Below are 913,809 nucleotides of genomic sequence, written 5' to 3'. Positions count from 1 at the left end.
TAAAAATAGGCTGGACACGGTGGCTCACACCTGTAATCCCAGCACTTTGGGAGGCCGAGGCGGGTGGCTCACGAGTCAGGAGATCCGAGTCAGGAGATCGAGACCATCCTGGCTAATATGGTGAAACCCCATCTCTACTAAAAATACAAAAAATTAGCTGTGCAAGGTGGCGAGTGCTTGTAGTCCCAGCTACTCTGGAGGCTGAGGCAGGAGAATGGCATGAACCCAGGAGGTGGAGCTTGCAGTGAGCCAAGATCACGCCACTGCACTCCAGCTGGGACAACAGAGCGAGACTCTGTCTCCAAAAAAAAAAAAAAAAAAAAAAAGGCCGGGTGTGGTGGCTCACACCTGTAATCCCAGCACTTTGGGAGGCTGAGGCGGGTGGATCAGATCAGGAGTTCAAAACCAGCCTGGCCAAGATGCTGAAACCCCGTCTCTACTAAAAATACAAAAAAATTAGCTGGGCGTGGTGGCAGGTGCCTATAATCTCAGCCAATCGTGAGGCTGAGGCAGAGAACTGCCTGAATCCGGGAGGCGGAGGTTGCAGTGATCCGAGATTGTGCCACTGCACTCCAGCCTGACCAACAGAGCGAGACTCACTCGTCTAAATAAAATAAACTAAAATAATTTTTAAAAATTAGCCAGGCATGGTGGCAGGTGCCCGTAGTCCCAGATACTCGAGAGGCTGAGGCAGGAGAATCGCTTGAACCCGGGAGGTGGAGGTTGCAGTGAGCCGCGATCGCACCACTGCACTCCAACCTGGGCAACAGGGTGAGACCCCATCTCAAAAATAAAAACAAATTGATGATCCCGCTCCCCATTTGCTCCTCGTTCAGCTTTCCTATCTCAATGTCTATCACCGCTGGCCAGGCCACAGCTCTGGAGGCAATCCTCTCCTCTTTCCTCTCGCTGGTCATTTACCAAGTCCTTAGTCCTGCACAGTTCACTTTCCTCCCTCCCCACTGCTGCCACCGTAGTTCAAACTGCCAGCGCCTCGTCTGGATGACCTCAACAGCTGCCTAACTGGGCTCCTTGTCACTAGTTTTGGCCCTTCCAGTCCATCCACATCGCAGCCCCTGTGAGCTTTTATATCATCTCCTATTAGATTATATTCTCCTTCAGCCAGTGTCTAAACTCTCTGCAAAGGGAAACGGAGCTCTTCATGTTCGAGCTCCTCCTTCCCTTCCCAGCCTCATCTTCCTCACTCTCCCTCTGGTGCTCTGGGCTCCAGCCACACTGAATTTCTTGCCCTGTCTTTACCTGACCCACCTGCTCTCTCCTCTGGGTTTTTGGACACTGTAACTCTATCTCATTTTCAAACATCAGTCTTATCTAACGTCCTAATTTGGGTTAGGTGCCTGTCCTGTGTCCTGTCTTGCTAACATGCACTTACTGGCGTGACCTCACACTGAGCTGAGATTGCCCGTGAGTGTATCCATCACAAGGCCACAGCTACTCATTGTTGTATTCCCAACACCCAGCCCTGCTAGACACAGCAGATACCCAGAGGTTGTATTCTGAACCAAAAAGTGAAAACAGAATAGGTGGGCTAGAAGTCATCAAAAGCCATGTGGGCACGGTGGCTTACCCCTGTAATCCTAGCACTTTGGGAGGCCGACTTGGGCAGATCACCTGAGGTTGGGAGTTAGAGACTAGCCTGGCCAACATGGTGAAACCCCATGTCTAATAGAAAAATTAAGGCCGGCCACGGTGGCTCACGCCTGTAATTCCAGCACTTTGGGAGGCCAAGACGGGTGGATCACTTGAGGTCAGGAGTTCCAGACCAGCCTGGCCAACATGGTGAAACCCTGTCTCTACTAAAAATACAAAAACTAGCTGGGCCTAGTGGCAGGCACCTGTAATCCTAGCTACTTGGGAGGCTGAGACAGGAGAATTGCTTGAACCTGGGAGGTGGAGGTTGCAGTGAGCTGAGATCACACTGCTCTCAGCCTGGGAGAAAGAGCAAGACTCTGTCTCAAAAAAAAAAAAAAAAAAAAAAAAAAAATTAGCCGGGCGTTGTGGCGCACACCTGTAGTCCCAGCTACTTGAGAGGCTGAGGCAGGAGAATCACTTGAACCCAGGAAGCGGAGGTTGCAGTAAGTCGAGATCACACCATTTCACTCCAGCCTGAGCATCACAGCAAGACTCTGTCTCAAAACAAACAAAGTTACTCTATCAGTTAGCTTTGCTGCAAAGTAAACCATGCCAATCCTTAGTGGCTTAAAATAACAATCACTTAGCCATCTTATAATTACACAGGTCAGCAGCTGGGGTTGGGCTCAGCTGGGCAGTTCTCCAAGTCTTGGCCAGTTTCACTCATGGATGAGGTCAGATGCTGATTGGCAGGGGCTGGTTGATCTTGGATGGCCCTCAGCTGACACAGTTTATCTCTACTTCCTGTGGTCTCCCATCCTCCAGCAGGGCTGCCTGGACTGAGTCCGTGGCTATTGGCAGGGTTCCAAGAGACCAAGGTCTCTTAAGGTGTAGCCGTGGAATTGACACAATGTCAGTCCCCTACATTCTTTTTGTTATTTTCCCCAATTTAAATCTTTTAATTTAAAAGTAAACTTTACTGTTGAAAATGCAAACTTGGGGCCGGGTGCAGTGCCTCACGCCTGTAATCCCAGCACTTTGGGAGACCGAGGCAAGTGGATCACGAGGTCAGGAGATCGAGACCATCCTGGCTAACACGGTGAAACCCCGTCTCTACTAAAAATATAAAAAATCTAGCAGCTGGGTGTGGTGGCAGGCGCCTTAATCCCAGCTACTCGGGAGGCTGAGTTCAGAAGAATGGCTTGAATCCGGGAGGCAGAGGTTGCACTGAGCCAAGATTGCGCCACTGCACTCCAGCCTGGGTGAAAGAGCGAGACTCTGTCTCAAAGATTAAAAAAAAAAGAAAATGCAAACTTGGGGAGGGCAGAAAGGTCACACACAAGGCTGCCACGTCACACCTGGAGAGTTGCACAGCTGCCGAGCAGAGGTGCTCCTTGCTTCCCAGAAGGTGCAGCCGCCGAACTCCCCTGCATTCTATTGATGAAAGCAAGGCACAAGGCCAGCCGAAACTCCAGCAGGCTTTGTCTGCTTGCAGGATCATCACTTTTGTTTAGTTTTGTGTGTTTGAGACAGGGTCTCATTTTGTCACCCAGGCTGCAGTGCAGTGGCAGAGTCACAGCTCACTGCAGCCTCGACCACCTGGGCTCAAAGTATCCTCCCAACTTAACCTTGTGATTGGTAGGAACTACAGGTGCGCGCCACCGCGCCCAGCTAGGTTTTGTATTTTTTATAGAGATGGGGGTGTCACCATGTTGGCCAGGTCGGTCTAGAACTCCTGAGCTCAAGCAGTCCTCCTGCCTCAGCCTCCCCTACTGCTGGGAAGGACCCTCTTTTTCTGTGAGATGGAGTCTCGCTCTATCGCCCAGACTGGAGTGTAGTGACGCAATCTTGGCTCACTGCATCCTCCGCCTCCTAGGATCAAGCGATTTTCCTGCCTCAGCCTCCTGAGTAGCGGGGATTACAGGTACCTGCCACCACGCCTGGCTATGTTTTGTATTTTTAGTAGAGACGGGGTTTCGCCATGTTGCTTAGGCGGGTCTTGAACTCCTGAGCTCAGCTGATCTGCCTGCCTCAGCCTCCCAAAGTGCTGGGATTACAGGTGTGAGCCACTGCACCCAGCAGGATCATTTTTTAATTCAAACAAGGGCATTTCTTTAGCAGGAGTACCTTTTTTAATGAGTCCCACAAAAGTTCCTTATGAGCCAACAGGGCCCTGCTATTCAAATGAAAGTTAGCACAGAGCTGGTTACTAAAGAATATGCAAGGGCACAGGGTACGCAACGCAGCAAAATGAAGTCAGCACAAAACGAAAGACACAACTCTTATTAATGGATCAGAATAAATCAATGAGGAATAGAGAGAAACGCGAGCAAGGAAAAACAACAAAGACTCAGTGAGGTTAATATGTCTACATTGAATTCAGAAGTCACCGGAAAAACAAAGCACACAAAATATGATTTATTTCTATAAAAGACAAATCTATAGAGATAGGAAATAGATGAGTGGTTGCCTAGGGCTGGGAGTAGGAATGGAGGTTGATTGTAAATGGGCACAAAGTTTGATTTTAGTTTGATGGGAATGCTCTAAAATGGGACTGTGGCGATGGCGGGATAACTCTGTAATAGACTAAAACTCATTGAATTCTTGCTCAAAATAGGTGAATTCATGGTGTGGAAATTGTTTCTCAATGAACATATTCTTTTTATTTTGTTTTGCTTTTTGAGGCGGAGTCTTGCTCTGTCTAGAGACGGGGTTTTACCATGTTGACCCAGCTGGTCTCCAATTCCTGACCTCAGGTGATCTGCCCACCTCAGCGTCCCAAGTGCCAGGGTTACAGGCATGAGCCCCCGTGCCCGGCCCCAGCAAACATATTCTTTAAATATTGTCACTTGTCAGTCTTAGCACAATAAGACCAAAGGAAGCTTGCAGCAAGCACCACCTCTGAGGTATTCTGGCAAAAAAAACCAAAAAAAAACAAAAAACAAAACCTGAACCTGGCTGTCATCCAACCACCACTTTACAGGAAATTTAAGGAATAGGAAACAATTTAAACAGCATCACAAGGAAGCAAAGAAACAAGTCCAGAGGGCCGGGTGTGCTGGCTCACACCTGTAATCACGAGGTCAGGAGATCGAGACCATCCTGGCTAACATGGTGAAACCGTATCTCTACTAAAAATACAAAAATTACCTGGGCGTGGTGGCAGGCGCCTTAATCCCAGCTACTCGGGAGGCTGAGTTCAGAAGAATGGCTTGAACCCGGGAGGTGGAGGTTGCAGTGAGCGGAAATTGCGCCACTGCACTCCAGCCTAGGTGACAGAGCGAGACCCCCTGTTTCAAAAAAAAAAAAAAAAAGTCCAGAGTGTGAGATACTTTACATGACAAACAGCCCAGAGTTGTCGTCTTTTCATACATGATATGAAAAATAAAATGGCCAGGCGCGGTGGCTCATGCCTGTAATCCCAGCACTTTGGGAGGCCGAGGCGGGCGGATCACCTCAGGTTGGGAGTTCGAGACCAGCCTGACCAACATGGAGAAACGCCGTCTCTACTAAAAACACAAAATTAGCCAGGCGTGGTGGCACATGCCTGTAATCCCAGCTACTAGGGAGGCTGAGACAGGAGAATTGCTTGAACCCGGGAGGTGGAGGTTGTGGTGAGCCGAGATTGTGCCATTGTACTCCAGCCTGGGCAATAAGAGTGAAACTCCATCTTTAAAAAAAAAAAGAAAAGAAAAGAAAGAAAGAAAAAGGCAGGAAGGGGCCAGGCGCAGTGGCTCACGCCTGTAATCCCACCACTCTGAGAGGCTGAGGTGGGCAGATCACCTGAGGTCAGGAGTTCGAGACCATCCTGGTGAACATGGCGAAACCCTGTCTCTACTAAAAATACAAAAATTAGGGCCGAGCGCAGTGGCTCATGCCTGTAATCCCAACACTTTAGAAGGCTTAGGCAGGCAGATTACCTGAGATTGGGAGTTAGAGACCAGCCTGGCCAACATGGTGAAACCCTGTCTCTACTAAAAATACAAAAAATTAGCCGGGCATGGTAGTGGACACCTGTAGTCCCAGCTACTCAGGAGGCTGAGGCAGGAGAATGGCGTGAACCTGGGAGGTGGAAGTTGCAGTGAGCCGAGATCGTGCCACTGCACTCCAGCCTGGGCAGCGGAGTGAGACTCCATCTCAAAAAAAGAAAAAAATATTATTTATCAGAAACCAATAGTAAACCTCAATGGTGAAACACTAGAGTCATTCCTATTAAAATCAAGTATTCAATAGAATTCAATAATGCCCATTATTATATCTCTTATTTAATACTTCTCTGAAGCTCCAAGTCAATGCAGAAAGAAGTTAGAATTAAATAAGAACTTGGCTGGGCGCGGTGGCTCACGCCTGTCATCCCAGCACTGTGGGAGGCCGAGGCGGGCGGATCACGAGGTCAGGAGATCGAGACCATCCTGGCTAACACGGTGAAACCCCGTCTCTACTAAAAATACAACAAATTAGCCGGGCGTGGTGGCGGGCGCCTGTAGTCCCAACTCGGGAGGCTGAGGCGGGAGAATGGTCTGAACCCGGGAGGCGGAGCTTACAGTGAGCTGAGATCGCGCCACTGCACTCCAGCCTGGGCGACAGAGCAAGACTCCGCCTCAAAAAAAAAAAAAAATTAGCCGGGCATGGTGGTGGGCGCCTGTAGTCCCAGCTACTAGGGAGGCTGAGGCAGGAGAATGGCGTGAACCTGGGAGGCAGAGGTTGCAGTGAGCCGAGATTGTGCCAGTGCACTCCAGCCTGGGCAACACAGTGAGACTCTGTCTCAAAAAAAAAAAAAAAGAACTAATAAGACAGAGTTCAGTAAGGCAGTTGGGTACAAGATAACTATCAAAAATCATGGATTTGGGGCTGGGCGCAGTGGCTCATGCCTGTAATCTCAGCACTTTGGGAGGCTGAGGCTGGCAGATGGTTGAGCCCAGGCATTTGAGACCAGACAGAGCAACATGGCGAAACCCCGTCTATACAAAAAAAAAAAAAGTGATTTTTGTATATATCAGTGGAAGTATAGATCAATCAGAAATATAAAATAGGGCCGGACGCAGTGGCTCACGCCTGTAATCCCAGCACTTTGGGAGGCTGAGGTGGGCGGATTGCCTGAGGTCAGGAGTTCAAGACCAGCCTGGCCAACATGATGAAACCCTGTCTCTACTAAAAATACAAAAATTAGCTGGGCGTGGTGGCACATACCTGTAATCCCAGCTACTCGGGAGGCTGAGGCAGGAGAATTGCTTGAACCCGGGAGGCGGAGGTTGCAGTGAGCCGAGATCGTGCCACTACACTCCAGCCTGGCCGACAGAGCGAGACTCTGTCTCAAAAAAAAAAAAAGAAAAAAAGAAATATAAAATGGGGGAGAGCCCATTTATAATTATCAATAGCCTCCTAAATACTTGGGAACAAAGTTAATTAGAAATATGTGAGACCTTTATACATCTAACTATACAATTGTACTTAAGATCATTTCAGGCTGGGCGCAGTGGCTCACGCCTGTCATCCCAGCACTTTGGGAGGCCGAGGCGGGCAGATCACCTGAGGTCAGGAGTTCAAGACTAGCCTGGCCAACATGGTGAAACCCCATCTCTACTAAAAATAAAAATTTAGCCAGGCGTGGTGGCGTGCGCCTGTAGTCCCAGCTACTCAGGAAGCTGAAGCAGGAGAATCGTTTGAACCCGGAGCAGAGGTTGCAGTGAGCCGAGATTGTGCCACTGCACTCCAGCCTAGGCGACAGAGTGAGACTTTGTCTCAAAAAAAAAAACAAAAAAATCATTTCAGCAAGGAGACTGGAATAAAATTGGAGAATTTTCCTGAGAAAACTCATTTTTGAACATATCTCCAATTCTTGGGCTGGGTGCAGTGGCTCAAGTCTGTCATCCCAGCACTTTGGGAGGGCGAGGCGGGTGGATCACCTGAGGTCAGGATTTTGAGACTAGCCTGGCCAACATGGTGAAATCCCATCTCTACTAAATACAAAAAATTAGCCAGGCGTGGTGGCACATGCCTGTAATTCCAGCTACTTGGGAGGCTGGGGCAGGAGAATCACTTGAACCTGGGAGGCAGAAGTTGCAGTGAGCCGAGATTGTGCCATTGCACTCGAGCCTGGGCCACAAGAGCGAAACTTTGTCTCAAAAAAAAAAAGAAAAAAGAAAAGAAAAAGAAAAGAAAAAAAATTTCCAATTGTCTTTTAATTAATCTATAAATTCAGAACAGCCCCCCAAAAAACCTACATGGGTCTTGAGAGAACTTTTCTTTTTTTTTTTTGAGATGGAGTCTCGCTCTGTCGCCCAGGCTGGAGTGCAGTGGTGCGATCTCGGCTCACTGCAAGCTGCGCCTCCCGGGTTCACGCCATTCTCCTGCCTCAGTCTCCCAAGTAGCTGGGACTACAGGCGCCCGCCACCACGCCCGGCTAATTTTTTGTATTTTTAGTAGAGATGGGGTTTCACCGTGTTAGCCAGGATGGTCTCGATCTCCTGACCTCATGATGTGCCCACCTCGGCCTCCCAAAGTGCTGGGATTACAGGCATGAGCCACCGCGCCCGGCCGAGAGAACTTTTCAAGTTGATTCTGAAGTTCATCTAGCAGAGTAAAAGTATAAAATCAGTGAAATTTTGAATAAAAAAATGTTCTACCAGATATAAAAACATACTATAATGGTATTATATTTAAAATCTTATCGACATAAGAACAAACAGATCAGAGGAAATGAATAGAAAAATTCTAGAACCAGACATAGGAAAATTTGAAACATAATAAACATGTCATTTCAAATCACTTTAGATATGGATTTTTTTTTTTTGAGACGAGGTCTTGATCGGTCGCCAGGCTAGAGTGCAGTGGCTCAATCTCGGCTCACTGCCCCCTCCGACTCCCTAGTTCAAGCGATTCTCCTGCCTCAGTCTTCCGAGTAGCTGGGATTACAGGTACGTGCCACCACACCTGGCTAATTTTTGCATTTTTAGTAGAGAAGAGGTTTCACTATGTTGGTCATGCTGGCCTTGAACTCCTGACATCATGATCTGCCCGCCTCGGCCTCCCAAAGTGCTGGGATTACAGGCGTGAGTCACCGCGCCAGGCCTTGTTTTGTTTTTTTGAGACATAGTGTCTGTCACCCAGGCTGGAGTAAAGTGGTGTCATCAAGTCTCACTGCAAACTCCAAGTCTTGGGCTCAAGCAATTCTCTCTCCTCAGCCTCTTAAGTAGCTGGGACTACAAGCACACACAACCGTGCCGTTAATTTTTGTATTTTTAGTAAAGAGAAGGTTTCAGTATGTTGCCTACACTGGTCTCAAACTCCTGGGCTTAAGCGATTCCCCCCACCTAAGCCTCCTAAAGTGTTGGCATTACAGGCATGAGCCACCAAGCATGCATAGATTTTTTTATTTCTTCTTTGTTCTTTTTCTTTTTTCTTTTTTTCAAGACAGAGTCTGGCCCTGTTGGCCATGCTGGAGTGCAGTGCTGTGATCATGGCTCACTGCAGCCTCCACCTCCTGGGCTCAAGCGATCTTCCCACTATAGCCTCCGGAGTAGCTGGAACTACAGGTGCATGCCAACACCTGGATGTGCAGTGCATCCAACAATTTTTTGTAGAGACGGGGGTCTCACAGTGTTGCCCAGGCTGGTCTTGAAATCCTGGTCTCAAGCGATCCTCCCACTTTGGCCTCCTAGAGTGCTGGGATTTCAGGCATGAGCCACTATGCTGAGCCTGGGTTTTTTTTGTTTTTTTTTTTAAATACCATAAAGTCTATTGATTTTTTTTTTTTTTTTTTGAGACAGAGTTTTGCTCTGCCACCCAGGCTGGAGTGCAGTGGCATGATCTTGGCTCACTGCAACCTCCTCCCCCCGGGTTCAAGCGATTCTCCTGCCTCAGCCTCCCGAGTAGGCTCACTGCAACCTCCTCCCTCCAGGTTCAAGCAATTCTCCTGCCTCAGCCTCCCGAGTAGCTGGGATTATAGGTGTGCGCCATCATGTCCAGCGAATCTTTGTATTTTTACTTTTATTTTTATTTTTTTTTTTTGAGATGGAGTCTCGTTCTGTCACCCAGGCTGGAGTGCAGTGGCATGATCTCAGCTCACAGTAACCTCTGGCTTCCGGGTTCAAGTGATTCTCCTGCCTCAGCCTCCTGAGAAGCTGGGATTACATGGGGATTACACCCCCATGCCCGGCTAATTTTTTGTGTATTTTTAGTAGAGATGGGGTTTCACTATGTTGGCCAGACTGGTCACGAACTCCTGACCTCATGATCCGCCCGCCTTGGCCTCCCGAAGTGCTGGGATAAGAGGCATGAGCCACCGTGCCCGGCCTTTGTATTTTTAGTAGAGAAGGGGTTTCACCATGTTGGCCAGGCTGGTCTCAAACTCCTGACATCAGGTGATCCACCCGCCTCAGATTCCCAAAGTGCTGGGATTACAGAAGTGAGCCACCGAGCCTGGTTAATGATATTTTTTAACATCTTATTTCCTTCTCATAGTGCTTAGTACACTGCCACATATCTAGGGGCTCTCCGGACGGACTGAGTGAGTTCTTGTTTCTTATTAAAGCAGATTTTCTATCAGGCAGGGAGACTTACACTTGGGGTTGTGACCTATGACCTGGAGATTGTGTCAAAGGCGTTTCAATAGCAAGTGAAGTATCTATGGCCGCAGCAGCCGTGAAAAGCGCAGGACCGTATCACGACAGCCACTTCTGCGCAGCACCAGGATGTTTTATATCTGTTTATAATCCCGAATGCTACATCAAAATTGTTTCTGTCTATTTTTGGTGCCCTATCAACCATGTCTGCCCGTTAGTTCCATGTATTGAGAGAACGGGCAGTGCAGTCACACCAGCAATCTACGTGTAGGGTTTCTGCCGTCTCAGCAGTTACGTAGGAAGAGGCACTTTTGGAGAGACTTCGGCGGGTCTGGGGAGACACTGTACAGAAGCTTCTTTGTGAAAGAGACGGCCGATAGCTTCTTTCCCCAGCACAGACAGCTGCATAGCCACGGCAGCCCCTGTAATCAACCCGGCAGCAGAGCTGTCTTTGTAGGTAGGTTTGTGAATGTGTGGACCAAATCCTTAATTTGGCCACCCCTATTGGCCACTCATTGCTCTCAAATTACCTGTCTGTCTTCACTGCTCCTCTCAGGAGACCCCTATGCTTACCAGTTCCACTTTCTCGACTTCCCTGAGCTTCAACCAAATGCAATCTGGCTTCCAACACCATTTCGAAACTCCTTTTGAAGGTCACTAATGACCTAATCGCTATATCCAATGGCTTTCCCTCAGTGCTAATCTGACTTATGTCTCTGCAGAATTTAATACGACTGACACCTCCTTTTATTCTTTTTTTTTTTTTTGATATGGAGTCTCACTCTGTCACCCAGGCTGAGGTGCAGTGGCGCAATCTCAGCTCACCACAACTTCCGCCTCCCAGGTTCAAGTGATTCTCCGGCCTCAGCCTCCTCAGTAGCTGGGATTACAGCCGCGTGCCACCATGCCCAGCTACTTTTTGTATTTTTGGTAGACACAGGGTTTCACCATTTTGGTCAGGCTGGTCTCAAACTCCTGACCTCATTATCTGCCCGCCTTGGCCTCCCAAAGTGCTGGGATTACAGGCGTGAGCCACTGTGCCCGGCCAACAGCTTCCCTTCTATTTGGAATGCGTGTCCCCTTTTACAACTCCTTCGTGGTCATTTTTACCTGGGTGATCCTTGGGTACCTGCGGATCCCTGATCCTCTGAACCAACATGTGCTAAAAGAACTTTGTCTTTCTCTGCATTCCATCAGCAAGTGTTCCTAGCATTCCCATTTTTTGTTAATATTCTCAGGGTGGAAAGATGGAAAGTCAATTTTTATTATAAGATCTTCAATCTGGGCCAGGTGCGGTGGCTCACGCTGGTAATCCCAGCACTTTGGGAGGCTGAGGTGGGAGGATCACCTGAGGTCGGAGTTCAAGACCAGCCTGGCTAATACGGTGAAACCCTGTCTCTACTAAAAATACAAAAATTAGCTGGGCATGGTGGGGCACACCTGTAATCCCAGCTACTTGGGGGGCTGAGACAGGAGAATCGCTCGAACCTGGGAGACAGAAGTTGTGGTGAGCCGAGATTGTGACATTGCACTCCAGCCTGGGCGACAGAGCGAGACTGTCTCAAAATTAAAAAAAAAAAAAAAGCCCTCTCCCTCTCCCTCTCCCTCTCCCCACAGTCTCCCTCTCCCTCTCTTTCCACGGTCTCCCTCTGATGCCGAGCCGAAGCTGGACTGTACTGCTGCCATCTCGGCTCACTGCAACCTCCCTGCCTGATTCTCCTGCCTCAGCCTGCCGAGTGCCTGCGATTGCAGGCGCGCGCTGCCATGCCTGACTGGTTTTCGTATTTTTTTGGTGGAGACGGGGTTTCGCTGTGTTGGCCGGGCTGGTCTCCAGCTCCTAACCGCGAGTGATCTGCCAGCCTCGGCCTCCCGAGGTGCCGGGATTGCAGACGGAGTCTGGTTCACTCAGTGCTCAGTGGTGCCCAGGCTGGAGTGCAGTGGCGTGATCTCGGCTCGCTACAACCTCCACCTCCCAGCCGCCTGCCTTGGCCCCTCAAAGTGCCGAGATTGCAGCCTCTGCCCGGCTGCCACCCTGTCTGGGAAGTGAGGAGCGTCTCTGCCTGGCCGCCCATCGTCTGGGATGTGAGGAGCCCCTCTGCCTGGCTGCCCAGTCTGGAAAATGAGGAGCGTCTCTGCCCGGCCGCCATCCCATCTAGGAAGTGAGGAGCGTCTCTGCCCGGCCGCCCATCGTCTGGGAGGTGAGGAGCGTCTCTGCCCGGCCGCCCCGTCTGAGAAGTGAGGAGCCCCTCCACCCGGCAGCCGCCCCGTCAGAGAAGTGAGGAGCCCCTCCGCCCGGCAGCCACCCCATCTGGGAAGTGAGGAGCGTCTCCGCCCGGCAGCCACCCCGTCCGGGAGGGAGGTGGGGGGGTCAGCCCCCCGCCCGGCCAGCCGCCCCGTCCGGGAGGTGAGGGGCGCATCTGCCCGGCCGCCCCTACTGGGAAGTGAGGAGCCCCTCTGCCCGGCCGCCACCCCGTCTGGGAGGTGTGCCCAGCAGCTCATTGAGAACGGGCCATGATGACAATGGCGGTTTTGTGGAATAGAAAGGGGGGAAAGGTGGGGAAAAGATTGAGAGGTTGGATGCTTGCCGTGTCTGTGTAGAAAGAGGTAGACATGGGAGACTTCTCATTTTGTTCTGTACTAAGAAAACTTCTTCTGCCTTGGGATCCTGTTGATCTGTGACCTTACCCCCAACCCTGTGCTCTCTGAAACATGTGCTGTGTCCACTCAGGGTTAAATGGATTAAGGGCGGTGCAAGATGTGCTTTGTTAAACAGATGCTTGAAGGCAGCATGCTCGTTAAGAGTCATCACCACTCCCTAATCTCAAGTACCCAGGGACACAAACACTGCGGAAGGCCTCAGGGTCCTCTGCCTAGGAAAACCAGAGACCCTTGTTCACATGTTTATCTGCTGACCTTCCCTCCACTATTGTCCTATGACCCTGCCAAATCCCCCTCTGCGAGAAACACCCAAGAATGATCAATTTAAAAAAAAAAACAAAAAAAACACAAAAAAAACATTATATTATCGACTATACCTTAAATTATAATAAAATGTTATATATGTAATGGTAAAAAAAAAAAAAAGAGCTGCAATCTGATCAGCTGCTTGTGGCTTCCCTCTATAGTGCTATTCCTATTTATCCTTTCCTTTCTATTTTCATTGCTCCCACGTATTACGTTTGGTTATCCTCCTCTTTAATCATTGCTATGGAATATTTGTTAATATTTCTGAAATATAACTATGATGACATCATCCTCCACGCAAAATCATACAGCTCCCTTGGCCACAAAATAGGATGCAAGATTGGGTGCGTTGGTGCAAGCCTGTAGTTTCCCAACTACTTGGGAGGCCAAGGTGGGATTGCTTGAACTCAGTTTAAGGCCAGTCTGTGCAACGTGGCAAGATCCCTCCCTCTCCCCACTTTATTTTTTGAGACAGGGTCTCGCTCTGTTACCCAGGCTGGAGTCCACTGGTGCAATCACAGTTCACTGCAGCCTCAACCTCCTGGACTCAGGAGATCCTCCTGCTTCAGCCTCTGAAACTGCTAAGATATGGCTCAGGCCTGTCATCCCAGCACTTTGGGAGGCCGAGGTGGGCAGATCACGAGGTCAGGAGATCGAGGCCACCCTGGCTAACATGGTGAAACCCCGTCTCTATTAAAAATACAAAAAATTGGCCGGGTGTGGTGGCATGTGCCCGTAGTCTCAGCTACTTGGGAGGCTGAAGCAGGAGAATTGCTTCAACCCGGGAGGTGGAGGTTGCAGTGAGCCGAGATCACGACACTGCACTCCAGCCTGGGCAACAGAGCGAGATGCCGACTCAAATAAAAAAAAAAAAAAACGTTTTTATAGACATGGAGTCTCGCTATGTTGCCCAGGCTGGGCTCAAGTCATCCTTCCGCATGGGCCTCCCAAGCGCCAGAAGCTGAAGCAATGTTCACTGAGTTATTCCTGCCTCCACAATCTTTATTTGATCTTGGTCCAACTCTTCTGTACCATGTACTCCACACCACCCTCATCTAACAAATTCCCTGCTCCTATTCATAGTGGGCCTAGGGAGGGAAAAAGGTTAAACAGGAGAAGACAAAGATCAGTGTGAGGGGAAAGTTGAGGCGTGAAAACTGGAGCTCCCCTGTCCCTGACAACTGTAACAGGGCCCAGTTCGTTTTTTTTCTTTTTCTTTGTTTTGAGACAGAGTTGTGCTCTTGTTGCCCAGGCTGGAGTGCAATGGTGTGCTCTCGGTTCACTGCACCCTCCCACTCCCGGGTTCAAGCGATTCTCCTGCCTCAGCCTCTGGAGTAGCTGGGATTACAGGCATGCACCACCACGCCCAGCTAATTTTTGTATATATATATAATTTTTCTTTTGAAACACAGTCTCACACTGTCGCCTGGGCTGGAGTGCAATGGGAGGATCTCGGCTCACTGTAACCTCCGCCTCCCGGGTTCAAGAGATTCTCCTGCCTCAGCCTCCTGAGTAGCTGGGATGACAGGCATGCACCACCATGCCAAGCTAATTTTTTGTATTTTTAGTAGAGACGGGGTTTCACTATATTGGCCAGGCTGGTCTCGAACTCCTGACCTTGTGATCCTCCCGCCTTGGCCTCCCAAAGTGCTGGGATGACAGGCATGAGCCGCCGCGCCCGGCCAGGGCCCGGTTCGTTACCCTGAGTCTAAAAGTGTCTGAAAAAGGCCCATGACCAGGCTTGGCCGAGAAAACTAGGACGTGGGCTGGGCGCGGTGGCTCACCCCTGGAATCCCAGCGCTTTGGGAGGCCGAGGGGGGGCGGATCATCTGAGGTCGGGAGTTCGAGACCAGCCTGGCCAACATGGTGAAACCCCATCTCTATTAAAAATACAAAAGCTGGGGGTGGTGGCGGGGGCCTGAAATCCCAGCTACTCGAGAGGCTGAGGCAGCAGAATCACTTGAACCCGGGAAGGCGGACGTTGTGGTAACCCGAGATCGCACCACTGCACTCCAGCCTGGGGAACAAGAGGGAAACTCCGTCTCAAAAAGAAAAAAGAAAAAAGAAAAAAGAAAAGAAAACCAGGGCGCGGTAGTGACAGCCTCAGATTTCGGGAAAGAAGACCTGCCATGACAGAAACCGTTACAGCCTCCGTCGTTCTTTTCCGCAGGTCGGGCCTCGGGCCCCGGTCTGACCCAGGTCTCTCGCTGGCTTTTTTCAGGAGCAGTCCCGGCCGGCCCCGCCTCAGCCCTTCTCGTTCCCCGGGGGCCGCTCCCTTTCGGCAGTCGCAGTTCCCGCCTCTGGGCTCCGGCGCCCGCTGAGCCGACAGAGGAGAGGCGTCTCGTGCGCTCGTTCCAGCCGCTTCGGGCGCCGAGTTCCAGGACCCGCCCCCCGCGCCAGTTGCCAGGGAGCGGTTGCCATAGAGCTGAGCAGTTGTCCGCGTGCGCAGGCGGAAGTCCCGGATTGAGGCGCCGCCATTTTTGCTGCCCGGACGCGGAGCGAGAGGCTGAGAGAGTCGGAGACACTATCCGCTTCCATCCGTCGCGCAGACCCTGCCGGAGCCGCTGCCGCTATGGATGATCGAGAGGATCTGGTGTACCAGGCGAAGCTGGCCGAGCAGGCTGAGCGATACGACGGTGAGTTGGGGGGGCAACGGGGGGCTGGAATTCTCGGACCCTCTGCCGCCGCCCACAGAGGCCGGGAACAGGAGACAAAATGGCGGCATCGTCTGCGAGCCTGGCCCGGGGGCTTGGGTTCGGGAAGCAGGAAATGGCCTGGGAGCTCCCGGGGCGATGGGAGGCTCTATGCCCTGGAATGTGACCCCTTCGCCGTCCTTAACTGCAAACAACTCGCGGGCCGGGAGGCCGGGGCGACGGGGTGGAGGAGTTGGTTGTAAAATGGCGGCTGGGGGGAGGGCGAGTCCCGGGGCGGGGGAGGGGGAGGAGATGGCGGGTGCTGTCTCCGAACGAGCCACCCTCATGGGAGCTTCTGGGACGGCCTTGGGATGTGGAGAACAATTGGGTGGGGTGACGGGGGAAGCAGCACCCGCCACATGGGAGAGAGCGAAGACCGGGAGCTGTAGCGCGGGCGCCTTTCAGGGAAATATGGCGGGTGGGGGCGGTGGCTTTTCCCCGGAGGCCCCGTGTGGGGCGGCGGCCGTGGAGTCTCACAAAGGAGGACCTTTGAGAGCGATGGGCTTCCTCAGGCCTGAGGTGGGGGACAGTCGTGGATGATGGTGGGGGGAGAGGGGTGAGTGGGAATCACTGCAGTTCGTCTTCGGGCGGTGGCAGGCTCCCATGCTGCGATCGGGTTTCTTTCCCGTAGGCCGGCACCTCGTAGTGAGGGGTTTCGGGGCTTTTCCTCCTCGTCGTCTTCTGGGGAGGCCCAGAAAATCCTCACTCCCTCCCTTTCCTCAGACTTAAAACAGGAGATCTCGAAGTTCCTGTAACCTTTCTCTGGCTCCATCACCCGTGGGTTCTGATGGATAGAACCAGGAGGCCACGACTCTGAGAGTTCGAGCCTTTGTAGAGCCCGAGCCTCCGTCCCCCCGTTTGTAAAAACGATGACTTTACAGTTTGTGCGCACCGTGATGACAAATGGGAAGACCTGTTGAAATAAAGTTATTTCCAATAGTGTTCAGTAACTGTATTTTGGTTGACTCTGCAGGCTCGGAATGCTGGTCTGTACTTCGTGGGGGATCTTAACCTATTCCAGGCGCTCGGCTGAGGCTGGGTTTTTTGAGTTATGAAGGTTGAAGATCCTGTTGCTTTCTTTTTTTCCGTTTTAAATAAATGGGTTTATGTAGAAATATTAGTAGGTCCTCTTTGTTCGTTGTTCTTTTGCCCCTAATGGGTTCTCCAGTCCTTTTTCAGAACTTCATCGAATGTCCATTGTGTCTGTCCAGTCATTGTCAGGAAGTTTATTCTTAATCCTCTCTCCCAGTCCACCTTTTGGACCACCTTTTGAAATACCCACACATTTATAATTGTGCGATACTGTAGTATTAAACGAAAGGTCATGTCTGTGGGTCCTGTGGTTTTAATGCTTTTGCGTGGTAGGGTGGGGTGAGACATGGTTGGAATCAAGTATCTTTGATTCTTAGATTTTTTTCCTAATTAAAATACCTATATTTCAAAATGTTAGGGCCCTTGCTTTCCTCGAAATGCGGATTTAGTCATGTGAATAACCTCAGGGTTAGTCCCCCTTATCATCAGAAATAAGATTCAGGGATTTGAAAATAAGACAAGGCCTCTAGAACTCATATTTAGGAAATATAGTGAACTAAATTTCGTCTTGTAAATTCTTAAATTGCTATTTGTATTCAACAAGGTTCCTGTTGGGGGGGGGGATAAGATGGGGAAGTACAGCTCAAGGTCTGCTTTGTCTTTATTTCAGTGTTTAAAAATCAAAGAGATATGAATGTGCTTGTATTGGAAGTCTCCTCCTCCGCCCCCTCATCTCCAGATGTTCCCCTCTTAATCTGTTAGTGTTCTTGGGAGGAAACAAATTGTACTTGAATGCTTTCTATTTTGTGGGTATTGGGGCTTTTTAAGTAAACTTGCTGTGATAACTAGAAAGGATGTGAGGAAAGGTCTTTTTCTTTTTGAAAGCTCCTTTAAAAAACTGATTTGAAAGCTTGTGATTGTAGTTTCCAAATAAAGTACAGGTTAGTGATAATTATATTTTTGATGTGAGTGGTGAGGATTTCTGACCAGAGCCCTTATTGGTTATTGAACATGGGACTCTGATACAGCCACATTATTACAGTTGTTAATGTTAGGTGTCCCCTTCAGGATCTAAAGGGGTAAGGAAATAGGATCTACAAGGTGAGGAGCTATTGCTGTGACTTGGGGCATAAGGTAGGGACTCAGTGGAAAGGAGAGGAGGAGGAGGAGACAGAAACCAGGAATTTCTACCTGTGTCCTCTACCTGTGTCCATTCCTTTATTGAGTGCGGTATTTTTTTGTTTCTGGTGGCAAAGTTTTCCCGGAGTTCTGGTCACCAAACAGAACTTAGCAGGTGTCGGGGGTGGAAGAAGGTAAGACAGTGTATTGGCAGGATTTCTTTGTTGGGTACTTGTACCCAAATGCTGGGTTTCCAGCTGCCCTTTTATCTCTCTGTTACTGCAGCAGGCTTATTTTATTTTGCTTGCTGTGTTGAATTAGTGCCTAAACTTCTTTGTATCCTCATTTAATTCTATCCTGGGGCGTTGGAATCAATTTATATGGATTATTTAACAGTACGGGAGGAAGAGCTAACCTGTGTTCAGGAAAATGACAATTTTGGGTCACAGGAAATATTTAAGTTTGGGGCTGGGAGTTGAAGATTAAATCTAGCATCTCATCACTTTAACAAGCCAGTAGTCTATTCGAATCGTTTTTACCTCCTTTGAAACCATATTAAGCAAGTCCATTATTTCTTAGCATTTCTCAAACAGCTCTTACTGTCCCGTATATGAAATAGTACAAGAAAGTGGGGAAGAAAGGCCGGGCGGGGTGGCTCACGCCTGTAATCCCAGCACCTTGGGAGGTCGAGGCGGGTGGATCACCTGAGGTCGGGAGTTCAAGACCAGCCTGGCCAACATGGTGAAACCCTGTCTCTACAAAAATAAAAAAATTATCCGGGCATAGCTACTGAGGAGGTTGAGGTGGAAGAATCACTTGAACCCGGGAGGTGAAGGTTGTAGTGAACCAGGATTATGGCATTACACTACAGCCTGGGCAACAGAGCGAGACTCTTGTCTCCAAAAAAAAAAAAAAGAGGCCAGGTGCGGTGGCTCATGCCTGTAATCCCAGTACTTTGGGAGGCCAAGGCGGGTGGATCACCTGAAGTCAGAAGTTCGAGACCAGCCTGACCAACATGGAGAAACCCCGTCTGTAGTAAAAATACAAAATTAGCCGGGGGTGGTGGGTGCCTGTAATCCCAGCTACTTGGGAGGCGGAGGCAGGAGAATCACTTGAACCCGGGAGGCCGAGGTTGCGGTGAGCCGAGATTGCGCCATTGCACTCCATCCTGGGCAACAGCAACAATAAAAAACGGGGAATATAGAGGGGAAAAGTTTACCCGTTTTTGGGGAGCAGAGGGGTAACATAAACTACATTTGGGCTTGTGGGGCTGTTGTTGGTTTTGTCCTTTCCTAGTCTCTTCCCTATCAAGATTGGCTTCATGGAAGGTAGGATGAAGTTTTGATGGTCATGTTGGATTCCCTAGGAATGCATCTGTTGAGTCATTTACTTGAGAGCTGTCTTTTTTTTCTTTTGAGACGGAGTCTCGCTCTGTCTCCCAGGCTTTATTGAAGTGGCACAATCTCGGCCCACTGCAACCTCCGCCTCCAGGGTTCAAGCGATTCTCCTGCCTCACCCTCCCGAGTAGCTGGGACTACAGGCATGTGCCACCATGCCATGCTAATTTTGTATTTCTTTTTTAGTAGAGACACGGTTTCTCCATGTTGGTCAGGCTGGTCTCGAACTCCCGACCTCAGGTGATCCGCCCACCTCAGTCTCCCAAAGTGCTGACATTAAGGACCTGAGCCACCGCGCCTGGTCAAGAGCTGTCTTTTTTTTGAGACGGAGTCTTGCTCTTGTCGCCCAGGCTGTAGTGCAATAGCGCGATCTCGGCTCACTGCAACCTCCATCCCCTGGGTTCAAGCGATTCTCCTGCCTCAGCCTCCAAGAGTAGCTGGGATTACAGGCATCCGCCACTATGCCAGGCTAATTTTGTATTTTTAGTAGAGATGGGGTTTCGCCATGTTGGCCAGGCTGATCTCGAACTCCTGACCTCAGGTGATCCGCCCGCCTCGGCCTCCCAGAGTGCTGGGGTTACAGGCGTGAGCCACTGAGCCCGCTGAGAGCTGTCCTTTTAAAACACCAGATCCTCATCTCTAGCTAGCTTATTCTGCTAGTTAGTGAAGAACAGGGAAGGGAGCATGTGTGGAATGAACTTTTTACTACGGTCTTGTTAGGAAAAAAATAGGTAGTAGTAAATTAACGTTGTTAATAAGTTTAGAAGTATTTAGATTAACTACCAGTTCTTTGACTGTAGGCCAGTAATTTTCCATTGCCGTTTCAGTTAATGGACTAACTTTCTGGAGTAAAGTTTATTTTTCTCCTTCTTAAATGCATAGACAGAACTGAGTAACGTAGTGTTAAAAATCCCTTCTACGACTGGGCTCTGTCCCCCAGGCTGGAGTGCAATGGCGTGGTCTTGGCTCACTGCAACCTCCGCCTCCCAGGTTCAAGCGGTTCTCCTGGCTCAGCCTCCCAAGTAGCTGGGACTACAGGCGCGTGCCACCACACTCGGCTAATTTTTTGTATTTTTAGTAGAGACGAGGTTTCACCATGTTGGCCAGGATGGTCTTTATCTCCTGATCTCAGGTGATCTGCCCACCTCAGCCTCCCAAACTGCTGGGATTACAGGTGTGAGCCACCGCACCCAGCCAATTTTTGTGTTTTTGGTAGAGACAGGGTTTTACCATGTTTGCCAGGCTGGTCTTGAACTCCTGACCTCAGGTGATCTGCCTGCCTCGGCCTCCCAAAGTGTTGGAATTACAGGCGTGAGCCACCACACCCGGCCTGATTGTTTTTTTTTTTCATGGATGACTGTAAGGGTGACTGATACTGCAGGCATATTTTTTCTTTATATTTCAAGAACACTGTGTACACAAACAGTAATGACAAGCATGGAGTAAAGGCTGCAGTTTTATTTTTATTTATTTTTTTGAGACAGTCTTGCTCTGTCACCTAGGGTGGAGTGTAGTGGTAGGATCTCGGCTCACTGCAGCCTCTGCCCCCTGGGTTCAAGCGATTCTCCTGCCTCTGCTTCCCGAGTAGCTGGGACTACAGGCGCCCGCCATCGCACCTGGCTAATTTTTGTATTTTTAGTAGAGATGGGGTTTCACCATGTTTGCCAGGCTGATCTCTGACTCCTGACCTCAGGTGATCCTCCCGCCTCAGCCTCCCAAAGGGCTAGCATTACAGGTATGAGCCACTGTACCTGGCCTAAATTTTTAATTTTTTAATGGGCACATATTAGGTGTATGTATTTATGGGAAGGCTAAATTAAAAAAAAATTTTTTTTTGAAACAGGGTCTTGCTTTGTGACCCAGGCTGAAGTGCAGTGTCGCCATTATAGCTTACTGCAGGCTCGACCTCCTGAGTTCCAGTGACCCTCCTGCCTCAGCTTCCCTAGTAGCTGGGACTGTTGCACCGGCCTAATTTTTGTGTTTTTTTTTTTTTTTTTTTTTTTTTGTGGATTTGAGGTCTCTATGTTGCCCAGGCTGGTCTTGAATTCCTGGACTCCCACCTTGGCCTCCCAAAGTGCTGGGATTACAGGTGTGAGTCACTGCTTCTGGCCTAAACTTTACATATGTGTATATGACATTATGCAGTACCTCAGTTCACAGCCCACGTTGACAAAAGTTTTTAATTTATGTAACAAGATTGAAGCAGGTAGAGCGTTACTCCCATTTTCTGGTTCAAGAAAGTGAGTTTGAGAGAGAGATTTTTTTATGATCATGTGGCTAATCAGTTATTAAATGGTAAAGCCAGAACTTAGTGTCTGCTGACCTTTAGATCGGTACACTTACTCTCAGCCACTCAAAAGACCTCTGTGAAGTAAGGTGGTGCCTTTCAGGGGAGTAGGGGGTGAGTAGCGTATGCTTGATGCTTGTTCTTTAACAATTCTAATAGCATCTACTTCACATCTTGATGTTTGTGATGACTGATATCCATGGTGAATTGTAGACAAAATCTTTTCACTTTCCTAAAGAAACCTGATGGTTTTTTTCAGAGATAAAATCCCATCTCAAGGCACAGCGAAATTAAAATGAGGTGAAGTTTAGGTACTCTCAGAATGTTTATTCGCATACAGATTCTTAAAAAACATGATTTATTGTAGGCAGATGTCACCTCTTTAAGCAAAAGAAAAAAACAACCAAAAAAAGAAAAGCCCCAGCCGGGTTCCGCGGCTCAAACACCTGCAATCCCAGCACTGTGGGAGGCCGAGGTGGGCGGATCACCTGAGGTCAGGAGTTTGAGACCATCCTGACCAACATGGTGAAAACCAGTCTCTACTAAAAATACAAAAATTAGCTGGCCTGTGATGGCTTGTGCCTTTAGTCCCAGCTACTGAGGAGGCTGAGGTGGGAAATCGCTTGACCCTGGGAGGTGGAGATTGCAGTGAGCCCACATCGCACCATTGCACTCCAGTCTGGGCCACAGAGGGAGAGCCTGTCTCAAGAAAAGAAAAGCCCCGTAGTTTATCATAATGTCTGTACTGGGATATGGCTGATGCTATGCATTTCTGTAAAGTAGCTTTAAAATATTTTCTCCTCTCACTTTTATCTTTTTCCTTTTTTTTTTTTTGAGACAGGGTCTCACTTGGTCACCCAGGCTGTAGTGCAGTGGTGCGATCTTGGCTCACTGCAGCCTCTACCTTCCAGTCTCAGGTGATCCCCCCACCTCAGCCTCTTAAGTAGCTGTTTTTTTTGTTTGTTTGTATGTTTTTAAATTTTATTTATTTATTTATTTATTTATTTATTTATTTATTTTTTGGAGAGATGGAGTCTTGCTCTGTCACCCAGGCTGGAGTGCTGGAGTACAGTGGCGCGATCCACCACTCCCAGCTAATTTCTTTTGTGTTTTAGTAGAGATGGGGTTTCACCATGTTGCCCAGGCTGGTCTTGGAATTCCTGGACTCAAGCAATCTGTCAGACTTGGCCTCCCAAAGTGCTGGGATTATAGGCGTGAGCCACCACCCCCGGCCACCTTTGTCTTAGTGAATGCTATTAAGTTGTTAGGTTAGTGATGTAGTCATACAACTTTTTTTTTTTTTTGAGATGGATTTTCCCTCTTGTCATTCAGGCTGGAGTGCAGTGGCGTGATCTTGGCTCACTGCAGCCTCCGCCTCCTGGGCTCAAGTGATTCTCCTGCCTCAGCCTCCCGAGTAGCTGAGACTACAGACTTGGGCCATCATGCTTGGCTAATTTTTGTATTTTTAGTAGAGACAGAGTTTCACCATATTAGCCAGGCTGGTCTTCAACTCCTGACCTCAGGTAGTCCGCCTGCCTCAGCCTCCCAAAATGCTGGGATTATAGGTGTGAGCCACCGCACCCGGCCAGATATAGACATACAACTTCTAGGAGGGACAAAGGTTGGCATATGATTCACCAGTGTTGTTCCGGGTGGTTGGCTAGATAGCTGTCTAATGGAATCCATTAAGGAGTAGGAAAGAGCAGCAAGAAAAATGGCTATTTTCACTATTTTTGAAATGGTCAGTTAACAGTTTGAGATAGATACATATACTTTTTTGAGACAAGGTCTTGCTTTGTTGGCCAGGCTTGGATTGCATTGATGCAGTAACGATTCACTGCATCCTCAACCTCCCAGGCCCAAATGATCATCCCATCTCAGCCTCCCACTTAGCTGGGCCCACAGCTGTGCACCACAATACCTGGATAATTTAAAAGAACTTTTTTTTCTTTTTCTTTTTCTTTTTTCCCGAGACAAGATCTCAGTATATTACTCAGGCTGGGATGCAGTGTCACATTTATGGCTCACTGCAGCTTTGACCCCCTGGGCACCTCAGCATGCCAAGTAGCTGGGGCTACAGAAGTATACCACCACTTCTGGCTAATTTTTGTAGAGACAGGATTTTACCATGTTGCCCAGGTCTTGAACTCGAGCTCAAGATTCACCTGCCTCGGCCTCCCAAAGTTTTGCGATTACAGGCGTGAGCCACCATGGCTGGCAAAAAAATTTTTTTGGTAGAGGCCTGGTCCCAGCGGATTGCCCAGGCTGATGTTGAACTCCTGAGCTCATGTGATCTTCCCACCAGGTAGCTGGTACCGCCATGACCAGCTAATTAAAACTTTTTTTTTGTGGAGACGGGATCCCACTGTGTTGTCCAGGTAACTCCTGGGTTCAAGCGATCCTCCCACTGTGGCCTCCCCAAAGTGCAGGGATTATAGGCATGAACCACTGCGCCCGGCCAGCTTGATATATTTAGGTATTGATATATCCAAATTGACGAATTGGTTGCCAACAGAACCTCATGGTTCTCTGACTAAATGTTAATGCTAGTCATGGCCCTAAGAACAATTTCAGATGTTCATTTAAATTTATTAAATTGTAGCAAATAATAATGAAAGTCACCATAATTTAACATCCACATGAGTATATCTTGAAAAGACAGACTAATTCATCAGCTACAACAGCAGGCATAAACTGGGATTGTCCTGGGCAACAAACTTGCCTTGTGGTCACCCTACTTAATGGCCATTTGTTACTAGATTTTGTCATTTAGACTCATACAACAGTTTCCTAAACGTTGTCCAGCTTTTTATCACAGAGATAGCTTAGATCTACGTCTCTAGGAGGTTGAATTTTTTTTTTTCAAATGAAGTTAGCCTTTGGCAGAATATAAGTCAAAGGAAAAGTGAAAATTTCCTCCTCCTAGCTCCCTCCCCCACAAATGGGAACGTGCTAGTTAAGGATGTGGTAGTTGCTGAAAATAGAGCTTGCTGGCATTCCAAATCCTCTGATGGTGTCAACACCTAGTGTGTTGGTTTTCTTATGGCTACCTTGAGCCAGTTCTGTGTTTAAAAATATAATAGACCTAGGTGTTGGTAGCAGTGTCCTAAGCTCAGAGCTTTCCCTACATACATTTTATTTTTTTATTTTTACAAGTGTCTTTCATACCAAATACCCACATAAAAATTTAAAGGCTCACCCATATCTTGTTACAACTGTTATGTTTAGAATGCCAAACTGTGTAGTTCAGACCATATGACCATGATCCTGGCTTATCTCTTCTGAAATTTTTATCTTGAATTTATTGCCCTTCCAACAATCTACCATAGTAGCTGGACGGATCTGTTGTTGGTGGGCTTGATTTGTGATCAGATCAGGATTTTATCGAGCTAAAGCAATATGAAATGTGTTTAACTCTTCATTCATATCTAAAGTTTGAAGGAGATGCATTACTGTAAGAGTTATGACAGTATTTCATCATTTGGCAGATGTGGTAAATCTGCCATCACAGAATGCACAGGAATCACTGGGTTCCTTATCTTTCAAATGGGGATTAGTGATGTCTCTCTTGCCTACTAATTTGCAGGGTGGTTATGAAATTTTGGGCTTTTGTAAACTGTAAAGTGTAATACTTGTCGGTACTATTTGTTGTGAAACATTCTTATCTAATGTGAAAGGTCAGATAATTGTTTTTGTTACTGCTGTGCTAGGATCATATTAGATGATAACCTACCTTTTTGAGTTATTCTTAGCAAGTGTAGTCTTCTGGGCTTAGTCCTTATGTAAGATATGCACAAAGAAATATTCTCAAAATCCTTAATCTTACATCTGTAAATTTGCATATCCAAAGTAAAGGTCGTCCAGATTATTCCCAAATAATAATTTTGTCATGTTGAGCTGGTATATAGTTGTTTTGATATTAATTTTAGATTAATAAGAGACTTTCTCCTTAGCAAACGTAACACCTTTTGTCTGAATTTGGGATGAAAGCTGCTGTAATATGAAAATGTAGGCTGGGTGCAGTGGCTCACACCTGTAATCCCAGCACTTTGGGAGGCCAAGTTGGGCGGATCACCTGAGGTCGGGAGTTCAAGACCAGCCTGACCAACATGGAGAAATCCCATCTATACTAAAAAATACAAAATTAGCTTGAAGTGGTGGCAGGCGCTTGTAATCCCAGCTCCTCGGGAGGCTGAGGCAGGAGGTTTGCTTGAACCTGGGAGGCGGAGGTTGCAGTGAGCCGAGATTGTACCATTGCACTCCAGCCTGGGCGACAAGAGCAAAACTCTGTCTCAAAAAAAGAAAGAAAGAAAATGTAAATAATTGGCCAGGTACGGTGGCTCACGGCTGTAATCCCAGGACTTTGGGAGGCCGAGGCGGGCGGACTACGAGGTCAGCAGATTGAGACCATCCTGGCTAACACAGTGAAACCCTGTCTCTACTAAAAATACAAAAAATTAGCTGGGCGTGGTAGCGGGCGCCTGTAGTCCCAGCTGCTCAGGAGGCTGAGGCAGGAGAATGGCATGAACCCGGGAGGCGGAGCTTGCAGTGAGCCAGGATCGCGCCACTGCACTCCAGCCTGGGCAACAGAGCGAGACTCCATCTCAAAAAAAAAAAAAAAGAAAGAAAACGTAAATCATTGTTAAATGTTCGCATTTTAGCCATCTCAGATTACTTAAGAAAAATGGTGTTAGCTATGACCAATTTTGTGAAATGTGATTCTAAAGGCATAATATAAGCCTTGGACAGTGAATGGGTTTTGATTAATAAAAAGCTACTAAATACTACTTAATCCCTGGGTTAGTCAGCTGAAGACTTTGTAGGACCTTGGAGTGGTTGTTGTGAACACCTTTATGTTGAAATTTAAGTGTTTAAATGTTAGTAGGGGCCACGTGCAGTGGCTAATAATCCCTGTAATTCCAATACTTTGGAAGGCAGAGGCGGGAAGATCCCTTAAGCCCAAAAGTTTGAGACCAGCCTGGGCAACATAGTGAGACCCTGTTTCTACAAAAAGAAACAGAATTAGCTTGACCTAGTGGCATGTGTCTGTAGTCTCAGCTACTTGGGAGGCCAAGGTGGTAAGATTTCTTGAGCCCGGGAGGTCGAGGCTGCAGTGAGCCATGATAAGACCACTGCACTCCCACCTGGGTGACATAGTGAGACCCTGTCTCAAAAAGGAAAGGAGAAAGATTTAGTGGGATTAATGACTTGTATTTGATTGTAATAGGTTTACTTGTAAAATAGTTAAGATTTATGATAGGATTACCGTGAAATTTTCAAGAACGTTATTTGACCAGAAAATATTGTCACTGTTGTATGACAGTTATGACAGTTTTTGTAGATTTTTAGAAACACATTCATGAGTATGAAATACTTAATGCAGAATATACTACTTAGGAAACATTAAAATATTAAAGTGTTGAAATTTTGATGGGGGTTTCTTAGCTCATCAAAGAATTGACATACCTGTAATCTCATTGCTTTTGGAGGCCAAGGTGGGAGGTCATTTGAGGCCAGGAGTTTGAGACCAGCCTGGGCAACATTGCAAGACTCCGTTTCTATTAAAAAAAAAAAAAAAAAGGCTGGGCATGGTTTGCTCATGCCTGTAATCCTAGCACTTTTTTTTTTTTTGAGACAGAGTCTTGCTCTGTTGCCCAGGCTGGAGTGCAGTGGCGCTCCACTTGCATCTTGGCTCACTGCAAGCTCCACCTCCTGGGTTCACTCCATTCTCCTGCCTCAGCCTCCGGAGTAGCTGGTACTACAGGCGCCTGCCACCACGCCCGGCTCATTTTTTGTATTTTTAGTAGAGACGGGGTTTCACCGTGTTAGCCAGGATGGTCTTGATCTCCTGATCTCACGATCCGCCCAACTCAGCCTCCCAAAGTGCTGGGATTACAGGCGTGAGCCACAGCGCCTGGCCAATCCTAGCACTTTGGGAGGCCGAGGAGGGCAGATCACGAGGTCAGGAGTTCGAGACAAGCCTGACCAACAGGGTGAAACCTCGTCTCTACTAAAAAAAAAAAAAAAAAAAAAAAACCAACCAAAAAAAAAAACAAAAATTACCCAGGCGTGGTGGTGGCACGTGCCTGTAATCCCAGCTACTCAGGAGGTTAAGGCAGGAGAATCACTTGAACCCGGGAGGCAAAGGTTGCAGTGAGCCGAGATAGTGCCCCTGGGCTCCAGCCTGAACGACAGAGTGAGACTCCGTCAAAAAAAAAAAAAAAAAAAAAGCCAGGTGCAGTGGCTCACTCCTGTAATCCCAGCACTTTGGGAGGCCAAGAAGGGTGGATCACCTGAGGTCAGGAGTTCAGGATCAGGCTGGTGAACATGGTGAGACCCCCCGTCTCTACTAAATATACAAAAAATTAGACGGGCGTGGTGGCGTGCGCTTGTAATCTCAGCTATTCGGGAGGCTGAGGCAGCAGAATCGCTTGAACTCGGGAGGTAGAAAGCTGCAGAATGCCGAGATTGTGGCACTGCACTCCAGCCTGGGAAACAGTAAGACTCCATCCCCGCCTACTGCCCCCACCCCCGCAAAGAAATGCTTAACACTCTCAACCACTTGAGAAAACATGTCAAACTTCTTAAAAATCTGAATGTAAAGTTAATCCTTCTACTAAACCGAATTGGACCCAAGGGTTATTTGTGGTCATTTTCTTCCTTAGTATTCCAAAACAGAATTTTAAAGTATTTTTTGTTTCAGTGTCTTTTCTAATTCCATAAAAACTGTAAAAAGATTCAGACTTTGATCTACCTGTTTTTCCTGTACTTAGTGTTTTAGGTCATTGATCTCCCCAGCCTCTTATTTTCCACCTCAGGTTTCACTGGAGCTTCACCTGTTTGGTTCTACTGCAGCCGAACGTGTTTATGAGGGAGTATCCTCGTAAATTGAGAGGAGAAATCTCCCATTCTGATGGAGCAGGGGATTACTCCCCCACCCCCAATATTTTTATTTTTGTTTTTTAATCTTTGTGTCATTCCAACTTTAGTACATGTGCTGCCAAAGTGAGCACAACCCTGCCCTAAATATTGAGACCAAAGGGAAAAGTAGCTTTTGCAGTCAAAATTGTAGAATCTTGGTAAAAGATTGTCTTGTTTTTGTTTCTTTTTAACCTAGCAAAAGCTGATTTGGAAAGGAGTCTTAAAGTTTCATAGAAGGTTACACAATTCATGTTTTCCTCTTTTTTTTTTTTTTCCTTTTGAGACGGAGTCTCACTCTGTTGCCCAGACTGGAGTGCAATGGCGCGATCTTGGCTCACTGCAGCCTCCACCTCCTTGGTTCAAGTGATTCTCCTGCCTCAGCCTCCTGAGTAGCTGGGATTACAGGCACCTGCCACCATGCCTGGCTAATTTTTGTTTTTTCTTCAGTAGAGACGGGTGTTTCACCGTGTTGGCCAGGCTGGTCTCAAACTTCTGGCCTCAGGTGATCCGCCTGCCTTGGCCTCCCAGAGAGCTGGGATTATAGGCGTGAGCCACCGTGCCTGGCTCATGTAGTTACTTTTAGAGTGAGGAGAGGTACCTCTGTATAGGCTGGTATATGAAGAGTAAAAGTTGTCCTTGAGTGTCAAGATTATTGTCTTTTGAAAAGCCTTAATCAAAGTATTAAAGTACTAAAAAACAAGTTCCCAAACTCATTTGACAAATACTTACTGAATGCCGACTATGTACCAGGCACTGTTCTAGACACTTTAGACACTTGGGATTCATCAGTGAACAAAATAGACAAAAGATCTTTTCAAGGACTTTATATTCTAGTGAATGTATGATTGCTTTCGGAGTTACTCTGTTCCTATGTGTAATTAAGAGTTAGTTTAAATTAATTAGCACCAATGGTGTCTGGTATATGCAGGGTACTGTATCAGTTGCTGGGTGTCCCATGTTAAAGACTGTAGAAAGCTCAGTGTTTCTTCACTGACTACTGGTGTAAAATGGTACTAACAAATTGAAAAACCTCTTTAAAGTGTTTCATTGTGATGAAACCCTGTAATAATAATATCATCTACTGTTTATTGGCTATTTCTTTCACTTGTTATCCAAACAGCCATGCAAAGTACTACCCATTTTACAGATAAGGATCCAGTACTTGAGGAAAAGTGACAACACATTTGAAATGTCACTGGTATTCTGCCAAGGCTGGTGCCCTGCAAAGCTGGTACTCCTTCCACTTCGGAAGGAGTTTCTTGTGTGTAAACGTCAGTCCAGACTGCTTGAGGCTTTCTTTTCTTTTTTTCCCCCTTTTTTGTGGAGACTGGGGGTCTCTGTGTTGCCCAGGCTGGTCTTTCAGCTGGGCTCAAGAAGTCCTCCTGCCTTGGCCTCCTAAAGTGCTGGGATTATAGCAGTCTTTTGGCTCAGCTTCTCTCTGAATAGTGTTGTCTTTAATGTATGAAGAAGACAGAATGGAATGTAGGCTGAGTATATTTTGCAGGTAACAGGTAATGGAACTAGTATTGGGATAGGAGCCATTAAATTCAGGAGCAGGCCACCTGCATCCTCCGTCTTCCTTCCTTCCCTCCTCCCCCACCCTCTGAAAAACCTACTTTGTTTTTAACTCTTTGATACATGCAGGGGTCCCCAGTGCCCAGGCCATGCACCCATACTGGTCTGTGGAAAAATTGTCTTCCACGAAACTGGTCCCTGGTGCCACAAAGGTTGGGGACCACTGATATTTGGGACTAGAGCTTTATAAATGGCTGGATAAGAAGCTCTGGGAACTTAGTAAATTGCAGTATGGTGTACTTTTTCGTTGTGTACCTTTTCAGTAGATGACTTTTGAGGCATGTAGTTGGGAGGCCTGGGGGACTGATCACAGGGGACCTTGGTGTTTTCCTCTAGACCAGTTGCTGGTAGATTTTCATCTTCTCAACAATGAATAACTGCACATCATTAACATGGTCTTAATGCCTTTATCTTATTGCTGCAGATTTTTTCTTAACCTTTAACTTTTCTGGTTTCAGAATGCTGCCAACATTTCTGTATTCATTTTATCTTTACTTTTTTTTTTTTTTTTTTTGAGACAGAGTCTTTCCCTGTCACCCAGGGTGGAGTGCAGTAGAGGGTGAGCTTCAGCCAAGGAGTGTTATGGTCATGCCTGTGAATAGCCACTGCAAGGCAGCCAGGGCAACATAGGGAGACTCCTCTAAAAAGAAAAAACAAACCTGAAACTGATTTTAAAAAAAATTTCTTTGGGAGGCCAAGGCAGGCAGATCATCTGTGGTTGGGAGTTCAGGACCAGCCTGACCAACATGGAGAAACCCGTCTCTACTAAAAATACAAAAAAAAATTAGCCAGGCTTCGTGGCGCATGCCTCTAATCCCAGCTACTCCCAGGAGGCGGAGGCAGGAGAATCTCTTGAACCCGGGAGGCGGAGGTTGCAGTGAGCCGAGATAGCGCCATTGCACTCCAGCCTGAGCAACAAGAGAAAAACTCTGGGCTGGGCGCAGTGGCTCACTCCTTTAATCCCAGCACTTTGGGAGGCTGAAGCGGATGGATCATAATGTCAGGAGTTCAAGACCAGCCTGGTGAAACCCTCAAAATACAAAATACACTCCATTATCCTGCCTCAGCCTCCTGAGTAGCTGGGAGTACAGGTGCCTGCCACCATGCCTGGCTAATTTTTTTTGTATTTTTAGTAGAGACAGGGTTTCACCGTGTTAGCCAGGATGGTCTTGATCTCCTGACGTTGTGATCTGCCCGCCTTGGCCTCCCAAAGTGCTGGGATTACAGGCGTGAGCCACCGCGCCCGGTCGAGCATAAATCTTTTTACATGTGTACTCTTAATGTTTTGAGATGTGGTCTCACTCTTGCCCAAGCTGGTGTGCAGTAGCAGACACACCTCACTGCAGCCCTCACCTCCTGGGCTCAAGCAATCCTCCCACCTCTGCGTCCTGGGTAGCTGGGACTACAGGTGTGCCCACCATGCCTGGCTAATTTATTTTTTATTTTTATTTTTTTGAGACAGGGTCTTGCTCTTTCTCCCATGCTGGAGAGCAGTGGCTGGATCTTGGCTCACTGCAGCTTTCGCCTCCTGGGTTCAAGCAGTTCTCTGCCTCATCTTCCCGAGTGGCTGGGATTACAGGCACCTGCTTAACGCGTGGCTAATTGTTTTGTATTTTTAGTAGAAATGGGGTTTCACCATGTTGGCCAGGTTGGTCTTGAACTCTTGACCTTGTGATCCACGTGCCTCGGCCTCCCAAAGTGCTTGAATTACAGGCGTGAGCCACTGTGCCCAGCCCTCTTCGGCTAATTTTTTAAATGTGTGAAGAGATGGGGTCTTGCCATATTGCCCAGGCCGGTCTTGAACTCTTGGGCTCAGGAAATCTTCCCACCTCAGCCTCCCAAAGTGCGGAGATTGCGGGAATACTCTATTTTCTGAAAAGGTTTATTAACTGTTTATAATACTAGCAACTTACGATTGTGCAGCACAAAATTTAACTAAAAACTTGTGTTTTAAAAAATTGTTTAAACAAGGGCCGGGTGCAGTGGCTCACACCTGTAATCCTAGTACTTTGGGAGGCCGAGGCGGGTGGATCACCTGAGGTCAGGAGTTCAAGACCAGCCTGGCCAACATGGCGAAACCCATCTCTACTAAAAATACAAAAACTTGCCGGGCGTGGTGGCACGTGCCTGTAATCCCATCTTCTGGTAGGGGCTGAGACAGGAGAATTGCTTGAACCCGGGAGGTAGAGGTTGCCAGGAGCTGAAATTGTGCCACTGCACTCCAGCCGGGGCAACAGACCAAGACTCCGTCTCAAAAAAAAAAAAAAAAGTTAAACAGTATGTGAAATAGTTTTTCCATTTCTTTTTTTAAACGGAGTTTCGCTCTTGTTGCCCAGGCTGGAGTGCAATCGCGCGATCTCAGCTCGCGGAAACCTCGTCCTCCCAGGATCAAGCAATTCTCCTGCCTCAGCCCCCAGAGTAGCTGGGATTACAGGCATGCGCCACCATGCCTGTCTAATTTTGTATTTTTAGTAGAGATGGGGTTTCTCTATGTTGGTCAGGCTGGTCTCGAACTCTCGACCTCAGGTGATCCATGTGCCTCGGCCTCCCAAAGTGCTGGGATTACAGGCGTGAGCCACCACGACCAGCCAGTTTTTCCACTTTTGTTTTGCCTTTTTTTTTTTTTTCTTTCTTGAGACGGAATCTTGCTTTGTCACCTGGGCTGGAGTGCAGTGGCATGAGGTCAGCTCACTGCAACCTCAGCCTCCCAGGTTCAAGCAATTCTCCTTCCCCAGCCTCCCAAGTAGCTGGAATTACAGTCATATGCCAACACACCTGGATAATTTTTGTATTATTAGTAGAGATGGGGTTTCGCCAGGTTGGCCAGGCTGGTCTCGATCTCCTGACCTCAAGTGATCCGCTGGCCTCAGCCTCTCAAATTGCTGGGAATACAGGTATGAGCCACCGCACCTGGCCTGTTTTTCATTTCTTACTGCAAAAGATGAATTTAAATGTAAAGTCAGCAGTACAGCCATATCAAGTAAATAATGAAAACTACTGGCCAGGCGTGGTGGCTCACGCCTGTAATCCTAGCACTTTGGGAGGCCGAGGCGGGTGGATCACAGGGTCAGGAGATTGAGATCATCCTGGCTAACATAGTGAAACCCCGTCTCTACTAAAGATACAAAAAAAAAATTAGCCTGGCCTGGTGGTGGGCGCCTGTAGTCCCAGCTACTTGGGAGGCTGAAGCAGGAGAATGGCCAGAACCCGGGAGGCGGAGCTTGCCGGTAGAGCTTGCAGTGAGCTGAGATTGCGCTGCTGCACTGTAGCCTGGTCAACAGAGTGAGACTCCATCTCAAAAAAAAAAAAAAGGCCGGGCGCGGTGGCTCAAGCCTGTAATCCCAGCACTTTGGGAGGCCGAGGCGGGCAGATCATGAGGTCAGGAGATCGAGACCATCCTGGCTAACACGGTGAAACCCCATCTCTACTAAAAATACAAAAAATTTGCCGGGCATGGTGGTGGGCGCCTGAAGTCCCAGTTACATGGGAGGCTGAGGCAGGAGAATGGCGTGAACCCGGGAGGCGGAGGTTGCCGTGAGCCGAGATTGCGCCACTGCACTCCAGCCTGGGTGACAGAGCGAGACTCCATCTCAAAACAAACAAACAAAAAAACTACTACTTATGCCGCAAGTAACTTGTCAGTGGTTTGAGTCTCCTTTAATAACTTTTTCTTTGCTCCAGTGCCTATATATCTGTGTTTTTTTTTCCTTTTCTGTCTGCCTGTCTTTTTTTTTTTTTTTTTTTTTTTGACATAGTGTCGCTCTCTCGTGCAGGCTGGAGTACAGTGGGCCAGTCTGGGCTCACTGCAGCCTTGACCTCTCACGTTCCAGTGATCCTCCCACCTCAGTCCTATGCCTGGGACTGCAGGCATGCACCACCAGGCCTGGCCAATTTTTGTATTTTTTTGTAGAGACAGGGTTTCGCCATGTCTCCTAGGCTGGTCTTGAACTCCTGAGTTGAAGCGATCCACCCGCGTTGGCCTCCCAAAGTGCTGGGATTACAGGCCTGAGCCTTTGCGCTCGGCCTTCCTCAGTGCATTTATGTTACGTTTTGATTAGTTGATAGTTTGAAATTCCCCTCCCCCCTTTACATGCATTCTTGAGCCTTTCGTGTTTTATTTACTTATTTTTTTGAGTTTATTGATTTATTTGGAGATGAGTCTTGTCCTGTTGCCCATGCTGGAGTGCAGTGACACAATCTCAGCTCACTGCAACCTCCACCTCCCGGGTTCAAGGGATGCTCGTGCTTCAGCCTCCTGAGTAGCTGGGATTACAGCCACCACGCCTGGCTAATTTTTTGTGTTTTTAGTAGAGTCGGGGTTTCTCCATGTTGGTCAGGCTGGTCTCGAACTCCTGACCTCAGGTGAGTCACCCGCCTCAGCCTCCAAAAGTGCTGGGATTACAGGCGTAATCCCACCACACCCGGACTAATTTTTGTATTTTTAGTGGAGGTGGGGTTTCGCCATGTTGGCCAGGCCAGTCTGTAACTCCTGACCTCAAGTGATTGTTAGCCTCCCGAAGTTCTGGGATTACAGACGTGAGCCACTGCGCCCAGCCTCTTGGACCATTTAATCAATATGTATTTCTTTAGCATGTATGGGGAACAACTTTCCCCTTGTGAGTAATAAAATCGTTACTTATAATACCTACTATGGAAGAGTTACAGTCTAATCAGGCAAGCTGTGGCTAGAAACCAGAATGATGATTTCTAGCTTGTATAATACAGGAATTGTAGAGAAGGGGAACAAGGGATTGTGTGCTGCAGTTGTCGGGGAAAACTTGAATAGTAGGTGAGACATTAATTGGGGGATAAGATTTGGATGTTGGGAGAGTGAGGTTCTTTGGATATGTTACCAAAAGCACAGATATGGGATTAAATATATGAGATGTAAGAATGGAAAGTCTGGGTTAGAAAAAATGGAGCTGTATTCTGCAAAAGGCTTTATTAGACTTAGATTCTAAACGCTGTGTTCTTTATTTAGCTCTTTCCTACATCAGGCACATTAACACCCCCACCCGTCTGGATTCCGGTTTTGTTTTTTTGTTATTTAATCTTGGAAGTGAGGCGAAGAAAAGAAATTAAACATTTAATTGAATTCATATTATATGCCAGACAATTTACTCTACAATCTCATTTTAAACTCTCATAACTCAGGGCTGGATATCCTCCATGTTATGGATGAGGAACAAGCTCCTAGAGATTATGTGGCATACTTGAGGTCAAATAGCATATGAATAAGCAGGAATGAAAATCTAGTCTGGGCTGGGCGCGGTGGCTCACGCACTTTGGAAGGCTGAGGCAGGCAGATCACCTGAGGTCACGAGTTCGAGACCATCCTGGTCAACATCGTGAAACCTCACCTTTACTAAAAATACAAAATTTAGCTGGGCATGGTAGTGTGCGCCTGTAATCCCAGCTACTTCGGAGGCTGAGGCAGGAGACTCTTGAACCCGGGAGGCGGAGGTTGCAGTGAGCCGAGATCGTGCCAGTGCACTCCAGCCTGGGCGACAGAGTGAGGCTCCGTCTCAAAAAAAAAAAAAAAAAAAAGTCTAGTCTTCTAGTCTGAAACTCTTTGCTGTAAGTGTGGTGTTTGCTGTGCTGTGGTGGGACTTTCCTGTGCTGTTTCCCAAAGTGTGTGTCATTTTTGTCTAATAAAAGTGCACGTGGTATGTGGGTACTACAATAATAGTCAAAGTTAGTAGACTAGAATAGGGCCTCTTCAGAAAAGCTTCTGAGTACTTCCATTATTTTCTGTTTACAGCATTCTGGTTCTTTCACCGTACTGAACACAAAGTATAATTTACATGTCAACCAACTAATCCTGTTCATTTTACACAATTTTAAATCTTTGCTTAAATTAAAACAAGTTCCAGGAGTGTTTCCTAAATCTTGTCCAACTGTTTACCTCAAGTACTCCTTCCTTCATAACTCATCGTAACACGCTCCAGGGTACATCCCAGCCTTTTGCTCATCTTAATTGAGTAGAACTAGTGATCACTATTCTTGCATTTTGTTTTTCTAAGAAAATATGATTTAAGACTCCTCAAGCTACAGATTTGACATTTTGTTACATTCTTAGATTCTTTCCATGTTATTTACTATTAGAATTAGTGTAGTTGATAGTTTTTTTCGTCATTCGAATTAGAAGTTTTGCATGTATGAAATCTTCTTTTGAGGCAGAGTCTTGCTTTCTTTGCCCAGGCTGGAGTGCAGTGGCGTGATCACAGCTCATTGCAGCCTTGACTTCCTGGGCTCAGTTGATCCACCCACCTCAGCCTCCAGAGTAGCTGGGACTATAGGTGTGTGCCACCACGCCCGGCTAATTTTTTATATTTTAGTAGAGATGGAGTTTTGCCGTGCTCCCCAGACTGGGCTTAGACTCCTCAGCTCAAGCAGCCTGCCCGCTTCATCCTCCCAAAGTGTTGGGATTACAGGCGTGAGGCCATGTAAAATCTGAAGTGTGTCTTAACATCCCATAGGGCTCTTAGGTGATTTGGAAGTACACTGACATGAGTATAGTCAACCTTAAAGTGATGACATCGCAAACTTTAAGCAGGCTTCAAGCAGCTGAATTAATTATGATAAAATTAAAATTGCCAAATTTGGGCAGAGATTTAATGTTTAAAAACCAGTATAATTCAGGTTAGCCATCTGAGAATGTTTTGTAACTTTCTTGGGGATCATACTGAATTTCTTTTTTTTTTTTTTTGAGACAGAGTTTTGCTCTTGTCGCCAGGCTGGAATGCAATGGCATGACCTTTGCTCATTGCAACTTCCTTCGCCTCCCAGGTTCAAGCGATTCTCCTGCCTCAGCCTCCCGAGTAGCTGGGATCACAGGTGTGTGCCACCATGCCCAACTAATTTTTGGTATTTTTAGTAGAGACGGGATTTCACCATGTTGGCCAAGGCCGGTCCTGAACTCCTAACCTCAGGTGATCCACCCGCCTTGGCCTCTCAAAGTGCTGGGATTACAGGCGTGAGCCGCCGTGCCTGGCCTGTACTGAATTTCTTTTATAGTAAACGAGTAGTATTGCTCCTGAAATGGTCTGAGTCAGGCTTTTTAGACATGCTTTTTAGTACAGAACTGATGCTTCCCAGATTATTTGTCAGTGTGATAGAGAAGGTGCGTGATAATCGTTTTAGAAAAAATTTTGCTCCATCTTTATATTTCTGAATAGTAACAAGAGAGTTGTCATGTGACTAGCAAGATATTGGGACCTTTTAGAAATCAGTAAGGCAGAATGTTGATTGTCATGAATTATCTGTGAATTGACTATGTTTAGTGATTGTCAAGCTTTTGCCTAATTTTATTCATTCCTTGGAGGTTGTCCAAGCTGAATCAGATTATTTGAAAGCCACACAATTCCTGAGCATTCTCATATGTCAGCCTTCTGCAGAAATGTCCTCAGTTATTTCATGGGGTCAGAAGTATCCAATTGAAGACTGCTTCTCACATGTAAATCTAGGCATACATTTTCTGTGATGACTCCTTTTTAAGAAAATATCCGCAAGGTAAATTTCTTAGTAAGTAGCACCTTGTAAGTTTCTCTCCAACAAACTTGCATACTATCCCCTCCAAACCATAAAAACAATTTGAGACTTTTATTTTGAGACGGAGTCTCACCTCTGTTGCCCAGGCTGGAGTGCAGTGACGCGATCTTGGCTCACTGCAACCTCCGCCTCTCGGGTTCAAGCAATTCTCCTGCCTCAGCCTCCCGAGTAGCTGGGATTACAGGCACCCGCCACCATGCCCAGCTAATTTTTGTATTTTTAGTAGAGACGGGGTTTCACCATGTTGGCCAGGCTGGTCTCGAACTCCTGACCTCAGGTGATCCACCTGCCTCGGCCTCCCAAAGTGCTGGGATTACAGGCATGAGCCACTGCTTCCAGCCAGGAAGTCTTTACATAGTAAGACATTTGAGTTTGATCCAGAGGGATGATGTTTCCTAGGAAAAAGGAAAGGTCATTGGCTAATTGATTAGCCTTTATATAAAGCAAGCTCAGGACCTTTCCAGAACCTAAGTGACTGAACTCTTTCTTTTTGAGAGACAGAGTCTTGCTCTGTTGCCCAGGGTGGAGTGCAGTGGCATGATCATAGCTCACTGTGGCCTCGGACTCCTGGGCTCAAGCGATCTTCCTGTCTCAGCTTCTGGAGTAGCTGGGACTGACTACAGGTGTGAGCCACATTTCCGGTTCTGACAGAACCTTTTTATGTCAGTGCCTGATGCTGTGCCCTTTTCTTCCCTTGGTGTGATTGCTTTTACTGTTCTTGGGCTAAGGAATTTGTTTCTGTGAGCACTCTGGTTGCAAAGTCATTGAAGTGTGATGGCTAAAAGCTCAGACTCTTAAGTTAGATTGTCTGGGTTTGAGTTTGGGTTTTACCATTGTGTGACTTTAGGAACATTACTCTTAGCTTCATTTTTCTGCCCTTAAAATCAGGATTAGGGCCGGGTGTGGTAACCCCTGCCTGTAATCCCACCACCTAGGGAGGCCGAGGCAGGTGGATCACCTGAGGTCAGGAGTTCGAAACCAGTCTGGCCAACATGGTGAAACCCTGTCTTTACTAAAAATATAAAAATTAGCCGTGCACGTTGGCGGGCACCTGTAGTCCTAACTACCAGGGAGGCTGGGGCAAGAGCATCACTTGAACATGGGAGATGGAGGTTGCAGTGAGATTGCACTTCAGCCTGGGCAACAGAGCTAGACTCTGTCTCAAAAAAAAAAAAAAAAGTTAGGGTTATGACCCTGTGTGCTTTGGTAAGAGGAACATTAATCCTGTCAGCCAGTACAGAACCTGCTCGTTTTTCCCATGGCAGATTCTGAACAGTTTGCTTTTTTCCTGACCCTGAATTTCATTAGGAGCTGTAAATTGTGCCTTGTGACTTGTCAGCCTGATAGTTGGAGACCTGCTCCTTTTATGATTTTGTACTTTGTGTTTATCAGAAACTGTTGAAGCTCAGCAGAGACTTGTTTTACTACCTGGCAAGGACAGTCTTGGGAAAATCAGGTTTACTGGGATGTTGATGTAAAGATATTAGAGGTATGAAACTAAGCTTTTTGTATTCAGGAGGCTGAGGTGGGAGGATTGCTTGAGCCCAGGAGTTGGAGACCAGCCTGGGCAACATACAAAGACTCCCGTCTCTTTAAGAGAAAAGAATAAAGTAAGCTTTTTTTGGGAGAGGGGTGAACCTCTAGGTGGAAAAAGAAATGCGTTTTAAGCAGGAGTGAACTTCTTTCCTTCTTTTCTTTTCTTTCTTTCTCTCTCTTTCTTTTTCTTTCTTTCTGTCTGTCTGTCTGTCTTTCTTGTCTTTCTGTCTGTCTTTCTGTCTTCGTTCTTTCTCTCATGGTGGCAGACGCCACCATGCCTGGGTCTCAACCACATTTTAGTATGTGAAACTTGTTTCTCTGGTAGAGTCACTGAAACCAGTTATTTCCCCTCTATTGTCACAGAAGCAAACAAAAGGATCCTCGTACAGATGCATTCAAATAAATATTCAAATCTGAGGCAATATGATTAAATCAAAGCACAACTCAAGTCAGATTCCCTGAGTTGTAGTCCACTGGCTTTGTGATCTGGAACAAGTTTAACCTTCGTGTTCTTCAGTATATGGAGATATTCTAAAATGGGATAATACTGGTACCCACTTCAGAGGTCTGTTGAGAAGATTAAGCACATTAATACAGCGAAGCATTTGGAACAGTGCCTATTTTAGCATGGGGGGTTTTATTTGTGAATAAGTCTGTTGAATGAACAACATAGTTGAAATGGGGTGTTTTATTTATGAATTAGTCTGTTGAATGAACAACATAGTTGAAAGAACACAACCACAAACCAAACCTCAGTTAACAAGTCAAGGGGAAAAACTTGTGACTCTACTGGCAGCAGCAGATGATGGGTGTCCCAGACACAAGCTGGTTCCATGTGGTGGATCTGTGTCTAGGCTATTACCATACAATGAAGGGAAACTTACTTGGAACTAAAGAGACTTAACTATGTTTAATTAACTTGTGAGGAGTATGTTTTTCAGAGTGGCGATTTTAATCACCCACCCTTGTCCCCAAACCATGAAAAGTCCCAGAAATTCGATTTTGTTACTCAAAATTACTGTAGCAAAACTGCCCGTGGATCCAAAAGAAGTGATTTCAACCATTTCAGTTTTTTGGTTCTTAAATTGCGATCCCACCTGCTGCAAACACATGACAGCCTTCCCCCACCCGTGAAATGCCCACATCCCACTGATAAAATACTTGCCGCAAAGGTGATTTCAGGAAATGCTAGTTGTGTTGAGGGCCTTTATGTGAATATAATGGTTGGAGTTCATCCTCTACTGAGGGAGGGCTGAAGGGTGTAGTTAGTCTAGAGTTTTGGATAAATCAGCTTTTCTTATATAGTTTTGGGGTACATTATCATTAGTATTATGTTTCTGTTGCTGGTGTTAAAAGGATAAAGATGACAGTGATATTGGAAGAGAGTGTCATTGTAGTCGTTATTTGTACAAACTGGTACAAAGCACTGGTCGTAGAATGTTTGGAGAGATTGAGAAGTTGACTTTCCATACTCTTGAAGGAGTGATGTGCTTGGTAGTGTGCACCTATAGTCCCAGTTACTTGGGAGGCTGAGGTGGGAGGATCACTCGAGGCCAGGAGTTTAAGGCTACATAGTGCGCTGTGATCATGGGCCTGTGAATAGCCACTGCACGACATACAGTCAGGGCAACGTAGTGAGACCCTGTCTCTTGAAGCAATAGAAGTGTCTCCTGACTCAATGCTACTTCTGTTCCTTAATCTGCTACCTTAAGGGATGCAGAGGGGGTTGGGGGAATTAAGAGGAGTCAGTGGGGTTTTAAAAATGAACAACTCCTACATACCAATAATGAAAAGACAAATAATTAAATATTTGGCAAAGTGTTTGAATAGATATTTCTCCAGAGAACATACGCAAAAGGCTCATAAGCACATGAAAAGGTGTTCAACACTATTAGTTATCAAGGAAATGCAAATCAAAACCACAAAGAGATACAGCTTCACACCCACTAGGATGACTAGTTTAAAGAATAACTAACAAGTGTTCCTGAGGACGTGGCCAGATTAGAATCCTGTGTTGCTGGTGGGAGTGTAAAAACGGTGCCGCTCCTGTAGAAAAGTTTGGGATGTCCTTCCTCAAAAAGCTAGTTACCATGTGATCCTGAAGTTCCTTCTAGGTGTATACTGAAGTGAACTGAAAGCATTTATTCATACAAAAACTTAAAGAACGTTCGTAGCAGCATTGTTTATAATAGTCCAAAAATGGAAACAACCCAAATGTTCATTAACTAACGAATGGATTTTTTTTTTTTTTTCCTGAGACCAAGTCTCGCTCTGTTGCCAGGCTGGAGTTCAGTGGCACGATCTCGGGTCACTGCAACCTCCGCCTCCCGTGTTCAAGCAGTTGTCCTGCTTCAGCCTCCCGAGTAGCTGGGATTACAGACATTCGCCTAGACATCATGGCAGCCTAATTTTTGTATTTTTAGTAGAGACGGGGTTTTGCCATGTTTTGGCCAGGCTGGTCTGAACTCCTGACCTCAGGTAATCCACCTGCCTCCCAGAGTGCTGGGATTGTAGGCGTGAGCCACCGCACCTGGCCTAATGAATGGATTTTTAAAGCATAGTATATCCATACAGTAGGTGAAGTACTGATGCATGCTACACTAGGCATGAAACTTGAGACCATGCTATGGGAAAGAAGCCAGTCACAGCCGACTCCATACGGTAGGTTGTGTTGGGAAAGAAGCCAGTCATGGGAGGCTCCATACTGTATGGCTCTGTTCGTAGGTACACCCTGTTTGATTGTGCTTCACAGATACTACATTTTTACAGAACAAATGGAAGGTTTCTGGAACCCGCTTTGAGCAAGTCTGTTGGTGCCATTTTCCAACAGCAGGTGCTCACTTCTTGTCTCTGTTCACATTTTGGTACCTTGTGCAGTATTTCAAACTTTTCTTTTTTTTTTTTGAGATGAAGTCTCACTCTGTCACCCAGGCTGGAGTGCAGTGCCACGATCTCTACTCACTACAAGCTCCGCCTCCCGGGTTCACGCAATTCTCCTGCCTCAGCCTCCCGAGTAGCTGGGACTACAGGCGCCCGCCACCATGCCTGGCTAATTTTTTATTGTATATTTAGTAGAGACGGGGTTTCACCGTGTTAGCCAGGATGGTCTCCATCTCCTGACCTTGTGATCTACCCTTCTTGGCCTCCCAAAGCGCTGGGATTACAGGCGTGAGTCCACCTCGCCCGGCCTCAAACTTTTCATTACATGTTAATGGTGGTTATCTGTGATCAGTAATCTTTGACGTTACTATTGTAATTGTTTTGGGGATCCGTGAACTGAGGGAAATTAATTGATAGATGTGTGTATTCCTTTTTTTGCTTGTTTTTTGAGACTGAGTTTCGCTCTTGTTGCTTAGGTTGGAGTGTAAGGGCGCCATCTTGGCTCACCGCAAGTTCCGCCTCCTGAGTTCAAGCGATTCTCCTGCCTCAGCGTCCCGAGTAGCTGGGATTACAGGCACGCGCCCCCATGCCTGGCTAATTTTTTTGTATTTTTAGTAGAGACAGGGTTTCTCCATGTTGGTCAGGTGGTCTCGAACTCCCGACCTCATGTGATCTGCCCGCCTTGGCCTCCCAAAGTGCTGGGATTACTGCGTGAGCCACCATGCCTGGCCTGTGTTCTTTTACTATTAATTTTTGGAGACAGGGTCTCACTCTGTCACCCAGGCAGGAATGCTCACTGCAGCCTTGACCTCCCAGGCTCCAGCAATCCTCCTGCCTCGGCCTCCTGAGAAGCTGGGACGACAGGCACACATCACCATGCCTGGCTAGTTTTTGTATTTTTTGTAGAGATAGGGTCTCACCTGTTGCCCAGGCTGGTCTTGAACTCCTAGGCTCACATGATCTTCCTGCCTTCGGCCTCCCAAAGTATTGGGATTACAGGCGTGAGCTCTTGTTTGTGTTCTGACTCCCTGTCTCTCTCCCTCCCGTTAGGCTTACCTATTACCTGAAACATAACAATATTTAAATTAGGCCGATTAACAACCCTGCAATTGCTTCTAAGTGTTTAAGAGAAAGGAAGAGTCCCAGTCTCTCACTTTAAATAAAAAGGTAGAAATGATGAAGCTGAGTCAGGAAGGCTACCTTAAAAGCCGAGACACGGTCTGAAAGCTGGGCCTCTTGCACCACAGTTGTGAATGCAAAGGAAAAGTTCTTCAAGGAGATTAAAAAGTGCTAGTCCAGTGAACACAGCAATGATGAGAAAGCAAAACAGCCTTCTTGCTGACAGAAAGTTTTGGTGGTCTGAATAGAAGATCAAACCTGCCATACTATTCCCTTAAGCCAAAGCCTAATTCAGACCAACCCTCTAACTCTCTTCAAATTTAAGAAAGCTGAGAGAGGTGAGAAAGCTACAGATAGAAAGCTGGAACCTAGCAGAGGTTGGTTAGTAAGGTTTAAGGAAAGATGCCATCTCCATTACTTAAAAAGTACAAGGTCGGCTGAGCGCGGTGGCTCACGCCTGTAATCCCAGCGCTTTGGGGGGCCGAGGCGGACGGATCACGAGGTCAGGAGTTTGAGACCAGCCTGGCCAACATGGTGAAACCCTGCCTGTACTAAAAATACAAAAAATTAGCTGGGCGTGGTGGCAGACGCCTGTAATCCCAGCTACTCGGGAAGTTGAGGCAGGAGAATCGCTTCAGCCCAGGAGACGGAGGTTGCAGTGAGCTGAGACGTTGTGACAGCACTCCAGCCTGAGCGACAAAGTGAAATTCTGTCTCAAAAAAAAAAAAAAAAAGTACAGGGTCAAGTAGCATGTGCTGATGTAGATGCTGCAGCAAATTATCCAGATTTAGCTAACATTATTGATGGTGACCACACCACTTAGATTTTCAGCGTAGACAAAACAGCCTTGTGTTAGAAGAAAATGCTGTCTAGGACTTCACTTAACTAGAGAGAAGTCAGTGTGTCTAGCTCCATAGGACAGGCTGATGCAGCTTCTTAGGGACTAATGCAGCTGGTGAATTTAAATTGAAACCAGTGCTCATTGACTGTTTGAAAAATTTGAGGCCTCTTTAAGAATCATGCTAAATTTACTCTGCCTGGTTTATAAATGGAACAGCAAAGCCTGTAAGACAGCACTTATGTTTACAGCATGGTTTTCTGAATATCTTAAGCCCACTGTTGAAGCTTGGTACTCAGAAAAAAAAAAAATTCCCTTCAATGTATTACTGCACATTGAAAATGCACCGAGGTTGGGTGCAGTGGTGCACATTTGTAATTTCAGCACTTTGGGAGGCCGAGATGGGTGGGTCACATGAGCACAAGAGTTCAAGACCAGCCTGAGGAACATGGCAAAACCCTGTCTTTACAAAAAAATAATAAAAATTAGCTGGGCGTAATGGCGTACACCTGTAGTCCCAGCTACTCAGGAGGCTGAGGTTGGAGGATCGCTTGAGCTGGGGAGGTTGAGGCTGTAGTGAACTGAGATGGTGCCACTGTATCATCTTGGGTGACAGAGTGTGACTCTGTTTCAAAACACACACACACTACCACACACTCACACACAGTACTTGGTCACCCTGGAGCTCTGATGTAGTTGTGTAAGGAGAGCAATGTTTTTTGATTTTTTATTTTTTGAGAAGGAGTCTCGCTGTGTCGCCCAGGCTGGAGTGCAGTGGCACTATCTCAGCTCACTGCAGCTCCGCCTCCCGGGTTCACACCATTCTCCTGCCTCAGCCTCCTGAGTAGCTGGGACTACAGGCGCCCGCCACCATGCCCGGCTGATTTTTTTTTGCACTTTTAGTAGAGACGAGGTTTTCACCTTGTTAGCCAGGATGGTCTCCATCTCCTGACCTCGTGATCTGCCCACCTCGGCCTCCCAAAGTGCTGGGATTACTAGGCGTGAGCCACCGCTCCCAGCCTGCAATGTTGTTTTTATGCCTGTTAACACAGCAGGTAGGCAGATCACCTGAGGTCAGGAGTTTAAGACCAGCCTCACCAACATGCTGAAACCCCGTCTCTACTAAAAATAGAAAAGTTAGCCGGGCGTGGTGGCGCCCACTTGTAGTCTCAGCTACTTGGGAGGCTGAGGCAGGAGAATTGCTTGAACCCTGGAGGCAGAGGCTGCAGTGAGCCGAGATTGTGCCACTGCCTGGGCTACAGAGCAAGACACTGTCTCAAAAACAAAAAACAAAAAGTTGTTCTGGCCAGTCGCGGTGGCTCACGCCTGTAATCCCAGCACTTTGGGAGGCCAAGGCGGGCGGATCACAAGGTCAGGAGATCGAGACCGTCCTGGCTAACATGGTGAAACCCCGCCTCTACTAAAAATACACACAAAAAAATTCACTGGGCATGGTGACGGGCGCCTGTGGTCCCAGCTACTCGGGAGGCTGAGGCAGGAGAATGGCGTGAACCTGGGAGGCGGAGCTTGCAGTGAGCCGAGATCACGCCCAGGCACTCCAGCCTGGTGACAGAGCGAGACTCCGTCTCAAAAAAAAAAAAAAAAAAAAAAAAAAGTTTTTCTGTGGGTAAATGCTGTCCAACAGCGTCAGATGCTACAGAGAAATCATGCAGGAAAGGAAAAGCCCATCAACATGGCAGACTTCATTGTCTTGCCACGGCCACTCCAGCCTTCAGCAGCCATCACCCTAAGCAGTCAGTAGCCATCAACATCAAGGCAAAAACCTTCCAACAGCAAAATATTATCACTTGCTGAAGGCTCAGATGAGCATTAGCATTTATTAGCAATAAGGTGTTTTTAAATTATGTACAGTTTAGACATAATGCTGTTGTACACTTAATAGATTACAGTGTAGTTTAAACATAACTTTTCTATGCACTGGGAAACACAAAAATTCATGTGACTTGCTTTATTGCAATATTTTTTTTTGCAGTGCTCTGGAACTGAACCCGCAGTATCTTCCAAGGTATGCCCGCACCTGAAATGTGCATAAGAGACAAGTGTGTAGAGGCGGAAAATAGATTGGTGGTTGACCGGGCTGGGGTTCGGGTACATGGGAATTGATGGTTAATGGGTTTGGGGCTTTTCTTTTTGAAGTGATGAAAATCTAAAATTATGATGATTGCAGAATTCTGTGAATATACTAAAAACCATTGAATGGTACAGTTTATTTATTTTTTGGAGACGGAGTCTCTCTCTGTTACCCAGGCTGTAGTGCAGTGGAGCCATCTCGGGTCACTGCAACCTCCGCCTCCCGGGTTCAAGCAAATCTCTTGCTTCAGCCTCCTGGTTAGCTGGGACTACAGGCGCCTGCCACCATGCCCAGCTAATTTTTGTATTTTTAGTAGAGACGGGGTTTTACTATGTTGGCCAGGCTGTTCTTGATCTCCTGACCTCATGATCCACCCACCTCGGCCTCCCAAGGTTTACAGGGGTGAGCCCCTGCTCCCGGCCGAATAGTACACTTTAAATGGGTGAATTGTTAGGTAGGGGAATTATATATAAATAAAGGTATTATTAAAGGGATAATTGTTGCTTCTATAATTTTACCACACAGTCTGTGCATTGTTTTGTGTATATGTAAAAATGAAAGCATTTATGCTTGAATCTGGAACAGTAGAGTATCACTGAGTGTTACAAATATATTTCTCTTTGCATTATAAAAATACTAAGTCTTCGTTGTTGAAAATTTGTAAAGCACAGAAATTTGAACAAAATTAAATCATAAGGAATGATATTCGAGATATGTAACTTAAATTTTTGGTAGTATTTGATGTCTGCATAGTTTTTCTGTATGTAATATTGTAAAGCCTTAAAAGAATTAATGGCACTGTTTTTGTGTAGCTGGGTTACTTAAGATTTACTTTGCGATCAGTTTAGAAAGTTTAATTACAGGCTTACCTCTGAGTTATGTTTGACTTGCTGATTTTTGAGAATTAAACTAGTATGGAGGTACGATTACCTATTCCACTGCTTCTAAATTTAGACTGTTTCGTGACTGGTTTAGAAAACAAAATTGGGCATGTTTTAGATGAATGCTTTCAGACTCCTACAAATGAATTAATGAGTGGTCTTATTACCATATTGTAATACTTTTTTTTTTTTTTTTTTGAGACAGAGTCTCACTCTGTCGCCTAGGCTGGAGTGCAATGGCGCGATCTCAGCTCAGTGCAACCCCTGTCTCCGGGGTTCAAGCGATTCCCCTGCCTCAGCCTCCCGAGTAGCTGGCACTATAGATGCCTGCCACCATGCCTGGCTAATTTTTGTATTTTTCTTTTTCTTTTTTTTTCCTTTTTTTGAGATGGAGTTTCGCTCTTGTTGCCCAGACTGGAGTACAGTGGCGCGATCTCCACTCAGTGCAACCTCCGCCTCCCGAGTTCAAGCAATTCTCTCGCCTCAGCCTCGAGTAGCTGGGATTACAGGCATGTGCCACCACGTCTGGCAAATTTTTTTGTATTTTTAGTTTCTCCATGCTGGTCAGGCTGGTCTCGATCTCCCGACCTCAGGTGATCTGCCTGCCTCGGCCTCCCAAAGTGTTGGGATTACAGGCGTGAGTCACCGTGCCTGGCCTAATTTTTATATTTTTAGTAGAGACGGGGTGTCACCATGTTGGCCAGGCTGGTCTTGAACTCCTGACCTCAGGTGATCCACCTGCCTCAGCCTCCCAAAGTGCTAAGATGACAGGTGTGAGCCACAGCACCCAACATGTCATCCTTCTTTAATGGTTCAGAATTGCATTTAAAAAATCAGCTTGAGGTGTACAGTTAAACGTGCCACTTTTACATGTACAATTCTGTGACCTGTCCTTTGCACAAAAGCCCCTCAGTTCACCTCTGTACCTTGATAACCATTTGCTTTCTGTCTTTTTAGTTTGTGTTTTTTGCAATTTGATATAAATGGAATGATAAAATCCTTTTAATCTGACTCTTTTCACTTAATATGATGTTTTTCAGATTCTTCCATATTGTTGCTTGTATCAGTTAATTATTTTTCTCCCCTCCCGTCTCCTCTTCTCTTTCTGGACACAGAGTCTCTCGCTTTGTCATCCAAGCTGGAGTACAGCGTTAGGATTATACAAAGTAATTGTGGTTTTTGCTGGCAAAATGCGCAATTACTTTTGTACCAACCTAATAGCTCACTGCAGGCCTGAATTCCTGGGGTCAAGCAGTTCTCTTGCCTTAATCTCCTGAGTAGTTGAGACCGCAGGCACACACCACCACACCCAGCTAATTTTTGTAGAGGCAGAGTCTCACCATGTTGCCCAGGTTGGTCTCAAACTACTGGGCTCAAGTAATCCTCCTGTCTTGGCCTCCCCAAATGCTGGGATTACAGATGTGAGCCACTGTGCATGGACAGTTAATTCTTTATTTTTGAGTGGTATCCCATCTTACATATGTGAACATCAGTGTGCTTATACATTTCCCCTCTGGATGCACATTTGAGGGGTTTCCACTTTTTGGCTATTATGAATAGAGTTGCTGTGAGTGAGTGTGTAAAAGTCTTTGTAAAGATTATTTTTCTTCTGGATGATGCATAGAATTGGGATTGCTGAGTCATATGGTACATGTTTATTAAAACATTGCCGAATATTTTTCGAAGAGACTTTACAAAATATGGCTTAATTTTTTTTATATTCCCGAAAGGATTAATTTTTGAAACATATTTTCCTGGATACATTAGGCACACTCCCCTTAATTTAATAGTGTTTTGGTTTTTGTTTTGTGTTTTTTTTTGAAACGGAGTCTCACTCTGTCACCCAGGCTGGAATGCAGTGGTGCAATCTCAGCTCACTGCAACCTCTGCCTCCCAGGTTCAAGCAGTTCTCCTGCCTCAGCCTTCCTGGTAGCTGGGATTACAAGCGTGCACCACCATGCCCAGCTAATTTTTGTATTTTTAGTAGAGACGGGTTTCACCATGTTGGCCAGGCTGGTCTCGAACTCCTGACCTCAGGCGATCCACCCACCTTGGCCTCCCAAAGTGCTGAGATTACAGGTGTGATCCACCGTGCCCGTCCAATTTAGTAGTGTTTTATGAAGTCACCATCTCTTTCATACCTATTAGTTAAGGTATGCTTATGCTTAGGGTGTTAATGAAAGCTAAGGATGCTTATTTAAATGCAGATTCTTTCTTTTGGTTTTTTTTGAGATGGAGTCTGCTCTGTTGCCCCAGGTGGCATACAGTGGGGCGATCTCAGTTGCAATCTCTGCCTCCTGGGTTCAAGCAATTCTGCTGCCTCAGCTTCCCAAGTAGCTGTAATTACAGGCGCGCACCACCAAACGCAGCTAATTTTTGTATTTTTAGTAGAGACCGTTTCACCACGTTGGCCAGGCTGGCCTTGAATTCGTGACCTCAAATGATCTGCCCACCTTGGCCTCCCACAGTTCTGGGATTATATGCATGAGCCACTACATCCAGCCTATTTTTATTTTTATTTTTATTTTATTTATTCTATTTTTTTTTTTTTGAGGTGGAGTCTCTGTTGCTGGGCTGGAGTGCAGCGGCATGATCTTGGCTCACTGCAATCTCCACCTTCTGGGTTCAAGCGATTCTCCTGTCTCAGTCTCTAGAGTACCTGGGACTACAGGCGTGCATCACCACGCCCAGCTAATTTTTGTATTTTTAGTAGAGACAGTGTTTCACCATGTTGGCCAGGATAGTCTTTATCTCTTGACCTGGTGATGTGCCACCTCGGCCTGCCAAAGTGCTGGGATTTACAGGCATGAGCCACTGTGCCCAGCCTCTGTTTTTATTTTTTAGAGACAGGGTCTCGAACTCCTGAGCTCGAGTGATTCTCCTGCCTCAGCTCTCAAAGTGCTAGGGGTATGAGCCACTTACTCCTGGCCCTAAAATGCAGATTCTTGAGTCTCATCACCAAAGATTGAAACGTGGGTAATGTTGGAGAGCCACATGGTAATATGGCATCAAAAATAAGTTTTTATTAATGTATTTATTCAGTTACTATTTCTTGTGCTGTTTGTGGCGCTTTGCATTCACACGCCGTTGTGTTTCCCTATGCTTGCGGTAGATGCCAAGGCTTTTCTGGGCCCCTTTCTTTGCTCGCCACCTAGTGGTAACAAGTAGGAATCATCAGAAGTTTTACCAATGAAGGAGCTTCATACGAGGAAGGATAGAAAACATCCAAAGTCTGTTGGTGGCCAACCATATACTCCGTATATTTTTGCTGTATGAACAAATTCCCCTTCCTTTTGTATTTTTGGAAATACTATTTATTTGTGAGACAATACATTTTAGAACCTGTAAATTCTTAATCTTTCTCTTAAACTGACAGCTCATTTTTTTTTGCTGGAAAATAGTTAGGTGTGCCTAATTACCTTATTTAATGAGAGGTGCTTTCAGACCACACTAAATTATATTAGATAGTATATGAAGTCTTTCTCACTCCACCTAACTACCTTCTGGAGTCTTTGTATTGGCTCTTAGTTTGGTTTCCTTTACATGTTTTTGGCTTTTTACTCATATTAGTTTTGATGATTATGAAATTATTTTTGTTAAAATGTTTTTTTCGCAGTAGCTTGACAGAAAAAAACTACTTTGAAAGGAATATGTTAAGAAAACTTCAAATTTGTAAGGTCTGACTTTTCCTTTTCCCATACAGAAATGGTGGAGTCAATGAAGAAAGTAGCAGGGATGGATGTGGAGCTGACAGTTGAAGAAAGAAACCTCCTATCTGTTGCATATAAGAATGTGATTGGAGCTAGAAGAGCCTCCTGGAGAATAATCAGCAGCATTGAACAGAAAGAAGAAAACAAGGGAGGAGAAGACAAGCTAAAAATGATTCGGGAATATCGGCAAATGGTGAGATTGTTGTGCCATCATCCCCCCTTATCCACAGTTTGAGTTACCTGTAGGACGGTACACTTAAGATTTTGAGAGAAAAGGAGACTACATTCATATAACTTGTATTACAGTATGTTATAATGTTTCTGATATTGATCTTTGTGCCTGGTTTATAAGTTAAACTTACCCGTGGCTATGCATGAGGACAAAACATAGTCTGTATCAGGTTTGGTATTTTCCATGGTTTCATCACATCCACTGGCAGGTCTCAATGGATCCCTCTTGGATAAGGGGGAACTATTGTATTTTCAAGCAAAATGATGACTGTTTTTTAAAAAAATATGGTGGGTTGGCCAGGCGCGGTGGCTCAGGCCTGTAATCCCAGCACTTTGGGAGGCTGAGGTGGGCGGATCACGAGGTCAGGAGATCGAGACCATCCTGGCTAACATGGTGAAACCCCGTCTCTACTAAAAATACAAAACATTAGCTGGGCGTGGTGGCGGGAGCCTGTGGTCCCAGCTACTCGGGAGGCTGAGGCAGGAGAATGGTGTGAATCCGGGAGGCGGAGCTTGCGGTGAGCCGAGATCGCACTGCTGCACTCCAGCCTGGGTGACAGAGCGCGAGACTCCATCTAAAAAAAAAAAAAAGCACCCAAAAACCAATATATTGGGTTAATTTGTCTGATTCCTCTTTTTTTTTCCCTGAGGATTATTTAATGAAGTTATTTTACTTACTGTGGGTGTATATACATATATAAAATGTTTCTTATTGTAGGTCTTGTTAAAAAAAAGTTGGACAGCCATCACTGTAATGCAGCAGTTTTCAATTAGAGGTGCTTTTGTACTTCAGAGAACGTTTAACAATGTCTAGAAATACTTTTGATTGTCACAACTTCTGGAGGGTGTTCCTAGCATCTAGTGGGGTGGGGACTGGGGTGCTGCTAACCATTCTACTGGGCACAGCACGGGCCCCACAACAAACTGTCGGGAGTGCTGCTGTTGAGTAACCGATTCTAGTAGAAGAGACAGGCACGTAAATACAGGAAAGAACAGGGAAGAGAATTACAGGGCAGGTGGAAAGTGAGGTTGGTTGGGGGAGGGAAGGGTGGGGGAACCACAGTTACTGACTCGCCAGCTGTACTGGGCACTGTCCTGAGTAGAGAAATATTTTTGTTACATGTATTTGTGCAAGGTAGTACATGAAATCTTTAAAATGGCACTGGAAGGGGGAGGTATTATCCCAACTATGAATGCACAAACCAGGGTTTTGGGTGTTTGACATACCTGAGGTCACATAGAAAGTTGTGAGCTGGGGCCTTCCGTGGTGGCTCATGCCTGTAATCCCAGCACTTTGGGAGGCCAAGGCGGGCAGGTACCTGAGGTGAGGAGTTCGAGAGCAGCCTGACCGACATGGTGAAACCCCGTCTCCACTAAAAATACAAAAATTAGCCAGGCATGGTGGCGGGCACCTGTAATCCCAGCTACTCGGGAGGCTGAGACAGGAGAATCGCTTGAACCCAGGAGGTGGAGGTTGCAATGAGCCAACGTCGAGCCACTGCACTCCATCCAGCCTTGGCAACAAGAGGGAAACTCTGAATCAAAGAAAGAAAAAGTAAAAAATAAAGAGTCCAGATGTCCTGATGAGTCCCTAAATAGAAATAATAAGAGAAGAGGAACTGAAAAAGGAAGCCACGGGCCAAGAGTGGAGTGTTGCAATTCAGACTTCTAGTATGGAGCAGCATGGTCATGGGTGTGGACAAGTGAAAGTCTAGGAGTAGAGAGCAAAGAACTCTGTTGAATGGAACATGGCTGCACCATACCTTGGTGTGATCTCAGGTATTGGGTGGGTTTGCTGTAGATACTCAGTGAATCTGGGAGAAGGGTGTAGAGATCTATTGATGACAAAAACTGAGAAATAGAATGTAGATCATCAGCTTGTGAGGAGGAAGAGTTTGGAGTAATAGAGCAGTCATTGAGTATGCAAGGAGCTAGGAGAACTTAGAAGTCTTCCTTCTCCTAGACCAGTCTCTATTGGAAAAGCTGTCAGGGATGTCGTTTATTCAGAAAGTAGTTTTGCTTGGGATAAGGATGTGATTATAGAAGAAAAAGAGAGAATTTTCTGCAGTGAAACGGAGGTTCCAGGGGCACGGAGAGGACCCTCATGAAAGGTTCAGCAGTAGTGCTGCATGAGTTAATAGCAAACAGGAAGCAAGCTGAGGATGTGCGTTGAGAGGTGGTGTGCGTGTTCAGCATGATCAGTGGATAGAGATGGGTGGCAGTAGCTACTTTGGTAGATAGGTTTTCGGTGTTTTAATAGTTACGGATCTCTGCCACTAAAGGAATTGCCTGGTGAATGTTGTTAAGGATGTGAGTGCTGAAGGCAAACTGCCTGGGTTTAAATTTTGATTCTGTCCCTTGCAGCCTGCCTGGGTTCAAATCCTAGCTCTGCTTATTAAATTCTTATTTAATTGTTGATCTTAGAGCAATGTCTTTACGTTGCTACCTTGTGAAAGAAGGTAATTCATGTAATTGACCAGCATTTACCAAGAAGCATCAGTGTTCAGTTTTAGTCATTGGTAATTCTGTAGCTGTACTGTGGTACTGTGAAGGGGGTGTGGGGGCTGGCGTGTGTGCGTGCCTGCATGTGTGTGTGTAACAATAGGCAGCATGCAGAAGGGAAAAGATACTTTTTATAACCTAGAGGCAGCTTTTCTCTGCTTTTGTGTCAAGAAGGAAGAAGGGAGTTTGGAGAGGGATACAAATTCTTTTTAATACTAAGCTCTCTACCTCAAAACCAGAGATAGAATATGTAATAATTTGTAGAATTTCTAGACTTAATCTGATTTAAAAAAAATTTTTTTTTTTTTAGGTTGAGACTGAGCTAAAGTTAATCTGTTGTGACATTCTGGATGTACTGGACAAACACCTCATTCCAGCAGCTAACACTGGCGAGTCCAAGGTTTTCTATTATAAAATGTAGGTTCTATACTAGAAGGGAAAATGTAAGATTGAAAGTTGGTCCTTTTAGAACCATAACTTTGTTCTATGTAGGTTTTCAACTTTTATTTAAGAATAATTGTTCAATGTTAGAAGGATAGTTAATATTGTAATGAAAAGGTGGTTGGGCTATTATGAAAATGTATTAGCTTTTGCTTATTTATATTCTTTTGTTTTTGTGAGACCTATCCCATTCCCCTCCCCCAAACGGCATACATTTCACAGTGCTTAGTGTTATATATAGACATTTTATTTTATGATTAATAAACTGTCATGCCATTCCTTGGAACCACTTGCTTGTTTAATTCTGGTCTATCAGGTGATAATTTTATTAATTTTTAGAGGCTCCTCAGTTAATTTCCTGGGATTTTTGCTTATATTTAGTAATATGAAATGTCTAAGGAAAAAAATGAAACGAAGCCAGTTATTCCTGAGAGTGTTTAAAATTATTGAAGTACACCTAATTGTTACATATATTTTTGTCACATTTTATATAATATAGAACAATTTTAGCTTATTTTCCTTTAAAAATCGTTCCTAGTTTAAATTTTTTTTTTTTTTTTAATTTTGGTTTTGTTTTAGGAAAGGGGACTACCACAGGTATCTGGCAGAATTTGCCACAGGAAACGACAGGAAGGAGGCTGCGGAGAACAGCCTAGTGGCTTATAAAGCTGCTAGTGATATTGCAATGACAGAACTTCCACCAACGCATCCTATTCGCTTAGGTCTTGCTCTCAATTTTTCCGTATTCTACTACGAAATTCTTAATTCCCCTGACCGTGCCTGCAGGTAAGTTGTGGGGAAGAACAGCAGCGCTCAGCGTGAAAGTTAAGGGGGGCGCTGTTTGGGTTTTCCGTGTTGTTTCTTGGGCCTGTCTTTGTAGACTTGGCTGCATAGTAATTCTTTTGGCTCTTACTGAAACTACTTTGGATAGTATTAAAACAGACCTGTCTCAACCCACTAGCATAGCAGTCAGCATAATTATTTTGATGTGGGATATTTTTGTTGCTGGTAGATTGAAATCTAACATGTTAAAATGAGTAGAGGAAGGAAATGAGAGGAATTAGAATTATTTTAATTTTTGTTATATTAGTTTTCAGTCTTTTTTTAAATTTGAGACCATGTCTCACTCTGTCTCCCAGGCTAGAGTGCAGTGGCGCCATCTCAGATCACTGCAGCCTTCACCTCCTGGGTTCAAGTGATTCTCCTGTCTCAGCCTCCTGAGTAACTGGAGTTACAGGGGCCTGCCACCATGCCCAACTAATTTTTTTTGTATTTTTAGTAGAGACGGTGTTTTCACCATTTTGGCTAGGCTGGTCTGGAACTCCTGACCTCAAGTGATCCGCCCGCCTTCGCCTCCCAAAGTGCTGAGATTACAAGCATGAGTCACCACACCCAGCCAGTGTTCTGTTTCTATGGGCATGTTTTTAATAGTTACTCTCGTAGCAAACATAATTTTATATTTTCTGTTTTAGCATAAACAAGTTTCAGTCTTACTAATGTGTGTTAAACTGTTCCCCCATTTATACTTCAGCTTGTTCCCAGTTTTTGATAATGTAGATAAATATGTAAGGAATATTTATACGTACATAACTTTTTACTTTTAAAAAGTTGTGATAGCCTGGGTGCAGTGGCTCACGCCTGTAATCCCAGCACTTTGGGAGGCTGAGGTGGGTGGGTCACCTGAGATCAGGAGTTCGATACCAACCTGACCAACATGGTGAAACTCTGTCTCTATTAAAAATACAAAATTAGCCGGGTGTGGTGGTGCATGCCTGCAATCCCAGTTACTCGGGAGGCTGAGACAGGAGAATTGTTTGAACCCAGGAGGCAGAGGTTGCGGTGAGCCTCGATTGCACCAGTACACTGTAGCCTGGGTGACACAGTGAGACTTTTTTTCAAATCTCTCTCTCTCTCTCTCCCCCTCTCTCCCCCCCTCCCCCTCCTCCCCCCCTCCCCCTCCCCGTCTCCCTCTCTCTCCCCGTCTCCCTCTCCCTCTCGCCTGGGCGACAAAGCGAGACTTTTACACACACACACACACACACACACACACACACACACACACACAACAATTTAGTGGCACCGAATACATTGACAGTGTTGTGTAATCACCACTATTTGAAAACTTTCTCTTCACCCCACACAAAGCGAATTATAGCCATTAAACAATCAATAACTTCATTTCCCCTCTCCCTAGCTGCTAGTAACTTTTATTTTACGTTGTCACTATGAATTTGGCCCATTCTAGATACCTCATGTAAGTGGGATCATATAATATTTGTCCTTTTGTGGCTGTCTTTATTTCATCTAGCGTAATGTTTTTATCCATGTAAAAGCATGGATCAGAGCTTCAGTCCTTTTAGTGACTGAATTTACACAATTCATTTTATGTATTTTGCACACATTGTTTAGTCATTAAACTTTTGGTGGTCAGTGGGTTTCCACCTTTTCCCTATGGTGAGTACAATGCTGCTATGAAAATGGGTGCACTAAGTATTTGCTTGAGTCCTTGTATTTAACTTCACCTTGAGGTGGAATTGGGACTGAAAATTCTGTGGGTAACTTTTTTTTCCGGACAGGATCTTGTTCTGTCTCTGCAGTTGTGCACTCATAGCTCACTGCAGCCTTGGCTTCCTGGGCTCAGCCGATTCGCCTACCTGAGCCTTCCAAGTAGCTGTCACTAGAGGTGGATGCCACCATACCTGGCCTTTTCTTTTCCTTTTTTTTTTCTTTTTTCTTTTTTTTGAGGGAGAGCCTGGCACTGTCACCCAGGCTGGAGTGCAGTGGCGTGATCTTGGCCCACTGCAACCTCTGCCTTCCAGGTTCAAGCGATTCTCCTGCCTCAGCATCCAAAGTAGCTGGGATTATAGGCGCCTGCCACCATGCCTGGCTAATTTTTTGTATTTTTAGTAGGGATGGGGTTTCACAGTGTTGGCCAGGCTAGTCTCGAACTCCTGACCTCGTGTGATCTGCCCGCCTCGGCCTCCCAAAGTTCTGGGATTACAGGTGTGAGCCACTGTGCTTGGCCAGCCCTTTTTTTTTTTTTTTTTTAAGATGGAGTCTCGCTCTGCTGGCCAGGCTGGAGTACAGTGGTGCGATCGCAGCTCACTGCAACCTCCACCTCCCAGATTCAAGCGATTCTGGTGCTTCAGCCTCTCAAGTAGCTGGGATTACAGGCATGTGCCACCATGCTTGGCTAATTTTTGGGGGCATTTTTAGTAGAGACGAGGTTTCACTATCTTGGTTAGGCTGGTCTCAAACTCCTGACCTCAGCCTCCCTCCCAAAGTGCTGGGATTACAGGCATGAGCCACTGCGCCCGGCCAATTTTTAAATTTTTTTTGGGCTGCGTGCAGTGGCTCACGCCTGTAATCCCAGCACTTTGGGAGGCCGAGGAGGGCAGATCACGAGGTCAGGAGATCGAGACCATCGTGGCTAACGTGGTGAAACCCCGTCTCTACTAAAAATACAAAAAATCAGCCGGGCGTGGTGGCGGGCGCCTGTAGTCCCAGCTACTCGGGAGGCTGAGGCAGGAGAATGGCGTGAACCTGGGAGGCGGAACTTGCAGTGAGCCAAGATCACGCCACTGCACTCCAGCCTGGGCGACAGAGCGAGACTCCGTCTCAAAAAAAAAATTTTTTTTTGTTGTTTTGTTTTGTAGAGGCAGGGTCTGGCTGTGTTGCCGAAGCTGGTCTTGAAATCCTGGCCTCAAGTAATCCTCTTGCCTTAGCCTCCCAAAATGCTGAGAATACAGGCCTGAGCCACTGCACCAGGCCCTTTTGCCCATTTTTGAATTCATGTTTTTTTCGTTTGTTAAGTGTTGAGAGTTCATTATTCCAGATAGTAACCTCTTAGCAAGTAAATGGTTTGTGAGTATTTTCTCCTCTTCTGTAGGTTGGCATTTTGTTGTTGTTGTTGTTTTTTGCTATTGTCTTTTTCTTTTTTTTTTTCCCCCGAGAGGAGAGTCTCGCTGTGTTTCCCAGGCTGGAGTGCAGTGGTGCAATCTCAGCTCACTGCAACCTCTGCCTCCCGGTTTCAAGCGATTCTCCTGCTTCAGCCTCCCAGGTAGCTGGGATTACAGACGCCCGCCACCATACCCAGCTAATTTTTGTATTTTTATGTAGAGATGGGTTTTCACAGTGTTGGCCAGGCTGGTCTTGGACACCTCACCTTAAGTGATCCAGCCACCTCGGCCTCCCAAAGTGCCGAGATTACAGGCGTGAGCCACTGCACCCAGCCTATTTTAAATTTTTACAGTAAATATTGCAGTAGCAAAATGGTTTTTTTGCTTTTTTTTTTTATTTTGACGGAGTCTCACTCTGCTGCTGTGGCTGGAGTACAGTGGCGTGATCTCAGCTCACTGAAAGCTCAGCCTCCTGGGTTCAGGCGATTCTCTCGCCTCAGCCTCCCAAGTAGCTGGTACTACAGGCACCCGCCACCACGCCCGGTTAATTTTTTGTATTTTTTTTTTTTTTTTTTTGAGACGGAGTCTCGCTATGTCCCCCAGGCTGGAGTGCAGTAGCGCGATCTCGGCTCACTGCAAGCTCTGCCTCCCGGGTTCACGCCATTCTCCTGCCTCAGCCTCCCGAGTAGCTGGGACTACAGGCGCCCGCCACCACGCCCGGCTAATTTTTGGTATTTTTAGTAGAGATGGGGTTTCACCGTGTTAGCCAGGATGGTCTCGATCTCCTGACCTCGTGATCCACCCGCCTCGGCCTCCCAAAGTGCTGGGATTACAGGTGTGAGCCACCGCGCCCGGCCTATTTTTTGTATTTTTAATAGAGATGGGGTTTCCCTGTGTTAGCCAGGATGGTCTCGATCTCCTGACCTCGTGATCTGCCCTCCTCGGCCTCCCAAAGTGCTGGGATTACAGGCGTGAGCCACCGCGCCCGGCCCCTTTTGGTTTTTGTATGTGTTTTTTTTTGGTTTGTTTGAGGACAACTGCTTAAGCAAAGTAGGGTTTTTAAGTGAAAGCCTTTCAAAGTTTGAGGAAAGGGGATTAACTGATACATTGGAACTTTAATGTTGACTATTATAGGCATGCTTCACTGCGCTTGACTGAATTTTTTTTTTTTTTTGCATTTTTAGTAGAGACAGGTTTTCACCATCTTGGTCAGGCTGGTCTCGAACTCCTGACCTCAGGTGATCCACCTGCCTCAGCCTCCCAGAGTGCTGGGATTACAGGCGTGAGCCACTGCGCCCAGCCAATGTAAAAACATTCTAAATGGCTAGTTGAGTTTGTCCAGATAGGGATCGTAACTGAAGAAGCTGTGGCTATTTAGCTAATACTGGTGGTTGCACCTTTCCTTGTCAGACTCCAGTCTAGCTGTCCCACGTGTAGCTCCAGTTTAAAGTCACTCGCATGCCTTTGCTCATGCTTCTGCTTAAACCTGAAGTGTGTTTTGTTTTCTCCTTATCCATTGAGATTAGTTCAAATTTGACTTTCCCTTTAATTGCTCCTCCTTCTGGGTCCCTGAAATACTTTATTTGGAATAGCACTTCATTCTTCTTCTTCTTTTGTTTTTGTGCTCTCTTGCCCAGGCTGGAGTGCATTGGCACAGTTTCACCTCACTGCAACCTCCGCCTCCCAGGTTCAAGGGATTCTTCTGCCTCAGCCTCCTGAGTAGCTGGGATTACAGGCATACGCCACCATGCCCGGCTAATTTTGTGTGTGTGTGTGTGTGTGTGTGTGTGTGTGTGTGTGTGTGTGTTTTTAGACGGAGTCTTGCTCTGTTGCCCAGGCTGGACTGCAGTGGCGTGATCTCGGCTCACTGCAGGCTCCGCCTCCTGGGTTCACACCATTCTCCTGCCTCATCCTCCCAAGTAGCTGGGACTACAGGCACCTGCCACTGCTCCCGGCTAATTTTTTTGTATTTTTAGTAGAGACGGGGTTTCACTGTGTTAGCCAGGATGGTCTCGATCTCCTAACCACGTGATCCGCCCGCTTCTGCCTCCCAAAGTGCTGGGATTACAGGCTTGAGCCACTGCACCCGGCCTAATTTTTTGTGTTTTTAATAGGTTTTGCCATGGTGGCCCGGCTGGTCTTGAACTCCTGGCCTCAAGTGATCTGCGCGCACGCATCAGCCACCCAAAGTGTGCTGATTACAGGCATGAGCCACCACAGCCAGCCTCCTCCTTGTAAAATAGTTATGTATTTGTCTACCCTCCATTTCTAAATTTTTAAGTTGATGTGGACTTAGATTATGTCTCTTTTTTTTCTATTGGTATATCGTATCGTTTGTTGGACATAGTACACAGTACTCAGTAAGTGTGGATTTTCTTTTAAAACTGTAAATGGCTTACATAATCACATTTCCATGGCGTCTGTGTTGCCTTTTATTTTCTTTGCTTCCCTGCCTCCATTAACGTGAAATTAAATTTTTTTAAACTTTGAGGTATTGTCCAAGATTTTCTTTTTGCATTAATACTTTGTTAAATATCTCAACCTTGTAATCCAGCACTTTGGGAGGCTGAGGCGGGCACATCACGAGGTCAGAAGATCAAGACCATCCTGGCTAACACGGTGAAACCCTGCCTCTGCTAAAAATATAAAAACAAATCAGCCGGGTGTGGTGGCGGGCGCCTGTAGTCCCGGCTACTCGGGAGGCTGAGGCAGGATAATGGTGTGAACCCAGGAGGCGGAGCTTGCATTTAGCCTACATCCCGCCACTGCACTCCAGCCTGGGTGATAGAGCGAGACCCCGTCCCCCAAAAAAAAAAAAAAAAAAAAAAAATTTTTTTTTTTTTTTTTTTTTTTTTTTTTTTTAAAAAATCTTGGGGGTGGTAGTGTGTACCGTTTGTCCCAGCCACTCAAGAGGCTAAGGTTCGGAAGATTGCTTGAACGCAGGAGTTCAAGTCCAGCCTGGGCAACATAACGAATCCCTTAAAAAAAAAAAAAAAAAAAAAAAAAAAAAAAAACTAGGCTGGGCGCGGTGGCTCACGCCTGTAATCCCAGCACTTTGGGATGCTGAGGCTGGTGGATCACGAGGTCAGGAGATCGAGACCATCCTGGCTAACACGGTGAAACCCCATCTCTACTAAAAATACAAAAAATTAGCCGGGTGTGGTGGCGGGCGCCTGTAGTCCCAGCCATTCGGGAGGCTGAGGCAGGAGAATGGCATGAACCTGAGAGGCGAAGCTTGCAGTGAGCCGAGATCACGCCACTGCACTCCAGCCTGGGCGACAGAGCCAGACTCCGTCTTAAAAACAAACAAACAAAACTTTTTGAAATAAGTGAACTATTGCCTAGAACTTGGAGGTATATTTTTTGGTGATGGTTTAGGATGGAAGTTGTTCTATGTATTTTATTAGTCGATATGTATATTATAGCATATCAGTAGCAGGCTTAAAGCATAGTAAGAAGTAGTGTTCCACATACCTTTAAGTTAATTTTTATTGTATTTGCTTTTTCTTTGCATTATCATTGTGACTATTACAAACTGGAATAACTGAAGAAAAGATTGCTGTCTAGCATGTCATTTCTAATTCTGATTTTGGACTTAATTTTTATAACACTTCTATTGAAATACCTTTAGGTTGGCAAAAGCAGCTTTTGATGATGCAATTGCAGAACTGGATACGCTGAGTGAAGAAAGCTATAAGGACTCTACACTTATCATGCAGTTGTTACGTGATAATCTGACACTATGGACTTCAGACATGCAGGGTGACGGTAAGCAAGCACGGAGTGAAACAGGCACCTCTTTCAGTTGCAGGATTTGTTTGTACTCTCTTTAGACATTCCTTGGCTTGTCGTTATATCAAGCTAGAATTTAGATTCACCGCCTGCCCTCTATGAAATTGTAATTGCTGCCTTTATAGGAAATGGTGCTACAGTACGGAGTTCCATTTTGGGAACTTAGTTTAGCTCTTCCTTTACACTGTTTCAAAGGTTGAGGACAGGAGGAGTGGAGAGCAAGCAGTTTATTTTATCTTCATTCAATTCAATTTTAGGGGGCTGAAGTTAAGTGTATTTAAATCCAGATGGTATCAGTAGGTATTTATGAAGTTTTTCTCTTTGTTGAAATATTTTATCTAAAAGGGAACTGGTTTCCCATTTCCCTCTGGGATTCTGTAGAGAAATTGAATGTTGGCCCTTGGGTCTCTTTTTTTTTTTTTTGAGACGGAGTCTTGCTGCGACACCCAGGCTGGAGTGCGGTGGCTCAATCTCGGCTTACTGCAAACTCTGCCTCCCGGGTTCAAGCGATTCTCCTGCCTCAGCTTCCCAGGGTAGCTGGGGTTGCAGGCACCCGTTATCACGACTACCTAGTTTTTGTATTTTTAGTAGAGACGGGATTTCTCCATGTTGGTCAGGCTGGTCTTGAACTCCTGACCTCAGGTGTTCTGCCCGCCTCAGCCTCCCAAAGTGCAGGGATTACAGGCGTTAGCCACTGCGCCCTGCTGTTTTTATTCTTTTCTTTTCTTTTCTTTTCTTTTTTTTTTTTTGAGATGGAGTCTCGCTCTGTTGACCGGGCTGGAGTGCAGTGGCGCGATCTTGGCTCACTGCAAGCTCCGTCTCCTGGGTTTACACCATTCTCCCACCTCAGTCTCCCGAGTAGCTGGGACTACAGGTGCCTGCCACCACGCCTGGCTAGTTTTTTGTATTTTTAGTAAAGATGGAGTTTCACTGTGTTAGCCAGGTTGGCCTCGATCTCCTAACCTTGTGATCCACCCGCCTCGGCCTCCCAAAGTGCTGGGATTACAGGCGCAAGCCACCGTGCCCGGCCTGTTTTTATTCTTAAGAGGTTTTCATTGCAAACGCTTCAGAGTATTTTAGTAAACTTAATTGTGATGTTGAGTGTGTGTTAATGTTTACTTTAAATACAGGAGCCCAAATTTGTTATGTTTGTTGATTTTAAAGGAAATTTTATTCTCTGTCTAGAGAATCATTTTGATCCATGGTAGATTGTTGAACAGGGATGGAGAAGAGGACAAATTAGTGTGATAGGAGTATTACAGGATAGTTTTACATTTGGTGGTGGTGGTGCTGGTAGGAGGTTGTAAACAAAGTCTGATGTCAGTTTTAGCTGCGGTTCCTTTAAGAATGTTTCTAAGGCTGTGCCGGGCGCGGTGGCTCATGCCTATAATCCCAGCACTTTGGGACGCCATGGCGGGTGGATCACGCGGTCAGGAGATCGAGACCATCCTGGCTAACACGGGGAAACCCCGTCCCTACTAAGTATACAAAAAATTGGCTGGGCGTGGTGGCGGGCTCCTGTAGTCCCAGCTACTCAGGAGGCTGAGGCCGGAGAATTGCTTAAACCCAGGAGGCGGAGGTTGCAGTGAGCTGAGAGATACGCCATTGCACTCCAACCTGGGCTACAGAGGAAGACTCCATCTAAAAAAAAAAAAAAGAGATAACGTTTCTTAGGCTGAAACATAAAACATATGTCGCGTTGCTTGAGGCTATCTGTAGTTTCTTTTGGGGAAACGGACCTGCTGTATTGTCTTTGGAAGTGTTATACTTTTTGAAAATGCTTCTGAAAGTGGGCACGTATGTGTCTTTTCTCTGGAAGGATCAAATCAGATTTGTGACTTTTGGGTTATGGTACTAAAGTGAGAATTAGGTGACTCAGCTTTTAACATTTACTAGCTTTATGATATGTTTAGGATTTGACTAGATCAGGATTGGCATGAGATATTCACATACGTAGGACTTACTTACACACTTGCAACAGTGCCAGATGGAGCCACAGAACACTTCCCAGCGCAGCATTTCAGGCAGCTACTCCCAGCCCTTGGGACTCAGAAATAATTTACCAACTGTGAACAAGTGGCTTCCAGCTGGAAAATCTGTCCTATGCCGGTTGCAGTGGCTTGTGCCTGTAATCCCAGCACTTTGGGAGGCCAAGGTGGGAAGATGCTTGAGCCTAGGAGTTCAAGACCAGCCTGGGCAACATAGTAAGACCCTGTCTTTAAAAAAAAAAAAAATGCCGGGTGCAGTGGTATGTGCCTGTAATCTCAGCTACTTGCAAGGCTGAGGCAGGAGAATTGCTTGAACCCAGGAGGTGGAGGTTGCAGTGAGCTGAGATCACGCCCCACTGCACTCTAGCCTGGGTGGCAGAGCGAGGCTTCATAGAGCAGGACTTTGTCTCAAAACAAAAAACAAAAACAACAGCCAGGTGTGACAACGCATGCTTCTCAGACGGCTGAGGTTGGGGGATCTTGAGGCTGCAGTGAGCTTCGATTGCGCCACTGTATTCTAACCTGGATGACTGAACGAGATGCCATCTCTTCAGGGAAGAAAAAAAGTTGTAACAACAATTATGAAGAAGAATGGTCAAACAGCTGTGGACTCGTAATGGTCATCCCCAGCTCAGATGCTAGTATCTCTCTGCCTGTTGATGGAGGGAAAGCATGCGGAGAGTTTGGGGCGCGGGATTGACTTCAGGAAATGATACACCTCTCACCTCTGGGGACATGTTTTTGAGAGTAAAAGTAATAAGTAATGAAAGTGACCTGACTTGAAAGTTTTTTCTGTGTGTGTGTTTTATTTTTTTTTTTTGAGATGGAGTTTTGCTCTTGTTACCCAGGCTGGAGTGCAGTGGTGCTCTCTCAGCTGACTGCAACCTACATCTCCTGGGTTCAAGTGATTCTCCTGCCTCTGATTCTCCTGCCTTATCCTCCCTAGTAGCTGGGACTACAGGTGTCTGCCACCACCACTCCTAGCTAATTTTTTGTATTTTTAATAGAGACGGGGTTCCACTATGTTGGCCAGGCTGGTCTCCAACTCCTGACCTTGTGATCTGCCCATCTCGGCCTCCCAAAGCGCTGGGATTACAGGTGTGAGCCACCGCGCCTGGCTGATTTTTTGTTTTGTTTTGTGAGACGGAGTCTCTCCCTGTTGCCCAGATTGGAATGCAATGGTGCGATCTCGGCTCACTGCAACCTCTGCCTCCTGGGTTCAAAGGATTCTCCTGCCTCAGCCTCCTGAGTAGCTGGGATTACAGGCGTGCGCCACCATACCCAGCTAGTTTTTTGTTTGTTTAGTAGAGGCAGGGTTTCACCATGTTGGCCAGGCTGGTCTCTAACTCCTGACCTCGTGGTCCACCTGCCTCGGCCTCCCAAAATGCTTGGATTACAGGCGTGAGCCACTGCGCCTGGCCATTTTTTTTTATTATTATTATTTTAATAAAAACATATGCTGGGCACAGTGGCTCATGCCTGTAATCCCAGCAGTTTGGGAGGCCGAAGTGGACGGATCACCTGAGGTCAGGAGTTTGAGACCAGCCTGACCAACATGGAGAAACCCCGTCTCTACTACAAATACAAAAATTAGCCAGGTGTGGTGGCGGGCACCTGTAATCCCTGCTACTCAGGAGGCTGAGACAGGAGAATCACTTGAACCCGGGAGGCAGAGGTGCAGTGAGCCAAGATCACTCCATTGCACTCCAGCCTGGGCAACAAGAGCAAAACTCTGTCTCAAAGAAACGAAACAAAACAAGAAAACACATTTGATACCAACTCATAACCAAGTCTGGATTACTTCTGTAGCTCATTATCACTGATAACCAAGAGTTGATTAATCAAAGTAGACTACCTGTCAGTCTATGTACAGAACTAAAGATAATCCTTATTCTTGGTTGTCGAGTACAGTTTTAGGAAATGGATCATCTTAAAATAGGGTAATACGGCCTGGTGCAGTGGCTCACGCCTATAATCCCAGCACTTTGGGAGGCCGAAGCGGGTGGATCACCTGAGGTCAGGAGTTCGAGACCAGCCTGACCAACATGGAGAAACCCCATCTCTACTAAAAATACAAAATTAGCCAGGCGTCGTGTCACATGTCTGTAATCCTAGCTACTGGGGAGGCTGAGGCAGGAGAATCGCTTGAACCTGGGAGTTGGAGGTTGTGATCAACTGAGATCGCGCCGTTGCACTCCAGCCTGGGCAACAAGAGAGAAACTTCGTCCAAAAAAAAAAAATACAGGGTAATACTTTCGCAGTTTTTAAAAATCTAGTGAAATTCGGCTGGGCGCAGTGGCTCACGCCGGTTAATCCCAGCACTTTGGGAGGCTGAGGCGGGCGGATCACGAGGTCAGAAGATTGAGACCATCCTGGCTAACACAGTGAAACCCCGTCTCTACTAAAAATACAAAAAAAATTACCCGGGCGTGGTGGTGGGCGCCTGTAGTCCCATTTACTTGGGAGGCTGAGGCAGGAGAATGGGGTGAACCCAGAGGCGGAGCTTGCAGTGAGCCGAGATAGCACCACTGCACTCCAGCCTGGGCGACAGAGCAAGACTCCGTCTCAAAAAAAAAAAAAATCTAGTGAAATTCATTTGTGTTCAATTCCTTATTGAGTCTGTAAATCAGTTGATTAAATTTGGTTAAGAAGAGTAATTTTCACTTAATTTTTATTAGGTGAAATACTTTTTATTTATATAATGCTTCCAGTCATGAAATAGTTCAACAGTGAAAAATTCAGGTGGTCTGTTGACATTCCGGTACAACTAACAAACTCTGAATACACAAATAATTGTGGGTACAAAGAAATTGTTCATCAGTTTGAGAAGTTGAATTTGTCAAAAATTAGAGTTTTTGAGATGGAGTATCACTCTGTTGCCCAGGGTGGAGTATAGTGGCGCAATCTCTGCTCACTGCAGCTTCCACCTCCCGGGTTCAAGCGATTCTTCTGCCTCGTCCTCTCTGAGTTGCTGGGACTACAGGTGCCCACCACCACGCCTGGCAATAATTCGTATTTTCAGTAGAGACAGGGTTTCCCCGTGTTAGCCCGGATGGTCTCAATCTCCTAACCTCGTGATCCACCTGCCTCAGCCTCCCAAAGTGCTGGGATTACAGGCCCGAGTCACCGCACCTGGCCTAGTATTACATCTTTTTTTTTTTTCCTTTTTTCGTGAGACAGAGTCTTGCTTTGTCACCCAGGCTGGAGTGCAGTGGTGCTATCTTGGCTCACTGCAAACTCCGCCTCCCGGGTTCACGCCATTCTCCTGTCTCAGCCTTCCTGGTAGCTGGGACTACAGGTGCCCGCCACCATGCCCGGCTAATTTTTTTTTGTATTTTTAGTAGAGGCGGGGTTTCCCCGTGTTAACCCGGATGGTCTCAATCTCCTAACCTCGTGATCCGCCTGCCTCGGCCTCCCAAAATGCTGGGATTACAGGCGTGAGCCACTGTTCCCGGCCTACATTTTTTAATAAATTGGTTTTGAAACTGCAATGGTGCCTGCCTGTAATCTCGGCTGTTCAGCAAGGTGAGGCAGAAGGATCACTTGAGCCCAGGAGTTTGACACCAGCTTGGGCAAGATAAAACTTCATCTCACAAAATAAAATACTACTTTTGTGACTTGGGTTCCGTGGTGAATATAGGAGAATCGTCATGAAAGTGGCAGTTTACTAGGATGTGACTTTGCATTTAGTTTAAGGATTATTTAGATTTTTTTGTTTTTTAAAGAGACGGTATTTATGTCTTTTAATTTTAGAATATGTTAATGTCTGTCCCAGCATGTTGGAACATAATTTCTTTAAAGGGAGGGATCATTGCTTTTTCTCAAGTGATTTTAGTCTCTTCACCCTGTGGTAAGAGGATTGTTTCATATACGAATCCATAGGTAGGAAATACATGTTCTCCCTGCCTGTTCCCCTCTCTCCAAAATGTAGATACACTGGGCAAAGAAACATAGCCAAGGAATCCTTTTTCCCCTAATATCTGTATGTCTTTCAAGAGGATATTACTTCCTTCTCAGAGTAGAAGGGAGGAGGAGTAGACAGATTGTTGCTTAGAGTGAAGTTTACACGAAGTAAGACCAAAGTCCGGCTCCTGTATCATTGTTTTCCTTTGTCCTGCTCTGTTGGTTTATTTTTCTTGTAATGTTGCTTTCATATGATTGTTCTCCCTCCCTTTTTCCTTGCAATATAGATTCCTAAAGGAAAACCCAACTCTTCCTTTCCTAAAAACTCTACTTTGTAAGTCACGTTCATGGCACAGTGAATTCCGCTTTCAGTTTTGGTTCTTCACTAATCATGCCTGCGTATGATCGTCCTGTTGCTTACAGACTCTGCCTGTTCCACCTTCCAGGGCGCTGACCTAAGCCTTTTCCGGCCTGCTCCTCCTGCCTACTGTGGTTGGATGTGATGTATATGACAGTGACATTTTTATGCCAAAGTTACTTGGAACTTCTGGCACATCTCATGGTTGCTTACAAGCGAGTTGTGTTCTAGTGTTTGTGTTAATGATACTTTGGCAGTGATTTGCTGTTAGAGTGAATGTTCCTATCATGTTTCCTACGTTTGAATACGTTATTGTCCTTTGGAGAACAGTTGGGTGCCCATCAGTTCTTTCATCCCTAAGCAATTTTTTTTTGCCTTTGCATATTTTTTTTCTGTCTTATGAATTAAAGATCTTCATGTATTTTAAGTAGTTTTAAAATTTTATACATTTTTTTGAGACGGAGTTTTGCTCTTGTTGCCCCGCCTGGAGTGCAGTGGCGTTCAAAGCTCACTGCAGAAATAGAACTCCCCCACCTCAGCCCCCCAAGTAGCTGGGACTATAGACATGTGGCCCCATGCCCAGCGTATGTAGTTTTTTTTTTTTTTGAGACGGAGTCTCGATTGTCGCCCAGGCTGGAGTGCAGCGGCAGAATCTTGGCTCACTGAAAGCTCCGCCTCCTGGGTTCACGCCATTCTCCTGCCTCCCGAGTAGCTGGGACTACAGGCGCCTGCCACCATGCCTGGCTAATTTTTTTTTTTTTTTTTTGTATTTTTAGTAGAGACAGGGTTTCACTGTGTTAGCCAGGATGGTCTCGATCTCCTGACCTCATGATCCACCTCTCTTGGCCTCCCAAAGTGCTGGTATTACAGGCGTGAGCCACCATGCCTGGCTCCAGCATACATAGTTTTTTACTTTTAGTTTTATTTATTCTTTTTTTTTTTTTTTTGAGACGGAGTCTCACTCTGTTACCCAGGCTGGAGTGTAGTGGCATGTTCTTGGCTCGCTGCAACCTCCGTCTCCTGGGTTCAAGCAATTCTCATGCCTCAGCTTCCCAGGTAGCTGGGATTACAGGCATGTGCCACCACGCCAGGCTAATTTTTTGTATTATTTTTTCAGTAGAGATGGGGATTTACTGTGTTAGCCAGGATGGTCTTGATCTTCTGACCTCGTGATCCGCCCGCCTTTGCTTCCCAAAGTGCTGGGATTACAGGCGTGAGCCACCGTGCCCGGCGTTATGTTCATTTTTTGTAGAGACAGGGCTTCACTGTGTTGCTGAGGCTGTAAGTGGGTTTTGAAGTCACACAGCAATGTCAAGCGTTTCCGCCGCAGAAGAGATTTGAAAACTACTGAAACCTTGATGCTGTGACATTTGTCATTTTGAGATCATTTAGGCTGTTTCAAAGCTGTACTCAGTGTAAATGCTTCATGTGTGTAGGCAGCTAGTTTGGTGTTATTTGTCCATCCTAATTAAATAATTTAACAAGCATTATGAATGGATAGTCATTTGAACATTTATGATTCTTGGGTTGATTTTTCATTTATTTTGTTTCAAACTAGTTAACTGTGTAGTAATTGTAAGTGGTTTTTTTAAAAAAGTACAAGTGAATGTAACTTTTACCTGTTACATCATTTTTAAGGGAAAAGCCTGCATGCTTCTTTATTTTGGCTGACTTGTTTAATGCATACTAATAGGTAGATGACCCTCCAACCAATAGGTGGCTTTCTGTTGCATGTCATAGTGCAGTTGAAACTCCTTAGGGTAATCACCCTCTTTAAAGGCAAAAGACAAATAGCATGAGTGAAGTGGTCCAAATGCCATTCTTTAATAACCTCAGTGGTCTGATTTACTTTGAGCATGCTGTGTTTCACTCTGAAGTAAAATCTGATTATAGTTTGGTGTATCTGGCCAAGATACAAAAGCTGAAATATTTATAACAGCAGAACCCCACAATAAAATACGATAGAACTTCTTGGCAACAGTTTATTGCTCAGTTAACTATTTTGAAGCATTTCTGATAATTAGCTTGTGGGTAAATTAGATTTTGCAAAAAGTTTGCAAAATACTCTTGATTCTTGAAGAGGTGAGGTTATTGAGAAAGAGTATTTTGACCCAAGATTTATGTGAAAGCTTGAATGTCATTTTAGTAAGATGGTTTCCTTGGCTGTCTACGTCAAGAGCTTATTTAGCGTAAAAACATTGAGTTGTACTGCGCATCAGTTTTTTTCATTCTGTTGACCAATAAATACTTTCAGGACCATAATCCCTTCTTGGCTTAGGCATCTCAGGTGTCAAGGATGATAGAAGTCCTTTGCCTGCGTTTAATACCAATTGTAGCAAGTAGAAGAGTCTTTATGCTTGGAATGACACCTTTGTTTGTGGCTGCCATAGCCTAATGTAGTCAATACGAAATAATTGACTTTTTTTCTTTTTTAACAGGTGAAGAGCAGAATAAAGAAGCGCTGCAGGACGTGGAAGACGAAAATCAGTGAGACATAAGCCAACAAGAGAAACCATCTCTGACCACCCCCTCCTCCCCATCCCACCCTTTGGAAACTCCCCATTGTCACTGAGAACCACCAAATCTGACTTTTACATTTGGTCTCAGAATTTAGGTTCCTGCCCTGTTGGTTTTTTTTTTTTTTTTTTAAACAGTTTTCAAAAGTTCTTAAAGGCAAGAGTGAATTTCTGTGGATTTTACTGGTCCCAGCTTTTAGGTTCTTTAAGACACTAACAGGACTACATAGAGGCTTTTTCAGCATTACTGTGTCGTCTCCGTGCCAGATGTGGCAAGATCACCATTAGCAAATGGAAATTACATTTGAAAGCCATTAGACTTATAGGTGATGCAAGCATCTAAGAGAGAGGTTAATCACACTATAGAGGCATAAGTGGTATCAGTTTTCATTTTTCTAATTGTTTAAACTGTGTTTTATACCAGTGTTTGCAAGTAATTGGGTGTTAGCTTGAGATGGTTAAAGGTGGTTTGGGGAGGGACTTCGTTGTAATGGTTTTGCTGTAAAAAATGTTTCCAACTCCGCTGAAATGTTGCTGAAAAGCATGGTGCTGGTAACAGTTCAACAATCCGTGGCTGCTCATTCTTGCCTACTTTACTCTCCCACTGAAGCAGGTTAGCGTTGAAGGTGGTATGGAAAAGCCTGCATGCCTGTTCAATTCTTTTGTTTCTTCTCCTTCCCCCTCCCCCTACCTCCTTCCCCTCACTCCTCCCCTCCTTCGCTCGCTCAACCTCTTTTGTTCAGTATGTGTAACTTGAAGCTAATTTGTACTACTGGATATCTGACTGGAGCCACAGATACAGAATCTGTATTGTTCTTACTGAAACACAGCATGGAATTAACATTAAACTTAAATAAAACAAACCTAAATTAAAAATGCCAAATATCGCGCCTCCATCCTTTATACTTCTAAAATAAAATCTCTAGTCCAAACACACTGACAGTATTATGTTTGCCTGAATGTGAAACATTCCTCCTTTTTTCTTCCATAAATAATTTGTTTGCTTCCCAAAGATGTATGTTTTGGAAAAAAATTGCCTGTAGTCTGGTTGTGAAGAACACTGAGTCAGTTGATGGTGTGTCTTGTCCTCCAGACCAGGCAGCAACATGGTATTTATTTTAATCATTAAAGTACAACATGAGTAGTACAAGGTGTAATTATGGATCATTTTCTAGCATAGTATTTCATACAACCAAATAAGGCTGAATGTCTTATAATAATTCTTAGAGGTAAAAACTGTGTGCCCTCTTCCTCCAGAGGCTAGTGGCAGTAGTGGAGAATTACTCAATCCTTTCTTAGTAATCCATACACACATTATAGACAGCAGGATAGCAGTCTCCCTTTCCAGAAACACTGTATAAGAAGCTTCTTTCCATAAACAGTTTATACATCAATGTGTATAGATACCTAGTTACTGTAGATCTTTTTATGTTAGGCATTCAGATGTGTCTCATTCTGACTGCGTAACATTGATGTACACCTGATTTTGTTAAGACCAGTTTGCTCCTTTTGGGCAGGTGCTGCAGGAAATACCCTTGGAACAGTTTTTGCTTAAATATTTGTATGTATCTGGAAGGTACATTTCTAGATTCCCTGTGTCAGTAAACATTTTTCAGTTGATAAATCCTTCCTCGTCACACTTGTCTTCTAAAATTGGATGTTGAGACTGCAAGTTTACTCTCGGTTTAAAGTGTTAGTAGCAGAGATTTAGGAAATGAACAGATCAGCGATATCCTAGTAGCGTTTAGTGAGTGCTGGCAATGAGAATAAACATGTTTTTGTGAGTTGCTTTTCCGAGAGATAGGGAGACCATTGAATATAATTATATGCTGCTGTTTGGAGCAACCTCCAAGAAGCTTTCAAGTTGATTTGCTCTGTTTCCAGCACACCTGCTACACTTAAAGGTCAAAATCCAAGGAATTCGTCAAGTCTGTTGCAGAGTTTAAAGAAACCACTCGGCTGGGTGCGGTGGCTCACACCTGTAATCCCTGCAATTTGAGAGGCCGAGGCGGGCGGATCACGAGGTCAGGAGATTGAGACCATCCTGGCTAACACGGTGAAACTCCGTCTCTACTAAAAGTACAAAAAATTAGCCAGGCATGGTGGCGCACGCCTGTACTCCCAGCTACTCGGGAGGCTGAGGCAGGAGAATCGCTTGAACCCGGGAGGCAGAGGTTGCAGTGAGCCGAGATCACGCTACTGCACTCCAGCCTGGGCGACAGAGTGAGACTGTCTCAAAAAAAAAAAAAAGGAAAGATCCTTATCAAAAATTGAAAGGCCGGGTGCGGTGGCTCACGCCTGTAATCCCAGCACTTTCGGAGGCCGTGGTGGGTGGATCACGAGGTCAGCAGTTAAGAGACCAGCCTGGACAACATGGGGAAACCCTGTCTCTACTAAAAATACAAAAAAATTAGCCAGGCGTGGTGGCGGGCGACCTTGCTGGGTGTAATTAACATCCAGTGACTTGGGAGGCCTGAGGCAGGACAATCGCTGGAAACTGGAAGGCGGAGCTTGCAGTGAGCCAAGATCGCGCCACTGCACTCTAATCTGGGCAATAAGAGCAGAACTCCGTCTCAAAAAAAAAAAAAAAAAAAAAAAATTGAAAGGGAGCCAGGGAAGCTGCAGAAAGGTGCCGTAGCCCTGTGAGGACGGTGTCACTCCCAGTTCCTGTATTTGTGGGCTGGAAAGGGAATTGCCCCCAAACTTTTCTGGTTTTGATTTGAGTCTTACTTTGAGGATCAGTCGACTTAAGTAGAAGTTTTTAGTTAGTTACAACTTGAATGTAGCTAATATGTGTTTTTAATTACAAATCTCAGTACTTTGCTGCCTTGGAAAACCCAAAGGCTTCCTACAATGTTAGAAGCGACAGTAAGTGGGTTTGTGTACATGCTCTGTTCCGGGTGGGTCCTCAGAACAGCACGTCTGCAAAGTTAAATTTCGGTCCTATAGGAAGATGGGGATGAACTTCCATCACTGAAAGGGGAAACTGGTGGGATAAATGGAGACATTAATTGGCTTCTGTCCCAGACAAATGCCTTGAGCCTTATAAATGAGACCCCAAATTAGCTGCTTCCTGATCCTAGGACAATAGAGGAGAGTGAGGCTTGCTGAAAAAGCGGGATAAAGGTGTGACCCCTGTGTTCTTTTGAAAATTGTAACAAGTAATAGTTCATGGAAAACTGGTGAAATCCTAGAGTGTGTCATTAAAGGAAGCCTTTGTGAGCACTGTGAGAGGAAATGGGAATGCTCCCAGATCCAACCTGGATCAGGAAAACCAAGCCCTGTGTTGTTTTATCCTGTTTCTTTGAGTTCGTAGGATTGTAATAGATACTGTTAATATTTAGCTAACATTGGCCGGGCGCGGTGGCTCACGCCTGTAATCCCAGCACTTTGGGAGGCCGACGTGGGCGGATCACGAGGTCAGGAGATCGAGACCATCCTGGCTGACACGGTGAAATCCCGTCTCTACTAAAAAATACAAAAAATTAGCCGGGTGTGGTGGCGGGCGCCTGTAGTCCCAGCTACTCGGGAGGCTGAGGCCGGAGAATGGCGTGAACCCGGGAGGCGGAGCTTGCAGTGAGCCGAGATCGCAGCACTGCACTCCAGCCTGAGCGACAGAGCGAGATTCTTGTCTCAAAAAAAAAATAATAATAGTTTTGCTAACATTGCGTACCAGCTTTGCACCAGGCACTGTGCTCGTTACTAAGCAATGTCTGGAATCTCACACGTAAGCGCTCAATAATAATCAGGTGAGCCTGCATTGTGCAGATGGGAAAAGCTGAATGGGAAGTAGTTAAGGAACTTGCTGAAAGCTGCATGGCTAATAATTCAAATACAGAATTCAGTTCATCTGTGTCACTGAAGAGTCTCATTAGGCCATACTACCTTTTGCTCTTCATTAAAACTATTTTCTTGAAATACTATATTCCCCCTTATTAATATATTCTAAAGTGATCATTTAAAGTATTTAAACTTTTTTTTTTTTTTTTTTTTTTGGAGACAGAGTCTCTCTCTGTCACCCAGGCTGGAGTGCAGTGGTGCAACCTCGGCTCACTGCAAGCTCCGCCTCCCGGGTTCACACCATTGTCCTGCCTCAGCCTCCAGAGTAGCTGAGACTACAGGCGCCCGCCACCAGGCCCGGCTAATTTTTTGTATTTTTAGTAGAGACCGGGTTTCACCGTGTTAGCCAGGATGGTCTCGATCTCCTGACCTCGTGATCCGCCTGCCTCGGCCTCCCAAAGTGCTGGGATTACAGGTGTGAGCTACCGCGCGCGGCCACATTTTCGAGGTCAGTACATGTTTCATGATTAATACGTGTCTTGGAAAAGCTGCAATACGCATATTCACCAGTGTATTAGATTTGAAATATAAATGATACAATTATTTAGAGCTCAGGTGGCTACTGTCCAAAAAGTTTATTTTGTAGGTTAAGGTTTTGGCAATTTTTGTTTTTTTAATTTAGCTTAATTTGGAAATTTAAAAAAAAAATTTACAATTGAGTACTTCATTTCAATTTACGATACTTCACCTTGGACAAATAGAGCCACAGTTTACATGGAGAACAGCGATTATGGGTTGTCAAGTTACCTCAGTGCCGTGACAGTTTTCTAGAGAACCAAAGCCTTAATACCTGAAGGTCATATTCGTTTGTAGCTGCTTTTGGTGGAGACATTTCCAGTGGGCCTGCCTTCTAGGAAACGGTCTCAGCTCCTGCTTTGGGGCAGAGCCTGGGTTGGCCCTTGTAGCACCAGTTCACTGTGCTGGACTGGAGGTAGCCGGCCTGCTGTGTATAAGGGGAGACAGAAAGTTATTTTTTCATTTTTATGTGAGACAGGGTCTTGCTCTATCGCCCAGGCTGCAATGCAGTGGCACGATCATGGCTCACTGACCTCAGCATCCTGGGCTCCAGGGATCCTCCTGCTTCAGCCTCCCGAGTCGCTAGCACCACAGGCGTGCACCACCGCGTTTGGCTAATTTTTGTATTTTTTGTGGAGATGGAGTTTCACCATGTTTCCCAGGCTGGTCTCGAACTCCTGGGTTTAAGCAATCCGTCCACCTCAGCCTCCCAAAGTGCTGGGATTACAGGCGTGAGCCGCCGCGCCCGGCCTGGAAGTGTTCTTGTATGCTGTTCCTGTATTTTTAAAGTAAACTTTTACTCAAGTGTAACGTAGAAACATAAACCAAACCAAAGGTGTATAGCTTCATGCATTTTCACAAAGGGAATGCACCATTTAACCACCGCCCACATCAAGAAATAGAACAGGACCAGCATCCTATAAGACCCCGTTATGACCCCCTCCCAGTGTTTACTCTCTTACCCCCAAAATGGAAACTAGTGTTTTATCAACTTCAGTTAGTCTTGGTAGTTTCTGAATTTGATAGAAATGGAATCATACAGTATTTTCTGGAGTTTTATCTGTCAGCGTGTTTGTGGTATGAATCCATGTCATTGTGATAATAGCGTGTTTTCATAGCTATGTAGTATTCTGTGGCAATTGTATACCACTGTTCTGTGGATGGACATTGGAGTATTTTCATGTTTTGGATGTTACAAATAATGTTACGAATATTCTTGGACATGTATTTTGGCATATACATGTGTGCATTTATAAGTAATTAACTGGGTCATTAGAGATGAACAGTAGATAAACTATAAAAGTTTTTTAAATGAGTTGTACTATTTTACAGTCCTATCAGCTGGGTTTGAGAGTTCCAGCTACTCCACATCCTCACTGACGTTGGATAAGATCACTTTTTTTTTTTTTCCTAGAGAGACAGGGTCTCACTCTATCACTCTGGTGAGCATGCAGTAGCATGGTAATAGTTCATTGCATTCTTAAACTCCTGGGCTCAAATGATCCTCCCATCTCAGCCTCTTTTTTTTTTTTTTTTTCGAGATGGAGTTTCACTCTTGTTGCCCAGGCTGGAGTGTAGTGGCGCGATCTCAGCTCACTGCAACCTCTGCCTCCCGGGTTGAAGTGATTCTCCTGCCTCAGCCTCCCGAGTAGCTGGGATTACAGGCGCCCACCACCACACCTGGCTAATTTTGTGTTTTAGGAGAGACGGGGTTGGCCATGATGGCCAGGCTGGTCTCGAACTGCTGACCTCAGTTCATCTTGCCTCCCAACTTTGCCTTGGCCTCCCAAAGTGCTGGGATTACAGGCGTGAGCCACCAGCCCCACCTCAGCCTCTTGAGTAGCTAGGACTGTAAGTGTGTGTCACCATGCCTGGGTAATTTAATTTATTTATTATTATTTTTTGGTAGAGATGGAGTCTCACTACATGGCCCAGGCTGGTCAGGAACTCCTGGTCTCAGGCGATCCTCCAGCCTCAGCCTCTCTGAGCACTGAGATTACAGGCATGAGCCACTATATCAGCCTGATCATTGTTTAGTTACAGTGATGCTGGTGGGTATGTAGGTGGGTATGTAGGAGGTTTAATTCTGGCTTGAGTTTGCATTTCTCTGATTACTAATGAGGTTAAGCACTTTGTAATATATTGAACATTTGGATATCTCTGTTGTTACATGCACACTTTTTGCCCGGTTTTCTGTTGGGATGTCGTTTTGATACCGATTTCTAAGCGTCTTTATTTAGTATGTTTTTGGAGTTGTTTTTGTTACTGTCTTCTTCCATGCCGTGCCTTGCTTTTTCATTCTCTTAATGATGTCTTTTGAGGAACAGAAGCCCTTAATTTTAATACAGTCCAGTTTATCCATCTTTTCCTTTAAGGTAAGCACTTTCTATGTCCTATTTAAAAAATACTTGTCTATTCTAAGATCATAAATCTTTTTTTTTTTTTTGAGACGGAGTCTCAATCTTATGCCCAGGCTGGAGGGCAGTGGCGCCATCTTGGCTCACTGTAACCTCCACCTCTCAGGTTCAAGCGATTCTCCTGCCTCAGCCTCCCAAGTAGCTGGGATTACAGGTGCGCTCCACCACGCCAGGCTAATTTTTTTTTTTTTTTTTTTGAGACGGAGTTTCGCTCTCGTTGCCTAGGCTGGAGTGCAATGGCAAGATCTCGGCTCACCGCAACCTCTACCTCCCAGGTTCAAGCGATTCTCCTGCCTCAGCCTCCTGAGTAGCTGGGATTACAGGCATGCACCACCACGCCTGGCTAATTTTGTATTTTTAGTAGAGACAGGGTTTCATCATGTTGGCCAGGCTGGTCTCGAACTCCTGACCTTAGGTGATCTGCCTGCCTTGGCCTCCCAAAGTGCTGGGATTACAGGCGTGAGCCACCACGCCCGGCCAGGTCATGAATCTTTTATGTTATTTTCTAGGAATGGTTTGCCTGTCATGGCTAGATGTAGAATCATCTAGAATCTATTTCGTGCATGGTATGAGGGAGATGGTTAAAATTTTTTCCATATAGAGATCCAATGGTCCTAGCACAATGTATTTCCTCATCGGTCTATTTGTCCTAATGCCAGTGCCACACTAGATTTAAAATAATTCAATATTCGGTAACGTGAGGCCTCCAGGTTTGCTGTTCAAGATTTTATTGGTTTTTGCATTTCCGCATACATTTAAGAATCAGTTTGTCGATTTCAGTAACAGACCAGCAACAACAGAAACCTGCTGGGATTTTGCTTATGATTTTATTAAATCTATAAATCGATCTGGGGAGCTATTAACATTTTTTTTTTTTTTGAGATGGAATCTCACCCTGTCTCCCAGGCTGGAGTGCAGTGGCGTGATCTCGGCTCACTGCAAGCTGTGCGTATCAGTAGTTTATTCCTTTTATTCCTTTCATTCCTTTTATTGCTGAGACGTATTCCATTGTTTGATATACCTCAATTTGTTTATTCACCTATTTGATGGACATTTGGGTGTTTCCAGTTTTTGTCCATGACAAATAAAGCACCTGTAAGTGTTTGCGTATAAGTCTTTATATGGGCATGTCGTTCCTTTCTTGTGGATAAATGGCGGAATGGTTGGATGGCATGGCAGGAGTATATTTAACTTTTTTGGAAACTATCCAGTAGTTTTACAAGGTGGTACCATTTGACGTTTTCACCAGTGCATATGAACGCTCCCATTCCTCCACATCATCTCCAGCACTCAGCATAGTCCGGCATTGACATCTTGCCTCTCCGATAGGTTTATGGTGGTATCTTGCACTTTTAATGCCTATTTTCTAGTGACTAGGAATTGATATTGACCATCTTGTTATGTGCCATTTGCCATCTCTATATTTTCTTTTTCTTTTTTTTTTTTTTTTTTGAGACGGAATCTCGCTCTGTTGCCCAGCCTGGAGTGCAGTGGTGCGATCTCGGCTCACTGCAACCTCCGCCTCCTGGGTTCAAGCGATTTTCCTGCCTCAGCCTCCCAAGTAGCTGGGACTACAGGAGCGCACCACCACGCCCGGCTAATTTTTTCTATTTTTAGTACAGATGGGGTTTCACCGCGTTAGCCAGGTTGGTCTCGATCTCCTGACCTCGTGATCCGCCCGCCTCGGCCTCCCAAAGTGCTGGGATTACAGGCGTGAGCCACCGCGCCCGGCCTGTTTGGGCCTTCTTTAACTTAAGTAATGTTTTGTGCTGTTCAGTGTGTACAGGTCTGTCAATGATTGTCTCACATCTTCCCCTGAGCATTTAATAATGTTTGATGGGACTGCAAATGCTTGCTTTTTACATTTCAAAGCTTTCTTTTGATTGCTCGTTGCTACTTTAAAGAAATATAATTTATTTTTGTCTATTAATATTTTAGTCTGCAACCCTGCTAAACGGACGTATTAGTTCTAGTGGGCTGCTTTCTTTTGCTTGTAAATTCCTTCAGGTTTTCTACATAATCATGTCTATGAATCTATACAGTTTTAATTCTTTTATGCGTTTATCTTGCCCACTTGCACTGGCTGGAACCACTAGTACAACTTGTGTGTGTGTGTGTGTGTGTGGTTTTTGTTTCTTTGTTTTGAGGCGGATTCTCACGCTGTTATTCAGGCTGGAGTGCAGTGGCACAATCTCAGCTCCTGCAACCTCTGCCTCCCCGGTTAAAGTGATCCTCCCACGTCAGCCTCTCGAGTAGCTGGGACTACATGCGTGCCACCAGGCCCAGCTAATTTTTGTATTTTTTGTAGAGACGGAGTTTCTCCACGTTGAGATGGAGTTTCTCCCAGGCTAGTCTCGAACTCCTGGGCTGAAACGATCCTCCCGCCTCAGTCTCCCAAAGTGTTGAGATTACAGGCACAAGCCACTGTGCCTGGCCCTGATTCTTTTTAAAATTTGTTTTTCTGGGCTGGACATGGGTGCTCAAGGCGGGTGGATCACCTGCCTCAGCCTCCTGAGTAGCTGGGACTACAGGTGCACACCACCATGCCCGGCTAATTTTTGTATTTTATTAGAGACGGGGTTTCACCATATTGGCCAGACTGGTCTCGAACTCTTTTTTTTTTTTTTTTTTTTTTTTTTTTTTTGAGACGGAGTCTCGCTGTCTCCCAGGCTGGAGTGCAGTGGCGCGATCTCGGCGCACTGCAGCCTCCGGCTCCCAGGTTCAATAGATTCTCCTGCCTCAGCCTCGCTAGTAGCTGCGACTGCAGGCGTGTGCCACCACACCTGGCTAATTTTTCTATTTTTAGTAGAGATGGGGTTTCACCAGATTAGCTAGGCTGGTCTTAAACTCCTGACCTCACCTCAAGTGACCCACCCACCTTGGCCTCCCAACGTGTGGGGATTACAGGTGTGAGCCACTGCACCCGGCCAAGTGTTCTCTTTTCACCATATCTAAGCCAACATTTATTGCTTTTTGACTTTTAAATTACAACCATTCTTGTAGGAGTAAGGTGGTCTCTCCTTCTGGTAATTTAATTTGCATTTCCTTGATGATTAGTGATTTTGAGCATTTTTTTCATATGTGTTGCCTGTTTGTGTATCTTCTTCTAGAAATATCTATTCATGTCCTTTGCCCACTTTTTTTGTTTGTTTGAGATGGAGTTTCACTCTTGTTGCCCAGGCTGGAGTGCAGTGGCGCAATCTGGGCTCACTGCAACCTCCACCTCCTGGGTTCAAGCGATTCTCCCACCTCAGCCTCCCGAGTAGCTGAGATTACAGGTGCCCGCCACCACAGCTGGATAATTTTGTGTTTCTAGTAGAGACAGGGTTTCATCATGTTGTCCAGGCTGGTCTCGAACTCCTGACCTCAGGTGACCCACCTGCCTTGGTCTCCCAAAGTGCTGGGATTACAGGTGACAGCCCCTGTGCCCAGCCGTTCTTGGCGTCTTGAACAAGGAACTGGACAAAACGCACAAAGCAAGCAAGGGAGCAGTGAGGGATTTATTGGAAATGAAAGCACACTCCACAGTGTGGGGGCAGCCCGGGCACAGGGGCTCAGAGGCCGCCTTGCAGAGTTTTTGTGAGTTTGAATACCCTCTACTTGGGGTACGCCGTATGTGAAAGGAGAGGAGGTAGGAAAGTTACAAAGTCATTTACTTGGCTTACGCCCCACGGAGGGGATGTTTCCTGTCATAGCTGAAGTGTGAATGTGCCTTATGTTCCCTGACTCCAGACCCTATTTTCCTGCCTCAAAAAGACCAACATGGCCCCATACGAGTTTCTAATCTCGGTGCTCGAGGGAATTAAGGCAGATACTCAGGTTAGTATGATACAAGGCAGAATATGATTAGTGAGATGAGGTGCAGTCATAACACGTAACATTGTATATGGATAACAGATCTATAGTAACTTACACAGTATTTTTTCATGTATTATCTGTTTTTTGGCTTCATAATAATCTTTTGGTTAAGATAGAAATTATCAGTCTCATTTTACAAAATTAAGTATTGAGACGCTTGTCGAAGGTGAAGTGGGTGTGAAATGATGCGGAATAGATTTAAATCCAGGTCATCAGGTCATCAGTCTCCCGAGTCCAGTGTGTTCTTGGTGAGACCATTCTGCTTTCCTTGCTGGTGCTTCTGCTTCACACAGTGGCACTGCCTGTCACCCAGTATTTCCGTTTTAACAGCACGACTGTCTTTTGTCTTTTTTTTTTTGTTGTTGAGACGGAGTCTTGCTCTGCCGCCCAGGTTTGAGTGCAATGACATGATCTCAGCTCACTGCGACCTCCACCTCCCGGGTTCAAGCGATTCTCCTGTCTCAGCGTCCCAAGGAGCTGGGATTACAGGTGCCCGCCACCATGCCCGGCTAATTTTTGTATTTTTAGTAGAGATGGGGTTTCACCATATTGGCCAGACTGGTCTTGAACTCCTGACCTCGTGACCCCGGGCCAATGCGCCCGGCCTCTTTTGTCTTACTGTAGTATTTGTGCAGCTAACTTGAATTTTAAGTATTTTGGGCCAGGCATGGTGGCTCACGCCTGTAATCCCAGCACTTTGGGAAGTGCTGCTTGAGCTCAGGAGGTCAAGACCAACTTAGGCAACATGGAGAAACACTGTCTCTATAAAAAATACCAAAAATTAGTCAGGTGTGGTGGCGGGCGCCCGTAGTCCCAGCTACTTGTGGGGCTGAGGCAGGAGGATCACTTGAACCTGGGAGGTTGAGGAGGCTGCAGTGAGCCGAGACTGTGCCACTGCACTCCAGCCCGGGTGACAAAGTGAGACCCTGTCTTAAAAACAAAAAAAAAAAAAAAAAGAAACTTGTTGGCTCGATTTCAGTGTTCTTCAGACTTTGGTTGGTTGACTGCATGTACTATTGCGAGGGAAAAACATTCCATTTCAATAGCTTTCCCACCCCATGTGCCAGATGCTAAATTGCTTCCACTTGGAGAAAATACTTCTACTTGGAGAAAATGAAGATATCAGGGATAATAGACAAAGGAAAAGTAAGATCCTTTGTTTGTTTGTTTCAGAATGTTGAGTTATTTGGGTGAAAAACAGTAAATAGTTAGGCCCCAAATAGAGAGGCATTAATATTTATCTATTTTAAATAGATATCATTTTTAGGGGGAAATGAAAAGGATTACACACTCTGTTCATTCAAAACTGTGAAGTGGCTCAAGTTATGTATTTTCAGTATCACTATGGTCTGTCACTTAATCTGATTTTGTATTCTCTGCCAAAAATGTTTTTAAATTTTCTGTTTTGTCCTGGGTCATATAAAAGTGGGTCTGGAGCAAAGAACGGAAGGACTGAACTATTTTTGAAAGAACGTGACCACCTTTGAAAGCAGGTGTTATTGAATATATGTGTGTTATGTGGTTTTCCATGTTTATTAATTCATTGACTTGTGTAGCAAATGTTTTATGTTTTCATAGAAAGTGCTTTATCCATGCAAATTCATTTTATTCTCCTAATGACTTTTTTCATTAGAAAAGGAATTGCAGGGCCGGGCACGGTGGCTCACACCTGTAATCCCAGCACTTTGGGAGGCCGAGGCGGGCGGATCACGAGGTCAGGGGTTCGAGACCAGCCTGGCTAACACGGTGAAACCCCGTCTCTACTAAAAATTCAAAAAATTAGCCAGGCTTGGTGGGGGGTCGCCTGTAGTCCCAGCTACTCAGGAGGCTGAGGCAGGAGAATCACTTGAACCCGGGAAGCGGACGTTGCAGTGAACCGATATCGCACCACAGCACTCCAGCCTGAGGGACAGAGTGAGACTCCGTCTCAGTCAGTCAATCAATCAATCAATCAAAGCTGTTGAAATCAGAACACAGAAGGGTCAAGACTTGTTGAGTGCTCCCCGCGTTGGAGCCAGCTGTTGGTGTGTCTGAATCTGTTGATGTGACTGATTCCCACAAGGGGGCGCTCTCTCCTAGGGTGTGTGTAGCTTGCGGCATTCACAGGTTCGGTACTGCTTTTTGTGTTTGGTAGAAGACCACCATAAAAAGTATTTTGCATTGCATCCAAAATTATATGAACACATTCTTGGGGAACACAGTCATTTTTAACGGATAGCATCTTCTAGTAGCACAAAATAAAGATGAGATGGCACTGTGTTTTTTATTGCCTCAAGAAGAAGCGGTTAGAAATGCAGTTTACTTTGAAAAGATGATTTGATGCTGAAACGAGTGAACCATTTCATTACTCCGTAACACGTGTAGTAAAACTCTTCTAGTGGCCGGGCGCGGTGGCTCACGCCCATAATCCCAGCACTTTGGGAGGCCGAGGTGGGCGGATCACCTGAGGTCAGGAGATGGAGACCAGCCTGGCCAACATGGCAAAACCCTGTCTCTACTAAAAATACAAAAATTAGCCGGGCGTGGTGGCGGGCACCTGTAATCCCAGCTACTCAGGAGGATGAGGCAGGAGAATCGTTTGAACCCGGGAGGCGGAGGTTGCAGTGAGCTGAGATCACGCTACTGCATTCCACCCTGAGCAACAGAGCGAGACTCCATCTCAAAAAACAAAAACAAAAACAAAAAACAATCGTTTCCCCAAAAGTGGCAAGTTTTTACTAAATGAATATGGCAGTTTGTGTTTTTCACCCTGGAACACGCCCTTGCGTCCTCTCTGTTTCCTGTTCTATCCTCTGTTGCGTGCTCTACTGGCTGGGGCCCCGTTGTTTTCAACCTGACTCCATGGCAGCCACCTCTGAGCCAGTGCCCTGCCTCTCATGTAACCCCTCTCAACCTACCCTGCACAGAGCTGCCTCCTTATCTTCCTCAGCAGCTTACAACTTGTCATCACTCTCTTCAAGGACACGGTGCAGCTCCCTGTTGTTTGTGACCGTGTGTGGTGGTACCCATGAGATGTCTGACCAGCCCTTTGCTTCATACGTTAGACCCAAAACACACAACAGCATGGTGGCTCACACCTGTTTTTGTTTGTTTGTTTGTTTGTTTTTGAGACAGAGTCTTGCTCTGTCGCCCAGGCTGGAGTGCAGTGGCGCGATCTCAGCTCACTGCAAGCTCTGCCTCCCAGGTTCACGCGATTTTCCTGCCTCAGCCTCCCGAATAGTTGGGACTACAGGTGCCTGCCACCACGCCCAGCTAATTTTTGTATTTTTAGTAGAGACGGGGTTTCACCGTGTCAGCCAGGATGGTCTCGATCTCCTGACCTTGTGATCTGCCTGCTTCAGCCTCCCAAAGTGCTGGGATTACAGGCCTGAGCCACCGCACCCGGCCTGGAGTTTTGCTCTTGTTGCCCAGGCTGGAGTTCAATGGCATGATCTCAGCTCACTGCAACCTCCACCTCCCGGGTTCAAGCGATTCTCCTGCCTCAGCCTCCCGAGTAGCTGGGATTACAGGCATGCACCACCACGCCCAGCTAATTTTGTATTTTTAGTAGAGACAGGGTTTCACCATGTTGGCCAGGCTGGTCTTGAACTCCTGACTTCAGGTGGTCCTCCTGCCTTGGCCTCCCAAAGTGCTGGGATTACAGGCATGAGCCACTGCACCCGGCCGGCTCATATCTGTTATTCCAGCACTTTGGGAGGCCAAGGCAGAGGGGTTACTTGAGCCCAGGAGTTCAAGACCAGCCTGGCCAACATAGCAAGACCCTGTCTCTTAAAACACACACACTAACCAAATACTTGGAGACATGGCAGGGAACGGCATACACTGGGGCCCGTCGGGGAGAGGGGCAGGGGAGGGAGAGCATCCGGAAGAATAACTAATAGATCCTGGGCTTAATACCCAGGGGATGGATTGATCTATGCAGCAAACCACCATGGCACATGTTTACCCATGTAACAAACCTGCACCTCCTGCACAGGTACCCCAGAACTTACACACACACACACACACACACACACACACACACACCCCAATACAATTGTGTTCACTTACTGAGGTAATGGTACTTGCTTTTTTTTTGGTTTGAGACAGAGTCTCACTCTGTCATCCAGGCTGGAGTGCATTGGTGCGATCTCGGCTCACTGCATGCAACCTCCGCCTCCCGGGTTTAAGCGATTCCCCCTGCCTCAGCCTCCCGAGTAGCTGGGATTACAGGTGCCTGCCACCACACCAGGCTCACTTTTATATTTTTAGTAGAGAGGGGGTTTCGCCATGTTGGCCAGGCTGGTCTCGAACTCCTGAGCTCAGGTGATGTGTCTGCCTTGGCCTCCCAAAGTGCCGGGATTACAGCTGTGAGCCACTTTGCCCAGCTGAATCGGATACTATTAGGCTATAAGAAAGTCACTAAATTACTCGAGTTTCGTTTTTTTATCTGCACAATGGGCTGTAGCAACTTTGCGAACTTGTAGAGACAACATCAAATAAAGGATCACCAGGGTACAAAATTCCTCAGAATGTTCTCAAGAAATAATGTGGGGGCCCGGGCAGTTTTCCACTAGACTGCCAGTCCCCGGAGAGCTGGGGGGCATGTGCTGTTCATCTCTGTATCATGTGCATGAACTTTATGCAGAAACTGTCATGTCACTCCTGAATTAGGCTCAACCCATCTCGGAGCCCCTATCCTACTGGGCTACCAAAAGTGAAATCAATCTTAGTCATACTGAGTCTCCTTCCCTTTGCCTCTTGCGTTATGCAGAGTTCCCAAGAGTCTTTCACCGTCCGGGCATTTGAGGAAAACACTCAAATCCACACTGGACCCCCCTGAGATGCTGCCAACTGAGCCACGTAATCCCTTGAAGCTGCCAGTGTCTGAGAGAGGTCTCTGCTAAGGATGCCCTGGGTTTTTGGTGGGCCGCATCCCACCGGTCAAGGGGCTGGCACTCCCAGGGGAACTGTGAGGGAGGGGACATAGGCGGGAGCAGTCACAGGTTGGCACCAGTGGCCTGTCCTCCCCACCACTCCCTAGTCTCCGGGGAAGCTCTATGGAGTTCCCTCTGCCTCCCAACGTCCTGCCCTCCCACCCCATGCCGGAGTTGCTTCTCCTCTCTCGGTGGGGATGGGAAGGCAAAGGAAGGAGAGGCTGACCCCCTCATAACTCACCCCGGGGCAGTGGCCTCAGCATCTGGCACACTGTCTGCATTAAGTGGTTGCTGAGTGACTGGGGAAAGGAATACAAGCAAACGCTGTCGGGTTTTAACACCAATTTGCTTGTGTGCATGAGCTCAGGACCCAAAGCCCATCTTCAGAGGTGGTCCTGAGTCACCTCCTGCTGACCCCATAGAGCCGGAGCGGGCACCTCTGCAGCTCCGTGGACTAACCCTCTTCCTTAGAACTGTGGGGTACTGGGTCAGAGTCCTTCCAGCTGTCTCTGTGGGGTACTGGGTCAGAGTCCTTCCAGTGGTCTCTGTGGGGTACTGGGTCAGAGTCCTTCTAGCAATCTCTGTGGAGTACCGAGTCAGAGTCCTTCTAGCGGTCTCTGTGGGGTACTGGCTTAGAGTCCTTCCAGTGGGCCCTCTGAGGTACTGGGTCAGAGTCCTTCCAGCAGTCTCTGTGGTGTACTTGGTCAGGGTCCTTCCAGTGGTCTCTGTCGGGTACTGGGTCAGAGTCCTTCCAGTGGGCCCTCTGGAGTACTGGGTCAGAGTCCTTCCCATGGTTTCTGTGGGGTACTGGGTCAGAGTCCTTCCAGCAGTCTCTGTGGGGTACCGGGCCAGAGTCCTTCCAGTGGTCCCTGTGGGGTACTGGGTCAGAGTCCTTCCAGTGGTCTCTGTGGGGTACTGGGTCAGAGTCCTTCCAGTGTTTCTCTGTGGGATACTGGATCAGAGTCCTTCCAGCGGTCTCTGTGGGGTACTGGGTCAGAGTCCTTCTGGCTGTCTCTGTGGGGTACTGGCTCAGAGTCCTTCCAGCTATCTCTGTGGGGTACAGGGTCAGAGTCCTTCTGGCTATCTCTGTGGGGTACTGGGTCAGAGTCCTTCCAGGGTTTCTCTGTGGGGTACTGGATCAGAGTCCTTCCAGCGGTCTCTGTGGGGTACTGGCTCAGAGTCCTTCCGGCTATCTATGTGGGGTACAGGGTCAGAGTCCTTCCGGCTATCTCTGTGGGATACCGGGTCAGAGTCCTTCCAGTGTTTCTCTGTGGGGTACTGGATCAGAGTCCTTCCAGCAGTCTCTGTGGGGTACTGGCTCAGAGTCCTTCCGGCTGTCTCTGTGGGGTACTGGCTCAGAGTCCTTCCGGCTGTCTCTGTGGGGTACTGGGTCAGAGACCCGTGCCAGGCCACTTCCTCCTTGTTTTAAAACCTATGGGAGGGACTGCATAACGGGTATGGTGATTTCTTTTGGAATCATGAGGTGTTTTCAAACCACGTAGAAGTGGTAGTTACACAAATGGGAATGTACTCAATGCCACTGAATTGTGCCATTTATTTATTTACTTTTTGAGACGGATTCTTACTCCGTCGTCCAGGCTGGAGGGCAATGGTGTGATCTCGGCTCACTGCAACCTCCGCCTCCCAGGTTCAAGGGATTCTCCTGCCTCACCCTCCCTAGTAGTTGGGACTACAGGCACCCACCACCACGCCCAGCTAATTTTTGTATTTTTAGTAGAGACGGGGTTTTGCCACGTTGGCCAGGCTGGTCTCGAACTCCTGACCTCAGGTGATCCACCCTCCTCGGCCTCTTGGCCTCCCAAAGTACTGGGATTACAGGCGTGAGCCACCGCACCCAGCCAGAATTGTACACTTTAAAAAGAAAACAAAGACAAAAACTATCTTTCTTAGTTTAAGCTACTATAACAAATTACCATAGACTGGGTAGTTTGAACAACCTATATTTCCCACCGTTCTGGAGGCTGGGAAGTCTGAGGTGAAGGTGCAGGCAGACCCAGCGTCGGCCGAGGGTCCTGGTTTGCAGATGGACACTCCGTCCCCACCTGGCAGACAGCAGAGACAGAGAGACAGAGCAAGCCTCGTGTCTCTGTTTTTTGAGACGGAGTCTTGCTCTATCCCCCAGGCTGGAGTGCAGTGGCGTGATCTCGGCTCACTGCAAGCTCCGTCTCCCGGGTTCAGGCCATTCTCCTGTCTCAGCCTCCCAAGTAGCTGGGACTATGGGCTCCCACCCCACACCCGGCTAATTTTTTGGTATTTTTAGTAGAGACGGGGTTTCACCGTGTTAGTCGGGATGGTCTCGATCTCCTGACCTCATGATCCACCCACCTTGGCCTCCCAAAGTGCTGGGATTACAGGCGTGAGCCACCGCGCCAGGCCCCCTATATCTCTTCTTAAAAGGTCACTAAGCTTGGCCAGGTGCGGTGGCTCACGCCTATAATCCCAGCACTTTGGGAGCCCGAGGTGGGTGGATCACCTGAGTTTGGGAGTTTGAGACCAACCTGACCAACATGGAGAAACCCTGTCTCTACTAAAAATACAAAATTAGCCGGGTGTGGTGGCGGGCGCCTGTAATCCCAGCTACTCGGGGGGCTGAGGCAGAAGAATCGCTTGAACCCAGGAGGCAGAAGTTGTGGTGAGCCAAGATCACACCACTGCACTCCAGCCTGGGCAACAAGAGCAAAACTCCATCTCCAGAAAGAAAAAACAAAAACAGCCACTAATGTCATTCATGAAGGCTCTGCCTGCCTGACCGAATCATCTCTCAAAGCCCCACATCCTAATACCATCACATTGGAGGTTCAGATGTCCACATATGAATTTTTTTTTTTTTGAGACGGAGTCTTGCTCTGTTGCCCAGGCTGGAGTGCAGTGGTACGATCTCTGCTCACTGCAAGCTCCGTCTCCCGGGTTCACGCCATTCTCCTGCCTCAGCCTCCCAAGTAGCTGGGACTACAGGTGCCCATCACGACGCCCGGCTAATTTTTTGTATTTTTAGTAGAGACAGGGTTTCACCGTGTTAGCCAGGATGGTCTTGATCTCCTGACCTCGTGATCCGCCCTCCTCGGCCTCCCAAAGTGCTGGGATTACAGGCGTGAGCCACCGCGCCCAGCCGTCCACATATGAATTTTAGAGGGACACAAATATTCAGTCCATAACACTACCTAAATGGTCCTTCCTGTTTTCTTTTTTGTTTTTGAGATGGAGTCTCACTCTTTTGCCCAGGCTGGAGTACAGTAGCACAATCTCGGCTCATTGCAACCTCTGCCTCCCAGGTTCAAGTGATTCTCTTGCCTCAGCCTCCTGAGTAGCTGGGACTACAGGCGGGCGCCACCATGCCAGGCTAATTTTTATATTTTTAGGAGAGATGGGGTTTTCCCATGTTGGCCAGGCTGGTCTCGAACTCCTGACCTCAAGTGATCCTCCTGCCTCGGCCTCCCAAAGTGCTGGGATTTCAAGTGTGAGCCACTGTGCCCGGCCCAGACTGCATTTTTAAATTATTTGAATTATGTTTTTAACAAGAGAAATAGGTTGCTTTGAAAACATCAGTATTGAAAACATGTTTCTTAATGGATGGATGGAGACTGTTCTGTTTAGCCAAGAGCACTTCAGAAGCTCCACTCTGGTAGGAGATTGGAGCACTGAACCATTAATGGAGCCGTGAGCCCTGTGCATCGGATCATATCCGATCATTTATGGTGGTGCACAGTTGGCGACTATGGCGTCTGGGCCGTGGCTCCTCTGGAACCCCATCAAGCACGACTTGATATTTATATTTAACTGAACATGGTTCCAGCTTTTAAACTTCCTGCTGAAGGTGACCTATGCAAAGAGAACCCAAGAGTGGCTCTCCCAGCTCGCCTCGGATAAGGGTCTTGCTAATTTCCCTTCTCACAGCCGCTTTCCGCTTCCAGCACGGCTTCCCACCCGGGACACTGTCTAGGCGTGTAGGTGCTATGCTGTAGACGCTAGGTAGGTAAGTGCCTCATCCAAGTTGATACCCTTTTAAGAAAGCAATGGAGAATTCACAGTAAATGCTTGATCTTGTAACACCTCTTTGTGACTCTATTCTGGTCCTGCTGTTTGATCCAGCCCATTTATTAGTTCATAAAAATTTCACATAAACTAAATTTCATCTCCTAGGCTGAGTTCTATCAGATTAATATTTAACTCCAAGGAAATGTGGACATTTGCCTTAAAGAAGTTGTTTATTCCAGGAAAGAATCTATATTGTTATTATTTGAATGTCTTTGATTATGGTATGAAATTTTATTTTAGCCCAAAGCTCCCAGCAATCTTCTGTTGAAAATGGCAAATTTTCATGGATCAATCCACTGGTCTAGCATCTAAGCATTTTTATTACATTTTTTTCTGACAAAATCAATATGTGTTTATTATAGAAAATATGGATCAAGGCCGGGTGCAGTAGCGCACGCCTTTAATCCCAGAACTTTGGGAGGCCGAGGTGGGTGGATCACCTGAGGTCAGGAGTTTGAGACCAGCCTGGCCAACATGGTGAAACCCCGTCTCTACTAAAAATACAAAAATTAGCCGGGCTTGGTGGCAGGCACCTGTGATCCCACCTACTTGGGAGGCTGAGGCAGAAGAATTGCTCAAATGCGGGAGGCAGAGATTGCAGTGAGCCGAGATCGCGCCATTGCACTCCAGCCAACAAGAACGAGACTCTGTCTCAAAAAAAAAAAAAAAAAAAAAAGGATCAGATAGAAAAATAAAAATACAAGGAAAATAAAAATTATCTGTTTCCCCAACATTCTATGATAATAGCTGTTAACACTGCATATTTTTGTTTTAAATGTCTAAAAACTTCCAAGCATTTTTTTTTTACAAAATTGGGATCATATGGTACATCCATTTTTCATGTAACAGCATGCATAGCTTCTCGTGTCATTAAACTTTCATATGAAGCATACTTTGTAATGGCTGCATTGAATTTTATTATGCAGATGCCCAACCCCTGATTAATTAACTTTTCAAATATAACCAACATCCTATGTTTAACTTTAAAGTGGTTTCCAATTTTTATTCCATTAAAATAACCAAGCAACACTTGATTTTCCTTTTGAAAAATCTTGAAAGCAGGATACATTCTCCAACTGCCAGACTGCCGTTATATCTACAGCCCTGTGGTTTCTGAGTGTGTGAGTGTGTGTGAGTGTGTGTGTGTGTGTGTGTGTGTGTGTTTTATGAACTGGGCTCCGTCGAGTGCTCCAATTGGCTGAGAGGAATGTCTGGGCTATTTCTTGACCTTGTGGATATAAAAAGTAGAGAGGCCAAGCGAGATGACCCTGGAGTGGAGGGTAGCACTGATCTCTTTAGAGAGCGCCAGGAATAGTTTTCATGGAGGTAGGGTAGAGGAGGTGGATGACCCCGGAAACAGGGCGGAGGAGGCAGATGACCCCGGAAACAGGGCGGAGGAGGCAGATGACCCCGGAAGCAGGGCGGAGGAGGCGATGACCCCGGAAGCAGGGCGGAGGAGGCGATGACCCCGGAAGCAGGAGGCGATGACCCCGGAAGCAGGGCGGAGGAGGCAGATGACCCCGGAAACAGGGCGGAGGAGGCGGATGACCCCGGAAGCAGGGCGGAGGAGGCGATGACCGGGAAGCAGGGCGGAGGAGGCAAATGACCATGGAAGCAGGGCGGAGGAGGCAGATGACCTCCTTTGCAAGGTTCCTTTTAGACTCAAAGTCTTATGGTTTCCATAGTGCTACCTATTCTTTGGAACACTCCACCTCCTGTTTGTCCATTCATTACTGCAGGCATGCTCAATCCTTTTTACATGTTAGCATCACCAGCAAAAGCGGGGTTTTAAAAACAGCAGTAGCAATGCCAGAATCTACTTCTCCAGTGCTGTTGATCCAATTTTGATCCAATTAGACTAAGGTGGAGCCCAGACACTGTGTGTGTGTGTGTGTGTGTGTGTGTGTGTGTGTGTGTGTGTGTTTAAGCTCTTCCAATCTGCAGCCAGGGTTGAGAACTTCTGCTTTATGGCTTTTTTTTTTTTTTTTGACGGAGTTTCGCTCTTGTCGCCCAGGCTGGAGTGCAGTGGTGCGATCTCGGCTCACTGCAACCTCCGCCTCCCGGGTTCAAGCGATTCTCCTGCCTCAGCCTCCCGAGTAGCTGGGATTACAGGCGCCCGCCACCACGCCTGGCTAATTTTGTATTTTTAGTAGAGACGAGTTTCGCCATGTTGGTCAGGCTGGTTCCGAACTCCTGACCTCAGGTGATCCGCCCGCCTCGGCCTCGCAATGTACTGGGATTACAGGCGTGAGCCACCTTGCCCGGCCATGGCTTCTTAACTTCCTTGGGGTTTGGGTCACTGGCCTTGGTGCTGAATATCTTCAAGCCACCGGCACTGCTCTCAAAGAATCTATACATCCCATCTGGTTCCTCCAAAGTCATAAGCAGGTGTTTCAAAAATGCTGATGCGGCCGGGTGCGGTGGCTCACACCTGTGATCCCCGCACTTTGGCAGGCTGAGGCGGGTGGATTAACTGAAGTCAGGAGTTTGAGCCTGACCAACATGGTGTCTACTAAAAATAAAATAAAAATAAAAAATAATAAAAAATGGCCGGGCGCGGTGGCTCACGCCTGTAATCCCAGCACTTTGGGAGGCCGAGGCAGGCGGAACACAAGGTCAGGAGATCGAGACCATCCTGGCTAACACGGTGAAACCCTGTCTCTACAAAAAATACAAAAAATTAGCCGGGTGTGGTGTCGGGCGCCTGTAGTCCCAGCTGCTGGGGAGGCTGAGGCAGGAGAATGGCGTGAACCTGGGAGACAGAGCTTGCAGTGAGCTGAGATCGCGCCACTGCACTCCAGCCTGGGTGACAGAGCGAGACTCCGTCTCAAAACAAAAAACAAACAACAACAACATCAACAACAAAAAAAACCCCAAAAATTAGCTGGGTGTGGTGGCGGGCGCCTGTAGTCCCAGCTACTCCGGAGGCTGATGTAGGAGAATCACTTGAACCCGGGAGGCAGAGCTTGCAGTGAGCGAGATCGCACCATTGCACTTCAGCCTGGGCGAAAGAGCAAGACTCCATCTCAAAGAAAAAAAAAAAAGCTGATTCATGGAGGAACGGGGTATCCCGGCTCTTTCTAAGTGGCTTGGCTGAAAGATCAGTATTTTATTACTGCTGCTGCTGCTGCATGTACCTCCCCAGACAGCCAATTAGCCACAGAAACAGTTGATGCCTAAAGGAGTCCGTTCAGAGCTGAGCTTTTAACATCCAGAAGCACATCACGTAGCTAAACAATAGAATATTCACATCAGGCAAAAACATCTAGCTTTGGGTGACAATATTTGCTTCCTGGAGAAAGGGGCCCTCGGACGTCTACTATAGTTATACTGGGATTACAGGCATCTGTCACCACGCCTGGCAATTTTTTTGGTATTTTTAGTAGAGACGGGGTTTTGCTGTGTTGGTCAGGCTGGTCTTGGACCTGGAGTTTGGTAGCTCCTGGATGGGTAGAGAGGAGGGAACAGCACGCCTGACATTGTGGGAGGCAGCTGGCTATGGAGGAGGGAGCATCAGACCCAGAGTCAGAGATGAGGGCTTGAACGTCATTTCTGCTTTAGCACAGCAGCGTGACTTTGCAATTAATCCAGCTGGTGGTCAATTCCTCCTCTGTAAAGTGGCGATAAGGATGGTCACCATGATTATGCTCTAATTATATTGTCAGGGTTATGTGAGGAAATGCTCGTAAGTATATCAGCAAAGTCAGGGTGCAGCTGACCTGACATAAGAGAGATCCTTGGGTTTGTCCTAATAGCCAGAAACTGGGCCTCTTTTGTTCCCCCTCGCTGATGTGGGAGAGGAGAGAACATTCCAGAGGTCTTTCACATCTTTAACTATGATAAAAGAAGCTAAGTGGGGGACATGTAAGCTATGTTCTGTGTGGACACACAGGTGGAACCCTGGAACCCAGCCATCATTTTAACCAGCCTCCCAGCGGTTCTGATGCACGCCAAATGTGGAGAACCACTATTCTGTTCTCTGTTGGCCATTCTTGCTCTCTCTCTCTCTCTCTCTTTTTTGAGACGGAGTCTCGCTCTGTCACCCAGGCTGGAGCGCAGTGGCACAATCTCAGCTCCGTGCAACCTCCGCCTCCTGGGTTCAAGCGATTCTCCTGCCTCAGCCTCCTGAGCAGCTGGGATTACAGGCACCCACCACCAAGCCCAGCTAATTTTTGTATTTTAGTAGAGACAGGGTTTCACCATGTTGGCCAGGCTGGTCTCAAATTCCTGACCTCAGGTGATCTGCCCGCCTTGGCCTCCCAAAGTGCTGGGATTACAGGCGTGAGCCACCGCAACCGGCCTTTATCATTCTACTTTCTTAATGGTGGTTTTGATAAATAGAGGTTATGAATTTTAATGTAACCCAATGTATCCATGTTTTTCCTTTGTGGGTAGTGTTTTGTATCCTGTTAAGGAAACTTTGCCTGCGCCCAGTGCCATGAAGATAGTCTCCGGCGTTTTTTTTCTAGAAGCTGTATTATTTTGCTTTTCAATTTAGAACTATAAATATTCTGCAACTAATTATGATGTATAATTTGAGGCAGGGGTCAAGATTCATTTTTCCATATGGATATGCAATTGATCCAGCACCATATGAGAAGGTCATCCTTTTTTTTTTTTTTTTTTTTTTTTTTTAGACAAAGTCTCGCTCTTGTCCCCCCAGGCTGGAGAGCAATGGTGTAATCTTGGCTCACTGCAACCTCCGCCTCCCAGGTTCAAGCGATTCTCCTGCCTCAGCCTCCCTAGTGGCTGGGACTACAGACGTGTGCCATCATGCCCAGCTAATTTTTGTATTTTTAGTAGAGACACGGTTTCACTATGTTGGCCAGGCTGGTCTCAAACCCCTGACCTCAGCCGATCCGCCCGCCTCAGCCTCCCAAAGTGCTGGGATTACAGGCGTGAGCCACTGCGCCTAGCCTCATCCTTTCTTTACTGTACTGACGCACCAATTTTGTCATGAACGAAGCAGTTGTCCCGAGTCTCCTTCTGGATTTCTCATTCTTTTCCATTGGTCTATTTTTCTTTTCTTTTTTTTTTTGAGACGGAGTCTCGCTCTGTCGCCCAGGCTGGAGTGCAGTGGTGTGATCTCGGCTCACTGCAAGCTCCGTCTCCCGGGTTTACACCATTCTCCTGCGTCAGCCTCCCAAGTAGCTGGGATTACAGGCGTGAGCCACTGCCCCCAGCCCTCCATTGGTCTATTTTTCTGTCCTGGAGAAAACACCACTCTGTTTTAATTACTATAACTTTACAATAAGTCCTGATATCTGGTAATAGGTCCTGCGGATTTGTTCTTTATCCTCAAAGTTATCTTGGCTATTCTTGATCCTTTGCATTTTTTTTTTCTTTTCCGAGACAGAGTCTCGCTCTGTCACCCAGGCTGGAGTGCAGTGGTGTGATCTCGGCTCACTGCAACCTCCACCTCCCGGGTTCAAGCAATTCTCCTGCCTCAGCCTCCTGAGTAGCTGGGATTAGGGGCATGCACCACCATGTCTGGCTAATTTTTGTGTTTTCAGTAGAGTCGGGGATTCACCATCTTGGCCAGGCTGGTCTGGAACTCCTGACCTCAGGTGATCCTCCCACCTCTGCCTTCCAAAGTGCTGGGCTTACAGGAGTGAGCCACTGAGCCTGGCTGGTCCTTTGCATTTTTATATAAATTGTGGAATCACTTTGTCAGCTTCCAAGAAAAACTTGCTGGATTTTGATTGGCGTTACACTAAATATATAGATCAACTGGAGGAGAATGAACATCTTTACAATATTGAATCTTGAGTTCATGTCTTGATATTTCTCTCCATTTATTTTGGTCTTGCCAATATTTCAGTGTCTTTTACTGGCAGGTCCTGATGCCTGTCTGATCAGTGTCCGTATGTTCATTCCATTTTTATCCTCCCTGTTATTGGGGACAATCAGGAGGATATAAAACTGTAGGCTTATAACTCATACCCGTTAGAATGGCTACCATCAAAAAACAAAACAGAGGCCAGGTGCGGTGGCTCACACCTGTAATCCCAGCACTTTGAGAGGCCGAGGTGGGTGGATCACGAGGTCAGGAAATTGAGACCTCCCTGGCTAACATGGTGAAACCCTGTCTCTACTAAAACTACAAAAAATTAGCTGGGCATGGTGGTGGGCACCTGTAGCCTAGCTACTCGGGAGGCTGAGGCAGGAGAATGGCGTGAACCTGGGAGGCGGAGTTGCAGTGAGCCAAGATAGCGCCACTGCACTCCAGCCTGGGCAACAGAGCGAGATTCCATCTCAAAAAACAAACAACAAACCAGAGGCCAGGCATGGTGGCTCACACCTGTAATCCTGGCACTTTGAGAGGCCAATGTGGGCAGATCATTTGAGCCCAGGAACTTGAGCCTGGGAAACAGAAGGCTCTACATCTCTACAAATAATAAAAAATTAGTCAGGTGTGGTGGCATGTGCCTGTGGTCCCAGCGACTCAGAGGGCTGAGGTGGGAGGATTGCTTGAGCCCAGGAGGTCGAGGCTGCAGTGACCCGTGATCACGCCACTGCCCTCCAGCCCAAGAAACAGAGCAAGATCGTGTCTCCAAAAAAAAAAAGTATTGGCTGGGCGCGGTGGCTCACGCCTATAATCCCAGCACTTTGGGAGGCCAAAGCAGGCGGATCACTAGAGGTCAGGAGTTCAAGACCAGCCTGGCCAACATGGTGAGACCCCGTCTCTACTAAAGGTACAAAAATCAGCCAGGCGTCGTGGCGGACGGCTGTAATGCCAACTACTCGGGAGGCTGAGGCAGGGGAATCACTTGAATCTGGGGAGGAGGAGGTTGCAGTGAGCTGAGATTGCACCACTGCACTCCAGCCTGGGCGACAGAGTGGGACTCCATCTCAATAAATAAATAAATAAATAAATAAATAAATAAATAAATAAATAAGTGCTGGTGAGGATGCTGAGGCACTAGAACCCCTGTGCACCGTCGGTTGGAATGCACAATAGTGCAGTCACTATGGAAAACAGTAAGGCAAGTCCTCAAAAAGTTAAAAATAGAATTACCATGTGATCCAGCAGTTCCGCTTCTGGGTATATGCCCAGAAGAATTGAAAGCGGGATCTCAAAAAGATCTTTGCAAGCCCATGTTCACAGCAGTATTATATTTACAATAGCCAAAAGGTGGGCTGGGCGAGGCGGCTCATGCCTATAATCCCAGCACTTTGGGAGGCCGAGGCGGGCCAATCAGCTGAGGTCGGGAGTTCGAGACCAGCCTGACCAACCTGGCGAAACCCCGTCTATACTAAAAATACAAGAAATTAGCGGGGCGTGGTGGCTCATGCCTGTAATCCCAGCTACTTGGGAGGCTGAGGCAGGAGAATCACTTGACTCTGGGAGGTGGGGGTTGCAGTGAGCCTAGATCGACCCGTGGCACTCCAGCCTGGCCAAGAAAAGCGAAACTCCATTTCAATAAATAAATACATAAATAAAATAGGTTGTCATGGGTCAAATGAAATGTATGTGAAAGTAAGTGGCACATAGTAGATGTTCAATAAATGTGAGCTGAGGCCAGGCGCAGTGGCTCATGCCTGTAATCCCAGCACTTTGGGAGGCCAAGGGAGGTGGATCACCTGAGGTCAAGAGGAGTTCGAGACCAGCTTGTACAATATGGTGAAACCCTGTCTCTACTAAAAATACAAAAATTAGCTGGGTGTGGTGGTGGGCACCTGTAATCCCAGCTACTTGGGAGGCTGAGACAGGAGAATCGCTTGAACCCGGGAGGCGGAGGTTGCAGTGAGCAGTGATCGCGCCACTGCACTGCAGCCTGGGCAACAGAGTGAGAATCTGTCTCAAAAAAAAAAAAAAAAAAAAAAGAGAAAGAGCTGAATGTGAGCAAAATGGAGCTTCTGAGAGTAGAACAGCGTAGCTCGTGGTTTTCCCCCAGAAAATTAGCACTGAGGATAAGATTGACATTTTTGGTGAAAATAAAAATACAGTACTTACTGTGGATTTAATTCATCTGTGCCTAGCCTGTCTGAACTTTATTTTTTATTCTTTTAATGTTTTTATGTATTTTTTGAGACAGGGTCTTGCTCTGTCACCCAGGCTGGAGTGCAGTGGCGCAATCACGGCTCACTGCAGCCTCCAACTCCTGGACTCAAATGAATCTCCCTCCTCAGACTCCTAAGTAGCTGGGACTACGGTATGCACCACTATGCTTGGCTCATATTTTTTTGCATTTTTTTGTAGAGAAGGGATCTCCCTGGGTTCCCCAGGCTGGTCTCAAACTCTGAGGCTCAAGTGATCCTCCTGCCTCGGCCTCCCAAAGTTCTGGGATTACAGGTGTGAGCCACTGTGCCTGGCCCAGTTTATCTGAAGTGATGGAGAGATTGGTGAACTATTACTACATTTTTCTTTTTTCTTTCTTTCTTTCTTTTTTTTTTAATGGAGTTTCACTCTTTTTGCCCAGGCTGGAGTGCAGTGGGGCGATCTCGGCTCATTGCAACCTCCGCCTCCCGGGTTCCAGCGATTTTCCTGCCTCAGCCTCCTGAGTAACTGGAATTACAGGTGCCCACCACCATGCCTGGCTAATTTTATATTTTTAGTAGAGACAGGGTTTCACTATGTTGGCCAGGGTGGTCTCGAACTCCTGACCTCATGATCCACCCTTTTTGGCCTCCCAAAGTGTTGGGATTACAGGCATGAGCCACCAAGCCCGGCTTCCTATGTGTTTTCATAGGGTCTTTAAACTCCTGACTTTGAACTCCCAGGAGACCTGTGACTCACCTAATTAATCAGCTAGCCAAAGCTTTTTGTTAGATTCAATCTTGTGAAATCCATTTTCTTATCAGCACAAACTAGGGCTTTTGATAAAACAATATCCAAATGAAAAGGACTTTTAGGCCTCCCAAGATGTGCTTCACAGCCTCTTTTTAATTGAAAGCCTTTTACAAATGTAACCCATATTTCTGATTTGATCTTTTTCTAAAAGATGAAGCTTTTATTATTATATCTGGTTCCCATTCTAATTCCACTCTTACCAGCTGCAAGCTCCTGAGCAGGTTCTCGCTTCTGCACAAACCAACCCCAGGGGCCGGGCGCGGCGGCTCACGCCTGTAATCCCAGCACTTTGGGAGGCCGAGGAGGGTGGATCACTTGAGGCCAGGAGTTCGAGACCAGCCTGGCCAACATGGTGAAACCCCATCTCTACTAAAAATATAAACATTAGCCGGGCCCAGTGGTGAGTGCCTGTAATTCCAGCTACTTGGGAGGCTAAGGCAGGAGAATCACTTGAACCCGGGAGGTGGAGGTTGCAGTGAGCCAGGATCGCGCCACTGCGCTCCAGCCTGGGTGACAGAGCCAGACTCCGTCTCAAAAAAAAAAAAAAAACCCACTTAGAGAAATTGTTGTTTTCTTCTTCAGGCTTTTCGCATTTTCCAAGTTTGCTGCAATGACGTTGTATTAATTTTGCAATTGGAATGAAATTAAGAAAGGAAAAAACCCACTCCACACCCCTGGGCAAAGTCACCCAGGAGGGAGAAGGTTCACAGCCAGGCAGTGGGAATGTGGAGGCTGTGGGCTGGTGAGAGGTTTTCCCTGCCATTTCCCCCCCTTTCTGTCCTGTCGCTATTATGTTGCTCTTATAATTAAACCCGCTGTGCAGGGAGCCGCTGATCTTGGTCGCCTGGGGTGTGTGTTTACCTCCTGCCTGTTTAAGCAGCCCATGAGTGGCTCCCACGGGCCATGATGAAAACATGAGTTCCTCCAGCTCGGTTCCCCTGGGAGGGCAGCCGGGCCCTGCCTGGAACCTCGTGTTCCCCTCTCCAGGGAGCGTCTGTAGACCCTGGAATGTCTGCACGGGCTAACAACCAGAGGGAGCCAAGCCTGGGACCTCTGTACCCTGAGACCTCAGTGCCCTGGGACTTCCCAAAGACCCAACAGGTGGATGAGTTCTGGGAAGACTGTGGGGTCTGGTTTTAAGGGTGAGAGCAAATCACACTGGCCCGTTCTTAGATCCGGGTTCAATCCCATTACCTGGATTTTCCAGCATCCGTGGTGCCTGTTCACTGGATATCCTGTACAGCCACGGGCCCCCTGAGTGGCTTAGGAGGTCGGAAAGGGCCTCTGACCTCAGCAGGGAACCAGGAGGTAGACGCATCCATTTTCCCCACTGGCCAGGCTGGAGCTGGCAGCCCTGCCTCCAACTGGGGCAATGGGAGGGCAGGCTGATAGCAAAGGAGACGCTGGAGGCAAGAGCCCGACCAAAGCATCCAGCTCCAGGGCGAGGGCCAAGAGCAAGAACCAGATCCAAAGCAAAGGTCAGGAAGACGGGAGCCTGGGGAGGGCAGCGGGGGAGAGGCTTTTCTGGAGAGCTCTGTCCTGGAGGGAGAGGAAGCTTTTTTTTTTTGAGATGGAGTCTCACTCTGTCACCAGGCTGGAGTGCAATGGCGCGATCTCGGCTCACTGCAACCTCCACCTCCCGGGTTCAAGCGATCCCCCTGTCTCAGCCTCCCGAATAGCTGGGACTACAGGCGTGTGCCACCACACCCAGCTAATATTTATATTTTTAGTAGAGACGGGGTTTCACCATGTTGGCCAGGATGGTCTTGATTTCTTGACCTCATGATCCGCCCGCCTCGGCCTCTCAAAGTGCTGGGATTACAGGCGTGAGCCACCGTGCCCGGCCGGGGAGAGGGAGCTTCTCAGGGCTTCCAGCCCCTCCAGCAGCTCAGGCCGCCTGGTGTTTTGGTGTCATTTCAGTCAGGTGAGGCTGATGCATCTTAAGGAGGCAGGTTTGTGGGAGATAGAAGGGATCTGCTACTTAAAAGCCCCTCGAAGTCCAGCTACCATGCAAAGGCCACTTACTAGAGCCCTTTTATTATAAAGCGACTATAGCTGTATGTCACAAATTTCTTTTTAAAAGCCCGGAAGAAAAATGTTCAGCTCTTCACATTGATTGCTTCAGCTAATGGATTACAGGGAATCATCTGTTCTCCCTCAGACATTCCTATTTTTTCAATTAAATTATAAATGATAAAGGTAATACATCTATAAATGCTTGGTGTAAGGTTCCAACGAAACAAGGTATATGGGATAAAAACTGGAGACTGCCTTTCTCACCTCCAGTCCCATAGCGACTCCCCCAGCCATGAGCGACGGCTGGTATCAGTTTGGTGCAGAGAACTTAGATGGGGTTTCTGTTTTGTTTTAAATAAGTTTAAAGAGTGAATCTCTTCACGCCTGTATCCAGCACTTTGGGAGGCTGAGGCTGGTGGATCACGACATCAGGAGATCAGACCATCCTGGCTAACACAGTGAAACCCCGTCTCTACTAAAAATACAAAAAATTAGCCGAGCATAGTGGTGGGTGCCTGTAGTCCCAGCTATTCGGGAGGCTGAGGCAGGAGAATGGCATGAACCCGGGAGGCGGAGTTTGCAGTGAGCCAAGATCGTGCCACTGCACTCCAGCCTGGGTGACAGAGCGAGACTCCATCTCAAAAAAAAAAAAAAAAAAAAAAGAGTGAATCTCACATGGGCTGGGGAGCACAGAAAATTCTTGCGGAGGATGGTTGCCCGAGAGAGTCAGGGCAAGCATAATGTTTTGTTTTAAATAAGTTTAAAGAGTGAACCTCGGCCGGGCACGGTAGCTCATGCCTGTAATCCCAGCACTTTGGGAGGCCGAGGTGGGCAGACCATGAGGTCAGGAGTTCGAGACCATCCTGGCCAACATGGTGAAACCCCGTCTCTACTAAAAATACAAAAATTAGCCGGGCGTGGTGGAAGATGCCTGTTATCCCAGCTACTCAGGAGGCTGAGGCAGGAGAATTGCTTGAACCCGGGAGGCGGAGGTTGCAATGAGCCAAGATCGCACCACTGCACCCCAGCGTAGGCAACAGAGCTAGACTCCATCTTGGAGGAAGGAAAAAAAAAACAAAGTGAATCTGACATGGGCCAGGGAGCACAGAAAGTTCTTGCGGATGATGGTTGCCCTAGAGAGTCAGGGCAAGCGTTGCAACATCAGACAGGGGCCTCTGGGACCTGGTCCTTGCACCATAGTCTTGCTCCTGCATTCCTGGAAATGTCCCAAGAAGACCAGGCTCTCCTCTCACCCAGAAACACCTTCCCCTGACAGTCAACTGTGTACAAGGGCACCCTCTTGCCACTTCCTTGAGGAACATAAAATTCAAACCAAATTGAGAAATTTGTGGAAGAAAAGCCTCTATCCAGTGAAAAACAAGTGGGGAAACTTTGAAAACACCAGCACATACGAAGGCAGGAACGAGGGCTCATCTGCTTCTGGCGACCCAGCCTCCAATCTGCCCTTTGCACTAGGGAACATTCCCACTGCGGAGGTGAGAGCATTCCCACTGGGGAGATGAGAACATTCCCACTGGGGAGGTGAGAGCATTCCCACTGGGGAGGTGAACATTCCCACTGGGGAGGTGAGAACATTCCCACTGGGGAGGTGAGAGCATTCCCACTGGGGAGGGGAACATTCCCACTGGGGAGGGAGCATTCCCACTAGGGAGGTGAACATTCCCACTGGGGAGGTGAGAACATTCCCACTGGGGAGGTGAGAACATTCCCACTGGGGAGGTGAACATTCCCACTGGGGAGGTGAGAACATTCCCACTGGGGAGGTGAGAACATTCCCACTGGGGAGGTGAGAGCATTCCCACTGGGGAGGGGAACATTCCCACTGGGGAGGTGAGAGCATTCCCACTGGGGAGGGGAACATTCCCACTGGGGAGGTGAGAGCATTCCCACTGGAGAGGTGAGAGCATTCCCACTGGAGAGGTGAGAGCATTCCCACTGGGGAGGGAGCATTCCCACTAGGGAGGTGAACATTCCCACTGGGGAGGTGAGAGCATTCCCACTGGGGAGGGGAGAGCATTCCCACTGGCGAGGTGAGAGCATTCCCACTGGGGAGGTGAGAGCATTCCCACTGGGGAGGTGAGAGCATTCCTACTGGGGCAGAGAGCAGATTGGAGGCTGGGACTTCCCAAAGCCCCCAACAGATGGATGAGTTCTGGGAAGACTGTGGGGGTCTGGTTTTACAGGTGAGAGCAAATCACACTTGCTTATTATTAGATCCAGGTTCAATCCCATTACCCAGATTTTCCAGCATCCGTGGTGCCTCTTCACCGGATATCTCGCTACAGCCACCGGTCCTCCAAATGGCTTACCACGAAGGAAAGGGGCTCTGTCTGAGGCTTCTGGCTGAGACCTGTGTTCATCTGGCACTTTCCAAAGGCAGTTTAGCCCCCCATTCCCAGGGGGTCCCCCAGCCATCTGGTCTGGTCAGCCCCAGTGTCCCAGGCTCCCAGCCACCTGGCCCTGGGGCTTCCACGTCTAGCCCCATCCCAGGAGCACCCTCCCTCTTCCAGGCCTGTGTGGTTGCCATGGCGACCCAGTCAGCTGACCCAGTGAGGAGGCAAAGCCCAGGCTGCCTTCTTCTCCCTGGCTCAGGAGTGGGTGGACCCAGTGGGGCCTCCACAGCAAGGGCTGCTTTTGAAGCACCTTCAGAATTCACTCCCCCAGTGCCTAAACCCTGTGTTTAAATTATAGGTAGGGAGCGGGCACAGTGGCTCACGCCTGTAATCCCAGCACTTTGGGAGGCCGAGGCGGGCGGACCATCTGAGGTCAGGAGTTCAAGACCAGCCTGGACAACGTGGTGAAACCCCGTCTCTACTAAAAATACAAAAATTAGCCGGGCGTGGTGGTGCATGCCTGTAGTCCCACCTACTTGGGAGGCTGAGGCAGGAGAATCGCTCGAACCCGGGAGGCGGAGGCTATGGTGAGCCAAGATCTCGCCATTGCACTCCAGCCTGGGCAAGGGTGAAACTCTATCTCAAAACAACAACATCAAAAATTATAGGCAGGAAAAAAATGGGAGAGAGAGAAACTGGACACCTTAATGCCTCACAATGGGAGAAAGGATAAGTAAATAAATAAGTTATCATGTATATGCATTATCCAGCCGTCTTAAAAGGATGTTTACAGATAATTTTTTGTATACAGAGTTTTTAATAACGGAAATACTTGGGTTTGCAAATCTAAAACTTAGCTTTACAAGAAAATATTTCTCAAAGAAGGGGCTTGGCAACCCATCGAATTTAGGAAATACTGCATAATCCACCCTTTCTTGGAGGTACATGGTGCACGTGGGTGTATGAAGGTCTCTGAGAAATCTTACTGTCATGCTCCGTTTAGCTCGACGTAATTCACGGTTTTCCTGACTGTCTGATGACAGCGTGTAGCTCGATGTCATTCCGTTTTCCTGATCTGTCTGATGACAGCGTGTAGCTCGATGTCATTCCGTTTTCCTGATCTGTCTGATGACAGCGTGTAGCTCGATGTCATTCCGTTTTCCTGATCTGTCTGATGACAGCGTGTAGCTCGATGTCATTCCGTTTTCCTGATCTGTCTGATGACAGCGTGTAGCTCGATGTCATTCCGTTTTCCTGATCTGTCTGATGACAGCGTGTAGCTCGATGTCATTCCGTTTTCCTGATCTGTCTGATGACAGCGTGTAGCTCGATGTCATTCCGTTTTCCTGATCTGTCTGATGACAGCGTGTAGCTCGATGTCATTCCGTTTTCCTGATCTGTCTGATGACAGCGTGTAGCTCGATGTCATTCCGTTTTCCTGATCTGTCTGATGACAGCGTGTAGCTCGATGTCATTCCGTTTTCCTGATCTGTCTGATGACAGCGTGTAGCTCGATGTCATTCCGTTTTCCTGATCTGTCTGATGACAGCGTGTAGCTCGATGTCATTCCGTTTTCCTGATCTGTCTGATGACAGCGTGTAGCTCGATGTCATTCCGTTTTCCTGATCTGTCTGATGACAGCGTGTAGCTCGATGTCATTCCGTTTCCCTGATCTGTCTGATGACAGCGTGTAGCTCGATGTCATTCCGTTTTCCTGATCTGTCTGATGACAGCGTGTAGCTCGATGTCATTCCGTTTTCCTGATCTGTCTGATGACAGCGTGTAGCTCGATGTCATTCCGTTTTCCTGATCTGTCTGATGACAGCGTGTAGCTCGATGTCATTCCGTTTCCCTGATCTGTCTGATGACAGCGTGTAGCTCGATGTCATTCCGTTTTCCTGATCTGTCTGATGACAGCGTGTAGCTCGATGTCATTCCGTTTTCCTGATCTGTCTGATGACAGCGTGTAGCTCGATGTCATTCCGTTTTCCTGATCTGTCTGATGACAGCGTGTAGCTCGATGTCATTCCGTTTTCCTGATCTGTCTGATGACAGCGTGTAGCTCGATGTCATTCCGTTTTCCTGATCTGTCTGATGACAGCGTGTAGCTCGATGTCATTCCGTTTTCCTGATCTGTCTGATGACAGCGTGTAGCTCGATGTCATTCCGTTTCCCTGATCTGTCTGATGACAGCGTGTAGCTCGATGTCATTCCGTTTTCCTGATCTGTCTGATGACAGCGTGTAGCTCGATGTCATTCCGTTTTCCTGATCTGTCTGATGACAGCGTGTAGCTCGATGTCATTCCGTTTCCCTGATCTGTCTGATGACAGCGTGTAGCTCGATGTCATTCCGTTTTCCTGATCTGTCTGATGACAGCGTGTAGCTCGATGTCATTCCGTTTTCCTGATCTGTCTGATGACAGCGTGTAGCTCGATGTCATTCCGTTTTCCTGATCTGTCTGATGACAGCGTGTAGCTCGATGTCATTCCGTTTTCCTGATCTGTCTGATGACAGCGTGTAGCTCGATGTCATTCCGTTTCCCTGATCTGTCTGATGACAGCGTGTAGCTCGATGTCATTCCGTTTTCCTGATCTGTCTGATGACAGCGTGTAGCTCGATGTCATTCCGTTTCCCTGATCTGTCTGATGACAGCGTGTAGCTCGATGTCATTCCGTTTTCCTGATCTGTCTGATGACAGCGTGTAGCTCGATGTCATTCCGTTTTCCTGATCTGTCTGATGACAGCGTGTAGCTCGATGTCATTCCGTTTTCCTGATCTGTCTGATGACAGCGTGTAGCTCGATGTCATTCCGTTTTCCTGATCTGTCTGATGACAGCGTGTAGCTCGATGTCATTCCGTTTTCCTGATCTGTCTGATGACAGCGTGTAGCTCGATGTCATTCCGTTTTCCTGATCTGTCTGATGACAGCGTGTAGCTCGATGTCATTCCGTTTTCCTGATCTGTCTGATGACAGCGTGTAGCTCGATGTCATTCCGTTTTCCTGATCTGTCTGATGACAGCGTGTAGCTCGATGTCATTCCGTTTTCCTGATCTGTCTGATGACAGCGTGTAGCTCGATGTCATTCCGTTTTCCTGATCTGTCTGATGACAGCGTGTAGCTCGATGTCATTCCGTTTTCCTGATCTGTCTGATGACAGCGTGTAGCTCGATGTCATTCCGTTTTCCTGATCTGTCTGATGACAGCGTGTAGCTCGATGTCATTCCGTTTTCCTGATCTGTCTGATGACAGCGTGTAGCTCGATGTCATTCCGTTTTCCTGATCTGTCTGATGACAGCGTGTAGCTCGATGTCATTCCGTTTTCCTGATCTGTCTGATGACAGCGTGTAGCTCGATGTCATTCCGTTTTCCTGATCTGTCTGATGACAGCGTGTAGCTCGATGTCATTCCGTTTTCCTGATCTGTCTGATGACAGCGTGTAGCTCGATGTCATTCCGTTTTCCTGATCTGTCTGATGACAGCGTGTAGCTCGATGTCATTCCGTTTTCCTGATCTGTCTGATGACAGCGTGTAGCTCGATGTCATTCCGTTTCCCTGATCTGTCTGATGACAGCGTGTAGCTCGATGTCATTCCGTTTTCCTGATCTGTCTGATGACAGCGTGTAGCTCGATGTCATTCCGTTTCCCTGATCTGTCTGATGACAGCGTGTAGCTCGATGTCATTCCGTTTTCCTGATCTGTCTGATGACAGCGTGTAGCTCGATGTCATTCCGTTTTCCTGATCTGTCTGATGACAGCGTGTAGCTCGATGTCATTCCGTTTTCCTGATCTGTCTGATGACAGCGTGTAGCTCGATGTCATTCCGTTTCCCTGATCTGTCTGATGACAGCGTGTAGCTCGATGTCATTCCGTTTTCCTGATCTGTCTGATGACAGCGTGTAGCTCGATGTCATTCCGTTTTCCTGATCTGTCTGATGACAGCGTGTAGCTCGATGTCATTCCGTTTCCCTGATCTGTCTGATGACAGCGTGTAGCTCGATGTCATTCCGTTTTCCTGATCTGTCTGATGACAGCGTGTAGCTCGATGTCATTCCGTTTTCCTGATCTGTCTGATGACAGCGTGTAGCTCGATGTCATTCCGTTTTCCTGATCTGTCTGATGACAGCGTGTAGCTCGATGTCATTCCGTTTTCCTGATCTGTCTGATGACAGCGTGTAGCTCGATGTCATTCCGTTTTCCTGATCTGTCTGATGACAGCGTGTAGCTCGATGTCATTCCGTTTTCCTGATCTGTCTGATGACAGCGTGTAGCTCGATGTCATTCCGTTTCCCTGATCTGTCTGATGACAGCGTGTAGCTCGATGTCATTCCGTTTTCCTGATCTGTCTGATGACAGCGTGTAGCTCGATGTCATTCCGTTTTCCTGATCTGTCTGATGACAGCGTGTAGCTCGATGTCATTCCGTTTTCCTGATCTGTCTGATGACAGCGTGTAGCTCGATGTCATTCCGTTTTCCTGATCTGTCTGATGACAGCGTGTAGCTCGATGTCATTCCGTTTTCCTGATCTGTCTGATGACAGCGTGTAGCTCGATGTCATTCCGTTTTCCTGATCTGTCTGATGACACAGCCCTTCTCCAGAGAACCCCTTTTGGCATCTCCAGGGCTGAGACGTGTCACTCTGCCTCCTTGTCCCCTGTAGAGGTGGCCACTGTGCGTCCAGCTGACGGTTGCCACCCACACCTTCCTGGAGGCTGCAGGAGATCCTTTTCCTGCCTGCCGTGCCCGCCCCTGATGCCCGCTCTGTCGTGAGAGTTTTCAGTAACAGCTTGGATGACTGGACTGAATTGGAGTCCATGCTTGTTTCTAAGTTAGATACTAATTATTTGACTTTTCTCCCCTTCTTTTTCTTTTTTTTCTTTTCTTTTTTTGGGACAGGGTCTTGCTCCATTGCCCAGGCTGGAGTGCAGTGGTGCAATCATGGCTCACTGCAACCTCCTCCTCCCAGGCCCAAGCGATCCTCCCTCCTCAGCCTCCAAAAGCACTGGGATTACAGGCATGAGCCACCATTCCTGGCCTCCTCCTCCTCCTTCTTCTTTTTTTTTTTTTTTAGACGGAGTCTCGCTCTGTCGCCCAGGCTGGAGTGCAGTGGCGAGATCTCAGCTCACTGCAAGCCCCGCCTCCCGGGTTCACGCCATTCTCCTGCCTCAGCCTCCCGAGTAGCTGTGACTACAGGCGCCCAGCACTACGCCCCACTAATGTTTTGTATTTTTAGTAGAGATGGGGTTTCACCGTGTTAGCCAGGATGATCTTGAAGTCCTGGCCTCTGGATCTGCCCACCTCGGCCTCCCAAAGTGCTGGGATTACAGGCGTGAGCCACCGGGCCCGGCCTCCTTCTTTTAATGGTGTTTATCATAGGAAATGAGAAATAAATCAACCCCACCACTGTCATTAATCTACCTGCTGGAAGGGATTAATCACCGAATGGTCCCAAGTCGGTGCCTCCCTGACCCTGTGCATGATGAGCCCAGCGCTTGCCCTCCTGACCCTGCCCCACGCCTGCCATCGGCCTGGCTCCAGCTGGACACCTTCACCCCTTCCACACCTGGACCACTCCGGCAGAACTCCGTGGAGATGTCACTTCCTCAGGCAGAGCTTCCCTGATTCCCTCCATCACATACTTTCAGGACAATTCCTAATCAGTATCACATATTGTAAGGATGTATCCATTTTTTATTCTCTCCAGGCACTAAACTAAAAGTTCCCAAAACACAGCACAGTGTCTGCTACATAGTAGGCATTCAACGACTGTTCATTCAGTAAACAAACTATAACTTGACACTTTTTTTTTTTTGAGACAGAGTCTTGCTCTGTCGCCCAGGTTGGAGTGCAGTGGTGCAATCTCGGCTCACTGCAAGCTCTGCCTCCCGGGTTCATGCCATTCTCCTGCCTCAGCCTCCTGGATACCTTATTCTTAATTTGCTGATACCTTGATAGTGCACATCTAGTTGAAACACTGGCTGCTCCGCAGTATCCATTCTTTTCCTAACAGAACCGCGGTTTGCCTTGGGGCATCCGTGTGCTCCGCTGAAAGGAAGGAATTTCCCAGCCTCCTCTGCAGCTAGTGGTGGTTGTATGGCACAGTCGTGGTCCAAGAATATAAAGCAAAGTCACTGGACAGGAACTCCTGGAAAGCTCTTTAAAGGGGACCTGTTGGTCCGAGTGCAATGGTGTTTACAATGAATTGGTCACAACCAGTCACATTTTTCTTTCTTTCTTTTCTTTTCTTTTTTTTTTTTTAATTGAGACAGAGCCCTGCTCTGTTGCCCAGGCTGGAGTGCAGTGGTGCAATCTCTGATCTCTGCTCACTGCAACCTCTGCCTCCCAGATTCAAGTGATTCTCCTGCCTCAGCCTCCCGAGTAGCTGGGATTACAGGCACGCGCCACCATGCCTGGCTAATTTTGTATTTTTAGTAGAGACGGCATTTCACCATGTTGGCCAGGCTGGTCTCCATCTCTTCACCTTCTGATCTGCCCACCTTGGCCTCCCAAAGTGCTGGGATGACAGGTGTGAGCCACCGTGCCCAGTAATTCTGGATAATTGTTTTGATTATCTTCCTACCTCCACTCCTACCCCTCCCTGGCGGCCCCACCCAGAGATACCCCAGATAGGGCATCACCCACCCTGGCCCGCACCCTCTCCCCTGAAGTTCTGACCACCTCCACCCTAAGCAGGCCCGTCAGTTACCCACCAATCTCCCCTTCCCAAGACCTTGGCAGCAGTGAAAGAAGCCATTTACTATAAACAATATCAGCGACAGCATCAACTTGTGTTTATGGAACTCATGCTGCAGTCAGGACCAGGCCGGCTTCTTCTCACCATAAACACGATCCACCTGATACACTGTTTCCATTCGACCCATGAAGAGGTGGAGGCGCAAAGAAGTTCAAGGGCCGGACACCCTGGCTCAGGCCTGTAATCCCAGCACTTAGGGAGGCTGAGGCGGGTGGATCACTTGAGGTTAGGAGTTTGAGACCAGCCTGGCCAACATGGTGAAACCCCGTCTCTAGTAAAAATACAAAAAAAAAAAATTAGCCGGGTGTGGTGCAGAAGCCTGTAGTCCCAGCTACTCGGGAGGTTGAAGCAGGGGAATCGCTTGAACCTGGGAGGCAGAGGTTGCAGTGAGCTGAGATCATACCGCTGCACTCCAGCCTGGCGATAGAGTGAGACTCTTTCTCAAAAAGAAAAAAAAAAGATGTTTAAGGATTCAGCATTTGAACTCCGGCTGCCTGACTCTGAGTCCCAGATGGCCAGGAGCACAGTGAGGATGGCCAGCCTGGTCCAGGGGCTGCAGGCAGCTCCATCCTGATGACATGGGTCGTTGCAATTCCAAAGCTGTGGGGCCTTTCCTGGGCCTGCCTTGTGGGCAGGAGGAGAAGCTTGAGATTCCGTACAGCCTCCCCCACAGAAGCACAGTAAGCAAAGAGGAGCCAACCCTGAGGGGCGAGGCGGGGAGGAGCTGGGCTGCACCTCGGCTCGCAATCTTCTGTGCTTCCTCGCTCTGATTAATTATTCATACCCACGACCAGGCAGCAGATCAATAATGCAGGAGCAGAAGCCCTGGCTGCCCCGCTTCCAGCTGACCGGCTGTGCTGCCACCTCCGGGAAAGGACCCCAACAAGGCGTAGCGGGCAGGTCTGCCCAGGACGGCCTCGCAGACTGTGCCCTGCTCAGGCAGTGCCCAGGACCTCTGAAATCCAACTACCCTCAGCACACCAGGCTGGGCGTCCAGCCGCAAACATCCCAGGAAGGGGAGGCGTTTGCAGTTTTCATGTTTTTGTCTGTATAGGAGGGCCCACTTTGCAGTCAGCACAAAGGCAGCATATGAACCTGGGCCAACTCCGGGAGCAGGAATTCCTGCCCCAGGACAGGGGTGCAAGAGGCCTCACAGCTTCCCAGGGTCCCTGCCCCCTCCTGCTTCCTCCAGGCCTAGAGTCTGGGGATGGAGACCAGGGAGAACCCAGGGTGTTGATTTTGGTTGTGAGTAGAAGTTTCCATCCAAGCAGCTCTGAGACACCCACTTGGCTCTCCTTCAACCCTGGGAAGGTTCTAGAAGGTCCAACATCCCCCAGAATTGCACTTTTGGGCCACGCCCACCCTGCCCTTCCAACTTCCTCCCCCCCACACAAAGGTGGTCTTCTCCACCTGGGCCACAGCCTCACTGTGACCACGCTGGATGTGGGTGCCGGCCTCTTCTGCTGTGAGACCCCCTTCCACACTTATCTGGGGTTTCTCTTATCCTTCTCTTGGTTTCTCAGTATTGCCTAGATGTTCTCAGTTTGTTACAATAAATTCTAGGATGAAGAAAGAAAGGAAGAGAGGGAGGGAGACAGAGGGATGGAGGATTATTCTTTTAGAGGTGAGATAAAGGCCCCACTGGCAGGTTTCAAGCCTGTAAGTGCCTCTCAGCTCCGTGGCTCTGCCTTTCTGGGACTGCAGGAAAGCCGGCCGGCCCCAAGGAACGCTGAGAGTGGAAGCTGCCTCAGGCATCTGATCAGAGCTGGTCCAACTTTCTTTCCTTCTTTCTTTCTTTCATTTTTGAGACAGACTCTTGCTCTGTCACCCAGGCTGGAGTGCAATGGTGCGATCTCAGCTCACTGCAACCTCTGCCTCCCGGGTTCAAGTGATTCTCCTGCCTCAGCCTCCTGAGTAGCTGGGATTACAGGCGCCTGCCACCATGCCTGGCTAATTTTTGTATTTTTAGTAGAGATGGGGTTTCACCATATTGGCCAGGCTGGTTTCGAACTCCTGACCTCGTGATCTGCCCGCCTCAGCCTCCCAAAGTGCTGGGATTACAGGGCTAGCGACTCTTCTGGCCTGGTCCAACTTTAAATTGCATACAAAGCACCTGAGGATCCTGTTAAAGGGCTGATTCTGATTGATAAGGCTAGGGTATGGCCTGAGCTTTCTGACAGCTCCAGGTGATGCCCATGCTGATGGTCCGGGGACCACACTTTGAGTAGCAAAAGCCTCTAGAGTCCAGACCGGTGGGGCCCAGGCTTGAGTGTCCATTGGGATCACCTGGAAGGCTTTTAAAACTCTGGTGTGCAAGCTGCACCCAGACCAATTAAGCCAGATTCACTAGCAGTGGCACCCAGGTAGTAGAATATTTTTTTTTTTTGAGACAGAGTCTCACTGTGTCGCTCAGGCTGGAGTATAATGGTGCGATCTCAGCTCACTGCAACCTCCACCTCCTGAATTCAAGTGATTCTCCTGCCTCAGCCTCCCAAGTAGCTGGGATTACAGGTACCCTCCACCATGCCCGGCTAATTTTTGTATTTTTAGTAGAAGACGGGGTTTTGCCATGTTGGCCAGGCTAATCTCGAACCCCTGACCATCCGCTCGCCTCGGCCTCCCAAAGTGCTGGCATTGCAGGTGTGAGCCACTGTGCCTGGCCGGTAGTAGGATTTTTTAAACATCTCAGGTGATTCCAGTGTGGCCAGGCCTGAAAAGCCTGCTCCAGACTGAGTCCCTCCTTTACACAGGGAGACTGAGGTTCAGAGGGAGGCCGTGGGCTGCCGGAGGTCACACAGCCAATGCCTGAAAGGCCTGGGACGGGGCCAGGTGCTCCTGGTTCCTGGACACAGGGGGCCGTCTCCTCTTTTGCATCAAGGAACGGGAAGGAGGCGAGGTAGGCCTGGGGCTGGAGGAGATCAGAATGTCGCGGTCAGCCTGGGGTGCCCAGAGCCTCCCAGATTGTGGGATGGGAGGAGCTGCCTGCTGAGCCCCAGGACGCGGCCTTCTGTGTGTCCAGCTCTCTGTCGGGCCTCCCACAGCCCATGGGCCTGCAGAGATCATGGACCTGTTTACCGACAGGGCGCCAGAGCCCCGGGTCCCAGAAGCACGTCTGTCATCGAAGCCTCCGCACGGTGAGACCCCCCTTTCCTCGTTTACTGATTGCAAAACACGTGCCCTCCTCCCAACCTGCTTTTAAACTTCTGAAATTGGTGTCCGACAAATGATCCCAAAGAAACTTCCAGGCCCCGATGCCAGGCCCCGATGCCTGCTGTGAAGGGGCGTGGACTTTCAGGCCCCCGATGCCTGCTGTAAAGGGGCCTGGCTGTCGCTGACAGAGGGTGTGTAGAAGGGTCCGGCTCACCTGAGTGTGGCTGTTGCTGACGTTACACTGGTGGCATTTCACCTTAATAATCACCTCCAGGTGGCTGGGCGCCGTGGCTCATGCCTGTAATCCCAGCACTTTGGGAGGCCGAGGCAGGTGGACCACCTGAGGTCAGGAGTTTGAGACCAGCCTGGCCAATATGGTGAAACCCCATCTCTAAAATGACAAAAATTAGCCGGTGTGGTGGCGGGCACCTATAATCCCAGCTACTTGGGAGGCTGAGGCAGGAGAATCGCTTGAACCTGGGAAGGCAGAGGTTGCAGTGAGCCGAGATCACGCCACTGCACTCCAGCCTGGACAACGAGAGCGAAACTCTGTCTCAAAAAACAAAACAAAACAAAAGTGTGTAAGGACACATGTACATCATATTTTTCAGTTCAATCAATGTTCGTTTTGAAGCTTGTCAGCTTCAACATATTGGTCAGGCTGGTCTCAAACTGGTGGCCTCAGGTGATCCGCCCGCCTCAGCCTCCCAAAGTGCTGGGAGCAGTTACAGGGTGTGGAAACAGTCAGCTCCCTTGGCAGAGCCCGCAGGCTTTTATGGTCTGGAGAGGCCCCTGTCACCGAGGCACGCTTCTCAAGGACTGTCCTGCTCTACTGGCTCCTGACTGTATGACCTTGGCTAAGCCCCTGGATCGCCTGAGTTTTATTTCTTCCCAGGAAAATGGGAGGATCCCTCGTGGAAGTGTTGTGAGGATTAAATGAGGTAATTCCAGCGGAGCAGGGAGCCCCGCGCCTGGCACACAGGAAGCGGCGCCGTGGCCTCCAGTCTGGATGGAAGGAGCTTCCGCTCACAGGGATCCTGCAACCTGGGAGGCTCCTGGTTGCTGGGGCCCCTCCCTCCCTCCTTCTACAGACTTGTCCTCAGCACCTGCTACGTGCCAGGCTCTGTACTGAACCCTGGGGACGCAGACACTTAGGGCAGGCTTCCTGGACCATGTGACTCCGACCTAAAGAAAACGCTCTAGGAAGGCAGAGAGTTGGTTGTTGGGGGTGGCAGTGAGTGTCCCAGTAGTGAGGCCAGCAGGGTGGGGAACCTGGTGGTCTAGGGACTGTCCCAGGAGGTCTGGGAGCCAGGAGCAGGAACATGGCTCAGCTCACTGCAGCTCCAACTTCTCTGACTCAAGTGATCTTCCCACCTCAGCTTCCTGAGTAGCTGGGACCTCAGGCGTGCAGCACCACGCCTGGCTGATTTTTAAATGTTTTCTAGAGACAGAGTCTCCTCATGTTGCAGGCTGGTCTCGAACTCTTGCCTGCCCTCTTCTCTCCAGGCCTGAGATCTATGCAGAAAGGACTGAAGGGAGATGAGACTGGCATTACCACTTATTTTACAGTTGGACAAACTGAGTCCCGGAGTGGACAAGTGACTTGCCCAGAGGAACGCCTTGAGTTGGCCACGGAGCCCCGATGTGCCAGGTTCCCAGTGCGCAGCCTCAGCCTGACCCTGGGGCCACAGGCGGAGTGGACTGCTCACCCCCGGATTGTTTGGAACCCCCTTGACCCCAGCAGCACAAACACACAGGCCAGAGGCGAGCACGTACATTCAGGTTTATTTATTTCCATGCTAAGACACACAGCGGCGTCACTGGTGTAGATGGTGAAGGCAGTGTGGGGTGGGTCTTGCTACTCCCTGTGGGACACAGGGAGAGGCTGGGTTAGTGCGTTAAGCCGGGCCACTGTGTTCATGCAGGTGGCGGCTAGAACCAAGATGGAGCCGGGACAGCAGGGCCACTGACCCCTCTGGCCTCCAGGCGGCGTGGGGCACGGGCTGTGGGGACCCTCCGTCCAGGTCCCCTGGTGTCCAGAATGGCTTTCTCCTCCAGGGCCCAAGCCCTTCTCCTGCTCTGTGCTCTGCGGGCCTCCGCCTCCTACACACACCTCGGGGGCCTCTGAGCTCTGTCCCTGGTGCCCTAGGAAACTCTCAAGTTATCCTCGCCTGCCTGGAAGAGCGCCCTGGCTGTGCTGTGCCCATTCCAGGGGCATCTGCAGTGGCTTCCCCTAAGCGGTGGCTGTGGCTGTCCTGGGTTCTGAGTGTGAACAAGCGTGTGTGTGTGTGTGTGTGTGTGTAGGAGTGCACGGCAGAGCCTATTTGTGTGGGTGTGAGAAGGTCTGGGCATGTGTGGCACTCCGAGGGCACCTAGAGTCCCTTCGGGTGTCATGTTCCTCCCGTGACAATCCCTCAACCATCGGTTCGTTTCTGTCCTCTCCCTGGGTTGCTGAGGCTGAGGACCCCGGGGGCCTGCCGGGAAAACGCCCACTCATCATCCCTCCTTCCAGAGCCAGAGCCTGTGCGTGGCCAGTTCCATCGACCTCGCCTCTCCCCTGTGTGACGTGACTTCACGAGGGACAGAAATACTCCGTGCTCACACCCTCCCCCAGCAAACAGGAGCATCTGTTTTGGTCTCAAAGATCCCATAAAGCAAACCCAACCAGTCCCTTCTGTATGAGCAGGAGAGGCTGGAGTTTATTCCCCAGGTGGGGACTGACGTAGGAACACCAGCCCCAAAGGACCAGCCCGGGCCCCCTGAGCCCTGCACCCCTGCCCTCTAGCAGTCACACGGGCTGTGGAAGGCTCAGAGCTCCAGCTGTGCATAGACCCAGGGCCCCTCCCTGTAGACAGAACCTCTGTACTGACCTGCTCTTCCCTTCCCCGGGCCTCTGAGGAGGGTGGGGAGGCGAACAAGGGCCTGGAGAGGAGGCAGGAGGGTCCTGATGGGACAAAGGATGCTGACTTCAACAGCTTTGGGCCACTCTGGGTGTGGCTGGGAGCCCTTCCCATGAAGGCATTGACTCTGGCTGTGAGGTGGGGCTGCCCAGGGCAGGAAAGCCTGGAGGTCTCCAGGGCCTGGGAGCTGCGGTCAGGAGGGTGGGCGGGGGCAGGAGAGGTGCCTGTGGCTGGAGCCTGGGCCAGGGAGAAGTGTAGGGAAAATCATGGGCCTGGAACGAAGGAAGAGGCCGAGGGCCCCACTTGGCTCCTTTCGGGGGTCCCATTAGGTCCTAAGATGAGAGGCCGTGGCGTCCAGGCCCCAGGCTCTGTACATGCAAGTGTATTCCCAAACCTGGTCCCCCGACTCTCCTGCAGACGGGGTCCTTCAGCTGAGCCCTTCCCTCGGTCTCAGGACGGTCAAACAACAGACCCCCATAAAAACTCTCTGACCCACGCCCTTGCAGGTGGCGCAAACGCCCCTGACAGCCTGGGACCCTTTGGGAAGTCCCCCCAGGGGTGGTCCCAAAGCCTCCTCCAGGGAAGGCCTCTGCTGTTTGTGGATGGCCAGGGGCCCAGGGCCAAGCACAGAGCATAGGGCTGGGCTGGAAGCCTGAAACTACCTAAGCAGCACCAGACGGAGCCCCAAGCTTGCACCCCAGGCCATCGCGGGGGCCACGGCAGGACGAGAGCTCAGACCTCGGCCCTCCCCGCTGGCTGACCTTGGCCAGGTCTGGTCCCAGGCTACAGCAGAAGTAGGAGGAAGAGGCAGACTGGCTTGTCCTGGGAGACATCCTGGGACCAGAGTCCTCGAGAGATGCTTCCGAAGCTGACAGGTGTGGGAAGAGGCGTGCGGGTCCTGCCATCCTGGTACCTGTCTTCACAGACACGCCTCTCGGCGCCACCACCTTGCAGCGGAGGATGTTAAGTGAGGCAGTTGCCTCCTTCCCGGGAGCTGCACCCCCCACAGGTGCCTGCCGGGGGAGGTCCCAGGCCTGTGCTGAGCACAGCTCCGCCTCTGCGCTCGGGGCCCTGGCTGGGATCACCGCGGGCGTGTGGCACGAAGCATGCAAACAGTCCATTCTTTCCCCGCTTGAGGAAAACACAAAAGATGGGGCCCCACGTCTTTGCTCCGAGTCCACAGACAGGAAGGAGCTCTGCTGCGTCTCTCCCCGCCAGCGTGTGTCTCGTTTGTGGGGCTGGGTTTTTTCCTCATTCATCCTGGCAGTTTTCGCTGCTTGGTGGAACCCAGGAAATTGTGGGAATGAGAAACAAGCCAGACTGCTGGGGTTGAGATCCCAGGACGCGTCCGGGAGAGTAAACCACGTTACCCATTGGGTTCGCTGTGCTTTCCTTCCTCGCTCCAGGCTTTCTTGTCAGATGGGGGCTGACAGTGGGTGACTGGGGGGTTTCCCTTTGAGTCTGTGCTTTTGGAACTTGGGGACAGGGGATGCTTGACAGTCAGCACCCTGGCCTCCCGCGGTGTGCAGGTCAGAGCTCTCCCGATGGCCAGGGCCGGCCTCTGCTAGCCCAGCTCCCTGCTTAAGTTTATTTCTTCTGAACTGTAAAGAAAAAAAACAGATATGGCAGAACAGGGCTCAGAACACTGGCTCTTCAAGTCCCTGACTGGAGGATTTGGGTTTCTGGTTCCCAGTGGGAAGTGGTAATAGGGATAAGGGGAGAAGGCTAAGGCTTGGGAACCTCTTTGGTTTGGAGCTCTTGGAGTAACTGAACTCCTGCCAGTAAGAGGACTGTGGCCTCAGTGACTGGCTCAGGTGGCACTGGGTCAGAGGTGGGCATGCAACCCTAGCTGAGCCAATCTGAATCAGTCCTGAGACTTTTGCTATCTAACTGTTGAGACTTCTTTCCCTGCTTAGTTACTGGACTGATTAAAATGTGCACCACTCTGGTCGGCTGCGGCAGCTCACGCCTGTCATCCCAGCACTTTGGGAGGCAGAGGCGGGCAGATCACCTGAGGTCAGGAGTTCGAGGCCAGCCTGACCAACGTGGTGAAACCCTATCGCTACTACAAATAACAAAAATTAACCGGGCGTGGTGGCACGTGCCTGTATTCCCAGCTACTCAGGAGGCTGAGGCAGGAGATTCGCTTGAACCTGGGAGACAGAGGTTGCAGTGAGCCGAGATTGTGCCATTGCACTCTAGCCTGGGCGACAGAGCAAGACTCTGTCTGGGGAAAAAAAAAAAAAAAAAAAAAAAAAAGTCCTGGCTAAAATAACAAGCAGCAGCAGGATGGAGACCAAGGCGTCATTTGGTGAGACGGAGGCTAATGTCCTGGGCTGGTGGGCTCCTGCCTTGCATGTACCTGCATGTCAATCAGACTCACTCATGGAGGAAACTGTCACACACGCTCCAATTCACACAGTGAGAAAGTGTGGGACCTGGATTCTGAAGCTGGGCACGCTGATTCCAAACCCGAACGCTTCCCTCTCCTAAGTGGCCAAGGTTGCTGGCGGCCCCACAGCTGAACCCCAGGCTTTCGGTCCCAAGCTCAAGTTGGGCACCCCACACTCTAGACCAGTGCCTCCCAACGTTGACGGTTGGGCTGGGAGTCTTATTAAAGTCCAGATTCCAATCCGGTTCAGGGATGGAGCCTGGAGTTCTGCGTTTCTGACACATTCCTCGATAATCCCGTCACAGGTCCAGGGAGCACAGTTTGAGCAGCGAGGTCTTTAGGGGAAAAGCTTAGGGTTCATTGAAATGGGCAGAGATCCTTGGGGACTTCCTGATGTACGTGTATGAAAGGAAGAAAATCGGCAGTTCAGACCCGGATGACCCCCCAAAGTCACCTCACCAAGCTGCATGGGTTTCTTGAACAGCAGAGAGTCACCTTTGAAAATGGTTCCCCTGGGCCAGGCGCGGTGGCTCATGCCTGTCATCCCAGCACTTTAGGAGGCCGAGGCTGGTGGATCACCTGAGGTCGGGAGTTCGAGACCAGCCTGGCCAACGTGATGCAACCCCATCTCTACTAAAAATACAAACTTAGCCGGGCGTGGTGGCAGGCGCCTGTAATCCCAGCACTTTGGGAGGCTGAGGCGGGAGGATCACCTGAAGTCAGGAGTTTGAGACCAGCCTGACTGATATGATGAAACCCCATCTCTACTAAAAATACAAAATCAGCTGGGTGCGGTGGTGGGCACCTGTAAGCCCAGCTACTCGAGAGGCTGAGACAGGAGAATCACTTGAACCTGGGAGGTGGAGGTTGCAGTGAGCTGAGATCATGCCACTGCAGTCCAGCCTGGGCAACAGAATGAGACTCCATCTCAAAAAAAAAAAAAGAAAGAGAAAATGGTTCCCCTGGGCTGGGCGTGGCGGCTCACACCTGTCATCCCAGCATTTTAGGCGGCCAAGGTGGGTGGATAACCTGAGGTCAGGAGTTCGAGACCAACCTGGCCAACATGATGAAACCGTCTCTACTAAAAATACAAAAATTAGTCGGGCGTGGTGGCTGGTGCCTGTAATCCCAGCTACTCAGGAGGCTGAGGCAGGAGAATCACTTGAACCCGGAAGGCGGAGGTTGCAGTGAGCCGAGATCGCACCACTGCACTCCAGCCTGGGCAACAAGAGTGAAACTCCATCTCAAAAATAAAGTTAATTAATACAAAATAATAAAAAATGTTTCCCCTGGTTGGATGACTTCACCGGGCCACCTATGGGTGCCCACAGAAGGGTCACCTACTTTTTGAATTCTACCATATGCACTGCTTGCTTCTGGGGTTCCCCGGCTGACTGCAGGGATTTTAGTGTTTACAAAGCACAGTCACGTCCTTTATCTCGGGTGATGCTCACAAAAGCCTCTGCTGGAGGCTCTTTCCTGCCACTTGATACCAGGAAACACTGAGGCTCAGCTAGTCAGGAACCGACCCTGGTCCCAGGCCCATCAGAGCTGAAGCTGGAGCTCCTGTCCTCTGACTCCGAGGCTGTGCACTTTCCACACCCTTTCCATCAGTTCACTCTCTGGGCATAAGACAAGTCTGCCAGCCCATCCCCACTCATCTGGTCCCTCCTGGGAACTGGGGCACTTTATGGACTGGGAGGATAAGGCCGGGGCCCCCACCAGCCCTTCTCCTTCCCCCAACCCACCACCTCTGCCCCTGAGGCTGGGTACACCCTTGAGCAGTCCTCACACCAGGCAAGCTGGCTTCCTCCTCTCCAAGGAGCTGGGTCTCACCTGTGAAGTTGACGGTCACGGCCACCATGATAATGACGATGCCCATGATGATGAGGGTAATGCTGAGCAGCCGAGCCAGGCGGCCCAGCCTCCGGGCGCCGTCCACGTTGCCCTGTTGCATGCTGCTTCGAGACTGCGGAGAGAGCACAGAGAGACCCCGGGAACCGGGAAGGCTGTGGGTCAGCTTCATGGGCCTCAGCAGGCAGCCCTGGGGTGGCCCTGAGCCTGGGCCTCCAGACACATCCCGTCCCCATGGCAGCCCACACTCTAGGGGAGAGGAAGAGGGCTGTCCCCGGAGAAGTGGCCAGGGCCTCTTGTGCAGACCCCTAACCACGCCTGTCCCTCACCAGCTGGGGACAGCTGGGAGCAGAACCCAGCAAAGCCTGGCACTTCTTCTCAGGGCGGTGGAGGAGGTGGCGGTGGCAGGCTAGAGACCGAGGGCCTGAGAAGGTGGACCAGGTCCAGGCCAACTGGCAAGAACAGACAGGCCAGGTGCCCCCGGACCCCAGCGCAAGCCTCAATTCTGCAGCGGCTTTGGGATCCCAAGACAGCCCCTGGGCTCTTCCTACAGCCTGACACGCTGGCCTCCTCTCCTCTGTAAGCACCCCCCACCCCTGCCTCCATAAAAAGAGACATTGTCAGCCGGGCGCAGCGGCTCATGCCTGTAATCCCAGCACTTGGAGAGGCTGAGGCGGGCAGATCATGAGGCCAGGAGTTTGCGACCAGCCTGACCAACATGGTGAAACCCCATCTCTACTAAAAATACAAAAATTAGCTGGGCGTGGTGGTGCACCCCTATAATCCCAGCTACTCAGGAGGCTGACGCAGGAGAATCGCTTGAACCCAGGAGGTGGAGGTTGCAGTGAGCCAAGATTGTGCCACTGCACCCTAGCCTGGGAGACAGCAAGACTCCGTCTCAAAAAAAAAAAAAAGAGTTTGAGACCAGTTTGGCCAATACGGTGAAACCCCGTCTCTAATAAAATACAAAAATTAGCTGGGCATGGTGGTGTGCACCTGTAGTCCCAGCTACTCAGGAGGCTGATGCAGGAGAATTGCTTGAACCCCAGAGGTGGAGGTTGCAGTGAGCCAAGATTGCGCCATTGCACTCCAGCCTGGTGACACAGTGAGACTGCCTCAAAAAAAAAAAAAAAAAAAGACACTGTCTTCACAGCCTCCATTTCCCACCCAAGAACCACATCCTCGTTCAATCAAGCCCACTTCCCGGATCACACAAAAGAATGAATGGCCTCGTGGTTGCCTGGGGAGACCAGGACTGGGTGGAGTCATGTGGCTTCACGGGGGCCTTGTTTTATGTATCACTCCTCGGTGAGCTCTGTTCTTCCTGAACCTAGTTCAACGGCTAAAACGGATGAGGGTGGGGACAGAGAGGGTCCTAGGAGGGTCCCGGGATGACTTGGTAGGAGGTGGAGCCCAAGCATCTCTAAGGGTCCTGTGTCCCTCCCTCCCTAGAACAGGCACACGCAGGAGTCCTCTGATGGTGTGGCTGATTTCAGGGCCTCAGAGAAGTCCTTGGTTACTTTATTTTCTGATTATTTGAGGCTCCTGAGTTCAACATGGAAATGCAGTTAAGTGTGATGAAGATGATGACAAAGAAGAAGACGATGATGATGATTTTACTTCATGCCAGGCAGCTTGCTAAGGACTGTACCTAGATTACCTCCTTTAGCCTCAGAATCACCCTAGGAGGTTGGCAATGCAGCCCCACCTCCCTGAGGAAGAAACTGAGTGTCAGAGCTGTGCCCCTCCCTCTCTGTGTTCTCTCTCTGCAGGTGCCCTCTTGGGGTCCTGTTCTCTTCACTGCTCAAAATTCTGACCAGCCTGCACCCAGCCCTGCACTTCCATTCCAAGCTCCGTCTGGGACAGCGTGACATCATCAAATTCAACCTGTGACATCATCAAACTCAACCCACAACATCAAACTCAACTCATGACATCATCAAACCCAGCCCATGACATCATCAAACCCAACCTGCGACATCATCAAACACAACCCACGACATCATCAAACTCAACCCACGACATCATCAAACCCAACCCACGACATCATCAAACTCAACTCGTGACATCATCAAACCCAACCTGCGACATCATCAAGCACAACCCACGACATCATCAAACTCAACCCACGACATCATCAAACCCAACCCACGACATCATCAAACTCAACTCGTGACATCATCAAACCCAACCCACGCCTTGTACCTCTCCTCCTCCTCCTTGCCGTAGCCTGAGCTCCGCTCCTCCCTCTCCGTGACGGCTCCTCTGCCCTCTGTTACAAAGCAGGAGCATCACCACTATCTTTTTTTTTTTTTTTTTTTTGAGACAGAGTCTTGCTCTGTCGCCCAGGCTGGAGTGCAGTGGCGCAATCTCGGTTCACTGCAAGCTCCACCTCCCGGGTTCAAGCCACTCTCCTACCCCAGCCTCCCAAGTAGCTGGGACTACAGGTGACCGCCACTACGCCCGGCTAATTTTTGTATTTTTAGTAGAGACAGTTTCACCATGTTGGCCAGGCTGGTCTCGATCTCCTGACCTCATGATCTGCCCACATTGGCCTCCCAAAGTGCTGGGAGTACAGGTGTGAGTCACTGTGCCCGGCCTCTTTCCTCTCAAAGATCTCCCCAGCACCAGTCTCTGTTCTTCTTCACCCTCTCCCCACGCCCCCGATTCACACTGTCTGTATTTGTAACAGGCCCTGTGTGAGACCCCAGGACGCAGCAGCGCGGAGGAGCATCCCGGCTCCTGTGCCCACAGAACTTCTGGCCCACTGGCCTCCTTTGTGATCACACGAAGAAAGGTAAAAATGCAACTGTGGTGGGTGGCATGACAAAGGAGAGGCACTTGATACCAGGAGAACTCGTGAAAGGGGAGAATCAGGGAAGACTTCCTGGAGGAAGGACATTTGAGTTGAGATGTGAAGGATGAGCAAGAATTAGATTGTTTGTTTCCAAAGGAAGGAGTATCCCAGGCAGAGATAACAGCCATGTGCGAAGGTGCTGCATGGCAAATGTGTAGATGTTCAAAAAACAGTCGCTGACTGAGGAGGTAGGAGGGACTGGACGGAGGTCAGCGTTGCTGGGGCTGATGGAGGGAGGATGGGGAGGCACAGAGGTGGGCAGGGCTAGGCCAGGCAGGGCTCGAGCAGCACCAGAAGGAGGGTGGTCCTTATACCATGAGCAGCGGGGCCCAGTGTAGGACGTGAGTCCCGAATGATAGGACTGGATACGGATTTCCAAAACACCCTTCTGTCTGCAGTGTGGGGAACAGAGGGGAGGCAGGGAGGTGAGTCGGGAGCTGTTGCAAAGGTTCAGTGAGATGATGGTGGCTGAGGCCATCCCAGCTGCTCAGCGTCTTCCACAGAACGAAGTCCAAATGCAGGCCAGCTTACATTTCCTGTTTTTTTGTTTGTTTGTTTTGTTTTGTTTTGTTTTGTTTTTGAGATGGAGTTTTGCTCTTGTTGCCCAGGCTGTAGTGCAATGGCGAGATCTCGGCTCACTGCAACCTCCGCCTGCCGGGTTCAAGCATTTCTCCTGCCTCAGCCTCCCAAGTAGCTGGGATTACAGGCATCCACCACGCCTGGCTGATTTTATATTTTTAGTAGAGATGGGGTTTCATCATGTTGGTCAGGCTGGTCTTGAACTCCCGACCTCAGGTGATCCCAGCCACCGCGCCTGGCCTACATTTCCTGTTTTATCCTCCACTATTTTCTTCCACAACCACTGGGCCCAGCCAGTCTGAGTTGCTTGAGGTTCGAGTATCAACCTCCACAGGGCTTTATTCTGGCTGTTTCTCCAAAGCACCATATGTCCAAATCCCTCCATCCTTCAAGGGGTGGCTCCAAGGCCACCTCCTCTGTGAAGCCCACCAAGATTCCTCCAGCTCTGCCAGGAGAATAAACAACGCTGGCACTCTTTGAACGTGTATCTCGTGCTAGGTATGATGCCAAATTCTGCCACCTGTTAGAACAATTCATCCTCTGTGGTAGGCCGTTCTCACACCGCTAATAAAGGCATGCCCTAGACTCGGTAATTCATAGAGGAAAGAGGTTTAACTGACTCACAGTTCAGCATGGCCAGAGAGGCTCAGGAAACTTACAATCATGGCGGAAGGGGCGGTAAACACGTCCTTCACCACATGGCGGCAGAAAGGAAAAGTGCCGAACAAAACGGGGAAGCCCCTTATAAAACCATCAGATTGGTAGGCGCGGTGGCTCACGCCTGTAATCCCAGCAGTTTGGGAGGCCGAGGCAGGTGGATCACCTGAAGTCGGGAGTTTAAGACCAGCCTGGCCAACATGGCAAAACCCTGTCTCCACTAAAAATACAAAAATTAGCTGGGCGCGGTGGCGGGTGCCTGTAATCCCCGCTACTCAGGAGGCTGAAGCAGGAGAATTACTTGAACCCGGGAGGCGGAAGTTGCAGTGAGCCGAGATCACACCATTGCATGGCTGAGGTGAGTGGATTACCTGAGGTCAGGAGTTCGAGACCAGCCTGACCAACATGGTGAAACCCCGTCTCTACTAAATACAAAAAAATGAGCGGGGCATGGTGGCACCTGCCTGTAATTCCAGCTACTTGGGAGGTTGAGGCAGGAGAATCGCTGGAACCCGGGAGGTGGAGGTTGCAGTGAGCCAAGACTGTGCCACTGCCCTCCAGCCTGGGCCACAACAACGAAACTCTGGCTCAGAAAAAAAAAAAAAAATCCATCAGATCTCGCGAGAACTCACTCATTATCGCGAGAGCAGCAGCGTGGGGGTAACCACCCCCATGATTCAATGACCTCCACCGGGTCCCTCCCAGGACACGAGGGGATTATGGGGCCTACAATTCAAGGTGAGATTTGGGTGGGGACACAGCCAAGCCATATCACCTTCCTAACACTCCAGTGAGGCAGGGATTGCGATTAGTCCATTTTACAGACGAAGAGATGGGGGCAGAGCACAGACCATGATGTGGGCGTGGTACAAGAAGCAACTGGGGAGGGGGAAAACGCCAGATCAACAAGGACCCTCGGCCAGGAGCAGTGGCTCACGCCTGTAATGTCAGCACTTTGGGAGGCCAAGGTGGGCAGATTGCTTGAGGTCAGGAGTTCAAGACCAGCCTGGGAAACATGGCAAAATCCCACCTCTACAAAAAATACAAAAATTAGCCGGGCGTGGTGGCATGTGTCTGTAGCTTCAGCTACTCGGGAGGCTGAAGCAGGAGGATCACTTGAGCCTGGGAGGCGGAGGCTGCAGTGAGCTGAGATCACGCCATTGCACTCCAGCCTGGGCAACAGAGCGAAACTCCATCTCAAAACAAAACAACAAAAAGGGCCCTGACTGTCACATAAGGGAGTCGGGATTTTGTCCTGCAGGAACAGGGAGCCAGTGAAGGATATTAATTGGGACAGGATCAGATTTGCATTTTAGGAATGTTCTCTGACTACTGTGTAGAGTACGGGGTGGAGATTGAGAGCAGACAGTTTCAAAGACTGGAAGGAAGTAGAGAATTGGAAAAGAGTTCAGGTTTGAGAAGTTCTGAAGATAGAATCCATGGGTTTTGGTGAAAGATGAGATGGAGTATGGGGGAGGAACAGGACTTGAACAGTTCCCAGGTTCCCGGCTTGGGTGCTGGGAGGAACATGATTCAGACGATTCCGGGGTTCCCGGCTTGGGTGCTGGGAGGAACGTGACTCGAATGATTCCCAGGTTCCCAGCTTGGGTGCTGGATGAGTGGAGGTGCCCTTCCTCCAGCTGGGACTCAGGAAGAGGGCCGTGCAGTGTTTGGACTTGTATTTGGGCAGAGGTGCGGGGTGCCATGAGTATGTAGCTGGACTTGGATAAACCGGTCCCAGCATGCAGGAGTCGTCACACGGGGATGCAATTGAGGCCATCCAGGGGCAGATGGAAAGAGGAAAGGTCCACAGACAGGACTGTGGGGAACACTGACTCATAAATAAAGGGGTGCTGGGGAGAAGAAGGCTGCAAGGGAGCCTGAGGAGGAGTGGGAGAGGGTGGGAGGGGCAGCATCTGGGAAGCACAAGATGGGAAAGAAGGAGGGAGTGGCTGACAGTGCCGTGTCCGGCATAGGTCAAGCAAGATAAGGATGAAATATGGAACTATCGGCAATGCTGGTCATGCTTACCCTTGGCAGGAGGTTTCAGAGGAGCCGGTGGGGGATGAGGAGCCCGTGGGGGATGAGGAGCCGGAGGGGGTTGAGGAGCCCATGGGGGATGGGGAACCAGTGGGGGATGGGGAACCTGGTGGGGGATGGGGAACTCGTGGGGGATGAGGAACCCATGGGGGATGAGGAGCCTGTGGGGGATGGGGAGCCCCTGGGGGATGAGGAACCCGGTGGGGGATGAGGAACCCGGTGGGGGATGAGGAGCCGGAGGGGGTTGAGGAGCCCGTGGGGGATGGGGAACCCGTGGGGGATGAGGAGCCGGAGGGGGTTGAGGAGCCCGTGGGGGATGGGGAGCCCGTGGGGGATGGGGAGTCCGGTGGGGGATGGGGAGTCCGGTGGGGGATGGGGAACCCGTGGGGGATGGGGAGTCTGGTGGGGGATGGGGAACCCGTGGGGGATGAGGAACCCGTGGGGGATGGGGAGCCCGTGGGGGATGGGGAACCCGGTGGGGGATGGGGAGCCCGTGGGGGATGGGGAGTCCGGTGGGGGATGGGGAGTCCGGTGGGGGATGGGGAACCCGTGGGGGATGGGGAGTCTGGTGGGGGATGGGGAACCCGTGGGGGATGGGGAACCCGTGGGGGATGAGGAGCCCGTGGGGGATGGGGAACCCGTGGGGGATGGGGAGCCCGTGGGGGATGAGAAGCTGGAGGGGGATGGGGAGCCCGTGGGGGATGGGGAACCCGTGGGGGATGGGGAGCCCGTGGGGGATGGGGAACCCGTGGGGGATGGGGAACCCGGTGGGGGATGAGGAGCCCGTGGGGGGTGGGGAACCCGTGGGGGATGAGAAGCTGGAGGGGGATGGGGAACCCATGGGGGATGGGGAACCCGTGGGGGATGAGAAGCTGGAGGGGGACGAGGAGCCCATGGGGGATGGGGAACCCATTGGGGATGGGGAACCCGTGGGGGATGAGAAGCTGGAGGGGGATGGGGAGCCCGTGGGGGATGGGAAACCCATGGGGGATGGGGAACCCGTGGGGGATGAGGAACCCGTGGGGGATGGGGAACCCAGTGGGGGATGAGGAACCTGTGGGGGTTGGGGAACCTGTGGGGGATGAGGAGCCCATGGGGGATGGGGAGCCCATGGGGGATGGGGAACCCGTGGGGGATGAGGAGCCCGTGGGGGATGGGGAACCCGTGGGGGATGGGGAACCCGGTGGGGGATGAGAAGCTGGAGGGGGATGAGGAGCCCGTGGGGGATGGGGAGCTGGTGGGGGATGAAGCTCAGACAGCACGTGGAGGCAGCTCTTAGGAGCTCAGCAGTGGAAGCGAATAGGTGATGGCAGAGCAAATACAACCGGGTGGATAAAAGGGGTTTCTTCCAGACGGGAGAGGAAGAGAGCTGCAAAGAGGGAAGGGGGATGAGACTGAGGAGTGATGGGTGCCATGATGTCCCCGGGCAACAGAGAGAGGCTGAGGTCAGGACTAGAGTTCAGGGATGGCCTGTGGACAGAGTGGGGAGGGCACTCTTGTTCTTAGAAATTGGATGAGAGGGCCAGGTGCAGTGGCTCACGCCTGTAATCCCAGCACTGTGGGAGGCTGAAACGGGGAGGTCACCTGAGGGCAAGAGTTCAAGACCAGCCTGACCAACATGGTGAAACCTTGTCTCTACTAAAAATACAAATATCAGCCGGGCTTGATGGCATATGCCTGTAGTCCCGGCTGCTCGGGAGGCTGAGGCAGGAGAATCACTTGAGCCTGGGAGGTGGAGGTTGCAGTGAGCCAAGATCGCACTATTGCACTCCAGCCTGGGTGACAGAGCGAGACTCTGTCTTAAAAACAACAGGCCAGACGCAGTGGCTCACACCTGTAATCCCAGCACTTTGGGAGGCTGAGGCAGGTGGATCACGAGGTCAGGAGATTGAGACCATCCTGGTAACACAATGAAACCCCATCTCTACTATAAAAATACAAAAAATTAGCCAGGCGTGGTAGTGGGCCCCTGTAGTCCCAGCTACTTAGGAGGCTGAGGCAGGAGAATGGCGTGAACCTGGGAAGCGGAGCTTGCAGTGAGCAAAGATTGTGCCACTGCACTCCAGACTGGGTGACAGAGCGAGACTCTGTCTCAAAAAAAGAAAACAAAAAAAAACAAAAACAACAATAACAACAAAAAGAATTTGGAACTGTACCTAACATTTAGTAGGTACTCAGTGAGTATTAGTAATATTAGCCCTCAACACTGGGCTCCCTCAACTCTCTCCTCCCTGGCTACTGATTTTTCCCTTTAGAAATTCATTTCCACAACTACACTCCACCCCTTTGCCATCCCCTGACCTGATTCCTCCTTTGAAACTCAACTCCCAACTTCCCTCTCACCCTCTCATGCCCTTTGTCTTCTCTCAGCCCATGGCCCCTTTTCTCTTCCAAGTCTATCACCATCTTCCTGGCCTCGCTCCCTCCCAGCACAGCCCAACCCTTCGATGTGTCATCTCAGCCACCTCACCAGCATCCTCCTCACCACCTGGCCCTGCTCTCACAGCAACTCTGCCATCCTCAGACTTGGGTTGACCTGATATGCATGTCTGGGAACCTACACCTACAGCTGGAGCAAATCACACCCGGCTGGCCAATAACAACACTCCACAGGCCGACAACAACACCCCACAGGCCGACAACAACACCCCACAGGCCGACAACACCCCACGGGCTGATAACACCTGACAGGCCAATAACACCCCACAGGCTGATAACACCCCACAGGCCGAAAACAACACCCGCAGGCCGAAAACAACACCCACAGGCCAACAACACCCCACAGGCTGATAACACCCCTCAGGCCAATAACAACACCCCACAGGCCGATAACACCCCACAGGCCGAAAACAACACCCCACAGGCCAATAACACCCCACAGGCCGATAACACCCCACAGGCTGACAACACCCCACAGGCTGACAACACCCACAGGCCAACAACACCCCACAGGCCGATAACACCCCACAGGCTGATAAAAACACCCCACAGGCTGATAACATCACCCCACAGGCCGATAACAACTCACAGGCCGACAACAACACCCCACAGGCTGATAACAACCCGCAGGCCGATAACACCCCACAGGCCGATAACACCTCACAGGCCGACAGCAACACCCCACAGGCCAACAACACCCCACATCTGTGGTCTCCAGCCTCAGCAGAGGCCTTGGGCCATTGGCCTGTCTGTGCCTGGTCACCTCCCCTCCCTGCTGCCACCAGGCCCCTAGTTCTTAGCAAACGACCTTGGACCCACATCCCTGGAGGCCTGGTGGCCGTGCAGCGTGAGCCAGCCCCTTCCCTCTGAGCAGTTCCATCGGCCTCTGCCCTCACGGCCTCTCCTTCAGGCTGCCAGGGACAGGGTGTCTTTCTTCCTGGGCTCTGGATCGCATCTCTCCACTGCTTCCAGGACCTCAGCTCATCCATCATCCCTCCCATTTTGCCAAGGCCCCTCCATCCCCCGGTCACCAGGGATCTATGCGTGGCCAAGGCAGTGGATGCTTCCATGCTCATTGAACCTGAGCGGCCTCGGAGCTGGCCGCTCCCTCCTTCAGACTCTCTCCTCCCTGGGTGTCTCTGCCCCTTTCCAAGATTTCCTTCCACCTCCTGGAATCTCCTTTTCAAAATACTTTTCTGTCCACTCCCCTCGGCCCTCCCCCTAGATGTTAGAGACCCCCACATCTCTCTGATGTGGCTCCAGTTTCCCCCTCCCCTCCCCTCCTCGACCTTACCCTTCCCTTCCCTTCCCATTTTTTAGATGGAGTCTTGCTCTGTAGCCCAGGCTGGAGTGCAGTAGCACAATCTCAGCTCACTATAACCTCCGCCTCTGCCTCCCGAGTCCTGGTTCAAGCGATTCTCCTGCCTCAGCCTCCAGAGTAGCTGAGATTACAGGCGTGCGCCACCACGCCCGGCTAATTTTTGTATTTTTAGTAGAGATGAGGTTTCACCATGTTGGCCAGGCTGGTCTTGAACTCCTGACCTCGTGATCCACCCGCCTTGGCCTCTCAAAGTGCTGGGATTGCAGGTGTGAGCCACTGAGCCCAGCCCTCTTTAATTTTTTGAGATGGAGTCTTGCTCTATTGCCCAGGCTGGAGTGCAGTGGCACAATCTTGGCTCATTGCAATCTCTGCCGCCCGGGTTTAAGTAATCCTCCTGCCTCAGCCTCCTGAGTAGCTGGGATTATAGGTGTGTGCCGCCACGCCTGGCTAATTTTTTGTATTTTTAGTAGAAACGGGGTTTCACCATGTTAGCCAGGCTGGTCTCGAACTCCTGACCTCAAGTGATCCACTTGTTGTCTCCCAAAGCGCTGGGATTACAGGCACGAGCCACTGCACCCAGCCAGAACTTAAATTCCTAAGCAAGTCCCTGCTGCCTCCCTCTCCCATCACACCCCTTGCAGCCTTCTGCCATGTCAGCCAGACCGTCTACTTATCCCATCCATCTGCTTCCCAAATGCCAACACGGTGCCTGGTTCATAAAAGAGGTGCATTCAGCCGGGTGTGGTGGCTCACGCCTGTAATCCCAGCACTTTGGGAGGCCGAGGCGGGTGGATCACGAGGTCAGGAGATCGAGACCATCCTGGCTAACACAGTGAAACCCCGTATCTACTAAAAATACAAAAAATTAGCAGGGTGTGGTGGCGGGCGCCTGTAGTCCCAGCTACTCAGGAGGCTGAGGCAGGAGAATGGCGTGAACCCGGGAGGTGGAGCTTGCAGTGAGTTGAGATTGCGCCACTGCACTCCAGCCTGGGCGACAGAGCAAGACTCCATCTCAAAAATAAATAAATAAATAAATAAAAGAGGCACATTCATTCACAGGGGCCTGACCGTCCTCTACTACTTAGTTCCCTCAACACAAGCAACTTGCTGTTCAAGTCGACTGAATGAATGAATGGTCGGTACAACCCACTCTTAGAGGGTTTCAGAGCCACCTCTGGCCCTGTCCCTGGCCCTGGTCCTGGCCTCTTCGCCTCTTGCCTGCATTCCTACGAGGGTCCCCTCTGCTGAACGCCAGCCTCATCCCCTCCAACCCCTCCTCTCACCCTGCCCCAGACTGATCCAGCAAAATGGAGATCCAACCACACTCCTCTCGGCTGCAAAGCCTACAGCGTGCTGCTACGGCACTGCGGCAGGGATGACGCTTGAAGACGACATGCAAAGTGAACGAGGCCAGGAACACAGGCCTCATACTGTATGATTCCATTTATCATTTCATGTCCAGAATAGGCAGATCTAGAGAAACAGAAAGGAGATGAGTGGTTGCTCAGGGCTGGGAGGGGCAGGGATGGAGAGTGACAGCTGAAGGGGACAGGGTTTCTTTCTTTCTTTTCTTTCTTTCTTTCTTTCTTTTTTTTTTTGAGACAGAATCTTGCTCTGTCGCCCAGGCTGGAGTGCAGTGGCACCATCTCAGCTCACTGTAAGCTCCGCCTCCCGGATTCACGCCATTCTCCTGCCTCAGCCTCCTGAGTAGCTGGGACTACAGGCGCCCACTGCCACCATGCCCGGCTAATTTTTTGCATTTTTAGTAGAGATGGGGATTCACCGTGTTAGCCAGGATGGTGTCAATCTCCTGACCTCGTGATCTGCCCGCCTCGGCCTCCCAAAGTGCTGGGATTACAGGCATGACCACCACTCCCGGCCCTTTATTTTATTTTATTTTTTTTGAGATAGAATCTCACTCTGTTACTCAGGCTGGAGTATAGTGGCTGGATCTCGGCTCACTGCAACCTCTGCCTCCAGGGTTCAAGTGATTCTCCTGCCTCAGCCTCCCGAGTAGCTGGGATTGCAGGCACATGACACCACACCTGGCTAATTTTTTTGTATTTTTAGTAGAGATGGGGTTGCACCATGTTGGCCAGGCTGGTCTCGAACTCCTGATCTCAGGAGATCCACCCGCCTCGGCCTCCCAAAGTGCTGGGATTACAGGCATGAGCCACTGCGCCCGGCCAGGGTACAGGGTTTCTTTTGGAGATGAGGCAAATGTTCCAAATTGACTGCGGTTGTTGCACCTGTCTGTGAATACACTTTAGATGGGTGCATCATATGGTATGTGAGTTATATCTCAACAAAGCCATTTCTAAAACACCAGGATGGCTTCCTGCCTCCCCCGGGAGGCTCCCCGCTGCCACTTACGTACCCATTATCCTGTAAGAGCCCCACACCCTCCTGGTGTTGTTCTGAAGCACTGGGTGTGGCCCGTCTCATTTCACCCCCTCACGGCTCTCTCGTGCAGGCATTGAGGTTATACCCATTTTGCAGATGGGAATGCCAGGGAGAAGAGCCGTTTGAATGACTTTCCCAGCTCATTATCTTAACTTTATGTCTACCACGGGCACTTCTGGAAATATGTCATAAGAATCTGTTTAAGAGTTCCTTCCTGCCGGACTGGAGGTTCTGGGGAATTGGCAACAGTGTCTGGTTAGCAATGTATTCCCTGTGCCCAGCCTGGTATTCATCACACCTGACTCAAAAACGTAAAAGGGGCCGAGTGTGGTGGGCACTTGCCTGTAATCCCAGCACTTTGGGCGGCCGAGGTGGGAGGATCACCTGAGATCAGGAGTTTGAGACCAGCCTGACCAACATGGAGAAACCCCGTCTCTACTAAAAATACAAAAATTAGCCAGGCATGGTGGCCAGCGCCTGTAATGCCAGCTACTTGGGAGGCTGAGGCAGGAGAATTGCATGAACCTGGGAGACGGAGTTTGCAGTGAGCCAAGATCGCACCATTGCACTCCAGCCTGGGCGACAGAGCGAGGCTCCGTTTCAAATAAAACAAAACAAAACCTTTAAAGAATATAGAAACAGGCCAGGTTCAGTGGCTCACACCTGTAATCCCAGCCCTTTCGGAGGCCGAGGTGGGTGGATCACGAGGTCGGGAGTTCAAGACCAGCCTGGCCAACATGGTAAAACCCCGTCTCTACTAAAAATACAAAAATTAGCCAGGTGTGGTGGTGGGCTCCTGTAATCCCAGCTACTCAGGAGGCTGAGGCAAGAGAACTGCTTGAACCTGGGAGGCAGAGGTTGCAGTGAGCCGAGATCGCACCATTGCACTCCAGCCTGGGTGACAGAGCAAGACTCTGTCTTAAAATATATATACATATACGTACATATATACATATATACGCATATGTACATATACGTACATATATGTACATATATACGCATATGTACATATACGTACATATATGTACATATACGTGCATATATGTACATATACGTACATATACGTGCATATACGTACATATACGCACGTGTATACGTACATATACGCACGTGTACACGTACATATACGCACGTGTATACGTACATATATGCACGTGTATACGTACATATATGCGTGTATATGTACATATGTGCATTTATGTGTACACATATACGTATATATGTACATATATGTATATATGTGTATACATGTACATATGTGTACATATGTGTGTATATATGTACATATGTATATGTACATATGTGTATATCTGTATATATGTACATATATGTACACGTGTGCATATATGTACATGTATGTGCATATATGTACATGTATGTATATGTATATATAGAAACTCACTGGGGCAGGTTCTGTGGTCTCATTGCCTTGGGCTTAGGCTCTGTTTGTCAGAGGCAGGTCCTGCCCAGCCTGCACCCTGCCACCCCACCAGGAGATGGATTCCAGCAGCTGTTTTCTCCTGAGCCCTTGGGTAGCTTCCCTCCCCAAATCCAGTTTCCCCTCCTGGGGCCTTTCCCTGTAACCAAGAGGCAGGCCCTGCCCACAGCCACTGGCTGCACCCCTGGGTCCTGGCTTTACCTGCAAGCGGTCCCCAGGTACAGCAGGCATCACAGAGAGCTGCCCGGAAGGCCCCTGCCCGGCCCTGCTTCCACAGCCCATGCCAAGTCCCTCAGACTCAGGAAGGCTGCCAGTGCCCCCTGATGTCCTGAAAGGTAGTACTGGCTTTGGTGGGATGGGGAAGGCTTCCCTGCTGGGAGACTGGGCCTCCCTGAGGTAGACAGAGTGGTTTGAAGAAATAGGAGCTTTCTCAGAGGACAGCTCCTGGGGGTTCGGTGATGGTGACTCTGCAGGGAGTCACTCTTGGGAACCCCCCTCCACACCTAGTCCTCTGGCCCTGACCAGCCTGGGCCAGCAGTTTTCTACCCCCTGCCCCTGACCTCACTCTGAAATCATTGCTGAGCCCTGCTTCTCCCTCTCCCCACCCTTTCATAACTCTCGCTTCTTCCTGGACTTCAAAAGTCACTTGCCAATATCTGCTGACATTTTCTATGGAATCCTTTATAAGTAGCTCTACCCAAAGGGCTTGGGTTGGAGACAATCTAAGACAATTCATTCAAAATCCCATGGAAGTACAGACCCGGCCCCATGCCCCTTCCTGGGCATGGCAGGCCATGCCCTCTGACTCTCACATTTTTCACTTGTGACCCAGACCTCCCCTGCCCTGAAGACGAGGCTGAAGTCAGCGTAGCTGTGGAGCTGCAGAGGGCTCCGGAGGGAACTCCACGCCTCGGGAGGAGCAGTCTGCCAGCTCTCCCCGCTTTGTGCGCCCCTCGGGGGAGCCTGGCCCCGGAGCCCTCAGGGTACGGCAGGGAAGCCGCTGCGACTCTTGGAAACCGGAGCCGGCAGAGGCTGGGAGCATGTCCAGGTGGCCTGGGAGGACACATGGGCGCTGGGACCCCCGTCCGGTGCAACCTCTGCTGAGACAGCCCCACTTGGCGATGACCCTTTGGGACCGCCCGTCCCTCCTAAAACAGCAAGACCCCCAGCCTGGCTATCTTTCTGCCCCGCGGGATGTATCGCCAGGCAGCTCCCTGAGGGCCCCTCCCCAGCAGACACAGGTGCAAAGTCGAGCTCTGATGCCCAGAAGCAGAGATGAGAGAACAGAGCAGGAGCTCTTCCAGCCCCGGGGCCCCTCTCTAAGAGGAAGGAGGAGGCCAGTGAGGAAAGGAGTCTTCCCCAAGCCCCCCACTCCCAGCTCTCTCTTCTCCACACCCTGGGCAGTGTTTGGTGCCTGCCTGGGGGAAACACCTGCCGACCCCTGGGCCCAGCCCCTGCCCCTGGAACAAAGACCAGCACTTACCATGATGGAAATGATGAGGGGGATGAGGTTGAGGGGCCAGACGGGGCAGAAGCAGGCGACGACGGCCAGGATGAGGTAATCTCTGGGGGCTTCTTGGTCTTGGGCATAGGAGGTGGTGGCGATGGAGGACGCCCTCCTTGAGCTGGCCCGGGAGGGGGACCGAGGCAGTGGGGCCTCCAGGTGCCCCTCGGAGATGGCCTTGAAGGGTAGGCCCTGGCTGTTCTGCTCCAGATCCAGAGGCCCCGAGAGGGTCTTGGACAGATTCAGGGTCTTGTCATCCTTGTTCTCTGCCTTGGTGAGGAGTATCTCCATCTCCGGCAGGTCCAGGAATGCGGCGGAGCCTGGCTCCTGTGCTGAAGGAAACTCGGACTGCACCGGGTGGGCCATGGGGGCCTGGGCCTTGCGCGGCTGCAGCTCCAGGCTGGGACAAGGGGCTCTGGAGGGACCTCAGCGCGCCATTCCCCAGCCCAGACTGAGGGCCTCCAGGTCGGGGGCAGGGGCGTCCCTCAGGAGACGGAGGGCCGGCTGGGTGCTGGAAGGGTTGGGCTGAGCTTCTCAAGCCAGCTGAGTTCAGAGGCTGGGGCCTGCCTGCTGCCCCCGCGGAGCTCCCAGAAAGACGCTGGAGCCTGCAGCTTTGTTCAAGTTTGAGGCCAACTTTGCTGGTGCTGCTGAGAGCACAGATGGGCAGGGAAGCAACGGAAAGCTCAGAGAGCAGAGAGAAGAATGCGCCTCTTCCCAGGGAGGCTCAGGCTCAGTCAGGGAGGCTGTGTGTGTGTGTGTGTGTGTGTGTGTGTGTGTGTGCGTGTGCGCACACGGCCTCCCTCCCTCTCCCCCTCCTTGGTGATGCTTTTCCTTTTCAATTCCCCTCTCCCCAGAGAACCACCCTGGCAGGATTTTGCCTCTGCCCCAGCCCAGCCCAGCCCAGCCCAGCTCTGCCCAGCCCAGCCCAGCCCAGCCCAGAGGGACTTGGGCCAGCCTCCGGTTTCTGTTGCAGCTCCAGGGCCTGCTCCTCTGGGCAGGGTCTCTGGATGGGGAGAAAGACACTTTGGGCCCCACAGGGATGTGTCTTCAGCTGTCCTGGGAACTGAGCCCTCCGCTGCTTCTTCCAAAGCAAGCGTGTACTTCTTTCTTTCTGTTGGGAAATGCTGGACCTTAGGGCCCCCTATTACATCCCACCCAGACCCTGACCCCCAACCGCTGGGAGCATCCAGGCCAAAGCCTGGCTCCCGACTCCAGAAGGGAAGGGGAGATGTGAGCACCAGGGTAGCCCCTGGATCCTGCCTGGACCCTGCATGGACCAGCAGGGCCCCATGAGTAGGTTTCTACGTAGCTCACCACCAGGTGGGGAAGAGGATAAGGGGGAGTGTTGGGTCCACCTCATGCCCATCAGAACGATTCTGGGGTGCTAAAGAGCCGGTGGCAGAGAGCCCCTAGGTCAGCTGCTCCGGGCAGATGCCAGCTCGGAAGGGCCTCAGGCTGTTTGTCCTATCGGATTCTCCTCCTTTGTTCTCTCTTAGGTTTTCTCCCTCTGTCTCTGCCTTCTTCTCTATCCTCGGCATCTCTTTCTATATTCCTGACGCCCCTCCTTACATTGTTTTACAAGTGTGATCTGGAGCCGCCACGGATGTGTGTGTGTGGTTTGAAAGTGGTTGTATGAAATAGTTTAAAATCCTACGATCAGGCGGGATGCCATGGCTCATGCCCATAAACCCAGCACTTCGGGAGGCCGAGGCAGAAGGACTGCTTTAGCCCAGGAGTTTGACACCAGCCTGGGCAACATGGCAAAATCCCATCTCTACAAAAAATACAAAAAATATATGGGCGTGGTGGTACATGCCTGTAATCCCAGCTACTTGGGAGGCTGAGGGAGGAGAATCGCTTGAGCCTGGGAGGTCCAGGCTGCAGTGAGCCGAGATCCTGCCGCACAGCTCAGTGGGAGATATGGGGCTGAAAGGACACCTGGAAATGAATAAGATTTGAAAACTCAGCCGGGCACGGTGACTCATGCCTGTAATCCCAGCACTTTGGGAGGCTGAGGCAGGTGGATCACTTGAGGTCAGCAGTTCGAGACCAGCCTGGCCATCATGGCAAAACCCTGTCTCTACTAAAAATACAAAAATTAGCGTGGTGGTGGGTGCCTGTAACCACAGCTACTTTGGAGACTGAGGCAGGAGAATCACTTGAACCTGGGAAGAAGCGAACGTTGCAGTGAGCCAAGGTTGCACCACTGCACTCCAGCCTGGGTGACAGAATGAGACTCCAACTAAAAACAAACAAACAAACAAACAAATAAAAAACAATGTTTGTGGCTTTGGGAGAACTTTGCAGGTTTCATAAATTTGACTATATTAAATTAAGAATTTTGCTCAGGCTGGGCATGGTGGCTCACGCCTGTAATCCCAGCACTTTGGGAGGCCAAGGTGGGCAGATCACGAGGTCAGGAGATTGAGACCATCCTGACCAATGTGGTGAAACCCCGTCTCTACTAGAAATACAAAAATTAGCTGGGTGTGGTGGCACATGCCTGTAATCCCAGCTACTCAGGAGGCTGAGGCAGGAGAATTGCTTGAACCCGGGAGGCAGAGGTTGCAGTGAGTGGAGATCATGCCACTACACTCCAGCCTGGGTGACAGAGTGAGACTCCTCTCAAAAAAATAAAAGAGAGAGAGAGAGAGAATTGTGCTCAATAAAGGAAACCCATTGTTATTTGCAAAATGAAGACCTTGGGGAGCCGCCTCGTCCTCCTCTCAGTCCTCAGGGAGGCCAGGTGTGGGGCCTGGGAGCGAGCTGGGCTCCCCTGCTTATGAGCGTCCAGAAATACGATAATCCTGTATAACAGGAAAGCTCCTTCACAGGGTGGCTAGGTGGGTCCCTGAGACCCCTTAGGCTCCAAGCCGGTATCCAGTTGGGCAGAATGCCATGGTACAGCCTTGGAGCTGACCCCTGGGTGGAGGGACGACAGCTACCCAGCCCAATTCGGTAGCCCCTAGCCACATGTGGCTTCCGAGCCCTTGAAATGTGACTCATCCAAGTTGAGATGTAAAATACACACAAGACATCGAAAACTGGGTCCAAACACAAAAAGAATGGAAAATATCTCATTAATACTTTTTATTGATTGTATATTGAAAGGATAATATTTTGGATATATTGGGATAAATAAAACGTTATTAAAATCAACATTATTGATTTCATCTGCTTATTTTTACGTTCTAAAAATGTGCCTAGTAGAAAATTAAAAAAATTTTTTTTTGAGACAGAATCTCGCTCTGTCACCAAGCTGGAGTGCAGTGGCGCGATCTCGGCTCACTGCAACCTCCGCCTCCCAGGTTCAAGCGATTCTCCGGCCTCAGCCTCCTGAGTATCTGGGATTACAGGCATGCACCACCACGCCTGGCTAATTTTTGTATTTTTAGTAGAGATGGGGTTTTACCATGTTGGCCAGGCTGGTCCCAAACTCCTGAACTCAGGTGATTCACCCGCCTCTGCCTCCCAAAGTTCTGGGATTACAGGCATGAGCCACCGCGCCCGGCCTCAACACATGATTTTAAAAATTCATTTCATATAAAAATTGGGGTTTCAGGCTGGGCACGGTGGCTCACGAGATAGAGTCTTGCTCTGTTGCCCAGGCTGGAGTGCAGTGTTGTGATCTTGGCTCTAGGCTTGCTGCAACCTCTGCCTCCCGGGTTCAAGCGATTCTCCTACCTCAGCCTCCCGAGTAGCTGGGATTACAGGCATCCACCACCACGTCCGGCTAATTTTTGTATTTTTAGTAGAGACAGGGTTTCGCCATGTTGGCCAGGCTAGTCTTGAACTCCTGACCTCAGGTGATCTGCCCACCTCGGCCTCCCAAAGTGCAGGGATAACAGGCGTGAGCCACCGCACCCGGCTATATGTTAAATTCTTGATGGAATAAAAGGAGGAAAGAAAAAACTAAGAAGTCCCCAGAGTAGTCCCTGGCACGAGGTTGCCTGGGCGGGCTGGGGTCGGGGGTAATTAGGGACCCACGTTTGCTCCGCCCGTGTGGGATGCTGGAGTCTCAGCGCCACCTCGTGGCAGGTAGTGATGAGGGGAATGACCAGAGTGGAGGGAGCCCGAGGGAGGCAGCAGCGGATTTGGGCTCCCGGCGGTGACCCCAACCTTTGAGCACCCTACATGCGAGGGATGCTGAGAGAGGACAGGGATGTGAACAGTGCGGGGGAGTGGACCTGCCCATGAGGGGTCCTTTGGGGGGTGAGGTGGGGCGGGGAAGAAACCTCAGAAGCATAAGCAAGTTCAAGCCGAAGCCCAGGGGAAGGAGAAACATCCTCCTCATATCTCTGCCCCACAGCCCTTTCATCCTTGGCGTCTCACTGGGTGTCAGGAAACCCTACGGGGCTGACAGGGAAGGTGCAATTGAGCCAATTCCTCTTCTCACTGAAGCCTTCCTGGGCCCCGTTCAGGAGTTCTGCTCCAGGAGTGAGAGAGTAGCCTCCTGACATCTGTGTACACACACACACACACACACACTCTCACACACTCTCTCTCACACACACACTCTCACACTCTCATACACTCACCCCACACACTCTCACACACTCACACACTCACACACTCACCCCCACACACATTCACACACCCTCAGTCACCCCCACACACTCACACACACTCACACACTCACCCACACACCCCCCCCACACACACATTCACACACACTCACACACTCACACACTCGCCCCACACACATTCACACACCCTCACACTCAGTCACCCCACACACTCACACACACTCATACACTCACCCCCCACACACTCACACACTCACACACTCACCCCACACACATTCACACACCCTCACAATCACCCCCACACACTCACCCCCACACACATTCACACACCCTCACACACACACTCACACACTCACCCCCACACACATTCACACACCCTCACTCACACACACACAGTCACCCCCACACACATTCACTCACACACACTCGCACACTCATTCACACACACACACGCACGTCCTTTTGTAAAGTGTGATAAACATTGACGTAATCGTGCGCCCATCAGCAAGCACCCCAGAATTTCACATCCAGGGAGGCGGGTCCACCTGAAGGAACCCACTGGGGATGCGTCTCCTTTCTGTCCTTGCTCAAAACACATCCCTACTCCTCTTGGGAGTTTTCCTAAGGAGACTGATCTTGCACTTTTTTTTTTTTGACACCAAATCTCACTCTGTTGCCCAGGCTGGAGTGCAGTGGTGCTATCTCGGCTCACTGCAACCTCCGCCTTCTGGGTTTCAAGTGATTCTCCTGCCTCAGCCTCCTCCCAAGTAGCTGGGATTACAGGCTCCTGCCACCATGCCTGGCTAATTTTTGTTTGTTTAGTGGAGACGGGGTTTCGCCATGTTGGCTGGGCCTAATTTTTCACCTTTTAAAATAACAATGATGAAGACTCTAATGAAAATTAGGCCGGGCGCGGTGGCTCATTTCTGTAATCCCAGCACTTTGGGAGGCTGAGGCGGGCGGATCACGAGGTCGGGAGACCATCCTGGCTAACACAGTGAAACCCCGTCTCTACTAAAAATATGAAAAAAAATGATCCGGGCGTGGTGGCGGGCGCCTGTAGTCCCAGCTACTCGGGAGGCTGAGGCAGGAGAATGGCGTGAACCCGGGAGGCAGAGCTTGCAGTGAGCCAAGATCACGCCACTGCACTCCAGCCTGGGCGACAGAGCGAGACTCCATCTCAAAAAAAAAAAAAAAAAAAAAAAAAAGAAAGAAAAAAAGAAAGAAAATTAAGGCCAGGCCCCTCATACCTGTAATGCCAGCACTTTGGGAGGCTAAGGCAGGAGGATCACTTGAGCCCCAGGTATTTGAGACCAGCCTGGGCAACATGGCAAAACCCCATCTTTACAAAAAATACAAAAATTAGCCGGCATGGTGGCACACGCCTGTATTCTCAGCTACTAGGAAGGCTGAGGTGGGAGGATCACGTGAGCCCAGGAGGTCAAGGCTACAGTGAGCCATGGCTTGGCGGCTCTGTCTTACACGTGCGTCTTTCCTTCCTGGCATTTTCCTTTCTCTATGCATTTCATGCCTATCATTGTGCCTTTTAAACAATATTTGGGCAAACCCATGTGATCTCAGTGGAAACCACCATTTTTTAATAATCATAAAATCTTTTCTTCACCACATATAAGTCATCTTGGAGAATGGACACGATCTTGGGAAGCAGACAGAAAAATCAAGCAAGGGTTCCAGAAAACCTCAACAGCACGTAACGGAGGCTACACAGGCCCAGGATCCCCTGCGGCATCAGAGAGATGAGGAAGCACCTGTTAGGTTGATACGTATATAGATACCCACACAAATATCCACGCAGCCACACATCTATGTGAGCACACACAAAATATGTACATATCACAAACTCAGAATCCTAGGCAAACATACAGCACCCAAACACACAGCCCCGGAAAAACCATGCTAGCAGCCAATGTGTCCCAGACTTTACAGTTGATAAAACAGCTTCCCATGCATTCTCTCCTTGTAACAACCTTGTGAACTGAATATGTCTGAACAGCCTCCACTCAGTCAGCGTTTACGTGGGCCAAGCACTGTGCTAGTGCTTTAAATGCATCCTCCCATTTACTCTCCAAAACAGCCTATGAAGTAAGTACTTATTCTAGCCCATTATACAGACGGGAACACCGAGGCTCAAAGCCGCCAGGTGATTGGCCCAAGATCACTCAGCTGGTCAGTGAGGAGCTGGAAGTCCAGAACTGTGACATCCCTGCCACTGAACTCATGGGGCTGCCGCATCAGGATTCTGCCTGCAGGGGTGTCCTTGCTATTTCCAGGCTGAGAGTGTGATAGGATGGGGGAGAAGAACCTTTCTTTCTTTTTCTTTTCTTTTTTTTTTTTTTTGAGAGAATCTCGCTCTTTTGGCCAGGCTGGAGTGCAGTGGCGCGCGATCTCGGCTCACTGCAACCTCTGCCTCCCGGGATCAAGCAATTCTTATGCCTCATCCTCCCGAGTAGCTGGGATTACAGGTGCATGCGCTACCACACCCAGCTAATTTTTGTATTTTTAGTAGAGATGGGGTTTCACCATGTTAGCCAGGCTGGTCTTGAACTCCTGACCTCAGGTGATCCACCTGCCTCTGGGCCTCCCACAGTGCTGAGATGACAGGCGCGAGCCACCACACCCGGCCCCCTTACTTCTTTCAGTTCTGGAATTTAGCAAAGTAGGACTTGCTGGTCCTTATATTGTGTTTCCAGAGGATAAATACCTGAGGCTGAAACATGGCTACAGCCTTGTCCAAGCTGGTTTCTCACAGGATCCTTATAGTACACAAACATGACAGCTTGTGAACACCTTCTGTTTGCCAGAAACGGTCCATTACGAACCACTTACAATCCTCACAGCCATCCTGGAATCATTCATGTCAGAGGGGAGGAACTAGAGGCTGAGAGAGGCGGCTGAGCAGGGGCTGGACCAGGGCAGGCCTGGCTCTTTCCTTCTCACTGGCAGCCCGTGGCACTGTGGGGCTCGGCGGGCAGGGCTGGGGCCAGCATCTCCTGCGTTGCTGCTCCTGGCTAGACCCACGTCCGCTCTCAATAGAGTCAAAGCCTTCCCGTGGTCTGTGTCACAGCCTCCCTGCGCAATTGGGAACCCTAAGGGCTGTGGCTGGGGACAGGATGCTCAGCGTGCCAGCCAGGGCTGGGGTTTGCAGACAGCAGAGGCACTTTTAACTGTAGAGGTGAGCCTCACCCCACGTGCTCTGGGAAACTCTCCCTGGGTTTACGCCTAATGGCGTTTCTCTAGCTTCTGTGGGATCCGCACTCTGAGCTAGCTGTGGGGAACCCTTCCCTCTCCTGTTGGCAAGAGCCCAGCGCTCCCCCAGCACCTCTGGGCTCTGGCCCAGCAGGCAGCCCTTGCAATATTAGACCCTTACCCTGAGCCGGGCCAGACACCAGCTCATCTCAGATGCAGGGCAGCTCTCTGGACAAAACTCTCGGGGCAGCTGGCTGTGTCTCTCACTAGCTCAGCAGGCTTGGCCTGAGGCCCCTCTGCCCTCACTCAACCCCCTCCCCAGAATCCTTCCTGGGTTCCAAGTCGGCCCCTCATTATGGGGGCCCTGGCCCACGGTTCCCTGGGAGCTCTTCCTGCCTGTCGCTCGGGGTACATGCACGCAGGACTTACCGGCCCCCAATCCTAGCCCTGCCCTTGGCCTCCTTCCCTGAGACCTGGCCAGAGTCCCCCTTCACTGTGGCTGCTTCCAGGCAGCTCTGCAGGGAGGTCCAGAGACGGGGCTGACCCCATCCTTAGACTCCCAGGCCCCGTGACCCCTCTCCTGATATCCTCTTCCACCCCAGGGGACTCAGGGAGGAGGGGTCTCTGGATGTCTCTTTCCTCCCCTTGGGCTCCCACAGTGCTCAGCCACACCTGGGGTCTTGCCATGAATGAGTTCCCCCAGGCGCCTACCTGTGGGCCTTAGGCCCCGCCCAGCATTCCAAGGAGAGCCCCCAGCCCTCAGGCGTTCCTGCCACCCTGGGCCACGGGGCCCACTGGAGTCGTGGTATCGGAGAGAAATGAGTTTTTCCTTTTATTTGGCTGCTGCCCCTGCCTGCCTCTCCCGGATCCTGCCTCTCCCGGATCAGGCTTGGGCAGCAGCGCAGGCAGGGAAGGGGACTCCGCACTCATGTGCCCACGAGACCACAGCAGGCCCCACCCGCATTCCCACGCTCCCACACCTCCTGCCTCAAAGCCCTCACTCTCCTAAAAGCATCGAGAACACACAGGGCTCGGAGGCGCAGGAGTGCGAAGGCGGCATTCCAAGACGAGTTCGAGTCCAAGATGAGTTCAGGATCCTGAGCCTTTCTGGCAACTGCCTCCCTAGGCTGGGATGTGGGGGCGCAGCCCCAGGCCCCGGAGCTCCTTCTCTCTGCCCCAGGCTGGGATGTGGGGGCGCAACCCCGGGTCCCGGAGCTCCTTCTCTCTGGCGAGCTCCTTCTCTTCCACGCCAGGTCTCAGCCGGTCCAGTTCTGCTCTGTCCAAGACGCCTTTGCAGTCCCGGGTTTTATAGTCCAGCTGCCAGCCCGGCCTCCCTGCAGCCCAGCCGGTGCCTCGAGGCCGGTCAGGAGCGCGGATGGCCCATCCCGGGGGCGGATCGCAGGTAGCCCCGCGGCCAGGGAGGCGGCCCGGCAGAGGAAGCCCCCGGACAGCGGCGCCAGCTTCCCCCGGAGGCCTGTGCTAGGCCCGGCCCCTCGGCCACCGCACTGGGCCGTGCCAGGGGCGCGTGCGGGGGGCACGAGGCGCAGCGGGGCGCGGACGGCACCGAGGGGCGGGCGGCGTCTGGGCGCGCGAGGCTGGGCCCTGCAGGCGGCGGGGGGCTGGCGCCTGTGTCCCCGGTGTCCCCGCGCGCGGCCGGGCCGTGGCACTCCAGGTGTCCGCAGGGCCCGCGGGGCGCGGGGCTGGCGCGCAGGACCAGGGAGAGCGCGGCGATGCGGTGGATGGCCCTGCGCAGCGTGGCGATCTTGGAGAGCCTCTTGCCGCCCAGGTCGTGCCGCAGCGCCCGGCGCAGCGCGTTGAAGGCCTCGTTGTAGTCTAGGATGCGCTTGCGCTCCCGCACGTTGGCGGCCATGCGCCGCGCCTTGGACCGCACCGGCCGCGCGCGCCTCCTGCCCGCCGGCTCCTCCGCCTCGCCCCGGCTGCAGGAAGCGCCGTTCGCCCCCAGCACCCCCGAATCGCCCCCGGGCTCGGGGCAGGGGCCCCCCAAGTCCTCCGCAGAGTCCTCGGCCCCCTTCCGCGCCGTGAGGCCTAGTCCTGGCGCGCCCCGCAGCATGGCCTTCCCGGGCACTCGCCCTCTGCCCCAGCCCCGGCCCTCTGCCCTCTGCCCTCTGCCCACTGCCTTGGCCCGGCTCGCGACGCGGACGGTCCCCGGCTCCTGGGGCTGGACACTCCCGAGACAGGCCCCTTCCAGCTGGGCTTTATGGCACCACGCGGCGCCCCGCCCTCCCGTCCATCCATCTCCCTCCTCCTGCTTTATTATCGGCCTCCAGGTAGGTCGGCGGGGGAGGAACCGAGGGGAAGAAGGAAAGCAAGGAGGGAAGCTTGCAGGTTCTTGTAAGCGGGGACCAGACGGGCAGCCCGGCCACGCTGCCCCGGGGACCTTGCCCTGCCTAGCTCTGGGGCCGCTGTGGGGTGTCTGGGTTCCACATTCTTCCTCCCCATTCCCAGATAAGGTGCTAAGTTTGGCTTCTAGCAGGAGAGCTGATAGGAATAAAAAGAGGCAGAGGGCCGGGCACTGGGGCTCACGCCTGTCATCCCAGCAGTTTGGGAGGCCGAGGCGGGCGGATCACTTGAGTTCAGGAGTTCGAGACCAGCCTGGCCAACAGAGTATATAAAACCCCGTCTACTAAAAACACAAAAATTAGCCGGGCGTGGTGGCAGGCGCCTGTAATCCCAGTTACTCGGGAGGCTGAGGCAGGAGAATGGCTTGAGCCCAGGAGCTGGAGGTTGCAGTGAGCCGAGATCGCACCACTGCACTCTAGCCTGGGAGACAGAACGAGACTCCGTCTCAGAAAAACAACAACAAAAACAACAACAAAACCTTGAAAGTTCTTGTCAAGTCCCGTGGGCAACCACAGAGATGTCACTGAGGAAAAGCATGAGTGTCCCGGCAGGACTCATATGGGAGGCGCAGGGCCCTGCAGGTAAAGCTGACCCAGAGCTTCCGGCTTTTTCAGCTATGGAGGGCGGCTGGCTGCAATTGGGGTTCGGGTTTTGGTTGGGCCTGACTCTCCCTCCACTGCCCTTTGACTCCCCTTCTGCAGGCAGAGCTGGGATGAGTCAGCAGCAGAGGGTGACGGGGAAGATCCCTTTGCAGCCCTGGGTCCACATCAGGGGCATCTTTGGGGTCCAGAGCCCTCGGGCAGCCCCATCTTGTGACACAGCCCTGCCAGGTTATGAACTCAATGAGCAGCCTCTGTCCTCTTCCCCCAGGGATTTGCATTTGAAAGAGGGTCTCAGAAAAAAGATGATGTTTATTCCCAAAGAAAGACCCCCAGTAGAATTTCCGGCATCCACAGCTGAGTTATTTGGAGCGCCTGAAGGCCACTCATTCCCAGTCACAATCCAAATGCCTCTAAGATGCCAAGGCCTATGGCATTGGAATGGGTGTGTGGTTCACATCCATCTCGCCAAAAGAGCATTGCCAATAACCCCATTATTTCAAACTGTGAATTTCTCCATAAAAGAAAATAATAAGGCATTAGGAAGCAGAGTGTATGTATTTACTTCTGTGATTGTCTGCCTTGCCCACTAGGATGAAAGCATCCTAAGGACATCTGTATTTCCCAGGTTCTATGTCCCCCAAATCTGCAATATATGTCGAATTATAAAACAGCTAGAGGCCGGGCGCAGTGGCTCACGCCTGTAATCCCAGTACTTTGGGAGGCCGAGGTGGGCGGATCACTTGAGGTCAGGAGTTCAAGACCAGCCTGGCCAACACGGTGAAACCCCGTCTCTACTAAAATACAACAATTAGCTGGACGTGGTGGCGGGGAGCCTGTAGTCCCAGCTACTCGGGAGGCTGAGGCAGAGAATCGCTTGAACCAGGGAGGCGGAGGTTGCAGTGAGCCGAGATCCCGCCACTGCGCTCCAGCCTGGCGGACAGAGCGAGACTCCGTCTCAAAAACAACAAAAAATAAACCAGAAAAAAAAAAAAGGTCAGTAAAAGCAAAGAAAATGCCCACGCAGCGCGCGTTTCCCGGTGGCGTTTCCCGGCCGCTCCCGCCCTTCCCCGCGCACGTCAGGAAACGGCCCCACGCGAAGAACCCCGAGGACCCGGGAGAGGCGCCCCCTCCTGGAACCCGGGACTCCCGGGCGCTGCGGGGCGCGGCCGACTTCAAAGCGAGCGGCGGGCCCGGCATTTCCGCGGCACCTGCCCGTGCCCGGGAGCGCGAGTTCTCGGCCCGGGCGGGGGCGGGCGGGGGCGGGCGGGGCGCCGTGATTTAGGGTCTGGCGGTTCCGCCGGCGGCCGCGTAGGTGCCTATTAGCGCCGGGCGGGGCCTGGGCTTCAAAAGTTCCGGCTCTTCCTCCGGAAGTTCCGGCGCCGCTCCCCGAGGGAGGACGGAACGCCCGCCCGGGAGAGAAAGTCCGGGAGCCGCTCACGGGGGCCTCGACCCCACCCCCTCCGGAGAGCGGGTCCCGGGAAGCCCTGAGCCTCCTTCTCTCCCAGGCGAGACCCTGGCGTTTCAACCCACACGCCCGGTGTGGAAGACGTAGGGGCGCAATTGCAGCCTCTGCCCCTTCATGCGCTCATTCAACAAAAACTTTTTTTTTTTTGAGACCGAGTCTCGCTCTGTCGCCCAGGCTGGACCGCAGTGTCGCAATCTTGGCTCACTGCAAGCTCCACCTCTCGGGTTCAAGCGATTCTCCTGCCTCAGCCTCCCGAGTACGTGGGATTACAGGCACCCACCATCGTGCCCAGCTATTTTTTGTATTTTTACCAGAGACGGGGTTTCACCATGTTGGCCAGGATGGTCTCGAACTCCCGGCCTTAAGTGATCCGCCCGCCTCGGCCACCCAAAGTGCTGGGATTACAGACGTGAGCCACCGCTCCCGGCCCTGAACTGGATTTCAAAGGATGAATAGCAGTTTGCCAAGCAGACAGGAGGTAGAGGGAACAGCAGGTGCCAGGCCCTGGAAGTGTAAGCGGTCACAGGATGATGCGAAAAATACAGGAAAGTGACTTTGCCAAACCACCAAATGTGAGGCCAGGGAGTGACGGGAGATAAGGCTGGAGATCACCAGGCGTCGTCCCAAAAGCTTGCTTTTCGCCCTGTAGGCAGCTGGGTACTGCAAAAGGTTATTAAGCAGAGGAATGTCAGCCGTATTTGAATTACAGCTAGAGCTCTTTGAGCAGTGTGGAGAATGGATGTTAAGACAAATTCCACTTAGGAAGCAAGGATCCTGGAGGAAGGGGGGGCCTGAGCTATGCAGGCAGTGGTGAGAGAAGGGCACGGAGTCAACACCTGTTTGGAAAATAGAATTGACATGTGGGGGTGCCAATGGGATAAAGCAGATGACAAAAAGGGGTGTCGTCTCCATATTCTCCTTTAAGAGCAGAAGCCTTAGTTCAGAGACTCTCTCTACAAAGGTCCAGCCATGGACATGGGGACAAGAAAGCCAGTGGCATATGGTCACCTCAGACCCAGGGCACCCACGACTTCGGTTATTTTTTTTTTTTTTTTGAGGTGGAGTCTCGTTCTGTCTCCCAGGCTGGAGTGCAGTGGCGAAATCTCGGCTCACTGCAACCTCCACCTCCCGGGTTTAAGCGATTCTCCTGCCTCAGCCTCCTGAGTAGCTGGGACTACAGGCGTGTGCCGTGGTGGATGTTTTTGTTATCACTGTTTGCTATGTGGCATTTGAACAGCCTTCCTATCTGGGGAGAAGGGAGCCTCCATGGTGGGGCTCTGGGTGGCAGAGATTTCTGGTAACTGGGACAGATGCGAGTCCAGGCACTTGGCTGCCTGACTTGAATCTGGAGTGGTGTCCCAAAGAAACAAACAGGTAACAGTGGAGAAATCACGGTGCCAGTGCGGGGCCTGTGGCCCTCCACGTCCTACACTGGCATCTAGAGGAGGTTCCTGGCTTGGCCGTGGGTCTAGCTGCCCAGTTTCCTATAATTCTTACGAGTTTCCCAACCTTAATTTCCCAGACTCTTTTCTTTTTTCTTTTTGAGACGGAGTCTCACTCTGTTGTGCAGGCCGCAGTGCAGTGGCGCGATCTCGGCCCACTGCAACGTCCGTGTCCCTGGGCAAGCAATTCTCCTGCCTCAGCCTCCTGAGTAGCTGGGATTACAGGCGCCCGCCACTACGCCCGGCTAATTTTTTGTATTTTTATTAGAGACAGGGTTTCACCATGTTGGCCAGGCTGGTCTTGAACTCCTGACCTCAAGCGATTGGCCTGCCTCGGCCTCCCAAAGTGCTGGGATTACAGGCGTGAGTGACTGTGCCCTAGACTTTTTTTCCGTTGATTTTGTGAGCTACCTCAGAGCCAATACCTGCCTCTTCCTTCTGCTCAAGTTGGATTTGGTTGTTTCCAACCAAGAATCCTGACAACACAGCGTAGAGATAAGCAGTCATCCTGGTCAACCTCGCTGACTCCCAAGCCAATCCCAACTTCAAGAGGTGCAGCAGGTGACTTAACCTCTCTGACCCTCACTCTGTTTCTTCATCTGTAAAATGAATTGGTAACTGCCACATAAGAGAGCTGTGAGCATTAAATGACACCATGCACAGAAAGCCCTTAGCACGGTACCTGGCACATTGTGGGCACTTAATAATTAGTTATGATCAGCTGGGCGCGGTGGCTCACGCCTGTAATCCCAGCACTGTGGGAGGCCGAGGCGGGCAGATCACCTGAGGTCAGGAGATCGAGACCATCCTGGCTAACGTGGTGAAACCCCGTCTTTACTGAACATACAAAAAATTAGCCGGGCATTGTGGCAGGCGTCTGTAGTCCCAGCTACTTGGGAGGCTGAGGCAGGAGAATGGCATGAACCCAGGAGGCGGAGCTTGCAGTGAGCCAAGATCGCGCCACTGCATTCCAGCCTGGGCGACAGAGCAAGACTCCGTCTCAAAAAAAAAAAAAAAAAAGTTATTATTGGCTGGGTGCGGTGGCTCATGCCTGTAATAGCACCGTGGGAGGCTGAGGCGGGCAGATCACCTGAGGTCAGGAGTTCGAGACCAGCCTGACCAATATGGTGAAATCCCGTCTCTACTAAAAATATAAAAATTAGCCGGGTGTGGTGGCGGGCACCTATAGTGTCAGCTGCTGGGGAGGCTGAGGTAGGAGAATCTCTTGAACTGGGGAGGCGGAGGTCACAGTGAGCCGAGATTACACCACTGCAGTCCAGCCTGGGTGACAGAGCAAGACTCCATCTCAAAAAAGAAAAAAGTTAATAATTAGTTACTGTTATTATTATCCTTTTTCTGGAGAATATACTCAGTACCCCAGGGTTTCTTTCCAACAAGCTCATGCACACATTTGGTCCTCTCCACTGCTGCCACTCCCAGCCCACAGAGCAGCGTCCCTCCATCCAGCACCTGCCGACAACTTGTTCTTTCTTGCTCTAATCTGGAATATTGCTTGGTCCTTCACCTGCACTCACCCCAGCCCTGCCTGTAACACTGAACAGCAGGGTGTTGTGTAGGCTCTGGAATAAGATTATCATTTATGAGCTGCGTAGCCTGGGCCAAGATGCTTCACTTCTTTTCTTTTTTTTTTTTTTTTTGAGGCGGAGTCTTGCTCTGTCGCCCAGGCTGGAGTGCGGTGGCATGATCTTGGCTCACTGCAACCACGACCTTTCAGGTTCAAGCGATTCTCCCGCCTCAGCCTCCCAAGTAGCTGGGATTATAGGTGCTTGCCACTATGCCTGGCTAATTTTTGTAGTTTTAGTAGAGAGGGGGTTTCACCATGTTGGGCAGGCTGGTCTCAAACTCCTGACCTCAGGTGATCCGCCTGCCTCAGCCTCCCATCAAGTGCTGGGATTACAGGCGTGAGCCACCGCACCTGGCTGATGCTTCACTTGTTTGAGCCTCCGTTTCCTTGTCTGTAAAATGAGGTATGCAATGGTACTGCTTCATCAGGTGATCCGCCTGCCTCGGCCTCCCAAAGTGCTGGGATTACAGGCGTGAGCCACCGCGCCTGGCTGATGCTTCACTTGTTTGAGCCTCTGTTTCCTTGTCTGTAAAATGAGGTATGCAGTGGTACTGCTTTGTCAGGTTTGTTGTAGGATTAAATGAAAGACCGTGTTTTTACGCTGTCAGTACAGGGCCTGGCTCCTAGAAGGAACTCTGTGAATATTAACTTTCTCTTCTTCCTACCCTCTGCTCCTTTCCCCAGCCAGCTTGGCCACTGCAGCTGTAAATCATCCAGATAAACAAGAGCATTCTCCTCCCTCCCACCCCAGTACCAAACTGCTCATCACCTCCACCCACTAATGACCTGGCGATTGGCTTCTCGTTAAAGAAATGACAAAGAGGCCTCTGTGCTTTTAGCTGGGGTCTAATCAGGCTTAGCTCCGTCCCAGAGTCAGTGTGGAGTAGGAATTCCAGGTCCAGGGCGGTGTGGGGAGGGCGGGTGGTGGTGGGTAGGTGGGTGCTGGCTTGGTGTGGACAGCGAGCTCTGCCTCCCGGGCCCAGGGCTGCTGAAGGCCAGGAACTCTCAGGAAAGAGCTCTGTTATTGGGAGGAAAAACAGGGTTCCTACCTGCTGCCCAGGAGGCTGAGAGCCATGTGTGGGCTCAAGAGATCTTTGCTACCCTCCTGAGGTTGGGCTTTCTCATCTGTTTGAGAAGAATTATAGGCCGGGCACGGTGGCTCACGCCTGTAATCCCAGCACTTCGGGAGGCCGAGGAGGGCAGATCACCTGAAGTCAGGAGTTCAAGACCAGTCAGGCCAACATGGTGAAACCCCGTCTCTACTAAAAATACAAAAATTAGCCGGGCGCGGTGGCTCACGCCTGTAATCCCAGCACTTTGGGAGGCTGAGGAGGGCAGATCACCTGAAGTCAGGAGTTCAAGACCAGGCTGGCCAACAAGGTGAAACCTCGTCTCTACTAAAAATACAAAAATTAGCCGGGCCTGGTGGCGTGCACCTGTAATCCCAGCAACTTGGGAGACTGAGGCAGACAGGCATTACCTGCTTGAACCTGGGAGGCAGAGGTTGCAGTGAGCCGAAATCTCACCACTGCACTCCAGCCTGAGTGACAGAGACTCCATCTCAAAAAAAAACACCAAAAACGAAAAAAGATAATACTTCCCTTGTGGATTTGGTGTGAGGAAACAGCGAGAGAAACCAACAGTAGACTTCTGGTTGGGTGCGGTGGCTCCTGCCTGTCATCCCAGCACTTTGGGAGGCCAAGGCAGGAGGATTGCTTCAGGCCAGGAGTTTCAGACCAGCCTGGGCAACATAGCAAGACCCCGTCTCTAAAAAAAAAAAAAAATTAGCTGGGCATGGTGGTGCGTGCCTGTGATCCCAGCTAGAGCCCGAGAAGTCGAGGCTTCAGTGAGCCATGATTGAGCCACTGCATTCCAGCCTGGGTCACAGCGAGACCCTGCCTCAAAAAAAAAAAAAAAAGTATATTTCTAACACTGTGTAGGTGTCAATAAATGGCATCCATTACTACATTCCTATTGCTGCTATTATTATTGCTTTAATTATTATTGTCATCCTTGGAACCCAGTTACCAATCTTTCCGGCTCCCTTTGGTGACCTGTTCACCCTGCCTCCAGTGATGTGTAATGCCACATATCTACCAAGCCACCTCCAACCATTTCTGGGTAATGCCTGTCTGCCTGGGCAATCTTGCAGTCTCGTTTTTCATTTTCAGAATTCTGTTGGGTGTTCTTGGCCCTTTACACTTCCACAGGAATTTGATTATCCTTTCGCCTGGTCTATAACTCTTCTTCTGTGATTCTTTCATACCTCTTCTCCGTATTTTCTTTTCTTTTTTTTTTTTTTTATGAGACGGAGTCTCGCTCTGTCCCCCAGGCTGGAGTGCAGTGGCGCGATCTCAGCTCACTGCAAGCTCCGCCTTCCGGGTTCACGACATTCTCCTGCCTCAGCCTCCCGAGTAGCTGGGACTACAGGTGCCCGCCACCACCCCCGCCTAATTTTTAAAAATATTTTTAGTAGAGACGGGGTTTCACCATGTTAGCCATGATGGTCTCAATCTCCAGACCTTGTGATCTGCCCGCCTCGGCCTCCCAAAGTGCTGGGATTACAGGCTTGAGCCACTGCACCCGGCCTTTTTCCGTATTTTCTTGCTTGCTTTTTTTTTTTCCCCCTGAGACGGAGTCTCGCTGTCGCCCAGGCTGGAGTGCGGTGGCAAGATCTCAGCTCACTGCAATTTCTGCCTCCCAGGTTCAAGCAATTATCCTGCCTCAGCCTCCCAAGTAGCTGGGATTACAGGCATGTGCCACCACACCCGGCTAATTTTTGTATTTTTAGTAGACACGGGGTTTTACCACGTTGGCCAGGCTGGTCTCGAACTCCCGACCTTGTGATCCACCCACCTCGGCCTCCCAAAGTGCTGGGATTACAGGCGTGAGCCACCGTGCCTGACCCATATTTTCTTTCTCAAGGTGGCTTCCCTCATAGTGGCAAAAGGGCTGCAGGAGCTCTGGGACTCACGTGCATCCTCCATCATGAACAAGAGGAGAAGGGAACCACCCAGGAAGGTCGCTCCTAAAACCCTGACTCACAGACACTGAACTAACACATGTTTATGGTTGTCTTAAAGCAGTCGGTTTTGAGGTCACCTGTTCTTCACAAGACGTAATGAATGCAGCAGTTCAGGCTTTCCTGCAGTCGACTGAGTTCTCTGGTAACTGTGAGCAGGACTGATGCGTGCCACCTGCAGGCCCACCCATACGAACTTCCCACCCGAACCTCTGCAGCCTCCATGCCCGGTCCTCTTGGCCTCAGGTCCCCTAGGCCAGCCATGGGGGCCACAAGCTGAAGACGGCAGAGGTACAAGAGGAAGAAGTCTGGGGCCCTCAATCATGGCTGGGGGATTGCTGCCCAGGAATACCACCTGACCAGAGACACCACATGAATGATTCCATGAGCAGGAAATAAATCTTCATGTTTAAGCCACTGAGATTTGGGGATTTATCCATTACAGTACCTAAAGTCACCTTAAACTAATACTCTTTCTTTTTTTTTTTTTTTTTTTTTTGAGTCGGCGTCTTGCTCTGTGGCCCAGGCTGGAGTGCAGTGTCGAGATCCCGGTTCACTGCAACCTCCGCCTCCCGGGTTCAAGTGATTCTCCTGCCTCAGCTTCCTGAGTAACTGGGATTACAGTCATACGCTACCACACCTGGCTCATTTTTGTATTTTTAGGAGGGACAGGGTTTCACCATGTTGGTCAAGCTGGTCTCGAACTCCTGACCTCGTGATCCTCCCACCTCGGCCTCCCAAAGTGCTGGGATTATAGGCATGAGCCACTGCGCCCGGCCTAATACTCTTTCATACAGAATTTTTTTTCCCCCAGGCTGGATTGTAATGGCGTGATCTCGGTCACTGCAACCTCCACCTCCCCGGTTCAAGCGATTCTCCTGCCTCAGCCTCCCAAGTAGCTGGGACTACAGGCGTATGCCACCATGCCCAGCTAATTTTTGTATTTTTGGTAGAGATGGGTTTTCACCATGTTGCCCAGGCTGGTCTCAAACTCCTGACCTCAAGTGATCTGCCTGCCTCAGCCTCCCAAAGTGCTGGGACTACAGGCGTGAGCCACCTCACCCAGCCTCATATAGAACTTTAGAGAGAATTTTTAAAGCACTTTCATAAACTCCCTTTAAATTGGATCCTCCTAACTCCTTGTGAGGTAGATAGGGCAGAATGCTCTTTTATCAGTGAGGAGAACTGAGGCTCAGAGAGGCTAAGACGCTTGCTCAACGTCACACAGCTCATGGGTGGAGCAGGAAGACAGCGAAGCAGGTGGTAGGATAACCTAGTCCAAGCAGGTTAAGCTTGGAGGACAGAGACGAGGTGTATGATTCCTGAACCCACTACTTATTAATCAAGGGAACTTGGGCAAGTCGATCACTTCTCTTTTCATTTCTCCATCTGCAAAATGGGAACCGTAAGGACTAACTTTCAGAGCTGCCTGGGGAGGTTCGGGAGAGAATATATATACACACAAGATTCCTGGCACCCAATAGGCATTCAGTAACTATTTGGAGAGTTGATACAGCGTTTAGCACAGCTGGGCACACAGTCTCTCCATTGCCTTAGCCATGCGTATTATTACGTTTATATTTTATTTACATAGGAACATGTTACGGTTGATCACGCTCCAGACTGTCATTTCAACAAGGCCCTGAGAACTTGGGAGCCCCTCAGGCCTCCTGGAACCCGTCCGGGCTCCCCCAGACATGCCCAGCCCCCGCGCAGCATGCGGCCCGCCCCCCCCATAAATCAGGCCCCGCGACCTGTAATTAACAAGCCGCGGTCCCCATCCCAGGGGCTTCCTGCGCCCCCCCCCCGCCTCTCCAGGAGTGGGGCGGGGGCGGGGAGCTGGGGGGTCCCTCCACCGCCCCTGATTTATGGGCCTCTGTGTGAAGGAGATTTATGAGCTAAGACCGGGGCCGGGACGCGTCGGGAGGCGCCCCAGGGGAGGGACTCGGGGGTCGCCGCCGCCTGAATCCCGCCGCAAGTGGGGGTCGCGGGAGGGGCCGAGGCTGCGGACCCCGCTCCTGGCGCTTCCCTCGGCTCCAGCCTCCCAGGGTCGGGCTCTGAGCTGGGGCGCCCGCGTTGGGGGATTCTTCACGGTCCTTGTTATCCGTCGCCCCGTTTTCAGATGAGAAAACTGAGTCTCAGTAAGTTTCCCCTGACTGCAAAGCTTCCGTTCTCAATTACTTTATTTATTTAATTTTTTTTTTTTGAGGCGGAGTCTCGCTCGGTCTCCAGGCTGGAGTGCAGCGGCGCGATCTCGGCTCACTGCAAGCGCCGCCTCCCGGGTTCACGCCGTTCTCCTGCCTCAGCCTCCCCCGAGCAGCTGGGACTGCAGGCGCCCGTCACCACGCCGGGCTAATTTATTTTTGTATTTTATTTTTGTAGAGATGGGGGTGGGGTGGGTCTCATTTTGTGGGCCAGGCAGGTCTCGAACTCCGCCCGCCTCGCTTGGCAAAGCGCCGGGACTACAGGCTGAACCGCGTGCCCGGCGGGAACTGGGCTCCTCTCTTTGGCATCTCTCCCCACTCACTCCTTTTCTGTCCCTTTTGATCGGCTCCTCTTCTTCCGACAATCCCTTAAAGGTCAAATGTCTCCTTTCAGCTGCAGCTTCTCTCCCGACGTTCAGAGCCGTGTTCCCGTGTCCGGGTGACCGTTCCGCAGACATCTCCACCCAGTTCCCACACTCTGCTCCCTGGCTCCCCGGCTCCCCACCGGGGTGAACGAGCAAAGGAACAAAACCATCGCCCACCCTCCCACCGCCTCCCGCCATCATTGTGGCGGACTCAGAAGGGAACTTTTTATTCCTAGACTCCAAACCTTAGCAACTTTGGAAAGAGAAACGTGGGGCGTGAAGAACAAAAGTGGAACCCCGGCGCCCTCTTCTGGTCAGAAAGTGGAACTCCAGGCCGGGCGCGGTGGCTCACACCTGTAATCCCAGCACTTTGGGAGGCCTGGGCGGGCGGATCTCTTGAGGTCAGGAGTTCGAGACCAGCCTGGCCAACATGGCGAAATCCCGTCGCTACCAAAATACAAAAATTAGCCGGGCGTGGTGGCGGGCGCCTGTAATCCCAGCCACTTGGGAGGCTGAGCCAGGAGAATCGCTTGAACCTGGGAGGTGGAGGTTGCAGTGAGCCCAGATCACGTCACTGCACTCCAGCCTGGGCGACAGAGCAAGACTCCATCGTCTCAAAAAAAAAAGAAAAAAGTTGAACCCCATGAAGCGCTCAGTTCAGGCCTCTTGTTGGGCTAAGGCCCTGCTGCTTGGTGCTGTCCACCTGGGGCTGCCCCTGCAAAAGCTGAAGTTTTATGTCTTGTCATCTGTGCTGGGAGAGGAAGCTGCTCTTTTGCGCTGGTCAGGTTCTTCCTGCACTTCTCTTGGAGGACCTTCAGGTCTTCATCATGTACAACCCGCAGTTTCATTGCACGTAGCCCACCTCTCCTGTCTCAGAGGAAAAATTGATACCATCAGATGCGAACCCTCAGCTTCCTGCCTGGGCCCACAAAGAGATCTGTCTGCACCCATTTGCACGTCCTGCTGTCTGAAGATAACCCTGCTGCTGGGGCGGTGGGGGAAGCATCTCCACTCCCACCCTCACAGAAGGTACACTTTGAGCCGCTAGCTATTATTCCCTCTCTCCAGTTGCTTTTTGATCTTTCATGGGTTTTTGGGGGGTGTTTTTTTGTTTTTTGTTTTTGCTTTTTGAGACAGGGTCTTATTCTGTCACTGAGGCTGGGAGGCAGTAGCATAATCACAGCTCACTGCAGCCTCGACCTCCTGGGCTCAAGCAATCCTTCCACCTCAGCCTCCCGAGCAGCTGGGATTGCAGGCATGCGCCACCAAGCCCGGCTAATTTTTTGTATTTTCAGTAGAGATGGGATTTCACCATGTTGGCCAAGTTGGTCTCGAACTTCTGACCTCGTGATCCACCCACCTCCGCCTCCCAAAGTGCTGGGATTACAGACGTGAGTCGCCGCGACCGGCCACCCATTTTTTGTGCTTTAATGAACGTTATTTTTTAGAATGATTTTAGATGTACAGAAAAACTAGGCCGAGCGAGTGGCTCCTGCCTGTAATCTCAGCACTTTGGGAGCCTGAGGTGGGTGGATCACTGGAGGTCAGGAGTTTGAAACCAGCCTGGCGAACATGGTGAAACCCCGTCTTTACTAAAAATACAAAAAGTAGCCAGATGTGGTGGCACACACCTGTAATCCCAGCTACTTGGGAGGCTGAGGCAGGAGAATCGCATAAATCCAGGAGGTGGAGGTTGCAGTCAGTGGAGACTGTGTCATTGCAATCCAGCCTGGGGGACAAGAGTGAAACTTTGCCTCAAAAGAGAAAGAAAGAAAAAAAAAAGATGTACAGAAAAACTGAGAAGCGAATACCAAGAGTCCCCCATGTATCCTGAACCCATTTCCTTGTTATTAACATATCACATTACTGTAGTACATTTATTACAATTAACGAATCAATATTGTCATATCATTATTATTAAGAAACCCTGTCTCTACGAAAAATTAAAAAATTAGCTGGGGGTGGTGGTATGCATCTGTAGTCCCAGCTACTCAGGAGGTTGAGGTGGGAGGATCCCTTGAGCCCAGGAGTTTGAGGCTGCAGTAAGCAAAGATCACGTCACTGCACTCTAGCCTGGGCGACAAAGCGAGACCCAGTCTCTAAAAAGTAGAAATAGGCCGCACGCGGTGGCTCATGCCTGTAATCCCAGCACTTTGGGAGGCCGAGGCGGGTGGATCACCTGAGGTCAGGAGTTCAAGACCAGCCTGACCAACATGGCAAAAACCCGTCTCTGCTAAAAATACAAAATTCGCCGGGTTCGGTGGTGCATTCCTGTAATCCCAGCTACTTGGGAGGCTGAGGCAGGAGAATTGCTTGAACCTGGGAGGTGGAGGTTGCAGTGAGCCAAGATCGTGCCACTGCACTCCAGCCTGGATGACAGAGCAAGACTCCATCAAAAAAAAAAAAAAAAAAAGTAGAATTAAAAAAGGGGTTTCAGGCCTACAAGGAGTCAGAAAAATTTCCCTCATGTGCATGAAATTGAGGCAGGTGAACATGATCAAAGAGATCAGAACTGCCTCAGAGATAGGAGTCTGGCAGGTGAGGGAAAGGAAGAAGGAAGTGCTGGGCAGCCGGGGAAGCTTGGCGAGGGGTGGACTGGTGAGCATGGGGCGTCAGCCTTTGTCCCCCGACCCCCACCCGCACACATACAGCCGGATGGGCCCCGGCTCTGTGGCCTCCAACTCTCACCCTTGAAGCTGCTGCAGTGAGCGCCGGAGAAAGAAGCCAGGAAGGAAACTGCTCCCACCCAGCACCTCCACCCGCCAGGAGCTGGCCGGTGTGGTTTCCATTTCTGCTTGTTTTCCTGGCGTCCACCCTCCGTTCTCTCACTAAAGTGATCTCTCTTGGCCGGGTGCGGTGGCTCACGCCTGTAATCCCAGCAATTTTGGGAGGCTGAGGCGGGTGGATCACCTGAGGTCAGGAGTTCAAGACCAGCCTGACCAACATGGTGAAACCCCATATCTACTAAAAATACAAAAAGTAGCCGGGCATGGTGGTGGGCACCTGTAGCCCCAGCTACTCAGGAGGCTGAGGCAGGAGAATCGCTTGAACCCGGGAGGCGGAGCTTGCAGTGAGCTGAGATCGTGCCATTGCACTCCAGCCTGGGCGACAGAGTGAGACCCTGTCCAAAAAAAAAAAAAAAAAAAAAAAAAACAACTCCCTTTTCTGTTGGAGCATCTCCATTCCTTTGTCCTCAGCACTTCGAATGGGATTGGCTTATGCCTGTCGGAGACTCCCCTCTTGGCCACAGCACATGGTTCAGGGACAGGCAGTTGCCAGTCAGAGCCAGTAAGATACCCAGAGAATTTTGCTGGAGCTGCCAGGAATGAAATACCTCCTGCTTGTGTGGAAATTGACTGAATAGACTCACACCTGCTGGACATACATGAGCATGGCTCTAGCTCTGGGAAATGACTGTCCATCGAGCAACCGTGAAGACGGGAGCAGGTTGGAGAATGGAGCTATTTGCAACAAGAAAAGAGAGCCGGGAAATGTGTTAAGAGAAAAACCAGGCTCTTGGTTACATTGTTTGAACGCTAGATCTCACCACGCCTAAAGATCTATCCCAAAACTCTTCAGTTACATGGGCCAAAATACCCTCTTTATTATTGAAGCAGTGTATTGACCTGTTACTTAAGCCGTTGTTTGCAATGTGAGGAGTCTGAAGGAATACGGATGGTCAGAGTCCATTTAATGTGTATATCTTGATTGTAAGGCTTGATCTTTTTTTTTCTTTCTTTGTTTCTTTTTTTTTGGAGGTGGAGTCTTGCTCTGTCGCCCAAACCCAGGCTGGAGTGCAGTGGAGCCATCTTGGCTCAATGCAACCTCTGCCTCCCAGGTTCAAGCGATTCTCCCGCCTCAGCCCCCTGAGTAGCTGGGATTACAGGTACCCGCCACCATACCCAGCTAATTTTTGTGTTTTTAGTAGAGATGGGATTTCACCGTGTTAGCGCTTTTTCTTTCTTTTTGAGACAGGATCTGACTCTGCTGCCCAGGCTAGAGTGCAATGGTGTGATCACGGCTGTCACCTCTGCCTCCTGGCTCAAAGCAGCCCTCCCGCCTCAGCCTCATGAGTAGTTGGGACTGCAGACGCCTGCCACCACGCCTGGCTAATTTTTGTGTGTTTTGTAAAGACAGAGCTCACCATGTTGCCCAGGCTGGTCTTGAACTCCTGGGCTCAAGCAATCCCCTCACTTTGGCCTCCCAAAGTGCTGGGATTACAGGCGTGACGCACCACGCGTCCCCCCACCCCGCCTTAATCTTTATAAGGACCATGAGGTGCTTGGAAGATGCAGAGATAAACAAGGTGGAATTCTGTCGTTAAAGAGCCCCTTCTTAGTCAAAAGAAGGAGAGGAAGAATGGCTTGAACTTGAACTCTGCCTCTTTTGAAATGCAAATATCCCCAATTAGTGATGACACAGATTCTACAAAATCAATTAATAGACATATCCTTGGCAGCCCAGCTGTGAAAGCCTGTCTCAGGTCACTGCTGGAGAGGCTGCTGATACAAAAAATTGACATTTGATACTTTTGCTCTAAAGATTTGGGATTGAGTAAGTCAATGCGTTCATCAATGAAATAGCAGCCTTTGAAAAACGCACCGTCGTGGCTGGGTGCGGTGGCTCACGCCTGTAATCCCAGCACTTTGGGAGGCCAAAGTGGGCAGATCACGAGGTCAGGAGATCGAGACCGTCCTGGCTAACATGGTGAAATCCCGTCTCTACTAAAAATACAAAAAATTAGCTGGGCGTGGTGGCGGGCGCCTTTAGTCCCAGCTACTCGGGAGGCTGAGGCAGGAGAATGGCATGACTCAGGAGGCGGAGATTGCAGTGAGCCGAGATCGTGCCACTGCACTCTGGCCTGGGCGACAGAGCAAGACTCGTCTCAAAAAAAAAAAAAAAAAAAAAAAAAAAGAAAACCATCATTAAATGGGATTAGCAAAGCTTTATTATTTACGTATTTAATTTTATTTTTGAGATGGAGTTTCGCTCTTCTTGCCCAGGCTGGAGTGCAATGGTGCAATCTCGGCTCACTGCAACCTCTGCCTCTTGGGCTCAAGCAATTCTCTTGCCTCAGACTCCCAAGTAGCTGGGATTACAGGCGACCGCCAACACGCCTGGCTAATTTTTTTGTATTATTATTATTTTGAGACGGACTCCCGCTCTGTCGCCCAGGCTGGAGTGCAGTGCCGCGATCTGGGCTCACTGCAAGCTCCGCCTCCCGGGTTCACGTCATTCTCCTGCCTCAGCCTCCCGAGTAGCTGGGATTACAGGCACCTGCCACCACGCCTGGCTATTTTTTTTTTTTTTTGTATTTTTAGTAGAGACGGGGTTTTGCCACGTTGGCCAGGCTGGTCTCGAACTCCTGACCTTGTGATCCGCCCGTCTCGGCCTCCCAAAGTGCTGGGATTACAGGCGTGAGCCACCGCGCCTGGCGGACATTGGGATTTAAGATTTCAAGGCAGGATTAGGCTGAGGTCCTCGGGTGGCCGTGTGACCTCTGCACACCCAGAAGCGCCTTCCTCCCTGCGCCTGCGCCAGGTCCAGCTTTGGGCTCCTGGGGTCTCAGCCAGTGCGCGGTCTTCCTGCCTCAGCTCCACGGGGAGCTCTTGGACGCTCCGCAGCGCTTTCGCAGAGTCCCCAGTTCTCCCGTCCCGCCGGGACTCCAGGAAGGGGTGAGTGTTTGAAGGCTCCTCCCACGGAGCGTGAGCATTTCCTGTACAGCAGCTGGGCAGCCTCTCAGCGGACTGGTGTGAGCTGGGGCTGCGGGGAAGGTTCCAGAACAGCGGGCTATGTTTAACCTGGCACAGGTGCCCAATTCCCAGCTCAGGGAAGGGGCGTGGTAGGTGGGAAACAATCTTGCTTTCATTGTTTTTTATCATTGCATTATTTTTTACATTAAAAAAATTTTTTTTGAGACAGAGTCTTGCTCTGTCGCCAGGCTAGAGTGCAATGGCACGATCTCGGCTCACTGCAACCTCCGCCTCCCGGGTTCAAGCGATTCTCGGCCGGGCGCGCTGGCTCAAGCCTGTAATCCCAGCACTTTGGGAGGCCGAGGCGGGCGGATCACGAGGTCAGGGGTTCGAGACCAGTCTGACCAACACGCTGAAACCCCGTCTCTACTAAAAATTCAAAAAATTAGCCAGGCTTGGTGGGGGGCGCCTGTAGTCCCAGCTACTCGGGAGGCTGAGGCAGGAGAATCGCTTGAACCTGGGAGGCGGAGGTTGCAGTGAGCCGAGATTGCACCATTGCACTCCAGCCTGGGCGACAGAGTGAGATTCCATCTCAAAAAAAAAAAAAAAAAAAAAAAAATAGCCATTCTCCTGCCTCAGCCTCCCGAGTATCTGGGATTACAGGCGCCCTCCAACATGCCAGCCTAATTTTTGTATTTTTAGTAGAGACGGCATTTCACCATGTTGGCCAGGCTGGTCTCAAACTCCCAACCTCAGGTGATCCTTCTATCTCAGCCTCCCAAAGTGCTGGGATTACAGGCGTGAGCCACTGCACCCAGCCCATCGTTTATTATTTTATTAAACATTTAGGATGCTGGATTCAGTGGGCATCTTCACCTGGTTTCATTACTAGTTTTCCTTTTCACAAATCCTTCCGGCTTGTTATTAAGAAATAACTTTAGGGGCCGGGCGCGGTGGCTCACGCCTGTAATCCCAGCACTTTGGGAGGCCAAAGTGGGCAGATCACGAGGTCAGGAGATTGAGACCATCCTGGCTAACACGGTGAAATCCCGTCTCTACTAAAAATACAAAAAATTAGCCAGGGGTGGTGACGGGCCCCTGTAGTTCCAGCTACTCGGGAGGCTGAGGCAGGAGAATGGCTTGAACCCGGGAGGCGGAGCTTGCAGTGAGCGGAGATTGCACCACTGCACTCCAGCCTGGGCGACAGAGCGAGACTCCATCTCAAAAAAAAGAAAAAAAAGAAATAACTCTCTCCCCCAGGGGCCAAAGAGGGCCGGGGAGAAAATGAAATTGACCAAGTGTCAATGAACGAGGGCAGGGGAGGGATAAATGCTCCATCCTGCTCCTTCAGCAGTGGGCGTGGGTCCAAAACGACTGTTAGACTCATAAATTGCTCACTTATCCTCCCTGTTTGCTCCAAATGGCTGGAAAAGCTATTTCTGCTAATCACAGGCGTAGGCCCGTTGCTGGAAGGGGGCCAGCCTGGGCCCAGCAGGAGTGTGAATTGCACCCGGATTCATTATCTGTATCTAGTCCCACATTTTAGTGGTAGGTTTTTGTTTGATTTCAAAGTGAGATGGTTAGGTCATTATTTGTTAAATTATAGCTTTTAATTAGCAGATCTATTGAAATGAAAAGCCTGGAAGAGACACACACACACACACACGCCGCTAAGTTTTTGTTTGGAATTTATAATTATTACTGTTAGGAAAACATTAGTTGGGGGCGTTAAAGTCATTTTTTTTTTTAAAGAAAATCTTCAAATTATGCGCTGTTGGGGGAAGGGGGGAGGGAGACACCAGTGAGCTAGAGACCTCCCGTAATGCCAACAGTATTATTACCCAGCCCCGGGTCCTTGTCTTTTTAGAAAGAAAGGGAACAGATGGGTTTATAGTAATTCATATTCTTTCTCCTCACGGCGGGAATCAGAGATTAAATCAGTGGGTAACCAAGACTGGCTGCCATGGAGTTCTGCTCCGTTCCTAATTCCCCTGGAAGGTAGGGAGGATGGTTGAGGGGCGGTGGGGTTGGAGCAGGGCAGTGTGGTGGGGAGTGGGTCAGCCTTGGTAGATTTGCCTCTGGGGGTTTAGTTTCTGCCTTTTGGAGGAACAAGGAGAGGCTAATATTCTCTCTCTCTCTTTTTTTTTTTTGAGTCTTGCTCTGTCGCCCAGGCTGGAGTGCAACAGCGAGATCTCAGCTCACTGCAACCTCCGCCTCCCGGGTTCAAGTGATTCTCGTGCCTCAGCCTCCCGAGTAGCTGGGACTACAGCGTGCACCCACTCCCGGCTAATTTTTGTATTTCTAGTAGAGATGGGGTTTCAACATGTTGGCCAGGCTGGTCTCGAACTCTTGACCTCGTGATCCACCTGTCTCGGCCTCCCAAAGTGCTGGGATTACAGGCGTGAGCCATGGTGCCTGGCCGGCAGTGATCTTGATCCCCACCCTCTTCCCCAGGGTTGGGGTGCGGGGGTGAGTTCCAATTCAGATGTCTTCCATCTTCTCTTATTTTGAAGCCCCTTCCTTTGAAAACAGGACACTTTGCAAAGGTCACTTGTAACCAGAGGCTTTCTGGTTGTGTGTTAAGGGTTTTTCTGAGTGAGCTTTCCCAGAAGGGGAGATGAGAAAATAGCCTATTAATAAATAGCACGTTGTTCTAAAAGAGTTAGGGGCTTCTGGCCAGGCGTGGTGACTCACACCTGTAATCCCAGCACTTTGGGAGGCCGAGACAGCTGGATCACGAGGTCAGGAGATCGAGACCATCCTGGCTAACACAGTGAAACTCTGTGTCTACTAAATATACAAAAAATTAGCCCGGCGTGGTGGCGGACGCCTGTAGTCCCAGCTACTCGGGAGGCGGAGGCAGGAGAATGGGGTGAACCTGGAAGGCGGAGCTTGCAGTGAGCCGAGATGGCGCCACTGCACCCAGCCTGGGAGACAGAGCGAGACCCTGTCTTAAAAAAAAAAAAAAAAAAAGAGTTAGAGGCTTCTGTTGTTATTGGGGAATTGTTTGTTTGTTTTGATTTTGCAAAACCTGAGTGTGGATCTGATGCTCCGCCTCCCCATCTTGCCTTCATCCTTATGCTTAACAATCCCATTTACTCCACTCTAGGAGTAATCAAAGATGTACAACCCTCTGCCTGTGGGGGAGAACAGCACAGATAAGAAGCGCAGAATCGGGAATTGTTTTCTGATGAGCAAATGTCAAATTTTATCGATGAGCTTTGGGGATGAGAGAAAGGGTTATCATGATAGCCTGAAGCAACTTAGATTCATTGCTCTGGATCTCTGATGGCAGAATACATGTTTGGGAAGTGATTCCACACGCAAATTTTGGTCTCTGAAAAAGGCTAGAGCAAGAAATAAATACAAGAAAAGGCATTAAAGCTTTTTACTCCAGTAACAACAAAAACCAAAAATTTAATTTTTGTAATTTCATGTTATTGAAAATCTACTCCAACTACATGTTTTGTTATTTTTTAAGCACATAATTGCTGCAGCGGCAGCTGTGTGCACTGGAGGGAATGGAATTCCGTCTGTCGTTCACGTGACTTTTCTTCCCCTCCACAGCCCCCAGCAAGGGTCCCCATGATCTTCCCTCCACAGCACCCAGCAAGGGTCCCCATGATCTTCCCTCCACAGCCCCCAGCAAGGGTCCCCATGATCTTCCCTCCACAGCCCCCAGCAAGGGTCCCCATGATCTTCCCTCCACAGCCCCCAGCAAGGGTCCCCATGATCTTCCCTCCACAGCCCCCAGCAAGGGTCCCCATGATCTTCCCTCCACAGCCCCCAGCAAGGGTCCCCATGATCTTCCCTCCACAGCCCCCAGCAAGGGTCCCCATGATCTTCCCTCCACAGTCCCCAGCAAGGGTCCCCATGATCTTCCCTCCACAGTCCCCAGCAAGGGTCCCCATGAACACAATTAAAACCACTGCACTAGGGGCCGGGCGCGGGGGCTCACGCCTGTAATCCCAGCACTTTGGGAGGCCGAGGCAGGTAGATCACGAAGTCAGGAGATCGAGACCATCCTGGCTAATACGGTAAAACCCCGTCTCTACTAAAAATACAAAAATTAGCCAGGCGTGGTGGCGGGCACCTGTAGTCCCAGCCACTTGGGAGGCTGAGGCAGGAGAATCGCTTAAATCCAGGAGGCGGAGCTTGCAGCGAGCGGAGATCACGCCACTGTACTCCAGTGTGGGCGACAATGCAAAATACAGTCTCAAACACACACACAAAAAAAGATGGGAATTCTACCAAACCTTTCAAGAGAAGATAATACCAGGGCTATTTAAATTGTTCCAAACTATAGGAAAAGAAGAAAAACTTCCAAAATCTTTTAAAAGGATGAGCACAAGACTGGTACCAAACCCAGGAAAGATTCCCCTAAAAATATAAATGTAGAAATATCTCAGGCATTAACATTAATGCAAAAAGTACACATTCAATATTAGTAAACGGAATATAGCATATTTATTTATTTATTATTTTATTTTATTATTTTTTTGAGACTGAGTCTCGCTCTGTTGTCCAGGCTGGAGTGCCGTGGCACGATCTCGGCTCACTGCAACCTCCACCTCCTGGGTTCAAGTGATTCTTCTGCCTCAGCCTCCCATGTAGCTGGGATTACAGGCGCCCGCCACCATACCCTGTTAATGTTTGTATTTTTAGTAGAGATGGGGTTTCACCATGTTGGCCAGGCTGGTCTTGAACTCCTGACTTCAGGTGATCTGCCCACCTCAGCCTCTCAAAGTGCTGGGATTACAGGTGTGAGTCACCATGCCCGGTCTAATTTTTTTTTGAGATGGAGTCTCGCTCTCGCTGTGTCGCCCAGGCTGGAGTGCAGTGGCGAGATCTTGGCTCACCGCAACCTCTGCCTCCTAGGTTCAAGTGATTCTCCTGCCTCAGCCTCCTGAGTAGTTGAGACTACAAGTCTGTGCCACCACACTTGGCTAATTTTTGTATTATTAGTAGAGACGGGGTTTTACCATATTGGCCAGGCTGGTCTTGAACTCCTGATCTTGTGATCTGCCCGCCTTGGCCTCCCAAAGCCGGGATTACAGGTGTGAGCCACCATGCCCGGCTAGCCTAATTTTTTTTTTTTTTAGATGAGGTCTCACTCTGTCACCCAGGTTGGAGGACAGCAAGGTGATCTTGGCTCACTGCAACCTTTGCCTCCTAGGCTCAAGCGATCCTCTCACCTCAGCCTCCCAAGTAGCTGGGACTAGGGGAGTGTGCCGCCACCCCTGGCCTGCATATTTAAGTTAACATATCATGGCTGGGCGTGGTGGCTCACACCTGTAATCCCAGCACTTTGGGAGGCCGAGGCGGGTGGATCATCTGAGGTCAGGAGTTAGGGACCAGCCTGGCCAACATGATGAAACTCCATCTCTACTAAAAATACAAAAAATTAGCGTAAGCCTGTAATCCCAGCTACTTGGGAGGCTGAAGCAGGAGAATCACTTGAACCCAGGAGGTGGAGGCTGTAGTGAGCTGAGATTGCACCATTGCACTCCAGCCTGGGCAACAAGAGTGAAACTCCGTCTCACACACACAAAAAAATAATAAAATTAACATGTTATGACCATGTGGTGTTTATTCTGAGAGAATTCAAGGATGGTTCATCACATGAAACTTTACCACAATAACCCAGAAATTCCTCTTCTGGTACTAGCGGATTAGATAATTTAGGACAATTCTTTCCTTGAAGAGAAATTTAAATACTGGACAGAATAACAAAAACACTATCCAAAGCCTCAAAGAGTTAACAGGATAAGGATCAGTTACTGGAGATGTTAGAAATGAAGATTGATGGGCTGGGCGCGGTGGCTCACGCCTGTAATCCCAGCACTTTGGGAGGTGGAGGCGGATGGATCACGAGGTCGGGAGATCGAGACCATCCTGGCTAACATGGTGAAACCCCGTCTCTACTAAAAATACAAAAAATAGCCCTCTCCCTCTCCCTCTCCCTCTTTCTCCCTCTCCCTCTCCCCACGGTCTCCCTCTCCCTCTCTTTCCACGGTCTCCCTCTGATGCCGAACCGAAGCTGGACTGTACTGCTGCCGTCTGGGCTCACTGCAACCTCCCTGCCTGATTCTCCTGCCTCAGCCTGCCGAGTGCCTGCGATTGCAGGCGCGCGCCGCCACGCCTGACTGGTTTTCGTATTTTTTTGGTGGAGACGGGGTTTCGCTGTGTTGGCGGGGCTGGTCTCCAGCTCCTAGCCGCGAATGATCCGCCAGCCTCGGCTTCCCGAGGTGCCGGGATTGCGGACGGAGTCTCGTTCACTCAGTGCTCAATGGTGCCCAGGCTGGAGTGCAGTAGCGTGATCTCGGCCCGCTACAACCTCCACCTCCCAGCCGCCTGCCTTGGCCTCCCAAAGTGCCGAGATTGCAGCCTCTGCCCGGCCGCCACCCCGTCTGGGATGTGAGGAGCATCTCTGCCTGGCCGCCCATCATCTGGGATGTGAGGAGCCCCTCTGCCTGGCTGCCCAGTCTGGAAAGTGAGGAACGTCTCTGCCCGGCCGCCATCCCATCTAGGAAGTGAGGAGCGTCTCTGCCCGGCCACCCATTGTCTGAGATGTGGGGGCGCCTCTGCCCCGCCACCCCGTCTGGGATGTGAGGAGCGTCTCCGCCCGGCAGCCACCCCATCCGGGAGGTGAGGGGCGCCTCTGCCTGGCCGCCCCTACTGGGAAGTGAGGAGCCCCTCTGCCCGGCCAGCCGCCCCATCCGGGAGGGAGGTGGGGGGTCAGCCCCCCCGCCCGGCCAGCCCCCCCATCCGGGAAGTGAGGGGCGCCTCTGCCCGGCCGCCCCTACTGGGAAGTGAGGAGCCCCTCTGCCCGGCCACCACCCCGTCTGGGAGGTGTGCCCAGCGGCTCATTGAGAACGGGCCATGATGACAGTGGCAGTTTTGTGGAATAGAAAGGCGGGAAAGGTGGGGAAAAGATTGAGAAATCGGATGGTTGCCGTGTCTGTGTAGAAAGAGGTAGACACGGGAGACTTTTCATTTTGTTCTGTACTAAGAAAACTTCTTCTGCCTTGGGATCCTGTTGATCTGTGACCTTACCCCCAACCCTGTGCTCTCTGAAACATGTGCTGTGTCCACTCAGGGTTAAATGGATTAAGGGCGGTGCAAGATGTGCTTTGTTAAACAGATGCTTGAAGGCAGCATGCTCGTTAAGAGTCATCACCACTCCCTAATCTCAAGTACCCAGGGACACAAACACTGCGGAAGGCCTCAGGGTCCTCTGCCTAGGAAAACCAGAGACCTTTGTTCACATGTTTATCTGCTGACCTTCCCTCCACTAGTGTCCTATGACCCTGCCAAATCCCCCTCTGCGAGAAACACCCAAGAATGATCAATTAAAAAAAAAAAAAAGAAATTGAAAAAAAAAATACAAAAAATAAAATAAAATAAAATAAAAAATCTTAGGGGGAAAAAAAGGTAAAAAAAAAAAAAAAAAAGAAATGAAGACTGATGAGCAAAGCACTCGGAATCACTTTCTCCAGAAATATTTGATGAAGGTCTAAGATGTCCTTTTTTTTTGAGACAGTCTCACTCCATCGCCCAGGCTAGAGGGCAGTGGAGAAATGATCTCGGCTCACCACAGCCTCCGCCTCCAGAGTTCAAGAGATTCTCCTGCCTCAGCCTCCCAAGTAGCTGGGATTACAGGCGTGAGCCACCATGCTTGGCTGATTTTTGTATTTTTAATAGAGACGGAGTTTCACCATGTTGTCCAGGCTGGTCTCGAGCTCCTGACCTCAGGTGATCCACCCGCCTCGGCCTCCCAAAGGGCTGGGATTACAAATGTGAGCCACTGTGCCTGGCTTTTTTTTTTTTTTTTTTTTTTGAGATAGGGTTTTACGCTGTCACCCAGGCTGGAGTGCAGTGGCATGATCACAGCTCACTGCAGCTTCGACATCCTAGGCCCAAGCGATCCTCCCACTTCAACCTCCTGAGTAGCTGGGACTACAGGCGTGCAGCACCATGCCCAGATCATTTTTCATTTTATTAGAAACTGAGATGTCGCTGGGTTGCCCAGGCTGGTCTTGAATTCTTGGGCTCAGGAAGTCCTCCTGTCTTGGCCTCCCAGAATGCTGGGCTTACAGGTGTGAGCCACCACACCCTGCCTAGTTTACTTTCTTAATATGTAGTATTGAAACAGCTGTATCAAAAAACAAAGTTAGAGCCATACTTACTGCATATGAGCAGAAATTCCAATTGGATCAAAGATTAAAATGCAAAAAAACAAAAAGAAAATATAAAAACATGATTTTATGAGTGCAGAGTAAGGCCTTTCTTACCATATCACAATATCAAAAATCCACCAAAAAGAAATCAGTAAATTTGGCTAAATAAAAAAGTCTGCAGGGAAATTGTAAAGTTCCATGGTTTGATTGTTTATTCCCTCCACAACTCATGTTGAAATTTAATTGCCATTGTAACAGTTTTTTTTTTTTTTTTGAGGAGTCTCACTCTGTTGCCCAGGCTGAAGTCCGATAGCACGATCTCAGCTCACTGCAACCTCCACCTCCTGGGTTCAAGTGATTCTCCTGCCTCAGCCTCCTGAGTAGCTGGGATGACAGGCGTGCGCCACCACGTCTGGCTAATTTTTGTATTTTTAGTAGAGATGGGGTTTCACTGTATTGGTCAGGCTAGTCTTGAACTCCTGGCGTCAGGTGATCCGCCCACCTCGGCCTCCCAAAGTGCTGGGATTACAGGTGTGAGCCACCGCACCCGGCCTGTAACAGTGTTCAACAGTGTTCGGAGGTAGGACTTTTAAGAGGTGATTAGGCCAGGAGGGCTTCACCCTTGTGTGTAGGCTTAACGCTATATCTTATAAAAGGGCTTTGCCCTCATCTGTAGTGGATTAATGCCATCATTGTATAAAAGGGTACGTCTGGGGCCCTGTTGCTGCTTGCCTCTCCGCCCTCTGCCGTGTGAGTAACACGCTCCCTCTCCCTGGATGATGAACTTACAAGGCTCTGTCTTGGAAGCAGAGATCAGGCCCTCACCTGGCACTAGGCCCGTCGCTGCTTTTTGCTTTCCAGAACTGTGCATTTCTGTTAGTTATACATGTCCCAGTCTCAGGTATTGTTACAGCAGCACAAAATGGACTAATGCAATAAGCAAAGTCAAATGATAAACGACAAGTTTGGAAAAATATTTTCAACTCATATCACAGGCAAAGAGCTAAGTTCTCTGGTATTTAAAGAATTCCTACAAATGGATAAGAAAAAGATTAACAGCCCAAGAGGAAAATGGGCAAAAGACTTAAATAGATGGGCCGGGTGCGGTGGCTTACCCTTTCATCCCAGCACTTTGGGAGGCCGAGGCGGGTGGATCACTTGAGGTCAGGAGTTTGAGACCAGCCTGGCCAACATGGCAAAACCCGGTCTCTACTAAAAATACAAAAATTAGCCAGGTGTGGTGGTGGGCGTCTGTAATCACAGCTACTCGGGAGACTGAGGCAGTAGAATCGCTTGAACCTGGGAGACAGAGGTTGCAGTGAGCCGAGATGGTGCCATTGCACTCCAGCCTGGGCGACAGAGCGAGACTGCATCTTGGGAGAAAAAAAAAAAAAAAAAAGATTTCCACAGAAAAAAGAGAAATGGCTCTTATTATGAAAACATTCTTAAGCCAGTCATAATAAGATAAATGCAAATTAAAACTATATTGATATATCATTTTCATGTGTTATACTAGTAAAATTCCAAAATTTGATATCACACTGCATGGGCCAGGGCATAAGAAAACAAGCACTCTCAGACATTGTTGGTGGGGGGGTACATTGACACCATGCCTCAAGGGCAGTTAGTATTTAGCTGGGCATGGTGGCACATGCCCAGCTACTTAGGAGACTGAGGCAGGAGAATTGCTTGAACCTGGGAGGCGGAGGTTGCAGTGAGCTGAGATCGCACCGTTGCACTCCAGCCTGGGCAACAAGAGCGAAACTCCGTCTAAAAAAAAAAAAAAAGCCTCAAACTCCTGGGCTCAAATGATCCTCCTGCCTTAGCCTTCTGAGGAGCTGGCACTACAGGTGCTGGTCTGGAACTCCTGGGCTCAAGCAATCCTCCTGCCTCGGCCTGCCATAGCGCTGGGATTATAGGCATGAGCCACCACGCCCGCAGAGAGTTCTGTGAGGGTCCTTACGTCAACCCAGAACAGACATTTTTGTTTGCCTGCTCCTTTTTTCTTGCCAACAAGGCTCTGATTTCTCATGGGGAAATTAACGCTTCCCAGGTTCTCAGCCATGTGGTTTAGGTGCAATTAACCTGCGCCCTCAGCTCCAGGGATAGATGCTAGTTGGCTTACGGCAGTGCCCCTGGCAGCAGTGATTGGTTTAAAATAGAACGAGACCATCCTGGCTAACAAGGTGAAACCCTGTCTGTACTAAAAATTCAAAAAATTAGCCGGGCACGGTGGTGCAACCTCTGCCTCCAGGGTTCAAGCGATTCTCTTGTCTCAGCCTCCTGAGTAGCTGGGATTACAGGTTCCTGCCACTGGGCCCTGCTAATTTTTATAGTTTTAGTAGAGATGGGGTTTCACCATGTTGGCCAAGACTGCGCCACTGCACTTCGGCCTGGGCAACAGAGCAAGACTCCGTCTCAAAAAAAAAAAAGAAGAGGCCGGGCGCGGTGGCTCACATCTGTAATCCCAGCACTTTGGGAGGCCGAGGCGGGTGGATCACAAGGTCAGGAGATGGAGACCATCCTGGCTAACTCGGTGAAACCCCGTCTCTACTAAACAAAATACAAAAAATTAGCCGGGCGCGGTGGCAGGTGCCTGTAGTCCCAGCTACTCGGGAGGCTGAGGCAGGAGAATGGCGTGAACGCGGGAGGCGGTGCTTGCAGTGAGCCGAGATGGCGCCACTGCACTCCAGCCTGGGCGACAGGGCGAGACTGTCTCAAAAAAAAAAAAAAAAAAAAAAGAAGAAAATAAGCCAGGTGCAATGGCTCATACCTGTAATCCCAGCACTTTGGGAGGCCAAGTAGGGTGGATCATTTGAGCCCAGGAGTTAGAGACCAGCCTGGGCAACATGGTGAAACAAACCAGAAAACCAAACTACCAAAAAAAAACCAAAAAACAAAAACTAGCAAAAAAAATTAGCCAGGCTCGGTGTTGCACATCTGAAGTCCCAGCTACTAGGGAGGCTGAGGTGGGAGGGTCCCTTGAACCCAGGAGGTTGAGGCTGCAGTGAGCAGTGAGTGAGCCACTGTACTCCAGCCTGGGCGACAGATTGAAACTGTCTCAAAATAAATAAATTGGGGGCTGGGCATGGTGGCTCACACTTATAATCCCAGCACTTTGGGATGCTGAAGCAGGAGGATCACTTGAAGCAAGGGGTTCGACACCAGCCTGGGCAACATAGCAAGACCTTGTCTCTACAAAAAATAAAAAATTAGCCAAAGCAAGTCTCTCTGTCAGTCTCTCTCTCTCTCTCTCTGTCTCTCTCTTTAAGTTCCAGTTGGAGAACTACCAAAGTGGACCTAGTTCCCCCAGGGAGAGGTGCCAGAATCGAGAGAGATGTTCATTTTTTTTTTTTTTTTTTGAGATGGAGTCTCGCTCTGTCACCCCGGCCGAGATGTTCATTTTTTATCTTATATAATTCTGGATTCTTCCAGTTTTCTTTCACAAGCCCTTATTGCTTTTGTAATTTAGAAAATGTGGAAAACAGAAGTTGCACATGAGACCTTTGCTTGCTTGTTTCTAGAAAGAGAGGCGTGGAATTGGCAGAGCCCTGGCAGCGTGATGAGGAAACAGACCCCATTCTGCAGTAATTAGAAAACGTCATGATACAATGCCACGTGAAGCACACACCAGCACCTGGCAAAACGCTCAACCTGGATCAAATTACTGGGAAACATCAGATGGGTCCAGATTACGCAGGACACTCTCCATGACGACTGGCCTGGAATCCTCAAAAACAGCAATGCTGTGAAAGACATAAATAAAACAGAAAAAAAGGTAGGAGGGCCAGGCGCAGCGGCTCACGCCTGTAATCCCAGCACTTTGGGAGGCTGAGGCAGGTGGATCACGAGGTCAGGAGTTCAAGACCAGCCTGGCCAAAATGGTGAAACTCTGTCTCTACTAAAAATACAAAAAATTAGCCAGGTGTGGTGGCACATGCCTGTAATCCCAGCTACTCAGGAGGCTGAGGCAAGAGAATCACTTGAACCCAGGAGGCGGAGGTTTCAGTGAGCCAAGACTGAGCCATTGCACTCCAGCCTGGGCGACAGAGCGAGACTCCATCTCAAAGAACAACAACAAAAACCAGGCACAGTAGCTCACGCCTGTAATCCCAGCACTTTGGGAGGCCAAGGTGGGCAGATCACGAGGTCAGGGGTTCGAGACCAGCCTGACAAACATGGTGAAACTCCATCCCTACTAAAAATACAAAAATTAGCCGAGTGTGGTGGCGCACACCTGTAGTCCCAGCTACTTGGGAGGCTGAGGCAGGAGAATTGCTTGAACCCAGGAGACAGAGGCTGCAGTGAGCCGAGATTGTGCCACTGCACTCCAGCCTGGCCAACAGAGCAAGACTCTGTCTCAAAAAAAAAAAAAAAGGTCCAATAGCTAGAATATATGAAAACTCTTACAACTCAACAATAGAAAGGCAAACAGTGCAACTAAAAATTGGGTTAGGAATTTGAATAGACAGTTTTCTAAAGAAAATATATAGATGCCCAGTGGGAATGTAACTGCCCAAGGGGTTCACCCTGCCCACCGCCCAGACAGGGAGGCTTCATCAAGACAGGGGATCGCAATAGAGAAAGAGTAATTCACGCAGAGCCGGCTGTGCGGGTGACTGGAGTTCTATTATTACTCTAGTCAGTCTGAGCACTGGGGAGTAGAGTTTTTTTTGTTTTTGTTTTTGTTTTTTTTTGAGACGGACTCTCGCTCTGTTGCCCAGGCTGGAGTGCAGTGGCACTATCTCGTCTCACTGCAAGCTCTGCCACCCTGGTTCAAGCGATTCTCCTGCCTCAGCCTCCCGAATAGCTGGGACTACAGGCGTCCACCACCATGTCTGGCTAATTTTTTTGTATTTTTAGTAGAGAGCAGATTTTACTGTGTTAGCCAGGATGGTCTCGATCTCCTGACCTCGTGATCCGTCTGCCTCAGCCTCCCAAAGTGCTGGGATCACAGGCGTGAGCCACCGCGCCCGGCCAATGGGAACAGAGTTTTTAAGGATAACTTGGTGGGTGGGGGAAGCCAGTGAGCCAGGAGTGCTGATTGGTCAGAGGTGAAATCACAGGGCGTCAAAGCTGTCTTCTTGAGCTCAATCGTTCCTGGGTGGGGTCCGCAAGATCAGATGAGCCAGTTTATTGATGTGGGTGGTGTCAGCTGACTCATGAAGTGCAGGGTTTCCAAAATATCTCAAGCGCTGATCTTAGGAGCAGTTTAAGGAGGGTCAGAATCTTCTGGCCTCCAGCTGCATGACTCCTAAACCATAATTTCTAATCTTGGGGCTAAAGTTAGTCCTGCAAAGGCAGACGAGTCCCCGGGGAAGAAGGAGGTCTGCTTTGGGAAAGGGCTGTTACCGTCTTTGTTTAAACTATAAACTATAAACTAAGTTTCTCCTAAAGTTAGTTCAGCCTATGCCCAGGAATGAACAAGGGCAGCTTGGAGGTTAGGAGCAAGCCGGAGTCGGTCAAGTTAGATCTAACACTGTCTCAGTCATCATTTTGGAAAGGTGGTTTCAAGACCATGCATATGTGTTCATCATTAATTATTAGGCAAAGGCAAATAAATCAAAACCATGACGAGGCTGGGTGCAGTGGCTCACGCCGGTAATCCCAGCACTTTGGGAGGTTGAGAGGGCTGAGAGGACTGGGTGCGGTGGCTCACACTGGTAATCCCAGCACTTTGGGAGGCTGAGGTGGGAACACAGATTGAGCCCAGACTTTGAGACCAGCCCCGGCAGCATAGTGAGATCTCGTCTCTACAAGACAGTTAAAAAAATAATTAGCTGAGTGTGGTGGCAGGCACCTGTGGTCCTAGCTACTCAGGAGGCTGAGGTGGGAGGATCACTTGAGTACTGGTGCTTGAAGCAGCAGTGAGCCGCAACTGTGCCACTGCACACCAGCCTGGGCGACAGAGCAAGACCCTATCTCAAAAACAAAACAAGGCCGGGCGCGGTGGCTCACGCCTGTCATTCCAGCACTTTGGGAGGCTGAGGGCAGGCGGATCACGAGGTCAGGAGTTTGAGACCAGCCTGACCAACATGGTGAAACCCTGTCTCCACTAAAAATACAAAAGTTAGCCAGGCGTGGTGGCAGTCACCTGTAATGCCAGCTACTCAGGAGGCTGAGGCAGGAGAATCGCTTGAACCCAGGAGGTGGAGTTTGCAGTGAGCTGAGATTGAGGCACTGCACTCCAGCCTGGGTGACAGAGCAACACTCCATCTCAAAAAGAAAAAAAAACCCCGAAGGAAACAACAACCAGAGAAACCACAATGAGATACCACATCACACGCACTAGGGTGGCTATGATACAAAAAATGCACACTAGTGTGGGAAAGAATGTGGAGCAGTTGGAGCCCGTATACGCCGGGAAGGTAAAATGACGTAGATGCTTTGGAAACGGTCGGACTGTTCTCTGATAAGCGAAATTCAGAGTGACCATATGAGCCAGCAATTTCGCTCCTAAGCAGAAACAGAGAAAATGGAAAACATGTCCATACAAAAACTTGGACACGGCCAGGCACAGTGGCTCACACCTGTAATCCCAGCACTTTGGGAGGTCGAGGTGGACGGATCACATGAGGTCAGGAGTTCCAGACCAGCCTGGCCAACAGGGTGAAACCCCATCTCTACCAAAAATACAAAAATTAGCCGGGTGTGGTAGCACACACCTGTAATCCCAGCTACTCAGGAGGCTGAGTGAGGCAGGAGAATCGCTTGAACCCGGGAGGCAGAGGTTGCGGTGAGCCAGGATGGCGCCACTGCACTCCAGCCTGGGCGACAGAGGTAGACTCTGTCTCAAAAAAAAAAAATCTATCTCTCTATCTCTCTGTCTGTCTATCTATCTATCTATCTATCTATCTATCTATCTATCATCTATCTATCATCTATCTATCTATATTTATATATCTGACAAAGAGCATGAATAAATAATATAAAGAACTAGACAGGCCATGGCTGGGCGTGGTGGCTCACGCCTGTAATCCCAGCACTTTGGGAGGCTGAAGTGGGTGGCTCACAAGGTCAGGAGATCGAGACCAACCTTGTTAACATGGTGAAACCCCGTCTCTACTGAAAAAATACAAAAAAATTAGCCAGGCATGGTGACGGGCGCCTGTAGTCCCAGCTACTAGGGAGGCTGAGGCAGGAGAATGGCGTGAACCCGGGAGGCGGAGCTTGCAGTGAGCCGAGATTGTGCCACTTTACTCCAGCCTGGGCAACAGAGCGAGACTCCATCTAAAAAAAAAAAAAGAAAAGAACTAAACAGGACAGGTGCAATGGCTTAGGCCTGTAATCCTAGCACTTTGGGAGGCTGAGGCAGGTGGATCACTTGAGTCTAGCAGTTTGAGACCAGCCTAACAACATGGTGAAACCTGGTCTCTACAAAAAATACAGAAATTAGCTGAGCGTGGTGGTACGTACCTGTAATCCTAGCTACTCAAGAGGCCGAGGTGGAAGGATCGCTTGAGTCTCAGAGGTGGATGTTGCAGCAAGCTGAGATGGTACCACTGCACTCCAGCCTAGGTGACAGAGCAAGACCTTGTCTCAAAAAAAAAAAAAAAAGAGCTAGAGCATACTGGCTCATGTCTGTAATCCCAACACTTTGGGAGGCCAAGGAGGGAGGATCACTTAAGCCCAGCAGTTCAAGTCCAGCCTGGGAAACATAGGGAGAACCTGTCTCTACAAAAAAGAAAAAAAACCATAGCCAGGCATGTAGTCCCAGCTACTTGGGAGGCTGAGGTGGGAAGATTACTTGAGCCCAGGAGTTCCAGACCAGCCTGGGCAACAGACCTCAAGACCTTGTCTCAAAAAATATAAAAATAAAAAAAGGACTATTACAAGTCAACTCTAAAAGGATATCCAATAAAAAATGGACAAAAGATGTAAACAAACACTTCATAAAAGAAAATATGCAAATGGTCAATAAGTACATGAAAAGATGTTATACATCATTAATAATCAAATTAAACCACAACAAGATAGTATTATATACCCACTAAAGTGGCTAAAGCAAAAAAAACTTACAACACTAAGTGTTGACATGCACATAGAACAATGAGATGCACACACATTGCTGTTAATAATGGAAAACAGGCTGGGCGTGGTGGCTTACGCCTGTAATCCCAACACTTTGGGAGGCCGAGGCAGGCGAATCACCTGAGGTCAGGGGTTCCAGACCAGCCTGGCCAACATGGCGAAACCCCGTCTCTATTAAAAATACAAAAAATTAAAAAAAAAAAAAAAGGAAAATAGTACAGACACTTTGGAAAACATTGTATGGTAATATCTTTAAAAGTTAAACATACAGTTTTGGCCGGGCGCGGTGGCTCACACCTGTAATCTCAGCACTTTGGGAGGCCAAGGCAGGCGGATCATGAGGTCAGGAGGTCGAGACCGTCCTGGCTAACACAGTGAAACCCTGTCTCTACTAAAAAAATACAAAAAATTAGCCGGTCACGGTGGTGGGCGCCTGTAGTCCCAGCTACTCGGGAGACTGAGGCGGGAGAATGGCGTGAACCCGGGAGGCAGAATGAGCCAAGATAGCGCCACTGCAGTCCAGCCTGGGCGAAACAGCGAGACTTCGTTTCAAAATTAAAAAAAAAAAAAAAAAGAAAAAAGAAAAGTTAAACATACAGTTTCCTTATGACCCAGCAATCCCATTTCTGTATTTTTTGTGGGGAATAGAAATGAAAACACTTGTCCACACAGAGACAACTCCAATGTCTATCAACTGGAGAATAAACAAATAGGGGTATATTCATACAATGGAATATTCTTCCACAATAAAAAGGAATGAATTACACAAACTTGAATGACTATCTTTTATGTTTGTTGAGACGGAGTTTTGCTCTTGTTGCCCAGGCTGCAGTGCAATGGTGTGATCTTGGTTCACTGCAACGGCCTCCCGAGTTCAATCAATTCTCCTGCCTCAGCCTCCTGAGTAGATGGGATTACAGGCACCCGCCACCCCGCCCAGCTGATTTTTGAGTTTTGTGTTTTGTATTTTTTTTTTGTTTTTAGTGAGGATGGGGTTTCAGCATGTTGGCCAGGCTGGTCTCACTGCTGATCTCAGGTGATCTGCCCCCTCGGCCTCCCAAAGTGCTGGGATTACAGGCGTCAGACACTAAGCCTGGCCCTGAATGACTGTCTTAATCTCATCAAACCACACTTGTTTATCTGCAAAATAATGATAATAACACTTTTGTCACAGCGTTAGAATGAAGGTTGAATGCCTGTTTCCACCTAGTGTGTTAAAATGCCTATTTCCGACCCTGGGGTATGGGAAGGGAAGGAAGGAGATGTAAACAACAGTGCAGGTTGAACTCAGAAACACTGTGTTGTTTCAACAGTCCAACACCAAGACTACATTCTTTCATACAAGATTCTAGGAAGGGGCCGGATGCGGTGGCTCACACCTGTAATCCCAGCACTTTGGGAGGCCGAGGTGGGAGGACGGGCTTGAGCCCAGGAGTTTGAGACCAGCCTAGGCAACATAGTGAGACCTCATCTCTACAAAAAAAAAATAAATAAAAATCACCACATGTGGTGGCTTGTGCTCCCAGCTACTTGGGAGGCTGAGGAGGGAGGACTGCTTGAGCCTGGGAGGTCGAGGCTGCAATGACGTGTGGTCGCACCACAGCACTCCGGCCTGGGAGATGGAGTGAGAGCCTGTCTAAAAAAAAAAAAAAAAAAAAAAAAAAATTCTAGAAAAGGCAAGACTGTAGTGACAAAAATTCTAGAAAACTGGGTGCCTGGTGGGGTGCGGTGGCTCACACCTGTAATCCCAGCACTTTGGGAGGCCGAGGTGGGTGGATCACAAGGTCAGGAGTTCGAGACCAGCCTGACCAACACGGTGAAACCCTGTCTCTACTAAAAATACAAAAATTAGCTGGCCGTGGTGGTGCATGCCTGTAATCCCAGCCACTCAGGAGGCTGAGGCAGGAGAATCGCCTGAACCTGGGAGGCGGAGGTTACAGTGAGCTGAGATTGCGGCCACTGCACTCCAGCCTGGGAGACAGAGCAAGACCTTGTCTCAAAAAAATAAACCAAAAACGAAGTTTAAACTTAATTTGCCAGGCCCTGGGACCTAGTGGGTGCTCAACAAATATTTATTGATTAAAGAAATGCCAGTGACAGATGCACCTGGACCAAGTTCTTACAAAGCTGCAGGACTACAGAATCTAGCAGGCTGAACGTGGTGGCTCACACCTGTAATCCCAACACTTTGGGAGGCTGAGGCAGGAAGATCGCTTGAGCCCAGGATTTCTGGACCAGGCTGGGGAACATAAGGAGACCCTGTCTCTACAAAAAAAAAAAAAAAAAAAAAAAAAAGCTGGGTGTGGTGGCGTGCACTTGGGAGGCTGAGGTGGAAGGATGGCTTGAGTACCGGAGGCTGAGGCTGCAGTGAGCTATGATAGCATCACTGCACTCCAGCCTGGGTGACAGAGTGAGACTCTGTCTCTTTTTCTTTTCTTTTTTTTTTCAAGATGGAGTCTCACTCTGTCGCCCAGGCTGGAGTATGGTGGCACGATCTCTGCTCACTGCAACCTCCGCCTCCCGGGTTCAAGTGCTCCTCCTACCTCAGCCTCCCACCTTACCCAAGTAGCTGGGATTACAGGCACCCGCCACCACACCCGGCTAATTTTTGTATTTTTAGTAGAGACGGGGTTTCACCATGTTGGCCAGGCTGGTCTCGAACTTGTGACCTCAGGTGATCCACTTGCCTCGGCCTCCCAAAGTGCTGGGATTACAGGCATGAGCCACTGTGCCCCGCCTACCCTGTCTCTCAACAACAACAACAAAAAAAAAAAAAAAAAAAAAATTCAGCAGACTAGCTGTGTGGCTTCTAACCTCTTTGACCTTCCATTTCTGTCTGTCTGAAGCGGCGACAATAATACCTTCTTCACAGGGTTGCTGTGAGGAATTAGAAGAGATAAAAAATGTATGGCAGCTAGAGGTGTGGACTCAATAAATGTCAGCAGCCTACCCCTGTCCCCATGAGGACCCAGAGCCAAGTCATAAAGCTTGAGCTATCCACCAGCTGGGGACAATGCAGGCTGCTCCTGGGATCTGTTTATAGAAGATGATGTGTGCTGCCATTTCCAGCTCTACTGGTCCTTGTGGAAAAAATTAGTGGTATTGGTAACAATTTCCTTGGGCCAAAAGAGAATCATACCACGGCTTTAATTAAAGGACAGATTTGAAACTATCCTCCCAGGGAACTTGCACTTTCAGAAATGGATGCGTATTAGTAACCTGTAGTTTTCTTTTTCTTGGTGCATTTAAATATACATATTGAAACAGTTTCCAACCAATATGCTGTTGCCTGGGGTCATCCCTCACTTCTGGACTGCTCTTCCTCTCCCATTCTGAAATCTGTATACAGAGGCCAAGATGTCGTGGACTCCCTTTGATGGACTCTCCCTGGCGTGGGCTGGCGATAGGCATTGGAAGCTTCTCAGTCCTTCTCAGTGGACAAAGGAGATTGTGATGGCCCCTGGGATGTGCAGTGAAGGTGGGAGAGAAAGCAGGTTGAGGAGCTAGGTGAAAGATCGAGAAATCACTCAAACTGGGGAATAGGAAGTTAGTGCATTTTATTTTTATTATTTATTTATTTATTTTTGAGACGGAGTTTCGCTCTTGTTGCCCAGGCCGGAGTGCAGTGGCACAATCTCGGCTCACTGCAACCTCCGCCTCCTGGGTTCAAGCAGTTCTCCTGTCTCAACCTCCTGAGTAGCTGGGATTACAGGCGTCTGCCACTACGCCTGGCTAATTTTTGGTATTTTTAGTAGAGACGGGGTTTCAACATACTGGCCAGGCTGGTCTGGAATCCCTGACCTCAGGTGATCTGCCCGCCTCGGCCTTCCAAAGTGCTGGGATTACAGGCATGAGCCACCGCACCCGGCCAAAGTAGTGTATTTAAAACACGTGGGTGGAGCACGGTGGCTCACGCCTGTAATCCCAGCACTCTGGGAGGCCGAGGCGGGCAGATCACCTGAGGTCAGGGATTCCAGACCAGCCTGGCCAGTATGTTGAAACCCCGTCTCTACTAAAAATATAAAAATTAGCTGGGTGTGGTGTCACGTGCCTGCAATCCTAGCCACTCGGGAGGCTGAGGCAGGAGAGTCACTTGAACCTGGGAGGCGGAGGTTGCAGTGAATGGGGATTGCACTCCAGCCTGGGTGACAGAGTGAGACTCTATCTCAAAAAAAAAAAAATAGAATAATAATAACAAAAAACATATCCATTTCTCCATAGCAGTCTGGCGTGAAGACAAACACTGGGATGATTCATGCCAGTGGCACACCGAGTTAGAAAGAAAGAAAGAGGCCGGGCGCGGTGGGTCACGCCTGTCATCCCAGCACTTTGGGAGGCCGAGGCGGGCGGATCACGAGGTCAGGAGATCGAGACCATCCTGGCTAACACGGTGAAACCCCGTCTCTACTAAACATACAAAAAATTTAGCCGGGCGTGGTGGTGGGCGCCTGTAGTCCCAGCTACTTGGGAGGCTGAGACAGGAGAATGGCGTGAACCTGGGAGGCGGAGCTTGCAGTGAGCCGAGATCGCGTCACTGCACTCCAGCCTGGACGACAGAGTGAGATTCTGTCTCAAAAAAAAAAAAAAAAAGGAAAAGAATAAACAAAGAAGGAAGAGGGATATTAGTAAAATGAGTAAACACAGACTTTGGCAAGAAAGGAAATTCTTTCTTGGAGTTGACGTGTGGGAAGCAAATGTGCCCCAGTCCGGAGTGATTCAGGACAGGAGAGCCCAGCAGGAGGCAAGGAGGGGGTTCATGCATCTGTCTGTTTGTTCGTTCGTTCATTTCTTTCCTTCAACAATTATCAGTCATCTCTATACCACACTCTGCGAGAAGGTGTCGGAATACAAAAATGAAAAAAGACACAATCTCTGCACTTGAGGGGTTCTTAGAGTAGGGGAAACAGAAGGTCTCACTGGTAACTACAATAAAGTGGAGTCCAATGCAGTGCCTCACGCCCGTAATCCCAGCACAGTGGGAGGCCAGGGCAGGCCGATTGCTTGAGCCCAGGAGTTCCAGAGCATCCTGGGCAACAGTGAGACCCCCATCTCTGCGAAAAATACAAAAATTAGCCAGGCATGATGCCACATGCCTGTAGTCCCAGCTACTCCGCAGGCTGAGGAGGGAGGATGGCTTCCGCCCAGGGGGTCCAGGCTGCAGTGAGCAGTAATTGCACCGCTACCCTACAGGTGGAATCCCCAGTGGCTCATGCTGGTAATCCCAGCACTTGGGGAGGCAGAGAGGGTGGACTGCTTGAGCCCAGGAGTTCAAGAGGAGCCTGGGCAACATGAGATGATGGGGGCAACAGCAGTGAGCACGACTTTGAGATAGTGGATTTTTTTGTCTTTTTGGGGGATTTTTTTTTTTTTTTTGAGACAGAGTCTCGCTCTGTCACCCAGGCTGGAGCGCAATGGCGTGATCTTTGCTCACTGCAGCCTCCACCTCTTGGGTTCAAGCCATTCTCCTGCCTCAGCCTCCCTTGGGAGTAGCTGAGATTACAGGCACCCGCCACCACACCCGATTAATTTTTGTGTTTTTAGTAGAGACGGGATTTCATCATGTTGGCCAGGCTGGTCTTGAAATCCTGAGCTTAGGTCATCCACCTGCCTCGGCCTCCCAAAGTGCTGGGATTACAGGTGTGAGCCACCGCAACTGGCCGAGATGGTGGATTTGAAATTTGTTCCATTTGCTCATGGCCCCCTGCCGTTTCAGGGAGTGAGATGAGATGGAGAAGCCGTTGCCTCTCTACAGGAAAAGAAACAAAAAAAGGTGGAACAAGGGCAAACAAAGATAAAAGGCAGGCATGAGATCCAATGCTGATACAAACAAGGGCGAGGAGGGGCTGAAAAGGTTCATCAGAGGGGGAGGTCCCCAGGCAGCGGGGACTTTTGCAAGCGTGTAGGGAGAGATGAGAAGTTCCAAGGAAAAGGAAAAGGGTGTGAGGTCTTTGGGGCCAGCTTTGAGCTGGCAAGGCTAAATTATAGGAAGAAGGCAGCGACGTGGGCAGAGACCAGATGTGGGAGGACTTCCTGCGTCAGGCCAAGGAGTCTGGACTCCACCCTGTACGCGACGGGAGCCAAGAAAGGGCGCAAACACATGGCACATTTGTGGTTAAGAAACATCTTCCTTGCTTCCTTGTAGCCTTGAGGAATGAATTAAGGGGCTGGAAAAGTGGGACCAGGACGGCCTGTGCCCATGGTTCAGGTGAGAGCCGGGTGGGTGGCAGGGGCTATGGAGAAGGTGGCTGAGTTTAGCTCTAGTCCCCAAAAGGTGCTGTGGGGAGGAAGAATTTCCAGCTGCCAAGTCAGCCTCTTAGATCAATTTCTTTGTTTTCTTTCTTTTTTTTATTTTTATTTTTTGAGATGGAGTCTCACTCTTGTCGCCCAGGCTGGAGTGCAGTGGTGTGATCTTGGCTCGCTGCAACCTCCGCCTCCCAGGTTCAAGCAATTCTGTTGCCTCAGCCTCCCGAGTAGCTGGGATTACAGGCGTCTGCCACCACGCCCGGCTAATTTTTGTATTTTTGTAGAGACACGGTTTCCCCATGTTGGCCAGGCTGGTCTCGAACTCCTGACCTCAGGTGATCCGCCCACCTCGGCCTCCCAAAGTGCTGGGATTACAGGCGTGAGCCACCGCGCCCGGCCTCTTAGATCAATTTCTTCATGCTTAAAATGAAGGAAACGTGAATCATTGATAAGGTGTCCCCTCTTTAAGAAAGCACGAGATGGTTTATCAGGGCCTCTCTTCGCAGGCAGTGGAGCCTCATCCACAACCCTGGAAAAGAACTGGAAAGCCTTGCTCAGCCAGGTGCGGAGGGCAGGGCCACGTGGGACCCCCGTCTCCAGGCCCCCTCTCCAGCTCCCGTTTCTTTCTTTCTTTTTTTTTGAGATGGAGTTTCGCTCTTGTTGTCTAGGCTGGAGTGCAATGGCGCAATCTCGGCTCACCGCAACCTCCGCCTCCCGGGTTCAAGCGATTCTCCTGCCTCAGCCTCCCGAGTAGCTGGGATTACAGCCATGTGCCACCACGCCCGGCTAATTTTGTATTTTTAGTACAGACGCGGTTTCTCCATGTTGGTCAGGCTGGTCTCGAACTCCGGACCTCAGGTGACCCGCCCACCTCGGCCTCCCAAAGTGCTGGGATTACAGGCGTGGGCCACCGCGCCCGGCCCAGCTCCCATTTCTCGTCCTCCCCAGGGGAAGTGTCTGAGGCCGCAAAGAGGAGATGGAACGGGGGGGATCCTCGTAGACACCCACGCGGACCCTCCGCCAGGCCGCGGCCCCTGCAGCCACGGTTGGACTCAGTCCCCGGGGAGTCCAGCTTTGAGGTCCCGGGCGCCTCCAGCTAGAGCCGCTTGGCTCAGTCATCCTTGGGTGTTTTTCCCGGAAGAGCTTCAGTGAGAAGAGGAGAGAAGCTTACAGGGGCCGACAGAACCCCGAAGCGTTACCCCCGGATTTGGACTAAACTGCTCCGTGATCTTCGTCACGTGAGTTTAAGGCACGATCGCGCCACTGTGCCCCAGCCTGGGCGACAGAGCGAGACCTGGCCTCAAAAAAGGAAAATCAATCAATCAGTCAATCAATCAATCAATCATCAATCAATCAATCCATCAATCCCGGCGCAGGGCGACCCCGCGGGTCCGCAGTGGCACCAGCCACGCCGCCCTCAGCCCCCACGTCTTCCCCCGGCCCGGCAGGAGGGTGTCCGGGGCCCCGCGCTCGGGTGCAGGGAGCGGGGCCGACAGGGGAGCGGGGCGGGCGGGGTCCGGGGCCGGGATCGGGGCGGGCGGCGAAGGCTCGAGTCCAGGCCCCGCAGCTCCCGCCCTCCCCCGGCGGCTCCGCGGCCCGAGCTGGCTGTGGGATGCCCGGGGCGGGTTCTCATCCCCGGGGCGCCCGCCCCCGCCGCGAGGAGCCGCCGACGTCAGGGAGGCGAAACCCAGGAGGGGAAGAAAAGAGGAAGAAGACGGGGAGGAGGCGCGAGGGCGGAAGGGGACACTTGACTTTCCCTCTGGTCTCTTCGGGGGCCGCGGGGAAGGGTCGGCGCGGACGGAGCTCGGGGCATGTGGGACCCCCGCGCGTTCGAGCGGCGCTGGCGGGCCGAGTTCCCCGGGGCGGAGGCGCCGGTCCCGAGGCTGGAGTCGGTGCGGGACGCGGAGCGGGAGCTGGAGCGCCGCAGACTCAACCTGGAGCGGCTGCAACAGGTGCTGGCGGAGGAGCAGCTCAAAGCCTCGCTCCCGCAGGCCGCGCTGGCCCGGGGCGGCGGCGGAGACTCCGGGGAGCCCGGGCGCCCCGACCCCGAGGCCGAGTCTCCCCGCGGGGACCCCGGGCGCCCCGACCCCGAGGCCGAGTCTCCCCGCGGGGACCTGCCCGCCGGGCCCGGGGCGGCCGGAGAAGCCGGCGGGGGAAGGAGCTGGGCCGACGCCGTCCACCGGCAGCTCCTGCAGCCCCAGCTGCGGTTCCGGGCCCGGGAGGACGACGCGCCCCTCGGGGACCCCCAGGCGGCTCCCGGCACGGACGAGGGGGGCGACGGCGGCGACCACGACTTCGAGATGGTGGATTTCAACGAGAAGTTCATCCTCAGCCACTGGCTGGTGGCCCCTTGCCGGTTCGGGACCCGCGAGCGGGCGCGCAGCCCCCGCCGCTGGATGCACCTGATCCCCGGGGGGCGGCGGCCGCAGCGGGGGACCCGCGACCTGGAGCAGCGGGAGGCCGAGGCCAAGGGCCGCCCGGGCTCGCCCCTCGCCGCGGAGGAGACCCCCGGGCGCGAGCACCTGCCCCCGTGGCGGCGCCGCAGGTTCCTGCGGGTGCCCGAGCGGGACTCGCCCGGCCACAGCTCGCCGGAGAGAGACAGCGACGGCAGCCGGCACAGCTCCGACCGCGAGGACGACTTCTCCGCAGGTGGGCGCCCCCCCCAGACCCCGCTCGACCCCGCCGCGCGCCCCCCACCCCGGGCTGCCGGGACCCCTTCCCGGCCGACTCCGCGGCCCTGTTTAACCTCGAGCTCGGGGCCGGGGAGCGGGCGGGAAGGAGGGTGAGCTGCGCCCGTGTACCCCAAAGCCACCTGTGGAGCTTAGAAAACACGTGCAAGGCGACGTTAAGCTCGGGCGACTCTATGAAAATGAACTGGCGGCGGCGGCAGGGCCGGCGCCCGGGCCTTTGCGCTTTGCGCTCCGTGGCCCTGACATCCCCCAGCCCCTCCCTCCGGCCTGGCCCCCGCCAGATCCCTTGGCGCCACCGGGTGCTGTCACCCTTCTGTCTGTCACCCCTCTCTGCACACACCCCAGGGGCTTCCCATCTCCCGGAAATCCCCGATCCTTCTGAGCTCCGCTTTCCTAACCGCGGAAGGCCGAACCTTCCACTCCATTTTCTGAACTTAGTCTCCTCTTCTCCAGGCTGCTCTGTGTGTTGGGGCCACGTGCAAACTTCAGGGAAGGGCCACGGCCCTCACCAGCCCCCTCTGCGGACTCGTTTTCTTCTTAGAAGGCGGCGCCCGGCCTCTTGGCTTTCTAGGAGTCTGGGAGCAAGAGGGCAAGGGGAGGCTTAGGCCCATCTCGTTTTCCGGCTGGCCTGGTGCCCAGAGACCATGTCTAGTCCAGCGTCTTCACTGGATAAAAGAGGAAACCGAAGCTCAGAAAGATTAAGTGCTCGTTGGGGTGAGCTGAGACCTTCACCGGGTCTCCTGTCATCTCTCTCCCCTCGCATCTGCTCTCTTTTCTGAGGACAGGGCCTGATCTTAGTCATCTTTGAACCCCCTTCTGGTAGTATGCACGGTGCTTTGCAGCAGTCAAAGCTCAACGCATAATGGCTGAATAAATGATTGCCTGGAATTGAGCGTCCACCGAGCTCTTTCTAGGTCAGGGAGTGGGAATGGGGCTAAGGAGGAGAGGTCAGGTGGGGATGGGGGTGGCGTGGGAGCCCTTTGCTGTGTCTGTGAACTGTCACGGTCTCCTCAGCCACGCGGAAAGCAGCACACTGGTGGTGTCCGGTTGGGTCAAGCTGCAACCAGGAATTTAAGATGCCTTCCTGCTCAGTGAAGGAGGAAAAAAAATCATTGATGCTGGGATTGTTCCAAAATCTCCATTATTAGATTTTATCTGGATGAGTTTGCATTTGAATGAAAAACTGTCCACTTTGCTAAAAGCACAGTTGGAAGGTCCATCAAGTCATCTGTTTTGATCAATTACACTTATTCCTTAGCAAAGATTGGCTGTGTTTCCCACAGGCAATGCTCTTGCCGCCCATGCTGGTAACATTTTTATATGTCTCTTTAACTTAAGGGAAGAGCCTGAAGATTTCACCCTAGTGCCAAGTTCCAAATGCCCTTGGTGGAGGCTACCCAACTGGCCCCAGCTGCTTCAGAGCTGGCTGCAATCCTGTCTCCCCCCAGACCCACATCTGTCACCCTCCCCGGGGTGCCCAGTACACTAGGCTTTTCCCAGGGAGTGATTTTTATTTCTGTGAGTCGTCGCCTGTCTCCCTTAGGACACTCTAGCACATAGGGCACCTTGATGCACGTTAGAAATCGGCGCTGCCCCTGGGAATTGCAAAAGATGCTCCCCTCTGGGTGGACCAATGATAACAAGAGTCACCTTCCTCAGGACTACAGACGTGAGCTGGGGCACGTGTCTGGCACTCACGGCTTTGGCTAGTGATGCCTGGGCTAGATTTCAGGTGCCATTCCAGCCCCCTCTGCAGGGCAAGCTCCTGTGGCACACTGCACAGCTACATGTTCGGGTTCTGCCTCTGTCTCCAAAGCCTCCTCGTGAGGAAGTGAGTGGGGGGTGGACTTGCACTTGGTTACATGCATGCACACATAAATGCATAGCAGCACATGTATATACATGGTACACTGCCACATACATGCATGCACACATATACACACACACCTGCACACGTATACACATGGTACACTGTCACATGCATGCACACACACGCACAGCAGCACATGTATATACGTGACACACTGCCACATACATGCATGCACACACACACACCTGCACATGTAAACACATGGCATACTGTCACATACATACATGCACACATTCACACCTTCACATGTACATACATGCACACACACCTGCATATGTACATGTGCACAGTGCCACATAAATGCATGCACACACATACCTGCACACCTGCACACGTATGTACATGGCACACTGTCACATACATGCATGCACACACATGCACACCTACACGTATACACATGGCACAGTGCCACATACATGCATGCACACACATACACACCTGCACACGTATATACATGGCACACTGCCACATACATGCATACACAGACACCTGCACATGTACATACATGTGCACACTGCCACATACATGTGTGCACACACAATCTAGGAGAAAGAGCCCTCAAGCATACAGGGAGGCATTAGAGTGGAGCGATTAAGGGAAGGCGTTTTCGCACTGTGGGAAACAGCTCATTGAAATTAGTGCAGTTGGCAACAGAAGCACCCGGGCGGTCTTCCTTGGCCACCCTTGTCCTTTGTTGCTTCATTTTTCTCTACAGCATTCCCCAAATTACCACCGTGGATGCTGCAATTTTGCATGTGGGTCTTATTCACTGTCTCCCTCCAGTCAAACGCAAGCTCCAGGCAGGCAGGGGTTTTTCTCTCTCAAGATGAGTGCATTGGACACGGCGAGTATTATTCTGTTTTTGGACTCCGTTTCGGTTCTATGCGGACGCGTATGTGTACACTGGGAGCTGATGTAGAATGTATTTCTTGCTGTGAGATGAACAAAAAGGTTTGAAAACACGGAATTAAACCATGTTTCTGAAGCTAGACTGCCTGTGTGACATTGGGAGAAGTTATTTGACTTTTCTGAGCCTGAGTCCCCTCATCTGTAAACTGAGGCTAATAAGCACCTCTTCTCTCCTGCTGTTGATATGAGAAATAAATGGGTCATATTTCTAAAGCGTTTTGGACGGGTCCTGGCACGTAGGAAGCACCCATAAGTGTTAATTAACCACTACTACAGGTCATTTTTCTTTGAGTTGCTTCTTCTTTCTTTTTCTTTTTTGTCGAGACAGAGTCCCGCTCTGTCACCTAGACTGGAGTGCAGTGGCGTCATCTCGGGTCACTGCAACCCCTGCCTCCTGGGTTCAAGTGATTCTCCTGCCTCAGCCTCCTGAGTAGCTGGGATGACAAGAGTGTGCCACTACGCCTGGCTAATTTTTGTATTTTAGATGAGATGGGGTTTCACCATATTGGCCGGGCTGGTCTTGAACTCCTGACCTCAGGTGATCCGCCTGTCTCGGCCTCCCAAAGTGCTAGGATTACAGGCCTGAGCCACTGTGCCCAGCTGAGTTGCTTCCTCAGAGCTTCCCACTCCCCAGTCATTCTGGATCGCAGATGGTTTGGTTTTCCGTGGTGCATGTGGCTGGTACAATGGCTCACACCTGTAATTCTAGCACTTTGGGAGGCTGAGGTGGGAGGACTGCTTGAGGCTGGGAATTTGAGACCAGCCTGGGCGATACAGTGAGACCCCATTTCTTTCTTTCTTTTCTTTTCTTTTTTTTTTTTTTTGAGATGGAGTCTCACGGTGTTGCCCAGGCTGGAGTGCAGTGGTGCCATCTGGGCTCCCTGCAAGCTCTGCCTCCTGGGTTCACACCATTCTCCTGCCTCAGCCTCCTGAGTAGCTGGGACTACAGGTGCCCGCCACCACGCCTGTCTAATTTTTTGTATTTTTAGTAGAGACAGGGTTTCACCGTGTTAGCCAGGATGATCTCGATCTCCTGACTTTGTGATCCGCCCATCTCAGCCTCCCAAAGTGCTGGGATTACAGGCGTGAGCCACCGCACCCGGTGAGACCCCATTTCTAAGAAAAAAAGAATCAGTCAGTTGTGGTGGTGTGAACCTATAGTCCCAGCTACTCAGGAGGCTGAAGTGGGAGGATCACTTGAACCCAGGAGGTCGAGGCTTCAGTGAGCTATGATTGTGCCACTGCACTCCAGCCTGGGTGACAGAGCGAGTCCCTGTCTCTAAAAAATATGAATGAATAAGATACGTGTTTCCCCCTCCCAGCAAGGCTCTGACTCTTTCTAGAACCTTTCAGGCAGCAGGGCAGGACTCAAGGCAGAGGTCATCTTGGCTCATGAGTCTCTTTTTGCTGGATTGGCCTCCACCAGCAATCACACTCATTATCTGCATTCAGAGGTCCTTAAGGTCAGGTTTTATTGGGCAATCCAGGCTTTGCCTTAGTCTCAGGGTTTCAGAGAGAGAACACGTGAGGCCTCACCTACAGAGGCCCAGAAGCAGAGGTGAAAAGGGCCTCCATTTCCTTTTAGATGAGGGGCAGATTCCTAAGCCAAAACACATTTCGGCTTTTTTGTCCGCGCACGATAGCAACATCAGAGTGTAAATAAGTTAGTCTGCCAATTCGCTTAGTATCTTCCTTCTAGTACCTTGTAGCCTTGCTTGGTACCAGGAAAGACAAAGACCAGGCCGTGTTGGTGTGGTGAGGAGTGAGGGGACGGGCAGAGCCAGGATCAGCTGTGTTGGGTGGTGCGTGCTGTGAAGTCAGGCCTGCCTCTCCCCAGGTGTGAGACCACCGGCCAGCCACTGACCCTTCCAAGCCTCCGTCTCTGACAGATGGGAATAATAAACGTCGCTAACCCTAAGGGCTTACTTTTGCCAGCTCCTGTTCTGAGCACTTCGTATGCTTTAATTCATGGATTCCACAGAGCACCTTCGGGAGACAGGCACTGATAGGGTTTGGCTCTGTATCCCCACCCAAATCTCATCTCGAATTGTCATCCCCACGTGTCGAGGGAGGGACCTGGTGGGAGGCGACTGGATCATGGGGCGGTTTCCCCCGGGCTGTTGTCCTGATCACGAGGGGAGTTCTCATGAGATCTGGTGGTTTTAAAGCGTTTGGAAGTTTCCCCCGCAGGCTTGCTTGCTCTCCTGCCGCCTTGTGAAGAAGGTGGTTGCTTTTCCTTTGCCTTCCGCGGTGATTGTAAGTTTCCTGAGGCCTCCCCAGCCTTGGGGAACTGTGAGTCAATTAAACCTCTTTCCTTTATAAATTACCCAGTCTCGGGTAGTTCTTTACAGCAGTGTGAACACGGACAAATACAGGTGCTGTTATTATTTCCATTTTCCATGAGAATCACGAGGCCTGGAGAACTTCAATAACATTGCCCATGGTCACCCAGCTTATAAGTAGCCCTTAGGATTTGAAGCCAGGCAGTCTGGCTTCCAGGTCCATGCTTTCGCACACCAAGCTGTACCGCCTCAAATATTAGTACTTCCCTCTCAGGATAGTTACGAAGATTAAATGCAAGAGAATAATTAAAGAGTGTAGCAGAACACCTGGCGTAGAGTGACGATGGAGGGTATTCGTGTCTCTGTGTGTGTGTGTGTGTGTGTGTTGTTACTGATTTTTTGTTTGTTTGAGATGGAGTCTTCTGAGTAGCTGAGATTACTGGTGCCCGCCACCAAGCCCGGCTAATTTTTATATTATTTATTTTTTTGAGATGGAGTATGGCTCTTGTCACCCCGGCTGGTGTGTAATGGCAAGATCTCGGCTCACTGCAACCTCCGCCTCCTGAGTTCAAGCAATTCTCCAGCCTCAGCCCCCCGAGTAGCTGGGATTACAGGTGCCCGCCACCACACCCGGTTACTTTTTGTATTTTTAGTAGAGACGGGGTTTCGCCATGTTGTCCAGGCTGGTCTTGAACTCGTGACCTCAGGTGATCTGCCTGACTCGGACTCCCAAAGTGCTGGGATTACAGGTGTAAGCCACTGTCCCTGGCCTATTTTATTTTAAGACAGGGTCTTACTCTGTTGCCCAAGCTGGAGTGCAGTGGCATGAACACAGCTCACTGCAGCCTCCACCTCCTAGGCTCAAGCGATCCTCCCACCTCAGCCTCCCATGTAGCTGGAACTATAGGCACATGCCACGAGCCGGCTAATTTTTAATTTTTTGTAGAGACGGGGTCTCACTATGTTCCCCAGGCTCGTCTAGAACTCCCGGGCTCAAGTGATCCTCGCTCCTTGGCCTCCACAAGTGCTGAGATTACAGATATGAGCCACCACACTTGGCCCTGAGACTTTTTATTTTTAATCTTTATGGGAAATGAATTTCCTACTAAGTAGTCATGTTACCTGAACCTGATTCATCTGTAACCTGATGGGTTTTCTGCCCTTCCCATCAGTGACTAATGAGATTGTTGCTCTAGGAAGAATTCCTTGTGTTCAGTGGATGTCTGAGTAACTTAATTTGAAGGATTGAATTTTCAGCCTCAGCTGTGATAGAGTAATTTTTTCCCATCCCTATTGTGAAGAGATATTAAGAAGCCATTTGAGGCCGGGCGCGGTGGCTCACGTACGCCTGTAATCCCAGCACTTTGGGAGGCCGAGGTGGGTGGATCACTTGAGGTCAGGAGTTCGAGACCAGCCTGGCCAACATGGTGAAACCCCGTCTCTACTAAAAATACAAAAATTATCCGGGCAGAGTGGCACATACCTGTAATCCCAGCTACTTGGGAGGCTGAGGCAGGAGAATTGCTTGAACCCGGGAGGCAGAGGTTGCAGTGAGCCGAGATCACGACTCTGCACTCCAGCTTGGTGACAGGGTGAAACTCCGTCTCAGAAAAAAAGATGGGATCCTCCATGGTGCTGTTATCGTTACTCTTCCTCGATGGTGTCTTTATTGTTGCTGTTATAAGTCCAGGAATTTTCAGTTGGCTAAACCAGGCTACTGCTTATATTTGAATCTCTCCAGGTAATAAAGTTTCCCAAGCTTATTTGTTTGCCTTTCTCTCCTTTTTTACTTACCGCTGTCCCTACTCCAGAGGTGTTTTGCATCTTCAGAGGAAGACAACCTTTCCAGGTCCCCTGGGGTCCCTGATGCTTCCCCGTCAAGCCCTGTCTCTCTTGGCGTCTGCAAAGCCACCATCTGGCTTCTTATATTCTGTTTTCTACGCAGATCCTTTCTGCCATTGCTCATTCCATCCGGCGTCTTTTCCCGTGCCCTTTCTGGCGTTTGAAGAGCCCTCCCGCCTTGACTTCCCCAAACCAGCCCCCAAACCAACCCCTCCTTTAAGGGCTGATTTTCCGTGGAACCTGGGATTGGTCGATAGGGGTTTGCTGTATATGACAAAACTGAAAAAAAGTAGCTTAAACAAGATAGAGGCTTATTTATCTCACATGTAACAGAATTCCAGCGGCCAGCAGTCCGGCCGAGAGTATGGTGACTCCATGATCATCAGGAATGGAGGCTTTTCAGTCTTTCTGCTTCTCTGTCCTCAAGCTCACCTCCTGGTCCGAAATAGCTGCTGGAGATCCAGCCATCACATTCACATTTCAGGCAGGAATTAGAAGAATGGGAAGAGGAGCGTAAGAGTGAGTGGTGGCTGTTTGTCTGCCTTTTAAGGCACTTTCCTGGGAACCTCTCTTGACAGTTTCTGTTTTTATCTCCTTAGTCACCTCGAGGTATAAGAGAGGCTGGGAAATGCAGTATTTTATCTGGGTGTATGGCCACCTCAAGTAAAATAGGGGCTCTGTTACAAGGAAAAATAGAAGAATTGATATTGCGTAGGCAGCTAGTGGCCTCTGGCACAGCCTTTTCCAACGACTCCAACCCATCTTGCGGTTCTTAGAGCGGGCCCCACACGGCACAATTGTCTTATTATTATGCCATCTATTAATTTATTGAGTCAGTAAACAAATAACAACGGAGCCACGGCCCTGTGCAAGGCAGTAGCCTTTTACATGTTTACTGTGAAGAGCTGCTCTCAAACTGAGTGGTTAGCTGACTCCTGGAAAGCGGGGACCGTCGTTTAGACCCCTTTTCTCTCCCACAACAGTATCTTTCACAGGGCTGGGCTCATGGCCGGCACTCGATAAGTTCCTGGTTGATTTTAGAATAGTCACGAATGAGAAGTTCAGTGAAAAAAATACATTCCCTGCCTTGGTTTACTGTGCTGGAAAATGCTGGTTGTGTAAGGTTCGTTTTTAGCTTGTTCTGGTTTTGAGGAACCCATTGCAAGGAGGGTGGGGAGTGGGTCACCTCCAAACATCAGGGCTGTGTTGTAGTCACAGGGACTCGTCGTCCAGGTGTTGGGGCAGATTTGGCTGTTTTGGAAACTGGGCTCTGTATACCATACTAGAATCATAAGCAGAAATCCCCGTGACCACCTGACTTTGCACCACCGCTCTGTGTAGCTGTATTTACACCACGTGAGTCTGTCCTGTTATTTCTGCACCGCGTAGCTGCAGAGTAAATCTGCAAGTCTTTCCGCAGCGATCCTGTTCCTGTCTTCCCATTCGACGCTCGCTACAGTCGGCCTGAGATAACACTGTCTGAGGGGAGGCTGCCTGGACCTCACGTCGCGTTTTTCAACTGCTGAGAAAAATGATTACTTTAAATTTTTTTTTTTTTTAGACGGAGTCTCGCTCTGTCGCCCAGGCTGGAGTGCAGTGGTGTGATCTTGGTTCACTGCAAGCTCTGCCTCCGGGATCCACACCATTCTCCTGTCTCAGCCTCCCGAGTAGCTGGGACCACAGGCGCCCGCCACCACGCCCGGCTAATTTTTTGTATTTTGAGTAGAGATGGGATTTCACCATGTTGGCCAGGCTGGTGTCGATCTCCTGACCTCGTGATCCGCCCGCCTCCGCCTCCCAAAGTGCTGTGATTACAGGCGTGAGCCACCGCGCCCGGCCACTTTAAAATTTTTATTGACACAGAGCTGGGAAGGAACTAGAGTATAAAGATACTCCAGTACCTACTCTCTGCAAAGCACTAGGTCAAGTGCTTTACCTACGCTGTCACGTTGAATTTTTAGAACAGCCTCCTATTGGGCAGATGGGGAGACTGAGGCTCTGACTGGTCCACCAGCAAGCCCAAGATCTCTTAGTGCTAAGTGGTGGGGTTATTCTTTCCTCAGTTTTAAAAATCAATTATTTTATTTTATTTTTTTGGGGCATGGAGTCTCGCTGTGTCGCCCAGGCTGGAGTGCAGTGGGGCAATCCCGGCTCACTGTAACCTCCGCCTCCTGGGTTCAAGCAATTCTCCTGCCTCAGCCTCCTGAGTAGCTGGGATTACAGGCGAGGGCCACTGTGCCTGGCTAACTTTTGTATTAGTCTGAGATTTTAATGGGAGGCTGGTCACATAGGCACATCGTGCTATACAACCAGCCATGGCAAGAAAAAATAAGGACCGCAAAAATGAAATAAATCCAGATGCACATCATCAGTCTTGACGGCTTATGCAAAGGAAAATGATCAGCCTTACAGGATGGTTCATTGCTGCAGGTGCAAGGTTATTAAATCACTAACATAGTGAGAAGGATCCTCCTTGTCACCCATGAGCCAGGTGTGTGAGGCCATGGCTGGGCGTGGTGGCTCACACCTGTAATCCCAGCACTTTGGGAGGCCAAGGCAGGCGGACCATTTGAGCTCAGGAGTTTGAGACCTGCCTGGTCAACATGGTGAAACCCCATCTCTACTAAAAAAAACAAAAATTATCCAGGCGTGGTGGCAGGCACCTGTAATCCCAGCTACTCGAGAGGCTGAGGCAGGATAATTGCCTGAACCCAGGAGGCAGAGGTTGCAGTGAGCCGAGATCGCGCCACTGCACTCCAGCCTGGACAACAGAGTGAGACTCTGTTACAAACAAACAAACAAACAAACAAACAGATAGAAAAGGATACTAGAATTAAGCACCATGCAAACCTATTGTGTTCCTGATGTCATTGACCTAGTAGTATATTAACTTCATTTGTGAGGGTGGAAGGCCTAAAGATCTGATTGCTCAGCTCTCTGAAAAACGCGATTTCCTTGGGGATTTTGCACATTTGGAATGTATAAGGAATTCAGAGAAGTCTAGAAGTACACTGCAGTTTTCCAAGGTCTCTGTTCACTGGACTTGGGGGCCCATCTTGGTGACCTACTCATCACTTACAGCATTATTTCAAATCATAAAGAACAGACTCATCGGCCAAAGTTTGAAATCGTCCATTTGTAATTTGGGGACAGCTGACTATAATGAGATGGTTTTGGCATGCCGAATGTTGAGCAGAAGTGTAGGTTACACACATACTTTAATCAGTATGTTCCCATGAGACTAAGGATCATTCTTCTCATTCTATATTAACAAGTCTAGAGACATTGAGTCACTGGTCTGTAGTCACACAGCTCACAAAGGACAGAGCCAGGATTGGAACACAGCTCTTTCTGGGGCCAAAGTTATTCTCTACTCCAGCTCACCACTAACTGTTAACCTCTCCAGACTATAGCTTTTCACTTTAAAATAAGGTGACTGGACTAGATAATTTTCCCGACAGACCTAAATTTTATGGACGCCAGTAAGTTAAATGAGCTGGGACTACGTACCAAGTAAGGTTAAGAGCCTGGCTTTGAATCAGAGAAACTGGGTTTGGATCCAGGCTGTAGCCACTTGTTATTTTGTGTCCTTAACCAAGTTAATTCACCTGTCTATAAGCTTATTTTCTTTTCTATACAATGGGGATCATTGTACCTCACTTGGTGTTGCAAAGGTTAAATGAAATAATGTAGCATGGGGTCCGGCATGTGGTGAGCTCCGTATAAATGAAAACAGCTACTGGTGTGATGATCAAGAGCATGCTGTCCGAGGTAGCGGATTACTTGAAGTCAGGAGTTCGAGGCCAGCCTGGCCAACATGGTGAAACCCCGTCTCCACTAAAAATACAAAAATTAGTCGGGCGTGGTAGCACGTTCCTGTAATGCCAGCACTTTGGGAGGCCGAGGCGGGCGGATCACCTGAGGTCAGGAGTTCAAGACCAGCCTGGCCAACATGGTGAAACCCCGTCTCTGCTAAAAATACAAAAATTAGCTGAGCATGGTGGCACGTGCCTGTAATCCCAGCTACTCAGGAGGCTGAGGCAGGAGAATCGCTTGAACCTGGGAGGTGGAGGTTGCAGTGAACTGAGATTGCACCACTGCACTCCAGCCTGGGCCACAGAGCAAGACTCCGTCTCAAAAAAACAAAACAAAATAAATAAGAGCACGCTGTCTAGGACCACATTGCCTGGGTTCGATTCACGGCTCTGCCACTTAACTGCTATGTGACCTTGAGCAAATTCCTCAACCTTTTTGCACCTCAGTGTTTATATTTGTAGGCTAGGGGACGATGATAATATAATATCAATAGTCAAGTAAGTTGGCGTGAAGGTTAAATAAGTCAATATGTATATAACATACCTTGAACCAGACCTGACACATGGTAACCACTCAGTACGTGTTGGTTAATTTTATGATTATCCCCACTGTTACTAGTTTGGCCATGCTTCTTGCTGAAATAGACTATAAAGGTGAAACATGGTATCTTGCTCATCTTGTTGCCTGGTCATAACCTTAATTGAAACTGAAAATCCTGTAATTTGAATAATCCAAGAGCTGGAACAGCGAAGCATCCAATTACAGACGCGTCACGGCTGCAGCCTTGGGGGGGACGGTGAGGCGGCCGCACTGTGCTCTGGGGTTGGGGTCCTATTACGGAGAAAGCCTCGTTTTGTAGGCAGCTGCCTCGCCTTCTGTTTGGCTGCATAATTGCGCCTTTCCGTTTTATTTTAAAGCATCTTGAGGAATCCAGAGCCCACTCCTGCTGACAGCAGGGAAAGCCGCCGCATGTCCCATCTCTAATGAGCCTCCATGATGCTCTGTGGCCCCACCTAGGCAGCAGGCTGGGCTGGCATCCGCTGGCTCTCTGAGCACAGCTCACCATGCTGGGCTTCATTATGGGGCTCCCTGAACACCCCTAGGATCCCCCCACGCCTGTCCTCATTGTCTCAGAGGGCACAGAGTGGCTTCCTGAATGCCGAGCTTGTTGGTAACCTTTGTGGGCTGGCAGTGAGCACGCAGAAATTAATTATTCATATCAATGGGCTGAAGGAGCTGTTGTTCACTGAGGTGACTCCCCTTTGGCCACCAGACCCAGAGTTCCCCAGGGTCTTTAGACAGGCAGAGGACAGCGCAGTCCTTAGAGACAGCTGCAACAGCAGGGTGGCACGTGGCCGGCCCCAGGCTAAGTGCAGTCTGCTGATGTGCTTTGTTTGGGCTACAGAGGGTTAAAACAAAATTGGATCCATTTAAAACCAGGTTTTACCTAGCAATCTGGATTTCTGGATTTTCTTGAAAGATGGGAAGATGGGCAATGTGAATGGGAGGCATTAGTTAGAGCCGACGGGCCCCTTCAGGCTGGACGTGATTTTGCCAATGGCGTCAGCTTTCCTCTGGCCCCTTTCTCCACTTCTGACGTGAGAGGAGTGAGTCTAGTGCAGGGAACAGAGGAAGACTCGGAGCTGGGTTTGCGGCTGCCTCTGCTACTCACTCCTGCGTGACTCTAGGCAAATGACACAGCCCCTGTGGGCCCCGCTCTCCTCCTCTGGAGCAGGGGGTTATAACAGCTTCCCTACCTCGCAGATTTGTGAGAACTGAGCAAGTTGATATAAGGGCTGAGCCTGGCACATAGTAAGTTCTATTTAGGTGTTCAGTTTCTTTCTTTTTTTTTTTAGTATTTATTGATCATTCTTGGGTGTTTCTCGGAGAGGGGGATTTGGCAGGGTCATAGGACAATAGTGGAGGGAAGGTCAGCAGATAAACAAGTGAACAAAGGTCTCTGGTTTTCCTAGGCAGAGGACCCTGCGGCCTTCCGCAGTGTTTGTGTCCCTGGGTACTTGAGATTAGGGATTGGTGATGACTCTTAACGAGCACGCTGCCTTCAAGCATCTGTTTAACAAAGCACATCTTGCACCGCCCTTAATCCATTTACCCTGAGTGGACACAGCACATGTTTCAGAGAGCACGGGGGTTGGGGGTAAGGTCACAGATCAACAGGATCCCAAGGCAGAAGATTTTCTCCCAGTACAGAACAAAATGGAGTCTCCTATGTCCACCTCTTTCTACACAGACACAGCAACAATCCGATTTCTCCTTCTTTTCCCCACATTTCCCCCTTTTCTATTCGACAAAACCGCCATCGTCATCATGGCCCGTTCTCAATGAGCTGCTGGGTACACCTCCCAGACGGGGTGGCGGCCGGGCAGAGGCTGCACTCTGGGCACTTTGGGAGGCCAAGGCAGGCGGCTAGGAGGTGGAGGTTATAGTGAGCCGAGATCACGCCACTGCACTCCAGCCTGGGCACCATTGAGCACTCAGTGAACGAGACTCCGTCCGCAATCCCGGCACCTCGGGAGGCCGAGGCTGGCAGATCACTCGCGGCTAGGAGCTGGAGACCAGCCCGGCCAACACAGCGAAACCCCGTCTCCACCAAAAAAATACGAAAACCAGTCAGGCATGGCAGCGCGCGCCTGCAATCGCAGGCACTCGGCAGGCTGAGGCAGGAGAATCAGGCAGGGAGCTTGCAGTGAGCCGAGATGGCAGCAGTACAGTCCAGCTTCGGCTCGGCATCAGAGGGAGACCGTGGAGAGAGAGGGAGAGGGAGAGCTCTTTCTTTTCTTTTTTTTTTTTTTGAGACAGAGTCTTGCTCTGTCACCCAGGCTAGAGTGTAGTGGGGAGATCTAGGCTCACTGCAATCTCTGCCTCCTGGGTTCAAGTGATTCTCCTGCCTCAGCCTCCTGAGTAGTTGGGACTACAGGCACACACCATCACGCCTACCTAATTTCTGTATGTTTTGTAGAAATGGGGTTTTGCCATGTTGCCCAGGGTGGTCTTAAACACCTGGACTCAAGCAATCTGCCTGCCTCCACCTCCTAAAGTGCTGGGACTATAGGCGTGAGCCACCCCACCTGGTCAAGAGCAATACTTTTTTGGTCTGAGTATTTTATTTGGAGAGAAATAGAACTTGGCCATTGAGCTTATATACACCGAGATAGCTGCCACATTACAGGGAAAAACTATGTACAATCAAATATATATATTTTTTTCTTTGAGGTGGAGTTTCGCTCTTGTTGCCTAGGCTGGAGTGCAGTGGCACGATCTTGGCTCGCTGCAACATCCGCCTCCCAGGTTCAAGCGATTCTCCTGCCTCAGCCTCCCGAGTAGCTGGGATTACAGGCATGTGCCACTACGCCTGGCTAATTTTGTATTTTTAGTAGAGATGGGGTTTCTCCATGTTGGTCAAGCTGGTCTCGAACTCCTGACGTCAGGTGATCTACCTGCCTCAGCCTCCCAAAGTGCTGGGATTACAGGCATGAGCCACTGCACCCGGCCAGGATCAGAATTTTTATATTCAAATCTTAAATCTCTCCTTTATATTCCTTTAAATTGCTATTAACTGTAGATATTCAGCATTGTTAGGGTAATTTAAACTTGTTAAGGAATAATTTAAATATTTTGCCTAAGTCATCCCTGGGGTGGTGGTTACTCATGGAGAGGAAATATATATATATACACACACATCCTAGTATCATAGATTCCAAAAACTGATGAAAGCCAAAATAAATGTTCATTTTAGGTTGAAGGGACCTGAAGTTAGCTTATCTTTAGGTTTAAGGTGGTGGTGGGGGGCGGGGAAGTCCAAGTCCTGTGTAACATTTCACATCTCAGGCCGGGAGCGGTGGCTCATGCCTGTAATCCCAGCACTTTGGGAGCCCGAGGCGGGTGGATCACAAGATCAGGAGTTCGAGACCAGCCTGACCAACATGATGAAACCTCTTCTCTACTAAAAATACAAAATTAGCCGGGCGTGGTGGCGGGCGCCTGTAATCCCAGCTACTCGGGAGGCTGAGGCAGGAGAATCACTTGAACCCGGGAGGCGGAGGATGCAGTGAGCCGAGATTGTGCCATTGCACTCCAGCCTGGGCGATAGGGCGAGACTCGGTCTCAAAAAACAAAAAACAAACCATTTCACATCTCTCCAAAATAGAAACAGCACCTTAGACTGCCTTGTTTTCACAGTTTTGTCGCTTTGGAACCATAGAGTCTGTCATCTTTGAAGAAGTGAAATCACTGTGGGGTTAAGACAGTATCTTTGCACAGTTTGCGTGCAATCTCTGAGAAGCTAGCACAGAAGGACTTAGGAGTTAAGACCGTAACCTTTGGCCGGGCGTGGTGCCTCACGCCTGTAATCCCAGCACTTTCGGAGGCCGAGGCGGGTGAGTCACGAGGTCAGGAGTTTGAGACCAGCCTGACCAACATGGTGAAACCCCGCCTCTACTTAAAAAAATACAAAAATTAGCCGGGCATAGTGGCATGCACCTGTAATCCAAGCTACTCAGGAGGCTGAGGCAGGAGAATGGTGTGGATCTGGGAGGCGGAGGTTGCAGTGAGCCGAGATTGCACCCCTGCACTCCAGCCTGGGGGACAGAGCGAGACTCCGTCTCAAAAAAAAGACTGTGACCTTCAAGCTCTGCAGCCTTAATTCACACCAAATAGTACCTGCTTAGTCACCTAAACTATGGCCACGTCTTCCTGCTCTTTGGATGCCCCTTAGTTTGCTAGTTGGGTCTCAAATCATGGTCTTTAGGTGAATTAATGGCCGGCACAGTGTTTGGGAGAAAAACAGAATCTGCAGCTTCACATCTCATCATTTCCTGGGCTGAGCTGTCTCCCACCCTGAGCATATTACAAAATTAACAGGTTTTAGAAGCTGAAAAGTGGAAATAACCAGCTTTCGTTTCTGGGCTGCAGCTTGTTTAGTGCCACATCTTGGAGAAAGCTCTGTGCGTGGTTAGATGGGTTGACTCTGATTGTCTGCAGCTCCATTCAAGGATTTGTTGGGGGAATTTCACACTCCTTTAGCTGTTTGGTAAAAGGGTGAAAAATTTCTTAAGTCCAAATTCCCATCCCAGATACAGCTTCTCCCCAAGTATCTCTTTATCTCTCTCTCTCTTTTTTTTTTTTAGACAGTGTCTCACTCTGTTGCCCAGGCTGGAGTGAAGTGGAGAGATTTTGGCTCACTGCAACCTCCAACTTCTGGGCTCAAGCGATTCTCCTGTCTCAGCCTCCCAAGTAGCTGAGATTACAGGCGTCCGCCACCACACTTGGCTAATTTTGTACTTTTAGTAAAGATGGAGTTTTTCCATGTTGATCAGGCTGGTCTCAAACTCCCGACCTCAGGTGATCTGCTGGCCTCGGCCTCCCAAAGTGCTGGGATTACAGGCGTGAGCCACCATGCCCGGCCAATTTTTGTATTTTTAGTAGAGACGAGGTTTCACCATGTTGGCCAGGCCAGTCTCGAGCTCCTGACCTCAAATGATCCGCCCGCCTCAGCCTCTCAGAGTGCTGGGATTACAGGTGTGAACCACTGTGCCTGGCGTCTCTTTTTGTTTTGTTTTGTTGTTGTTTTTTTTTCTCTTTTGAGACAGTGTCATGGTCTATTGCCCAGGCTGGAGAGCAGTGGCATGATCAGGGCTCACTGCAGCCTCAAACTCCTGTGCTCAAGCGAGCCTCCCACTTCAGCCTCTCAAGTAGCTGGGACCACAGGCATGTACCACCACACCTGGCTAATCCTTATAAAACTTTTGTAGAGATGAGGTCTTGCTCTGTTGCCCAGGCTGGTCTCGAACTCCCAGACTCGAGAGATCTTCCTGCCTTGGCCTCCCAAAGTACTGGGACTATAGGCGTGAGCCACCATGCCCAGCCTCTTTGTATCTCAGTTTAACACTGTTTCATTCTTCTTCTTGTTATAGTAATTTTTTTTTTTTTCGAGATGGGGTCTTGCTCTTGTCGCCTAGGCTAGAGTGCAGCGGTGCAATCTCGGCTCACTGCAACCTCCACCTCCCGAGTTCAAGCAATTCTTGTGCCTCAGCCTCCCGAGTAGCTGGGATTACAGGCTTGTGCCACCACACCAGGCTAATTTTTTGTATTTTTAGTAGAGACGGGGTTTCACCATCTTGGCCAGGCTGGTCTCAAACTCCCGACCTCAAGCAATCAGCCTGCCTTGGCCTCTCGAAGTGCTGGGATTACAGGCATGAGCCACCGTGGCCGGCCTTGTTACAGTAATTTACATATTGTTCCCACCTTGCTAGCATTGCTGAAGGCAGATACCACCTTATGGCAGTAAAGGATGCAGGTTCTGGGGTCAGACTGCCCACGTTTGAACCTCAGCTCTACCCCTTACTAGCTGTGAGGATTTAAAAACGTTATTTCACGTCTCTGTGCCTTGGATATCTTATCTGTAAAATGGATGTGTTAATAGTGTCTATTTCCTGGAATGTTGTGGGGATTAATGAGGAAATCTATGGTAAAAAAATCACGGTGAATAATCAATCAATAATGACTCCTATGATTCACGCTTTGTTTTCTAAGCACCTGCCACAGGACCTGGAATAATTTAGATAAGGACTGACTGCAAGTCAGACACCTCTGCAGGAACAGCAGAAGAAGATCGATTTTTGGTGGCTAGCTCCACTGAAATGGAATCCCACTGGGTCAGAGCAAAACCTGGAATCCATATTTTTATTTATTTTTCATTATTTATTTATTTATTTATTTATTTATTCATTTTTTTGAGACGGAGCCTCACTCTGTCGCCCAGGCTGGAAAGAAGTGGAGAGATTTCTGCTCACTGCAACCTCTGCCTCCTGGGCTCAAGCAATTCTCCTGCCTCAGCCTCCTGAGTAGCTGGGACTATGGGCGTCTGCCACCACGCCTGGCTAATTTTTGTATTTTTTAGTAGAGACGGGGTTTCACCATATTGGACAGGCTGGTCTCAAACTCCTGACCTCATGATCCGTCCGCCTTGGCCTCCCAAAGTGCTGGGATTATAGGCGTGAGCCACCACGCTCGGCCAGGAATCTCTGTTTTTAACAAGCTCGGGAGATTTTTCAGCAGCCAGTCCAGCACCCCAGAGTTTGGCAGGCTTTGCCAAGTGCTTGATATGAGGTGGTAAATGTCTGGCACCTTTAAAATATAGGGCCCTTTCCGTCCATCTGGCCCTACAGGTTGATGTTAAAAGGATGCAAAAATACGGTTCTAAATGTCCTTAAGAGGCTAAGGTTGGTCTAAGCAAAGCATGGAGGAAAAAGCCCTTTTGAGTTTGTGTGTGAGTAGATAGGAGTTGCCAGTTGGTTGATAAAGTGATAAAGTAATCCTTTTGTGTTAGGAGCCAGGAAGCAGAGAGAGAGGAAACAGCCCAAAGTGATTTTTGGCTTGAGAGCAAACACAATAGCAGAAAGCTGAGTGACACCTGGACGATAGTGCAGAGAAGCTGAGTGACACCTGGACGATAGTGCAGACAAGCTGAGTGATACGCGGACAATAGCATGGAGAAACTGAGTGACACCTGGACGATAGTGCAGAGAAGCTGAGTGACACCTGGACGATAGTGCAGACAAGCTGAGTGATACGCGGACAACAGCATGGAGAAACTGAGTGACACCTGGACGATAGTGCAGAGAAGCTGAGTGATAACGTGGACGATAGTGCGGAGAAGCTGGGTAGCAGAGATGGGGTTTCACCATGTTGGCCAGGCTGGTCTTGAACTCTTGACCTCAGGTGATTCACCCACCTCGGCCTCCCAAAGAGTTGGGATTACAGGTGTGAGCCACGGCGCCCGGCTTAGGTCAGAACTTTCTACGCAGGTAAAAAGTGACAGCCCCCACAGTACCAACACAGCTGGGCTGAGCTTCCGCCTCTCTAGATTCTGTTACTTTCTACCTCTACTTTCTCCCTGTCTCTCTAAGAGATCAGCCGTCACTAATTTAGTGCTTTACTAATTTAGGTGTCTTTGCCATGAAAGATATGTGTTTTCTTTTTTTAATTTGTTGGAGGTTCTGAAGGCACTTTGGCATATGTATCTGTTTTCTTCAGCAGCAAAGATCATCGTGGAGTTAAGATGGCAGCTTTGTTGTGATTCGTAAATTTGCTGAATTTGTAAATAACTGGGGATACCTGCTGGACTTTGATAAATGCAACTTTTTCCAGTGCTTAAAAGAATTGCTGCAGAAAATTTAGAGTGATTATACCTCCAAACTGCTCAATGAAAAAGGTCAACAAAACAGTATAATTATCTATGTATATGTGTAACTCGTATGTGTGTGGGGTGTCCACGTCACCAAGTATTAGAAAGTTAAGAGAGAAGGATGTGGACAATAAAACACCACCCACTTCAAAGCAGGTGCAGAGAGTAAGGCATTGTATGTCTGATTTTATGACCACGAGAGGTCAGTTCTGGGCTACCATAAACTCTATCTGGAAGAAAGGGATTCAGGCACCATTCAAGCAAACTTTGGCTGAGCATGGTGGCTCACTGGGAGGCCGAGACAGGTGAATCACCTTAGTCCAGGAGTTCGAGACCAGCCTGGCCAACATGGCAAAACCCTGTCTCTATTAAAAATACAAAAATTAGCTAGGCGTGGTGGCGCATGCCTGTAATCCCAGCTACTTGGGAGGCTGAGGCAGGAAAATGGCTTGAACCCAGGAGGTGGAGGTTGCGGTGAGCCGAGATCACACCACTGCACTCCAGCCTGAAGGACAGAGTAAGACGGTCTCAAAAAAAAAAAGAAAGAAACAAACAGGTTAAAAGAGAAGGATGTGAACAATAAAACACCACCCACTTCAACGCAGCTGCAGAGAGTAAAACACTGTATGTCTGATTTTATGACTGTAAGTTCCAGGCTCCCATGAACTCTATCAATTCCAAGCTCCCATGAACTCCATCCGGAAGAAAGGGATTCAGGCACCATGAAGGCAAACTTTATTGGCACCTGCATTGAGCCGAGCAGTGAACCAAGGGAAAGAGTTCAAAATTCTGCTTCAGGAGCCTTCAGTGTAACTGTGGTACTAGGCTAGCAAACAGGTGTTCACTACATACATGTATGTACAAGAGAGACCCATACTAAGCACTTGCCGTCTTTAACTGACTTGGCAGGCACAAAGCAGGCTTTTTTTTTTTTTTTTTGAGACGGAGTCTCACACTCTCACCCAGGCTGGAGCGCAGTGGCATGATCTCGGCTCACTGCAAGCTCCACCTCCCGGGTTCATGCCATTCTCCTGCCTCAGCCTCCCGAGTAGCTGGGACTACAGGCGCCCGCCACCACACCCGGCTAATTTTTTGTATTTTTAGTAGAGATGGGGTTTCACCGTGTTAGCCAGGATGGTTTCGATCTCCCGACCTCGTGATCCGCCCGCCTCGGCCTCCCAAAGTGCTGGGATAAGAGGCGTGAGCCACTGTGCCCGGCCGGCAGCTCCCTCTTGAACCTCTCCCTTACAGAGTCAACAAGGGAGCAGTGGTCAGCACTTCTCTACCGCGACGTTAGCAGAGAACTCGAATCTCATTAGTAGCAAGGACTTCTCTGCCACAGATGTGGCTCTGAGACTGGTTCTTCACAGGCTGACAGGGGACCGTGGCATGCAGTGATGGTGTGGGAATCACCCGATCGAGACGCAGCACATGCTGCTGCTGTTCCTGGAGAGGAGAATGTCAATTCCTCAGCTGGCCAAGGGCACTTCACACTGGGGTGCCCTGCGTTGCTGCTCCTGACACCTAGTTCCTTCGGGTCACAGGCAGAGCTGCCTCCTGTGTGTCAGTTGCCCAGGAAGGCCAGGAAGAACAAGTTCTAGTATCCACCATTTCCTTTCCACCCAGGGACTCATCTGGGGGTCGAGCAACTTCTCTTTTATAAACACTCATAACTCAATGGGTCTGCTACACCCTCATTCCTAGACAAGAGCAGGGAGGCCATCTCTGATATCAATGGCCCCAAAGTGGTTGATCTGGACAGGTGCGGTGGCTCCGGCCTGTAATCCCAGCACTTTGGGAGGCCGAAGCGGGTGGATCACCTGAGGTCGGGAGTTTGAGACCATCCTGGCCAACATGGTGAAACCCCATCTCTACTAAAAATACAAAAATTAGGCTGGTGCAGTGGCAGGCGCCTTGTAATCCCAGCTACTCGGGAGGCTGAGGCAGGAGAATCGCTTGAACCCGGGAGGCGGAGGTTGCAGTGAGCCGAGATCGCACCTCTGCACTCCAGCCTGGGCAACAGAGCGAGACTCTGTCTCAAAAACAAAACAACAAACAAACAAAAAACAAAGTTACTGATCTTCTAAGAGAGGCTGTGCAAGGAATTACAAAGTCATAAGGTCTGTGATTCCAACAGTTTCCTTTTTTCCCCCACTTCTCTTTTTTTTTTTTTTTTTGAGACGGAGTTTCGCTCATGTTGCCCAGGCTGGAGTGTACTGGCGCCATCTCGGCTCACTGCAACTTCCACCTCCCGAGTTCAAGCAATTCTCCTGGCTCAGCCTCCTGAGTAGCTGGGATTACAGGCGCCTGCCACCATTCCCAGCTAATTTTATATTTTTAGCAGAGATGGGGTTTCGCCATGTTGGCCAGGCTGGTCTCGAACTCCTGAGCTCAGGTGATCCGCCCGCCTCAGCCTCCCAAAGTGCTGGGATTACAGGTGTGAGCCACTGCACACGGCCAAATATATGCATTTTAAATACAAATAGATATTGTAAAATTATCCTTCAGAAAAGTTGATCCAATTTATATTCTCACCTTACTTCTTTTTGAGAGAATCTGTTCACATTTTTTTTTTTGAGACACGTCTCACTGTTGCCCAGGCTGGAGTGCCAGTGGCACAATCACAGCTCACTGGCACCCTTGAACTCCTGGGCTCAAGCAATCCTTCCACCTTAGCCTGTGGAGTAGTAGCTGGGACTATAGGCACGAACCACAATGCCTGGCTTTTTTTTTTGTTTGTTTTGAGATGGAGTCTCACTCTGTTGTCCAGGCTGGAGTGCAGTGGTGAGATCTCAGCTCACTGCCACCTCCACCTCCCGGGTTCAAGCAATTCTCCTGCCTCAGCTCCCGAGTAGCTGGGATTACAGGCGCATGCCACCACGCCCAGCTAAATTTTGTATTTTAAGTAGAGACGGGGTTTTACCATGTTGGCCAGGGTGGTCTCGAACTCCTGGCCTCAGGTGATCCACCCACCTTGGTCTCCCAAAGTGCTGGGATGACAAGCATGAGCCACCGCGCCCAGCCTAATTTTTGTATGTTTTTGTAGAGATGGAGTTTCACAAATTTCACAAAATATTTTTGGAGACATGGTGAAACCCAATATCTGGTGAGCTGGTTTGCAGACCAACTCAGGCTAGCCTCAAACTCCTGGACTCAAGCAATCCACCCACCTTGGCCATTCAAGATCAACCCATCTAACCACAAGCACAGAGCTTTCTCCAAGATGTGGCACTAAACAAGCTGCAGCCCAGAAACGAAAGCTGGTTATTTCCACTTTTCAGTTTCCAAATGCCTGTCATCCTGGCTACTCAGGAGGCTGAGACAGGAGAACCGCTTGAGCCCTGGAGTCCAAGGCTGCAAGTAAGCTGTCATAGTGCCACTGCACTCCAGCCTGGGTGGCAGAGCAAGAACCTGTCTCTAATATTAATAATAATAAATTAATGTAGTGAATCATGCAGATTGTCTAATATTGAGCTAGGCTTGTATTCCTGGGATAAACCCTGTGTGATCTAAGGGGTCAAGGGATGCTCGGTTGTGCACGCAACAACCCAGTCACGTGGCAGTTACACTATAAACGCATCAGTGTCTAACCCATCACAGTGATGTGACGTCAGTGGTCACATGAGAGCTCACTGCAGCCTCAACCTCTCTGGCTCAAGTGATCCTCCCGAGTGTGCCACCACACCCAGCTAATTTTGTTTCTCTTTTTTTTGAGACGGAGTCTCCTTCTGTCACCAGGCTGGAGGGCAGTGGCGCGATCTCAGCTCACTGCAACCGCCACCTCCTGGGTTCAAATAATTCTCCTGCCTCAGCCTCCCAAGTAGCTGGGACTACAGGTGCGCGCCACCACGCCCAGCTAATTTTTGTATTTTTTTTTTCTTTTTTCGAGTCGGAGTCTTGCTCTGGCGCCAGGCTGGAGTGCAGTGGCGCAATCTCAGCTCACTGCAACCGCCACCTCCTGGTTCAAGTGATTCTCCTGCCGCAGCCTTCTGAGTAGCTGGGACTACAGGCATGCACCACCACATCCAGCTAATTTTTCTATTTTTAGCAGAGATGGGGTTTCACCATGTTGGCCAGGATGGTCTCCGTCTCTTGATCTTGTGATCTGCCCGCCTGGGCCTCCCAGAGTGCTGGGATTACAGGCGTGAGCCGCCGCGCCTGGCCAATTTTGGTATTTTTTGTAGAGATGAAGTCTTACTATGTTGTCCAGGCTGGTCTCAAACTGCTGGGTCAAGCAGTCCTCCTGCCTTGGCCTCCCAAAGTTCTGGGATTACAGACGTGAGCCACTGCACCCAGCCAATGCATTTTCAATAGAAAAGATTCAAACGCTACTGAAATCTTGGAAATGAAGCCTGTCATTTCCTGTCACCTCTCCCCCCGACCCCACTCCTCTCTCCAGAAGGAGCCTACAGAACAGGCTGTTACAGATGATACATTCTCAGGCCTTTCACGGCATGCTTAGAAGTATTTGTATCTCATTTGTGCACTGTTTCATTTATTCTCACAACCAGAGAGGTTTGTATTATTAGCCCCCATTTGATGTATGAGAAAACTAAGGCTTAAGAATATTGGGTAATGTGCCAAAGGGCCCAGAGCTCATTACAGTCTCTTAATAATGGGGATAAAACCGGGTATGGTGGCTCAGGCCTGCAATCCCAGCACTTTGGGAGGCTGAGGTGGGCGGGTCACCTGAGGTCAGGAGTTTGAGAGCTGCCTGGCTTACATGGTGAAACCTCATGTCTACTAAAAATACAAAAATTAGCCGGGCGTGGTGGTGCACCCGTTATCCCAGCTACTTGGGAGGCTGAGGCAGGAGAATCACTTTAACCCAGGAGGCAGAGGATGCAGTGAGCCGAGATCACGCCCTTGCACTCCAGCCTGGGTGATAGCGCGAGACTCAGTCTCAAAAAAAAAAAAAAAAAAAAGAAAAAGAAAAAGAAAAGAAAAAAAGAGGTTCTGAGAAATGTGTAGATGATTTCACTGTTGTGCAAGCATCATAGTATATTTTACACAAACCTAAATACAAAAATCACCTGGCTGTATATTTCACACAAACCTAAATACTAACATACAGCCCAGGTACATAGTAGGCTCAATGGTATAGCCCACTATGTGATATAGATATGATATATGATATAGACAGCTTACTGCTCCTAGGTACGAACCTGTATAGCAGGTCACTATACTGAATACTATAGGCCGTTGTAACACAATGGAAAATGTTTGTGTATCTGAACACGTCTAAGCGTACAAAAGGTACAGGAAAAAATACAGGATTATAATCTTCTGGACCACCTTTGTATATATAGTCCTTTCAGGTCATATGGCTCAGGACTGTAGTTTGAACCCATGTTTCTCATTTTTTTTGTTTGTTTGTTTTTTGAGACAGAGTCTCGCTGTGTCGCCCATGCTGGAGCGCAGTGGCGCAATCTCGGCTCACTGCAACCTCTGCCTCCCGGGTTCAAGCGATTCTCCTGCCTCAGCCTCCCGAGTAGCTGGGATTACAGGCGCGCACCACCACGCCCGGATAATGTTTTGTATTTTAGTAGAGACGGGGTTTCACCATGCCGTCCAGGCTGGTCTCGAACTCCCAACCTCAGGTGATCCGCCCGCCTCGTCCTCCCAAAGTGCTGGGATGACAGGCCTGAGCCACCGCGCCCGGCCCACATTAAGTCTTTAAATGCCCCGCTGGGGACTAAGATGCCCCTGGTGGAATCCAGGAGCCCTGGTGGTGGCTTCTGCGGGGCCCAGGCCGAGATGAGGGAGAGGCCGGGAGGAGTGGACTGGGCTGGCCCGTGGGCCGGGGGTCGGTGGTTTCTCGTGCCCTCCCCTCGGCTCCAGGGATTTCCCCCGTGAAGCCGGCACCGAGGTCCGGACAGGAAAGCACTTTGAGCCATGGATTTATGTAAAATCCAGATGAGGAGCTGGAGCTGGTTTCTCCTCCCGCGTCAGGCGGCGCCACCGGAACGTCCTGGCGGGACACACACTCACGCCACACCCCCTGGCGGGTCTCTCGCCACGCGGAGAGAGCGCCCGAGCCCCCTTCGCCCCGCGAGGTTCCCAGGGTGTAGGCAGGCCCGGGGGGCGCCATCCGCCTTCCTGCGCGAGTCACGGACACGACCCGGGCCCTGAAGGCGTCTGCATCACCGCTCCCGCCGAAACCTCAGAAACCGAGGCCGAACACTCGCCGGGCTCCTCGCAGCGGCGGCGGGCGGTGACTCAGGGGTTCCCGACTGGATTAACCGCGCCTGGAGGACTAGGCAGCCCGGGCGACTTACCGCAGCCTCATCACGTGACCAGGACCTGCGGCCCCCGCCCCCGCAGACTCCGTCCCCGCGGGCCCCGCCCCCGCAGACTCCGTCCCCGCGGGCCCCGCCCCCGCAGACTCCGTCCCCGCGGGCCCCGCCCCCGCAGACTCCGCCCCCCGCGGGCCCCGCCCCCTCAAGGCCCCGCCCCCACGGGGGACCGCCCCGCAGGCTCCTCCCCGCGGACCCCGCCCCCCATGGACTCCGCCCCCACGAGCCGGGCCACGCCCCCTGAGGACTGCGCGGGAGCCTGGCTGGATCCGAAGCCCCTTCCAAGGAGTCTCCCCAGGATCCTCTGCTCACACCGGCAAGTGAAAGACCTTTTAAAAGGAATGGGGCTGGGCGCGATGGCTCACGCCTGTCATCCCAGCACTCTGGGAGGCCGAGGCGGGCGGATCACCTGAGGTCGGGAGTTCGAGACCAGCCTGGCCAACATGATGAAACCTCGTCGCTACTAAAAATACAAAATTAGCCAGGCGTGGTGGTGCATGCCTTTAATCCCACCTACTTGGGAGGCTGAGGCAGGAGAATTGCTTGAACTCGGGAGGCGGAGGTTGTAGTGAACCGAGATCACACCACTGTACTGTAGCCTGGGGGACAGAGCAAGACTCCATCTTAAAAAAAAAAAAAAAGTAATGGCAAAAACAGCAATTACTTTTGCACCAACCTAAATAGTAGGGTTCGAGGAGAGCTGAGCTGACCACTTTCTCCCAAGCAGTAGAAGCTTCCTTGTTGAAACAAGAGGGCCATTTGTCTCCAAGGTCTCTGTTTCTAGCCGCAGTGTTTCCTAACCCTAAACCTAGGCCTATTTCATCAAGGGTCAGCGGATTAGGAGTAGATGGCTATGGATCACCTTCCCTTTCCTAACAGGGTCTTCATTTCATGCAACATTTGCTGCCAGCTCATATGTGAAGATGTGAAAAGGGGGCAGCTGGGGCCTTTCAGAAGAGGGTCAGGAATCTGAGCCTCTTTGTCCATAGGGGAAATACTCTGAATGCAACTTCATCATGAGTGGGCACGTGTGTGTTTGGGGACTGTTCGCTGAAGAGTATAGGAAAGAGACAGCCGGGATCCCCTTTGAATTTGCAATTTAGAATGAGTGATCTAAGATGAGTAATAAGAGGTTGGAGATTCTCTTTTGAATGTGCGCTCTGGGGCTCTGGTATGGCTGCATCTGTTATAAAGAGGTTCTTGGGCCAGGTGCGGTGTCTCACACCTGTAATCCCAGCACTTTGGGAGGCCGAAGGGGGTGGATCACCTGAGGTCGGGAGTTGGAGACCAGCCTAGCCAACATGGGGAAACCCCATCTATGCTAAAAATACAAAAATTAGCTGGGCATGGTGGTGCCCCAACCTGGGCAACAGAGCGGCTACAGAGCCAGACTCTGTTTCGAAAAATAAATAAATAAAAGGAGGCAAAGGGATTATGTTTTTCTAGATGGATCTTCTTTCTCTTAATCTAGCTGCTCTTGAATAGCAAAGTATGGGAGGAACACACTTATGAAGAATAGCGTTGCTTTGACTTTTTAAGAAACACTAGTAAGCAGGATGGGCGCGGTGGCTCACGCCTGTAATCCCAGCACTTTGGGAGGCCGACGCGGGCGGATCACGAGGTCAGGAGATCGAGAGCATCCTGGCTAACACGGTGAAACCCCATCTCTACTAAACATACAAAAAAATTAGCCGGGCGTGGTGGTGGGCGCCTGTTGTCCCAGCTACTCAGGAGGCTGAGGCAGGAGAATGGCGTGAACGTGGGAGGCAGAGGTTGCAGTGAGCCAGAGATCACGCCACTGCACACCAGCCTGGGCAACAGAGCGAGACTCTCTCAAAAAAACAAACAAACAAGCAAAAATGCTAGTAAGCTACCTCTGCACTGTCAATGAGACACCCCCAGAAAACAAAGCGTGTGGTTTTGCTTTGGTGACCTTCACACCACGCACAATATCGGGGTTGCCGTCATCTCTTCGGCATCGGGGGGCCTGTTTCACTTTTTGTCTTGTTTTTACCCTCCGGAGAGAGGTGTTGTGTGTGTGTGTACCCGTGTTATACACGCTCACATAAAAGTCAGCCAGCATGATGATAATAGCTGATACTGCGTGAGTGCTAACGAGGGAACAGGCGCTGTGCGGGGTGTCTTCTTTTCACGATCTCGCTGGGTCTTGTTAACAATCTCAGTTAAAGCACTTACCGTCATTACTGAAGAGACTGAAGCTCAGAGAGGTTCAATACGTCGTGACACCAGGCCGTGAACCGGGTCTGTTCTGTCTCTAGAACCCACATCCTGACCTAAAGCATTGTGCTTTGCATCCGGAGCAGCAGCCTCGTGGACACCGGCCCCGTGAAGCTATTGCTGATGTGAACAGTCTTGAGTGATGCGGCTGCCTGAGGGGCACCAAAGCCTCCCCGGCTGCTCCTCTGATCATTTTATTCCTATCAGGGTTTGGGGCTTGGGCCCTGAATCCAAACAGAACTTTCCCTTTACAAGTCTTCCTGTACTTTCCTCCCCCCATCCTCCTTAGTTTCCATTGCTGAAAGGCTGATGTCATTAACACAGCCCCTCCTGAGGCAGGTGGGTGTCCCTGGCCAACCCCAAGGCTTTCTCCCAGTCTCTAAGCTGTAGCCCTGCCCAGAGGAAGGAAGAGCCCCAGGACCTTGTCAGGAGCAATTCTCAGCTTTTTACTGGGGATGTTATAGATGAGGCTTTATCTCTGGTGTCCCTGGACGGTGCTGATAACCCAGGTCATGTTCCTGTCTCCCCGAAGTAACCGGAGACATCTTGCACCATGAACAAACCGGGATGACGTGCCCGGGTTTCCACCTGGGGATCCATCTTTGTGTCTGCACCACGGAGGCCCCGAATAAAGTGAGGTCATAGCTCATCTAGGTGAAACTTGTTCTGCTTGATGTAACGGGAGGAGGGGAGAAAATGAAGCTGGACTGGCCAAAGATCAGGCTGAGAAATTCCTGGGCACAGTCTGGAGAGCCACTCCAATTACACCTGTCCCTCCATTTTCATGGGGGATTGGCCCCAGGACCCCTGGCAGATACCAGAATCCCAGGACGCCCAAGTCTCTTATATAAGGTGCTGTAATAGTTACATGTAACCTAATCACGTCTCCCATAGACTTTATTTAAAAAAATTTTTTTTAATGGAGACAGTGTCTTGCTATGTTGCCCAGGCTGGTCTTGAACTCCTGGCTTCAAGCGATCGTCCGAAAGTGTTGGGATTACAGGCGTGAGTCACCATGCCTGCCCCCGACCCCCGTGTACTTTAACTTATCTCTAGGTTATTTTTAATACCTAATACATTGCAAATGCTATGTGGTTGTTATGCTGTATTATTTGTATTTTTTATTTTTGTGGTGTTTTTTTTTAATTGTTTTCCTCCCAAATATTTTTGATCTGTGGTTGGTTGAATCTGAGGGTGCCCTTGGATAGGGATAGTGTGGCTTCCAGCCAGGTAGAGAAGGCCAACTATAAAACTTTGTAAAGAGCTCTATGGTTGCAGCACACCAACATGGCACATGTATACATATGTAACAGACCTGCACGTTGTGCACATGTACCCTAAAATTTAAAGTATAATAAAAAAAAAAAGAAAAAAGAGCTCTATTATATGCATACAAAAAAAGCTGGAAAATGCTAATTGGGGTGGTGTATTTTATGGGTCACATTTTACTCTTTTATTGTCTAAAAGTTTTTAAAATTCTGGCTTTATGACTTATATGACAGAAAAAAAAAACTGAATAAACTTATAGTTTTAAAAAATTGGCCAGGTGCTGTGGCTCACACCTGTAATCCCACCACTTTGGGCAGCTGAGGTGGGTGGATCACCTGAGGTCAGGAGTTCAACTGAGGTCAGCCTGGCCAACATGGTGAAACCCTGTCTCTACTGAAAATGCAAAAATTAGCCGGGCGTGGTGGCGGGCGTCTGTAATCCTAGCTACTTGGGAGGCTGAGGCAGGAGAATTGCTTGAACCCGGGAGGGGGAGGCTGCGGTGAGAGTCCGTCTCTCCCTTCCACCCCCAAAAATATCCCACCAGCTACAGTGAGCTGTGATTGCACCACTGCACTCCAGCTGGGGAACAGAGCAAGATCCTGTTTCAAAAAAACCAGAAAACAAAAACCCCAACAGCCTGTATGTTTTGTACCTTCCGTGTGGCCTCTTGGTGGTCTATGACATGGGTACAGATGAGCCCCTGCCAGTGTGTTAATTGCAGCGTGGCTTCTGAGCCAGCAGCCCGGGTGATCTTCCTAGCCGGGCCCTGGCTCACTGCCTCTGTTTCCCCCAGTCTTCCCTGGCACCTGCAGAGCCAGAGAGAGGTTTTGTTTTCCAGAACCAGGCATTCGTGACCCTGACCACTCCCGAGCAAAGTTTTCACACCTTCCCCGGCCCCCTCAGAGGAATGAAGGTCTGGGAGGAGATAGGGCCTCGTCCTTGGAACCAGGCACCTCTTTTTTTTTTTTTCGAGTCAGAGTCCCGCTCTGTTGCCCAGGCTGGAGTGCAATGGCACCGTCTCGGCTCACTGCAACCTCTGCCTCCCAGGTTCAAACGATTCTTCTACCTCAGCCTCCCAAGTAGCTGGGATTGGCCAGGCGCGGTAGCTCACGCCTGTAATCCCAGCACTTTGGGAGGCTGAGGCGGGCGGATCCCAAGTTCAGGAGATCATAACCATCCTGGCTAACACGGTGAAACCCACCTCTATTAAAAAAAAAAAAATTTGCCAGGTGTGGTGGTGGGCAACTGTAGTCCCAGGTACTGGAGAGGCTGAGGCAGGAGAATGGCGTGAACCCGGGAGGCGGAGCTTGCAGTGAGCCGAGATGGCATCACTACACTCCAGCCTGGGCAACAGAGCGAGACTCCATCTCAAAAACAAAAACAAAAAACCAAGTAGCTGGGATCACAGGTGTACACCGCCACGCCTGGTTAATATTGTATTTTTAGTAGAGATGGGGTTTCACCATGAGGCCAGGCTGGTCTCGAACTCCTGATCTCAGGTGATCCACCCGCCTCAGCCTCCCAAAGTGCTGGGATTATAGGTTTGAGCCACTGTGCCTGGCCGGAACCAGGCAGCTTTGATTGCAGAATCAGGCAGAGGCCAGGTGGGAAGTTGCCGTCTGTTGGTGTCTCAGGCCAAGCTCTCCTTGTCCAGACAGAACCTCTTCCTTTTTGGTCCTGAAAGTCACACTAAAAATCAGCAGCAGCTCGGCCTTGGGCAACGTGCCACGTGTACCGACGTTGGGGTTAGTGGTCTTTGCAGGAAGTCGAGGTTGTTTGTGGGCCTGGAAGGAAATGTGGCCTGCCTGCATGTACAGCCTCATGTGTGGCCTCTGGGAGGGGGAGCAGACAGAACCCGCAGCCCCAGAGACTGGGAGGCTTCTCTGTGGCAGCTTCCTCATTTCTGGTTAGTTGTGGCAGGGGGCAGATACAGTCTCTTTTGCAAAAGCAGCTCCTTTATGTCCAGAAGGCGACAGCTCAGCTCTCCTTTAGGGCCCCCAAAGAACTAACCCACAGCGTGGGGCTGCGGCCAGCCGGGCGCAGCAGCAGCGGCAGTGTTCCTGTCTCAGCTGCCTGCAGCATGGCTTTGATCTGACAGTCAGCAGGGTGTATTTGCCCCCAAAGCCAGTGGTCTGAGGAGCCCAGCTCCAGTTAGGTCTTAGGTGGGGACACCATAGATACTGCTCTCTGGGGAAAACCAAGTCACGGTCTGGTTTGGGTGAGCGCTGATCTTCCCTCCAGTGTGATCCCAAGCTCCCTGGGATGTTGGCTATAGGGAGCAATCAGGAGCCACTCCCCAAGACTCAGGGGACCAGCCTGGGGTCCAGGAAAGAAGACTTCCCAGCACCCTCCCCCTCTCTGCTGGTGGTCTGGCACTCCCCTCATGTGACAGGCATGTGGCTTTTGGGAGGAAAGAATCTTTCACAATCAGACAGAAACAGCAACTGGGAAAATAACTCATGCAGGGGTTTGGGCAATGAGTGTCTAGAAGGCTGTGGGCCACGAGAAGGGGATTAGGGTGAGGTTTCATCAGAGCTGTGGCTAAGATCCGAGGAGGCTCCTAGAGCTCAAGGCTTCAGAATGACCGGTCAGGAGCCAGAGGGATGGTGTCTTTCTCTCTCCAACCTCTCAGACCAAAAATGGGGCATGGGGCTGACCCTGCCCAATTTTTTTCAAACCCGCAGAGACAGAGGTTTGAAATCATTCACTCCAGCATTAAGTGGAGGTGGCTCCAGCTCAGAGCCTCCAGCCAAACCCTCCCTGCGCCACAGCAGGAGATCACGGCCTGTTTCCCAGAGGCTCTGAAATAGGAGTGACTCTCCTTAAAGTGCTCCTTGCAATGCTCATCCGAGCCTGGGCCAGGCAGGGCTGGGGGCTGCCTTGAAGAAAGAGATGCCCCCGAGATCCGATACCCTCTGGAGCGTTGCAGGATGCGTCTGTCCAGGAGGCACTGCAGGGGAGCCGGGGTTCCCGGAGCATTTGGGAAGGTTTCTGAGCAGCACAGGGTCCTTCCTTAGGAAGGCGGATCTTGGCCGGGTGCGGTGGCTCACGCCTGTCATCCCAGCACTTTGGGAGGCCGAGGCGGATGGATCACGAGGTCAGGAGATTGAGACCATCCTGGCTAACACGGTGAAACCCCATCTCTACTAAAAATACAAAAAATTAGCCGGGCACGGTGGTGGGCGCCTGTAGTCCCAGCTACTCGGGAGGCTGAGGCAGGAGAATGGCATGAACCCGGGAGGCGGAGCTTGCGGTGAGCCAGGATCGCGCCACTGCACTCCAGCCTGGGCGACAGAGCAAGACTCCGTCTCAAAAAAAAAAAAAAAAGGAAGGTTGGATCTCCTGTAGCTTCCTGTGGTGCCGTCTTCTCCCAGGGACTCGAGCCTTGTTCAGAGCACTGACAGGATTTTTCAGAAAGTTCTGTGTGTGTGGCTGCTCTTTGGTAAGCCCAGGGCAACAGAGTCATCAACATTTAGGGAGGGGGTGGGTGAGGCAGGATGTAGAGTTAATACCCAGTTTTGTCCTATGTTCCTCTGAGAAGTTAGCTAAGAAATCTTTTCTAAATTAAATTTAATTAATTAATTTGTTTTTTGGGCCAGAGTTTTCACTCTTGTCACCCAGGCTGGAGTGCAGTGGTGTGATGTCAGCTCACTGTGACCTCCACCTCCTGGGTTCAAGTGATTCTCCTGCCTCAGCCTCCCGAGTAGCTGGGATTACAGGCACGTGCCACCATGCCCAGCTAATTTTTGTATTTGTAGTAGAAAGAGGGTTTCGCCATGTTGGCCAGGCTGGTCTTGAACTCCTGACCTCAGGTGATCCGCCTGCCTCGGCCTCCCAAAGTGCCGGGATTATAGGCGTGAGCCACCGCACCTTGCCTATTTTTTTTTTTTTTTTTGAGACAGAATCTCGCTCTGTTGCTCAGGCTGGAGTGCAGTGTCGTGATCTCGGCTCACTGCAACCTTCTCCTTCTTGGTTCAAGCGATCCTCGTGCCTCAGCCACCTGAGTACCTGGGATTACAGGCACCTGCTACCATGCCTGGCTAATTTTTGTATTTTTAGTAGAGATGGGGTTTTGCCATGTTGCCCAGGCTCGTCTCGCACTCCTGACCTCAAGTGATCCCTGACCTCAAGTGATCTCTCCCCACAATCCCAACTTGCCTTCCCAAAGTTCTGGGATTACAGGCGTGAGCCACCGCGCCGGCCAATAATTTTTTTTTTTTGAGACAGAGTCTCGCTCTGTTGCGCAGGCTGGAGTGCAGTGACACGATCTCGGCTCACTGCAACCTTTGCCTCCCGGGTTCACACCATTCTCCTGCCTCAGCCTCCTGTGTAGCTGGGACTACAGGCGCCCACCACCACGCCCGGCTAATTTGTTGTATTTTTAGTAGAGACGGGGTTTCACCGTGTTAGCCAGGATGGTCTCGATCTCCTGACCTCGTGATCCACCCGCCTCGGCCTCCCACAGTGCTGGGATGACAGGCGTGAGCCACTGCCCAGCCAATAATTTTCTTTAAAATGCTCCTTACGCTACTTGCTGAGCCTGGGTCAGGCAGGGCTGGGGGCTGCCTTTGGGAGAGAGATACACCAGAGACTAGTTAATCACTGTAGCAGTAGAAAACACCCTTAAGGGCCGGGCCTGATGGCTCACGCCTGTAATCCCAGCACTTGGAGAGGCCAAGGTGGGAGGATCCTTTGAGGCCAGGACTTTTTTTTTTTTTTGAGACAGTCTCATTCTGTCGCCCAGGCTGGAGTGCTGTGGCGCGATCTCCGCTCACTGCAAGCTCCGCCTTCCGGGTTCACGCCATTCTCCTGCCTCAGCCTCCCGAGTAGCTGGGACTACAGGCGCCCGCCACTGCGCCCGGCTAATTTTTTGTATTTTTAGTAGAGACGGGGTTTCACCGTGTTAGCCAGGATGGTCTCGATCTCCTGACCTCGTGATCCGCCCGCCTCGGCCTCCCAAAGTGCTGGGATTACAGGCGTGAGCCACCGCGCCTGGCCTGAGGCCAGGACTTCAAGAGCAGCCTGGGCAACATAGTGAGGTTCTGTCTGTACAAAATTAAAAAAAAAATTAGGGTCGGGCGCGGTGGCTCACACCTGTAATTCCAGCACTTTAGGAGGCCGAGGTGGGTGAATCACCTGAGTCAGGAGTTCGAGACCAGTCTGGCCAACATGGCGAAACCCTGTCTCTACTAAAAATACAAAATTTTTAGGGCATGGTGGCACATGCCTGTAATCCCAGCTACTAGGGGGGCTGAGGCAGGAGGATTGCTTGAACCCGGGAGGTGGAGGTTGCAGTGAGCTGAGACCGCACCACTGCACTCCAGCCTGGGCAACAGAGCGAGACTCCATCTTAAAAAAAAAAAAATTAGCTGGGTGTGGTGGTGCATGCCTGTAGTCCTAGCTATGCAAGAAGTTGAGGCAGGGGGATGGCTTGAGCCTGGGAGGTCGAGACTGTAGTGAGCTATGATTGCACCACTACACTCCAGTCTGGGCGATAGAGTGAGACTTGTCTCTAAAAAATAAAGAAGGCTGGGCGAAGTGTCTCACACCTGTAATCCCAGCACTTTGGGAAGACGAGGCAGGCAGATCACCTGAGGTCAGGAGTTGAGACCAGCATGGCCAACATGGTGAAACCCCTCTCTACTAAAAATACAAAACAAAACAAAAAAATAGCTGGGCGTGGTGGCGTGTACCTGTAATCTTAGCTACTTGGGAGGCTGAGGCAAGAGAATTACTTGAACCCGGGAGGCGGAGGTTGCAGTGAGCCAAGATCGTGCCATTGCACTCCAGCCTGGGCGACAGAGAGAGACTCTGTCTCAATCAATCAATCAAAATATAAATAAATAAAAAAAAACAAAGGAAACACCCTTGCCACCAGAGATCCTCCAGGTACAAACCTCATGTTCAAGGAGAAATCAAAAGACCCAGGAGCTTGTCAGATTTCAGTAGAGGAGAAAGAGGATGGAAATTCATCTTTGTGTCTTCCTTCCTCTGCCACTTCCCCTGGAGAGTAAGCTTTAAGAGCTGCAGTGGCCAGGCGCGGGGCTCACGCCTGTTATCCCAGCACTTTGAGAGGCCAAGGTGGGCAGATCACGAGGTCAGGAGATCAAAACCATCCTGGCTAACACGGTGAAACCCCGTCTCTATTAAAAATACAAAAAAAAAATTAGCTGGGCGTGGTGGCGGGTGCCTGTAGTCCCAGTTATTCAGGAGGCTGAGGCAGGTGAATCGCTTCAACCTGGGAGGCGGAGGATGCAGTGAGCCGAGATTGTGCCACTGCACTCCACACTCCAGCCTGGGGGACAGAGGGAGACTCTATCTCAAACATAAAAACACACAAACAAAAAGGGCTGCACTGATGTGCTTGAATTAGCGTCAGTTGCCAGTACTCCCTGGCGTGCTGGAAACCGAGCTCTTCCTGAGTGAATGTCGGGCGGCATCTGGTCAGGATGCTTTCCTGAAGCTTCAGGACTGGTGGCCAGGTACAATTGCTCTGGACCGAGCCAGACCCGAGTGAGAACTTGGCTCTGTCACTCACTAGCAGTGTGAACTTGAGCCTCTTCTGTAAAGCGGGCGTGGTGACTGTGGCTTCCACATAGAGAGGCTGCTTGCGAAGAGTGAAGGTTACGTGCTTAACAGGGTGCCTAGAACGTAAATACTGGCGATGCTCGGGACACGTCGGCCGAAGGGCGTTCAGCAAACTCGCCGGGAGAGCGGGGGAGTCCTGAATCCTTGTGGGTATTGAGGGGGAGGGGGTGTCCCAGAAAGGCTTCTCTATAAGGTGGATCTAAGAAAAGCTGCTAATTCTGTTGTTTTCCTGAATTCATGCTGAGGCCACACGTTAGATTAGTAGCAGTTTCTATATTCGCCCCCAGTTCCCAAAAGAACCTTCTCCACAGTCATCCATTCTAGCTCTTCGCTCCATTTCCACGTCTGCCTCTGTGCAAGTTTTTGTTTTGTTTTGTTTTTTGTTTTGAGATAGAGTTTCGCTCTTTTTGCTCAGGCTGGAGTGCAATGGCGCAATCTCGGCTCACTACAGCCTCCGCCTCCTGGGTTCAAGGGATTCTCCTGCCTCAGCCTCCCCAGTAGCTGGGATTACAGGCGCCCGCCACCACACCCCACTAATTTTCTATTTTTAGTAGAGAGGGGGTTTCACCATATTGGTCAGGCTGCTCTCAAACTCCCAACCTCAGGTGATCCACCTGCCTCAGCCTCCCAAAGTGCTGGGATTATAGGTGCCTTCCACCACGCCCAGCTATTTTTTTGTATTTTTAGTAGAGACGGGGTTTCACCATGTTGGCCAGGCTGGTCTTGAACTCGTGGCCTCGGGTGATCCTCCTGCCTCGGCCTCCCAAAGTGCTGGAATTACAGGTGCCTTCCACCATGCCCAGCTAATTTTTTGTATTTTTAGCAGAGACGGGATTTCACCATGTTGGCCAGGCTGGTCTTGAACTCGTGGCCTCAGGTGATCCGCCCACCTCGGCCTCCCAGAATGCTGGGATTACAGGTGTGAGCCCCCGTGCCCAGCTCACATTCTTTCTAGAAGCTTTTAGTCATCAGCTCAGTTTGAAGTGGTACCTCCCTCCTGCCCCCTCCATAACTCACTGTCCAGACCACTGTCTGTCTTTCCCTCTCTGTGATTTCTGGGCATGTCTGAAGTCTATTATCATAAGCAGCCTGGGAAAAGGAACTCTGGTTTATACAGTAGGGCTCAGGGAATATTCAGTGAAATAATAAGTAACTTTTCTGCAGGGCGCCGTGGCTCATGCCTGTAATCCCAGCACTTTGGGAGGATGAGGCAGGAGGATTGCTTGAGCCTACGAGTTCGAGACCAGCCTGGGTAACATAGTGAGACTCTGGCTCTACAAAATAATAATAATAATAACTTTTCTAGCCCTGAAAACCCATTAAACTTCCTGGAATATAGGAACTGAAGGGCGGGAAACAGGAAAGTTTCCCCCTTCCTTTATCAGCTACTGCCTGGGACTTACATCTCTTCGTGTCGAGGTGAGAACATCAAGGGACAGACAGGGAAAGGCAGTTCTTCAGAGTCACACAGCAAGTTAGTGGCAGAACCAGCAGCTGGATTCAGGCTGTGCTCGGTCGAGCGCTCTTTCCCTCCTGTTGGAGAAAGGCAGCAGAGTGTTGAGGGGCTCATGTGTGGCTCCTGGAGCGGTCGTGTGGCACGGTGACAATGAAGTGATTTAATACATGCAGAGTCCTGACGGCAGCCTGGGCGCAGGTAGCAGGTGCAAGTGTTTGCTGCCTCGTTTCTATGTTACCCTCTGTTCTTCTTCCACACCCCTACTGCTTTCAACAGGCCCCTCATTTCAGGAGACAGAAGAACCCTGACACTATTGAATATGTCAGAACAGGCCAGGTGCTCACGCCTGGAGTCCCAGCACTTTGGGAGGCCAAGGCAGGTGGATCACCTGAGGTCAGGAGTTCGAGACCAGCCTGACCAACATGGAGAAACCCCGTTTCTACTAAAAATACAAAATTGCTGGGCATGGTGGCGGGCGCCTGTAGTCCCAGCTACTCGGGAGGCTGAGACAGGAGAATCGCTTGAACCCGGGAGGTGGAGGTTGCAGTGAGCTGAGATTGCGCCACTGCACTCCAGCCTGGGCAACAGAGGGAGACTCTGTCTCAAAAAAAAAAAAAAAAAAAAAGAAAAGAAAAATGCTGGAACATCCAGAACATCGTTACTAGGCGGGGGTGAGAAGCTGGTGAGAAGCTGGCAGGAAGCTTGGCGGGAGGCTGGCGGGAAGCTGGCAGACCAACCGCCGTCTGCTGGGGTGGCTTTCTGGATCTTTACAAACTCGAGGCCCGAGAACCGGATCTTGATTTGACATTGGTTGTTTTGTTTATTTCTTTGTTTTGGTGACGGGAACATGGAAAGGAGCCTCTCCCCTGGGCACAGGCCCCCAGCAGACCTGGAGTCTGGTGTCGCACTGTATAGCGCCCTCGGGCCGGCGTGGTGGTTACCATGGCCCAGCGCAATCTGCAGCCGCAGAAGTCGTGCCCAAGCCCTGTCTGTCAGGCCCTGCAGACTCGCTCAGGCCAGCCCCTTGGGAGCGTGAGGGCCCAGAATCCATTTCTATCATATTTCTCCCATCATTGAACTGAAAGCCAGATTTTCCATCTGTCTGGTTGGAGGTTCATCAAAGTCATTCCTGGGAGCTGGTGACTCACAGCTTCGCCTGCAGCGCCGTGGGGCAGAGGGGTTGAGCATACCGTGAGCAACCAGCATCTTCTTTCTCGGAATCCCAGCAGACGGCGAGAGCAGACGGGACGGGCACCCACCTAGAAACTGCTTTCTTCCCAGGGAAGAGCTACTGTTTACCTCCCTCCCCGAAACATAAGTTTTTTTGTGTGTGTTTTTTTGAGATGGAGCCTCACTCTCTTGCCCAGGCTGGAGTGCAGTGGCACGATCTCAGCTCACTGCAACCTCCACTTCCGCCTTCTGGGTTCAAGCGATTCTCCTGCCTCAGTCTCCTGAGTAGGTGGGATTACAGGCACCCACCACCACGCCTGGCTAATTTTTGTAATTTTAGTAGAGACGGGGTTTCACCTTGTTGGCCAGGCTGGTCTCGAACTCCTGACCTCAGGTGATCCACCCGCCTCGGCCTCCCAAAGTGCTGGGATTACAGGCGTGAGCCACCGTGCCTGGCCTAAAAACAAGTTTTATTGCAAATTTGGGACAGGCCTCGGAGAAGGACTCTGAGAACTGAGACCGAAGTTCCCTTAGTGGGCTGAACCATTTCTGGGTTTCTATGCCGTTTCCATGTTGGAGCCTGATTGGATAGAAAGGAGTACAGCCTCCAATACTGGCTGCTGAACAAGGGAACCCTGTGCACTGGGGAATTTTCAGTTAGGGTTTTTTGTGAGCAGTTAGAGAATTAATTGGAACAGCAATTCTCCCACCCCAAATCCCATCCTAGGGGCCATTTGTTCTTTCTTTGCATCTTTCCAGAGAGGGTGGTCATTCTCGACGCGACGTCTCAACCAGCCAAACAGTTCTTTTCCAGCTGGTGGAGGTGGGCTGGGTGGAACACCTGTACTGCCTCATTCCAGGCTCTTTGTGACCAGGAATATGCTTGGTCATTCATTCATTCACACTTGCTCATTCATTCACTGAAACTATTTGTGCAAGGTCCTGGGGTTACAGTGAATAACAGATGTGGTTCCTATCCTCCAAGAGACCTCAGTCTAGCAGGAGAGACAGGCATTGAACGTTTACAAGAGTCCTGAGCATTCAGAAGCAGGGAACGACGCAGGCCTTCCTGGTCTGGTGGGTCGGGAAAGCTCCCTGGAAGACAAGATACTTAAGTTAAGACCAGAAGGGAGAGTAGGAGTTACCCAGGCAGAGTGGGGGTAGAGCGTTTTTGCCAGCGATGTCAACCTATGCAAAAGTTCCAAGGCAGGAAAAAGTAGAAGAGAGCAAGGAGCAGAATGTGCCAGATGAAGCTGAAAGGGGTGCAGAGGCCCGGCCACAGGTTCCTTAGGCCACCAAAAGGATGTGCGGGTCTCTATCCCGACAGCAGTGACTCGGGAGACTGAGGCGGGAGAATCACTTGAACTCGGAGGCGGAGGTTTCAGTGAGCCGAGATTGCACCATTGCACTCCAGCCTGGGGGACAAGAACGAGACTCTGTCTAAAAAAAAAAAAAAAAAGGAAGCCATAGACAGGTCTTAGTAAGAGAGGAATGACATGCTACATGTGTTTTAGGATGTCTTAGAGCAAGCCTTCAGTTGCTGTTAGACACTGGGAAACTCTTTCCTCTAATTGATCTTCATATCTTTGATGTCAGTCTCGTGAGCCTGGGACTGCTCCAACCAACGGACCCAGCCAAAACGTGGCCACTGTGGCCGGAGTCTCACCCTTCTTCACTCTCCTTTCGGGAGAACACGAGTCATGTGTGCTAGTTTCTCGTGCCAGCTCCTGGCACCGGACTGTGTGTTCATGAGACTGAGCTGACCAGCTCAGGACAAGGTGCCAAGAGCTTGGGGAAGAGGAAATTAGGAGTCACGAGGTTTCACGATCAGAACCCGAAAGTGCTTTATGGAAAATTTGCATGTCCTGGGTGCAGCTCAGCCTAAGAGAAGCTGGTGCAGTGATTTCAGGGGTGTGTGTGCCTGGCTTCTGGGAGGGGCAGCCAGAGGCACCGGCTTCCCTTGTGAAGGCAGCTGGGTCAGACTGCCCCCTCCATCCACCCCTACGTTTATGAAGGCGAAATTTAGTAGGAAGGACATCCAAAGCAGTGTGATGGGGAAAGAGGACCAGCTGGGGGTGAGATGGGAACTCGCCATCCGCCATCCTGTTTTCCCCAACCAGGTAGAGTTCTCAACGCTCTTGGCACTTACAACAGATGTTCTGTAGGGCAAGTCCTGTAGGACATTTTAAGATTTCTGGCTTCTGCCTACTGAAGGCTAGTAGCGACCCCTAGTTATTGTGACCTCTTTTTTTTTTTTTTTGAGACGGAGTCTCCCTCTGTCACCCAGGCTGGAGTACAGTGGTGCGATCTTGGTTCACTGCAAGCTCCGCCTCCCAGGTTCAAGCGATTCTCCTGCCTCAGCCTCCTGAGTAGCTGGGACTACAGGCGCCCGCCACCATGCCCAGATGATTTTTTGTATTTTTAGTAGAGACGGAGTTTCACCGTGTTAGCCAGGATGGTCTCAAATTCCTGACCTAGTGATCTGCCCGCCTCGGCCTCCCAAAGTGCTGGGATTACAGGCATAAGCCACTGCAGCTGGCCTATTGTGACCTCTTTAAATGCTCCCACACATTGTTATTTTTATTTACTTATTTGTTTTTTTGAGACAGGGTCTCGCTCTGTCTCCCAGGCTGGGGTGTTAGTGGTACGATCTCAGTTCACTGCAGCCTCGATCTCAAGTGATTTTCCGGCTTCAGCCTCTTGAGTAGCTGGGACTACAGATGCCCGCCACCATGTCCGGCTAATTTTGTGTTTTTAATAGAGACAGGGTTTCACCACATGAGCCAGGCTGGTCTGGAACTCCTGACCTCAAGTGATCCGCCTGCCTTGGCCTCCCAAAGTGCTGGGATTACAGGTGTGAGCCTCTGTGCCCGGCCCAATTTGATAATATTTTATTTATTTATTTATTTATTTTGAGAGGGAGCCTCACTCTGTCGCACCCAGATTGGAGTGCGGTGGCATGATCTCGGCTCACTGCAACCTCCGCCACCCAGGTTCAAGTGATTCTCCTGCCTCAGCCTCCCGAGTAGCTGGGATTACAGGCACCCACCACCATGCCCGGCTACTTTTTGTATTTTTTTAAAGTAGAGATGGGGTTACACCATATTGGCCAGGCTGGTCTCGAACTCCTGACCTCAGCTGATCCGCCCACACTGGCCTCCCAAAGTGCTGGGATTACAGGTGTGAGCTGCCACACCCGGCCCATTTGAGGATATTTTAGTGAAGGTTTTGTCCGGCGGGATGATCATTCTCCCCATGTCACTCCTGGGGGCTTCTGCTCTCTCCTTCCCAGACGGAGCTCCTCCTGACTCCCCCAGCTGTGTTCCCAACAGCAGCCTGCAGCCCTGTGTCCAAGCTGGAGATTTTTGTCCAGGCACTTGCGGGCCGCTTGGCTGGAAGCCTCTGGTGGCCGAGGTGCTGCTGTGCGGCCGCCAGATGGCGCTGGGGAGCCCCCACTCTCTGCCGCAGGACGGGCAGAGGCAGGACTGGACTGCAGAGGGAACTTGCCTTGAAGAGGCCTGGTCCTTAAAGAGACACAGCACACACGGCCCGACCGGCAGCCCCAGAGCAGAGGCTCCACTGATGGCAGGCGCCCCTGGCTAGGCTCTGAGGTTCCTTTGCCCTCGCCTTGCTGAATGGTGAGCCGCTGCCTCTCGGAGCCCGTCTCCTTGACAGCCTGCCCTCGGCTCCTGCAGCCACTCCTGGGCCTGATGGGGACAGGGCCAGCCTGGTGGGTGGTGTCAGAGGTCCTGGCAGAGCAGCGTAGGCCTGGGATGCGTCTGCAGAATTCTGGCTGAACGAGCGAGGAGCACGGCCAGCTTCGGGGCCGTCGTGACCACAGGAGGGCAGAGGGCCAGCCCGTGAGCTCTGACCCCAGCTGGACGTGCTCTTGTTTCCCTTGGGGCTAAGGAGATTGGAGCCACTGAACTGAATCTCTGGGTTTTGGAGACTTAGAGAATCCATTGGACTCTTCTGCTGGCGTCTTTCTGAATGCTGATGGGGACTTGGTGGTAAGTAAATGAGTAGGGGGCTCCAGGCCCTGCTGTCGAGCCCTCGGACGGACCCTTTGGGAAAACTCTGCTGTTGACCTGTGGGTGGTGTCATCTGAGCCATGTCAGGTGAGGGCCACGTGAGCTGGGGCTTGGCGAGAGACCCTCCTAAAACGGTGGCTCGGGGAGTGCATAATCTAAGCCAGCGGCTCTGCCCAGGATGCTGCCCTTGCTGTGGCCCCTGGCCATGGGAACGGGGCTTCAACTCGGCCCCTGGGAAGTGTGTGGGGGCGTGTGGGGAGTGTCACAGCTGCAAGGACCTGATGTCACTGTGCTTTATCCTGCAGTGATGCCTAGGGAGGCAGTGAGGGGGTGAATGCAGCTCCCCGGGGAGCAGGTCCACATCTTGCCAGGGCAGCAGGTCTTCCCATGACTCAAGCTGACACAAAAGTTTGGTGCAGAAATGACTAACTGGGAAGGGCTTCCAGTTCACCTCTGTTGCCTGTAGATCTCACTGGCTGCTGGAAAAGCCGGGAGGCTGAGCAGAGGGCAGGTGAGAAGAGGGCAAAAGACAGACTCATAGGCTGAGACTTCACCCTTACAGGTGACACTGTGGAGGCCTGGGGAATTTTCTTCTTTCCCCAGACTGGAGGGCTGAGGATGAATCTTAGAATAGTAAATGCTGGCCGCACATGGTGGCTCACGCCTGTAATCCCAGCACTTTGGGAGGTGGAGGCGGGCGGATCACCTGAGGTTGGGAGTTCGAGACCAGCCTGGCCAACATGGCGAAACCCCATTTCTACTAAAAATACAAAAAATTGGCCAGGTGTGGTGGCGGGCTCCTGTAATCCTAGCTACTCGGGAGGCTGAGGCAGGAGAATCGCTTGAACCCAGGAGGCAGAGGTTGCAGTGAGCCGAGATCCTGCCACTGCACTCCAGCCAGGCAATAAGAGTGAAACTCCATCTCAAAAGAAAGAAAAAAAAGAATAGTAAATGCTGCTTTACTGTACCAAGGAAATGGGAATAGAGCAAAGCACGGAAAACAGGCCACCCCAGGATCTGACAGGAGAGTTTGTATTCTGCTAGTGCTCATAGGAGGCCTGGAGGTCGTCTTCTTGATCCACCTGGGCACATACCTTCTTTTTTTTTTTTTTTTTTTTTTTTTTATTTCTTTCTGAGACGGAGTCTCACTCTGTCACCCAGGCTGGAGTGCAGTGGCACGATCTCGGCTCACTGCAACCTCCACCTCCCAGGTTCAAGCGATTCTCCTGCCTCAGTCTCCCGAGTAGCTGGGATTACAGGTGCCCGCCACCACGCCCAGCTAATTTTTGTATTTTTAGTAGAGACGGGGTTTCACCATGTTGGCCAGGCTGGTCTCGAACTCCTGACCTCAGGTGACCCGCTGGCCTCGGCCTCCCAAAGTGCTGGGATTACAGGCGTGAGCCACTGTGCCTGGCCCTGGGCGCATACTGTCTACAGATGTGAACACTGAGGCTGGAAACTCTTGAGATTGGCCGGAGGCATTGAAGAAGTGGGGTTTGGCCGGGACTGGCATTTGGGAGATTGTCACTGGACTTTGTTCAGCTTGTCTCCAGGGTCATCTGGCCTGCTGTAGTAGATATGGTTTTCTTGGGATACCAGTTCTCTTTCTACTTTATCATCAGTGGCCCTGGGAGGGTTCTGAAATAACGCTGCCTGCCTCCCTCGTGTAGCTCCGATTTCTTCCTCCCTGAGTTTAACTTCATTCTGTTTATTCATTCATTCACTAATTGCCGCTCAATGCAGAGATTACACACGGGAACCCTGGATTCAGACTTGGTTCATTTCCAAGCATCGCCATCTGCTAGTTAGCCAATGGCTTAGCCTCTCTGCACCTCAATTTCTTCTTCTGTGAAATGGAGATAATAGTAAATTGGCTTATTGTAAGGATTACGTGAAATAACCTACGTAAAGCAGATAGAGCAGTGCCTGACACTTAAGAAGCACTCAGTAGACCAGGCACGGTGGCTCACATCTATAATCCCAGCACTTTGGGAGGGTGAGGCAGGAGGATCAGCTTGAACCCAGGAGTTCAAGGCTGCAGTGAGCTGTGAGAATGCCCACTGCACTCCAGACTGGGTGACAGAGCAAGACTCTGTCTCAAAAAAAAAAAAGCACTCAATAACTGTTAGCTGTCATTAATTTTATTTGTTCAATGTGCATTATTGAATGCCGATCTGCTGGGCGCTCGGCAGAAAGCTGATCTGGAGGCACCATGTGGTCATAGCTGTGCTGGGAGTCTACCTGAGCCTTGTTCACCCACTGCGCTGAGCACTGGGTCTGCCCAGTGAGGAAGATGCAGTCCTGGTTTTTTTATTTTTTATTTTTGAGACGGAGTCTTGCTCTGTCCCCAGGCTGGAGTGCAGTGGCGTGATCTCAGCTCACTGCAAGCTCCACCTCCCAGGTTCACACCATTCTCTCGCCTCAGCCTCCCGAGTAGCTGGGACTACAGGCGCCCGCCACCATGCCCAGCTAATGTTTTGTATATTTAGTAGGGACGGGGTTTCCCCGTGTTAGCCAGGATCGTCTCGATCTCCTGACTTCGTGATCCACCCACCTCGGCCTCCCAGAGTACTGGGATTACAGGCGTGAGCAACTGTGCCCGGCTCTGGCTTTTTTTTTTTTGAGAGGGAGTCTCACTCTGTTGCCCAGGCTGGAGTGCAGTGACAGGATCTCGGCTCACTGCTGGGATTACAGGCACATGCACCACGCCTGGCTAATTTTTGTGTTTTTAGTAGAGACGGGGTTTCACCATGCTGGCCAGGATGGTCTCGAACTCCCAGACTCAGGCTATCTGCCCATCTCGGCCTCCCAAAGTGCTGGGATTACAGGCATGAGCCACCGCGCCTGGCCAGTCCCAGCTTTTAAGGACCTGATGGGCCAGTGAGGGTGCAAACTCTCGGTTTTTTGGTCATCACAGTCTATTTTTGGTTTTGGTTTTTCATTTGAATGTAGAGGGCCCCACTCCCTCCCACCCACTGTGTATTCAGCCTCTGCACGCACCGGGGCTCCCTGCCTGGCCCCCGCATGGGAACATATTTTTGTCATCAGCGGTGACCTCTGGGTGATCAAGGAAGCAGAGACTCCTGGGGCCTTCCTGTCGTGTGCAGTGGAGCTGAGCTGCTAACATGAGAAGGGAGGAAATGTGGAGATACCCAGTTTTGGTTCTAGGGCCCGTCCCCTTTTTTCTGTCCTGGCCAAGAACCAAGGCTTCTACCTTGATTGGTAGAAGCAAGAGTTGGTCGTTGGAGAGGCCGTGAGTAGCACGTGCTTGGGAATTAGGAGCAGGGCAAATAGCCTTGAAAATGGGATGTACCTTCTTCCCACTCAGCCCCTCGTCATTAACCCAGTGCTCCTGGCGGTGCACCCAACCATGAAATCCCCTTTAAGTCCAGTGATGAGGCAGGAGCAGGCAGGTCACCCTGGGGTTGGAGAGCCGCAGACAGTCTGAGTGCACAGGCTGGAGGGAGGGCTGGGAGGGTGGAGAGCACTGGCCCCAGGGACTGTCTGGGGAATGCTTAGAAGGGGCCTGGAGGAGGCAGCGTGATAGATGGGGGTTCAGTGCCTTGGGGAGCACTGGCTGGTCCCCACCCGGTCCACATTTAGCTGAATCAGGAAGGTCTGTCTGCCACAGCTCCCCGCTCCTCTGACAGATTGGGGTTGATCGCTGGGGTTAGAGCACTTCAGGGTAGCATCACCTTTGGCAAAGCCCGGAGGAGAAGGACTCTTTAACTCCTTCCTTCCCAGCGCGTGACGTTGGATCTCCCCAACTCCTCAGTGCCAGGGATGCGGAGGTTTCTGTTCCCACCCAAATCACTGTGGTGCTCAAAGGCTCACACACTTGTCTCTGTGGCCAAGGTTAGCATCTGGCCGTGGTGTTAACATCTACTGGAAGCCATCCAACAAAGGCATCAAGGGAATCTCGAAGTGACTGCCCTTTCCTGAGACACGTTGTCTGAGACAGACGTCTGGAGATGGAAGAGGGTTGACAGGGTTTCCCAGAGGGTGGTCTCTAACCCCATGGACCCGCAGAGATTTCTCAGGACCTTCAGCACCCGGTGATCACCAGTTAGCTGGCCGTGGAGGCAGTATGCGTGGTGTTTAAGAGCATGAACAGGCCGGGCGCGGTGGCTCACGCCTGTAATCCCAGCACTTTGGGAGGCCGAGGCGGGCGGATCACGAGGTCAGGAGATCAAGATCATCCTGGCTAACAAGGTGAAACCCCGTCTCTACTAAAAATACAAAAATTAGCCAGGCGTGGTGGCACGTGCCTGTAGTCCCAGCTACTCGGGAGGCTGAGGCAAGAGAATGGCGTGAACCCGGGAGGCGGAGCTTGCAGTGAGCCGAGATTGTGCCACTGCACTCCAGCCTGGGCGACAGAGCGAGACTCTGTCTCAAAAACAAACAAACAAACAAACAGAAAAAGAGCATGAACAGAGTGCCAGGGTTCAAGTCCCAGCCCTCACTTACCCTCTGAGTGGGTTACTCAGCTGCTCAGGGCCTCGGTTTTCTGACCTGGAAAATGGAGAAAACAGAGATAACAGTGACATTCACGGTGAGATCACGCTAGTGAACGAAACGCTAAGCCGGGCACACAGTCGGTGTTCTGTGTTCGTTATCAGAAGTTTCCTCTGTAGAGCCCTCAAGATTTGTCTCTCCCTCTACCCTCTATCGTGTTGTGGAGTGGAGGGTCCGAGAGTGCCAGGATTGGACAGAATGTAGACAGAAAAAAGCAAACTATGGCAACGCGAAGGAAAGCAACTGCCACATTTTAGCTTGGAGGATGCTGAAAATAGCTTGTTCAAGCCTTTGTAGATAAAAATGTAAAATGTACGCAAATGTATGTGACTCACGCAGAAGCATACATCCATAGCTCCCTCACAGTCAGCGCCGGATGTGGCCATCAGGAAAACCCCACAGTGTGGGGAGAGGGCCCGAGCGTTCTTGCTTGTTGTTGTTTTGAGGAGGGGACGGTGCTGCTGCCTCCTGGGCTGGTGGCTCCTGGTGGCGGCAGCTCACGCCCGTTTCCACCTTTCCCCTGGGCTGTCTTCCGAGAGTTCCAGGTGGGAAGAAGAGATGCCCTTGGCCCCTCATGGCTCCTCCGGCCTCGCGGTCCTCCGAGAGCCTGCTCGTTCCCTTCCCATGCCGAAGCTCTATTTCTGGAGCGTCTCATTGGAGATGCACGCCCCCTCCCTGCCAAGCTCCAGGTGCCTGCTTGGCCCTCCCAATCCTGTGTGCTAGTCAGGGACGGTGGGAGGGTGACAGCTGCAGGGAGGGGCGGCAAGAGACAGCGCTGGTGCCTGAGCCAGGAGGATTGGGGCGGAGGGAGCCCTGGGGACGCAGGGACGGGCTAATAATATTGAAAACCACTTCTGCTGCAGCCACCTGTAGAGGCTTCCCCACCCAGAGCATCATCCTGTGCGTCTCCCAGGGGCTCCCCAGCCTGTGATGAGTGGGTGACCCCCATCTCCCCTGGGGCAGCTGCAGAGGCCTCTGCCCAAGCAGCTTATGGGGCTTCCTCTCAGCATCCTGGGGGAGGAGCTGCTTCTCCCCTTAAGAACTAGATGTGTGTGTGTCTGTTTGGAGTGATGAGGACCGACCCCCACACCCCTCCAGCGTTCTGCGGGTGCCGACCACACTGCCCCCGGCAAAGGCCAGGCTGACTTAACCTTCCTGGTAGGCCTCTGTAGGGCTGGGCTCCCAGAAGTTTTCCCCTTAAGCTGCCTGGGGATGGGGTGGGGTGGAGACAGCTCCGGTATCTGAAATGTCACTATCTGGGGTACCGGGCCCCCTGGGTGGGCCCCACTGCTTCCCTTTCCCTGGGTTCAGGAAGGGGCTTCAGCCCCACTGCCCTGGACCCCCCTGGCCTGACTCCCCTCCTGTCCTTCCCTGCTCCAGGGTCGCTTGGCCCAAAGAGGTCTGTGGGGAAGCTGCCATGGCTCCCACAGAATCAGCCCACAGGAGACAGGCATGGGGCCCCCAATCTCTTCACTGCCCTTGGGCGAGGGGGTCTTCCTTAGAGGGAATTTCGTCTCTAAACGGTCATTTCTCAGGCCTCTTGACCCGACTTCCCACCATTTCTAGGTGATGATGCAAACACGATGGGCTTTCCAGGCCGCGGCTCGGGGTCCCCAGGAGGGGTCCTGGAGGGGAACGCGTGGAGCCCTTGGGGCTTCTCCTGGCTCCAGTTTGTCCTCCGCCCAGGAGGGGCACATGTGGGACTGTCCTGGCCCCACAGCCCCCGTGACTTCGGTCCTCCCGGGTCTCCACCCGCCCCCCTCCATGTGTGGCGGGAACGGCCGCGCTCAGAGGTCAGGGGTGTGGAAAGGGACGAGCGGGGGAAGGTTCGGGAGGAGAGAGGCGCGTCCCGCGGCGCGCAGGACGTTCACCCCGTGGGTCCCGCAGCGGGTCTGGCTGGGGAGGGGCCCGGCCGCCGCTCCCGCCCGCGAAGCCGCGCTTGGAGATCCCGGGCGGGAGGTGATGTCACCCCTGTGGGCTCCCGGGCCCCCCACGGCACCTGGTTTGCGGATCGCCAGGATCCTGCTGAGCCCGGCGCGGGGGGGACGAGGGGGACCTGGGTCTGCGCCGCCGCCTGGAGACCCCCCGAGACCCCCGCGGCCCCTCCTCGCCCAGCGCCGGAGCCCCGCTGCCCCCTTAGCCCGGCCGGGGGCGTCCTGCGGAGGGCGGAGCCTCGAGCCGATTGGTCCCTCCCCGCCCCGCCCCCGCACCAAAGCCCCGCCCCCGCACCAAAGCCCCGCCCCACCACGAAGCCCCACCCCCGCCCCGCCCCCCGCGAAGTTGCTCATCGGTTCCGGGATCCGCAGCTGGGCTCGGCGCGGCCGCTGGGGCCGGGAGGGTTCGGGAGGGTTTTGGGGGCTCCCGCCCCGCCCTCGCCCCTGCCCCGGCCGCCCCGCGCTCCTCCCGGGGACCTGGTTCCCGGCCTCCTCGCCCCTCCGCGCTCGCAACTTCGGCCTCCCCCGGCTCCCGCCCGCTCTCCCTCCTTTGTTGCGCGATGAGGGTCGGGTTTCGGATCTGACCGAGCCGCCGCCGCGGGATGGAGCCGCTCAGCCACCGGGGCCTGCCGCGCCTGTCCTGGATCGACACCCTCTACAGCAGTACGTGTGCCGGGCGGGGGCGGGACCCCAGGATCGGGATCGGGACCCCAGGATGGAGATCGGGACCCCAGGATCGGGATCGGGACCCCAAGATCGGGATCGGGACCCAGGCACCGGGCTGGTCCGGGGAGCGCGGGCGGGGGCGAGATCGGGGTCCGGATCGGGGTCGGGTTGGGAATCGGGATCGGGGTCGGGACCCAGGAGCCGGGCTGGTCTGGGGGGCGCGGGCGGGGGGTCCCCAGAGAGGATTCCTGCGGTCCGGGGGCGGGGACCGTGGGCGGACCGAGCCGAGAGCTGCGTCCCCCCTCCCACCTGTTGTGAACCCGGCCTCCGCGAGCCTCAGGGGAGGGAGGCCCTTCTGGGTGCTGCCCCCGCCCCTGGACCGGCAGCTTCTCTGTCCAGGCTGAAGCCGAAAGGCCGTTTTGGGAGCAGTCGTTGGCACCCGAGTTTGCCACCCCAGGGGCACCGGGTCATGTGTGGTTCAGGGCCCAGGGGTTCGGTGCTGGGGTGGGATCGGGTGGGAGGGGAGACGGGGGGTGCAGATATCCGCGGGGGCCGTTTGGATGCGGGAGCTGAAAATCCCGGGCTCAGCAATCTTTCCTGCCAGCCTCATCACCACCCCCACCCTCATCATCACCACCACCCTCAGAAGAAAAAAAAAACAAACCTTCTCGAGTTCTCCACCCCCTCGCTCCCAAATCTCTCTGGATCATGTGATTGCTCTTGCATGGCCCCGGGGGATGCGTAACTGATCACGGGTAATGGTGTGGGGGGGCTTGGGGCGAACCGAGAGCCGCCCCCCGCCCCCACCACCGCACCTTGCTCCTGCTCCGTTGCTAGAAAGGCACCGCCCCTTCTCCCCACCCTTCCCTGAGACACCTTTCCCGAAAGCTCTCAGGGATTAGGAAGAGGGTCCTCCTGGGCTTACATAGTGGATTTCGCCCTTCCTGGCCCACGTGAGTGGGACCCTCCCACTCTCTCAGCACATCTCCCAGGCAGGAGTTGGGGGAGGCACGTGGGGCCACGTGGAGCCTGGTTCAGCCTGATTCTAGGCACTGGATGCCATGGAACAGGAGCGTTTTCTTTCTTTTTTTTTTTTTTTGAGACGGAGTCTCGGCTCTGTCGCCCAGGCTGGAGTGCAGTGGCGCAATCTCCGCTCATTGCAACCTCTGCCTCCCGGGTTCAAGTGATTCTCCCGCCTCAGCCTCCTGAGTAGCTGGGATTACAGGTACCCACCACCACTCTCGGCTAATTTTTTGTATTTTTAGTAGAGATGGGGTTTCACCATGAGGCCAGGCTGGTCTCAAACTCCTGACCTCAGGTGATCCACCTGCCTCAGCCTCCCAAAGTGCTGGGATTACAGGCGTGAGCCAACAAGGGCATTTGTAAGGGTCATCCCAGCTAGAGTTCCTTGATAAGTCATATGGGGGGGGTGGGGGGAGTAGAGAAGGGTGATGCCTTGAGCCCCAAAGCCTTACTCTGGAGGCTGTGTGGTACCCAACATTCAACCTCTGACCTCAGCATCCCCTTGGGTCCAGGTCATTCCCTGTATCTTCTTCTCCACCCGCCTCCTCCTCCATCCATGTTCCTTCCTCTCCTCCCCCCAGGAGCTGTCCTTGTGATGGTTCATTCTGCTTTGGTTTCTCAACATCAAAGGGGCAAAGCCGGATCCCCTGGGCATAGGTCCTGTGCCAGGTGCCGCCGCTCCATCTGCTCCTTCCCCTGCAGAGGCCAGCGTCGTTGGGTGAAGGTCAGGGCCCATGGCTGTGTGGCATGTGCGTGCACGTGCGTCTGCATGAATGGGGGCACACATCTGTTCGGAGCGCAGATGCAGATCAGCTCCTGACCCGGAGGCAGGATTAGTGGCCCTCTCTTAGCTGTGTGCTTGCAAACAGCCGTCATAACAATGCCTCAGATTCACGCGTGCTTATGTTCCTGAGTGTTTCTGGCTCTTTGCAAAACCCAGTTCTTGTTTCCCTATTTCCCGAAGCCTGGAATCGTATGGAACCCTGTCTCTAGCTTTCTCTGCAGCAGAAGACTCCTCTGAGCTGATCATTTCCAAGTCTTCCATACCCCACCCTCTTCCTCCCACGCCTGGAGCAAAAAAGCAAAATTGCCTGAGGCCACCTTGAAAATTCCTGACCAGAGGAATGCCAGAAAAGGGAATTAGGCCAAGGCCTCTTAGGGGGTTCTGTTGGGCAGCCCTGATTCAGGCAGATTGGCACCTGAGCTGTCTACCCTCCTGCTGCTGCCCTGGCCTCTGGGCGGCTCCTGGGGTGGCCTGGATGGTGGGTGGGAGGGGGCACTGATGTGGCCGCAGTGTGAGGAGTCCCTGCCTCCCTCTTCGGAACAGCTTAGTGGAGAGCTGTAGCAGGAGGCTTCCCGGGGAGGTGCTGTGCAGTCATGTTTGGGCTGTTAGCCATCAACTTTCCTCTTGACAAGAGCCTAAATTAAAACAAATACCCGAGCTGTCATTTGCCTGGCAGCAAGGTTTTGTGGCTCCCAGAGGAAGTTCCTCTGCTTCTCAGGAAGCTGTTTGCTTACAAGGCTCACAGTCCTGGGGTGACAAATCTCCACAAATGCCAGATCCATCGGGAACTGTAAAGGGGGTATACCCAGGGCACAGGGTGGCAGTGTGACTTAGAGATGGGAATGACTCGGTGTTAGAGGTTCCCTGCCTTCCTCTCTCTGAGCATTGTTCCTGGTAACAATGATAATAGCGTCTCCTGAGCACCTACTGTATGGCAGGCACTGGGATAGTCACTTTCTCTTTCTTTCTTTTTTCTTTTTTTTTTTTGTTTTTTGTTTTTTGTTTTGTTTTGAGACGGGGTCTCCGTCTTTGCCCAGGCTGGAGTGCAGTGGTGCGATCTTGGCTCACTGCAACCTCCACCTCCTGGATTCAAGCAGTTCCCCTGCCTCAGCCTCCTGAGTAGCTGGGATTATGGGCGCCTGCCACCACAACCCAGCTAAGTTTTGTATTTTTAGTAGAGATGGGGTTTCACCATATTGGTCAGGCTGGTCTCGAACTCCTGACCTCAGGTGATCTTCCCACCTTGGCCTCCCAAAGTGCTGGGATTACTGGCGTGAGCCACTGCGCCCGGCCTGTGCTAGGCACTTTCTATCCATTCTCTCCAAATCTCACAACTCTGCAACTCTTACAGAGTAGGAAAGTGAGGCTCAGTTAGCATAAATCATAGACCTAAGATCACATAAGTAACAAATGGCTGAGCTGGAATTCAGGTTGTACCCTAGAATAATGAGGAGGATCCCGAGTACCACCTGGGTATGTCTGAGTTTATTCAAGGTCTTGGGATGTCACGGAATGGGGGACGCCATTCTCTATGGTCCTCTGTTGCAGAGTTCTCCCTGAAACGGTCCAGCAGGGTAAATGGCTTCAATGGCTCTGACCCCAACCTGGCCCTGTGCCTCTTGCAGGACCTGGGGGCTGGGCCTGGAGCCCAGGCAGGGACAGCTGAGGCTGTCTGAACCCACTGAGGCTGGTGGCTCTCTGCTCCTAAGGTGCCAGCCTGCCAGCCAGCCCCTCCCCTCACACACTTCTTTTTTTTTTTTGACACGGAGTCTCGCTCTTTCACCCAGGCTGGAGCTGGAGTGCAGTGGCACTATCTCAGCTCGCTGCAAGCTCCACCTCCCAGGTTCACGCCATTCTCCTGCCTCAGCCTCCCGAGTAGCTGGGACTGCAGGCGCCCGCCACCACGCCCGGCTAATTTTTTGTGTTTTTAGTAGAGACGGGGTTTCACCGTGTTGGCCAGGATGGTCTCGATCTCCTGACCTCGTGATCCACCCGCCTCGGCCTCCCAAAGTGCTGGGATTACAGGCGTGAGCCACCGCGCCCGGCCCTGAACACACTTCCTGCCTTTGGGGTTGGCAGTTCATTCTTTCTGGTTTTGACAGGAGGAGTGTGCCCACTTCCATCACAGGTTTGGTGGTCATTTGATGAGGGTTGGGCAGCAAACCCTCCATCTCTCCTATGGTAGAAGTCCTGAAGGGCTGCGGTAAGTGTGATTTGTCTGCCTCAAGGAGAAGAGTTGGATCCCAGCTGCCAGGGGCCCTGGGGCTGATGGGAGCAGAGTCCTTTCCCTGTGGAGTGACAGATGGTTTCAGACATCCCCCAGTTCTTGTGTCTGCGCCACTCATTTGCCTGTATTAATGTAGCAATGTCAGTTTCACCCCTCAGTACCTTACCTTTCTCTCCCTGGGGTTGCTATGATGCTCTCTCTGAGGCTCTCTTTTTTTTGAGACAGAGTCTCGCTCTCTCGCCCAGGCTGGAGTGCGGCGGTGCGATCTCGGCTCACTGCAACCTCCGCCTCCCCGGTTCAAGCGATTCTCCTGCCTCAGCCTCCTGAGTAGCTGGGATTACAGGTGCCCGCCACCACACCCGGCTAATTTTTATATTTTTAGTAGAGACGGGGTTTCACCATGTTGGCCAGGCTGGCCTCCAACTCCTGACCTCAGGTGATCCACCCGCCTCGGCTTCCCAAAGTGCTGGGATGACAGGCGTGAGCCCCTGCGCCCGGCCATGTTTTCTTGGTCATAATGCCTCTAGGTCTTTAATCACCCTTTCTGCTAAACACGTATCATCTTCTCTTTGTTATTTTTTTATTTTATTTTTTTATTTTTATTTTCCCAATCCCATGGGATTAGATTGGATTAAATGGGAGCGGAGTAGCCCAAAATGGGGGTGGAGGTGTGCTCTGACACTTTCTTGGTCCCTGGGATTCTCCAAGCAGATCTGGATCAAGACATACGTGTGCCCCAGGCAGGTTGATCATCTGGCACCTCTTCAACTGGAAAATCTTTATATGTGTGTTTAGGACTTACTTAGAGGAGAGGCAGAGGCTGTATTTAAAGCCTCTCCCTTTGCCACTTCGGCCTCCATTTGGTCCCAAGTAATTTAGTCCTGGTGTCAAACATACCTTCCCTGCTGAGCCAAGCAAGAGCCTGCAGTGGCTTGGCCGTCATGGAAGGCAGAACGTGACCATCTGTTGTTACTAGAGCCTGCTTTTTGGAGCTCACTTCTCTTACCCCAAGCAACATTTCCAAGGGCGATTTCATTCTCTTGTGATATTTTCATGCCCTTTATAGATTCAGTGCCCCATCTATGGGCCAGGAAAGTATTTGGAGCAGTGGAGATGTAAGCCTGTCTCCAGGTGAGCATGAGCCTACCTCAGTTTCTCATCTGAGCCCCACATTCTCTACACCAGGGACCAAGCCACTGGTCTGACAGCCTGTGTGCGTTTGATCAGAGCAGTTCAGTTCTCGGGGCCGCATCAGACCCCTCCGTGTGTGCTAGTGAGCGCCTGCTGGCAGATGCTTGCTTGTTTTCGGAATAGCCCAGTAATTTATTCCTTTTTGTCAACACCGGCCCATAATCTTCATGGCTGCTGGAGTCTCAGAGGTGGGGCTGGCAGAAGAATTAAGTCATCTACTCAGAGAAACTTAGGTTTCTGTGGTTGTGATTGTTGGCTACTGTTGTTCTTCGGGAAAAGGAAGGAAATTTGTGGGGAATTGGCTGGAAGATGCTGTTAGGAGGATGGAAGATGGGGAATGGCGGGGAGGCTCTGCCTCACTCTTGCGAGTAGGATGGAAGACTTGTTCTCTGTCTGAGGTATGATCTGCTTTCTGGGACAATTCCGGTACCTTCCTTCGTAGAGGGAGGGCATGATGGCTCTCGTGGGTGTTGTGTGGATTAATTCATATTTATAAAGTGCTTTGAAGGTGAGGAGAGCTATTGAGCAGCTCAGCTGTCCAGCTCATTGCGCTCCTCATCCGGGAAAGCCTCGAGGGACTGGGAGAGGCCGGCACAGGACTTAGGAAGGGGCAGGGAATGTGGCAGGAGGACCGGCAGGAACAGGGTATCAGACCAGCTCTGAGGCAGCGCCTCCCACAGCGGCTCCCGCACAGGCCCTCCATAGGTGTTGGTTGTCTGAGTACGGGTGGGAAAAAGAAAACTCGAGTTCTTGGCTCCTTGAGCTCCTCCCCGCAGCAGAAACCCCTGTTAGCTGAAACCTGTCAGCTGGCCCGTCCATGCGTTTCCGGCTGTGTGGATTTGGTCATTGTACTCGCTCGTAGTGGAGTCAGAGACCCCCAAAGGGAGTCTCGCGCTTTTGCCAGGGTTTATGATTGGAGGACTTCACTGCCAGCGTTGGCGGCAGCTGTTTGGCTGAGCTTGAGCCCTTTGGGCGCAAACCTAGGGCAGGCGGCTTCAAGACAACCCTGCGCCCACTGCCCCTGCCAGGCCCTTGGTGGTGGCGGGTGTTGGTGATGTGTGGGGGGTGGGCTGAGGTGATGTGTTGAGTGGACTGAGGTGATGTGTTGGGTGGGCTGAGGTGATGGGGGGGGTGGACTGAGGTGATGTGTTGGGTGGGCTGAGGTGATGTGTTGGGTGGGCTGAGGTGATGTGTTGGGTGGGCTGAGGTGATGTGTTGAGTGGACTGAGGTGATGTGTTGCGTTGACTGAGGTGATGTGTTGGGTGGACTGAGGTGATGTGTGGGGGGTGGACTGAGGTGATGTGTGGGGGGTGGACTGAGGTGATGTGTTGGGTGGGCTGAGATGATGGGGGGGGTGGACTGAGGTGATGTGTTGGGTGGACTGAGGTGATGTGTTGGGTGGGCTGAGGTGATGTGTTGGGTGGACTGAGGTGATGTGTTGGGTGGACTGAGGTGATGTGTTGGGTGGGCTGAGGTGATGGGGGGGGTGGATTACCTGCTCTGTTCTATATTCTTGGCACTTTTCTCCAAGTGACTGTTTGTACCAGGGGGAGAGTTCTGCAGCTCACCCATCTCTGGGGCTGTGATAGGGGAGGCTGTTTGTGACATGTGACCTTGGCTTGTCCCCACATGTGAGAAAGTCCATTGCTGCTGTGGGGAGTAGCTTGCTTTTCTTTTCTTTTTTTTTTGAGATGGAGTCTTGCTCTGTCACCCAGGCTGGAGTGCAGTGGGGCAATCTCGGCTCCACTGCAACCTCCACCTCCTGGGTTCAAGCGATTCTCCTGCCTCAGCCTCCTGAGTAGCTGGGATTACAGGCATGTGCCACCACACCCAGCTAATTTTTGTATTTTTAGTAGAGACGGGGTTTCACCATGTTGGCCAGGATGGTCTCGATCTCGTGACCTCGTGATCCACCCATCTCGGCCTCCCAAAGTGCTGGGATGACAGGTGTGAGCCACCGTGCCCGGCCCAGGAGTAGCTTGCATTTCTTAGGGCAAGATATGGTCAGTTGGGGACATGACGCTGCTGGGAGCAGCGGGAATGTTCCACTGGTCCCTGAAGCTTGAGGAGAACCTGACCCAGAGACCTTGTGAAGGGGGAAGGAGAAAGAAATCAGGCCAATAGGCAGGCTACGGAAGGCACCCCCGTATGGAGGCTGAAGATAATGCCCAATCCCACCCCTGCCTGGGCATTTGGCAAAGAGCCCTTTGAGGCGGGACCATCTGAGGCCGTGGCCACTTGTGGATGGAGCAGCGGGTTCTCTGTCCCCGGGTCGAGACCTGACTGGGGCCTCTCGCCCAGTTTTTTGTCCAGGCTTTATCCTGTGTCCTCCTCCTGCCCTTCCTTCCTCCCCACACACACTAGACCGAAAGATGAATCTGGGTTTACTGGCTGTATGGAAAATGTCAGAGTCAGCCTGGGCTTCAGTAGATAGAGCCAGATGTGGTCGGCTCTGTGGTGACCTGATTGATTAATCGGGTGCCACTCCCCTCTTTCTTCATTTTTTTGAGACAGATTTTCACTCTCGTTGCCCAGGCTGGAGTGCAGTGGTGCGATCTCGGCTCACTGCAACCTCCGCCTCCCGGGTTCAAGCAGTTCTCCTGCCTCAGCCTCCCGAGTAGCTGGGATTACAGGTGCTGCCACCACGCCCGGCTAATTTTGTATTTTTAGTAGAGAAGGGATTTCTCCATGTTGATCAGGCTGGTCTCGAACTCCTGACCTCAGGTGATCCGCCCACCTCGGCCTCCCAAAGTGCTGGGATTACAGGCGTGAGCCACCGTGCCTGGCCTCACTCACCTCCTTCTTGTCCCTGCCCTCACCTCTGATGCCTTGGTGTGCCTCTAGGTCACAGGTGGACATGGCACACGTGATTGGGCATCTTGCCTAAGGCTAGCAGGGTCTCCAGGAAGTCTTGGGTGGCTGGGAGGCCTCAGGTAAACCAGAGCCAAGGAAGCTCAGAGTCCTTGTCACTCCGGGCAGCTTGGCTGCTGGACTCCCCGGGGCATCGGTGGAGCTGGTGCTGCCTAGAGAAGCCTGGTATTGAGCAGGGATCTGTGGGCTTACTCGGGGCTGTTGGGGAAGGATGTGGCCATCATTACCTTCGTGGGATTGAAGGGCTGCTTCTGTGAGTGTTCTGGGCTAACCCCTTCCTCCTGGGCAGCGGCTCCTGGTCAGCAGCAAAGGTTTAATGGATCGAGATTACGGGGACCAAAGACGCCGTGTAATTAAGCCAGTTATTTCTCTGGCTGGGAACATCTACTCCTCACAGCCGCAATTGACTTCGTCACTTGTGGTTACCCCGTTCGCGTTACCTCGGGCCTAAACAGCCCATACGTCATCTTTTTGAGGGAGTCTCTCCCTTGGAGGCAAAGTTTTAGGAGAAAGATCCCTCTGGGAGTTGTAGAGTCGGCGTGGCAGTGTGTGCTATTGAAGGTGAAGTTTTAGGAGAGAGACCCCTCTGGGAGTTGTGGGGTCAGCGTGGCAGTGTGTGCTATGCAAGAGTGCCCCCTGCAGTTGTTCTGTGCAATGGCGCCCACGGGAGCCTCTTTGGGAACTGTGTCTGGGTTCTGTAGAGGGACATAGATAGAAACCTCATCCTTGGGTCTCCCAGGATCCTGGGGTCCCGTGAAAAGAAAGTCCATCAGTCCTGATGGATTCATAGAAACTAGTTTTTAATTTGGTTTAGAAAGAATGGAAGAGACAGGCCAGGCACGGTGGCTCACGCCTGTAATCCCAGCACTTTGGGAGGCCGAGGTGGGTGGATCACCTGAGGTCAGGAGTTGGAGACCAGCCTGACCAACATGATGAAACCCCGTTTCTACTAAAATACAAAAATTAGCCAGGCATGGTGGCAGGCACCTAGAATCCCAGCTACTCGGGAGGCTGAGGTAGGAGAATTGCTTGAATCCGGGAGGCGGAGGTTGTAGTGACCTGAGATCACGCTGTTGCACTCCAGCCTGGGCGACAGAATGAGACTCCATCTCAAAATAAATAAATAAATACATAAACAAACTAAATTAATTAATTCAAGGTCGCAGACTACAAGCCAGGGACTGTGCGCTCGGTTGGCCCTGCTGTAAACTGTGTTCTTTCTCCCGCACTCTTACCCTTCACAGCGGTGCTGGTGGGGGCTCCTTGACGCTGGTATTTCACTGAGGTTGATGGATCTGGGTTCATTTCTCTAGCTAGAAAGACAGTTGTGAAGACTGCGTCTTGCCCCCAAGCCCCCGTGATATGAGGAGACAGCCCTCTGCCCCAGGCATCCTGGAAGCACTGGGAGCATCCACCAACTGGGCTGCCTCTTCCTAGGGGCATGAGCCTAAGGAGGTCTCCTCATGGGCACTTGGAGCCCACGTGCCTGCATTGCTGTGTTCCTGGAATTATTGGCAAGAAGTGCTGATTGTTAACATACACAAACACACCCCCCCCCCACACACACACACACAAACACAAACACAAACACACCCCCCCATACAAACACAAACACAGAGAAAGGGAGAGTGAGAATAGACTTTGGCGGTTGGGATGGAGCAGGGCCAGTGCCCAGTTTCTAGAGCGAGGCCAGGGGCGAGGACGCGGGGATTTGGCAGAGCCCAAGCGTGCTGGCCCTGCTCTCCAGCCTTTTAAAATCCACCTCCACATTTCAAAAGGAAAATAAAGAGAGCCCTCAGCCATAAATCAGGCCACTGAGCATCGAGGTCCTTTGCCGAGGCCCAGGGCCTGCTGGGCTGCAGAGCCAGCTGCTGTGTTTGAACTCTCCCGCGCGCAGCATGTTAATGACGGGGCAGACCCTCCAGACCCAGGCTCACACCCACGACGGCCCTCGAGCCCAGAGAGTCCCCCACGGAGAGGTCAGCCCCTGGGGAAGGCCTGTGTCTGGGGGGCTTACACCTTAGCGGAGCCCCCTTTGGCTGGGACTTCAAATCAAGCCAGACCCTTCTGTAGCTCTGGATTCTGGCCAGATGAAAGGTAACCCCTGACACAGATCTTTTGAGCCCATTTCCCAATAGGAATAAAAGTAACAAAGCAATTGATTGGACACCTCACGGGTGCAAGAGTAGAGCGAGCGTTCTCACATTCGTGATCTCATTTCATCTTCACAGTAAACCTATGAAAGGTTGTTACCCTGATTTTAAGGATAAGAAGGGGGATTGGCCATTGTTCTTGGCCTCTGCTGGTGACTTCTGCCATGGGGGGCACCCTGAGGGGGACGCACCAGGTCTTCTCTGCCCTCCTCTGCTCACCCTCTTCCTGCGTGGCGGAAGCTCAGGCATCATCTGGCTTTGTGAGTGCCTCTGTCTAGACAAAACCCACGTCCTCCCTCCCTCCTCTTTCCCCTGCAGGGCCAGCTTTGGTGTTAATGGAGCAGAAAGCCTTGGTAGTTACTTTGCGAGTGCGTCACGGGGAGGGTCATGAGAGACCAGCTGGCGTCCACCCAGCCGCGTGGAACAGCCACCTTGACTTGGTCGAGGCCAGCAAGCGTCTTGCAGACCCCGTGGCAGCTCCTGACCCACGTTCCCCCTTGGGAGGCCTGGATGAGCTGGGGCACCAAGTGCCATCTTTGGGTGTAGAATCTTCAGAAACCAAAGGCAGGAGCTGATTCGGTCTCCTGCTCCCTGGGAAGAAAGGATGGAACGCACATTGGCTGTCAGGAGAGCTGCTGCTTCTAGCCGGAGGACCTTGCTGCAGCTGGTCAGCTGCCAGCACAGCCAGGCCCTTGTTGTGGGTGCCTGCCGTGTCTGTCCTCAAGCCCCTCCCTGAGTGAAGGACACTGTTCCCTTTCCAACTGCCTGTGGCTGTGCTAGACCATTTTCTCTCCTTTGCCCAGAAACCTTCAGTGGGTTCAGTGGGGCATTGCCTTTCCCACCACATTCAGTCCAGACTGGGGGAACCTCTTGTTATCCATTCCAGTTTCCCAGCACACTGCCCATTCTCTAGCCAGTAAGGCCTCTCACCATCCTGCAAAGCTCTGTGCTCCAAGGATCTAACCAGCTTCAAGCCTCAGCTCAGCTACCACCATCTCCAGGAAGTCCTCCAGGCCTGATTCGAGCACTGGCCTTAGTGAGATCCCTGGCTCAGAGTCCCTAATGCTGATTGCTCCGGCTCACATCGCTTAGCACTTTCTTATCTTTTTTTTTGAGACAGAGTCTCGCTCTTGTCGCCCAGGCTGGAGTGCAATGGTGCAATCTCCACAACCTCTGCAGTGCTCACTGCAACTTCCACCTCCCGGGTTCCAGTGATTCTCCTGCCTCAGCCTCCCGAGTAGCTGGGATTACAGGTGTGCGCCACCATGCCCGGCTAATTTTGTATTTTTAGTAGAGACGGGATTTCTCTATATTGGTCAGGCTGGTCTCGAACTCCCGACCTCAGGTTATCTGCCCACCTCGGCCTCCCAAAGTGCTGGGATTACAGGCGTGCGCCACCACGCCCGGCTAATTTTTGTATTTTTAGTAGAGACGGGGTTTCACCATGTTGGCCAGGCTGCTTTGAACTCCTGACCTCAAGTGATCTGTCCGCCTCGGCCTCCCAAAGTGCTGGGATTACAGGCGTGAGCGACCCGCCCGGCCGATATCGTGTTGTTTTATAGTGTTTACCTGCACAGTGTTTCATGCCAGTTGTCATTTCTTCTCTGCCAGACTCTCAACTCCTTAGAGGCACGAGGGAGAATAACAAAGGCTTCCGTGATAGGATGCCAGACATTGTCCTCTCTGCTTTGCTAACAGTATCTCATTTAGCCTCCGGCAACCTGCTGAGTTCTTAGCCATTTTTATCCTGTTTCATGCTTCCCCAAGACTTCCCAGAGGTCACACAACACATCTGTCTTGACGCCTCAGCCTGTGTTCTTTGCCAGAAGCGCCCAATGCCAGGGCCTGGGGCATGAGACCTCAGGTTGGGGCCCAGGCCTCTGCATGTCTGAAAAGCTCCTCGGCTTACTCCCTCCGCTCGGGGGACCAGCCTTTCACCATGGTGGTTCTCCCTTCCCCGCAACACCCAGCTAGGCACCGAGCAGGTGGAACCCTGGGAAATGCTGCTTTGTGATTGGTTGGAGTCAGGGGTGGCTATGAAGATGCTGCTTTGTGATTGGTTGGAGTTGGGGGTGGCTATGAAGAGACGAAGTGCTCTAGGGCTCTGGGTGTCTGGATCCAGCACTGGGGATGCCCCGGAGAGTCCTGGAGCAGGGAGGATCCAAGCAGGAGGTGGAGCTGGGTGTTAGGAGGGCAGAAGGGCCATCAGAAGGGGATACTGGAGACATCCAACTGGTGGCCTCTCTCTCCGCCCAGCCAGAGCTCAAGGCTTTGCCTCACCCCGAGAAGATAAATCACTGGGGTATCACGGGGTCCCCCAGCCCCCGTGCCATGATGGACATGCACATTTTGATTTGGCAGGTCCGGAGCTCAGATTCTGCATTTCCTTTGTTTGCTTGTTTGTTGTTTTTGAGACAGAGTCTGGCTCTGTCACCCAGGCTGGAGTGCAGTGGCGCGATCTCAGCTCTCACTGCAGCCTCTGCCTCCCAGTTCAAGCGATTCTCCTGCCTCAGCCTCCCAAGTAGCTGGGACTACAGGCGCGTGCCACCATGCCCAGCTAATGTTTCTGTATTTTTAGTAGAGACAGGGTTACACCATGTTGGCCAGGCTGGTCTCAAACTCCTGACCTCAGGTGATCCGCCCGCCTCGGCCTCCCAAAGTGCTGGGATTACAGGCGTGAGCCCCTGCGCCCGGCCTGGATTCTGCATTTCTAGCAAGTCCCAGGTGAGGCCCGCGCTGCCCACACTGGATGGGAAGGACCAGGCGCCTGCAGCATCTGCCCTCCAAGCCTTCGTAGCTCCCTCCTTCCTGCAGGATAAACTCTAAACTCCTTAGCACAACGTGGGAGCCTTCTCAGAGACTGGGTCCAACCCATCTCCAGCCGCAGCCTCCCCTCCTGGCCCCACTGCCACACCCCCGGGCCTCCGGCCACACTGAGCCTCTCCCGGTTTCCCAGGATACAACACTCGCCCATTCATAGTGTGGTGCCTTTTGCACGTGCTGTTCCTCTGCTTGGGGATGCTGTTGGTCTTTCTCAGCCAGGTGAAGAGGACGCTGAATGTCACCTGCTTGAGTATCAGGACCGGGGACTGGGCACTGGACCTAGACTCTTGGCCCTGGAGAGAAGCCCTGCATGGGGCCGCAGCCTGCCCCCGTCCCTGCTCACAGAAAAGCTCAGCCTTGCAGCCGCGTGGAGTCAGACGACTTGCCTGTCCTGCTTTGAACGTGTGGTGTTCCTACCACCTTTGAGTAAAAATAGAGCTGAGAATGACCGAAGTGAAACTCCACCTTGGGCTCTGGGAGAGCAGAGGTGGGACCACGCTGGGGAGGGTGGGTGCGGACACTCCGGGGGCGGGGGCTGAGGCCATCTGCGTGGGCTCTGGGAGAGCGGAGGTGGGGACCGCGCTGGGGAGGGTGGGTGCGGACACTCCGGGGGGTGGGAGCTGAGGTCATCTGCGTGGGCTCTGGGGAGGGGGCCCTGTGAGCCGGGCCAAGCTGCCAGGCACTGGGGGTCTACGCCCTGGACTCAGAGAGACCATGGCACCCTCAAGGCTGCTCTCACTTGAAAATTTTCGTTTTGGGGCTGGACATGGTGGCCCACGCCTGTAATCCCAGTACTTTGGGAGGCTGAGGCAGGAGGATCACCTGAGGTCATGAGTTCGAGACCAGCTTGCCTAACATGGTGAAACCCCGTCTCTACTAAAATATACAAAAATTAGCTGGGCGTGGTGGTGGATGCCTGTAATCCCAGCTACTCGGGAGGCTGAGGCAGGAGAATCACTTGAACCCGGGAGGCGGAGGTTGCAGTGAGCTGAGATCACACCATTGCACTCCAGCCTGGGCAACAAGAGCACAACTTCGTCTCAGAAAAAAGAAAAAAAGAAAGTTTTCACTCTGGGCTGTGGAACTATTTCAGGACTTCCTGAGGGGTTTCCTCTGGAGCTTCCTGAGTTTCCTCCTGGACATTTTGTCTCCAGGTCCCAGCGCCAGGCAGGGGTGGCTCCCGGAAGGGCTGTGGGTGCCACCCTGGCTGACTGCAGCCCTCTCTTGCACCTCCTCCCGGCCATCCACCCGCAGGAGGTCTTCCCCCAGCACTGGCTTGTGAGGAGCTCCCTCTGCCCGGGAGAAAATGGCTCCTCCGGGTCACAGGCTCCCCTCCAGGGACTGAGGGGCATTTTTGGATTGTGGGAAGGCGCTCCAGGGCCCGGTTCTGTGGCCCCAGGCCTGTTGCTCGGCTGGGTGGAGGCACCTCTGCAGGCCGGGAGCTTGGTCTTTGAACACCTGCTTAGCCTATGACCTCCAGCAAGTTATTTATGCTCTAGTGAGCTGTGTTTTTCTCACCTTTAGAATGGGAACAATCTTACCAACCACACTGAAAGCACTGCTGAGTTTTTCAGCAAATAAAAATAAGGATGCCCCGTTAAATTAGAATTTTAGATGAACAATGAATAATTTTTAAATATAAGTATATCCCATATGGCTGGGCATATTGGGAGGCCAGGAGGATCACTTGAGGCCAGGAGCTCGAGACCAGCCTGGGCAACATAGAGAGAACTTGTCTGTAATAAAAATACAAAAAATTAGCTGGGAGTGGTGGCAGACACCTGTAGTCCCAGCTCCTACGGAGGCTGAGGTGGGAGGATGGCTTGAGCTGGGGAAGTCGAGGCTTCAGTGAGCTGAGATCATGCCTCTGCACTCCAGCCTGGGCAACAGAGTGAGACCCTGTCTCAAAAAAAGAAAAGTAAGTATATCCCATACAAAACTTAGGACATAGTAGACTGAAAGCTAGTCTGTTGCTCACCCGACGTTCATGTTCACTGGGCGTCTTGCATTTTATCTGTAGACCGAAAGCTTGTCTGTTGCTCACCTGACGTTCATGTTCACTGGGAGTCTTGCAGTTTATCTGGGGTCCCTGAGTCTGGATTCAGTGCTGTGTGTGACACTTTGCCAGGGTCCCACCTAGATGCTCCGACATCCATGTTCACTGGGCGTCTTGCAGTTTATCTGGGGTCCCTGCGTCTGGATTCAGTGCTGTGTGTGACACTTTGCCAGGGTCCCACCTAGATGCTCCGACATCCATGTTCACTGGGCGTCTTGCAGTTTATCTGGGGTCCCTGCGTCTGGATTCAGTGCTGTGTGTGACACTTTGCCAGGGTCCGTCCTACCTAGATCCTCCGACATCCATGTTCACTGGGCGTCTTGCAGTTTATCTGGGGCCCCTGCGTCTGGATTCAGTGCTGTGTGTGACACTTTGCCAGGGTCCCACCTGGATGCTCCGACATCCATGTTCACTGGGCGTCTTGCAGTTTATCTGGGGTCCCTGCGTCTGGATTCAGTGCTGTGTGTGACACTTTGCCAGGGTCCCACCTAGATGCTCCGACATCCATGTTCACTGGGCGTCTTGCAGTTTATCTGGGGCCCCTGCGTCTGGATTCAGTGCTGTGTGTGACACTTCGCCAGGGTCCCACCTAGATGCTCCGACATCCATGTTCACTGGGCGTCTTGCAGTTTATCTGGGGTCCCTGCGTCTGGATTCAGTGCTGTGTGTGACACTTTGCCAGGGTCCCACCTAGATGCTCCGACATCCATGTTCACTGGGCGTCTTGCAGTTTATCTGGGGCCCCTGCGTCTGGATTCAGTGCTGTGTGTGACACTTTGCCAGGGTCCCACCTAGATGCTCCGACATCCATGTTCACTGGGCGTCTTGCAGTTTATCTGGGGTCCCTGCGTCTGGATTCAGTGCTGTGTGTGACACTTTGCCAGGGTCCCACCTGGATGCTCCGACATCCATGTTCACTGGGCGTCTTGCAGTTTATCTGGGGTCCCTGCGTCTGGATTCAGTGCTGTGTGTGACACTTTGCCAGGGTCCCACCTGGATGCTCCGACATCCATGTTCACTGGGCGTCTTGCAGTTTATCTGGGGCCCCTGCGTCTGGATTCAGTGCTGTGTGTGACACTTCGCCAGGGTCCCACCTGGATGCGTCTTGCTCATCTTGTGACTTGCTTCTCTCTTTTGTGCCACCCCCTGGCTCCTAGAGGCCAAGCTGAAGAAAAGTTTCTATGGAATTGTCACAGAAACATTGAGATTTTGCTTTTACAGGGTCGATACAGAGTCGACACAAAAAATCACGATGCGATTGATGCAGAGTGGCCAGTGATAATAGCTAACGTTAGCCTAGCGCTTGCTGTGTGTCCTACACTGTTGCAGGCACTTTGTCTGTATTAACTCCCTTATTCTTCACAAAGTCTATGAAGAAGATACTTATCATCTCCAGTTTACAGGAGAGAACAGAGAGGCACAAATTAATGGAGCAAAAGATTAATGTTCATGTTCTTTTTTTTGAGATTGAGTCTCGCTCTGTCGCCCAGGCTGGAGTGCAATGGCAGGATCTCGGCTCACTGCAACCTCCACCTTCTGGGTTCAAGGGATTCTTTTGCCTCAGCCTCCTGAGTAGCTGGGACTACAGGCACCCAGCACCAAGCCCAGCTAATTTTTGTATTTTTATTAGAGACGGGGTTTCACCATGTTGGCCAGGCTGGCCTCAAACTCCTGACCTCGTGATCCACCTGCCTCAGCCTCCCAAAGTGCTGGGATGACAGGTGTGAGCCACTGTGCTTGGCCTAGCCTTTCAAAGTGCTGGGATGACAGGTGTGAGCCGGGGTGCTTGGCCTAGCCTTTCAAAGTGCTGGGATGACAGGTGTGAGCCACTGTGCTTGGCCTAGCCTTTCAAAGTGCTGGGATGAGAGGTGTGAGCCACATCCATTAGGGCCCGTCAGGAAGCAGATGCCACACTCAGGCTGAGGAGTGCGGGGAGAGCTATGACGGAAATGTGGGCAGGGTGAGGGCAGGGTCTGTGTCCTAGACCTGGAGGCAGAGGCCATGTGGTGAGGGCTTCTGGGCAGGAGCGTGCACAGCCCGGGTGGCCCACAGTGGGGAGCTGGGGGTACCACATCCCAGCCTCATGCCCTTGTCTTCCTCTCATCTCCTGCTGGGGTGGAAGAGAGGATGGAGAAGCAGGGAGAGGGGATCCGGAGGGGCCCACGCCAGGAAACCAGGCTGTGTCTAGGTGCAGCTGTTCTTGCCGAGTCTCTCCTGTCTGCAAAGTGAGGGTGATAAACGCCTGTCCCACGTATGTCCTGGGGCTGTTGTAAAAATCAGCTGAGAAGCTGGATGCTGGCGACGTGTGTTCACGGCGCTGTTCTCTGCCAGAGTAAGGGATAATTGTTGCTGTTGATAAACACTCACTGGGTCCTCACCACGAACTGAGTCTTTTCACATCCTCAGTTCTGCTGGGAGTCTCTAACCTCTGGAGGATGTGTCGGCAAAGGAAAGAGAAATTGCAACATTGCAGAGCCTGGATTCGAACCCAGCGTCCCCATGTAAAGTCCGTGCAGCACTGGGAGAGTCACTTAATGAGCCTCCGCAGTGAAATGCATCTCCCGGGCTGGTTTGGGGCTCCCAGGGGAATGGGTGCTATGATTACCATTAGCTAGTGGTGTAGCGGGTGGGAGAGGACCTAACAGGTGCCTTCGGCCCGGCTGTAAAAGGAGTGACTTCTGGCCGGGCGCTGTGGCTCACACCTGTCATCCCAGCACTGTGGGAGGTCGAGGCGGGTGGATCACCTGAGGTCAGGAGTTTGAGACCAGCCTGGCCAACATGGTGAAACCCTGTCTCTACTAAAAATACAAAAATTAGCTGGGTGTGGTGGTACACGCCTGTAATCCTAGCTACTAGAGAAGTTGAGGCAGGAGAATTGTTTGAACCCTGGAGGCGGAGATTGCAATGAGCCAAGATCATGCCAGTGCACTCCAGCCTGGGCTACAGAGTGAGACCTCATCTCAAAAAAAAAAAAAAAAATAGTGACTTTGACCGGGCACGGTGGCTCACACCTGTTATCCTAGCACTTTGGGAGGCAGAGATGGGAGGATTGCTCGAGACTAAGAGTTCAAGACCAGTCCGGGCAACATATCAAGACCCTGTCTCTACAAAAAAAATTTTAAAAAATTAGCCAGGTGTGGTGGAATGCCCCTAGAGTCTAAGCTACTTGGGAGGCTGAGGTGGGAGGATCATGTGAGCCCAGGAGTTTGAGCTTACAGTGAGCTGTGATCACATTCTGCACTCTGGCCTGGGCAAAGGAATGAGACCTTGTCTTAAAAAAAAAAAAGACTGGACTTGTGGGTGACGGGGATTTCCAACAAAACCTTCCCAGGATAGGTGCTGGGAAGGAGATGAGACTCAGAAAAAAAAAAAAGACTGGACTTGTGGGTGACGGGGATTTCCGACAAAACCTTCCCAGGATAGGTGCTGGGAAGGAGATGAGACTCAGACACCCCAGCCTTGTATCCCTGAGAAGGGATGGTGTCCTTGGAACGGGAATCCACATAGATATTTAGCAGGCAGGGCGGTCCAGCGACACCTGCCCGCTTCCCTCAGAAGGCACCGTCTGCAGCACTCGTACAGGTGGCGGGGCCAGAGAGCAAGGCTCGATGGAGTGACGTTGCCTCCACCGCACGGGCGTCCCACCTTGGGAGATTTCCGTATCGCTGAAGTTCCCTTTGTGGAGCGTGGCCTCTGTGAAAAGTGTTAATAATTCACGGTAGAATAGGTTCTCAGATGCGCCACGTCTGTCCTCCCCCACTTCTTCAACAGAGAATGGCAACACCTCCATTAACCTGAATGTGAGCTCCTCGGGGGTGGCCCTGGCTGAGTCATCTGCGCCGCCTCCCTCCCCAGAGCCTCGTACGCGCTCGGCGTCTGGCTGTCGTGTGAACTCAGCTCCACAGGGCAGACATTTGGTCTGTTTGCTGCTCCGTCGTACCCCTGGCACCTGGAACAGTGCCTGAACCATGAGAAGTGTTTGGTGAGTGAATGAATGAATGAAAAATGAATGAACGGACATTCACTGGGATTCAGTTCTCCTTAGAGTCAGAGAGACGTAGGTGTCAATGCTGGTTGCATGAAGCTGTTACATCTTTGAGCCTGTTTCCTCATCTGAATTTGGGGTGTAATTCCTACTGACTGTACAGTTGCAGAGCTGACATTTCATGAACTTTGCTTAAATAATGTGTGAGTGCCTGGCCCATAAGAGGCTGTGTTAGTCCTTTTGTGTGTGTGTGTGTGTGTGTGTGTGGTTTTTTTTTGTTATTGTTTTTTGTTTTTGAGACAGAGTCTTGCTCTGTCGCCTAGGCTGGAGTGCAGTGGTGTAATCTCAGCTCACTGCAGCCTCCACCTCCTGGGTTCAAGCAATTCTTGAACCTTGTACCAGAGAGGAGAGGTACAGCGGCCCTAGACCCCAGGGCTCTGCTCCTATTGGTGTAAGTGTTTCCTCCTGCGCCCTACCTCCCTGTCTCCAGGCAGGGCCTGCTGTGGGTCCCTCTCCTCTCAGCCCCAAGGGACCTGTTCCCTCCAGAAGGCACCTCCCCAAGCGGCGGCAGCGTCACGTGTGAGGCCTGCAGTTCAGGGCCAGCATCCCTCATCCCTCGCCGAGATCAGGCCCTGGAGGGGCTCCCACAGGTCTGACTCAAAGGCACAGGTCCCTGGGCCTCCCTCCTCAGCATCGTGGACCCACGACCAAGGACGTGGAAGGGATTCTGAAGATTAATGGTCGTAAGTGTCACTGGCTTTTACTGAGTGCTTCCTGTGTGTGAGTACTGCGTTCCTACTTCTCCTGTGTGTGAGTACCGCATACTTCCCTTGTGCGTGAGTACCGCATTCCTGCTTCTCCTGTGTGTGAGTACCGCATTCTTACTTCTCCTGTGTGTGAGTACCGCATACTTCCCTTGTGCGTGAGTACCGCATTCTTACTTCTCATGTGTGTGAGTACCGCATTCTTACTTCTCCCGTGTGTGAGTACCGCATTCCTACTTCTCCCGTGTGTGAGTACCGCATTCCTACTTCTCCTGTGTGTGAGTACCGCATACTTCCCTTGTGCGTGAGTACTGCATTCTTACTTCCCTTGTGTGTGAGTACCGCATTCTTACCTCTCCCGTGTGTGAGTACCGCATTCCTACTTCTCCCGTGTGTGAGTACCGCATTCTTACTTCTCCTGTGTGTGAGTACCGCATACTTCCCTTGTGCGTGAGTACTGCATTCTTACTTCCCTTGTGTGTGAGTACCGCATTCTTACCTCTCCCGTGTGTGAGTACCGCATTCCTACTTCTCCCGTGTGTGAGTACCGCATTCTTACTTCTCCTGTATGTGAGTACCGCATTCTTCTCTTGTGTATGAGTACTGCATTCCTACTTCTCTTGGACTCCTGAGAGTTCCATGACTAAGACAGTAGTTTAATATAGTTGGTTTCCTTTGTCATCCTGCATAGTTTAGTTTTACGCATTTCAAAACATTCTTCAGAGAAAGGTCCCTTGGCTTCACCAGGCTGCTGTGGGTCCAAGGCACGAAAGCATGAAGAGTCTCTGCTCATCGCCAGAGGACTGTGAGTCCCAAACAGGCTCCCTGTAGTCTGAACAGGCTTCAGCCTTCTCTGGGTAATCCTAGGCTGTGGTTACAACGGTGGCTTTGGCTGCACTGGGAGGCAGGAGATCTGGGTTTTTATTCTACCTCCGCCACTCCCATGCCAGCCCTCTGTGTCCTCAGCTGTGAAATGTAAGGGTTGGACTAGCCCTACGCACTTTTGATTCCTTTTTTTTTTTTAAGACAGAGTCTTGCTCTGTCACCCAGGCTGGAGTGCAGTGGCACGGTCTTGGCTCATTGCAACTTCCAACTCCCAGGTTCAAGCAATTCTCCTACCTCAGCCTCCCGAGTAGCTGGGACTACAGGTGCCCACCATCACGCCTGGCTAATTTTTGTATTTTTAGTACAGACAAGGTTTCATCATGTTGGCCAAGCTGGTCTTGAACTCCTGACCTCAGGCGATCTGCCTGTCTCGGCCTCCCAAAGTGCTGGGATTACAGGTGTGAGCCACCGCACCCAGCCATTTTCTGTGTTATATGTGAAATGTAGCAATATGCAAAACAGCACATACAATGTCTGGGTTTGGTTTACTAAAGACTAACGAGACGGCTGGGCGCGGTGGTTCACGCCTGTAATCCCAGCAGTCTGGGAGGCCGAGGCGGCTGGATTGCCTGAGTCCAGGAGTTTGAGACCAGCCTGGGCAACATGGCGAAACTCCATCTCTACTTTAAAAAAAATAAATAAATACAAATTTAAAAAAAGAATAAAAAGAAGAAGAATTACATTGTAAGCATGTTCCTGTGAGCTGCCCTTTTCTGGTTAAATTTATGTTTTTAGGTTCATCTTCGCTCCTGCCTGTAGCTCTAAACTGTGCACCGTCAAAGCTGCCTGGAATTCCATTGCAGGAATAAATGGCGGCTTACTCAGGGGTGGTCACGCTCCTTCCACCTGTTGGAAGAGAATCCATAGTGGAAAATCATTTCATGCTGCAACGCGACACACATACGTACATCTGCACACACACATATACCCATGCACGCTTGAAATGAGCCTCATAAAGTAATACCTGCCCTTATTAGGCGAGATAATCCTTTTCAATCCATTCTAGAAGGTGACCTACCAAACTGCACGATCCCTTCCTAGGCTGACCTGCAGCATGAATGATACGGGGCTGAGTGCACCCCATCGTGGGTCTGCCTGGGTGCGCCTGAGGTTCTGTGCCTGGCAGGCAGGCTCAGGTCATGGTCCTGCTGATCCCACCAGGCTGTCCGCACGCATTGGCGTGAGAGCGGTGTGCCTGCCGGTTCCTTTCCTTCATCTGCCGGGATTGTTGGCTTCCCCCTGTTCCGCTGGGCGTGTTCCAGCAGCGGCTCTTCCCTTGTAGTTGCTGCTTCTCATGGCCTGTGGCCTGAGGGACCAGCCCCCTAGGCATGTTAGAACTGTGTGCACTGAGGTCGGGCGCGGTGGCTCACGCCTGTAATCCCAGCACTTTGGGAGGCCGAGGCAGGCAGATCACATGAGGTCAGGAGTTCGAGACCAGCCTGGCCAACATGGTGAGACCCTGTCTCTATTAAAAATATAAAAATTAGCCGGGCGTGGTGGCGCACACCTGTAATCCCAGCTATTTGGGAGGCTGAGGCAGGAGAATTACTTGAACCCGGGAGGTGGAGGTTGCAGTGAGCTAAGGTTGCACCTTTGCACTCCAGCCTGGGCGACAGAGTGAGACTTCATCTCAAAAAAAAAAAAAAAAAAAGTAATGTGCGCTGTAGCACGACTGACTTAGTAGCAAGAGAGGGTAGTGTCTGAGACCAGACTGCCCGGGTTCCAAGCTTTGCCACTCAGCAGCTGTGTGACCTTGGGCCAGTCATCTGACCTATCTGAGCTTCGGTTTCCTCATCCGTAAAATTGAGATAATATTAGTGCCTGCCTCCTGGCGCGGTGTGAGGCTGCGGTGAGTTAACTTATCGTATGTGTGTGTGGACTGTTGTTATTACTGAGCCTGCCTGTGCGTCAGAGCCTGACATTGATCTAATTCTTTGCTGGTATCCCTGGACACAGTGGCTGTGTTGAAATGAGCTCAAAACCCTCGGCTAAAAGGAGGTTGGAGGTGGACGGAAGAGCCACTTCTCAGGCTGCCTGTATTCAGATCCCAGCCTCACCATTAAGTAACTACGTGACTATGAGCAAGTTAGTCCATCTCCCTGTGCCTCAGTTTACTCCTCTATGAAATGGGGATAGTAGTGGAACTCACTATTCACCAAGTAATTGTTAAGAGGATTACATAAGATAATGCACATAAAGCTTTTTTTTTTTCTTTTTGAGACAGAGTCTCTCTCTGTCACCCAGGCTGGAGTGCAGTGGCACGATCTCCACTCACTGCAACCTCCGCCTCCCGGGTTCAGGTGATTCTCCTGCCTCAACCTCCCAAGTAGCTGGGATTGTAGGTGTGCGCCACCACGTCTGGCTAATTTTTGTATTTTTAGTAGAGACGAGTTTTCACCACGTTGGCCAGGCTGGTCTTGAACTCCTGGCGTCAGGTGATCCTTCCACCTCGGCCTCCCGAAGTGCTGGCATTGCAGGCGTGAGCCACCACAGCATTTAGCTCTGCCGTCTACCCGGCTACCCAGCCAGGAACTCAGGAGAGGCCTTTTTTTTTTCTTCACATGAAAAGAGGTTTATTTTCTCACTGGACACTGTCGCCCATGTGAAGGGAGCAGCCACCTGGCCCCAGGTTCCCTCTCAACAAAGGCTCAGTCCTCAGAATGGCTCCTCATGAGCCCCCTGCAGCCGGAGGCCTAGGCTCTTCCCCACAGCATGTGCCCCTTAGATACCCGTCTGCCCTCTGGTGTAGGCTGGTGGGCATGGGTGTCTGAATTTGGGTCCCCACAGCACCCCCATTGAGGATCACAGTGTTGGAGTTGAACCTGGGGCCACCTGGGTACCAGGACACTGTGCTCCACGGTGAGCACCTCTCCTGTCCCTCGATGGCCAGCAGGATCTGGTCACCCACCTACCTGCCACCCTATCCTTTTTTTTTTTTTTTTTTTTGAGACGGAATTTCGCTCTTTTGCCCAGGCTGGAGTGCAATGGCGCAATCTCGGCTCACTGCAACCTCCGCCTCCTGGATTTTCCTGCCTCAGCCTCCCGAGTAGCTGGGATTACAGGCACCTGCCACCATGCCTGGCTAATTTTTGTAGTTTTAGTAGAGACAGGGTTTTACTATGTTGGTTAGGCTGGTCTCAAACTCCTGACCTTGTGATCTGCCCGCCTCGGCCTCCCAAAGTGCTGGGATTGCAGGTGTGAGCCACTGCGGCCGGCCTAGATGTCTTTTTATCGTTGAGTTGTAAGATTTTTAAAATATAGTCTAGATATGTTTTCTTCCCCTCTGCACATTGTCTTTTCACTTTCTTGATGGGGTCCTTTGAAGCAAAGAAGTGTTCATTGATGACGTGCGGTTCCCCCGTGCTCTCTGTTGCTTGTGCTTCTGGTGTCGTATGTAAGAATCCTTTGCCAAGTCCAAGACCATGAAGATCTACCCCCAGGTTTTCTTCTACATGTTGTTTAGCTTTAGCTGTTACATTTAGGTCTTTGATCCATTTAGAGTTATTTTTTGAATATGGTAGAAAGTAAAAGTTCAACTTTTACATGTGGCAATCTGGTTGTCCCAGCACCATTTGGTGAAAAGATTCTTCTTTCCCCATGAAGGGTCTTGGTGCCCTTGTTGACAATCCGTCGACCATAGATATGTGGGTTCCTTTCTGGACTCACTCAACGTGACTCCGTGGATCTGTGTGTCTGGAAAGATGCCCCCAGCCTGACAGTTTACCTTCTTTGCCCATCTGCTCCAGTCATCCTGGAGGCTCCCATAGTACACATTGCTGGGACATCCCAGAGCTGAACACCATCTCTCAAGTGGCCTCAGAGCTAATCACTTCCCACAGGCATCGAGGCGACCACAGAGAGGGCCCAGTGTGACTGGCTGGCCCCCAGGGCGCCCGGGAAGGGATCTGCAGATCCCTCCTCCTGGCACAGCGTCCTGGCAGGAGGCACGGTCCCAGAGCAGGCCCTGTTTGTGCTGAGGCCCCGCCAGGATTGGGTGGATGCCTTGGTGAGGGCCAGGTAGGAGGGAACAAATGCAGGGTGGGAAGTGGCTGCTGGAATGGGGAAGGGAGCGGGGCCTGCAGGAGGGAAGCATTCTTGGCACTAGTGGCATCGTCACCAGGACACCGGCCTTGGGAGGGCGAGCACTACATCCATGGGTAGGCGCCGGAGCCCTGAGGACACGGCATTGCCAAGCTCTTGTCCTGTGGCTTCCTTCCCTGTGTCCGCAGTGTGTGGGGGGTGGGCGGGCAGGCAGGACGAGGTGACCCCCATCCTTTCTGTGTGCTCGTTCCATGAAATTGGGGGATGTGGATGCTTGAACGGGCTCTCAGCTAGTGTGCCTTCCGTGCAGAGGAGGTAACACTCCCCAGGGCAGCCAGACACCCTTGTGGAGTGGGATGGAAAGCTGGGAGGAAGGGGCTGGCCGGCACCATGGAGATATTTTGGTTTGCAGGAGGATTCTGGGCTTTATGAGCACTTTAATGCAACCAGGGCAGGCAGCACCACGGGACGGGAACTGTAAGCTGCACCTGTTGAATTCTGAAGGTCCGGGCTGCCCGTGGGCCCCGGGAAGTGGGGGTGCCCAGCTTGTGGGGTGCAGGCGGGGAGGGGACCGTGTGGTGGTGGAGACGCCATGGTACAGCCTGTCTCCCGATCCCCCAGGTCCCCTGAGGCCTTAGAGATGAATCTCCCAGAAGTGGCAGCCGCGGCAGGGACACCAGGATCATGAAGGACCTGGGAGGTGAACCCGCTGCTCAGTTCCTGGCCCTCGTCCCTTAGACCCAGTCCTCGGAGCAGAACTGGGGGAAGCTGAGATTTCTGTGGGCTGCGTGCCCACCTCCTCCCTCTTCGTTGGTCCTCCCACGCGCCCGCCCCCGAGTGGGAGCAGAGCCATGTGAGCTGAGTTGGAGCTGCTCGCTGCCGAGAATTGCATCAGCCCCGCCTGGCAGGCTGGAGCGGGAGCCTGTTGCTATGGTGACCACCAGGCTTCAAACCAGTGAGAAGGATGAGATGGTTGCCGGGCGAGGTTTTCTCACCATGTGATGCGTGTGACAGGCTGACAGGTTCGGTAGACCTGGACCCAGCCCTCCCGTAGGTGTGCCTGGACCCCCAGCCCTCCCGCAGGTGTGCCTGGACCCCCAGCCCTCCCGCAGGTGTGCCTGGACCCCCAGCCCTCCCGTAGGTGTGCCTGGACCCCCAGCCCTCCCGCAGGTGTGCCTGGACCCCCAGCCCTCCCGCAGGTGTGCCTGGGTCCCCAGCCCTCCCGTAGGTGTGCCTGGACCCCCAGCCCTCCCGCAGGTGTGCCTGGGTCCCCAGCCCTCCCGCAGGTGTGCCTGGACCCCCAGCCCTCCCGCAGGTGTGCCTGGGTCCCCAGCCCTCCCCGCAGGTGTGCCTGGACCCCCAGCCCTCCCGTAGGTGTGCCTGGACCCCCAGCCCTCCCGCAGGTGTGCCTGGACCCCCAGCCCTCCCGCAGGTGTGCCTGGACCCCCAGCCCTCCCGCAGGTGTGCCTGGATCCCCAGCCCTCCCGCAGGTGTGCCATCTGCTGGGGGGCATGATGGGCACTGTCCCAAAAGCCATCTGGGCATTGGCCAGGCTGGGGGGTATGACTGAGGGACACAGGGGGCCACGCCAGGCCCATGTAGTGTCAGGGGGCCTTCCTTGGTCCTTCTGCCTAGTTGTGGGGGAAGGGGTATGGTGGGGATTTGACCAAGTGCACCTGATGATGGGGCAAGAAAGGGGTCCAGACTGGTCCCCATCTCCCAGAACAGAGGGCGGCTCTGGATCACAGCTGATTAAACCTGCCCAGGCTGTGTCAAAAATTTTTTTTTTAACGGAGTTTCACTCTTGTTGCTCAGGCTGGAGTGCAATGGTGCAATCTCGGCTCATTGGTTCAGGCGATTCTCCTGCCTCAGCCCAAGTAGCTGGGACTACAGGCGTGCACCACCATGCCTGGCTAATTTTGTATTGTCAGTAGAGACAGGTTTCACTGTGTTGGCCAGGCTGGTCTCAAACTCCTGACCTCATGTGATCCACCCACCTTGGCCTCCCAAAGTGCTGGGATTACAGGCATGACCCACCGCGCCCGGCCTGTGTCAGAATTTTTTTTGTTAACCACGTGACAAAGCTCATCATCTTGCTAAAGATAACAGAGCGCTTGGCCAAGCCAGTGCAATGCCTGGGTTCAGATCTCCTCTCTCATCTTTTGCCTACAACGGGAAAGGAGGTAAAAAGTCTGTGTTCCAGGTGTGCTGAGCACTTGTTGTGTGCCGGGAGTTGTAGTAGACACTGTCCTGTCTTTTTTTTTTTTTGAGACAGAGTTTCACTCTTGTTCTCCAGGCTGGAGTGCAGTGGCGCGATCTCGGCTCACTGTAACTTCCACCTCCTGGACTCAAGTGATTCTTCTGCTTCAGCCTCCCGAGTAGCTGAGATTACAGGCACGCACCACCACGCCCGGCTAATTTTTTGTATTTTTAGTAGAGATGGGGTTTCCCCATGTTGACCAGGCTGGTCTCAAACTCCTGACCTCAGGTGATCCACCCACCTCAGCCTCCCAAAGTGCTGGGATTACAGGCATCAGCCACCAGCCCAGCCTGTCCTGTCTTTTTTTTTTTTTTTTTGAGACAGAGTCTCGCTCTGTAGCCCAGGCTGGAGCGCAGTGGCGCGATCTCGGCTCACTGCAAGCTCTAGGTTCACGCCATTCTCCTGCCTCAGCCTCCCGAGTAGATGGGACTACAGGCACCTGCCACCACACCTAGCTAACTTTTTTGTATTTTTAGTAGAGACGGGGTTTCCCCGTGTTAACCAGGATGGTCTCGATTTCCTGACCTCGTGATCCACCTGCTTTGGCCTCCCAAAGTGCTGGGACTACAGGTGCTCACCACCACGCCTGGCTAACTTTTTTGTATTTTTAGTAGAGGCGGGGTTTCCCCGTGTTAGCCAGGATGGTCTCGATCTCCTGACCTCGTGATCCACCTGCTTCGGCCTCTCAAAGTGCTGGGACTACAGGCGCTCATCACCACGCCCGGCTAACTTTTTTGTATTTTTAGTAGAGACGGAGTTTCCTCGTGTTAGCCGGGATGGATGTCCTGTCTTTCTATTGTATCCTCTCCCTCACTTGGGGAGGAGGCAGTGATGTTCCTGTTTTGCAGAAGAGCCGGATCGGGCAGCCAGAGAGTTGAAGTGACCTGCCCAAAAAGGGTTCAACCTAAATCCTTGGGCTTCCTGTCCAGGGCTCTGTAGGATGTCAGCCATCCCCAGAATCAGGCATTCTCAGGATGTCCTGTGAAGAAACACACTTCTCCATCCCCTGCTGGAAAAACCATGACAATCTCTCCGCAGGGAAGAACGCGGCTTTGAGGTGGGGAGTGGCTGACCGAGGCCCTTTGTGGTTTCTAAATGGCAGAATGAGAGAGGTGGGGGCGTTGAGGGTGTCACGCCCAGGAAGCAGTTGGGGAGGGCAGGGCTGGACACTGACCAAGCCTAGCCTGGGTGCAGGAACTGAGCTTGGGATTTTTGCTTGGGGCCCTCTAGGGATTAGGATGAATTGTCAGATGAGTTCTCAGCAGACAGGGCTTTAGGGAACTGGTCCAGGGAAATAAGACGTAGAGCCAGAGGGGAACCAGGGCCTCTGTGAGAGCCTGGCAGTCATGAGATCTGACTTGCTGAGCTTCTGAGGTGTGGTAATAGGAACTAATCCTCTCTTCGGTGTGCTTTAGATGTTTACTCGTTTCATCCTCACAGAAACCCTGTGAACTTGGGTGCTACTGTTACTCCATGTTGAAGGTAAAACAGAGGCACAGAGAGGTTATGTGACTTGCCCAAGGTCACACAGCTGGTAAGGGGTGGAGCCTGTGATTCAGACCCAGTCAGTCTGGCTGCAGAGCATGAGCTCTGAATCAAATGTTCTCCTGCCTCCATTCTTACCTTTTAGAAAGATGACAGCAAGTTGCATACGTGACCTCCTCACCCCCAGGAGTGTGTGTGTGCACATGTGTATATATATGCACACATACGCGCACCAGTAGCTCAGCAAGGGAGGGAGGCTCAGGAATGGGCTCGTGGGCCTCTGTGTGTTGATGGCTGGGTTTGCAGAACCTAGGGAGTCCGGCGTCTGTGTGCGTGATGCTCCTCCCTTCGTCCCTCCCTGCTCGCGTGGTTCCCAGTGGGTGGGGTGCCCTGTTGCCTCTGGTTTAGAGCCGTGCAGGATGTTACCACAGACCGTGTACCAGGAGTGTTCACCCAAACTTGTGAAGGGCCCTGGACTCCCAGGAAGGAGCTCAGATCTAGGACTGGGAGTGGACGGCGGCCGCCGGAGGAGTGAGAGGGGGCAGTGCGCTTGCCATGCCCGGGGCCCGTCCTCCTGGGCCTCTCTCGGCGCTTGGGCAACCTGTGTATTGCCCACACGTGTGCCGCTGCTTGCAGCTCCTGGCCACCACCCTCCTCTTTGTGTCTGGACGAATCTGACTGCTCTGAGCACCTCTTCAGAGTGGAATCATACAGGACAGTGTCTACCGCAACTCCCAGCACACAGCAAGTGCTCAGCACACCCGGAACACAGACTTCTTACCTCCTTTCCCATTGTGGGCAAAAGATGAGAGAGGAGATCTGAGTGCAGACATCGCGCTGGCTTGGCCAAGTGCTCTGTTATCTTTAGCAAGATGAAGAGCTTTGTCAGGTGGGTAACAAAAAAAATTCTGACACAGGCCGGGCGCGGTGGCTCACGTCTGTAATCTCAGCGCTTTGAGAAGTGTGTCAGCCCTTGAGAAGACACCGGGCAAGCTGGCCTTCCTCTCGGTGTCTCTCCCAGGCCGGGACTATGGGGAGAAATCATAACAACAGGGACAACAGCAGTGACAACGTCAGTGACGACAATAACAGCCACTAACGTTATACCACGTGCCAGGCCCTGTTCTTAGAACTTCGCCTGGACTAACTCATTCAACTGTCACAAAAGCTGCATGGGATGATGTTGTTATGTTATTATCTTCATTTGACAAATGAGGACACTAAAGCACAGAGAGATGAAGCAACTTGCCCCAGGACACACAGCTAAAACTGGGAGTGGAATTCGGAGAGCCTGGCTCCTGGCATTTGGAGCTGACAGGTGCCCGGCAACCCCTACCTATGGCCGAGCTGAGCTCGTCTTGTGCCAGGGAGTTGGCGGCAAAACAGAAATGAGCTCTGGGCCGGGCACAGTGCCTCACGCCTGTAACCCCAGCACTTTGAGAGGCTAAGGTGGGTAGATCACCTGAGGTCAGGAGTTCGAGACCAGCTGGCCAACATGGTGAAACCCCATCTCTACTAAAAATACAAAAATTAGCTGGGTGTGGTGGTGCATGCCTGTAATCCCACCTACTCGGGAGGCTGAGACAGGAGAATCTCTTGAACCCGGGAGGTGGAAGTTGCTGAGATCACACCACCGCACTCCAGCCTGGGTGACAGAGTGAGATTCTGTCTCAAAAAAAAAAAAAAAAACTAAAACCAGAAATGAATTCTGGAGGTGGGATCTTCCTTTGTAATTCAGAAGGTGACTCCCAACCCCTCTTCAGAAGCTGGGTGGGCTCCAGGCCTGGTTCAGCCCCCTGGCCTCCTGTCGATACCCATGGGGGGGTCTCTGTCCCTGGTATTACTCCTTTCCTGTCTACTTTTTTTTTAAATTTAGATTTTATTCTATTTTTTTAAATTATGGCAAAATAGGCCGGGCGCTAGGTAGCTCACGCCTGTAATCCCAGCACTTTGGGAGGCCGAGGTGGGTGGACCACGAGGTCAGGAGATCGAGACCATCCCGGCTAACACGGTGAAACCCCGTCTCTACTAAAAATACAAAAAAATTTAGCCAGGCATGGTGGCAGGCACCTGTCGTCCCAGCTACTTGGGAGGCTGAGGCAGGAGAATGGCGTGAACCCAGGAGGCGGAGCTTGCAGTGAGCCGAGATGGCGCCACTGCACTCCAGCCTGGGTGACAGAGTGAGACTCTGTCTCAAAAAAAACAAAAACAAAAACAAAAAACAAAAGAAAATCATGGCAAAATACACATGCCTAAAATTTTCCATCCAGTGTACGCATCAGTGGCCCGAGGCACGTTCACACTCTGGTGCGGCCATCAGCACCGTCATCTCCGGAACTCTCACCTGGCTAAACTGAGACTCCGCATCTGTGAAACCAGCGCACCAGGGACCGGCTTCGTGGAAGACACTTTTTCCACGGACCGGGGAAGGGTGGGGAGCGCTTTCGGGATGGAACTGCGATCCCTCGCACGCGCAGATCACGACAGGGCTCACGCTCCTACGAGAACCTAATGCCGCTGCTGCTCGGATGGGAAGTGGGGTTCAGGGGGTGACGCTTGCTCACCCACCACTCACCTCCGGCTGTGCATCCTGGTTCCCAACAGGCCACGGACTGGTGCCGGTCCATGCCCGGGGGGGCTGGGGACCCCTGTATTGAACAACAGCTCCCCGTTTCTCCAGCCCCCAGCTCCTGGCCACCACCCTCCTACTTTCTGACTTGATGAATCTAACTGCTCTAAGCACCTCATCCGAGTGGAATCATGTGGTATTTGCCTTTCTGTGACCAGCTTCTTTCACGTAGCCTAATGCCCCCAAGGTTCATCGATGTCAGAATTGGCCTGTGTCGGAATATAAGCCGAATAATATCCGTTTTATGTAAAGGCCGCGTTTTGTGTATCCATTCATCCACCCATAGACACTTGAGGTGTTTCTGTTTTTTGGCAAGTGTCAATAATGCTCTTAGGAATGCGGGTATTTCCCCGACAACCTTTGGGCTTACTTCACTCATCAGCAGCAAGCAGGCCATCCTTGAAGCTTACCGTGGGGTGGGCCCATTGACCAGCCTGGGGAGAGTGGGTGGGTCATTGACCAGCCTGGGGCCATCATGCTGGCTGGGAAGGCGTGGCCCTCAGGTGCCAGCTTCTACCCAACACTAAGCCGTTGGTGCTCCTGGCACTTACTTACTTGCTGGAAGACATTCCACCTTGCTTTCCCGTCTTTCCCCAGAAGAGGGTGCTGGGTTTCTGCTTCTCTCCTGAATGGGAAAAGGGCGGCTGCAGCTTGCCATGAGGCTGGCGTGGGTGGGGTTAGGAGAAAGGACTGTCAGGTGCTGTGTTGGGAAGTGTGTGTGGAGCTTCCGTGAGGCTGGGGTTGGCCTTCTGAGCATACATGGAAGGGCTGAGTGGGAGCAGGGTGTTAGGGTAGCCGGTCATGCCGTAGAACCAAATTAATGCTGAAGGCCGGGCGTGGTAGCTCACACTAATCCCGGCACTTTGGGAGGCTGAGGCGGGTGGGTCACCTGAGGTCAGGAGTTTGAGACCAGCCTGGCCAACATTGGGAAATCCCATCTCTACTAAAAATATAAAAATTAGCTGAGTGTGGTAGTGGGTGACTGTAATCCCAGCTACTCAGGAGGCTGAGGCAGGAGACTCACTTGAACTCAGGAGGCAGAGGTTGCAGTGAGCCAAGATTGTGCCACTGCACTCCAGGCTGGGCGACAGAGTGAGACTCTGTGTCAAAAAAAAAAAAAACAACCAAAACCCCCCACAAATTACTGCTGAAATCCTCATCACTTAACACAAGCAAGCTGCTGCTTGCTCACAGTGGTCCTGGTAGACGGGGGGCTCTGCTCCCCGTGGTCATGCCGGGACCCAGCCTGATGGAGACTGCACCATTTGGAATATGTGGCCTCCAAGGGTCACAGAGGGAGGAGAAAGGGAGAAAGAGCTGTGTGTAATTTTTCACTGTTCAGCCGTGAAATGATACTTGTCATGTCCACTTACAGTTTGTTAGCCAGGACTGAGCACCTGGCCCTGCCCAGGGACTGCCAAGTGGCCAGACAGTACGGCCTTCCATGTGCCCAGAAAGACAGGAGGATGGGGATATTGCTGGGCACTGGTCGTGTTGACCACATAGTGGCAGGTGGCTTATGTGAAGGATGAAGGCCCTTGAGCCTGCTCTGTGGCCAGGGCAGTGGTGTCATGGTGGCAGTGGTGGCAGTGGCGGCAGTGGTGTCATGTAGCAATGGTGGCAGTGGTGGCAGTGGTGGCCTGGTGGCAGTGGTGTCGTGTGGCAGTGGTGGCCTGGTGGCAGTGGTGGCATGGTGGCAGTGGTGGCCTGGTGGCAGTGGTGTCATGTGGCAGTGGTGGCAGTGGTGTCGTGTGGCAATGGTGGCAGTAGTGGCAGTGGTGGCATGGTGGCAGTGGTGTCGTGTGGCAGTGGTGGCCTGGTGGCAGTGGTGGCATGTGGCAGTGGTGGCATGTGGCAGTGGTGGCAGTGGTGTCATGTGGCAGTGGTGGCATGGTGGCAGGTGTCTGGGCACTGAAGGGACTTGGGTGTAACTGACTTCTAGGGGAAGTGGCAGAATCATGGTCATCTTCATGTGCCCCGCACTGTGCTGAGCTGTTTACAGACGTCATCTCATGGAATCCCCACAACAATCCTATCATTCCGTTTCACCTTTGGGGAAGCCAGAGCTCAGGACCACAGCCTCCAAGTGATGGCTGTGCTTGCTGGTAGGAGGGTGCTTATGGCAGCAGAGAGGCCGGGGGCTGAATGGAGTGTGGGGGCCAGAGGTGGTGGGGCCACAAGGATGTGATGTGTGTGTGTGTGTGTGTGTGTGTGTGTGTGTGTGTCTCCATGTGCCTGCGTGGATAGAAACAAGCAGAGACAAGCTGGCTGGGCTTTTGCCCTTCCCCAGCTCCGCGCACACCTAGCTTTGCACCACTCTGGAGGAATGGTGACGTCGAATGTCCAAGGAAGAGGCTAACCTGGGCACGTCCTCTTACCTGCCCTCCTTGAATGACACAAGACATTGGAAGTGGAAGTCACAGTCACCGGTGCTCTGGAGCTGGGAGTGGGGAGAAGGAGGTGACTTTTGAGGCACTCTGTGACAGCCCAGTTCAACAGTAGAATTATGTTTAAGGCCCAGGAAGGCTCTGGGTGGAGAGCCAGCATTTTGAGCCGAAGGCCAGTGAACGTGGCCACCCAGCAGCACTGGGCAGAGGTGCGGCTGCTTCTGCAGGTGTATGTGTGAAGGGGTGCAAGTGGACGCCTTGGGCGACTTCTGCGGACAGGGGCAGGAGCCCGGAGCTGCGTGGCTCTGGGATTGAAGGGCACCCTGGGGTGGAAGGCAGGGGTCGTGCATCCTGGTCCTGGCTGCTGCCACCCTGCAGGGCTGCTTTGAGAGTCTTGCTGGCCTCTCTGGACCTGGCATTACTTGTCTGTTCTCTGAATTGCCTCTTCCTACTTCTCAGCACTAGATTGTCATTTAATTTTTCATAAATACCCTAAGGACTTACAAAGCCATAGATGGGAGGGGGGCTCCGAGGAGGCCATCCCAGGCAGGTGGTGAGCACCGTTGGATTGAAAGGTCCTCCCAGGTCATCGCCTCCTGGCCACCCGCCTTCTGCAGCTCTGGGGCTGAGTGGCATTTCCCACAGGGAAAGACAGGAGGAAGAGCAGAGCCTTAAATCAAATCAGCCCAGGATTATTACTTGTTATCAATTCTTGAGGAGGTTCGGAGGGGAAGCAGGAAGTAGGCTGAAGCTGTTAACTCTAATAAGGGTTAGAACTCCTATGGGATTTGTCAGAAGGACTTCCTGGCCCCCAGACCCTAAATAATTGAATTGGTTGTTATGGGAAGAGATGAGGAGGATTATTAGGAGATCGTATCACTCAGCCAGCAGTTACTGAGCATTGGCTCTGCGTGAGTCCTGTCCTGGGCGCCACAAATAACAGGCAGTGAGCAGAAGAGGGCCACCACCTCGCGGGGAAGACAGAATATACCGATAACCCAAACGAACTCAGACTTGCTTTCTTTGTAGAGGATTTATTTTCTTTCTTTTTTTCCTTTATTTTTATTTATTTATTTTTTTTGAGACAGAGTCTCACTCTGTCACCCAGGCTGGAGTGCCGTGGCACCATCTGGCCTACTGCAACCTCCACCTCCTGGGTTCAAGTGATTCTCCTGCCACAGCCTCCCGAGTAGCTGGAATTACAGGGGCCCGCCACACACCCAGCTAATTTTTGTATTTTTAGCAGAGATAGGGTTTCACCATGTTGGTCTCAAACTCCTGACCTCAGGTGATCTGCCCGCCCCGGCCTCCCAAAGTGCTGGGATTACAGGCAGAAGCCACTGCACCCAGCCCTAATTTTTGTATTTTTAGTAGAGACGGGGCTTCACCATGTTGACCAGGCTGGTCTCGAACTCCTGACCTCAGGTGATCCACCCACCTCAGCCTCCCAAAGTGCTGGGATTGCAGGCGTGAGCCACTGAGCCTGGCCCCTGCCCCTTTTTTTTTTTTTGCCTGATTGACTGAACGCGTTATTGTTTGTGAAATGCTCTTTTTATCTGGTATCTCTTGTCACTCCACAGGGGCAGCCCTGTGAACTGCGCAGGGCAGCTGTGTCTTGCCCATTTTACAGATAAGGAAGTGGCGGCACCTAGAGATTAGGTCTGGACGCGGGACCCAGATCTGCCTCCTGGCCCCATGCCCACCTCGTTGAATCCCGTTGCCTTTCCATGGGCGACTCGTAACGGAGCTGGGGGTGCTGGAGTCTGTGCCCGCCCCTGCATCTGGTGTGTGATAGCTTAGGAGATGTTTGTTGAGTGGCTGTTGCTTGCGTACACATGCCGTCAGCTTTCGTCGTATCATGGCAAGGTTATACGGCCCGTCTGCAATATGATTCCTCTATGTTCGGTGGGCACATAACTGTCTTTCCTACAGAGAGATGAGGAATTTTAGTTCCCTCTGCCAAGGTGGGGGGATTTTGTCAAATCGCAGGAAACAATGGCCTTGGTGCAAAGAGTAGCTTTAATCTGTGGCTCAGCTGTTTCTCAGCCAGGTGGCCTTGGATGAGACTCAGAAGCCTCAGTTTTCCCCCGTGTCAAAGGGGGCCATTCATAGCTACTTTGACAACCTCCCTGGGCTGTGGGGATGAAATGAGATCCTGGCCGTGGGCTCACCGTGTAAAACACTGCGCAGATAATACTCAGCATGTCCCATCCATCCCCAAGAGCTGGAGACTGGTGAAGCCACATGCGCTTCTCTGCCCAGGGCTGCTGGCCACCCTGACACCCTGGGCCTCAGCCTCTGCCCTTGATGTCCAAGAACTATGATTCCTTTGTCTCAGGCTGTGGAGCCCTGAGCTTCTCCAGGCGGCCACTTCTCCAGGCGGCTACGGTCTCTGCCTCCCTCTTCCAAGGATCTTGGAGGTGGATGATTGGATTTCATCTCCATGGCAACCAGAGAGGCCATAACACCCGCCCATGGTGGGGCCTCGAGTCTGTTCCCAGCAGTGGAGGCAGAGCCGGAGCAAACAACTCCTGCAACAGCAGCTGTCCCCCAGGAATGAGCTGTCCCCCAGGAGCGAGCTGTCCCCCAGGAGCGAGCTGCCCCCCAGGAGCGAGCTGCCCCCCAGGAATGAGCTGCCCCCCAGGAGCGAGCTGTCCCCCAGGAATGAGCTGTCCCCCAGGAGCGAGCTGCCCCCCAGGAGCGAGCTGTCCCCCAGGAATGAGCTGTCCCCCAGGAGCGAGCTGCCCCCCAGGAGTGAGCTGTCCCCCAGGAATGAGCTGTCCCCCAGGAGCGAGCTGCCCCCCAGGAGCGAGCTGTCCCCCAGGAGCGAGCTGTCCCCCAGGAATGAGCTGTCCCCCAGGAGCGAGCTGCCCCCCAGGAGCGAGCTGTCCCCCAGGAATGAGCTGTCCCCCAGGAGCGAGCTGCCCCCCAGGAGCGAGCTGTCCCCCAGGAATGAGCTGTCCCCCAGGAGCGAGCTGCCCCCCAGGAGCGAGCTGTCCCCCAGGAATGAGCTGTCCCCCAGGAGCGAGCTGCCCCCCAGGAGCGAGCTGCCCCCCAGGAATGAGCTGTCCCCCAGGAGCGAGCTGTCCCCAGGAATGAGCTGTCCCCCAGGAGCGAGCTGTCCCCCAGGAGTGAGCTTCCTCCCAGGAGTGAGCTGCCCCACAGCCTCTGCCCGGCCTCCAGTTGCCGCTTTGCTGGGCTAATGAGGGGCTCCAGGCCTCGGGGTGAGGGTGGCGCTGTCTGTGCTCCCAGTGGCTGCTACAGGCCAGGCCGAGGGTCCTGAGTGAATGAGACAGGGGCCGACCCCCACCCACCCCTGCCTGTCTGTGGTTCACAATCAGAGCAAAGCCCTTTCCGTCCGTCTTGTCTTCTCTTCCCCAGCGAATCCCACAGTCCCCAAGACTGAGGACAAGCCCTGCCTCTTCCGGGCAGCCTTCCCTGTGCTGGCTGAATTGATCACGCGCCTGGCTGATGGCTTCATAGGCTGCTTCAGAGTATTTTTTTTTTTTTTTTGAGATGGAGTTTCGCTCTTATCGCCCAGGCTGGAGTGCAATGGTGTGATCTCAGCTCACTGCAACATCCGCCTCCCGGGTTCAAGCGATTCTCCTGCCTCAGCCCCCCGAGTAGCTGGGATTACAGACATCTGTCACCATACCCGGCTAATTTTTATATTTTTAGTAGAGACGGGGTTTCTCTATGTTGGCCAGGCTGGTCTCGAACTCTCGACTTCAGGTGATCCGCCTGCCTCGGCCTCCCAAAGTGCTGGGATGACAGGCGTGAGCCACTGTGCCCAGCAAGAGTCTTAGTTCCATTTGGTTGTAAAGACGCTCACTTCAGTGTCCCTGTCTGAACCTGGCGGCTCTTGGCCTTCCTATACATTAGAGTCACCTGGGGAGCTTTTAACAGGCCTGATGCCCAGGCCATTCCATACCAATTCAGTAGCAATCCCTGGGGTAGGAGCCAGAGAGCTTCCCAACTCCCCAGGGATTCCAGTGTGCAGTGAAGATTGGAACAGTTATCTTAGGATTCAAGTCATGAACTGGCCGGGCGCAGTGGCTCACACCTGTAATCCCAGCACTTTGGGAGGCCGAGGCAGGTGGATCACCTGAGGTCAGGAGTTTGAGACCATCCTGGCTAACATGGTGAAACCCTACCTCTACTAAAAATACAAAATTATCCGGGCGTGGTGGCGGGCACCTGTAATCCCAGCTACTCAGGAGACTGAGGCAGGAGAATTGCTTGAACCGGGGAGGTGGAGGTTGCAGTGAGCCAAGATTGTGCCATTGTACTCTAGCGTGGGAGACAGAGCAAGACTCTGTCTCCAAAAAAAAAAAGAATTTAAGTCGTAACTAGTCCACCAGCCTGTGCTGAATGGAGGCTGACTGATGAACAGCAGAGTTAGCTGACAAAGCTTGCTGTAGTCTTAACTCACTGCAAATTGCCAAAGCCCTGGTTTGTTTTTTAAGGGCTGGGAGGTCCCTAAGGGTTCTTGGTACTCAGGAAGGAGAGCAGGGGAATAATGATAATAGCTGCCGTTTTGTTAGCGCCAGCTTTGGGTGCCTTGCATAGCATATATTTCCTCATTGTAACCTCGCAAAAGCTTCATGAGGTATAGATCTTGTTTTTATCCTCATTTTAGAGATGAGAAAACTGAGGCTCTGAATGGCTAAGTAGCTTGCCCAAGGTCACATGGCTAAGGTCACATTCCCGAAGTGCTAATCTCAGGAATGGAACCCGAGTGTGATTCCAAAGCCTCTGCCCTTGACCACTGAGCTGTCCTGGCTCCCCAACCTCTGCTCCATCAATCAAAGAATGGGGGGCCCTGAGAAGGAGGTGGCTTGTCCCGTGGGAAAGATGCTGGTTTCCAGGATTCCTCCCCTTGGAGCCAGGCCCTGACTGAGGGGCTCCCGATGGTATTAAATATCTCCTGGATCAGCTGGGGTCACCTGGACCCTGAAGGTGTCTACTTTCCCGTTGCCTACGACACCCACTCGGCTTCAGCTGAGCTTTCCCAAGGACCCTTCTGCCCTGATACTGTGCCCAGTTCTTTAACCTACATCATGTTATTTAATGTCATTTTCACAACCACCCTGTGACATGGTATCGTTATCCTCATCTTGTTTCTTTGAGACAGTCTCACTCTGTCACCCAGGCTGGAGTGCTGTGGTGCGATCTCAGCTCACTGCAACCTCTGCCTCCCAGTGCAATAGAAGACTGGCCGGGCGCGGTGGCTCACACTTGTCATCTCAGCACTTTGGGAAGCCGAGGTGGGCGGATCACTTGAGGTCAGGAGTTCGAGACCAGCCTGGCCAACATGGTGAAACCCCATCTCTACTAAAAATACAAAAATTAGCCGGGCATGGTGGCGGGTGCCTGTGATCCCAGCTACTTGGGAGGCTGAGACAGGAGAATTGCTTGAACCTGGGAGGCGGAGGTTGCAGTGAGCTGAGATCCCACCACTGCACTCCAGCCTGGGTGACAGATTGAGACTTCGTCTCCAAAAATAAATAAATCAATAAAATAAAGTGCAGTAGAAGACAGTGTCCTTATTGTTGTAGGTGAGGTGGTAGATTTTGTATCTGAGCCACCATCCCTGCTGAAATTGCCCCGGACAGGCTGATCTGGTACAGGTGGCACCTGGGAAGTGGCAGCCTCGCTTCCGCTGGCCAGTTCCCTGGTTCAGGGTTGCCGGCCTCCCAGATCCACACCTGTGGTCCAGACTCTGCTGTCTGGCTGCCCGTTGGATCTTCTGACAGGGATGGCCATGAGTCTTCTCAGTCCAGACATGTCTCCACCTGGACTTAGGGTCTGTTCCCCCGGAACCAGCTCCCCCTTCCTGTCCATCGCTCAGCCCTCCAAGCCCAGAGGACCCTGCTGTGGCCGCATTTTCAGTCAACTCTCCCATCGCCAGACTTTGCCCTTGGTTCCCACCATGGTCACCTTTGACAAAGCACGGAGGGGCGGTTTGCCCCGTTCCACATCATCTCATGCACCACAGTCAGCTTCGTTTTCCTGAAGTCACCTCTGAAATCACCTTGCCATTTTGGCATCCGTGGCTCCCAGCGTGCGTGAAATCTGACTATTCAGGATAGTGTTCCAGGCCCTCTGCAGTCTGACCCCTCCAGAGCTCGGCTTCAGTGGTACCAGTCTGTTCATCAGGGCCAACCTCCTGCGTCCTGCCCCCATTCTGCACGCTGATACCCTGCCGCAAATGGACCTTTTCCTTCCTCACGCTCTGTGACTGGTTGTTTCTTCCATATGAACCCCTCAGGGCAGCCCACACACTTCGTGTTTGGTATTTGTATGAGTCCTACATATGATAACATTTTAAGAGCAAAGGTTGTGGAGTTGGATGACCTGTGTCCATCTGGTTTCCCACCTGACTGCCGTGAAATCTTGGGCGAGTAACTTAACTCCCTGCGCTTTCATTTCCTCCATTGTAAATGAGTCATAATGGTACGGAGGCAGAAATTTAAAAACAAATATGTATGTATTTACTCCAAGAAAAGTAACAGGCAAGGCAAGGGTTAAAAAGAAAAAAAAAACAGGCCGGGCACGGTGGCTCACGCCTGTAATCCCAGCATTTTGGGAGGCCGAGGCGGGTGGATCACGAGGTCAGGAGATGGAGACCATCTTGGCTAACACGGTGAAACCCTGTCTCTACTAAAAATACAAAAAAATTAGCCGGGCATGATGGCAGGCACCTGTAGTCCCAGCTACTCGGGAGGCTGAGGCAGGAGAATGGCTTGAACCCGGGAGGCGGAGCTTGCAGTGAGCCGAGATGGCGCCACTGCACTCCAGCCTGGGCGACAGAGCGAGACTCCATCTCAAAAAACAAAAAACAAAGGAACAAAAAAAACCTCTTTTTTTTTCTGCCTAGCAAGCTCACTTTAAGGAGTTATAAGATAACGCTGTTTAAGAAGCCAAGGCTAAAGAAATGGGCTCCACACACCCGCCTTTTAGAGCAAGGTTGAAGGAAAAAAGAAAGAGAAATTCCTTTACTGTTACTCCTTTCCCTGGCTTCCTAAGCATAACTGTGTTTACAAATGTCTGGATTTAGCCAGTCCTTGTTTTTCTTTTGACACAGCTACAAGCCACAAGTTATGCACTATATGATTAACTGCTTTTGTTTTACTTTTGTGAAGTCTGCTTATAAAAACCCCATTCTGTCTTTATTCAATGCTAAGCTTTTTAAATGCAAATCCACTGAGCTAGTGCATACCTAAAATAAACAGTCCTTCCCTTCTCCATATCGGTCTCTCCGGTCCTCAGTTTCCTGCAACAGTACAACTTAGATTTTAAATTTTTAAGAAGTTTTTCAGGCAGAGTGTGGTGGCTCATGCCTATAATCCCAGCACTTTGGGAGGCCAAAGTGGAGGACTCTTTGAGGCCAGGAGTTCAAGACCAGCCCGGCCCACATAGCAAGACCCTGTGTCTACAAAAACTTTTTCGAATCAGCCAGGCATGGTTGTGCATGCCTGTGGTCTCAGCTACTTGGGAGGCTGAGGCAGGGGGATCATCTGAGCCCAGGAGTTTGAGGCTGCAATGAGCTATGTTTGTGCCACTGCACTCCAGCCTGGGCAACAGAGCGAGACTCTGTCTCTAAAAAAAACAAAAAACAAAAATCAAAAAACAAAAAAAAGCTTTTCAAGTGCACCAGTCTTAAGCATAGAGCTTGGTGAATATTTCCATATGTCTGCTTGTGTAACTAACACCCAGATCAAGATATGGAACATCTTCAGTGTCCTGGAAAGTTGCTTCCTGCCCCTTCCCAGCCAACACTCCCTGTCCCCGTCGTCCACCCCCAGAAAGCCACTGCCATGGACTTCTATCACCATCCATTTGTTTCGCCTGTTCTTGAGCTTTGTATTTAGGCTGGTGCAAAAGTAGTTGAGAGCTGGACGTGGTGGGTCACACCTGTAATCCCAGCACTTTGGGAGGCTGAGGCGGGTGGATCACCTGAGGTCAGGAGCTTGAGACCAACCTGGCCAACATGCTGAAACCCCATCTCTACTAAAAAAAAAAAAAAATTAGCCGGGTGTTGGTGGTGGGCACCTGTAATCCCAGCTACTCAGGAGGCTGAGGCAGGAGAATTGCTTGAACCCAGGAGGCGGAGGTTGCAGTGAGCCGAAATTGTGCCACTGCTCTCCAGCCTGGGTGACAGAGTGAGACCCCGTCTCAAAAAAAAAAAAAAAGTAATTGTGGTTTTTACCATTATATATTACCTTTGCTCCAACCTAAAGTAAATAGCCTCCTGCGGTGCAGGCATACCTCGCTTTACGGCACTCCTGTGATGCGGGCGTACCTTGCTTTACGGCACTCATGTGCAGGCGTACCTCGCTTTACGGCACCTCCATGCTTAGTTGAGCTTCAAAGATGCTGCGTTTTTTTTCACCAGTTGGAAGTGTGTGGCCACCTCGCATTCTCTCTGTGTTACGTGTTGGTGGTTCTCACGATCTTTCAGACTTTTTTATTGTTATGACACCTGTTACAGTGATCTGTGATCAGCGATCCTCCATGTTAGCATTGTCATTGTTTTGGGCACCACAGACCGGACCCGGCAACCTTCATCTATGAACGTTGTGTGTTCTGGCTGTTCCGCCCACCAGCCTTTCCCAGCCTCTCTCCTCTCCCCGCTCCAGCCTCCCTATTCCCTGAGACACAAAAATATCCAAGTTAGTCCAGTGAGTAACCCTACAGTGGCCTCGAGGTGTGCGTCTGTCACTTTAAATCAAAAGCTAGAAATGGTTCAGTTTAGCCCGGGCTCGGTGGCTCACGCCTGTAATCCCAGCACTTTGGGAGGCCGAGGCGGGCAGATCACGAGGTCAGGAGTTCAAGACCAGCCTGGCCAACATGGTGAAACCCCATCGCTACTAAAAATAGAGAAATTAGCCGGGCGTGGTGGCGGGCGCCTGTAATTCCAGCTACTCAGGAGTCTGAGGTGGGAGACTCACTTGAACCTGGGAGGCAGAGGTTGCAGTGAGCTGAGATTGTGCCGCTGCACTCCAGCCTGGGTGATAGAGACTGTCTAGAAAAGAAAGAAAGAGGGAGAGAGAGAAGGAAGAGAGAAAGAGAGAGAGAGAGAGAAAAAAGAAATGATTTAGTGTAGTGAGGAAGGCTTGTTGAAAGCCAAGATAGGCTGGAAGCGGAGCCTCTCCTACCAGTTAGCCAAATTGTGAACACACAGGAAAAGTGTTTTAAGGAAATTCAAAGTGCTTCTCCAGTGAACACAAGAATGATAAGGGAAACAGCCCCACTGCTGATATGGAGAAAGTTTGAGTGGTCGGATAAAGATCAAACCAGCCACAACGTTCCCCTGAGCCGGAGCCCAATCCAGAGCAAGGCCCTCGCACTCTGCAAGTCTGTGAAGGCTGAGAGAGGTGAGGAAGCTGCAGAGGAAAGTTTGAAGCTGGCAGAGATTTGTTCATGAGGGGTCAGGAAAGAAGCCGCTTTCATAACAGAAAAAGGCAAAGTGAAGCAGCAAGTACGGATGGAGAAGCTGCGGCCAGTTGTGCAGAAGATGTAGCAAAGACTGTAAAGGAAGGTCACCGCACTAAACATCAGATTTTTGGCCAGGCGCGGTGGCTCACGCCTGTAATCCCAGCACTGTGGGAGGCCGAGGTGGGTGGATCACTTGAGGTCAGGAGTTCAAGATCAGCCTGGCCTACATGGTGAAACCCTGTCTTTACTAAAAATACAAAAATCAGCCAGGCCTGGTGGTGCACATCTGTAATCCCAGCTACTCAGGAGGCTGAGGCAAGAGAATCACTTGAACCTGGGAGGTGGAGCTTGCAGTGAGCTGAGATCGCGCCATTGCACTCCAGCCTGGGCAACAGAGCCAGACTCTATTTCAAACAACAACAACAAAACCAAACAAAACAAAAACAAAACAGATCAGATTTTCAATGTAGACAAAACAGCCTTCTATTGGAAGAAGACATATGTAGGACTTTCATCCTAGAAAAGGGATCCGTGCCTGGCTTCGAAGTTTCAAAGGACAGAAGGACAGGCTGACTCTAGTGTTAGGGGCCAGTGCAGGGGTGACTTTAAACCAGTGCTCACTGACCATTCTGAATATCCCAGGGACTTTAGGAGTAATGCTCAAACAATGGTATTCTTCACAGAAATAGAAAAAAAAAAATGCTAAAATTTATATGGAACCAAAACAAAAATAACAAAACTGGAAGAATCACATTACCTGACTTTATTTGTTTATTTTTTTTGAGACAGAGCCTTGCTCTGTCACCCAGGCTGGAGTGCAGTGGCCCAATCTTGCCTCACTGCAACCTCCGCCTCCCGGGTTCAAGTGAATCTCCTGCCTCAGCCCCCCGAATAGCTGGGATTACAGGCACCTGCCACCAAGCCCAGCTGATTTTTGTATTTTTAGTAGAGACAGGCTTTCACCATGTTGACCAGGCTGGTCTCAAACTCCTGACCTCCGGTGATCTGCCTGCTCCAGCCTCCCACAGTGCTGGGATTACAGGTGTGAGACACCGCACCTGGCCTCTCTGAAGACTTTTGATGCAGCTTTGGTGGAATAATGGTCAGGGCTGGGCTCCCTCAGCTGCTCTTCCCTCTCTCATTCCCATCCTCAATTCTTGGGCAGAAAATAAGTTTATCACTTAACAGTCAGCCTCTGTATCACCCTTGCGACAGGCTGGAGGGTGTCGCTCCAGCCTGGGCAACAAGAGTGAAACTCTGTCTCAAAAAAAAAAAAAAAAGACAAAAAGAAAAAGAATAAAAAATAAAGTTAGCAATATTCAGCAATGATGTGGCCGGCAAGAGCCTGCAGAGGATCATGGGCCAGGTCACCCATCCTCACTGAGTCCTGCACGGCTCTCGGCTCAGCTCACGAGGCTCTCAGGAGCAAGTCCCTGCCTCCTCTCCAGCACGGCCCTCTCCCCCTCTGCTCACTCTGTGTTCTAGCCCTCCTGGCTATTTATAGTCCCCTCCAGGGGCCCTGCTGTTTCCCACTGGGTGCCACTGCCAAGCCTCCTCTCACCGCCTGAAACTCTGCTCCTGTCCCCCACCCGCCTGGCAGGCACCCACACAGCTTTCAAGATCCAATTAATAACAGTAATAATAGCAGCTGAGATGGATTGGGTGCTTCCTATGTGCTAAGTGCCGTATGCGTGTCATCCAGTTTAACCCCCGCAGCGGCCCGTGCACTTGATCCTGTGTCGTCCCCCGTTTCACACGGATTTGCTAAACCCGTATCCATTTAGTAGCAGCCACCCTGTGCCAGGCACTCCTCGGAGGCACAGAGAGGTTAGGAAGTGCCAGAGCGTGGGCTGGAACCTCCGCTGCCGGACCGCAGGGTCCCTGCTCTCAGCCACAGCGATGAACTGTCTTCCTTAGCGTGGCACCAAAGCCTCCCCAGCCACCTCCCCTCCCCGAGTGTTGCCCACACCCTCCGGTCCGCCTTGCCGGGCCTTTGAGGCCTCTGTCGTAGCATCTCGGAGATTTGATTGCTGATTGGACTCGCTTCCTCTCTGGGCTGTGAGGATATCATTTGGAAATGTGTTCATTGTAAGCAGCAGAAAACCCAATATATAGGGACTTGTATTTCCCATGAGCAGGAAATGAGACAGGCTCTTCCTAGTGTGGCTCAGCTGAACAGCATGAGGGAAATGGCTCTGTTCTTTTATTTATTTAATTTAATTTAATTAATTAATTTTTATTTTTTTGAGAGGGAGTCTTGCTCTGTTGCCCCGGCTGGAGTGCAGTGCTACAATCTCAGCTCACTGCAACCTCTGCCTCCTGGGTTCAAGTGATCTCCTGCCTCAGCCTCCTGCGTAGCTGGGATTACAGGTGTGTGCAACCATACCTGGCTAATTTTTGTATTTTTAGTACAGACGGGGTTTCATCATGTTGAGCAGGCTGGTCTCAAACTTCTGACCTCAGGTGATCCACCTGCCTCAGCCTCCCAAAGTGCTGGGATTACAGGCGTGAGTCACCACCCGGCTAATTTTTGTAGTTTCTGTAGAGATGGGGTTTCACCATCTTGCCCAGGCTGGTCTCGAACTCCTGACCTCAGGTGATCTGCCCGCCTTGGCCTCCCAAATTGCTGGGATGACAGGCATGAGCCACGCGCCCGGCCTCTGTTCTTTCTTGACCTGTTCCTGGTGGCAGCAGTAAAGCCACCGTAACTCCAATCATCACCCATGAGTTCAAGGCAAAATGTCTCTTTGTAATCATCAAAGTCAGGGCCTTGCCAGAGGTCCCAGCATGCTTCACTTGGGTCTCAGTGGCCAGAATGGTGTAGGGCAGCCGTTCCTGGTAATGAGAGAGGCAGAGAAAGCGGGTATCTTGCCTGGGACTGGTCTGTTGCCACTTCCTAGAAAACGAGGGTAGAGTAAGCAAGGAAGAAGGGAAGACGGGTGTCGGGTGTCTGCCAGTGCCCTAGAGCGCAGAGACCGTACATTAATTTTTTCAAAATTTCCAGAATCGGAAGGCTCTAATGATTTTGTGTTGTAGCCTTCCAGTCTTTTTTCTATGCACGTATGTTTTTACTTTTTTCAGACATTGTAACATACTTTAATTATTGTTATTAATCTCTTTTTGCACTTGATAAGATGCTATTCATCATCCATATAGTTTTTAATGCTATATAGCAGCCCATCTTGTAGAAAAACCATAATTGACTCAACCAGTCTCATAATTCAGGTTGTTTTTAATATTTCACACTTACAGACAGCCCTGTGACTTACAACTTTATTTTTATGTTCATTTATAACTAGTATCATAGATCATAATCTTATTACGCTGGGTATAAACTGTACCAACCACTAAACCTTTTGATACCAGTTACCAGATTGACTCTAGAAAAGTTGGGCCAACTTTTTTTTTTTTTTTCGAGACGGAGTTTTGCTCTTGCTGCCAAGGCTGGAGAGCAATGTTGTGATCTTGGCTCACCGCAACCTCCACCTCCCAGGTTCAAGCGATTATCCTGCCTCAGCCTTCCCAAGTAGCTGGGATTATAGGCATGTGCTACCACGCCTGGCTAATTTTGTATTTTAGTAGAGATGGGGTTTCTCCGTGTGGGTCAGCCTGGTCTCGAACTCCTGACCTCAGGTGATCCGTCCACTTCGGCCTCCCAAAGACCTGGGGTTACAGGCGTGAGCCACTGTGCCCAGCCAAAGTTGTGCCAGTTATAGGCAGCCTCCAAGAGTTTCTGTGAGTACCTATGCCCTGACAGCTCTGGATATTGTTATTATTATCTTAAAATCCTTGCCAATTTGACACGAACAGTGAAAACTATATAGAACTTTACATTTTCTTTCATTACAAATGAGGTTAACATTCTTTTTAATGCATTTTGAATATTTGTAGTTCTCTTTTAAATTTTCTGTTCATTTCCCTTACACATTTAGAAAGTTGAGGTTTTCATCTTTTCTCATTGGCTTGTAAAAGTGCTTTATTGGCCAGGTGTGGTGGCTCACGCCTGTAATCCCAGCACTTTGGGAGGCCGAGGTGGGTGGATCACAAGGTCAGGAGTTGGAGACCATCCCGGCTAACACGGTGAAACCCCGTCTTTACTAAAAATACAACAATTAGCCAGGCATGGTGGTGCATGCCTATAATCCCAGCTACTCGGGAGGCTGAGACGGGAGAATCGCTTGAACCTGGCAGGTGGAGGTTGCAGTGAGCTGAGATCGTGCCAATGCATTCCAGCCTGGGTGACAGAGCGAGACTCCATCTCAAAAAAAAAAAAAAAAAAAGTGCTTTCGGTATTCAAGTATTATCATAATATGTAGAATACAGGAAAGTTCCTGGGAGAGGGCACAGATGAGGCAGATTTGAGGGCAAAACAGGATTTCACCAGGTGGACAAGGGGTAAGGAGAGGTATATATATATGTGTATGTGTGTGTGTGCGTGTCTTTGTGTGTGTGTGTGTTCATAGAGACAGAGTCTCCTTATGTTGGCCAGGCTGGTCTCAAACTCCTGGGCTCAAGTGATCCTCCTGCCTTGGAGGATGCCCCACATCATAGTGATGGGATGACAGGCGTGAGCCACCGCGCCCAGCAAGGAGGGTTTTCTAGGCACGGGAGCAGTGTGTGCAAAGAGGGGGGAGCTGTGTGCGTGGCAGGCACTGCATTTGGTGTGCAAAGAGGGGGGAGCTGTGCGCGTGGCAGGCACTGCATTTGGTGTGCAAAGAGGGGGGAGCTGTGCGCGTGGCAGGCACTGCATTTGGTGTGCAAAGAGGGGGGAGCTGTGCGCGTGGCAGGCACTGCATTTGGTGTGCAAAGGGGGGGAGCTGTGCGCGTGGCAGGCACTGCATTTGGTGTGCAAAGGGGGGGAGCTGTGCGCGTGGCAGGCACTGCATTTGGTGTGCAAAGAGGGGGGAGCTCTGCGCGTGGCAGGCACTGCATTTGGTGTGCAAAGGGGGGAGCTGTGCGCGTGGCAGGCACTGCATTTGGTGTGCAAAGGGGGAGCTGTGTGCGTGTCAGGCACTGCATTTGGTGTGCAAAGGGGGGAGCTGTGTGCGTGTCAGGCACTGCATTTGGTGTGCAAAGGGGGGAGCTGTGTGCGTGGCAGGCACTGCATTTGGTGTGCAAAGAGGGGGAGCTGTGCGCGTGGCAGGCACTGCATTTGGTGTGCAAAGGGGGGAGCTGTGCGCGTGGCAGGCACTGCATTTGGTGTGCAAAGAGGGGGGAGCTGTGCGCGTGGCAGGCACTGCATTTGGTGTGCAAAGGGGGGAGCTGTGTGCGTGTCAGGCACTGCATTTGGTGTGCAAAGGGGGGAGCTGTGTGCGTGTCAGGCACTGCATTTGGTGTGCAAAGGGGGGAGCTGTGTGCGTGGCAGGCACTGCATTTGGTGTGCAAAGGGGGGAGCTGTGTGCGTGGCAGGCACTGCATTTGGTGTGCAAAGAGGGGGGAGCTGTGTGCGTGGCAGGCACTGCATTTGGTGTGCAAAGGGGGGAGCTGTGCGCGTGGCAGGCACTGCATTTGGTGTGCAAAGAGGGGGGAGCTGTGCGCGTGGCAGGCACTGCATTTGGTGTGCAAAGGGGCGAGCTGTGTGCGTGGCAGGCACTGCATTTGGTGTGCAAAGGGGAGAGCTGTGTGCGTGTCAGGCGCTGCATTTGTGGCTTAATGCTGCCATTAGAGATTGCCATGAACTTGATGGCTTAGAACAGCAGAAATCGATGCTCTCGCAGTCTGAAGACCAGAAGTCTGAAATCAAAGTCCCAGCCCCTCCCCAGGCTGCCGGGGCAGAGTTCCCACTTACTCCCCTCTTTCAGTGTCTGGTGGCTCCAGGCATTCCTTGGTTGGTGGCAGCCCCAGTCCAAACCTTGCCTCTGTCTTCTCTTCTGTCTGTGTTTTCCCCCTTTCTCTTTCCATAGGGACACAGCATTGGATTTAGGACCCACCGGTTAATCGACAATGATCTCATCTTGAGACCCTTCATTTATTCACATCTACAAAGAATGTTTTCCAAATAAGGTCACATTCCCAGGTCCCAGGAATTAGAATCTGGACATACCTTGTGGGGGGGCCACTACTGAACCCACCGCAGGGAGCTAGAAGGAGTCCGATGTCACAGGGCAGGAGAATAGGACCCTGGAGAGGTGGAGCAGGTGCAGACCACAAAGGGCCTTGAGCTGAGGAGCGGGGCTGTGTCCCTAAGTGAATGGGGGGCAACACGGTCTGATTTGTGACCCGGCTGCTGTGGGGAGGGTGCTGGAATTGTCCTTGTAAGAGTTGGTGAGGGTGGGGAGGAGCGGGGATGCCTCACAGTGCAGGAGATGAGGGGCGGGAATGTGGAGGCATCTAGAATGGCTCCCAGGTTCCCTACGTGTGTGGTCTTTGGGAAAAGGCTGCGTTTGAGGCTCCTAAAGGTGGAGATGCCCAGGAGTCTGCAGACCTGACTTCTTCCGGGAGCAGGAACACAATTCGGGAGAGGAAGGTGATGCGAGGTTGATGGAAGCTGGCGAGTACCAGTCCCTGCCACCACCACCATTTTATCATGAACAATTGTAAGCACACAGAAAAGTTGAAAGAATTCACAGTGAACACCCATTCACCTGCTGTCTAACGTTCCCAGTGATGATTTTTATGCGCTTGCTTTATCACACAGCTGTCCATCTTTCCATCCCTCTGAACATCATCATTCCATCTTGGTTTTTTTGTTGTTGGTTGGTTGGTTGTTTCGAGACAGAGTCTCACTCTGTCACCCAGGCTGGCGTGCAATGGTGCAATCTCAGCTCATCACAACCCCCACCTCCCGGGTTCAAGCAGTTCTCCTGCCTCAGCCTCCCAAGTTGCTGGGATTACAGGCACCCGCCATCGCACCCAGCTAATTTTTGTATTTTTAGTAGAGAGGGGGTTTCACCATGTTGGCCAGGCTGTTCTTGAACTCCTAACCTCGTGATCCACCTGCCTCGGCCTCCCAAAGTGCTGGGATTACAGGTGTGAGCCACCGCGTTCAGCCCATCTTATTTTTTATGTATTTCGGAGTAAGTTGCAGAGAGTTGTACACTTCACTCCAGCATGTCACTCACTGGAGCCCAACATTTGCTGAAGTGCATGAATCTTTTTTTGTTCTTGTTTTTGTTTTTGTTTTTTTGAGACGGAGTCTTGATCTGTCGCCCAGTCTGGAGTGCAGTGTCGCGATCTCAGCTCACTGCAAGCCCCGCCTCCTGGGTCCACACCATTCTTCTGCCTCAGCCTCCTAAGTAGCTGGGACAACAGGCGCCAACCACCACGCCTGGCTAATTTTTTTGTAGCCAGTATGGCTTCACCATATTGGCCAGTATGGTCTTGATCTCCTGACCTCAGATGATCCGCCCGCCTCGGCCTCCCACAGTGCTGGGATTACAGGCGTGAGCCCCTGTGCCTGGCCCTGTCATCTAGGTTTTAAGCCCCTCGTGCATTAGGTATTTGTCCTAATGCTCTCCCTCCCCTTGCCCTCCACCCTCCAACAGGCCCCAGTGTGTGACGTTCCCCTCCATGGGAACAGCAATTTTTAAGGGATGGGTAGAGAAAGAAGATTTCACCAAGGAGCCTGAGAAGGACGGTGACAGTCAGAGGAAAAGCACCGAAGCGGGGACGTCAGGGAAGATCACCTGGGTCAGTTACCTTAGGTTTGACTGCAGATAATAGAAAAACCAAGTAACAGAGGCTCAAATTGCATTTGGCACTTTTTCTTTCTTTTATGTAAAAACGCCCCGAGGTAGACCTTCCTGGGGTGGGCTCCACTGTGCCCTCAGTGACCTGGACTCCCAGCTTGTGAAAACGTCCCGAGGTAGACCTTCCTGGGGTGGGCTCCACTGTGCCCTCAGTGACCTGGACTCCCAGCTTGTGAAAACGTCCCGAGGTAGACCTTCCTGGGGTGGGCTCCACTGTGCCCTCAGTGACCTGGACTCCCAGCTTTCTGCTCAGCTGTCTTCAGTGGTGGCTTCTATCCTCAGCTCACCTCATGGTTCAGGATGGCTGCTGGGGCTCCAGCCATCCCATCAACTCTCCAAACCAGCAACAGAAGGAGGAACAAGGGCAGTGTGGATAGTGTACCTTTCGGCTAAATCAGTCTCTTCCAGCAGCTTCCTGCAAGTTCCACACATATCCCTGTAACATCTTGTTGTCTAGAACGTAATCATATGGCTCACACCATCAGGAAAGGTGTCTTTGAACTAGCTGCTGGGTGCACTGCCGCTCCGAATACAGTAGGATTTCTGTTAGTCGGCGGGGAAATGGATATTGGCTGCCAGCAGCCTTTGCCTTGTCTGCCTTTTCTTCTTTTTTGAGATCTGGTGCCCAAGCCGCTGTCTGCTCAGCATACCCACCTGTGGCCGTCGGAGACTGAAGCCTGTGCTCAGTAGGTCCCCATCTTCCTCCCCCAGGGTTCCTGCCTTCTCCGAGGATTGGTTTCCCCATCTTTTCTGTACCCCTTTTCCTGGTTGGAGTCTCCTGGGCTCTCATGGTTTTGTGGGGGCAGAAATGAAAGGGGAAGGCCCTGGAAATGTTCGCAGGCCGAGCCCTTTCGCCGCCCCTGGGCCTCCGCCCACCAGCACCCTGTCCTCAGGCCCCCTGCGTTCAGCTCCATGGTCAGCCCCCCTTAACCAGGAGGGATATGGAAGGGGACTTCTTTGGAGTGAGATTCAGAGGGAAAGGGAGGGCATTTGAGACCTGGGTTCTGATCCTGTGATCTTCGGCAATTGTATGTAAATTGGGAAAAATAAGAACTGCCTCCCCGCGGAACATCCAGGCTGGAAGGAGCAGGGGATGGCAGGGCCCGTGGTCCTCTGCTCTGATCAGGATGAACTGTGCATGTGGGGAGACTGGCAGAGACCTTCCCTACCGTCCCTTCCCCCCCGTTGATCTTGGACGATCTCCCAAGTGTGTGGGGTCCATTCCTGCGACCCCTGGGAATTGGTCAGTGTACAGGAGAGTCTGCTTGGCCGGCTGGAATCTAAACTGTGGGCAAAGCCGCGGTCCACTATTGCTTATTTTCCCTGGACTCCAGGCACCAACAGGGCAGCCTGGAGCCTCCTGGAGAGGAGGAGGGAGGAGGGAGGGGCCGGCGGGAGGCTGCCTTCCATCCCCTCCTGTGCTTCTCCAGAGTGAGGGGGTGTCACCAAACGGCCAGGCCCTTCACGGACCCAGACTCAGGCCAGCTGGGTGCCGCTGTGCCTCTTCCTCCTCCCCCTGGAAGGACCAGAGTCATTTCACATCCCTTCAGCCACAGACACAAGTGTCATGGTCTCCAGGGCACTGGGCCTTATGTCCTAGGTGCGTGGCCTACACACATCTCAGTGGGAGGGCATCCTGGGTCCTGCCCAGGTACGTGGCGTACACGCGTCTCAGTGATGGGGCATCCCTGGGTCCTGCCCGGGTGTGTGGTGTACACTCATCTCAGTGATGGGGCATCCCTGGGTCCTGTGGTTCTTCATACACAACCCTGTCTAGGGAAAAAACTAGTCCATGTCCCCTGGCAGCTGAATGGGGCATTGGCTCAGGGACGAGGAGAGGCAGCCGACAGAAGCAGGTGCAGCGAGCCTAGGGGAAGCGCTCGGCTGCCAAAAGGCCAGATTGGGCAGAGTGTGGCCACGGCCAGGCGTCCCGGTGACCTGTTGACACCATTCTCCAGCTGCTGGTTGCCTGTGGGCTGGTGTGTTGTGACAGAGGAGGGAAGAGCTGGGGCCCCCGTGGAGAACTTGGCTGGCTGGGACTTGGCTGAAGCCTCAGACCTGAGACAGACGGTGCGATCCTCTGCTCATTCATTCGCTCCACGCACTTTCCCCGAGAGCCTGCCACAGGTGGGGTTGTGGGTGCTGGCGTACAGTGATGACTCAGATGCTCACCTCCTGCCCCAGGGGCTCAAGGACAAAGGGGCAGGATTCACTAAGGTGCCAGGGGGCCAGGTGCCATGGGGAGGGTGACCTGGAGGAAAGGATGTCTGGGCAGATGGCAGGGCAGGCTCAGCCAGCCTCCCCCATCACACTGTGCGAGATCCGAAGATGCCTGGCCAGGGAGTCCCGCCCGGAAGATACCCGGGGAGGTTTAACAAGCGGACGCCGCCACTGGGCAGTCCAGTGCGTAGGAGGCTCCTGCTGGCCCCAAGGCTGCCGGCACGGTGATCTTCGTGTCTCCAGGACGCCCTGCGGTGCCAGCTCCCGCTGGCCCGCACGAGTGCTGAAGCTTACCCCTGCTCTGCGATGAGTGTGAGAGGGGTGTCCACCCCCCGCTGGCGGCCCCAGCCCAAGGAGGTCCACCACAGCCCTCGGGAGCAACACTGCCACGTTCTCCGTTGCCAGTCGTGGTGGGTCAGAGCTGGGGAGCAAACAGGCCAAGGGGCAGGGGCCGGTTTGTGGGAGGGTCCCTCCTATAGCCATGCTGGTGGGGCTGGACGCAGGGGCCTTTCCGAGGCCGCCCTCGTAACCCTTTTGGAAAATGTGAAGCCCTGAGCTGCTGACCTGCACACCCCGCTCGCTGCACTGGCTCAGCCTCCCCTCCCAAGGTGGGTGGGCTCCGTGCCTGGGCTCTGGAGCCCAAGTGGTGCTGGCAGCCCTGGGGGGTTAATGCGGCTCAACTTCCCGGTCGCCTTTCCTTCCCTCCTCCTTTGAAGGAAGCCCACACTGGGGTGATAGAAATAAGCACCGGCTCCGAGGAGTCTGCTGTGAGCCCCTGTCCCTGCCAGGCCTGGGCACAGCCTCCTCGCCCACGCCCTGCTGCCTTGGGCTCCGTCCTCCGTGCGGGGCCTTGTTCTGAGGGCTGAGGGCTCCCCTCCCACACTCCAGAACCTGCCCTGGACCCCTGGAGGGAGTGGGCTCAGTACAAATGGTACCCAAGGAGGAGGGCCACAGGAAGTGACATCGACCGGCCCCCCCCACCTCCTTATTCCCTATAAAAAGCAAAATGGTGACTCAGAGAGGAGAGTTGGAAGCGTCCTGCCTCTTGCTCCCACTGTTAATTTTTACACTTGGAATTAGGCAGAAGGCAAAGAAAACAGCAGCTTGAAATACGCGGCTGACATGCTCTTCATCGGGTAGCAACAGCAGAGCCGCTCCTCCCCGCCTCCCAGCAGCCCCGGAGCGGGCAGGGCCCGGTGCCTGCTGGCTCTCCCCCGCCCCTCACCAGGCCCAGGCCCCCGCACAGCCCCCGCCCGGGCCAGGCGTGGATGGTGCGGCCGGGGCCATGGCTGCCGGGGGCCGCCGCCGGCGCCCACTACGCTACCAGTCCCTGGCAGCTCTGGTGGAGGATTCTCAGTGGCCTTTCTTGTTCCTTGTCTCAGACTTCAGCTACGGGACGGACGAGTACGACGGAGAGGGGAATGAGGAGCAGAAGGGGCCCCCGGAGGGCTCAGAGACCATGCCGTACATCGATGAGTCGCCCACCATGTCCCCGCAGCTCAGCGCCCGCAGCCAGGGCGGGGGGGATGGCGTCTCCCCGACTCCACCTGAGGGACTGGCTCCTGGGGTAGGTACACCGGCTTTTCTTTCTGGGTTTGGGGAGGGGTGACGGGAAGGCCTGGGCATCGTGGGCCAGGCCCTGCTTGGGTTGGTCTCGAGAGATTGGGACTGGAGACGTTTGGACCTGGCCGTTCTTGGTGCCTCGTCATCTCGTCCTGGCCCTGGACCCCTCTCAGGCTCGGGCTTCCCTCCCCACCTGCTTTGCCAACGCTGCCGCCCCTGTCTCTCCCCGTCTACTAGCCGTCTGCTCCCCAGGCCTCCCAGACCCCTCCGTGCCTCTTTCAGCTTTCCCCTGTTAGCCTGTCTCCTCCAGAGGACCCAGGAGAGGACCAGGCTCTCCTCCCCTCTGCACCCAGGCCAGGCAGTGGCTGCATGCGTGGCCCGTGGGCTCCAGGTGTTCAGATGCTGCTCCCGCAAAGCCAGCCTGGGCCTGGTGCTCCCTGTGGGTGCAATGAGCTGCCCGCTCCAGCCCTCCTCTGTTCACTCTGGAAGGGAACAAACTCTGATGGCATCCACCTCTCCTTGTTGACAGAGACAAGAGTTCTGCTCCAGAGAGAAGCATTGTAGAAGGAATATTAAGTATGTGCTCTGAGACAGGCCAGGGATAGAAACTGTGGAGGGTTTGCGGTCCTTGTCATTAACGTGTTCCTGGCGACAGGGACTGACGCTGTCTGAGCGCAGCTCGTGTGTGCCTGTCGGAGACACATGAACGAGCAAAACAGAGGTTCTGGGGGTTGTTTGCCTGGAGCTGGTGGGGGAGAAGAATCCAAGCCGGTCCTCTGTGGGGGGTGTGTGTTGCAGGAGGCGGTGGGAGTGCCCCATCCTTGCTTGGTCCTGCTCGTCCGGGTGTGTTTTGTAGGGGGTCTCCGTCCTGCCTTCTGACGTCCCCAGAGGAGCAGTCGCTGAGATGCCACGGGCTGCCTCTTCTTCCTCCAGGGGCTAGTGCCCCCCCACCCCAGCTGAGGCCGCCTGAACCCTCCCATTCTTGAGAACCCCCTGCTCCTTCCAGCCCCCCCGGCCACCCTCCACCCCCCACAGAGCTCTCACCCCTCTTCACACACCGGGGTGGCTGTTATAGCCTTTGGCAACAAGGGCCTTGGCAACGGGCTTCCCACTTGGGGGAAGCCACATTGCTGCCATGGCAACAGAGGCCGAGGCCGAGTTTAGCGGCAGTCCAGGCGTGCACCTGTGGGAAGGGCTGGCGGGGGGCAGGTGGGAGGCAAGGGGGCCGGCGAGGGGGTTGGTCAGTGTGTTGTTGACCTGCCCTAAGACGGGAGGCGGGTTAGAGACAAGCGTCTCGGACCTGCGGGGGCAGGGTTTTTGCCCTGGTTCTCCTGGAGGCATTGGGCTCAGGGTACAAATAGTAACCCAAGGAGGCAGAGCAGGTGTTCAGGGACCTGAACGGGGGCCAACCAGGGGAGAGCAAGGAGGAGAAGACTCTCGCTCCCATCTCTGCCTTCAGCTCTCAAACCACAGCAGGGCTCAGAGCCCCGCCCGGGGGGACTCAGCTCTCACCCCACTGTGAGCAGCTGCAGGAAGATGCTGCGGAATCCCGGTGTGGGGCCAGGGTCTTTGCCGCTGCCTGTCCCCGCGCCACCTCCCTCTTTGCTCCCTGTCCCTGTGCCCTGTCCTTGTCGCGTGACCACCATGACTGGTTTCCGTGTCCGTCGATTTTCCGATTCCTTTGGTGCTGGCAGGTGCCTTCTCTCGGGAGACAGATCACGGGCGTCACGCACAGATGCCCCCGCCTGGCGCTCCGGGGCTTCGGGGCAGAACTTGACTTGGTGGCTGTGCGTCTTGCTTGGTGGCTCACGAGGGACTCACTTGGCTTGAGGACCTTGAAATCCAGAGATGCTAGAGTGACTGCCCCCTAAAGTGCTTGTGGCCCCCAGGGTTGATGTTTACACCATCGACTAGAAGCCACGCAAGGCAGGAGTAGGGAGCACTTGTCCAGCCTGGGGATCGTCCGGGCAAAGGTCCCATCCGCGGCACCTGCCTTCCCTCCTCAGGGAGCGTTTCTGCCCTTTCTGCTGGGTCACCGGCCCCACCTAGTGGACTCTGCAGGGATTGCTGTTTACACGGGGTGCCTGGAGGGAGCTGACGCCTCTTCCTGAGTACTTGGGGATGTTTTGGTTAAAAACACTATTAATAAAAGACCGAGGTTTCTGCGGCTTGGCTGTGCTTATTTGGCCAAACAGGTCCCCTCCCCTACCAGGCTTCCTGCTGGGGCCTTGGGAACAGGGGGGACTTCTGGACCAAATCAGACAATTGTTGTAGATATTCAGATATCTGGCTTCTGGCACCGCCTTATCGCTGGGCCTTCCACGCCCAAATATGCAGCCAACGGGAAGCCCAAGGTTGAGTCTTTGTGTTAGTCAGTGTTCTCTAGAGAAACAAAACCAACAGGGTGTGTGCGTTATCTGTATCTATATCTACATACGAAGAAAAGTATTAGAAGGAATTGATTCAGGTGATTATGGAGGCTTAGAGGTCCTAATCTCTGCAGTCAATAGCTGGAGACCCAGGACAGCCAATATTGGTTCCAGTCCAAGTCCAAAGGCCTGAGAGCTAGGAGAGCCAGGGATGTAAATTCCAGCTCATAAGCCAGTGGACTCGAGGCTCAGGAAGAGCCAGTGTTTCAGTCCGAGTCTGGAGGCTGGAGGAGGCCAACATCCCAGCTCACGCTCAGGTAGTCAGGCGAGAGGAGCTTCCTCTTATTCTGCCTTTTTGTTAATTCAGGTGTTCAGTGGATTGGATGAGGCCCACCTACACTGGGGAGGAGTCTTTTTACTCAGTCCACCAATACACATATCAACCTCATCCCAAATGCCTCACAAATATGTCCGGATTAATGTTTGGACAAGTATCTGGACACCTTGTGGCCTAGTCAGGTTGGCCTAGAAAATGAAGTGTCATACTATTATTCCTTCAGCCACCCAGGATGGAAAGCAGATAAGCTTTGCGCAGATGAAAATCTATTACTCTCAGGCTGGGCGCGGTGGCTCACGCCTGGAATCCCAGCACTCTGGGAGACTGAGGCAGCCAGATTACCTGAGGTCAGGAGTTTGAGACTAGCCTGGCCAACATGGTGAAACCCTGTCTCTACTAAAAATACAAAAATTAGCCGGGCGTGGTGGCACATGCCTGTAATCCCAGCTACTCAGGAGGCTGAGGCGGGAGAATCACTTGAACCTGGGAGGTGGAAGTTGCAGCGAGCCGAGATCTTGCCACTGCGCTCCAGCCTGGGTGACAAAGCGAGACTCCATCTCAAGAAAATAAAAGAAAATCTACTCTTTAGCTGTGAGACATTGGGCAAGTGTCCTCATACCGCTGAGCCTCAGTCTCCTTGTCTCTAGATAGCTCTAACTCCCCTGAAAGGTAGTGGGGAGGAGGCCCCACTGTGAGCAGCTCTCAGACCACAGCAGGGCTCAGAGCCCTGCCTTGGGGACTCAGCTCCCATCCCACTGTGAGCAGCTCTCAGACCACAGCAAGGCTCAGAGCCCTGCCTGGGGGACTCAGCTCCCATCCCACTGTGAGCAGCTCTCAGACCACAGCAGGGCTCAGAGCCCTGCCTTGGGGACTCAGCTCCCATCCCACTGTGAGCAGCTCTCAGACCACAGCAGGGCTCAGAGCCCTGCCTGGGGGGACTCAGCTCCCATCCCACTGTGAGCAGCTGCAGGAAGATGCTGCGGAATTTCAGCATGAGGGGAGGCCTGCAGCATTAGGCCTGGCTCACCAAAGTGCACAGCCCTTGGCCACCAGGGCCCACAAGACTTTTCTCGCCAGGTTTAGAGGGCTGGGGAGCCAACAGCATTACCACTGCAAAGACCAAGTCTGATCAATATCTGCTGCACCATGACCGAACCTGCTTTTGCAATCAACCTCCTTTCTGCCACATGGGGTGGCCCCGGGTGAAGCCGGGTCTCTGCGGTGTTGGCAGGACATGCTCCTCTCTCCCCAGCACGCCCTTCCACAGCCTTGCACTCTGCCTTTGTCTTCTTTTGTGTCCCCAAGACATGGATCCCACAGAGGTATTAGGGTGAAACCTGAAGCCCTGCCCCATAAACCCTGCCCAAGTCCAGGCTGAGCAGGGCAGCACGGCAGGGCCAGGCCCACAGACCACGGGTGGCTCCATTCAGCGGAGACTGCCCAGTTTCACTCTGAGAAGAAAGGGCCAGGACTCATCTCAGCTGACAAGTGGGGGTGTAGGTTCCTAAGGCAGGACCATGGTCTTACAGAAAACCCGCCTCCCCACAGGCCACAGACTCCTCTGTCTGCTTGCCTCTTGGGAAGCTTAGTAAAAAGGGGCTACAAGGCAGAGAGAAGAACTGGGTTTTGTCCCCACTCTACCACTGTCTCACTGTGTGGCCTGAGGGGTGTCACTCATGACTCCCCACCAGAGCTGCAGTTTGCTCATCTGTAGTGTGAAGACACTGAGAATTTCCTCCCTCCTGACCTCACAGGGCTCAAACCTCACAGCTGTTGTGAGGTTTCTGTGAGATGGTGTTTGGCAGAATGCTTTGTCAATGTAAAATCGAAACAGGGGATTAGACTCCAGCCTGCAGGAGAACCCAAAGATAAGGGTGGAGGCGAATTGAAATCCTCACCATTGGCCGGGTGCGGTGGCTCACGCCTGTCATCCCAGCACTTTGGGAGGCCGAGGTGGGTGGATCACCTGAGATCAGTAGTTCAAGACCATCCTGGCCAGCATGGTGAAACCCCGTCTCTACTAAAAACATACACAAAAAATTAGCTGGGTGTGGTGGCAGGTGCCTATAATCCCAGCTACTTGGGAGACTGAGGCAGGAGAATTGCTAGAACCCAGTGGGGGCAGAGGTTGCAGTGAGCTGAGATCACGCCATTGCACTCCAGCAGCCAGGGGGACAGAGTGAGATGCCATCTCAAAAGAAAAAGAAAAAAAGGAAAAAAAAAATCATCATCATTGTCCCTATCATCCTCTTCCTCCTCCTCCCCCTCATCACAGCTGCTTAGAGAGGCTTGTGCTGAACCTTTCACGTGTTGGTTTCATTTAAGAGCCCCAACAACTCTATGAGGTAGGTGCTATAACCATCTCCACATTACAGGTGCGAAAACTGGGGCTCGGAGAGGTGACGTAATTTGCCTAAGATTAGCTGGGCATGGTAGTTCACTCCCATAATCCCATCTACAAGGGGAACTGAGGCAGGAGGATCGCTTGAGCCCAGGAGTTGGAGGCTGAGAGGTGCTAGGATCACGCCTGCGAATAGGCATTGTACCCCGCCTGGGTGACAGAGCAAGACTCCATCTCTTAATAATAGCTATTAATATTATTGTTTGTCCAAGACCATGCAGCCAGTGGGGCAGCGTGTTATTGAAACTTGGGTTTCTATGATGCCAGAGCCTGCACAGCGCTGTCAGGTCCCGCTCACACGCCCTCCCTTGTGAAGCTTTCACACCCACCCCGCCGCTGATCCTACTGCAGTTTGGGAGGTGTGCACGGTCACTTGTGGGGTGCATCCGCCCTGTGAGATCAGGACCTTAATCCCTGATCATCTCTGTGGACCCCAGTGGAAGCTTCTTGGCACCTAGGGGTTCTCAACTGGTATTTGTGGAATGGAACCAAGTAGTTCTGGGATGTTCAGTCAGGAGGAAGGGAGGAGCAAGGAAGGCTCAGGCAATAACGCTGGGAAGAACTCAGGCTCAGGGATAACGCTGGGAGGAACTCAGGCTCAGGGATAACGCTGGGAAGAACTCAGGCTCAGGGATAACGCTGGGAGGAACTCAGGCTCAGGGATAACGCTGGGAGGAACTCAGGCTCAGGGATAACGCTGGGAGGAACTCAGGCTCAGGGATAACGCTGGGAGGAACTCAGGCTCAGGGATAACGCTGGGGAGGAACTCAGGCTCAGGGATAAAGCTGGGGAGGAACTCAGGCTCAGGGATAACGCTGGGAGGAACTCAGGCTCAGGGATAACGCTGGGAGGAACTCAGGCTCAGGGATAACGCTGGGAGGAACTCAGGCTCAGGGATAACGCTGGGAGAACTCAGGCTCAGGGATAACGCTGGGAGAACTCAGGCTCAGGGATAACGCTGGGAGGAACTCAGGCTCAGGGATAACGCTGGGAGGACTCAGGCTCAGGGATAACGCTGGGAGGAACTCAGGCTCAGGGATAACGCTGGGAGGAACTCAGGCTCAGGGATAACGCTGGGGGGAACTCAGGCTCAGGGATAACGCTGGGGAGGACTCAGGCTCAGGGATAACGCTGGGGAGGACTCAGGCTCAGGGATAACGCTGGGAAGAACTCAGGCTCAGGGATAACGCTGGGAGGAACTCAGGCTCAGGGATAACGCTGGGAGAACTCAGGCTCAGGGATAACGCTGGGAGAACTCAGGCTCAGGGATAACGCTGGGAGGAACTCAGGCTCAGGGATAACGCTGGGAGGACTCAGGCTCAGGGATAACGCTGGGAGGAACTCAGGCTCAGGGATAACGCTGGGAGGAACTCAGGCTCAGGGATAACGCTGGGGGGAACTCAGGCTCAGGGATAACGCTGGGGAGGACTCAGGCTCAGGGATAACGCTGGGGAGGACTCAGGCTCAGGGATAACGCTGGGAAGAACTCAGGCTCAGGGATAACGCTGGGAGGAACTCAGGCTCAGCGATAACGCTGGGGAGAACTCAGGCTCAGGGATAACGCTGGGAGGAACTCAGGCTCAGGGATAACGCTGGGAGGAACTCAGGCTCAGGGATAACGCTGGGAGGAACTCAGGCTCAGGGTTAACGCTGGGAGGACTCAGGCTCAGGGATAACGCTGGGAGGAACTCAGGCTCAGGGATAACGCTGGGAGGAACTCAGGCTCAGGGATAATGCTGGGAGGACTCAGGCTCAGGGATAACGCTGGGGAGAACTCAGGCTCAGGGATAACGCTGGGGAGGACTCAGGCTCAGGGATAACGCTGGGAGGAACTCAGGCTCAGGGTTAACGCTGGGGAGAACTCAGGCTCAGGGATAACGCTGGGGAGGAACTCAGGCTCAGGGATAACGCTGGGAGGAACTCAGGCTCAGGGATAACGCTGGGGGGAACTCAGGCTCAGGGATAACGCTGGGGAGGACTCAGGCTCAGGGATAACGCTGGGAAGGACTCAGGCTCAGGGATAACGCTGGGAGGAACTCAGGCTCAGCGATAACGCTGGGGAGAACTCAGGCTCAGGGATAACGCTGGGAGGAACTCAGGCTCAGGGATAACGCTGGGGAGAACTCAGGCTCAGGGATAACGCTGGGAGGAACTCAGGCTCAGGGATAACGCTGGGAGGAACTCAGGCTCAGGGTTAACGCTGGGAGGGACTCAGGCTCAGGCAATAACGCTGGGAGGGACTCAGGCTCAGGGATAACGCTGGGAGGACTCAGGCTCAGGGATAACGCTGGGGAGAACTCAGGCTCAGGGATAACGCTGGGAGGAACTCAGGCTCAGGGTTAACGCTGGGGAGAACTCAGGCTCAGGGATAACGCTGGGGAGGAACTCGGGCTCAGGGATAACGCTGGGAGGAACTCGGGCTCAGGGATAACGCTGGGAGGAACTCGGGCTCAGGGATAACGCTGGGAGGAACTCGGGCTCAGGGATAATGCTGGGAGGAACTCGGGCTCAGGGATAACGCTGGGAGGAACTCGGGTTCAGGGATAATGCTGGGAGGAACTCCGGCTCAGGGATAACGCTGGGGAGGACTCAGGCTCAGGGATAACGCTGGGAGGAACTCAGGCTCAGGGATAACGCTGGGAGGAACTCAGGCTCAGGGATAACGCTGGGAGGAACTCAGGCTCAGGGATAACGCTGGGAGGAACTCAGGCTCAGGGATAACGCTGGGAGGAACTCAGGCTCAGGGATAACGCTGGGGAGGACTCAGGCTCAGGGATAACGCTGGGAGGAACTCAGGCTCAGGGATAACGCTGGGGAGGAACTCAGGCTCAGGGATAACGCTGGGAGGAACTCAGGCTCAGGGATAACGCTGGGAGGAACTCAGGCTCAGGGATAACGCTGGGAGGAACTCAGGCTCAGGGATAACGCTGGGAGGAACTCAGGCTCAGGGATAACGCTGGGAGGAACTCAGGCTCAGGGATAACGCTGGGAGGAACTGCAGCCTCTTCTTCCCTTTCTTGGTCTCTTCAGAAGGCTTAGGGCTTGGGATTCGAGGTTGCTGGTAGGTGCGTGAAGAGGCGGCATGGCAGCCAGGAACTCCTGAGATGGTGCCTGCTCCACTCCCTCCTGACTGCTCCGGACCTGGGTTGTGTGGTTCAGGGACTCCTCGAGTTTCAGCCTCCGCCCCCCAGCAGCCGGCCCCTGCATTTCTCCCCTTCCTGGATCTTGGGTCCCTGCTGCAAAGAGAAGGACACGAGCTGGACCCTCCCGTGTGCCAGGTGCTGTGCTAGGAGCCCAGGGGCTGCCCTGCCACCCAAGTCCTCCAGCCATGGGGCTGCCCCCGTTTAGTAGATGAAGACACTGAGGCTCAGGGTGGCTCCTGGGCTTGTCCCAGTTGGGAAGGAGGTAAGTCGGAAGTAGGTAGACTAGTGCCTTGGTTGTGACCCTGGGTCCCGTCATCGCTGGCTCCCGTCCTCTCTGGCCCTCCTACATTCACACCTGGCTGGGATCTTGCTCACCTCTGCATACTGTTAATCTTCCCTGATGAACCACACCTGGCTGGCCTGGCTCATCCCACAGCTCTCACGCCCTGTCTGGGATCTCCGTCTTCTGGCTAGCTAGCAGCCCTAGAGTTGATGCCGTAATTACCCCCATTCTATAGATGAGGAAACGGAGGCACAGGGAGACTAGATGACATGCCCAGGTCACACAGTTGGCAAGAGGCAGAGCTGGGGCTCACATCCAGAGTGCAGGGGAGTTTTCTTTCTGTTTTAGTTTATTTGTTTCACTGTATAAACAGTGTTGTGTACCGGCTTCTCCTCAACATTAGCTTTATTTTATTTTATGTAATTTATTTATTTGAGATGGCGTCTCCCTCTGTCACCCAGGCTGGAGTCCAGTGGCGCAATCTCGGCTCATTGCAGCCTCCGCCTCCTGGGTTCAAGTGATTCTCCTGCCTCAGCCTCCCAAGTAGCTGGGATTACAGGCCACCACATCCGGCTAATTTTGTATTTTTAGTAGAGATGGGGTTTCATCATGTTGGCCAGGCTGGTCTTGAACTCCCAACCTCAGGTGATCCGCCCGCCTCGGCCTCCCAAAGTGCTGGGATTACAGGCGTGAGCCACCTCGCCCAGCCTATGTATTTTATTTTTTTGAGACAGAGTCTCCTTCTGTCACCCAGGCTGGAGTGCAGTGGTGTGATCTCGGCTCACTGCAGCTTCCGCCTCCCGGGGTTCAAGTGATTCTTCTGCCTCAGCCTCCCTAGTAGCGGGGATTACAGGCACCCGCCAGTACGCCTGGCTAATTTTTTGTATTTTTAGTAGAGACGGGGTTTCACCACGTTGGCCAGGCTGGTCTTGATCTCCTGACCTCAGGTGATCTGCCCGCCTCGGCCTCCCAAAGTGCTGGGATTACAGGCGTGAGCCACTGCATCTGGCCAACATTAGCTTTATGTAGTTGAACTATGTATATGATTTTGGAGTGACCTGTACTAGAACAGAGAGGAGGCAGAGGGAGGAGCAAGGTGATCTGGAAGGTGACGAATCCAGTCCCATCTGTGGCTGCAGTTAGTGGCTGCAACTGCCCTGGCACTTGCCCTTTGGTGTCAGTTCCCATTGGCTGAAGAGCTACTGAGCTTCATACAGTCTGGAGGTGGGGCTTGAGTTTCTGCCAGGAAAGCTGGGAGAGCCAGGGAGAAGCCAAGAGGCGGGAGAAAGTGCTTCAAGCCGAGGACCTGCCGTTGTTAAAGGCCTGGAAGTGAGAACGTGCCAGGCCCTTTGAGAGGTTACTGTCAACAGTGAGATGGGTGAGTCATCAGCTGGGGCCCCACGGCTCTTGTTTGGGCTGGCTTGGTGGCTTCCTGCTGGGCATAGAGTGAGCAGTGTTTTAGAAAGAGTCATCTGATGTCAGCAGGAGGGATGCAGGATGAATGTCCTGTCACACCTGTCCTGAAATCCTCCAGCACCTTCCCTTCGCCTATGGGGCCCCCCTTCCCTTTGCACAGCTGTCAAGGCCTTGTGTGACCTGACCCCTGGACCCCCTGCCTACCTCTGTGGCCTCAGGACCAACTCCGTGCTAGAATTGTGAACTCTCACGAGAGAGAGATTTTGTCGGTTTTGTAACAAAACTTGCTCATTGCAGTCTCTGGTGCCGAGAACTGTGCCTGGCACACAGTAGGTGCTCAGTAAATATTAGCTGAATGAATGCATGAACCAGCCAGACTAAACTCATGTCATTGTGCCTCACATAGTCTCTCTCCTGTCTGTTCCCCAGCCCCACCAGCATCTCTAACCACTGCTTTTTTTTTTTGAGACGGAGTCTCTCTCTGTCACCCAGGCTGGAGTGCAGTGGCGCGATCTCGGCTCACTGCAACCTCCGCCTCCTGGGTTCAAGCGATTCTCCTGCCTCAGCCTCCTGAGTAGCTGGGACTACAGGCGTCCACCACCACGCCTAGCTAATTTTTGTATTTTTAGTAGAGACGGGGTTTCACCGTGTTAGCCAGGATGGTCTCAAACTCCTGACCTCAGGTGATCTGCCTGCCTCAGCCTCCCAAAGTGCTGGGATTACAGGTGTGAGCCACTGCGCCCGGCCATAATTTTTTTTTTTTTTTTTGAGACAGAGTCTTGCTCTGTCGCCCAGACTAGAGTGCAGTGGTGTGATCTCAGCTCACTGCAACCACTGCCTCCCGGATTCAAGGAATTCTTGTGCCTCATCCTCCAGAGTAGCTGGGATTACAGGCCTGTGCCACCCCTCCTGGTTAATTTTTGTATTTTTAGTAGAGACAGGGTTTTACCACGTAGACCAGGCTGGTCACGAACTCCTGAACTCAAGTGATCTACCTGCCTCGGCCTCCCAAAGTGCGGGATTAAAGGCGTGAGCCACTGCGCCCAGCCTAATTTTTTTTTTTTTTTTGAGACAGGGTCTTTCTCTGTGGCCCAGTCTGGAACACAGTAGCACAAACACAGTTCATTGCAGCCTCAATATCCTGACCCAAGCAATCCTCCTGCCTCAGCCTCCCAAGAAGCCGGGACCACAAGAGCATGCCACCACACTCAGCTAATTATTTTTTAAAATTTTTATAGAGATGAGGTCTTGCCATGTTGCCCAGCTGGTCTCAAACTCCTGGGCTTGAGTGATCCTCCTGCCTCGGCCTCCCGAACTGTTGGGATTTCAGGCGTAAGCCACTGCACCCGGCCTATATGTATAGTTTATTCGTGGACACAAATAAGGAAAAATGTATAACTAACTCTTAGAGGCTCCCTCTGTCAGAGGGAACCAGAGGAGACTTTCTCTTTCTTTATTATGTGTGTCTACAGAGTTAGAATTGTTAGTGATGTAACAGGAAAATAAAGAAGTTAAAATAGAAGTGCCACGATTGGGAACGTAGAGTGGGCTCTGAGGGCACCAGCGGGCACATCTGACGCAGCCAACGGGGAGTCACGGGAGGCTCCCTGGAGGAGGTGACGTTTAAAGTCGAATCTAAAAATAAGCAGTGGGCCAGGTGCCGTGTCTCACACCTGTAATCCCAGCCCTTTGGGAGGCCGAGGCGGGTGGATCACCTGAGGTCAGGGGTTCGAGACCAGCCTGGCCAACATGATGAAACCCCATCTCTACTAAAAATACAAAAATTAGCCGGGCCTGGTGGCGGGTTCCTGTAATCCCAGCTACTTGGGAGGCTGAGGCGAAAGAATGGGTTGAACCGAGGAGGCGGAGGTTGCAGTGAGCTGAGATCATGCCACTGCACTCCAGCCTGGGTGACAGAGCGAGACTCCGTCTCAAAAAAAAAAAAAAAAAAAAAAAAAATCGCAATAGGTGTTTCCATGTTATCCCTTCCAGAAAAGTGGCACCTCAGCTGCAGAGTTCTGACACTGCTCCCCTCCCCAGTACGGCCTTGCCCCTCCCTTGACACTGCCTTGGGAGTCAGTCACCAGGTCAATCTGTCCCTGAGACTGTCAGCTCCGCGAGGGTAGGCACGGGGTTCCCTGTCCATGGCTGCATTCCGATGCTAGCACACTGCCTGGTGCACAGCAGGCGGCTAACAAATGCTTGCTGATTGGGTCAGGCGGTTAACAACTGCTTGCTGATTGGGTCAGGCGTTAACAAATGCTTGCTGATTGGGTCAGGTGGTTAACAAATGCTTGCTGATTGGGTCAGGCGTTAACAAATGCTTGCTGATTGGGTCAGGCGTTAACAAATGCTTGCTGATTGGGTCAGGGAAGGAGGGAATGGAGGGTGGGTGTGGGGGAAGACTGTGGGGAGTCAACCATTGGAGACTGAGATTTAGACTTGATGGTGTCAGAAATCTCAGTGGCTGCGAAAGATTTCAAACAGTAGCTAGGTGTGGTGTGTGCTTATGCCCCTCACCCTCCATGATGCTGTTCAGCCCACTTCTCCAAGTTCATCTTCTGTCCTCTAGCAAGCAGCGCTTCTTAACCTGCCTTCCTTCCTCTCTTCCTTCCTTCCTTCCTCCCTCCCTCCCTCCCTCAAGACAGAGTCTGGCTCTGTTGCCCAGGCTGGAGTGCAGTGGTGCGATCATAGCTCATTGCAGCCTCCAACTCTTGAGCTCAAACGATCCTCCCACCTCAGCCTCCTGAGTACCTGAGATTTCAGGTGCGCCACTGCAACCGGGTTGCTGAAGCTGCTTAACCCTTTCCTTTCGGGCCTTCTCTTCTTTGCCTGGAAACCCTTCCCTATTTCCAGATGCTACTCAGAAGCCACTGTCCTGTGAAGCTTTCACTCTCAGGCAGCGTTAGTGCCACTGTCCTCCATCCCCAGGGTGGCTGGTAAACGAGAACACTGCCTCGTGTGTTCACACGTCCTCACCCCAGACGGATCGAGAGCCTGAGAACGGCAAGGGCCCCGTCTCCCAGCCTCGTATGTGTGCCATGCCAGGCCTTTTCTGGGTATGAATGAATGAATGAACAGACAGATGGACAGACAAGATCAGGAGCCAAAGTGGGGAAGTACGTGTGGTCGTGTGGGTGTAAGAGGCTCTAAAGCTTGGTGGGGTGGTGGCTTTGGCAAAGGAAAAGAAGAACCGAAGGACTTGGTAAAAGGGATGTGGGGGTTGAGGGAAGGAAGACTCGTAAGATGGCGGCCGCACTAACAGAAGTGGAAACCCGGAAGGGGAAGCTGTTTCAGAAGGAGGAAGGGTCCTTTGGTCCAGATGTGTGGAGTGGAAGGGCCGTGGCTGGGCTTCCAAGTGAGGAGACCCAGTGGCCGGGGCAGGTGCTAGACCTAGAGCCCAGCAAGACACCAGGGCTGCAGCTGGCAGCGGGCCACCACTGGCCTGGAAGGGAGAAGGGCTGCTTCTCTGGGGGAAGGGAGCAGAGGGCTGAGGCTGGGCCCAAGCAAGTGACTCCACATTTACAGGAGGCGGGAGAATGAAGGGCCAGCCTACACCAGAGAGTGGTCGGGGCAGTGCCTGCATCAACAGGGCAGCTGAGGGCTTGGAGAAACTCTAGACTGCAGAGGCCAAAGAGTCGGAGAGGGAGGCCTCTGGCTTTGGAATAAACCGTTTGGGGGGGCCTTTGAAGCAGGCTGCTTCTATGGAGAACATTAGGAGCCAGGCCGAGGCAGATGGAGTGTGGAGCTCAGGTCCAGGGCTGGCTCAGGGCATTTGTCAGGGAAGGGGAGGGAAGCTGTGGGGACTGGTGAGTCACTTCCCCTCCAGGGGGGCACCGAGGGCCTGTGAGTGGAGTCTGTGTCTGATGGAGGGGCACTCTCATTACTCACTGGAATTTCCAGCCACCGGGGACAGGGTGGAGTAGAGAGGCCCTGGATACTCAGGGAGTCACTTGTGTGGGGTTCAGGGATTTTGGGAAGAAGTGGGCGTCAGTCTCACCATGCCGTGTAGAGGTGTGGGGAACGGGGACGAGGATATCCTGGCAGACTTCCAAGGGCACCTCATGTCCTCTTGAGTGGAGGAAGGAACACAGCAGGGGCCTGTGGGGTTTTAGGCCCTTCTTCGTGTCACCTGCAGGTCTGACTCATGTGGGCAGCCCATGCCATGCACTTGGAGCCCGCCGGGCGGGAGACAGAAGAACCCGTGGTACCAGGCCCTGAGCTGGCATACTTGTGCCCTGGGGAATGCCAGGCCTGGTCGTTCCCAAGCCCTCGCCACAGCCTCACCCGCCCGCACCAAATGAGGAATTGTGGCTGAAAGGGCCCTTCAGATGCGCCCTGGCTATTTATAACCCACCCAGGCAGGGACAGGGGAAAACCAGGGGCTGGAAGGAGATGGGTGGGGTGGGGGTGTGCCTCTGTTGAACCCTGGTGGCACAGTTCCCTGATCAAAGGCTGTTAGCCCTGGGGCCCCTCAAGGGCTCACCCCGCAATCCCCTGCTCTGTATTTCAGCTCTGCAACAGGATGGAGCCTCTCTCCAGGGAGGGCAGCTTCTCTGCTGCCAATGGAATTGCATGAGCCCCACCTAGAGCCCAGAGCTTCTGAAGAATTCTGGGGGGAGTGGGGGGCTGTGGCCTGAACTCGGGCCACAGGTGTGGTTCATTTAGACGGCACCATGTTGTTTTAAAATGTTAATTATTTGCCATCGTTTTAAAATCAGGAGCATTCCTGTTAATAAGCCAGATTTTAGCTTATTTTGAACAGAGATCAGGCAGCCATGAGCTTGCGTTTCCTCCAGCAGCCATCGGCTGGAGTGAGTGGTGGTTTCACCCTGCCCTACCTGGCTCGCTTCACCGGCTGGCCTCACCCGCAGGCCTCACCCGCACCCTCATGGGTGCCGTTTGCAACCTTTGCTCCATCGTTGGGTTGTAAAAGAGCTTTTCCCAGGGCCTCCTCTGGACTCCTCCTCCCATGGAAGGAGGTGTATGTGCATCTGGGAACTAGGGCCAGGGGGACCAGAATGTGGCCTCACTCCCTGCACAGTTGGGGGTTCTGCAACCATTGGAGAAGCCAGGGGAAGCTGGCTGGGAGTGGGCAGGGCCGGAGATGGTGCCTGTCCTGGGTTCTGTGTGCACTCCCCTTGCAGGATGGCTCCCTGCGGTGGGGTGGCTGGGGGGGCTGCTTGGAGGAGGTGGGGGTGCTGGTCTCAGCAGTGCCTGTGAGTAGGTGGGAGGCTGCTCAGAGGAGGTGGGGGTCCTGGTCTCTGCAGCGCCTGTGAGTAGGGGGGCTGGTCTGTGAGTGGGGGGGCTGCTCAGAGGAGGTGGGGGTGCTGGTGTCAGTAGCGTCCGTGAGTGGGGGGACTGCTCGGAGGAGGGGGGCTGCTTGGAGGAGGGGGATCCTGGTCCCTGTGAGTGGGACGCCCACCGCTCCTGTGCAGGACAGTGGTGGCGCCGCGCTCCTGCCTGGGGGCAGGTCAGGCCTGTCTGTTGCAAAGCCTGACTCCTCCAGCGGCGGCGGGACGCGGCTGTGGCTTCTGGGCGGGCCGGGGCCTCCCCTCCGGAAGGGGGCTCCGGCGCATGGGGACTCCGGGGTGGCTCTGGGGGTCGCCCCTGCTCGCCGGGCTCCTGGCTCGGCCGCGCGCGGGGAATGAAGATGCGTCTGGGAAGCGGCCTCCCCGCTCCACCCCACCCCGGCCCGGCCGCGGCCTCCTCGCTCCTCCTCCGCCGCAGAAGCCTCCGCCAGCCGCGGCCCCGCAACCCCAGAGGACGGGCGGCTCCACCTCGCGACGCGCGTTTCCTGTGTGTTCGGAGCGAGCGCGAGCCCGAGCCCCGGAGCCCGGGAAGGGCGGGCCCTGCGGGGCCGGGCGGGACACGGAGGAGGGCGCTGGGCTGCTGTGCGGCGGGTTCGCCTCCGCCACGGGCCGGGCACGGCGTCAGGGGCTGCCCGGGCCTTGCTCCCCCTTTCGCCGGGCGAGGACGCGCGAGGCGGCGGCGGCGGCGGCGGAGCGGGCTGGACTAGGTCCGGGATGCAGTCCCGGGTCGGGAGCCCCAGGCCGGGCGCGCGGGTGTAGACCTGCCCCCCCTCCCGCCCGCCTCCTCCCTCCTCCCTCCTCCCGCCGCCGCTGCGTGGACCCCGCTTCCTGTCTGCCCTCCGCGGGCTCCGGCTGCCATGGAGGAGGAAGAGGAGGCGATAGGCTTGCTGGACAAGGTTCTGGAGGACGAAGATGTGTTTCTCCTGGAGGAGTGCGAGCTGGGAACCCCGACCAGCCCCGGCTCAGGGTCCCCCTTCCTGGTGGCTGTGAAGGTGGGAGCGTGACACGCCCTGGGCGCTGGGGGGGGCCGGGCCGGCGCTGCCGAAGGTGCGCGGGAGAAATGGCTGATGCGGGCGCAGAGCGCGCGGCCGGGTGGAAGCCCTCGGCGGAGGGTCCCGGCCCCGGCAGCTGTTCCCGGGGGAGAGGGGCGGGCCTGCCTCCCCGACCGGTGTCCTCGGGGCAGTGGTGGCCGCCCCCTCCAGGCCAGCCCAGCTCAGGGCTCCGGCGGCTGTGCCAGGAGTCACCTGGCGCGCCTGTCAGCCCGAGCCTCGCCGCCTCCCTGGAGCGGGTGGGCAGGAATCCCCCGTTTCCACGGCAACCGCAAGAGAGGGGCCACCCTCTTCCCAGCCAGGAGACAGGGACTTGGTGTCTCCGAGCTGAGGCAAGAGGGTGTTTGCAAAGGGCAAGAGCCAGAGGTCACTGAGCTTCCTTGAAGGAAAAGCACTGGGTCAGCTGAAGGGGGGAGGGAACAGCTGGCTTGGAGGCTGCAGCCAGGTGGGCAGGTGCCCTTCCCGAGGCGGGACAGGCAGGGAGCATCTGCTGGGCCCTGGCCCACCCGCTCTGGGGCTGACGGCGTTCTCTGCAGCAGTGACCCGTCCTGTAGGAGAGGTTGGCTCCCGGTGGAACTGGAGGGCAGTGGTGGCCAGAATCCCTTGAGGAGCGGGGCGGCCCCGGAACCACGCCGGCTCTGTGAGTCTGGCCCGGCACACCACAGCGGTCTTCCTTTTTCTCTCCTGGACACACCTCTCAGAGCTTCCACCTCAGCCTTTTGCTCAGCTGCTCTCTGGTTCTGTGTCGAGAAGGGAGGCCCAGTGAGGATGCGTTTCGGGGAGTTTGCAGACTGCTAGGCGAGGCTGCCTAACCGAGTGCCCATCGGCGGGGCCTAGAAGGCATGTGCAGCCAGCATTGCTGGGGACGGGAGGCTGTCCCTGAACCTCTCTGGGCCTCCCTGCCCCTCACAGAAGATGGGGATCACAGTCCTGCCCCACCCACTCTACAGTGTGGCTCTGAGGAGGAGCCAATGGAGGTAAAAATAGATGCAGAACCACGGGAGATGGCTGATGTGTGAGTATGGGTGGAGCGGTGGCTGCAGGCCTGGGTGGGGAGTGGAGCTGTAGGGAGGCTGGCAGTGGCTGGCACCCCACCCTGTCTTCTCTGATCTGGTGCTGGCGTAGGGCCGTGGGGGTAAGTCACGTCTCCCCGTGGGCTCAGGGAGGCCTCTGCACTTAGGGTCTGACCAGCCTCCCCACTAGGAACAGGGTGGGAAAGTCTGCTCCTGAGCCAGGAGTCAGGCTGGGAGTAGCAATGCTGGGATGGGAGGTGTGTGGCCCTCATGGGCCTCCTCTGGGAAGCCCCCAGCACAGATGTGGGCCCACTCAGAGGCTGCCTCCTGGACCTCCCCTTCTGCTGGACCCCGGCGTATGCCTCAGCTAAGCCCGTATTTCATTCTGCTCAGATGCTCAGAACTCTAGACATTTGCCTCCGCAATTATATCCCATTCTCCTGGAGGACCAGGACCATGTCATATTCATTGCTGAACACTGCACAGTGCTTGGTGTGGGGCTGGTGCCTGTGAGAGTCTGCACAATGTGTGAGGCCCGCTGGGGCCCACGAAGGGTGCACCAGGTTCCCAGCCTCGCTCCATCTCAGAGGTGTCCTGCTGTGTACGGCGGTGGCCCACGGATGCCAAGAGAGCCTGAGCACGTGTCACACCTGAAAACGCTGCTCCTCCTGGGTCCCCGTGAGCACCGGGATGGTGTCTTCCCCTCTACTTTGCTGCCAGCATGGGGGAAGGAGACCTTTCTCGAATGCCGGGGAGTTCCAGGCTCCCTGCTCCATCCTGAACACCTCTAGAATTCCTCCCTCCTCTACCGGCATTGGCCTCAGAGGGAGAAGACAAGCAGGTGGCCACAGAGCGGTGGGAAGAAAGCTCCTGGATTCATTCAACAAACACTCTCAGGTTAGGTGCTCTTCAGAGCACCCTGCCTGGCACTGTAGAGATGACAAGAGGAACAAGGCGTGATCTTCCCTCACAAGGCGTTCAGAGCAAGGGGCAGGTACAGGGAGTAGGAATAGAGTACGGAAGTAGGCAGGGTGGGCCAGATGCGGTGGCACACGCCTGTATTCCCAGCACTTTGGGAGGCTGAGGTGGGCGGATCACCTGAGGTCAGGAGTTCGAGATCAGCCTGACCAATATAGTGAAACCACATCTCTACTAAAAATACAAAAATTAGCCGGGCGTAGTGGTGGGCGTCTGTAATCCCAGCTACTCAGGAGGCTGAGGCAGGAGAATCGCTTGAACCTGGGAGGCAGAGGTTGCAGCGAGCCAAGATCATGCCACTGCATTCCAGCCTGGGCGACAGGGTGAGACTCAGTCTCAAAAAAAAAAAAAAAAAAAAGACTGTGAGAAGAGTACTGATAAAAGGGCACCAAATTCAGGGGAGAAGGGACCACTTCTAGTGGAGTTGGGGATGGCCTGGATGCGTGCATGTGTGTGTGTGTGCAGGCCAAGGGTCATTTCTGGATGATACACTCCTGTCCTGGGCTGCAGAGGTTCTTGGCACACCCTTCCCTGGCAGCTAGTAGGAATCCAAGGCAATTCTCTTTGCTATTACTTTACTTTAGGGGTACTTACCTTAAGCAGCAGTTGCGTTGTGAGCATGTGCCCAAGTGCCAGGCCCATAAATCAATCCTGTTTCCAGTGTCATTTCCAAGACGCTTCATCTTCCTGGGGGGCAGAGGTAAAGTTGGCTGCAGTTTTCTCCAAAGCTATAGCTGGAGTTTGCTGCATATCTCAGCCCAGACTTACCTTTGAAGAGTTATTGATCTGTAAAACTGGTAATGCAAATAAAATACTGATAGCAGCGTCATGTTGCATTTGTAAAATGGCTTACACTTGCCAAAAATGTTTCATGCCATTCTATTTAAAGATAGGTAGGGTTGTGACGGGGGCGTTGTAGAAGGTGCTATTTTAAGGAACTTATTTGTCAGGAATAAAAACCCTTTTGTAATGCAGATTAACCCTTTAGGTATCATTCTGTGCCATTTTTTTTTTTCTTTTGAGACAGAGTCTCACTCTGTCACCCAGGCTGGAGTGCGATGGCACAATCATGGCTCTCTGTGGCCTCCACCTCCCAGACTCAATCAGTCCTCCCACCTCAGCCTCCCCCTCACTACAGGCACATGCCACCACGTTGGGCTAATTTTTATATTTTTGTAGAGACAGGGTTTCACCATGTTGCCCATGCTAGTCTGTAACTCCTGGGCTCAAGCAATCTGCCCCTCTTGGCCTCCCAAAGTGCTGGGATTACAGGAGTGAGCCACTGAGCCCAGCCCAATTCTGTGCCAGTTTTTAATGGATCATCTGAAACATCTCTATTTCTGTTTCACCTGCCCAGGTCTCTTGTGCCTGCACATCATGCCTGTATCCCCCATTTGGATGTTTTTCTAAGTGCGGGCCCCACGTGGTGATTTGAGAAATGATCGGTGGCACCTCGATCTATATTTTGCATTTTAATGGTTAAGTATATATTTTAATATATATTAGAAAAAATATGACCTGTACATTTTTCTTACGATTTCAAATACGTGTAGGGTAAGACTGCTTTTTACAAGTCAGTTCTTGGGCGCAGTGGCTCATGCCTGTAATCCCAGCACTTTGGGAGACTGGGCGCGGTGGATCATGAGGTCAGGAGTTCAAGACCAGCCTGGCCAACATGGTGAAACCCTGTCTCTACTAAAAACACAAAAAGTATCTGGGCGTGGTGGCGTGCACCTGTAATCCCAACTACTCAGGAGGCTGAAGCAGGAGAATCACTTGAACCCGGGAGATGGAGGTTGCAGTGAGCCAAGATCCTGCCACTGCACTCCAGCCTGGGTGACACAGTGAGACTCTGTCTCAAAAAAAAAAAAAAAAAAAAAAAGTTACTGTAAAGAACAATATTGAGTAAAGAATAGTGCAGGTGGTGGTATGTGAGTATGGCAAAATTTTAAGGGTGGGATATGAACAACCAAAGTTTCAAAACATTGCCTGTGCCCTATGGTGCCTGCCTAAGACCTCAGACAGCAATAGGGAGCCCAGAATACGGGGATCCACCCTTCAGGAGAGAGGGGCCACTGGAATTTGGTCTTTGTCCCCCAGCAGTTGACCCGTCTTCTCTGTTCTAAATTCTGCCAAGGAAGCAGCTGAAAGAGACTTCCTCAGCGCCTAGCGCTGGGAGAGGAGAGGGTCTCTCGATGCCTCTACACTGCCTCAGCTGTCCTGAGACTGAGATGGGCCAGTTGTCCTGAGGTTGATGCTTGGTGTGGGTATAAGCCCCAGGCACGGCCACCCCCACCCCCAGGCCCAGTGGCATCTACTCTGAGCAGATCCTGCTGGGTACTCCTGGCAGCCAGCTGTGGCCCGTGAACTGACTTCTACCGTCTGTGAAGCCTCAGACCCTCGCTGCATGCCCTATAGCCTTGAGTCGCAGCCAGAGAGCCAGCCCTGCTTGTTGTCTTGGAGGCCAGTGCTACTGGAGAGATTGTGTCTTTGCTTGGCCTGGAACCAGATGTTTGGAGGCTTTATTTAGCCTCTCAACTCTGTGGAGGACCAGGCCTGAGCTGGCCACGCCTTATCTCTAGACATTGTTCCTACCAGAGTGACCTGACGTCTTTGGTTTGGCGGCTTCAAGCTGCCACACTGTCAGCCTAGCAGATTGTGCAGGATGCTGAGGATAAACGAACCCACCAGGACTGCATTTCACAAGTTCTGGCTGGGAGGAAGTGAGGACAGGCAGCTTCCCGGTGCTGGAGACAGGTAGGCAGCGTGGCAGAGGCTGTGGGACCTGGAACTCTTTAGAGAACTCGCTCCGGAGCATTCTAGGCACGTGGGCACCTCTCCTTCACCTTCGTATTCCCAGTGCCTGGCTCCCGGTGGGAATGGGTGAGTGAGTGGTGAGCCTGGTTTTTGATGAGACAAGAGACGCCCTGCAAAGACTGAAGAAACAATGTGAATTTCCTCATGGCTCTAAACTGGGAATTGTGGAGTCTGAGGAAAGCTGGAAAAGATGGGAGATGGAACAGGCCTTCCTTTGGTGGTGACTGAGCAACGGGTCTCCTGTTAGCCAAGTGCACCGAGGCTAATTTCCCATCCGTACGCTCTCCAACGCCTTTGCTCCAATCTCAGCCAAAACTGCAGCGTGAACGGGGCCCAGAGCAGGACTCTTGGGGCTGACTGTTGCCTCTTGAGGGAGGGTCTTCCTGAGTTGTCTTCCCATCAGAACCAGCCTTTCAAGAGTGGACTATGAATGGAAGTCTTGAGGGGAGGATCTTGCAGAAATGGGCGATTACAGGGCTTCCAGGGTCTATGCTCGTGCCAGGGGGGATGAAGCTTGTTTGTGGCTGGGGCTGCAAATCCCTTTCTTCCCCCCATCCTAGTCCAACCAGCTCTACAGTTACAGCTCACGGTGTGGCATTTGCTAAACCCTCAGGCAAAACCTTGGTTGGCAGGGAACAGGAGGGAGTGCTAGCCCCCAGCACAGGGGATGAGTTCCCATTTGTCAAGGCTGGGAAGCAGCAGGAAGACCCCTGAGGGTCTGACCTGGAGGGGCTGGAGCTGGGGGCTGTTCCAGGCTCTGATCTTGTCCCCCGGGGCTACGTGTGCTGGAGGCTGTGCAGGCCTCTGGCAGTCCCGACTCTCGGTGCCTCAGGAAGATGATAACACCTGCCAGGTTTTGAGACTCCGGTGAATTGAACCACAAAGATAGCTAAGCTCAGTTCCTGGAATTTGTGAAGCCGCCAATAAGTAACTATTGCCCTTGCCTGAAGCGTGGGGTCTGTCTTGCTTTTCTAATGCTGCTGAAACAAATCGCCACAAACTTAAGGGCTTAAAACCACACAAATTTATTCTCTTATACAGAAATCTAAAAAGGATCTCGGCCCGGCTCCATGGCTCACACCTGTAATCCCAGCACTTTGGGAGGCCGAGGCGGGCGCATCACCTGAGGTCAGGAGTTTGAGACGAGCCTGGCCAACATGGTGAAACCCCATCTCTACTAAAAATACAAAAATTAGTGGGTGTGATGGTGGACGCCTGTAATCCCAGGTACTCGGGAGGCTGAGGCAGGAGAATCGCTTGAACCTGGGAGGCAGAGGTTGCAGTGAGCTGAGATCATGCCATTGCACTCCAGCCCTGGGCGACAGAGGGAGACTTTGTCTCAATAAGTAAATACATAAATAAATAGATTAATTAAAATAAAAAGGATCTCCAGGGCTGCATTGCTTCTGGAAGCTCTAGGGCAAGCTTTTCCAGCCTGCGGCCATACGGCCCAGGACTGCTTTGAATGTGGCCCGACACAAATTTGTAAACTCTTAAAACATTATATATTTTTCTTTTAGTTCATCTGCTGTCGTTAGTGTTATTGTATTTTATGTGTGGCCCAAGACAGTCGTCTTCTTCCAGTGTGGCTCAGGGGAGCCAAAAGATCGGAAGCCCCTGCTCTAGGGGAGTGAGTTCATTTTATTGCCATTTCCAGCTTCCAAAGGCTCTCTGCATTCCTTAGCTCGTGGCCCCATCCTCTGTCTTCAAACCTACCAGTGTAGCATCTTCCAAGCAGTCCCTCACCACTACCCTGTCTCCCCGGCCCTCTCACTCCCCTTCTGTGGCCACGATGCCTCAGGGAAAGATGGCATTTTAGGCAGCAGGTAAAGAACGAACCGAAAGCTAGAGACCTTTGAAGATGAGGAGGCTGGTTCTCCTGCGTGTGGGGGAGACTGAGCGATGTCCTGGCTGTGGGAAAGACTGGAAGGGTAGGGACGGGCATCCGGGCCACTGCAGGTGGCTCATAAAGGATATGGTGGGCCCCATGTCCCAGTCTAGGGCCGAATCTTTACTTGTTTTTTAAATGTCTTTCCGGCAGGGTGCGGTGGCTCACACCTGTAATCCCAGCACTTTGGGAGGCCAAGGCGGGCGGATCACGAGGTCAGGAGATCGAGACCATCCTGGCTAACACGGTGAAATCCCGGCTCTACTAAAAATACAAAAAGTTAGCTGGGCGTGGTGGCGGGAGCCTGTAGTCCCAGCTACTCGGGAGGCTGAGGCAGGAGAATGGCGTGAACCCGGGAGGCGGAGCTTGCAGTGAGCCGAGATCGCGCCACTGCACTCTAGCCTGGGCGACAGAGCGAGACTCCGTCTCTAAAAAAAAAAAAAAAAGAAAAAATAAATGTCTTTCCCACTAGAGTCTAAGCCACTTGAGAACAGGGGCCACTGTCTGTTTCCCATGGTATCTATAGGGCCTGGTGGACATTCAGTAAATATTTATTGAATGAATAAATAAATGGACACATAGCCCAGTGGAATCCCCAAGTACTCGCGTTTTGCGGTATTCATACTCGGTCCTTGGCAAGCATCGGGCAAGGTGGCACTCTTAGGAGTTGAATCCAGCTCTGGTGTGTGGGACAGGCAGGAGGAGAGGAAGAGAGGGAGGAAAAGTCGGTTCGAGAACCCAGGTGGAAAATAGATTGAGGGAAGCAAAACGAGATGTTACAGGAGGAATATGGGTGATTGTCTTTTCCTTTTATATTTCTGCATGTTTTGTATATTTTTTATAATAATATCTGACTTTTATCCCCTATGAAAGTGTCGCTTAAAATAAAAGGAAAGGGGAAAGGGGGGCCGGGCGCGGTGGCTCACGCCTGTAATCCCAGCACTTTGGGAGGCTGAGGCGGACGGATCACCTGAGGTCAGGAGTTCTATACCAGCCTGGCCAACATGGTGAAACCCCATCTCTACTAAAAATACAAAAAAAATTAGTCTGGCATAATGGCTGGGCATGGTGGCTCACACCTGTAATCCCAGCACTTTGGGAGGCTGAGGTGGGTGGATCACCTGAGGTCAGGAGTTCTATATCAGCCTGGCCAACATGGTGAAACCCCATCTCTACTAAAAATACAAAAATTATCTGGGCATGGTGGCAGGTGCCTGTAATCCCAGCTACTCGGGAGGCTGAGGCAGGGGAATCACTGGAACCCGGGAGGCGGAGGTTGCAGTGAGCCGAGATTGTGCCACTTTACTTCAGCCTAGGTGACAGAGCGAGACTTCGTCTCAAAAAAAAAATAAAGGTCGGGGGGGAAGGGCAGGGAAGCAGACCGTCCACGCAGGGTTTTGGCCTCCTTGCTCATGAGCTGTTGGCTGTGCTTTGCGTTTGTGCAGGTGGAAGCAGGGAAAGGCCTGGAGATGAGGAAGCTGGTTCTCTCGGGGTTCTTGGCCAGCGAAGAGATCTACATTAACCAGCTGGAAGCCCTGTTGCTGGTGAGTACAGTCCCTGCTCTGGGGCCTTCCGGTCCCCCCGCCCGTGTTGGGTGATGTCATGCTCTGAAGCTGCTTTTGGAGTTGGAGAGGAAAGGGGACCGTACCCGTCCCTCCCTGTGGACAGAGTCTGCAGCTGGTCTGCTTCTGGCTGGGCATCGGGCAGCCCGGGTCATTGCCAGAAAGGGCCTGTGCCTCTCAGCTCCAGCTCTCAAAAGGCAGGAGAAGCACACCCGGCTTAGAGATGGCAAACACACCTGTCACCCACGACCCTGGCATAGGGCATCGTGAACCCATCATGGTGCTCTGCCTGCCTGGGCGGGGGCCGAGCGCCTTCTCCACGCTGTGCTCTGGGCAGTCATTCCCAATCAATCCAGTTAAGAAGTCTCTGCCGTCTTGTGTCCAAGTCCTTCTACCTCCCTGGGTGAGGGAACCGTTAGTGCCATCCTGAGGCCCCGTGTCAGGAAATATGAGGTGGGAGGCTGTGTTCTTTTTTTTTTTTTTTTTTTTTTTAAGACGGAGCTTTGCTCTTGTCACCCAGGCTGGAGTGCAGTGGTGCGATCTCGGCTCACTGCAACCTCTGCCTCCCGGGTTCAAGTGATTCTCCTGCCTCAGCCTCCCGAGTGGCTGGAATTGCACGTGCACGCCACCAGTCCTGGCTAATTTTTGTATTTAGTAGAGACAGGATTTTATCATGTTGGCCAGGCTGGTTTCCAACTCCTGACCTCAGGTGATCTGCCCGCCTTGGCCTCCCAAAGTGCTGGGATTACAGGCATGAGCCACTGCGCCCGGCCTGTCTGTGTTCTTTTGAGAAGCGGCACAGCTCTGAGGCATCAGGCCAAGCTCAGCCCTCGGTAACATGCCTCAGTTCCCCTCCCAGATGGAGGCATCGTTGTGAGAGTCTGATTGGGAGGGGAATATGAAAATGTTTTCGGAAGATAAAAGTACTACACAGATGTGAGGTGGTTTTGCCTTGGAAGAAAGTGCTCCTTAGATGTGTCTGGATGTTATGCAGAGTGATCGTGGCGTGTCAATCTTTCTTTTGGGTATTTTGCAGCCTGAGACATAAGGTAATTGTCAGAAAAGGGAGACGCAGAAGTGTGGATCTGTGGAAGCTCATTCTTAACAAGAATTCTAAGATGCACATTTAAGTACTTGCCATGACGTGAGGTGTTGTCACACGTCAACCCTGAGATGCTGTCAGTGTCCCAGGGGACTTGACATTTATGTTACCCAGGAATGACTGTGTAAATGTGCAGGTGCAGGCCGGGCGCCGTGGCTCAGTGCCTGTAATCCCAGCACTTTGGGAGCCCCAGGTGGGCAGATCACTTGAGGACAGGAGTTCGAGACCAGCCTGGCCAATGTGGTGAAACCTTGTCTCTGCTAGAAATGCAAAAAAAAGCCAGGCGTGGTGGTGCATACCTGTAATCCCAGTTACTCAGGAGGCTGAGGCATGAGAATTGCTTGAATCTGGGGGCGAAGGTCGTAGTGAGCTGAGAGTGCGCCACTGTACTCCAGACTGGACGACGGAAGTGAAATTCCTCAAAAAAAAAGGCTGGGTGCAGTGGCTGACACCTGTAATCCCAGCACTTTGGGAGGCCGAGGTGGGTGGATCACCTGAGGTCAGGAGTTCGAGACCAGCCTGGCCAACATGGTGAAGCCCCATCTCTACTAAAAATACAAAAAATTAGCTGGGCGTGGTGGCGGGCCCCTGTAATCCCAGCTACTCAGGAGGCTGAGGCAGGAGAATCGCTTGAACCCGGGAGGTGGAGGTTGCAGTGAGCCGAGTTTGCACCATTGCACTCCAGCCGGGGCAACAAGAGTGAAACTCTGAATGTGCAGCTGTTTTGCCACACGCCAGGCTGAGTACGTCCCATCTCTCCAGGAGTTTATCTGTGTGTACGGAGCTGTTTTCCAAGTGAGGGGCAGTGTGGCAGGTAGCTGAGGGTCCTGGTCTGGGGCCAGAGCTAGGGCAAGACTTGGCCCTGCCATTAAGAGCAGGCGTATTGCACTGTTTCTCAAACTGTGCCTCTCAGCCCATCAGTGCTTTGGGTTGTGAAATCAGTACAGTGGGTTGTGAAACCAGTACAGTGGGTTGAACCAGCATTTTTAAACCAATGAAAAAATGTCAGCATGCATCATACACGGGAAAGATAAGTGAGGGAACTTTCGGTTTGTTGTCTGTCTGTGTGCCTGTATATATATGTAATTGCCGGGCCCATGGTGTCTTACACCTGTTGTGGGTTTGAAAACTGCTGGCTTTGGCCGGGCGCCGTGTCTCAAGCCTGTAATCCCAGCACTTTGGGAGGCTGAGGTGGGCGGATCACAAGGTCAGGAGATCCAGACCATCCTTGGCCAACACGGTGAAACCCCGTCTCTACTAAAAAAGTACAAAAAAAATTAGCCGGGCGTGGTGGCGAGCACCTGTAGTCCCAGCCACTCGGGAGGCTGAGGCAGGAGAATGGCGTCAACCTGGGAGGCGGAGCTTGCAGTGAGCAGAGATTGCGCCACTGCACTCCAGCCTGGGCGACACAGTGAGACTCCATCACAAAAAAAAAAAAAAAGAAAAGAAAACTGCTGGCTTTGGGCAAGCCCTACATAAATTCCTTGAGCCTCCATTTCTGGATCTGAAGATGAGAGGGATGCCATTCTTTCTCTCTCTTTCCATGGGGTTGAGAAGATCGGGAGATGCTTTCGGGACCTCATACAGCGTTGAGTTACTTAAGACACTCAACTGTTAGTGGAAGAAAGGAGGACAGGCAAAGAGACAACCCGTCAGACATTCGTGAAACACGTCTTCCAAACCGTGAATTGCTGTCCAAAAAGGAACATAGTTGTCATTACTAACAGGGTGTGTATTTGAAAGGAGTTCAGACAGAGGATCTAGACTGCCTGGCCGTACTGGCTCCAGGCTTTCAGCAGGTGAATGAGCTATCGTGCCTCAGTTTTTCCATCTGCAAACTGGGTATACAAATAGTATGCTTTTCATGGGGTCGTTGTGAGGATTAAAGGAATTTATACACAGAGTTCTTTTTTTTTTTTTTTTTTTGAGACGGAGTCTTGCTCTGTTGCCCAGGCTGGAGTGCAGTGGCACAATCTCGGCTCATTATAACCTCCGCCTCCTGGGTTCAAGCCATTCTCCTGTGTCAGCTTCCCAAGTAGCTGAGATTACAGGCACCCACCACCACGCCCAGCTAATTTTTGTATTTTTAGTAGAGATGAGATTTCACCATGTTGGCCAGGCTGGTCTTGAACTCCTGACCTCAAGTGATCCGCCCGCCTCGGCCTCCCAAAGTGCTGGGATTACAGATGTGAGCCACTGTGTCCGGCACATAAAGCTCTTAGAACACAGCCTGAGTGTTCGTTGACACTGTTAATTTCTCTATTGCTGGGAGAGGAGACAGGTTAGGGCTTCGTGGTTTCTGCCACAACACACCCGTTCCCTGAAGGAGGGAGTGGCGCCTGTCCCCATCAGACACGGAGCCCTTAGATCCCACCTGCCACCCACGAGCCTCTTCCTCTGGGCCAAGACCAAGAGCCCCTCCCTGCTCTGCCTTTCTAACAGCTCATGCCCCAAAGGCAGAATCTGTGGGGCAGGGGCCCCCTTCCTGATATGCCTGGCGCAGGTTCCCCCCTTCCCCAGCTGTCTCCTCCCGGGGCAGGTTCCCCCCTTCCCCGGCTCTCTCCTCCCCGGGCAGGTTCCCCCCTTCCCCAGCTCTCTCCCGGGGCAGGTTTCCCCCCTTCCCCAGCTGTCTCCTCCTGGGGCAGGTTCCCCCATTCCCCAGCTCTCTCCTGGGGCAGGTTTCCCCCCTTCCCCAGCTCTCTCCTCCCGGGGCAGGTTCCCCCACTTCCCCCAGCTCTCTCCACCCGGGGCAGGTTCCCCCCTTCCCCAGCTCTCTCCTCCCGGGGCAGGTTCCCCCCCTTCCCCAGCTCTCTCCTCCCGGGGCGGGTTCCCCACCTTCCCCCAGCTCTCTCCTCCTGGGCCCCTGCTTGGCTCTTTCTTGAGCAGAGACCAGAGGGAGCAAAGGAAGAACTCGCTGGGAGGCCAGGTCTGTGGTAGGAGGGCTCAGGAAGAGGAGTAGGACCCTCCACAGCCACAGCCTCAGAAGAAAACCTCAGAGTGAAAGAATCACACCCTTCCTCCTCTCCTCCCTGAGCTGGGAACCCCTGCACCCTCCCCACCCCTCAGCTAGGAGGAAGCTAAACCTTCTGCTCTTCGGGGTGGCCTCGCAAAGGTGCCAGCTTGAAGGAGAAGAAATTCGTTCCCTCCATGCTCGCTTTCCCACTCCTGACCCCATTCCCACCGCTCTGCCCCAGCCTGTTTGCTTTCATCTGAACACTTCCTGATATGCAAAGGGCTGGGTGTGTGTACCTAAAACCATGTGCACACACGGGGCAGACGAGCCTCCACACAGAAGCCTCCGTCCTGGCCTCTGGGGTGCTTGTGGGGGTCATCTTCTGGGGCCCTCCTGCTTCCTGGTGGGCTCTGATTACAGGAAAAGCCTGGGAGCCTGGGCCGAAGTAGGGGGTGAAGGAAAAAAGATGAAGCCAACTGCATTGAAATTCTGGATCTCCTTGACACTGGGAACTGAGCTTGGGAACTGTGTCTTGCTACGCTGGGGCCACAGGGTGAGGCCACTCCCCAGAGCCCCTCCCACCGCTGGCCACGACTGGCCCTCCTGGGGTGGACTCCTGGCCACGCTGCATCGCAGGCTCTTTATCTATAAAACAGGTGAATGAGGCCTTCCTCCCTGGGCTCCAGTGACGAGTGACTCGGGTGGCATGGCAGCAAGCATGCCAGGCCTTCTGGGGCAGGAGGTGGAGGAAGTGGGTACATTTCTTTCCCTTATTTCGAAAGGCCGGTCGCTGGGGGACAGAGCTGACAAACGGCTATGTGAAGTCCCACTGGCAAGTGAGAACCGGCCCAGGCCCGTCTTCCTGAGAAGCAGCTGGTATGGGAGCCAGGGTTGAAGTCACTCACGGGTCCTCTCCGAGAACTCGAGTGGTGAAATGGAGAGCCGGGGCCTGCCCTTGTCCCTGCAGCAGGACTGGGGAGGAGGGGGTGCCTGAGTGGTGTGCTAGCGCTTTGGCAGAATGGCTGTGCCGTGCCGAAGCTCAGTGTGGGTCACCTTGCCTTTCAGTCCACCCTCCTGCCCCTGAGCCCATACGCAGGACTTCACCAGAGACAAATAACGGCCTCGAGGGTCCTGGCCAGCCAAGGGCACACACCCAGCCCTGTCCCCTCCCCGCGAGTGAAATCAGGAGTAACAGCCAAGGTCCCCATCGTGTCATGAGAACCATCTGATGCCCCAAGCGCAGGCCCCGTCCTTGTGACTGGCTGTGGGTGAGCGTCCATTTCTTCCCCTTTTGCAGACGGGGTGGGAAGTTGAGGAGGAAGCATAACCATTGTGTTTTGTCTTCGTGTGGGTGGCAGATGAGCGCGTCGCGGCTTCTGAGAAATCCCGTCTCCTTGGCCTTCCTGGGACTGCTGACCTTCCTGCTTCCCTTATTTCCCCCTCAGTGGGGACTGCGCCAAGGCGGGGACAAGAATTCTTGGGTATGGGGATTCTGTGGCGACTCTGCGGGCTCCTCCGTGGGGTCCTGCGTTGAGGTGAAAAGGATAAACTCTTACGACGATGTCAATCCTGAAGCTAGTTCCATGTCCCTCATGGAGGGTGGGGAGTCCCCAAAGCTTTCAGCTCACCCACCTGGGCTTGGGGGGACACTCTTCCCTTGCTCCTGCCTCCCGGTGCCTTCTGTTTCCCTGTCTGGCATGCCTCTCTACGCCCCCACTCCTCCACCTGCTCAGCTCTCCAAGGACCTGGTATGTGTGCCTCCTCCATGCAGCCCTCCAGGCTACTCCAGCACAACCTTGGAACCATGTGGTTGGTGCTTACAGTCAGTCGCATCGTCCATAGTCATTTCATCTGTGTTGGCCCATTTTGCCCAACTGGATTATAAAGGTCTCAGCCAGGCATGGTGGCTCAACACCTGTCATCCCAGCACTTCAAGAGGCCGAGGCACGTGGATCACTTGAAGTCAGGAGTTTGAGACCAGCCTGACCAATATGGTGAAACCCCATATCTACAAAAACTACAAAAACTAGCTGGGCGGGGTGGTGGACACCTGTAATTCCAGCTACTCAGGAGGCTGAGGCAGGAGAATCGCTTGAACCTGGGAGGCGGAGGTTGCAGTGAGCCGAGATTGCACTATTGCACTCCAGCCTGGGTGACAGAGTGAGACTCTGTCTCAAAAAAAAAAAAAAAAAATTGCAGTCTGGGACCATGATCGTGTACGCACTGACGGGAATGCCAGTAGGTAGCGCATGGCTGTATTATCCCAGTTTCACACATGAGGCTGCTGGTGACACGAAGCCCAGGGATGCTGAGTGATGTGCGCACAGCAGAGCTGCGACTCAAGCCCACCCTGCCTGGCCTGCACCAGGTGGAACCCCATGCGCTTGCCTAGCAAGGACCAGACACCGAGGGGCCGTTGGTTCTAGGACGGCGAGGGTCAGAAGGAGAGGCCTGACCGGACGCAGAGGGGCCGTTGGTTCTAGGACGGTGAGGGTCAGAAGGAGGGGCCTGACCGGACACCGAGGGGCCATTGATTCTAGCACAGCGAGGGTCAGAAGGAGAGTCCTGACTGGACACTGAGGGGCCGTTGTTTCTAGCGCGGCGAGGGTCAGAAGGAGGGTCCTGCTTTGTCCTGCATGGATTGTTGGATCTGGGCTTTTTAGAGCTCGGAGGATGAAGGAGCCAGAAGGCAGAGCACCATCTGGGTGTCTGAGTAGATGAGACGACTTCTTCCAGTGAACATGGGTTCTGTCTCCATCAGAGTGAGGCGATATATCTGAGTAGATGAGACTTCATCAGAATGAGGTGATGTGAGGCTGGAGTGAGGCTGGGCTGGGAGTTTGCCGTGGTTGGCTGGAGCTGGTGGTCGTCGTTCAGAGGGAGCTGGCGCTGGCTTTGGTGTTCCCTTCAGTGCAGCATTTTCAGCAGTGGAGTCACCCATTCTCTGCTAGAATGCTTCTCTTGTCGGAAAGCTCACTACTTAATCCTATGGGGGACAGCTCTAGTGAGCCCGAATCTGACCCCATAACTTTTCCCCACTGTTCCTGGGTCTGCAGAGCAACGTAGATTAAGTCTAAGCCTCGTTTTTGTTTTTGGAGACAGAGTCTGGCTCTGTCACCCAGGCTGGAGTGCAGTGGCGCAATCTTGGCTCACTGCAACCTCTGCCTCCTGAGTTCAAGAGATTCTCCTGCCTCAGCCTCCTGAGTAGCTGGGATTACAGGTGTGCACCACCACGCCCAGCTAATTTTTGTAGTTTTAGTAGAGACGGGGTTTCACCATGTTGGTCAGACTTGTCTCGAACTCCTGGCCTCAGGTGATCTACCTGCCTCGGCCTCCCAAAGTGCTAGGATGACAGGTGTGAGCCACCGTGACCAGCCAAGTCTAAGCCTCTTTCCACGTGGCCTTCAGGTAGGTGAAGAACATCAACAGAATCCGACATGGCTGGCCGGGCGCGGTGGCTCACGCCCGTAATCCCAGCACTTTGGGAGGCCGAGGTGGGTGGATCACGAGGTCAGGAGATCAAGACCATCCTGGCTAACACAGTGAAACCCCGTCTCTACTAAAAATACAAAAAAAATTAGCCAGGCGTGGTGGCGGGCGCCTGTAGTCCCTGTTACTTGGGAGGCTGAGGCAGGAGAATGGCGTGAACCCGGGAGGCGGAGCCGAGATCGCACCACTGCACTCCAGCCTGGGCGACAGAGCGAGACTCCGTCTCCAAAAAAAAAAGAATTCGACGTGGCTGCTCTCCCTCTGGCCACCCTGCCCTTCCCTGCCACACCTTCCCTGTATGGCAGGTTATCAGGCCCTGTGTCCTGCAGGGCCTTTGCAGTACAGCCTGGTCATCTTTGGTTTTTTTTTTTCTGATTATTCATATTCATTCATTGTAGGTGATTTATAAAATGCAGAGAACCACACTGAGGAAATGCCTGCACGTCCCGTTATCCCACGGTCCCACTGCTAGGCTGGAAGGTGATGGCATCAGCTCCCGGCCAGTGCTGGGGGTTGGTCTGTGTTATCTGCCACCTCACCGTCTACACTGGCAGGCCCTGGAGCATCTTGGTATAGACAGGCAGGCATTGAGAAAGAGTCTGAGACTGGAGACCCCTGCCATGCGCAGTGGGAAGGACCATCACGGTCGCTTAGCAATGTCTGCCACGGGGGTGGGCTGCAGTGGGGGACACGTGAACGCCCATGCCTCTCCCTGTGCCAAGTGACGGGAACTTGGAACATCAGTGAGGCCAAGACTGGTCTTGAGTAACTTCGGGTCCCTACCTTCTGAGTCCTAGAACCACATTCTGTTTCTTGGAAGGAAACAGCTATAGGCTTGAGTTCCCTGTCAACCCTCCCTTCCACTGAAGTGTGACAAGGAGCTTATGACTCGGGGCACAGGCTATCGTGGAAGAAAGACGCGGATCCTGTTAACCCAGTACAGGCTGCTGCTGAGCTCAGCTGCGTGGTAGGGGAGTGAGCCCAGGCACCACCCCTCGGGCCTGGCACAGCTGCCAGGCCAGGTTCCTGCTGTCGAGTGTGCGGCTTGTTGGGGCCTGTGGCAGTGGCTCCTTGATACAAAGCTCGTTTCAGTGCCCTGCCTTTGGCAGCCTTGTCTGGGCAGGACTTGGGCAGCGGGAAGGGCTAACGATCGGCCCCGGGGCCTGCCGACACTCTGGTTTGTTTACCCCCGACCTCTGCTCTTTCTTCCTCTGTTTCTCCCAGCCCATGAAACCCCTGAAGGCCACCGCCACCACCTCCCAGCCCGTGCTCACCATCCAGCAGATCGAGACCATCTTCTACAAGATCCAGGACATCTATGAGATCCACAAGGAGTTCTATGACAACCTGTGCCCCAAGGTGCAACAGTGGGACAGCCAGGTCACCATGGGCCACCTCTTCCAGAAGCTGGTGAGTCTGCCAGGGATGGAGGGTCCTCACGCAGGGCCTCAGTGGAGCCCATAGTGTTGCAGGAGCCTCAGGAGAGGACCGGGCAGCCCTCTCGGACTCCTTGAAGGCCTGAGACCTCTCCGAGTCCGGGAGGAAGGCCTGGGCCTGTGTGTTATGGGGTGCCTGGGGCCGGGGCCTTGACTCTAGGCCTCCCCTGGTGCAGCCCTGGGAGCTTCTGGGGTGGTGGAGACAGGCTGTGTGGATAGGTCCTTCCAGGGGTGGTGGAGATGGGCTGTGTGGATGGGCACTTCTGTGGGAGCACCATCTCTCTCCCGGAGGGTGCTCCTTCTCCCTCCCGGAGGGTGCTCCGTCTTTCCCGGACGGTGCTCCCTCTCTCTCCCGGAGGGTGCTCTGAGGAACCAGCCCTGGAATGAAGGCTTCTTGCTGGGCTTCAGTCTCCTGTCCCTCAGTGAACAGAGGGGCACATGCCGGGTTAGGGGCATGAGGACTGCTCCCCTGAGACCTCGGGTCTGTAAAAGGAAGCAGTTGGGCACACTGGCCGATGATCCTCTCCTGAGGTCCCAAGAGCAGGAAGCACTGAAGCCCAGCCCTGCTCACCACTGCAGGGTCGGGAGCGGCAGGAGTGGGTGGGTTAACATGCAGACCTCGTGTTGGGAAACGTTCACAGAAGTCTTCTGGTTCCCTGTGCTTCTGTGACACCCTCTCCCCCAGCTCTGCCCCATCTCTGGCTGTGTCCCCTGGAGGACCCCCAGGTCAGACTCATGGAGCTCCCTCCCCACCTCTGCTACGTAACGTCTGACCGCCCAGCAGGCAAGAGGGAGACTGGGAGTCCAGGCCGCGGTTCTTCTCTGGGTGTGAGTGGCCAGAGGACCTTCTCCTCCTTCCTGCCCTGTTCTCTGGGTGTGAGAGGCTGGAGGCCTCCTCCCCTCCCCTGCCGTGTTCTGGCTGAATGGACAGGGCTCTGCCTTTCTCACGCTGGAGAAGACTCTCCCTCTCCTGCCTGGACACTCCTAGGACCTCTAGCTGAGTGTGTTCAGAGCTGAGCTCCCTGCCTCCGGCGTCACCTGCTCCGCTTCCTGTCTTTACCTCACCGAGTGCTTCAGACTCTTTCTGGCTGCACCCCCTCCCCCACCTGTCCTGTGGACTCCACTTTTTGGCCGTTGCTCACAGCCGCCTTTTCCTCTTCTTGGCCACCCATGGCCCTCACCTGGACAGCTGCGTATCCTCCTGTGTGGCTCCTGCCTCCAGGCCCACTCACCTCCCACCCCCACCTCTCCTTAGAGGGGAGAGAGTCACTGAAACCTCGACGGCCCCTTCAGCGGATCCCCACGGCCCTCGGATGAAGGTCAGGCTCCGAGGAATGGCTCGAGAGACCCTTTGCACACTGACCCGTGTCCAGCCCCAGCCTTGGCAGCTTCCTCCCCGCACCTCTGTGCTCCTGACACTGGACTTTCTGTTCTCAGTTCCCAGGGCAGGCACTTTCTTAACTCTTGGTACTTGAGGCCCCGTGTGCCTGAAACGTCCTTCCCCCTCTCGTCTGGCCTCCCCTGGTCAGTTCCCAGCTTAGAAGGGACCTCCTCCAAGAAGGCTTTCCAAGTCGCCAAATGCAGGCCTTGTGCCAGTCCTCGTAGTGAGCACTAGTAACTGCCTGACTCCCCCAAACCACAAGTTCCAGGAGGACGGACTGCATTTCCTTTTTTTGTTGAGACGGAGTCTCACTCCTGTCGCCCAGGCTGGAGTGCAGTGGCGTGATCTCGGCTCACTGCAACCTCCTCCTCGCGGGTTCAAGTGATTCTCCTGCCTCAGCATCCCGAGTAGCTGGGATTACAGGCGCCCACCATCACACCCGGCTAATTTTTGTATTTTTAGTAGAGACGGGGTTTCGCCATGTCGGCCAGGCTGGTCTCGAACTCCTGACCTCAGGTGATCCGCCCGCCTCGGCCTCCCGAAGTGCTGGGATTACAGGCGTGAGCCACCGCGCCCGGCCTGCATTTCCTTCTTCTTAGACTCCCAGAACCAGCCCAGTGGTCACTGCTTGAATGAGTGAATGCACCGTGACCTTGACCACTGGGCCTCGGGAGAACTCGGAAGGGCATGGAGGGAGACGTTGCAGGGCCTGAGATTTCTGTCCTGAGAGTCCTGTTTCTCCAGCACAGCTTCTAGAGCCGTGTCACAAAGTGGGCTTGAATCCCAGCGCTGCCAGATTAAACCTGCAACTGGGCAACTTACCCAACCGCTCTGAATCAGCTTCCTCATCTGTAAAAAACAGGATAGTAACAGTATTTACCTCATTGGGTGATTTTGAGGAGTTAATATCTGAAAACTGCATGGGGCTGAGTGTGGTGGCTGACGCCTGTAATCCCAGCACTTTGGGAGGCTGAGGCTGGAAGATCACTTGAGGCTTAGAGTTCAAGACCAGCCTGGGCAACATAGCAAGACCCTATCTCTACAAAGAAATAGAATAGGCCTGACTGAGCGTGGTGGCTCACGCCTGTAATCCCAGCACTTTGGGAGGCCGGGGTGGGTGGATCGTGAGGTCAGGAGTTCGAGACCAGCCTGGCCTACATGGTGGAACCCCATCTCTACTAAAAATACAAAAAAATTAGCAGGGTGTGGTGGAATGCACCTGTAGTCCCAGCTACTCAGGGGGCTGAGGCGGGAGAATCGCTTGAACCTGGGAGGCAGAGGTTGCAGTGAGCCAAAACCACACCATTGCACTCCAGCCTGGATGACAGACTGAGACTCTGTCTCAAAAAAAAAAAAAAAAAAAAATGGCTGGGCACAGTGGCTCACGCTTATAATCCCAGCAACACTTTGGGAGGCCAAGGTGGGCGGATCACCTGAGGTCAGGAGTTCAAGACCAGCTTGGCCAACATGGTGAAACCCCGTTTCTACTAAAAATACAAAAATTAGCCGGGCATGATAACACGCACCTGTGATCCCAGCTACTACTCGGGAGGCTGAGGTGGGAGAATCGCTTGAACTCGGGAGGCAGAGGTTGTAGTGAGCCGAGATCGTGCCACTCCACTCCAGCCTGGGCGACAAGAGCAAGACTCTGTCTCAAAAAAAGAAATAGAATACAATAAAGTAAAAGAAAAAGTGCTTGGAACAGGGCCTGGAACATCATAAATTAATAAGTACTCAATAACTGGTCATTATCATCAGTGCCATTATTATTATTATTATTATTATTATTATTATTATTATTATTAAATTGGGAAGAGGCACCCTGGAAGGTATCCTTCCAAGGGAATGCCACACTCTGGTTCTAGCATACCCCCCCCTGCTCCCTCCGGTTCAGGGATGGTGAACACCTGTCATCACTGCCTGCTCACCTGAGCTGAGTGGCCTGGGGGGCATCCTCTCCTCATCCCTCAGGAGGGTAGAGGAGAGCAAACCTAGGGTTGCTGGAAACGCTGTCACAGTTTATCTTTGTCACTTGGACCTGGCTGTCCCCGGTTCTGGTCTTGGCTCCACAGGCCTGGCCGTGAATCTGCTACCCACCACTTTCCCTCCCCAGCATCGTGAACCGATGCCTGAGGCCCCTGGGGCTGCAGATTTGGGAGGGCCCGGGGGGAGCCGGGTCAGGTCTGGCATCCGGAGGTGGTTTATTTTCAGCCGAAGACTCTGGGTATTTGATTATTCGTTACTGAGAGAAGGGAATTAGCGTCTCTGCTGTTTGTTTTATGAGATCACTCCAGTGCCAGGCTGCTGTTTCCAGGCAACCTGCACTTCCCAGTTAATGAACCTGCCAAGCCAGGCCTCGGGCCCTACCGCCTGGGGTGACTGTGGCAGCGGCAGTCCCTGAGATTACCGTGACCCTGGACGCAGGCCTCCGCACGGCTGGCTCCTGCCCCTGGCTCCTGGGAGGGTGGTGTGCCAACCCGGGCCTCCAGGCTTTCTCCTTCTTGTGGGAAAGGGGGCAAGAGGAGCCTTTTCCTGGAAGAATATCGGTGATCTGACTTTGGCTTAGGCAGCGACTGTCTAGTATGCCTCGTGTAGCGTGGGCATTGATGGGCCGGGCCTCAGTACTCCCTGGAAAAGGAAATAAACTCCCTCCCGTCCGGCCCCGCCCCCTTTTAAGGTCAGGCCCCACCCCCTTTAAAACTCAGGCCCCGCCCTCTTTTAAAAGTCCGGCCCTGCCCCCTTTTAAAGTCCTGCCCTTCTGCAGCTGAGACCTGAATGCCTCTGGCCTTGGCGTCACGCCGGGCGTCCCCACTCGCGCTCCCCTCTGGCTTTTCCAGATGCCCCCCGCTCCCCTGCCCCACCAGCTTCCTCAAAGGGCTCTGCCTCTGTACTGGGAGGCTCCAGGCTCAGCCGATGCTGCGGCCAGCCTGCCCCCACCCCTACCCCCACCCCAGCCTCTCTGGGTCCTTGGGGAGCATGAGGATCCTGCAGAAAGCAGAGTGGTCCGGGGTGGGGGTCCACAGCAGCCCACTTCCCCCAGCACCTTGGTGGGAAGCAGAGGCCCCTGAGGAAGCCAGGCAGCAGCTGTATCCCCCTTGCTGCTGTATTGAAAAACATTTAAACCAGAAACTCCAAAGAATAACAGCAGAACCTTCTAATGAAGAAAATACAGCGTCACACATGAAGGTGGAGTCTCCCCTCCCTCCTCCCTCTTGAAGCAGCTACTGGCATGAATTTGGTGGATAGCCTTCCAGACTGCAGTTTGTGTGTTTACTACATATCTGTATCTATTTTGGGTTGGCCTGTACTTTAAAAAAAAAAAAAGGTCTTGCTATGTTGTCCAGGCTGGACTTGAACTCGGGCTCAAGTGATCCTCCCACCTCAGTCTCCCAAGTAGCGAGGGCTATAGGTGTGTGTACCACAGCTCCCAGCTGCATGTACTTTAAAAATGTGTCTAAGCCAGGCGTGGTGGCTCACGCCCGTAATCCCAGCACTTTGGGAGGCGGAGGCGGGTGGATCACCTGAGGTCAGGAGTTCAAGACCAGCCTGACCAATATGACGAAACCCTGTCTCTACTAAAAATACAAAAACTAGCCGGGTGTGGTGGTGCGTGCCTGTAGTCCCAGTTAGTCAGGAGGCTGAGGCAGGAGAATCACTTGAACCCAGGAGGCGGAGTTTGCAGTGAGCCAAGATCGTGCCAGTGCACTCCGGCCTGGTTGACAGAGCGAGACTCCATCTCAAAAAAAAAAAAAAAAGTGTATAAGTATACACATATATCATATTTTACAGTTCAACCCATGTTCGTTTTGGAGCTTGTCAGCAATCGTATTTTACAGTTCAACCCATGTTCGTTTTGGAGCTTGTCAGCAATGCTATGTGTAAATCGGGTGCATCCATGTTCATGGCTGTGTGCGCGGCTTCCCCCGTTTGTGAGCATTTGTTACCAGTCCCTCCACTATGAGGAGGAAAAGTGAGATGGTGAACACCCTTGAGTCCCCTGGGGCACACACATAGGCCATTTGCTCCAGAGCACTGCTGTCTAATGGAAATAGCTTATGAGCCACGTACATCATTTCACATTTTCTAATACCCACCTTTTTTTTGTTTTTTTGAGACGGGGTCTTGCTCTTGTCACCCAGGCTGGAGTGCAGTGATGCAATCTGGGCTCACTGCAACCTCCACCTCCTGGGTTCAAGCGATTCTCCTGCCTTGTCCTCCCAAGTAGCTGGGACTACAGATGCGTGCCACCACGCCCGGATAATTTTGTATCTTTAGTGGAGACAGGGTTTCACCATTTTGGCCAGGCTGGTCTCGAACTGCCAACCTTAGGTGATCTGCCCGCCTCGGCCTCCCAAAGTGCTGGGATTACAGTTGTGAGCCACCGCGCCTGGCCCCTAATACCCACATTTTTAAAAGTAAAAATAGGCAGGTGAAATTAATTTTGAGAATATCTTTTATTTATTCCCGCAGATCCAAATATTATTTGAACATGTAATCAGTATTTAAAAATTAACGAGGTAATTTACATTCTCTTTTACATACTAAGGCTTTGGAACCCACTGTGTATTTTACATGTCCGGCACGTCTCAGTTTGAACCGGCCGTATCTCAGGTGCTTGGTAGCCTCAGGTAGCTGGTGGCGACTGCACTGAACGATACGGCTCTGCAGTTTGTATGTAAAAGTGGATTTGCTAAGCAATCGATGGGCTGTGCCTATCCACACTGTTATTAGTTCAACTGAAAATAGGCCATGCCTATTCTCAGCTTTATTAGTTATTAACAAATTGCTCTCCAAATAATTGTACTAATTTACACTTCCCCGAGTAGTCTAAGAGTTTAAATTGGCCGGGCGCGGTGGCTCACGCCTGTAATCCCAGCACTTTGGGAGGCCGAGGCGGGTGGATCACGAGGTCAGGAGATCGACACCATCCTGGCTAACATGGTGAAACCCCGTCTCTACTAAAAAAAAATACAAAAAATTAGCCTGGCGTGGTGGCGGGCGCCTGTAGTCCCAACCACTCAGGAGGCTGAGGCAGGAGAATGGCGCGAACCTGGGAGGTGGAGCTTGTAGTGAGCCGAGATGGCATCACTGCATTCCAGCCTGGGTGACAGAGCGAGACTCCATCTCAAAAAAAAAAAAAAAAAAAAGTTTTAATTGGCCGGGCGCAGTGGCTCACACCTGTAATCCCAGCACTTTGGGAGGCCGAGGCAGGTGGATCACCTGAGGTTGGGAGTTTGAGACCAGCCTGACCAATATGGAGAAACGCCGTCTCTACTAAAAATACAAGATTAGCCAGGCGTGGTGGCGGGCGCCTGTAACGCCAGCTACTCGGGAGGCTGAGGCAGGAGAATCCCTTGAATCCGGGAGGTTGCGGTGAGCCGAGATCGCACCACTGTACTGCAGCCTGGGCAACAAGAGCGAAACTCCATCTCAAAACAAAAACAAAAACAGGGAGTTTAAATTTCCCCATATGCTTGCCAGCCGTTGCTGTCAATTAGACTTTTAAATTTTGACCCTTCTGATGAGTATAAAATATCTCGTGATGGCTTTAATTTGAATTTCTACCCTTTGGTCCCTTAAGAGGAAGTGCTTATATACAGCGCAGCGAAGCCTTTCCATAAATATTTGGGGAATTGACTTATGGAGCCTCGGTTTCCCCTTTTGCAGAAAGGGGCGATGGGGTCTGCCCTGCCTCTCAGAAGAGGCGAGGCTCTGTGTGGTTGTGACTCAGGTTGTGACTGTGTGAGTGACAGGCAAACGTGTAGTGAGGCTGGGGCTTTGGCTCCTTGGAGGTAGAGGAGGTGGAAGAGGTGAGGACGGGGCCTCAAGGCCAAGGGAAATGGAAAGACAGCATCTTCATTTGTTGTTTTGTTTTCTTTTTGAGACGGAGTCTTACTCTGTCACCCAGGCTGGAGTGCAGTGACACGATCTTGGTTCACTGCAGCCTCCACCTCTTGGGTTCAAGCGATTCTCCTGCCTCATTCTCCTGAGTACCTGGGATTACAGGCACGCGCCACCATGCCCAGCTAATTTTTGTATTTTTAGTAGAGACGGGGTTTCGCCATGTTGGCCAGGCTGGTCTGGAACTCCTGACCTCAGGCCTCCCAAAGTGCTGGGGTTACAGGCGTGAGCCGCCACGCCCGGCCAAGACAGCACCTTTAAATGTCGTTCCCCACGCTGCACGTGGGGAGGGAGGCCTGAGCAGGCCACACGTGCCAGCTCCCCCCAGCACACACACCCCCCTCTCTCCCTGCTCCGGCTAATTCCAGGATGTGAAGGAAGTATGAGACATTAAGGGATTTCAAACCCTGGGAGACCTTCACCGTGCTGAGGAAAGCTGGATGCTGTGAAGAGTTGAATTTCTAGCAGGCCAACAAAGGCCCTAGCCTGGTCTCCCCAACCCCAGACCCCCTCATTAACCTTATTGGCTGAGCTGGTTTCCATGGAAACTGTCCAGTTCAAAGGGACACTGTAATATGTTCATCCCTGCGTTTCCCCAAGTTCCCAACGAGCTGAGTGAGAGGTTTTCAGTGCAGGGGAGCTCCCGGTGCTCCGTGAAGCTTTCATCCATTCATTAATCCTCTCCCCTCCCACCCTCCTCTCCCTCTGTTCCCTGACTCCTCCCTGCAGGCCAGCCAGCTCGGTGTGTACAAAGCGTTTGTCGATAACTATAAAGTCGCTCTGGAGACAGCTGAGAAGTGCAGCCAGTCCAACAACCAGTTCCAGAAGATCTCAGAGGTAGGCCGCTCCCCACATAGCCACCCTGAGGGACAAGGAGCTTTGGGGGCTGCTCAGAGCCCTTGGTCTCCCCTCCCTCGCTTGCCAGTCGGTGAAGTGGTTACTCTAATGGGTAACACTTAGCCTGATATTTGCTTTCTTGCACCTGACATTTTCCCTCTTAATAGAAAACGATCTATTTTATTTATTTTTTTATTATTCTCTTTCAGATTAGAGAGAGGAACAGGGGAGGCAAAAAAAAAAAAAAAAAAAAAAAATCCAAGGCAGTGTTCTCCCACACCACACTATGGTGACCTTGAGCAAGTCACGTCCCCCCTCTTGGCTTTTATGTCCTGTCCGGTAGAATGAGGGGTTTAGAAATGGCCAGATAATCCTTTTTTTTTTTTTTTTTTTTTTGAGACAGAGTCTTGCTCTGTCGCCCAGGCTGGAGTGCAGTGGCGCGGTCTCGGCTCACTGCAACCTCTACCCCCTGGGTTCAAGTGATTCTCCTGCCTCAGCCTCCCAAGTAGCTGGGATTACAGGCGCACACCACCACGCCTGGCTAAGGTTTGTATTTTTAGTAGAGATGAGGTTTTGCCGTGTTGGCCAGGCTGGTCTCGAACTCGGGTGATGTGCCCGTCTCAGCCTCCCAAAGTGCTGACATTACAGGTGCGAGCCACTGAGTCCAGCTTGGCCAGCTAATCCTGACCTTGCTTGATAAGAATCACTGGGGCATTGTTTAAAACACAGATTTCCTGGCACCTTCCCCGGAGCTTCTGATTCAGAAGGCTTTGCGTGGGGCCCAAGATTCTATATTTGAACAAGCTTCTGGGTAATATTTATGACAGGGAAGTCTTGAGGAAATTTGGACTATAGGTCGTCTTTTAAGGTTCTTGCCAACTCTAAGACTGCCATCCCATAAACACAAAAAGGGTAAGAGCCACTTATGTGGAGAAGGAGCCTTAGAATCCCTGGCCGGGAACACGCGTGCTTCTGCTCCTGAGGCCCAGCCTTCCTGGCCAGGAACACGCGTGCTTCTGCTCCTGAGGCCCAGCCTACCTGGCCGGGAGCACACGTGCTTCTGCTCCTGAGGCCCAGCCTTCCTGGCTGGGAACACGCGTGCTTCTGCTCCTGAGGCCCAGCCTTCCTCCCGCACTCCTCCACAGGGCAGAGGTGCAGTCCTATCTGCCATCAACATTTCTACCTAAGAGGTGGCATGGAGGGACAGTTGCTTAGGATCCTTCAGGACAGAGCCCAGTTCATCCCTTTGTCCAAAAAGACCTCAGTGGCACCCCTGAAGCACTGGCCTGAGAGGAACAGCCCCCAGCTCAGGGCAAGAGAACCTCCATCCTAGAAAAGGGGAGAAGCTTCTGCAGTTTTGGGAGTCCTGCCGTAAAGGCCCCTCTTGGCCCTTTGTGTTCCCGTCTCAGCTCTAACGCTAGAAGAGTTGGGGAAACGCAGGGTAGTTTTCCTGAAACTTCAGGGGTGACGGTCGATGCCCACGTTTAGAATCCACCGAGAGGCAGCAGAGAAGCTGACAGTTGGAGATGAACATGTCACCTTCATTACTGTTAAAAAAATGCAGCTTGGAAAATGTGGATTTGGATCTGTAGCCACAGTGGGCTTGCTGACACTTCGCCTCTGGAATGAAACGTACCTATAGAAGCCGGGCGTGGCGGCTCACACCTGTCATCCCAGCACTTTGGGAGGCCGAGGCGGGCGGATCACCTGAGGTCAGGAGTTTGAGACCAGCCTGGCCAACGTGGCGAAACGCCGTCTCTACTAAAGATACAAAAATTAGCCGGGCGTGGTGGTGCACACTTGTAATCCCAGCTATTTGGGAGGCTGAGACAGGAGAATCTCTTGAACCCGGGAGGTGGAGGTTGCAGTGAGCTGCGATCACGCCACTGCACTCCAGTCTGGTGACAGAGCGAGACCCTGTCTGGAAAAAAAAAAGTATCTATTGAGTCCCTTGCAGGAATAGGAAAACACAGGCCCCTCTCCACAATGAGGACAGAGCCCACGCCTCTTACCCAGTGTGCAGAGAGAGGATGGCTGACCATAGTTTCTTCTCCCAGACCCATGGAGCAGATGTGTCACCCTCTGCCTGGGAGGACGAAGTGCAGGGTGGGGAAGTCCCTCTCCATGGAGTCAAGTGGCTGGAGAGGCCAGGTGCAGTGGCTCACGCCTGTAATCCCAGCACTTTGGGAGGCCGAGGCGGGAGATTGGCTTGAGCCCAGGAGTTCAAGACCGGCCTGGGAAACATGGTGAAACCCCGTCTCTATTAAAAATACAAATAAAAGGGGCTGGAGAAATGGTGCTTTCCCTGCGGTTTCCAGCCCAACCCAGGAACTACCTGGACTCCCCTGGTCTGTGTTCAGATCAGCCCTGCCAAGGCCGCCCAAGATCCCGGGGTCAGACATGGTGCAGAGAGTGTGGGGTCTTCTCTTGGCCTGGGCTGATTGCCTGTTCTCTGTGCCTAGGCAGAAACCCCCACACCCAACCATAAGCCCCTCACAGCCTGCCCACCCTGGAGGGCAGAGCCAGGCCCCTGGCTTTCTGCCAGGTGGCTTCTCATCCTGACTCACTCGATGACGTGCTTGCTTCCTGCTGAGGCTGCCACTTAATTACTGCAATTAGGCTCCTCTCTGCAGCAGGAGTGATTTCATACCCTAGACTTCACTGGAGGGGGCGTGAGGAAACATTCCCGAAATCTGGGAGTCCAGGCACCAGCCAGAGACACAGGCTGGGGACGCTGAGTATCCCCCACCCCCCCGCCCCCCAAAATATACACACACCCAAGCTCCATCTCCAGGAGTTTTCTCTGTCTAGAAACAGCTTGAGACAGAAGTAGGAAGTTCCTGCTGTCTGAGCGCTTCCTCCCCTGCAGACCAAGCAGGTGGCATCACCTCGGCAGCTGACCTTGGCCTCATCACCTGGGCAGCTGACCTTGGCCTCATCACCTGGGCACCTGACCCTGGCCTCATCACCTGGGCACCTGACCGTGGCCTCACCTTGCCTCCTGCCTTCCCTCCCACACCCCTCTTTGAGGCTCCGTGTGCTCCGTCTGCCAAGTGGGGATGGTATTACAGCTCCAGTTGCAGGCTGCACTGTCCTGTTAGCAAAAGCTGGGGCTGGAACGTCTCTAAAGGAGGATAAAGAGGCTTGGAGCAGATGAGTCATCCCGGGGGTCTTTCCAGTACTCACTACCTGCTGCCTGGCTTGGGATCCAGGAGGGGCATTGGCTGTTCCTCCCTCGAAGCTTCCTCTCGGACCCCCAGCATGGGCAGTGGTGGGTGGGGAGTGTCGGGGGTGCTGGGGGCTGAGTAAGTGCTCTCTGATGGGGGTAGGATGCAGCTCACTGTCCTGGGGAGCTCAGCATCTCTGCCGAAGGTCCACCACTTCCCTGCTGGCGTGTGGGACCCTTCCTTCCTACCTCATGGGTTCCTCATGCCCTAAAGATTGGCTGGAGTACCTGGCGCTGGTCAACTCAAACCCTGTCTGCCCTTGGCCGACGTGTAGGGTTCCTGAGTCGGGGTTCCTGTAATCACAGGGCTCCCTGCCAGCCTCTCTCATCTCTGGGACCTGGAGTCCCTTCCTTCTTGCCCACGCCCCAGCCACTGGACTCCACGAGGCTCCAGGAGTTCACAGGTGTGGTGCAGGGGATTGGGGTGGCAGAGGCAGCCCATGGCCATGGGGCTCCTTTGTCTTTCTTTTTTTTTTTTTTTTTTTTTTTTTTTTTTTTTTTTTTTGAGACAGAGTCTCGCCCTGTTGCCCAGGCTGGAGTGCAATGGTGTGATCTTGGCTCACTGCAACCTCCGCCTCCCAGGTTCAAGCGATTCTCCTGCCCCAGCCTCCCAAGTAGCTGGGATTACAGGCACCTGACACCACACCTGGCTAACTTTTGTATTTTTAGTAGAGATGGGGTTTCACCGTGTTGACCAGGCTGGTCTCGAACTTCCGACCTCAGGTGATCCGCCCACCACGGCCTCTCAAAGTGCTGGGATGACTGGCGTGAGCCGCCACACCCGGCCTCTGTTCTCATATGTACACCCTGAGTTTCAGAACTCCCCTTCTTGCCAGGCTCACAGTGGGGGCTGGGAGAGGTGAGGGACAGAACAGGCCATGACTCCTCTCCTCCCTTTGGCAGGAACTCAAAGTGAAAGGTCCCAAGGACTCCAAGGACAGCCACACGTCTGTCACCATGGAAGGTACCTCGGGGAGCGGGCTGGATTACAGGCACCTACCTTTGTCTGGCTGTGCAGGCAACAGGCTGCGTGAACGCGGCGCCCTTCCCCTTGTGTGTGCGTGTGTGTGAGCGCGTGTGAGCGTGAGCGTGTGTGAGCGCGTGTGAGTGTGAGCTGAGTGCGCGTGTGCGCGCACGCGAGGACTCTAGCCTCGTGCCCAGGCAGCCAGCCAGCTACAAACGTGCTCCTCTTTAGGATGCCAGCAGGCTGCTGGCTCCCTCCCTCCCTACCCCTCCTCCCCTTCCCCTTCCCTCCTCTCCTCGCCACGCGCCTCCCTCCCCTCCCCCTTGCTGGAAGAGCACTCCGGAGCGGCTGCCCGATGCTGGAGTCCGTGCGGCAGCATCAGCAAGGTGGCTGAGTGGCCGGGCTGCTGGTGGGCGCCGGGGAGCCTGGAGCGATGGCTGCACGCTCCCGCCGCGGGGACAGAGGCTGCCATGGAGATTCTCCTCATTATTCGCTTCTGCTGTAACTGCACCTATGGTAACCCAGGTGCTCGCTGTGGGAGGTGGCGGACCCTCCCACCTCTGGGGGCCGGCTGGAGTGGGCTTAGATGTGGCCGGGGAGGTTAGAGGGCCGCAGGGAAGGAGGGTGGGCGAGCGGCTGGACCTGAATTCCCCCTTCGTTTTGGCGGCATCCAGCCTAGAGTTGAAACCTGGGGGCTGCTCAGAGCAGGGCCGCTTGCAAATGGAAGGACCAGGCTGGAGGGGTCCAGGTGGCCCCGAGGATCGGTGGGGAATTGGTGGGCTAGTGTGAGAGAACTTCCTGGAGGGGCTGTTAGGGAGAGACGGCGACGAGCTGTGCCCGCAGACGTAGTAGCCCTGAGGCCAGGGAGAGGGTCTGCGGGGGCCAGGCACAGCGTGGCGATGGGTGGCGATGGTCCGGACGGCGGCGTTGCCAGCCGAGAGGGTGCCAGCGCGAGCCAGAGGGAGAAGTTGGGAGTTTCTTTGTTTCTGGAGAGAGGCGCGGAGGCTGGGCGGCACGGTATTGTGTGCTCCGCGCACATGCAGCAGTAGGCGGAGGACACGGAGGGGCTGTGGGAGCAGGAAGGAGAGGTTTGTTTCCAGCCGTGAGAGACCCCCAGCCGAGGTCTGGGCCCTCAACTGTGGAAGGCAGGTCGGCAGGGCCAGCGGGAGAGGGGTGTGGCAAGCTACTCTGTGAAGGTCACACACACACACACACACACACACACCACCTTTCGGTGGAAGGGACCCGGACCATCCTCCTTGCAGCTCCCGCAGCTGGCTGGGGGCTGGGGGGAAGTCCCGGGACAGGTGCATGTCATCAACACGACTGTCGGTCGTAGGAGGATGAAGCCGGCCCAGGTAGGGAGGTGTCCAGAAGCCCGTGGACCCTGCCTCAAGAGGCAAGACGTGCCAAGGGGTGCCCTGCCTGCCTGTGGCAGGGAGTGGGGTGGGCACGTGTGGCTCCCAGGCCGGCTGCTCTGGGCCTGAGTCTGTGGGAGCAGCAGGCGGCTGGTTTTAGGACCTTCCTCTTCCTTCCCACCAGGTGTTTCGGCTCTGCACCCTTCTCAGTCACTTTGCTTTCCTATCTCCCTGGTAACCTGGAGCTCCTTGGAGCTCCTTGTCGAAGGCTGACTTGAGGGGGATGGTGGCTTGCCGGAAGAGAGATGGCAGGTTTCCTGGGCTCCTTCCCAGGGGCGGCTGTGCTGGAGGGGCTGTGTGGGGCCAGTGCCCCCTGACCTTCTCAGGACCCTCTTGATGGAAGCAAGCTCTGAGGCAGCCTCTCTCCTGCGGCCCAGCAGGGCGGCTGCAGGAACCCTGTTCTCACTTGAAATTGGCCTGGTCAGCGATCAGAGGAGAAATGGTCTTTTTGGTCTGGCCTAGGAGTTGGTCAGGTCTTGACTCTGCCTCCCTGAAAAGGAAACGTACCCTTGGCTTCCTCTCCCTTCCCCAAAAGGAAGCTTCGACTCAGTGAAACGGACCTGGGACCTGGAGTTCACGTTGCTTCGGTCTCCGTGATACTGTTGTTGAAGTCGGCTTCAAAGTGGGGAATGAGGAGTGAAAGGGCCAGCTCGTGAGGAGGGGGCTCACCCCATCCTGGTCACTCTTTCCAAGAACGCTCCTGTGGTTCATTGAGGTTTTACAGGTGCTGCCTTTCCCTGAAGAAGGTGCAGCTCAAAGCAAGGAGTGCGGGTGGATCTACCCAGCTCCCACCACTTGTAGCCACAAGTCTCTGGCCTCAGTTGCCTTGTCTGTAAAATGGGGCTAGTGAGAATTGCTTCCCGTTTTAATCACAGGAAATAATGAGAGCAAAGCAGTTAACTCAGTACCCTTGGGCACAGAGCGAGTACCCAGCAAACTAGAGAGAGACCAGCTTGCTGCCCAAGTCAGTGTCAGTGGAGAGGGAGAGTGGGTGAGGCCGGGCAGGAAGCAGGCCAGCCTGCAGGAGCCCAGGGACAGGGGAAGGGCCAGAGCGAGTGCCTCACCCTGAGTTCTCAGGGGACCCCAGCGTGCAGGGGCCGTGGGGAGCACAAACTTCAGGGCCGCTCTTATTCCCCCGGTTCCCTCCGTATCTGATGTGGTCCCAGTGCCGCCACCCCCCCCACCCCCACCCCCCCCGTGCACCTGCCCTCCTGGCCGCCCTTCCAGGGCTCATTCCACAGCCTTACTCAGGTGGACTCTGGAGGTGACCACAGACATGTTAATAACCCCTCTGAAACCCAACCTGCCATGTGTTCAGACCTCTGAGCTTAGTCAGAAACCTCTTCCTCTTGGGACCCAAGAGAGGGCTGCGGGGAGCCGATAATGCAGTGTCAGCTTTCTGTGGAGCCGCCACTCCGGAGCCCACCCTGGCAGGTGTCTGCTGAGCTTGTGCTTTCTTTTGGGTCTCTGGGGTTCTCCAGTGTGATTTTTTCCCCCTGAAGATGGGCTGAGCCACAGGTGGGTGCCTTAAACAGCCTCAGAAATGGATCCCACCTGAGCTAGGACCTGGGCTGCACCCTCAGTGCCGAGGATACCCCAAGACTGGCCTCATTCCTTCAAGCTTCCATGGCCCATGGGGAGGGTCTCTGGAAACTGCTAGATAAGAAAGGGCTACAGATATGTCATATGAAGTGTATTTACGTAAACCAGTGGTTGGCCGGGTACTCATGCCTGTAATCCCAACTTTTGGCAGACTGAGGCAGGAGGATTGCTTGAGGCCAGGAGTTCGAGACCAGCTTGTATTTGGCTTGAGGCCAGGAGTTCGAGACCAGCAACATAGTGAGACCTTGTCTCTATATTTATTTTTATTTAAACGAAGACTCACTGTGTCGCCCAGGCTGGAGTGCAATGGCGCAATCTCAGCTCACTGCAACCTCTGCCTCCTGGATTCAAGAGATTCCCCTGCCTCAGCCTCCCAAGTAGTTGGGATTATAGGCGCCTGCCACCACACCTGGCTAATTTTTGTATTTTTAGTAGAGATGGGGTTTCACCATGTTGGCCAGGCTGTTCTTGAACTCCTGACCTCAAATGATCCACCCGCTTCGGCCTCCCAAAGTGCTGGGATTACAGGCGTGAGCCACCCTGCCCGGCCCCTCGTCTCTATATTTTTAAAAAAATTAAAATAAATACATAAATAAAACATAAAGCAGTGGTTTTCAACCATTATTATACATTCAAATCAGTAAAGAAGCTTTATAGAAATGCTGATGGCCCTTGTGGTCTTGCAGAGATTTGGGTTGAGTTGACGGGGCTGGGGAGCAGCATCTGTATCTTTTAACCGCTCCCCCAGTGATTCCGACAGGCAGCCAAGCTCGGACTGCGGGTAAGGCTGGTGGCCCTGCTGAGGCTGCATTTTCTTCACAGCCAGCAGATTGCTCCCTGAAGTGTCTGCTTAGCCGCGCACGGGGTATTTATATCTCAGGCTTTGGAGAACTATCAGGTTTGGGGCCCGGCTAGGGCGTGCGTGTTCACGCTGGGACCTGTCACAACCTGGTCTTATGGGACACCCAGTCTGGGATCCTTCTTCCCAGATGACCAACCTGCCTCTGTCACTGCCCCTGCGGCAGGAGGCCCAAGGTCATGACCCCAGGGACAGAGCATCCAGGTGCAGGACTGAAGCTGAGCCTCCTGTTGGGAGGGTGGGCGCAGCCGCGTACAGGAAGGGTGTTGGGAAGTGTTGATCCACCAGCTGCCACCTCCACCTGTCCCTGCTGAATCCCAGCCATCCTCACTTGGTGTCCGGGTTGTGGAGGGTGTGGCTCTTGGGGGCCTGGGCTGGCCTTGCCTGCGTCCTCCCAGCCTCTTTGGGGCTCTCATATGTGAGGCCTAACCTGAGTTGCTTCAGGAAACCTTTGCCCCTCAGGCTGCCACGTGTTTGAGAGCACAGCCTTTTTTCTTTTTTTTTGAGATGGAGTTTTGCTCTTGTTACCCAGGCTGGAGTGCAGTGGCATGATCTTGGCTCGCTACAACTTCCGCCTCCCGGGTTCAAGTGATTTCCCTGCCTCAGCCTCCCAAATAGCTGGGATTACAGGCATGTGCCACCACGCCTGGCTAATTTTTGTATTTTTAATAGAGATGGGGTTTCACTGGTTGGCCAGGCTGGCCTCGGGGAGCAGAGCCTTTCTGTGGAGATCAGGCCAGCCTCCTGGCCTCCAGCCTCCCTGCCTCCAGCCTTCCTGTGCTTTGCTATCTGGGGTTTGAGGATGTGGGGAGGGGTCTTTCCTCTGAGAGATGAGGCCAGTCCTGTGGATCACAGTGAGGCATGCCAATCCCAGCTGGCTGTGCCTGGCCTTCAGCTCCAGGAGCCTGAGAATGATAAGGTCTGGAGAGCTGCCCTTCCTGGAAACACAGCATGTCTCCTTCCCCCATTCTGGGGTCCTGCATGTGGCAGGTGTGCTAGACTCTGCAGGGCATGGCTGGGTGGAGCTGTGTGATTCTGGGGTTCTGCGTGTGGCAGGTATGCTGGACTCTGCGGGGCGTGGCTGGGTGGAGCTGTGTGATTCTGGGGTCCTGCATGTGGCAGGTGTGCTAGACTCTGCAGGGCATGGCTGGGTGGAGCTGTGTGATTCTGGGGTTCTGCGTGTGGCAGGTGTGCTGGACTCTACGGGGCGTGGCTGGGTGGAGCTGTGTGATTCTGGGGTCCTGCGTGTGGCAGGTGTGCTAGACTCTGCGGGGCGTGGCTGGGTGGAGCTGTGTGATTCTGGGGTCCTGCGTGTGGCAGGTGTGCTGGACTCTTCGGGGCGTGGCTGGGTGGAGCTGTGTGATTCTGGGGTCCTGCGTGTGGCAGGTGTGCTGGACTCTTCGGGGCGTGGCTGGGTGGAGCTGTGTGATTCAGGGCTGGGGGTCCAGGAGAGCATCTGCCTTGAGCCAGGTGAGGCCAGGACAGGCCTGGGGAGGGGGGCGGGGCGGCTCTCGATGAAGCCATGTCTGATGGGAGAGGAGGCAGGGCTGCGGAGGGAGCAGGGGCTGCCAGGGCTGTGTGTCACCTGTGTCTGCTGTTTGGTCGGCCCGGGGAGTGAGAACAGAGGTGGGGGCTGCCGTGGGCTCACTCTGGTGTCCCTCGAGGGGTGTTCACGTGGGAAGCATGCGGGTGGGGGGACGAAGCTGGTCTCTGGGGTGTTGGGTTGCCCTCGTCCATCATCCTCTTCCTCCTTCTCCCTGTCTCCCCCGACAGCTCTGCTCTACAAGCCCATTGACCGGGTCACTCGGAGCACCCTAGTCCTACACGTGAGTGTCAAGCCTCCGAATGGCCAGAGAGGGCTTAGGAGTTCAGTGGAAGACTGAGCCTGGGTGAGAGGGTGCTGGAGTCACCGAGAACAGTCCACCTGGGGAATCAGGGGTTCCTAGGCTCCAAGGATGCCTGTCTGGCCCGCGGTATCCATGCCGCCAGGCTAGGGCCTGAATACAGCTTGGCTACTAAGCTTGACGTGGCCAGGTGCTCCCGGGGAGGCAGGCATTCCTGCTTCCCCACCCGCTGCCTCCTGGTCTCCAGTGTCCTTGGAGCAGCTGCAGGGCAGACACAGGGTTTCTCTCCCAGCTGCTCGGGGGGATGAGCCTCCACCTGGTCTCCACACTGGGGAGAGAGTATGACTGTGGCCAGGAGAAGAGGGGGCAGCCAGGGCCCTCTCCCCTGCTGTGCTGGCTCTGATTTTTTTTTTTTTTTTTTTTTTTTGAGGCGGAGTCTCACTCTGTCACCCAGGCTGGAGTGCAGTGGTGCGATCTCGGCTCACTGCAACCTCTGCCTCCTGGGTTCAAGCAATTCTCCTGCCTCAGCCTCCCGAGTAGCTGGGACTACAGGCGCCCGCCACCACGCCCAGCTAATTTTTATATTTTTACTAGAGATGGGGTTTCACCACGTTGCCCAGGCTGGTCTCGAACTTCTGACCTCAAGAGATCCCCCGCCTCGGCCTCCCAAAGTGCTGGGATTTCAGGCATGAGCCGCCGTGCCCGGCCTGACTCTGATTTGTAGTTCAGATTTTGCGGGAATTAGGCAGGTCCCTGAGTGCCCACCCTTTGGATGGGGACTGAGCACTCCCCGGTGGCCACACATCAGGCCCCAGAGCCGCTCCCCTCAACTCACCGCCTCACCCTTCCCAGGACCTGCTGAAGCACACACCTGTGGACCACCCCGACTACCCGCTGCTGCAGGATGCCCTCCGCATCTCCCAGAACTTCCTGTCCAGCATCAACGAGGACATCGACCCCCGCCGGACTGCAGTGACAACGCCCAAGGGGGAGGTGAGCTCAGAGCCCGGCACGGCCCCTCACCCAGGCTGAGAAGTATCAGGTCCCTCGTCCCCTTCTCTCACACACGGGCGGCAGGTCCCTCGTCCCCTTCTCTCACACACGGGCGGCAGGTCCCTCGTCCCCTTCTCTCACACACGGGCGGCAGGTCCCTCGTCCCCTTCTCTCACACACGGGCGGCAGGTCCCTCGTCCCCTTCTCTCACACACGGGCGGCAGGTCCCTCGTCCCCTTCTCTCACACACGGGCGGCACCGGGTGCCTCCTGCCTCTCCAATCCTGATCCCCCATTCCCAGCCAAGGAGAGGTTTTCAGCCCTTGGTCACCCTGATGACCTGCAGCTTTCCAGGCCCTAGGCTGAGAAGTTTAAGTCCAGTGTCTCATTAATCCTCATAATAATCTAGGGAGGCCGGGCACGGTGGCTCACACCTGTAATCCCAGCACTTTGGGAGGCTGAGGCAGGTGGATCACTTGAGTTAGAAGTTTGAGACCAGCCTGGCCAACATGGTGAAGCCCCGTCTTTACTAAAAATACAAAAATTAGCTGGGCGTGGTGGCGGATGCCTGTAGTGCCAGCTACTCAGGAGGCTGAGGCAGGAGAATTGCTTGAACCCAGGAGGCGGAGGTTACAGTGAGCCGAGATCGCACCACTGCACTCCAGCCTGGGTGACAGAGTGAGACTCCATCTCAGAAATAATAATAACAATCCAGTGAGCCAGAAGAACCTGAGGCTGGGGAGTCTCTCCAGGTCCACCACGCAGTCTTTCAGCCACTGGTGTCAGAGCTGGATTCCTCACCTGGGACTGTCTGGAGGCCCACGCCGGGGAAGTGGCCTCCGGGTGCCTCATTCTTGAATGCAGACACCTGCCTCTGGCCAGTGTGATGCCGTCAGGGTCTCCTAGGAAGCGAAGGGAGCAGGAGCTTGGAGCTGCTTCAGCTCGGCCTGCACACGCAGTGGCTTGCGGGGAGCCCACAGCAGGAAAGGCTGGCGTTGGAGGTGGTGGAGGCCGTCCAGGTTGCCGGAATGTCCAGTGGGCACCTGCATGTGGGACAGCCGTTCCCTGGGGGCCCTTCTTGATGCAAGGGTGGGGACAGCCCAGCAAGGGGAGTACCAGGAAGCATGAGAGGGACAGTTGCCTTCGTGGATTGGCAGCCGGGCCCGGGTGAAAGGCTTCCTGTCCAGGGGAGGCCATTAGGCGGCCGTTACGAGTGAGGCTGACAGGGTGTCTGCTCCTGTGGTCTGTTTACGAGCCCCCAGGGTCTCCTGGGGAGAAAGTGGTGAGGGACAGGCCTGGACAGTGTCCACTGGGCAGAGAGAGCCGATTCCGTGCGGCTCCTGGTGCTGATGTGCAGCGTCTGGGGATCCCGTCGTCTGTTTTACTCTGGGGATATCTGAAAAATCTCCAGAGGGCTTAGCGTACCCTCCGTTTTCAGTCATCCTTTTTTTGAGACTGAATCTCATTCCATCGTCCAGGCTGGAGTGCAATGGCGTGACCTCAGCTCCACTGCAGCCTCCACCCTCTGGGTTCAAGCAATTCTCCTGCCTCATCCTCCCAAGTAGCTGAGATTACAGGCAGGCGTCACCATGTCTGGCTAGTTTTTGTATTTTTAGTAGAGACGGGGTTTCGCCACGTTGGCCAGGCTGGTCTCAAACTCCTGACCTCAGGTGATCCACCCGCCTCAGCCTCCCAAATTGCTGGGATGACAGGTGTGAACCACTGCGCCCGGCCTCGGTCATCTTAATTGTATACTTTGAATACGCTCACCTACGTATTACAGCAGATGTAGGTCACACCGTGTATCATACAGGAAAGGCTGGCACAGATGGGGACGACCCCCCGGCTCTGAGCGGGGGTTGGAAACTCTGGAACTCCCACGTGGAGCAGAAACCACCCAGAGCCCAGGTTAGAGTTGGCTGCAGGTCCCCTCTGGGCACTGCTGCAGTCCCAGGCTGGAGGGCCCAGGTCTCATCCCCAGGGGGCTGGAGAAGCCAGGGAGGAGTAGCACAGACAGGCCTGAGTGGGTCTCGGGTCTCGGGTCTCGGTTGAGCCGGGGCTAGATGAAGTTCGCCGCCGCGGTCGGGAGGGATTGCAAACGGGGATGTTCGTGCCCCAGGGTGGAGAAACCAGGTCGTCCCGGGCAGGGGGCTCCAGGGTTAGCCGCGGAGAGCCCCGTGCGTTGCACACACTTAATGTGCCAGGCACTGTGCTGTTTCACATGCACCATCTCGATGAGTCACCTTATGAGGCAGACCTCACTGTCCGCACTTAACAGAAGGTGAATCTGGGATTCAGAGAGGTCAGGGAGCCTGTCTGAGATCACAGCTGAGAAGCCTGTTGGCATTCAAACCCATGCCCATGTGACTCCAAAGGCAGTGCTTGAACCACCTTTGGTTAAGGGATGACAGGCTATGCCGCCTCTCGGTCCAGTCCTCCCTGGCTGGCCGTGCCCCCGTGTGCAGGCTCTGCCCTCGGCCGCATTCCCCTCTGAGCAGGCTGGGGGGTCTGCCATCTCCCTCAGACGCGACAGCTGGTGAAGGACGGCTTCCTGGTGGAAGTGTCAGAGAGCTCCCGGAAGCTGCGGCACGTCTTCCTCTTTACAGATGTCCTACTGTGTGCCAAGCTGAAGAAGACCTCTGCAGGGTGAGTGTGTGAGTCCAGGGGCACGGGGCGGGGGAGGGGGTCCGGACCTCTGCGGGGTGAGTGTGCGAGTCCGGGGCGGGGGAGGGGGTCCTGACCTCTGCGGGGTGAGTGTGCGAGTCCAGGGGCGGGGGAGGGGGTCCGGACCTCTGCGAGGTGAGTGTGTGAGTCCAGGGGCGGGGGAGGGGGTCCTGACCTCTGCGGGGTGAGTGTGTGAGTCCAGTGGCACAGGGCGGGGGAGGGAGGCCGGACCCTGCCACCCATGGAGCCTTCAGCAACTTTGTTGGTTTTTTTTCTTTTGAGACAGGGTCTTGCTCTGTTGCCCAGGCTGGAGTGCAGTGGTGCGATCTCGGCTCACTGCAACCTCTGCCTCCCGGGTTCAAGCGATTTTCCTGCCTCAGCCTCCTGAGTAGCTGGGATTACAGGTGCACGCCACCATGCCACCATGTCTGGCTAATTTTTGTATTTTTAGTAGAGACGGGGTTTTGCCATGTTGGCCAGGCTGATCTCAAACTCCCAACCTCAGGTGATCTGCCCGCCTCGGCCTCCCAAAGTGCTGGGATTACAGGCATGAGCCACCGCGCCTGGCCGGTTTTTTCCTTTTAAAAACTATATTAATTAACTTAATTTCACTACATAGCCTTTTTTCCTGAAAGTAAGTCATGTTTTTAATTATAAAGATAATATAAGGCCATTGGAGGAAACCCCGTCCCCCACTGAAGCATGAGGTCCGACTCCTGCCGCGCTGCTTCCTTCCCTGTTTTTAAATGTTCTCATGTTTCTTCACACAGTCGTAATCACTGTGAATGCCCAATTTGGGGCTCTGCTGTTTCTGTTTCGTGTCATAAGCATTTTCCCTGTTGCTGCCTCATCTTCATAATCATCCTTTTACTTTCCTGCACGATGTTACCCGTAGATGTGCCATCGTCTACTTAAGCATTCTCCTTTTATTAGACATCTCTGAATTTCTGCTAACTGCAGTGCTGTGAATATTCACCACGTCTCCTGCTACTATTTATTGAGGGTTTATGCCATGCCAGGTGCCGTGACACATGCTTTGAATACATGATTTCTAGTCCTCCCAACACCTCCACAAAGTAGCGACTGTTGTTCCCTAATCATAGATGAGAGAGGAGTCTTGGAGAAGGTAAATAAGCAGCCCAAGCTCGCACAGCTAGAGGCACAGGTGGGACTGGAACCCCAAGCTGACGTGCAAACTCCTTTGAGCCTCCTTCTCTCTACCCGGGAGGGTGGGACTGGAACCCCAAGCTGATGTGCAAGCTCCTTTGAGCCTCCTTCTCTCTACCCGGGAGTGTGGGTCTGCTCTGTGCCTTGAGCAGAGGCTCATTCTGCGTTCATTCACACATTCTTCCACCCACACTTAGTGATCAACTGCAGTGTGCCAAGCACACCCCTTCTCACGGCTGAGAAGCGGCAGTCTGGATTCAAACCCGTGTCTGTGGGACTCGTTTACCATCAGGCTATCTTGCCTCTCCCTTCAGCCCTCCCTGGTTGGCTGTGCCCCCAAGTACAGCACAGGGGACTCCACAGCCAGTGTGTTACACCACCAGGCTATCCTACCTCTCCCTTCAGCCCTCCCTGGCTGGCTGTGCCCCCAAGTATAGCTCAGGGGGAGCAAGCCCCACGCCCACCTCAACACTCAAGGGTCAGAATGAGAAGTGCAAATCTAAGTCCTAGGGGAAGGATCGATGATTATGAACGTCAATAAAGGGATGACTGGGCGGGCACGGTGGCTTATGCCTGTAATCCCAGCACTTTGGGAGGCCAAGGCGGGTGGATCACCTGAGGTCAGGAGTTTGAGACCAGCCTGGCCAACATGGCAAAACTCCGTCTCTACTGAAAGTACAAAAATTAGCTGGGTGTGATGGCAGGCACCTATAATCCCAGCTACTTGGGAGAATGAGGTGGGAGAATCGCTTGAACCCTGGAGGCAGAGGTTGGAGTGAGTGGAGATCGCGCCATTGCACTCCAGCCTGGGAACAAGAGCAAAACTCCATCTCACAAAATAAAAATAATTTAAAAAATAATAATAATAAAGGACATGACTCCCTGGAACTAGATCATGTTTGAGATAGTTCTGAGGCAGAGATGGCAATAATAAGCACACATGCTTCTGCCTGTCGTCCTTTGCGATGGCAGACATTACTAATCACATATGCCTCTGCCTGCTGTCCTTTGCCATGGCAGACATCACTAATCAACTAGGGCACACTTTCTTGCTAGACTTGGATGTGGCTTTGTAATCCTCCACCCAGTGTTGACCCATGTGACCACTCTTGATAAGAGGTGGCATTTGGAATAACACCTGTATTCCATTGCTAGCCTGAAGGATATTGAACACGGATAGTCTAGAAGGGAGGGAGGGGATTGTGGTGGGGAATAGGAAAATGTGAGCCCAGCCAGGAAGGCTTCGCTCTTCTTGATACCTAAGTGGTTTGGGATGTTTGACAACATGAGTCATCTGGGCCAGAAGCCTGGTAAGGTGAAGGGGCGGAGTTGCTCCCTGCGGGCGGGGCGGACCCCAGAACCCAGCTTTCATCACTCCAGTGTGTGTTTCCCAATCAGGCTCCTCAGGAGCAGGGATCGTTCTTGCTTCTGGCGAGTTCTCAGTCAACCCCTGTCAGTGGTTCTGTGGTTCTGGACCCAAGAGTTGAGGCTGGAAGAGCCAGGCTCCCTCTGGCTCATGGCTCCCTCTGGCTCGTTTGCAGGAAGCACCAGCAGTATGACTGTAAGTGGTACATCCCCCTGGCCGACCTGGTGTTTCCATCCCCCGAGGAGTCTGAGGCCAGCCCCCAGGTGCACCCCTTCCCAGACCATGAGCTGGAGGACATGAAGATGAAGATCTCTGCCCTCAAGAGTGAAATCCAGAAGGAGGTGAGCAGAGCTTGGTATCTGAGCCTGGGGCCCTTTGAGCCAGCTGTGTTGGGGGAGGTGGAGGCAGGAAGTTGTAAGGTTTGAGACTTTGAGAGGGAGCCTTGAGTGTGTAGTTACTAAGGGAAAGACCCCGACTACAGTAGCTCCAAGCAGATCGAGGGGGTCAGTGCTCAGGATTTCATAGGGCTAACATGGGAAGTGCCCTGGAAAGCAGTGCATGTTGAACACGATAGAAAGGGGAAGCAAGTAGCCAGGCGCAGTGGCTCACACCTGTAATCCCAGCACTTTGGAAGGCCGAGGCAGGTGGATCACCTGAGGCCAGGAGTTCGAGACCAGCCTGGCCAACATGGCAAAACCCTGTCTCTACTAAAAGTACAAAAATTAGCAGAGTGTGGTGGTGGGCACCTGTAATCCCAGCTACTCGGGAGGCTGAGGCAGTAGAATGGCTTGAACCCGGGAGGTGGAGGTTGCAGTGAGCCAAGAACATGCCAATGCACTCCAGTCTAGGCAATAGAGTGAGATTCTGTCAAAAACAAAAAAAAAAAGTGGAGGTAGAGGGAAGCAAGAGAAGAAAAAGCAGGCTTTTGTAAGGAAAAGCAGGACCTGTGCAAGGAAAAGGACCTGGGAGGCCTCTCAGAAACTGACAGATCAAGTAGGCAAATAAATAAGGAGAGAGAGGACCTGAATGCCACAATTAACATGCTTGACTTAAAAATGCAGAGAAGCTTGTGCCCTGACAGAAAACTGAGATTCTTGTCACACACGTTTGGGACCTTCACATTTATCCTATAATAGGCCACTAAGGAAATCTCAAAATTTTTCTGCAAGTTGATAGCATACAAGTCATGTTCACAGACCACAGTGGAGTAAAATTAGAAGTGAACAAGAATATTGGTCAGCCTGGGTGCAGTGGCTCACACCTTTAATCCCAGAACTTTGGGAGGCTGAGGATGGTGGATCGCCTGAGGTCAGGAATTCAAGATCAGCCTGGCCAACATGGTAAAAATCCATCTCTACTAAAAATACAAAATTATCCAGGCGTGGTGGATCATGCCTGTAATCCCAGCACTTTAGGAGGCCCAGGCAGGCAGGTCACCTGAGGTCAGGAGTTTGAGACCAGCCTGGCCAACATGGTGAAACCCCATTTCTACTGAAAATACAAAATTAGCCTGGCGTGGTGGCTTCCGCCTGTAATCCCAGCTACTCAGGAGGCTGAGACAGGAGAATTGCTTGAACCTGGGAGGCAGAGGTTGCATTGAGCTGAGATTCCGCTGCTGCACTCCAGCCTGAGCAACAGAGTGAGACTGTCTCAAAAAAAAAAAAAAAAAAAAAAAGCATTGGTTTGGAAAGTTCAAACTGACAAGGTAAAGAGGAAATCAAAATTCAAAATGAGAACTGCAAACTGTTTAGTGCTGTCTGGAAATGAGTGTACTACATACCAGTACCCATGGATGCAGCCAAAGTGCTGTTTAGAGGAACATGAATAGCCCTCAGTTCACATAACAACAGTGTCTAGAGGAACATGCATAGCCCTCAGTTCACATAACAACAGCGTCTAGAGGAACATGCATAGCCCTCAGTTCACATAACAACAGCGTCTAGAGGAACATGCATAGCCCTCAGTTCACATAACAACAGCGTCTAGAGGAACATGCATAGCCCTCAGTTCACGTAACAGCAGCGTCTAGAGGAACATGCATAGCCCTCAGTTCACGTAACAGCAGCATCTAGAGGAACATGCATAGCCCTCAGTTCACGTAACAACAGTGTCTAGAGGAACATGCATAGCCCTCAGTTCACGTAACAGCAGTGTCTAGAGGAACATGCATAGCCCTCAGTTCACGTAACAGCAGTGTCTAGAGGAACATGCATAGCCCTCAGTTCACATAACAACAGCGTCTAGAGGAACATGCATAGCCCTCAGTTCACGTAACAGCAGCGTCTAGAGGAACATGCATAGCCCTCAGTTCACGTAACAGCAGCGTCTAGAGGAACATGCATAGCCCTCAGTTCACGTAACAACAGTGTCTAGAGGAACATGCATAGCCCTCAGTTCACGTAACAGCAGTGTCTAGAGGAACATGCATAGCCCTCAGTTCACGTAACAGCAGTGTCTAGAGGAACATGCATAGCCCTCAGTTCACATAACAGCAGTGTCTAGAGGAACATGCATAGCCCTCAGTTCACATAACAACAGTGTCTAGAGGAACATGCATAGCCCTCAGTTCATGTAACAACAGTGTCTAGAGGAACATGCATAGCCCTCAGTTCACATAACAACAGTGTCTAGAGGAACATGCATAGCCCTCAGTTCACATAACAACAGTGTCTAGAGGAACATGCATAGCCCTCAGTTCACGTAACAGCAGTGTCTAGAGGAACATGTATAGCCCTCAGTTCACGTAACAACAGTGTCTAGAGGAACATGCATAGCCCTCAGTTCACATAACAACAGTGTCTAGAGGAACATACATAGCCCTCAGTTCACATAACAGCAGTGTCTAGAGGAACATGCATAGCCCTCAGTTCACATAACAACAGTGTCTAGAGGAACATGCATAGCCCTCAGTTCACATAACAACAGTGTCTAGAGGAACATGCATAGCCCTCAGTTCACGTAACAGCAGTGCTAGAGGAACATGCATAGCCCTCAGTTCACATAACAACAGTGTCTAGAGGAACATGCATAGCCCTCAGTTCACATAACAGCAGTGTCTAGAGGAACATGCATAGCCCTCAGTTCACATAACAACAGCGTCTGGAGGAACATGCATAGCCCTCAGTTCACATAACAACAGTGTCTGGAGGAACATGCATAGCCCTCAGTTTACATAACAGCAGCGTCTAGAGGAACATGCATAGCCCTCAGTTCACGTAACAACAGTGTCTAGAGGAACATGCATAGCCCTCAGTTCACATAACAGTGTCTAGAGGAACATGCATAGCCCTCAGTTCACATAACAACAGTGTCTAGAGGAACATGTATAGCCCTCAGTTCACGTAACAACAGTGTCTAGAGGAACATGCATAGCCCTCAGTTCACATAACAACAGTGTCTAGAGGAACATGCATAACCCTCAGTTCACATAACAGTGTCTAGAGGAACATGCATAGCCCTCAGTTCACATAACAACAGTGTCTAGAGGAACATGCATAGCCCTCAGTTCACATAACAACAGTGTCTGGAGGAACATGCATAGCCCTCAGTTCACGTAACAGCAGTGCTAGAGGAACATGCATAGCCCTCAGTTCACGTAACAACAGTGTCTAGAGGAACATGCATAGCCCTCAGTTCACATAACAGCAGTGTCTAGAGGAACATGCATAGCCCTCAGTTCACATAACAACAGTGTCTGGAGGAACATGCATAGCCCTCAGTTCACATAACAACAGTGTCTAGAGGAACATGCATAGCCCTCAGTTCACATAACAGCAGCGTCTAGAGGAACATGCATAGCCCTCAGTTCACGTAACAACAGTGTCTAGAGCAACATGCATAGCCCTCAGTTCACATAACAGTGTCTAGAGGAACATGCATAGCCCTCAGTTCACATAACAACAGTGTCTAGAGGAACATGCATAGCCCTCAGTTCACATAACAACAGCGTCTAGAGGAACATGCATAGCCCTCAGTTCACGTAACAACAGTGTCTAGAGGAACATGCATAGCCCTCAGTTCACGTAACAGCAGTGTCTAGAGGAACATGTATAGCCCTCAGTTCACGTAACAACAGTGTCTAGAGGAACATGCATAGCCCTCAGTTCACGTAACAGCAGTGTCTAGAGGAACATGCATAGCCCTCAGTTCACGTAACAGCAGTGTCTAGAGGAACATGTATAGCCCTCAGTTCACGTAACAACAGTGTCTAGAGGAACATGCATAGCCCTCAGTTCACGTAACAGCAGTGCTAGAGGAACATGCATAGCCCTCAGTTCACATAACAACAGTGTCTAGAGGAACATGCATAGCCCTCAGTTCACATAACAGCAGTGTCTAGAGGAACATGCATAGCCCTCAGTTCACATAACAACAGCGTCTAGAGGAACATGCATAGCCCTCAGTTCACATAACAACAGTGTCTAGAGGAACATGCATAGCCCTCAGTTCACATAACAGCAGCATCTAGAGGAACATGCATAGCCCTCAGTTCACGTAACAACAGCATCTAGAGGAACATGCATAGCCCTCAGTTCACATAACAGTGTCTAGAGGAACATGCATAGCCCTCAGTTCACATAACAACAGTGTCTAGAGGAACATGCATAGCCCTCAGTTCACATAACAACAGCGTCTAGAGGAACATGCATAGCCCTCAGTTCACGTAACAACAGTGTCTAGAGGAACATGCATAGCCCTCAGTTCACATAATAGCAGTGTCTAGAGGAACATGTATAGCCCTCAGTTCACATAACAACAGTGTCTAGAGGAACATGCATAGCCCTCAGTTCACATAACAACAGTGTCTAGAGGAACATGCATAACCCTCAGTTCACATAACAGTGTCTAGAGGAACATGCATAGCCCTCAGTTCACATAACAACAGTGTCTAGAGGAACATGCATATCCCTCAGTTCACATAACAACAGTGTCTGGAGGAACATGCATAGCCCTCAGTTCACGTAACAGCAGTGCTAGAGGAACATGCATAGCCCTCAGTTCACGTAACAACAGTGTCTAGAGGAACATGCATAGCCCTCAGTTCACATAACAGCAGCGTCTAGAGGAACATGCATAGCCCTCAGTTCACATAACAACAGTGTCTGGAGGAACATGCATAGCCCTCAGTTCACATAACAACAGTGTCTAGAGGAACATGCATAGCCCTCAGTTCACATAACAGCAGCGTCTAGAGGAACATGCATAGCCCTCAGTTCACGTAACAACAGTGTCTAGAGGAAGGCACCACGGGAGGAGCATCCCTGTGAGTGGAGGAAGGGCCTGGAGCGGTTTGGTCAGCTTGGTCTGTTTTCCTCACCTCTCAGGTTCAGCTTAGGCCTCACCACCCCTGGGAAGCTTCTCTGACACCCACGCCCACCACAGTCTTGGTTGGGTGCCCTGTCCCCAGATCCTGTGGCTTTTTGTTCACCTGTGGCTTTGCTTAAATGGTACTGAATTGTAATTGCATTGTCAGACTCCTCTCTTCCCCACTGGAATTTGAACTCCAGGGACAGCGCTATTTTCTTCTGTTCCATGTTCCTCATATTCGACACGTAGAAAACAGGTGGTTAGGGCCCAGCATGGTGGTTTACACCGGTAATCCCAGTACTTTGGGAGGCTGAGACGGGTGGGTCACTTGAGGCCAGGAGTTCAAGACCAGCCTGGCCAACATCATGAAGCCCCGTCTCTATGAAAAATACAAAAGTTAGCCGGGTGTGGTGGTGGGTGCCTGTAATCCCAGCCACATGGGAGGCTGAGGCAAAAGAATTGTGTGAACCCGGGAGGTGGAGGTTGCAGTGAGCCGAGATCACGCCACTGCACTCCAGCCTGGGCAACAGAGTGAGTGGGACTCCATCTCAAAAAAAAAAAGGCACTTAGTAAACAAACAATTATTGAAGAAAACATAACCAGATGGCCTCTCTGAGGATCCTTTCAACTCAAGCATCTCCCTTTGAACAGGGGAAAGCAAGATCACCATTACAGCCCCAGGAGTGTTCAGGGCTGGGGGATGTCCTAGGACAGAGGGTCCAACTGGTGGTACATCTGCCCAGAGGGCTTCCTCGCCAGCACAGCTGTCCCCCTCCTGAACGGCTGGGCCCTGCCCACAGTGCCCGCCCAGGAGCATCCTGCGTGCCTGTTTCCCACCCGCCCCTGGGAGGCTTGCTGCCTCCCCGTTGCCCCAGCTGTGCAGACGTGGCCTTGTGCCCAGTCGAGTCAACAGTCAACACTCAGTGAGCCCCACTGGCTGTGCTGCCTGGGGTGTGCCGGGTGCCTCATGTATATCCCTGTCCAGTGGAGGAAGCAGACACGCCCCTTGCTGACCACAGAGTGTGGTACATGTGAGTCACTGGAGAGGCACAGGTGCCGTCCTCTGAGTCACAGAAGAAGCAGTGATTTGTTTTTTGTTTTTTGTTTTTTTTTGAGATGGAGTCTCACTTTGTCACTGTCGCCCAGGCTGGAGTGCAGTGGCACAATCTCGGCTCACTGCAACCTCCACCTCCCGGGTTCAAGCAATTCTTCTACCTCAGCCTCCTGAGTAGCTGGGAATAAAGGCGTCCGCCACCACGCCTGGCTAATTTTTTGTATTTTTAGTAGAGACGGGGTTTCACCGTGTTAGCCAGGCTGGTCTCAAACTCCTGACCTCATGATCCACCCGCCCCGGCCTCCCAAAGTGCTGGGATGACAGGTGTGAGCCACCGTGCTCAGCCTTGTTCTCTTGATAATAATTTTTTAAATTTTCATGTTTTTTCTAATCCCCAATATAATACTGGCTGGTTTTAATGAGAAATGCTCGTAGTACCAGCATGTACAGGGTAAAGCTGGTCGCCACTCACCTCCCACTGCTGACAGTTTGAGGTGTATTCTTCTGAACTCTTCTTTGCTTATGCTGGTGTGCGCCCGCGTGTCCAATGAGACTAGACTACACGTGCTGTTTTGCAACTTCAGCATTTTACTCCACAGTGGGTCTTTGAGCCCTTTGGATGTATCAGATTCTTTTTCTTTCTTTTTGAGGTAGAGTCTCGCTCTGTCACCCAGGCTGGAGTGCACTGGTGAGATTTGGGCTCACTGGAACTTCCACCTCCCGGGTTCAAGCGATTCTCGTGCCTCAGCCTCCCGAGTAGCTGGGATTACAGGCGCCCGCCACCACGCCCGGTAGTTTTTGCATTTTTAGTAGAGACGGAGTTTCACCACGTTGGCCAGGGTGGTCTCGAACTCCTGACCTCAAACGATCCGCCCACCTCGGCCTCCCAAAGTGCTGGGATTACAGGCGTGAGCCACCGCGCCTGGCAGTATCAGATTCTTTTTAACAACTGCCTCCTGCTCTGTCGCTTGGCTGCATACAAATGTTTTTGGGTGTTTGGATTGTCTCTGATTCTTCGCTCTTAGCAGGCAAGTCAACAGTAAACATCACTGCGCAGGTGCCTCTGCAGTAGGTTCCCTCCAGGTGGGATGGGCAGGGCAGGGTGAGTGTGCGCTTAATTGACAGGCTTTTACCTCTGAAAAAGCTGTGACTGGTGGCATTCCCCCTGCGGTGTGTGAGGGTGACTGTCCCCCACAGTGTCACAACACTGGCTGTGAACATTCTTTACAATTTTGCCAGTCCAGTGGGTTAAAAAGAACAAAACACCATAGAGGTGAATTCTAACTGAGGAGCTTGAGGATGGCCTTGGGAGCTGAGACTTGAAGCATAATGGTGGTTAATAAAAGGGAGGGGGTCCTTTACGAAACAGACAGAAACTTGGAACATTGAGGGAGCAGGCTCTGCCCGCAGAGGATGAATGTCTGGTGAGAGGGGGAGGCTGAGCCGACGGGACCTGGTGGGTTGTCTGCCGGGCAGGGAGGCTGGAACCCTGCCATGGGGGCCTTGGTGCCAGGCTAGCAGGTGGGGCTTCAGGCTGAAAGGTGTCTGAGGTTTCTTTAAGCAGGTGTCTCTGTTGTACCCAGGATTTAATGTGTAGAGGCAGCAGAGTGACAGTACAGAGAGGTTAATACTACTGTAATATTTGTATTATTTAGGGTTCTCAAGAGAAGGAGGCATAGCACCCCGCCCAGGGCCACGTGGAGAGGTGCCAGCTTTGAACAGGAGGCAGGAATGGAAAGAAAGTGTGGCCACAGCTTTTCTGTGGAGAAACAGGGCAGGGAAAGGGCTTGGCACCAGCTGGCTTCCGTTATGTCGGCAGCCCTGGGCTAGAGGAGTGGTCTCTGGTGACCTGGTCCCTGGCCCTGGGTGACGTGGGGCAGAGGAGATGCTGGCTTGGCGAGTGAGCGTCAGGTAGAGAAGGTGGTTGGGGACATGGGCTCTGGATCAGTGGGTGTGTGTATGAAAGCTGTGCTCATAGGGCATCACTGACAGGCTTAGGAATTAGTGAGCCCTGTGGGGGAGCAGTTTCTCACCCAGCTACCCGCCTCTCCTGCCACAAGATGTCAAAACATCACGAAATACGGAAAATGTAAAGAGCATGTTAACACACAGTGGAGTGTCGTGCTTAGTGCTGCTCGTGAGAAAGGCCCGAGTGTGAGGGGAACCCTCTGTGTCCCCATCTCCTGCAGAAAGCCAACAAAGGCCAGAGCCGGGCCATCGAGCGCCTGAAGAAGAAGATGTTTGAGAATGAGTTCCTGCTGCTGCTCAACTCCCCCACAATCCCGTTCAGGATCCACAATCGGAATGGAAAGGTCAGGATGGGTGGGGGTGGGACCAAGACAGCCCCTTCCTTAGTCCAGAGCAGCCCACTCTGTGGCTCCTGGCCCTGACCTGTACGAACCGGAAACTCAGGCCCCCTCTTCCTGAGGAGGCTGCCATGGCTCCAGCTGTTGACTCGCTCTCCCCTCTCGTGTGGAATGAGTGCCCTCTGCTGGCCGTCCCTGGCACAGCCGCTCCTGTCACCTTGGCTTCCCAGGAAGGAGCTCCCCCTTCACCCACCCACCCCCAGCTGCCTCCTCCTGCAAGGTCAGCTGTGCCTGGATAAGGAGGAGCTTTGGGCCGGGCACAGTGGCTCATGCCTGTCATCCCAGCACTTTGGGAGGCTGAGGCAGGCGAATCACCTGAGGTCAAGAGTTTGAGACCAGCCTGGCCAACATGGCAAAACTCTGTCTCTACTAAAAACACAAAAATTAGCCGGGCGTGGTGGTGGGCACCTGTAATCCCAGCTACTCAGGAGGCTGAGGCAGGAGATTGGCGTGAACCCGGGAGGTGGAGGTTGCAGTGAGCCGAGATTTTGCCATTGCACTAGAGCCTGGGCAACAAGAGCGAGACTCTGTCTCAAAAAAAAAAAAAAAAAAAAGATAAAAGGAGCTTTGTTGGGGTCCCCAGGATCTGGGAGTACGCTTTGCCTGACTGTGGTCACCCACTTTATGCTTATCTCCTCTCTTCAGAGTTACCTGTTCCTACTGTCCTCGGACTACGAGAGGTCAGAGTGGAGAGAAGCAATTCAGAAACTACAGAAGAAGGGTAAATTCCTGCCTCTTCCACGCTCCCCAATGATGTCCGTGGCATTGATGGGCCTTTTGTATTTCTAAGCGTTTCATGTCCAGTATCACGTCTTTGGCCCTCGCAGTCACCCTCAGAGGTGCCAGGGTGAGCGTTTAAGGATGTTACGGATTAATTGAGACCCAAAGAATCTAACTGATTGGCTGAAAGACATGATGATTTAGTCCTGGGACTGGACCCAGAGCCCAGCCTGGGCTTTCTCTCTCTCTCTACCTCTCTCTCTCTCTCACACACACACACACAGAGACACACACACACACACACACACACACATACACACATACACAGAGGCTGGGTACGGTGGCTTACGCCTGTAATCCCAGTCAGGAGTTTGAGATCAGCCTGGGCAACGTGGTGAAACCCCGTCTCTACTAAAAACACAAAAATTAGCCAGGTGTGGTGGTGGGCACCTGTAATCCCAGCTACTCAGGAGGCTGAAGCAGGAGAATCCCTTGAACCTGAGAGGCGGAGGTTGCAGTGAGCTGAGATCACAGCACTGCACTCCAGCCTGGGCGACAGAGTGAGACTCCGTTTAAAAAAAAAACGAAAACAAAACGCATACACCACACACACACACACACACACACACACACACACACACACACACACACACACACACACAAACCTCTTCAGTTAGATTCTCCTACTCTGACCCCTCTCGCAGCATCTACACCAGTCCTGCTGTGTCCACAAATCCTTCCCCCTCCCTCGCAAGGACCAAGTCTGCCCCAGGGATTAAGCCGTCTTCCTGCAGCAGCCCCCAGGGAAGAGCAGCCGGTCCTGGTGGACCAGTGCCCACGCTCCCTTCTCTCTCGGCTCTCCCTCCAGATCTCCAGGCCTTTGTCCTGAGCTCAGTGGAGCTCCAGGTGCTCACAGGATCCTGTTTCAAGCTTAGGACTGTACACAACATTCCTGTCACCAGCAATAAAGACGGTAAGCTCGGGAACCAGAGGTGGCCCAACCGGCAGGTCCCAGCCCTCAGAGCGTGGCCGGCTTCCCGTAAGGACTCAGACAGACATGTGGCTGTAAATGGCTGATCCCTGCTCGGCTGTGCTGAGACTGTTGAGTGGCCAGGACACAGCTTGGGTAGGGGTGACTGTCTACTGAGTTCCCAGATGACCCCAGCTTTTCCTTGGGCCCCTCTGTCTGGCTTGGGAGAACTGGCACCCTGGTGCACTGAGATTGTGCTGTTAATATATTCATGAGAGAGCAGACCCGGTAGATAAAATGGTGTATGGGAAATGAGGCTGGAAGTTTCCAGGGACCAGCTCTTGAAAGGCCTTGAATCCCAAGCAAGGGAGTTTGGAATTCATGCTGTAAGCCCGGGAGTCTGGGGGGGTTTTGAGCAGTGGGGAGCTGTGATCAGGGCTGGGAACTGACCGGAGTGGGTGTATTCTAGCTGCCTGTGTGCTGGGAAAGGGTCCACTTTGTGAACGGGGTCCTGAAGGCAAGCTTTCCTCGACATAAATCATTAGCAGAATGATTTATCATATTGGTCAGTTTTCAGTGCCAGGATAGGCAGGATTTGGAGGGAGAGACAGTACCCATGGGGAATGGTACTAAGTCCCTGGGCCAGGATGGTGGGTGTGCTGGACCCCCCCAGGCTGAGTGGAGGAGAGAAGGACCCCCTAGCCCTACCCCGGGCAGCTCACATATAAGGCCGCCGTGGCCTTCGGAAACTTTTTCATCTGGCCACCAGGTGGTGATGTTGGACCAAGACTCAGCTGAGTCTCATACCCCGTCTGCCTCCCGCCGGCCTGGGGTGGAGGCTGAGGGGATCCGCTGACCACCCTCTGCCCTGGGGGCTTTTCTCTCTTGCAGACGATGAGTCTCCAGGACTCTATGGCTTCCTTCATGTCATCGTCCACTCTGCCAAGGGATTTAAGCAATCAGCCAGTAAGTGCCCTGGCCAGGACGAGGTTGGGTGGGCCATTGTGGATTCTGCACTGCTCTGCCCAGGATGGGGCCCTGCCAGCACGCCTTTAGACATGGGGCATTCCCCTGGAGGCCAGAAACCAGCTCCTCTTGGCAGGGAGGTCACCCCTGGCCTTTGTCTCCAAAGTCCTCTTTCTCAAGCCCTCCCTGAAGCTGTCTGAAACCTAGGGGCCGGGCGCGGTGGCTCACCCCTGTAATCCCAGCACTTTGGGAGGCCCAGGCGGGCGGATCACGAGGTCAGGAGTTCGAGACCATCCGGGCCAACATGGTGAAACCCCGTCTCTACTAAAAATACTAAAATTAGCGTGGGCATGGCGGTGGACGCCTGTAGTCCCAGCTACTTGGGAGGCTGAGGCCAGAGAATCCCTTGAACCCGGGAGGCGGAGGTTGCTGTGAGCTGAGATCATGGCATTGCACTCCACCCTGGGCGACAGAGCGAGAATCCGTCTCAAAAAAAAAAAAAAGAAACCGAGTGCGACAAACACGTGGACTCCAACTTCATATCTGAGGGCGACAAACACGTGGACTCCAACTTCATATCTGCCCATGACAAGCTGTGTGACCTTGGGCAAGTTTCTTAACCTCTCTGGGCCTCCACTAAAAGGCAGTCACGCTTGTGAATTTTGACCCGAGAGCAGGCTGGGATATGATCGTGTGTGTGCAACGCTGGTGTGCTGCCACGCTCATCGCTTTTTCTCCCCTTCCCCCTTGTGGGTTCCTCATACTAAATCTGTTTTTAGTGTCTCACAAAGTAGGATTGCACTTTTTAATTTTTAAAAAATTTTTTTTTAGAGACAGGTTCTCCCCATGTTGGCCAGGCTGGTCTTGAACTCCTGGGCTCAAGCCATCCTCCCACCTCAGCCTCCCAAAGTGCTGAGATTACAGGCGTGAGCTGCTGCGCCCGGCCTGGTTGCGCTTTTTATCTACCTGTTATCCACACGGGAATCTGTGAGTCAGTTAGACAGCTAATAGTTTCTACCCATTTGCCAGAGGAGGTAACCGAGTCACAGAGAGGAGAAAAGACTTAACATCACAGAGGATCAGAAACCCTGACTCTCTCCCTCTCCACCTGCCCCTCCCACTCCCTGCTCTTCACTGGCAGGTGGGGTCTGCCCTCACCCCTCCCTGCAGCGCCCCACACAGAGGTGACTCCCCGGGCCGTTAGAGCAGCCTTTCCCAGGAAGCCTCCCTGAGTTCCTGGGGGCAAACTGGCCTCCCTTCTTTGTCCCTTCTTTGTGCCCACATCCCCTCAGGTTCCTTGTGCCCCCATCCCCTCAGGTTCCTTGTGCCCCCATCCCCTGAGGTTCCTTGTGCCCCCATCCCCTCAGGTTCCTTGTGCCCCCATCCCCTGAGGTTCCTTGTGCCCACATCCCCTGAGGTTCCTTGTGCCCCCATCCCCTCAGGTTCCTTGTGCCCCCATCCCCTCAGGTTCTTTGTGCCCCCGTCCCCTCAGGTTCTTTGTGCCCCCATCCCCTGAGGTTCCTTGTATCCCCATCCCTTTGAGGTTCCTTGTGCCCCCATCCCCTGAGGTTCCTTGTGCCCCCATCCTGCTCAGGGCAAGCTGGTTATGGCACCTGTCATGCTGTTTTGTCACTTAACAATTTGCGTCTCCCACTGTGAGTTCTCTGAGGGCGGGAACCAGGTCTCCTTTACCCTGGGATGCATGGGAGCTCAGAAATGTGGAATGAAGTCGTTAATTTACACAGCACCTACCGTGCACCTGGAGAAGGTGAGAACATGGCTGGCGTGTGGACGTACTCACATGTGCAAAGCCTGTGGCGTGTTCAGAGCCTCTCAGTCTCACGGTCCGCTCTGAGCCTCCGGCATCCCGCCGAGGTCACGGAAACCATCCCTGTTTTACACACGAGGACGCCGAGGCTCGGAGGGGCTCAAGGTTCCTTCCTGGAGTCACACAGTAGCAGGTGGTGCAGCAGAATCCACGTCTTCCGGCACCAGAGCCGGAGCTCTAACCTTTTGGGCACTTCTCGATGTCTGGCCGGGAACACCACACGGTCCCTCAGGCTGCTTGTTACCGTGGAAGCTTCCTGAACTCTCTCCAGACCCACAGACCTCCCTTCTTGGGGGCTGCCGCTGAGGAGCTTCTGGCTAGTGAGCTCTGAAGCACTGTCCCACCCATGTCTGGACCAGGCGCCACCACTCCATGTCCCCAGATGCCGCCCCTCCCTCTCCTGCTTCCCGTTGGCCGGGAGGTCCTCGCCTCAGGGAGCCGACCCGTGGCCTCCCAGCCTGGGCGGGTGTCAGAGCCGGCTGAGCTGCTCCAAAATCTCTCTTTACCCCCAGATTATCCTCACTCCCTTCGCCGCCGCCACCCCTGACCCACTCATATGTCTGTTCTCACTCAGAGGTGAGGCCCTGTGTCTTCAGCCGTGGTAAACTCAGGACCTCTGGACAGGCAGGCCCAGGGTGTAGGCACCATGACTTTTCCTGCTGTGCAGACAGGAACCTGGGGAGAGAAGGGAGGTGATCTGTGCAGAGCTGGGGTGTGGACCCAGATGGTCTGACTCCGGAACCCTCGCTCTGACCCTGTGAGCCGTCCCCAGCTCCTTCCGGAACCCTCCCTCTGACCCTGTGAACCCTCCCCCAGCCCGTTCCGGAACCCTCCCTCTGACCCTGTGAGCCCTCCCCCAGCCCCTTCTCGAACCCTCCCTCTGACCCTGTGAACCCTCCCCCAGCCCCTTCCGGAACCCTCCCTCTGACCCTGTGAACCCTCCCCCAGCCCCTTCCGGAACCCTCCCTCTGACCCTGTGAGCCCTCCCCCAGCCCCTTCCGGAACCCTCCCTCTGACCCTGTGACCCCTCCCCCAGCCCCTTCCGGAACCCTCCCTCTGACCCTGTGACCCCTCCCCCAGCCCCTTCCGGAACCCTCCCTCTGACCCTGTGACCCCTCCCCCAGCCCCTTCCGGAACCCTCCCTCTGACCCTGTGAACCCTCCCCCAGCCCCTTCCGGAACCCTCCCTCTGACCCTGTGAGCCCTCCCCCAGCCCCTTCCGGAACCCTCGCTCTGACCCTGTGACCCCTCCCCCAGCCCCTTCCGGAACCCTCCCTCTGACCCTGTGAGCCCTCCCCCAGCCCCTTCCTGAACCCTCCCTCTGACCCTGTGACCCCTCCCCCAGCCCCTTCCGGAACCCTCCCTCTGACCCTGTGAACCCTCCCCCAGCCCCTTCCGGAACCCTCCCTCTGACCCTGTGAACCCTCCCCCAGCCCCTTCCGGAACCCTCCCTCTGACCCTGTGAGCCGTCCCCCAGCCCCTTCCGGAACCCTCCCTCTGACCCTGTGAACCCTCCCCCAGCCCCTTCCGGAACCCTCCCTCTGACCCTGTGACCCCTCCCCCAGCCCCTTCCGGAACCCTCCCTCTGACCCTGTGACCCCTCCCCCAGCCCCTTCCGGAACCCTCCCTCTGACCCTGTGACCCCTCCCCCAGCCCCTTCCGGCACCCTCCCTCTGACCCTGTGAACCCTCCCCCAGCCCCTTCCGGAACCCTCCCTCTGACCCTGTGAGCCCTCCCCCAGCCCCTTCCGGAACCCTCCCTCTGACCCTGTGAACCCTCCCCCAGCCCCTTCCGGAACCCTCCCTCTGACCCTGTGAGCCCTCCCCCAGCCCCTTCCGGAACCCTCCCTCTGACCCTGTGAGCCCTCCCCAGCCCCTCGAGGAGGGGCTCACACCGAGATCAATCCATGATGACAGCACTTCATGGCCCGTCTCAAACACACAGGCCCACTCCCTGGTCTGGCCCAGGCTGGGGTGCTCAGGGCCTCTGTGTTGTTCACCTGCAAATCCCCAGCCCCGTTCTGTGTGTTCTGAGGCCCACCTGGGTCTTCTTTCTGTTGCTCCAGCTGGAGGCTTCTTGGGGTAGCTGCACTGTCCTTTCTGCAGGAAAGCTGGTTTTTTTGGTTTTTTTTTTTTTGAGAAAGAGTCACTTGGTCGCCCAGGCTGGAGTGCAGTGGTGCCATCTCAGCTCACTGCAACTTCCACACCCCAGGTTCAAGCGATTGTCCTGCCTCAGCCTCCCGAGTAGCTGGGACTACAGGCATGTGCCACCACGCCGGGCTCACTTTTGTATTTTTAGTAGAGATGGGGTTTCACCATGTTGGTCAGGCTGGTCTCAAACTCCTGACCTCAGGTGATCTGCCCACCTTGGCCTCCCAAAGTGCTGGGATTTACAGGCGTGAGCCACCTTGCCCGGCCAGGAAAGCTGTTCTGATGGAGAATGGCCCAGCTGGGCAGCTGCAGGGGCTAAGTGGAGTAAGCCACCTGCACTGTATGCCCGCACTGTGACCTCTGACGTTGTTTCACGCTGCAGAGGGTTGGCCATAGTGTCCCAAAGGCACCTCCCACACCACCTCTGGTACCCTGGGAACAACCTCGGCATCTCCCTGGAGGTGGGAGGACTGCTGGGGTCCGAGCCCAGGGCGGGTGTGGGTTTGCAGAGGGCCTGGGGTCCGTGCCGGTGCTGTGGCCTCAGCAGTTGGGTCCCAAGGTAGATTTTCAGCCTGAAGGCCAGGGTGGAAGATGGAAATGCCGGGGAAAGCCCCCGGCCCTGCCCTCCCGCCCCAGCCCTCCACTGCCTTGTTACCTGGAGCGCTTGGTGGTGGTGGGAGCCTCGTTCACCGTGTGCCAGCTGGGTTCCCAGCCCTGTTCTTGGTACTGCGGGTACACCGGCAGGCAGGAAAACCCAGGCTTCTCTCCACATGGTGTTTACGTCGTGGGGGGAGAGAGACTAGGGACGCACGAGTAGAGAAGATCCCTTTGGTTTATGTTAAGTGCAGCGGAGGAAACCACAGCACCCTGGGCTTGGGGATGTGGGCGTTGTTGGTCGTCACCGCGGCAGGGGATGCTCCGAGCATTCAGGACCCAGAGGCAGGGCTGCTAAACGCCTCCCACCCCAAATGCCGCTGTTGAGGCCTGGGCACCCATGTTACGGGGAGAGGTGGCTCCAGGGCGGTCAGTGAAGAGTTTGTGGTGTCGTCTCCATGGTGAGGAAGATGTGGAGACGGAACAGTCAAGGGCCCTTTAGAGGGAGGAGGAGGCCAGAGTGTGGGGAGGGCCGAGGTGGGAAGGGCAGAGTGTGGGGAGGGCCGAGGTGGGAAGGGCAGAGTGTGGGGAGGGCTGAGGTAGGAAGGGCAGAGTGTGGGGTGAGCCGAGGTGGGGAGGGCTGAGCCCCTAAGAAGGGGGCAGGGGAGAAGCCAGATGGTCCCGGGCTTCAGGGAGGAGAGAGCCAAGATGCCATCCGTGGGGACGTTGGAAAGGACAGATGCGATGTCCCCCTCCATCCTGAGTGCCGCCCCAGCTGCCCCACCCTGGCCCCACTCACTCAGTATCTCCGTCTGTCCTTCCCCCACAGACCTGTACTGTACCCTGGAGGTGGATTCCTTCGGCTATTTTGTCAGCAAAGCCAAAACCAGGGTGTTCCGGGACACAGCGGAGCCCAAGTGGGATGAGGTGAGTGGCAGGGGCTGGCATCTCTGTGGGGACCCCACCACCCCGTGCTCGTGGCTTGTCTGCTGGGGACGGCCAGCCCATTGGTTGGACCAGCTATGTCTGCACCCCCCTTTCTGCTCCCTGCTCCTCTGGCTTCTGATCGCGGTGTGTGTCTGGGTGTCAGACCCTGTGGTGTCAGCTCAGGCCCCCAGACTCCAGGGGTGATGGGAGGCCTCTGGGAGCTCCAGAAAATCTGACGTGTCCTTCGTGGGCCGTGCTTACTCCCTCCTCCTTGCAAAGCTGAGGCACGCACCTGCCGGAAAGCCAGGCCTCCCAGCTTCGGAGGTTCAGGGCCCTTTGTCCCATCTTTCCCCAGGAGTTTGAGATCGAGCTGGAGGGCTCCCAGTCCCTGAGGATCCTGTGCTATGAGAAGTGCTATGACAAGACCAAGGTCAACAAGGACAACAATGAGATCGTGGACAAGATCATGGGCAAAGGACAGATCCAGGTGAGGCCAGGGCGCCGGGGCGAGGCTGAGGGAGCCTCCAGGAGGTGGTTCCAGTTGAAAAGGAATTCTGGTCAAGGAGCCTGCTCTTTCGTGATTTTGGTTCCAAGCTGGTTGGAGGAAAGTTCCCAGGAGGTGGTTCTCCCCTCCCTGCTAGAGGTGGCTGCCTGTTGTGGCCCCGGAAGCCCAGGCGTGTGCGTGGCTCCTCAGGTGGGTCATCTGCGCTTCTGCAAGATGGAAACAACCAGCTTTGTTTTCACACGCCAGCTTTAGTCTATGGGTGGTTGTTTCCCGGAACGCCATGTTGAGAAGGACTCAGAGGCTGCGTCGGTGAACGGGAGGGAGGAATGCTGTGTGTGAGGAGCCGTGTCTGCCATTGACGGGGGACCGGAGTTAGGCACACGGACCAGGCGTTTGCTCTTCTGCCCGAAAGACTTAGGGTCCTGCTGGTTGGCTTGGGGGGAGGGGGGTCTCTGACTTGTTGTTAGGGTGGCCGGACCTTACTCAGCTGCGTTGGGAGTCTGTGGCTTCGGGTGGGGACTCTGGGTGTTAGTAGAGGCTGCACCTCGGGTTAAGGGTATTTATGCTTCTGGGTGCGGTGGCTCACGCCTGTAATCCCAGCACCTTGGGAGGCCGAGGTGGGTGGATCACGAGGTCAGGAGTTCGAGACCAGCCTGGCCAACATGGCGAAACCCCATCTCTACTAAAAATACAAAAATTAGCAGGTCGTGGTGGCGGGCGCCTGTAATCCCAGCTACTCAGTAGGCTGAGGCAGGAGAATCGCTTGAACCCAGGAGGTAGAGGTTGCAGTGAGCTGAGATCGCGCCTGGGTGATGGAGTCAGACCGTGTCTCCAAAAAAATAAAAATAAATAAAAACAGCATTTATGCCTCAACTGTGCTTTTGGCTCCCTATAAACATATATAGGGAAAAGGCCTCTGTGTGTGCAGCCTGTGTCTCTGAAACATTCTGCCAATTTTGAAGATGGCTGCTATTCACCAACCTATTAAGAGAAGTAGGCTTGGGAGCGGGAAAAGGCGTGACGTGGTGGAGCCGCTCACACTCCCGTCTGGTACCTCGTGTGGCCTCGTGCTGTGCCGCAAGTGGTCTGGTTTGGGGGTAGATTCTGTGACCATGAAATGAAGGGAGACGGTAACTGACCCGTACTGAGGTTGAGCCTCGGGCGTTGGGCGTGCTGAGCTTCTTGACAGTGGCCGCAGACGTGATCCAGGCACAGCTGGGCGCCGAGCTTCTTGACCGTGGCCCCGGACGTGATCCAGGCGCAGCTGGGCGCCGAGCTTCTTGACCGTGGCCCCGGACGTGATCCAGGCGCAGCTGGGCGCCGAGCTTCTTGACCGTGGCCCCGGAGGTGATCCAGGCGGCAGCTGGGCGCCGAGCTTCTTGACCGTGGCCCCGGACGTGATCCAGGCGCAGCTGGGCGCCGAGCTTCTTGACCGTGGCCCCGGACGTGATCCAGGCGCAGCTGGGCGCCGAGCTTCTTGACCGTGGCCCAAGAGGTGATCCAGGCGCAGGCTGCGATGGCTCCGTCTACAACAGGGAGCTGAACGATGCTTTTTAGCAGGAAGCATTTGTTCTCTGATGCATTGTCATGGCCACCGAGTTTGGTATCTGGCTCTTACCTGCAGGTCCTTGGTAGCATTGCCCCTGGGGAGCTGTGTGGGTCTCCCACTCGCTGCCCCATCTCAGGCTCCAGTGTTTGAACCAGGGGCCCCACGTGGAGGGGCCTGGCCTCTGCCGCATACGCCCCGTGTTCCTAAACACGTCTCTTTCCGATGCTGTGGGGTCTGCACCCTGCTTCTCAGTACTCGTCACTAGGGAGACAGGGCTGCCAGGCAACTGCCAGCCAGTCCTTCGTGATTTAGGAAATGGGCTCTAGAGATTCAGTCCCTGGGACCTGCTCTCTGTGGGGATAAGGGGAGGGAGCCCCATCTCCCTGTCCCTGGGCTGGGCTAGAGGGACAGGCACGGAAGGGTTCTGGGCTGGCCTGTGCAGCCCCAGGAGACGCCCAGGCAAGAGACGAGTGGTCGCCACGCCACACTCCCTGGGCCACTGGTGGCTGTGGAATAGAAGAGTTACAAGGATGTGCCGGGCAGCCAGCCCCGTGGGCACGGTGGGCCCCAGCCCCTCGAGAACTCAGCTCCCAAGGCCCGAGGGCACATTCCCCCACCTGGACTTCAGCCCCATTGCTTCCCTCCTTCTCACTCAGCTGCACAAGCCCCGGGGGAAACACACCATCAGTCACTGCAAGCCTCTTGGAGACAGGAGCAGATGGAGGCAGTGGGGGAGGGAGGAAGCCAGGTTATGTTTGGCAAAGCAGAAGGCAGAGTCTGGTAAGGAAAATGTTTCTGTGTTTAAGCTTCGAGGAATGTTAAATGCCTGGGAGTTGATATTAAAAGAAACATAAACCTTCCTGCTGCCAGCTGACCTGGGCCTGTGAGCGGACAGTTCAGAGCCAGAGTCCCCTGCAGGCCTTTGAAGTCCCCCAGCACTCAGCATGCCAAGGCCCGGCCCTGGCCCTCCGCTGCAGAACCATCTCACCAGCCTGCCTTTGGTGGGGGAGGCATGCCCCAGGGGCGGGCTGTGGCTTAGAAAGTCTCGCCCCGTGACTGCCCTCAGAGCCACCGTGGATGGCCAGGCTGGGTGACGAGTCCACACGGAGCTGTTCCCACGAACCCGGGCCCCACGGAGCCACGGAACGGTCTGTCCCCACAGCTTGTCTCTGCCTTCACTCCGGCCACACATCTAAGGAAGGGAGCTGGCACTAGCCTCTGGAATGCAGTCTTTCTGCCCGCCAGCAGGCGCTGAGGACATAGTCGGAGGTGGCTTTGAGATAGGGCCCAGCCCTCGGGGATATTCAGGGGGCCTGTAGGAAAGGCAGGAGGAGGAGGGCAGTCTCTGAGGCCCCCACTTCTCTCTAAGCCCCCTCCCAGCAGCCCATCCAGAGAAAGCAAGGGGCCCTACGGCCTAAGCGCAGGCATTTGCTGCTGTGATGAGGCCCCCACTCTGGGTCGCCTGATGGGGCAGTGGGGCAGGAGTCTCAGCGGCGGGGTGGGGTGGGGGAAGCATTTAGTGACAGACAGACGGCAGCATGCGTCACCAATGTGTGTCCAGCACTTGTGCTCCTGGAGGCCGCTTCCCAAATGCCATCTCCTCGTGTGATCCTTGTCGTGATCCTCCAGGGAGAATGACAGTCCCTCCTCCCCATCTTACAGATGAGGACACTGGGGTACTGAGGTTAAGTACCTTGGCCAAGGCATCTCTGCGTATGGTATGTGGGAAAGGCCATGTTCCCTCCTCTGTGCCATGTCCCCACGTCTCAGGCCTTTGTCAACGAATCCCCCAGCCCGGACAGAGGGCCGTGGCATGGCTAATGGCCTGGAGAAGCAGCTGAGGTGCTGCTTTATGGCATAAGGTGAGCGTCCTTTGTCTTGGAGTCCTCTGGGCAGGGGACACTTGTGCCTGGTGCCCCTGGGAGGAAGGAGAGGAGCACGTGCGGGAAAGAGCAGGAGGCCGAGGTGGGCTGATCACGAGGTCAGGAGTTCGAGACCAGCCTGGCCAACATGGCAAAACCCCTTTCCTACTAAAAATACAAAAATTAGCCAGGCGTGGTGGCACGCGCCCATAATCCCAGCACTTTGGGAGGCCGAGGCGGGCGGATTACAAGGTCGGGAGTTCAAGACCCGCCTGGCCAACATGGCGAAACCCTGTTTCTACTAAAAATACAAGAATTAGCTGGGTGTGGGGCCCACGCCTGTAATCCCAGCACTTTGGGAGGCCGAGGCGGGCGGATTAGGAGGTCGGGAGTTTGAGACTCGCCTGGCCAACATGGCGAAACCCCGTCTCTACTAGAAATATAAAAATTAGCCAGGGGTGGTCGTGCGTGCCTGTAATCCCAGCACTTCGGGAGGCCAGGGCGGGGGGATCACCTGAGGTCAGGAGTTCGAAACCAGCCTGGTCAACGTGGTGAAACCCTGTGTCTACTAAAAAAACAAAAATTAGCCAGGCGTGATGGCGGGCACCTGTAATCCCAGCTACTTGGGAGGCTGAGGGAGGAGAATCACTTGAACCTGGGAGGTGGAGGTTGTAGTGAGCTGAGATTGCTCCATTGCACTCCAGCCTGGACAAGACAGAATGAGATTCTGTCTGGGGAAAAAAAAGAAAAGAAAACAGCAGGAGGGGTACTTAGCATGCGTCTGTGAGGTCCCCAGCCCAGGAGGGGGTCCTGGCCTCCAGGGACCCACTGTCAGATTGGAAAGACGAGTATATTGGTCCATGTTCTCCAGTGAGAAGAATGCTAGATGTCAGCCACAATAGCCGTACACACATAAGCGAGCCCAGGACGAGCCCAGCACGGTGCTAAATGCTTCCATCTGCTGTCTCAGGAGATCTTCCCAGGACCCTGTGGGAGAGGAATATCATCACAGCTAGAAAGATGAGGAAGCTGGGGCTAAGGAGCCCGGACAAGGCCATGTGCCCAGGAGTGGGCCAGGGCGGGCAGCTGGCTGCAGAGCCCATTTCTAGATGTCCTGCTGCCTCCTGCTATAAGAAGACGGAAGATTGTCCTGCTGTAAGAAGACGGAAGATTGTCCTGCTGTAAGAAGACGGAAGATTGTCCTGCTGTAAGAAGACGGAAGATTGTCCTGCTGTAAGAAGACGGAAGATTGTCCTGCTGTAAGAAGATGGAAGATTGTCCTGCTATAAGAAGATGGAAGATTGTCCCGCAGGAATTCAGAGGCAGAAAGGTCACCATGGGCTGGAATTAGGGAGGCTTCAAGGAGGAGGTGGAACGAGAGCGATTTGGAAGCCCTGGGTTTTTTAATTCCAAAAGCAATGTTTGTATGAGAAAGAAAATTGCAGTAGAAGCAAAGAGACTTGAAACCTAATCAGAAACCATCCTTCCTCCGGCTCCTCCGAAGCAGCCAGTTTATTCTGTGCCTTTTCCCTTCTTGAGGTATACACATTTTTATGTAGATTTAATCAGGGCCTGTTTTGTCTGTTTTTCTGTTTTCATGGATTATTATAAACCTCCTTTTCTCTAGAGCTGTATGGAGTCTTCTTAAGCACCTTTTTGGATACTTTGTTAAAAGTACTTTATATTCTTTGTAGAAATCTTGGTATAGAGCGGCCAGCGCAATTGCTATGCTAAGGCTCTGTGTTATTCCAGCAAGGTGCGCAGGCTCCGCTTCCGCAGAAGGGAGTAGGGTGGGAGTTCTGGAGGACAGACCCGCCTGGCAGGGAGGCACGAATGTGAAGGGAGGGTCCCAGGAAAGTCAGGAGCCTCAGCAGGGGTGGCGGGGAGCTGCAAGCAAGGCCAGTAGAAGGAATGAATAAAAGGAGGGGATTCCTGGGGGTTTGGCCGGAAGAGGTATTTTTTTTTTTTTTGAGATGGGGTCTTGCTGTGCTGCCCAGGCTGGAGTGCAATGGCGCAATCTTGGCTCACTGCAACCTCTGCCTCCCAGGTTCACGCCATTCTCCTGTCCCAGCCTCCCGAGTAGCTGGGATTACAGGCGCCCACCACCATGCCCAGCTGATTTTTATTAGTAGTAGTAGAGACAGGGTTTCACCATGTTGACCAGGCTGGTCTCAAACTCCTGAGCTCAGGTGATCTGTCCACCTCAGCCTCCCAAAGTGCTGGGATTACAGGCCTGAGCCACGGCACCCGGCCTGGAATAAATCTTAGAGGGCGTTTAATCCAATCCTGTTTTCCGGAGAGAAGGAAATGGACACCAGCAAGGGTGAGCGAGGCAGCCGCGGTCACAGAGCTTGTTAGTGGGTGAACAAGGGCCCCAGACTCAGGGACCCCATCCAGGTCCGCTTAGCTGGGAGCCCCCCCTCCACCGGCTCTTGCCCCTGCCCCCGGCGTAGTCTGCCCTGGCTCCTGGTCCCAGGGGACTCCACTGTGTTTATCCTACTCTATTTCCAGCCTTGCCGCTCCAGCTGCAACCTACCCGCTAGCTGATTAGCATATTCCCAGGGTCCGGCCCTTCTTGGCGGGCTGGGCCTGAGGAGAGCGCTTTCCCTTGGGGCCCCACAGCTCAGTTTCTGCCAGCGTCCCCAGACTGGAGAAGGGCCTGAGACCAAGAAGCTACTTAAACCTGAGGGGCCCTCTGCACCCCCTGCCCGCCCCCCGGCCCTGCGTCATTCCCTCGCTCACCGCAGGCTGGGGACAGCCCCCACCCCACAGTCCACCTCTGCTCCCTGTGCCTGGGAGGCAGCTCCACTTCCCCACGTGCCTGCCAGGGCAGCCCCTCCCTGGGCACAGCAGCGCTGAAGACCCTGTGGTGGGAGGGGCAGGTTCCAGGCCAGGAAGGGAGTGTGAGCCACCGCGTCCGGCCTTTATTCTTTTTAAAGAAAAAATAGTGGTAGAAGCCAGGCATAGTAGCTCACGTGGTGTAGCTGTGGACTACTTGGGAGGCTAAGGAGGCTAGAGTGAGCTAAGGATTGCGCTACTGTACTCCAGCCTGGGTGACAGAGCAAGAGTCTATCTCCACTGAAAAAAATAAAAAATAAAAGATTGTAGTGAAATATACATAACATAAAGTTACCATTTTAATAAATTTTAGGGGCCGGGCGCGGTGGCTCACGCCTGTAATCCCAGCACTTTGGGAGGCCGAGGTAGATGGATCACCTGAGGTCAGGAGTTCAAGACCAGCCTGGCCAACATGGTGAGACCCCATCTCTACAAAGATTAAAAAAAATTAGCCGGGCGTGGTGGTGCACGCCTGTAGTCCCAGCTATTCGGGACACTGAGGCTGGAGAATTGCTTGAACCTGGGAGGCAGAGGTTGCAGTGAGCCAAGATCATGCCACTGCACTCCAGCCTGGGCAATAGAGTGAGACTCCATCTCAAAAAATAATAATTTTTGGGTGCACAGCTCCGTGGCCATAGGTGGATTTGGTGCTGTGCAGCCGTTGCCAGTGTGCATATCCAGAACTTGTTGGCCCTCCCCAGCCGAAACCCCATCCCCATTAAATCATAACTCCCCACTCCTGCACCCTTAGCCTCCAGTAACCACCTGCCTGCTTTCTGTCTGTACGAATTTGTCCAGTCTGGGAACCTTACGTAGGTGGAATCAGACAGCATTTGTCCTCCTCATGTCCTTGAGCTTCACCCATATGCCGTTGTGTGTCTGAATTTCCTCCCTTTCTGAGGCTGGATACAATTTCCCTGGATGTAGATGCCACGTCTCTTTATCTGCCCGTCCGTCCGTGGATGTAGGTGCCACGTCTGTTTATCCGTCTGTGGATATAGGTGCCACATCTGTTTATCCATCCATCCGTCCGTGAATGTAGGTGCCATGTCTGTTTATCCATCCATCCATCCGTGGATGTAGGTGCCACGTCTATTTATCCATCCATCTGTGGATGTAGGTGCCACGTCTGTTTGTCCTTCTGTCTGTCCGTGGATGTAGGTGCCACGTCTCTTCGTCCATCCATCCGTCTGTGGACGTAGGTGCCATGTCTGTTTACCCATCCATCCGTCCATGGATGTAGGTGCCACATCTGTTTATCCATCCGTCCGTGGATGTAGGTGCCATATCTGTTTGTCCACCCACCCGTGGATGTAGCTGCCACGTCTGTTTATCCGCCTGTCCATCTGTGGATGTAGCTGCCATGTCTATTTATCCATCCGTCCGTGGATGTAGGTGCCACGTCTGTTTATCCATCCGTTCGTGGATGTAGGTGCCACGTCTGTTTATTCATCCGTTTGTGGATGTAGCTGCCACGTCTGTTTATCCATCCATCCGCGGATGTAGGTGCCACGTCTGTTTATCCATCCATTCATGGATGTAGGTGCCATGTCTGTTTATCCGTCCGTCCGTGGATGTAGGTGCCATGTCTGTTTATCCGTCTGTCCGTCCGTCCATCCGTGCACATTTGGGTTGTTTCCACCCAAAACGCTCTTGCCTTTCGTTGAGAAAAAGAACCTTGTCCCTGAGGATGGAGACAGCACAGCCTCCTTCTCTCCAGACCCAAGCTCTGTCCCCCACCTGCCTCCCAGCTGTAATAGATGAGCAGGACCCGTGACCCTAGGGCATGACTGGTCACTATTAGTCTCCTGTAGTTGAAGCACACAGTTGGGCCCCCTGCCTCGGCCTTCTCTCCCCCTCCCGGCCAAGTGTCCCTGCCCCTTGACCCCTTCACCCTTCTTCCTGGGTCAGCTCTTTCCTCCCCTGGTCAGTGGTTTAGGTGCATCGAATGCAGACGCAGTCACCCTGAGGCCGCGGGAACAACCTCTGGTCCCTTGACTTCTTGGCATCTCAGTTTCTTCTTTTATTTATTTACTTATTTATATTTATTTGAGATGGAGTCTCTCTCTGTCGCCCAGGCTGAGTGTAATGGCGCAGTCTTGGCTCACTGCAACCTCCGTCTCCCGGGTTCAAGTGATTCTCCTGTCTCAGTCTCCTGGTTAGCTGGGATTAAAGGCGCCCGCCACCATGCCCAGCTAATTTTCGTATTTTTAGTAGAGACGGGGTTTTGCCATGTTGGCCAGGCTGGTCTCGAACTCCTGACCTTGTGATCCACCCGCCTCAGCCTCCCAAAGTGCTGGGATGACAGGCGTGAGCCACCGCACCCGGCCAAGTTTCTTTATTGATTCAGTGGGGGTAACTATTCCTACCCCACCTTCAGCACTGGCTTAAAGGATCTCACATACCTGGAAGAGCCAGTCGGTGCTGTGACGTGTGCGTCCACGCTTTCACCTGTTCACTCACTTGTTTCTGTTTACGATACATCCTCTGAATGGCAGGCCCTGGGCTGTGGGTACAAAGAATGACCAGGACCTCACCGTCTGGTAAAGAAAACAAGAGAACTTAGGCCAGGCACGGTGGTTCATGCCTGTAATCCCAGCACTTTAGGAGGCCGAGGCGGGCGGATCATGAGGTCAGGAGTTCGAGACCAGCCTGGCCAACATGGTGAAACGCCGTCTCTACTAAAAATAGAAAAATCAGCCGGGCGTGATGGTGCGCTCCTGTAATCCCAGCTACTCGGGAGGCTGAGGCAGGAGAATGGTGTGAACCAGGACCCAGGAGGTGGAGGTTGCGGTGAGCCGAGATTGCGCCATTACACTCCAGCCTGGGCTACAGAGCGAGACTCTGTCTCAAAAAAAGGAAAACGAGAACTTGGATCGTTAGCCAGTGTTGCCGGGGTTTTGAGGCCAGACAGATCTTGCGGGGCTGAGTCTAGCTTTCTCCATCGTTAGTTGGGAGAACAGAGCGAGTATCTTTGCCTCTGAGCCTCAGCTTCCTGACCTGTCAGATGGGCTGTAAGAGGACTGAATGTGAGGGTCCATGAAACCCTGGACCCGGGGCCTGGCATGGAGTCAGTACGTGGTTTGCCCTAAGCTGGCGGGTTCAGGCACCCTGTCCCCCACCCCCTTCCAGTGGTTCTGGGTGTCACTTGTCCAGCAGCCCCCTCCTAAAGGCTGTCACCTATAAGTGGTCCCCTGGGTCGGGGCCTTTGGCTGGCCGAGGCAGCATTATTTTCTTAAGCTGATGGGGTCAGACTGGCTTTGCTGAACCAACCTCATAGCAGGGGCGGGGAAGTCAAGGCTGGGGCCCTCAATGCCGGCTGGCCCGAGGTTTCCCTGCCATGACCCAGCACGGCAGCTCTGAGCTTGGCCTGGTGTGGTCGGAAACAAGGGGCCTTTGTCAGCGGCTGGGGAGCAGCTTCTGGTTTCAATTACTCTGGAGAGCACGAGGAAGCTTGCAGAGAACGTGGGGCCGGAGCCCGCCAGGGCAGGAGTCAAGGGCTCCCCTGCCCCACTTCCCTCCCTCTGACCCCCAAGGGGTGTCTTGTCCCCATTCGACCCTGCCTGAGGGTCCTGCGCGTGCGTCCTGGGGGCCCTGGGTTGTGAGCCCAGAGCCCCTTCCAGCTCCGGCCCCCTCTCGTTCTTCATAGTGGTACTGGGACCCCTCCCAGGAAGATGATCGACGGCCGGTAACGTGGGTCCTCAGTGCTTCCCCGTTCCAGGCCTCACGCGTGGGCCACACTGACCACAGCCGGGCCCCTGGCCCTGAGGGAGGCCTTGATTCAACTGGGAAGGAACACAGGCCTTTCCCTTTGGTTCCATCTCTCCCGTCCCCAACCCCTGCCCTGGCACTCACAGCCCCCATAGCTCCCTGTCGTGGGACACCGGAGTGACCTCTCCCTGGAAGATCAGCCCGCGTCGGCGCCCGCCAAGGCCAGGAGTGCATGTCAGGCCCCGCCTCGGCTCCTGGCTTAGGAGTTCCGCCTCCCTGCTGCTTGCCACCCTCACAGCTGGCCCACGTGGGGCTCTTCCCTCTGCCGCCACCCCCACCCCTGTGCCAGTTCCCCAGGCACATAGGGACCGTGGAGGCTGAGCCCCAGGCCTGGTTCTACTTCCTGCTGACTCTCCACTTCCTCCCAGGGCCCCGTGACTGCAGCCATTGTCCTGCTCTGGCCCTGCCCACCCCAGCTGTTTCGGGCACATTTGTTCTCCAGCCCAGACTCCCACCTGCTGTCCCTCTTCAAGGCAGGTCTAGACGCCTGGTTCTCCTTGGAGAGTGGGCAGCAGAGACTGTCCTGGGTGGGGGAAGTCGGGGGAGGGTCCCTCGAGAGTGCCTGCCCTGCCGTCGAAAGCTTTTCCAAACGTGGGGCACGAACCTCTCTCGTCAGCCCTGCTCAGCTGCCTCCATCGCCCAGGTGTTCCTGATTTTGGGAGCCTGGACTCTGCCCAGTGGATTCTGGGCAGGAAGCATCCAGCAGGAAGCAGATGGAGGTGTGAGTCGGCTCCCCCCGCTCCCCTCCACCCCTGGGAAGTGCCGCCTCAGCAGGCAGGCTTGGCGCCCGCTCCCCCTGACCCGCCTCTGAAGGGTGGGCACCATGCAGAGAAGCCGGTCCAGACAGGACCTCAGGAGCCGATGCAGTCAGGCCCTGAGAACATCCAGCCTCCCGACAGACCAAAAAAAGGTGTTCTCAGCTCTGGGTGCCGGGCTCCCAGACTCAGAGGCACGGGACCTGGGTTTGATCTTAGCCGGCCAACCTCGGGTGACCCTTCAGAGAGTGTCCTCTCGGGTCCGTGGCATTCAGCGAACTCGCCGAGGCGAAAGCCGCAGACATAGATTCCTCCCCGTGAGCCGCTAACCTCCCTGCTGGCGGAGGCTGCTGCTTCCTCCTAGGAATCCAAAGGATCAGCTCCAGGGTTGTCCCACTTTCCGTGTTTTCTGAAAGCTTCAAGAGAAGGATGCCACAGAAGGGTTGCCAGAGAATTTCTTGAGTTAGGGCTGAGGCTGCAGATGAATGCTGAGCGGGGGTCACCTTTAGGGTGGGCTCTGCTGGCCTCCCTCAAGCCTGCGGCCACCGCAGACTCACAGCAGCCCCTCGTGGCCAGCCCCGCCCTTGCCGTGGCCTGGGGGCGTGGACATTGGTGGTGCTGGGCGAGGGTCTAAGCCCCAGTGTAGCCTGTAGCTTTGGGCTGGGGCAGGGAGGGATGGGCACACCGTGTTCACGCCCTCGGAGGCAAGTGCTGAGCTGCCCTGGCTTCAGGAAAGACCCTAGCGCGGCTGGAGACGCAAGATGACCCAGACACACCCGCCTGACCCACTAGACAGGTGCTGTCCCCTCTCGAGGCTGCCAGGGCGAACCCACAGCCACTGAGCAAAAGCCCTGAGTTTCCCAAAGGAGGGAGAGAAGCAGAGACACGACTGGAGCTGCAGGTTCAGCGTCTGACCCAGAGGTGTCCTTACAAAGCCCCTAATCTCTCAGACCCCCACGTCCCCCACCCCGAGGGAGAGCGAGGCCTTCGGGAGAACTGCCTCTAGGAGCTGCTGGGAACCTAAGGTTTGAGCTGTAGATGCCTGAAAGGAGGGCGGGGCGCTGAGGTGTGCCTCAGATTCTGCCTGTGGGGCGTGGGAATTCCGGGGAGGGACGTGAGCCCCAAGGCAGGCGAGGGGTGGTGGAAAAGCAGGTGTGAGCCAGTGGGCCCCACGTCCCCTCTTCAGCCAGGGCGCCTGCTCTCTCTGCTTCTGCTTTTATCCGACGAGGTGGGCAGGGAGACGTCGGCATAAAATTTCATTTGGAAAAAACGGCAGGGGTGCGTCCTCAGCAGAAAAGAAATCTCACCGGAGACCATGTGTCTGTTCCGAGCTCCTGATTTGACAGCTGTGGAAACTGAACCCAGAGAAAAACACAGCCGTTGAGTCCACAGGTCCCTGGCTCCCAGGGCTTTGCTTCTGGCCACCATGAGCTCGGAGCTTGGGTGGAAGGGAGGTGTTCGGGAATCCAGAATGAAGAAAGAGCAGGGAGGCTCGGCGACCCCATCCCACCTTCAGGCCTCAGCCCCTCCTGCCTCAGGCTGCAATTTATGGCTGTGCTGGGAGACCCGGCCACACCCCCTCCTTCCCGGGAGGAGGAGCAGGCAAGCAGCCCAGGGGGGCTCCAGCGGTAGGGACAGCATACTGAGGGGCCACGCCCTGCCCACTCTGTCCCTGGGTGAGTTTTGTTCTAGATAAGCAAGATGTTCCCAAAGGCTCAAGTGCATTTTTCACCCTTTTCCATGACCAAATGTGCTGTGAGAATCGCTAGGGTTTGCCAGGGACGGGCTGTCGGGACACTTCTCCTGCAGCAGACAAGCTCTTGGGCTGTTTCAGCCTCTCCTCCGTACCTAGAACCACCGAGCACCCTGGCGACACCAGCCTGACGTGGCCAGAGAGAGGCTGGAGGTCAGGCAGAGGGAGGCTGGAGCTGTGTGAGAAGCAGCACGTACTCGGGACTGCCCTATGAGCCGGCACAGGCCTTTGGGGAGTTGGGAGGACAGCAGGTTACCTTGGGCAGGCCTAGGTCTGGGCCGTAGAGCAACTGATTTCATCCTGACTGCCTTCTTCCTTACACTGTGCCCATCTTCAACCTTGAGCCCACCCTGGACCCCTCTCCCAGCCCCACCTGGATGGATGGGTGGGTGGGTGGATGGATGGATGGATGGATGGAAGGATGGGTGGGTGGGTGGATGGATGGGTGGATGGATGGATGGATGGGTGGATGGATGGAAGGAAGGAAGGATGGAAGGAAGGAAGGATGGAAGGAAGGAAAGAAAGAAACAAACATAGCTCCTAGGGTCTAATCTGCCATTGGCTGCTGGGTGACTCCTGTCCCCAGGCTGAATGCAGGCTCTGAACATTGCAAATACCCAGAGGTATCCGATGGGTGGGGAGAAAAACCTAGAGTGAGTCTCAGTGTCTCATTCTGGGAAGACATTTGGCCTTCCAGTCCGCAGGTTTTGGTTAGGGTCGGTACAGGAAATGGTCAGAACACACAGTAAGAATGCAGTGACCACAGAGCCACCGAGTTGGGGGACACTCCCGTCCCCACTCCCCCACAGCTGTCCCCGGAACGTGCCATCCTCCCGCCCAACTCGCACGCCCTGTGTGGGCGCTGGGCACCCCGGGCTCCCATGCTCGGCCTGCTTGTCTCTCTCTCATCCTGGAGCCTGCACCTGTCTTTGGGCAGGAGCCACTGGCAGGCTCTCTGCAGCCCCCAAAGCCTCGGGTCCGCCCTGCTCTCCTCCAGCACCTTCTTGCCCCCCAGCCTCGGGTCCGCCCTGCTCTCCTCCAGCACCTTCTTGTCCCCCAGCTCTGGTCCTCTGATGCCCAGCCGGTGCCCTGATCCTCTGGTGCTGAGAGAGGGAGTGTTCTTGGCAGACCTGAGCCACATCCCCTCGGTCCCCATCCTCAGCTGGGTGCCAGGCTCCTCCTGGGCTCTGGACTCTCTGGGCGGCCTCTTGGGGCTCTCCCCGCCCCAACTGGCTCCCAGGCTATCCCCACTGGGGCGCCTGTGGCCTTGGTCTAGCTGGCTGCTCAGAAACCCCCTCTCCTGGAGTCATTTGCGCTAGCGGATAGGACGAGGAATCGGGGTTCAAGTGTGGGCTGGGGGAGAGGAGCGTCGTTCTGGTGGGAAAAAGGAGGTCACTCCAGGAAAGCGGCAGCTGCATTTCTAGGTTCTGAGGCAGAACCTTCCTCCTGGTGCTCACAGGCTGGAGGATTTGCCTGGAAGCCGTCCCCACCCCCAGCTGTCACCGAGGCAGCCCCACTGCAGCCTTTGCCCCTCCCGCTCGCACAGGGCAGGATGTGACCTTTTTTCCTCGTTGATGCCGCCACTGAACACCTTAACCCGATTTTACCTCAGTCACAGCTGTGCTGGGTGGCATGACCCCCTCCCTAGGTGTAATGCGGGGTCCCACCCACGTCTCCCCGGGGACAGCCCCTCTCACTCCCCTTGCAGAGAGCCTGGGGAGGGGCTGAGGGAGGATGGGATGGTCCACTAGGAATGTTTTTAATTCCAAAGGCAGTGACATCTGTTCGTGGGGGCCTTACCACCAGGCTCTGTTTATCCAGCCGGGGGAGTCTTGCAGGTCGTCTGAGGAGGGCTCTGGCAGGTGTGGGGGATGGAAGGGGTGGGGGGAGCAGGTGTGGGGGATGGAAGGGGTGGGGGGAGCAGGTGTGGGGGATGGAAGGGGTGGGGGGAGCAGGTGGGGGTAGAAAGGGTGGGGGGAGCAGGTGTGGGGGATGGAAGGGGTGGGGGGAGCAGGTGTGGGGGATGGAAGGGGTGGGGGAACAGGTGTGGGGGATGGAAGGGGTGGGGGGAGCAGGTGTAGGGGATGGAAGGGGTGGGGGAGCAGGTGTGGGGGATGGAAGGGGTGGGGGAGCAGGTGTAGGGGGTGGAAGGGGTGGGGGGGAGCAGGTTTAGGGGATGGAAGGAGTGAGGGAGGAAGGAGAGTGGCCCCTTCCCAGGTGGTTGGGATAGCCTGAGCTGAACCCAGCAGAGATGAGGAGGGGTCCGTGGTGGGCTGCAGCGACTAGAATTCAGACTTCTGCTTTTGCTGGGGACATCTGTCTTGCACAGATCTTCTTCCACCCAAGACCATTGACTCCAGGAAGCAATGAGTCGGGCTTGGGGGAGAGAAGGCAAGTCTGCGCTGTCCCCAGAGGAAGCCCCCAGTCCATAGGGAGGAAGGGAAAGATGAGCGTCTCAGGGGAAGACTCCCAACTCGGCTACCCATCTGCGAAGGCACTTATGTCACCATGGAGACCAGCTGGCCATCGTTCATCCAGTCCGAGCTTGCTTTACCTAGACAAGTATTGAGCCTGTGGTACCTAAGACAGATGAGTGCCGGGCCTTGGGAACGGGATTCACACGGCCCCCTTCTCCCCCACACCCGGCGGCAGGGAGGGGCGTGCATTCTCGCAGTCTGCACCCTGTGGCCTGGGACCCAGCCCGAGGGAAGGGGACCATAGGCCAGTGAGGGGCCGATTCTGAAGTTAAGTCACGGCACCAGGAGCACTGTGGCGCAAACGTGGAGAGCAGTTATAATGGCATCCTACCAGCCAGTTACATGACAGCCATTGCACGTTTGCTGGAGGGAGGTAGAGTAAAGCTGGGACCCAGTGAGGGTGGATGGCCTTTCCCTACAGCCCCGAGGGCCCCACGCTGACCCCTCTCCTCCAGGAAGCCTTCCCCAGTTGCCTCCAGCTGGAAATTGTATCTCTCGATGTTCGTGGCATTTTGTCTGTCCTGTTCTGAGGCCGTAATATGGGATTTTGTGCGGGTTTTGTCCATCTGGGCGTGGTGCCTAGTAGGTGCACAAGTGACCCGTGCCAAATGCACAAATGCTTGTCTGCCTCCTGTTGATGGACATCTCTGCTTTCTTGGCTGCCCCTTTGTCAAGCACTGACTTTTGATTCGTCTCTGTGATGCCTTAACCCCCACCCCAGGGTCGGGCACGCAGCCAGGCCCTCAGTCACTACCTCTAGAGTGACATGAGTGGGGCCAGGTGCAGTGGTTCATGCCTGTAAACCCAGCACTGTGGGAGGCTGAGGTCAGGAGTTTGAGACCAGCCTGGCCAGCATGGTGAAACCTCGTCTCTGCGAAAAATACAAAAATTAGCCGGGCGTGGTGGTGGGTGTGTGTAGTCCCATCTACTCAAGGGGCTGAGGCAGGAGAGTTGCTTGAGCTGGGGAGGCGGAGGCTGCAGTGAGCCAAGATTGCACCACTGCACTCCAGCCTGGGCAACAGAGCAAGACACTGCCTCAAAAAAAAAAAAAAAAAAATGACATGAGTGGGACCAAGCAGTGGGGCCTGAGGAGTGAGCAGAGCCTTCCTGGAGGAGATGGCTTTGTGGCTGTGTGAAGGGGCTGTCTGGGTCCTCCTGGAGCCCTGGAAGGGGCAGGCGAAGGAGGGGTGGAGAAGGGTGACTGAGGCCTCAGTTAGGGGACACAGGCATGTTCCTACCTCCGTCCGTCTCTCCACCTCCCCCTCAGGCGGTGCTGGTGAGGCTGTTGTGGCTCAGCCCCCACTTAGCAGCTCAGGTTTGAGGAAGTTCCGTGTGCACCGTCCAGGGGTGCGTGTGACGTGTGAGCCAGGAAGAAGTGGAGCTGGTCTGGCCGCCCCTGCAGGGACAGTGAAGACTGAGGCCCGGTTCTAGCCCAGGCAGGACGCCCCAAGGCCCCCCTCCACCAGCCAGGTGGAAGATAGTCCAGGGCCAGATCCTGCCACACTAGGGCATCACAGTGAGTGACAGGGGTGTGGGCTTTGGAGTTAGCCAGACCTCCGTTTGTGTTCCAGCTTGTCCTGGCCTTGGACACGTAGCTCAGCTTGTCAGAGCCCTTCGTTTCCTCAGAGGTAAAGCGGGGATGCTGGTACTGACTTCATACAGTTGGGAGGGGTAAGTGACTTAATCCATGATGCCTGGTCCCTGCCAGCCTTCCACGAAGGACAGCTCTGACTACGGCTGTCTCTGCAGGGAAGCCACCTATTCCTCAAAAACACCAAGGCCTCTGAGGAGAAATCCCGACACCTGCCTGGCTGGTGACGCCGGATGCCGAGGGCTCGTCTCTGGGCCCCGACCCACCTGCCTTGGGGTCAACCAAGAAATGTCCTGACCCAGCTCTTTTTCCTGAATCCAAAGCATCATCCATGTTTGAGTAAGGCACAGTGCTTGTGAGCACCAAGGGCTTTGGAGGGACCTCCCCATCCTCACTTGGCACTGTGTAACCCTGGCAAGAACTGGACCTCCTGACCCCCTGTCCTCACCTCTCTAGAACAGGGCAGTAACACCAACATGACAAGAATGTGAGGCTCACATGCAGTCGGGCGTTTGAAAGACCTGGTTCGCGGTTGCCACGGTGCAAATACTGGTTTCCTTTCTGTGCCGTGCTGGGGTCTGCAGAGGTCCGAGGCCCCAGACACCCCTGGGTTTTGCATAGTTAAACATTTGGGATTCAGCCTTTCTCTTTTCTCTGAATACCGTACTCTAACTTGCACTGTTACCTTGAGACGTAATTTGTGTCCTAGTCTCTGCGGTTAGAAAGTTCACTAAATAAATTGAAGGTCAAGAACAAGTTCTTCTCTCTCTCAAGGCGCCCAGCACGGACACGGGTGGTTGCCCGTGGCGTCCTCTGCGCCCAGCACGGACGCGGGTGGTTGCCCGTGGCGTCCTCTGCGCCCAGCACGGACGCGGGTGGTTGCCCGTGGCGTCCTCTGCCCCTGGCAGCGGAAACCTTTTTTGGTGAGGTGCAAAGGGCCATGGTTCAAAGTGACCCCTCAAGAGGCATCTCTGGCTGGACGTGTGACCCGCGTCGTTTCGGGCTTTTGCTCCTGTCCCTGAGCAGATCAGTGACCCGATTCCCACTGGGATTCCCACACTAGGGGTCTCCTTTATCCTTACATTTCTCACCTGAGGAGGCTTCTGAGTGCCGGTCCACAAGGGTCTGGCCGGGTCACCAAGCTGGCTCTGAGGAAGGTGCCTGGGGCAGAAGTTGGGGGTGGGGAAGTGCGACCCCAGGGCAGTCAGAGTCTTTTGCCCGGGGAGGAGGGCAGCTGTTTGTGGCCAAAATGCAGCCCCCGCCTGGCCCCCGGCCCCTCCGCTTGGCCCCTGGAGCAGCCCGGTGGGCAACACGGGGACCCAGCAGGGAGGGACTGGGGTGTGGGGCTGGTGTAAACTTTATTGCGAGGGAGGGCGGCGGGGTCGGGGAGGAGCAGCGCCCTTGCCAGGGATGAAACCCGGGGTTGGGGCTTGGAGGGGCGGCCCTGGGCCTGGGAGGCGGCGCTCAGCCTGGGCTGCAGCCTCGCGGAGGGCGGGGAAGGAGGGATGCGGAGGAGGGAGGAGGGAGGAGGGACGCGGACGGAGGGAGGGAGGGAGGGGAGCGCGGGGAGGGAGGGAGGGAGGGAGGCGAGCGCGGGGAAAGCCGGCGGGACTAGGGAACTAGCGGGACTGGCAGCCGGGACTGAGCGCTCCACAGGCGCCTTCTCTCCAGCGCCGCGTCCCGTCCCCCCCGGCATGACCGACGTCCTGCCCCAGCCCGACTGCAGCCCGAAGGCGGGGCGCGAACCCCTGGCGCTGGAGGAGTCGGGGAGCAAGCGCCCCCCCAACACCGGCGCCCGGCTCTGGGGCCGCGTGCGCAACAAGCTGCTCCGAAACAAGGTGCCCGCGGGGGCTGGAGGTTCCGGGGGGTGGGGGCTCGGGGGCGCTGCGGGGCTCGGGGGGCTGCGGGGGCTGCGGGGGCTGATGGGGTCCCGCTCCCGCCCCCTCCGTGGAGTCCCGGGACAGAGCTGGGGTCTGTGCGCGTCCCTCTAAGTGGCTTGAACTTGATGGCGAACGCTGGGGCCGCCCCCACCCGGACCCTGGCGCTCGGGCATCTGCCCCTGCCTCGGGAGAAGGGAGGTTTCTTCTCGGCAGGTGGACCCTGCTTTCCACTCCGGGAGTGCAAACAGCGCACGGGGAGACGCCTGCCTCTGGGTCTATGTCTTGCCGCCCTGTTCAGCCTCTACCTGATCCCTGCATCCAGCGGGCCTTGCTGGCTGCCCCTTTGCTGAGGGGCGCCGACCGCAGCACCGTCTGCCGTGTGAGGTTTCTCTGTGCAGGATTGTGGGGAGGGGAGATGCTGCCGGGTCTGGGGGCTCGAGGCTTCCCTTCAGGGACCACCCATCTGACTGTGGGCCCAGTGCCCGCCGGGCACCAGGCGTTCCGTCCATGTGCCAGGGCAGACCGCCGGTGCCCCTGCAGCCCCAGACCTGAGTTGGGATTAAAATCTGAGATAGAAGCCGACTGTCCTGCAGCTGGGCAGGCTGCCTCGGGGCTGGCTTGGGGCCCTGGCATCAGGCACGTGAGGAAGAGCCAGACCCAGCGCCCAGCGCACAGGAAGTGCTCGATAACTCTGCAGATCAAATCAACTGTCCGAGTTAGCTGTCTCAGAGTGCCAGTCCGGCTGGCCAGGGCTGGGCCCATCCATCAAGAGAGCAACAAGGGAGGCCTTGGCCAGTCCGTGGTGGGGATCTGCAGCTCCTCCTGAGGCTCACAGGACCTCTCTGCAGGCTCTTACTGCCAGCCGGCATTGAGGCTCCTGGCATCAGCCAGGACGAAGTGATCTTGGGCTCACTGGCCCCTCGTTTTGTTTCAGCTCCTGCCATGGGGCATACTTGACCTCCCAGAGGTGACATCAGCCCTGGAAAGTGCTGGGCAGGGCAGCAACTTGAGCTGTACTGCACTGGCCCCTGTGTCACCTTCAGCCTCCCTGGGGACTGGGCTAGCAGAGCCCTGCTGGCCCCAGCTGCTGCCAGAGCCCCTCTGTGCTGAGGCAGCTGTCTGTGCCCGGCAGCGTGGACTCATCCCCTCCCCAGCCCCTGCTGAGGCCAGCAGGCACCAGCCCAGAGCTCACCATCCATCCCCAAACGTCAGGGTTGGCAAGAAACTGACCTGGCAGGTTCCGGGTCCAGCGCCAGCCAAACAGGGCGCTTCCAGTTTACCTGCCCCTTTGAGGAGGTGCCTGGTGGGCAGGGGGCAACTTTTAAACCTGAGGTCCCAGACTTTCAGTTCTTTCCCTATGCATTTGTGGCCGGCAGAACTGAGAAGCCCCTTCAAGAATTCCTTAGCTGGGTTTGCCTCTGGCAGTGCCTGGTGGCTCCGTGTCTGATGGGGATCTCTGGGCAGGGGTGGTGGCCAGGCAGACGCCGGGCTATTGAGCTGCTGAGCAGTTGGCGTCAGTGCAGCTCAGGGTGGCCCCGGCCCTGGGCTGCTCTGTGTGACGAGCGATTCCATCCCCTAACGTGTGCTGTGTGCCACAGTGTGTCCGTGTCGTGGACGCAGGGGTCAGCGCTGTGGCGGACGGAGGGACGTCTGCCACAGTGTGTCCGTGTCGTGGACGCAGGGGTCAGCGCTGTGGTGGACGGAGGGACGTCTGCCACAGTGTGTCCGTGTCGTGGACACGGGTCAGCGCTGTGGTGGACGGAGGGACGTCTGCCCTGTGCTTCCCACCTCACTGTGCGCAGGCCAGCGGGTGAGCAGCAGAGTCAAAGGGCCAGGCCTCTTGCTTTCTATCCTCAGCCACATTAACCTGGCATTTTCCTGCAGGAGCTTCACAGTTGGGCCGAGGGGCTGGGACTAGGCAGTTTCGTTTCGGTGGGGTAAGGGAAGGGTGCCTGGTACTGCCCAGACTGGCAGGAGGGATTGCCTCATTAACTCCTCGTTAACTTTGCCCTGAGTGATGCTGTGGGTGCGAGAAACACCGGTGGCCCTCCTGCTTCCACTGACCTGAAGGTTCATTAAAGGCTGGAGGCGGGGCGTGACTCATCCAGGGCTGGGATTAAACAATCTGTTCAGATGGAAAGGTCTCATGATCAGAACTGAGCCTTTAAATAGTGCAGGGCCTCTGGTTTCTGGGGGAGAGGAGGCAGGGACACTCACGGAGGATCCTTTGGGTACCAGCGGGGGTCCCTGTGGTTGGGCTGTTCTTGTCACCGGAGGAGAGTTCAGGGGCCAAAGCCTCATTCCAGCCCCTGACTTGGCAGTCAGCTTTTTGTGCGAGTGTTTAGCTGGGAGACACGTGGCATCTGGGTTTGTGGGTTCAGCCAGGGCTCTCGGTATTGAACTTCGCGTTTCTACTTTTCTTTCCTTTTCCCTGTTTGTTTTTTTTTTTTTTTGCCTCAAATCACACTCAAGTAGACCAGGCCCGGTGCCTTCCTCTCCCTCCCATCCTTCCCTCTTCTAGATTCTTGGTTGAGCTTTGGATGGGAAGGGGCTGAATTCTAGATTCTCGCTTGAGCTTTGGAGGGGAAGGGGCTGAAGGAGGAACCCCCCCACCCTGCCCCCGCAGCATCCCCTTGTGGGAGCCGTGAGGAGGCTAAGAGGGCCTGAAGGGAGGCCGGTCCAGAAGCATTTGTCTGTCGGGGAAGTTGAGGCCCTTATAGAGCAACCAAGTCCAAGACGCTCCTGACCCAGACCAGGCCAGATGCTGGCCGGCGGTGGGGACTCAGGCTGAGCCGGCAGGGTGTAAGGAGATTGAGTGCAGCTTCAGGTGACCTTGTCTCTGCCCTGAAGCACAGCCATGTGGGTCTGAGAATCCCCTACTTCCAAAGAGCTCCTCTTAAGCTGGACACCGGCACTGCTGACCCCCACGGTGAGTCCCGTGTTCTGTGATGGGAGCTGCTGCCTTTGCTTCAGAGAGGATCAGAGGTGTTACCTGAGGAAGGGCGGGGTGGAGAGCCCCTCTTGGGCCATTCGGGGAAGCTTCAGGCTCATGATGGTCTTAGAAGAAGGTCCCTTTCTTGGATCACCTGATGTCAGGAGTCCAAGACCAGCCTGGCCAACATGGAGAAGCCCCGTCTCAACTAACAATGCAAAAATTAGCCAAGTGTGGTGGCTCACGCCTGTCATCCCAGCACTTTGGGAGGCAGAGGCGGGTGGATCACCTGAGGTCAGGCGTTCGAGACCAGCCTGGCCAACATGGTGAAACCCCGTGTCTACTAAAAATACAAAAAAAAAAAAAATAGCCGGGCATGGTGGCGGGCACCTGTAATCCCAGCTGCTAGGGAGGCTGAGGCAGGAGCATCGCTTGAACCTGGGAGGTGGAGGTTGCAGTGAGCCGAGATCATGCCACTGCACTCCAGCCTGGGCAACAGAGCGAGACTCGGTCTTGGGGTGGGGGGAGGAAAGGGTCCCTTTCTTTGTCAGCTTGATCGCCACCGCAGGACAACCCCACCCCTCACAGAGCCTGTCGTTTATTCCTTCTTGATGGTACCAGGTGTGCAGACCACGTGCACACCCCAGAGGTTCACTCTACCACTCACTTGGCCATCGAGGGTACACAGGTGCTGGGTACAAGATACAGATATGTCTTGGGCTCGTCTACTTTATTTTATAATCCAGTCTGGGCGTCAGGAAAGATCTCGCAGCCTTCTGCAATAGAAGTCTGGCCTGGCCCGGCTGCCCACCGCCCTTCCTTGTTTCCCGGTGGGAAGAAAGCTTCATCGTGCGTCTTCTCTGTTCACACACACCCCCATAGCGACCCCTCAGCCACAGACAGGGGACTACAGTGCTGCCTCCCCCGAGAGCTGGAGGCCCCTACACCAGCCCACCTCTTCCTGGGCCTATGTGTGGGTCCTGACTGCGGCCAGGCTGGCTGACAGGTTGGCAGTGGGGTCGGGCGACCCTCCCTCTTTTCCACAGCACTTACCCACCTGCCGAGTGGGCAGACCTCACTGCTGGGGCCTCATGAGTACTCTCTGATCTCTCTGCCAGGCCAGCTCCCAAGAGGCTTGCTTGAGTCCGCAGAGCGGGAACCCTGGACTCTGAGAATCTGATGAAGGTTCTGGAGGCCACTCAGACACAGAGCCACCCCATGCACACACTGTGTGCGACTTCAGAGGGGGCTGCAGACATCAAGGCGGGAACCCTGCTCTGAGTGAACTTGGCAAGGTGCCGCTTCTTGGTACCTAGGGAGGGTAGAAGGGCGCTGGTCCTCCCCGGCCTCCCTGCAGGCCACAGACGGCTTGGCCAGCCAGCGGTGCTGGGCGCGGTGCCCCAGCTTTTGGATGGCTCTGGACCAGGGAGAGGAGAACCTGCCAATCAAGGGGGTTCCTCAAAGGCCAAAGCTGCCTGAGCCCAGTGTTGCTGTAGTACCCAGAGGCAATGAGGCCCCAGACATTTTGGAAGGAGCCCCCAAGCCTGCAGGTGTGGCTGGGGGAGCTGCCCCAGGCATTTTGGAAGGAGCCCCCAAGCCTGCAGGTGTGAGTCTGGGGGAGCTGCCCCAGGCATTTTGGAAGGAGCCCCCAAGCCTGCAGGTGTGAGTCTGGGGGAGCTGCCCCAGGCATTTTGGAAGCGCCCCCAAGCCTGCAGGTGTGAGTCTGGGGGAGCTGCCAGGTGTTGGCCACAGGGCGCTGGTGCTGGAGAGGCCTGGCCCTCTGCTGAGTGGCCTCGCTCACTGCCCAGGTGGTTGGGAACTGGTCAGCAGGTGCTGTTCTTTGACCTCGTTTCCCCTGTGAACTCATGCTGGGGCAGGAAGATGTTTGTGTCCTGACGGCCCCCCAGCACCTTCGAGGAACAGACAGTCCCCTGCGCCTGTGACCTGCCTGCCCCACCCTGGGGAGAAACGCAGCGTCAGTCCTGGGTCCAGTGAGCCGTAGACCCTTGGCCCTCCAGGATGGGCCCTGGAGAGGCGGGAGGGGCCCGTGGAGCTGGTCCTGGGCTTCTGTAGAGAGGCCAGGAGGCCCCAGGATCCCCACAGAGACTTCCCCAGTCCCGCTTCAAGACAGCGGAACCAGCTCCTGAGCCGAAATCTGGAGGGATCTCCTTTCTGGACCGTGACCCCAGCCGGGGCTGGTACCGATGACCGGCACAGCCAGAGCCGTGACATCCACAGCGCCCTTCCCATCCGATGCCTGGATGCCGTGGCTGTGCTCGGGGAGGCCTCCGGGGTCCCCAGCCCCTCAGGCTCATGTGGCACAAGGTGCCAGAGAAGACAGGGCGCCAGGCCGGTGGGAGTCAAGGTTTCCCATTTTTCTCGTCTCAGTCTGCTACTTAACTGCTGTGTGCCCGCGAGTACATCCCTTTGCCTCTCTGGTTCTCTGGTATCAGCTCAATGAAGGAGCTGAACAGGATGATCTCCTGGAATCCAGTTCATGTGATGATCTTGGCCATGTCTCAAGATTCCTAGTCCTAAACCTTAAACCCTGAGCACCCTGGGAGAGTCTGTCACAGGGCTGCACCTGGGCCAATGCCAGCCATTCAGTGGACACGGGAGCAGGGGGTTTAGTGGGAACACAGGGCTTCTTGAGCCCTGTCCTGAAGCAGCCCCGGCGGGGAGCCATTGTCACCTCCTTCCCCCATGCCCCAGTTGGTTCCTCTGGCCTGTGAGTATTGCCGGAGCACCTTCCACGTGCCAGGCCTGCAGGAACTAGGGACACAGAGGCGCCCGAGACAGACGAGACCCTGTCTGCAGGAGGAGTCCGTCAACAAATGAGATCCTTGCCGGTCAGATGAGTGCTGTGAAAAAAATAAACACAACTGGGTAACGCAGTAGAGAGTGACGGGGGGATGCCTGGCTTGAGAGGATCACTTTTGAACGAAGATTTAAATGACAAGAAGAATTCAGCCATAAAAAACCTGGGGGCAGTGCATTCCAGGCCAAAGAACCGGCAAGGTCCACACCCCGAGGCAGGTGTGCTCAGAGGCAGAGGGGGACAGTGTGGGGCGTTACGTGGGGTCAGGGGACGGCGGCCAGGCGACGTGGGGCCCTGCGGTTCAGGACAGGGCCTTTAATCCGAATGCAGTGGGAAGCCGCGGGGTGTTCAAGCACAGTTCTGTGACGATATGTTTTGAACACGTACTGTACGAGGCATCATTCTTAGCCTGTGACGCAACTGAGGTGACACTTACAAGGTGCTGTTATTCACACTGTTTATTTATTTATTTGTTTGGGTTCTTTTGTTTTTGTTTGCTGTTGTTGTTTTGAGACAGAGTCTTGCTGTGTCGCCCAGGCTGGAGTGCAATGGCGCGATCTCGGCTCGCTGCAGCCTCCGCCTCCCGGGTTCAAGCGATTCTCCTGCCTCAGCCTCCTGAGTAGCTGGGATTACAGGTGCCCGCCACCACGCCCGGCCAAGTTTTGTATTTTTTTTTTTTTTTTTTTGAGACGGAGTCTCGCTGTCGCCCAGGCTGGAGTGCAGTGGCGCAATCTTGGCTCACTGCAGGCTCCGCCCCCTGGGGTTCACGCCATTCTCCTGCCTCAGCCTCCCGAGTAGCTGGGACTACAGGCGCCCGCCACCTCGCCCAGCTAATTTTTTGTATTTTTAGTAGAGACGGGGTTTCACCGTGTTAGCCAGGCTGGTCTTGAACTCCTGACCTCAGGTGATCCACCCGCCTCAGCTTCCCAAAGTGCTGAGATTACAGGCGTGAGTCACTGCGCCAGGCCTAAATGTGTTTTGAATTTTGTTTTACATTTTTAATTTTTTTTTTTTTTTTTTTTGTGGGAGTCTCACTCTCTCGCCCAGGCTGGAGTGCAGTGGCACCATCTCGGCTCACTGCAGCCTCCATCTCCCAGGCTCAAGCAATCCTCCCACCTCAGCCTCCCAAGTAGCTGGGTCTACAGGCATGTACCAACATGCCTGGCTAATTTTTGTATTTTTTGTAAAGACGAGGTTTCGTTATGTTGCGCAGGCTGATGTTGAACTTCTGGCTTCAGTGGATCCACCTGCCTCCGCCTCCCACAGTGCTGGATTACAGGCGGGAGCCCCCGTGCCTGGCCCAGACTGTTTTTATATATGAGGAATGAGGCTCAGAGAGTGACTCAGATGAAGTCACGTGAGTGGCTTAGCCGAGGGGCGACGTTCAGACCCCGGCCACTCAGCCTCAGCGCAGGCTCTCACCCGCGGTGTCCTGCCTTCCGTGGCCGGTTGGGGTTGGGCTGCGTGCCCCAGATGGGAGCGTCTGGAGACGCCGGGCTCCTGCCCGTCAGGCATCAGTGTGGTGCCCGTCCTGGCACGCTGTGCATAGCAACAGGCAAGACGGTTCTTCTCGACGACGCCACTGAACGTGAGACTCGGAGCAAGGCAAGGCCTGGGAGGGGCCGCTCAGAGCTGACCTGGGCCCTGGAATTGCTGGAGCCCCTCACGTCCCCGGCAGCAAGCTCCATGCCCAGAAAGTGTTCTGGGCCCGGGCAGGGAGGGTGAAGCTGGTATCAGAGAAGGCTGTTGATGCTGCTTTTTTTTTTTTTTTTTTTTTTTTTGAGATGGAGTCTCGCTCTGTCGCCCAGGCTGGAGTACAATGGCACAATCTCGGCTCACCGCAACCTCCGCCTCCTGGGTTCAAGCGGTTCTCCTGCCTCAGCCCCCTGAGTAGCTGGGTTTACAGGCATGTGCCACCACGCCGGGGTAATTTTTGTATTTTTAGTAGAGACAGGGTTTCTCCATGTTGGCCAGGCTGGTCTCGAACTCCTGACCTCAGGTGATCCTCCCACCTAGGCCTCCCACAGTGCTGGGATTACAGGTGTGAACCACCGCGCCCAGCCCTGTTAATGTTTCTTAACCACTCCAGGTCCAGCTCGAGGCTTCAGAGCCCATGGAGGTCTGACAGGTCCTTGGCCTTCCCGTGGCCTCCAGCGTGAAGCTTCCTGGTCAGGACCACAGAAGGCCTCTCATCTTGGACTTTGACCTCTGAGGGCGCCCCTTTCCTTTCAGGACAGGGCCTCCGTGTTGCTTTGGCCCTGGCCTGTTCCTTTTCTCAAGAGGGCCCCACTGCCCCTGCCCTTGCCACTCTGGCATCCTCGACCTGCCCTGGGCTGGGGCAGGGCCGGCTTCCTGGCTGGTATTTGTAGCCCAGTTCTGAGCTGAAGCTGAAGCCTCCAGGCTGCCTGCACAGGGAGGCAGTGGTGGGGTGGGCTGGCCCTGAGGAAGACGGAGCCCTAGGCCGCTGGGGGAGATGTGCCTGGCTGTGGGGCCTCCAAGAGCAGCCCAGGTTTGGATTTTGTCTGCTTCTCCTCAAGGTCAGCCATGCCCAGCCCGGGGGCTAAAAGCAAAGTGGGTGCCAGGGCAGGCAGAGGCTCTGGAGTGGACGTGGGGCCGGCAGAGGCGCTGGAGTGGACGTGGGGCCGGCAGAGGCGCTGGAGTGGACGTGGGGCCGGCAGAGGCGCTGTAGTGGACGTGGGGCCGGCAGAGGCTCTGCAGTGGACGTGGGGCCGGCAGAGGCGCTGGAGCGGACGTGGGGCAGGCAGAGGCTCTGCAGTGGACGTGGGGCCGGCAGAGGCTCTGGAGCGGACGTGGGGCAGGCAGAGGTGCTAGAATGGACGCTGGGGAAGGCAGGTTGCTGCGGGTGCTAAGAGGCTAGCCTGCCTTGGACAAAAGCGTCGTTCAGAGCTGCTAATCCCCTTCCTCCCATGAGGCTTGGGGAACTTCGAAGTTCTCTGGTGTTGGAGGGGAAGCCAGCCGAGGCCCTGGGACACGGCATCAGCCCGAGCCTATCTGTGGCTGGCCTGGGTATGGCAGGTGGGCACACCTTGGCTGCAGGACACCTTGGCTACAAGGGAGCCTGGCTGACCCTGCAGGGTGAGGGCTGGAGAGGCGGAGCCTGCCTGGCCTAGCAGTGTGGATGCCAAGCCATGGGAAGATGTGTGGAGAGTTTATGGAGCCTGGCCCGGTGTCCCCAACCCAGCTGCTGAGCTGGAAGCCAGGGGTAGGTCCTGGCAGCCCCTCCCTCTCTGCCCTGCCTCTCTCGGAGTCGCTCGGAGCAGTCACGTTGACGGAATCCTCCGGCGCCTCCTCGAGGGAGGAGAGGCAGGGTCTTGGCAACTCCCGTCTCCCCCGTTGCCAGCTTGCCAGCCCCGCCGTGCCTCTCACGCCTGTGGTCTGCCCCAATGACAGGCCGGCTTCGGTGTCCCAAGGGGACCCAGCCCTGAGCGTGGGGCTGCCCTTGGGGGAGGGCAGGGGAAAGCCAGCCCGGGCTGCCACCGTGGCCGCTGGCCTGGGAGCCCCAGGAAACGTGCCCACCCTCAGACCCGATGCCTGGCTCAGGGCCTGGGCTCCGCGGCCCCTCCAGGGCAGGCGTGAAATGTGCCCACACAGCTCCACCTTCCACGTGGTTCCCTGTCCGGGGGCCACTTGCACTGAGGTCCTTCTGGAGTCATTTTCTGTTTTTTTTTTTTTTTTTTTGAGACAGAGTCTTGCTCTGTTGCCCAGGCTGGAGTGCAGTGGTGCTATCTTGGCTCACTGCAACCCCTGCCTCCCGGGTTCAAGTGATTTCCGGCTAATTTTGTATTTTTAGTAGAGATGGGGTTTCGTCAGGTTGGCCAGGCTGGTCTCGAACTCCTGAGCTCGAGTGATCCGCCCGCCTCTGCCTCCCAGAGTGCTGGGATTACAGGCATGAGCCACCGCGCCCGGCTGGGAGTCATTTTCTAGCGTTCCTGTCCCACCTCTCAGGAACAGATTTACCACCTTTGTTGTGAAGAAGCATTTTTTTTTTTTTTCTGCCGCCAGGCTGGAGTGCAGTGGCACAATCTCAACTCCGGCTCACTGCAACCTCCGCCTCCCGGGTTCAAGCGATTCTCCTGCCTCAGCCTCCCCAGTAGCTGGGATTACAGGCACCCGCCACCACGCCTGGCTAATTTTTGTATTTTTAGTAGAGACGGGGTTTCGCCACGTTGGTCAGGTTGGTCTCGATCTCCTGACCTTGTGATCCGCCCGCCTCGGCCTCCCAAAGTGCTGGGATGACAGGCGTGAGCCACCGCACCTGGCTGAAGAAGCACTTTTTTTTATGAACCTCTGCAACCCCCTCTGAGGGAAACCCTCCCGCATTCTGGGATGCCGGGGCTCAGAGGGTGGAGGGTAGAAGAGCGCCAGCCGTGAGAGGCAGGATGGGGCGGCCCCCGAGGGCAGGGCTGTGCCTGGAGGCAGGGCTCCTCGGGGGGTCAGCTCCTGGGCGGTGGGAGTGACCGAGTGGGCTCCTGAGGGAAGCGGCTTTCAGGAAGGAGGCGGAGGCCTGGGAGCTCTTGGGGCCCTGGCAAATGTGGTCTTCAGATTCCCGTCGTCCAGTGAGCCCCTGGATCACGTCCTGAGTGGCGTCCACTGAAGGCTGCTTGGGACCTCTGCTCCCCCCTCCACTGAGACCCCCAGTGGCCAGTTCTAAGTCCCACCTGCCTTGGGCAGGGCCACCACAGGCCCCTTACTGTGGATTAAAGGGCCCTGGGTGAGGGCTTGTGGGAGGGGAGGTGGTGGAAACCATCTCCGAAGACCTTGGGGCGAGCTGCGTGCTGGAGTGGAGAGTGTGGCCCAGCAGGCAGGAGCACTGGGTTGGAATGGGGGCTCTGCCACCTCCGAGGGAGCAGGAGTGGAGACCGGAGGGAGCGTGCCCCTGAATCCGAGCACGGGGAGCTGGCCGGGAGCAGCCCTCCGGGCAGAGGCAGGAGAAATGGGGTCACCTGCCCCAGGGGGTGAGAGGTGAGCCGAGAGGAAGGGCTGAGACCCTCAGGGGCATCCCCAGGATGTTCCTGAAACTCAGCCCTGGAGGACGCTCAGGTGTGCGTGGAGCACCCTCTGCCCTGGAGCCTCAAATCCTCTCCCCGCTGCGGGGCCACTTTGCTGATTCCTGCCCCAAACATGAGGTCACTTCGGTCCAGAAAGGCGAGGCGACCTCCACCAGCCACCTACGGGATTCTTGGCAGAGAATCCACGCTCACCTTCGGGTCTTCACTCCTGCTCCCTCGGAGGTGACGGAGCCCCATTTCAACCCGGTGCCCCTGCCTGCTGGGTTTTCGCCGCAGGGGACCTGGTCGTCTCCTGGACATGAGCCCCCAGCGCCAGCGTTTCTCTTTGGGAGAGGCCTGAATGCGCAGTCATGATTTGACCAGGCGAAGTGCCCAGACAAAGAGAAAACAGTCGGCCGGATGCAGGGGCTCACGCCTGGAATCCCAGCACTTTGGGAGGCCGAGGCGGGTGGATCACCTGAGGTCAGGAGTTGGAGACCAGCCTGGCCAACACGGTGAAACCCCGTCTCTACTAAAAATACAAAAATTAGCCGGGCGTGGTGGCTCGTGCCTGTAGCCCCAGCTACTCGGGAGGCTGAGGCAGGAGAATCGCTCGAACCCGAAGGTGGAGGTTGCAGTGAGCTGAGATCGCGCCACTGCACTCCAGCCTGGGCGACAGAGTGCGACTCCGTCTCAAAAAAAAAAAAGAAGGAAATAGTTGAGCTGCTCTCAGTGACCATGTACGGCCCAGTCGTCGACCCCTGGCCCAGTCGTTCGTCCGCCTTTTGGCTCCACGATGTTTTGCAGCCTGTTTCTGTCTCCTGCCTGTGGCCCACCTTGGGGAGGCCCCAGTGCTCGTGTGCCCCTGGTGGTCTTCCCAGCCTGACCCTTCACGAGCTCCCTCTGTCTCCCTGCTTCAGGTGATCAGACATCCCCCAAGTACCTGCTCCCCTGGGCCCATGGAAGGCACCTGTCTGCTGGGACCAGAGGGTGAGCAGTCAGGTGTCCCATCCACCAACGTCCCAGGGGCCAGCCCCTCCACCCCGGTGCTAATCTCATCAGGAAATAGCACAGTCCACATTTCCCAGGAGTTATAAATAGCCAGCGCAGTTGCGGGCAGCAGCGTTTCTCTGGAAAATGTACGCTGTGCCTCTCCCTCCCTCCTCTGTGTTTAAATGATATCCTGAAATAGACTTGGTTTCTGGAGGCTGATAGCCTCCTGGGAAACAGAGCGTCGTTGTCAGGGCACCGTGGGGCCAGGCAGGCCTCTCTGAGCGGATACCAGGGCCACACCTGCAGCAGGCACCAGGGCCACACCTGCAGCAGATACCAGGGCCACACCTGCAGCAGGCACCAGGAAGATGTCAGGGCTTGAGGGGCTTACAGCTTAGGAAAGTGCCCCTGGCCCAGGCCTGGCCTCAGAAGGGGCTGGAGTGTGTGAGACAGCAGCAAGTGTCGCCTGGGAGGCTGCAGAGGGTAGATCTTAGTGGAGCAGGAAGGCAGAGAGGACCCAAAGTTTCCCACTGTGACCTGGGGCTCTCCGAGAAGGCTCTCTGGAGGAGGCGGGGCGAGAACTGGGCCTTAGCATCAGGAGGTGCAGTCCTGGGTCAGATGTGCCCAGGTTGAACCTGGCAGCTGGAGCGGAAGTGATGGGCACGAGGCAGCGGGAGGGCTGTACTGGGGGTGGCCTCCCAGCACCAGGTCTGCCCACCGGGTCGGGACACACACCAGGAGGCCCGATGTTGCCTTTCTGAGGAAGCAGCAGTTACAGCAGCTGCGGGTCATGGACTTCACACATTCTGCAGTTTCAGCAGAGAGGGTGCTGGGGGCCTTGATTTTGAACCCCAGCTCTGACTTCCTAGGTGTGCACTGGGTAAATTCCTCACTCTCGTTAAGCTGCAGCATCCTCATCTGTGAGATGGGAGCGGCTATGAGAGCTTAAACCGCATATGTCTGCTATCATGATCATGAACGCAGATGCTGTGTGTAGAGGATTCATCAGTGTCAGACTTGCAGGAAGAGCTCGAGATAAGTCCGTTGCTCTCACTCTTCCATAACAGCCCTGTGAGTCAGGTGTGGATGCCTCCATGAGGAAATTGAAGTTCACGGAGGTGAAAGGCCTTGCCCGAGTGCGCACGGTTGAATGGGAGACTCAGATCAGCCTGCCTCCAAATCCTGCACACTCCCCCCGACCAGGTTGTGTCCAGGTCCCCCTGAGACTTGGGAAGGGACCATTGGCTCAGCTTCCTGCAGAAGCTGCCAGGAGGCACCCAGTCGTGGGAAGCTGGGGCGGAGGAGGGGCTGTGGGTGAATCGGACCAGGGGCCATGGAATTGGCCTGAGGCTTATGCTGATGTGTGGAGAGACCTGCCTCAAGAAGGGGTGGTCTCAAAACATCGAACTGCGCCCCATAAATACATACAACTGCAATGTGTCAATTAAAAAATAAGGGCCCGGGCCAGGCGTGGTGGCTCACGCCCGTAATCCCAGCACTTTGGGAGGCCGAGGTGGGCGAATCACGAGGTCAGGAGATCAAGACCATCCTGGCTAACACGGTGAAACCCCGTCTCTACTAAAAATACAAAAAATTAGCCGGGGGTGGTGGCGGGCGCCTGTAGTCCCAGCTACTCAGGAGGCTGAGGCAGGAGAATGGCGTGAACCCGGGAGGCGGAGCTTGCAGTGAGCCAGGATCGCGCCACAGCACTCCAGCCTGGGCGACAGAGCAAGACTCCGTCTCAAAAATAAATAAATAAATAAAAAATAAGGGCCCACACAGTGGTACATGCCTGTAATGCCAGCTCTTCAGGAGGCTGAGGCAGGAGGATCACTGAAGCCCAGGGCAACATAGCAGCCTGGACGGCACAGTGAGACCCTGTCTCTAGAAAAATAAATACAGGCCGAGTGCGGTGGCTCACGCCTGTCATCCCAGCACTTTGGGAGGCCAAGGTGGGCGGACCACCTGAGGTCTGGAGTTCAAGACCAGCCTGGGCAACATGGTGAAACCCCATCTCTACTAAAAATAAAAAAATTGGCCAGGCATGGTGGCTCACACTTGTAATCCCAGCACTTTGGGAGGCCAAGGTGGGTGGGTCATTTGAGGTCAGGAGTTCGAGACCAGCCTGGCCAACATGGTGAAACCCTGTCTCTACTAAAAATACAAAAATTAGCCGGGTGTGATGGTGCGCACCTGTAGTCCCAGCTAATTGGGAGGCTGAGGCAGAAGAATCGGTTGAACCTGGGAGACGGGTTGCAGTCAGCCGAGATCACACCACTGCACTCCAGCCTGGGCAACAAGAGTGAAACTCTGTCTCAAAAAAAAAAAAAAAAAAAAAAGAGGGCATGGCCGCTCCAGAATGTTTCTTCCAAGGGTAGCATCTCAGTTGACAAAGAGCATTTGATTCCTCCACCCTGTGTGGCTACTGCTGGGGGACAGAGCTGGGGACAGACCCAGGCCCGGCTCCGTGTCCAGACGAGATGAAGGAACTACGAGGGACAGCCTGTGTGATCCAGGAGGGTTTGCAAAGAACAGAAGCAGCTTAGAGGGGAGAGAGGTTTCGGGAAAGTAAGGCCAGAGCTGGGGCTTCCTTTGAGACCCTGTAGGACCCCTGCCTCCAGCCGGGCTGGTGATGGCCTCACGCTTCCCGTGTGTGAAGAGGTGCCCGGAGCAGTGGTTCTCCCTGAGGGGCACTTGGTTCTCTGCACACACCCAACTTCTGTCTCCTGTTCTGGGTTCCATCCCTTCTCTGGGCAGGGCGAACCCAGTGCAGACCCAGACCCCGTCGGAGGCTTGGGTACCACCTGCCCCCAGCCGGTGTGTGGGTGATAGATGTGGGAAGGACCTACATCGAGCTGCAGGAAGCCCAAGGCTGACCCAGATCCAGTTTCCCTTCCGTGATGACAGTGGCCTGTTATAGCAACTGCGTTCAAACCGTGGCACGCACACCTCAGAGTGCACAGAGACGTTCTGAGGGCGACGTGGGCAGGAGAGTTTTCAGGAAATCAGTTTGCAGATTCTCAGCTGCCATAGGTGCTATTGCCAGAAAGCCATCTGCCTGAGAGCCAGCATCTCGCCATCCTGTCCTCTGCAGAGGAGAGGCCTGAGGCTGGCTGTCGGGGCTTGGCCCGGGGTGCGCAGACCTCCTGGGTGGGGAACAGAGGGGCTTTTAGAAATGTTGGGGTAGGGGCCAGGCATGGTGGGTCACACCTGTAATCCCAGCACTTTGGGAGGCCGAGGCAGGTGGATCGCCTGAGGTCAGGAGCTCGAGACCAGCCTGGCCAACATGGTGAAACCCCATCTCCACTACAAATAAAAAATTAGCTGGGCGTGGTGGCAGGCACCTGTAATCCCAGCTACTCGGGAGGCTGAGGCAGGAGAATCACTTGAACCCGGGAGGTGGAGCTTGCAGTGAGCCGAGACTGCACCACTGCACTCCAGCCTGGGCGACAGAGCGAGACTCCGTCTCAAAAAAAAAAAAAAAAAGAAACGTTGGGGTCAGTGTTCAGAAAGTAAAAGACTCTAGTGGCCACTTAGAACCTTTCAAAAGTCAGGTGGTATCCAGTTCTTTGCCTTCCACAAAACTGATGGAGGACTCAATTTTCAACTGAGAGATCATTTCAAGTAATTTTCAGTAATAGGTATATATGCGATTTAAGGCGGATAGCATGGAGAGAGGTTAAAGAATGGTGTAACGCGGCTGTGATAAAACTCTTTTCGACCTCATCTACTTCTTTATGTGAACAAAATGTTTCATTGTTCACATATTTCTTGTTCATTTTAGAGACATGGTCCTACATTGCCCAGGCTGGTCTCGAACTCCTGGGCTCAAGTGGTCCTGTGGCTGGGAGCCACAGCACCTGCACATCTTTACAACAAAACCAGAAACATGAACCAAATTGATGCTGAGCCTCGTTTCACTCTAGCAAAAAATAATACCCTATAGATACGCGAACTAAAGCAAAAAATGTTCCGCCCATCTCATTGAGAGAGCATTCCACCAAAAAGTTACTCTGCTACTTAATATTTATTAAAATGTATAATGAGGCCAGGCGCGGTGGCTCACGCCTGTAATCCCAGCACTTTGGGAGACCGAGGCGGGTGGATCACCTGAGGTCGGGAGTTCGAGATCAGCCTGACCAACATGGAGAAACCCCATCTCTACTAAAAATACAAAAAATTAGCCGGGTGTGGTTGTGTGTGTCTGTAATTCCAGCTACTCGGGAGGCTGAGGCAGGAGAATCGCTTGAACCCAGGAGGCGGAGGTTGCTGTGAGCCAAGATCGCACCATTGCACTCCGGCCTGGACAATAAGAGCGAAACTCTGTCTCAAAAAAATAAATAAAATGTATATAATGTGTCGGCTTACTTTTTTTTTTTTTTTCTTGAGACAGGGTCTCACTCTGTCGCCAGGCTGGAGTGCAGTGGTGTGATCTTGGCTCAATGCAACCTCCACCTCCTGGGTTCAAGCGATTCTTCCATCTCAGCCTCCCAAGTAGTAGCTTGGACTACAGTGCCCGCCACCACACCCGGCTCACTTTTGTATTTTTAGTAGAGACAGGGTTTTGTCATGTTGGCCAGGCTGGTCTCGAATTCCTGACCTCAGGTGATCCACCAGCCTCAGCCTCCCAAAGTGCTGGGATTACAGGCGTGAGCCACCGTGCCTGGCTGTCTTTTTAATTATGTACTGCCAATCATGGTACTAACTAATCCTGAATATATTTTGAATATTTGGAGCCTTGTGGTCTCTGGAAATTTTTGTTTTCAATGTATACAGATTTTTTTTGTGGAAGCAAAATGTAATGGTGAATAAAGGACTTGAAAATATAAAAATATAAACTAGGACAACATTCTTTAGGAGAAATGGAATAGAAACAAATTCAAGGAGAGAAGATCCAGGAGCTCTGTGAGGGAAAGAAGAGCTTGTTTGTGTAGTTTTTTGTTGTTGTTGTTTTTTTTGAGACGGAGTCTCACTCTGTCGCCCAGGCTGGAGTGCAGTGGTGTGATCTCCGCTCACTGCAACCTCCACCTACTGGGTTCATGCCATTCTCCTGCCTCAGCCTCCCCAGCAGCTGGGACTACAGGCGCCCACCACCGCGCCCGGCTAATTTTTTGTATTTTTTTTTTTTTAGTAGAGACGGGGTTTCACCGTGTTAGCCAGGATGGTCTCGATCTCCTGACCTCGTGATCCGCCTCCCTCGGCCTCCCAAAGTGCTGGGATTACAGGCATGAGCCACCGTGCCTGGCCTGTTTTCTTAATATTGAATTTTGAGAGTTTTATATAATAAGCCCTGAAATTGGGTAATATTAGCCCTATAGCTGTGTTCTTTTTCAACATTGTTTAGATGTTTTTTCTTTTTTTTTGAGACGGAGTCTCGCTCTGTCGCCCAGGCTGGAGTGCAGTGGCGCGATCTCGGCTCACTGCAAGCTCTGCCTCCCGGGTTCACGCTATTCTCCTGCCTCAGCCTCCCAAGTAGCTGGGACTACAGGCGCCCGCCACCACGCCCGGCTAATTTTTTGTATTTTTAGTAGAGACGGGGTTTCACCGTGTTAGCCAGGATGGTCTCGATCTCCTGAGCTCGTGATCTGCCTGCCTTGGCCTCTCAAAGTGCTGGGATTACAGGCGTGAGCCGCCACGCCTGGCCTCGTGTAGTTTTTAAATGGATGAGTGTGGGTATCACGTCGCTGGGGTATTTAGATCCCACTGAATCCATGAGAAGGAATGATGTCACACTTTTATTTTAGGATGGCAATATTGACATGATTTTGGAAATCATACTCTTTGCAACTATTTAAACTTGGAAATGTTCAGATTTTGACTTCAGAAAGTGCCAGGGAGCGCACAGTTGCTCAGAATTAGTTCGCAGGTGCACAGGCAGACGGGCGCGAAGGCCCCCGAGTTACAGAAACAGAACGTGGAACAGTCCTGTGTGAGGGTTGCCTCTGACCTCCCCTGGGGTCCGCACCTCCCTGGGCTCCAGCCCGAGCCTGGGGACTTCCCCTGTGGAGGATTTGCTTATTTGGGAGCCAATGGCTTGACCCAAGTTTTCTCCCTGAATCTTCCCAGCAATCCCAGGGAGGCAGGTTCTGTTGCAGATGGAATAACTGAGGCTTAGTGAGTTTAAAACTTGCCAGGATTCAAACCCAGGCAGCCTCCTGTGCGCGGGCTCCTGACTCTTCAACACCTCCACGTGGATGGGCTGGTTCCCTCCTGATGGACTTGAGCGCCTCCTAATCAGGTGCTTACCTTTTGTGAGCCTCAGTTTCTGCATCTGTGAAATGGGGTAATAATACCCATGTCCCGGGCTGGCAGCCAGGAGTGCCTAACAGGGTGTGCCCTGCCTCCCCCACGGTGGGTAACAGAGTGTGCCCTGCCTCCCCCACGGCGGGTAACAGGGTGTGCCCTGCCTCCCCCACGGCGGGTAACAGGGTGTGCCCTGCCTCCCCCACGGCGGCCACAGGGGCCTGGGGGCTAGGGTCCCCCCAAAGGGTTGATTTCCAGGTAAACATCAGCTTATCCCAGCTGCTCACTTCCGCCTTCCTGACTGTGTAGCTGGCTCTGAGCAGTGCTGACCCACGGGGAGATCTCTGGCTTGGCCTCCGAGCTGGCACCTCTCTCACCCACATTCTCTCTCTGCAGCTGGACCCACAAACCGTGGAGACCAAGAACTGGCACACGGACGTGATTGAGATGAACGGGGTGAGCCGGGGATGGGAATGATCAGTGGCGTGAGCCGGGAGGTGGAACGTCTGTGCAGCAGGTGGGCAGCCCGGCCCTGTGGCTGCTCCTGGGGCCGCTGTGCCGCCTCGACCTCCCCGCAGCCCAGCCCCCTCTCCCCTCCTGCCCACACCCTGCCCGCTGCTGTCCTGCAGGTGTTGTGTTGAGGGAGACCTGGGTGTGAGCTAGCCCTCATTTGCAGTCTTGGGGAGGGGACCCCTGTGTTTTGGGGGCATTCCTCGGGCACTCACACCCTGGGGAATCTTTACCTGCCTCACCCCCCAACCAGATCAAAGTGGAATTTTCCATGAAATTCACCAGCCGAGATATGAGCCTGAAGAGGACCCCGTCCAAAAAGCAGACCGGCGTCTTCGGTGTGAAGATCAGCGTGGTGACGAAGTAGGTGCTGCCTCGGGTCTCCCAGTCCTGGCGTCGGTGCCCCGGGTCCCCCCCAGCCCGGGCCCCCCAGCCCTCCCCGCCGGTGCCCATCCTGGCACCTAATCAGTTACCCCCCGCTCGGCGGTGGCAGATGGCCGGTGTGGATCTAGAGTGGCCGCAGAGGCGCTCACAGGACACTTCAGAAGCACGCGAGCCAGCACCTAAACGCTGGAAGGTCTCTTGTGAGATCCCAGATCGTCTGCTCCTCGTAACAAGCGGGAAGCTCTGTCAGCCGGGGGCCTACGTTTGGGCTCGGCACCAACGGGGACTGGCGGCCCCTCGGGAAAGGGCACGTGTCCCCCGGTTCACCACCACCCTGGCCCCTTGTCTCAGGCCTGACCCACCTCCTCATGTGGGCTGCCTGCTGGGCCTCCTACAAGCATCTGAATCTGGGGGACGTTCTTTCCCTAGAGTCTCGGCCTTACCTTCCCAAGTTCCCAAGGCTTCTCCTGCCCACGTCCGTCGATGCCCCTTCGGCAGGCCTCGGGTGGGCTGGCTGGGGTGGGGTGCGGTGGCCTCTTTCTCTGCCCTGCCCCTGCCCCCGCCCCAGCTCTCCATCCCAAATGCTAGAAGCTCTCCAGGGTGTGTGTGTGCTGGGTGGGGGTTGCTACGGGAGAGCTGTCGTGGGGGCTGCCCTCCACCCATCCTCACGCTCCACCCCAGGCGGGAGCGCTCCAAGGTGCCCTACATCGTCCGGCAGTGTGTGGAGGAGGTGGAGAAGAGGGGTATCGAGGAGGTTGGCATCTACAGGATATCGGGCGTGGCCACGGACATCCAGGCGCTCAAGGCCGTCTTCGATGCCAGTGAGTCTGGGAGGCCCAGCCGGGGCAGGTGTGGCTGTGTCTGAGCAGGCTGGTGGGATGGACAGGAGAGCTCGGGGGAACCAGGAGCCTCCCTGGAGAGGAGGCTTGCTCTGCTTCAGAGTCCCCGTGGCAAGTGCTTTCTCTTGTAATCCCCTCCCCTCCAATCTCTTGTCCCTTGCTGCAGGTAAGCAACTGCAGAAACTCACAAGGGCCGACTCACTTGCCCAGGATGACCCAACTTGTAGGTTTTGGTTCTGGACTTAAAACTCAGATCTGACTCCAGTGTCTTTCTTGCTAGTTCCTGGGTGCCTGGTGAGCCGCAGGGAAAGAGCTTTGAGCCTGCACCTGCTGTCTCCAGGGCCCCAGGTCCCCTCTGGGGCAGTGCTGCCTCTGCGTGAAGCCCACCATGGTGAGGCCTGACCTTTCTGGTTTCTCCTCCCTGCTCCTGCTGGTTCAGGTGCAGCAGCCACATACCCCACTGTCAAGAAACCTGCACTGGCCAGGCAGGGATGAATCCGTGGGGAGCCTGGAGTGGAGGACGGGGTGGGGCCTGGGAACTGGCCGGCGTTGGTGCCTCTGTGCAGCCTAGAAGCTGAGGCTTTGTCGGAACATGCTTTTACGTGTGAAAAGTGTGCAATGCCTTCCAGAGAGGGGCTTAGCGATGGAGAGGTTCCAGTCGGAAGGAAGCTGCAGGCCACATGGTATGAATGTGGCTCTGAACTCTGGGTGATGGATTTCACTCCCCAAACACCCTTTCCCAAGCAGCCACAGCAGATGGCCCCCAGGCTATCTCTCCCTGTTCCCCCAACCCCGACCCACAGAGCCGAGTCACAGACACCTGTGGGCCCTCTCTACATCCTGCTCTTCCAGGGGAGACCAGAACCAGAGCTGGAGTGGGTGGGGGCTGTGTCAGGATGGGTCGGGGGTGGAACGGGGCTGCTGGCCCAGCTAAGGCTGCCTGACCTCGGCCCCACCCCTGCAGATAACAAGGACATCCTGCTGATGCTGAGTGACATGGACATCAACGCCATCGCCGGGACGCTCAAGCTGTACTTCCGGGAACTGCCCGAGCCGCTCCTCACGGACCGACTCTACCCAGCCTTCATGGAGGGCATCGGTGAGGCCCTGAGGGCTCCTAGGACTGGGCTGGGCCAGACTGAGCCAGGACTCCCTGCCCGGAGAAGTAACCAGCAGGAGAAATATCTGTGGCTTCCTTTGCTGGCTGACCTTCCCAGTGCACTGGGGCCTGTGGCTGAGGGGTCCGAGGGTGAGGTGTGGCCTGCTGGGACCTGGTGCAGACACTGGGCCCTTTCTCGCCTGCCTCTTGCCCCTGATGTCCCCATGGGCAGCCCCTTCTGCTTCCTATTTGGACGTTGGCCTCTTGCTTGGAAGCTCGAGCATCCAGGGAAGACTGCCCTGAGGTGAGTGGCCAGAAGCCAGCATCCCAGAACCAAGGAGGAGGCTGGCTTAAGCCATAGGGCACTCGAGATGGGTTGTGCTGAGCCTTCCAGCGGGACCACACACCGTCCCGTCACCTCTGCGGAGGGCCCCGGCCAGCAGGCCTTCCGCCTCCACCCACCTGGGCCAAACCCAGCCCCAAGGAATCCCTTCAGCCTTCTCTGCTCCTGGGGCAGACTGGAGCTTCAGCCCCCACGGAAGGCTGCTTGCACCCACGCTCCAGCAGCAGAAGGGGTGGAGAAAGAGAATCCACCGCTGGCAGGATATGTCCCTACTGGCTTAACCTTAGCCACACAGACCAGGGGGTGTCCTGTTACGAGACAGGGGATGCCCCAGCACCCAAGGCCTATGCAGTCAGCTGCAGGAAGGGGGTCTGCTCCCACCAGCCGGCCTCCTGGCTGAGTTACCAGTCGTGGTGGGGCCTCCTGGAGGAAGCAGCTGCTGACAGCCCACCCAGACACCAGGCCCTCCCCTGTGGGGTCTGCTCCCCAAAGGCCTGGAAGCCTGGGCTCTCTCCCGCAGGGGCCCACAGCCTCACGACCACAGGGGCCCTGGCGGGGAGCCCCAGGAGCCAAACGCCACACTGGCCCTTCTCTCCCACAGCCCTGTCAGACCCTGCTGCCAAGGAAAACTGCATGATGCACCTGCTCCGCTCCCTGCCCGACCCCAACCTCATCACCTTCCTCTTCCTGCTGGAACACTTGAAAAGGTAACGGGGAGCGGCCCCAACCCCACCTCCTCAGTCCCTCCTCATGAAAAGGTAACGGGGAGGGGCCCCAACCCCACCTCCTCAGTCCCTCCTCGTGAAAAGGTAACGGGGAGTGGCCCCAACCCCACCTCCTCAGTCCCTCCTCGTGGGCGCTGGCCTCCATCGGGCTGTCTGTGGGGAGTGAGAGTTTGCTTTCCAAGTTCTTGCACTCATGTTTTTCTGTTTTGAGAAATATTTGGGTCCCGTAACCAGTAGTAACCTCAAATATTGACCATAGAATGCTCAGAATGGCAGGGTGAGAGCCCAGGACTACAGGCAGGTTTTATAATCAGTGGGTCCCAACCTACTGGTGGTTCATTCAACGAATGTAGCCATTTCTAGATGCAGTGGGGGGTGGACAGCAGTGGGGGGTGGACAGCAGTGGGGGGTGGACAGCAGTGGGGAATGGACAGTAGTGGGGATGGACAGCAGTGGGGGAATGGACAGCAGTGGGGATGGACAGCAGTGGGGGACAGACAGCAGGAGGATACATTGTAAGCCTTGATGCAGGTGCTGCTTTTCAGTTACATAGAGACGTGTGGACTGTGTTACAGCATGGGTTGTATTGTGGGCCACAGTCAAAAAAGGTGAAACCCACTGGTCTTGGCCCACACCTCACTAGACATAGGGAAACTGAGTCCCCACACCAGGCGGAGACTTGCTTGGGTTAGTAGCAGACCTGTCCTTAGAGCCCTCAACTTCCAGATCCTAAATTCAGACCCTTCTTGCCTTCCCACCACCCTTTCTAGTCAGGTCCAACCAAGAGTGGCTAAAGTTGGTTGTACTTGTAGCAAAGTTCAGAGGTCCTCAGGCTTGCGTGGGGAGGTGGTCCCTGGGCGTCCCTTAAACCCACCTGCACGCCAGGACCGGGGAGCCCCCTCAGACTGCTCTGCGGAACAATTCTTCCCTGAGCTCAGCCCCAGCTCAGGGCCAGGCCCCCCGCTGCAGCTCAGCCACGCCAGGCTCGGGAGAGCCAGTGGAGACCTGGACGCGCCCGGGGCTGGTGTCTTGTTTTTCCCATCATGAAACATTTTTCCTCTGGTTTGGCCAGGACTAGAGCCCCAACCAATTCCGAAAGCATTTGGCAAGCCTTGTGGGGAGGAGTGGGAAGGGAAAATTCATTCGGCTTCCACCCTGGGAACTGGGCACAGTCTGTTCCCACATCTGGGCCCCTGGCTGGACCGTGTGCGCGCGTGTGGTGAGGGGCTGGCCCCGCTGCACAGCTGCCTGTTGGCATCACAGTGTTTGTTTGCCTGTTTCCAAAGCAGGCGCAGCCACAGCTCCTGCCTGGAGGGTGGGAATGATGGTATTGAGGGTGAGAGGCGCTGCTTAGGGTGGGTGGGTCTCAGCCCAGAAACATTTTTTGAGACTGAAGGAGAACCAGAGGCCCTCTGATATGTTTGCTGACCCTGGGCCTGCCTGGACACCAGCCCTGATGGCAGCTCCTGCTGTTACCCCAGGGAAGCATCGCAGAGCATCTGGCCTGTTGAGTAAGAGAAGCAGGAGAGGATCCAGAGGGAGGACAATCCTGGGTCCCACGAGGCAGACGGAGAGGCATAGGAGGCAGCCCTGGGTCCCATGAGGCAGACCCTTCCGGAGAGGCACAAGAGGAAGCCCTGGGTCCCACGAGGCCGACCTTTCCGGACAGGCACGGGGGGACAGTCCCCGGGCTCATCTGGAAGTAGGGCTGCTCCTGCCCCAGCACAGCTGGCAGAGCCCCGGGTCTAGCTAGTGACTCCTGCTGGGCTCCAGGCCCTGCCTGCCTTTCTCCCCTGCCCCACCCACCTTAACTCTTCTTTTGGGCCACTTAGCACATGAGAAAGCAACAGAGCGGTAGGTCCTGGAGGCAGCTACCGGGGTTCAAATCCCAGCTCTACCAGTTGCTGGCTGTGTGACCTTGGGCAAGTCACTTAACCCCTCTGTACTTCGGTTTCTTCATCTACACGATGGGGGTGACGATAATCATATTTACCTCAAAGGACTGCGGCGAGTGTGAGTTGTTCCAGGGAGTTTTCAGAACAGTATCTGCTCTCAGGCAAGGGAGCTGGAGTTGGCATCTGTGGGCTCCCTGGCTCTGGCAGTTCACCATCAGTTCAGGGGGACCCAGCAGCTGGAGATGTTAGCACAGAACACTGGCACATGGCTGGGGCCCTGCTCTCCTGGATGAGTCCCCTTCCCCCGGGGGAGGTCCCCACTCCTAGGAGACAGAGACGAGGTGACCCCTTCCAGGAGTCCTTCAGGAGTTCCCACAGCGAAGGCCAAGGGTCCTGGAGCTCCGAGTGGCTGCTGAGGAAGGGCTTCTTTCCTCCCCATCTTCTCCTTCTTAGGGTTGCCGAGAAGGAGCCCATCAACAAAATGTCACTTCACAACCTGGCTACCGTGTTTGGACCCACGTTACTGAGACCCTCAGAAGTGGAGAGCAAAGCACACCTCACCTCGGCTGCGGACATCTGGTCCCATGACGTCATGGCGCAGGTACCCTGGCACCGCCCGGGCCCGTGGCTGGCGGAGGGTGACGGTCCCATGACGTCATGGCGCAGGTACCCTGGCACCGCCCGGGCCCGTGGCTGGCGGAGGGTGACGGTCCCATGACGTCATGGCGCAGGTACCCTGGCACCGCCCGGGCCCGTGGCTGGCGGAGGGTGACGGTCCCATGACGTCATGGCGTAGGTACCCTGGCACCGCCCGGGCCCGTGGCTGGCGGAGGGTGACGGTCCCATGACGTCATGGCGCAGGTACCCTGGCACCGCCCGGGCCCGTGGCTGGCGGAGGGTGACGGTCCCATGACGTCATGGCGCAGGTACCCTGGCACCGCCCGGGCCCGTGGCTGGCGGAGGGTGACGGTCCCATGACGTCATGGCGCAGGTACCCTGGCACCGCCCGGGCCCGTGGCTGGCGGAGGGTGAGACCAGCCCCTTAGGAGGAGAGAGAACAGCTCAGAGTCCCCACACCTCTTCCCTCGTGGGAAGCTGGGTTGATGGGCTATGGGGTGTCACCAGGGAGGCAGGACTGTAGACACTTCTGCCCCTCCCAGGCCAAAACAAACATGTGAGCCTAGACCAGGGCCCAGAGATGCTGGCTGCATTCTCAGGAGGGCCTCAGTCTCAGAAAGCAAGCCCAGGGGTGGGGAGATGCTGGGCCCTTGTCCTCATGGGTGGAAGCTCTGAGGTTGCTTCCAAGGGCGGGAGGCTTCCCTGGGATTCCTGCAAGACCCAGAGCAGGGGCCGGACTGTGGCCGCCTCAGGACAGAGCAGAAGCTTATGGCCAGGTTGGGGAAGTGGCCCTAGGCCCCCGACCCTCTGCCCCGTAGCACCTTCCACGGCTGCAGAAAGGCAAACACACCTGGGCTCCCCAGGAAGGGGCGGTGGCCGGAGCCAGTCTAGGGAGTGGGAGGGGCAACACAGGCTGGAGTCAGCAAGGACGAGGCCTAGGACAGGGAGCCCAGCCTCCGCCTTCCTGTCTCCCCACAGGTCCAGGTCCTCCTCTACTACCTGCAGCACCCCCCCATTTCCTTCGCAGAACTCAAGCGGAACACACTGTACTTCTCCACCGACGTGTAGCCCGAGGCAGGGTGGCTGCGGGCGGGTGGTGGAACCAGCCCCTCCAGCCTGGGGTCCAACTCAGACTTGAAAGACTGCAATAGAAAACTCCCAAACCCAGCACTCCAGACTCGAGGGAAGCCAGCTTCCAAGAACTGGAATGCGTACGTCTTTTGTGCCACCTTGTACAAAGCCGGCTGCCCAGCCCCAGCCTCACCACCGCATCCCACCTCCTGCCCTCCATACCTCTAGTTGTGTCTGATGCTCCGTGCTGTTCGGGAATTGTTTTATGTACACTTGTCAGGCAGAAAAGGTAGTGACCGGCCCGGCGTGGGCACACAGACAGCCCGCTTTGTTCTTTCATTTCCTCCAGCACTTTCTTTCCGCCTGAGTCCAGCCCAAGGCCTTTTATTTTGCGCTGTGTAACTGCTGCCAGCTTCTCTCTTGGCCCTGCTCCCAGATGGCGGTCTCCTGGCAGCCTCCCCTCAGTCTTCCTCCACCCGCTCTTCCTTCCCAGCCTGCCTGCATGCATGTGCACCCTTGGTCTTCGCTCCATCGCCTTGAAAGCTCTGAAGAGGCCCTGGGTTGCCGCGGCAGCAGTGGTCTGTTTGATGCTGCCGTTTGCCGCTGCCGGCCCCTCCTCAGACTCCGCCTTTGGGAGCACACCTGCTTTGCCTTGCTGCCTGTGCAAATGTTGGACAAGCAGACACACTCACACTCGTCCCCAGCTTAGCACAGAGCTGGAGCGCCCATTTCTGGAATTTTCCGTTTGGGAATCTCCACTTCTGGGGTTTACCTGTTCGGCCTCCTGTCTATCAGTGAGGCATCTCTGACTGTTTCTTCTACTGCTTTTCAGTTCCCTTCCCTGCTGTTCTATTTCCTTTGAGTGTAAAGACTCACAGGTGACCTGCTATCGAGATAGCCAGAGGGTCAGGAGAGAATGGGGGAGGAGGCGGTCAGGCTGCTGAGGAAACACCACAGGCTGAACGGGGGAGGAATGCACATGCCACGCTGGGTGTCCCGGGTCGCGGGGAGGCAGCTCAGCTCTTAGGAGCAAGTTGTGGGGGCTTTTCAAGAGGGGCCAGGCTTCCTGGAGGGTGACTGATGTGGCCGAAGCAGGTGTCCAGGCAGGTAGGCTGCAGCCAGGAGCTCCCTGGCACCGCAGGACCTCGTGGTACTCTTGCCTTAGATTTTACACACACTCCACAGCCAAGCACTGCCACGGTCCTCCAGGACCTGGGAAGCAAAGGCACAGGCCCACGGTGGCCAGCCATTGTGGTGCCGCCCCAGCTTCTGGATACAGCCTTTTGGGTAAACACTGGGAACTCCAGAAGTTGTGGGGAGAGTGGGGAATCAGACAGCCGCCTCTAGGGGCTGGGTTCTGCTGGGGCCTCCTTGTTGGTGCTGTAGGCACCCGCCAGGGAGCAGGGACCCGACTTGCAGACGCATTGCCCGGTACTAGGAAGGAGTGAGGTGTGTTCCCACCGTACACTTCCCACACGAGCTGCGGCTGCCAGCCTCGGGCCATCAGCCTAGGAGAGCAGATGCAGCTCCAGGGGCTCGACTTATAGCCAGTTACAGCTCCCCGGCTCTTCTGTGTGGCAGAGCGTCGTTTCCGGGCCCTCAGGGCTGGGGAGCTCAGTTCCCATTGCTTGTGCTCAGGGCTGAGTCTTAAAGAAGGGTTTGCCGGCCCTAACGCTGCAGCGCGTGCGCGGTGAGAGGCCCTTTTTGAGCCTGTTTACTCCTGTGGCCTTGGGCAGAACAGTAAATACTCTGTGCACGGAGGAAAGACATGCCCAAGAGGAAGGAAGTACTGACCATCGGCTGCCTGTGAGCAGCTTAGCAAGGAGCCCTTGCTCCCTGGGAAAGGCGGTGAACTTGAGTCTAAAGATGCAGTGCCTGGCCCTTCCTAAGGTCCCTGCCTGGCATCCGAGTGTCGGTGTGTGGCACAGAAGGCTCCTGCTTGCTTCCAAAGTGATGGACAGGAAGGGGCAGAGTGAGTCACGGCCCAGACTGGGCACCTTCGCGTCTCAGCCTCAGGGAGCCCCACAGCCCCAAGCTCGCTGAGGCAACGTGAGAACAGGCTATGGGAAGGCTGCAAAGGCTGAGAAATGCAAAGGCTCATATTTATAAATCCCACCCCCAGAGTGGGGAGGGTCAGGTGCCAGACCTGGACTAAACTGCACCAAGGAAACACCCAGCAGGGTCTCCTGTGAGCCGGGGACCATGCAGCCCGAAACCTCCAGTCACTGCGCCCGGCAGGAGTCAGGAGCCAGGGACTGTGCAGCCTGGAACCTCCAGTCACTGTGCCCAGCAGGGTGGGCTGTGCCCAGCAGGAGTCAGGCTAAGAAACGCCAGGTCTGCCTGTTCTTGCTGGGCAATGGCTGATGGCTGCCAGTTTCTGCTGATACACAGGTAGGATGGGACCCTTCATGAATATCTGACTTTAATAAGTTGGTAAGGATATATTTTTTTGTCTATGTTCTGTTTCAACTTATGTAGATTATTATAAATTGATGTAAACCACGTGAGAGGAAAATGTTAATAAAAAATGCAAAGCCCCATCATTTGCACAAAACTCAGCCCTGTGGTGTGGATGTTTGTGTTCGCGGTGGTCCAGGGAAGCCACCAATGTAAATATTTAACTCTTCCAGCTGCATCCAGATGTGAGTTTCCAGGAATCTGTTTACCTAGTTCACTCCCCTTGAGCCTCCCTGTGGCCCACGGGGGCTGGGGCAGAGCTGCGGGGAGGTGGGCTGGAGCCCTCTCCTTGCTCTTCACAAAGGCCTCCGGATCAGCCAGCATCCAGGCTGCTTCTGGCTCACCTTTGCCATGTGCTGCTACAGTACAAATGTCCCACCTGGCCATCGGTGTGCCTTGAAAGTGGCATGAAGTTGTCCACTGAACAGGAAGCGTCTTCTTTTATGTAAACGCTTCTCTACGCTTTCCTTCAAAGTGGCATATCTTTGAGGCAGCCTTTTGGTCTAATCTGCTTGTCAGAGAAGCTGGGTCTCCGAGGGCCCACCCTCCCTTTGAGAGAGTCAGTGGCGTGAATATTGGCTCCCACCAGCCGAAGCAACTGGACACTGAGTTTATTCTGAAGATCAGGAACAGATGTCTCTGAAAATTGCTGTTTGGTTTATGAGCTCATACTGGCTCCCCAGCCATCGAAAACAGGAAACTATTCATCTCTCGAGTGAATAGGCAGCGTGGACAATGCCTCGCTTACTGAACCGATGGGTACTGACAGCCCTGGCGCTCATCTTTTCCAAGGCTGTTGTGAGGGCAGCATCTCTTGTATTTGGTCCCACGTGCTAGACTGAAAGATGGAAGATCCCAGGCATCCTAGGACTTTGACAGGTACCAGGTGGGAATGTCTGCCCTTGCTTCAGAGTGCTTGTAGGTGTCCTATATTTAGGGACAGCAGAGGAAACAATTTGTTCTGAGCTCTAGGGAACGCTCCAACTGGCCTAGCAGTGATGAAGCCTCCTAGCTGTGAGACTGGGAGGGGCGTTATATAGAATTCACTGTAAAAGGACATGAGCCCTGAGCAGGAACTCACATTCATTCCAAGAAAATGGCAAACATGACCCAAGGAAGGTGTTACCAGCTGGGTTTGACATCATCACTCATGTACAAACACTCGGGCCTCCAGGCCATGTACACTGAGTGTGAACGCTGGTTAAGAGTGTGTGGGCCAGAAGACAGGGCAGATGAGGAAGAAGGCAAAAAAGGAAAGGATAGAGGAATTACCGTATTATAGGAAAAAGGAGACTCATCACCACTGGCTGAAGGTGCCCAGCACTGTGTGGCCCCCACCAAGCGACCTGCCTGTGCCCCACCCAAGAGCAAAGGCCTGACTCCAGCAGTGTCATCCCCCCACAGAGCACCAGGGTAAAGCAGCACCAGTGCTGAAGCCCAACTGTAGACGGATTTTTTTTTTTTTTTTTTTAATATCCATGGCACACAACTAGGCCAAGAAAAATACCACAAGGTCAAGTCGAAAACACGACATGTTAAAACACTTCCTTGACCCTGGAGAACGAGGATGGTGGTGAACAGCCCCTCAGCGACGTCTGATCTTGGCCAGTAGCTGCTGTGACCGAGTCACCAAGATGACCACAGCAGGACCCTTCACATGTGGCCTCAAGCTCGGCCAGGTCCAGCAGTCACGTCGTGAAGGCAGTGTGTGCCTCTCGGCCGGCACAGGAGGGGCCCATCGAGTTCATGGATGGGATTTCACTGCATCCCAGGAAAAGGCTGGGCTGGGCTTCTTGAGGCAGGCCCTGGCAGATGTAATGAGCTTGGTGAGGATGACACAGTCCTCTAACAACCCTGCCTCAGCGCCCCATCCCCCGCTTCCCTGGGAGCTTTCTCATTCTTTCCCTTCAGATGTTATCTTTGGGCCACCCGGCACTATTTTTGGAATAGGGAATTTGAAAATAAAATACAAATAAACCAACCTTTTGAACTGTAAGGTGTGTGGCGGTGGGGGAGGGGAGTGTATTTTTAAAAAAAAAACAAGGATGACAGAACACAAAACAAGTGAGATAATTGGTTGGACGGCATCAGTCCGCCTTGCCCTGCCCTGGTATTCGAGACGGATAGTTGCATGGAGTTCCAAGGTAGAACAGCTTCCTGAGTGCCTGCAGAGACACTGTCACCTCTGTGCCCACAACACCAAACAACCTAGAGGGCCAGCTGTGGTCAGGCCTGAAGCTTTGTGGAGCTGAATTCCTATATGTCAACATCCTGTCTCCCGATCTGCTGTGAGAGAATCTGGCACGGGACGTCCTCTGTGAAGGCTGGCTGGAGTCCAGGAGCAGCAAAGTGTGGCTACCCCAAAGGCTGGAGGCAGAGAAGCCAGGCAGCTCCCTCAGAATACCAACGACATGAGGGAAAATGAATGTCTTCAGGCCCTGAAGCAAGGCCCTGGTGTGGTACAGAAACTGTCCTCCAGAGAGCAGCCCGGATCCGGGGCTGGCATCATCCTTCCCTGCAGGCAATTACTCTCACCGGAGGTAATAATCAATCGCAGCAGAGAAAGCAGCAAAACCTCCACAACCAATGGCCCCAGCCTTTAAGCCAGCTGTCAAACAAACAGAAAGAACATGACCTGTGGTGACAGCTGCTGGGTCACGAGGCACTCACGGAAAGTTGGCACACCCTCAGTGTCATGAAATGAGCTTAAGCACTGTAAGTCATTCAAACGATCATAGCTCTGGAAGACATCAATGAAGCAGTGTATATGATCTAATCCAGTGCGCTTTATCTAACTACATTTGTTTAGCTTTTCTCCTTCAAAGGGTATTTCTAGTCTTAGGGAAATAGCCCCTCGCAGGCAGGAAACTGGTTGAGAGAAGCAGCCCTCGGAATCAAATGAAAGCATATGGCCTTGACCCTGATTTGTTTATGGAATACATTCCTGGGAAGGTGATCAAAGCAGTACTGGAGACAGCAGAGCTTCTCAAAGAGGCCCTGGTGAAGCTGAACAATGGGACGACCGGCGGAGAAGTCAGTCCGTCATCATAAATGGTGCTTGAGGAGCAAAACCAGGTTTCATGACAGCAAATCATCCTGTCTCTCAGAAGATGAGAAAACTGGCTTTTTGCTCTGGGTAAGTTAGGGCATGACAGATGGAAAGTGGCCCAGTGATAAAACACTGCTGCTTCTAGGAAAGTCAAGTCACCAAGGCCCTCCACCACGCTCTGAATGGACATGCCAACGGGGAGAAGAGGCAGCAAATTGGTTTTCTTTTTTTTTTTTTTTTTGCAGCTGATAATCTAATATTTCTAGAATATCTGTACTTAGCATTCAATGGGTAGAAATCAGAATCCCCAAGGGCAGAAAGATATTACCATTATAATTTATATCTAAAATTAAAAGACAATTGTCTAGAATTACTGAGAAAAATGTTGGCCACACGTGGTGGCTCATGCCTGTAATCCCAGCACTTTGGGAGGCTGAGGCAGGCAGATCACGAGGTCAGGAGTTCGAGACCAGGTGAAATTGATCTCTACTAAAAAAATAAAAATTAGCTGAGCATGGTGGCGGGTGCCTGTAATCCCAGCTACCTGGGAAGCTGAGGCAGGGGAATCGCTTGAACCCAGGAGGTGGAGGTTGCAGTGAGCTGACATCGTGCCACTGCACTCCAGCCTGGGCGACAGAGTGAGATTCGGTCTCTTTAAAAAAAAAAAAGTTGTTACAACGGACGGGGGTGCTACTTGCATCTCGTGGGTAGAGGCCAGGGATACTGCTCAACGTCTTAGAATGCACAAAACAGACCCAATCCCGACAAAGATTCGTCTGGTCGAAATGTCAGTAGTGCCAACGATGGGAAACCCTCATCTAGATCCTACAAGTTTCCAAAACCGAGTTACCACAGAAACAAACATGATTTATTTGTCAGAGGGAAGAAGATCAAGTGTCCCTGGAACACTCGTGTGTTTGGAAATGACAACCTCAGCACGTTGTCCAAGGCCACAAAGAAAAAGCATTCGAGAGCCGTTTACTAACCTCTGAAACCAATAGCTCCTCCCGTGATGCAGCCACTGATGACACTGTTCTTCCAGTCTGATGTTCCCCGGTACTGTGGGCAGGGAAGTACACGTTAGAGCCAAAGAAACAAGCCAAGGCAGACCATTAAGGAGGAATACACAGGGTTGCTCGTTAGCTCATTCAGTCCCTACCCAAAGGAAACCTAATCTTTCTTGAAAATATAGTTCCTAAGTATACAGCGTGTATATATATATATATATATATATATATATATATATAGTATGCGTTCATAGATGCTTCCTGCAGGTGGCACCAGAGTGCTGAAACCAAGCCCAGCATTTGGAATGTAATCAAAATTTCTTCAAGGGGCTCTCCAATAAGTCTCGTTTAAAATCATTAGCTAACTTCTAGCCTACAAAAAGTAAAAAATAATGCAAGCCCATACTGTAAACACACACAAAGTCTGCCACAGGGACTATTTTATGGAAGTTCAACCTAGAATGTATCTGATGCTTCTGATTTGCTTTCTAGTAACAACTTTCAAATGACTTTTAAAGAGCAATTTCTCTTTAAAAGTAATGAAATGGTGGCCCCAGCAAGGATTTCTTAGAAGGCAGAGACACTTACAGATTCTATCAAACACTCAGTACAAGAAAACATGGCTCCCACAATGGCGAAATTTTTGGCATAGGACATTCCTCTCTGCCCCATGTCTTTCAGCACTTCTTTTGCAGTCGGTGTACGGTAAGGATCCTTAGGGTCAAAGCCCACGTTGGTATCGATGCCAGCGGTAAACACCCCAAATGCACCTCCTAAGACAAATCCTAGAAGCAAACACAGAGATGAAGGTGTCTTTGGCATGTTTTCTGCATTACTCTATTGGGATCATCCTGGAAGGGACCATGCTTTTGGATGACCACCGGTGCAGAGGACACCCCCCTCTTGCCACTCAAACTCTCCACTTGCCTGGAGACTTGCAATCCAGGGTCTATGTTACTGACATCATCTTCTCCGTCTCTAAGATTTCTTCCTCCTGTCATTCCCTAACATTTCTCAAGATTCCATCTTTAACCCTCTATTCTCTCTACATTCTCTCATATGTAAACCAGCCACCCTCAACTTCAGCTATCAACTTTGCAAATCACTCTCTTGGCCACTGTGACATTCACAGTAATGCTTTACTGAGCACATGCCAGTATGCCACAGCCTCATTCATTCTTCACAATAATCCAGTGAGACAGATGCTATTAGCCTCTCCTTTCTATAAACTGAGGCTCAGAGAGGTTAAGCAACTTCTCCCAAGGCCACACAGCTACCTAATGGCAAATCCCACACTGCTGCCACATCTGTCCTTCCTGAGCCGGCTGGACATGTCCAGATGGATGCCCTCTCATGACCTCATGGTCAATATGAGTTTAATAAAATCATGGGCACCTCCCCTTCAACTTAAGGGAAAAACAGAAGGACAAGTGCAGACTTCGTCTCTCCTTGCTCGGGGCTGTCTAGTCACAATGGTCTTTCAGTTTTTCAAACCTCAAACAACTGCTGCCCTAGAGTCGTCTGCATGTGCATTTCCATATGTCTGCATCCTTCCTCTGCAGTGTTCCTGCTCAACATTCTTCTCCACATAGTATAATACAGGCCCCATGAAGACCAGGCTCTTGTCTCTTTCACCTGGCACGTGATATTGCTTAGGAACAATTTGTTGAAAGAATTATTTAAGAGAATGAATTTAAGGGAATGAACGGATGAATGAAGTCACCCACGTAATAACTTTTTGTTGTTGTTTTTGAGACGGAGTCTCGCTCTGTCGCCCAGGCTGGAGAGCAGTGGCACATCTCGGCTCACTGCAAGCTCCGCCTCCTGGGTTCAAGCGATTCTCCTGCCTCAACCTCCCGAATAGCTGGGACTACAGGCGCCCACCACCACGTCCAGCTAATTTTTTGTATTTTTAGTAGAGACGGGGTTTCACCGTGTTAGCCAGGATGTCATGTAATAACTTTCAGGCCCCAACCACAGCACCGATTCTCTAACCCAATTTTCATCAGGAAAGCCGGCCTGAGGGGGCAGGAGAGGTGACGCCCGATTCACGAACGAGGCGAGGGTGTGGTCAAGGTCAAGGCCCGCAGTCCCTCGCCTCCCAGGCGCGTGGTCTTCTCGGCAGAGATCCCCACTGCCGTCCAGGCCCTCAGCCTCCCAAGGGTCCCATCGCCCGGCCTCACCTCCCACGCAGGCCAGCGCAGCCTTGAAAGCGCAGCTTTCCATCGCCTTCTCGATCATCTTCTGCTCCTCACTCTTGGCTGGACTTGGGATCCCGCCCAGGCTCCCAGGCTCCAGGAGCCGGGGCTGACGCTTGTCACCCACCAGGTACTGCAGGAGCAGGCTGTACTGCAGCGGAGCTTCGGCGGAACCCGCTGTCTCAGGGGCCGAGCCTCCGGCATTGGGGGCGGCCGCCGCCATGACAGTCGCTGCCCAAGCAACCCTCGCGTCCTTCTCCCCGCAGCAGATTCGACAAGCGTCACGTTGCGGGCCCTGAGACTAGCCACTGTGATGCAACGGCAGATTCGCCGCAGGAGGAAGCCGCGGCCGCAACGCTCCTGGTGCGCACACCAGCGAGACCGCTATCATGTTTCCAAAAAGAAAGCCTCTTGTGAAAATGGAATTGGGCTTGGACAGCTTTCCCCATGTCACAGACAAACGAGATTCAGATTCACCAGAAAGCGCCCTCACGGTCGGGGCTGCAGCGCGGTGAGTACCGGGATTTGTAGTTCTAATCCGACACCCAACTACATTTCCCAGGAAGCGTTGCGCGTGCTCTCGCGCCTCGGCCCCGCGCGGGGCTCTTACGAGCTCCTGAGGGGAGCGAGGAGTGGCCGCGCGCTCCGGGGCTGCCGTGCTCCGGATCGCCGGGAGGGGACGCGCGAGCATTGTCGCTGCCCTTTCCACCTCGTGCTGTCATCGGGCGGTGAGGCGTTAAATCCCGTGGTCCCGGAAGGTGCGGTGAGAGGTGGATGCTTTGTAGATAAGCGTGAACTTGTGCTGTAAATGCACGGACCGGGCGCGGGGGCTCACGCCTGTCATCCAGCACTGTGGGAGGCCGAGGCCGGTGGATCACGAGGTCAGGAGTTCGAGACCAGTCTGACAAACATGGTGAAACCCCATCTCTACTAAAAATTAAAAAAATAAAAAATAAAAAAATTAGCTGGGCATGGTGGTGCACGCCTGTATTCTCAGCTACTTAGGAGGCTGAAGCAGGAAACCCCGTCTCTACTAAAAATATAAAAATTAGCCAGGTGGCGGCAGGCGCCTGTAATCTCAGTTACTCGGGAGGCTGAGACAGGAGAATCTCTTAAACCCGGGAGGTGGAGGTTGCAGTGAGCCAAGATCGCACCATCGCACTCCAGCCTGGGCGACAAGAGCAAGACTCCGTCTCAAAAAAAAAAAAAAAAAAAAAAAAATCCTAACTGACAGCATTTGCTGACTTGTGTGGTGTTAATATCCCCATCATGGCTGATTTCAAACTACCAAGCGAGGTCATCAGTCAGAATTGGGAAGACGTACAGCAGCATGTGGTTACATGGTGTTTCTATCACACAGATACAATCTATGGAAATAACCTCAACAGCATAGATAGGAGTACAGTGTAGTAAAATTTTTAGGAGGGGATGAGTTTTGAGCACATATTACCTATTTTTAGTGTAATTTATTATAAATGTATAGAATGTAATTTTTAATAATAACTGTGCTTAACAACCAGCTCAAAAACTCCTGATAATTTGTTGCCTTACTTTTTAAAATTACTCTTTTGAGACAGAGTCTTGCTCTGTCACCCAGGTTGGAGTGCAGTGGTGCAATCTCCGCTCACTGCAACCTGCACCTCCCGGGTTTGAGCGATTCTCCTGCCTCAGCCTCCCGACTAGCTGGGATTACAGGCACATGCCACCATGCCCGGCTAATTTTTGTATTTTTAGTAGAGACAAGGTTTCACCATGTTGGCCAGGCTGGTCTCAAACTCCTGACCTCAGGTGACCCACCCACCTCGGCCTCCCAAAGTGCTTGGATTCCAGGCGTGAGTCACTGCGCCCGGCCAGTTAGGGCCTTTTTGTTATTGTTGTTAAACATTTACCATTATACCACTGCACTGCAAGCATATTTTGGGAACCAAGAACACTTCCTCCTCTTTGAGGAAACCAGAATTGGGGCCTGGAGGCAGAGAAATTGGGAATGGATTTCTGGTCATATCCAGGAAAATCCTAGGGGATGTTGGAGAGAGGTTTTCAGTCCCAAGAATGCTAACACTTTGGCATCATTTTGTACTCCTCGTATGAACAAAACGTGGCCTGGGAACACCTCTGGGCATTTAAGCACACTTTTTGCTAATGGCCTGAAGGCAGTGCCGTAGCAAGCATCTGCCTACTTGGGCCAGGGACTCTCAGAAGATGTTGATCGGAAAAGATTCCTCTGCTGGGCATGGTGGCTCACACCTGTAATCCCAGCACTTTGGGAGGCTGAGGCAGGAAAATTGCTTGAGTCTGGGAAGTTGAGACTGCAGTGAGTCATGATCGTGCCACTGCACTCCAGCATGGACGAGGGAACGAGACCCTGTCTCAAAAAAAAGAAAAAAAAAAGATTAAGTAAACAGTGGTCATTTTATTCAGAGGGCTGAAAAACAATTTCCATCAAGGGCTGCGAAAGGGCTGGGGTGTTCCATAGCCCAGGAGCCTCACAGGTATGTCTGAGTTGTAAGAGGAAGTGAAGTGTCCTTCTTTTAAGGGTCTTGGCTGGGCGCGGTGGCTCACACCTGTAATCTCAGCACTTTGGGAGGCTGAAGCAAGGTCAAGAGATCGAGACCATCCTGGCCAACATGATGAAACCCTGTCTCTGCTAAAAATACAAAAATTAGCTAGGCATAGTGGCTGCACCCCTGTAGTCCCAGCTACTCAGGAGGCTGAGGCAGCAGAATCGCTTGAACCCACGAGGCGGAGCTTGCAGTGAGCCGAGATGGTGCCACTGTACTCCGGCCTGGAGACAGACGGAGACTCCGTGTCAAAAAAAAGAAAAAAAAGGTGGGGGTTGGGTCTTTGGGGTCCCAGAGAAGAAATGGGTGGGACCTAAGGAGCCATACTGGAAACCATACTTTTGGGACATGTTGCCCGAGATGAGGATGGAATACCCCACCCGGCAGAAATGGAGACCAGACAGCTGCACAGTCTTATGTGAGGGTGGATTATGTGAGGTGGATTATGTGAGGGTGGATTATGTGAGGGGTGGATTATGTGAGGGTGGATTATGTGAGGTGGATTATGTGAGGTGGATTATGTGAATGTGGGTGGATTATGTGAGGGTGGATTATGTGAGGGTGGATTATGTGAGGGTGGATTATGTGAGGGTGGATTATGTGAGGTGGATTATGTGAGGGTGAATTATGTGAGGGTGGATTATGTGAGGTGGATTATGTGAGGGTGGATTATGTGAGGTGGATTATGTGAGGGTGGATTATGTGAGGTGGATTATGTGAGGTGGATTATGTGAGTGTGGATTATGTGAGGGTGGGTGGATTATGCGAGGTGGATTATGTGAGGTGGATTACGTGAGGGTGGATTATGTGAGGGTGGATTATGTGAGGGCGGATTATGTGAGGTGGATTATGTGAGGGTGGGTTATGTGAGGGGTGGATTATGTGAGGTGGATTATGTGAGGTGGATTATGTGAGGGGTGGATTATGTGAGGTGGATTATGTGAGGGTGGATTATGTGAGGTGGATTATGTGAGGGTGGATTATGTGAGGTGGATTATGTGAGGTGGATTATGTGAGGTGGATTATGTGAGTGTGGATTATGTGAGGGTGGATTATGTGAGGGTGGATTATGCGAGGTGGATTATGTGAGGGTGGGTGGATTATGCGAGGTGGATTATGCGAGGTGGATTATGTGAGGTGGATTATGTGAGTGTGGATTATGCGAGGGTGGATTATTTGAGGGTGGATTATGTGAGGCGGATTATGTGAGAGTGGATTATGTGAGGGTGGATTATGTGAGGGTGGATTATGTGAGGTGGATTATGTGAGGGTGGATTATGTGAGGGTGGATTATGTGAGGGTGGATTATGTGAGGTGGATTATGTGAGGGTGGATTATGTGAGGGTGGATTATGTGAGGTGGATTATGTGAGTGTGGGTGGATTATGTGAGGTGGATTATGTGAGGGGTGGATTATGTGAGGGTGGATTATGTGAGGTGGATTATGTGAGGTGGATTATGTGAGGGTGGATTATGTGAGGGTGGATTATGTGAGGTGGATTATGTGAGGGTGGAGTGGCTCTTAGCTTTTCTCTCTGAATCACTTTCCCCACAAGAGGACATTTATCGTCTGGCCTGGTCTGACAGATGGAATAAGGCTTGACGTCGCTGGCTGCAGCAGATGGAAACAAGGCAGGGGGCGTGGGGCCTCCAGCCGTGAGTCGTGGGTTCCCACGGGCAGCCGGTGATAAAGAGCACTCCAGGCTCCGGATGGGGTCCTCCAGGCCCAGCCCTGAGCACCGTCGGTCCCTCCCTTCTGTCTCCACAGTGAAGGGCACGTAATAGCATCATCTGTTCATCTTCATAGAGTATTGGCCTGGTGAGGGGCTGGGCTTACTGGAGGTCCGTGAGGCTGTCCTAAACCATCACTGAGAACCAGGTGGTTAAGCTGCTGAGCGCAGAGTTAGTTTCTGACTCAGAAAGGTCTGAGGTGGGTGTGAAATTTTGGATTTCCCAGGTGATGCTACTGCTGGTTGGGGACCACATTTTTTTTTTCTTTTTTCTGAGATGGAGTCTCGCTCTGTCGCCCAGGCTGGTGTGCAATGGTGCGATCTCAGCTCACTGCAACCTCCATTACCCAGCTTTAAGTGATTCTCCTGCCTCAGCCTCCTGACCCCAGCTACAGGCGTGAGCCACCACGCCCAGCTAATTTTTTTGTATTTTTAGTAGAGACGGAGTTTCACCATGTTGGCCAGGCTGCTCTTGAACTCCTGACCTCAAGTGATCTGCCCGCCTTGGCCTCCCAAAGTGCTGGGATTACAGATGTGAGCTGCCACACTCAGACCCTTGTGAACTTTTGCTAGTAATTCTTTTTTCTTCTCACAACACTCCACTCATGCCCCTCAGCTCTGTCTTTAAATATTCCTGCCCTTCAAAACTTACCTTTTCTGATTAATCTAATTGGAAGTAATGTCTTCTCTGAGCCTCTTTTTTTCTTTTTGAGACAGGGTCTTTCTTTGTGGCCCAAACTGGAGTGCAGTGGCCCCATCATGGCTCACTGCAGCCTCGATCTCCTGGGCTCAAGGGATCCTCCTACCTCGACCCTGCCAAGTAGCTGGGACCATGGGCATGTACCACCATGCCGGGGTAATGGGCTAATGTTTTTTTTTTTTGAGATGGAGTCTTGCTCTGTTGCCCAGGCTGGAGTGCAGTGGTGTGATCTCGGCTCAGTGCAAGCTCCGCCTCCTGGGTTCACGCCATTCTCCTGCCTCAGCCTCCCGAGTAGCTGGGACTACAGGCGCCCGCCACCACGCCCAGCTAATTTTTTGTGTTTTTAGTAGAGACGGGGTTTCACCGTGTTAGCCAGGATGGTCTCGATCTCCTGACCTCGTGATCCGCCCACCTCAGCCTCCCAAAGTGCTGGGATTACAGGTGTGAGCCACCGTGCCCCGGGCTAACTTTTAAAAACCTTTTTTATAGAAACTGGTTCTTACTCTGTTGCCCAGACTGGTCTCAAACTCCTGGGCTCAAGCAATCCTCCCACCTCAGCCTCCTAAAGTGCTGGGGTTACAGGTGTGAGCCACCGTGCCCCGGGCTAACTTTTAAAAACCTTTTTTACAGAAACTGGTTCTTACTCTGTTGCCCAGACTGGTCTCAAACTCCTGGGCTCAAGCAATCCTCCCACCTCAGCCTCCCAGAGTGCTGGGGTTACAGGTGTGAGCCACCGCACCGGCCTCTTAATTAATAGGCTCTTAACTGGTTTTGGAGCCTCCTACCTTGCTCTTCTCCAAACTATTCACAGAATGATCTTCCCACACAGGACTGTGAACGTGCTCCCTGCTCTGGATTCTACTTCATGCCAGGATAAAATCTGAACTCAACGTGTTGCTTTTACAACTAGTGCCCAGGAAGACACAGGTGCTTCCGTCCAGGTTTAGTTCTTTTTTTTTGAGACAGAGTCTTGCTTCTTCACCCAGGCTGGAGTGCAATGGTGAGATCTCGGCTCACTGCAACCTCTGCCTCCCGGGTTCAGCAGTTCTCCTGCCTCAGCCTCCCAAGTAGCTGGGATTACAGTCATGTGCCAGCACGCCCGGCTAATTTTTTGTATTTTTAGTAGAGATGGGGTTTCACCAGGCTGACAAGAATGGTTTTGAACTCCTGACCTCAAGTGATCTGCCCGCCTTGGCCTCCCAAAATGCTGGGATTACAGGTGTGAGCCACTGTGCCTGGCCTAGGGGTACAAGTTATAATCCTCAGATTTGATCTGAAAAGTATTGGGATTACAGGCATGAGCCACCGTGCCCAGCCTAGGGGTATGAATTATAATCCTCAGATCTGATCTGAAAAGTATTGGAAGCAGATAGAAAAATGCACAGTGTTTTCTCCAGCACTTTACACTTCTACAAGAAAGTCAGAAAAGAGTTAGGAAAGTTGTTTAGGAACTAGAGACTAATGGCCGGGCATGGTGGCTCATGCCTGTAATCCCAGCACTTTGGGAGGTCAAGGCAGGAGGATCACTTGAGCCCAGGAGTTCAAGACCAGCCTCGGCCACATAGTGAGACTGTGTCTCTACAAAAAAATACAAAAATTAGGCTGGGTTTGGTGGCTAACACCTGTAATCCCAGCACTTTGGGAGGCCGAGGCAGGCAGATCACGAGTTCAGGAGATCGAGACCATCCTGGCTAACATGGTGAAACCCTGTCTCTATTAAAAATACAAAAAATTATCCAGGCATGGTGGCGGGTGCCTGTGGTCCCAGCTACTCAGGAGGCTGAGGCAAGAGAATGGCGTGAACCCAGGAGGTGGAGCTTGCAGGAGCTTGCAGATCACGCCATTGCACTCCAGCCAGGGCAACAGAGCAAGACTCCGTCTCTAAAAAAACAAAAAATACAAAAATTAGCTCGGCATGGTGACATGTGCCTGTAGTCCCAGCTACTTGGGAGGCTGAGGTGGGAGGATTGCTTGAGCCCAGGAGGTCAAGGCTTCAGTGAGCCATCATCGTACCACTGCACTCCAGCCTGGGCGACAGAGTGAGAACCATCTCAAAAAAGAAAAACAAAAAAGCAACCCAGAGACCAGACTTGTCCTGCTTTGCTAAGGGATAAAAGGAATAATAGAAAGAATAATAAATCACGGTGGCTCCCCAAAGTTATATATCAAGTTGGTGCCAGAAAGATCTGCACCACACTTCTGCCATAGCCAGTGAGAACAACGATCTTCTCCCCCTTTCTTCGTCTTGATCCTTGTCAGATCTCGCCTCCATATTCTGCTGTATGCACTTCTCTATCAGGTAATTTCATTTATTAGTGGATCTGCCACAAAATACCGACTTTTTAAAAAGGAAAATATAAAACAGACATTAAAGCTTATAATACAGGCCGGGTGCGGTGGCTCACACCTGTAATCCCAGCACTTTGGGAGGCTGAGGCGGGCGGATCACCTGAGGTCAGGAGTTCAAGACCAGCCTGACCAACATAGTGAAACCCTGTCTTTACCAAAAATGCAAAAATTAGCTGGTGGTGGCGGGCGTCTGTAGTCCCAGCTACTCTGGAGGCTGAGGCAGGAGAATGGCGTGAAACCGGGAGGCGGAGCTTGCAGTGAGCCGAGATTGTGCCATTGCACTCCAGCCTGGGCGACAGAGCGAGACTCTGTCTCAAAAAAAAAAAAAAAAAAAAAAGAATTACAAATGGGGCCGGGTGCAGTGGCTCATGCCTATAATCCCTGCAGTTCAGAAGGCCAAGCCGGAGGATCCCTTGAAGTCAAGAGTTCAAGACCAGCCTGGGCAGCATAGTGAGACCTCTATCTCTAAAAAAAAAAAAAGAAAGAAAGAAAGAAAATAAATTAGCCGGGCATGGTGGAGTGCACCTGTAATTCCAGCTATGCGGGAGGCTGAGGTGGGAGGATCACTTGAGCCCAGGAGTTGGAGGCTGCAGTGAGCCATGATCACAGCACTATACCCAGCCTGGGTGACAGAGCAAGACCCCATTTCTTTTTTTTTTCCTTTTTTTTTTTTTTTTGAGATGGAGTCTCACTGTGTCACCAGGCTGGAGTGCAGTGGTGTGATCTCGGCTCACTGCAACATCCGCCTCCCGGGTTCAAGCGATTCTCCTGCCTCAGCCTCCTGAGTAGCTGGGATTACAGGCATCCACCACCACACCCAGCTAGTTTTTGTATTTTCAGTAGAGACGGGGTTTCACCATGTTGGCCAGGATGGTCTCAATCTCTTGACCTCGTGATCCACCCACCTCGGCCTCCCAAAGTGCTGGGATTATAGGCGTGAGCCACTGCACCTGGCCAAGACCCTGTTTCTTTAAAAAAAAAAAAAAAGACAAGTTGTAGGTTAGTATTTCCTACCTCTTCTGCACCCTCCTTTCTCTTGTGCTACGTCTTAAAGATACCCCATGTCAGAGTGTGTGATGGGCAATTGTGTGTGCCAACTTGACTGGGCCGTTTAGTGTCCAGATATTTAACGGCAACTCAATCCTCATTTGGGCGTGTTAGCCTGACCTAGTTATAGAGCAACCTGAAAATCTGCTAGCTTTGAGAGGGACCAGAGCGAGAGAACGCACTGTAGCAGGTTCCGACTGTGATGCAAGCTGCTCTCCACGTGGGCCACGTGATCCAGCTGATCCAGTGATGCTTGAAGAGACCGTGGCAGACAAGGATGCTGTTTGCAGCCTTTGGCAGGCCCCGTAGGTGAATCGCAGAGCAAGCCTGTAGGATTTTGGAGCAAAGCTCTGCCATCCTGTGGACAGTACTCTCCTTTTGAGACACAGCTTTTGGACTGCTACTGGGCCTTCTTGGAGACTGATGCTTAGCCATGGGCCACGGAGTTACCATGTGGCCTGAGCTGCCCGTCGTGAACTGGAGGTTCTCTGACCCATCAAGCCATACAGTTGGGTGTGCACAGCAGCACCGTGCTTCACCATCTAATGGAAATAGTATACACGTGACTGGGCCCAAGCAGGCCCTGAAGGCACCAGGAAGTTAGATGGAGAAGCAGCTTCAAAGGCCCTTGGTTCCCACTGCCACGACTCCACCCTGCCTTCCCTTTCCCAGCCTGCACCTCTAGCATCATGGGGAGTCCTCCATGATCAGCTGACAGAGAAAGCGAAGACTCACATCCCAGTTTGCAGATGGTTCTGTACGACGTGCAGTCTCCGCCCGAAACTGAGCAGCTGTTGCCCTCCAGCCTCTTCCTTGGACATTCCCGAAGGACAGCGGTGGGGGCAGATCCTCCCGGTGGGCAGACGTTGGCGCAGTGCACCTGGTTGTTGGTTGTGCTTGGAAGGAGAAATGGCTGGACGTGAGAGCACACACCGATTCACCGACCGTAGCCAATGATTTGCCTGGAGAGTCAGGGACTTGGAAGGAACATGATTGGAAAATTAGTGACAAGGAAACCGAGGGAACTGAGAGAAGAGGTATGTGGGCAAAAACCGGACGATACGTGTGTCCCATGTAAATGCTCGCCAAAGGGTGGCCTCACCAGGGAAGAGTTCGAATCTTCAAGCGATAGGATGGCCCGTTCTCTGGGTGCTGCTCAGCCTCTCTCCCCCGACACCACAGTTAGTGCCCAGTGGGCTCATGAACAAAGTGGCCATGGGGGGCAGGGATAAAGGTTATTCATGGGCTCACAGCACAGACTGTTACTCACTATGGCCATCCTGGCTGCAGCCATGGCTGAAAGCCCCATCTGCCAGCAACAGAGACCAACCCTGAGCCCCTGAAATGATGCCATTCCCTGGGGTGATCAGCCAGCGACCCAGTGACCCCATTCCCTGCGGTGATCAGCCAGCAACCCGGTGACCCCATTCCCTGGGGTGATCAGTCGGTGACCCCATTCCCTGGGGTGATCAGCCAGCGACCCAGTGACCCCATTCCCCGGGGTGATCAGCCGGTGACCCCAATCCCTGGGGTGATCAGCCAGTGACCCCATTCTCTGGGGTGATCAGCCAGCGACCTGGTGACCCCATTCCCTGGGGTGATCAGTTGGTGACCCCATTCCCTGGGGTGATCAGCCAGCGACCCGGTGACCCCATTCCCTGGGGTGATCAGCCGGTGACCCCAATCCCTGGGGTGATCAGCCAGTGACCCCATTCTCTGGGGTGATCAGCCAGCGACCCGGTGATCCCATTCCCTGGGGTGATCAGTTGGTGACCCCATTCCCTGGGGTGATCAGCCAGTGACCCGGTGACAGGTTGGTGACACTGGATCACTTCCATCACGGAAGGGGCAGCATTTTGTCCTCACTGGAATAGACACTTACTCTAGATCGGGATTTGCCTTCCCTGTACGTCACGCTCCTGCCAAAACTAGCATCCGTGGACTCACAGAATGCCGTACCTACTGTCACGGTATGCCACACCGCACTGCTTCTGTCTGAGGAACTCCCTTCACAGCAAAGAAAGTATGGTAACGAGCCCATGCTCATGGAATTCCCCGGTACGACCATGTTGCCCACCATCTTGAAGCAGCTGGTTTGATAAGATGGTGGAATGGCCTTTTGAAGACTCCACTACAGCACCAGCTGGGTGGCGATGCCTTGCAGGGCTGGGCCAGAGTTCTGCAGGAGGCAGTATATGCTCTGAATCAGAACTGAGTGTAGGGTGCTGTTTCTCCCACAGCCAGGATTCATGGGTCCGGGAATCAAGGGGTGGCAATGAGAGGGGCACCAGTCCCTAGCACTCCTAGTGACCCAGCAGCAAGATGTTTGTTTCCTGTTCACGTGACCTTATGCTCTGCTGGCCTAGGGGTCGTATTTCCAAATGGAGGAATGTTTCCCCCAGAAGACCCAACAGTGGTGCCATTGAACTCCAAGTGAGGACTTCTGCTGGGCCTGTTTGGCCTCCCACTGCCTCTGAATCAACAGGCAGATAAGAGAGTTACTGTGCTGGCTGGGGTGATTGATCCTAGATTGGACCACAAGTCCACAATTGAGGTGAGCAAGAGTATGTCTGGAATAGAGGCCCCTCAGGGTGTCCTAGTAGACCATGGCCTATGATTTAGGGCAATGGAAAAACCACAAGAATTCAATCCAGGCAGGACTACCAAGGGCCCAGACCTTTCAGGAATGAAAGTTTGGGTCACCCACCAGGAAAAGACCCACAACCAGCTGAGGTGCTTACTGAAAGCAAAGGGAATACATAATGGATAGTGAAAGGTCATTATAAATACCAGCCACAACCCATGGCCAGTTACAGAAACACGGGCTGGAATGATCATGGATATTTCCTACTTGTTTTGTTAGGAATACGTTTCTCTGTGTTTATATACTGGCAAACCTCAAGATATTGCAGCTCTGGTTCCAGATTACAACAATAAAACTAATATCACAGGCCAGGCGCAGTGGCTCACACCTGTAATCCCAGCACTTTGGGAGGCTGAGGTGAATGGATCACCTGAGGTCAGGAGTTTGAGACCAGCCTGGCCAACATGGTGAAACACTGTCTCTACTAAAAATACAAACAAAATAGCTGGGCGTGGTGATACGCACCTATAATCCCAGCTACTCATGAGGCTGAGGCAGGAGAATGGCTTGAACCAGGAAGGCAGAGGTTGCAGTGAGCCAAAATCACGCTATTGCACTCCAGCCTGGACAACGAATGAAGCTTCATCTCAAAAAACAAAAACAAAAACAAAACAGCTGGGCGTGGTGGCTCACACCTGTAATCCCAGCACTGTGGGAGGCCGGGGCGGGTGGATCACGAGGTCAGGAGATCGAGACCATCCTGGCTAATATGGTGAAACCCTGTCTATACTAAAAATACAAAAATTAGCCGGTCGTCCTGTCAGGTGCCTGTAATCCCAGCTACTTGGGAGGCCGAGGCAAGAGAATGGCATGCACCAGGGAGGCGGAGCTTGCAGTGAGTGGAGATGGCACCACCACACTCCAGCCTGGGTGACAGAGCGAGACTGCGCCTCAAAAAAAAAAAAAAAAAAAAAGATGCTAATGATCATTTGAGCCTTTAGCAAGTTGAAATCATTTTGCTGGTGGAGGGTCTTGCCTCAATATTGATGGCTGCTGGTGACTGATCAGGATGGTGGTTGCTGAAGGTTGGGTGGCTGTGGTAAAAGCGCTTAAAATCAGACTGCAGCGAAGCTTGCCGTATCCATCATCTCTCCCTCTCAAGAAAGATTTCTCTGTAGCGTGCGATGCTGTTTGATAGCATTTTACCCACAGTAGAACTTCTTTCAAAATTGGAGTCAGTCCTCTCAAACCTTACCGCTGCCTTATTAAGTTGACGTTCTAACTGTCTTTGCTCATCTACAAGAAGCAACTCCTCACCTGCTACAGTTTGGTCATGAGACTGCAGCCATCTCAGCCCCATCTTCAGGCTTCACCTCTCATTCTAGTTCTCATTGTTTCTACCGCATCCGCACTTTCTTCCTTCACGGAAGACACGTGTGATGGTTGGAATCAACTTCTTCCAAACTCCTGTTAACGTTGATATTTTGATCTTCTCCCATGAGTCACGAATGCTTTTTTTTTTTTTTTTTAAGAAAAAGTCTTGCTCTGTCACCCAGGCTGGAGTGCAGTGGCACAGTCATGGCTTACTGCAGCCTCGACCTCCTGGGCTCAATCGATCCTCCCACCTCAGCCTCCTGAGTAGCTGGGACCATGGGTGTGCGCCACCACACCCAGCTAATTTTTTAATTTTTAGTAGAGATGGGATTTTGCCATGTTGCTCAGGCTAGTCTTGAACTCGTGACCTCAGGTGATCCGCCCACCTTGGCCTCCCACAGTGCTGGGATTCCAGGCATGAACCACCGCGCCCGGCCCACATCATGTGTGCTACTCTTTCTAAAGTCCAAGGACTGTGATTTATGAATCTTAAAAGTGACAAATATATATTTGTGCTGTGTGTATTTCGTATGACTTCATGTGCCTTCAAAAGCAATTTCTGAAGAGAAAATTCTAATATGTTCTACAGAATGCGATACATGTTGAGGCTCATTCCTACATATTTTAAAACAATAATAATTTTCAGAATAGCCAAGTCGATTCATGTAACATCGCTAGCTGAACACCAGTGGGGACATTCTCCTTTAGAGAACCACATACACAGAGAGCAAGATTTCTGTAGCCCAGAGCACACTGGCTAATTCTTCACAGGATGCCAAATGACTCCTTGGGCTTCTTATAACACCCACTACAATTATGATTCTGGGATCATTTCCATTGCAAATCCCCTCTTTCCACACCCCTTTAAAAGGCAGCTGTGATATTTGGCCTCTAACCAAGGCCTGCCGCATCCACAATTCTCTAAATTTTATTTATATTTCATGTGCAGTGTGTTCGAACTCTCCCTTCCCCAGGTGCCAGATGCTGGTTTGGACACACTCCAGTGGAAAGTGCTTTCCTGTTAAATAAGACAAGTCACACATGGAAGAAACCTCCTCTTTATATCAGACTTGCACCAAGTATACCAAAGTTAATACTCGAATATTTGCAATATTTGCAGCCCCCCAAATTCCCTCTTCACCGGCCTCCACACCAAATGCCTCTTGCCCTTTGGCTGCCGTAGCAGGTAAATGCTGATAGCCCTTTTACATTTCTGTAGTTTTCATAATTTTGAAAGTGTCAGAGTGTAGGACTCTAACACTCTTTCAGTAGTGCCTAACCCACGTACCCAGTGCATGGGCCTTTCAGATAAGATTTGGATGAGATGATAAAACATTGTAACCCATTTACAGGATTTCAAAAGATGTCTAGTAACTATGTGTGTGTGTGTGTGTGTGTGTGTGTGTGTGTATATATATACTTTTTTTTTTTTTTTGAGATGGAGTCTCTCCCTGTCGCCCAGGCTGGAGTGCAGTGGTGCGATCTCGGCTCACTGCAAACTCCGCCTCCCGGGTTCATGCCATTCTCCTGCCTCAGCCTCCCGAGTAGCTGGGACTACAGGTGCCCGCCACCTCGCCCGGCTAATTTTTTGTATTTTTAGTAGAGACGGGGTTTCACTGTGTTAGCCAGGATGGTCTCAATCTCCTGATCTCATGATCTGCCCGCCTCGGCCTCCCAAAGTATTGGGATTACAGGTGTGAGCCACCTCACCTGGCCTAGTAACTTAATATATATGATATGAGTAGCTTTAAATGTTTTCACCAAGGCCGGGTGGTGGCTCATGCCTGTAATCCCAGAACTTTGGGAGGCTGAGGCGGGTGGATCACTTGAGGCCAGGAGTTTGAGACCAGCCTGGCCAGTATGGTGAAAACCCCGTCTCTATTAAAGATACAAAAAATTGGCCAGGCTTGGTGGCGGACGCCTGTAATCCCAGCTACTCCAGAGGCTGAGGCAGAGAATTGCTTAAACCTGGAGGGGCGGAGCTTGCAGTGAGCCGAGATCGCGCCACTGCACTCCAGCTTGGGCAACAGAGCAAGACTCTGTTGCAAAAAACAAACAAACAAAACAAAACAAAAAAATTAGTGCATGCCAGTAATCCCAGCTATTTGGGAGGTGGTGCATGCCTGTAATCCCAGCTACTCGAGAGGCTGAGGCAGGAGAATCACTTGAATCTGGTAGGCAGAGGTTGCAGGAGCTGAGATCGCACCACTGCACTCCAGCCTGGGCAACAGAGTGAGACTCTGTCTGTAGGGACCAGCCCCACAGGGTCAGTGGGTCTCTCCCCGTGTGCGGAGACGAGAGAGTGTAGAAATAAAGACACAAGACAAAGAGATAAAAGGCAGCTGGGCCTGGGGAACCACTACCACCAAGTCGCGGAGACCGGTAGTGGTCCCAAATGCCAGGCTGCACTGATATTTATTGGATACAAGACAAAGGGGCAGGATAAGGAGAGTGAGCCATCTCCAATGATAGGTAAGGTCATGTGGGTCACGTGTCCACTGGACAGGGGGCCCTTCCCTGCCTGGCAGCCGAGGCAGAGAGAGAGAGGAGACAAAGAGAGAAACAGCTTCCACCATTATTAGAGACTTTTAGTACTTTCACTAATTTGCTACTGCTATCTAGAAGGCAGAGCCAGGTGTACAGAATGGAACATGAAGGCGGACTAGGAGCGTGACCACTGAAGCACAGCATCACAGGGAGACAGTTAGGCCTCCGGATAATTGTGGGCGAACCTGCAGTCAGGCCCTCCACAAGAGGTGGAGGAGTAGAGTCTTCTCTAAACTCCCCCCGGGGAAAGGGAGACTCCCTTTCCCGGTCTGCTAAGTAGCGGGTGTTTTTCCTTGACACTTACGCTACCGCTACACCACAGTCCGCCTGGCCACGGGTGTCTTCCCAGACGCTGGTGTTACCGCTAGACCAAGGAGCCCTCTGGTAGCCCTGTCTGGGCATAACAGAAGGCTCGCACTCTTGTCTTCTGGTCACTCCTCACTATGTCCCCTCAGCTCCTATCTCTGTATGGCCTGGTTTTCCCTAGATTATGATTATAGAGCGAGGATCATTATAATATGGGAATAAAGAGTAATTGCTACAAACTAATGATTAATGATATTCATATATAAGCCTATCTAAGATCTATATCTGGTATAACTATTCTTATTTTATATTTTATTACACTGGAACGGCTTGTGTCCTCGGTCTCTTGCCTCAGCGCCTGGGTGGCCTGCCGCCCACACTGTCTCAAAATAAATAAATAAATAAATAAATAAATAAATAAAGTTTTCACTAAAAAGTGATGCTTTCTGTGTGTGTTTTATAATATTGTCCCTACAGTGGCACAGACTTTCAGCATGAAAGTCTCCTGAGAATTAAGGTGGAATTCGACTTTGCAGTAGGATTCTAGGGTGTTCGAAGGCGGTCCTCCATCTAAGATCTTACCTGTGTCATTAGCAATACCAGCAGGTGACTAAGGAAGTGGATATAACTTGTAGAGACGCCAGTCCACTTTCCGCTCCCATCTCCACCTCTCCCAATTGTTTTATATGGTAACATTTCACCAAGCTGGAACCCTGCACCATTCCTTATTCTACCCTAGAAAAACGGAGAACCTTCGATGTGAACACTTACGTTTTGTGCCAAAAGCTTGAAGTTCTATTCTGAGGTTTAAATTAGCTCCCGCAAAGCGTCCTATCATTTGTGTATGTGGAAAGCTGCTGTAAAATAAAAGCATTGTGCCTGGTGTCCCGGCAGTGTCTTTTCACAAATGGAGTTTGGTCGGCCTCATTTTTCACTCTTTCCATTAGGTGGCGATGGATGCACAGGAAATATCCTCCGAAGCGGCGGTGGAAGCTCTGAGAGGGGCGGGTTTTCAGCTTTTATTTTTTTGCTTTCGCTGAGTCGTCAGTAGCTGATCCACACCGGCGGCCTGTTACTGTGGCTGGGCCCGGATCTGCACCTGCTTCGTGCACCAGTGGGTTGGGTTGGGGGGAGGCGCTGCGTGGCCAGAGTACTCGCCACGGACCACCTGTTTTTTTGTTTTTTTTGAGACGGAGTCTTGCTCTGTTGCCCAGGCTGGAGTGCAATGGAGCGATCTCGGCTCACTGCAGCCTCCGTCTCCCGGCTTCACGCCATTCTCCTACCTCAGCCTCCTGAGTTGCTCGGATTACAGGTGCCTGCCACTACACCCCGCTAATTTTTGTATTTTTAGTAGAGGCGGGGGGGGGGTGTCACCATATTGGCCAGGCTGGTCTCGAACTCCTGACCTTGTGATCCACCCACCTCGGCCTCCCAAAGTGCTGGGAATTCAGGCGTGAGCCACCGCGCCCGGCCCAGACCACCTGTTTAATCCAGCTTCTCCCTAAGCATTGGGGAGCATCCTGCCAGCTGGTAGGAAAAAAAAAATCTCTAGAAATGTTCTCAACTATCCATAGACTTGACATGAGGATGGAGCGGATTCAGGAGCGCGGCCAGCATTGGTCTGGAGGCCCCGCGGCGTCCTTTGCATCCATTTGTGGGGCTGGAAGACAGATTCGCTGGGGGGAGAGGCCCCGGCGACCCCTGGACGGAAATCCCACACTGAGACCTGGCACCCTAACCAGACCCCACCAGAAGCTGCGAGGGCGTCCTCGGCCCCCTTAGAACAGCTTGGAACACACAGAGGAGTCAGTGTCCAGCCAGGCCCGGCCTGATGCAGTGAGGACGGCGGGTCCTATAAGCATCTCAGGGTCAGTGGGGCCCGGAGCGGCCTAAGGGTCAGGCTTCGTGCAGGGAGAGGAGGAGGGAAAGGCCGGGGAGGAACAGGAAGAGGGTGAAGAGCTCCGCGGGGAGGGGGCGGGATCCCTGGAGGTCTGGAGGGAATTTAGAACTGGGGAGGAGAGAAAATGCGGGCCGGGCTGCAGCCCGGGAAAGCGCCGGCTCAGCGGGCCCTTCTCCTTTCTTCACTTCGGCCGTGGGCTTTCCAGGGAGAGTGCGGCGTTTCGGGTCCGGCTTCTCGCCCAAGCAGTCACCCCGCGCACCGCGGCCGGCAGCTGCGGACCCCGCCTGGGCGGAGAGCTCTGGCCACCGCCGGCCGCAAACGGGGCGTGGCGAGGGCGGAGGGGGCGTGGCGAGGGCGGGCGGAGGGGCGTGGCGAGGGCAGCCGAAGGGGCGTGGCGCGGGCCGCGGAGGGGGCGTGGCAGGGCGGGGGAAGGGGCGTGGCGCGGGCAGGCGGAGGGGGCGTGGCGTGGGCGGCCCTACTGGGCCGGGCTCTGCTCTCCCCAGCGCCTGCCGCCGACGCCGCCGCCTCCTCCCGCCGCGCGGACCGTGGAGCGGGGTCGCAGCCGCCTGCCCGCCCTGCGGTGGGCCAGGATGTCGGGCTTCCTGGAGGAGCTGCTCGGCGAGAAGCTGGTGACGGGCGGCGGCGAGGAGGTGGACGTGCACTCGCTGGGCGCCCGCGGCATCTCGCTGCTGGGTCTCTACTTCGGCTGCAGCCTCAGCGCCCCCTGCGCGCAGCTCAGCGCCAGCCTGGCCGCCTTCTACGGGCGCCTGCGGGGGGACGCGGCGGCCGGGCCGGGGCCGGGAGCGGGGGCCGGGGCGGCGGCGGAGCCCGAGCCGCGGCGGCGCCTGGAGATCGTCTTCGTGTCCTCGGACCAGGACCAGCGGCAGTGGCAGGACTTCGTGCGGGACATGCCGTGGCTGGCGCTGCCCTACAAGGAGAAGCACAGGAAGGTGAGCGGCGCGGGCCTCGCCGGCCCCTGCCCGCCCCCCACGCCCGTTACCCCTGCCCGCCCCCCACGCCCGTTACCCCTGCCCTCCGCCAACCCCGTTGTCCCCCTGCCCGCCCTCCACCCCCCGACCCCTGCCCCCAGTCCCCCGCCCCCCGACCCACTGTCCTCTCCCCGCCCCCCACCCCGCCGTCCCCGCCTCTGCCCCCCCCCCTTCCGCGCTGTGCCCGCACCCTCATCCCAGGACCCCTCTTTGGTTCGAGTGCTGCGCTGCGCCCGCCCTGGAAAGTTGGACCCCCCTCGGCCCCCGGGATCCCGGCTCGAGCCCCTCCGTCCGCACACGCTGGGAGCCTCGGGTGGGGGCGGCTGCGCTCGGGGATCCCGGTTCCGCGACCCCTTCACCCGCGAGCAGAGGCGCCAGGCCCTTCCTGCCTCCGCCGCCGACCCCCGCGGATTCCCACAGTGGGGAGGGGAGGGGAGGGGAGGGCGCACGCCCCCCGCCCGTGGCGCCCAAACCAGCGCGTTTCCTTTCTTTCCGGGAGAAACCTGCCTTCCCGGAGCCCCTTCCCCGGGGACCGGGGACCTGGGGGCCGAGGCCGAGGTCAGGAGAGGCGGCCGGTGACCGTGGCCGTGGCTGTGGCCGAGAAGGGCGCTCACGGCTCCGTCTCCCGCCCCCGCCTCCCCCGCCCCAGGCTGAGTTCGCGGCCACCGGGGAGCTTTGCATTGTCTGGCCGTCCAGCCTCCTCCCCAGACGCCTCCCGGGCGCGGGAACAGCCCGGGCTGTGCAGAGCTCAGCTGCGTGGTGGCCCCTGTGGTCCCGGGGTCTTCGAGTTAAGGGCTGAGCTGACCCCATCGATGCACATTGACTGGAAGAAGGAGGATTTGGGGAAATGGATACTTTGCTGTCAACTTCTCGTGTCTCCCAGTTTGCTGCCGAGTTGAGTTTGGGTTTCTGAGTGTGTCCCTTGGGTGAGGATGTCTGTCTCTGTGATAATAAAGCACATCCAGGACATTTTGTAATGAATGGAGTCAGAAAAAGTTTTGGAGCGCTGTTGCTTCGTGAGTGTATATGATGCAACGTGTGAATCCAGCCCCTTTCCCTTTTTGAGGAAAGCCTGTTTCTGGAGTGGACAGAAGGGCTATTCTGGGGGCGTTTAGTTTCCTCTGGGGAGCATGGCGAGGCGTGCCACGTGTTCCTTTTATATGTGCAGAATCTTGTTGAGAAGCATGATTTAGATTTACTGGGAGCAAAAGGCTTACACTGTGACCCCAAATGTCTTGAGTAAATCATCCATCCCGAAGCAGTGGGAGGTAGAGATTCGAGATTTAAAGTATGAAATACAGTTGATCCGATGCAGTTTGTAAATTTCATATTGGGAAAACATAGGTTCACTAACCACTCAGAGGCAAGAGTTGGCATTTTTACTGCTTTTTAGGTTATTTTGCCCATTTTGATTGACATGCTTGATATAGTATGAATATGCATGGCCAGTACTTTTTGATTCAAAATACGAGAATCCTTTGTTTTCCTTGGTGGTGGTTTTTGTGATACGTTCGTGGAGAAATAATGTTCAGAAAGGGATTTGCCAAAAAACATTTTCATTGTTACGGCAAGTTTCTGTTGTAGACTAAAGTCTACTTAAAATAATGTCCTTATCCGGCAATACAAATGATTTCTAGCTTTTGAAAACATAGAATTATGGTAAAATGTTACAGGCTTAACAGCCTATTGTTGTGTTTTTTACTGAAGAGGAAATACATTTTTTGGATAGTAAAAATATGGAGCAAACAGATGTTTTGCAAATGCTTAGAGCTTTTTCCGAAAAAGGAGAATATTTGATAGGACATGGGCCATGGCTGGCTCTCTATACCCTGGACAGGCTCTTTGCATGACAAAAAGTATTCTGCGGCCCTAGCCTGGACCTGCTGATTCCTCCATGATGAGAACCTGGATGACACAGGGCAGACTCTCATTTGAAAATACCGTTGAGAGTGCTGGACGTGCCCAAACCCTGGTGCGTTAGCATCTTAAACATTTTATTTTTTGGCCCAGAGTTTTTCTGACTCACATCCTATACTTTATTCTCTAAAACCAGTCCAGTTTTCAAGGAGGTAGTTTCTTTCCTTGGTCGTGAACAAACCACTCAAGATCTTTCTCGGGGATATATACCAGGTAAAAAGACTCCAGCTGTCCTTCTTATGGAACACATACTCTTGGAAATTACAAAAGCTACGTGCTGATTTTAAAAGGAATTATTGCCGGGTGCGGTGGCTCATGCCTGTTATCCCAGCACTTTGGAAGGCTGAGGTGGGCGGATCACCTGAGGTCGGGAGTTCCAGACCAGCCTGACCAACATGGAGAAACCCCGTCTCTACTAAAAATACAAAATTAGCCAGACCTGGTGGCGCATGCCTCTAGTCCCAGCTACTAGGGAGGCTGAGGCAGGAGAATCGCTTGAACCTGGGAGGCGGAGGTTGCGGTGAGCCGAGATCGCACCATTGCACCCCAGTCTGGGCAACAAGAGCGAAACTCTGTCTCAAAAAAAAAAAAAAAGGAATTATTTTCCCCCTTGAAACCAAAGAGATGTGGAACAAATGCCTTTTCTGTAACTGAGTTTTTGTCTCATTTGAAGTTAGGGTGCTTAGAAGCCCGTGAGCTAATGATGCTAATTTCCCCATCAGAACAAGTGAAGAGCCGGAGTTCTCCCAGCTGAGGGCACTGGATGGGTGAACACGTCTTGTGGATGGACTCTATCCGTGTCATTTCGCCAATGATAAAAATAACTCTAGAGAAGGGAATTTTGTTTTACACTGAAGGGAAACCAGAGTTCCAGATTGCTAATTTTTTTTAAATTCTCATTAACATTTGTTCTTTAAGCCCATGCGTATACTTCTTCCCATTGGGATAACAAAGGGTATGGTTCTAATTAGTTATTGGCTGGCATTTCTCTAAAGAAAATTGAAAAATTATGGTGGGGAAAGAAAATGCTGTGTGGTATTTCTTTTTTTCTTTTATTAATTTCTCCTTTATATAGTTAAAAAAAACCTGGGGATGACCGTATATGTTAAGCCTGCATTTTGCCTGGTTCCTCTCACCTTGACAGGAACTGTGAGAAAACACCAAAAAAAAAAAGGACAAAAATGTAAAAAAACATTCTTTATACAAAATTGTCCTGTTTCTGCCTGTTGTCATGGTAGGTACAAAAGTAATTGAAGCTTAATTTTTTTGGCTTCCAAAACACATATTATTTCAGCTTCCAAAACACACATTATTATATAGCTGTGCATAAATTGTAATTAGATGGTAATAGAACTTTGAGAGCATTTATAACAATTTCATCAGCAAATCTATAATCCTGAAGTTAAGGCAGTTAGACTTGTTTTAATAAGTAGGTTGGTAGATGATTTTCACATTTCTAGAGAGAAGGAATGTGATCGATAGTCAGGAGGTGGTGAAATTTGGACTTTGGGGATTTGGTCTTCCCTTTGGATTAGTATGTTACTCACTCGTCAAGACTGGAGAGGTCCGTCTCCGGGATCCACTTCAGCCTCATAGAAGTGAGCACTCTTTTGGTGTTAAAGTCGCAGAGCTCAACTTTGTCTGGGCTGGATGCCTGATCAAAAACATATGGTCAGTGTGGGTGCACTGACATCCAAGGGTGCAGACCACTGGCTTCCTCTGGACAGTTTTGTGAGGCTCTGGTGTGGCCCCAGGACTTCCTGCATGACAAAGGGGAAGAGAAAGTCTGCAGAGTCAGGGGACCCTGGTCCAGTATCCCTGGTCAGCCTGCTCCAGCCAGGGGAAGTGGAGTCTCACTCTGGCTGCTCTGGGTGGTTCTTTCAGTTCAGACTCAATGAGAAGCTTGGCTGAGAATTTACTTGAATCCCTTTGGCCCTATGGGTGGGACAGGATTTGGTAGCAACCTCAACATTCTTACAACTCCAGCTCTGCCACTCTTCCTTGAATCCAAACACTGCAGCCAGGAAGAGAACAGTTGCTGTGACACCACTGTATCTTTTCTTTGCATTCACTTTCAAGGTGGGAAAAGATGGCAAAAAGGTGCAGATTTGAAAATTAGGATTTTCTGCCTTCTTCATAAGAAGCCCGGACCAGCCAGGACAGGCTCCCACTGGTGACTGTGTTTCTAGGACTTGGGCCAGTCTTTTAGTAATAAAGGACAACAGTCCAGTTAGGAGCAGGCCGGGTGTGATGGCTCACACCTGTAATTCAGCACTTTGGGAGGCCAAGGTGGGGGGATCACTTGAGCCTAGGAGTTTGAGACCAGCCTGGGCAACATGGTGAAACATTGTCTTTGCAAAAAATAACAATTAGCTGGTCACAGTGGTGGGTACCTGTGGTCCCAGCTACTCGGGAGGCTGAGGCAGGAGGATTGCTTAAACCCAGGAGGTGGAGGCTGCAGTGAGCCATGTTTGTGTCACTACACTCCAGCCAGGACAACACAGCAAGACCCTGTATTAAATAAATAAATAAATAAATAAATAAATAAAAATAAAGTAATAAGAGCAATGTTCCTTGAGAGGCTTTTTCTTGTTCCATCATTTGTAATATATTTTTTAATCTCTTTGTTTTTTCTCTGCATAATAAGGCAGTCTAATACATGGCTAAAAATATAGAGTCTTTTGTCCTTCTGCTTGAGTTCACGCCCCCGCTCTGCCGTTTATTAGCTGTGTGTCCTTGTGCAAGGCGCTGTACATCTCTGTACCACACGTTCCTTTTCCATTTGTGATAACAGCACCTGCCTTATTGTGTAAAGGCTACGCGAGATAATATACACGTGCCTGGCATGTGGTGAGTGCTCAATAAATGCTATTATTGTGTTTAGATAAATGATCATTAAGTTTAGTCATTCATTTCATAGCTTGAGCCTTGGGAATCTATCACATTACTGAACTGTAAAACGGTTATGAGGTATATCCATATATCTATATATATATATCTATATACTTTTTTGAGATGGAGTCTCGCTCTGTCACCCAGGCTGGAGTGCAGTGGTGCGATCTCGGCTCACTGCAAGCTCCGCCTCCCGGGTTCACGCCATGCTCCTGCCTCAGCCTCCTGAGTAGCTGGGACTACAGGCGCCCACCACCACGCCTGGCTAATTTTTTTTGTATTTTTAGTAGAGACGGGGTTTCACTGTGTTAGCCAGGATGGTCTCGATCTCCCGACCTCGTGATCCGCCCAGCTCAGCCTCCCAAAGTGCTGGGATTACAGGCATGAGCCACCGCGCCCGGCATGAGGTATATTTTTAAACTTTTCAAACCAATGACTTTTACAAGCATACAAGGGGATTTGATGAAGGTGTCAAAAAAATTGCCCTACAATGGCCGGGCACTGTGGCTCACGCCTGTCATCCCAGCACTTTGGGAGGCCGAGGTGGGTGGGTCACTTGAGGTCAGGAGTTCAAGACCAGCCTGGCCAACATGGTGAAACCCCATCTCTACTAAAAATACAAAATTAACCAGGTGTGGTGGTACACACCTGTACTCCCAGCTACTCGGGAGGCTGAGGCAGGAGAATCGCTTGAACCCGAGAGGTGGAGTTGGCAGTGAGCTGAGATCGGGCCACGGCACTCCAGCCTGGGTGACAGAGCAAGACTCCGTCTTGGAAAAAAAAAATTAAATAAAAAAAATTGCCCCATAAGAGATTATAACTGCGAAGAAAGACCTAGAAGAATGAAACAACAAATACAGTGCCTTAAAGTCCCGGGATATTACTGATACTTACTGAGCTCTGTATTTCTATCTGCCAATGACGCTCCAGACTGCTGCTGATCGACGAAGCCTGGGAAAGATTTAAGTTACTATTAAGTTACCCTTTCAGTCACCCTTGTAACTTAAAGATGATCAGGCACTCTTCTTGAGAGAAATTACGCACAAAGCAATCATTTTGTGGTTTCCCAAAGCTATTAGGTGTGTCTTCCGCTGACCCTGTTTGCTTAACTCTGGGCGGTGTAGAGGTTGAAAGACTGCTGTTTCGCGTGGGAAATGGAGGGTGCTCATCTCTGGAGCTGTAGAAACGCCACCTCTAGCGTGGACCTGCCTCCCGTCCCAGCTCTGGAATGCTGCGGGATGGGTTTGCTCAGACATGTAGGCATTGCTGGTTTGGTACTCATCTCCCAGTTAGCAGCTCAGGCCTGCCTCTGAGTAGCCGTCCACAGCTCTTGCTGATCGATTTGTCTTCTGACACGGGTTGGAATGTGAGCTAGAGCACAGAGGCAAGCCCTGGAAGTTAGGGTCACTGATTTGATTCTACCTTTTTTTTTTTTTTTTTGAGACGCAGTCTCGCTCTGTCGCCCAGGCTGGAGTGCAGTGGAGCGATCTGGGCTCACCGCAATCTCCGCCTCCCGGGTTCCTGCCATTCTCCTGCCTCAGCCTCCCGAGTAGCTGGGACTACAGGGGCCCGTCACCACCCCTGGCTAATTTTTTGTATTATTAGTAGAGACGGGGTTTCACCGTGTTAGCCATGATGGTCTCGATCTCCTGACCTCGTGATCCACCCGCGTCAGCCTCCCAAAGTGCTGGGATTACAGGCGTGAGCCACCGCACCCGGCCCTGATTCTACGTTTTAAAATATTCCTACCTTTTGTTGGGAAGGTGTTGTAATGTGCACACACATTTGAGAAAACAGGCTTTGTGCACAGCTGGGGTCGGGGTTGAACAAACCCCTTGGGGATCTTCCTTTTTCCTGACAGTGATCAGGGTTCCAGGGCTCCAGCTCGTCCCGTTGTGAACTAGGTGGGATCCTTCCTGCATGATTTCATTTTGGCCAGGAGAGCACAGGCTTGGCATAGGATGTGTTTTCTTTCCTTTTTTTCTTTTTCTTTTTTTTCAGATGGAGTCTCGCTCTGCCAGGCTGGAGAGCAGTGGCGCGATCTCGGCTCACTGCAACCTCCGCCTCCTGGGTTCAAGCGATTCTCCTGCCTCAGCCTCCCGAGTAGCTGGGATTACAGGCGCCAGCCACCACGCCTGGCTAAGTTTTGTATTTTTTAAATTTTTTTTGAGATGGAGTTTTGTTCTTGTTGCCCAGGCTGGAGTGCAATGACACCATCTCAGCTCACCGTGACCTCTGCCTTCTGGGTTCAAGCAATTCTTCTGCTTCAGCCTCCCGAGTAGCTGGGATTATAGGCGCATGTGCCACCACGCCCGGCTAATTTTGTATTTTTAGTAGAGATGGGGTTTCACCATGTTGGTCTGGCTGGTCTCCAACTCCCAACCTTAGGTGGTCCGCCTGCCTTGGCCTCCCAAAGTGCTGGGCTTACGGGTGTGAGCCACCGTGACTGGCCAATTTTTATATTTTTAATAGAGACAGGGTTTCACCATGTTGGCCAGGCTGGTCTTGAACTCCTGACCTCAGGTGATCCACCCGCCTCGGCTTCCAAAGTGCTGGGATCACAGCGTGAGCTGCGGCGCCCGGCCAGGATGTGTTTTCTTTCTTCATGATCTGAATTCCCAGTGGTGCATGGTGTGAACCACCAAGGTGCTTAGTTTTCTGTGTTGCATTGAATTTACCGTTTATGCGTATTCCAAGACAATCAAGGAAAATCGCTATGAATTTGGAATCTTTGTGAATCCTGACTTTCTTTTTTTTTTTTGAGATGGAGTCTCGCTCTGTCACCCAGGCTGGAGTGCAGTGGCGCGATCTCGGCTGACTGCCAGCTCCGCCTTCCCGGTTCACGCCATTCTCCTGCCGCAGCCTCCCGAGGAGCTGGGACCACAGGTGCCCGCCCTCACGCCCGGCTAATTTTTTGTGTTTTTAGTAGAGACGGGGTTTCACCGTGTTAGCCAGGATGGTCTTGAACTCCTGACCTCATGATCCACCTGCCTCGGCCTCCCAAAGTGCTGGGATGACAGGCGTGAGCCACCGCGCTCGGTCTGTTTTTGTTTCTCAATGAGTGTTTTAAAGAGGACTAAATGAGCAAATGGATGTCACAGCTGGGTGAGTCCCAGCAGCTTCTTGTGCAACTGGATTGCCGTGTGATTCTGTGCTCAAAAATAGGAAAAAGCTTGACTCTCCATTTTTGAAATGTCAAATATCTGAGTCTATTAAAAGAGACTCGGCCACGCGCGGTGGCTCACGCCTGTAATCCCAGCACTGTGGGAAGCCGAGGTGGGCGGATCACCTGAGGTTGGGAGTTCTAGACCAACCTGACCAATGTGGAGAAACCCTGTCTCTACTTAAAATACAAAATTAGCCGGGTGTGGTGGTGCATGCCTGTAATCCGAGCTACTGAGGAGGCTGAGGCAGGAGAATCACTTGAACCCTGGAGGCGGAGGTTGCATTGAGCCGAGATCGCACCACTGTACTCCAGCCTGGGGAATAAGAGTGAAACTCCGTGTCAAAAAAAAAAAAAAAAAAGAGTCTCATATCTGCAGACCTGTCATGCCATGCTTTAATATTTCATTGTTTGCATTTCTCTAGCATCTTTCTTCCAAAGAACTCAAAATGCGTACATATTACGTCTTCCAGCAACTAGTAATCAGTAGATATTCACCGTTTTAACTTTTCCAAGTATGTTAGAGCTGGAGAATTGAAGCAAAGAGCACCGATTATTAGATCAGGGTCACAGTGTTGGATGAAAGAGCTTGGCTGAACTCCCTTAAATTCAACTTGGTCCTTTCTGTTCACGGAATTGTACCTTAAAAAATACTCACATCAAACGTTCCGCATGGAGGAGGAGGAGCAGCAAGCCTCTTCAGGTGGCTTTCTTCCTCTAGGTGTGCAGGGACCGCTCTGAGATAAGACAGAGGTAGTTGAACGGCTTGAAACATTCGCTGGTTGCTTGGAAGGCAGGAGAGCGAGAACCTCTTCTCTCTTGCTGCCTTTTTCCATGGTGGTGTTTTTTTTTCTAAGGGCCTTTTTAATGATTTGGCTTTTTTTTAGTTCCTCCAGTGAAGGGCCCCCCAACTCCCCCTTCATCCTACGGAAAGCCTGCAGGCTGCTGTAGTGCTTTTTGTTCAGAGACAAAATTGAACTTCAGGTGTCCTGCCGAGATCCTAGGACTAAATCAGTCCTCCCTTTTATGAGGTTTGCAGAAACTGCCGTTCCAACTTCCAGTGAAATCTCAAACCTGTGCTTTCTGCACCACGACGAGGCAGAAGCCCAGTGCCGTTACTCGGGAGTGAGACCCGTCATGGAAAGTTTTGTTCTGTGGCCTCCGTGATTAAAAGCAAACGTAAATTTTCTGCGGCTTGCCGGTCATAACTCTTGGACCAGATACACAGTGTATTTTTGTATGAACTACATCAGAAAGTCCTTTTAAAAAAACAACGTAAGCTTCACTTCGTCGCTTCCTTCTGTCCAATCCGTCAGCCTCTCCCCCTGCTCCCCAGGGTGTCTCAGTACAGGCACCAATTACAGGTAAATTCAAGTGCTGTTTCTACAGTGAATGACGGTTTTATCTCATATCGTTGTCGAACAGTCACCAAACAGGGTGTGGTGAGTTCTGCTGTCCTAGGGATAGGGCTTTCTCTTTGTTTTCCTGGGAGAATTTCATCCAGATGCATCAGTTCCACATTTTTTTTTAATTTGTCTTTTTTTGGTCAATATGCCTGGGATAAAAATCTGGATGGATTTAATCTGTTTAAAATCAGAAGGCGCTGCTTTTCCTCCCGTTAAACGTGATCAGGTCAAGACGGTTTTCTTTTGATCGTGGTGGCTCACAGCACAGCTGCCTCATCTGTTACTCATTTTTCAGGTTTTGATGTGAAATCTGAAGATTGGGCGGGACCACGTGCAATAGGGAAAAATCGCAGTGTGACCGCCGGAGCCCCGAATAGGCGTGAATGTAGCTGTGAGTGCAGCGTTTTCCAGCTCTGGGCATGTTCTTGACTGCAATTGTAAAAATTGTTTTTACCCGTGATCTTTCAAAAATACTCCATTATGGTATGTGAATATTTAAAGTGTGTTCCATAGTAGACGAAGAATATAGACTGGAAATCCAGATCCAGGTTTCCCGGGTTGGAAACTTGGCTGTTTCCCGGGGGTGTGACTTTGGGGCCAGTTCTGGAATTTCTGTGTCTCTAGTTTCCTGGTGAGTAAAATGGAGATGATGGTACCAGCCTCTTAGGGTGGTTGTTAAGGATTGAATGACATAATATTTGACAAGTACTTAGGATGGTGCCTGGTGCATAGCACGTGCCGTTTAAATGTTTACCAGGCGCTTCGGTATTCATTCCACATTTTATGGTTATTTGGATTATAAGAGAGAGGAATTCAGCCTTTTTACCTCTTTGTACCCCTCCCCCATTCCAAAGCACCTAGTTATTTATTTGTATCTAGAGACTATCACAGAACCTGGTTTCTCTTCATTTTTTTGCTTCTTTTCTTTCTTTTCTTTTCTTTTTCTTTCTTTCTTTCTTTTTTTTGAGACCGTGTCTCTCTCTGTCTCCCAGGCTGGAGTGCAGTGGTACGATCTCAGCTCACTGTGACCTCTGCCTCTTAGGTTCAAGCGATACTCCTGCCTCAGCCTCCTGAGTAGCTGGGATTACAGGTGCCCGCCACCACGCCTGGCTCATTTTGTCTTTTTAATAAAGACAGGGTTTCACTATCTTGACGAGGCTGGTCTTGAACTCCTGACCTCAAGCGATCCGCCTGCCTCAGCCTCTCAGAGTGCTGGGATTACAGGCGTGAGCCACCATGCCTGGCCTCTCTTCATTTTCCTTCTAGGACAATAATTGTCTGTCAGTTGTTGATTTGATGACATCTGTGTCTTTGATTGTTTGCTTGTTTGTGTGAGAGAGCTCTTGCTGTGTTGCCCAGGCTAGAGTGCAGTGGCACAGTCAGGGCTCACTGCAGCTTTGACCTGGGCCCAGGCAGTCCTCCCACCTCAGCCTCCCGAGTAGCTGGGAATGCAGGTGTGCACCACCACGCCGGGCTGCATCTGTGTATCTTTGCATATGGGTGTAATTCTAGATCATCTCTTTGACTAATCAGGTGCTCGGTTTTACTGAATGGATCCCGCACCCTCTTTTGAGCTGGGAGAGGCCAGGGGGAGATACTGGTCTGTGCATATGTCTCTTAATATTATTTATTTTGGGAAACTTTAAATATCATGCAGGTAGAGAAAGCAGTTCAGTGAATCCCCACATATCCACCCACATTCAACAGTCATCAACTCAAGGACACCTACTGCCCCCACCCCCACCTCCTCAATGATCTTGAAGATAGTCCCAGCCGTCATCTCATTTCCTTCATAAGCATTTCACTAAGTAACCCTTAAAAAACATAACCACAATATCACACCCAAGAAATCCATCAGTTCTTTAGTTTCAGCAAATATCCAGTTAGTATTCACATTTTCCTGATTGTCTCCTAATTTTTTTTTTTTTTTGAGACGGAGTCTCGCTCTGTCGCCTGGGCTAGAGTACAGTGGCGCGATCTCAGCTTGCTGCAAGCTCCGCCTCCTGGGTTCACACCATTCTCCTGCCTCAGCCTCCCAAGTAGCTGGGACTACAGGTGCCCGCCACCATGCCTGGCTAATTTTTTGGTATTTTTAGTAGAGATGGGGTTTCACCATATTAGCCAGGATGGTCTTGATCTCCTGACCTCGTGATCCACCTGCCTCGGCCTCCCAAAGTGCTGGGATGACAGTTGGTTTGTTTGAATCCAAATAAAATTTGCCCATTACATTTGGTAGCTGTATCCCTTAAGCCTCTTTTAACCTATAGTTTCCCTTCCCTGCTTTTCCTTGCAATTTATTTGTTGTTCTTATCCATTTAACTTGGTCCTGTCCCTGGGTCTGCCTCCTTGCCACATTCCTGAACTTTTCTGAGCCCTGTTTTCTGCCTTATCTAGGTGTGTAGAATATCAACTCCTGGGTTCAGAAGGGTCTGAGTTTCCTGTGGGTGAGAGGTCCAGATATAGGTCAGCTTTAGGCCCGGGTGGCACAGATGCCGTCCTGGGGCAGGTCCTTGCCCATCTCCCCGCCCCGCCTGTCTCTGCGCCCTGGCCTCTGGCAGGCTGTTCCTCATCTCCTAGTGGCCTGAGGACCATCGGCAGTTCTGAGCCTGCTTCCTGTCCTCCCAGACTCCCAGCAGCAGGAGTCCGGCATGGTCGCCCTTGATCCCATAACTGGTCACTGTGGCCGGGATGTGTAAATACCAAAGGGCCAAGCCTGAGTTGTGTCCACACCTGTGTAGCTGGAGGCTGGGGTCCCAAGCCAGGTGGACTGAGCCTCAGGCCTGGGGGCTGTGGGGGGGCTTGTCAAGAAAAATCAGGGTGTATTACTGAGGGAGAGTGGCCCCTACGGTCACCGTCTCTGTGTGGGGTGTTTCCAGTGACCCCAACACACCATCTCCTGAGGAAGTCCATTCTGACCTCAGCCGTCCTCTCCCAGGGGACCGCTGGGCCGTGAAGAACTGCAGACAACTCTTCTCTCTCCCCAGGGAGAGTCCCCTGGTCCTTGGAGCATTTCTCCTGTGATGTGGGTTCACCCTTCCCCCCCACCCAGGCCATTCAGATCCAAGCACCCTCCAAGATTGTCTGCCCCACCCCCCCAACAGTCATCCCCCCACCTGAATGCAGACTCCAGTGTGGTCTGTCCAGGCACAGAGGGCAGCTGGCTGCCCTACCTCCTTTGTTGCCCAATTTTTTGGCCTCCCTGGGCCACGTTGGAAGAAGAATTGTCTTGGGCCACACATAAAATATGCGAACACCAGCCGGGCGTGGTGGCTCATGTCTGTATTCCCAGCACTTTGGGAGGCTGAAGTCGACGGATCCCCTGAGGTCAGGAGTTTGAGACCAGCCTGACCAACATGGAGAAACCCCGTCTCTACTAAAAATACAAAATTAGCCGGGCGTGGTGGCGCATGCCTGCAATCCCAACTACTCGGGAGGCTGAGGCAGGAGAATCATTTGAACCCTGGAAGCGGAGGTTGCGGTGAGCCAAATTCGTGCCACTGCGCTCCGGCCTGGGTAACAAGAGCGAAACTCCATCTCAAAAGAAAAAAAAATGCTGACAACACTAGTGATAGCTGATGAGCTAAAAAAAAAGCAAATAGCAAAAAAATCTCATAATGTTTTAAGAAAGTTTACAAATTTGTGTTGGGCCCCATTCAAAGCTGTCCTGGGCCACATGTGTCCGCGTGCTGTGGGTTGGACAAGCTTGTTGTAGATGTTATGTAGACTTCTGTTACCATGTCGCGAGATCTCATTGCATTCACTTTTCTTTTCTTTTTTTTTTTTTTGAGACAGAATTTTGCTCCTGTTGCCCAAGCTGGAGTGCAGTGGTGCCATCTCAGCTCACTGCAACCTCTGCCTCCCAGGTTCAAGTGATTCTCTTGCCTCAGCCTCTCGAGTAGCTGGGACTACAGGTGCCCGCCACCACACCCAGCTAATTGTTTGTATTTTTAGTAGAGACAGGGTTCCACCATGTTGGTCAGGCTGGTCTCGAACTCCTGACTTCATGTTTTCCCCACCTCGGCCTCCCAAAGTGCTGGGATTATAGGTGTGAGTCACTGTGCCCTGTCTGTTGAAGTCACACCATTCTCCTGCCTCGGCCTCCCGAGTAGCTGGGACTACAGGCTGATGTGATCACCTACAGTCATCAAAGCCCCTTCTTAGCTCTGTGTTATGTGGTCCCTGCTAGACTGTTGTTTATACAAGCAGTTGATAAAAATGTTGATTAGCCTGAGTCTGGGGATAGAGTTGGGGGGTTATGCCGCTAGACACCTTCTCCAGGCTAGGAGGAGTCTGTTAGTCAGTTGCTCAGCCGTCTTCAAATCCAGCCGATTCCAAACTTGCCCTGATTGGATTATGATTCAGCCCACACTCCTCGGTGTGATCAGCATGTTTATTGTAGGAGGCCCTCACAGACAGCTTGCTATCACTTAGATAGTTCCTATTGATAGTTTTCAAGGAAAGATAGTCTGAAATGACGTGTGTTTGGTGAATGCATGCTTGCTTCTAACAGATCCCTTCTTTTCCTAAGTGTGTGTGATAACTAAAGTAAGCCGGAAGGTCTGTTGAAGGGTTGATGTCGAGTCCAGCTCTCTGCCATCTGGAGAATCTCCCACTTTTGTCTTTTTGAAAATCGAGACTCCCTCCGTCGGTGGGTTGCTGGTCACGAAATCACGGATGACGGTTAAGTGAGCTTAAGGCCCACGTTCTCCCTCTTGGATGTAATCTGAGAACTGCTTTATCTGCTGGGCATGTGTGGAGTGTGGGTACAATTGTTTCCTGCAGAGGACCCTGTGGAAATAGCTGGCTAGATACGCCCAATAGTCAGTGTGCGGTTGAGAGTCCCCCATTTGTCCAGAAGGCGCAGAGCTTGTACTTCCTGAGGGCCATGTGGTAATCCTGACTGCCCTGCCCTCTACCCAACACCCCTCTCCCCGCCTCCTCTCATTAGGGCATTAATGGAGCCTGAGGGAGTCTTTTTCTTAATACCATTCTCTCCGTCACACACAGGATGCGAAGCCCGCTGGCTAATTAAGTGTGGCATTTTGTTTCAAAATTATCCATAGACAGTCACTAGCTGCAAAGCAGCCCACTGTCCTTGTGCTGATAGATGTTTTTCTTAATATTTTAGGGTGACTCAGTCCATTTATTTCATGAATTTTACCTTACTTTGAAATAGGTTTCTTTTCTTACACAAGTGTCTTTGACCACCTAAAGTTACACACAAATCTGTAATATACATTGCAGTTTGGCACCTAAGGATTCTGACATTTCAGATGTAGGCGTGAGGGTGAATTGGAAGTAAATGCCTTCAGACATTTTCCTGGGGGGAAATCAGTTTCCTAAATTTGCAGAAAGTCCCGGCTTCAACCCTTGGATGCGTTGCTTTAAGCTTTTTACAAATGTTCTTAAGAATAAAATGCTACTTAATACCACGTGAACATATTCTCTTTCATTTGGATTTGCGGAAAGTATTAATTTGCAGAGACTGGGGTGGAACACTCTAGTTCTGAAGCGCTTTTTGAAGCCCTTCTTTCTTGTGAAGAAATTAGTGACATTTTTTCTGAGATCCTCTGGATCTGTTCTGCCCCTGAGCCAACAGTTCAGGCAAATAGAGATCCTTACAACAAAACACGGTGTGTGTTCATGAGGAGACAGGGATTTATCTGTCTCTGTACATGCAGCACAAATTATGGCTTTCCTGCTGACTGTTTACATTAGAAAGCCATTTATATTCCTCTGCTCAGCATGACTTCATACGCCATGTTTCTCTGTGTTCACTGTTTTCCATCTGCAAGAGAGAGCCAGCATTTTTTGTTTTTGTTTTTGAGACGGAGTCTTGCTCTGTCGCCCAGGCTGGAGTGCAGTGGCGCGATCTCGGCTCACTGCAAGCTCCGCCTCCCGGGTTCACGCCATTCTCCTGCCTCAGCCTCCCAAAGTGCTGGGATTACAGGCGCCCGCCACCACGCCCGGCTGATTTTTTGTATTTTTAGTAGAGACGGGGTTTCACCACGTTAGCCACGATGGTCTCGATCTCCTGACCTCGTGATCTGCCCTCCTCGGCCTCCCAAAGTGCTGGGATGACAGGCGTGAGCCACCGCGCCCGGCCCAGCATTTTATTTATTAACTGTAACAATAATCCTCTTTCCAAAGATAACATCACTGTTAGTAGTGTCTGGTATGTTTTTCCAGAAAAAGAATAGGCATATACTGCATATGAAAATACATATGCTTAAATGGTTTTTTGCGCAAATCAATTTAGCATTTTAAAAAAAAAAATTTCCTTTTTGTCCTTTTTTCCCTGAGACAGAGTCTTGTTCTGTCACCCAGGGTGGAGTGCAGTGGTGCGATCTTGGCTCACTGCAACCTCCGCCACCTGGTTTCAAGCGATCCTCCCACCTCAGCCCCCTGAGTAGTGGGAACTGCAGGTGTGTCCCACCACACCGGACTGATGTTTTTATTTTTTGTAGAGGAGGGTTTCACTATTTTGCCCAAGCTGGTCTCGAACTCCTGGCCTCAAGCGATCCACCTGCCTTGGCCTCCCAATGTGCTGGGATTACATACGTGAGCCACTGCGCCTAGCCCGGATATAGCATTTTAAATTAACTGTTATTTTCTGGAAGGGCAGTATGTTAAAAAAAAAATTTCAAATAAAATGAAAGGGGTGTGTGTGTGTGTGTGTGTGTGTGTCCGTCCCAGTACCTATACCTTTTTTTTTTTTTAAATCAAGCCTTTTAAATGGGTCTTGGTTATATCCTCGGCTAACCTGACAGGTGCTGCTTTTTCTGTCTCAGGTGGGTAGAGGCTAAAAGTGTCAGTGTGTGCCTGTCTGATAACCTTGTATGATTTCTGCCTTGATAATGAACCCAACACAGTTAGAGACAAGGAACAGAATCCCTCAAACCACCGCTCTCCTTAGATGGGAAATGTCTCAGGCTGATGTGCTCCCTGTGTACAACAGGCGAAAGGAGGCCTTTGAAAGCCGCTTCCCCGTCCTTAGAGAGGGGCCCCTCTAGGACTGATGGAAAGCAGTGAGAAGATGGTGTCTGTGAAACTCCCGCCGCTGGGCTCTGCCGTTTGGATAAGCTGAGAGGCTCATTCTCTGAGGCCATCAGTCTCCGCTTCCAAGCGCATTCAGATGTATATGGGGACAAAAGCCTTCTCCGTGCCGGGCACTTCTATTATGCTGTGGCTTTTGTGGGGGACTAGTATTAGGCAACTTGTATTTAATATAGATTTTTTTACTTACTGAAGGTTGCTGTATTTTTAAAAACCCACCTCACCTTAAATCCAAAGTTATGAAATAGATAAATTCAGGGACAATTCACATTTTTAAAATCTAATATTTATTTATTTATTTTGAGATGGGGTTATGAGACTGGCTAATTTTTGTATTTTTGGTAGAGACGGGGTTTTACCGTGTTGTCCAGGCTGGTCTCGAACTCCTGGACTCAAGTGATCCACCTGCTTCCACCTCCCAAAGTCTTGGGATTACAGGCGTGAGTCACCGTGCCCGGCTGGGAATCCTCTTTTTATCACAGAAGGACCTTCGTTTTGTTAGGCAATATGCCTAGTTGTTTCAGATTGTGAGCTCCTAAGAGGTGTTCAACCTGTGATTGCCTCTGCTTAGGAAAATTCACCTGCAGTGTCTCAGGAATGTATCTATTGCTTTGAGAAAAGTGTACAAATATGATGTCAAAAGTCTTCTCACCTACTATTACACACAACTCTCCCCCGTTTTCCTGAATGTTCCTTCTTTTCTTCTTTTCTTGAGACAGAATCTCACTTTGTTGCCCAGGCTGGAGTGCAGTGGCGCGATCTCGGCTCACTGCAGCTCCACCTCCCGGGTTCAAGTGATTCTCCTGCCTCAGCCTCCTGAGTAGCTGGGATTACAGGCACGCGCCACCACGCCTGGCTAATTTTTGTGTTCTTGGTAGAAACGAGGTTTCACCATGTTGGTCAGGAAGGTCTTGAACTCCTGACCTCAGGTGATCCACCCGCCTCCACCTGGCAAAGTGTTGGGATTACAGGTGTGAGCCACTGCACCCAGCTAATGTTCCTTATTTTCTTCTTTATGAGGCCACTGAGAAAATTTATAATTCATTTGGTTGCAGGTTCATGTAAGCAAGTTGCTTAAGAAAAGTCAAAGGGTTGCTATGGGAATGTTAATTAAATAAATAGATAGTAGAAATTATGAAAGGCAAACTTTTCAAAGATTCAGTGAGCCCTAAGGGAGGACTTGATTTAAGAAGGGAAGGGGAATTAATGTCAGTTTAGAAGTGAGAATATGATCTGAATTAGTCATAAATGCAGATGAAATGTACATCCTGTAGGTTAGGACAAAACTGTTAAGATGCTTACCTCATTTTACCTTGCCCTCCTGAAGAGATTCCTTACAGCTGTATATCCTAGTGAGACCCTGGAAATCCTCTGAATGTTAACAATCATGGAAGGGTTAAGTAAATTACAATACTTACTGTCTTGTTGAACAGCTATTTCTTTTTCTTTTTTTTTTTTCTTGAGACGGAGTCTCACTCTGTCGCCCAGGCTGGAGTGCAATGGCATGATCTCGGCTCACTGCAACCTCTGCCTCCCGGGTTCAAGCGATTCTCCCGCCTCAGCCTCCCAAGTGGCAGGCACGCGCCACCACACCCGGCTAATTTTTGTATTTTTAGCAGAGAAGGGCTTTTGTCGTGTTGGCCAGGCTGGTCAGGAACTTCTGACCTCAGGTGATCCGCCTGCCTCAGCCTCCCAAAGTGCTGGGATTACAGGCATGAGCCACTGTGCCCAGCCTGAATAGCTATTAAAAATCGAGTTAATTGGCCAGGCACGGTGGCTCACGGCTGTAATCCCAGCACTTTGGGAGGCCGAGGCAGGCAGATCACGAGGTCAGGAGATCGAGACTATCCTGGCGAACACGGTGAAACCCCGTCTCTACTAAAAATAGAAAAAATTAGCCGGGCGTGGTGGCGGGTGCCTGTAGTCCCAGCTACTCAGGAGCTGAGGCAGGAGAATCACTTGAACCTGGGAGGCGGAGCTTGCAGTGAGCCGAGATTGCGCCACTGCACTCCAGCCTGGGTGGCAGAGCGAGACACCATCTCAAAAAAAAAAAAAAATCGAGTTAATTGGCCAGGCGTGGTGGCTCACACCTGTAATCCCAGTGCTTTGGGAGGCCAAGGTGAGAGGATCACTCGAGCCCAGGAGTTTGAGGCCAGCCTGGGCAATATAGCAAGACCTTGTTTCTGCTAAAAATAAAATGATTAGCCAGGCATGGTGGTGTGTGCCTGTAGTTCAGCTACTCAGGATGCTGAGGTGGAAGCATCGCTTGAGCCCAGGGACTTGTGTCCAGCCTGGACAACATGGGGAGATCCTGTCTCTCCAAAAACTTAAAAAATTGGCCCTGCATGTTGGTGCACACCTGTAGTCCCAGCTATTCAGGAGGCTGAGGCAGGAGGATCACTTGAGCCTGGGAGGTTGAGGCTGCAGTGAGCCGTGATCCTGCCACTGCACCCCAGCCTGAGTGACAGAAGGAGACCCTGTCACAAAAAAAAGGGTTGGCGGTTAAAAGTTTTTGCTGGAATATAGAGCTGTAGACCTATACTTCACATACTGCATTCAGAAAAGCGAGATCCCAAATTATACATGATACCATGATTATAGATGGCACTGTATTAAACAGATACATAAAAAGGAAGATTGAAGTAAATACCCCCATTGCTTACTGTTGTGTTAGGTGGTGGCCTCCGTGGGTGGTGGGTTTCTGATTCCCACATGTTCCAAATGTAATCACTTGATTATTCCATTTTTTTTTTAAAGATGGAGTCTCGCTCTGTCTCCCAGGCTGGAGTGCAGTGGTGCAATCTCGGCTGACCGCAACCTCTGCCCCCCGGGTTCAAGCGATTCTCCTGCCTCAGTGTCCCGAGTAGCTGTGATTACAGGCACCTGCCACCATGCCCAGCTAATTTTGTATTTTTAGTAGAGACAGGGTTTCATTGTGTTGGCCCGGCTGGTCTGGAACTCCTGACCTCAAGTAATCCACCCGCCTCAGCCTCCCAAAGTGCTGGGATTACAGGCATGAGCCACCACACCCAGCCCTGTTTTTTTTTTTTTTATACAGAGTCTCGCTCTTGTTCCCCAGGCTGGAGTGTGGTGGCGCGATCTAAGATCACTGCAACCTTCACCTCCCGGGTTTAAATGATTCTCCTGCCTCAACCTCTGGAGTAGCTGGGATCACAGGCGCCTGCCACCACACCTAACTAATTTTTGTATTTTAGTAGAAAGGGGTTCACCATGTTGGCCAGGCTGGTCTTGAACTCCTGACCTCAAGTAATCTGCCCGCCTCAGCCTCCGAAAGTGCTGGGATTACAGGTGTGAGCCACTGCGCCTGGCCTATTTCACCTTTTTTTTTTTTCTCACTTCTGAAGTCCTTTATTGGGCCGGTGAGGCTGGGAGCTTCCCTGGGAGTGGGGTCCCAGTCTGGAGTCCTCAGGCCAGTGGCGCCCTGCCCGTTCTCCCGCTCTGGCCGGGGCAGGCAGCCTCTGCGCGACTCCACGTACTCCCAGCCCTCCTTGGAGTGTCGCGGGCCTGGGAGGGGCCTACAGAGCTGTGATGATACCTGCATTCCAGGAGTCATGGAGGGGAAAGGAAGGCTTTGGAGGGGCTGGGAGCTGGGGTATCTGCAGGCCTGTCTGCTGACACACGTACTGGCTGAACTGGTACGTGGCGGGGAACCACCTCTCCAGCCTTCCGTAGGGGCGCTCGGCTCTTGTTGCTGGGCCCCAGCAGCTCCTGGCCATACATCAGGTCGACGCGCCTCCAGCCACACCGCCCGTGATGAGGAACCTCATCAGTGACCACACCGCGGCCACCATGGTCCCTCGGCTCCGCGCACATCCGCATGATTCTTTCTTGCAAGATGAAAGAACTCGTATCGTGTGTGTGTGTGTGTATGTGTGTGTGTGTGTTTCTTTTTTAAAGACAAGTCTCAGGCTGTCACCCAGGCTGGAGCACAGTAGTGTGATCATGACTCACTGCAGCCCTGACCTCCTGGGCTCAAGCGATCCTCCCACCTCAGCCCCCTGAGAAGCTGAGACTACAGGAGCTCACCACCTCCCCAGCTAATTTTTATTTTATTTTATTTTTTGAGAGGGAGTCTCGCTCTGTCGCCTGTGCTGGAGTTCAGTGGCACAATCTGGGCTCACTTCTACCTCCGCCTCGGTGATTCTCCTGCCTCAGCCTCCTGAGTAGCTGGGACTACAGGCGCACGCCACCACGCCTGGCTAATTTTTGTATTTTTAGTACAGATGGGGTTTCACCATGTTGGCCAGGCTGGTCTCGAACTCCTGACCTCGTGATCCACCCGCTTCGGCCTCCCAAAGTGCTGGGATGATAGGAGTGAGCTAATTTTTAAGATTAATTTTTGTAGAGTTGGAGTCCTGCTATGTTGCCCGGGCTGGTTTTGAACGCCTGGCCTCAAGCGATCCTCCTGTTTCAGCCTTCCCAGGCACTGGGATGACAGGTGCGAGCCACCGCGCCCTGCTGCTTCCAGTTTTTGAAGGCTTTGCTTTAGCGTAGGGTTAGCCCCAGTCAGCACGTTAGCATTTTCGGAAGATGAGTAACCTTGCTCACCGTCATGTCTTGTTGGGCAGAGGCACCGGGGAAGGGACAAGCTGGCAGCCACCTCCTGCAAGAAAAGCCTTCTGGAAAGAAGAATGTGCAAGTGACCTTTTCAAACGAGGGGGAGGGTAGTCCAGTGGATTAAGACAGAGAGATATTCCAGATATAAATAGCCGTGTGGGAAGGAAGGGGAAAGTTGAGACGGAGAGGGTTCATTTGATCCTGCCGAGGCGCCTAAGTATAGGATGGAGCGAGAGGATGCATGTTTGGAACCTGATGAGTGATGGGGGCTGCCCGTGCTCCGTGGAAACATTTTCACGTTCTGTGAGGAAAACAGAGGTTCCCTTGGCAGAGCCCCAGGAACATACATTCTGGGCGATGCTGACGTGGAGGTGTGATTTCTGTGTGAAGACTGAGAAGCTGACTGCGGGGGTCTGTTTGCAAGGTGAGAGCTGCCTCTCTCGGGTCTGGGCTTGGACTGAGAAAGAGAGTCTGGGTTCCAGACATGCCACAGGACAGGAAACAGGTGCTTTTTGTACCAAGGAGGTTTGACCTCCTTGACGGGATAGGAGACAGGTGCTTTTGACCAAGGAGGCCACACTCAAACCAAAGAACCTTCTGCTGGGCCGGGTTGCAGAAATGCTTTTTTTTTTTTTTGAGATGGAGTCTTGCTCTGTCGCCCAGGCTGGAGTGCAGTGGCTTGATCTTGGCTCACTGCAACCTACACCTCCCGTGTTCAAGCAGTTCTCCTGCCTCAGCCTCCCGAGTAGCTGGGACTACAGGCGTGCACCACCACGCTCAGGTAATTTTTGTATTTTTAGTAGAGACGGTGTTTCGCCATCTTGGCCAGGCTGGTCTTGAACTCCTGACCTCATGATCCACCCGCTTTGGCCTCCCAAAGTGCTGGGATGGCCGAAGTGAGCCCCTGCGCCCGGCCCAGAAATGCATTTTCTATCAGCTTCCTTAGAGTGCAGAGAAGATCCCGGGGGGTTCCTGGCTTCTGTGTGTGAAGTAGAGGAAGTTCCTCTAGGTGTTTTCCACACGGCGTAGTGTTGGGGGAGGGGGGTGGTGACAGGGATGAGGACGCTCTCAAGCCAGATGTTTTCATCGTATGTGCTCATATTACACAAATCACCTTTGCACGTTGTTGCCTTGTCTCAGCTCCGCCAGGCCCCTGCTGGTCACATGTTTTCTGAGCATCTCACTGGCCTCAGGCAGTGTCAGGATGCAGAGAAATAAATGACTCAGTCCCAGCTTTCAAAGGCGTTTATAATTAAGCTGGGGAGATAAGGCATGAAATATATATACCTATAAATTTAGAGTTTTTTCTGGGTGATGACCATGGTATTGGTTCTAAAAGGGCTGGAGTTGCCCGCAGGAGCTCTGAGAACGGAGGGGCCAGCCTCTCTCCTGGATGACCTGGTTCTGATCCATCTTTCCCGCTCTCCAGCTTTGAGATCTTGGGCAAGTTACTTTAACCCCACTTCCTCATCTGTAAAGTGGGAACGATAGCAGCGTCCACCTTGTCAGGTTGCGGTGGAGGTTTAAGACGATGACTGATATAAAAAGCTCTTGGCCAGGCGCGGTGGCTCACGCCTGTAATCCCAGCACTTTGGGAGGCTGAGGTGGACGGATCACCTGAGGTCTGGAGATCGAGACCATCCTGGCTAACACGGTGAAACCCCATTGCTACTAAAAATACAAAAAATTAGCCGGACGTGGTGGCGGGCGCCTGTAGTCCCAGCTACTTGGGAGGCTGAGGCAGGAGAATGGCGGGAACCCGGGAGGTGGAGGTTGCAGTGAGCTGAGGTTGTGCCGTTGCACTCCAGCCTGGGTGACAAGAGAGAATCTCTGTCTCAAAATAAATAAATAAAAATAAAAAGCCCTGAACATAGTGCTGGGCACAGAGGAAAAGGCCAGAAGACGGTGACCACTGTTCTGTTCCACGAGACCCGATGGTTTCCTGAGGGCAGAGAAACTGTCTTTCCTCCTTGTGTCCTTCTTACTTAACACGTTCGACACCTCTTATTAGTAAATACTTGGCACCGTGTTTATTGAAAGAAAGAATGAATGGTTTGGATGGAGAGTTGAAGGCTTGGCGGGATTCCGGTGGGAAGAGGTTTGGAATTCCAAGCAGAAAGGTGAGTCTCAGTGTTTATTGGTGCTGTCATCATAATTAAATGCCCTTATTTCAAAATATTGAACAATGCAGTCACTGAATGATACCCTGGAAAGGACAGGGGGATTATGTGGCCACAGTCTTCTTTGACAGGCAGGGAAACTGAGGCTCAGGGAGGAGGCGGTCAGATGGCAGACCAGCCTCCAGATTCTCAGCCTCTGTATGGCTGGGCCAGTCATATTTCTCTCTCTCTCTCTTTTTTTTTTTTGAGATGGAGTCTCGCTCTGTCGCCCAGGCTGGAGTGCAGTGGCACAATCTCGGCTCACTGCAAGCTCCGCCTCCCGGGTTCACGCCATTCTCCTGCCTCAGCCTCCCGAGTTGCTGGGACTACAGGCGCCCGCCACCACGCCCGGCTAATTTTTTTTGTATTTTTTTTTAGTAGAGACAGGGTTTCACCGTGTTAGCCAGGATGGTCTCAATCTCCTGACCTTGTGATCCGCCCGCCTCGGCCTCCCGAGGTGCTGGGATTACAGGCGTGAGCCACCGCGTCCGGCCTCCCGAGGTGCTGGGATTACAGGCGTGAGCCACCGCGTCTGGCTGGGCCAGTCATATTTCTTGGCAGTTTTCCTGGTAGCCTTTAAAAGAAGTCCAACCAGTGTCTGTCAGACTTTGCCAAGTTTTGCTCTTAGAGAAGAGATGAGGCCAGGCACAGTGTCTCATGCCTGTAATCCCAGCACTTCGGGAGGCCGAGGCGGGTGGATCACCTGAGGTCAGGAGTTCGAGACCAGCCTGGCCAAGATGGTGAAACCCCATCTCTACTAAAAAAAATAAAAAATTAGCAGGGTGTGGTGGCGCATGCCTGTAATCCCAGCTACTCGGGAGGCTGAGGCAGGAGAATCGCTTGAACCCGGGAGGCGGAGGTTGCAGTGAGCTGAGAACATAGCACTGCACTCCAGCCTGGGTGACAGAGCGAGACTCTGTCTCAGGAAAAAAAAAAAAAAAAAAAAGAAAGAGATGAGCATGCTGGAAAAGAGGGAAATACCACAGGCCCATCTTTCCCGTGTGAGTTTACATATCCCAGCCTCTAGAAAAGACCACTCTCCCCGTCGCGGGGGCTCATTCCTGACAGCAGAGTTGTTTTCCTGTGGAAGGGCTGGGGTCAGGCCCGGGACGCGGGGCAGACCTCCTATGTGGAAAGCCTCGAGTGGCTGTAACCCAGGGCTGAAAAAACAAACATGTTACCTCACTGGACAACAGCTCAGAGCTCTTAAGAGGGGGAATACCAGCGCTGAAATATGTGCAATGTAAAGAAAGGAATTTACAGAAGGTCAGGTGCTTCAATCTGGGAGTCTAGGCCGATGCGGCCCCTAACTGGTAGAGAGCCATTCCATTCCATCCAGATGGCTTGGCAGCCACAGTACTTTTTCCTGTTGGGCCATCAGGGAAGGAGAGGAGGCTCGTGATCCTGGGGCCCGTCCGGGCAGTTAGCCCCCTTCCCGAGTGGTGTTGAGGGACAGCTGCGACCTGAGCACCTGGCACTCGGCCCTGGGGCCTGGGGTCGTGGGAATCAGCCCTGTTGCTCTGAGGAAGTCACTGGAACCTGAGCAGGGAGGTCGAATATGCCTGAGTAGGAGAAAAACAAAAAGTTGGTGCAGGACAGCCCCGGACACGTGCTTGCCCTGAGCCTGGAGAATTTGGAAGGGAGGCTGCCGGGTCAGACCTGCCACTTGACTCGAGAGAGAATTTAGGTATCCCAAAACTTAGGAGCGGGAAGCGTTTCTTTTTTTTGGAGATGGAGTCTTGCTCTGTCACCAAGGCTGGAGTGCAATGGTGCGATCTCGGCTCACTGCAACCTCCACCTTCAAGATTCAAGGGATTCTCCTGCTTCAGCCTCTTGAGTAGCTGGGACTACAGACGTGCACCACCACACCTGGCTAAGTTTTTTTGTATTTTTAGTAGAGATGGAAGTTCACCATGTTGGCCAGGCTGGTCTCGAACTCCTGACCTCAGGTGATCCGCCCACCTCGGCCTCCCAAAGTGCTTGGATGACAGGCATGAGCCACGGCGCCTGGCCAGGAGTGAGAATCGTGTCTAATGCCAGTTATTCAAGAATCATCTTGGTGTGCTTTCAAGTACTTTGTGAAACCCAGCATAGGTCTCCTTGGAGTTGAGAGTTGCACTTTGCTAGACAGAGAGGAGCCGCAGCACGGAGCCACACGACCACGTGCATGCACCATCATCCTCCCGCACCCGTCACGCAGGCTGGGGTGCAGTGGCACGGTCATGGCCCACTGCAGCCTCAACCTCTGGGCTCAAGCAATCCTCCCACCCCAGCCTCCTGAGTAGCTGGGACTACAGGCGCGTGTCACCACGCCCAGATAATTTTTAAATTTTTGTTAGAGATGGGGGTCTCACTATGTTGCCCAGGCTGGTCTTGAACTCCTGGGCTCAAGCAATCCAAGTTCTGGGATGACAGATACGAGCCTCTGTCTCACTCTGGACTCCTTAGAGAAGGGAGTGTGAATTCTCTGTGGAGTGATAAGTACAACTGTTGAGAGTATAGTTTGAACTTGACATAGGTTTATAAGGTTGGGCCTGGCTGGAGAATCCTAACAGGTTTATGCTGGGCGCGAGGAAGTTATAAAAATGTTTCTCCTGTTCCTTAGAGTTCGTCCTCAGGGACAGGGGGTGTGGGGCATCCGAGGTGCCTCGTCCTGCTTGTGGTGGGAGGGGGGTCATAGTCTTTTCTTTTTTTGAGACGGAGTCTCGCTCTGTCTCCCAGGCTGGAGTGCAGTGGCGCGATCTCAGCTCACTGCAACCTCCGCCTCCTGGGTTCAAGCGATTCTCCTGCCTCAGCCTCCCAAGTAGCTGGGATTACAGGCGTGAGCCACCATGCCTGGCTAATTTTTCTATTTTTGGTAGAGATGGGGTTTCACCATGTTGGCCAGGCTGGTCTCAAACTCCTGACCTCAGGTGATCCGCCCGCCTCGGCCTCCCAAGGGTCATAGTCTTCCGTTTGGACTTCAGGGAGCTACTCAGACATTCCCTGAGCTGGAGGGTTCCATGATAATGATCATCAGTCATGGCTTCTGTGGACTGAGCCCCTCACTGGATTCCAGGGACCACCTTGAAGTGGTCTTCATGGCTCTCATCTTTAACACGGGGTAGCCTAGGACCCCTCTAGGACCACCTTGTTACTGCTTTTCATGTATTATCTCATTGCGTCTTCCAGGACGGAGAAGTGGGTCCTGGCTCTGCTGGCCGTCATTCCTCCCAGAGGGATGGGCAGCAGGAACCTGTCGTCCGTGGTACCTGCCGGGTTCCAACCTTGGTCTGTCTGACTCCAGCCCCCCCACAGTGTGACCGTCCGTGGTACCTGCCGGGTTCCAACCTTGGTCTGTCTGACTCCAGCCCCCCCCACAGTGTGACCGTCCGTGGTACCTGCCGGGTTCCAACCTTGGTCTGTCTGACTCCAGCCCCCCCACAGTGTGACCGTCCGTGGTACCTGCCGGGTTCCAACCTTGGTCTGTCTGACCCCAGCCCCCCCACAGTGTGACCGTCCGTGGTACCTGCCGGGTTCCAACCTTGGTCTCTCTGACTCCAGCCCCCCCACAGTGTGACCGTCCGTGGTACCTGCCGGGTTCCAACCTTGGTCTGTCTGACCCCAGCCCCCCCACAGTGTGACCGTCCGTGGTACCTGCCGGGTTCCAACCTTGGTCTGTCTGACCCCAGCCCCCCCACAGTGTGACCGTCCGTGGTACCTGCCGGGTTCCAACCTTGGTCTGTCTGACCCCAGCCCCCCCACAGTGTGACCGTCCGTGGTACCTGCCGGGTTCCAACCTTGGTCTGTCTGACCCCAGCCCCCCCACAGTGTGACCGTCCGTGGTACCTGCCGGGTTCCAACCTTGGTCTGTCTGACCCCAGCCCCCCCACAGTGTGACCGTCCGTGGTACCTGCCGGGTTCCAACCTTGGTCTCTCTGACCCCAGCCCCCCCACAGTGTGACCTGAATTTTCTGCAACCTCCTGTGGCCTTGTCCTGGCAGGAGGTGGGTAACTGTCATGAGTTTCTCAGACCACAAAAACCACAACCACCACCGCCCCCCACAAAAACGGAAACGCCCCTTCTTTCAGCGCTGGCCATGAGGGAGCGGTGGTGATGGATGGCTGACCGTGGAGAATTCTGCATTCCAGGGGACTGAGGTCAGGGCAGGCGGGAGCTGCGTGGCCCTGGTTTCCAGGACTCAGGCTCTGGTGCATTCTCGGGGAGGCTGAGCTCCCCTTCCCGGGTGCCCTCCGTCTACTGAGTGTGCCGAGCTCATTGCTTTCCTGCCTCCCGTCCTCTCTGCCCCTGTGGCTCTCCCAGGGAAATACCCACGGGACCCCAGGTGAAGGTTCCTGCTGCCCGCCCCTCTGGGGCTGGCCCTGCTGGGAGGAATGCCGGCCCCCACCCCCAGCCCTGCCCAGACTCATGCCTGAGGTTTTACTGCTTTCATTCACTTCCATACATGGAAGTGGGGCTTGCCCGCCTCTGCCAGAGAGCGCCTGGATCAGGAGGTTTGTCTCCACACAGCTGACAGACCCTCCCGCCCCCAACCCCCGCCCCCGCCCCCAGCTCGCATTTTTAAAATGTATTGATTGAGAAAGACCCTGGCTTTAACCACATCATGTCTGCAAAAAGAGAGCGTGAGCATCTCAACAGAGAGATCAGGCTGCAGAATTACCCTCTGGTCCCTCGTGCGATCGTTGCAACACTGGCCTCCACCTGGGGGTGTGTTAGAAAGTTCTAAAGAGAAGCTGTTCAGTCTTTTTTTTTTTTTTCGAGATGGAGTCTCACTCTGTCACTCAGGTTGGAGTGCAGTGGTGTGATCTCAACTCACTGCAACCTCTGTCTCCCGGGTTCAAGCAATTCTCGTGCCTCAGCCTCCCAAGTAGCTGGGCTTACAGGCGCCCGCTACCACGCCCAGCTTTTTTTTTTTTTTTTTTTTTTTTTTTTAAGTAGAGACAGGGTTTCACCATGTTGGCCAGGCTGGTTTCGAACTTCTAACCTCAAAAGATCTGCCAGCCTCGGCCTCCCAAAGTGCTGGGATTACAGGCGTGAGCCACCGTGCCCGGCCGGAAGTGCTTTTTATAATGCGGAGTACTAGGGTTCTACCCGGTTTTTTCTGATTTTGTTTCATAAGCGATTGAGGATTGGACCTTGTACTAGTTAGACTTCCAGAAAGTCAAGAGTTGACAGCAGTAGCTCCTAAAGTAGATTTGGGGAGGAATGTGTCTTTCTTACGGAGGTGTCTTTACTGGCTTGGTGTGTCATTTGTTGGTCTTCTTTGTGCCAAACACTTCGCCATTTCGTCCGACTCTTTCCCCTGCTAACATCTTGGGAACAGTGTTGCGTGTCCCACTGGGTTGTCTCTGTGGTCCTGCTCACGTCCGTCCACTCGGTGGCATCCTCTGAGCCTCCTTATAGTGGAATGTGAGTTATTTTGAAGCCGTAATTCAAGATTGTAAAATTCTAGAAGCACATGCCGAGCTCTGGCTTTGCTTTTGGGGAACGGACGGGGGATGAAATGACTGTGCTGGCCTGGCCGTTTGCACCCCACCCACCCCTGAACACCAGATATAGAAAGTTCTAGAAGCACATGCTGAGCTTTGGTTTTGCTTTTGGGGAATCGACAGGGGATGAAATGACTGTGCTGGCCCGGCCGTTTGCACCCCACACACCCCTGAAAACCAGATATAGTTCCCTGCCTTGGATAAGATCTTAAAAATAAAACCAAGCCTTCGGATCCTTTCTCGTTGGGATTTATTTTAAGCTTGAAATAGCAAACCCTAAAGTTCTTCATCTCTGTACCCACTCCCTTCCCCCACCGAATCCCTTTCTTGTATAAAAAGATTCTGAAATTCTTCCTTGATTCTTTCCTGCCTGGAGGGGAAAGGGGCGAACAGGCACCAGCTTTACTGCTGCAGTCCGTGATGTTGATCTGAATTCCTTCTCCTGCTCTTTTTCTAGTTAAAAAGATTCCCTGCTGTGACCCATGGATGTGTATTCACAGGGCACCGAATTTGTAAGGTGGATGGAACTGCCTTCAGAGTTAAGGGGCTTCTTTTAAGCAATCTTTTTTTCCTTTTTAAAAAAGTGATTTCTTAAGCATCAGGCTGTCTTCAGCCTACTAATTGTTTTGGCTCCAAGGAGGACCAGGACCTGGGGCTAATTGCTTCTGGCATTGACCGTTAGCCCCCGAGAAGCTGCTGGCCAAATGACTGTTACCAGAAGGTGCCCAGGCAGATGCTGGGGCTGAACAATGCATGGCGTCTTCCCACCCCAGCCCCCACTGCTCCAGGCTGAGCCCAGTGGCTCTCCAGGGTCTCAGAGGTCCTCACGTGGCTGCCCCTTTCCAGACTGAGGCAGGGAGGTGGGTCCTAACAGAGGAGGCCCGCGGGGAGAGGAGGAGGCAGCAGGGAGAGGAGGAGGCAGGGGGGAGAGGAGGAGGCCACGGGGAGAGGAGGAGGCAACGGGGAGAGGAGGAGGCAGGGGGGAGAGGAGGAGGCCGCGGGGAGAGGAGGAGGCAGGGGGGAGAGGAGGAGGCCGCGGGGAGAGGAGGAGGCAGCGGGGAGAGGAGGAGGCAGGGGGGAGAGGAGGAGGCCGCGGGGAGAGGAGGAGGCAGGGGGGAGAGGAGGAGGCAGCGGGGAGAGGAGGAGGCCGCGGGGAGAGGAGGAGGCAGCGGGGAGAGGAGGAGGCAGGGGGGAGAGGAGGAGGCCACGGGGAGAGGAGGAGGCCGCGGGGAGAGGAGGAGGCAGCGGGGAGAGGAGGAGGCAGGGGGGAGAGGAGGAGGCCGCGGGGAGAGGAGGAGGCCGCGGGGAGAGGAGGAGGCAGCGGGGAGAGGAGGAGGCAGGGGGGAGAGGAGGAGGCCGCGGGGAGAGGAGGAGGCCGCGGGGAGAGGAGGAGGCAGCGGGGAGAGGAGGAGGCAGGGGGGAGAGGAGGAGGCCGCGGGGAGAGGAGGAGGCCGCGGGGAGAGGAGGAGGCAGCGGGGAGAGGAGGAGGCAGGGGGGAGAGGAGGAGGCCACGGGGAGAGGAGGAGGCCGGGGGGAGAGGAGGAGGCCGCGGGGAGAGGAGGAGGCAGGGGGAGAGGAGGAGGCAGGGGGGAGAGGAGGAGCCCGGGGGGAGAGGAGGAGCCCGGGGGGAGAGGAGGAGCCCGCGGGGAGAGGAGGAGGCAGGGGGGAGAGGAGGAGGCAGGGGGGAGAGGAGGAGGCAGGGGGGAGAGGAGGAGGCAGGGGGGAGAGGAGGAGGCAGGGGGAGAGGAGGAGGCCGCGGGGAGAGGAGGAGGCAGGGGGGAGAGGAGGAGGCCGCGGGGAGAGGAGGAGGCCGTGCCCTGGCCCTGCTGTTTCCTCGTGTCCCGGGATGTGGATTTAGTACCATCTGAGAATGCTGCTCTCAGCCTCCGAGCGCTGGGGCGGGACGGGCCGGGGTGAGGCCCCGCGTTGGGACCCAGCTGTCTTAGGTTTTGCCTCAAGCGTTTGTTCCGTGAAGCACCGAGTGATGGTTTTCACCCCTGGCTGATCTTCAGTCGCCCGGGAGCTTTTAAACATTCCTTTCCCAGGCTGCTTGTTCACCGCTAGGTCCCCAGCGCAGGGCCGGGCCCTGTACAGTTCCACAGCCGTCCCTCAGTGCCTGTGGGCAGGTGGTCCCAGGGCCGCTCCTACCCCTCAGTACCCAGATCCCGTGATGCCAAAGTTGCTGATATAAAATAGCATTTACATATAACCCGTGTACATCTCCAATTTACTTTATTATTTTCTTCTTTTTTTTCTGTTTTGTTTCCTTTGTTTTCTTTCTTTATTGTTTAATTTTTATGGTGTACATATTTATGGTGGACGTGAGATATTTTGATACAGGCATACAACGTGTGATCATCACACCAGGGTAAATGGGGTAATCCTGTGTACTGTAAATTACCTCTAGATTACTTATAATTCCTAATACAATGTATTATGAGTAATACCTAATACATCTAATACATTGCTATGTAAATAGTCGTTATGCTGTGTTGTATTTTATTTTTTATTTGTATTTTTACATTTTTTTAAAAAATTCTTTTTACTGATTTTTTTGTTTTGTTTTGTTTTTGAGAGAGAGTCTCTGTCACCCAGGCTGGAGTGCTGTGGTGCCATCTCTGCTCACTGCAACCTCCGCCTCCCGGGTTTAAGCAATTCTCCTGCCTCAGCCTCCCGAGTAGCTGGGAGTACAGGCGCACGCTGCCACATCCAGCTAATTTTTTTTTTTTTTTTTTGTATTTCAGTAGAGACGGAGTTTCACCGTGTTGCCCAGACTGGTCTCAAACTCCTGAGCTCAAGACAGTCAGCTCGCCTCGGCCTCCCAAAGTGCTAGGATTACAGGCGTGAGCCACCATGCCTGGCCCTTTTTTTTTTTTTTTTTTTTTTGAGAGGGAGCCTCACCCTGTTGCCCAGGCCGGAGTGCAGTGGCAGGATCTCGGCTCACTGCAACCCCTGCCTCCTGCGTTCAAGCAGTTCCCCTGCCTCAGCCTCCCGAGTGGCTTGGATTACAGGCACGTGCCACCACTCCCGGCTAATTTTTGTATTTTTAGTTGAGATGGGGTTTCACCTTGTTGGCCAGGCTGGTCTCGAACTCCTGGCCTCAAGTGATCCGCCCACCTCGGCCTCCTGCATTGCTGGGATTACAGGTGTGAGCCACCACGCCGAGCCCTGAATATTTTTGATTTGGGGTTAGTCGAATCCGTGGATGTAGAACCTGTGGGTACAGAGGGCCCATTGTCCATAACTGTGTAAAATCAGCTCAATGCCTGTGTAGCCCCATTATGTCTGCCCATAATATTTAGGAAAGTGAGTCTTTTAGCCTCATTCACATACAGAGTCCATCTCACATCAGCACCTGCGCGTCCCCGTCACGCTTGTGACCTCGAAGGCCCTGAGGATGATTCCTGTGACGGTTTTTCAGCCACTACTGTACGTGGGTTACTAGTGCTTTGTCATCTAGAATGGGGTTCGTAACCGAGGGGGACGCTGCCGGTGCATGATCATGACAAGCCTAAGAGTGAGAGGATGCTTTTCACTGAGTGGGGGGCCCGTGCTGGGCCCTGAGTGCTGGCGTGTATCGTCTCTCCTCATGCGGCCCCTGGAGGACGCACCGTGGGGCCGACTGGCTTTCCCGGTTGTGCTGCTGATACGTGGCTGAACCAGGATCTGTGCTCTGGCCCTGAAGCTGTGAACTGCGTGATAACCAGCCAAGGCTGCCACAGAAGGCTGCAACCTCCCCGTGCCAGGGACTGCAGTGGAGACACCTTCTAGGCATTGCCTCATTTCATTCTCCCAAGGACTCTGTGACGTTGGCGTGATCACCCCCATTTTCCAGGTGAGGACACTGAGGCCCAGCGATGCGGAGATGTGCTGGCCGAGCCCGTCAGCGGTACAGTCGCCCGCTGCGGGGGGTCGTCCCTCCAGAGCCGATTCTTTTTCCCTGTGAGGCGCCGAGGCTAACGGGGAGCGTGGTTTTGGGACTTTTGGGAAGCAAATGTCACCGCTGTCTTTTGGTGGGAACTTCTCAGCCAGGGCGTTAGTGGGCATGATAACTCAAGCTCAGGTCTTGAGCACACCCACTACGGACTCTTGCAAGAGGGAGAGTTGAGGAAAATGGTTCTAAAACCTCAGTAATTAGAAGAGACAGCCTTTGGCCGGGTGTGGTGGCTCACGCCTGTTATCCCAGCACTTTGGGAGGCCTAGGCGGGCGGATCACGAGGTCAAGAGATCAAGACCATCCTGGCCAACATGGTGAAACCCCATCTCTACTAAAAATGCAAAAATTAGCTGGGTGCGATAGCAGATGCCTGTAATCCCAGCTACTCAGGAGGCTGAGGCAGGAGAATCGCTTGAACCCGGGAGGCGGAGCTTGCAGTGAGCAGGGATCCCCGGGAGGCGGAGCTTGCAGTGAGCAGGGATCGCGCCACTGCCCTCCAGCCTGGGCAACAGAGCGAGACTCCATCTCAAAAAAAAAAAAGAGATAGTCTTCTGAACTTTCAAGCGCCTAGAATACATCAACTCCTTGTCTTTTAGTTACCCAGCTCCCCCAACTCACTTTCTCTCTCTCCCTTTCCCTCTCCTTCTCCCTCTCTACCCCAGGGAGGGTCTCTGGCAGCCAAGAAAGAGCCTTTTTGTGGCCGAAAGGGTGAGAACAGCCAAGGCCCCAGGACCCCAAGGACATTCCCAGTTTCCAGCCTGTGGTTTGCTGGCAGCCTGTGGTTTGCTGGCCTAACCCTAAAGGCACACCTGATTGGTGGGTTATCTCTGAACGATCAGCACTTCTGTGAAGGGCAGAATACTCTGGATTCAGGAGAGAGATAAGCAGTGGAAGCTCCCCAGGCATTGGGCCTGGCTTTGGACATCTCCACTGAACATTTATTATTTTGGGGCTAAAGATATGAAAACAATCATACATTTAATATCCACCGACTTTGTGATGTTTAACATCTAACTCTGTCATCTGGGAAACACTTTTTTTTTTTTTTTTTTTGAGACGGAGTCACTCTCTCGCCCAGGCTGGAGTGCAGTGGCACGATCTCGGCTCACGGCAAGCTCTGCCTCCCGGGTTCACGCCATTCTCCTGCCTCAGCCTCCCAAGTAGGTGGGACTACAGGCGCCCGCCACCACGCCCGGCTAATTTTTTTCGTATTTTTAGTAGAGACGGGGTTTCACCATGTTAGCCAGGATGGGGGAAACTCTTATCTATTCCCCAGGGTTGTTTTTAAGATCCACTTGGGGGCAGGGCACAGTGGCTCACACTTGGAATCCCACTGCTTTAGGACGCCGAGGCGAGTGGATCACCTGAGGTCAGGAGTTGGAGACCAGCCTGGCCAACATGGTGAAACCTCGTCTCTACCAAAAATACAAAAATTAGCCGGGCGTGGTGGCGGGCGCCTGTAGTCCCAGCTACTCGGGAGGCTGAGGCAGGAGAATTGCTTGAACCCGGGAGGCGGAGGTTACAGTGAGCCGAGACTGTGCCGCTGCACTCCAGCCTGGGCCACAGAGCGAGACTCCGTCTCAAAAATAAAAAATAAAGAGAAATACTTGCTGCCCACCATCCTCCATGCACTTGCCTGGCATGTTGATGACGGAGGCAACCCTTGTGAGAATTCTCCTCTGCGGAGCCCTTTTTAGAAAATCCTACCCCATTTTAGAAAAATCCATTATGTACCCAGTTTTCTCTTCTCGGTGTGTTTCACAGTTCGTAGGTGTTCCACGGTTTGTTATTGTTGGTTTTTAAATCTTCCCTCAGTGTGGCCCCTGCTTGAAAGAAAACACTGACCCCGTTGGCCACGATTTAACAATTTTTGACCTCTGCCCAAGTTTTTCTGGATTTTTCTACCGGTTTAATTTCCAAGAGTGAGGGATACAAACTCACTGGAATCCCAAAACAAAGCTTGGTGTTTTTGAGGTGGAGATGAGGAAGGAGTTTCTTCCCCTTTCTGGTTTTCTCCGCCCTCCTCCTACCGGCTGGCTTGCTGGCCAAGGAACTTTTTCAGAACTGAATGATTTGCCAGAGATGAGAGGAAAAAAGGGCTGGTCCTTCAGAGCTATTTGCCACAAATAAACAAACAGAATCTACCTTACATTTGCCCCTTTGCCATCTGCTCAGCTGAGAGGGAGCCCCACGCTTGGTGAACACAGCGCAGGGCCTTTGCAGCCGACTGGGAAAACAGCTCCAGTTGGAGGCAGTCCTCGGACGGGGGTACGGACCTGCGGAAACCTTCAGCTTTGAAGTCAGAGAAGCGTATTTGATCTTGGAGTTTGGGGCCAATATGGACGAGACAGGAACACAAATCACCTGGATTGGAAGCTCTCATTATGGAAGCTTAATAAACAGGCTGCGTAGCTGGTATTTTTTATTTTTTTATTTTTTTCTGAGATGGAGTTTCGCTCTTGTTTTCCAGGCTGGAGTGCAGTGGCGCCATCTCGGCTCACTGCAACCTCTGCCTCCTGGGTTCAAGCAATTCTCCTGTCTCAGCCTCCCGAGTAGCTGGGATTACAGGCACCCGTCACCACACCCAGCTAATATTTTGTATTTTTAGTAGAGACGGGGTTTCGTCATGTTGGCCAGGCTGGTCTCGAACCCCTGACCTCAGGTGATCCACCCACCTTGGCCTCCCAAAGTGCTGGGATTACAGGCGTGAGCCACCGTGCCCGGCCAAATATTGTTATTTTTTTTTTAGGAGAAGGATTGTCGAGTTAAACAACTTTTAAAAAACATTATTTTAAGAATTGTGGTAGAATATACATAACATAATTTACTGTCTTCACCATTTTTTTTTCCTTTTTTAGAGACGGAGTCATACTCTGTCACTCAGGCTGGAGTGCAGTGGCGCGATCTCGGCTCCCTGCAACCTCCGCCTCCTGGGTTCAAGCAGTTCTCCTGTCTCAGCCCCCCGAGTCGTAGCTGGGATTACAGGCGTGCATCACCAAGCCCGGTTAATTTTTATATTTTTAGTACAGACGGGGTTTCACCATGTTGGCCAGGCTGGTTTTGAACTCCTGGCCTCAAGTGATCCGCCTGCCTCAGCCTCCCAAACTGCTGGGATTACAGGCGTGAGCCACTGTGCCCAGCCCGGTAATATTCTTTTGAAGAAAGATATGATTTAATGACCAGATGTTACTTTTTTTTGGGATCTCAAGGCTGGGCAGAGTAACTTAGAAAGTTACGGCACGTGGGGAACAGACGTGCTTGAGGTCATCACTCGGGGCCTCTCTGGGCCTTCCCTCTGTGACCTTAGAACCCTCTGGCCAGTCGACCTCCGTGGAGCCTCCTTTCCCTGTTGGTGACCTTTCTCTGGAGGTCCTCGAACCTGGGTAGTTCATACAGAGCTGGGAGTCGGTGGTTCGCTGGGTAACTTCATGCAGGACAAGCACCTCAGTTGACAGATTTAAAGTTCACAAACATTTTAGTCGAGAGAGAGAATGATGATGCCTGCGCAGGGGCTAACATTAATATTTACCTTAAGAAACCGACGGTTATTTTAAAACGATGAAGTATGTTGGTGCAGGGAAGGGAGGAGGGTCTAGTGCCGGGCCACCCCACTGTAAATCCAGGGAGGTGTTTGGTGAATTCATGGCTGCACCCTGGAATCTTGTTCACTGTAAATCCAGGAAGGTGTGATGTGAGTTCATGGCTGCACCCTGGAATCTTGTTCACTGTAAATCCAGGAAGGTGTGATGTGAGTTCATGGCTGCACCCTGGAATCTTGTTCACTGTAAATCCAGGGAGGTGTTTGGTGAATTCATGGCTGCACCCTGGAATCTTGTTCACTGTAAATCCAGGAAGGTGTGATGTGAGTTCATGGCTGCACCCTGGAATCTTGTTCACTGTAAATCCAGGGAGGTGTTTGGTGAATTCATGGCTGCACCCTGGAATCTTGTTCACTGTAAATCCAGGAAGGTGTGATGTGAGTTCATGGCTGCGCCCTGGAATCTTGTTCGCTGTAAATCCAGGAAGGTGTGATGTGAGTTCATGGCTGCACCCTGGAATCTTGTTCACTGGAAATCCAGGAAGGTGTTTGGTGAATTCATGGCTGCACCCTGGAATCTTGTTCACCGTAAATCCAGGAAGGTGTGATGTGAGTTCATGGCTGCGCCCTGGAATCTTGTTCGCTGTAAATCCAGGGAGGTGTTTGGTGAATTCATGGCTGCACCCTGGAATCTTGTTCACTGTAAATCCAGGAAGGTGTGTGGTGAATTCATGGCTGCACCCTGGAATCTTGTTCACTGTAAATCCAGGAAGGTGTGATGTGAGTTCATGGCTGCACCCTGGAATCTTGTTCACTGTAAATCCAGGGAGGTGTTTGGTGAATTCATGGCTGCACCCTGGAATCTTGTTCACTGTAAATCCAGGAAGGTGTGATGTGAGTTCATGGCTGCACCCTGGAATCTTGTTCACTGTAAATCCAGGGAGGTGTGTGGTGAATTCATGGCTGCGCCCTGGAATCTTGTTCGCTGTAAATCCAGGAAGGTGTTTGGTGAATTCATGGCTGCACCCTGGAATCTTGTTCACTGTAAATCCAGGAAGGTGTTTGGTGAATTCATGGCTGCACCCTGGAATCTTGTTCACTGTAAATCCAGGAAGGTGTGATGTGAGTTCATGGCTGCACCCTGGAATCTTGTTCACTGGAAATCCAGGGAGGTGTTTGGTGAATTCATGGCTGCACCCTGGAATCTTGTTCGCTGTAAATCCAGGAAGGTGTGATGTGAGTTCATGGCTGCGCCCTGGAATCTTGTTCGCTGTAAATCCAGGGAGGTGTTTGGTGAATTCATGGCTGCACCCTGGAATCTTGTTCACTGTAAATCCAGGAAGGTGTGATGTGAGTTCATGGCTGCACCCTGGAATCTTGTTCGCTGTAAATCCAGGGAGGTGTTTGGTGAATTCATGGCTGCACCCTGGAATCTTGTTCACTGTAAATCCAGGAAGGTGTGATGTGAGTTCATGGCTGTGCCCTGGAATCTTGTTCGCTGTAAATCCAGGGAGGTGTTTGGTGAATTCATGGCTGCACCCTGGAATCTTGTTCGCTGTAAATCCAGGAAGGTGTGATGTGAGTTCATGGCTGCACCCTGGAATCTTGTTCACTGTAAATCCAGGGAGGTGTTTGGTGAATTCATGGCTGCACCCTGGAATCTTGTTCACTGTAAATCCAGGAAGGTGTGATGTGAGTTCATGGCTGCGCCCTGGAATCTTGTTCGCTGTAAATCCAGGGAGGTGTTTGGTGAATTCATGGCTGCACCCTGGAATCTTGTTCACTGTAAATCCAGGGAGGTGTGTGGTGAATTCATGGCTGCGCCCTGGAATCTTGTTCGCTGTAAATCCAGGAAGGTGTTTGGTGAATTCATGGCTGCACCCTGGAATCTTGTTCACTGTAAATCCAGGAAGGTGTTTGGTGAATTCATGGCTGCACCCTGGAATCTTGTTCACTGTAAATCCAGGAAGGTGTGATGTGAGTTCATGGCTGCACCCTGGAATCTTGTTCACTGTAAATCCAGGAAGGTGTGATGTGAGTTCATGGCTGCACCCTGGAATCTTGTTCGCTGGAAATCCAGGGAGGTGTTTGGTGAATTCATGGCTGCACCCTGGAATCTTGTTCACTGTAAATCCAGGAAGGTGTGATGTGAGTTCATGGCTGCACCCTGGAATCTTGTTCACTGTAAATCCAGGAAGGTGTGATGTGAGTTCATGGCTGCACCCTGGAATCTTGTTCACTGTAAATCCAGGAAGGTGTTTGGTGAATTCATGGCTGCACCCTGGAATCTTGTTCACTGTAAATCCAGGAAGGTGTGATGTGAGTTCATAGCTGCACCCTGGAATCTATTTCACTGGAAATCCAGGGAGATGTGATCTGAATTCATGGCTGCGCCCTGGAATCTTGTTCACTGTAAATCCAGGAAGGTGTTTGGTGAATTCATGGCTGCACCCTGGAATCTTGTTCACTGTAAATCCAGGAAGGTGTGATGTGAGTTCATGGCTGTGCCCTGGAATCTTGTTTTTAAGGGTCCTGCAAAGCCCGCTGGGCTGTTGTGAGATGAGGCATGCCGTCCGTACCTGGTTCTGAGTGGTGAAAGGGTCTGGGTGATGTCTTCGTTAGGGGCTTTTGACCTCAGTGGAATTGATTTTTAACAGAGACATTGCGTTTGGAAGTTGCCCACGGCCCTTTTTCCTTCTTTTTACCAAAACATCTATTGGGATAGTTTCCTCTTTTAAAAGTAATATTGAGGCCAGGTGCAATGGCTCACGCCTGTAATCCCAGCGCTTAAGGAGACAGAGATGGGAAGATAGCTTGAGCCCAGGAGTTTGAGACCTGCCTAGGCAACATAGCGAAACCCTATAATCCACAAAAAGGGGGAGAAAGAGACCAAAAAAAAAAAAAAATTGAGGCCAGGCACAGTGGCTCATGCCTGTAATTCCAGCACTTTGGGAGGCAGAAGTGGGAGGATCACCTGAGGCCAGCCTGGGGAACATACTGAGACCCCCCCACCTCGATCTCTACCAAAAAAATACAAAAATTAGTTAGCTGGCGTGGTGGCCTGTGCCTGTGGTCCCGGCTACTCAGGAGGCTGAGGTGGGAGGATCACTTGATCCCGGCAGTTTGAGGCTACAGTGAGCCATGATCACACCACTGCACTCCAGCCTGGATGACAGCAAAAAAAAAATAAGAAAAAAAAGGTAATACTGGAAGCGGGAGTTGACTGCACTCTCCCTGCCCCACTGCAGGGCCCGCCACAGTGTTGCTCATGCCTGCAAATTATATTTTTTAAAAAGTAATAATGGATCATCGAATACAAAAAAAGCATGTGGGGGATCAGTCTCCTGCAGACCCCCTAGCTAGAAGCATGGATGTTCCGACATCACAAGGCAGCCTTGTCTTTTCCTATGTAGGCACGTACGTGTGTGTCTTACACAATTAGGATGTATTTTGAGTGTATTTTCATGTAAGAACGTATTCTTTAAAAAGATGATCTCTGGCCAGGCGCGGTGGCTCACGCCTGTAATCCCAGCACTTTGGGAGGCCAAGGTGGGAGGATCACCTGAGGTCAGGAGTTTGAGACCAGCCTGGCCAACATGGTGAAACCCCATCTCTACTAAAAATATAGGAATTAATTAGGCGTGGTGGCGGGCACCTGTAATCCCTGCTACTGGGGAGGATAAGGCAGGAGAATCACTTGAACCTGCGAGGCAGAGATTGCAGTGAGCCAAGATGGTGCCACTGCACTCCAGCCTGGGTGACAAGAGTGAAACTCTTGTCTCAAAAAAAAAAAAAAAAAGCTGATTTCTAATAGTTACGTGGTATTTTGCTGTATCTATCTGTCTATGTGTATATATGTACCATATTTAATAGTTTCCAGTTTCCTATGATAGGAAATGTAGGCCAGTTCCAGATTTTGCTGGAATAACCAGCGCTGTTATAAACTTGTTTTTATATTCTTCTCTGTGCACATCTTTGGTGGTTCTCTAAGGATAAATTCCTAGAAGAGGAATTGCTAGGTCAAAGATTCTGTTATATTTTTAGCTCTCATTTTCCTTTCATTTGTTCTTTTCTTTCTTTCTTTTTTTTTTGAGAGGGAGTCTCACCCTTGTCGCCCAGGCTGGAGTGCAGCGGTGAGATCTTGGCTCACTGCAGTCTCTGCCTCCCAGGCTCAAGCAATTCTCCTGCCTCAGCGTCCCGTGTAGCTGGGATTACAGGAGCCCGCCACCACACCCAGCTAATTTTTAGTAGAGACGGGGTTTTGCCATGTTGGCCAGGCTGGTCTTGAACCCCTGGCCTCAAGTGATCCGCCCGCCTCGGCCTACCAAAGTGCTGGGATTACAGGCATGAGCCACCGCGCCCAGCCTGTTCTGTTCTTAATTTTATCTTCTTTTTCATCATTTTTCTTTTGATTTTGCCTGTTTTCTTTCTTTTTGTTTTTGTTTTTTGTTTTGTTTTTTGAGACAGTGTCTCACTCTGTCACCCAGGCTGGAGTGCAGTGGCGCAATCTCGGCTCACTGCGACCTCCGCCTCCCCAGGTTCAAGTGATTCTCCTGCCTCCGCCTCCCAAGTAGCTGGGACTACAGGGGCTCGTCACTAAGCCCGGCTAAGTTTTGTATTTTTTTAGTAGAGACGGGGGTTTCGCCATGTTGGCTGGGCTGATCTCGAACTCCTGACCTCGTGATCCGCCTGCCTCAGCCTCCCAAAGTGTTGGGATTACAGGCGTGAGCCGCCGCGCCCGGCCGGGCTGGGGACCTTTTCTTTGGCTCGGCCTTCGCACTAGCTGTGAGCTGTGTTTGTGGCCAGCTCACTTGCTGTCATATCAGGGCAAGCTCTTGCCGCCTGCTCTAGATCTAACCGCCGACCTGGGCCTTCCCATCATCTCGTGCTTTTCAAAAACTGCTTTCTGGAGCAGTAAAACCGCCCAAGTGGAAAGCTTGTTCCTCTCCGGCCTCTTTTGTCCTCTGACCCTGACCCCTCCGAATAGGCATATTCACAGGGTTCTCCTGGGGCCTCTGCCCCTTAACCTCTGTGTATTTGCTGCTACGCAGAAGGCCATTGCAAGGTTGGCCTTGGTGGGTTTTCAAATGTGGTCCCAGCTGCAGCCATTCCTCTTCCTTCCTGTCCTTGTACCAAAAGCAGAAGCCTTCTGGGTTCTTCTTCAGCGACGGCCCCTGCGCCCCGTGGCTCCTGTGGCCTTTCCGCTGGGCGCAGCGTTTTTCTTCCCTCGTGGCTGCTGAGCGCTGCTCTGGGCTATGTGACTTCAAAGCCATTCCCCCAGAGGTAGCTGTCCTTAAACTAAAACTGAAACGAAAGACATTTCTGAGCTCCTTAAAAAATAATCATCATCATCGAACGCCCCGTGAATTCTCTGCTTTTCATGTGGTTCCCGGCGTCCCCGTGACAGCGTGACCTGTTGTGGGCTGCCAGCTCGGATGCCTTTGATGTCTGTCTCCAGGATACTTCCCTGGAATCTGTGCAGAAAAGAGTGAAATTGGAGTGAGTGTGTGTGTTGGGGAGGGCGGTGGGGGGACCCCAGGAACTTTGGGGGTGTGTTCTGAAGGAAACGAGCTTGAACCGGCAATAGCCTCGGAGAAGTGTGCGTTCCTCTCGATGACGGAGAGTTTTGGCTTTTCCCTCCTTTTGTCCCTCCCCACCTGTTTTCCCTGAAGCTGCCCCTTTGGTTCTCACTGTGTACGGATCACCGCAGAGCCCCCTTCTCCAGGTGTGTTCCTTGTGTCCTGAGTTCTCAAGCAGCCTTGTGGGTCCCTGTTGGAAGCTGATTCCTTCCGTTTCCTCTGGCCGCTTCCCTCTTGGACTCCTGGGCTCTTCTTTTTTGCCCTGCACCTTGCCCCCTGCCCTCCTTTTTCTTCCTTAAGAAAAAATGCACCCAGCACCTTGGGAGGCCGAGGCGGGCGGATCACCCGAGCTCAGTAGTTTGAGACCAGCCCGGCCAACATGATGAAACCCCATCTCTACAAAAAATACAAAAAATCAGCCGGGCGTGGTGCTGGGTGCCTGTAATCCCAGCCACTCAGGACACCGAGGTGGGAGGATCACTTGAGCCCGGGAGGCAAAGGCTGCAGTAAAGGCTGCAGAGTCTCACTGTGTCACTCAGGCTGGAATGCGGTTGTGCAATCTCGGCCTCCTGGGGTCAAGCTGATCCTCCCACCTCAGCCTCCCAAAGTGCTGGGATTACAGGCGTGAGCCACCGTACCCGGCCTTTCTGCCTCTTTTCTATCCATAGGTGTTGTGATGGTGAACACAGGCCTGCCTTTTCTGGAACACTCCCAGTTTTATGTCATTTTAACTTTTTCATTAAAGGTGAGCTTATGTGGGGAAGTGTGACTTAACTGTAATACCTCTGTGAAGTATCTCGTATGCGTTTGCAAGTTAGAAAAGAAATCCGTTATAAATCCATGGATTCTGAAAACTGGTACCGCCGACAGCTCTGATGCCCCGTTTTAGCCAGACATCGTAGCACCCTTTTTTTCCCTCACTGTTTGCACAACCAGAATTGGGCACCCCAGACCTGAGGCAGGCCGACACACCTCGCCCTTCTCTCCTGCCCTTCCTCCAAGTCCAGTTTTTCCGCAGCAGAATCCTGCTTTCAGTCACTTTTGGGGACCGGAAGGTGTGGAAGGAGAGAATCATCGAGCTGGGTGGTGGCAGCACGCGGCGTGTGCACTGACAGGATGGGCTTGACCTGGGCAGATGCTGGCCGGGTTGTGTGTGGTGCACACTCACCACCTCACCGTGGACACTCACCAGGGCACCCGTCGCTGCAGTGCCTCAGAGGGAGGGCGGCTCTTCCACCCCACGGGAGAAGAACACAAAGCAAAACCAAAGGCTTTGTCGCAGGGGACGTTTCTGGTCTAACAACAGGAGGTTGCTTCCACCAGGCCCCACAGCATTGAGCCCGATGGCGTGTCTTGAGTCCATAGGTTGAATCGAGTGGCGTGCTGGTGAGAGGGACACACTCCAGCCATCTTTTGGAGGACAATCGATGGAAGCACAAGCAGGAGCTGGAGGTTTTTTTTTTTTTTTTTTTTGAGATGGAATCTTGCCCTGTTGCCCAGGCTGGAGTGCAGTGGCACGATCTTGGCTCGCCGCAACCTCCACCTCCTGGGTTCAAGCGATTCTCCTGCCTCAGCCTCCTGAGTAGCTGGGATTACAAGCATGCACCACCACATCCAGCTAATTTTGTATTTTTAGTAGAGACTGGGTTTCACCATGTTGGTCAGGCTGGTCTTAAACTCCCGACCTCAGGTGATCCACCTGCCTCCACCTCCCAAAGTGCCGGGATTATAGGCGTGAGTCACTGCGCCCGGCCTAGGCTGCAGGTTTTATTCCAGGCAAGGATGTGGCTGGCATGGTATCTAGTGGGATGTTATGAAAGCTGGCTTTGTTCTGCAGGATGGCAACAGTCAATACCCGCATGAATAGCAGGCTCTCCCAGCTCTCAGAGCAAGCTCCTTCTGTGATTCCTGGGCGTGTTCTGCAGAGCTCAGGGTCTTAGACACAGTAGACGCTCAGTAAACACGTGTGGAGTGAATGAGCGCAGAGCTCATTGATCAGAGTGCATGTTTGTTGCAGCCGCCAGCACATCCTAAAGCTGGATCCTGAAGTGTCTTGGTCTTTTCCTACAACCTTGCCAGACCTTTAAGCATCTCCTTGTCCCGCCGGCCATGACCGAGCGGAAGCCTCCCACTTCTCAGTGTTCTTCAGCTGGGGGGTTTCTGGCTGTCACACAGACCACATGATATAGGAGGTGGGGGTTTTGTGCCAGAGGATTCCCAGATACGAAGGAATTGGAGCAGAGTCCTGCGGCTGTTTAAAGAGCACAGCAAGGCCGGGCGCGGTGGCTCACACCTGTAATTCCAGCACTTTGGGAGGCCAAGGTGGGCAGATCACCTGAGGCCAGGAGTTCGAGACCATCCTGGCCAACATGGTAAAACCCTGTCTCTAGTAAAAACACAAAAATTATCTGGGCGTGGTAGTGCATGCACCTGTGATCCCAGCTACTCAGGAGGCTGAGGCAGGAGAATCACTTGAACCTGGGTAGTGGAGGCTGCAGTGAGCCGAGATCACACCACTGCACTCCAGCCTGGGAGACAGGGTGAGAGACCCCATCTCAAAAAACAATAAATAAATAAAAAAAAATAAAGAGCACAGCAAAATGATGCAATAATGAGTGGCAGCAAGTGAGGACTCTGTCCAGACAGTCCGCTTGGGACTGGGCTAAAAGAATGTTCTTTCTTTTCTTTTTTTTGAGATGGCGTCTTCCTGTCACCCAGGCTGTAGTGAAATAGCACGATCTCGGCTCACTGCACCCTCCGCCTCCCGGGTTCAAGCGATTCTCCTGCCTCAGCCTCCCAAGTAGCTGGGATTACAGGTGCGTGCCATCACGACCAGCTAATTTCTGTATTTTTAGTAGAGATGGGGTTTCACCGTGTTGGCCAGGCTGGTCCCGAACTCCTGACCTCAGGTGATCCACCCACCTTGGCCTCCCAAAGTGCTGGGATTACAGGCATGAGCCACTGTGCCTGGCCGAGAATTTGGGTTGGAATTTGGCCAGACTTGGGAATTTCTTGACTGTAAGTCACCAATTCAGCGTCTTTTCCAGAAATGACTTTCTATACTTCTCTTACTTCCAGAAGTAAGTTTTCTTCTTATTGTACTTTTTTTTTTTTTCTTTGAGACAGAGTCTCGTTGTGTTGCCCAGGCTAGAGTGCAGTGGTGCTATCTCGGCTCACTGCAAGCTCCATCTCCCGGGTTCACGCAATTCTCCTGCCTCAGCCTCCCCAGTAGCTGGGACTACAGGTGCCCGCCACCACGCCCGGCTAATTTTTTTGTATTTTTAGTAGAGACAGGGTTTCACCGTGTTAGCCAGGATGGTCTCAATCTCCTGACCTCGTGATCCGCCTGCCTGAGCCTCCCAAAGTGCTGGGATTACAGGCGTGAGCCACCGCGCCCGGCCTCCCGGGGTGCTGGGATTACAGACGTGAGCCACGGCGCCTGGCCTTCTTATTGTACTTTCTAAATTTCCCCATAGTCTGCATGTATGACTTTTATAATCATAAAGTGAAAAATAAAATGCCTTTTTAAAAATTAATTGAAGTTTGAGAACATCGTGTCATTTGTTTTAAATCACATAGTGAGGCATGCCACCCATTTCCCCTCCTGTTTATTTTTCAATTAATAAAAGGCAAGGGATGTTTATGCTTGAGGCTTGAGGACCTTGGCTGCTTGTATTGGAATCCACGACTTTAGTCCAAATTGATAAGTGTTCTGGTATTTGTGGAGGCTTTTTATTTATTTTATAAAAACCAGCTTACACGAAGGCACATTTCTAAAGTTGACCACGTAGGCTTCAGGATAAACAGCTTTCTAGTTAGTGCCTCGTGAATAATACGGATATGGATTTACTGGAGGTGTCTTGAATGTGTTCTTATTGCATTGTTTTAAGTTAGTGGGAGGCCAAGATGAAAGGGGGAATTTCAAGATAAGCTGTGTGAGTCATTTGGTGTTGCGGTGGGGAGTTGAGAGGGATGGAATTTGCCTTGGCATTCACGCAGAGTCCTGGTGCAGAAAGTGTGTATCCAAGCAGAAGGTGGCCTGGGCTTGTCGGAGTCAAGGGGCCCTCATTTTGGCTGGGATTTGGGAAGTGAGCATGTCGTGAGTCTAATATTAGAAAACCAGTTCTTCCCCTTCCCCCACCCCCATCCTGAAAGCTTTTCTGTCCCTGTCGCGATGTGTGCCCGGAGTCTCTCCCGCTCCTGTCTCGAGTGCTTTCTCTGTGAGCATTCATTTAATTTACTTCTTGGCTGCCTATCTTTTTACTAATCAGATTTCCTCCTCTGGCCGAGCTCTTCTCCCAAAGGCCTCAACTTTGTCTTCAGCTGCCTCGCACCAGTTAGGGGGTTCTGTGTTTCAGAGGTGGACGTTGGCTTCTGTAAGTGGTAACTGCAAATCTGGAGTACAGAATCACATCAGATCCACAAGAGTTTTCTGTTCTGTGGTTGGTTGTGTCGTTTCTCGGTCCTCGTGGCCCCAGAATGATCTTGCCTTCTGGAACCTCTCGGGACTTTTTCGCCCACTTGGGAGCTTCGGGCCACAGCCTTTGATGTTAGTGGGAAGGGATATTACAAGTGGTCATGACGACTGAAACTGAGCAGGTTCAAGAGGACGGGCTGGGCTGGGCGCGGTGGCTCACGCCTGGAATCCCAGTACTGAGGGAGGCCGAGGCGGGCGGATCACCTGAGGTCAGGAGTTCGAGACCAGCCTGGCCAACATGGAGAAACCTCATCTCTACTAAAAATATAAAAATTAGCCTGGCGTGGTGGCGGGCGCAGATGACTTATGCGAAGCCGGCCACAACAAGGCACTCCCCACCCACTCAGCTGCTTGTCCGGGGACCACACAGCCCACTCGCTGCCCACTGATGGCAAAAGTCGGTGCCTCTCAGAAGCCTCTTCCGGTGATGGGTCCTTGCTGCTGACCCCACTAGAGCTCACACAGGGCAGGGGCCCAGAACCTGGGGAAACTAGCCCTAGAGATCCTTTAAAATCCAGCCTGTGTTTTCTTAGAAGGGGCTCAGGCCTTCCCCTGAAGCTGCCTTACTCGCTGAGGAGACGACGACTGGACCCAACGCCGCCTCAGAGTTTTGTTTTGCTGAAGACCTGCGGTTTCCAAACTGATGAATAACCAGAAGGACTGGTTAAATGCGGATTCCTGGGCCCCATCCCAGAGTTCTTGACTTGGTAGGTCCAGGCTGGGGCCCAGTAGTTTGCAATTCTAGCAACAGTTCCCAGGCAACCCGGAAGCCGTACGTCCAGGGACCAGAGTTTAAGAACCGCCGCCTAGGACCAAAACAAGGCCGGTTTGGGTTGGTAGCTGGGCAGGTAGACAGACTCTTCAGATCAGCTTTGCCTTAGCTTTTTTTTCCAGGATTCCAAATAATTAAACATTTCTAAAATTGTTCGTTTTGTTTTATTTTTGAGATAGGGTCTTGCTCTATTGCCCAGGCTGGAGTGCAGTGGTGCAATCTCAGCTCACTGCAACCTCCGTCTCCCAGGTTCAAGCGATTCTCCTGCCTCAGCCTCCCCATTAGCTGGGATTATAGGCACCCACCACCACACCTGGCTAATTTTTGTATTCTTAGTAGAGATGGGGTTTCACCGTCTTGGCCAGGCTGGTCTTGATCTACTGGCCTCGAGTGATCCCCCCGCCTCGGCCTCCCAAAGTGCTGGGATTACAGGCGTGAGCCACTGCGCCCGGCCAAAAATTTTTTTTTTTTTTTTTTTTTTGAGACGGAGTCTTACTCTGTCGCCCAGGCTGGAGTGCAGTGGCGTGATCTCAGCTCACTGCAAGCTCCGCCTCCCGGGTTCATGCTATTCTCCTGCCTCAGCCTCCCGAGTAGCTGGGACTACAGGCGCCTGCCACCACGCCCGGCTAATTTTTGTATTTTTAGCAGAGACAGGGTTTCACTGTGTTAGCCGGGATGGTCTCGATCTCCTGACCTCACGATCCGCCCACCTCGGCCTCCCAAAGTGCTGGGATTACAGGTGTGAGCCACTGCGCCCGGCCAAAAATTTTTTTAAAATAAATAACATGTGCTTATGGCGAAAACAAAATCAAGTAGTATACATAGGCTTATTATATGACTTTATCTTTCTTGTTTTTTTTTTTTGAGACAGGGCCTTGCTCTGTCACCAGGCTGGAGTGCAGTGGTGTGATCTCTGCTCACTACAACCTCCGTCTCCCAGGTTTAAGCATTTCTTCTGCCTCAGCCTCTCCAGTAGCTGAGATTACAGGCACACACCACCACACCCAGCTAATTTTTTTTTTTTTTTTTTGGATGGAGTCTCGCTCTGTCGCCCAGGCTGGAGTGCAGTGGCGCGATCTCAGCTCACTGCAGCCTCGACTTGCTAGGCTCAGGCAATTCTCCCACCTCAGCCTCCTGTGTCGTTGGGCCTACAGGCGTGCGACACCACACCCGGCGAACTTCAACATTATGTGTTGGTTTTCTGCTAGGCTAGAGATCGATTTAGCTCCCTTAAAAGCAAACTCACCAGCCGGGTGCGGTGGCTCACGCCTGTAATCCCGGCACTTTGGGAGGCTGAGTCGGGCGGATCATGAGGTCAGGAGTTCGAGACCAGCCTGACCAACATGGTGAAACCCCATCTCTACTAAAAATACAAAATTAGCTGGGCGTGGTGGCTCACACCTGTAGTCCCAGCTACTCAGGAGGCTGAGGCAGGAGAATCACTTGAACCCGGGAGGCAGAGGTTGCAGTGAGCCGAGATCGCACCACTGCACTCCAGCCTGGGCAACCAGAGCGAGATTCTGTCTAAAAAAAAAAAAAAAGCAAACTCAACTTTCTTTGTCCTCTTGGTATACCACCATTTACGGTTTTCCTGGTTACACTTTTAGCATTTAATAACATGTTTATGCCTTTACTCCTTATCCTTCAATAGGACTTTGGGAACGTTGGTGTCTTTCTATCCTGCCCATCAGGTCTCCTGCACTTCCTTCCTATTTTTTGTACCTTTAGCTTTGTCAAGGTTGTTCGTATTTACATTGTGTTGTGTCACCGGGATTCATGCTTTGTGTGTAGTTGAAAATCAGCCAGTCAATCAATAGGGGCATTGTTGTGTCTGTAAATATTGTTTGTGGCAAGTTCAAGTGGTATTTTTTTTTCTTTTTTGAGACGGAATCTCGCTCTGTCACCCAGGCTGGAATGCAATGGCACGATCTCAACTCACTGGCAACCTCCGCCACCCGGCTTCAAGTGATTCTTCTGCCTGAGTCTGCTGAGTAGCTGAGATGACAGATATCCGCCATCACACTGGCTAATTTTTGTATTTTTAGTAAAGATGGGGTTTCACCATCTTGGCCAGGCTGGTTTTGAACTGTTGACCTCACGGTGATCTGCCTGCCTCAGTCTCCCATAGTACTGGGATTACAGGTGTGAGCCACTGCACCCAGCCTGAGTCCCCTTTTTAACTTGGAGAGTCCCCTTTCCTGGGAGTTACCAGTCCTCCTCCATTCCAGACACAGGTGGTTCTCTGGGTCGGCTACACAGCTGTCATTCTGGAACTTTCTTCGGTACTTTCCTGAGTTGGATTTTATTCTAACCCCCGTCATTGATTGATTCCAAAGTTTTTTTTTTTTTTCTGTAGTTCAGATACCAGTTAGATGTGTTACCAAGGAGATCTTAAAGAGCAAACTGCATTTTCGAGAGCAGAGCTTTAAAATTTAGTATGTGAGTTCAACAGGTTACGTGTAAATGGGAATCAGCTGTCTTTGGATTAAACACTACTACACAGTTTTTTTTAAGAAGATTAAAAACGGAAGTGAAGCAAGGATTCCAAACGCTCTTTCCAGAGCAGCCCAGCTGCTTTGCAACCTGGACTTGAGCCTCCTCCGGTTGGGTCAGTCTGGAATCAGAGCCGCCTCCAGGGATTGAGGGATGCGTGGTAGGTATGGTGGGAAATGCTAAGCTAAGGTTGAACCCAAGTCCTGAGTTGAAATCCCGGTTTTAGTTCCTGTTAGCTGGTTGATCGCCCTTCTATTTTGGACAATAAGCCCAGCCTTCCTGGAATATTGGGAAGGTTAAATAAACCAGAGGGTAGGGGGGCACACTGGAAAACTGGGATGTTCTTCACAGACAGGTTGTCATTGTGAAGCTGTGAGATCAGATGTTGGATCTTGCTACAGGAGCTAAACCTGCAAAAGCTGTAAGTGAAGACCGAGCTGGAGTTTCGTGCACAGTCAAAACGTGTAGCCAATTGGACATATTTAATAACGTGAACCAGTGTTTTCCTGCAGGACTCACCAACTCAAATGCCAGTAGAGGGCCAGGCAGGTGAAGCGAGTGGCCTGGGCCAGGTGGTGGGGGACAGAGTGGAGGGCCGCAGCCAGCCCTCGGGGAAAGCCGGCGCTCACCTCCAGCTGCCTGTTGCCGTAATGAAGGCCGACGTTGCCAGCTCTTCTGATTTTTCAAGCTAACAAACTGGGTTTTTATGTGAAGCTAGTTAAGTTTTACATGCTGTTAGCCAGTTAAAATTTTTCTTGACATTGGGCAAAGCCAAACAAAGCACATATGCCATTCACTAATTTAAGGCCTCGGCTTTACTCTGTGGGAATTAAGTGTGAATTGCAAACAGTTCCTAAAAGTTATGATGTGTATTGCATTTATACAGCTGATTACGCGTTTAGGCCATTTGCTCATCTGCTAGTCTTCTTGATATCTGCACATGTGAGCGGTATTCTCCAGTATCTTTTATTTCCTTAATTATTTTTTGAGACAGAGTCTCACTCTGTCACCCAGGCTGGAGCGCAGTGGCATGATCTCGGCTCACTGCAAACTCCGCCTCCCGGGTTCAAGCGATTCTCCCTCCTCAGCCTCCCGAGTAGCTGGGATTACAGGTGCCCACCACCACGCCCGGCTAATTTTTGTATTTTTAGTAGAGATGGGCTTTCACCATGTTGTCTAGGCTGGTCTCAAACTCCTGACCTCAGGTGATCAGCTTGTCTCCGCTTCCCAAAGTATTGGGATTACAGGCGTGAGCCACCGCGCCCAACCTTCCAGTACTTTTTCAAGGGAATTAAGGATAATGTTGAGATGAGCACAGCCAGAATGGATCTTTTTAGAACACAGTGAGAAACTTCCCTCTAGGTTAATGGTATTCATCCACTAATCCAAGCTTCAGGGGTGTGGTGGTTGGCCAGTTACCAGTTCACATTATCCAGCCTGTGGATCTATGTTGTCCACAAGGATTCCATAGGAAATCTCACCGAATGCTTTTCTGATGAAGTCAGATGTGCTTGGCAGAGCACGTTACCCAAACTGCCACTCTTTGGAATGAGATGTGAAGTTAGCTGGGTGTCGCTTTTTAAAGAGGTGGTGCTGTGGCTGAGACCCCCGCTGCCTGGACTCTGTGCTCTTGAGACCCCCACTTTGCAGACTGCTCATACATCAGCTTTCCTAGTGACGCATGCTTATGGCACTTTCTTTGCAAAACACCTTCGTCTGCATTCTCATTAGTCCCTTACCACAACCCTGTGAATTAAGTAACTCCTCCAGATTCTTGGCCAGAGTCCTCTTCAAGTTTACAATCTGTGGTTTCCCTTTATCTAGGATGTTTATCCTCGCCTCTCTTTGCTAATGACCACCAGCCCAGATTCTCAGAGAGGTTGACTTTGTTAACACAAGCAGCTGGGGTTGGTGAGAGTCCAGGTGGTATAAGGAACATCACGTGCAGACTCAGTAATTAAAGAAAAGCTGGTGAGGGGGCGAGTGGGCACGGCTGTCTCTAGGAGTTCTTTTGAAATGGGCTTCACTTCTCCCTCTAAGCCCGTCCCTTTTGTTCTCTGCCTCTGAGAGCCAGTGCTGTCTGGCTGGTTATGCCGTCTCCCACGGAGTATGCCTCCTTCTGCTCCTCCCGCAAACCATCGCTGTCTGACTGGTTACGTGGGCCATCTCCCACTGAGCCCGCCTCCTTCTGCTCCTCCTGCAAACCATCCTGGCTACTTTTGCTTTTTTTTTTTTTTTTTTTGAGACAAGGTTTTACTTCCGTCACCCAGGCTGGAGTGCAATGGCGTAATCTTGGCTCACTGCAACCTCCTGCCTCAACCTCCTAAGTAGCTGGGACCACAGGTGTGCACCACCACGCCTGATTATTTTATTTTCTGTGGAGACGGGGTTTCGCCTTGTTGCCGAGGCTGGTCCGGAACTTGTGAGCTCAAGCGATCTGCCTGCCCTGGCCTCCCAAAGTGCTGGGATTCCAGGTGTGAGCCACAGCACCCAGTCCTAATTTTGCTTCTTTTACCTCCCTTTTCTTTTCTTTTTTCTTTTTTTTTGAGATGGAGTCTCTGTCGCCCAGGCTGGAGTGTAGTGGCACAATCTCGGCTCACTGCAACCTCCGCTTCCCAAGTAGCTGGGTCTACAGGCGCCTGCCACCACGCCTGGCTAATTTTTTCTGTTTTTAGTAGAGGCGGGGTTTCACCATGATAGCCAGGATGGTCTCGATCTCCTGACCTCGTGATCCGCCCACCTCGGCCTCCCAAAGTGCTAGGATGACAGGCGTGAGCCACCGCACCTGGCCTTACTTTTGCTTCTCTTACCTCCCTTTTCTATACTCCTTCCAGCCTCCCATTGGATCACTGACTCACCTCCCAGGGTTGTTATGAACAGTTTTCTTGGCTGCATTGGATGGGAGATGGGCAAAAGTGTTTATCCCCAGACTCTTTCATTACCCAGAGCCTTGTTCTACAAATCCCAGGGATGTGTGGGATGGCCAGACACGTTGGCTCACGCCTGGAATCCCAGCTCTTTGGGAGGCCAAGGCGGGCAGATCGCTTGAGCTCAGGAGTTTGAGCAGCTTGGGAACATGACGAAACCCCATCTCTACAAAAAATACAAAAATGAGCCGACGTGGTGGTGCACGCCTGTGGTCTGAGCTACTCGGAACGCTGAAGTGGGAGGATGGTTTTAGCCCGGGAAGCAGAGGCTGTGGTGAGCCGAGATTGCACCACTGCACTCCAGCCTGGGCGATAGAGCCAGACCTTGTCTCAAAAAAAAAACAAAAAAACAAAAAAAAAACAAAAAACATGGGATACTCCTGTTAATAAAGAGAAAAGAGAGGGGAGGAGAGCCGGGCACAGTGGCTCACGCCTGTAATCCTAGCATTGGGAGGCTGAGGCGGGAGGATCGCTTGAGCCCAGGAGTTCGAGACCTGCCTGGGTAACATGACAAGACCCTGTCTTTATAAAAAATAAAAAAATTAGCCGGGTGTAGTGGTGCATGCCTGTAGTCCTAGCTACTTGGAGGGCTGGAGTGGGAGGATTGCTTGAGCCCGGGAGGTTGAGGCTGCAGTGAGCCATTGACGGTGCCACTGCACTACGGCCTGGGTGACAGAGTGAGATCCGTCTCTTGAAAGAGGGAAGGAGGAGAAAAATAGAGACAGAGACGGTAGATACTGAGAATGTGCGGATCTAACATTGTCTTGAATCTTGAGAGCTTTCATCCATCCCAGAGATTCCTGACAGGTCATAATTCTGCTAAGACATAGATTTGCATTGCAGCCCAGCTGCTAACTCTTAAGTCATTAAAACTTTCTTTGTGAAAAATGGCTCTTTTGCAACGAGAATCAGCTGCTACTATTGGTGATATCAGGGAAGAAAAAGCAAAGATTATCTAAAGAAGTGATAGCTCTTAGCCAGAGAAAGGGAGTTTTGGATAAACTAAAGACTGGAATGATGACTTTTTGCTGTGCTGGGAGCAAGCCCACCATGTACTTCTTGGGGAACAGGGACGTTCGTGAGCATTTTAGCAGTTGCTTGAGCCAGGGCAACGTTTGTATGAGTGAGGTGGTTTTAGAGAAAGTTGAATGGGGAGTTGTAGTGAGAGGTGAGACATTAACAGCAGCAACAACCACCACAGATCAGGAGCTGGGCACAGTGGCTCACGCCTGTCATCCCAGCACTTTGGGAGACTGAGGCGGGCGGATCACCTGAGGTCAGGAGTTCAAGACCAGCCTGGCCAACATGGTGAAACCCCGTCTCTACTAAAACTACAAAAACTAGCCAGACATGGTGGCGGGCGCCTGTAATCCCAGCTACTCGGGAGGCTGAGGCAGGAGAATCGCTTGAACCCGGGAGGCGGAGGTTGCAGTGAGCTGAGATCGCGCCATTGCATTACAGCCTGGGTGATAAGAGCAAAACTCTGTCTCAGTCAGTCAATCAGGAAAAAGCCAGAAGCCTCTCCAGCCTCCTCTGTGTTCCTGGGTTTGGGGTTTCTGAAGCTGCCTGGATGTGCTTCTCTGGAATGTTGGGGCCTCCTTGTACCCGTCACTGGACTTGTTCAGGCAGGTGCAGTGTGACCAGCTGTCAAGAGTATTCCTAGGTTTGCTTTCCGGGAGGCGGGAGGCCTCATTCTTGACTTAAGTCTCTGTATCTCCTTTCCACCCCTTCTTTCTTCCTCCCTGTCCTCTCCTTTGGTGCTTCTGCGAGACACCAAAGCCTGAGACAGTCAAACCTGAGACAATCAGCTTTGAACAAGAGATGCAGAGGCTTTTGGTGGCTAGTTCTTACACCTGAATCCGCCGGCTGCTCCCAAGGCCCTGGGCCAAACCTCAAAGCAAATAGTTACTTTTCCTTCCCATCTGACTTGTAAAATCTCTTCTCCCAACCCCCATCCCAAATTGCCACCCAGGCCTGTCTCCAGCTCTGTGTACCTGTACTTCCTGCCTTTACCTGGGCATTCCTTTCTGAGTGATGGGAGTTTCGCAGATGAAAGTAACTTACACCGAAGGTGTGAATGAGGCTTGGTCTTTGAATGTTTGCATTTTAAAACTGAATGAGGCTTGGTGCTGCCAAGGGCTGGGGCTGGGGAGCAGGGGAACGGAACGGAACGGAACGGAGTTAGTCTTTACTGAGGACGGAATTTCAGTTTGGGAAGATGGAAAGTTCTGGAGACAGATGGTGGTGATGGTAGCAGAACAGGAGATGCACCTAATGCTGCAGGACGGTCCACCGGAACACACTTGAAATAGGACATTTTCTGTTATGTATGTTCTATCACAACAACAAATTAAAAATCGGCCGGGCGCAGTGGCTCATCCCTGTAATCCTAGCACTTCGGGAGGCCGAGGTGGGCGGATCACCTGAGGTTGGGAGTTCAAGAGCAGCCTGGCCAACATGGTGAAACCCCATCTCTACTAAAAATACAAAATTAGCCGGACGTAGTGGCTCACGCCTTGCAATCCCACCTACGCGGGGGGCTGAGGCAGGAGAATCGCTTGAACCCAGGAGGTGGAGGTTGCAGTGAGCCGAGATCGCGCCATTGCACTCCAGCCTGGGCAATAAGAGCGAAACTCCATCTCAAAAAATAAATAAATAAGCTGTCCCAAATAAATAAAATAAAAAATTAGTCGGGTTTGGTGATACACACCTGTGGTCCCAGATATGCAGGATGCAGAGGTGGGAAGACCCTTGAGCCCAGAATCGTGCCACTGCACGGCAGCCTGGGCAACAGAGTGAGACCCTGTCTCAAAAAAAAAAAAAAACTTTTTGAGAATTTGAAAAATGTAGAAAAGCACTAGAATATAGGAATCATAAACCTCCCCACTGCTAACATTTTGCACTTTATTTGTATATCTTTCCTTTCTTCTGTAAAATATACTTAAAAAAATACAAAAGTGGGGTTTAACTATATACCTGTCGTTTTGTCGTTTCCACTTAACTATCTCACGAATATTCTCCTCGCTCATCAAATATTACCAAGTGTTTCATCTTCACTCTTGCTTGATGTTTCATCATTCCTGACCCCCGATGAGGTTGTCCTTCTGGTATCAAACGCACTTGTGTCCTATCTGTTTCTTTTATGCTGCTTATCAAAGTTTCTAGTTACATATGTTTTGGGGATATTTGATGTCTGTTTTCTTACAAGAGCGTAAACTCTGTGAGGACCTGTCCCCAATGCTGGACGCAGTGTCCTGCACGTTGCAGGTCTGCAAATAGTGACTATATGGATATGTTGTTGAACATTACATTTTCCAATTTTTGCTTGGATGGGATGGCCTTTATTTTAAAATTAATTAAAAATTTTTGTTTGTTTTTGAGACACGGTCTCGCTGTGTTGCCCAGGCTGGAGTGCAGTGGTGTGATCACAGCTCACTGCAGCCTAGACTTGCTCAAGCAATCCTCCCGTCTCAGCCTCCGGGGTAGCTAGGACTACAGGTATGTGCCAACACACCTGACTAATATAAAATTTTTTTGGTGTAAAGCGGGGTCTTGCTTTAAGTTGGTGCACAAGTAATTGCACCAACGTGGTTATTTTTCTGTGCGAAACACTGGAGTGGCACCCAGGTGGATGTAAACAGAGTGAATAAGACAAGGGCCCTGCCTGGAGATGTTGTAGTAAAAACCTCCTGCCTTGGCCTCCCAAAGTGTCGGGATTCCAGGTGTGAGCCACCGCGCCGTCCAGGTGGTGGTCCCTAAGGCAAAGAGAAGTCCTGAACTCGTGGATAATGCTGTCAAGGAAAGTAAAACAGGAGACAGAGTCCGGGAGAACTTGGGAGGTGAGTAAGTCGAGTTGAAGTGAGAAGTAGGGAGGAGATGAAGACTCTGGGCTCCCAGCTCAGGCCCTGGGAGCCACACACGGCACCTTGTAAGAATGCAGAGTGGGCCGGGCGTGGTGGCTCACGTCTGTAATCCCAGCACTTTGGGAGGCCGAAGGCAGGTGGATCATGAGGTCAGGAGATCGAGACCATCCTGGCTAATACGGTGAAACCCCGTCTCTACTAAAAATACAAAAAGTTAGCCGGGTGTGGTGGCGGGCACCTGTAGTCCCAGCTACTCGGGAGGCCGAGGCAGGAGAATCGCTTGAACCCCGGAGGCAGAGGTTGCAGTGAGCCGAGATCGCACCACTGCACTCCAGCCTGGGCAACTGAGCAAGACTCCGTCTCAAAAACAAAACAAAGAACGCAGAGTGGAGTCCTGGCTGGGCACTTCTCACCTTCTGACGTCTCTCTGGCTCTCAGCCCCAGATTTGAGCACCTCCTGGTTCTGTACCTCAGGCTAACTGGGTCTTTTGTTAAGCTCTTGATTTTGGAATGTACGCTTAGATTTTATTCGTGGCCCCATCCTATTTCCAACTAATGGTTCTCACACTTTTCTTTTTTTCTTTTTTTGAGACGGAGTTTTGCTCTTGTTGCCCAGGCTGGAGTGCAGTGGCACGATCTTGGCTCACCACAACCTCTGCCTCCCGGGTTCAAGTGATTCTCCTACCTCAGTCTCCCGAGTAGAGTAGCTGGGACTACAGGTGCCCGCCACCACACCCAGCTAATTTTTGTATTTTTAGAGATGAGGTTTCACCGTGTTGGCCAGGCTGGTCTCAAACTCCCAGCCTCAAATGATCCACCTGCCTCGGCCTCCCAAAGTGTTAGGATTACAGACGTGAGCCACTGTGCCTGGCCAATTCTTACAGCTTTAAGTCATATCCCTGAATACAGGGCTAACCCGTTTCTGTTGGCCAACAAAGTCACAGTTACCCGCTGAAAAGGGTTTCTTAGAATGAGGCCCTTTGCCCAGTCTACTACCAAAGGGTTGATGTGGGGAGCTGGGTTGACAGCGATGTCTTCAGTCTATATAAGAAATACAGAGGGAGAAGCAGGTTGGAGGAAGGCGGTAACCTCAATTTTAGAAATGTTGAGTTTGAGGTTCCCTTGGGATACAGGTGAGACTGCGGGCAGGTAGAGCCCAGAAGAGATGCCAGTGGCCAATGAGGGAGAGAGCCTGGGCCTGCCAGGTGTTGTCCAGGGGCAGTGAGGATGAGAGCCTGGGCCGGCCAGGTGTTGTCCAGGGGCAGTGAGGATGAGAGCCTGGGCCGGCCAGGTGTTGTCCAGGGGCAGTGAGGATGAGAGCCTGGGCCGGCCAGGTGTTGTCCAGGGGCAGTGAGGATGAGAGCCTGGGCCTGCCAGGTGTTGTCCAGGGGCAGTGAGGATGAGAGCCTGGGCCGGCCAGGTGTTGTCTAGCGTGCTGGAGCAGATGGACTCATCTTCGGGACAGGAGGAGAAAGCCAAGGGTGAAACCATCACCCCCAGCATTCAGGGGCAGGCAGAGGGGCTGGCGTAGGGGACCAAGGACAAGCCACAGATGCAGAGGGGCCAGGAGAGGTGCGGGAAGCGTTTCGAGGAAAAGATGGAAAGCAGCAGTTTCAGGGGGCGCCGTGGACCGGAACAAGATGACGGGTTCCGCTGGGTGTTGTTGGTGGCCCCGCTGAGAGCCGGCTTGTGAGTGCGGAGAGGGAGCCGGGGTAGGAGGAGGCTGTGGTGAGTCAGGGAGCTTGGGGCTGAGCCAGAGGAACATAGAGGTTGCCTGGGGATAAACAGTTACCTTTTGAGTGGTAAAGACTTGACCCTGTAGGTGGAGGAAGAGGAAGGAGTGAGCAGAGGAAGGGGCTCCCCTGTGTGCCAGCCGCTGCTCTGAGGGTGGCTGAACGCCGTCCCGTCTAACTCTCACTACAAAGCTGTGATATAGATGCTCTTCTCTTTATTTTACAAATGAGAAAACTGAGTCACAAAGAGGTTAAGAAACATATAAAGGTCACATAGAGGCTGGGCACGGTGGCTCACACCTGTCATCCAGGACTTTTGGGGGCCAAGGTGGGAGGATCACTTGAGGTCAGGAGTTCAAGACCAGCCTGGCTAACATGGCAAAACCCCGTCTTTACTAAAATTACAAAAATTAGCCGGACATGGTGGCGGGCGCCTGTAATCCCAACTACTCGGGAGGTTGAGGCAAGAGAATCGCTTGAACCCGGGAGGCAGAGGTTGCAGCGAGCCGAGATCCCACCACTGCACTCCAGCCTGGGCAACAGGGCGAGACTCTGTTTCAAAGGAAAAAAAAAAAAAAGGCTTCCTGAACGGTGGAATCTTCCAGGTGATTTTGAGGGCGATTGGCAAGGCGGTATGAATGAAGACCTCATTGAGAACGTCCTGGGTGCTGCCAGTGAGGGTACAGTTGATGAGACCCACCCTGGGCTAGGGCATACGGATGGCGAATGAACCTGGATGAGCGTCGAGGGTTGAGAGCCTGGGAGAACGCTGCAGAGCTGGAGTGAGCTGGTGAGGGCTGGTCACTTGGGGAGGGAGCGGAACCCTGGGAGGAGAACGCTGGAGGAATTGGGATCAGGCAGGCTCGGCATCCCCAAGGCTACATTGGCCTTGGGGCATGACAGGAGGGCCTAGGTATCCCCAGGCGCTCGGGGCTGGGAGGAGAGCCACATGGGCACCTCATCGGCCCCCTTGGCTGAATTTGAACAATCACTTGATGTTGACGTTGCCAGATTCCTCCAGGTCAAAGCGGGAGCCAGGGGCGGGGGGAGATGACAGGAGGCAGCATTGATAAGTTTGTAATGTTGGATTTCGGGGTGTAGACTGGGCGTGATGGCTCGTGCTTGTCATCCCAGCACTTTGGGCGGCTGAGATGGGCTGATCGCTTGAGCCCAGGAGTTCAAGACCAGCCTGGGCAACATGGCGAAACCTTGTCTCCACCAAAAATACAAACATTTGCACCGCGTGGTGGCTCGAAGAGAGTTGGAGGCGGAGGTCCTCACATGGAGGAGGCCGTGGAAGTGGGTAGTTGCTCTGGATGGGTGATGAAGGCACCAAGGGTGCCGGTGGGGGCTGAGGCAGAGAGAGATGGAAGGTACATTTTCCGCCATGGCCTGGGGGTTAGTGAATACCAGTCTGCAAGGTGACAAGAGGGAGGTGTAGCTATGTAGCTAGATGAGGTCGCATACCAGTGTGGTCCGCCAAGATTGAATGATGGAAGGGAGAGCGTTTCCTGGTGTTTTGTGCCGGACCGCTCTGCCCCTAGTTGTATTTTCTGGACTGCGTTCCAATATTATTTTCAGTTGTTGTTCTGGAGCCACGCACTGCCTGGTAAGGGCTGATTGGTGTTGTCTCTGTCTCCCACCTTGAACCAGAGCCCGTGTCTGAGGGCCGCGTGGGACGAATGCGGGGATTCCGAGGACGACGTAGGTTCTGTAACCCACGATACGAGGAGGTGCTGTAGAAAGCCGTTTGACTGCGTCCTCCCAAAACTGCCACTTTAATTTCTGGTTGTGCTGAGATTACAGGGCTTTTTCCTCGTGTTACAATAACACGTTTTCTAGCATCTTAAGGAATGATTGCCCTGCATTGACAGAGTATTGTAATAAAAGCTGTTTAATTGGAATAATCATTCCAGAACCTTTTTTTTGTTTTGTTTTGAGACAGAGTCTCACTCTGTCACCAGGCTGGAGTACAGTGGCACAATCTCGGCTCACTGCAACCTCTGCCTCCCTAGTTCAAGCTATTCTCCTGCTTCAGCCTCCCAAGGAACTGGGACTACAGGTGCCCGCCATGACGCCCGGCTGATTTTTGTATTTGTAGTAGAGACGGGCTTTCACCATGTTAGCCAGGATGGTCTCGATCTCCTGACCTCGTGATCCACCCTCAGCCTCCCAAAGTGCTGGGATTACAGGTGTGAGCCACCGAGCCTGGCTGAAACATTTTTTTTTTTTAAAGCAATAGGGTCTTACTCTGTTGCCCAGGCTGGAGTGCAGTGGTGCAATCATAGCTCACTGCAGCCTCAAACTCCTGGCCTCAAGTGATCCTCCCGCCTCAGCCTCCCGAGTAGCTGGGACTACAGGCGCACGCCACCTTGCCTGGCTGCAGAGACATTTTTAATGAGGAAGGAGGCTGTGGAAACGTAGTTTAACTTACTTTGTTTTCTGAGTCCTTAAATTCACCAAGGATTCAACAAACACCCGCCCCCCCACCCCCGGCCTTTTTTTTTTTTTGAGACTGAGTCTCTGTCTCCCAGGCTGGAGTGCGGTGGCGCGATCTCAGCTCACTGCAGCCTCTGCCTCCCGGGTGCAAGCGATTCTCGTGCCTCAGCCTCCTGAGTAGCTGGGATTACAGCCGCCCACCACCGCGCCTGGATAATTTTTGTATTTTTAGTAGAGACAGGTTTTCATCGTGTTGGCCAGACTGCTCTTGAACTGTTGGCCTCAGGTGATCCGCCCGCCTCGGCCTCACTTTCTGGGATTACAGGCATGAGCCACTGCGCCCGGCCTCAACCAAACCCTTTTTAAGTCAAGAAATTAAGACAAAAAGTAGCTGGAATGAAAGTGAGTGATTGACTCGGGAGCCAAATGGAAATGGGAGTCACGGCCTCCCTGAGCCCAGTTCACGAAGGAGATGAAACGCTGCGATGAAACTCGCTGATGGATCGTGCGCTCCTCCCATTTCCTTCCGACCCTCCCGCCTTTTCCTCCAAACCGAACGTTACAAAGGAAAATAATCTTAATCAAGACCAGACCCCTTTGGGCCCAGGGTTCTGGGGCTGTTTCTGGCACAACGGCCAGGCCCAGCACAGCCTGGTTTGTGATTGTTTGATTACAGGAGGAAAATGCTGTGTTGTTTTGGGGGAGGTGATATTGAGTGTTCTCGTGTTTCTTTTGTCTGTTTTTGGCCCATCTTCTTAGTAGGATCATGTTATGAGTTATTTTCTGGTTTAGACACACAACTTTTAAAACTGAAACTGAGATTTCCTTTATGCTGCAAATACGGAGTGAGTTTTTGTGATGTGCCGGGCCCTGCCGTGAGCCATGTGTCTTCCATAAAGTACGAGCTCAGTAAACATTTTATTATTATCCATTAGGGGTTCTTGTCAACAAAACTGAATACAGACCACATTCTTCTTCACCAGTACGCAGTCCCCTTTGTTTGGAACGGGAGTCCCCCCTCTCCTGTCGCTTATCCCCTTTCCCATCCGCCCTTGTCCCCACCTCTGCGAGGCCTTCCTGGGGAGCGAGAGCCACGCCCGCCTGTTGTGCCAGTACGCGCCCCTTGTAGGGCTGGAACCTGGGGTGTCCGTCTAGGAGGTCGGATTGGGTAGGGAAGCTCGCCTGCAGCGGGTGGCCTACATTGGGTTGAGATGGTGACGTGCGTCTGAGCCACGTCCTTGTGGGAGAGCTGGGAATCGAGCCTGTAGACACCAGTGCTAAGTTCAAAGAGTGGGTGGAGATAAAAAATGGGCGTAGGGTGGGACAGCAGGTCCAGAAGGAAGAGGAGGAGCTGGTGTGGTTTCCACAGACGACAGTGTGGGGCTGCTCTGTGAGTTTAGGTTCATGAGTAAAGATGTGAGCGGCGGCTCCCGCCTGTTCTTTCAGAGGCCCAGCACTTTCAGAGGCCAAGGCAGGCGGATCACGAGGTCAAGAGATTGAGACCAGCCTGGCCAACATGGTGAAACCCCGTCTCTACTAAAAATACAAAAAATTAGCTGGGCATGGTGGCGGGCGCCTGTAGTCCCAGCTGCTCGGGAGGCTGAGGCAGGAGAATCGCTTGAACCCGCGAGGCGGAGGCCACGGCGAGCCGAGGTCGCGCCATTGCACTCCAGCCTGGGCTACAGAAAAAAAAAAAAAAGATGTGAGCTCAGGCGTGGAACACCTCATTCCTTGGTTCACTTAGGAACAGGGAATCTTGTTGGAGGCAAAGCGGATGTTTGATTTGTAGCTTCAGCATGTATAACAGAACAGGACACACAGGGAATGTCTGATAATGTGATTAATGAATGAAGATAAAGACCCACCAAAAATACCCACCTTCAAGGTGGTTTGAAAATTTACAACGAAGAGGTTAGGGTGGTAACTAACCTAGAGGCCTGTTGGTTGCTGTAATTTTTTTTTAGAGATGAAGTTTCTCTCTGTTGCCCAGGCCGGAGTGCAATGGCATAACCTCAGCTCACTGCAACCTCCACCTCCCGGGTTCAAGTGATTCTCCTGCCTCAGCCCCCGAAGTGGCTGGGATTACAGATGTCCGCCACCACACCTGGCTAGTTTTTTGTATTTTTAGTGGAGACCTCAGGTGATCCACCTGCCTCGGCCTCCAAAAGTGCTGGGATTACGGGCGTGAGCCACCGTGCCCGGCCAGCTGCTGTAATTTGTGAGCTTAATGTTAAAATCCTGAGTGCTTTGCAGGGATCCCTGGGATCCCCAAACACTTAAAACTGATTCCTTGGATATTTACAGTAGCTACTGCAGCTGGGGTGCAATTTCACATTTTACCAGGAGGGACTGTCTGAAATCTCCTTCATTTTTAAGTTTTGGAATGTGTTTATATTTATTTTCCTTTTTTTTAGTTTGGTAACTTTGAAATGTCATACGTTAATTTTACGTAAAACAAGGGATTTGACTTTGACTCATTTCCAAAAGGCCCCTTGCAGGGAAAATTGTCTTTTAAATTGTTTTAAATAATCTCATTTTCAGCAGGAAGAAGTAGAAAGGATAAAATGGATCCTGCACCACGGGAACCTCACAGCACCTCACTCCTTGTGGCTTTTCCTGTTTGATACTCTGCTTTCTGAAAGATGCAATTTTCTGCCTCCATTTCTGTTGCCGACGTGCCAGGATTTCTAGCAAAGTGGGCCTAGAGTTTTGCTGGAGGTTACTTTTCCTTGGAAGCAATTCAAATACAATCATCATTCTGTTTCTCCCTTTTCATTCGACATTTGAGTAGAACAATGGCTTGGCAGCCAGACAGGCGCTCTTAAGAGCTTCAGTGTTTTTATCTTTGCCTTTTGAGAAGTGCCTTTACAAAATGTGGTTTAAAATTGAGCCTACAAACAAAAACACAGAACCGATTGCTTGGAGACCAAAACTCTAGGGACAAGGACAAAAGAACTGGGAGAGGGGGAGCAGCTGGAAGTTCCAGCTCTGACACCATAAGTGGCCGCCCATTTTAGGGGAAGTTTCGGCTCTGACACCATAAGTGGCCGCCCATTTTAGGGGAAGTTTCACCTGGAAGCCCCAGCTCTGGCCCCATAAGTGGTCAGGCATTTTAGTGTTGCACTAACTGGTCTCTGCCTTCTTGGTTTATTGCCAAGTTTCCAGCCCTGGGGTATCCTTGTTATTTACTTTCCTCCTGCACCAAAGCTCGGAAGCGTTACACTATGTACTCATTCATTCTCACTTTTACTCCTTTCTTAGAAATAATTTCCTAGAGTCCAGGTGTGGTGTCTTATATCTGTAATCCCAGCACTTTGGGAGGCTGAGGCAGGTTGATTGCCTGAGCCCAAGAGTTTGAGACCAGTCTGGGCAACATGGCAAAACCCAGTCTTTACAAAAAAATACAAAAATTAGCTGGGTGTGATGGCACACTCCCGTAGTCCCAGCTACTTGGGAGGCGGAGGCAGGAGGATTGTCTGAGCCCAGGAGGTGGAGGTTGCAGTGAGCCGAGATGACTCCAGCCTGGGCGACAGAGTGAGACTCTATCTCAGAAAGAAAGAGAGAAAGAATTCCTAGAGGTCATGCTAATCATAATCCCACTTATTCTCAACTATAAAATCCTCAACTGGCCGGGTGCAGTGGCTCACGCCTGTAATCCCAGCACTTTTGGAGGCTGAGGTGGACCTATCACGAGGTCAGAAGTTCGAGGCCAGCCTGGCCAATATGGTGAAACCCCATTTCTACTAAAAATACAAAAAATGAGCTTGGCGTTGTGGCGGGTGCCTGTATTCCCAGCTATTTGGGAGGCTGAGGCAGGAGAATCTCTTGAACCTGGGAGGCAGAAGTTGGAGTGAGCCGAGATCGCACCACTGCACTCCAGCCTGGCGAGCGAGACTTTGTCTAAAAAAAAAAATCAACTCTGAAATTTTTCCAGTACAAGTGTCTGCGATTTCACCCCCTTTAATATTTTAGGAAAACTCATCTCACTTGCTTGCTTTATTTGCCTGTGCTGTTGGTTCCACGCACTCATCAGCTCCTCCAGGGGAAGCCCTGGTTCCCCACATCCAGCTCCGCCTCCTCTACACCCAACAGTCTTGCTTCCCACATCACGGTACGCTCCCTGTTAACTCGCTTGCTGAGTTAATGACCTCACTCAATGGACTGTGGACTCTTTGAAGGTCAGAAGCGAGTCTCTGCTCCTCATCTTTGTCTCCGCCTGGTTCGATGCTCAGCACAAGGTAGCATTTCATACATGTTTGTTGAATTGTGTATATTCCTGTCTCCTCTAGGAACCTTGCTTGCGCTACCAATTACAGACCTCGGTGTTTGCCTTTGACCTTGCCTCTACTGTCTCATTGCATACTTCTCGCCTTAAAAAGAATCTTCCTTCTGGCCGGGCGTGGTAGCTTGTGCCTGTAATACCAGCACTTTGGGAGGCTGTGGCGGGTGGATCACCTGAGGTCAGGAGTTTGAGACCAGCCTGGCCAACACGGTAAAACCCTATTTCTACTAAAAATACAAAAATTAGCTGGGCGTGGTGGCGGGTGCCTGTAATCCCAGCACTTTGGGAGGCTGAGGTAGGCGAGTCACCTGAGGTCAGGAGTGCGAGACCAGCCTGGCCAACGTGGCGAAACCCCATCTCTATTAAAAATACAAAAATTAGCTGGGCGTGGTGGCGGGCGCCTGTAATCCCAGCACTTTGGGAGGCTGAGGTAGGTGAGTCACTTGAGGTTGGGAGTTCGAGAGCAGCCTGGCCAATGTGGCGAAACCCTGTCTCTATTAAAAATACAAAAATTAGCTGGGTGTGGTGGTGGGTGTCTGGAGTCCCAGCTACCCGGGAGGCTGAGGCTGGAGAATCACTTGAACTCAGGAGCCGGAGGTTGCAGTAGGCCAAGATTGTGCCACTGCACTCCAGTCTGGGCGACAGGGCGAGACTCTGTCTCAAAAATAAAAATAAAAATAAATAATAAAATAAAAATCTTCCGCGAGTTTGGGAGGACACGCCGTTATAATGAATGTCCTTGCACTTAAGTAAGTGAGTTTATGCCAGTGTAGATGGAAAGGGCAATTGTTTACACATTTTTTTTCTGCTTCATTTTTGTCTGCTCTTTTACTACAAGGATAAGAAAGAGCAGGTGCCAGGAGAGAAAAGTCATCTGAGAAGGGTCCCGGTCTCTGCATTGCCTGGGGACGTGGGGGTAGGTGGAGAACCTGCCTCTTTATCGGTTCCCGGTCTCTGCATTGCCTGGGGACGTGGGGGTAGGTGGAGAACCTGCCTCCTTATCCTCTTTTCCTTTGGTCTCTGTTGTGCCACGATGTCTCTGGGAAACTGACCGACTCTCCTTTCTCAGCCTGTTGCTCTCTGTCTGTCGTGTTGAGGAGTCTCTGCTGTGGGCAGGGGCCGACATCTTCATCTGTGATCACTTCTGTGTTGAAACAGCTAAGCCAGCGCTAGAGGCAAAAAGGGTTCCCAGACTCTGGAAAACTGACAAGCGAATGGACTTTTCAGACTCCAGGAGAAAATGGGCCATCCTGGGCTGTGGGGGTGCTCTGTGGATGAGTTCTGTCATTTGGGAGCTGGCAGTGGTTTGGTGATCAACTGTTGGCTTTTCCAGATTTTACAAAATCGGGAAGGATTTTTGGTGACTCATGAATTTTCTGTTCAATTTTACTTCTCCTAATAAGAAGTTAGCCTCTATTTATGTTCAGAGAATTAATCTAGATTTTATTGGTGACTATAAAAGAGATGACTGTAATATAAAACTTCTATATGGTCCAAAATACCAGAAACCAGATCAAATGATAAACCCTAGGGTGAGAAAAGATATTTCCAACGTATATGACAGAGAAAAGTGCTATTTTTCTTTTCTTTCTTTCTTTTTTCCGTCCTTTCCTTTCTCTTTTCTCCTTTCCTTGTTTCACTCTGTCGCCCAGGCTGGAGTGCGGTGGTGCAATCTTGGCTCACTGCAAGCTCCATCTCCCGGGTTCAAGCGATTCTCCTGCCTCAGCCTCCCGAGTAGCTGGGATTACAGACACGTACCACCACGCCCGGCTAATTTTTCGTATTTTTAGTAGAGACGGGGTTTCACCATGTTGGCCAGGCTGGTCTCGAACTCCTGACCTCAGGTGATCCGCCCGCATCGGCCTCCCAAATGTAATCTTCATGCTGGGATTACAGGTGTGAGCCACTGCCCACTGGCCTGTTTTTTTTCTTAATGCATAAAGAGCTTTTAAAATCAATTTGGGTAAAGAATTTGAACAGAGAAAGACACATAAACATGAAAAGATGCCTGGTTCTGTTTGCAATTAAAGAAGTACAACTTTTGAAATATGTGATTATTAAACTGGCAAAAGGAACATTTGATAACATACAGTGTTGGCAAGGATGTAGACGGGGTCTCTCCCGCGTGGTTGGGGGAGCGTAATCTGATGCGGTGTCTTTGGCAGTGTTTTAACACAGTTAAAAATGTGTGGACCGTTTGACCTGTCAGTCCAATTTCTGGGAATTTCTCAACAGATCTTACAAATACGGTTGACCCTCAAACAACGTTGGTTTGAACTACACCGTTCCATTTATACACAGATTTTTTTCAACCGAATGTGGATTAAAAAATAGAGTATTTGGCCGGGTGTGGTGGCTCACGCTTATAAGCCCAGCACTTTGGGAGGCTGAGGAGGGTGGATCACTTGATGTTAGGAGTTCAACACCAGCCTGGCCAACATGGCAAAACCCCATCTCCACTAAAAATAGAAAAATTAGCCGTGCGTGGTAGCGGGCGCCTGTAATCCCTGCTACTTGGGAGGCTGAGGCAGGAGAATCACTTGAACTCGGGAGGCAGAGGTTGCAGTGAGCCGAGATCGCGCCACTGTACTCCAGCCTGGGCAACAGAGTGAGACTGTCCATCTCAAAAAAAAAAAAAAAGTATATGCATGAATATCGTCTGGAAGTTACTTAACTGAGGGGATTACCTGAGGGCCAGACTGGGATCTGGGGAGGGAGAAAGACTCACGTGAAATGTTTTATGTGCATATTTTGTTTTTATAGTTGGAGAAAACTATGAAACTTTGGTTAGACATTAAAAAAAAAAAAAAATTGGCCGGGCCCTGTGGCTCACACCTGTAATCCCAGCACTTTGGGAGGCTGAGGCGGGCAGATCACGAGGTCAGGAGATCAAGACCATCCTGGCTAACAGGGTGAAAGAAACCTCATCTCTACTAAAAATACAAAAATTAGCCGGGTGTGGTGGTGGGCGGCTGTAATCCCAATACTTTGGGAGGCTGAGACGGGTGGATCACAAGGTCAGGAGATCGAGACCATCCTGGCTAACACGGTAAAACACCATCTCTACAAAAAATACAAAAAAAATTAGCCGGGCGTCTGTAGTCCCAGCTACTCAGGAAGCTGAGGCAGGAGAATGGCATGAACCTGGGAGGCGGAGCTTGCAGCAAGCCGAGATCGCGCCACTGCACTCCAGCCTGGGCGACAGAGCGAGACTCCGTCTCAAAAAAAAAAAAAAAAAAAAAGAAGACTTGCATTAATGGAGAAACAGACTGTTCCTGGCTAGAAATACAAAATATTGTAAAGATGTCATTTCTTTAAAATTAATTTATAGATTTAATGCAGTCATAGTTAAAAATCCCAAGCAGGGGCAGGGCATGATTTTTATTGTTAAGAAGCTTAGGGTAGAGTATGGGAGACAGAAACATAATGTTCACAAAAATATGCCTTGAGCAGTTACAAAGCCGTATATCAAGTGCAAAGCAATAAAATTGGATACATATGCACTGTGGGAACTTGGAGTCCTTTGAGAGGACACACTATTGGCAGAGTGGAGTTAATCAGCAAAAAAAATACTTTAAAAAAAAGCTAAAAAAGATAAGCTAGAGCAGGAAGGAATCTTCCTTAAAGTCCAGAGTCTCCCGGAACATGGAGACTGTCCTTCCCAAGCCTTCTCGCGGGGAGGGAATTCCTTCTTTCTGCCGCCTGTTACATCCCTGTGTGAGAAGGTCTGTGAGCTGAGCCCACATCACTCGTTCTGCTGCCCAGGTGTGCTTCCATCTTCACTGTGGAAAAGTCATTTTGAACTCCCCGGTGACTGCAAATTAAGTAATCAAGGACAGATGGGACTGGGTTGACCATTCCAAGGAGTACAGTTACTTGAAGAATCTGGAAGCAATACCGAGCACATTTGTTGGCATTAATTCATTGGAGCAATAATGCTGTACGTAGAAAGTATGTTGCTTTTTTAAAAAAACATCATCAGTTCTGAGCATTTGTAGCAAGTGAACTCTAACTTGGAACGGATGATAAATTCTTCTAAAAAACAAATAAAAACCCTCCAGACAATATTATGCATTGAGAGCTTTAAAAAATATATATCCTACAGCATTTGGAAAACACTTTGTCTGTCTATGCCACTTACAAAGATTAGAACTTTTTTTTTTTTTTTTAATGGAGTCTCACTCTGTCACCCAGGCTGGAGTGCAGCGGCGCGATCTCGGCTCACCACAACCTCCGCCTCCCGGGTTCAAGTGATTCTCCTCCCTCAGCCTTCTGAGTAGCTGGGATTACAAGTGCCCGCCACCACGCCTGGCTCATTTTTGTATTTTTAGTAGAGACAGGGTCTCGCCCTGTTGGCCAGGCTGGTCTCCGTCTCCTGGTCTCAGGTGATCCGCCTGCCTCGGCCTCCCCAACTGCTGGGATTACAGGCGTGAGCTGCCAGGCCTGGCCAAGATTAGAATTTGAGTCATAGGTTGTTTGATTTAGGAGGTGTAGGATGTTGCTTCAACCTAGAACTGGATGGAGCTTTTAGGAGATTTAAGATTGTTCTCTTGGCAAATAAACTGCCTTTATGTTAGAAGTATTTCATGATTCTTTCATAAGATCCATAGTGGATAGATATAGATATTAAAGGCGATATCACTCACCAGCGTTTTTTAAGACGTTGTCCTCTGTCACGCGCTGTTTTCCGTTAGTCCACTTCAGAGGCATCACTACCAGCAGTTGCTTAAGACTCATTTCCGGCCGGGCGCGGTGGCTCAGGCCCATCATCCCAGCACTGTGGGAGGCCGAGGTGGGTGGATCACGAGGTCAGGAGATCCAGACCCTCCTGGCTAACATGGTGAAAGCCGTCTCTACTAAAAATAAAAAAAATTAGGCCGGGCGTGGTGGCTCACGCCTGTAACCCCAGCTACTCGGGAGGCTGAGGCAGGAGAATGGCGTGAACCCGGGAGGCAGAGGTTGCAGTGAGCGGAGATCGCACCCCTGCACTCCAGCCTGGGGGACAGAGCAAGACTCAGTCTCAAAAAAAAAAAAAAAAAAAAAAAATTCATTTCCTTTGGAACACAAGTTTATCAGCAGAAGTCGAGAAGTGCTGTCTTTTGTGAACATTCTCATGTCAGAACAGGTTTTCGGTGGCTTGATTGTTTTTTCTCAACAGTGCAGGTCTGTCCAAATGTTACACTGGACTTTATTCTAAGGGAACGCTATTCCTCTATTTGGTACCACAGAAGAATAAATATAAAATCTCTCTGTTTCATGCCGAGCACTGGTTGTGTAATGTTTAGCTTTATAAGTGTTTGTAATTTCAGATTTTGCAATGTTTTATGAGATTAAAAGTGAAAAACAAAACCCAAGATGTTTCTTGTTTAATCTTCATTATTCTGTCACTTAAAAGAAGATTTTGAGATGTGTTCCTCTCGTTTGACTAGGACAGACTGCTGGCAGGGAGTGTTTTTTTTTTTTTTTTTTTTTTTTTTTTTGAGACGAAGTCTCACTCTGTCGCCCAGGCTGGAGTGCAGTGGTGTGATCTCGACTCACTGCGACCTCTGCCTCCCAGGTTCAAGCACTTCTCCTGCCCCCGAGTAGCTGAGGCTACAGACAAGTGCCACCACACCCGGCTAATTTGTTTTGTAGTTTTAGTAGAGACGGGGGTTTCACCATGTTGGCCAGGCTGGTCTCAAACTCCTGACCTCGTGATCTGCCTGCCTCGGCCTCCCAAAGTGCTGGGATTACAGGTGTGAGCCACCGCACCCAGCCGGGAGTGTATTATTAAAAGTGCTAGTCGTGGTTTTCAGTGTTTAAAACATGAGGCAAAGGTTTCATGGATCCTACACCTAATGGCACCTGTAGTCTTGAATTTTTGGTCTGAAGACAGTTGTTGGTGCTCATGGGATGGAAGGAGCTTTGTGATAACCCTGAAGCGCTCTCCAGGGGGCCTTTGGTACATGTTTGGGATCCACTGCCGTGGACTATTTGGTTTAACCATAATGGCTTCGGTCCAAAAAAGTAGAACATGGGTTTTTTGTTTTGTTTTGTTTCCTTTGAGACAGAGTCTCGTTCTGTTGCCCAGGCTGGAGTGCAACGGCACAATCTCAGTTCACTGCAACATCCACCTCCCAGGTTCAAGGGATTCTCTTGCCTCAGCCTCCCAAGTAGCTGGGATTACAGGCTCCCACCAACATGCCTGGCTAATTTCTGTATTTTTAGTAGAGATGGGGTTTCACCATGTTGGCCAGGCTGGTCTCAAACTCTTGACCTCATGATCCGCCTGCCTCAGCCTCCCAAAGTGCTGGGAATACAGGCGTGAACGACCGTGCCCGGCTAGAACATGGGTTTTTGAAGTAACCCAATTAGAGACCAGAGGAGAAAAATCAGGGGTCAGAATTGAGGAAATTGTTCTTCCTTTATAGCTCACCCCTACTGTGAGCCGTCTCTGGGGAACACTCAGTTAAGAAAGGAAAACTTATTATGATTATGTTCTGTTTCAGAATGTTGGGACCCTTTTTTTCTTGGAACCTTTAGGTCCTAAAGCAGGAATGCCTTTGAACAGACCACAGGTGTCTCTAGAGAGGGAGACTTGGGGGTACTCTGGGAGGTTGAACTGAGACCTCCCAGGTTCAGGGACGGAGCGCTGCTGAGCCCATTACATGAGTTGGCAGCGAGCCTGGGCCACCGAATGTCCACTTTGGCAGTTCAAGCATGAAGCCAACAAAGATAGATGCAACTGGTTTCGAGAGGACAGAACCCACCTCCCTTGTTTTCTGCCATCCATTATATTTTGTGGCCATTTATGAAAGTTGCAGTGTCTGAAGACATGCCTGTGTCAACTTGAGAATCCTACAGATCCGACATCTGAAAAAAGGACCAATCTGTGGGTAAATCACCTGCTAAACATTACCATATTCCAGGCCGGGCCCACCAAACATTACTGTATTTCAGACCAGGCACAGTGTTTTCACGCCTATAATGTCAGGACTTTGGGAGGCCAAGGCGGGAGGATCACCTGAGGTCAGGAGTTCAAGACCAGCCTGGCCAACATGGTGAAACCCCATCTCTACTAAAAATACAAAAATTAGCCTGGCGTGGTGGCGGGCACCTGTAATCCCAGCTACTAGGGAGGCTGAGGCAGGAGAATCACTTGAACTCGGGAGGCGGAGCTTGCAGTGAGCTGAGATCACTCCAGTGCACTCCAGCTTGAGTGACCGAGTGAGACTCTGTTTAAAAAAAAAAAAAAAATAGGTATTGAGACATCACTTCTCCTCACAATCCTAAAATATTGCAAGAAGCAATCACCTAAATTCACAGGTAATTCGCTAACCCTTCTGAAGAGCCAGAGGCTGCAGGAAAGGGAACAAGATAGGTTGGGTCGGGCAAGGAGGGATGTTTTTCTCCATCTTTGTTTACGAGTCTAATTAATTCTCTTGGAGATAACCCTCCCCCGCCCCCCCAAAAAAAGATTACTTGGAAATTGGGCTGAGATTTTTCTTGTAAAGTGGGTTTACAGCTTCTGACATGGTAACTGTACTAGGGGACTGTTGATGTGTGTTTCTCGCTGTTTTTGTGCCTCTGGGAAGGAAGGACAGGTGTGTGCAAAATGTTTATAGACCAAAGAAAAGATGCTGCTGCTGTTTGAGGATGATCTAGTCTCTTAAAGTAACTGGAATAGCAATAACTGGCATTTGCATAGGACTATACAGAACACTTCCCAGCCGGGCACGGTGGCTCACGCCTGTAATCCCAGCCTGACTTTGGGAGGCTGAGGTGGGCGGATCACCTGAGGTCAGGAGTTCGAGACCAGACTGGCCAACATAATGAAACCCGATTTCCACTAAAAAAAAAAAAAAGTTGTCCGGGTGTGGTGGTGGGTGCCTGTAGTCCCAGCTACTCGGGAGGCTGAGGCAGGAGAATCACTTGAACCCGGGAGGTGGAGGTTGCAGGGAGCCGAGATTGCAGTGCTGCACTCCAGCCTGGGTGACAGAGTGAGACTGTCTCAAAAAAAAAAAAAACCCAGAAACCAAAAAAACCCCAAAACACTTCCTTCTGCATTATAATACATGAGCCTCGAGACAGCCTTGTGAGGAAGTTGTGTTGGCATTTTTTCACCTTCATTTGAGTTTTATGACCCTCAAGCTCAAGAAGGTTAAGTGACTTGACCAGAGCTGTTTAAGTAGGAAACGGGCAGGTGGGAACTACAGACATTTTTCTTTAAAAAAAAACTTTAAAAAACATGGTATTTATTTATTTATTAATTCCAGGCCAGTCATTCAAAAATACACAGTTTAGAAGTAAGTAGAACCCTGGACACTTCTTAACTATATGGTGCCACTTCCCAGAGCTGTGTGGTCCAGGGGCCGCCACTAGCTTCTCATGGCTGCGAAGCAGGTACCTGAGAATGAGGCAAGTCTACATCGAGATGCACTGAAGGTATAAAGTGCACCAGGCCCCTGAGACCCAGATACGATGAAAGGAATGTAATATGTCCTATTACTATTCGTTTATATTGATTACATTTCAACATGATCATGTTTCAGATGTATTGGGTTAAAATATATTAAGATTAACTTCACCTGTACCTTTTTACCTTTTTCTTTTTTTTTTTTTTGAGACAAGGTCTCACTCTGTAGTTCAGGCTGGAGTACAATGGCACGATTGTGGCTCACTGCGACCTCTGCCTCCTGGGCTCAAGCGATCCTCCCACCCCAACCTCCTGAGTAGCTGGGACCACAGGCACATGCCACCATGCCCAGCTAATTTTTAAATTTTTTGTAGAGATAGGGTCTCGCTTTGTTGCCCAGGCTGATCTCAAACTCCTGGGCTCAAGCAGTCCTCCCGCCTCAGCCTGTCAAAGTGCTGGGATTACAAGTGTGAGCCACCATGCCATGCCCAACCCTTTTTACCTTTCACTGTTAAGAAATTTAAGATGATACATGTGGCTTACATTATATTTCTATTGAACGGCACTGGCCTAGAACTATTTTCTGTGGTTTGCAATAGCATGATTTCTGTCTTGTATCGGTAACATGTCTCATATTTTACTACGTTCTAGCCTGTAAGAGCACCCCTCCATTTTGGGGCAGCAGGTTGCTTTAAACTTCCCTTTCTGTTTTGAAGACTGCTTTAAGAAACTTATACATTCTTTATTTCACTTTTTTTATTTTTAACCGACAGGATCTCGTTCTGTCACCTGGACTGGAGTGTGGTGGTGCATTCTTAGCTCACTGCAGCCTCTTAGCTCCTGGGCTCCAGGGATTTTCCCACCTCCTGAATAGCTGAAACTATGTGTGTGCATTACCATGCCCGGCATCTATATATATATATATATATTTACATTTACAGACAGGGTCTTGCTGTGTCGCCCAGCTGGTCTCGAACTCTTGGGCTCAAGCAGTCTGCCTGCTTCGGCATTCTAAAATACTGGGATTACAGGTATGAGCCACCACACCTGGCCTATTTTAGAATTTTAATATAATTCCAGTGATTTTAATGACATAGCCTTCCAGGTAAGTCTTGATTCATTGGCAGAGTGTATGTTTGGGGACTGTGTGTTAGATCCGTAGTTGTGGGTGTAGGAGTGTGAATGTGGCACACACGCTTGTGTGTGAAGAGGAGCAGAAGACGGGAAACAGACCTTGCAGGGGGCTTTGCCAAACCCTTCATGTCATACAGACTCTGCTTCTCTAAGGGTGAGGAGTAAAGATGTGTATTCTTCCCTTACCTGTAAAAAATACTGCCAAGGGCCGGGCATGGTGGCTCACGCCTGTCATCCCAGCACTTTGGGAGGCCGAGGTGGGCAGATCACCTGAGGTCAGGAGATCGAGACCAGCCTGGCCAAGATGGTGAAACCCCATCTCCACTAAAAATACAAAAATTAGCTGGATGTGATTGCATGCGCCTGTAATCCCAGCTACTCAGGAGACTGAGGCAGGAGAATCGCTTGAACCCGGGAGGCAGAGGTTGCAGTGAGCCGAGATGGCACCATTGCACCCCAGCCCGGGTGACAGAGTGAGGCTGTGTCTCAAAAACAAACAAGTAAACGAAAAAATACTGCCATGTGGGTGAGTTCCTGTTACTGATGGGAATGTGTTGGGTCAAAGTGGAGGGGAAAAATGCTGAAAATCACCACATCAGAGAGAGAGACTTTACAGCCCTCGGAAAAGAGGCCACTGGGAAAGGCTCTTGTTTTATAAGCTTTTTCCGACGTGTGCGTCCTTTCCTTTTGTCCTTCGTGGCCACGGGGCACCATAAAACTGGGGCCAGTCTGTCGGATGGAAGCCGGACGGCGTCCGACGTCCGGGCAGCCCGCAGGTCCCGCTCTCCGCAGCAAGGCCCGCTTACAACCTGGGAGTTTTGGAAGTCCGCTCGGCCAGCCCTTCCCCAGGCTTTGCTGGGGCTGCAGAAGAACTCTTAGGGCAGTCGACGCGGTGAGGCATGTACGGACAGAGTTTGGCCTTATTCAGTCTAATTATGAAAATTCTTGGCAGGAATTCTACATGAATCACCTCCAAAAAAATTTACGTTAAAGTTAATGCTACAAGTCTGACTTCAGCCCACAAAACTCAGAAAACTAGGTTCTGCGTCTACAAATGCAGCCTTAACTCCTCCTTGTCCACAGACTAGTGACTTTTACCACAAACAAGGGAGCGTGAATTTTGTTAGGAATCTGCCCGTGGGGGGTGAGGTTGGCTTCGGAGGGGGCCGCCCCAGTGGGGATTTGGTCTACCCTGAATGAAGGCAGGCGTCAGGCCCTTTGGCTGCGGTCATAATACGTTGTATGACTTCCGGCAGCTCCTTAGCCTCTCTGAACCTCAGTGTTCTATCTGGAAAATGGGGATAATAATACCTCAAAGGGTTGTCGTGGGTACTAAGTGAGCCCATATGTATAGAACTTGTAGCAGAGGCTGGGTGTCCTGGCTCACGCCTGGAATCCCAGCACTTTGGGAGGCTGAGGCAGGAGGATCACTTGAGCCCAGGAGTTTGAGACCAGCCTGTGCAACAAGGCAAAACACCGTCTTTACAAAAAATTTTAAAGTTAGCTGGGTGTGGTAGCGCACGCCTGTAGTCCCAGCTACTCAGGAGGTGGAGGTGGGAGAATCTGCTTGAGCCTGGGAGGCAGAGGTTGCAGTGAGCTGTGATCATACCACTGCACTCCAGCCTGGGTGACAGAGCGAGACCCTGTCTCAAAAAAAAAAGCATAGATCAAAAAACAGAGACTGGGCATGGTGGCGGGCGCCTGTAATCCCAGCTACTTGGGAGGCTGAGGCAGGAGAATCGTTTGAACACTGGAAGAGGAGGTTGCAGTGAGCCAAGATGGCACCACTGCACTCCAGCCTGGGTGACCGAGTGAGACTCTGTCTCAAAACAAAAACAAAAAAACAAAAAAACTTGTAGCAGAATTGAAGAGGTGAGCACGTCATAACTGTTAGCTGCTTTTATTATTGTTGTTATTATAGTTATACATTGTGTTCAATATTGTGGGTACCAGGGTGGTCGATGAAATGATGGGAGGGGAGGCTGGGTGCGGTGGCTCAGCCTGTAATTCCAGCTCTTTGGGAGGCCGAGGTGGGCGGATCACCTGAGTTCGGGAGTTCGAGACCAACCTGACCAACATGGAGAAAGCCCATCTCTACTAAAAATATAAAAAATTAGCCAGACGTGATGGTGCATCCCAGCTACCTGGGAAGCTGAGGCAGGAGAATCGCTTGAACCCGGGAGGCGGAGGTTATAGTGAGCTGAGATCGCGCCATTGCACTCCAGCCTGGGTGATGAGCGAAAGTCAGTCTTAAAAAAAAAAAAAAAGAATGATGGGCAGAGGCCATTGTGTTGTGTTAAAATAGTGTGAGTACCAGGGTGGTGGATGGAATGATGGGAGGGGCTGATGATGGGAGGGGCTGATGATGGGAGGGGCTGTCGTGGTGCTTGTTCTGTGTGACTCTTACCTTTTTTCCTCACGTCTCCTTCGTAAACAGGTTTGGAGGGAAGAAAGTAAGTCCTAGAAAGCCAGTGGCATTGCCACTGAGTGACAGTTGCCTTTAAAAAGCTTTCTCTGCTCACCTTTTGGGGGAGGGGACAGGGCAGGACGGCCCAGTGAGGCAGCATCTTTTCTTGTGTCGCCTTTTTCTCTCCACTGCCTTCTCCCTAGTAAATCTGTTTCTGCCTCGATGTAGATGTCCCGAGGACCTTCACCGTGATTTTCAGGTTCAGAAGGACATTCTCGTGCCTTCGACTTGAAGTATCAACCTCACGGATCCTCGTGGATCTCACGGGAAGTTAAAAAGCTTTTTCTGTTACCGGAACGGTTTCTGAGAACGCCAGAGCGAGCGTTGGCTTATGTCTGGAACGGACGGCGGACGTGGGTCCGTCGTGCGAGTGGGAGCAGTGAATAATGAAACTGGCGAGAGATGCCCTGACAGCAGCAACACTGTTCCCTGGTATCAGGTTCAGTCCTGACTCACTAGCTGGGACAAACACCCGAGGGTATTTTTGGGAGATGAGCCTGGAGGGCTGGAACCCTGGACCGTGTGGCTGTCCAGCTCACAGGCAGATGGCTCTGCATGAGACCATGTTTAAACAGCAAGCTGAGGCCGGGTGCGGTGGCTCACACCTGCAATCCCAGCACTTTGGGAGGCTGAGGCAGGTGGATCACCTGAGGTCAGGAGTTTGAGACCAGCCTGGCCATCATGGCGAAACCCCGTCTCTACTGAAAATACAAAAATTAGCTGGGCATGATGGTGGGTGCCTGTAATCCCAACTACTCAGGAGGCTGAGGCAGGAGAATGACTTAAACCCAGTAGGCAGAGGTTGCAGTGAGCTGAGATTGCGCCACTGCACTGCGGCTTGGGCGACAGAGCGATATCCCATCTCCAAAAAACAGAACAAAACAAAAAAACAAACAGCAAGCTGAAGGAGAGACTTTCAGGCTGAGTGTTTATGGGACAAAATGCCATCGATTTAGATTTAGATTTAGTTAATGTGCTTTGTTTGAATTCATTGCCCTGGTTTTCACGGGGGAGGTGTCCTGGTGTCCTTGAATCCCATGACTGTTGTTGGAGGTAGATCCCGTGCTTTTCATTTTAGTAACGAGGAAGCAGAGGTCAGGGCAGCTGAAGCATTTGAGTCACTTGGGATCTGGCAGAGCCGGGAGTTGGACCAGGTCTGCTGTTTCCCAGGCCAGAGTTCTTCCCCGGAATAAACTGCGGAGAGGAAAGGAGCTAGCGTTGATTAAGTGTCTGCCTTTGTGCCAGATACTGTTATTCCATTTCATGTAGAGATCATCTCCCCCCACAGATCCCTGCATGTTGCAGAGGGTGACGTTGAGGCTCAGAGGGGTTTTGGATACAAATGAGAATGCAGATCTATCTGGCCGGACGCCGTGGCTCATGCCTGTAATCCCATCACTTTGGGAGGCCGAGGCGGGCAGATCAAGTGAGGTCAGGAGATCGAGACCATCCTGGCCAACATGGTGAAACCCCATCTCTACTAAAAATACAAAAATTAGCCAGGCGTGGTGGTGGATGCCTGCAATCCCAGCTACTCGGGAGGCTGAGGCACGAGAATCACTTGAACCCGGGAGGTGGAGGTTGCAATGAACCAAGATCGTGCCATTGCACTCTAGGCTGGGCAAAAAGAGCTTAAACTCCATCCAAAAAAAAAAAAAAAAAAAAAAAAGAATGCAGATCTATCTTTTCATAAAGTCCACACTTTTCTCTCAAAACTCCCCTGCCTCCCAGAAGATGCTTCCAGCCCTGCAGATTGGGTCATTTATAACGTCTCTGCAGAATAATCCTGAGCTTTTAAATATTAGAAAACTTTCCATGAAGAGAAAAAAAGGTACTTTTTTTTTGGCCGTCTTCTCTGTAGACGTTAGCTTTTGAGTGGTTTTTGGCTTTCTAATAAAGTGCTAAAGTTTAGGGCCAGTCCCAGTGGTAAGAATTTGAAAAACTAGTATCATTCATGTTTCTTCTCCTTGAACGGGCAGATTCATTTTGCTTGTAAATAAACTCACCACCCTCCCTTCCCACCCTGGGAGGATCCTGATGCCATGGTTTGCCAGCAGCCTCCTGGGAGGAAAGAGATTTCCTCCTGATGTTTGTACCTTCCTCGTGCCTCTCTGTTCCTGCAAGAGGTGGGAATCTGGTGGGGAAGAGAGTGGGCTCTGAAGCCAGATGGTCAGCTCTGGGTTCCTGGCATTGTGGCCTTGGGCAGCTCACCATTTCCAGGCCTCCATTTCTCCATCTATAAAATGCTGTCTCTCTTCATGAGCTTTTTGGCTATATCTTCAGAAAGTTTGTGTTTTTTTTTCCTTTTTTTGTTTTGAGACGGAGTTTCGGTCTTGTTGCCCAGGCTGGAGTGCAATGGCGCAATCTTGGCTCACCACAACCTCTGCCCCCCCGGGTTCAAGCGATTCTCCTGCCTCAGCCTCCTAAGTAGCTGGGATTTCAGGCATGCGCCACCACACCCCGCTAATTTTGTATTTTTAGTAGAGACAGGGTTTCTCCATGTTGGTCAGGTTGGTCTCAAACTCCTGACCTCAGGAGATCCGCCTGCCTCGGCCTCCCAACGTGCTGGGATTACGGGCATGAGCCACCACGCCCGGCCCTCAGAAAAGTTTTAGTGTTAAACTCTATAGCTTGAGGATATCATTTACTTTAACAAAAGCCCTTTGATTTCCTTTGTGAAAATAATTAATTTAGAGACAGGGTCTCACTCTGTCACTCAGGCTGGGGTGCAACGACATGATCATAGCTCACTGCAGCCTCGAACTCCTGGGCTCAGGCTATCCTCCTGCCTCATCCTCCCTAGTAGCTGGGACTACAGGCGTGCACCACCGCCCCCAGCTTGTAAAATTTATCAACTGGGCAAGACCCTCCCTGCAGGAAGCTTTTTTTACTGTCTCCCAGGAAAAGAAACCCTGTACCTAAATCTCCGTAACAGAGAGGAGAGAAAGGAGGAAAGTGCGGAATCCGTGGTTTTGTTTTTTAAGGCTCAGCGCTAATTCCTGACGATATAATCATGAGTGAATCAGTCTTTGCCCTCAAGGAGCTAAATCTCCTTGCGGGAAAGAGAAGCAAGCTGTATCTTCTTTGCAGCTCTCAGTAATACCTGCCATTTTCTTGTTTATTGTTGTTTATTGATCGTCCTCCCTCACGAGAATATGAGCTCAGGAGAGCGGGCATCCAGGTGTCTCTCTCAGGGTCTTATTTTTTGTACCCAGCACGTCAATATTTGTTGAATTAATGGATGGATAGATGGAGTATTAAGCAAAGTAAGGAGACAGTTATAGTACTATTAATATAAAAGGTGCTGTAAGAAAAGCATGCACAGGCCGGGGTGCGGTGGCTCACGCCTGTAATCCCAGCACTTTGGGAGGCCGAGGCGGGTGGATCACCTGAGGTCAGGAGTTCAAGACGAGCCTGACCAACATGGTGAAACCGCGTCTCTACTAAAAATACAAAAATTAGCTGTGCATGGTGGTGGGTGCCTGTAATCCCAGCTACTCGGGAGGCTGAGGCAGGAGAATCACTTGAACCCGGGAGGCAGAGGTTGCAGTGAGCCAAGATCGTGCCACTGCACTCCAGCCTGGGCGACAGAGCAAGGCTCTGTCTCAAAAAAAAAGAAAAAAAAAAAAAGCATGCACAGAGGCAGAATCCCAGCCCTGTCCTTCCTTCTTTGCAGGGAGGGGATAGGAAGAAATGACTTTCAGAGTAGTTTTTTTGTTTTGTTTTTGTTTTTTTGAGACAGTCTGTTTTGTCACCCAGGCTGGAGTGCAGTGGTGCCCTCATGGCTCACTGCAGCCTCGACCTCCCAGTTTCAAGCAGTCCTCCCACCTCAGCTTGGAACTATAGGTGTGCACTACCGTCCTGGCTAATTTTTGTATTTTTTGTAAAGATGAAATTTCTCCATCTTACCCAGCCTGGTCTTGAACTCCTGGCCTGAAGTGGTCCTCCCACCTTAGCCTCCCAAAGTGCTGGGATTACAGGTGTGAGACATTGCGCCTGGCCTCAGAGTAGTTTCTCAGAGGAGATGGCGTCCGGACGAGTTCCTGACGGCAGAGTAAGAGTTAGTAGGTAAAGAAGATCAAAGCTGTTCCAGGCAGGGTGCTGGGATTACAGGGGTGAGACATTACACCTGGCCTCAGAGTAGTTTCTCAGAGGAGGTGGCGTCCGGACGAGCTCCAGATGGCAGAGTGGGAATTAGTAGGTAAAGATGGGATCAAAGGTGTTCCAGGCAGGGGAGCTGAAGAGGGGTGTGTCCCAGGAGAGCAGAGTGCATGGAACTAGGAAAGTGGTTCTCAACTGGGGCAGTTTTTCCCCCAGGGTTGTTTGTCCAGTCTTGGGGGGATGGTAAAGACCAGGAGTGCTGCTGGACATCCTGGAATGCACAGACCAGCCTCGACCAGGGAGAAACCATCCAGCCGCCAAGTGCTGAGGTTGAGAAACCCTGAGCCCCATGAAGACAGGAACAAAGATGAATGGCTGTGGGGAAGAAAGGCACAGCAGTAGGTGGGTAGTTACTTGAAAATTAAGCATTGCTTGACCAGCTCAATCCATGGAGAACTTTGAAGTGCACAATATCAAGTTATCCTTAAAATAATCTTAACTGGCCAGCAGCAGGGGTTCACACCTGTCATCCCAGCACTTCGGGAGGCCGAGGTGGGCGGATCACCTGAGGTGAGGAGTTCGAGACCAGCCTGGCCAACACGGTGAAACCCCATCTCTACTAAGAAAAAAATAGAAAAAGTAGCCATGCGTGGTGGCGGGCACCTGTAGTCCCAGCTACTCGGGAGGCTGAGGCAGGAGAACTGCTTGAACCTTGGAGGCCGAGGTTGCAGTGAGCCGAGATCGTGCCACTGCACTCCAGCCTGGGTGACAGAGTGAGACTCCATCTCGAAAAAAGAATAAAAGAAAAACAAATGCTGGACCGAGAATTCATTTAACACAGAGTTGACAGCACACTGAGGAAATCTTTGCGGATTGCCCTAGGACGGGGCATTGTGAAGCTAATAGGCAGTACTGTCTAATTTCTCAATTTCCTTTCAATAATAGCGGAACATGCCGGACGTGAATGAGGCCGCCCGGCATTTTCCTTCCCTTATTCAATTTACGTGCTGCCTTTTGACATCTGACTGATGTGGTAAGGATGCACCCCACCCTAGAACGTGCTTTCAAGAAGAAATTGAGTTTCTCTTAATCATGAGATCCATCTTGCTAATTGATTGTCCTGTAAACAGTGTGGGGCAGCCCATGCTGGCTTTGTTTCAGTGACGCTGGGGAAAAGCCACACGTCTCTGCTGTCATTTTGATGTCCACGCAGCTGCCTTTCCCATCTGGGTCACTGGAGGGTGGGAACAGCCCTTAACCTCTGCCTCCCTTTCCCAGGACAGAGCATTCGCCTCCCTGCAAGCCTGGCTCGGACTTGCCTGGGACCTGCCAGGAGCTGAACGTAGTTTTCTTTCTCCCATGGGAAATAATTTTCTTGGGCGCGGTGGCCGTGGGTTACCAGTCCCTGGCTGTCAAAGCTCACGCGTGTGTGACAGTGACGCTGTTGTTAGGCACGCCGGAGTTTCCATTACGGAGTCCGTGTATCTGCCGCGGGGACTTTCCTAGGAGAGGCGTCACTGCAACAGGCCTAGGAGGGGACTGGCTTGGGAAAAAAAGAAGAATATTGTGTGTGATATGCAGGAACTGAGAAATAGCGTGAGTTTGTTGAGGGGCCGGGGGCGGGTGGTCAGGACCGCGTGGTCCATTTTAGCATCTTCGAGATCTGCAGAGGTTCAAGTGTCTATTGTAGAGAATTTAGGGAAGCTTTGAAGTCGAGGAGAAGGTTCTATTACCAGAAACAACTCTCTGTAAAAACAGATGTCATCTGTCAATTCCACAAAAACTTCCTTGGGCCGGGGTGACTAAGATGAGAAGTGGGAGAACTGGATAGTTTAATAAATGTTTATATTTTACTTTAAAGCGAAGTTGAAACACGAAGACGATAGTTAACGTCTGGTAAGTTTATACGGTGTGCGAGGCAACAGGGAGAGGTACGGGAATAGTTCTACTTCCTTGTTTTTTATTCTTGTGTTTTAGACACAGGGTCTGCTGTGTTGCCCAGGCTGGAGTGCCGTGGCACGATCACAGCTCACTGTAATCTCAAACTCCTGTGCTCAAATAATCCACCTCAGCCTCCCGAGTAGTTAGGACTGCAGGCACACGCCACCATGCCTTGCTTACTTAATTTTTTTTTTTTTTTTGAGATGGAGTTTTGCTTTTGTTGCCCAGGCTGGAGTGCAATGGCTCGATCTCGGCTCACTGCAACCTCTGCCTCCTGGGTTCAAGTGATTCTCCTGCCTCAGCCTCCCGAGTAGCTGGGATTACAGGCATGCGCCACCACGCCCGGCTAATTTTTTGTATTTTTAGTAGGGACAGGGTTTCTCCATGTTGTCAGGCTGGTCTCGAACTCCCGACCTCAGGTGATCCGCCTGCCTCAGCCTCCCAAAGTACTGGGATTACAGGCATAAGCCACCATGCCCAGCCTATTTAATTTTTTTGTAGAGATAGTCTTGCTCTGTTGCCCAGGCTGGTCTTGAACTCTTGGCCTCAAACAATCCTCCCCACCTCAGCCTCCCAAAGCATTGGGATTACAGGTGTGAGCCACTGCCCCCAGCCCATCAACAGTTTGTAAAGCCCATTTTACTAAAAGATTCACCTTGGAAGATACTACATTGTTGAGAAGAATTAATGATGTTGGGAAAAATTAGTTTTTTTGTTTGTTTGTTTGTTTTTGAGACAAACAAAACCCAGGCTGGAGTGCAGTGGTGCGATCTCGGCTCACTGCAAGCTCCGCCTCTCAGGTTCACGCCATTCCCCTGCCTCAGCCTCCCGAGTAGCTGGGACTACAGGTGCCCACCACCACGCCTGGCTAATTTTTTTTTTTTGTATTTTAAGTAGAGACGGGGTTTCACCGTGTTAGCCAGGATGGTCTTGATCTCCTGACCCTGTGATCCGCCCACCTCGACCTCCCAAAGTGCTGGGATTAGAGGCGTGAGCCACTGCGCCCGGCCACATTGGGTCTTTTTAAACCAGAAAGTATTATTGTAGCAGCTTTAGAAGGTTGCTGAATTCTGTTTCTCCCCATACCCAGCTGTGTCATGGCAGCAGTCCCCATGGTGGTTTATGTTTGATCATCTCTCATTTTCTCTCATTTTTTTGCTTCTTTGGGTACCCTCTTTTCTTCCTCTCTCCATTAGAGAAGATGAACTATGAAGGGAAGGGGTGGGCCAGGCGCGGTGGCTCATGCCTGTCATCCCAGCACTTTGGGAGGCTGGGGCAGGCAGATCACCTGAGGTCAGGAGTTCAAGACTAGCCTGGCCAACATGGTGAAGCCCCGTCTCTACTAAAAATACAAAAATTAGCTGGGCGTGGTGGTGGGTGCCTGTAATCCCAGCTACTCGGGAGGCTGAGGCAGGAGAATCACTTGAACCCAGGAGGCGGAGGTTGCAGTGAGCCGAGATGGTGCCACTGCACTCCAGCCTGGGCGACGGAGTGAGATTTAGTCTCAAAAAAAAAAAAAAAAAAAAAAAAAAAAAAAAAAAAAAAAGGAAAGGGTGAAAGGAAAGGATGAGAGAGAAAGGCAATCAGGGAGAGCCAGGATTTCAGGGAATCATGAAGGCGGCCAGCGGGGACCTGGGTGTGCCCACGTTTCAGCCATGCAAATGCCTGAAGCCAAGTGGATTTAAAGTTGAGGCAGTCACATCTCAATTATGTTTTCAGATGGAAGGGGGTATTTTAGCAGCCAGTTTAGCAAAACTGGGGACCGTCTTCTTGGGGCGCCTCCGTCATGTCTCCGCCCGTCCCTGCGGACACCAGTGGCAGAGCTGCAGAGGCTGCCCCCGGCAGGACCCCCAGGTTCTGGGCATTGAGATGCTTCCTCTGGCTTCCAGGGTGCTGAGATGCTTCCTCTGGCTTCCAGGGCGTTTGAGATGCTTCCTCTGGCTTCCAGGGCGTTTGAGATGCTTCCTCTGGCTTCCAGGGCGTTTGAGATGCTTCCTCTGGCTTCCAGGGCGTTTGAGATGCTTCCTCTGGCTTCCAGGGCGTTTGAGATGCTTCCTCTGGCTTCCAGGGCGTTTGAGATGCTTCCTCTGGCTTCCAGGGCGTTTGAGATGCTTCCTCTGGCTTCCAGGGCGTTTGAGATGCTTCCTCTGGCTTCCAGGGCGTTTGAGATGCTTCCTCTGGCTTCCAGGGCGTTTGAGATGCTTCCTCTGGCTTCCAGGGCGTTTGAGATGCTTCCTCTGGCTTCCAGGGCGTTTGAGATGCTTCCTCTGGCTTCCAGGGCGTTTGAGATGCTTCCTCTGGCTTCCAGGGCGTTTGAGATGCTTCCTCTGGCTTCCAGGGCGTTTGAGATGCTTCCTCTGGCTTCCAGGGCGTTTGAGATGCTTCCTCTGGCTTCCAGGGCGTTTGAGATGCTTCCTCTGGCTTCCAGGGAGTTGAGATGCTTCCTCTGGCTTCCAGGGAGTTGAGATGCTTCCTCTGGCTTCCAGGGAGTTGAGATGCTTCCTCTGGCTTCCAGGGAGTTGAGATGCTTCCTCTGGCTTCCAGGGAGTTGAGATGCTTCCTCTGGCTTCCGGGGGTTGAGATGCTTCCTCTGGCTTCCAGGGAGTTGAGTTGCTTCCTCTGGCTTCCAGGGAGTTGAGATGCTTCCTCTGGCTTCCGGGGGTTGAGATGCTTCCTCTGGCTTCCAGGGAGTTGAGATGCTTCCTCTGGCTTCCAGGGAGTTGAGATGCTTCCTCTGGCTTCCAGGGAGTTGAGATGCTTCCTCTGGCTTCCAGGGAGTTGAGATGCTTCCTCTGGCTTCCAGGGGTTGAGATGCTTCCTCTGGCTTCCAGGGCATTGAGATGCTTCCTCTGGCTTCCAGGGAGTTGAGATGCTTCCTCTGGCTTCCAGGGGTTGAGATGCTTCCTCTGGCTTCCAGGGCATTGAGATGCTTCCTCTGGCTTCCAGGGAGTTGAGATGCTTCCTCTGGCTTCCGGAGGTTGAGATGCTTCCTCTGGCTTCCAGGCGTTGAGATGCTTCCTCTGGCCTTTTTTGAAGGCCAAGGCTTCTTTCCATTTCTTATGTCACGCTACTGAGCGATGGAGATAATTTTTGAAAAAGGGAAATCCAAGGAGGGCATTCTCACCAGAGTGAATATAGCAACCAAGGTGCTGTCTTTTAAGCTGGGACCGGAGGATTAGGCCTCTGTCTCCAGCCTCTGCCTAGGGTTTCCTGAGACTGGGCTCCATGCTTTCTCCCCTAAAAAGATTATCCCCCAGAGGAGTGTCCACAACCCATGCGCACTCAGAAAGCTCACCTTTTCCAGTCTCTGTCCAGGAACGTGGCCTGATACAACTGCACTGATTGACTCGTGGAAGTAACGAGAGCATTGCCCTGCTGGAGACTTGGCCTGCGTAGGCGTGTTCTCCCATCCGCATCTGCCAAGTGGAACAGCTTTGCCCTTTAGGGACATAGGCAAACGTCTGAAGACTTTAAATTTTTAATTGATAGACTTTGTTTCATAGAACAGTTTTAGGTTTTCAGAAAAACTGAGCAGAAAGTACAGAGTTCACAGGTACCCCTCCCTTGCCCTCCAGGTATTCCTGCTGTCATTACCATCTTGCATTGGTGCGCTACATTTGTTACAACTGAGGGGCTGGTATGGGTACATTGTTACTATCTGAAGTTCACAGCTTACCTTAGGGTTTATTGTTTGTGTTGGACACTGTTGGTTCTGACGAATGCATAATGAATGACATGCATCCACCAGGTTGGGATCATACAGAATTGTTTCACTGGTCTCAAAGTCTCCTGGGCTTCTGGAACCATTTTCGATTGTCACTAAGCGGGCATTACTGGCATTTCCTGGGACAGCGATGAACATTCTACAATGTGCGGAACAGCACCCCCCCACACACCCCACCCCGCCCCGCCCCTTCCCAGCAAAGTGTCAGCAGTGCTGAGACTGCGAGACCTGCTATGCAGACACTGACTTGCCAGGTGCGTTTGTGAGTGTTTTGTGGGTGGGGATGAGCTTGTGAGGCTCCAGTGCTGGAAACCTGGTGTTTGGATGAGGGGTGGCCTGGCTGTGCGGGGGCAGAAGAGAGGCACCAGGTGGATTTGGAGAGTCCTGGGAAGAGGGTCAGCTGTAAGTGAGAGGCAGCATTCCAGCCATAATCCCTACACACATTCCTGTAACTGTCACCGTCTTAAATTCAGAACATGAGGTCTGAGTCCAATTAAAATGCCCTAAGTTCTAATTGTTGGGCTGTGCATGGTGGGGTTAGCTTAGTTCCCTGTTGGGTTGTGCATGGTGGGGTTAGCTTAGGTTCCCTGTTGGGCTGTGCATGGTGGGGTTAGCTTAGTTCCCTGTTGGGCTGTACATGGTGGGGTTAGCTTAGTTCCCTGTTGGGTTGTGCATGGTGGGGTTAGCTTAGGTTCCCTGTTGGGTTGTGCATGGTGGGGTTAGTTTAGGTTCCCTGTTGGGTTGTGCATGGTGGGGTTAGTTTAGGTTCCCTGTTGGGTTGTGCATGGTGGGGTTAGTTTAGGTTCCCTGTTGCGTTGTGCATGGTGGGGTTAGCTTAGTTCCTTGTTGGGTTGTGCATGGTGGGGTTAGTTTAGGTTCCCTGTTGGGTTGTGCATGGTGGGGTTAGTTTAGGTTCCCTGTTGGGTTGTACATGGTGGGGTTAGTTTAGGTTCCCTGTTGGGCTGTACATGGTGGGGTTACCTTAGTTCCTTGTTGGGTTGTGCATGGTGGGGTTAGTTTAGGTTCCCTGTTGGGTTCTGCATGGTGGGGTTAGCTTAGGTTCCCTGATGGGCTGTGCATGGTGGGGTTAGCTTAGGTTCCCTGTTGGGCTGTGCATGGTGAGGTTAGCTTAGGTTACTCCCCAACTAAGTACAGTCTCTGATGTATCTGTGATGGAACTAAAAGCACAAGTCTTGGGTTGAGGTCCCCCGTGTTGAAGCATCATAGCCTCTCACTGCCTCAGTTTCCTTTTCTGAAAAGGAAGACAGTTGTCCTAGTCTCATTGTAGACAGAGTATCTTCATGAGCTGATATCCTCAGTGTTCTCTGGTTAGCTTTTGTGATGCCAGGGCTGTATTATGACCTTTTATTAAAGGCAGATATGGATGCTAAATGTGTTTGAATGGGATGGAAAGCCATCAGATGACCTCTTATAAACATGAGAGATTTAGGCCGGGTGCAGTGGCTCACTGCCTGTAATCCTAGCACTTTGGGAGGCCAAGGTGGGAGGATCGCTTGAGCTCAGGAATTCGAGACCAGCCTCAGCAATATGATGAGACCTCATTTCTACAAAAAATTAGCTGGGCATGGTGGCACACAGCTGTGGTCCCAGCCATTCGGGAGGCTGAGGAGGATCGCCTGAGCTCAGGATGTCAAGGCTGCAGTGAGCTGTGATCGTGCCACTGTGTGACAGCCTGGGCAACAGAGTGAGATGGACGGATGGACGGACGGATGGACGGACAGACGGATGGGTGGACAGACGGATAGATAGATAGATAGACAGACAGACAGACAGACCGATAGATAGATTGATTGATTTGTAAGGGAAAAATACAAATGTTCCAAGTCAGCACTTTGCAAATGGAGGGGCCGTATTCGTGAAGCAGGTGGTGTAGCATCAGCCTCACAGACCTCATTGCCCCATAAATCTCATCAAATAGGAGCAAGAATTCTATCCCCCTGATAGGCCTGGGAGGAGAATCCAAAAGCCAAACTCACTCCCTTATGGAATGTAAATATGGATCAAGAGAGATGTTTCTTTTCGTAAATTACTTCCTCCACCCTTATCTGTCAGAAGTCATAAAACCCCAGATGTAACCAGAAAAATCCAGAAAAATATTATTTTGAAAAAACTCTTGGCTAGATGCGGTGGCTCATGCCTGTAATCCCAGCACTTTGGGCGGCCGAGGTGGGCGGATCACGAGGTCAGGAGATCGAGACCATCCTGGCTAACAAGGTGAAAACCCCATCTCTACTAAAAAAAAAAATACAAAAAATTAGCCGGGCGTGCTGGTGGGTGTCTGTAAGTCCTAGCTACTGGGGAGGCTGAGGCAGGAGAATGGCGTGAACCCGGGAGGTGGAGCTTGCAGTGAACCGAGATTGTGTCACTGCACTCCAGCCTGGGCGACAGAGTGAGAGTCCGTCTCAAAAAACAAAAAGAAAAATTTCTTTCTTTGTGGGTGCATCTTTGGGCTGGAGCGGGAAGAGCTTTGCGGAACAAAAGTGTTCCAACTGAGGCATATAAAACAAATTTTATTCAAACTTTAATTATCTCCCACCTGCTGGTGCTTTGTGATGTTCAGAGGGAAAAGGATCATCGAGAACAGCATTTGATGTGCATGAGAGTTGCTGGTTTTTTTCTGTTCTTAGATGGGATTTATTCTTAAGTTTATTTCATAACGAGTAGGTCCAGACACTGAGTTCACGCCGGCATGCTTGATACTGTTTAATTAAGATCCTTTACACATGAGGTGTTGACTTTTGTTGTGTTGAATTCAGTTTCTTCCTAAGTTTGGACCTTGGGTTTTGGGTGTCTTTCTTCATCCTGGTGAGAGGGATGGGGTACTGGGCGTGTGCTCTTTGTGAGTGGGGGTACGTGATCTACGGCAGGTTGGGGGAGCGAAGGGAAAACGTGGCAGTGCTTTGCTTTTCACCAGGCTCCGAAATATCCACAGCCTTAGACTTGAAACCCGAGTGTCATTCCTCATTTTGCATTCTGCAACAGCCAACAATTAATCTGTCTGCATTTCTTTTCTCTCTCTTTTCTTTCTTTCTTTTTCTTTCTTTCTTTCTTTCTTTCTTTCTTTCTTTCTTTCTTTCTTTCTTTCTTTCTTTCTTTTTCTTTCTTTCTTCTTTTCTTTTCTTTCACAGTCTCGCTCTGTTGCTCAGGCTGTAGTGCAATGGAGCAATCTCGGCTCACTGCAACCTCCGCCTCCCGGGTTCAAGCGATTCTCCTAGCTGGGATTACAGGCACACGCCACCACCAGGCTAATTTTTGTATTTTAGTGGAGACAGGGTTTTGCCTTGTTGGCCAGGCTGGTCTTGAACTCCTGACCTCAGGCGATCCACCTGTTTTGGCCTCCCAAAGTGCTGGGATGAAAGGCGTGAGCCACCGCATCCGGCCAATCTCTCTGCATTTCTCATTCATTTCTACCTTCCTGTGGTCTTTTTGCCTCCGATGCAGGATCACTGCGGGTAGCAGGGCTTAGAGCTTTTCAGTATGTTTCGACAACGGTAGCTTCATCACTGAAGCACAGGGCACGTGCAGGTGCTGGGCTTTCTGCTCTGTCTTCTCACTTAATCCTCCTGAGAAGGCAAGTGTGGCACGTGCAGGCGCTGGGCTTTCTGCTCTGTCTTCCCACTTAATCCTCCTGAGAAGGTAAGTGCCACATAGCTGGCAGGTGGTGGAGATGAGATTTGAACCTGTTTCCTGACCACAATCCATCGGTTAACCACAAACATTAGTGTCTTTCTCTTTGTGCTGTAAGGCTTAGAACCCCCAGCGTTCTGGTTCTTGTTTCTTCTGAGTCAGATGTTTCAAGTGGCTCCGTCAATCTTTTTTTTTTTTTTTTTTTTGAGATGGAGTTTTGTTTTGCACTTGTCGCCCCCAGGCTGGAGTGCAGTGGTGCGATCTCAGCTCACAGCAACCTCCACCTCCTGGGTTCAAGTGATTCTCCTGCCTCAGCCTCCTGGGTAGCTGGGATTACAGGTGCCCACCACCATGTCCAGCTAATTTTTGTATTTTTAGTAGAGACGGGGTTTCTCCATGTTGGTCAGGCTGGTCTCGAACTCCTGACCTCAGGTGATCCACCTGCCCTGGCCTCCCAAAGTGCTGGGATTACAGGTGCGAGCCACCACACCTGGCCTCTGTCAATCTTTATGTAAGTTCTGATGCATCTAGAATGTCCTCTCTCATCCCAGCTGTATTTATTTTTTATTTTTTGCTATGATTGATAATAGCAATTGTCTGAAGACCTAAGAGCACCCTCGTTTTCTTGAAGTCAAAAAACCTTGCTGAGACCAGGTGTGATGGCTCATGCCTGTCATCCCAGGACTTTGGGGGGCCAAGGTGGCCAGATCCTTTAAGCCCAGGATTTCTTTGCCAGACTGGGCAACACAGCGAGACCCCATCTCTACAGAATGATTTTAAAAATTAGCCAGGAGTGGTGATGCATGCCTGTGGTCCCTGCTACTCAGGAGGCTGAGGTGGGAGGATCGCTTGAGCCCAGGAGGTCGAGGTTGCAGTGAGCTGTGCTTGCACCCCTGCACTCCAGCCTGAGGAACAGAGCGAGGCCCTGTCTCAAAGAAGTAAAGATTATAAATTAAAACTAATCTTGTGGAACTTAGTCCTGCTGTAAGATACAGATTTTCCTTTTTATTGCATGAGAAGTCCCTTAAACCCTGCTTTCTGTCCCTCTCTGTACCCCGTACGGTACCTGCGCCCCATCCGTGTCGTATGAACCCAAGTTGAGGAGACAGGAACACTCCTGAGCATGTGCTGTACCTGGCACGCTTCTCAACCGTGACCCGTGTGGCAGTTACAGACCTCTCTGTTTTACACGAGGGAGCTGAGGCTTGGAGAGGTCTGGTGGACTTGCTTTGAACCTCACGGCTAGTGGGTTGTCATAGATCCAAGGGTTTAAACTCAGGCCTCCGTGACGCTGAAGCCCACGTCCTTGCCTCTCTGTTCTTCTTTTCCATCGAATGGGAATTGGGTCAAATGGAATTCTGCCTTTTTCTTAGGAAAAAGGAGGTGGAAAAGGCATGTAGAAACACGTAGAAAGCCTTTCTCTTTTTTCCCCCTCAAGCCATAGGGGCCAGCTCTGTGACGGTGGTTCACTGACATGGAGCGAATGGAAAAATGGGGTCATGTCTCCGCCAGAAGCCTGCATTCCCGTTTAATTGGCGAGCACACACTTTCTTTGTATTTGTTTACCTTATGGCTGGTTCTGACAAATAAAATGGATTCTTTTCTCGGCCTCTTCACTTGGGAGGAGTAAGCTGTGGGGTATTAGTGGAGGGAGTGAAGGCCTGAAAATGCCCGGGATTTGGAAAATCTCCGAGAATGTGGTGCAGAAGAAGGTATTCTTGACTTTGGTGACGAGCATATGAACGGCAGCTTCCCAAGTTGGTGACAAGAGCTCATGAACGGCAGCTTCCCCAGTCACCCTCACTGAATCGGACGCTGCCTTGTGACTGTACGTTGTCCACACCTCCCCCTGCACCTCCGCCAAACCTTCGTCGCTGTGGCCACTTGCCTGGGAGAGGACTGGCCGGTCAGCTAGCATGGATTTATGGAGCTCCCACCAGATAAAAGACTGAGGCCAGGCGCGGTGGCTCACGCCTGTAATCCCAGCACTTTGGAAGGTTGAGGCGGGTGAATTGCTTGAGGCCAGGAGTTCGAGACCAGCCTGGGCAACATGGTGAGACCCCCATCTCTACAGAAAAAAAAAAATACAAAAATTAGCCAAGTGTGGTGGTTCACGCCTTGTAGTCCCAGCTACTTGGGAGGCAGAGGTGGCAGGATTGCTTGAGCCCAGGAGGTTAAGGCCGTAGCCATGATCACTCCACTGCACTCCAGCCTGGATCTGAAAAAAAATAAATAAATAACAAAATAAAAGTTTGTTTTATCCAGACTGTCAGGCAAAAATGTTAGGATAAACAATAGAATGAGATCAAAGCCTTCCTCTTTTTGCTTTAGGTTGGAATTCAAACCATCCAGTGTAGTAAGAGGTATTATTTCTATTTTTTTTTTTTTTTTGAGACAGAGTCTCACTCTGTCGCCCAGGTTGGAGTGCAGTGGCACGATCTCAGCTCACTGCAAGCTCCACCTCCCGAGTTGAAGTGATTCTCCTGCCTCAGTCTCCTGAGTAGCTGGGACTACAGCTGTGTGCCACCACGCCCGGCTAATTTTTTGTATTTTTAGTAGAGATGGGGTTTCACCACATTGGCCAGGCTGATCTCGAACTCCTGACCTCAGGTGATCCACCCACATTGGCCTTCCAAAGTGCTGGGATTCCTGGCGTGAGCCACCGCGCCGGCCAACGGTGTTGGTTCCCGTGGAGCGAAGCCTCTCCGTGCGCTGCCAGCCTCCCAGGGAAGAATCATGAGCAAGTGGCAGGTGTCCAGCAGAATCTATCTTACGTCTCTTGGAATAAATATTCCCTCTGGCTCGGTAAGAGCAAAACCCTTTAGTCCAGCTTGGATGTTAGAGAACCTTCTGCTTGCTTAATTTATTGATTTTTTAAAGCCAAAGCAATGTCAGCAGAGCCAAGAATAATGTTGGAGAGATTCTAAGAACATGGCCTTGCGTAGTTTTCCTGACTGAAATCCACTCTGCCTAACACTGGGGACCTGGGAGCTGCTTCCGTGGAGAAACCCGGACCCGTGGTCAGAATGGGGTGGCTCCTGACACAGAGCCTTCAATTTCTGATGGGCTCCACCTGGCCCCAGCCTCTTTGTGCCTTTTGTGTGGTTCCATGCCAGGGTTTTGAGCTGCGTTTGGAGCCTTTGGTTAGAATTTTCTAAGGAGCATTAAAAGTGAGTACCACAGCTGGGCGCGGTGGCTCACGCCTATAATCCCAGCACTTTGGGAGGCCGAGGCGGGCGGATCACGAGGTCAGGAGATCGAGACCATCCTGGCTGACACGGTGAAACCCCGTCTCTACTAAAAAAATACAAAAAAAAAAAATTAGCCGGGCGTGGTGGCGGGCGCCTGTAGTCCCAGCTACTCGGGAGGCTGAGACAGGAGAATGGCGTGAACCCGGGAGGCAGAGCTTGCAGTGAGCTGAGATTGCGCCACTGCACTCCAGCCTGGGGGACAGAGCGACTCTGTCTCAAAAAAAAAAAAAAAAAAAAAAAAAAAAGCGAGTACCGCAGCCCCCAGGTGGGCATGGCGCCTCTCTTCAGAGAGGGGCATGTGTGCGCAAAGAAAAGGAAGCCATTTACTTCCAGAGATGATTCCTGGCTAAGAAACGATTATGAGAAATGAAAGACTAGACATAGGAGACGGACTATGAAATCCTGAACTCTTTTTTTTTTCCTTTTCTTTTCTTTTTTTTGAGATTGAGTCTCGCTCTTGTTGCCCAGGCTGGAGTGTAGTGGTGCGATCTCCGCTCACTGCAACCTCCACCTCCCGGGTTCAAGTGATTCTCCTGCCTCAGCCTCCCAAGTAGCTGGGATGACGGGCGCCTGCACCACGCCCAGCTAATTTTTGTATTTTTAGTAGAGACGAGGTGTCACCATGTTGGCCAGACTGGTCTCTTGGCCAGGCTGGTCTCAACCTCTGACCTCGTGATCCGCCCGTCTCGGCCTCCCAAAATGCTGGGATTACAGGCGTGAGCCACTGCGACCGGCCGCATATGTTGAGTCTTATTAGTCTCTGTCCTAAACTTGACTGATCATGATGGGACATGTCAGCCTGAATGAGACCCTTTCCTGGACCTCTCTTTCATACTGTATCATCCCACCCAGGAGGCCTGACTCAGCTCCGCTTGGTCTTAGATGTCCCTCTTACCCCTAAAGGGGATGGCGCTCGCCATAGGATGCCCCAGGCCAGATTCTTCTTTCATTTACACCTTGGTCATTCTCCTGTGTCCTCCGCTGAGTGTTTGTTTTGGGGGAAAGCCCACACTTTCTTTAGCTCCCAAGATTCTGGATTGGTGATTGGAATACAGATGTTTCAAAACTGTTCACATTCTAGAAACATGTTTTATCGGGACATCCAGAGCTGTTGAGACACTTGGGATCCGTCTTCAGCTCCGTTTAGCTTATTAATTCCCGAGGGACCGTCCATCCCTTTTCTAGTATCTGAACGTTTGGATTCAAGACTCCACTTCCCTGCTAGGTGGCTGGAGAAGCAAACCAGGGTCCAGAAGGTGTTCTAGAAAGTCGGGTGGATGGGGAGAGAATGGAGGAGGAGGATCCGTCCCAGCCTGTCCCCAGCCCAACGGCCCTTTTCCTGTGGCCATCAAATCTTTGTGTCCAGAGTGTTGTCCTTCCCCTGGACAGTGCCGGACACACTTCCCTGACTCGCTTTGGCGAGTTTTCTCTGCTTCTTTTTGACCATGCCCTGCAGTCATCATCCACAGTTCCCCGAATCTCTCTGTTTTTTTTACATGATTATTATTTTTTAGAGACAGGGTCTCGCCCTGTCACCCAGGCTGGAGTGCAGTGGTGCAGTCATAGCTCACTGTCACCTCAAACTTCTGGGTTCAAGGGATCCTCCCACCTCAGCCCCCCAAGTAGCTAGGACTCTAGGTGCACGCCACTACACACAGCTTCGTTTTATTATTTATTTATTTATTTATTTATTTTTTGAGTCAGAGTCTTGCTCAGTCCCCCAGGCTGGAGTGCAGTGGTGCAATCTCAGCTCACTGCAAGCTCCGCCTCCCAGGTTCATGCCATTCTCCTGCCTCAGCCTCTCAAGTAGCTGGGACCACAGGCGCCCACCACCACGCCCGGCTAACTTTTTGTATTTTTTTTAGTAGAGACAGGGTTTCACCATGTTAGCCAGGATGGTCTCGATCTCCTGACCTCGTGATCCGCCCGTCTTGGCCTCCCAAAGTGCTGGGATGACAGGCGTGAGCCACCGCGCCCGGCCCAGCAATGTTTTATTGTTATCTTTTAGTAGAGATGGGGGCTGCATATGTTGCTCAGGCTGGCCTTAAACTCCTGACCTCAGGTCATCCGCCTGCCTGGGCCTCCCACGCTGATTGGGATTACAGGCGTAAGCACCGCACCTGGGCCTGCAACTCTGTCTTTAGATCTTGCGGCTTTGCTGCCTCCCACTTCTGTACAAAATGTGGCACCATGACCCCTGAAGTCCTGCCCCGTGGCTTCTGTATATGATGGGACCGTGACCACTGAAGTCCTTGCCCTGTGAGCCTTCCTCAGTGCTTTTCTTTCTGGGCATTTCTGCCCTTCCAGCATCGACCTGGCTTCATGGAGAGGAGACCAGAGGGTCCCCTCCAGAGTCATCTCTCTTGGGAGGAGCTTTGGCTTCTTAGCCTGGCATGTTTTTGGCCAGCTTCTTTCTTTCCTTAGCCTGAGGTCATGGAGGTGATGTAGGCGGGGTTTGGAGCTGTGGATGGAAATTTGAGGCCTGTGCTGGTTCAACTCCAAGAACAAAGACTACTTTGACAACAGCCAGTGAGCAGCTTCTGCTGGGAGTTCTGGGCGGGGGGCAGGGGTGGGAGGAAGAGAGGCCTCTGTGAACAGGGTGTTTCCATGTCTCAGAAACAGATTCAGTAAGAGACAGTCAGCATCGTCTTCCCCCAGCCTTTCCCTTACTGGCCTGATTGACACCGTCGCTGTCTGAGTTGTGGAGAGAGAAGGAATGGGCAGGAGAGATAGGAAACAAGGCCCTGGTGTGTGTTTTTTTCTTTCCATTTAAAAATAGGAAGTTGGCCAGGTGTAGCCTTCCCCAAGTAGCTAGGACTCGAGGTGCACGCCACTACACACAGCCAAGTTTTATTTTTATCTTTTAGTGGAGACGGGGGCTCACGCCTGTAATCCCAATGCTTTAGGAGGCCAAGATGAACAGATCACCTGAGGTCAGGAGTTCCAGACCAGCCTGGCCAACATGGTGAAACCCTGTGTCTACTAAAATTAGCTGGGCGTGGTGGCGGGCGCCTGTAATTCCAGCTACTAGGGAAGCTGAGGCAAGAGAATCGCTTGAACCCGGGAGACAGAGGTTGCAGCAAGCCAAGATCGCGCCACTGCACTCCAGCCTGGGCGACAGAGCAAGACAACGTCTCAAAAACAAAACAAAGAGGCCGGGTGCGGTGGCTAACGCCTATAATCCCAGCACTTTGGGAGGCCAAGGCAGGCAGATCACGAGGTCAGGAGATCGAGACCATCCTGGCTAACACGGTGAAACCCTGTCTCTACTAAAAATACAAAAAATTAGCCGGGCATGGTGGTGGGCGCCTGAAGTCCCAGTTACATGGGAGGCTGAGGCAGGAGAATGGCGTGAACCCGGGAGGCGGAGCTTGCAGTGAGCCGAGATTGCGCCACTGCACTCCAGCCTGGGTGACAGAGCGAGACTCCATCTCAAAACAAAACAAAACAAAACAAACAAAAGAAACCCCTGCAATTGAGGCAGTTGGGGCAGAGACGGGGGAGGGCTCCGCCTCATTCAGGAGCTGTCTAGGAAGTGACTGAGCAGAAATGAGGAAGAGAGAAGCATGGGGAAGGACTGCCAGGTTTCTGGTTTGGGGACACTGGGTGGAGGGTAGTTGGTTCCATTCATGGAGACAGGGAACCATGGCAGGGAAAGGCAGGGAGGGAGGGAGGGGAGGTGGTCACTTGTGGGAAGGTGGCCGTGCTCAGGAGGCAGCACCCTGTGCCCACGCTGGAATTCTCAGTTACCTGGCTCTAGATGAGATGAAGACAAATTATTTTTTTCTCCTTCTTGTTGGTATGAGTTCTTTTTTTAGGTTTAATTTAACACAATAAAATTCATGGTTCTTAAGGACCCAGCTCAGTGTGTTTGAACAGCTGTTATACCGATATGAACAATTATCCAAACAAGACCAAGAACATTTCCATCTCCCTGCACAGTCCCCTGCTGAGCCTCTCTGGTGACTCCCCCTCCCATCCGTCGCTTTGGTTTTCTGTCACTGTAATTTAGTTTTGCCTGTAGACCGTCATGGAAATGGAATCGTACAGTCAGTGTTATTTTGTGTCGGGCTTCATTTGCTCAGCATGATTGTGAGGTTTATCCTTGTTTTTGTATACATCAGTTTGTTCCTTCTTATTGCTGAGAAGTGTCCCATTGGACGAGCATCTTGTCACAGTGTATCCATTCTTCCAATGATGGATGTATGTGAGTTGTTGTCAGTTTGGGGTGGGGAAGGCTGTTATAAACATTTTTATGGACTTAAAAAAATTATCTTGGGTAAATACTGATGAGTAGGAATCCTGAGCGGTAGAATTCTGAGTCGATTATCAGGTAAATGAACATTTACCTTCATAAGATGGACCAAACGGTTCTTCAAAGTGGTTGTACTGACCAGGCATGGCGGCTCACGCCTGTAATCCCAGCACTTTGGGAGGCCAAGGCAGGCAGATTTCTTGAGCCCGGGAGTTTGAGACTAGCCTGAGCAACATGGCGAAACCCCGTCTCAATGGAAAATTTTCGAGTGTGGTGGTACGCGTTTCTAATCCCAGCTACCCGGGAAGCTGGAGGATCACTTGAGTCTGGGGTGCTGCGGCGAGCTGAGATCGCACCACTGCACTCCAGCCTGGGTAACAGTGAGATCCTGTCTCAAACAACAACAAAGTGTTTGCACCATTTATGTCCCCGGCAGCGGAGTGTGAGACTCGCACTTGCTCCACGTCCTCACCCGGGTTTGATACTGTGGGTGTGTTTTACTTTTGCTATTCTAGTCAGTGTGAAATCATTTTAATTTGCATTTCCTTGATGACACCTTTGCATATTCTTACTGGCTGTCCACCTATCTACTTTCTGGACGTGTCTGTTCATATCTGCTTGTTGAGAGTGTGCACTCCCAGAGCCTGGGCCACGGCTCAGCTACCTGCCGTAGATGGGGCAGGAGGGAAGGAGACGTTTGCAGAGATTTGAACCACAGGAACCAGTCAGCCCCTTGGAGCCCTGGCCCAGGCTGTGGGATTTTCGGAGGAGGCCTTCCATTTTCATCTGTCCTGTTATCAAACCAACTGCATTACTTAGTGTCTGCTTGGAAGTATCTGTCCTTCGCAGTCAGCTTACTCTTTTGGCCAAAAGGAAGCTCTGCTCCTAGATATGGATAAGGAATTTGACAGATCTCCAGCCCTGCCCCCTTAGGAGAAGGCCAGCCCCTCTGCTTCTTCCCCTGTGAGTGGACGTCCTTGGATGCATTAGCTCAGGCGAACTTGGAAGATTCTGTGGGTTTTGTGTGGCCTATTTTGAGTCTCATTGTTTGGCTTTAATCAGAAAAATAAACACTTATTTTTAATTTTCTCCCTGGCCTGGCTGAGCTAGGTTCAAACGATCTTTTTTAACTTGACCACATGTGAATGACCGGAAATGATGTCCTGTTGGGGAAATGGGTCATTTCCAAGATTTTCTCTCCAGGAAAAGTGTAACTTATTAGTTTCCTAAGAAAGGCTCTAACAGGCCACAAAGAAGTTCTTATTAAGACGTTTTCTCCTTTTATGTGGTCCTAATCACAGCCTTATCACAAACCCCAGCCCTGGTTGTTAATCCAAGGTATTTAGTTCTTGTATTTTATATACAAGGAAATAAAGAGACGCCTCCCTCACTCCTCCGCCCCCGGAAATAAAGAGACGCCTCCCTCATTCCTCCGTCCCCAGGAATGATTCGCCCAAGGGTGGGTGTTGTCTCCGGGGACCAGGATCAGGAATTACGCCCTGAATAAGGATAAAGACCTTTTTTCCCTTCACTGAAACAATCATTTTAAAAAATTTGCTGTGATCTCACTTTTTTATTTTAAATTCCTTTAATGAAACCTCACCCTCAAACTTGATACATCAGAAGATTTGCTTGGACTAAAAGTGGAATTTCCATCTTAACCACATGGCTCCGAGGTTCTGCTCTCAGGATGAATTGGGCTCCATGTCATTTTGTTTGTCACTTTCTTCTCGGACCAGCGCAGTGGCTTCACCACAGTGGGCACTGTGGTTGGATTCCGTACCTGTGAGAGAAGTTTCTAGAATCCTTTGGCTTGAAATACACATACTTGGCCACATTCTTTCTTCTGAACCGTCTTCTGTTGCCGCCCCCTGCCGGAGGCTAGAAAGAGACACCTGCAGAAAAGCTCCTCCCACCAGCTCTCCTCCCAAGATGCAGAAAGGTGACGCCCGCCAAACCCCAGCGGGTTCCCAAGAGGCCTTTGTGTTGGACGCCTCCTGCTTCTCAGTCAATGAGTCGTGTCCTTTCCCTGCTTGCCAGAAACCTTTAGCTCCACGGGTTTAAAACCAGACTCGTGGCCGGGCGCGGTGGCTCATGCCTGTAGTCCCAGCACTTTGGGAGGCCGAGGCGGGTGGATCATTTGAGGTCAGGAGTTCAAGACCAGCCTGGCCAACTTGGTGAGACCCCGTCTCTACTAAAAATTCAAAAATTAGCCTGGCATGGTGGGCGCCTGTAATCTGAGCTACTTGGGAGGCTGAGGCGGGAGAATCGCTTGAACCTGGGAGACGGAGGCTATAGTGAGCTGAGATCGTGCCACTGCACTCCAGACTGGGTGACAGAGTGAGACTCTGTCTCAAAAAAAAAAAACAAAAAACCAAAAACCAAAAACCAAACCAAAACAAAAAAAACCCAGATTCCTTTCCCTGCTCTTCACTAGTTTTTCTTCCGCTTTGTTCTCTCCTTCTCCTTCCCTCTCTGTCTACTTGTTGTTTTTTTTGAGACAGAGTTTCTCTCTTGTTGCCCAGGCTGGAGTGCAATGGCGCGATCTTGGCTCACTAAAACCTCTGCCTCCCGGGTTCAAGTGATTCTCCTGCCTCAGCCTCCCGAGTAGCTGGGATTAGAGGCGCCTGCCACCACACCTGGCTAGTTTTTGTATTTTTAGTAGAGAGAGGGTTTCGCCATGTTGGTCAGGCTGGTCTTGAACTCCTGACCTCAGGTGATCCACCCACCTCAGCCTCCCAAAGTGCTGGGATTACAGGCGTGAGCCACCGCACCTGGCCTGTCTACGCATTCTTTCATTAATTTGTTCTTTAAACACATATTAGAGCTTTTAACTGGCTCTGCGTGTTTTTTTAGGCTCTGGTTATGAATAGGGTCTCACTGACGCATCTACCCAAGCTACAGGCCTTGACATTCTCATTTCCCCCCATTCACTGGGTTCAATCAGGTTGGGGCACTATTGTTTCACTAGTCCCTTAATGAGTCCACCAACTTCCAGTCTCACCCTGTCTACACAGCTCCCAGAACAACCTGGCTACAGTACCAGTTGTTCACGTCACTGCCCTATGGGCCAGCCCTCATTACGGGTGGATCCAACCCAAACTCCCTGGCGTGGACTTCAAGGGCACCCCCTCCCCTGCCCCCAAACCCCACCTTCAAGGGCACCCCCTCCCCTGCCCCCACACCCCACCTTCAAGGTCCCCCCACCCCCGCCCGCAAACCCCTCCTTCAAGGGCACCCCCTCCCCCACCCCCAAACCCCACCTTCAAGGGCAACCCCTGCCCCGCCCCGAAACCGCACCTGGCCTTCTAGCATCCTCACCTTTGCACACTCTGCTCAGCCACACTGGTCGACCCCCAGGGTCCCCAGACACATCGCCCATTGCCGTACCTTGGAACCTTTGAGCATGATGGCCCCTGCTCCTGGGATTCCCTCCGCTTCTTCTCTCTCCGATGAGGTTGTGTACTAATGTCAGCTGTACACGTTGTCTTTTCAGCATGTTACCTCCTCTCAGAAGCCTGCCCCCACGCTGTGCAATGGTCGCTGTGCAGATCTCTGTTACGGCGTCATTGCCTGCATTCTACTTAGCTCTCGTCTGTCTCCCCTCCAGACTGTGCCCCCAGGGCTTCCAGGTCTAGCCTCATTTCTAATAGTTTGTTGCCACGATGTCACGAATTAGAGCCCTGTCTGTTAGCCCACAGGGCTCCAGCCTCACCCTCTCCCACAGCTCCCGTGGCCCTCCTAGCAGCCTTCAGAGCTTCATGGTTCACAGTCTGGAAAAACGTGTGCTGAGCTCTGCCTGCCTCTTGCTGTTTCTTGGATGCCTCGCCCTATCCCACTCCTGGCCTGCCTGGTGAAAACCGGTTCATTCTTCACAGAGCAGCTCAGACGCTACGGCCTTTCCTCTTCAGTCGCTCTAACTCACAAGGTTAGATGGTAAAAATAACGAGTATTTTGTAAAGCACTGAGCGTGTGCCCCAGACATTGTTCTAAGCATCTTCCCCGATTTCCTCTATGTGCCAGTAGTATCGCGCTTTTCCTGTATCCTAATAGTTTATGTACGCGTCCGTCTTCCGTATGGGGCTGGGCCTTCCATAAAGGAAAGAAAGGCTCGTGTATCAATTATCTTTCTGTTCCCAGCCTTTAGCACAGGGCTTCACACGTAGAAGGAATCCAGTAGTGGCTGGTAAATGCAGCTGTTTGAAAAACACAGTCGCGGCCGGGCGCGGTGGCTCACGCCTGTAATTCCAGCACTTTGGGAGGCTGAGGCAGGTGGATCACGAGGTCAGGAGATCGAGACCATCCTGGCCAACATGGTGAAACCCCGCCTGTACTAAAAATACAAAAAATTAGCCGGGCTTGGTGGCGGGCGCCAGTAGTCTCAGCTACCAGGAGGCTGAGGCAGGAGAATGGCATCAACCTGGGAGGCGGAGCTTGCAGTGAGCCGAGATCATGCCACTGCACTCCAGCCTGGGCGACAGAGTGAGACTCCGTCTCCAAAAAAAAACAACACCGTCGCTGTTCCCATAGTTGTTTAGTACGTTTGTTTAATATATTAAGAATTAGTTTTTTTGTTTGTTTTCGAGACAGAGTTTCACTCTGTCACCCAGGCTGGAGTGCAGTGGTGCAATCTCAGCTCACTGCAACCTCTGCCTACTGGGTTTAAGTGATTCTCCTGCCTCAGCCTCCCGAGTTCACACCATTCTCCTGCCTCAGCTTCCTGAGTAGCTCGGATTACAGGCGACCGCCACCATACCCGGCTAATTTTTTGTGTTTTTAGTAGAGACGGGGTTTCACTGTGTTGGCCAGGCTGGTCTCGAACTCCCGACCTCAGGTGATCCCCCCGCCCCCGCAGCCTCCCAAAGTGCTGGGATTCCAGGCGTGAGCCCCCGCGCCCGGCCAAGAGTTAATTTTGATGACATAGAATGTGCTGGGAGCTGGTGCCCCAAAGGGAACCACAAGGAGTTTCCCGTATAAATGAGGAATGAAGATGGTATTCTAGTGTGAAAGTAATTATCAGCGAACGACACTAACAGCGCTGTTGAGCTCCCCGCCCAGTGAGACTGATTCCTGGGCTTAAGAGAGAATCTCAGAGTACATAACTCTTACTTCCTACTCTCCAGGTGCTTTCTTCATTGATGGGGAGACGTACATGAAACACGCTTAGAGCAAAGGACGCCTAGCGTGTTCTAAATGACCACAATAGGGGATGTGGTCATGAGCCGGATTGGGAGTCCTGTACGTCGTAGCCTGTGTTGACTTCCTTGAGCACCGTTGTTCTTAAGTCCCTCTGTCACCTGAAATTTCAATAGCTTTTTTGACAACATGTGAGATTGAGTGTCTTAGTATTCACTTTGGGAGCCTGCCTTTTTTTCTGGGCACCTGCATTTCCTTTCTTTTCTTTTCTTTTCTTCTCTTCTCTTCTCCTTTCTTTCTTTCTTTCTCTTTTCTTTTCTTTCTTTTCTTTTTTTTCTTTCTTTTCTGATGGATTCTTACTGTGTCGCCCAGGCTGGAGTGCAGTGGCACGGTCTTGGCACGCTGCAACCTCCACCCCCCCAGGTTCAAGCGATTCTCCAGCCTCAGCCTCCCAGGTACCTGGGATTACAGGTGCACGCCACCACGCCCGGCTAATTTTATATTTTTAGTAGAGACGGGGTTTCACCCTGATAGCCAGGATGGTCTTGATCTCCTGACCTCATGACCCGCCCACCTTGGCTTCCCAAAGTGCTGGGATCACAGGCATGAGCCACTGTGCCCGGCCTAAAAAGCTTTTGAAAGTAGCCAACACCTGTACTCCCAGCACTTTGGGAGGCCGGGGCAGGAGGATAGCTTGAAGCCAGGAGCTTGAGACCCCCTGAGCAACAAAATGAGACCGGGTTCTACAATTTTTTTTTTTTTTTTAATTTACCAGGCATGGTCACATGTGCCTGTAATCCCAGCTACTTGGGAGGCTGAGGTGGTAGGATCACTTGAGCCCAGGGAGTTGGAGGCTGCAGTGAGCTATGATTGCACCACCGTACTCCAGCCTGGGCAACAGAGCAGAATCTTAAAACAAAAACAAAAACACCACAACCAAAACAACAAAAAAACCCTATTTCATTTCACACTAGTCTGATTCGATCTTCTGCTCTTAAGTGTGTAGTGAGGCAAATTAAGACTTTTGAGATAAGAGACCCAGGTTTGAATTCTCTCTGATTTATGATTCAGTGATTTAACCAGGCAGCCTTCAGTGAGTGGCTTATCTCTATGAGTCTGTTTGCTGATCTGCTCAATGGGGTTGTTGATAATAGTATAGAAGATTCTGTTGTGAGGATTAAAAGAGGTAGTATAGCACCCGGCATGGTGGCTGACGCCTGTAATCCCAGTAGGTTGGGAGCCTGAGATGGGAGGATCACCTGAGGTCAGGAGTTCAAGACCAGCCTGGCCAACATGGTGAAACCCTGTCTCTGTTAAACACACAAAAGTTAGCCAGGCATGGTGGCGTGCGCCTGTAATCCCAGCTACCCCAGAGGCCGAGGCACAAGAATCACTTGAACCCGGGAGGCGGAGGTTGCAGTGAGCTGAGATTGTGCCACTGCGCTCCAGCCTGGGTGACAGAGTAAGACTCTGTCTCAGAAAAAAAAAAAAGAAAAAAGGTAGTATATATAAAGCAGTGTTTTATGGTGCTTGACACAAAGTGCTTCACCAATGGTAAATGGTGTTCTATAATTGCACTGTTGATATGTTTCTTTGAAATTGTTCTTTTCTGTAGTCATTTTTGTCTTTTGCGCCAGTAATTTATTTATTCACCTGTAACAGATTCTGGTTTTCTCATGGAGGAGTGTGCAGTAGTGACTGGCTGCCTTTGTGATCCAGGCTTGTGCCTGGGAGCTGCATTAGTCTGTTCTCCCATTGCTGTAAGGACATAACAAGACTGGGTAATTGTTTATTTATTATTTGAGACAGAGTCTCGCTCTGTCACCCAGGCTACAGTGCAGTGGCATGATTGTGATCCAGGCTTGTGCCTGGGAGCTGCATTAGTCTGTTCTCCCATTGCTGTAAGGACATAACAAGACTGGGTAATTGTTTATTTATTATTTGAGACAGAGTCTCGCTCTGTCACCCAGGCTACAGTGCAGTGGCATGATCTCGGCTCACCGCAGCCTCTGCCTCTCGGGTTCAAGCGATTCTCCTGTGTCAGCCTCCCGAGTAGCTGGGATGACAGGTGCCTGCCACCACGCCCGGCTAATTTTTTTATTTTTAGCAGAGGTGGGGTTTCACCATTTTGGCCAGGCTGGTCTCAAACTCCTGACCTCATGATCCACCTCGGCCTCCCAAAGTGCTGGGATTACAGGCGTGAGCCACCGTGCCCGGCTGAGACTGGGTAATTTATAAAGGAAAGAGGTTTAACTGACTCACAGTTTCACAGGGCTGGGGAGGCCTCGGGAAACTTACAATCATGGGGGAAAGGGAAGCAAACACATCCTTCTTCACATGGTGGCAGGAAGGAGAAGGATGAGCAGAAGGGGGACGAGTCCCTTATAAAACCGTCAGGCCTTGTGAGAACTCACTCACTATCATGAGAACAGCAGGAGGGTTACTGCTCCCATGATTCAATGACCATCCACCAGGTCCCTCCCACTACATGTGGGATTATGGGGACTAGAATTCAAGATGAGATTTGGGTGGGTACACAGCCAAACCATGTCAGGAGTGGGCGGCTCAGATGCTGGAAAAAGACCATGATTCTGTCTTGAGCAGCTGATGTTGGAGAAATGGAGGAAGCTGAGACGTGATCATCCTCACCAGAACCCGTGTGTTTCCCCCACTCCCTCACTCACTGTCCTATGTAATTAATGAACTGCTCCTCTTTCCCCCCAGGGAAATGGTTTAAATTAAGGCATAAACATTTTTCCTTAATAAACTGTAGGAGGATATATTTTTTTCATAGGTCTGAGAAGGCCGTTTCCTACCAACCCATTGATATTATCATTATTTATATGCACAAAGCTTCCAGAACTTCACTTTGCCAGACTTTCTAGCTAAGGAGGTCTCAAGAAGATGCTAAAAGAAGCTTCCAGTAAGAAGTTGATATTCACGTTGTATATTCTCAAAGGTCTCTCTGTGACTAGCAAAATATAAGTACAGAAGTACAGAAGGAGACGGAGACTCCTTTTTTTTTTTTTTTTTGGAGACAGTGTCTCTGTCTCCCAGGTTGGAGTACAGTGGTGCGATCTCAGCTCACTGCAACCTCCGTCTCCTGGGTTCAAGCAATTCTCCTGTCTCAGCCTCCCAGGTAGCTGGGATTACAGGCACCCCCCACCACACCTGGCTAATTTTTGTATTTATAGTAGAGATGGGGTTTCATCGTGTTGGCCAGGCTGGTCTCGAACTCCTGATCTCAAGTGATCCACCCTCCTCGGCCTCCCACAGTGCTGGGATTACAGGCGTGAGCCACCCACCTGGCTGAAAGAGATTTCTTATAAAGGATTGGCACACATGGTTATAGAAGCTAAGAAGCCCCAAGAGCTGCAGTTGGCAAGCTGGAGACCCAGGAGAACTGATGGTGTAAGTTCCCGCCAAGTCTGAAGGCAGAGGAAGACGGGTGTCCCAGCTGGAAGACAGTCAGAGAGAATTCTCCCTGTCAGCAGTTTTTTCTATTTAGTTTTTTCTCCTTAGACTTCAGTGGGTTGGATGAGGCCCACCCACACTGGGGAGAGCAGTCTGCTTTATATTCCGAGTCTGCTGATTCAAATGTTGATCTCAGCTGGGTGTGGTGGCTCACACCTGTCATCCCAACACTGGGAGGCCAAGGCGGGTGGATCACCTGAGGTCAGGAGTTCAAGACCAGCCTGGCCAACATGGCAAAAACCCGTCTCTACTAAAAATACAAAAATTAGCTGGACGTGGTGGCAGGCGCCTGTAATCCCAGCTACTTGGGAGGTTGAGGCAGGAGACTCGCTTGAGGCCAGGAGGCAGAGGTTGCAGTGAGCTGAGATTGCACCATCACACTCCAGTCTGGGCAACAAGAGGGAAACTCCGTCTCAAAAAAAAAAAAAAAAAAAAAAAAGATCTCACCCGGAAACATAGTCACAGACACACTCAGGATCATGTTTAATCAAATATCAGGGTACCCTCTAGCTCACTCATGTTGGCACTGAAGATTAAACACCATAGGCTGGTGTTTCCTCAAACACACTCTCTCTCCTTGCCTTTGATTGATGTGTTTCTCTCTTTCTCTCCTTGTCTTTGATTGACGTGTTCCTCTGTCTCCTTGTCGTTGATGTGTTTCTCTCTCTCTCTCCCTCCTTGTCTTTGATTGACATGTTCCTCTGTCTCTCTCCTTGTCTTTGATGTTTCTCTCTCTCTCTCTCTCCTAGTCTTTGATTGACGTGTTCCTCTGTCTCTCTCCTTGTCTTTGATGTGTTCCTCCCTCCCTCCCTCCGTCTCTCTCTCTCTCCCTCTCTCCCCCTCTCTCCCTCCCTCCCTCTCCTCTTGTCTTTGATTCACGGGTTCAGCATCGTGGCCTCTGAGCATTCGGCAGCTTGGCAGAAAGGCCAGGACTCAGTGCAGGAACTCTCCATCATCCCTGGTTCTTCCATTTATGGCTTCAGGCCCTTCTTCCTCATCCTGTTTTAGAATCACAGTCCTCAACTTTTTCATTTTTTATTTTTATTTTTGCCACAGCACACATGGTGTCTGAAATTCCACACATAACATACTTCTCTGGGTTTGTCCAAATTTTGATAATTCCTCCCCCAATCCCTCACCCCCGAGTTTCCCAGGAAATAAAGCAAATAGCACTGCAGATGCTTGGTGATATGTGGTTCATAAAAGCATTTTGCAAGCTTGCGGGTAACTGTTAGGTGTTCATCAGTAACACAGCAGAGCTGGATCAGGGCTGGATAACACATGCCATTCCCAATTAGCTAGTGTAACATCAACATTTTCCATTCAGGGAAACTTATCAAAAGCAAATGCAGCTGGGCGCGGTGGCTCATGCCTGTACCCAGCACTTTGGGAGGCTGAGGCAGGTGGATCACCTGAGGTCAGGAGTTCGAGACCAGCCTGGCCAACATGGTGAAACCCCGTCTCTACTAAAACTACAAAAATTAGCTGGGCATGGTGGCACGTACCTGTAATCCCAGCTACTCGGGAGGCTGAGGCAGGAGAATCATTTGAACCCGGGAGGTGGAGGTTGCTGTGAGCTGAGATCGTGCTGCTGCACTCCAGCCTGGGGGACACGATGAGAATCCATCTCAAAAAAAAAAAAAAAAAAAAAAAGTGAATGCGTATGCTGCGATTTATCACTGGAAAACAGACCATTTACTAACTTCACTAAGTGATATTAGGAATCAATTACTTGTTGGCCTCATCATTGAGGTCACCACAGTGACCAGGTTCTAACCCTGGAGCTTCGGGGTGCCTGGGAGGTTGTATGTACACTCCCTTAGTTCATGGTGGCTGCCAATGTGGCTCCAGAATGAGAGCTGCGAAGATCACCGTGCTTAAAATAAAAGCATAGCCGGGCACGGTGGCTCACGCCTGTAATCCCAGCACTTTGGGAGGCCGAGGTGGGCGGATCACGAGGTCAGGAGATCGAGACCATCCTGGCCAACACAGTGAAACCCCGTCTCTACTAAAAATACAAAAAAAATTTAGCTGGGCGTGATGGCGGGCGCCTGTAGTCCGAGCTACTCGGGAGGCTGAGGCAGGAGAATGGTGTGAACCCGGGAGGCGGAGCTTGTAGTGAACTGAGATCGCACCACTGCACTCCAGCCTGGGCGACAGAGTGAGACTCTGTCTCAAAAATAAATAAATAAATAAATAAATAAAAGCATGTAGCACCAGAAGTGTGAGAGATTCCAAACCATTTGCTCAGAAAGAAAGACTGGGTGGGGTGGATAAGATTCTTTTTTTTTTTTTTTCCAGACAGAGTCTCACTCTGTTGCCCAGGCTTGAATACAGTAGCACAATCGGGGCTCACTGGCACCTCCGCCTTCCAGGCTTAACCAGTCCTCCCACCTCAGCCTCTCAAGTGGCTGGGACTACAGGCACGGGACACCACACCTGGCTAATTATTTGTATTATTACTTTTTTTTTTGTAGAGACAGGGTGTCAGTATATTGTCCAGGCTGGTCTCGAACTCCTGGACTCAAACAATCCTCCCTCCTTGGCCTCCCAAGGTGCTAGGATTACAGGCCTGAGCCACTGAACTCAGCCAGGATTTTTCATTCAACCTGGCCCTTCCCATCCTGTGATGCTCCCTTAGGCCGCCTCACTCTGATCACGTGATAACAGTGAGACAATTCAGGCTCATGAATCACCCACGTCCCACGGTACCTTCAAGGTGCTTGCCCCGTTAGTAACACTCACAGAACCGGAATCTTTCTGGATGAACTTTCCCTTTGCTTCTCTAATCCACGTCCTGCATTCCTGGGCTGGAGAACTGGAATCAGAAAGTGACTGGGGGCCAAATGGAGACTGGAATAATCCCAGGAGAGGCTTGGTGTGGGGTTTCTTGGCCCTGCTGACGTTCTGAGCCAGGTACTTCTTTGCTGTGGGAGGAGCTGTCCTGCGCCTGGTAGAACGTGGACAGCATCCTGGCTTCTACCTACTGTGTCAGTAACACTCCACCCCGCAATGTGACAGCCAGGAACGTTCCCAGGCATTGCTAAATGGCCCGTGGGAAGCACAACCACCCCCCGGTTGAAAACTGCCGGCTTAAGGCAAGCACCAAGCGCCTGGCACCATCCTTTCCTTCCTAAGTACGAGAGCTCTCGCACGCCACCTTTTACTCTGGGCAGCAGGTCAGCGGTTCTTAACCGAGATCAGAGGCAAAGAACTGGTTCCCAGAGAGGCTTGGAGGAGAATTGGCAGGACGTAGCTGTTAACTGTCCGTGGAACACGAACGAGCAGAGGAAGTGAAAAAGAGCGTCAAGATTTTATGACTGACCACGTCCGCCTTCCCTCCTCACTCATTTCTCCAGGGAACTTACAGAACTGGGCTCTGTAATAAGGAGTCTTTCCCGAGTGGGGAGGGCTCCCTGAGTGATTTCATTGAAACCTACATATGTCAGCGATTCTTACAGTATCTTTCTAAAGTATTTAAATGCTGCAGAAATAATACTTAAAGTATGTGGATGTGAACAGGGACACAGGAGCTTTTGCCAATATGGTCCTGTTTGCAGCTCAGGAGCTTTAGAGACCTTCCTTCTTCCACCTCGTAATCTGTGTAGGTTCCTAACCCTGTTGGTCGGAGCAGAGATGTGTCAGGCAGCCCCCCTGGAACCTCAGGTCGCTTGTCGGGGCTCCTGGATCAGAGAGCATGAGCTGGTGCCTGGTGAGTCAGAAGCTGGATCACTCTTGGGTTGGTGTCAGCAGCCAGTTCTGGACGGCCCTCTTAAGCCGTGCTGGCCTTTCGTTCTGGCCTTTGATGTAACCCAGGGTGTGTAAGGGCTGCCTGCCCTTTACAGAGAAACAGATCTGTGCTGGGAAGTTAACAAACAGGAGGCAGGATGTGAGATGAGAGAGAAGGAACTGTCTGGTCAGTGGGGTTCACCCAAGTCTAGAGGTTCATCTGTGTGGAGGGTGGGACTTAATATAAGGCAGGAGGCTTGGGTAGAATCTGCCCCAGCCACCACCTGGCGTCTGCAGTGATAGAAAGCCTGGGAGACCTTCCACCCGGGGCCCTGGGAAGCTCCAACACTCAGCCTCCGTGTTTTCTGTGTCTTTCTCTGGCTGCAGGGATTTCCGAGGTTTCCTTTTTGTGCATCTGGACATTTTCCTTTCTCTGCTCATTTACTTATCCTACAAACACAGGCGGGATGGTGGGCCCGGCCCAGGGTCGGTGCTGGCACTGGGGTGATCACGATGTAGAGAAGGTAGTTTCGACCGGGTGCGGTGGCTCACGCCTGTCATCCCAGCACTTTGGGAGGCCGAGGCGGGCGGATCACGAGGTCAGGAAATCGAGACCATCCTGGCTAACGTGGTGAAACCCCGTCTCTACTAAAAATACAAAAAAATGATCCGGGCGTGGTGGTGGGCGCCTGTTGTCCCAGCTACTCGGGAGGCTGAGGGAGGAGAATGGCGTGAACCCGGGAGGCGGAGGTTGCAGTAAGCAGAGATCGCATCACTGCACTCCAGCCTGGGCGACAGAGCGAGACTCCGTCTCAAAAACAAACAAACAAACAAACAAAAAACCAAAAAAAAAACAAAAAAAGACAAGGTAGTTTCTGTGCTTGGGGAGCGCGAAGGCGTTAAGTCTGCGGGTGAGAGCCGAGGAGGAGCTCCCTCACCCTGCTGGCTGGATGAGAGTTCGAGGGAGATACGGTCAGGGAGTTTCCCAGTGATTCTCATCAAGGAGCTGGAGTCAGGTAAACATTGCTGGGAAGGGTGGCTGGGATAGAGGGAATCCCACGTGTGAAGGCTGGAGGAGAGGGGAATTCCGGGGAAGGGTGGATCGGATAGAGGGAATCCCATGTGTGAAGGACAGAGGAGAGGTGAGTTCTGGGGAATGGTTCCCAGGGAAGCAGCCTGAAGAATGAAGGGAGGGAGATGACTCTGGAACTCTTGCCAGTGTCCAGCTAGGAGATGACCCATGGGACGCCGTACAGGCTCTGCTGGAGCACAACACATGTCCCTGCTGTGTCCCCGGAATAGGTCATGCTCCTGTCACTCTGAAGGTCATTAGTAACAAGGCAGAACAACCACACAGGACCCCCACTTACATCTGAACAGCTTCTGCACACTCTTTGCAAGGTACATTTAAGACTTTTTTTTTTTTTTGAGTTGGAGTCTCATTCTGTCGGCTTACTGCAGCCTCCACCTCCTGGGTTCAAGCGATTCTCATGCCTCAGCCTCCCGAGTAGCTGCGATTACAGCCTCCCGCCACCACACCTGGCTAATTTTTGTATTTTTAGTAGAGATGGGGTCTTGCCATGTTGGCCAGGCTGGTCTCGAACTCCTGACCTCAGGTGTTCCACCTGCCTTGGCCTCCCAAAGTGCTGGGATTACAGGGAAGAGCCACCACGCTGGCCTGTTTAGACTTTTCAATCTTCCACGTGTTAAACTGTCTATTTTTCTCTTATTAACCACAAGTTTGGGATTCTTCAGAGGCCAAACTACTGTTCTCCCAGGCTTTGAGAAAAAACTTTTCGTGTCATTTAGCTACATAGTTTTGCTGAACTTCTCCTTCAACAACAGGAAAGCATATGTTGGTAGCTGGGCAAGCCCTACTCTGAGCATAATCTTAAGGGACTGGCAAGAATTCCCTGGAGAACCCCGAGAACTTGCTGACCATGCTGGAGAATTCCCCGGAGAACCCCGAGAACTTGCTGACCAAGCTGGAGGATTCCCCGGAGAACCCCGAGAACTTGCTGACCATGCTGGAGGATTCCCCGGAGAACCCCGAGAACTTGCTGACCAAGCTGGAGGATTCCCCGGAGAACCCCGAGAACTTGCTGACCAAGCTGGAGGATTCCCCGGAGAACCCCGAGAACTTGCTGACCATGCTGGAGGATTCCCCGGAGAACCCCGAGAACTTGCTGACCAAGCTGGAGGATTCCCCGGAGAACCCCGAGAACTTGCTGACCAAGCTGGAGGATTCCCCGGAGAACCCCGAGAACTTGCTGACCAAGCTGGAGGATTCCCCGGAGAACCCCGAGAACTTGCTGACCAAGCTGGAGAATTCCCCGGAGAACCCCGAGAACTTGCTGACCAAGCTGGCATCAGTTTTCTTTCCTGGGAACTGTTTCCACTCACATGTTCTGACCCGCAGCCTGAGGCTGGCACCAGCTGAGGGTTTGCAGTATTTGAATGTTGGCCTTGCCCTGACCCATGCTCAAATCATTTGTTTCACTAAGAATATGTATTTTCAGATCACAAACCAGATTAGTCCACATCTAGCAGTTTAATTGCTGATTCAGTTAAAAAGTCCTTGCTTGATAGGGTCTGGGCTGAAATTGAACAACGTTAGAGGCTGCCAGGACTTTTTCTTTCTTTATAAAAGCAGAACTCCATGCACGTACTTAAAACAGGTACATGGTACTGAAGGGTGTTACTGAGGTACAACTCCTCACCTATCCTCTCTCTTAAGGTTCATTTATCTATTTATTGAGATGGGGTCTCTGTCGCCCAGGCTGGAGGGCAATGACGCGATCTCAGCTCACTGCATGCTCCGCCTCCTGGGTACAAGGGTTCTCCTGCCTCAGCCTCCCGAGTACCTGAGACTACAGGCGCCCGCCACCAACTTTTGTATTTTTTGTAGAGACAGCGTTTCACCATGTTGCCCAGGCTGATCTTGAACTCTTCAGTGCAGGTGATCCTCCTGCCTCGGCCTCTCAAAGTGCTGGTATTACAGGTGTGAGCCACTGCGCCCAGCCTTAAGTTTCTTATATACATCCTTCTGAAATATCTTCTGTGCATTTATACATGTATGTGACGGGTATTGTCTGTTCTATTTACAAAAGAAACGTCTGATTTAAAAAAAAAAATCTAATATCTTGCCAGTCTCTTCCTATCGGCATAGCCGACCTGCTTTAATTGTTGCAATAACAGCATTGTATTCTATTGAATATATAGAGCGTAATTTACTTGCCCACTGCCTGATAAATGGATATTTCACTCCTTCCTTCTCCTTTTGCTGTAGCAAATAATACTATGATAAACATTGTCGCACACACTTTTTTTTCTTTTTTTTTGAGATAGAGTCTTGCTCTGTCGCCCAGGCTGGAGTGCAATGCCGCGATCTTAGCTCACTGCAACCTCCACCTCCCGGGTTCAAGCGATTCTCCTGCCTCAGCCTCCTGAGTAGCTGGGATTACAGGCATGTGCTACCACGCTCGGCTAATTTTGTATTTTTAGTAGAGATGGGGTTTCTCCATGTTGGTCAGGCTGGTCTCGAACTCCTGACCTCAAGTGATCTGCCCACCTCGGCCTCCCAAAGTGCTGGGATTACAGGCGTGAGCCACTGCGCCCAGCAACATTGTTGCACATCTATCTCTGCACACTTCACACATGCATATCTGTGAATTGGAATTGCTAAGCCAAAGAATAATGGACATTATTGACTTCTGTAGACATTGCCAAGGTCCTTCTTGGAGGGGAGAGACTGTCATTGCTTTATAGAAAATGTGTAACTCGGCCGGGCGTGGTGGCTCATGCCTGTAATACCAGCACTGTGGGAGGCCGAGGTGGGCGGATCACCTGAGGTCATGAGTTCGAGACCAGCCTGACCAACATGGAGAAACTCCGTCTCTCCTAAAAATACAAAATCAGCCGGGCGTGGTGGTGCATGCCTGTAATCCCAGCTATGCAGGAGGCTGAGGCAGGAGAATCACTTGAATCCAGGAGGCAGAGGTTGCGGTGAGCCAAGATCGTGCCATTGCACTCCAGCCTGGGTGACAGAGGGAGACTCTGTCTCAAAAAAAAAAGTGTAACTCCAGCTTTTGTCAGCCAGCCTGTAATACCAATAGTTTCCCTTGCCCAGAAAACATTGCTACCTAATACAGAGGATATCACCCAATGCGCTTCCACTGAAGGAGCACAGGGAGGGGAGATGGACAATATCGAGCGAGAAAGATGACTTCTGGGAGTTGTGCTTTTCTCCTCTGTTCAATCAGTGTGGACGAGATGATCTGTTTAGTCCCATCTCCTGATTTTACATAAACCAGGCGTGGTTCTAGTTCCGAGATCCAGGAGCCTGACTGCCAGGACAGCTTAAGCAGGAGGTAAATTCTAGAATCTGCCCTTTAGTTTCTGGATTCTTTATCTTTTCATCCGTGTTGAATGAGAGAGAAGGGTTCAGGGCATCTGGCCCTTCCTTGGGCAGCAGACTGACAGAACACCGCCTGGGTTGCCTCCGTTTTCAGGAGATTTGCAGCAGCTTCCTTAACTTTACCCACCTCTGCCCCTTTAATGCCAAACACATTCCTTAGAGGTCCGTTAATTAGAGGAGCCTCAGAGTGAGCAGTGGGGTCATGATGGTTTCTCTTATAATCAGGTTGGAAAGGATCTCAGGGTGAGTCTGGTAAAAAGCCTTCTGAAATGTTAGACCAGAGAATTATCTGGAGAGGGAGGAAATGCAGGGCAAGTTCCTGCAAAGCCTCACACTCATGTTGGTCTCACCGATGTTTATCAGGGAGAAACAGCCTGTACTCCCAGGGCAGCCGTTTGAACGGGCAGAGCCCACTTTGTTCCTCGATTCTGTTTCTTTCCATGCAATCCGCCCTCCTGACCTAATACCGTTGAGGCTGGTGTCTTGTCCCATGGGACATGGAACTAGGGAACACAGATGGATCTAAGCTAGCACTCCCCTACGTTTTGGCAAATTTAAGAATCAACACTCTGAAGAACCGTGGTTTTGATTCCCTGAGAAGGAAATGGATTAAGACTTACTCTCCCTACTCCGAACTTTTTATCTTGGGAAATTTCAGACCTACAGAAAAGTTGAAGACAAGTACCATGAATGCCCATCCTGTGCCCTTCACCGGAACCGAGCAACGGCAGACGCGTCCCTTCACCGGAACCGAGCAACGGTGAACGTGCCCCTTCACCGGAAGTGAGCAACGGTAAACGTGCCCCTTCACCGGAACCGAGCAACGGTAACTGTGCCCCTTCACCGGAACCGAGCAATGGCAGACGTGTCCCTTCACCGGAACCCAGCAACGGTAACTGTGTCCTTTCACCGAAACTGAGCAATGGTTAACGTGTTTCCTCACTCAGTTCCCAGGCATTGCTGCTGCTGATCTGGGGAACACACTGTATGAGCCTGACATAAACCTCTACAGAGCTCTGTGTAAGCAGTGGGTATGTTTTTTCCCTGAAGGACAGTTGATCCTTGAATGACGTGGATTTGAATTGCAAGGGTCCATTTGTATGTGGACTTTTTTCAACCAGATGTGAATCAAAAATACAGTGTCAGCCAGGTGCAGAGGCTCACACCTGTAATCCCACCACTATGGGAGGTTGAGGCAGGAGGATTGCATCAGCCCAGGAGTTCAAGACCAGCGTGGGCAACATAGAGAGACCCCCATCTCTACAAATAATATTAAAAATTATCTGGGCATGGAGGCATGCTCCTGTGGTCCCAGCTACTCAGGAGGCTGAGTCAGGAGGATCGCTTGAGCCAGGGAGGTTGAGGCGGCAGTGAGATGTGATTGTACCACTGCTCTCCAGCCTGGGGGACAGAGCGAGACCCTGTCTCAAAACAAAACACGGCTGAGCGTGGTGGCTCACACCTGTAATCCCAGCACTTCGGGAGGCTGAGGCGGGCTGATCATGAGGTCAGGAGATCGAGACCATCCTGGCTCACACGGTGAAACCCCGTCTCTACTAAAAATACAAAAAATTAGCTGGGCGTGGTGGCGGGCACCTGTAGTTCCAGCTACTCAGGAGGCTGAGGTAGGAGAATCACTTGAACCCAGGTGGAGGTTGCAGTGAGCTGAGATCGCGCCACTGCACTCCAGCCCAGGTGACAGAGTGAGACTCTGTCTCAAAAAAACAAAGAAGACAGAACAGTATTCGCAGGATGTGAAACCCATGTATGCAGAGGCTGGTTTTTCCTACACTCAGGCTCTGCTGGGCTGATTGTGGGACTTCAGTATATGCGGATTTTGGAATATGTGGGGGTCCCAGAACCAATCCCCTGAGTATACTGTGGGGCATTTGAAAATAGATTATATTTATCATGATATTTCATTCCTAAACCTTCATTATCTCCTAAAAACAAGGGTGTTCTCTTCCTAGCAATAATACCGTTATCATACCCAAGAAATGTAGCATTGATACGTTTAGAGCATAGGTCTGTTGTCTTGCAGAATTTTCCAGAGTCTGAATTTGTCAAATGGTTCCCTCGTGATTACATCCAGGCCAAACATTTCTGGCAGGAATGCCGCAGAGCTCCTGTTGCATCTCACCAGGAGCCACATCATAGTTCCGTCCTGTTATTGATGATGCTGAGGTTAAACATTTGGTTGAGCTAATGTCTGCCAGATCACTCTACTTTGTAAAGGTAGTTTCTCCTTTGTAACTAACGAGCAGTAAGTGGTGTGATACTTTAGGACCGTAGGAATGTTCTCCTCCCAGTAACTTGTTACCCAGTGGCTTCACATCCACTGATATGTGATGATTCTTTCATGAATCTGTTTTATTTGTTTTAAGAGACAGGGTCTTGCCCCATCACCCAGGCTGGGTTGCAGTGGCAGAATCATAGCTCGCTGTAGCCTCTAACTCCTGGATTCAAGCGATCCTCCCTCCTCAGCCTCCTGAGTAGCTGGGACTACAGGCATGGGCCACCACACCCACCTAAGTTTTATTTTTATGTTTATGTTTTTGAGATGGGGTCTTACTATGTTGCCGAAGCTGATCCCGAATTCCTGGTCTCAAGGGAGCCTCCCACCCTGGCCTCCCAAAGCTCTGGGATTACAGGTGTGAGCCACCGTGCCTGGCCTCCTGAATCTGTTTCTACATTGATTATTGCAGAATCCTGGGCTTTAAATTGTCACTCCTTCTACATTTATTACCTCACATTCCTTTATGAAGAGCCCCTCATTGGCTGAACACGGTGGCTCACGCCTGTAATCCCAGCACTTTGGGAGACTGAGGCTGGTAGATCGCTTGAGCTCAGGAGTTCGAGACCAGCCTGGGAAACGTGGTGAAACCCCGTCTCCATCAAAAATACAAAACATTAGCCAAGTATGGTGGTTCATGCCTGTAATCCCAGCTACTTGGGAGGCTGAGGTGAGAGGATTGCTTGAGCCCAGGAGACAGAGGTTGCAGTGAGCTGAGATCATGCCACTGCACTCCAGCCTGGGCGACAGAGCAAGACTGTCTCAATTTAAAAGAAAAAACAAAAAAAGAGCCCCTCATGTTCTTCCACTCCATTTTTTAGTATCATTTCAGACTCATGGATTAAAAAAAAAAAAATCTATTGCTGTAGCTTATTAAATTCACTATTTTTTACCGTATCCCAAATTTGGTAAGTAGGAGTCTTTTCAAGATGGCTCTTGAGTCTTTTAACATGTTCCCAGCATCGTGTAAGCATTTGCTTGCTTTTCTGGCACTCAGTGAGACGTTCAGGCTCAGCTTGGCCTCTCCCTCCCCTAGTCTTGGAATCAGCTCTTCCTCTGAGAAATCCTCCTTCCCTTTGGTGGAGGGATGGTCCTTAGAAACCAACATCTGGTCATGAAGTGTGTTCCTTGCTGGGCCTCTCACTGCCTCTAGCCACTTTCAATAGAAAGAGCAAAGAATGGTCAGGCGCGGCGGCTCACGCCTGTAATCCCAGCACTGTGGGAGGCCGAGGTGGGCGGATCACCTGAGTTCAGGAGTTCAAGACCAGCCTGGCCAACATGGTGAAACCCCGTCTCTACTAAAAACAGAAAAATTAGCCGAGCATAGTGGCACTTGTTTGTAACCCCAGCTACTCAGGAGGCCGAGCCACACAAATCACTTGAACCCAGGAGGCGGAGGTTGCAGTGAGCCGAGATGGTGCCACTGCATTCCAGCGCAGGCGACAGAGTGAAACTGTGTCTCAAAAAAAAGAAAGAGCTGAGAAATTTAAATGTGTTTTAAAATCTTGAGTTGATACTGATATGTTGCACTCAGAACCAGCTGCCCAGGGCCCTTCCTTACTTCCCCAGTCCGTATCTGTGTTCCTCTCATCCCACTGTGATAACCTTGTTTACAGATTTGCAACATCCGTAATCATGGCCAGCAGTGATCCTAACAAGTCAAGTTCAAACTTTCTTTTCAGTTCTTTTTGTCCTTAGATCACATCCAAGAAAGGAGGAATAGTCAGAGAGCTAGATCCAAAAGTCACTTAAATTATTTGCCTTTTTGTCTAGATAGGTAATAGTTACTATTAGAGTTAGGGTCACATGTTTCTGCTCATATTAAACTTTAGGATTTGCTGTTTGCTCCTACTTTTGACTTGATTTTATTCTTTTAGTAAAAGTAAAATGTTTACGAGGTTCAAAAGTCAAAACTATGCAGGCCGGGCGCGGCGGCTCACGCCTGTCATCCCAGCACTTTGGGAGGCCAAGGTGGGTGGATCACCTGAGGTCAGGAGTTCAAGACCAGCCTGGCCAGGATGGCGAAACCCTGTCTCTATGGAAAATACAAAAATTAGCCGGGCGCGGTGGCTCACGCCTGTCATCCCAGCACTTTGGGAGGCCAAGGTGGGTGGATCACCTGAGGTCAGGAGTTCAAGACCAGCCTGGCCAGGATGGCGAAACCCTGTCTCTATGGAAAATACAAAAATTAGCCGGGCGCGGTGGCTCACGCCTGTCATCCCAGCACTTTGGGAGGCCAAGGTGGGTGGATCACCTGAGGTCAGGAGTTCAAGACCAGCCTGGCCAGGATGGCGAAACCCTGTCTCTATGGAAAATACAAAAATTAGCCGGGCGCGGCGGCACACGCCTGTCATCCCAGCTACTCAGGAGGCTGAGGCAGGAGAATCACTTGAACCCAGGAGGCGGAGGTTGCAGTGAGCTGAGATCAGGTCACTGCCCTCCAACCTAGGCAACAGAGCAAGACTATGTCTTAAATAATAATAATAATAATAATAAATTTTTTAAAGTTAAAAGTATATAACATAATATACAAAGAGAAGGCTCACTTTCACTGCCGGGAGTGAGCGTTTTCCTTAGCTTCTGACTCACCCTTTCCAACTTCCTTACTGCAGAAGTAACCCACACCTCTCTGCCCTGGGCCCTTTGCTTGATGCTTACAAAGGAAGGGTCTGAGATGCTGGTTCTCAGGATCGGCTATGACCAGAGGAGACACATTAGAACAGATTGGAGTTCCTGCTCTTCCCTCTGTTAATTTGCTCGGTTTTGCCTGTTGTTTAGTCACCTATGAAAAGTCAGAGTACCCCGTGGAGGACAGGGAAGGGGTGTCTGGAACGGCCTGAGGGCCAGGCCTTTCAGAGAGAAGGAAGCAGCCTGAGTTTGGTTTGGATGGTCCATTGAATCGCGTTTGATGGGAGTGGAGCTGACTGTGGTGTCCCCAGAGCAGATCTGGGATCCGTGAAACAGGTCGTGACAGAGCAGATCAGTTGTTTCTCTGGCAGGCCCGTCCGTGCAGCTGTTGTTTTGTATTTGAGTAGTTTGCGTTTCCCTTTCCTTTTCATACAAGATTATCTGGTCCTAATCCCCTCCCTCCTGCATAAGGGTTGCTGGGAACCATTTTTTTTTCTTTTGAATAAACGTCTTGGGGAAGTCAACTTTTCACATTTGTTGTTGTTCTTTACTTGACATTAAGGAGCTTTTATAAGCAATTAAAACTAGGAGAAAACCCAAACCAAAAATTTCCCCTAAACTCCCCGTGACCTCAGTCGGAATCGCTCCAGTATTCCTGGTCTTAACTCCTTTGGTGAATTTAGAGAGCGACTCTTTATTCCACTTCCAAACGACCGCTTTGAACTATCGGTCAGCGTGGATAAACACATCTCAGGGAGGGGGCCCATGAAATATGGTTGTGGGCTCAGACTGAGAAGGCCTCATTTTCAAACTAGAGCTGGACGGGAAACTGCATCTGAAAGTATTTCCTGGAATAGCTTGCTCCGTTTCTTGAGTGGCAAGTTTTTTTGGTAAAGATACTCTCCCAGACAGTGGAGGTGCCATGGCCTTCGAACCAGATCCTTCCAATAGTAAATCATGTTGTCAGTTCCTCCTTGGTGGATGGGATCCATTTGTATCATGCCAGAGAGCCTTCAAAGTAGGGTCAAGAAACCCAGAAAATTGGCCCCTGCCTGCTCTTGGCTGGCTATGGGATAGAAAGAGAAGCCTGAGGGCAATCGAGCAAATTAACAGAGTGAGGGAAGAGCAGGAACTCCAATCTGTTCTAACAAGTTTCCTCTGGTCATAGCTGATCCTGAGAACCAGCATCTCAGACCCTTCGTGTGTAAGCCGTAGGGCTGTTTTCTTTTTTTCTTTCTTTCTTTCTTTTTTTTTTTTGAGACGGAGTCTCGCTCTGTCACCCAGGCTGGAGTGCAGTGGCGCGATCTTGTCTCACTGCAACCTCCGCCTCCCAGGTTCACACACAGGCTGCTGTCTCAGCCTCCCCAGCAGCTGGGACTACAGGCGCCCGCCACCATGCCAGGCTAATTTTTTTGTATTTTTAGTAGAGATGGGGTTTCACCGTGTTAGCCAGGATGGTCTCGATCTCCTGACCTCGTGATCTACCAGCCTCAGCCTCCCAAAGTGCTGAGATTACAGGCGTGAGCCACCGCGCCCAGCCTGTAGGGCTGTTTTCTATAGCTCAGCCGTCCAGTATCACCTTTGTGGTTCTTTCATGTCAATACCAGCTATATTACCATTTACTTACATTTTTCTTTAAATATACTCATTTTAAAAATTTAGATTTAGGCTGGACGTGGTGGCTCATGCCTGTAATCCCAGCACTTTGGGAGGCCAAGGCGGGTGGATCCCTGGAACTCAGGAGTTCAAGACCAGCCTGGCCAACATGGCAAAACCTCATCTCTATAGAAAAAATACAAAAATTAGCCGCAACATGGTGAAACGTCGTCTCTACACAAAAATACAAAAGTTAGCCAGGTGTGGTGGTGCATACCTGTGACCCCATTACTCGGGAGGCTGGGGTGGGAGGATCACTTGAGCCTGGGAGGTCGAGGCTGCAGTGAGCCAAGATTGCGCCACTGCACTCCAGCCTGGGGCGACAGAGCGAGACCCCATCTCAAAAAAAAAAAAAAAAGATTTATATCTTTGGTTAAAAAGGAAGATGAGCAGGTGTTAGAGAAACGTTAGTAATTTATTGACATCAAAGCAAGACTCTTCTCTTAAAGTAATTGGAAGGACCGAAAGAAAACTACAAAAGGAATAACCTTCTCACTCTTCTATTCAGTGTTATTTAGTGAGGGATACTCGTGCCACCTAGAGGAGGTCTCTACCAGGTATCGGTGAAGAATTCCACTTAGAGGATGCTTGCCCCCTGCCCTATTTTGATGGCCCTGGTGATATCTGGGATGGTGGTGACCATTGAGAAAGAGAGCTACAGCTTTTATGCTCAGCTTTTTAGAATATTCTTGAAAACTGAAGGTTTCACGGTAGTTTTAGGTATGTCTTAAACAAATCCTTAACTTCAGCTTTAGAATAGTTGGTGTTTAGGCTGGGTGTGGTGTCTCACACCTGTAATCCCAGCACTTTGGGAGCCAAGGCAGGCAGATCATCTGAGGGCAGGAGTTCGAGACCAGCCTGGCCAACATGGCAAAACCCCGTCTCTACTAAAAATACAAAAATGATCTGGGTGTGGTGGTGCGTGCCTGTAGTCCCAGCTACTCGGTAGGCTGAGGCAGGAGAATCCCTTGAGCCCAGGAGGCGGAGGTTCCAGTGAGCTGAGATCACACCATTGCCCTCCAGCCTGGGCGACAGAGCGAGACTCCGTCTCATAAAAAAAAAAGAAAGAAAAAAGAAAAGGTCCAAGACAGACCACGTCCACCATGTGAGGATACAGCAAGAAGGCGCCATCTGTGAGGATCATGCCCTCACCAGACACTGAGTCCACTGGTGCCCTGACTTTCGACTTCCACCCACCACAACTGAGAGAAAGAAACTTTTGTGTTCCTAAGCCACACAGTCTGCACTGTCCTATTGTAGCAGCTTGAATGGATTCAGACAGAAATAAATTGGTACCGAGAAGTGGGGGTGCTGCTGTAACTGATACCTGAAGTGGTGGGAGTAGCTCTGGAACTGGGTGACGTGTAGAAGTCGGAAGAGTTTTGAGGTTCATGATGGAAAAGGCCTACGTTGCCCTGAACAGAATGTGAAAGGCAGTTCCGGGGAGGGCTCAGAAAGAAAAGAGGAGAGCTGTAGAGAAAGCCTCAGCTGTCTTGGAGAAAACCTAGGCAGTGTGAACAGGATACTGGTAGAAATGTGAACAGTAGGCTGGGCGTGGCCGGCGGCTCACTCCTGTAATCCCGGCACTTTGGGAGGAGGATCACCTGTGGCCAGGAGTTCAAGACCAGCCTGACCAACATGGAGAAACCCCGTCTCTACTAAAAATAGGAAATTAGCTGAGCATGGTGGTGGGTGCCTGTAATCCCAGCTACTCGGGAGGCTGAGGCAGGAGACTCACTTGAACCCGGGAGGCGGAGGTTGCGGTGAGCCGAGATTGCACCACTGCACTCCAGCCTGGGCGACAGAGCAAGACTCAGTCTCAAAAAAAAAAAAAAAAAAAAAGACAAGTACTTAGCAAGACCAGTGGAGCCCTACTTTATCCACAGACTCCCGTTGTAAAGCATGCCCTGCAGTGACTTAAGACTCATCTCCTAGCGGAAGACATCCAGCCAGAGTCCCAGAGGGAAAGACCTCCATGAGCAAGTTTTCCTGTGGAGTTTGTTTTGTGTTTGCAGAGGCTTTGACTTTAGAATGTCCGTCTCCTCTTACTCAGGGTTTTAGGCTTTTTCTGTCCTCGGCCATGATGCAAAATATTTTTGGCAAATGCAAGGAGAGATCAGACCCTCTTTTTTTTTTTTGAGACGGAGTCTCACTTTGTTGCCAGGCTGGAGTGCAGTGGCGCGACCTTGGCTCACTGCAACCTCCACCTCCCGGGTTCAAGCGATTCTCCTGCCTCAGCCTCCAGAGTAGCTGGGATTATAGGCGTGTGCCACCACGCCCAGCTAATTTTTATATTTTTAGTAGAGACAGGGTTTCACCATGTTGGCCAGGATGGTCTTGATCTCCTGACCTCGTGATCTGCCCGTCTAGGCCTCCCAAAGTGCTGGGATTACAGGTGCGAGCCACGGCACCCGGCCTAGATTGGACCCTCTTATCTTCATCTCCCCCAGGGGCCGGCTGTGGAGTTGCCTGTCCCATGACAGGAATCATTTTCTGCTGGTTTTGATTGAGTTCCCTGGCACACTGGATAGAGTTTGTTGTAACACACACATTCCTCCTGCCAAGGTACACAGAGTCTTTAGACTCAGAGGCTTGTTTTATGATTTTTTCCCCTAAACTTAATTTATTCTACATATCCCATGGCAGAGCTAAACATTTGTGGGTATCTGGCTGCCAGAACTGGTGGATCAGATGGGACCTTGCCTGTACTTGCTGGAGAATGGGAGGACTGCTTCCTTCTGGGGTGTATTTTCAGAGAGAGAGAGTTCTGCTAATTCAAACAAAACTTTTCAACAAACCTGTTCGTGAATAGAACTTAAGAGATAAATCTGGGGGAAATTTTACCCACATTTTGATCCTGGGGAGCAGTCAAGTTTTTACTAGCCGCAAAGAAGATATCTTGGATTGGGTGGAAAACATTTACTTCCCTCTGCTTGTAACCCTGAGCAAAGCTGTCCTGGAGCCCCTTGGGCGCTATCAGACCCGGGGGATTCAAAGGCTGCCTCTCTTCTTATTCTTTGTTAGTATATGAGAATTATTTATGTATTTATTTGAGATAACGTCTCGCTCTGTAGCTCAAGCTGGAATGCAGTGGCGTGATCAGAGCTCACTGCAGCCTCAAAAACTCCTAGGCTCAAGTGATCCTCCCTTCTCAGCCTCCCAGTTATCTGGGACTACCGGTTTGCTCCACCACACCCAGCTAATGTTTTACTTTTTGTAGAGATGGGGTCTTGCTATGTTGCCCAGGCTGGTCTCAAACTCTTGTGCTCAATTGACCCTCCCGCCTTGGCCTCCCAAAGTGCTTGTAGTTATAGGTGTGAGCCTCTGCACTCAGCTTCTATATAAAAAATTTTAAAGTCTTTTTTTTTTTTGAGACGGAGTCTCACTCTGTTGCCCAGGCTGGAGTGCAGTAGTGTGATCTTGGCTCACTGCAACCTCCGCCTCCTGGGTTCAAGCAATTCTCCTGCCTCAGTCTCCCGAGTAGCTGGAACTACAGGTGCCTGCGGCCACATCCAGCTAATTTTTGTATTTTTAGTAGAGACGGGGTTTCACCATGTTGGCTAGGCTGGTCTCAAATTCCTTACCTCAGGTGATCCATCTTCCTCGGCCTCCCAAAGTGCTGGGATTACAGGCGTGAGCCACCGTGCCCGGCTGCAATTTTTTTTTTTTTTTTTTGAGACAGAGTCTCGCTCTGTCGCCCAGGCTGGAGTGCAGTGGTGCAATCTCAGCTCACTGCAAGCTCCTCCTCTCGGGTTCATGCCATTCTCCTGCCTCAGCCTCCCAAGTAGCTGGGACTACAGGTGCCCGCCACCACGCCTGGCTAATTTTTTGTATTTTTTTTTTTTAGTAGAGACAGGGTTTCACCGTGTTAGCCAGGATGGTCTCAGTCTCCTGACCTTGTGATCCGCCCGCCTCAGCCTCCCAAAGTGCTGGGATGACAGGCGTGAGCCACCGCTCCCGGCTGAAATTTTAAACTCTTAAATCTCCACTCAGGTGAGCAGGTGGGATCGTTCTATATCTGTCTAACTGAAAAATATTCTAGCGGCAGGATCTTTCCTTCGAAGTACCTGCTTTCAGGTGTCCAGAAAACCTTAGTGAGAAGAGCGAGTACGGTGGGAAGCGGGAATTAGAAGCAGCTATTCCAGATTCATTCGTTTAATCCACAGATATTTTTACTGCAAGCCTACTTTGTGCCATGCCTGATGCCAGAAGCAGAGTGAGCTAAGTATCTCCCTGGCCTCGTGGAGCTTTGTAGTCCAGTGGGGGGACACACATGATTCAACAAGTCACACAACTACAGAATGGAAATTGGCCGGGCGCAGTGGCTCACGCCTGTTATCCCAGCACTTTGGGAGGCCGAGGTGGGTGGATCAGGAGGTCAGGAGATCAAGACCATCCTGGCTAACATGGAGAAACCCCGTGTCTAATAAAAATGCAAAACTTAGCCGTGTGGTGGCGGGTGCCTGTAATCCCAGCTACTTGGGAGGCTGGGGCAGGAGAATCACTTGAACCCGGGGAGGCAGAGGTTGCAGTGAGCCGAGATCGCACCACTGCACTCCAGCCTGGGCGACAGAGTGAGACTCCGTCTTGGAAAAAAAAAAAAAAATATATATATATATATATATATGTGTATAACAGAAATAGTGAGAAGTACTGTAAAGGAAGAGTACTAGGGCTTGGACATGTATACAGCACCTGGTCTAAACTTGGGAGGGAGGTCCTGGGCAGAGAAGGCTCCCCCGAAGAGCTGATGTTTGACCTCATATCTGCAGGGTGAGGAAGAATTAGCTGGGGCGAGGGACACACAGTAAGGACAGAGGGACACCCTGTGGGAAAGAGACTTCAGTGGGCCTGAGTTACCTGAGAGCTTTCTTTTTTCTTTTAGGCAGAGTCTCACTCTGTCAGCCAGGTTAGAAGGCAGTGGCGTGATCTCGGCTCACTGTAACATGCGCCTCCCAGGTTCAAGCGATTCTCCTGCCTCCACCTCCCGAGTAGCTGGGACTACAGGCGTGCGTGCACCACCACACCCGGCTAATTTTTGTATTTTTGGTAGAGACGAGGTTTCACCGTGCTGGCCAGGCTGGTCTCAAACTCCTGACCTCAGGTGATCCACGCCTCCCAAAGTACCGGGATTCCAGGCGTGAGCCACCGTGCCCGGCTGGGAATTTTCTTAACATTTATGTTTTTAGCCGGGCATGGTGGTGGGCGCCTGTGGTCCCAACTACTCAGGAGGCTGAAGCAGGAGAATCGCTTGAACCCAGGGGGTGGAGCTTGCAGTGAGCTGAGATTGCGCCATTGCACTCCAGCCTGGGTGATAAAGTGAGACTCTGTCTCAAAAAAAAAAAGAAAAAATTTACACTTTAGGTCTCATCCCCTGGGTCAGATCCAGTGGGTCAGAGGTGGGGCCTGGAAATCTGCATGAGTCCCTGGGACTCTGAGGTGTCCTGGGGAAATAGGCATCCTGGGGAAACAGTGGTCCTGAGGAAATGCTGCATTAAACACTTCTGGTCAAGCTCTTTCTTCCCAATTTGCGATTTGTGCTGGAGGGAGCTCCAGGCCTCCTTTGTAAGGACAGGACGGTTAGGCTTGGCATACGCATAATCCCAACCGTGCAGGGGGACCTGGCCCCACTCTATAGCCCGGGCTGACTCAGAGAGCAGACGGGGGTCCTGCCTCCCTCCTCCACCCACCCAGCCCTACTTTCTGCTCCATATCCGCTTCCAGGAGCCCCGTATCCAAATCCAACACCAACTCGGAGCTCTGGGAGCTGGAAAGGAAAGGAAGTGTTGGGTTTTCTTTTTTCCCCTCCCCTGAAATTTTCTGGACGTCAGTATGGACATTCAGAGGCAAGTCTGTCTACATAATCCATCCTGACTTTTTCTGGAGGTAGAAAGGAGAGAGAAAACAGGGTTGAGTTTGGGGAGCAAGATGCCAGCTGTGGGCACGGGGGGTCCCAGGGATCCTGTGGCCCACGTCCTGGTCAGTGGGGAGCTTAATGAGGTTCCCTGCTGGAGACGCCCCGACTGAGGCTGTGGCTGAGGCTGAGGCTGAGGCTGTGGCTGAGGCAGGTTCTCGCTGATGGGACTTGTGAGGAGGTGTCATCCGGATGCCCCCGGATGGCAGAAGAGCTGGGACTAAGCCAGCAGGGATTGCTGTTTGGCCAAGAGCCTTCTAGAGGCTGCGGGGCCTTGGCCGGCATGCAGGGATAAGCCAGGGCCACAGGATTCTAGCTCCCTTTTCTCACTGCTGCCTCCGTTGGCACAGGACCTGAGGGATTAGGGTGGCAGGGCCGTTCCTGAGACTGGCGCCCCTAATTGAGCTACAGCGTGCTTTTTCCAGCTTTTTCCACTCTCCATTTCAAGTCTCTGGTTAGATCAGGAGAAAGTCTCGCTGTGGCGCCATCTTTAAACCACTGGAAAACTTGCTAATCTCCCTTCCATAGAGAAAGCCGACCTCCGCTTTCCGCAGGCAACGCGAGACAGATCACTTGTAATAATGGCTTGTTCTTTGTTCTTTTCATTTTGACACTTAGCCTCTATTTATGGCGAGTGGTGCTGGTTCTCCACTTACAATAGCAATATAAAGTTTCCTTTCAAAATAATTTTTTGAAGGAGTCTATTCAAAGCAAAATAAGTAAATAAGCATCGGAGTGAGGAGGGCGCAAATTGTAAATGATACATGTGGACGCCTGAGCTTGGAAACTGGGTGCTGGGAGCAGCCATCTGGATTTCACATCTGGCTTCATCATAGCAAGCCTATGAGGCAAGCACTGGTTTCTCCCAGTGTGCAGCGGAAGTAGCTTCTCAAAGAGGTGAAGGGATGTTCCCAGCCTGGCTGACTTTGCCACCCTGCTCTTTCCACCTGCCCTTTCTTGTGGCCGGCGGACACAGTGACCTCAGATTCATTCTGTAGCCCCTCAGCCCCTCTGCTTCCCGTCCCCCGCTCATGCCTTCTAAGCATCTTCTCTCCCGTCTGCAGCCCAAGGCTGCCCCTGGGAGCAGGCAGAGGCTTGCGCTGTCTTTTGTCCTGGCGTCTTCATTTCAGCCGGGGAACTTTGGGTGGAGCTGGAGCCAAGTGGCAAGCGGAGCTCAGGCTTGCTGGGCCCCGGCCTCCCCACCGCATCCCCCGGCTTTTGGACACAGACCTTTCTCTGGGTGGTCTGGAGACCAGGTTGAAACGTGTTGATGTTTAGCAGTTCGGTTCTGCTAAACGTTGACAGGATTATCATGCTCTTTAAAGCGGTCAGCCTGTCCCAGGAAGCTGTGCTCCCGACGGAGAAGCTGTTTGTGTGTGGTTTCTGTTCCGAAGGCCTCAGCAGTTTTAAGTTTCCTAAGCAAGTGAGTAGTGGCATCGTCCGGGTCTGATTCACTGGGACGTTTCTGTCCTGGAGGAGAAGGTCAAGTCTCGTTGCCGCCTCAGAAACTCCACCCTCTGCCCGTCTTGGTTCTGTGGCACTGGCGGCATCTGGAACCAGCACACACCTGGCCGGGGAGTGTCCGCCAACGGCAGCCCCCTCATTGAACTGCCTTTGAAAACTAAAGTTGGGGAAGATGTACTGTGCCTGCTTCTGAATATCATGTGTGTGATTCTACCTCGGGAGTGTGCTCTAAGGGACGTGTGGCCATTCATCTTGTCTGCAGAAGAAACCTCCCGCCTTCGTCCCTCCTGACTCAGCTCCCGGGGCCCCCACGCCGCCCCCCTGGAGAGAGCGAGTGAGCAAAACTGGGTGCCCCCCAGCCCCACTGGAGACAGTGAGCTTGCAAAACCTTCCCAGAGGAAGAGCCCTACTTTGGGAACTCACAAAATGGCATTTCTTGGCAAGTTTGTGAGTTTGCTCACGGCCACCTTCCTTGGACCCACAGGTCGGAGCAGTGGACTGACTTTTCTCATGTCCACACACATGTGAAACGTTTGTGTATCTTAGGCTCCCACTTAAGAAATGGGCTGCTGGCTGCAGGAAGCAGGAGGTCCGGGAAGCTCATTTGCTCCCTTGTCTGAAGGCATCATCTTGCTCCTTCCTCTGCGTACCTCGTACCTCGTGGGAGCAGGAGCAGGTGTCTCCTCCCCAGGCCCTGGGGCTCGTGGGGAAGACAGAAGAATGATCCGTGAGAAAGGGATTTGAAAGGGCTGAGAGCGTCCGTCAGGTGATTTTGCTTTTCTTTTTCTGGCGTTCTAAGCAGTGAGGATTTAGTGATGTGCTTGGACTCTCCACGCACACACACAGACCCACGTACCTGTCTTAGTTAGGAGTTGTTTACGAGGAGCAGAAATGGACTCCAGCTGCCTTAGGTGGATTGAGTTAGACTCTCCGAACACAGTCCTTCATCACAGGGGCCTCCAGATGCAGGAACGGCACCCAGCTGGGATGCGGAGGGACCAGCCTGGGGTTTCAGGAGCAGGTCGCTCTCGGGCTCCTTGGGGGCTCTGCAGCTTCTCTCGTTCGCTCCTCTCTGACTCTGGTGTCTCTCCTGCCCCTCCTTATCTGTCCTCCTCTCCGTCAGCTCCATTTCTCTCTGCTGTCCCTGGCCCAGCAAGGCGACCCCTGCCTGCCCTTGACGTGAGTTTATGGTTCTCACCTCCACTGTCAGCTCTTCAGCACTCCTCTACCTGCTCTGCATCCTGCCACGTTTAGGAAATGATGATTGCTTGTCTGCGGAGGTAAAGGGATGAGGCAGCTGGCCGCCAGAGGACAAGGACGTGGAGGGAGGGAAGAGGGAGTCCAGCGGCCCCTGAGGCTGAGAGGGCCAGTGCGGTGCCCTCCTGGAGCCTGCTCCTAGCACGCTGGTTGGGAAGCTCCCATCTTTTTTTTTTGTCTGTCGTCCAGGATGGAGTGCAGTGGTGCGATCTCAGCTCACTGCAACCTCCGCCTCCCAGGTTCAAGCAATTCTTCTGCCTCAGCCTCCTGAGTAGCTGGGATTACAGGTACCTGCCACCACGCCCAGCTAATTTTTGTATTTTTAGTAGAGATGAGATTTCACCCTGTTTGCCAGGGTGGTCTCTAACTCCTGACCTCAGGTGACCCACCTGTCTCGGCCTCCCAAAGTGCTGGGATTACAGGCGTGAGCCACTGCGCCCAGCTGGGAAGCTCTGGTCTTAGTGAATCCGTCTTTGTATCCACTTTCTGAACTTCCAGGAGAGAGCGTGATTGGTCTTAGATCAAGCGTGCACACCCACCATGATTGCCTGCCGTGGAACAAAGGGTGTGGGTGGGGTGGGGACTGCCGTCCCAGGGGAGGGTCTAGAGAGGAAGCCGGAGCCTGTTACATACCAGACAGGCTCCCTTCCTTTCTCGAAGGCGAAGACCTTTGTCTTGATCTGACCCCATACCGTCTGGCACAAATGCCTGGTAGGTTTGAGATGCTCAATAAGTGTTTATTGATGAAAAAGGACCAGGCACATGTGTGGTATGGAGCCGACGTCCTGCTGAGCAGTGGATAGGTACTTGGCCTATCCAGAAAAACCTCCGTCATCTCCACCACCCCTGGCGATCTGTCCTCAGACCACACTTCAGCCTCTCTGTCTGATGCATCTGACATCCAGGGCCATTCCTGCTGCTGTCCGCTTTCTTGTTAGCTTCTGAATCTGCAAACAGAGAAGGTAACCAGGAGGCAAGCTGCCTGTGTCTCTCAGTAGGAGGCATTTGGAACCAATCGTGTGGTGGCCCCTTTGAGTTCGCTGTTTGGAAGTAAAGTGACATGCACGAATACTGACTGCATTGTAAAAATGGCTTTCCGGCCAGAGCCTTGGACTTTGTGTTTTGATGGAAACGCCCATCTAAATTTCCTGCTTTATTTTTTCTTAATGACCAGGCACGAACCTGGCAAATGCTACTATTTTTTAAATCCTGCTCGTGTTAAGCCGTAGCAGTACCTTTTAGAGACAAGAAATCAGCTGGGCGCAGTGGCTCACGCCTGTAATCCCAACACTTTGGGAGGCTGAGGCGGGCAGATCACCTGAGGTCAGGAGTTTGAGCCCAGCCCTGGCCAACATGGTGAAACCCTGTCTCTCCTAAAAATACAAAGAAATTAGCCGGGCGTGGTGGTGGGTGCCTATAATCCCAGATACTCAGGAGGCTGAGGTAGGAGAATTGCTTGAAGCCAGGAGGCAGAAGTTGCAGTGAGCCGAGATCGTGCCATTGCACTCCAGCGTGGGCGACACGGCAGGACTCCGTCTCAAAAAAAAAACAAAACAGGAAATCAACGTTCAGTAATTGGAAATGAATCGTCAGGGGTTGACGTCCTCCTGAGGGTGTCAGGGACCACAGAGAACCTCTGCTTAATTCGTAGTGTTTCATCTTCGATCCTTCACTCGCCCCGTTTTGTAACAACTTTATGTAGCAGAAAGAGAGACGAGAATTGATGTTGGTCTGGAAGAAGTGGGGAACGTGATACTTTGTTCTGTATTTACTCCTATATTTATTTCTTTATTGGGCTTGTAGCTGTTTTTTCTTATTCTACATCAATCACTTGGATGCATAAATTCAAAGACATATGTTTGCGGGTCTCACACATCTGTCTTGAATTTCATCTTTTCCACCCTGTCTTCTACTTTCCAAACAATTTACCTCCCCTCTCTCTCTCTCCCTGCTGTTACTTATTTCATTGTGTGACGGAACCCTTTCATTTCAGGAGCTGGTGGAGGGAAAGAATGCAAGCCACAGTCCGTTTCTATATAAAGGCATCTTTGGTACTGGGTGGTCACAGTTTCTTAGTGTCGGACACGATTCCTTTTGCTGTGGACGTGGCTGGTCCGTGGCAGTGGGGCTGAGGCTGTTTGCAGAGCTGTGGACACGCCTGGCTTGCCGGATTCCCAGTGAGGTGACATTACCGCTGTGGACCGGTCCAGGCCAATTTAGAGAAAGCCTTCACGTGCCAGGCTCCGTGCAGAACGGTCCCTTCTGACTTTTTTCTTTGATCTCTTTTTCCAGGCTGGGAGTTTCTCACATCATTGTAAATATTTCCTCTCCCCTCCTTGTCATTTGGCCCAGGGCTCAGTGGGGACTTCCTGAAGCAGGAAAGTGATCAACACGGGGTTTATAACTGGGCACTGGAAAGTTCTGCCAAGAAACAGAGCTTTCCACGCAGCCGAGAAGGGAAAAAAAAAAAGCCCTTGTGAAATAACAATCAAATAGGAAATTGAGAAGGGAGCTGTGCCGAGTGCTAGTGGCTCCGCGGGGGGACAGGTACGGACGGTGCCGAGATGACAAACATCTCCGTGGTTCCCACCAACCACACTTCCTGCTCTTCTGTTCATTTTGCAGAGCGGACACGGAAAAGCTCACCCTGCCGACTTGGAATTTATAATAGCATTTGGGGCGGTAGGCGCTACGTAGTCACATTCCTCATCTACCAGAAGCTGCGGAAAGTTTCGAGATGATTTGACTATGTGGGATATGATGAGGTTTCTCTTCAAATAATCTGATCAATCTTTTATTCTTTAATTCATTGTACCCCTCCACCCCCACCATTTTTCTCCTTTTTTCTCCTTTTCCCTTCTCGCCTTTGTTAAGTGCCCAGCATGCCACAGTACCAAGCGTTATCAGTACCAGCTCACATTCCTTTCCTTATTTAAAGAAAGACTAACTTTCTGGCTCATTACAGACACCCCTTCCCCTTTCCCTCCACTTTTCTTTAACGTACCCACCCTATCTAAAAAAAAATCAAATGTTTATCCAACTGGGATTAGTTTATATTATAAGACCCGACTCCGGCCAATAAAAAAAGGGTACAGGGGCAGGACTTGTGTCAGGAATGAAGGCTTTTGTGCCCCTTTGTTCAGGTGTGCTCTCATGGCGACTGGCCAAAGGGGCACCCCTCTGTGCAAAAATAAAACTGCTTTGCTAAAAGTCCTTTGTTCGTGTGTTCAATTTCCTTAAAATTTTTTTTCTTTTTTCTTTTCTTTTTTTTTTTTTTTTTTGAGACAATTTCTCTCTGTCGCCAGGCTGGAGTGCAGTGGCACGATCTTGGCTCACTGCAACTTCCACCTCCCGGGTTCACGCAATTCCCTGCCTCAGCCTCCCGAGCAGCTGGGATTACAGGCGCCCACCACCACAGCTAATTTTAGTAATTTTAGTAGAGATGGGGTTGTCTTGGCCAGGCTGGTCTTGAACTCCTGACCTTGTGATCCACCTGCCTTGGCCTCCCAAAGTGCTGGGATTATAGGCACAAGCCACCGTGCCTGGCAATTTCCTTAAAATTGTGAGCATTATTCCTAACACCTAATTTTTAAAACCTTATTTATTTATTTATGAGATGCAGTCTCGCTCTGTCCCCCAGGCTGGAGTGCAGTGGTGTGATCTCGGCTCACTGCAACCTCCGCCTCCCAGGCTCAAGTGATTCTCTGGCCTCCAAGCAATTCTCCCGCCTCAGCCTCTCGAGTAGCTGGGATTACAGGCATGAGCCACCACACCCGGCTAATTTTTGTATTTTTAGTAGAGACGGGGTTTTGCCATGTTGGCCAGGCTGGTCTCAAATTCCTGACCGCCTGGCCTCCTCCTCGGCCTCCCGAAGTGTTGGGATTACAGGCGTGAGCCGCCACACCCGGCGTATTTGCCTGGTTTCTTTTCTGCTGAGGAACCATGACAAATGTGTGAAAATGGAATATCCGCCTGCCTATGGCTCAGGCTGTGTCTCCAGGTCAAATGTGAGGAGCTGGTAGCACACATCAGCATCCAGCTGATTGGCCTGACTGTCATCATCAGCATCCCCATTTATTGAGTATCTCTCACGTGTAAGGCACTGAAGATACAAAGTGGTCTAAGATGTAGACCCTGAAGGGCCTCGTCTTATGAGGGAGAGGTGAGATGGTCTTTGGATGTCCAGCCTGTAAGGGTGATGATGGTAGGATTCTAGAAGGGTGGAATTCTCTCTCTGATGTTGAGTCCCTAAAGGTGATGACGGTAGGATTCTAGAAGGGTGGAATTCTCTCTCGGATGTTGAGTCCATAAGGGTGATGACGGTAGGATTCTAGAAGGGTAGAATTCTCTCTTGGATGTTGAGTCCCTAAGGGTGATGATGGTAGGATTTTAGAAGGGTGGAATTCTCTCTCGGATGTTGAGTCTGTAAGGGTGATTGATGATGGTAGGATTCTAGAAGGGTGGAATTCTCTCTAGAAGGGTGGAATTCTCTCTAGAAGGGTGGAATTCTCTCTCACTCTCAATTCAGTGGATCACCTCCCGTGTTCCCATAGTTTATGAAGTTGACCTTTCTCACTGGAGCTTCTCACTGTAGCAGCTGGTCCTAGGAGTTCTCTCCCGTGCTGTGAGTCTGTGCTGGACGTGTCAGTCAAGTGCTATGTTGGAAATTACTAGAAAATCAGCCTGGAGCTCTGGGGTGCTGGGATGAGCCCTGGTGTCCTGTCCTCGGGCACCTGCACTGACCCTGTCTCCTGGGGGTAGGTCTGTTTTCAGGCATCTTGGCATGGATTTTTGTTTTCATTAAAAAAAACAGGCTGGGTGCAGTGGCTCATGCCTGTAATCCCAGCACTTTGGGAGGCCGAGGCGGGCAGATCACAAGGTCAAGAGCTTGAGACCAGCCTGGGCAACATGATGAAACCCTGTCTCTACTAAAAATACCAAAATTAGCCGGGTATGGTGGCAGGTGCCTGTAATCCCAGCTCCTCAGGAGGCTGAGGCAGGAGAATCGCTTGAACCTGGGAGGCGGAGGTTGTAGTGAGCCAAGATCGCACCACTGCACTCCAGCCTGGGTGACAGAAGGAGACTCCATCTCAAAAAAAAGAAAAAAAAGAAAAGAAAAAAAGAAACCTTGTACGTAGAAACCTACCATATATTTGTATTTTTTGCAAAGTCCTTTCATTGGCCTTCACATGCGATCGCCTCATAGCTTGTTCCGAGCCACAGGAGTGGATGGGCTGGGGTTAGGGTGAACTGGTGACATCTCCCACCTTCCAGCTAAGGAGGGCAGGACGGGACGTGTGATGGCCTGGTCTCCACCTTCCAGCTAAGGAGGGCAGGACGGGACGTATGATGGCCTGGTCTCCACCTTCCAGCTAAGGAGGGCAGGACGGGACGTGTGATGGCCTGGCCGCCACCTTCCAGCTAAGGATGGGTGGGACGGGACGTAGGATGGCCTGGTCTCCCACCTTCCAGTTAAGGAGAGGCAGGATGGGACGTAGGATGGCCTGGTCTCCACCTTCCAGCTAAGGAGGGCAGGACGGGATGTATGATGGCCTGGTCTCCACCTTCCAGTTAAGGAGAGGCAGGACGGCACGTAGAATGGCCTGGTCTCCACCGCCTGGTCTCCACCTTCCAGCTAAGGAGGGGCGGGACGGGACGTATGATGGCCTGGACAGGCGTGTTTTTGCAGCAGATTCCCCAAAGCGACAGGGAATGACCGTTTTCCCTCCACGGAGTCCTCATTCCTATGCCTCCTTTCTTCCTTGTTCTTTTTTCTTAGTCTCACGGGTTCTGGAAAGATCTGGAGTGAAAACGTTCAGATTTGTTTCTCTTTGTGAATGAACTTAACATTCTGGGTCGAACCCGTGTGATGGCCCATCTCCCAAAGACGCTGCAGGTCAGGGTCCCAACGTTCACGTCGAAAGGTGCTACTCAGAGTGAGCGTGGCACATCTGAGCTCTTTCCTAGTAATGTCAGCAGGGAGATCCACAAGGCTGCAAGCCACAGAAACCCTATCCCCCACTAGAAGTGACTGCCTCTGGGATGGGGTCCCTTTGACTCCAGATCGACGCTGGCTCCTCACTCCCCCTCCTATGCAAACTCCCAGCCGCTTCTTAAGATCTCTCCTGAGCACATATGGCCCTAGCCTGTTATTACCAGCCACCCGCTTGCTGTCCCAAACCACTCTGCCCAGTGGAGGCTTTCATACCAGATGGGGCTTTAGGAAATCCCTTCTGTCAGCTTGCGAGAGCTGCAGCATGGGGGAAACAGCCTTTCCCTCCGTCTGTGGTGTCGGCCAGAAAGAGCCTGGCAGCCATATGCCGTTTGTGCTCCCAGCTAACTGCTCATCTCCTGGCTCGCGGAGCCATGAGGGCAGGAAGTCGAATGGCACAGTCAATGAACCTCCTTAATTGGTGTTACAGATGAGATCGCGTTCCCTGTGTCGGGGAACCGGACTCCCCACGCCAGCAGCCAACGGGCGTCATTAAATACTTTGCGTTCGGCACATTTGAAAGGGTGAGAAGTAAACATCAGTGTGTTTGTCTCTTCATTCGTGGCCATTATTTTAACCTCAGTTATTTGTTGTTGTTCATTGACTTCAGTCTGAAGGTGCAGCTTGCTTGCTTGCTTTCTTCCTTCTTTCTTTCTTTCTTTCTTTCTTTCTTTCTTTCTTTCTTTCTTTCTTTCTCTCTTTCTCTCTTTCTCTCTTTCTCTCTTTCTCTCTTTCTCTCTTTCTTTCTTTCCTTTCTTTTTTTGAGACGGAATTTTGCTCTTGTTGCCCAGGCTGGAGTGCAATGGCGCGATCTCGGCTTACCGCAACCTCCGCCTCCCAGGTTCAAGCAATTCTCCTGCCCCAGCCTCCCGAGCAGCTGAGATTACAGGCGTGTGCAACCACGCCCAGCTAATTTTTGTATTTTTGGTAGAGACGGGGGTTTCACCATATTGGCTGGGCTGGTCTTGAACTCCTGACCTCAGGTGATCCACCCGCCTCAGCCTCCCAAAGTGCTGGGATTACAGGCATGAGCCACTGCACCCTGCCCTGAAGGTGCACTTTCTGAACGGAAGTTTAGTAGCCAAGTTGCCTGGGGAGTGACTCCTGGAAGGAGGAGGAGACGGGCCCCCACGTGTCTCGGGATGTGCCGTAGGTGCCTCTGGTTGGCGTCTTCGAAGGTGGGTTGCATGTGAGACGCGGCCCCGTGTTCATCCTTCATCCTCCCCAGTAACCCACGTGGCCTTCCCCGCCGGGATCACGGAACTGCAGCCCACAGCCGGACCCGGGCTCCCGGCCATGTGCAGCACTGCATTTCCATTTCTTAGCCTTTCATGCTTCACCTGTGTGGCCACCAGCGGCTCCCCTGTGTCTCTGGGCTTTCTGGTTGGAACTAGCGACTGTTTCTGTATAAAATTCTGCCATCTCCCATTTTGAAAAAGAAGGGCCCACAGATCAGTGCTAGCCGGGAAAATGTCTTTCTTTCCTTGATGAAGTGGCGGGTTTAACTGGAAGGATGTCGAGCAGGTTTAATTGGAAGGGTGTCGAGCAGGTTTTTTGTTTTGTTTTTGAGAGGGAGTCTCTCTCTGTCGCCCAGGCTGGAGTGCAATGGCGGGATCTCAGCTCACTGCAACCTCTGCCTCCCAGGTTCAAGCGATTCTCCTGCCGCAGCCTCCTGAGTTGCTGGGGTTACAGACATGCGCCACCACACCCGGCTCATTTTTGCCTTTTTGGTAGAGACAGATTTCACCATGTTGACCAGGCTGGCCTCCAACTCCTGAGCTCAGGTGATCCGCCCACCTCGGCCTCCCAAAGTGCTGGGATTACAGACGTGAGCCGCCGTGCGCCACCTAGAGCAGGTGTAATTGGAAGGATGTAGAACAGGTTTAATCAGAAGGATTGCTGCTTTTGTCCAGTTTGTGCCTTTGCCGCACCCAGAGCCACTGCTGGAAGTGGACACTCCTGGGCTCTCCCTTTCCTTTGTCAGGGTGGACCTGCTCACCGGCGTGAGATGTGCCATGGTCAGGGTGGACCTGCTCGCCGGCGTGAGATGCGCTGTGGTCAGGGTGGACCTGCTTGCCCGTGTGAGATGCTCTGTGGTCGGGGGGACCTGCTCGCCGGCGTGAGATGCTCCGTGGTCAGGGGGGACCTGCTCGCCGGCGTGAGATGCTCCATGGTCGGGGGGACCTGCTCGCCCGTGTGAGATGCGCCGTGGTCAGGGGGGACCTGCTCGCCCGTGTGAGATGCGCCGTGGTCAGGGGGACCTGCTCGCCCGTGTGAGATGCGCCGTGGTCAGGGGGGACCTGCTCGCCGGCGTGAGATGCACCGTGTGTGGGCTGCTCTGGGTCCCAGCCCTGGCAGGGTTGGCGGCACCAGGATGGTCTCATCACCATCTAGTCCAGTGCTGCCTCTTTGACGCCCCTGCAGCGTGAGGGCCGCATGCGGGGCCTGTTGCCCTGGCATGGACTTTCTGAAGTAGCATCTGGAAGGGCCCACATGAGAAGTATTCACGTGTGAGTGCTAACTGTGAGCCAGGGATGTTTCCAAGCCCTTCGTGCCTACGATCTATCCACACAGTAACCCTAGCAGGGAGGTGCCCCCCAGACCATTCTGCAGCTGAAGAGAGTGAGGTGTGGGGAGACTAAGTCATTTACCCAAAGTGGCAGAGCCGGGATTCGAACCCAAGCCATCTGCTCCTGTGCCGGCACTCTCACCCTACACTCTGCCTCCCGCCGCCGTGCGGTGGAGGAGTGGGGGCTGCCAGAACACAGCGGCCCCCTTGGAGAAAGGCTTGTGGGGGCAGTGGTTGTTTTGTGTTCACCCTAAGAGAAGCTTGGTGTGCCGTCCTTTATCCTGGGAGTCGTCTGTGTGTTTGACAGCATTTGGAGCAACAGGTTAGGATGGAAGCCGGCTTGCCATGGACACACATCTCTCAGATAAAGAGAGAAAAGGAGGACACAGCCGATCGGATCCTCTGCCTGTCACGCTAGCAGCAAAGTGATTTCTGTTGTAAAAGAGTATCTCGCCGGTGAAGTGAGGCTCTTAAGACGTAAGAAGTCTGCACGCCGGCCGGGCGCGGTGGCTCACGCCTGTAATCCCAGCACTTTGGGAGGCCCAGGCGGGCGGATCACGAGGTCAGGAGATCAAGACCATCCTGGCTAACATGGTGAAACCCTGTCTCTACTAAAAATACAAAAAATTAGCTGTGCGTGGTGGCAGGCGCCTGTAGTCCCAGCTACCTGGGAGGCTGAGGCAGGAGAATGGTGTGAACCCGGGAGGTGGAGCTTGCAATGAGCCGAGATGGCGCCACTTCACCCCAGCCTGGGCGGCAGAGCGAGACTCCGTCTCAAGAAAAAAAAAAAGAAGTCTCTGCACACCAGGCTGAGAGTAACCGGCATTTCCTGTGTACAGTTGTCCCCTGGTCCTTCTATCTGGAGGTATCCCAAGTTGATAGGAGACCTAAGAAGTCATTTCCCCATTCTCCCTCCACCAGAATGGGAGCCTGCTGCTGGCATGGGTGCTAAATGGGGGTTACAGGGAACATCATATTTTTCCATTTATGGTCCAGTAGAAATGGTAATATTCTCTCTCTCTCTCTTTTTTTTTTTTTTGAGACAGTCTCGCTCTGTCGCCCACGCTGGAGTGCAGTGGCACGATCTCAGCTCACTGCAACCTCCACCTCTTGGGTTAAAGCAATTCTCCTGCCTTAGCCTCCCAAGTAGCTGGGATTACAGGCACCTGTCTCCTTGCCCAGCTAATTGTTGTATGTTTAATAGAGACGGGGTTTCACCATGTTGGCCAGGCTGGTCTCGAACTCCTGACCTCAGGTAATCTGCCCGCCTCGGCCTCCCAAAGTGCTGGGATTATAGGTGTGAGCCACCGTGCCTGGCCTTTTTTTTTTTTTTTTTAACAAGGTCTCTCTGTCGCCAGGCTGGAGTGCAGTGGCACCATCACGATTCACTGCAGCCTTGACCACACCAGGTTCAGGTGATCCTCCTGCCTCAACCTCCTGCGTAGCTGGGACTACAGATGTGTGCCACCATGCCAGGCTAATTTTTTTTTAGAGATGAGATTTCACCATGTTGCCCAGGGGTCTCGAACTCCTGAGCTCAAGTGACCCACCCACCTTGGCCTCCCAAAGTGCTGAAGTTACAGGCGTGAGCTGCCGTGCATACCTGGCACTTTTTCTTTTCAGATATCCTCCTCCTCATTATTTCTAGCATGTATTTGAACACTTCCTATGTTTTATTTTATTTTAAATTTATTTTTTGAGACAGAGTTTCACTCTGGTTGCCCGGGCTGGAGTGCAGTGGTGTGACCTCGGCTCACTGCAACCTCCGCCTCCCAGGTTCAAGCGATTCTCCTGTCTCAGCCTCCCGAGTAGCTGGGATTACAGGCACCTGCCACCAAGACCAGCTAATTTTTGTATTTTTAGGAGAGATGGGGTTTCACCATGTTGGCCACACTGGTCTTGAACTCCTGACCTCAAGTGATCCGCCCGCCTCGGCCTCCCAAAATGCTGGGATTCCAGGCGTGAGCCACCGCGTCCGGCCTGACGCTCACTATGAACCAAGCAGTGTTGTCAGCACCGCACGTGCATTAATCCAGTTCTCACAGCAACAGGACGAAGCAGTGTTGTTATTATCCTCATTTTACTCATGAGGAAAGTGACACTCCGAGAGGTGTGTGGCTGGAGTTCCCCTGGTGGTTCATAGCAGAGCGGGGATTTGAACCCAGGCAGCCTGGCTCCAGAACCACATTCTCCACCGTTTGATCTATCCCACACGGCCTCCAGCAAACACAGGTATCGACTGAAGATTTCACTGACCAGTGAGGACCAAACTCAACCCGGAACGGTGGGTTCTTGGAGCGGCCCCCGTTTGGAAGGGAGGCAGCTGTAGGGCGGATGTTTGAGATAGTTCAGTGTGTTTGAAGATTCAGGGCCCTCCTGGCAGCTCTAGTCAACCAGAATGCAGCCACTCTTCCTCCTGGGCCTTCTTTTGCTCATTTCTCCTGGCAGTTGGCCTGATCTGCCATATGTGGTTGTTGCTTCATATTTTTATATTGTGGCCAAATATATGTAACGTAAAGTTTACCATTTTCACCGTTTCCCACTTCTAAACTGTAAGGTTTTTGAAAGCCGACTCGGCGTCTCACCACTTTCATCCCTGTGGCACTTTGATTAGAGTGTTGTAAGTCACAGCTGATTCAGCTCTGTCGGGTTGCAAAGCCCAGCTAGGTCATCTGTAAATTGGTTAGAAAATTCACTGTTATGGCCGGGCGCGGTGGCTCACGCCTGTAATCCCAGCTTCTGGGGAGGCCGAGGTGGGCGGATCACCTGAGGTCAGGAGTTTGAGACCAGCCTGGCCAAGATGGTGAGACCCCGTCTCAACTAAAAATACGAAAATGAGCCGGGTGTGGTGGTGGGCACCTGTAATCCCAGCTACTCGGGAGGCGGAGGCAGAAGAATTGCTTGAACCCAGGAGGCAGAGGTTGTGGTGAGCAGAGATCGAGCCACTGCACTCCAGCCTGGGCGACAGAGCGAGACTCCATCTCAAAAAAAAAAAAAAAAAAAAAAAGAAGGAAAGGAAAATTCAGTGTTCTGAGATTTAGAGAGATGAAAAATAGATTTTAAATCCCCTTCTACCCAGTCTTTTTATTTTAATGCAGCCTGGCGTGGCAGAGAAGGACCCAGAAAGAACGTGTGCGGCATATATCATGCTCGGTGGCTTTGTCTGCAGGAATCAGAGTGGACATGTTGTTTTGTGAACCTCACGCTCTTGCCATCCTTGGGGCATGCATAGGTCCTCTCTGTGAACCAGCTGAAAACATGTAGCATCAAAATGGCAGAGCCACCAGGAGGGTTTGGAATTCTCATAGGTTGGTGACGGCTCGGATCAGCCTGGCCCGGACCCCCGGCCCCTTTCCCTTGGTCACACGGGCTGGTCTGTTCTCTGCTTCAGCTCCAGGCGAAGGCAGAATGCGCAGGTGGGGAGGGTACAGGATCTAAGGCACCATCGGGCAAAGCGAGAGAAGCTCTGATCCCACCAGCGCTGGATTCGAATCATTTCTTCTGCCATTTCAGGAGCATTCTGGGCCCCCCAGGAACAAGGGGGAGCCGTGGTCATGAAAAAGCCATTAAGTAGCTGAGCTGGACTGATTAGGGGGCATCTGTTCTGGCTGACCTAGGACGGTGATTCCTCTCTCCCTTCCTCTGTTCATTTGTTGTTCATCTATCATTTATTGGACACATAATGTGCCCAGGCACTGCTCTTGGCCAGCAGGTATACTAGGCTCTGAGGATTGCAGTCATGGGCCAAATCACACACTGGGAATCATGCCTCAGGAGCAAGGGGATCCAAGACTGGGCCTTACCTCTGGGGATATGAGGACAAGGTCCTGCTGGAGCATTTAGAAGATGGCATGGGGGCTGAACACAGTGGCTTACACCTGTAGCCCCAGCACTTTGGGAGTCTGAGATGGGAGGAACGCTTGAGCTCAGGAGTTTGAGACCAGCCTGGGGCACATAGCGAGACGCTGTTGCCACAAAACATCAAAAAATTAGTGAGGCATGGTGGTGTGCGACCGTAGTCCCAGCTCCTCGGAGGCTGAGGTGGGGGGATCACGTGAGCCCGGGTGGTGGAGGCTGCAGTGAGCTATGATTGTGTCACTGCTCTCCAGCCTGGGCGACAGAGCAAGACTCTGGGTCTAGAAAATAATAATAATAATAATAATAATAATAGCAACTAAGCTAGGTGTGGTGGCTCACGCTTGTAATCCCAGCACTCTGGGAGGCTGAGGTGGGAGGATGGCTTGAGCCCGGGAGGTGGAGGCTGCAGTGAGCCATGATTTTGCCTGGGCCACAGAATGAGACCCATTGTCTGTGTCAGCGCCTTAGCTTAAAGCAACTAACACTTATTTCATACCTAATATTGGCCAGTCTTTATGCTAAGCGCTCTATGTAACTCATGTTCACAGCAGTTCAGTGAGGTGTAGGTTCTGTTATCTACATTTTGCAGCTGAGGAAGCCAAGAGACGGTGAGATACCTCACCAGGGTCACCCACTAATAAGCGGCTGGAACAGATGGAAGAGCCGGGCTCTGGAGCCGGAACCTGTGCTGAGTAACCTCAGTGTTCGTCCTGGTGTGACATTGGAGGCTGGGATGAGGGGGATTCCTGCTCTCAGTGTATATCATGGTGTTTGGTCATTTGGGGTTAGAAAGGGTGAGAGCACATTTAGGGCTCTGTTTTCAAATGCTGCTCACAGAAAGGATGGTTTTGATTGTGGTCGGCATTTGGCTGGAGGGCAGGGGTGACGTTTGCCCGAGAAGGCTTGGCTGACCTGGCCAAGGAGTTTGCGGATGAATCCTACATCTGCGTTGGCTTTGCCTTGATCCCACAGATTTGCAGCAGCTGTTGGAAAGAAAAGCTGAGGCTCCCCAGTCAAGAGCAAGACCTGGTCCTTAGCATGCGGGGGCAGATTCCATGTTGCTCTCGGGAACTGGGACTTCTCGGAAATCACCAGGCTGCATTTCCCTGCGGCCTCTGTGGGGGCTGATGAATCCCACCGGTGTTTTTCCCCTGCGGCCTCTGTGGGGGCTGACGAATCCCACCGGTGTTTTTTCCCCGCGGCCTCTGTGGGGGCTGACGAATCCCACCGGTGTTTTTCCCCTGCGGCCTCTGTGGGGGCTGACGAATCCCACCGGTGTTTTTTCCCTGCGGCCTCTATGAGGCTGACGAATCCCACCGGTGTTTTTCCCCTGCGGCCTCTATGAGGCTGACGAATCCCACCGGTGTTTTTCCCCTGCGGCCTCTGTGGGGGCTGACGAATCCCACCGGTGTTTTTTCCCTGCGGCCTCTATGAGGCTGACGAATCCCACCGGTGTTTTTCCCCTGCGGCCTCTATGAGGCTGACGAATCCCACCGGTGTTTTTCCCCTGCGGCCTCTGTGGGGGCTGACGAATCCCACCGGTGTTTTTTCCCTGCGGCCTCTATGAGGCTGACGAATCCCACCGGTGTTTCAGATTTGCTGGACTTTCTCGTTGGCATTTTTACCGTTTCCCGGTTCCCAGTCCCGTCCCTTTTGATATGTGTTTCATTGTTTTGTTGGTCACTGTAGAAGCGTTTCTGGCCTGCATTCCTAGGATAGTTCCAACCACAGCCTTGGAGTCTTTCAGCAGAACCCACTGCCAGGCGGAGCAGTGGGAACTTTCAAGTAACTGGATAACCCACTTTGTCATCCGTTTCCATTTTTGCCAAGTTGAGCTAATCTTGTCTCCTCTTTGTTTTTTTTCTTTGTTCTCTGTGGCCTGGCTTCTGAATTTGATGAACTAATCATAAACAGTAGAGTTGTAGGCGTTGGGGGTTTGCTATGACGTTTTCTTTTTTTTTTTTTTTTGAAACAGAGTCTCGGTCTGTCTTCCAGGCTGGAGTGCAGTGGCACGATCTCAGCTCACTGCAAGCTCCGCCTCCTGGGTTCACGCCATTCTCCTGCCTCAGCCTCCCGAGTAGCTGGGAGTACAGGCACCCGTCACCACACCCGGCTAATTTTTTGTATTTTTAGTAGAGACAGGGTTTCACCATGTTAGCCAGGATGGTCTCGATCTCCTGACCTTGTGATCCGCCCGCCTCGGCCTCCCAAAGTGCTGGGATTACGGGCGTGAGCCACCGCGCCAGGCCTGCTGTGACGTTTTCTGTTGGCATTGTGTGGCCTTTGGGTGGCTGTGGTAGAAGACCATTCAGCAAGGGATCATGAGAATGCACCCTGGGGCCAGGCGTGGTGGCTCACGCCTGTCATCTCAGCACTTTGGGAGGGTGAGGTCAGGAGTTTGAGACCAGCCCAGCCAACATGGTGAAACCCTGTCTCTACTAAAAGTACAAAAATTAGCCAGACACAGTGGCTCACACATGTAATCCCAGCACTTTGGGAGGCCAAGGCGGGCAGATCACTTGAGGTCAGGAGGTTCGAGACCAGCGTGCCCAACGTGGTGAAACCCCATCTCTACTAAAAATACAAAATTAGGTCGGGCGTGGTGGTGGGCGCCTGTAATCCCAGCACTTTGGGAGGCCAAGGTGGGCGGATCATAAGGTCAGGAGGTTTGAATCTCTACTAAAAATACAAAAATTAGCCAGGCATGGTGGTTGGTGCCTGTAATTCCAGCTACTCAGGAGGCTGAGGCAGGAGAATCACTTAAACCCAGGAGGTGGAGGTTGCAGTGAGCTGAGATCGCACCATTGCACTCCAGCCTGGGCAACAGAGCAAGACTAACAAAATGCACCCTGGGTGGATACGTTGCCAGGATGATCTCTAGACAGAGCAAACACTGGATGTAAAGTCATCTGGTCTTTCCCAGCTGCTGCAATGCCAGACAGTGCAGCCCTTTTGAGACAGGGTCTTGCCCCGTCACTCATGCTGGGGTGCAGTGACACGATCACAGCTCATCGTAGCCTTGACCTCCCATGCTCAAAGCATCCTCTTACCTCAGCCTCTTAAGCAGCTGGAGCTACAGGAGTGGCCACCACGCCTGGCTAATTTTTGTATTTTTTTGTGGAGTGATAGGGTTTTACCATGTTGTCCAGGCTGGTCTTGAACTCCTGGGCTCAAGCGATCCACCCGCCTCGTCCCCCCAGAGTGCTGGGATTCCAGGCGTGAGCCACCGCACCTGGCCCTGAGAAATGCTTTTTTAAAAAGGACAGTGAGTTCTCTCAGTCCTGGGTGGCTCTGATGTTCGCCATCCTGAAGGCATGAGCTCTGCCTGAGTTTAGGAACACAGCGACAGTGGGAGAGCGGGGAGAGTGAGATTTTTTTTTCTTTTTTAATCACCCGCTCTTCACTGTTAACGTCATCTTAGGTTTTCGGCAGATCCTGACTACATTGGAGGAATGTTTACAGCAGGATACAGATGGGGCAGGATTATCTCTCTCTCAGTTGAATCAAGGTCAAGACGTGCACTGACATGAACTCTTAAGACAGGGAGGTCTTCATTTGGGGTCTGTAGACCTCCCGTGATCAGTTTCCGCTAACAGGCTTCAGGGGGATTTATGAACTCTGTGAATTTATACACTGACTTTTTGCTGTATGTGCCTTTTTCTCTGCTGAAAGATCCATAGCTTTTGTCCTCAAAACTGTCTGTGACCCAAAAATGACTATGAAACCGCTGTTTTCAGAGGCATTTTGAAAACCTTTGGTGGACTCGAGGGGCCCCTCACACTTGAAAGGGTGCAGAGGTGAATCTTGCTGATCATTTCTTTAAGCTGAAGCATTTTTTGGTTTCCGGGCTGCGTAAGTGAATCCGCAAGTCACTCCTGGATGACTTCTCTGACAGAAGGGTCGCCTTCTGATTCGTGTGTTTTTCGGAATGGTGACTCCCGTGCAGACCACATTGTTTCAGAGCCGAGTAACCTTCATGCTTTGGGTGGCCTGAGGCGCCCACAGATGCAGCTCCCTAATGAATGACATGGGTTCCTGGATAAATTAGACCACGATGGCTTTGTCTGTAAAAGAAATAACTTTTCGGCCGGGTGCGGTGGCTCATGCCTGTAATCCCAGCATTTTGGGAGGCTGAGGTGGGCGGATCACGAGGTCAGGAGGTCGAGACCATCCTGGCTGACACGGTAAAACCCCGTCTCTACTAAAAAATACAAAAAATTAGCTGGGCGTGGTGGCAGGTGCCTGTAGTCCCAGCTACTCGGGAGGCTGAGGCAGGAGAATGGTGTGAACCCAGGAGGCGGAGCTTGCAGTGAACTGAGATCGCGCCACTGCACTCCAGCCTGGGGGACAGCGAGACTCCGTCTCAAAGAAACAAATAAAAAGCGTCAGATGTGAGTCTAGAAGGAAATTTTTTCCCCACTAACCCAGCGTGGGCCTTTACGTGGAAACAAAGACCCAACAGTAAATGGATAAAACACAAGCAGAGACCTCCTGTGCTCCTGAGATGCAACCAGAAAGGAACGGGGAATCTTTAGGGAGGGAGGGAAGATGCAGGTTACAGTTTCTTACCCATCCAGAGAGGATTCCGAGAGGAAAGACATGTCTGTGGAGACTGGGGGCAGGGCAGGGAGAGGTGTTACAACTCTTCTACTCACATAAGAGTTTCAGAAGAAACTGGTTCTTCTTTAGCTGGCAAGGTTTGGGAGATGGCGTTTCTCCTGAGCATTTAGAGGGTAGAGGCTGTTCAGGTACCAAAACCCCACCACCATTTCCTTAAAAATTCCTGGCTGAGGCTGGGCATGGTGGCTCACGCCTGTCATCCCAGCACTTTGGGAGGCCAAGGCGGGCGGACACGAGGTCAGGAGATCGAGACCATCCTGGCTAACAAGGTGAAACCCCGTCTCTACTAAAAAAAAAAAAAATACAAAATAGTAGCTGGGTGTGGTGGCGGGCACCTGTAGTCCCAGCTACTCAGGAGGCTGAGGCAGGAGAATGGTGTGAACCTGGGAGGCGGAGCTTGCAGTGAGCCGAGATCGCGCCACTGCACTCCAGCCTGGGTGACAGAGCGAGACTCCATCTCAAAAAAGAAAAAAAAATTCCTGGCTAAGAGCAAAGCACATGCTTACGTTTGAAGGGTAATAGGGGTGCTTAAATGCAAACCACTCTAATAATCATGTTGCATCTGCTAGCTTTACATTTGAGGACCACAGGCTGAAATTTACTTCAGGCAACAGTCCAGCTACCCACAGAGAGATTCCTGTTACAAGGTGGCATTTGCTTGTGGGAGCCCCAAGCCCCACAGAACATAAGATCCTAGTGATCCCTTAATAATACATGTGAGTAAGGAGGATCTCTTCTAAGAAGGCAAGGATAGTTTAATCTTAGACTGGACACTCATGAAATATACCACAACAGGTTCAAAGAATAATCAGTAGCCATCCATTCCTGATAAAATTTTGATCAAAAAGTTATGGAAGGCCAGGCGCAGTGGGTCATGCCTATAATCCCAGCACTTTGGGAGGCCAAGGTGCTTGGATCACCTGAGGTCAGGAGTTCCAAACCAGCCTGGCCAACAGGGTGAATCCGGTTCTCTAATAAAAATACAAAAATTAGCCAGGTGTGGTGGCGAATGCCTGTAATCGCAGCTACTCAGGAGGCTGAAGCATGAGAATTGCTTGAACCTGGGAGGTGGAGGTTGCAATGAGGGGAGGTTGCAGTGAGCGGAGGTTGCAGTGAGCTGAGATTGTGTCACTGCACTGCCTGGGTGACAGAGCAAGACTCCATCTCAAAATAATAAATAAATAAATAAATAAATAAATGAATAAATAAAGTCGGCCCTCAGTATCTGTGTGGCGGGGGGACTGGTTCCAAGACCCACCTCCCCAGTGCTCAAGTCCTTGATATAAAATGGCATAGTTTTTGCATATAACCTATATACATCCTCTTGTATACTTCAGACTTGTGGAGTTTTTTTTTTAATGGAGAACTGGGTCTCACTATGTTGCCCAGGCTGGTCTTGAAGTCCTGGGCTCGGGTGATCCGCTCCCCCTTGCCTCCCTAAGTGCTGGGATTACAGGTGTGATCCACGGCACCCAGCCAAGGGGCAACTACATTGAAAAGTCAGCTGTTTTTATAACCTGGCCCTTTTCCATTTGTGATCTAGGTCTCGCCCTTTTTCCTGTTCAAGCACATTGTTCTTGCAGTTTTCGCTCTCAAATTTCTTTTCTGGAGTAACCCAATCAGCATAGGTTAGAGCATGTTTTTTTTTTTTTTTTGAGACGGAGTTTCGCTCTTGTTGCCCAGGCTGGAGTGCAATAGCTCAGTCTCGGCTCACAGCAACCTCCGCCTCCCGGGTTCAAGTGATTCTCCTGCCTCAGCCCTCTGAGTAGCTGGGATTACAGGTGCCTGCCACCATGCCTGGTTAATTTTATATTTTTAGTAGAGATGGGCTTTCACCGTGTTGGCCAGGCTGTTGTCGAACTCCTGACCTCAGATGATCTGCCCACCTTGGCCTCCCAAACTGCTGGGATTACAGGCGTGAGCCATCGTGCCCGGCCCCAAATGGCCTTTTAAACTGTGAATCAGGTCACGTCATTCCCTGTGACCTGTTATTTTTGCTGTCGTCCACGGGGCCTTGACGATGTGGTTCACAAATCTTATGATGATCTCTGACCTCATCACAGCCGCCGCCCCTGGTTCTCTCATCTACTCAGACTTTCGCAGTCAGCCTCCACACGGGCTCTTGGGCCTCAGGTGGCCTCCCGCGGCGTGCCTGTGGCTTGTTCCATTTCCTTGCTGAGGTCTGTGCCCAAATGTCATTCCTCCCGGACGCCTGTCTCTGGAATCCACGCTGCCATCCCAGCTTCCCAGTTGCAGCCGTGATCTTACCCGCCCTGTTTTCTTTCTGTTACTTCTCGGTGTCTGAAATGAGTTTCCTGTTTATATTCTTGTTTATTGTCTGCCTCTCCCACTGGAGGAGGAGCCCCACGAGGGTAGCAGCCTCATCTGCTCTTAACTGAATCTCTTGTGCTTAGAACGAGCCTGGCACACAGTGGGCGCTCACTTAATATCTGCTGAATCACTTTCAGCTCTTACCAGTTACAAAACATAGCGGGGAAAGCACAGGGTGCTGACAACAGCGTATCTCCTACACATCAGTAAGTCAAAGATAAGCAACTTTGACACTGTTGGTGGGAGGGTCAATTAGTTCAACCATTGTGGAGGACAGTGTGGTGATTCCTCAGGGATCTAGAACCAAAAACACCATTTGACCCAGCAATCCCATTACTGGGTGTATACCCAAAGGATTGTAAATCATTCTTCTGTAAAGACACATGCACACGTATGTTTATTGCAGCACTGTTTACGATAGCAAAGACTTGGAACCAACCCAAATGCCCATCAATGATAGACTGGATAAAGAAAATGTGGCACATATACACCATGGAATACTATACAGCCATAAAAAAGAATGAGTTCATGTCCTTTGCAGGGACATGGATGAAGCTGGAAGACATCATTCTCAGCAAACTAACACAGCAACAGAAAACCAAACACTGCATGTTCTCACTCATAAATGGGAGTTGAACAATGAAAACACGTGGACACAGGGAGGGGAACATCACACACTGGGGCCTGTTGGCAGGTGGGGGCCTAGGGGAGGGATAGCATTAGGAGAAATACCTAATGCATGCGGGGCTTAAAACCTTGATGACAGGTTGATGGGTGCAGCAAACTACCATGGCACATGTATTCCTACGTAACAAACCTGCACATTCTGCACATGTATCCCAGAACTTTAAAAAAAAAAAAAAAAAGATAGTCCGAGCACGGTGGCTCACACCTGTAATCCCAGCACTTTGGGAGGCCGAGGTGGGCGGATCACCTGAGGTCAGGAGTTCGAGACCAACCTGGCCAATGTGGTGAAACCCGATCTCTACTAAAAATAGAAAAATTAGCCGGCAAGGTGGTGCATGCCTGTAATCCCAGCTACTCGGGAGGCTGAGGCAGAGAATTCGTTGAACCCGGGAGGCAGAGGTTGCAGTGAGCCAAGATCGTGCCACTGTACTCCAGCCTGGGCAACAGAGCGAGACTCTGTTTGCCCCACCACCCCGCCCCCCTAAAAAAAAAAAAAAGGATAAGCAACAAAAATGACTTGTCATTTTTTCCCCCTAGCGAACTGGAAAAATGAATGACAGTGATAATGTTGGTGAAGGTTGGGAAATGGGCTCTCTCATTTGCCACTGGTGGAAAAATATAAAACGGTCTGAGCTTTCCTGAGCGGTGAGTCATGGGTAATTTTCAATCCCAATTTGTGTGGTTTTGCTGTTTCCCGACTTTTTTCCAGTGATTTTTTTTCTCCAAGAATTCCTTTTTAAACCAGAAAAATTCAATCATTTTAATCTTCCTTTTCTAAAAAAAATTAACCTGACTCAGTCCTTGTACAGCAAACTTATGAAGCTGATCCCCGTGGCAGGATGGTCTTGTTCTGTTGTTGAACCTCTTAAGGATGTTTAATCTGAATTCTGTACCAAGTTTCTCTGGAATGATGCCATCGTGGAATTTAAAAACTGGGGCCGGGTGCGGTGGCCCACGCCTGTAATCTCAGCACTGTGGGAGGCCGAGGCGGGTGGATCACCTGAGGTCAGGAGTTCCAGACCAGCCTGGCCAATGTGGCGAAACCCTATCTCTACTGAAAATAGAAAAATTAGCTGGACGTGGAGGTGGGTGCCTGTAATCCCAGCTACTCGGGAGGCTGAGGCAAGAGAATCGCTTGAACCCTAGAGGTGGAGGTTGCAGTGAGCCTAGATCACACCATTGCACTCTAGCCTGGGTGACAGAGTAAGACTCCATTAAAAAAAAAAAAAAAAAAGGCCAGGCACGGTGGCTCACACCTGTAATCCCAGCACTTTGTGAGGCCGAGGTGGGTGGATCACCTGAGGTCAGGAGTTCGAGACCAGCCTGGCCAACATGGTGAAACCCCGTCTCTACTAAAAATATAAAAACTAGCCGGGTGTGGTAGGGGGCACCTGTAATCCCAGCTACTTGGGAGGCTGAGGCAGGGGAATTGTTTGAACCTGAGAGGTGGAGGTTGCAGTGAGCCAAGATCGTGCCACTGCACTCCAGCCTGGGTGACAGAGCGAGATTCTGTTTAAAAAAAACCAAAAAACAAAAAAAACTGGATGTGCAGGATTGTTCTTGTTGTGAGGTCCCGGGCTGGTTTTGTAAGCCCCCCGGAAAGGTGGGGCTGGGAAAAACATGCAGATTGAAAGCAGGGCCCACCCAGATTGAAGTGGGGTCCCACAGCCCTTCCTGCCAAGATACAGGTCTCCACAGACAGGGAAGCCCAGCATTGTGTGGCAGATCCCCTGCCCTGCCCCTCACCGCTTCGGATGGAACTCGGGACAATCCTCATCCCACCACCAATGCCCTCTTCCCTCTGCTGCTGCCCTTCTCATGCCTGCTTGGCTGCCACACATCCTTGCCCTGTTCTGCCCAAGGGCGTAGCCTTCCTGCCGGGACCCTCAAGCCCCCAGCAGGGAGGCTCAGAGCCGAACGGCCTAAACAGTGGGGCACTCTGCAGCTTCCCTGCTTCTGTCTTTTCTGGAGGAACACAGCCCAACAATGCATTTATTTTATTTATTTATTTTTTTGAGACGGAGTCTCACTCTGTCACCCAGGCTGGAGTGCAGTGGTGTGATCCTGGCTCACCGCAAGCCCCGCCTCCCGGGTTCACGCCATTCTCCTGCCTCAGCCTCCCGAGTAGCTGGGACTACAGGCGCCCGCCACCACGCCCGGCTAATTTTTTGTAATTTTTAGTAGAGAAGGGGTTTCACCGTGTTAGCCAGGATGGTCTCGATCTCCTGGCCTCGTGATCCACCCGCCTCAGCCTCCCAAAGTGCTGGGATTACAGGTGTGAGCCACCGCACCCGGCCACGTCCAGCTAATTTTTTGTATTTTTAGTAGAGACGGGGTTTCACCGTGTTGGCCAGGATGGTCTCGATCTCCTGACCTCATGATCCACCCACCTCGGCCTCCCAAAGTGCTGGGATTACAGATGTGAGCCACCACGCCCAGCTAATTTTTGTATTTTAAGTAGAGACGGGGTTCCACCATGTTGCCCAGGCTGGTCTTGAACTCCTGACCTCAGGTGATCCTCCCAAAGCGCTGGGATCACAGGTGTGAGCCACCGTGCCCGGCCCCGACATTGCATTTAATTATGTGGCTTTTTGGGCTTGGCGGGGAGGTTCGAGAGCACCCAGTCACCTGCCCATATGGCGTTCACCCCGACGGCAGTGAACGAACACAGGAGGCTTCACCCCGATGGCGAACAGAGGCCGCCCACGCTTGGCTTCCAGCCCTGGGCTTTGCATTGACATTTTGTCAGCTTTATTCCTCTTAGACCCTGGACCTCTGACCGTGTGCACAGCCAACCTCAAGAATCTGACAGTAGACTGAAGCGTGTTTTACGCGGCACCGAGAGCCGAGGGTTGGGGCTGGCCCTGGGCATTGCTTCCCTGGTGCTTTGTGGGCTGAACGTAACGACGACTGTGATATTTCAAGTGCAGGGACCTGGTGAAGGGCTGAGGGACCTGGTGAAGGGCTGAGGGGGCAGATGTTAACTCCGTGGCCTTCTGTCAGAAAACCCGTCTCTTCTCCCTTGAGGGGAAGGGGCCGTGGAGAGCGGCTGCTGTTGCCTGCTGCCAGGGTGGCGAGGCTCTCGTGAAAACCTTCCCTTCCTTCCTTAACCACCTGGTGGTCTGATTGTGTTCTGAAGATGTGGAATCCATCTTCATCTTTGTGATTTTTAGAGACGTGGAAGGGTAGTACTCTCCAGGATGAGTGTGGTCCTCCATCAGCCTCCGCCTCTGAGTCCCCTATGCTGTTGCAGACTATGGGGGCCAGTGGGGTCATCAGCCTCCACCTCCAAGTCCCCCACACTGTCGCAGACCCCGGGGGGCAGTGGGACCATCACCTCCCTCCTCGGAGCCCCCCGCACTGTCACAGACCCCGGGGGGCAGTGGGATTGTAGTTAACGTGCCCCTTTGCCCAGCAGCCCTGCTTGGCATCCATTATTCTTTTCTGTGTGCTTGAATGCTTGCCTGTTCATCCAGCCTCCAGACCTAAGGGGCTCAAAAGAACTCTGCAATGAATCTGGTTTGGACTTAACCACCTTCTTTTGCTTTTCTTCATACAGCTCAAACTTTGGAACAAATACCGAATTTCCAACATTCCATCACTAATATTCCTCGACGCCACCACTGGGAAGGTTGTGTGCAGGAACGGGCTGCTGGTGATCCGAGATGACCCAGAAGGTAAAACCTCAGCCCGTGCATATGGTCCTCTTATTACCCAGCCCTCCCTCCTCCATGCCCTTAGGCTAATCTCCGTCCCACCGGTGGAGAGAGTACTGGTGAAATAGATACACGTGGGTTTACGTGGTAGAGAATGTCGTCTTGGTGAAATCATAGTATTCCCTAGGACATGGTTTTAAGATTTTCACAGGGATCAGAATGTCCCTCCTAGGGGCTTTAATTCATGGGCCAAAAGAGATGGACTCTGCCGTAAGAAGCTCCGCTTGGAGGGCCGCAGAGGCTGTGGGAAAGCGGAGAGCTCAGACCCCGGCCTCTAGTGCTGCATCCGTGGCGGCTGCCCCCTTCACAGTTAGAGGCAGGCTGAGTGGGGTTTTTCCTCTTTAAAACATTACATAGCGAAGTCCCAGCCCCCGTGTCACTCTCCTGGCCTTGGCGGTGAGTGCACCTCGTTGCTTGGAGCTGTCACTCCCTGCGGGCCTTGGTCTTGCTGGCTACGCGTGGGCTGTGCTCCTCCAGCCGCCCCGCTCAGGGCCGTCCGCGTGGCGTCTTTCCCTCTGGCAGTGAGTGAGAACAGGGCTGTGAGATCTCCTCCCCTCACTTAATCCGTCCAGTGAGAAGATTCAACCCCGCTCACACATTTTCCCAGTAAAAATGCCACCTACTTCAAAGAATTGTCCTCAGTAAAAACCACGGCATGGTGGAACCAAGCGTGAAGCTTTTCTTTTTTTTTTTTTTTTTTCTCTTGAGACACTATCTCCCTCTGTCGCCCAGGCCGAGTGCTGTGGCATGATCCCGGTTCACTGCAGCCTCGACCTCCTGAGCTCAACTCATCCTCCCGTGTAGCTGGGACTACTGGCGTGCACCGCCACACCCAGCTAATTTTTTATTATTTGTAGAGACGGGGTCTCCCTAGGCTTGCCCAGGCTGGTCTCAAAACTTTTGAGCTCAAGCAATCCGCCCACCTCGGCCTCCCAAAGTGCTGGGATCGTGGGGCTGAGCCGCAGAGCCTGGTCCCCGTGTGGATCCCGAGCCCGACCTCCAGAGCATTGTGGATCCCTCTTGTTTCCGGGGAGGCCCGACCACCTGCATTTTCAACCAGCCTGTGCTCCTCCTTCCCAGCCCCCAAGCGACTTTGAGGCAGCAGGTCCTTGGACCACCCTGTGAGAAAACGTGGTTCAGTTGAGCGGGAAGCGTATTCTCAACTCCCCCTACCTGGAGCTTAGGTGTCATCAGAACATGGACCATCTGGGCTGGGTGGGTTTTACTCTTTTCTTTTATTAGACTTAAATTCTCACTTGGCTCCCTGAGCCCATCAAGAGCAATAGAATCAGAATCTCTGGGCGTGGGGCCCAGGAGCGTGGTATTTTAAACTCCCCAGCTGATTCCAAGTACAGTCAGAGCTGACAGCCGCTGGGATGTGACGGCCGGGATGTGAATCCACAATCCCGGGTATCGGGTTGATTCCCGAGGCCCCGAGGCGATGATTCCCAAACCGAGTCCCTCGTCAGTTCTGGGGAGCCTGTTTCATTTTGCACGTACATCTTTGCGTTGCCCCTGGGTCTCCAGCCTCAGGATGTGGCCTGGGCGTTTGTACTTTTCAAAAGCCCCTGGAAGGGCCAGGTGCGGTGGCTCACGCCTGTAATTCCAGCACTTTGGGAGGCTGAGGCGGGTGGATCACGAGGTCAGGAGATCGAGGCCATCCTGGCTAACACGGTGAAACCCCATCTCTACTAAAAATAAATAGAAAAAAAACATTAGCCGGGCCTGGTGGCGGGCACCTGTAGTCCCAGCTACTTGGGAGGCTGAGGCCGGGGAATGGCGTGAACCCGGGAGGCGGAGCTTGCAGTGAGCTGAGATTGCGCCACTGCACTCCAGCCGGGGCGACAGAGTGAGACTCTACCTCAAAAAAAAAAAAAAAAAAAAATGTCCCTGGAAGACAGACCTTGTGACCCATCCAGGTTTGGGAACCGTTGCCAGGAGGGCAGGGAATGGCTCTAGTTTGATTCCTGTGTTAGCTGCAGACGCTGTAGGTGTGTTGACAAGTACTGTTTGATGATTATCTTGTCACGCCTGCCGCTCTGAGGTCTCCCGGGTCCCAGGTCATCAAGAAGAGTCTTAACCGCTCTGAAGTCTCCTGGGTCCCAGGTCATCAAGAAGGGTCTAAGCCCTCTTTTACCATCTGTTTTCTGTTTCAGGTCTGGAGTTCCCCTGGGGACCGAAACCCTTCAGGGAAGTCATTGCAGGGCCCTTGCTTAGAAACAATGGGCAGTCTCTGGAGAGCAGCAGCCTGGAGGGGTCTCACGTGGGCGTCTATTTCTCCGCACATTGGGTGAGTGTTTGGACCCCCTTTGGCTCAGACAGAAGGAAGCAGTGATGTTCCCAGCAGGCCCAGCTGTGGTTGGCTTCTGGGGGTGAGACACCCAGGCAGGAATTTCCCGGCCTTCTGGCCTTCTCCTGTGCCCGAGGCCTGGTTGAATAGTGCTTATGATTATGAATGAAAAAAGCAGCAAGAAATGACTTCTTTGACTGATCTATAACGATAGCCCTCTTTTTTTTTTTTCTGAGCCAGAGTCTCGCTCTGTTACCCAGGCTGGAGTGCAGTGGCGCGATCTCAGTTCACTGCAACCTTTGCCTCCTGGGTTCAAGTGATTCTCCTGCCTCAGCCTCCAGAGTAGCTGGGATTACAGGTGCATGCCACCACGCCTGACTAATTTTTGTATTTTTAATAGAGACAGGGTTTTGCCATGTTGGCCAGGCTGGTCTCGAACTCCTGACCTCAGGTGATCTGCCCGCCTCGGCCTCCCAAAGTGCTGGGATTACAAGCATGAACCATCGTGCCTGGCCCCCTTTTTTTTTTTTTTGAGACAGAGTCTTGCTCTGTCGCCTAGGCTGGAGTGCAGTGGCACAATCTCAACTCACCGCACCCTCTGTCTCCCGGGTTCAAGTGATTCTTCGGCCTCAGCTTTTGAAGTAGCTGGGGCTCCAGGCGCACACTACCAAACCCGGCTAATTTTTGTATTTTTAGTAGAGATGGGGTTTCTCCATGTTGGTCAGGCTGGTCTTGAACTCCTGAACTCAGGTGATGCACCCACCTTGGCCTCCCAAAGTGCTGGGGTGACAGGCGTGAGCCACTGCACCCAGCCTGGATATTTCTCTCAATCCATGTGGATGAGTTCATGCTACCTGCTCACACACTGCATAGGGACAATGCGGGTGCTTGTGCCAGATGCCCACCATTAAGAGAGGCAAGTTTATTTTTGCCTCATGCAGGAGGCTAGGTCTTGCTGTGTTGCCCAGGCTGGCCTCAAACTCCTGGGCTCAAGCGATCTTCTGACCTCAGCCTCCCAGGTAGCCACCATACCCATCTCATTTCCACCCCTTTCATGAACGGGATTTTGCTGTCCCAGTCCTGCTTGAGTCCTGCTAACCCGGCCTTGGATGGTGAGTGGCTGGGAGGTGGAGAAGCAGCGTGACGCAGCGGGTCTTGCTGTCCTGTCTTTCAGTGTCCGCCCTGCCGAAGCCTCACCCGGGTCCTGGTGGAATCCTACCGGAAGATCAAGGAGGCAGGCCAGAACTTCGAGATCATCTTCGTTAGTGCAGACAGGTCAGTCGTGCCGTGAAGTGCTGGGCCCCTTTTCTGTAGGTAGCTGACATCCATTTTTTTTCTTTTCTTTTTTTTCTGAGACAGAGTCTTGCTCTTGTCTCCCAGGCTGGAGTGCAGTGGTGTGATCTCAGCTCACTGCAACCTCCACCTCCTGGGTTCAAGCGATTCTCCTGCCTTAGCCTCCTGAGTAGCTGGAATTACAGGTGCCCGCCACCATGCCCGGCTAATTTTTGTATTTTTAGTGGAGATGGGGTTTCACCATGTTGGCCAGGCTGGTCTCAAACTCCTGACCTCATGAGGCGCCCACCTTGGCCTTCCAGAGTGCTGGGATTACAGGTGTGAGCCACCGCACCCAGCCACATTTACTCCTTTAATCGTCTGAAGGGGAGCTGAGGAAAACCTCTTCTTGCTGTAAATACTGGGGGATGTCCCAATTCAGGCCTGGATTGTTTGAGATTAGGACGTATTTTCTGATTTGCTCAGCTTTTTAGATTGTGGTGAAGAGACAGGGAAGGGGGAGGAAGGGGGAGGATGGAAAAGAGCCAGAGACGAATGTAATCAGACACCTGTCTTGGATGGCTGTTTTTTGTTTTTTGGGTTTTTTTTGAGACGGAGTCTCGCTCTGTCGCCCAGGCTGGGGTGCAGTGGTGCGATCTTGGCTCACTGCAAGCTCCACCTCCCGGGTTCACGCCATTCTCCTGCCTCAGCCTCTCGAATAGCTGGGACTACAGGCGCCCACCAGCATGCCTGGCTAATTTTTTGTATTAGCCATGGGGTTTCACCATGTTAGCCAGGATGGTCTCGATCTCCTGACCCCGTGATCCTCCTGCCTTGGCCTCCCAAAATGCTGGGATTACAGGCATGAGCCACCGCGCCCGGCCGGATGGCTGTTATCTCAGCTCTGGCCCTTTGCTGTGTCTGGTGCTATTTGAATGTACACGGATACACGCGGATAAGGAATCACAAAACAGGCATTCTTCCCGGAGTCAGTCAGCTCCTCTGAGCCTCAGTTTCCTCTGCTTATTGCCCTCTCTAAGGCCTCACTTATCAGTGAATTTCCTTCACCTCAAAACTCCCGCCCCAGTTTAGACTGAGTCACCAGTGGCCTCTGCCGCTTATGTTCCTGTTCCCAAAAGGATCCGAGATGCCGGCACACACAGGGCACTTTGTACATTGTTGTATCTGCGGTGTCCACACCATCCTGGGCTTGGCTTATTGGCCCGCAGTCCTGCTCTGCCATGCCACAGCTCCCGCCTCTGCCGTGCCACAGCTCCCGTCTCTGCCATGCCACAGCTCCCCGTCTCTGCCGTGCCGCAGCTCCCCGTCTCTGCCATGCCACAGCTCCCGTCTCTGCCATGCCACAGCTCCCGTCTCAGCGTGAAGCCGTGCCAGGTGCAGCAGTCAGTTTTTTTTTTTGTTTTTTTTTTTTTTTTTAGGTGGAGTCTCGCTCTGTTGCCTAGGCTAGAGTGCAGTGGTGCGATCTTAGCTCATTGCAACCTCCACCTTCTGGGTTCAAGTGATCCTCCCACCTCAGCCTCCTGAGTAGCTGGGACTACAGGCGCCGGCCACCACACCCGGCTAATTTTTGTATTTTTAGTAGAGATGCGGTTTTTCCATGTTGCCCAGGCTGGTCTGGAACTCTAGGGCTTAAGTAATCCACCCACCTTGGCCTCTCAAAGTGATGGGATTACAGGTGTGAGCCACCATGTCTGGCCACAATCACTTTTTTTTTTTTTTTTTTTTTTGAGACAGAGTCTCGCTCTGTCGCCCGGGCTGGAGTGCAGTGGCACGATCTCGGCTCACTGCAAGCTCCGCCTCCTGGGTTCACGTCATTCTCCTGCCTCAGCCTCCCAAGTAGCTGGGACTACAGGCGCCCACCACCATGCCCAGCTAATTTTTTTGTATTTTTAGTAGAGATGGGGTTTCACCGTGTTAGCCAGGACGGTCTCGATCTCTTGACCTCATGATTCACCTGCCTTGGCCTCCCAAAGTGCTGGGATTACAGGGGTGAGCCACCACGCCTGGCCACAGTCCCTTTTTTAAAGTTTTAAGCATCAACTTTATTGAGGCATAATGTATATATTGTAAAATGCATGCATTTAAGGTACACAGTTCAGCTGACCAATGTACGTACCATGTTACCACCATCATCACAGACAAGGCACGGAACAAAGGTACACAGTTCAGCTGACTGATGTACGTACCACGTAACCACCATCATCACAGACAAGACACGGAACATTTTCATCACTCCGTAGGTTCCTTGGGTCGGTCTCCGCTCATAAACCCCAGCCCCACATGGGTCTGTCTCTACCTATAAACCCAGCCCTGGGATCCCCTGATCCGCTTCTGCCGCTTGAGTAGGTGTGCCTTTCCTAGGGTTTTTTACATGGGGAATCATAGGTATATGGTTGGTTTAAATTTGAGGTCCCATATGAGTCACTGTTCCGTGCACAAATTAGAACTCCCGCGGGTATGCAGTGGCTGTGCACATCTGAGCTCTGAGGCAAGAAAGACCTGTCTGTGCTGAGAAATGGAAAGTTGGACCTGAGTTGCGTTGCCTGGATGGGAGCTGCTGAAGTGGGCTGGCGTCTTAGCCGGCACCCACCTGCTGTGTGGAGGCATTTGCTTCTTGGTGGACACCAGCCGGGGTAGAATAACACACTCCCATAGCCTGTTGCCTAAGGAGCACAGTGGTTAGAAACCCCGGCTTCTGCAGAATCCCTGGGCAGAACTCGGCAGAGGTGGGAGGATTCAGCGTTGGTGCAGTGGGGATACTGAGCCTTGCCCGCCACGTGTGTCTCTCTGTAGGTCGGAGGAGTCCTTCAAACAGTACTTCAGTGAGATGCCCTGGCTCGCCGTCCCCTACACGGATGAGGCCCGGCGGTCGCGCCTCAACCGGCTGTACGGAATCCAAGGTAGGCGCTCCAGGCCCCGGCTCCGTGTGGCTCCTGGAAACCTGCTCACCTGAGCTCACCGTGTCTTTGGCTTTCCTTTAAGAAGAAGAGCATCATTATTTCCATGAATATTCATGTGCCTTTCATGTTTCTCAGCAGTGTAGAATTTTCATGGTGTGAATTCTAAGCCATTTTTAAAAAATAAGTATTGTCAGGCCGGGCATGGCAGCTCACACTGTAACCCCAGCACTTTGGGAGGCTGAGGCAGGTGGATCACCTGAGCTCAGGAGTTCGAGACCAGTTTGGACAACACGGTGAAACCCGGTCTCTACTAAAAATACAAAAATTAGCTGGGCGTGGTGGCGGGTGCCTGTAGTACCAGCTACTCAGGAGGCTGAGGCAGGGGAATTGCTTGAACCCAGGAGGCAGAGGTTGCAGTGAGCCGAGATTGTGCTATTGCACTCCAACCTGGGCAACAGAGGGAGACTCTGTCTCAAAAAATACTACTACTAAATACTGTCTTAGTAAGACAGCTACTTCTCACTGTCCAGCATGGTGCATTTCTTTTTTTTTTTGAGACGGAGTCTCACTCTGTTGCCCAGGCTGGAGTGCAGTGGTGCGATCTCCGCTCACTGCAAGCTCCGCCTCCCGGGTTCACGCCATTCTCCTGCCTCAGCCTCCCCAGTAGCTGGGACTACAGGCGCCCACCACACGCCCGGCTAAATTTTTTGTATTTTTAGTAGAGATGGGGTTTCACCATGTTGGCCAGGATGGTCTCGATCTCTTGACCTCGTGATCTGCCCGCCTCGACCTCCCAAAGTGCTGGGATGACAGGCGTGAGCCACTGCACCCGGCCCATGGTGGATTCTAATATGATTGGGACACGGAGCACAGCCTCCCAAATGACTTGGCCAGAATCTTATCCCAAAGGTTTACTGTGAAAGAGACTTGAGAGTGATCTCCAGTTTCATCACTCAGAGTCTTTGGGCCTCAGTTTCCTTGTCTGCAAAGTGGGGTGGTAAAGCTTTGCCACAGAGAATTGTTGGGAGCATGAATAAGTAAAGTATGTAAAGAGGCGTGATAGTGAGGGCTGAGTGGGTATCACCTTCTCGGTGAGAAAATCAATTTCCTGAGAGTGTTGTAAACTAGGACTTAGAGTACTAATCATGGTGTTTTTCAGAAATTATATATATATTTTTAAGTCAGGGTCTCACCGTGTCGCCCAGGCTGGAGTGCAGTGGCGTGATCTCGGCTCACCACAACCTCTGCCTCCAGGGCTCAAGCCATCCTCTCACCTCAGCCTCCCGAGTAGCTGGGACTACAGGTGCACACCACCACTCCCTGCTCATTTTTTTGTATTTTTAGTAGAGATGAAGTTTTGCCATGTTGCCCAGGCTGGTCTCGAACTCATGGGCTCAAGTGATCCACCCGCCTCGGCCTCCCAAAGTGCTGGGATGACAGGCGTGAGCCACTGCACCCAGCCGGAAATAATGATTGTTAATGAGACTGAATGTATTTTTATTCTTTATCGTGTGAATACCTCCTTCCCAGCCTTCACCCAGCCAGGTTTTTCTCTTCACAAAGCAGGTAACTGGGCAGTCTGAGTTAAACGCGTTCTCTTTGTATCATTAGTGGCAGATGCTTGTCAGCTGTAAACAGATACAGCTAATAATTGAGTTCTCAGCACTCCTAGGGTTACAGAGAGTGAAAAAAAAGACAAATCCAGATTTACCCAGAAGTTCTGCGCCTGAGGGGCATCTCATCAGGCTCTTTTTTTTTTTTTTTTTTCCTGAATTGGAGTCTTGCTCTGTCGCCCTGGCTGGAGTGCAGTGGCGCAATCTTGGTTCACTGCAAGCTCCGCCTCCCGGGTTCACGCCATTCTCCTGCCTCAGCCTCCCCAGTAGCTGGGACCACAGGCACCCACCACACGCCCGGCTAAATTTTTTGTATTTTTAGTAGAGATGGGGTTTCACCATGTTGGCCAGGATGGTCTCGATCTCTTGACCTTGTGATCCGCCCACCTCGGCCTCCCAAAGTGCTGGGATTACAGGCGTGAGCCACCACGTCTGGCCTCATTAGGCTCTTTGACCTTTTTTCTTCACCATTTAGAATACATATATGGGTTTGTTTGGAGCAGAAGTTTTAAAAAAAATAATATTTAATTTTAGATTGGTGCTTCTCAATCCCAAGTACATATGAGAATCACCTGGAGATCTGAAAATGGAGATTTGGATTTGGTGGGGCTAAGCGGGAGCTGAGAGACTGTTTCTGAGCAGCCTCCAGGCAGTGCTGATGTTGCCAGCCCATGGACCACACTTGGAGTATTAATAGTCTAGATCCATTCGTTAATCCTAGGGGAATTTGGGGTGTGTCGGGGGGTGCTGCTGCCTCCTGTTAACAGCATAAATGAAAGCGTTTGCTTTCCAAACAAAAGTTGAGGGACATGATGTTGCCTAGTGGACCAGAAGAAAAGGCCCCAAGTTGGAGATGCCAAGGAGGTCAGCGCTTACTCCTGCCTGGCCCTCTGCAGAGACACTTAAGGTGCCCGTGCCTGGGGGTAGGAGCTGTGTTTGTTGAGATAAGTTTCGGGATGCCCCTACGCCAGTGGTCCTGAATAGCTGGCTGAATTACCACTGTGTGGGGGTCAGGAGGGCTTCCCATCTCTTAATTCATTTATTCGTTCATTGCTGAGTGAATGTCTTTACTGAGGGCTGACTGGATGCCATTGCATTCTGCCTGGGATTGGAGTCACAGACTTGAATAAAACAGATACAGGTCCTGCCCTTTGCAGAGCGTATAGGTCTAGAGCGGAGACTCACCCTAATCGTGCAGATGGATGTCAGTTGAACTGTGAGTGCTTTGAATGCGAAGCCGCCAGTGCTGGGGTAGGGAGATTTGGCCTCGTCGGGGAGACCAGAGAAGACCAAGGATGCCCCAGGGGATCTGGAAACCAAGTAGGAACGGACCAAGCAGATGGTGGAGGGAAGGTCCCGGCAGACGGAACCGCACGTGCAGAGGCCCGGCCGACACGTTTTCTTGCAGAAGGATCTTGGCTGCAACGTCACAGGATAGACCTGGCCTGGTCCTCACAGGGCACTCTCCTTAGAGACCATGACAGGGACAGTGAAGGTCTGGGGGGCTGTAAGCATTTTGCACTTTAAAAAAATACATGGGTTGTACTTTGTCCTTCTAATCCATGGGATTCAGGTCTTCGTCCCCAGAACGACTCTGTGTTAATTAAAAGCGACGTGACTGCCTGATTGTAACTGGACAGTGGGAAGGGGTTTCGGCCTCAGCTTCCAGTTGCAACCAGAGGCCCTTGGAGGGGCTACAGGTGAGATGCTAGTCAGCTACGTAGGGCCCAGGTCTCTCCCAAGCGTTACCGAGCGCCGTGTCCTGCCCCTCCTGATGGCTGTGGATTTTCCATCCTTTCTCCATACAGAGATATCCTGGGTTTCTTCTAATCCCTGTTCCCCTTATACACCAGGAGGTGATGGTCTCTGATGTGTGTCTTCCTCCGACTCCCCTAACAAAGGCCCGCCGGTCACATTCAGGCCCCTCTTATCCTCCCTACTGGCCTCTGTGTGTGCACGTGTGTGCACAGGTGTGTACAAAGTGTGACTCTGTTTGACGTGGCTGGGTCTTGGAGCACCCCTCACACATGATCCGGAGGCACGTTAAACGTTCAGGCCAAGAAGAACGTTTTTATCTTGAATAAAACAGATAACAGGCCCTGCGCTTTGCAGAGCTTAGGGATCTAGAGTGGACACTGGCCCTCATTGTACGGATGGATGTCAGCTGAACTGTGGGTGCCTCATCGCCTTCAAAACCTACAGAGCTTAGGGATCTAGAGTGGACACTCGCCCTCATCATACGGATGGAAGTCAGCTGAACTGTGAGTGCCTCATCGCCTTCAAAACCTACAGAGCTTAGGGATCTAGAGTGGACACTCGCCCTCATCATACGGATGGAAGTCAGCTGAACTGTGAGTGCCTCATCGCCTTCAAAACCTACAGAGCTTAGGGATCTAGAGTGGACACTCGCCCTCATCGTACGGATGGGTGTCAGCTGAACTGTGAGTGCCTCGTCGCCTTCAAAACCTACAGAGCTTAGGGATCTAGAGTGGACACTCGCCCTCATCATACAGATGGAAGTCAGCTGAACTGTGGGTGCCTTGTCGCCTTCAAAACCTACAGAGCTTAGGGATCTAGAGTGGACACTGGCCCTCATCATATGGATGGATGTCAGCTGAACTGTGAGTGCCTCATCGCCTTCAAAACCTACCGGGTGGCAGGCTTTTGTTTTTATCTTTTGTATACTTTGAATTTCATTATGAACCACAATTATTTTCTTTGCTTTAGCACCTAGAAGACTCAGCTGAATTTGTAACTACTGCCTAGGCATGGTGGCTCACGCCTGTAATCCCTGGACTTTGGGAGGCCGAGGTGGGTGGATCACCTGAGGTCAGGAGTTCGAGATCAGCCTGGCCAACATGGCGAAACCCCATCTCTACTAAAAATACAAAAATTAGCCAGGCGTGGTGGTGGTCACCTATAATCCCAGCTACTCGGGAGGCTGAGGCAGGAGAATCACTTGAACCTGGGAGGCGGAGGTTGTAGTGAGCCGAGATCACACCACTGCACTCCAGCCTGGGTGACAAGAGTGAAATTCCTCCCTAAGTGCTGGGATTACAGGCGTGAGCCACTGCGCCCGGCCGGATTTGATGTATTGAGTGCGTGCTAACCATCCCATACTCTCCGTACTGAGCTCCACGGGAAGTCACTAGGAGAGGGGCCCAGTGCTGCCCTTGAGTGGACAGGATGAGATGGACAGTTGGGCATATCTGAGGAGCGGAGTGTGATGACGTCTTCACGAACACGACAGTGTTGGTCCGAGTACGTGTCATTTCGTACGAGGGCCTGGAAGACGGACACTTGTCACTTAGAGTGGAGCTGCTGCCGCGCCCCCTCTCTGCTGCTCCATTGGGTCAGGAGGCCTTTCCACATAGAGGCATTTTCTTTCCCAGCACCTCATCATCCGTGGAGCAGAATCTTCCTCTCTGAGGTACGGAGTTCCTTCCTGGATGTGAGGGCCCGTGGGTTGCCGGTATTGCTGGTGGCCAACGCTCAGGCCAGGGGGTCACCTGAAACTAATAAGGTACCCTAGGACAGCCTTTTTTCTTTTTTTCTTTTCTTTTTTTTGAGACAGAGTCTCACTCTATCACCCAGGCTGGAGTGCAGTGGCGCAATCTCTGCTCACTACATCTGCCTTCCGGGTTCACGCCGTTCTCCTGCGTCAGCCTCCGGAGTAGCTGGGATTATAGGCACCCACCACCACACCTGGCTAACTTTTTGTATTTTTAGTAGAGACAGGGTTTCACCATGTTGGCCAGCCTGGTCTTGAGCTCCTGACCTCATGTGATCTGCCTGCCTTGGCCTCCCAAAGTGCTGGGATTACAGGCATGAGTCACCGTGCCCGGCTCTTTTTTTTTTTAGACAGAGTCTTGCTCTGTTACCCAGAGGCTGGAGTACATTGGCACAATCTTGGCTCACTGCAACCTCTGCCTCCCGGGTTCAAGCGATCTTCCTGCCTCAGCCTCCTGAGTAGCTGGGATTATAGGCACCTGCCACTACGCCCAGCTAATTTTTGTATTTTTAGTAGAGACAGAGTTTCTCCATTTGACCAGGCTGGTCTCAAACTCCTGACCTCGTGATGTGCCCGCCTTGGCCTCCCAAAGTGCTGGGATTACAGGCGTGAGCCACCGCGCCCGGCCGGCCGTAGTCTCTTAAACAAAAAAAAAATGCTGAAGTTAAATACCAAATATGCATGCACTTCTTGACACACAGAAACGTCAGTGGCATGAGTTTGATTCATACTTCTAAACTTAATTCCAGATCCTCCTAGTTTTGAAAGATGCTCACGTATTAAGGAAATCATTATATCATTCCAGGGATATCACTTTGGAAGCGCCTTCTCAGCGCTTCGAGGTTGGGCTGAGCCCCACGTGCGGCATTCCGTCCGCGTCGATGGCCCTATTTGTGGTGCCCTGTCCTTGTCCTCCAAGCCGGGGGCCGTTTCTCCTTCAGAGCCCGTCTCACTCAGTCCCTGGTTTCACTGGTATCAGTTCTGGCTTCTCTCTAGTCTTAGAAGCCAGCCACCCTCCCTAGACTGCACCATCCCTTGATGGGAGTTTGCCTTTCTTTGCCTCTGAGGATATTTAAATGTGGCCAGGCTGGGCCGAAATACCTCTGAAGGAACTGTGCATTCGTTCATAAGCTTTGTAGCGTCACAAAACTCTGACCAGTATTTTTGATTGAATTCTGAATATTTCTGAGCTTTTGTGTGATTCCGTGGTTACGGCTTCCAGTGTCATTCAGTGGACGTGTTCCAGGTGTGTGAACACACGCACACACACGCTCACACATTCACACACGCGTGCACACAACCTACACACATGCAAACACCTACATTCACATGTGCACACACACCTACAAACATGCACACCTACACTCACACATATGCACACTCACACACGCACACACCTACAGTCACACATGCACACACCTACATTCACATGTGCGCACACACCCACACACACCTACACACATGCACACACCTACACTCACACATGCACACTCGCACACACACCTACACTCACGCACACACACCTACACACATGCACACACCTACACTCACACATATGCACACTCTCACTCACGCACCCTACACTCACACACCCTACACTCACATGCAAACACCTACATTCATATGTGCACACACCTACACTCACACACACCTACAGTCACACACATGCACACTCACACACACCTACACTCACCTACACTCACACAATGCACACTCGCGCCATCACACACACGTGCACACACAGACTCACACACACACTCGCTCTGCAGGGTCCTGGCTGTTGGAGTGTCTGGTCTGCACATCCTGTGGGGCTTCTCTGGGGACGTCCTGCTCCCTGTTTGAGTCTGTCTGTGCCCTGGGGTCTCAGTCCCATCTCACTTGTTTCTCTCCCGCTGAAGAGCTTGTATAAAGATTCCTTCACAGAGCAGTGCCAGGTACACCCCCTGCCTGCACCCAAAGGGAGCCGCCTCCACCTGGCCTGTCTTTGGACTTACACTGGGGCAGTGGCTTGATCTGCTGGTCATTTTGTGGATTGAGTCATGTGAGGGCAGAGTGTTCTGACAGGCTCGGGTGAAAATGGGTAACCCAGGCCACGCGCAGTGGCTCACGCCTGTAATCCCAGCACTTTGGGAGGCCGAGGCGGGCGGATCACGAGGTCAGGAGATCGAGACCGTCCTGGCTAACACGGTGAAACCCCGTCTCTATTAAAAATACAAAAAATTAGCCAGGCGTGGTGACGGGCGCCTGTAGTCCCAGCTACTCGGGAGGCTGAGGCAGGAGAATGGCGTGAACCCGGGAGACGGAGCTTGCAGTGAGCCGAGATCTTGCCACTGCACTCCAGCCTGGGCGACAGAGCGAGACTCCGTCTCAAAAAAAAAAAAAAAAAAAAAAAAAGCAGAACTGGGTAACCGCACAACCCGGAGTCCTATAAGCATCTTGGGGTTTTGAGAATCACCCTGCCGAGTGAAGGGGGCCTGCCAAATGCTGCCAGTGCGTTGAGGTGTCTGGGGGGCGGTACGGGTGGGGGAGTCGGGGCCTCGAGGCTGTGCCCTTGAGCTGTCCATCTCACAGGGTGGCGGCCTCTGCCGTGGTCTTGATGATGAGTTTGGGCCCCAGGCCGGCCTGGCCAAAGTCCCACTGCCGCTGACAGGCTGGCCACCGGCTTCCTTCGGTGCCCTGGGCTGAGCCGGGCTGTGTGACCCATCTCCACAGGACCACTGGGCTCACCAAGGACCTGGCATTTGGCGTCCCCCCACCTCCTGGTCTCGTGGGAATAACTGGCTTCCAGAGTGCTGCCCCCCCCCCAACCCCGGGGCTTTACGCAGCCTGGGGAATGTGCAGCCGTGTGCAGTGCTGAAAATTCTTTTTCTAAGGAGACCGTTGTCAACACACCTGGCAGAAGACAGACCCCGTTAGCAGTTGTCTGAGTCATCCTCGGCTGCCAGGGAGCACGGCACTCTTTGCAGGGAGGTTTACAGCCCCTTCTCTCTTAGGCCAGGGGCCCTGTCTGGTTTGGCTCCCGTGGCCCAACCTTCAGGGAGGGCGGACGGCCTGAGGGCTGTGCAGGGCCTGGAGCAGATGCGGAAGCAGCTAGAGGTGCCGGGCGGCCGGGGTGAGGGCCCTTTGCTCCTCCAGCGTTGAATCCTCTTCTCTGTTTTCCTTCTTCCCTCCTGTGCCACCTCCTCCCGCTCTGCCTTCTCCGCCTCCTTCTTTCTTCCTCTTCTGCTTCCCTCCTTCCTCATCCCGTTCCCTTCCTTGACTCTCTTCCTTTGCCCCTTTCAAAAAAATGGATTTGAGGCAGAATCTGTTTATATAAAAATGAAACATTTGGAGATTGCATGTTTCAACCAGAAGAGGGGCTGCCTCGAGACCTTTAGAGCGGTTTTGCAGTTCTCTTTTATGTGTTTTGTCTAATTTTTTTTTTTTGAGGCAGAGTCTCGCTCTGTCGCCCAGGCTGGAGTGCAGTGGCAAGATCTCCGCTCACTGCAAGCTCTGCCTCCCGCGTTCAAGCGATTCTCCTGCTTCAGCCTCCTGAGTAGCTGGGAGTACAGGGGTGCGCTACCACGCCCAGCTAATTTTGTATTTTTAGTAGAGACGGGGTTTCACCATGTTGGTCAGGCTGGTCTCCACCTCCTGACCTCAGGGGATCCACCTGCCTCAGGCTTCCAAAGTGCCAGGATTACAGGTGTGAGCCACCGTGCCCGGCTCCTTTCCTTAACTCTCTAAGCAGGGGAGTGTTTTGGGGGAGCCGGGAGGAGGGAGGAACGGAAGGATCCGAGGAACAGATTCTGGGCATTGGTTGGTGTTTGTCATCCCATCTCACCCCCACGGCCTTTCAGTTCTGATTTTCATCTGATGTTAACGAGCTAAATAGGCTGCCGTTAAAGAAAACGTAACTAGACATAGATATCTCGCTGTCATCCCACCCACATTCCTGCCTCAGCAGCAACTCACACGGACTCTTAACGTACACGCCACTCACATGCACTCGTAACGTGCACACCACTCACAGACTCGTAACGTGCACGCCACTCACAGACTCGTAACGTGCACGCCACTCACAGACTCGTAACGTGCACGCCACTCACACGGACTCGTAACGTGCACGCCACTCACAGACTCGTAACATGCACGCCAGTCACAGACTCGTAACGTGCACGCCAGTCACAGACTCGTAACGTGCACGCCACTCACACGGACTCGTAACGTGCACGCCACTCACACGGACTCGTAACGTGCACGCCACTCACAGGGACTCGTAACGTGCACGCCACTCACACGGACTCTTAACGTGCACGCCACTCACAGACTCGTAACGTACACGCCACTCACAGACTCGTAACGTACACGCCACTCACACAGACTCGTAACGTACACGCCACTCACACGGACTCTTAACGTGCACGGCACTCACAGGGACTCTTAACGTACACGCCACTCACACTGACTCGTAAGGTGCCCGCCGCTCGCACTGGCTCGTAAGGTGCCCGCCGCTCACACGGACTCGTCACATGCACACGGCACTGTGCGCTCGGCAGTTTTTACTAAACAGTGTGGCGCAAAAATTTGCCGTGTCGCTATGGTCTTTGTAAGGACCATTTTCATGATCACTTAATATTTTGCCTGCTGGTGCGTCCTCACCAGCTCTTTCTGTCCTAGAACCTGCTTTTCCTTCCATTGCTCCTCCCAGCTCCCAGCAATCTTTGGGTAATTCCTCCTGGCTGCCTCAGATCACGTTGCCATCCAGATGCAGAGAAGGCTGGGTCACAGCCCTGCCCGCTCCTCTCTGCCTCCCAGGGTCCTGGACCCCTTCAGCTTCCTTGCCCCAGCCCCCACCTGCTTCAAAACTCCGTGTCTCGTTGGCAGTGGAAAAGTCACCAGACTAAACCGTGGGACAGTCTCGGCGCACCTGGCTTTGAGATGGTTTTAAATACTTGCAACTAGGCTCCTCCTTGGAGAAGAGAGTTTGGAGTTGACTCTTCTGTGTGTTTTGAGGGAGACGGTGAAAGGGGTCTGTAGGCGCCACTCATGTCACAGAGCAGGGGACTCAGGGCTGCGCCCTCTCTAGGAACTTAGAGTCCGTGTTCCAAGCCCAGGAGTGTAGCTTGGGATGGTGGAAGCAAAAGCACGCCAACCCCACCCTTGGCAGACATCACACTGTTGCCGGAACCCTCACCACGGTCTTGACAGTGTCTCTGCTTTCTGCTTCTTTAGCTAACTTCTTCCAGCCCATCACGGAGGACTCTGTTGATCTCACTAGAGCAAGCTCCCAGTTTTCCGTATGTCTGCCTTCTCACGAGCCAAATAATCAGTTTAGGGGTGATTAAAAGAATATAATGGCTGGGTGCGGTGCCTCACACCTGTAATCCCAGCAGTTTGGGAGGCCGAGGCGGGCAGATCACTTGAGGTCAGGAGTTTGAGACCAGCTTGGCCAACATGGTGAAACCCCGTCTCTACTAAAAAATTAAAAAAATGAGCCAGGTGTGGTGGCGGGTGCCTGTAATCCCAGCTACTGGGGAAGCTGAAGCAAGATAATCACTTGAACCCAGGAGGCGGAGGCTGCAGGGAGCTGAGATCGCACCATTGCATTCCAGCCTGGGCAACAGAGTGAGACTCTGTCTCAAAAAAAAAAAAAAAACTGGTTTATAATAATAGCCAATACTTATAGAATACTTACAATATCAATATACCAGGTACTCTGCTAATAAGTGTTTTACACTGGCCGGGCATGGTGGTTCACACCTGTTATCTCAGCACTTTGGGAGGCCGAGGTGGGCGGATCACCTGAGGTCGGGAGTTCGAGACCATCCTGGCCAACATGGGGAAACCCCGTTTCTACTAAAAATTATCTGGGTGTGGTGGTGTGTACCTGTAACCCCAGCTACTTGGGAGGCTGAGGCAGGAGAATCGCTTGAACCCGGGAGGTGGAGCTTGCAGTGAGCCGAGATCGCGCCACTGCACTCCAGCCTGGGCAGCAGAGGGAGACTGCGTCTAAAAAAAAAAAAAAAATGTGTATTTCAGAGAACCTGCTTCAAGGGCTGGGGGAACAGGGCGTGTGTGAAGGGGGAGAAAGGGAAATGGTGGCTGTGGTCTCAGCCTTCTCCCCCAGGAGCAGAGGGAGGTGGGTGGTGCAGAAAGCTGCAGGTACAGGACTTCCCCGCCCTGGTTAAGACAGTCCCCATCGCAGGTGCTGTGAGGACCCCAGAAGCGTCCACGGCCTGGCAGGAAGAGCAGCAGCTTCTGCAACAGGTGGATCAGGGTCCTGTCCCCAGTGTAACCACTGCCTGGCTGGGTGACCCCCATCCCTACTGTAACCACTGCCTGGCTGGGTGACCTGGGGGTCACCTTGACCATCTGTTAGGGGGATCCTGATGCTGCCCGCCCCATCTGTGATAAGGATTAGCCAGTGCCATCTGTGCCGTGCCTAGCACAGGGCAGACGGCCGCAGAAGCCAGTTCCGTTTCCCGCCCCTGGTTCACCTTTGGAGGGATGTGCACTCGTCATGGCTGTAGGCCAAGCTCGTCAGGACCAGCTGAGGGGAGGCAGCCTGGCACAGCAGACATGGGTGCTTTCCCCCGTGCAGGGGCCGAACACGAGTGGCTTCCTTGGGCCCAAGTTGGTTTCTGCTTATGCAGACAGTCACGCGGCCCAACACGGCCCGTCCCGGCACACCTCGTCTTAGGAGGAGCCGTTCCTCGGGGAAGCCCCTGAGTGCTCCTCAGAAGCCAGGTGGGGGCTCCGTGTCCTCGCCATGCTGTCCTGGGCCCCGCAGGCACGGACTCAAAAGAGGCTGCAGCCACAGTCAGGAAAAAGGCCGCTTGGAGGAGGCCCTCGGAGAGCCCCAGGCGCTGAGCCGGGAAATGGGCAGCTTTGCCTTCAGGTTGGCTTCTCCTCCCTCCCCGTCCCCCGTGCCTGCCTCTCTTCCACAGACCCACTCGGCATCCCACGCCGGGGCACACGCAGGCTGGCCGCGGGGCCTGTCACAGCAGCAGGGGCTCTGGTTTACCCCAGTGCTCATAATTGCCCAATTTCAGAAACACCCTACTCTGAGGAAGGACCTTGCCGGGGGGATTTTGAGAAGGGTGTGTGGTGATGTGGAGGGGCTCCTGTGCGGCCAGCTGTCCCTGTGGTGGTCCCTGGCCCGGATTCCCTTTGGGCTGCAGCCTCGAGACCAGCCCCCGAGCCTCATGGATGGACACAGCGGGCATGGACCCCGGCCTCAGGGGATAAAATGCAGCCTGAGGATGTGGCTGGAAATGCCCAGGTTTCTTGTGCGGCAGCACACACAGCTCCTCGGGCACTGTCCACGCTGAGCACACCCGAAAATCCCCAGTGAGAGCCGGCCGCATGTGTGTGTGGGCGCGTGCGTGTGTGTGTGTGTGTGTGTGTGTGTATGTGAGTGTGTGTGATGTCGGAGTGGCTGTTCTCAAGAGCCTGTTCTCTCTGGACCCACTCCCTGATACATCAGCCACTTTGTCTCATAGGTGTGAACATAATGGATTCGTTGATTCCTTTCGAAGGCAGGCACGCCCGCGGTGCTGGTGGCCGCAGCAGGGTACGAAACACGAGGGCCATATGTCTGGTACCTCGGCATCCCCCCGACAGGGAAGGAGAATGTCAGCGGAGCAAATTACTGACCGAATCCTTGGGAATCTATAAATATTAAATTGCTCTGACTTTCACATAAAATTCAGGCTCTGGGCAGCCCAGGAGGAGAGGCGTCTGGAACGTGCAGGGTGTGGGGGGAGCGGCTGCCAGTGGAGAGACAAAGGTCCCCGAAGGGTGGGCCGTGGGTGGGGGCCTGTAGCCCTGGCTGGAGGAGAGGCTGCGGGGAGTGGGGTAAAAAGAACAGAGACACAGAAAACCCACGTGCACCTTGACCAGAGTGGGGCTTTCTCTGAGTTTTCATTGAAGGCTTTTTGGCTGGGGTTGCGCGGTTTCTGGTTTGCAGGCAAGCTTTCTGTTACTTTTCTTCCCCAGCCCTGGGGAAGGGGGGAGCTGGGGTGCAGACGGCGGGGGCTGCAGCCCTGGGGAAGGGGGGAGCTGGGGTGCAGACGGCGGGGGCTGCAGCCCTGGGGAGGGGGTTGTGCTGGGGTGCAGACGGCGGGGGCTGCAGCCCTGGGGAGGGGGTTGTGCTGGGGTGCAGACGGCGGGGGCTGCAGCCCTGGGGAGCGGGGAGGGCTGGGGTGCAGACGGCGGGGGCTGCAGTCAGCTGTCCTCCTCTTCGAGTCTCCGGTGCGGCCAGCCTCAGGTTCCCCCCGGCGGCACTGGCCCTGCGCTCACTGTGGCCGGGCGAGGACCCGTCTTGCATCGGTGGCCACAGCAAGTCCGCCGTGTGGTCACTGCACTGCCTGTTCCGTGTTTGACCCCCAGCAGCTGGGGAAGGTCTTCTGTGTCTTTGGGAGACCAGCAGTGAGTGATTGCTCCGATGCGCCATGACCCTGTGCTAAGTTCTTATTTATTTATTTATTTGTTTAGAGACAGAATCTTGCTCTGTTGTCCAGGCTGGAGTGCAGTGGTGCAATCCTGGCTCACTGCAACCTCCACCTCCCGAGTTCGAGCGATTCTCCTGCCTCAGCCTCCCGAGTAGCTGGGACTACAGGCGCCCGCCACCACGCCCAGCTAGTTTTTGTATTTTTAGTAGAGACGGGGGTTTCACCATGTTGGCCAGGCTGGTCTCCAACTCCTGACCTCAAGTGATCCATCCACCTCAGCCTCCCAAACTCTAAGTTCTTTAACCGCATGAACTCATTGATCTTTCTGTAGCGGAATAAGGTAGGAACGACAACACACTCATCAGGCTGCAGCTGAGGATCCTGAGGCCCTGAAAGGCGAAGGTGACAGGTTACAGGCTGACCCGAGGGGGTTCCATGGCTCCCCCTGGCCAGGCCTGGATTCTCCCCAGGCTTTGTGACTTTAGACCTGGCCTCTTCATTGTGAGCCTGTACCAGGTCCTCGGTGGGCTCCACCACGGTCGGGGGGACCCCGGGCTGGACCCCGCGAGCCTCCTGCCAGGCAGGGCCAGCATCTCCCGGGCCAGCGGCCAAGCACCCCCTCTTCCCTGCAGGCATCCCCACGCTCATCATGCTGGACCCGCAGGGCGAGGTGATCACGCGGCAGGGGCGGGTGGAGGTGCTGAACGACGAGGACTGCCGGGAGTTCCCCTGGCACCCCAAGCCCGTGCTGGAGCTCTCCGACTCCAACGCCGCGCAGCTTAACGAGGGCCCCTGCCTCGTCCTTTTTGTAGGTATGAAGCTCACGGGGGCAGGGGGCGAGGGGTGGCTGGGGGGCGGGACAGGAGGGGCCTCACTTGGGAGGAGCCTGTCCCTGCCGCTTCTCTCTGTCACCAGCAGTGCAAGCCTGGGCCTTTGTCTCTCCCTGAAGCCTTGCTTTTGACCCCAATGATTTATTCATGGCTGGCCCCTGTGGGAGCTGCAGCTGCACTTTCCCTCCTAGCTGCTCCCCAGCTGCCAGCTGGGCAGAATAGGTCAGGCCGGGAGGATGCCCTCGGGGCCCCCATGCGCAGACCCATTGTTGGAAAGGGCGGGTGGCACACACGGCAGCTGCAGGGGCTGGGCCCCTCTGGCCGAGGCTCACCAAGGCTGCTTCTGCGGATCCTCTGTGCTCTGAAGAGCTGCTCCAGCCCGGTGGCTGCCTTGGCTCCTTTGTCCTCGCTTGCACCTCCCCGTCTCCCATCTCACCCAGTCTGAGCTCCGTGGGTAACTGCCCAGCCGGGCCAGGGGGACACAGGCGCATCCATGCCAGGCTCCCTGCAGTCTGATGGGATGACCCTGGTTCCTTTTGCAAAACCTGGCCCTCTGCCTTGGACTTGTGGCTCCCCTCCAACAACTCAAAATCACTGTACGAGCCTGGGTGTGGTGGCTCACGCCTGTAATCCCAGCTACTCGGGAGGCTGAGGCACGAGAATCGCTTGAACCGGGGAGGCAGAAGTTGTAGTGAGCCCAGATGGCACCACTGCACTCCAGCCTGGGCAACAGAGCGAGACTCTGTCTCAAAAAAAAAAAAAAAAAAAAAAAAAAGCCGCTGACCAGACCACAGTCCTCACCCCCTCCCGCTCACCACCAGTTCTTCTGCCATTTTCACTGGGAAGTCGGAGGTCGGAGGTCATGGCTTCTCATTCTGTGGCTGAGAGAAACACTAGCAGGCGCCTCAGGTCCTGGCTTAGGGGAAGCTCAGCCTCCCAGGCGGGTTTGTGAGGAATTCAATGGGAAGACTGTCTACCTGGGAGAGCAGAGCTGCTCAGTGAGGCAGGTTCCTCCTGGGGAGCCCGGTGCAGGAGAGCACTGTGAGCTTTGCTGCTGGGACGCATGTGCACACACACCCATGCATGCGGGGAGCAAGACCTGCATCCAAGGGGAAGTTCATTTCCGTTCAGGGGCCGCTCAGGCGGGCGTTTCTGCAGCTCAGGCCCCCTCGGCGGGTGCCGCTCTGTTTGACAAGCCAGTGCTTTTTCTCCCCGTCTTTTTCTACCCCCGACCCAATCACAGATTCTGAGGATGACGGAGAGTCCGAGGCGGCCAAGCAGCTGATTCAGCCGATAGCTGAGAAAATCATTGCCAAGTACAAAGCCAAAGAGGAGGAGGCACCCCTTCTGTTCTTCGTAGCCGGGGAGGTGAGTGCGGAGGAGAGGCTTGGCCCAGGGCTGGCTCAGCTGGGACTTCTGGCACAGGACTGATCCTGGCCCCAGGGTTGCCTGAAAGGACCCCAGGGTCAGGGCTGCCTGTGCTTCTGAGAGAGCCCACAGACAAATGTGGCAAGGAAAGGTAGCCATTCGCCATGGAAAACCATTCCCTCCCCTGCTGCTTCCTCTTCCCGTCCATGCTCGGCAGCCTCAGGTCAGCAGGGAGCCGTCCCCAGGCTGCTTCCCGCCTGAGCGGCTGGGGAGAGTGGCCGTGGCTGCAAAGTGTGATCCACACCTCCTGGGTCACAACCAGGCCCTTGAGTCTTTACAAAATGCTGGGTTCGTGCCTCCGCGCTGGCTGCAGTGGGCCGATCTCATCAGAGGGATCCTGGCTGGGGCTACTGCTTATACCTGCGGTCACCCAGCCGGCCCGGTGAGTGCTGAGGTTGGAAATTGCTGCCGCTCCCCGTCTGTTTCACCCAGGCTGTCCCTTTGAGGTCTCCAGCGGGGCTGGACCAGGCAGGAGACTCTTCACAGGGTGGGAAAGTGGGGCTTTCAGCAGAGCGCCCTCCCGCAGGTACCCAGTTATCCAGGGCCTGGAACCCTGCACCCTGCACCCTGCAGACGGGCGTCTCCGCGACTCAGCACAGGTGCAGGCTCTCATTCTTGAGCTCCTCCAACCCAGGAGCCTCCTCCATGCCTGCGCTGCCACCTCCCCACCCCACCCCACCCCACTGACTGACAGACAGTTTTGGAGGCCGCCCCCTGCCCTCCATCCACCCATCTGTACCTCCAGTTGGTCAGAGCCCTGTGCTGATTTCACGCTGTGTTTGGATCCCAGGAGAGGCACGGAGGAGGCAGGCGGCAGCCAGACACCCTGTGCCACCCATTCATCACCTCAGCCCCCGGCCCTGCCCAGCCCAGCACCTGGGTCCTTCCCAGGCGGCTCCAGTCACCTGCTCAGCCCGGGGGTGGAGGGGAGCAAAGAGGTTCACAGGCCCTGCCTCGGGGTGGCACTGGCCACTGCACACCAAGCCCAGCCCCAGGGAGGCTGCGCGGCATGCAGTGACTCCAACCCCTGCAGAATGGCTCTGAGAAAAGATGGCTGCAGCACAGCAGGGGCCGGGCACGGGCGGGGGCGGCCTTGAGAGGTGTCAAGTCTGGAAGGAGCATTTGCAGGTTTTCTGTACGCCAGGCACAGAGCCGCATATTTCACCTGGGCTGTCTCCTTCGCTCCTGGCTCTCTGGCTGGGAACGTAGTCGCTGTCCTGTTTCACAGGGGAGGGAGGCAAGGTTCAGAGTGGACGAGGGGCTGCTCCAAGGCAGTTTGCTGGCTCCCGTCTGGCTGGGCTGGACTTTTGTGTCTCCAAAAAATGTACAAAAATTAGCCAGGCATGGTGCTGCATGGCTAGAGTCCCAGCTACTCAGGAGGCTGAGGTGGGAGGATTGCTTGAGCCCAGGAGGTGGAGGCTGCAGTGAGCTATGACTGCGCCACTTCACTCCAGCTGGGGCAACAGAAAGAGACTCTATCTCCAAAAAAAAAAAGTAGCTCCCTTACAAATCCTTTCTCCTTGTCTTTGGATTTCTGTGTTTGCCTTGGTGTCTGCATGAGGCTATGTCTGCTATTAGGGAAATTCACCAGGACAGCTGCTGGGAATGTAGGATAAAGTGCCAGCTTCTTTCTCAGATAAGTAGTGAGGCAGCGTAAGCTTCCACAGTGCTTAAGCAGCGCTGTCTTCTGAACTGGCTGGCTGTGCAGCTCCTGTCCTGCCTGAAACCACAGGGGTGGGAGTTGGAACACAGCGAGCTGTCTCTGTTTAAAAACATTCCAGAGTTGAAGTCCAGATTGGCCTCAGATAACCCACAGTGGGGCTGCAAATCATTGACAGTTGGTTACAAAAATAAACAATCAGAGGCTATGACATTTCTAGACTGGCACGGTGGCTGACGCCTGTAATCCTAGCACTTTGGGAGGCCAAGGTAGGCGGATCACCTGAGGTCAGGAGTTGGAGACCAGCCTGACCAACATGGTGAAACCCCGTCTCTACTAAAAATGTAAAAAATTAGCCGGGCGTGGTGGGCGCCTGTAGTCCCAGCTACTCAGGAGGCTGAGGCAGGAGAATTGCTTAAACCCGGGAGGTGGAGCTTGCAGTGAGCCGAGATCGTGCCACTGCACTCCAGCCTGGGTGACAGAGCGAGACTCCATCTCAAAAAAAAAAAAAAAAAAAAGAATGTGACATTTCTAAAATGCTGAGGACGTATTAAAATGGTGTTGATGCTAATAAATACATAAATAATTAAATACAGACGACTTACCTAGTGGTTTGCAGGGCGGATGCAAAGAGAGAATTTTACAAAGCAGCCCCTTCCTCCGGAAGGCAGGGCAGGGTTCCCTCCTTCCCAGGCTGGGAGCCCTCTGCTTGGGAAACGCCGGCTCTTCAGGGTGCGGGAGCTACCACACCTGGGGAGACTGGGCCCAGGGGACTCTCCCCCTCCTTTCTTTAAAACTTCTTGGTTTTCTCTCCCTCCTGACGGCTTCAGGATGACATGACTGACTCCCTGCGAGATTACACCAACCTGCCTGAGGCTGCCCCTTTGCTCACCATCCTGGACATGTCAGCCCGGGCCAAGTACGTGATGGACGTGGAGGAGATCACCCCCGCCATCGTGGAGGCCTTTGTGAATGACTTCCTAGCAGAGAAGCTCAAACCGGAGCCCATCTAGCGTGGCTCCGGCCTCCTGAGACGTTATTTAAAACTCAGCCTTCTCCTCCTCCCCCTCCTTCCTTCCGCCCTTGGACTTACCCAGCGTGCCCCGAATCCCACCACCCAAGTGTCCAGCCTCTCTGTGGTGCCTTGTTTCTGCAGTAAACTCCTCAGCCAGCACCCTGGGGTGTGGAATCAGCAGCGGCAGAGTCCACCGTGTTTGGAGACTCTGTTTGGGAGCACGGGATGGCCGGGGGCCCGGCCAGAGCGGGGCTGCATGGCTTTCGCAAAGTCACTAGCTTTTGGTGAAGGATCTGCCAGGGTGTCCTGGGCAGAGTGAGCGTGGAGGGCCGGTGGGTCCCGCTCGGGCTCTGACTCTGACGTCGGCACACACGGCCCCGGACGGCCAGAGGGGAACCGCCGGGTGACACCTGCGTGGAGGCTGAGCTGAGAAAGGGCCTCCGCTTAGAGCTGCGGGTGAGGACGTCCTTTTCTAAGCAACACAGTCTTCCTCGGTCTGAGAGAAAAGCAGCCCACTCTTGTGTTCTCAGGCAGGGGATCTCCAAATGCAAAAGGAAGCTTGTAGAGGTTTTTTGGGTGAGAAGAAAAATGTAGCTAAGGTAATGGTTCATATCATACAAACAGCTCCCACGATCCTGAAATTCTGTTAACGAATCCTTCTCTTTGGACATCTTCCCAAGAAACTTAGCCCTGAGTCCTAGGAGGAGCACCTCTGCACCAGCACGGACCTCTCGCTCCACCCAGCTCTGTGCCCAAGGCCCCTGATCTCTGCTGAGGTGCCCACACCCACGTTCGATCACCCCTGCCATTCCCTTTTATTTTCTTTTTTTTGAGATGGAGTCTTGCTCTGTCGCCCAGGCTGGAGTGCAGTGGCACCATCTTGGCTCACTTCAACCTCCGCCCCCAAGGTTCAAGTGATTCTCCTGCCTCAGCCTCCCGAGTAGCTGGGATTACAGGCACCCGCCACCGTACCTGGCTAATTTTTGTATTTTTAGTAGAGATGGGGTTTCACCATGTTGGCCAGGCTGGTCTCGAACTCCTGACCTCAGGTGATCCACCCGCCTCGGCCTCCCAAAGTGCTGGGATTACAGGCGTGAGCCGCCGTGCCCGGCCCCCTTTTCTTTTCAAAGCAGAACTACAAAGATGAGAAATTACCAGAAGCCTCGCCTTTTCCTAAGCACCAGCGGAAGGAGCTGTGCCCCGGGATGGAGTGAGGGTGGAGGGCGCGTCAGCCACGGGTGGGCCTTGTGTCGCCTTGTATCGGCCCAGGTAGGTTGTTGGCCTCTTACTTGGGCTGACCTGACCCCCGAAAGAGAAACAGACAACTCTGTTCTCAGGATTGGGGATGGACGGCTTCGGCCAAGCGTTTTAGCCTCATTCACTCAGGCCCCACTCAGCACTCTGCCAGCCAAGACCATTGATTTGGAAAATCCGGTCCCCACCCGCTAATGAGCTGTTGACACTGTTGTTCCTTGCTGAATTGGATTGTTGACTTGTAGTTCAGAGGCGTACAACTAGTTGGCGATTAGACTTGTTATGTGATGTTACCAGCCTGAAATGCGATCACCCCGTAGGAAATAAAGCAGGCATCTCTGGACCTCATCCACCCTGGGCCTCTGCTGTCCTTGATCACAAAAGTTGTTTTTGCTTGTGGTCCTGTGCTCTATCGGGGTGGGCAGTGGAGGATACCTGGTAGCTGGGAGCTGAGTCCCAGGAGTTTTGAGACCCCCAGGATGTAGCATCTGTCACATCCTCTTGGCTTCCGGCAGCCAGGAAGCTCATTTGGATGACCGTGGCAGAGGCAGATCCCTCCTGCAGCCCTGGCCACCGTCTCTCCTGGTTTGACTTGGCCCTGGACGGAGGGTGAATCCTCAGATCGCGTACCTTGCTGTGGACATTCTTGCCCATTTCCTCCCTCCAGGGGAGCCGAGTCCTCTGAAGCCTGAGAAAGCTGGTTGGGAGAACAGGAGGAATCACGCACGGGTCTCCTTGTGAAGAATGGGCCAAGTGTGGGAGCCTCTTAAACCCAGCAGGTCCCAGGCTCAAGGCTTCTCTGGGAACGCTGCCAGAGTCTCCCTTAGGGGTCGGGGTGGGTGGGATGAATGTGGCCGACCTGAATGTGGGAGGTGGCAGGATTTCTCTCCATGTATCATGATGGCCTCGGAGGAAAGGTGGGTTCTCTTAGCAGCTGCTTACCTTTGGGGCAGGAGGAACAAAGTCCAGCGAGGGGGTTGCCCTAAGTCATTGCAACTGGATTCTTGACACCAGAATTCCCCTTTTAGAGTGGGTCTGTAGCTTCCTTAAGACCCGTGGGGAAGGTTTACTCCAAAGGTTCAGGTTTATACAGTGACTGCTTTGCGGGAAACCGTTAGGGAAGAATCACTTCTGAGTGTCAGGGATCGATAGTGAGAGGTCGTAAAGGCCACAGATGCAGGCGAAGTGGGTGGCATGATAATCCCCGCCAAGCAGCTCCACCTTCAGATTCTTGTTGCTAATTGGAAGCAGGTTCAGCACCAGCTGTGGCATATTCAAGGGCTTCCTCCGGCAGCCAGGAAAACCAGGCCCTGCAGGTGGAGGCTGGGGGCGGCTGTGAAAACGCCACTCTGTGGTTCCCAGATTTGTGTTTACCACAGTGACTTCCAGATCCCATCCATTCATCCTCACAACAGCGATGAGGGTTTTTTTTTTTTTTTTTTTTTGAGACAGAGTCTCGCTCTGTCGCCCCGGCTAGAGTGCAGTGGCACGATCCCAGCTCACAGGTTCAAGCCATTCTCCTGCCTCAGTCTCCCAAGTAGCTGAGATTACAAGCGACACCACCGCGCCTGACTAATTTTTGTATTTTTAGTAGAGACGGGGTTTCGCCATGTTGGCCAGGCTGGTCTCGAACTCCTGACCTCAGGTGATCTGCCTGCCTTGGCCTCCCACAGTGCTGGGATTCCAGGCGTGCGCCGGCACAGCCAGCCTGTTGTTGTTGTTTTTTTTAACCTGTCTTCCCAACATTAAAAGCCTGTTGAAGAAAAAGGGTATGTTTTCCACATTGAATTCCTAATTGGGAAAAAAAATACTAAAAAAAGAGAAAAGGGTATGTTTGGGACCAGCACATACAGCAGATGAAAACCAGCTTCTTTTCCAGAGCGAGGTGACTTCCTGCTCTTGCTTTTCGCCCCTTGGTACGTCCTTGAAATCAATGGCCATCACTTACCAGAACGCAGGGAGCGAGTGCTGTGTTGGCATCGGCCAAGCTTCAAATAGTAATTTTCAGCCAGACTTTGTTTTTTCCTGTTGCCTAATTAAAGACACTGAAAAGCTGTTCTCCCCTCCTGCTGCCTTGTTCTAGGACAGCAAACTGAATTCAGGAACAATACAGACGGAGCCGGATGTGGCCCAGGAGCAGATGCGCGGGACCTAACACGGTGTTGCCCCGTGCAGCTTAGGGAGGAAATGCAATGTATGAGAGGACACACGTCTGGGAACCCTGCACACTGGGAAGCGTAGTACCAGCAGGGCCCTGAGCGAGGGCACACGCTGTTGACGGTGCCGTTGCCCTGGGCAGGCCCATGTGTTGTGCGCGCTGTGGGTGGCTGTGCACACAGGCCCGCAGGTTCAGGAGTAGCACTGAGCAGGGGGCTGTGAGCTCAAAGGATCTTTCCAGTTTGCCCCGAAGCAGCTGAATGAGAGAAGTGGGCACTTGGCTACACCCCTCACTGCTGCCGCCAGCAGACGAGGGCACACGCCCTGCTTCCTCCAGGCTGCGGCTGCGCAAGGGAAAATTCTTTGGGAACAAATAGCTGTTGACCAGTAGCTTCATTAGTGCTGGGAATATAACATGAGGGCGTTCTAGGTACACCTCGTATGTGAGCGCATGAAGACAGGTAAGTATGCCTACTGCCATTTTTCAAGGCGTGTGTCTCACCCCCTTGGTGCTTTGGGACACTTCCCAAGCCCGAGAATGTGTCAGGAGGTTTGGGTGGAACTGTTGGGTTTCTGTTAAACGATACACAACTCGTGAAAGACTCTGTCCCCAGGTCTGTAGGCCAGTGTGCAATCCAGAGGCAGAGACGGCCTCCAGTCCGGATTCCGGGTGCTTATGCCTCACTCACATGAGGAAGTCACCCACAGGTGCTAGAATGACGACACAGTAGGAGACGTGATCTCAGGGCCAAAAAATCCATCTCTCGAATGTCAGAGGACATGGAGGTCCTACTTGGCAGGCTTGCAGTGAGTACGCCCCGCCCTCGGCATCTCAGAGGAGCAGGGAAGGGAGGCTGAGGCCGGAGCTTGCTGCAGCCGTCGGCTCCTCCCTCCCCAGCCTTGTTCCCTGTTCCCTTCCTGCATTTCTTTTTTTTTTTTTTAAAGACAAGAGTTTCACTTTTGTCACCCAGGCTGGAGTGCAGTGGCACGATCTGACTCACTGCAACCTCCGCCTCCCACATTCAAGCAAGTCTCCTGTCTCAGCCTCCCAAGTAGCTGGGACTACAGGCACACGCCACCACGCCGGGCTAATGTTTGTATTTTTAGTAGAGACAGGGTGTCGCCATGTTTGCCAGGCTGATCTCAAACTCCTGACCTCGTGATCCGCCCGCCTTGGCCTCCCAAAGTGCTGGGATTACAGGCGTGAGCCACCGCACGCGGCCCCCTTCGTGCCTTTTGAGGAAGCAGCAGCCTTGGTCATGGCCCATAAGAACTCAGACTTCAACTGAAAAAAGTGGCTCTTCCCTACACAACAGTCCAGGAAGCTGGATATTGGGAGTGTGGTGAGACGAGAACTGACCCATCCATAAGCTATTCTGGATTCTCTGTCACTCTCAGCCGTGGAGCATCAAGCAGGCTTCCTGAAGCTTCGGGAGGACCTGGCTTCAGCTGCTGTCTCAGCTGCTCGAATGTAACATGGTTCCGTAGTTGAGACTTCAGTCATCCTGAGCAATAAACCAGCTCATCCACTAACTTGGCTCCTAGCTTATTACATGTGTGCACTCCCTGCACTGATGAAAACAGGAAACATGGCGGGCGCAGGGGCTCACGCCTGGCATCCCAGCACTTTCGAGGCTGAAGCAGGAGGATAGCTTGAGGCCGGGAGTTCAAGACTAGCCTAGGCAACGTGGCAAAACCCCATCTAAAAAAAAAAAAAGAAAACAGAGGAAACACAATCATGGAATTTTTAAGGTGGCAACATGTTTTCTTAAAAACAGGTGAGCCTGTCAGCTCTGCTCCTGAGGGAGAGGTAGCTTGGTCAAGAGGGCAGCCCCAGGCCCTGCAGTACAGCTGGTGATTTTCAGCCCAGAGCCCTGGAACCTTGGATGGGGAGTGTGTGTGAGGGCTGTGCGTGGTAGAATGGCAAAAGTGGGGCTAAGTGTGGCCCAGCGTGGCTGGTGCGGACATCTGGGGTTGCTGTCAACCCCGGGGCAAGCAGCGGAAGGTCCCAGGTGAACGGCAGGTCCCCAGAGGTCTGTTTCTCCTCTGGACCTTAATGACCAGGCTCCCAGCCAGGAGCCAGCGGCTGGGGCGAGGGGAGAGTGATTTCAACGCTCTCTGCCCCGAAGCAGGAACCGAAGGGCCAGCCGGTGGGCACCCAGCGTGAGCTCCAGGCACATCTGGACACCTATGCTTTGCCCAGAGTTGCTTTTCTCAGAGGCTGCAGTCACAGGGAAAAGTTGTGACGGTCTTTCCTGCTATTTCCCGTTCGTCCTCTTTCGCCTCCGTTTTTGTTCCCATGTCTTCCTGTACTCCGGGTTCTTTCTTCTGAGGTGGTCTGGGACAATCTGGATGGGTCTCCGGCTTTAACACCCCGGAGCACAGACAGCTTGCAAAATGCTCTCTGGTGGAGGGAGACTTCACTCCATCCTCTTTTCCTCCCTTTTCAACGATTTAAATCCAGGAAAAAATCGCAGCCCCGCCCTTCAGCACTGGGGTGGTTTTGGAGGTGTCGCCTGCCACCTCCTGGCAGACGCCACTGTGACAGCTACGCCACCACACAAAGGCGCGGGAGCGTGGCCAACATCCTGACAATGTTTGTCTCTCGGCCAAGCAGTGTTTTCCTTGTCAAATGTGGCTCGTTTTTTATTCCTGTTTACTGGGGAAATGGTGACAGAACAAATGTCAGACTCAAAACTGAGAATTCAAGGTAGTGATTTTCCAGAATCACTCAGCAAATAACAACCATCTGTTCCCCTGTATTCACTGAAGAAAGGACAATTTGCCTCCCTCCTGCACCCTCCCTCGTCCCTACTAAATTATACCCATGAATATATAAAGTGAACTGAAGGCACCGTGGCATATAAGCCACGGACTCTAAAGCAAAGGGATGTAAATTTCTTTTCCCTCTCACACCCAGGATAAAATGGGCTTAGAATTACTTGTCAGTGTTGGCCGGGCACTGTGGCTCACGCCTGTAATCCCAGCACTTTGGGAGGCCGAGGCGGGTGGATCACGAGGTCAGGAGATCAAGACCATCCTGGCTAACATGGTGAAACCCCGTCTCTACTAAAAATACAAAAAATTAGCCGGGCGCAGTGGCTCACGCCTGTAATCCCAGCACTTTGGGAGGCCAAGGCGGCGGATCACAAGGTCAGGAGATCGAGACCGTCCTGGCTAACACGGTGAAATCCTTTCTTCACTAAAAAAACACACAAAATTAGCCAGGCTTGGTGGCAGGTGCTACTCGGGAGGCTGAGGCAGGAGAATGGCGGGAACCCGGGAGGCAGAGCTTGCAGTGAGCCGAGATCGCGCCACTGCACTCCAGCCTGGGCGACAGAGTGAGATTCCGTCTCAAAAAAAAAAAAAAAAATTACTTTCCAGTGTTTACATTGCTTTTTCTAAACAAGGACAAGGTAATACATGGTTTATTCTTTCACTGTTATTTTGTAACGAGTCAGTGGGAGTATAACCCGGGGAACAAATCCCACGAGATTGGTTTTAGGCTGGAAAGATGTGAGCTTCCTTTTCGTGACTCCTGCTGCTTGAGCACTGTCCTGAGGTGTCTGGGGAGACTGGAGTGGGATGGATTTGCATTCTCCAGGCCGCCTTTCCGCCTGTCCTCTCTGCACCAGCCTTTGGGAGCAGTGTTGGGGGGACACTTGCATTGCCCATTCATGTGGAGCTCTGGGCAGGCCCAGACCACAGTGGGGCTCCAGAGCAGATGTTCAAATATTCAGATGTCAGCCTGGGAGGACACTGTCCCTGCAAACACCCCTCCCCCAGGGGAGAGCAATCCCAACCTGCCCCTTGGCACGTGAATCATGCTTGGTCATTTGGTTTTACTAGGAAGAGGGAGTTTGACTAGGAAGTTGGGGGAGTAGAAGAGAAAGAAGGTTTCTCCTGGGCACACCAGCAACACACTTGACCTCCCTGGAGTGAGCAGTGTCCAAACCATTACGGGAGCCGCTGGGCAGAGGGGTGTGGGGAAACGCTTCCTGTGTTGTCTTCAACTCCAACTCTGTGTGGCTGCAAAAGCAGTGCTTTTTTTTTTTTTTTTGAGACGGAGTCTCGCTCTGTCGCCCAGGCTGGCGTGCAGTGGCGCGATCTCGGCTCACTGCAAGCTCCGCCTCCCGGGTTCACGCCATTCTCCTGCCTCAGCCTCCCGAGTAGCACCTGCCACCACGCCTGGCTAATTTTGTGTATTTTTTTAGTGAAGACAGGATTTCACCGTGTTAGCCAGGACGGTCTCGATCTCCTGACCTTGTGATCCGCCGCCTTGGCCTCCCAAAGTGCTGGGATTACAGGCGTGAGCCACTGCGCCCGGCCTCCCGAGGTGCTGGGATTACAGGCGTGAGCCACTGCGCCCGGCCTCCCGAGGTGCTGGGATTACAGGCGTGAGCCACCGCACCTGGCCAGCAGTGCTTAAGAGTCCCATATTCCACCCACCCACCCCATCCCCACAGTTCCTTATAGATACATTGATGACCATCAGCACTTGCCCTGACACCCTGGCTACATCCTGGTTTGGCCGCTAGTAGGTAAAGATCCAGCTTGCCCTGGGCCCTGGAGGGGCTGAGAGAACAGAAGGGTCCTGCCGCTGTATTGTGGGCGTTCATTCTCAGAACCTTGGCCTCTAAACATTGGGGGATGAGACGTAAGTAGGACTAACACAGGGAACCAGGAAACAGTGACACTTTCCTGACACATGCAGGGTGAGGCTGCCGATTTTGAAATTCAGTTTTCCGCATAGACTTCCGTCTCTGCAAAGTCCTCAAAAAGGTATCTGCAGAGGTGCCAAGAAGGTCTGACATGGCCTGTTGAATTAAGCCGTTTCTATGGATACATAAACAGTGGCTCAGTGAAGCCCTGAACAATCTCAAAGACAGACCATCTGAGCCCAGAGCAGAGCTGCTGGATGCCATGAGCGTAGCCCTCAGCTTCCTGGTGTTCCCTTAGCCACGTCCTCGTTACCAGGCCAAACGTGACAGGTACTGTGACACACCAACGACACAAAACAACTTACTAACGTAATCTGCTGCTCATAGTTTATTTTCCACCAACCAGTGATCAGCTGTGAGTGATGTGGCTGTGACCTATAGCTGGTGCTTGGCGATTACAAACACCCACCAGCTGGTGGAGCAGGCGCCTCCCTGCCAGGATGATGCTTCAGGAACTTTCTGGGCACAAAGTGCTTCTTGGTGGACAATTTTTAAAAACACACAGAGCCACGTGGGTCACCTATTGTCACCAAGAGAAAAAAGAACCTCAAAATCAGTGACGCGACAGGAAGAATTCGGACCTGTTCTTTCTGAGGAAGTTCTTATTTTTCCTGTAACTGTATGACGGCATCACACCTTCCTCCTGAACGTGGGGGCCATAGTCACTGACTCCGCCAGCCTCCCACCAGTGTGCTGGTGTAGGAGGAGCTGCAGACGTCCTCAAGCAGAAGTCACTTCTGCGTCCTCAGTGGTAACTCCTGTCCCTGCTCAAGTCCTCCGCCCTCCCCCGCAGCTGTCTTTTCCCTTCGAAAAGCAGGATGCTTGCCGCCATGGCCGAGTTGAGGCTGTCCACACCAGGCACAACGGGGATCAGCAGCCTCTTGCCACCAGTGCTCTCGGCCAGCTGCAGGGACTCCAGGCTCACGCCGTAGGTCTCCCCGCCAATCACCACAGCTGCCGGCGCCTCTGTCCAGTCCGAGTCGTAACTCTGAACCTCAACATGAGGCAGCCAATCTTGACTGGCTCCGGTTTCTACATCTTCCTCTTCCTCATACTTGTGAAACTTCATCACTCGTTGATCACACACCCAGCCATGGTCACTAGCTTTATTAGACATCTCAGCCTGGGCATAAAGGCCACAGTTGTCAGCCACATAGACCCGAGTGTCAGGGGGCAGGTAATTGGGCACGGTTTCCCATTCCAGATTATTGATAATGGGCATCCGGAAATGTGCGCCCATACCCGCCCGGAGCACTTTGGGCTCCCAGGCATCCACACAGCCTGGAAAATAAAAAGGAAACAATCAAGATGTTACAAATCTTCCCAGACCAGGGGACTGTGGAGTAAGTCTGATCAATTTTGGATCAGGAGATAAACCAGTTCTTCTATGATAGCTTTCTTGAGGGATGGGACCTTCTGCCTCTCTCTGACAGCATCCAGCACAGCGACTATAGGAGTCACTCCTGCTAGTGCTGAAGATATTTTATGCATCCCTTCAACATCTCCCATTCACACGTGCCAGACACTGCGCAGAAGATGCAAAGATAATGAAAGTCCCCAACCCCAAGGAACGCACAGTGTAGTGGGGTGGTATTAAACAGATGGCTACAGTATCAGTAACTGATGTAAAAGAAGCACCCACACAGTCATAGAAAACCCACGGACAAAGCAGGGCGATGAGGAAAACCATCTAAAAGACCACCACACTGAGATAAAGGCCCAGGCAGAGGACAGAGCTAGGAGAGGAAGCGGGAGAGTGGCGCAGCCTAAGGACTGCAAGCATGGTGAGCCGGCCAATCAGCGGTGGCGCTGTGGCGGCACAGGAGGTGAGCCAGCCAATCAGCCGGTGGGGGTGTGGTGGCACAGTTGAGGTGGCCAATCAGCGGGTGGGGGGGGGGTGTGGTGGCACAGGAGGTGAGCTGGCCAATCAGCGGGTGGGGGTGTGGTGGCACAGGTGAGCCTGCCAATCACTGGTGGTGCTGTGGCGGCACAGGGGGTGAGCCGGCCAATCAGCGGTGGCGCTGTGGCGGCACAGGAGGTGAGCCAGCCAATCAGCCGGTGGGGGTGTGGTGGCACAGTTGAGGTGGCCAATCAGCGGGTGGGGGGGTGTGGTGGCACAGGAGGTGAGCTGGCCAATCAGCGGGTGGGGGTGTGGTGGCACAGGTGAGCCTGCCAATCACTGGTGGTGCTGTGGCGGCACAGGGGGTGAGCCGGCCAATCAGCGGTGGCGCTGTGGCGGCACAGGAGGTGAGCCAGCCAATCAGCGGGTGGGGGTGTGGTGGCACAGGCAGTGAGCCGGTCAATCAGCGCTGGGGCTGTAGTGGCACAGGAGGTGGGAGGTGGGCAGGCCAACACGGAGGAGGCCTCCTATGGGAAGCTGAGGAGTTTGGCATTTTATCAGAAGACAGTATCATGCCATTGAGGGATCTTAAGCAAAGCAGTGACAGAATCAGATCTATAGTTTCATCAAGACCCATTGGGCTTCAACGTTCAGTCTGCACCGGAGCAGGGAACACTCTAGAGATGAGGCAATGAGGCAAGAGGCAACCCCGGCAGCAGCCTGCGACGCCTGGCCTTTCCCAGGGGCGGCTCCTCACCACGGGCGGGCTGGGAGAGTGGCCGAGGGTGGGGCCTCGCAGTGACTGCATGGCCTCCCACCCTCCCCCGCACAGCTTGTTAGCGCAAGTCTTCTCCTGACGAGTTATTTTAGAAGTTCATTTGTCAAACCTCGGGATAGACGAACCAGGCAAACCAGATTTTAAACGGAGAATAAGACACAGAGGATGTAACAGCGCCTGCACCCCCAGCCACGGGCTTTCCCTCTCCCTGCAGGAAACCAGAGATAGGCCCAGGCGTGTGAGAGGAGCGGCCGAGGCTGACCCCTCTGCCTGGAGGGGAGAAGGGAAAGGGGAAAGGCGAGACTCCTCCCGTCATCCTCATGTCCTGGATACTGGGCACCACACCAAGTATTTCCTACCTTCTTTCCCTATTTCTTACACCCCAGCCATCAGTATCAATGTGAAAACCACAATGCTTGGATTATTTAGATTTATTTCCAAATCCCACAACAGCTATCAGAGCACTAAATAATGGGGCGAGTAAGCGGGTACTGATCACAGAACCCCAGCACGTAGCTCTCACACTGGCACAGAAACGTATTCTAGCAAGGCGTGACTGAGAAAGAGCTGCGAGCAGCAATTTAGGCAAGTCTCAACAACGGGTGCCACTATTAGTTTACTTTTAATGGTGGCTGGGGTGTTTCTGATGAATGGTACTCTCTGTCCCCTCCACCTCCCAAGGTGTAAGAGACATTTTAGGCGTGCTCCAACTGTGAGGAAAGTCTGTTTAGAGCCAAGCCTATTAATCCCTATTTCTGATGAGAAGAGACAGAAATGTAATGAGGCGAATTTGTGTGCGGGGCATGTGACCCACGCTGAGGCTAAGGGAATCTAAGGGAAACGGATCACAATGACATTAGGATTCAGAGCTGCTGACGTCATTCCTTTCATAGGATTCAGAAGTCAAGACTCAGGAGTGGCTCATATACTCAGCAATTTGGGAACTCAATATCATTACATAAAGAACCAGAAACCAAGTGTTAAAATTGGCATCTATTTCTTTTCCATAATCGATGTGAAGTTCTCTAACAGCCTAGCAGGTTTCATGATAATTTTAAAAGATAATAAACATGGCTGGGTATGGCGGCTAATGCCTATAATCTCAGCACTTTGACAGGCCGAGGCAGGAGGATCCCTTGAGCTTAGGAGTTCCAGATTAGCCTGGGCAACACAGCAAGACCCCGTCTCTACAAAAAACATAATTTTTAAAAAAGAGAATCAACATTGACTGAATTACTCGTGAGGCAGGTAAGGTATGAAGTAACTTCTGTGCATCATCTCACTTAATCCTCACAGTGACCAGGGAGATTCTGTTATTCCTCCCAGTTCACCAACGAGGAAGCTGACACTTCAGGGACTACTGCTCAGGGACCACAGCTAGTGAAGGCAGACCCATCCAAAGCCGTGTCTGCCTGCCCAGAGCCCTAGCTCACCTAACAATGGTCGACTTGGCTGGGCGTGGTTATTCATGCCTGTCATTCCAGCTACTGCTCAGGGACCACAGCTAGTGAAGGCAGACCCAAGATCCAATGCATGTCTGCCTGCCCAGAGCCATAGCTCACCTAACAGTGATTGACTTGGCTGGGCATAGTTGTTCATGCCTATAATTCCAGCACTTTGGGAGACTGAGGCAGGAGGACTGCTTGAGTCAGAGCCAGTTCAACACCAGCCTGGGCAACATAGTGAGACCCCATCTCTTTAATAAAAAAAAAAAAAAAAAAAAAGACCAGACCAACTAATCCACCTGGTTTATTATTTTTTTGAGAGGGAGTCTCACTCTGTCGCCCAGGCTGGAGTGCAGTGATGAGCTCACTTGACATGTGATGAGCTTTGACATCCCAGGCTCAAGCAATCCTCCCACCTCAGCCTCCCAAGTTGCTGGGACTGAGTACAGGCACACCCCACCACACCCAGCTAATTGTAGTTTTTTTTGTAGAGATGAGGTCTCACTATGTTGCCCAGGATGGTCCTGAACTCCTGGGCTCAAGTGACCCTCCTGCCTCGGCCTCCCAAAGGGCTGGATTACGAGTGTGAGCCACTATGCCTGGCCTTTGATGTCCTTACCTTTGGTGAGTAACACTTTGCTGCAGCCTGCCCCAGCTGCAGATCTCAGAATTGTCCCCAGGTTCCCAGGGTCACGGAGATTGTCACAAATCAATAATAAAGGCAGTGAATGCTGAAGCTGAGTCTTTGGATATGTCATCTTAACATGGTCAGGCTTGGCAAAAATCCCTGAGGAAACAAAACAGGTGGTTTACTTGCCTGGTGTGGGCACGGGGAATAGTCTGACTTTTCATTTACTTATCAATCTTGATATGGTCTTAGTTACATAAAAATACAGGAATACAGGCCAGGTGTACTGGCTCATGCCTGTAATCCCAACACTTCGGGAGGCCAAGGCGGGTGGATCACCTGAGGTCAGGAGTCCGAGACCAGCCTGGCCAACGTGGCAAAACCTCGTCTCTACTAAAAACACAAAGATTAGCCAGGCGTGGTGGCGCATGCCTCTAGTCCCAGCTACCTGGGAGGCTGAGGCAGGAGAATCGCTTGAATCTGGGAGGTGGAGGTTGTGGTGAGCCAAGATCACGCCACTGCACTCCAGCCTGGGCGACACAGTGAGACTCCCTCTCAAAAAGAAAAAAAAGGAAAAAAAAAACCACGAATACATTCTGATTGGCAAAATTCAAACAACATAAAATTCTACCAGTACCACTCTCCTCCCCCTCAACTGTTCTGTTTTGGAGTGTATCCTTTTAGAACTTGTTCTATGCATCTACCTATATATATGCACACCTGTCCATATGTAAATGTGTTTTACATTCCGTGTCATACTCTGTATTATTCTGTAATCGACTTATTTACGCAACAATATATCTTGAACTTACCATGTCAATATGTTTGAAGCTACTTTTTTCCTTTAACTGCTGTAGGCTATTTTTTTTTGAGACAGAGTCCCACTCTCTCACTCTGTTGCCCAGGCTGGAGTACAATGGTGTAATGCTGGCTCACTGCAACCTCTGCCTCCCGGGTTTAAGCAATTCTCCTGCCTCTCAGCCTCCCAAGTAGCTGGGATTACAGGCACCCGCAACCACACCCGGCTAATTTTTTGTATTTTTAATAGAGACGGGATTTTGCCATGTTGGCCAGGCTGGTCTCGAACTCCTGACCTCAGGTGATCCACCCTCCTCGGCCTCCCAAAGTGCTGGGATTACAGTTGTGAGCCACCATGCCCAGCCTCTATTTTGTAGTATGAATGTACCACAGTTCATTTAGCTCTTCCCCTATGGACTGTTAAATTATTTGAATTTTTCCCTGTTACAAATGCTGCTGCAATGGGTATCCCTGTAGGACTGTCTGTCCATGTGTCTAAAAATTTCTCTAGCATAAATACCTGTGAGTGAAATGGACAAATGATGTGCGTGCACTATTAACGTTCACACAGGCTCTTTCAGTTTATTCACATCAGGAACTCATAAATACCTGTTTTCGGCTGGGCGCAGTGGCTCATGCCTATAATCCCAGCACTTTGGGAGGCTGAGGTGGGCGGATCACAAGGTCAGGAGTTTGAGACCAGCCTGAACAACATGGTGAAACCCCGTCTCTAATAAAAATACAAAAATTAGGCCAGGCACGGTAGCTCATGCCTGTAATCCCAGCATGTTGGGAGGCTGAGGTGGGCGGATCATGAGGTTAGGAGATCAAGATCATCCTGGCTAATACGGTGAAACCCTGTCTCTACTAAAAATAACAAAAAAATTAGCCGGGCGTGGTGACGGGCGCCTGTAGTCCCAGCTACTCGGGAGGCTGAGGCAGGAGAATGGTGTGAACCCGGGAGGCGGACCTTGCAATGAGCGGAGATCACGCCACTACACTCCCGCCTGGGCGACAGATCGAGACTTCGTCTCAAACAAACAAACAAAAAACAAAAATTAGCCAGGCATGGTGGCGCATGCCTGTAATCCCAGCTACTCAGGAGGCTGAGGCAAGAGAATTGCTTGAACCCAGGAGGTGGAGGTTGCAGTGAGGCAAGATCGCGCCACTGCATTCCGGCCTGGGCAACAGAGACACTATCTCAAAAACAAAAAACAAAACAAAACAAAACCTGTTTTCCAGCTCAAACCCTTCTTAAAAGCGGGTCTATCATTTGTTTCCATTTGTCCCAATGTGATAGAAAAAACAGCATGCCATTATTTTAACTTGCCTTTTCTCTGATTACTAGAGAAGCTAAACACCTTACTGACTGACTGCGATCTTCTTCAGTGAATTCCTGTGCTCCTTTAACTGTCTTGTTTCTACAACCTGTGCCCATCTTCCTACCAGGTAGGCTTTTAAAAAATAGTTTATAGGCTTAAATATTTAAAAAACAATTATTAGCCTGCTATACTGATTTATCTTTCCTTTATCACTCATTTTAAAATTCAAACTACATTCCTAGGAAAAAGAATATGAATTTCAAAACTTGAATGCATCAAAGTAACAACCCCTTTTTCAAATACGCTGGCTCAGAAGCACTGTCTTAGGGACATACTCTGCAAAACGAAGGGGCTGTAGGTGCAGTGAACGCTTGAGTCACTTCCAAGGCCTCACGCTGGAGGTCCAGAAGCCTGGGAGCTTTAGAATGGGTACAGCCACTTACTGGCGACCGCTCTGTCCTCAGTCTAATACAAAGGAGTAAAATGGGGTCTGGGACTATCTGGGAAAATGAAAACCCTAAGTGGCCTTCTTAGTGGAAAATTCTCTCCTTATTTAATGATCTCTACATGATAAAATTATATATACATTATATAATAATCTACATTATATAATCTCTACATTATTAATCTCTAAAGTTTTATGGAAAGAATTTATGGGAAAAGAGAAAAATTGGAAAAAGGCTAATAACAATATTAAAAATGGCTTTGAGTACATGAAATTGCTGTGGTATAGATGAAGTTATTCACATGGGTGTATCACATATCCACAAGTTTCTTTTTGAATCACCATGTTTACTGGTAGAGGTGATAATGATAACCTTTTAGTAAGCTTTTTTTTTTAAGCCAAGCACTACCCTAAACTCTTTATGTATAATTATCAAATATTCAATCCCTTTGTAGTCTGCTCCCAAGGGACTGTACAGTTTTTTTGAATCTTACTAGTATTTTGTCGTATATGATTGCTACAATAAATGGGCTACTGACTGAAGTCAGGAGATGAATGAAATAGTACTTGTACTGAAACATGATACAATCAAAGATTTAGGATTCTTTCTAAAAGATGGTGCAGGTAAAAAGCCTATCCACCACTGAAGGCAATGGAAGGGTATTAGGCGTCTGTGTGCTGTGAGAGAGCCTCCACTTCGGAGTCACAGATGGCCAAAAGCCATTCAGTAGGGCTGAGGACCTTAGAAGTCCTTTACTTCTACTTGGATGTCTGTGGTGATGAGAACCCACTATACGGAGGCCCTACTTATGTCGCTGGATTCTGGGGAGTGTCTGTCTAAAGCCTGACAGGTGCTGCCAGTTCCTATCCATTTCTCCCTTATTCCCTGCCCTCAAATCTAAAATATAGTAACATAAGGATAAGCCAGGAAATGATGAAAGCAGGTATGATGATGAAGTTCAAGATGGGTTGGCCACTGTAAGCACACCTGCCCCAAGTGACAAGCACAAGTTCAAGATGGGCTGGCCACTGTGAGCACACCTGCCCCAAGTGACAAGCACAAGTTCAAGATGGGCTGGCCACTGTGAGCACACCTGCCCCAAGTGACAAGCACGGTAAAAATGAATAACACTTTCACTGAAGCATGGCGTGTGGATTAGAGGGCTGTAGCTAGTGAGAATATGGTTACTTAGCATGAGTAATTCTAGGTACTTTAGTAATCCAAGTCCCCATCCTAGGATCTAAGAGCTCTGAGTGCAGAGGCACAGATCCCTGTGACTCACTGGGTTACAGAGACAAGAGATGGTTCCCCAGAATCTCCTCTCTCAGCAGTTCAAGGATTCAGTTTTCATATCTTAAAACTCCCATGTCAAAAACGTATGAAAAACTTATCTTCTCATATTTAGACCAAAGACTTTGTAACTGCTAATCAACATCGGAGTTACATAAGGTTAAGTCAGATTCAGCCAAATGAAGGAACAGACTAGAAGACAAGGTTCTCTGTTTATTGGGCTAAACGGGGCAGTAAATTGTGGCTTGTACCTCGCTTCTTAGATCTGCTTCTGGAATAAGCAGTTTATTGACAGTTATCACCACATTGGCAGAGGTTTTGCAAAAATGAAGGGCTCAATCTTTCAGTAAACGCTTTCTTAATTTTTAATCTGACATAGAAAGTTGAAGAAGTAATCTAAAAAATAGAAGGTTTGAGGAATAGTGGTTCTTCCTAGAGACCATAAAGAGCCACAACACAAATGATAGTGAAAAACGGGTTTCAATTTCCATTGAAAATACTCTAAGATACACAGGTTTGAGAATTATATTTTTCTAATTGTAACATTTTGAATTTCATTTCAATGCTGCTGTCCTAAGACAAGTATGAGAAATTAATCCTAGGTCTCCACACCTTAAGATACACTGTGTAAGGCCAGGCATGGTGGCTCACGCCTGTAATCCCAGCACTTTGGGAGGCCGAGGCAGGAGGATCACCTGAGGTCACAAGTTCGACGTCAGCCTGGCCAACATGGTGAAACCCCACCTCTACTAAAAATACAAAAATCACCCGGGCATGGTGGCAGACGCCTGTAATCCCAGCTACTGCGGAGGCTGAGGCAAGAGAATCCCTTGAACCCGAGAGGCGGAGGTTGCAGTGGGCCGAGATCGCGCCATTGCACTCCAGCCTGGGTGACAGAACAAGACAAAAAAAAAAAAAGATACACTGGGTAATCACTAACCCATTATTCCTTGTGGCGTTACGAGGTCGGACCAATCCTTGATATCCTCAAATTTCACCTTAATGAGGCTGACACCTTTCAGCTTATCGACTGGCAACTCCTTTAGGTATTCTAGACGGCTAAAGAAGAACATTTTTGGCACAGCTCCAGCCTTGAGAGCGTCTGAAATGAGCCTGCGACCTTCCAGCAGGATCTTCCCTTGTTTTTCCCGAAATGGCCTGGACTTTACTATTGTCATTACACTGCTGTAGATGGAAATAAAAAAAAAAAACAGGTAACTATCAACATCCTTGTTACTGAGACACGCTTAGTTGTAACAGAAATAAAGAGCTACGGAGAGGGCCGGGCGCGGTGGCTCACGCCTGTAATCCCAGCACATTGGGAGGCCGAGGCGGGCGGATCACCTGAGGTCAGGAGTTCCAGATCAGCCTGGCTAACATGGTGAAACAAAAACAACAACAAAGAGCTAAGGAGAAACAGAAGCTAATTCCAAAGACGCTTATTCGGCCCTCTGTGCATAATACAAAAACCAGCGGGCTGTACTGGAAGAAGTCCTCCATCGGAAGGAGGTTAAGGTTCCGCTGTGCGACGGGAAGGGAAACGAGAACATTCGACAGGCTCAAGAACCACATCACCTCAGCCTCCTGTCCCCGGGATAAGCTTTATCGTAGCGAAGCCCAGACTCTTCCCAGGTGCTGGGAGCGCGGGATGCGGACTCCTCGAGCGGTTGTTTCTCTCGTTGCTCCTGGGCACTGGCCTCAGATGGTGCCTTGCGGGGCTGCTTCCCAGGAGCGCGCTTCTGTTCCACCACCTCTCCGGAAGGAAACACCACTTTCACTGGGCTCCGCCGCAGCGCCCGGACCCAGCGCCTCGCGTCAAGGTCCCAAGCCTGGACCACCTGCAGCAACGGTCGCACGACAAACCTCGCGGGTCTCACCAGCGCCGCCATGTTCCCTGAGACCCGGGCTGCGTCACGAAAGCGCGCCGTCGGCGGCTAGTGACGTCACGGCCCGTGGCGCCCTTCGTGGACTGGGCTGTACGGTGCGCGTGACGGCTGCGTGCGGCGGGAATCATGGCTGCTCGCAGAGCTCTGCACTTCGTATTCAAAGTGGGAAACCGCTTCCAGACGGCGCGTTTCTATCGGGACGTCCTGGGGATGAAGGTGCAGGCCGGGGCCGACAGGGGCTGGCGCGCGAGGCTGGAACCGGCGCCCGAGCCGGCCCTGGCGGAGGGAGGGGAAAATGGGTGTGTCGTGAACCTAAGCCGGAGGGTGTCCGACCTTAGGCCCTGCGCGGTGTTCAGCTTCAGGAGCGTGGCGAGTTGCCGTTGGGGATCATAGGCCTTGGAGAAGGGCCTAACACGATTAGTCCCCGCGGTGTGCCCACGCACGTCCTTTCATTTAAGCCACTCGTAAACGTTTATTGAGCCCCGCCCTTGTGGAGCTTACCGTCTACCGGAAAAGACGGTAAATAAAATGTTATATAATGCTTTCTAGTTAATATTTGTGTTTTCCGGTTTGGAGCCTTTGATGTAGATAAAATCAGCGTATTCAGAGTTCTGCTTCTAGCAAGGCTGGTCTGAATAGTCCGTTTCGGATACTCAGTCTCTGAATATATGCTCCAACTCTCAACCCATCTGCTTTTCAACAGCACCCAGAAGCGGTCTGTCTCGGGTCCTGAGGAGCTGTTATTTGCAGGATTCAGTTGGTTGGGGAACTGGGTTTTGGGGACCTCCTTTGATAAGCCAGGGAGGTAGGGAACACACCACTAAGGAAGACTTGAAAGGTGCAAGAGCGCGGTTTAGTGTATAGACGGTGCAATAGACGGGGATCTGAATTCGTCAGGTCATTTTTAAAATATCTGCTATTTTCAGGGTACTACGTTGAGTTTTGGCAACAAAGGTGCAAATGACCCTGATATATATCCTCCATTAGAGCTCATGGCCTGGGTTGGGGTGGGAGTTGGAACTGGATTTGTACGTAGATGATGGTAATGGAAGTCAGAATTTGATAGTGAAAAACCACCAAACTTTCGATAGCAGAAACCACAGAGCTGTCCCTTGTTAGTATTTCCTCGTCGATCAAAAGGTTGTTGCAAAGATTAAACACGTGCCGGCGCGGTGGCCCACGCCTGTAATCTCAGCACTTTGGGAGGCCAAGGCGGGTGGATCACTGGAGGTCAGGAGTTGGACACCAGCCTGGCCAACATGGTGAAACCCTGTCTCTACTAAAAATACAAAAATTAGCCGGGCATGGTGGCACACGCCTGTAATCCCAGCTACTCGGGAGGCTGAGGCAAGAGAATCGCCTGTATCTGGGAGGCGGAGGTTGCAGTGAGCCGAGATCGCACCATTGTGTTCCAGCCTGGATGACGAAAGCAAAACTCCGTCTCAAAAAAAAAAAAAAAAAAAAGATTCAACACCTTATTATATGTATAGTATTTAACATATCGGTAATAGTAGATTATATAAGTGTTAGCCACTATTATAAAAATACAAAAGAAGGAGCGGTTTTCCAACCTGGGTGATGAGGAAATAATTCATGTAGACCTTGTATTCGAGTTGACTTTTTTTTTTTTTTTTTTTTTTGAGGTGGAGTCTTGCTCTGTCGCCAGGCTGGAGTGCAGTGGCGCGATCTCGGCTCACTGTAAGCTCAGCCTCCCGGGTTCACACCATTCTCCTGCCTCAGCCTCCCGAGTAGCTGGGACCACAGGCGCGTACCACAACACCCGGCTAATTTTTAAAAATATTTTTAGTAGAGACGGGGTTTCACCGTGTTAGCCAGGATTCGAGTTGACGTCTAAAGATAGGATATCCACAGGTAGATGAGAGGAGGAGCTACATAGTAAAACTGAAGAGCCAGTGCGGAGATGGCACATGTTTGCGAAGCCGCTGGTTTTATGTGCCTTTAGTTGAGGTTGCTTAGTTGAAGTTAAGGAGATGGGATATCAGGATGGACAGGTCGGCATTGCTTCTAATAGTATCTTGAATGCTATGCTAAAGAATTTGGATTTTATGCTGCAGTAAGATGGGAGCTCACTTATGTTCTTAAACAGGGTGGTGATGGGATCAGTGCTTTGTGCTTTAGGCATGTGCTTTTTTGGTGTTATTAAGGAAGGATATCAATAAGGATTTTTTTATTTTTTATTTTTTATTTTTTTTATGTTGAGACGGAGTCTCGCTCTTTCGCCCAGGCTGGAGTGCAGTGGCGCAATCTCGGCTCACTGCAAGCTCCGCCTCCTGGGTTCACACCATTCTCCTGCCTCAGCCTCCCGAGTAGCTGGTACTACAGGCGCCCGCCACCACGCCCTGCTTATTTTTTGTATTTTTAGTAGAGATGGGGTTTTACTGTGTTAGCCAGGATGGTCTCGATCTCCTGACCTCATGATCCACCCACCTCGGCCTCCCAAAGTGCTGGGATTACAGGCGTGAGCCACCGCGCCCGGCCAATAAGGATGATTTTTAATAGTCTGAGCGAAGCGTTGGGAACTTCAACTGGCAGGAGCCGTGGGAATCAAAAAGGAGGGCTAAAGCTAACACGTTGAGAGCCCGCTGTGTGCAGGGTTCTGTGAGATGCTTTCATAACATCCATTCCCATCACATGTTAGGAGACTGAGACTCAGATTCTAATTTGCTCAGAGTTACACAACTACTAAATGACAGAATTCCAAATCAGACTTTTTTTTTTTTTTGAGTTTGAGTTTTGCTCTTGTCACCCAGGCTGGAGTGTAATGGTGCAATCTCAGCTCATTGCAACCTCTGCCTCCCGTGTTCAAGCAATTCTCCTACCTCAGCCTCCTGAGTAGCTGGGATTACAAGCGCCCACCACCATGCCTGGCTAATTTTGTATTTTTTATATTTTTAGTAGAGATGGGGTTTCACTGTGTTGGCTAGGCTGGTCTCGAACTCCCGACCTCAGGTGATCTGCCCACCTCAGCCTCCCAAAGTGCTGGGATTACAGGCGTGAGCCACGATGCCCATCTTTTTTTTTTTTTTTTTTTTTTTTTTTTTAATTTGAGATGGAATTTTGCTCTTGTCACCCAGGCTGTAGTGCAGGGGCACGATCTCGGCTCACTGCAACCTCCATCTCATGGTCCAAGTGATTCTCCTGCCTCAACCTCCTGAGTAGCTGGGATCACAAGCACACGCCACCACGCCTGGCTAATTTTTGTATTTTTAGTTGAGACGGGGTTTCACTATGTTTGCCAGGTTGATCTTGAACTCCTGACCTCAGGCAGTCCACCCACCTTGATCTCCCAAAGTGCTGGTATTATAGGCGTGAGTCACTGTGCCCGGCCCAAATCAGACTTCTTTAATGCTGAAGGCCACACTTTTTCCCACTGCATAGCACTGCTTACCAATCTAAATAGATTTCACAACTGATTTGGTAGCCTGACCCTTGGTGTCAAGCTGTTCGTCCTTCCACTGCTTCTATCCTGGGAGAAGTGTAAAGCTCATTTGCTTTTGTTCTTTTACAAGTAAAGCTTATAAATGATAATGTTTGTGTTTTGACATTTTAGTCTGTGCTAAAGACGCTGTGAGCAGTACTAGCAACACTTCACAATTTATTCTAAATCTCACACCAGGTTCTGCGGCATGAGGAATTTGAAGAAGGCTGCAAAGCTGCCTGTAATGGGTATGATACCTTGTTTCTTAAAATCTCCTTTAGGCTCTGACTACACCCGGATAACAGAAGACAGTTTCTCAAAGTGAGTATAAAGCAGTGGAATTAATTAAGGAGGCAGTAAATTAGGGAGGCAACTTCAGGAGCGTCGGGAACACATACTGTTTCTCTGCACTCTCATGAGTATAAAGCAGTGGAATTAATTAAGAAGGCAGTAAATTAGGGAGGCAACTTCAGGAGCGTCGGGAACACATTTCTCTGCACTCTCATACAACACCTGTGGGACACAAAGGGATTCTCCAGCTCTCTAACACCAGCCGGCTGTCCTGTTATTTAATTGATTCTGACTCTACCTGGAGTTAATGTCAGATCCTGCAAGTTAAGGGCTCAGTCCCAGAAGATTTTCCGCCACGTCAGGCGCCGGTCACAGTCTGGATCTTCAGGATTTCCGATGACCAACTACAAGTCAGGGCTCCCGCTCCTGCTTCCTTGGGTTTGATAGTCTGCTACAGTGGCTCATGGAACTAAGGGAAACGCTGGAAACACTTACTTACATTTACTGGTTTATCATAAAGAGTACGAGTCAGAAATGGCTGGACAGAGGAGATACACAGGGCAGGGCATGGGGAGTGGGTGGCAGAGCTTCCATGCTCTTCTGGGCAGGCTCCAATCCAGCACCTCCCTACGTTCAGCATCCCAGAAGCTCATGAGTCTCATTGTTCAAGCCTAATAGAGCCCAGTCTCCATCCCTTTCCTTCCCAGAGGTTGGTGGATGGGACTGAAAGTTCAGTCCTCTAATCATTTGTCTTTCTGGTGACCAGCCCCATCCTGAGTCTATGTAGAGGCCCCACTCTAAGTCACTTCATTAGCATAAACTCAGGTGTGACTGAAAGGGGCTCATTATGAATATAACAAAAGATATTCCTATCAGGAAATTCCAGAGGTTTTGGGAGCTCTGAGACAGGAACCAGGGACAATGACCAGATATGTTTCATATTATGCCACAAATGCAAATAAGTACATGCTCTAGATGAAGCAGCGGCTTTCCAGTATCTTTTTTTTTTTGAGACAGAATCTCACTTTGTCACCCAGGTGGGAGTGCGGGGTCATTATCCTGGCTCACTGCAACCTCTGTCTTCTGAGTTCAAGCAATTCTCCTCCCTCAGCCTCCCTAGTACGTGGGACTATGGGCATGTGCCACCATGCCCAGCTAATTTTTGTATTTTTAGTAGAGACGGGGTTTCACCATGTTGGCCAGGCTGGTCTCGAACTCCTGACCTCAGGTGATCCTCCCGCCTCGGCCTCCCAAAGTGCTGGGATTACAGGCCTGAGCCACCACGCCCGTCCATCTCTTAAGCTTAGTACCGTGACAAGTTGGAACAGTCCAAGGCCTATTAGGAATTTCATGCTTGTTGATTGATAGTCAAGGAAATAACAGGTCAGTTGGAGAACTGTCTTTAGGATTCTGTTCCTTGCTTTACAGAAAAGGTGAACAAATCTTTCCTTCAGGTAGATGCTGGATAGTCTTTGGAGCTTGTAGTAGGGTCCCATGAGCACTGCCCACAGCTGCTTTCTGTACCATCTGAGGTCATCTCATCCTTAAGAGAACTTTTAGGACCAGACAGGAATGCTCATCTCTCTGTGCCCAGTAGTTCTCTGGGGGTGGCCTGAGGCTGACTTGTCTGTAGTCACTGAGTTCATTTACTTTTATTTTCTAGGCCTTATGATGGGAAATGGAGTAAAACAATGGTGGGATTTGGGCCTGAGGATGATCATTTTGTCGCAGAACTGACTTACAATTATGGCGTCGGAGACTACAAGCTTGGCAATGACTTTATGGTAAATACCGTTTTTTTCTAGCAGAGTTTTGGCTGGGGGTAGGTGGCTGGTTGTAAATTTGAGTAGAGTGCCAAGGGTGTGTGTGAGTGAAGAGATAACATTTGAGCAGAGACTCAAAAGAGGTCAGGGAGTTAGCCACGTGGATATCTGGGGGATGCGCGTTCCAGGCAGAGAATATTCTGGCAAGAGCCGTCAGGTAACATCTGGCGTGTTCGAGGAGGTGTAAGGAAGCCAGTGTGGCTGGAATAGAGAACGAGAGGGGAGCGTGGTAAGAGATGGGGTCGGCAGTGCCATGGGGTAAGACTGCAGGGGGCCTCCTAGGCCGTAAGTCACCGAGTGAAATGAGCCATTGGCGGACTTTGAGCAAAGGGAAAACAAGGCTGGCTGCAGTCTGGGGGTGGACTATAGGATGCGTTTTGGAAAGTTTACTTTGGCTGCAGAGTGGGTAATGGATTTACAAGACTGGAGGCAGAGAGGCCATTATAATAAACCGAGCCAGAAACAAGGCTGGTCTTCTCAAAGCACACGTGTACATTTCTAGGCACTTTGATTAAATGTAAGGAAACCTTGATAGTTTGCTTATTTTTGTTTTGTTTGTTAAAAAAGCAAGAACAGGTCACCTTAAATAGGTAGCTAGCTGGCAGACCCAGGTAACATCAAGATTTCTGTGGCTAGATCTTTAGAATTAGAAGACGTTATCTTTGGTGTTAAATGAATCAGACTTCACTGGCATTTCAATTTCTGTCCTATTATTCACAAAGGTCTGAATGTTTGTGGGATAAAACATTGAAAACCTGTTTTTAAATCACTAGAAGAAAATGTTGGATGCCAGTTAAATCTTAGGTGATTTTACCTAAAGGCAGTAGGCAATAGGGGTTGGGCTCATTGTCTTGTTCTGTAAAATATCTGTTGTGATCATGTACTTGGATGTACTGTTGTTTGTTGTAGGGAATCACGCTCGCTTCTAGCCAGGCTGTCAGCAACGCCAGGAAGCTGGAGTGGCCACTGACGGAAGTTGCAGAAGGTGTTTTTGAAACCGAGGCCCCGGGAGGATATAAGTTCTATTTGCAGAATCGCAGTCTGCCTCAGTCAGGTAATTATACCAGAACCAGTAAAAGCCTCTGTCTAAAGGCATCTTTGGTGAAAGGAGAGTGAGGGCTGCCTGTCTTTTTTTTGTAGAGTCTGTGTTCACGTGACGTGTCTTCCCCAGCCAGTGCTTTTACCTGTTATCGGAGAGACTACATTCTCATATCAGAACTTAAATACATAGCAGTAGGGGATCTAGACTAGTTCTGTTCTACTGGTAATGTAGTGATTTATGATTCTTTCATCTGTAAATAACAGAAAACCCAACTACTTTGAACAGTTATAGAATCTTTTAGCTCACAGAGCAGGCATTCTATAGGTGGGAAAGATTTCAAGGTTAGATGATTCACCAGCTCCCCACATTTTCTCTTTCTACGTTCTGTTGTTCTCTGCGGGTACCTCTCCTAGAACTAGTCCCCTCAAGGTTGCAGGAGAGCTGCCAGGAGCAGGTGGGGCCACATGCTCCCACAATCCCATCTGGTAGGAGAGGAGATGCTGACTTCTTTTTGCTTTTTTTTTTTGAGACTCTGTCAGTCCGGCTGGAGTGTACTGGCATGATCTCTGCTCACTGCAACCTCTGCCTCCCGGGTTCAAGCAATTCTCCTTCCTCAGCCTCCCAAGTAGCTGGGATTATAGGCGCCTGCCACCACGCTCAGCTTTTTTTTTTTTTTTTTTAGTATTTTTATTAACTTTTAAAAATTATTTGTTTTTTGAGACGGAGTCTTGCTCTGTCGCCCAGGCTAGAGTGCAGTGCTGCAATCTCGGCTCACTTGCAACCTCCGCCTCCCAGGTTCAAGTGATTCTCCTGCCTCAGCCTCTCCAGTAGCTGAGATTACAGGCACATGCCACCACGCCCAGCTCATTTTTGTATTTTTAGTAGAGACAGGGTTTCACTATATTGTCCAGGCTGGTCTTGAACTTCTGACCTCACTTGATCCGCCTGCCTCAGCCTCCCAAAGTGCTGGGGTGACAGGCGTGAACCACCGTGCCCGGCCCTTTTTGCTTTCTTTTTAGGAGCAGAAGAAAAACTTTCCTAGAATCTTCCAGCAAACTTCCTGTTCAGATTTGATATACTGTGCCTGCTCCTAAACCAATCACTGGCAAGAGAAATAGGATCACCCCCAAACCATTTAGCCATGCCTCCTCTGGAGCCGAGGTCAGTTTCCCAGACTTGAGCGTGGGTACTCAGGGATGGCATGGAAGTGAGGAGCCCCCACGCTGACTGCCACACAGAACAAGAAGGAAACTTTGCAGGGTTTGTTTTGTTGACTGCAGAGGCAGCCTCATCAGTGTTTCATTTTGTATTTAATGCCTGCAAATTCAGCTACCTGCTCTGACAAAACAAAAGCAAAAACGGGGAAAATGCTGGCGAATGGCAAGGGCACTTGTGCCGACTCCCTTACTTGGTGAACGTATGCCTGCAAGTGGGCCTGAGAAGGGAGTCCTGGAAATTCTCCTTCTTCACTGGTCGGCCTCCTGTCCCCGATGCCCCCATGCTGAGTCTGTAGAATGTTCAGTGCTCCTTGTTTATCATCCGGTGCTCAGCAAAAGAAAGATCCGTCTGTTCCAGTGTGGGAGGCTAGACTTGGCTGTGTGGGACTCGTGGAGAGATGGTGTTTCTCTGCCTCACTGGTGATTTAAAGGGTGTTGATGGTGTTTTTTTGTTGATAGGTGATTGATCCTTTGCTGACTTTAAAACTTAACGCTTGCAGCTAGCTCCACCATCCATTTTTTCTCTCCAGCCTTAGTGATATTTCAGTGCTTAAAATAATAGAGAGCCCCATGGTGCTAAGAAGCTTTTGTTCTTTGGAATGGAAATCCCCTTGGGCATTTCTGGTTGACAATGTGGTCAGACCTTCTGTCCGGCTGGCATTCATCTTTCCTTTGAATTACCCACTTCTGTGCAGCTTCACCCACGCGTTAACTTCCTGTCCTGCGTCCCTTCAGGCTCCAAGTCAACTGGGATTTGTTGATTTTGAAGTAAATGGAAAGAAAAAAATGGAGCCTGCCAGGCGGAGGCACTTGTGAGAAACAGCGTCTTAATCCCAATATTGCTGTTCTAGCAAACAGGACTAAGGCAGTAAAGCCAAAGAAAAATGTACTGAATTTATCGTAGTCAGATGGAGACGTGGAACAGCTCTTTAGAAAGTCACTTTACAATGTGAAAAGTTTCCAGTAACAGTAGGTGTTTCAATATGACTTTTATTCTTTTTACAAAATAATCAAGTTTTTTCCTTAGACAAGCAGAGAAGCTGAAAAAAAACACACACACCCATGTACCCAGAGAGAACCACTGCTGACATTTTAGAGTATATCTTTCCAATCTTTTGTCAAAAATACGTATATATAATTAAGTGTATACATTTCTGTATATCCTTTTTTAGGAGTTCCATCGTATTATTACATTGTAGGAAGAGAAACAATTCTCTATTGTTGGATATTTATGTCGTTCCTAGTGTTTTATTGTTCTAAGCAACACTGGTGAATGTCTTTGTCGTAAAAGCCCTTCATACATCCACAATTACCTTTGGAGTGGCTGAAAATGGACTTGTTCTTTCAAAAGCAATGAGCACTTTTTAAAGCTTTTGGTACATTCCATCAAACTATTGCCCAGAAATGTACTGATTTACACTTGTATTACATGATTGTGATTTTCCCCTCTACACTAACACAGTTAACACTGCCAACTTTTAACATTATTTGCACATTAGTTAACAAAGGATTTTATGTGAATTCTAATTTCTTTGTTGTTTGGGGGCGTCGGGTTGAAATTTTTTTTTTTTTTTTGAGACAGAGTCTCGCTCTGTCGCCCAGGCTAGAGTGCAGTGGCGCGCTCTGGGCTCACTGCAAGCTCCGCCTCCCGGGTTCACGCCATTCTCCTGCCTCAGCCTCCTGAGTAGCTGGGACCACAGGCGCCCGCCAGCACGCCCGGCTAATTTTTTGTATTTTTAGTAGAGACGGGGTTTCACCGTGTTAGCCAGGATGGTCTCTATCTCCTGACCTCATGATCCTGCCACCTCAGCCTCCCAAAGTGCTGGGATTACAGGCGTGAGCCACCGCGCCCGGCCTGAATATTTTTTCGTATGTTATTTGACCATTCTAATTCCTTGTTTTGTGGATTATTGCTTTGTGCCTTTTGCCTATTTTTCTAGCATGTTCATTCTTTTCCTATTGATATTTACAGGTGATTTACATATTAAGGACTTTTTGTCCAATATATTGCAGTTGTTCCCCCTACTGTGTTGTATACTCTAGTTTTGATTGTAATTCCTTTTCTTGGTTGTTGTCTAGGAGTTTTCCATTTTGTGTAATTTATGTAGCAGAAGTTTTTTCTTCATAGTTTTTCTATCTTTGGTGTCAGGTTTAAAGAAAAATCTTCCTCTACTCCAAAATTGTATAAATAATCATCTGTATCTAGTATTTTCATGGTTTCATTCTCTAAACTTATTTTTTTAACCCATCAGGAATGTATTTTGTCATTTATTTCGAAGATGTAAGTTTTTCTTACCAAATGATTAGCCAGTCTTCTTAGCGCCGTCCATTGAATAATGAGGCTTTTCATACTGTCTTTGTTTTTTTTTTTTTTTTTTTTTTCGAGATAGGGTCTCACTGTCACCCAGGCTGGAGTGCAGTAGTGCAGTCTTGGCTCACTGCAGCCTCAACCTCCCGGGCTCAAGCGATCCTCCTGCTTCCATCTCTGAAGTGGCTGGGAATACACACATGAGCCACCACGCCTGTCTAATCTTTTTTTTTTTTTTTTTTTTTTTTGAGACAGAGTTTTGCTCTTGTCTCCCAGGCTAGAGTGCAACGGCGCCATCTCGGCTCACTGCAACCTCCGCCTCCCAGGTTCAAGCAATTCTCCTGTCTCAGCCTCCCGAGTAGCTGGGATTACAGGCGTGCGCCACCACGCCCAGCTAATTTTTTTTATTTTTTATTTTTAGTAGAGACAGGGTTTTGCCATGTTGGCCAGGCTGGTCTCAAACTCCTGACCTCAGGTAATCCACTTGCCTTGGCCTCCCAAAGTGCTGGGATTACAGGCATCAGCCACCACACCCAGCCAATTTTTTTAAAGTTTTCATACAGGCAAGGTCTCAGTGTTTTACCTGCATTGGTCTTGAATTCCTAGGCTCACGCAATCCTCCTACCTCAGTCTCCCAAAGTGCTGGCATTACAGGCATGGGCCGCTGCACCCAGCTTCATACTGGCTTAAAATCCCTTTCTTATCATAAACTGAATTTGTAAGTATACATGCGCATGTTTTGGTCTTTCTATTTTATTCTATTAAATTGATCTGTCTATTCCTGCTTTATTACCCAACAGATCCTGTATTAAAAGTAACTCTAGCAGTGTCTGATCTTCAAAAGTCCTTGAACTACTGGTGTAATCTACTGGGAATGAAAATTTATGAAAAAGATGAAGAAAAGCAAAGGGCTTTGCTGGGCTATGCTGATAACCAGGTGAGCAATCTTGGAGAAGAATAACCTGTTACTTTGAATTTGGCTTGTAAACGAAGCTTATAAATGGCTTATAACCTTTATAAATGAAGTTAACATGAAGGTTGTTCCCATAGTTTCTTCACAGTGATTCAATATTTATATAGATAAACAGAAGAAAATAAGTGATAACCTTACCACCCAGATATTACCTTGTTTATATTTGGGGATATATCTCTTCAGAAGTGGAATTGCTTAATCCAAGAGATTGAATGGATTTAATGCAAGATCTTTTTCATCTTCTTTTTCTAATAACCCAGCGTTTGAGCACGATTTAGTCCTTGCACTTTGACCCTGCAATTCTACTCCTAGGAATTATTTTACAGATGTGCTCAACATACATCGGCACAAAGAAGTGTGTGCAAGGTTATCTGCTGCAGCATTGTCTGTAATCACAATGTGTAAGAATTTCAGTGTCCTATAGATTAGAGACATATTTCAGTAATTTACGGCTCATTCATGGAATGGATTACTATGTCGCTAGCAAAAAGATTGAGGCAAATCTTTATGTATTGACATGGTAACATTAAGTGGAGAAAAACAAGGAACAGAATAATTTGTAAATTATACCACCATTTGTGTAAAAAAAAAAACATAGATGCGTGCAGTGCTTCTAGAAGGATACACAGGAAAGTGTGGACTAGTTGTCTCTGGGGTGAGAGTAGGATAGAGACTCAGTTTTTACTTTATTCCTTTAGTATATAATATTTGAATTTTTCTACCACATACGTGTAATGAATGTATAACCTGTTCCAAAAAATAACCCCCTTTCCTATTTCAGTGTAAGCTGGAGCTACAGGGCGTCAAGGGTGGGGTGGACCATGCAGCAGCTTTTGGAAGAATTGCCTTCTCTTGCCCCCAGAAAGAGGTAACGCTTGATACCAGATCGTTTGAGCTTTCTGACTAGCTAGTTCAACCCAGCTAAGAACTTTGTCCTTCCCTTCTTGAGGTCCTTTTTGATTGTGGCTTTAGTATCAAGTTCAGCAGTTGTTTCAAGAGCAGCTGAGATAATAAATTCAAACAAATGGCGCCTTGGTTCTTTATGGTATCTGATACTCCTCTAGGACTGACGAGGGCCGTGTCCTGAGTAGTGTGTGACCCCTGGCTCACGTTGCCTCTGTTTTCCTCAAGTTGCCAGACTTAGAAGACTTGATGAAAAGGGAGAACCAGAAGATTCTGACTCCCCTGGTGAGCCTGGACACCCCAGGGAAAGCAACAGTACAGGTGGTCATTCTGGCCGACCCTGTAAGTATTTCTCAGGCAGGGGGCAGGCTGGACCAGGGGTTTCTTCAAGGATGTCTTTGGCAGGTGTCTTTTCTCTTTATTGGTGTAGGACGGACATGAAATTTGCTTTGTCGGGGATGAAGCATTTCGAGAACTTTCTAAGATGGATCCAGAGGGAAGCAAATTGTTGGATGATGTGAGTCCCATTTCTACATTTATGTCACCATGGGCCTGAGAGGGATGGCATTAAGTGTGTGTGGGAGGAGACTAAGCAACAGGGTCCAGGTTCTTAATGTCAGAACCACGTCCTTTCGCTGTTGGGTTGACCTCAGCCAAGGACCGATGTCTTCACTGCCACCTGTGTAGACTGCTTGTCTAGACTTAGCATTTGTGCCTTACCACAACCTCAGGCTGCCCTGGAACCACTGCTGGTGGATCTGTGCTTATTCTGCTCTCCACATGGAGATGCCTCTATCCGACCCCCTCAGCTCTCCCCATGGAGATGCCTCCATCCGACCCCCTCAGCTCTCCCCATGGAGATGCCTCCATCCGACCCCCTCAGCTCTCTGCATGGAGATGCCTCCATCTGACCCCCTCAGCTCTCCCCATGGAGATGCCTCTATCCGTTCCCCTCAGCTCTCGCCAGGGAGATGCCTCCATCCGACCCCCTCAGCTCTCCCCATGGAGATGCCTCCATCCGTTCCCCTCAGCTCTCCGCATGGAGATGCCTCCATCCCATCCCCTCAGCTCTTGCCATGGAGATGCCTCCATCCGTTCCCCTCAGCTCTCCCCATGGAGATGCCTCCATCCCATCCCCTCAGCTCTCCCCGTGGAGATGCCTCCATCTGACCCCCTCAGCTCTCCCCATGGAGATGCCTCCATCCGTTCCCCTCAGCTCTCCCCAGGGAGATGCCTCCATCTGATCCCCTCAGCTCTGCAGCTCCTTTGATCATCTCTTCTCCATTCTGCAGCATCAGTCTCTTCTTTCCAGTGAGTTATTCTCGCCAGCGTGCAAACAGGCGCTGAAAGCTCCCATCCTTTAAAAACCTTTTACTGACCCCATATCTCCTCTCCAGATTTCTCCTTCTAAAAATCTGAGTGCGCACTGTTTCTCTCTCTCACATCCTCTCCAGATTTCTTCTTCTAAAAATCTGAGTGCGCGCTGTTTCTCTCTCTCACATCCTCTCCAGATTTCTTCTAAAAATCTGAGTGCGCGCTGTTTCTCTCTCTCACGTCCTCTCCAGATTTCTTCTTCTAAAAATCTGAGTGCGCGCTGTTTCTCTCTCTCACATCCTCTCCAGATTTCTTCTAAAAATCTGAGTGCGCGCTGTTTCTCTCTCTCACGTCCTCTCCAGATTTCTTCCTCTAAAAATCTGAGTGCGCGCTGTTTCTCCCTCTCACGTCCTCTCCAGATTTCTTCTTCTAAAAATCTGAGTGCGCGCTGTTTCTCTCTCTCACGTCCTCTCCAGACTTCTTCTTCTAAAAATCTGAGTGCGCGCTGTTTCTCTCTCTCACGTCCTCTCCAGATTTCTTCTAAAAATCTGAGTGCGCGCTGTTTCTCTCTCTCACGTCCTCTCCAGATTTCTTCTAAAAATCTGAGTGCGCGCTGTTTCTCCCTCTTATGTCCTCTCCAGATTTCTTCTAAAAATCTGAGCGCGCGCTGTTTCTCTCTCTTACGTCCTCTCCAGATTTCTTCTTCTAAAAATCTGAGTGCGCGCTGTTTCTCTCTCTCACGTCCTCTTCAGATTTCTTCTTCTAAAAATCTGAGTGCGCCCTGTTTCTCTCTCTCACATCCTCTCCAGATTTCTTCTAAAAATCTGAGTGCGCGCTGTTTCTCTCTCACACATCCTCTCCAGATTTCTTCTTCTAAAAATCTGAGTGTGCGCCGTTTCTCTCTCTCACGTCCTCTCCAGATTTCTTCTAAAAATCTGAGTGCACGCTGTTTCTCTCTCACACATCCTCTCCAGATTTCTTCTTCTAAAAATCTGAGTGCGCGCTGTTTCTCTCTCTCACGTCCTCTCCAGATTTCTTCTTCTAAAAATCTGAGTGCGCGCTGTTTCTCTCTCTCACGTCCTCTCCAGATTTCTTCTAAAAATCTGAGTGCGCGCTGTTTCTCTCTCTTACGTCCTCTCCAGATTTTTTCTAAAAATCTGAGTGCGCGCTGTTTCTCTCTCTTACGTCCTCTCCAGATTTCTTCTTCTAAAAATCTGAGTGCGCGCTGTTTCTCTCTCACATACTCTCCAGATTTCTTCTAAAAATCTGAGTGCGCGCTGTTTCTCTCTCTCACATCCTCTCCAGATTTCTTCTAAAAATCTGAGTGCGCGCTGTTTCCCTCTCTTACGTCCTCTCCAGATTTCTTCTTCTAAAAATCTGAATGCGCGCTGTTTCTCTCTCTCACGTCCTCTCCAGATTTCTTCTTCTAAAAATCTGAGTGCGTGCTGTTTCTCTCTCTCACGTCCTCTCTAGATTTCTTCTTCTAAAAATCTGAGTGTGCGCTGTTTCTCTCTCTTACGTCCTCTCCAGATTTCTTCTCTAAAAATCTGAGTGCGCGCTGTTTCTCCCTCTTACGTCCTCTCCAGATTTCTTCTTCTAAAAATCTGAGTGTGCACTGTTTCTCTTTCTCGCCTCCCATTTTCACTTCAGTCTGTTTTGCACTGGCTCTTGTTACTCAGTGAAGTGCTTTTGTTTCTTGCCAAATATAGCAACTACTTTTAGATTCTCATCAAACTCAGTAATTCAGAAGCATTCAAAGTAGTTGTTGGATCCTAGCTCCTAGCACATACCTGGCATGTACTAGACGTTCTGCAAATACTTTGTTGAATGATTAAAGGAACAAATTGGTCTTTCTTGGTTCTGTCACGTAACTCTGTGACTGACCTTAAACAGTTGACTTAAATTCTTTGAACTTTAGTCTTCTTATCCAAAAATTTCAGAAAATAAGAGGATCTATCTCATAAGATTGTTATGGTTTATAGAGCTTGGCAAATTACTGACATAATAGTAGATGCACAATTAACGTTAAAGCAGGCAATGTATAGAAAATACAGTCTTTATACATTTTATCCTGAAGGAAAGTAGAATCTGTCATCCTCTCAGCTGACAAATTTGCCAGACTCTTCCTCCTCGCTCTTAATTTAATTAAATTAATTACTGAATTAAATTTTTTGAGATGGAGTCTAGCTCTGTCGCCCAGGGTGGAGTGCAATGGTGCAATCTTGCCTCACTGCAACCTTCGCCTCCCAGGGTCAAGCGATTCTTCTGCCTCGGCCTCCCAAGGAGCTGGAACTACAGGCACTTGCCACCATGCTGGCTAATTTTTGTATTTTTAGTAGAGACAGGGTTTTGCCAGGTTGGCCAGGCTGGTCTCAAACTCCTAGCCTCAAGTGATCTACCCACCTCATCCTCCTAAAGTGCTGGGATTACAGGTGTGAGCCACTGTGCCTGGCCCATTTTATTTTATTTATTTTTTGAGACGGATTCTTGCTCTGTCAACTAGGCTGGAGTGCAGTGGCATAATCTTGGCTCACTGCAACCTCCACCTCCCGGGATCAAGCGATTCTCCTGCCTCAGCCTCCCAAGTAGCTGGGATTACAGGCACGTGCCACCACGCCTGGCTAATTTTTGTATTTTTAGTAGAGACGGGGCTTCACCATGTTGGCCAGGATGGTCTTGAACTCCTAACTTCAGGCGATCCGTCTGCCTTGGCCTCCCAAAGTGCTGGGATTACAGGCGTGAGCCACCACGCCTGGGCCCATTTTTTTTTTTTTAAGACGGGGTCTCTCTCTGTCACCGAGGCTGGAGTGCAGTGGCATGATCTCAGCTCACTGCAACCTCCGCCTCCTATGTTCCAGTGATCCTCCCACCTCAGCCTCCCTAGTAGCTGGAACCATAGGCGTGCGCCACCATGCCTGGCTAATTTTTGTATTTTTTCTAGAGATGGGGTTTCACCATGTTGCCCAGGCTGGTTTCAAACTTCCTGGGCTCAATCATTCGATCCATCTTGGCCTCCCAAAGTGCTGGGATTATAGATGTGAACCATTGATGAACTCCTGCTCCCTGAGCTCTCTTCTCCTCTGCTGTTAGCGATCCTGCCATTTTTCTTTTTTTTGAGTTGGGAGTCTCACTCTCTTGCCCAGGCTGGAGTGCAGTGGCGCGATCTCAGGTCACTGCAACCTCTGCCTCCCAGGTTCAAGCAGTTCTCTTGCCTCAGCCTCCTGAGTAGCTGGTAGCTGGGATTACAGGCACGCACCACCACACCTGGCTAATTTTTGTATTTTTAGTAGAGATGGGGTTTCACCATGTTGGTCAGGCTGGTTGAGTAGGCCGGGTGCGGTGGCTCACACCTGTAACCCCAGCCCTTTGGGAGGCCGAGGCGGGCGGATCACAAGGTCAGGAGATCGAGACCATCCTGGCTAACACGGTGAAACCCTGTCTCTTGAACTCCTGACCTCAGGTGATCCACCCTCCTCGGCCTCCCAAAGGGCTGGGATTATAGGCGTGAGCCACTGCGCCTGGCCATCCTACCATTTTCATCTTCCTGACAGTTTCTCCTCAGACACGGGCACCTCTTTCTGTGTCTCATCCCAAAGTGTTTTTATACCCATAGCCCTACTTTGCTGTTTTTCCCATTCTGCATTCTTCCTCCACTCTGATGAGAGCTTACCTGCGACCTCTCCTTACCTCTGCCCTGAACGTAACCATCATCCTGGCTCCAGCCTCCTCACTTCCAGTTTTTAACTCCTTCCTCAGCTCAGACAGGTGGTTGTTGTTGATGAGGCATAATTTAGGTAGAATTTAAATGTGTTTTGACGGTTGTGTTTACTCATACAACCACTACTCAGAATACAGACCATTTTCCCAGGAAGTTCCCTCATGCCCATCTCCAGTGAGTTGGCACCTTCATCTCCCAGATCAGCTGCTATTCTGACTTCTGTCACTGTAGGTGAGTTCGTTCTTGGACTTCATACAAATGGAGTCATTCAGTATTTTCTTTCCTTTTGTGCCTGGCTGCTTTTACTCACCATGGCTTTTTTTGTTTTTTGTTTTTTGTTTTTTTTTGAGACGGAGTCTCGCTCTGTCACCCAGGCTGGAGTGCAGTGGTACAATCTCTGCTCACTGCAAGCTCCGCCTCCCGGGTTCACGCCATTCTCCTGCCTCAGCCTACCGAGTAGCTGGGACTACAGGCACCTGCCACCTCGCCCGGCTAATTTTTTGTATTTTTAGTAGAGACGGGTTTCACCGTGTTAGCCAGGATGGTCTCGATCTCCTGACCTTGTGATCCACCCACCTTGGCCTCCCAAAGGGCTGGGATTACAGGTGTGAGCCACCGCGCCCGGCCTACTCAACATGGTTTTGAGATTCCACCATGTAATTGCATATCACAGCTCTTTTTTTTTTAATTGCTGACTGATACTCAATTTTATGAATATAACAATTTGCTCATTCATTCTTATAATGGTGGACATTTGGTTTATTTCTAGATTTTTTAATCTATTATAAGGAAGACTGCCATGAACATTCTAGTGTAAATCTTCTTGTAGATAGATGTTTCATTTCTCTTGAGTAAATACCTAGGAGTAGAACTGCTTTTACTGTATAAGAAAGTGTCAAACAGTCATCGAAAGTGATCGGACCATCGTTTGTCCACGAGAGGTCCAGTAGGTCTACATTCTCACCAACACTTATTTTGCTTTTTGTGGGTTTTTTAGCTATTCTAGCACATGCGAAATGGTTTCATTGGTGCAATCAAGCGATCCTTCTGCCTCAGCCACCACATAGCTAGGGCTGCAGCACTATGCCCAGCTGATGTTTTTTATGTTTGTAGAGACAGATTCTCACTGTGTTGCCCAGGCTGGCCTCCAGTGATCCTTCCAGCTCGGCCCCACAGAGGTTTAATTTTTATTTCCCTGATGACTAATGATATTGAGCACCTTCTCATGTGCTTATTAGCCATTTACTTATTTTTGTGAATTTTATGTTCAAGTCTTTTGTCCATTCTTTAATAATTTTTAATATTTCATGATGAAAATTCCAAATATGCACAACCGAAGAGAGTACGACAGAGCCTTACGTGACTCTTACCTTGACTCTGTACTGTAGTTTTTCATCATTCCTTCGTCACTTGCAAATTCAAGTATTTTTCCCAGCCATTAATTGAGTTTTTGAAGATGAGGAATTTTTTATTTTGGTGAAGTCCAGCTTATGAACTTTTTCTCTTACATGTAGCACTTTCTCTGTCCAGACCGATGTTATATCCTGAGAACCTCTTCACCTAGGAAACCTACCACATATCAGACTCAGCGTGTCCATAACTTATCTTACCTCAAATCCATTCTTCTTCCAGTAATATTACATAAAGGCTACTTGGGAGTGTAGATTCTGGGAAACCTGAATCTATGTTCCCGGGCTGCAGTCTTCAAGCTTGGCCCAGATGAACTCTCTATTTATACTAAAAATATGTAAATAAATAAAAATAAAAAGAAATAAATGCTACTATATCGGTACGTTCTTAAGTGCTTTATTTTTATTTATTTATTTATTTTTTGAGATGGAGCCTCACTCTGTTGCCCAGGCTAGAGTGCAGTGGTGTGATCTCAGCTCACTGCAGCCTCCGCCTCCCAGGTTCAAGTGATTCTCCTGCCTCAGGAGAGTAGCTGGGATTCCCGAGTAGCTGGGATTACAGGCACCCGCCACCATGTCCAGCTAATTTTTGTATTTTTAGTAGAGACAGGGTTTCACCATTTTGGCTAGGCTGGTCTCGAACTCTTGACCTCAGGTGATCCACCTGCCTCAGCCTCCCAAAGTGCTGGGATTACAGATGTGAGCCACCGCATCCAACCTTAAGTGCTTCATATACATTCTCTGATTTTTTTTTTTTTTTTTTAGACGGAGTCTCGCTCTGTCGCCCAGGCTGGAGTGCAGTGGCGTGATCTCGGCTCACGGCAAGCTCCGCCTCCCGGGTTCACACCATTCTCCTGCCTCAGCCTCAGCCTCCCGAGTAGCTGGGACTACAGGCGCCCACCACCACACCTGGCTAATTTTTTTGTATTTTTAGTAGAGACGGGGTTTCACCGTGTTAGCCAGGATGGTCTCGATCTCCTGACCTCGTGATCCGCCTGCCTCGGCCTCCCAAAGTGTTGGGATTACAGGCGTGAGCCACCGCGCCCAGCCACATTCTCTGATTCTTAATATAACCTGCAAGGTTGATAGCATCAGCCTTTGCAAATGAGGAAACCGAGGCTAAGAATGAGTAAGTCATTGGCCCTCACCCTTGAATACCATACACTGAGTAAGTGGCAGGCAGGGGCCTGGATGGTGATGAAATTATTCCCCTTCATCCCTGAAGATCACGCACTGAGTAGGTGCAGGCCGGGGCCTGGATGGTGATGAAATTATTCCCCTTCATCCCTGAAGATCACACACTGAGTAGGTGCAGGCAGGGGCCTGGATGGTGATGAAATAATTATTCCCCTTCATCCCTGAAGATCACGCACTGAGTAGGTGCCGGCCGGGGCCTGGATGGTGATGAAATTATTCCCCTTCATCCCTGAAGATCACGCACTGAGTAGGTGCCGGCCGGGGCCTGGATGGTGATGAAATTATTCCCCTTCATCCCTGAAGATCACGCACTGAGTAGGTGCAGGCCGGGGCCTGGATGGAAGCCTTTCAGGCTTTACAGTTAGTCCTTTTTCTTCCTCTGCGCCCTGCTCCCTCCCTGGACAGTACAGCGTGTCTGTGATCCCAGTTGTTCACGCTGGAATCCTCAGAGCCAGTTTTGGTGTTATTTTGTTGTGTTTTGTTTTTTAACATTTAATAGTCGTTTTAGATTTACAGACAGTCACTTTTGACCATTATTTCTCCTCATCCTTAAATTATTTTAGCTATTAGTCACCAAGAGCTGTGAGTTCTACCTCTGAAATGTCTTCTGCCTATCAGCTTTCCCTTTGAAAGGCCTCATTGTCAACTTACGGTCTGTCCCAAAGCAAACAGCCAGTAATTTTTAAAACCGTTTAATCCGATAGCTCTCTCTTGCCTCTGAGATAAATTTCAAACTCTCTGACAGAGCATGTGACATTTTTGGACATTCTCTACCCTCTGACCTTCTTTCCCACCTGCCTCCCTAAGTCCCCTAACTCATCCCTATTCCAGTCCCACTGAACTGGTTATATTAGCTAAGATACTTCTTCTTGCATCCAACCCAAAGGGTTTTTTCCCTCTCCTCTTTTACTTGTCCTTCAACACTTAAAAGCTTTCTTAGGTTCAGCCGGGCGCGATGGCTCACCCCTGTAATCCCAGCACCTTGGGGGACCAAGGCGGGTGGCTCACCTGAGGTCAGGAGTCCCAGACCAGCCTGACCAACATGGTGAAACCCTGTCTCTACTAAACACAAAAAATTAGCCAGGCACGGTGGTGTACGCCTGTAATCCCAGCTACTTGGGAGGCTGAGGCAGGAGAATCACTTGAACCCAGAAGGCAGAGGTTGCAGTGAGCCGAGATGGCGCCGTTGCACTCCAGCCTGGGCGACAAGAGCAAAACTCCATTTCAAAAAAGAAAAAAAGCTTTCTTAGGTTCTCCAAATAATTTAGTTGTTCTTTCCTCCCACTTTTTATGGCTCCTAAAAGACAGAAACGTGCATATTTGTGACTTGTGGTTTTTTTAAGCATATCTTTGATTTTTAAATTCTTATTTTCATCAAGATAATAAATCAGATAGTACTAAGATTTTTTAGAAATGAAACGGTCCAACTCTGAGTCACACTACCTAGGACAGCCACTTTCACCTTCACTGTTTCTAAATAATAAATATATTTGTTTCTTCTTTTTCAATTGCCACCTCATCTTGTGACTTCCTGCTGAGGTAGATATTATAGCAAATGCTTCAAGACACACACATGCGTACACACACTCTGTCATGCAAAATACTTGTTTCCATATCTGAGTTCTCAGCTGTTCTGCACACTCCTCAAAGCTTCCGACTGTCTCTGCTGCCACATCTGAACCCAGCGTGGTACCTGGCTCTTTTTGACTACATAAATGAGTGTTTGTCCTTACTAAACAACGAAAGGGATGCTTGTGGAACCAAAACATTATTGTTAAGGCTTTGTATTATTCATTTATTTTTATTTGTATCTGTATGTATGTATATGAGACGGGGTCCCACTCTGTTACACAGGCTGAACTCGAATTCCTGAGCTCACGTGATCCTCTGGCCTCAGCCTCCAAGTGGCTGTGACTATAGGTGTGACCACTGGGCACGGCTTAAGGCTTCCTTTTTAATTAAGATGCCCAAACTAAACAGAACCAACATCAGAAGAGTAGGCCGGGAGGAGACTTACGAAAAAGGAATCATTCCAGGCTTCATCACTAAAACATCACGTAGAGTTTCATATTTGGCCTCACTATCAGACTGAGTTTCATGACACTAAAGATTCTTGAGCGTCTGCCCAGATGCTGTGAGTGGCAGGACTTGCTCTTTTACCAGAGATCCTACCGCCTGGCATGCGGGTCCCTGACCTCGTTGGTCCGCCAGCCACACTTCCTGGCTACAGGCTTGGTTTGCCCTTGACTCTGCCGAGTGAGGATCCACAGTTGCTCATTATCACCAGTATCTCTTGCCTTATTGAACATAACACTCTGTACTGGATTAATACTCTTTAAATGTTAAAAAATTTTTTTTATTTCTCTTCTCTTTTTTTTGGAGCGGGGGTTTGGGTCCTTTTTTTAATGTTAATTTTTTTTATTGTGGTCAGTACAGTGAGATATAAAGTGGGCTATGTCTTTTGTTTTTCAGGCTTGGAGTCAGTGTATATTCTATTTCTATTTTACAGGCAATGGCAGCAGATAAAAGTGACGAGTGGTTTGCCAAACACAATAAACCCAAAGCTTCAGGTTAACGGAAGACATGATGCAGAGCAAGCCTCTGTGATTCCTGCCCAGCACCTGTGAGGCCTGACGTGTCAGTTCCCAATAAATGCTCTTCTGATTTGTTTCCCGTACAGGCAAGGAGGCTTGGGTAGTGCAGATTTGTGTATTTCAATCTTTGAAAGCTCTGATGTAATTTAGAAATGAAATCCAATCATGAGTCCAGGTAGAGAACGCCTGCTGTAATCTACACTGTTGCTGGGACTGCGCATTCTGTATATAACTGTGTTGGATGAGTGACAGATGATTGTCCAGACTAGGACAGCGGCATGAACATGACTTTGGTTGGGATTGCGGATAGTTAGGGTTACCTCTGAATCGTGTAGCTTTTATGAGAGCAGCTGTGCAAGTGAATCCACATTAATGCCTTGTCGTGGTGCCATTCCCAGCGCCTGACGATACGCTCTTCTATTGTCTTATTCTGGCAGGTTTTGACGTTTTAAATTTTTTAAAGAAATTTTATTCCTTGGACCAAAAGGTTTGGTTAACCACCCCCCTCTTACTTGCTTTCACATTTTGAGTGTCCAGAGGAAACAGAAAGGAATGAGTGTGTGACGTTGCTGCACGCCTGACTCTGTGCGAGCTTCTTTCTGTGTATATATTTTGTTTTATTTTTTTCCGTGTATATTTTTAATCCCGACAGAACATCATGTGAGATTTCTTTAAAATGGATTAAACGATTTCTTCAGCCTGAAAAAAAAGGTTTTGAAAATGTTTTCTTGTAGTTTTGTTTGGTTCTAAACAACAAATAGGTTTTAATCACTCGAAATGGAATTATATTGTGTATTCATTGAATAAATTTTTTTTGAAAGTAAGCTTCTGAAATCAAGCTGTGATACCAGTCTCTAAGTCTCATCATGTAAAGTGGTGGCCAGGTTCAGATTTTTAAAAATAAACTTAGGAGATTGGAAGGGATTGACTCAGAGGATCCTGGTTCCCAAAGAACACATAGAGAATTACTTGTAAATCGTAACCTCTGCTTTCCTCCCTTACTGGCAGGGCGTAGGGCATCGAAATTTTGGTTGTATTTGAGCTTATCTTCTTATAGGGGTGATGCTATTATACCTTCACGGAGAGAAATAAATTCTCATCCAGCTCTACAACTTTTCATTCAGCTTGAATTCCATATCCTAGGGAAGCAGTCTTGAGTTTCAAAGCAAACCAAGTTATATATATGGCCCTCCTCTAGGTAATTGGTTCTTTTTATTTTTTATTTTTTTTTTTTGAGACAGAGTTTCGCTCTTGTTGCCCAGGCTGGAGTGCAATGGCGTGATCTTGGCTCACTGCAACCTCCGCCTCCCGGTTTCAAGCGATTCTCCTGCCTCAGCCTCCCAAGTAGCTGGGATTACAGGCATGCGCCACCACGTCTGGCTAATTTTGTATTTTTAGTAGAGATGGGCTTTCTCCGTGTTGGTTAGGTTGGTCTCGAACTCCCGACCTCAGGTGATCCACCTGCCTCAGCCTGGGATTACAGGTGTGAGCCACCGTGCCCTTCTCTTTTTTTTTATACATGTGGAAATTATTATATGAACTTTGAATAACCAGGTAAACTTCTGCTTCTCTTTAGAATGTATGTTAATTTTCCAATTTTCTATTAGATTATTAAGTAATTTTTAATGTTCATCTCTAGTAATATTGTCCTTGTGAAAAGAAACTCCTTTTCCCAGTGTATTGGGCTGCTATAATGTGGCCCTCGAAGTTTGTTGTAGTAAAATAAGTGGTTTATATAAGTACCGAATAACTAAATAACACACACAGGTTTCCCTTTTATCTGCTTATCTTGTATTTTGGCGTACCAAAACGTTTTTCTCCTAAATATACAACTGTGCATGATAGTGGGCACCATGCAGGGTGAACAGTAATGCTGTTTGTCTGCATAGGACATTTTGGCTTTAGGAGATCTGCCTCCTTTTATTTATTTCATTGCCTGTCATGTCTCGCTTTGTTGCGTTTTGTTTTTGCTTTTGTTTTTGTTTTTTTTTAAGACGGAGTTTCACTCTTGTTGCCCAGGCTGGAGTGCAATGGCGCAACCTCGGCTCACCGCAACCTCTGCCTCCCGAGTTTGAGCGATTCTCCTGCCTCAGCCTCCCAAGTAGCTGGGATTACAGGCATGTGCCACCACACATGGCTAATTTTGTATTTTTAGTAGAGACGGGTTTTCTCCATGTTGGTCAGGCTGGTCTTGAACTTCTGACCTCAGGTGATCAGCCACCTCGTCCTGTTGGCGTTTTTTAACATTTTATTCATCCTAAAGCCCTCTAGTGTACAACTTTGGCTTTTTATCAAGGCATCCAGAAGCTTGCTTCTGCACAGTTCAGCTAAGTAATTCTAAACCAAAAAAGAGTAATTTTTAAAAATTATTATTTAGGCCGGGCGCGGCGGCTCAAGCCTATAATGCCAGCACGTTGGGAGGCTGAGGCAGGCGGATCACCTGAGGTCGGGAGCTCGAGACCAGCCTGACCAACACGGAGAAACCCCATCTCTACTAAAAATACAAAATTAGATGGGTGTGGTGGTACCTGCCTGTAATCCCAGCTACTCAGGAGGCCAAGGCAGGAGAATCCCTTGAACCTGGGAGGCGGAGGTCGCGGTGAAGCGAGATCACGCTGTCGCACTCCAGCTGGGCACCAAGAGCGAAACTCCGTCTCAAAAAAAAAAAAATTATTTAGACGCCCATTAGATCCGCAAAAACTAATTTTAAACAAAAGTGATTAGTTTCCCACATCTGGGGGATATGATCAATTAGAAAATGGCATGAGGAAGATAGCTTTGCCCAAGCTGGTGTTTCATTTTTGGTTTTTGAGACATTGCTCTATCACGCAGGGTGGAGTGCAGTGGGGCACCATCGTGGCTTTCTGCAGCCTTGACCTCTGGGGCTCAAGAGATCCTCCCACCTCAGCCTCCCGAATGGCTGGGCCCACAGCCACGTGCCACCACACCCAGCCAACGTTTTGATCTTTTGTAGCGACCGTCTCACTGCGTTGTTCAGGCTGCAAGCTGTTGTTTCAAACAGATGAAGTTGGAAAGTTCTTCAGCTTCTCCAGAGTTGTTTTTTTGAATCAAGGGGTTGTGGAGCCTACATGTAAATACAAGTGTGCCTTGAGTTAAATCTCCGGGAAGACTTAGAACGGCCGTGTTGCCAGAGCTCTCCTAGTTAGCCTGCAGGACTGTCTGAAGTCCGTGTCCGTCTGACATGTTACCGGAATTAACAAACCTAGGGACGGTGAGTGCTCCTTCATGTGGCTTTCTGGCTCTCTCACCTGCCACTCAGTGCCGCTGTGACTTAGCAGCCAGAGTTTTCAGGAGACCTCCAACGTGTCCGTTGAAATTCAGGGTAAGAGTTGAGAAGTTTCCCTGTTTGTTCTAAGAGTTCTTACCCCAACCTCAGGGGAAATCAATAGTAAATTTACTCTGACTTCAATGATAATAAAGAAGTGCCCTTGCCTCATCCTCTTTATATAAAGCAATAGAGCCACATGGTTCAAAAATGAAAACAATATGAAAAGGTATTGTAAACCGGGTAAGTGTCTGAGACAAGTCTCGCCCATTTAGAGGTTTATTTTGCCAAGGCTGAGGATGTGCCTGAGACACAACCACAGATCTGTGGCCCCCGCACACTTTCCAGAGAGGATTTTTAGGGCCTCAGTATGTGGGATATGACGACGTTTCTCTTCAAATAATCTGATCAATCTTTTATTCTTTAATTCATAGCGCCCCGCCCCCTTTTTCTCCTTTTCCCTTTTTGCCTTTGTGAGATGCCCAGGCACGCCACAGCACCAGGCGTTATCAGTACCAGCTCACATTCCTTTCCTTATTTGGAAAGAGGACTAACTTTCTAGCTCATTACAGACACCCCTTCCCCTTCCTCTCCGCTTTCTTTTACGGGCCCACCCTATCTAAAAAAATCAAATGTTTAGCCAAGCGCGATTAGTTTAGATTGTACGACCTGACCCCGGCCAATGGGGAAAGGGTAGAGGGGCAGGACTTGTGTCAGGAACAAAGGCTCTCGTGCCCCTTTGTTCAGGTGTGCTCTCATGACAACTGGCCAAGGAGGCACCCCTCTGCACAGAAGTAAAATTGCTTTGCTAAGAATCCTTTGTTCGAGTGTTCTATTTCCTTAGGATTTTGAGCATTATTCCTAACAAGTATTTAAAAGGGAAAGAGCAGGAAGGGAGGGAAGAGGGAAAGGAAAAATACAGGAGGGTAGGTAGGGAGATAAGTGGTTACATTCTTATTAGGCTTTGATCAGCGCTCACCAAATCTACATGTCACAGTGAAAGGAGGGGGTAGAGGAACAGTCAGTTTTGCATTCAGCTCAGTAAATCTACATTTAGCACTCACCAAATCTACATGTTACAGTGAAAGGAGCAGGCAGAGGAACAGTCAGTTTTGCATTCAGCTCAGTAAATCTACATTTAGTGCTCACCAAATCTACATGTTACAGTGAAAGGAGCGGGCAGAGGAACAGTTACGCATTCAGCTCAGTAAGTCTACATTTAGCACTCACCAAATCTACATGTTACAGTGAAAGGAGCAGGCAGAGGAACAGTCAGTTTTGCATTCAGCTCAGTAAATCTACATTTAGCGCTCACCAACTCTACATGTTACAGTGAAAGGAGCGGGCAGAGGAACACTCAGTTATGCATTCAGCTCAGTAAATCTACATTTAGTGCTCACCAAATCTACATGTTACAGTGAAAGGAGCGGGCAGACGAACAGTCAGTTATGCATTCAGCTCAGTAAATCTACATTTAGCGCTCACCAAATCTACATGTTACAGTGAAAGGAGCGGGCAGAGGAACAGTTATGCATTCAGCTCAGTAAATCTACATTTACTGCTCACCAAATCTATATGTTACAGTGAAAGCAGCAGGCAGAGGAACAGTTATGCATTCAGCTCAGTACATCTATGTTTTGTCTCGGCTGGTGAGGGATGGTTTCTGGTGTTGTCTTTGTCCCTTACCTATGAAGATAAGCTGTTAATTTATATTGTCAGGTGAGGGAGACCACCTGGGGAGATATGTGGCCTTCTGTCTTGTAGCTTATCTGTTTAGGAACAAAAGGAAGTTTTTTGCATATTCCATGACTCAATTTCCAAGCTTAACTTTTCCTTTTCGCTTAGTGAATTTGGTCCCAAGATTTTATTTTCCTTTCACAGTATACCCCATGCCCATCAATCCCATTCCCCCTGCATCCTATAGGTAACCTCTTCTTAAGCAAATACAAATAGATAAATCCTTATTTTCTGTTTTTTTTTTTAAAACTTTATTTTACTGTTACTTTCTGCTGTCCTAATTATGGCACATTTTTACTTTCTAGGTTCTGTGATTTACAGAGTGGTCTGGCTATGTGGACAGCTTCTAAATTGTCACCACATTTTGGAGCAAGATGTATTATTTTTACAATTAATTTACATTTAACATGAATCATGATCCTAAGTGCATCAGAATGTCTTCATAACATTCGCCAAAGAAGAGAGGGCAGCACTGCTGTTCTACAGTGTGGCTCTCACCTGGTCCACAGTTACCAGAAATAGTTCTTTCGTTGCTGTGATGTCCTGGGTGGGCTTCATTCTTTAGTAATGTACTTTGTCTACAGCAACTTCCTGCAACTATGTGAACAGATCTTGAAGACACACAGTGAGGTTTGGTTTCCTTTGTCCTCTTAAGTCTTTATGGTTGTTGCTTCTATTGTTTATTGGTCCCAGTGAGAACTGCAGCTGACCTGATGTCATGATCTGTGAAGATAGTTTCTATTAAAGAAGAAGTACCAGGAAATCCCATATGCCACCGTAGACCTGCCTTTCTGGATACCATTTACTACTCCATACTCCAGCCGCCATGCACAATGGTTGTGTATGAGGCTCCTGTGATCATTAACAGGAGTAGAAGCTGGGCTCAGACACTCTGGCACTTGCATAGGTCAAGGGGTGTGTTGTGCTCTTGCAACAAATCCCACATAGACATCCATATGCATATTGTCCCACCGTCCCCTAAGCAGAAACCAGGGTTAAGTACAGAATAGTCCCGGGAACATTTTGGTTGCCCGGCCTTAGGTGAGCCTTTCTGGGGCTGGGATTTTGACACCATCTGCTCCATTGTTTCTAAACTGCTGTGTTCTGGCGCATCAATTGTTTCATCACATTATCATCACGGAAAGCTTGGTCTCCCTCAAAACATGAACCGGGTAGGCCCTGTGTTCCAGTGGGGGCTTTTGGACTTGACTTTAGTGTTTAGGAGGACAGAGTCCCTCTCCCCTCTGTGGTGCTGGGGTATTAGTAAATCAGCCTTGAAGAGATAAGGGGCTGGGGCCTCAACCTCCCAAGAGGCTGTCACTGGAGAATGGTCTCCTGCCCTCAGATCTTGGGCATTTCCACAGCACACTGTCCCCCTCGTCCTTCCAAATACCTACATACGCTCTTGTAATAGGAGAGCTGGGAACTCCACCCAAAACCATACAAAAAGTTAGTCTGTGTATTTGGACGCCTCCCCAGCACTCAGTCACCGAGTTTCTCCTTTCCAACAGCAGTCACTCTCATGCAGTTTAAGTGATTTATTGATGTCTCGGCTAAGCTTGCGACAGTTTCAGGACATTTCAGCCATCAAGGTCTAAGAAGCCCTTTCCATTCCCGAGGAGCCCTCAGCCAGCCTCCTTCTTCCTCATCTCCTCACTCTGGCCGCGTAGCCCCTCATGGCGTCCATCTTGGACGCCCCTTTGTTCGCGCTCCACGCCCCCCACTTCCTTCTTCGTCAGCTCCTCCACTTTGGCCGCGTAGCCCCTCATGGCGTCCATCTTGGACGCCCCTTTGTTCGCGCTCCACGCCCCCCACTTCCTTCTTCGTCAGCTCCTCCACTTTGGCCGCGTAGCCCCTCATGGCGTCCATCTTGGACGCCCCTTTGTTCGCGCTCCACGCCCCCCACTTCCTTCTTCGTCAGCTCCTCCACTTTGGCCGCGTAGCCCCTCATGGCGTCCATCTTGCACGCCCCTTTGTTCGCGCTCCACGCCCCCCACTTCCTTCTTCGTCAGCTCCTCCACTTTGGCCGCGTAGCCCCTCATGGCGTCCATCTTGGACGCCCCTTTTTTCGCGCTCCAAGCCTCCCACTTGGCCCTGGCTCTCACGTCTGAGGCCGGAGGGCCGGGGATGTCGCAGTCGCCCTGGGTGGCCTGTTTGTACAAGCCGTAGACCAGCAGCTTCTCCTGATCGCTCACGGGACCCTTCAGCTGCTTGAGGGCCGCGCAGCTCGAACTCCACTTGGCACATGGGGTGGTGGAGGCGGTCCCTGGTGCTAGAAGCTGGAGGTGGAGAGTTGGAGTGGCTGTTACTACTCGATCTCAGGGGGAGGAGACAGGCACGCGATGTTTGTGTTTTGTCAAGCACAGATTGCAAGCTCGGGGTCCAGCGTAAACCCCACCATGTTTGGGCTCACACGGCGCATTTTCTGGGGAGGACCAGCCGTCAAAAAGCGTCTAGGATCCGGAACGCTGCTGTCTGGAGGGGGCGGCGCGGCAGGAGCGCGTTGAGGGACTGTATGTGGCGCGAGCTGGGCGGGTGGGAGTGGAAGCCTCGCGTGGTGCGGCCGCGCTGGGTGGTGGGCGTCCCGGGGGAGGCGCTCGGTGGGGGTGAACTGTGTGCGGGGCACGCCCGGGGTTACCGGGTGAGGGTGAATGCGGGGCCGGGGAATCATGAGCCCGACCCGCTGGGACCCCGGAAGAGGGGCCGGGCAGGGGACGGTGCGGAGGGGTCTAGTGAGCGACGTCCGGGTACCTGAGGGCTGGTGGGAGGGCTCTGCCGGAAGGCGGCGCTGTGCGCTTGGCGCGCTCGTTCGTGAGGACTGCGCGTGCGCGGCGGAGGCTGTGGGCGGGGCCGGGCGGAGGTTGTGAGCAGGCCTAAGCGCGGCCGCCGTGGCTCCTGCGTCTCCCATCGTGCCGTGCGTCCCGCGCCGCGTTCGAGTTCTCGGAGGGGAGGGGGCGTTAGCCCCGCGCAGCCGCCGGCGTCGCCGCCATGGACCTAGGTGGGTGCCGCGGCTCCCCGGCCCCGGGCTGCGTCCAGCAATGCGCCACCAGAGCGGTGCTGCCCCGTCGCGTCTCCTCCTGTCGCGCACGCTCGCGCGGGCCCGGACCGAAACGTCCCCCGCGTCGGGGCGGGTCTAGGGGTCCCGGGGTGGCCTTGGCGGGGGGTGGTCCGGGTCCCGCCGCGCGTTGGGCCGCGTCTTGCCGCCTCCGGCCCCCTGCGCTTGAAAACACGGAGCAGACGTGAAGTTAGAGCCCTTGGAAGCGCCCGGGGCTCGCGCACGTGCTTTGGGAAACGGGCTCCCTCCGAGCACCCCTGGGCGCCCCGACGGCCTCATTTCCTGAACGGCAGCTGCGTTCTTGAGCAAGTGTCTTAACGCTCCAAGTGTCTTACGCTCATGACGTTTCCTCATCGACAGAGCGGGGAGAATGGAAGTGTGTCTCCCCACTGAGTTTTGGGCGACTTTGCATTGAGATCGCCGAGGTACAGTGTCCCTTGTGGGGTTGCGCGGGTCACACCCGCGGTGGGGGCGGCTGCGCTCCTGAGGTATCACTTTGTGAACCTGCGTGCGTCCGGATTCAGAATCTTACAGGCAAGGTCTGGGAGGGAGCCCATAGGAACTAGATGCTCCCTGCTAAATCTTGGCACACGCTGCTAAGACCAGGAGGCTGTTCTGGGAGAGCTGGGGGTGAGGCACCCCGAGATGTGTCAGCAGTAGTAGGCTGGGGGGAAATGGTCTGGTCCCCGCCCCCAGACAGCTTTTCAGGAGCGGAATGGCAGAGCTCTAAGGGCTTGGAGCCCCTCAGCCGTAATTGCTTCCCAGCCCCACCACATTCAGGCTGGGACACCCTCAGCAAATCGTTTCTGCGCCTCAGTGTCCTTATCTCTAGAGCAGGAATACTAGTCCTCAAAAGGTGATTGTGAATAGAAGAGATCTTACCTGTGTACCACCTAGCACAGTGTCTGGCATGGAGTAGGTGCTTAATAAACCTAAGAAGCGGGCTGTGGCAAGCACTAGTTAACCATCCATGATAGAGTACCGGAGTATTTTCCAGCTAGTAACCGCCCTGGGACTTACTACTTCAAACTGTGCGTACTTAATGCGCCTGGAAGGCAGGTGTTTAGGGCCAAACATCTGCTCAACTAAGCCAATAATGCAATAAAATTAAATTTACAGCGTCAGGAGGGACTATATTTTGGGACCCTGGGAGAGCCTCCTGAGCCAGAAAGAAGGGCGGTAACCCCCAGGGAGGTCCCCTTCGCAGCGTAACCCTCCCTGGGAGTCGGTCTCAGCCACTGTGAGATGAGATGGATTGCCTCCACAAGTGGGTTACATAGTGCTGAGCCCTTGGCCTGCTGCCGCTCCCATAAATGGTGGGAGGGGTAAGATGGTCCTTAGTCTCCTGGAGTCAGTGTTTTCTCTGCTGGTGTCTGGCCTGTGAAAATGGGGAATATGAGCTCTTGGGGGCATGACAGACTGAGGAAGGAGTAGCATCTCTCACTCCTGGGAAAGGGGAGATGACTCAGGAATGAGGAATAGGGAGCAGTGTTTGCACCCTCGTTTTAGTTTCTGGGCCAAAGGAAACATACCTGATAAAGACCTACATCCTTTGATGTTTCTGAGCTGGGGGAGGCAAAGAATAGTGACAAGATTCTGGTCTTGCCAACCATGAAAAGGTTTGGGGAAACCAACATTTACTGAGCACCTAATTAGACTCTGTAACTGGATTCTTACTGTAGCTCTATCTCATTTATCCATCATAGCGTCCCGGGGAGATGGGGTCAGGAGATAGCAGTGCCAACCCACTAGCAAGGGCTTGACTGGTATATATCACATGATCCCCAAAGGCATAACATGAAGTCTGTATTATCCCCACATATGCAGAAGGAAGGCTTGGAGAAGCAATCTGACCAAGATCACATCCCTTTTTTTTTTTCGGAGATGGAGGGGGAGTCTCACTGTGTTACCCCAGCTAGTCTTGAACTCCTGGCCTCAGGGATCCACCTGCCTCAGCCCCCCAAGTAGCTGGGATTACAAGTGCTAGCCACTGAACCTGGCCAGAATCACATCATTTTTAAATGGCTGAACTAGGATTTAAACCCATGTCTGATTAAACATCCCAAGATGTTTTCCATGGTAAGTCTGTGTCAATCGTTAGTTCCCTGAAGGAAGGCTTAATCTAGCACAGTATTTTCTGTATCTACTCCCTGGTTTCTCCCACAGAGCTAGGGCCATGAGTACCTTGTTTTTGACTGGAAGGAGCTGTGGGGTGGACCGTTTCCCTGAAAGCTAGAAGAATGTTTGAAGCCTGTTCCCAAGGCAAGTTTATAAAGAGTGAAGGCAGGGCTTGTCTGATTCCTTCTGTGCCCATTGCTCTGTGGCTATGTGATTGCTCTGTGCCCATTACCCTGTGGCTGTGTGACTGCTGCTGTGCCCGTTACCCTGTGGCTGCGTGATTGCTGCTGTGCCCATTACCCTGTGGCTGTGTGATTGCTCTGTGCCCATTATCCTGTGGCCGTGTGATCGCTCTGTGCCCATTACCCTGTAGCCGTGTGATTGCTGCTGTGCCCATTACCTTGTGGCTGTGTGATTGCTGCTGTGCCCATTATCCTGTGGCTGTGTGATTGCTCTGTGCCCATTATCCTGTGGCTGTGTGATTGCTCTGTGCCCATTATCCTGTAGCCGTGTGATTGCTTCTGTGCCCATTACCCTGTGGCTGTGTGATTGCTGCTGTGCCCATTATCCTGTGGCCGTGTGATTGCTGCTGTGCCCATTACCCTGTGGCCGTGTGATTGCTCTGTGCCCATTACCCTGTGGCCGTGTGACTGCTGCTGTGCCCATTACCCTGTGGCCGTGTGATTGCTGCTGTGCCCATTACCCTGTGGCCGTGTGATTGCTCTGTGCCCATTATCCTGTGGCCGTGTGATTGCTCTGTGCCCATTACCCTGTGGCCGTGTGATTGCTCTGTGCCCATTACCCTGTGGCCGTGTGATTGCTCTGTGCCCATTATCCTGTGGCCGTGTGATTGCTCTGTGCCCATTATCCTGTGGCCGTGTGATTGCTCTGTGCCCATTATCCTGTGGCCGTGTGATTGCTCTGTGCCCATTACCCTGTGGCCGTGTGATTGCTGCTGTGCCCATTACCCTGTGGCCGTGTGATTGCTCTGTGCCCATTATCCTGTGGCCGTGTGATTGCTCTGTGCCCATTATCCTGTGGCTGTGTGATTGCTCTGTGCCCATTATCCTGTAGCCGTGTGATTGCTTCTGTGCCCATTACCCTGTGGCTGTGTGATTGCTGCTGTGCCCATTATCCTGTGGCTGTGTGATTGCTGCTGTGCCCATTACCCTGTGGCTGTGTGATTGCTCTGTGCCCATTACCCTGTGGCTGTGTGATTGCTCTGTGCCCATTATCCTGTGGCCGTGTGATTGCTGCTGTGCCTGTTACCCTGTGGCTGTGTGATTGCTCTGTGCCCATTACCCTGTGGCTATGCTCCCTTCATCTGTCATGAGAAGCTCAGCTGTCATGTCCTGTGGTACATGCTCAGTGGCCCCTGTAGTTTGTACTGTCCTCCTATTTCTAAACCCCTCTCCCCACATCCTCTGCTGGCCCAGCCTTTGCTGGAGGGTCTCGCCTCAGCAGCCCAGCTTTTTCTTTTCACACACTTTTCCTGAAGGATCTCATTCACCGTCTTGGTTCCGGTGATCCCCTCTGGGCAGATACCTCTCAGAATCACATTTCCCAGCTTACTTCCCTCCTGAACTTCCACCTGGCATTTCCGTTGCTGGAGGACATCTGTACCTTGATGGCCAAAGCTGAACTCATCTTTCCTCACACCTGCTCTGATTCTCCTCCATTCCCTGTATGTGATGTCACCTGGTGGCCTCCCAGTTCCCAGGCTGGAGAGCTCGGAAGCCATTCTGGATTCCTCGGCCAAGTCCTTCTGACTCCAGCTGTGCAGTGGCTCTTGTAGTCATCCCTTCTCCCCGTCCGCTGATGTCCTTTAAAACCCTTGTCATCTCAAACCATGACAGCCTACTAACAGCAGTGGCCATCTGGAAACATTTTCACTATACTGTCTTATTTGGCTTGTCTGTGTGCAGGACCCTTGAACATCTGTGAAGAAATGACTATTCTGCATGGAGGCTTCTTGCTGGCCGAGCAGCTGTTCCACCCTAAGGCACTGGCAGAATTAACAAAGTCTGACTGGGAACGTGTTGGACGGCCCATCGTGGAGGCCTTAAGGGAGATCTCCTCGGCTGCAGCACACTCCCAGCCCTTTGCCTGGAAGAAGAAAGCCCTGATCATCATCTGGGCCAAGGTTCTGCAGCCGCACCCCGTGACCCCGTCCGACACAGAGACACGGTGGCAGGAAGACCTGTTCTTCTCGGTGGGCAACATGATCCCCACCATCAACCACACCATCCTCTTCGAGCTGCTCAAATCCCTGGAAGCTTCTGGACTCTTTATCCAGCTCCTGATGGCCCTGCCCACCACCATCTGCCATGCAGAACTAGAGCGCTTTCTGGAACATGTGACCGTTGACACTTCTGCCGAAGACGTGGCCTTCTTCCTGGACGTCTGGTGGGAGGTGATGAAGCACAAGGGTCACCCGCAGGACCCCCTGCTCTCCCAGTTTAGTGCAATGGCCCATAAGTACCTGCCTGCCTTAGATGAGTTCCCCCATCCTCCAAAGAGGCTTAGGTCAGACCCAGACGCGTGCCCCACCATGCCCCTGTTGGCCATGCTGCTCCGCGGGCTGACACAGATCCAGAGTCGGATCCTGGGCCCGGGGAGGAAGTGCTGTGCGCTGGCCAACCTGGCTGACATGCTGACTGTGTTTGCGCTGACAGAGGACGACCCCCAGGAGGTGTCTGCAACCGTGTATCTGGACAAACTGGCCACGGTGATCTCTGTGTGGAACTCGGACACCCAGAATCCCTACCACCAGCAGGCGCTGGCAGAGAAGGTGAAGGAGGCAGAACGGGATGTCAGCCTGACCTCGCTGGCCAAACTCCCCAGTGAGACCATTTTCGTGGGCTGCGAGTTCCTGCACCACCTGCTGCGGGAGTGGGGGGAGGAGTTGCAGGCCGTGCTCCGCAGCAGCCAGGGGACAAGTTACGACAGCTACCGGCTGTGCGACAGTCTGACTTCCTTCAGCCAGAACGCGACGCTCTACCTGAACCGCACCAGCCTGTCCAAGGAGGACAGGCAGGTGGTCTCTGAGCTGGCGGAGTGTGTCAGGGACTTCCTGAGGAAAACGAGCACGGTGCTGAAGAACAGGGCCTTGGAGGATATCACAGCTTCCATTGCCATGGCCGTCATCCAGCAGAAGATGGACCGCCATATGGAAGTGTGCTACATTTTTGCCTCTGAGAAGAAGTGGGCCTTCTCGGACGAGTGGGTAGCCTGCCTGGGGAGTAACAGGGCCCTCTTCCGACAGCCAGACTTGGTGTTGAGGCTGCTGGAAACAGTGATAGACGTCAGCACAGCTGACAGAGCCATCCCTGAGTCTCAGATCCGGCAGGTGATCCACCTGATCCTGGAATGTTACGCAGACCTCTCCCTGCCAGGTAAAAATAAAGTCCTTGCAGGTATCCTGCGTTCCTGGGGGCGAAAGGGCCTCTCTGAAAAGTTGCTGGCTTATGTGGAGGGTTTTCAGGAAGACCTCAATACAACTTTTAACCAGCTCACTCAGAGTGCCTCCGAACAGGGCTTGGCAAAAGCTGTGGCCTCCGTGGCCCGCCTGGTCATAGTGCACCCGGAAGTCACGGTGAAGAAAATGTGCAGCCTGGCTGTGGTCAATCTCGGCACCCACAAGTTCCTGGCCCAGATTCTCACTGCCTTCCCTGCCCTTAGGTTTGTGGAAGAGCAGGGTCCCAATTCATCTGCCACTTTCATGGTGTCATGCCTCAAAGAAACCGTCTGGATGAAGTTCTCTACACCCAAGGAAGAAAAGCAATTTTTAGAGCTCCTGAACTGCCTGATGAGTCCCGTGAAACCCCAAGGGATTCCAGTGGCTGCTCTTCTTGAGCCAGACGAGGTGCTGAAGGAATTTGTCCTGCCTTTCTTGAGGTTAGATGTTGAAGAGGTAGACCTCAGTCTGAGGATCTTCATCCAGACTCTAGAGGCAAACGCGTGCCGAGAGGAATACTGGCTCCAGACCTGCTCCCCGTTTCCACTCCTCTTCAGCTTGTGCCAGCTCTTGGACCGCTTCAGCAAATACTGGCAGCTTCCCAAGGAGAAGCGGTGCCTCTCTTTGGATAGGAAGGATCTAGCGATCCATATCCTGGAGCTCCTGTGTGAGATTGTATCAGCCAATGCTGAGACCTTCTCCCCGGATGTCTGGATCAAGTCCCTGTCCTGGCTCCACCGCAAGTTAGAACAGCTAGACTGGACTGTGGGCCTGAGGCTGAAGAGCTTCTTCGAGGGGCACTTCAAGTGTGAAGTGCCAGCCACACTTTTTGAGATCTGTAAGCTTTCAGAAGACGAGTGGACCTCCCAGGCCCACCCAGGGTACGGGGCTGGCACGGGGCTCCTGGCCTGGATGGAGTGCTGCTGCGTCTCCAGCGGCATCTCGGAGAGGATGCTGTCTCTCTTGGTGGTGGACGTGGGCAATCCTGAGGAGGTCAGACTGTTCAGCAAAGGCTTTCTGGTGGCCCTGGTGCAAGTCATGCCTTGGTGCAGCCCTCAGGAGTGGCAGCGCCTTCACCAGCTGACCAGGAGACTGCTGGAGAAGCAGCTCCTCCATGTCCCTTATAGCCTGGAATATATTCAGTTTGTTCCCCTGCTCAACCTGAAGCCCTTTGCCCAGGAGTTGCAACTCTCCGTCCTCTTCCTGAGGACTTTCCAGTTTCTCTGCAGCCATAGCTGTCGTGATTGGCTTCCTCTGGAAGGCTGGAACCACGTGGTCAAACTCCTCTGTGGCAGTCTGACCCGCCTCCTGGACTCAGTCAGGGCGATACAGGCAGCTGGCCCTTGGGTTCAAGGACCAGAGCAGGACCTGACCCAGGAAGCCCTGTTTGTTTACACCCAGGTGTTCTGCCATGCTCTGCACATCATGGCCATGCTCCACCCGGAGGTCTGTGAGCCACTCTACGTTTTAGCCTTGGAAACCCTCACCTGCTATGAGACTTTGAGCAAGACCAACCCTTCTGTCAGCTCCTTGCTCCAGAGGGCACACGAGCAGCGCTTCTTAAAGTCCATTGCTGAGGGCATCGGCCCTGAAGAACGGCGCCAAACCCTGTTGCAGAAGATGAGCAGCTTCTGACTTGGCGTGGGGAGCTGGGCCCCAACATGGCGGGTCTGCAGAAGATCAGCAGCTTCTTACCTGTGCGGGAGCGAAAAAGCTGGGCTTCAACATGGCAGGTCTGTAGGGGTCAGACCCGAGCAGCCTGGACTTTACAGTTATGTGAAACTGTCCACAAAAAGTCATGGCAATAATGGTGTAAAGAAAATAGTTTCTTGGGTATTTGTAACGTACAAACTATCATAAAAATTCTCCTCTTTCGCATCTCACTTTGTCTCTTCTAAGTCGGCCTCAGCAATAGCCCAGGATTAAATATGCTCTGAAATTGGGTTTAGTGTCTTCAAGATCAAATCCAGCCAGGAGGAACATGTTCATAACTGGACTTTTCCATCCTAGATTTTGGCAAATAAGCCCAAAGTTGAAACCATGTGAGTGGAAAAAGCATTACATGGTACGTATAACCCCCTTCAAGAGTTATTTCGTCTTTTAATGTTTTTTTCTTGAGGTATCTTGGAAAGGACAGCAGCTTGGAAAAGAATCCAGTCCAGCCCTGGCTCTGCCTCTGGCCATGAGACTGCTGTGCCCGAGAGGCCTGCACAATTCTAAAATGAGAGGATTGGAGGACCAAGATAAACTCAGTGGCGAGGGGCTAGGTTAGTGACCTCAAGAAAATGGGTCCCCTCTGAATTGAGGAGTGTGTACAGTCTTTGTTGCTCAGACTAGCCTTGAACCCCTGGACTCAAGTGATCCTCCCACCTCAGCCTCCTGAGTAGCTGGGACAATAAGCACACCCACTTCCCATACAGTCTTAACTCCATCTATTCAGTCACCCCCAAAGGGGCTACTGTGAAGACGAGACCTGGCAAACCCAGCAGAGATGTGCTGAATGGATGGGTCACGTTAGCTTTTGCCTCAGGAGGGGTTGTCAAGATTTGGATGAATGAATGGTTTGGATAAGGGAATGATGTGTGCAGGAACATAAAAAATGAGTTTGGGCCAGGTGCGGTGACTCACACCTGTAATCTCAGCACTTTGGGAGGCCGAGGCGGGAGGATCACTTGAGACCAGCCAACATATGGAAGCCCTGTCTCTACAAAAAAAAAACCACAAAAATTAGCTAGGTGTGGTGACACACAGCTGTAGTCCCAGCTACTCAGGGTTCTAAAGCAGGAGGCTCACTTGATCCTGGGAGGTAGAGGCTGCAGTAAGCTGAGATCAGACCACTGCACTCCAGCCTTGGTGACAGAGTGAGACCCTGTCTAAAACAAAAAAAAAAAAAATTGAGAGTGGGCTAGGCATGGTGGCTCACACCTGTAATAATCCCAGTGCTTTGGGAGGCTGAGGCAGGAGGATCACTTGAGGCCAGGAGTTTGAGACCAGCCTGGGCAACAGAGATAACCTGTCTCTACAAAAAGAAAAAAAAATGAGTTTAAGGTGTCTGAGGTATGAGGAAACTATGAAAATTGGCTGGGGACATGTTTAATGTGTGAGATGAAAGGGGGAAAAAATATGTCCCATCACTCCCTCCATATCCACACCCTCCTTCACAATGGGGCATTACTCAGGTTCTCCTCAGGTAAAGTAGGCTTGGCTCCCTGACCAATAATCGGTCTTCCACTCTCCCAATTCCTAGTAAGATTCACTTATGAAGAGAAGAAACGGTCTCAAGTTACGTGTGACCACTACGCTTGAACTCTGGGAACCTTCAATGTATTACTGAGACCATGAACCACAAAAATAGGTTTGAGTGAGGTGTGAGCTAGACCTTTCTGGAGGCTGAAAGCATTCACACACACACCCCTCTGCTAGTTACATGGACACAGACCTTGAGCCACAGCACACGGCAGCCAGTCGAGCTAGGTCACAGGATGATTCTTACAGGACACTGATATTGATGTATTTCACAAATGAGAATAAGTTGGGAATGTTAGTGCAATTTAATCACCGTAAGGGTGACTTTTAAAGATACACTGATAGTTAAAAAAAAAAGACAATTAAAAAATAGCATTTTGTTTTTTAAATGGCACCCATTAAAGACTCAACAGTCAAAATGAGACAAATCAGTCCTTTAGACGTTCACAGACAATTGAAAGGCACTTTAAAAATCCACTTTTTAAACTACCACTTGAGAACACATGGTAGCACAGTCTTAAATTCATCCTAGTTGATCGGGAATGATGAATGAGTGTTGGCACCAGAAAATCCTGCTTGCAGAAGGGGGCGCAGGTGTCGGTCCACGGGACAGCCACTGGCCAGGCTAGCTGCCGCCTCACTCCGCAGCCTTCTGTGGCTAAATGGCAGGACGGACACACAGGAATGGGCTTTGGACCACAAGCTCTGGCATATCGGGAGGCAAAGCACTCAAGTACTCTGCAGTCTAGATGACACATTTCATGGTTTGGAGGACAGAAGTAGGTTTCCACATCACATGAAAAGGACAGTGTCACAGTGGGGTTACCCAGTAAACAGCTACCAAAGCCATCATTTCACGCTTCCCTGTAGTTTTATGAGCTCGCCCTCTGCATGTGGATATGGGGAAAGCCGGGCATGAAGGGGTGTGTGAAAAAGAACAGCCTCTGTGACTGACTGCAGTAAGCTCACAAGTTTGTCACTGTCAGACTTAGCAAGTCAGCCTGCAAAGGTTGTGCTGATCTCTTGGCCACACTACCTACTCAGGTTCCCATCCATGCCTCCTGCCTGCCCCCACCCCCAGCCCCACCAGTGAGACTTCTGATTGGAAGTCTATAGACATAAGAATTCAACTCTGACCCATGGATGAGAGGATGAGGCAAAGAACCAATGGGTTATCTAGTAAACGATCAATAACTACCTACCCACAATGATTGTCCCAGGCCAATGTCACAAGACGACATTACTTCCAAGAACCAAGTCATCCCTTGCTTCTGCGGGCCCAGTGCCACGGGTACTGTCCTGAGTGGTTTGGAAGGTGGGTAGCCGCTGATACAGGGACAGGCAGATGTGCAGACACTTACCACCCTGGTCCACCGATCCCACCCCATGCTTCCACCTCCCAGAGCTCTTGAGATAAGACCTTAAGAAGGATCCTTGGGCTTGCATTAAAACCACTTTGCTGTCCGTGGAGGTCTGACAGGACCCAATAGTTGTTACTACAAAAGTGCTTTTGCAAATAGGGCAAGTTAGAAGAAGGAGGTAATATGAATATTCTTTAGAAAAACTCAAATCCATCGGCTTATCAATACCCAAAGTCTGAGGCTACCCAGGGCACAATTTGGTCCATGGAATGCTGAGTGGAGGAGGCAGCTGGTGTGAGGCTGCGCCTGACTCCCAGGAGCATTTAGCCATCCTTTTTGGCTTGGGGAGTGTCAAAGAGCCGGACTGCCTTCCTGCACAGCAGACAGAACCAGTAGATCTGAGGAGCTACGAGGAAGGCATTGGCCACGTTGCAGTAGAATGGGATGCTGAAGGGTACTTGGAGCAGGCTTAGTCCCTGCTGGCGGCCATAGGACCAGTACATGAAGGGGAAGAGAAGGATCCGGCAGGAAAGGAAGGTGGCCAGCGTGAGGATTCCATTCACCTTGTACAGAAGGGTGTGCTGCTGCTTTAGCTGCAATAGAAGAGGAAGGAAAAAGGTAAGGTCACCAAGAAGCTGGGCATCAGGGAGCGACGGGCCCAAGTCCCACCACAGTAAATGCCACACAGGTGCAGGTGCTCATCAAGACCTTGGCTGTCAGATTCCCTGGCGCCCAGACGTTTGTCTAGTTTTCTAACACTTGGAGAAGACATTCTTGAACACTATCATATTGAGATGTGCAAATAACCTCATTTTCTCCAATAGTGATTTTGAATTTGACCCAGGCCACCCAGCTGACAGGAGTACAGGAACCGTGGATTAAAGTATGTGTGTAACCAGGGAAAAAATAGAATGAGCTGTATCAAACTATCAAACTTAGATCAAACCTACAATTTCACCCCCACTGGCTGAGATGACCAGCTGACCTTTAAGGCTGTTGAAGGATCTCTCATCCCACTCTCCTGGCACTAGGGATTTCTCCACACCCACCATCTCCGAAGGAAAAGCAGAATCCACTCCCTCCCACACTCTTTCTGCCATTTCATTCATGCATGCCTGAATCAGAACCCTCACTCTCTCTGCCATTCATTCATACATGCCTGAATCAGAACCTTCACTCTCTCTGCCATTCATTCATACATGCCTGAATCAGAACCCTCACTCTCTCTGTCATTTCATTCATACATGCCTGAATCAGAACCCTCACACTCTCTGTCATTTCATTCATACATGCCTGAATCAGAACCCTGCCCAGCGACACAAACGGAGTGCTCAGTTCTGCCGTGAAGATGCAGCCGACAAAGAAGTCCCCAAGGTCTCCCCGGAGCCTCTGCGGATGACGAAACGAAAAGGGGAAGTAAGTGGAGGTTAAGAAACCACCAGAAGGAAAATTCCAACGAGGGCTACTGAAAAGGGTAACTGTGACGGGCAAAGGACGCTCAATAGGCAAGCGCAGACTACTGTACCGCTGCTTCCGTGGCAACAGCACTTTGATGGTCCAAGCCCTAGGATCCAGAGGCAAATTCAGACAGGATGACGGCGTCCCACACCAAGCTCTGAATTTTGATGACAGCCGGAAGGAAGGCTGCAAGCCTACTTTTGTGTATCGAACTTAGTCATGCCAAGACACTCAGCCTGTTTGGTTCAACAAAATGTGCCAGGCCCTGTGCTAGATGTTAGGGTCTCAAAGCACCCTAGATGTTCTGGTTCCTAGATGGTAGGTCCCAGACACTTCTTAAAGAATTTAATGCACGTTACCCTTATTTATTTATTTTATTTTTATTTTTTGAGACGGAGTTTTGTTCTTGTTGCCCAGGCTGGAGAGCAATGGCGTGATCTCAGCTCACTGCAACCTCTGCCTCCCGGGTTCAAATGACTCTCCTGCCTCAGGCTCCTGAGTACCTGGAACTACAGATGTACAGCATCACACCCGGCTAATTTTTGTATTTTTAGTAGAGATGGGGTTTCACCATGTTGGCCAGGCTGGTCTCGAACTTCTGACTGGGATTACAGGCATGAGCCACCTCGCCCGGCCTCTTTTTTCAAGAAAGCAGTAAGCATGGTAAAATATCAGCTCTGCCACTTAGTACCACTGAGAGATATAAGAATACTCTTAGAGCCCCAGTTTCTTCATCTACAGCATAAGACTAATAGCTTCTAATATTTAGCAAGCTATGAACTTTTAAATCACATGCCTGGCAGGGCGCGGTGGCTCACGCCTATAATCCCAGCACTTTGGGAGGCTGAGACGGGAGGATCCCTTGAGCCCAGGAGTTCAAGATCAGCCTGGGCCTCATAAGGAGACCCCCATCTCTTTATTTAAAAAATAAAATAAAACTACATGCCGGCCAAGAGCAGTGGCTCACGCCTGTAATCCCAGCACTTTGGGAGGCTGAGGCAGGTGGATCACCTGAGGTCAGGAGTTTGAAATCAGCCTGACCAATATGGTGAAACCCCGTCTCTAATAAAAATATAAAAATTAGCCAGGCATGGTGGCGTGCATCTGTAAACCCAGCTGCTTGGAAGGCTGAGGCAGGAGAATCACTTGAACCCGGGAGGCAGAGGTTGCAGTGAGCCATTGCACTCCAGCCTGGGCAACAAGAGCAAAACGCCATCTCAAAAAAATGAATAACTAAATAAATGAATAATTAAAAAAAAAAACGCATGCCTTCCCCTGGCCAGGCACTCAAGAGTGAGGAATTTCCCCTCAGCTTTCCCATTGCTTTTCTTTGTTGGGTGGGCTTTTATGGGGAAATGGATCTGGGGAGAAAGTAGGAGGCTATTTGCTTTGAGAATCTGTGTTTTGTGACCTAAGAATAATCCACACAGTGCTCTCTGGCACTGTTATGTTGCTTTGTATTATATTTGTATTTTATATTGTTTTTATCTTGTATTGAACTAAGGATAGAACCTCTGACAAACGCTAGGGAATCACAGAGCGCTGGGGGTTTGTTAAAAAGAATGTTGGGGCCGGGTGCAGTGGCTCGCGCCTGTAATCCCAGCACTTTGGGAGGCCTAGGCAGGAGGATCACTTGAGTCCAAGAGTTTGAGACCAGCCTGGGCAACATGGAGAAACTCTACAAAAATTACAGGAATTAGCTGGACGTTGTAGTGTGTGCCTGTGTTCCCAGCTTCCTGGGAAGCAGAGGCAGGAGGATCACTTGAGGCCAGTAGTTTGAGGCTACAGTGAGCTGTGATCCAACAACTGCACTCCACCCGGGGTGACAGAGTGAAACCCTGTCTCAAAAAAGAAAAAGTATGTTGATGTTGATGTTGGTAAGGAGGATCATGAACGTTTCATGTGTAATGGTGTTCCTCCACTATTCACCTGGGGGAGGTGGCTCTGAAGCAGCAGGCACAAGGAGAATGGGTGCCTATGAGTGGCAAAGAAAAGAGGGGCAATCCCGACTCCTAAGTAACGGTCAAGACATCCAGCTCAGGCCGGGCGCAGTGGCTCATGCCTGTAATCCCAGAACTTTGGGAGGCCGAGGCGGGCGGATCACTTGAGTTCAGGAGTTTGAAATCAGCCTGGCCAACATGGCAAAACCCCATCTCTACTAAAAATACAAACATTAGCCGGGCGTGGTGGTGGGCACCTGCAATCCCAGCTACTCAGGAGGCTGAGGCAGGAGAATCGCTTGAACCCGGGAGGCGGAGGTTGCAGTGAGCTGAGATCACACCACTGCACTCCAGCTGGGGCGGCAGAGTGAGACTGTCTCAGAAAAAAAAAAAAAAAAAGACACCCAGCTCAACCCAGCTGCTGGTCTGCTGTCCTGGAAGGCCATACCTGTGCGACTGGCACAAGGACAAAGAGAATGACCGCATGATGTGTGATCATGAGGCGGTTTCGACTTAGGAAGTTTCGAAGAGTGAGGGAGGGCGCACGGTTCTGGTCTCTGGTTCGGCACCATTCACAGAGGTACATGGCGTACGAGTCATAGATCATGTATGGAATCAGAAACCACACATATTCCCGGGCAAGCCAGTGCCTGAAAGAAAGCATATGAATGGCCCGTGAAATCATTGTGGATATCCATTATGAAGGCTCACAGCCAAGCTTGGTGCTTGATCAGCTATTATTATTCCAAATACTTTACAATAAAGATGTTGAAACTGATAAACAGGGAGAGTAGACCACTTGCTCTCAGTTTCAGGGCCAATTCGTGAGTGTCAAAGGCAAAAAGCAGGCATTCACTCAGCCCTGCCTGTTGAAGCAGCTTGCTGTCACTACTTGCCTGACTTAGCTACTAATTTGTAGTAGATGTTCTGGCATTTTGTGATAAAACTGATTTTGATATAGATAGATATACAAATGATTCAACGGCCCCACCAAGAAGCTGGTTTGGAAAGTGTCCCAAATCACAAATCCAACATTTCTAGTTTAACTCCTTAGCTGCTCAACAGTTGGGGGTTTTACTAACTTAAATCCTGGAACCTGTGAGTTTTCTCTTGTCTGCATGCAACCCCACTCTATGGAGTTTCTGGGAGGCAACCCTGGCCATTTTCTTTACAATTCTAGAGCTGGCCGGGTTCGGTGGCTCACACCTGTAATCTCAGCACTTTGGGAGGCTGAGGCGGGTGGATCACTTGAGGTCAGGAGTTCAAGATCAGCCTGGCCAACATGGCGAAACCCCGTCTCTACTAAAAATACAAAAATTAGTCAGATGTGGTGGCGCACACCTGTAGTCCCAGCTACTTGGGAGGCTGAGGCAGGAGAATCACTTGAACCCGGGAGGCGGAGGTTGCAGTGAGCCGATATTGCGCCACTGCACTCCAGCCTGGGCGACAGAGTGAGATTCCATCTAAAAAAAACAAAAACAAAAAAACCCAAAAAGCAATTCTAGAGATAATCTCAATTCCATTAAGAAAAACAGGTCTGGAGGCTGGGCGTGGTGGCTCACACCTGTAATCCCAGCACTTTGGGAGGCCAAGGCAGGTGAATCACAAGGTCAGCAGTTCGATACTCGCCTTATCAACATTGTGAAACCCCGTTTCTACTAAAAATACAAAAATTAGCTGGGCATGGTGGTGTGCACCTGTACTCCCAGCTACTTGGGAGGCTGAGGCAGGAGAATCGATTGAATCTGGGAGGCAGAGGTTGCAGTGAGCCGAGATCGCGCCACTGCACTCCAGCCTGGGCAAAAGAGTGAGACTCCGTCTCAAAAAACACACAAAACACAACAAAAAAAAGCAGGTCTGGAAATGAGCCTGGAGCTCAAGGGCCACATTACAGCGGTTAGGTACCAGGAGAGAGGCTAGGTCAAAAGACAGTTTTCCCATTTACTTATCCAAAGGGGCTGAATCAGTATTTGCTGAATGGAAATCATAGTTGATCACCGTCCTAGAGCAGATTAGAAGGGAAGCCTCTACAATTCATACAATGTGGTTCCCAGTGATAAGCATTCCACAGATGTTTTCTGTGAAGAAACATCTAAATTGAAATCATGTACTATTTGAGGATTCCATTCACATGGTCAGCAAACGTTTGATGCGCATCCACGTATTAGGTAGAAAACCATTTCGTTTTATGGTTCTCAAACTACCTGAACATCAGAATCACCTGCAGTGCTTGTTAAGCGCTCCAGTCCCCAGAGATTCTAAATTGTAAGCCGAGGGCCCTGAAATCTGTATTAACTTTGTCTCTGATTTCGGACGCAGCCAGTCCGCTGAACTGCAACACTGGAAATACAGTCTACGGAGGCGCCATCTGAATTTGTGCTCTTGAGCAACTCCACACTTACCACGGCGTAAATAATGAATAAACAAATAAGGCAAGCAAGTAATGGCAAGTATAACACACTTGTAGGTGAATTCATTAGCCAGGTTCCTTTTTTTTTTTTTTTTTTTTGGTTTTGGTTTTTGAGACAAAATCTTGCTCTGTCGCCCAGGCTGGATGTAGTGGCGCGATCTCAGCTCACTGCAACCTCTGACTCGTGGGTTCAAACGATTCTCCTGCCGCAGCCTCCCGAGTAGCTGGGATTACAGGTACCTGCCGCCACGTCCGGCTATTTTCTTTTTTTTTTTCTTTTTAAGTAGCGATGGGGGTTTCACCATGTTGGCCAGACTGGTCTCAAGCTCCTGACCTCAAGTGATCCGCCCACCTCGGCCTCCCAAAGTGTTGGGATTACAGGCAGGAGCCACCGCACCCGACCTAGCTAGGTTTCTTTTGGCCAAAAAGATGCCATACTTATTCCAATGCCCATCTATGGTCTCAGGTGCTTTCTTCAAGCAATTTCAAGTAAAATACCTATAAACAGCTACTAAAATTTAGCTGAAATATAACTGGCCTCTCCCCTTGAAGGGAACCTAGGGTTTTCATGTTTTCACCAATTCAGAGAAGAGATCTGAAATTGTGACTCATGAGTAGAATCCTCTGAAGATTTATTAGCAAGAGATCTGGATTATAATCTTCACTATCACTAGCCTGTGATTTAACTTTCTTTGTAAAATGAAGATGATAATCCTTGTCTGTCTTACCTGTCAAAACTGCAGTGAAGATTAAATAATTAAATGTGGGAAAGTCGGCCGGGCACGGTGGCTCATGCCTGTAATCCCAGCATTTTGGGAGGCCGAGGCGGATGGATCACCTGAGGTCAGGAGTTCAAGACCAGCCTGGCCAACATGGCTTTACTAAATATACAAAAATTAGCCAGACGTGGTGACACATGCCTGTAACCTCAGCTACTCAGGAGGCTGAGGCAGGAGAATCACTTGAACCTGGGAGGTGGAGGTTGCAGTGAGCCGAGACCTCACCACTGCACTCCAGTCTGAGTGACAGAGTGAGACTCCATCTCAATAAAAAGAAAGGCGGCGGGGAGGGGGAGTCCTTTTAAATGTTAAAAGGTACTATACAGGCTGGGCACGGTGGCTCACACCTATGATCCCTGCACTTTGGGAGGCCTGAGTGGGAGAATGGCTTGAGCCCAGGAGTTCAGACCAGCGTGGGTGACAGAGCCAGACCCTGTCTAAAACAACAACGTACTATCTGAATTAAGTACTTAAATTGAGAAAACCACCTGGAGCTGTGACTTTGTCATTTTAGTGTCTGAATCCTTTAAGAATCTGACTAAATCCTTGGCCCCATACCACCTTCTGCCTATAATTTGGGGGGATTTTTAACTCCTTCTATCTAATCGCATTCTATGTGAAGGCATAAAATGAGAAGGCATATAATAGAAAAATATTCAGTATATAGTATATGAACCCTGAAAGGCCTTTTTTGGCTGGGTGCAGTGGCTCACGCCTATAATCCCAACACTTTGGGAGGCCCAGGCAGGAGGATCGTTGGAGCCCAGGAGTTCAAGACCAGCCTGGGCAACGCAGGGAGACCCCTGTCTCTACCAACAACAACAAAAAAAAGTTAGCCAGGTGTAGTAGTGTGTGCCTGTAGTCCAAGCTTGGGAGGCTAAGGAAGACGGGTGGCTTGAACCCTGGAGTTCAAGACTACAGTCAGCTGTCATTATGCCACTGCACCTCAGCCTGAGGTCTCGACAGGAAAAAAAAAAAGTAAAAAATTTGCTGGGTGTGGTGGCTCATGCCTGTAATCCCAGCACTTTGTGAGGGTGAGGCAGAAAAATGACTTGAGCCCAGGAGTTCAAGACCAGCCTGGGCAACATAGTGAGACCCTGTCTTTAAAAAAAAAAGAAGAAGAAGAAGAAGAAAAATTGTACCCAGCCACACCAATATTAACCTTTGGTGTCTACAATCGATGTCACTTGATCTATCGTAGCATCTACTTATTCATCGCCAATAGCCAGTTTTGTTTTTAAAAAGGCAGAAGAAAAGCACAAAAATCATGACAGCAGGATTGATCCCAGGTAAGACCGCAGGCTAGAGTGAGACGGACAGCTTGCTCAGGCCCCTCGCAGTTCAGTCTCAGCAGGTGAGAAGCAGGACTTGGCAGAGCCCACAGGAGAGCAGGGCCTGGAAAGGCCGTTCAACTTCCTGCACATCCGACTGTGGTCCTTCAACTTGGGAGAAAGTGAGTGTGATTCCAGCAAGACCGGTGGGGAAAAAAAAGGCTTGAAATAATAAAAGCACCACCATTGTCCAGGTCTAACTACTGTACAAAGTCGACTATTCTGGTCTTAATTTATGATTTGTTTCACTGGAACTGCAGATAGGTGCACATTTCCTGACCTGCCTCTGGACTGACCTCTGATAGACGTACAAGTCCGTGTTCTAAGCGCTGGGAACCTCTCAATCACCTTTAGCAAATCTGCAGGAAAAGCAAGAGCGGCGTTTGCGTGGAAGGGGGTGGTGGGTTGGTTCCTTTCCATGGAGGGGGCTCTGCTAACCACACTGGACGTCTGTTAGCCAGTGATGCTCCAGAGTGAGAACCCAGTGAAGCCAACTGCAAGAATCAAGCCACACTCCCAGTCGTAAATGCTTCCACGCTTATCTCTTCCATGAAGGACCTGGATCCCTGGCTCACACCACCTGAAATCAGACTCCGACTCTGTCGTCCTCCCTCATTTCCGTGGACTTTCTCCTAAGCTGGGGGTGCCCGAAGACTCCGGAGAGGAAGAAGGAGCCCATTGTGGTGCCAGCTTTTCCCATTAGTCAGCTTTCTGAGCGCGTGTGCTGCGAGAGCCAGAGCCTGCGAGCTACTGAAATGTGACATTTGCAACAAGGCCCCGGCCCGGGCTCTTACCTGCCGGTGATCACGTCGTCGCAGGAGCGAATGATGACGATCCCCGAGCCGGTGGCCAGCACGGCGTGCACCGAGGAAACCAGCCTAGCGCGGGCGGAGAGAACAGCGCGCGCGCTCAGTCCGGTCCGAGGACCGCAGGGAGCCCGGCCCGGCCCTTCGGCCTGACTCTCCCCAGCCGCAGGCAGATGTGGGGAGCGGGCTCCGGAGGCTCATCGGCCATTCCCGCCCGCCCCGGCCCCGCTCCCGCCAGGGGAGGACGCGGAGGGGCTTCGGAAACTCGGGCCGCCGGGACGCGGAGGGAGCAGCCCCCGGGCTTCCTGCCGCCCCCCTTTTCCGCCCTGGGCCCCGCGGCCGGGTGGGGTGCGGTGGGCAGCGCCCCGGGCCTCGGGGGGCGTCTCGGCGGCGCCGGTACCTGGTGCTGATCATCACGCAGTCGGTGCGGCTCCATCCGGGCTGGGAGCGGCGCAGCGCCCAGGTGCAGAGCGCGAAGAGCCCCGGGAAGAAGAGCGCGCCCCCGGCCAGCGTCAGCAGCATCGGGGCTGCGGGTCCGGCCGCCTCGCTGGCGCCGCGTGGCTGGGTTCGGCTCGGCGCGCCCCGGCCCGGCCGCGCGATTTCAACCCTCCGCCCCCGTCCCCGTCCCGCCTCCGCCCGGCGCTGGCCCCGATCCCGCGGCGCGGCTCTGCGCGTGACCAGGCCCGGCGGCTGCGATAGGGCGGGGCGGGGTCTCTCGCGGTCCCTGGGCCCGGAGGGTTCCCCGGCGTCCCCGGCGGGCGGGTGGGCGGGGGCGGAGGCGGGGACCGAGGCGGCGGCTGTGGCCGGGGCCGCGGCGCGCGCGCGTTCCGAGTCCGCCGCTCCCTCCCGAGCGGCCGCGGGGCCCAGGCGGAGGCGGGAAGGGCCGCGGCTCCCGGCTTCTGTTCCGTCAGCGGACGCGCCCCTCCCCGACCTGCTCTTCTCGCCGGCCCCGGGCGAAGGGGCGGGGTGGGCGCGGGGCCGAGGAAGCCAGGTAGGAACCCCCTCCGGGGTGGGGCGAGGCCCGCGGGGAAGGAAGGAGGGAGGCGGCGTGTGGCCCTGGGTTCGCGGGCCCCGTCCACCAAGCCCTGGTGCTTCTCGGTGGGAGGCCTCAGGATGTGGCCTCTCCCCGCACGGCCGAGATGCTTTTCCCGGTGCCGCCAGCGGCTGCAGCCGCTCCGGGGTGGCCCTCAGGAAGCGTGAGGTCCGGGGGCCTCCAGCAGCCCCTCTCCACCTGCACCAGGAGGCGGACTGTGGAGGCTGCAGGCTCTTACTGCCTCTCGGCTTTGGATCTATCCGGAGACACCATCCAGAGGCGTAGGGACTGTGGTGTTGTTCACAACGTGTCGTTATTTAAAAGTATCGGGGTCGGGCGCGCCTGTAACCCCAGCACTTGGGGAGGCCGAGGCGGGCAGATCACTTGACGTCAGGAGTTCGAGACCAGCCTGACCACCACGGTGAAACCCCGTCTCTACTAAAAATACAAAATTAGCCAGGTGTGGTGGTGCCTGTCTGTAGTCCCAGCTACTCTGGAGGCTGAGGCAGGAGAATCGCTTGAACCTGGGAGGCAGAGGTTGCAGTGAGCCGAGATCACGCCACTGCACTCCAGCCTGGGCCACAGAGCAGGACTCTGTCTCAAAAAACAAACAAACAAACAAACAAAAAAACAGTTATCGGGACAGGCGTCTAAACTTGAATGAATTGGAATACATTTCATTTGTGCCAAGCACCAATCACATGGATGAAGACAGGAATTTCAGTATCATTGGCTTCTGTCCTTTAGGAACTACCAGCTTTATTTTGCTTTGGTCTGTATCTTCCTCAGCTAACAAACGTAGGGGGTGGGAAATACAGTTCATTTATGTTACTACAAATGAAAGGTATGACGGGTCTCCTCAGATCACCGTCATGCAAAATGCTGACCAAAATCCCGTATGAGGACTTCGGAACAGCTGGGCTCGGCTCTCTGGGCCACGATTTGCTGGTCCGTGAAATGAGAGGGAGGCTGGATCACTAGCTCTTTAACGGTCTTCCAGCTCTAGATTCTTATGAGTCTATGACTTTTACAAAGTGGCAGATGATTTCTGTTAGGTGCCAGTTAAATTACTTTAACACGGCAGTTAGTGATGTAGGAACTGGTGTAGAGTGAGCACAGCTTTTGTTTTTTTCAATTTGGATTCATTCATGATGGAGTCTGAAGATGTTTCTCAGGTTTAAAAGATAGTTTTCCTTCAGTGGTAGTATCAGTTACTAGGCTGTGACCTTTTGGAATGAATGTAGCCTCTAACATCTTCCTATATGTGGTTAAGAAAAGGGACTTAGCCAACAGGACGGTGGCAGACAGCCTCAAGAAAAGCCTCAAACTTCGTCCACTTAGGGCAACATCTCTAACTCCCAAATTCACTGCTGACATACTCAGTGAAAGGAGAAAGCCACTTCAGGTTGGTCCCAAGATATCTGACAAATGCGACGCTCTCTTTATTTTCACATTCGCTTGTGGACAAAACCAGCTACCTGTGAACTCTCCATTCTCTCCAGGAAAACGACTCTGTGCAGTCCACTGTCTCTTTCCTAAGCATTTATCACAGTGACCTCCAGCGCCAGTGTTTCCAGAGAGTGACAGGTGGTTACAAGTCCTCCCTGCCTTCCCTCCTTAAAGGGAGCAGCAGCTTGGCAGTGAGTATGCTGGCACCTTTGAGTGGTGGGAACCAGTCTCCCCTACACAAGAAGCTGTAAGGCATCTTTATGAGTTGAAAACAAAACAACCGATGTTTCATGTATAGAAAATAGCAAGTAAAGGCCGGGCGCAGTGGCTCATGCCTGTCATCCCAGCACTTTGGGAGGCCGAGGCGGGCGGATCACGAGGTCAGGAGATCGAAACCATCCTGGCTAACATGGTGAAACCCGGCCTCTACTAAAAATACAAAAAGTTAGCCGGGCGTGGTGGCGGGCGCCTGTAGTCCCAGCTACTCGGGAGGCTGAGGCAGGAGAATGGCATGAACCCGGGAGGCGAAGGTTGCAGTGAGCCAAGATCGTGCCACTGCACTCCATCCTGGGCAACAGAGCAAGACTCTGTCTCAAATAAAAAAAAAAAAAAGAAAAAAGAAAATAGCAAGTAAGATCAGTTTCAACACCATGCTCAGTGAAGTCACCAGACTGTTTATGTTGAATCACCATAAAGCTAACAAGCAGAAACATGAACCTTAGCTTTTCAAGCGATCAAACCCCTGTCGGCAAATGGTAAGGCCAAATGAAAAACACGGGGCCTGGTTTACACAAACTTCCCCTCATCCTTCAAAAGTCTCGAATCAGCTGTTTCCTTCTCTAAGAAGGTTTCCAGGTCTGCCTTTGGGTTTGGGTAACGAGGCTGTTGTTTTCTCATTTGTATGTTTCTCCACCAGACTGTTAGGTCCTAGAAACAAGGACTGTGTCTTTTCATTTTGTACCCCAAGTGAGGCTGGCACATTCTGAGGGTGCAATACATGTTTCATACTTTCCAAAGCTCATACCTGTTGAGTACTTACTGTTTGCTAGGTCCTATGTCAGATGTTTTGTCTACATTGTCTCATTAAATCCTCACAACAGATGTTATTCTCACTCTGTGTGTGTGTGTGTGTGTGTGTGTTTGTGTGTATCAGCAAAATGAGACTCAGACCAGAGCAATTTAAAAATCGCCCCAGGTCACACTGCTGGTGGCGAGCTGGGATTCAAACTCAGTACTTTCTGCCTTTAGTTCCATGTGCCGGATGACTATACTGCCTTCAAGCCTGATAAGCAAGGAGGGAATAATAATCTTTCACAATATAGTTTCTGATGAATACTGTTCCTAATTATTTACTCATAAATTTGTATGGTGAATTGATGGGCTCTGATGCTGCCATGAACAGTATTCTCTGTTTATATGTAACTTTACAAATTTTCAAAGCACTTTCACGTGTAGTAGCTCACCTGGGTCTCAAAATAACCCAGTGAGGTTGGCTAAACCTGTTATTTCCATGTTACACATGAAGAAAGCGAAGTGCAGGATGGGCCGCTGACTCACCACCCTGTGAAGGGACAAGGCTCAGGTTAGAACCTGTTCCAGGGTAATTTCCACTACTCCAGGCTGTGGGGCTGGGTTTCACCAGTTTGTCATTACACTGCTTGTGTGGGTTTCCAGAGTGAAATTTGGGCTACTTAATGCCAACGTAAAACTCACTTACCAAATGTAGACTGTCGCCCCCTTGAACAGAGAATTTATAAAGCTCCCCATTCTAAAGGGCTACGGAGGGATTTTTCTGCCATGAAAGCATGTGGGCCTGCCTTTCCATCTCCTCTCCCCCATTCCTCTGGACCCCACTCGCTATCATTAAGGAATAGGACACAGGGACTCTCCCCATATCTGTTTCCTGGTTTCTTCAGCCTTAAATGGAAAATACCGTATTTACTTGTAAAATACTTTGTGAGTTCTCAAGTGAATGCCATTAAGATATGTGATGTGTGGGCAACTACCCTTGATCGAGGACCTTTTCCTCCTATCTGGGAAAATCATGTACATGAGAAAGAAGTGAGATCACACGTGAAGCGCCTCCACGTAGTGAGCTCCCGAACCAAAAGGGAACTTAGGGGTCTCTGTCCGCTCATCCACTTTAAAAATCCTAACACAGCCTGGGCACAGCAGCTCACAACGGTAATCCCAGCACTTTGGGATCCGTCCAAGGTGGGTGGATCACTTGAGCCCAGGAGTTGGAGACCAGCCTGGACAACATGGCAAAACCCTGTCTCTCAAAAAAAAAAAAAAAAAAAGCCAGATGGGTGGAACCCACCCCAGTAACTGTAGTCCCAGTTACGCAGGAGGCCGAGATGGGAGGACTGCTTGAGCCTGGGAGACAGAGGTTGCAATGATCCCAGATTGTGCCACTGTACTGCAGTCTGGGCGACAGAGCAAGAACCTGTCTCAAATAAATAAATAAATACCCTAACAGAGAAAATGGACATCTGTTCTGAAGTAAAAGTTACTTTGTGTAGACCCATACTTCATTTCCACAGTAGGGACCATTGAAGCAGAGAGAGGGCAGGAAGGACAAAAGGAGAATGAAGAAATAGGAAGAGACATAGAAAGATACGGCACAGGGGGTGGGCACGTGGGCACGGTGGCTCCTGCCTATTATCCCAGCACTTTAGGAGGCCGAGGCGGGAGGATCACTTGAGCCCCGGAGTTGGCTCCTGCCTATTATCCCGGCACTTTAGGAGGCCGAGGCGGGAGGATCACTTGAGCCCAGGAGGTGGCTCCTGCCTATTATCCCGGCACTTTAGGAGGCCGAGGCGGGAGGATCACTTGAGCCCCGGAGTTGGCTCCTGCCTATTATCCCGGCACTTTAGGAGGCCGAGGCGGGAGGATCACTTGAGCCCAGGAGGTGGCTCCTGCCTATTATCCCGGCACTTTAGGAGGCCGAGGCGGGAGGATCACTTGAGCCCCGGAGTTGGCTCCTGCCTATTATCCCGGCACTTTAGGAGGCCGAGGCGGGAGGATCACTTGAGCCCAGGAGGTGGCTCCTGCCTATTATCCCGGCACTTTAGGAGGCCGAGGCGGGAGGATCACTTGAGCCCAGGAGGTGGCTCCTGCCTATTATCCCGGCACTTTAGGAGGCCGAGGCGGGAGGATCACTTGAGCCCCGGAGTTGGCTCCTGCCTATTATCCCAGCACTTTAGGAGGCTGAGGCCGGAGGATTACTCGAGCCCGAGAGTTAGAGACCAGCCTGGGCGACATGGTAAAACAAAAAAATACACTAATTAGCCGGGTGTGGTGGCGTGTGGCTGTAGTCCCAGCTACTCGGGAGGCTGAAGTGGGAAGATTGCTTGAGCCCGGGAGGTTGAGGCTGCAGTGGGCCATCATCACAGCACTGTACTCCAGCCTGGGTAACAGAGTGAGATCCTGTCTCAACACACACACACACACACACACACACACACACACACACACACACACACAACGCCAGTATACACTTTGATACAGGAAGATAGACATAGAGATGAAGATCTAAAGATTGGCACAACAACAGAACACGAGGAAAAGGTCAGACACGGAAAGAAAGGAAGGAGGTGTCCAAAGAGGAGAACAACAGCCTTCTGCGGAACTTCATTCTCTTTGGCAACAAAAGCCACACTGCGTCTGAAGAAATACGGTTCAGAGAATGAGCTGACTTGCTCTTAGGACTTTGAGTGTGGCCAGAAAGAAGTCAATCACCCTGCTCTTCATTTCTCCTTCACTTTGTTTGCCTGATCAGTGTAGCCCTGAGCTGATATGTGTGTGTGCGTTTCTCTGGCAGACCACATGCCCCTGACGGTAGGGGCCGTCTGCCTGGGAGGCAGCCACTGCATAGCGCATTGGAGTTGGGATCCGAGAACCTGAGTTCCAGTCCACGCTCCACCACCTGGAAGCTGTGTGACCTGGAGAAAACACTTTGCCTCCTTCCCCAGTAAAATGGCGGTTCCTGCCTCTACCCTCCAGGATGGCTGGGAGAATTAAATGACATCCTATTTTCAAAACGTTAAACTGTGTGCTCGGCACAGGCAGGGGATTCTTGTTCTTTATACCGGATCCTCAAGGCATAGCCCCCTGCTGTTAAACTTCTCAACAAGCACCTGCTGGATTACAGATTCCCTAGGTGGCCTTAGCCCGACTCCAGACGGCAGCTTCCTTGGTTTTATCTTAAGATTCTTTGCAAGAGCAAACTGTGAGGCCGGGAAGCACAGCCACACCCCAAACCCATGGTTTCTACAAACAGCGACCGCAGCTGCATGCTACACGGGAGACTCCGCTCTGATTCCTGCCGGTAAAAACCGTAATTTACACAAGGAACCGATGATGGAGTGCTGCTTTTATGTATTGCTGTGTATTTTTCAAAGCACTTTCACATACATGTTTCTTTTGCTAAAAATGCAAAATCTGGCTTGTTTGCAGATAGTCACACCTATCTAAAAGCAAACATTTCTAAACTCAGGTTTCAAAAATATTTAAGGGCTGGCTGGGCACAGTGGCTCACTCCTGTAAATCCAGCACCTCGGGAGGCCAAGGTGGGCGGATCGCTTGAGGCCAGGAGTTCCAGACCAGCCTGGGCAACGTGGTGAAATCCCGTCTCTACAAAAAAAAAAAAAAACAAAAAAAAACTTGTTGTGATGTTGCGTGCCCGTAGCCCCAGGCACTTAGGAGGCTGAGGTGCGAGATCACCTCAGGTTGAGCCTGTAGTGAGCTGTGACTGTACCAGGCACTCCAGCCTGAGTGGCAGACGGAGACACTGTGTCAGAAGAACAAAGGTGGGGGTGTGTTCCTCACTCTGTTGCCCGGGCTGGTCTCAAACTCCTGGCCTCAAGCGAGCCTCCCACCTTGCCTCCTCAAATGCTGAGATTACAGGCATGAGCCACCACGCTGGGCTTCAGACCTACTACATTTTGTCTGTGGCAAGCATGTCACACTTGTGAGGAAAACAAGGACAAGGAAAACCGCAGAAATGATTAGCCAGCACTTTGGGAGGCCGAGGCGGGTGGATCACGAGGTCAGGAGATCGAGACCATCCTGGCTAACACGGTGAAACCCTGTCTCTACTAAAAATACAAAAAAATTAGCTGGGTGAGGTGGCGGGCGCCTGTCGTCTCAGCTACTCGGGAGGCTGAGGCAGGAGAATGGTGTGAACCCGGGAGGCAGAGCTTGCAGTGAGCCGAGATCGCGCCGCTGCACTCCAGCCTGGCGGACAGAGAGAGACTCCGCCTCAAAAAAAAAAAAAAGAAAAAAGAAAAAAGAAAAAAAAATGATCCAAAAGAATTTTTCAAATGATACAAACTAGAAATACACAGAAGAAATATAAAAAGGCCCATTGAAAACTTTATAAGTAGGCCGAGCGCGATGCCTGTAATCCCAGTGCTTTCGGAGATGAGGCACGAGGATCACTTGAGACCAGGAATTCGAGACCAGCCTGGGCAGCGTAACAAGACCCTCTACAAAAACATTTAAAAATTATCCAGGTGCGGTAGCATGTGCCTGCAGTCCTGGCTACATGGGAAGCAGAGGTGGGAGGATCCCTTGAGCCCAGGAGTTGGAGGCTTCAGTGAGCCATGATCCTGCCATTGCACTCCAGCCTGGGTGACAGAGCGAGACCCTGTCTCTCAAAATAACACACACACACACAACTTTATCAGTGAATATGGAAAAGACGGAAAATATCCACTGTGCCTAAGTATATAAGGACGTAAGCACTTTTTTACAGTGCTGGTAGAATTAAAGTAATATAGGATTAGGCCAGGCGCAGTGGCTTACGCCTGTAATCCTAGCACTTTGGGATACAAAAATTAGCTGGGTGTGGTGCCGTGCGCCTGTAATCCCAGCTACTCAGGAGGCTGAGGCAGGAGAATCGCTTGAACCCAGAGGTGGAGGTTGCAGTGAGCTGAGAGTGTGCCACTGCACTCCAGCCTGGGCAACAGAACGAGACTCCGTCTCAAAAAAAAAAAAAAAAAAAAAAATATATATATATATATATATATATATATAATATTGTTTATAATAGCAAAAAATTAGAAACAACCCAAATATTTAGGAATAGAATAAATAGGGCTGGGTGTGGTGGCTCACACCTGTAATCCCAGCACTTTGGGAGGCCGAGGTGGGTGGATCACTTGACGTCAGGAGTTCGAGACCAGCCTGGCCAACATGGCGAAACCCCAACTCTACTAAAAACACAAAAATTAGCCAGGTGTGATGGCACGCACCTGTAATCCCAGCTACTCAGGAGGCTGAGACAGGAGAATCGCTTGAACCTGGGAGGCAGAGGTTGCAGTTAGCCGAGATAGCGCCACTGCACGCCAGCCTGGGTGACAGAGTGAGACTCTGTCCCAAAAAATAAAAAAAGGAATAGAATAAGTAATTTACAGTATGTTCCAACTATGGAATACTCTGTAGCCATTAAAAGAAGAAATATAGCCGGGCGTGGTGGTGTGCACCTGTAGTCCCAGCTACTTAGGAGCCCAGGAGGTCAAGGTTGAAGTGAGCTATGATTGTACCACTGCACTCCAGCCTGGAGGGCTAAGTGAGACCCTGTATTTAAAAAAAAAAAAAAAAAAAAAAAAAGGAGAAACAGACCAACATATAGACAAGCCTCCTGAGTAGCTGGGATTACAGACATGTGCCACCACACCCAGCTAATTTTTTGTAGTTTTAGTAGAGACGGGGTTTCACCAGGTTGGTCAGGCTGGTCTCAAACTCCTGACCTCAGGTGATCCACCCACCTCGGCCTCCCAAGGTGCTGGGATTACAGGCGTGAGCCACCACGCCCAGCTAATTTTTTGTATTTTTAGTAGAGATGGGGTTTCACCGTGTTGGTCAGGCTGGTCTCGAACTCCTGACCTCAGGTGATCCACCTGCCTCAGCCTCCCAAAGTGCTGGGATTACAGGCGTGAGCCACCGTGTCCAATCAGGAGTTTAAATATATTTTAGAGACAAGATCTTGCTTTGTCACCCAGGCTGGAGTGCACTGACATGGTCATGGGTGGCTGCAGCCTAGAATTCCTGGGCTTAAGGGATCCTCCCAAGCAGCTAGGACTACAGATGCGGTCCACCACACCTGTTTATTTTATTTTATTTTTTTGGTAGAGAGGAGGTTTCCCTCTGTTTCCCAGGCTAGTCTTGAACTCCTGGGTTCAAGTGATCCTCTCGCCGCCTTGGCCTCCCAATAAGCCATCACACCTGGCCTTGAACAACATTATATTTAGGAAATATAAACTTTCTTCTTTTTTTTTTGAGATGGAGTCTTGCTCTGTTGCCCAGGCTGGAGTGCAGTGGCACGATCTCGGCTCACTGCAACCTCCGCCTCCCGGGTTCAAGCGATTCTCCTGCTTCAGCCTCCCAAGTAGCTGGGATTACAGGTGCATGCACCACCACACCCAACTAATTTTTGTATTTTTTTTTCTTTTTTTCGGGGTTTCACCATGTTGGCCAGGATGGTCTCGAACTCCTGACCTCGTGATCCACCCGCCTCAGCCTTCCAAAGTGCTGGGATGACAGGCATGAGCCACTGCGCCTGGCCCCAGGAAATATAAACTTTCTACTGATTTCCTGAAGGAAAGCTAAAATAAGGTTAGCTGAGCAAAATATTCTGGGCTGGTGAAGGGAGAATGTAATTTACATATCAGTGATTGTCAAATTACAGTGATGAAGATCATACCTCTTGTCAAAATACTGCATGTGGGAGGTTTGTTCACAACATTTTTAGGTTTAGCAGAAAGAAGCGTGGGCTAAAAAAAAAAAAAGGTTAAAAAATATTCCATGGCTTGCAGTGAGCCGAGATCGCGCCACTGCACTCCAGCCTGGGCGAAAGAGCGAGACTCCGTCTCTAAATAAATAAATAAATAAATAATCCATGAAACGGCAGGGCGCGGTGGCTCACGCCTGTAATCCCAGCACTTTGGGAGGCCGAGGCGGGAGATCACAAGGTCAGGAGATTGAGACCATCCTGGCTGACACGGTGAAACCCCATCTCTACTAAAAATACAAAAAATTAGCCGGGCGTGGTGGCAGGTGCCTGTAATCCCAGCTACTCGGGAGGCTGAGGCCGGAGAATGGCGTGAACCTGGGAGGCAGAACTTGCAGTGAGCCGAGATCCCGCCACTGCACTCCAGCCTGGGCGACAGAGCAAGATCCTGTCTCAAAAAAAAAAAAATATATATATATATATATATTATATATTATATATATATAAAATATATATATATGTATGTATATTCTATGAAACACCCTTCATTAAAACTGCATGCAAAATGCTAAGCAAATGTGTATTTTTCCAGGGAAAGGATCTGTGTAGAGTTCTTCAGCTCCTCCAAGGGGTCCAGACTCAAAACAGATTAAGAACTACTGTTGTACACGAGGAAGAAGCGTGGCAGCTGAAGATCCAGCTCTGGGAATGCAGGAAGAAGTGGAGTCGAAAAAACAGGTTATGGAAGATGCTTAAGGGTTTTAGATACGATGAATTAATGTTAGCTACATTATAATGATTGTACTAGTTAATGTCAGTTTTGTAAAAAGTGTTTTTATAGTTGTTGGCATATATAAAACTTGCACAAGAGGGTTTATTAATTTGGCCTATATAATTATTACTTCCTTGAGTAAGGGAAAGGATTGCTTTAATATGAACCCAACGTAGCCAGTGTAAAAGGTTTTCATTTTAAAAGCCTTTGGGAGATATCATGTGAAAATGGCCGTGGGAACAGGGGAGCTGCTGAAACTAGCTGGAAATCATGACCGGCTTAGCAAGAATGGGCATGCAGAGAACCAGAGTACCAACCTAAACAAAACTGGTGTCCAGGATACAGGGAGGGTTCAGAACCATCCGAATGTCAATCAAGAACAAATGCCAGGCTCCAGGAGATTCAGGAAATTCAGGAATCAAGGACAGTGAAAGAACCAGTCATCGTGAAAAGCCACGTACTAGAAACAGTCCATAAAGAAGCACCAAGAGAACATTTTGAGCTGATTTCAAGGGGAAATTATACCCTATTCCTCCACTACAAGTTGGCCTGGGACCTTGTGCCACCCAGAGTGACGATAGGATCTAAAGGTGATTGCTTGGGAAGCCTAGGGGGCATTTTGGAGATGTGTGGGAGGTATTGCTGCTTCTGTCACTGTTGAGGAAAGGTACTGCTTGACTGGCATTTAGTGGGCATGGACCAGGTAATTGAGACGTCCTGCAATTCTTTTTTCACAAGCAGTTTTACAGAAGGCTCAGCTATTTTGGAGAAGGTCCTTACAGAGAGGGAAGCTTATGTGGAAAGATACCGTCTTGATCTTATGGAAGAACACACTTTGCACAGTGTCTACTCCGTATATGACGGGGCAGTTACCTCTGCGCTCTGACAACAAGGTTGCAAATATAACCGGATATTGGAGATTCCTTTCCACAGAGTTATTAACGCTACATTGACACAGACACATGACATTTAGAGATCTCACTGAATTTCATTAACAAAGGCTGTTTTAAAATTCCTATTTCTAGACAGTATACGTAAAGCATTTTTTGGCAAGGTGAGAAACGTTATGGAAACTCCTCATGTGAGGTTTGGTGTTATGTTTCCATCTTAGTCTGACGTTTCCTCAAGGGGTGCCACACAACCCCCTCACAGCCTACTGTATACTCCCTTCCAATCCATGCTCCCCCAACTCCTACACAGCCTACTGTATACTCCCTTCCAATCCATCCTCCCCCAACTCCCTCAGCCGACTGTATACTCCCTTCCAATCCATCCTCCCCATCTCCTACACAGCCTGCTGTATACTCCCTTCCAATCCATCCTCCCCATCTCCTACACAGCCTGCTGTATACTCCCTTCCAATCCATCCTCCCCATCTCCTACACAGCCTACTGCATACTCCCTTTCAATCCATCCTCCCCCAACTCCCTCACAGCCGACTGTATACTCCCAATCCATCCTCCCCATCTCCTACGCAGCCTACTGTATACTCCCAATCCATCCTCCCCCAACTCCCTCACAGCCGACTGTATACTCCCTTCCAATCCATCCTCTCCACCTCCCTCACAGCCTACTGTATACTCCCTTCCAATCCATCCTCCCCATCTCCTACACAGCCTACTGTATACTCCCTCCCAATCCATCCTCCCCACCTCCCTCACAGCCTACTGTATACTCCCTTCCAATTCCTCTCCCCATCTCCTACACAGCCTACTGTATACTCCCTCCCAATCCATCCTCCCCCAACTCCCTCACATCCTACTGTATACTCCCTTCCAATCCCTCCTCCCCCATCTCTCTCACAGCCTACTGTATACTCCCTTCCAATCCATCCTCCCCCATCGCCTACTAAAGGCCACAGTCTCCAAGGTTTCGTTTTGTTTTACTTTTAAAGTATTAGAGACTGAATTTCTGCCTCAGACGGTGAAATTTCAAGGTAGAAAAATGTTTTCTGTGAAACTTTGTCATCACTATACCCTATCCTACAGCAAAATAGGAAGTTGGTTTTTGTTTGTTTTTGAGACAGAATCTTTCTGTGTCACCCAGGCTGGAGTGCAATGGCACGATCTTGGCTCACTGCAACCTCTGCCTCCCAGGTTCAAGAGATTGTCCTGTCTCAGCCTCCTGAGTAGCTGGGATTACAGGTGCCCACCACCACACCCAGCTAATTTTTTGTATGTATGTATGTATGTATGTATGTATGTATGTATGTATTTTATTTATTTATTGAGATGGAGACTTGCTTTGTCACCAAAGCTGTAGTGCAGTGACACAATCTTGGCTCACTGCAACCTCCACCTCCCGGGTTCAAGTGATTCTCCTGCCTCAGCCTCCTGAGTAGTTGGGATTACAGGCATGCGCCAGCATGCGCCACCATGCCAGACTAATTTTGTATTTTTAGTAGAGACAGGGTTTGTCCATGTTGGTCAGGCTGGTCTCGAACTCCCCACCTCAGGTGATCCACCCACCTCGGCCTCCCAGAGTGCTGGGATTACAGGCGTGAGCCACCGTGCCCAGCCTGGAAGTTGTTTTTTTTGAGCCCAGCTCATTTGTGAAAATATCACGTGCTCCTTATTTTCATACCCAAATTTCTCATATCCATAAACTTCCACATTTTATTTCTGTCAGAAGTATACAATCTCTTTCTAGATTTCCACCTCCTGTCAAAGGTATTTCCTTCTTTTGTTTGACATAAATGAATCAATCTAGTCTGTTATTACTTAAAGAAGTTTTTTAAAACCCAGTGTGTCAACCTATCTCTCTGCTCTTTTAACTTCCTTTACTTCTTTGTACTGCATAACTCTCCTAAACTCAAACTTATATTATTAGTAGCTTATCTGCAAAGAGGGAGAAGGGGTATCATGGAGTTGGGAGCTCCAGAGGAGGCAAAGGTTTTGGGTCACGGGAGAGTGCCATTGAGAACGGACAATGGATGCTGAGAAGGACAATGAGAATCAGTGGAAATAAGGCAACAGGAATTTGTGCTGAACATGGTCACCCTGGTTTCATGATTCTCCACAACAATATGGGAAGCTCAGAGGCAAAGAAAAAAACAAAAAACAAAAAACAGAGAGACCAGGGCTGATGGCAGGCATGGTAAACCTGGTCATGCCCCTCCTCTGCTTACAGTCCGTCAGAGGCTTCCCATTCCTTCAAGAAGACCTTCCAGATCCTTCACCGTCCGGCAGTGCCCATTTCTCCAGCTTCCTCGTGTATCACTCTCCCTTGGGCTTTCAAACTTCCATCACCCTGGCCGACTCTTTTCATACTCATGGCTTTTGCACATTCTGTTCCTTTTATCTATGTGTTATCTTCACTTCCAACCCTTGGCTTCAGCTTAAAAATCACTTCCTCAGAAAAGCCTTTCCTGGCCGGGCTTGATGGCTCACACCCGTAATCCCAGCAGTTAGGGAGGTCAAGGCAGGCGGATCACCTGAGGTCAGGAGTTCAAGACCAGCATGGCCAACATGGAGAAACCCCGTCTCTACTAAAAATACAAAAATTAGCCGGGTGTGGTGGCGTATGCCTGTAATCCCAGCTACTCAGGAGGCTGAGGCAGGCGAATCACTTGAATCCAGGAGGCGGAGGTTGCGGTGAGCCGAGGTCGCGCCATTGCACTCCAGCCTGGGCAACAAGAGAGAAACTCTGTCTCAAAAAAAAAAAAAAAAAAGAAAAAAAGAAAAAGAAAAAGAAAGAAAAGGCTTTCCTGACCCCTAATCCAATCAGAACTCTAACCATATAGTCTCTCAACATGTGCTTTACTTCTCTTTTATCGGATCTATCACAATTATATGTTTATTTGTACAAATGCCCTTTTCATACATAGAAATAGCTCTGTAGAGGCAAGCATGGGGTCTATTTTGTTCACTGCTGAATTCCCGGCACCTAGCTTGAGTACCTGTCGCTAACAGGAACAGGTGTTCAATAAATGTATTGACTAGCTTAATGAACGGCAGGAAGACTTAGGTATACGGCCTTAGGCAAATTTTTATTTTGTTGCTTGTTTTAACTAGATCTTCATCTCCTATCTGTTAGATGGGTATAGTAATAAAAACTAACAACCTCAGAATTGCTGTGTGAATTAAAAGAGACAATGCATGTAACATGCTTCGAATGGTACCTGTCATATAGTAAGGGCTAGGAAATTTTCCTTCTTATTATCATCATTAAAAATAAGCTCTCTGAGCAAACAGAACTCTCATACATTGCTGGTAGCAATGTGAAAGTGATACAGCCACTTTGGAAAACAGTTTACCAGTTTCTTAGAAAGTTAAACACAGACATATCATATAACACAGCAATCCCACATCTACATATTTACCCAAGTGACATGAAAACTTATGTTCACACAAAAATCTGTACATGAATGTTTATAGCAGCTTTATTCATAATTGCCAAAAACTGGAAAAACCCATATGTCCTTCAACCAGGGACTAGATAAACAAATAGTGGTGTATTCATCTAGTGGAATACCAGCAAGAAGACATGAACCACAGATACATGCAACAACATGGATGAATTTTAGATACTTTATGACAGATGAAAGAAGCCAGACTGAAAAGGTGTCATACTGTATGATTCCATCTATATGATATTCTGGAAATATCAAAACTATAGGGACAGGCCAGGCGTGGTGGCTCATGCCTGTAACCCCAGCACTTTGGGAGCCTGATGCTGGCAGATCACCTGAGGTCAGGAGTTTGAGACCATCCTGGGCAACATGATGAAACCCTGTCTCTACTAAAAATACAAAAATTAGCCAGGTGTGGTGGCACGTGCCTGTCATCCCAGCTACTCAGGAGGCTGAGGCAGGAGAATCGCTTGAACCCGGGAGGCGGAGGTTGCAGTGAGCTGAGATTGCACCACTGCACTCCAGCCTGGGTGATAGAGCGAGACTCCGTCTCAAAAAAACAAAAACAAAAACAAAAACTATAGGGACAGAAATCAAGTCAGTGGTTGCCAGTGGATGGGGTGAGGCAAGAGGGAATTTGGGGGAATGAAATTGTCCTATAACTAGATTGTGGTAGTAGTTACATGGTTATATACATTTATTTATTTTGTTTTATTATTGTTTTCTTATTATTTGTTTGTTTGTTTTGAGATGGAGTCTTGCTCTGTCACCCAGGCTGGAGTGCAATGGTGCAATCTTGGCTCACTGCAACCTCCACCTCTCGGGTTCAAGTGATTCTGTGCACCACCACGGCCAGCTACGTTTTGTATTTTTAGTAGATAGAGACGGGTTTTACCATGTTGGCCAGGCTGGTCTCGAACCCCTGACCTCAAGTGATCTGGCAGCCTCGGCCTCCCCACGTGCTGGGATTATAGGCGTGAGTCACCATGCCCAGTCGTTTATACACATTTATCAAAACTCACTGCATCATAAATTGCAAGAGTAAATTTTACTGTATGTAAATATCTTAATTTTTTAAAGGAAAAAAAAAGTCCAAAATAAGTAGCTATAATTACCTTTTCCTTTTAGAAAAAGGCATTCATATTTTCTGAGCATGAGAGAACTACAGGCTCATTGTAGACATTTGGGAAAATGTACAAAGGATGTACATTCATCACGTGCAGAAAAGTAATATTTCCTTGCTGTGAGCTTTATTGGCACAGAATACACACAAAGCTGGGACCATGCTATGCATTTTTTAAATGAAATTATACATTTTGCTTTCTGAAATATATTGTGCATATTTTTCATGTCATTAATTTTCAAAATCATGATTTTATGAATCAATAATATTCTATGTTTACTTAAGAGACAGAGTCTCCCTTTGTGGCCCAGGCTGGAGTGCAGTGGCGCAAAGGAATCATTCCTCACTGCAGCCTCAAACTCCTGGGCTCAAGCGATCCTCAGTGGTGGGATGAGATCTAGACCCCTGATATTCAATCTCAGAAAGTCAATAATTCCCTGCCTCAGCCTCCTGAGTAGCTGGGGCTGCAGGCCTGTGCCACTGCACCAGGTTCAATGTATATTTTATTTTGTCTTTTTTTTCTTTTTTTAATGTATATTTTTTAGCATTCCTTTGTTGTTAGAAATTACATTGTTTATATAATTATTATTTGTCAATTAAAAATAAAAGAAAAAATCATACTGCTCCTATTTTTTACTTTGAGCAACTCTGATAACAACAACAAAAAAAAGTTCAGTGGGGCCAACGCGTTTCCCTCCTGGAGTTTCCCGGTTCACCTGGTGGAGCGGGTCCTCCTTGGGCTGCAATTCCCTCCTTCTTTTCAGTGTCTGCAGGAAAGGTGGTTTCACAGGGTGATCGGTGATCTGGCTTATTTGTTCCTTTGTGGGGGTAAGGGCTGGGCACCTCACTATTTCCTGTATTACCAGCTTGAATTTACATCGCGCTGTTAATGTTTAATCCTCTCCACATCGACGCGGGGTAGTAATTTGTTCCAAGTCACACAACTTATCAATGGTGGACTATTCAGGACTTAGATCCCGGATATTCAACCTCAGTAAACGTCTCCCCAGCTCCAGGGCGCTGCGTCATCTGGCTTTAAAAAAACGTTTCTGGCCGGGCGCAGTAGCTCACGCCTGTCATCCCAGCACTTTGGGAGGCCGAGGCGGGCGGATCACGAGGTCAAGAGTTCGAGACCAGCCTGGCCAACATGGTGAAACCTCGTCTCCACTAAAAATACAAAAATTAGCTGGGCGTGGTGGCGGGCGCCTGTAATCCCAGCTACTCGGGAGGCTGAGACAGGAGAATCGCTTGAACCCAGCAGGCGGGGTTGCAGTGAGCCGAGATCGCGCCGTTGCACTCCAGCCTGGGCAACAAGTAAGACTCCGTCTCAAAAAAAAAAAAAAAAAAAAAAAAGACGTTTCTCCCCATAAGGAGGCTGCAGTCACCTCGAAAAGCTTCTGCGCAGAGCCCGGCGCACGGGGAATTTCTATCGAGTGGGCACTGTCCCGTCCTACGAATGTCCTTGGCGACATCGCCACTCGCCAGCTGGGATCACGTCGCCCCCGTGGCCGGGGACACCCGCTGCCACTGACCGAGGGGGCCCCGGGAGCTGAGAGGTCGCCGCTGCGCTGCCCGCGGAGGCTGTGGGCTGCGGTTGGCGACGCCGCAGGGCTGACTTTCATCCGGGCGTCCTGCTGGAGGCCAGACCCTACCCCAACCTCGGGGTCCTCAGTGCGGGGCGCGCCTTGGGGAGGGAAGAGGCCCCGCCCATCCTAAGGACGCGCTGAGGCCACGCGGGGCCGCCGGGATACTGCGTTGCCCGGGAGACACCTGACGTGACAGGAACGCCGCCAGTCTCAGTCCGCCGTGATCCCACAGTTCCCCGGTCCCGGAAGTGCCCTGGCCTGCCGGAAGTGCCGGAGCGGCTGACAGAGCGGCTGACGGAGCCGGGCTCACCAGGTCGCTGCCGCGAGGGAGTTGCTGTGCTGGGGCCTGGGTGGCGGCTGGAGGCCTGAGTTGGGCTCGCGGCGGGGGTCGGCAGGGGGCCGGGTGGCGGAATGATGGAGGAGGAGGAACTGGAGTTCGTGGAGGAGCTGGAAGCCGTGCTGCAGCTCACGCCCGAGGTGCAGCTGGCCATCGAGCAGGTAAGCGTTCCGCCCCTCAGGAGGGGAAACGGGAGTGCGGGAGGGGAGACGGCAGCTCCGGGCGCTGGGGAGGCCGCGGCGGGTGGACGGAGGGCCGGGGGCTCGCGGCAGAAGGGAAAGTGGAGGTGGGGAGGTGGTGCGGGTGAGAAGCGGTTTCTGAATCAGAAGGAAAGGAAAGAGAACCCTTTCTAGGCTTTGATTGTCTTTGGCGAGGGCTGGGGGTTCTGGTGGTTTTGGGGAAAGGAATTGTGCGCTTAGAGAGGACGACGCTAGGAGAATGCAGGCCTTGGGTGCCATCCTCAGATTCTGGGGACTGTGGGGGCTTCATGCATTTACCAGACTCGTGCCAACGCCCCGGTTTTGCAAGCTGGCACCTCGTGAGTGGCTTGGAACTGGGGGAAGGGAATGACTTTAATTTCTGAAGCGGACGGCAGAGAAGAGAGAAAGTGTTGAAAAATGACATCGTTACCATTCTTAAAAGGTTGAGAATTCCTACCGTTGAATAGTTTGGGTGAGGTTGGAGAATACTCCCAAGGGGCCTCTTTTCCCTTCAGGAACTTTTTTTTTTTTTTTTTTTTGAGACGGATTCTCGCTCTGTCGCCCGGGCTGGAGTGCAACGGCACGATCTCGGCTCACTGCGACCTCCGCCTCCCGAGTTCAAGCGATTCTCCTGTCTCAGCCTCCTGAGTAGCTGTGATTACAGGCGCACGCCACCACACCCGGCTAATTTTTTTTTTTTTTTGGGGTAAAGACGGGGGTTTCACCGTTTTGGCCAGGATGGTCTCGAACTCCTGAGCTCAAGTAACCCGCCCGCCTTGGCCTCCCAAAGTGCTGGGATTACAGGCGTGAGCCACCACGCGCGGCCCTGCCTGCAGGAACTCTTGCCTTTGCAAGTTTATTGAGTTTTTAAGGCTAATGATATTAGAAATAGTGATTTTTTTCTTTTCTTTTTTTCTTTTTTTTTGTTTTCTGAGACGGAGTCTCGCTCTTTCGCCCAGGTTGGAGTGTAGGGGTGCCATCTCGGCTCACTGCAACCTCCGCTTCCAGGTTCAAGTGATTCTCCTGCCTCAGCCTCCTGAGTAGCTGGGACTACAGGCAACCGCTACCATGCCTAGCTAATTTTTGTATTTTTAGTAGAGACCGGGTTTCACCATGTTGGCCAGGCTGGTCTTGAACTCCTGACCTCAGGCTATCCGCCCGCCTCGGCCTCCCAAAGTGCTGGGATTACAGGTGTGAGCCACTGCACCCGGTCAGAAATAGTGATTTCTAATACTGCAGGGTATTGCTCCTGATAAACGGAGAAAATCTCCCTTAAAGGAATTGTCATGAAGTTATATGATTTAAGAAAGGGATTTATGATTGAGGAAATGGACAATTCCATTATGCCTTATTTAATGACCCCTGGGAAACTTTTTTTTTTTGAGATAGGGTCTTGCTCTGTTGTCCAGGCTGGAGTACAGTGGCATAATCGTAGCTCACTGCAGCCTCGAACTCCTGGGGCTCAAGTGATAACCCTGCCTCAGCCTCCCGAGTAGCTGGGACTACAGGTGCATTCATTGACGCTTCGATGTGTGTTTTTCCAGTAGTGGTTGGATTACTTATACAACCAACTTTGTCCTAGCCTGAGAACGCCAAACCATTGGGCAGGAAGCTTTTAGTGTTCCGGCCACACGGCTCCACCACTTACCTCCTTTTGCCAGAAAAAGACATAACATTTCTGTTGCTCTTTGGACTAGTGGGCTCTCATGGAAGAAAAGAATAATGCAGTCAGTTACTGTTTGGTTGACAGGTATCAGAAAAGCACATTTTTGCTATTTCTTTTGTTTGTTTCAACAGCTTTTGGGGTACAGGTGGTTTTTGATTACATGGATGAATTACATAGCGGTGAATTCTGACATTTTTCCTATTTTGTAAGAATAAGTTTGAGTGATAGTATAGCAGACATCTTTATGTCAAGCAGAATTCAGACATCATTATGTCAAGATGAATTCAGAATTTTTTCTTACTTTAGCACTCTGAATGAAATTCTGTAGTAGCATACTTGTAAAGAGTAGTGATGTGTGAGGAGTCAGGAAGGGTTGATAAAATGGAATCACATTTTACTCCAAGATGAAGTCCCAGAGTCATTGCATAAGGTGAAAATTGGCTGGGCTCGGTGGCTCACACCTGTAATCCCAGCACTTTGGGAGGCCAGGGCGGGTGGATCACGATGTCAGGAGTTCAAGACCAGCCTGGCCAACATGGTGAAACCCCGTCTCTCCTAAAAATACAAAAATTTAGCTGGGCATGGTGGCAGGTGCCCGTAATCTCAGCTACTCGGGAGGTTGAGGCAAAGAACTGCTTGAACCCGGGAGGCAGAGGTTGCAGTGAGCTGAGATGGTGCCACTGCCTTCCAGCCTGAGCGACAGAGTGAGACTCCATCTCGAAAAAAAAAAAAAAAAAAAAGGCGAAAGTCACTCTAGACATGAAAATCACTCTGCCCTGAAGTTCTTTAAATTGCCCATGAAGGCCGGGTGTGGAGGCTCACGCCTGTAATCCCAGCACTTTGGGAGGCCGAGGCGGGTGGATCACAAGTTCAGGAGATTGAGACCATCCTGGCCAACACGGTGAAACCCCTTCTCTACTAAAAACACAAAAAATAAGCCGGGTATGGTGGCGAGCGCCTGTAGTCCCACCTTCTCAAGAGGCTGAGACAGGAGAATGGCATGAACCTGGGAGGTGGAGCTTGTAGTGAACCAAGATCGCGCTACTGCACTCCAGCCTGGGTGACAGCGCGAGACTCCGTGTCAAAAAAAAAAAAAAAAATTGCCCATGAAGTACCACGTATGCATCTCTGATAAGTCTAGGGCTGTTAGTTTTTTTCCTCCATCATTGGAACCAGTCATTCTTTTTTCAGCTGGCTTTTGTTAGGAGCCTTGTTACATGAAAACAATTTAAAACCTAGGACAGCACTAAAACCTAGGAGTCGTGAGAGGAATACAGAAACTGAGAGCAACTTGAGGAAATAGTTTGTATCTCTTGTATCCTGCTCTCTGTGGGTTATACTTTCCCTCTGGTGAGCACGTATCATTGAGACTGTGTAAATAACCTGTGTATATGTGCATTATGGAAACAGCAATGCTGAACATTTTAAAAAGAAAACATCTTCACTTTCTTCTCATCCACCTCCTCTTGATGTGGTAGAAGGCTTCAGCTTTTCTAACAGTTGTCTTGAAGATATTTTGATTTTTTGACTCTATATTTCTTTGGAAGGCTTCTTCAGAGATGAAGTTGCTTCCCACAGTTGTAACTCTATCAAGCTGGGTGAGACCCAGTGTCCAGTGGATAATTTGGCTGCTTGTATCATCCACCTTGTTGCGTGTTCTTCAGGTTGTTAGGGAGTTAGCTGTATGTCTTAGAGGTGGACTGTTTTTGAGAGAGGATCTCACTCTGTCGCCCAGGCTGGAGTTCAGTGATAGAATCTCGGCTCACTGCAACCTCAACCTCCTGGGCTCTGGTGATCCTCCCATCTCAGCCTCCCACGTAGCTGGGACTATGACAGGCATGTGCCATGGCACCCAGCTAATTTTTTTTTGTAGAGATGTGGTTTCACCATGTTGCCCAGGCCAGTCTCCAACTCCTGAGCTCAAGCGATCCGCGCAGCCTTATTTTAATTAATTAATTAATTAATTTAATTTTGAGACAGAGTCTTGCTCTTTCGCCCAGACTGGAGTGTAGTGGTGTGATCTCGGCTCACTGTAACCTCCGCCTCCCGGGTTCAAGCAATTCTCCTGCCTCAGCCTCCTGAGTAGTTGGGATTACAGGTGTGCGCCAACACCACACCCAGCCAAGTTTTTATTTTTAGTAGAGACCTGACCTCAGGTGATCCATCTGCTTTGGCCTCCCAAAGTGCTGTGATTACAGGCATGAGCCACCGTGCCCGGCCCTTTCCTTTTAATTGACAAATTAAAATTATATATATTTACGGTATACTACATGTTTTTATATATACTCCTCTCTTTCTATATAGGTGTTTCCAAGCCAGGACCCTCTAGATCGAGCAGATTTCAATGCTGTTGAGTATATCAATACCCTGTTCCCAACCGAGCAAGTAAGTAGAGTTTCAGGTTTCCTTCCTTTCAGCAGCTTTTGGCACATCTTGGGTGTTATGCTTCGTGTGTTACACTAGATCATCTACGGGCCCTTGATACACAAGGGAGAGTTAAATTCAAATCAAACTCCATCATCACCAGCTGGGGCAGTGAGCTACACTGTGTTGGAATGGAATTCATTGTATAGTGAACATATTATTAATAATTGTACTCTTAGGTTGTGAGAGTCCTCCCAAATTTTCTGCTGTAAATTGAAAGTGGAAAGGATTTTTATAATGTAGTAGGGACAAGTGGGGGTGAGGCAGGCAGGATAAGCCCAGAATCATAAAGCCACTTTCACCTCTATTTCAAGATGTAAATTTTTATTTCTATTTATTAGTTTTTTTGAGACGGAGTTTTGCTGTTGTCGTTCAGGCTGGAGTGCAATGGCGCGGTCTCGGCTCACTGCAACGTCTGCCTCCTGGGTTCAGGCGATTCTTCTGCCTCAGCCTCCTGAGTAGCTGGCACTATAGGTACCCACCATCACGCCTGGCTAATTTTTGTGATTTTAGTAGAGACGGGGTTTCAGCATGTTGGCCAGGCTGGTCTCAAACTCCTGACCTCGTGATCCACCTGCCTTGGCCCCCTAAAGTGCTGGGATTACAGGCGTGAGCCACTGCGCCCGGCCTCAAGATACAGATTTTTAGACTTCACGTTTTATTATTTTTTGTCCGGTGATTTTCCTGTGGAGATGGATTTTCTTACAAAATTGGTTTTTGGGTGTTTGGGTGAGAAGTAGACCAGAACTGGAAGTAGCAGAGTTGGGAGAAGGGCAGTGAGAGTCCCGCTTCGTTTCCATTTTTTCAGTCAGCAGTTGTTCAGTAGGTGCCTGTCATGTGTTGTCAGTCACTGTGCTAGGTGCTGAGGGTGCAGAGATGATAAGGTCCAGTCCATGCCCTTGAGGTGTGCAGGATCAAGTGGTGGGAGACCCTGGCGAATGCCGTCAGTGACAGTGGGACAGTGCGGTAAGGAAACAAAGACCAGTTCTTCCAAGGAAAATCACAACTTCAGAGAGGAGGTAGCCTGTCTGCCGAGCTTGAGGGATTCATTCATGTATTCATTTAGTAAAACGTAGCAGTCGTTTATTAAATGTCTGCTAAGTGTCAGGTATTATTTTTAGAAACTAGGGAGAAATGTAAACATGACAAATCTGGTCTTGGTCTTATGGAGTCTAGTGTAGGGAGAAAGACAAGAAATAAACCAACAAATACACTAGAGATGATCAAACATGGTGGCCGTGATACCAGGCAGGTTCCGTGACAGAGCGTGCTGCGCCGTGATACCAGGCAGGTTCCGTGACAGAGCGTGATGCGCCGTGATACCAGGCAGGTTCCGTGACAGAGCGTGCTGCGGAGGGTCCTTTAAATAAAGGGGCTTAACGGGAAGTTCTCTGTGAGGTGGTTCCCTCTAAGCTGAGACCTGATGGACAGGAAGGAGTCAAGCTTGCAGCAGTCTGGCAGAACAGTATTCTAGACAGAGCCAGCAGCTAGGTATCTCTTCCAGGATGATGAGGGAAGGAAGGCGTGGGCGGAAAGAAACCCAGGTGCCGAGGCAAGAGACTGAAGGCACAACCTGTTCCAATATAATAAAGAAAATAGTTAAATAAGTAGAGTTATAATAGAAATAGGATATAGAGATGATTGTATATGGATATTATCAATCATTAGTCTTTAGTATTAATCTTTGTTTCATTATTACGACCAAGGAAAAACCAGGCCATACAGAGTCAGGAGACCAGAAGACAACAGTGAGAACCTCTGTCATGCCTGGATAAGGGCTGCTTGAAGGCACCTTGGTCTTGCGGTAGTGCCAGTGCCTGGGAAGGCACCCGTTACTTAGCGGACTGTGAAAGGGAGTCTCCCTTTCCCTGGGGGAGTTAGAGAACACTCTGCTCCACCAGCTCTCGTGGGGGGCCTGACATTCCCCAGGCCTGCCCACAGTCATCCGGAGGCTTCAGCATCTCCCTGTGGTGCTGTGCTTCAGTGGTCATGCTCCTGGTCCACTTTCATGTTCCACCTGTACACCTGGCTCCTCCTTTAAGTTCTTAGAAGATAGCAGTAGCAGAATTAGTGAAAGTGTTAAAGTCTTTGATCTTTCTGATAAGTGCAAAGAAAAAATGCTGACGTCTGCTGTCCTCCCTCTCTGCTTCGGCTACCACAAAGGGAAGGGCCCCCTGTCACGTGGACATGTGACTTGCTTGACCTTGTCAATCATTTGAGATGACCCACACTCCTTACCCTGCCTCCTTGCCTTGTATACAATAAATAGCAGTGGGTCCAGGCATTCGGGGCCACTATTGGACTCTGTGCATTGGTGGTAGTGGTGCCCCGGGCCCAGCTGTCTTTCCTACTACTTCTTAGTTTCGTGTCTTTCTACAATCTCTCGTCTCCGCACACGAAGAGAAAACCCACAAGGCCCCGTAGGGCTGGACCCTACAGAAGGCCCTTCTAAACACAGGACCAAGGCACAGAAACAGGAGACATAAGATGTGCACAGTGAGCAGAGACTCACAGGAGATGAGGCTGAGGAGGGAGAGCAAGGATCCTGGAGGATCTCTGTCCTCTAGGCTTATCGTTGCCAGTTTTTTTGGAGACCACATGCCTTTCAGTGAAATGCTTTTTTTCTTTCTTCCTTTTTTTTTTTTTTTTGAAAGAGAGTTTTACTCTGTTGCCCAGGTTGGAGTGCAGTGGCACAATCACAGTAACTGTGAACTCCCGAACTCTAGCGCTCCCACTACATCGGCCTTCTGAGTAGCTGCGACTACAGGCGCATGCCACCACACACAGCTAAGTTTTAAAATTTTTTTAGTAGAGACGAGATCTCACTACGAAGCCCAGGCTGGTCTCGAACTCCTGAGCTAATGTGATCCTCCCGCCTCAGCCTCCCAAAATGTTGGGATTACAGGCATGAGCCACTGCACCTGGCCCAAATATTTTTCACAGAACTGATTTTCTTTTTTTTTTTTTTTTTTTGAGACAAAGTCTCATTCTTGTCCCCCAGGCTGGAGTGCAATGGCATGATCTCGGCTCACTGCAACCTCTGCCTCCTGGGTTCAAGTGATTCTCCTGTGTCAGCCTCCTGAGCAGCTGGGATTACAGGGGCCTGCCACTACGCGGCTAATTTTTGTATTTTTAGTAGAGATGGGGTTTCACCATGTTGGCCAGGCTGGTCTCAAATTCCTGACCTCAGGTGATCCGCCCGCCTCGGCCTCCCAAAGTGCTGGGATGACAGGCGTGAGCCACCGCGCCCGACCCACAGAGCTGATTTTCACTTGGATAATTTTTAAGCCTGTATCCCCAGAATATTATATACATATGTGAGTACCAATTTTAAATGTTAGGCTTCAGTAGTATTTGCTATATAAATAGAAAATAAACATAGAGGCTTCAGTGTTTGCTCCTCACACCCCAGGGGGCAGTGTGGCAGACCCCGTGGGGACGTTCGCACCCTGCTCTGGAGGTTGCTGCTGTAGGCAGTGAGTATTCATTGAAGGACTTTTGGCAGGATAATGACTGGAGCACATTCACGTTTTTAAAATTCCGTCTGGCAGCCATGTGGAGGACGAGCAAGGGATGGAGGTGGGGAGAGACTACAGGCAGGAGACTCACGCAGTAGATCACTGGAAAGAGATGGTGAGACCTGGAGAAAAGCTGTGGGATAGAGAGAACCAGATCTGAGAGCTATTGAGGGGACCAAAGTCATGCAGTTTGGTACCTGAGGGCATGAAAGTAGAGGGTCATGGAGAATCCAAAATTCACTCATTCGTTTATTCAGTTAAAAAAACACCCACTCTACCTAGCTTTATAAGAAATCTGGGGTAGAGAAGTGAGCAAGACAGATATAGTCTACCAACACAGACTTCATAGTCTATCTTGATAGTTAATCTCACAGTAACAGATTATAGGTAAATTATGATGTTACAATGACTTGCTTGTGTAATTTTTTTTTTTTTTTTTTGAGACTGAGTCTCACTCTGTTGCCAGGATGGAATGCAGTAGCACAATCCCGGCTCACTGCAACCTCCAACTCCTGGGTTCAAGCGATTCTCCCGCCTCAGCCTCCTGAGTAGCTGAGTTTACAGACACGCGCCACCAAGCCTGGCTAATTTTTGTATTTTTAGTAGAGACGGGGTTTCACCATGTTGGCCAGGATGGTTTCAATCTCTTGACCTTGTGATCTGCCCACCTTGACCTCCCAAAGTGCTGGGATTACAGGCGTGAGCCACCACGCCTGGCCTGACTTGCTCATATAATTTTTAAATATTATTTGTCACTTGCTCTTATATAACCTTTACTACAACTGTAATAGTAATCTTTATTAGATACTTCCTGTGTACCCGACAGCACTCTAGGCACTAAACAGTGATAAACTCCACTTTGTTATCCTTCTTATTTTAGAGTAAGAATCACGAGGCACGGAAAGATAACACTCGGCTTAAATGTGATAGCGTTGCCATGAAGGAAGCATGCCAAATACAGTGACAGCAGAACCCAGGGCCTTACTTGCTCAAGATGGATTGAAAAGGCTTACTCCCTTGAGGAAATGGTGTTTTAGCTGAATACTACAGGCCAAGTTAATAATTTTTTTTTGAGATGGGGTCTCACTCTCTTGCCCGGGCTAGAGTGCAGTGGCACAATCATAGCTCACTGCAACCTCAAATTCCTGGACTCAAGCACTCCTCCCACTTCAGCCTCCTCAGTAGCTAGCACTACAGGTGTGTGCCACCACACCCAGCTGAGTATTATTATTATTTTGAGATGGAGTCTTGCTTTGTCACCAGGTTGGGGTGGGGTGGTGCCATCTCGGCTCACTGCAACCTCCCACTCCCTGGTTCAAGCAATTCCCCTGTCTTAGCCTCCCGAGTAGCTGAGATTATAGGCACGCGCCACCACGCCCAGCCAATTTCTGTATTTTTAGTAGAGATGGGGTTTCACCATGTTGGCCAGGATAGGATGGTCTCGATCTCCTGACCTCATGATCCATCTGCCCCAGCCTCCCAAAGTGCTGGGATTACAGGAGTGAGCCACCGCGCCCAGCCCCAGCTGATTTTTAATTTTTTTTTTTTTTTTACAGACTGGGCCTTGCTGTGTTGCCCAGGCTGGTCTGGAACTCCTGGCCTCAAGCCACCCTCCTGCCTCAGCCTCTCCGAGTGCTGGGATTACAGATTTGAGCCACTGTGCCTGGCCCTAAGTTAAGAATTTTGAACTGGTTTCTAGGTAGCCAGATTTGGCTGACTGGATGGGTAATGGCAGCTTTCCACTTTACCCAATTACTGAGTGTAAGGAGAAAGAGCAGGTTTCAGTGGCAGGTAGGGCTGGAGTGGGCTGTAAGGTGAGCCCAAGTTTGAACATACTCAGGTCATCCAGGTGGAAATAAGTTGTTGGGTATTTGAGTGCAGAGCTCTTGATCCCCATCATTGTGAATATTTTGGCAGATCCTTCCAAACTTTTTTTAATGGATATACTGATTTTTAAAATAAAGTTTAAAAGATGATATACTGTGTGATTGTCTTTTTTGAGATTTCACGAAAAGCCTTTATAGCTCATCATTTTGTATGAAAGGGGAATTTTAGGAATTAGCTGGAGATAGACATTTGGGAATAGCTAGGATAAAGATAGTAATTGCTGATTCACCAAAACAAAAAGAAGTGTTAGATTTGAAAATTTTGTAGGAAACCACCAGGTTCTCACCTCTTGTGGTGTGTGTGTATGTGCTGTATTTTTTTTTAAACTACTGAAAACTCAAGATCTTTGTTGTTCCACAGATTCAGTTCTGTGTCTTGTCTAATTATGCCCCAGGTATATGATAATGTACAGTCACGTTTCTTAGAGTAACTCAGAACATTTATGACACAGGGTTATCTTTACTTCTCTAGTCTCAGAGTTTCACTTAGCAGGTCATCTGAGTGAAATCTAAGCCAGATTCCTGTGGATCTTAATGAAAAGGTAGTAGAAAGTAGTGGCATAGCTTGAAATTTAACTATTGTCAGATATTGGGCAAAAACCATCTGTATACCTCATGGACCTCCAGTAAACACTTGTACATTATGAGTTTAGATTGTTTAAAGTAGATTTCAGTATTTCCAGAGTGAATTTAGTGTTACTGTGAGGAGGAGGGTGAGAATATGTTTCTGTTGAGTGGAAGTACTTGTGTGTCTGCGGTTGTCTGGAGCCTGTTGAGTGGCCTGGAATGGATGCCTCTTACTATTTCACCCAGCCAGGCCTGAGAGGAGCTTGGGATTTTCCATGCAGCAGAGTGCCTGTGGGGTTTAAATAGTAGCCAGGTTTGGTCGCAGTGGTCTAGAAAATCGTTTTAGCCTCCTAATAGTAAACTGAAGATAATCATTTGAAAGTTTGATTAGAGGAAACTAAATGAAATTTATGGAAAACTAATACAAAACTAACATAATTAGGAACTTTGAGAAAAGAGTTATATGGGGATGTTTCTAAAGAGTTTCTGGTGACCCCAAAAATGCTCTGGATCTGTATTGTTAAGAGAAAAAAAAACCCAAGATCCAGCTCATGGCTGTATTCTCTAATCCCAGCACTTTGGGAGACCAAGGCGGGTGGATCACTGAGGCAGGAGGATCGCTTGAGCCTGGGAGGTGGAAGTTGCAGTCAGCTGAGATCGTGCCACTGCACTGCAGCCTGGGTGACAGAATGAGATCCTGCCTTAAAAAAAAAAAAAAAAGATGCCAAATTGCTTATCATCCCAGTTTATTTTTGTACAGCTATACAGTTTCGTAGTAGAAGGCAATACGCAAAAATTCTGATTGTGGTCATACTGTCCTGGGTGTGCAGATGACTACCTATTTTCTGTAATTGTCAAGAATTACCATTAGAATCAGGAAATATTTTGCAATAACTAAAACATTTAAAAAGTAAACAAAACTGTACAACCACATTATAACTAAACGAGATGAGTGATTCTCAAAGCAGGATAAACCCCTCTGCCCAGCCAATGTGGATTCCCACAGGGCTTTTCCCCAACTCCAGGAGAGGCCCTCGACCCTGGTGAGGATCACTGCCATAGCCAGACACTGAACTAACTGATGAGAGTGGGTGTGTCATAGCTGTCCGGTGTCTTGGGGTGCAGGAAAATTAGGTCAAGAATCATTGCGTTAGAGGTAGATGCTAGAGTAAGAAAGAGGATCTCTGCAGCTTCAGGCAAAGCACCTGTCCTGCAGAGCACGTTTCCCATCTGTTTTTTATTTGAGGTGGGATCTCTGCAGCTTCAGGCAAAGCACCTGTCCTGCAGAGCACGTTTCCCATCTGTTTTTTATTTGAGGTGGGTTCCCACTCTGTCACCTAGGTTGGAATGCAGTGGTGTGATCTCGGCTCGCTGCAACCTCTGCCTCCCAGGCTCAAGCGATCCTCCCACCTCAGCCTCCTGAGTAGCTGGGACCACAGGTGTGCACCAGCAAGCCCAGGTAGTTTTTTGTATTTTTGGTAGAGACAGGGTTTTGCCAGGTTGCCCAGAGACTGGTCTTGAACTGCTGAGCTTAGGAAACCCACGTACCTTGGCCTCCCAAAGTGTTGGGATTACAGGCATGAGCCACCATGCCCGGCCTCCGCCTCCATAGTTCCCAATCTTAACGTTGAAGAGGAGAAAAGTGTGCCTCGCCTGGCAGAGGGGATTAAGGGAAATAATTTCTGTGAAGTGCCTGCAATTGTTGCCTAGGAGATCCACATTAAATGCTAGCAGCCTTTCCCTTTCCCCTCCAGCAGAAAGCCTGGAAATGAAGGGAAAACAGTCACCCAAAGGCCACCTGACTATCAAATAGTGTAACTTTAGGATATTTCTTTCTCTTCTATTTATTTATTTATTGAGACAGAGTCTCCTTCTGTTATCCAGGCTGGAGTGCAGTGGCGCGATCTCGGCTCACCGCAACCTCTGCTTCCTGGGTTCAAGCAGTTCTCCTGCCTCAGCCTCCCGAGTAGCTGGGATTACAGGCACCTGCCACCACGCCCGGCTAATTTTTTTTTGTATTTTTAGTAGAGACGGGGTTTCACCATATTGGCCTGGCTGGTCTCGAACTCCTGACCTTGTGATCCGCCCACCTCGGCCTCAAAGTGCTGGGATTACAGGCATGAGCCACCGCGCCCAGCCTATTTTTATTTTATTTTTATTTATTTTTTCTTTTTGAGATTGTCACCCATCACCCAGGCTACAGTTCAGTGGCTCCATCACAGCTCACTGTGCCCTGGAATTTACAGACTCAATCAGTCTTCTTTCCTCAGCCTAATAAGCAGATTGTACTACAGGCGTGTGCTACCATACCCGGCTAATTTTTCTATTTTTTTGTAGAGACGGAGTTTCACCACGTTGTCCAGGTTGGTCTCTAACTCTTGGGCTCTAGCAGTCCACCCACCTCAGCCTCCCAAAGGACAGACATAAGCCTCCACACCCGGCCTCTGTTCTTTTTAAAAGCTACATTCATTATATTATAAAAATGATATTATAGGGCCGGGTGCACTGCCTCATGCCTGTAATCCCAGTGCTTTGGGAGGCCAAGGCGGGAGCATTGCTTGAAGCCAGGAATTCAAGATCAGCTTGGACAGCATAGCAAGACCCTGTGTTTATAACAAAATAATAAAATTAGCCAGGCTCAGTGCATGTACCTTTTTGTTCCTAGCCACTCAGGAGGCTGGGGTGGGAGGATTGCTTGAGCCCAGGAGTTTGAGGTTACAGTGAGCTATGATTGCACCACTGCACTCCAGCCTTGGTGACAGAGTGAGCCGCCATCTTAAAGGTAGGCTATTTGATATTATAAAAATACTTGCTATCATAAAATGATATTAGAAATGTTTTCCTCTTGGCCAGGCGCGGTGGCTCATACCTGTAATCCTAGCACTTTGGGAGGCCAAGGCGGGCAGATCACGAGGTCAAGAGATCGAGACCATCCTGGCCAACGTGGTGAAACCCCGTCTCTACTAAAAATACAAAAATTAGCTGGGCGTGGTGGCATGTGCCTGTAATCCCAGCTACTCGGGAGGCTGAGGCAGGAGAATCGCTTGAACCAGGGAGTCGGAGGTTGCAGTGAGCCGAGATCGCGCCATTGCACTCCAGCCTGGTGACAGAGCTAGTCTCCATCACACACAAAAATATATGTATATATATAATTATATATAAATTAAAGTAATTTTTCTGAGATTCGTTTTTCTTTTTTTTTGAGACAGGGCTGTTTAGCCCAGGCTGGAGTGCAGTGGTGCAAACATGACTTACTGCAGCCTCGACCTTCTGGGCTCAGGTGATCCTCCCACCTCAGCCTCCTGAGTACCTGGGACTGCAAGCACATGCCACCATGCCTGGCTAACTTTTTTTTATTTTTTGGAGAGATGGGATCTCACTGTATTGTCTGGGCTGGTCTTGAATTCCTGGATTTAAGTGATCCTCCCACCTTAGCCTCCCAAAGTGCTGGGATTACAGGCATGAGCCATCACGTCCAGCCTGAGATTCATTTTTACCTCAAGCTGTTCTTGGATTTCTGAAAATTCTGAGTAACTGTTGGCTTGGTCAGAACAGTAGGATGAGCTGTGACAACCCAGTCTGACATCTCAAACACTCATGGCCTGTTTCTCTTACCAGACCTGCTCCTGGAAGGCACCTGGCCTCCTCCTCCCATCAGAGGTAGCCAGAAGCAATTTATAAGCATATTTCCTACAATATCCCTAATTCCTTCTGAGATAAAATATTTGTTAAGGGAGAGAGGAAGAGGATTTATTAAATTGTATTTTGAAAACTTGAATTAAAATAGTACTATAAAATTGTACCTCCTCTTGTCCATTAGGGGGCACCATTTCCTCACATTTTCTCATCTCTAAGGTCAGAAGTGATCCCTTTGTTTTAATTGTTGTTATAATAAGCTTATTATAATCACAGTAGTAGTGCATAGTCAATAATTATAAAATACAGACAAAAAGAAGAAAATATTTTTTTTTGAGACAGAGTTTTGCTCTTGTTGCCCAGGCTGGAGTGCAATGGCACATTCTCAGCTCACTGCAACCTCTGCCTCCCGGGTTCAAGCGATTCTCCTGCCGCAGCCTCTTGAGTAGTTGGGACAACAGGTGCCCACCACCAAGCCTGCCTAATTTTTTTTTTTTTGTATTTTTAGTAGAGATGGGGTTTCGCCATGACGGTCTGGCTGGTCTCAAACTCCTGACCTCAGGTGATCCGCCTGCCTTGGCCTCCCAAAGTGCTGGGATTACAGGCGTGAGCCACTGCACCCGGCCCAAGAAGAAAAATTTGAAATCACTTCTTTTCATATTGCAATACGTAGTTGATAGATTATAGCTACTAATGCTGCAACTACTAATACATTACAATTACTCCTATCTATCCTTCCAGACTTTTTTCTAGTGGATCTATATAATAAAAAATAAATTTGTGTATTTATTGAAGTATAACATAATACAGAGGAGTACACAAATCTTAAGGGTACAACTTGATGAAGTTTCACAAAATGAACATAGCCATGTAACTGCCACCCAGATCAAGAAATAAAACATTTAAAAAAATCTTCAGAAGGCCTTTCCTTGCCTGTTCACTGTCACTACCTTCCCCCAGAGATAACCACTGTCCTAGCTTCTAACAGGAGAATTATGTTAGTGAAATCATATCCTCTGTCCCCTTGTGTCTGGCTTTTTCTGTGCCCCATTCCGTTAGTAAAATGTTTATCCATGGTGTTGTGCATTCATTCATTTTTGTTGCTGTATTTCGTTACGTGAATTTGTCACAATCACGTACACCATGGGTCAGCAGACTCTCCTGTAAAGGTCCAGATAGTAAATACTTCAGGCTTTGTGGCTGTACAGCGTCTTTCACGACTGCCTACCTGCCATGTTAGCTTAAGAGCAGCCGCAGGCAATATGTAAGTGAACGGGCATGGCTGTGTTCCAGTGAAACTTTATTTACAAAAAACAGGGGCTGGGCTAGATGTGGCTGTAGCTTCCAACTACTGCTTTACTTTTTTTTTTTTTAAAGCAAAACTCATATCATGTGATTAAATTTTTTGAGATTTCATAAGTAGCTATTATAGCACATCATTTTCCTGTGAAAGAGGAATTCCAGGAAGTGGACTAACAGCTGGGCACTCTTCCTTCTTTATTGTAGTCTCTGGCGAACATAGACGAAGTCGTGAACAAAATTAGGCTGAAAATAAGGTGAGTAAAGCTGTGTGATTGTTCATAATTAATGAAAAGTATATTGTTAATTTAGTTAATCACATTCTGGATCACATTTTTCTGTGAGAGCACTGAAATCTCAAGTTTGCCATAGATGGTAATATAATTCCTTTTAAAATTTTTATTATTTATTTATTTATTTTTGAGACGGATTTTTGCTCATTGCCTAGGCTGGAGTGCAATGGTGTGATCTTGGCTCACTGCAACCTCCACCTCCCAGGTTCAAGTGATTCTCCTGCCTTAGCCTCCCTAGTAGCTGGGATTACAGGTGTGAGCCACCACGCCTGGCAAATTTTGTACTTTTAGTAGAGACGGGGTTTCACCATGTTGGTCAGGCTGGTCTCGAACTCCTGACCTCAAGTGATCCACCTGCCTTCGCCTCCCAACGTGCTGGGATGACAGGGGTGAGCCACCGCACCCGGCCATATAATTATTTTATCCATATGAACTTTGTGGCAAGGAACTCAATGCTTTGGCCAGTCTTCAATTCTTCATACAAAAGGAAGGAAGCTGTGATAGAGTCTACTCAAAACATCTTTTGTAATTATAGAAGGAGGCAAAAGCTTTTCTGATAGATTTTTTTTTTCTTTTTTTCTGTTTTTTTTTCAAAACAAGGTCTTACTCTGTGTCCCAGGCTGGAGCGTACTGGTGCAGTTACAGCTCACTGCAGCCTCGAACTCCTGGGCTCAAGTGATCCTCCCACCTCAGCCTCCTGAGTAGCTGGGACTACAGGCGCACCACCACACTTTGCTAATGTTTATATTTTTTGTAGAGATGGGGTTTCGCCTTGTTGGCTAGGCTGGTCTCAAACTGCTGAGCTCAAGCAATCTGCCTGCCTCAGTCTCCCACATCTACTAGATTTTTTTTTTTTTTTTTTGAGATGGAGTCTGGCTCTGTCACCCAGGCTAGAGTGCAGTGGTGTGATCTTGGCTTACTGTAATCTCCACCTCCCAGGTTCGAGCAATTCTTGAGCCTCAGCCACCCAAGTAGCTGGAATTATAGGCATGCACCACCATGCCCAGCTAATTTTTGTGTTTTTAGTAGTTACAGGGTTACACTGTGTTGGCCAGGCTGGTCTTGAACTCCTAGCCTCAAGTGATCTGCCTGCCTTGGCCTCCCAAAGTGCTAGGATTATAGGTGTGAGCCATTCTGTCTGTCCTTCGACTAGCTTTTTAATGGCTTTATTTCCCTGTTTTTGTGGATTTACCTGTTTTTGTGTTCCCAAGGCTTAGACATGAAGATGGGCTTATATGTGTATCCCTTGGTCACATAACAGCTAACCATGTCAGATCTGCTGGTGGGTTGGGTGGTGGCCCATGATTAAACATTGTGAACCGTGGGGGCAGAGGAGCTGGAAGCCGTAGATCTGCCTCAGGCATGGATTGCATGATCAGGGCCCGGAAGCACTGATTCCATCTATCACTCTGGCTCTTTCCGCCTCATAAGGGGACCGAGAAAGGGATTGTGTGTGAGGTAATTTGAGTTATCTGGCATGTTCACGTAAAGGCTCCGGAACTTTGTCATTCCTGATGTACTCCATGAAAAATCCTGCAGATTTTATTAGTCCTTTCAGATAGCTCTGACTATTAAGTGAAAATAGGCATTTTTAACAACAAGGCGATGCATCAGCCTGCACTGGGCTTGACTTCCCGCACGGCTGTCGCTGCCCTCCTCCTGCCTGATGCCACTCACACATGTTTGGTTTTCTGGACAATTAGGTGCAGTCTGCAGAAGTTGATGAATAAATTACTTTTTACTTTTTTTCTTTTGGTCAACCTAGAATAAAGATTATTTGAATGACTGTATCCTTGAACTGTTTTGCTAGGAGACTGGATGACAATATTCGAACTGTTGTAAGAGGTCAGACGAACGTGGGGCAGGATGGACGGCAAGTAAGTAACTCATTCCTCCATATTACCTATGCTCCCCTGGTTTCTCCCGGCAACCAGATGACCAAAACGTCGATGTGCCCTCTTGCAGAGCACTTTCCGATTGATCCGTTTCATACATGGCAGGACAAGACAGGGCAGGCGCCCACAGCAGCCACGTGCTGTCCCTCAGTGTCCCTTGGACCAGGACCGTGAACTGTGGCACCGCTCACCCGAGGCCAGATGAGAACACTGGGGCTTCCTTGTCTTTCTCCTTCGTGTCGGGCATCTCTTGTGCCCTCTTTTATTTTGTGGGCTGTGGCTAAATGAGGTTGCTGCATTCGTCAGCTGAGTTGTTGGGGTTTTGATATTTTGTGGCTGTAAAAGATAGTAACCTGACATAGTTACCATTTCCTCGTACCTCGCTTTGCCAGCAGGCAGGTGACTCAAGATTCATTAAAAAATTTTACAAGTTGGCCGGGCACAGCGGGCACAGCGGCTCACGCCTGTAATCCCAGCTACTCAGGAGGCTGAGGCATGAGAGTCACTTGAACCCAGGAGCCAGAGGTTGCAGTGAGGCGAGATTGCACCGCTGCACTCCAGCATGGACGACAGGGGTGAGACTGTCTCAAAAAAAAAAAAAAAAAAAAGTTTTATAAGTCTTATTGGATCTAGTTAAGGAGGCCATTGGAGGGAATGAAGTAAGTCTTACTGGATCTAGTTAAGGAGGCTGTTGGAGGCAATGAAGGGAAAAGTGTGTAGGGAGGAGATACTCTTTAATAATTGAGGGGCCAGATGTTATCTGTGAACCATTTCCCTTTTTATTTGATTCTGTTCTTCTGTTGAGGCATCGTATTTCAGAATGGCTGTTGTAGTAGAAATGCTGAGCTTGCCTTTCTAGCCGTCCTCTCTTGCCATGTCCTGTCCTCCCTTATCAGCACTAACTCAGGTCAGGACTGCTTCTTTGCAATTGCTTCAATGCTGTGATTTCTCCTCTTTGACATTTTTTAGGACAGCTAATTTCTAAAAATGTTCATCCTGCTGCCCAGATTTGGAGTGGGAGGAGCATATAATCCTACGCTGAAATTTCCAGATCTCTGATATTTCTGTTTCCTTCTGCCAGTTGCTTACAGATATTAGGAGTCTCTTTCTTTTACATCTGTAGTTTTCCCATCTGTCTATTTTTACTACTTTATATCACTTTCTTTTTCCATTTTTCCACTTTATAGTCACTTTCCATTTGATAGCCAGTTTCCTTTGGCCTGTTTGTGAGTAGCTGGCCTTCTTGTCATCATCAGAATTTGTGTGTAGACACATTAGGTTCCTAAAACTGTTCTGGTTTTCTGGACTCCTGTATTTTTTTTAGCCCTCGTTACCTCGTTTTGTCTGTTGAGGTATATTTCATGAAGCATGGCTTCTTTGGCAGATGAGGCCCATGTAAATGGGACCTTCAGAGGGGTCCTACAGAGGGACAGGGCAGCCTCAAGCACTCCAGCTGCATTCTGCTGCTTAGCTGTCCTAATCTGTGTTTGATCGTATTGTCTACCTCTTCAGACACCGTATCAGCTCTGGCCACTAAATGAAATCCAAGGCCAGGCATGGTGGCCCACACCTGCAATCCCAACACTTTGGGAGGCCGAGGCGGGGAGATCACTTGAGCCTAGGAGTTCAAGGCCAGCCTGGGCAACATGACAAAACCCTGCATCTTCAAAAAGTACAAAATTAGCTGGGCATGGTGGTGGCCTGTGCCTGTAGTCCCAGCTACTGAGGAGGCCGAGACAGGAAGATCAGCTGAGCCAGGAAGTTCGAGGCTGCAGTAAGCCATCATCGCGCCACTGCACTCCAGCCTGGGAAACAGAGTGAGACCCTGTTTAAAAAAAAAAAGAAATCCAAATTCCTTTGCTTGGCATTCAAAATTCTGGTCTCCAATTCCAGTTTTGCCTCCTCTTGTGTTCTGTCTACACTGAAGACTTTGTGCTCTACGAGCATGCCTGTGCTTTCTGGACCTGTGCTTACAGACTCTTTTGTGCTTGAAATGCTTTTCCTCCTATTTCTTTAAGCCGCCGCATTTCCCAATCTTACCCATCCAAGGACCAGCTCAGATACTAGTTTCTTGACGATGTTTTCCATGGACCTTATCTGAATACACCAAGGAATCAGAATTTTGAACTGGAAAGGATTTGAAACTCATCTGGGCCCCTCCCCTCATTTTACAGAGGAGAAAATGGATTCCAGTGTCCCTCGATGTCCTTTCTCCATAAATCCCACAGCCCCATTCTTGTACTTTTCATTTGGCTTTTGGGGTCTCCCTTGACTTACCAGAGAACAAGTCTCATCCCTTTGATGTTTGTAAGCTCCTGGAAGGTAAGAACTGTATCTTTGTCATCTTTCTATTTCACTACACATAGGCCACATGCAATAACATTTTATTCAACTGAGCCAGGCACAATGGCTCATGCCTGTAATCTCAACACTTTGGGATGCCTAGGTGGGAGGATGACTTGAGGCCAGGAGTTTGAGACCAGCCTCGGCAACATAGCAATACACGTCTCTACGAAAAGGTAAAATAATTAGCTGGGTGTGGTAGTACAAGCTTCAGTGAGCTGTAATGGTGCCGCCGCGCTCCAGCCCGGATGACAGAGCGAGACCCCATCCCCAAAAGCAACAGCAAAACCCCCACAACATTTTATGCAACTGTATTGAATATTTTGTCTGTCTAAGATTGTTTATTAATTATAAATAAACAAAAACATTTTATCATAAAAACATCATTTTGATCAGCAAGTGGGTGTTCCTTAAAAGTGATTTAGAACTTGCTTTGTGCATTAAGAGTCCCAACTTGCTGCTACTGGGAATAGTAACACTGCTTGTTCAGTGTGATTCAGCCTACATTTGGAATGGCTCACTAGAAGTCTTACAGTGCAGGAGTCATAGATGTTTAAAATTTCAAGAATGTGAAAATAGTGAGTGATTCATCGGCATTTTTTGTTGGGTCATGCTGTGCATAATAGATGTGTATCTTTCAGTTATTTACGTTTCAACCTGTGGTTCTGGACTCTTGCAAACTAGCGGTATTACAGAGTCAGACCCAGAATTCGACAGTCTGCAGGAATGTCGGCGTTCTCCCCCATCCCGTATTAATAGGTTACAGGTTGCCGCAGCAGAGCAGGTCGTATTTCACAGAGCAAGACCACATTTTCAAGAATGTTTAGATAGCATTTCAATCTGTGATGGAACTTTGTATTCGTCTCCTTAGAATCCAGACAGAAAGGAAGCCCAGAAGAAATAACTGCTTTTCCTGTCATGGCCCCATCTGTCTTTTCCAGCACTTTGTAATGCAAACTGAAGTACAAGCTTTTTTTTTTCCAAGGAGCTCTTGGGTCCTGTCCTTGTCAACTCCTAGGTATGAAAGCCTTGCTCTCCAGCCCTGGCTGGCTGGTTTGCTAAAAGGAGTCTATTTGACTGCAACAGACTTGGTGGAATTACGGATGTTCCAAAATACTGAGTTTTGTAGGTCAAGAGGCCCCACGTTCCCCTCTTCCCTGGAAGAGAAGAGAAGTTTGCTTTCAGCACTCGCTTCCTAAGCTTCTGAAGAACACTCAGAAGGGAGTGGCATATGGACAAAAGGAGGTTTTCGTTTTATAAATTTAATCTTGATTGTGTTTAACCAGAACCGATGTGCCGCTTTTAAATTTGTATTTATTATTATCATGTTAGGGACAGGGTCCTGCCTTGTTGCTCAGGCTGGAGTGCAATCATTTTTCACGGTAACCTTGAACTCCTGGGGCCAAGTGATCCTCCCACCTTAGCCTCCGAAGTAGCTAGGACTACAGGCATGTGCCACCACACACAGCTATTTTTAATTTTTAATTTTTTATTTTTGGTAGAGATGGGTTCTTGCTGTGTTGCCCGGGCTGGTCTTGAACTCCTGGCCTGAAGTGATCCTCCTGCCTTGGGCTCCCAAAATGCTGAGATTATAGGCATGAGACACTTATTATTACAAGTCGTCCCCACTTACCTGTGGGGGATACATTCCAAGACCCCCAGTGGATGCCTGAAACCCAGAGAGTAGCAAACCCTATATATGCCATATTTTTTCCTATGTATACATACCTGTGATAAATTTTAGCATGCAAATTAGGCACAGTAAGAGATTCACCACAATAACTGAAAATAAAATAGCACAATTATGACAGTATGCCAGCATCACTCCTCTTGTGATTTGGAGCTGTATGTAATAGCCGAGATGGCTGCTAGGCTATACCCAGCCTAGATGTGCTTCTTGCTTCTTTGTTTTTTGTTTTGTTTTTGAGTCAGAGTCTCGCTGTCAGCCAGGCTGCAGTGCAGTGGTGTGATCTCGGCTTACTGCAACTTCTGCCTCCTGGGTTCAAGCGACTCTCCTGCCTCAGCCTCCTGAGTAGCTGGGATTACAGGCATGCACCACCACGCCTGGCTAATTTTTGTATTTTTAGTAGAGACGGGATTTCACCATGTTGGTCAGGCTGGTCTCAAACTCCTGACTTCATGGTCCGCCCGCCTCGGCCTCCCAAAGTGCTGGGATTACAGGTGCGCACCACCATGCCCAGCTCATTTTTGTATTTTTAGTAGAGACAGGGTTTCACCATGTTGGTCAGGCTGGTCTCAAACTCCTGACCTTGTGGTCCGCCCGCCTCGGCCTCCCAAAGTGCTGGGATGACAGGCGTGAGCCACCGCACCCGGCTAGGTGTGCTTCTATATCTGTAAATAAGGGGAAAGTGTTGACTTCACATTCATGGTGTCTTAAATGACATTTTTAGCAGAAAAGTTGCTTTTGAAAAGCAATGTTTTTGACTCAAAAATTATTTGGGGGTAAGGAATGATTTAAATATTGAAGGCATAATTAGGTCATTTCTTGAGCTTCTTGAAGTTTCTGAAATACCAGCCGCTTGGTTAACATTCTGCTAAACGTTTGCAGAGTCTTTGTTTTTTGACCACCTTCTATGTGGGCCAGCTTGAACTGGTCTAGTCTGTGACCTCTTCTAACCAGACGATGATGCTCTTATAAAGTTTATATGGCACGGAATCCTCCCCATTTTTATCTGTTGAAATCATCAGTCAAAAGCTTTAATTAAATGCCCACGTTTAAAACTTTGTGGATGAGTCAATTCAACAAGTACATGATGTGGTATGCTATGAAATTTTTGCAGCTTCCCAAGAATTAAAATGGATGGCTTGAACGTAGGTGAAAGAGAGGTGAATAGAGGGGCGGGTTAGAGGAAGAAAAAGCCGGCAGTGGGAAGTTTCAAGAGTGGCCAACGTTGACCGGTCGTCAGTAAGCTCTCAGACTCACAGGAGAGGATCAGCCACCGAGTTTCTGTCTCTTCAATGGAGCCTGGCTGCAATGTAGCCATTTCTTTGATCAGAACAAGAGTAAGGTTTGGGAGGAGAAGAGAATTATTACAAGTCGTCCCCACTTACCTGTGGGGGATACATTCCAAGACCCCCAGTGGATGCCTGAAACCCAGAGAGTAGCAAACCCTATATATGCCGTATTTTTTCCTATGTATACATACCTGTGATAAACTTTAGCATGCAAATTAGGCACAGTAAGAGATTCACCACAATAACTAAAAATAAAATAGCACAATTATGACAGTATGCCAGCATCACTCCTCTTGTGATTTGGAGCTGTATGTAATAGCCGAGATGGCTGCTAAGTGACTAATAGGTGCTGTATTCAGCATGGATATACTGGGTGAAGGAATGATTCGTGACCTGGTCAGGACAGAATTGGGTGGTGCAAGATTTTATCACACTACTCAGAATGGCGCATAATTTAAAATTTACTAATTGTCTGTTTCTGGAATTTTCCATGTAATATTTTTGGACCACAGTCAACTACAGGTGGCTAAAACCTCAGAAAGTGAACTGCTGATAAGGAGGGGGTGCTGTATTGCTCACTCCTTCGCTTTGGAAGAAGGATTAGGTAATTGTAGTACAATCTTCCACCCAGTTCAGGAGTCCTTTGTATTACATCTCTGACGTTTCATTATCTTGCAGAAGCTTGGCTACTTTCAGTGATGGGGAGCTTGCTACTTTGTTGGTCCACAGGACAGACTAGTTCAGTTTTATAGCTTTAGTTGTGAGAAACTCCTTTCTTAGACTGAACTGAAACAGTGAAATAGACTTCATTGTAACTTCTTGTTGATCTTAGTTCTGCCAGCTGGATGGGTGTAAGCCTAATCCCTTTTCCTTACTACAGCTTCTGAAATTGAAAATGGATATTATGTTCCTAAGTGTTCCCTTTTCTAGGCTAACCATTCTTAGTTTCTTCATCTTTATAATGCAATTTCCAGACCCTTTATCATCCTTGCTCTTGATAGCTGTTTGTCAGCATCCCTCTTAAAATGTGGTTCCCAGGAGTGGACATGCTGTGTCAACATATACACTGAGACAGTTGACCTCTTTGTTCTGGGCCGAGCTCATTAACTTAGGGACTGGGGGTCCAGAGTGTCTGTCAAGTCCCTGAAATTAACTGTAAATTTTTGTATGTCTAGACATATTTATGGGAGGAAAACTTATTGATTTTTCTAGATTTTCTAAGGAGTCTGTGACTCTTCAAAACTTAAGGGCCACCGATTTTAGACACTGTTCTTCCATTACCTTGGATTTGCTGAGATTTTTGATTGTAGACATTGTTCTTCCATTACCTTGGATTTGCTGAGATTTTTTATTTTAGACACTATTCTTCCATTACCTTGGATTTGCTGAGATTTTTGGCAGCCGTATTACATGGTTGGCTTCTACTGAGTTGGCAGTCACCTGAAACCCCCAGGTCAAGAGTCGCAAACAGATGTCCGCAGAGCTGGGAAAGTAACCTAAGCGGCGTAAGCAGGCTGGTGTGTGTCCACATGCATCCACCAGGTCCTAAGGGGATAGTCACAAGTGAATTCTAATCAGCTGTTGTCACGTCTGAACGCAGACCTGGAATTGCCAGATCTATCAGTTTTTCAAGAGCAGCCGGAAATCCGGATTTTCATGTAACTCTCACAATTTTTAACTATTGGCTTAGTGTTTTTCACAAACACTGCAAAGGGCAAACAAAACACATCTGTGGGCCAGTACTGTCCCAGGTCTTTCTTCATATGACTTTCATTTAAACTTTCTCCACCTCTGTTTGTGCAAGAGAGTCTTTGAAATTGTCAGACCGTGTGTGTCTCAGCTTTCGTTTCATCCCACTAGTTCTGCTCGATTGTTTATCCCATCAAGATCTTTGGGAGCCTTGATGACCTCCCCACTTTATCATTAGCAGATTTGCCAGACATGCCTTCTGTGTCTTCATTCAAGTTGTAGATGAAAAGGCAGAATGGAGTGGATTCAGAGCCGTGTGACGTGCCGTCAGAGGCTTCCTGTTCTTCCTCCTCACTTCAGCGCAAAGTGCCAGACCCAAAAAACAGGATTTCTACCTGTCTGTGTGTGTCGTCCGGGGCTGTTTCTTCATCTTCCCATGTCTTGATTTTCACCAAAAAAGGAGGCTGTTAATACTTGCCTTCTTCACTTTTACATAGAGATATCATAAAGATTATGAACTAAAGCAGCAAAGTACATTGCCTTCCAAGGAGAAAGTGTTCCTTGCTTTTCTTCCTCAAAATTAGCATATTATGCAATTCAAGCATTAGAACGAAAATAGGCCGGGCTTGGTAGCTTACGCCTGTAATCCCAACACTTTGGGAGGCGGAGGTGGGCGGATCGCCTGAGATCAGGAGTTTAAGACCAGCCTGGCCAACATGGGGAAACCTGGGCTTTACTAAAAATACAAAAATTAGCCAGATGCAGTGGTGCGTGCCTGTAGTCCCAGCTACTCACGAGGCTGAGGCTGGAGAATCACTTGAACCTAGGAAGTGGAGGTTGCAGTGAGCTGAGATGGTGCCACTGCACTCCAGCCTTGGTGACAGAGTGAGACTCCATCTCAAAAAAAAAAAAAAAAAAAAAAAAAAATTAGTCCAGCATGGTGGCACAAACCTATAGTCTTGGCTACTCAGGAGTTTGAGGTAGGAGGATTGCGTGAGCCCAGGGGTTTGAGGTTACAGCAGTCTATGATGGCACCTCTACACTGCAGCCTGGGGACCCTGTCTCAAGTGAAAAGAACAAAAATAACTGCTCTCCAAGACTGACTTCCCAGCATGGCATTGATCTTCATTATGTGGGATTTTGAATTTGTCATTGTCAGCTCACTAGAAGGAGACTTTATATTCTTATCCTCCCTCACTTTAAATTGATCCTTTCTCTCATCCTCTCTTGGGAGGAAAATGAAGCCCATTGATTGATAAAAATTGAAGAAAGTAATTGGTATTAGTATTAAAGGGACCACAAATAGTTTGGAAAAAAATGGCAATTGCTACTTGCTTCTTCCTACTAAAACATACCACAGCTAAAGCGACTGAGCTTTTAGAGTATGGCCTCGAAGTTTCCCATTAGTGGCCAAGATTGGCTGGACATTTTTTGTTTCTTTTCTGTTATTATTTTTTGCGTTGTACTTTTCAGCATGTCTGCAAATAACACTAAACTTCAGGAATTGCTGAGGTTTGGACATGACCTGGGAGTGCCCTGAACACCGTGATCTGTGGGGCAGCCCTGGAGTCGGGTTGTTAGATCAGCCTTTTGTAGGGGCAGAGTTTTGATTCGGGCTCACAGTCATTTCCCAACCAGGATTTCTTACGTCTAGTGCAGAGGTCAAGGTTGGCTTGCCTTTGTCAAGTTGAATCCGGTGACTGTTCATTTTGCCTGCTTCTAGAGTGCTACTGGTTGTAGTTGAGGCGGGGCGGGCGACTGTTCATTTTGCCTGCTTCTAGAGTGCTACTGGTTGTAGTTGAGGCGGGGACTCATAAAATGTCCGTTAACTGTTTAACAATGTAGTGCAACTGGGTTTGGCCTCACTACCATTCTTCATCCTGTTTATTGCACACAAGCCTTGTGTATTAGTCCGTTCTCACACTGCTATGAAGAAATACCTTAGACGGGGTAATTTATAAAGGAAAGAGGTTTAATTGACTCACATTTCTGCAGGGCTGGGGATGCCTCAGGAAACTTACAATCATGGTGGAAAGGGAAGCAAACCCATCCTTCTTCACAAGGTGGCAGGAGAGAGGAAGAATGAGAGCTGAGCGAAGGGGGAAGCCTCTTACAAAACCATCAGATCTTGTGAGAACTTACTATCACGTGAATAGAATGGGAGAAACCACCCCGTGGTTCAGTGACTTCCCACCAGGTCCCTCCTATGACATGTAGGGATTTGGGTGGGGACACAGCCAAATCATATCACCTTGATAGCGCTTTTTTGGCAGGGAGACATGTCTGCGGCATATTTGGAACACTTTGCCACGTATCCTCTAAAATCCCTCATTTTTAGAAAAGCTATAAGGAATCCAAATAGCTATCTTCTCTCCTCTATGTACAGTGAAGGACTGGGCATTTTATTTCAATTCTCTAAGGATTGGTGTAGTTAGATATCTTCAGTGATGTAACATTGGATGGCATCTTGGTAAAGTGAAAAAAACTTGAGCTTTGAATTTAAATTTTGTCTCTGCTGTTATCTGTGTGACCTTGGACAAGATATTTAACTTTCCATCTGTGACATGGAGATAATAATACGTACCTCAGGGTTAGGGGGGATTAGAATTAATATACTTTATTTTATTTATCCACTTATTTATTTATTTGTTTTTGAGACAGGGTCTTACTTTGTTGCCCAGGCTAGAGTGGAGTGGTGCAATCACAGCTCGCTGCGCCCTCAACCTCGTGGGCTCAAGTGATCCTCTCACTTCAGCGTCCCGAGTAGCTGGGACCACAGGCACATGCCACCATGCGCATCTTTTTTTTTTTTTTTTTGAGACTGAGTCTTGCTCTCTCTCCAGGCTGGAGTGCATTGGTGCGATCTTGGCTCACTGCAGCTTCTGCCTCCTGGGTTCAAGCAATTCCCCTGCCTCAGCCTCCTGAGTAGCTGGGACTACAGGCATGTGCCACCACGCCCGGCTAATTTTCTGTATTTTAGTGGAGATGGGGTTTCCCCATGTTGGCCAGGATGGTCTCGATCTTCTGACCTCATGATCTGCGTGCCTCAGCCTCCCAAAGTGCTGGGATTACAGGTATGAGCCACCGCACCTGGCTTTTTTTTTTTGAGCTGGAGTCTTGCTGTGTCACCCAGGCTGGAGTGCCGTGTTACGATCTCTGCTCACTGCAACCTCCGTCTCCTGGGTTCAAGTGATTCTCCCTGCCTCAGCCTCCCAAGTAGCTGAGATTACAGGCGACCACCACCACGCCTGGCTAGTTTTTATATTTTTGGTAGAGACAGGGTTTCACCATGTTGGCCAGGCTGGTCTTGAACTTCTGATCTCAGGTGATCTGCCCACCTTGGCCTCTCAAAGTGCTGGGATTACAGGCGTGAGCCACTGCGCCCAGCTAATGTAATTTTTAAGTATTGTGTAGATGAGGTCTCGCTATGTTGCCCAGGCTAGTCTCAAACTCCTGGCCTCAAGCAATCCTTCTGCCTCAGCCTCCTAAAGTGCTGGGATTACAGGCATGAGCCACCACATCTGGCCTAGAATAAATGTATTTTAAAACACCTTTTTTGCACAATGTTGGGCTCACTCATGTTTAGTAAATGGCAGGAACACCAGTGCTGCTGATACACAGTCCACTGGAATTTCAGTTTTCCTAGTTCCGTGCATCCAGGTATTTGTCGAGTTCCTGTGGCTTTTCCGTCAGCTCCATCAGCTCCTCTCCAGCCCCACTGCTGTGCTTTAAAGCAACTCCAGGTTTACTTGTTCTGAATTATCCCAGGCCCCTTACTGCCTTCAGCGTGCTGTTCTCTGTGAATAAAAATGGCGGCACAGCTTACCTATGGTCCAGAATATCTGCTGTGGCAACAGTGGTGGTCAAAGGTTCATTTCTCTTGTCCTGTCTTCAAGACCTCCATTAGATGTTTGCCTGGCGTGACATGCAATATCACCCTATAGTTAAAATAAACATTCCACTTGACAACAGAATTTATTATTTGTATTGTTTTTGAAATTTGAGACTGCAGATAGATTTTTTTTCATTTCTAGTTTTTATAACTTCCAAATTCTTCTTTTTTTTCTTCTTAGAGACAGGGTCTCACTCTGTCATTCAGGCTGGAATGTAATGGCAGGATCGTAGCTCACTCTAGCCTTGAACTCCTGGGCTCACGTGATCCTTCCACCTCAGCCTCCCAAGTAGCTAGGACTACAGGTGCACACCACTATGCCTGACTGTTTTAAAACACTTTTTGTAGAGATGGAATCTCACTGTGTTGCCCAGGCTGGTTTAGAACTCCTGGCTTCAGGTGATCCTCCCACCTACGCTTCCCAGAGTGCTGGAATTACAGGCATGAGCCACTGCAACCAGCCAATTCTCTTCTCTCTCTGTTTTTTTTTTTAGAGACAGGGTCTCGCTCCAGGGTCATCCAGGCTGGAGTGTGGCGTGCATAGCTCACTGTCTCAAACTCCTGGCCTCAAACGATCCTCCCACCTCAGACTTCCAAGTAGGTAGGACTACAAGTGCATGTCACCATGTCTGGCTAATTTTTTAATTTAAAAAGTTTTTTTTTGTAGTGATGGGGTGTTCCTTTATTGCTCTGGCTGGTCTTGGACTCCTTACCTCAAGCGATCTTCCTGCCTCAGCCTCCTGAGTGGCTGGAATTACAGGTGCAAGCCACCACACCTGTTTCCAGATTTTTCTCAATCATACACATGCTTCTTAACTTGCAATGAAGAATAAGTTCTTATTCTGATAAACCCATCGTAAGTTGAAAATATCCTAAGTTGAAAATTTATTAATACATGTAATTTACTGAACATCATAGCTTAGCCTACCGTGCCTTAAATTTATTTGCTCAGAACACTTACATTAGGCTACAGTCAGGCAAATCATCTAACACCGAGCCTATTTTATACTAAAGTGTTGAATAGCTCATGTGATCTGTTGAATACTGTACAGAAAGTGAAAAACAGAGTGGTTGTATGGGTACCCAAAGTATGGTTTCTACAGAATGTTTCTCACCTTTGCACCATCGTGTAGTAAGAAAATTCTGTGTTGAACCATCCCAAGTTGAGGGCCGTTGGTATATTATTTTAGAAGAAAAGTATTTTTGGATGCCGTATTGTAATGAACAGAAGGAACTGACACCTGGGTCACTGCAGGGAGCCTTTGCTGCCTGTTCAACACCGGTTTCCAGACCCAGGCTCTTGGAACTGCAGTCTTCCCTTCCTGGCTCTCAGACTCAAAGCTGCCCGCTTTCTCCACTCCAGCTGTTTGTGTTGAGTACATCTGTCTTTTTGTTTTCTCTGTCTCTCATTGCATCTCTAAAGCAAGGCAGTTTTTACGCCAAGATCATCAGGACTTTTACAGGTATTGGGATCTGTTTTCCTTTATTAGTCTTTTTTTTTCCTTTTTTTGGAAACAGAATCTAGCTCTTGTTGCCCAGGCTGGAGTGCAGTGGCGCGATCTCGGCCCACGGCAACCTCCGCCTCCTAGGTTCAAGTGATTCTCCTGCCTCAATCTCTCGAGTCGCTGGGATTACAGGCGTGAGCCACCATGCCTGGCTAATTTTTTGTATTCTTTAGTAGGGACGGGGTTTAATTATGTTGGCCAGGCTGGTCTCGAACTCCTGACCTCGGTGATTCACTCGCCTCGGCCTCCCAAAATGCTGGGATTACAGGTGTGAGCCACCGCGCCCGGCCAACTTGTTGATTTAAGAAAAGAAAAAAAGGAAATCTCTGGGACTTTGATTGGGATTGCGTTGAGTCTATAGATCAATTGAAGGAGAATTGACATCTTTACAATATTAAATCTTCCAATCTATGAACATGGAATATTTCTTCATATATTTAGGTCTTTAGTTTCTCTCAACAGTGTGTTTTAGTTTTTAGTATATAGATCTTGCTCATAGTTTGCTAGATTTATACTAAATATTTTGTGGTTTTTGGTATGATTATAAATGGTATCTCTTAAAATTTAAATTTCCAGTTGTCTCTTGCTAGTTGTGGAAATGTAATTGATTTTTATTTATTGACCTTATATTGTGCAGCTTTGCTGAACTCACTTATTAGTTTCAGGAATTTTTTTTTTGTAGGCTTTTGGGATTTTTAAAAAGTAGATAATCATCTCACCTATGAATAAAATATTTTTTGCCTTATTACTCTGGCTAGGACCTACAGTGTGATATGGAATAAAACTGGTGAAAGTGAATAGTTTGCTTTGTTCCCATGATATAGTTGGATTTAAATCTAGCATCTTGCTTGTTTTCTGTTTGTTCTTGTACTTCCTTGTCCTGGGTCCACAATATGCATCTTTATCACAGTCATATTGTCACTGATGTCACAGTGATGACATTGTATCACTTCACATGTAATGTGAGAGTCTTTTCATAGCAGGCTTCTGACCTCTTCCTCACATCCTCTCTGCATTCCACTCTGCCCCACATCTTGTTTTTACGTATTATGAACACCATCACTGTTGCTATTTTTGCTAATTAGAGTAATTAAAAATAAATTTTAAAAATATTTTTATTGTTTGTCAGTTTTCAAGTTTCTACATTTATTTTATATTTTTAGAGATGGGGTCTTGCTATGTTGCCTGAGCTGGCCTCAAACTCCTTGGCTCAAGTGATCTTCCTGCCTCAGCCTCCTGAGTAGCCGGAGGCTATTGGCGTGTGCCACCACACCCAGCTATTTTATTTTATGTTTGAAGAAGTAAATTGTATTGTGTATATGTAAGGTGTATAACATGTTATAGGATACATAAAGACAGTAAAATAGCCTGCAGAGAAGCAAATGAAGGCATTTGTCACCTCACATAGATCTCATTTTTATCTCCTTAGATCTGAGTTTTTTCTGTACCATATTTGTTCTGCCTCATGAACTTCCTTTAGTGTTTCTTATAACACGGTCTGCTGGCAAGAAATGCTCTCAGCTTTTCTTTGCTTGAAAAGTTTTAATTTTGCTTTTATTTTTTAAAAATATTTTTGCTTGGTTTAGGACTCTAGGTTGGCAGTTTTGTTGTTTTATTTTTTTTTAGTACTTTAAAAATGTCAGTCTTTGTCTTCTAGCTTGCATTGTTTCTGAGAAGTCAACCCTTATTCCTCTTGGGATCTCAGCACTTCTTGGATCAGTGGTTTAATGCCTTTCACTTAAAAAAAAATTCTCAGCCATTATCTCTTCAAATGTTTCTGTTGTGTTCTCTCTTCCTCCTAGAATTCTACTTACATGTGTTTTAGAACATTTAATACTGTCCTGCAGGTGTTGGATTTTCTTTTCTTTTTTCCTCTTTGTGTTTCAGTTTGGGTACTTTCTATTGACCCACCTTAAAGTTCACCAATCCTTTTTTTGCTGTGTCGAGTGTGATGAGGCTGTTGAAGGAATTCTTCAGCTCTGACACCATGTCCTTTTTTCTAGCATTTCCATTTGACTCTTATAATTTCCTGCTCTCTGCTGCAATTCTTCATCTGTTCGTGCAGGTAAAACACCTTTTCTACCAGATTCTTTAGCATATTATTCATTGTTATTTTAAAATCCCCTCCTCTGTAGCCTATCTAATATTTATACCAAATGGCTCCTCTTTGAGACAGGTTCTGTTGGTTGCTTTGTCTCTTAACAATGGGTGCTTTTCCTTTCTTCCCTTTCTTCTTTTTTTTCTTTTTTGGCGTATATATGTCTTAAAATTTTTTATTGAATGCCAGGCATTTTGTGTAGAAGAGGAGAGAGTGCCCCCATTTTTTCCTCATGAACACCCAGTGAAGGTCTTGGAAAAGAGCCTGAGAGTGGGTGCAAACCCACCTGTGCTTACACTTTCCAGGCCTCCCTACCATTGCGCCAGCCCACACTTGGCCTTTAGTAACTTGTTAAAAACTTTCCTTCAGCCCTCTCGCCTGCTTGTGTGGCACCCCCGTCTTCCTTACATGCCCTTCTACATGGAGACGGTTCTCCTGTCCTGTCTTTCCTGGGGGAGCACCTTCCTTCTTGGATTTCAGGATGCTTGGTTACCTTTAGCTCTCTGCTAGGTTCAAGAAAAGTTGTGGTTTTCAGTTTCCGTTTTCCTCCTTGTTAGTGTAAGAGCAGCACTCTTTCTGCTTTCTGCATCCTCGGCAGAAGCACAGCTGATCAGCGGGTTTCATGCAGCATATAGTATGGCAAGTTCATTAATTCAATTTCAAATCCCACACTGCAGCTAATCCTCAAGAATCTACCACTTTTTGAGTTTTAGTGTAGTTTAAAAAAGGCTTATCACCAAGTACCTGAAAAGGGCTGCTGTGTTTAAAGTGTTCTGTTCTATGAATTGCAGCTGAATAGACTAAGAAATGGGTATTAAAATATTTCTTCCTTTTCTAATTACATATATCTATGTGAAGCCAGATTTTCTTCATATTTTCAACCAAAACAGCATGTCACAGCACAGGAATGTTGGTATCTCCCACGATTCCTATGCTGGAACTTAATCCCTATTGTGACAGGATTTAAAAGCAGGGCCTTTGGGAGGTGACTGAGTCACAAGGGGTCTGCCCTCATCTGTGAGATCAGTGTCCTCATAAAAGACTTTTGAAGGATGGCCATTTGCCCCTTTCCCCATGTGAGGACACATAGAAGATGCCGTCTGTGAGGAAAGGGCCCTCACTGGGCACCAGATCTCCTGGTGCCTCCATCTTGGACTTTCCAGCTTCCAGGACTGTTAACAATTTCTGTTGTTTAGAAATTACCCAGTTTAAAGTATTTGGTTATATTAATAGCAGCCTAAATAGACAAAGAGTTGGGTATTAAAGTATTTCTTCCTTTTCTAACTACATATATCTATGTGAAGCCAGATTTTCTTCATATTTTCAACCAGAACAACAGATCACAACAGATTCAATATGGAAGCGTGTATGGGAGTCCAGCTGGTGTTTATCAGAGCAGACACTAAAGATTTTTGCAGAGACACCCCAGCAGTGCCACGCTTCTCAAGAAATTTGTTTTGTAGGCCGGGCGCAGTGGCTCACGCCTGGAATCCCAGCACTTGGGGAGGCTGAGGCAGGCAGATCACGAGGTCAGGAGTTCGAGACCACCCTGACCAATATGGTGAAACCATGTCTCTACTAAAAATACAAAAGTTAGCTGAGTGTGGTGGCATGCACCTGTAGGCCCAGCTACTCGGGAGGCTGAGGCAGAAGAATAACTTGAACCCAGGAGGCTGAGGTTGCGGTGAGCCGAAATTGCACCACTGCACTCCAGCCTGGGCAACAGAGCAATATTCCCTCTCAAAACAGAAAACAAAAAACAAACAAACAAAAAAACAACTTTGTTTTGTCTGGGGGGAAAATATAGTTATTTTTCAAAAAACATGTAATTTATGCTAACATGTAATATATTTATCATTGTCATGTTTAAATGGATTAACAGATACATATTTTTTATTTAAACTCCTCAGTTTTAATCTCCAACATTGGTATATGTCAGTAGATATAACCTACATAAACCCTTTCAATAAATTTCCAAGGGTATAAAGAGATTCTGAGGTCAAAAAGTTTTAGAAATGCTCTTTAGGATCAGCTAAGAGTGGGAATGGCAGGCAGTTTGTTCTTGATTTTAATGACAGGCACTTTACATAGTGTATCTGTTCATTTGCTCACTCAGTACATATTTAGTGAGTGCCTTCTGTGTGGTTGGCACTATTTTAAGCATTGAGAATTACACAATGAAAAAAGCAAAAGACACTTCTCTCCCGGAGCTGACACCAAGTGTAATGTTGTCTTGTTTCCCGATTCTTTTGACTGTTAAGGAGAGATCTTCACAATCTTGGTCACTAAGCACTTTTGCCAGAAAATAGACGTTGGATTTTATCATATGCCCTCTCAGCATGTACTGAATATAGTCATAGGGGTTTTTTCATGTTGTTGATTTGTTTAAGTTTTTTTTTCCTTCTTTTTAAAATATTTAACCTTTCATAAATGCTTGCTGGGTCATCGTGTATTGTCTTTTAAATATATTGTTGAATCCTAGTATTTTTATCTGGGATTTTGATTCATGTTAAAAAATGAAATTAGTTTGACATTTTCTTCTTTTTGGTTATCATTGTTAGATTTTGTATCGGGTTTATGTCAGTTTTTGTTGTTGTTATTTTGAGACGGAATCTCGCTTTGTCACCCAGGCTGGAGTGCAGTAGTGCGATCTTGACTCACTGCAACCTCTGCCTCCTGGGTTCAAGCGATTCTCCTGCCTCAGCCTCCCGAGTAGCTGGGATAACAGACGCCTGCTACCATGACCGGCTAATTTTTGTATTTGTAGTAGAGATGGGGTTTCACCATGTTGGCCAGATTGGTCTTGAACTCCTGACCTGAAATGATTCACCCACTTCGGCCTCCCAAAGTGCTGGGATTACAGGCGTGAGCCACCGCGCCCAGCCATGCCCAGCTAAATTTTTGTATTTTTAGTAGAGACGGGGTTTCACCATGTTGGCCAGGCTGGTCTCGAACTCCTGACCTCAGGTGATCCACCTGCCTCGGCCTCCCAAAGTGCTGGGATTACAGGTGTGAGCCACCATGCCTGACCTTTGTCAGCTTTATAAAACAAACTGGGATGCTTCCCATTTTTTGCAACCGCAGAGACCATTTAAATAGTAAACTGTTTCAGAGAGTCAGACTATAGATAATATACCCTGAAGTCCCTGAAGTCTTTGAAACAATTGACCCATTATCAAGGTCAAGTGCCTTTTGGGAGATTGGTTTCTTGGCAGCCTTTTCTGTTATTTCTGTGGTTATAGTTACATCTTCCACTTCTTGAGTTGATTTTAGTAAGTCCTTGTTCTTGAAAATAATTTTACTCAGATGTTTAAGTTTATTCATCCTTTCCAATTCTCTGTTTATATTCTCTTTCCATTCTTTTTGTTTTGTTTTGGTTTTTTGAGACGGAGTCTTGCTCTGTTGCTCAGGCTGGAGTGCAGTGGCGCAATCTCGGCTCACTGCAAGCTCCGCCTCCTGGGTTCAAGCGATTCTCCCGCCTCAGCCTCCCAAGTAGCTGGGACTACAGGTGGCCGCCACCACGCCTGGCTAATTTTTGTATTTTTAGTAGAGATGGGGTTTCACCGTGTTGGCCAGGATGGTCTCAATCTCCTGACCTCGTGATCTGCGCGCCTCGGCCTCCCAATGTGCTGGGATGACAGGTGTGAGCCACCGCATCTGGCCTCTCTTTTCATTCTTAATTTTATGTTTTCTCTTTCCCACACCCCCAATCCTAGATTAAAACAGCCAGAATTTCTTTAGGCCTTCTCAGAGGACTTGCACTTGGATATATTTGTCAGTTCTCCTCTTTTCCTGTTTCAGTTCATTACTCTGTACCTTTATATTTTACTGCTTTCATCTCTGTTGTCTTTATGCTCCTTCTACTTCTTGTTATGTAAGAAGAGCGCTTAAAGGTACGGCTTTTCTCTGAATGCCACTTTGGCCACATCTCCTGAGTGTTAAAAATGAATTTTTAATGGCGGGGGCGCGGTGGCTCACGCCTGTCATCCCGGCACTTTGGGAGGCCGAGGCGGGCAGATCACGAGGTCAGGAGATCGAGACCATCCTGGCTAACACGGTGAAACCCCGTCTCTACTAAAAATACAAAAAAATTAGCCAGGCGTGATGGCGGGCGCCTGTAGTCCCAGCTACTTGGGAGGCTGAGGCAGGAGAATGGCGTGAACCCGGGGGGTGGAGCTTGCAGTGAGCCGAGATCATGCCACTGCACTCTACCTGGGCGACAGAGCGAGACTCTGTCTCAAAAAAATATATATATATATATATTTAGCCAGGAGTGGTGGCACATGCCTGTAATCCCAGCTACCCGGGAAGCTGAGACAGGAGAATCGCTGGAGCCCAGGAGGCAGAGGTTGTAGTGAGCCGAGATCGTGCCACTGCACTCCAGCCTAGGCGACAGAGCGAGACTCTGTATCAAAAAAAATAAAAAAGAATTTTTATTGTTTTTATTTTTATGGGTTTTTTGTTTTTGTTATTTTGAGACAGAGTCTCACTCTGTCACCCAGTCTGGAGTGCAGTGGCTTGATCTTGGCTCACTGCAGTCTCCACCTCCCGGGTTCAAGCGATTCTCCTGCCTCAGCCTCCCAAGAAGCTGGGACTACAGGTGCCCGCCACCATGTCCAGCTAATTTTTTTGTATTTTTAGTAGAGATAGGGTTTTGCTATGTTGGCCAGGCTAGTCTGAAACTCCTGACCTCAGGCAGTCCGCCTGCCTCATTTGACCTCTCAAAGTGCTGGGACTTCAGGCGTGAGCCACCGGGCCTGGCTTTTTTTCTCTCTTGAGACAGGGTCTGGCTGTGTCACCTCGGCTTCAGTGCAGTGATAAAATCATGGCTCACTGCAGCCTCGACCTCCCAGGCTCAAGTAATCCTCCCACCTCAGCCTCCTGAGTAGCTGGGACTACAGGCACTCGCCACCACGCCTGGCTAATTTTTTTTGTATTTCTCGTGGAATCCGGGTTTTGCTGTGTTGCCCAGACTGGTCTTGAACTCATGGGTTCAAGCGACCTCCTGCCTCAGCCTTTTAAATGTTGGGATTACAGGTGTGAGCCACCACACCTGGCCTGGTTTTTTTTCTTGGCAAGTAGCTTGGTGTAATTGATGATGCTTTTAAAAATTTTATTAAATTTCATTTTAGTAAATATAACCTTTTTCAATTTTTTATATGGCTATATTTTAACAGCATTAGTGAGCTATAATTCACATATAATTCATCTATTTAAAGTATACTGTTCAGTGGTTTTTGATATTACATTATTTTTTAAACCTTGTAAAATATGTATATAATATAGAATTTATTATTTTAACATTTTTAAGTGTATAATTAGTGGTATTAATTACATTCATAATGTACAACCACCACTACCACTATTTCTGAAATTTATTCATCACCCCAAATAGAAACTCTGTAAACATTAAAACCATTAAGTCCTTCCTTCCCCTGCCCACTTTCCTCAACTTCTTGTAACCTCTATTTTACTTTCTGTCTCTATGAATTTGCCTATTCTGGGAACTTTATATTAATATAAGTGGAATTCTACAATATTTGACCCTTTGTATCTGGTGTATTTCACTTCTGTGGTCTTCAGGATTCATCCACGTTGTAGCATGTATCAGCACTTTCTTCTCTTTTACGGGTGAATAATATTCCGTGGTGTAGTTCCACCACATTGTGTGTATCCATTCATCTGTCCATGGACACTTGGATTGTTTCCACCATTTGGCTTTTGTGAACAGTGATGCTATGAATATTGGCATACAAATACCTGTTTGAGTTTCTGCTTCCGTCCCTTATGCTGTGTACCTAGGAGTGGAATTGCTGGGTCACATGGTAATTTTTAATCATTGCAATATTTAATCTCTTTAGAAACATTTTTCCATATTGTTCTGAACTTTCATAGATTCATTCTTTCCATAGACTCAGGTGCATTAACACAAGCGTTCTGTTTTGTCTTCATTTAATTAATATAGACAACATGTTTCTGATTAGCAAGAATCTTAAGCTTTTGTATGTAGTGCCTACTCATGGAGATGTTCTCTCCCACAAAAAAAAAAAACCACCCTGATTTTTTCTTTTATTTAGTTAACTAGTCCAGCAGTTGGACTGTTTCCTTCCTGACCTTAGAAACGCCAAGTCCCGCTTTTCTGCAACATGATTATTGAAAATAGTTTTAGGAAAATACTGCGCCAAGAAAGAACACTGAAGTTTATTGTTCTTCTGAGCCATCTCCATATAAATTGGCAGGTTCTTCTGAGCCATCTCCATATAAACTGGCAGTCTTCAGGAGCCAAGAAAGAAGGTCAAGCGTAACTCACCATCTGCTTATTTCCATGTTAGAGGCAGTCACAAGTTTAAACTAGACTCTGCGTCTCAAGAGGAAAATGCCATTCATCACCACTGTAACTGCTCTGGCTAGTACCCAGGTCACTCTTGCTTTTGATTGCTAGTAGTTAGAAATCGTGTAAGGAAAATTCCATCCTCAGTTTGAGGCTGTGCATTAGAAAAATTGCGGAATTACTGCCAACAGAGCAAAGCCTTCTGGATTTCAGGTCCTTGATACAAGAAGTCACTGAGATATGTTTGTACAATGGATGGGAATTTGGCTTTCTGTCTTCATGGAAGAACTTGGCCTCCTTTTTCCTCTTCCCTCTTTCATCCACGGAAACAGTATTTAGAAGAGCACAGATTCAGCGTTGTGGTTGTGCCGTCACCATTTCCATGTGTAAGTCTCCATTTTCAAGAGTCTGTAACTATAAAATTTCCTTTGCTCCAATTTGGACTCCAGGGTCTCCTCTGGAAGGAGATTAGTTTTGCAAAACCAAAGATAATACATCTGTTTTGGCTTGGCGTTTTGTAGTCATCTAGATTAAAGCTCTAAAATACATCAGAAACTTGTCGTCCTCCGTATATTATTGGATCCCATGCCGGGGTTTCTAATTTCTGTTTCTGTATTGCATCGTAGACTCTGAACAGATGCTGTGTTCGTTTCTAGGTATTGTATGTGATACCTGGAATATGGATGTTAGGCAAAAATGTATTAGTGCCACTTTCATAATGACCCCCAATTTGGAGGGGGGCATTTCTTCTGGAGATATACTTACTACCAAGTAAGTTTTTTTTTTTTTTTTTTTTTTGAGATGGGAGTCTCGCCCTGTCGCCCAGGATGGAGGTGTGATCTCAGCTCACTGCAACCTCCGCCTCCTGGGTTCAAGTGATTCTCCTGCCTCAGCCTCCTGAGTAGCTGAGATTACAGGTGCCTGCCACCACACCCGGCTAATTTTTGTATTTTCGGTAGAGACGGGTTTTCACCAGGTTGGCCAGGCTGGTCTCGAACACCCAACCTGAGGTGATCCGCCCGCCTCTGCCTCCCAAAGTGTTGTGATTACAGGCGTGAGCCACTGCACCTGGCCCCAAGTAAGTTTGATGATTCAAATTCTGTCTTTAAAGCAGGAGAAAAGGTGTATTTGAGGGGTCTTTACCCCATCTCAGACCGAATTCTTAACTCCTGTCTCCTTGTTGTACTTGAGCTTTTCTTGTTCCTAGTCACAAGGGAACGGTCGCGACAGACAGCCCTCTCCTACTTCCGTGATAACCGTAGAATTATCAGCTAGGCAAAGTGCTACTTCTAATAAGTCAGAAATTTAAACTTTTTTTTCATTGAAGACTTAGAGATTCTAGTCTTTAGAGATTTCTGGTAACTAGTGTCTTGTGGGCAGGTTCTAGGACCGTTTGTCAGCCCTGGAATTTTCCAGATCTCTGTAATTAAGGATGTACTGTTTTAAGGCTGATCTGTTCTTGATTCATTCACTGTAAGCAAAGACACATTTTCAGTTGCTTTTGCAGAACATAACATTTTGAGTCATTTGTCTTGATCTGTAATGCTAATGTTTTATTACACTATAAATGTTTACCTTGCAAAATATTGTTGCATATATTACTTTACTTGATTTACTCGATTCACATGTTTACAAAGATGTGTGAATTAGGCCACGTAGATGCTGTTCTCCCCATTTTACAGATGAAGAGATGGCCCGCATCAGTTCTGTGACGTGCCCAAAATCACACGAAGCGAGTTAATCACAGACCCAGATTTTCTCATTCGCAGTATGCTGCATACTTGTCCATACTAAATTATCTTTAAACAGTGACAAACATTTAAAAGCAGATTTGGGAGCCACCTGTTTTGCTGTGGAGCCTGGAAGGCTGATTCATAAGGAATTTCAAATAATGGCAGTGACCATGGCCTCATTAGCCAGCTTGGTCCCCCTCAGTATGACGAAGAAACTGGACTGAGAGAAGAACCCCAGGTTGAAGAGAACTCTCTGTGTTCTGCACACCTGTGCTGCCGAAAATACAGACACCAGTGAGGCCCTAAAGAGAGTAAGCGAACCAGGAAGAGAAAAAAATCACACAGATGAATCCTCGCAGCCTGAAGGGCATTTGGCACAGAAGGTGTCTCAAAAAGTCAGCTGAGGGAACATCCAGATGTCACGCAAAAGGATGTTTTCTCCTGAATGAAGACTTACGATATAGATGAGAGTTATGAAGTGACTAAAATGAGAAGTAATAGTAAGATATGGGGAATTAGAATGAAGTCAATAACCTCGAACTTGGCAACTGGAAGTCCTGGCTATTTGGGAAAAGTAGTCCTTTGTTAAACTTGGACAAGTTGTTCCTTTTAATGTGCCCCATTTCCAAAAATATTGAATTTCTTTACCTTTCATTCAGCAAAAGCAGCAGAAACTTTTGCTTAAACGTTTCCTTGTCTTTTGCCACTTGGAGGTGTTGCTTGAAATGCTCTCATCCTCCGGGGTTACCTTTCGTCAAAGGAAGCTGCATGAACGCATCCGTCACTCGCAGCTATTTCAGGGCTAGCTTGTTTTAAGTTAGGGGTGATAACAGATATAGGCAGAACTTTGCAATGTAAATGTTTAGTCTTATTTGGGCACTGCTGAATTTGTTTCCGAGCCTCGTCTTGTGATTTTAATTTCTGGCTTGTCTCCTGAAAACAACAAAAATGAGCTCTTTGGTTCACATTTTCAGTGGCTTTGGTTTGCAGAAATCATAAATAAAAGTAACTTACATGGAACAGAACATTTTAACAAACAAGGTGAGAATTACTCCGTTTGCTCTTTACAGTCCTTTGGTTTTTGGTTCACAAACTTGGAAAGAAATCTGTGCTTTAAATAAAGCCTTCTTATACTCCAGGTTCCTAAGTGGTGTGGAGGAATTTGTGTAAACATCAGTGATTCTCATCTGATGGGCGCCATCTGGCATTTGACCAGGGCAGTCCTGGTTGAGTTCTCGGACACGTAGGGAAGCAAAGAGCTGTAGACGTGCAGCCATCTGTGGCTGTGAGAGTCCGACAGCCTCTGCTGCTGTTGAGCACCATCATGGGGAGTGGGCTGCGTTGTTGGCATTGCTGAGGCTGGGTGTGTGAGAGTCCCGCAGCCTCTGCTGCTGTTGAGCACCGTCGTGGAGAGCGGGCTGCATTGTTAGCATTGCTGAGGCTGGCTGAAGCACCTCTGTTTCAGCTGGGGATACCTCGTTTCCATAGCAACAGCTCTCAGTGATGCCGGGGTGGTCAGCAGTAACAAAAGAAGAGACTTTCTCTAAAGAGAGGCGACTTGACCCTTGGTGTCCACCCTCAGTGGATGTGGTGAGGGCTTCCGTGTAGGGCTTATCAGATGTGGTAGCACTCATCCATGTTTCTGCTCTCTGGAGGACCTCCTGGCTTTCGAAATGATGCTGCCGTTGTTTTTTTTTTGTTTTTGTTTTTGTTTTTTTTTTGCGACGGAATCTTGCTCTGTGCCCCAGGCTGGAGTGCAGTGGCACAATCTCGGCTCACTGCAAGCTCCACCTCCTGGGTTCACGCCATTCTCCTGCCTAAGTCTCCCGAGTAGCTGGGACTACAGGCGCCCGCCACCACGCCCGGTTAATTTTTTGTATTTTTAGTAGAGACGGGGTTTCACCGTGTTCGCCAGGATGGTCTCGATCTCCTGACCTCGTGATCCACCTTCCTCAGCCTCCCACAGTGCTGGGATTACAGGCGTGAGCCACTGCGCCCGGCCGCTGCCATTCTTTATTCATCGCTCTTTGTATCATTTTGTGTATAATTCAGACATGTATTCCTTACAAGCCCTTTAAAGATACATTCCCTAGCTAGTGATCTTTTTCTCTCAGTATCTAGCACAGTACATGTAATAGGCACTCACTTTTTAATTGAATGAATGAACAAAAGACTTCAATTTTTTTCTGGAGAATGTCTCATTTTCAGCATGGTTCAAAGATTCCATCCTCTTAATCCATGAGCCGTTCTTCTGAGTCTGCCTGCAGATACTGAACTTAGCCATCTTATTTACAAAGCTCTAAAAGATGAGTAACAACCTCTGATTCTTAGAGGGTAGTCTCATCTGAAATATCCTACTCCATCTAGGAGATGTGGGAATACTAATAGTTGCCATTAAGTGAGCACTTTCTGTGAGCTGAGTGCTTTATAAACTCATTCAAGACTCTCTTGGTTGCAGAAGACAAAAATCCCAATTCAAACGGGCTTAGGCAAAAGGGGGATTATTTGGAAGGATCCTGTTGTGTCTCGTTTGAAGAAGTTCAACAAGTGTGACCGCCAGAAGGATAGCGTCTCAGCTGGGCTTGTCAAACAGCTGAAGCCAAAGACGGGAGTAAAGCTCAGAGAGAGAGAGAGAGAGAGAGAGAGAGAGAGAGAGATTGAGATTGTGTGAGAGAGAGATTGTGTGTGTGTGTGTGTGTGTGTGTGTGTGTGTGTGTGTGTGTCACCCTCATCATCTCTACCTGTAGTCCAGCCTCCTGCCCTTCCTGGGGAACCTAGCTGCTCTCTAACTCAGTTTCACTTCTTGGGACTCCTACCACCCGCGAAAGACAAACTCTTTTTCCCAATTCTCATTCTGGTGGCTCACGCCTGTAATCCCAGCATGTTGGGAGGCCGAGGTAAGCGGGTCATGAGGTCAGGAGATGGAGACCGTCCTGGCCAACATGGTGAAACCCCGTCTCTACTAAAAATACAAAAATTAGCTGGGTGTGGTGGCGGGTGCCTGTAATCCCAGCTACTCAGGAGGCTGAGGCATGAGAATCACTTGAACCCAGGAGGCGGATGTTGCAGTGAGCTGAGATCATGCCACGACGAAGCGTGACTCTGTCTCAAAAAAAAAAAAAAAAAGTCATGGGAAAACTGCTCCAACGAGGGCCTGGTCAGCTCTTGGACAGCAGACTCTGTAGAAACACGGTGAAAGGAAGATTTCGCATGCGGAGGGGAAGAGTGTTGGGTAAACGATTCCAAACATATTTTCTACTCTCACATTCCTTACTACCTTTCAGGTAGCTGATAGAATTTGCATTCTGGAAATTATGAAACTACTTCCTAGAGGATAAGAGGCTTGACAGAAATCACACAGTAACTGGCAGAGCCAAGGTTTGAATCCCAGTCTGCTAGTTGAAAATCCCTTGCTTGTAACTCATACAGCATGTTGCTCCCTCCCTCCCTCCCTCTTTCTCTTTTCTTTCTTTTCTTTCTTTCTTTCCTCTTTCTTTCCTGTCTCTCTTTTCTTTTTTTCTTTTTCCTTCCTCCCTCCCTTCCTTCCTTCTTTTTGTCCCTTCCCTTCCCTTTTCCTTTTCCTTTCTTCTTTCTTTTCTTTTCTTTCTCCGTCTCACTCTGTTGCCCAGGCTGGAGTGCAGTGGCATAATCTTGGCTCACTGCAACCTCCACCTCCTAGGTGCAGGCGATTCTCCTGCCTCATCCTCCCCAGTAGCTGGGATTACAGGTGTGTACCATGATGGCTGGCTAGTTTTTGTATTTTTAGAAGAGACGGGGTTTCACCATGTTGGCTAGGCTGGTCTCTAACTCCTGACCTTAGGTGATTTGCCTGCCTCGGCCTCCGAAAGTGCTGGGATTACAGGCGTGAGCCACTGCACCTGGCCCAGCACGTTGCTTTTCCATATAATAGAAAAGGGAACCAGCAGATAGATGTCAAGTTGGAAAACAGAAATGGTAGCAAAATAGTGGAAAAATCTAATTTTCTCCCCAGTAACCGTGAATAATAGCACCTTATTTTTTCACAGAATAGTCTAAAGCCATACCAGCTCTTCGGAAAATGAACAACCTTTCCTCCTTCCTGCAGTGGCCACAAAGGGGATCTCGGTTTAAAATCTCTGAAAGGCTGCCTGCGGACTCACAGGATAAAGGCAGCATCATTCTCTGATGGCGCAGACTGCAAAATTAGATGGACCTGAGAGCCAGAGGGATGCTCATTTCTTAAGGCACTGCCAATGAATCAGAGCCCCTCTGTCTACTAACGTGGCAGACAACAGTTCTGCAAAAAAAGGAAAAAGAGAAAGAAGAAAGCAGGAGAGTCTGTGCCAGGTTCCATACTCCTTATCTTCCACACGTGACCTCCTGTGGCTTTGAGAGCCTGCTCACCGTCTCCTCCAGGAGGCAAGGAGAATTCAGAGTAGTGGTTACCATTAGGATGCACAGAAATACAAAGATGCTGGAATTGGTTTTGCTGAGCCTTCTAGGCTAATTCAGTGGGTTGCTTTTCATCTCCTGTTTACAGAATTTGAGTCTTAAAAGAGGAGCACGGCAGTCACCGCTTTATAACACCGTCAGATACAGGCTGTGGCTCCAGTGCCCAGTTCACCAGTGCCCAGTTCACCAGTGCCCAGTTCACCAGTGCCCAGTTCAGAAACTCCAGTAGGGGCAGATTAAACACAGTCGCCGCTTTATAACACTTTAGGATGCAGGCTGTGTGTGTATAGAATTTGAGTCCTAAAAAGGGCCACAACAGTCACTGCTTTATAACACCTTTAGACGTAAGCTGTAGCTCCAGTGCTCCGTTCAGAAACTCTAGTGGGGTAGATTAAATGCAGACATTTTTGGGAGTGATTAGTTCTGTTTTTAATCCACATACAGCTTGGAATGGAAAGTAGCCACCTTTTAATTTTTTTATTATTACTTTTTTTTCTTCTTTTTTTTTTTTTAGATGGAGTCTCGCTCTGTCACCAGGCTGGAGTGCGATGGCACCATCTCAGCTCACTGCAACCTCCGACTCCCTGGTTCAAGTGATTCTCCTGCCTCAGCCTCCCGAGTAGCTGGGATTACAGGCATGCGCCACCACACCCAGCTAATTTTTGTATTTTTAGTAGAGATGGGGTTTCACCATGTTGGGCAGGATGGTCTTGATCTCTTGACCTCATGATCCACCTGCCTCAGCCTCCCAAAGTGCTGGGATTACAGGCATGAGCCATCGCACCTGGCCTAATTTTTTTTTTTTTTTTAAGACAGAGTATGTCTCTGTCACCCAGGCTGGAGTGCAGTGGCGCAATCTTGGCTCACTGCAGCCTCCGCCTCCTGGGCTCAAGTGATTCTCATGCCTCAGCCTCCGGAGTAGCTGGAACTATAGGCATGTACTAGCACACACAGCTAATTTTTTTAGTATTTTTAGTAGAGACGGAGTTTCGTCATGTTGGTCAGACTGGTCTTGAACTCCTGGCCTCAAGTAATCCACCGTCAGCCTTGCAGCGTGCTGGGATTATAGGTGTGAGCTACTGCCCCCCCGGCCAACCACGTTTTTATTTTAAAAAGTGTCTAGGGACAGTGCCAGAGTGATTCTTTCAGCACATTTCTGATTAGCCAGGTAGTGAAGGTATTTTTGTGTTTCTTAAAAAAACCTTAACTTCTTGTAGGACCCATGATTCTTCCAGTTGCAAAACAATCTTTCTATATGACTCATGATCAGAGGTTAGATGTCAAATATTAGGGTGTGTGTTGAGAATGGACTTGCCTGATAGCACCAGTGCTTCAGAGGAGTTTTTAAACTCTGCAAAATGAATTATAGTACATTTCCCCAACTTCAGTACCTTATTAAAACAAGCAAAAGTATTCCAGCCCGAAAAAAGTCTGGCACATAGTTTATCTATCTTGGAGACTGTGACATGTAAGATTGTGTGAGTCTTATTTGTTTGCTGGAAGAAAAAAGCGATACCTTCAGCAGAGACAGTTCTGGTAGGATGCCAGGTTTAATGTAAGAGAGAAAGGGATAGAAACCCTTTCTCTGAGATAGGATCATGCAGACTTCTTCATATGTGAGACCTAAGTGTATAACTTAGCCCCTTTTTTGCCTTTCTTAGCTGCATGTCATATGTTTTAGGGTGTTTGTCTAGAACACAGTAGCTATGGTCCCATTAGCATGTCACCATAACATGACATGACCTGCAGTATCACAGAATTCCATGTGAGCTGTGTCGAAAAAGATCAGTCCTTTCTAGTGGTCAGTTGCCTACAGAGGCCTCTGTTGCACTTTTTACTCCACGATTGAAACTTTTTTAGAATTTACTGATCCCATGTAGCATCTTGGATATTAGACTCTGTTTAAGCCAAATAGAGAATACTTACAGAAAGCATGAAGCTGTGATTTTGAACCACTGCTCATGGTTGGGCCTGAAGTTAGAGGAATGGTTATGAGCGCACTTATTCAGAGCGGTAGCCTCAGCACCAGCACTCTTACAGGTGCACCATGATACTTTTAATCAGTGGGCAATATTTGTCAAGGTCCCACTGTGCCATAGCCTTGCTTAGGTGCTGTAGGTGAGGTGACCATATGATTTATCACCAGAGTCACTTTGAGAAGGAGAGGGAGCTGTTAATAACTATACTGAATCATAAACGCAGCGTGTCCCCGGTAAACCAAATGGATGATTGGCTCAGCTATGGGCTCTATAGGAGTGCTGTTCATATCCTTGGTCCCCATTCTAAAGGATACTTATAACCCTGCTAAAGGGCTAATACTCATACACTAAACCAGTGGTCCCCAACCTTTTTGGCACCAGCGAGCAGTTTTTTGGAAGACAGTTTTTCCATGGACCAGGGAGGGGGACATGGTTTCAGGATGAAACTGTTCCACCTCAGATAATCAGGCCTTAGTTAGATTCTGTTAAGGAGCTTGCAACCTAGATCCCTCGCGTGTGCAGTTCACAGTAGGGTTCGCGCTCCTATGAGAATCTAATACCGCTGCTGATCTGAGGAGGGGGAGCTCAGAAGATCATGCTCACTCACTTGCCCACCGCTCACCTCCTGCTGTGCGGCCCAGTTCCCAACAGGCCACGGACTGGTGCTGGCCCACGGCCCAGGGCTTGGGGTCCCCTGCACTAAACAATTCAAGAACATTATGTTTAAAAAAGTCCTCTTCTGTAATTAACCCATTGCCCCCCCCCCCAGAACATTATGTTTAAAACAGTCCTCTTCTGTAATTAACCCATTGCCCCCTCCGCAGAACATTATGTTTAAAACAGTCCTCTTCTGTAATTAACCCATTGCCCCCCCCAGAACATTATGTTTAAAACAGTCCTCTTCTGTAATTAACCCATTGCCCCCCCCAGAACATTATGTTTAAAACAGTCCTCTTCTGTAATTAACCCATTGCCCCCCCAAATAAATTTCTCTCCTGCTAAATCACTCCCAAGCAGACGTATGCAAGCATTTCTCATCTTTAAAAATTACTCCCTTTACGCCATCTTTTGCCCTATTTTTCTTCCTTTCTCATAGCAAAAACTTCTTGAAAAAAAAAGTCTATACCAGGGTCAGCAAGCTTTCTGTTAAGGGCTGGATAGTAAATATTTTAGCCTTTACTGACCATATGGTCTCTGTTGTAACTATTTATCTCTGCCATTGTGTGGCAAAAGTCCCCATAAACAATACTTAAACAAATGAGTTTGGTTTAAGTATTATTAATGAGTTTCGGTCCAAAAACACATTGTTTACAAAAACAGGTGGCAGACGTGGCAGACTGGCTTCAGCCCACAGGCCATCATTTGTGGCCTGCTCTGTGATCACAGCCTCTACTTCATGTCATCGCTGTCCATTCCCTTGACTGCATTGAGACTGCTCTTGTCAAGGTCACCAACAACTTCCCTGTTGTCAAAATCAGTAGCAGCTGTCTTCATTTTTTTTTTTGAGATGGAGTCTTGCTCTGTCGCCTAGGCTGGAGTGCAATGGCACCATCTTGGCTCACTGCAGCTTCCGTTTCCTGGGTTCAAGCAATTCTCCTACCTCAGCCTCCTGAGTAGCTGGGATTACAGGTGCACACCACCATGCCTGGCTAATTTTTGTATTTTTAGTAGAGACAGGGGTTTCACCATGTTGGTCAGGCTGGTCACAAACTCTTGACCTCATGATCCACATGAGTTTTTTGTTGTTGTTGTTGTTTTGAGATGGAGTTTTGCTCTTGTTGCCCAGGCTGGAGTGCAGTGGCACGATCTTGGCTCACTGCAACCTCTGCCTCCTGGGTTCACGCGATTATCCTGTCTCAGCCTCCTGAGTAGCTGGGATTACAGGCGCCTGCCACCACGCCCGGCTAATTTTTGTATTTTGAGTAGAGACAGGGTTTCATCATATTGGTCAGGCTGGTCTTGAACTCCTGACCTCAGGTCATCCACCCGCCCTGGCCTCCCAAAGTGCTGGGATTATAGGCCTGAGCCACTGCGCCCAGCCTCTTACATGAGTGTTTAACAACAGAAGGCACAATCACTCTTTCCTTCTCCTTCAAACACTTCTGTTTGGCTTCTGTAACACCCATCGTCCCTGATTTTTTCTCATGTCACTGGTGGTTTTTCTCTGCATCTCTGCTTTTTTTTATTTTAGACTTCTGAATATTGGCATGCCCAAGGGTCAGCCCTGTGCCATCTTTTCTTCTCTTGTGTATTCTGTCTTCCTAGGTGACTTCTAATCTTACAGACTTACATATCATCTCTAAAGTAATGACTTCTGAATTTAAATCCCAACCTATCACCTCTCTTCCAAGCTCCAGAATCTTATGTCCAACTTAATGTCTCTACTTGATCTCAAGTAAGCTATCTTTTTTTTTGGTCGGGACAGAGTTTTGCTCTTATTACCCAGGTTGGAGTGCAGTGGTGCTATCTCAGCTCACTGCAACCTCCGCCTCCTGGGTTTAAGTGATTCTCCTGCCTCAGCCTCCCGAGTAGCTGGGATGACAGGTGCCCGCCACCACGCCCATCTAATTTTTGTATTTTTAGTAGAGACGGGGTTTCACCATGTTGGCCAGGCTGTCTTGAACTCTTGACCTCAGGCGATCCGCCCGCCTCAGGCTCCCAAAGTACTGGGATGACAGGCGTGAGCCACCATGCCCAGCTTACTGTCTGTATTTCTACCAACACTCCGGTCACAACCATGAAGTAATTTCTAAGAAGTTCCAGACTTTCTCTACATTTCTGCTTTTCTTCTGAGCCCTTAGCAGAATCCCCCTTAGCACTCTGTTCACAGCAATACAGGCTTTTTCCAGCCTTCACTTCAAGACTGTTCCACATCTGTCCATCACCCAGCTCCAAAGCCATGTTTTCAGGTATTTACTATAGCAGTAGCCCACTTCTTGATACCAGTTTTCTTAGTCTGTTTTATGTTACTGTAACAGAATAGTACAGACTGAATCATTTATAAAGAAAAGAGATTTCTTATAATTCTGGAGGCTGGGAAGTCCAAGGTCAAGGGGCCCACATCAGGCAAGGGCTTCTTACCGCATCTTCCCGCGGCGAGGGCTTTCTCACTGCGTCGTCCCGCGGCGAGCGCCTTCTCACCATGTCGTCCTGCGGCGAGGGCCTTCTCACTGCGTCGTCCCATGGCAGAGTTGGAAGGCAAGAAAGTGTGTGCATGCACGAGAAAGTGGCTGAACAGATCCTTTTATCAAGAACCCACTCCCGAGATAATGCCATTCATTTGTTCGTGAGGGCAAACCCCTCATGACCTGGTCACCTCGTAAAGGCCCCACCTGCCAACACCATTGCATTGGGGATTATGTTTCCAACACATGAACTTTGGGGATGCATTCCAGCCATAGCACAGGCACCCGTAACGTATTGCAGATGGGACTCTTCACTTCCAGCCCCGCCACCACCACACACACCTGCCTGTCAAGCCCGTCCTCCTCCTGCATTCCCTGGTTCAGACAGTGAACCCTGGCCTTGGCTTTTCAACCAAAACCCGGGCGTCATCCTTGGTTCTCCCTCTCCCTCATCACCCACACACAGTCCATCAGTGAGTCCTACACATTGTACCTTCCTGGAAACCCTGAATCGCTCGGCGTCTTCCCGTCAGCACCGGCTGCCTCTTCTAGGCCTCCACCGTCTCGTGGACACTGCAGCAACTTCTCACAGAGCTTTCACTCCCGCTTTCCCTCCTGCCCCTGCACAGCCCCTTTGCCACACAGCAGCCAGGACAGTCTTATACAAGTAAGCCATACATCTGTCCCTTGTTTAGACCCTTCAGTGGCTTCTCATTGGCACTTAGAGCAGAATCCTTATGCTTTGAGGCCTCCGTGCTCTGGCTCGTGCCCACCTCTCCAGATTATTTCCAGACACTTCCCGCTGCAATATTGCACTACCACCTACTGTCTGTCTTTTCGGACCTCCAAAACACCGAGGTCTTTTCTCTGTCAGGATCTTCACATTTGCTTTTCTCTCTGCTGAAAATCCTCTTACTCCAGGCTGGGCGCGGCGGCTCACGTCTGTAATCCCAGCACTTTGGGAGGCCGAGGCGGGCAGATCACGAGGTCAGGAGATCGAGACCATCCTGGCCAACACGGTGAAACCCCGTCTCTACTAAAAATACAAAAAATTAGCCAGGTGTGGTGGCAGGTGCCTGTAGTCCCAGCTACTCGGGAGGCTGAGGCAGGAGAATTGCTTGAACCTGGGAGGCAGAGGTTGCAGTGAGCTGAGATCACGCCACTTAACTCTAGCCTGGGCAACAGAGTGAGACTCCATCTCAAGAAAAAAAAAATCATCTTACTCCAAATCTACAAATTCTCACACCTCCTCATCCTGCAGGTCCCGATTTGTGTGCCCTTTCTCAGGAGACCTTCTGTGACCACCATCTCCCTTATTCTCATCACTGCATAAGTCCTTCACCACACCTGTCAATTCACCACACTTAGGAATTATCTTGTTTCTTTATTTTGTTGTTTTTCCAGGATCTCCTCCCCCTTACTTCTCAAAGTAAGTTCATTCCTTGAGGACAGAGAGAGAGACCATACTGTCTTGTTTACCATTGGATTCCCAATGCCTAGAATCATGCCTGGTATATGGGAGGCATTCAGTAAATACTCATTGAGTGATTGAAGGAGTGAATTAAGGAGATGCTGACTCGTGCCTAGAACTATAACTGCCTCAGGAATTCATAGTCTTTAGTCACGGACAGTCCAGTGCATGTGGTCTATACACATCCGTGGCCTGCTGACACGCTCACAGACACTTTAGCTGTAGGTAGTCTTTACTCACGGACGGTCCAGTGCCTGTGGTCTATACACGTCTGTGGGCTGCTGGCACTCACAGGTACTTTAGCTGTAGGTAGTCTTTACTCACGGATGGTCCAGTGCATGTGGTCGATACACGTCTGTGGGCTGCTGGCACTCACAGGTACTTTAGCTGTGGGTAGTCTTTACTCACGGACGGTCCAGTGCATTTGGTCTGTACACGTCTGTGGCCTGCTGGCACTCACAGGAACTTTCTGGTCTCCACATGTCACAACTGCCCTCATGTTGCTTCCCCTCCTAGCAGAAGCTGCAGCTGTGTTGTAATACTTTCATTGTGTAGCATCTGTCCTTGTAGGTTTTTATTTCAGTGGAAATGCTGGGCTCACCATTAGCTTTTTGCTTGTTTTTTTGAGACAAGATCTCGCTCAGTCACCAGGCTGGAGTGCAGTGGCATGATCACAGTTCACTGCAGCCTTGACCTCCCAGGCTCAAGTAATCTTCCCACCTCAGCCTCCCAAGTAGCTGAGACTACTGGTGTGCGCCACCATGCCTGGCTAACTTTTTTTTTTGCAGAGACCGAGTCTTGCCATGTTCCCCAGGCTAGTCTTGAACTCCTGGGCTCAAGCAATCCTCCTGCCTCAGCCTCTGAAGTGCTGGGATTACAGGTGTGAGCCACCATTAGCTTTCTGCCTGCCTGCCTGCCTGCCTGCCTGCCTGCCTTCCTTCCTTCCTTCCTTCGTTCCTTCCTTCCTTCCTTCCTTCCTTCCTTCCTTCCTTTCTTTCTCTTTCTCTTTCTTTCTTTTTTTCTTTCTTTCTCTTTCTTTTTTTCTTTCTTTCTCTTTCTTTCTTTCTTTCTTTCTCTTTCTTTGTCTCTCTTTCTCTCCCTTCTTCTTTCATTCTTTCTCTTTCTTTTCTTTTCTTTCCTTTTGGAGTCTCGCTCTGTCACCCAGGCTGGAGTGCAGTGGCGCAATTTCGGCTCACTGCAAGCTCTGCCTCCCGGGTTCAAGCAATTCTTCTGCCTCAGCTTCCTGAGTAGCTGGGACTACAGGTGCGTGCCACTGTGCCTGGCTAGTTTTTTGTATTTTTAGTAGAGATGGGGTTTCACCGTGTTAGCCAGGATGGTCTTGATCTCCTGACCTCGTGATCTGCCCGCCTTGGCCTCCCAAAGTGCTGGGATTACAGGCGTGAGCCACTGTGTCCGGCCCAGTGTTCCTTTCTAAGTGCATTTCATTGGTTTTCAAATGGCTTACTATGAAAGTCTTTAAGATTTGTTGCAGTTCTGGAGTCCCCATTCACGGTTCAGGTTTTTTTGAATGCACAATCTGGAACTTCCAAGTCCAGAGCTTTCCCTTGCCCCAATTTAGAGCTACCCCTGTCCCTCTGTGTGAGTCTTTGCATACACCCACACACAGAGATCTACTTGTCCTATTTGCTGTTATCAATAACATGTACAGTAATGACTGAGGTAGAGGGGAATCATTTAGTTTTAAGTTGAAACTTTGTGAGGAACATTGGTAAGAGTCCCGAGTGTTTACCTGTTCGCAGCCACTGGACTCTATAGGTCTCTACTATTTTGGTCCAGAAAAATTGTTGGCATAAGTACAATGAATCAGGAGAGCTTCATGGAAATTTCTTTTGTGCCTAGCATTGATTACAGTTAGTGACTGGAGCTGTCTCTAGCCACTTTTTGTTTTTCATGTATTTCCCTTACTCTAGGCGCTTGAAGAGGCTCAGAAAGCTATCCAACAACTCTTTGGCAAAATCAAAGATATCAAAGACAAAGCTGAAAAATCAGAGCAAATGGTGAGTTCTGGTTTCTTCCTAACCTTTTTGCACCAAAAGAGGAAGTGAGCTTCTCATCTAGGCATTCTAATAATGAGCTTTTTCTAATAATGGCACCTCCTGCCAACCAGAGTCATCTGCATCTCTAAAGCAAGCCCCCTATGAATGCGTTCAGATCAATTCAAGGGGAGCTGCTGGTCAGTGGTGGCTCACCATCTCTGCTGCCCTGTGTTTGCAGCCCTAGTTTTAAATAGGCAACTTTTTTGTTTTGTTTTGTTTTGTTTTTTGGGTATTTTTTTTTTTTTTTTTGAGATGGAGTCTTGCTCTGTCGCCAGCCTTGGAGTGCAGTGGTGCGATCTTGGCTCACTGCAACCTCCGCCTCCCAGGTTCAAGCGATTCCCCTGCCTCAGCCGCCCAAGTAGCTGGGATTACAGGCGCCTGCCACCACGCCCGGCTAATTTTTTGTATTTTTAGTAGAGAAAGGGTTTCACCATGTTGGCCAGGATGGTCTCAATCTCTTGACCTCATGATCCGCCCGCCTCGGCCTCCCAAAGTGCTGGGATTACAGGTGTGAGCCACTGTGCCCAGCTGCAACTTTTTTTTTTCTCCTTTCTGAAAATAGTTTCCTAGTCATTTTGGATTTTCCTTTCTCTAACATTTCTTGGTATTGGTATCATGCATTTCTCCATCGAGATGTACGGTATGTAGCTCGATGCACGCTGAGAATGGTCCTGGAGCCGGGAGGAGGGAGGGATGGAGGGAGGAGGGATGTCCCCGCCCATGATCTGTGTATGTGGTTTTGGTTGAGTTCTCCCCTGACAAATTTGTGTCCCCCGGTGTTGTGCTCAGAAGCTTGCCCCGAAGACCGAGAATCCAGCATTCACCTTCTCCTCCTCCATGGGAGGCGCTGGGAAGTGCTGGATCCTGGGTTCAGATTCAGACTCAATAATGTCCTGTCTGTCAGTTGTCTCAGAATTCCAGCTTCTTCAACTGTAAAATAAGAATAATGGCATTTGCCTCACAGGGTTGTTGTGAGAATTAAACGTATGAAGAGCACTGAGCATAGTCCTAGGGACCTGGATTTTCTGTGGTCCTTCCCCAAGGGTGCACCACACCCAGCAGCACCCAGGGGCCCTCGTCCTTCACCAAGGATGCACCACACCCAGCAGCACCCAGGGGCCCTCGTCCTTCCCCAAGGGTGCACCACACCCAGCAGCACCAGGGGCCCTCAAAGCGTGAAGATCAGCGAGAGTATCCGATGCTGCTTTTGCTGGAGTTGATTGCATTTATTGATATCCTTATGATGCTAATCTGTGTTCTGGAGTATGCTTCCTCTTCCAACCGAGGGGGTTTGCAGTGACAGTTTACTCCCAAGTTATGAGATGTCTTATTTTAAAGCAGCTTGCTTTCCTGGACAGTGCTGTGCTGAAGGGAGGAAGAGGTGGGAGTGAGGGGAGAAGTGATCTTTGTTGAGCTCTTTCAGTGCCAGCAGTGTGCTGGTTCCTTTGTGTCAGCACTCTAATTTAGCCCTCACCACAACCTTATGAACTAGGATTTATGTTCATTATTATCTTTGCGATTACCCATCTTATAGATGAGAAAACTGAGACTCAGTGAGGCTGAGAAACTTGTTCTAGGATGCATCGTTGGTGAGTGGTAGAGCTGGGGTTCAGCCCTAGATCTGTCTGACTCTACAACCTCCCATTTCATGCTCTACCCGTTTTCGCAGCCCGTGGGCAACAGTTGAGGCAAATCAACTATGGGCATTCTGTCTCACAGGTGGTCTCGTGTAAGTCAGTTGAGGCGAATCAACCATGGGCCTTCTGTCTCGCAGATGATCTCGTGTAGGTTTGACCTGAGTACCCCTGGTGTGCCCTGCCATTGATGGCTTTGTTTAGGGAAAAATCAGTGGTTCAGTTTGTCTAGAGAAACACAGGCTGTGGGATGGGGAGTGACGGGAGATCCTGGGAATAAAGAGACCAGTCAGCTCCAGTGCAGAGCAGTGAGGGCCTGAACAAGGAGTAGAGAGAAGGGATAGAGTCTTGAGATGAAGCAGAGGGAGAATATTTAGGACATAGAGAGAAGGGATAGAGTCTTGAGATGAAGCAGAGGGAGAATATTTAGGACATAGAGAGAAGGGATAGAGTCTTGAGATGAAGCAGAGGGAGAATATTTAGGACTTGATGCAGGGACCAGGAAGAGTCATAGATGATGTGACTTTGAACACAGTGGTTAAAGACCCCTGATGCAGCCGGGCACGGTGGCTCATGCCTGTAATCCCAGCAGTTTGGGAGGCCAAGGAGGGGGGATCACTTGAGGCCAGGAGTTCAAGACCAGCCTGGCCAACATGGCAAAACCGTGTCTCTACTAAAAATACAAAAATTAACCAGGCGTCGTGGAGCACACCTGTAATCCCAGCTACTCTGGAGGCTGAGGCAGAGAATCGCTTGCCTGGGAAGTGGAGGCTGCAGTGAACCAAGATCGCACTACTGCAGTACAGCCTGGGCGACAGAGCGAAACTCTATCTCAAAAAATAAAAAAATAAATAAATAAATAAAGACTCCCTATGTTAGACTGAAGCTAAAAACGCTGGAAGAGATACAGAGATTTTTTTGTAGGAAAAAGGATGCTGATTTCAGAGTTGCAAGTGGGTGATCAGGTTACAGGGCCAATCTTCAGCCTTCTATATCTAATTTATTATACCACTCCTGATTTATTTATTTTTATTTTTTTTGCCCCAAATTTAAGTATTTGGTAAAGTGGTGGTGGTCTTAACCTTTTTTTTTTTTTTTAATTCATTGGAAACAGAGATTGTTTGGAGGTTACAGGAGAGAAGGCTTGATGGGGAAGTCCCCATGAAAGAGGCTTTTTATAGCTAAGATCCAGGTAAGGCTTGCAGGATCATAGGTGTGGAATTGAGCTGTGCAGGTCGTAACCTGTATGAGTTCACCTAGGGTGATCAGACCCTGAAAGAGCAGGGCACACGAACTCACGGCCGAGTGTCTCACTTCAGTGGGATGTATCTATCCACGAACTCACGGCCGAGTTTCTCACTTCAGTGGGATGTATCTATCCACGAACTCACGGCCGAGTGTCTCACTTCAGTGGGATGTATCTATCCACGAACTCACGGCCGAGTGTCTCACTTCAGTGGGATGTATCTATCCACGAACTCACGGCCGAGTATCTCACTTTAGTGGGATGTATCTACCCACGAACTCCCTGCCGAGTTTCTCACTTTAGTGCGATGTATCTATCCAAGAACTCACGGCCAAGTTTCTCACTTTGGTGGGATGTATCTATCCACGAACTCCCTGCCGAGTTTCTCACTTCAGTGGGATGTATCTATCCACGAACTCACGGCCAAGTTTCTCACTTCAGTGGGATGTATCTATCCACGAACTCACGGCCGAGTTTCTCACTTCAGTGGGATGTATCTATCCACGAACTCACGGCCGAGTTTCTCACTTCAGTGGGATGTATCTATCCACGAACTCACGGCCGAGTGTCTCACTTCAGTGGGATGTATCTATCCACGAACTCACGGCCGAGTTTCTCACTTTAGTGGGATGTTATCTATCCACGAACTCACGGCCGAGTGTCTCACTTCAATGGGATGTATCTATCCACGAACTCCCTGCTGAGTTTCTCACTTTAGTGGGATGTAACTATCCACGAACTCCCTGCCGAGTTTCTCACTTTAGTGGGATGTATCTATCCACGAACTCACGGCCGAGTATCTCACTTTAGTGGGATGTATCTATCCACGAACTCCCTGCCGAGTTTCTCACTTTAGTGGGATGTATCTATCCACGAACTCACGGCCGAGTATCTCACTTTAGTGGGATGTATCTATCCACGAACTCCCTGCCGAGTTTCTCACTTTAGTGCGATGTATCTATCCAAGAACTCACGGCCGAGTTTCTCACTTTAGTGGGATGTATCTATCCACGAACTCCCTGCCGAGTTTCTCACTTTAATGAGGATATATCTATCCACGACCTCAACGGCCGAGTTTCTCACTTTAATGAGGATGTATCTATCCACAAACTCACGGCCAAGTTTCTCACTTTAATGAGGACGTATCTATCCATGAACTCATGGCCAAGTTACTCACTTTAATGGGATGTATCTATCCAGTGACTACAGTATTTGTGTTTGGTATCCAGGGCACTCCCTTCCTTCCAGGTATCACAGAACCTGGGCAACCAAATTGCTATTAAGAAACTTTCGCTATGTGCACCGGAAGACAAAGGTCCTCTTTTCCTTGCCTAATGCAGCCATGGCTCGTGGTGCCAAGAAGCATCTGAAGCGGGTAGCAGCTCCAAAGCATTGGATGCTGGATAAATTGACCGGTGTGTTTGCTCCTCGTCCGTCCACCAGTCCCCACAAGTTGAGAGAGTGTCTTCCCCTCATCATTTTCCTAAGGAACAGACTTAAGAAGATTTGCATGCAGCGGTTCATTAAGATCGATGGCACGGTCCGAACTGATATAACATACCCTGCTGGGTTCATGGATGTCATCAGCATTGACAAGACAGGAGAGAATTTCCATCTGATCCGTGACACCAAAGGTTGCTTTGCTGTACACCTGAGGAGACCAAGTACAAGTTGTGCAAAGTGAGAAAAATCTTTGTGGGCACAAAAGGAATCCCTCATCTGGTGACTCATGATGCTCGCACCATCCGCTACCCTGACCCCTCATCAAGGTGAATGACACCATTCAGATTGATTTGGAGACTGGCAAGATGACCGATTTCATCACGTTCGACACTGGCAAGCCATATATGGTGACTGGAGGTGCTCACCTGGGAAGAGTTGGTGTGATCCCCAACAGAGAGAGGTACCCGGGATCTTCTGACGTGGTTCATGTGAAAGACACCAGTGGCAACAGCTTTGGCACTCAAGTTTCCAACATTTTCACTATTGGCAAGGGCAACAAACGATGGATTTCTCTTCCCCGAGGAAAGGGTATCCGCCTCACCATTGCTGAAGAGAGAGACAAGAGACTGGCGGCCAAACAGAGCAGCGGGTGAAATGGTCCGTGGGTGACATGTTAGATCTTTGTACGTAATTAAAAATAATGTGGCATGATAAAACACACACACACACACACACACACACACACATTTCTTAGTCAGCATGGACCAAGAAACACAGTGGATGATTTCACCTGGGTGTTAGTAAAGTTGGGGAATTTTTCCAACTTCTCTATTGAATATGCTTTTCTGGTGACTGAAATATACTTGCATTCCCAGAGACAGCTTCTCTTCTCTTGGACCTGCTGAAACAACACTGTCAGGCTCTTACTCCCCAAATTGCCTTCTCACTCCCTGAAGACTGCTCCTGCCCTCCTAGTAACTTACATGTTAAGCGTATGTTACAGAGCTTATATTTCAATCTTCTTGAGATTTGAAAGTCTTCTTTGCTGGAAGCTCAGGCCCTCATTCCATTAGTAAAGACCGTCTGAGTACCTAGTACTGACTGATAGGTGTTTTATATGGCCCAGCGGCTTCATCACCAGAAGGCACACTTTCCTCACCTTGTTCAAGGAAAGGTGCTGTGCTTACCTCCTCTGTCCTGTGTGCTCAATACTGAATTGCTGTTTGGATCATTTCATTTGGGGTAAAAAAATAAAGTTCATTTCATGCTCACAACTGAAGGTTTTATAACCCTGAGTAAAGTCCAAAGAGATGCCACATTAAATTTTAAATGCCTGGTTGGAAATTATTTTTATTTTGTATTGTGAGAATGTTTGCTAACCTGAGATTTTTCCCTGCTTCATCTGCATTCGTTTCTTACAGAGCTACTTGCAGAAGTGTTTTACATCTTTCTTGACCGTCTTCCTTTCTTTCTTGTGGTTTTTCAATGTTTAGGTGAAAGAAATCACCCGTGATATTAAGCAATTAGATCACGCCAAACGCCACCTGACCACCTCAATCACCACACTGAACCACCTGCACATGCTGGCAGGAGGTGTCGACTCCCTCGAGTAAGCAATGCCAACTTTCTCTTTTGGGGCCACGGGAAATGTATCGCATAGAGAAAATGGTGTTGTCGCCTATTTACTTCTCAGCCAGGAAAGTCTCACCATCCTGCCCCACTTTCTGCAAATTGGCTTCAAGTGTTCAGTCACCATTTTTGCTTTGTGCCCTCTGGTGTTCAGAACCTAACAAACACTGGCAGCTAGTCAAAAGGGGACCCCAGAAGCCTTTCAGGACGACTCCAAGAATATGGCCCATCTTCAGGCTGTGGCTCTGTACCATCAAGGCAGACAGAGTGACACAGGGCCATATTCACTCCAGGCAGACAGAGTGACACAGGCCCATATGCACTCCAGGCAGACAGAGTGACGCGGGCCCATATTCACTCCAGGCAGACAGAGTGACACAGGCCCATATTCACTCCCTGCTGCTTCTGCCTCAGCAGGTTTCCTGCTTGCGTTGGGCTGAGTTGCACTGTCATGGAAGAGACCCTATGAGACAGAACTCAATCATTCAAACCACTTTTTTTTATAAAGTAGATTTCCGTTTGGCTTGTAGAGGGAATGATACATCAGAACATTAGAAATAGAGAAGGAAGAGCTGGTGATTTACTACAAAGGAGCAATCTAAAGCCTCCTTTACTAGCAAGATTCTGACACTCCAGCTCACCTCTGTGGCCCGTCTCAGGCTGGGGACTCCCCCTGCTCCAGCCTCAGTGTGATTCCGTATGTGGACAGGGAAAGCGCATCGTCATAGAAACTGAGATGCAGCATTCAAAGTCCTGGGTGGGGGAAGTGGGAGAGTGCCTTGAGGGAAAGAGGAGGAGGGGCGGGCCCCTTCCTGACCTCTCTAGGTATTGGATGAGCTCCAGGGATGCCTGGTCCACTCTCCTGTGAGCAGTGAGAGCAGCGGCCAGAGGGAGGCCAGAGGGCGGTCACATTTGTTCCTTCGTGGGGTGGTCGGTGTCCACCAAACCATCAGACCAGGCAGTGGTAAGACTGGGCGGTGGTAAGACCAGGCGGTGGTAAAACCAGGTGGTGGTAGCAACGGAACACCTTGGCTTGAACTTGATCCTGTCTTTTTCTTTTTTCTTTTTTTTTTTTTTTTTTGAGTTGGAGTCTGGCTCTGTCGCCCAGGCTGGAGTGCAGTGGCGCGATCTAGGCTCACTGCAAGCTCCGCCTCCCGGGTTCCCGCCATTCTCCTGCCTCAGCCTCCCGAGTAGCTGGGACTACAGGCGCCCGCCACTAAGCCCGGTTAATTTTTGTATTTTTAGTAGAGACGGGGTTTCGCCGTGTTAGCCAGGATGGTCTCGATCTCCTGACCTTGTGATCTGCCCGCCTCGGCCTCCCAAAGTGCTGGGATTACAGGCTTGAGCCACCGCGCCCGGCCAATCCTGTCTTTTTCAATGCTTCTTATGGAAAATCATAAATTACAAATTTAATGAAATAACCCAACCCTAATGAAAAATTTAGATCTAATAGTTTATATTTCCTCCCTGTGTGTAACTTGATTTTATCAGCATCCTTTTATTTAAGCGTCATTAACCTTAGCAGTAGGGAAAGTAGAGGTCTGTGATACAGACGCCTTAGAACCTACAGATTTCAGTTAATAGGTAAAGTGCTGCTCTTTGTGTATTTTTGTTTTTGTTTTTGAGACGGAGTCTCCCACTGTCACCCTGGCTGGAGTGCAGTGGCACGATCTCGGGTCACTGAAACCTCCGCCTCCCAGGTTCAAGTGAGTCTCTTGCCTCAGCCTCCCGAGTAGCTGGGATTACAGGCATCCACCACCACGCCCAGCTAATTTTGTGTATTTTTAGTAGAGACGGTGTTTCACCGTGTTGGCCAGGATGATCTCGATCTCGTGACTTCGTGATCTGCCCGCCTCGGCCTCCCACAGTGTGGGTATGACAGGCGTGAGCCACCTCGGCCTCCCACAGCGCGGGGATGACAGGCTGAGCCACCGCGCCTGGCCGCACCCTTTGTGTTTGGTTTGCTCATAGGCTGTAATCCTCAGATAGTAACATCCCTACCCCGGTTCTCTGTCCCAAGCTTGCTAATCCCATAATATCCAACCCAAATTCTAAATTCATCGTCTTCCCAGATTCCCCTCCCCACACCAAATGAGAATTCATCACTCACACATTCTTCCTGCCGTAGCACATAATTTGTACTTCTGTTTAGAACATAGTTCATCCTTTTTGATACTAGTTAGATGTGTACTTGACTCTCTCCCTTACTATATGGTGTCACCTTGAGGATTTGGACCAGATCCTGTTTTTTCCTCCCACAACGCACAGCAGCTTATATACTCAGTGCTCAGCGAACGTTGATTCAGCTGAGTTGATATCTGTTTGAGAGCTAGCGTGGGTTGTTCTGTGTCTGTATCTTGCGTCTTTAGTGTTTTTCTAGACTTTTAAACTTATTCTTTCCTTGCAGAGCCATGACCAGGCGAAGACAATACGGAGAAGTTGCTAATCTCCTTCAGGGTGTGATGAATGTCCTGGAGCACTTCCACAAGTATATGGGGATTCCGCAGATCCGGCAGCTTTCCGAAAGGTAAACTGTCACCAGAGGGAAAGTATATGGGGATTCCGCAGATCCGGCAGCTTTCCGAAAGGTAAACTGTCACCAGAGGGAAAGTATATGGGGATTCCGCAGATCCGGCAGCTTTCCAAAAGGTAAACTGTCACCGGAGGGAAAGTATATGGGGATTCCACAGATCCGGCAGCTTTCCGAAAGGTAAACTGTCACTGGAGGGAAAGTATATGGGGATTCCGCAGATCCGGCAGCTAAACTTTCCAAAAGGTAAACTGTCACCGGAAGAAGTGATCTTGCTTTCAGAAAAGGACCTGGTGCTAGGAAGTGCTTAAGCACTTAGCTCAGCGTGTTCACTGCAGAGTCTTAGTGTGTGAAGGAATATCAGATGCTACCTGATCTAACTGTCTGGTGCAGACGTTCCCCCACTTTACCCCTTCCCATGTCTTCCAAAGCTGCCTGTGGTAGATAGTTACAGTTGTATATATGGACAACTCTCAGTTGTCCCCATTTGTGAGAGAAACTGTTCTAGGTATCTATTTCTTTGTAACAAACCAGCACAAAACTTAGTAGCTTAAAACAATAATTGTTTTGCACGTATAATTTGGCCTGGCTCGGGGACCAGCTCATCCCTGCTCCGTGCAGCATTAGCCGAGGCAGCTCAGGAGGGGACTGGAGAATGCATTGGCTCACTCTCATGGCTGGCTCCTTGGTGCTTGCTGTCAGCTGGGAGCTTGGCCAGGCCGTTGCTGGGATTCTTTGTTGTCTTCCACGGGCTGCTTGGACTTCCTCACGGTAAGGTGGCTGGTTCCAAGAATGAGCGTCCCAAGAGAACCAAGCCTTGGAAATTTCATAGCATCACTTCTGCCATAGTCACAAGGCTGCTAAGATTCAAGAGGAAGGAACATAGTCTTCTCCCACCCACTAACGGGAGGAATGTCAAAGTCACATTGTTACAAAAAGCATGTGGGATGGGATAGATTGCTGTGGCGGTCTTTAGAAAATACAGTGAGCCACGGCCGGGTATGGTGGCTCACACCTGTAATCCCAGCACTTTGGGAGGCCGAGGCGGGTGGATCACCCGAGGTCAGGAGTTCGAGGCCAGCCTGGCCAACATGGCGAAACCCCGTCTCTACTAAAAATACAAAAATTATCTGGACATGGTGGCAGGTGCCTGTAATCCCAGCTACTCGGGAAGCTGAGGCAGGAGTCACTTGAACCTGGGAAGTGGAGGTTGCAGTGAGCTGAGATCCTGCCATTGTACTCTAGCCTGGGCGACAGGGTGAGACTCAAAAAAAAAAAAAAATACAGTGAACCACAAAAACTTTAGATACGATAAAAAGATGACTTTCCCCCCAACCTTATTCTTTCCTTCTTATTGCTGTTGAGTTTTAATCCCAGATTCAGATCCAGTGGAAAGGAAAGTAATTTCTCAGAGCGAAGGAGGATGAGGATTCCAAGGGAGGACGAGGAGGAGTTGATGCACCACCTTTTCTGTTAGAAGGAGGGGCAGGAAGAACACTGAGAAGGCAGAGACCGTCACAATTGACAAATTCTAACCTTCCTTGCAGCAAAGAAGAAATGAAGGCGTTGTTACTGAGCAGCAGCTACGTTTCTGACTCTGCCTTCTTAATAAGGCCCGAATGCTACAGGCTTCTTTGTTTTCCTTAAGTTTCCTTATTTGTAATTATATAAGTAATACACATAGACTTTAAAAAATAGAGACAGGGTCTCACTCTGTCACCCAGGATGGAGTGTAGTGGCAGAATTACTGCTCACTGCAGCTTGGAACTCCTGGGCTCAAGTGATCCTCCCACCACAGTTTCCCAAGCAGCTGGGACTACAAGCACGCAGCACCTCACCCAACTAACTTTGTTACTTTTTTGTAGAGACAGGGTCTCACTCTGTGGCCCAGGGCTGGTCTTGGGCTCCCAGTGCATCGGGGTTACAGGCGTGAGCCACTGCACCTGGTTCCACATCTTCTATTGTTTAAAAAGGTCAAATATGTATACAGGTGAAACCTAAGTTCCCTTTACCTAGACTTCAGAATCCCATTGTTGTCCTCAGAGGTGGTAATTGTTATCAGTTTAATGGCTATCACTGCGGATTTGTGTGTGTGTATTTACGTAAATCTGTAGTTTAATGGCTATCGCTCCGGATTTGTGTGTGTGTATTTACATAAATCTGTAGTTTCAGTGGCTATCGCTCTGGATTTGTGTGTGTATTTACATAAATCTATAGTTTTAATCCTATCTCTCCGGATTTGTGTGTGTATTTATATAAATCTATAGTTTCAGTTAATGGCTTTGTTTTTGCTTTGTTTTGTTTTAACTAAATGGTTTCATGCCTTACGCTTTATTCTAAAAACTGCTTTTTGTTTTCAACCACATGTATTTTAGATATTTTTTTTCTCATCAGTATGTATAAACCTGCTTCATTCTCTGGAATTGATGCACAGAACCCCATAGCGTGACATACCACAGATTATTTCACCATTTTGGTAGCACTAGGTCGTTGTTTCTAATTCTTAAAATATGCCCCCTTTTGCACATATGCAAGTATTTCTCTGGGACAGATTCTGGGTTATAGGTTTGTATACATTTAAAATTTTAGTAGCTACTGCCCATTTGCCCTCCAGCAAAGCTTTATATACTTGTAGTACGATCTGTACTGTATGAGAGCACCCTTACCCTCAGCAACACTTGATATTGTTGTTTTTCATTTTTATCTATCTTATGGTTGAAAACGGTATCCGGTTCCTTTAATTTTCATTTTCCTTGTAGCTAGTAAGATTAGTGTTTTGTTTTGTTTTTTTGAGACGGAGTCTTGCTGTGTTGCCCAGGCTGGAGTGCAGTGGCGTGGTCATAGCTCACTGCAACCTGGAACTCCTGGGCTCAAACCATCCTCCTGCCTCCACCTCCTGAGTAGCCAGGAATACAGGCAAATACCACCATGCCTGGCTGATTTTTAACATTTTTCTGTAGAGGTGGGATCTTCTTATGTTGCCCAGGTTGGTCTTCAACTCCTGGGCTCAAGTGATCCTCCTGCCTCATCCTCCCAAAGTGCTGGGATTACAAGCGTGAGCCACTGTACCTAGCCCCAGTTGTCTTCTTCCTCTAAACACTCATGAGTTTCTCATACTCTAAGAAATTATTCTCCTTTATTCCTTTCTTTGAGTAGTCTCTACAACTTGGTCTCTGCATTCTTTCCTTGTGGAATTCTTGTTACGTGAACGTTGGATCTTCTAGATCTGCTGCCATGTCTCTTAATTTTCCTTTCATGCTTTCTGTCTCTTTGTCCTTTTGAACTGCTTTCTGAAAGAATTCCTCAACCCAGTCTTCCTATTTTAATTTATTCTTCACTTGCATCCATTGTGCTATTTGGCCCAGCTGTTGAATTTTTATTTTAAAAATCCAGCTTTTTAATTTCCAGCATATCTAGCTGATTCTTTTCTCATGGGCATAATATTCTCATGTCTCTCCCACGGAATAGAAATTATGTGTTTGTTAAAGCACTGGGTTGCCTGTTCCATTTCTCTGTCCTACAGTGTACAATCTTCAGTGCCTGTTCCATTCCTCTGTCCTCCAGTGTAAGATCTTCAGTGCGTGTTCCATTCCTCTGTCCTCCAGTGTAAGATCTTCAGTGCCTGTTCCATTTCTCTGTCCTCAAGTGTAAGCTCTTCAGTGCCTGTTCCATTCCTCTGTCCTCCACTGTAAGATCTTCAGTGCCTGTTCCATTCCTCTGTCCTCCAGTGTAAGATCTTCAGTGCCTGTTCCATTCCTCTGTCCTCCAGTGTAAGATCTTCAGTGCCTGTTCCATTCCTCTGTCCTCCAGTGTAAGATCTTCAGTGCCTGTTCCATTCCTCTGTCCTCCAGTGTAAGATCTTCATTGCCTGTTCCATTCCTCTGTCCTCCAGTGTAAGATCTTCGGTGCCTGTTCCATTCCTCTGTCCTCCAGTGTAAGATCTTCGGTGCCTGTTCCATTCCTCTGTCCTCCAGTGTAAGATCTTCGGTGCCTGTTCCATTCCTCTGTCCTCCAGTGTAAGATCTTCGGTGCCTGTTCCATTCCTCTGTCCTCTAGTGTAAGATCTTCGGTGCCTGTTCCATTCCTCTGTCCTCCAGTGTAAGATCTTCGGTGCCTGTTCCATTCCTCTGTCCTCCAGTGTAAGATCTTCAGTGCCTGTTCCATTCCTCTGTCCTCCAGTGTAAGATCTTCAGTGCCTGTTCCATTCCTCTGTCCTCCAGTGTAAGATCTTCAGTGCCTGTTCCATTCCTCTGTCCTCCAGTGTAAGATTTTCATTGCCTGTTCATTCCTCTGTCCTCTAGTGTAAGATCTTCATTGCCTGTTCCATTCCTCTGTCCTCCAGTGTAAGATCTTCAGTGCCTGTTCCATTCCTCTGTCCTATAGTGTAAGATCTTAGTGCCTGTTCCATTCCTCTGTCCTCCAGTGTAAGATCTTCAGTGCCTGTACCATTCCTCTGTCCTCCAGTGTAAGATCTTCATTACCTGTTCCATTCCTCTGTCCTCCAGTGTAAGATCTTCAGTGCCTGTTCCATTCCTCTGTCCTATAGTGTAAGATCTTCAGTGCCTGTTCCATTCCTCTGTCCTCCAGTGTAAGATCTTCAGTGCCTGTTCCATTCCTCTGTCCTCCAGTGTAAGATCTTCAGTTTGTTCAGCATGGCAATTCTTTCTCTTTAGCATTTCTCAAATGTTTAGTGATTCTTAGCTGAAACCTCATTTTTATTTTATTTGTTTATTTTTTGAGACCAAGTCTCACTCCATCGCCCAGGCTGGAGTGCAGTGGCACAATCTCAGCTCACTGCAATCGCCGCCTCCTGGGTTTAAGCAATTCTCCTGCCTCAGCCTCCCAAGTAGCTGGGACTACAGGCGCCCACCACCCATGCCCAGCTAAGTTTTGTATTTTTAGTAGAGACAGGGTTTCACCATGTTGGCCAGGCTGGTCTCGAACTCTTGACACCTCAAGTGATCCACCTGTCTCAGTCTCCCAAAGTGCTGGGATGACAGGTGTGAGCCACCGTGCCCGGCCTTATTTTTATTTTTGACATTCTCTATTAGTCTGATCAAGAATGCTCTTTTACTGCTACCTGCTCGTGGGCGAGAAATGGGAATTGCTACTTGGCTAAGTGTATCACAGACAGCTTTTCCAAAGTGAGGGGGGCCAGACCTGGAGAAACCTGCCAGGTGGGTGTCCCAGCAGCTGATCTCCTAGGCTTGGAGGCTCCCTGGTCTTCTTGGGTGTTGGCCGCCCCTCTGGCTACTGCTGAAGTTCTCAGACCCAGAGGCCCACCCCTGCCGCCTGACGTGAGCATTCACGCATTCACGGTGTGGGTGCAGACACGGACAGCGGCCCCATCCTGCTCCTGGTATCGCCACCTTCATGTCTTTCATTTTCGAGAAGCATTTTTGGGCAGTGATTTTCTGTCATCCTTCCTACCAGGAAGTCCTCAGGCTTCTAGTATACCACTTTTCTTGTCTGGATTTGGATTTTCATGAAAATCTTTTTATTATTTCTGACGCTCCGGGGCAGGAATGGGAGGTTGCAACGTGTGCTCAGTGTGCATCTTGCCGAGCTTGGCAGAACGCTAGGGAAATCGCCACCCTTTCCCTCATCCTTCCTACCCCTCACACCTAGAGCCAGCTGATCACCTTATCAGACTGGACTGTGAGGCAGCCAAGAAAGCAGGCGAACAGGACTTTATGAGCTGCAAGAAAGAAGGAGCCTGGATGGAGCAGGCAGATTTGCTGTCAGCGGATGGGGGAGGAGGAAGGCAGTCCCTTCTACCCCTGCTCTCAGGATGATTCAGAGTTGATCTCTTTCATATTCATTTGTTCTTTTCTTCATTTGCATGATAGATATTTACTCTGCATTTTCTACATCCTAGGCCCCGTGCTGGGGACTGAAGGCACAAAGATAAGAAATACACACTCTCTGCCTTCAAAGAGTTCACCATTTTTGTATGGAGAAGAAAGACATTAATAGAAGATTCCAGTATAACAGATGTAACAAAACTGGTATATGCTGTACAAGGCATAGCAGGATCTCAGAAGAGGAATTGATAGGCTGAAGCAGGGGCTGAGGGCAGGGGTCATAGACAAATTCTGTTTTAATCTGAATCTTAAAAGAATGGGTGGGATCTTACCAACGTGACAGTAATGGGGGAAAGAAGGAAGAGGGAGTCTCATGGAGTTTGGAGGCAGCAGAGGGAGACAGGGCTGCATAGGTAGATCGGGTCAGGTTTTATATGCCTTGCTAAATAATTTATTTTTTATTTTGTGGACAGTGAAAGATTTTAAGTGCGGGGGGCATGATCTCACTTGTATTTTGTAAAAGTCTAGTGGATTATAGAGGTACAGGAGTCTGGATAAAATAAGACCCTTAGGAGGCAGTGGCCACGCGGTCACGGAGATGTGTGTGGGAGCCGATCTCCAGTCCGTGATATGGATTAGAAAAGATAAGACCCTTAGGAGGCAGTGGCCACGCGGTCACGGAGATGTGTGTGGGAGCCGATCTCCAGTCAGTGGTGTGGATTAGAAAAGATAAGACCCTTAGGAGGCAGTGGCCACGCGGTCACGGAGATGTGTGTGGGAGCCAGTCTCCAGTCCGTGATATGGATTAGAAAAGATAAGACCCTTAGGAGGCAGTGGCCACGCGGTCACGGAGATGTGTGTGGGAGCCGATCTCCAGTCAGTGGTGTGGATTAGAAAAGATAAGACCCTTAGGAGGCAGTGGCCATGCGGTCACGGAGATGTGTGTGGGAGCCAGTCTCCAGTCCGTGATACGGATTAGAAAAGATAAGACCCTTAGGAGGCAGTGGCCACGCGGTCACGGAGATGTGTGTGGGAGCCAATCTCCAGTCAGTGGTATGGATTAGAAAAGATAAGACCCTTAGGAGGCAGTGGCCACACGGTCACGGAGATGTGTGTGGGAGCCGATCTCCAGTCCGTAGTATGGATTAGAAAAAATAAGACCCTTATCAGGCAGAGGCCACGCGGTCATGGAGATGTGTGTGGGAGCCGATCTCCAGTCCGTGGTATGGATTAGAAAAGATAAGACCCTTATCAGGCAGAGGCCACACGGTCACGGAGATGTGTGTGGGAGCCAGTCTCCAGTCCGTGGTATGAATTAGAAAAGATAAGACCCTTATCAGGCAGAGGCCACGCGGTCACCGAGATGTGTGTAAGAGCCAGTCTCCAGTCCGTGGTATGAATTAGAAAAGATAAGACCCTTATCAGGCAGAGGCCACGCGGTCACCGAGATGTGTGTGGGAGCCAGTCTCCAGTCCGTGATATGGATTAGAAAAGATAAGACCCTTAGGAGGCAGTGGCCACACGGTCACGGAGATGTGTGTGGGAGCCAGTCTCCAGTCCGTGGTATGAATTAGAAAAGATAAGACCCTTATCAGGCAGAGACCACGCGGTCACGGAGATGTGTGTAAGAGCCAGTCTCCAGTCCGTGATATGGATTAGAAAAGATAAGACCCTTAGGAGGCAGTGGCCACACGGTCACGGAGATGTGTGTGGGAGCCTATCTCCAGTCGGTATAAAGGAAGGGGTTGTGCATGGCAGGAACATGACAGAACTAACTTTTATTTGGCAGAAACCAGCATAGGGATTCGTTAATAACTCAAAATGGATCTGTAACCTAGATGTAAAACCTAATTCTAAAACTCTTAGAAGAAAACGAAGACCAGATCTTCACACCACTGTATTTGGCAGCAGTTTCTTGGATATGACACCAAAGTCCTAGGCAACAAAAGGAAAACATAGATAAATGGGACTTTATGAAAAATTTTAAAACTTGTGCATGAAAAAACACTATCAGCAGGGTAAAATGGCAATGCACAGAATGGGAAGAATATTTCCAAATCATTTATCTGATAATGGATTAATATCTAGAATATATAAAGAATTCCCAGAAATCAACAACAAAAAGCCAAACAACTCAATTAAAAAACCAGCAAAGGATTTGAATAAGCATTTCTCCAAAGAAGATAAATAAATGGCCAATAAACATGAAAAGATGCCCCCGTTAGGACGTGAAGTGACACTGCATTGTGGTTTCCACCTGCATTTCTCCAACAGGCTTTTTAGGTTGATGTAGTCCCACTTGTTTCTTTTTGCTTTTGCTGCCTGTACTTTTGGTGGGCTCTTTGCTTTTCAACATTTGTTTAAAGAGGTAGTTTTAAAAATTTGAAGGAACTTAATAATCACTGTTATAATCACATTCCTGAAAAATAGAAAGTCCAACATTCTATGAATATATTTCAGTGCTCCAAACATTCATTATCACATAAGGTTGCTGCAAACACAGGAGGATTTACTTATCTTTTAGTTCATTTCGCAATCTCTATTTGCAATAATTTTGTGTAGGTTAATACAGAATATGTGCTATTAAGTAACACTAAAAAGGCTGGGCATGGTGGCTCACACCTGGAGTCCCAGCACTTTGGTAGGCTGAGACAGGCAGATCGCTTGAGCTCTGGAGTTCAAGACCAGCCTGGACAACATGGTGAAACCCTGTCTCTACCAAAAATACAAAAAGTGAGCTGGTGTGGTGATGTGTGCCTGTGGTTCCAGTTACTTGGGAGGCTGAAATGGGAGGATCACTTGAGCTCCGGAAGTGGAGGCTGCAGTGAGCCGAGACTGTGCCACTGCACTCCAGCCTGGGCAAGAAAGCAGACCCGTCTCGGGGGAAAAAAAAAAATAACACTAAAAAGAGCACAAGAGGAGACAACTTCTTATTTTTATTTTCAGTGCTTGACTAGGATTGTTTTTTTAAGAGGTACTAAACGTTTGAGAAAAGTCCAGACTTCTTATTTTTAGCATCCTTTCTGGTGAATTTGCTTCCCTTATGTTTACGTGCTGATGGTAGAACCATCTGGAAATGAGAGAAATAGCTATTTGTTGTAAGGGGCGGGAGATGGCAGGCGGGTTACCACCCTCTGCATTGCTTCCGTTTCTCAAATTTACTGTCTTGCTGTCTGTAAAGTGTAGAAGTCATGTGAAAAGTTGTGTTCTGAAATCTTTGCCTGTACATTTGAAATAGGAAGTTCATGAGCCTTGATTTGAGCATAGCTAATTCTTCCAACTACCCTTCTGGCAAATGCTTCCATGCTTAATGTAGCATTGGAGGAAAGAGTTTTTTCTTTAGCATCTTTACATTTCAAATCCTCCTGGCCTAAGCATATCCGTGAAAGGGAATGTTTCTAGTCATCAGTCAGTATCTCCCAATGAAGAATGGAAGAGCCTTACATTCTCTTGAAAACCATGAAACTCTTGAACGAAAATATATTTTTCACAGCCATTTCTAACCTCTTATAAATGTGAGAAAGGCTTGGCAGGTCTCATGATGGAGTGAAAAAAGAACTCAACCTGGAAATGGACAGGCCTGCACAGCTCTATGGCCTCGACAAGTTCCTCCTGGGCCTCCTGGGTTGACACGTATGAGTGTTGTCCTCGGTTTCCAAGTATGAGTGTTGTCCTCAGTTGCCAAGTATGAGTGTTGTCCTTGATTTCCAAGTATGAGTGTTGTCCTCGCTTTCCAAGTATGAGTGTTGTCCTCACTTTCCAAGTATGAGTGTTGTCCTCACTTTCCAAGTATGAGTGTTGTCCTCGCTTTCCAAGTATGAGTGTTGTCCTCGCTTTCCAAGTATGAGTGTTGTCCTCGGTTTCCAAGTATGAGTGTTGTCCTCGGTTGCCAAGTATGAGTGTTGTCCTCGGTTTCCAAGTATGAGTGTTGTCCTCGGTTTCCAAGTATGAGTGTTGTCCTCAGTTGCCAAGTATGAGTGTTGTCCTTGATTTCCAAGTATGAGTGTTGTCCTTGATTTCCAAGTATGAGTGTTGTCCTCGCTTTCCAAGTATGAGTGTTGTCCTCGCTTTCCAAGTATGAGTATTGTCCTCAGTTGCCAAGTATGAGTGTTGTCCTCGGTTTCCAAGTATGAGTGTTGTCCTCAGTTGCCAAGTATGAGTGTTGTCCTCGGTTTCCCAGTATGAGTGTTGTCCTCACTTTCCAAGTATGAGTGTTGTCCTCACTTTCCAAGTATGAGTGTTGTCCTCGGTTTCCAAGTATGAGTGTTGTCCTCAGTTGCCAAGTATGAGTGTTGTCCTCGCTTTCCAAGTATGAGTGTTGTCCTCGCTTTCCAAGTATGAGTGTTGTCCTCGCTTTCCAAGTGTGAGTGTTGTCCTCGGTTTCCAAGTATGAGTGTTGTCCTCAGTTGCCAAGTATGAGTGTTGTCCTTGATTTCCAAGTATGAGTGTTGTCCTCGCTTTCCAAGTATGAGTGTTGTCCTCGCTTTCCAAGTATGAGTGTTGTCCTCGCTTTCCAAGTATGAGAGTTGTCCTCGGTTGCCAAGTATGAGTGTTGTCCTCGGTTGCCAAGTATGAGTGTTGTCCTCGATTTCCAAGTATGAGTGTTGTCCTCGATTTCCAAGTATGAGTGTTGTCCTCGCTTTCCAAGTATGAGTGTTGTCCTCGCTTTCCAAGTATGAGTGTTGTCCTTGATTTCCAAGTATGAGTGTTGTCCTCGCTTTCCAAGTATGAGTGTTGTCCTCGCTTTCCAAGTATGAGTGTTGTCCTCGGTTGCCAAGTATGAGTGTTGTCCTCGGTTGCCAAGTATGAGTGTTGTCCTCGCTTTCCAAGTATGAGTGTTGTCCTCGCTTTCCAAGTATGAGTGTTGTCCCCAGTTGCCAAGTATGAGTGTTGTCCTCAGTTGCCAAGTATGAGTGTTGTCCTTGATTTCCAAGTATGAGTGTTGTCCTCGCTTTCCAAGTATGAGTGTTGTCCTCGCTTTCCAAGTATGAGTGTTGTCCTCGGTTTCCAAGTATGAGTGTTGTCCTCAGTTGCCAAGTATGAGTGTTGTCCTCGCTTTCCAAGTATGAGTGTTGTCCTCGGTTTCCGAGTATGAGTGTTTTCCTCGCTTTCCAAGTATGAGTGTTGTCCTCGCTTTCCAAGTATGAGTGTTGTCCTCGCTTTCCAAGTATGAGTGTTGTCCTCGGTTGCCAAGTATGAGTGTTGTCCTTGGTGATCTCAGAAGTGTCTCATGGGGTCACTCAAGATTCTAGGCTGAGATTCTTTATGGTGTCTGTTTGGAACTGTAGCATTTGACTAATTAACCCTGCTGTTTAGAAGACTGTGGTTTGGGAGGGCGGTATATTTATTTGGGAACTGTTGGGGGTGTTTTCTTTGGGACTGTCACTCACAAGGTAACAAAAGTCTCAGGGCTACTTTATCCACAGATATCTGAACAATGTTCATAATTTGCTGTCTGTCTGTGACTCCCCCTTACGAAAAGCTGAGAACACTTTTAGGAAAGGGTGCCTTGGAACAGCCCTGCAGTCACGTGGCATGGAGGATGCCAGAAACCACCTGGTTGACTTTCCTTTCTGGGCAGCACAATGAATCTTTTGTTTCTGAAGAGTGACCCATTTGGGGTTGCCACCATGCAACAGGCTGAACTTACGTGGATGCCAGGAGGAATTTTTGTTTTCCCTGTTCTCTATGAGTTGTAGGCGGACTTTCACAAGAATGGCTAGGAAATCAGTTGGGCACAGTGGCTCATGCCTGTAATCCTAGCACTTTGGGAGGCTGAAGTGGGCAGATCGCTTGAGCCCAGGAGTTTGAGATCAGCCTGGGCAACATGGCAAAACTCCATCTCTACAAAAAATACAAGAATTAGCTGGGCATGGAGGTGCACACCTATAGTCCCAGCTACTCAGGAGGCTGAGAGAAGGGAGGATCACTTAACCCTGGGAGGTTGAGGCTGCAGTGAGCCACAAATGCACCACTGTACTCCAGTCTGAAAAGAAAGGAATGACTAGGAAATCTTGGTAGTTTGGCACATATATGTGCTTTGCTGACAGTTATCAGTTGAGCTACCTCTTTGTAGTGGGAACCTTTTCATGGTTAGAAGAGGAAGGAGTTTAAAGGAATGAGGCCAAAGATAAATTCTTTCAAGTCTGTTGACTTCTTTCTAGAATCCTATTTAAGCAATTGCTTATAAAGACTGAAATTCACATCTTACCCTGAAAATGCATGGGATTGAGGTTTGGGTCTATAGATACCATCAGTGATGTCTGTAAGGGAATAGTTGCTTTCATCTGAGTCATTGATAGCCACTTCACAAACTGCTATTGGTAGAGGCTGGGCGCAGTGACTCACGCCTGTAATCCCAGCACTTTGGGAGGCCGAGGTGGGTGGATCACCTGAGATCAGGAGTTGGAGACCAGCCTGGCCAACATGGTGAAACCCTGTCTCTACTAAAAATACAAAAAATTAGCCAGGCGTGGTGGCAGGCGCCTGTAATCCCAGCTACTTGGGAAGCTGAGGCAGGAGAATCCCTTCAACCCAGGAGGCGGAGGTTGCAGTGAGCCGAGATTATCCCATTGCACTCCAGCCTGGGAGACAAGAGTGAGACTTCGTCTCAAAAAAAAAACAAAGAAAAAAACTGCTGTTGGAAACATTGACATTTATATGCGTATCCTTCTGCTCCAGGATTAAGCATACATCTAACCTCTAGCCACCTGTAAAGCCAGTTAGCACCGTAAGATGGGTGTTGTGGAATAATCAGTACTGGAGAGGACACAGAATCATCTAGTATGGGCTGCTAGCCCCACCCTCTTATTTCACAGCTATTCAAAGTTGTGACCCACAGAGAGGAAGTGACTTGTGATTATGCGGCTCACTAGTAACATAACCAGGTCCAGCCTATCTCAAGAGGTGACTTTGAAAATGAAGAACATGGCGACATAGGCAGTTCTAAGATGGCTGAATAGGAACAGCTCTAGTCTACAGCTCCCAGCTTGAACGACGCAGAAGACGGGTGATTTCTGCATTTCCAACTGAGTTACCAGGTTCATCTCATTGGGGCTTGTCGGACAGTGGGTGCAGGACAGTGGGTGCAGCCCACCAAACATGAGCTGAAGCAGGGCAGGGCATCGCGTCACCCGGGAAGCGCAAGGGGTCAGGGAATTCCCTTTCATAGACAAGCAAAGGTGTGACAGACGGCACCTGGAAAATTGGGTCACTCCCACCCTAATACTGCACTTTTCCAACAGTCTTAGCAAATGGCACACCAGGAGATTATATCTGGTGCCTGGCTCGGCGGGTCCCACACCCACGGAGACTCGCTCATTGCTAGCACAGCAGTCTGAGATCAAACTGCAAGGCGGCAGCAAGGCTGGGAGAGGGGCGCCCGCCATTGCTGAGGCTTGAGCAGGTAAACAAAGTGGCCAGGAAGCTGGAACTGGATGGAGCCCAGCACAGCTCAAGGAGGCCTGCCTGCCTCTGTAGACTCCACCTCTGGGGGCAGGGCATAGCCAAACAAAAGGCAGCAGAAACATCTGCAGACTTAAATGTCCCTGTCTGACAGCTTTGAAGAGAGTAGTGGTTCTCCCAGCACAGAATTTGAGATCTAAGAATGGACAGACTGCCTCCTCAAGTGGGTCCCTGACCCCCGAGTAGCCTAACTGGGAGGCACCCTCCAGTAGGGGCAGACTGACACCTCACACAGCCACGTACCCCTCTGAGACGAAGTCAGGCAGCAACATTGGCTGTTCAGCAGTATTTGCTATTCTGCAGCCTCCGCTGCTGATACCCAGGCAAACAGCATCTGGAGTGGACCTCCAGCAAACTCCAACAGACCTGCAGCTGAGGGTCCTGACTGTTAGAAGGAAAACTAACAAACAGAAAGGACATCCACACCAAAACCCCATCTGTACGTCACCATCATCAAAAACCAAAGGTAGATAAAACCCCAAAGATGGGGAAAAAACAGCAGAAAAGCTGAAAATTCTAAAAATCAGAGCACCTCTCCCCCTCCAAAGGAACAAAGCACCTCGCCAGCAATGGAACAAAGCTGGACGGAGAATGACTTTGACGAGTTGAGAGAAGAAGGCTTCAGACGATCAAACTTCTCTGAGCTAAAGGAGGAAGTTTGAACCCATCACAAAGAAGCTAAAAACCTTGAAAAAAGATTAGACGAATGGCTAACTAGAATAACCAGTCTAGAGAAGTCCTTAAATGACCTAATGGAGCTGAAAACCATGGCACAAGAACTACCTGACGAGCGCACAAGCTTCAGTAGCCAATTCGATCAACTGGAAGAAAGGGTATCAGTGATTGAAGATCGAATGAATGAAATGAAGCAAGAAGAGAAGTTTAGAGAATAAAGAGTAAAAAGAAATGAACAAAGCCTCCAAGAAATACGGGACTATGTGAAAAGACCAAATCTACGTCTTATTGGTGTACCTGAAAGTGATGGGGAGAATGGAACCAAGTTGGAAAACACTCTGCAGGATATTATTCAGGAGAACTTCCCCAACCTAGCAAGGCAGGCCAACATTCAAATTCAGGAAATACAGAGAACACCACAAAGATATTCCTCGAGAAGAGCAATTCCAAGACACATAACTGTCAGACTCACCAAAGTTGAAATGAAGGAAAAAAATGTTAAAGGCAGTCAGAGAGAAAGGTCAGGTTACCCACAAAGGGAAGCCCATCAGACTAACAGCGGATCTTTCGGCAGAAACTCTATAAGCCAGAAGAGAGTGGGGGCCAATATTCAACATTCTTGAAGAAAAGAATTTTCAACCCAGAATTTCATATCCAGCCAAACTAAGCTTCATAAGTGAAGGAGAAATAAAATCCTTTACAGACAAGCAAATGCTGAGAGATTTTTTCACCACCAGGCCTGCCCTACAAGAGCTCCTGAAGGAAGCACTAAACATGGAAAGGAACAACCGGTACTAGCCACTGCAAAAACATGCCAAATTGTAAAGACCATCCATGCTAGGAAGAAACTGCATCAATTAACGAGCAAAATAACCAGCTAACATTATAATGACAGGATCAAATTCACACATAACAATATTAACCTTAAATGTATATGGGCTAAATGCTCCAATTAAAAGACACAGACTGGCAAATTGGCTCAAGAGTCAAGACCCATCGGTGTGCTGTATTCAGGAGACCCATCTCATGTGCAAAGACACACATAGGCTCAAAATAAAGGGATGGAGGAAGATCTACCAAGCAAATGGAAAACAAAAAAAGGCAGGGGTTGCAATCCTAGTCTCTCATAAAAGAGACTTTAAACCAACAAAGATCAAAAGAGACAAAGAAGGCCATTACTTAATGGTAAAGGGATCAATTCAACAAGAAGAGCTAACTATCCTAAATATATATGCACCCAATACAGGAGTACGCAGATTCATAAAGCAAGTCCTTAGAAACTACAAAGAGACTTAGACTCCCACACAATAGTAATGGGAGACTTTAACACCCCACTGTCAACATTAGACAGATCAATGAGACAGAAAGTTAACAAGAATATCCAGGAATTGAACTAGCTGTGCACCAAACGGACCTAATAGACATCTACAGAACTCTCCACCCCAAATCAACAGAATATACATTCTTCTCAGCACCACATCGCACTTATTCCAAAATTGATCACATAGTTGGAAGTAAAGCATTCCTCAGCAAATGTAAAAGAACAGAAATTATAACGAACTGTCTCTCAGACCACAGTGCAATCAAACTAGAGCTCAGGGTTAAGAAACTAACTCAAAACCACTCAACTACTGGAAACTGAACAACCTGCTCCTGAATGACTACTGGATACATAATGAAATGAAGGCAGACATGAAGATGTTCTTTGAAACCAATGAGAACAAGATACAACATACCAGAATCTCTGGGACACATTTAAAGCAGTGTGTAGAGGGAAATTTATAACACTAAATGCCCACAAGAGAAAGCAGAAAAGATCTAAAATTGACACCCTAACATCACAATTAAAATAACTGTAGAAGCAAGAGCAAACACATTCAAAAGCTCGCAGAAGTCAAGAAATAACTAAGATCAGAGCAGAACTGAGGGAGATAGAGACACAAAAAACCCTTCAAAAAAATCAATGAATCCAGGAGCTGGTTTTTTGAAAGGATCAACAAAATTGATAGACTGCTAGCAAGACTAATAAAGAAGAAAAGAGAGAAGAATCAAATAGATGCAATAAAAAATGATAAAGGGGATATCACCACTGATCCCACAGAAATACAAACTACCATCAGAAAATACTATAAACACCCCTATGCAAATAAACTACAAAATCTAGAAGAAATGGATAAATTCCTGGACACATACACCCTCCCAAGACTAAACCAGGAAGAAGTTGAATCCCTGAATAGACCAATAACAGGCTCTGAAATTGAGGCAATAATTAATAGCCTACCAACCAAAAAAAGTCCAGGACCAGATGGATTCACAGCCGAATTCTACCAGAGGTACAAGGAGGAGCTGGTACCATTCCTTCTGAAACTATTCCAATCAATAGAAAAAGAGGGAATCCTCCCTAACTCATTTTATGAGACCAGCATCATCCTGATACCAAAGCCTGGCAGAGACACAACAAAAAAAGAGAATTTTAGACCAATATCCCTGATGAACATTGGCACAAAAATCCTCAGTAAAATACTGGCAAACCAAATCCAGCAGCACATCAAAAAGCTTATCCACCATGATCAAGTGGGCTTCATCCCTGGGATGCAAGGCTGGTTCAACATATGCAAATCAAAAAATGTAATTCATCATATAAACAGAACCAAAGACAAAAACCACATGATTATCTCAATAGATGCAGAAAAGGCCTTTGACAAAATTCAACAGCCCTTCATGCTAAAAACTCTCAATAAATTAGGCATTGATGGGACTTATCTCAAAATAATAAGAGCTATCTATGACAAACCCACAGCCAATATCATACTGAATGGGCAAAAACTGGAAGCATTCCCTTTGAAAACTGGCACAAGACAGGGATGCCCTCTTTCACCATTCCTATTCAACATAGTGTTGGAAGATCTGGCCAAGGCAATCAGGCAGGAGAAAGAAATAAAGGGTATTCAATTAGGAAAAGAGGAAGTCAAATTGTCCCTGTTTGCAGATGACATGATTGTATATTTAGAAAACCCCATCGTTTCAGCCCAAAATCTCCTTAAGCTGATAAGCAACTTCAGCAAAGTCTCAGGAGACAAAATCAGTGTGCAAAAATCACAAGCATTCTTATGCACCAATAACAGACAAACAGAGAGCCAAATCATGAGGGAACTCCCATTCACAATTGCTACAAAGAGAATAAAATCCAACTAGGAATTTGGGAATCCTAGGAATCCAACTTACAAGGGATGTGAAGGACCTCTTCAAGGAGAACTACAAACCACTGCTCAATGAAATAAAAGAGTATACAAACAAATGGAAGAACATTCCATGCTCATGGATAGGAAGAACCAATATCGTGAAAATGGCCATACTGCCCAAGGTAATTTATAGATTCAGTGCCATCCCCATCAAGCTACCAATGACTTTCTTCACAGAATTGGAAAAAACTACTTTAAAGTTCATATGGAACCAAAAAAGGTCCCGCATTGCCAAGACAATCTTAAGCCAAAAGAACAAAGCTGGAGGCATCATGCTACCTGACTTCAAACTATACTACAAGGCTATAGTAACCAAAACAGCATGGTACTGGTACCAAAACAGAGATGTAGATCAATGGAACAGAACAGAGCCCTCAGAAATAATACCACACATCTACAACCATCTGATCTTTGACAAACCTGACAAAAACAAGAAATGGGGAAAGGATTCCCTATTTAATAAATGGTGCTGGGAAAACTGGCTAGCCATACGTGGAAAGCTGAAACTGGATCCCTTCCTTACACCTTATACAAAAATTAATTCAAGATGGATTAAAGACTTAAATGTTAGACCTAAAACCATAAAAACCCTAGAAGAAAACCTAGGCAATACCATTCAGGACATAGGCATGGGCAAGGACTTCATGTCTAAAACACTTAAAGCAATGGCAACAAAAGCCAAAATTGACAAATGGGATCTAATTAAACTAAAGAGCTTCTGCACAGCAAAAGAAACTATGATCAAAGTGAACAGGCAACCTACAGAATGGGAGAAAATTTTTGCAATCTACTCATCTGATGAAGGGCTAATATCCAGAATCTATAAATAACTCAAACAAATTTACAAGAAAAAAACAAACAACCCCATCAAGAAGTGGGCGAAGGATATGAACAGATGCTTCTCAAAAGAAGACATTTATGCAGCCAACAGACACATGAAAAAATGCTAACCATCACTGGTCATCAGAGAAATGCAAATCAAAACCACAATGAGATACCATCTCACACCAGTTAGAATGGTGATCATTAAAAAGTCAGGAAACAACAGATGCTGGAGAGGATGTGGAGAAATAGGAACAATTTTACACTGTTGGTGGTAATGTAAACTAGTTCAACCATTGTGGAGGACAGTGTGGCGATTCCTCAAGGATCTAGAACTAGAAATACCATTTGACCCAGCCACCCCATTACTGGGTATATACCCAAAGGATTATAAATCATGCTGCTATAAAGACACATGCACACGTATGTTTATTGCGGCACTATTCACAATAGCAAAGACTTGGAACCAACCCAAATGTCCATCAATGATAGACTGGATTAAGAAAATGTGGCACATATACACCATGGAATACTATGCAGCCATAAAAAAGGATGAGTTCATGTCCCTTTTAGGGACACAGATGAAGCTGGAAACCATCATTCTCAGCAAACTATTGCAAGGACAAAAAACCAAACACTGCATGTTCTCACTCATAGGTGGGAATTGAACAATGAGAACACTTGGACACAGGAAGGGGAACATCACACACCGGGGCCTGTTGTGGGGTGGGGGGAGGGGGGAGGGATAGCATTAGGAGATATAGCTAATGTAAATGATGAGTTAATGGGTGCAGCACATCAGCATGGCACATGTATACATATGTAACGAACCTGCACATTGTGCACATGTACCCTAAAACTGAAAGTATAATAATAAAAAAAAATAAGGTGTACATAATAATTTAATGTAAAAAAATGAAAATGAAGAGCATGGCAAGGAAGTCTACAAATCAGAGACTGGTAATTTTTCCTCTTTTTTGTCTCTGGTGATACCAGGTGCTGTCACAGGCTCTGGTTCTCCTTTCTGCCACCTCAGTTCCAGAGTCACCAAGAATTCAGAGTAGGGAATAGTTTGGGCCAGAGGCTCTCCTTTCTGCCACCTCAGTTCCAGAGTCACCAAGAATATGGAGTAGCAAATAGTTCGGGCCAGGGGCAGAGCCGGGCCCACCAGTGTCATTGAGATGGCCAGTAGTCCTGAGAATGTGACTGTGGGTGCCCTGGCTAGCGGCTGGACTTCCCCTGTGAGGAGAACTCCTTCCTCTTCTAACCATGAAAAGTTCCTACTATAAGTTCCCTGTGGCTTAGGAGGGAACTGGTGCTGTGTGTGTGCTTCCAAGAAGAGGGTAGGAACAGGGGGGGCCTGAGCCTCTGGAAGCTGTCCTGTGACCTGGCACCACAGCAGGCTGTGTGCTGCCTCCTCGTGTGCGCATCACAAGAAGCTCCGAAGTACAATTTTATTCTTTTCTCTCATGTCAAAGTTCACGCTGAAGGAATGTCTCCCATTGTCTGCTGGACAGCTCTAGACGTATGGCCCTGATTCCAATCTGGAGGTGGCGGCTATTCCAGTAATAGCCTCGTCTGGATCATTCTGGCCTCCTTGAAAACTGACTCAAAAGGCTACAAACCCACCTCTAAGAGTGGTTTTAAAAGTTTTGAAGATACTGGAAAAACCTTGGAAAGTATTTGGAATAAGGTATAATTGTAACCACGCCACGGAAAAAACAGATTGTTTTGGGTCATGCCTATCCCCTCATCTGAAAAAAAATCTCAGCAGGTTGCCAGACACTCCTTAGCAGCCAAAGAAATTGTGGTTTTGAGCTGTTGCTATTTCTAGAAACTTCATAAAGTTAATTCTGAAGGAACAGGGTGGAGACCGAGAATGGAAGTGTGCTCTTTTAAGGCATTTTTAGCAACCAGACAGTATTTGCCTCAGGCTCAGGAAGCCCAGCAGGGCCTGAGAATCTTGTTCCACTCTCTCTCTGCAAGGCTGGCCGGTGCACGGTGGCCACCAACATCAGGCAGCTCGTGGGGGATGCACAGCATGCGATCGATTGTGGGGCGTGATCGATTGCGGGACGTGATTGCGGGGCCTGATCCATTGCGGGGCGTGATTGATCGTGGGGTATGATCCATAGCCGCTTTCCATCCTAGCCGCTTCTCCTTTCTGCCCTTGCATTCAAGTACACGCACAGTTCTTGAGCTCCTAGTACACTCACGGCCACTGTTGAGTACTGGCCTCCCCTTTCTAGCTGGTTTTCCTTGCAGTTCCGTTTTCATATTCACAAACTTCTGAACTTAAATGGTCACTCAGTGGCCCTCACTAGTGATCATTTAGCAGTTCATTTTGTCACTTGGCTCTTTTTGTTTTTACCTTAGAAAACATTCTTTTCATTTATTTGTTTAAAAACTTAACGAGCTTGTTGGTTTCTGGGTTAACAGGAAACCCAAAACACTGCAGCTGCATGGATTGAACTGGACGTGATGTGAAATGAAATAAGCCAGACACGGGAAGACAGATTCCTCATGTTCTCACTCATGTGGGTGCTAAACATTTTCAAAGTAAACTCATGGAGATAGCGAGTAGAACGCTGGGTCCCAGAGGCTGGGAGGCATAGCAGGGAGGCGGGGAGTAACTGGGATGGCTACTGGGCACAAAAATACAGTTAGAATGATACGATCTAGTATTTGGTAGAACAATAGGGTGACTACGGTTAATAATTTATTGTTTATTTAAAAATAACTAAAAGATTGGAATTGGAATGTTCCTAACACGGAGAAGTAACAAATAACTTGGGGTGATTGATAACCCAGTTACCCTGATTTGATCATTATACATCGTATGCCTGTATCAAGACTTCACAGGTACCCCATAAATATATATATAATGATTATATACCCATAATAATTTTTTACAAAACACCCTAAAACATTATGGAGCCCTCTTGCCATTCTGTACTCCAAGGAGTAGGACAGCAGTTACACCAGTAATCCAAAGTGGATTTATTTGTTGTTGTTTGTTAGTGTTTTGTTTTAGAGCCAAGGTCTCCCTCTGTCACCCAGGCTGGAGTGCTGTGGTGTGATCATAGCTCAGTGTATCTTCAAAAGTCCTGGGCTCAAGAGATCCTCCCGCCGCAGCCTCCCGAGTACAGGTGTGTGCCCCCGCACCTGGGTACTTTTTATTTTAGTTTGTTTTTCGTGGAGACTGGATCTCTCTAATGTTGCCCAGGCTGGTTTTGAAATCCTGGTCTCAAGCGACCCTCTCACGTCAGCTTCCCACATGCTGGGATTCCAGGCGTGAACCACTGCGCCCAGCTAGATTTATATTTGATGTGGATGTGATTCTATAACATTTTCCCACAGCATGACTATCCCCCAGTGGAACTGTATAAAGATTAATACATATGACCTCAGGTAAAGGGTTGGCCTAGAAGAATTTTGGGGATATAGAAGATTCACCCTGAGAATATCTTGGATGCCTGGGTCCTGCTCATCAACCTGTCACTTAACTAGTATGTGACCTCTCACCTCATGGACGTCTCTGTACCCTTCCTGGCCTTTCTCGAAAGACTTCAGCCCTTCCGACCCTGTGGATCGGTGTGTAGTTACATAAGGATATGATGCCAGGTGATGATATGTTCTCTCTTCCTCACAGAGTGAAGGCTGCACAGACTGAGTTAGGACAGCAAATCCTGGCAGATTTTGAAGAAGCGTTTCCTTCCCAGGGCACCAAGGTACTGCTTTGCGTTTCCCCAGTCTTTAGAGATGATCACCATCCTTGCCGAGCTCACGCTCACCCCAGTCACCATGTGGTTATCATTCCAGTCATGCTCGCTGGCAGCTGCAAATCCTTCTGCTGCAGGTTCAGGGTAATGAGACCACCCTGGATTTTAAATGTCCCTAGGTGGTGGCAGTTCCTCCTCTGTTTCCTTCCAGCCTCAGAAAGAGAGGATTTGTTTGGGCTTAATTTGATGTAGGTCTCAAACCGTCTATCTTGTATGCCCTGTCAATTCCTTTTTTCTCATGGCTGTATTTAAAAGAAATCTTCATGCCGCGGTGTTTTTAGGATTGTTACATAACTTACTGGTTTTGGTTTGGTGAAAAGACAACTGGGTGGAGCATCCACCATCTTATGTAACTCTCAGAGTGATATAGTGAGGAGCCTCACTGTTACTGACCATAAGCCTGCTCTTCGGAATTCATGCCCTTGAGCTCTCTCTGGTAGCAGAGCTGTTTGTGTTGTGTCTGCAAAGCCCACAGCATTTCACTTGGGAGCTGTTGGTTGCACTTCTCATGTAACAAGCTGCCATCCTGCTTGGGGAACTGCTTTTAGCTCCACCCTTCCAACTGTAGCAGATGCCATCTTAGCGCCTAGCATGTGTCGGACAGGAAAGAACCCATACGAGACTTTTTCTCTATTGTTTGAGCTATTTCAAGAGAAAGAATTGTTCAAGGCAGAAATATACTGAAGCACTTAGGGGCAAGGAGCCTCACCCTACTCGGTGGGTAGAGATGGGGACATACATTCATTTACTGATCCAAGGAACATTTCCTGCATCTGCTCTGTAATTCAATAACTGGAAATATCTTAATTATTTTTTCTTTGTGTTCCATAAAAGAAATGTAGGAAGTAAGTGGGAGTAGCGGCCCCAGCTTTTGCCCATCACTTTCTATAGGAAGCCCGCTCCTGATTTTAATGTCTTCACATTTTGTGGCTGTCTGCTAGTAATCAGATGCTTATTTGTAAAGCACTTTCCTTGGAGAACCTCATATTCCTTAGTCATCTGATATAACTGCAGGGAGGGAGTAGATATTGGAAAGCCATTAGTCCTATTTATTACATGAGGAAAATGAAGGTCAAAGAAGTGAAAAGGGATTGTGGGGATATTCGCTCATGAGAAGCACTGGGCTCTTCTTAGGACAAGGTTAGCCTCACGTGTACTCAGCTGCCCGTTTCAGGTTTTTTTTTTTGTTTGTTTGTTTGTTTTTTTTTTGACGGAGTTTCACTCTTTGGCCCAGGCTAGAGTGCAATGGTGTGATCTCAGCCCACTGCAACCTCCGCCCCCTGGGTTCAAGTGATTCCTGCCTCAGCCTCCCAAATAGCTGGGATTACAGGCACCTGCCACCACACCTGGCTAATTTTTGTATTTTTAGTAGAGACGGGGTTTCTCCATGTTGGCCAGGATGGTTTCGAACTCCCAACCTCAGGTGATCCGCCCGCCTCGGCCTCCCAAAGTGCTGGGATTACAGGCATGAGCCACCATGCCCAGCCACTCATTTCAGTTTCTAGAAGTTTCAGGAAGATGTGGATGAAGCCCATCTTTATTGTTTAGAAGAGGCCTGCTTTATATTTTTTTTCCCAGATTCCACCGGGCAGATGAAATTAAAATGGTTCTCTTTAACAACATGCCTCCCTTTTCTCTGGCATAGTGACTTCGTGTGTGTGTGTGTGTGTGTGTGTGTGTGTGTGTGTGGTTTTTTTTTTGTTTTGTTTTTAGTTTTCTTTTCTTTTCTTTTTTTTGAGATGGAGTCTTGCTCCGTTGCCCAGGCTGGAGTGTCGTGGTGCGATCTCGGCTCACTGCAAGCTCCACCTTCCGAGTTCATGCCATTCTCTTGCCTCAGCCTCCTGAGTAGCTAGGACTACAGGCACCCGCCACCACGCCTGGCTAATTTTTTTGTATTTTTTTTTAGTAGAGATGGGGTTTCACCATGTTAGCCATGATGGATCTCGATCTCCTGACCTCATGATCTGCCTGCCTTGGCCTCCCAAAGTGCTGGGATTACAGGCGTGAGCCACCGCTCCCAGCCTAGTTTTCTTTTTAAAGACTATGGGCTTTTCTTAAAGGCCTTGTGTTACTATTTCCATTTCACAAGTGGGAATTAAGATTTTTAAAAATTTTTCCAAGGCACAACCTAGTAAACTCTTTGTAAATGAAAAAATCTGAACCCGTGAACCCATAGGTTTTGGCATCTATGACTTCTCTATCAGGTCACTTTCATCCTGAAGTGAGAATTGAGAAGTTAGGGTGTTCAGCAGATGACATAAAAACCACTCAGCATGGAGTAAGTCAACATTTTAAAAACTCAGGTCTCAGGCAGCTTATATAACACTTTAGAAGCGTGGAACTTCAGTTGAGATGGGTGGAATTGGAAAGAGTTGACAAAAAATAAAGATTTAGAAGAACCTTACTTATCACCTAAAGTCTATTATTTTTCATATGAGGTGAGCAAGTGCTCCAAAGCTACATGCATGGCTTTTTAGCCAAGCCAGGAGTAGATTCCAAGTGTTCTTTTTACTGTAGTCCACTTAGCCAGTCATGTTCACTCAGTGACGTACTGTAAAGAAAGTCTCAGCAAAACTTTGGTCATTGAATTGCTTTTGGTAACAAAGACCTTCCCGTCGTGATGCGTCAGTACAGCGCCTGGTATCTTTCCAGTGTTCGCTCAGGTCAGGAGGCCAGTATCACAGCATTTTCTCTTTGGCTGCCTTTCTAGGTAGTTCACTATTGTGAAACACATGTCGTGGCTTGGAACCTGGTTTTATGTGTTAAGGGAGACCACACTATTTGGCAAAAACATAGCACTTTAAGAACAGGAATCCCAGAGGTTGGAGTCAGGGAAGAGTGGCACATGTGGAGTGAGGCTGGTGGCATTCCAACTCTTAGGAGAGAGGCTGGTGGCATTCCCACTCTTAGGCCTCTTCAGCAGCATCTTGCGACATCAGAGACCAGTGGCATTCTGACTTTTAGATCTCTTTCAGTTTTGGTTTGCAGAAAGTCAAATTTCCCGTGATCATTACTGCCCATTTCCCAAAATATCTCATTGCAGATTCACAGGGTAGTTTTTCTGTCGCTTGCTGTAAAACGAGTGTAAGGATTCCATCCTCGAGGAGCAGCAGGTAACTGACAGATCCAGCCACAGCAGAAAGAATGAGTGTGAAGGAGCAGGAGTAAGACTGACAATGCGTAGAGATAACAAGTAGTGGCTGTGAGAAGCCATGAGGTTTAAAGGTTGTTTCTGGCTTTTCACCTGGTACATGTTTGTTTTACTAGAGACCAGGAGGACCCAGCAATGTTCTACGAGATGCATGTCTGGTTGCTAATATTCTAGATCCCAGGATCAAACAGGAAATCATCAAAAAGTTTATTAAACAGCATCTGTCAGAGTATCTGGTACTTTTTCAAGAAAACCAAGATGTGAGTATTGACCAAATAAGATCAGATGTAACATTTGAATTTTATTGAAACATGAGTGCTGTCAAGCCTACTAATTTAGACCTCGTATTACATGACTGTCTGACAGTGTTGGTTGTTGAGCTGTGAGTCCTAGGGGCTGAGTTTATAGTTCTTAACCATTTTGAGGTCACTGACCCTTTGGAGAAATTCAGAAACATGCACCTGTGCATAAAATTCTGCATATAGTTTCTGGAAATGTATAGACCCCTGAAGGCCAATCATGGACCCCAGGTTAAAAACCTCTGGATTTTGTGTGTGTGTGTGTGTGTGTGTGAGACGGAGTTTCGCTCTTGTTGCCCAGGCTGGAACGCAGTGGTGCGATCTCAGTTTACTGCAACCTTGCCTCCCGGGTTCAAGCAATTCTCCTGCCTCCCCCTCCCAAGTAGCTGGGATTACAGGCGCCTGTCACCACACCAGGCTAATTTTTGTATTTTTTAGTAGGGACGGGGTTTCTCCATGTTGGTCAGGCTGGTCTCGAACTGACCTCAGGTGATCTGCTGACCTCGGCCTCCCAAAGTGCTGGGATTATAGGCATGAGCCACTGCGCCCAGCCAAAAACCTCTGAATTTTTAAGTAAAAAATCAAGTTAAAAAGGTAGCCTAGATTCTTTAAAACCATGAGAAATACAGAGGTTGGTTCCCTTTTGCTTGGCTCTGTGTTTTTGCTTGTTTCCTTGAACTGCCATTTCTACTTCTAACCACTGGGGTGGCTTTTGATCTCCACCTTCACCAGGTTGCCTGGCTGGACAAAATCGACAGACGCTATGCCTGGATAAAACGCCAGCTTGTGGACTATGAGGAGAAATACGGCCGCATGTTTCCACGTGAGTGGTGCATGGCTGAGAGGATTGCGGTGGAATTTTGCCATGTGACAAGGTAGATGCCAGTTCTCTACTGGTTCTGTGGTTAATCAAATTTTCACCATCGGTTCCCCAGTCTCTAATGGTTCCATGTTGTCCTGTGGATTTGATGCCACTTCCAGACCCCACCAGATGACTAATATCATCCTCGTACCCCACAGTGGCCCCACCAGCTGCTCCCTCTGCCCCCATCTTTGCTCTGGGACTTTCCGTGGTGTAGTTCTTGCCTCAAGCCATCTCTACCTTCTCCACCAACTCAAGGCTTATACACCAGATTGACCTACAGTGATTCCTCTACCCCACGTTTTCCCCTAGTCGGTATCGCATGTATCAGTGTGCTGTGTATATATCCCATCATCATTTTTATTTTCTGACTTGCTAGATAGATAGTTCCATAGAGACAGGGTAGTATCTACCTTAATGATATAGCAGACACAGAGGAAACATTTGTTGAATGAATTTCCCACTCCCAATACAGTGTGTATAGCCTCTGGATAGTTCAGAGCTTTTATTTCAAGACAGAATCACTCTGTCACCCAGGCTGGAGTGCTGCAGTGATACAATCCCAGCTCACTGCCACCTCCATTTACTGCATTCAAGTGATTCTCATGCCTCAGTCTCCCAGGTAGCAAGGATTACAGGTGTGTGTAACCACACCTGGCTCATTTTTGTATTTTTAGTAGAGATGGGGTTTCACCACGTTGGCCAGGCTGGTCTTGAAGTCCCGACCTCAGGTGATCTGCCCGCCCATTTTAGCCTCCCGAAGTGCCGGGATTACAGGCATGAGCCACTGCACCTGGCCTGCGTCTGAGCTTTCCAAGCATTTTAAAGACCGTCTTTTGTTCATCCTCTCTACGTTATCCATGAGTGTAGCCCAAGGACAGATAGTCTCTTTATATTAAAAAAACCCAAAGCCCAGGAAGGTTAAATCAGTATATCTATGACAAAGCTAAAGCCAGAGTCAGACTTTTTTTTTTTTTTGAGACGGGGTCTCACTTTGTCACCCAGACTGGAGTGCAGTGGTGTGATCATGGCTCACAGCAGCCTTGACCTCCTAGGCTCAAGTGATTCTCCCACCTCAGCCTCCTGAGTAGCTGAGATGACAGGTGTGTGCCACCACACCGGCTAATTTTTGTGTGTGTATTTTTTGTAGAGACAAGAGTTTTGCTGTGTTGTTCGGGCTGGTCTTGAACTCCTTTTATTCTTTATTTGCGGCTAGACTACAACAGTGTTGGTAACTGGTTCTTATTAGTTATATATTTCCTCCCAGTAGTACACAGTTAGATCTAATGCTGGGTGAAAAAGAGAAAAAAAAGCCCATATCTAGCATAACTCAACCACCTTTTCCCATAATCCATGGCCGTCTTTTTTATTAAAATCATGGAAAGTAAAGTCAAATTGCATGTTTCAAACACATTGTGGGGCAAAAGTGTTTTAAGGGATATTGGCTTTTCTTAAAATAGATTTTACCTTTTAGAGCAGTTTTAGGTTCACAGCAGAATTGAGCAGAAGACACAGAGAGTTCCCAGGTGCTCCCGGCCCCACGTGCATAGTCTTCCCCATGGTCGGCACCTTCCGCCAGAGCGATGCATTTATCACAGCTCATGAAACTACACGGACACATCATCATTACCCAGAGTGATGGTCCATAGTTCATGGTAGTGTTCACGCTTGGTGTTCACATACATTCTGTGTGGCTTTTTTTTTTTTTTTTAAGAGATGGGGGTCTCGCAGTGTTGCCCAGGCTGGAGTACAATGGCTATTCACAGGCATGGTAATAGCGTACCCCAGCCTTGAACTCCCGGGCTCAGGCAGCCCTCCTGCTTCAGCCACCCAAGTAGCTGCAACTACAGGTGCACTGAGCTCCATTCTGTGTGGCTGTTATTCTAAGAAACACATTGGGCCAGGCTTGGTGGTTTATGCCTATAATCCTAGCATTTCAGGAGGCCAAGGCAGGTGGATCATATGAGCCTAGGAGTTTGAGACAAGCCTGGGCAACATGGCAAAACCCCATCTCTACAAAAAATGCAAAAATTAGCTGGTCATGGTGGCAAGCACCTGTAATCCCAGCTACTAGAGAGGCTGAGGTGGGAGGATTGCTTGAGCCCAGGTCAAGGTTGCAGTAGGCCATTATCATGCCATTGCACTCCAGCCCTGGGTGACAGAGTGAGACCCTGTCTCAAAAAAAAAAAAAGAAGAGAGAGAAAGACAGAGAAGGAAGGAAGTGAGGAAGGGAGGGAGGGAGGGAGGGAGGGCGAGTGGAAGGGAAAAAGAAAGAAAGAGGAAGAAAAAAAAAGAAACACATTGACTCCTGTAGATTTAGAGAACCTTTTAGCATTGGTTTAAGATGAGTTGAGATTGTCACCTTCTAAATCCCAATTAACAAAATAAAGAGTGAATTCCTTGAGAAACTGTTAGCTAATTCTTTTTAGCCTACAGTTCAGCAGACTTGCAAACCAGCTCAGTGAGAAATGGAGCCTGGGAGAGGCTGGACGTATGCTAGAGCCAGCACGTTTCTTGTGAGCGCCAGTACCTGCCATTGTTGTCTCGGCTAATGGCAGTGTTGCTGCCAAGCTTCTATTGTTAGAATTTTGGCTAAAATCCTACAGATACATCATTCTCAAATAAACTCAGAGACTCTTTGTTTCATTTTGTCATTTATTTGTGTGAGAAGATGGTAGCTTAGTCCTTACTAAGAACTCACATGTCCCTGTTCACCAGCAACTGAGCTTCTGAGATGGAACGTTTGAGTGAGAGCTGCACAGGAGCTTCTCGGGCAGGGACCAGCTAAGCGTGCTTGCCACTTTTCCCGCAGGGATCCTGTCCCTTGCGTGTGTTTCCAGGACTCCTGCTCTCTAGTTGAAGAGATGATTATTGGGCCCTCAGGAAGAGGGAGGGCTTTATAATTCAGTAATTAATGACTTGTGAAATTATATAGGCTATATACACTAATAAAAAATTAGGTGCTCCATATGTATTATTATCCAATTATTAAACTGTTCAAAGATACAGGCAACGTAGTAACTATGTAACCAAATTACTGGTGGCTCACACCTATAATCCCAGCACTTTGGGAGGCCGAGGTGGGCGGATCTCTTGAGGTCAGGAGTTTGAGACCAGCCTGGCCAACATGGTGAAACACTATCTCTACTAAAAATACAAAAAAAAAAAAGAATCATTTGAACCCAGGAGGTGGAGGTTCCAGCCTGGGCGACAGAGGGAGACTCCATCTCAAATAAATAAATAAATAAATAAACAAACAAATAAATATAAGTATATATATATCATCCATGACCCCTGATTTTTTTGCCTGGTGGATAATTTCACCTTAAAAATCTTGTTTAGAATATGTATTTCTATTCCCCAGGTTTTAGACTAAGGTGGTAACAGACCTCAGGGTTTGAAATGACCACATACATTTTTTTTTTCTGAATATAAGCTAAGGCCATTTACCTTATCTCTACTGAATGAATGATCAGCTTGTTTGATAGTATTCTTATCTCTTTGTTTTGAAGGGCAGAACTTGCCAAGATTATGCGTACCAGAGCGAAGGAAATTGAAGTGAAATTGCTTCTTTTTGCTATTCAAAGAACAACTAACTTTGAGGGGTTTCTTGCAAAACGCTTCTCCGGCTGCACCCTGACCGATGGGACCCTGGTAAGACCTTCCCTAGGGAGCTGCCACGTGAAATCAGTGGGTTGGGTGGTTGGGATTCAGGGTTTCACTGTATGGTGACTCTATCCATTGGCTTCGGTGCTTAACCCCTCATTGCAGTGATTTCACTGAGCTGCTGGGAAAGTGATGATACAGAACACTCTGTGTGGATTTATTGTTTGTCTCTTACGCAGTACATCATGTTTCTAGAATGCCCTGTCATCATTTTTCTTAAGTATTGATCCCATTTTACAGACTAGTAATTTTGTGAGTCAGAGGCCTTACTCAGTCACAAATACCTTATTTCTTTATCAGTTATCAGATTTGGTTACAATTAGGATATGTTTTTACTTTAGGGTTTACCTTTTAACATCTCTGGTGAACAAACTAGGTCAATGAGTCTCTGTAAACCCCAAAGCCAGGTATACAGGCCTGGGGACTACGTGCCTCCATTGGAAAGGTGGAACATAGTACTGCCGGTTAAACGTTTGTCTCTGTGTAGTCAAAGACCAGGTCCAAATTTTCACTCCGGAAACCTCTTCTTTTTGGTCTGATGCAGTGGCTCACACCTGTATAATCCCAGCACTTTGGGAGGCCAAGGCAGGATTGCTTGAGACCAGGAGTTCGAGACCAGCCTGGGCAACATAGTGAGACCTCATCCCTACAAAAAAAAAAAAATTAGTCGGGTGCACCCCTTAGTCCCAATCACTTGGGAGGCTGAGGCAGGAGGATCACTTCAGCCCAGGAGTTGAGGCTGCAGTGAGCTATGATGAGTGACAGAGTGACACCCTATCTCTAAAAAAAAAGAAAAGAAAGAGAAAGGAGTAAACCTCTTCTCTTTGGAGGCCCAGGCTCCCTGCTAACACATCAAGGTGCTCTCTTCAGATTTCCTGTCCACTGGGAAACCAAGTGACTCTGTTCTATGGTAATTTCTGTTTGCATCATTACATATGCGTAGACATTGAGCTCCTTGAATACAGGAATTGTAGCTGACTCATCCGTCTCCTCGAGTCGTGCAGAGTGTACACAGAACCCATGCAGGCAGGAATGGAAGGGGAAAGAAGAAAGGAGGGAGGGAAGAAGAAATCCAAGTTGAGAGAATCATACCTTTGAATTTTCTTTAGAGCTAGATTTGTTTTTTTTTTTTAAACTGCGGGTAACAATAGAGAAGCAAAGTGATTTAGTAGCAAAATCCTTGGACCAGCAGTCAAGACTTGTGGTCTAATCCCGATTCTGCTGTAATGTAGTGAACTGCCTTCCCTGTTAAATGAGAAGAAAAGACTATCCTTTATTTTTTTATTTTTTTGTTTTTTCATTTTGTTTTTTAGACAGAGTCTTGCTCTGTCAGCAGGCTGGAGTGCAGTGGGGCGATATCGGCCCACTGCAACCTCTGCCTCCCAGGTTCAAGCAATTCTCCTGCCTCAGCCTCCTGGGTAGCTGGGATTACAGGTGCACACCACTAAGCCTGGCTAATTTTTGTATTTTTAGTAGAGACGGGGTTTCACCATGTTGACCAGGCTGGTCTCAAACTCCTGACCTCAGGTGATCTGCCCGCCTCGGCCTCCCAAAGTGCTGGGATTCCAGGTGTGAGCCACCATGCCCACCTATCCTTTAATAACAGAATATTAGGGAGACTAAATAAGACATAAAACCCAAAAGCCATGAAGAAAAGTACTAAAAGGTTTAACAACATAAAGAGAACAACGTTCTTTTGGAAAAAGAGACCAGAAACATAATCAAGGGATTAAAAAACAGTTGAAGCTGCATGACACAAACGATTAATATCTAGCACATGTAAAGAACTCCTAAAAATCCATAAGGAAAATACGAGTAACCCGTTAGAAAAATGAGTACAGAGTCAGACAGACGATTGACTGAAGAAATTCAGTTGGCTAATAAACATGAAAAAAAAGAAAACAGGATATTTTTCCTACATCAGGTTTGCAAACAGAAAAAAATTACAAGACTAACAGTACAGGATTTTAGGGCTAGTATACAGCTTGATACAACCTTTTTGGTGCATAAATTGTCATTATCAGAACTTTCAGAAATGTAAATATGCATGTCCTGTCAAGCAACAATTTTACATCTAAACCAGAAGTCTAAAAAAAAATCCATACATGTAGAGGAAGATGCACAAAGAAAGAGGTGAACTGCAGCCTTAAAAGCAAAAGGCTTGGCTGTGTCTGTAATGTTTATTATTGAAGATGGTTAAATAAATTACAGTGCATCCATACTGTGAGATGCTACACAGCAGTTTAAAAGTGGTAGAACGGGGGCCGGACGCAGCAGCTCACGCCTGTCATCCCAGCACTTTGGGAGGTATAATGTCTTTTATGGAAAAAGTAAAAAGCATGTTTATGTGTGTAAATGTATAAGAAAGAGGTCTGGAAATGGTAACAGTGGATGTCTCTTGGGAAGGAAGTTGGAGTGAGAGTAGGTAGAGAAGCAAGGAAATATTTTTTTCCATTTACTCTGGTATAGTTTTTTTGGAAATTTTCTTATACAAATGCATTTACATACTTTGTGTGTACTTTAACAAAGTTATTTTTCAATTGTTTTAAAATGAGAGAGATGGGCCAAATCAGTGATTTCCAAATCCTTTCTTGTAACAAAATCTAATGTAGAGGCCGGGTGCGGTGGCTCATGCCTATAATCCCAGCACTTTGAGAGGCTGAGGTGGGATGATCACTTAAGGTCAGGAGTTTGAGAGCAGCCTGGCTACCGTGACAAAACCCCATCACGACTAAAAATACAAAAAATTAGTCAGGCGTGGTGGTGGGTGCTGCCAAGGTTGCGCCACTGCACTCCAGCCTGGGCGACAGAGTGAGACTCCATCTCAAAAAAAAAAAAAAAATAGAATGTAGAATCTGAAACACCCATAGCTGTCATGCTTTGAACATCCACTTGGTGACCCACGCTATATTAGGTGCGTTTACCTGCAGTCAGTCACTGTGCTTCATCAGCCATAGGAAGTAGGCGCTGTGCTCATTTGAAACTTACTCCAGGCCACGGAGCTAATGTGTAAGACCGTGAAACTGAGCTACTGTGGTTGAAGCCGGGGGCAGGCTGGGACTTGTACCTGGAGTCCCACTCACTTGTTCAACCTTCACCTCTGCCACCTTCTCTAGCTCCTACCCTTCTGGTCCTAAAACCCTGAGACTTCAGTGCAATTCCCTCTTTGTCCCATGAGACCAGCCTCAGAGCAGGTGAAGCGGGTGAATCGGGCTGGTCTTTAGACAGGGTGGAGCAGGTGAATCGGGCTGGCCTTTCAGGCAATGGACTGCAGAGCGGTGGTGGCAGCAGCCCAATTTTGAGGCCAGACCACAAGGTCCTGCCTACTTGGGCTCACTCACGACTTTATTAGAATAAAATGCAGCTGAAACCACAAAGCACTCTTTTCCTACTTAGCACATCAAAAATATGTATACTTCTCTGCTTGCTAACTAATGTTCAATATTGATTTCTTTTTAGTAACAAGGGAAAAAAATGGGTCACAAAACAGGTGAAAATAGCCTTAAAGAAAATGCAGGTCAGAAAAGGAAATACTAGCGGGGCGTGGTGGCGCACGCCTGTAGTCCCAGCTACCCGGGAAATACTAGCGGGGCGTGGTGGCGCACGCCTGTAGTCCCATCTACCCGGGAAATATTAGCGGGGCGTGGTGGTGCACGCCTGTAGTCCCAGCTACCCGGGAAATATTAGCGGGGCGTGGTGGTGCACGCCTGTAGTCCCAGCTACCCGGGAAATATTAGCGGGGCGTGGTGGTGCACGCCTGTAGTCCCAGCTACCCGGGAAATATTAGCGGGGTGTGGTGGTACACGCCTGTAGTCCCAGCTACCCGGGAAATATTAGCGGGGTGTGGTGGTGCACGCCTGTAGTCCCAGCTACCCGGGAAATATTAGCGGGGTGTGGTGGTGCACGCCTGTAGTCCCAGCTACCCGGGAAATATTAGCGGGGTGTGGTGGTGCATGCCTGTAGTCCCAGCTACCCGGGAAATATTAGCGGGGTGTGGTGGTGCACGCCTGTAGTCCCAGCTATCCGGGAAATATAAGCAGGCGTGGTGGTGCACGCCTGTAGTCCCAGCTACCCGGAAAATATTAGTGGGGTGTGGTGGTGCACGCCTGTAGTCCCAGCTACCCGGGAAATATTAGCGGGGCATGGTGGTGCGCGCCTGTAGTCCCAGCTACCCGGGAAATATTAGCGGGGCGTGGTGGTGCGCGCCTGTAGTCCCAGCTACCCGGAAAATATTAGCAGGTGTGGTGGTGCACACGTGTAGTCCTAGCTACCCAGGAAATATTAGCAGGCGTCGTGGGCACCTGTAGTCCCAGCTACCCGGGAAATATTAGCAGGCGTCGTGGGCACCTGTAGTCCCAGCTACCTGGGAAATATTAGCAGGCGTGGTGGTGCACACCTGTAGTCCCAGCTACCCGGGAAATATTAGCTGGGCGTGGTGGTGCACGCCTGTAGTCCCAGCTACCCGGGAAATATTAGCGGGGCGTGGTGGTGTGCGCCTGTAGTCCCAGCTACCCGGGAAATATTAGCAGGCGTGGTGGTGCACACGTGTAGTCCCAGCTACCCAGGAAATATTAGCAGGCGTGGTGGGCGCCTGTAGTCCCAGCTACCCAGAAAATATTAGCAGGCGTGGTGGGCGCCTGTAGTCCCAGCTACCCGGGAAATATTAGCAGGTGTGGTGGTGCACACGTGTAGTCCCTGCTACCCAGGAAATATTAGCAGGCCTGGTGGGCGCCTGTAGTCACAGTTACCCGGGAAATATTAGCGGGGCATGGTGGTGCACGCCTGTAGTCCCAGCTACCCAGGAAATATTAACAGGCATGGTGGTGCATGCCTGTAGTCCCAGCTACCCAAGAAATATTAGCAGGTGTCGTGGGCACCTGTAGTCCCAGCTACCCGGGAAATATTAGCTGGGCATGGTGGTGCATGCCTGTAGTCCCAGCTACCTGGGAAATAATAGCGGGGCCTGATGGCGCATGCCTGTAGTCCCAGCTACCCAGGAAATATTAGTGGGGTGTGGTGGCGCATGCCTGTAGTCCCAGCTACCCGGGAAATATTAGTGGGGCGTAGTGGCGCACGCCTGTCGTCCCAGCTACCCGGGAAATATTAGTGGGGCGTGGTGGTGCACGCCTGTAGTCCCAGCTACCCGGGAAATATTAGTGGGGCGTGGTGGTGCACCCCTGTAGTCCCAGCTACCCAGGAAATATTAGTGGGGCGTGGTGGCGCACGCCTGTAGTCCCAGCTACCCGGGAAATATTAGCAGGCGTGGTGGTGCACGCCTGTAGTCCCAGCTACCCGGGAAATATTAGTGGGGCGTGGTGGCGCACGCCTGTAGTCCCAGCTACCCGGGAAACATTAGTGGGGCGTGGTGGCGCACGCCTGTAGTCCCAGCTACCCGGGAAATATTAGTGGGGCGTGGTGGCGCACGCCTGTAGTCCCAGCTACCCGGGAAATATTAGTGGGGCGTGGTGGCGCACGCCTGTAGTCCCAGCTACCCGGGAAATATTAGTGGGGCGTGGTGGCGCACGCCTGTAGTCCCAGCTACCCGGGAAATATTAGTGGGGCGTGGTGGCGCACGCCTGTAGTCCCAGCTACCCGGGAAACATTAGTGGGGCGTGGTGGTGCACGCCTGTAGTCCCAGCTACCCGGGAAATATTAGTGGGGCGTGGTGGCGCACGCCTGTAGTCCCAGCTACCCGGGAAATATTAGTGGGGCGTGGTGGCGCACGCCTGTAGTCCCAGCTACCCGGGAAATATTAGTGGGGCGTGGTGGCGCATGCCTGTAGTCCCAGCTACCTGGGAAATAATAGCGGGGCCTGATGGCGCATGCCTGTAGTCCCAGCTACCCGGGAAATATTAGTGGGGCGTGGTGGTGCATGCCTGTAGTCCCAGCTACCTGGGAAATAATAGCGGGGCCTGATGGCGCACGCCTGTAGTCCCAGCTACCCGGGAAATATTAGTGGGGCGTGGTGGCGCACGCCTGTAGTCCCAGCTACCTGAGAGGCTGAGACAGGAGGATCACTTTAGCCCAGAAGGCAGAGGTTGCAATGAACTGAGATTGCACCACTGCACTCCAGTCTGGGTGACAAAGTGAGACTGTCTCAAAAAAACAGAAAAGGAAAGGAAATAGGAACAGAGATCCCACTGAAGGAATCCTGAGTTTCTCCTGAGAAGTATGAGGTTGGCTTTAGCAGCCCCCTGATTCCTCTTGCTGGCTCTCCTCTCGGACCTTCCCAAGCCATGCTCCTGCCTGGTTTCAAGCGTAGATATATGTGGCACTGGATTCAGCCCTACGGAGATCTGCCCGGCGACAAGCATGAGGGTTCAGCATTGAGCACAGGCCCCACCCTGGGAGTAGCCCCCTGAGCTCCCACGGCCTCTGGCTGGGCAGGGTCCGGAGAGCATCAGGACAGGCTCTGTGAGCTGGTAATCCAGATAACCGGACGGGAAATAGGTCCCAGTGAAGGATGCTTGAATGACATTCTTGCCAAGCACTTGTTTTGAGCCATTCTTCACCCTCTCTGGCTGGGCCCTACTTCCTGGTGATTTGTCTTTTACATTTAGGGAGCTATAGGACCACAGAGGAACAAATGGCCCTGTTGCATCTGAGGACCAGGGTAGCCTGTGAACCTGGGTCTGTCCCAGGACCTCTCCAAGGAAAAATCCCCCAAAGGCCAAAAGTGGTAAGGGAACGAGGGCAGGGAAGGCCCTTCTGGACAAGCTGAGGCAGCTGAACAGGGTAACCACGTAGAGACCATGAAAAACTGACAGGAGCTTACTCAAGTTTGCAAAGACAATGCTTTATTGTAAAACACAGGTACAGGACTGTCAGAATGGCAGTTGGCCAACTGTCAGACACCTTCTGTCCCGGGAGGACTGGGCTGGGGGTACTGGTTTCTCAGGGCAGCACAGCCCCTTTCTGCCTGAACTCACTCGGCCAGGGCCAAGCTCCTGGCCTGGAGCCCAGTGTCTCCTGGCCGAGGTGGTGCTCTGTGGTGGTGGTCAGGGGTCAGCTAGGAACACTTGAGCCTTTTTCCCCAGCTCCTTCCTTTTTGGTTTTCATATTTGAAATGTTTTGGCAGAACTGGTCTTTAAATCATCCCCTCTTCATTGTTCAGTTGTTGCTCTCCTCTCCTCTCAAGTTTGCAGAGTTTCAGGTTCTAAATCCTTAGCCAGAAAAGCCTGATGAACACCATGAGTTCTTTCTTTCCCTCTCTATTTAGTCAGCTCTCCTCTCCACAGACTTCTCTAAATCCTTCAGCTTCTTTAATTCAACTTCGTCCTCCTACCCTATTCTTTGTGCCAGGTATCACGACCTGGCAGTTATTCTGCATTCCAAATCCTGAAAATGGCTGTCTGATATCCTTCAAGGGTTTTCCCTTAAAGATAAGTTTCTAGGAAGGCAACAGAAGCCCTATGGCCACTTTACCCAGGTGGGACGGGCCTTGAGGAATCGGTTCACTGCAGCTCTGCTGTGAGGAGACGTGAAGGCTGTCACTCTAGCTGATGTTCACACTGAGCCTGGTCCCCACCATCATCTCATTGTGGGCCGTGCACGACCTTCTTCACCTTTATTCTGCGACCCTCAGTGGCAGGGACCTTGGTGAATTCATCATGGCTACCGACCATGCTCCCAACGCAAAGCACCGGGAAGGGGCTGCCTGGGCAAGGCCAGGAGTTCCAGCTGTCCTGACCCCCAGTCTAGCTGCTGGGTACCCTGCCTGGAGATATGCTGCTCCCTGGCCCCTGACCCCTTCCCCATGCTACCTTCCTTTCAGGATACACTCTTTGGAAACTCCTTTTTGGCTACCATTTTGTTTCAAAATACCAGAATAAATTGTGAAACGAACCAAGGTATATCTTGATACCCTTTGATATATGCCAGATTTTATAGAAAGTTACTGAATTCCTCAGAAAGGTGCCACAAAACAGGTAAGATGTCAGCCAAGGAGCCAAAACGGCCAGAGACTCTCCCTTGCTGCCCCTCCCTAGGCTGTACGTCATCCCCACCCTACCCCCACTGCCGCCTTCACTGTATCATTCCAAACCTCTCCAGTCCTTGGTGACTGGCAGTGAAACAGTGAGGATGAGCTTGAGAGTGTGGCCAGCTCGCCCGGAAGACAAGACCTGCCACAGCTCAGCTCCTCCTGACCCATCACTCCTGACTTCAGTGGGATGCATCATCCTTGGCTCTTTTTCAAGAGCTGTGACTTCAACATTTGATAGAACTTTAGACTGAAAGAGCCTCAGGGACAGGCTTGTTGCTTAACCAGTTTCACGATGTCCTGTGCTGTAACTGTTACTTGAGGAGGTGAGCTGCCTGTGCTTTTCCCAGTTGCCTCAACTTCTGACCCTTTAGGAGGAATTCAAGAGAGTCTATAAATTAAAATGCCTTGAAATTAAAAGAGAATGTCTGGATGTGATGTAACTGGATCCATATGCATTATTAGTGACTTGATGATTAGATTCAAGGTGAGCAAATGACATTCAGCCTTCTGCTGAAAGCAGAAAAGCAGACTAGATCGGATTAGCTTTTTATAACTGCCTCACTGGGAGGTTTTTGTTTTGTTTTTTGTTTTTTTTGTAGTAATAAAATTAAAAATGTTCCCCTTTTATGCAGCTGGATTTCCCTTCCTCTTGACCACTGCATAAGTTGCCTTTTGAAACAGACTTGTCCTTTGGCTTATAGGGGCCTTTACTTCCCCAGTTTTTAGAATTACATTCTAAAGATAGAAGCTATATGGGTACAATTGTCAGCCATGGAATTTGAGTGTAAGAGCGTTTGCAAAAGGCTCACGACTCATGAAAGACCACCCAGCATGTCTCACTCTACACCCTGGTCTTCCGGCACCTGCATGAGGGAGACTGTGTAAGGAACAGGGGCAGGTTTTCCAGCTCTGCCACAGCTTGAGGACATCTGTCTCCGACAGTGACAGATTCCCCCGCCTCATGCACTCCCTTCAGCGTTGGAAAATATTTTATGGATGCTTTACTGGTGCTAAAGAAATGTATTCTTCCATTTGAATAATATTGCAAGGGACGATTAACTTCTGTTTCTGAGAAGAGAATAATACAGGGTCAGGATAGAAAATTTGGAAATTATGGCGAGAATAGAGAAGCAGGAAAAAAGTCATCCAAATCAGAGATGAGGATTTGGGTATATTCTTTCTATATATTTTACATGGTTGAAATTGTATTTTTTTAAATACAGTTTTCTCTGCCTAGTTTTTAAAATTGAGATATAACTCATGTCACGAAATGTCACATGAAATTTATCGTTTAAAGTATACAGTTCAGTTGGTTTTCATATATTCATAAGATGATGCCACGATCCCAGCTGTGCAACTCCAGGACATTTCTGTTACCCCAGAAGAAATCCCTCCTTAGCAGGCAGGACTTTCAAGTTCTCTTTCCCCAGTCCTGGGCAGTTACGAATTGACTTTTGTCTTTACGGATGCCTGTTGTGGACACTTCACATAAACGGATGCTACGATGTGTGGTTTTTGTGTCTGCCTTCCCTCCCTCTGGACAGTGTCTGCGAGCCTTACCCATGATGAGGTGTGTGTCAGTGCATCATTTTGATGGCTGAATAGTGCACCGTTGTGTGGGTGATGCACATATTGTTGTCTCTTCCATCAGCTGTGGACATTCGGGTGGTTTCCACTTTTTCACTGTGTGAATACTGCTGTGAGTATCTGTACAGGTTTTCACTGTGTGAACTCACTGTGAATATTTGTACAGGTTTTCACTGTGTGAATTCACTATTTGAATACTGCTATGAATATCTGTACAGGTTTTCACTGTGTGAACTCACTATGTGAATATTTGTACAGGTTTTCACTGTGTGAATTCACTATTTGAATACTGCTGTGAATATCTGTACAGGTTTTCACTGTGTGAACTCACTATGTGAATATTTGTACAGGTTTTCACTGTGTGAATTCACTATTTGAATACTGCTGTGAATATCTGTACAGGTTTTCACTGTGTGAACTCACTATGTGAATATTTGTACAGGTTTTCACTGTGTGAACTCACTATGTGAATATTTGTACAGGTTTTCACTGTGTGAATTCACTATTTGAATACTGCTGTGAATATCTGTGCAGGTTTTCACTGTGTGAATTCACTATTTGATTACTGCTGTGAATATCTGTGCAGGTTTTCACTGTGTGAACTCACTATGTGAATATTTGTACAGGTTTTCACTGTGTGAATTCACTATTTGAATACTGCTGTGAATATCTGTACAGGTTTTCACTGTGTGAATACTGCTGTGAATATCTGTGCAGGTTTTCACTGTGTGAACTCACTATGTGAATATTTGTACAGGTTTTCACTGTGTGAATTCACTATTTGAATACTGCTGTGAATATCTGTACAGGTTTTCACTGTGTGAATACTGCTGTGAATATCTGTACAGGTTTTCACTGTGTGAACTCACTATGTGAATATTTGTACAGGTTTTCACTGTGTGAATTCACTATTTGAATACTGCTGTGAATATCTGTACAGGTTTTCACTGTGTGAACTCACTATGTGAATATTTGTACAGGTTTTCACTGTGTGAATTCACTATTTGAATACTGCTGTGAATATCTGTGCAGGTTTTCACTGTGTGAACTATGTGAATATTTGTACAGGTTTTCACTGTGTGAATTCACTATTTGAATACTGCTGTGAGTATCTGTACAGGTTTTCACTGTGTGAACTCACTATGTGAATATTTGTACAGGTTTTCACTGTGTGAATTCACTATTTGAATACTGCTGTGAATATCTGTACAGGTTTTCGCTGTGTGAACTATGTGAATATTTGTACAGGTTTTCACTGTGTGAATTCACTATTTGAATACTGCTGTGAATATCTGTACAGGTTTTCGCTGTGTGAACTCACTATATGAATATTTGTACAGGTTTTCACTGTGTGAATTCACTATTTGATTACTGCTGTGAGTATCTGTACAGGTTTTCACTGTGTGAACTCACTATGTGAATATTTGTACAGGTTTTCACTGTGTGAATTCACTATTTGAATACTGCTGTGAATATCTGTACAGGTTTTCGCTGTGTGAACTATGTGAATATTTGTACAGGTTTTCACTGTGTGAATTCACTATTTGAATACTGCTGTGAATATCTGTACAGGTTTTCACTGTGTGAACTCACTATGTGAATATTTGTACAGGTTTTCACTGTGTGAATTCACTATTTGAATACTGCTGTGAATATCTGTACAGGTTTTCACTGTGTGAACTCACTATGTGAATATTTGTACAGGTTTTCACTGTGTGAATTCACTATTTGAATACTGCTGTGAATATCTGTACAGGTTTTCACTGTGTGAACTCACTATGAATATTTGTACAGGTTTTCACTGTGTGAATTCACTATTTGAATACTGCTGTGAGTATCTGTACAGGTTTTCACTGTGTGAACTCACTATGTGAATATTTTTACAGGTTTTCACTGTGTGAACTCACTGTGAATATTTGTACAGGTTTTCACTGTGTGAATTCACTATTTGAATACTGCTGTGAATATCTGTACAGGTTTTCACTGTGTGAACTATGTGAATATCTGTACAGGTTTTCACTGTGTGAACTCACTATGTGAATACTGCTGTGAATATCAGTACAGGTTTTCACTGTATGAACTCACTATGTGAATATTTGTACAGGTTTTCACTGTGTGAATTCACTATTTGAATACTGCTGTGAATATCTGTGCAGGTTTTCACTGTGTGAACTCACTATGTGAATATTTGTACAGGTTTTCACTATGTGAACTCACTATGTGAATATTTGTACAGGTTTTCACTGTGTGAACTCACTATGTGAATACTGCTGTGAATATCGGTACAGGTTTTCACTGTATGAATACTGCTGTGAATATTTGTACAGGTTTTCGTGTCAGCGTGTTTCCTATTCTTGTGAGAATATACCTGAGTGGAATTGCTGGGTCACATGGTAACCCTAGGCTTAACTTTTTGAGGAACTGCAAACTGTTTTCGAAGCAGCCACACGGTTTTACATTTCTACCCACAATGTAGGAGGGTCCAGTTTCCCCATATCCTTGCTGACGCGTGTCTCCTTTGTTCCCCTAATTATAGCCATTCTCATGGGTGTAGAGTAGTATCTCCTTGTGGTTTTCATTTGCTTTTTCCCATTGACTAGTGACATTGCACAGCTTCTTTAAAGAAATGTCTATTCAGCTGGGTGTGGTGGCTCACGCCTGTAATCCCAGCACTGTGGGAGGCCGAGGTGGGAGCATCACCTCAGGTCAGGAGTTCAAGACCAGCCTGGCCAACATGGTGAAACCCCGTCTGTACTAAAAATACAAAACTTAGCCAGGCGTGGTGGCGGGTGCCTATAATCCCAGCTACTCGGGAGGCTGAGGCAGGAGAATCGCTTGAACCCAGGAGGTGGAGGTTTCAGTGAGCTGAGATTGCGCCACTCATGTCTCAAAAAAAAGGAAATGTCTATTCACATTTTTTGCCCATTTTTTAGTTGGATTGTTTTTATTGTTGAGTTGTAAGAGTTGTTTACACATTCTAGATATATTCTATAACTTTTTTTTTTTTTTCTTGAGACAGAGTCTCACTCTGTTGCCCAGGCTGGAGTTCAGTGGTGAGATCTCGGCTCACTGCAACCTCTGCCTCCTGGGTTCAAGCAATTCTCGGACCTCAGTCTCCTGGGTAGCTGGGACCACAGGAGCGCAGCACCATGCCAGGCTAATTTTTGTATTTTTTGTATTTTTTTTTTTTTTTTTTAGTAGAGGCGGGGTTTTGCCGTGTTGGCCAGGCTGGTCTTGAACTCCTGGCCTCAAGTGATCCACCCGCCTCGACCTCTCATAGTGCTGGGATTATAGGCGTGAGCCACCATGCCCAGGCTTTATAACTTCTTTAGATATTTTATCATGTATCAGACATATGATTTGCCAATGTTTTCTCCCATCTGTGGGTTTTCACTCTCTTGATAGTCATTTCACAGGATTTCCGTTTTAATGAAGGTTTTTTGTTCTTGCTTGTGTTTAGTGTCATATCCAAGAAACTGTTACGTAATCCAAGGCTACAGAGACTTACCTAGGTTTCCTCCTAAGAGTTTTATAGTTTCAGCTGCTACATTTATATCTTTGATCCATTTTGAGTTAATTTCCATATTAACTCACACACACATATGAAAATATGCTTCATATGTCACAGCTTAAGTTGTTTCTCAACTACTACAGAAAGATTTTATTCTATAGATACTCAGTGATTCCCCTAATTATTCTTTTCTCGTAGGACCCTTAGTTTTTTCTCACTTTTATAAATAGGGCTATATGAATATTTTTGTCTACTAATTTGTGTGTGTGTGTGTGTGTGTGTGTGTGTGTGTGTGTGTGTGTGTGTGTGTGACGGAGTCTCACTCTGTCGCCCAGGCTCGAGTGCAGTGGCGCGATCTCGGCTCACTGCAAGCTCTGCCTCCTGGGTTCACGCCATTCTCCTGCCTCAGCCTCCGCGTAGCTGGGACTACAGGCGCCCGCCACCACGCCTGGCTAATTTTTTTTTTTATATTTTTAGTAGAGACGGTTTCACCATGTTAGCCAGGAGGGTCTCGATCTCCTGACCTCGTGATCCGCCCACCTCGGCCTCCCAAAGTGCTGGGATTACAGGCGTGAGCCACCGCACCCGGCCTTGTCTACTAATTTTATATGCATTTGAGATTGTTTTTTTCCTCTCTTCTCTTCTCTCTTCTCTCCTCTTCGCTGTCTCTTACCCAAAGCAGTGAGATGATTTTCTTACGACACTAGTGGAATTATCGGCTCAAGTTGTGAGCACTTTCAATTTCAGCCTCTGCTTTAAACATCTTTCTGTTCCTCTTCCTTTCTGTTCTTCCAAATGCAGTTAAGATTTAAAAGTAGTCCCTGCTTGTTTCAGTGCATCTCACAGTGTTAATGTGCCATGCCTAATGTGAAGGGGTAACTCTGCCAAATAGAAAAAGCAAAGCAATCTGAATTCTTTTTTTTTAATTACACATTTCTACTTCTAAGTATATGCCCAAGGGAATTAAAAACATATGTTCGTATGTCTTACACAAATGTTCATAGCAACACTATTCACAATAGCCAAAAAGTAGAAACATCAGTAGACAAGGAATAACCAAAACGTGGTCTGTCCGTACAGTGGAATATTATTCACGTAAAAGGAATGAAGTGCTGATACGTGCCCTGACCTGGGTGAACCTTGGACACACCATGCCGAGTGAAAGAAGCCAGACACAGATGTCACACATTATATGATTCCATCTATAGGAAATACCCAAAAGAGGCAAATCCATAGAGGCCGATGGGGTTGGGAAGGGGAAGACTGGGAAGTAACAGCTTCCCAGTAACAGGTAGGGGTTGCTTTTGGGGGTGAAAAATGTTCTGGAATTGGTGGTGATGGCTGCACAACCTTGTGAATGTCCGAAAACCACTGAATAGTAAATCACTTTAAAATGTTGAGTTTTATGTGACATGAATTACATCACAATTTAGAATTAAAGGCTTTAGAAGATAGTGTATGAGTTTAGTTATAAATCATCTTTACTCTTCAGATAAATATTCTGTCAAAAAAAAAAATGAGCAGTGGGCCGGGCATAATGGCTCATGCCTAAAATCCCAGCGCTTTGGGAGGCCGAGGTGGGCAGGTCTCTTACAGCCAGGAGTTTGAGACCAGCCTGGGCCACGAAGACCCTGTCTCTAAAAAAAAATTTTAAAATGAGCAGGGCGTGGTAGTGTGCACTTGCATTCTTAGCTACTCAGGAGGCTGAGGTGCAAGGGTCACCTAAGTCCAGGAGTTCAAGACTGCAGTGAGCTGTGATTGCACCACTGCACTTCATCCTGGGTGGAAGAGTGAGGCTCTGTTTCAAAAAAAAAAAGAAAAGAAAAGAAAAGAAAAAAGCAGAAATAGCTATATATGCCTATTAAAAACTCAAATAGAAAAAAAAATTTTAAATAAACATCTCTTCTTAACTACTGTATATCCCTCCCCCTGGAGGTATCCACACTGTTTAATTCTTTGGGGTATATTTTTGACGCTTCTGCAAGCACGCTTGCACACATATACGCAGGCTTTTTGTTTTGTTTACAGAAAATAGAAAGTGTTGCCCATGTTTCTGAAGAGGATTTTATTGAGGGCCTTTCATCTGATCAGCATTTACCCACTTATATTTTTCAAGCTTCCCTCTTTGTTCAGGGCTTTGGAAAAGATGAGAAATTGGATCGGGAAGGCACTTAGGGTCTAGTAGGAGAAAGAAGTCTGTACATAACTGTTGCAATAGAAGAAGTGGACATGGCGGTAGCAAGAGAGTAGCCCCAGAAATGGTGGACACCAAGTGTGTGAACCCCTGGGCTTGCAGTCCTGACTGTCAGCTAAAGCCCCGCAGCCATCTCTTTAAGGACCAATTAGGAATTGGGCTGGAGTAAAGCATTTATGGAGTGAGAAATGCAGAAACTGAGGAACTTTCATCTCACAAGCGAAAGCTTTCCCCTCTAGGGAAAGGAAGAGTCTTAAATTTCAGAGTTCCTTCTTTGATAATTCGATGTGTCCAGCTAGGGCCTCACACAGGGATTTGTGTAGGCAGACGAGATACGGATGTACTGCTGACTGAAGCCAGACTTTCCCTTCTTGACAGTGAATTAGACAGCCTGACTGTCCTGTGGTCTGAACTGTTTTGAAGGTGCTGGGAATCCCCTGTGATTTAATCAGTAGGGATTAACTTGCTATATGAAGAATTTTGCTTTCCTATATCGGCTTGAAATCAACTGTCATCATAGCAAAAAGAATGAATTCTTTCAAAATTGGAAGTCATTCACTTCTTGGAAATTTTTGGCTTTATTTAGCAGCCTCAGAGTTCATGAAATATGTCCTTTGAGTTACTGACAATCTAACCCCAAAGTTGTAATTCTCTGTGGCCTGTGACAGCTGCAAAGCAAGCCTGAGAAGCGTGATCTGTGTGGCTCTTAGCACAGAAGGCTGCGTTATGCCAGTGATCGCTCCCCACAAGGACTTGTTCTTTCATCTTAGCAAGTCAGTCTGAGCAGTAATGTAGCCCTCTAACTAGCGGGAATGCATATCCACACCTTAGGGTTTTAGGACTTTTATCAACAGGGAGGAGGGTGGTATGTGCGTTGTTGTAGACTGGGGAAGAAAGGAGCAGCTCCGTGTGCCTTTCCACTTAGAAAGTGCAAAGTTGATGGGCCCTTTGCTTTTATTTCTTAGAGAGATCCCAAAGAGACAAAGTAGTTGGGACGAGGCTCCACTTATGGTTAATAGAAATTCTTTTGACAAGACTTTTAAGCCTGCATGCCCACGTTTTCTGTGAGCTGCTTTATTAAGAGAAGCACAACAGTTTTGCCTTGTTTCGTAGCTCACCCTATTAATTACTGCTCAAAGCTTCCCCTTGCTGAGCCTTGCCCTCTGTGCCAGACAGCATGTTAAGCTGCTGTATATATTCAGTCATGCATTGCTTAACAGCAGGAATATGTTCTGAGAAATGCATCATTAGTTTCATCACTGTGCAAACCTCATAGAGTGTGCCTGCTAGAACCTACTCCAGCTGTCCCCAACCTTTTTGGCACCAGGGACTGGTTTTGTGGAAGACAGTTTTTCCAGAGGTGGGGGTGGGGGTGGGAGTGCAGGGGATGGGGGTAGGGGATGGTTTCGAGATGAAACTGTTCTACCTCAGATCATCAGGCATTGGATTCTCAGAAGGAGTGTGCAACCTAGACCTCTCATATGAGCAGCTCACAACAGGGTTTGCCTATGAGACCTGACAGGAGGCGGAGCCCAGGCAGTCATGCTCACTCACTGCTGCTCACCTCGTGATATGCAGCCTGGTTGCTAACAGGCCATGGACTGTGGCCCAGGGGTTGGGGACCCCTGGCCTACTCTATTGTATGGCTCCATTATAATCTAGTGGAACCGCCTTGTACCGTGGCCCGTCATGGATGGAAACATGGTGATGTGGTGCATGACTGTGTAGCTCACGCCTGACACGCACGCATCATCCCATCCTCATGGCAGCACGTAACTGTGTAGCTCACGCCTGACACGCATGCCTCATCCCATCCTCATGGCAGCCATACGAGGTAGGTATTCCTATCCCTTCACATTGCAGGTAGGAGAACTGAGGCTAGAAGTTAAACAGCATACCCCATGGTGGAACCTGGACTCGAACCCGGGTCTGTCAGATACGGAGCCTGTGCCCTTGCCACTACACGAGGGTGCCCCATCTCAGTTAAGGGCAACATCAGCCGTGCAGTTGCTCAGACCAGAAAGTGACTGTCCCTTCACTCCTTTCATTCCCTCACCCTCGTTCTCACTCTCTCAGCAAAGCCTCCTGGCTCTGCCTCCTAACTGTGCCCCAAATCCGATGGACACTTTTTTCTATCGTCCATCACCAGCTTAGTCCAGTTCCCCATCAGCCCTTTCCTGGAACACTGGCTTAGTCCGGTTCCCATCAGCCCTTTCCTGGAGCACTGTAGCAGCCTCTTAAACTGGTTTGCCTGCTGTCATTATAATCCATTCCCCTACAGCAGTGGAATATTTTTAAAATCCAAATTAGATCACATCACTTCGCTGTTGAAAACTACCAGCGACTGCCCAATTGCAGTGAGAAGAAAACCGACCCTTACCATGGCCCACAAAAGGCTGCGTGATGGGGCTCCCGCCACCCCTCTTACCCCAGGCCCCCATCTTCCTTTCTGTCCCTGACTCACCAATATGATGCGACTCTTGCCACCCCTCTTACCCCAGGCCCCCATCTTCGTTTCCGTCCCTGACTCACCAATATGATGGGACTCCCGCCACCCCTCTTACCCCAGGCCCCCATCTTCCTTTCTGTCCCTGACTCACCAATATGATGGGACTCTCGCCACCCCTCTTACCCCAGGCCCCCATCTTTGTTTCCGTCCCTGACTCACCAATATGATGGGACTCCCGCCACCCCTCTTACCCCAGGCCCCCATCTTCCTTTCCATCCCTGATTCACCAATATGATGGGACTCCCGCCACCCCTCTTACCCCAGGCCCCCATCTTCCTTTCTGTCCCTCAGACTCACCATATGCTTTCCAGCGTCTCCACCGGGTCTCCCTGCTGAGAACACCCTTCCTTGGGTTTTGCCTGAGCAGTTCCTTCTTACTCAGCTCAGCCGTCATCTCCTCAGAGACCTTTTCTGATGACCCTGTGTGTAGAAGCACTTTCCCACCCTCATCCCCAGCTCATCCCACTCCCTGAGTTTTCTTCTCACCACTACAGTGCCGCCTCTCTAATCCATCTTCCTCACTTGCATCCCTGGTGCACCCAAGAGTGCCTGGAGCAGAGTGGATGCCCAGTACATCATTGTTGAGTGAGCGGCAGACACGTGCTGTTCCCTCCGCCCTCCACCCCTCATATATTTCACTCTGAGGCATCCTTCAGCTCTGGCTCAGACATCTTTTCTTTAGGGACGGCTGCGGCCCTCTGTTGCACGTTTCCATGACGACTGCTTTTCCTTCCTGGCCCTTCTCACTGTTTGTGTGACTGTTGGATTGAAGGCTGTCTCCCCCAGCAGACTCTAATCTCCATGAGGGCGGAGGCTGGCCTGTCTTTCTCACTGCTCTACTCCTAGGGCCAAGCATATCCCTTTGTTGAGTGGATGAGGGAAGGAATGAATCACTTTTCCTGTACTAACTTGGTCCACATGTGGAATGCATGTGCCACAAATGAGTGAGCTAGGAGCTCCTTGATGTCCACAACTCCCCTCATGTTAATAGAGGACGGGCATGGTGGCTCACGCCTGTAATTCTAGCACTTTGGGAGGCTGAGACAGATGGATTGCTTCAGGTCAGGAGTTTCAGACCAGCCCAGGCAACATGGCAAAATCCCATCTCTACAAAAAATACAAAAATTACTTGGGTGTGGTGATGTGCACCTGTAGTCCCAGCTACTCAGGAGGCTGAGGTTGGCCCATGCTCACTCTATCCCAGATGGTGACACTGAGCGAGTGGCCTGTGCTCACCTGCCTCAGATGGTGCCTGCTTCTTCAGGGCTGCCCGTTAGGTTCGACTTCTTCCTCCCCTCTCCGTTTTCTTGATGCTTTACACCGGCGAGAGTAGGTTCAACTTCTTCCTACCCTCTGCGTTTTCTTGATGCTTTACGCCAGCGAGAGTAGGCTCGACTTCTTCCTACCCTCTGCGTTTTCTTGATGCTTTACGCCAGTGAGAGTAGGTTTGACTTCTTCCTACCCTCTGCGTTTTCTTGATGCTTTATGCCAGCGAGAGCAGAGCCCGGGAACGTTCTCAGTCCACGTCACTGACATCTGCTGTTTGCCATGATTTCCAATAACACATTATGTTTTAAAAACGAGGCCCATCTTTATGTAATTGTGAGGTGCTGTTATCAACCCAATAGACTTAGCAATAGATGAGGGGCATTTAGTTCAAAAACTCAAATTCTGTGTCTGTCACTGAATGATTTTGATCAAAGCTTTTAACTTCAGTTAGCTGACTTGCTTTTCATATCTACAAAGGACCAAAAGACTTAGAATCATAGTGACTCAGCTCAACAGCATAATCCCAGAGCCCACTGTTAAGCCAGTGGAATCAGGAGTCTAATGCTATTACCTAATTTAATTTTTTTATGGTTGTTGAAGATTAAGCTTGGTAGATTCCCTTTATTACTATTCCTCTCTCTCTAAAATATCAGCAGCCCTTAAGAAGACAACTCAAGCTTAGAAATACTGCTTTCTAACAAGAGCTGTACATTTTTAAGGATTTTTTTTCTCTCATGTTAGGTAAAGAAGCCAAAGTTTGGAGTGTGCAAATGTGAAATACTTGCTTGGGTGTTAGACCATATTGTTTATCACCAGGATACCACAAAAACCATCATCTTACTACTGATTACCTCGAGCTAATGCCATCACCACAAGGCTTTGTCATGCACCGAGGCTGTATCTGTCCACATCACTTGCATCCAAGTGTTTTGGCCAAAAAATAAGCAGTTATTAAATGACTGTTAGCAGTATTGTCTTAAACCAAAAACCAGACGCAGGTGTAGTGCTTTTGTGCAATGTATTTATTTTATTGTATTTTATTTTTGAGACGGAGTCTCGCTTTGTCACCCAGGCTGGAGTGCAGTGGTGCCATCTTGGCTCACTGCAACCTCCACTTCCTGGATTCAAGCAATTCTTGTGCCTCAGCCTCCCAAGTAGCTGGGATTACAGGCGCCTACCACCACGCTGCTAATTTTGGTATTTTTAGTAGAGACAGGCTTTCACCATGTTGTTCAGGCTGGTCTTGAACTCCTGACCTCAAGTGATCCGCCGCCTCAGCCTCCCAAAGTGCTGGGATTCCAGGTGTGAGCCACTGCACCCGGCCTTTGTGTAAGTTTTGGTTTTATTTTTGTTTGTAATAGCTTCAGATGGTGTCCTGGCACTTGGCAAAGTTATTCACGCTATAGTCCATCTGCTGTCCCTTTTGGCTTAGAGATTAATTCAGATTGACCCACTGGTATTGGCTAAAATACCAAGTACATTTAGAAACTCCCTCTCCATTAACTTCTCGTCTCCAGAGAGCCATGCCTTGCCCCCTTCCCTCGTCCCCAGCACCAAGCAGTCCCTCTTTTCTGTTTGTCCAGTTGGCCTCCTTTCTGCTAAAGCCTTCAGCTCCCAGGCATAAACAACATCTCTAGGTGAAAACTGTAAAGGAATTCCAGAGAGCTGCCTTGATTCTGTAGTTGTACTGGAATTAACGTCATCAGTGACCCTTGTGTGTATCATGTGCTGCTTCTAGGGTTTCACATTTGATCCTCCAGATAGTCCTGTGACTACATCCTCATTCAGCAGATGAAGTTACTGAGGCTCAGAGAAGCTGGGTGATAGGGCCAGTGCCGCACGGTTGGAGCTACAGCTACCATGCCTCCTGCCTGCAGCCTTCCCACTGGCCCATGTTTCCACTCCGTGATGTATTTTGAAATAGTGGTCATATTTGGAAGCTGAGAAGTCGATTTTCTCAAGGAGATTTCTGTTGTGGTTGTTGTAATGGGGCTTACTTGGGAAGAGACATCTGTTAATCTAGAACACATGAGATTAGTTTTGTAGTTTGTTCTTGCGTTGAAATCCATCTGGCACTTTGATTCATTTCTATTTACTGAGGACCTGCTACATGCTAGGCACTGAGATAGGATGGGGAACAAGACAGACACAATCTCTGCCATCATGGAGGCCAGAAGGGAAAAGACAAATAATGGGCAATTGCTATATTTTAATAAATGCCTGGGTAGGAGACATGTAGCTTGGTTTGGGAACACGTGTCAGGGACATCTGACCCAAACCTGACAGATGGGAAAGGCTTCCCAGCAGAACGGAGTTCCGGTTTGAGGACTGAGGATGCGTGAGCGTTTTAGCCAGATTCGAGTTGGGGCGGGGTGGTCGGGGAGGTTGCAGGAAGAGGGAAAGCACTGTGAAGGCCCGGAGGCAAGAATGTGGTCTGGGTTGCCTCAGTTCTTCTTTATCAGATAGCGTGCATGACTTCCTTGTTGGAGACACCTAGAAAAAGCAGATCAATGGGGAAAGCTATTGAATATGCTCAGAAAACACTTCTCTTTCTCATATCTACCTAACAGAAAAAGCTTGAGTCTCCACCCCCATCTACCAATCCCTTCCTGGAAGATGAGCCAACACCAGAGATGGAGGAACTGGCAACGGAGAAAGGAGATTTAGATCAAGTAAGTCTGGTTTGCGTCACCACGGGTAACCTACCCAATGTGCGTTTCTGAAAATCGGTCTGCTTGCTCCAGATACGATCCTTTGGCTCTTGGCCACGTTCAGAGATGACAGCTGTTGTGGTCTTTACAGAAGGCCTTTATCTGAAAGTGCATGTAGAAAACTCCATGAAAGGGCAGACTTCCCTGCCCACATCTCTGCTCCTGAAGAGCCCCGCCTCCAGGACACACACAAGCTTCATTAGCCACTGTGGTGGGGCCAGGAGAGTTCTGCTCTGCCTCATTCAGCATCTCCTGAGCTTGTCAGCTGAGTTTTTGGTTTGACTGTCATCTGGTACAGTGATGATGAGAGAGGCTGAACAATCCCCGGGAAGCCAGCAGCACCCTCGGCTAGGAGAGGCCTCCATGCAGTGTAAGCTGATCACTTTAGGTCTGGAAGCCATTGGGGAGGCCTGGAAATGTCAAGGTGGCCAGTGGCATATTTGAAGAGTTACTTTTCAGAGCACACTAACACTTTAATTTCCTTTGGATTTTTCTGTCCAAGTCTAAATTTCCTCTCCCTTCATCCTACAGAATGGTGTTTTTGGTTAACTGCCATGTTATGACAAGGGAGGTTAGAGCAATAAATCAGAACGTTTCCCTTCTAGATTAGTGATCCCTGTTTTTAATTGTCTACACTTGGCTGCTGGAGGATTATTTTACGGTATTGTTTTGCTCCAGACACCACCAAAAGGGAGGCTGGCTGGGAGGACCAGCTCTGAGAAACCTGTAACCATGTACTTTGCAGCTAGCCCTGCATTCATTCTTTCCCAGCACCACAAGGGCAGGAGCCAAGAGAGCAGAGCTTCCAGGAGCAGTTCTGAAATGATGCAATCAAATGTGTCTGGTCCCTTGATTAAATGATTGTAATAGAATGGATACTCACACTTTTATAGTCCTTTGCACTTTTAAATTCTTTTACATGCTTTATGTTATCGTCACAATTCCTGCCTCTTGCTTTATAGGTGATGAAACTGCAGCTCAGAGAGGTTAAGTGGTTGGCCCAGGGTTGCACAGCTTGGAAGTGGAGGAGCTTAAACTGGAAGCCAGGTCTCAATGTCAGAAACTAGAATTCCTTTCCCAGTGCTATTTTGTTGATGGACTCATGTCTCATTGAAGAGTAGAGGACATAGAACTGAATCTCAGGAATAGAAGTAAATGAACAAAACTGATGGGACATCTTGAGGAGGCTCCATCCCGGAGATGTATTTATAGGATTAGATGCAGTTGATTTAAAGCCGTCATAGTATTGACTGGCATGGAAGAAAACAAACAGTTTCTTGTAACTAATTAAATGCAGTTCTCAATTGCATTTTGGGAGCAGGGACTAGGGTGGAAAGAAGGCTCTGGGTGTAGAGCCCATGCTTCTGGCATGTCCTCCACCCACACAGGGCCACCTCTGCCCTGTGAGCATGCTTTGCGCAGGAGAGCCATTTGCAGAGCCCTGATGTCTCACGAATGCTAGTAGCTGCCATGGTCATGTCCGAAATTGTGCAGTTAAACACTCAGATGCTTGCAGTGTTGCCAGGAAAAGTTATTCTTTTCGCTAGTCATCTCTGGATGTTATTAAATTGGATTAAGATAGGCCCCATTACCTACAAAATCAGTTTTGCCAGGTAAAATGTAATTTTCCTTTTTCTTGGAACTTTTTCCTCCTATGAAAGCTTGAAGTTACTGTTGTAAGGACCAAGACCTGCTCATTCTAAGAACACAGAACACTGACATCTGACCAGTACATGGGGTAAAGCAGAGTCAGGTGCTGGGAAAATGCTGGACTCTTGTCGGCCATTAACCGACTGACCATGTGACCTTCAGTAGGTTATTCTCTCTTTAGACTTCCCTAGCTTGTCTTTAGTGAGAGCTAATGGTTTTCAAACTGTATTCCTTGGTGCCCCATCAGATGTCACTGTGGAAGTTAGGAGGAGGCCAGAGACCTAGATCCCTGCGATCAGAGCAGTTTTATCGCAAGTCATTTTGTTTTTGTTTTTTTTTTTAATTTATTTATTTTTTATTGATAATTCTTGGGTGTTTCTCACAGAGGGGGATTTGGCAGGGTCATAGGACAATAGTGGAGGGAAGGTCAGCAGATAAACAAGTGAACAAAGGTCTCTGGTTTTCCTAGGCAGAGGACCCTGAGGCCTTCCGCAGTGTTTGTGTCCCTGGGTACTTGAGATTAGGGAGTGGTGATGACTCTTAACGAGCATGCTGCCTTCAAGCATCTGTTTAACAAAGCACATCTTGCACCGCCCTTAATCCATTTAACCCTGAGTGGACACAGCACATGTTTCAGAGAGCACAGGGTTGGGGGTAAGGTCACAGATCAACAGGATCCCAAGGCAGAAGAAGTTTTCTTAGTACAGAACAAAATGAAAAGTCTCCCATGTCTACTTCTCTCTACACAGACACGGCAACCATCCGATTTCTCAATCTTTTCCCCACCTTTCCCCACTTTCTATTCCACAAAGCCGCCATTGTCATCATGGCCCGTTCTCAATGAGCTGTTGGGTACACCTCCCAGACAGGGTGGTGGCCGGGCAGAGGGGCTCCTCACTTCCCAGTAGGGGCGGCCGGGCAGAGGCGCCCCTCACCTCCCGGGCGGGGCGGCTGGCCGGGCGGGGGGCTGACCCCCCCACCTCCCTCCCGGACGGGGCGGCTGGCCTGGCAGAGGGGCTCCTCACTTCCCAGTAGGGGTGGCTGGGCAGAGGCGCCCCTCACCTCCCGGATGGGGCGGCTGGCCGGGTTGGGGGCTGACCCCCCCCCCCACCTCCCTCCCGGACGGGGCGGCTGGCCTGGCAGAGGGGCTCCTCACTTCCCAGTAGGGGCGGCTGGGCAGAGGCGCCCCTCACCTCCCGGACGGGGCGGCTGGCCGGGCATGGGGCTGACCCCCCCACCTCCCTCCCGGACGGGGTGGCTGCCGGGCGGAGACGCTCCTCACTTCCCAGACGGGGTGGCTGCCGGGCAGAGAGGCTCCTCACTTCTCAGACGGGGCGGCTGCCGGGCGGAGGGGCTCCTCACTTCTCAGACGGGGCGGTTGCCGGGCAGAGGGTCTCCTCACTTCTCAGACGGGGCGGCCGGGCAGAAATGCTCCTCACCTCCCAGACCGGGTCGCGGCCGGGCAGAGGTGCTCCTCACATCCCAGACGGGGCGGCAGGGCAGAGGCGCTCCCCACATCTCAGACAATGGGCAGCCGGGCAGAGACGCTCCTCACTTCCTAGATGTGATGGCGGCCGGGAAGAGGTGCTCCTCACTTCCTAGGTGGGATGGCGGCCGGGCGGAGACGCTCCTCACTTTCCAGACTGGGCAGCCAGGCAGAGGGGCTCCTCACATCCCAGATGATGGGCGGCCAGGCAGAGACGCTTCTCACTTCCCAGACGGGGTGGTGGCCGGGCAGAGGCTGCAATCTCGGCACTTTGGGAGGCCAAGGCAGGCGGCTGGGAGGTGGAGGTTGTAGCGAGCTGAGATCACGCCCCTGCACTCCAGCCTGGGCACCATTGAGCACTGAGTGAACGAGACTCCGTCTGCAATCCCGGCACCTCGGGAGGCCGAGGCTGGCGGATCACTTGCGGTTAGGGGCTGGAGACCGGCCTGGCCAACCCAGCGAAACCCCGTCTCCACCAAAACCAGTCAGGTGTGGCGGCGCGAGCCTGCAATCGCAGGCACTCGGCAGGCTGAGTCAGGAGAATCAGGCAGGGAGGTTGCAGTGAGCCGAGATGGCAGCAGTACAGTCCAGCTTCGGCTCAGCATGAGAGGGAGACCGTGGAAAGAGAGGGAGAGGGAGACCGTGGGGAGAGGGAGAGGGAGAGGGAGAGCTGCAAGTCATTTTGTATTGTGGGCTTTCAGATGAAATTTTTTTTTGAACCAGAGGTTTTATGTAATTTAAAAAAAAAATGGCCGGGAATGGTGGCTCATGCCTGTAATCCCAGCACTTTGGGAGGCTGAGGCAGGCCGATCACCTGAGGTCAGGAGTTCAAAACCAGCCTGACCAACATGGTGAAACTATGTTGAAACCATACTAAACAACATGGTGAAACCATACTAAAAATACAAAATTAGCCGGGCGTGGTGGTGCATGCCTGTAATCCCAGCTACTCAGGAGGCTGAGGCAGGAGAATCGTGTGAACTTGGGAGGCGGAGGTTACAGTGAGCCGAGATCACGCCATTGCACTATAGCCTGGGTGACAGAGTGAGACTCCATCTCAAAAGAAACAACTAAACCCCCTAATCTAGCTGATCCACCCACCATTTCATGGGCTATTACTGATTAGTAATAACACTTACATGCCAGTGACTAATGCCTCCACCCACGCCATCCCTTACCTCCTGCTGCGTCACCAGCCCTGGCCTTGCTGGTGGCTGATTAGGTGGGCGCCCCAGGATCTCCCTCTTCCCAGAGTGGGGTGCACAACAAAAGCAGACCTCTTGGGGTGGGGGAGGGACCCCACCAGGTGTTAGTGGTGAAATCAGCCAGAGGTGGTTGGAGGGAAGGTCTCTGCCGGCTCTGTGGGTGACCTAACCCATTTCATGGCTGCAGTCAGTAGCCATGTGGCCCTCAAGGTAAGGGTCACACCCTGCTCACTACTGCAGTTTACGCCTCGCTGCTGAGAAGAGAGAGGGAACCTGAAAGAAGGTATTTCGTTTACAAGAGGGCCTGAGCAATCAGTTGCCAAGATATTCCCAATGATAAAAACTGACATCTGAAAGGAGCCTGAGGGACACTGAAAGCATAACAGAAAGGAGCAGAAATAAGGAATGTCCCTTCTGGTGATCCGAGCGGTTCGATTTAATCTGTTTACATTGGGTAGTAATGAAAGGAAGTGGGACCAGCTGCAGACCTCCTCACTGTGACAACAGTAACCTTTTATTATTCCACCAAACTCCAGGAGGAAATAGCTTAAACATCTTCAGCTTTTGGACAGAATTCACACACTCAGAACCCGGCCCAAACATTACTGCTAAATGACTTAGTGTAGTGTTTAAGCTGAGAATCAACCCTTTGGGCAGTTGCTTGGTGCAAAGGGAAATGCCAGTTAGCCAAAATTCCAGCACCTACTATCTAAACTGAGCACGTTCATAACGTAGCCATAGGCAGGAGGCAGCCCTGCAGGAAAAAAGTAAGAAAAAAGGAAACTTCAGGCAGTCTCTCCCATTATTCCTCTCTTGCTTCAGCTCACTAGAAGTGCTGCAAGAGGACCCGGGTGCTGTGGTGGCAGGGTCAAGGGTCCCTCCTCACTGCAGAAGAGTGCTGTTGGTGGGGAGGGCAGGGCAGGGCAGCGTCATCTGCAGATAGAGGTGGAACCCTGGCACTGCCTGGTCATGCAGCTTTCTGAGTGTCCTGTGGGGCCTCATCAAGGGCAGGACCTGTGGGACGTCATCAAGGGCAGGGCCTGTGGCAGACTGAACAAGATGAGTTCGTTGGAATTATGTAGCCATTTTCTTTACTCACTTGGAATCTGTATTTTATACCTAAGAGATGAGCTCTTCACACTTACTCCAACATAGTTTCTTTCAAATCATATATCACTTTTGTGCATACATAAAAAGGAAACTATAGGCAAAATAAATAAAGATATTTCTAAAACTTCTTCACATGCAGGTCCACATCTTCTGAACCACTTTTTAAAAAACTTTATATTTTGAAATAATTATGGGCTCATAAATTATAAACCTAGTACAGCGAGGTACAGTGTACTGATCTCCCAGCGTCCTCCAGGGGACAGCTAACATAGTAGAGTCCATCATCAAACCAGGAAATTGATCCAGACCCCTTCCCATCTCCCAGCTTCCTCCAGGGGGACACTAGAGTGCATCATCAAACGAGGAAATTGATCCAGACCCCTTCCCATCTCCCAGCTTCCTCCAGGGGGACACTAGAGTGCATCATCAAACGAGGAAATTGATCCAGACCCCTTCCCATCTCCCAGCTTCCTCCAGGGGGACACTAGAGTGCATCATCAAATCAGGAAATTGATCCAGACCCCTTCCCATCTCCCAGCTTCCTCCAGGGGGACACTAGAGTGCATCATCAAACCAGGAAATTGATCCAGACCCCTTCCCATCTCCCAGCTTCCTCCAGGGGGGGCACTAGAGTGCATCATCAAACCAGGAAATTGATCCAGACCCCTTCCCATCTCCCAGCTTCCTCCAGGGGGGACACTAGAGTGCATCATCAAACCAGGAAATTGATCCAGACCCCTTCCCATCTCCCAGCTTCCTCCGGGGGGGCACTAGAGTGCATCATCAAATCAGGAAATTGATCCAGACCCCTTCCCATCTCCCAGCTTCCTCGAGGGCAGGGCACTAGAGTGCATCATCAAACCAGGAAATTGATCCAGACCCCTTCCCATCTCCCAGCTTCCTCCAGGGGGGACACTAGAGTGCATCATCAAACCAGGAAATTGATCCAGACCCCTTCCCATCTCCCAGCTTCCTCCAGGGGGACACTAGAGTGCATCATCAAATCAGGAAATTGATCCAGACCCCTTCCCATCTCCCAGCTTCCTCCAGGGCAGGGCACTAGAGTGCATCATCAAACGAGGAAATTGATCCAGACCCCTTCCCATCTCCCAGCTTCCTCCAGGGGGACACTAGAGTGCATCATCAAACGAGGAAATTGGTCCAGACCCCTTCCCATCTCCCAGCTTCCTCCAGGGGGACACTAGAGTGCATCATCAAACGAGGAAATTGATCCAGACCCCTTCCCATCTCCCAGCTTCCTCCAGGGGGACACTAGAGTGCATCATCAAACCAGGAAATTGATCCAGACCCCTTCCCATCTCCCAGCTTCCTCCAGGGTGGGGCACTAGAGTGCATCATCAAACCAGGAAATTGATCCAGACCCCTTCCCATCTCCCAGCTTCCTCCAGGGGGACACTAGAGTGCATCATCAAATCAGGAAATTGATCCAGACCCCTTCCCATCTCCCAGCTTCCTCGAGGGCAGGGCACTAGAGTGCATCATCAAACCAGGAAATTGATCCAGACCCCTTCCCATCTCCCAGCTTCCTCCAGGGGGGACACTAGAGTGCATCATCAAACCAGGAAATTGATCCAGACCCCTTCCCATCTCCCAGCTTCCTCCAGGGGGACACTAGAGTGCATCATCAAATCAGGAAATTGATCCAGACCCCTTCCCATCTCCCAGCTTCCTCCAGGGCGGGGCACTAGAGTGCATCATCAAACGAGGAAATTGATCCAGACCCCTTCCCATCTCCCAGCTTCCTCCAGGGGGGACACTAGAGTGCATCATTAAACCAGGAAATTGATCCAGACCCCTTCCCATCTCCCAGCTTCCTCCAGGGGGGGCACTAGAGTGCATCATCAAACCAGGAAATTGATCCACACCCCTATTTCGCTGAGGCAGGAGTGCCTTTGCCTCCCACACAGTGTTGCCCTCCAGCCCATGCGGTGTTGACAATGTGCCATTCTTTATTTATTTATTTATTATTATACTTTAAGTTTTAGGGTACATGTGCACAATGTGCAGGTTAGTTACATATGTATACATGTGCCATGCTGGTGCGCTGCACCCACAAACTCGTCAGCTAGCATTAGGGCATTAGGTATATCTCCCAGTGCTATCCCTCCCCCCTCCTCCCACCCCACAACAGTCCCCAGAGTGTGATGTTCCCCTTCCTGTGTCCTTGTGTTCTCATTGTTCAATTCCCACCTGTGAGTGAGAATATGCGGTGTTTGGTTTTTTGTTCTTGCGATAGTTTACTGAGAATGATGATTTCCAATTTCATCCATGTCCCTACAAAGGACGCGAACTCATCATTTTTTATGGCTGTGTAGTATTCCATGGTGTATATGTGCCACATTTTCTTAATCCAGTCTATCATTGTTGGACATTTGGGTTGGTTCCAAGTCTTTGCTATCGTGAATAATGCTGCAATAAACATACGTGTGCATGTGTCTTTATAGCAGCATGATTTATAGTCCTTTGGGTATATACCCAGTAATGGGATTGCTGGGTCAAATGGTATTTCTAGTTCTAGATCCCTGAGGAATCGCCACACTGACTTCCACAATGGTTGAACTAGTTTACAGTCCCACCAACAGTGTAAAAGTGTTCCTGTTTCTCCACATCCTCTCCAGCACCGGTTGTTTCCTGACTTTTTAATGATCGCCATTCTAACTGGTGTGAAATGGTATCTCATCGTGGTTTTGATTTGCATTTCTCTGATGGCCAGTGATGGTGAGCATTTTTTCATGTGTTTTTTGGCTGCATAAATGTCTTCTTTTGAGAAGTGTCTGTTCATGTCCTTTGCCCACTTTTTGATGGGGCTGTTTGTTTTTTTCTTGTAAATTTGTTTGAGTTCATTGTAGATTCTGGATATTAGCCCTTTGTCAGATGAGTAGGTTGCGAAAATTTTCTCCCATTTTGTAGTTGCCTGTTCACTCTGATGGTAGTTTCTTTTGCTGTGCAGAAGCTCTTTAGTTTAATTAGATCCCATTGGTCAATTTTGTCTTTTGTTGCCATTGCTTTTGGTGTTTTAGACATGAAGTCCTTGCCCATGCCTATGTCCTGAATGGTAATGCCTAGGTTTTCTTCTAGGGTTTTTATGGTTTTAGGTCTAACGTTTAAGTCTTTAATCCATCTTGAATTGATTTTTGTATAAAGTGTAAGGAAGGGATCCAGTTTCAGCTTTCTACATATGGCTAGCCAGTTTTCCCAGCACCATTTATTAAATAGGGAATCCTTTCCCCATTTCTTGTTTTTCTCAGGTTTGTCAAAGATCAGATAGTTGTAGATATGCGGCATTATTTCTGAGGGCTCTGTTCTGTTCCATTGATCTATCCAGGAGAACTTCCCCAATCTAGCAAGGCAGGCCAACATTCAGATTCAGGAAATACAGAGAACGCCACAAAGATACTCCTCGAGAAGAGCAACACCAAGACACATAATTGTCAGATTCACCAAGGTTGAAATGAAGGAAAAAATGTCAGGGGCAGCCAGAGAGAAAGGTCGGGTTATCCTCAAAGGGAAGCCCATCAGACTAACAGCAGATCTCTCGGCAGAAACTCTACAAGCCAGAAGAGAGTGGTGGCCAATATTCAACATTCTTAAAAGAATTTTCAACCCAGAATTTGATATCCAGCCAAACTAAGCTTCATAAGTGAAGGAGAAATAAAATACTTCACAGACAGGCAACTGCTGAGAGATTTTGTCACCACCAGACCTGCCCTAAAAGAGCTCCTGAAGGAAGCGCTAAACATGGAAAGGAACAACCGGTACCAGCCACTGCAAAATCATGCCAAAATGTAAAGACCATCAAGACTACGAAGAAACTGCATCAACTAACGAGCAAAATCACCAGCTAACATCATAATGACAGGATCAAATTCACACATAACAATATTAACTTTAAATGTAAATGGACTAAATGCTCCAATTAAAAGACACAGACTGGCAAATTGGATAAAGAGTCAAGACCCATCAGTGTGCTGTATTCAGGAAACCCATCTCACGGGCAGAGACACCACATAGGCTCAAAATGAAAGGATGGAGGAAGATCTACCAAGCAAATGGAAAACAAAAAAAGGCAGGGGTTGCAATCCTAGTCTCTCATAAAACAGACTTTAAACCAACAAAGATCAAAAGAGACAAAGAAGGCCATTACTTAATGGTAAAGGGATCAATTCAACAAGAGCTAACTATCCTAAATATATATGCACCCAATACAGGAGCACCCAGATTCATAAAGCAAGTCCTGAGTGACCTACAAAGAGACTTAGACTCCCACACATTAATAATGGGAGACTTTAACACCCCACTGTCAACATTAGACAGATCAATGAGACAGAAAGTCAACAAGGATACTCAGGAATGGAACTCAGCTCTGCACCAAGCGGACCTAATAGACATCTACAGAACTCTCCACCCCAAATCAACTCTCCACCCCAAATCAACAGAATATACATTTTTTTCAGCACCACACCACATCTATTCCAAAATTGACCACATAGTTGGAAGTAAAGCTCTCCTCAGCAAATGTAAAAGAAATTATAACAAACTATCTCTCAGACCACAGTGCAATCAAACTAGAACTCTGGATTAAGAATCTCACTCAAAACCGCTCAACTACATGGAAACTGAACAACCTGCTCCTGAATGACTACTGGGTACATAACGAAATGAAGGCAGAAATAAAGATGTTCTTTGAAACCAACGAGAACAAAGACGCAACATACCAGAATCTCTGGGACACATTCAAAGCAGTGTGTAGAGGGAAATTTGTAGCACTAAATGCCCACAAGAGAAAGCAGGAAAGATCCAAAATTGACACCCTAACATCACAATTAAAAGAACTAGAAAAGCAAGAGCAAACACATTCAAAAGCTAGCAGAAGGCAAGAAATAACGAAAATCAGAGCAGAACTGAAGGAAATAGAGACACAAAAAACCCTTCAAAAAATTAACAAATCCAGGAGCTGGTTTTTTGAAAGGATCAACAAAATTGATAGACTGCTAGCAAGACTAATAAAGAAAAAAAGAGAGAAGAATCAAATAGATGCAATAAAAAATGACAAAGGGGATATCACCACCGATCCCACAGAAATACAAACTACCATCAGAGAATACTACAAACACCTCTATGCAAATAAACCAGAAAATCTAGAAGAAATGGATAAATTCCTCGACACATACACTCTCCCAAAACTAAACCAGGAAGAAGTTGAATCTCTGAATAGACCAATAACAGGAGCTGAAATTGTGGCAATAATCAATAGCTTACCAACGAAAAAGAGTCCAGGACCAGATGGATTCACAGCCAAATTCTACCAGAGGTACAAGGAGGAACTGGTACCATTCCTTCTGAAACTATTCCAATCAATAGAAAAAGAGGGAATCCTCTCTAACTCATTTTATGAGGCCAGCATCATCCTGATACCAAAGCCGGGCAGAGACACAACCAAAAAAGAGAATTTTAGACCAATATCCTTGATGAACATTGATGCAAAAATCCTCAATAAAATACTGGCAAACCAAATCCAGCAGCACATCAAAAAGCTTATCCACCATGATCAAGTGGGCTTCATCCCTGGGATGCAAGGCTGGTTCAATATACGCAAATCAATAAATGTAATCCAGCACATAAACAGAACCAAAGACAAAAACCACATGATTATCTCAATAGATGCAGAAAAGGCCTTTGACAAAATTCAACAACTCTTCATGCTAAAAACTCTCAATAAATTAGGTATTGATGGGACGTATCTCAAAATCATAAGCGCTATCTATGACAAACCCACAGCCAATATCATACTGAATGGGCAAAAACTGGAAGCATTCCCTTTGAAAACTGGCACAAGACAGGGATGCCCTCTCTCACCACTCCTATTCAACATAGTGTTGGAAGTTCTGGCCAGGGCAATTAGGCAGGAGAAGGAAATAAAGGGTATTCAGTTAGGAGAAGAGGAAGTCAAATTGTCCCTGTTTGCAGACGACATGATTGTATATCTAGAAAACCCCATTATCTCAGCCCAAAATCTCCTTAAGCTGATAAGCAACTTCAGCAAAGTCTCAGGATACAAAATCAATGTACAAAAATCACGAGCATTCTTATACACCAACAACAGACAAACAGAGAGCCAAATCATGAGTGAACTCCCATTCACAATTGCTTCAAAGAGAATAAAATACCTAGGAATCCAACTTACAAGGGATGTGAAGGTCCTCTTCAAGGAGAACTACGAACCACTGCTCAGTGAAATAAAAGAGGATACAAACAAATGGGAGAACATTCCATTCTCATGAGTAGGAAGAATCAATATCGTGAAAATGGCCATACTGCCCAAGGTAATTTACAGATTCAATGCCATCCCCATCAAGCTACCAATGACTTTCTTCACAGAATTGGAAAAAACTACTTTAAAGTTCATATGGAACCAAAAAAGAGCCCACATCGCCAAGTCAATCCTGAGCCAAAAGAACAAAGCTGGAGGCATCACACTACCTGACTTCAAACTATACTACAAGGCTACAGTAACCAAAACAGCATGGTACTGGTACCAAAACAAGAGATATAGATCAATGGGACAATATGCCATTCTTAAGATGGCTCCATTGAGGTCTCTGGAATTTTCCACCAGGCCACTGTACCCATTTTCCAAGTTTTCTGACGTTATCCTTTACTTTTTTTCTTTTTAAAATAATGTCAAACTAAGAGAAAAGTTACAAGGAGCTCCTAAATATCTTTCTTCTGGATTCAGCAATTGTTAACATTTTGCTATATAACTTTATTATTTCCTCCCCACTCCCCCCCGACCTTTAGAACAATTTGTAAGTTGTAGACATAATGTCCTTTACCCCTAAATATTTTAGTATATATTTCTTAAGAAAAAGGGCATTCAATTCTATTACCATAGATCAAAATCAGAAAATTTAACATCCATACAGTAATCTATAATATATAGGCTTTTAAAGATTTTCATAATGTAGCCATTTTAAAGTGATAAAATATTGTCAGTAGTTGGGAAAGTACACATAAATTAGTAAGTCAGTAAAGCTGAATACAAAATATACATGTTCAAAATTTAAAAAAAAAGCAAAATATACACGTTGATTTTTTTAAATGTTAACATTCTGTATTATGTAAATTCACATGTATAATTACCAGAAGTTATCCTGCAGAGTGTGAATATTTTCTTCAAAAGAAGAAAAAAATTAAATAAAAAGAATAGCTATAATACTTATCATTATTATTTAATTAATAAAAAGATATCTGTTTGTAGTAGCCATGTTTTCCAAATCTGAATCCATGATATCTAGTCCTATAGAGTTAGACAAATTAAATCACATTTTTCTATTCACTTAAGTCATCTTATTGAATCAATAATAAAAGATACTGACTTGGAATAAACAGGACAAGTGGGTGAGGACACCCCTCACAATCCTCATCCTCCATCATAGATCCTTCATCTTAAACTAATGGAAATGCAGAAAAACTCCCAGGACATCTGTGCACTCAAGTGGAATTCTAGATCCGGCAGATTCAAGCTCAATCAGCCAGGCTTGTGTGGTTGTGGGCTCAGTCCAAGGCCTGGCTTTGGCAGTGACTTCCAGATGATAAGAGTAAAAACAGTGCAGATTGTATTTATTCTTAGGAAGGACCAAAGTTTCTAGAAACCTTGCCAAAAAATGAAAGACATGGAACTCCTGAAAGGTAAAAAGGGAAGAGGGTTAAGTACAAGATTGAGTAGATGTGTCTAAAGTTGACATTTAATTTTTAGTGATCATTTTTTACAAATCAGTTTTTACAGATGTTTTTAACCATTGCAACGTGTTATTTAAAAAAAAATTTTTTTAAAGGCCAGAAATAGGTAGTTATCATTTCTGTCATTAGGGCTTATCTCTTCCAGTATTTATTAAAATATATAAGCAGTTCAAGAGGGTAGATCTTATGTTAAGTATTCTTTTTTGTTTGTTTGTTTGTTTGTTTTTGAAATGGAGTCTCACTCTGTCGCCAGGCTGGAGTACAGTGGTGCAATCTCGGCTCACTGCCATCTCCACCTCCTGGGTTCAAGCAATTTTTCTACCTCAGCCTCTCAAGTAGCTGGGACTACAGGCGCACACCACCACAACCTGCTAATTTTTGTATTTTTTTAGTAGAGACAGGGTTTCACCATATTGGCCATGCTGGTCTTGAACTCCTGACCTTGTGATCCGCCCACCTTGGCCTCCCAAAGTGCTGGGATTACAGGCGTGAGCCACCGTGCCCAGCAAGCATTCTTACCACAAGTAATAATAATCGTAACAACAGGGGTGGGAGGAGGCTTGGGGAGGTGGTGGATACACTTACTGCCTTGATGGTGGTGAGGGCTTTGTGGGTGTGTACTTATCCTCAAACGCATCAAGATGTATACATTAATTATGTAGGGCTTTTAAAATGTCAATCATACCTCAATAAAGTGGGTTTTTAAAAAATAAGATATGAGTAGTTCAATTTAACAAGTATGTTGTGGGTGCCAATTTACATGCAAATTATGATTTAGTATCAACCCCAGCATGGTGTGTTTGGCTCAGGGTCATTTTGTAGACATTTGGCAATAGACAGAATTCACATTTGTTAGGAATAGAAGTAATACATAGGAAAATCTTTGCTTATTTTTTAGATGTTTGGAAAGGAATTAAGTGGCAAATATTGTTTTAAAATACTTGCCTGTCATATGACTTCTTTATCAGTGGCTTCCAAGTAACAGCCTGGGAACCAGCGCTCATCTAGTGTTGCAGTGGCCTAAAGCAAAAAATAAAGACAATATAGTCTGCCTGCCTGCCTGCCTGTCTCTCTCTCTATCTATCTGATGTAAGGTTACCAACTGTCCTTTCTTAGAAAGTACTGCCTATATGCTGCTATTTTATTCTTATAAAATTTGGGGGTATAAAATACAATTTTCTGGCTGGGCGCCATGCCTCATGCCTATAAGCCCAGCACTTTGGGAGGTAGAGGTGGGTGGATCACTTGAGGCCAAGAGTTCGAGACTAGCCTGGCCAACATGGCAAAACCCCACCTCTACTTAAAATACAAAAATTAGCTCGGTGTGGTGGCGTGTGCCTATAGTCCCAGCTACTTAGGAGGCTGAGACACAAGAATCACTTGAGTCCAGAAGGTGCAGGTTGCAGTGAGCTGAGATGGCGCCACTGCACTTTAGCCTGGGTGACAGAGGGAGACTCTGTCTCAAAAAGCAAACAAAAAAACCCTTTATTTGTTTTTTTTTTAGGAACTCGTGGTAAGAATAGAAAGTAGCAAAATAAAGTTAACAATCCTCTATTGGTTGTCCATTCTTCTTTTTCTTACATTTTCTTACTGATGGAATTCAAAAAATTCTGGGAACCATTGCAGGAAAATAATGGTATAACAGAAAGAGTTCTAGTTTAAGAAAAGCAGACGTCTACATATGTGTTGGGGCAGGTTAGAGAACCTCTGAGTCCTCATTTCTTGAGGTGTAAAATAGTAGTAGTCATACCTACATGAAGGATTATTGTGAGGAGCAGGTGACATATTAGTTGGTATCAAAGTGCTATCAAAAATTGGATTGTGTGAAAGCACTTTTTAAATTCTAAAGCACTGTGTAAATACAAGGTGCTATTATTAGCTGGGATTTAAATTCTGGAAAACACCAGTCAGATAGATGATGACTTGCTTCCAGATTCAAAACACATATGTTATCCAGGTAGCAGTATGTCTTTCATCGTCCAGAGCAAGTGAGTTATGCTAACAAAGCTGGTTTTTCTTCACCTGCCAGGGTGAATGGTGAAACCATCGTATTGGGTTACATTGAGTACTCTCTTATCTGTGACTTAGGAATGAACTTTGAAATGATGTTTTTAAAAAAATTCTTGAACATTTGCAAAGATCACTCAAGTATGGGGTTTATTTTTCTTTGTTTTTACAGCCAAAGAAGCCTAAAGCCCCAGACAATCCATTTCATGGCATTGTTTCCAAGTGTTTTGAGCCTCATCTCTACGTGTATATCGAATCCCAAGACAAGTGAGTGAGGAACATTCGCTGTTTTCTGCCTGCATTTCTCGCCGCTCTGGTCATGACTGGGTCTTAGGAGCGCACAGCTCCTTCCGGGGCTGAAAGATGGTTGTGGCATGCCTGTGACCCTCCCTAGAAACCCATTAGGGGTATTTTTACATCTTTTGAATGTTATCATTAATTGTGTCTATAAATCTCAGAGCCTGAGTTTGCCCCTAATAAGGTCCCCAGTGGATCCCTACATTGGGATCCCTTCCTATGTGGGTGTTGAGCCCTGACATATATCAGCCCACAAAGCTTTACAGTGTCAGGCACTGGGTATTGGAAGAAAGCCTAGTCTCTAATATATATGTTTTCAAGTATAATTTATCCTTTTATTTTGAAATAATTTAGACTTATAAAAAAGTTACAAAAATAGGACAAAAAATTTTCACATGCCCTCCTCAGAGAATGTTAACATCTTACATAACAACCAGAGTTACCAAAATCGAGAAGGTAATACTGTCCCATTAATGCCCCTTTTTCTGGTCCAGGACCCAATAATCATGCATTTCGTTGTCAGATCTCTTTGATCTTGGTCTCCTTTAATCTTGAGTAGTTCCTCATCTTTTTATTCCCTCCCCTCCCCTCCTTTTTTGAGACAGAGTCTCACGCTGTCCCCCAGGCTGGGGTGCAGTGGTGAGATTATGACTTACTGCATCCTCCATCTCCTGGGCTCAAGCAATCCTCCCACTGCAGTCTCCCAAGTAGCTGGGACCACAGGCACATGCCACCCTCTATTTTTAGTAGAGATTCTGTCTCCCTGTGTTGCCCAGGCTGGTCTGGAACTCCTGGGCTCAAATGATCCACCCACTTGAGCCTCCCAAAGTGCTGGAATTACAGGCATGAGCCACCTTGCCCAGCCATTCCTCAAGTTTTCTTTGTCTTTCACGACCTCAGTGTGTACTGGCCAGGTATTTTGTACAATGTCCTCAGTTTTTGTTTGTTTTTTCTTGATGAAATCAATTTTGGGCAAGAACACCATAAAAGTGGCATTGTATCCCCAGTGCATTGTGTCAAGAGGCACATCACATTGATTTGTCCCATTATTGGGGACTTCGATTACTTGCTTTAGGTGGTACCTGCCAACTGTCTTCAATGTGAAGTTACTATTTTTCTCCTGGTAATTAATAAGTATCTTATGGGATGATACTTTGTAAATATCCTGCTCTCATCAAACTTTTGCCCACTCATTTCGCATCCCTTGATTGATTCCTGACGGAAGCGTTGTTTCTGTGGCATTTGCCAAATGTCGATTGTCTATTTTCATCATTTCTTCTACATTTACTAATTGGAGTTCTACTATATGGAAGAATTTTCCCTCTCCCCTATTTGTTTATATATCAGTATGAACTCATGGATTCTGATTTTATTTTATGGATCATCTATATAATACAGTATATGCTTTTCACGTGGCCAGGTACAGTGGGTCACACCTGTAATCCCAGCACTTTGGGAGGCCAAGGTAGGAGGAGCTCTTGAGCCCAGGATTCAAGACCAGCCTGGGCAACATGCTGAAACCTCATCTTTATAAATAATTTTTTTAAAAAAACTAGTCAGGTGTGGTGATGCACACCTGTAGTCCCAGCTACTCGAGAGGCTGAGGTGGGAAAATCACTGGAGCCCAGGAGGCAGAGGCTGCAATTAGCCGTCACTATGCCACCCAGCTTGGTGACAGAGACTTCGTCTCAAAAGAAAAAAAGAAAAGAAAAGCAAACAAAATATACTATATGCTTTTCACAAACTTGTAGCCTCCAAATATTTTTATAAAGCATCTCACTGCGGCCAGGTTTCTTCCCTCCCACCCTGTTTTTAAAAAAATCCCAAAGACTTCCAAACTAACAGCCGAAGACTGTGTTCGTGCTCCAGTGTCCGTTGTGTGCGTGAGGGGGCATTAGAAAAGGAGGAAGACTCCTCCTCATCCCTGCGTCCTTGTCCGCAGCCAAGCCCTTCCACGTTGGAAGGCAGGTTTTGGAAAGGTCAAGATGATTGTAACGAGATGACTGGAGACAGACTGGCCTGGGCTCCCAGAGGAAGCCTCACAGTCTAAAGAACGCACTCGGAAGGGACCAGAAGGTGGCTCCCATGGGGAGAGCAACAGCGGCTGCAGGAAAGTCCTGAGGGAAGTTCTTCAGGAACACACTGAGGTTCTGAGGGAAGATCTCTGGAAACACATTGGGTTCTGAGGGAGCTTCTTGGGGAATGCATTAGGTACTGAGGGAAGTTATCTGGGAACATATTAGGTCCTGAGGGAGGTTCCCTGGGAACGCATTAGGTACTGAGGGAAGTTCTCTGGGAATGCATTGAGGTTCTGAGGGAGGTTCCCTGGGAACGCATGAGGTCCTGATGGAGGTTCTCTGGGAACGCATTGAGGTTCTGAGGGAAGTTCTCTGGGAACGCATTGAGGTTCTGAAGGAGGTTCTCTGGGAATGCATTGAGGTCCTGAGGGAAGTTCTCTGGGAACACATTAGATTCTGAGGGAGGTTCTATGGGAACCCATTAGGTTCTGAGGGAGATTCTCTGGGAACGCATTTGGTTCAGAAGGGAGTTCTCTGGGAACGCATTGAGGTCCTGAGTGAGGTTCTCCGGGAACACATTAGGTTCTGAGGGAGGTTCTTTGGGAACGCATTCAGGTTCTGAGGGAGGTTATCTGGGAATGCATTAGGTTCTGATGGAAGTTCCCTGGGAACGCATTAGGTTCTGAGGAAAGTTCTCTGGGAATGTATTGAAGTTCTGAGGGAGGTTCTCTGGGAACGCATTAGGTCCTGAGGAAGGTTCTCTGGGAACGCATTGAGGTTCTGAGAGAGGTCTCTGGGAATGCATTAGGTCCTGGGGGAAGTTCTCTGGGAACGCATTAGGTCGTGAGGGAAGGTCTCTGGGAACGCATTGAGGTTCTGAGGGAGGTTCTGTGGGAATGCATTATGTCCTCAGGGAGGTTCTCTGGGAACACACTGAGGTTCTGAGGGAGGTTCTCTGGGAATGCACTGAGGTTCCGAAGGAGGTTCTCTGGGAACTCACTGAGGTTCTGAGGGAGGTTCTCTGGGAACATATTAGGTTCTGAGGGAAGTTCTTTGGGAACGCATTAGGTTCTGAGGGAGATTCTCTGGGAACGCATTGAGGTCCTGAGGGAAGTTCTTTGGGAACGCATTAGGTTGTGAGGGAAGTTCTGTGGGAACGCATTAGGTTCTGAGGGAGGTTCTCTGCTAATGCACTGAGGTTCTGAGGGAGGTTCTCTGGGAACACTTTAGATTCTGAGGGAAGTTCTCTAGGAACGCATTAGGTTCTAAGGGAGGTTCTCTGGAAACACATTAGGTCCTGAGGGAGGTTCTCTGGGAACGCATTAGGTCCTGAGGGAAGTTCTCTGGGAACGCATTAGGTCCTGAGGGAAGTTCTCTGGGAACACATTAGGTTCTGAGGGAAGTCCTCTGAGAATGCATGGAGATTCTGAGGGAGGTTCTCTGGAAACGCATTAGGTTCTAAGAGAAGTTCTCTGGGAACGCATTGAGATTCTGAGGGAGGTTATCTCGGAACGCATTAGGTTCTGAGGGAGGTTCTCTGGGAACGCATTGGGTTCTAAGGGAGGTTCTCTGGGAACACGTTAGGGTCTGAGGGAGTTTCTCTGGGACTGCGTTGAGGTTCTGAGGGAAGTTCCCTGGGAACACATTAGCGTCTGAAGGAGGTTCTCTGGGAACGCATTGAGCTTCTGTGGAGGTTCTCTGGGAACACATTGGGTCCTGAGTGATGTTCTCTGGGAATGCACTAGGTTCTGAGGGAGGTTCTTTGGGAATGCATTAGATGATGAGGGAAGTTCTGTGGGAACGCATTGAGGTCCTGAGGGAGGTTCTCTGGGAACGCACTGGGTTGTGAGGGAGGTTCTCTGGGGACACATTGGGTTCTGAGGGAGGTTCTCTGGGAATGCATTAGGTCCTCAGGGAGGTTCTCTGGGAACACACTGAGGTTTTGAGGGAGGTTCTCAGAATGCACTGAGGTTCTGAGGGAGGTTCTCTGGGAACACATTAGGTTCTGAGTGATGTTCTCTGGGATGCATTAGGTTCTGAGGGAGGTTCTCTGGGAACACATTAGGTTCTGAGGGAAGTTCTCCTGGAACTCATTAGTTCCTGAGGGATGTTTTCTGGGAACGCATTAGGTTTGAAGGCAGGTTCTCTGGGATTGCACTGAGGTTCTGAGGGAGGTTCTCTGGGAATGCATTAGATTCTGAGGGAGGTTCTCTGGGAACGCATTAGGTTCTGAAGGAGGTTCTCTGGGAACACATTAGGTTCTGAGGGAGGGTCTCTGGGAACACATTGAGGTCCTCAGGGAGGTTATCTGGGAATGCACTGAGGTTCCAAGGGAGGTTGTCTGCGAATGTACTGAGGTTCTGAGGGAGGTTCTCTGGGAACGCATTGAGGTCCTAAGGGAAGTTCTCTGGGAACGCAGTAGGTTCTGAGGGAATTTCTGTGGGAACGCATTAGATTCTGAGGGAGGATCTCTGGGAACGCATTTAAGTTCTGAGGAAAGTTCTCTAGGAACGCATTAGGTTCTGAGGAAGGTTTTCCGGGGATGCATTAGGTTCTGAGGGAAGTCCTCTGTGAATGCATTACGTCCTTAGGGAGGTTCTCTGGGAACGCATTAGGTTCTGAGGGAAGTTCTCTGGGAATGCCTTAGGTTCTGAGGGAAGTTCTCTGGGAATGCATTCAGGTTCTGAGGGAGGTTCTCTGGGAACGCAGTAGGTTGTGTGGGAGCTTCTTTGGGAACGCATTATGTTCTGAGGGAGATTCTCAGGGAATGCATTAGGTTTTGAGGGAAGTTCTCTGGGAATGCATTAGGTTCTGAGGAAGGTCCTCTGTGACCTCAGGGTTCTCAGGGAGGTTCTCTGGGAACGAATTAGGTTCTTAGGGAAGTTCTCTGGGAACCCATTAGGTTCTGAGAGGGGTTCTCTGGGAACGCATTGAGGTCCTGAGGGAGGTTCTCTGGAAACGAATTGAGATCCTGAGGGAAGTTCTCTGGGAACGCATCAGGTCCTGAGTGAAGATCTGTGGGAATGCATTAGGTTCTGAGGGAGGTTCTCTGCGAACGCACTAGCTTTTAAGGGAGGTTCTCTGGAAACGCATTAGGTCCTGAGGGAGGTTCTCTGGGAATGCATTAGGTCCTGAGGGAAGTTCTCTGGGAACACATTAGGTCTTGAGTGAAGTCCTGTGGGAACGCATTAGGTTGTGAGGGAAGGTCTCTGGGAATGCATTAAGTTCTGAGGGAGGTTATCTGGGAACGCATTAGGTTCTGTGGGAGGTTCTCTGGGTACCCATTAGGTCTTGAGGGAGGGTCTCTGGGAACGCGTAGAGGTCTTGATCTCTGCGAATGCGTTGAGGTTCTGAGGGAGGTTCTCTTGGAATGCATTAGGTTCTGAGGGAGGTTCTCTTGGAATGCATTAGGTTCTGAGGGAGGTTCTCTGGGAACGCATTGAGGTCCTAAGGGAAGTTCTCTGGTAATGCATCAGGTTCTGAGGGAATTTCTCTGCGAACGCATTAGATTCTGAGGGAGGATCTCTGGGAACGCATTAGGTTCTGAGGGAAGTTCTCTAGGAACGCATTCTGTCCTGAGGGAGGTTCTCTGGGAACACATTAGGTTCTGAGGGAGGTTCCCTGGGAACACATTAGGTCCTGAGGGAGGTTCTCTGGCAATGCACTGAGGTTCTGAGGGAGGTTCTCTGGGAAGGAATTAGGTTCTGAGGGAAGTTCTCTGGGAATGCATTAGGTTCTGAGGGAGGTTCTCTGGGAACGCATTAGGTTCTGAGGGAGGATCTCTGGGAACACCTTAGGTCCTGAGGGAGGATCTCTGGGAACAGATTGAGGTCCTGAGGGAAGTTCTCTGGGAATTCACTGAGATTGTGAGGGAGGTTCTCTGGAAACGCACTGAGGTTCTGAGGGAGGTTCTCTGGGAACGCATTAGGTTCTGAGGGAATTTCTCTGGGAACGCATTAAATTCTGAGGGAGGATCTCTGGGAACGCATTAGTTTCTGAGGGAAGTTGTCTGGGAATGCATTAGGTTTTGAGGGAGCTTCTCTGGGAAGGAATTAGGTTCTGAGGGAGGTTCTCTGGGAACACATTAGGTTCTGAGGGAGGTTCTCTGGGAACGCATTAGGTTCTGAGGGATGTTCTCTGGGACCGCATTAGGTCCTGAGGGAGGTTTTCTGGTAATGCACTGAGGTTCTGAGGGAGGTTCTCTGGGACCGCATTAGGTCCTGAGGGAGGTTTTCTGGTAACCCACTGAGATTCTGTTGGGGGTTCTCTGGGAATGCATTAGATTCTGAGGGATGTTCTCTGGGACCACATTAGGTCCTGACGGTGGTTCTCTGGTAATGCACTGAGGTTCTGAGGGAGGTTCTCTGGCAAGGAATTAGGTTATGAGGGAGGTTCCCTGGGAACGCATTAGGTCCTGAGGGTGGTTCTCTGTTAATGCACTCAGGTTCTGACGGAGGTTCTCTGGGAAGGAATTAGGTTCTGAGGGAGGTTCTCTGAGAACGCATTAGGTCCTGAGGGTGGTTCTCTGGTAATGCACTGAGGTTCTGAGGGAGGTTCTCTGGGAAGGAATTAGGTTCTGAGGGAAGTTCTCTCGGAATGCATTAGGTTCTGAGGGAGGTTCTCTGGGAACACATTAGGTCATGAGGGAGGATCTCTGAGAACACATTGAGGTCCTGAGGGAAGTTCTCTGGGAATGCACTGAGATTGTGAGGGAGGTTCTCTGGAAACGCACTGAGGTTCTGAGGGAAGTTCTGTGGGAACGCATTAGGTTCTGAGGGATGTTCTCTGGGACCACATTAGGTCCTGAGGGTGGTTCTCCGGTAATGCACTGAGATTCTGAGGGAGGTTCTCTGGGAAGGCATTAGGTTCTGAGGGAATTTCTCTGGGAACGCATTAAATTCTGAGGGAGGATCTCTGGGAACGCATTAGGTTCTGAGGGAAGTTCTCTAGGAATACATTAGGTTCTGAGGGAGGTTCTCTGGGAACGCATTAGGTTCTGAGGGAGGTTCTCTGGGAACGCATTAGGTTCTGAGGGAGATTCTCTGGGAACGCATTAGGTTCTGAGGGAGGTTCTCTGGGAACGCATTAGGTTCTGAGGGATGTTCTCTGGGACCGCATTAGGTCCTGAGGAAGGTTCTCTGGTAATGCACTGAGGTTCTGAGGGAGGTTCTCTGGGACCGCATTAGGTCCTGAGGGAGGTTTTCTGGTAACCCACTGAGATTCTGTTGGGGGTTCTCTGGGAACGCATTAGGTTCTGAGGGAGGATCTTTGGGAACGCCTTAGGTTCTGAAGGAAGTTCTCTACAAACGCATTCCATTCTGAGGGAGGTTCTCTGGGAACGCATTAGGTTCTGAGGGATGTTCTCTGGGACCGCATTAGGTCCTGCGGGAGGTTTTCTGGTAATGCACTGAGATTCTGTTGGGGGTTCTCTAGGAACGCATTAGGTTCTGAGGGATGTTCTCTGGGATCGCATTAGGTTCTGAGGGAGGTTCTCTGGTAATTGACTGAGGTTCTGAGGGAGGTTCTCTGGGAAGGAATTAGGTTCTCAGGGAAGTTGTCTGGGAATGCATTGGCTTCTGAGGGAGCTTCTCTGGAAACGCACTGAGGTTCTGAGGGAGGTTCTCTGGGAACGCACTGAGGTTCTGAGGGAATTTCTCTGGGAACGCATTAAATTCTGAGGGAGGATCTCTGGGAACGCATTAGGTTCTGAGGGAAGTTCTCTAGGAATGCATTAGGTTCTGAGAGAGGTTCTCTGGGAAGGAATTAGGTTCTGAGGGAAGTTGTCTGGGAATGCATTACGTTCTGAGGGAGCTTCTCTGGAAACGCACTGAGGTTCTGAGGGAGGTTCTCTAGGAACGCATTAGGTTCTGAGAGAATTTCTCTGGGAACGCATTAAATTCTGAGGGAGCATCTCTGGGAACGCATTAGGTTCTGAGAGAATTTCTCTGGGAACGCATTAAATTCTGAGGGAGGATCTCTGGGAACGCATCAGGTTCTGAGGGATGTTCTCTAGGAATGCATTAGATTCTGAGGGAGATTCTTTGGGAACGCATTAGGTTCTGAGGGAATTTCTCTGGGAAAGAATTACCTGCTTAGGAAGGTTTTCTGGTAATGCAGTGAGGTTCTGAGGGAGGTTGCCTGGGAACGCATTAGGTTCTGAGGGAGGTTCTCTGAAAACGCATTGAGGTCCTAAGGGAAGTTCTTTGGGAACGCATTATGTTCTGAGGGAATTTCTCTGTGAGTGTGTTAGATTCTGAAGGAGGATCTTTGGGAACGCATTAGGTCCTGAGGGAGGATCTTTGGGAACGCATTAGGTTCTGAGGGATGTTCTCTGGGACCACATTAGGTCCTGAGGGTGGTTCTCTGGTAATGCACTGAGATTCTGAGGGAGGTTCTCTGGGAATGCATTAGGTTCTGAGGGAATTTCTCTGGGAACGCATTAAATTCTGAGGGAGGATCTCTGGGAACGCATTAGGTTCTGGGGGAAGTTCTCTGGGAATGAATTACGTGCTTAGGAAGGTTCTCTGGTAATGCACTGAGGTTCTGAGGGAGGTTGCCTCGAAATGCATTACTTTGTGAGGGAGATTCTCTGGGAACGCATTGAGGTCCTAAAGGAAGTTCTTTGGGAATGCATTAGGTTCTGAGGGAGTTTCTCTGCGAACGTATTAGATTCTGAGGGAGGATCTCTGGGAACGCATTAGGTTCTGAGGGATGTTCTCTGGGACCGCATTAGGTCCTGACGGAGGTTTTCTGGTAATGCACTGAGATTCTGTTGGGGGTTCTCTGGGAACGCATTAGGTTCTGAGGGAGGCTCTGTGGTAACGCATTAGGTTTGGAGGGATGTTCTCTGGGAACGCATTGAGGTCCTGAGGGAGGTTCTGTGGTAACTCATTGAGGTTCTGTGGGAGATTCTCTAGGAATGCATTGTGGTTCTGAGGGAGGTTCTCTGGGAACTCACTGAGTTCTGACAGAGGTTCTCTGGGAAAGATTAGGTTCTGAGGGAGGTTCTCTGGGAACGCATTGACGTCCTGAGGGAAGTTCTCTGGAAATGCATTAGGTTCTGAAGGAGGTTTTCTGGGAAAGCATTAGGTCTGAGGGAAGTTCTTTGGGAACACATTAGGTTCTGAGGGAGGTTCTCTGGGAATGCTTTAGGTTCTCTGAGAGGTTCTCTGGGAACGCACTAGATCCTGAGCGAGGTTTCTGGGAATGCATTGAGGTCCTGAGGGAGGTTCTCTGCTAAGTCATTGAGGTTCTGAGGGAGGTTCTCTAGGAAAGCATTGAGGTTCTGAGGGAGGTTTTCTGGGAACGCATTAGGTTCTGAGGGAGGTTCTCTGTGAACGCTTTAGGTTCTGAGGGAGGTTCTCTGGGAATGCACTGAGGTTCTGAGGGAGGTTCTCTGGGCACATATTGGGTTCTGAGGGAGGTTCTCTGGAAATGCACTGAGGTTCTGAGGGAGGTTCTCTGGGCACGTATTGGGTTCTGAGGGAGGTTCTGTGGGAACGCATGGAGGTCCTGAGGGAGGTTCTCTGGGAATGCATTAGGTTCTGAAGAAATTTTTCTGGGAACGCATTAGATTCTGAGGGAGGATCTTTGGGACCACATTAGGTTCTGTGGGAAGTTCTCTGGGAATGCATTGAGGTCTGTGGGAGGTTCTCTGGGAACGCATTAGGTGCTGGAGGAGGTTCTGTGGGAATGCATTAGCTCCTGAGGGAGGTTCTCTGGGAACACATTAGGTGCTGAGGGAGATTCTCTGGGAATGCATTAGGTTCTGAGGTATGTTTTCTGGGAATGCATTGAGGTTCTGAGGGAGGTTCTCTGGCAATGCATTAGGTTCTGAGGGAGATTCTCTGGGAATGCATTAGGTCCTGAGGGAGGTTGTCTGGGAAAGCGTTAGGTTCTGAGGGAAGTTCTTTGGGAATGCATTGAGGTTCTCAGGGAAGTTATCTGAGAACGCATTAGGTTATGAGGCAGATTGTCTGGGAACACATTAGGTTCTGAGAGAGGTTCTCTGGGAACCATTTAGGTTTGAGGGAGGTTCTCTGTGAACACATTAGGTTCTGAGGGAGGTTCTTTGGAAACTCATTAGGTTCTGAGGGAGGTTCTCTGGGAACACATTGAGGTTCTGGGGTGGTTTTTCGGAACTCATTTGGTCCTGAGTGAAGTTCTCTGAGAACGCGTTAGGTTGTGAGGGAGGTTTTCTGGGAACGCATTAGGTTCTGAGGGAGGTTCTCTGCGAATGCATTAGGTTCTGAGTGAAGTTCTCTGGGAACACATTTAGGTCCTAAGGGAATTTCTCTGGGAACGCATTAGGGTCTCAGGGAGGTTCGCTGCGAATGCATTAGGTTCTGAGGGAAGTTCTCTGGGAACGCATTAGGTTCTGAGAGTTTTCTAGGAACGCATTAGGTCCTGAGGGAAGTCTTCTGGGACCGCATTAGGTTCTGAGGGAAGGTCTCTGGGACGCACTAGGTCCTGAGGGAGGTTCTCTGGGAAAGCATTAGATTCTGGGGGAGGTTCTCTGGGAACGCATTGAGGTTCTGAGGGAGGTTCCCTGGAACACATTAGATCCTGAGGGAATTTCTCTGGGAATGCATTAGGTTCTGAGGGAAGTTCTCTGGGAATGCATTGAGGTTCTGAGGAAGGTTCTCTGGGAACGCATTAGGTTCTGAGGGAGATTCTCTGGGAACACATTAGGTTCTGAGGGACATTCTCTGGGAACGCATTGAGGTTCTGAGGGAAGTTCTCTGGGAACGCGTTAGGTTCTGAGGGAAGTTCTCTGGGAACGTATTAGGTTTTTAGGGAGGCTCTCTGGGGTTGCATTTACGCATTTAGGTCTGATTGCACTTCACCCCTCCCCTTGTTTTTAATGCTTCTATCATGGGTGAGCACATTCTTAGTTTCAAACATGTTTCTTAAACCGTAACAGTAAGACAATGTTTCAATTAGAAACTTCACATGGAACTGTATTATTCACTCACGTGATTTTATGGACTGCTTCTATGCTTTTCATGCCCGATTACAAAGTACTTCATATTAAAATCTCAGAAAATGAACTTGCCCAGTAGCTTCTCCATCATCAAATGGAAGTCTCCCCATCAGCCCACCACCAAAGGCAAGTTGCCTTGCCGTCATTTGCCTTGCAAAGACCCAGTAGTGCCCTTGCTCTTGCCCAGTGGGCACGTGCCCAGCAGGCACACCGAGGTACAGTGGGGACTTCTGCCTCTTTGTCCTTGAGAGCACCCTGTCTTCTACATTCACAGTTTGCCTCCAGGAAGTTACTAAGACACCCCTGAGGGGCAGGAAAAAGGATTGGTTATTTGCCTATTAGAGTCACAGGTCTTTGAGGAACCCCCCTGGATGACTCTTTTCAGCCAAAGCCCCATCTTCTCTTAACCCAAATTTTTCGTTTTAAAAGGCTTAAAAGTTACTGGGTCCAGGGTTTATTTTTATTTATTTATTTTTGAGACGGGGTCTCAGTGTCAGCTAAGATGGAGTACAGAGGCGTGATCAGGACTCACTGTAGCCTCAACCTCCTGGGTTTCAGCAGTCTTTCCTACTCAGCCTCTCAAGTAGCTGAGACTACAGGCACACACCACCACACCTGGCTAATTTTTGTATTTTTTGTAGAGACGCAGTTTTGCCATGTTGCCCAGGCTGGTCTCGAACTCCTGGGCTTAAGAGGTCAGCCCACCTCCACCTCCCAAAGTGCTGGGATTACAGGCATGAGCCACCGCGCCCAGCCAAGGCCCAGGGTTTAAAGCACATGTCTGAGGTAGCCACATCCTTTCCCAAAACCTACCTGGTTTAAAGGGTCATTTTTCTGAGTTATTGTAATTCTGGCATCCACTCTTTTCACATGGCCTTGATTTATACAAAGTATACTCATTGTTCATGATACTTTGGGCAAGGAGCCAGGCCTCCCTTCCTTGGGGACTCTCCATTTTCCTGTGAAAAATGAAGTGCTGGCCACTTACCCTGCTGTTTGGCCTCACTAGGAAGTTTCCGCAGCACTAAGGAAGGAGCAGATACTGCGCAGGCTGTGCTGCTGTTCCTGCAGAATAAACACTGTAACTCAAAGTAGAAAATAGAGTTCAAAGAACTCCATTTCCTTATCTGTCAAGAGAGATAGTCAGACAAAATAATGCCCAACGCACTCGTTATTAACCATTTTAAAGTCATAGATCCTTTTTAAGAACCCAATGGAAAGCATCGACGCTCTTGTCAAAAAAATCCATATCATGCACACACTATTTTGAGTGTAATTTCAAGGAGTTCTAGGAACTGCTTCTTCCCTTCAAAGAATCCTGAGGCTGGAGAAGGAACTCAGGTGGGGACTGGTTTTGTGCACATTACTACTTTTGCTGTAGCTCTAACTCAGAAAGCATGAGACCATTCATAACTTCCCAGATGACAGAGACGCAACACAGTGTGGTGGAAAGAGCGTGGGCCTGATCCCAGACATACCTAGATGTGAGGCTTCGCGCTTGCTAGGCTGGGACCTTGAGCATGCTCCTAGCTAGCCCCTCTACACTGTGAGGATCATAAGGCCGACCTCATGGACTTTGTGGCGAGGAGGAGAAGAGGTGGCATTTTCACCTTCAGCACACAGTAAATGGTGCTCAGGAACAGTGCCTGCCCTGCCATCCCTCTCATCTTTTTCAGGACTCCTATGTGGGTGGGTGGCCTTGTCAGTGTGGCCAGATTTCTCTTGAGCCTGGCATGGGGTCCACCTTCTCATCTCCCCAGCCTCCCACCTGCCAAGGGAAAGTTCCGGCAGCATCTGCCCCAGCCAAAAGCCAAGTAGCAGTAGGAGGACTGCAGAGCCAGTACTCAGGGAGGAGGCAGGAAGTGGGGATGGCCACTAGCAGGTTGGGCTAAGCCGTCCTTACATCCTTTAAATGGCTTTCTCAATTTTTATTTATGTTCAAAGAGGAGGTTAGTCTGTCTTCTACCCTTGGCATTTAGTGATTTCCTCTGGCTGACTCTTGCAAAAGAAATTTCTACATAGGCACTTTCTTTACCCCATTCTATGGCGTTCTCCATCAGGGAAGTTACTGGTGACTCCATATCTGCCCATTCTCCTGAGTTCCCTCTAATAACTTTTGTTAGACTAGAACTCATGCTTTTCTAGAGCCTAGCATCTGTCTGTAAACTAATTACCATTGTTGATTATTTTATTTTATTTTTATTTTTATTTTTATTGATCATTCTTGGGTGTTTCTCACAGAGGGGGATTTGGCAGGGTCATAGGACAATAGTGGAGGGAAGGTCAGCAGATAAACAAGTGAACAAAGGTCTCTGGTTTTCCTAGGCAGAGGACCCTGAGGCCTTCCGCAGTGTTTGTGTCCCTGGGTACTTGAGATTAGGGAGTGGTGATGACTCTTAACGAGCATGCTGCCTTCAAGCATCTGTTTAACAAAGCACATCTTGCACTGCCCTTAATCCATTTAACCCTGAGTGGTCACAGCACATGCTTCAGAGAGCACAGGGTTGGGGGTAAGGTCACAGATCAACAGGATCCCAAGGCAGAAGAATTTTTCTTGGTACAGAACAAAATGAAAAGTTTCCCATGTCTACTTCTTTCCACACAGACACGGCAACCATCCGATTTCTCAATCTTTTCCCCACCTTTCCCGCCTTTCTATTCCACAAAACCGCCATTGTCATCATGGCCCGTTCTCAATAAGCTCTTGGGCACACGTCCCAGACGCGCTGGGCAGAGGGGCTCCTCACTTCCCAGTAGGGGCGGCCGGGCAGAGGCGCCCCTCACCTCCCGGATGGGGCGGCTGGCCGGGCGGGGGGCTGACCCCCCCACCTCCCTCCCGGACGGGGTGGCTGCCCGGCGGAGACGCTCCTCACTTCTCAGACGGGGCGGCTGCCGGGCGGAGGGGCTCCTCACTTCTCAGACGGGGCGGTTGCCGGGCAGAGGGTCTCCTCCCTTCTCAGATGGGGCGGCTGGGCAGAGACGCTCCTCACCTCCCAGACGGGGTCGCGGCCGGGCAGAGGCGCTCCTCACATCCCAGACGGGGCGGCGGGGCAAAGGCGCTCCCCACATCTCAGACGATGGGCGGCCGGGCAGAGACGCTCCTCACTTCCTAGATGGGATGGCGGCCGGGAAGAGGCGCTCCTCACTTCCTAGATGGGATGGGGGCCGGGCAGAGACGCTCCTCACTTTCCGGACTGGGCAGCCAGGCAGAGGGGCTCCTCACATCCCAGACGATGGGCGGCCAGGCAGAGACGCTCCTCACTTCCTAGACGGGGTGGCGGCCGGGCAGAGGCTGCACTCTGGGCACTTTGGGAGGCCAAGGCAGGCGGCTGGGAGGTGGAGGTTGTAGCGAGCCGAGATCACGCCCCTGCACTCCAGCCTGGGCACCATTGAGCACTGAGTGAACCAGACACCGTCTGCAATCCCGGCACCTCGGGAGGCCGAGGCTGGCGGATCACTCGCGGTTAGGAGCTGGAGACCAGCCCGGCCAACACAGCGAAACCCCGTCTCCACCAAAAAAATACGAAAACCAGTCAGGCATGGCAGCGCGCGCCTGCAATCGCAGGCACTCGGCAGGCTGAGGCAGGAGAATCAGGCAGGGAGGTTGCAGTGAGCCAAGATGGCAGCAGCACAGTCCAGCTTCGGCTCGGCATCAGAGGGAGACCGTGGAAAGAGAGGGAGAGGGAGACCGTGGGGAGAGGGAGACCGTAGGGAGAGGGAGAGGGAGACTGTAGGGAGAGGGAGAGGGAGAAGGAGAGGGAGAGGGAGAGCCCATTGTTGTTTATTTTGAATTAATTTCAAGCTTACAGAAGAATTATAAGAATTATACAAAGAGCCCTTGTATAGCCTTCATCCAGATTCCTCATTAATAGTTATCTCCCCCACACACGTAATGCACAGACACTGCATGCATTTTCCTTTTCTTTTTTCTCTTCCTTCTTTTTCTTTTTCTCTCTTTCCCTTTCTCTTCTCCCTCCCCTCCCCACCCCTCCCCTCCCTTCCTCTCCCTTCCCCTCCTCCTACTTCAGCCTCTAGAGTAACTGAGACTACAGGCACAGGCCATCACATCAGTCTAATTTTTGTTTTTTTGTAGAGACAGGGTCTCACCATGTTGCTCGGGCTGGTCTCAAACTCCTGGGCTCAAGTGATCTGCTGGCCTCCCAAAGTGTTGAGATTACAGACGTGAACCACTGTGCCCAACCTGTACTTTTTTCCTGAACCTTTGAATTCTCAAGTTGCAGACAAGATTCGCCACTACTCCTTAATACTTCAATATATATTTCTTAGAAACAAGGTTTCTACATAACCACAGTACAACTGTCCACATCAGGAAATTAACGTTGATACAACATTACTGCTTAATCCCAGACCCCTCACATAACCACAGTACAGCTATCAACATCAGGGAATTCACAGTGATACAGTATTACTGCTTCATCCATGCTCTCCTCCTCACATTTCAGCAGTTGTCCCAATCTGCTTGTTTGTTGGCCTGTTTGAATAGCCCTAGGATCACAGGTTGTTAGTTTATTTGTTTGAATAGCTCTCAGATCGCAGGTTGTTTGTTTGTTTAAATAGCTCTAGGATCACAGGTTGCATTTAGTTGTCATGTCTCTTTGGTCTCCTTCAACCCAGAAGACTAATTGAGTCTTTCTTTGTCTTTCATGACCTTGACATTTTTGAAGAGGATTGGCCAATTACTTTCTGGAATTTCCCTCAGTTTGGGTTTGTCTGATGTTTCCTCATTATTTATGATTTATGCAGAAGTGGTCCTGTGTTCCTAGGAATTCATATCAGGAGGCACAGAATGCCAGTTTATCCCAAAACTTGTGATGTGATGTTCTTTTTTTTTTTTTTTTTTTTTTTGAGACAGAGTCGTTTCACTCTATTCCCCAGGCTGGAGTGCAGTGGTGCGATCTCCACTCACTGCAACCTCCACCTCCTGGGCTCAAGCAATTCTCCTGCCTCAGCCTCCTGAGTAGCTGGGATTACAGGTACCCGCCACTGCACCCAGCTAATTTTTGTCTTTTTTTTAGTAGAGACAGGGTTTTGCCATGTTGGTCAGGATGGTCTTGAACTCCTGACTTCAGGTGATCCACCCGCCTTGGCCTCCCAAAGTGCTGAGATTACAGGCGTGAGCTACCACGGCCAGCCTATGATGTTCGTTTTTATTACTTGGTGTAGATGTTGTCTCTACTGGGTATCTCTATTTATTAATAAGTGTTGGGAGAAACCTTGAAACTTTATCAATATCCTTTTCCTCATCTTTCACTTATCATGTAATTTATTACTAAGATGATTGACAATGATGATTTTTCTTCTTTTTTTTTTTTTTGAGGCAGAGTCTTGCTCTGTCGCCCAGGCTGGAGTGCAGTGACATAATCTCGGCTCCTGGGTTCAAGTGATTCTCCTGCCTCAGCCTCCCAAGTAGCTGGGATTATAGATGCTCGCCACCATGCCCAGCTAATTTTTTTGTATTTTTAGTAGAGACGGGGTTTCACCATGTTGGCCAGGCTGGTTTGGAACTCCTGACCTCAAGTGATCTGCCCACCTCGGCCTCCCTAGATGTTGAGATTACAGGCATGAGCTGCCGCGCCCAGTCAAATGGTGATTTTTCTAGCTACATCATTTCTTCTGCGTTTATCAGTTGGCATTCTACTTTAAGAAAAGCTGTCACTTCTCCCCCTTATGTCTATGTCAGCATGGACTCATGGATTTTTATATTTTATTCAGTAGGTTGTAGGCATCACTATCTCTTTTATTTTTACTGTATTTTGGAATAAATGTATACCTATAGGAAAATTTCACAAATAGTACAGATTTCTTATGTTCCCCTTCACCCAACTTCCCCTGATGTTGACATCTTATATAACCACAGCAGAGTTGTCAAAACTGGCAAGTTAACATTGGTACATTACTATTTAATAACCTGCACACCGTGTTTGAACTTCACCAGTTTTTCCATTAGTGTCTGTTTTTCCTTCCAGGATTTGTCGTTGTTATTTTAGTACTCAAATTGTCCCTGACTTGGCCAGTGGGAGCCTCTTAAAGCTGGCTCTTCATCCTTTTTACATGCCACTATCATTTTTTGAGCACCTCCTTCCTCTCTGGCACAATAAAATATACTAGGCTTATCCTGTACTTTTGTATCCCAGCCCTGGAGTCGTCCATTTCCCCAGGCATTTCTTGTTCCTTTGGTGGAGGATGACATTTAGAAACCAAGTATGCTCATTGCTGCTCGGTGTCATTGCTTCCAGATTGCCTTGGCTGAGAGAGCTAAGAAATGTATGTGTGTATAAACATACGTGTATATGTCTCTATAGCTGTGTGTGCACCTGCTTCTACATATATGCCTCTATAGCTGTGTGTGCACCTGCTTCTATATTAGAACCTGTGCATTTGATGCTGATGCCTTCAATTCTAATCTCACACCACAGGGTTTATTTTAGCCTCTCCCATTCAACGTTGGCAACTGCCTTCTACAACAGTGAGAAATTTGGGTCCTAGCATGCTCAGTATATTTACCTATTTGCTCAGTTTGCCTGTATGTAACCCATCTCCCAGCTGTGCTCAAGCCACACCTTGGCTCCCCAGCCCCACTGGCCACACCAGAGCAACATCCTCAGCCCCAGCAAAAAGGAAGAGGAAGGGATGCAAATTAGTGGGAGTACCCTTGAATTAAGAAGCTCTAGGGTCGGGCATGGTTGCTCGTGCCTGTAATCCCAGCACCCTGGGAGGCTGAGGCAGGTGGATGGCTTGAGCTCAGGAGTTCGAGACCAGCCTGGGTGACATGACAAAACCCTGTCTCTACAAAAAAAAGCCCACAAAAATTAACCAGGTGTGGTGGTGTGCACCTGTAGTCCCAGCTACTCAGGAGGCTGGGGTGGGAGGATTGCTGGAGCCTGGGAGGCAGAAGTTGCAGTAAGCTGTGGTCATGCCACTGCACTCCAGCCTGGGTGACCCTGTCTCAAAAAAATAAAAAAATAAATAAATAAGTTATCTAACTTAATGGGGATCTTCAGCTGCCTTGACCTTGCTCACCTGCGTTGCCATCTTCTGGCTACTGTCTTTCTCTCCCTGTGCCTCACTGCTTGACATTCCAATTAGAATATTGTTTCTGTGAATGCTGACTGCAGGCCCACCAGAGAAATGGCCTTGGCCATCCATGGATAAACCCAGTCTGCAATGGCATATTTTTTCTCCTCACTTTAGTTTTTCCCTCTACTGATACCACTCTGCAACTGTCTTCATTCCTAGGGCATGTAATTTATCAGTGGAACTCCCAGCAGTATTTCGGGAAGGAGGTATTTCCTTCCTTCTCCCTTCCCCTCCCCTCCCCTCCCCTCCCCTTCGACAATGTCTTGCTCTGTTGTCCAGGCTGGAGTGCAGTGGTGGCATTATAGCTCACTGTAACCTCAAACTCCTGGGCTCAAATGATCGTCCTCCCTCAGCCTCCCAAGTAACTGTAACTACAAGCACACACCACCATGCCTAACTAATTTGTTTATTTTTTTTTAGAGATAGGGATCTTACTTTGTTGCCCACACTATTCTCAAACTCCTGGCCTCCTCCTAGCCATGCATGGTGATGGACGCCTGTAGTCCCAGCTACTTGGGAGGCTGAGGCAGGAGAATTGCTTGAGCCTGGGAGGTTGAGGCTGCAGTGAGCCATGATCATGCCACTGCACTTTGTCCTGGGTGACAAAGCAATACTCTGTCTCAAAAAAAAAAAAAAGAAATGTGATCAGATTGGATCATGTATTCAAAACTAATGAGCCTTACGCATTCCCATTGGGGTAACTTACATTCTTCTGTTCTGTGAAATACTGGCTACTGATTTTCTAATGTCTCATGTGGCATCAAAGCATGCTGATGCAGGGTGAAAGATGGAAGGCAGGGGAAGGTTTCCCCAACTGGTTTATTTCTCATCCACTTGAAAGAACAATGTCAGAAGTAACCGAGTAGACATCCTGTAGACATTCTACAAAGTATAGATCTTTAGAGCTTTTTGAAGTGAACATTTTCTTTATGCTGTATGATCATAATTAGTTTATAATCTTACTCATTGGGGTGGCTCTGAAATAGGAAGCAAGTAAGTAAGTATCCATCTTCTAGGGGAACAGGTGAGTGATGAAAATAGAATCACATCAGAGTTGGCTGGCGCGTTGGCTCACGCCTGGAAGCACATCAGAGTCGGCTGGGCGCAGTGGCTCACGCCTGTAATCCCAGCACTTTGGGAGGCTGAGGCGGGCGATCACTAGGTCAGGAGTTCAAGACCAGCCTGGCCAAGATGGTGAAACCCCATCTCTACTAAAAAAAAAAGCAAAAATTAGCCGGTTGTGGTGGTGTGTGCCGGTAGTCCCAGCTACTCAGGAAGCTGAGGCAGTAGAATCACTTGAACCCGGGAGGCAGAGGTTGCAGTGAGCTGAGATCAAACCACTGCACTCCAGCCTGGACAACTGAGTGAGACTCCGTCTCCAAAAAAAGCAAAAAACAAAAACAAAAAAAAACAAAAAAAACACCCATGTCAGAGCTCTGGTCCCTGATTTGGTTGGCACTATCAATTTAGAGATTAGAATCTCATAAGAAGACCCCAGGGGAATCTTTTGCCTTCTGTTCCATGTTCTCCTCCACTGCACCGGCCTCCATCCCGTTTCCACCTTCCCACCCTCCATTCCCATCCCCTAGGAACAAAGTGTGGAGGTTGATCAGGTAAGTATGTATCGAGCACTAGCATGAAGCTTCACTCCACTCATTGGCATGACGGGCGGGCCGGGGGCAGCAGAACCAGCATAAACGTCATTCCTCCTCTCAGGGAGCTTGTGTTAACAGGCACGAAACAGATGATTCTACCTCCTTCGCCTTTTGTACCAACTTCAGTTGATAGAGGTGACTGGCTGGAGTGCTGTCTCAAGAAGGATTCTGGAATCACAAGAGAGATCAGTGAAGAAAGGGCTCCTTGTTGATTAGCATTGCCTACCGTGGCCCAGGATGGGAGAAGATAGGTTATTTCTTTCTTTTTTTTTTTTTTTTTTTGAGACGGAGTCTCGCTCTGTCGCCCAGGCTGGAGTGCAGTGGCGGGATCTCGGCTCACTGCAAGCTCCGCCTCCCGGGTTCACGCCATTCTCCTGCCTCAGCCTCCCAAGTAGCTGGGACTACAGGCGCCCGCCACTACGCCTGGCTAATTTTTTTGTATTTTTAGTAGAGACGGGGTTTCACCGTTTTAGCCGGGATGGTCTCGATCTCCTGACCTCGTGATCCGCCCGCCTCGGCCTCCCAAAGTGCTGGGATTACAGGCGTGAGCCACCGCGCCCGGCCGGTTATTTCTTGAATATATGGCATCCTCGCACTGTCTAATAAAGTGTTAAATAAAGTGTTGGTGGGTGGCAGATGACAGAAGTTGCAGCTGCTGCGGGTGAGACCTGGATGAGCTTGAAAGGGGAGTGGACAGGTGGTGGGAGAGCGTTTTGGCCAGGACGTCACACAGGCCCAGTGACCGGGAGTAGGCCAGCAGGGGAGCCGTTGCGAGGCCCACTGACCGGGAGTAGGCCAGCAGGGGAGCTGTTGCGAGGAACCTCTGGCTGGAGTGTTGGGTCAGCTGTGGAGGAGAGGTGGGAGATTCAGTGGGAAAGTGAGGCAAGAGAGGTTATGAGGAACAAGAGTGGTGGCCATGAAGCTTTCCGAGGTCAACCAACGAGATCCTTCCCTGCTTTCTCACTATCACCACAGACAGAGACTTAGCCTAGGCCAGAAGCTCTTTGAGGGCAGAGTGGTTGTATCTGGATATAATAGACTTTCTTTTTCTTTTCTTTCTTTTTTTTTTTTTTTTTTTTTTTGAGATGGGGTTTCGCTCTTGTTGCCCAGGCTGTAGTGCAATGGTACGATCTCGGCTCACTGCAACTTCCGCCTCCCAGGTTCAAGTGATTCTCCTACCTCAGCCTCCCGAGTAGCTGGGATTACAGGCACCCGCCACCACGCCTGGCTAATTTTTTGTGTTTTTAGTGAAGACGGGGTTTCTCTATGTTGGTCAGGCTGGTCTCAAACTCCCGACCACAGGTGATCCACCCGCCCCGGCTTCCCAAAGTGCTGGGATTACAGGTGTGAGCCCCCACGTTGGGCCTATAATAGACTTTCAATAACAAAAGCCTTTGAGTAAAATGTCAATTTTCTCCTATTCCTGCTAATTGGTGGTATGTGTGGTTCTTGTCTTTTTCTTCCTTACCATTATATAAATACATTTTTAAAACACAGCTGGATTCCTATAGCCTTAAACGGCAACCTAAAAAGATGCAACATGTCAGGAGTGGTGGGAACCCTTCCCATTCTTCACACAGCACAGCTGTGCAGGCAGCAGTTACTGCAGCTCTGCTGGATCCTCACAGGTGATGACACAATTCAACGGAACAATTACAGGGATGTTTGAATGGGAAATCGGAGAAAAATTGCAACTCTCATCCCCACTGTGGCCTGAGGCAAGTCTGGAGCTGCTCATACCCTGTTTTGGTTTTTGTTTTTTTTTTCCAGATATCAAGTCTTGCTCTGTTGCCCAGGCTGGAATGCAGTGGTGTGAGCTGGGCTCACAGCAACCTCCGCCTCCTGAGTTCAAGTGATTCTCTGCCTCAGGTCTCAGCCTTCCAAGTAGCTGGGATTACAGGCATGCGCCACCACCCCCAGCTAATTTTTTTTTTTTTTTTTTTTCTGAGACAGAGTCTCACTTTGTTGCCCAGGCTGGAGGGCAGTGGTGCAGTCTCAGCTCACTGCAAGCTCCGCCTCCCGGGTTCATGCCATTCTCCTGCCTCAGCCTCTGAAGTAGCTGGGACTACGGGCACCCGCCATCATGCCCGGCTAATTTTTTTTTTGTATTTTTAGTAGAGACGGGGTTTCAACGTGTTAGGATGGTCTTGATCTCCTGACCTTGTGATCCGCCTGCCTTGGCCTCCCAAAGTGCTGGGATTACAGGCATGAGCCACTGTGCCTGGCCCACACCACGCTAATTTTTGTATTTTTAGTAGAGACGGGGTTTTGCCATGTTGGCCAGGCTGGTCTCGAACTCCTGGCCTCAAGTGATCCGCCGCCTGGGCCTCCCAAAGTGTTGGGATTACAGGCATGAGCCACCGCACCCGGCCCACACCCGGCTAATTTTTGTATTTTTAGTAGAGACGGGGTTTTGCCATGTTGGCCAGGCTGGTCTCGAACTCCTGTCCTCAAGTGATCTGCCCGCCTCGGCCTCCCACAGTGCTGGGATTACAGGCTTGAGCCACCACACTCTGCCCGTACCCTCTCTTTTCCTAAGATTTTTTTAAACCTTTGATTCTGGAAGTTCTAAGAAAAAACTAAATCGGAGGAGAAAGAAACCATTATAACACATTTCACAGTTTCTCTTTGTTTAGGCATCTGTCTCTTGGGCACATTTAGGTTCGTGATGTCTAAATATGTGCTGACATCATAACCTTTTTGTTTTTAGGAAGTAGAGTGCTTAAAGGCTTGAAGCTTAGAGCCAGGCTGCTTAGTTTTTAATCGTGGCTCTCCTGTTTTCTTGCTGTATTACTCTGGACAAGGTACTCAACTTTTCTGTACTTAACTCTTTGAAAATGAGGATAGTAATAATACATACTATGTAAGTTTATTGTAAAAAGTAAATGAGCTGGGCGCAGTGAGTGGCTCACACCTGTAATCCCAGCACTTTGGGAGGCCAAGGTGGGTGGATCACCTGAGGTCAGGATGTCGAGACCAGCCTGGGCAACATGGTGAAACCCTGTCTCTACTGAAAATAAAAGTTAGCTGGGCATGGTGGCGTGTGCCTGTAGTCCCAGCTACATGGGAGGCTGACGCAGGAGAATTGCTTGAACCCTGAAGATGGAGGTTGCAGTGGGCCAAGATCATGCCGCTGCACTCCAGCCTGGGCCAACAGAGCAAGACTCTGTCTCAAAAAAAAAAAAAAAAAAAAAAAAAGGAAATGAAGTTCAGTGAGATGGGTATAAAGCATGGACATAATACCTGGTGCATCTCAAGTGTTCAGAAAACGATCACTATCATGATTTAGGGTTTTCCTTTTTGGAGGGGTAAACAGTACTAATATGATAGAAGGATTAGTTTCTTACTTTAGTATTGGAGTCTAGGCTCAGCTCTGCCACAGACTTTGTGAGAAACTTTCTAGGACTTAATTTTCTCATCTTTTAGCGGGACCAGTAATACCCTATCTTGCTTACAGGGGTTTGGAGTCCAATATGATAATGAAATGCCTTGAAAAGTATAAAGCACAAATGTCAATCGACTTAGAGATTAGAATCTCATATGTCAGATTTTATTACTGCTGTTGTAGGAGTGGTGGTGGTAGTGAATGATGATATTGATTAAAATCGATCCGATTTTAAGTTTTAAATGCAGTAGGAATGATTACTTGTGGCAGTAGTTTATGTACATTGCAAACGAGCACATTTGCTTTACTTTTCTTGAAGTAAAATAACATTTTTGGTTTTTTTTTTTCCTCCTAGGAACCTCGGAGAGCTGATAGATCGGTTTGTGGCTGATTTCAAAGCCCAGGGGCCACCTAAGCCCAACACTGATGAAGGGGGTGCCGTGCTCCCCAGCTGCGCCGACCTCTTTGTCTACTACAAGAAGTGCATGGTGCAATGCTCTCAGCTCAGTACTGGGGAGCCCATGATCGCCCTGACCACCATTTTCCAGAAGTACCTCCGAGAATACGCCTGGAAAATCCTCTCTGGCAACCTGCCCAAGTGAGTCCTGTTCTTCATAGTCTGAGTGGTGGCAAATAGACCTAAATATGGGAATCTTAAGGAAATCCACTCTGAAGTTGTTTACTAAACCACCAAGAGTATCAAGGAGGAAAGCACGCTTCCTGAGTTCCCGAGGGCCTGAAGCTATTTCCTCTCTGACATTCCACAGCTGATCAAGACCATCAGAGGAAATGTCCACACTGACTGCCCACGTGGGCAAATCTTACCACGGTGGACTCGAGAACCAATCCCATTGTATGCCTATTTAATTTTCATGGATTCAGCTATAGATACTTGGCACATACAAAAAAAGTGAGGTTGTGGTGGAAATAACTGATAAATAGCTTAAGCAGTTTCACCCAAGCCTCTTTTGGTGAGATGATGCCCCGGAGTGATGGGTTGGAGGAATGAATCTGCTTTTTCCTCATTCCCAGTAGGTTCCAAGTCCCTCTTGTGGTGCACACTTCCTGCCATGCTGGACAGAGCCTAATGTTTCAGATGCGGTAGGATTGGGGGTCAGCTACTGCATAGCTCCTAATTATGGGGACTATTGTGTTATCCTGAGGCATTAGAACTGGACATAGCCTAATGTTTGAAGATGCGGTAGGATTGGGGGCAGCCGAGGCAGGAGGATCACTTGAGGTCAGGAGTTTGAGACCAGCCTGGCTAATATGGTGAAACCCCATCTCTACTAAAAATACAAAAATCAGCTGGGTGTGGTGGTGCATGCCTGTAGTCCCGGCTGCTCGGGAGGCTGAGGCAGGAGAATCACTTGAACCCGGGAGGCGGAGGTTGCGCTGAGCCGAGATTGTGCCATTGCACTCCAGCCTGGGCATTGCAGGGAGACTCCGCCCTAAAAAATAAATAAATAAATAAATAAATTATGTATAATCCCACTACCCAAAGAGAACGTAACTTTTTGTATATATTTTTCCGTTCTTGATAGATACCTAATGTGTGTGATCTGTGTGCTTTTGTTTGTTTGTGTCACGGAATTGGGGCTATACTGCTTATAGCTTTATTCCCTGCAGCTACCGTTTAACTTCATCGTGGGAGCATTTTCCCACGTGTATTAGTCAGCATCTCAGCAGAAAAAAATGGCATACTCAGCTGGGATTATGTCAGTAGAGAGACTGTTCACAGAAGTGGGGGCAAGGTGAAAGGAGCCAACAGAGGATTCCAAAGCATCCAGATATGAGTGGGTAGTGGTTACTACCATAGAACTCACTCAGTAGCTGGGGCTGCCCCAAAACCTGTAGTCACAGGAGGATGTGTGATGGGTGTTGGCCTCTTGAGACACTTAGGGCCTTGGGCAGGAAGCATGTCTTAACATTCGCTTATGTCCTCCTCCACAAGCACACATGAGTCCCCTTGCAGACTTCTCTTAACATTCGCTTATATCCTCCTCCACCAGCACACACGAGTCCCAGTGCAGACTTTTCTTAACATTCACTTATGTCCTCCTCCACAAACACACATGAGTTCCAGTGCAGACTTCTCTTAACATGCGCTTATGTCCTCCTCCACCAGCACACATGAGTCCCAGTGCAGACTTTTCTTAACTGAAAGAAACAGGGTAGGTAACCATCTTTCGTGCTCCACACGGTCCTAAATGAGTTCTGCACATCAGGAGATTCCAAGCTAAAGAGAGGACAGCTCAGCAGCCTTCCCTTTGGATATTAGACCATCCTAGTTAATGTGACTAATGGCCTGCTGATGATTCAGATTAACTAAAATAGGAATCATCTCTTCCTATTTCTGACGGTGTCAAGGTAAGGTCAGTAGGAAAAGGACTCATTGTATGTGAATTGATTTGGGCCATGTCCAGCCTTTACTTCCCCCTTTTCTGTATCTTAAAATAATGTAGTTTCCAGTTCAGGAAGCAAATTAGAAATTCCATGCTGACTTGTTCCTGTTCCTTTTCTTCAGAACCACAACCAGCAGTGGAGGACTGACTATCAGCAGCCTCCTCAAGGAAAAGGAGGGCTCAGAAGTAGCCAAGTTCACTCTGGAGGAGCTCTGCCTCATCTGTAACATCCTGAGCACGGCAGAGTACTGTCTGGCCACCACCCAGCAGGTGAGCCATCCTGGCTGCCCACTCACCACCTCCTTTTCCTGAACCCTCTGGGCTGCGTCGCTCGGCGAGTAAGAATATACGTCCTAACATGGCCACAGACAACCTTGGGTCAGACCAGTTGGCCTGCCACAGAGGAAAGCTCAGTGTCCAGCCATAAGGCTGCCCAGGCAGCTGTCTTACAGAAAGGCCTTGTTAAAAGAAGACTGGGCAAGAAAGTATGACTGGTCACCTCCCTGGAGTTGTGTAAGCTCCTCAAAGGGCATGACCTGTTAAAAGTAGGTCAGTAGCACTCCAACCCATATGAGAAAAGCAGTAACAAGCTTGTCTGTGCTAGGACCCAGCCTTTGGTGATGATGAGTCACAGCCAGTTATTCCATGCTCAGAAGTGTTACTAAGTTAAGCAGAATCCTTTGGGCTTTTATGTGTCTTCTGAAATTTACATGGCATTTTCAATCTGCCTCAACAAATAGCCATTGTTTGGGATGCTGACGTTTAGGAACTGGGGGACAGGAAAGGGTGATGCCTCTGCTGGAGGCCCCCACATGGCCATAGTTCAGCAACTGATGGAGCAGAAGGAAGACCCAGAATAACCTTTGATTCAGCCTTAAACATGGAATTAGAAGTCCTTTTCACACTTGGTCTGGGATTCCCCTGAGGCCAAGAGAAAGAAAGTAATTTGGAAAGGTTCTGCTCTTCTACCCACTTTGTATTTATAATTTACAGATGCCTAGACCACAAGAAGACAGTCATAAATGATAGTTCAGACAGCCCAGCTTGGAGCTCCTGTGTGCCAGGGCAGCAATATAGCAGGTCAAATAGGAAGTGTGTCTACCAAGGCCCCTCAGTGGCACATAAGCCAGCCAGAGGCAGAGGCAGCAGCACACTCTGCCTGGGGACCTGGTCATGTTGAGTTGCGAAGGTCATGACCTTCCAGGGTTTGGCCTTGGAGCCACAGAGCAGTCCGTTTAGCCCCAGGCCACTCCCCAGGTAAGATGGCACTATCTGTAAGGACCTCCAAGGCAGGGGTTCCAGAGTTCTTTCATGAAGAAACACTGTTTAACTATTTTGGGTGTGCACAGAAAGAAATACGATACATGTAAATATGCTATTTTAAAGGTAAAATAACCGTAGTATTTAAAAAAATAAAGATCCCTTTTAATCCCATCATCCTCAAATAATCATATTAGCAATTTGGGGTATTTTTTCAATTGTTATTCATAGACATAGTTTTGAATGTTACAATCTTAATTCACTGTTATATCCTTTTATTGTTAGTGTCATACATAGCATTAGCATTTCTCCTGTCATTATAATGATAGTAATAATCATAACTATCATTACAGGGTCATTATTACTATCATTGTTTATGGCCACATAATATTTCTCTTTAAGGGACTATACCATAAATTATTTATTTATTTATTTATTTTGAGACAGAGTCTTGCTCTGTCTTCCAGGCTGGAGTGCAGTGGCCATGATCTTGGCTCATTGCAGCCTCCACCTCCCAGGTTCAAGCAATTCTTCTGCCTCAGCCTCCTGAGTAGCTGGGATTATAGATGCCCATCACCATCCCCGGCTAATTTTTGTATTTTTTTTTTTTTTTTAGTAGAGATGGGGTTTCACCATCTTGGCCAGGCTGATCTCCAACTCTTGACCTTGTGATCCACCTGCCTTGGCCTCCCAAAGTGCTGGGATTACAGGTGTGAGCCCCTGTGCCCGGCCTTGTACCATAACTTATTTAGCAAGCATCCCTGATCGTTGTTTATAGTGCTTCAAATTTTGCTTTTTTTTTGAAACAGAGTCTCTCTCTGTCACCCAGGCTGGAGTGCAGTGGCACGATCTCGGCTCACTGCAAGCTCCCCCTGCCGGGTTCTCGCCATTCTCCTGCCTCAGCCTCGCGAGTAGCTGGGACTACGGGTTCCCATCACCACGCCTGGCTAATTTTTTTTTATTTTTAGTAGAGGCCGGGTTTCACTGTGTTAGCCAGGATAGTCTCGATCTCCTGATCTTGTGATCTGCCCGTCTTGGCCTCCCAAAGTGCTGGGATTACAGACGTGAGCCACTGTGAGTAGCTGGGACTACAGGCACCCGCTACCACACACAGCTAATTTTTTGTATTTTTAGTAGAGACGGGGTTTCACTGTGTTAGCCAGGATGGTCTCAATCTCCTGACCTCGTGATCCACTCACCTTGGCCTTCCAAAGTGCTGGGATTATAGGCGTGAGCCACCATGCCCAGCCAAAATTTTGCTTTTATAGATAATCCTGGCAGGGTACAGTGGCTCACGCCTGTAATCCTAGCATATTGGGAAGCCAAGGTGGAAGGATCGCTTGAGGCCAATAGTCCAAGACCAGCCTGGGTAACATAGTGAGACCTGGTCTTTACAAAAAATTTAAAAGTTAGTTGAGTGTGGTGGTACATGCCTGTGGTCTCAGCTACTTGGGAAGCTGAGGTTGGAGGATCGCTTGAGCCTGGGAGGTCAAAGCTGCAGTGAGCTATGATCACACCACTGCACTCCAGCCTGGGTGACAGAGTGAGACCCTGTCTCTAAAAAAAAAAAAAAAAAAAAAGATAATCCTTACAAAGAATGTCTTTCTGAATATAGCATCTTAAATGTTTTGCATTAGTTTTCTAGAACAGACTCTTAGAAGTTCTAGAAATAAGTTGAAGACCATTTTGATGACTGATGATACAAGTGGCCAATTATTTTTTATTTAGTGAAAATTGTTTTTATTGATTACAAAAGTAATACATTCTTAGCACCTTTATTGTGATCTCTAAATACAATTTTCCACTAAAAGAAACCAGAGATTCCTGGAGAAATGACTAATTCCAGGTCAAGGGCAGGAAATCTACAAGATGAATCAGAACATCATGTTACACAAAAAGCAAGAAAAATATCAAAGACTATTAGTGTCATCTCAAGAGGACCCAGGGAGATATAGTGGGTTGAAGTGTCCCCCCAACCCCAAAATATGTCCAAGTCCTAGGCCTTGGGACATGTAAATGTGACTTTATCTTGGTAAATGTAATTAAGTATCTCAAGATGAGATGGTCCTGGATTTAGGATTGGTGGGGGGCCTTATCTAATGACTGTTGTCCTTAGAAAGGAGAGAGAGATTGAACACACAGAGATACAGGGAAGAAGGCCGTGAGAAGGAGGCAGAGGCTGGAGTCAGACTTCTATGAGCCAAGGAACATCAAGGATTGCCAGCAAACACCCAAAGCTAGAAGAGAGGTGTAAATAGTTTTTTCCTCAGAGCTTCCAGAAGAGTGGGGGCGCGGTGGCTCATGCCTATAATCCCAGCACTTTGGGAGGCTGAGGAGGGTGGATCACTTGAGGTCAGGAGTTTAAGACCAGTCTCGTCAACATGGCAAAACCCCGTCTCTACTAAAAGAATACAAAAATTAGCCGGGTGTGGTGGCTTCTCACTTGGCAGTCTCATTCCCCAAGCCTCAGGTCCCCGCTTCAGTATCACCTCCTCAGAGAGCCCCTCCTGGCCACCCCCCTTCAGCAGAGAGGCCCTCCTGGCCACCCCCCTTCAGTAGGTAGCTCCCTTATTCCAGCACTGCCAAATTTATTTCCTAACACCACAAAACCGAAGTTACGTCTCGGCTGGCTTACTTCCTTATTATCTGGCGCCCCCATTAGTTTTAAGTTACATGCCAGAAAGTCTACTTTGTTCACCTCTGTTCATTAGCACCAAATACAATGCCTGGTACGTAATAAGTGCTTAATAAAGATCTCTTGAAGGAATAAAAGAGCCCACTCCTGAGATAATGGCATTAACCCATGATGATGCCAGAGCCCTCATGACCTCATACCTCTCAACACTGTGGCTTCAGGGATTAAGCTTATAACCCATAAACTTTGGAGAACACAATCAAACCACAGAACGATGTTATGAATTGCTATTGTAAATAGTTTTTAAAAAACATAAACTACACTTTTAAGGATACTTTTACATTTACAGAAAAATTGCAAAGATCGTTTGTATGGTTCCCATATACCACTTACCCAGTTTCCCATATTATTAACATTGATATGAAATATTTGTTACAATTAATGAACCAATAATGATGTATTATTGGTGTTGCTTTTAAATTTTATTTTCCAATTCCTTGTTGCTCAGATTCTTTTTGTTTAATATGGGGTCTCAATCTGTTGCCCAGGCTGGAGTGCGGTGGTTTGATCACAGCTCACTGAAACCTGGAACGAAAGCGATCCTACCCTCAGCCTCCCAAGTGGCTGGGACTACACTGGGACTTCAGGCACCTGCCACCATGCCTGGCCAGTATTTTTTTATTTTTTGTAGAGATAGGGTCTCACTGTGTTGCTCAGGCTGGTCTTGAGCTCCTGGGCTCAAGTGATCTTCTTGCCTCAGCCCCCAAAGAGTTGGGATTACCGGGTGAGCCACTGGGTCCAGCCTGCTCAGATTATTAAGTCTCTGGTTTCTTCTTCCATTTCCCTTTGCCCCCTCTGCAATCTTTTCTTAAAGAAACTGTGTTGTTTGCCCTGTAGATTTTCCCAAGTTTTGGATTTTCCTGATTGCACCCACGAGTATTAATGGACATTTTACTTTGTCTCGTATTTCCCATAAATTGGTAGTTAGATGTAGAAGCCTGAGCTGATTCAGATTCTTTTTTACAGAAAACTACATCATAATGATGTTTTGTACGTCTGTCATCAAGATACATAATGTTTGGTTGCTCTTTGTGTGATGTCAGCAGCCTCTGATGCTCAAAGCCCAGATCCATTATTCCATTAGGAGGTATAAAGAATGATACTCTGGCCGAGTGCAGGGGCTCACGCCTGTAATCCCAGCACTTTGGGAGGCCGAGGTGGGTGGATCACCTGAGGTCAGGAGTTCGAGACCAGCCTGGCCAACATAGTAAAACCCCCGTCTCTACTAAAAATACAAAAATTAGGGCCGGGCGTGGTGGCTCACGTCTGTAATCCCAGCACTTTGGGAGGCTGAGGCGGGTAGATCACGAGGTCAGGAGTTTGAGACCAGCATGGCCAACATGTGGCCAAAAAGTGAGGAGCCTGGAGGGCTTAGAAAGTGGGGGTGCGGCAAAGCAAGGCAGTGGGTCAGCAGGGCTGAGCAGGCCATGTTTCAGGGAGAGGAATAAGGAAGTGTGAAGTATGAAGGTCCTGAGGGCGAAGGACCCTGGTGTCTCCCAGAAATTTAAAAGGCCAGTGTAACTGAAGCCTAGCAGGCAAGGTGGAAAGTGGCAAGACGGGGCCAGAAAGCTGGGCAGGACCCAATTCATGGTTAGGAATTTGGATTTTATTTTCGGTGTCATAGGAAGAGGCTGCTGAAGAGTTTAAGCATGATAAGCCTGTGCCATAATTTGTTTTATCCTTTGTAAATACACATGTAGATTGTTTCCAGCTTTATGAGAACAGTATTGATCTGTTTTGTTCACTAAATAACTCTCTTATTCTGTTACACAGCCTGAACAAAGCGGGCTCTCATTAAATATTGGTTGAATTAATGAATGCTGCAAAAAATACTTGCATATCTTTGTATGTTATTCTCCTTATTTCATTGAAATGCATTTCTAGTTGTGAAATTGCTGGTTTAGGCAATATGTGTATTTAAAGTTTTGCTTTTTGAATAAATTGCCTTCCAAAAAGTTTATGCTAATTTATGCACCCCAACAGCATTTTCAAATTTAAGACAAAACATTGGTTATTCTGTCCTGGCACGGTGGCTCACACCTGTAATCCCAGCTGTAGTCCCAGCTACTCAGTGCTTTGGGACACGGAGGTGGGTGGATCACCTGAGGTCAGGAGTTCAAGACCATCCTGGCTGATATGGTGAAACCCCGTCTCTACTAAAAATACGAAATTAGCCGGACATGGTGATGCACGCCTGTAGTCCCAGCTACTCGGGAGGCTGAGGCAGGAGAATCACTTAAACCCTGGAGGCAGAGGTTGCAGTGAGCCAAGATCGTACCATTGCACTCCAGCCTGGGCAACAAGAGTGAAACTCCGTCTCAAAAAAAAAGGCCAAAACATTAGCTATTCTTAGAGTTTGTGTAATAGGTTTACAGTGCTAGATTAATCAACTCCCAGGGATATCTCCAAGTATTTACAAGTCTTGGTCCCGTTATTTTTCTTTGAGCGCCAGGAGCGTGTTGAGTGTTTCTGTCCCCGGCTGTCGGCTGATGATGGCAGGGACCACATTTCTTTTGTTTACCACTGTATCCCCAATGCCTTAATGAGGTGCTTGGCCCGTAGTAGCATTCACTGACTATTTTAGCTGGTTTTACTGCTACTCAACACCAAAGGTTTCCATTGTGGGTGGGCAAGTCTGTAGTTCATGGGGCAGGGAGTATCTTAAAATCAGCGTCTTTTCAGAATGAGTTGATGTGAATTATTGATGTGTGGTAAGAAACAAGTACTGCACAGTGCTAAAGGGCACAGGCTCTGGAGGAAGTTTGATTCCTGGCCCTACCACTTCTATCTTGGGTAGGCCCCCCCTCTATTTTTCTGATCTGTAAAATGACGATGATAATAATAGAATCTTCCTCATAAGGTTGTAAGATTGGCCAGGCACAGTGGCTCACACTTGTAATCTCAGCACTTTGGGAGGCCAAGGCAGGCAGGTCACCTGAGGTTGGGAGTTTGAGACCGGCCTGACCAACATGGTGAAACCCCATCTCTACTAAAAATATAAAATTAGCCGGGTGTGGTAGCGCACGCCTGTAGTCCCAGCTACTCGGGAGGCTGAGGCAGGAGAATTGCTTGAACCCAGGAGGCAGAGGATGCAGTGAGCCGAGGTCGCACCACTGCACTCCAGCCTAGGCAACAAGAGCGAGTCTCAAAAAAAAAAAAAAAAAAAGTGTATGGAATTATGCCTGAATCATCAAACGCAGTAAATGTTAACTATTATTGTGATGGTACTTCTTTGGATAATCATTAACCGTGCATCCATTTCTTCTGTTTTTCAACAGCTAGAAGAAAAACTCAAAGAAAAAGTGGATGTAAGTCTGATTGAACGAATCAATCTGACTGGAGAGATGGACACGTTCAGCACGTATGTACCCTGCACACACTTACTGGCTGCCTGCCCTTTCTCCACTACACAGCAGCGTGCAGCACGTATGTACCCTGCACACGCTTGCTCGCTGCCTGCCCTTTCTCCACTACACAGCAGCATGTGGCACGTATATACCTTGTACACGCTTGCTCACTGCCTGCCCTTTCTCCACTACACAGCAGCGTGCGGCACGTATATACCTTGTACACGCTTGCTCACTGCCTGCCCTTTCTCCACTACACAGCAGCATGTGGCACGTATATACCTTGTACACACTTGCTCGCTGCCTGCCCTTTCTCCACTACACAGCAGCATGTGGCACGTATATACCTTGTACACGCTTGCTCACTGCCTGCCCTTTCTCCACTACACAGCAGCGTGCGGCACGTATATACCTTGTACACGCTTGCTCACTGCCTGCCCTTTCTCCACTACACAGCAGCGTGCGGCACGTATATACCTTGTACACACTTGCTCGCTGCCTGCCCTTTCTCCACTACACAGCAGCGTGCCTCAGGCTGTTGGCTTTAGTCACTACAGAACCTAAGAGGTTTCTGTTGGGTCAGAATGAGTCCCTACTGGCCACTAAGAAGAAGCTTCAGAACTGGGCTGCCATTGTACCTCCTCAGATGCAGTTGCTCTTTTAGCTTATGGGGTCTTCATTGTCTCACTGTGAAGAATAACCACAGAGAAGACATTCTCCCTTGGCCATTGCTGATCTGCCCCCACCTAAACCCACAGAAGGCCAGGCCTACCTTCAGTGTTTTAAAGTATAAAGTATAAATGGCTTAAATTTAGCCACCGAGGGAATAAGAGTGTGGGAGTGGCAGGGGAGGTCCGTCCAGGAAGTTCTAACAGTAAAGTCTTCTTTCCCTGTTAGGACCTTGTGGTATTTTTGTTGTGGTCAGTTTCTGTTCCACTGCCATTAAATGAGACAGGCATGGGCCAGGCCTCAGCTTTCACATCAACCACTTATTGACGAAGAATCAAAATTCTCAGCTTTCACATCAACCACTTATTGACGAAGAATCAAAATTCTCAGCTTTCACATCAACCACTTATTGACGAAGAATCAAAATTCTCTTCTTAGTTTATTTCCTCCACTTTTCTTAGCTTTTTATTTTCTTCAGTTCTGACTTAAACATTTTTGGGAAGCAGGTTCTTTGGGAGGAAGATGTGAACAGGGATACTGGGGTGGTGATTAGGGAGACTGACCGTGGGATTCTATATCCTGACTGGGTGAGGACACACCCAGATAAAACCAGGACATGAAGAAAGAGCCAAGCTGTTCCTCCGCTGTCATTAATTAAAGCTCAAACTTTGCCAGTGAAATGATGAATCTGATTTTTACACAGGGGCCTGAGTGTCAGTCATTCAGACGGCCGTTGTTTGAAAGGGTGACCACAGTGATTTGTTTGATTTGCAGCGTCATCTCCAGCAGTATTCAGCTGCTGGTTCAGGATCTGGATGCTGCCTGTGATCCTGCCCTGACTGCCATGAGCAAGGTAAGGTCTTGGGAAATGGCATCCTACAAACTAACGAGAGCAGCCCAAGGTGGCTTCTACTGGCCCTTGTCTGTAGCTTCTCCAGGCTCATCGGAGCGTAAAGGATCAGCTGAGGAGAATGGAGAGGCCCCGGAGTTCCTGAAAGCACTCAGTTAGTGTCGCACCTGCGTCAGTTCAGTTGCTTGTCCTTTTAGAATGAGACAGAGCATCACAGTATTGGAGGATGGCAAAAAAAAAAGAGACGAAGTAAATGTGTTTGATGAGTCTAAAGGAGATGTTGTCTGTGGTTTATTTATATTTTTTTAGAGACAGGGTCTCTCTCTGTCACTCAGGCTGGAGTGCAGTGGTGCCACCATGACTCCCTGCAGCCTTGACCCTCTGGGCTCATCAGTCCTCCTGCCTCAGCCTCCCAAGTAGCTGAGACCACAGGTGCATGCCACTGTGTCCAACTACTTTTTAAATTTTTTGTAGAGCTAAGAGTCTTGCTATGTTGCCCAGGCTGGTCCTGAACTCCTGGCGTCAAGCAGTCTTCCCACCGAGTCCTCCCCAAGTGCTGGGATTACAGGCATGAGCCACAGTGCCCAGCTGAGATGGATCATTTTTAATTACTGAGCGCTACCTCATGTTCCTCTCATGTTCCTATTTTTGGCTTTTATGTGCCTATGCCTTTTTTTCCCAAATGAATGTCAATTCCGTAAGTGCACAGACCATGTCTTTCACCCCTCTTTTATCTCTCATGTAGTCTTGAATATGGGAGATTCATTTTTGTTAATTAAAAACCAATCAGCCATGTCCTTTATTTACGTATTATCTTTGATTAGTATCTGACACATGCTAAAAACCTTGGTGTGGTCTCACCAGAATGGGTGTTTTCATTAGTGCTTAAAGTAGTAACTTCTGACTCATTCTTCATTCTTGCCCACTGAGAGGTTTTTCCAACTCCTTCTGAGCTCTGGTGCCAATGTAAGAGTATTTGATCAGGTTGTGAACTCTGGTTTTCTAATATCGTGGTGGCCCATCAGTCAGCCCTTGGCCCTCAAGTCTCCTCCTTTGGCACTTACTGAGCGCTACCTCATCTTCCTATTTTTGACTTTTATGTGCCTATGCCTTTTTTTCCCAAATGAATGTCAATTCCGTAAGTGCACAGACCATGTCTTTCACCCCCTCTTTTATCTCTCTTGTAGTCTTGAATATGGGAGATTCATTTTTGTTAATTAAGTTGGAAATGGGCCTTTGTTATGCTAAACCCAAGTAACATGCAGCTGCAACTCTAGAACTTTGTAGAGCAGGGGTTGGCAAACTAGAGCCTGGGAACCAGATCTGGCCCACTGCTTGTATTTGAAAATAAAGTTTTATTGGAATACAGCCATGTTCCTTTATTTATGTATTATCTATGGCTGCCTTTTTGCAATATAGTGGTAGAATTGAGCCATTGCAACAGAGACTAGCCCACAAAGCTAAAAAAATTAAATATTTACTGTCTGGCCCTTTACAGAAAAAGTTTGCCAATGTCTGCTCTAGAGTCATAGGCTCTTGTAGCAAATTCTGGAGAAACAATTTATCTAGGTTATACTGGCCAGTACCAGAGGGCAGTGGGAGGAACACTAACTTTAGAGTCAGACAGACCTAACTCCTCCAGGGTTTCCTTTGGGGTGTTGAGCAAATGATTCACCTGTCTGGGCCAACGTGACATCATCTGGGCCCACATACCCCAAGTGAACTGTGGATCTCTGCCTCCCAGCATTGCTGTGAGGATGAAACATGGAACGGGCGGGTCTAGTGCCAGGCACATAGTAAATGCTCATTAAATGTTAGTTCCCTCTCCCTCTTGTCAGGAGGAATGACCATGTCACAAGGTTGTGTAAGCAGACATTTGGTCTGAATTTGGTTTTGCAGTAGATTGTAAATATTTAACAAAAATAAGATTAAAACCAAAATGTAGGCTTTAGGGTTTTATGAACTGAAGTGGCAAGTCCTAAAATAGCTGATGTCACAGTTTTATTCAAAAAGCTGATCTTTTCAGCAGTCCGGTGCTGATGGGTACTTCCAGTATTCTCAGCATTCACAGGAGAACACTCTGAGCAGGCAAAGTGAGGCCAGTCCATCTGCTTAGAGGATTCGTTTTGCCAGCTCTCATGATCCCCTCGCTGCTGGTAAGCATTCTCTACATCCTGAGTGGGATCTGTGCCAGCTGCCATCTCTCCTGAACTGCCACACACTTCAGATCGGAATGCAGCTGCCGAAAGAATTTTCACATTCACCAAAGGAAGAGTGGGATTTTTTTTTTTCAATAAAATCACGGTTGGAAGGGGTTTAACACTGCAAGTGTTGCTTATACGAACTGTCGGTTCGTTCGGTGGATTTCCCTCAAACCCTGCCCCGTCCCACCCTCCACTTCTGCCCCGTGCCCACACCAGCAAATACGAACAGAGACCGTGCCTCCAGAGTCCTTTGTTTATATCATAGGAAAACCACAGACTTGGGAACGCAGCAGCTGGGAGGCCATTACTTTTTGTCTGAGTCTTCTGGAGTTCTAGCAAAATAAAATCCATGTGATGGAAATAAACAAGCCAAGTGGTCACAAATTGATTCAACACACATTCTGTGTTCTTGATGCCTGCATCCTGTTTTGTGTAGTTTCTTCTAGGATTTAAAAAAACTTTTGTGATAATGGTTATTTCTGTCTCTGATTCTATCATTTTTGCTGCTGGTTAAACAGTTCAGTTCAGACCCTGCCCAGCACAGTGCTGGGAGCTGCAAGGCTCAGAAAGGCATAAACCCTTGGCTAAGGTGTTTAGATTCCAGTAGCTGAGGGCAAGAGATGTGTAAGATGACAGCAATACCCAGTAACTTTAATATAAGAGATGAGGAAATCAGTGCCATAAGAAAAGTACAAAATACACCCTTTTTAAAGAGGGAGGAGTTCATATCCAGGTGGGGAGGCAAAGAAGGCCCTCGTAAGGAAGTGGTGTTTGAAACAGATGAGGGCGAAATTCTGAATGAGTTTGTGATTAGTAGGGCAGTTCAAACAGGGTGAAAACATGAGTAAAGAGAGGTTAGGGAAGCTAAAGAGCTTGGTTCAAACTGCCAATCTCATTCAACATCCCAGGGGCTCCTCAGGCTACTCCTGTACTTGGACTGACAGAGTTAAGATTGGAAACGAGACTGTCCTCAAGGAGTCTATACCCTGCTGGGAAGAAAACTGAGAACAACCAATACTGTAAATAAGTGTATCTTATAAATGTCAGAAGGACTGTTGGCTGGCCAAAGTGGAGTGTAGTCGTTGGATATTTCCAGAAGGACTGTTGGCTGGCCAAAGTGGAGTGTAGTCGTTGGATGATTCCAGAAGGACTGTTGGCTGGCCAAAGTGGAGTGTAGTTGTTGGATGATTCCAGAAGGACTGTTGGCTGGCCAAAGTGGAGTGTAGTCGTTGGATATTTCCAGAAGGACTGTTGGCTGGCCAAAGTGGAGTGTAGTCATTGGATGATTCCAGAAGGACTGTTGGCTGGCCAAAGTGGAGTGTAGTCATTGGATGATTCTGAGTTGACGGAAGGAGACTTCCTTGACAAGAGGGATTGAGCCTGGCAACTTGGTTAAGTCATTTTCCTGGGAGACCTCATTCTCATGGAAGGCATCCCATGGCCTCTTCCTTGGTTGGCATATAGAGCTTTCATTATCTATCTCTTTACTCCACTGCTAGGTCAGTTTCTGCCGCTCACTCCGGAGTATGTGCCCTGTTCTCCAGTCGCAGCCATGTTTACTTCCCTGAATGCATATTGCTCTTTTGCGGCTTCCATGCCTTTTCTCATTTTATTCTTTCTGCCCAGAATTTTCTTCCTGCTATCGTCTGCCCAAGGAGCACGTCCTTTAAGATCAAGTTCAAATGTCTGTCCCCATTTAAAAACCTGAGGTATAATTCATATACCACAGAATTCACCCTTTTAAAGTATACAGTTGGCCAGGAGCAGTGGCTCACTCCTTTGGGAGGCTGAGGAGTGCAAATCATCTGAGGTTAGGAGTTCGAGGCCAGCATGGTGGGACCCTGTCTCTATTAAAAACACAAAAAATTTGCTGGACATGATGGCACACACCTATAGTCCCAGCTACTCAGGAGGCTGAGGTAGGAGAATCTCTTGAACCTGGGAGGCCGAGGTTGTAGTGAGCCAAGATTGCAGCACTGCACTCCAGCCTGGGTGACAGAGTGAGACTCTATTTTATAAATAAATAAATAAAGTGTACAATTTAGTTGTTTTTAGTATATCCACAATGTCATGAAACCACCACCACCATCTAATTCCAGAACATCTTCATTACCCCAAAAAGAAACCCCGTACCTCTCAGCAGTCATTCTACATTCCCCTGACAACCATTAGCCTACTTTCTGTCTCTATAGATTTGCCCCTCCTGACATTTTGCATACCTAGAATCATATGGCATGTGGGACATCTTGTGCTTGGCTTTCTTCACTTAGCGTAGTGTTTTCAGGGCATGTGCATGGTGGGGCATGTGTCAGCACTCCATTCCTTTTTGTGGCTGAGTAACATTCCATCATATGGATAGACCACATTTTGTTTATTCATTCGTCTATTGGACGTTTGAGTTATTTCTACTTTCTAATTTTGAATAATGCTGTGAACATTCATGTACAATTTTTCGTGTGAACATGTTTTCAGTTCTCTTCAATATGTACCTAAAGGCCAGGCGTGGTGGCTCATGCCCGTAATCCCAGCACGTTGGGAGGCCGAGGTGGGCAGATCACCTGAGGTCAGGAGTTCAAGACCAGCCTGGCCAACATGGCGAAACCCTGTCTCTAATAAAAATACAAAAATTAGCCGGGTGTGGTAGCGTGCGTGCCTGTAATCCCAGCTACTTGGGAGGCTGAGACAGGAGAATGGCTTGAACCTGGGAGGTGGAGATTGCAGTGAGCCAAGATTGCACCACTGCACTCCAGCCTGGGTGACAGAGGGAGACTCTGTCTCAAAAAAAAAAAAAAAAAAAAAAGGATCTAAGGGACCTAAGGAATGGAACTGAAAGAGCCGTATGGTCAATTTATGTTTAACATTTTGAGAAAGTGCCACACTGTTTTCTGAAGTGACTGTGCCGTTGTACCTTTCCACAGCAAAGTGTAAGGAATCCAGTTTCTCCACATCTTCTCCCACACTTGTTTTCCTTTTTTAATTATAGCCATTTTCGTGGGTGTGAAGTGGTATCTCATTGTGATTACAGTTTGCATTCCTTGCATGACTAATATGTTGATCACCTTCTCAGATGCTACTGGCGATTTGTATATTCTCTTTGAAGAAATGAGAATTAAATGTTTTGCCCATTTTAAAATTGGGTTGTCTTTCTGTTGTTGAATTGTAAAAGTTCTTTTTATATCTGGATACTAGACCCCTTATCAGATATGAAATTTGTAAATATTCTCTCCCATTCTGTGGGTGGGTTGCCTTTTCACTTTCTTGATAATGTCCTTGATTTTCTGAAGTTGGTATATCGTGTGTGTGTGTGTGTGTGTGTGTGTGTGTGTGTGTGTGTGTGTGTGAGATATCTAAGATACCATTGCCTGATCCAGAATCATAAAGATTTACTCTGTGGTTTCTTCTAAGAAATTTAGGTCTTCACAAAAAAGAAAAAAAGGAAAAAAATGTAGGTCTTCAATCCATTTCGAGTTAATTTTTGCATATGGTGTGAGGCAAAGATTCAGCAGCATTCTTTTGCTGAAAGGATACTCAGCTTTCCCAGCACTATTTGTTGAAACGACTATTCTTTTCACATTGGATGATCTTGATACCCTCGTAAAAAATCAGTTAACCATAGATGTGTGGGATTATTTCTGGACTCTCAGTTCTATTCCATCTATCTGTATGTCCACCCTCAGGCCAGTACCACACTGTTTGGCTATAATAGCTTTGTAGTAATCTTTGAAATCAAGAAGTATGAGTCTTCCAACTTTGTTCTTTTTCAACACTGTTTTGGCTCTTCTAGGTCCCTTACAATGTCAGCATTTCTTGCCTCAGCCAGAGCATATTTATTTCTCTTTCAAGACACCATAGTACCTAGACTACCTTTCTGCTTTGTTATGTAATCATTTTTATGTCTTTGTCTTCCCTATTAAACTTTGAACAACTTGAGGGCTGTGTCTTATTCATTTTGGAAACCCGTGGCATGGCACAGTACTTGCTTAACTGTAGTATTCCCTGAATGACTTTGAAGGTAAAGAGGGAGCCAGGGAGTGGGAGAGAAAGAACCAAAGGACCACAAACACACTTTTGACCAAAGATTGGTAAACAAGTGAGACATAGATAACTCTACTGAGCAGAGGTAGCCAGGTGGAGCTGGTAGATGTAGAGTAGGAAACTTGGACAACTTTGTGAGAGACGGTGGGGTCATAGAATCCCTGAAACCTTTAGGTCCATAGCTGGTGCTGTTGAGGATGGAGTGATGCTCCTCAATGGCACCTGATAGCAGAAGGGCTTCTGACTTCAGCAGGTGGCATCCTGGAGCCGATTGAAGAGATGTGGGAATGAAGGAATACGAGCCCGCGGGGGTGTGGCCCTGAGTCCTGCTGCTAGACAAGGAGAGGGAAATGCAGAGCGGTAGTTTGCTAGATTCACATGCAGGTGCAGCCTTCTGCAGGCCAGGCCGAAGAAGGGGGAGGAAAATGTGATGAAAGTCAGGTGGTCCCTCTGAAACTCTGACTTTGAGATTCCAGTAGTGTTGCTGATGAGTTACAGCAAAATTAACTTCTAGACCACGTTTCCTTCCCATAGTGTTATTTTCTTTCTTTCATAAAAAAATTTCTTCACTCTGTTGCCCAGGCTTGGGTGCGGTGGCATAATCATAGCTTACTGCAGCCTTGACCTCCTGGGTTCCAGTGATCCTCTCACCCTAGCCTCCCAAATAGCTGGTACTACTGGCGCACACCACCACACCTGGCTAATTTTCTTGATTTTTAGTAGAGATGAGGTCTTGCTATGTTGCCCAGGCCAGTCTCAAACTCCTGAGCTCTAGTGATCCTCCCACCTCGGCCTCCCAAAATGCTGGAATTACAGGTGTGAGCCACTGTGCCTGGCCTCCATATTGCTTATTTTCTTAGATAACCTGTATGAGTTGATAATAAGTTACTATTTACTGAGCACTTACCAGGAATTGGAACCCAATTAATTTCATTCTAACAATAAATTCATCAGATGGCTATGCTATTTCCCCTTTTCACAGATAAAGAAGCTGAAACAGAGACATTAAATCACCTGCTCCAGATCTTTTAGCTACTTGGGAGGCTAAGGTGGGAAGGTCACTTGAGCCTGAGAGGCAGAGGTTGCAGTGAGCTGTGATCACGCCACCACAGTGCCTCTTTATGCAGGATTGTGGCATGCCATACAGAGAGAGTGAGTAAGTCTTTTTGGCAAATGTGGCAACTGAGGCAAAATCAGCTTAAGTAACCTGCCTAAAAGTGGAAGAGCCTCGGCCTCCTAAACTGCTGGGATTGCAAGCATGTTGCCATCGTGCCCGACCAGATGTTTTTGAAAAAAGGAATAAAATTTAAATCACCATAATTTCAATTAGTTGATACATTTCTGTCAGCATGTGCCCAGTCCTGGTGGGTCCACACGAGTGTTCATGCTGATATGATTATGAGTTCTTCAAGCATTCACCATCATCATGGTGTATATTCATCTCCAGCTTTTCTTGATCTGACACCAGGACTTTTCTACAGTGGAGAAGATGTGTTGAACAGCCAACCCACATATTCCAATCTGCGTTGAATATTTTTCCCTGAAAACTAATGAACTTTCCTTCTGGTATCTTCTTTCCTTCCTTCCTCCCTTCCTCCCTCCCTCCCTCCCTGCCTTCCTCACTCCCTCCCTCCCTCCCTTCCTCCCTCTCTCCGTTCCTCCCTTCCTCCCACTCTCCCTTCCTTCCTTCTTTCCTCTCTCCCTCCCTTCCCCTGTCCCCTCCCCTCCCTCCAGACTCCCTTCCCTCCCTCCAAACTCCCCTCCTTCCCTCCCTCCTTCCCTCCTTCCCTCCCTCCCTCCCTCCCTCCCTCCCTCCCTCCCTTCCTTCCTTCCTTCCTTCCTTCCTTCCTTCTCTTCTTCATATTATGCCCAAAGCCATATAACTTATAATAGTGAAGCTAGAAGTAAAACTAGTTCTCCTGATTCTGGAAAAAGTAGTTATTTGGAGTGTTTTGGTGGAAATACAAAGGATTCTATCTTTTAGATTTAAATCCTACAAATCCTTAGAAATGAGTATGTCTGGTTATGCCCCTGTACGTAGGATAGAGAGCCGTGGGCTCCCTAGCAGGGGCTGTTGGTCTCATGGTCCCCGCCTCTCTCCGTGCCTTTTCCTAGGGCTGCTCACATCACTCAGGTAAATAAATCCAAGTCTCTGTTCAGAAGCAAACACACCTAGTGTTTTGCCTATTAATGGTAGTTTTAGGAAAAAACAGAAACTGAATAAATTAAATTTTCTTACCGTCTGGCACATAATTTATATTAGGTTTCAGGATTGTGAACATGTACCCATTTAGGAGGCTGCGTTATAATCCCCCAAAGACACTTTGAAACAGGTAGAAGAGTTCTCAAGTCTGTTCTCATTTTCCTCAGTCATTAAAATGCAGATCTGTTTCAGAAGGACCATGGAAAGCCACAGCTAAGAAATCCTCAAGTTCACTTCTACGTTGAATCAAGACAAGTCTGTTCTCATTTTCATTTTCCTCAGTCATTAAAATGCACATCTGTTTCAGAAGGCCCACAGAAAGCCATGACTAAGAAACTGTCAAGTTCTACCTAGAATCAAGACACAGCTTTCTTTTTCATAAAAAAGATTTTTCCCATTATGACAAAACTAAATCACTTCCATTTTAGAAAAATGCAGATTTTTTTTTTTTTTTTTTGACAGAGTCTCGCTCTATCCGGCAGGCTGGAGTGCAGTGGCGTGATTTGTGCTTATGGCAACCTCCGCCTCCCAGGTTCAAGTGATTCTCCTGCCTCAGCCTCCCAAGTAGCTGGGATTGCAGGTGCCTGCCACCACACCCGGCTAATTTTGTATTTTTGGTAGAGACGGGGTTTCACAGTGTTGGCCAGGCTGGTCTCGAATTCCTGGCCTCAAGTGATCCACCTGCCTTGGCCTCCCAAACTGCTGGGATTACAGGCATGTTGCCATCGCGCCCGGTCAGATTTTTTTGAAAAAAAGAATAAAACTTAAATCACCATAATTTCAATTAATTGATACATATCTGAATTAATTGATAATTATCAGTTATCGAAATTTAGTGATTTTTAGTGATAGTGCAAGTATTCTTAAAATTATAACAGTAGCTAAAATTTACTGTGGAATTTATACGTGCTGCGAGACACTGTGTTAAGAGCATTCCATGCGTTATCTTTCAGTAATAGATTATAGATGTTACCATCATCCCAATTTTATAGACGAGAATACTGAGGCTCAGAGAAATTAGATGACTTGTCCCGGTCACCCCTTTAGAAGGTTGCACAGTGTCAGAAGTCAGACTGGCTGACTCAATTTCAGCATCTTAAGTACCATCTTAATGACCTTTCCTGCTAACTTAGCAGTTACGCTTCCTTAGGCAGGTCACTCGCTGTCCTCAATCCTGTTTCATCCTCATTTATTATTACTCACAAAGAGGAGTAATAATACCTCTTTCACTACATGATTCATTCATCAGGCAGCAAGGTCATGTGAAAATGTCAGGCACAGCACCTGTTACGTGGTAGGTGCTTGATAAACGTTCCTTCAGCGCCCAGTGCGTAGTAGGTGCTTGAGAAACGTTCCTTCAGTGCGTGGTAGGTGCTTGATAAACATTCCTTCAGCCCCTGGTGCGTGGTAGGTGCTTGATAAACGTTCCTTCAGCCCCTGGTGCATGGTAGGTGCTTGATAAACATTCCTTCAGCGCCTGGTGCGTAGTAGGTGCTTGATAAACGTTCCTTCAGTGCGTGGTAGGTGCTTGATAAACATTCCTTCAGTGCGTAGTACGTGCTTGATAAACATTCCTTCAGCCCCTGGTGCGTGGTAGGTCCTTGATAAACGTTCCTTCAGTGCGTGGTAGGTGCTTGATAAACGTTCCTTCAGCGCCCGGTGCGTGGTAGGTCCTTGATAAACATTCCTTCAGTGCGTAGTCGGTGCTTGATAAACATTCCTTCAGCCCCTGGTGCGTGGTAGGTGCTTGATAAACATTCCTTCAGCGCCCGGTGCGTGGTAGGTCCTTGATAAACATTCCTTCAGTGCGTAGTCGGTGCTTGATAAACGTTCCTTCAGCACCTGGTGCGTGGTAGGTGCTTGATAAACATTCCTTCAGTGCGTGGTAGGTGCTTGATAAACATTCCTTCAGTGCGTAGTAGGTGCTTGATAAACATTCTTTCAGCCCCTGGTGCATGGTAGGTGCTTGATAAACGTTCCTTCAGTGCCTGGTGCATGGTAGGTGCTTGATAAACATTCCTTCAGTGCGTAGTAGGTGCTTGATAAACATTCCTTCAGCCCCTGGTGCATGGTAGATGCTTGACAAACATTCCTTCAGTGTGTGGCAGGCGGTTGATAAACATTCCTTCATCTCTTTGGTCTCCACCTGATGCTCAGTGCCCTGCTGCACTTGCCGAAGGTACCTATAAATATAGCAGATGCTGCGGGAGTGAAAGCCCCACCAGGCATCAGAGTGAGAGTGAGCGTGTACGTGTGTGCCTGAGTAAAGTCTACAGCTTGAGGCCAACACCCCGGCAGCCTCAGTTATGAGACTTCAGTTGCCTGAAATGTTCCCAGAGCCCAGCTGTCTGAGTCTATGCTCTGTGTCTCTCTAATCCAGTGAAGAAGTAGGAATTTAAGTATTCACATTTTCAAGAAACCTCTTTCCAAGCTTCCTATAGCAATAGGAAAAAACAAGATCCACTGAAGCTAGTTGTGGAGCGCTGTTCTCTGGTCAAAGTTCCTGCTACAGTAGACTCTCTCTAGAAAGAGTGCTGACCCCCCAGCCCCACTGTGGAGCGTCAGTCAGAGCACATACTTCCTGCCCAGGCCGCAGAAGCTGGGCTCTGGGGACACTCTGGGCCCTGCAGTCTCTTCTTGTGGTGGTTAAACTAGGTCCCGGAGGCACTCATCATTCTTACTGTCTTCAAACTGTGTCTCATTTAGATAGTAGTACCAGTTGAACGCCATCTGTATTCAACTCTACCCAAGCCCCCAAAACAAAAAGCACAACAAGAAACAATTTTAAGTGTAGAGGGGTAACTTCTAAATGTCAAATGAAAAGTTTACCTGGAAAAGTTGAGGTCTCATTTCTACTGATGGCTTTTCATGATGTTTGTTCTTCCAATGCAAGGTACTGTTTGTTTCCTTTTTTGAAAGAGTTCTTTGGGCCAGGCGTGGTAGCTCACACCTGTAATCCCAGCACTTTGGGAGGCTGAGGCAGGAGGATTGCTTGAACCCAGGAGTTCAAGACCAGTCTGGGCAACACGGTGAGACCCCTGTCTCTACAAAAAGTAAAAAAGAAAAAAATATATTTTTTTAATTAGCTGAGCATGGTAGTGTACACCTGTGGTCCCAGCTACTTGGGAGGCAGAGCTGGGAGGATTGCTGGAGCCCAGGAAGTCAAGGCTGCAGTGAACTATGATTGTACCACTGCACTCCAGCCTGGGCAGCAGAGACTCTGTCTCAAAAAAAAATGAAAAATAAAGAGTCCTTTGCTTGATCACTATGTTTCATTAGCGTCTCCTTGAGAAACAGGCCTTACCTTTAACGAAGGCCTAGTTAAGTGCTTTTATTCTTTTTTTGGGCAGGGTGGCGGGGGCGGGTCGGGGGGGAAGTTGTCTAGCAAGCACCTTGTTGTGGGGTTTGGGCTTTAGATAGACCTGGTTGGGCTTTAGATAGACCGGGTTTGGGCTTTAGATAGACTTGGTTTGGGCTTTAGATAGACCTGGTTTGGGCTTTAGATAGACGTGGTTGTCCCAGCTGTGAAATTTTGTGCAAGATACCAAATCTCTTTGAGCTTTTTGAATTTCCTCATCTATAAGGTTGTTGTGAGAACTTAGTGAGATCATGTATGAATAGTAAATGAGACGACGTATGTTTAGGGCCATGCAAAGGGACCTGCGAAGTTCGGTCTTAATGTAGCTATCCTGGGCAGTTCAGGTTGTGACCCAAACCTTCAGTCACCCATGGGGGATGATGGCAAGCATCAGCCATCTGAGGCTGGAGTGCAGTGGTACAATCACAGCTCCCTGCAGCCCCAACCTTCTGGGCTCCAGTGACCCTCCTGCCTCAGCCTCCCTGGTAGCTGAGACTATAGGCGTGTGCCACATTTTTAAAAAATACTAAAGGTAAGGTCACCTTTTATTGTTTTCTAGTACTTTAAATCACTTTCTTAGTTGACTAAGCTGACTTAAGTTTAAAATCATGAATCCACTTGGCCTTTGCTAATACTTCTTTTAGCTTGACCAATGGAGTCATGACTGACCAGAGTATTAAAGCAAATCAGCTCTTTTCACATATATTCCAAATGTGGGCACATACTGACTTGGCCAGTGATCATCAAGAGGAGTTCGGTGACGAGCATGCGGAATAACCAGTGGGAAGTTGAAGAAATCCCAGGCCCCTGCTTGGTCTTGCTTCAGAGCTGCTTTGTAACTGGTGACAGAGCACGTCGCCACCTTCTTTCATGGAGGGCTGTCATGTTTAGATTATTGTTGATAAACCGTTTTGAGATTTTGAAATATACAAAGCTGCCAGCTTGGAAAGTAACAGTCATTGCTATGGACATGATTGGCTTTGGGGGCATCAAGCCCTCCCAGTTCGCTGTGTCTACCCAGAACATTCTGCTCCGAGTCCTGCTGCAGAGCCCAGGAAATGCTGACAGCACCTGTCAATTTTGGCCTCACCCTATGAGCTCATTTAAAATCACCCAGGATGCTCATTGTTTGGATGGGTCAAATCTTCAAAATCAAATGGAAAAAGAAGCCTCTTGCGTAAGATAAAAGATAATGAGGAAAACATTTCACATAACCAAAGCATTAGAATGTTAAGTCACTTCATATTAGACCTTTCTACTGTTTCTTCATTGTTTGTTTCTGTTTTTTCCCAGTAATAAATTAGAGTTCTTTTTCCTGTGTGGAGCCTGGTTATGAAACCTTGCATAAGACTCTTCATGTTTCTGGGCCTTGGCTTTCTTATCTGTGAAATGAAGATGGAGGTCCCTTCCTGCTTTTCTGTGGTTCTGTGTGTACACATCCCTAAAGCTTTTAGAATACAAATATCCGCTGATTTGAAAAAACATTAGGAGTCATTTGAGCTTCCCACAGCTGGAGAATCATCCACGTACGATGTGATTCTTTTAAACAAGCTCTCTCAGTATTGATTTTTTCCTTTCCCCAAGAGCTCTGTAAAAATAGTGTTTTCTTGCCAGAGACATCAGGGCCTCAGAACTACTGACTTCCTTCTATGAACATATTATATGGTTTGTGTTTGGCTTAGGATCTCTTTAACAGACCATCCAGCTCCATTGTGAGAGGCTGACTCAGCAGAGCCCTCCAGACCGTCCAGCTCCACTGTGAAAGGCTGACTCAGCAGAACCCTCCAGACCATTCCCACTCTTCGGGATTAGAATGCCCTTCCCTGCCAGCCCGGGGCAGGCTAGGAGCTGGTGCTGCACCCATCTCCTGCATGCACCCTTGGGGGATGGCACACTGCAGCATTGCCTCCTTCTGTTCCCAGGACTCAATGTTGCCAAGTGCCACGTAGTCCAAGAATCCCGCCAGTTTGCTATAGGTGTCTTCCAGAGCCTGTCGTTAGGGCTCAGGTTGAAGCAGGTCTGTCACTTTTGTTCACAGCTTGTTCAGGGACCACCTCGGTGCTCTCAGCAATGTTCTCTCCCCTGCGCCTGGCTCCTGGCCTGTTCCCCACGTCTCCATCTTACCCTCTGGTCCACCCTAGTGTTTGCCAGAGATTCTCTTTCCCTTCCCCTTATTGAAATCCTGACATAATCCCAAAGGTTTTAGGAGTGTAAGATTCTACACGCATACCTCTTCAAGTGTTTTATTATGGAAATTTTTGAATATATTCAAAAGTAGAGGAAACAGTGTGGTCAGCCTCTATGTACCTGTCACTCAGCTTCACGATCTTATTTCATCTGCACCTCTTCCCGGTAACTTCATATTATTTTGAAGCAACATCCCCACGTGTCATATCATTTCTAGTTTTCTGTGTTAAAGAATCCCAAACTCCTCCCAGTTGACTGGAGAGAAAGGTGTCTGTGAATTCCCCTCCAGGTTGCATGTCACTTAGTCCAGCCACCTCTCTCATCTCCCAGGCTGCCGGTCAGCTTGGGAGTCGGTGTCCCTCCCCGTTCTGCTGCAGTCCCCTGCTGTGGGGCACTCGGCAGGAGAACAGGATCCTTTACGAGTGGGTAGCTTAGCTGAGAAGGGAAGGCTGTTTCAGGCAGGTCGGGGACAAGGCAGGAAAAGGAAAGGGTCTGGGTCACACCTCACTGTCGGGTCCGCTGGGCACACTCGCATTTGTCCTGAGTATCAGTCCCTACAGAACGAATAAGAAACTCCCCAGGACAAAAGGGCCTGATTCCTGGGATACCAAAGCTGTGACCTGACTTCCACTCCAGCCCCTCCCTTCCCCAGTAACAGGCGACACCGTTCTCCTGCGAGGGATTCAACGCCTCATCCTTTCTCCCTTTCAGATGCAGTGGCAGAACGTGGAGCACGTTGGTGACCAGAGCCCCTACGTCACCTCTGTCATTCTGCACATCAAGCAGAACGTCCCCATCATCCGTGACAACCTGGCTTCCACACGCAAGTACTTCACTCAGTTCTGCGTTAAATTTGCAAAGTAAGTCCTGGGGCGTGCTCATCTCTGGGTTCTTGTTCTTTTTAATAGACTTTATGTTTTAGAACAGTTTCAGGTTCACAGCCAAATTAAGCAGCAAGCACAGAGATTTCCCGTGTACCTGACCCCCCCAACATGCACAGTCTTCCCATTACCGACACCTCCCCACACACAAAGTGGCACATTCGTTACAGTGGATGAACCTGCATCAACACGTCATTATCACCCGGACTCTGACGTCGCGCTGGACATTCCCTCGGTTTGGACAAATGTACAGTGACGTGTGGCCGCCATTTCAGTGTCATACTCAACTGGGTTGTTTTTAAAACCATACTTCCCACCAGCATCCTCACAATTTGAGTGTCCCCACCATCCAGCTGCGGTTTGTTCTGGTGCCTGCAGTACTGATTTTAATTTGTACACAAAAGAAGCATAATCATAAAACTAAATCTGCTACTTAAAGTCATAGGCAACAGTAACAGCAGTACAATTGCCAGCCACGTCAAGGCAAACAAAAATGAATGGGGCCTACTGTTGTTTTGAACTGTGCAGGCATAAGCTCTCCTTGCCCAGGATTGGATAATTAAAATTCTTTTTCAGGGATTTCATATATGCATTTTGTTTCTCTGACTGGCTTAATAAATGCCTCTTAAGGGTAGGAGCCATCGGTTCTGTTTCTTTTGAGCCTTCTTGTCCTCCCTCCCCCTGGTATTTTTTACCATGGCTGCTAGAATTTATCTATTCATACTTGGACACACTCTTGGTCCGAGGAAGGCACTAGAAATTGGGATGCACAAGCCAGGGAGCTCCCTGGCCAAGGCAGGTGAGTGCACCCTGAGCCGTGTGTCTTCCTGCTGTGTCTTGTGTGTGGCCATTTCTGCCCTGAGTTTTGAAGCGAGGAAATAGTTTAGTTCTTTGCCGATCACCATCTGGCTTAGCACCATTTTCCGTGATACCAGGTGGTGGTGAGGGTCAGTGTCTCCTCTGACCAGTTATCAAGCAAGCATTTTGGCAGACTTCTCAGGGAAGGGCTTCAGGAGGGTCAGCCCAGGCCAAGCTACTGTATTTGGGTTGTTCCCATCCAGGCCCCAGCTGGTGATTCAGGACTCCAAGTTTCTGTCTTCCCCCAATCTCTCCCAGTTTCCCTGTACCTCACAAATGAACCCCTCAGGACTAACAATTATGGAGCGGCTTGTGGTGTCAGCTTTACTTTCTAGTTTGTCAAGAAAGGATAGAGTGGACTCTCCAGGGAGGCATTAATGTTTGCAGATGGCAGATGGACCAGGAGGTGAAATTCCCTCACTCTCTGGGTGCTCATTAGTGTGTTAGAAATGTTGCTGATAAATCACATCGTGACGCTCCCCATAACTGCTGGTAGAAGCAGTGTCTCTGTAAAAATTTACTGTGACTCAAAATCTCCAGGGTGGCTGCTCCGGGGTCTCATTGAGCTTACGTTAAAGTGAAGGAGGAGTCCGTTGACTTAGCCAGTCCCAGCGTCTCCCAGCTCAGTCATATGATTGAGCTTACATTAAAGTGAAGGAGGAGTCTGTTGACTTAGCCAGTCCCGGCGTCTCCCTGCTCAGTCATATGATTGAGCTTACATTAAAGCGAAGGAGGAGTCCGTTGACTTAGCCAGTCCCGGCGTCTCCCAGCTCAGTCATATGATTGAGCTTACGTTAAAGTGAAGGAGGAGTCGGTTGACTTAGCCAGTCCCAGCATCTCCCAGCATCAGCCTCACATTCTCTCAGAGCCCTTGAGTTTCATTGCTAAGCCCAGGTTGAGTGCGCTGGGAATTGGATGCCCCCCCTCACATCTGTAATCATTCAGCCTGGGATCTAGGAAGTGGTTTTCTGTTTTCATCCATGGTGCCTTCTCATCCTGCTAAAATCCCGCTTAACAGAGGTGGGCTTGTGAGGAGACCCTTCCCTGGTCAAGGGCAGCAGCCACCACCGCCCTGATGGCCCAGAGAAGCCCTTGGCAGTTACCCAGCACATTGCTTGGTTTTTTCCCCACAGGACGTGTGTCAGGTCCTCATACTCCCCCCATCGCCACCTGTAGACTAGTATAGAGAGCCAGTTCAGGGGCACAGCCAAAGGTTTTTTTTTTTTTTTTTGATACAGGGTCCCACTCTGTTACCCAGGCTGGAGTGCAGTGGTGCAACCACAGCTCACTGCAGCCCCCATCTCCTGGGCTTAGGTGATTCTCCCACCTCAGCCTCCTGAATAGCTGGGATTACAGGCGCTCGCCACCCGGCCTAGCTCATTTTTCTATTTTTTGTAGAGATGAGATTTTGCCATGTTGCCCAGGCTGGTCTCAAACTCCTGGGCTCAAGCAGTCCACCTGCCTGGGCCTCTCAGAGTGCTGGGATTATAGGCATGAGCTGCCATGCCCAGTCCGGAGCATGTTCTAATGTGAAGCAACTTAGGTTACAAAGCGCTGTGTGCACAGCTGCCATTGGTCATGAGTTCAGTTTCATGTTGCTTGTCTGGCTCTGGTTTCCAGCACTGAGGAATTCCTTCCAAATAGCCCCTTGTTTACTCTCCTTCCTGATCACAAGCCACCTCCAGATCCGATCTCCGGACTCCAGTTTCCTCTCCCTCAGCTTCCTTTCTACCCCACCCCTGCAAAACCATAGATGTTTCCTTTTACCTCGTTTGCTGTCTTAAGCAATAGCAGCCTTTCCTGTTGAGACATCAAAATCCACAGCCTGGTTGAAACTGCAGTTGAACCACAAGCAACTTCCCTCATCCACTGAGCTGATCCTCCTCCCTTCAATCAAGGAGATAATGAGACAAATCTCATAATAGTGGTTGGGAAGATAAAATGAGAAGTCACATATTAACTTCCTGGTAAAGTGCTGATACCAAGCTGACATTCAAAAAGTGGTAGGTGGCTGGGCGCGGTGGCTCACGCCTGTCATCCCAGCGCTTTGTGGGGCCGAGGCAAGAGGATCACTTGAGGCCAGGAGTTCGAGACCAGCCTGGCCAACATGGTGAAACCCTATCTCTACTAAAAATACAAAAATTAGCTGGGTATGCTGGTGCGTGCCTGTAGTCCCAGCTACTCAGGAGGCTGAGGCACCAGAATTGCTTGAACCCAGGAGGCAGAGGTTGCAGTGAGCCAAGATGGTGCCACTGTACTCCAGCCTGGGTGACAGAGCGAGACTCTGTCTCAAAAAAAAAAAAAAGTTTATGATTTACTCAATGTGCATTCACTTGAGCATCTCCTATGTCTCAGACCCAGAGTTAAATGTTTTGGCCTGATAAACATGGCCCCCATCTTCGTTTGCCTTAATAGTCAGGTGAAGCAAAATAGACATGTAAGCAAATGAGCATAATGAACTAGGTTAGATGTGAGGGTGGAGGCCTGCAGACTCCATGTAGAGTATGGCGAAGGCAGCAGAAGAAAGGCTTTCTAGAGACGCCGTTGAACAGGATCTGAGAGGTGCGTGTGTACTGACCCACAAGCCCCTTCTAGGAAAGGCAGTCCAGGCGAGGGAGCAGTGTAGGCATTAAATAGCCCCCAGAATCCTGGGATCTGCAAGTGGCTCAGTTGGGTTGAAGCATAGGGAGGCCAGGGCTTAGCAGGATGAGGCTGGAGACAGAGAATGAAGAATCAAGGAAGCCTGGCCCAGTGGCTCACGCTTGTAATCCCAGCACTTCCGGAGCCCAAGGGAGGAGGACTGCTTGAAGCCAGGAGTTTGAGCCCAGCCTGGGCAGCATAACGAAATCCTGCCTCTACAAAAAAATTAAAAAGTAGCCAGGTGCGGTGCCTGTAGCCCTTACATCCAGTCTGATTGGGCTAGCTTCGATCATATTCCCTCTCAGGACAAACAACAGTCACCAAAGGAATGCTGTGCTCTGACGAGCTGAGAATAGTTAGAGTTCACTGGGAGTCTAGGATGGGATCCGGTTTTCCCGGGCCTGCCAGGGCCTCATGTAACTAAACAAAACCAGGACTTCACTCAGAAGAAAAATAAGATAATGGGCAACAGTGGAGTCCACTTCGATTCTTCATTAAAAAAGGTTTTTTCATGGAGATACGTGGAACCTTAAAGTTTTTGCATTTCTTTCCTCAAGAGAGAATAAGCCTAATTTGTCACTTCTTTTTTATCCACAGCTCCTTCATTCCCAAATTCATCACCCACCTCTTCAAGTGCAAGCCAATTAGCATGGTGGGAGCAGAACAGGTGAGATGGACGTAGTATCAGGCATTTGCCTGGCAGCTTTTGTTGTAGATCAAGCACATATTCTTCTAGTCCAGATCTACTTGGCAGGAATAAAATTGATGATGTCCCCTGTTTGGGGACAGTATAATGACTCACCCGGAAGGTTTCTTAATTCGTTCTTCCATTTATTTTTAAAAATTTTGTTTGAACGCCTACTAAGTTCTGGGTGCAGGGTATAACACAGCAAGCACCATGGAAAGGTCCCTGCTCCTAGTGCTCACACTCCAATAAGAAGAAGTGGCTGGGCCGGGCACAGCGGCTCACGCTGTAACCCCAGCATTTCGGGAGGCCTGGGCAGGCAGATCACCTGGGGTAAGGAATTTGAGAGCAGCCTGGCCAACATGGTGAAATCCCATCTCTACTAAAAATACAAAAATTAGCTGGGCATGGGGGCAGGCTACTGGGGAGGCTGAGGCAGGAGAATCACTTGAACCCGGGAGGTGGAGGTTGCAGTGAGCCGATATCACACCACTGCACTCCAGCCTGGGTGACAAAGTGAGACTCCATCTCAAAAAAACAAACAAACAAAAAAACTAGCAAAAAACTTGGAATATTGGCCGGGCATGGTGGCTCACGTCTGTAATCCTAGCACTTTGGGAGGCCCAGGCAGGCGGATCATCTGAGGTCAGGAGTTCGAGACCAGCCTGGCTAACATGGTGAACCCTGTCTCTACTAATAATACAAAAAATTAGCCGGGCGTGATGGTGGGCGCCTGTAATCCCAGCTACTCGGGAGGCTGAGGCAGAATTGCTTCAACCCAGGAGGTGGAGGTTGCAGTGAGCTGAGATCACACCACTGTACTCCAGCCTGGGCAACAAGAGCGAAACTCCATCTCAAAAAAAAAAAAAAAAAAAAAACAATTAGCCAGGCGTGGTGGTGCATGCCTGTAATCCCAGCTACTTGGGAGGCTGAGACAGGAGAATCACTTGCAGGTGGAGGTGGAGGTTGCAGTGAGCTCAGATCACGCCACTGCTCTCCAGCCTGGGCAACAGAGTGAGACTCCATCTCAAAAAAAAAAAAAAAAAAAAAGAATAAATCCCAGTGATGGGAGGCTGAGATGGGAGGATCACTAGAGGCCAGGAGTTCAAGACCAGCCTGGGCAACATAGTGCAACCCTATCTCTCAAAAAAAATAAAACATTAGCTAAAAAACGGTCCACACCTGTAGTCCCAGCTGCTCAGGAGGAGGCTGAAGTCGGAGGATTCTTTGAATCCAGGCTGAAGTGAGCTATGATCGTGCCGCTGCACTGAAGCCTGGGCAACAGAGTAAGACACCATCTGCCCCACAAAAAAAAAAAGAGTCTTTTAATGATTATAGTAAGCTCAGACCCAAAGCCAATATCTTCAGAAAAATATCAGTTCATCCAGTGCTTACATCCATTATTGTTATTATTTTTTAACAAACCCACAGCCAACATCCTATGTTTACTTCCGTTTTGAGGTGTGGATGAGAAAACCATCTGCTGGAACTGGAGTTTTACTTAATCAGACCCCAGGCCAGTTCAGGTGGGCAGTAGGGGAGTGTGGATCTTGACAGGCCCAGAATGGGGAGGGTGTGGGTGGGAACTACAGGGCAACGTGGCCCCTGAACGATTCTCACATGAGTTGAGGTTTGGCTGGGCCTGTACTTGCCCTGATGTCTGGGCCTTGAAACTCAAGCAGCCATGTAGCTGCAGGCGTGTTCACTCAGGCAGCAGAACCATCAGAATCAAGTTAACTCAGCAGTGTTCATAGACTGAAACAGACGCTGCCTCCAGTAGTGGAGCAGCTGCCATCCAAACTTGAACAAAAGCTATGGCATTGGAAGCTAAGATTTAGCCCAACCTCAGCTGTGTCTGCCTTGCCACAAGGGTGCCAGATCCTAAATTAGGTTTTGCTTTAATACTTATGCTGAAAATGGGATGGGAGACATTTTTCTGCTCTTTGTTCTCTGAGTACTATATAAAGTGAGTTCTTTATCTTTGGGCCCCAGAGTCCTCGAGCAATTGCAAGGGCACGTGGAACTGACCCACACCAATATTGATCATGCTTCTTGCTAGTTTATGATCTTCAGATCATCCTGTTTTGCAGGGTCACTAATTATTCTTATGACTGCGTTCACCTATGAAAGCTTTTCTTTCCCTTGAGATTAAGGATAAGAGGAGAATGTCCGCTGTCACCATTTCTATCCCACGTTGTTGTTGAAGTCCTGGCTAGGACAACAAGGCAAAAAATACAATATTTTTAAAAGAAACAAAATATATACAGATTAGAAAGGAGGAAACTAAGCTGTCATTTTTCATGGAAAATATGATTATGAGTAATAAATCTAAAAGGATCTACAGATAAACTGTTAGAATATAAATTTAGCAGGCCGGGTGCAGTGGCTTACACCCTTAATCCCAACACTTTGGGAGGCCGAGGCGGGCGGATCACAAGGTCAAGAGTTAAAGACCAGCCTGACCAACACAGTGAAACCCCCGTCTCTACTAAAAATACAAAAATTAGCTGGGCAAGGTGTGGTGCGCCTGTAATCCCAGCTGCTCGAGAGGCTGAGGCAGGAGAATTGCTTGAACCTGGGAGAACTGCTTGAACCTGGGAGGTTGCAGTGAGCTGAGATTGCGCCACTGCACTCCAGCCTGAGTGATAGAGACTCCGTCTCAAAAAAAAAAAAAAAAAAAGAATATAAATTTAGCAAGGTTGCTGGCTATAAGGAAAGTGTTTTAAAATATATTTCTATATACCAGCAGCAAACAATTTAAAAATGAACATTTTTGAGTGAAATACTTTTTTTTTTTGCTGTATTGCCCAGGCTGGAGTGAGTACAGTGGCACAATCATAGCTCACTGCAGTCTCAATTCGTGGGCTCAAGCCATCCTCCTGCCTCAACTTCTCAAGTATCTGGGACTACAGGAATGTACTACCATGCCTGGCTGGCTCTTTTTTTTTTTTTTTGGTAGATATAGGGTCTGCCTCCCTGTGTCTCCCAGGCTGGTCTCAAACTCCACCCTCCTCAGCCTCCCAAAGTGGTGCGATTACAGGCGTGAGCCATGGCTCCCAGGCCTAAATGAAATCATTTACAATAACATCAGGAAACATTAAATACCTAGGAGTAAATTAAAAATGTACAAGTCTTCTACACAGAAAACTGTACAATATTAAGACACAGAATCCATAAAGACCTTTAAAATGACAGGATAGCTCATGTTCATTGATAAGAAAGACTCAAAAAGAAATACATATGGAGTCTTTCTGAGCCTGCTCTGGCTGAGGAGGCTGCCCAATAAAAAATAAATAACAATTTAAAAAGCGGCAAATTATTCCAAAATTAATCTATAGATAGAATTCAATCCTAATTACTGTATCAATTTATCTATAGATACAGTAGAATCCCAGCAGGGGTGTGTGTGTGTGTGTGTGTGTGTGAGTGTGTGTGTGTGAATTGATATGCTGATTTTAAAAGTTAGATGAAAATACAGAAGACAACAGCCAAAATAATCTTAGAACAGAATTGGAGGAGTTAAAGCTCAGGATATCAAGACTTATTGCAGCAGTATTGTAATTAGAGCAGTGTGGCACTGGCCCCAGGGACAAAGAGGCCAACAGAACAGATCTGAGCTGAGGGATAGACCCACACATGTGTAGATACTTGATTTATGACCAAAGTGGCATCATTCAAAGAGAGTCTTTTCAGTAAATAGTGCTGGGTAATTGGATATCCATATCGGAAAAAAATCTTGACCTTTGCCACACACCATATATAAAAATCAATTCCAAAGAGGATTTGGTGAAATTAGAACACTCATACATTGCTGGTGGTAATGCAAAACGGTACAGCCATTTTGGAAAACAGTTTGGCATTTACATAGAGTTACCACAGGGCCCAGCAATTATACTCCTAGATATATACCCAAATGAATTGAAAAAGGCAGGGTGCATGGTTCACACCTGTAATCCCAGCACTTTGGGAGGCTGAGGCAGGCAGATCACCTGAGGTCAGGAGTTCGAGACCAGCCTGGCCAACATGGTGAAAACCCACTTCTACTAAAAATACAAAAATTAGCTGTACATGGTGGTGTGCACCTGTAACTCCAGCTACTCGGGAAGCTGAGGCAGGAGAATCACTTGAACCTGGGAGGCAGAGATTGCAGTGAGCCAAGATTGCGCCACTGTACCTTCAGGCTGGGTGACAGGGTGAGACTCTGTCTCAAAAAAAAAAAAAAAAAAAAGAATTGAAAAAAAAATGTGTTCACACAAAAGCTTGTACACAAATATTCATAGCAGCACCATTTATAATAGCCAGAAAGTAGAAACAACTCAAATGTCCATCAGCTGATGATAAACAAAATGTGGTCTATCCATACAAGGGAATATTACTCAGCCATTAAAAGGAATAAAGTACCCATTCATGCTACAACATGGAAGAGCCTTGAAACCATGTTAAGTGAAAGAAGCCAGACACAAAAAGCCACCTATTGTGTGACTCTGCTTCTGTGAAATGTCCAGAACAGGCAAATCCGTAAAACAGAAAGTGGATTAATGGTTGGCAAAGGCTGAGGGAGGGGGAGATGGGAATGGCTGCTAATGGGTAAGGGTTTCTTTCTGGGGTGATAATGTGTTCTGAAACCAGATAATGCTGACAGCTGTACAACCTTGTGAATAGACCTTAAAAACCACTGAATTGTACACTTCCAAAAGGTAAATTTTATGGTTTTTGAATTATATCTCCATTTTTAGAAAATTAATCCCAGATGGATTATGGCTCTAAAAAATAAGGCAATAAAGCTTCTGGAAGATTTAATATAAGACAATATGTTTATGACCTTGGGTTAGGCAAAGATCCCTTAAACAAAACATTAAAAGCACTAACCATAAAAGAAAAGATTGGTTATTTTGAGTACTTAAAAGACTTTGGCCAAGTGCGATGGCTTGTGCCTGTAATCCTAGCACTCTGGGAGGCTGTGGCAGGAAGACTGCTTGAGCTCAGCAGTTTGAGATCAGCCTGGGCAACACAGCGAGACCCCATCTCTACAAAACAATTTAAAAATTAGCCAAGTGTGGCACGTGCCTGTAGTCCTAGCCACTCGGGAAGCTGAGACAGGAGGATCAGTTGAGCCAAGGAGTTCAAGGTTGCAGTGAGCTATGATTGCACCACTGCATTCCAGCCCAGGTGACAGAGTAAGACCCTGTCTCTAATCATAATAATAATTTAAAAGAGTGATGATACCAAGTGTTGGTAAGGATGTGGAGCATCTGGAACTTTCATATGTGCTGGTAGAAATGGAAGTTAGCCCAGCCACATTGGAAAACTCCTAGGCAGTTAGCCAAACATATGCCTACCCCATGATCCAGCAGTTCTACTCTTGAGTAGCTTCCACCCTAGAGAAATGAGGACTTTATGACCACCAAAGGCATGCGCACGAATGTTCACAGCAGGTTTATGAGCAGGAAACAAGCTACAGTGAGAGAGAGCAGGAGAGACGAATGTTCACAGCAAGTTTATGAAGCAGGCAACTAGCTACAGTGAGAGAGAGTAGGAGAGACGAATGTTCAGAGCAGGTTTATGAGCAGGCAACTAGCTACAGTGAGAGACAGCAGGAGAGTTTGTTGAGAGGGAAAGGAGAGCATTGACTGGACGAGAGCATGAGGAAGGCTTCAGGGATGCCAGAAGTGTGCTCTGTCTTCCGTTAGGCAGCAGGATGTGCACATGTCTGGATGTTGATCAAATGGCATACGTGGTGTTTGTGTACTCTGTGAAAGTTATACCTAATTTTTTTAAAAAGAAAAAGAAATAGAACATGTGTCCACCTTGTTCCATCCCTCCTGATAGCCTGAGCTGTCTCCCCTGTGCCACCTCATTGAAGAATTTTCTATGGTGGGACCAATATGGTTCACCTATGTGGTTTTGTTCACATGGTTCTTTGTCTTCTAGGAGTGTGGGCCTGTATCTTATTTACGCAAAATTTTCATCACTGTTGATAGTCATCATGTCCCCAAGAATTGTAGGAGGCTCCTCGGGAAGTAAAGGGCCCCTCTCAAAGATTTCCATTGCTGGGTGATCAGCCTTCACAGGCATGGCATACTGGCCACCCTTGCACCCCCACATCCCATCAACAACATTAGCCAGCCCACACTGCCCCAGAAATTATCGCTGAGGCAGAAATGAATGTGGCAATAGCCACCCCTTGCCCAATGTCTCATGCCTAAGAAGATGAATTATCAACTATTTCAAAGTTGAAAACTAGCAGATTTTCATGATAAATGGGACCTTTCTGTCTTGTCTTTGCACAGACAGCCGCCAAATCTGTCAGGCTCATTCCCGCCTTTTCTGACTGCCTTGCTTTATGTATAAAACCTGAGACCAGGGTTTTCACCTCTCAGTGTCTGGTAAAGACAGAATTTTATGGTGACTGGCCAGGGAATGAAAGTGTCATATCTCCCTGTATATGAGGGACACTAGAGAATTATGCCTGGTGCATTCAAACCCTTCCTGTCATTTAAGACTGTACAATTATTTATGCATATAATGTATCTCTGGGAAGTAGAAAAGTAGGAAATATCTCCATATGCTTTAAAATATAATGACTGATTTTTTTTTTCCTACCAACAAATGAATGCTAAGACATGGCTTTGATTTTGACAAGGCTCTCAAAATTTGCTACATGGAAGACAGAGTTGAGTCCTGAATGGTAGTCTTTAAACAAAAATTCCAGTTAATTAATGTACAGAAAATAATGTAAAAAACAGTAACTAACTACTCAGCTCAGCAAAATATGTAACATGTTTCCACATTTACTTTACATCTTTTTTTTTTTTTTTTTTTTTTTTGAGAAAATGTCTCACCGTGTTGCCCAGTCTGGAGTACAATGGCGCGATCTCGGCTCACTGCAACCTTCACCTCCCGAGTTCAAGCAATTCTCCTGCCTCAGCCTCCCGAGTAGCTGGGATTACAGGTGTGCACCACCATATCTGGCTAATTTTTGTATTTTAGTAGAGATGGGGTCTCACCATGTTGGCCAGGCTGGTCTCAAATTCCTGACCTTAAGTGATCCTCCCACCTCAGCCTCCCAAAGTTCTGGGATTGCAGGCATGAGACACCGCGCCTGGCCCATTTTTTTTTTCTTTTCTTAAGAGACAGGGTCCCACTCTGTCTCCCAGGCTGGGGTGCAATGGTGCCATCATAGCTCACTGCAACCTGGAATTCCTGGGCTTAAGCCATCTTCCCACCTCAGCCTCCTAAGTAGCTGAGACTACAAGTGTGTGCCACTGTGCCTGTCTAATCTTATTATTTTTGTTTTTGTAGAGACAAGGTCTCACTGTGTTGCCCAGGGTAATCTTGAATTCGTAGCCTCAAGTGATCCTTCTGCCTCAGCCTCCCAAAATGCTGGGATTACAGGCATGAGCTGCCACACCCTGCCTGCTTTAGATCATTTTTATGTAAAGTAAATCATTACAGTTATTGCTGAAGACCGCCCCCATGAACCCCACCCTGCCCATCTCTTCCTCCATGCCCCAAAGTAAACACTGTCCTGATTTTGATTTTATTCTCATATGTGTTTTGATATATGTGTATATATTCACAAATGATATATGATTTTGTTTTGCATATTTTAAAACTATATAAATGGCATTAGACATATCATTTCCCCACTTGCTTTTTTTTGCCCAACTTACTATTTTCTGAGATTTATGCATGTTAATGCATGCTGTGTGCACCCATTCATTTTCACCTCAGCAGCATATTCCATTGCACGAATGTGCTGTCATTTGTTTATTCATTCCACTGTCAATGGACGTGTAGGTTGTTTCCAAACTTTTGCTTTTATAAATAGCGGATGCAGGGAACGTTTTTACATGGGCAAGAATTCCTCTAATGGATATAAGTATTAATGCTGTGTTATGGGTGATACACATCTCCAGCTAAGGAAATGTTGCTAAATTTCCCCCAACGTGCTTGAACTAACTTCTACTGTCACCACTAGTCTGAATTTCAGTGTGGCCGTGCCCACACTAGATTATCAACCTGTTTACTTCTGACTCTGATGGGTGTATTACGGTGTACATTTGTGAATTTCAGTGCCATGGCCGTGCCCACACTTGATTATCAAATAATCTGTTTACTTCTGACTCTGATGGATGTATTATGGTGTACATCTGTGGTTTTAATTTGCATTTCCCAGTTACTAACCAGGTTGCGTGTCATTTCATATGCCTTTCGGGCATTTGAGTTTCCTCTTTTGTGAATCCGGTGTTAGTATTGTTTGCCTGTTGTTGTGTCGCTGTTGGGATAGTTTGTGCTTTTCCTGTTGATGTGTAGGAATCTTCATGTTCGGAACCCCGTTCCCTTGTCAACGTTGCACGTATCTTCTCCTGATTTATGTCTTGTCTTTTACTTTGTTTGTTTCTTCTGATATAGATGCCTTTCATTTTAGGGTAGGTGGTTCATTCTTTCTGATGTTTGACATTCTTCTCCACCCATAAGCAATGAAAATAATCTCTGTATTTTCTTCTTCTTCTTCTTTTTTATTTTTTATTTTTTATGTATTTATTTTTTTGAGACAGTGTCTTGTTCTGTCACCCAGGCTGTAGCGCAAACCTCCCAGGTTCAAGCAATTCTCCTGCCTCAGCCTCCCGAGTAGCTGGGATTACAGGCATGCGCCACCACACCCGGCTAATTTTTGTATTTTTAGTAGAGATGGGGTTTCTCCATGTTGGCCAGGCTGGTCTCGAACTCCTGACCTCAGATGATCCACCCGCCTCGGCCTCCCAAAATGCTGGGATTACAGGCATGAGCCACTGCGCCCTGTATTTTCTTCTTAAAGTTTTTCTTTTTTATATCTAAGAATTTAATCCACCTAGAATGCTTTAGAGGCTTGTTCTGGGTTCCTCCGAGGAAAAGCAGCAGTCATTTCCACTGGAATTCTGGAAAGTGCGCTAACGCCAGGCTCTTCACGTGGGCCTTGAGCAATCAGTGCCATTCCCCCTCCTGGAGGTTTGCATACCCTTTTCTCTGAGCCCTTGGCCTTTTCAACAAAGCAGACACTAGGATAGTAAGAATTTCTATCTCTAGAAATCCAGAAAGGTCCAAAATGCCCTGCACTTTGCTGGCTACAGTTGAATGACCTGCGTGGTGCAGGCCTTTGACTAGCTGCATGAAATTGCTCTGACCTTAGTGTAATTCCTTACCACACCTAAATTATTCCACATAAAACACTGACGTCTTCCCCATGTTTCTACCATTGTTAAAATTACAATTGCCATAACCCTTAAGTTCATAGTATCTGTCGTTACTTAGTTTCTCTTTAATCATTAATTCTTCTGTCCAAAGCAAAGTAAATAGGAAATTGGAGGATGCAAAGTGTCGCAGGGCCTGAAGGGTCCCATTTCTCACCTACCTGATAGGATTACAGAAGGCTTTCCCAAAGAAGCAGGCAGTGGCAGAGAGTACAGGCCTTGCCCTGAATATAAGTTTGGCCGTTATCACCGGAGTTGAGTGGTGGCATTGGGAGCTGTCACCCCACTGCTGCCGTTGTCTGCTTGGTGACCATGTGGTTCCATTCTCCTAAGCCATCTCAACAGGCCAGAGTACACCCTTCTGTCTTCAGCCATTTCTCTGCTCCCTGGTTGCCAAGAGCAGCGGCGGCAGCAGAGCAGGGCAGTCAGCAGGAGTCAGTGTGAGCTCGTCACCAAAACCACCCAGGGACATTTACCTGGGCAACCGGAAATGGAATTCCAGCTTCCCTTCCACCTTTTGTCTAACCCCGTTACCTGGGCAACCGGAAATGGAATTCCAGCTTCCAGTCCACCTTTTCTCTAACCCCGTTACCTGGCAACCGGAAATGAATTCCAGCTTCCCGTCCAACTTTTGTCTAACCCCGTCCGTTGCATGAGATGAGTTTGGTGAGCTGTTAATCCTCTGGAACTTTTTCTCATCTGTAAAATGGGAACAATAAATAACATCCAGGGTAGGTAAGGCTTTACTCAGATTAAATGTGACAAAACGTTCCTCATGTCATTCCCGGCAGTCAGTGAGCCTTTAGGACTATGGGTGTCCTTCTAGATAATTGGCATCCCAGAGAACCAGAACAAACAAAGAGGAAAAGGTAGATTGTTGCCAGGATACAATGTTTACATTTGGGTAAATCTCCTACATCCTCAGTAACATCCAGAGAAATTCAAAGTAAAACAATAATGAGTTACTATTTTTTGCCTAATGAATAATCAGGATTTGATGAGTTTTCAGTGCTGATAAGGGTGCAGTCTGCATGGCTGGCAGAGGTGTAAATGGGTCCATTCCATTGGAAAGATCTTAAAGTTTACACAACCACACACATCACAGAGTACTGCACAGCCATTAAATCACGATTCTTCTTTAGAGATGGGGTCTCGCCATGAGGCCCAGGCTAGAGTGCACTTAAAAACCTTGATTTGTTTTTTAAAGACTGCAAAGATGGGAAAATAGAATATAAAAATTGTGTATATTAAGTGAGAAAACCAGGTTATAAAATTGAATATACATACAGTATGATTCTGATTTAGTTTTATGGAGGAGTTGTGGTTTGTTACTGAGGCAGGGTCTCCCTCTGTCACCCAGGCTGGAGAGTTACAGTGGCACAATCTTGAGTCACTGCAGCCTCAACCTCCCAGGCTTAAGCGATCCACCCACCTCAGTCTTCCTCAGTAGCTGGGACCACAGATGCGCACCCCCACGCCTGGCTAATTTTTGCATTTTTTGTAGAGGCGGGGTTTTGCCATGTTGCCCAGGCTGGTCTCAAATTCCTGAGCTCAAGCGATCCTGCTGCCTGGCCCTCCTGAAGTGCTGGGATTACAGGTGTGAGCCACGGCTCCTGGCCCCCTGATTTAGTTTTTTATATACGTACACATAGGCTGGCTCCTTGATGTTGTTTCTCCTAGGTGATGGGAATTATACATAATTTTTTTCTTTTATATTTCTGTTTATTTCCCCAATTTTTTGCAACAAGAATGTGTTACGTGTATAACGAGAAAAACATGACTCATCGGCATGAGTCCACTCGGCACTGGGTCGCTGGAAGGGGCCGGTAATGCTCTCTGCTTTGCTCCACAGCTGCTGCTGGACACCCACTCGCTGAAGATGGTCCTGCTCGATCTCCCCTCCATCAGCTCGCAGGTGGTGAGGAAGGCACCCGCCAGCTACACCAAGATCGTTGTCAAAGGCATGACCCGGGCTGAGATGATCCTCAAGGTGATGGCTTGTGTTAAAAGGGGCCAGTTATTTATTTAATCTCTTTTTCTGAGAAGCCTTGGTTTTGAAAGCACAGGGTAGGTCCTATCCTCACCGGCCTCAAAGCATGGTCCACATTCTTGGGCTGGACTGGATTTTGGCCTCATCAGATATTGTTGAAAGTCTGTGGATAGTTATTAGGGCTCAGTAATTCCTTCTGACAAATGAATTTCTTGTTGGCGTGGGATTCTCTTGTGATCAAATGTGGTCAAGCTTGGAGGTTAGGTGGTTGCCACTGTGAATCAGTGTATGTCAGGGATCTCCGCTTCTCAGCAGGAATTTCAGGCACAGCTCTCAGTTACTCCCTTCCACATCAGCCTTTTTGGCTTTCTGTACTCTGCCACTTTAAATGAACTCTGAACAGATGTTGTAGTAACTGAATCTAATCAGCAAATGGATATTTTAAAGCCCCATTTAACAAGACTGTACTTCGAGTGAGGAACGTCTGAAGCCCTGCGCATCTGCCTCTGGTTTCCAGCTATTTTGAAGAGTAGGGATGAGGGCTGGAGAACAGATGGTCCTGTGGTGATGTGGTCTTAAAAGCCCAGGACCTGTAGGCTCTTCAGGCCACTTCCTAAACCAGATGACTCAGGGACGGCAGGAGTAGGAAGTGGCAGCAGGGCCTCAGACACCGGTGGGATGTGGGTGAGGATGAAGCAGCTCATGTAGGTAAGGGTGAAGAGCTCATGTAGGTGAGGGTGAAGAGCTCATGTAGGTGAGGGTGAAGCAGCTCATGTAGGTGAGGGTGAAGCAGCTCATGTAGGTGAGGGTGAAGAGCTCATGTAGGTGAGGGTGAAGCTGCCTCATCATGTTCTTTCCCTGCTGCTTACTGCTGGGGAGGAGAGCCTGTGGTCTGGGAATTATCGGCAGAGGATGCCTGAGTGAACTCCTCCTCGCCACTCTTCCCTTCAGTCTCAGGAATTCAAAACAAATCAGTCGGCTGGGGAAAGAAAATCAGATACTGCATTCCAGAACAAAACGGAAATGAATAAGGGTTGCAGTGCCGTTCCTTTCCTTTGTTTGTATGTTAATTGATAGTTTAAGTTAGTCGTTACATGAAGTTACAGATTTTAAGTCTCCAAAAGGTGAGGCAGCTTTGGCATTTTTGTTTTTGCAGAAATCCACTTACTTATACCAGCTCCTTTTGCCACCCATTTCTCAGGAATCATAGTACGTCAAGGCAGAAGGAGCAAGTACCGTGTACTGGTGAAATGCCTGGAACAGGAGACCCTCTCACGCAGGGTTTCCCGGATGGTCCTGATAGTTTAAAAGTCACCTGGGACTCCAGCCAGGCCTACTGAATTAGAGTCTTTAGAGGAGGGCCCCGGAAACCCATACTTCAAACAGCAGCGCAGGTGTATTTAGGATTCAGCAAATTTAGGACATTGCTGTAGTGGCATGTGAAGATGAGATGGGCCACTGGGGCGTTTCTAGTCTGGGTTGCTGCTGCTTAAGGAAACCTCTCAGAATCCATTTAGCGCTCGGCGGGCAAGTGAGGAGTGAGTTTTCCTGAAGGGCCCGCTCCCGTCTCCTCCTGCGGTGGGTAGTGAGTTTTCTTGAGGGCCCGCTCCTGTCTCCTCCCGTGGTGGTAGTTTTCCTGAGGGGCTTGCTCCTGTCTCCTCCCGCTGTAGGTAGTGATGGCCCCTCATGAACCGTTGGTGGTGTTTGTTGACAACTACATCAAACTTCTCACAGACTGCAACACAGAAACCTTTCAGAAGATACTGGACATGAAGGTTTGTGCCGGGACATTTGGTCCACACCTGCTCATCCCCCTCACACTCAGCGGTTCTTAACCGGGAATTGGGATATAAGTTCCGGGGGGGCTTTCTCAAAATGCATGTGCCTGGCTCCACAGAGCAAACCGGATTCAGAGAAGCCTCTGGAGGAGGATGGCCCCGGGCACGTGCACTTCAGGATTCTGACAGGCCCTGCATGCCCCGCTGAGACCACCTGCACAGGGAGGATGGGGCAGGGGCAGGGGGATGAGGACAGGCATGTTGTCCTTCCCACCTTCTTGACCTGTCCTTTCTCCTCTGTCAGCCGCTTCTTTCCCTTCCTTTACCTTTTCTTCCCCTCTCTTTTCCTCCCACGCTACTACCCAGGGGATGGTGAGTCCCTTGAGGAAACGGTTCATCCTCAGCCTGGAGTAACTATGCTGTCTCCAGAGCCTCTGCTGACCCCATATCCAGATACTGCGCTGTCCCCCGTGGGCCATTCTGGCCCAGACTTCGTGACGGTTCTGTTTCTCTCTCAACCTCAGGGGCTGAAGAGGAGTGAGCAGAGCAGCATGCTGGAACTCCTGCGCCAGCGGCTCCCCGCACCGCCCTCGGGGGCAGAAAGCTCCGGCTCACTGTCCCTGACGGCGCCAACACCAGAGCAAGAGTCGTCACGCATCCGCAAGCTCGAGAAACTCATTAAAAAGAGACTGTAGCAGCAGCAAGGGGCCCTTTGCTCCTGGCTGGAGACCCTCAGCGCCCGTTCCCCAGAAGCCCCCAACCTCTCCTGTGCTCCCCGGCACTCTCACATCGTCGGTCTTCAAACTTCCTGGGACATGTGGGTTGTTACTGAGTCTCTCCCATGCCCTGTCTTACTTCCTGCCCTAATCGGAGACGCTGAGTAAGGGCTGGGCTCTAAGAGGGCGATTTAGGTGATCTCTGGTTCGTGAAGCAGAGGCAGCAGTGGAGGATAGGTCCCTGAGCTGCCCTTGACTCATGTAGCCTCCCCATGGCAGTCACACCCTCTTGACACGTGGGCCCCACCCGTCCTTTTTTTTTTTTTTTTTTTTTTTTTTTGAGACAGAGTCTCGCTCTGTCACCCAGGCTGGAGTGCAGTGGCGTGATCTCGGCTCACTGCAACCTCCGCCTCCCAGGTTCAAGCAATTCTCCTGCCTCAGCCTCCTGAGTATCGGATTACAGGCGTGAGCCACCGAGCCCAGCCCCTTCCTCCATTTCTTTACTCCCACCCTGCTCCTGGTTTCTAGGGAAGGGAAACCAGGAAGTTCACTTGGAAGACGTTTCCTAGGTTTTCTCATCAGATGAAGCCATGGGAACGCCCAGGAAGTCCATACTCTCAAACCCCTTTCTGCCCACTCACCTTCAGGTCCACAGCACTTTCCAGCGTCATCTGAAATAGCAAAGGTGATGTGCAGCATCCCAGTGATGTGTTCCTGTGTTATGAGAAGGAGTCTGGGGTTCTGGATGCCTCAGGAACAGAATATGGACCTTAAAGACCAGGCTGAGAGCCTGGCCTGGCACGCAGCCTGCCCGCCCCCCCCGCCCTTCCTGTCCACCGCGGGCTCTCTGCAGCAGGGCTTGCCGAAGAGACTGCTCCCGACCTCTCATGTCATCCTGCATCCAGAGAATGGCAGCATATCAAGCCGTTAACCCTGATTCACTCGGTTCCCTTGAAACCAGGCCTCAGTTAACCATGACCACAGCTACAGGCAAACCGCTGCTGTTGCTGCCTGCTTTTGCTGAAGAATGATATCTTGCCAGGCACGGCGGCTCATGCCTGTAGTCGCAACACTTTGGGAGACCAAGGCAGGAGGATCACTTGAGTCCAGGAGTTTGAGACCAGCCTGGGCAACATACAGATGTCTACAAAAATAAAAATTTGCAAGGTGTGGTGGCATGCACCTGTAGTCCCAACTGCTAGGGAGGCTGAGGTGGGCAGATTGCTTGAGCTCAGGAGTTTGAGACCAGTCTGGGCAACCTGGCAAAACCAAAAATACAAAAAATTGGCTGGGTGTGGTGGCTCATGCCTGTAATCACAGCACTTTGGGAGGCTGAGGCAGGTGGATCACCTGAGGTCAGGAATTCGAGACCAGCCTGCCCAACATGGCGAAACCCTGTCTCAACTAAAAATAAAAAAAATTAGCCGGGTGTCATGGCGAGTGCCTGTAATCCCAGCTACTGGGGAGGCTGAGGCAGGAGAATCACTTAAACCCGGGAGGTGGAGGCTGCAGTGAGCCAAGATTTCACCACTGCACTCCAGCCTGGGTGACAGAGCAAGACCCCTTCTCAAAAAGTTTTCAGGATAGAGGAAATTTCCTTAAAATCCATAAAACTTGTAACAGCCGTACAGTAGGAATAAGGTTTGGAAATCTGCCTGGAAACCTGATTTCCTCATCCCCACCTTGTTTCCCAACATAACCACTGCTCTGTGCCCCTGCCCTCTCTGCCAGGCTTTCTCCCCGATGCCGTCCAGCTCTGATCCTGAGTGTCATTTCTTCATCGGCTTCCAGGCTGTCCTTGCTAGCTGGTTTGACTCTCACGCATCAAGCGTCTCAAATTTGAGAATGCGGAGGAGAAAAGAAGTGTTGCGAGAAGGAGATGCGGCCTTCAGTTGAGGTCTATTAGGAAAAGATTCCAAATAAGACAAGGGCGGGGGGCGGCAGTCGGGAGAGCCCCCAGGAAGCCCTGTAGATGCCCCCACCCCAGCCCATGGAGTTGCTATGGTTAAGCAGCCTGAGCCGTACAGTTGAAAAGGGGCGGTGGGGCCCATCTCCAAATAGCACAGCCAGTTCAGCCGTCTGTCCTCAACCCAGGAGAGCTGGGAAAGCCAGTGGACTCCTGCACCTGGTTCTTGTCACTCCTGGCGTTTGTGTACAGATCACCACTTCTCTTTTTGGTTCATTGTTGAGGAGTCGTTTTCCGGACGGCTCCATCACAGCATTGAGCTATCAAGCTGCTGTTTTCCACAGTTGGTGGTCACAGCCAGGGAAGTTGCTGTCTTGATTTGTTACATTGTCAGTAATCCCCAAGGAACCAATGGATGTCAGTAGGAGTTTCTGTTAAATGTCTCCTTGATGGGGACTCAGTACTGTGTAGAGACGCTGTGTTTCTCTTCTGGGGGTGTGCATCAGAACCACTGGGGCCTTTTAAAATCTACAGATGCCGGCCGGGCGCCGTGGCTCACGCCTGGAATCCCAGCACTTGGGGAGGCTGAGGCGGGCGGATCACAAGCGCAGGAAATTGAGACCATCCTTGCCAATATGGTGAAACCCCATCTCTACAAAAAATACAAAAATTACCGGGGTGTGGTGGCGTGCACACCTCCCAGCTACTTGGGAGGCTGAGGCAGGAGAATCGCTTGAACCCGGGAGGCAAAGATTGCAGTGAGCCGAGATCACGCCACTGCACTCCAGCCTGGCGACAGAGTGAGACTCTATCTCAAAACAAACAAAAAAACAGATGCCCGGAGATTTTGAGTCAGTAAGTTTGGATGGGGCCTGGCATACAGGTTTAAAAGTTCCATAGGTAGTTATAACGTTTACACCTTGTTAAGAACCACTGCAACAGAGAGATTTGCTTTATGGAAGGGCTCCTGCCACGCATTTTCATACATGTCTATTTTTCTGACTCTAAGCTAAAAGTGCGCCGACACTACACTTGAGCTGGTGCCAACGTGGTGAAGATTCTCTACTGATAACAGCTTTCATTTTAAACTTGTGTTGGGTCAGGCGCGGTGGCTCACGCCTGTAATCCCAGCACTTTGGGAGGCCGAGGTGGGCGGATCACATGAGGTCACGAGTTTGAGACCAGCCTGGCCAACATGGCAAAATCCCATCTCTACTAAAAATACAAAAAAAAAAAAAAAAAAAGCAGGCAGGTGGCGGGTGCCTGTAATCCCAGCTACTTGGGAGGCTGAGGCAGGGGAATCAGTTGAATCCGGGAGGCGGAGGTTGCAGTGAGCCGAGGTCCCGCCACTGCACTCCAGCCTGGGAGACAGAGTGAGACTCAGTTAAAAAAAAAAGACTTTTGGTGGTGGTGGGGACCATGCCCAGGATTGGGCTCTCTCCATACTGATGAGGATTCTTCTTGTTTTGATGACCAACCCCCAAGCAGAAGCTTTATTTATTAACATCACTTCAAAAATAACGTATCAAAGGGGCACCCTAGGCCGGGTACTGTGGCATCACACCTGTAATGCCAGTGCTTTGAGAGGCTGAGGTGGGAAGATTGCTTGAGCCCAGGACTTCAAGACAAGCCTGGGCAACAGAGTGAGACCCCATCTCTATTAAAAAATAGGCCGGGCATGGTGGCTCACACTGGTAATCCCAGCACTTTGGGAGGCCGAGGCAGGTGGATCATGTGAGGTCAGGAGTTCGAGACCAGCCTGGCCGACATGGTGAAACCCTGTCTTTACTAAAAATACAAAATTAGCCAGGCGTGGTGGTGGGCGCCTGTAATCCCAGCTACTCAGGAGGCTGAAGCAGGAGGATCGCTTGAACCCAGGAGGCAGAGGCTGCAGTGAGCCGAGATCATGCCATTGCACTCCTGCCTGGGTGACGGAGCAAGACTCTCTAAAAAATAATAAGGTAAAAGGAGTACCTGTGGATGAAAGCAGCAGCTAACAGCTCTGTGATTCAGCTAGACCTAGATATTGTGCCCATTCCTTCCCCTCAGTCCATTTTCTGTAGCCCCTTTAAAAACCAAAAAACAACTTTGAAGTCACTTTGGGTTTAAAATAAATAGTGGTAATTTGTATAATCAATAAAGAGTTCACTCTGCTCTTACTGAGGGGACTTGTCTGAAAGCTGGCTTAGCGGTGTCCAGGCCAGAGAACATCCTGTGTGGACTCTTAACAATGAAACAGGAGCCGCAATGGACAAGGTGTTCTGATCTCCAAACCCAGCTCAGGGATTGAAGCTAACTACCGCCACTCCTTCCTCTCTCGAAGAACAAAGAGCCAGTACCCAGGGCTCTGCCCACCCCCGAGAAGGGGTGCCTGATTTCTTATGTCTAGGGTGGCTCCTCTGTGCAGATCAGACAGGACTGAGAGCAGACAAGCTGAGACCAGCATGACCAGTACAGGGCACGCAGAGCGTGGGGGCAGGTCCGAGGCTGCTGCTCGATGCAGGGTATGACACCAACCCTTCCTGAATTGCCATCGGATGAGGAGACCTGGTTCCCTGTTGAAAGAATGCCAGGGGAAATGCTGCATGTGCACAGCTGGAAATGGGGTTCCTTCTCTAGGAAGAGCACTCGGAATAACCTGCTGGAAATGGGGTTCCTTCCCTAGGAAGAGCACTCAGAATAACCTGCTGGAAATGGGATTCCTTGGCTAGGAAGAGCACTCAGAATAACCTGCTGGAAATGGGATTCCTTGGCTAGGAAGAGCACTCAGAATAACCTGCTGGAAATGGGATTCCTTACCTAGGAAGAGCACTCGGAATAACCTGCTGGAAATGGGATTCCTTACCTAGGAAGAGCACTCGGAATAACCTGCTGGAAATGGGGTTCCTTCCCTAGGAAGAGCACTCGGAATAACCTGCTGGAAATGGGGTTCCTTCCCTAGGAAGAGCACTCGGAATAACCTGCTGGAAATGGGGTTCCTTCGCTAGGAAGAGCACTCGGAATAACCTGCTGGAAATGGGATTCCTTCGCTAGGAAGAGCACTCGGAATAACCTGCTGGAAATGGGATTCCTTCGCTAGGAAGAGCACTCGGAATAACCTGCTGGAAATGAGATTCCTTCCCTAGGAAGAGCACTCGGAATAACCTGCTGGAAATGGGATTCCTTCGCTAGGAAGAGCACTCGGAATAACCTGCTGGAAATGAGATTCCTTCGCTAGGAAGAGCACTCGGAATAACCTGCTGGAAATGGGATTCCTTCGCTAGGAAGAGCACTCGGAATAACCTGCTGGAAATGAGATTCCTTCGCTAGGAAGAGCACTCGGAATAACCTGCTGGAAATGGGATTCCTTCGCTAGGAAGAGCACTCGGAATAACCTGCTGGAAATGGGATTCCTTCGCTAGGAAGAGCACTCGGAATAACCTGCTGGAAATGGGATTCCTTCCCTAGGAAGAGCACTCGGAATAACCTGCTGGAAATGAGATTCCTTCCCTAGGAAGAGCACTCGGAATAACCTGCTGGAAATGGGATTCCTTCGCTAGGAAGAGCACTCGGAATAACCTGCTGGAAATGGGATTCCTTCGCTAGGAAGAGCACTCAGAACAACCTGCCTGCTTGAGGGTGACAGCAAGTGTCTCACACTTCTCGTCTACTCCAAGTCAGATTCCTAAAAATAAAATAGAGCTCCAATGGGCAATTTAAGCAAAAGCCTTAGAAACATGGACACCTGAAATGCTGGCCTACATGAAGGGTACGATGACATTTTATATATTAAATAAAAATTCCCAGTCCTGTTTTAGTATTCATCAGAATAGCCTCTTGGACCCTCGAAGTTCTACACCTTTGGGAGATATAAATTTCCTTAAAATAAAGGGATTGCTTCTTTGTGTAAATAGCTTTCATTTTCTCCATCTGGAAGTGATTTCTGCCTGCATGTTGGAGCACAAAATACTGCAGTTAATTAAAGCATTACTGGATGTCATTTGCTAGAATGTATTTCCTTACTGCTGACAGAAAACAGAACAGACTCTAGGAAAGAAGTAGCAAGTCCGTGACCCTGGCCGCTCCTGGTGGCTGCCCTTCTCCCTTCCCTGACAGTCTAAGGAAGCAACGCGTGGGAGCAGAATGTGGCCGACTGAGCCCAGTCCTGACCTGCCCAGTTGCAGTGGAGCCTGTCTGTAATGTTGTGTAAAGTGTTTTGCTTCTGACTTGGAACCCTACTTGCCCTGTGAATTTCTATCCTGTGAACCTTCCCTTCTCTGTCCTTACCGTTCCCATCACAGCCTGCTCTTCCAGTGACGGCCAAGTGATTTCTCTCCTGCACGCATGAGTCCATCCTGTTTCCTTAGTAGCTGGATGGACGTTTTGCCATGAAAACTCTTTGGGAAGTCTTGTGTCCTTTAGTGATTTCTCTCCTGCACGCATGAGTCCATCCTGTTTCCTTAGTAGCTGGTTGGACGTTTTTGCCATGAAAACTCTTCGGGAAGTCCTGTGTCCTTTCAACAGGGGAAAACTGGCTGCGGCCCTTCCATTAGGCTCCAGGATCATTACCTCGTTTCCATTCTTTCTTTTCAACAGCTCCCCACTTTACTAGGGAAGCCAAGGGATCAACCTAATGAGAAAAGAACCTTCCCTGTAGCCCACCTGGAAGGGCATTGCCTGCCAGCTCCTTCCTTCTCACCTATGTGAACAGGAGGGAAGATGCCGGCGATCCATGGATCTGTGGGACATGAAGGACGTGTCCATCAGAAATGAAAGCAGCCTGGGATTGGAAGCATCCACAGAAGACTTGATCTGCAGGTCTTGATTTGGACCTGGCACTTTGACACCAGGCGAGTCACTGATCCCCTGAGCATCCATTTTCAATATTGGTGAGAGGGGATTATAATGAATATTGGCTGTGAAGGTCACACAAGACCGGGCTATATGCACTTGCTCTGCCATAAGGCAGTGTGAAGTGTGTTCGTGATCACTTGTGGGCGGGAGCCTGTGGCTGTCTTGCCTGGACTGGCTTTTTTAAACATGGATGAGTGGTGACAAATCCTGCGGCCGTGTGCAGGCTACATCCGCAGCGAGCTCCGCATATCTGGTCTTTGCCTTTTTAGGTCATGACTGTAATATCAAGCTTACACGAGAGTTTTAAAAGACTGAGCAGTATCCCCTTCCCCTGGCAGCTGCTGCTTCCGTAGCATTTAGGGATAAACCTGCAGACACTGAGAAGAGAGCTTCCTCCCTCCTGGGGCTGGTGGCGAGGCTGCCTGTTGTGGAAAATAGGGCATGTCTCCTGTGAATGCGAATTGCGAGGGTTGCCAAAGCCTCCCTTCCAAGAAACTTGCTTAGGTGTCTGGTGTCCACAGACCAGACTCTTCTCCCGACAGGGACAAAAATTCTTGCCTGCCTTTCTTTTTCTTTTTTTTCCTTTTACTTATTCTTGCCTTTTTTCTTCTTCTTCTTCTTTAGGTATGATGCCCCCCAAAAAACTAAGCAAGATTAACTTGGGACAGGCAGTTCTAACTGGGAAGCCTGAGCTCACAGGCTGTTTGGATTACTTTCCAATTGTGTTTCAAAGATGTTTAGACTTTTCCCAAGGCCAGCTGAATCCTTATAATCAGCCCAAAAGTTCCTTTCTGTTTCTGTCTGTCCCCTTTGAGGGTGTTGACTCAGAGAACCTGGGGCAATATGAGATGTTAAAATAAAAATAGCGTCCAACGTCCCGCCTCCTGGGAATGCTGCTCACTTCATCCGAGGGTTCTGGGAGCTTCTGCTCAGTCATCAAATGGAATTTGCACAATTGTCTTGCCTCCTGTTTTGGGTAATTTTTCAACAAGTGAGAAATTAAGAACAGCTTCTCAACAAACTTCCCTCTACTTCCAGGGCCAAGAAAAGTATTTGCAGTGTGGGCTGCAGCTTTCAGGGGTCTCAGGTGAAATGGTGGCAAGAAACCCCAGCTCCCTTCATGTGTTTGCCTTGCGCTGATGGAAAAGGAAGGCACTTCTCAGCTGCCAGAGACCACATTCCACAGGGTTCTTCACAAAATCAAGCACTGCAGTGGACCAACTGGAGCAGCCACTGGAGGGCTTTAGAAGGCAAATGGAATACATATCAAATGCTATATAAAGAAAACATCTGTTTACACAGAGTCCCCCACAGCCTCATACCTACACCCAATATCAAATGCTGTATAAAGAAACATCAGTTTACACACAGAGCCCCCCACAACCTCATACCCACACCGAATATCAAATGCTATACAAAGAAACATCAGTTTACACACAGAGTCCCCCACAGCCTCATACCCATGCCTGTCACATCTTTGCACAGCCCTAAAGGATCCAGAGCTTTGGATCAGCAGCTGGCTAGCTCGGAGGCCAGAGGAGGGTGCTGAGGGGAGTGGAGGTCAGTTGGGGTAGCCCTGGGCCCTGGCTGCACAGTCCAGCTGCTGTGTGGCCTGCATGTGGTATCTTAGGTCATGAGAGGGCCTGGGCAATTCAGTGCTATCTGTACATGTTGGTGGGGTGGGAAGGAAAAGGTAACTGTGTATTTACTGTGTCCTGGATACATTATCTCATCGGATGAAATTCCTGCTAAGTTAAGCTCCGTTTAGTGGACGGGACTTGGAGGCTCAAAGAGGGTAAGTGACAGGCCCAAGGATATGTGCCTAGTGAGGGGTGAGCCAGGATTCGATGTGTGACTAGTAAGGGGTCAGCCAGGATTCAATATGTGACTAGTAAGGGGTCAGCCAGGATTTCATATGGGACTAGTAAGGGGTCGGCCAGGATTTGATACGTGACTAGCAAGGGGACAAGCCAGGATTTGATATGTGACTAGTGAGGGGCGAGCCAGGATTCGATATGTGACTAGTAAGGGGTCAGCCAAGATTTGATATGTGACTAGTGAGGGGCGAGACAGGATTTGATATGTGACTAGTGAGGGGCGAGCCAGGATTTGATATGTGACTGGTGAGGGGCGAGCCAGGATTTGATATGTGACTGGTGAGGGGCGAGCCAGGATTTGATATGTGACTGGTGAGGGGCGAGCCAGGATTTGATATGTGACTGGTGAGGGGCGAGCCAGGATTTGATATGTGACTGGTGAGGGGCGAGCCAGGATTTGATATGTGACTGGTGAGGGGCGAGCCAGGATTTGATATGTGACTGGTGAGGGGCGAGCCAGGATTTGATATGTGACTGGTGAGGGGCGAGCCAGGATTTGATATGTGACTGGTGAGGGGCGAGCCAGGATTTGATATGTGACTGGTGAGGGGCGAGCCAGGATTTGATATGTGACTGGTGAGGGGCGAGCCAGGATTTGATATGTGACTGGTGAGGGGTGGAGCCAGTCAGGATTTGATATGTGGTTAGTGAGGGGTTAGCCAGTCAGGATTTGATATGTGGCTAGTGAGGGGCGAGCCAGGATTTGATATGTGACTAGTAAGGGGGTGAGCCAGGATTCAATACGTGACAAGTGAGGGGTGAGCCAGGATTCAATACGTGACCAGTGAGGGGCGAGCCAGGATTCGATACGTGACCAGTGAGGGGCGAGCCAGGATGCGATACGTGACCAGTGAGGGGCGAGCCAGGATTCCATACGTGACTAGTGAGGGGTGAGCCAGGATTCGATATGTGAGTAGTGAGGAGTGAGCCAGGATTTGATATGTGGCTACTGAGGGGCGAGCCAGGATTTGATATGTGACTAGTAAGGGGTCAGCCAGGATTTGATACGTGACTAGTCAGGGGGTCAGCCAGGATTCGATACGTGACTAGTAAGGGGTCAGCCAGGATTTGATATGTGACTAGTGAGGGGTGAGCCAGGATTTGACATGTGACTAGTGAGGGGTGAGCCAGGATTCAATATGTGACTAGTGAGGGGTGAGCCAGGATTCGATATGTACCTAGTGAGGGGTCAGCCAGGATTTGATATGTGGCTAGTAAGGGGTGAGCCAGCCAGGATTTGATATGTGACTAGTGACGAGTGAGCCAGGATTTGATATGTGACTAGTAAGGGGGTGAGGCAGGATTTGATATGTGACTAGTAAGGGGGTGAGGCAGGATTTGATATGTGACTGGTGAGGGGTGAGACAGGATTTGATATGTGACTAGTGAGGGGTGAGCCAGGATTTGCTATGTGACTAGTAAGGGGGCGAGCCAGGATTTGGCTCCAGCCTTCATTCCAACATCCATGCCTTTTGTACTTCACCAGCAGTTTTCAAATTTATGGGACAAAATTTTACATTGGATTCCCTCTATACAAAATAGATAAAAGTATTTTATGAATACATTTTATGAGTTCAAATATTTTTCAGAAGAAATCAGTAAAAGCATTGAAAACTATTCCAGCAAATAGGAAGCACTTTAAACCAAGGTTATGGATGAAAATGTGTGTGTATCAACCCCAGTTTACTTCTGGGTTGCACAGAATAGAGAAATCTTGATTTAATCCAGCTAAGAATTTTCAAATAGTATCCATTTTGTTTTGTTTTAAACAGCTCTTCTTGCAATGGTAGAGGCTCTTCAATTAAACAGAGATGGTAACAGGCTCCTTGTCTCCTGAAGTCTTCATGGCCGTGAACAGCCCTTGGAGAAAGAGGTTAACAGAAGCAAGGGCCTCCGACATCTTACATTTGCCCCCAGAAGACATTTGAGGATGCGCGTTGCGTTATTACCATTTTTAATGTTTAGTTTTTAGAACTAAAACTAAATGCATTTTAAAAGTGAAGTTAGAATCAAACCTTTGTAGAGGTTCTCACTCCACCAAAACATCACTGAAGATTTCCAGGTTTCCCCAGGTGTCTGTTTGGAAGCTGCTGCCCTCATTGACGCACGTTGCTCATTGTTTTTCTGACCTTAGAGGGGAGGTCAGGCTTGGCACTGTCACCTAGTACAGGAAAGGGCACCGTTTGACTTGAGGTAGCCACCCATTCAACAATAGCACCTAAACTCTCTCCCAAATTCTGTGCAAATACAGGTTGAGCATCCCTAATCTGAGATGCTTGGGCCCAGGAGTGTTTTGGAGTTCAGCTTTTTTTTGATTTTGGAATATGTGTATTATGTACATGCCACTTCAGCATCCCTAATTGGAAAATCCCAAATCCAAATCGCTTCAGTGAGCACTTCCTTTGGGTGTCATGTCAGCACTCAAAATATTTTGGATTTTGGAGCATTTTGTATTTCGGATGCTCGACCCATAAGGCTGTGGGGCACAACTGAGACGAGGCCTTGTGGCCTTTGGAAAGAACATCTGAGAACCCTCTGAGTAACCCCTGGTGCAAGGGAGACAGTACTAAGAACAAAGCAGTGTCACTGGGATGGAGAAGGGGCTTGGTCAGAGGGAGGTGGGCGATCAGAAGAACCCAATCCTTCCAAAAGCCCCAAATCTTGTGCTTGAGACCTCGCATGACTGTGTAGGCAATGCTTCCCGACCTTTTCAGGACTTGAAACAGAAGTGACGACATGAGTAACTCCTCTTCCCTCAACAGAAGAGGCTGCTGGGGCCGGAAGTGATGGGCCTGGGGACACCTCCCTCCCTCCACAGCCCCAAGGCTAAAGGGATCAGTATCTGGCCATTTGCTGGATACCTTTGCGGTGGCCCCAGCATTCCAGTTGGGAAACTCAGAATTGGGGCATGAAGGTTGGAATTAGAGCATCGGGGTTGGGTGGTGTGTTTGTTTCCGTGTTGGGAACTTTGTCAAAGTCCCTCCATTTGTAGATGGGATGCTGAGATCTCAAGAGGTTTAATCACTGGCTTACTCCCCGCCATAGAAGAGGAGCGGCAAAAGCTAAGCCACTTGTGTACATGCCACTCTCAATATCCTGCTCTCAACTCACCACACCACTTTCCCTAGCTGTCCAGTCCTGGGGTCTGTCCTTTGCCCCACCCAGGTCTTCAGAGACTGTCCCCTTTCACCCTCTGCTTGCAGAAGTGAACAGGGGTCCCCCTGCTTTTCCTGATGCCACTCCCCCCCACAGCCTGTCGGTTTTGTTAGTGCGTCAAGGGAGTCCACTGCCCCCATCCCCACATGCATTCCTGCCGAGCAAGTCAGCTTCCATCTCAAGCACTGTCCTGACCCCGCTCTTGAGGGTCACCGGTGCTCTTCTAGAAAGTCAGCTTCCATCTCAACCACTGTCCTGACCCCGCTCTTGAGGGTCACCGGTGCTCTTCTAGAAAGTCAGCTTCCATCTCAACCACTGTCCTGACCCTGCTCTCGAAGGTCACCAATGCTCTTCTACAAAGTCAGCTTCCATCTCAACCACTGTCCTGACCCCGCTCTCAAAGGTCACCGGTGCTCTTCTAGAAAGTCAGCTTCCATCTCAACCGCTGTCCTGACCCTGCTTTCGAAGGTCACCAATGCTCTTCTAGAAAGTCAGCTTCCATCTCAACCACCGTCCTGACCCTGCTCTCGAAGGTCACCAATGCTCTTCTAGAAAGTCAGCTTCCATCTCAACCGCTGTCCTGACCCTGCTCTCGAAGGTCACCAATGCTCTTCTAGAAAGTCAGCTTCCATCTCAACCGCTGTCCTGACCCTGATCTCGAAGGTCACCAATGCTCTTCTACAAAGTCAGCTTCCATCTCAACCACTGTCCTGACCCCGCTCTTGAGGGTCACCGGTGCTCTTCTAGAAAGTCAGCTTCCATCTCAACCGCTGTCCTGACCCTGATCTTGAAGGTCACCAATGCTCTTCTACAAAGTCAGCTTCCATCTCAACCACTGTCCTGACCCCGCTCTTGAGGGTCACCGGTGCTCTTCTAGAAAGTCAGCTTCCATCTCAACCACTGTCCTGACCCCGCTCTTGAGGGTCACCGGTGCTCTTCTAGAAAGTCAGCTTCCATCTCAACCACTGTCCTGACCCTGCTCTCGAAGGTCACCAATGCTCTTCTACAAAGTCAGCTTCCATCTCAACCACTGTCCTGACCCCGCTCTCAAAGGTCACCGGTGCTCTTCTAGAAAGTCAGCTTCCATCTCAACCGCTGTCCTGACCCTGCTCTCGAAGGTCACCAATGCTCTTCTAGAAAGTCAGCTTCCATCTCAACCACCGTCCTGACCCTGCTCTCGAAGGTCACCAATGCTCTTCTAGAAAGTCAGCTTCCATCTCAACCGCTGTCCTGACCCTGCTCTCGAAGGTCACCAATGCTCTTCTAGAAAGTCAGCTTCCATCTCAACCGCTGTCCTGACCCTGATCTCGAAGGTCACCAATGCTCTTCTACAAAGTCAGCTTCCATCTCAACCACTGTCCTGACCCCGCTCTTGAGGGTCACCGGTGCTCTTCTAGAAAGTCAGCTTCCATCTCAACCGCTGTCCTGACCCTGATCTTGAAGGTCACCAATGCTCTTCTACAAAGTCAGCTTCCATCTCAACCACTGTCCTGACCCCGCTCTTGAGGGTCACCGGTGCTCTTCTAGAAAGTCAGCTTCCATCTCAACCGCTGTCCTGACCCTGCTCTCGAAGGTCACCAATGCTCTTCTAGAAAGTCAGCTTCCATCTCAACCGCTGTCCTGACCCTGATCTCGAAGGTCACCAATGCTCTTCTACAAAGTCAGCTTCCATCTCAACCACTGTCCTGACCCCGCTCTCGAGGGTCACCGGTGCTCTTCTAGAAAGTCAGCTTCCATCTCAACCGCTGTCCTGACCCTGCTCTCGAAGGTCACCAATGCTCTTCTAGAAAGTCAGCTTCTATCTCAACCGCTGTCCTGACCCTGATCTCGAAGGTCACCAATGCTCTTCTACAAAGTCAGCTTCCATCTCAACCACTGTCCTGACCCCGCTCTCGAGGGTCACCGGTGCTCTTCTAGAAAGTCAGCTTCCATCTCAACCGCTGTCCTGACCCTGATCTCGAAGGTCACCAATGCTCTTCTACAAAGTCAGCTTCCATCTCAACCGCTGTCCTGACCTTGCTCTCGAGGGTCACCGGTGCTCTTCTAGAAAGTCAGCTTCCATCTCAACCACTGCCCTGACCCTGATCTCGAAGGTCATCAATGCTCTTCTACAAAGTCAGCTTCCATCTCAACCGCTGTCCTGACCCTGATCTCGAAGGTCACCGGTGCTCTTCTAGAAAGTCAGCTTCCATCTCAACCACTGTCCTGACCCTGCTCTCGAGGGTCACCGGTGCTCTTCTAGAAAGTCAGCTTCCATCTCAACCGCTGTCCTGACCCTGCTCTCGAAGGTCACCAATGCTCTTCTACAAAGTCAGCTTCCATCTCAACCACTGTCCTGACCCTGCTCTCCAAGGTCACCGATGCCCTTCTAGAAAGTCAGCTTCCATCTCAACCACTGTCCTGACCCTGCTCTCAAAGGTCACCGATGCCCTTCTAGCCTGACTCACATCTGTCTTGACCCTTCTCTGGAAGGTCACCGATGCCCTTCTAGCCTGACTCACATCTGTCTTGACCCTTCTCTGGAAGGTCACCGATGCCCTTCTAGCCTGACTCACATCTGTCTTGACCCTTCTCTGGAAGGTCACCGATGCCCTTCTAGCCTGACTCACATCTGTCTTGACCCTTCTCTGGAAGGTCACCGATGCCCTTCTAGCCTGACTCACATCTGTCTTGACCCTTCTCTCGAAGGTCACCGATGTTATTCTAATCTGGCTCACATCTGTCCTGACCCTTCCTTCTCTCGAAGGTCACCGATGTTATTCTAATCTGGCTCACATGTGTCCTGACCCTTCCTTCTCTCAAAGGTTACCGATGCCCTTCTAGCCCAGCTCACATCTGTCCTGACATTTCCTTCTCTCGAAGGTCACTGAGGTTCTTCGTCTGGCTCACATCTGTCCTGACCCTTCTCTCGAAGGTCACCGATGCCCTTCTAGCCCGGCTCACATCTGTCCTGCCCAACTGCAGGATAATGTAACTGTTCTGAGCACGTTTAAGGTAGGCTAGGCTAAGCTATGACATTGGGGAGGTTAGGTGTATTAAATGCATTTTTGACTTAACAATGTAACTTACAGTGGGTTTATTGGGACGTAACCCCATCATCTGTGGAGGGGCATCTGTGTGTGAGTCCCCTCTCCCTGGAATCCTCCTTTAACTGTGTGAGTCCCCCTCTCCCTGGAATCCTCCCTTAACTCTGAGTCCTCCTCCCCGGAATACTCCTTTAACTGTGTGAGTCCCCCTCTCCCCGGAATTCTCCCTTAACTCTGAGTCCTCCTCCCTGGAATACTCCTTTAACTGTGTGAGTCCCCCTCTCCCCGGAATCCTCCCTTAACTCTGAGTCCTCCTCCCCGGAATACTCCTTTAACTGTGTGAGTCCCCCTCTCCCCGGAATTCTCCCTTAACTCTGTGAGTCCTCCTCTCTCCGGAATTCTCCCTTAACTGCTTTACTGGCTCTGGGACTTCTTAGTCTCCTTCCCCAGCTCTCCTCTCCTTCTGAGCCTTGACAGCGGCCAGGCCTCGAGGTCTTAGGCCCCCTGTTTTCATGCCAGGCTCCTGAGGACTTACCTGCCATCACAGGTGCAAACACCAGCTACACCTGAGCTCCCCCCAATTTTCAGTTCCTGTCTTCTAGCCAACTCCCATCATTAGCTTATATGCACCATCTCGAGGTAAGCTCAGCTTCCTTCCTGAATCCCCCATTTTTCTTTTTTTCTTTTCTTGTCTCTCTCTCTTTTTTTTTTTTTTTTTTTTTTTTTTGAGACAGGGTCTTATTCTATTGCCCAGTCTTGTCTCAAACTCTTGGGCTCAAGTGAGCCTCCCGCCTCGGCCTCCCAATGTGTGGGGATTACAGGCATGAGCCACCGCACCCGGCTGAATTCCCCATTTCTAAATGGCTCCACCTTCCTTTCCTAGGGCCTCAATCTCAACACCTTACTCACCCCTAACCACTCTGGCTGTCAGCCAATATGGTTAGTTTATCATAACATTTTTTTCTTAATGATTACACAGAGAACAGTCACAGAAATCAAAAGAAAATCTTGCCCCAACAAATCAAGAATGGAAGTCCCAGGAAGCCCGCACCGGCGGGTCTCGGTGTGCGGAAGCCGGAAGCCATTCTCTGCTGCTCAGGCGGGTCTCGGTGTGCGGAAGCCGGAAGCCATTCTCTGCTGCTCAGGTGGGTCTCGGTGTGCGGAAGCCGGAAGCCATTCACCCCTGCACCGGCGGGTCTCGGTGTGCGGAAGCCGGAAGCCATTCACCCCTGCACCGGCGGGTCTCGGTGTGCGGAAGCCGGAAGCCATTCTCTGCTGCTCAGGCGGGTCTCGGTGTGCGGAGTCCACTCTCCCTGGGCTCCCGGCTGGGCCTGCTCCACGCCTCTTTCCGTAGGGTTTCTCAGAAGGAGCTAAAGAGCCTGGCTCCAGCGGGTCTCTTCTCAAAACCGACGACACTGATGGCTCAGTGTGGCCTGTGCTGCTATTACCCTATAATATTGCAGTAGCAATGCTCATTTTTAAAGTACAGTGGGGCCGGGCGCGGTGGCTCACGCCTGTCATCCCAGCACTTTGGGAGGCCGAGGCGGGCGGATCACGAGGTCAGGAGTACAAGACCAGCCTGGCCAACATGGTGAAAGCCCATCCCTACTAAAGATAACAAAAAATTAGCCAGGCATCATGGCGCACACCTGTAATCCCAGCTGCTTGGGAGGCTGAGGCAGGAGAATCATTTGAGTCTGGGAGGCGGAGGTTGCAATGAGCCAAGATCGCGCCATTGCACTCCAGCCTGGGCAATAGGCGAGACGCCATCTCAGGGGAAAAAAAAAAAAATTAGCCAGTTTTGGTGGCACATGCCTGTAATCCCAGCTACTCGGGGGGCTGAGGCAGGAGAATCACTTGAACCCGGGAGGTGGAGCTTTCAGTGAGCTGAGATCATGCCAGTTCACTCCAGCCAGAGTGAGACTGTCTCAAAAAACAACAACAAAAAAAAAACCACTACATGGAAATATATCAGAAGTCCTACTCTCCTGTGAAGATTTCTCTGTATCTGTATGTGGGAAAAAGGAGATACTTTGTCAAAGGAAAAAAAAAAAAAAGAAATTAACATGAAGCAGGCCCCCCCACCTGCCAGATAACAAAATCCTGGATGCTCAGGTCCCAGGCCCCGAGTCAGCCCTGTGGAACCTGTGGGCACAAAAATTTGGGTCTTGACTTCTCAGCATCCTGAGAATTCTGTATTTTCATTCCAGAGTTGGTTGAATCTGTAGCTGCAGAACTGGCAGATGCAGAAGGCTGACTGTACATCTTGGACTTTTCCCTTGCCATGTATAGATCTACTCATTATTTTTAATGG

The 913,809-nt window shown here is 50.4% G+C and overlaps 11 protein-coding genes, 9 long non-coding RNA genes, 1 other non-coding gene and 3 pseudogenes across 74 annotated transcripts, besides 101 other annotated features; 12 read left to right on the top strand and 12 right to left on the bottom strand.

The window, feature by feature from the left end:
* Nucleotides 12,910-13,525: an enhancer, noted in NCBI's record as "NANOG-H3K4me1 hESC enhancer chr17:1305573-1306188 (GRCh37/hg19 assembly coordinates)". NCBI's record gives its function as "activates a minimal SCP1, AML or CMV promoter by ChIP-STARR-seq in primed H9 embryonic stem cells {active_cell/tissue: H9 hESC(primed)}" and the evidence as "EXISTENCE:reporter gene assay evidence [ECO:0000049][PMID:30033119]".
* Nucleotides 13,526-14,141: an enhancer, noted in NCBI's record as "H3K4me1 hESC enhancer chr17:1304957-1305572 (GRCh37/hg19 assembly coordinates)". NCBI's record gives its function as "activates a minimal SCP1, AML or CMV promoter by ChIP-STARR-seq in primed H9 embryonic stem cells {active_cell/tissue: H9 hESC(primed)}" and the evidence as "EXISTENCE:reporter gene assay evidence [ECO:0000049][PMID:30033119]".
* Nucleotides 15,084-15,721: an enhancer, noted in NCBI's record as "NANOG-H3K27ac-H3K4me1 hESC enhancer chr17:1303377-1304014 (GRCh37/hg19 assembly coordinates)". NCBI's record gives its function as "activates a minimal SCP1, AML or CMV promoter by ChIP-STARR-seq in naive H9 embryonic stem cells {active_cell/tissue: H9 hESC(naive)}" and the evidence as "EXISTENCE:reporter gene assay evidence [ECO:0000049][PMID:30033119]".
* On the top strand, nucleotides 15,582-71,529 carry YWHAE (tyrosine 3-monooxygenase/tryptophan 5-monooxygenase activation protein epsilon). 2 transcript variants are annotated; one of them, NR_024058.2, is made up of 7 exons: nucleotides 15,582-15,757; nucleotides 46,063-46,095; nucleotides 50,746-50,945; nucleotides 53,796-53,902; nucleotides 54,506-54,712; nucleotides 61,457-61,593; nucleotides 70,305-71,529. NR_024058.2 is itself a non-coding variant. In NM_006761.5 (6 exons), exons 1-6 carry the CDS (start codon nucleotides 15,694-15,696, stop codon nucleotides 70,355-70,357), a joined length of 768 nt encoding a protein of 255 aa, NP_006752.1. In that variant the 5' UTR covers nucleotides 15,582-15,693; the 3' UTR covers nucleotides 70,358-71,529. The 2 variants fall into 2 exon arrangements, 1 of the variants encoding a protein (NP_006752.1); NM_006761.5 differs by lacking the exon at nucleotides 46,063-46,095.
* Nucleotides 15,722-16,359: an enhancer, noted in NCBI's record as "NANOG-H3K27ac-H3K4me1 hESC enhancer chr17:1302739-1303376 (GRCh37/hg19 assembly coordinates)". NCBI's record gives its function as "activates a minimal SCP1, AML or CMV promoter by ChIP-STARR-seq in naive and primed H9 embryonic stem cells {active_cell/tissue: H9 hESC(naive and primed)}" and the evidence as "EXISTENCE:reporter gene assay evidence [ECO:0000049][PMID:30033119]".
* Nucleotides 16,360-16,997: an enhancer, noted in NCBI's record as "NANOG-H3K27ac-H3K4me1 hESC enhancer chr17:1302101-1302738 (GRCh37/hg19 assembly coordinates)". NCBI's record gives its function as "activates a minimal SCP1, AML or CMV promoter by ChIP-STARR-seq in primed H9 embryonic stem cells {active_cell/tissue: H9 hESC(primed)}" and the evidence as "EXISTENCE:reporter gene assay evidence [ECO:0000049][PMID:30033119]".
* Nucleotides 23,364-23,892: an enhancer, noted in NCBI's record as "H3K27ac-H3K4me1 hESC enhancer chr17:1295206-1295734 (GRCh37/hg19 assembly coordinates)". NCBI's record gives its function as "activates a minimal SCP1, AML or CMV promoter by ChIP-STARR-seq in naive H9 embryonic stem cells {active_cell/tissue: H9 hESC(naive)}" and the evidence as "EXISTENCE:reporter gene assay evidence [ECO:0000049][PMID:30033119]".
* Nucleotides 67,795-68,089: an enhancer, noted in NCBI's record as "tiled region #14526; HepG2 Activating non-DNase unmatched - State 17:Gen3'". NCBI's record gives its function as "activates a minimal TATA promoter and a strong SV40 promoter by Sharpr-MPRA in HepG2 cells {active_cell/tissue: HepG2}" and the evidence as "EXISTENCE:reporter gene assay evidence [ECO:0000049][PMID:27701403]".
* Nucleotides 114,826-136,142, bottom strand: TRARG1 (trafficking regulator of GLUT4 (SLC2A4) 1 (gene/pseudogene)). Its single transcript, NM_172367.3, has 3 exons — nucleotides 135,416-136,142; nucleotides 120,181-120,313; nucleotides 114,826-117,553 (listed from the first exon to the last, which is right to left on the bottom strand). Exons 1-3 carry the CDS (start codon nucleotides 135,800-135,802, stop codon nucleotides 117,540-117,542), a joined length of 534 nt encoding a protein of 177 aa, NP_758955.2. The 5' UTR covers nucleotides 135,803-136,142; the 3' UTR covers nucleotides 114,826-117,539.
* Nucleotides 116,402-116,996: an enhancer, noted in NCBI's record as "H3K4me1 hESC enhancer chr17:1202102-1202696 (GRCh37/hg19 assembly coordinates)". NCBI's record gives its function as "activates a minimal SCP1, AML or CMV promoter by ChIP-STARR-seq in primed H9 embryonic stem cells {active_cell/tissue: H9 hESC(primed)}" and the evidence as "EXISTENCE:reporter gene assay evidence [ECO:0000049][PMID:30033119]".
* Nucleotides 143,989-145,360, bottom strand: BHLHA9 (basic helix-loop-helix family member a9). Its single transcript, NM_001164405.2, has one exon. The coding sequence runs from the start codon at nucleotides 145,238-145,240 to the stop codon at nucleotides 144,533-144,535; it is 708 nt and encodes a 235-aa protein (NP_001157877.1). The 5' UTR covers nucleotides 145,241-145,360; the 3' UTR covers nucleotides 143,989-144,532.
* Nucleotides 144,208-144,958: an enhancer, noted in NCBI's record as "H3K4me1 hESC enhancer chr17:1174140-1174890 (GRCh37/hg19 assembly coordinates)". NCBI's record gives its function as "activates a minimal SCP1, AML or CMV promoter by ChIP-STARR-seq in primed H9 embryonic stem cells {active_cell/tissue: H9 hESC(primed)}" and the evidence as "EXISTENCE:reporter gene assay evidence [ECO:0000049][PMID:30033119]".
* Nucleotides 146,563-147,365: an enhancer, noted in NCBI's record as "H3K27ac-H3K4me1 hESC enhancer chr17:1171733-1172535 (GRCh37/hg19 assembly coordinates)". NCBI's record gives its function as "activates a minimal SCP1, AML or CMV promoter by ChIP-STARR-seq in naive H9 embryonic stem cells {active_cell/tissue: H9 hESC(naive)}" and the evidence as "EXISTENCE:reporter gene assay evidence [ECO:0000049][PMID:30033119]".
* Nucleotides 147,275-147,504: a silencer, noted in NCBI's record as "silent region_7950". NCBI's record gives its function as "represses an Ori minimal core promoter by ATAC-STARR-seq in GM12878 lymphoblastoid cells {active_cell/tissue: GM12878}" and the evidence as "EXISTENCE:reporter gene assay evidence [ECO:0000049][PMID:35858748]".
* Nucleotides 147,275-148,169: a biological region, named in NCBI's record as "H3K27ac-H3K4me1 hESC enhancer GRCh37_chr17:1170929-1171732".
* Nucleotides 147,366-148,169: an enhancer, noted in NCBI's record as "H3K27ac-H3K4me1 hESC enhancer chr17:1170929-1171732 (GRCh37/hg19 assembly coordinates)". NCBI's record gives its function as "activates a minimal SCP1, AML or CMV promoter by ChIP-STARR-seq in primed H9 embryonic stem cells {active_cell/tissue: H9 hESC(primed)}" and the evidence as "EXISTENCE:reporter gene assay evidence [ECO:0000049][PMID:30033119]".
* Nucleotides 151,814-151,989: a silencer, noted in NCBI's record as "fragment chr17:1167109-1167284 (GRCh37/hg19 assembly coordinates)". NCBI's record gives its function as "represses an EF-1alpha promoter that drives an FKBP-Casp9 reporter gene in an ReSE screen in K562 erythroleukemia cells {active_cell/tissue: K562}" and the evidence as "EXISTENCE:reporter gene assay evidence [ECO:0000049][PMID:32094911]".
* Nucleotides 185,377-185,436: an enhancer, noted in NCBI's record as "active region_11448". NCBI's record gives its function as "activates an Ori minimal core promoter by ATAC-STARR-seq in GM12878 lymphoblastoid cells {active_cell/tissue: GM12878}" and the evidence as "EXISTENCE:reporter gene assay evidence [ECO:0000049][PMID:35858748]".
* Nucleotides 185,717-186,196: a silencer, noted in NCBI's record as "silent region_7949". NCBI's record gives its function as "represses an Ori minimal core promoter by ATAC-STARR-seq in GM12878 lymphoblastoid cells {active_cell/tissue: GM12878}" and the evidence as "EXISTENCE:reporter gene assay evidence [ECO:0000049][PMID:35858748]".
* Nucleotides 186,082-412,285, top strand: ABR (ABR activator of RhoGEF and GTPase). Of its 8 annotated transcripts, none has more exons than NM_001322841.2 (23): nucleotides 186,082-187,011; nucleotides 290,437-290,621; nucleotides 315,069-315,167; nucleotides 323,954-324,139; nucleotides 332,177-332,284; nucleotides 336,414-336,474; nucleotides 342,127-342,179; nucleotides 343,050-343,190; nucleotides 345,714-345,835; nucleotides 348,562-348,727; nucleotides 356,937-357,059; nucleotides 357,759-357,834; nucleotides 358,702-358,806; nucleotides 359,695-359,769; nucleotides 365,170-365,267; nucleotides 365,623-365,754; nucleotides 402,640-402,699; nucleotides 403,007-403,116; nucleotides 403,819-403,958; nucleotides 404,941-405,075; nucleotides 406,020-406,125; nucleotides 408,492-408,639; nucleotides 409,635-412,285. In NM_001322841.2, exons 1-23 carry the CDS (start codon nucleotides 186,174-186,176, stop codon nucleotides 409,722-409,724), a joined length of 3,357 nt encoding a protein of 1,118 aa, NP_001309770.1. In that variant the 5' UTR covers nucleotides 186,082-186,173; the 3' UTR covers nucleotides 409,725-412,285. The 8 variants fall into 8 exon arrangements, with proteins under 8 accessions (NP_001309770.1, NP_001309771.1, NP_001153218.1 ...); NM_001159746.3 differs by lacking the exon at nucleotides 186,082-187,011 and adding an exon at nucleotides 228,532-229,004; NM_021962.5 differs by lacking the exon at nucleotides 186,082-187,011 and adding an exon at nucleotides 235,823-236,137.
* Nucleotides 186,217-186,346: a silencer, noted in NCBI's record as "silent region_7948". NCBI's record gives its function as "represses an Ori minimal core promoter by ATAC-STARR-seq in GM12878 lymphoblastoid cells {active_cell/tissue: GM12878}" and the evidence as "EXISTENCE:reporter gene assay evidence [ECO:0000049][PMID:35858748]".
* Nucleotides 186,507-187,211: an enhancer, noted in NCBI's record as "H3K27ac-H3K4me1 hESC enhancer chr17:1131887-1132591 (GRCh37/hg19 assembly coordinates)". NCBI's record gives its function as "activates a minimal SCP1, AML or CMV promoter by ChIP-STARR-seq in naive H9 embryonic stem cells {active_cell/tissue: H9 hESC(naive)}" and the evidence as "EXISTENCE:reporter gene assay evidence [ECO:0000049][PMID:30033119]".
* Nucleotides 186,507-187,256: a biological region, named in NCBI's record as "H3K27ac-H3K4me1 hESC enhancer GRCh37_chr17:1131887-1132591".
* Nucleotides 186,837-186,896: a silencer, noted in NCBI's record as "silent region_7947". NCBI's record gives its function as "represses an Ori minimal core promoter by ATAC-STARR-seq in GM12878 lymphoblastoid cells {active_cell/tissue: GM12878}" and the evidence as "EXISTENCE:reporter gene assay evidence [ECO:0000049][PMID:35858748]".
* Nucleotides 186,987-187,256: a silencer, noted in NCBI's record as "silent region_7946". NCBI's record gives its function as "represses an Ori minimal core promoter by ATAC-STARR-seq in GM12878 lymphoblastoid cells {active_cell/tissue: GM12878}" and the evidence as "EXISTENCE:reporter gene assay evidence [ECO:0000049][PMID:35858748]".
* Nucleotides 187,367-187,576: an enhancer, noted in NCBI's record as "active region_11447". NCBI's record gives its function as "activates an Ori minimal core promoter by ATAC-STARR-seq in GM12878 lymphoblastoid cells {active_cell/tissue: GM12878}" and the evidence as "EXISTENCE:reporter gene assay evidence [ECO:0000049][PMID:35858748]".
* Nucleotides 195,116-195,615: an enhancer, noted in NCBI's record as "H3K4me1 hESC enhancer chr17:1123483-1123982 (GRCh37/hg19 assembly coordinates)". NCBI's record gives its function as "activates a minimal SCP1, AML or CMV promoter by ChIP-STARR-seq in primed H9 embryonic stem cells {active_cell/tissue: H9 hESC(primed)}" and the evidence as "EXISTENCE:reporter gene assay evidence [ECO:0000049][PMID:30033119]".
* Nucleotides 198,460-199,457: an enhancer, noted in NCBI's record as "H3K4me1 hESC enhancer chr17:1119641-1120638 (GRCh37/hg19 assembly coordinates)". NCBI's record gives its function as "activates a minimal SCP1, AML or CMV promoter by ChIP-STARR-seq in primed H9 embryonic stem cells {active_cell/tissue: H9 hESC(primed)}" and the evidence as "EXISTENCE:reporter gene assay evidence [ECO:0000049][PMID:30033119]".
* Nucleotides 216,148-216,197: an enhancer, noted in NCBI's record as "active region_11446". NCBI's record gives its function as "activates an Ori minimal core promoter by ATAC-STARR-seq in GM12878 lymphoblastoid cells {active_cell/tissue: GM12878}" and the evidence as "EXISTENCE:reporter gene assay evidence [ECO:0000049][PMID:35858748]".
* Nucleotides 217,314-217,453: an enhancer, noted in NCBI's record as "active region_11445". NCBI's record gives its function as "activates an Ori minimal core promoter by ATAC-STARR-seq in GM12878 lymphoblastoid cells {active_cell/tissue: GM12878}" and the evidence as "EXISTENCE:reporter gene assay evidence [ECO:0000049][PMID:35858748]".
* Nucleotides 217,314-217,518: a biological region, named in NCBI's record as "MPRA-validated peak2673 silencer".
* Nucleotides 217,318-217,518: a silencer, noted in NCBI's record as "peak2673 fragment used in MPRA reporter construct". NCBI's record gives its function as "represses an SCP1 promoter by STARR-seq MPRAs in K562 erythroleukemia cells {active_cell/tissue: K562}" and the evidence as "EXISTENCE:reporter gene assay evidence [ECO:0000049][PMID:32103011]".
* Nucleotides 217,564-217,743: an enhancer, noted in NCBI's record as "active region_11444". NCBI's record gives its function as "activates an Ori minimal core promoter by ATAC-STARR-seq in GM12878 lymphoblastoid cells {active_cell/tissue: GM12878}" and the evidence as "EXISTENCE:reporter gene assay evidence [ECO:0000049][PMID:35858748]".
* Nucleotides 217,774-217,823: an enhancer, noted in NCBI's record as "active region_11443". NCBI's record gives its function as "activates an Ori minimal core promoter by ATAC-STARR-seq in GM12878 lymphoblastoid cells {active_cell/tissue: GM12878}" and the evidence as "EXISTENCE:reporter gene assay evidence [ECO:0000049][PMID:35858748]".
* ABR-AS1 (ABR antisense RNA 1) lies at nucleotides 225,443-234,177 on the bottom strand. Its single transcript, NR_187271.1, has 3 exons — nucleotides 233,876-234,177; nucleotides 233,493-233,537; nucleotides 225,443-226,089 (listed from the first exon to the last, which is right to left on the bottom strand). It is a non-coding gene; the product is annotated as an ABR antisense RNA 1 (long non-coding RNA).
* Nucleotides 235,016-235,782: an enhancer, noted in NCBI's record as "H3K4me1 hESC enhancer chr17:1083316-1084082 (GRCh37/hg19 assembly coordinates)". NCBI's record gives its function as "activates a minimal SCP1, AML or CMV promoter by ChIP-STARR-seq in naive H9 embryonic stem cells {active_cell/tissue: H9 hESC(naive)}" and the evidence as "EXISTENCE:reporter gene assay evidence [ECO:0000049][PMID:30033119]".
* On the bottom strand, nucleotides 259,531-259,926 carry MRPL14P1 (mitochondrial ribosomal protein L14 pseudogene 1; annotated as a pseudogene).
* Nucleotides 261,200-261,730: an enhancer, noted in NCBI's record as "H3K27ac-H3K4me1 hESC enhancer chr17:1057367-1057897 (GRCh37/hg19 assembly coordinates)". NCBI's record gives its function as "activates a minimal SCP1, AML or CMV promoter by ChIP-STARR-seq in naive H9 embryonic stem cells {active_cell/tissue: H9 hESC(naive)}" and the evidence as "EXISTENCE:reporter gene assay evidence [ECO:0000049][PMID:30033119]".
* Nucleotides 261,731-262,260: an enhancer, noted in NCBI's record as "H3K27ac-H3K4me1 hESC enhancer chr17:1056837-1057366 (GRCh37/hg19 assembly coordinates)". NCBI's record gives its function as "activates a minimal SCP1, AML or CMV promoter by ChIP-STARR-seq in naive H9 embryonic stem cells {active_cell/tissue: H9 hESC(naive)}" and the evidence as "EXISTENCE:reporter gene assay evidence [ECO:0000049][PMID:30033119]".
* LOC105371480 (uncharacterized) lies at nucleotides 263,913-267,569 on the top strand. The gene is made up of 2 exons (XR_001753073.3): nucleotides 263,913-266,138; nucleotides 266,960-267,569. It is a non-coding gene; the product is annotated as an uncharacterized LOC105371480 (long non-coding RNA).
* Nucleotides 267,425-267,924: an enhancer, noted in NCBI's record as "H3K4me1 hESC enhancer chr17:1051001-1051500 (GRCh37/hg19 assembly coordinates)". NCBI's record gives its function as "activates a minimal SCP1, AML or CMV promoter by ChIP-STARR-seq in naive H9 embryonic stem cells {active_cell/tissue: H9 hESC(naive)}" and the evidence as "EXISTENCE:reporter gene assay evidence [ECO:0000049][PMID:30033119]".
* Nucleotides 291,763-292,304: an enhancer, noted in NCBI's record as "H3K4me1 hESC enhancer chr17:1026835-1027376 (GRCh37/hg19 assembly coordinates)". NCBI's record gives its function as "activates a minimal SCP1, AML or CMV promoter by ChIP-STARR-seq in primed H9 embryonic stem cells {active_cell/tissue: H9 hESC(primed)}" and the evidence as "EXISTENCE:reporter gene assay evidence [ECO:0000049][PMID:30033119]".
* Nucleotides 292,305-292,847: an enhancer, noted in NCBI's record as "H3K4me1 hESC enhancer chr17:1026293-1026834 (GRCh37/hg19 assembly coordinates)". NCBI's record gives its function as "activates a minimal SCP1, AML or CMV promoter by ChIP-STARR-seq in primed H9 embryonic stem cells {active_cell/tissue: H9 hESC(primed)}" and the evidence as "EXISTENCE:reporter gene assay evidence [ECO:0000049][PMID:30033119]".
* Nucleotides 300,432-301,075: an enhancer, noted in NCBI's record as "NANOG-H3K4me1 hESC enhancer chr17:1017969-1018612 (GRCh37/hg19 assembly coordinates)". NCBI's record gives its function as "activates a minimal SCP1, AML or CMV promoter by ChIP-STARR-seq in naive H9 embryonic stem cells {active_cell/tissue: H9 hESC(naive)}" and the evidence as "EXISTENCE:reporter gene assay evidence [ECO:0000049][PMID:30033119]".
* Nucleotides 344,971-345,471: an enhancer, noted in NCBI's record as "H3K4me1 hESC enhancer chr17:973573-974073 (GRCh37/hg19 assembly coordinates)". NCBI's record gives its function as "activates a minimal SCP1, AML or CMV promoter by ChIP-STARR-seq in primed H9 embryonic stem cells {active_cell/tissue: H9 hESC(primed)}" and the evidence as "EXISTENCE:reporter gene assay evidence [ECO:0000049][PMID:30033119]".
* Nucleotides 345,472-345,972: an enhancer, noted in NCBI's record as "H3K4me1 hESC enhancer chr17:973072-973572 (GRCh37/hg19 assembly coordinates)". NCBI's record gives its function as "activates a minimal SCP1, AML or CMV promoter by ChIP-STARR-seq in primed H9 embryonic stem cells {active_cell/tissue: H9 hESC(primed)}" and the evidence as "EXISTENCE:reporter gene assay evidence [ECO:0000049][PMID:30033119]".
* Nucleotides 353,164-353,787: an enhancer, noted in NCBI's record as "OCT4-NANOG-H3K27ac hESC enhancer chr17:965257-965880 (GRCh37/hg19 assembly coordinates)". NCBI's record gives its function as "activates a minimal SCP1, AML or CMV promoter by ChIP-STARR-seq in primed H9 embryonic stem cells {active_cell/tissue: H9 hESC(primed)}" and the evidence as "EXISTENCE:reporter gene assay evidence [ECO:0000049][PMID:30033119]".
* Nucleotides 366,626-367,511: an enhancer, noted in NCBI's record as "H3K27ac-H3K4me1 hESC enhancer chr17:951533-952418 (GRCh37/hg19 assembly coordinates)". NCBI's record gives its function as "activates a minimal SCP1, AML or CMV promoter by ChIP-STARR-seq in primed H9 embryonic stem cells {active_cell/tissue: H9 hESC(primed)}" and the evidence as "EXISTENCE:reporter gene assay evidence [ECO:0000049][PMID:30033119]".
* Nucleotides 381,822-383,124, top strand: LOC124903895 (uncharacterized). Its single transcript, XR_007065575.1, has 2 exons — nucleotides 381,822-382,448; nucleotides 382,527-383,124. It is a non-coding gene; the product is annotated as an uncharacterized LOC124903895 (long non-coding RNA).
* Nucleotides 385,086-385,255: an enhancer, noted in NCBI's record as "experimental_47633 CRE fragment used in MPRA reporter constructs". NCBI's record gives its function as "activates a minimal promoter by MPRAs in K562 erythroleukemia cells, with activity observed for the introgressed 17:933874 variant allele {active_cell/tissue: K562}" and the evidence as "EXISTENCE:reporter gene assay evidence [ECO:0000049][PMID:34662402]".
* On the top strand, nucleotides 393,245-393,328 carry MIR3183 (microRNA 3183). Its single transcript, NR_036148.1, has one exon. It is a non-coding gene; the product is annotated as a microRNA 3183 (primary transcript).
* Nucleotides 401,723-403,007, bottom strand: LOC105371481 (uncharacterized). The gene is made up of 2 exons (XR_934143.3): nucleotides 402,531-403,007; nucleotides 401,723-402,271 (listed from the first exon to the last, which is right to left on the bottom strand). It is a non-coding gene; the product is annotated as an uncharacterized LOC105371481 (long non-coding RNA).
* Nucleotides 410,102-410,860: an enhancer, noted in NCBI's record as "H3K4me1 hESC enhancer chr17:908184-908942 (GRCh37/hg19 assembly coordinates)". NCBI's record gives its function as "activates a minimal SCP1, AML or CMV promoter by ChIP-STARR-seq in naive H9 embryonic stem cells {active_cell/tissue: H9 hESC(naive)}" and the evidence as "EXISTENCE:reporter gene assay evidence [ECO:0000049][PMID:30033119]".
* Nucleotides 410,561-410,855: a silencer, noted in NCBI's record as "tiled region #8553; HepG2 Repressive non-DNase unmatched - State 18:Pol2". NCBI's record gives its function as "represses a minimal TATA promoter and a strong SV40 promoter by Sharpr-MPRA in HepG2 cells {active_cell/tissue: HepG2}" and the evidence as "EXISTENCE:reporter gene assay evidence [ECO:0000049][PMID:27701403]".
* Nucleotides 412,133-418,675, bottom strand: TIMM22 (translocase of inner mitochondrial membrane 22). Its single transcript, NM_013337.4, has 4 exons — nucleotides 418,424-418,675; nucleotides 416,829-417,025; nucleotides 416,220-416,292; nucleotides 412,133-414,792 (listed from the first exon to the last, which is right to left on the bottom strand). The coding sequence occupies exons 1-4, from the start codon at nucleotides 418,659-418,661 to the stop codon at nucleotides 414,716-414,718; spliced, it is 585 nt and encodes a 194-aa protein (NP_037469.2). The 5' UTR covers nucleotides 418,662-418,675; the 3' UTR covers nucleotides 412,133-414,715.
* Nucleotides 417,962-418,653: an enhancer, noted in NCBI's record as "H3K27ac hESC enhancer chr17:900391-901082 (GRCh37/hg19 assembly coordinates)". NCBI's record gives its function as "activates a minimal SCP1, AML or CMV promoter by ChIP-STARR-seq in naive H9 embryonic stem cells {active_cell/tissue: H9 hESC(naive)}" and the evidence as "EXISTENCE:reporter gene assay evidence [ECO:0000049][PMID:30033119]".
* Nucleotides 427,091-427,961: an enhancer, noted in NCBI's record as "H3K4me1 hESC enhancer chr17:891083-891953 (GRCh37/hg19 assembly coordinates)". NCBI's record gives its function as "activates a minimal SCP1, AML or CMV promoter by ChIP-STARR-seq in primed H9 embryonic stem cells {active_cell/tissue: H9 hESC(primed)}" and the evidence as "EXISTENCE:reporter gene assay evidence [ECO:0000049][PMID:30033119]".
* Nucleotides 434,461-434,755: an enhancer, noted in NCBI's record as "tiled region #9475; HepG2 Activating DNase unmatched - State 1:Tss, and K562 Activating DNase unmatched - State 12:CtcfO". NCBI's record gives its function as "activates a minimal TATA promoter and a strong SV40 promoter by Sharpr-MPRA in HepG2 and K562 cells {active_cell/tissue: HepG2 | K562}" and the evidence as "EXISTENCE:reporter gene assay evidence [ECO:0000049][PMID:27701403]".
* Nucleotides 436,028-616,494, top strand: NXN (nucleoredoxin). 6 transcript variants are annotated; one of them, NM_022463.5, is made up of 8 exons: nucleotides 436,028-436,485; nucleotides 589,726-589,843; nucleotides 592,039-592,172; nucleotides 593,347-593,447; nucleotides 596,259-596,365; nucleotides 610,557-610,736; nucleotides 611,998-612,122; nucleotides 614,673-616,494. In NM_022463.5, exons 1-8 carry the CDS (start codon nucleotides 436,126-436,128, stop codon nucleotides 614,853-614,855), a joined length of 1,308 nt encoding a protein of 435 aa, NP_071908.2. In that variant the 5' UTR covers nucleotides 436,028-436,125; the 3' UTR covers nucleotides 614,856-616,494. The 6 variants fall into 6 exon arrangements, with proteins under 6 accessions (NP_071908.2, XP_005256813.1, XP_016880438.1 ...); XM_005256758.4 differs by lacking the exon at nucleotides 436,028-436,485 and adding an exon at nucleotides 517,907-518,918; NM_001205319.1 differs by lacking the exon at nucleotides 436,028-436,485 and adding an exon at nucleotides 551,693-551,789 and having other exon boundaries at nucleotides 614,673-616,491.
* Nucleotides 436,180-437,115: an enhancer, noted in NCBI's record as "H3K27ac hESC enhancer chr17:881929-882864 (GRCh37/hg19 assembly coordinates)". NCBI's record gives its function as "activates a minimal SCP1, AML or CMV promoter by ChIP-STARR-seq in naive H9 embryonic stem cells {active_cell/tissue: H9 hESC(naive)}" and the evidence as "EXISTENCE:reporter gene assay evidence [ECO:0000049][PMID:30033119]".
* Nucleotides 442,372-442,871: an enhancer, noted in NCBI's record as "H3K4me1 hESC enhancer chr17:876173-876672 (GRCh37/hg19 assembly coordinates)". NCBI's record gives its function as "activates a minimal SCP1, AML or CMV promoter by ChIP-STARR-seq in primed H9 embryonic stem cells {active_cell/tissue: H9 hESC(primed)}" and the evidence as "EXISTENCE:reporter gene assay evidence [ECO:0000049][PMID:30033119]".
* Nucleotides 442,872-443,373: an enhancer, noted in NCBI's record as "H3K4me1 hESC enhancer chr17:875671-876172 (GRCh37/hg19 assembly coordinates)". NCBI's record gives its function as "activates a minimal SCP1, AML or CMV promoter by ChIP-STARR-seq in primed H9 embryonic stem cells {active_cell/tissue: H9 hESC(primed)}" and the evidence as "EXISTENCE:reporter gene assay evidence [ECO:0000049][PMID:30033119]".
* Nucleotides 449,620-450,373: an enhancer, noted in NCBI's record as "H3K27ac-H3K4me1 hESC enhancer chr17:868671-869424 (GRCh37/hg19 assembly coordinates)". NCBI's record gives its function as "activates a minimal SCP1, AML or CMV promoter by ChIP-STARR-seq in naive H9 embryonic stem cells {active_cell/tissue: H9 hESC(naive)}" and the evidence as "EXISTENCE:reporter gene assay evidence [ECO:0000049][PMID:30033119]".
* Nucleotides 450,374-451,127: an enhancer, noted in NCBI's record as "H3K27ac hESC enhancer chr17:867917-868670 (GRCh37/hg19 assembly coordinates)". NCBI's record gives its function as "activates a minimal SCP1, AML or CMV promoter by ChIP-STARR-seq in naive H9 embryonic stem cells {active_cell/tissue: H9 hESC(naive)}" and the evidence as "EXISTENCE:reporter gene assay evidence [ECO:0000049][PMID:30033119]".
* Nucleotides 452,289-453,261: an enhancer, noted in NCBI's record as "NANOG-H3K27ac-H3K4me1 hESC enhancer chr17:865783-866755 (GRCh37/hg19 assembly coordinates)". NCBI's record gives its function as "activates a minimal SCP1, AML or CMV promoter by ChIP-STARR-seq in naive and primed H9 embryonic stem cells {active_cell/tissue: H9 hESC(naive and primed)}" and the evidence as "EXISTENCE:reporter gene assay evidence [ECO:0000049][PMID:30033119]".
* Nucleotides 459,843-460,071: a silencer, noted in NCBI's record as "fragment chr17:858973-859201 (GRCh37/hg19 assembly coordinates)". NCBI's record gives its function as "represses an EF-1alpha promoter that drives an FKBP-Casp9 reporter gene in an ReSE screen in K562 erythroleukemia cells {active_cell/tissue: K562}" and the evidence as "EXISTENCE:reporter gene assay evidence [ECO:0000049][PMID:32094911]".
* Nucleotides 460,162-460,662: an enhancer, noted in NCBI's record as "H3K4me1 hESC enhancer chr17:858382-858882 (GRCh37/hg19 assembly coordinates)". NCBI's record gives its function as "activates a minimal SCP1, AML or CMV promoter by ChIP-STARR-seq in naive H9 embryonic stem cells {active_cell/tissue: H9 hESC(naive)}" and the evidence as "EXISTENCE:reporter gene assay evidence [ECO:0000049][PMID:30033119]".
* Nucleotides 465,144-466,036: an enhancer, noted in NCBI's record as "NANOG-H3K27ac-H3K4me1 hESC enhancer chr17:853008-853900 (GRCh37/hg19 assembly coordinates)". NCBI's record gives its function as "activates a minimal SCP1, AML or CMV promoter by ChIP-STARR-seq in naive H9 embryonic stem cells {active_cell/tissue: H9 hESC(naive)}" and the evidence as "EXISTENCE:reporter gene assay evidence [ECO:0000049][PMID:30033119]".
* Nucleotides 467,822-468,713: an enhancer, noted in NCBI's record as "H3K27ac-H3K4me1 hESC enhancer chr17:850331-851222 (GRCh37/hg19 assembly coordinates)". NCBI's record gives its function as "activates a minimal SCP1, AML or CMV promoter by ChIP-STARR-seq in primed H9 embryonic stem cells {active_cell/tissue: H9 hESC(primed)}" and the evidence as "EXISTENCE:reporter gene assay evidence [ECO:0000049][PMID:30033119]".
* Nucleotides 468,714-469,606: an enhancer, noted in NCBI's record as "H3K27ac-H3K4me1 hESC enhancer chr17:849438-850330 (GRCh37/hg19 assembly coordinates)". NCBI's record gives its function as "activates a minimal SCP1, AML or CMV promoter by ChIP-STARR-seq in primed H9 embryonic stem cells {active_cell/tissue: H9 hESC(primed)}" and the evidence as "EXISTENCE:reporter gene assay evidence [ECO:0000049][PMID:30033119]".
* Nucleotides 487,785-488,675: an enhancer, noted in NCBI's record as "H3K27ac-H3K4me1 hESC enhancer chr17:830369-831259 (GRCh37/hg19 assembly coordinates)". NCBI's record gives its function as "activates a minimal SCP1, AML or CMV promoter by ChIP-STARR-seq in naive H9 embryonic stem cells {active_cell/tissue: H9 hESC(naive)}" and the evidence as "EXISTENCE:reporter gene assay evidence [ECO:0000049][PMID:30033119]".
* Nucleotides 490,854-491,409: an enhancer, noted in NCBI's record as "NANOG-H3K27ac-H3K4me1 hESC enhancer chr17:827635-828190 (GRCh37/hg19 assembly coordinates)". NCBI's record gives its function as "activates a minimal SCP1, AML or CMV promoter by ChIP-STARR-seq in primed H9 embryonic stem cells {active_cell/tissue: H9 hESC(primed)}" and the evidence as "EXISTENCE:reporter gene assay evidence [ECO:0000049][PMID:30033119]".
* Nucleotides 491,410-491,966: an enhancer, noted in NCBI's record as "H3K4me1 hESC enhancer chr17:827078-827634 (GRCh37/hg19 assembly coordinates)". NCBI's record gives its function as "activates a minimal SCP1, AML or CMV promoter by ChIP-STARR-seq in primed H9 embryonic stem cells {active_cell/tissue: H9 hESC(primed)}" and the evidence as "EXISTENCE:reporter gene assay evidence [ECO:0000049][PMID:30033119]".
* Nucleotides 496,758-497,275: an enhancer, noted in NCBI's record as "H3K4me1 hESC enhancer chr17:821769-822286 (GRCh37/hg19 assembly coordinates)". NCBI's record gives its function as "activates a minimal SCP1, AML or CMV promoter by ChIP-STARR-seq in primed H9 embryonic stem cells {active_cell/tissue: H9 hESC(primed)}" and the evidence as "EXISTENCE:reporter gene assay evidence [ECO:0000049][PMID:30033119]".
* Nucleotides 504,592-506,172, bottom strand: LOC101927727 (uncharacterized). Its single transcript, NR_135633.1, has 2 exons — nucleotides 505,872-506,172; nucleotides 504,592-505,110 (listed from the first exon to the last, which is right to left on the bottom strand). It is a non-coding gene; the product is annotated as an uncharacterized LOC101927727 (long non-coding RNA).
* Nucleotides 505,801-506,095: an enhancer, noted in NCBI's record as "tiled region #13189; K562 Activating DNase matched - State 9:DNaseU". NCBI's record gives its function as "activates a minimal TATA promoter and a strong SV40 promoter by Sharpr-MPRA in K562 cells {active_cell/tissue: K562}" and the evidence as "EXISTENCE:reporter gene assay evidence [ECO:0000049][PMID:27701403]".
* Nucleotides 515,638-516,139: an enhancer, noted in NCBI's record as "H3K4me1 hESC enhancer chr17:802905-803406 (GRCh37/hg19 assembly coordinates)". NCBI's record gives its function as "activates a minimal SCP1, AML or CMV promoter by ChIP-STARR-seq in naive H9 embryonic stem cells {active_cell/tissue: H9 hESC(naive)}" and the evidence as "EXISTENCE:reporter gene assay evidence [ECO:0000049][PMID:30033119]".
* Nucleotides 516,643-517,283: an enhancer, noted in NCBI's record as "NANOG-H3K27ac hESC enhancer chr17:801761-802401 (GRCh37/hg19 assembly coordinates)". NCBI's record gives its function as "activates a minimal SCP1, AML or CMV promoter by ChIP-STARR-seq in primed H9 embryonic stem cells {active_cell/tissue: H9 hESC(primed)}" and the evidence as "EXISTENCE:reporter gene assay evidence [ECO:0000049][PMID:30033119]".
* Nucleotides 517,284-517,925: an enhancer, noted in NCBI's record as "NANOG-H3K27ac-H3K4me1 hESC enhancer chr17:801119-801760 (GRCh37/hg19 assembly coordinates)". NCBI's record gives its function as "activates a minimal SCP1, AML or CMV promoter by ChIP-STARR-seq in primed H9 embryonic stem cells {active_cell/tissue: H9 hESC(primed)}" and the evidence as "EXISTENCE:reporter gene assay evidence [ECO:0000049][PMID:30033119]".
* Nucleotides 517,284-519,034: a biological region, named in NCBI's record as "BRD4-independent group 4 enhancer GRCh37_chr17:800010-801209".
* Nucleotides 517,835-519,034: an enhancer, noted in NCBI's record as "BRD4-independent group 4 enhancer chr17:800010-801209 (GRCh37/hg19 assembly coordinates)". NCBI's record gives its function as "activates an origin of replication core promoter dependent on BRD2, P300/CBP, MED14 and CDK7 cofactors, and independent of BRD4, by STARR-seq in HCT116 cells {active_cell/tissue: HCT116}" and the evidence as "EXISTENCE:reporter gene assay evidence [ECO:0000049][PMID:35650434]".
* Nucleotides 528,046-528,545: an enhancer, noted in NCBI's record as "H3K4me1 hESC enhancer chr17:790499-790998 (GRCh37/hg19 assembly coordinates)". NCBI's record gives its function as "activates a minimal SCP1, AML or CMV promoter by ChIP-STARR-seq in primed H9 embryonic stem cells {active_cell/tissue: H9 hESC(primed)}" and the evidence as "EXISTENCE:reporter gene assay evidence [ECO:0000049][PMID:30033119]".
* Nucleotides 544,308-545,135: an enhancer, noted in NCBI's record as "H3K4me1 hESC enhancer chr17:773909-774736 (GRCh37/hg19 assembly coordinates)". NCBI's record gives its function as "activates a minimal SCP1, AML or CMV promoter by ChIP-STARR-seq in naive H9 embryonic stem cells {active_cell/tissue: H9 hESC(naive)}" and the evidence as "EXISTENCE:reporter gene assay evidence [ECO:0000049][PMID:30033119]".
* Nucleotides 562,784-569,319, top strand: LOC124903894 (uncharacterized). The gene is made up of 2 exons (XR_007065574.1): nucleotides 562,784-565,618; nucleotides 568,735-569,319. It is a non-coding gene; the product is annotated as an uncharacterized LOC124903894 (long non-coding RNA).
* Nucleotides 563,646-564,146: an enhancer, noted in NCBI's record as "H3K4me1 hESC enhancer chr17:754898-755398 (GRCh37/hg19 assembly coordinates)". NCBI's record gives its function as "activates a minimal SCP1, AML or CMV promoter by ChIP-STARR-seq in primed H9 embryonic stem cells {active_cell/tissue: H9 hESC(primed)}" and the evidence as "EXISTENCE:reporter gene assay evidence [ECO:0000049][PMID:30033119]".
* Nucleotides 564,802-565,376: an enhancer, noted in NCBI's record as "H3K4me1 hESC enhancer chr17:753668-754242 (GRCh37/hg19 assembly coordinates)". NCBI's record gives its function as "activates a minimal SCP1, AML or CMV promoter by ChIP-STARR-seq in naive H9 embryonic stem cells {active_cell/tissue: H9 hESC(naive)}" and the evidence as "EXISTENCE:reporter gene assay evidence [ECO:0000049][PMID:30033119]".
* Nucleotides 572,006-572,991: an enhancer, noted in NCBI's record as "H3K4me1 hESC enhancer chr17:746053-747038 (GRCh37/hg19 assembly coordinates)". NCBI's record gives its function as "activates a minimal SCP1, AML or CMV promoter by ChIP-STARR-seq in naive H9 embryonic stem cells {active_cell/tissue: H9 hESC(naive)}" and the evidence as "EXISTENCE:reporter gene assay evidence [ECO:0000049][PMID:30033119]".
* Nucleotides 574,261-574,555: a silencer, noted in NCBI's record as "tiled region #9814; HepG2 Repressive non-DNase unmatched - State 19:H4K20, and K562 Repressive non-DNase unmatched - State 21:Repr". NCBI's record gives its function as "represses a minimal TATA promoter and a strong SV40 promoter by Sharpr-MPRA in HepG2 and K562 cells {active_cell/tissue: HepG2 | K562}" and the evidence as "EXISTENCE:reporter gene assay evidence [ECO:0000049][PMID:27701403]".
* Nucleotides 574,261-574,801: a biological region, named in NCBI's record as "Sharpr-MPRA regulatory region 9814".
* Nucleotides 574,288-574,801: an enhancer, noted in NCBI's record as "H3K27ac-H3K4me1 hESC enhancer chr17:744243-744756 (GRCh37/hg19 assembly coordinates)". NCBI's record gives its function as "activates a minimal SCP1, AML or CMV promoter by ChIP-STARR-seq in primed H9 embryonic stem cells {active_cell/tissue: H9 hESC(primed)}" and the evidence as "EXISTENCE:reporter gene assay evidence [ECO:0000049][PMID:30033119]".
* Nucleotides 581,522-582,262: an enhancer, noted in NCBI's record as "H3K27ac-H3K4me1 hESC enhancer chr17:736782-737522 (GRCh37/hg19 assembly coordinates)". NCBI's record gives its function as "activates a minimal SCP1, AML or CMV promoter by ChIP-STARR-seq in naive H9 embryonic stem cells {active_cell/tissue: H9 hESC(naive)}" and the evidence as "EXISTENCE:reporter gene assay evidence [ECO:0000049][PMID:30033119]".
* Nucleotides 592,200-592,369: an enhancer, noted in NCBI's record as "active region_11442". NCBI's record gives its function as "activates an Ori minimal core promoter by ATAC-STARR-seq in GM12878 lymphoblastoid cells {active_cell/tissue: GM12878}" and the evidence as "EXISTENCE:reporter gene assay evidence [ECO:0000049][PMID:35858748]".
* A 6,800-nt stretch (nucleotides 616,495-623,294) lies between the features above and the next one.
* Nucleotides 623,295-633,451, bottom strand: MRM3 (mitochondrial rRNA methyltransferase 3). 2 transcript variants are annotated; one of them, NM_018146.4, is made up of 4 exons: nucleotides 633,112-633,451; nucleotides 632,477-632,721; nucleotides 627,672-627,839; nucleotides 623,295-624,270 (listed from the first exon to the last, which is right to left on the bottom strand). In NM_018146.4, exons 1-4 carry the CDS (start codon nucleotides 633,423-633,425, stop codon nucleotides 623,735-623,737), a joined length of 1,263 nt encoding a protein of 420 aa, NP_060616.1. In that variant the 5' UTR covers nucleotides 633,426-633,451; the 3' UTR covers nucleotides 623,295-623,734. The 2 variants fall into 2 exon arrangements, with proteins under 2 accessions (NP_060616.1, NP_001304876.1); NM_001317947.2 differs by lacking the exon at nucleotides 632,477-632,721.
* Nucleotides 624,641-624,935: an enhancer, noted in NCBI's record as "tiled region #8532; K562 Activating non-DNase unmatched - State 18:Pol2". NCBI's record gives its function as "activates a minimal TATA promoter and a strong SV40 promoter by Sharpr-MPRA in K562 cells {active_cell/tissue: K562}" and the evidence as "EXISTENCE:reporter gene assay evidence [ECO:0000049][PMID:27701403]".
* GLOD4 (glyoxalase domain containing 4) lies at nucleotides 629,909-656,474 on the top strand. 18 transcript variants are annotated; one of them, NM_001366247.2, is made up of 10 exons: nucleotides 633,524-633,638; nucleotides 635,066-635,120; nucleotides 637,143-637,182; nucleotides 638,816-638,936; nucleotides 639,885-640,029; nucleotides 644,343-644,479; nucleotides 645,297-645,383; nucleotides 645,647-645,760; nucleotides 645,849-645,935; nucleotides 655,566-656,474. In NM_001366247.2, the coding sequence occupies exons 1-10, from the start codon at nucleotides 633,549-633,551 to the stop codon at nucleotides 655,629-655,631; spliced, it is 942 nt and encodes a 313-aa protein (NP_001353176.1). In that variant the 5' UTR covers nucleotides 633,524-633,548; the 3' UTR covers nucleotides 655,632-656,474. The 18 variants fall into 18 exon arrangements, with proteins under 18 accessions (XP_047292152.1, NP_001353176.1, NP_001376658.1 ...); NM_001389729.1 differs by having other exon boundaries at nucleotides 637,060-637,182; NM_001389726.1 differs by having other exon boundaries at nucleotides 635,066-635,186.
* Nucleotides 632,924-633,472: an enhancer, noted in NCBI's record as "NANOG-H3K27ac-H3K4me1 hESC enhancer chr17:685572-686120 (GRCh37/hg19 assembly coordinates)". NCBI's record gives its function as "activates a minimal SCP1, AML or CMV promoter by ChIP-STARR-seq in naive H9 embryonic stem cells {active_cell/tissue: H9 hESC(naive)}" and the evidence as "EXISTENCE:reporter gene assay evidence [ECO:0000049][PMID:30033119]".
* Nucleotides 632,924-633,493: a biological region, named in NCBI's record as "NANOG-H3K27ac-H3K4me1 hESC enhancer GRCh37_chr17:685572-686120".
* Nucleotides 633,144-633,493: an enhancer, noted in NCBI's record as "active region_11441". NCBI's record gives its function as "activates an Ori minimal core promoter by ATAC-STARR-seq in GM12878 lymphoblastoid cells {active_cell/tissue: GM12878}" and the evidence as "EXISTENCE:reporter gene assay evidence [ECO:0000049][PMID:35858748]".
* Nucleotides 634,494-634,593: an enhancer, noted in NCBI's record as "active region_11440". NCBI's record gives its function as "activates an Ori minimal core promoter by ATAC-STARR-seq in GM12878 lymphoblastoid cells {active_cell/tissue: GM12878}" and the evidence as "EXISTENCE:reporter gene assay evidence [ECO:0000049][PMID:35858748]".
* Nucleotides 660,468-663,471, bottom strand: DBIL5P (diazepam binding inhibitor-like 5, pseudogene; annotated as a pseudogene). Its single transcript, NR_024120.2, has one exon. The product of NR_024120.2 is annotated as a diazepam binding inhibitor-like 5, pseudogene (transcript).
* On the top strand, nucleotides 661,394-671,383 carry GEMIN4 (gem nuclear organelle associated protein 4). 8 transcript variants are annotated; one of them, XM_047436180.1, is made up of 4 exons: nucleotides 661,394-661,845; nucleotides 665,556-665,807; nucleotides 665,895-665,990; nucleotides 667,772-671,383. In XM_047436180.1, exons 3-4 carry the CDS (start codon nucleotides 665,969-665,971, stop codon nucleotides 670,936-670,938), a joined length of 3,189 nt encoding a protein of 1,062 aa, XP_047292136.1. In that variant the 5' UTR covers nucleotides 661,394-661,845; nucleotides 665,556-665,807; nucleotides 665,895-665,968; the 3' UTR covers nucleotides 670,939-671,383. The 8 variants fall into 8 exon arrangements, with proteins under 8 accessions (XP_047292136.1, XP_016880198.1, XP_011522213.1 ...); XM_017024709.2 differs by lacking the exon at nucleotides 661,394-661,845 and adding an exon at nucleotides 663,011-663,186; XM_011523911.3 differs by lacking the exons at nucleotides 661,394-661,845; nucleotides 665,556-665,807 and adding an exon at nucleotides 663,011-663,186.
* Nucleotides 663,161-663,420: a silencer, noted in NCBI's record as "silent region_7945". NCBI's record gives its function as "represses an Ori minimal core promoter by ATAC-STARR-seq in GM12878 lymphoblastoid cells {active_cell/tissue: GM12878}" and the evidence as "EXISTENCE:reporter gene assay evidence [ECO:0000049][PMID:35858748]".
* Nucleotides 663,601-664,020: a silencer, noted in NCBI's record as "silent region_7944". NCBI's record gives its function as "represses an Ori minimal core promoter by ATAC-STARR-seq in GM12878 lymphoblastoid cells {active_cell/tissue: GM12878}" and the evidence as "EXISTENCE:reporter gene assay evidence [ECO:0000049][PMID:35858748]".
* Nucleotides 664,201-664,260: an enhancer, noted in NCBI's record as "active region_11439". NCBI's record gives its function as "activates an Ori minimal core promoter by ATAC-STARR-seq in GM12878 lymphoblastoid cells {active_cell/tissue: GM12878}" and the evidence as "EXISTENCE:reporter gene assay evidence [ECO:0000049][PMID:35858748]".
* On the bottom strand, nucleotides 672,836-683,208 carry TLCD3A (TLC domain containing 3A). 4 transcript variants are annotated; one of them, NM_024792.3, is made up of 5 exons: nucleotides 683,035-683,208; nucleotides 682,623-682,706; nucleotides 677,757-677,958; nucleotides 675,204-675,299; nucleotides 672,836-674,503 (listed from the first exon to the last, which is right to left on the bottom strand). In NM_024792.3, exons 1-5 carry the CDS (start codon nucleotides 683,154-683,156, stop codon nucleotides 674,234-674,236), a joined length of 774 nt encoding a protein of 257 aa, NP_079068.1. In that variant the 5' UTR covers nucleotides 683,157-683,208; the 3' UTR covers nucleotides 672,836-674,233. The 4 variants fall into 4 exon arrangements, with proteins under 4 accessions (NP_079068.1, NP_001304935.1, NP_001304936.1 ...); NM_001318006.2 differs by lacking the exon at nucleotides 675,204-675,299; NM_001318007.2 differs by lacking the exon at nucleotides 677,757-677,958.
* Nucleotides 682,792-682,891: a silencer, noted in NCBI's record as "silent region_7943". NCBI's record gives its function as "represses an Ori minimal core promoter by ATAC-STARR-seq in GM12878 lymphoblastoid cells {active_cell/tissue: GM12878}" and the evidence as "EXISTENCE:reporter gene assay evidence [ECO:0000049][PMID:35858748]".
* Nucleotides 682,962-683,231: a silencer, noted in NCBI's record as "silent region_7942". NCBI's record gives its function as "represses an Ori minimal core promoter by ATAC-STARR-seq in GM12878 lymphoblastoid cells {active_cell/tissue: GM12878}" and the evidence as "EXISTENCE:reporter gene assay evidence [ECO:0000049][PMID:35858748]".
* Nucleotides 683,252-683,731: a silencer, noted in NCBI's record as "silent region_7941". NCBI's record gives its function as "represses an Ori minimal core promoter by ATAC-STARR-seq in GM12878 lymphoblastoid cells {active_cell/tissue: GM12878}" and the evidence as "EXISTENCE:reporter gene assay evidence [ECO:0000049][PMID:35858748]".
* On the top strand, nucleotides 683,424-693,732 carry LOC124903893 (uncharacterized). Its single transcript, XR_007065572.1, has 2 exons — nucleotides 683,424-683,625; nucleotides 693,444-693,732. It is a non-coding gene; the product is annotated as an uncharacterized LOC124903893 (long non-coding RNA).
* Nucleotides 685,701-685,995: an enhancer, noted in NCBI's record as "tiled region #11717; HepG2 Activating DNase matched - State 23:Low". NCBI's record gives its function as "activates a minimal TATA promoter and a strong SV40 promoter by Sharpr-MPRA in HepG2 cells {active_cell/tissue: HepG2}" and the evidence as "EXISTENCE:reporter gene assay evidence [ECO:0000049][PMID:27701403]".
* Nucleotides 700,424-700,493: an enhancer, noted in NCBI's record as "active region_11438". NCBI's record gives its function as "activates an Ori minimal core promoter by ATAC-STARR-seq in GM12878 lymphoblastoid cells {active_cell/tissue: GM12878}" and the evidence as "EXISTENCE:reporter gene assay evidence [ECO:0000049][PMID:35858748]".
* On the top strand, nucleotides 700,965-907,136 carry VPS53 (VPS53 subunit of GARP complex). 12 transcript variants are annotated; one of them, XM_047436344.1, is made up of 23 exons: nucleotides 700,965-701,181; nucleotides 705,191-705,271; nucleotides 716,424-716,473; nucleotides 718,320-718,386; nucleotides 753,909-753,995; nucleotides 759,851-759,966; nucleotides 762,394-762,513; nucleotides 784,176-784,254; nucleotides 787,573-787,716; nucleotides 788,488-788,630; nucleotides 792,130-792,271; nucleotides 813,908-814,009; nucleotides 829,440-829,534; nucleotides 853,059-853,301; nucleotides 855,231-855,378; nucleotides 862,342-862,424; nucleotides 863,854-863,932; nucleotides 878,628-878,776; nucleotides 882,893-882,962; nucleotides 894,066-894,203; nucleotides 895,874-895,978; nucleotides 896,506-897,864; nucleotides 903,179-907,136. In XM_047436344.1, exons 1-22 carry the CDS (start codon nucleotides 701,095-701,097, stop codon nucleotides 896,674-896,676), a joined length of 2,499 nt encoding a protein of 832 aa, XP_047292300.1. In that variant the 5' UTR covers nucleotides 700,965-701,094; the 3' UTR covers nucleotides 896,677-897,864; nucleotides 903,179-907,136. The 12 variants fall into 12 exon arrangements, with proteins under 12 accessions (XP_047292300.1, XP_047292301.1, NP_001121631.1 ...); XM_047436345.1 differs by lacking the exon at nucleotides 753,909-753,995; NM_001128159.3 differs by having other exon boundaries at nucleotides 896,506-907,136.
* Nucleotides 708,439-708,644: a silencer, noted in NCBI's record as "fragment chr17:610400-610605 (GRCh37/hg19 assembly coordinates)". NCBI's record gives its function as "represses an EF-1alpha promoter that drives an FKBP-Casp9 reporter gene in an ReSE screen in K562 erythroleukemia cells {active_cell/tissue: K562}" and the evidence as "EXISTENCE:reporter gene assay evidence [ECO:0000049][PMID:32094911]".
* Nucleotides 739,141-739,435: a silencer, noted in NCBI's record as "tiled region #15051; HepG2 Repressive non-DNase unmatched - State 15:Elon". NCBI's record gives its function as "represses a minimal TATA promoter and a strong SV40 promoter by Sharpr-MPRA in HepG2 cells {active_cell/tissue: HepG2}" and the evidence as "EXISTENCE:reporter gene assay evidence [ECO:0000049][PMID:27701403]".
* Nucleotides 742,281-742,575: a silencer, noted in NCBI's record as "tiled region #8461; HepG2 Repressive non-DNase unmatched - State 15:Elon". NCBI's record gives its function as "represses a minimal TATA promoter and a strong SV40 promoter by Sharpr-MPRA in HepG2 cells {active_cell/tissue: HepG2}" and the evidence as "EXISTENCE:reporter gene assay evidence [ECO:0000049][PMID:27701403]".
* Nucleotides 757,419-758,618: an enhancer, noted in NCBI's record as "BRD4-independent group 4 enhancer chr17:560426-561625 (GRCh37/hg19 assembly coordinates)". NCBI's record gives its function as "activates an origin of replication core promoter dependent on BRD2, P300/CBP, MED14 and CDK7 cofactors, and independent of BRD4, by STARR-seq in HCT116 cells {active_cell/tissue: HCT116}" and the evidence as "EXISTENCE:reporter gene assay evidence [ECO:0000049][PMID:35650434]".
* RPS4XP17 (ribosomal protein S4X pseudogene 17) lies at nucleotides 758,208-759,072 on the top strand (annotated as a pseudogene).
* Nucleotides 813,517-814,716: an enhancer, noted in NCBI's record as "BRD4-independent group 4 enhancer chr17:504328-505527 (GRCh37/hg19 assembly coordinates)". NCBI's record gives its function as "activates an origin of replication core promoter dependent on BRD2, P300/CBP, MED14 and CDK7 cofactors, and independent of BRD4, by STARR-seq in HCT116 cells {active_cell/tissue: HCT116}" and the evidence as "EXISTENCE:reporter gene assay evidence [ECO:0000049][PMID:35650434]".
* Nucleotides 831,543-831,693: a silencer, noted in NCBI's record as "fragment chr17:487351-487501 (GRCh37/hg19 assembly coordinates)". NCBI's record gives its function as "represses an EF-1alpha promoter that drives an FKBP-Casp9 reporter gene in an ReSE screen in K562 erythroleukemia cells {active_cell/tissue: K562}" and the evidence as "EXISTENCE:reporter gene assay evidence [ECO:0000049][PMID:32094911]".
* Nucleotides 842,691-843,575: an enhancer, noted in NCBI's record as "NANOG-H3K27ac-H3K4me1 hESC enhancer chr17:475469-476353 (GRCh37/hg19 assembly coordinates)". NCBI's record gives its function as "activates a minimal SCP1, AML or CMV promoter by ChIP-STARR-seq in naive and primed H9 embryonic stem cells {active_cell/tissue: H9 hESC(naive and primed)}" and the evidence as "EXISTENCE:reporter gene assay evidence [ECO:0000049][PMID:30033119]".
* Nucleotides 854,539-854,588: a silencer, noted in NCBI's record as "silent region_7940". NCBI's record gives its function as "represses an Ori minimal core promoter by ATAC-STARR-seq in GM12878 lymphoblastoid cells {active_cell/tissue: GM12878}" and the evidence as "EXISTENCE:reporter gene assay evidence [ECO:0000049][PMID:35858748]".
* Nucleotides 854,604-855,803: an enhancer, noted in NCBI's record as "CDK7 strongly-dependent group 2 enhancer chr17:463241-464440 (GRCh37/hg19 assembly coordinates)". NCBI's record gives its function as "activates an origin of replication core promoter dependent on BRD2, BRD4, P300/CBP, MED14 and CDK7 cofactors, with strong dependence on CDK7, by STARR-seq in HCT116 cells {active_cell/tissue: HCT116}" and the evidence as "EXISTENCE:reporter gene assay evidence [ECO:0000049][PMID:35650434]".
* Nucleotides 859,464-859,920, bottom strand: LOC124903891 (uncharacterized). The gene is made up of 2 exons (XR_007065571.1): nucleotides 859,785-859,920; nucleotides 859,464-859,588 (listed from the first exon to the last, which is right to left on the bottom strand). It is a non-coding gene; the product is annotated as an uncharacterized LOC124903891 (long non-coding RNA).
* On the bottom strand, nucleotides 864,451-893,067 carry VPS53-AS1 (VPS53 antisense RNA 1). Its single transcript, XR_007065570.1, has 3 exons — nucleotides 892,375-893,067; nucleotides 875,201-875,415; nucleotides 864,451-866,168 (listed from the first exon to the last, which is right to left on the bottom strand). It is a non-coding gene; the product is annotated as a VPS53 antisense RNA 1 (long non-coding RNA).
* Nucleotides 894,822-895,323: an enhancer, noted in NCBI's record as "H3K27ac hESC enhancer chr17:423721-424222 (GRCh37/hg19 assembly coordinates)". NCBI's record gives its function as "activates a minimal SCP1, AML or CMV promoter by ChIP-STARR-seq in naive H9 embryonic stem cells {active_cell/tissue: H9 hESC(naive)}" and the evidence as "EXISTENCE:reporter gene assay evidence [ECO:0000049][PMID:30033119]".

Source organism: Homo sapiens, chromosome 17, assembly GCF_000001405.40.
Source record: "Homo sapiens chromosome 17, GRCh38.p14 Primary Assembly".
Classification (NCBI taxonomy): Eukaryota; Metazoa; Chordata; class Mammalia; order Primates; family Hominidae; genus Homo; species Homo sapiens.
The sequence above is the reverse complement of the archived record's forward strand: the minus strand, read 5'-3'. Positions and strand labels throughout refer to the sequence as shown.

Coding starts and splice junctions, on each gene's coding strand:
- MRM3 (NM_018146.4), bottom strand. CDS start 633,425: ATGGCGGCGCTGGTGAGACCCGCGAGGTTTGTCGTGCGACCGTTGCTG. Junction 632,722..633,111: donor CCCGGGGACAGGAGGCTGAG/GTGATGTGGTTC, acceptor TTCCATCTACAG/CAGTGTAATGACAATAGTAA. Junction 627,840..632,476: donor AACGCCACAAGGAATAATGG/GTTAGTGATTAC, acceptor TTGTTTCCTCAG/GGATTTTTGCCAAGCCTGAC.
- BHLHA9 (NM_001164405.2), bottom strand. CDS start 145,240: ATGCTGCGGGGCGCGCCAGGACTAGGCCTCACGGCGCGGAAGGGGGCC.
- VPS53 (XM_047436344.1), top strand. CDS start 701,095: ATGATGGAGGAGGAGGAACTGGAGTTCGTGGAGGAGCTGGAAGCCGTG. Junction 718,387..753,908: donor TGGGGCAGGATGGACGGCAA/GTAAGTAACTCA, acceptor CCCTTACTCTAG/GCGCTTGAAGAGGCTCAGAA. Junction 759,967..762,393: donor GGAGGTGTCGACTCCCTCGA/GTAAGCAATGCC, acceptor CTTTCCTTGCAG/AGCCATGACCAGGCGAAGAC.
- GLOD4 (NM_001389725.1), top strand. CDS start 633,549: ATGGCTGCTCGCAGAGCTCTGCACTTCGTATTCAAAGTGGGAAACCGC. Junction 635,191..637,059: donor GTAGCTGGGACCACAGGCGC/GTACCACAACAC, acceptor ATCTCACACCAG/GTTCTGCGGCATGAGGAATT. Junction 640,030..644,342: donor TCGCAGTCTGCCTCAGTCAG/GTAATTATACCA, acceptor ATTACCCAACAG/ATCCTGTATTAAAAGTAACT.
- GEMIN4 (XM_047436180.1), top strand. CDS start 665,969: ATGTTTGAAGCCTGTTCCCAAG. Junction 665,991..667,771: donor GTTTGAAGCCTGTTCCCAAG/GCAAGTTTATAA, acceptor GTCTGTGTGCAG/GACCCTTGAACATCTGTGAA.
- YWHAE (NM_006761.5), top strand. CDS start 15,694: ATGGATGATCGAGAGGATCTGGTGTACCAGGCGAAGCTGGCCGAGCAG. Junction 15,758..50,745: donor GCAGGCTGAGCGATACGACG/GTGAGTTGGGGG, acceptor TTTCCCATACAG/AAATGGTGGAGTCAATGAAG. Junction 53,903..54,505: donor AAGGTTTTCTATTATAAAAT/GTAGGTTCTATA, acceptor GTTTTGTTTTAG/GAAAGGGGACTACCACAGGT.
- NXN (NM_022463.5), top strand. CDS start 436,126: ATGTCGGGCTTCCTGGAGGAGCTGCTCGGCGAGAAGCTGGTGACGGGC. Junction 593,448..596,258: donor ATCTTCGTTAGTGCAGACAG/GTCAGTCGTGCC, acceptor GTCTCTCTGTAG/GTCGGAGGAGTCCTTCAAAC. Junction 612,123..614,672: donor TGTTCTTCGTAGCCGGGGAG/GTGAGTGCGGAG, acceptor TGACGGCTTCAG/GATGACATGACTGACTCCCT.
- TIMM22 (NM_013337.4), bottom strand. CDS start 418,661: ATGGCGGCGGCCGCCCCCAATGCCGGAGGCTCGGCCCCTGAGACAGCG. Junction 417,026..418,423: donor TGCGCTGGCCTGCGTGGGAG/GTGAGGCCGGGC, acceptor GTTTGCTTCTAG/GATTTGTCTTAGGAGGTGCA. Junction 416,293..416,828: donor CTGAGTGTTTGATAGAATCT/GTAAGTGTCTCT, acceptor CCCTGCCCACAG/TACCGGGGAACATCAGACTG.
- TLCD3A (NM_024792.3), bottom strand. CDS start 683,156: ATGCTGCTGACGCTGGCCGGGGGCGCGCTCTTCTTCCCGGGGCTCTTC. Junction 682,707..683,034: donor TGCGTGATGATCAGCACCAG/GTACCGGCGCCG, acceptor CGCCCGCGCTAG/GCTGGTTTCCTCGGTGCACG. Junction 677,959..682,622: donor GACGACGTGATCACCGGCAG/GTAAGAGCCCGG, acceptor GCTTTCTTTCAG/GCACTGGCTTGCCCGGGAAT.
- ABR (NM_001322841.2), top strand. CDS start 186,174: ATGTGGGACCCCCGCGCGTTCGAGCGGCGCTGGCGGGCCGAGTTCCCC. Junction 324,140..332,176: donor GCCACCTCTTCCAGAAGCTG/GTGAGTCTGCCA, acceptor TCCTCCCTGCAG/GCCAGCCAGCTCGGTGTGTA. Junction 402,700..403,006: donor ACGTGATTGAGATGAACGGG/GTGAGCCGGGGA, acceptor CCCCCCAACCAG/ATCAAAGTGGAATTTTCCAT.
- TRARG1 (NM_172367.3), bottom strand. CDS start 135,802: ATGGCCCACCCGGTGCAGTCCGAGTTTCCTTCAGCACAGGAGCCAGGC. Junction 120,314..135,415: donor CCCTCATCATTTCCATCATG/GTAAGTGCTGGT, acceptor CTCTCTCCGCAG/TCTCGAAGCAGCATGCAACA.